The 1,153,433-nt window shown below is 30.5% G+C and overlaps 14 protein-coding genes, 1 long non-coding RNA gene and 1 other non-coding gene across 39 annotated transcripts; 9 read left to right on the top strand and 7 right to left on the bottom strand.

Moving 5' to 3' along the window:
* Positions 1-4,479: 4,479 nt before the first annotated feature.
* LOC143193929 (stearoyl-CoA desaturase 5) lies at positions 4,480-30,940 on the bottom strand. The gene is made up of 6 exons (XM_076400378.1): positions 30,818-30,940; positions 16,628-16,857; positions 15,951-16,099; positions 5,265-5,452; positions 5,026-5,208; positions 4,480-4,951 (listed from the first exon to the last, which is right to left on the bottom strand). Exons 2-6 carry the CDS (start codon positions 16,848-16,850, stop codon positions 4,582-4,584), a joined length of 1,113 nt encoding a protein of 370 aa, XP_076256493.1. The 5' UTR covers positions 16,851-16,857; positions 30,818-30,940; the 3' UTR covers positions 4,480-4,581.
* Positions 30,941-218,787: 187,847 nt separating this feature from the next.
* LOC143193586 (pseudouridylate synthase RPUSD2) lies at positions 218,788-881,426 on the top strand. Of its 5 annotated transcripts, none has more exons than XM_076399896.1 (14): positions 218,788-219,138; positions 336,629-336,874; positions 349,841-350,079; positions 765,127-765,216; positions 806,940-806,972; positions 853,013-853,100; positions 857,258-857,480; positions 869,219-869,306; positions 874,976-875,196; positions 875,298-875,488; positions 875,670-875,894; positions 875,957-876,114; positions 876,334-876,489; positions 878,556-881,426. In XM_076399896.1, exons 3-14 carry the CDS (start codon positions 349,870-349,872, stop codon positions 878,631-878,633), a joined length of 1,761 nt encoding a protein of 586 aa, XP_076256011.1. In that variant the 5' UTR covers positions 218,788-219,138; positions 336,629-336,874; positions 349,841-349,869; the 3' UTR covers positions 878,634-881,426. The 5 variants fall into 5 exon arrangements, with proteins under 5 accessions (XP_076256011.1, XP_076256010.1, XP_076256013.1 ...); XM_076399895.1 differs by lacking the exon at positions 869,219-869,306 and adding an exon at positions 866,645-866,732; XM_076399898.1 differs by lacking the exon at positions 806,940-806,972.
* LOC143193585 (uncharacterized) lies at positions 231,380-235,629 on the bottom strand. Its single transcript, XM_076399894.1, has 3 exons — positions 235,114-235,629; positions 232,970-235,024; positions 231,380-231,652 (listed from the first exon to the last, which is right to left on the bottom strand). Exons 1-3 carry the CDS (start codon positions 235,526-235,528, stop codon positions 231,462-231,464), a joined length of 2,661 nt encoding a protein of 886 aa, XP_076256009.1. The 5' UTR covers positions 235,529-235,629; the 3' UTR covers positions 231,380-231,461.
* Positions 272,730-276,000, bottom strand: LOC143192965 (uncharacterized). Its single transcript, XM_076398847.1, has 4 exons — positions 275,909-276,000; positions 275,730-275,848; positions 274,950-275,445; positions 272,730-274,847 (listed from the first exon to the last, which is right to left on the bottom strand). Exons 1-4 carry the CDS (start codon positions 275,979-275,981, stop codon positions 272,905-272,907), a joined length of 2,631 nt encoding a protein of 876 aa, XP_076254962.1. The 5' UTR covers positions 275,982-276,000; the 3' UTR covers positions 272,730-272,904.
* Positions 284,756-285,865, top strand: LOC143193916 (uncharacterized). The gene is made up of 3 exons (XR_013005137.1): positions 284,756-284,974; positions 285,034-285,340; positions 285,493-285,865. It is a non-coding gene; the product is annotated as an uncharacterized LOC143193916 (long non-coding RNA).
* LOC143194072 (alpha-L-fucosidase) lies at positions 770,365-776,541 on the bottom strand. 2 transcript variants are annotated; one of them, XM_076400637.1, is made up of 8 exons: positions 776,323-776,541; positions 773,754-773,889; positions 773,571-773,677; positions 773,248-773,494; positions 773,074-773,186; positions 772,875-773,015; positions 770,711-770,873; positions 770,365-770,650 (listed from the first exon to the last, which is right to left on the bottom strand). In XM_076400637.1, exons 1-8 carry the CDS (start codon positions 776,519-776,521, stop codon positions 770,413-770,415), a joined length of 1,344 nt encoding a protein of 447 aa, XP_076256752.1. In that variant the 5' UTR covers positions 776,522-776,541; the 3' UTR covers positions 770,365-770,412. The 2 variants fall into 2 exon arrangements, with proteins under 2 accessions (XP_076256752.1, XP_076256751.1); XM_076400636.1 differs by lacking the exon at positions 776,323-776,541 and adding an exon at positions 774,293-774,579.
* Positions 830,447-834,646, top strand: LOC143193587 (transmembrane protein 272). The gene is made up of 4 exons (XM_076399900.1): positions 830,447-830,678; positions 831,786-831,908; positions 833,527-833,634; positions 833,688-834,646. Exons 1-4 carry the CDS (start codon positions 830,516-830,518, stop codon positions 833,870-833,872), a joined length of 579 nt encoding a protein of 192 aa, XP_076256015.1. The 5' UTR covers positions 830,447-830,515; the 3' UTR covers positions 833,873-834,646.
* On the bottom strand, positions 837,981-841,382 carry LOC143193588 (transmembrane protein 272). Its single transcript, XM_076399902.1, has 4 exons — positions 841,221-841,382; positions 838,507-838,629; positions 838,332-838,454; positions 837,981-838,279 (listed from the first exon to the last, which is right to left on the bottom strand). Exons 1-4 carry the CDS (start codon positions 841,303-841,305, stop codon positions 838,038-838,040), a joined length of 573 nt encoding a protein of 190 aa, XP_076256017.1. The 5' UTR covers positions 841,306-841,382; the 3' UTR covers positions 837,981-838,037.
* Positions 881,427-886,952: 5,526 nt separating the features above from the next.
* On the top strand, positions 886,953-942,567 carry Pka-C3 (Protein kinase, cAMP-dependent, catalytic subunit 3). 2 transcript variants are annotated; one of them, XM_076400379.1, is made up of 7 exons: positions 886,953-887,154; positions 887,614-887,805; positions 926,125-926,293; positions 932,736-933,091; positions 938,654-938,835; positions 938,895-938,972; positions 941,869-942,567. In XM_076400379.1, exons 2-7 carry the CDS (start codon positions 887,637-887,639, stop codon positions 941,992-941,994), a joined length of 1,080 nt encoding a protein of 359 aa, XP_076256494.1. In that variant the 5' UTR covers positions 886,953-887,154; positions 887,614-887,636; the 3' UTR covers positions 941,995-942,567. The 2 variants fall into 2 exon arrangements, with proteins under 2 accessions (XP_076256494.1, XP_076256495.1); XM_076400380.1 differs by having other exon boundaries at positions 887,017-887,149.
* Positions 942,568-947,295: 4,728 nt separating this feature from the next.
* On the bottom strand, positions 947,296-1,047,603 carry LOC143193584 (uncharacterized). 4 transcript variants are annotated; one of them, XM_076399891.1, is made up of 15 exons: positions 973,772-973,866; positions 973,425-973,717; positions 962,697-963,683; positions 962,504-962,614; positions 960,061-960,171; positions 954,764-954,952; positions 952,511-952,862; positions 952,385-952,457; positions 952,166-952,321; positions 951,636-951,722; positions 951,227-951,571; positions 949,079-949,280; positions 947,894-947,950; positions 947,699-947,847; positions 947,296-947,646 (listed from the first exon to the last, which is right to left on the bottom strand). In XM_076399891.1, exons 2-15 carry the CDS (start codon positions 973,708-973,710, stop codon positions 947,410-947,412), a joined length of 3,342 nt encoding a protein of 1,113 aa, XP_076256006.1. In that variant the 5' UTR covers positions 973,711-973,717; positions 973,772-973,866; the 3' UTR covers positions 947,296-947,409. The 4 variants fall into 4 exon arrangements, with proteins under 4 accessions (XP_076256006.1, XP_076256005.1, XP_076256004.1 ...); XM_076399890.1 differs by lacking the exons at positions 973,425-973,717; positions 973,772-973,866 and adding an exon at positions 1,047,278-1,047,601 and having other exon boundaries at positions 954,764-954,946; XM_076399889.1 differs by lacking the exons at positions 973,425-973,717; positions 973,772-973,866 and adding an exon at positions 1,047,278-1,047,599.
* On the bottom strand, positions 961,525-961,626 carry LOC143194486 (U6 spliceosomal RNA). Its single transcript, XR_013005330.1, has one exon. It is a non-coding gene; the product is annotated as a U6 spliceosomal RNA (small nuclear RNA).
* On the top strand, positions 985,499-996,018 carry LOC143194115 (uncharacterized). Of its 7 annotated transcripts, XM_076400693.1 has the most exons (6): positions 985,935-986,304; positions 986,357-986,537; positions 987,034-987,591; positions 989,620-990,135; positions 992,489-992,956; positions 995,572-996,018. In XM_076400693.1, the coding sequence occupies exons 3-6, from the start codon at positions 987,054-987,056 to the stop codon at positions 995,904-995,906; spliced, it is 1,857 nt and encodes a 618-aa protein (XP_076256808.1). In that variant the 5' UTR covers positions 985,935-986,304; positions 986,357-986,537; positions 987,034-987,053; the 3' UTR covers positions 995,907-996,018. The 7 variants fall into 7 exon arrangements, with proteins under 7 accessions (XP_076256811.1, XP_076256813.1, XP_076256810.1 ...); XM_076400696.1 differs by lacking the exons at positions 985,935-986,304; positions 986,357-986,537 and adding an exon at positions 985,499-985,713; XM_076400698.1 differs by lacking the exons at positions 985,935-986,304; positions 986,357-986,537 and adding an exon at positions 985,839-985,902 and having other exon boundaries at positions 992,489-992,941.
* LOC143194113 (uncharacterized) lies at positions 995,885-1,015,405 on the top strand. 5 transcript variants are annotated; one of them, XR_013005190.1, is made up of 15 exons: positions 995,885-996,024; positions 996,570-997,016; positions 998,154-998,450; positions 1,001,959-1,002,192; positions 1,006,509-1,006,758; positions 1,006,814-1,006,886; positions 1,009,123-1,009,278; positions 1,009,332-1,009,418; positions 1,010,254-1,010,592; positions 1,012,029-1,012,248; positions 1,012,355-1,012,408; positions 1,012,627-1,012,683; positions 1,012,746-1,012,828; positions 1,014,149-1,014,709; positions 1,015,061-1,015,403. XR_013005190.1 is itself a non-coding variant. In XM_076400689.1 (13 exons), exons 1-13 carry the CDS (start codon positions 995,910-995,912, stop codon positions 1,012,772-1,012,774), a joined length of 2,358 nt encoding a protein of 785 aa, XP_076256804.1. In that variant the 5' UTR covers positions 995,885-995,909; the 3' UTR covers positions 1,012,775-1,013,237. The 5 variants fall into 5 exon arrangements, 2 of the variants coding, with proteins under 2 accessions (XP_076256804.1, XP_076256805.1); XR_013005189.1 differs by having other exon boundaries at positions 1,014,149-1,015,405; XR_013005188.1 differs by lacking the exons at positions 1,014,149-1,014,709; positions 1,015,061-1,015,403 and adding an exon at positions 1,013,417-1,014,071 and having other exon boundaries at positions 1,012,746-1,012,875.
* On the top strand, positions 1,024,794-1,031,260 carry LOC143193014 (uncharacterized). Of its 5 annotated transcripts, none has more exons than XR_013004928.1 (8): positions 1,024,794-1,024,933; positions 1,027,185-1,027,522; positions 1,028,087-1,028,309; positions 1,028,992-1,029,208; positions 1,029,269-1,029,341; positions 1,030,007-1,030,123; positions 1,030,180-1,030,294; positions 1,030,349-1,031,254. XR_013004928.1 is itself a non-coding variant. In XM_076398930.1 (8 exons), the coding sequence occupies exons 2-7, from the start codon at positions 1,027,355-1,027,357 to the stop codon at positions 1,030,240-1,030,242; spliced, it is 861 nt and encodes a 286-aa protein (XP_076255045.1). In that variant the 5' UTR covers positions 1,024,794-1,024,933; positions 1,027,185-1,027,354; the 3' UTR covers positions 1,030,243-1,030,264; positions 1,031,149-1,031,260. The 5 variants fall into 5 exon arrangements, 4 of the variants coding, with proteins under 4 accessions (XP_076255045.1, XP_076255044.1, XP_076255047.1 ...); XM_076398930.1 differs by having other exon boundaries at positions 1,030,180-1,030,264; positions 1,031,149-1,031,260; XM_076398929.1 differs by having other exon boundaries at positions 1,030,180-1,030,264.
* Positions 1,047,604-1,052,612: 5,009 nt separating the features above from the next.
* Positions 1,052,613-1,071,458, top strand: LOC143194107 (uncharacterized). The gene is made up of 12 exons (XM_076400683.1): positions 1,052,613-1,053,250; positions 1,054,306-1,054,866; positions 1,056,383-1,056,718; positions 1,059,140-1,059,374; positions 1,059,437-1,059,509; positions 1,061,951-1,062,106; positions 1,062,159-1,062,245; positions 1,064,317-1,064,655; positions 1,067,413-1,067,635; positions 1,067,739-1,067,801; positions 1,070,824-1,070,883; positions 1,070,939-1,071,458. Exons 1-12 carry the CDS (start codon positions 1,052,668-1,052,670, stop codon positions 1,070,965-1,070,967), a joined length of 2,745 nt encoding a protein of 914 aa, XP_076256798.1. The 5' UTR covers positions 1,052,613-1,052,667; the 3' UTR covers positions 1,070,968-1,071,458.
* Positions 1,071,459-1,078,146: 6,688 nt separating this feature from the next.
* On the top strand, positions 1,078,147-1,087,591 carry LOC143194087 (uncharacterized). The gene is made up of 2 exons (XM_076400652.1): positions 1,078,147-1,078,615; positions 1,084,990-1,087,591. Exons 1-2 carry the CDS (start codon positions 1,078,241-1,078,243, stop codon positions 1,085,245-1,085,247), a joined length of 633 nt encoding a protein of 210 aa, XP_076256767.1. The 5' UTR covers positions 1,078,147-1,078,240; the 3' UTR covers positions 1,085,248-1,087,591.
* The last annotated feature ends 65,842 nt before the right edge of the window (positions 1,087,592-1,153,433 follow it).

Genomic DNA, 1,153,433 nt, shown 5'->3' with positions numbered 1-1,153,433 from the left:
GTCAGCGAGAGGTTTAGAAAATAAAAAAAGACCTAATGGTTGCCAAGATAATATAAGTGCAGTCAAAATTATTTTACTATGTATTACATGTTGTTTGTTTTATCCTATTACATTAATAAATATTCTTGAAAAATAGAGTGCCAAAATGCTGCTAATATATATGTATAACATATTGTTATTTATAAACATACTACAAATAAAACATAAAACCATATATATTATATATAAATTTATGTCAGTATAAATTCGGCATATTATTTTCAAAGTCGCGACTAGGATGGCAAAGCCAGAATATTTAAAACCAGTCGAATGAAACTAGTCGGACTGAAAGTACTCGACTGAAATAGGCGATAGTAAAAAGTAGCTAAAACAGTTGGACAGAAAATGGCAACTGAAAATAGTCGAATGAAGCAGTCTATACTGAAAATTAGTAAGTTACTAAACAGTCGAGAGTCGTTTCCAGTCGATAGTTCCAAACGCTAATTATTAGTACCATATGCATTCGTTTTGTAGAAAGCACGATAAAACTCAATCAAAAGTAAGAAAAAGATAAAGTGAACATACTGATAATAAGCTTTTATATAAGCGAAATCTATTACAATTTGTCGAGTTGTATATTCCGCTCCATGAAGTCGACTAAAAGGCTGTTTGAAATCAGAGTATCAAGTCATTATAGCTTTCACTTTCAGAAAGTCTATGTTTGAAGAACTATTGCATCTTTACCCACCAATTTGTTTTTTCTTTAGTGATCAGTAACCCTCACAAACCAATAGAAAATTCAGTTCAACCTCAGTGGTATATAAATACTTTAAGCTATTCTTTATCTGCTCAAACTCCAATATTTAATAGAACCAGCTGATATATTAAATTGCAGGTTTAATGATTAAACGATTAATGATTATGAACTTTGGATCAATTGTTATTTTTTCGTTAGAGGCTGTTCATCTTCAATTACCATGTCTTTGCTTGAAAGCTAACCTAGTAGGCTCTTCGTAAGTTGTAAATAATAAATCCAAAAGTGAAAAACCGTTTGACAGTCGACGAATAACCTACAAATAATATTATTTGTTGACAGTTTGGCCATATGGAAGGAATTCATAATAAAAATCACCAGCATTTTAGAAGTTATTTTAAGATAAGGATTAGTTTTAGTATATTAACATACTCTTTTTCAATTTATTTTGATTATCTATTAGTAGGAGAGTTTCAGAGAAGAAATGTAATTAGCTTGAATTAATTACGGTAGAGTTTTGACCACTGGGCGATGACTGGTATACCTAAATATGAAGAAATGTCGAGAGAAAACATTTAAACACTTTGTATCAGTTTTTACTAACTACTAAGTAGAAAGGATCTCGTATTATTTAACATTATGTAAACAGTATTAAATTGCATACGGATATATTGTATCTATGTTTACAATTAGAGTTAACATATTCTATTTTGCATGTGTCTTGACCCGACCTATTGACATAACTATAAAACAAACGCATCAATATTTATGCCAATATTCTCGTAAATAATCATAACAACAACACACATTCTCAACATTAATGGTAATTTATTTTGACGTATATTATGTGTGTTACTTTCGTTACTACTTTCAAAATAAATTCGTTAGTAAACGTATACTAGTATATCAATTGTTGTTTAAGGCCTCAGGATTGATATTAAAAATACAAAGATTTCAATAATACAGTATAGTTACAACAAAAATATTTAATATATTGCTCAAACACGTTTAAATAACGCAAGTTTATTAGGAGATTTAATGTTATTTTTTATATTATTCTCAAATTTTAATGCATTGATAAACTATTATAATATACAAATAAGTTGTAGAAAAAGTTATATCGGCTTTTTTCGTATTATTCAAAGTGACTTTATTTATATATATGCTAGTTTGATCGATGATCTTTTGCCACTGCCTTGGAAATATGTGAGTTTGGTAATGGTCACTATAAAACTTCAAAAAATAATGTTGAGCGAAAAACTAAACAATTCATTTATACATTTTACGCCATTAAGAGTTTTTTAGAGAACGAAACAACTAGTAGTCGGATAGGGTAAAGCATGGGCTTCAAAATAGATGCATCGAAATTTCCGTGTCCATCTGTTTCAATTTTTCGAGTCACTAAATGGGTGATCTGTCGTGATGTCTACCTCTTGACTGTGGCACTTTCTATAGACTAATTCTAGTTTTTTATTAAAAATTTTACTATTAGGTAGACATAATAAAACCTTAAATTAAGAATATTACCTTTATTCGGTGGCACAAAATGTATAAATGGAGTCATTAGGCAATTCATCCGTCAATGATAGAGACAAGAATTATATAAACAGGTATGAATTTGTATTTACTGCATGGTGTATGATTATATTCTAGAAATTTTATTACTATTTTGAAGGTGAAATATTTGTTAACTGTGTTTAAATTATTTCAAATACAACGGCTAAGTAATATGAAAAAATAAAAGCTGACAAGTCCAAGATGATTTGGATGGAAGAGCCACAGTCCTTATAAGAGAATATTATGCTGTATATATGTAGGTTTTCAAATTATAAAGCAAAAAATGAACTTTCTAACAAGCACATTTGAGACATATCTTAAAAATGAAGGAGTAATACTTTAAAATATTGATATATCTGCTGTCTAAAGAATAATATAGATAAGTGACTCTTTTCTAAAATTACTGTGTTTTCCTTTATATTTTAGGTCGAAAATATGATAGTCTTTTTAGAAAGAAGCTAAAAAGCAATTGTTGAGTATAGTGAGATTAATAGGTGGTTATTTTTACATATTGATGTGTTCGATACATTTTGAAATATTTGCATTTTCCTATAAATTAAATAAAATTAGTAGTAATATGACATTATTGTATTTTATCAGTTACTTTTCTAGTGTTTGCACAACTTTCAAATATACTACGAACAATAATATATCGAAAAATAATGTTCCAGCAATCCTTGGCAATTTTTATATTGTTAATAATTATTTTATATGGGGTTATTATTAAACATCTTTTCTCTCACCTGTTTTGAAATACTTTTTCTATATTTTGACAAGTTTTGTACTATGGTATTAATAAATGTAATTCCCTTCAATGAAAAATAAGAAAAACAAGTCATATGTTACACATTATTTTAAATTACCATTTGCAAAATATAAATCAAAGTTAAATATTATTTCAGATTTCATAACAAAGTTCTTACAAATTAAATATAAAAATTTTAATTTTTCACGTTTTTTATGAGGTATTTTTATAAAATTAGATGCATAGTTAGTGCTTGCGCAAAAAGTGTTTGAACCAATTTTGAAACCTATTCGGCACGAATGGTCACCGAATTCAGTGCTGCTTAAGCGCATTTTCAATTTTCTCACGAAATTCGCCCTGAATGCTAAGGTTTGTACCCACCATAAAACCAAAACTTTCATGGTATTTCAAAGGTTCTAACCTGGAAATATCGCCAAAATGTCGTGCCAAAATGAGCTTCTTTTTACGTGGTTAGTCGGAAGATAGTCCCAACTTGAACTATGAGCAAAAACAATGCATACAAGCTCTTTGGTGCATCAAGGTTCTAATATATATTAGTTTCCATGTAACAAGCTGCAGGATGACCTCTAAAACTAGTTGGCCTATGATGATCAAGATTTTGCTCAAAAACATACAGAAATTTTACTAAATGACACCAAAGTGGATACAATACAACTACTGTATAAAGCGGAGGAAATTACAAACTATATCAATTTGAAATTAAGCTCTGTGTTAAAATTAACTCTAAATTAAGTCAACTTGGTTTAGTTTTAGTTTTTACGTGGCTAAACTTTATATCGGTACTTAAATGGTTCAATTTAAAAATATTATTTATAATAGTTTACATTTAATTTTATAGTCTCAATTAAAGCATTAAATATCCCTCTAGTGAGGTTCATGTAGTCTCTGATTACATGCTGATGGGTTTCGTTTTAGACTATTGTTTAGTTCGCTTACAAAGGGCTTAAAGCATGGATTAGTTTAGTCGTTCTTTTGTATTCTGAAATTATTCTGCATCCATAATTAATTTTATTGATTAACAACAATATATAAATATCAAATAATAATGGAGAATGGAACGACCACTACCAATGTCAAAGCTCATTGAAATCAAAATACTGTGCCCATTAATAAATTCCTGCGTCGTTACATTGTTAAAAACTGCTACATTTAGGAAAAGCGGAAGTTGATATGGGTAAGTATTTTGGTCGTTCCAAATATAAATCATATTAAATACTTTGAGCCAGTATGTCATCATCATCTAGTCGAAAGACTGCCAGTCACACAAACATTTTACACAAAGCAGGTAATAAGAAAATAAAGATTCTAAAATTATTATACTAGGCTTAGTTGTATTGCTAGCGGATGTCGTTGATCATTGAAGAAGGGTCGTCGTGGAAGGGTTTCATTTGGTTCAAGATGTTTTTCATAGTGAAAAATATAGTTTTAGAAAGGAAAAATTAAACTCCTTTTATATATTTATCTCTCTAATTACATTTTTATATTTTGACTATAAACTAAGGGAAAACAGAAATGGAGATGTTAATCACGAATATGCCTTTAATATTTGAACTTCTTCATTCTCTATATCTTTATCTCCATATCCCCATACATTATTATTGTAATTCTCGGGAATACGGCTGATTAGCTCTTCTTTATTTAGCGTATTGATATTTGCCCTGCTTCCATCACCAGTTCGGAGAGCCCTTCTTCTTATTGCTTCATCAGGAACAACCTTTAATTCAGTAGCCCACCCAATTTTAGACATAAATGTTATAAATGCACCACTCATGTTAATTGAGAAGTTAGCGAATTCATGTGCTCTGTAGTCCCATGGGAAGGTATGATGATAATTGTGCCAACCTTCTCCAAGTCCAATTAGGCCCATTGTTACATTTTGTACAGAAGATATTGATCTAAAATATAAAATATGCATAACCAAATTGTTGGTCTTAGTTTTGTTGTTGTGTTTTGTTATATATTAATTTACTTGTCATATGGCTTTGTTCCAAACATGTGAGTAACGCTGTTGATACACCATGTTCCATTTAAACTTAGAACATATCTTGTTATGGTACTAATAAATGAAACTTTCAATGATTCACCCCAAAAATAGACCGGGATCCAAGTAGGCAATACAAATGTAGTCAATAAAATCAATGGAACATAAAACCTAAACATAAAATATTTATATAAACACGTTGTAAATAACGCCATAACTATACACACTTTCTTTGGAATTGTACAACGGGATCAGCCAAAACATCACTCATATCTATAGTTTTTCCTTTTTCAATAACATCTTTGTGTTTTTTACAAAGCAACCAACCTACGTGAGAGAAGAAGAATCCTCTTTTTGAGTTATGCGGATCTGCGTCAGTATCGGTAAATTTATGATGCACTCTATGATCTCTAGACTATAACATAAATGTTAATATTAAATGTTGGTTTAGAATAGCTTACAATGTTCTCATAGTTGCTTGAATATAATAAGAATGTGTAGAGAATAAATAATAAGTAATAAATAACAATATCATTTAAGTTAATAATGATTTGGAAAAAAATATTTCTGACACTTCTCCTTATTAATTATCACAATTCACAATTGATAGGATACATTACATCAGGAGTAAAAGACAATAGGGAATAAATACGAATTTTTAATAATTATTACTGTTTTAAATATGATTATAATGTTATGGCTATTTCAATATTTGTTAATTTGTATATATATTTTAAATTACTCAAATATAATAAAATTAATTAAATATTTGTTGTAATATTTGTTGTATAGTTTAATTTAAACAGCTTTTTCAGCATATGTTTGCTATATTAAAAATAAACAACGAAATATTGCCTGGCAACATAGTCTATTGTTTCTTAATTGGCTTCAAGGCGATTAAGTCATCGACGAATTTATGAACGTCGTTCAAAGTTTTCGATTGTTTACTGACAAAGGTATGTTATATTGTCAGGATTTTATGTTAGTCGGCTGGAGCCAAGTCTGATTAATAAGCAGAGTGCGTAAGAAGTTCTCATTTGAAGTTCCAGAGAACTTTGACTTTATTTTGAGTTTTGACTCACGTGATTAACGTGGGTTCAAGCGTTGCCATGACCTATTGTAAGAAAATACAGAACAGCGCTGTTGACAAATTAGACAGAGGATACCTGAGTCATCAGCATTAGTCGTTTGCTAATCGAGGCGAATTTTGTACCTGGACCGTTCGAATAGTGGCTATTTCTGGAAAATCCTAATTATAGTTTCCACATGAATATGCGGCGTTGCCATTTACAAGCAATTAAAAGGTTGAATCCAACGTAGTACAACAGCCATTTTAGATTTGACTCTTGCGTTGGGAGGAGATCTGTTATATAATTTTAAGAAATGTTTATCGTTTATTTATTCATGTACTGTTCATATTTTGATTATAAAATATGATTGCAGCTGAACTATCTGCTCATAAAGCTTTATATAATATTCAGGAAGCAAACCAATTAAAGTCTACAAAACATAGAAGTGGCGCTACGATTGTTGAAGGATGGGCAAATGAAGTGAAATATATAAGATGTGTATTATGTAAACCACGGTCGTAGTTTCTGAGTATCTACCCTACTATAAATACAAAATATTATATGTTAGTCACAAAAAATGAAGGATAATATGAAATGTCAAAAGAATATAGCAAAAAATGTGTACGTGTATATTCTACACAGGGGCATAATGCATAATCGATTTGAATTGCTTTTATTGAATGAACTGACAGATGGGTTTCCATGCAGTTTTTGTATATCGAAGAGATTCGGTAAGGAAACCATGAAGGTATTTTTAAATGCTGTGCGAGATATGTTATTGTATAATTTTAAAGATAAATGGACGATTGCGTTTTATATATTGATAAGTAAGTTATATTTGTTACCTTACATGTTGTTTTACCATTTAAAATTAAATATGTTTATAAAATTTAAATATAAAATATAAGCTTAAAATAATAGCTTATATATAAAATATATAAAATAAAATAATTAATATATATATATATATATATATATATATATATATATATATAAATATATAGTATGAAGAGTCCCTGGCCTACAATAGTAAAACAATTTTTTTTAGAAATTTTTTTTTTATTCAACATAATTTTCTTCAATATATATAATATAATTCACTTCAAGGGTGATTCATGGATTTTTGCAATCATTTTCACTGACTTGGGACACGGTGCATTGTCTCGGTGAAGCAGCACTTGCTTTTTCTTCAAATGCGGTCGTTTTTCGGCTATTTCGTCCTTCAAACAGTCCAATAATGCTCTAAAATAGTCGCTGTTGATGATCCTTCTTTTTTCAAGGTAATCAATGAAAACTATTCCATCCCAAAATACAGACGCCATAACCTTGCCAGGCGACTGTTGCGTTTTCCTACGCTTTGGAGCGGGTTCATCGTGTGCAGTCCACTCGGATGACTGTCGATTGGACATCGGAGTAAAATGATGGAGCCATGTTTCATCCACTGTCACATATCGACGCAAAAACTCGGGTTTATTATGCTTGATCATCTCCAAACACTGCTCCGAATCATCAAGTGGTCGTTGTTTTTGGTCAAAAGTGAGCTCGCGCGCCACCCACTATGCACAGAGCTTTCTCATACCCAAACATTCGTGATTGATGTACACATTCAGTTGATATCTTTAGAGTGTCTGCTATTTCATTCAATTTCAATGTACCGTCATTCAAAATCATTTTATTGATTTTTTTAATGTTTTCGTCGGTAACAACCACCTTTAGGCGTCCACTGCGTTCACCGTTTTCGGTGCTCTTTTCACCAAGTCTAAACTTAGCATAGCAATACTTGATGGTTGATTTTCCTGTGGCAGTGTTCGGAAACTCGGCATCAAGCTAAGTTTTTGCTTCAACTATATTTTGTCCCTTCAAAAAGTAATATTTTATCAGCACGCGAAATTTCTTTTTATCCATTTTTTTTTCACAGTAATAAAAGTTGCTTCACTCAAAATGCTATAATTCACAAAGTAATGATCCAACAGCTGTCAAATTTATACACGCATCTTTTGAGTGTTAGGGCTAAAAAACATGTGAATTTAATTCTAATAGCGCCATCTATATGTCAAGCCCGGGGACTTTTCAATAGACCTGTTAGATAAATTATTACATATTGTTTTATTTTCTCTTTTTTATTTTCTATAGTAGTCATAGTTTTCTATAGTATTTCTATTATAGTCGACGTTTGACCTTCACAGAGTAAAGACGTGTTCGGAGAGACGGTCAGTGAAACGAAACAAAAGCGCAACATCTGTATCATAAATGCAGCGTTAAAAAAAAGTTTAACAATAACATTTTACAGACTGGTGAAAAAGTGAAAGTGCGATCGGAAAAAAAGGTCAGTACCGTAGAAAATAAATGCAAAATGCCATAAAACTTTAGGGGTCGAAAACAGTTATATTTCAACAATATATAAAAAATATGGAGAAGAACACTGCACAAAAAACAGATAAAATGCAAATATCGACATCAGGCGTATCACATATTGCAGTTTTGAATGTAGAGAACACAACTAGAACCCAGAACGAACAGGCACTCTACAATACGTGGATGAATGAAAAGTCGGCGCGGGAGAGTCTTGAAATTGCATTAACTAATATGCAAAAACAAATAAATGCCCTCCAGCTACAACTAAATAAACAAAGGTCTGAAGGCAAAGACAAAACAACGATAACCACCAAGCCAACAAAAGCAGTCCACTTGTTACATACGAAACAGATAAAGAAGAATTGCAGAAAGAAGTAGGCTGGATAACGGTTAAAAATAAAAAAAGAATAGCAAATAATTCTTCAGGATCTTCACCACAGCAAATAAAAATAAAACAAAATAATGAACAAAATAAATAAATTAGAATGCCCAGGCCACCCCCAATTATCGTAAGTAATATTACCGACTTTGACTTGCTATACGAAACACTGAGGTCCAACTGTATAGTATTCAAAGCAACGGTACCAAACAATGGACAAATGAATCTGAATGCCGAATGTCGTACAACATTCTCAAAAATAATAAATTGTTTAGAGTTGCTAAAACTGCAATGGCACTCTTATGAAGACAAATAAACCAGAGACATCAAAGTTATGGCAAGACGGCGTCCATCAACAGCTAAAAGTGAAAAAATTATCGCTGAACTAAACCGAAATGGGCTTAAATGCTTAAATGCGACAAATATTTTAATAAAAGAAAATACCAAAAATAACAAAGGAGAAATGTTAGTCCACAAGAAGCCATTACCTCTCTTTATGTTAGCCTTTGAACACGATACGGGCACAAAAACCATTTTTGGTATTAAAATAATTTTAGGGGTAGAAATAAAAATCGAGCCTTTAAAAAAATCGAACTTAATACCGCAATGCAAAAGATGCCAATTGCATGGAAACACTCTGAAATTCTGCAGAAGAGAACCTAGATGTGTAAAATGTTCAGCTAAACATATCACCACAGAGCGTAGAAAACCCAAAGAAGCTAAGCTGAAACGTGCTAACTGCAATGAAGCGCATCCGGCAAGTTATAAAGGATGTGTAGTTGCTAAAACATTACAAGAGAGGAGGAATAAAGTAGCTCACGTTAAACCTAAAGAAACAATGAGTGAAAAGAAACAACCGAAAAAATACAACAACGTTAATGGTGAAATGACTTATGCCCAAAGTATCAGTCAAAGTAACCAAAGAGACACCAAGGAAGATGAAGCAACCACCAACGAATTGCTACTTAAACTAATAGGAAAGCTGGACAGACAAGAAAATATGATAGAATATTTTTCCGAATGGATTGAAAAAAGTAGAAATGATCAACATTAGGCCTGTGGCCCCAAAAACACGAAATGGCAAATAAAGATATCCGAATAGCAATTTGGAATGCTAATGGAATCCAGCAACATCACGCTACCATACAAGTATTCCTAGTAATGCAAAAAATAGATATTTGCCTTATATCCGCAACTCATTTAACAAAAGAATCCTTTATAAAATTTAGAGTATATACATTCTATCATACCATACATTCAGCTAACACCGCAGGAGGAGGAAGTGCAATAATAATAAAAAAGAACATTTCTCACCATCAAGAACCCGGGCTCAGTACAGCAGAAAATCAGGTAACAGCAGTAACTATTAAATCAAGCAGATACAAGGTTGCAATAGTTGCAATTCATTGTCCTCCAAGATACAATCAAAGAAAGGAAATTTATTTGAATGTCCTAAGCAACCTGGGAGAAAAATTTATAATTGGAGGTGATTTTAATGCAAAAAATACAAGATCCAGAATGACAACAACTAAAGGCAATGAACTGCATAAAGCAGCTACTGAACTAAGATTTAGTTATATGTCAACAGGAAAAGCAACTTATTGGCCGACTGATCAAGAGAAAACCCCAGACATGTTAGATTTCTTCATAGTAAGAAACATAACATCCAACTATATAAAAGTCGAGATCATACGGCAGTGATTCTGACGTTGAGCGAAAATATAATAAGAGAAGAAAGAAACCCAACGTTAACAAACAAGAGAACAGACTGGGAAGGATTTGCTGAAGAATTGGACAACGTGGGAATTGGGCACGTGACAATCGCCAAAAAGCAGAAGCATTTGCTGAATATTTAGAAAAAAATTTCAAACTAAACGAAGCTAATATTGAACACTTGTGATATACCACAAATGGAAAATATCACGATCGCTGCATTTGCTGATGATACTGCGATTATAGCTGTCGGAGACAATAGTGAAGAAGCCTCACGAAAATTACAACAGGCAAGTGACAATATAAATAATTGGACACAAGCTTGGAAAATAAGAATTAATGAAAGTAAATCTGTACATGTGCAGTTCACCTATAAACAGACCGTACAAGCACCAATAACATTAAATAACAGTATCATTCCATATAACAACAACTCTAAATATCTCGGAATGAATCTCGATGCAAAACTTCGCTGGAAGGAACATATAAAGAAGAAAAGAAAAGAACTGGAATTGAAATATTGGAAAATGTACTGGCTAATTGGAAGAAAATCTTGTAATTGCTATTATATAAGCAAATATTGAAACATATATGGACATACGGAGTTCAGTTACGGGGATGTTCTGCAAAGAGTAACATTAATAAAATACAAATTTTTCAGAATAATATCCTGAGAGGTAGTATAAAAGTTTCTTTATAAAAGTTTCTTTTATAAAAGTTTCTTCATATTACATTTTTATATTATATGGGACAGAAAATATATAAAAATCTTTTAACTTGGGTCTCAACAGAAATATTAGGTTCTATGATATTAAGTTAACTTGTGAATCGAAGATAGTTCATTCTATTAATATTATATTCTTTTCAAATACATAAGTATACTTATAATTTTCAAAAACTGGCAACGTTGCAAACTCAAAAGCTTGTACGCATGGACTGCAAGACTAGACTCTTGTTACAGGGCGATGGAAATAGTGAGATATACACTTTTTGCATACAAAGGTCGGCGCCTTGACTGGCGATCATATGGTTTGTTAGAGTCTCTCGAAGAATATATTGTTGACGTATTTTATAAACAAATGTTCATTTTTATTCGAAAGGGTGCTTTTCCGATGTGGCCCCATTGAAACCAAAATCCGGATCTGGTAGAGGGAAGGGCGGAAATCGACGGAAACGCTCAAATTTCAAAGGCACATACAAAGTTTTCACATAATATGTATCTAAAATAATCAGATATTTTGGTATAATGTTATTGCTGAGTTGATGTGACGGAATCTCGGAAGTCGTTCAGAGCAAAAGCCATTCAGTTTGTTTTTTAGAATAAAAGTTCTTGTAGAAATACTGTTGATAAATGCTTCTATGCTGTGATAGTTAAAGCGGGTAGCTCCCAAACGAAGGTTGCCAGTTCGATTCCCGGCGGAGACAAAATTTGTTGTTGTTGTTTAGTTAGAACATTTGTCAAATCACCTAGGCTAGTTAGGGGACCCGCGGCCTGAAGCGTTCCTTATTTTTCATCGTTTCTTTATTCCTATTTTTCCTCATATGGCTGCACCATTACTTGGAACACCCATTGCAATATTAAATAAAATAACTGCGTAATTTTTTTACTAAATATATAACACTAAAAGGAAAGAAATAAAATAATAATGTAATTTTCTTATATATACAAAAAATTAAATTACCAACAAAATAAATCTAAATTAATATAACTGTGTGGGTTCTTCACCGATTTTGAAGTGATCAGTAGTAGTTAAAATAATATTGTAAATAGATAAATAAATTTAAGTAGATATTAAACTAAATTGTATGTTATATAGAAGAATTTAATGTACGTGTAGTAGATAGGTTAAATAAGGTATTTGATTATTTTTATTTAGTTGTCATAAGGATTATTTGTTTTATATATTCTATTTATTTTATTATCATATTTTATTTTAAAATGTTTTGTTCGTGTTAAAAATCCAAGTTATTTCTAATTTTTAGTGAGTTCCTTATTTATTTTTTGAAGTCGGTTAAACGGTCAGATTGTTAAAAATATTTTTATTTGCCAAGAAATAAAAATATTTCTTTCACTAACCGCTTTCTTGTCCCCCAGGAAATACCGTTTCTGATCAAATTCTACGTTCAGTTTGTCCAACTGATCGATCGATGTTTGAAAATATAAGTTTGAAGATATACGCCGGTTCCTCATATCCTAATTTGTTTGGTTTCAATGATTTTGTTATTAACGACAAAGAATAAGACTAATTTAACAAAATTCTAGCTAAAACTCTCAATATATTTTCAGAGAGTTTAAAAGTTGATAAAATAATTACCAGGCCAGGCTCTTACATGTGAAGACATCCAGAAGCAAAATGCTTATCACACTGAAACTGAATGGATTGAAAACACCATTTCAAACCGTGGCAATATTGCTGGTTTATGGTATCCCAGATAAAGAAGTAGCTATGAAAAGGAGATCTACCATAATAATGTTAAGTGGATGTCAAAAAGTCATGGATTAGTTCTGGAGGGCCATTCGCATCGACATTGAAATGTTCATGGCTATACAGTCTTACATATGACAAAAAAAGATGTATATTTTATTGCCTATTGTATTTGTAAATTCCTTTTGTATCAGATAATATTTTCCTTGTCATTTTACTGTAGATAAAAAGAAATACAATGCTGTCTGATACATTCAAAGCATTAGTGATAATAATATAATATTAGATGATAAACGTTGTTTTGATGCTTTGCTTGTCTTTATAAATTTCAAATTGCGTCTTAGTATATCATATTACTTTAACAGAAATTGCCAAGAACAACAAATAGGTAGTCAGGGTCACAAACTGATTGCATATCTTAAGTTAATAAGTTTCTTCGAACAGGAACGAGATAATGAAGGCCCATTTTAGCCAGTAACATGCGTTAGTGAGGTTTGACCATATTGTATATTAATTTGTTGCGGAATTATTAGAACTGTTATTAGCGCACTGCAGCTTAGCTGAGAGTTAATATGAGCATGGTGACTAAAAGATGAAGAAGATGAAAGAAGACTAAAAGATATCTAAAAAAATTAAGAAAAATATAATGTTAGATTCAGATAAAGATAACCTTGATTTATTTGAGATCAAATTTATGAAATATATAAAAACAATGAGTACAAACGAACTTTTTTCAATATAACCATAACTTGATACAATTATTTCAGAGAAAAATGTGAGTCTGGAAAGTATCTATACAAAACTTAATGATATGCTGTTTTTGACGCATATAAATCATCCTTTTATACACTGATATGGAATATGGGATTAAAATGGTATAAAGATAACCCCCAAAGAAGATTTATTATTTCAATGTATGTATCTTACCGAAACGTGGATATACGAAATGATACAAAAAGTGTGTAAAGACAACAAAGGTTCATGGAAAAAGGTAATAGTTAGAATAACATTTGATTGCATTTTGTTACTCATAATATTTTTTAAATAATTCTTTGTAGATATATTGTTCTTCATGTTATGGAAATAGGAAAGATTTTATTCCTGGAGCATTTCCTCCACATCCAATGATGATTACCTTAGAAAAATGAACCATATCACGTATTGCTAATATTTGAAAGTCAATTGTTGAAGAACTTGGAGGAATCAGCAGTTACTGTTATAGACAATACACCATATCATAGAACACAGGTGGAATAGGTTCCAATAAGTGCATCGACAAAGGTGCTGTAATCAAGAGATGGCTTGCAAAATATGAATTAAGTTTTGCAGAGACCATACTAAAAAATGAACTATTTAAAATTGTTACTTGCTAAATATAAATAAAACGTTTCATTGCGTTTTTTAAAATGTATTTTTTTTAGAAATAATTTTCCCGCAGTAGATCAGATGACTGAATAATATGGCCAAAAAGTATCACGTGTTTGCCCTATCACTTCATATTCAATCCAATTAAGGTGATATAGGATGTGGCAAAGAATTGCTACAATGGATATGCAGGTCGAGAGGGATATATAAGCAACAAACATTTTAACAACTGCACACATTTATACATACAAATCTTTAAAATAAAACACCTTTAGTTGTTTCCATTCTCATCACACTGTCTGAGTAAGTTTATTCAAAGGTGTTATTATAAATAATGTTTTTCTCTACATATTCAGGCAATTTGAAATAGTTTATCGTTTAACTTGGTATCTTTAAAACTTAATTCATGTTTTATTTCAATTCAAATATTAAGCTAGAATGAATGAGGAGATGATGAGCACCAAAATAACAATTTTGTAGATATGGCAAATGCATTAGGGAGAATGGATTATATATAATTTTATCAAGAATAGTATTCATATGTAGTAACAGAAATACAATAATATTAAAATGACTTGACAAAGAAAAACCGCAACGAAGGAAACAAGAACTAAACGTAAAAAGTTAAATATACTCTGTAATTGAGGATAGAAAATCGCGCGGGAGAAATTCATGGGTGGTGCGGAAAATGTGGTATGGATTACCACTTGTTTAAATTTATGCAGCATGGTTTGACTGGCTCACGATCTCGAAATTTGAAAATGGACTATTGCGAGACCAATATCATTCTATCTATACGATATCGTCATGTTGTCACAACGATGTTAAAAAGTTGTAGAATAATGCTTTCAAAATAAAAAATCAACAACTAATAATTAAATAATGGTACCAATTAATGTCTTTGAAAAATAATATATCAATATATATTTATATTTCCATACATGTTTCAAATGAAACGTTTAACTTGCAAGGAAGTGAAAAACAAATATATGGCCAAGTTTAAGGTTGATAGGTACGAGTAAACTAGAGGCTTGTTTAAAAATAATGAAACCGCACAAACTGAAAGTGCCCAGTGCATAAAAAATAAACTAAATTAAACAATCAGCTCACTGAAAAATGTTATAGTAAAAACTACAATTCGTCTTAAGATATCAAAGCTTATTTTTCTGATTTTTCTGTGATATGTGTTGTGATATTTAGGTCATGATAAAATCAAACAAAACTACTCTAAAAGGAAAATGTTGCCTTTTCACAAAATATCAGTTAAAAAATTCGTTTTCAATTTCAATATGCAGTTGAAGAGCAATAATGAATATTTGAATTATTTGGACATTTCATAACGGGTTAATAGATTCTTTATAGACGTCGGGAACCATCCACTTAGTCTAAACTTTTATGCGCTATTAAATATTAAAAATTATTTTTTATTTAGATCTAAGTTATGATTAGAATAATAATTGACCGATACGTTTAATTCATATTTAATTTTGAATGAATTTGGTGTTTGTATTAAAATAGATGTGATTTATATACATTATTTAGATACATAATTTTCGTTAGTTTTCGTTATAATTACTACGTTAAATTTTAAAATACTTAACTTACCCAAATGTAAATATCATTTTGTAAAGCAGCTGTTTGCCAAAACATTAAAAATATTCTTAGTGGCAAGTTTGCTTTGTATGTTCGATGAGTCCATAGTCGATGAGCTCCAGCTGTTATTCCGTTTATTGAAAATAGTGCGTATAAATAACCTAAAATTGGTAAAATAGTAGTTTTATTTATCTAAATCATTGGTAGTTATCAACAGTAGTAGTAAGAGTAGCCAAGTAATTAACAGGCTTGGTTATGATGAAAAAATAATGAGACATTAGATGCGATTCCAATCTATGGAATCAGTAAGGCTGTTGATAATATTTAATATTTTTAAGGCTCTTTAATTGAAGGAAATTTCTAATCTTACCACATGCTATATCACTTTTTTAAATAAAAATGCTCGAACAAGGAAGCTGTATTCTTCAAATGGATCGAGATACATATAAAGCCGAGAGATAGTGATAAGTGCTTATAACATTTTTTTAAAGCTCATTTTAAGTAAACTATGTTTTATCAAAAGAAGCTACGAGTTAATTTCAACACCTTATATCTAAAACTAATTTCGATATAAGCATTTAAATATTACTTACATTTTTATTGTGTAAGAAAACGATAGAATTAGTATTGTGTAGTGTTTTAGTAATATTTTTACTCGTGAACTGTAAATAATGAAATAAAATACTTACAAAATAATGCGATTTTAAAATTACCATAACCGGTCAATAAGGCAATTAGACCATAAAGGGTTATAGAGTGTAATATTATATATACAAAAACATTTGGAAACCAAATAATTTTAAGTTTATATTTATAATCGTTATCAATTTTGGACTGCTGCGCATCTTGAATGAGTGTCTCATGTCCTTTTGATCGTAGGGTAGCAACTGATTCATTAGGACGTGGTGCCATGGTTTATCTAAAATAAAATATTTGTATGTAAACTTGAAATGATACAACGAAAAAAAAGCCTTTATTTTAATAATTGTTGAATTACTATATTATAATGTTTTAACTCTTATAAATTACAACGAAAATAATCTGAGAATGCCTACCTGTTGATTAAGTATTAGTAATCTAATATTGCAATATTGAAGTGTCCATTATATTTCTCGTCTTTGTGAATATAAATATATGAATAATTAATTATATTTTAGTTATTATATATCTGTCGGTGTAAAATTTAAACAAACTTCCTATTATACAATAAGAGTCAATATAAACCCGGTAACTAGCAGTAGTGAATTGTTTTGAATTAGAATGTTCGAGGTATATATAGGAAGACAGAGAGGCAGTAAATGACAACCACTTTGATGTATTAGAGTTTATATGCGTTTGGCGATGCATATTTAAGATGCATTTTTAAGAGTTACTTTGTGTTGGTAGTGACCTTGATTGGTGACCTGATTTAAAGAAATGAGGTAAGAATGTCAGGCAATTAACTAACCGAAGATATCTATTGTTATAATTTTTGAAAATATGTATAATTGATACCGTCGACATTGATCGTGTCTATCTACTATTATTTTAAATTGATTAGGAGAATCCGTTAAAGAAGCAATATGGCAGGTTGTTTATGTATTATTACTGTGATCGAAATATGGTAAGACTTATGGTAACAAAAACGTAAAGAGTAGTGTTGGGAACAATCGACTGAAATCGACTATCGACTGTTCAGTAATTGACTATTTGTTACTATCGACTATTTCAGTCTCTATTTTTGGTTCGACTGTTTTTACTAGTAACTGTTTTCAGTCGCTATTCTCAGTCCGACTGATTTTATTACTATATACTATCGACTGTTTCAGTCGTTTACTTTTAATTATTATTTTCGGTTCTACTAGTTCATTCGACTGATTTTTTACGTTCTGACCTTCCGTCTTAGCCGCGACCTTGAAAGTAATGCGTCGAATTTATGCTTATATAGATTTATATGTAATATATGTGGTTTTATATTTTTTTGTAGTTTGTTTGCGAATAACAATATATTGTAAATTAATATAGCAACATTTTGGAACGCTAGTTTTCGAGGGCAAAAAATTAAATTGTAAATGATAAATAGTAAGACACTTTTGACTGGCATAATAGGTAATACTTTGGGCTGGTATAACAGGTAATACTTTTTTGATAAACTTTCACGATTGTTGTCCAAGCCTCTTGTTTGTCGAAACTTTTTTCCTAAAAATCTTGAAATCTAAAAATGGGTTCCAAGGGATTCAGAAACTGCATAGAAGAGATTTGAAGAGTTTTTTACAGTAGCAGTTGTTAAATTTCTTTTAAAAATATTAACGATAAAGAGGTGAATAAAGTATATTAAATATTTATAATAAATACATTTTCTGATAGGAAAACTCTACTTTAATATTCAACAAATTATTTTGATGGGTATTAAGAAGAGCACCACAGTTTTTATTTGTTAACGAATGGACTATCTTAACAGAATTTGTTCAACTTTTAAAGCCCATTGAGATAATGACCACCGAGTTACCTGGTGAAAGATATCCCAACGATGTGTTTAATGATACCGTTAATAAAATGACTGGACTGCAACATTTTATCAAATCCAGTATTTTAACAAGTGAATATGGAAAAAATGACAAAATTGTCTATTAGATGTCATCAATAAAAGACTGGCAATTTTAGAAATGAATACGAAATGCGGGAAATCCACATTTTTAGATCCTAGATTTAAAAAAGGAGGATTTGGTATTGGAAATAATGCTGAGGCGACACAAAAAGTTATCACAAAAGAGGTATCTTCCATTCTAACTTCAAAAAGTACAAATATAGTTCCACAATTCGAAATTCAACACAAAACTATTGACTAAGGATGTATTGACATCTGGAGATATTTTGATAAAAAATGGCTAGAATGAAAGAAGTAATTACTCCATGTACTGCAGCAACTTTACAGATTTAGCAGTATTTGGAAATTCCATTTATTGGGCGTTTAGAAAACCCATTGGATTTTTAGCAGACCCATAAAATGAAACTACCTGGATTATATCAGTTACACGTAAAATATTCCTCTATACCCGCAACATCTGTCCCCTCGGAACGAGTTTTTTCAAAATCTGGGCAAATAATTAACGATCGAAGAAATCTCCTCACGGGAGAAAAGTTGAACATCATAATATTCACAGTACTTTAAAAATATTTCTGTTCAAAAATAAATAAAACTATTTAAAAAGGGTCTGGTAGTTATTGTACGATCATTTTTAGGTTCATCTTGGATTAGATTGTTTAATGATTAGGTATAGGTTTACATTTTATTTAGTCGTTATGGTTATTGAAAATCATTAGTTCTTAGGTATTATTTAAGTTATATTGTACTATTTATATTTATTATGGTGTTATTTAAAAATACAAATTAATATATTAAAACACGATAAAATATTTTTAGTGTTATTATTCCATTCCTTTTTACACATCCACAGAACATTCAGTATAAAAGTAATCCTACTTCTTTTAAAATTATATTATTTATTACATGATAATGATAATCAGTAATATTTTTTCTTTTCTTTTTTAAAGTTATCACGTAAATGAATACATCTCTGTCTCGCTTATACTACCATTGGAAATATAAAGACATTTAAATTTAACTGCTCCAAGTATTTATCTCCGTCCTTTCCTATCTCACATTTTATACAGACAAGAATTCGTACATCTTCGTCTGACATCACGAATGGAAAAAAAGAGTCGAACCGTGCATTTGACTGAAAATAGTAATTACTATTTTCAGTCGTTATTTTCTTGACTATCGACTACTTCGACTGTTTTGCGACTATCGACTGTTTCGACTGTTTTCAGTCGATAGTTCCCAACGATAGTAAAGAGGTTCTTTCAGGGGCTTAAAACAGTTGTTAAATTCGCAGTTTTTAGAGTTACTTCCGAATTTAAGGAATAACTAGAAGTTAATTTTGATAACTGCGTTTACAGCGCTTATAAATGCGGCGTTGTTTATCGAAGATATAGGGTGTTCAATATGAAGTCGACGATTATAGTCTTTCACACATCTTAGAAAATAATGGAATGGAATGTAAGGTATTTGCTATATTTCTTCAGTTATGTTATTAGGTGCTTATATATGTATTCCGAATATTCCACTCATTTTTTCATATTTTTTTCACCTTAAAGGTATTTATAGAGAAAAATTACCCTAATATATATTAATCAAAATGTGTTCTTATCAATCTTTATTAGTTGGTTTTATGTCTTTGGTAACATGGAGATACCGTTTTGCAATAATGATATTGATTTAACAGTGACAGAATTATCGATTAATTTTTTTCAGCATGTCAAGCGGTGGTCAGCCAAGTCAAGTCACATCATCTAAATCATTAGTAACCAGAAGGCACTGTGATTGGCGGTACACCAGATAGGAGATCATTTCTAATTCAAATTGCCTCAGTGTATCTTTTACAACACTTGGAACGCGCGTGCTACTGCTGGTTAGTGCTGTCTAGTTTTTAATCATCATGAATTACTATACACCACAGGAAAATCTTCTTTTTGCCCATAAACCAAAGAAACCGCCGATATCGATACTGAGAGGAATCGAAATGACATTTTCAGTCGATTTGTATGGTAGCCTCTTTTTGAACCTTTTCTTATAATGAATCTTTGGGTTTTTGTTCAACAAGTGTTGCATATAGCATTGTTTTGTCATTGACATCGAAAACACCAGTTTTAAATAGTTGAAATCAAAAGTGGTAATTGATATTTAGCGCAGTATATTTCTAAGAGTGTTTGATGGGTTTCAGTAGAAATGTTCTTCAAATTTAACAGGAAACCAGTGAGTATCGCAAAATGCAATTTGATAATACAGTAATTAGGGTCTCTCTACTAAATGTTTGGTTATTTTTTAATTGTTCTATACACATTAATAGTTCGCATTTACACCATTTGATATCACTTATCAAAATACTACTGTAGGCATCTAATAAAAGTCGAAAAAGCCTGTTTTGATATTGTGATTAGATCCGGTCAATTGGTGATTTTTTGTTTTTTAAATTTAATTGAAATATCGATTAAAATTCCATTAATGTCGCCAAATAATCTTATTGCCTTTGTAGTTTTATGGTATGTTTTCATTATCCAGACCATCTATATATGGTTATATAAGTAATAAATGTTAATTTTTTAATAAATAAATATAACTAAACAATTTTTAAATACATTTTATGGAGTTGAAGGTTTTTTTAATAGTCTCTTTAATGTGAAACTCTTACTTCCACGTTAAAAAAAGAAAATGAATAGAAATTTGTATGACAAAATAATCTACAACAAAATATATAAATAAGGAATTTTTACACTCTAATCAAACATTTATGGTTTTTAAATTTGAGAAGCCAATACTTTTCATGGTAATGCTCCAGTTCACTAAAGTAAGGGAACAATAGATTATTACGGTCCTTATATTACAGGTATCTTGAATGTTATCAGCCAATAACGCCTTTCAATCGACTAAAGAAAAGCTATTACTTAAGTTGTTAGCCGTTTGTTGTCCTATAGCTAAAGGCATAGCATGAACTAGGTGTTATAATACAACTGATAGGTAGCAGGTTTTTCAAATATCAAAATTGTTTACATTGGTCATGAATATTTTTATGTCTAGTTAGACTAGTCTAATTGGACTGATAAATGTTAATTATTAAAATCTATATTGTATCCCTCAAAACTGAGACTTAGTTAATGATGTATTATATATTTCTCTGGTTTTATAACATACTAGCTGACCCGGCAGACTTCGTACTGCCTCAATCCATAAATAAAAGACCTAATAATCCGTAATTAATTAAAAAAATGCTCTGTATGAATTAATTATTATTATTATTTTCGATTAATTACACATGATGTTTCATACTTAAAAAATAGAGTTTTCCTGAAATACTGGCTATTTATAAGGTTTAAATTATATATTTACAGACACACACGGTTATGATACAGTTTGATAATCAATTTAAAGCTTTCTGATAAACTATATTTTTGTTTTGTTTTGTGGTGTGTAAATAAACAAAGATGACGGTTCTCCTTTTCCGAGTATAATTGTTCATGCGCGAAACATGGAAACTCCAAGTTGATTCCGCAAACTTCCAACGACTGGCCTTGAGATTTATTTGTGGTCATCGCAAAGGCCAAACGTACTGGAAATTGTAAATGTTTAAAATCGAATGGTAAATCTGTTGGAATCATCGGTATATGCGAGATTAATCCTAATTAACTGATCCTACTTTTAACTTCAATTTGTGGGGTGGTAATCCAGGCAATTTTAGTGAATTTAAAAACTCCGTGGGATAGTTGACTACGTCGTCCTGGTTCATAACGGTGTCGACTTATTTGAAGGAAACCAACTGTCCCGGAAAAAAAAATCTGAATGGTTGCATTGAGATCCTCGACAATCTTAAATTCTCGACTTTTTTCCTCCTGACCATTTTCTGAATGGATTGCGAAATGGACCACTGTAGGGTGTCTTTCATGGATCGCAAATGAAAAGATACGCCAAATTGCTTCGTTGCTACTTACATAGGGACCCATCTGGTACTGTGATATTTCGTCATCTGCGTTGGTTACAGCGAAGACGGCCACATCGCAACATGTGTTAACATATTTACATATGTACTTTATCAATTTCACAGAGTTACAATATTCCACATTGATGTGAGTCTCAAAAGCTTTGGATAATATTGGCAAGTATGTCACGATCCAACGATGGTCTACATCAACATTTTATCCTCTTACCTTCACAACTACCGATCTCCCATTGTCCGCAACTGATCGCCGACGATACAATAGGTATCCATTATTTCCCGTTATGGTTTCAGCAATCAGGTCTCTTGGGTATCGCTTGGAATACTTGCCATCAACTATACAGGGTGAATTGTAGTTGAAAACTCCGCAAAGTCCGTATATCATGCGTTTGGTAACTACTGCATGCAATTTTGGGTAAACTGTGGGAAAGTAAGCATGGAATTGTTTTGTATAATATGTGCAGCACCAAATGATATCATCTGAAAATAGCTGTTATATTTCTAAATGTTGGCAGAGAAGTGCTTAGAATCATTTCCAATCCTAGAAACTGAAGATTGTAAAGGATCTGGTGGTGGGACCAATTGTGGCAATTTTACTTTGCCTCCAGGACAAAATAATCTATCATATTCACCACCATACTTTAACGTCTTGCAATATGTACAAATTATTGTCATTTGCCCAATTGTTACCGATTTGTCCACACAATAATCTATTGCCTCATCATAGTGGAATGCAGCTCGTTCCAGGATCAGAGGAGCACTGTGTCTGCGGAATCGCTCAATTTCATTATGTCGTGCTCGCTGTTGTTGTGTTTGTGTGCAGGAACTCGTTACATTCTAAGTCTATCTACTTCATTGTTACTCTCTAAATTCTGACATAGCAATACGACTATTTTCTTGATCTCTCTCTCTCTCTCTCTGGTCATCAGTGCAGTTAGCACGACGACTTAAGTCATGTCGTCTTCTCCTCGGCATCGTAAATTGTAATTAATCAAAGTGATAAAAGTTTTCTCGCAATTAGCAGTAAAGTAAATTATAATTAATCAAAGTGAGAAAAGTTCTCGCGCACTCATTTTCATATTTATTCACCTTTTAGACCTTCCCTGGACTTCCACAAATAATCTAATACTAAAGTTATCCAAATGGGTTCAGCCCTTCTCGAGTTTTAGCGAGACTAACGAACAACAATTCATTTATATATATATATATATATATATATATATATATATATATATATATATATATATATATATATATATAGATTTTTCAAATAACTGAATGTTCTTTCAAATAAAACAATGGTTGTCAGATTGTTATTTAGTTCCTGATTAAAATTAATTTAACTCCTGATTAAAATTAATATCAGCGTTAAATTAATAGTGGAATAGCTCCATTTTATAAAGGCTGCCGCTTAACCAGTATCAGCGTTCTAACAATGAAATTAATGGTGCGACAATCGATTGGTTCGTATGGTGGAGAAATATATCTTTCTGTAATACATCTTCCCCCAAGTCGCCTATCCCTTTCTTTATGACCACTAGCATTTTAATGTGATCTGTACTCAGCTCATACGAATTAGATTTTAAGAAGAAGTTTAGATTATATTAACACCTACATCGGCTATGTACATTTCAAGCCAAAAACCATCGAAAATGATGAAGCTCTTTAAGATTTGTAAAACCTTAAAGATTAACTCACACACCCTTTTAGAATCTGAGTTTGGTTCTGGAGAGGAACAATGTGCTGAGAGTAAATTATGAGAAAGCAAAATAAATAGGTGAAAATAAGTGAAAGAGCAATGAAACAATTGAAATATTAAAAAGAGACAGTAGATAAGTAGACCAGACAATAATTGAATCTTAACCAAGCGGGCTAAACGGCGACGTGGCAAAGTAGTTTTTATATATTCAGAAATATGGCGTTATTAAAATTGAGAAGAATGTCAGAAGAAGATTTTGCTATAGTAAGAGATAATATAAAAGGGCCATAAAAGATAGCCCATTTGTAAATTAAACTTAGAAAACAAAACAACGAAATAGAAAACAATAAAAATAAAAAAAGGAAATAACTACGAAGATAAAAAATATGAAGCCTAAATGGTGAAACAAAATGGATAATAGACGAATAGACCAAGTTTTAAGGCCACAAGAAGAAAGATAACGAAAAGGTTAAAAATTTCGAGTACAAATAAAGAAACTAGACAGATAATAAAATAATTGAAACCAGAATTAATAGAATAATTGTGAAGAAGATATTGATCATAAATGGAGAGGGATGAAAATTATAATAATTAGAGGAACACAAAAAGAGCGAAAAGGTGAAAAAAGAAGAGACAACAAATATATATATATGACACATAAATACATTATCTTTAAATGCAAGTAAAATATATAGAAAAAAAAACACTAGTAGAGTAACACCAAAAACAAAGCTAGACATATATCAAATAAAATATCTGGAGATATGTAGCAATACAATAGTAAATATTTTTTTATAAAATCGGGGAAGAAATAAAAGAATTAATCCAATAATCGAATAAAATAATAGAACCATGGATGAAAAATCAGTACGGAGCAAAAAATTAAAAAGTTAAGAAAAGCACTTAAAATGTAATAATGATGTTGGAAGCTAGAAAAATGAACAAACTGGATATATATAGACAATAGCGGAAAGTGCGTCGAAAAATAAAAAGTGATAGAAACGGATCCACTTCAAAAAATCTAGAAACCGCAGCAGCTCTTATAGAATGTTTAAGCCATTAAGTTCTTCATTTTTGATCACCATTCTATGGCAAAGATTTTCTGCTTAAGATTTAAGCAACAAATCAGATTATATAAAATAATATTTTGTATTTTGCATATATCCCGTCTGCGGACAATTTATTAGTATTCCATTATATTTCCATTATTCTTAATTAATGCACGCCATAAGATATATCTTGTTATTAAGGTAAAATAATTTGAATAACAAATTAATTAATGTGCGTTTTATAAATCATATTTAATTGTTCTATGAATAAAATCAACATAATGTTAACCACATATTTTTAGTTTTAGTGCAATTTGATACAGATATATCTTAATTATATCTAATTTATCAGCAAGTATACATCACGATTGTTAGAAAATAGCTTATAATTGAGTTAGTTAAATATATACTCGTTTCGAGGATTCTTGGGTGTCAAATGTATCGAGGACACTTGAGGATATTGAAGTAATACGAATATTACAGATCAGTTGGGGAAGAAATTAAATTTTTTTTTAATAATCAAAGCGAATACGTTCATCTGAATTTCAAATACTAATCTATGATAAATGGTCCGTTTTGATTGATCATATTTTACCTTTTCTGATAAATCCATAATCCTGTAAGTTCTATATTGATTTCTAGGAGATACTGAACAAGTGATTTACACACACCTGTTCTGTGACCAGTTTTATACTATTATTATTACTATTTTATGCTATTAAGAGATTTTGCAGCGCAGTCAGGAGAGGCAAGGTTTGGATGTATCGATTCTATAAAAATTCGATGATATAAAACCAATTTATCAATTATACATATTCTTAACGAAATTTAAACAAGTTCAATTCATGAAACGCCTGTCTGAAATACTCTGTTGTTTAATTTATAACAAGGTATTCTTTTGTAAAATGTTTTGTGACTTTTACGAAAAGTGATTGCTTTCTTCATATAATATAATTTATTGCAATCCATTTAAAGGGTTCTCGGAATAACATATTCATAAATCTTTTACTAAAATATATGCCCCACTTTCTATATACACGACGTTTATGTTTTCTTTTTTCTTTAAACGATAGAAATGGTTATAAGTTTGAAATATATTAAGATGCGTTTTATCTTTATCTCATATATGTTTTTAATTAATCCTTAGTTAGGATGTGCGATGCGATAAATTTAACAAAACAAGGAGTACTTTTTCGATTAGTGTTGTTATTTATTGTTATTATTATTTAAGAATTTAAAATTTAAATAGAACTATTTAGTGTAAGGTATCAGTGCAGATATAAACCATAATAATATTGTACTTGTTATTTAATCTACTAAAAAGATTAATTTTGTTGTAAGGAACATTTGCGTTTATAATAACCTTTTTTAATATTAAATTATGAATCAACAAATAAAGATTTAGCCATTTTTAATTAAATTTATTATTTTAATTACTATTTCGATTATGAGACTAATTCAGTCTAGTGTCCCACAGAGTTTCCCACTTTCTTCCATAATGTTTAACATACAGGGCTTGCTTTTTCTAAGTTTTTTATAGTATAATGATAATGACCTAAACGTAATGATAATTTTCCATCGTCCCCATTTTAAAATCCCATGCTGAAACTTCATGTCCCATTGAAATCCAAGTACCATTACCTTACTTCACAAACACAAGTATCGAAAAGTTTATAAATTTCTTAAATATATTTCTGTTATATTATTTTATTTACCAAAGAACAAAATCATGTTATGTCAGTAATTCAAAAATAATATAAATATTAACTTGAATATTGAAATGTATGCTAATATAAGAATTATTCAAAATATTGATTTTTTTAAGCTGATTTATATTAAAAACATGTTAATTACCCTCATTATTTGTTAATTTTTAGTAGCTAATAAAACATCGACCATTAAATTTATGACATCGGTAATTACGGAACTGGTGATTTTAAAATGATTTAGAAAAATTGTTGTTTACAAAGGTAACATTGATTTGCTTTTAAGGAAGATACTATTCAAATCCAAACATTCAATGATGAAAACATTGCATTAATGTAAACTTAAAATTTATATCATAATATCAAATGGAATGTAAAATAAAGTCAACAATCTCTACGCTCGATGTTGTAAACAGTTTATTTCTTGTTTTGTGATTTGATATGGTAATTCCCAATTTATTTTGGTAATTCGTCAAACTGCGATAAAGTGTTGAAGCACACTAGTTTAATCGTTTGACGGTTTAAGTACATTCAGTTTTTTAATTTAAACTTGTACAAAAACATATAGAAATATTTTTTATTGAAATATCGATGGTAAGAATCTATAATATTAAGCATCTGAAAGCATCAATTTTGCAAGGAATTTTCACAATATTTGGATGTCCGGAAAACAGAAAAACTTTAAAAAAAAGTAAAGGCTCCTGAAATAGAGAATTCCCATTATAAATGGTTTTTAAAACAATGGGAAAAGCATGTCCCAATTAGCGGCGAAATTCTTAAGCAAAAAGCTGAAAGATACTGAAAATGACTGACTACAATGATTTAAAACAAGATATGGAATTCGACTGCTATATATATATATATATATATATATATATATATATATATATATATATATATAAATATTTCGCATACCATATATATACAACCATTAAGTTATATACAATACATTATATACAAACAATTAAGGAGTTATACTTAAGAATAGAATAAATTTAAAACTTCAGATGCATCATCATATGAAAAATACGCTTTGAGCATGAAGTCCTAATAACAAATAATAAACGTTTCTAGATGTACTAATATAAAAGGTTCACCCAAAATAATGCTAATGATAATAGTAAAAGCAAAAAATTCGCCCTCAAACTATTATATTTATTATTTAAGTTGATAATGATGGTTCAAATACCTTTAATATAAGATAAGCAGTATATTTCTAAACTAGCGTAACAAGTGCCTTGTCTCTTGAAATTGTAAATGTTCTGTTTATTATTTATGAATATAATTATTTCTAATATGTAGGTAAAATATTTTCTAGTAGAACAGAGTCTTCAAATAAAAGCGCATACGTATATATGAGCGAGTACTTGTCAATTTTGTTATGTATCTACCATCGAACGTATTCCATTAGCTCAACCAATGGACCAGAATATAATAAGAATTATTAAATTATACCACAGAGAGGTTCTAGTCTCATTTATCCTATCAATTGTGAAAACATATCTGAAACAGGTGACACTACGAGAAACTGCTTTAAATCTGCACATGGTTTGGAATGTTCTATGTCAAAAAAGTATTCAAAAATATTGGAGCAATCTTTTTCATATGTATATTTATATGAATTATGGGATCAATGAGAGATTGTGATCGAATACTGATATCTCTTTGAGTGCGTTCTTTTGTTTAATGTTTTGTTAACTGATTGAAAATGATGAATCTCAACATTATTTGTACTTCAGCTGATATTAGATATTATTAGTATATGGTACATTTATATATAGATTTTTAAATTATTTATATCACGTACATAAACATTTCAACAAAGTAAACTAAACTTTGTTCACACTACGGAGAATAGAACAATTCAAGAAACATTTGCAAATTTGTAAGAAATTATTTTAAATTAATGTAGGCGATAATTGATAAAATATCAAAATATTCTTAGCCTTATCGCCACATTTTCCATGTAAATTCAAATTGGTGTCATGTTTACTTACAATTGATAATTCAATTTGATATTTATCCTTTGATATTTGATATCTGCCTCAGTATGATAATCAATTTTTAATCTATTTTGTGTTAGTAGGCAAAATGTTAGTATTAACTGCACTACCAAAATAAAATAAGTGGCAGTGAGCTGGAAAATTATTAGGCAAAAACATTACAACACTAGTTAGTTGTAGATCTGAAAAATGCATCTATTATAAAAAAGCAATCTGGAGTATGGATGTATATTATGTTTGTGATTGTAATTGTAAATATATTTATAGGCAACAGTGGAAAATCCGACGAGGAATCCCAGTTACGCCATTAACCAGGCTGGGTAAGAGCGGATGTTTTATGGGATGGGCTCTAAGTTGCCCACTCGCCAGTTGGTAGGTTTAATGCCGAAGACCTTGGTTCGGAGCCCACGTTAAGTAGGTCCAGTCCAGATGAAATCTTCTTGGTAAAAAGAAAACTTTAATATATATATATATATAAAAATGTTTATATTAAATACTTTTATGATTATAGGGGTTTCAACAAATAAAATGTTGGTGAGGAATTAACGAAATTAAAAGATCCATGTGTGACATTATATAGTCTGGACAAAATAATCTAGTTTACTGAGTATTAGTATAGGCACTGTGACTCAAATCTTTGAATCTAAAAATGAAGAACAATATAATGTTAGATTCATTAAAGAGAGGCCGTGAACATGCGCAATATAGTAATTGACATGAACAGTGATTTTGATAGTGAAAATGAGAATAACCAACTGATGCTTTCCTGATGTCGGCTTATGGCCCAATGTTAACAATTATCAAGAGAGAGTAATTATAGTCGAAACGACTAAATACGAGTATATACGTTATATAGTATAACTGTAGAAAAATCACTATGTGTAAAATTTGTGTGCTGAAATCTGCATGTAATTGTTCAGAATATACACGAGTATTTTGTTGATGAGTAGGGAATTGATACTCTAACCCTTTTTCAGATGATATGATAAATGCGTTAGGAGGAATGCAGTGATTCATTCACAACGTATAGAAGAAGTTGGTAAAATATTGTAAGGTAGTATACAGGTAGTAACATGCAACTTGGAAACTTTGCATCGAAGGAAATCCTAAAAGGAAGGAAGAACTAAATTTACAATAAACAAACCACTAGACAAACCCTAACTATACAAATGATTATGGCTGTATAACTGTAGTTTACCTTCTTTAATGATAAATGCATTAGATTTTTGTTATATTAAATTAAACTTATATTAAACCAGGTGGTTCAATAATATTACTTATTATTTCTATCTGCCAATGATATCTTATCGTTTTTAGGAATATAACCGAAATTTCGTCACATTTTACACAAAAAATTTTATAATATAGGCAGATTATTGATAGGCCGATAGGAATGTAATAGAAACTTTAGGTTTTTCGGCAGGTATAATGAGCAGAATTTTTGAGTTTTGAAAAGCTATGTGCGTAACTGTTAACAATGTTTCTAAATTACAATTGAATGCTATTATGCTAGCAACCTTTGGATCATTTTTGAAATGAAAAATGTTTCTTTTGACCTAGTTAAGCCTTCGGGGTTAAGTTATACTGTCTAGTCAGCATAAAATTATTTGCAAAATATTAGTTAAAATAACAAGCACAAATTAGTATTATCCAATATCATATTAATATAATTAATATAATTATAATTAAAATGTGGATTATTGACCTCCAGTGAAAAAGATGAACAATATATATACAACTATAAAAAAATTGAAAGAACATATAATATATATATATACTGGTATTTTAATATAATAGTTAAAGTTATTTGTTAAAATTTAACCCAACTTGCAAATATATAATATTTAATTTGGATAACAAATATATATTTTGTGTCAAAATTTACTTACTCAGCAATATAGGTATAACACCTCGTGACAGTACTTGTCAAGCAGACAGTGTCACTGATTTTATATGTATCCCATATTTTAAACTTACGAGCAAAAATTTGACTTGCAAACGCATGCTAATTAATCTTATTATTGTGGGAACTAGTAGTTCTTATTTTAATACTGCATATAATGATGTATTGTCATCAAATATGATTAACATTTGAAATTAATAAACACTATTACGCAAACAAATCAAAAAGTTTTACTGAAAGCGAAACAATTATAAAATTATGGCGTAAAACCAATTAATGGGATACATTTTAAGCGAGCAGTCATGTGGTTTTTGACATTATGGTGATGAATTTTATTAAGTATGTTCTTGTAGAATTAAATTATTGTATTTTTTTAGAAAACATATTTAATTTTGGTTAATACATAATGCTGCTCTGTCATGTTTCAATTGACGGTTTTGGTTTGACAAAGAATGATAAACTTATTGGACGGGGACCCTATTCAAATCCTCAAAGAACTTTCATTTGCTCCTAGATGTTATCTTAAAAGGGAAGGAGAGAGCTGCGATACGAATTGACGCTAACCGTAACCAAGTCGAAACAAAATTTTTATACAGTCTTTCTCTGCATATGGTTGAATCAGCAAAGTGGAATTTATTATGGCCTACTAAAACTGTATAAAACTGTTACTGCTGATGTACATTAACAAGAACTGAAATGAACAGTATTCGTTAAACAAACGGCAATACCGTGTAACAGATGCAAGGACATTCTCTTGCAATGATAACGCTCGGCCAGACGTTGTAAAAGTTGTGGAGAAGCGCCCAGGACATTCAAATTAGTAATCTCTGTTAATTTCCATGTACTCAAAGAAATGCAGCATAGCTTAGTTGACACCCGGTTTCAACATGCTCAAGGAGTGTGAAAATGGATTGATGATTAGGTCATTATGTTATCGACACTGTATCGCCATGCTTCCAGACAGATCTGCAAAAATTGTAGTAAATGGTGAAAAATATTTGAATTAATTGTACCAATTTTCTTGAATAAAAAATACCTTTTTACTGCCACAGTAGAAAATCTAAACATCATATATATAGGCATCTAAAATTAAAATGAAAGAGATTATGGATACATTAATCTTTACAAATAAAAATGAATGTTTGTATGTTTGTCATCTATGCGTCCTTTGTATACCTTCGATGTTTCACTCAAACATTATTTTGCATCATGAAAATATAAAATAGTAAAAGCAATTTAACATTCGTCATATTTGATTTAAATTAAATTAGCATGGCCTATAATTAATTTAGTTATGGAGTTTTTTTTATATTTGAAGTTTTAATTTACTCAAAATATTGTCCATTGATAGCTGCTACTCTTTCCCATCTTTCAGACAACTTAGAGGTTTCATCTCGAAAATTCGATGTATCTTTTGAGGCCATCTACGAATCAATATATTTTTTCGTATGTTCATGAGACCCATATATTGGAACAAGTAGTAATTAGAAGCAACAAAGTTTGGAGTATATGGCAGGTGGGGTAACATTTTCAATTTTAATCTTTCCAGGTATGTTTTCATCACTATTGGAACTTGTGGTCGAGCGTTATTACGGTGAAGAAAGATATGATTAGGTCCTTGCGCGTATTTTTGGTCAAATTTCGGACAATACTCGACTAAAAGGCATCAACTGTAGCTGCCAGTGATCACTGTTGATGGATTTATTAGGTTTTAGAAGCTCATAGCCACTTCTCATCGCCAGTAACAATATGATACAAACAACCTTTTCAATTTTACCGTTGAAGAAACATTTTACACACGGTCAAACGCTTTTCAGTGTTTCCTGTCTTCAATTCATATAGCAAAAAAATGCAAGCTTTTAGATCATCCCCATGTTCTTCAAGCGATTGGAAAGGGTTTCTTGGGTTACTTTCAACAATTTTGCATATTGTTCTCGCATTTTATAAGGATCACTATCGAGTAATGTCTTCAAATCCTCATCTTAAAATTGTTTTTTGGCTGTCCAGAACGCGTTTTGTCTTCTGTGTCAAAATCACCACCTGTAAAACATCTAAACGAGTACTCACATATCGAAATCGATGAAGCATGGTTACCATAAACCACACACAGCTTCACACAATAAAACGGTAAGACTTCTCGCAATTGCGATTTACTCGGTACCAGATCAGACATTTTCGGTGCTCTGAAAATATTTTTTGTTCATACTTCGACGAAATGACGTATATTGTATGCGATTTAATACACAATAATATCATTTGTATAAAATCCTGTAAAATTATTTATAGACCATAAATATCAGGTATTCAGATAAAGAAAATGTGTCTTTTTATATAATTTGGATACATAATCTCCAAAACTTAAACAATGAACAAGGGTCAAAAACTATATGCAGGTGAAATAAAACAAGCGTAGTTTATTTCCAGTAAGCTAAACTGTGAGCGCTAAAATATGAATTGAATCTAGATATTGTTATATTGATGTAAAAAAATTGATTAGGCATCCAACAAATGATTCCAACTATATTGCTTAACACGAGCAGGTTTCGGAATCGTAAAGCTGGGTTTACACTACTTTTTAGTTTATTATTTTGATGCTGAATCTTGGTGGTAGATTGAAATCTTATCCATAGTGACGGAATTATACCCAAAACCCATTTCCATCGTTTAAAATCATCATTCATTTTTGCATTTCCGTTCCATTATTATCGAATGTACCACTTATTACGCATTTTTTCAAAAATTTCATTCGATTAAATTGCTGAATTTGGTTAAGTTCTTATGAACGCTTATACATTAAAAGTATTAAACGAATATTCAGTTTTGGCGATTTACAGCTCGATGAATTGAGGTAGGACGAATATAATTTAGTGATAGCTACATGATGTGAGCATTATTTATTGACGTTATCTAAAACATAATATACAAAGAGATAAAAAGGCGGCGGCGCAGTGTTACTTGAGAAAACGCTTGGGTATTCGATGGTGGCGCATCTGAACTGAACGATGGTCCGTGACTTAATCATCCAAAACACCCTTCAATGGTATCCGAGATCAACATCTCGGGGTTGACAGATACTTGATGTCGCTGCTGGTACCCCGCACCTGTTCAACATCTACTATGTACTATTTTCTAGATATTTTCTAGGCCGCTATTCTAAGATGTAAAATTCTACATGGCTCAAGGTCGCTACAATACTTCGTTGTAAGAATTTTACATAGAATTATAAACAAAAAAAAATATATTGAAAAAATATTAAATACAAAACTCTATTACAATAAAATTGTATATCAAAACTAAAATATACATACTACATATAAAGAGCTTTGAACAGATTTGTGAGAAAAAAATGAATCGACTGAAAAGATGATACAAAGCATTGATGAAACGGAACGTTCTGACATAGAAATTTTCGAATGCTGGTCCGGTTGTCAATAACATTCGGTCCTACAGATGTGGTGTGGTCTATGGATGACGTGGAAAATAAACTATTTTTCGAACACGCCTCGGTAATCGGTGCTGTGGGATTTCATGTTTCGATGACGTGATAGTTCATTTTCTTCGAAGGCGAGACGTTGACAATTATATCACCGCGGCCACCATATGACAAATCTACGATGACTTAGGGATGGGAAGATCTCTTAGAGAACCTATTCTCGATTCCGATTTTATTTTTACATTTTTCGATTCTAAGAATCGATTATTCGTGTGCAAGATTCGAGTCTTTCGATATTTAATTTTTATAGTTAATGAATTTATTTTTTGAATCGTCATGCTGTGAACGAATAATTCAAATTTAAGAGGCAGAAATTCTTCAGAAAATGTTCTGGTGCCTTTCTTTTCAGGAGTGAACAGAGGAGGATTATCAATAACCGTCATATACATAAGAGCAATTGTTAATAAGTAAAGAAAAAGGCACGGAAAAAAGTAGGTATAGATTTGAAGTTTATTTATAAAAATATATGTAAAATATTATATGTATTATTATTTCATCGTCACTGTCTGTCTCACTCATGGTTCTAGTGCGATTTTGATTAGGTGCAGTTAATTCAATTTTATGTGGTCTCTAGAGATGATTAATTAAACTGTTCGTACTATTATTAAATTTCAGTTGCTTCTCGGATTGGTGAAACTGGACATTAGATCGGTTGTCTAATTTTTTTAAATAAATAAATACACGGTGATATTTTAATAAACATATTGACAAGAAATAATATTTAGTATAAATAAATATCAAACAATAAATAAATTTATATTTGTATGACTTTTAATCGCATGTTATCGTTTGTTATGATTTTATGTAGAACTTGAAACTAGTCACTTAACCGTAAAATGGAATATCAAGAATCGATTCTTAATCGACTTAGAGAATTAATGATTCCCAAAATTGATTATTTTACGAAAAAACTCAATTCTCGAGTAGAATAGGAATCGGGTTTATAATTTGTTTTTAGCATTTGGGACTGCTCTGTGACTAATTTATAGCCACATATGTTATAATATTCCAGGAAAACAGATAACGATGGTATTCGATCGAAACTGCCCATAGCTTGTCAAATCAAAATTTCTATCGATAAGACTGAGACCGCAGTCGAAGAAAGACGTTCTGATTTAAACATAGCGCAATATTAATTTCTAGACGAAATTATGATAACTAGCTGTAAAAACTAGATGTTAAAACCCCTAAGTTCTTAAAATATTGTCGAAGAAATTAAATTTGTAAAAGATATGGAAAAATGAAATGATATTTATGAATGTTCTGTGTTCCAGTATTAAGACTAAATTTAAAGACGAACATAATCTTTCAAGAATGTAACTGTTGAACCAAAATCTATAATGTAAAATAGAATCTATTAAAATGCGATAAAATTTTGGAACGAAAAACGAGGTTGCCAGATCTTTGTTATCGTTTACTGGATGTCACTGCTGGCACAAACGACTGTAAAAGGAGCCAAGTATGCCTCTTGATTGGTCTGAACAGCACATGCGCATTTATTCTAAACTAGCTTCACATATTTTGCAGCTACGCGTTGTTGTTTGCAAGAGTTGTGGTTAGGAAGTAATTAATAGTTTCAAAACAATACTCAACAACACCGCGTGGCTCTGAAATCTATCAAACTAGTTTAAAATAACGCGCATGATCAGTTCTGACTAATCAACACGCACGTTGGGGTCCTTTTACTGTCCTCTCTGCTGGCACGTTTTGAATACCTAGGATTTTATTTTCTGGGTATTCTGGCTGTTGTTCTAAGAGTTCTCTTCTGTTCTTTGCCTCTGTTCTGAGATGTAAAATTCGACATGCCTCAAGGTCGTTACACAGTAAATAATATTCAATATATCGTAAAATGTTGAAGATTTTTAAAATTTAAATTTGATTTGAACTACTTGAAGTAACCAGGCCGGGTAAAGCTGGGATGTTTTCTGGGATCGACTCTAGGTTGTTAGTTGGCTAGTAACTAGGAGGACTTATAGTCTATTCACATTTTTTTTGTAATGCGTCATGGATATTTGTTACGTGGAAACATTGCAATGTTGCCGCATTGCATTAAAGAATATTGCAATTTTGGTTGTCAAACGTATGCAAAATGATTCAAAATATTAGTTATTATTAGTACAGATTAAAAAGCAACGTTACGTTATTTTAGAGCTTTGATTATTTTGATAAATCTTAAATTGCCCCGTAATATATGATATCTTTTCATTTGAAAATGTCGAAAACAATAGATAGTCAGGGTCACAAATTGATTGCGGTGATTATTGATAATAATAAATAATATAAGTCCCTACAATTTTATTGAAAATGTTTTATAGAGGGTTGCTGCCGCGCTAAATATTAGTGTGGGTGCTGTGAATAACATCGCTTACAAAATGAACAAAAATACGTTATATTCCCAAGAAAACCCGTCTACATACAAAGTGGGTGATGAATCTTGACCATCTTGATATTGGCTCTATTCGAGACCAAATATACGAAACGTATAAGAACAGTAAGTACACAAACTATTTTATCGATATAAACATTATTTAATAAAATTATTTCAGAGAAAATTATCTGCCCGGAAGGTATATATAAAAGAGTTAGGGACATGCAGCTATTTGAGGGATGTAAGACATCCTTTCGTACTCTCTTACAGGGTATAGGGTTAAAATGGTGTAAAGATAACCTTCGGTGAGGTTTAATGGAACTTCCAGACAGTGCCTTAAAAAGAAATGAATTTTTAAAGGCATAAAATAAGACCAAGAAAGATAAACTATTTGAATTTGTGTATCTTGATGAAACTTGAATATTTCAAAATGGTTCATTGCGGCACTCTTTGTAAGACAGTAACAAAAAAAGTGTAAAGGCAACAAAAATTGGGGAAAAAGGTAAAAGTTACAATAGCACTTGATTAGGTTTTGTTGGTCATTATATTTATTAATAATTAATTGCAGATATATTGCTGGTCGAGAAAGATATTCTATCAAACACTTTTTGGATATGTGGAAGGAAGCATTGTCAAACATAACACCTTCGGTTTGTATGAACTCGATAAGGTATGCAGAGAAAGTAATTGATAAACTGTGGAATCCTGAACATATTTTAGACAGATTAGAAATTAATAGTTTAGTGATTGAAATGGACTGTGAGTCGCAAAGTGAAAGTGACTGAAGGAAACTTTCAGGATATGTGATAATTCTATGTAGTGCTGGAAATTCCTGCGACAGACTGATGAGAGTAGTAACAACTAAAGGTATGCACATAATTAATTGAATATAACTGTAGAACTTTGTATTGTAGAGCTTGAAAGATTTGTGTGCACAGATATGATTGTAAATGTTCAAAATAAAATATAGGAGAGGAGAGAATGAATACTAACTGTTTTGTAGATATGGTAAATGCATTAGACAGAATTGAGCTATTAATTTTATAAGTAATGGTGTACACAGATAGTAGCAGAAGAAATTAAATATGCAGAGATATCAAGATAACTTGAGAAGTAAACACTCCATCGAAGGAAAGAAGAACTAAAGGTAAAAAGGTAAATATGCTGTCGAATGAAAGTAAAATAAGTTTCCCAGATATACAATTGTTAATTAGGTGGATTAGGCCTCCAGGGGGATACCACTGCATAAAAAACGCGCCTAGAGACTTTACCTCATGGGTGGTGTGGAAAAGTCGTCCTATATTTCCTGTTAAAAGATCCAAACAGTCCATGGAACAAATTGGATTTTCGAAGTTTAATATTTTGTATATATTGTAGTAGAGTAGTAGTAAATAGACAAATAGGTTTAGGTAGGTATTAAGCTAAATTGTTTGTATATAGTAGAATATAAAATACGTATAGTATATAGGTTTAATAAGGTTTTTGTTTATTTTATTTAGTTATTACAACAGTTATTTAAAATGTTTTTTTTTGTTTTAAAATCCTAAATTTGATTATTTTTAAAATTTTTAGTGAGTTCCTAATTTATTTTTTGAAGTCAAGTAAAATGGGTGCGCCAAATAGAGAAATAGGGAAAAAAATGATTGAAAATAAGGAACGCTTCAGGCCCTGGGTTCCGCTACATAACCTAGAACTAGAACAACACCAAAAAGTCATTCCTCCCGCTGGGAATCGAACCTGCGACCTCCGCGTGTTAACTGACTTTACATTTTTGCAGAAAAAAACAAATTAAAGCTGTAAAAGAAAATCCCTTCATGTGAAAATTTCATCGCAACCTAGATTCACAAAATTCGATAGTAAGAATGAACGTTTGTTTGTTTCGCTTACTAGGTATTTAGTTTTGAAATCACTATATTGATTTAATTTGATCTCTGTCTGGTGAAGGAAAAGAAGAAAAGATAAATTGTTCTTGCTTAAGGACTGTTATTAATTAATACAGTTCTAGAGACATAGTATATCATTGTACTCAAGGTAAAGTTGTAAGATTTTTCTGTAAATTTTGGTGGTATTGACTCCTGATTGATCCTGAACAGTTATAATATAGTTAGTTATTATAGTTAATAAAGTTAGTATAGTAATAATATAGTTTCATAGAATTTGATTTAATTGGGACACTTGGGAAATAAGACAAAGTAGAAAACTTTATTGCTAAATGAAAGCGATAAAAGACAAACTAAAGATGAGCTATCTGCAAGGGCGAGACCGAAGAGTGAAATAAATAAGCAATAAGAAATAAGAACAATACAATATTATTTTAAAATGTAGGCAAAGGAATTATTCTTTTAATCTGCTGTTTAATGTTGTGGTATCTATTTATTTTGTAATATATATTTTAGATGAAAATTATGGATCAAATGTAAGGACTATATAAATGAAGTAATGAAAATATGCAGGATTTAAAATTAAACTAACTACATAATTTGCATAGGAGACAAATAGGATAAATGATGAATTATTAATAGTACATTTGTAAACATTTTAAAGCATTGGTAAATATTAAGTTGCTTAATGATTAATGCAATATTATGTGTACATATGATATTTTACGCTTTGCACCTTGTGTTAATTATTTTGATTATTTAAGTTATAGACCTAAATTTTGGAACATTAATAGTTAATTTATTGATTGTAAATACATTCCTTTAATATACAAACAAATCAAATATTAATTTCAAAATTGTTTTATTCATATATTCTCTGTTTTAATATACAAGCATGTATTACTTCATTTATTATTCTATACTAATATTTATAACATACAAGTAAAGACAAATCATCAATACTTATATTTAGTGCTCTGAAGCTGTTACAGTTCTGAAAATAATCTTACTCATTTATTTTTTTTATTAGAAACTTTATTTTAATGTTAAGTGGCGCAGTAATTTGCATTTATTAATTCTTCGTTAATTGTTGAATGTTAATGGATATTAGATTGTGCTAATAGCTATTTAAAAAATGGTAGTGAGTGTTAGTTCATGAGATAGTTTGCGTATATTTTAAGATGTGTTAATATTGTGAAAACAATTTCAGTAACAGACCATTTTTAAATTAGTCCTTTTGCTCTGTTATGAGAGAAACATGATTAATTTAATGAAATGTGGTGGAGTATCGACCACATGGCGATCACTAGTACATTTAATTTGTTTACTTGGTCAAAAATTATTCCGCTTTGAATATAAAGAAGATTCCAGAAATATGTTCTGATATGTAAAATGTATCGCAGGTTTATCGAGCATTGTGTGGTGTTACGGTGATTAGTGTCTCAGTGATGGCCAGGGTCAGAAATGCATTTTCGTTCTGGTTCGGTTTCAAACATCAATGCAGCCCTGGCCTTGAAATTAATTGACCTGAATTGTTAAAAAAGTTGATTAAATTCTTTAAAATATAAGGATAAAACGAAATATTACCTTTCGCGACTTCACTACGGAAGTAAATATCAATCATAAAACCATTCTGAACTATTTAAATAAAATTTACCACGCGAATGTACAGTGAAAAATTTAATGGACCGAGTTTGCATGATTACAAGCAATGGAAAATATCTATATATGTACAAGGATTTTAGTCACGTCAATCCATGGTACTCAGCATTAAAGCAAACTATTAGCCAGTGTCCAATATACCCAGATTGTTTACTGGAATTACTGAAATGGTTTTTCTTATTGCATTTTATACTCTTGGCTATGGATATGTATAACCATGCCACGGTGGCATTCGAACTCACGACCGTCTGCTTGCCTTTCTCATTGCGGCTACCAAGACCGTTAATTCAGAACTTACAAGTGTGGACCACATTAAATTCTACACTTCATATCTTGATTCAAAAATCCCAGAAGTTTTACACTGACTCATTTATGATTTAGATAGAAAAGTGATAAAGTGTCATCGATCGAAACGGCACATATGACATTAATTAGTCTTTCAATTCTATTTGTTTACAACTTAATACAATAGATTTAACCCTTGGATTCCAGTTCATTATTTGTTCTTTATTGTCCTTTTAAAAATATTTTCAAATTTTTACAAGTTATTCATTGTCTAAGAATCGATATTGTAATATATATTTATAAAACATCAATATATTTTCATATATTAAATTTTAATAATAATAAATTAGCATTTATTATTTTAAATTTATATACACGTGTTTTGTGTTAATATGAAACTATGGAATAATTTAATAATGGCTAAAATAATTATTGGTCATCACATTATATTAATAAAAAAACCAAGGGGTCCCTTTTATTTTATTTTGTGTTTGTAATCTCTAAAGTCATTTAATATCATAGTGAATAAAATGCCATTAGAATATTCGAATTACCATGAAATATTGTATAGTTTTACTAATTTGGTACTATTACGAACATGGAAATGGAATATTCAGCTTGTATTGTGCGAATTACTTGTGAAAAAATTATAATAAATTATAATCCTTAAGCTGGTATTCGTAAGCTTACTTGAAAATTCTCTTATTGCAGCAACATTTTAAGTTAACATTACTATAAAATATAAGATGTGATAATTTGGCATTTACCTTATTTTCTCAATCGTATCTGCAATAAATAAGTTCGCCAAGGTGTCAAGAAGAATTTATAATAATTTCTGATCCCTATTCACATTTTGCATGAACCGATTTTGTGGACATCTCTTTATATAGTCTCTCCAAAGTAACAGTGAACCTACATCATCAATATATATATATAATGTATTGCCTACTGCAGTTTGCAAGTTTGTTTTAATGCCTGACAATATTTTCCTTCTCATTTTATTCCAGTTAAAAAGATATAGAATTCGGTCAAATGAGGTTATAAACCTGCAAGTGTTGTTTTGGCGCTTTGTCTGTTTTGATAAATATCAAATCTCTGATTAGTATTTTTATTTACTCTGCTTAAAAATGCCGATGCCAAATAAATTGTCAGTCAAAAACAGATTACGTCTCTAATCAGTAACTTCGAACAGAAACAAGATAATGGGGATCCGTTCTGGCCAGTAAAATGCGTTAGTGAGGTAAGTGTTGATATTATAAATATTAAGCTGCTGAAGTTTTTATTTGAAATATTTTTACTGTGTTGCAGCTGTACTGAATATTATTATGACCCTTATGACTAAAATCTCCCAAATTAAAGATAAACAATATAATTTTGGATTCACCGAAAAGAAAGTATTTACATATCTTGATGTTAAAACAGTTATTTCAGAGATAACTGTTAGTATGGAAGGTATCCTTAGAAAACTTAGGGATATGCAGCTCTTTGAGGAATATAAGTCAGCACTTCTGTGCAGATATTGGTATTTCAGAGTAGAACATTAGGCCACCCTTGGCAATAAATAAAAATTATATAATAAATAAATAATAAATAAAAAAATTGCAAAGAAAACAAAAGTTGATGGAAAAGAATGAATGCTAGAAATAAAAAGGCACCAACAAGTGGTCGGCAGAAGCTGTCATTAAAGATTGACTTGTAAAACATAAATTAAGTTTTGAAGATACCATGTTAAAGATTAATAGATTTCAAATTGTCACTTGGTAAATATAAATTAAATGTTTAATTGTGCTTTGTGTAATTTACTTTTTTAGAAATAGGTCTGAAAAAAGATACATAGTAGATACGATGGCTGAATAATATGGCCACTGAGTGTAACGCCTTCTTCCCTATCACAAAACAACATACTCTCTAACAATTACCTTCCATTCGTATGAATTCCATCAAACATACAAAGAATAAATTGGCGTATGGTGGAATTATACACTAGCATTAGATTGGAGATTAACAGCTTAGTTAATGACTACAATAATGGCTCAGAATGTGACAGTGGTTGAATGATACCTTCTGTGTGGGATAATTAATATAGAATAAATGAGTAAAATCGTATTTTAGAGTGTGAAAGATTTATATGTTTAGATATGTGTGTAATTGTTCAGCTTTTTTGTAGATATGGTAAATGCATTAAGGGGAATTCCGTGATTATATATAATTTTATCAAGAAAAATATACACAGCTAGTAACAGAATGAACTAGGGAGAAATACTGCCAGATTTATTTCACAAGAAAACACAGCAACAATGGAAGCAAGAACTAAACATAAAAAGGTAAATATATTTTCCAATGGAAATAAAGTACCTTACTTAGATGTACAATTATTAATTAGGTGGACTAAGCCTCCAGCGGATACCATAGAACGAAAATACCAAGGTTTAGAAAAGAGTTCAATGTAAGTATAATAAAATAACTCTAACCTACAAACTATTTTGGTTGTTTAACTCTAGTTTGAGTCCTTCGATTATATGTGCATAGATATACCAGAACTTTAAAATAAATTATATTTTATACCATAAAATGTTTCATTATTATATTTATGTTAGAATTTTGTTATATATCGCCGCTAATATAAACCCAAATGGGTAAAATATTAACGTTAAATTCGGTAACATTGCACCGTTTTGATGTCTTAAATTGAGCAGATCTAATTATTAGTTGCAGGTTTTGTTTTAAGTTTAATTTGTTAGACCCAAAAGTCCATATAATAACGTAACCCCATAATAATGCACCGATGTGCAAACATAAAAAAGAATAGTTTTATAAAATAATTCCAAGATTTATTTAATATTTATTACGGCCATATTTTATAAACAGTTTTAATACGATAATAAATATTCAGTTTTATATATAAATGATTATTATCAAGAAATTAACAGAAATGCAGTGAATGGAGAATTATACTATTTGGTAAAAATAACCTATTATTGTTGTTTACAGTAGTTTTGATTGTTCAGATAGTTCGGCTTACAGGAGGAACAATGGTTTGTTATATATTGTTTATTTCATGAAATAATGTGAGACGCGGTCGATGTAAGAATGGATGACTGAAGAATGAAGACCATGATTGGGGTGTAAATTAGGGGGAGGACAAAAAGTGTAAAAAACTTTTTTATATTTCAAAATGTGGAAAGTACTTTATATATGGTTAATCTAGGTATCCATTGATGAAGAAGACGTTGTGAATTATGTAGGAGGGCTGTGGGGCTACCTACTAAAAATCGTGTGGCCTGCAAATGCCAAGGGATTTTTATCGATATTGCTGTAAATTAAGAAGCCAAATTTTCCGATTTATAATATCTATAATTGTAGATCTCAAAGATAGTTTGCTATCTCAATAACAGATCGCCAAACGTTGTTTTATCACTTTGCGTTAAGGAATTTTAAATCGCCGCAGTTTTAGGCTACTCAACACCATATATAGGCCTTTATAATAGGCAGTTAATGAAACTGTTCATTTATAATCTCTTAATTTTTCATATATGCTCTAAAATGAGAACAATTATATAAAACGAAGTGATCAGATGAATTACACAACATAATTGTTTTGGCTATTATATTTTTTTTGAGTCGTTATGGTGGATCCAGTTAAGAATTAGTAAACGTTTCTCGTGTTAAATAATACTTACTTAAAATAAATATAGGAAATTCTTATTTAAATATTAGTAAGATCCCAATTGCCTGGTTGTATAATTAATCAATTATCTAGGTGGATATAAGCTAAAATTTCTAAGGTAGACAATTTAGCTGAAAATATTTAACAAATTGCTCGATAATGACATATTTGATATATTCTAATAATTAAACTGTCTTTTCTACTGAGCTATGATTTAAACGTGCCATTATTAGATTGTAGTTTCAATTACTAGTCTTGATTAATTGCTTTTTTTCAATTGAAGTTTATTCAACTGGTCCTTTGATCTGAAATGACGGCGATAAAAAAGAGAACCAACATTTTGAATGACTCTTCCCACACCGCAATTTAATTAAGTTCCCGATACCAATCCAATATCGAAGTTTCCCTTTCCAACGTGTTTATATAGCGGCCGGAAATTCGATCTTTGTGTGTGAAATTCGGGCCGTGGTACAAACTTTCAAACAAAAACAATTTGTTTACTGAAGACCCCTTTAACGCTTTGCTACAAACTAGCCGAAGTATCATTACACCATCTTTGTCCTGTCAGTATTAGCTTTAAATACATTGTTAAAAATTATAAATTGTTTTTTGTTTATACAAAACAAGTACGAAATCTACGACCCAAAATATGTTTTAATAATAGTTTGTTTTATTTTTTTTTTCAAAAATGACAAAGCCTTTTTATAAATATAATATAAGTTCCTTGAATAAATATTAGTAGTGCATTTTTTTTAATTACATTGTATTGATCCTATTAATATTTCAAAAGAAAAACAATTCAGTTCAAGGAAACAGGAAATTCCATAAACTGTAATTCGAATATTTAAGGTACCTGCAAGTAAACGAATACTTTTTTCGGCGTTTATGCTTTCTGGGAAATTTTATGATATGATTTTATGATAATATGAAATTTACGTGTTGGCCACCGAAAAAAATATCGATTTTTCGATATATCGATATTTAAAACAATATCGATATATCGATATATCGAAGGAAAAAAATATCGATGTTTTTTTTTTGCAATAAGTATAAATCATATCGATATTTTTAAGAAAAAATAAAAATACTGAAATATTAGCCTTGATTAACTTACTTATCAAGAAAATAAATAGATCATCAAGAAAATAAATAGGTTAGCGTCATTTCACAGTTACTCAAAGTGTCCTTTAGCACAGTTATGTGGAGTTTTGACAAAACTACCGCAGTTGGACCTATAAGGTTACAAAAAGTGAATTGAAGGTGCTCACAGTCTCTTAGACATAAACTTTTATAACTAGGATATATCCAGGATTTGAAAAATACCCCCATTCTGTATATTCCTGTCATAAGCATCGCAGTTCAGGATGTAAACCACAAGCTGGCTGAAATTGCTGTAAGCTAACATAGTCTTCTGGATTTGGATAGAAGCTTGCACTTTAGGAGGTACAGCCAAAGCCGGATTGTAGTAGCTCTGTTCTTTAGCTATATTATATATAGTATCAATATATATCACGGTGTCTATGACTATATTAACATTAAGAGACGCCATGGAAATTTTGGTCTAAATAGATAAGAAAACATAAAATCAGTGATAGGTAAACTGGTGGACGAACATACAGAATCAAGTGACTTTAGGATGGATGAATCATATCGTGCGACTGGCCATGGTTTTTCAAAAACCAAAACGATGTGTTAGACAGGAACATATGATGAATTGGATTGGAATAGGGGTTTTGTTTATATTAGAATTGGATTGACCCAGTAATGTTGCTTGTTCTGTTGTTCCAATAAGTTTTTGTTTTTATACCCTACTTCATAACTTATATAGTACAACCTAACTTAGAGTTATCTATTAAGGGTAAGGTATTTGATTTTTTTTAAACTGTACAAGCTACAAAATAATGTATTATTTATAGGTAGTGTGGACAAAGAAATCTTTCATATGTGGACAAAGAAATCTTAAAACCTTATATGTATATTTAGGTTTTATATGCCTATATTTTGGAATATTCTGGAAAACATTATCACGTTTCTACAGTATTCATTTTAAAGACGTAATGTAATGTCTCAATATTGGACAAAAATGTAGCAACTGAAATAACAGATTAAATAGATGCTGCGGAAACTACATACATAGGTTGTTAACAACGAAAGACGAATATAAATAAAATTATTATTGTGTAAACTATTAGTGCGTATTCGGTATAATTTAATCTGTATACACTTATTCCTATATATTTACACACTTACATAATATCGATATACCTTACTACATCAATTTCTTCTTCGTCTTCGGAGAAAAACACTCAACTCTAGATCAAATTTATAGATTTGTACAATTCAGGTCACACAAAGAAAGAATAGAATAGTTCTGCAGTTTTTAGAAATATGGCGTAGATTTGTAATAAACTATGAGGGGCTTCATTTTAATTCAAGGAAGATGTTTATACAGCAAACGATAAAGTGCTGTTTGAGCAAACCCTTAAGCCCATATAGACATATATCATACAGATATGGTGTTGTGCCAAGAAGAGCAATTTGAATATCTTTGAATCTTTGAATCTGGCCGACCTCACGAATGTTTACAACCATTTCGAAAAAAATTACTGCAACATGCAGTTTAGCATTTTTTATTTTACCAATTTGGAGGTAGTAGCTTTTGTATTATATAAGACACATGCTTACGTTTTCTAAAATAATTTGACACTGACTCCGCGAAAGCGGCCGAAATATTGGCTTTAATCACTCCCTAATCTCTTGTTTTCAGTCAGAATCTTGTCAGTAAGGTCTGGCTTATAGTGGTGTACAACATATTTTATGAGCATGTTTTGAGTCTGTTGGGAATTATTTACACAAAATATACGATAAGGCTTATACGATAATTTTTCATTACAAAGTAATATTTTCAATAATTGCAGATTAATTTAAGGTATGCGGTATGAATTTTCATGGGCTCTAGATTCTTTTTCAATGTATAAAGTCAACTAACATATTAAAATCCCATTTTAATTATGTTTTAATGAAATTATCATTAGACAACATGTACATAATTTAATCATGTTGAAATATTATACACTGTTGATTAATATAATTGTTTCTGGACCATTATTGATTATAGTGTTAATAACAACTTTAACTATATATTGAACTATATATAACACTATATATAATACTGTATATAATACTATGTATGATTATATCATTAAAGAAATTCAATTATTTTCCCTTAAGGATTATTAAAATAACCGTAAACAATATAATATTTCTGAATAAAGAAAGAAATCTATCGACGTTTAAAAGTTACACCGACTAGAACTGACCCAGTAACGGTAAAAAGAATCCAATTAAGTTCTGGAAATATCAGGACTGAGAAATATATATTCTGTTCGAACCCAAGAAAATACGAAAATATCAGGAATGATACACAGGTAGAAAGCTCGAGATACACTCTTTTTCCATTAAAATCTCATTTCGTTTCGATAACAGTTTGTTTCAGAATTATGCAATGTTCTTTTCCATTCAGCTTTGTTCGTTCAAGAGACATAGGCAAAATATATTCTCTCCCGTGGCTTCGTTATTATTCATTGTTTGCTGTGGTTGAATTCTTACATCGTATTGAGTTTTTGCTTGTGATTCGGGTTCATGTATTTCTAATTAGTTTAAAAATGTATTGCTTATAACATGGGTTATTCGTATGTTTCTGAAATACTATGTCTTGCAATTCTTAATAAAATAATACTGCAATAATTGTACGTTAGTTCAAATGTAAATTTAAGCTATGCACTGTAGCTCTGTTCTTACATAATAGAGGAGAAAATGATTTAAAAGTGATATTTCATGCAATCAAAACTTGCATTTACAATATTTTCGGCATAAGTTCGGAAATATATTGTAGAGTATTGATAAGTTTAAATTAATACACCGCTGAAAATTATAACAAAAGCATCATAAGATTATTTTCAGAGCATCAAATATAATTAGATATGATCCTTCTTTACTTTTATGTTATGGAATAATGAATACAATAAAACAATTTTGAAATCGAATAAAGTTTCAAAGAATAAAATTCCATATTGTTACATCTATTGTTGCTTTAATTGTTAAACACTTTAATATTTTTCATTGCTTTAAAATATTTATAAAATTATTGTCAACGATTCATAATTTATTATATTTGTCCGATGTGTTCCATCTATGAAAATTATGTAGTTAGTTTCAACTTAACTGCTACATATTTTCATAACTTCGTTTATGTAGTTTTATAATATTTATCTTTTATCATTTGTTATATCTTTTTTTTTTAATTTCTCACCTAAAATATATAATGAAAAACAATAAATACATCAGGCTGATTAAAAGTGTAATTCTTTAGCTAAATTTGTAAATAAAATTTCATCGTTCTTATTTAGTTCTGTTTTCGGTCTTTGAAATAGTAACTGTAATTTTTTTCGTCTTTTTTCGTCGTTTTCAGTATGTAACACATGAGCTGAAAAGTTTCGGGCCTAACTAAATGGCTCTAGTTTTATTGCATTCACCGCTGTTCTTTTGTTGGAAAGTACCAGTAGCAACTTTCAACAGAACGATGTTAAAATTTCACGATATTCTACTCACTAGAGACTACTTTTGTTATTTTCAATGATGATGATTCAAGTTAAAGGGAAGCTATGGTTTGGATACTGTTATAAGGACTTCGCTCCATCAGAAACAATAATAAAACCTTGATTTGCTGTTTTCAAATGTGACTGAAGGGGGGAGATGAGGTATTAACACCAGAAAACAAAAAAATCCACAAAATCGTATTGATTGATCAAAAAGTTGCGTAAGTCAGCTAAGATCTTAAAGATGTCAAAAGGGCGTGTTGGTTTTATATTGCATGAGCATTTGACCGAGAAAGCTCTGTTTAAATTTAGTGCCGCGTTTACTGTGCTGACCAAAAAGAAGAACTTGTTGATGTTTCTGAACCGTGTTTGGCCATGTTTAAACGTAACAAACCGGAATTTTTGCATCCATATGTGACAATGGATGAAACACGGATCCATCACTTCACTCGGGAATCAAAACGATCGTTATATAAGTGGACACAAATTGGTGATATGCTTATTTTGAGGTAAGAGGTAAATCGTACTGCAAAAGTGTTATTGAAATGTTAAAGCGATGCTGGAATGATTGTGTGGCTGTCGATTGATATTATGTTGATAAATAAAGCCAATTCTTAATGAGAAAAACGCGTTTTCTTTGTTACCCCTGTAAATTTTCAACCCATCACTTATTTCAAGCCCTCAGTTTACATAAATCTGTAATCTCGCCCTTGGCAGCTCATCTTTAATTAGCCTTCTATGGCCTTTATTAATCTATTGTTTCCCACTTTGTCTTATACCACTTGGGAAATAACATATGAAGAATTAAGATATAATGAAGCTATATTATAATTGTTAATATTCTTTGCAACATTTATTGTATTTTTATTTTATTTATGTTGATGCACAAAATAACATATTGCATTAATGATAATTTTTCTTAGTTGTTCTGCGTTAACCAGACGTTAACGACTGTAAACAAAGAGGATAAGTTTGTTTTTCGCAGCTGTGTATACCTTCCGATAAAGCGAATATATTAATTTGTTTTCTACAAAAAATGTAAAATGTATTTGCATGATCTACTTTTATTTTACACAAACTTGCCATAACTGTTTAATAAATCCAACAATATGGGAATTACCAAAAGTTAAAAATACTACTTAAAATTAAATAATTCCGGTTAATAAAGTTTAACACACGCACTTTAAAGATAATGCTCATGAAGCTTCAGCCATTTAAAATAATATGCAATTATTTTTTACGTGATTATGTTACGCGTTATTATGTTATTATGTTTTATATTGATTGCTATATTTGTTGAAGCATAAACTATGTTTTTCCTATTTTTAAAACGTTTATATTTGAAGAGAAGATCAGGTATTACTTATGCTCTCTCTTATAGGAACTAACTATTCAGGAAATATGGTTCATATTTTAGCATTCTCCTGAAATATTTTGTACCATTTAACAGATGTTAACAAATTTAGAACTCTCTGCCTGATTAAGTATGCCTATAGACGTTCTAACGTTTCCTATATATTTTTGGTTTTCGGGATTAAGGCAGGGTCTGTTTTTTATGTATGTTTTTATACCTTGGTATTTAATTATATATTTAATACTATTAATTGTAGAAAATACAATTTTTGTACAGAAAGTTATACATTTGTGTTGTTTCATATTGTGTATATTAGCTTTTTATTAATTTGGTTAAAAAATATTGATAAAACCATTAATTCCTATTATGATTGATTAATTGTATCCATATATTTTGGCCAGTACGCTATTATCCAATAAGCAAATATCCTCCATATTTGTGAGAACGATTTATTATATTAGGTGTTTCGTGTATTTTGATCATCGATACACCTTGTTGGAAAATGGATCTATTAGTATAAACAGAAACCATCGGCCTTAAGGTTTTGACAGTTCTATATATGGAATAACATACATATTAAAAACCTTAGTATTACTGAAATATTTAGTGCATAAAGATGCTAATTATGGAACGATAAAATGGCTATTTGGCCATTCATTACTTTTGTTTGTTTGATTTGTAATTGTAATTGGCGCCCATCCAATTCATTCAATGAATATGAATATATACAGTAAATACACTAAATATGAATATGAATACATTCAAATAATTCATACAGAAAATTACGGTGATGCCGTTATATCATATCCCGACAATTTAAAAGTCTTGATTTTCATGTTAATGTCGAAGAACGGCCAAGAGTTCTAGAAACATTAAATGTCTTGCCTTATTGAAAGGAAATCTAGCTGAACATCTCAAATTACTCTCAGACAGATTAGAGGTACATGGGTTAACTATTCTAGATAGTTGTCCATATAGGTTGGAATATATACAAAATACCATTTCAATCGTTTCAGCATCATTATTTCATTGATTACCAGACAAAAAATAATTTTGTTTGGGCGTCGTTTGATTGGTGATGAAAAGTGTATCTATTACGGTAATTTCAAGATTAAAAGTCATGGGTTAGTCCAAGAGAGCCATCCACATGGACATTGGGGGGAATATTATGATATTAGTATATTATGATCTGCTATAACATAGAGAAACTTTTACTGCAGAGGTAACTTGGCATAATTTGAACAAATTGAACGACGTGTTGTTCCCAAAAAAGACTAAGCAATTACATGACAACGCTCAGGCATAGTTTGAAAGAGTTGTGTAGAATATTATTTTGCAGTTTAAGTGGGAAGTTTTATCGTATCCATCTTATGATCACAATTTGCTCAGATAGCATGCCGCACGCCGTCTTGAAATACTTGAGTGCGAATTTGAATCGCTGCCAAATCAGCATCATCCTTTTGACACGGTATCGCCACATTACCTGAAATTAGGAAACTGTTCTAGACAGAGATGGAAAATATTTTGATTAATATGTATTTTAACAAGTTTTCACAATAAATTCCATTTTAAATTAAAAATATGATCAGAACAGGTATACCATTTTTCGGATGGAGAAAAAATAAATATATTGGACCGAACATGGTCTATTGTTAGTAACAATATTTTATTTTGCCTATTGAATACTAGGCCATCAACAAGGAACTCTAACTTTTGGTTAAATATTCTTCTAGATGAAGGTGAATTTGGTTGAAATAATTCTGTATAAATCGGCCAATCCTGTTTTTCGCGCTCAACATATTATGGTACTTAACATATATATCACACTTTATCTTCAGCAATTTCTTATTTTAGTTACAATATGTAAATAGTTCAAGACAATCTTGGGAGTAATGTTTAGCTCCATAATAACCTAGGCACTGATGATATGTTTATTTGATTAAATGTTTTAATTGTTCCTCACATCGAGTTAATTTTTGTTGCCCGCTTTGTGTAAGTGGTTCGTGTAAATGGGCAATGATACCGGGCTTGTCTTGCTGGACTGGCACGATTTATCGTTAATATTATCATTACTAAAACGAAAGCGAGCGAGATCATTTCCGCGAAGCACATTTTTATAAACTACCTTCATCGTACACAGGACAAGTGGTTTAACATATGTATAATTTTCACGTATTGCTTAAATTTTGATATTTATACATCCAAAGTATTTACTTGTTTGTACATAATCACTACTTATTGATTTTGAAATTTACAAAAGAACGGAAAACAATGGTGAATTTCAATAATCATTTATTTTAATGTTTAGTTGCACATGGTCGACGGAAGTTTAGTTGCACATGGTCGACGGAAGCAACATGATAATTAGGTTAAGGTCATGATATTTTCCGGAATTAGTAAAGGGAAAAGACAGATATAGTCATCCTAATCTTTTATACCCTAGGAACGCATGGATTAACACATGCTTATAGCTAATCGTTGGTTCCAGGAAGGCGAATGCGCTGTTGTAGCGGTCACTGTAAGTTCGTAAGAATGTTTGTTTCTTGTATTGACTCTATTTATTTGAACACTGACTACTATTTGTTTGTACACTTTTTTTTGTTTGGATAATTTTACGTATTTATTTTACCCTGTATAGAAGTTATTTCTGCAAAAAAACTATTGGTAAGAAACATTTAAATGCGCTCTAAAATGCTCTAAATCTGCGTGTGATTTAATTGTTTTGGTCGCACTGTACGGTTTCTATGGTTACAGGTCTTATTACTTTGATAATTTTGTGTTATAATTAGATATTCTATTGGGCATCGATGGTGTGAGAGCCCCCAATGTAATTATACATCGCTAAAACCCCATAGAAGTTTCTGTTCCAATGTTTGTTCCAAGGGAGAAAAGTATTACAAGGTGGGAACCAGCCAGTATAGTTTGAAGGTCGGTAATTTATTCCCATTAAATAATTTTATTTTAATGTAAGTATTTACTATAAGTACCTTTAGATATGTCTAAAGTATAATTAACGTAATATGGAGTTAAATAATATTGTTAATAACTTTTGAGGTTAGGCCTCATTTGTTTTGTTTATTGTGTATATAAATATCTAATAATATTCTTCTTTTTTCATTTACCAAATAATATACAAGATTATATTTAATATAGTGTAACTGGTTTAGTCCTACAAGTATGCAAGAAGTCAGTATATGTTTTTACAAGATTCGAATGCTAAATAGAAGAAAAAAAGGTTTCTAACTGAATTCACTGAACATTCACTATTGTTTTCTAGATACAAAGAAAAATATTCATTCAATTGAAGATTTCATAAGTTAGATTACGAAAGGGCAATATCAAATATCATGTTTCTTGTAAATGAAATAGTTCGATGGGCTATACTTCACCAGGGTAAGGAATATTGACATATATTTGATTGGACAATGTACTTTTATTAAGATTTTACATCGTCATATATGTTATATGTTATGGCAAACATTTCGAACAATACTTACGTACATACAGTGTATAAACCAAATATTGTTAGGGAAGGCAAGTAAAGTAAAAGAAACTAAGATATCTAGTTGAAGAAATCATATCAAAACTTATATATATTAAAACTGATCTAAATACAGATTTTGTAAAGCACTTGATGAAGTATCGTATTTGGACTTGCTTATAAGATTGTTAGGCTATTATTAAAATACATTTTGAAATTACAATTTGTGCATTTTATTTATTTAAATATTACAGGGTAATTTAATACAACATAAAGCTACCTCATCAAATGTATATAATTTAAACCTTTTTTTGTATTGGAGTAAATAACACTGCTGATAATATTTGAGTATGGGCCCTCATTTGTTTGTTTATTGTGTATATGAGTCCTTAATAATTTCATTCAACTATGTAAAATGTATATTTTGGTAGCCATATCAAATAATTCTTCGTCTGAATTTTCAATTTATCGTCATAAAATATTTTAATAGGTTTGCCATCGAAACAATTTTGATTTGTCTTAGCAATTATACAGCACTTGATTTCAATAATGCTATTCTCATAGTTCCCAACTGGCTACTATACTATTTATATTCTTGATTCTAAGTATTGTACTGACAGTATTTTTACACAATATTCTTCAATACTCTAACACATTTCATGATTAGCGTGTCTGGAATACTCAATCACTTTAATTATATAAAAGTTCTAGTACTATTTGTAAAATTATTATTTCAGGTACAGTCACCATAGACGAATCGATTCTGCAAATTTAGGTTATTTGCGTTCATATATCCCAGGTAAATTTTTTCATTTATTTTTTACATAAACCCATTTTTTAACTGTGAAATATAGGATAAGTTATACAAATAAAATCGAAGCGTGCTAAAAGTATAAATATTGGATTGCGGAAGTGTTGGTTAGAAAACGATAAGTGACGTCAAAATTTAGAAGCGCTTCTAATAGCTGTTAGATTTAAAATGGCTAATTTTGAAATTTTGTGTTATTACATCTGGTAAAATCTTAGCAACAACATTTTGATTATAAAATTGTATTTTATTGTATCGTATATTTTTCGCTAGATTTTTATTTTTATTTAGATTTATTTTTTCGTAGATTACATCGCTAGAATGTAATAGCTAGAACATAGAAATTCGAGAATAGTAATGAATATATGGAGGTTCTTAACGAGAATAACAATTCCTATGAATAAAATAATTTCCTTTTATTTCGATATACTTACCTCAATATATTTTCAAGTAAAATGTAATAGAAACACGCGATAGGTGTACTAAAACTCTAATTATATATACGAGTTTAATTGTACGTGTTTATTGAATTAAATGTTAAACTACTTGTTCTGTGTGTGTTTTTGTCACATTAATGAACATCGTCATTTGGTAACTATAAATTAACGCGGGGTTAATACAACAGGGGACACAGAATGTATATATAAGACAATAGTCCGGATGCAAGAAAGTAGCATAAAAGTTAATTCAAATAATAAATAGTGTATTTATAATTTAAAATAGATATAAATTCAAGCTAAAAATACGATCAAGTTAAAGTAGAGACTCCATCTAGATAGCATATATTAGCATTTAGGTTGAAGTGGTGATTGGTGATTTGGTCTCTAATAATTTTCAGTGTGGGCTATGTTTTGTGAAGATAGTCGATATCTTGCAGAAATATAAGGAGCAAGTCTGTATTATATCCTGTTAAGAAATTCCTGGGGCTGAGTAAACCATACATAGTAATAAGCTAGGTGAGATGTGTATTGCCCAGACAAAATTTGCAGTCAGCAGCTCGAAGACATACAGTGGCCGTATGAGAAACATTAGTGACCCAATATCAGTTGATTTAGAGTTACGATTCGAAAGCCAAAGTGAAGTCGACCTGACTTTTTGAATCTAGTAGTCGTTAGTAAATTAATTATTAATTATGTTAATTAAGTGTGTGACGTCCTACCTCAAGTGTTAAACGCATTGATGTCTGCGAGTGGCAAAAAAAGATAATAATCAAGTGTTATGTTACAATTAAATTCGAGAGTGACTGGAAATAGTAAATAATGAATAGGCTTAGAATGTAACGAGTTTGTGGACATTAAACATACCAAAAGCGAGCACGATAAGATGAAAATCAGCGAATCCACAGACGCAGTGTTCTTGGAACGAGCAGGGTTCCTGTTGAGTTGTTAAGGAGGGAAAATAATGCAGCAAATGAAAGACACTTTATTTTGTCTCTTCTTTGCGTAAATTAATGCATAAAGACGAGTTTGTTTATAAGAAAGATTTATGAATTGGATGGAAATTACTAATCGTCTGTTTAGTTTGTCATTATACTGATTCCGTCATCAGACTCAAATGATGCTCTGACTTGACCGTTCTTGATTACTTTATTCCTGCTATTGGCTTTTGACTGTTATTACTATAGGCACTTCTTGACTGTTCTTAATTTTCTTTTGATCTTAATTCTGTCTAATTCTGTTCTGACTGTTATTTTTCTCTTATTTATTACTTTTCTTTCTGGTTGAATCTTCCGGATACTCTTTCGGATAATATTGGCTGAGAAGGTCCGGATTGGAAACCCGGATTCGTTCAAATTTTCGGTGCGGGGAAGACTATCAGCTAGACCTTTTTACACGAATTTAATATATGTACTGAGGACTCTTAAGAATGTTAGGATATTTCGCTATCTCGAACTTTTGGTCGTTTTATAGTTATTACCACAAATAGGAATTTTTCACCAGGTCCAATACCTAACAGCCATCGTTTACCGTATAATCCGAAATATTCGACAAGGAGCCGACATGTATTTTCTTAGCCATGTGGTAACCGTGCTCCGCGGAACCCTTCAATAGTACCTACATAAACACGATATTCTATTCTCTCATCATAATTCCTACCCCAAATATTACAAATATGATGGAAAACAGTTAAATGGTCTAACAAATTGGACCTTTAAATTATACAAGCACAAAAGGCATAACACTGACACTACGATCTGAAAATATATTATGGTGTCATCAAGTCAGCGCCTAGGATAATGAAAATCATTTGCCAATATTGTAGGGCATTAAATTACTACTTAATTAAGCATTAATTGCTAAAATCTATTGAATTATGTTATGCCAGAGCAGTGAAATTGTCGCATTGGTCCCTTACACTCGTTAGTTTTTGGTATAGGAAATGATTATATATAACTACTTTTTGGCCTTTATTTAAAAATATAATACTTGTTCTCAATTGACGTCGATTGGTTTAGAGCATATTGTAGATGACAATTTCATAAGTATTTTTCGTTTCGATTCATTCAAAATCATAAAATTTTATTGTACAAACTTTCAAATTTGTATCGAAAATAAGTATACCAATTCTTAAACAATTACGTATATAAACACAACTTTATAATTTACTAGAAGCGCTGTTACCAATGCCAGATGCGGATCATTAATTCTTACTAATTTATTTTAGTGGCAATCCGGATTTGGAAATTGATTTGGCATTATTTTATATATATTTTAAAGTCTTCTTTTTATTAACCAAGGTTTAACTGGACTGGACCTACTAACGTGGGCTCCGAACCGCGGTCCTCGAAATTAACCCTACTGACTAGCGATTGCCCAACTTAGAAATCATCCCAGGAGATATCGTTTTACCCAGCCTAATTACTGGTGTGACCGGGATCATTTTCTTTATCGGATTTTACAGTCTTATCTAGGACAATTATAGATATTAAATAAACAATTGCAGACATAATTTTGACCATGCCCCAGTAGGATTCGAACACGTATCTATCGCAGTAGTAGGTGGACCGTCGTCTCGTCTTTACAACTGCACCAACCAAGCCGGCTTAACAGAAATTGTTCTTATAGTCCAATATTGAAGCGAACTATTATCCAAGAACCACAAACGTTTATTCGTCAGGACAATTATTTAGTCAAAATATTTAAAGTAGCAAAGATCGAATGCCCTCTGACAACCAGTGAGCGTGTGAGGAGGTCTAATTTACCGACAATCGACCAAGTGGCTTTTGTTATAGTCGGAAGAAAATATAGATGTGGGTGATACGACGTTCACTGGGACATCTAATACTTCATAGAATAAAATACTTCGAGTTAGGTAGCATATTGATATTTATAAGATTTACATAATAAAATCGAAAGATACAGAATGAGGTGAGACGGTTTATGTTTACGGTTATTAACAGTAATTAGAAATAATATATCTCATCCGGACTATTTTCTGCATTCTCGTAATAAAGGGAATAGAAGTGAGTGGATTATTAAAGGAAATTTAATACGACCCTACGGAAAAATAATAATGAAGGTTTAAGGGCGCCCTCCGAATTCCCAAACGGCTCGTAATTAATATTGCAAAACGATAAAATGAAGACGATGAGCACGGCCGCTATATAAAAGAATGAAAATTATTAAAAATGTTCCACAATCTGTCGTGTTAGAAGTTAAACAAAAGAAAAAATGCACAGCGATTTCAATTTTATTTCGATGTCGTTGAGCGAAAGAAAAATAAAAAAGCATATAATTGAAACCTTTAATTAAGGCAGGTTGTGTTTTATTTCAGAATTTCTAAAAACGCCCTCTTATACATTGACGAACACAAGTATTGCTTTTATTTTCTTTTTATTTTAAAATTAAAAGTGGGATTATTAAGATTTTACCAGAAATAAATAAATACACAAAATTTCAAAATTTGTTATTTTAAGTCAAACAGCTATCAGAAGCCCTACGAAACACTACCATTACCTACCCTTTCCTAATCATCATATCCACAATTCAACATTTGAACTTTTAGCTTGCTACAATTTTAGTTCTATTATTTATCTTGTATTTCACAGTTAAAAAAATAGTTTTGTTCAACCAACGGAAAGAAGAGTTAAATGAAAAAATTGCACTGGGATTTATCAAGGCAAATAATTTAAATTTGTAGAATCGTTTCGCCGACGGTGAATAATTTTAAAAAGAATACTAGAATATACAAAAGAATATAGAAAAGAATACTATAATTATTAATATCTAACTATATCGCGTATTGATGGTGTCAGGGACCCTAACTTAATTGTTCATCGCAAAAAAGCTTAAATAAGTTGTGTATTTTCGTTCCAATATGAATTAAAATGTTTATGTTCGTTCGAACATTAAATAAAAATACTATAATCATAACACTAGACCTAACAATCTTATAAGCATGTGAAACTACAATACTTCATCAAGTACTCTACTAAATCTGTATTTAGATCAGTTTTAACACATCAATTATTTGTGTGAGTTCTGCAACTAGATATCTGTTTGGTTTTTTTACTTTAATTGTCTTCTTTATTGTTTCAAATGTTTGAAATTTCTGTTTGATATAACACACATACCAGGCAGTTAAAACTTGATAAAATCACATAGTTCAATTAAATATGTGTAAATTACCCTTAACTTAGTGAATTATAGCCCATTGAATTATTTGATTTACAAGAAACCAGATATTTGATATTGGCCTTCTGTAATCTACGACACTTGTGGAATGCTTGAATTTAATTAATATTTTTCTTTGTATTTTGAGAATATATCACTTTCTTCTGTCGAGTTGGCACTCGAGTCTTGTAGAAACATATACCGACTTCATTCATACTTGTATACTAAACCAGTCACATTATATTTTGTAATCATTTGCTAACTGATATAAAGAAAAAAATCTCATAACACAATAAATAAAACAAATTAGACCTAACTTCAAATGTTCAAATTGAACTGATTGCGGGTAACTTTAGTATTTACCTCGATTTTACGTTAATTACGCTTCAAACATAACTAATGGTACTTAAAATAGTAAATACTTACATTAGAATGGTATTATTGCTTTGAGTAAATTACTGGTGTTCACACTATATTGGCTGGTTCCCACCTTGGTCAAGAAAATATCCCTTTTACCTATTGTAATTTAATTATTATTACAAAGATGTATTTGAATGACAAATATGTGTTTAATATCTCTTGATAATTAAAATTATTACGGATAAGTTTTGCCAATGATTGTTGGAATATTATTTCTCAATATATAATTTTTCGGGACATATATGAAGGTTGTGCATATACTAGAAATAGCAATCGAAAAATGTTTAAAGAATACAATACAATAAATTAGATTTGTTTTGTTTGTAATTTAATTTTAAGATCCCGACTGAATCCAAACAGTTATTAATTTATATTTGTTTTGTTGGTAACTTAATTTTTTTTATATATATCACAAAATTATATTATTATTTTTGTATTGTTTGGGTTCGGCACCGACTTCAAAGTGATCAGTTGGTAGTAGTTAAAATAATATTGTAAATAGAAAAATAGGTTTAGGTAAATATTAAGCTAAATTGTGTGTATATAGTAGAATATAAAATACGTGTAGTAGATAGGTTAGATAAAGTTTTGGTTTATTTTTATTTAGTTATTACAACGATTTATTGCACATATTTTATTTAAAATATTTTTTGTTGTGTTAAAAATCTAACTTTGATCATTTTTTCAAGTTTTTCAAGTCGGTTCAATTTTTTTGTTAAAACTATTTTATTTATTTCTTGTTAGTGTTATTTTATATAATATTACAATGGGTAGGCCAAGTAAATGTGCAGCCGGTATGAGGAAAAATAGGAAAAAAATTAAGAAACAATGATAGAAAAGCCTAGATGATTTGACAATTTTTCTAACTAAACCAGAACAATAAAAATTATTGTCTGCGCTGGGAATTGAATACGTGATCGGGAGGTCACGCATAAAACAATTGATTGACATGGACCATAGAGCAATTATTTACAATATTTGCCTTGTACGAGTTTGATATGCTATAGTTAGTGCTTAAAAAGCAAACTGAATGCCCTATGAGCTGAATCACTTCCGGTTTTCGATCACATCAGCTCGGCAATAATATTATACCCAAATATCTGATTATGTTAGATATTAAATACATGTAAACTTTGTACGTGCCTTTGAAATTTGAGATTTTCCCTCGATTTATCCCCTTCCCCCATCAGATCCTGACTTGGTTCCAATGTGACCACATCGGAAGTGCGCTCTTTCCTTAGTACTTAACTTTAGGCTTCTTTCTTATCCTTTCTAAGTTATAAAGGTATTTAGTCAAAAGGTCTTTGAGACTACTATATGATCTATCTAAAATGTAGAGTAAAGCCCATTAAGTACAGCAATCTTTAGAAAAGAGTCGCTTACCTATGTTATTGTTTAGACAGCGGTTCATTTTGGGTTTCAACACCAAAAAAAAAATCACCTTCAAAGCAGTAATCATATTACTAGAACATAACCATACATTTGAAATAAATATAAGTTAGTACCTGTCTATGTAATCCTTGTTTCTATCCTTTACCGATGAATTACATGATGGCTCTATTTATGAGTTTTGTGCCACCAAATAAGGGTACTATATTTAATTGATAGTTTTATTATGTCTAGTTTATAATAAAATTACCACTTATATTCACGCAGCCTTTTTACTTGTGACTGAATATATCGTCTGATGATTCTGGATTATTTTATAGTCATTACAGGATTGTAAATGTTTTAATGACTTGAATTATAAATCTCTTTGGCAATCTACAAATAGTAAAGTTGTATAAACATATAAAGAATTTTGTGAGATATTCTTACCATAATATTCAAACTAGTTGTACTTCAATATTTTTGTTTTTTTCCCTATAATTTTGTTTATTATATTGCTGGTCGTGCTTACAATATTTTAATATACTATATTTAAATACTATTTACTATACTTATATTTAAAAATACCCAGACGGTACATATTATTTTAGCAATAAATGTTGTTTTTCAGCGTAACAGTACGTACCATTAAAAACTGAATTACAAAACATTTTATTTTGTTATGTATATATAAAAAATAGAAATAGAAAAGTATAGTATTAAACAAAACAATACATGCCTCCCAGGGAAACGATCAAGAATCAAATGGTTGTTGGGACCGAGACTTTCGCAAAGGAACCGAACTCACCACAAGTTCATTTCGACCACCAGAAAATACTGCGAACGAAGAGCTATTCGCTGAATGTTTACGCATTTAGTTTGTACCATGCGCTTCGTTTATATATTTAGACAATATAGAAGACAGACAACACAAGACAAGAAGTTGAACAATGGTAGCTCCGTATATCACAAATGAACTGCTAAATTTGATTTATGTAAAGGCTAAGGACTTCTCTGCTAAACTGGAGACTCTGTAGTGATATCTTCCAAATATTATTATTAATGAGAATATTATGTTAGTATCATCAATGACTACACCTCATTTAAAAATTATCAGTGCTCCTTGATTTATTATTACAAATTATACAAACAATGAAGTAACTGTTTGTCAACTTTATATTTGTTGGAGCATATTTATCATTTAACGTTTAGCTTATCTGTTTTCAGGTTATGTTCTTATTTTAAATCTTTTTTTGTTCTACTCCCCAAACCACCAGACGTATTTCGCTAATGTGTTACAATAGAGATGGTCTAGTCATAGATTTCAAACTTTTAACCAATATTGTTTATTTGTTTATGAATGCCACTTCTTTGATTTTTGCGCCTGTTTACATTAGTCTTTTATTAGAATTCAACCAAATTCAAATTTATCGTTATAACGTATTCTAAAAGATACATATAACACATGGGCTGAAAAGTCTCAGAGTGACAAAGAAAACGCTTTTTTTGATCAAAATTGGCTTTATTCATAAAGGTAATCTCCATCAAAAGCCATACAATCATTCCAGCTCCGCTCTAACATTTCAATAACACTTTTGTAGAACGGTTTATCGTTTGCCTAAAAATAGGCCTTAGTTTTAGCGATAACCTCTTCATTCGAGCGAAATTTCGAATAGTCGAAATAGTCGATGGGAACCAAATCTGGCGAATAAGGTGGATGTTAGCAGATGTAAGAAGCAGTGTAAAATTAAAACACGCAATTATTTTTAATCCATTAATTACTATAGATAGGTAGATATGTCATTAAAACTCATTTTTAGAAAACCGAGATATAAACCGAAAGATACAGTAGAATTGTAGCTTTGGGGGTGTAATTCTCATATCTTTCAAACTGTTAGTTTGAGAAGAATACTAGTTAAAAATCGTTAGTAATTGCTATATTCAGGATATAAAGTTTTTTGTTACCAGATTTTTTAATAGTTCTCTAATGGTTTGTTTAGATAATACTTTTACTTGTATTAAACTCTTAAACTTATAAATATGTTGAAATCAATGTATAGCTTTCAAGGAATAGTTCAACTGATTAGTATTTAATCAATAAAGGTATATATTCTATTGTTTTCAATTGGGTATTTTAATCTAGAATTTAAAAAAAATCTTTTTTTCAAATTTAATCCTTTGTGGATATACCATTAATAGAATATTTCAATATTTAAATAATTTTTGAAAATATAGCTACCTTTGTGATGCGACATCTAAAAATAAAACTTTAAACTCATTTTTTAAACCACTTTTTTGAGGCGGTTTACATGGTATCCCAAGTTCTACTAAACTAATTTATTGGAAATATAGCACTACCTTTTCCGATATATTTTTCTATCGTTCAAAGCTATAAACAATTGTATTGTTATTACACTTAAAAAATTTGCAAATGTCAAAAAAAAGTAAAGAAATAAGTAATAAAATAATTTGGATTTTTTTTATCACTTTTGTTTCTGCCTTTTTTTTTACACAAAGAAATACCCAAAATATACTCCATGTGTCTAGAATATCCTGTGATTAATAGTAATTTTGTTAAACAAAATATCTTATTTTCTCAAGAGTAACGATATATTCACCATTGTTCTTAATATAAATGCGTAGCACGGGGTCAGAAAAAAAACCTTTTGGCTAACGTAAATATTCTATTATATACTTTCTTTGTTCCTATATTGACCTTATTCGCTATCGTTTTTCTATAGTTAATAAAGTGGCCATTGTATTTTATGCAGTAAAACAAATTTATATGCAGCATTAAGCTATTATATAATTTTTATTACAATGGTATTCAATATTAACCTTTCTACCATGCCAATACACTTGCACACGAATATGTTTACATCAACTCAATTTATTGATTTATTTGATTGATTATCTTATTATTTAAAAGTAGTTTTGCTACTTTCTTCCCTTAAAATCCGATATAGCTGATCCTCTCGTTCAAAAATTTGAACTCTAATCTTTTAATCAATTCCCGTCATTAGAAGCTAATAGTGATGCCGTTGCATGACCTAGGATGACAGAGAGGAGCAAAACGCTTTATAAAAAATGAAATGTATTTGAATGTGACTAATTGTATGAAAACCAAGCTCAAACTCTCAGATAACTTAGCAGTTGATGAATCAAACTGTTTCCAGTTGCTTAAATCCGACTAGAAAGATACAAATTAAGTGAAAATGGCTACTACGCAAAATACCATTTCGAACTGTTTCAATATCGCGGTTTCATAGTTTGGCACCCACACGAATGCTTTTAAATATTTGGGCATGCATCTAGACCGACGTCTAACTTACATACTTACTAAATTGTAACCTCTTACTTTTAAGGTTAACAATATCCATAATTTTATTATTTAGATGGGTATTGCTGTACGAACCACTGCTTATATGTTATGAAATCGAAGTGGTGTACTGCTAGCAAATCCATCGTAACCATCAATGGTTCTAAAATAAGGTACTGCATGGCATTGTCGATGCTCCGTACTATGCCTCTAATGAAGTAGTTAGAGCACTACATTTATTTGTTAATCAACTATATGTGCAACATGATGGTGATGCGCCTAAAGTAAAAAGTTTAACGCCTTCTTATCTGATTAATAGACACGTATCATGTATATCATTGTTATCATAAGAAATATTTGTTGCTTAATTGGTAGAACTAATAAGAAATTGCTTGCCAAGCAAAAAAGAAGAGTTTTTTGGGACCTATAGTGTCTGGTGATTTAAAATGAAATTACTACGATACTTTTCAAAGCAAAAAGCCGTATGTTAGTCTGGGGAGCTCATATAGATGCCAAAGCAATATGTATGATCCTGCTATGCATATGATGGAATTATGAAGGTATAGTGTATTACGGCCTGTTAAATTGTTACTGTAGATATCTTTTGAGGTTAATTGAAGAACTTAAATGACGTAATGTCAGCCATACGGTTTTAAATGTTGAAAAAGTGATAAAATGAATCAACGATTGGATTAGTTGCAAGATATATATAAAAAATATAACTTTTGGCTAGAATTAATTTTTAGTTCATTCATTGGTATACTTGTGAAACTAACCTATCAAGCATTTATATTTCTTTCATTTAGTATTAACACTATATAGGTATTTTAGAGCTCATTATAGTTCTTAATTGATCTGCTTTAGATTTTGCGCTTCGTACCGTAGTGAATGAGATTCCGCATCATTAAACTTTCCGGGCTTTCCAAGGCACTCCCGGTCAGTGACGAAGAAGAACATGTGTAGTCACTAGTAATTGGGCTACGAACTGATATCACCTCCAGCATATTTTCCACGTTTAATCTTAACTAAACCAGACCTGAAGAATAGAATGAAGAACAGAAAGAAACAATCAGAAAGAGAATTGAGAGCCAGAATTGATCAAGAACAGAAACAGTAAAATGTCAAGAGACAGTTGGTAAAAGTATAGAACTAGAATTAGTAAAAGAACAGAGACCGAATTAGTCAAGGAACAGAAACTGAACAATCAAGTGTCAACAAGCACAGCATTATTTTCCTTTATATACTTGTTTTATTATTAATCGTTGAAATAAATGAACTCGTTTTCGTACATTTATATGAGCAAAGAAAGGAGAAAATAAATTGTACTTTTTCTACAACATTGTTTTCTGTTCTAAACACTCAGCATAATTGATGAAAATGTAATTATAATTAGTGTTCGGAACTATCGACTGTTTAGTAGTTGATACTTAGTACTTTTTACTATGGACTGTTTCAGTCGCTATTTTCGGTCCGACTGATTTTGTTACTTTACTATCGACTGATTCAGTCGTGTACATTTAGTTACTATTTTTGGTTCCACTAGTTTTATTTGACTGATTTTTAACGTTCTGACTCTGTCGTCCTAATGACAAGGGCGATCTCGACAAAAATGTACCCAATTTTTACTTACATAGATTTATACGTAATATGTATAGTTTTATGATTTTTTTGGTAGTGTGCTTGTAAATAACAATATATTGTATATTAATACAGCAGCATTTTAGAACGATATTTTTCAAGATTGTTAATGTAATAGAGTAAAAAGATTAAAATTGTTAATGATAAATAGTAAAATACTTTTGATTGTTTTTATGACAATAATAGGTCGAAATATCGAAAATCGAAATATTCTATTACTCTCTGGATTTTTGTTAAAAAAACATTTCCGTTCAATAATAAATAAAGCTTTTAATTTATTTAATAAAGGCGGAGTAGTTATTGTGTGATAATTTTTAATTATGTCATGGATTAGTTATTTTCTATGATTAGTTATATGATTAATTTTTATTTAGAATTTATGGTTATTGAACATCTTTAGTTTTTAGGTATTGTGTAAGTTCTGTTTTATTGTTTATATTTATTATAGTATATTATTTGAAAATAGCAATTAAAATATTAAAATACGATAAAACATTTGTGGGGTATTATTCCATTCCATAGAAAAATACCATTCCTTTTTACAGATCCACAAAACATTGCAGGTCAATAGTATTCAGTAAATATTTTTTTCCTTTTTTTTAAGTTAGTACGTGAAGGAATATGTACATCTCTGTTTCGCTTATTCCACCGTTGGAGTATATAAATACATAATTGAAATTAACTGCTCCAAGCAATTATGTCCGTCCTTTCCTCTCTCACAATTTATATGGGAAATGGTTCGTACATATTCGTCTGACATCACGAATTGAATAAAACAGTCTAACCGTGCATTTGACTGAAAATAGTTATTACTATTTGCAATCGTTAATTTTTTGACTATAAATAATTTGGGCTTAGTGTTAGTGTTTAAATCAATAATGTAATAAAATTAATAAATAAATGCAGATGATGTCCAGAATTCCTGCCATTCCGAAACTTTCGAATAACATCTGTCCGGAATAACTGCAAATGTTACCCATTTAGGTTTATTGCCGCCAACAGCTAATTTCGCTCCTCCAAGTTCCATAACGGAGTCGGAAAAGTTTTTCGTTCGATATCCACCGTATCTACGTGAAATTTACACTTTGGGTCGTGGTATTGGACTATTTACACTGCTCGTACTGGCGAACTTTATAACTAGCTTAGAGATGGATAATGGCGAAATATTATACTCTCAACTACTAAGTAAAGGCCTCAGATAATACCGGCACGACATAAGAAACAGGTCGAGAACCGAAGCGTTGCTTTCGGAAACTTAATACGTTAACTTTCTCCTTATCGTAAATTCGAATTGGATAGTTGAGATTTGGAGTTCGACATCAAAACTGCAGATTGTTACCTTATATCTATACGAAATACAGGAAAAAATCAGTAGAAAGACGTCAAATTCTATTCAGTCTGTTCACTCAGATTACCAACATTGAGAACATTACTGAGTGAAATGACTATTTCGCTACATGTTTGCCTTATTAATCAATAATTTAAGGAGTAATTTGATCTTTGATTTTTGACTTAATACTGCTTAATGCCATGGTTTGGAGCCTGCATTGAGCAGTAGGTTCGGTCCAGGAAAACTTCAGTTGGAACAAAGATATTTATGATTGATTTGAGAATATGAGTGACATTTTTTAGAAATTTATGGTGATGCTGCTCCATCACATTAAAATTTTCTGTTTTGGTTTCAGGAATTTAAAATTTTGATTCTGTAATCAGTAACAAAAAAGCATGAAATGTCAAAAAAGCTCGAAAATAATAAATTTTAAGACATATTGGTCTAGAACTCAGTTTCCAAAAAAATTTCAGATAGTTTATAAATTGATGAATCAACTGCTTTAAGATAATAACATGCAATAGGAAACAACCGAAAGGAGGGCAAATTGACAGAGTCGACTGGAAATTACATTTGGGAGCGTACGTATCGACATCGTGGTTTCATTGTTTGTCAGCCAAGACGAAATGAGTGTTTTTAGTAGAGCAATGTGACTAGCGATGAAAAGTGAAATTACTGTGACCACCTCAAGTGTAAAAAATTGGTTCAGGAGAGCCAACTCCATCGATACCGAAGCGGAATATTAAAGCTCATACAGTCTTACTGTACGTATGGTGAGACAAGATGTAGTGTATGACGAAGTGCTAAAATCGAATTAAACTATCGCCACACATAGCTTCTTCAGATTACCCCTTATTTAGATCGTCGTTTCGTATCGATCGTTTTGCAATACCGAAGTGCGAAAATGGATTGATTATTGGATCGCTGTCAAACTAATTTCGTTCTTTCGACACATGTTACCAGAAAGATAGGAAAAAGTTGCATAAAGTGATGTAAAACCTTTTTATTTATATATACTGTACCAATTTAACTCAATAAATATCTTTTTAGAGTAAGAAATGATCAGAATTCATACAGGCATAGAATATTCTGAAGGTGCCTGGAGGGGGTTTATCATCATAGACAGTTTCTGGCAGTTAGGTACATAAATTATCACACTATCTTGTAAATAATATCAGGAACTTAGGCTTTATACAGTAAACAATCTTCAAAGTCGCTAAAACCTACCTGTCTTTCAGCGTTCAGGCATTCTTATCTGCAGTTAAGAAAGAAACGTAAGTCTACGCGACTCACGATTGAGAATGCCACAATCCCATGGTTGTGTCATCTCAATCTCAATTTTTATAGATCTAGCGTCTATTTTCACGTAATCAGGCGGAACGTCTTTTGGTCTTCCTGAAATGAACTTCTGAAGATGGTCACTCCCAGTGCTCCCTGGGTCGTCAGGAGTTCCCAGATTCACGAAATATGTTTTGGGCCTCAGAGACTCTGAAAATAATATTTTCATCGAACTAGGTTATCCAGTCCAGCCCGGTCATACTTTTTATTAGAACATCGACACACTCTGTCGTGATCTAATTTCAATATCATTGCGAAATTTATCCGGAGCCCCATTGAGCCTTTCCTTTCTATTTTGAAGTTAAAATATGATATAAATTATGTTACTTATGTTAATGATTTATCTGATATAGAACCATTTTTTCAATATTTATTTAAAAAATATAGTTACTTTAAATGCCTTTTATACTCACCAGACAAATTCTTGATTGTTAGGTCTTCAAAAATATTTGTGAGGATAAATATTTACAGAAGTAGAATGCTTGTAACAAATACTAGTGGCTTGATTCCCATATCTGTCGTAACTTACTTCTCTGTAGAGGTTTTGATCTACTTTATTGATCCTGTACGAATTTTAATCTGCATACAGAAAGGTAGTTTTGTGATAGATCTATCGCTAATTATTAACGAATATGAAGATAATTTAATATAATTCATTGCTATCATCATTGTCAATCCATAAAAATATTGGATTTCATGCTTGCACAGTTGAGTTCGCCTCAATAAAGAGACGTAATTTAAGCTGAAATTTAATTAATGAAGAAGTTTTCAACAGTTTTGTTAATGTAGGTGAAAGGAGGCCGGTAGGAACATCGTAATTATGTAACCGGAGAAGGGACCAAATAACGGTTTGTTCCTGGACCTTTACATAAAGTTGGCTTTGCCAGGCAGATAAACAATTATTTTAATAATTTAGACGCACAGAGATAGTCAAGATACTGTATGTCAGACCCTAAATGATAAATTCGGCTTGCTGTAAAACTACCGCTGACCTAAAATAAAAAATTCATTTCGGCACATACACGATAAGGTCACCAGTTGTTTTATTGAATTTACCTATTGTTTGTAGAAAGAAACAGAAACAGTATCATTATTATAATCACATACAAATTATAAATAATGTTTATAACACTTTCTTTACATTTTATAGGGGTTCATTACGCATTTTCGTTAAAAGGAAATATTTAAATACAAATTAATATTATTTATGCACATTTTTAAAAATGTTCCACAGGGTAATGAGACCACTACTGTATCTACTCTATACGTCTGATATATCAACAAAAAAAGAAACAGTACTTGGAATATTTAGCGACGATAGTTATCATGGCAAATTGTGTCTCTCTTTCCATGGCTAAAAGTACAACCAGCGGTCAATAAGGTCTCAAATGGACTAAAGACTGGAAAACACCGCGTAATAGCTCGGAATCTGTTTATGTTAATTTTGCGTTGGAGCAAAATGACTAAACCCTAATTATATCACTTGATGGATGCCGGATTCCTCAAGCAGAATCAGTTAAATATTTCGGAGTACATCTCGATGGTAAGTTAAATTGGAAACATAACTATTGTTAGACAAATAGCAGAACAGATTAGATTCAAAATCAAGCCACTCTATTGGTTAGTCGGAAGATACTCTCAACTGGACCTAAAATCAAAGAGAATGGTTTATCAGTTAATCATAAAGCCAAATTTCTAAAACATTAAGCCAACTAGTAATCCAACGCACCCAAAACCAAGTACCAAAAACAAAATACTACGATTAATTACAAATGCTTATCGCTATGTAACTGAACTGATGACTGATGACTCCGAAATCAAATGGATATACAAAGTAATCCAATATTTCGCCTTAGAACATGAACTAATGTTGCTAAATCAAAGCAATGTTGAATCAATACGGAGACTGGACAACGCGCAGAAAATCAGAAGATTGAAGCGAACCAAACCACACGAATTTGTTTGGTGTATAAGTGTATTCTTAACTTTAGATGAAGTAGTTTAATTTTATTTTAATTTTGGAAATACATACTGATTTATTAATCCTGTACTGGCCTTGCTTGTCCAAGTAGAACTCCATCCCATTAATCCAAGTAGAACAGAACAGTAATAATTAATTAATTTTTAAATTAAGATTGTACAAAACATATCTAATGTAAATTGTAATTAATTTAAAAAAAATCATTTAATGACTTTGACCATTTAACTGTATCAGAAATTACACAGTTTCTGTGCATGGAGTGAGCTATTTATATAAAAATCAAAGCAAATCAATTATTTATATAATTTTTTTTTGATATTTCATTTCTCATAAGAGCTTCATTAATATTTTATCCAAAAACCAAGCCTAGCTTTCCCCTCCAAAAAAATGTTTTGTAGAAAATGAATTTTAATAAATGAGTTATTAAATAGCTATGATATTTATTTTGCAGGCCTGAGAAATGACCGTCAATAGTGAGATATTTTTAAAATATGATTAATATACGTATTGTAGTTGAGGGAAATTTCAGCTGAAAAATTTCAATAAAAAGTCATTTTTAGAGATATAAATTTATTTTCTCATATCTGTTTCACTTGTCCAAACACGACAAAATTTTAACAAGTTTATGTTTTATATAAGTATAATATAATACTAACAACATATCATCATCAATCCATAGCCGGAGCTACACCAAATCTCGCCACAGTTGACAGTCGGCCGCAGTTGCTCTGGCCTTGGACAATATTAGCGTCCTATATCTCAGACAGAAAAAATGATGATTTTGGTCAATGTCTTTTTGGGGCTGTTTCCTGTATTTTCCATCAAAAATATCGATTTCGCCACTGTATGTGAAGGTGAAGTTATGTTATAATATTATATTTTGTAACGCAGCGGACACTTTCGGTTCGTACGGTACGGTTTTATTATTTTTAAACAAGCCTCTAGTTTACACGTATTTATCAACCTAAAACTTGTCTATATAATTACTTCCCACTTCATTGCAAGTTAAATGTTCATTGTATGTTAAAAGTTAAGTGTTATCTAATTTAAAAGCTTTATTCTAAAACTTATTAACATCTTTCTAGAAAATAATGATATTAATTGCTCAGCAGTCCATTTTCAGACTTTGAAACCGTGAGCCGGTCAAACCATGCTGCATAAATTTGAACATGTGGTAATCCGCACCACCCACCCATAAGGCAGAGTTTTAGGCGCGCTTTTCTATGTAGCGGCTAAATCTACCTTATTAACAATTATATATCCAATTTTTGTATTTAACTTTTATTATGGAGTATATATACCTTTTACATTTATTTGTTGTGTCCTTCGTTGCTGTCCTTGGTTGTTGTAAATTTTGATATCATTATATTTCTCTTTAGTTCCTTCTGTTACTACCTTTGTATATTATTCTTGATAAAATTAGATTTAACCACTGCAATCTCCCTAATATATTTGCCATATCTACGAAACAGTTAGTATTTAACCCCTCCTCATAGACTTTAACCTAATGCTTGCAAATCATGAATTAAATTTTGAAGAGACTATGCTAAAAAGTGAATGATTTCAAATTGTTTCGGTATGTGGAAAGAATAATTGCCTACAATATCTTCACTAATAACTGCGATTCTGAATCTGGATAGAAACCTATATATATGTATTAAGCATCGCATTTGAAAAACGTTAAGTTTACAGACAATGTTCAAGTTTTGGAACCGTAGAGAAGAGTTGGCAAGATAAGCGTTCGAGATTGACAGACTTTAGTAATTGATTGTAATATTTCCTCTCTTCTGTGCTCACCACCTTAGAGAAACAAAATGTCCTGTAGTTTTAGCTTATTCGGCATATTACTTTGGCGATAGATGTCACTTTCTTTCCTGTATCCCAACTTTAATTACTCAAAAGTTTTTTTTCCATTAATTTTCAAGCCGAATGGTTCTACAGTGAGAACCATGAATGAATGCTAGAAATCTCAACGTTTGTATCAGCGAACATCCGTCAAGGTGTTGTATGGTATTAAACTGTTATTACCGGTTTTAAAAGTTTTACATTACTGCATCCACTACTATGATACAAAGCAGTGGAGAGACGATATCTGTTTGGCGAACACTGGCAAATGGTTTTGATAAATTATTTTGCACTCGCACACAGCTAACGAAATGACCGTGAGATGCCTGAAGGGATTTAATAACTTTTACGGGAGTATGTTCTGCTTCCAAAGCTGATCAAAATAACGGCTAATATATACAACCGAAATCAGAGCGAAAGACAATAAGAAGGAAATTGGCACGCAATACTTTTCCTCCATTAGCTGGTGTAGCACGAAAATCATATCTACACAACCTCAATTGGATCTAAATCCGGCCTGCCCTTCCCAGCTTGTGTCCTTGCGAGTTCTTTGTCTTATTTATATAATCTTTAGAAATACCTTCCCGACAATTGATACGAGACTTATACCTCGATAGTTCAAACAATATTATATGGAACAATTGATAAAATTAATTATTTATTTCTTATTAGATTAAACAAGCTGTAGAACCTTAAGGAGGTTAATCTAAATACATTTTCTAGTTGATTGAATTTGAAACAGGGTGGGTATAATTTAAATACCCTTCAATAACGGCTTGTTCATTTATCAATAAATGCCTTATCGGCTCGTTTAGAGTCACTGGCGGAAATTAACACTGTGGACCTTTTACAACATTTTAAAAAGACTTAATTAAAGCGCCTTAATCTATGTGAAACACAGAACGAAATACATTTCTAATTCTGGGTTGAACTCAATAAAACAGAAATGATTAAGGTTCCGAAAATTCAGTGGCGTCAATAGTAAATATAATAATAACATGTCATGTCACTTTATATATAATACATGTTGCTAGGTCAGGTGAATAAGGTAGTTGTTGAATGACTGTTTATTTTTAATAAAAAAAAAGAATAGTAGAAAGTTTACGTAAAACCAATGTGTAATGAGGAGGCAACTTATAGTTTTAATTTTTTGAGGAGGATTTATGTTTTGATCTTATTACTTAAGACATATTACGTTGAGAACAAAGTAGTAGCATAACTTCAGCAAGTTAAGAATTCCAGTTTCTCACCATATGGTAAATAAACCTTACAAATCATGTTGGTGTTACTTAGCAGAATGTCTAAAGCCTCAACATGGCATGGTAACCTCAAATCCTCTCTATAAACATGTAAACATATTACCACAACAGGTACATTACAAAACCATTACAAAACACTTGAAGGTAAAAAATGCATCTCACAGAAAGATAAGGATTTTAAGATTAAGTATTTGGCTGAAACTTCACGTAATCTATAACTTATTTACAAGTATTATGTTTTATAATACTTTTTAATTAACGCTTCCAATTTTTTTTTGTAAACTAGCTGAATATTTGTTACATTATTAAAAATCCCTCTCTCTTTGTTTAAACCTAAATATGCGTTCTTTTATTGCCAAATAAATATATTATGGGGATTGCTTTGATGTGGTTAGACAACCACACAAGCATCTAGTAGGACTGTATGCTTGGATTGGCAGCTTGTGAGCAAGAGGTATGAAAATTCCATATTTTCTTCTGTATCATAGCCTCATCTTTATTGGCCCCTCCGTCGACCAAGTGTTTCTTTAAATAACAATTAAGTAGATTTTAACGTAATTAATTTAATAAATAAGTAAGTTCTTTTAGGCTCCATTTAACAAAATAGGCTAACAAATTGTGTCTGTAATTTGTCAAACTATTTCAATAAGATCATGAATACATGATGTTTAAAAATTATTTTCGAAAAAATGCACGAGGAAATAATTGGTCAATAATTGGTGTTTGGTCAATAGTTCAGTAAAACTAACTGCAAATCATAATGTAGTATTTAATAGCTACTTTTTTCAAATAACAAGTTAAAAATAATGTTGGTGTTACATAGTCAGTGAGGTTTCGAAAGCCTCAATATGACCTGATGTCCATGTAATCCCAAGGCTTTTCTAAGATGATGTAAGCATATTACTACCTCATGTACTCAGATCAGGAAATACTCAAAGACGACAAATTCACCTAAAAGAGATAATAAGTAGTCCTCCAAATAGTCGTCAATGTCATCAAATACTACACTTACACTGTATTTAGCAACTCACAGAGCAAACAAGTGTTTCTGTTGTTTCTACTTATCTTGAGACTGAACGGTGAGCGATAGCTATATCGATAGACATAGGAATTGGTTTAATAAAAATATATAATAGTTTTTAAAGCAAATTAAAAATTTCACGCTGTTAAACCCTTTCCAAAATTTATGAGATTAATTAGTTAGAATTTATAAAAATAAACGGAATCAAAAAAGTTATCAAAAAAAGAAGAAAGGTTGATGTTTGGTTGGCAATCGTTCCGCAGCTATTCGAAGTACTTTGGTGTGGTTAAATTGAGTTAGGGTAAGAGTGTCGCAGCTGAAGCTGTAAGATTAAAAAAGGTGAATTAAAAGACTTAAGCTTAAGTCCCTATTCCGTGAATTCCTGGCATAAGCAGTACAAGTCAGAGTGTAAGGATTCCAAATAAGGACTGTCGTGGATACAAACTTGCAGTTTAGGGTAAATGGCCACCACATAAATGGCCGATTATATTAGCTTAGTTTTACAGCTATAGATTATTGGAATCTGAAGCCATCCAATCTTGGAAAGGAAGGACGAAGGTACAGGTGATACACAAATAATAACAGAAGCTGTCCAGATGAGATAATTACATGCATACTTTCTTGCAAGTATCACACGTAAGGAATTAAAAATATTATTATATAATATAAATTCAAGTTTTGCCAACAAAAAATAGCGCAAAAAAAGACGAAAACATTATTATTAGTATTATTATTATTAGTAATATTATTATTGTTCATTATGAATTTCTTCTAAAAGTTCAATTATCTGTGAACTGCTATCAAGTATTCTTATTTGAGTAATGATTCGAGTTTCTTATAAAAAAGGTCAATAACTTCCACGTTCGCCTTGTAACCTGATTTAATTAATTATCTTTACCTTTTTATTTACCAAAACCAAAAAAGCCTCGAAAGTATAATTTTAATGTTTTAAAGACAATTCTAAATTCAATAACTGCTCCTGCAAAACTATAAAAATATGGGAATATATGTATTTTATCCAAAGAATTTCTTTATCTCTATGTAAAAATAAATTAAATTTTGTAAAAAATGATACCGATGACAAAATTGCAAAATGACAGATAAAAAATACAATAAATAAAAAAAGAGGAAAATATCTATCCTCACCGATATGAAATATTTGTTCTATTGTTTAGTTTTAAATTAAATTTTTTAAATAATAAGCATTCTTTCTACTAACGAGAATGGATTCCACGACACTGAGCCGATGCCTTTAAAATGGATAGCTGGGATATTTTTACCCGATTGAACGTCAGTTAAAAATCAATTAGCTTACGAACGGAAAGGAGATGCCAGTCGAGTCTCAGTCATTATTTAGACGTTTTTCCTATCTCCTGTTTCTATAAGAAAATTGCCTGTTTGTAAATGAGGGATATTTTTTAATTTCCAATAAATAAAACATTTCCTTTCGTTGAATATTTGCTTATTTAAATACAGCATTTCAATTTAAGTGCTCATTATTTCTGGAAATTTTCGCTGATTATTATTCCAAATAGATACTTCAATATCTAAAAGGCATATTTTATTCTGTAATTATAATATTTATGTTAAAGAAATTGAATATAAGATTGTAAAGTATATATAATTCATAGTATACCTATTAGTTATGAAATGTGAAATGGTTTAAAATACAAAAAATATTATTTTAATTTAAAAAATTTTTTATTTGGAAATGAAATTTTATATACAAAAAAGAGGCGAATTCACTTGTATATTAGAAAACAATCTAAACTCATCCCACTTATTACACTATTCAGCCTGAAAACACATGGCCGTTACATATAAATGCGATACCTTGAATAAAGCCTATATATCGTATTCTAATCTAAACAAAATTCTTGTTTGTCTATATATTAGTTCAATCCGACTTTGGTGTCCTTATACTCTAAATTATGATGCTTGTGTGGGGAATTTACCAGGAGGACCAGGAGTGTTTTTCAAATTATGGATATTTCTTACTTATAATGGTTAGTACCTAGGAATTTTTGAGTATCTTCAATCCACTTTTTGTGACCATACACCTTCAGCTGTGGTACTTTTGACAGACAATGAAACCTTAATGTTGAAATAATTCAACATGGAATGTTCAAATTAGCGTGATTGGTATTTTCCCGCCAATAGAACCTTTTCCAAAATAGTTGTTAAGTTGTCTAAAATATTTTTGAGAGTATGAGCTGTATTTTACTTATTATTACTTGTTATTGACCTAAAAATAATTAGTTTTAAATAAATAAAGACTGGCCTTTAGGATATGACGGAGCAACATCATCCTAAGTTTGTGGAAATGTTTGATAGACTTCGGAAGCAATTTTTGCCAAATCAAACAAAAAAGTAATGAAATACGAAACTAAGGCAAACAAACTCACTAGACTAGTTTCAGTTTAAAAATCATTCTAATAATATAGACCGATAATTATAGTTAAATTAATGAGGAGTTTGGTATTAGCATTGCATATTTACCTGTGTTATTGGCTGTCATAATTTAATCAAAGTTGGAGTCTTATATGGAAACCAAGATAAAGTTATCAGCCTCGACCCTTTAGCAAATAATTCGAGGGACCATTAAATTAGTCTACAACCTAGCCATTAATTACGCTGAATCGATTATATTCCGCGGTTGGTAATATTGAAGTGATTATAGGTAAAATACGAATCGTATTTGGATCTCAATGGGTTTTGAATTTAATAAATTGCTAAACTTAAATTCAATTAACTGGATGTCGTAATCTTAATTTTTTCTAGGCAATTTTCCATCCGAATTTTTATTTGTCGCTTAAGCCAATTTGAATATTTAAACAGAATATTTTAAAAATTATTGTGCAAATTAAGTGTTATTTGTAAATTATTTTAGTATATTTATGTTACATATGCATGTAATATGATTAACAAAATATATTTGATGAATCCAATACATTGTAGAACATTTTTTAAGGGTATAAAATTACCTCTTATGTAATATCTCGGTTTGATACTGAATTCAATGACTATACTATATTAAATATTTCTTAAATAAATAGAAAACGTCTTATTTTTTGGATAATTAAACAACATTTTCTATAAAAGAAAAAATTGTATCAATGAATTGGGGACATTAATTTTTCATGTATTTCAATATTTCAATGTGTAACCTTACAGTTTCAGCTGCAGTACTTTTGAACGAATTCCAATTAACTATACCAGGGAAAGCTTCGAGTTATTGTGAAACGGATTGCAAATCAAACCTTAACCACTCTTCTTTGTTTATTATAGTGGTGAACGGCGATACAAAACGAAACTCAGTTTTTTCATCTATTAAGCAATAGTCCAAATCCATCTGCCTCATTACACCATTCAGTTTTGAAGCATATGGAGCTTGCACATGGCCACGATCTCTCACTTTATGTTTTAAAAAATATATTTGACAATTTTTAATGGTATAAAATTATTATTGGATACTGAATTTTAAAACTATACTGTTTTAAATATTTCTTATTTCAATGGAAACATCTTTTTTTTGTTAATTAAACCACATTTTCAACAAAATAGAACATTATATCAATGAATTGGGGAAATTATTATTCATATATTTCGAGGCGAACTCATATATATATATATATATATATATATATATATATATATATATATATATATTTAACAATAAACAATGATATATAGCCCGTCCAGTAAAATAACCAATGCATTTCATGAAAACTTATACGTCAGTATGTCGCAATGTTGCCGCATGAAATTGAAGTTTGACATATAAAAATATACTAATGTAAATAAAATAGTGAAATAAAAACTGTCTTGAAAATGAAATTAAATCACTGTAATTTTCACTACATGAGTCACTATTCAAGTCAATCATTAAATTGATAATTTTCAATCTAATACTTTTTCGTGATTTCTCCATTTGTCAATTTTTTCTATCGTGTGTTTGATGGAGTTCATCCAGACCAAATATGGCATTGTAGGCAATTCTTCTTTCCACATATCAAAACACTTCCTGTCTGTATATTCTTCTCTCCCGATAAGACCAATGTCCGATGTAGTAAGTATTTGCCACCACCATATCAATTTACAGTGTATCTTTTTTTCTAAAAAGGATACTTATTTCTGAAAAAGTAAATTACAAACAACACAACTAAACATTTGATTTATATTTACCGAGTAACAATCTTAAATATTTCACTTTTCAAAGTGATATCTTCAAAACATTACTTATGTTTCGAAATCAATTTCTTAATTATATACTTTGTCGATCCACTTGTTCCCTTTTTCTTGGGATCTTTTCCACCAATGTCCTATAGTATTGTGCATTGGCTATAACAATAAGTGATGAATCTTCCAACTTCTTTAACGGCAAACTTTCAAAACAGGGTAACCAAATATTCTAAAGGTAATCGGTACTACTTGACAATAGAAATAGAAAATCTTTAGTAGTCGAGAGTACAGTAGTTTTCAGAGACCGATACAAATTATAGTCGGGTGTGTTTATGCTTCCTATTTATGCCGATATTAATTTATTAAATACGTGTGTAGTATATCGCTAATGTGATAAAAGATCAGAACGATAAAAAATAACCTGTTTATCAGTTTTGGCCGTTTTTTTATCGCCTAATTCAACCGCAAAAATCGTTGACAATACATATTCGACTGTACATACACAATACATATTCGACTGGTATCAAAAATGTAACATCATATTCATTGGCGTCAATGCGGACGTCGCTACAGTTTGTGAAGCCTCTGCGAGCTTCCATTCTTTTTCGATGTTTCCATTTTGAAATAGTTCAGCAGCGATACACAAATGAGAACTCACATCACTGTTAATTTATGTGGAAGCCAAATGTCAAACTAATTCTAAAATTTTACTGAGCTCCTGTCACCATAAACACCAAATAACTGTCGATGAACCTGGACTAAAAATGTCAACAAAAATACTTTTGACTCGGTAAGCAAATGACTCTGCAGATATTGTAATAATAATTAATATGTCTAAAACTGCTATAGTATTTTCCAAATAAACTAAACGTTCAGTTTATGTCCTATAATTCTGTAGAGACTGATATTGATGATTATAAATATATATATTTTATTTACATATAAATTATTTGTTTAGTTATACTTCAATTGAGGGAGTCGACAAATATCAATTTCAAAAATAATTAGTACAATCTTGGTTTAATGGGTATATTATACGAAAGAAGCTTTAGTATATTGGACCACTTTATTCAAAAATCAATTTTGTTTTTATGAAAATCTTTAATTTATTTAAAATTAGGTTTGTTATCTGCAGGAGACTTTCATTAAGCCTGGTCAATATATCACTCCATTGAAATTATATTATTATGCAAATGTAATCAATATAGATGGATGTAATTAAATAATTCCGCAATAAAACATTTATAAACTATATTAATTACTGAACAGCGAATTATTTCTAGTTTATAATATTAGTATTAACAATTACTATATATTAATAGAATCATATAAAATAATTTTAAAATGTTTAAAGTACAAATCATTTATAGAACATGTAATTTTAGGGCAACTAAATTTTTGGGATCAGAGAAAATTTTTGAAATGTTCTAAAAAGATCAAAATATAAGAACGACTTCCAATACGCGCATCTTTCACACTACCAGAATGGAAGACATAATATATGTTTAATGTTAGAAAATCATTTTGTCATATTTGTGCATGTATATTCTTTTTATTGTAGTGTTTAGCACAAATGTGCAATTTGCAACAAATAGTCAACATATAGAGCAGCAGACCACAAAAATACATAAGTCATTATATTAATATCTAAATAACTGTTTTTAAATGTCCATCTTTTTTATGATCTGAACGGGTAGTTTATATTTATAAGTATACATTATTGTGCATTACTGATTTCCAATTAATATATATTGAAATATTTTACTTTATAACATCTTTTTTGTGTAAATTACAATACGTTTACAATTAATATATAATTATATAATATATTATAAATAATGCTATTCATATTCGAAAACAATTATCAGCTAAAAACCTTCAATTATGTTTAAACTTATTATTGAATGTCATAAAAAATCAATAAAAAAGCCAATTTAAACATAGTTATTATCATCAAATATATTAGTAGGAATATAAATTTGACATAATATAAATTATACATGATTATGTCTACATAAACCATTGGTTACCTAATATTAGTGGAATGTCATTAAAATATAACGCTCTATAATATCTCTAAAGGAAAGGTTCAAGCTAGGATCTAATAGGACTTTGGTGTTATAGTAGATTAAATATGATGATAAATGATGCACAAGCAAGTTTTAGTACAATGATGTGTGAAATACCACTACGTCTAATAACGGAAATGTATGTTAGGATGCAATAATTGTTTTGACAATTAATATTAAAAATACTTATAATTTTATAATATATTTGAGGTTGAACTCAATTAATTAATAGAAGGATAATTATTATATTTGTTAAATAATACTTTGATCTTTATATAATATCTTATTTATAATGTAAGATAATTAGTTATAACTAGGTTCGTCATCGATCGATGGACGAACCTATAACTACTATTGTTAATAACAATAATTTGAACCATACATTTTAGGATAAAAATTTCTATTCAAAGTTATTTTGTACATACGTTCTCTAAATGTGTGACGTCAAAACGTCGCAATGTTGCCGCATCAACTTTAACATGCAACAAAATTCTAGTTTAAAGAAAATATTGAAACAAAAATCATATCAAACATATATAGTTTATTTTAACATTATAGTACATTTAAAACATATATTATCGAAGGACTTAAAACTATAATTAAGAGTACAGATATAATAGTTTGTAGGTTGGAGCTGTTTTATTATATTTGCATTGAACCTTTTCCACAACACCCATGAGGTAGAGTTCTAGGCGCGTTTTTTATGCAATGGTACCCCCTTCGAGGTCTAATCCACATACTTAACAATTATATATCAATGTAATGCATTTTAATTTCATTACAGAGCATATTTACCTTTCTACGTTTAGTTCTTGTTTTCTTCGATGATGTGTTTACTTGTCAAGTTATCTTGATATCACTGTATTTTTTATTTATTCTGCTACAACATATGTACACCGTTTTTGATAACATTAATCAGTGAATTCTGCTTAATGCAATGCTCATACATTCTACCCTAATGCTCATGTTTAATTCTGTACAATTACAATTATGTCTATGCACACAAATCTTTCACACCCTACAATACCATTTTCTACAGTTATACTTTATTAATTATGTGCATACCTTTTTTTTACCAATTTCATCACTCTGTCTCAGGAATTTCCAGCATTGCACAGCATTGTCACATATCCTGAAAATTTCCTTTGGTCACTGTGACTTTCTGAGTCAACTCTCCATGTCAATCACAAAACTGTTAATTTACAATCTGTCCAAAACTTAAATTATACTATAAACATTATATCGATAAAATAATTTGTGTACTCACTGTTCTTATACATATCCTATATTTGATCTCGAATAGAGCCAATATCAAGAGGGTCAAGATTCGTCGCCCACTTCATATGTAGATGGGTTTTCTTAGTTGAATCTAACATATTGCTCTTCTTTTTGCAAGCGGTGTTAGTCACAGCACCCACACTAATATTCCGCGCAGCAGCAATACGCTAAAAATATTTTTAATAAAATTGCGGCAACTTATAATATTTATTATCATCAATATATACCTCTCCAATGAATTTACGGGCAAAAGGAGGCTCCATTATCTCGTTCCTTTTCGAAATACCTTATTAAAGACGCAATCAGTTTGTGACCCTGACTATCTATCGTTTTCGACATTTTCAAACAAAGTAATATGATATATTACACAGCGATTTAAAATTTATCAAAATAATCAAAGCGCTAAAATAACGTTTGCCTGTATATAACCTTTAGAAATTATAACTAATATTTTGAATAATTTTGCGTACCTTTGACAACAGGACGACCATGACAGGCTAGTTCGGTTTCACATTTGAACTAATCCGACAGCGTTATGTCTCTTTTTAACTGGAGTAAAATAAGAAGGAAAATATTGTCTAATTCCGAAAAATTACAAAAATTTACAAATTGTGACAGGCACTACATTAAACATCTTGATGACGTATGTACAAAGAAACTTTGAATGTATTATATATTACTTAGCTTAATAGCTACGATGCACAAGTAAGTTTTAGTACAATAATGTGTGAAATAGTACTCAATATAATAATGGATATTTATGTCAAGTTGCAATAGTTGTTTTAGACATTAAAATTCTTATAAGTGCTATAAATTTAAAATACATTTTCGATTGAATTTAATTAATTAAGGGAAAGATAAATATTATATTGGTTAAAGAATATTTTGATCTTTAAATAACAACTTGTTTATAATATGACAGAGTTAGTCATAACAATTATTGTTGTGACTGTTTTCGATTTTGTAAAGATGGCCAAGAAAGACGAAAATGTTAAAAAATGTCTGTGTGGTGGTTGAACTATGCTATAATGATTTTACTTTCGCATTAATTCATTGGTTTGTGATCCGATTATGATCTCATACATAAGCATGATTTTTTTAAAAATTTTAATGTTTTATTTTAATTTAGGCTTGCAGTGTGTAATTTGTAGTTTGTTATCGGGATTGTAACAAAAAACTGAATGGTCTTCGAGAAGTTCGACTTGCTGAATTTCATGTGACCATTTTAGGTGGCCTAAATGCCCAAGCTATGTCACTTTTTGTAGATACTGAATGGAAACCAGTAAATTGGTTTGGACCATCGAAATATGGCAATATCACCGCATAGAACTCGTTGTTTTTCTGTTTCAACTTTAGAGGTACTAGCTGTGTAGGTATTAGACCGTGTCGGGTCTAGTCGTGAACTCTGGGAACCAACTTTGACTTAGAATGATCTATCTTCCAAGTATTAATGTAAGAAGTTTTACCAGAAAATTGGGATCACTGCAAAATTGTTTGGCCTTGCATGAAATTTTACCCTGGAACTTCTGATATTTGTTCGCTTCATAAGGTGTTTATAGGAAAGGATTGAACTTTTCGTATAGAGGCTGGGGTACCGGTTGTTTTTAGGAGGATAGCCTTCAGAATATCATTATATTTATTATCCTCTACTCGCATTACTGTCTAATTTTAAATGCAATCTATGAAAGTTCCCCGCTAATTAAGCTTTTTGGCTTGAAAAAAAAACGAATATATGATGCTGATACAAAATGGCTAATACTTGAAGCGAATGTTGCGGCGATTGAAGGTGAAGGTTATGTTGTCGGCATATATCCAATATTGCGACAATTTTAGGAATAATGAAGGGATTTTCTGATATCTAAAAAAATATATTTATACAATTTAGTGAACGTGGATGGTAATCACTGCCGTATAATTTATTTTGATTCATGATTTATTTTGTTTAGTATGTATTTTTACAAATAATTCGAATTCAACTGTATCTTCATCATTTTATTATTTTCTTCGTTATGGAAAGTGCTTTATTCTTTCAGGTTCTAATTATCTATATGACTACTTCAGTATAACAAATGGATCAATATCGAGTCAATTAAGCTCGCCTTTTTTCAGTTGCATTGTCTGTCAGGCAATTTAATCAGTGCGGATATTCGAGGGAAATCTGAAAATAACGATCCCTTTCGCATCTTTAATAAATATTTCAATCATCTATTAATTTTCCTTATTTTCTCCAGGAAATAATCTAATGGAATTGGTGTTATTGGAGTACCGTGAAATTAAATTATCAGATGAATATAGACATAAAAAAATAGAATGCCGATTTCTGTTAATATAATAATGTTAATAAGATAATGTTAAATCTTTTAATTTCTTTTCCAATTCCCAATATTAAGTATGATCATTCTTTGCACAAATTACTGAATAAGGCATAATTACTAAGGTAGAAAATCATTGTCGATGTTGTTTGCGCTTAGTGCCGGGCTTTTTAGCTATTTACCTGCTAAAAACTACTCCATTTCCTCTTTGAACAATTTCATCATATCGTATTGGAAATCCCTAGTACATTATTTCAATAGGATAAACTGGATGTTCTTGTTATATTGTAACCCTTTAACAAATGTTTCACAGCCTGCTGAGAGATTACTTTTGTTTGGTCTCAATAATCGAACGCATCGTTACATAAACACAATTCCACTTCTTCTAGTTTTGAGTACAGACATGAACGAACCGAATGGTTCGGGCTCTAAGTGAATTTTCAGGGAAGATTTGGTGACGAGCTCTTCGTTCGCGGTATTTTCCGGTGATCGAAATGAACTCGTCGAGTTCGTTCCTCGCTGGAATCATTTGACGGTTTTCATCGTTTGGTACTGATACGCGTATCCTTTGGCTTAAAACAATAACAGTTCAATTGAAAAGTCTCAGGCCTACCATAGTTAAACACATTTTTTGGCAAAATTAGTTTTTTTTATTCAACATAGTTCCCTTCAAGGGTGATACACTGATTATAGCGACCCTCCAACTTTTCCATACCATTTTGTAGTACCATCTGTCCTTTGGTTCCAAATAGGCCTCAGTTTCGTCGGCCACCTCTTCAACCACCTCCTCATTCAACGAAAATTTCTCCTCAGCGAGCATTCTTTTGAGATCTGGAGCTTACGGTGGATGAGGAAGCAACTCGAAGCCCAGTTCATGGATATCTTACACAGTGCATTCACTCGTGTTGTGTATTCAATGTGTCTTGGTGCAACACTTTCTTTTTCTTCAAAGGCGGCCGTTTTTCGGCGATTTCGTCGTTCAAACCGTCCAATAACGCTATGTAATAGTCGCTGTTGGAGATCCTTCCTTTTTTAAGGTAGTCAATGAAAATTATTTTATGCGCATTCCAAAATACAGACGACATAACCTTGCCAGCCCACTGTTGCATTTTCCTACGCTTTGAAGTGGGTTCATCATGTGCAGTCCACTCGAATGACTGTCGATAGGACTTTGGAGTGAAATGATGGAGCCATGTTTCATCCATTGCCACCTATCGACGCAAAAACTCGGGTTTATTACGCTTTATCATCTTCAAACACTGCTCCACATCACCAACTAGCCGTTGTTTTTGGTCAAAAGTGAGATCGCGCGGCACCCATTTTGCACAGAGTTTTCCCATACCCAAATATTCGTGAATGATATGATGTACACGTTCAGTTGATATCTTTAGAGTGTCTACTATTTCATTCAGTTTCAATTTACGGTCAGTTAAAATCATTTGTCGATGTTTTAATGTTTTCGTCGGTAACAACATCTTTTGGGCACTGCGTTCACCGTCTTCGGTGCTCATTTCACAACGTCCACGTCAAAATGCTATTCACAATCTAATGATCCGACAGCTGTCAAATATATACACGTATCTTAGTAGCGCCATGTGTGTGTCACGCCGGGGACTTTTCAATTGATCTATTACTTTTCACAATGTTCCATGAATGTTAATTACTTTTTGATGATATGTATACGGCGTTCTTTCCTCAAAACAATGCGTAATGTTAAAATAATATATACAATGTCTAAGCGTTTTTTAAAAAAAATATCGAATTATTGTATGTATGGCTAGTAACATAATAAATAAGTTTATGATAAGAAAGAAAATACCAATAAGACAACTCGCTTGTAGATTATAGTAAGAACATCTCATAAAACTCTTATGTTTATACAATTTTGATACTACGAATTTATATATATACAACTATAATATCAAAGATTTCCGAAGAAATTTCAAGAATTTACAATTCTTTAATGACTAATTTTTCCCTCAGTGATGGAGACAAGAATTATATAGACAGGTATCAATTTATATTTACTGCATTATGTGAGGTTATATTCTAGTGATTTGATTGCTGTTTTGAAGTGTTGGTTAACTGTGTTAAAATTATTTCAGAGACACCTGCTAAGTAGTATGAAAAAAATAAAAGTTGACGAATAAAAAGTACAAGTTGATTTGAATAGAAGAGAAGATATTATGTAAGTATCTTTTAGAATATTAATCTAAAATATAAAGTTGCCAACAAGTACATTGGACATATGTTGGAAAAAATTTTTTGACTAAATACCTTTAATATACCAAAACCTAAAAAATACAATTACTGAATACGTTGAGGTTAATGGCTGCTTATTTTTACATACCGATGTGTTTGATATATTTTAAATTGTTTGCGTTGTTCTATAAAGATAATTAGCCTATTGGATATGCTAAAATATTGTCTTTATTACATTTTCATCTACCCTCCTTTTCCTGATATCTTCCATTGAAGGTATTTTTAACGTCATATGTTATATTACGCTCAGTCTATATAGCTGGGGTGTGTATAATTTTCTGCATGTCTTTTTATTCTTATAACTTCAATAATCGCGACGATAATTTCTTTCCCTTTCAATGTGAAAAGTTCAGATGAAAGATCCTCTAAGAACTATCAACTATTTCGAGGAAGCAATAGTTTTCTTCTCTGTTTTTCTGGATATCCATCTTTACGGTCTTTACAATCAAAGATAGGTGGGATAAAACCTAGTTAACCTGGCTACTTCCAACTATTGCTCGTTGAACTATTGTAAAATATAAAAACTTAAGACTAATATTATAGTCGAACATCACAGGTAGATAGATTAATATCAAATGACCACCTAAGTAGATCTTCCCAATATCAATAGTTGAGATGTTCAACTTTTCTGGAAATTCAAGAAGGTTTTTTCTTACAATATTTTTCGTCTACATTAATTACATTTACTTCAATTATATTCATTCAATTATCAATTACATTCATGTTTCACTTTCAGTGATAATTTCTCAAATATTTTGGTGTATTGCCAATTATTTTATTCTTACCCGGGGTACTCCCTCTTTCATCTCAGGCAATTTTGTTTGTGTTAGAAAGCAGCCACCATTTCCCAGAACTTAAAGTATCGCTGATAATTTGGTGTCTCTTGGACTATGACCTCTTTCTGACTGGCCTATCTAAATAGTGGCCATCTCGATAAGTTTAGCTGCGTTGTTTTCATCCTGGAAATTGCTGTTACACTTATAACTTTAGTACAAAGCAATTAAATGCATACTCGTTATTTTCAATTTTTCTGAACCTATTAAATGACTCCAATTCAACTCGACGATATTTGGAAATTACGATCCATTTGACCTCTTTAGTAACCCTTTGACAATTACTAAACAATTTAGTGGAATTGAAGGTAAAGTATTAGTAAATTAAATTAATACATAAACTATAGAATTAATTTTTTTGGCAATTTATTTATTAATATTAAACAACTATTGTTAAGTAAATACATAAAAATAATAAAGTACTATAGTTTAATCATACTTTTTAGTCTAAGATTTTAATGATTCAGTTAATTATGTTGATGTGATCAAAATATGATAAGATATGAAAGTCGTGTTGTTCATTATAAATACAATTTTGTCAGTCTAAATTCTCTATAAGGAATAGTACTCCAGTGTTATCCGTAGTACGCTCGTTTTGGAAAGGGTGCGTTTAAGACTGTATTAAAATCTTATTGTTTGAATTGGAATATTACAAATTAGATTAAAATTATTAATTTCTAGGATTCCTTCTTATATCTATCTCAGACAGAGGTATTTAGAAGATGCTATGCCTGGAGGGTAAGCAGGGTATCAACGAAACTTCCCATTCGAGGTACAACAGCATTTCCGTCACAACTTTCGCAACGTGTAAACAACAGTTGTCCTGCAAGATGGCGACTTCGCGTCTAATATTCAAACAGAAATTCGGACAAGTCCATGATTTTGATTTGCCCTTGGGATGTTTACACCAGGTCCAAATTTCATCGCGAGTCACAGTATGTCACATAAAACTCTTTTTATTTTGCAATGCAAGCAATGAAACCACTATATTGAAACAGTTCGGAATTGTAATTTCAGTCAATTTTTATGGTAGTCATCATGACTTTGGGTCCTTCCCTACATATATAAGCATCTAGAAACAGTTATTATAGGAACTTTTTCTTTAAATTGAATATAAAGTGAAGATTTAGCTATGTATTCCTTAAGTTAGTGTTGTGGCTTGTTGTCTTAGATAGTCACTAGAACTTTTTTTATCATTGACATTAAAATTGTCACTTTTAATACATTGAAAACAAAACCAACTGTTAGGATATGACGGAGTAATATCACCATAAATATTTGATGGGCAAAGACATTACATAACTAAAGCAATGTATATTGAATTCAGCGTTCTGTGATTAATGTCTGTTCACACGGAATAACACAATAATACTAAATGGGAAACTGATATTTTGTTTAGGTGAATATCAAAACCTTCGAAATTAACAGTTAGGTTGGGTTAGGACGAGTCTACATATATAAGACATGTAAGCCCCTCTTATTATATTGTTCAAGAAAATATTGATAAGATTTTTAGGGTAAAGTAAATTTATTTAGGGTTTCTAAAATTATATTTATTATATAATGCTTCGGATTTTTTAGCTCAGTGGATAAGTCGATCCGTTGGCCCTTCTAGTAATGCGATAGCGTAAGTTTGAATCTCGCTAGGGCATGAGTGCCTTTAATTTATACTTATGATTTTGTATGGACCAAAGTATAAAAGAAATAAGGAATTACCTTTCCATATACCCATATGAATCAGGCTCTTTGAGATGGTCTCTAAGTTAGCTACTCTGTACCCGGTGGAATTAAATTTGAGAATCACGGTTTGTATAGCCAATTAACGCTGTGATTCATATTTTAACAATAAGTACGAAAGAACTTTGTAAAAGTTGTAATAATTAAGGAGTTTTTTGTCAGATATTACAAAACAAAGAAAAAATAAAATGAAAGAGGCTTACCTAAAAACAGCAAAGTGATAATACCGAACAGAAAAAAACAACGGAAATTAACAAAACGAAAAAAAAGTCTCTAAATCTTTAAGCTGCAAATAAAGTTTTTGCTGCAAAGCGCCAGCAACAGCAGAGCCACAACTCGAAACTTGCAAATCCTAAAGTTTCGAGACCGCCAATATAATAAAACTTTAGCGTCTCCGGTCGCTTGGATTTGTTGTGCTTCTTATTTTCTTTTTTATTATTATTTGCGGCACTCTCACAAGCAGCAGGTGTATTTTAAGCCCATATTTTTTTCGTTTTATCGAACCGAAGAGTTGACGAAATTAAAACCTACTTAAAATGGTTTAATAGAGCCTTATTTTTATTTTGAATCAATCCATATATTAATCGGCTTAGAGAAAATTTTACGTCCCTTTTTCAAGAAAACGGGAGCACCCATAGGCTTTAAATTTGGGACGCTTAAAATTTATACAGAGGAAGTATTTTTAGGCCTAACTTTTTTGTGTAATATATGCTACAAATATTCCAATAAAATGAAAACCTCCCACATTAAGCAACCAGGAATAGCCGTCAGATCGGCAACACAAGATATATAAACAAACCTAACGATTGTATCGTTGAATCAGCATTTCAAATATGGTCAACCGCTTTTCAGTGTCCCTTGGCTTCAATTAATTCAATTCAAGCGAAACTATTTCCAGTTTCTTGTGTTAATACCAACGATCCTGCATATTCTTCTTCCATTCCATAAGGATCATCATTGAGTAATCCTAATTACTAATATTGTAAGATAGAAAATGTATTGTTTTAGTAAAAATTATATACATGTTTTGTTATGCTTGTCTGTCGTAATTATAGTGTGATTGTCATTAATTATAGTTAATAGAATACTCTAGGGTAAACAACTACCGGTTTATTATGACGTTTTATCCTAAAGAATATCTTGCTGATTCAACAGTCTTTTATGTTCAAGACGACTCAAAATATTAATTATGTTTATAATAATATGAGTATTTTAATATTTGGCAAATTTAAAATTGCTCGTAACTTATATAATGCAACATGCTTATACTTAAGTAATAAAAATAACTTTGATACACATAATAACATTAAAACTTTAGTTCCTGTTAAAGAAACATTTTGATTATCTCTCAAGATACTGATTTTTTTACTAAATATTACTATAAGTAACTATTTTACAACTTTATGCAAGGTAATATGGTGTGTAACTTTTGTGAAGTTTTATTAAGCTACATTGTCTATATTGTAGGCAATATAATATTCACGATAAAGTGTTACGCTCAATAAACTGCTTCCTTATAAAGAACCAATAAAGAAGATGAAGTGCAGTATGAATATGTTTCAAACCAGTTTAAGAGCTAGGATTAAGTGTAGCATAGATTATCGAAATTCCATATAACAAAATAAAGCTTAATAGAATATGAATTGAAACATCATGAACTTATTGCATATAAAATACAGGTAACGACAAGATTGTTCTTAGAAATATTATCTTTTGATTTTAATGGCTTTATATCGTGAGCCGTGTTTAACCTGATTGCCCACTAGTCTAATTTAATTTTAGTTTGGAAATATATCGAAAAGGAAAACAACAAAAGCTATTAATTTACTTTAAAAAACTGTTTTATTAAAAAGTAGAAGGGACGACTAGTTGAATTGCTGTAAAAAACGACACTGAGGATTTTTATTTATTGGAAAACAAACCAAACCCATTTCACTCATTCACCATTGGGGCAGTTTTGAAACAGATAACCCTTGCACATGGCCGCGACAGTCAGGGTCGTAATTGATATTACACTTACTTGCTTTCTACATAAACGGCCACAAGGATATACATGGTCGTTATTCCATCTGGACTAGCTGGTGTAAAATTGTTTTTCGGTATCGATTATACCCTACTGAAGCCTTACCTTTGAACATATTTTAAATGGCATGATTTTGACCCAAATTTAGCACTGTACGTGTCTTTAAAATTTGAAAATTTCCTTCGATTTCTCCGGATTCTACTATCAGATCCTGACTAAGTTCCAATGTGCCCACATCGGAGGTTTTCCGAAAAAAAATTAAAAATCAGTCCACAGTTTAAGGAGAAATCGGTGAACATACATAAAAATACATATAGTCGAACAAATAAATAAAAGACAAAATATACTTCTCCTCTATACAACTAATAACTTTAATAATAACTATTAAATTACTTTAAAAAACTATTTTATTCACAGAAAGAAAGAAAGGAGATTTCCTGAACGACAGTGTAAAAGTTTTTATATATTTGAAAACAGACCAAACCAATTTCATTCATTCATCAATTAGAAAGGCATAAGACAGATCAACCTTCCCTACAAGTAGCTCGGCGAACTAACTAATATCATCAACGCCATTTTGTGGCTGCAACACTTACCATCCTCATAAAAACATGCATTCATCGCAGTTATCATCAAAAAAGGAGCTCACTAAGCCACTAAGCATATCAGCCTACTAAGTTCTATTTCCAAGCTTGTTGAAAAAGAAATTCTTTATGCTCCTAATGATGTTGCGAAGAGAAATAATATCATTCCATAAGAGCAATTTGGATTCCGCCCCAAACACTCAGCAATTCACCAGGCCCATCGGCTGGCAGCAAAAAGCAACGGTGTTTTTTAACCTACGTGAAAGACTTGGAGCGGTCTTCTTGGACCTAACCAAAGCCTTTGACAAGGTTTGACACAAAGGCTAACAGCTCCGATAACTAACAGCTCTTATCAAATTATTTCTGTCAGGACGATCGTTCCAGGTGAAGACTAAATATATTTTCTCTAGCCGGAAAAAAATCGACGCAGGAGTTCCACAAGGCTCTCCCCTGGCACATGCTTTACTTAATATTTTTCCTTCAGATATCCCTAGGAGACCACAAGTTGAGGCAGTTTTTTATGCAGTTGACCCTGCTTACTTTGCTTCTTCAAGTGTAGCATTACACTTCCAAAGCAGACTCCAAAAACAACTCGATGAGACAGTCCAGTGGTTACAATTCTGGAGGTTGCATGTCAACCCAGAGAAAACCCAGGCAATCTTCTTCCACAAGAAGAGTTTTGCACCTAGCATTTCGCGTCTTAAATTCGAGAACGCCGAAATCCCATGGTCAGAAGAAGCCACCTATCTCGGTCTTGTCTTCGATCGCAAACTTAGGTGGAATTCCCACATTCAAAAGTCCCCCCATAAAGGTCAAGGTATTGTTAATTTGCTGTTCCCGCTTATCAACAGGGCCAGCAGGCTTCTTCTATCTATAAAATATCTCCTGTACAAGATGCTGGTTCGATCAGTCGTTCTATATGGCTCCAGTGTCTATCTAAAAAACGTCTCATCTAGCCAGGTGGAACGTCTTCAAGTGTTTCAAAACAAAATTCTCAGGAGAATTATCAATGCCCCCTGGTTCGTCAGGAACAATCAAATTCATAGAGAAACAGACGTCCCCCAAGTTCACGATTTTATATCCGAGGTTTACTCGAGATATTTCTCCACTAATAGATGTATTACCGAGCTGGCCGATATTTTAGGCCAGTAACTCATTCGGCTCTTCGTAGCCTTATTCTATCACAGCCGACACTACTCCGTCGTGCTCTAACTCCAAATTGTCTCGACCTTCTCCGGCGAGCGATTAACTCATGTACCGCAAGCTGCGTGGTGTGATAACGATGCCACGTCCTTGCCTGGCCCTTGTGCCTCTTAACGGTGTTACCGGTTACGGGCACCCTCCTTACTAACAGTAAGGAGTATCAGTTAGGATCATTGGATCAGCTGATAGGGTGGGGTTTATTGGGTAGCCCAGAGGCAGTCTCCACATAACCAGTCCAACTCGCTAATTCCTGTGAGTCTCCACGACCAGGTATCCCGTCCCAGTTTCAGGCCAAAAAGAAAAAGAAGTGAGACCGGTTGGTCTGTTTTTATCATCAGTGTCGCTTTGTATTACTGTTTAACCTGTCACCTCTTTTTTCCGATAAATAAAATAATATTTTCAAGTAAATTAATAGGTTATGTTTTCTAAACCCTTTCTCTCATTATGACTCATTACAGCTTTTAAAAAAGGTTGCACCCTCCTCACTAACAGTAAGAAATATCAGTTAGGGTCATTGGATCAGCTGATAGGGTGGTGTTTAGTGGGTAGCCCAGAGGCAGTCCCCACATAACCAGTCCAACTCGCTTATTCTTGCGGGTTTCCCCGAACAAGTGCCCGTAACTTGAAACAGATGATCATCCCACACGGCCGCGATATTCAGAGGCATAACGCTGTATCATATATCATTTATCTTACATCTGTATTGATTGTGAATTGATGAAAGAACAGCTAAAATCCACATGCTAGATACTCTGCTACCAAGAGCTAGCAGAAACCACTTTCGGTGGCATTTATGTATGCTTCAAGTTATCCATAGATCATAACTACGTATCGATAATTTTAGCCACTTTGACGTTAGTTTCTGGATTATAAAATAGTTATAATTTATATTTATAATTTCAACCATAAAAGTATTATATTTGATTCATCATAATTTAAGAATTATGGGGAAAAGATACGATGATTTTAAAAAATAATAAAATATAGTGGAATAAAATATATAACGATCCATGGATTAGTAAATAAATAAGTAGAACAAATTAATAGAAAATAATAAGTATAAAATAATATATAGAGAGTTATAATTGAAGAATAATAAAGGGAAAATAATAAATTGAATATGAAAAATTAACGATAGTATATATAAAATAATAATTAAGATAAGAACATAGTAAGTGGATATTTAATAAATAATAAATGATAATTAAAAAAAGAAAACTGGAATATTCTGAGAACAAACTCACCGTCTGATGAAACTCAGCTTGGGCGTCACAAAACGCAGTAAAATAAACTGAGTAAGTAGAACCTAGTGACTCTGACCTGTGAGTGAAATGAACTTTTATGTTCTAACATTCTTAGGTCGTGATCACATCTGGCAAATACAACCCTCTAAGAAAGATCGACAATGTTGCCATTTAAGGTAATTATTTCTGTTTATAAGTTTTCGCAACGGCGACAAATAATAAAATTAAAGAGAAACGGCAATCCCGAGTGGTTCCTTTACATTATTATTCAAACCTTTTATAAAAACCACTTGAACGATCCAAAAATTAAAAAGGCCTAAAATATCAAACTACGAGATTGAATTCTAAGTACCATATATGTTCGGAACGATTTATGATTTCCTTGAATGTCTATATCTCTGTCTGTGCTTTAAGAAAGAAAATATAAATAAATAAAACTCGCTTTTACACTACTTGGATTTTATCATAGCATATATATCAACACCTAATGTTCAAAGTTGTTGAGAAACTATACTAGGTAAATACCTTCTGGCATAAAGAATATATTACATGACCTAAATAATGTTTGTCATGCTTTATATCTATCAATCTTACGGTAGTATCGTGAGTTTCATTTTTTCTAGGGTTATTTTTAAATTTATATCTGTCGACTTTTGCTTTTTCTCCTAAATTGTAGGCCGTGGAAGCTTCCGCCCTAAAAACGTGTGCCTTTCAAATGGCTAACGCGGCAAATCTAAAAGCTTTTGCTTTGATTTTACCCCTTGGTTTTCCTATACCAAAGGGTTTTATTGCTGTAACTTATTTTTGGGACATACATAATTTATAGAATGTTTAGTTGTGTAGTCCTAATGGTTATTTCGATATATTTAGAATATAATAACATAGTTCCTTTTATAGCTAATAATACATCAACATAGATAAGGTGGGTTAAATACACATGGGACCCACATTCAGTTGTATAATATTTACCTTTTCGGAATCTTGTACATGCGTTCATTTATTAAGTTATGTGACATAATTTTAATTTTCTATATAGCGTTATATTTTTAGTTAAATTATATTTCATTTAATAATTACACGAAAACTGCAAATGAAGCAAATTCATTTTCATTTTATTCATTCATTTCATTCATATTATGAAGTAATAAAATAAATCACGGTATAATGCTCATCAATGTATCCTTGACACCACTTGCAACGTGCAGCCGGGTGTTGTATTGGAACTTGTTATTACCTATTGCTGTTTTTTATTCTGCAACAATACGTCGTCAATTGTCTTGAATTATCTGGGACCAACCCTTAATAAATTACAAAGATAATGAGTTATAATAATAATAATTAGAGTTGTGAAATTACAATTGAAATTGACTATCGACTGTTTCAGTTGTACTTTTAGTTACAATTTTCGGTTCTATAGTTTCATTCGACCGATTTTTAATATTCTGGCTCTGTCGTCCTATCCGCCACCTTGACTAAATTTTGTCGAATTTATGCCTGCATAGATTTATATGTAATATATATAGTTTTATGATTTTTTTTTCGCAATTTGCTTGTAAATATTTTGAGTGTCAAAACTTCTTTCCTAAAATTTTGAAAACTAAATTTAGATTAGAAAGGGTCCAGAAATTGCACCGATTTGAAGAAGTTTTTACAGTAGCAGTTAAATTTCTTTAAAAAAAGTCGTAAAGAGGTGATAAACTATATTCAATATTAATACTAAATATTTATAATAAATAAATTTTCTGATAGGAAAACTCTTCTATAGTATTCATTAATTTATTTTCTTATTAAAAGATACAAGAAAATAATGATGGTCGCGACACCTTTTAGTTAAGGTTTATTTTATCAGCAGGTAAATCACAGAAATCTTTTTTACAATATATTTTTATTATTGTATAACTTTTCAGTAGAATGATGCTTCAGTGAAACATTCTATGGTTTGAAAATATTTTGAAAGAGAATCCTCAACTTTTGCTATCTGCATTCCTAGATTTAAAAAATCAGTATCTGGTTTTACAAATATAGCTGAGACAATACAAGAAATTATCACAAAAGAGATATCTTCCATTCCATCCTCAAAAAATACAAATACAGTACTACAACTCGAAATTCAAGACACAAATACTGACGAATAATGTATTACATATGAAGTCATTTAGACAAAAAACTAGCTAGAATGGATGAAATAATTACACCATGTACTATAACAAGTTTACAACTTAAGCACTATTTGGAAATGCCATTTTTGGACGTTTTAAATTTAAATTTAAAATTTTTTGCTATACCCTCAACGGCCCTCGGAACGAGTTTTTTTTTAAATCTGTCCTAAAATCGAAGGAATCGCACCACGGCAGAAAAGCTTTACATGTATATTATATTTCTGAAAAGTGATTAAAAAATATTTCCATTCTATAATAAATGAAACATTTATTTTATTCGCAAAGGCTCTAGTAGTTATTATGCGATCACTTTTAGTCACGCAATGGATTAATATTTTTTCTTTGGTTATATTTAATTTTTACTTATTATTTATGGTTATTCTACCCCTTTAGATCTTGTTTAAATTCTGTTTTATTGTCTATATCTACTATAGTATGTTATTTAAACATAGTAATTAATGTATTATTAAAATACGATAAAGCATTTGTGGGGTTATTATTCCATTTCATAGAGTATATATTAGTTATATGTATGCATCCTTTTTACAGATCCACAGAACATTCAAATATAAATTATATGGTAATAGTATTCAGCAATTATTTCTTTCATTTTATTTTTTAGAGTAAGTGCGTGAAGGGCTATATACATGTCCGCCTCGCTCTTATATTATCATTGGAAAAAACACACTTAAAATAAAATAATTAAGGAATAAATTCGTACATCGTTGTCTGACATCACTACGATAATAATCTGGCAATAATGAAAGAACACTCGAAACGTGCATTTGATTGAAAATAGTAATTACAATTTTCAGTCGCTAGTTTTTCAACTATCGATTGTTTCGTCTGTTTTGCGTCTATCGACTGTTTCGACTATTTTCATTCTATAGCTCCCAACGGTAATGATAATATAGTATTAAGATTATTAAAAACACCCTCATCATCTTTAAATTAAGAGAAAAGTAGAAATTAGATATTAAGAATATTAAGATTTTATTTAGATTATAACACTGGTTCGTTTTATAAGCATGTCTTTAGAACCAAAACAGTGGCGCAACTTTGCCTTTAAAATAATAGCTGACCACAGCAATTTGGTGACGGGATGGAGAAATATTACTTGGCATTTAATGTGATCTTTAAATTAGTAGTAAAACAACGGCAGTTTGACATAAATTTGAATTAGTCTATTCATATATATGCTTATATAGCTTGTTCATGTCACTAAATAGTTGAGGTTTTTACGCAGGCCATCACCTGATCCATTTCCATGAAAGGTTGCGTGAAATGTTAAATTTGTTGACACACTTTTGTGATAATTTATAACACAAATATTGCTTCTTTAAAAAATAAACTCGGCTAATATATTTTAACAATCGTGGAATGGAAGCTGTGCCGCACTTGATGCTCAAGTTTTGGCGTCAAGCTTTTGCTTCTCTTCTATTTTATTAACGATCTTACACGCTTGCCTGTGAAATATTTACATATACCAGATATGTTATCATCTAATCATAATATAAGGTGTTTTTAGCAACATATTATAATCAATGAATATATCTCGAAAAGTAAGTTGAAGGCAATACTATTTCCAGAATAAAGAAGCATTTTTTCTAGAATTAAGAGAAGTATTATACGTGCTCTCAGATACTACAGAACTGATTACTTATACCAAGATTTTCAAATACCGACCGTCACTCAGGAAATCAAGGTCGAAATATTACAATTCTTAAATAACATTAGAACAGGAGTCAGACTGAAAATAATTAAAACATTTGATCGTGTTTAGTGTAGAGTAATGATGTGCATTTAATAGAAAATGAGCAGTATTAATACATAAACTAGATTTAAGCTATTGTAACGACAAATTATAGGTTAGTAGGAAACGACTAGCAATATAGTAATAAGTAAATACCAAAACAATTGCATATCTGCATAAATAAATGGATGTGTGTAAATAACACATAAAAATACATGTTTAATATTATTAGACGATCCAAAATTAAATATAATATTATAAAATATATCTAATATTTACTTTTAATTGGTAATGCAATCATGGTTATTAAATACAAATGGGATATCATTCATATAATTTAACGTCTAGATCCCAGATGTTTTAGTATTATATAATTTATGATTATTATTTTAAATTGGCCAACTGCAACGTACTGCTGCAATTTTATTAGTTCACGTGCTGAACGTGAGCCCTTTAAAATTATTTACGGCTTGTAAGATAAATGTTCTATTAGTTTAGTAAAATTGTGGTATTCATAAGAATTCTACTATTATTTTAGTAGAATAATATTATATACACTATTGTTTGTTAGTAACTATTAGTCTCATTAATAATAATAATTTACTTCTTTAATATTGTTACAAAATTAAGATATATCCGGAATGTCGCTTCCTATGTTTTTTAGTTAGCTCTAACCCTCAAAAGATGCATGTATAACTTTGATAGCTGTCGGATCATTAGTTTGTGAATTATAGCATTTTAAGTGAAGCAACTTTTGTTATTGTGAAAAAAATGGATAAAAAGGAATTTCGCATGTTGATAAGATATTGCTTCTTGAAGGGAAAAAATGTAGTTCAAGCAAAAACTTGGCTTGATGCCGAGTTTCAGGACACTGCCCCAGGATAATCAACCATCAAGGATTAGTAGGCTGAGCTAAGACGTGGTGAAATGAGCACTGACGACGGTGAACGCAGTGGACGTCCAAAAGAGGTTGTTAACGACGAAAGCTTTTTAAAAAATCAACAAAATGATTTTGAACGACCTTAAATTGAAATTAAATGAAATAGCCGACACTCTAAAGATATCAACTGAACGTGTACATCATATCATTCAGGAATATTTGGGTATGAAAAAGCTTTGTGTAAAGTAGTGTGTGTAAAGTGCCGCGCGAGCTCACTTTTGACTAAAAACAACGAGGAATCGATGATTCGGAGCAGTGTTTGAAAATGATCAATCGACGGTCGTCCGAGTGGACTACATAGGATGAACCCGCTCAAAAGCGTGGGAAAACGCAACAGTCGGCAGGCAAGATTATGGCGTCTGTATTTTTGGATGCGCATGAAATAATTTTCATTGACTATCTTGAAAAAGGAAGGACGATCAACAGTAACTATTACATAGCATTATTGGACCGTTTGAACGACGAAATCGCCGAAAAAAAAAACCGCACTTGAAGAAAAAGAAAGTGCTGCTTCACCAAGACAATGCACCGTGTCACAAGTCAGTGAAAACGATGGTAAAAATTCATGAATTGGGCTTCCCAATTAGGTTTCCTAAACTAATGTTTTAGTTCATTTTTTAATTTACGATTTTTTAATTACCGCAAACATACGAGGGAGGTCCGATAAGAACTTATCCTACAGAAGAAAAACGGAAATGTTGGAAAAGTGGCGATTTCTCAACATAATCTCCTTTCAGCTCAATACGCTTGACTCAGCGATGCTCCAACTTTTCTAACCCGCCTGAAAAATACGTTTCCTCGTGTTCTGCGAAGCAGCCCTTCGCATCTGCGATGACCTCCTCATTCGACTCAAATGTCTGGCTGGCGAGTAAATTTTTCAGGTTCGGAAACAAAAAGAAGTCGCACGGGGTCAAATCTGGATAATACGGTGTATTTGATAATTTTGGAAGTGGCGAGTGCGGAGGTGTGAGCCGGTGAGTTGTCATGGGGGAAGATCACTTATACCAATACTTCCACCTATTACAGCTTTGTGATTGTTTTGCTTTTCTCCAGGTAGTCGATGTAGATCACACTTTCTGAATATCAGAAAACGTTAGCGACACCTTTCCCTCCGATAGGTTCCTTCGCAGCACATTCGCCGGGTGAAGCCTAATGTATCGACTGTTTCTTGCTCTCTAGTGTATACCATGGATCCATATTTCGTCGACAGTAGCGAAACGATGCAGAAACTCCTTCGATTGCGCTTAAACAGCGTCAAACACTACTTCAAGTGGTCTCAAAATTTCATGCAGGATATGGCCCACGAGGTCTTTTGAAATGCCTTCTGTCTCAGCTATCTTGCGCATGTTCAGTTGGTAGTGTGCTAATGTGAGATCGTTGATTTGAATCATGCTATACTCCGTGGTAGCCGTTTTCGTGGCACCTCGTCGTAGCTCGTCAAAAAACCGACGTGCAACCACGTTGAAACTCGTTAAACCAATTTTTTGAAGGTCGCCATCATTGCAGCATCCAAGACTCCGTACACAGAATCTAAGCGCTCTTTGATATTGCTGCGCGAATTTCCTTCTAAGAACGAGAATCGAATCACCGAACGATTTTGCTCTTTTTCTATTTTTTATTTATATGGTGAAAACAATTGTTGATTTTTATTATGGTATATACAAGATCGAAAAAGTGAAATTATAGATAATATAAATAACAAAATATGGGGCCTGAATATCCTTGAGTCCAATATCAGTAACCATATTAACCTTAACACCTTTATAATTGGTAGAGAATTAAATATTTAGTAGTATTTGCTTATTAAAATTTATATTGAAATTATATACAGAATAACCAAATTTAATTAATAAAACCTAATATCGTTTAAAACAAATGATAATAGAGTAAATTCACATTATTACATAATTCAAAATGATCATCAAATTAGCAGTTTTATTGCGAAGATAGTTTTTATAAAGAAATTTAAAAAGATATGAAATATAGACTGTTATTATATTACACAAAAAATCTTCGTTCCGTGCATTTCGCAATTGCAGGCTGTACATTTCTATGGCGCTCTTTTTATAATGAAAGTTGACTTCTTAAGATAAATTGCTTGCATTTCTCCTCTAAAATGGAATGGCCTTTTGGCGTGCAATCGTCTATTAACCGAAGTTTTCCAGGGGGTATTGTTTCTGCAAATTTGCCGCAGTATACTTCAGTTTCGCTAAAGCAGCATATTTTCTGCAGTTAGATTAGCTACCTTTCCATAAAATTTTATAATTAGCATGTTCTGTTGCAAACAACTATGGGGTAATAAAATTATGACTACGAGTATCTTTACTAACCCAATTTTACATAATAACCACTTATAACGAAAATTAATTCTTAGATATTTCTCTATGTTAAATTTATAACTTAGTTTTTCTGAAATTATTTTGTTGTATCTAACTTAAAAATATATTATACGGAAATTTAGACAAATATAGATAATATTTTAAATTGTGTTTTATCAAAGTAGTGAATAATTACTTTATGTTGTGTTTCCATTTTGTTTATTAATCTGAAAAAAAAATACTGCTTATTCGAGACTTTGTCGTCGATATTCAGAATTGCGAGTGCCTTTGGAGTGTTATTTAATTTGAGATTATAGTTAACATAGGATTATAGGTATTAAAAAAATATTTCAAATATCGTAATTATATAGAGTAACTTCGTTTCCATTTATAGATTTTTCATATATTTTCTATATCGAAATGCGCATTTTTCTGTTGTGTTTCATTAACACAATAGTGTATTGTGTTTCAATAATGGAGGGTTGATATTGCTGGACAGCCTGTGGCGGTTTGTTTGTCATTCAACCAATGGTGTCAAATTACCATAGAACGCTACACAATTGATCAATTTAAAATATACATATACAAAAGATAGACAAAGCGAGAAACCCAAAAGATGCTTAAGATCCGGAGAATCTACATCCTACCATCAAGCATGGGGAAGGTCTCATTATGATTGTGGAGACAATATCGTGCTATTCAATTGGTTTTCTTATTAGCATGGCTCGCCAAATTAATGCAAATTAATGTATCGACATACTTAATGATGAAGTTCCAACGATAACTAAGAAATATATTGTTGTTAAACACTGCTGTATTCCAAGATGATTATTTATTTATTTTTAACTTAATCATTCGTTTAAAATTAGCTTGATTTCACTTCGATTTAACAGTGACTCACAGAGGAAAACTCGGTTTAAACCAAATTTTAGAACTTCTTTTGGTATTCAGTCTTATGTATATTCTTCAAAATTGTTTTATGATCTACAATCAGACTGTTAGGGGTGTCCTGAGGTGCAATTTGCCAGCCTACATCGATGTTTTTTTGCTTTTTTGGAAGTAAAAATTTAAAATAATAGGAAAGTGATTTTCTGGAATCTTCATTTTTAAAGCCGAATCACTTTTGATGACGTGTTTTATATCTGAAATATTTAATGGACTATTTATTTCTTATCAACAATCGTTATCTTTCAAACAAATTATTTTTCGCCATTTTCATATTATACCGTTGGAATAATTTTACTGTAATGAATTATATTTTTCTCTAAATAAGAACGGGTCATATAATAATAGAAATCTGTTGCTTCCGTTTCCCGGAGCTTATTAAGCAAGATTTAATAAACGGTTTTATGTTATGCAACATACGACAGCTTCGCTGAAATACCATCCCTTCTACAGTTAATTCTCGTTCCGTATGTTAGTTACAGTTAATAGTATGGCGCATTAGCGTGTTCTGTGTCGAACATGTATAATGCTAATAAAATTACGATTGTTTGTGTTACGCTAAACCAATTTCGAATAATATCCATAATCGCTATGCAAGAGAAACTTTAAATTCTCCTATTATCGTAGCTCCTGGCTCTATTTTATACGGTGTTATGGCGACAGTAAAAATGTTGTCTTTATTAACACTGCCTTAATAATGACTATAAAATTGATGACCATATGTTTCTTATATATACAATATATAAGTAATTCATGTATTTTTTTGCATTCGAATTAATACATTTTAAGCGAATAAATCATTTAGAGTTAGTTGACTTGAAATTGCGAGGTAATACGGATATCTCGCAAAACTTAAAATTACGTTATTTAAAATAAAAACATTGTACCGGAGCTACAAATAATACGAATTCATGGAAATGTCTATACTTAATAGTACTAGATAGTGATATTGACTAGAAAAAAATGTTTGGGTTAAACTATTCACTGTTATAAAGGGTAAACATTTTTGTTGGTTTTCAAATATTTATGGGTGCGTTTGGAATTTTTTTTATATATATTTTAAAGTCTCCTTTTACTAACTATGGGTTTTTTGGACTGTTTCTGGCACTGTCCTCAGCATTAAGCCTACCGACTGGCGGGTGACCAACTTTAGAAATCATCCCAGAAGAGATCCGGTCTTACCCAGCCTGGTTACTGGCGTGACTGGGATCATTTTCCTTGTCTGATTGTACACTCTTGCCTAGAACTTTCACAAATTTTAAACAATCACAAACATAAATTTACGACCATGCCCCAGCAGGATTCGAACCCGCGGCAATCGCAAAAGTAGGAGGACCGTCCCATCGCCTTTACCACTGCGCCACCAAGCCGGCGGAAATTTATTTTGCGAGTAAAACTTCTATCAAACCGTGATTAGAATATATAATGTATCAAACTTTGAATATAGTTCCTTGGCAATGATCATTTTATTTGATACTTTGCATAGGCATTGTTTCATAGGTACATTGATTTGAAATTAAGTGAAAATTAATGATACATAATGACATAATAATGACAGTCTCTTCGAGGTTTTTTTGTATATAAGTCATCAAGATGTTTAATGTATTGCCTGCCGTAAATTGTAAATTCGTTTTAGAATCAGACAATATTTTGTTTCTCATTTTATTCTAGCTAAAAAGTGACATAACTCTGTGTCATTAGTTCAAACACATAAACGAATGAGCTTGTCAAAGTCGTCCTGTTGTCAGACGTATGCAAAATTCTTGAAAGCAATAGTGATAGAGTTTATAACTATAACCTATAAATTATTGTTGCTGTATAATTAACTGTAGTTTTTCGATGTACTATAATGTTAAAATAGATTATATTTGATAACATTTTTGTTCAATTATTTTATTTAAATTAGAATGTTGTTGTATGTCAAAGCCAAACTGAGCTGGGACTCAGAGTTGATTGCCGCATCAATGTGAATTGGTTGCGACGTTTTGATCTCACTGACGTATGTACAAAATAACTTTGAACAAACTATATATATTAAATTTGGCTTACTATGTGCTTTGCTGGATTTTTGAATCGTGTTATAACTGCGACCGAGTAAACACTTACCAATAACAGAGTTGAACTATGTAGTGGCATTATATACTAAAACATGCTATATAAATGCATTTCACTATATATATTTGTTATTATTTAATTTTTGGTAATGACAATTTAGGGCGCGAGAACTTTATTTATATTTTTAATAACAATTCCAAGGAGAACAACAACTTGGCTTTGGTTGTCAAAGCCAATCAAATGTGCGACGAGCTACCTCAAGTGTCAACCGCACTGATGATCAGCGAAATATAGGAAATGATTAAAATATGTGCGTTGGATAGTGACTGGAAGTGAGTGAAGTGAGGCTCAGAATGCAACGAGTTTATGCACATTAATAAGGATATTGAGTGACTCCGCAGAAGCAGCGTTCCTGTGATGGAAAAAGGTTAGTATACCAACAAACCAGTTGCAATATGGGAAATGACAATCGTTTGTCAATATATTAAGGTATTGAAATGCAACGGCGAATATGCTGGTTTATGTTATGTCGGTGGAAAAATTAAGTTGTCACAATTGATCCCATCTCCAGACCGATTATGCCTATTAGTGTGATTTGACGAAACGCGTATTGTACAGGACAATTCCATGGCCAATTTAAAAGTTTATCAAAGTGTTTCAATGTATATCTTTAAATAATTGGAGATATAAAGACAGATTTATCATTTGCTACCAGATGCAGATCTCACAAATTTATTTTATGGGTAATTAGGATTAGAAAATTTATGGGGGTTGTGCTCACGATACAAGATTGAAAAAGCTGTTGTCCAAGTTATACAAATTTTATTCATGAGAACAACTATTTAGTAAAAATGTTCAATAGCGTTTGATCAGATACCATCTGTCAGCCATAGTTCATCAGACGTGACACCTAGTGTTCACATATACTATAAATAATGAAAATAAAACAAATTATTATTGAAAATTTTGTCGATCTCTAATAGCAACATTTAACTAGCTTTGAAGCAAAACACGATTCTCATGTTGGAATTGGTTAATAATAACACAACGTAATTTTGGCAATTTTAGAATAGGAAATGGAAAGCATAAGTGAAGATACAACGGAGCAGTGTCGTCTCAGTCGAACGTGCTATTTAAAATATTTTGCAATTGTATAATTAATAATAGAACAAATAGTAAGTATTTCAACAGCTACATTTTTAATTGTTTACAAATGTCTTGATGTCTATAAATGTGTTTACAAATAAATGCAGAATCAATTAGTATCCAAAAGAAAAGATCAGGAAAAGGTCTTCAGACCTTATCTGTTTTTATAGCCCCATCTCAAGGAGTGTGAGAGTACCATCCAAGATAAGACATTTTAAATGTTAATGATTACTAATAATAGTTTCATTTGACTTTAAAGATCCTTAATGGAGCACAACCTTCGAAATCTAGTAAATACACAAATTGGATATGAAACTAATGCTGGTGATTAATTTTTATATTCATAGGAGAGCAAGAGCTTTTTTTAGAGGTAAAGCTTCTCAGTCAAAATGAGTTCTGAGAAATATAAAAGTCAAAAAAAAATTTAAATTTTCTCTAGGAAATCAAAGCTCTGTACTTCCATGATAATTTAGAAACTCTGCAGCTACTAACAGAACAACACATGATTTTGTTGACTGAAAAGTAAGCTGGTAATTTATGTAATTGTGTGAGATTGAAACGGATTTAAAGTAATTAACTTTCACAATAATTTAATTGCCAGTTATTGATGGTTTAGTAATATTGTCAATATTTATTGCATATCTTTCTTTGGTAAAAAATAAAATATTTAATTTTAATTTAGAAAACATATCGTAAATGATAAAATAATAAAAGTTTTTCAAATAATTTGAATTCATAAATTACGTAGACTAGTCATTATATATGAGTTCTGCTAACGTATATTTTCATCTTGATATTAAGTATATTTGAAATTGAGTAACAGAGAAACATTATTTTGTTATATATTATATTTCTAATTAAACAGCCGTTATCAGTTTGAAGCTAGAGCATAATGGGTCTAGAATGTGTTTGAACCTTTCGACCTAATTTAAATATTTGAGTTTTTTTTTTGGAATAATGGTCCTAGGTTTTTTTGTCAGTTTACGTTAATTCCATTTAAAACAATACTGCTAATTTGAATTTCTGTTTATATTAACATTTTAAACTATCATTATAATGTAAATGAACATTTTAGTAATTAGTTTTTCCCCTTTTTTAATATGACTTATAATGAAGGTTCTGTTTTTTACAAATTGGTTTTATTATGTGGTAATGCTTTTGGTTAAATAGTATATTTTTAATTCCGAAGTTTTTATTTGTACCTTATATTGTTCAGCCAGTTTTATGGATATAGTCTTAGTCAAATAAATAATTTTTAATTAACTTAAGCTATTATTTAAGCAGGCTACAATATAAAAAGTTTTAAAATATATAAGAATATATTATAAATTTATAATATATAACATAAATGCTTTTTAGAGAAACAATCGTTATATAGTACAGAAATAACTCATTCGATTACTACTATTGAGACAGTGTGTTACATTAACTTTGCCTGTCTTGTTCTTGCAAATTTTAACCTTTACTATAAAAATGTATTCATTAAACTTAAGCAGTAAATAGCTTACACTATGATTGCTAAACTCGTCGTCGAAAGCTAAAAAAATTATAAGTACTTTTCCGTTAAGTAGCTATTCCAATATTAGAAAGTTTGATTTGAACGCAAATAATTTATTTTATAATTATTAAGTGAATATTGTAAATTTGAAGTAACTGGTGTAAAAAGCTCTTGTTTCCTAAAATAATTGTGAATGGATTACTTTTGAATATGCTTTTTGAAAAATAAGACTATTGGAGAATGCCAATTTGGTCAGATCAGGCGTTTCGTAAATATATATTATCCAGCTTATTGTTTTAATTTGACTTTGATGTAGTGTTTTTATAGGGTTATGTTAAAGTTTGGTGTTTCTTTAAACATAATGCTTTTAAAATTGACTGTACTATGCATAGCCATGGACCTCAAAAGCGACACCCACTTAATTCTAACTGCTTTCCAGATATAATTTGAAATAACACTTCAATAAAATAATATCATCAGTTTGAATAAAGCATTTTAGTATATTTCCAGGTGTAATTTCCATAGCAGTATCAAGAAAATACAAAATTTAAAAGAAGGAAAATTAAAATGAAAATATTCAAAAACGTCACATATGTACCTTCAATAGCAAAAAAATATACAGAAATTGCAATAATTTCCTTTTCCACGAATTATTTTTTTTTTCAAATAGATTAAATTCTAAGCGAAAAAATAGAAGTCGATCTTCAATCTCATTGGTCTAACATGGGTAATAAACTTGTAGGGTTTATTTCCGATATAGATGCATTATTGTATTGTATTTTTTACTTTGGCAATAAAACTGCAATAAAAATTGTACGAAATGAGTTTAATGACCACAAAAAAAGGTTTGGATCCTATAGACCCTAAAGATGTTTGAAATTATCTTTTTTATCAAACTTTTCCAGTTTTTTTTGCCAGCTAAGAATTCCCGAAAAAGTGCCCTCCTTGCATTTTCCATCGGGATTAAATTTTATGACTGGTATTATGAGGTAAAACGAGAGGCCAATTAAAAATGAAAGTAAATGAACTTCAAAAGCCTACAAAAAAAGCTATTACCTTTATTTTCCCAAGAGTTACGTCAGAAACCTTAAAATTATGTTTAACAATTCATGTATAAAATTAAATTATCTCTCCGCCTCTAACAAAAGGAAAAGTAAAGGGTTCCATATTCATTGAGAATTTTTTAGGGTATATTCGATAAATTAAGTTTGATGATTCATTGGTTGGTTTATGAGTTATAATATACAAATACGTTATATTCAGAGAAATTTGTCAAAGTATATTATTCAAAGTTTTATTTATCATTAGCTGGTTAATATTAATGAAAGCAAATCTGTGCATGTACAGTTTACATATAAACAGACCGTGCAAGCACCAATAACATTAAATAATACTATCATTCCATATAGCAACAGCGCTAAATATCTTGGAATGAATCTTGATGCAAAACTTCGCTGGAAGGAACATATAAAGAAGAAAAGAAAAGAACTGGAATTGAAATATAGGAAAATGTACTGGCTAAATGGAAGAAAATCACAAATATCAGTACATAATAAATAGCTATTATATAAGCAAATACTGAAACTTATATGGACATACCGGAGTTCAATTATGGGGATGTTCTGCAAATATTAACATAAATAAAATACAAATTTTTCAGAACAAAGTCCTGAGAGGTATTGGGGCGCACCCAAATACTATAGGACTGATTACCTACATCGAGACCTACAGGTACCCACAGTCAATCAAGAAATCAAGAGAATTGCAAAGGGGCATGAGGAAAGACTCCATTCTCATGAGAATATACTACCATAGCATACATAACCAACCATAACAGGACAGAGACTCAAATGATTCAAATCATGTGATCTTTTGTAGTGTTGTGTAGTGAGGTGTATATAATAAAAATACATTGACATGTATAAACATTATTTCACCAACTACTAAGATAGGGCCGATGGGGCCTCCTAGTTATATACCTAGATTTAAGTTGTCATAAGGACAAAATTTAGGTTAGACGGCAACGACTAGTAACAATGTAATAATTAAATAATACTAATAAAATTAGCTGGTTAATGTGGCGTTCAATGTAGCCAAGACGCTCTTTGTATGACGTCAATATTTTGTCCGATTTGAATATATTTGTTGAATATGTTTTATTGAATATGTTTGTTATATATTTGTTTGAGTACATTTGTGTGTATCCTAATGAGAATATGCTCTATGCCAATGTAATTATACGAATGTAAATATCCTGAACGAATTGTTTATTTAATCCCAAAGCCTAAGAAGATGTGATGGGATGATTTGTGACTTAAGATAGCAAGGCGGGACAGTATGTAACAGCAATTCTGCAATCAACCCAATTTATATTGGGATCTCATTTGTACTATTCATATAGTTCTTATCTGGTGATGGTAATACAATATAATATAGACACTTTAGACAGTGTGAGAACGGATAAAATATATATTTCATTTTATATTTAACTTTGAAGAAATATTTCGCGAGGCCTAATATCTTGATGTCACTACTTTGGACTTATTATTTGTTTTAATCGCTGTTATAAAAGCCGCGAAGGCAATTGATTGGTTCATTTTGTTTTTCTAATGTGGCTTTCGAAGGGGTGAGTCTGTTTAGTTTTTTATACGGTTGGGTGATTAAATTAGTAATCATTAGATCATTTGTATATTATCTTCGTCCTAGAAAGTGTGTATCCTTATATACAGAAGTAAAGAAATGTGGCATCGTTTTCCTTTGAAGAAGTATCCGGCTCTTTTGATAGACTTGAGCGGATTAGGTATGAAAGAAGCTCATGACTGTTACCGCGTATTTTGTTGTTGTCAGTTGGCGCAAGTTTATTTATAATAATAATCATTTAAATACATATTTTTTAATTTCAGGAATTAATTTGTTTACAAAATAATTTATGCAAACAATGGATGTATATATATATATATATATATATATATATATATATATATATATATATATATATATATATACGTACGTATGTAAACTTTTAAACTTGTAAGCATAAAATCTCAATAGATTTTCCTTTTTTAGCGGTTCCTGCCTTAAATAATTCTACCTAATAATAACTAAAAACGTCCCGGCTTATTATCAACACTCCTTTTTTAACATAAACATATACCTGAACCAACACTCCGGTACATTGTGAGCATTATTATTAAACACCCGCGGAATGCTATTTGAATTACTGAATTAAAAGCAATAGTTGTCTGTAACACCGCAATGAAACTGCTATTATTAGAATATGTTTTTAAACTGGCGAAATTAATTTTTTTCTTCTTGTTAAGTAATAATTAATATATTTAACTATATCATATAATCTATTAATACAATATATCTACATATTGTCTGATATTATATATCATATACTTGTATTATTAAACAATTGCTTCTACTTGATTTTCGGAATAATACATTAAGGATGTCCTAAATAAACAAGGGCAACTCACCAGTATCTTACATTCAGTCATACGTAAAATAATTTGTATCGTATGCTTATTTGGGTAATATTTTGCTTGGTCTACTAAATTTTGTACAGCTTTATTTGAGTTCGTATTTAAATATAATTTTAATAGGTCAACATAAACATAAACAAAAAATACTTTGGTTTATTTAATAACGAATTACTAACAAGTGGATATTGACAAAAAAGTTCCCTGCTTATCAGTTACATCTTTAAATAAAAAACCAATTATCGCTTATACTTAAAAAGACATGGATCTTCCTACTTCGTTTTTAGACGGCAGCTGAAAGAGTAGTGGCTGGCAATCCACAATATTTAAAATCATAAATATTAAATTTAACCAGCTTTTAAAATAAAGCATATATTTTTAGACGGAAAGTGACATTAATATTAAACTAAATATAAATCTGTAGATATAGTATAATAATAGTATAATTATATGGTATATATAGTATAATGCGCTATAATAGCATTTAATATATTATAATAGTATATAGTGTAGTATAAATCAACCTCCATTTATTGAAAAGGGATTAGGGTCGACTCGACTGGTAATGGCTGAATGAGTCATTTATTGTCATGCGTAATACTTCCCGAACTTCTGAAGTAATAACAGTTGGTAAGGCTCATTGCCAAATTGAGCAGTTCTCTATTAGCGGGCAATTGGCTCTATAGATTTATCAATTTCCTCATCTTAGATTCCTTATGACTCAGATCCGCGTTTAAATGTTTGAATGTTTTTATGTTTGAATATTATATACTAGTCTGGAACATAGTTTCACTAGTGTCTCTATTTTTTTGTACATTAAATGATCCTAACGCTCATAAGAAACTCAATTTAATATATAGGTATGTATGTTCAATTATTATGTGAGCCATGTTTTGCTAAATGACACCATTCTCATTGTTTGCCGATGATATTGTTATATATCATACGATTGGAGATTATTGTCAGTGAGTCTCATTTCCAGTGGTGCTTGGACGGATTATCAGAAAGAGTTAGTGAAAACGGCTTATCTTTATTTTCGATTTCTGTAGAACAAGAAGCAAGAATCTCTCAACCACTATACAAATCCATTAATATGATTTTCATGCATTATTGGGTTTCTCTGGCTTCATGGACTGACTCTCAAAAACTAAATATTTAATAGGTATATACTTTGTAGGTATAAGAAGGCTTCGTTCACTGTCAAAGAAACTGACTTTTATTCGCGTCTCAAGAAGATATAGCATTCTCATTATATTATGGGAATCAATTTTGGACAGCAGTCGCTCTCCGCTATATAAATATTGATTCAACAGATCACCAGCTAGCGTAGGACAATGCAGTGTAGGCTTTACATACTAGTATTCTGACATAATCTGAGATAATATCGACTTATCGATATATCAAATTTTTTTTCAAAATAATCGATATTATACGCCGGTATTATTTTGGCCGATATATCGACAAATCGATATTTGTTGGGTCGATATTTTTTGACATTTTCTGGTAAAAAGACCAATAGCTGTAAAAGGGAGTATAGAACTTTTAGTTTAAAATTAAAATGTCGATATTCAAAACAGAGGGTTATCTAAGGAGAGCATCGAACTTCTGTTATGGTATTTCTCCCTCCCCGCCAGTCATTAAGTGAATATTGCGTGGAGACGTAGGGCTGGAGTGAAAATATCTTTGGTGTTAAAAATAAGTATCAGCATTTTCTTATCGATATTTTTGAACTCCGTCGATATCCCTGCTCTTAGAGCCTAATCTGTGAAGCAAAAATATCATGCTGCTCTCTAGATAGCAATTACTACTAGTAAGATTCCATTGTAGACTACAGCGTTGCACAGAGAATACTAATGATAATGTGATTTGTTTTTAATATCTAAAGAATACCAAATTCTGGAACTAGTCACAAGGAACGAGTCATTCGAGTCATACCAGAAATCGGGCTAGATAAAATCGGGTATTTTATTGAGATGGTCTAGAAATCAATTATCAGTCTACAAGCTTAATGCTAAGAACCATTTCTCATATGAGACCGTAAATTATAGTTGGAAAAAAAATATATTTAGGCTCGGGGATTTAAAAAGCTTAAAAAGGTTCACGGAGCGCTAGTTTGTATATTTCAACAAATATGTCATTAGTTATAAGTAATAAATCTATGTATTCTTACATAAAAATCTTGCAGTTTATAATTCAAATTAAATATTTAAAACTTAGAACTTTAAGAAAAAAACAGCACAAATCAGTTTCAATACATTCATCAAATATACTGCATTTAATATAATTGAGAATTAAAATTTGGACGGAACATATATAAAGTTCTAAAACCAGTAATTTATTTTATGGCTTATCCTAATCATATTCTGATTAGCGCTGCATAAAACTGAAGTCGTAAATCATGTGAAAAGTTATAAACAGTGAATCGCGTATACGTTTCTGTGGAGTGTGTAATTAAATTATAGGTTATTTCAATTTCAGTTAGGTAGTTTCAATTAAATTAGTTTAGTAGTATCCATAGAAATAACAATTTTGCTAATATCAGCATGTTTTATAAAAAAACATTTTTAATAGGGTTATTACGAAAAACAAAGCTTACATTAAATAAATTAGTGAATTTTGGGTTGGAATAAACTTAATTAAAACTTAAATTTATAGAGATTTATATATTGAAATATATGAATGAAAGATTTTTTTGTTATTACTCTTAGTGGATCTACAATCTGCTCAATAGGCAATAAGTATTTAAAGTCCATATGTGTTCGAAAATCAGATCTGATGGTAATAAATGTTTAAGTCTACGCACTTCAATACCACATCGCATATTTAGCTGATTAGCTAGTTGATTGGGATGCACTTCACACAAACACGTTGAATTATACTCGTTCTACAGGAATATCGCGTTGTATCACTTCATTTGAGATATAGTACGGAGCATCAACAATGGCACGTAGCACTTTATTTTGGAACCGTTGAATGATGGATATAGATTTGTTAGCGGTACTCCATAGTTGGATATGATCAAATAAGCTTGAGTAAAGACCCATACCAATACCTTGTTGTTAATGATTTTACATGGATTTACTCCCGATGAGCCAATACATTTGATATAATTTAAGTCCAAGCCGGTGGCGCAGTGGTAAAGGCGATGGGACAGTCCTTCTACGCTTGCGATAGCCGCAGGTTCGAATCTTGCTGAGGCATGGTCGTAAATTTATGTTTGTGATTCTTTAAAATTGTGAATGTTCTAGGCAAGAGTATAAAATCCGACAAGGAAAATGCTGAGTACCGCGGTTCGGAGCCCACGTTAAACTGTAAGTCTAGTCCAGAAAAACCCATAGTTGGTAAAAGGAGACTTTAAAATATGTATTAAAAAAAATTAAGTCCAAGTTGTTTTCGTTTAGAGAGTTTGTGATCCTTTCAGGTTAACCGTTGATCTAAATGAATACCAAGATATTTAATATCCTCTGCTTGGGGGACTTATATGGGTGGATTTTCTTTGATTGACTTTAATGCGCAATGCATTCAACCATAGTTATATTTGCTCCAGGTAGGTTTGCAGATTCATTGATGCTTTGACTGGATTTTCATGAGATGCTAAGATTGCTGTGTCGTCTGCGTATGTTGCTGCAGTAGTTATTTTTGTGGTGGGTAGATCAGCTGAATATAGAAGATATAGTATTGGACCTAGTACACTACCTTGCGGAACTCCTGAATATATTGGATGTAATTTGGTATGTTCATCACCTTGTTTTACAGTAAAACATATGTGAAAGTGAGATATGATTATAGTCCAGAGGAGGCAGGAGTTTCTTTAATTTAACCTGCTAGTTCGTATGCCATACTTTGTCAAAAGCCTGAGATATGTCTAGAAAACCAGCTGAATAGTATCTTTTGTCATTTAGGTCCGTTTATATTTTGTTTACAAGTCTGTGCACTTGCTCTATAATCCCATTCTTATTGCGAAATCCAAACTAATGTTCTGGAATAATTTTTCTTTTTTCTGTTATATGGTTTAGCTTCTTTAAGTATAGTTTCTCAAAAGCTTTCAATATTATCGGTAATAAACTTGGAGGCCGCTAGGAGGTGACATCTTCTGGTATTTTTCCTGGTTTGAGAATCATTAATATTTTAGCTACTTTCCTGATGATAGGAAAGTAATTAATTCGTAGCATATCATTAAATATAAATGTCAATAGTTTTACACCCTTTTCTGAGAGTTTTTGTAAAATTATACCGGTAATAAAATCATAATCAGGAGCTATTTTAATATTATCTTTCTCATTATCGTTTATTTAACTTTTTTGACCACGAGTTTTTCATGCAGTAAGTCCGTTTGATATGGCGAATTTACAAAGCTAATAATTTAATTTTCGTCATCTTTATGTAGCTCATGCTGGCACTTAAAAGCATTTTTTAAGTTTTTTTAGAAAATGTGGGTCTTCTCTTCATTGCTTCTGGCCCAATTATTTTCATTTGTTTTAATAGGTGGTTTATGCTGCTGGGGTCTATTAATCTTTGTGTTGCTCTCCACAACGAATAGTCTCTAACTCAGTTGGTGTAAATTTTTCTAAATATATTGGTTTTGTTCATTCTGGATCAGATCTTTCAGCTCTTTTATTGCCTTATTAAATTTTCTTTTATTCTCTTCAGTTCTTAGCTGTTGCCAGTTCAGTCGTATCTCTATTTTTCTGAATGGTACATAATATATGTGTGTTTTTTTTGGAAATATTTCACTCTTAGGAGTCGTGGAATAGACTGCGTCCTGTATATTTTTGTAATCTTTATTGCTGCTGTTTCTATATAAAATTCAGTTTGTAACGATAAATGTAGAGAAATGTTTCGGTCTAAGTTTTTTTCTAAGTAGTGGTCAATTTGTTCTATTATTTCACAGAGAAGGGGGTTTGGTTTGGTTTGGTTTATCTTTGATAGTAATTCTTAAAACTGTTGCTATTATTGGTGAATGATCGGAAGATAGATCGCAACATTTTTCTGCACGACACTTTTTTGTATCAATATTTTTTGTATTATAGTAATCTGTAATATCTTTTTTTTTATTTCTATCTAATAGCCAATATGTTGTTTCACCAGTAGAGATCTGTTGTAGATTATCTGTCTTCATCGCTTTTAGCAGCTCCCTGCCTTTTGAGGTTATTATTCTTGAACCCCTCATTAAATGTTTTGCATTGTAATCTCCTCCAGCTATAAATCTAGTACGCACTAAAGAAAGCTTGACAGTGTTGAGCCTTGTTGTTATGTTTAGGTGGGCAGTAAATCGCAGACATTGTAAATGGTCCATCGACTTCCTCTATGGTACTGGTTGTTTGCATCCGTAAAATGTATTTCGGAAACCATCATATTGTCAATATTTTGTTCAGTTACGAACATTTTTAGTTCTCTGGCGTGTTGTTGGAGCCAACAGGCAAGTTTGCTGACGACGCTTGTGAGTAGACCAAGCATCGTACTCATTCGTTCCATTAGTTTGGTCAGAATGTTTTCTAATTTAGAGAGGTCCTTGCTAGTTTCAGCAAGCTAGTAGGTTGTGGTGTGGTTTCTTGATTTTGTTTTGAACTATTTTCAACTACTTGGGCATAATTTATATCTGGTTGACTTGACCTGGTGGGTAGACTGGTAGGTGTGGATTGTTTTTGCTGCTGTTGATACATTTTTTCTTTTAATGTGGGATATAGTTTCTGTTGTAGTTGTTTGTGAACTGCGCAACCCTGATAATTCACTGTATGTTTGCCGTTACAGTTGCAACACATTTCACATTATCATCGCGAACTTTGTGAGTGCAATTTATCGTTTTATGTTCCCCTGCACATTTTACGCATCTAAATCTAAACATCATTTTCTAATCTACTAATTTCATACACCGCCGATATAACATCTCCCTTCTGAAGAAATAATCAAAGATTCGTTAGTCTGTCGTATAGTAGTAGCAAAATTAGTTATCGCCTGCTTCGTCTGCTCTTTTGCCTTGGGTGATCTTCTGAACTCTGAATATCTAAATTGCTTCTACAGTTTTCTATGGTATACACTCTTGAGAATAGTTTCCCAATCTTTGATAACTCTAAGTTCCAGTAATCTACGACTGAAAAACTGAATATTTTTTCTGATAAGTATGTTCTGAGACATTAAATACATTTGACACAGACCATCCTATATTACCTTATCGACTGAGCCAGTTGTGAAAAGTGTATGGTTTAAAATCAAATAAAAATTACTTTAAAACTATCTTATTATAACGGATAGAAGTGGCGACTTATTGAATCAACTGCGCAAACATCTCTACTGTTTCAATCCTAACCCAATGCGAATATAAAATGAAATAAAATAATGAAACAACTATAATATAAATACATCACACACGACACCATGCCGATTTTTTAAGATATCTAGTGTCATATTAGTCACGCTACATAATACATACTTTGCTGATATGTACCGTTTTAGGAGATCTCAATATAATTTACACTGATCTATGTATATATTTTTGAACACTTATCTTACAATACACTATATTGTTTAAAATATATCCTAGTAATCTCTATTCATCATGATAATCATTTCTGTAATACCAAAACGTGCATTATTATCACAATTGTTGCAAAAAATCGCTTTTGATTAAACTCGATTTCTAATTTCGTAAAAGTTTTTAAACAAATTCTTCTCGCAACAAATGTGAGAACGTCTCATAAATGAATATTATCAGAAATATCAAATTTTCGATAATATGGCAATTTAGTTTTCCAAAGCCTAAATAATTTTAATATAAATAATAAGTGTGAAATTAAGACTAATTAGTTGTGTGGCTTGAAACATTTAACCGATATATTTATTCACCATGGAAACAAAAACCTCACTAAATACCATTTGAAACAGTAAAATACACGCGACGCATAACGGACATTGTGTATTGATAATGGTAATTGAGCCGACAATATCGGCAATTAACAGTCTTCAACTTCAGCTTTCAGTAGAATTGCCATACACACTCACACGCTTCCGCACAAAAGTAGAATCGGTAATACCCTTTTGCAAGACTAATCTACGGAAGTAATTAGTAGGGACTATGTAGGAAATGTTTGAGTGTTATTTGTTGGGACGCAGCGTATTTAAAGGCGGGTGATCGGAATTAAAGATAGGAAAATTGGATGGGTGTAATACCAGGAGAGGAATCAATTTCGAAATGCCTCTTCGGCTACCCAATTTTAACGCAAATTGGGCCACAGTGTAATCTTCAGTGCGGTAAAATTATCCTGTATAAATAACGCTTAGTTTTTCATTTAGAACTACCTAAGATTTATAGTTCTATGTGTTAATTGCAACGTCCGATTTTCAATTTATAATATATTTTTATTTCAAGTTATTTATTGTAAATCAGGGTATCTGAATTAAATTATAAAATGTTCAAAAATAAGTGATATATTAAGTATTCTAAAACTGAAGTAGTAATTATAATAAAAAATACAATTTCAATTATCTTAAAGTTAAGAGTTATCTTAAATATATTTACATTAATTATCTTTAATTTATTAATTTTATTTATATACCAGCAAATCCGACAGATATTTGACAGACAGACATGCTGTATGAATACTCAATTCTAATTGCTAAAAATAATTCAAAAGCATAGTGTTTGTTACAATTCTTGGGTGAAGCCGGCTTGGTGGCGCAGTGCTAAAGGCGATGGGTCGGTCCTCGTACTGTTGCGATAGCCGCGGGTTCGAATCCCGCTGGGGCATGGTCGTAAATTTAAATTTGTGAATGTTCTAGGCAAGACTGTAAAATCCGACAATGAATATGATCCCAATCACGCCAGTAACTAGGATGGGTAAGACCGGATGTCTTCTGGGATGATGTCTAAAGTTGGTCATTCGCCAGTCGGTAGGCTTAATGCTGAAGGCAGTGGTTCGGAGCCCACGTTAAACTTTAGGCCCAGTCCAGATAAACCCATAGTTGGTAAAAGGAGACCATAATATATATATATATATATATATATAATTCTTGGGTGAACAAATAATGTTCATTGTTTTATATCTTTTGAAAAAAGAACTTCATAATAAAGGATTAATTCTAATTGTGCTTGATGCTTATCAAAAAATTTAAATTGGTTATGATAATGAAGTTAGGGCTTAGGGGGTTTGATTAATGTCGCCAATCTTACATGGCTACTGACGCAATATAATGCAGCGCTTTTGTTTTTAATTTTTTAAAAATACCTTACAATGTGGACAGATATCGTTTATTGGTCCAATAGCATTTTAGCTGTGGACTATAATCGATTGCCGCGTTATCATTTAATACAACTTGTAGAGGATTAAACATTTCTAGGTTACTAATTTCAATTCCATCGATTTTGGTCAAGTTTGTTTCATATTTCGCGGTGCTCGTTAAAATTAACATAGCGATGAAGTCAGAACTTGAACTAAAAATTGATATTGAATTAAAGTTTTAATATAAGGCGTCATTTCGGTGAAAGTGCGGTAAACAAAATACTCACTCAACAATCCCAAAACTGAATAAAAGCTGGAATGGATTATGCCCTAAGAAATTAACAAATATGTTTTTTCTAGCAAATTAGTTTTGAAGATTAAATGCTTAAACTTTCCAATTTTCTTTTAGAACCTCGTGCCCATATAGTATTACATAGAATGTTAACTTACTATAGATAATTCTAAAATTCTTTTAAAGAAATTCTTCTCTAAAGAAAATATTTTGTCATGAATATGGTATCATGTATTTACTTCTATTATCGCGGAACTAACATTTGACGTTACATTTGACTGACGTATAAAATTTAAGATAAATCCCAAATATAGTTCCTGATAAAATTTATTATAACGAAATTATATAATTATATAAAGTATAAATTATATTATTATATTCATTTATTATGATTATGATAAAATCGAGGATTTAATTCAAAGGGACCGTTGAAATACCTATTAACAATATATTAAAACAATCATGGGATATTCAGCTTGTTGGTCTACGAATTGTATTATTTTATATTTTTTATACTTGAATGTAAATAAGGAGCAGTTATTTTTTAAACATACTTATTGAATTAAAGTTGAAAATAAATGAACCCCTTCAGACTAATTAATTTTTTAATTGCTGGTCCTTTCAAAAAATATGTTTAAAGGGCAATGAAATGTGAACTATAATGTGAACTATGTCTTTGAATTAAAACTCTTAATGAAATACAATGAAGCTGCGATGCTGTAATCGTTTTATACCATTTTCAATCAACACGTGTGATTTTCCTGTATTCCCAAACAGTTGAGTCATCAAAAGCATAAGCTCTAGGAATACTTCGAAGTTGGATGTTCGCTCAGTTCGCTTATTAGGTTTTTTTTTTGGTTTATTATGTTATGCTTTCCTCATGCCGTTCTTAGATTGACATCACAATCATGACTTTTAAAAGATGAAACCAAAATCTACAATTGAAACATGATGATGAAGCGTGTCCATAAGTTTCTAAAATTGCGTCACATGCTTCGACAGCAGATTACTTGAAATCGTTGTTCTATGAGTAGCGTCTCTTTACACTATATAACTCAATAATACTAAATAGGAATCTTATATTATGTAGAGAAATATCAAAACCACTGAATTTGGGAGTTATATAATTCCTTAACCCAGAAGATTATATATATTTCAAATTATGTAATAAAATGTTATTGATTGTTTCTGATTGATATGAGCTTTAATTCTCAATTAGGAGCTTCCGGGCTGCAGTCGCATCTCAGCATCTTCAGCGCTGGAGCTCTTTGACTGAAATTGTTTTAATTATTTTAGAGGTTATTCTATATAAGCAGCTGTCTGCAACGGTCCCCATGCTCCATTAAATAAACCTTACCATATATATTCTTCGACCTGTATACATTTTGATGAGGAATGCGTTTAGGGTGATTAGCTCGTTCTCTAGGGAATCTGGTTAGGATGCTATGGAATACATTAAGGCCTTTAGAACTGATCATTTTGTGAGTTTTTATAACTGAAGCAACTAACGTCAGTCCCTATTTTGGTGCTGTTCATTTATGGTCTAGTCAAAACAGTAGTGACGCACGACAAATTTCAAATCGCCGCTTATTGTTACTCTGGTTTAAAATGCTGAAGTGGTTACACAGTCAGAGTCAAAAACTGATTGCGTCCGCAATCAGTTGTTTCTAATAGTACGATGTGTTGAGAGGTAAGCATTTTTAATTTTAAATATTAATTGCCGTGGTTTTTACTGAAAATATTTTTTAGCGTGTTGCAGCTGCACTGAATGTTAGTACGGGCACGGTCACTAAAATATCTTAAAAAATAAAAAATAATATAACTATAAATTCACCAAAAAGAAACCGTCTTTATGCGAAACGGGTGACGAATCAAGATCAGCTTGATGTTTGCTGTATCAAAGTTCAAATATACGGAACATATAAAAATCAGTAGTTTTTTCAATCTAAACATTATTTAATATAATTATTTCAGAGGAAATTGTTAGTCTGGAAGGTATCCATAAAAAGCCGAAAGTTATGCAGCTATTTGAATATTCAAACCATAACAGTCTGGATGTATGGAGAGAAGTATTGTATGAGAAGTATTGAACAATAAGTCCTTTGGTTTGGATGAGCTCGATCCGACATTTTGAAGAAGAAATTGACAAGTGGTGAAACCGTGAGCAGGTCTGATCGATCGGAAATAAACAACTTAGTTCTTTACTTGAGTAGTGGTTTTGAAAGTAACACTGAATGAATATAACTTCATAAATGTTGGTTTAGGGTTCAATGCTGGCAATTACCAAGACAGGGTGATGAAAGAGGGTACAACTAAAGTTCAGTATAGAATTAATATACTTTAACTGTAGGAAATTGTGTTATAGAGTCTGAAAGCTTTATGTGCCTGTATGATTGTTCAGAATATACATGAACGTTTGGTTAAAATGTATGAGGAGATAAATAATGGGAATGCAGTGATTAAATGTAGTTTAATCAAGAAAGATGTATACAGGTAGTCATCAATCAGAATACGTGGGTTCATTGCGGTTTTGAATAGAGGATATATTTAATTTCCTGTAGTATATAGGCGATATGCGTTGCCCTTTTCCATATGCTTCCAAAAACGTTACGATTCCAAATCAGGATTATTATGTTACGAGGATTAATTGTTTTTCTAGTTAATGTAGTCTATTATAGTCCAATAGTGTTATATAATATACTAATGCCATATTATAATGTTATAATGTTATATATTATATTGTTATGTGCAGTTAGGGAAATTGTCGGAATTGTATGTAAACAATGATGATACAAATTCATGTAAAATAATAAGGAATAAATGAAAAAATATATATATAAAGCTATTTTATAGCAAAATTAATATTAGAATAACCCACTACTAGTAAAAAACCATAAGCAGACTATTACAGAGTGATTTCAATGGCAAGAAAATTTGTTTCTAGCTTCCATTCATCTTTAAATTGGCTATTAAAAATACAACATTTTATATTTACTGTCATATCCGTTTAAAATCAGTATCCCCAGGAGGCCCACAAAAGGGTAAATAAAAATTTTATGGACAAATCCTATTATGGTAATTTAATCCAAATATACAGCAAAAACGTGATCGGAATGTTAGCAAAAGTTTTTACTTCATTAGAATAATGAATTAACTCCTTGTTAATGGCTGATTGCCTGGATTTCCATTCCATAAAAAGTTAACTAATTAAAAGGCATTTTGTGATTATTTACGTCTCACTTGTTAGCCATCATTTTAAAGTTAATTTGTCATTCTTAAGGTTTTTAAATTATTTAACACCGTAATGGAAAGGTCCCCGTATTGACATACAAATGACGGATATATATTTGTAAGGTTATTTAATTTATAGAGTACTATAAAAAATTAGTTATTAGAATAAAATATATTATAAAATTGCTAGTGAAAACGAAAATATTCATTACATGTTATAATTTCGGTTCAAAAGATTGATAATAAATACTCGCTATTGGTTTATTTAAACCGAGAGTTTATTCCAGAAAATCTAACAAGAAGATAAACGGAATAAAATTATCAGTTTTAAAGAAACTCCTTCATTGTTGTTTTGGTCTTGAGTTATTAATGGGAAAAGTTCGCCATCTCTATAATAAATTAATTAAAAGTTACAGTTACAAAACTTTTGCAAAACTAAAAGTACGAATTTTAAACGGTTTCATTAAACGATGAAAGGGTAAATTGAAGTACGAATTCGTAGAAGTAAGCCGTGTATAAGGAAATTATTAATTAAGTAAAACTCTGTTTATGCCAGTTGCAGAGTTTATAGCATTTTTATTGTCTTAAAATGTTAGCCTATAATGATTTAATTAAAGTACCACACAAAAATAGAGAAAAAAATCATTTCAATTTATATCACAAAATATTTTATTTAAATGTATAATTGCAATATACCACTATATTTAATTAAACTATTAATGTGTATCTGAAATTACTTTTGGTTCTTTCCTAACATTTCGATTCTCTGTCAAAAAATTTGACATATGAGTTTTTCATTTCAAAATGCAGAAGTGATTCAAGTTAAAATAATATATGAGTTAAAAGTTCTTGTTAATTAATGGGGTAATTACTTCATTAAAATTATTCCTGAATAAAATAATCTTAGTGGTCGTTGGATCATCATTATCGCCTGCTGCTCCTACTGTTCTTTGTTTCCTGACAATCTAATTAAAATACACCCCCCAGGGGGCTGTGGTTGCAAGATGTTGACCAAGACCCGGCGCCCCAGTTGTGTGGTGTTTTTGTGGCGTTCCCTACATGTTCTATGTTATTTTCTATCTATTATGGAAGTACATAAAATAGTGGGTGGTCGGGCAGGCCCCGCTCGATCGTTAGCCGTCGATTGCGCAGCAGTTCAGGTAGGTGACCATGCCCGAATGCAGATAACTACTACTGGCACCCAGAATATTGGTCTAAAAAGACCCAGGAGAGAGATAGAATTTTTAGACAGATATACGCTGGAAGACTATGATAGATACTTTGTAATAATTTCAGAGAGTGATCTGTTGAAAGGTCTATCTCCGTTTATTATACATAGAGAATTATTACCTGCCGTGGGTGAATTGAAGTCTATGAAAAAGTTAAGAAATGGAACTATACTAGTAATCGTAGCTAATTCTAGGCAACCAGAGAAAGTTTCAAAACTTAAAAAGTTGCATAATATAGAAGTAAATGTTGCCCCAAATACCATACTGAACTTCTGTAAAGGCGTGATATCAAGTGGGGACTTGTCTATGTGTACGGATGAAGAAATTTTGCAGGGTCTCACATCGCAGGGCGTAACATCGGTTAAGCGGATTATTTCGAGAAAAAATGGAGATAACATAGAAACCAACAGTTTTATCCTTACCTTTAGAAATGATCGTATCCCCGATAGGATCAAAGCGGGATATCTTAGTCTGGGAGTTAGGCAGTATATTCCGAGTCCAACGAGATATTATCAGGGTCAGAGATTAGGACATGTGTCTGTTAACTGCACGTACGCACCTATTTGTCCCTCCTATGATAAAAATGCATATGGTGAAAATAAATGTTCCCCACCGCTTCATTGTGTAAATTGTGGACGGGAGCACACTCCAAGATATAGAGGATGTCCTATTTATAAAGAAGAATGTTTGATACAAAGAATTAAGGTAGAGGAAAAAATATCATATTTTATGGCCAGAAATCTAGCTAAACTGCAACAAGTAAAAACACAAATGAACTTTGCTAATGCTGTCAAAAAGACTTATGTTACCATAGCCACCCAATGTGATATGGACAAAAAAGAACTGAAGGTAGCACCTGCATTGAAATCATCATGCACCTTTACTCGTGGGGCTCTCACAGCTAAGGATAAAACCCCTATTGAAAGCACATTGGCAACACATCAAGGAGTCCCTCCTCCATCACACCAAAGATATTCACCGGCCCGGGTTACCTCGGGTAGGGGGATCGATTCATTTCCCATCCTACTACCATCCCCCACTCCTATTCGTCCCGATCTTCATCCCAATGGAGAGGGCACACCCATTCTAAGCAACCAGACAAAGGTAAAGAAACACAGACTGCCTCCGAAAACAGTCAGAACCCCATGCCTGGATCCTTGCGTGGATCTCCGCCACCAAGCAAGAAAAACACATACTACAAAAAAATCACTCAAAATTAAGCACACAAAATAGATCCTGGATCGATATGGACATAGAAACATAATAACAACCTCCATAATATCCATCATTATTCAGTGGAACATTAACGGATTAAAAAGGAAGCAGGAAGAGCTTCGACTAATCTTAAGCCTATACGAGCCATCGATAGTCTTTCTCCAAGAGACCAACTTATCCCCTACTGATCCCATTTAGGTGCGTGGCTATAAAATGATAAGAAGAGACAGAAACAATTGTGCACGTCCTTCTGGAAGTATTGCAATTTTAATTCATAATGACATATATGTAGAAGAACTAAACATAGTAACGAAACTTGAAGCGATGTCAATCAGAACACATCTAGCAGGAAGCAACATAACACTATGCAACTTATATCTGTCTCCATCAGTGAATGTCGACATAACGAATTTTGATGATATTATAACTCAATTACCAAGCCCCAATATCATAATGGGAGACCTCAATGCACATTCACCTGATGATCCCCACATTTTACAATCAAAGAGGCGGATGGTTGATGGAAGAAATTGACAAAAATAAACTACACATAATAAATGATGGCTCACCCACATTTGTATCGGCCTCTTCAGGCACTTTATTATGTCTGGATCTGGGATTATGCTCTCTATCACTGGTGGGGTTGGCGAGGTGGACTACCATCACTGATCTGTATGATAGCGATCACTTCCCTGCTTTGATAAAACTTACAGATACAATAAAAACATCACCTACAACCACAAGGCTGAGCATTAGAGGCATAAACTGGGATAAATTTGGATCGCAAATGAAAATCGACAAAATTTCTGAGGACGTGAACACTAGTGTGGGGGAATTTACAAACTCTATCATAAAAGCGGCCAAGGAGTCCACTCTCGCCATTACTACAGGAACAAATAGATTACCAGTACCATGGTGGAACAAGATCTACACCAGAATTATAAAGGACAGAAGAAAGGCTCTCAATCGATTTAAATTAAACCCGATAACTGAATATTTTGTAAATTAGAGAAGAACAAAGCAATCGCCCGGAAAATCATAAGGCAATCGAAGATTAACTCCTGGAGAGAATTTACTAACAGCCTCACTCTACAAACTCCATCCCATGAGTTGTGGAGGAAAGTAAGAATTCTGAAGGGTATCCGACTCCCTAAAATCCCAGCGATGATAGACGGAGATCATCGATTTGCGGACCCCTACGAGATATCGGACTTGTTTGCAACACACTACGACACCATACTAAACACACACGGGTGGGGGGAGGATGAGAGCGACGGATCTGAGGAGATTGAGGGCGCACATGAATTGGACGACCCAATCACAATGTAGGAGCTTGATAGAGCTCTAAACAGGGGCAGGGATACGTCTTGCGGATCTGACTAAATTCATTTCCCTCTGATAAGAATCTCGTACATTCCCAACTAATTCCCCTTCTTGAAATATACAATGACATTTGGAGTCAAGGACAACTGCCTCTAAAATGGAAACAATCTCTTTTGATACCTATACATAAACCGGGTAAACCGAGACATTTTGTATTCAGTTAAAAGCTACAGACCTTTTGTCCTAACTAGCCATTTGTGCAAAACACTAGAGCGTATAGTCTGCAGTAGATTCATATATCTAATAAAAAATCAGAAATTGCGGAATGAGCGTCAATTGGGTTTCCTAGGAGAATAGTCCACACTTGACCATCTGGTAAGATTCCAGGAGGACCTATGTGAAGCATTCAATTCGGGATAATATGTGACCGCAGTCTTTCTCGATTTAGAAAAGCTTATGACACCATAAAAATCTCCAATATTCAAAAACAACTTTTGAAATGGAAAATAGGAGGAAAGTCGTCAGACCAGTGAGGTTCCACAGGATTCTTGCATCAGCCCACTATTGTTCATTATCGCTATTAACTCGATTAATCAGGTTATCCCACCACACATCAATGCTCGGGTTTATGCAGAGGATGTAATTATGTATCATAAGCACTAGGATCACAAATATAGCCAACATCTTTTACATAATTGCCACAATAAAATACCAAATTGGGCCAATAAAAAAAGGACTACAATTCTCTGTTTAAAAGTATGTAAACGTACATTTTTGCATACGAAAAAATTGACCAAGGTTGGCTGCACTGACGATGGATGGTAATAGTTTAATAAATAAACCGGAACATTTCTTACATTTCTTGGATTATTATTTGTCCACAAACTAAACTGGATCCCTCCCATAAATTACATAAAGGGAAAATGTTTAACAGCTATTCGATTAATGAAGAGTCTCTCTAATCAGTATTGGGATGTACATATAATCTCACTGAGTAACATATACAAGACATTAATTAGAAGTAAACTAGATTACGGAAGTCAATGTTACATCACTGCAGCTCCTTCCTATGTTAGGAGACTTGACCCAGTTGAGAATGCCGCCTTGAGAATTATACTGGGAGCATATCACATCAGTCCGGTTGAGAGCCTTCAATGTGAGGCAGAAATTCCATCACTTGGATCACGATGAGAGCTCCTTTTTATGAACTATGTACGCTTCCTCAGATTTCATCCAGAGCTGACTCAGTTCGACTACTTCTTCTCTGGTAACCTAGGCAACAACATTACAATAAGAAAGAATATAGGTTCGTCATCAGTATTTCGTAGGATTTGCAATCGACTGAAAACAACAATACCTGCTACAGTCAACAGGACTGCGACAATACCACCCTGGCAGTACTCCATATATCTATAGACCTATCCATGAAGGTACTAAACAAAGAATATATTAACTCATCCATAGTAAAACAGATACTTGAGGAGAATAACCCAAATAACTTCACCATTTATACGGATGGTTCTAAACGGGGAGATTTCGTTCGTGCCGCATACACTGCAAGACTGTTGGAAGAGCACTTTTGGCTTCCTACAATTACTAGCATTTTTTCCGCGGAGCTTTTGGCCATTTAATCTGCCCTGGATGGACTGTCGGTGGCCGCATCAATACTTGTGGTATCAGATTCAATGAGTTCTTTAGACAGTCTGATTTCAGTGAAGACAGTCCACCCTCCAGTTATAGCTATCAGAAAGCTACATACAGCACTGGAGAGGACAGGAGTAAAAATATATTATCTATGGGTTCCCTCTTATAGCGGAATTCCCGGCAATGAAAGAGCTGACTATCTGGCAAGCAGAAAGGAAGAGTTAATCAAACTGAGCGTTCTATTCAGTAAGGAAGACGCTAAAATACATATAAAAACTCTATACAAAATATTGGATCAACTAAATTGGGATCTCCTTATGAAAAATAACAAGTTGTGGGAAATTAAGGTGGGTTTTCATCAATCTACTAATATTAACAATCTCAACAGGTTCCAATTGAGCATCCTTGCTTGGCTGCGAATAGGGCATAGCAAACTAATGCATGAGCATCTGTTAAAAAGAAGAGATCCTCCACAATGTGACGAATGCCAAACACAACAGAGCGTCAAGCACATTCTTCTGGAGTGTGAAATGTTTGAGGTACTGAGACAGCAGCTCGGAATGCCAAGGTCATTAAAACAACTGGTCCAACCCAAGCATTTGGATATGCTTTTAAACTATTTAATGGCCGCTGAACTGATGACACTATTTGTAATTCTTCTCTATTGTAATTTGTTTAGTACATTATTTTTGAATGTTATTTATGTATACTTTATTTAAAAATACATTGTAGCTCGACCCTAAATAGCGCAAGAGGCTGATGGGTTTTTAAAATAATAAATAAATAAATAAATAAATAATTAAAATACAAAATATGCCAATAGCTTTGTTCATGATGTCAGAGTGATGAATTACTAACGTTTTTTGTTATGTTTATAAAATTCTTATATTTGTTTCTAAAAATACCGTTTTTATGATATCTTCCTTTTTATTGCTTAATGACGGTATTTTGCGTCTCTCTGACAGATTTGTTACTGCTACCTGGCGTCTAGCTTATTTGAAAAAGGATAGAACCATTATAAGTAACTATTGATTAAAAGGAAAGGTGATTGTCAGATAGAGTATAGTTTCAGATTGGTTGTGACATACACACCTCTTTAAGTAGGGTAAATCTAGTGGTTCGGAGGCAAAGTTTTTTTTTAGTCAGTGTAGTAACGATGCAGCTAACGTTGTCGTCTAACAATTCGAGATAACGGTACTACGCGTAAACGTCTCCTAATCGTTTGCGGAAATAGTGTTTTATTCGTAAACAAAATACACGATACAGCATATTTTTATCAAGCTCAACTGCAGTTTTCCGCGAAATGGCCAGCTCGCTCAACTCCCGTCAACCAGCCACAGAAAGTCACTCATTATAGGTTCACTTAAATATTAAATAAAAAGGACGACCAAATACGACATCATGAAACTCAGATCCAGATTTTACAGAGTCAAGTCACGAAGTTATTTGGTCGGGTTAAGACTGGAGAAGCCGATCTTGAATTTGACGACGAATCACAGATGGTAATGGAGGCTAGTTCTGATTGTGACGACGAAGGTCAAATTAATAACAGACTAAGAAACCGGCAGAAATACCAGGTAGGGGTGAACACGCTTTAACAACTCTGTATTCCGATAATATCGACGCAGCTTCTGTCTCTTCCACCGATTTTTCCACCAATTCCAGACGATAAAATCACGATAAACGTGACCACCAAGGAGTCAAACTTTAAAATCAATGCAACTAACACCAACTCTGAAACAACCCCAGCTAATACCAAAAAACCCGAGTTCCGCCAATTACCATTCCCGATAAACACGCGTACTTGGAGCTGATTAGTATCCTAACTTTCCAGGGTATCCAATTCGGATCTACACAAACAAAACCCGAAGGGATAGCATTTTCTCCTCCGACGCCTGATGACTATAGAATGATTATCAACATCACGAATGAACGCAAATACGGCTAGCATACTTTCTGCCCACCAGAGAAACGTCATCTCCGGCGTCAAGGCGTTCTTGAGAGCATATCCGTTGACGAATTTCGATCGGCGCTTATGAAGCTCGGATTTAATCCTATCCACGTCGAACAGTGGAAAACTAAGAGGGGAAAACCAATTGCCATCGTGTAAGTGGTCGTACCCCGCGAACGGCGTTGTATCTTCTGTCATCTTCGGTCATTCATCGACAAATTGCAAACCTACCACCGCCTGCGTCAAGTGCGCAGGTAAACACCACTCACACCAATGTCTTAAAGACAAAAATTCCTCGCAAAAATGCGCCAACTGTGGCGAGCCCCGCACTGCCAGGATAACAGTTGTCTGGCTGCTCCTTCCACATCTTCACAAACCTTATTTCTGCTGTCGAAATACTCTCCTGAACATTTTCATATGATCAATGAGACCATTTTCAATGCCATCAGTTTCAACCCAGCTTCTGGAAGAGCTACTATCAGTCCGCCATGTTTAGTTCCCCTCACCGATCGTTAACAACAATATCCTGGAATGCATTTTGCATGCGTGGTAAGAAGGATAAACTTATCACTGTACTGTCGACACACAATGTCTACATATTGCTTGTCCAGGAAACCTTTCTAAAACCCTCTATTTGATTCAAGATTCCAAATTATTCGATTTATTGAAAGGACAGAACAACAGGCCACAGCGGTGGCACAGCCATCGCCGTCAGAATTACATCAAGCACATCCAAGTGCAATCACAATTGCTCCAAGCGAACCAACTCACTATTGCTCCAATCGACCAAAAATAATTTACTTCTTCATTTAATATCATGCGTATCAATCTTCTGAACTCCAAGTACTCCAAGACCTCAATTCTGACCACAGGCCAATTATCCATACTATCAGTAACTTTCCACTGAGTTCCGTCTCCCTAAACCTTAGAATACTTCCGACTGGAATCTAAACTCATTCTAGCTATTTAATCGGTCACAGACAGAGCTACTAAAAAAAGCTCTGAGCCTTTTCAATTTAACCTCCTTAGAGAAATAAAAAAATCACAAGAACCGAATAGCGAGAAGAGCTCGCGCCACTCTGGATCCTGACGATAAACGCGTTACACAATGTGCATTCATAGAAGTCAGGTACAGGGTTAAAGCATTGAACGAGAAGAAATGGGAATCATTTCTTCAGCACGCTGTTTGCAAAGGCAATGGCGTATACAGCCTACTATTTCCACCCCTCAGAAAAAGTAAACTCCCAGTATCCCAGAAACAGACTCTGTACAAAATGCTTGCCCGTCTAGTATGCCTCTACGGAGCACAAGTGTGGTACAGGTATATCTCTATGAGAGACAACTTGAACTATTCCAAGTATTCCAATCCAAAAAGTCCGCGGGGGTAAAACAAAAAGGATTTTTCTAGCAAAAACTAATCAAACATCATATAAAGATATGAGAGAAATTTAGTAATGCCATTAGCATACCTAGAAGTTCACCTAATTATCTTATACTAAAATAGGTTTTAAAACAAGTTATTTTCTCGACCGGAATCATGATTTGAAATTTGTATTAAGTAATAAGCCCGATCTAGATAAACCCTAGCAAATACATTAGATATTTTAAAATATATTAAAAACTATTTATTTACATCTAATAATAATTCACTTTATTATAAATATTAAAGTAATTAAATTAATTGTTTTGTAGATAAGGCTGGGGCCTTTTTTCCACTGGGACCATCGGATATTTATATCGTATAAATATAAATAAAATTATTTGATTGAAATATATTTAAAATAAATTTTGAATTTAAATTTGTTCTCTGAAATACAATCACTGTTTCTAATTCAGACAGGTATTATTAGAAGAGAATCGAAAATATTTTGGATTAGAGGGGTATTCAGCACTTGTTGGTTACAATGGGCCTCGTGAATCTTTTTCACCCATAATGTAAACGAAATCATGAATAAAATATTAAGGGTTGTATTGTTGTCATGTTTTTGCAAGAAGCGTTTTAGCCACACTTTGAAAACGGTTCGGTCATTGTTGAGAATGAAAGCAGGCCAATGGATGTAATCAAATTATTTAAATCATTGTTTGTTTTGTATATATAGAATATATATATATATATATATATATATATATATATATATATATATATATATATATATATATATATATATATATATATATATATATATATATATATATATATATATATATATATATATGTGTGTGTGTGTTTATAACTTTTAAAAACATTGGAAACTTGGCAAAAAAATAAAATAAAGAAAAAATGTTTTCCCATAAAAAATGTGTCAAAATGACAACGGTTAAATCAATTGTTCTCGATGATTAAAGTTCAATTTCATGTCCCGAAAGCTGTCTGTGATTTGTTCTGAAAATTGTTTTGTATGAGTATTGTTATTAATTATTATTTATAATGCCGCGACCAAAAATATCTAATCTTTCCCAACGGAGCCGTAATGCAATTATCTGATGAAGGACGACAAATCACACGGGAAGAACGCATATTATTTGCTATCATTTGTACATGCTTCCCATCTAAGCCACGTGACCTGTGGAACAAATACAAAGATAGCATATCAGAAGGTATTTTAGATCGAATTCGTGTCAGATCAACGAATCCTGATCGTGAGGTGAATGAGGAGATGGATAACCAGGCTTTGCTCTCGGTAGAAGATATGCCTTACCTCATATGAGGTAGCTTGTTAATAAGGTTAAGAATTCCTGCATCAGATCGTGGAAAGAATGACGCATTTAATAGGGAATAGATCGACATAAATTAGACCAATCAGTTCAAACGAATGTACCCTTGTTGAACCCAAAACAGAAGGAAGTTTATGATACATCAATTAATGCAATTGTTGATAGAAATAGTGGCTTATTTTTCCTGGTTATCCCTGCTGGGATTGGAAAGACATTCGTCTTTTACTGATTTTAGTCACTGTTCGTGCGAGATCTGAATTTGGGGTAGTAATTTCTTCATCTAGAATAGTGGCCACGCTGTTATAAGTATGTCGTATGGCTCAGTCAGCGTTAAAATTGCCATTAACTCTTTAAACTATTAAAAAAAACAACATCGAATATGATCAAGTCATCAAATTTGTGGCGATATATGAAGAAAGTTCAACTGACAGCATACATGAGAGTTGCATGTTGAACGAACGATATGCTGAATATTTCTCTAAGCAATTTTTGCAAATTCGTCTCATCGACAGAAGAGCTCATCAGCAAAGTATTTCCGAACATCATTGCTAACTATACAAATAACAAATGGTTAAGTCAGCGAGCAATATTGGCGGCTAAGAATAAATATGTGGATGACTTAAACTTTATAATTCAGAATCAAATCATTGTTACTCTGAATTCATCAAATGTATTAACTATGTAACTAGCGAAGACAAAACCATTAAACATCCAACTGAATTTTGAAACTCCTTGCAACTGGGTACTCATCATGCTTCAAAATACAAACCAACCAAAATTATGCAGTTGAACGCGCTTAGTGATAAGAAGTCTGATGAGTAATGTGATTCTATTTGTAGTCTTAACTTAGAAAAAATTAATGGTTTTGTCATGGTGAGTTGTACGTGGAATGTTCACGTGTCGGCAAACCATCCGCTTTCTTTCTTTTACGCCTGCTAGAAAAACAAAAAAAATGTCGTATATCACAAAGTGCTTCAATAAATCGATTAATATGGTGTAAGAAATACTTTCATTCCTTGGTAAATTAAATACAAACCTTACAACAAAATGTTATAATGGTCACTAGCTTCCTAATATACAAGATGTTACGGTGATTTACAATAGGATTCGGCTATCAACTACGTCAACAACATACTCTTAGAAACTCTAAGAAACTATATAATTTCCACTCAAGGCGCCGGCCTTTTTAGTATACATTAAAAATCATCGTGGTCTGGGGATTTGGTTACTTTCGGAACTATTCGTATATTCGTCGGCACAATCTACTCGCCACAAGCCCAAATGCTAAATGTCGATGTTGTCAAATTTATAGCTAGGCTGTTAATTTTTATATTTTGTTTTGAAACTTTTTTGAAAAAAAAATTGAGTAGATACGTTTTTTTAGTATTTAGTACAATGCCCTTGGATTTGCCTTGGGCATTTATGGCGTAAACGTTGGGCATTTATTTGCTCAACTATTGAAGCGTTTGATATGGCATTTTTAAAGTTATATTGTGATGTTTCTTTTTAACTTAAAAAGAAGTCCTTTTAGTTTAAAATTTCAGCGATTTAATAGGATTATAAATATGGAATATCAAAGTTAGGTTTAATTTCAGTTGTTACAAGTAAGTTTGTAATATGACATACTTACTAGCAAGAGAAAGAAAGATTTCACCATGAGCTTGCTGCACAACTAAAGCCGATAACAAGAAGGATCATTATAGTATCATAGTAGACCTAAGCAGAAATAAAAGAAAATAGTTGGAAGGTATCTACTAGAAAGTTGTAATAAAATTTTATTTATATATAATACATTTGTAGTATTGTATATTCCAATATGTGGTAATTTAGTAAATAGTTTATGGCATAGTTAAGGTTCATTGTTTTATATCCTCTAATTTATAATTTAAAATTAATATTAAATTTTAAAATATATAAATGAATATAGTATAAAAATTTAGTATGTATTATGCTGTATTTTTCTTTTTACCTCCTCTAAAATATTTTTTTGGTAAATTAATGTCATGTTCTTACTGTTTTTTTTTAAAGTCAGTTTTACTATATTTACATATGTATGGTATATATAGCTTAATATAAAACTTATGAACATTACTATTTATTTTAATAACTAATAGAGTATATTTTACTTAAAAAAGAGATTCTGTATTTCGAAATATGCAAGCTGCTTTTTCATTGTACACCGTCTAATTTTACATGCATGCTCTATTATTAACTTAATATTTATTTTGTATTCACCGTATTACTTAAAATTACAATAAAATCATTAATTTAGTTCAGCAAATAAGTAATAGGTTATTTATTGACTGTAAGGTGGTATGAAGTTCGCTTGATCACTGTAGAATCCGAAAACGATTAACCACCCCAGTCAGCCCAGTAACTACGATGGGTAAAGTTGATGTCTTCTGGGATGGTTAAGTTCGGAGTTGACGCTAAGTAGTAATTGGTAAACGGAGAATTTAAAATATATATGTAAAACATAAAAAAAACAGATTCGGTAATTCCAAATAGGCAAGCTGCTTTTTCATAGTACATCGTTTAATTTTATGTTAAATGTATGTTATTCTGGGGATTGTAATCTCGCATATATTCTATATTCTCGTATCGTTTTATTATCAACATTTTATGTAAACTTTCGGAATAGCTAAAATTTGTATATGTGTAAATATAATTTAAATCGAAACATTTTAATGGAATTATATTCGAGGTATTTTTGAATGCAATATGCAATTTTTACGTTTACTTTCTTAAAGAAATGTATTTGGTAGTTAAATCGGAAAAATTCTTATTTCCCTTTTGTCGATAGCTTGCATGCTTATACGAAATGAAATGGAGTGTGAAATATTGAATTCTTGAAATTTCTGTTATTGCTAACTCGATATTACATATTTTGATGGAAATTGCACATGGAAAATTCTGAAACTAATATATATTATACGAAAATATAAGCAGATTTGGAAAAATTTATTCACACTAATATTTAATTTTGCGCTGGGAATTCATTAAAAATATTATGTCTTTTTTGTCTTTTTAGTTAATTTCATGTCACGGATTTCTTTGTATTTATATGTATTTATTCATTGTAATTGTATTAATTTTATATATAACTATATTCTTTAAATTTCAGTTGTGTTTATCATCTAATTTAAGTTATCTCGCTTTGAGTATCTAATATGTTAATAAAAAGAGTCGGTTAATAATAAAGGAAGTTGTCTTAGCAAAGCTATTATATGAAGAAGTTTTTTTGTCAGATTTGTTGGTCAGACTAGGTGATACCAGAATAATTAAGAACACGTATGAGAATGTTACTTCATAACTATAATTCATAATACTAATGCCGGAATTTGTATTGTTTTTGATTATTTCTGATATACCATAAGATATCTAATTTTGGAATACAGTATTTTTATTTTGTTTGGTGTTTTACTTTGATCTTAGTCGGTTTGAGGGATCATATTTCGGACCGTATAGAAAATGGAATCATTGTCAGGCCATGTGTACCATCTCAAAGCTTGCTGAAAGAGCTATTCTATACGTTCTAAGTAGCTACATCAATGCAAACAATGCAATCCCAGATGAATTTAGTTGCCACTCAGGACACCTATTTCATTGGACAACTAATTGGAAAACATATCCGGCTGATACGTACGAATAGTGAATAACCACTCTCTTAAGAATGTCCTCTTTGGGCAGATTGTTTTATCTGAGTATCACGAAAACTCTCAAACTCATCAATGCTGACGTCGTAAGGGTTACCCCTTGGTCCCAACTTTATTCGATAATTAATTTAATATTTAACGGATTTTCGTACAAAAAATAACAAAGCTTTCTCCGCCGCATTCAAATTCGGGAACACCAAGCAAGGACGTTCTCCGACTATCATACTGTTAAGTGGTTTAATTTCTGGAAATTGCAAATCAAGCCTCAGAAAATCCAGGCCATCATTTTTGATAAGAAGCATATCGCACTGTGCGTTTCGCAACTCAGGATCGACACCGCAACCATTCCACGGCTGGATAACGTCAAGTACCCAAGTCTTGTTTTGGTTCCACGGTTCTACTGGAAGTCTCAAGTCCAGAAAATTTCAGTTATAACAAACCTGCTATCTCATATTTTCTGCAAAACTAGCATACATCCAACTACATGTACAATTATTGTATAGTACTAGTAACTGTAAAAGATGTTAATACGTTCTGGGTTTTTTTCTACGGATATAACGTCTGCTTCAAGTTTCTGACACCAAGCCAGGTAGAACAGCTTGAAGCTTTCAAAATAAACTTCTCAGGAGGATTATTAACATTCCATGTTAACACAGTTTGTCAGAAATGAATTCACAGAGAAACTGACCCTCCAAAATTAATTAATTGATATTCCAATTTTTCCATAAAGGACAAGTCAGTTGTAGATATTAACAGAATGTCGCATTCGTGAGTCGATATATTGGGAGTTTAGTAACTGTCGCCGTTCAAGCAGAATGCAACGACCATATGGGCGTCGTTGCAATTATTAATTTGGCCCCATACAGCACTACCGCACTACCCTGTGGTGTGTCAGCTCAAGTTTTGATAAATAAGGTCTACATTCAATTAAGTGATGTAGTGATCTTTAGTGATCACCTTTGAGGCGGTTGGCTTAGTGTGTGGAAAAACCCGGAGGTAGTCCCACATGATCTGGTCAAACTTATCGTCGGATGTGTCAAACATTTCACTGTCTGTTATCAGGTTAGAACAAGCAAAAAATAAATCGGAACGTCCCATAGAATGATATATAATGATTTTAATAGAAACTTTTAGTATATTAGTTTCAGTAATAGATTGTTTAGAATGGAAAATTTCTGCACTCTTAAAAATAACTTATACTAAAACTAATATAAAATAACTTTCTTGTACTCTTTAAATGCAATATCTTATTGAAGTATAACGTTATCAATTTTCTTCATATATAATAGACGATGAAATTTATTAATATCTTTAAAATTCTAATGTAATGTCGAAATTATATCATTTTGCAAACTGAGCATTAATTAGACATATTTAGTCACACAAAAATTACATTTCTTATTATCTGCGAATTGTTGGACGACCTTCACCTTTAAAACAAAGTAAAAAAAGAATTGAATAATTCTCGCAGCCATTGATATTCTTTTGTTCAGTTTGTCTCAGGTCACGAGTCGCTGAATCGGATTTTATTGGCAAGACAAAGAATAAAAGAGAACTTTTGATAAATAAGTTGACGATAGGATTTGTAAGAAAAACTTATGTTTCTTTATTAAGAGGAGTTAAACGAATTAAGGAAAGATAAATGGTTTACTTTTTATGCACGTTAATAAAATAAAATAATATACAATTATTTATAGCTATATTATATATTTTTAAAGCATTTTGACCTAAATATTATACTTCTTATAAAAATGCTTAACCATTTTGATGCTTAAATATTTGTTATTAGGCTGTAATTATAGGTATAATTTATAAAACTAGACAAAACAAATATCAAGTGATAAAAACCTAATCGTTATTTTTACGCAACAAGCACATGTCATATATTTATATATAAAAAAGAAAATATTTATGGCAATAAAAAATCAGCAGTTTCGAAGAACTCACGCATTGTGCTTGTGATACTAATAATATTTCCGAGAGATAGTTTTAGCTGAAATGAAGAAATATATTAATGATGTACATGTATACTGCATTAAAATAATTCTTACTATCATTGAACCATTTTTTTCATTGACTTACATATAGCGGTCTCCATTTGGCATTCTTACAAAATAGAAGAAAAATATTATATATCTTGTGACCACATCTCAGCTTGTAATAATAATGCCAGAAAGAATAATTAGAAATATTTAATTTTATATACATTTTGTAAGCAATATTTTTGGAAATTGTGACCCTGAATTTCGAAAGATTATGACCCATAATAATCCTTTCATTATTTGGAAATGCAATTGAGGATGAATCCTTGGTTATAAATTTTTATTTCTACATTTCACCAATTTTTTTACCAATTTGACCAATGAATTGAAAACAGTCTTGTAGTAACAATAAGTTATTGCTCAAATATTACAATGTTCTCTATATTAGCATTTCATGCCAAAACCTATGCCATCAAAGGAAATTGCGTAAAATGTTTGTTGCACCAGGGTATAAAATAAAAATTATATTTTATAAAATAATATAACATCTCAAATATATAAAAATAAAGATCAAAAAAGGGGAGAAGGAACGTACGACGTACCTGCTTTTACCCTAACACTAACAATAATGGATGTGTAAAGAGATTAAGGGAAGCAGAAGCACAAGATCATGTCATTAGTGTTAATAGTCCTCTCTGAGTATACTTAAAAACCTCTGATATAATAATAAACAACACTCCCCTTGGTATTGTGCATTCTCTTCTCCAGCTCCAGCAATGAGAAACGGCAATTAGTACAAGGGAAAAAGCCACACGCTATATACGCTGCACCAAGAGCCAGCAGAAACCACTTTCGGTGGCGTTTAGGTATGCTTCATGTTATCCATAGATTGTAACTACCTATCACAACTCTGGTCACTTTAGCGTTAGTTTCTGGTTTATAAAATATTTATAATTTATATTTATAGTTGCAACCATAAAACTATAATCGACAATTCGAAAAAATGATAAATTAGAGTAAAATAAAATAGATAAATATAAATTGTTAAATAAATAAGTAGAGGAGAATGAATAGAGGATAACAAATAGAAAATAGAAATAGAAAATAATAAATTAAGAATAATAAATGGAAAATAATAAAGATAATATAATAAATAAAGACTAGTAAATATAAAATAATAAATGGGAATTAAAAACAGAAAACTAGAAAGGTCTGTGAACAAACTCACTATTTGATAAAACTGAGCTTTGGCGGGACAAAGCACAGTAAAATAAGCTGAATACAGCCTTCACAAATGAACTCCTATGAAGTTCTAACGTTTCTTGGATGTGTTGAGTTATGACATCTGACAAATATAACCTCCGAATTATTAATTAAAATTATTAATTAAACCCACGAAAAAACATCAACAATGTCGCCATTCATGGTAAATATTTCTGTTGCTAAGTATTTGCAATGGCGATAAATTCTACAATCAAAAGAATCGGCAATCCCGCCTAGCTCCTTTATATTATCGACAAACCAAAAAAAAAAACATAAATGACTCAAAATTAAAAGGTTTAAAAAATTGAGGTACCAGATGGAATTCTAAGTTCCATGGATATTTGAAACGATTTATGATTTCCTTGAATAGTACATGTCCTTGGGTATTATGGAAAAATATCGAGAAAAAATAAACAAGTAAATCTCGCTTTTACAATATATATTGTATTTTGCACACAAATGAAACTATATGTAACTTTATTGCCTTGTCTCTTAACAGGTTTCCTCATAAGTGCCCTCAGATAGTATAATATTTTATAAAACTAATCAAAAATGTTCATCATCATCATCATCATCGCATCATCATCGTATCATCATCGCATCATCATTAATCTATAGCCGATGTTCAAAGAGAGTGTCTTTTTCTGAGTTTGTTCTAACTGAATCCGTCAGTTGTCAATACTTAATAATTCAATAAAATTTATCATTTTTCTGAAATAGCCATAGATCTGTGACTGTAGAATGAATATGTGAAACTCTCGTGATGATGAATAAACTCTCTCAACATTTGCGGAGCATTTTATAATCTAAATTTGTCCTAATGTAAAATAACGTCTTTCATGTGGATTAAAATTGAAGTTTTTGTCACATGAGTGGCATATCTTTTTTATCACTTCTGATAATTAGTTTCACAAAAAGTTTCAACAGCGATTCATAAATGGAAAACCGATCATCACATTTATCATTGTTAATTCATGTGGAATGCAATCATCGAACTTCGTTTCGTACCCAATTTTATGCAAATGCTTTCAGACTATTTCATGATCGATGTTTAATTTTCTAGAGATTTAGTAAGATGAAATATGTTGGTCTACATTAATTTTTAACATAAACATTTTTGTTAGGGTAAAGGAGCCAATCCTTTTAAATAAAGGTGGTTGTATAACTATTGATCACCATAAACAACAACATGCTCGATGAGCCTGAGCTGCATTTTTCATTTCAGTTTTAAACAGATTTTCAGGACTTCAATGAATAAATACTACTAATATAGGCTTTAAGCTATATAGGATTAATATTTTATACAAGACTTGCATATCATCATATTTATTATTAGAACTTACTAGGTTAATTTTTACCTTAACCAACTGAAATTAAATAACGCTTCATCTTCATATATTGAACAGTGAACTAACAGCCAAGGGCAATCATTTTTACAGAATAAACAAATGTTCGAAAGGCGTCAACTAGTCTCGATAAATCGAACTCTTTAACCCTATTAATTACGTGAAAAACGCTGAGGTTAGTGTCTGACACGCCAAGATTACTTTTTGCCGGAAACTGCATTGTTTTACTACTATCCTTGAACACGTCTTAAAATGTTCCGTATTATATTTCATTTTTAGCTAGAACACGTTTTCATATTTCAAAGAACTGCACTGTTTCAATTTTAATCAATAATTTGTTATTTGACATTATTATTAGAAGTTATGATTAAATTTTGGTGAAAGCGGAAAATAGAATAAAATTTCATTTTGTCAAGTCTCTTGGTTGTATTTTTGCTTTTGCTCTATATTTTATTATTCCTCTATTAAAAGAATCACTACAAAAATACCTAAAAATAAGTTTTAGAGAATAAATAAGGATTATCTTTTTCTCTATATCACATTTTAAGTTTGTCAGAAATTAATTTCTTGTCAATCGAATCAAAAATCATAATTGCTCTTTAAATGTTGTTACAATTTATTTACAATTAATATTTGTCATTCTTTTATCCAAAACTATAGCCAATACTAATTTGTTTAATATATTTTTTTAACAAAATTAGTTGGATTTGACTCATGAAATGAAGAAAACAACCGCTTGTTGGATCGTTGTTTTGTTGGACGGTTCAATAGTGTTTGTTTCAAGATCAAAATTGTTTAGATTAGTTGCAATCAGTACTTATTTCAAGTAATATTTTTTTCGGGCGGAGCTATTCATATTATACAACGCTTTCTATCCCATATTGTAAAAGTAATGATAATTATTTATTTCTTTATTTTCAAATATGAAAACATTGGCAGTATTTTTATTGTCCATGCAACAATGGGCCACACAATAATCGCCACTTCTTATTCATGAAACAAATATTTTTAAGCAAAGTAAATGTTAATCCCTACACAAATCAAAATATTCTCCAATCATTCTACGAAGCCTGCCTCTCCTTCTACTCCCTGATTCTACTCCCTATCGCCTTCCAACGTTTATCTTTTCGCTCTTTTTCTGGTACCTACGCTATATTACCATCGATTGATCAAACAACCGAATGAGAGCTTCTAATTCATTGAATCCGTAATTCCTTACTTTTTCTCTCTTATATTTCCATTGAGATTTTCTTTTTCCAAATCTCTGACGACGATTTCTCACCTTCTTTTTTGCTCATTATTAACTACTACTTCGTATTAATGCTACATTATTAATTTGTCTTATTATCATGACTATTACATGTTATTTTACTAATAGTCACCACTCCGACTTTAAGGAAATGCGTTTTAAGAAAACTACGTCACGTACAAATGTTTCAAGAACTATACTACTTAATAAAACATAACAGGTCAATTGATAAATCCCCGGCCTACCATAGCAAAACAAATTTTTTTTGGCAAAATTAATTTTTTTTTCAACATAATTCCCTTCAAGTATGATAAACTCATTATAGCGACCCTCCGACTTTTCGATTCCATTTTTGTAGTACGATTTGTCCTTTGTTTCAAAATAGGCCTTTTAGTTTCGGCGATCACCTCTTCATTCAACGAAAATTTCTTCACAGCGAGTACTCTTTTGAGATCTGAGCAAAGGATATAGTCGCGGGTGCCAGATCTGGAGAATACGATGGATGGAGAAGCAATTCGAAGCCTACTTCATGGATTTTTGCTATCGTTTTCACTGACTTATGACACGGCGCATTGTTTTGGCGAAGCAGCACACTCTTTTTCTTTAAATGCGGCCGTTTCAGACGGTCCCATAACGCTATGTAATAGTCGCTGTTGATGATCATTCCTTTTTCAAGGTACTCAATGAAAATTGTTCTATGCGCATCCCAAAATACAGACGCCATAACCTTGCCAGCCGACTGTTGCGTTTTCCCACGCTTTGGAGCGGGTTGATGGTGTGCGGTCCACTCGAATGACTGTCGATAGGACTTCGAAGTGATATGATGGAGCCATGTTTCATCCATTGACACATATCGATGCAAAAACTTGGGTTTATTACGCTTGATCATCTTCAAACACTGCTCCGAATCATCAACTCGTTGTTGTTTTTGATTAAAAGTGAGCTCGCGCGTCACCCAGACACACAGAGCTTTCACATACCCAAATATTCGTGAATGATATGATATACACGTTCAGTTGATATATTTAGAGTGTCTGCTATTTCATTCAATTTCAATTTATGGTCATTCAAAATCATTCTGTTGATTTTTTTAATGTTTTCGTCGGTAACAACCTCTTTTGGGTGTCTACTACGTTCGACGTCTTCGGTGCTCATTTCACCACGTCTAAACTTAGCACACCAATCCTTGATGGTTGATTTTTCTGGGACACTGTCCGGAAACTCGGCATCAAGCCAACTTTTTGCTTGAACTGTATTTTTTCCCTTCATCTTCAAAAAGCAATATTTTATCAACATGCGAAATTCCTTTTTATCCATTTTTTTCACAATAACAAAGGTTGCTTCACTCAAAATGCTATAATTCACAAACTAATGATCCGACAGCTATTTAATTCTAGTAGCGCCATCTATGTGTCAAGTCGGGGACTTTTTAATTGACCTGTTAGCTATTGAAATCCTGAAGATAGTTGATGATTTTTCAATCAAAGCTTGGTAGTTCACTAATATTTTCTTCTCAAAGGTGAGGTTTTATTAGAGTTCAAAAAATATTTGCCCTTTTTTGAAGTTTCATCTTTCTACTTGGCTTATTATATGAACATAGAATAAAGGAGATAAAACAGAAAAGCGTTTATCGCATAATCATCATAATAACTAATCGATATTTTTTATGGCCATGTGGAGTACCAAAGGTACAGTACTGGTTTCCACCTGTTAATGTTTATATCTATGATAGAATTGAAATAATAAATATTCGTGTTAAGTTATCCAATAGTATACAAAGATACCAAACTTAATTTATAATATAAAATATTCATTGCTGGTATGGTAAAGAAAAACATCGTTTTCATTTTCAACGAAGTAGAACAATATCATTATTCTAAAACCGATGCTAAATAGCCACTGTTCCAAGAAGCTATGGTTTCTCTCATGCTAAATGTGAACATGTATACAGTTTATATTGCAATTTTAAAAACGCACTAAATTATGATTTATATTTCTCTTTTTATTTTCTTAAAAGCTTGATGAAAAAAATATAACATAATTTTTCTCTTAACATAACTGAAATATTTTTAGATATGTTATTCATTATTATTCACATGACATTATATATGATGAATATTATAGTAACACCACTAACAAATAAATTAATTACTGATATATTTTTAGATAGACAATACAAGCATTTCTATAATGTTTATGCCAAAAATAATTAATCTAGAGTTGCCAAAGGAATATAACCTTAATGTGATTAACTATCTTTTAAGATAACATTACATGACACATTCTTTTGCGACTAACGTGTTTCATTATATAAATAGTTTTGGGATCAAGAACAATAGTCCTATTTATTTATAATTTTTAATGAATGCTATTGTCGTCTGATGCATAATTATTATTAGAAATTGCATATAGGACAAATAATTAAAATAATCGAATATTATAGGTCTAATTAAGTGAATTTGACACTTTCATTACGTGGATCAATATCTATATCTTTAAATATATTTGCATATAAAATATACTGTCGAGCAAAATATTGTATTGTTTTGAAATATCTAATTTCAAAATTATGCTATTAAATGCTACTTTGAAACTAGACTATCCGTAATGCAGTTTTTGACTATATTAGGGTGTTGTTACTAGTCGCGGCGCGTGATGGGATGTATAATTATCTCAAAAAAGACGAAACGCTTATGAGATATAGTAGGCATCTCAGGTACCAGCTATTATCTATAAAAATATTTAGTTTATTGTTCTCATAACAATAGCTTCCATCCATAAATATTTAATAATAGAATAAATATACATTAAAATTTAGTTTGTTTTTCGCTTTTTCGCTATCGATTAAACTTGTGTCCGCCATCATGGCGATGAATTAAAAGTAGGTGCAACTAACCCTGTCATTCCGAAGCAACTTCCAAGAATTGGAAAAAAATTAACATCAGTTGTTTGATCAAAATAAACTTTCTTTATGTATAATAACAATATCAATAAATGTTAATTAGCTAGATATTATATATGAACTAAAATCTATGAATGAAAGTATATTTTATTTCAACAACTGGCTTAAGTATTAAGCGCTGGCATTAATTGAAAAGTAGAGTCCTTTTAGAAAACTAATAAGAAAACTAATACAGTTCGATAATCGCTACCGTTGAAATATATGTAGCAGAATTAAGGGAAATCGTTTAAGACCGTCAGAGTACTTTATGTTTTTCATCTGGGGTAGTGTTGAAATTCTCGGGTCAACAGGTATGTTTATTAAAGAGGTCTGTGGAAGATTAACTGAGCAATAGCATTGTATATTAATATATATTGAATTACGATTATCTTAGATTAAACATATTTTATTTCTACTACGTCTTATTGTAATCGCAGACATTTGTTTTATTTTTTAATTTGACGAATATGTTGAAATTTGGCATATACATTTTTAGATGTCTTGCGTTTACAACTTTTGTTTCTACACTGCCAAATTGCTTAAAGGCCGTACTTAAATGACACTCCAAGAAGTTTAGATACCTGTAAAACATCTTAGCTTCTAAAAGGTTTTTTAAATGATTACTTCAAGCTCAACCGTATATAGTTTACGTTAAATTGTTAGAGATAAAATTTCTACATCACGATACACATCTACCATCCTAAACGTTAAAAGCAAGTGAAAGTATACAATATGTTTTTTTATTTGGCATAGTGATATTGTTTATAGTTTTCAAAGTGAATAATCTAAATAAATAATATAATGTAAATAATACTCAAAATGTCACTCATATCAATATAACTTGCACAAGTTAGGGTGAATCTCGTCTAGCGGTTTATGTATTTTGTTTATTTTAAGTCTTGTTTTAAGTTTTAATGACTTTTTTTAAAACTTTATTTGGGAATTGCAATATAATTTATTAAACCAGTAATTTTTTAAGTTCTTGGTAGTCAAGCTCCAATTTGTATAAAACAAAAGCACAACTCACAAGGACAAAATCTATTACTACGTGACAAAGTAACTGTAATATACTATACTTATAAAAGCTTTTGTTAAAGTAAAAATATCTTTAGTTAAAAGAAGGAATCTGTGTTACTAGTTAATAATTAAATGTTACTAGTTTCTAGGGACTTCAGAGATTTGGTTGGATTCAAGGAGAAGATATCGCAACACACATTGCCAAATTGACAGGTTTGTGGAACGAATTAAACAATGGACTCAAGGCTAAAAACGAAAATGAATTACCTGATTTAATGGTAGTATGCAAACTTCGTACCGCCTAATAGTCAATGAATATCGTGTTACTTATTAGCTGAACTACATTTATGATTTTATAGAAGTAATAAAATGAATATAAAATAAATATTAAATTCAGTACTTTATTAAGATAATAACACAAAAAAATAAAAGTTCAAGCATCACTTATATCAATCGGTTTAATTCTCTTTAATGAAGCACCTTGTGATATAGGATATATTTTGTTTTTTATATCAGGCGCAAAAACAAATAGAGCGGATAGTTCGCCGACACGTGAAGATCTCACGTACAACTAGCCATGAGAAAAACATGAATTTTCTAAGTTGAGATCACAAAAATTCAAATGATTGGCCTTGTGATTTGCTAATCGTCATAGCGAAAACAAGACGATTCGGAAGCAGAATTCGTTTAAACTCAAAGGGTATATCCGTAGGGATTATCGAAATCCTCGGAATGAGAACTAACTCATCTTTAAATTGTCCTTTTAGTATCGTCGCGTGAATCACATTACTCATGATGACTACTGAGCCCTTCTTCAGTTGTAAGTTGTGCGGTGGTAAACGGGTAAGTAAACAAAGGGTTTAAAAAGTCTGTTGGATAATTAGTAGCTTTCCCTTCGTTTGTCCCATAGCCAATAAATTTGAGTGATTGCAGGGTATCAACGATTTGATTCTAAATTATAAAGTTTTAATTAACCACATCTTTATTCTTAGACGCCAAAATTACTTGTTCAATTAACTATTTGTTATTTGTGTAGTTAAAAATGATGTTCAGAAATACTTTGGTGATAAGCTTCTTTCAATGAGACAAAATTGCAAAAATTCTGAGGAAATGAAACCAATCCACTCGAATCATCGACAATTTTACGACCATTATGGATATTCAGCAAATTCTTACAGAAATCTTGAGCTTATGGGTCGTTCCAAAAATACAACTTACTTGTGTGCTGTCAGTTGAAGCTTCTTCGCATAATGCCACAGACTTGATAATTTGAAGCAAGCGTTTATTTCATCGGCAGCAGTCGATCTTGGAATGCGTGGCAGTGTTTGGCGTAAATCGAAAAAAGTTTCAATCAAGAGATTCCAAATGCAGAAATGCGCATTGTCCATTCATCCCAGATGATGATTTATGTAGCTAGTCAAATTTTTGTAATAGCAGAATGTTTTGCAATGTTACATGCGTGTTGTTCAGTAGTTTGAACACTTAATGGCAATTTTGACGCTGAATTAGTCCTACGGGCATACCCACAAACACTTTGTATAAGAAAATATTTTTATTTTATTATATTTTTTCGACAATTATCCAACGTTTTTAATAGTTATTTTACTGTTCGGGATGGAGACAAATCCAACAAATAAAAAAAGATGAAAATAGGTTAGGTCCAGCCGATCTCAAGTTATAAGTGTTCGAATAAACCCGACTTTATTTTATATAGTAAGAAGAAGAGAAGGTATGTATTATAAAGGGGGTATTCTTAAATAAATAGTTATAAATTGTATGTTAGAAATAATGAGATCAACAATATCGTAAAGGTACCAACAGTCATTGAAGAAATTAAACGCTTCGTAAAAAATACCTAGACAGTTGGCGTGAACATAAAAAACGTTAAAGTACTGTAATTGCTCAACAACAGAAGATTTTTTCGTATTTAAAAAAGACAAGATCCCTTTGATTCTTTAATAGGGTATAATATGTGTGAAAATTGTGCCGTGTTTTAAACTATGTGTAATGCACCAGTGGGTATATATATATATATATATATATATTAGAATCTTTTCCACATTACAGAGTCACTAAGAGCTTACTTGATAATTTCAGTTCATTTCACTTTCACCTAATGGTTTCTACTAAAAAAAAACAGTAATTATACTAGTATTGTCAATGAATTCGAAGTTATTTTAATATAGACAGTACCATTGTTAATGAAAAATAGTTCGACAGCTGGTACTTTACAGAATATGAACTAGAGAAACCCTAAGCAATAAAGTTCATTTTCATCTTGGTAGTTTCGTATATTAAAGAAATTGTTGCATTTGCGGCTTAGAGAGCTCTTGTGGCTATCGAAAATAATGAACATATACATAACGTGAACAAAAAATGCCTTATAAATTTCCTCGGTTGTATGTCGCCTTTTGATTAGAACTGATTTTCTAGATAATATAATTTAACATAGTTGTCCATGAAGTCACAAGCAGAATCACGGATAAATCGTTAGAGGATCGTCCGGTACAGTTAATAGTTTAACCATAATCATCTGTGTATCGAAAATATTATCACTGACACCAAACCACATTTATGGAAGATCGCCATAGAACATTGACGCTAAATAGTGCATATAATCTAGCAAAGCTGTGGAGACTATTTTTCCGATGTGTGATTTCGTACATGTTATGAAATTTAAGAAACTGAATAACATTTTACGAATTACCTAAATTTTCCGTAATTATACTATTATATGCCTTTTTTAATATTTTTTGCATTTGTATTATTTATATTATGAAATATCCCGGTGAAAAATCTTCGTTCTTTTTTAGTATCTTTTATTCAGTGATATGGATACTGCGAACAGCTCCGAAAGAGACATGGATCAAGTGCAAAAAAAAACACCTGCAAAATAAAAAATTAAAATTTTCCTAGACCAATATAAAAATTTAACGAAGTATTTTCAATTCCCAATGACGCCAATATCAGCCTTAAGGAATGGTTTGGAAGTAGGCATTTTCCTTGAGTGCCAGCTCTATATTCATGATGATGATTTTAGATGTTTTAGTTCTAGATAAAGTTATTTCGGATTCGGATTTTGAGTGGTTTTAATCGCATATCAATAGTGTATCTATATAACTAACACTCCAAAATCTTGTTATTTAATCGAAATTTAATCTTGTCTAAAATTTTGTCATTAAAAATAGAAATGTCAGCGCTAAATAACGAAGTCCATGTATAATATTTAAATGAAATTTCATTTAGTTTACATCATAGTATTCATGGCCCGACCACTTTTCAGAATGCACAGACTATTTGGCCAACACGTGTTTCTGGCATTCTTCAGGGCAATCAATTATTCCCCGGTCTTTGGTCAGTATCGCCACAGACTACCCCGGAGGATCGTTTTGTATTGCGAAATGTTTGTTGTTTTGTTCGTTTCCAAGCGCAATTGAGTAACCACGTGTGACGGATAAATTTCAAAAGCTGAGGGAAAAATAGGAACCCGAAAAAGTTCCGTTGCCGACCTACCATGAAATTTACAGTTCAACTTTATCGAATTTTGTATACAAATAGGAAACAAATGTATTTTATAGTTACATATTTTTCTATTATATTTTTGTAACCACATTTATATAAAATAATTATTTGTAATAATAATTAATAACACACAAAGTCGGCAAAAAAAATTAAGTGCTGCTTATACTTTGTGAACTTATAACAGGTCAACTGAATATTCCCTGGCCGGACACTTAGATGGCGCTACAAGAATTAAATCCATATGTTTTTTAGTTAGCCCTAAGCCTCAAAAGATGCGTGTATAAATTTGACATCTGTCGGATCATTAGTTTGTGAATTATAGTATTATGACTGAAGCAAATTTTGTTATTGTGAAAAAATGGATAAAAAGGAATTTCGCGTGATGATGAAATATTGCTTTTTGAAGGAAAAAACACAATTGAAGCAAAAACTGCAAAGTGCGGGAAAACGCAACAGTTGGTCTGCTGGCAATGTTATAGCATCTGTATTTTGGCATTCGCATGGAATATTTTTCATCGACTATCTTTAAAAAGGAAGGACCATCAGCAGCGACTATTACATGGCGTTATTGGACCGTTTGAAGGACGAAATCGCCGAAAAACGGCCGCATTTGAAGAAAAAGAAAGTGCTGCTTCACCAAGATAATGCACCGTGCCACAAGTCAGTGAAAACGATGGCAAAAATACATGAATTAGGCTTCGAATTTCTTCCTCATCCATCGTATTCTCCAGATCCAGCCCCCAGAGACTATTTCCTGTTCTCAGATCTCAAGAGAATGCTTGCTGGGTAGAAATTTTTGTTGAATGAAAAAGTGATCGCTCTGAGGCCTATTTTGAAGCAAAGGACAAATCGTACTGCAAAAATAGTATTGAAAAGTTGGAAGTTCGCTATAATCAGTGTATCACCCTTGAAGGGAATTGCGTTTAAAAATATAATAATACTTTTGACAGAAAATGTGTTTTACTATGGTAGGCCGGGGACTTTTCAATTGACCTGTTATATATGTTTTGGGTATGCTGAATCTAAAAATTGTTAATAGGCTTTTTGTTATAGAAAAAGAATAACAAATTTCTTGATAATTGGGGTAACCCTGCTAAACGAGTTATTATATTGTAATCAAAGAAAATTTTCTTGAAAAATATTATTTCAATTACAAAAGAATCTGAAAGGTCTTTATGAAGCGTTCAAGATTATAGTAGATATCAGTGAGAAGCTCCATTCTCTTTTGTATCTTTTCTCCATCATCTTTTGTCCATGTCTTTGGAAATTGTTAACAAGTTAACTCTTCACTCACATCTCCAAAATTTTCCAGGGACTAGTCAAGATAGCAATGAAGACGATATATTTTTAGACTAATTATGTAATACAAAAATTTGAAATGTTTTTAGTATTATTTTGGTTTATAGTTAGTCGTGGAGTCATTGTCTAAAAATGTCTCTATTACCTCGTTAAAAACAATCCATCCTTTTTTTGACGATTTGTTATAGTCGTGATGAATTGTAGCTTATTTATAGGCTGTCTAATGTCTGATCTGATGAAAACTTCTTCACCTATACCTGAGTGTTCTGGAAAATTTGAAGTAAATTATTGTGCTGTATCGTATTTTTTCGAAATTTGCCAAAACAATTTGGTTTGAAATTTGGAATGTTGATAGTTTGCATTTTTAATATGCATATAATAATAGAATAATATATAATTGCATAAAAATATGCAATTAATCAAAACCAATCAATCAATGAAATAGTTTAATGTTTCTTTTTAATTTAAAAAACCCTAGTACTTTGTACTGCTATTTATTAACTATTGTTAATTGCTGTTGAAATTTCCAGCTAGGAACTAATGTCTTCCATTAATTAAAATTTTTATTTCTTAATGTTTTAAGAACTAAAAAAGTATGAATTTTCACGATTCTGCATGTGAATATATTTTTTCTGTGGCAGATTTGTTAAAATAAATTAACTATTGATTTATTTGGAATTCAATTATTATATATTTTACGTAATTAATTTTTCTATCTTTTGGTCTTGTTCGACAATTATCAACACACACCTCAATAAGGAAATAACTAAACATTATTAACTAAGATACACTACTTGTGAATAAAGAGTAGTACATTCAACACAGCACCCCCTTAATGTTTTATATCTTTTCCAAAGAATGATTGATCTTTATTTTCAAAATACTTGAGCTAAATACCCCCGTTCGAGAATTTGATGACCTACACTCAGTAAGTAAGCGGCTGGCGGATCTGGTGGGTTACTTGTTGAATTTGATAATATTTTATTGACTTATAACATGGTGCATTTAAAAAAAGATTTTGTTTAACAAAAATCATTATGACTTTTAATCTAAATGTCAGTTTGTTACAAGAATTATGTTCTAATAAATTTGGTGTGTTATCCGTTAATAGTTGTAGGGGTCTAATTTGTTGGCCCATATAAATAATATTTGAAAACTTATAAAACAGTCACTCGAGATAATGCACGTGCAGACGTCAAGAACAGAACGTATATAGCGATTTAAACCGAAATGAACATACCCAATTCTGGCAATATCCATACAGATAGGGAACTACGAAGATTCTGGAAACCGTGGATCCCTGGAAATCTATCGGTGTGCGTTCATTATCGAGGTTAAAAAACAATCACTGGATAGGTCTTAAGTTCTCTGGATATGTTAACAGATAAGGATGCAGAAAGGAGTATTTAATTTAGCATTCTGTATCACCAGTAGGAACCAACTGGACAAATATTAGGGTTAAATGTCTCTAGTCGTTTAAACTCAAACACTGAACAATCCCATTATAATGGTTAATTATTGACAAAAATATCAATTAATAAGCTAAATAAATATATGTGGTATTTTTATGAAGTCTCCAGTCAATATATCATTATTTTTACAAAACAATCCTATATAATTTGTTACCTTATTGTAATTTAACTTTCTTCAGATTTTGCTCAACAAATTCCAGCACCTATAAAAGAAATATTAAATCGTTACTAAAATAAATCATCATTAAAATAATTATCTAATTTATGTCAGTTACTGCAATTTTTACTATTATTTTTTATGGACAAACCCCAGTAATGCATTGAGTACTGATATATATATATATATATATATATATATATATATATATATATATATATATATATATATATGTATATATATCATATATATATATATATATATATATATATATATAAATATTATATATATTGTAACGCTAGGTTGTGCTTGTAACCAAGCCAAGGGTTTCTCAATATATATATATATATATATATATATATATATATATATAAAAGATAAAGGTAGGTTTAGTATCAGTTATTACAAATAGGATAAATTAATTAAATGACTTAAATTTTGCAGTGAAAGTAAATAAATATGTCAAGTTTGTAACATGACATACTTGGTAGCAAGTGAAAGAAAGATTTCACCATGAGCTTGCTGCATAACTAAAGCTGATAACAAGAAGGATCATCTGCCTTCTCTGCCTCTCCAATTTACTGATTTTAGTATCCATACATACTGAATTTCTACAGCATCTTTGTCGGATCCATAATATAGATATTAAACAATCTAATCGATATTTTAAGAATTTGTTAGGCTTTGAAAGTTGGAAGCCACAGGACAATAAAAAAAATTGCTTAAAGAATTTATTAGAAAACAAGAAGTCAAGAAGCTTATATATCACTGTATAAGGAGTTATCATCAAGGTACTATTTTCCATAAAACTACGGATATGATCAATATCTTATGAATGAATTTTAGGTAGTGTATGATAAGTCAAGAAGGGTTACAGGCAAAAAATTAATTTGAGTCTGTCTATAAGTTTTTTTTGTTAAGAATGATATAAGATAATATTGAAGCAAATACAAGAGAATTATGCAATTATGTAAAATACAAGAGTATCATGCGGTCTCAGGGTGTAAAGAAACCGATATGACGATATATTCACTTAACCTATATACAACTTAATATCGTATCCATCCTCTCGTCGACAACATGTGAACTTTAGCAACTTGAATAAAAAGTTTAATTCTATCAGTGTTTTCTGTTACCATGCAAATTCCATTCGCCATATAATAGTGAATGTTCAAACAAAGGAGATGTAGTAAACACCCAATAAAATTTTATGTTATCTTTATATTATTCTATTAAATTAATTAATAGGGAAATTTAGCAGCAGACATTATGAACATAACTGTATTCTCGATGATATGAATTATTAGTAAAATGTTTTAAATTTGTAGATCGCTATGGAACAAAGAGATATTTATCTCAAACAATATGAAAATAGAATTTGTTGGGAGATTGTAGTAAAGGTAACAATGAAAAATGGTGCAATATTTGTATGCGTTTATACATATAAATTTCTGATATAGCAGATATTTGAAAGAAATAACAAAATGTAGTAGGTTTCTAGAGAAAATGTCATGGGTTTTTAAAATACTATAAATATAACATGCAATAATTGCATTCCTTGCCGTACAGTCTTTGCCCATAAAGTAACAAAATGTAGGGGACAAGGCATACGATGAAAAATTTGAGTTCAACGACGAAGAGGTTTCTTTTATGTATTTCTATTTTAGACAAGCAAAATTGCATTTGGAGTAAACATAAGTATAATTTTTTTATTTAATTAAGCAAACTTGTAATTTAATTACAAACAGTGGTATATAATCACAACATATATAGTAAAACATATAGTAAAGTATTTAGTAGTATATTATTTTTCAAAAGTTGAACTCTAAATTCGAGAGTATATTAATATTTAATCTTTCATAAAAGCATTTCCTGATTTAAATTATATTTGAAATTTTTGCAAATTAACAAAATTATTATGTCCTATTATTATTACAAGCTTCTGAATAAAAATAAATAAAAACTACTAAGATATTTTATAAAAAATATCTATGTAATATCTATAAGTTTCTGTCAAGAGTTTCTGAACAATAAGCTGTAAAAACGGTAAATTGCAGTACGAAAGCTTCCAAACCAATATTTACTCGTAGGATTTAGTTCCATCTGATCTCTGGCTTCTCTGGAAAATTGGTTTTTATCAAACGATGTCATATCATGGATTTTTAAAATAGTTTAAATGTAAAATGCAACAATCGCAATCAAATACAGTCCACGTCATCCACCTATTTAACTCCTTAACAAATTCGCCTCTACGCTATTTATTATTAGTTAATCAACTTTAGCTTCTTAAGATCAGTGCCAGTTTTCTTTAACCATTAGAAGGAAATCACGCACAGCTACTATAACCATAATATAAAATCCTTTATTATTGTATCAAATGCTCTAGTTTTATGGGACATAATAATAGAAAACCGCTTAGATAATATTTTCCCACTAAGTATTAAGTAAAAACAGCACGTTGTCAGTAAACAGCATACACTAGTAAACTTTCATGATAAACTTGGAAGACAACAGTGAAAAATCTAATGGTAGGTGAAAGACACGATTTAACTTAGAGATAGCTACAAAATATTTATATCTGACATAAAATGTAATAAGACAGGTAAGGACGATAAGCGTACTGAAATATTTTCGATGTATTTACCAATTTATGCTTATGCGTTTCGGTAAATTACGTTACAGACAACAGCAACATTTTGAGAATCGGGTATATAAAATTTCGAATTTTATCACCTTTAAACTCCTAAATAAAATGTTTATACACAAAGGTTATTGTTCTTGTATCTCATGAATTTAACATAAATTAGTACTACTAGGAGGGATGTATTTTTATTGTTTATGAGTAATAGCAGCTTTGTTATGCGTTGAGAACATTTTGAACCTCATTTAAGTTAGTCGTAAAAGGGTGTTATGTTTCAAATAAACCAAATTGTTTTGGTATTTCAATTAAATCGTTGTGTTAAGAATAACAACTGCACTAATAGGTTTCAAACGGTACAAGAAGCAATATAATTTTTTAATGTATTTAAGTAGTAACAAGATGTAGAGAGTTTAAAGAAAAACAGGTTTATGTTTTATACATTTCAATTTTTGTTGAACATAATTATACTTGGAGTAAACAATGAGTTGTACACATAAAATAATGGTCAGTTCACAATTTAACACCAGGTCGTTTAATATGTCCCTAAAACTAAAAATTCAAGTGAATTATAAAATATGATTTTTCATAAAAACATTTTATAATCTAAATCAAATGTAAAACCTTTTTAAATTAAAGAAATTATGCTGTCATTTTATTATTATAAATTTTTGAATAAATTGGATGTAAAAATTTGTAAAAAGACTAAGAAGAGATTTGAAATAAAATCAGTCTTTATGAACAAATAAACATCAGTAAAAGCGGTAAAGTACCTTACGGATTATTTCAAAATAATATTTGTTTGTGAGATTTAGTTCAATAGGATTTATGATTCATGCTTCAAAAAGTTTTCCATGGAAATTGAGAGAGAGTCGATTGCACCTTCGTATCTCAGTTTGCCTTTGAAGGTTTTTGATATAGCACTGTTTCTGCTCAAATTTCGATGGTACCCCTCTAGAGAACGGTTTTACAAATTTTGGTGACTTCAGATTCCATTTATCTACGGCTAAGAAACTACTGTAGTCTATCCTTAGTTTCGTTTGGCTCACCTTGAATTGCAAGCTTCTGTCCAAATTCCAGTAGATTATGTTAATTTAGAGCAATTTCAGCGACCTTTGGTGGCCTTTCACATTAATCGGTAGTTTATGTATCGGGAATCTACGGACAAGGGGAGTTTCTAAAAGCTTGAATATTTCTTACTTGGAATAGTTTATGGTTAGAGGTCATTGTGTCGTTACAGCTTCAGCTGCGATTCTGTTGCTCGAATTTTTGGAGCTTTGTCTGTCTTTCTTTTCTTGATAATTAATTTGATTCTGGTTAACTAAAGAATTCAAAAGCGAACAGCCTTATGATCTCCCCGGTGTCCGACCAACTGTGTTTAGAAATGCAGAAACTATTAATTAATTTTAAAAACTGTGTTATTCATGTAACAGCGATATAGAACGGCACTGAGAGTTCTTATCTATGAAAAAAAAAGACCAAACCGTCTCACTCATTCACCTTTTAGATATGTATCGACTGCTACTACCCTTTAGGTCACCATGTATTCACCCGCATCAAATTCAAATGTTGGCAACGCTAGTGGATGGGTACAATACGGTTTCCGGCTACAAAATACCACCACGACGACATCTCGTTCTCTTTTCTCTTTTCTCTTCACTCTTGTAACAACACCACTTCCATAGCGCTTCCGTTTTTCCTTTACCAAACCTAATATTCTATCCATTTTCCCGTCGAACACATGTATCATTTAAGATGGAAATAAACAAGTTTTTATTCAGCCGGTGTTTTCTGTTCCAGTGCGAATTCCGTCCATAAAATAGTAGTGAGTGTTCCGATAAACGACCGCGTCGACAGCCACACATTCCGACCGACAAGACAAACATTCCCACAGATAGTTTTAAAACAAATGACCTGATAGTCAGGGCTGTATTACATAATAACCTTCTGTCCTCCCAATAGTTTCCTGTCTTTCCAACACATCTCCTAATGCACGTTACTCACCTACCTCTCCTCCAGAGTTTTTCTACTGTGGGTCGGATTTTTATTGATTTGCTTGCCTTTTATTATAAAAAGATAATGAGAAGTAATGTAATCCATGGAAATAAAGCCTGTTAAAGAAGTCCCTACCTGGAAGTTACCGGGAGGCGTTTTGAGCTGACACTGGATATGACAATATACAGGACATCAATGACAGGGTGTTGAGAAAATAAATTACGGGAGCTTAAATAACTACAGCCACATAGCAAAATAATGAATGTAGGAACCCAGCAAGATCGAAAGTTCTTTTGATGGTGCTGGGTAGGAAGCTCTAATTATACTACAATTAATTTAGAACCTAATCAAGACAGCTAAAGCTAAAAATCTGAAGAATTTCTGATTAAAACCTGTTTTTAAATTTTAGAACAATGAGTAGTTGATCAATGTCATCAGAACTTAATCATTTTTCACATTAATTAAAAAACTGGAATAAGTCAGTGTTTTCTTAAAGTGAATTAGTATTAGAGATAAATAACACTAATATGTTCAGACAAAGGAGCGGGTTAGTCACTATAGACCATAAGTTATATCGGTTGATAAGAAAGAAAAGAGTGTAATGTGGATCAGATGGTGTACGTATCGATGTTATGTATTGATCTTATCTAAAACAATGAATAATGAATGCTATATTAATTATCTTCTATTACATACTTTATCTAATTCCATAATATAATTGAAGGTAAATATTATATTCGATATAATATTTAATACGCTTCTTATTCAGGTATAGTATATAATAGTGAAATTCTAATTTGTTAATATTTGTGTGACTGAGTAATTCGATATTATTCTGAATTTATAATTGGGAAGATATAGTATTTGTTTGTTGTCGAACTAAATTATCCGATCCAAGCGAAAAACCTATATTCAGACAGTAGGGTTTGTTAGCTAATAATCAAATTATTGAAACATTTCAATTTGTATGAGATCTAATACAATGAGATTTAATAAAATAAATGAGGGTCATTAGAATCGGTCAATTTTACCTCCCTTCGCTTTTGTTTATAGGTTTTTATTAAGGCGCAAAGTTATAACAATAATTCGCGTTCGATAGATGCCTCTAAGTTAAAATGATCAGCACCCAAATTCAGCTAGATCTATTAGATAAACGAATACGCACAACTGCAGTAATGTGAGCGAATATTTCAATCAGCTTATAATTCATATATAAGCCTTAAAAATAGATACATTTCAAAACAATCTAGTTAACAGAGCTTATTTTATTTCCACGGCGAAAACGCGCTTAACCATATAATTATAATTAGTCCCTTTATACTAGGTGTATTTTAAAATGATATAGTAGTAAAGTATTTTAATCTAATATAAAATAAATGTACTATAATTATGTAAATTTCTGAAAATATAACTAAAAAGGTATTACAACAAATTCTTCTCATTCATTAGAACACGTGGAATAAATTCCGCGAAAATGTGTAATATTAATAGAAATTTCATTAGCGCCATATTGCCATATTGGCTTCACAAATTAATTTACCGTAATTAAAATTTAAACTGTAGAAGAGCTTCTGCACGGTTCACTTGAAATTTTTAATTATGGCGTTTATTGCCAGAAATTGTTCCCAATTTCTTTTAGGATGTGTTTACAGCTAAACTTCAGGTCCTCGTTAAATATGGAATAACCATTAACTTTTTTATTTATAATAATTATGGATTTATTTTCAGAGACTATATTTAGAAACTGATTTCTTTATTATACAGAATGTATATATTATCATTCATACTTATACTATATATCATATTTATATTTAATTATAGTATTCTTATTACCTCTTGTTGGAAGTTAACCACTATTTATCTTTCTATTATATCTATCTTTCAGCATTATGCGGATGATATATATAGTGAGATCCCAAACTAGTTGGTTTATTAATATAAACCGTTTTATTCGTATGAGGTAACGTCTGGTCGATAATGCAGGGTGGGTTGGCACACTGTGGTGGTTATATTGTATTGGGCGTATCTGTTGAATCTTTAAAATTGTAATATAAGTTTATTTGTTAGTTATTTAGTTGCTGTTGTTAAATCACCTTGACGAATTAAGTGATTCAGCTCAATGTCCAAATGAGAGAACACTATTATCAAAATAAGTATTCCTAATGATCGTAATTTTGAAGAATGGTAATTTACATTATTGCTGATGTATTCCAGACATAATGGAATTACATGTACTACATTGCATATTATTTTTGTTTGAAATGTGTTATCAAAATACTTAATAGATGTTTCTCTGGTCTTGGACATGAATGAATACAAATTATTTTCATTACCTTCGTTCACCATCAAAGGCAGATCTCAATTACTTATATAACTATTTTAACAATATCTGTGAAAATATATTTAAAAATAATATATTGGGGTTCTGTAGGCCGAGCTGTACCAAATACACGATTTGATTTAATCGAAATACAAATTGTCCTGTACTAGAAATATTAAATACGAAATACAGCATTTTAAGTATTTTTATTTAAAAGAACATAAAAATTATAAAATAGCGTGGGAGGTTGTATCAAGTGTGTCAGTAAATCTAAAACAGCAAAAGAAGAATATAATTTCATGGATACCAGATTTTTAGATGTACTATCAGACAAACAGGCTCTTGAAACCTCAGAACACAATTTTATATTTGGATAGAGTTCGAGGGTGGTAAACTTTTTGCTTTTATCATTTAACAAGCAGGCCACATTTTTAATATCTTGTCCCTGTTTGCAGAAACGCTAAAAATGTCAAATTCTTTAGTTTTATGGCTATTTTTTACTCGCAGACATTATTTCATGTTACTATAATTTACCTGTAAGGCATAAAATATTTTCAATATATAACTTCTTGATATTTTAAACGCTTTGCCTCTCGTGTGCTATGACACTTTATGATGATTATGATCATGTGGCGCGAATACTGCTCGATTTATTTCAACTTACAGTTAAATAACTTAACACCTATTATATTGTGGTGCAATAAGAATAAAATACCTCAAATTACAATCTTGCTATGGGATCCAGATTCTATGAGAACCAGATTATTTGTATAGACATTAAAGTAGGCCGTATTATGTCATAGAGACAGTTGTTGTATTCAATGTAATTTAAAGCTGCAACAATTGGTTTTAATACTTCTATGAAAATATCCATATATTCTAGTTCTGTGTATTAACATATTTAAATTTTATTATTACTGTTAATAGTTCAACAATCTGTCCAGTAGACAATAAACATTCCTTATGTAAGAACCATAACATGTAGGAAATCACTTCTCTAAGTGATTTTCTGTGTAAAATATTATCTTTATTTTAAAGTGTTCACGATCACATTGCACATTTAACTGATTAACGAGAATATTGGGGTGCACTAACACTCTTTTAAAGTATTTGTAACAAAAATTTTGAATTACACTCGTTATGGAGGAATTTGAGATTACACTAGAGGGATATCGCTTCGTATCTAGATACTAGATATGTATTTGTATTTCAATTAAGTGTATTAATTACAAGTCATTACGTCTGCTTTTAACTATGCTGTTACCACTGACTATTTAAATATCTCTTGCAACATGGATATTACCATATTGTATAAGTTGATGGTGTATATTGTTTTATAATGAAAATTATTTCCATCCATCATCTAACGGAATTTCAGAGAGCCATATAGCCAAGTCTTTAGGGATCATAAGAATAACTAATATTGGGATATCTGGACTATCTGGATTCTATAAACATATTAGTTTCATTCATTATTTAATTCATATGAAATAGCAAAATAAATTTGTAGGGAAAACTATAAAATTTATTTATGTAAAGGCGCAGCTTACCTCTATTCAAAAACGGTAATTAGACAAACCTAAAATTTTGTATTAACCTCATTTTATTTCTACAAACACAGTTATGCATATGAATAAAAGCGTAGCATCTACATGCCAGAACACGTACTAGACATTAATTAAATCAAGTGAGCCTGAAAATTATTTTACGTCACTCGTTTAATATCCTCGACTATCGTATATTATTTCAAACATTGTTCTAATTTAGAGGTTGTATTTTGGTGCACGCTGCAAATTTTTGCCATGTTTTCCTTGCTTAAATAAATGTTAATGGAAATATTTACGGTCGCAATTAATTGCATAAGAAACACGATTTAACGTAGGGAGTTATAAATTAATTTAGCGTTTTGAGTGCAAAAGAAATTAGAATTTAAATTAAATTTTAAAATTGTAGAAGAAAAATAGGCTGGAGGACTATTTTTGAAAACAGTACTCTTTATTTACTTTACCTGAAAAAAATGTTATTAGTGATCGCCCTGACTCTCATGAAAATATATTAAGTTAATCATGTTTCTATTGTATTAGATTAAAATGACTAATACCAAACTTGAAAATAATATGACTAAAACTTGTTTTTGCAGTATTTTCAATATAATACCAGAAATGTATTTGATACATAATATTAATTAAAATAATAAATGTCTCTATATTAAAACATATTTAAATATATACAGTACTAGATCAAGAACTAATACTCACTAATATTTTTAAACGCCGTTTAATTAAATTTAATTTCTATAAACTTTCAATAAACAACATAGCACTAACAAATATAAATTACTACGTCACTGAAGATTATAACAAAGTATCATTAGTAAGATTATTTTCAGAACTGCATAATGATAGAGCACTAGAGTATCAAATATAAGTATTCATATTTATTTACCTTTATGTTATAAACATAAATATGGAATAATAAATGAAGTAATGAATGTTTGTATATTAAAACAGGGAATATACGAATAGAACAATTTTGAAATTGATATTTGACTATTTGACTAGCATATGTATCAAAAGAATAACCAACACAATTCTCCGGCCTGACACCTAGATGGCGCAACGAGTATTAAATCCACATGCTTTTTAGTTCGCCCTAACACTCAGAAGATATGTGCATAAATTTGACAGATATTGGATCATTAGTTTGTGAATTAAAGCATTTTGAGTGAAGCAACTTTTGTTATTGTCAAAAAAATGGATAAAAAGGAATTTCGCGTGTTAATAAAATATTACTTTTTGAAGCGAAAAAATACAGTTTAAGTAAAAACTTGGATTGATGCTGAGTCTCCGGATAGTGCCCTAAGAAAATCAGCCATCAAGGATTGGTATGCTACGTTTTGAAGTGGTGAAATGAGTACTCAAGGCGGTGAACGCAGTAGACACCCAAAAAAGGTTGTTACCGACGAAAACATTTAAAAAAATCACAAAATGATTTTGAATGACCGTAAATTGAAATTGAATTGAACTGAATGAAATAGCAGATACTCTAAATATATTAACTGAGGGTGTACATCATATCATTCACGATTGTTTGGGTATGAGAAAGTTCTGTACCAAGTAGGTGCCGCGCGAGGTCACTTTTGACCAAAAAAAACGACGAGTTGATGATTCAGAGCTTTGTTTAAAGATAATCAATCACGCATAATGAACCTAAGTTTTTGCGTCAATATGTAACAATATATGAAACATGGCTCCATCATTTCACTCCGACGTCCGATCGACAGTGATCCAACTTGACTGCACACGATGAACCCGCTCCAAAGCGTGGGAAAATGCAACAGTCGGCTGGCAAGATTATGGCGTCTGTATTTTACGATGCGCATGGAATAATTTTCATTGGCTACGTTGAAAAAGGAAGGAACATTAACAGCGTCTATTAGATAGCGTTATTGGACGGTTTGAACGACGAAATTGCCGAAAAACGGCCGCAATTGAAGAAAAAGAAGATGCTGCTTCGCCAAGACAATGCACCGTGTGACAAGTGAGTGAAAACGATGGCAAAAATCCGTGAATTGGGCTTTGAATTGTTTCTTCATCCACGGTATTCTCCAGATCTGGCCCCCAGCGACTATTTCTTGTTCTCAGATCTCAAAAGTATGCTCGCTCTGAACAAATTTTCTTCTCTTCATTCGACGAAAATATCTTCCCGGCGAGCATTCTTTTGAGATATGAGAACAGGAAATAGTCGCTGGGGGGCAGATCTGGAGAGTACGGTGGATGAGGAAGCAATTCGAAGCCCAATTCATGGATTTTTGCCATCGTTTTGACTGAGTTGTGACACGATGCATTGTCTTGGTGAAGCAGCACTTTATTTTTCTTCAAATGCAGCAATTTTCGGCGATTTCTTTCTTAAAATGGTCCAATAAAGCTATTTAGTAGTCGCTGTTGATCTTTCTTTCCTTTTCAAGGTAGTCAATGAAAATTATTCGATGCTCATCCCAAAATACAGATGCCATAACCTTACCAGCCGAGTGTTGCGTTTTCCCACGCTTTGGAACGGGTTCATTATGCGCAGTCCATTCGGATGACTGTCGGATCCATTGTGGCATATCGACGCAAAAATTCGGGTTTATTATGCTTGATCATCTTTAAACGCTGCTGCGAATCACCAACTCGTCGTTGTTATTTTTTTGCAAAAGTGAGCTCACGCGGCACCCCCTTTGCACAGAGTTCTCTCATACCCAAATATTCGTGAAATATATGACGTACACGTTCAGTTGATATCTTCAGAATATCTGCTGTTTTATTCAGTTTCAATTTACTGTCATTCAAAATTATTTTGTGGGCTTTTAAAATATTTTCTTCGGTAACAACCACTTTTGGGTGTCCACTACGTGTACCGTCTTCGGTGCTCATTTCACCATGTCTAAACTTAGCATACCAATCCTTGAGGGTTGATTTTCCTAGGGCAGTTTCCGAAAACTCGGCATCAACTCAAGCTTTTGCTTCAACTGTATTTTTTCTCTTCAAAAAGCAATATATTTCACAATAACAAAAGTGGTTTCACTCAAAATGCTATAATTCACAAACTAATTCGACAGCTGTCAAATTAATACACGAATATTTTGAGGGTAAAGGCTAACTAAAAAACACATGGATTTAATTCTAGTAGCACCGTCTATGTGTCAGGCCGGGAACTTGTTATATATGTTACGAAATCCGTGAAACTTGCTTGCCGTACTATTTTATCCATTATTACTATTCTGTTATTGTTGTTTTTTTTTTGAAAGATACAATAATTTTTATGTTAACTAAGAAATTATTTACAGAAAATGAATTTTAATAAACGTAATATTCTCATTTATTAATTTCCTTCCACCTAAATCTGGAAATTTCGAGAACTATTTTATTAGGTTTGGGTTTTAGGTTCCGATGCAGGCAGACATCTGAATATCTGAAATGGCAGCATTGATGAGGGTCACATATTCATCTTTAATTATGGGGATGTCTGACATATTTGCTTATATTTCGAAAGTTCCACAATACATTGTAGTTTTCAATAGCGCTTTCGACCGAATAACTTTACTAGCATATTTAGTATATACAAAATTCTAAGAACAACGAGCAGTTATAAAGGTTATGAAGGTAAAACTGGATATATTCATGGAGTAAATGTTCTTGGCATTAATTACACCCACTGAACTCTGAAATTATTTTACGTCACACTGTTTTCGTAGTTTGTACATAATTTCAATATTGCCCTAGTTTCAGAACAATTTCTTGCTTTTCTTAATATTTTTTTTCTGCTATATAAGAAGCCACATCTGTCTTAACTTACCGCTCACTAATTTTAGTTATATAGAATATAAAGGGGTAGTTATGGGCAGTTATGTAAAGCAATGTTTGTACACCAGTTATGTTTTTCTATTTAATGGAAATTTCTAAATATCAGAAATTATCGACATAAAATTAGTTGAGAATAAAAAAAGACATAATAAAAAAAATAAATCCTACTTTTGAAAAGAGATTTGTAAATAAACGAAAACATATTACATTCTTGCATATATTCTGATCATTTTCAAAAGACCTTAACAGCCTTTATTGAAAAGAAATTGGAAACATATTATTCATTATATAATATTAATTATATATTAATATTAAACTTATCCAAATATTTTTCATCGTCTTTTATAACTTGTAACACACTTTTAACATACCGTTATGGTGTCGACTGCACAATGTTGGTTTGGCAATGATTGATCATCTCCACACTTCTTCAACGTGACCAAACCGTGAAACTGTGAATATTTTTTAATATCCCTTGAAAGCTTAGGTTTCATCCAATAATGCTTGCAAACATTCTTTGATCCCCTCCCGCAGGCTATCCTTTGTTAATGATATAAAAACTCTATTTACTAATTAAAGCACCTAACATATTCCTCGTAATAAGCTGCTGCATGTAACCTCCCATTGTGGAATCCAATTGAATTAGCTGCTTATATTTTTCTTTTTTTTTTGGGGACACGAATAGGGTAATCTGTAAAATGTTTGTAATATTCTGATGTCGTACAAATTTGGAGCTAAAGAAAATAAAAAGGAATTAAACATTTGCTGACATTATACTAAACACTGAATACATATGTTAACGATAAAAAAAAAACTTTAATTTATTTTCCCTATAAAAAAATATATAACTTTAGGTTTCCATACTATTTTTAATCGTTTTTTATCAAAACTTGCCATAACTCTTTATTAATTCCAACAATATGGGAATATCCGAAAGTAATCACTCACTCCGTTTTAATCTTGTTCCAAATATAAAAAACAAACACTCACTTCATTTTAATGAACACTATATTTTATTTTTAAAATTAAAAAACACGAATAGGGTAATCTGTAAAATGTTTGCAATGTTCTGATGTCGTACAAATTTGGAGCTAAAGAAATTAAAAATGAATTAAAATTTAATTAACCATACTGCTTGTGCCCGGTTTCAGAATAAAGGTGGAAAATATTTGCTGACATTATACTAAACACTGAATACATATGTTAACGATGAAAAAAAAACATAAATTTTAATTCCTAGGCTATTTGGCCTGTTGATCCCGAAAACAATATGTTTTATTTTTACGTACTGGAAATAGTGAAGCTTCTTATCTTTTTGCTCGTTCAGCCCATACGAAAGAACATATTCTGCGCCGTTGGATGAAATACTCATAAGCGCCTTTATTGAGCCAAAAATATGATGACGTTAAATTTTAACGTCATGTCCGTGTCCTTTCTAACGTTTTCGTCTTTGTTAGCCCTTTGATTTCTTACATATGTAAAAAAAGGACAATAATATGATGATCGTTAAAATTTTCCATAGGTAATCATTATAGTATAGACATTTCAGACTTCTTGCGTGTATATATTTGTTATTTGTATAGATTACGCGCATTTTACAATAGACATATTTGATGGAAAAATACCAAAATATATTTAATAATTGCATTTTTCTAGCTTTACTTCTGACAAATTCGTTAATAACATTTTCATTATCTAGCTGGTCTAAAAAGGTAGATTGTAAAAATGACATCAAGATTTTTTAACTGCCCTTGGCCCATTCTAGATCGCAAGTAATCCTTAATTTAGTTTAATCTAGAAAATTATTCTCAGCTGTAACTACCGAAATTTATATAGTTAATAATAAACGTAATTCAGTAGTAAAGAATGAGTTAAATTATTTATCCTAATGTTATTGAGTGTTTCTACCACAATCTACAGAAATTATAATTCATGAATAAACTCTGTTCCATCTATGTTATATCCTTTTTGTTTCGATAGTTGTCGGTTAAAGCTCCCTCAAGCTTTCTACAAAAAATTAATTGGTCTTAGCCTGATTACTTGTCAAAATCCTCAGTATTCTACAACATTTAAAAACATTCGAACGAGAGGATCATAGCTCAAATCTTTCATTAAATGATGAAATAATAATGTTACAAAGTAGCAGTATCACTGAAATGAAACAATTAATTCGAAATTTTAATTCTGGGTTTTCAATTAGCTGATTTTCATTCCGTAGGAAATTGTTTTTTTTTTAATTTTTAGTGATATCAAAATTTTCTGAATAGTCGAATTTTATATCTATTTCCAAATACGATGCTAATTCTGTAACATCTACTAGGAAACTATCGCAATCCTCCGAAATATTATTTTTTTAGTATTTCTTTTAAGTAAAAGTGTCAGATAAAGTTTTAAAAATGTTTATATTTAACTTGATGGCGTCTTTCACGCTTTGGCGACTTTGGTTATTCGTGCAATTTTATAGAAAGTTTAGAACATTATTGGATACTGTGCGGAAATTTAAAAGTTTCTCTACATGCTCTTTGATGAAGAAGAAGGGTTTATCTTTTGATACTTTCTTTATGTGTGGGACGGAAGAGCAAGGGGTAAAGATAGGTTCAAAAAACAATAGTCAAACAATTATAAAATTATAAAAAGATTCTTCTAACACTCTTACACATAAAGTTGGGCTTTCTGAAATAACTTGTACAAGCTTTATTTAAAGGTAGTGATTGTTTGTAGAAATATTTTTGTAGTTAATGCGAAGAGGAGATAAAAGGGAAAATATTTTGGGTAATGTAAAAGCTCCTAACTATAAACTTATGGTAGCTAGTTCAAAAGACTTGGTTCTTGGACTAGTTTTAATGAATCCAATTATGTTGAGTTTTCTCTGATGATGTAGGTGATGCAAAGAATAGCAAAGGGAAGAAGTACATAAAGTAATACGAGAGAAGGCGAAAAAATAGCAGTAACGATGGATTTTAAATATAACATCTCTTCACAAAGAACAAGAAATGCACCATATTGAAGAAACAGCTGTCCAGTGAATTTTACAGAGAAAATGAAAAGGATCTATTAAAAACCAGTACCTAATATTCATATTTTAGTACTTTAATTAACTATTTATAAACTATTGTAGCCAAAAACTCACTGAAATTGTTCTATCCGCTGTATCAAATGCCGCATTGTGGGACCAACAACAGATTGGATAGAAACAGTGACATTTCAAAGATTTTCAAAGGCAAACTGGCGGACGAAAGGCGATACTCAAACGTAATTTTACTAGAACTATAAGCTGTCCAGAGGGGATAATGATCATGTCCATCCCTGTGATCTTTACTTTTGGAGGGAGGTGTTATATTATGCGACTAGTACTGTACTGACTATGGACTGCATTCTGATCTGAGGGGCCATCTGTTGAGAATGGTGTTCGGAGTGAAATCTAAAAATAGACGTCGGGATGATTTTTACCTCTTTTTAACCATCAGTGTCGCGTTGTATCACCGTCAAATAAAACAATTTTCAAAGAAATTTAATGGTTTTTGTGTTTTAACACTTGAAGAGATTACAGCCTCTTGGATACATTTGTTGGAATATTTTCCACTAGTGTATAGAGCATTATTCTTTACAATATTTGATTATTCGTTCAAGTTCTTTAATAGCTGATCTTCAAACCTGACTAAAAACATATTAGGGTTCATTTCTCCACAGTAGTTGCTATTGGACTTGAAGGAAAATACTAACTCTGCTCCACGAATAAATCTATTCCTGTTTCTAGCATAGAGAACAATATATCTGGAATAAATCTTTTAAAAAATATTATGACTAATAAAACATAACCAAATGTTATTCTAACTCTTAACTTTTTCCATAAACTTTTGTTATCTATCTGTTTATTAGTAACATAGTTTATTAACTTTGCACTTGTCTTACGCAATGTTCCATTTTGAAATATCGATATCTCGTCTAGATACACAAATGGATATAACAAACCTTTCTTAATTTTGATATATGATTTTATCTATAAATATATTTAAAATGGCTAGTACATATCCATTAATGCATAAATTATTTTCTTAAGTTTATATAGAGATTTGTTAACATATTTGAACTTCATATTACTTGTGTAAACCCCAAAAACGCTTCCTAAATAAATATTTAAGTATATATTAAAAGTATATCTGCTTCTAAACTAAGTACGCAGCTTATTCTAGTAGTTCTCGAATATATCTGGGATTACTTTAACAGAGGCATTCTTAGACATTTACATACAGTTCGGCAAAAAATATGTTATAACAACGAAACAATCTACGTTATAAATGAAAAGTTTCGTGTTATTTGGAATTTTGATAAAGGAATCACTACGGAACAAAGGCGGGCGAAAGAAAGATTAAGGGGACCCTTAAGACGTCAGTTTTGGCGGCGTACGCGTTTACGAGATTATGTAGATTATTGAAGAAAGTTGGAGCTTCCGAAAGAGTTTTGCAAATATACGAAAGCGTATGAAACATCAAATTTCTTTAATAAGATCATTGATAAAAGTTATATGTTAATGCCACTTTCCAATTTCGATTTAATTTATTAAAATTATTCAGCACATATCCCATCAAGTCGTTAATAATTGTTATAATTATTGAAGGTAATTGCTTGTCACTGATATTAATTGTAATAGTTTTGTGATAAAAGCAATCTATAATAAGTATTATAATTTACTAACATTATAACACTAAAATATTTTAACTGATTTATATCATTTATCTTAAAAACTAAACCGCTGAAACTATGGGATATTTAAAGCCTATTTAATGGCTCATATTACTGACTGAAAGTCTGTCGTATGTTTTCTGGAACAAAAATTCAACCATCCCTTCTACACCGATTTCCGCACTCTTTCTCTGAATGGCTACAAGATAACTCTAGCATAGATTCCTTCTTACGTTGGCATATTAGAAAAAGAGCGCGTAGGCACTGCGGCTAAATCGGGTGCCTTCTCTCCCTCTCCCTCCCAACACGAATATCGACTTGTATCGAATATACACACTTATCTTATCCGAATTGTTTTAACTCTCACTAGTCCTACAGTTTAACGCAGGCTCTGAACCACGGTCCTTTGCATTAAGTCTACCGAATGGCGAACGACCAACTTAGAAAGAATACCAGAAGACATCCGGTCTTATCCAGCCTGGTTACTGGCGTGACTGGGATCATTTTCGCTGTCGAATTTTGCACTCTTGCTTAGAACAATGACATACATAAATTTACGACCATGTCCCAGCAGGATTCGAACCCACGACTATAGCAACAGTAGGAGGACCGTCCCGGCGCCTTTACCTGTCGATATAAGCACGTCTGAACTGAACGATGGTCAGTAATTGAATGATCTAAAGAACTCTTCAACACTTCTTTTTCTGGATTATTGTAAAGATTAAAGTTTATTACATCGATATATCATGGAAATGTGGGAATTTAATCGAGATAGGAGGTTCAGGAAAAAATATATCATAGTACACTGGTGAAGAAACTCCCAACAATAACATCAACAAAGGCTATAATGAAAGAGTGGCTTTCAAAACATGAATTAAGTTTTGAAGAGGCTATGCTAAAAACTGGACTATTTCTAATTGTTACTAGGTAAGCATAAATGAAAAGTTTCATTGCATTTTTTGAAATTTACTTTTTTTTAGAAATATGCCCAAAAAAAAATACAGAGTAGATCAAATGGCTGAACAATATGGTCACATAGTATTACGATTTCCTCCCTTTCACTATATATTCAAGGCAAGCAAAAGAGGTAGCAAAGAATTATTATAATAGACATGCTGGTCAGGAATGATATTGCATCAAGAGCTGTTTGGATATGTGGAAGGAAGCATTATCGACCATAATACCTTCGGTTTGGATGAACTCGATAAGACATCCAGAGGAAGAAATTGATAAATGCTGGAATCTTGAATATGTTTTAGACAGATTGGAAATTTACAGTTTAGTGAATGACTTGGACAGTGACTAAAGGAAGCTATCAAGATATGTCTTAATGCTGCGTAATGCTGGAAATTCTCGAGACAGAGTGATGAGAGTGAAAACAACTAAAAGTATGCACATAATTAATAGAGTATAATTATAGAAAATGATACTGTAGGGTGTGAGTGATTTGTGTGCATAGATATCATTGTCATTGTTTACAATTAAACATGACCATTAGGTTAGAATGAATGAGAAGGGGATGAATACTGTTTTGTAGATATGGTATATGCATAATGCACAATTCGGTGATTAAACTATTATACCTGTGTTCTTAATTGTAGTTTTATGTCCTTCGATAATATATGCTAAATATACTGTAGGAATATTCGTCTGGTCGGTCGGTCGAAATGTGTGGCTGTCGAGGCGATTATTTGTCCGAACACTCACTACTATTTGTGGAAGGAATTTGCACGAAAACTACAAACACTTGAAAAAATACTTGTTTATTTCGATTATAATTAATACATGTGGTCGACGGGATAATGGGCAGGATATTAGGTTGAAGTGAAGGAAGTATGGTAGCGCTGTGGAAGTAGTACAGTTACAAGGGAGTAGAGAAAAGAAAAGAGAGCGGGAGGTCGTCGTGGTGGACTTTTATAGCCGGGATCCGCATAGTACCAATCCTTCGGCGTTGCCAACCTTTGAATTTGGTGTAGGTGAATGCGTGGTGGCCTAAAGGGTCGTAGCGGTCGCTACAATTCTATAATGTTATAATAAACTAGCTATGTTTGATATAATTTTTGCTTCATTATTTTATTTAAACTAGAATTTTGTTGTATATCAAAGCTAAGCTGAACTAAAATTCAGAGTTGATGTGGCAACATTGCGAGGTTTTGAGGTCACAATTTTAGATGACGTATTTATCAAATAACTTTGAATAGACTATATATTTCTTCCTTTATAGATCTTTCCAGATATAGTCACTCTGTTTTACATTACCTACTTAGTTTTATAAGATTCCTAATGCTTTTTAAATAATATTTTTGATAGAATTATTTTTACCTGATTTAAAATAGTGAAATAAGACGAAAGCAAACATTCATTTGTTTGATACATGTTATATGACATAATATAATACAGTATATAATATTGATAGTATGTTATTATAGTATTACAATAAAAACCGTAATAAAAACTTAATAGCATATCGAAACTGGTGGAATAACAACACAGTTCTAATCAGAATCCTATTACGACTGAAAGGTCCATTTAAAAATAATAAAGTGCCTTTATGAATAATGTATATTCGAGAATTTCTTTTTGTCTGGCATTACATGTGTACCCTTAGGAATAACCAATCTGAAACACGTATCTTGTTATTAAAAAAAAAGCATTATTCATATATATCTGAAAAATATATTATAGATTTAAAAAATATTTACTTTTCTTAAATCACCGACTTTCTCTATTAATAAATAACAATATATTTTAATATATTTATATGCCGATGCCCATTGCGAAAAAAACCGGTAATAGCGAGTAATAGACATAAACTAATTTATTTACATGACAAAGCTCAACCATTTATTGCAGAAGTTGTGAATGATATAACACTTCTATTGAAAAGTCCCCTGCCTGACACATAGATGGCGTTACTAGAATTAAATCCATATATTTTTTAGTTAGCTCTAACCCTCAAAAGATGAGGGTATACATTTGAAAGCCGTCGGATCATTAGTTTATGAATTATAGCATTTTGAGTGAAACAACTTTTGTTATTATAAAAAAAAATGGATAAAAGGGAATATCGCTTGTGGATAAAATATAGATTTTTGAAGGAAAAAAAATACAGTTGAAGCAAAAACTTGACTTGATGAGAAGTTTCCGGACCCTGCCCAGGAAAATCAACCATCAAAGATTGGTAGGCAAAGTTTAGACTTGGTGAAATAAGCACCTAAGTCGGTAAATACAGGTGACGCCCAAAAGAGGTTGTTACCGACGAAAACATTTCAAAAAACCACAAAAAGATTTTGAATGACCTTAAATTGAAACTGACTCAAATAGCAGACACTCTAAAGATATCTACTGAACGTATACATCATACTATTCACGAATGTTTGGGTATGAGTAAGCTCTATGTCAAGTAGGTGCCGCGCGAGCTCACTTTTGACCAAAAACAACGAAGAGTTGATGATTCGGAGTAGTGTTTGATGATGATCAACCGTAAAAATCCGAGGTTTTGCGTCTATATGTGATAATGGATGAAACATGGTTCCATCGTTTCACCCCGAAGTCCATCTGAGTGGACTGCACACGATGAATCCGCTCCAAAGCATGGGAAAACGCAACAGTCCGCTGGCAATGTTATGGCGTCTGTATTTTGGGATGAGCATGGAATAATTTTCATGGACTACCTTGAAAAAGGGAGGACCATCACCGGCGACTATTACATAGCGTTATTGGACCGTTTGAAGGACAAAATCGCCGTGTAATGGCCGCATTTGAAAAAATAGAAAGTGCTGCTTCACCAAGACAATGCATCGTGTCATAAGTCAGTGAGAATCAGAGCAAAAATCCATGAATTGGTCCTCGAATTGCTTCCTCATCAACCGTATTCTCCAGATCCAGAAACATTTTTGTTCTCAGATCTCAAAAGTATGTTCAGTGGGAAGAAATTTTCGTCGAATGAAGAAGTGATGAACGAAACTGGGGCCTATTTTGAAGCAAAGGATAAATCGTACTACACAAATGCTATGGAAAAGTTGGAGGGTCGCTATAATCAGTGTATCACCTTTAAAGTGTACTGTGTTGAATAAAACGAAAACTAATTTTGCTAAAAAATGTGTTTTACTATGGTAAGCCGGGGACTTTTCAATTGACCTGTTACAGTTGGAGTTTGGAAGAATGGGAAGTTCTGCCGCGTGCCGCGCTCAGTGTATTAACTAGACATAGGATCTTCTGATGATAACTTTACTTTCGACGGTTTCCGAACCTGCTAGTGTGTTATTATCTCCGCCGAGAAACGAACCCGCGACCTCCGTTTGAGAGCTAAACGCTTTAACCATTACACCATAGCAGCAGTTGTGTACAATATTTCTACGACGTCATATATGCTACAGTTTGTGCTTAAAAAGCAAACTGAGCGGCTTTTGCATTGAACGACATCCGATTTTTCGTCACATCAGTTCAGCAATAATATTATACACAAATACGTGCTTTTAAATTTGAGCGTTTCCCTCGATTTACCTCCTTTACCACCAACAGATCCATATTTGGTTCAAATGGGACCACTTTGGAAGAGCAATCTTTCAAAAAAAAAACAGAATTTTGAAAATCGGCGCACAATTGACGGAGAAATCCACGAACGTACATTAAAAATAATATTCAGCCGAACATAGAACCTCCTCCTTTTTCGAAGTTGGTTAAAAATACAGCTTAATTACTCGAAGTCGTGTCATGCATATTTTGTGTTGCAGCAAAATGACAAAAATCTAATTCTGTTACTTTTCCCGACTTCTTAAGCACAATCAGCGAAACTTCAATATTCATTTCGAGGGTAGAACATTATTTCAGACCAAAAGAAGAGCAAATTACACTCAAAATCTAAGAACCGTATTGGTTAGTCGGACCATACTCCCAATTTTACGCAAGTAATATTATACTAATTATATTTAATACAAGATTAGACTGTTTATGACATTTGAGACAAAAATCGCTCTGATATTATATTTGAATAATTAATATAAAGCAATAGATAATTTTTAGATTGCAGAAACGATATTTCGAACTTTCTCTATTACCAATCATGTATATAAATTATCTTGGATTGCATGATTAAAGTTAATAATGTTATGCATATTATCGTTGACTGACCTATAAATTCACTCTGAACTTCTTCAGTATTGTCCAATCTCATAATCGTTGATCTAAAATAATATGTTGTATGCTGACCAGTAGTAAAATAAAGCATAATTTTCTAATTCAGTAAGTATTTTATTAATGTTGTTATAGTGGATAACATCGAGAAGATCAGACTTAAGAAATTTTAAGGAACAAAACATCTGTATAGCGGATTATACCGCTTCTTTTTAGTACATATCTATAAAAATAACTATTTACAATTAGAATCTGAGGCTACATATGTACATGTACTTCTATTCTAATGAATAAATTTAACATAAAGCTATAATATTTTGTATTGGCCTTTTTAAACTACTTTTTTAATCTGGTATCAAATAATCGATGTCTATACTGTTTAGAGAAATTAGTGTTTGCTTTGACATGTTTAAACTTACTTTTTTTAATTAATTAAGAACCAAATTAAGTTAAATTCAACGCACACAGTCGTTGGTCTTAAGAAATGTTTTTCCTAACATAGGTTAGGAAGGTTCTTACCATAATTAAATCTCGAAAACACAAATAAAGGTTTTATTTCACGTTCATAGCTAACGCAGAGGACGTAAAAACTTTTCATACTCTAAAGGCACTTTCGTGTTCGTCGAGATAATTTTTTGCTGTCTTACAAGGGATTGGCAAACATTTCTTGACAAGCGAGCGTTAACGTTCTCGACGCGCATTTATCAAAATAGAATGAACCGCGTAATAAGGGAACAATCTTTCTTCCAGAGAATAGCAGCATTTGAAATTTTGATAAAGGAAATAGCGCGGAATAGATTTGCGGGGACAAAAGAAGCAGATTAAGAGGGTCGTTAAGTCGTCAGTTTTAGGGACGTACGCGTTCTCCGAGATTATGTAGATTATTGCGGCAGTTTGGGAGTATTTGGGAAGTATACGAAACGTAGGCATCCGCAAGATGTGACGCTAATGGCTATCAAATCATTGAAATAAAAAAGCTCGTTTTTATATATATGTCTGAAATAATTTTTACACATTAAGACGTTATATAGTTTCGATTAAAAAGAACATGTTCATTTAATTTAAATGATGGTGAAAAGATATTTTCAGCTGTATTCTTAGATGTAGCACAAACACAAATAAAGTGTGGCATAAGGTATTAAAATATTATATTAGAGTCAATATGTTTAGAGTCAACTAGAAGAACCCTACTATACAATTCTTTACTTACTCGACACATGTAGTATACTACAAGTGGAAAATATCACTATGGTTACATTTTATGATAATGCTGCGATTCTTTCTGTCAGAGATAAAAGCCAAGAAGTCATACGAAAATAGTAACAGGCAAGTGACAATATAGAAAATTGTACCCAAGCCGGGAAAAATAAAAATTAATGAAAGTTTAGTCTATTTAAAGTTTTTTAGTAATGCATCATTGATATTTGTGACGTCTAACATTCCAATGTTGCGGCATCAACTCTGAGTTTTAGTTCAGTTTGGCTTTGATATACAAGAAGATTCTACTCTAAATAAAATAATTGAACAACTGCCGTTTTGAGATATAGTATAATGTTAAAATAAATTATATTTGGTAAGATTTTCGTTCAATTATTTTATTTAGATTAGAAATTTCTTGTATGTCAAAGCCAATCTGAACTAACTTGAATTGATGCGGCAACATTGTAATGTTTCGACCTCACAAATATCTAGGACGCATTACTAAAAAAACTTTGAATAGGCTATAAATATGTGCATGGGCAGTTTACATATAATCAGATTGCACAATAACAGGGTAACATTAACAATGAATAATGCTATAATTCCATATAGTAACTAATAAAAAATCAAAGCTAAGTATCTGGGAATAAATCTGGATGCAAAATTTCACTAGATGGAATATGTAAAATAGAAAAGGTAACAATTAGAACATAATAACATGCTATTATACAAGCAAGTTATTATACGCCCCGAAAATTAATATAAATATAATAGAAATTTTCCAGAAAAAATTTCTGAGAGGTGTTCTACGTGCAATAAAATACCGAGAGTCGCTTAGGAAATCAAGAGAATCGCTAGAAGACATGAGGAGAGACTCCATTCTCATGGAGTTCTCCTCGTGGAGATTCTTGGATAATCACACAACAGGAAACAGAATCAAACCATTGGATCTTGTGTAGTGTACTATAGGGAGATGTATTTAATAGAAAAACGGACTAAGATAGGGCCGAAGGGTCCTTTTAGTTATATAGATAAGATAAATCGACATCTACTAGTAACATTGTAATAAATACATTTTTAAAAAATATTTAAAATTATAAATAACATAAACGTCTATATCTTAGTAACATCATAACAAATTTGGTTTACATGACGACGAGAGGGAAAATGCAGCCCATTGTAGTCTACTTACCCTTTGCGCAAGTTCCAATACCTATCGTGCATTCTTTCTTCTCGTCTGCTATTCAGAAAGATGACGTCTGTGATGTTATTTACAAGCGCATGTTAGATTGGAAGCTATAGGTCAGTTTTTCATTTCCATTGTTTTGAAGGAAGTTTGCAGTAGATAATACGAAACTACTTTATTACACAATATTTTGAAAAGCACGGGAATTTCAAGAGAAATAATCTTGAATTTGCTTTGCAAATAGCATGAATTGCTTATGCTTAATTATATCGTATTTAGCTGAATGTTATCTTATTTGTATTATTTAATTAGTTGTAATACATTTGTAAGAAGATGCTAAACAACTTCGAATATTCCAATATTCTCTACCAATACACACAAAATCGTAGAACTTCAAATATATAATAACTTAAGGAAGGTGGAAACATTTAAAGGCGGTTCATTACATACTATAAGTCAGAAAAAATAAATGCGGGAATGTCATAGCACAGTGGGTTGGGACTAGTGGGCTTTATCTGGCTACGTTAACAATTCAGTCATTAAATATCTAACACTACCACTGTTCAAATATCTCTAAAATTATATTATTAAAATATTATATACAATATGTTGCATATAAGAATCATAAATTTTTATTATTATTTTTCAAGTAATCTTTAATTAATTTTTATTTTGATACTAGTTAACGTAAATGGGCATTTGTTCAATGACATCTATTAGTTCTATAGGTTACTGTTAGAAATGCTTAACACTTTCTTACAATAATTTCTTGAAATTATAATTATTTATACTGTACACTTATTTAAATTACCTAAAACATTAAACCTAATCTTTACTTGTAAACATACTCACATGTCATTTCTCATAGGGAGATTAGGAATAACTGAACATGCCGGAAACTGGAGCTGGTATATTCTACTAGGTGCTTGAATATATTTTGATCATAAATATCTACTTCTGAACACGCGAAGTATCATGCTGGTTTTATGCTTTCAACATAAGTAAATAAAATAAGAAAAACTATCCCTATAATGCTAAAACCTCTATAAGTCTATTTTATATTCTATTATATATAATTCCATTGCAGCTATCATTTTGAGTTTCCAAAATAAAGCGTTGAGTGTCATTGACAATACTCTACTAATACTAGTACTATGAAGTGACTGAACTGATTCTCCACATGTTAGGTTATAATAAGAACTGTATACTTCAGTAGTGTTATCTTCTTGTAAAAGTAATGAAATGGATCGTTAGGATACTCTCATATTATATAAAATAAAATTTTATAATCAACCAACGATAAATAAGCAATGAATTCCTCCTATGCAATTAACGTGATTATGTTAAATAATACCTCATTTGCATATCAACATCAACATTAATGTAAAGTTAAAGAACTAATACATCAATGATAGTAAAATACAAAGGAATGATTTAAATATGATTTTTCCATACTAGTAATACAGTTATATAACCTCTTATTTCAATGAAAAACATCCAAAAATAAGAAGGTGCTAAACCTGGACCTAACCTAAAAAAAATTAGGATACATTGTGGAATTTATACTTTAATTCTTTATTATATAGTTTTTTAAGCCTTTTTTTCTTCTGTTCTATTACATTACCTAATAAAAATATTATTGCCCAATTAGACCGATTTCTGCACTTCATAAATACATACTTTCTTTAATGTGCACTGAGTTTTACTTGTACATTAATGAATTAGATTAAAATATTTTATTCACTTTAATCTTCTACTAAGCCATCATTATCTAGTAACTGCCTCGACATTGCTGATGGAGCCTCTATTCATGTCTTTGGGCATAGGCCTTGATAACGTTCTCGCGAGTTTCTCTCTTCAGGTCTTTACGCAGACTGTCGAGTGTACCATATACCATCAATAATACCTCGTAGTACCTTGTTATGTAATATTTGTATGATATTTCTATTGTTTTGGCTGGTTCAACTCCCAGGGTTGAACACTGGTTTCAAAACTTATTGGTAAACAATTTTTTTTATATCCTGACTGTGATGAATATCTGCCCAATATCCATTTCTTTTTTTGTAGTTCAACTTGAGTTCTTCATATTTTTTCTTAACATGTAGCTTCCACCATTACATCAAGGGGTTTAACAACAACGGTCTTGGCTGCATTTCCATAGGAGATTACTTGCTGATTTATCTGGCTTGCTTGCATTATGCATTGATTTATTTTATTTATTTTGACGCGCCACTTTGGGTTCACCATTGTATTTCAGCAATAACCGTTTTCAGTTGATTCACTATTGTCATGTCCAATTGCTAGTATGTAGTGTTATGTGCAAATATCGCAACAACATTTACAATGGATGTACGCAGGTCCCAAGTATACAGCAACTAAAGGACTGGTCCCCATACACGTCCATGTGGCACACTTGCTTGTATGTCCTCATGTCAAAATAGGCATCATGAAGTATCGGTCAGTTATATATAGCTCTAGTTTTTTTAAATATTGGTCATGGAAAAGCACTTTAATGTTATGATTTCATATAAACTTTATCGACAGCTTGAGCAACATCTAAAATTATTGCAGAACAAACTTTATTTTCTTCTAGTGATTTTTCTACATTGACAGGCGGTGCATTTCGATATTAAATATTCTATGAACCTCATCAATCGTGAGACGTTGTTTCCTGAGACTTATTTATTTCCATCAGGTGGCTTTGATGGAATGGGAATCATAATTACTTCAGCCACCTTCCAGACTTGTAGTAACAGGTTAATTGAAAAGTTCCAGGCCTACCATAGTAAAATATATTTTCTTGGCAAAATTAGTTTTTTCTATTCAACATAATTCCCTTCAAGGGTGATACACTGATTATAGCAACCCTCGAACTTTTCGATATTACTTTTGTAGTAAGAGTTGTCGTTTATTTCGAAAATAGACCTCAGTTTCGCCAATCACTTATTCATTCGACGAAAGTTTCTTCCCAGCCAGTATTCTTTTGTGATCCAGGAACATGAAATAGCCGCTGGAGGCCAGATCTGGATAATACGGTGGATGGGAAGCAATTCGAAGCCCAATTGATGGATTTTTTCATCGTTTTCACTAACTTGTGACACGGTGCATTGTCTTGGTGAAGCAGCACTTTCTTTTTCTTCAAATGCGGCCGTATTTCGGCGATTTTGTCCTTCAAACAGTGCAATAACTCTATATAATAGTCGCTGGTGGCGGTCCTTCCTTATTTAAGGTAGTAAATGAAAATTGTTCCATGTGCATCCCCAAATACAGACGCCATAACCTTACCAGCCGACTGTTGCCTTTTCCCACGCTTTGGAGCGAGTTCATCGTGTGTAGTCCACTCAGATGACTGTCGATTGGACTTGGGAGTGAAATGATGGAGCCAGGTTTCACCCTTTATCACATATCGATGCAAAAACTCGGGTTTATTACGCTTGATCATCTTCAAACACTGCTCGGAATCATCAACTCGTCGTGGTTTTTTGCACAGAGCTCTCTCATACCCAAGTATTCGTGAATGATATGATGTACATGTTCAGTACATATCTTTAGAGTATCTGCTATTTCATTCAATTTAAATTTACGGTCTTTAAAAATTATTTTGAGGACTTTTTAAAATATGTTCATCGGTAACAACCTCTTTTGGGCGTCCACTGCGTTCACCCTCTTCGGTGCTCATTTCACCACGTCTAGGCTTAGCATACCAATCTTTAATGATTGATTTCCCAGGGGCAGTGTTCGAAAACTCGGTATCTAGCCAAGTTTTTGTCTCAACTGTATTTTTTCCCTTCAAAAATAAATATTTTATCAACACGCGAAATTCCTTTTTGTCCATTTTTTCACAATAACTAAAGCTCCTTCATTCAAAATGCGATAGTTCACAAACTAATAATCCAACAGCTGTCAAATTTATACACGCATTTTTTGAGGCTTAGGACTAACTAAAAAATATATGGATTTAATTCTAGTAGCGCCATCTATGTGTCAGGCCGGGGACTTTTCAATTGACCTGTTACATATTGTAGACTGAATGAAGCATTTATTAGTTTGATGATCTTAGTTAGTGCTTTTTTAGAAATGTATTTAACATTATCTCGGCAATAAGGTCAAAATCTTCTTTTACGCTAATACCATTTTTTAACTTTTGAAGCATTCTTTCGAAGTGGTATGCTAATCTTGTAGCCTTCTCCTGATTATCATTGATACACTGCATCCCTATTTTTTATCGAAGGTGTTTGCATAATAGACCCTCTTAAGTTTCTGGTAGCTCTTCACGGCGAATAATCAGCACTAGCGTTATTAGCAAGTCCACGCATAAATGTCCACTCATGCTGCCATATTTTATTGTTTAAGTTAAGTTTGAGTTCCAGTCTCTGAGTTCTTCTTCGATTAATTTCCTATGTCCACCTCAATCATTTTGGTATGGTGTAGGCCAAACAATACCTGGATATCTATTTTAAGAGATGTCACCATCATAAAAGTATATCAAAATTCATTAATCTTATTTCACAATTATATTAAATTATGTTGAAATGTAGACGTCGTGATTTCACAAGAGTTCCTTTTGCGTTTCTTAGAAAAAATCTCATTTCATCACAAATTTAACATTGTTATGTATATTTTACTCCCAATATTTTGGGGTCTTAAAACTTAAAACACTCATACATACACTCACACACATATTTACTACAATAATTAGCTACAGCTATGGTAATATCCTCTAGAACTTTCACTCAACAGTTTCAAAATAAGATTATTCTCCAGTTTTACAATCTTCTCTAAAGGGAAAATATAAAATACAGAAAAATTAACGGCAATGGAGCATCTTTGGGATCAAAACAACTCTGTTTTTGTACAATGTTATTAGCGGATTGTATATACGATTTTCAGAAATCCAAATTATGGACAAAATATTGCTTACACTGCCTAATGAGATATCTAGGTTTTTCGGTAAATTTATTTCAATTGATTGGAGGTCAAAGAAGTTAAACAATAAATTTTTGGTACCCAATTATTTCACATCTTATTCAACTCCTTATTATATTTTAAAATCGATACTTTATATGACGTGTAATCATATTTATAGGAATACCATAATGTTATCAGACAACAGTTTTAATAAAGCAATATAACAAGATAATGCGGTGAAATAATTAAAATAATTAATCTTGGTGGTAAAATTGATACAGTTTACCTAATACTTAGGGAAAAATTGAGTAAAATGATGATAATTATTACGTCTTATGCGTTTGCTTGAAGACTTGTAAAACAATAAAGGTCAAAACTGATGTAGCTTTTTGTAAACCGTAGGATCGAAATTCTTGTTATTATCGTCTATATTTAGAAAGTCGTTAAGAAGTTCTTTCCAATAATGTCTTCCAATAATCTTTGATGGATAAAAGTTATTTTGTGAAACCTAATTGTGCTGTAAACGTGGATATTTTTTATTAGAAAATGTGTGAATCATATTTTAAGTACTAAATATAGATATATTATACACTAACATGTAATACACTTTTAATGAAGTTCTAAATTACTTTCATAGACTGTCACTGTTATACGGGCTTTTGAATGAACAAAAAGCATTATATATATGCAAATGCTACGATCCGTTTCCAAATTTTCTTGCCAAAATAAAATATACTGCGCATCCCATGTGTATTTCGAGCATTTCTTTAGCCGATTTTCTATATAAATAACGCTTGTTGCTTTGGAAAGTTCCGAGCATACTACAGATATTTAAAAATTATCAGTGTTGCTATTATACTAATAGTCATAAAATATTATTAGTTAGAAAAAGACAGAACTCAAAGAAATAAACAAAGGTTTATGTAAAATAAGGAAATAAGGAGAAACAAATGATTTTCTTTTACGATAAAATGGTATTTATTGGCATAAGATGGAACATCTACAAACCAAAAGATATTTCATCATTTTGTACAACTTTTCTAATAGTTGTCTGGTTATGTCTAGTGGTAGCTAATAGCGATCATATTCGGTTTAATTTGATTCACTTTTATATTATAATATAGCCAACTATATTTTACTAAAAATGTGACAAATTTGTTTTCGAATGGATGTTATTATGTGGCGTACTGAACTAAAACACGGTAATATTACCGATGATGCTGAATTCTACCTAAAATCGGCACATGTTTCGTAAAATATTTGTGCCATAAAGTGGCATTACCTGATGGTAATATTTTAGACGTTCTTTACATGTTTATTCATACCAGACTAAGACATCCACATGTGGATAATTTAGAGAATATCCGAAGCTGTTCAAACTAAAAAAAACGATTTATTCCATAAGGCATATAATATAATTTTACATGAAAATTTAGCTCATATAAAGAATGTGGAAAGAGGGATTGAAGAAATAGTCCTTTTTGAGGAATAATTTTCTAAAAAATATGTTGAAATATTGGAATTAATTACTTTTAATAGAGAGTAATACTTATTTTCTTTTTTCAGTTTAAAAGCCCTAAAATTACATAGGTTTACAAAGTAAGTTTAGCGGTTGATTAACACAGCAGCAGCAAAGGGCTATAATAAGATAAAGTTAAAAGTTCCTTCAAAATTGTATTAAACTTTTTGATGGAAAACCAGTTCCATGCTATTCGATGTTTTTTAACTTTAAAGTTGGTTTTTAATAAGTTTCGATGTACGGTTTCTCTACTTAATTTGATTACTTACTTAATTTACAGAAGACTTTATTTGAATGGACTCATCTAACGGTGCATCAAATAAAAGAGCCAAGACAAGATTATATACATCGTAAAAATTATTTTATAGTATATACTATTGTTTTATAGCTATTCTTTAGTAACTATCAAAAATCTTAGAAAAATGTTTTGGTTGTTTTAGTCTCTGATTAAATATTATATTTAAAAGTTTTAACACTGAAACAGATAAACAGTAAGTCATTTGCTCATCTGCTTCTATATTTGTAACTGCTTACAAATGGGCAAATGACTCTAAAGGTGACAAGCCATCCGTAAGAGATGAATGTTGCTCAAAATATCTAGAAAAAGTGGCTAATCTCGAAATGTGGAACTTAAGTGCGCGATTTAGTTGAAAAACATATCCTAAGATATTTTACATCTTACTTTTTTGTAAAATGGTGTAGAATAACTGTAACATTGTAGTGGTCTCTGAGGCTACTGTAATCTTCTCCATTTTAGATCTGTGCGTCGTTTTTACATTTTTTGTGCAAACAAATTAATAAGAAATATAGTCATTTGAAAAAGAAAATGACCCTATGTTAGGTATAACCTCTAAGGCCAATATTATGATATTATTTATGCTGCCGTAGCTCTAATATCATGAAAGCGATTTAAAATTTATATATTCATTTTAACGCTCTGCCACTTTTTATGCTATCGATAAGATGATCAATGACATGACTACTAAAGGGAATCAGCCAAAACGTTTTAAATATAATACACCCGATACCGGTAAAACTTCTCAGGAGTTTTGCAACAGAAACTGTTTTAAGAATGCAAAATTCTTTCAAAAAAGTCTTTGAAAGGATGGCTGATGGTTTAGAGAATACCGATTACAAATTTGTCTGAATTTCAAATAAGTCTTTCTTCAGGTTTAGTGTTACCTTCTCGAATGTAAAAAAATGCTTACATCTCTCGAATTCCTTACATCCTAAGATTTTTTCTGGGCTTAGTATGAACCAGCAGCAGAATTATTTATAGAACCTAACCAACTACGTACAATATTGCAAGGATGCATATCCTACTTTAATGAATAAGGACCAATTCGATGATCTGATTAAACATTTTTATATTTTCGGAAATGGGTATGGAAGCATTTTTAATACATTATTTGTATATGGGTAATCACAATGTAATGTTTAAAAGTATATTTAATATTTCAAGTTATTTTCTGAAATGTTAATTTGTTAATAATTTATAGTAAAATGTAAGACTTATATCAGTGACATGAATCTACTAATACTAATAAACTTATTAAATTTATAAATTTAGCAATATAAATAACATCAGAGTGTTTAGGGACATGAAACATTTAGCTAGATTTACATTTGTTATATTTATTTAGTATAATACGTGACATAGATAAGCTAATATCGCAAGTACCTCACCCAATAATAATAATGGGAGACTTAAACGATCGTGCCCGAATGGGGTTCACCGACATACAATCAAAGAGATCACCTCATAGTTGAAATTGTTTATGAGAATAGCCTTCACATGCACAATGTCAGCTCTGCAACGTTCATATTATCTTCAACCGGATATTACTCATATCTCGACTTGTGCTTATGCTGTACCACTCTGCTGAGCCAACTACAATGGTCAATCCTTGATGATTTGCATGAGAGCGACCACTACCCAACAATTATCGAATTAGAATATCCTGGCTATGCACCACAAAGAATATTTTTTATCATCACAAAATATATTGACTGGGACATATACAGGAATTTCATCACAATACCTTCCTTCACATCTAATATAGACTCATTGATAGCAAACTTCCCGAAAGCCATTACTAGAGCAGTTGAACTTTCATCGCCTAACACTTCATATAACTGTACTAAACCCCCCGTGCTTTGGTGGGATGATGACTGCAAGAGGGCAATTATGAAGAGGAAACGTGCGTTCAATCGATTCAAAACCCACCCAATTGTATATCTTTTTAACTGAAATAAAATGAGAGGGAAAATATTTTCAGGTATTAAAACGAATTTACAAAAGGCAATAGGCAATACATTATACATCTTGATAACGAAAGTGGATATACTATATATTTCATAAATTTGATCTCGAGTTGCACTAACATCAAAGTGATCTTGATGCGTCAGCTATTTTGTGTTGTGCGTATTCAGCCACTCCCAAACATTAAATGCAGCTGCAACACGTAAAAAAAATTCCAATAAAACTGGATCGATCTAGTATTTAAGAGTATATAAATTAATTTTAATTTATTATTTATAGACAGTTCCTGATTCTGACAATTTAATGCCTTTAACATTTTGAATCAAAATTATCACACATTTTAAACAGCAGTTAAAAATTAATCAAAACAAGGGCCAATATAGAGTTTTCCGGTTGATAAGCTAAGAGTATTATCATTAATATTTTGAATAATTTTGGTGTTGACCAGTAGTAACATGGTCAGTTAACATAGTAGGTTACATGTTCAGACGTTCATTCTGTCTCTTTTTAACAAAGGTAATGCTAATTAGTAAAATGAGAAAGAAAAACTACAAACGAATTAACGTTAATGGTAAAATCAATTTTACCTTTTTACAGAGTGAATTTGGCAATACTTTGGACAGTGTTGATAACATGCATTGGCTGTTTTATTGGAAGTATTATGTTACTTTATTCCGTAGTAAATAGAGAGTATAATTTTTATAATAACTAGTGCAACATTATCAATTTTTATGTGAAAATAGTTTCGATAAGAAATTGAAATAAATTTTTATATCCGAATCGAAACATACAAACTAAAAATATATCAAAACAAAAAATACATATAGACATATTTTATAAACCGCAATAAAATCCGAAAGTTTGTTATTTTACAATAGTGATGTAACATGAATTTTATATCCGATTCTGCAAGATGGTACAATTTCATTCCCTGTGAAAGTAATTTTCCCCAGTACGTAACCGTAATAAAATCGGCCCGAGGCAAATGCCGACCTCTTTCGAATTTCGCGCCTACATTATTAAACAAGTTATCAACTTTAAAACACTGACCATTCCGGAGCGGGACAATTTTCTGCAACCGGATCGGCAAAAGACGAGACTGGGTTGAATACCCTAGGGAGAAACTTTTCGGTCGAATCCCGACAAATTTGATTACCTTCAAAACTCCTCGACGCCAACGGAAGCATTTCGAAAAGTATAAAAATCGCCGAAGCCCCCTTTAATTTCGAGACTGATTTATCAAGATTATTTTGACATTATTAATACAAACCAATTTAAATCTGGTCCTTAAATTAACTTTTAATTTAGTAAATTTATATAACTTTTAACTAATAATTGTCAATATTCTTTAATATTTAATTTAATTAATAATATTTAATACTAGTGGCAGCGAAATTCGACCACAATCTATATTCCCTCACAACAGGATCAAGGAAACCACTAAAGGCCCTGAGTAATCTGATATGTCAAAATAACTTGTTTTTACAGTATTTTCAATATAAGATCAGAAATCCATTTGATATAAAACATTAATTATAATTATAAAACTCTTAAAATAACTCTTTGAAGAACTAACACTAATATTTTCGTTTAAATGGCATTTAATTAAATCTAATTTCTTGGTATCATTAAAAATAAAGTTATTTGATCCAGATGACACAATTTGTGCAGAGTTGAGGAATAGGAATCTGAGAATGTAGAATTAAATAGTTTACGCAATTCTATCGAGTGATAGGTGAACTAATTCCTCGCAGAAAGAATGAGTAGCTATGAAGGATGTAAGAAGACAATTATTAAAATCGTAGTAGGTTATCTACAAAATAGGTTAACAACAGGAATGATATCAAGGATTTGAAAAAATATTGATTAACTGTAGTAATATAGGATAGAAAAATAAAAACAAGATATATTTTTAAATTACAAGTGCGATTACTAAGATTTTACTAAAAATAAAATCATAAAATTTAAAATCTTTCAATTTTAACTGAAACAGATTGGTGTTATAAAATATTGACGTCACTTAACGTTTCGTAACGAACATTTTCGTATTCCAATGTCTGAACTTTTTGGCGTGCTTCAATTTAAATTGGATTATATATCTTATATTTTCAGATAAAAAATCGTTTTTGCGTTACGTAAAGGAAGAAAAGATGAACAAAAACAGTGAACTGAAATTTGTCAACAAAAAAAAAAAAAATATATATATATATATATATATATATATATATACACGTATATATATATATATATATATATATAACCTATATTTACCTAGAATCAATTTGTCGATGGTGATTGTACTGTGTGACTGCGACAGGAATAATATTTTTAAGGGAATCCTTATATTCTTATAGAATTGAAGTGAGTTAGTATTTTAACAGTTAAAAAATATGAATAAATTAAGCAATAACACCAAGAAAAAAATAAGTGCAGGTAATTAGTCTAAATGGTACCCAATGATAGCACGATCACCTGTTGAGATCTGTGAGCCTGGTATTATTAAAATCCCTATTTGTTTTCCATATTTGCTAAAACATATCAAAATTGTATAGATGGCAAACCTACTGAAAAATGTTATAATAATTTTTAGACCGAAATTTTAATTTCACATAATTGATAGCAATTACAACACAGAAAGGTAATATACACTTGCTATTGCACGTGGATTTTTTAAAGACTTTAAGCAGCCCTGTGGAATGCAAAGGTATTCTATACCTAGTAATATTTGATTAAATAAAATAAACAGTGTGTTCTTGAAATTTATTTTACTAATAGTTCTATTAACTTATACGAGCACATTCAACTGCAATGTTTCAAGTACTTTACAAAATTTGTGTTTACACATCCATTTTGTAGGAATTCTTAAACTAGACTTTTATTTCATTTTTTCATTTTACTTGACTTATGAGTTTATGAATATCATGTAAGCTGCAAGCAACTAATGATATAGAGTTTTTCAATAATTTATTTTACCCATTTATATTTCTTTAATAATTTTGCAATATCCACGACAATAAAAGTAGTTTTACTGTTTTTTTCATATTACCAAGTCATTAAATTGGACCATACAAATTAAAATATTTACTGAAAAAAAAAAGAGTTGCCCAAAAACAGCATAATCAAGCAATTATTTTATAACCCATAGTTTTGAATGTGCATTAGATAAGAAAAAATGAACAGAATAGTTAAATCTAATTAAATTAAAATGCTAATCGTCTCATGAGCTTAATTAATTATATGATTTCTGTAGGTTTTTCTGCTAACGAGTGTAGTATATAATAATTTTTATTTCTATAATAATAGAAATGCTAGACACAATCGATATAATCACAATAATCTTATAAATAATCCAGTGGTACTTAAATGATTAATTGATAATTCTAATTAAAATTATCATTATTGCAAATATATATTCTCTTATATCAACCATATTGTTTTGTGTTTTTGTTCGATAATTTACAAATACTTATATTTTAATACATAATACATTAATATGTAATTTATTACATATAATTTATATATGTTAATTAATTTAATATATGTCTTTTTATGTTAAGTAAAATAAGTTTTTATAAATTTTAAACCCTTTAACATACCTTTCATAACCAGCACAGACGATTTAATTTCACAAAGATCATAAGAGTGATTTCTTTTAAATTCATTCAATTAATCGGAGTCATGTTAGTTATCAAGAACAGAAAACAGGTTGGCAAGGTTATAAAAGGTGGAGTGGATGTGCTCAAAGACTCCTAGCCATAAACTATTCCTATTAGGAAACATAGAAATAGTCGGTGGATGCAACCGTCACTGTTCAAGATGTATAGCCACTAAAGGCGGGTTGCAATAACCCTATTTATCAGGCCGTAGACTATTGGAATTTAAAGTCATCGAAACTTGGGAAGCCGTTCTATTCAGGGTATATCAAGGAAATTTGATCATCAAGGGTAAACTGATGGACGAAATACATATCCCCTTGGTTGTTTCGTTAGTGTTGCAAAAATTGTGCATCTGAAGGAAGGGATGGTGTGCTTATGTTAGCACTGAGTAGTATGATGATTGAGACGTTTATACATAGGAGTTTACTTTATATTAGAATATATTTAAACTCGAAGTATAGATTTTCTGCTCGGAAGAGTCGCAAATTTCTTCTGTAAAATAAAATTTTAAATAAACTAATTTTGTTTTTGTTTTAAACCTCCCTGAACCCTATCTGAAGTCTGACGATTTTTATATGTATCCCTAAATTACTTCTTCCTTCTCGACTGATAATGTTGCTGCTTCTTAACAGCAATTTAGACAATATCAATTATTAAGCGTGAAAGATTCAGCGAACAAGCAACAATTTTAAAGGTAGATTTCTTTTAACTGAATTATACAAATAATACATTCTCGGAAATTTTTGCAAGAATTACAAGAACTTAATTGGATTATTTTAATTTAATAAAGAAACTCGATGTTAAAAATATGCATTAGATTTAACTTTATTAAGTTCGAATGATTAGAAAATTGAGGATATTGGTAATAATAACTTAACATTACTATCTTCATTTTAAACACCAATTAGCAAAAGATAAATCAAAGTCTTAGCTACTGGCAGATGACGTTAACTTGTAGTTAAATGTAGTTAGGTATATACTATTGCATATATATGTTTGATATCCTTTTTCCCGCTAGGCATATGCCGAGAAATTCCAAACATTTAGGAATAACCTAGAAGATGAAGTTGGTTTGGCCAGAAACACCCAAATACACAAAGAGAAATTCTAATTCTTAAGCCTTTTTCGAGAAGTGCTTCCAAATGGAAAACCGTTTTATCAGGGTGGATAAGTTTGTGAACTGTATTAGTTCGTTTTAGACATGAAATGCTATATAATCTGAAATAATTTATAATTATATATTAACACATGCGCTCAAATGAACCGGGCGTTACAAATAAAACGCGTTTTTTCAAAATTGGCTTTATTCATCAACATAATCTCCATCAAGAGCCACATGACCATTCCAGCGCCGCTCTAATATTTTTTATTTTACTTTTTTTTACACTTTTGTAGAACGATTTATTTTTTGTCTCAAAATAGGCCTGTCACCAGTTGCTGTCCACTCAGATGACGATCGTTTTGATTGCGCAATGAAGTGATGGATCCATGTTTTTTCTCCATTGTTACATCCATTGTTACATATCGAGGCAAAAATTCCAATTGGTTACGTTTAAACATGGCCAAGCATTGCTCAGAATCATTAACACGTTCTTGTTTTTGGTTAACAACAAACGCAGTACCCACCTAGAACAGTGTTTTCTCATAGTCAAATACTAATGCAATATAAAACCAATACGTTCTTTTAATATCTTTACGATGTTATCTAACTCAGGTAACTTCACTTTTTATCATTTATAACTATTTTGTGGATTGTTTTTATGTTTTCGGGTGTTACCATGTCATTTAGACGTCCACTGCGTTCAGTATTATCGGTATCTCTACGACCACGTTGAAATCAGTAAACCAATGTTTTGTTGTTGTCTCTAACGAAGCGAAATTCTTATAACACATTTTAAGCCATTGCTTTGATTGAACGGTATTTTTTCCCATCAAGATGTAGTGTAAAGTTAAAACACGTTTTTGATACATTGTTTTGAAAATAACAAAATTAGCGTCACTATTAGCATAATAACTCACAAACTTATGTTATTGTTATATATTATAACAATATGTTATTTTATGATTAATTTATCAAGCAAATGTTTTGATCCGATATCTCTAGGTGAAAGTACGAAGCATTAGGTGTAAATGAGTATTAAATTCGATGGGTCTGAAATTTATCTACATAAAATAATAGTTTTTCATGTAGTTGTTAAGTTATTCGACGTATGCGATTTAAAAAATAGTGATTTTTCCACACCAGTGTCCAGCTCTCAAGGAACTTTATAAACAAAATATTTAACAGTTGTTGAGTAAATTATTTTCAGATGCGAAGGGATGAAAAGGAGACAAAATTGTTGGAAAATAGCTAAGCATAAAAAGAAGAGTTTTCTGCTGCTATTGCTACTGACAATAAACGACGGACATACTACGAAAATACCAAGAGCAGAGGTAATGGGTTAAGCCCAAAGAGCCATCCGCATTGACACCCAGATGGCCATCTATCCTATCTAATTGTACATATGGTGGGATTAGCAACTGCAGTTGTCTACCAACGTCATTTGAACAACGAATTGTTGCAAAAAAAATTCAGCGGTAGCGGGTAACGGATGCAACGCCATACTCTTGGATGGTAACATAAGGCCACACGTTTTAAAAATTGTGAATGACAGACTCTTACAGTTTGTATGGGGATTCTGCTTGCTGCTTGCTCAAATGGATGCAAATCATTATTGGATATTGGATCATTGTTTAGACACTGTGTCGCACTGATGACAAAAATGTGGTAAATTTTGGAAAATACTTTGATTCATATTTATTATATCAATATTTCTCAATGAATGACTTCATAAGGTGAAATAAAATCAAAGTACATGCAATAGCCTAACACATAAACACTTTTATACTAGAAGAAATAAACTTCAGGTTTCAAAATAGTATCAACTGTTACTCAAATTTTAAAGTATAGCGGTTCAAAATCATTAAAAGCAAAAATGCTTACCTCTCTAATGAATTTTACTGGCAAGAGAAGGCCTCAATTATCTCGTTCCTGTTCAAAGTAACTGTTTAAAGATGCAATTTGTTGTGTCTGGCTTCGAAATTTTCAGTCATAGTAATAATAATCAGCGATTTGAAATTTATCAAAACAATCAAAACATTAAAATAACGTTTGCCGATTTATAACCTCTTATCACTATTGTGTTGAAGAATCAGACTTATCAGACAGCATTGTGTCTCTATTTATCTAGAAATGAGAAGGAAAATATTGTCTCATTCCAAAACGATTTTATTGCGGCAGGTATTAAACATCTTGACTAATGTACAAAACTTTTCTGGATAGACCATATATATTTATTTTACTATTAGTGCTACAAGAATTATTTATAGAATTATATGAAATGTATAATAACAGTGAGTAGTTTTTCAATACAAACATAATTTAATACAATTATTTCAAAGGAAACTGCTAGTATGAGAAGTATCGAAGAAGTCTAATAGAACATTCGGATATTGCTCTTAAAATAATACAATTTTTAGAATCTTATAATAAAATGAAGGAAGACTTATTATTTCAATTTATTTATTTAGATGTGACATGGAGATTTCAGAATGACATTAGTATATCCAATGGTCACTCATGGAAATATTATAATAAAAATAGTGTCATGACAATAAAAGTTGATGGAAAAAGGTAAACGTTGAGGTAACAATTGATTGAGGTTTTATTAGTCATAAGATTTATGAATAATTTATTGCAGATATATTCTACTTCATGCTGGAAACAGGAATGGTTAATAACACCTTCGATTTTGATGAACTTGATCAGACATATTGAAGAAGAATTTGGTAAATGATGTATATGTGAACAAATGTGAGAGAGGTTGGAAATTAACAGCTTATTCATAGTTATTCACTTGAACGTAATTTTCTGCATGTGATATGATTCAATGCTTCCAATTTCTAAGATAGAATAATGAGAGTAGAAAGAAGTAAAGATGAGTATATAATTAATATATGATAACTGAAGGAAATATTATTGTAGAGTGTAAAAGATTTATTTGCATAGATATGTGTGTAATTGTTCAGAATATACATGGGCATTTGGTTAAAATATGTCAGGAGAGAAATAATATTAACTGATTTACAGATATAGTTAATGCATTAGGGAGAATGCACTGATTCTATCTGATTTTATTAAGAAAGATGTATACAGTTATTATTAGAACAAACTAAGGAGAAAAAGAGAGGCATCAAAATGGCTTTACAAGGAAACACTGTACCGAAAGACACAAGAACTAAGCATAAAAGGTAAGGTAAGAACTAAGCATAAAAATACGCTCTCTAACAGAACTAAAATCTATTACTTGGATATACAATTGTTAATTAGGTTGATTAGGGCTACAGGGTATACAACTACATAAAAACGCGCAAATACATTAGATTTACTATAATGTTAAAATAAATTATATTTAGTAATAGTATTTTTGTTTAATTATTTTATTTAGATTAGAATTTTGTTGTATGTCAAAACCAAACTGAACTAAAATTCAGCGTGGACCAACATTGCGACGTTTTGACCTCACAAATTTCGATAATGTATGACCAAAACTTCTTTGGATAGGCTATATGTTACGTTATATTTCCGTTCTTGAGCAATACTCATACTAATCTTAAAAATGTTACTCTTTGTGCCTCTTTGTTTTTAATATTCACGAATAAATCAGTGATCTCCTGTTTTATTATATAGAAGTTAATTTAATTACTATTCTGTGTTAATCTATAGACTATTCAAATACTTTACCGACATCACGCATATGTAATTGTTTGAGGAAAGCATTTTAACACATTGACAATTTTTTAAAGGTTTGAATTAGATTGACACTTCATCAATATTGTTTTTTAAATAAATGACAATATGTTTAAAACACTTAAAACAAATTTTAAGGTGTAAATGTAATTAAATATTAATATCTGTTATTTTAATTATTTCTTATAAATTTTACATTTTAATTACAAGAGCTTCATAAACATTTAAACAAGTATATAATACGTTCTGTTGCATACAGACCAACTGTAAACAAATGCAGCACAATTTAAAATAAAAACTTAAATAGATCTGGAGGTTGCCAAGCTATAAAATATCTCAGTGCGTAATTGATAATTCAGTTTGACTGTGTATAAGCATGGAAAACATATGCCTTTTGATGAGGTTATAAATTTCCTTGAAATTAGGTAATTGCTGGCAATGAACACTACCGAGGTTTAACGTCTACGCAGAAATATTTCAAATCTTTCATTCGATTTGCTATTATGTTCTATAAATATGGGGCATTCAATTAAACTGAAACCAATTGTAATACCATTATTTCGTTCTATTTTTAACATAAAACTCAATAAATAGACTGGTTATTAATTAAAGGTTTGCTGTCTAGTCTAATATAATCTGTATGATAATAATTATGGCAATAGGCAAGTAATTTATTTTATTTATTTGTTTATTTAAACCCATTAGCCTCTTGGGCTATTTAGGGTCAGCTACAATGCATTATGAAACATTAGGTTCTATAAGAACATCAACAACATACAATATTGCATAACAAATTGTAAATAATAGAATATATACACTATAAAATATATCATTTACGCAATAATAAATGATTGTTACAAGTGTCGAAATAGGATTGCGGTTTTTAGGTAGCCTATCAGCAGATTCAGCTCAGGTTGGGCCAATTGCTCCATTGTTCTCGGCATCTTTAGTTGTCTTCTCAGATCATCATGCTTTTGACAGTCCAATAGCATGTGTCTGAACGCTAAGTTGATTCTAGTACAAATCATATAAGGGTGGGCTCTGTCCCTTCAGCAAATATTCATGTGTCAATCTACAGTGCCCAATTCGTAGTCGTGCAAGGATGCTTGACTTATGTCTACTGATGTTATTTTAATCTATAGATTGGTAGAAGATCCTCTTAATTTCCCATTAGTTGTTTGTTGTTTTTTATGAGAAGGTCCCATTCCAATTGGGTCAATTGCCTATTTAGGCCCTTCATATAAACTTTGGCGTCTTTTTTGCTGAACAGTTCATTAAACCTGATTGACTTCTCTCCCAACTAGCCAGGTAGGCTCTTTTATTACTACATATTCCCTTATGGGATGGGAACCAAAAGTATGTTATTCTTACACCCCCAAATTTTAGCTTTGTCTGTATCTCGCTGATAGATGTGACCAGAGGGTGGACTGTCCTTACTGAAGTTAGGCTCTTTAAGGAACTCATAGAGTCCGATACTATTAATGTCGATTCGCTAATCTGTGATTCTTCCGAGGCAGATAGGGCCATATAGATAGTCAGTAGATCCGCGGTGAAAACGCTATTCAATGATGGAAGCCAAAAGTGTCTCTCAAATAGATTAGATGTATAAGCGGCACCCACAAAGTTCTCTCGTCGTGAACCATTTGTTTAGGTGACAAGATTATTCCGATAGTTCTCTTAAATTATCTGTTTAAAAAAAGTTTTTATTGTAGAAGGACTATTTGTTTCCTTGTGCAGAGCGTTCATAGAGAAGTCTGTGTGTATTCTTGAGAACTGCCATGGTGGTATAGTAGTGATTCTACTATTCGCATCTGAGATCACAATCATTATTCGTTTGCATATGCTCTGGAAGACTAATGAAGGGCTTAAGTGCCTCTTCCTTATATTGGTCCAGTCTATCTTCGGTGGGAAATAGGTAGTGAACTGGTCCAATTCTGGGCGGAATATGAGGGAACTGCATAATTTAGTAGCAGGAGCTCTCGCCGTGACTCGAGTGATGCTGATTTCTGCTTCACGCAGTAAGCTTTCGAATGGACTAGTGCGGAATGCTCCTAGTATGATATTCTCGTAGCGGCGTTTTGGATGGGATCCAGTTTCTGCACGTATGAAAGGTGCACGGTAATATAGCACTGGCTTCCATAGTCTAATTTGCTTCTTGTCAGCGCCTGATATATATTGCTTTGGAAAACGATATTTCCTTTCTATAATAGCTCAATATCTAGGTACCCAACAATTTTTACCATTGAGATATATTATAATCAAATAAACTTAAATAATTTAAGTAGTAATTAATATAACATAGAAAATATACACAACGTAGATTGGAGATTGCTTCTATTTTATGTCGTCCAAAGTGGCTCTAAACGAAATCACTTAACAACACACTTAAAAATGATTGTATTCACACAATTTAAGCTAACTAATCACATGTTTTTGTGGTTACGGGTTTAACAGTTTAAACTAGCTTATCATTAATGCCCATTAAACTAGCTATAATAACGCTACCCCTGATTGGACTTGACAAAACATTTTCCCAAGGTCGCAAACAGTCGCAATTCTATTTATTCTATGTTCATCGCCTAATAACCTCCATTTTCGTAATGTAAAGTATTAATATTTAATATTACTAAAAATCTCTGACTTCAAGGCCATTTATTAGAAAAACCTGTAATGACATTTTCCTTAACCTAATATAATGTTGTGATTATTTAATGTAATGTTATAGTACACATGTACTTTTACTTTTTTTAGATTTAAATATAGAGAGTCGAAAGCTGGTTTTTACAGAGTAGCTGTTTTTTAAATGGTCCCCGAAATAAAATATCCACTTGGCTAGATTTTATACTGAACTCCTGTGGATTGTAAAAGCTATGACCGCTTGGATTTATTTCCCAGGATTTTAGTATTATCCCGATAGAGAGGCATATTTGTAATACTGGTTGAACATAAATATTTTTACAGTATTTACGGCCCTCAGATCAACTATTACACGATTATTAATAAAAATATCTGTATACTGAGTTTCTATAAGCTGATGCAATGCCGCCATGAACAAATAAATCCGACTAGGTCCGACAAATATACAGAGTAGGAGAGAAATTCCCATCTCTATTGATGTTATAAACAATTTTTAACATTATTTTTTACGTTCATTCTTTGCTGAATTTGTTCTTTTGATGGCTGTAGTGTTACTAAATTACCGCCTCTACTATAGGTGTTTAAAATACAGAATACAGATCAAACATATTAAACTATCTTTAAAGGCTTCTTTCTTTTTTGCTTGTCTGTATGTTCTGATTTGGCATTGATATACTTGGTATAGGAATTTGCGGAATTTACAGGGTTTCTTCTAATATATAGTTTTAGTCACTCTTTTTTTAGTAACCCTTTATGTTTGTGAGTGAAAAAGTTAAATATTTCATTCACACCTTTACCAAGTTTTGCTGAAGATACCACCGGAAATAAGGAACCACTAGAAACCACTGGAACTCTAACCAGAAGTCACTGGCCGAGCTAAAGTTATTTGCGTTAGTATTTATTTGCGATGTCTCACCGAAATATTTCAATACCATATCACTAAGATTAGTTTACAGCTTTATTGGTACTAGTGGTCGCCCCATGGTCGAAATTAGACTACTGTGTATTAAAATAATCATGTTTCTCTCATAATAGAGGAAAAGAACTAATATATTACTCATATATTACCAAAATTTTTTCGCAGTATTTCCAATATAAGTTCAGAAATGTATTAGATATATAATATAATAACATTATTAAAACAACAATAACTAAATATTAAATATCTGTATATTAAAACATATTAAAATATACGCAAACTATCTCAAGAAATAACAATCACTAGCATTTTTTAAATTGCTATTTAATTAAATTTAATTCCCATTGGCTTTCAATAATTAATAAAGTATTAATAGTTAATTAATTACTAGCAAAATTAAAGCATTATAAGTATTATAAGTAAGGTATCATTATTTTCAGAACTTTAACAACTTCAGAGCATCAAATATAAATATACATGATCTTCCTTTGCCTTTATATTGTAAACATAAGTATAGAATAAAATAACAAAGTGTTTATACATTAAAACAGAGAATATATGAATAAAGCAGTTTTGAAATAGATATTTAACTTTAGCGTGTATATTAAAAGAATAAAAAACTCAAATAGGTAATTCATTTTCTACAATTTATAAATGTATATTAAAGGTATATATTTATAATATAACCATCCATTGATTTTCCTGAACTTAGGTCCATAGAGTCACATGTCGTATTTCAATAATCATGAAACCCCTTAATATTTATCAATGGTTTAAATGTTTACAAATGTTGATAATATCATATATCATGTCACAATTTCTACTATTTGTCCTATGTATTCCATATATGAATATTATGTAGTTAGTTTCATTTTAAATCCTGCATATTTTTATTACTTCATTTATGTATTCACGAAAGTAAAGACCGATAAAACTGTTTATATTTTATCCATATATCTCACCTATATTACAAATCATTAAATAGACCAGGCTGATTAAAAGAATACTTTCTTTCTCTAAATTTTGAAATAATACTGCATTGTTTTTCGCTTATTTATTTCACTCTTCCATCTCGCCCTTGTGAAAGGCTCATTCTTAGATTATCTTCTAAAGATTATGTTTGATATCTTATGGGTCCCCATTAAAATTATATGAAACTATTTTATAACTGCTAATATGTTATGTAATATTAACTGTAATTATTTTGGTGCACAAATTAAACTTTTAACTTTTTTACTACCTGCAATATATTATGCCTCCAGGGCCATATCAATTAATAACAGCCTTTAAGCAAGAACTTTTTATTAATTTTCTTCACCAGGCATCAATTATATCAATGTTGTGACTTCGAAAATCTGAATATCTTGTAAGTAAAGAGAACACACGATTCTTGTTAATTTCGAATTTAGTTAATCTATTTTCCAATGAAATGATCACATATTTTTTCACGAGTTTTTCTTTCACAACTGTATTTACCTTCTGTTAAAGAGGACACATTAATTTGTTTTCTATGCAAAATGTCTAATATAACATTACCTGACTATACTACTCTTAATCCTTTTTTTGTTTGAACGTGCCATAACTCTTTAATAATTTCAACAAAACGGGAATGATCGAAAGTAACAGAAAATAATAATAAAAAATAACATTGCTTAAAATTAAATAACTCCGTTCAATAATATTTCAACCACTCACTTTCCATTTTGATATCGTTTCAAATATGATTTTTAATATATAGAATTTAGGGATTAACAAACATTATCCTCCTATTTTATATTATAAACTTAAAAAAGGCCTTTAGCCCCAGGGAGAGTCGATTCTGGTAGGTTATTGTCGACAGCCGAACTCTTAACCTGCACGACTACCCGATGAATTTGTTAATATATTTTGTTTTTTATGTATACCTTAAACTCTCCTTTTACCAACTATGGGTTCATCTGGACTGGACCTACAGTTCAACGTAGCCTCCGAACCACGGTCTTCAGCATTAAGCCTACCGACTGGCGAGTGACCAACTTTAGAAATCATCCCAAAAGACATCTGCGGTCTTACCCAGCCTGGCTACTGGCATGACTAGGATCATTTTCCTTGTCATATTTTACACTTTTGCCTAGGGTAATCACAAATTTTAAACAATCACAAACATACATTTAACGACTATGCCCCCAGCAGGATTCGAACCCGCGACTATCGCAACAATAAAAAGACCGTCCTATCGTCTTTAGCACTGCGCCACCAAGCCGGTCAATAATAATATATTTTGTCTCACTGATCTGACCGCTGTTACTGATCGATTGATTTAGGCGTTTTCCGTTTTCTTGGAATATATTTATATGTAGCGCATTACTCAAAAATTTTAGGCCTAAAAGTTCTTCCTCGATATAAGTTTAACGGTGCCAAATTTTACGCCTCCAGGCTTCTTTCTCCGTTTTCTTTAAAAAAGGAGGCAGAATTTTCACTAAGCCAATTAATATATTGGCGAACGGTTCAAACACATTTTCACTTTGAGCACTTCGTTAATATTCAAAATTCCTGTATATAGAGCTCAAAGAAGCCACATGATTAATTATTTTTTTCACGAATTTGGGAAATGGAGCATAGGAAATATTTAAAAAGAAGGAAAATAACTACCACACAAATTAGCTGAAAATGCTACTTAAAACTACTTCGACGTCGTGGTTTTATTGCTGGCTGGGTAACATAGGTTATGACCGAAACGTCTTGGTATTTATATGATGAAATCAGGAGTTTGTAAACATAGAAGTTGTTTAAACCGAACAAAAGTGATACTGAAGATATCTACTGATATCAAATTGACTGACGTATTGGCCGTTTCAAAAAGGTCAACACCAAAGTCACCCTTTTGCATGACGACGATCGATCAAATGTTGCAAGAATTTTGAAGGGTGCAGTGTTGCAGTTCGAGTAGGAAGTTCGACCGCAGGGTACTTATCAGACAAAGGGAGTTCTCATTATCGTTTGTTCAGCGCAACGTAGCATGGCTTGGCTAACACACGGTTTTGAAACCAACATCGTCGCCATGTTGGCAGATAGGTGGGAAATGATGGAAAATATCTAGATTAATATACATTGTAAAAAAAATTCTCAATAAATTTCTTTTTAAAGTGAAAGAATTATCAGAATATATGCAAGCAACTAATATTTAGTTCAAATATTGCAACCCCATATTTTCTATTACATGTGATTTGCTTTAGATAAATTCCACGTCTGTGAAACGAACGAATCTAAAGTTAATAGATTCAAGTCAAACAAAAAATTAAATACGAATACTCTATATTTGTTTGATGTACGGCTAAATTTATAGTCAAGTTTATTTTGTAAATTTTATTATTGCCAGATTTGTTTAATATTTTTTGCAGTTCAAATATATATTTATTTTTAAATATATTATATTAATAACAGAAATGTGTGATTTAATTTAATACTATATATATTTTCCTATAAATAATTGATATTGTATTAATTATGGAGCCATATTTTGCTATTTTATTAGCCAGGCCTTTTATTATGTAAGCAATTAAACAGTTTTATATTATAATTCAATATCAAATAATGTTGTTAATTTAGTATAATTGACCGTATAGATTATGTTAATGGTATTATGATGTTTGCCACATTTACCACAATTAATAAATAAATGGAATGCTTTGCGGTTTATTATTTACGATGGTTAATAACTTTTTTAATTCATTTATCCACAGTTTTATTAAATCAGTGATAAATAATTTAAAATTTTAGCTTGAAAATTATTTTTGCTAGTTTTTATTAGTTAATGGTTTTGCATCCCGTTCAGGTGTCAATCCGATCTGTAACTAGGTGAGAACACAATATATTCTTTGGTGTGGTTTTCAAGGTAAGCTATTTAGTAGATCCAGTTCAAATGAACCCTAGGTATGATGTCTGCTGAGAATGCTGGTTGTGGCAGAACTTTCTGTTCGAGTTACAACAGTGTATACTTCACAACTTTTGAAATATGTAGCCGGTTGTTAAGTCGAACAATACGTCATTTAATTTTTTCAATTTTTATCGGTAGACATATATAATTACAGTTTCATTAGGTTTTTGCAGTTCCGAATACACTAGGCTTTATTAATCCCACCATATGCAAAACAGGACTTTATAACAATTAATATGCCACTTGATAGTAGTAGATTGAATTATCATCGCCAGTCACACTACGCTATAGAAAACTCTTATTTATTGTTAACAAACAATAAAACCGCGACGCAAAATGCAGTCAATTTATGCGGTAATCATTTTTCCTTATTTTGTATCATTGCATTTGTAGATAGGCATAAACTGAATAACTCAATAATTCTAAACCGAAAACTGTTATATAAAGAAATGTCATAACCATGGAATTATACAGTTATTTTTGTTTAACAGTTCTTTAAAATGATACTTCGCCTTTCCACCAGATATCGTTGATCAAAATGCTAGCTTATATAATATTAATGGTAATAGTACAATTTATATTGTTGTAACTATATAACTATATATAACCTATTTTTATTAATAAAAGAAAAGAGCTAAGTTTCGTACCAAATTGTGAAATAATCGAATTTAAATAATGTTTTAGAAAAGGTAATATGTATTTGAGATGTAGTAAGAGGTTGAGTAGTAAATTCAAGAGACATCAGATGTAAAGAAAATGTGCTAGTAATATAAACTAAAGCGAAAAAATGGGGCTTATGCAAAATTATGGAGTAACTTAAGGGTGGAAGAAGCTTTTGTTCAGTTATAAACCTAATCTGGCAAAGGAACAAACATTATAACTACCAAACATCCCTATGACATAGTCACGTGAAAAAACTAAAATAATGTGTAATGTCGCCTTATCCTGAATAATGACGGAAACAATAATAAAAACCTATGATTTCAAATGACCACGGCTTTATCTTCTACTCTCATGAATTTGCCTATAGAAGAAAGTACCGAGTATATGAAAAAAGCTATACGTTTTCTTTGCGATAGAGACGACAGGGACCATAGTAAGACCTGGTTCTGTTGGAACTTCTTACATACTATTAACAATAATATTTCGCAGTTGCGTATGTTCTAATGGTCATAAAGTTATGCATATAAATTACTTTCGTGATAATCTGAAGTAGGGATGCCTAAAAATATCGATAAATCAATATATCGAAATTTTTTGAAAAAACAACCTACTGATGCTTTGGAATGAGTAGTCTGACCGAGGGCAACTTACTAGACGTATTTTTAAGGATCTTTTAACTCGTAAACGGCGACACCAAATTCGGCCTATATAAAGAGAATAAGAGAATAAGTAGGCTTTGAAATCTAACTAATAAATATACATTAAAACTTTCTTTCAACCAATCTCTCTCAATTGAATCACTATATACGAATTTTTAGATAAAGCTATCGTGACAATGCCTTTCTTGTTGAACGATTGTGGTTATTTTTTAAAGGTTTCCTGCTTCAATTGCTTTAGCTGTTAACAGAAGGGAGTATAATTAATATTTGGTCAGGTTAGAGCAGCTTATAATAAATATTTCATGTCAAATTATAAATAATTTTAGGTTCTTCTTGACACGCTTCCCTTCATTATTTTACGCTATTCTATTTCTACCTCTTTGTATATATTTTTTTCGTGTTTGGTGGTGGCATCGATCGATATTAGTTCTTTGGTGTTTTAGGTTATTTATATTTTAGTTTCCTATTGTAATTTTTCATATATTTCTATTAAAATCTACTATTAGTGTATCGAAAGTAATTGATCGTGCATGAAAAAAGAGCATTATTTTATTTTCTATATATTTTGTTACCCTTTCCTTGTGTTTCTTTTAACTGGTATCAGCATACTTTTTGTTACAGTTTCTTTCCTTTACTTCTATCTTTTTGCCCTTTTTTTAATCTCTTTGGTTACCTCATTTTTCATTACTTTTTGTTTCATTTCATCTTTATTAGTCCCTCCATTACTTCTAAGTTAATCTCTTTTCTTTTATTTCAATCGATTTTATCGCTTCAGATTTGTACCTGCATTTATGTCCTAATTTTAATCGCCTATTTCGTTTTTAGGGGTTTAATTTGCTTCTCACATTCGATCGCCAAACTTGTTGTCCCGATTCATATATATATCCGTCTGTTCTTGCATTAATTCATTTATTAACTGCTTTTATAGTTTCTATAGGCTTGCCATTTTCAAGCGTAACTGTAAATCCTCAGGTAATGCATGATCATACGCCATCAATGTCATCCACGTCGCTTACATCCTTCCGCTTTGCATATTAGGACCCTGCATGCGAGTTTATGTAATATATTTTTCCTACTTTACGACGGATTCGTTAATCTTCACCACTTTTCCGTGTTTGTTTTACTTCCATTTCACTTCAATACAATGCCTGACAATGTTTAAAAGCAATATCTCATAGAAAACAATGTTAGAAAAAAGTAAATTAAAACAGCTTTAAACTTTGACTCTTTATTTTTATGATGGTACTCACTCTATTTATTTCTCTCTAAACTATGACCGGTAAAAACAGAGTTAATAAAATGACTTGGTTTTAAGTTTATGTTTTTTATTACTCTTCGTGATTCCACATTCTGCCTATTGGCAATAAGTATTTCTTATGTCTATATTATATATACATGGCATGTAGAAAATCACTTAATTAAGCAATCTTATGTATAAAATATTATCTTAACTAATTAGTCTTATTCTAAAGCTTATTCTAAAGTCTACATATGTCCAGTAATCAGATCAGGTGGTGTTAAACGTTTTAATCTACGCACTTCACTATCACATCGCATATTTAGCTTATTAGCGAGTACATTGGGATGCACCGACATTCTTTCGAAGTACTTCACACAAACACGTTGAATTACACTCGTTATAAGTTCTAGAGGAATATCGCGTTGTATCACTTTATTTGAAATATAGTACGGAGCATCAACAATGACACGGAACACCTTATTTTGGAACCGTTGAATGATGAATATATTAGATTTGCTAGCGGTACCCCATAGTTGGATTCCATATGACCAAATGGGCTTGAGTATAGACTCATAGAGCAATGCCTTGTTATCTAATAATAACTTGGATTTGTGTCCAATGAGCCAATACATTTGATAAAATTTAAGTCCAAGGCTAAGAAGAATGAATACATAAATATCAAGGCTATAATCGTATTCTGCAAAGCACGCTTTTTTTTAATAATATTTGCTTATCGAAGATTTGAACAATTTTAAAATATGACATTAGCAATTTCAAAATATTTAAAATGGGAGGCTTGAACTTAATTTATATCTTATGCTGTGTACAGATCGGGCCAACGAAGGACAATGGATGAGATTCGGCGTTAGATACAGAACATTAGTTGGCCTTCGATAAAACATACATATAGCATTTGATGTTAGGAGCAAACGTTCATTGGGCGTGAATATGTATTTTTTAACAGTGGCGGCGATTATAGTATATATACGTACCGTCCATATCGCATACGTCGATTCCATTCATTTCTTTTTTATTATGTAAATGCCAACAGACCTTCGTTGACCGCCGTCAACCCGTCCAAACGGAACTAAAAATATCCCAACAAACCCATTCGGTATCTATCATTGGCCCGGTCTGTACGCATCATTAGTCTTTGCAACTATCCTAAGAACTAACATAACCCATACAAATATTTTTAATAGTCGATAATAATGGTTTTTATGTTCATAATGTTATATAGTTATGTTAAGGTACAAATTACTAAATTTAGAGAAATCGTAACTTTTTTATGTTTACCTAGTAAAGTCGATATTTTGGATTGAAAGTAGACAGCAATTTTTAAAAGGCGTATATGACCGAACAAAGAATATCCTGAGTAATTAAAGATTTGGACATAAGTAGTAGGGATGCAACTCATTAGGGGACTTTGGCGCAAAGTTCTGCTCTATCCAACATCCAGAGGGAGCCATAATTTGCCATTTAAGTACATCGATTGGTCAATTTAAATTTCTATTATAGGCACCTGTAAGAAAAACATTTTACTGTGAAGACATTTGATTGGCTCATATAGCTAATGTTTGGCACGTGACAGCCTTGACGTCATGTTTAATTGATCAATGAAATTTAAATAAAAACAATTTTTTTCTGAAATAAATTTATTAAATTAAATTCAATTAAATATACATATAAGTATAATATTTAAAAATAAATAAGTAAAAATATAATCTTTAACAATAAATATAAATTTATAATGTAAATTTATCTACAAAATATAAATACAATATAAAAATAAATATATCTATAAATTATAAATATTATATAGATATATATAAAACCATAAGCAAAAAAACTTTAGTGCATTGCAAATCAAAATTATCTCTTCCATCTCTCCGTCAGTACTTTTAATATTTTATCCGAAAGATCATTATGTAATGTATAATTAAAGGGTTTTAATTTTACTTTTTTTAAAACATTTGACGAAAATGTTGTTATATTATCGACGTGGCAAAATCGCCGAATTAAATAAGATATAGCTCAAAGACCTATTGACAATATATTAAAACAATTTTGTTAGAGTCTGGGGCACGAGATATTGTCTTGCCTCTATAAAATCAGTCACAATTTGTGAGTCTACTGATTTATTCATGAATTGTATGTAAACAAAAATCACACTTCATTTCTTTTTTAAAAAGTTTTACTGAATAACCTGAGGTGTACACTACGGTACAACGTAAAACTTTGTTTGCTCTTATAGGGACATATGCATTTCCTCACTATCTGTGCATCCGGGCACAAAACATTCCCTATAACGGGAATGCAGTTCAACTACCGACTTGTGTATACTAATAAAATAAAATAATAAGTTAATTTGCAAACGTTATAAAAAGCTAACCACACTGATCTCTATATAAGGCACATTGAAAATGGCGTGCAAAACGAAAAGAACCAATCAGATTCCGTCGCGGTTTTTAGCATAGCGAATAAAACATGTATTGTGTTCAAGGTAGCGACATCTACATGTTGGACGTCGCGAAAAATTTCGCCAAAATTTCCTATGAAGTTAATTCTATATTTCTCTATGGATTTAGAGATTATATTATCAGAATCGCGAAATATGCTATAGCCTGTACGAAAACCTGTGGCTTCAATACACTCCATTATATTTCTAACTATGTATTGATTTATCATTATCAGTATAGTAATCATATTTTTATTTAAAATTGTTAATATGTTTTAATATAATCTTATTACGTATTTTCTCCAATGTATTAGTTCTTTAATGTATATTGTATATTTAGTTCATTACTATTTCTATTCACCAATACTAAAATATAATCGTCAAAATCTTAACTTATTAGTATATCCTTATAAAAATATAATTTGTAGATTGGAATTTTAAAAATACGATAATTTTATTTAATAAGAAACCAGCATGATAATTTGGTGAATGCGCAAGTAATAAATGATGTACTAGGCGATGATAAAGCTCTTGATCTTAAAACTAAATTATTTCATATTAAAATCTGGTCTCTGTTATTCACATTGTATTAAATCAACTTATTTATATAATTATTTCTGTATTATGTGCCACAAATTCCAAATATTGTGTATACAATGCACATGGTATAGACATATTTGATATTTTATGATAATATCTATTTATTATATTGAATATTGCGATTGCTAAGTTCTGATACCATTGCAATAGATTGTTAAAACGCAATCAATTTTAGAATTTTTAAAATTCCAAGAAGGTTTATTTGAAGACGTCAAGTAGTATTGAAACTATTAGATTACTGGAAATTATTTGTACCATTTTCCTATTTTTTAAGTATTATCGATATACTTATTAACTTTAATAAGTTTTCTGACCTATTCCTAACTTATTACATTCAATAGACCTCTCCGATGGCATCATTTAAAGTTAATAAGGGATATTTAAGCCACACCAAAGAAGGTTATAAAGGACTTGACAGAAACAATGTTCAAGAACTATTTCGGAAACTACTGGGATATTCATAAGCATACATATTCAGCGCTTTTCATCGAGATAAATGTGATTATCGTTAAGTAAAATGATAAAAATAAAATTTTTATAATAATTAAAAAATTACAATATTGATCAAAATCATGGCATGAAATATATCAAATTGGACGTCTATAGCCTATCGTGTTTTAACGAATAGCCAAAAGAATGGTTATGATACTAGTTTCGGTATATTAGAAAGAAAATTGCGGTTGTAGCGCTGAAGTATATCGCCAAGGATTTTCAAATCGGCGAGAATCATAAAAGTTTTATAAACTTTGAAAAACCTCTTTGCAAAACTTAAAGTTTTATGCTAATGAGCGTCCTAGTATTAGAAAAAAAAGTTGTTTCTAACTTTTAGGATTAGTTTTCTAAAACCATATACTTAATATAGTTAATATATCATATATAATGTATATCAGATATTTTATGAATAATATATGAATTGTATTTTGTTCGTATAAGTTATGCATTACAACAATATATATTAAGACATATCTATACACGTATCAACAAGGATTAACTATAACTTGAATATAAATATTAGGTGTTTGTGTGTATTGTGATTATTTATTCAGATTTAAAAGGAATTTATTTAGAAAAATTGATATAATAAGCAGGAAATGATCAAAATAATATGAACACCATGCAATATAGTACATCTTTTTGTATGTATATATGTATAATGCAACGCGTATATATTAATCAGTTTACATGGCAAGTCTTGTAGCTTATATTTCAGTAGTTATGACGATTGAAATAAGCGATAGGTAAAATGTGTGATCTATCAGACTTTAAAAGTAATAACAGCATATACAAAATATGGTACATCATAGGCAAAGAGGAATAGTTGGCGAAGTCCAAAATCAAATTATAGAGATAAAAAATTAAAAACTATTGTGATCAGACAATATAAAACTACTGCGGCAAAAGTGAGAGATAAACTCAAGATTTTATTTTATGTAAGTTGTTTCGATTAGAATAGTAGGGTGGGAGCTCCAAAAAGCTAACATTTGAAGCCCAATTGAAGGATTACGATTCCGAAACTGTTTATAACGGTAGATGCAAAAGCAGCCGTGCCACTGTCATAAAACCTGAACACTTTATCATTGGAAGAATGTGGTATGATCCGATAAATAATCGTTTACATTGTTTTTTATAAACCCTAAATGATCCGGACTACCCGGTTCCTATACCATGGAGGATGTTCTATTATAATTTGGGCGACAATATCGTGGTATTCGGCTGGATCCCATCGTTGGTCGGATTACTGCGAATGAATATCTCGACATCCTCAATGATAAAATTCTCACTATGATTAACATATTGCTGCCATGTAGTGCCATAATCCAAGATGATAATTTTCTACATACAACGAAAAACTTCCGTCTTTATTTGAGGATCATGAGAATGTCATCAAACTTCTTCTTTTGCCAGCACAATCTCAAGCCCTCAACATAATTGAACAGTTATGGGGAGTTTAAAAACTATATTAGTATAAGCATATTCTAAGATAATAATGCGTCCATACATATTAAAGGTTAAGCCTTAATTTGATGAGTATCAGAATATCATAATTTTAAGCATAAGAATGGAGTACTACTCTGTTGGAAATGAGTTAGGCGCTCTACAAATTAGACGCTTTGTTATGTGTATATGTCAGATGTTCATATATTTTGTCCATCCACTTTATATTAATCAAAATATTGTCCACCTTGTATTGGAAAGAACAATGTTGATTCGACAGCGATCCAATCATCTATTAATTTTGGCAACTCTTAGTTATTTCGAAACTATCCGCTGCAAAGCATTGCTGCACTGTGCAAGTAATAATCAGAACGCACGATATCTATCCATTTGGGTTTCAACTGTGTATTCTTAATAACTTCTGCAATGCATGGAAAGCCTTTTCGTACAAGGGGACGGTTTTTTTCGGGCGACGATGGCTTTGAGGATTGCATTTGTTTTTCTAACGTCGGTAGACATCTGCAGTAAAAGTTTGATTTAGTTTAGCTGCTCTGGTAACATACTATGTTACATTACTGTAACAACATACATATCCCGCTTCGCTAGTCCATTGCGTTTAATATTTTCGTAATTGATATTGTCGCCAGACCCAACGTCTGCAAACAGTTAATTCATGATGAGGTAACTGCTAAGCGGTCTGAACATTCGTTGAGTTTGAGTTAGGTTTTCGTCCAGTAAATTTTGCTATTCATTATTCTCCAACAACCCTTTTGTTGTTTTTAGTTTTTGATTGACATCAGTATCACTTAAAATTACTGAAATCAAATCCGACAATTGGGACATGACAGAGTAGAATCACTATATGTTTCTAAAAGTGTTTGGTAGGTTTTTTCCAGTAGATTTCTTCAATACAACAATGTACTGAACAAGCAATGAATATCGAAAATAAATTTTTGAGCCTTGCAGTTTCACTGAATAATTTATTAATACGAAAGCTTTTAATATATGTAAAGAAATGACAAAGCCGTCGAAATTAATAGTTAAATTAGATTGTTTAACAGTTGTTTACATTTATAGTTAGAATTATCTCCAATATATATAGTTGGTCAAAATACATCCCTAATATAATAGAATTACTATGTTCCTTATTACTAGTGAATTCGAGTGTCGAACTTTCACAGTTCGACTTATGTGTCTACAGCTATTACGCCGGCAGTTGACTTTATATGATTGTTTAACACATGTTCTGTCACAAGCACGATCTACGGTACATTAAAAATAGTTCGATAACTAATTTAATTAAGCAGTATGTTGATTGCAACAACATAATCGATACAAAAAATTACGGTAAAAAGTTATACGTATCGCTAGTTCGAGAATCTTTACGTGGGAATCGAGGAAAGTAAACTCGTAAACTATTCTCTGCTCTAGAATCTATATTGCAGTGAACTTCGCGCCTCAATATACAATTGCAGTTTTATAGGATTCAGTTGGGCTAGGAATTGAAGCCAGCAAAACGTTGCAAGAACTGAGAAAAAAATGTCGATTTGTATAGAGGATTTTAATAATTATTTTCAGAATGCTGTTGTTCGATTGGATGAGTAACTGTCAAAGACATCATTTTATTATTAATTTCCTTTCGCTATAAAAATCATCTTCCTACATAATTCATAAAAATATTTATTTTCGTGGTTTTATATTATTTAAATATTAGGTCTATAAATTAAATTTAAGGGATTTACAGCATATGTTGTTACTGTGTATTAAATCGCATCGGATATATTTGTAATCAACTTCATGTTTAAGACCCATTCACAAGCTTGACTTTTCAGTATGATTAACTTCTTCAGAGTGTGAACAAAAATTTTTTTCAGTGAGTGGAAAATTCCTGAATTTGTACCAAGTAAATCTTTTGCGGGAAGTTTTACTTTTATACTTCGTTTTAAAGAAAAAGATGGCTCATCAAATGCTAAACTAAGAAGTTCATCAAATGCTTTGTGAAATTTATCCCAACCATGCTCTATTAATTATTTCAGCACGTAAATACTGATTTCGATATTTGGAAATTTGTGCTAATTTTGACAGTCAGAAATATTTGAAGACGGCGACTTTGCCTTTGACAGAATTGTTGATATATATAATAACTGGTAATAACTGGTAATAAAAAGCGGATATATTACGATAATCCGAAGCGAAGAAAATTGGTTCGCATGATTTTGATGATTATGTGTCAACATCAACGGCCAGGTCGAATATCCATCGGTCCAAGCTAATGCTCTGTATTCAGTGGGATCAGCTAGGTGAAGTATATTATGAACTGTTAAAAATTAATGAAACCACCAATGGGGATCCCTATCGAAACAGTAGATGCGCTGGAGTCGAACACTGCACGAAAAATGGCTGATATACGGGCAAAGACATAACAATTTTACTGTTCAGCATGACAGCGCTCGACCACATGCTAAAACCGGTGAAAACATACTTGAAAGCATTAAAATGGAAAATTCTCGACTACTTGTTCCGACATATGAGTCGCTACCTGTCTGAACAGTGTTTCACTTCTTATGAAAATACCAAAAAATTAATCGATTCGTGGATAGCTTCAAAATATATATCGATATTTTTACAATTAAGCTTTAGTTTAAAAAAATCCTCTAAAACTAAGTAAAGTAAACTAAGGTATTCTGCTCTCAATATTTTTCAAAATTTATACATGGATTTTTAGTGATCAATGGATATGATCTATGTTTAATTAGTTACAAAACTCATAAAAGTACTATGAACTTCCAAGGAAACATGATTCTAAAAATCAATTTTCTTCATTCTTACTAAACCATACTAATCTAAGTCAATAAATAGTGTGAAGAAGGATAATCAATATATTTCTGAAACGGAGCGAATAACACAGTTGGGAACTAACGGCCGTTAGAATGAAAAATACTTGCATAATATTGATGGTGTAAGCATAGGATTGCATTAAAAATTACTTAATAACAACAATCACACTATAAATGTGTTTATTAGTAACACAAATTAATCAAAATTATAGTTATCATTTTCTATAAAACGTAAAGATGTCTGTTGTATTTCTCAAATTTTAATGCTAGTAAAATATATTTTGTAATATCGTTTAGTATTTGTCAAAATTAGTAGAAAACAAATTACGCTGTCGGGTAGTGAAAGTAGTAGATTCCGGAATTGTTTTTCAAATTATTATCTACTCATTTTGGAGGCATAAGCGTCGATCTAAATAAGTATAGGTAAAAGATGACAATGTTTGATCAATACGAGAGGTTTAATTGTTATGTGTGTAACAAATTTGTGTCAAAACCTTGTTTCGTTCAAACTTCCATCTCCCTATCCAAGCATTTTAGGTCAAATTAAGGCTTAAATTTCACTAACACCATGGAATTTAATAAAAATTAAACTTAATGTCGTCTTTCTTTGTTTCATTTTTGGTACTTTTCCAGTTTGCATTAATATCCTGTTATTAATATTATTCAGTATTGTGATAATACTTTGCTAAATTAATGAGATAAATAAATGAAAATAGGTAGAAAAACTACATTTTTATAACAAATATTTAATATTTATTTTAGAAACTCATTATAAGTTATATACGAAGAAGCAATATTATAAAAAATGTAATGGATTTTTGTACTGATAGGTTTTTTCCCTGTTTTATCACTGTTCCAATTTACTAACAATACATAATTTTCTCGGTTTTCGTTATTTTATAAAATCATAAAATATAACTGCTGAATGAGTTTTCTATCAGAACTTAGAATTGAATAATTAACAGAATTTCCATTTTAGATTTTATTTCAATATTCTGGATAATATAGAAACTGTATCTATTGTAGATTTCGGAATGTATTTCGACTTAAGGTCCGTTTCCTTTCAACTGAAATTATCAGAAAAAATTATAAGTATGAGCAGACAAGTTTAATCTGATTAAAAGCTGTTTTTCATTGAACATAAGTAAATGGCGATCAATCATATTCTAATGCAATTGAATCATTACGTCAGCAGATATAACAACAATACAACACTTAGAACTTACTGAAGTAATAAAATGATTGTTGAATGATTCCTAATTCCAACAGTTTATGACTTAGACTCCAGTAAAATATGTTTACTAAACTTACTGTTACTGAAAATCTGGAAGGTGGCTGAAGTAATTATGATTCCTATACCAGCAAAGCCACCTCATGGAAAAGGTAAGACTCAGGAAACAACGTTTCACGATTGATTCACAGGATATCTAATGTCGAAATGCACGGCCTGTCAATGTATAAAAATCAGTAGAAGAAAATAAAGTTTGTTGAGAAAGAAAGGTTGCTGAAGCTGTCGATAAAGCTTGATATGAAATCATAAGATTAAAGTGCTTTTCCATGACCAATATTTAAAATAATTAGAGCCATATATGTTTGACCGATACTTCATAGTCAAACAAGAAGATGTCTGTTTTGACTTGAGGAAGAAACAAGCAAGTGTGTCACATGGAAGGGAATTTGAACAAGTCCAAGCAATTGGACATGATAACAGTGAATTAACTGAAAACTTACAAAAGGGTATTGCTGAAATATAATGGTGGACCGAAAATTACGCGTAAAAATAAATAAAATAAATCAATGCATATTGACTTTACTAAAAATCGAATCCAGCATAAGCCAGATAAATCAGCAAGTAATCTCCTATGGAAACGCAGCCAAATATGGCTGCATGATGCAGCATGACTGGTGTTGTTAAACTCCTTGATGTAATGGTGGAAGCTACATGTTAAGAAAACATGTGAAGAACTCAAGTTGAACTACAAAAAAAGGAATGGTTATTGGGCAGATATGGCAGCACTGTCAGGATATTAAAAAAAATTGTTCACCAACAAGTCTTGAAACCAGTGTAGACTTATGATGTTCAACTCTAGGAGTTGAATCGGCCAAAACAATAGAAATATTATACAAAGATTACAAAACATGGTACTACGAGGTATTATTGATGGTAAATGGTATATTCGACAGTCTGCATAAAGACCTGAAGAGAGAAAGTGTCGATAATGTTATCAAGAACTATGCCCAAAGACATGAATAAAGGCTCCATCAGCAATGTCGAGGCTCAGCAGTTACTAGATAATGATGACTTAGTAGAAGATTAAAGAGAATAAAATCATTTCACCATTTCATTTTAACGGAAACAAGTGGCGAAATAACTAAGTAAACCAAGAAATTTTATGCTTGACAGTGCTTGAACTGTATTTTAGTTTTACTGTTGTATTGTATTTATTATAAATGCAGTAACAAAACTGCTGAAATAAAATGCAAAAGAGGTAAGATACGAAATATACCAAAAAAATAGAAAATCCTCTAAGATCAGTAGTAGATAAGACACTACCAGAATCGCAGAGAGGAAAGGAAGATGTAAGCGAAACCGTTTATTCAGCATAAGACAAATTCTGGTAAAAACGTAATCTTAAAAAAGAAGATGTACTTTGCTTTCATTAGTTTGGAACAGGATTTTGTCATAGTAAGAAGAGAAAATCTATGAGTTATAACAAAAAAGTAGGAGTAAGTAATAAAAAAGTAATAGTAAGTAATAAAATTGTAAGAATTATTCAAGAATTATATGGTGTACTATTATGTAGATACTGATTCTGTCATTGCAGATATGAAATTATACGCCTTCCAACCTAAGCAGATTTAAGATAAGGGTGAATTTAAACCCAGCTTTCTTTCGAAGATTAATGGATGAAATCATAAATAAACTCGAAAAATAAAAAATTGGATTAGATATAGATTATAAGAACATGAAAAAGTAGGAATGTTGGTAGGAGCACGATTGTAGATAATGTACTAGTAACAATTCTTAGACCAGATTACCTACAGAAAATCTTCAAAATCTTTTAAAATATGCTAAAATAATACGGCATGCTAATGACTAAAAGTAGAATGAAAATCATGGTGATGGGATAGTTAGAGGATGAAAATATCTAAATTGAAGATGTAAAAATAGAGCTAGAAAATATATTTAGAGGACAGAGAAATTAATGCCAGCATTTTTGACTCACTGATTAATTCCTTGGCTTACTTGATGTGGTTCTCATTAGTAGATGTTAAAGGAGTACTAGTACGTACCAAAAGCTCTATTGAAAACACTTGGTTCGGTTAGAGGATAAATTTTCTCATACTATAGGTTTGAAGATAATCTGAGTAAAAGATGCCTTGTTGTTGTTGTTTGTTGTTTAATAATATTACATTTGGGATTCTAACATATTGGATAAAAAACTATGAAATATATGTTTTACTTTTATATTAGAATTACTTGTATACTCAAAATAAAAGTTATTTTCATATTTCCATTTTATATAGAAGTGGTGAACTATTAGTAGTTGTTGATTGGCTGTGGTTACATGTTAGTATTGTAGCGAATTGAGGCATGTCGAATTTTACATCGTAGAATAACGGTCTACAAAATACTCAGAAATATAATCCCAGATGTTGAACACGGGCGGGGTGCCAATTGGAACCCGACACCGAATAGCTGGCGGCAACCCCGAGACGTTTATCTGGGATATTATTGAAGGGTATTTCGGTCATTCAGTGCTCAACCCTCGTTTGGTTTAGACGTGCCACCATCGACTGCCCAAGCCTCGTCAACAGGTAACTCCGCTGCCATCCTTTTTTATCTTTGTATTTTTCTCATTTTTTATATTGTCAATAAATAACGGTCACATCATGTAAACACGACTGTTTCATTTCGATTTACCTCCATTCACCGAGCCACATCATTTTACCCTAAAGTGGTGGCCCCGACGTGATCTTTCGGAATATTGGGTTTGGACTCGTGAATGGAGGGTACGTAGAAAATGGTGTATTTTATGTGACCGTTATATTTTTTTGTTTCAAAATTTTAAATATTTTTAATTCGATTCCTTTTCAATTTTACCTTCAAGATTCATTTTCATTTTATTCCGATTAATTTCATTATTTCCAATTAATTTTTAAAATTTTTTTTTGTCAAAATTTTTATTTCACAATCTTTTGGAATATTTTTGCATCACTGCTTAATCATCAGCGTCTCGGCTAAACATTTCTTTCGGCGCTATGTTTAAATCATAATGTCTTCCTTCGCTCGCCGTCTCCGTCATACTGGCAGATATTTTGATTTGAAAGGCTTTGGGCAGCTTCGGTCGGATACCGTCGTTATTTGTTTTTTTTTCTGAATTAACCTAACGTATGTGACTACGGATTAGTCACAGAGCAGCTCCAGCAGCTAGGTACCGATTGCAGTCACCGTAGACTCGTTATGTCTTCGCCGAAGTACCAGAATTGCTAACGTCTCGTCGTCGAAGAAAATAAGCTACCACGTCGTCGAACAGTCGATCCTCCCACAGCGTCGATTACGGGAGCCCTGTCTGAAGAATAGCTTGTTTTCAACGTCGTCGATGGACCACATTCAAGTGCCAAAGCGACGATGATGCAACGGTATCTGTAGGACCGGAAGATATCAACAGCCGTACCAGATCGCAACCGTACCAACCACAACCGTTTCGAACTATCATATTTTTTCAAAGCCCATTTTACACAGCACATTTTGTTTGGTATATGTTTTTTTTTGTATTTGATATTTTTTGCAAACATTTTTGTATTTTTGTTGAAGTAATTTTATGTAAAATTCTGGCAGGGGAGTATTGTAGCGAATTGAGGCATGTCGAATTTTACATCGTGGAATAACGGTCTACAAAATACTCAGAAATATAATCCCAGATGTTGAACACGGGCGGGGTGCCAATTGGAACCCGACACCGAATAGCTGGCGGCAACCCCGAGACATTTATCTGGGATATTATTGAAGGGTATTTCGGTCATTCAGTGCTCAACCCTCGTTTGGTTTAGACGTGCCACCATCGACTGCCCAAGCCTCGTCAACAGGTAACTCCGCTGCCATCCTTTTTTATCTTTGTATTTTTCTCATTTTTTATATTGTCAATAAATAACGGTCACATCATGTAAACACCACTGTTTCATTTCAATTTACCTCCATTCACCGAGCCACATCATTTTACCCTAAAGTATCTAGGCTACAATACATTTAATAGAAATACAGATATAATATATTATATTTTAGTGTAAAAGAGAAAGATACTTATATATGGATTAAAATTTACAGAATTTTCAGTTTCAAAGATAGTAATTTCTGTAACTAGCCGTTATATCAACAAATCTACTGATCTAGATGCTGCAGAAGTCATTCCAGAATATTAGCTAAAACATATAATAATCTTAATATAATTAATTTAATTTGACATTTATCAGAATTCTAAGTGAACTCATTTTATTGCATGATATTATTGGTTCGCTAAAATTAGTTACGTAATAACTGCATATAGTATATGAGCAGCGACTCAACAGAACCTGGGGGAACAACCCTAAAGAACTGTACAGCACCAGACTAATTTAACAAGGTTTTGTTAATAAGGTCAAGATGACCCTGCAAGGGCGAGATTCCAGAATTACATAAAATACCTAAAATAACAGCTTGAAATAGATGCATCTGCTGATTAACTAAATTGCAGCTGCTGCTTTAAAAATCAAAGGGTGGAATAAATAAGCAAGGAGCGAAACAATTTTATTTAAGATTAATGTATAGAAATTATGGTTTTAGTTAGCCTGGTTTATTTATTGTTTTTAAATATATATTTTAAGTAATATATGTCGATAACAGATAATAATTATATGAATATATAAATGAAGTAATGAGAGTATGCAGCAGTTAGTTTCAAAATTACTTAATTTGCATAGATGGAACGCATAGAGCAAAAGGAAGAAATTATGAATTATTGATATATGATAAATGTAAAGGTGTTTAACGACTAATGCAATAAGATACATAACTATATGTCATTGTATTCTTACAACCCTGTATCAATTATTTGGTTATTTACTTTATACACCTGAGTTTTGAAAATTCAATGGTTTATTTAATTATTGTAGCCGCCTTGGTTGGTGAAGTGGTAAAGGTGATGGACGGTCCTCCTACTCTTGCGATATATGATATGTGTAAATTTATGTTTGTGATTGTTTAATATTTTTGATTGTCCTAGGCAAAAGTGGCATCCGACAAGGAAAATTATCCCAGTCACGCCAGTAACCACGCTGGATAACACCGGATGTCTTCTAGGATGATTTCTATAGTTGGTCACTCGCCAGTTGGTAGGCTTAATGTCGAGGACTGTCGTTTGGAGCCCACGTTAAACTGTAGGTCCTGTCCAGACAAACTATCGTTGGTAAAAAGAAGACTTTAAGATGTCAAACAATTATTGTAAATACATTCCTTTAAAATACAATTCAAAATAAAAAAAATAAAAACCTATTTGTGTTTTGTTTCATTTTGTTCATCAATTTAAAAATTATTTTATTCATTCCCTATATTAATAAACACACTTGAAATGTTTGCATATATTTTATTATGTTTTAATACAGAGATATAAACAGATATATATAACTTTAATTAACATTCTATATCAAATATATTTCTGATCTTATGTGTGATACATGGTAAACTTAATAAACTGTGGTTGAAATATCTTAATAAACTGTGGTTGATAATATTAAATTATCAACAACGCTTATATTACACACTATTAAGCACCAGATTAAATTTTATAAAATCATGGGACTATCACAACTTGCAGAACATAAATATTTACTAAGAAGGCTGCACGGTGAATTATCCTGCAGAAAGGATCGCGCACCGTCGCGTCACCCCTTCTGCAGCGACTACGACGACGTCTCGATACGGTGGAGCGTCTCTGCCGTTCAGTCCTCGACCGCTGCTCGCAGGAATCAGTTGCGTTACGCTGCGGCCGCAGGAAAGACCGACCACGCGCGAGACCATTGCTGAATGATATTGGCCGAATAAGCCGCAAGCACCAGGCGGGATTTTGCACCGGAACATCCTGCGGACGGCATTGATTGTGGCGCGCCGCCCTTAAAGTGTTTTCTATCAGTTCGATTTGCAGAACGTTCGTCCTGCGACAACATTAACCAAATCTGATTGTTTTTATTGTTCCTCCTAGCACTCGCAGCAAAAACTGGAGGGTTAGTGTGTCAGAGTGCTTTTGTTTGATTTTGTGATAGAAACGAGCGATTGACTCTCATAACTAAACACGGTAAATATTTTTCAAATTGTTTTTTCGTTGTGCTGTTTTTGTTTGTGACATTGAAATATATTAGTTTAGTTTCTGTCAAAGTTTCACTAGAGCTATAACTTGATTGGAATATTTGTCCTGTCAGTAAATACAACTGCATCAAAATTTTTTCATTCAGTCAGTACCTGTTGCAGTTCTTTGATAACACTGTTGATGGTAATAATAATACACCATTATTATTTAAATTTAAGGGACAGTGCCAAATTACTGTTAGTAGATAAATAAATATAAAAACATATTTTTTATATTTTGAATATATAATATAAAATTAAATATGCACATAGTTAATTTAGTACGCGTAAAGAAGTCAAATATTTAGGTACTGCATATTAAACAAATAATAATTTACTTTTACTTATTTACTCTTCAGTAAATTTCTAACATATTCGAAATAAATAAAAACAAGTTCTTTTCGGCAATCGAAATGTTTTATATGATTTATTTTCCAAGGATAATACTTCCTCAATAACAATTATGATTATTTATATATAATTTTTAAATAAATCTTACACATTTAAATTGTAGATAATTTTGTTTAGTAGGCTGATATAATTAGAGAGCTTTTAAAGTTATCAAAAATAATGAATTTTTATTTGAATGCAATAACGTAGTGTTCAAAGAACAATATTTATATTTTATAATAGCGCTCTTTGTAATAAAATATTGGTCATCACTATCACTTGATTGCAGTTATCAACATCACATTCAACATAATTTAATAGAATTTATCATAGCTTTTTAAAATTACCCATTTATTTGACATGTAATTAAATAACTAATAATAATATAATTAGAAGGTATATGCGTTAAATTTTCATGTATGTGTTAATCTGGGTCACGTACGATTTAATTCCAGATACTTGCCGATTTATTGTTATAATATTTTAATAGAATTAGAATTAATAAGCTGTAACTTAAAATTGATTCCTATTTCTAGATTTTTGCTGTTAAAATACTAATTATATCGAAGATATCAAAAATAAAGCATTAAAGCATAGAAAACGAATTAAGTGTTGATTACTTATAAGTGTTACTTATACGATTGAGTATTACATCATAATAAAATAAAATTATAATTATATACGAATACACGTAACACAAATTTTATTATGAGCTAGAGATAAGTATGCAGCAATAGTATTTTAATTAGCGTTTTATTGAACCATAATGATTCCAGTAGATTTCTTCAAGTTCAAACCATACATTATGGGTAAATTATATAGTACACATAACAATGATGTAATTGAACTGTAACAGACTAGATCAGTATAATGTTCTTTTTTATATTGTCAATAAATCATTGTTAGATTGATTTTCAGTGAAATGACTAAATTATAGTAGTACATGTAGTAAAACCGACCTATTGTTTAATAAAAATATATATTGGAATTGTAACAGATCGGATAAAATCATCTTTAGGATTTATTTTATTATATTGAAATTAATTTATATTTAAAATTAAAATTATTAAATAGATGTCGGAAACTATTAGTAGCTCTTGATGTATTAATGTAAGTGAACTGTAACAGACCAGACCAGTATAATGTTCTTTTTTATACTGTCAATAAATCATTGTTAGAAGTCTCTTGTCGATACATTTAAACCAGCTCTATTATAAAATTAACTATAAATCTGTAAGATTGATTTTAAGTGAAATAACTATATTATAGTAGTACATGTAGTAAAACAGATCTATTGTTTAATAAAATTACATATTGGAATTGTAACAGATCGGATAAAATCATTTTTAGGATTTATTTTTATGTTGAAATTAATTTATACTCAAAATTAAAATTATTATATAGATATTGGAAACTATTAGTAGCTCCTGATGTATTAATGTAATTGAACTGTAACAGACTAGACCAGTATAATGTTCTTTTTTATACGGTCAATAAATCATTGTTAGAATTCTCTTGTCGACACATTTAAACGAGCTCTATTATAAAATTAACTATAAACCTGTAAGATTGATTTTAAGTGAAATGACTAAATTACTGTAGTACATGTAGTAAAACAGATATACTGTTTAATAAAATTACATATTGGAATTGTAACAGATCGGATAAAATTATTTTTAGGATTTATTTTATTATATTGAAATTAATTTATACTCAAAATTAAAATTACTATATAGATATTGGAAACTATTAGTAGCTCTTAATGTACTAATGTAATTGAAATGTAACAGACTAGACCAGTATAATGTTCTTTTTATACTGTCAATAAATGATTGTTAGAAGTCTCTTGTCGACACATTTAAACCAGCTCTATTATAAAATTAACTATAAATCTGTAAGATTGGTTTTAAGTGAAATAACTAAATTATAGTAGTACATGTAGTAAAACAGATCTATTGATTAATAAAAATATATATTGGAATTGTAACAGATCGGATAAAAGCATTTTTAGGATTTATTTTTATGTTGAAATTAATTTATACTCAAAATTAAAATTATTATATAGATATTGGAAACTATTAGTAGCTCCTGATGTACTAATGTAATTGAAATGTAACAGACTAGACCAGTATAATGTTCTTTTTATACTGTCAATAAATGATTGTTAGAAGTCTCTTGTCGACACATTTAAACCAGCTCTATTATAAAATTAACTATAAACCTGTAAGATTGATTTTAAGTGAAATGACTAAATTACTGTAGTACATGTAGTAAAACAGATATACTGTTTAATAAAATTACATATTGGAATTGTAACAGATCGGATAAAATTATTTTTAGGATTTATTTTATTATATTGAAATTAATTTATACTCAAAATTAAAATTACTATATAGATATTGGAAACTATTAGTAGCTCTTAATGTACTAATGTAATTGAAATGTAACAGACTAGACCAGTATAATGTTCTTTTTATACTGTCAATAAATGATTGTTAGAAGTCTCTTGTCGACACATTTAAACCAGCTCTATTATAAAATTAACTATAAATCTGTAAGATTGGTTTTAAGTGAAATAACTAAATTATAGTAGTACATGTAGTAAAACAGATCTATTGATTAATAAAAATATATATTGGAATTGTAACAGATCGGATAAAAGCATTTTTAGGATTTATTTTTATGTTGAAATTAATTTATACTCAAAATTAAAATTATTATATAGATATTGGAAACTATTAGTAGCTCCTGATGTACTAATGTAATTGAAATGTAACAGACTAGACCAGTATAATGTTCTTTTTATACTGTCAATAAATCATTGTTAGAAGTCTCTTGTCGATACATTTAAACCAGCTCTATTATAAAATTAACTATAAATCTGTAAGATTGATTTTAAGTGAAATAACTAAATTATAGTAGTACATGTAGTAAAACAGATCTATTGATTAATACAAATATATATTGGAATTGTGACAGATCGGATAAAATCATTTTTAGGATTTATTTTTATGTTGAAATTAATTTATACTCAAATTTAAAATTATTATATAGATATTGGAAACTATTAGTAGCTCTTAATGTACTAATGTAATTGAAATGTAACAGACTAGACCAGTATAATGTTCTTTTTATACTGTCAATAAATCATTGTTAGAAGTCTCTTGTCGATACATTTAAACCAGCTCTATTATAAAATTAACTATAAATCTGTAAGATTGATTTTAAGTGAAATAACTAAATTATAGTAGTACATGTAGTAAAACAGATCTATTGATTAATAAAAATATATATTGGAATTGTAACAGATCGGATAAAATCATTTTTAGGATTTATTTTTATGTTGAAATTAATTTATACTCAAAATTAAAATTATTATATAGATATTGGAAACAATTAGTAGCTCTTAATGTACTAATGTAATTGAAATGTAACAGACTAGACCAGTATAATGTTCTTTTTATACTGTCAATAAATCATTGTTAGAAGTCTCTTGTCGATACATTTAAACCAGCTCTATTATAAAATTAACTATAAATCTGTAGGATTGATTTTAAGTGAAATAACTAAATTATAGTAGAACATGTAGTAAAACAGATCTATTGATTAACAAAAATATATATTGGAATTGTAACAGATCGGATAAAATCATTTTTAGGATTTATTTTTATGTTGAAATTAATTTATACTCAAAATTAAAATTATTATATAGATATTGGAAACTATTAGTAGCTCTTAATGTACTAATGTAATTGAAATGTAACAGACTAGACCAGTATAATGTTCTTTTTATACTGTCAATAAATCATTGTTAGAAGTCTCTTGTCGATACATTTAAACCAGCTCTATTATAAAATTAACTATAAATCTGTAAGATTGATTTTAAGTGAAATAACTAAATTATAGTAGTACATGTAGTAAAACAGATCTATTGATTAATAAAAATATATATTGGAATTGTAACAGATCGTATAAAATCATTTTTAGGATTTATTTTTATGTTGAAATTAATTTATACTCAAAATTAAAATTATTATATAGATGTTGGAAACTATTAGTAGCTCTTAATGTACTAATGTAATTGAAATGTAACAGACTAGACCAGTATAATGTTCTTTTTATACTGTCAATAAATCATTGTTAGAAGTCTCTTGTCGATACATTTAAACCAGCTCTATTATAAAATTAACTATAAATCTGTAAGATTGATTTTAAGTGAAATAACTAAATTATAGTAGTACATGTAGTAAAACAGATCTATTGATTAATAAAAATATATATTGGAATTGTAACAGATCGGATAAAATCATTTTTAGGATTTATTTTTATGTTGAAATTAATTTATACTCAAAATTAAAATTATTATATAGATATTGGAAACTATTAGTAGCTCTTAATGTACTAATGTAATTGAAATATAACAGACTAGACCAGTATAATGTTCTTTTTATACTGTCAATAAATAATTGTTAGAAGTCTCTTGTCGATACATTTAAACCAGCTCTATTATAAAATTAACTATAAATCTGTAAGATTGATTTTAAGTGAAATAACTAAATTATAGTAGTACATGTAGTATAACGGATCTATTGATTAATAAAAATATATATTGGAATTGTAACAGATCGGATAAAATCATTTTTAGGATTTATTTTTATGTTGAAATTAATTTATACTCAAAATTAAAATTATTATATAGATATTGGAAACTATTAGTAGCTCTTAATGTACTAATGTAATTGAAATGTAACAGACTAGACCAGTATAATGTTCTTTTTATACTGTCAATAAATCATTGTTAGAAGTCTCTTGTCGATACATTTAAACCAGCTCTATTATAAAATTAACTATAAATCTGTAAGATTGATTTTAAGTGAAATAACTAAACTATAGTAGAACATGTAGTAAAACAGATCTATTGATTAATAAAAATATATATTGGAATTGTAACAGATCGGATAAAATCATTTTTAGGATTTATTTTTATGTTGAAATTAATTTATACTCAAAATTAAAATTATTATATAGATATTCGAAACTATTAGTAGCTCCTGATGTACTAATGTAATTGAAATGTAACAGACTAGACCAGTATAATGTTCTTTTTATACTGTCAATAAATCATTGTTAGAAGTCTCTTGTCGATACATTTAAACCAGCTCTATTATAAAATTAACTATAAATCTGTAAGATTGATTTTAAGTGAAATAACTAAATTATAGTAGTACATGTAGTAAAACAGATCTATTGATTAATAAAAATATATATTGGAATTGTAACAGATCGGATAAAATCATTTTTAGGATTTATTTTTATGTTGAAATTAATTTATACTCAAAATTAAAATTATTATATAGATATTGGAAACTATTAGTAGCTCCTGATGTACTAATGTAATTGAAATGTAACAGACTAGACCAGTATAATGTTCTTTTTATACTGTCAATAAATCATTGTTAGAAGTCTCTTGTCGATACATTTAAACCAGCTCTATTATAAAATTAACTATAAATCTGTAGGATTGATTTTAAGTGAAATAACTAAACTATAGTAGAACATGTAGTAAAACAGATCTATTGATTAATAAAAATATATATTGGAATTGTAACAGATCGGATAAAATCATTTTTAGGATTTATTTTTATGTTGAAATTAATTTATACTCAAAATTAAAATTATTATATAGATATTGGAAACTATTAGTAGCTCTTAATGTACTAATGTAATTGAAATGTAACAGACTAGACCAGTATAATGTTCTTTTTATACTGTCAATAAATCATTGTTAGAAGTCTCTTGTCGATACATTTAAACCAGCTCTATTATAAAATTAACTATAAATCTGTAAGATTGATTTTAAGTGAAATAACTAAATTATAGTAGTACATGTAGTAAAACAGATCTATTGATTAATAAAAATATATATTGGAATTGTAACAGATCGGATAAAATCATTTTTAGGATTTATTTTTATGTTGAAATTAATTTATACTCAAAATTAAAATTATTATATAGATATTCGAAACTATTAGTAGCTCCTGATGTACTAATGTAATTGAAATGTAACAGACTAGACCAGTATAATGTTCTTTTTATACTGTCAATAAATCATTGTTAGAAGTCTCTTGTCGATACATTTAAACCAGCTCTATTATAAAATTAACTATAAATCTGTAAGATTGATTTTAAGTGAAATAACTAAATTATAGTAGTACATGTAGTAAAACAGATCTATTGATTAATAAAAATATATATTGGAATTGTAACAGATCGGATAAAATCATTTTTAGGATTTATTTTTATGTTGAAATTAATTTATACTCAAAATTAAAATTATTATATAGATATTGGAAACTATTAGTAGCTCCTGATGTACTAATGTAATTGAAATGTAACAGACTAGACCAGTATAATGTTCTTTTTATACTGTCAATAAATCATTGTTAGAAGTCTCTTGTCGATACATTTAAACCAGCTCTATTATAAAATTAACTATAAATCTGTAGGATTGATTTTAAGTGAAATAACTAAACTATAGTAGAACATGTAGTAAAACAGATCTATTGATTAATAAAAATATATATTAGAATTGTAACAGATCGGATAAAATCATTTTTAGGATTTATTTTTATATTGAAATTAATTTATACTAAAAATTAAAATTATTATATAGATACTAGAAACTATCAGTAGCTCTTGATTAACTGCAGTTATATGCTGGTTACAATAATTAGGCTGCTATAATTTGAACTGAAATATAGATTTTAATGTAAAAATGAAAGATAAAATGTATAGACTAAAACTTACTGAGGTTTCAGTTTCAAGAATTTGGAGTTCTAATAATCATAGTTAAATCATTTCAATGATTTCTTTTCGGAATAGAATATTTTCATTATCAACAATATATCTCCTTAAGATAACAAATATTTATTTTCCATACAATATCTTATTTTAAGTTTGCTTAAATTGAACTTAAAATTGATTCAATCATATGTGTCATTTTTAAATTCCTAAAAGTATTATTTACTGCAGTAAAAATTTACCTTTAGGTTCAGGTCATGCTTACAATAGCTCGAATGGTGACTGTAACTTGCAGTTTTATCGACAAATCCACTTTCTACGTTAAACAGAAACTAGGGCGCCACAAAAGTGATTCTAGAATATTTGCAAAGAAATTATAATGACGATGATATATACCTCATTAATATTAATTTGACACAAGACTTGCAAATGCACACACTTGGGAGCATGAATGATTGGTATTATTGGCTTATTAAAATTGATTATGAAAAATATCTTTATTTCAAAGTTTTACTTCTTAATGCAATAATATCATAACACAACTCATTTGTATTACTGATTAAACCAATTTATTTCCGAATGGTATATAAATGAATGAAATTAGATTAACATTTGTTAAATAACTTTTTTATTTACTTGAATACATGGTGAATGAATAAAAACTAACCGATCGATAAAACTAAACTTATTTAAGCTTAAAAATAACCTCCCAAAGAGATTCTTAAATTATAATCTAATAGTATATTATATATAGAAACCTATTCACTTGATTTGAAGCATTCCATCTATATTCGTTTATTTTTAGTCTATTAGTATTTTCTAATAAAGATATCTGTTTTATATTTGTTATCTGAAAATAAATCAGGTTAGGCCATGAATTTTTTTTTGATTTTTTTAAAATTTTTAAATGTTATTTAATTTTATTTAAATTATTATCATTAAAAATTACTTTTATCCAAAAAAATACCAGTAGAAGAACTTTTTGTACCAATAATATAAATGTAATGATAATCCACTATAATGAAAAGTGGGCCTCTTATCTGCTACAAAGTTAGATAAAAGAGAAGAATAAATAACAATTGTCTTAAAGATCTTGACGCAAGAAACATGGTTGTTCGATGTATTGAAAAACATTTACGGGATATGATAATGTGATATGATATAGGGTAGGTCGGGGAAAGTTGGCTAATCTTTTAGTTCAGAATTCGCTAAAGTAAAAATGGAATTTTTGAATTTGACCCAACCTGATAATTATGGCAGTTTTAAGTTAAAAATATAATGAGTTGGGGAAAAATAACTTCTGATTTTAAAAACAAATTTCTTTATATGTATCAAAACACTAATCGATGATATATATTCCGTTGTGATCGACAAATTCTTGAAACATTTTGGTAAAAGCATGATTACATAATTGTTCTAGAATTCATGTATAATATATATGTAAGGAATAATGCATCTACTATATACAACATTATAGTCCTAAAGAGAATCTTTCTAGTCAAACTTCGTAGAGGGACGAATTAATAGTTTGGCAAAGTTCGTCCAGCTTATGATGAACAACACCTTTCCAGTACTACCACACACCTCCTTGGCGTAAGTAAGGGCTCTGTAACCGTTTTTGAAATTTCCCCGGGCCTCAACCACGATATATTTAACATATTAAAGTCGTTCATATAAGAACGTCTAAATTTAGTCTCATTTCAGCAGTGAATCTCAAGTATAATCTCGGTCATTTATATATGTCATGGTTCATAGTTCTTTTATCGAAATGTGTCGCTTTACGAGGATATTACTAAAATTTTCATAAACTTTTACGACTGCCCAACTAAGGCAAGGTTACTCTAACATGAAGGTTTCTGGAGCGCAAATGAGCAAACCTATTGTGACAATGGTGTTCACTAAGCAATAGCCATGAACAGCACACAACTTTCGATGACCATAATATGAATTTTTCCGTTCTTGGAAGTAAAATATTAAAATATGGTGAAAATTGCTTTCTAGGATAAACATTTTTAAAGCGCAATAACTTTTAACCGAGTAACCTGAGTGCTGATACCTTTATAACCAATGTATTATATGAACTGCAACTTTTCAAAGGCACTACGTTATGTATCATTGAAGGAAATGTTGCTAAATATATCGATTTTAAAGTCACCTATTAGGAGATATCATATGTGAGATGAGATTAATCTTCTGATATAGATAAATAATCATATTTGACCATCCCTGTCAGAGAATCTGTTCGAAATGCAAAAGTTATATTTTTGCTTTGTCATAAACGCGATAGATAATATGTATGGTGTAGAATTTGAGTGAACCTTTTATAAAAAATCTAGAAAGGGCAAGATACACACTTAAGTCGTACTTCATAGCAGTTTTCTCTACAGTTAAATAATTTGTTCTCCATTTGATTATTCTCACCAAATCCTTATTACTTTCAGATACCCCCCTCATTATAATTTGTCTCTTGTTCTTAGTTTTCGAAGCGTAATAGACTGCAATATATGTTTATTCTATATTTTTATAATTAATATCAATGTAAGCAACACGTCTAAAATTTAGAGACTATAATAAGGTATTGCTCAAGACAAAATATATATGTAACATTTATTTGAAAAACACTAATGGGGTAATATAAATCCCACAAAATATTGGCAACACTCACAACAAATAAGAAGGATTTTATTCACTTTTAGGCGAAGTCATTACTGTAAAACATATGTTATATTTTTTTCTCCCTAAAAGGAAGTGCGAGTATTTTGTTACTACAGAGTAACGTGGATTACATTTCCGTGTGTGTGGCAAAGTGGCATTAGTTAATTTATTCAATCCTGTCCTTTTATATGCAAGTGTATTTTATGATTTCTGTTTTATATAATCTTAGTACAGAGTATTTGGTTTGGACACTTTGTATATATTATTGTTTAATGAAAAAAGTATCAGAATATGTTCAAGCGCCAGCATTTAATATGTTAAAAATAATAAGTATATTTGTTTACTATTTTCAAATACTTAAGACATATGAAATTAAGCATTGGCTGTATTTTTAATTACGTAAAAATGTACGTTACCAGGTGGTGTTCTAAAAATAGGAAACACGAGATGCACTCTAGATTGATTTTAAATGTCAATAGAATTCTAAATATACTGGCTGTAGTTCAATTTTGAACCCGTATTTTAAAATCATTTTGATAAATTGCATGTTACATACTTAAAATTTATTAATGACCGTTTTCTTTTGTATATACGAAAATATTTCAATTATTTATATCCATTATAAATATATCTGGTTTCGCAATGCCAGTATATTTTGCAATCCTTTAAAATAATGCAATAATAAATAATTTGCCATCGTATCAAAAGTATTTTTAAAAATTGGATATAATTAAAATGGAAATGAGATGTTGCGTCGACTATTAATAAATAAATTCGTTAATAACACTTTCATATTCATGAGGGTTATTATTATAATTGCTATGATGAGTAAAAGTAAGACTAATAAATTATTAGATAAATTAGTTATAATTTATGTTCTAAATATTGCAGTTATTAACTTGTGTAAATGCAGAAATTACGGCAGTAAATATATATTTATTCTGTCCTATTAATGATAATTATTTCCATTTCTAGCTTCAAATACAAGTTATTAGTTATTTATGTAAGCATAATTTGATTTTATGCTAAACATAAGTAAACATCTGACTGTAAGTATTTGTTTAACTGTATTTTATTTGCTAAACTTATATTGCTTAGAGCAGATGAGCGGTTGGAATAAAATGAAGAAATTTAGATGTAACTTATTTAAATTGGGCTTAACAGTTGGGTGATAGATATTACAAAAACAGATTAATCATTATAATCTTTATTATTATTACGTATTCCGTTAAAAATTCAATAAAATTTAAGAGATTTTATTTTGAAGAGAAATTATTTATTATAAAAATGTTATTGATAATATATATACATATTTATTAAAAGTAGTGATCGTCCTGTGATGGAAATTCGACCACAATTTATAAAGTTAATCATGGTCCTGTCATAATAGAGTAAAGAGAACAATTTAAACATCATATATTAATTTTACTCAAACTCGTTTTGACAATATTTTTAATAGAAAATAAGAAATATATTTAATATATAACATTAATTACAGTACCAAATGTCTGTTAATTAAAATATATACGTTTGCAGAAATATTATCACTCAGTAACCTACTTTAAATGGCAATTATTTAAATCTAATTTACATTAAGTTATAATAACCAAGAAAGTATTAGCAAGTTTAACTTACTACATCATTGAACATTCTAACAAAAGAATCATCAGTAAGATAGTTTCAGAACTGTAACTACTGCAAAGCATCAAACATAAAAATATATGATTTTTATTTACTTTTATTTTATAATCATAAATATGGAATATTAAATGGAGTAATACATAATTTTATATTAACTAAAACAGCAATTAATACAATTAGGCACTTTATTTTTTACAATATAGAAATTATATTTTTTTGAAAATATATATAAGTCTCCTTCTACCAACTATGGGTTTATCTGGACTGGACCTACAGGTTAACGTGGGTTCTGAACCACGGCCCTCAGCATTAAGTGGCGAGTGACCAACGTTAGAAATTATCCCAGAAGATATCCGGTCTTACCCGGACTGGTTACTGGCGTGACTGATACAATCACAAATTTTAAACGATCACAAACATAAATTTATAACGACGCCCCAGCAGTATTTGAACCCGCGGTATCGCAGTAGTAGGAGGACCGTCCTATCGCCTTTACCACTGCATCACCAAGCCAGCATAAATTATATTAAACTCATATATTTAAAATCATTTATTGATTGAACCATTAATTTCTCAAATCTTAGATGTATAAAGTAATTAACTAAAATAATAGATAAAATATTTAAAGAATAAATTTTATATAGTTACATATTTTATTGCATAAGTCGTTTGAATATCTTAATATTTAAAAGCGTTTTAAAATATTTACCAAATTACTGTTAATAATTCACTCTATTTATCCCTTGTGTTCCATCTAGGCAACTTATGTATTTAGTTTCATTTTATCTACATATTTTTATTACATACTAGCTGACCCGACAGACTTCGTCCTGTCAAAAAGATTTGTAATGTGGCAGTTTTTGTGCCTACGTATTTTAAAAAATTCTCCTGAACAGAACCATCACCCTGGTGATAGGGCGTTGTGAATAAAAAATAATTAAATAAAACATATATAAGGATTGAAAAGTAAGTAATCGCTTAGTGTTAATCATGTGAATCATAATTATTATTATTATTATCATTGTAGTGCTTTGTGGTATACGATGTTTTTTGTTTGATTACCTGGCGCATAGATAAACAAATCTGATGGTTTTCCAACACGGGAACACGCAACATACAATTGACCATGTGAGAAACATCTGTTTTCTAGATTAATACCACAAACACTTAATGATTGTCCCTGAGACTTGTTTATAGTCATAGCAAAAGCAAGCCGCACTGGAAACTGTAGTTGTTTAAACTCAAATGGCACATCAGTCGGAATCATTGGGATGCGCGGTATGAGAACATCTTCTCCTTTATACTTTCCTTTGAGTATAGTTGCTTCTATCACATTGTTTAGTAATTTTTTTATCGCTAACCGTGTACCGTTGCAAAGACGCGGTTGGTTGATATTTCGCAACATTATAACCACCGATCCAACCTTTAATTGAAGATTGTGAGGTGGCAATCCTGGCAAATCCAGCGAGTTTAAAAATTCCGGTGGATAGTTGACTACATCATCTTGATTAGTATCCGAATCAACTGATTTATATATCCTCAATTCGCCTGTAATTTGTTCTTGAATTTTGAAATTTAATTCATTTACATCTATGTTTTTTGCAGCCAGTATAGCTCGTTCGCTCAACCAATCATGGTTTCTGTAATTTTGAGAAACATCTGGAAACACCTTCTGAATAAGTTCATCTTTTGATCGAGTTAACTGACAAAAACTTTGAGGAAAGTTAATGCAGCCAGTCAACATGTCTATAGGAAATTTGCCATTACCAATGTCAATGAGTTGTTTAGAGAATATGTTTCCAGATTGGTCATTTTGCAACTCGACACGCATATTCTTGCTTAAATGAAGTACTTTGACATGTTTCCACAAATTGGAGGACTTTAGACATGCATTGAGTTCATCAGCTGGCGTTGATCGTGGAATCACTGGCAATGTTTGACGAAAATCTCCTGCTAATAAAATCATTGCACCACCAAATCGGTTATTATTGCTACGTAGATCTTTTAAGGTTCTGTCTAAAGCCTCCAAAGATTTTTTATGTGCCATCGTGCATTCATCCCAAACAATCAATTTACATCGCTGCAAAACCTTTGCCATTGCAGAGTTCTTCGAAACGTTGCAGGTTGGAGTTTCATTGCTTTGCATATTTAATGGCAATTTTAGTGTTGAATGGGCTGTTCGACCACCTTCAAGCAAAGTTGCTGCGATTCCCGACGAAGCGAGTGCAAGTGCAATTTTATTTTGTGAGCGAATTGTTGCTAATATTAATGAAATAAAAAAGTTTTTCCTGTACCACCAGGTGCATCTAAGAAGTAAATCCCTCCAGTTTCATCATTTGTTACTTTCATAAGAGTTTCAAATACATACTTCTGTTGTTCATTTAACAGTGGAAGATTTGTTTGAATTAATTCTTTCAAAGCGTTGAGATCATACAGTCTTTCTCGATGCAACTCTTGGTTAAAAGCGTCATGCATTGGACGATTGGGCGCGGTCAGGCCTAATTGAATTAATAGTTTGTTTGACATTATTAAGCACATGTCCTCAATTGAAATCAATGCTTCATTGTAAATTTCTTCACTGATTTGTATATTTGGATTTCCCATCATATTCCGTATTTGATACAAAATATCATCACACATATAATCTTTGTACTTCATCCACAAATCAATTGGGTTTGATGGGAAGCATGTAGATATGATTATAGAAAACAGTGTTCGTATTTGATGAGCGTGTGATGATATTACAGCATCATTGAGAGTTTGATCCCAATGAGCGTCATTTTCAAGCAATTGCAAACGTTGACAGGCTTCTCTGTAGGATCCACACAATTCACCATCAACAGTTCGTAACTGTTGGAATGATGTTGCGCCACGTACATTGACTAATAGCAGTCGTAAATAAAAACATTCATCATTGCTTGGATGTACTGAATAAATCCGGCCAATCGCATCGGTGGAATATACATCTGTATATCCTGGAACTGGTTTTCCTTGTTTCCGTCGTATAAATCTCCTTGAGGATTGATTCCAGGTATAATATTTTGGCATTTCAGAATATAGCAATGTTTGTGCGAAATCATCGTTTTGGCATGTCTCAAAAAAACTGGTTAATGTAGTAGGTGGTGGCTGAGCAGCTCTTTGTACTGCGTTCTGTGCTGTAAAATACACTCTTTGTCCATTTTCTAAATGCACAGCTAAGTGAACAACAGAAGGGTGTCTCTCATGAATAGGAAAAGAAAATAATCGCCAAACTGCTTCATTACTACTGACATAGCGGCCCATTTGGAATTGGGTAACTTCATCATTAGAATTCTCTGCACCAATTCCAATCACAGCCATATCACTCCCTTTGATTACATATTTGCAAATGTATTTAATCGATTTCACTGAATGGCAAGATTCAACGTTGATGTGTGCTTTGAATATCTTTGATAAAATGGGTGAATATGGAACAATCCAACGATTATCTATTTCAATATCTTGTTGATTTAATTTGACAATTGTTGATTTTCCATTGTCTGCTGTCGATCTGCGACGATACAATGGATAACCGTCATTACCAGTAATTGTTTTCGATATTAATGTCCGTGGATATCGTTTTGAACATTTACCATCCATCATACACGGTGAATTTTGATTAAGAGTTCCACAGGGACCATGTATCATGTTTTTGATAACTACCTCATGCAATCCAGGATCTACTTGTACATTAGGGATTTCAGCTGATATCACTGCATCAACTTCATTTGGCCTTATCTTTTCAACCAACCAAATCAAAATGTGTGCATGTGGCAATCCTCGTTTCTGCCACTCCACAGAATACATCCAGCAGCGTGTCTCACCAAACACATTATGTTTTACGATGAAATTCATTAAAGATTTCAACTTTTGTCTAAAGACTCTGGCTGTAATATCATGACGATCAATGGGTGATTGCCCAGGGAATAACTCCTGCTTAATTTCTATCCTTTGCGGATTGCATGTAAATGTGATGAACAAATCTGCTGTACCATAATGACGAACATACGACATGGCATCTTGAGCATATTCGTGCATATGCCGAGGGCTTCCGATGTATGTTGCTGGAAGAATAGTCATCCGACCGACATTCTGTGCATTTCCATCAGTATTAATCGCATCTCGAAGGTGAATATACTCTTCAGATCGGAGTTTGGTTTGATTCAACCTGATGAATGTTAATCTCTCCGTTTCAATTTTAACATACATGTCAACAACATATTTGTGATATAATCGCCGACATTTCAATATGTGATTATCTTCATTTTCCCGAATCATTAGGCGGTATGAATAATAGTTCATTGAACTGACTTTTTTGTTGGTTTCAGAACCTGTAAACAGATTTTGTTTTAATAACATTCAAATACATAATATAGTGACTGAGATATTATCGCCATAGCTAAACTAATATTTTAGTTACCTGTAATGGGATTTATCATTTTTATTGATAAATCGTAGCCATCTTCACCTTGCCAAAATATAATGGGATATTGCAGTGCATCATATGAGCGGTGTGTTTCCTTTATACGTTGTAATTGATCATTCCGACGATGTAAAACAATATCACGGGATTCCAAATTTTCTCCAACTACAACGATAGCAACTTCATCAATAGTTGGTGCATTAAAACGTCTTGTATGTTGACCTGCAGGTGTTTTATCAGCTCTGATTACAATTTTGTGATTATCGGATGGCATCAGATCCAGGGCAGTTTTAAACAATATAATCAATTGATTGTGTTGATGAAATAAAGTTTGTAATTGTTCTACAATAGACCTCTTTACTAAATTGTTATGTGCACAACGCAGATCAATTTCTTGTGGTGAATTGCCCATAAAATAAATTTGCAGGAATTTGTTGTCGTTATCTGACACTGGTAACAGTGAACCTGCTCTGTGATATATTTGCCCTTGTATCTGTAAATAAAAAAAATATTATGGTGTGGTATAAATTAATGGATTGTCAGTGATCAAACTTAAATAATATTTGATCTTAAAAAGTATATATTTAGTTTTAACTAATATCTATCAAATATAAAATATAATAAAAGTGTCACTGAAACTGAATCACCATATAATATGATGACTAAGTGATATATTTCGTAATGATTAAGAAATTGAAGATTAGTAACACATCTTAACTTTGGTGACAGAAAATTTTGTTCGCTAAAATAATTATGAGTAACTGCTATAATACATACCTTGAAAGTTGGCATAAAATTTTCCCGAACTGCATTTGTTGCCCCAAATGAAGTCATTTGAAAGCAATTGTTATATTGTTGGATATGTGTCAAAAAGTGTATAGAATCTGTTTCTATTCCTGAAACCAATGAGTACAATGGTTCTGGTGGTGGATCCAATGGTATCAATTTCACTTTACCATTTGCGCAACACAATCCATTGGCTTCGTTTTTGTATTTTAATGCCTTACAGTGTGAGCAAACCAAGTTCATAGAACCAATAACAACACATTGGTAGTTACTGTAGTCAATTGACACATCGTAACTGAAAGCAGCTCGATTCAAACTTGCGCGATTATTAGTTGAATGTCGCGCTCGCGCTTCACGCGTTTGTGATATCCGAATTCTTTCACGTTCATTTCCGTCGTCACGTTCTTGTGCAGTACGATTAGATCGGTAATTAGCTTGGTTTATAGCATTTCTGGTTCTTCTTCCTAAATTGCTTCGTCTTATAGGAGGCATATCAAATATAAATTATTTTTTCACTAATCACGAACTAAACAAACACTAACTAACTAAACACTCTGCACAAAACACGATATACGAATTTGTTTCGTGTATCAGTTGACAATTCATCTGTCATCTGTCAAAAGTCATCTGTAACAGACAACTTTTTTTTTTTAAATTTGATATGACTTGAACTCAAATCCTTTTAAGCAGTACAAATTGTTTTATTTATTTAAAATTTGGATATTAAAAATAATAAAACACTGTTGGTAACGCGATTTTTGTTTGACTGATGTAATGACGTGGAAACTGATGCATTTTATCTCGCGTGCCGAAACTAATACAAAAGAAACGCGAGTTTCGGAACGCGACATTAAACTCCTCCAACTATGTATTCTGTGCTCCAACGCACACACGCACATTGTTTTGATAGATATGATCTTTGACGTTAGGAACACACCTACATTGCTTAGACAACAGTGAGTGCTTGTAATTTAATATGAACTTTATACCATAGCAATAAAGCTCAAATTGACTACGTTTTAGTTACAAATCATTTGTATGGGAAAAAGAAAAGGGCTATTTTTAAGGGTTTTCCAGCAATAATTCTAATTTTTCTCGCTGTAAAAACCATCCTTGAACTTCATCAAACATTTTAAAAAAAGATTTGGCCAAATTGGTCCAGGCGTTGTTGAGTTATGCGCTTACCAACACATTTTGCGATTCATTTTTATATATAAGATATGTATTATAATTATAACCTTTTTTAGATTTTTCACCTAAAATATATATTGAAAAACAACAAATTGATTGAAAAACTAGGCTTATTTGATAAAAGTGTAATTTCTTACATAATAACTACATTTTAAATTAAAATTGAATCGGCCTTTACTTATTGATTCCACTATTCACTGGACTGTAGCTGTCGTATTTTTTATTTTATTGGTTAAATCATTTTAGGCATTATTCTGGAATCTCGCTATTAGCTGATCTTTAATTTGTCTTCCATGGCTTTCGTTAATCTACTGCTTTCTACTTTGCCTTGTGTCCCACATGGGGCGTTAAAACTCACCAACAAATGAAATATTAAAATTCTATAAACTATTTTATAATTGCAAATATTCTTTACAATATCCGTTTTAACTATTGATCTACAAATTAATGTTTTTTTTTATTATCTGCAATATTTGGTTACTATTTCGTTACGAAATTTATTTACTAATGAGACATAAAATTGATTAGAAATTAATAAAATTTACAGGAAAAACTTAATACATTTTATAATGACCTTCATTAAAATGATATGCTGTCTCCAGAACTTTATTAATTACTTTATTAGAACTTTATTTATTACCAGTTCGTTCAGACAAGAACAATATTTCTTAGCTGTTCTGAGTTCAATAGGTATCAAATTGATTAAATTTCTTAATATTGAAATTGGAATTATTGGTATTTTTATTATGAATCTGAAAAAAATTCCTTGTAACGTACGTAACGTACGCCAGAACGTAAAATTAAACCTCGATTGTCGATTTACGTAGAAGAAATGGCGAATGATCTACCGTATAAGAGTTGGAGTTGGCAGCGGGGTCGAGAGGCATAACGAAATTAGAGTTTTAAAATATTTGTTTATATATTTTGTGTCATCGATCTCATGGCTACTCCCGATTGCTTAAAATGGGCGTATTTCGTTTTATTGGAATTTACTTATTTCCGGGGCAAATTTTTTAATATGTTTCGACGTCTACTTTTTGCTGCTTAACGTGGGCTCCAGAACACGATCCTCGGCATTAAGCCTACTGACTTGCCAGTGACTAGCTTAGAGACCATTTCAGAAGACATCCGGTCTTACCCAACCTGATTTTCCACTGTTGCCGATAAAGGCATTTACAACTACAATCACAAACATAAAGTACATCCATGCCACAGTAGGATTCGAATCCGCGACTATCGGAAGTGTGGAAGGACCGTCCTGTCGCCTTGATCTCTGCGCCAATCAAGCCATAGGGCAAGCAATTTTTTCTCAGTAAGAATAATATTAAAATAATCTTAAATCTAAAAATGTCATGCCGAATACTACTATTTAATGAGTTCTAAAGAAATTATAATGAAATGGATTTTTTTAAGAACAATATTTTATGGATAATTTAAATTAAAGAAAATTAAATTTTGATTTATTTTAATGTTTTTGGACAAAACAACGAAATTGTAGTACATTCTTTGTATCACTTGAAATAAAAAAAAACTGTGGCATCATAGGACTTTGGCTTTTTAAAGTTATTTTTGTCCAATCCTACATTATATTAATCAAACATATATTCAAATATATATATATATATATATATATATATATATATATATATATATATATATGTATTATATATATATATATATATATATATATATATATTCATGTATATATATATATATATATATATATATATATATATATATATAATACAGAATATATCTGTATTTTACTATTTCTGTGTGCTATTAAATATTTGTTATATAGTTATATAATTAACTAACTTTAAAATCTAAGTGTTAAGTGTTTGGAGTGTCTATGAGGCTTTCGCTTTCTGACAGGATTTTATAACAACAATAAGACAAAATATATTGCAAGACACTAAATAAAACATTCGAACGTAACTCGAAGTTACGCACCCACGGAAGACCCACTTGTTAAAACGTTTACAAGATTTATTACCGCTCTCTACCGCCTAAAACTACCAACAAAGCTCTTGTTTATTGATTCTTTCATAAAAATAATTTCTGGATGGTTTAATCCAATCAAAAATATACACAATAAAAGTCTTATAACTTTTAATTCAATTTATTAATTTTCTAACCTTAATTGGTCATATTCTTCATCTAGTCGATATAATGGTCAAAATGGTTATATAAAATATTATAGGTGCAGTAGTTATTACTCAATGAATCATAATAATAGTTTTCTTTTAATTCAATAATTAAATTTAATTTTTATAAATAGTAGTTTTCTGGCGCATACATCTATAGTATGTGAGAAAAGATACATAGTTTGCACTTGAGCAAAATTACACGTAATGATACAACATAAAGCCTAATGGCTTTGACATGAATACATTTGTAAAATTTTCCGATGTGACACAGGGTAAATGATGCTATCTGTTTTAAACCTCTGAAATTTGTTTTAAATCGTAGTATAATTTATGTATGTCTGAATAACTTCCTTATAAAGTAATAACTACGAAGGTTAATATTAAAATTGCAATGATGAGTTGGTAGTAATAGGCTATTAAATTATCAATAATTAATATTAAATTATACATTAAATAACAGACATATTAAAATAATATAAGCGATACCTGCAGGAAATTCATATTTAGTTATCTAATTATGCATTTCGATAAAGAAACGTAAATCAGTTAATAAATCCATTATATATTTGTATTTAGCAAACTATTGGCTCAAATTCTGAACTTTGAACAAAGTGTATAAAGTTCTATTAATCGTTATTGAATCATCTGTTTATTTATATGAATCATTATATTATCAAAATGTACCCATCTTACTGCTTATGCGTTTATAATACAATGTTTAAACTTAATAACAATTACAAACTTTTTGAAATAAAAAAAATATTTATTATGTACTGGATCAAATAATAACGGTAATAGTGGGCAATTAAATAAGTCATCAGAAGTGAAACTAATAAGCAAATTCAATAATTTTAATTTATCATCTATTATTAGATATAGATATCATTTGCTTGGTTGTTACAGTAGTCAAGGCGAGCAGATTTACAGGAGTAGAGGGGAGGAGAACTGATTGTCTTCTAAAATGGTCTTTAATCTGGCCATTGGTTACACGGTAATTTTAATAACGAGGACTCAATCCAGATCGGTTATCTGGTAGAGCAAAGATAAACTAAAATACATAAAATAAGAATTATTTGTTTACCTAACTATATTATTTCGGAATTAGAAACCGATACAGTAAACTTAGATATGCTAGAAGCATATACTAGTTTTTCTATTAAACCTCTTAAGTAAAATTGTTGTTTTGGTTATATGAATGTTATTATTCTGTCAAGACATTTAACATACATTGATATTTGTATTTAAGCGCTTTCTTAACTTAAGAAACTGTTTTGGTTTTGTTTTAAATGAATATTTATTATTTGTTTTTCAATTTGCATTATCGATATATTGCGAAATAAACTTGAATTTGTATGTTCACCAAAAACAGGTTAGTCACCTTGCTAAACATGCATGATAAATCAACAAACCGTAAAAGAAAGTATGCTAAATGTTGTGGACGATATGTGACTAGCTAAATGGCAACGTTAATAACATAAATAAAAAACCTAAATCTGTTTTGGTTATTTATATCAATTCAGTTCTTAGGTAATACTAATAAAACACGAAACATCTTCGCTTATTTTTCGGCGGTTACATGAAACGAAAGCTTTCAAATTATACCGTCGGGAACGTATTAAAAAAAGTTTTGTAAAGAATATTCTACGTTATGTTTATTTGGAGCTGTTATAAGGACCAGAAGAAAAAATTCTTATAGATTTTTCAAGGGATTTTATTAAATTTAAGCTCTTTATATTGTCCGTACAATATGTATACATCCTAAGAGAAATTTTGCGCGTAATGTGAAATATTTATAAGATTTCATTAAAATATATCTCTTTGTTGATATTTTCTAAGGGGTAGATGAATATATCCATTCATATAGCGAATATAAATTATTATGAAAGGGAAGGAATGGAATTTTATTCAATATATTGTTGATGGTTAGTCACTAATTTTGCCATCTTTCTAGTGTCATCTTTAGCAGTGAAATTGCTATTTTTCCGAGATTTTACTATCACATTTAATGCAAAACGAAAAAGATTTAAAAAAAGATAGCAAAATACCCAGTTTTTGATACCTTAATGCTTTTGGCAAATGTTGCGGGTTACCAACGCCTCATCGCTCGAAACCAGTAATTATCAGAAGAGTCATTATTTGGTAAATACAGAGTGTTTTGTGGGTTTTCCTATTTAAGTATTTACATGTATTAATGGATGCAAGTTACCATTGAGAGTCCTCTCATGTTGAAAAATAATTTGATTTTCTATAAAACATTTTTAACATGTTTGTTTCAAACTGCGGTATATTAATTGGAAATTGATTCCATATGATATTCCATAAGAACTTAAGAACTAACAGCGAATGTATTTTTTGACCTAAAACTGCGACAATATTAATTATGTTGTATCAGTCAGCTCTGGTTGTACTTAGTGGAGCTGGAATTTCGTGATATAACTTATAAACAGTTCATCATATTACCATTAAAGATTCTAGTATTACAGTGATTTTCTTATCTCTTACCTATCTCAGTTTGATACTTGCCTGTATAATTTTGTGGTGTAAATAGTTTTATTTGAAAGCGTGTTAAGATGTTTGCTTTCAAGGCAGTAGTATTTTTAGCAATTGTTACTGTTTCGGTGGCAATGTTACGTATCCGATATTTCTGTTCTGGTTTCTTCAATTATCTAATATTTTTATAATATTGTTCTTAGATGGTCACATAAGAATTCAATTCGTCTAAATATATATATTTCATATCCATAATTCATTACTGATATCCCTACATTGGAATTATTACAACAATAATTTAACATATCCAGTAAGAGTTCAATCTATAATAAAAAAATAATAAAAAAACATTTTATAGATTGCATGTTATTGTGTTAAAAATTGTTACATATTTATACGTGTAAAAAACATTCAAATATTAGATATACAAATAAATTTCCACCGTTCCACAAAAGTATATATCACCAAGAATTATATAAAAAGATTTTATTAGTATTTAATCTTCTCAAGTTTTGAACGGAACTTTAAATATTACTTGTAAAAATGGTGAATTTAACATTGAAGTTTAACTTAAAATGGAACGAAACCAACATGCGGGATCACTAGAAATTTTAATTGATAAAATAAAGTTTTTTGCACCAAAAATCCGATCAAGATAAGAATGCAAAACCTGTGAAAATTTACATGGAAACATTTAAGTAAAATAATTTAAATTTCTTACTTATTTCAAGAAACAGCTAATTCATATTCAGCATAAATTCAATGTAGATGATCTTTAATAAACATCGCTAACACAAATAATTTTTGTCCAAATTTCAGCAAAATATCTTGTAGGATGTTTTGAGATAGTCTTTAAGTTTCATTCAAGCGATCAAAACATTTAACCAGTAATAAACAAAAGTTATACGATAAATCCAACAGAAATTCACGAAGAAGTACGTTCATAACTTTGTTTGAAAAGAAAGTTTTGTAGTTCAACACAGCACAGGAGCAGTATAATAAATTAGCTTCAACCAGGGCAGCTAACTGTTTCATAATTAGAAAACGTATTCCAGTTAACTGTTGCTAGTGACAGTTTCTTTATACCATCAATTTCAATGAACCGTATTCTGAATATGGTATCACAATATTTATATAAGCCTTTAAACCGTTAACCCCTAACAACTTTTCCCTCTACGGCCTAAAACTCGAGATCGACGTTCCCGACATAAATCCTCTTATACCGTAAAATTGGTGCAAGGATTTCCACTTTTTTGACATCGCGAGATATCGTTTTACGTTCCCTCATACGAAAGTGAAAAGTTCATTTTATTTAGGGTTTTCAGACATCTAGAATTCGCGATCTAGACTATTTGAGGTGGGAAAAAATCCGCCCACGGAAAATAATTTAGAAAAGTTCCTTCTCCGTTGGCAGGAGCGTGTTTTCGTAAAAGGTCGGCGGTGGGAGGATTTTTAAAACAGTTGTTATCAAGATGAAAGGCACGTTAATGAGAAGCAAAATTGAAAAATAAAAAACAATATAAAAAAGATGGCTCCTATTGTTACACAAGTTTTATGAAATGAAAAACCTGAACTCACAAGCTTTTTTTAATTCTTTAAAGGTTTATCAATTATGTGAAACTATTCTTACCGTGCATTGGTTTCGAGAGTGTTGCAATGGATGATGTAAACGGTAGTATTATGTAGGATATTTCTGTAACTATAGTATATCTAAACTAGCAATGAAGTCACGTCATCTTCATTTATGACGTCAAAACGTGGCAATGTTGCTTATTTGTTGCAAGGTTATTTTAGTTTTTATACATAACAACATATCTAATATCATCTAATATAAATAATAATATAATTCATTTTATATTATTCGTATTTATTTAACATTATAGTAAATCTAATGCATAACAGGTCAATTGGAAATTTCCCGGCCTAACACATAGATGGCGCTACTAGAATTAAATCCATACATTTTTAACTTAGCCCTAACCCTCAGAAGATGCGTATATAAATTTGACAACTGTCGGATCATTAGTTTGTGAATTATGGCATTTTGAGTGAAGCAACTTTTGTTATTGTGAAAAAAATGGATAAAAAGAATTTCGCGTGTTGATAAAATATTGCTTTTTGAAAAGAAAAAATACAGTTGAAGCAAAAACGTGGCTTGATGTTGAGTTTGCTAAGTTTAGACGTGGTGAAATGAGCACCGAGGACGGTGAACGCAGTGGACGCCCAAAAGAGGTTGTTGAAAACATTTAAAAAATCCACAAAATGATGTTGAATGACGTAAATTGAAATTGAATGAAATAGCAGACACTCTAAATATATCAATTGAACGTGTACATCATATCATTCACGAATATTTGTGTATGAGAAAGCTCTGTGCAAAGTGGGGGAGTCGAGCTCCTCTTGACCAAAAACAACGACAAGTTGATGATTCGGAGCAGTGTTTGAAGATGAAATCAATGAATGAAGCATGGCTCCATTATTTCACTCCGAAGTCCCATCGACAGTCATCCGAGTGGACTGCACACGATGAACCCACTCCAAAGCATGGGAAAACGCAACAGACGGCTGGCAAGGCGTCTTCCTCAGCCACCGTATTCTCCAGATCTGGCCCCCAGCGACTATTTCCTGTTCTCAGATCTCAAAGGAATGCTCGCTGGGAAAAAATTTTCGTCGAATGAAGAGGTGGTCGCCGAAACTGAGGCCAATTTTGAAGCAAAGGGCAAATCGTACTACAAAAATTGTATCGAAAAGATGGAGGGTCACTATAATCAATGTATCACCCTTGAAGGGAATTATGTTGAATAAAAAAAAATAATTTTGCCAAAAAAAAAATGTGTTTTACTATGGTAGGCCGGCTTTTCAATTGACCTGATATATTATTGAAGGACTAAAACTACAGTTAATCAAAGAGCCGCAATAGTTTGTAGGTTAGAGTTATTTTATTTTATTTACATTAAACTATATTTTAAGCCATCTATGGTATCTCCTGTAGGCTTAATCCATTTAATTAATAACTATACATCTAAATAATGTATTTTAATTTTATTAGAGCACATATTTATCTTTATGTTTAGTTGTTGTTTTCTTTGTTGCTGTGTTTTATTGTCAAATGATTCTGATATCACTGTATTTCTCCGCAGTTTGTTCTTGTGTACATTTTTCTTTATAAAATTAGATTTAATCACTACATTCTCTTTAAAGCGTTTGCCGTATCTAGATAACAGTTAGAAATCAATTTATTCTCGTACATTTTAGCCAAATGCTCGTAATATTATGAACAATTACACATCTATTTATGCACATAAATCATTCACATTCCACTCTCATCAGCCTGTTTTGAATTAAATTGAATAAAGTTAATCAAGATAATAATTAAGCTGTTAATTTCCAATCTAACACTAGTTCATAATTTCATCACTTGTCAATTTATTCTTCTGTGTGTAAAATCCTAAGAGTGTTATTGTAGACAACAGATTTTCCATATATCCAAACATTTCTTGCTTGTATATTTTTCTCAAGAATCCGTGCCTATTGTTTACAGTTATTCCTTGTCACATCCCATACTATACAGCTATACGAATAAACACAACAAACAATTAATATTATTTCATTTATATTTACTACATTAACATTAGAAGTAACAATTTAAAATATTTCACTCTTTAACCTGGTCTTCAATACTTAATTTATATTTTTCAAGCCATTCCTTAATTACAGCCTTTACCATCCACTTGTTGGTATATTATTGTTAAATTCCTGTTTCTAGAATGAAGCACAATATATCTGCATTTAATTGTTAAAAAATATTATAATTTACAAAACAGAATCAAATGTTAATCCAACTTTTACCTTTTTTCGTAAACTTTTGTCGTCTTTACCCTCTATTTATTAGCAACTTCATTGAAATTGAAACAAGTTTCCCTTGATAGTTGTATTTTAATTATATCAGGGAGAATTGTTGAAATACAGGAGATAAAATAAGATACCATGGTATACCATGGTATCGTATATATCTATCTATCGATTACCCATGATTAACGTCAATCGCGAGTTAATCTTTTATAAGTTGGAAATACCGAATTGCGACCATATCGATCACATCAAAAGAAATCCGGTTTGGTACTGATGTAACAGTCATTGTTTTATCTTATTAGATTTTAAACTTCTGGCTGTAAGACACAAGCAACTCAATGGGATGCGAAATCGAAACGTCTAATAGCCAGAGTGAACGAGCCAAATACACTCTATTTCCCAGTTTTTTTAAAATTATATTTTCTGTTTTTATAAGTCTCATTTTTACCAATCAGAATTAACCTGGACCCTAGATATATTTACATATCCGGTCTTACTTAGCTTAGTTATAGGTTTGACTGGCACGCTCATTCTTCGTCGGATTACACCGTTGCCTAGAGACACAATTATAATCACATTTAGTATATAAAGTACGTTCATACCTTCAGGATCCGAACCTGTAAGGGCCTTAACCATTGCGGATACAAAGGCGATATTTCCCTATATAAAACAGAACATACTTATTGTAGATTTATATTTGTCATAACGTCTTCGTTTGAATAAAACATTTTATTGCAGCAATAATGTGAATGGCCTGATTTTTGTACAGGTAGCAGTATCTGTAAATATCTATGAATATGAAAGCAGTCAAATTTCAACTTAGGCCATTGATTTTCATATGAGAAAGTAAAAAATAAAAATGATGGCCTCATATTCATTCGCTTTCATTAATAGTGACTTAAACTAACATTTTAACATTTAATACATGTAACAATAAAAAATATTAAATCGGTCTAATGAAGACGCTTATTTAGCTTTCTAGGAAACGTTCTCATTGGATTTAAATTACAATGGTATTACCTAATATTTTTAGAAACCGTGCCAAATTAATTTTTATTATTTATATCAATCACTAATTTGCTATTGAAGCATTTTTAATCCACTAATTGTGTTCATCAGTTGTCATTTATATAATATAATTAAATATTTTTATGCTCTTTTCATTATATTTGCTAATTTCCTTCGTTAAGCTTGCATACAAAGTGCATACTGAAAGCAATTTTTTAATATCTATCTTCGTTGCAAATTATTTTCGGTATATAGAACAACGCTTCACATCTAACATACTTATATTTAATTGGCAATTAGCAAAATACGAAACTTTTTAAAATTAATTAGAAGGATACTTACCTATTTTCATAACGGTATATATATATATATATATATATATATATATATATATATAATATTTGTTTTATTCTTTTTAAATCAATCTCCAGTGTAATTAATAAGATTGGTACAATCTTTGACACAGTTTTCATAAACGTTTTGTGTGACCTATCCTTTTTCGCCTCATTGGTCTCAATTTGTGTGTTTGAGGTGAATATGATGTTTGATCGGTTAGATTTATTAGTGTAGTGGAACTAAAATATTATTTAAGTAGAATTAACAGGTTAATTGATAAGTCTCCGGACTACCATAGTTTTTCAATTCAACATAATTCCCCTCAAAGGTGATACACTGATTATCCAAATTTCGATACCATTTTTGTAGTACGATTTGTCCTTTGCTTCAAAATAGGCCTCAGTTTTGGCGATCACCTCTTCATTCGACGAAAATTTCTTTCCAACAAGTAATCTTTTCAGATCTGAGGACAGGAAATAGTCGCTGGGGGGCATATCTGGAGAATATGGTGGATGCGGAATCAATTCGAACCGCAATTCATGGATTTTTCCATCGTTTTCACTGATTTATGACACGGCATTGTCTTGATGAGGCAGCACTTTCTTTTTCTTCAAATGCGGCCGTTTTCTACGGCGATTTCGTCCTTCAAATGGCCCTATAACGCTGTGTAATAGCCGCTAGCTAGCTAGTCAATGAAAATTATTTCATGCGCATCCCAAAATACAGACGCCATAGCCTTGCCAGCCTACTGTTGTGTTTTCCCACGTTTTGGAGCGGATTCATTGTGTGCGGTCCACTTGGATGACTGACAATTGGACTTTGGAGTAAAACGATGGAGCCATGTTTCATCCATTGTCACATATCGACACAAAAACTCGGGTTTGATACGCTTGATCATCTTCAAACGCTGCTTCGAATCATCAACTCGTCGTTGTTTTGGTCAAAAGTAAGCTCGCGCAGCACCCACTTTTCACAGAGCTTCCTCATACCCAAATATTCGTGAATGATATGATACACGTTCAGTTGATATCTTTCTGATTTCTGGGTGTCTGTTATTTAATTAAATTGATATTACGGTCATTCAAAATAATTTTGTGTTTTCGTCAGTAACAACCTATTTTGGGCGTACACTGAATTCACAGTCTTCGGTGCTCATTTCACCACGTCTAAACTTAGCATACCAATGATGGTTGATTTTCCCGGGACAGTGTCCAGAAACTCGGTGTCAAGCCGAATTTTTGCTTCAACTGTATTTTTTCCCTTCAAAAGGCAATATTTTATCAACACGCGAAATTCCTTTCACAATAACAAAAGTAGCTTCACTCAAAATGCTATAATTCAGAAACTAATGGTCCGACAGGTTTCAAATTGATACACGCATCTTTTGAGTGTTAGGGCTAACTAAAAAACGTATGGATTTAATTCTAGTAGCGCCATCTATGTGTGAGGCCTGGGATTTTTTATTGACCTGTTAAATAACCTGCCTGCGTTGACTTCTATAATGATTCTTGAGCAGCATCTTTTTCATTTGGTCGAAGTATTTCTTTTAAAGGCACCTCATTTGCAAAACTGGTTAAGTATAGGGAAAATTATTTTAATAAGTATGAACATATTTAAAAAATTAGTTATTTTATTTGATCTAGAATCCCCGAAAATATAATAAAATGCAACCTTCGCCGAATCGTAAATAATAATCCATTTAAACGTAACGGAACAAAAAATTATATTACCAAAAAGACAAGATTTAAAGGTTATGCGTTCTTACAAAAGAGATTTGGCCTTCACAAACAAGTTGAGTACTTAAACATTAGATTACCATTAATGGAGCACGTCTAGAAATAAATCAATCAATCTTTTTGCGAAAGGAAGCAGCTAATTATTTTATAATATAATTTGTTTCTGTGAAGCTTATTGCGCTTTCGCTTAGTTTGGGAACACCAAACCGCTAATTAAACAAACTTTTATTTTTGGTGTTAAATACAGCTATTGGAAGCTAAGATGCATTAAAAAGAGGATATAAATACAGTTATAAATTGTATATTACAACTAATAATATATATTTGCTTTTAAAAAGAGGAAGTGTTTTAAATATTATTCTTGCAATATGTAATCATTCAATATATGTATTTTTATTACTTACATCTTACATTCGATATGCTTACTATAATATATATTTACAATTAATTTATTACTACTGTTCTGTTGTACTTGCATTTATTGTATTTTCCAAATTAAAATAAAACGATAATCTACTAAAACTACTTGACAGTTAAAAATACACTTATACCCTAAACAAGTTCACGTGGTTGGATTCGCTTCAATCTTCTGATTTTCTGAGAGTTGTCCAGCAGCTGTATTGCTTCCCAGTTGTTGAGATTTAGCAACCTTGTTTCATGTTCTAAGGTGAAATCTTGGATCACTTCGTTTATCAATTTGTTTTCAAGGTCATGGTGCAGCTCTTCGTTAGATACGTATTTGGTTCATTCCGCTTGAGGAATCGGGCTGCCGTCAAGTGATATAATTAGGTTTTGGGCAATTTGCCGCAGCGCTAAATTATCATGGTTAGATTTGGAGCTATTAAGCTGTATTGTCCAGTCTCTAGACATACATCTTTTACCATGATAACTGTGTCGTTGGCTAATGTTCCAAGTACTGTTTCTTTTGTTGGAACTACCCTGTGGAACTCCAACCTAAATAGGTTTAAGTGTTGAGAATACCCCTTCATGGAGGATTCTAATTTTTTGTTCGAAAATATATGACTCCAGCAGTAGACAGTAGTTCCTCGGTGGCAATTTTCTCATTTTGCATATTAATCCCAAATGCTATACCCGGTCAAGAGCTTGAGAGGTGTCCGGGAATATTGCAGGGCTGTATTCGAATGCCTTTTTAACAACCGCTTTTGCTCTGTGCGCTTGGTCTATTGTCTAGTGGTAATTTCAATATCCAAACTGGAAATCTGATATTTCTATAAATGGTTTAACGTATTTTAACAGCAGTTTCTCAAATACTATAAGATTTCGCAGGTAGCAGCGAAATTGATCTGTTAGGTCCAACTTGTTCTGTCGGTTTGTCAGTGTTTTAAGCAAAATTATTCGAACAACCTTAAAACATCCCGGAATACATTCAGTCTCAAACAGGCTCTGAATATATATCTCAACATGACTGTTGCTTCTCGTGGCAGCTTTTTCAATAACCCAGATAAAACATCATCAATTCCAGGAGCTTTTTTTGGAATTGAGGTTGTTGTCAATTTCTGTGGCAACTTCCATTGGATAAATCAGATTTACATTACGTGTTGTAGATTCTATATCATTCGGTTGGAATACGTTAGCTAAAGGTTATGAGAATAATTCAGATTTTTCACCATTGCATCGAACCCATTTATTTTGATAATTTTTATAGGCCGTATTCTAATAATTGGTCTTTTATATCTCCGAGTTGCTTTCCAATGCGAGTAATCTTTGACTGCTTCGGGGCTTGATTCACTTACATATTTTTCATAGCAACTCTGTTTATATTGTTTATTCTTTTGATTTGTTTGATTACTTATTGCATTAAATAATATTTTGTCTACAGCATTTATGGTTCTGCGCCATACTCGTCTAGCTTTTCGCCTTTTTTTAGGAATTCTCTAATTTCAAGGTGGTAGTTTAACATATATTCTGATTTTTCTCTTGATGTCGGGGTAGCTTTTTTTGCTGCAGACCGAATTTGTTCAATTACAGTTCGGATTTGTATGTCAAGATCGTCTATACTTTTAAGTCTTACGTTTAAACTTAATTTGTTTAGCAAGATTAGGCTTCAATGTTTTTTTCAGAATTGTCGAGCCTAGTGTTAACGATACTAGAGTGTGATCAGATGATAGTTTCTGAAAAATTATCAAAATGTTATAAGATTTTTTATAGTTCAAACTCACATTTTAATATTATTTGTAATTTTCTAACCATCTTGGTTATATTGGTTTGTTAAAAGCGAATTATCATTATATGAGACATAACTCAATAGAATGAAAGCCTGCAAGTGTAAAACGAAATGTTAAAAAATATTGAACTACGATTTATTATAATATCAAATACGTATAATACGCTATCATTAGGTGTGGATTATATGTAGTATAAATAATATGAATTTGTTTGTGACAAAAAAGAACCTTGCCGTAAGTTAATTGTTGTTGATGGCAAAAGAGAATAATCTAATTACTAACATCATGATAAAGTTCTGTCCGAAAACTAAATCGTTGCAGCTGAGATCAATATTGCATAAATGTTAATTACGTCAATGACTATGATACGATCGTTAAAAATCCCTTGAAAAAGGAAGGACCATCACCATCGACTATTACATAGCGTTATTGGACCGTTTGAAATGGGCTTCGAATAATTTCCTCATGCACCGTATTGTCCAGATCTGGCCCCCAGCGACTATTTTCTGTTCTCAGATCTCAAAAGAATGCTCGCTAGGAAGAAATTTTCGTCGAATGAAAAGATGATCGCCGAAACTGAGGCCTATTTTGAAGCAAAGGACAAATCGTACTAAAAATATAGCATCGAAAAGTTGGAGGGTCGCTACAATTAGTGTATCATCCTTGAAGATAATTATGTTGAATAAAAAGAAACTAATTTTGGCAAAAAAAATTGTTACTATGGTAGGTCAGGGACTTTTCAATGGATCTGTTACAATCTATCATTTTCGTTACAACTTTTTCTATTTTATGTAAAGCATGAGGATGTCTTGTTGATAGTAGGCTGTTTTTTGCTTGAGTCTTGTAATACACAGTCGTCGAATTTTTTTGTTGCTCTAGGTCGTTCTTTGTCATTGAGTCGTAATTGCCATTTTTAGATCCTTTAAACCAAAATGGATATTATATTCCATTATATAACAGATATATAAGGTCTTAGGAAATATAAAATATTAGATATGAACTACGGAGTGATATAAAATTGTTATTAATATTATTACTAGCGCTGAAAACTGCCATTTTATAGAACATCTTCCTTAGAAGCCAGAGTTAGCAATATGTTCCTTCTGGCCTTTTTCCAGGCACCAGCAATATATCCTAGAGAATGAATTCTAACTGGAAGAGAAAGCTGTTAAATACTATTTTGTAAACGTTTATTAATTCTGCTGTTCTCAATAATATTAGATTGACACCCGTATAGAAATGATTTTTAACACAATAGTAAAAAGCGGTAATAAGTAAGTAGACAGAACATATGATGATGTAAGTTAACTATAAATAATGCATGGCTTATCTACGTGTTTAATTAAATCTGTACTTGAAATAAAGCGTACAAAATAGCAGAAGCATTGACATTTTAAAAATGCTTGCACATTATTTGAAAAACGCTTTGTGTAAATTACATAATTTCAAGTTAAATCATGACAAATATTTAGATATGCCATTGCCAATGTACATTACAACATAGGAAACGCTGATAATGATGGGTTGTATTTTATGTTTAATATTCACGTTATATTTAATGTAGCCGTTATTATGATAAATAAATAATAATAATTAATTAAGATGGTCTTAAAGCGAACAATGACATTAAATTCAAGAGAAAGGCGCATGACCTATAGACGGCGCAAATTATCATTAATTGTCTGTCGCTGCCAGAGAAAGTAAAAGGGCGAGATGAAAAGGATTTAAAATGAATTCGAAGATGCTATAATGGTTTAAGTCTAATAATAACCTCTAATTAAAAATTTACCTATTTAAGTGGAACGCAGGAATGTTTTGTGATTAATTAAATGCATTCTAATTAAATAGAAATCTTTATTTCAAATATCTTGAATATTTCTTTAGAAATTCCGTACATTTATCCGTTCATTCAAAATATGTACGATATAAAATAAATAATAGGTTTGGTCAAAGAACATCACATATTCACGATTCCAATGATATTTTGTATGAGTGGTCTATATTAAAGCAACATTTGATAATACTAGTTCTAATAAGGACATTTGTTAGTGCCTTAGATTAAAAAAGATTTGTAATTCAAATATCCTTTGATAGTAGTCCATCAAGTAACATAGTGTGGAGAGTTTAGATCATTGAAAGTTCACTTAAAATTACACGTTAGATTATTAGTGAATTATAAAAAATTTAAGCATCGTGCTTCGAAGTTGTGAACGATTACTTAAAGGACTATTTATTTTATAGCTAAAGTTACCTAGTCTGAGGATTCTATTCAAGTGTCAAAAAGTTATTGTAGAGAATTATTACAGTAAAATATAAAATATCATAAAGCTGGATGAATAGTGGTAATACGACTGCTTGTATTATAATGACACATTAATCATTAAAGTATCATTACAGTAATACAAACCATCCAGTGCTGAAATTCTATGCTATTTCCTGTATATTCAGGTAATTATAAGTATTATCCAACTGTTCGAACAAGACTTCAGTTGAACATCTATGAAATAGATTAAAACGAAATGAAAAGATAGGAAGCCATATTAGGATTTAGGTAAGCATTTCTGTAAGCAAATCTGTGAGCAATTTTAATTAAAGTCTACAGGTAATTTATTTATGCCGCGTTACTCTAAAACAACATTATTACTTTACTTTGAAACAATGTCGAAAACAAGCATATTTACATTTCTGGGTCTACAAAAAAATGTATGATTTGTGAGTTTTAATTTTAAAATAGAAATGGTTTTATTACAGTATTCTACTTTACCTGCGTTTTGTTTCCTGCTGATTTTTTAGAGCCACAAATAAAAAAATGTATGTAAACTAAATATTTTTATCGCTTCTTGGTACATTTGATTTTGGTATTCCGTTATTAATATTTTGAATATTTTTAGTAAACCAGTTTGACAAGATAGCGAAAGCAAACAGCGCTCGATTCTGGTGAAAGTGAATTAGTTAGGTTTTGATTGATTGCTGTTGTGGTACTGCGTTTATGCCAGTAATAGTAATAATATTTGAATAAAACTTAACGAATATTAATATTATCTTATATTATAATAGTTCTTAGCAGTGATGCTTTTGAAACTCATAGCATCGCTATTGTTGTTTCCACTGATTGTATAGTAGAGCTGATTGATTGTGGATATTCCGGATTTGTTTTGATGTGCTCTACTACTAAACCGATGATTTTAGTTAATTTTGGAAGTTCTGTTCTATTTGAAACTTTCCAAATCACTTGATTAAATTCATATTCTTATATATTTGATCTAGGTTTACACCGACTGTTAGCAATTAGTTTGTGAATTTTGTTTTGTGTGTCATGAATTCTGTTATATTGACATGAAAATCGATATTTTTACTCTGGTACAATCAAAAACAAACCCTTTAGTTTGATGGATCTAAGAGAAACAGTAATAAATAATACAAATACAATTTTGACCTGTCCCTTTGAGCACAGTATATAAATATTAAAATTAAATACTAATAGTTACCACTAACAATGGGCAAGAGTATAAAATCCGACAGGGAAAAGCACTGCATTTATGAGAATAATTAGACTGGGTAAGACTTAATGCTTTAGGCAGCAGGCATAGTAAGTCTTTGGTTGATAAAAAGGAGTCTTTAAAATATGGGCAAAAATATTATAGATATCAGATAACGCCAGTTTTATATAACAATTTATTTATTTATTTTATTTATTTATATTTAATATATTTTAATTTATATTTATCTTTCTTAAAGGACTTAATTTTATGTATATGTATATACTTTTGAAGTATATCTGCATATGTCTAAAAGTGTTTACACTATATGTCGCAGAGAAATCCTCATTACGCTGTGAGTCTATCGACAGCTGATGATCTACTGGGAATCCATCCTACAACTTCTTTGTTTTATTTTATTAGAGTGAAATTGCAAGAGCATTATTATGTATATCTTTATGTTCTTTTCGATAAATCTATATTTTTATTAGCCATATTTTTTCAAAAAAATTCAATATATTTCTTATACATTGCAAAAAACCTGTTAATTATTTATAACAAAGCTGGTACTTAATTTTAAATGTATATTAATAATATTGTTACTTTTTTAAATAATTAGAGGATATTGATGTTTGTTGGGCCAATATATTTATATTTTTATCGTATTTATAATAAATATCGATATTTTTCATAGTTGTTGGAAAAAAATATCGGCGGTAAATACCGAGACCAGTACATGGAATGCCTAAAAATTTTTCTCAATTAGTTCGAGCATTTCCAATTAATGAAAATTAATATAATTTAATTTTGAAAGATTTTAAAAAATTGAATTATCAAGTTACAATTATTTAAAATAGAATGTTTTACTAATGAAAGATAAGAATTCAAGTTGATATTTAATCGAATATAAAGGAAACCGACTATTGATACATGTGATTTAAAAGATAACATAAAATTCATTCAATTCTGTGTTCATTAAATCTTGTCCAACAATACAGTATTAATGGAATAATCACGTATGTTTTTGAAGGTTTTGGTACATTAATTAATATCATCCATTAAATGTGAGTGCTGTATTATATATTTATGGTTTTATTGTCAATAATTCATCGACCATATAATATATTATATATTTTTTCTCCGGATTGTTGTAAAAAAGTAATGCAAATGTAATGTTGTTGCCATCTTCGTCAAAATTAATTCTACATCAATTATTCTGCTCTTACATGAGAAAATGCAATATTTTTTAAGGGCGTTATTAACGTTCTATTTTCACCATCACGTACATTCCATTAAACAGGGTGAAAGTACGGGCAAATATGCCGATGACAAAGGCCTATGTCGAAACGCCAAATAATCAGATAAAACTGCCTCGATATATGTATGGCAAAGATTAAATGCTGTGATATTTTTGTGAAAAATAAAATTTCCTGAATTTTAAATTACACCCACTATGGATAAGGTATACAGCAACTTTTTGATTTTGGATATTTTTAGAAATAATATGGAGAAATATTTTTGTATGTTGATTAAAATCTCAATGTAAATAAATATGTGTAATAAATAAATAAATAATATTAATATATGTTATGATGACTTAGTCATCATATCATGTTGAATTATCTGATCATCTATTACTCTAATTCATAGTCATTATATTATTGTTATTCGGCAAGCTGTAGAAATATCAGTAATGTTTATCGATATGAACAACATTAGGTGCTATTATAACTAGAAGTTGTACACTCTCAATTTGTCGACTTGTTAAAACTATAATAGATATAACGCAGAAATTCTATGATATTTGGTTCTAATACTGCAAGAAAAAAAAGGCTTCGAAGTTAAACTTTTTTAGGTGTTAACAATTTCTTCAATGGGCATTGGATTTGTTAAATTTCATTATATAATATTACGTAGAAAATCGGTTCGGTAAGCCATTTTCCCTTACAAAATTATAATCTATAACTTAATTTAATGCTATTCTATTTTGTTATAAAGTATAATAATTTACACTTTATAAACCAATACATCTGGTTCACAATCATGTTTTAAAATATTATTTTATGGTTCGGTTTTTCGGTTCCTTTCATATTATATGGTTTTTCGTTTATATTTTACATTTTCGGCTTACGGGAGTTACTGTAAAGGTGAGGAGGAACAATTAGATTTTATTGGGATGAAGCTGGGGGTTTTAGTGACCCCTAATATGGGTATATATAGTGAGATGATGAGATCGATGTATCATCAGCATATTTTGCCACAGTATTGATTGTTCAGGTCAATAAATCTAAGCTGTAAATAAAAGTTATAACAATGTACAACTGATTATACTGTTTCTAATTCAGTTCAATAAACTGTCTATCTGAGATGTACGTTTTTAGCAGCTGGAATTGCAGTTGGGGTAGAAGATTCTTCGGTTCAATTTTCATTCCAGTGTGCCAAACCCTATCATTTAAGTTGTTATTTATTTTGTTGTTCAATCTCTAAATGTGTTTTATTGTTCAGTGTTTGTTACAGAAATCAAATTGATGTTGTGGAATAATATTTGAATGGTCAAGTGGAATACTTGACGTATAGTTTCTCAAAAATTTTGAATACCTGTGATATAAGACAGCAGTAAAATTAGTGATAACAGACTTTTAGGAGGATAGAAGAAGACGATATCTGATATTTTCACTGGCTTGAGAATCATAATGATTAGAGCCACTTTCCAGATACTAGAAAGGTCTATTAGTCACAGTCAATATGACAGTTAATATAACAAACACTTTCTGATAATTCTTGTAAGATTCTTCGAGTTATTAGATTGGAATAGATCCATCTTCATCTAGGAATTTATAGAGCAGAAGAGGACTTTTTAGGTGTTTAAATCGTTCCTGACGAAAATGGAGAGGACCATTGCATCATTTGGCGTTTTACAAGTTTTGGTTTGGCAGGTTTTCTAAACACTTTTGTATTTCTTGGCTTTTTTAAATCATTAGTTAGCTCTTCCAGATCTTTTGTTACCTTGTTGGATTTTCTCTTTTCTTCTTTAGGGTAAAATTTTATATGGCTCGGTGAATGGAGGTAAAACGAAATGAAACAGTGATGTTTACATTATGTGACCGTTATTTATTGGCTATATAAAAAAATGTGAAAAATACAATTAGATAAAACGGATGGCAGCGGTGTTTCCTGGAGACGAGGCTTGGGCAGTCGATGGTGGCACGTCTGAACCAAACGATGTTGAGCACTGAATGAATCGAAATACCCTTATAATAACATCCCAGATAAACGTCTCGGGGTTGCCGCCAGCTATTCGTTGTCGGGTTCTAGTTGGCGCTGCTGGCACCCCGCCCGTGTTCAACATCTGGGATTATATTTCTGGGTATTTTGTAGACCATTATTCCACGATGTAAAATTCGACATGCCTCAAGGTCGCTACACTTCTGTTCTTGTTTTGTAATTCTTGTAGATCTTTTGGAGCTTTCATTCTTCTGTAATTTTCTGTTTAATTAAGGATACATATGGTTAACTTTTTGATAGGAGTTGCATCCATGCTGCATCTTGAATAATATTTGGTATAGTTATTCCTAGTGTTTCTATATTTTAGGGGTAAAATTATATTTACGTCTAGTTTTACTTTAAATATCGAGCAGTTCCAATGTCATTAAGAGTCCATTTAGTTTTGTTTGTAATATTAACTTTTAATATTTAATTAACTATTCAGAGTCAATATATTTTGTGACACAGAAGTCTATGTATCTGTATTTACGTTTGCCTTTGGTGTTATCAACTCCGGCAATGATTTTATTATCCAACATATTAAAGAAACGATTAAAATGTTCTACCTTATTGTTGTGTTTAAGTGGGCAATAGATAGACCCATTGTTGATGACTCGGATACAACCTAAATATATCGAAAATATTCGTAATTAATTATCTATTTCAATAACTAAAATCAATTATAGTTCTCTTGTAGGAAACTATTTTGATGAATGAGTAAATTGAATAGATATCATTCTATGCATTTTTTAGTTTCTATATGAAAAAGAGGATCTTTAAATTAGATTTTTTCTTGGGCGAAGTATAAAGGGAAATCAGTTTTGAGAGAATTATTAACGTCTCATTGTCACAATCACGTTCCCCCCATAAAATAGGTCAAATAGCGACCAAATACGCCGATGACAAAGGTCTGTAATCTAACGAAGAGCCGAATCGTCAGATAAGAAGTGCGAGCGTGGCCCCGAAACGGATGCTGAAGGCGGTTTAAAACCGAGAATACAAATCTTACCCCAGTTTTGACGAGATCGAGATCCTGCCGGGCCTCGAAACTGAATCTCGATTCTTTTTCGGTAAACTTTCCGATGCGAATTTTGATGTTATGCAAATTAGCAACTTAAATGTTAAGTGAAGTGAAACTGAATTTAAAGAGGAATATCTATAATTAAAACGAGTCGGATAATGGGGAAACTTCCGAAATTTTATAAATTAAGAAGCGCTTAAGTACTGGACAATTTATGTGTAAAAGGGGTTATGTTGAAACTTTAACCACTGATATTAGATACAGTTTTGCCCAAGTTCTAGTGTTTGTTCCTTGCGTTAAATTAGAACTCGTGATCACCCAGTGGTCGAACTTCAATCACGATTTATTAATTTAATCATATTGCTCGCATGATTGATTAAAAAGTATGATTTAGAAGTTTATATTATGCCACTAAAACTTGTTCCCACAATAATTTCAACATAATATTACAAATATATTCGATACATAATATTAATTATATGTAATATATAACTAGCTTCTAGAACTAGCTCTCTTTAAATCGCATTTATTTCGCATATTTAAATTACTACACTACTGAACATAATAACTGAATTATTATAAACAAGATTATTTTCAGAACTGTAGCGACTTCAGAGCATCAAATATAAGTACACATAGAATAACAAATTAAGTAATACATGAAACAGGGAATATATGAATAAAACAATTTTGAAATTAATATTTGGTTTGAGCATGTATATTAAATTAATATACAATTAATAAAAACAATTGGGTGATTTAGATTAATTTTTAATTTTTTATATATATTTTAAAGTATCATTTTACCAACTATGGGGTTATCTGGACTGGGCCTAAACTTTAACGTGGGGTCACGGAACACGGTCCTCAGCATTAAGCCTACCGACTGGCGAGTAACCAACTTTAGAAATCATCCGAGAAGACATCCGGTGTTACCCAGCATGGTTACTGCCGTGACTTGGATCATTTTGCTTGTTGGATTTTACACTTTTGCCTAGAACATTCACAAATTTTAAACAATCACAAACATAAATTTACGATCATGCCCCAGCAGGATTCGAACCCGCAGCTATCGCAACAGTAGGAAGACTGTCCCATCGCCTTTACCACTACGTTACGAAGCCGGCTAGATTAAACAAAATAAATTTATTTACAATCTTTAAATGAACTATTTACTGTTAAAATTTAGGTAAATAATCAAAATAACTGATCTTATTGCAGTAAGCGTTAAACATATAAACACTTTTTTATACATTTTCAAAGTCTCCTTTTTACCAACGAGAGTTTATCTGGACTGGAACTACAGTTTAATGTGGGCTCCAAATCATGGTTCTCGGCATTAAGCCTACCGACTGGCGACTGACAAACTTAGATATCATCCCAGAAGGCATCCGGTCTTATCCAGCCTGGTTACTGGCGTGACTGGGATCATTTTCCTTGTCGTATTCTACGCTCTTGCCTACTAAAATCACAAATATTAAACAATCACAAACATATACGACCATGCCCCAGCAGGATGCATTATAGGATTAACTTTGCGCCAACCAAGCCGGCTTTAAACACTTTTATTTAGGTAGAGCACAATTTCTTTACCTACAATTTTAAATGAAATAAAATCATTTTTTACTTTGACCTTTAAAACAGTTAGTGTAGTTTTTGGTTTAGTAGATGTATTTATTTCAGGCTCTTATTTATATATTTTATGTGTGTTAGATCCGGAATATCACCCTTGCAGGTAGCTCATCTTAAATTTTACTTCTTTCTGCTTTGTCTTGTATACCACATGCCAACTAACCATTCACTAACATATAGGGAACTAAAATTCTATGAACCTATTTTATAAAAAAATTATTATTAGCAACATTAATTTTAATTCATGATGTACAAATTAACATACTTTTTACCTGATATATTCTTTTAGTGCTTTGTTACGAAATGCCAAATACGGCTGATATTTATATAAAAATGTCAGTAACCTTTAGAATTACATCTAGTACAATGATTGTCCAATGAAGATGATCTAGTATTATACCTCCAGAACTATATTAATTTCTTTATTATCACTTATTAAATATTTATTATTCACTTTAACACACCAAAATGTAGTAATAGTAAACGACATCTAATTATTTTACTAGTCTAGAGGTAATTCATTCATTTTTCATGACCAACGATACACTTTGTTGTCAGTATTTCGAACTATGACGACAATTTATTTTCTCTCTTATGCTCCCATATTTTTTAAAGATCACGATGGTATACCAAAAATCCAACCATAGTGATGAAATTATAGTCCATTATTTTGTTTTCTTCTTATATTTCAAATTTTATATAGCTCTTATTTATATATTTTATGTATGTTAGATCAGGAATATCACCCTTGCAGGTAGCTCATCTTAAATTTTACTTCTTTCTACTTTGTCTTGTATACCACAAGCCAACTAACCATTCACTAACATATAGGGAACTAAAATTCTATGAACCTATTTTATAAAAAAAATTATTATTAGCAACATTAATTTTAATTCATGATGTACAAATTAACATACTTTTTACCTGATATATTCTTTTAGTGCTTTGTTACGAAATGCCAAATGCGGCTGATATTTATATAAAAATGTCAGTAACCTTTAGAATTACATCTAGTACAATGATTGTCCAATGAAGATGATCTAGTGTTATACCTCCAGAACTATATTAATTTCTTTATTATTACTTATTAAATATTTATTATTCACTTTAACACACCAAAATGTAGTATTAGTAAACGACATCTAATTATTTTACTAGTCTAGAGGTAATTCATTCATTTTTCATGACCAACGATACACTTTGTTGTCAGTATTTCGAACTATGACGACAATTTATTTTCTCTCTTATGCTCCCATATTTTTTAAAGATCATGATGGTATACCAAAAATCCAACCATAGTGATGAAATTGTAGTCCATTATTTTGTTTTCTTCTTATATTTCAAATGTTATATAGCTCTTATTTATATATTTTATGTATGTTAGATCTGGAATATCACTCTTGCAGGTAGCTCATCTTAAATTTTATTTCTTTCTACTTTGTCTTATGTACCACACGCCAACTAACCATTCATTATCAGATAGGGAACTAAAATACTAAAAAAATTTTAATTCATGATGTACAAATTAACATACTTTTTACCGTATATATTCAGTGCTTTGTTACAAAATGCCAAATACGACTGATATTTATATAAAAATGTCAATAACCTTTAGAATTACATCCATTTACATCCATTACAATGATAGTCCAATGAGGATGATCTAGTATTATACCACCAGAACCATATCAATTACAATCAGCTTTTAAGCAAGCACAAATATAAAAAGTGAATAATTAAACGTTGCATGAGAAAATCCAGATACCTTGTAAAGAAAAAGGATAGACGATTCTTGTTATTCCAGAATTTAGTTGATCTATGTTAGGTCGAGATTTTCGCGTATATTGCGTTTTGTTTTACTGCCCTGGAGTTCTATATATCTTCTGATGAATTGGACGAATTATTTTGTTACCTCTACAAAAAGTACAAAATGTAACTTTACATGACCATACCTCTGAATTGTTTTTTATCCAAACATTTTATCGAGACTCTTTAATAGCTTCAACAATACGAGTATCACCGATAATAACACAAAATCTTAATCAACACATCTTAAAGGAAATAACTTCGTTTATTAATGAGCAGATTTTTTTTTGATGAGAATAGATTTATATTTTATTTCTCTAAGGGGAGATATCCGAGCGTTCTCTATATAAAACGTAATAGTACATTATAGCTTTTGGTTTAGAATTAGAGTAATGCTTCATACATAGATCGGCGAAGAGGCTGTGAGTTTTTTAATTGGAGCCTAATTGGTCTTGCCTCTTCTCTATATGCATATACATTTCTTATAGAATCTAGCTTAATTATATACTATTCAATTCAGTAAAGGATACAGAGAATGCATCTAGTTGAGTCATGTCTCAAAATGACATACATTTATCCAGAACTAAAACAGCAACGAAAGAGAATTATCGTGGAAAATAAATTTGACAAAAATCATTGGTGACCATTATAGGATAGTACTTAAGGAGCCAATACAAGCTAAGAGCTGGGGCATAATGTCCAGTGTAACTCGAATCAATATTAAACAAATTTAGATGAAATCACGTTCTCTAATTGTGTTGATTTATAATCACTCGCATCTAAATCATCCCCATCTAAATATACAGCTGATAAATTAACTGTAATTGCTCCGACATTTAAAAATCACACTGAAATTAATGAGATCTAAAATTAAACAAACCTTGGTATCGTTTCAATTTAATCGCTGTTGTTATTAGCCTCAAAACCTAATAAATATCTATTTGCTCTTTGATCAATGCTCGATTTATTATCGATCTAATTATCGTATTTTGCATAAAAATGTTTGTCTATATTCCCATTGAGTAATTGTGGTAATAATATATAAATTATAGAATACTGTTCCATAAAATTTATTGCTTGATAAAAAAGACACGTTTTATAGCTTGATATACTTTATAAATTAGTACCTTTTATTATTCTATGGACGTCAACATGCTTGTTGCGTTATATCTTGTATTTAGATCGTTAGAATATTAACGATAGATATAAATCTAATTCATATTTTTATTTACCCTTATTCTTATTAGATTGTTTTGATAAAAATATATGAATTTGTTTGAAAATTACATATGTTATAAATTTAGACTTTTACGTACCAAAATGTAGTAATAGTAAACGACATCTAATTATTTTACTATTCATTCATTTTTCATGACCAACGATACACTTTCTTGTCGGTATTTCGAACCATGACGACACATTATCTTTCTATCTATATAGGTAATGATGGCATACCAAAAATCCAACCATTGTGATGAAATTATAATCCATTCTTTTGTTTTTTTATATTTCAAATGTTGCAGAATAATATTCGACACTCATTAGATCACCTACTAACCCAAAGAGGTAGTAAATAGTCTAGTATTTTAATGTTTTGACTTTTCAGAAAATTGTGTGCACAATAGGTACCGAATTATAAGATTTTGTAATTATATCTCGCGACTGATACTATTTTTATGTGTATGGCTATGGCCTGGCTATGTTTATTCGAAGGAACCACACGATGTGTTTATGTTACACTGGAATAACAGGTCAATTGAAAAGTCCCCGGACTGACACATAGATGCCGCTATTAGAATGAAATCTATACGTTTTTTAGTTAGCTCTAATCTGGTGCTTAAAAAGGTGCGTGCGTGTATAAGGTACATGTATTTGGCAGTTGTCAGGTCATTAGTTTGTGAATTATAGCATTTTGTGTGAAGCAACTTTTGTTATTGTGAAAAGGATAGATAAAAAGGAATTTCGCGTGTTGATAAAATATTGCTTTTTGAAGGAAAAAAATACAGTTGACGCAAAGGCTTGGCTTGCTGCCGAGTTTCCGGACACTTCCCCAGGGAAATCAACCATCAATTATTGGTTTCAAAGATGGAAAGTTTAGACGTGGTGAAATGAGCACCGAAGACGGTGAACGCAGTGTAGGCTCAAAAGAAGTTGTTACCGACGAACACATTTAAAAAATCCACAAATTGATTTTGAATGACTGTAAATTGAAATTGAATGAAATAGCAGACACTATAAAGATATCATCATCAGATTTTGAGATACGCATAGAATAATTTTCATTGACTACCTTGATGACTATTACATAGCGTTATTGGGCCGTTTGAACGACGAAATCGCCGAAAAATGGCCGCAATTGAAGAAAAAGGAAATACTGCTTCACCAAGATAATGCACCGTGTCACAAGTCACTGAAAACGATGGCAAAAATCCATCAATTGGGCTTCGAATTGCTTCCTCATCCACCATATTCTCCTGATCTGGCCCCCAGCGACTATTTTCTGTTCTCAGATCTCAAAAGAATGCTTCCTGGGAAGAAATTTTCGTCGAATGAAGATCACGTCTATAACTGGCCGAAATTGAGGGCTATTTTGAAGCAAAGTTGGAGGGTCGCTATAATTAGTGTATCACACATGAAGGGAATTTATGTTGAATAAATAAAAATAATTTTGTCAAAAAATTTGTTTTACTGTGTTAGGTCGGGGACTTTTCAATTGACCTGTTAATATGATGAATGCAAACTCTAGACCAATGGGTTTGATTTGTTATGGACTATATTTTAATTGCCATAATAGTAAGCAAAATAGGTCAAAAAGTTGTTCTCTTTTACATTCACTGAATTAATCGGAACCAAATTACTTATTAAGAATAGAAGACAGGTTGACGTTGGAATAGCAATCGTTCTGCATTTGTTCGAAAAATTCCTTGGTGTAGTTAAGGTTAAAGCAGTTCAGGTAGAAATATCTCAGCTGAAACTCTAATGCCATAAAAGATGGATTGAAGGAGGTTGAATACTGCCAATATCTACCAAACTATTACAATTAGGAAACATTTATACTTTGAATAACATCCCTAGTTCATTAATTCGTGCTAAAGATATCGTAGTCCAGGGTTTAAGGTCACCAATGAACTAATGTAGTCCATTAAAATTTTGAGAGAAGCGTATACAATTCTGGATTTACGGTTACAAAAGGCAGATTGCAGTAACTTCGTTCCTCAGCCATGGGCTAGTGGAATTTGAAGTCACCAAAACATGGGAAACCTTTTCATCGAAAGTACACCATGGACATATGTGTCAAAATAGTAATTCAGAAAAGTATTAAAGCCATAATAGCGGACGAAGGTACAGGCGGTTTTCAGAAATCATTTTATAACGACTATAAGTTGTCTAGTTATGATAATGACCAGGTAGATCCCTTTGTAGTTTCTTTAAGAAGAAGGTGATACATTACGCCACTAAGACGGCCCTGGTTGTTCAAAAACAGTCAAATTATTCATATGATATTCATATCGTTTATGTGTCAATTAGGGTGTGCATATTTTTTATGTAATGGCTATACACCCAATAAATATTACTGGCAACTTAATTAATTAATTATGCTGCGCGACTTCTGAATAAATATCACATTTCAAGTAAGTTTTTTATATTGTTGTCGGTGTCTACTGTCGGTTTAACTGACCTTGACAGTATCAATTATCGGTAATAATAAGCTGCAGTATTTAATAATTCACATTATGTATATATACTGATGAATCAAGAACGAAAACAAAAATGATTTCCTTCAGTGGAGCTCTTTAATCATTATTTTTGTAATATATTTCATCAATGTTATGACAACAAAAGATATATACATTTCAGTCATAAAAATTAAATTTTAACCTTGTCATTTCAATATTCATTACAATGATTTAAGAAGAACATTTATATTGCAATATTTAAAACTTTTTATAATTGTTTATAGATTGAGTATGAAGTTGTGTGTTAAGTATTATGAATGAAACATTTAAGGAATATATATTAGAGATGTTTTTTAAGTTTTCTTATTAATATATTTTCTAATAATTCTACGTAACCAATATTTGTAATGACTTTTTCGCAAAATTGCGATTGGTTAATACAAAACGGCTTCGAAAGGGATATTATTTATGAAATTATAATTGTAAATATTTTATTAGATAATTATAAGAAGAGGCTGCAGATATATACTTGAGGTGAGGGATAATCTGTGTTCTTCTGTTTACTAATATACTGAGTTTTAAGAAAAACTTGTTTCATCATGAACTCGTAAAATATGTTGCTTACTTTTTTTATTCTCATTTTGCTATATCAGTACTAAACCATTGCTCTTCCAAAGCTGTACCTTACTCCTCCACTTCTTTCCTTAACATGAATACATCTGCGATTCCATAGAAGTCATATAAACTTTGTCCAACAAGGTAGTTCAATTGCAACAAGTGCCAATGCTTACATTGGCGATATCAATTGTTTCCGTTGTCTATTTGTCCTAATGTATCGTAAATACTCACTTTCAATTTTCGCACACATATCAACAATGTAATGGTGAAATAGCTGGCGGCATCGAAGAATTTTATTATCTTAATTGACATGGGTCATCATCATTCGTAGTTTATTGCACTAACTTTCTTTTTATGTCTACGCCTGATTAATAAAAAGTTAAAAAAGATACAAGGAAATTATTTACACAAATATAAATAAAATTATGCATAATTTTTACATATCGCTGGATTTCTTTGTTTAATGTTTAATTGATATCTATATTCTCCTTTCCAAATAATTAATGGTTATTAAAAAGTATTGTAAAAGCGACGATTGTCTTGGATCATATGCGTAGTGTTATCTCTGCGTTGTATACTACAATGACAATATTTCAAAGTAATGCCACTGTTATTTCTATTATTAAATACATTACTGTATATTAATACACAGTACATAATATAACACAAATTATGTCCTATGAAAAGGTCAAGTCAGCAAAAATCTGTGACGCCAGAAGAATAAATAGTGCTATGGGAATTAAATTAAGTTAAATTGTTCTGATCTATTCAAAACAGCACATTTTACTTTTTATATCTTAAAATACATCAATATAATATACTGTTTAATTTATTCTACCATATTACCCTGAACACACAACACACAAATGTTATCTTTGCGGAAAGTATCTTTTCAATATTTAAAAAAGATTAATATTTTTAGTTAAATATTTGGGTTCAGTATTATTATCTAAATATTTAAAACATTAAAATATGCATTAACGCAATCCGACATTTCGTAATTTAATTGTGAAATACATTTTTAACGTAAAGCATGTGTATTTTTAGAATATTAAGTATTTGAACAGACAATTCAAAAATAAATCACTTGCAGTTGGCAACCAATTCACTCTAGACATAAAAATAATTAGAGCAATTGATATGTCTTTAAACTTTGGTAATGTTCCAACTACCTGCAGTTTTTTCCAACGATGTGGATACGAACGTATATTTAATCTGAATAATATTAACTTAATTTCAGTAAATTCATGACATCCGAACTGTTACAATTATCGGCTAAAAAGGCGTTATTTTAAAATATATAACCTAACAGCAATGAAAAATCGTCCGAATATATGAGAACATATACATATATATGACTACTAAACTGCGCATTTTGAAGTTAATTTTGCATTTTGGTGTAACTCAAGTTTAATGGACAGATACATAAAATTAAGTACTGTACAAACATGTGTGTTTAATACCCACTCAAATTTATCTGTTTTAAATAAGATGGTCAGTTTTATTAGTTTATTTTTACGGTTTATGGGACAAAAATGGAATAAATGTCATGGACATAAAAAAATAACAAAATATCTAAAACAGCAGTAGCTTTCAGCTTCAAAATATTTTTTAATTTGTGCACGGCGGCTGGACATTTTATGAAAATAAAATTTTACCAATTCTAACAAACTATACTCACATACGTTTGTTCAAAATTTCTTGAAAACAACGAGAGTTGATACATTTATAGTTAAGCTTTGAAAAACGGTTTTGCCTATTTTAATTCTTGTTTTATAAATATTCTTTGAAGTATATAATGATTTATAGTAGGTTTTATGGGCAAATATTCAGATTCCTTGTAAATAAGTCCCTCTAGTATATTATTCTTAAATTTAAAAAAGGTTCCAAAGTGTTGTAACGAAGATATATTATGTGAATTATTGAATTTAGTTTTAAATGAACGTTAATTTCCTTATTGTGGCTAATCCACTTATGTGTTTTGAATAATTCCTTGGTGTAGTTAAGGTTAAGGCAGTTCAGGTAGAAATATCTCAGCTGAAACTTTAAGGCCATAAATGATGGGTTGAACTCCTTCCTCCAACCTCCAACCTCCGTTGAATACGTCTACCAAACTATTACAATTAGGAAACATTTATACTTTGAATAACATCCCTAGTTCATAAATTCCTGCTAAAGATATCGTAGTTCAGGGTTTAAGGTCACCAATGAACTTATGTAGTCTACTAAAATTTTGAAAGAAGCGTATACAATTCTGGATTTACGGTTACCAAAGGCAGATTGCTGTAACTTCGTTCCTCAGCCATGGGCTAGTGGAATTTGGAGTCACCAAAACTTGGGAAACCTTTCCATCGAAAGTAGACGATGGATATATGTGTAAAAATAATATTTCAGAAGATTATTAAAGCCATAATAGCGGATGAAGGTACAGGCGGTTTTTAGAAATCATTTTATAACGACTATAGGTTGTCTAGTTATGATAATGAAATATCATTGAAATAAAAAAATAACAAAATATCTAAAACAGCACTAGCTTTCAGCTTCAAAATATTTTTTAATTTGTGCATGGCGACTGGACAATTTATAAAAATAAAATTGTACCAATTTTAACAAATTATACTCACATATGTTTGTTCAAAATTTCTAGAAAACAACGAGAGTTGGTACATTTATAGTTAAGCTTTGAAAATCAGTTTTGTTTATTTTAATTCTTGTTTTATAAATATTCTTTGAACTATATAATGATTTATAGTAGGTTTTATGGGCAAACATTCAGTTTCTTTGTAAATAAGTCCCTCTAGTGTATTATTCTTAAATTTAAAAATGGTTCCAAAGTGTAGTACGAAGATATATTATGTGAATTATTGAATTTAGCTTTAAATGAACGTTAATTTCCTTATTGTGGCTAATCCAATTATGTGTTTTGAATATATATTTACTTTATTTTATATGTAGACTCATTAAAAAATTTCAGTTCTATTTTAAATATAAATAAAAATTGAGAATAAAAGAGGCTCTAGGATTTTGATAAATAATTACAGTTATGCGGCAATATACGCGATAAAATACCTGTGGTTACAGAGGTTATATAAAATAAATAGTTAAGTTAGCGTTGATTAGGCCATTTTGTTATAGATAAGATAAACTAATTATTTCAGCTTATTTATTAATTATTATTATAAAAAAATGTATAATAGGAAGGAAAAAACAAAAAACATGGTAAAAATATCTTTTTCGGGTAATTGCTGAAGTGAGAGTGAGAATTTTAGATAAAAGAAAGATAGAATTAGAAAGATATTAATTATTTAAAAAATTATCAAAATAATACATTTTATATATAAACAATTTATGCTTCATATTGCAGCGGGTAATATTATATATAGTTTATTTTCAATATTATTGAGTCTATTTCTAATTATATTATATATTATATATTATATATTATATATTATATATTATATATTATATATTATATATTATATATTATATATTATATATTATATATTATATATTATATATTATATATTATATATTATATATTATATATTATATATTATATATTATATATTATATATTATATATTATATATTATATATTATATATTATATATTATATATTATATATTATATATTATATATTATATATTATATATTATATATTATATATTATATATTATATATTATATATTATATATTATATATTATATATTATATATTATATATTATAATATAATAATAATAAAATATTGAAACAATTTATGCTTTAAATGAGTTATCTAGGGTTACATTTTTCATAATACTCGTTAATTCAAATATCTAATAATAGTCGTCTAATAATATTATTGCCGAATAGATAACATTTCACAAATCTATTAAATACCCCACTATCATAAATGTTCTTTCGCAATTATATAATTCGGTTAATTTTAAGTATTATATCTGTCTATTAAGTATTTTATATATACATGTTTTTAAATTTAACTGAATATATAATATGTTTTTTATTTTGTGCTTTTGTTGAAAATTTATTTTTAAATAATAATTCTGTTGATATTTGGTAGCGTGTATTGGTGATTGATAGTGTTTTTATATTGTTGCTTTATTAGCCGTATTATGTATTAATTCTCAGTTTTCTATGTAAATTATATGAAATACACAAACATTTTCTTTATTACTTTAAAATTATTTAAAATAGTATAAAAGTATGTCTACACGCTTAATACAATTTATATATTAAACAACAAGTGACGAGAGACTATATTAAGAACATGCTGATAATTCCGCCACGCTAAGAACCAAACCGTAATTCCCCTCCGTAGCACATCCGAAAACACTGAACTAATTACCGTGGAATAATTAAATGTAAGACGTAAAGTTTTGGTACGTATCCAAATTGCGTATGGCGGGCACATGGTTTCGAAATGTTTTGGTTTTTTATACGGGTGCTCCTTTGCATCAGGGTCGTTCTCTATACGTTGGTAAACAATACGCAGTCTTGTCGTCGTTTCTTGATATATCGGGCTATAATAACATATAAATGTAATTCAACAGATGTTGATTAATATTGAACTTGTAGCTTGTTCTTATTTCATTATTGAATCGACTTCCGCATGTTTCTAAAAAAATGTTTGGTATGAATGTTCTGTATATTCAAACACTGTATTTGCTCGTTTTATTTTATAATATCCTCTCGAAATTATATTTTTTATACGTACTTGTGATCACCTAGTGGTCGAGATTCGAGGGGAGTTGATTCGAGTTTATCTTCATTCTCGCATAATAGAGGAAAGAGAATAATTTAAAAATGATACGGTTACTGAAACTTGTTTTGACAGTACTTTCAACATAAGATGAAATATATATTTGATATTTAATATTAATTTTAAAAAAATATATAGGTGTATTAAAGCATATTAAAATATATGCAAACTATCTCAAGAACTAACCGTCACTATTCTTTTTAAATTTCGTTTAATTAAATCTAATTTCTATTTCATGTTTCATGAGTAAACATAGTATTGATAAGTTTAAATTACTACATCATTGAACATTATAAAAAAAGTATCAAAGAAAAATTATTGTTAATAAACAGTAATAAGAACTATAGAGCATCAAATATAAGTATATATATGTATATATATATATATATATATATATATATATATATATATATATATATATATACATAGTAATTAAACATGTTTAAAATAGGCAATATACAAATAAAATAAACATGTTTAAAATAAGGAATATACAAATAAAACAATTTTGAAATCGATATTTGGCTTTAGCATGTATATTAAAGCAATAACAAATACAAATATGTAATTTATTAGCTGCAATTTAAAAATCTATTTTATATAATTGTATTTATAATCATTAAATGAACAGTTGACTTTTCAAAAGTAAGGTTCAAAGAACTAAATATCATATGGTTACAAACCTTTTTGCATTAGTCGTTAAAAATCTTAGTATTTATCAATGCTTTAAATTACTATTAATATTAATTTTTAATTTAATTTTAAATTACTACTAATTACTATTAAAATATTATCTAAATTACTATTAATGAAAAAATTATTATTAATAACTAGCTGACCCGACAGACTTCGTCCTGTCAAAAAGATTTGTAATGTGGCAGTAATCGCTTTATTGTTAATCATGTGAATCATAATTATTATTATTATTATCATTATATTGCTTTGTGGTATACGATGTTTTTTGTTTGATTACCTGGCGCATAGATAAACAAATCTGATGGTTTTCCAACACGGGAACAGGCAACATACAATTGACCATGTGAGAAACATGGGTTTTCTAGATTAATACCACAAACACTTAATGATTGCCCCTGGGACTTGTTTATAGTCATAGCAAAAGCAAGCCGTCAACATGTCTATAGGAAATTTGCCATTACCAATGTCAATGAGTTGTTTAGAGAATATGTTTCCAGATTGGTCATTTTGCAACTCGACACGCATATTCTTGCTTAAATGAAGTACTTTAACATGTTTCCACAAATTGGAGGACTTTAGACATGCATTGAGTTCATCAGCTGGCGTTGATCGTGGAATCACTGGCAATGTTTGACGAAAATCTCCTGCTAATAAAATCATTGCACCACCAAATCGGTTATTATTGCTACGTAGATCTTTTAAGGTTCTGTCTAAAGCCTCCAAAGATTTTTTATGTGCCATCGTGCATTCATCCCAAACAATCAATTTACATTGCTGCAAAACCTTTGCCATTGCAGAGTTCTTCGAAACGTTGCAGGTTGGAGTTTCATTGCTTTGCATATTTAATGGCAATTTTAGTGCTGAATGGGCTGTTCGACCACCTTCAAGCAAAGTTGCTGCGATTCCCGACGAAGCGAGTGCAAGTGCAATTTTATTTTGTGAGCGAATTGTTGCTAATATTAATGAAATAAAAAAAGTTTTTCCTGTACCACCAGGTGCATCTAAGAAATAAATCCCTCCAGTTTCATCATTTGTTACTTTCATAAGAGTTTCAAATACATACTTCTGTTGTTCATTTAACAGTGGAAGATTTGTTTGAATTTATTCTTTCAAAGCGTTGAGATCATACAGTCTTTCTCGATGCAACTCTTGGTTAAAAGCGTCATGCATTGGACGATTGGGCGCGGTCAGGCCTAATTGAATTAATAGTTTGTTTGACATTATCAAGCACATGTCCTCAATTGAAATCAATGCTTCATTGTAAATTTCTTCACTGATTTGTATATTTGGATTTCCCATCATATTCCGTATTTGATACAAAATATCATCACACATATAATCTTTGTACTTCATCCACAAATCAATTGGGTTTGATGGGAAGCATGTAGATATGATTATAGAAAACAATGTTCGTATTTGATGAGTGTGTGATGATATTACAGCATCATTGAGAGTTTGATCCCAATGAGCGTCATTTTCAAGCAATTGCAAACGTTGACAGGCTTCTCTGTAGGATAAACACAATTCACCATCAACAGTTCGTAACTGTTGGAATGATGTTGGGCCACGTACATTGACTAATAGCAGTCGTAAATAAAAACATTCATCATTGCTTGGATGTACTGAATAAATCCGGCCAATCGCATCGGTGGAATATACATCTGTATATCCTGGAACTGGTTTTCCTTGTTTCCGTCGTATAAATCTCCTTGAGGATTGATTCCAGGTATAATATTTTGGCATTTCAGAATATAGCAATGTTTGTGCGAAATCATCGTTTTGGCATGTCTCAAAAAAACTGGTTAATGTAGTAGATGGTGGCTGAGCAGCTCTTTGTACTGCGTTCTGTGCTGTAAAATACACTCTTTGTCCATTTTCTAAATGCACAGCTAAGTGAACAACAGAAGGGTGTCTCTCATGAATAGGAAAAGAAAATATTCGCCAAACTGCTTCATTACTACTGACATAGCGGCCCATTTGGTATTGGGTAACTTCATCATTAGAATTCCCTGCACCAATTCCAATCACAGCCATATCACTCCCTTTGGTTACATATTTGCAAATGTATTTAATCGATTTCACTGAATGGCAAGATTCAACGTTGATGTGTGCTTTGAATGTCTTTGATAAAATGGGTGAATATGGAACAATCCAACGATTATCTATTTCAATATCTTGTTGATTTAATTTGACAATTGTTGATTTTCCATTGTCTGCTGTCGATCTGCGACGATACAATGGATAACCGTCATTACCAGTAATTGTTTCCGATATTAATGTCCGTGGATATCGTTTTGAACATTTACCATCCATCATACACGGTGAATTTTGATTAAGAGTTCCACAGGGACCATGTATCATGTTTTTGATAACTACCTCATGCAATCCAGGATCTACTTGTACATTAGGGATTTCAGCTGATATCACTGCATCAACTTCATTTGGCCTTATCTTTTCAACCAACCAAATCAAAATGTGTGCATGTGGCAATCCTCGTTTCTGCCACTCCACAGAATACATCCAGCAGCGTGTCTCACCAAACACATTATGTTTTACGATGAAATTCATTAAAGATTTCAACTTTTGTCTAAAGACTCTGGCTGTAATATCATGACGATCAATGGATGATTTCCCAGGTAATAACTCCTGCTTAATTTCTATCCATTGCGGATTGCATGTAAATGTGATGAACAAATCTGCTGTACCATAATGACGAACATACGACATGGCATCTTGAGCATATTCGTGCATATGCCGAGGGCTTCCGATGTATGTTGCTGGAAGAATAGTCATCCGACCGACATTCTGTGCATTTCCATCAGTATTAATCGCATCTCGAAGGTGAATATACTCTTCAGATCGGAGTTTGGTTTGATTCAACCTGATGAATGTTAATCTCTCCGTTTCAATTTTAACATACATGTCATCAACATATTTGTGATATAATCGCCGACATTTCAATATGTGATTATCTGCATTTTCCCGAATCATTAGGCGGTATGAATAATAGTTCATTGAACTGACTTTTTTGTTGGTTTCAGAACCTGTAAACAGATTTTGTTTTAATAACATTCAAATATAAAATTAAAATACATAATATAGTGACTGAGATATTATCGCCATAGCTAAACTAATATTTTAGTTACCTGTAATGGGATTTATCATTTTTATTGATAAATCGTAGCCATCTTCACCTTGCCAAAATATAATGGGATATTGCAGTGCATCATATGAGCGGTGTGTTTCCTTTATAGGTTGTAATTGAAAATTCCGACGATGTAAAACAATATCACGGGATTCCAAGTTTTCTCCAACTACAACGATAGCAACTTCATCAATAGTTGGTGCATTAAAACGTCTTGTATGTTGACCTGCAGGTGTTTTATCAGCTCTGATTACAATTTTGTGATTATCGGATGGCATCAGATCCAGGGCAGTTTTAAACAATATAATCAATTGATTGTGTTGATGAAATAAAGTTTGTAATTGTTCTACAATAGACCTTTTTACTAAATTGTTATGTGCACAACGCAGATCAATTTCTTGTGGTGAATTGCCCATAAAATAAATTTGCAGGAATTTGTTGTCGCTATCTGACACTGGTAACAGTGAACCTGCTCTGTGATATATTTGCCCTTGTATCTGTAAATAAAAAAAATATTATGGTGTGGTATAAATTAATGGATTGTCAATGATCAAACTTAAATAATATTTGATCTTAAAAAGTATATATTTAGTTTTAACTAATATCTATCAAATATAAAATATAATAAAAGTGTCACTGAAACTGAATCACCATATAATATGATGACTAAGTGATATATTTCGTAATTATTAAGAAATTGAAGATTAGTAACACATCTTAACTTTGGTGACAGAAAATTTTGTTCGCTAAAATAATTATGAGTAACTGCTATAATACATACCTTGAAAGTTGGCATAAAATTTTCCCGAACTGCATTTGTTGCCCCAAATGAAGTCATTTGAAAGCAATTGTTATATTGTTGAATATGTGTCAAAAAGTGTATAGAATCTGTTCCTATTCCTGAAACCAATGAGTACAATGGTTCTGGTGGTGGATCCAATTGTATCAATTTCACTTTACCATTTGCGCAACACAATCCATTGGCTTCGTTTTTGTATTTTAATGCCTTACAGTGTGAGCAAACCAAGTTCATAGAACCAATAACAACACATTGGTAGTTACTGTAGTCAATTGACACATCGTAACTGAAAGCAGCTGGATTCAAACTTGCGCGATTATTAGTTGAATGTCGCGCTCGCGCTTCACGCGTTTGTGATATCCGAATTCTTTCACGTTCATTTCCGTCGTCACGTTCTTGTGCAGTACGATTAGATCGGTAATTAGCTTGGTTTATAGCATTTCTGGTTCTTCTACCTAAATTGCTTCGTCTTATAGGAGGCATATCAAATATAAATTATTTTTTCACTAATCACGAACTAAACAAACACTAACTAACTAAACACTCTGCACAAAACACGATATACGAATTTGTTTCGTGTATCACTTGACAATTCATCTGTCATCTGTCAAAAGTCATCTGTAACAGACAACTTTTTTTTTTTAAATTTGATATAACTTGAACTCAAATCCTTTTAATCCGTACGAATTGTTTTATTTATTTAAAATTTTTTATTTGTTTAAAATTTAATTCAAATTTTAAATAAATAAAACAATTCGTACGGCTTAAAAGGATTTGAGTTCAAGTCATATCAAATTTAAAAAAAAAAAGTTGTCTGTTACAGATGACTTTTGACAGATGACAGATGAATTGTCAACTGATACACGAAACAAATTCAAACAAAAAGGGCTATTTTTAGGGTTTTTCCAGCAATAATTCTAATTTTTCTCGCCGTAAAAACCATCCCTGAACTTCAACGAACATTTTAAAAAAAGATTTGGCCAAATTGGTCCAGGCGTTGTTGAGTTATGCGCTTAGGAACATATTTTGCGATTCATTTTTATATATAAGATTCATAATTTCTTCTATTTGTCCTATGTCTTCTATCAATGTAAATTATGTAGTTAGTTTCATTTTAGTAGCTACAAATTTTCATTTATGTATTCATATAATATTTATTTTTTATCCATATTGCTCCCCTAAAATATATATTGAAAAACAATCAATACACGAGACTGATTAAAAGAATAACCTGTTTAAATAAATTTAAAAAAGTAGTTGCTAAAAGTTAATAATAAATAAGAATTTAAATTTATTCCAATCTTCAATCAGTAGCTGTTTTTTTTTCCTGTTTTTTTTTCCTGTCAGTAGATTTATCAAGTTATCACTTTATGTATTTTAAGTAAATCTGGAATCCCGCCGTTGCAAACAGCTCGTCTTTAATTTTAACTTCTATGGCTTTCTACTGCTTTCTATTTTATCTCATGTCCCACGTGGGAACTAAAATCTCATCAACAAATGAGGAATTAGAATTTTTTGAAGCTACTTATAGATGTTAATACTCTTCGAAACATTCATTTTAACTCTTGATGCACAAATTGAAATTTTTTACCGCCAATATTCGGTTAGTACTTTTTGTTAGGAAATACATTTACTAAGGTAACCTGAAATTAGTTAGATGCCAATAGCACTAAAATTTACAGATAAATCTTAATAACCCATAGTACAATGATATACTATGACTCCAGAACCATATCAATTAATATATAGATTAGGCAAGAAGAATTTTTGTTAGCTGTTTTCTTGCTGGTGAAAATCTAAATACCTTGTAAAAAAAGACTACAGACGGTTGTTGTTATTCTAGAATTGTGTTAATCTATGTTAGGATAAAATGTTCGCACATATCTGGTTTTTCTTTCCCATGTGTATATACCGTCCGAAAAAGCGAATATATTAAGATGTTCGCGGTTGATTTACGAACAACAGAAAGATGAATATTCTACCGTATAAGAGTTGGAGCTAGTAGCGCGTCGGCCAGGTCCAATGAAAATAGAGTCTAATACTAATATTCGCTACTTATTTGTAGCGAATATTACGTAAAAATTTGGGCTCAAATTCTTCTTCCACATGAGCTTTAACCATGATAGATTTCACCCTTCCAAGTGCCCTAATTTTCCTAAAAAATTGAGGCAAAATTTTCGCTAAACCGATTAATATATACGAGTAGGTAAGGTAATTCTACCTAAAATTATTTACAAATAACCTGTATTGACTAATAATGCCTAGTAAAATATATAGAACAACTTCATGTTGATTGTCGGGTAATTGAAAGCTACACAGAGTGAGATATTACATGTATTTGAGTTGAGTAAGCATCGCTAGTTTTGATCGTACCAAGCCTCATTTGCGTAGTATTACTTTTTAATGGTAATGAAGGTATTAGTAAAATATCGTGCTGGGATTGACTACATATTAAAACCGGGTAGTTCGCGTGTGGAAGACAAAAAGAATATCAGAGCATTAAAAGTGTTTAAAGGCGTAAAATTTGAAGAGAAAATGCTGGACAAAGATTGTTGACAAGCTCAAGCCATTTCCCATCTCTTAAAGCTTTTGCAAATGGTTCAAAGAAGATATCAGATGCTATTTGAATTAAAACCAAGACATCTTGAACGGTGTTCAAATCATCATTCTTAAAATATACTTTAATCGCAAATATGCGTTTTATAATATTCCTATTCACTTCATAATAACGATAACAATAGCTATATTAAACGTCTAACCTACATTTAAAATATAAACTTTTTCAATGAACACTCTGTATTTCTAATAGTACCTTCTAAATAAGAATTTTTTTAATTAGAAATACAATTCATAATATTTATACACTAAATTTGAGTTAAATATTAAAGTTATTCTTCTTCAATTTATAGTAAAAACGTCATCATTCCTATCATCATCATTAAGCATTAAATATTAATTTCCATTAAACATTAATGTCAAGATTGTATTCAGTATTTATTTTTTTATTATTTAATTACTACATTGTTACTAGTCGTTTCCATCTAACCTACAATTTGTCTGCTGTATTTTTTTTAATTATATGCACCTCACTACACAACACTACACAAGATCAGATGGTTTGATTCTTTTGAGTCTATGTCCTGTTGTATCCAAAAGCTGCAATACTTCAATATTCTCATGCGAATGGAGTCTTTCCTCATGTCCCCTTGCAATTCTCTTGATTTCTTGACTGACTGTGGGTATCTGAAGGTCTCGATGTATGTAATTAGTCCTATAGTATTTGGGTGCGCCCACAATACCTCTCAGGACATTGTTCTGAAAAATTTGTATTTTATTTATGTTAATTTTTGCAGAACATCCCCATAATTCAACTCTGTATGTCCATATAGGTTTCAGTATTTGCTTATATAATAGCAATTTATTGTGTTAATTGTGATTCTTTTCGAATTAGCCAGTACATTTTCCTATATTTCATGTTTAATCACTATTCTAGTAATTCAGAATATGTTATAATTTATAACAAGCGAACAATTATGGTGCATGTATGGTAATAATCTTATTTTTTATAAATAACTCAATAATACAAAATTAACTGCGTAATATTTCTCGGTCTGTTTTAGCAGAAATAGATTAAATTTAATCACAATTTCGTTTAATTTATATAATCCATTCAACATTCAGGAATTTGAACTCATCGTTTTAGGACCTAACAAATTGGAAAATTAAGTATCTGTAGCAATTTTTTGGAAGGCGCGTTTTAAATCACCCGATTTCAATTTATTTTAAACCGGGCAAATTTAATTAGGTGGGGAGATAATTTAGTTATTCATTTATTCCAGATCTATTTGTAGCAATGTATATATTTTTTTTTTCTTGAATATAGCAGTATTTTTGTAGCAAAATGTCTTAACGGATATTATAGTAGAATATTTTATAGTATATTTAATCACTTTCATCACTTCATTTCGCAATTATTTTAGCAATTACCCGCGGAAACACCACCATGTATTAGGTGGTTGTATGTATCTCGAATAACGATATTTATTTTAAAAAATGCGAAGCATAATTGTAAACAACTCCACATAACTGTTAAATCCGATGTTCTTGATATTCTTCTAGAGAGTTTAATAATAATAAAATATTTTCAGTTCCCATGTAGTAGTATTTTTGGGATGGTATTATGAAATGCTCAAAATTTCATTTTCAGCCTTCATTACTTTAATTGTTTCATATTAAGAAATTTGTTCCGAAATCAGACTCGGAAGCATATAAAATATACAACTAGAAAACTATGGTATTGATGCTTCGTCACCTCGTTTGGTTTCAATTATTTAAAAGCGGTAATATTATGATCAATGACAAGGAACGGCCTGGAGGGCCCAAAATATTTGAAAGACAATGAAGTTCAAAGTTTATTTGACGAAAAGACATCTAAAACTGCCATAGAACGGCTTATCAGTAGATGAATAACATAAGTTGACTAAAATGTCATTTTGAATCGTTTCAACATATTGGTTATATTGCGTCCCAGTCAATAATGGAGGAGTTTTCTGCGCCATCCACACCGACATTGAAGCGATATATTTATAACCATAAAGTTTGATTATGCATATGTGTTGGTATCAGCAAAATATAGTGTATTACAAATTGCTAAAATTGAATGAAACTGTTATTTAGGGGTAATGAAACTGTTATTTAGGGGTAACGATATAGTTCTCATACATTGCCATGTCTAAATTCTTAAAATTTAAGCTTTCCTCTTGTATTTTCCAGGCAATTCAAGGTATTTGCAGTACTATTTGAAGTATTTAGCTAAAACCCATTAGAAAAATGATTATTTAATAAAGCACCTTTTTTTCCACGAATGGTCTCATTATATTTTCATTATATTAATTTGTTATTTTCTTGTAAGGTAGAAATTACCAACGTAAGTGTGTTTTCTGATTTTTTTTCTATATTATTTATTCATAATCAGTAAATAACAATACTAAAATAGTATATTAAATTTGCAAATAACTTACATGTAGGTTTATTTTTAATATTAAAAATGTTTTTTAAGACACACTTGAAATCCAAAAATATTTGCGTCACATTTGATAAAATAATAATCACATACGATGCATGCTTTGGCGATGAATAGCATTTGTCTTTGTTTTGTTTTGTCGAATGTCAAAATTATACATATTTTGCATAAATTATCGGTAACCTAAATCAGCCTTTGTAGTAAAATGATACGAGGAGATAATAACGTATATGTATATAATAACACTCGATCTCATTCATTATGACATTGGACGCTTACGATTTTGCATATAACAAATGAACTATTATTGAACTTAAATGAAACAATGTCCAAATCAGGAATATCGATACATAGATAAATTTGTAAACTTTCCGGAAGACTTGATATAGACGGAAAATCTTGAAAACGATCCTTGGGCGAATAGTGAGCTTACATGCTATATTCTAATTTTGTTATAAGAAGGGCTTAAGAACGTGGTAAAGTAGCTTGTGGTCAATATAAAAAAAGCTAACTTGTATGTTGATAATTCGTAATCTTCTTGATATTAGTCGGCATGTTTTAATTATCTGCTTTCAACAAAAAGCGTATCTATTTTAAATAATCACCTTTTCTGATTTCCTATTTATAAAGTGAGTAATTTTAGATTGAGCTTAATTTTCAGATTATTTTTAGGACTGAGATATTTAATTTTTTGATTTCGTCTAGAACCATTTAGTTTTAAAAGTTAATCTGTTAATAACGCTTTCAAGGGTTTTTACAAAATTTACAGAAACTTTAGAGAACAAAAATATAATTTTTTTTATATTAAATAAAATTAGCGTGTCTATAAATTGATGTTCTTGAATTCTTTTCGAAGTTCCGGCGAATGCCGTTTCGGAAGAATGAATTTTTACGTACAATTCAAGACTGAAGAACCCCTTTTCACTTTTTTTATAAGATATAAACTCGTATATGGCGGGTGGGATAGGATTTAATGGGCTGGATAAGATCGAATGTCTGGGATGGTCTCCAAGTTGGTTACTGGTCTGTGGATTAATACTGTGGTTCGGAGCCCATGTTTAACTGGACATGACTAGAGTCAATATAGTAAACACAAACATAATACATGATATACCTGCTTTGAAATTTTGAAAGACAGTGTTTTTATTTATTGTCGCTCTCAACACTGTTGTGTTATTTAGCCACTTTCAACACACTTACTTAATATTTAGGAATATTAAACATTTTTATATGACCTTTAACCCCAGTCAGATTCGATCCTAGAAGGTTATTGTTGACGGACTAAACTCTTGTCCGCAGGGTATGGAAGAGCATTATCGTAATTTTCGAGAGCATGATGTTGAGTCATGTTTTGAGAGCATTTCTTTATACGATGGAAGCACATCAGTTGCTAGTCAGTAGCAATCTTTAGTTAGTTTTAGCAGTTTATAGTCGATAGAGCCTTTTTAATCGCATCAAATATCGAATGGACCAAAGGACCTAAATACCTATTGAGTTTACTCATGACCTGTATATATTTAGCTGGAGCATGTTACAAATATATTTCTACAAAATATACTTTATTTGGCAGAAAATTCAACATACTTTAGGGTAAATGATATGGCTCGGTGAATGGAGGTAAACCGAAAGAAAACAGTGGTGTCACATTATGTGACCGTTATTTATTGAAGTAATATAAAAATGTGGAAAATACAAAATATATAAAACGGATGGCAGCGGTGTTACCTGATGACGAGGCTTGGGCAGTCGATGGTGGCACGTCTAAAGCGTGGTAACTGAATGAATGGAAATACCCTTCAATAGCATCTCAGATAAACGTCTCCGCGTTGCTAGCTATTCGTTATCGGGTTCTAGTTGGCGCTGCTGGCACCCCGCCCGTGTTCAACAGCTGGGATTATATTTCTGGGTATTTTGTAGACCGTTATTCCACTATATAAAATTCGACATGCCTCAAGGTCGCTACAATATTTTATTGCTATATATGATTGCTCTTTACTCTTTAACCATGTAATGTGTACTGTTATATTACCTACACTATTTTTAGTAAAGTTATACGAATTGATTCACTTAATATTAAGAAATATCTGAAATATGGCCATAATTTCCTACAATAACTATTTTAGTTCGGAATGAAATATAAAATTCAACGATTACTTGGATCAAGTAACAATTACTACCCGACCAATTTTAAGAACGTTGGGTAATAAAATGGATAGACATAAGGAACTTTTATGACACCGTTCTTTAACGAAGTGCAGCCACCAATAATAAAAGGCCAACGGAACAAAAGTTTATAAGATATTCGACGCCGTTTGAGATTTATGGTTTCGTTTTATGGATATTTAAATTTACAAAATCATTAATTTTGACAATTCCGCCGACAAATTTATTTTGGGAATAAAACCACGGATGCAACAACGGATATGTGTATTAATAGAGTGTATTTGGTTGGCATATTTATCATTATTTTTCAGCGAGTGAATTTTCTGGAGAATAATGAAAGTCTTATGTTTTACATTTCAATCTGTTTTGTTTTGCTTTATTTTCAACACATCATGTTGGTGTTGTTGCTGTTGATGTATAAATGCTCTCGAATACTTTTATGTCAACAGCTCACGAGATTATGGTTGGAAAATATAACTTTTGTGTTTTTTATATTTATCTTCTATGCATTAAGATTAAATTTAAGAAGAAGAAAAACTTTTGTTCACAGAGTCAGAACAGTATCTTTTATACGTTTTTCTTGTGTGAGTTTTAGAACAATCTCTTTTTAGATCTCTTTTAGATGCTGGTTAAAGCCTTTTCTTATTCCTAACAAATCCTAAGTATCTTTACCAGCTAAGCCACTTGCTTTCAATTGTTTTTGAGCATAAACCAACTACTTTTCAAGCATAAATAGGTCGAGACATCCAAATTATTATTAGGTTCCATCCAGACACACCAAAATCGAATCCGGGAAGATTCTCCTTTTCCCAAATGCAAGTACGCAACGAAGAATTTGCTAGTTTTCTCCTTGACAAAGTATGTGATACTTTTTACCTTTTCTTGTCATATAAACACCGTAAATATGTACAAATAGATCAGGATTTGCATTTTTGCGATTAATTCAATTCGAATCTCAAAAAAATCAAAACATAACAACAATCATTTTTTTATTGAGCTATATTACATGTTAAACTACATATCCCTCTCAACATATTTTTACTACTCGGCTAATAAAAACGGTAACTCTATACGGTTATATGGTTAAGTTTAATTTGTCTAAACATAAAAGTAGTTGGATGAAAAGTATTTCCATTTTCTTTTTGCTAGTTTTTGATACCGTAATAAATAACTTTATGTTTATCAACATATACAAATACCAACAACACATTCAACAGTTCTTAGATTTAATTATAATAATATTTCAAAATGAAATATTTTTAGACAGCAACTATACAAGCAATGACAAATATCTTTAGCGGATAGTTATCTTTTACCTTGGCAATCCATTACAAGAATCATCATGACACAGATTTGAATATTTATACTTAGAGATGAATAATGGATTAACGTAGTCGCTGATTCTAAAAGAGAGAAACTAAATTGTGTTAAATTTAACGGATACCCAAAGTGTTCTTTTACCTCTTTCTAATTGTATGTATATCTAATACCAGATTACTACGTAAAATTATTTGATTTCTTTTGTATACCAAATTAATGAGGAATCTGAATCATTTTCTGCGGTCATAATTTTTTATACCATCATTATAACGAAAATACGTTATTTTGCGACTCGAATTATTCTATAGTCTTTCCAAAGTTATTTTGTATATACTTCATCAAGATATTTAATGTATTGCTGTCGCAATTTATAATTTTGTTTTTGAATCAAACAATATTTTCCTTTTCATTTAATTCTAGTTAAAAAGAGACACAGTGCTGTCTGGTAAGTAGGAGAGCGTAACCAAACTAGTCTGCCAAATTAATCCAGTGGGTCCGATAATGCAAAATTCTTTAAAAGAATAGTGATAGTAAGTTATAAACTGGAAAATGTTATTTTAGTGATTTACTTGTTTTGATAAATCTCAAATTGCTGCTTATTATTGCTCTGATTGAACATTCCGAAGCCAGAGAGAACAGATTTCGCCTCTAATCAATTACTTTGTACAGCAACGAGATAATGGAGGACCATCTGCCAGTGTTAGTAAAACTCGTTAGAGATGTAAGCATTTTTACTGTGAAATATTAAATTGCTGCGATTTTTATTGAAAATATTTTTAGCGTGTTGTAGGTATAATATGGCACTCATGGCAAGACGATAATAAAAATATAACGGTTATTAATAATTTATTGCAAATATATTGCACTTCATGCTGGAAACAGGAATAGTTAATAACACCTTCGGTTTGGATGAACTCGATCAGAAACTTTGAAGTAGAAATTGACAAATGATGGGAATTATGAACAAATGTTAGATATATTGGAAATTAAGAGCTTAGTTATTCACTTAAATGAAACTTTCTGAATGTGGTATGATTCAATGCTGCCAATTTCTTAGACAAGATGAGGAGAGTGGAAACAAGTAAAGGTGAATATATAATTAATACATGATAACTGTAGGAAATATTATTGTAAAGCGTAAAATATTTATGTACACAGATATATGTGTAATTGTTCAGAATATATATGAGCATTTAGTTAATATATCCGAGAAGAAATAGAATATTAACAATTTTGTAGATATGACAAATGCTTTAAAGAGAATACAGTGGTTAAATCTAGTTTTATCAAGAAAGATGCATACAGGTATTAACAGAATAGACGAAGCAGAAATACAGTGTTATCAAAATATCTTTACAAGGAAGCTCTGTACCGACGGACACAAGGACTAAGCGTATGTAAAAGGTAAATATGCTCTGTAATGAAAGTAAAATATATTACTTTTGGTATACAATTGCTAATTAAGTGGATTAGGCCTCCAGGGGATACAACTCCATAAACTGGAACTCTAACTGATAGGTGGTACGGAAAAGAGTTCAATGTAATTATAATCAAACTCAGCCCGAACCTACAACATATTATAAATATGTACTTAATTGTAGTTTTAAGTCTTTCAATAATTTATGCATTAAATTTACTATAATATTAAAGTAAATTATATTCGATAACCGTATTTTTGTTCAATTATTTTATTTAAATTAGAATTTTGATGTATGTCAAAGCCAAACTGAACTAAAACTCGGAGTTGATACGGCAACATTGCGACGTTTCGACGTGACACATTTAGATGACGTACGTACAAAATAACTTTGGATACACTATATAAGCATATTGATTAAAATAATAGCTTTTGAATTGCTCCCTATATTCAAAGAGAGGCACTTACTCTTGTCGAAGTTTGGCCGTAGACTGATGATGATGATTAATTAATTTTGAAACATTATTTTTTAAATCTTTAGTGGGATCTTGTATGTATATGACTTATACCATATTACTTTATACTATTAATAAAGTAATATTATTAATAGAAAATTTCAACTTACTTCCAGGAAACCAATGTATTGATAATTAATATACTAATGTCTCTCTGTAACGTGTTAATGCTGTACGTTAAAAAAACTTATAAGAACGATATGTTGAAAAAAGACAAAGTGTTTTAAAGTTAACTGAGTTAGTATCCTTCATGTGCATTGGGATAATCAATATTGCAACATATTAAATATAAATACATGAGGAAAAGAGTGATTCTATGTTTTATGACTGACATAAAATAAATTAAACATTTTCTGATTATTTATTGTATACTTAAAATTATTATTGCGTGCGTGTTCTTGACACATTTCTATGTTAACTAAATGACGATTAACATTTTTTATATGCCTATGATTAATTTATACACGATTTTAATAAGGTACCAAATAATTTTAAAGAATAAATTTCTTACTTTCCAATAAATTAAATATTTTTTCTATATGTTGTGTATAGTTTAATGTCACATCAATTATCTATGAGTGCAATTGTTTTTTTATATTCTAAAGAAAATTTCTCACTATAATTTTAGTATAACAATTAAGTGATTACTTTTTTGTTCTGTTAATACAAGCACTAAAGAATATATAAAATATATGAAATTGTCAATATGATTGTTTTTAATTTAAGGGGGAGTTATATTAGAGCTCTGTTACATACGTGACGCTATTTAGACATGAGATAAGTCTATAGCTTTTAGAAGCTGATGGTATTGCTAATTTAAGTCAAATAGCTGGTCGTGGGTTGTTTTAGATGTTTAAATTTGGTGAATTTGTAGTGGAAGACAAAATGCTTAGAAATGTTGAAAGCATCTGAAAAAGTATTTGAGATCACTGTATCTTGAAATTAATGGGATTTAGTCAAGAATTGAAAACAAAAAGTCATTATAGGTGAAAATAATATGATAAGATAATTTTGCAAGATAACAATTTTCACACGATGCACACAAATTCTTGCAGAAACCATGAAAAACTGTTTAAAATGATGTATAATATAACTTATTCTATGCGTCAAGAAATGTGGAAGTATTAAAAAAAACAGAAATCATGTTCTTCATAACAATTAAAATGATTAAAAAATGAGGCAGAATCTGAATAATTTTCTTTATCAATAGTTTTGTTTCTTCTGAAAGAACTATAAATTGATTCTGATGAATTTGCATTACAAATTGAAAACTACTTTATACTGCGTTGACTGTAATTCTGTCCAGGCCATAAATTTATATCATTTTGATGCGTACAAATGCCTTTATTAGACGAAAGTTGAAAATGTTAAATTACTAGCTAAAAAAACAACTTGGGCGAAGTATTACTTTTCTTAATTAATGGAACTTAAGGGATGAATATTAGCTATCAAGAAAAACGTGAATATTGGATTTGGCATTTAAAAAATTACTATTTTTATTAAACTGAGATAAAATAAGATCGAGGAATGAAAAAGTTTAAAATGAAGGAGCATGTCGAAAATCGTACATTTCAAACAATTTGTGATATATAATTATGGCGCATTCATTTATTATCAAACATATAATTCTATAGAGTCTAAAAAATGCTATATTAAAGGTGATTCAAACTTTTATTGAACTAGTTTTATTATATCCTCTACCAAACGGGGAATTATAATTTTCTAATTCGGTGCAGTAAAGTAAAGCCAGTCTGATACTGATACCACATACCCACCACCTAATTATCTTTTAACTCACCTTTTTATTGTTGAAATAATTTATTAATAAAGAAAGTAAAAATCAGAATCCTTACATGAGTCACAAATTCTATCACTGCAGAATGTGAGATATTCACAGTCTATAGCTGATGAAACTAGCAAGCAATGAGCAGCGACTAGTAGATTTATAAAAACAGTCTGTAGTCAATGGCAGTGATAGCGTATTGTCAATAATAGTAAATCTAAGACGTTGTGATGCCACATATTGCAGGGCTTTAAACGGATAAGGGATTTTAGATACAATATCCGCGAAAGCAGGAAGACAATTTCACAACAGAATAAAGAATTCCTTTAATGCATGATGTAAGTTGTGTGATGATGGAACAAGTAATTATGTGATATATTTTATATAGGGAGATCAATACAGCACCGGATATTCCAAAAAAAGTCTGACCTCCGGAGACGTGGTGTGACGTGTCATATGTTTACATTACAAGAGTCTTTTTTACATTAGATTACTATTGCACTGACAGTTGAGTCCCGGGATCAAAAAGTCCCCACCTCAATATTATTATTTCATTTAAGCTACTCTTATAGCTACACAAGTTTTATGACGAACCTCAATAATCTAAGTCTCAAAAATTTAAATATGTAAATAAATACAGTTAGAACAAAAAAGTGAATATTGGATTTGGCATTTTAAAAATTATTATTTCTAATAAACCAAGGTAAAATAAGATCGAGCAATGAAAAAGTTCAAACTGAATTAGGATGTCGAAAATCGTACATTTCAAACAATTTGAGATATATTAAATATATAATTAGCGCGCATTCATTTATTATCAAACATATAATTCTATAGAGTCTAAAAAATGCTATATTAAAGGTGATAACTGATGGTGATGATTAAAGGTGATATTATAACTCACCTTTTTATTGTTGAAATAATACATTACCAAAGAAAGTAAAAATCAGAATCCTCACATGAGTCACAAATTCTATCACTGCAGAATGTGAGATATTCACAGTCTATAGCCGATGAAACTAGCAAGCAATGAGCAGCGACTAGAAAATTTATAATAACAGTCTGTGGTCAATAAAAGTGATAGCGTACTGTCAATAATAGTAAAATAGTAAAACGTTGGGATGCCACATATTGCAGGGCTTTAGACGGATAAGGGATTTTAGATACAATATCCGCGAAAGCAGGAAGACACTTTCACAACAGAATCAAGAATATAAAAGCATATTCTGTATTAAATTCAAATTCCTATAATGTATGATGATGTAACTTGCGTGATGATAGAACAAGTAATTATGTGATATATGTTATATAGGGAGATCAATACAGAACCGGATATTCTAAAAAAATCGTCTGATCTCTAGTGACGTGGTATGACGTGTCATGTGTTTACATTACAAGAGTCTTGTTTGCATTTCATTACTATTGCACTGACAATTGAGTCCCTGGTTCAAAAAATCGCCACTACAATATTATCATTTCATTTACGCTACTCTTATAGCTATACATCGCTTTCGTGACGAACCTCAATAAGCTAAGTGTCAAAAATTAAAATATGTAAATAAATATAGTTAGTTATTGAGTTACTAAACTATGAAAGTAAATTACAATCAATATTTATTTTAATTGTTGTTAGAAGGAGAAATTACCAGATACTATTAAATTATGAATTATTGAATTTATTTTAAAACAATTAAAAATAATTAATTTACAATTATTATACATTATATGCTTATTTTCAGTTATTTTGATTAAATCTCATTTAAAAAAATTAACAAGAAATAGATGCACTAAAAGTTTAATTATATACAGGCCTATCGTAAAAACAAAATTTCTACACTAAACAATATGTATCATCTAAAATTAAACGTTTCCATGTCTAGATACAATTAATGGGATTAGCTTGCTAAACCGAACCTTAAAACGAGTTCCTAGGGTATAATTATTGTGAAATATTAATGAGATTATATTGTTAAATAAAATTATACACATGCATTGTTTTCCCCATGCTCGATTATTATATTATGCATGAGCGGAAAGTACTATATTGGGAAAGGTTTATGTATTGGCTGGGATTAGCTACACTAGCTATCAACAATAAATTTAAATCGCTGAGAATTGAATTATTATGTTATGGATTTAAATAAAACTGTTTTAACTTATTGCGCGTACTAAATGGAAAAATTGTTCTGTGAAATAAAACTGGGAATCCAATTTGTTTTATTAAAAATAATATATAAAGCTTTTACAAATAAAATTCTATATTTTTATTTACGGGTATCGAATATCGTAATAAAACTATTGACAATATGATATTTTCGACGTATAAATTCAAGCTACTTGGACTGTTAAACTATATTATACAATAAATAACTATAGACAGTTTTAATCTAAAATGGTGTTGTTAGATTTTTTGTCTAAAAATGTCACATCAAATAATATAATTTACTACATTTATTTTAAGTTAATTTTCATTTTGCTCTAAAAATATTCTATAAATTGAGGATATTTTATTTTTAATACCGAGGTTTATATGAACTTGACCTACTGCTTAAAGTGAACCGCCACTTAACGTAACCATAGTCCTCGGCACTATGTCTATGGACTGACAGCTTAGAAGACATTTAGTCTTACACGGATTAGCCAGTAAATCATCACTCTTTATAATAAACCTTTCTTCTGTTTAATTTGACTCAGAATAGATCTTTTTTTTTAAATAACTATTTAAAATGTCATGTTTGTCAATATTTGCGGATATTTTGTCAGTTAAAATAGTTAAACCTCACACATAGTCATAAAAGTTGCGTTTTTGAAATTCATTCGTCAACTATGTCAACATTGGCATTTAACAGACTTGGCGTTTTCTGATTACCAGTTGTTCAGGTCCATGCAGAATGGCTTAACGGGCTCACGGTTTCAAAATGCTGAAGATATTCGAAAATGGATTAATGGTTGTATTGCTAACAAACCAACATCGTTCTTTCGACACTGTATCATCATGTTGACAACATAACAATGTTAGTTAAAACAGTCAAGCCTTTTGAGTTATATAAAGTGGTGAAACGGAATCATGAACTATTTAACAACATGACTGAGAATAAACTACAAAACAAAAATATCTGCCACATATATGGACTGATGAAGATAAACAAGCCGTTCGAAAACACTTTTCAAATCTCTAAGATAATGTGATTGAGGTAAGTGGTAGTAAAACAAGTCTTTCCGACCCTCAAGTTTTCCAGGTCTTCTATACAACTTTAATATTAATTAGATCGAATTGTTTTGGATGGGATGCTTTGAACTAGAGTTCGGCTAACAGTCGAAACAGTCGATAGTCGCAAAACAGTAGAAGCTAGCTAAAAAAAATTAGCGACTGAAAATAATAATTACAAATGCACGGTTCCACTGTTTTTTTCCATTCGTTATGGCAGACGAAGATGTACAAATTCTTTCCTGTATAAATTGTGAGAAAGGAAAGGATGGAGAAAAATGCTTGGGGCAGTTAATTTTAAATATGCTTATATTTTCAACGGTAGTATGATATATAAATAAATAATTGCTGAATATTATTAACATGCAATGAATAATTGTACTCTAAAGGAGTTGAATTATTTTTATATCTCAATGTTCTCTGGATCTGTAAAAAGGAATCGAATAATAATCCCACAAATGTTTTAACGTATTTTAATATGTTAATTATACTATAATAAATATAGATAATACAATAGAACTTAAACAAAGTCTAAAAACTAAAGATGTCCGATAACCATAAATACTAATAAAATACTAAAATACTAAATACTAAATAAAAAAAATACTAAATAAAAATTAATCTAATCATAGAAAAAAACTAATCCATGACATAATTAAAAATGATCGCACAATAACTACCAGAGCTTTTTTGAATAAAATAAAAATGGAAATATTTTTAAATCACCATTAAAAAATATAATATACATGTTCAGGTTTTCTCACGCGATGATTTCTTTGATTGTTAATAATTTGGTCAGATCTAGAAAAAACCTATTCCGAGGGTATAGCAGAATATTTTAAATGCAAACTGATATAAATCATGTTAAATCATTTTATGAGCATGCCAAAAATCTAATGGGTTTTCTAAACGCCCAGTAAGTGGCCTTTCCACATACTTAATTTTTTAAGTTGTTGTAACACTTGATGTAGCAAATGAAGAGAATTGCAAGGGGGCATAAGGAAAGACTCCATTCTTACCAGTACAGGACACAGAATCAAAAGGATCAAACCATCTGATATTGTGTACTGTTGTGTGTTGTGAGGTGCAGTTAATAAAAAATACACCAGTGACGTGTATAAAAATTATTTCACCAGATACTGGGATAGGGCTGATGGGTCCTCTTAGTTATATATCTAAATTTAAGTTATTATAAAGAGAAATTGTAGGTTAATCGGAAACGACTAGACTAAAAAAATATATTTTATTTTAATTACCAAATTACTGTTCCATCTAGGCAAATTAGGTAATTAGTTTCACTTTTACAACATATTTTCATTACTCCATTAATATATTAGTATTATTTTTATCATTTAAACATATTTTGACTTAAAATATATATTGAAAAATAAATTGAATAAAAAGAAGTTTTATTTGATGTAAGAATAGTTTCAACAACTACGGTTTTAAATATAACTGCGTCATTCTTCACTTATTTATTCAATTATCCAATCTTTAAAAGAGTAGCTATCATGTTTTTCCTGTCAGTAAATTTATTTATTTCAAACTATCACCTTATATAATACACTGGAATCTCACCATAACAGTTAGCTCATCTTTAATTTGTCTTTTACGGCTCTCGTTAATTAAAATTAATGTATTTATACAATTATGAAACCCATATAAAATTTACAGAAAAATCTTAATACATTTTACAATTTTATTTTAATATTAATATATTTTACCTCTAATATAATGATCTGCTCATTGATTATCGTTTATATTATGCATCTGAAAAAACTGCTTGAGAAAATCTAAATGACTTGTAAACAGTGCACAGACGATTCTTTTTCTTCTCGAATTTTGTTAATCTATAGTAAGATGAAATTTTCGCGTAGGGTCACATCAATTTTTTGTACCTATAAATAATGTAAAATACAATTTTATGTGGCCATAATTTTCTTAGTCGTAAAATAATAACTATTTAATAGTTCCAACAATTTGGGAGTAACACAAAATATTAAAAAACATTGCTTAAAATTAAATAAAATCTTTTACTAATATATAACTCTCTCACTTTCCGTTTTAATATCGTTAATCATATTTGAGGTTTATTGTAAGATATGTTAATTAGACATATTTGTTTTATTCCAATATGGAATCGTAACCGGACCTTCCTCGGACTCTATAACCTATTAATTGGCGTAACTTTAAAACGCTTCAAAATATGCAAATCTATCCGGTATTCTAACCGACAGCATTTTTGGGTTCGTTTCTTTTATTTTCTACGTGATACGGTTCCGAATGTGGCCCGTCGTGACACCGGACAACCAAAAACGAATAAAGTAAAAGTTTTTAGTGAATTTTAAACCTGTTATTTGGATGCGGGCTGGTATTTGCAGTCTTTGTCGCTGCTAAAATTTATGAACACCGGTTCCAAAAGTTGTAATACATTTTAATGGGGTTTTCGGGTTTGGGAGACTGCACCACTATAATCGAGAGCTGAATCTCATCGCAGGTCGAATTCGCGGAGAATATATGATAAAAGGTATTGTGCTCTATTCTCGGTTAAATATTTCACTTTAGATGTTTTATTTTCACAAGAAATTGAATATTAATTCATATTTAATTATAGATGTTTAACTAAGTTATAAATGTAAAAGCAAAGTGACTTTGAAGATTCCTAGTCCTTATTCCTTACTTGGACCAATTTTTTAATATCGAGGAATGTTCAAAGGTTCAAAATCAAAAGTAATTTTTATCTATGATTTTGCAGGTATTTCAAAAGATTAATCATACATACTACATATTAAAATGAAATGTCATGAATTTGCAGGATGGTGTATATATAAGACGTAGTTAATAGTGGATAGATCAAACTGATAACATAACACTTGAATCTTTGTGATTTGATATTTCTTTCCATTTCTATAACTCCCCAGGGTAGATAATAATTAGAATAAAATAGTCAAAGAAAAGGTAATCTAAGCAATACACAATTAGATACACCAAACTATAAAAATAAAATATTAAAAAGCCGGCTTGGTGGCGCAGTGGTAAGGCGATAGGACGGTCTTCCTACTCTTGCGATAGCCGCGAGTTCGAATCCTGCTGGGGCATGGTCGTAAATTTATGTTTGTGATTGTTTAACATTTGTGATTGTCTAGGCTAAAACTAAAAAGAGGCAGCATTTTTTTCAGAATGTGCGTGATATATAATTGATTTGTCGACAATTTAAAAATTATTATTATATATTGTTTTATATTATTTTAAAATAATCCACTTTCAAATTTTAGTAATGAGAACATATATTAGAAGCGACTGGTTATTAATTTTATTTTTATTAGAATTAGCTGCAATTTTGAATGAGTAACAATTGTATTTTTAAATAATTAAAATTTACTATTAACATATACTTTAATCAACTTATATGTTTATATAATAAAATTTTATGTATGCTGTTTTCGTCATTTATTTATTAAAATGTAGTACAATTTCAACAGCAATGTCATAATAGTCATAAGATGCATTTGCTATTAATTGGCAAAATACAAACATAGCCGCTTGTATTTCGGAAGACTTGCTTTCAAACTATCAAATATCAAAATGGGTGAAATATGATACTGAGGTATACAGCGTCCAAGGAACAGCACTAGTATAATAAATATTTGTAGATAAAAAACAGTTTGCTTAATGGATTTACTACGCATAAATATGACCAGGCAGAGATCTGATGTATTTTGTGACGGGAAAAGTTATTTTTGGTAAAAAAGTTTTTTATTAAGTTTAGAAACAGGTCTAGACAGACGTAATATTTTAATAACTTTAAGGAATATTTTCTGTTTAAAAAAGTTAATTTTTAACTATTTTGAAATTCTATAAATAGTAACAAGTTACCAATAATATTTTTTCAATTGTTATTCTAAAATTTATGATATTTGAACAATAGTTTACAGATATATAGAAAAATAAAAAATACAAATTCATTCATCCAAAACAGAAACAGTTTGATTTATTTATGTTCTCATTAGCAAATAATTTTTATAGCATTTTCATATTTAAAATACGATAACTGTTAATATATTCTTGGAAAATGAGAAGAGGTTAAGCAGATTTTCGTTGACTTGAGTATCGTATAGCGTGCAGGTAGCTTTTTCTAGTATATGATTTAATAATTTTATGAGATATCAGATATGTTAATATGCCAATTAACTTTATAGATTTATGAAATTCTTCAGATGTTTATAACCTACGTGAAGTACTTTTTTATTAAACCTATATTAGCTTCGAATTTCCACAGTAGACCTTAAAATGGTTCAATTTAAAAAACCTTCACTATAACTGTAGTGTTAATAGAAAGATTAGATTTACATGTAGAGTAAAATCTATCAAAGCACTATGCTAAGGGTAATGAGTTTTTATTTATTTATTAATACCCCGTTACAAGGCGTTGATGATTAACCTGCAATTTTATTTTACAATAATTCAAAATTAGCAATTTATTTAAGTTTTTTTTGATATTATTTAAGATTTGGATTCTTTAAGATTCATTCTCATTCTTTTTTACTTAGTATTTACATTAATAATGCTCCTTAATATGTTAATGAAAATTTTGCAGTGATTTTCTCTTAATTATACTTACAGACTATATTACACGACATCAACTCGTGCAACTCTCATGTCTCATTACGATTATCATACTTTCCTGAATGATGGTCGGGATCTGAATAATACTTCATCATTTCATATTTCATTTACAGTTCTTTTTGTAATATTTCATGCCAACGAAATTTTGTATCTAGTTGCATCCCAAGATATATATATATATATATATATATATATATATATATATATATATATATATATATGTACGGAATGACAGTGTTGTGTTTCTATGTGTGTTAATAGATTTAATAGTTTAACTATAAATAAATTGAATATTCACTGTTTTATTTCTATTGACTTTTACCCTCCATGTCGGAGTCTAACACGATAATACTAAACACGATAATTTTGGCATTTGTCTACATAAAATAATAGTTTACTGTTTATTAGTATTGGGTTTTTCAGTATATACAGACTCTGATAATGGAACGCTCAAAATTTGTACTTTCGACATTCATTAGTTTTGTTCTATGATTTGAAGAAATCTGCTACCGAAGGCTGTTAAGCACTTTTAGAGACTTGTGGTGATGCAGCTTTTGTTGATCTTGATTTAAATTTGAAGTGTGCGCAAAAAACTTCTCGGAGGTCAAGTAATTTCAATACATATGGACGAAAACCCAGCTGAAGCTCTCAAATAATTTTTAGACCATTTAGAAGATGATGGATCGGTTGAATCAATGTCATCGGTTGAATTAATAGTTGTGAAGGATATCTTCTTGCAGTTCTAGCAAATTCTACCCATCGTTCTGGTTACCATTTATTCGGATCGGTCCTATATGTTTTTCTGTCACACAGTTTCGAAATAACCAAAAATTGATCGATAATTGGACCTCTGTCAACTAATCTAGTTCTTTCGACCTCGCATGGACATGTTGCAAAAAAGATGGGAAAAGTTGTTCAAAATTATGCAAAATGTTTTAGTTAATATACGATTGCTATTTTTATTGAATCGGCCATTTATTTAATCTACCAATGTTTCTCAGTATGTGTCATTTTAATGCGAAATAATGATCATAATAAATGCAAGCACATAGCATATTGTTGCTTGCTTGCTACAGTTTTCTGACTGCATCTTCTCTATTGTTTCAAATAACAATCTAATGTATCATCAGCAAATATACCCGTGGTGAGTTTTCCATTTATTTGAGTAATTCTGATGGGTTCGAACGTACTGCCTTGTGGTAGGTTTGTTTCACTTTCTTTTTTTGTTAAGCAGGTCTCTTGTTAACATTCTGGTTAAGTAAGATTTTATGAAACTTGTGGATAAGTCCCTCATACCAAACTTTGTCCAAGGCTTGAGTTTATTTACGTTCCTTTTTGTTTTATCTGTAATGGCAATAATTCACAGCTACTGTACTTATGTGCCATTGAATTAAGTACTGATACTAATAGTACTGGTACTGATTTCACTATAATGCACTATACTGACTGTAATATCTAGAACATTATAAAAGATACCGTGATATACTTAGCAAATCATAATTTATTCAAGACGTCTAGTCAATTTTTGTCGATACAATAATACCTTATGACATCATTGCCTACACATGTCTGCTAGGTACCTGCTTCGTGGTATAGGGAACCTTATGTTTTGTTAATGACCGCTTATTTTTAATGGGTGTCAGAAATTAATGGGCGTTTCGATTACCCATTAAGAGCATAACATGTTACCTTACCTAAGCCGTAGTTTTGAAATTGCCCTCTAGCAAAATATATTTTTTAACATCTTTACACAAGTTAGTGTTGTTTAATAAATTAGCTAAGTATCATTTATTGTTTAATAGTAGAACTAAAAATTCCATTTTTCTTAAAATCCATTATCATACTGATTTAATGCTGAAAGAATACTCCATTTAATAGCAATAAAACAAAAAGTTGAGTATTTGAGTACTTAAAAATAACTAAAATCCGTTAATAAAAATGTGTACTAATAGAAAAAATAAAATATTTACAGTTGATAACTCACATTATGATTTGAACCATGTGGATCAACAGAATCTAACAATTTACGAATAAAATTCAATTAGCTGAAGAAATTAATCATTAAAATAATTGGTGCCTTATTCACACAAATCAAAAAAATATCGGCTTTACCTTAAACATATTTGGCGACTTTATTTTTTCGTTTATTCATTCCTTTTCATCAAATGAAGAGCTAATAGCATACGTTGATGTTGTGCAGTATTTCTGACACTTGGGAGAAATTACATAGAAATTACATAGAAAAATAAATATATTTTTACTACTACAATATTATTTTTATTGCATTTTCCGGATATTTCCGTTTAATTTCGCTGAACATATTTAAAACAACTTAACCATATTAATAAAAATAATAATATAGAAGCGAAAATATACATTTGATACAATTTTAATATTATTATATATAATGATAGAACTTGCTAGGAACTATAATATGAGAGGCAAATAATTTTAAAAAAAATTTGTGTTAGTTAATATAATGGAATTTTCTTAAATACTTTTGCTATAATTCGTTTTGAAAGGGATACTGTACTCTCTAGATGACAGTGATATTTACATAATTATGCCCTATGGGAAGCAGGTAGATTGCGCGCCTTTGAATATCTTATATAAGTAAGAGAATTTGTATTCCTTTTGAATCCGCATATGTAATTTAAAATTAAATGAAAAAAAATGCTCGAATGGGAACTTGGTCTCCGCTGCGACAAAATTCCTTTTATTAAATATAAAGATAATTGAAAAAGCTTCATTAAATTATTGAGCGGACTACATATTAAGCAACATTTTTAGGCTTAAGTAGATGATCACGTCCGCGATTATTGCTTTTTCTTAGTTGGTTTAAGTTGTTTTGATGTTAATTATTGAATAAATAATATTCTGGTTTCTCCGGCTCAAATGAACTAATATTGTAGGATATTATTATAATTTTTACAATGTAATATTGTTATCATCAGTCTTTAGTTGGAACTTCAACCAATGGATTTTTATTGGTGTCACAGGACTCTCGGACCTACACTATTTACCTCCAATTGGTCCTTTCAATTAGTGAGGAGACAATGATTGCGGCTTACGCTGATGATACAGCTGACCTCTGAGTGCATCCTGACTGAAAAACTGCTCCACTCCAACTCCAATGCCATCTAAATCAAGTAAAGAAGTGATTTAATCAGTGGAGAATAAGGTCAAAATCAAACCAAATCAAGTCCACTAATAATACTTATACACTGAGAAAAGAATCCTGTCAATGAGTAAAAATATAAAACGAAAAAATTCCACTAGAGGAGTATGTAAAATACTTAGATCGTGGATTAGCTTTGCAGAAGCACATCTGAAATAAGTGTCAACAACTGGACAGCAAACGAAATGATGACATACAAGTTTATGATCACGATATTTTGAACATAATGCAACTAAAAGACACATTGTAAGCTACAGCAATATTGAAATGATACATAGATTTCGGAGCAAGGCTTTCAGGAACATACGCATTATTAAGTTATATAATAAAAGCATGAGCATTAGGCCAGGAAATAAGACAGATACAACATACATACAGACGAACTAGCATTGACGCCAAATAGAGTGGGAGGACAACAGTATGCGATGTTCAACAGATTCATGCAGCGGCAGCTGCACTTAGAGATTGAAGTCCTCTCATAAAAAATTACAAAAGACAAACGGTTTAGTAGTTGGACAATACAGTGGATAATTGTTCTGAGACAGATCGCTATAACGCGGAATAAAAAACCAAAAAGTGTCGCTACCACTGGTAATTAGTCAGTATTTTCTATAGATCGCTCTTTATGATTTTAAACCATTTATTTTTAAAACGAAAATTGAAAAAAAAACTTACCCAAACCATAAATGTTGATCAACTGTGTATTAATATTCCCATATCAATCAATTCACCTTATTTCTACTAGTGTGATATCTTATTTCGAAGCCTTCAAACTTACAGATGTCAAGCACGTCATAACAGAATTCAGATCTCGGAGCTAAACAAGATATATATAAAAATACTTTTAACAAAAAAATTAAACTGACTACAAATAGTAAATAAGGAACTCACTGAAAATAAAGATATAAACAAATTTAGATTTTTAAAACAAAAAGAAAACATCTTAAAATAAAATGTGTACATAATAATCGTTGTAATACCTACCTAAATAAAAATAATCAAAAACCTTCTTTAACCTATCTACTACACGCATTTTATATTCTGCTATATAGCCACAATTTAGCTTAATACCTACCTAAACCTATTTATCAATTCACAATTTTATTTTAACTACTACCAACTGATGACGGTGGAGTCGGCAAAACAGTTATATTAATTTAGATTAGTTTTGTTGGTAATTTAATTTTTTGTATATGTCACCAAATTATATTATTATTTTTTATTGTTTGGGCTCGGCACCGACTTCAAACTAACATTAATTTTATAACTTTAGAAATAATATTTAGGATAATTCCCTATTTCCTTTGCTGTATTTGACTGTAGTTCAATTTTACGGTACCACTAATTGTCTATATATAATTGTAATATCCTACTTGTTTGAACTCTTCCCAATATGTTTACTCTTTTGGAGGAAATGTCTACTTTAGTTTTTGTCTTTTTTTACTATCGTAGTGTACTTCTAAATCCATATTCCGAAAACACAAACTCATCACCAAGATATTTAATGCTCTATTGCGTAAAAATATTTTTAAATTATTCTTTTAGATTTGACAATACATTCATCATTTAGCCAATATCTAGTTTTGGGCTTGCAGCTTTTAGTTCGTGATATTCAATCTGGAATTGTTTTCCATAATCATCTCTAATCTATTTGAGGTGCTAACAGCTTGAATTGAAATATCATTGTTAAAATTAATATCCGTAAGAGTATTTTCAAATAGTCCCCTGTTCAACAAAATCTCTTATATGTATGCTTTAAAATATTTAAGAACGTGATATTTAATAATATATGGGATCACATAATGTATTAATATTAATAAAAACTTATTAATCAAACATAACATATATTATATTGTATGAGTCTTGGGTTAACAATTTAATACTTAAGCAAACGTATATTTTAACTTCTAAGACTTTAGGATGAGTAAAACTGAAATAATCAAAACTTTCTTAACTTTTATTCCTTAGTATATTTATTTTATGTAATTATTTCATATAGTGAACTAAATTGAACTATTACACATTGAAACTATGTAGTTTAGAATGATTCCCAAAGATATGGTAGTATATGATACAACTATTATCTAATCAAAGAAATACCTTCTCTTTTTACAAAAAGAGCCAAATTATGACATATGTCTGTTTTTTATTGCTTTACTAACCCTTCGTTAAATATTTTCATATTATGTGGCGGTCAGTGGTGGCCACTCGTTAAATTCCATCAAACCAAACAGGTCTCATACAAAATTCCAAACATATTTTCATATCAGAGAACCGTTGTAATTATTTTATAAATAACTATTTCCTGCCTTTGATGTGTCCTCTAATTAAATTGCCCATAGGCCGAAGGTTTAAAGGGTCCTTCCGTTTGATTAATTTCTCCGAAGGATTAGTTTAATGCGAATTAAATACCCTTAAAACTTTATTAACTTTCTTAGACTTCTTAAATACCCAAGCATATTCTATTTTCAGGGATCATTCTAGAAGAGCTTAAGATTTATTTCCTGTAAATTTTCTAATAAAATGTATATTTACCTAATAACTATTTAAATCAATATTATTGACGTAATTAACTAAACTAAATATATAATTGCTAAATACTAAGCTGCATTACATATTAGCTAAACAATTGTCTAATTTAAATTCCCATTTTTTTAAACTGAATTTTTCAAACGCTTTGACATAGTATTTTTCTCTGAAAAAAAAATCTTTTTGTATACTTAGCAAAAAAACGTAGTATTCTTTGTTTATAGGATACGTAAGTCTAGACTTCTTATTTATAGCCATGCTGACTTGAATATAGATTAATTCTAAACGACGTGTTGTAAAACATGTAATATTTAACAAAAATAATTAAGACTATTATATTATGAGTATATTCTAATCCTGCCAAATAAATCATGTGATTTCAATGTTAGGTTTAATTAATTTACATTTTGATTTTTGCGGTGTTAATTGGGTCTTCTTGCCATCGTTTTGATGTGCATTAATAACTTTTAAGAAGACACACCGGAGGGGTAGAAATCTTACATCACTTCTATTATTCCAATCTTCTATCTTCTAACTATTTCTTTTATTTTAAACGGGCAATTTTTATTGACGTTGTGATTATTTCAAATGATAACAAATGTACATAAAAGTGCGCATCAGTCGTATTCTAGGGCATTGAATCTGTCCAGAATTATACAAATACAATATAATTCGTGTATTCAATGTTAGAGTAGGAATTCAATGTCATGCCTTTTTGACTAATTTGATGTTCGCCGATAATAATACTATATTCTGTGATACATACGTTGAGGCTTCTAGAATTCTTCATGTTTTGATCTACGGCTTGATAATTAATGATAACTAATAAAGAAAAGACCAAAGTATTGACAACTGATATATCACCTGTTATTGTAAATATCAACGAAATCTAGTTAGAGTAAGTACCCGAGTTCAGTTATTTGAAATCATCAAAGGAGGAGAAAAAAATGGCATCTATTTTGCTTCTCTAAAATGGGTCGTGCGAATGAGAGGAAATACCAAGATCGGAAAATTCTGCTATTTCAAACGCCTATCTTACCAATCCTGTATGGATCCGAGATTTGGATAATATCACAGGTCAATCTGCAGATGTGAGATGTGTAAACTTGAGGTCTTTCAAATTTGACATAATATACTAGATATGAAATCGTTCATTTGAAATACGCCAATTACAAATAAACAGTTGGGTAATGAATTAAAAGACACATAATATAATGGTTTGGTATGCTTGAGGGATGAGAGCTAAATGAATTCATCACAGACTTCTCTGGCGAAATCAATCTTTTGACTGGAAGGGAAGAGCTCTGAAGAAGACATGGATCAAGATTATAGAAGTGATCTGAGAACAGGATACAGACATTGTCCGAAATTAAAACATTTTTATTGTGATTTAGATAAGATAGTTAAGAATATTCTTGCATCCTGCACTACCAACAGCAATGTGTGAAGTAGATTCTCGCCAGACAACCACATATGAAATCTTGATGATGATTGGAGATGATAATTTTAAAATCAGAAAATTAGATTAAATTAAACTTTTAATATTTTTGTTGTAAAGAAATTATGAAAGCCTATATCGAACCTCACCTATAATATTTTAATGTGACAGATGCAAGGGAAACTAATTTCCAAAGGAATATCTAACCTGCAATATGTGATATAACACAAATACAGTGTAGCACCATTTTAAAATTATTGAATTAAAAAAATATTTGGTCTAGGATTTATTAAAAAGGTATAATTTAAATATATTTCATAGTTCTTGTGATATACACAATTTCGAATGCGATCGCAATTAAAAAATGCGATCGCTTTTTAAAAAGTACTGGTTTATGTGTTATTAAGCCGGCAGCGGTCAAGGTGACAGGGCGTTCTTTCAGTTGTTACGATAGTCTCGATTGTCGTTGGTCTATAGTCTTTAATTTATGTTTGTGATTGTCCAAGAGTCCAAAAAAGTGTAAAATACAATAAGGAAAACTATCCCAGTAACGCCAGTCTGGGTAAGACTGGATGTCTTCTGGGGTGACTTCTAAGGATCAGTCACCAGTCAGTAGGTTTAATGCCGAGGACCGCAGTTCGGAACTCACGTTAAGCAGTAGATTCAGTCCAGACAAACCGTAGCTGGTATAAAAGGGACTTTAAAATGTAACAAAAAACAAGAAGTATACTAAAGTTACAAAACCAGGGACTCTCAAAACAACGTAAAAAATGTAAAAAAGGTTATTAAATCAACTATTAGTTAAAGACTGTAGAAATTCATATCGAAATGGTGAATTTATTGAATAAATTGGTTGTTTTAAAAATAATAATATGCATGCAAGTTGCTACCTTTAAGTGGCATGCCACAAACCTTGATATGAACAATGATTCTCGATTGATCCTGTATTCAGTAAAACCTTATACTTGTAGTTTTATTGCTCAAAATCATCACTATAATCAGTAATTCGAAGTACGAATTATATTAATATTAACATCTCGCTTATGCACGAATTTTCGTTCTTTCTGACTTCTAACTCTTCTCACAACATAAAATATGTTTTTTCTAATAATAGGTTTTTATCTAACAAAGAGGTAATAGCTCTCGCGAGAAGACATTAGATTATGCATTATTAGATCAACTTTAGGTATTGGATTTGTAAAACAGTAAGTCGTCGAAATAAGTATATAGAAACTAAAGAAAATTTATACTTGAAAAGTGTTTGATCTTTTTTTCCAATACATTAATATCGATTTTTTCATTTTCGTTTTTTTCAACTTATTGAACGTTCGACTATGTTATGCAATTACCAAAGTATCTTCTTGTGAAAGGTTCCGAATGAGATTTTTCTTAAGCGTCTCCATGGTTGATATCCAAAATTTGTATATATCATAGCAGTGATGGCTCCTAAATAAATATTTTAAGGTGTAAAAAAACTTAAATAGCATGGAAAGAGCAGTTTAACGATTTTCGGTCATTAAAATTCTGAGAAAAATTTTGATGCGCATTACTATGGAGAAACACCTTTCGGCCTCTGATGTTGCTACCACGATTTCTAATAATTGCCTAGTCTCTTTCAACCTGTCGCCTAAATTGTTTGCTATTAAAAATTTTAGAAGAGGTAGTGCACCATTTAATGTTCTGCAATAATTTCTTGAACTAACAGTTCAGTTTGTAATCGTTTTTTATCAAATGTGGTATAAAAGGAACATCCAGAAGTGAGTTTATCCTTAGAAAATTTACCGCAATACTCTCCCAATTATTCAGCCTAGAAAAGTGAAAATCCATTCATTTTTTAAATTAATGTCTCTTTAAATATTGAAATAAGTGTTAAACGTTTCCCTCTACTTGCATTTGAGTTCCCAATAATAATATCATGAAATTTTCTAGCTTTTCCTTTAAATTTCAACTTTTTTTCCTATGAATATTTTTAAAAATTCCAACACCCACTTTCATAGTCACAGTTTCACAGTAAAATTCCAATAACCGATATCACATACAGACCATACGGCGCTGGGCCAAATGCAGCGAAATCTCTGCTTAAATATCGGCCTTGTTTTAGACCGTTTGATCGGTTACTGTAAAAACGGGGTTCCGAGCGGATGTTTGAAGGAGCTTGCTGAGCACGATCGTGTGGCCCAGATAAATAATACTAAAATCGTGAGTCGGTAGCCTACCGACGTAATAGAAAATATTTTAGTATTTTAGTGAGATTACATAATTATTTTTGGGAGCTTTTTTGTTTCTTTTTTTGGGAGCTCTACAGTACTCTAGTGCTTATGCACTAGCCGCCATTGTTTCTTAGATAATAAAGTTAAGTATTTGTTGAGTAACTAAAAATAAGGTAAAGTGAAATATATTCAATATGGAATGTGACTAGTTCGTGGACATTGAAATATAATCTAAATTAGTACATAAAAATAATGTATATTTCAATAAAATGGCATAATTTGAATTTAATATTTAATAATGTTGAACGTGAAATTATGTATAAGGGTCCCACGGCTTTGGCGTTCAACAAAACAACTATACCGCTACAAAACCAGAATAAACAAAGTTTCCATGAACAAATAATAAGCCAATTAGAGTGTCTGCAACGTAATTCTTTGTTTTTTGGACACAATGTTTTTTTAGGCCGTATAATTTTATTGAAAGCCTATACGGAGCTTTTAGTTTGAATAATGGCAAATCTGTATAAAAAAAGGTAAACAAAGAGGCTAATTTTTTAAATGCTGCATTGTAAATATGACGAGTATTCATTTTCTTACTCTAATTGCTTTTCAATTTGTCGGGCGGTTTATTACGAAATGAAATATGATTGATTGTAATAATCATTACTTGTGGGAATTTTATTCGAAAAATTTGGAAGAGGACAGTACGAATTTAGAGATTATTTTTGGTATATAATAATACTACCCGAAAATTCACAGATTCGATGTAATACTAAGTTGGCTAGAAAAAACTGGATTTTCAAATATATTTTTATATGTGTTGCTTGGGTCAGTACCTGTATATAATATATTTAAATCTAAACACTGACATTTTCTAGTTTACGACTCTTATTTTATATATGATCTATTTGTATTTAAAAAGTTCGTAGTTTTTGGATGATATGTTGTTATGCAACAGAATGACACGGACCTATAACTACATGAATACTTGGGTTTTTATCACAGGAATAGTGTTTTTAAGAATTAATGGTAAACATAACATGAAATACAAAATATTTCATTAACCATTTGTCGGATGGCACTCTATAACATATCAATAGGGGTATGTAGGTAGTAGGAATGAATTAATAAATTTATAATATTTATGTCCTGCTGGGGCGTAGTTTTAAATTTATGTTTGGGTTTGCTTATGACTGTGATTATTCAAAGGCAAGAGTGTAAAATCTGACAAGGAAAATTATACCGGATACGTCAGTAACCAGGCTGGGTAAGACCATATATCGGAGAGATAAATTAGATAATTGTTGATTACGTTTAAGAGGTTTTAATATTCATTTTTGGAAATACCGTTTAAAATAAATATCCGCACTTTTTAAATTGATGTATGACGATATGTTTGGGAATTTAATTGACGGTAATTTTTTTTTATCACATATCATTCTAAAATTAAGTGTACTAAATAAGTAAACTATAATATGTAAGTAATAGACTATCGGGGTCCATCGGTTTTTTGACTACCTAAATGACGAGATGGGTTTGGCCTGTTTTCTAATAGGTAAAAACCCTTGGTATTGCTTCTTATCGCCGTTTAACCAGTGATTTTTTTTCCTATTTTATAACTTATATATTTGTTGTAACTGTAGTAATAATTACTCTAATATGCGTATTTCATATACAGTTACTTTTTTAACTTCTAGCCAATATTGAATACACAACCGATTGAACTGAATTTTGCGAATCACTGATATCCTTCCAACTGGAATGATTAGTTACTAAATTACAACGAGTAATTTAACAGATTTGGTATTAAAATATAATACAAATGTTGGTTCCCTTCGGTTTGATATAATACTTCATACTTGTTTACACTATTAAGCGTTAAGTTTAGCGAGCAAGCGAGTTGATTTGGTCGTATTACCAGTAGCATAATAGCGATACAAAATGAGCTATTGTTCTTTGAAGGTGACCAAACAGTTACCAATGTTTTACCGAATGATTTCTAACTGCAATCTCCATAGGTACAAGCCATGATATTGTGCCCTAAGCTGTGGGTTCCCTCCTAGATTCACGGGTGCTTCAAGGATTTCAGAATTTTCAAGTTATATAAATCCACAGACTAGGTGTGTTGCTCAAGAGGGTAACGAATATTGAAACTAGGTGCTAATTTGAGAGTAGCACATAATCATGCAAACAAAATAGAAGAGCGTTGGAATAAGTATGTCATTTTAAGTGGAGTTCAAATACCAAAAATAATATTAGTAGCAAAGAACCTGAGGTTGAGAGCAAATTGAGTCAAGGGTTTATACGATATATCGTATTAATATAAATAAAATATATATTATAGGAATTTCGAATTATATTAAATTATCCACTTTCATGGAACCAGTAACTTATATAATGTCGACAAGCATATGTTTTACTTTCATAATTATTAAAGGATTCCAACAATAAGAAAATATCATAAAAACTTCCAGATCCGTCTGGTACTAAATTCGGATTTATTCACACGCACAAACACAGGCTCAAATGCGATTTACTAACTTTGAATTATTTCACGGATAACATTTGAATAGAGTTTGATATGTCGAATTGCCGGTAACTTTCGTCTGCTTCAGGGGGAGAGGGATGTAACCGCGTTACGTCATTATATAAGTAATTAGGTATTTGCTAAAATTTGTTATCAGCATAGAGGAACTGGGGTGAACGTCAACTCGTAAAAGGTTTCACGAATAAGTTCCTTTTAAGTTTTACCTTTCATCAGAGAAAAGGGGACAAATACGTGGTCTCGTTTTATAGCGGCTTGTTCGCCCTCCAACTGGTAGGGTTATAGGGGGTTTTGGTAGATTTATTTGAAGCAAGGAGAATAAATATTTGGATTGGATATATACTCATTAGTATGTTGTTTTAGAATTAAATATATATATATATATATATATATATATATATATATATAAATATATATATAAATATATATATATATAAATATATATATAAATATATATAAATATATATATATATATATATATATATATATATATATATATATAAATATATATATAAATATATATATATAAATATATATATAAATATATATAAATATATATATATATATATATATATATATATATATATAAATATATATATAAATATATATATATAAATATATATATAAATATATATATATATATATATATATATATATATATATATAAATATATATATAAATATATATATATAAATATATATATAAATATATATATATATATATATATATATATATATATTTAGATATATATATATATATATATATATATATATATATATATATATATATATTTAGATATATATATATATATATATATATATATATATATATATATATATATATATATATTTATATATATATATATATATATATATATATACATATATAAATATATATATATATATATATATATATATATATATATATATATATAAATATATATATATATATATATATATATATATTTATATATATATATATATATAAATATATATATATATATATATATATATATATATATATATATATATATATATATATAGTTAGGGCTAACTGAAAAACATATGGATTTATTCTAGTAACGCCATCTGTGTGTCTGTTTCAGTTAGCCCTAACCATTAAAAGATGCGTGTATAAATTTGAAAGCTGTCGGATCATTAGTTTGTGAATGATATCATTTTGGGTGAAGCAACTTTTGTTATTGTGAAACAAGGAGAATAAATATTAGGATTGGATATATGCTCATTAGTATGTATGTATATTTAGAAATATATATATATATATATATATATATATATATATATATATATATTTAGATATATATATATATATATATATATATATATATATATATATATATATATATATATATATATATATATATATATATATATATATATATATATATATATATATATATATATATATATATATATATATATATATATATATATATATATATATATATATATATATATATAGTTCACGGCCTGACACACAGATGGCGTTACTAGAATAAATCCATATGTTTTTCAGTTAGCCCTAACCATTAAAAGATGCGTGTATAAATTTGAAAGCTGTCGGATCATTAGTTTGTGAATGATATCATTTTGGGTGAAGCAACTTTTGTTATTGTGAAAAAAGTAGATAAACAGTAATTGCGCGTGTTGATAAAATATTAATTTTTGAAGGGAAAAAATACAGTTGGAGCAAAAACTTGGCTTGATGCCGAGGTTCCGGACACTGTTCCAGGAAAATTAACCATCAAAGATTGGTGTGCTACATTTAGATGTGGTGAAATGAACACCGAAGACGGTGAACGCACTGGACGCCTAAAAGAGTTTGTTAACGATGAAAACATTTAAAAAATCAACAAAATGAATTTTTATGTCCGTATATTGAAATTGAATGAAATAACAGACACTCTAAATATATCAACTGAACGTGTATATTATATTATTCACGAATATTTGGGAATGAGAAAGCTCTGTGAAAAGTAGGTGCCGCGCGAGCTTGACCAAAAACAACGACGAGTTGATGATTTGAGCAGTATTTGAAGATGGTCAAGCGTAACATACCCGAGTTTTTTCATCGGTATGTGATAATGGATGAAACATGGCTCGATCATTTTACTCCGAAGTCCAGTCGATGGTCATCCGAGTGGACTCCACACGATGAACCCGCTTCAAATCGTGGGAAAACGCAACAGTCGGCTGCAAGATTATGGCGTCTGAAATTTGAGATGCGCATTGAATAATTTTTATTGACTACCTTGAAAAAGGAAAGGCCATCAACAGCGATTATTACATAGCATTATTGGACCGATTCATAAATAAGGCTTCGAATTGCTTCCTGATCCATCGTATTCTCCAGATCTGCCCCTCGGCGACTATTTCTTGTTCTCAGAATGATGAGGTGATCACCTAAACACCTAAACTGACGCCTATTTTGAAGCAAGTGACAAATCATACTACAAAAATGGTATCGAATCCGAACCACCGCCCTCAGCATTAAGCCTACCGACTTGCCTGTGACCTAAACTGGTCACCTAGAAGACATTTGATCTTACCTAGCCAGGTTACTGGCACGACTAGGATGGTAATGGTTTTTGGGATTTTAAATTGTTGTCTAAATATATTTGCAATTACAATCATAAACATAAAATACATCCATACCCCAGCAGCATCCATACTTTAAAAAATTGTTTTATTCAAGGAAAGAATAGACGACTTGTTGAACGGTGATACAAAACGATACAGGGGGTTTATATGTATGTTGCCTATGAAATAATTATATTACCTCAACAAAATGTAAAAACAAAATTAACCCAAAAGTGACTTTTAACCACAACTGTGGTAATAACATATATAGAAAAGGCATATATAGAAAGGGACGCGTAGTTGTGAAAACTGTCATGCTAGACTGGAACAAGTGCGCATGTGCAGCTCTAGCCAATCGAAATTCATTTAGACTGCACTATGTTGAGGGAACCATCTGCCAAGAATGGTTTTAATAAACGCGGGATGATATCTATCAGTTTTTTTCCATAAAATAAAACAGTTTTTTGAGTAAAATAATAGTTCTTTTGTTTAAAACCTTTCTCCCATTTTATATATCAAGCAGAATACCTTTCTTCTATTAAGTAGTAATTACTTGATTTAAAATTAGTGTTTAATTATAATTTGTTTAACAAAGCAGTTCTATTTCATTTTTACTTTTATTTTTAGATTTATTTTGTTTTCGAAATACCTTAGCGTAAACGTGATGTTTCTTATTCAGTGTCAGCTAGTTATTTTTTGTTTGCTTCATTCGACTAGTACATTAGGAATTTTTCTTAAAAGGCCAAATGGTCATTAAGGAATCTAATTTAAGCGTTTACATGTATGGAGATATTTTAAAAGGAATACGCGGAGCGCATGTTGCATAAGTTAGCTATTCTGGAAACGTAAATAGAAAAGGACGAGGCATGCAATCTTATGCCGGTGTGTTTGTATAATTTCTTCGGGTGAAATATTTTACGAAGTAAATATTATCTTTTTTTAAGACACTATAAAACATATTGTTTAAGTATGCGCCGTTCAAACCGTGGTATTTAAATATGAAATATGTTCAAGATCTCAACTTATTTAAGAATATTTTATTTAATATCCTACGACATATATAAAATGCAAAATTATATTATAATTACTGTTATTAATGTTTACGAAGAACACTATTTATATTTTACTGGTTATATACCATTTTGTTTCCGATACCAACAGGAATGTTTATTTAATTATATTTTAAGGTCTCCTTTTATCGACTAGGATTTTTCTGAACTTGACCTACTGTTTAACGCGGGCTCCAAACCATGGTTCTTGGCATTAAACCTATTGAATGTTCAAGGACCAAGTTAGACAAAATTCCAGAGGGTATTGGGTCTTACCAAGTCAGATTTTTCACTGTTGTGCCTAGAGCCATAAACATGAACTACATCCTTGCCCTGCGGGATTCGAGTCCGTGACCAACGCAACACTATAGTAGGAAAACCATTCTATCGCTTTAAGCAATGTGGTTACCAAGCCGGCTGACGTTTGTTTGGCGCAGTTATAAATCTTTATAAAGTTTCCATAAATAAAAAATTAACCAGTTTGTAACTGAAACCTTATTCTTTGTTTCGGTTAAACTCAATATTTTTACGCCAAATCATTTCATTAAAAGTCCAGCAAAGGCTCTTATTTTAGATAATGACAGGTTTGCAATATATATGTAAGTACTAGGAGCAGACCAATTACACCATCATATAGGGTGCGATCTTTTAAAAACTACCTCTTTAAGATTATATATTATAATCTTTACGATTGCTTACATATAGACCCTTAACGGTCTACAGCAAGAATAATTTTGGCCCTAGCATCCTCAAGGGCTTATTTGGTCATCTTCTATCGCTGTATCCAACCTATCAAGTTTTATACAGAAGTGTTTCCAAGTCATTCGATGGAGTAGGCGCAGCTGTGTATGGGTTCTCTAGAGTATAAATGTGCTAAAACTTCAACAACAAAAATATCTTCAAAAATCTCAAAAATATATTGTTTTCAATACATTTTCGGTATCTGGATAAACATAGATATATTTTATCCGACTATATAAATACATAAATATTTTTTCAGCAAGCATATAACGCAAGCGTCATTTTATTTTGTACAAACTTCGGGTACCTCTGAGTTTTTTTGATAGTGTAATGGTCTTATTTGCATTGTTTTAAAACCACACCACTTATGCATTTAGAATTCTTAACTAACACGCAAAATAACTGATGCGGTCAATATTCATTGTTTATTAACTGGATACTAACGGTAATATATGATATTGGCTAAAACTTTGATAGGAATTTAAATGTTAAAATTGAGATAAACATTATTTCCAGATAACTTTTATTTTCTAGAGAAGTAATATATTTTTAATAAATAGTAAATACATTACTATATTATAGAATCCCTTTTCGAATTGGTCATCACCAGTTCCTTAGGAATTTGTGCACAATTGTTGACACAAATTAGGTATGGTCCTTGATCGCTACGCACATTCAAGCATTTTCAGATTTTATTTTAAATGATACTTCAAATTTTTTTCTTCTTAGCTGTCTCATCGAAAACATAGTCACATTATTTCATACAGAAATAATATATTTTTAATAAATAGTAAATACATTGATATATTATAGAATCACTTTTCGAACTTGGTAATCAATAATTCAAAAAATCAGAAAGGCTTGTATAATTAATTTTATCAAATTAGTCATTTATTGGAATCAATAAAAACTACTGAAACAGCGCTAAAATATATCTGTTTATTAGTGGTTTTATTACTAATAATTTTATGTGGCTATACTGTTATTTTATTCGAAATTTTGAGAGTAAAATGAAGCAATAAAAGTAAAACTCAGATAACGCCTACAATAACGATTCTGGAATCCGTTGTCATTGTTTATAGAACATTATTGATTTTAAGAATGTTACATAACTACCGAATCTCCAATATATACATATGATCAAGACATTCCGCCTTCAATAGTAAAAAAAATAAATTAACCCGATGGAAATTTTATTCAATAGACGAAAATATCGCTTAAAGAAAATTTTAACGAAATCTAAATTAGAGTTAATTAACTATCTTAACATTAACATTTATGTGGGAATAAAAGGTGTTAATGAAATGCTTACGTTACGAATTTTCTCATTTTCGCAACTCCTATTTTGTTTTCATTTCATTTTACAATTAAAATTTTCAAATAGAAATGAGATGTTTTGGAGCCTTCTATTTGCTGACGTACTGACGTTGTTAATCAAGTTTAATGCAAATACTATTTCTTTTCGAACTAGTGCTGAATGAAAACGATTATCCTCCTACTGTTGCGGCAGCCGCGGGTTCGAATCCTGCTGGGGCATGGTCGTAAATTTATGTTTGTGATTGTTTCAAATTTGTGAATATTCTAGGCAAGAGTGTAAAATCCGACAAGGAAAATGATCCCAGTCACGCCAGTAATCAGGCTGGGTAAGACCGGATGTCTTCTGCAAGTTATACTGATATATATTGATATTGATTTAATTTATTTATGTATATAAGTCAATATAAATTAAAAATGTATTTATTTATTTATTCCTGTTAAATAAATATTTCTTTAATAAATATAGTGTATTTTTAACATTATTATGCGAATATCTATTTTTTATTGCTATGAATAAAATAGAATAATGATTGTTTCGTTTCTATTAATCTATAATCAAAAAAATGCACCATAAATAATTCTGTACTACCATTAGGTGGTATTTTTAATAACAACTTTGGTAGATACGCTTAGTACAATATTAATTATAAATTAATTTATTACTACATTTAATTTGTACTTGGATTAATTCACAAGCTAGACGACTGCGAAAAAATACATCAATCTATATATTCCGCAATTATAAAATTATAATAACTTATAGCTATAGTTTACACTATAGGTCCAAATACGCTTTATATAAGTTCGTATGGTTTGGTTCGCTTCCATCTCCTGACATCCTTCACGTACTTTTTCTACTGTCCAGCAGGTATATTGCTTCAACGTTAGTATGATTTAGTAATCTTCTTTCGTGTTTCAAGGCCAAATCTTGGATAACTTCGCAAATTCATTTGATTTCCAGGTCATCGTTAATACCTCATGGCAGTTCTTCGTTGGTTACGTAGCGATACCCTGGTGGAAAGACGATATTGGTAGTCAATTGAAGAACCTTGTTTTGACAGCGTTGGATAACTAGTTGATTTTAATTGTTTCTGTCTATTACTCTATGTCTACAACTGATATTTATTACTTTCAATTTCAATTCAAAGAATGTCGGTAGACCTCTGCAGTAATAGTTTAATTTCGTTTGAATAGCCCGTTATTAATACAATTTATGTTCATGAACGTTCCACTTCGGCATTGATATAGATGGCTCTCCAGGGCCAAGTTTTTTGTTCTACAAGGTGTTATTTGTCATTGATATTAAAATCACTTCTTTGAAATCGTAGAAACCAAAACCAACATTTTGAATATGGCTAGCCACGATCACTTTTAAAAGCGACTGATGAGCTTCGCATCAAATTTGTTTAAAATGACAAAAGTAATGAACGTCGAAAATGTAATTTTGAGCGTACCATTATTAGCATGTATTTAAAGCGAATAAATTAATAATACTAAATTATCGAATTAAGTAGTTATTCACATATCTACTATATACCTTTACCAATACATATATGGCTGATTATGATCGCTTGATTATCTATAAGAGATATAATAATTTGCCTTCATACATGCTGCACTATGAAATACGTTCAACACTACACACTAGAATCAAAACGATTGTTTGAAGAAGAACTCTAAAACAGACCAAACCACATATATCTCGTAGTCTGCTACCAGGATTGAAGGAATACTTGGTATATATAGAATATCGCGAAAATTAATCCAATAATGTGCGAAAACAGATGAAAATCATCCCGATGTCTATTTTTAGGTATCTCACCCGTAACATCATTCGTAACATCATCATCATAATTTTTTTTTTGAAACAATCATGTATTTTTTACTCAACTCAGGTTACAATATAATTTGTCTTTTTTTATAAATCCCTCTAAGTAAAGAGTAACCAAGAATTTAATTTTCAAATTAATAAACCTTTAGCTTCAGACAATATTGCGTGAAGTTTCAGCGTGGGTGCTAAATAGCATTATCACACCGTAGATTTGCTTTGTAGTATTATTTGAATTTCGATAATGAATCGTTTTCTATCGAGTATACAACCCTCTCCATACGAGATAATGTTTCAGTAGAATGATTTACATATATCTGAATAATACCGGCAAGTGAGTAACGTAAACACAGGTATTTCCTGTAATAAATCAATGCTCTGTTTATTTAGCAAATAAGGCAAATATTATTAAGGATATACGTCTTATCTATGATATATTATAACAATACAATTATTACTTAATCGATATAAATCAACTTTATTATTATGCGCCCAATTATTATTATTCATGAGATTTATTTGGTTTAGTATTAGCATGGTGATAAAACAGTAGCTAGGTAGATAAGAAAAATGTTCGAGTACCTCTAGTTTTTTCAAGTGACTGCAAAAAATATAAATCTGCCTAATAATCTTTAAAACCGATAATGATTTGTTAAGAATCTCACCATTTGTTAGAATAAAAGCGATCCATTTATTAATCGAATTAAAATTCTGAGTATAGGGTTTTACATCATAACATAGCTAAAATAATAGCTTAAAAGAGACGTTTTTCTTCAATCAGGTTGATTATCTAGTTATAGTCTCTGACTTTACATATTTGGGTTACGCAGAAATGAGTTCAACTTGAAATGAGATTGAAAATGAAAATACTTGTTCTGTATAGGACTGATGGCTTTGCATATTATTAAAAACTATATTGGCTGTATATCAATATACAATCCATCTATTCTTCATGCGACCCATACTAATGTTTGATCTTTGTTTAATTTTTTGATAAATTAACAGTTCAATTAGCAGGATGTCGAAATTGATGTCGGATTGTTATATTTATTTTGTTGAATAATAGTTATTTTTAAGAAATCCAGGATGTTTTATATCTAAATGTTAAAAATGTGGATTAGTTTTTTGCACACCTAATATTACGAAAATAGTAAATTTATTTCAGGGTTCCGCTTATAGCTTTTTCTTGGCAATTCATTTTTTTAAATAAAGCTTTCAGATGAGAGATTATTTAAAATACCTTGATGATTATTTTAGGTTTCTATTTTAAATACCTTGTAACCTAGATAAAACGCAAAAGGTTGTAATTCAAATTCGGAAAAGTTTTAAACAAATCATTTATTTTATACTATACAGACTCCATAATGTGGTGAAACGTACTGTATAATAAGTTAGGTGCTATTTAAAACACATATCAGGAGAATATAATTTTTATACAGGTAAATTTTAAAAATAGAATATCGAAGACTGGTGTGTTTAATTAATTATGGCAAAATGATTTAAAGTGTTTGTAATAATTTTAATTAAGTTCATTTATTACTAATTAAATATAGAGATTTATCAAGGTAAATTTTTATATTTTGGCGCTGTTAACAAAAGTGGCTTTGTTATTTTTTCTAATGTTCTTAATATAAAAAAATATTTACATCAATTTGTGATATTACCCCAGTCAACCTTGACGGATGCATTTAAAATACAATTATTTCTTAGGATCTCAAAGAATATAGTTCTTGTAATATATGCATAGTAAGGATAATAAAAATTAATTGGATTCTAATGGAGAATAGCATATATTTCATAATGGAGAATAGTATATTTGTAGCGGTTAGTTTTTTCAATAATTATATCATCTCCACATTTCTTATTGAAAAATTCGATTTCTGGAAATAATTCTTAAATAACACAAAGTGTTTTAGTGCCAGTTATGATAAATATACCAGGTGTGCCAGAAAGTCATTGCCGGTTTTCTCGAAAAAAAAATACATAATTTTCGAGAAAATGGAAATACATTCTATACATTTTGGTTATATTTCAGGCAATTTATGGATGCGGTCCCAAACAAAAACCTTTTGTTGTCCTTTGAGCAATGCAATTGTTTTTGATTTTGGATTGGATATCCATTCAATAACTGTTGTAGTTTCGCATCTTCAAACTTTTTTGGTCCACCAGAACGTTCTTTGTCTTGCCCATCAAAATCACCACTTTTAACTTTCGAAACCACGCCTCGCATATCTTTAAGTTTGCTAACCGTTTGCTTTCGACATGCTAACCGTAAGTATATGCCAGCAAGCGATGACTGCAGCGGTTTTTTTTTCTTTGATTTAATAGAAATTTATAGGCACGAAGCTTGACATTTTCAGGTTATTTCACTCATTCAGGTTTCATTTGAATTAGATAAATCTGTGTGACTTTCGCAAAATATAACATGTATAGCCAGAAAGCTTTGACAGTTTGAAACTTGATGCCAGTAGAATAAAATGACATATGTGTCAAATCATAACATCGTATATTTAAGCCAAGCAACATATGTTAAGAAAAACCGGTAAGACATTCCGGTACACCTCGTAATTGTTTAAAAAGAATAAATATTTTTTTAAATACTTTTCATTTGTCAAGGCCCTTTTTAGCCAATTTTGATTGGTATCATATTGGAAAATGCATTAAATATTATATTTAGATTCATTTTGCATCTAATTAAAATAATTATATATATATATATATATATATATATATATATATATATATATATATATATTTAATAATTATTTGATAATATTCATCCTGAGTTCATTGATTTATTGAATATTTTATAATATATGTAAATGGAATTTTTAGTGGAGATGTGGCCGTATATTGTGTAAATAATTTTCTGAAATTTGTTAGCAGATTTTTCAGTAGGTTTTGCAACATTCTCTATCTCATGCCCCTTTTGCATTCTGACAGTACTCTCTTTTTGCTCGCCAAATTTGCGTAAATCGAATGTGAAATCATTAAAAATATTTCCCAGCCACCCTTGATCATTATTGCTGTTCTTTGGTCGACCCTATCATTGCAATATTTGCTTTAATGTCAATACATGTATGAAGTTCGGAGCCAGGTAAAGCAGTAGGTCTAGTCTGGTTAAAATGACACCATCAAATACAGCGGAAAAATACATTTAAAGATATATAACATTACTTTTATATTATATACCTTACAGTAATATGGAAAATACAGTATATAAATAATATGGCTGATATTTAGGAAGGTCTATTTTGTGTCATAGTTTTTGTTTATACAAAATCTCGATTGTAATAATAAGACCTTCATTTATTTATACAATTATTAGTAAATAACTAAGTATAGTGTATACTGAAAATACATTATAATTTAATCGTTCATAAAGTAAATTAGCCTTGGAATAAAATATTATACGTGTAATTTATTAAAGTATAGTTTACTCATTTCAAACGTTCATCCTGCAGTAATATGACTACACTTATCAATGTATACATCTCCGAAACATTAAATGTTGGGGTTCGTTACAGAAATATTGTGCTGCAACTCGAAACGTCTAAAACCGCGGTTGCTTTCTATATTTACTGCTCATTTTATAAATTGAGATTTATATCTTGAGGAAGAAGTTTAATTAAAAGTTATACTACAAAACTCGAAATGCATGAAATATATTTTAATGCTTATAGACTCTTTCACCATGATCCGTTTAATCAAGATATAAGGCAACAAAATTTATTAGATTTGGAAGTTAGCCCGTAATATTTATTCACAAAAATAATAGAATACATTTTCATGTTAATTTAATAACAACACCTTTTATTAGGAAAATATAACACAGGTATAATAAAGTATAATAAATTAACCTAGAATTCCATATTTGACTAGGTAAGTAAATGAAATATTTTCTTGTGGCGATGATCTATTCAAGTGAATAATCTATTCTAAATAGCAGTTAACTCACGTCATCTGAATTAGTTCTAGTTCTAGTTCACTTTATATATATAATAAAATTATATTCTAAGTAAAATAATCAATCTGTTATAAATAAAAAATTATATCATTAAATTATAATTTATTCTAACAATACAGTACATTTAATTCATATATCAAAGGACTTAATATGGCTATTAATTATAGTTATAAAAGTTTGGAGGTTAGGGTTGTGTTTTATTATATTTACATCTATGGGTTCCAGAAGCATTTTTTATGTATGGGTATACCTTGGAGGTCTAGTCCGCCTAATTAACAATTATATATCCGAGGAATATGTTTTAATTTCATTAGATAGCATTGCCTTTTGTTCTTATTTCCTTCACTTTACTTCACTTCATTATTTCCTAATCACTGTACCGATTCCTTGTAAAGTCATTGTGATATCACTGCATTTCTCCTTAGTTTGTTATGTTACTACCTGTATACATCTTTCTGGTAAAACTAGATTTAATCACTGCATTCTTCCTAATACATTTGCCATATCTGCGAAATAGTTAATATTCATTCTCTCCTCACATATTTTTACCGAATGTTCATGTATACTTTGAACTATTACACACAGATCTGTACATAAAATATTCACACTCTACAATAAGATGATGGAAAATTCGTACTGTTATCGTATATTAATATATCTCACCTTTAGTTGTTTCCACTCTGTCTTGGATGGGTTTTTAACCATTCATGTTTCCAGTATAAAGAACAATATGCCTGCAATGAACTTAAAAAAAATATATAACTAATAAAACCTAATCAATTTTTATTCCAACTTTTACCTTTTTCAATCAAATTTTATTGCCTTAACACTATTTTTATTATCATCTTGCCTTGAGTGACCATTGGGTATATTGTTCCTCTTCTGAAATATTCATGTAGTTTATTCAAATAATATGTATGTAGTTGTCTCATCCAAATACACATATTGAAATAATAACTCTTCCTTGATTTTATTATATGATTTTAAACATTGTTTATGTAGGTTATCTTTACACGATTTAAATCCTATACTACCAAACAGTTTATGAAAGGATGTATTACATCCCTCAAAGAGTTGCATATTTCTTAGCTTTCTAGGGATACTTGTCAGAATAACTACTCACTCTTTTCATATATGTCATATATTTGATCTCTGATAGAGATCAAGCTGATCTTGATTCGTCACCCCCTTATTATAAGGACGGTCTCTTTTCGGGGAATCTAAGATAATATTTTTCATTTTTTGAGATATTTCAGAGAGTGTGTCCATATTAATATTCAGTACAGCAGCAGTACGCTAAAATATTTTCAATAAAAACCACAGCAACTTAATAATTAACAGTAAAAATCCTTACCTTTTTAAATAATTTTTACTAAGACTTTAGAATATTAATTTTTGCAGGCGTTTGACAATCGGACCGGAACCGCACTCTATATCTTTTTAAATAGAATAAAATGAGAAGGAAAATATTGTCTGACACTAAAACGAATTTACAACTTACGACAGGTATATATTGATGACGTGAGTTCACAGCTATTTTGAATAGACTATATGTGTTCAGTTTGTATCTAAAATAACTTATTAACAAGTAAATTAAAAAAACATCTACGTTTTTAATTAAAATGTATTTCAACCCAATAGAACGGATGTAAATTAAGGTTAAATGAAGTTACAATTTTTTTTTCTAAAAATAAATATAATTACAATAATGAGAGCTTATGGCGTAGGTGTTTTAAACAGTTAACTTTTTAATTTGAGACGCTAATTGCATTCTATAAATAGAATTATAATCTAAGAGAAGATTTTACGAAGCAGAAACTCTTTTATTATTGGTTAGTATCTATAGAGGTTTACGTGCTTTATTTATAGTACTTTAAAAACCTTACTCAAATTATGTTTTAAAAATATTTTAAGTTTCTTTTTTAATTAAGCGGAATTTCAATTATGGAAAGGATTTTCTGTAGTTTATTTTTAATATACAAAATAATATGTATGTAGTTGTTTCTTTATATTGTTAAGATATTAAAACATCCTAATCAGCTATAAAACGTTGCTCCTAATTATTCATTTGAAGGAATTGGAGCGTAGACATTTCCTACTTACTATAAATCCAATTTCGTGAACGAAAAAAATCAATATTTGGTTTAAATCGACGACATTATTAGCTAAGTGGGCGGTCCGTTAATTATAGATTTCATTGAGATTTAGATTTAGATTTCATTAATTTATATAGTCGGCATGATCATCCTACATAATCCAATTGTCATTAAAATGATTGATTATGAAATAAGTCAGAATTCAATAGTTGTGAATAATTTAATGTTTAGATTACACCATTAATGTAATTTTCTTAACAATTAATTGCTGCTTATACAAATGAATAATCGTTTTAATTAAGTTATATTATTAATACTGCCCAGTATGTACGCAATTTATGAGATGTGAATGGGTTTAGAGTACAAAAACTTTTAATCTAAAATACTATTTTATTATATGAAAAGAAAAGTAGAGAATACTTGTTGAACGACAAGTTAAACGACACTGAGTGTTATATTTGTGATAAAACAAGCCATACACACTATTCAATGCTTACACAAGCACTTGCACAAGACCGTGGTTCCTCGAATACACATTGCGTATCCAAGGCCGTATTAATTGCGCGATATAACATTCATGTACATCTATAATTTCTATATAATTTCAGCTAGATATTGCTTTAACGTGAAGTCTAAGCCTACATTACAGAAATATTCAGCCTTCGGACAATGAAGTTCTTTCGATGTGGGATAATATATCAACATTCTAAAATATCGACAACAACGATTCCATATATAATCTACACGAACGTCAAACAATTAATAAATATTTAAAATTAAAAAATATTACATTAACTGACCACCTCGCAGCCCATATTTCTCCTCAATAGACTTTTTCCTAGCGAGATTCCTTGAACGTTTATCTAGATATTTATTTCCTAACTAGTTCTTTCATGTTAGTAAACCATCCAGTTTGAGCTAATAGTTTTTGTTGGGAAATTTTAATAGTTCCTGTGTGTAACCCACATTCTTTATTAATTTGTTATTATAGTATTACGTATTTTCAATATTATTCGAGTCTAAATGAACTTTAAACAGCTGAATTATTATTTATTGATAATAATGCAAAATCTAATAAGGACTAATAATCATGTCATCAACCGGGGTAGGTAACACCAGATGTCTTCTGAGGGTTTCTTAAATTACTTCCGAGTTGGTGGTCTCTGACAAGAATATAGGTTCAGAATCCTCGTCAAATCCAGGAAATCCTAAAAATTCTAGTATTTCTGTAAACAAACTTAATTTAATGATAATATAAATACAAACATAGTTATTAATTAAATAAAATATAATATAAAATGAAAAACAACGACTCTTACTAGACCTTTTTTTTAAAGAAAATAAGCAGACAAAACTAGCTCTTCTTATATAAAATAAGCTGATTTCAGAGCGTCTGAAATTTGATTATATATTTTCCAACTGTCACATAAATTAGCTACTGTTAGAATATAATAGAACAAGAGCTTAGTAGAGAAAAGTGATCCACGCACATGAGTTTGCAACACGTGTTGAAAAAAAGCCAAGCATTGTTGCCAGAAATAGTCTTTTTTTATTTTAATTGAAAATTAAAAAAAATTATATTAAAGTCATATTAATTTATATTAGATTTATTTTGTGATATTAAGTTGCAAAATAATTGCATTGCCAAATAACGTATTTTATGTCGTATTTCTTAAAAGGCGATTAAACCCCAAAAAGAAGTAATAATTTATTTATTTCAACTGGCATCATGTTACCTAATGTAGTTAATATAGTACGAACAGTAATGTTAAGGTTACGTAAATAAGTCGAACTTGATCGAAAAAATATTTCATAACGTTATATTTATCCAACTTTTTCTATCTAGATTTCTGAATGAAAAAGTAAACAAAATTAAGAAAATTAAATGAAAAACCAAAGAATTTATTCTGCTAGACATTGTCCTATATAAAAAAATTATTAAAAAAAATAGAAAATTACTGGCAACATCGCGTTGGCTTTTTGTCAGCACGTGTCGAGTAATATATACGAGTGTGGAAGCATTTTTTGTATCAAGCTTTTGTTCTTTTATTTTACGGGAACGATTATCTGGTAATTTATGTGACACTTAGAGATACGCAATTGGTTTTCAGCTGTTCAAAATTCTACGTAATGGTATAATTTACGTACGTTAAATATCTTATTGCAGGTTGTTGTTCGTTTAAATTAATTTTTGAAATATTTTTAATAAACGTTAAGGTCCTAACGATCACCAAATATATAGTGTTATAATATTTTAACAGGCTTGATGGGAACATTTGTGTGAATTGTTGAGACACGCAGACTTAAGACAAAACATAATTTATATTTTACATGCAACAAAAAATAAAAGGAGCTTTATAGAAACATTAATTTTACAGATATGATTATTTCAGCGCACATGTTGTCAAAATGCCAAGCCACTCTTGGCAATGGGCATATCATTTTTACTAATATGTTTAATCTTATTTTTAAGTTTTCTGTACATTAAGCAGGTAGATAGCTTCAGGAGGTAAATAAAAATGGTAAAGTTTTGGAAATAACACATTTTATTTTAAAAAGTATTCAATAAAACGAAATAATAAAAATATTATTAATATATGTCCAGCCATTCTATTTTTATAAAATCATCTTATTACACATCATTATTTTTTATAAATAAATATACATAAAATTGATAAATAATTGATTTAATTTTGAAAGTATATATAAGGTAAATAAACATTGAACATTTTTTGAAATAATACATTTTAAATAACCCTCTCACTCTGAATAAATTTCAGCTGCTTCTTACCTATAATATAAATTTTAAAACATTACTAAAATATATTATGATTAAAATAAATATCTAATTATTACCAGTTACTACAATTTTTGCTACTATTCTTGATGGACAAGCCTCATTAATGGCTTGATTACTTCCAACACAATAAGAATCATTTTCTTCTCGTTTGTCTCATTGTCTCGTTGTTATCATTAAATTTTGGCATATGTTGATACCTATTCGATGTCGTTGAAAATGATATGTTATGAATTTTGCAGCTAACATTCAAACAAAATTAACAAAATTGATGCTCTTTGGATTTTATAACTTTTAAAAATATAACCTCATATCCTGCACTTTCGTTTCTCAGTGTGTTTCCTCGTTCTTCCATATTTTAAAACCAATGTATGTTAAACCACCAAGAATAATACAACAATTTAATTATTATTACTACAGAATTAGTAATGTAACACAAAATTTAAATATCCTAGATTTTTGTTGTTTTTTTGACTTGATCGACTGTACACATCGATACGAAAAGAAAGTACGATTATTAGAAAAGGAAGATAATATGGTTTATTATTTTCTATAGTTTAAAATTGTCAAATCGTATTGTATCTGGTGGAACTATCAGTAATGCAAATATGCAGTTTTTCAGCGAGAGTGACAAGGTAGCGATAGATTATCCTACTTAAACCTTTCTAAATAAATATTTACCGCATTCGCAATAAAATGGGTTAACATAGAGAAGTTCAGAATTGTCACGACTTCGGTATTGCTCTCGATTGGTTATTATTGGCTCATATTATGTAACAACTTTTTGGTCTTACAAGATACTCTATATGATTTTTGAGCTAGAAATGTTCAGCTATTGTACTGATGTTGAAATTGATGATTAAATACTGATTGACTATACTTTTTTCTTGTTGTCGGTAACGTCGAACTCTGGAAGTATTGAAAATCGCTACATGATTTATCATTTGTAGCTTTGTTAAGATAAATCAACTGAAGAAAAACTACGGGAGAGATGGCACTGGAGTCAAATTTCGATTCCAGGCACCTGTAAAAAGAATATGTTGTTTTTAAGACATTCAAATGATTGTTGAATATAGTATACCATACAGATATGGCACATTACGCCGTGAAATCTCGTGACTAAATTCTGACGTCACATTTTACTGACCAATAAAATTTAGAAAAAATTTAATTTACGATAGAAATATATAAACATAGCATTGTATGAAATTGTTAAATAGAAATACATAATCCAAATAATTTAAAAATAACAACATAGTTAATAGTATACACTGAGAGTACAAATGATACTGCCGGCCCCATCCTATTCTAAAGTAAACGAAAACCATTATGTCTAGGCACTAATTATTTTACCCAGTTTGACATAACAGTCGTGCTATATATAAAACCTGACTCCTATAGAAACGGCCAATAGTAAAATTATTTGTACTTGTACCTTCGTTTACCAATTTGTCTTTGATGCTTTTCTGATTTTTTTGCCGATTGAGAGTTTTGTCGATTCAAAGTGCCCATAAACTTCAATTGGTCAACTGAGTTACTGTAATCTGCCTTTGGTAGCCTTACACTATGAACTGCAAGCTTCTATTCAAATTACATCAGTATGTTAGAGTAGACAAATTCATTCCCCCTTTAGTGGCTGTAGACCATAAATTGCGATACTTGTACCAGGAATCCAACTAGGAATGTTTTTCAAAGCATAGAAGTTTCCTTATTCTAGTATTCTAGACTTGCATGAAAAATAGAATAGAAACTTTTTTGGATAATCAGAGTGTTATCGGTCGAGCCCTATAACACAAAAAAACTGAATACTATATACTCTTCACTATATTAGTCACATAAAAAACAGAAAAAAACCTCTCTTAACATAGCGATTCAAGCAATCTAATAAAATTGATTTAAAAGGCATTTTGAAGTATATAGTTTATGCGTACTGCCAAAATTTTCTGAGAAGTTGGTTACTATTAAACAGTGGAACATTCCTCAAAGTGCTAATATTTATTCTTGTTAACTTATATAATAACTGCTAGATTACATCAATATTTTATAACAACATTTTGGCAAAAGGAAATTATGATACTGTGAAAAATACTTTAATATATCATAGGTTAGTATCAAAACACTCTTTTAAACATCATATAAGAAGTATTAACGCCGAAGCCACTTCCTGATAATTTTGGCAACATTTCATTTTCGTTGATGTTTCTGGAGCCTACGTCAGAACCGAAAAAAATCTATACGTCACTTTTCGACGTTGAACCGTATCCAACATTTCGAAACGATTTCGTTTTTTCTGTTGTCCATGTTATAGGCACGTGCTTAAACAAATCAGACTTACGTTTTTTTAGATGGATTTTGAAGGAGAAATAGGCCAAGGCCGGAAGTTTATTTAATTACGAAACAACCTGGGAGTTTATTTTCATATATTCTAATACGTTATATGAACAAATTTCGTTACTGCGTTCATAGTCCCTCAAAAGGAAACGTTTGCTGTCCCTTAATGCTTAATATATCGAGGGGATTAGTTACATGTGAGACCTTTCCATCTTTTCTTGACTGTAATTTGACTGTTCAAATTACTTTAATAGATTTCCACTGTTTGGCTGTTGACGAAATAAACCTAAAACACCAATTAAAGTCGTATTAATACTTTTACAGGTAACTTTAAGTATTTAAATCAAATATCAATGATGTTTTAACAATGTTAGAATGAAATAGTATTAATAATATTAGTATAAAATTAATTTTTCATATATGAATATATTAGTTTTTGGTATAGTTGTTTGCTCTAGTTTTTAAAATTTTATTTTTCATTAAGGGGCTTGTTTTTTATTTGCAACTAAGGTGATTGTAGAGACTCTACGATAAACTGTACTTACTTCTGTTTGTCTATATCTCTGTTTTCATAAACTAGAGTGTGCTTATCGTCTACCTCAGAACTTTATTCTAGTACAGCTTTAAAACTATCAGAAACCGATCTGTTAATGAGCACATGAGCTATATTTTTTAGTGAAATAAACGTGTGATTTTATCATCCATTTTTTACTACATATTTGTTAATCTACGAATACTATTAATTGTAGATATTTAAGATATTAATAAAATAGAAAAAAATAAAAAATCAAATAAAATATCGAGAAATTGAGGGAAATTGAAAAATAGGATGCGCCCTCTATTGCACCCGTAAAATAATCCAAAATAAAAAAATCTTAATTCGGAGAAGTCAAACAATTTTTTTTCACAAAATTAGGGCTATTCGAAAAATTGAGAAATACGTTAACAATTTTTTAAAAACATTTTAAAAGTTGTGGACTTTTAAAAACAGTGAAAATCCATCACTGAAAAAATAAAAGAATCATAGGAATTAAAATTAAATGACTCGTTCGTTAAATCGTTAAAAACTTGAGATATCGTTTCAAATGTCTAGAAAAAAGTAGTTTCGAGAAAAACGCTCTTAAAATCTCGAGTAAAATTACGTGCACTTTAAGCCTTACCATGGTACTCTATACTTGAATTTTTTCAAACTGCAATTCTAGATTCATAAATTGGAGCTTCCTGCACTTCAGAAATACATTTTCCGAACTTCTTTCTTTCAATCGAGAGGTTCTGGCATCCTTTAAAGCTTTAGAATATCATATTTCTTTGATTGCTTAATCACGTTTAATAGATAACGCACAGGCTTCTGGACCAATTGTTATTCCCATAAGGATCACCATTTAATTTTTATCCCCATCTAAAGAATGAATACTACCGTAAAAAGGCAAACTGCTTAAACAGTGCAATATCAATCGTATGTTTAGGTTCAAGTCCATATTAATGAATTAATGAATTAAGAGATTCATTATTATTTTGGGTTTTTCAACTTAAACTATTTTGTATTTCGTAATTTATCTTTTGAGTACGAATTGTTTTACAAAAGGAACACTATTACAGGTAGGCAAAGGAATCTGATTGTCTATTGTTCGATCCGTTCCGGCCGAGTCGGTTTATATGCCATATCACTTAAACAGCAAAATCTCTGAAAATAATTTAAAATTTGACAAATTCTCACAAAGATATATTTATAATGGGCTGGGCTTTGAATATATAAAAAAACACGATTTTTTCAAATTTCTAGATTGGAATACCCTCTTAATTACTAAAGCATTATTAAGCTGCTATGAATATCCGCTTCGTTCTTCCTTGATGATTTTTCTATCTCAGTTCAAACACTGACATTTAATATAAACTCTAATAAAGAATAGTTCTTTAAATAATTATAGTTTTTACTGATTTATAGAAATCAAAAATTTAGAAGTTTTAATTAACCTAAAAGGTTCTTGTTCTAAAATTATTTACGGCATGTTGTTGACTATTTTAATTAAAATCTTGGAAAATAGACAAAGAATATCAATTACAATAGTTCATCTCAGTAGTAGTCCCTAATTAGAACCAAAACCAAAATAGAAAATATTTTGCTTTCTCCTATGTAGAAAATTAAGAAGGAAACTGATATATCCAGATGATAGAAAAATTAATTAATCAAGTCGTCAGATTATATCTCCTATTTATAGTACATTTATTAAAATATCCTGATGCTTATTTGATATACCCGTAAATTAAGTGATAAAAAAATTGTAAAATACACATCGAGAACTATTCGTACATATTCAAAGTTGGCATAGGACCAAACCTTTGGAAAATTTATCAATGTAGTAATTGTAAAAATAGAAAAATGTTTAGAATTCGTGGCGTCTTCTATTCAGTGACCACATTATTTGAAATGACGTGGCATTCTCTGTGTTAGATGGTGGAACATAAACTTTTTATTTATATATTCGTTTAAGCTACTCGGTGGTGTCTGTGTTAATGCTAAATAAAGATTTTTTCCGTTGAGGACTGTAAAGGATTTTGATTGAAATAGTAATAAAAGTGCGAATTGTGAAATCTTGAATATTGATTTCTTTTTTAGTGTAAATAGTGTATATATATATGTATCTAATTTAGTAAGTATCATAATTATTTATTTGTCTCTTTTAATACCCCATAGCTTTCAATCGTTATATCTCAATTAAGCTCAGTTAAATAATATTAAGACTTGAAATTTTTAAACAAAACCTTATATAAAGAAATAAATCAATATATTGCATTTTATCTGAAAAAATTTAATATAATTTCTGGTGGAATTCAGATGTGCTTTGAATAAAATTTATTTTTAATATTTCTTTCATTAATTAATTATATTTATAACTGGAGGAGTATTAAGATGAAATTGTTTAATTGAATCAACTAGTATAGCAATAAACAAATAGTTTTGCAACTTCGTTAATGTTGTCCAGTCCTAATCCTGGTTGAAACATTTTTTGAAAACGGAAATTTACTGAAAATATTTTCCACATTTAACACATATAATTATACATAGAAACCAATAGTGGATGTCGAGAGTTTTTTCACAATATATATAAAAGATTATTATATCATTATTTGACAAGAAAAAAGTATGAACTCACCATTACTCTTTGAAATTAAAATCAACTAAACAGACGTAACTGACCCAAAGGGAGTGGTAATAATTATAAATATTTTATAGTACATAGAATACTAATAAGAGATATTTAAACTTAATTTTATCAATTTTGAAAAAAAAAACGAAGCTACGAATTATGAAATAGTGGGATTATTTTATTCTCCTCATTACTCGAATCATTTAATTCAGTTGTATTAACATTCATATATCAGATAAATGAAATACCACAATACAACAACTCAACCAAATACAACAATATCATAATACAACAACAACTTACGATTCAGTACATATATGTTGTAACTGAGGCTATAACTAATCAAAAGCTTTGACCATTAGCGACGTTGACAATGCAAAGGAGATTCTTGAAAGGAGATAAAAGAAAATCTTTTAATAAGATGCCTAGATTTCTAATTCCTATTTTTCTCGAAAGACTAAAAAAAGCCCAAAGAAATAAATAATAAGCAACCAACATCTTAATATATAGTAATATATTATTGTTTTAATGTTAACAGGCCGTTGTAAACATCCTTTTTCTGGGCCTAAATTAAAAATGGTGTTTAATATGTATCTCACTTAACTAGGTATTTAAATAATACCAGTTTCAAATCGATTTATAGATATCAAACAGGGGCCTTCTATTTGGCATAGAAGCTTCTTGTAGGATAATTATTTATGGGTTAAAATATACATATGTTTTATTTTACCCTACATCTAAAAATATAAAGGTAAAATCATTTTCTTATATAACAGTATCGTATGTAAAATATCCAATAAAAAAATTTTAATTGAAATATTTTGCATCAAAATAACAAAAGAAAAGGCTCAAAACCATGTGTATGGAATATAATTCTTTATTAAGGTAAAATAGAATTAACTTTTAATTGCAGAAGAAATTCAGAACAGTAGACGGTGGTTCAAGTTAAATGCGAGCGTTTCGTGTAAAAATATTTTTAACAAAAACATTGAATGACATCAGAAAAATAAATAAAGAACTAAAAAGTAAAAAATAATCAAATGTAGACTTTTGACACAAAAAAAACGTTCTTTAAAAATATAAGTACGTAATAATCGTTGTAATAAGCAAATTAAAATAAACAAAAAGTTTATTTAACCTATCTACTACACGTATTTTATATTCTACTATATAGTCATAATTTACTTAATACCTATCTAAACCTATTTATCTATTTACAATATTATTTTAACAACATATATAGGTATAATATTTATTGATTTATAGGACTGTGTTGAATGTCTATAAGTATAAAAATGACTTAGAGAAATGTATAATTTCAAATAAGTCGATATCGAAAAATAATGGGAGAAACTTCTAATGCTAATTTTACACGAAGTGTTCTGCAATCATTATCGATTATTCCGATTTTCAAACTGTTCAATATAATTAAGATATAAATTACGTAAATATATCAGTTTAGTATAATTGATAATATGTGTACTAATTTTAACGGAATGTGGACCAATTTATTGAGGTAAATTGTTATGTAATTTATCAAGACAGGAATTACAACATAACTATTTCAGAATGCTTAAAGAGCCTCCAGTAGAATGTATATTTTCCGGATACTTAATAATAATTAAGAAGGCCAATTGGCATATAATTACTGATCATACCAGCTCACAGTAGCTTATCCTGTAATACTATACTTACTCCTATAATAATTAATATTTAATCAGTTTAATATATATGTATATATATATATATATATATATATATATATATATATATATATATATATATATAGATATATATATATATATATATATATATATATATATATATATATATATATATCCATATATATAATATATAAGCTATTATGATTTGGTTCAATATGAAATGCATATTAATTACGAGTACAATGATTCAACATAATGTTTTATGCTTAATGTATTGCCCTTATTTGATATCCAAATCAATTTATCAACGAGTTGAGGATTTATTTTGTTCACTTTTTATGAAGCCATATATCAAGCGCCAAGATAAATCAAGTAGTCTGGACGCGAATATGCTTAGAATACTAATAAGAGATATTTGTTTCTTTTTAGCTTACTTTTTATCAATTTTGAAAAAAAGCGACCTATGAATTATAAAATGGTAAGATTATTTCACTCTACTTACTACTTGCTTTTTCGTCGGTCATTTGGACCATTTGTGTTCATGTCTTGAACACTAGTAAAATATTGGTATTGTGCTGGGCTTAATATTTATCCATGTTTTAATCAGATTAAAAAATATCATATTAGAGTTGAAAAATGAAATGTTTCAGAACATATATATCGTTAATGAGGCTGGAATTAATCAAAATCTTTGACTATTTGCGACATGGAGAAAAGAAAGGGGTGACTGGAAAGGAAATAAAAGAAAATCTCTTTTAATAAGATGCATATTTAATTTCTGAATGCAGGTATAATTTCTGTTTTAATCATTTTATATTTATTTTTTTACCAACTTTCTTAATTTTAATGTTTATGAGAGTGTCTGTCTTTAATATTATTATGCGCATTGGAAATTTGCATTGTGTTATTTAATAAATCTAGTATTTCTATTTAGCTGTCGGATTGTGTTTAGCCCTCAGCCATAAATTTTTGTAAACTGTGCATTCGTCCAGGCAAGTTCAAGAAGAGACTAAAAATGGATAACATTAAGAAAAGATAAGGAGAATAGACAAAAAATTTGGAATGTAGTTGAATTTGGCGTCAGTCGGTTGGTAAGGCTAACGCGAATGCAGGTGTAACTTTATGTCTAGCCTTATTGTTAGCTTTATCTAGTAACTTTCCATGCAGTAATGTTAATCCAGTTATATATTAAAAATTAATTAGCAATTTAGGAGACGAACCCTTAATCCTCCTTACCAATAACTTTAACTAAAGCTTGTTTGATGAAATATGTTAATTAGATCACCTCAGTGTACAGCAACTCCTAATGACAATAATATATATTATTATCTACTATGGATATTTTTCCTCAAATAATAAACAAATGAAACAATAAATATGAAAAATAGTTTTGTTTAAAACATACTATGATGATATACACTTATCAAATATAACATGTAACATGTTTTTTATATATATTTTAGCTCTAAGGAAATATCATATCTGTAACAGTTTCCTTACTAAAAAATAATAGATATGCCATTTATCTTGATATCAAGGGGTAACGTAACGACTTCCCTTACTCGAAGGTGTCGGTTCGAACTGAGAAGTCCCCAGGCTCATATTCAATTTTTAAATAATTGAGTCAACGTTGAAACGTCATAATACAATATATTTTTATTTATATATGATTGTTCAGATGTGTACAATATAACAATTAATTTAGTGTATATACATGATTTATTACCTTTTTAGGAACATGCATTATTTACCAGCAAAAATTATATTTTGTGTACAAGAAACTGGAGTAATGTTTGCTTCAAGCGTAGTTTATTCTAAAATTGTTCCATGAATTACTTATTCATTCACTATTTTGGATATAAAATCATATAAATAACAGTTTGTTAGTCTGGGACTTCAACAGAAATCGGCGAAGAATAGTTAGAAGGTATAATATGTAAAAGAGGTTTAAACAAAAAACTATTAATTTACTTGGAAAACTATTTTTATTTAAAATAAAAAGAGCGACTAGTTGGATAGCGATATCAAGCGGCACTGAGTGTAAAAAAAGTTAAAAATTCTCCCGATATCTATATAGATATCTCATTCGTAACACTATTCTAATCAGATGGCCCCTGAGATCACAGTGCAGTCCGTAGCGAGGGAAGTACTACTCGTATAACACCTCCCTCCTAAAGAAATAACCACAGGTATGGACGTGATCATTATTGCGTCTGAACCGCTTACAGCTTATAGTTAAAATTATGTTTGAGTATCGAAGGCCTTTGAAAATCAGTTTGCTATTGGCACTGTTCCTGTCCAAATTTCCATGGTGTTCTTCTAGAGAATCCTTTTTTAAATGTTGGTTATTCCACTAAAAAATTAAACTAAGCCACTACAATCTGTTTTGGTGGCTATTCACTCAGAACTGCAAGGTTCTATTCATATTCCGGTAGACTAGATTAATTCACGACAACTTCAGTTCTCCTTTGGTGGCCTTAATTCTGGTTCTGTGGTGCGTGTGTCGGGAATCAGGAATGTTTCTTAAATCTTGAATGTTTCTTACTATGAATAGTTAGGGTGTTTGAGCACCTTCAATCCACCTTTTGCTTATACTCCACTTAACTGCATTAAGGAACGTTTCCAGTAACTTCGAAACCAATCAACCTAAAACTGCCTTCTTTTCTTGTTAATTAATTTGATTTCGGTTAATGGAATGGATTAATTGAAAAGCAGAGACTGCTAAATGATCGTCAGAAGAGCTTCATAAGAGGATACTCTACACTTGATTACTTGACTGGATTTCAGGGGGACCTCTGTGAAGCCTCTAATTTGGGACAACACGCGACTGCGGTTTTTCTTAACTTGAAGAAAAACCCTTTGATTCCATCAATATTAATAGCGTCCTGAAACAACTATCGAACTGGGAAATAGGGGGTAGAATGTTCGGATTCGTTGCCTCCTTCTTAGGTAACAGAAGCGTTCGGGTTAGGGTTAATGGAGTAAAATCATCTACATACCATCAATCTAACGGTGTGCCTCAGGGCTCATGTATCAGTCCGCTACACTATTCATTACTGCCATCAACTCTATTAATGAAGTCACCCCCTTACATCAATGCCCGAATCTATGCGGATGATGTGGTTGTTTATCACAAACATAGAGACCATAAGCATAGCCGATTCCTTTTAGAAAACTGCTTCGATGAATTCCAATTCCCTACTTGGGCCGGAATGGATTAAAGTTCTCAGCTAACTCCGTGAGTATTCATTTCTGTAGACGGAGCCATACATAAATCATATCAAGGATAAGTGTTGGCAGACATACGCCTACTGAAGACCCTCTCCAATATTTATTGGGGAGCATATCGAACATCACTAAGCAATATATATCAGGCACTAATCAGAAGCAAGTTAGACTATGGAAGCCAGTGCTATATTCCCTCACCCCCTTCATACGGGAGGAAACTGAATCCCGTCCAAAACACCACTATGAGATTTATATTGGGACCATTCCGCACTAGTTCAGTTGAAAGCTTACAATGCGAAGCATATATTCCATCAATCAAATTACGGCGAGAGCTTCTGCGCCTAAATTATGCAAGTTCCCTCAAATTCCATCCAGAATTGAACCATCCCACCACCTTTTTCTCACGAAAAATAGAGTGGAATATAAAGAAATGGCACATAAGCCCTTCATCAGTTTCGGAAGATATACGATCGATGATTATTACGTTCCCAGATGCGAAGTGCACAATCACTACTATGCCACTATGGCAGTTCTCAAAAATACATACAAACTTCTCTATGAAGGCCCTGCATAAGGAAACAACTGGCCCTTCTGCAATAAAAAGGCTCTTCCGATAGATAATTGAAGAGAACTATACGAATCATCTTATCATCTACATGGATGGTTCAAAACCAGAAGACGTTGTGGGTGCCATTACATTTCTAGCCTTCTTGGGAGACACTTTTGGCTTCCTTCACTAACTAGCGTTTTCTCCGCGGAGCTACTGGCTATCTATATCTGCCTTAGAAGAATCATTGATTAACGGATCGCATCTGATTCTATGAGTTCCCTAGAGAGCCTAAAATCGGCAAGGATGGTTCATATTCTAGTCACATACATTAGAGAGCTGCACACAAGGTTACAATATAGGGGAGTAAGAATCACATACCTCTGGTTATCAACCAAATTAGATAAGTTATTTAGCAAAACAGATTACACAGACACAGATTTAACCCAACTGGATTGGGACCTTCTCACAAAAAATAACAAATTATGGGAAATCAAGAAAATCTTTTAAAAATCGATCAATTATAATAACAAGTTAAGTATCCTCGCACGACTACGAATAGGACACTATGAACTAACCCATGAATATGTGTTGAAAGAACGGAGCCCACCCCTGCGTGATCTATGCCAGACTCAGCTTAGAGGTACAACTAAAAATACCGAGAACATTGGAGCAATTGGCCTAACCTGAGCAGATGAACCTGCGGATTAGACACCTGAAGTCAGCAGACCTGCTTCAGCGTTTGTAACATCCTTTAAGAAAAGGACTATTTTAAATATTTTATTATGCAACTTATATATGCTGTTAATGTTCCTATAATACTTAATCTCTTATAACTCATTGTAACCCACCCTAAATAGCCCAAGAGGCTGACGGGTTAAATATACAAATAAATAAATAAATGAAAAAGACAACAGTCTTATGATCTTCCCGGAATTCTATGGACTGCGCCAGCTCTAAAATGTGAAAGGGGTTTAAATACAAACACTATTAATTTACTTGAAAAACTATTTTTATTAAAAAAATAAGAAAGGGGCAAGTTGTTGAACGGCGATATAAAGCAACATTGAAGGTAAAAACAGATAAAAACTGCTTTATTTTAAATATCTCATTTGTATAACAGATGACCCGTCAGATCGCGGGGCAGTCCGGTAGAATACTATTCGTGTATAACATATATTAAAAACTTTTGTTAAAACTGAATGGTGTAATGAGTCAGATGTTTAGAGATCGTAGTTTAGTAAATTTTGTGTTTAGTATCGTTTTGCTCCGTTATTCAGTTGCTACTTTTTTTTGTAAAATAAAGGTTTATTTATTTTATATATTTCGCATTTTATGACTTATATAGAAAGTTTTTGTGGAAATCTTTTTTCCACTATGATTAGTTATATAAGTTATTTAATTCGTTTATTATATGTCATTTTCAGTTTTGCACACACTGTCGCCCAATCTATCGGCTTTTAATAAAATGTATAATGGTTTATATAGTTTCTAATATTAATTGTTACTCGCCCGAAGTTAGACTTCCACTCTACCGAAATTACTATGCTCTTGTGTCAAACAAAAATAGAGAGGCTTACTGAATGATCATTTATATAATCTATTTTTGTAGGTCCAAAAAGCCAGGAAAGAAGTCCAGAGGCAGCCGGTGAAATAATGAAATAAGTGACGTTTTAACGGACAAGCTAATGTGTGTGTGCTCCCGTAGATGTTTTCGGTTCCCATAGGACGTCGCAAAGTTATTGTAGTGTGTCCAGTCGCGAGCTTGTAATAGATCGTAAAAAAAGATATTTGCCGGGAAAGAAGTCGTTATAAAAGTGTGACAGTTGACAGAGACGGCGATCACATTTTGTCAGAGGTAAGTACGAAGTTATGTTTTGGTCTGTGATGTTATATCACCCAGGGACATTATAAATAATGCATCCCTTGTTCGAGATGTGATGGCCAAGGTTTACAATAAGGGAAAAAAACATAAGAATATCTGAAATATTTATGGTTCAGTCGAAAATCAAATACAGAATTTTATATAGAAATTTATTTACATTGCTTTTTTGTAATAATAAGTTTTAAAAGTAGAAATACTGAACTTTTTATAGTAATTAGTATGAAAATAAATAAATGTTAATAACAACTTAATAAAGGTAAACAAGTTTTTTCCTCTATGCTGTTATTAAAAACGTTTGGACGATATTAAAAAAATGTGAATTAATGTATGTCAAAGGAAATATAATTGCTAATGAAAATATAAATCTGGAAGAAAATATTTTATACAAAATATTATTAAATTCATTCCAGTTAAATGAAATATAACTTAATACAATAGGTATAAATATTTAGTTCATTCACAAAATGTTTTCATTATATGTTATTACTATTTAGGTCATTATAAATAAAACATCACGTGTTTTCGCACGTGGGGTACATGTTTAAGTGGGAAAAGTCTTTTAAACTCCCAACAGCTTCTTAAATTAGACGCGTTATAAGATATATTTCGTTACAGGGTTATGCATTCATTAATCTTGGTTCCACTGAAGAATAATTATAATAGCTAACTTTCTTTAATGGAATGAATATCATGTCATAAATATGTTATTATGTTTATATTTATATCATATTTATAGATATTAGATTACATGATATGTTTTAGTGCTTGTTCTTAGATTTGCATAACAATTGAACACAACTTTAAATGTGTTACTTAATAAAAGGTTTCAACAGATGGCATTGTTAATACTTTTTATGTTGTTAATACTTTGTCAAATGGGAATATACAGCAATATACATTGAAGTTTATACGGGAACATGAACTATGATTACCTTTTACTTATTTGTTTCACATTAATTGTCCCATAGTCACACTCTTACCGTCTGGTACCAATCATCGTGCATTGCCAGTCTTCGTGAGCTTGAAGACCTGCGAAGTGTCTTGTAACCACACTTGCACTATACAATCAATGACCATGGTACTGCTTGGAGACGTACTGACTCGACTTTAGTTAGGAACTTATTTGAGTATCTCGTTCTTTTCCAAATTAGTGATTATGCGATATTATTTTTATGGTGGCTGTCCAAGCAGCGTTCGGTGAGTTACTTATATTTCGATAGGGTATTTCTTAAGTAGTAATATCAAGATTTTTAGATCAAGTCAAAATCCATGAAACATTTCGATCATATCGGGACCGCGAATATAGAAAATGTGTTACTATTTACTTGATTTAACATACATTACTCATTACCATCCTTAAAGTTTATATGGAAATACAAACTCTGACCATAACCTCAATCTTAAAGAGTCTCCTTAAATTTACAATTGAATAAACTGTAAACAAAGGAAAAGCAATTATCATGTTCAAGACTGAAGCATATTCAGGATGTTTTATGATGGCACCAATAATTCACTATCATACTGGTTTCTTATTGGTGTCGTGGCTTATATTGTCCAAGAGTCGCTACAAATATCGTTCTTGTATGTATAGACAACGGTTTTTTTTGCATTAAGCAAACAGTTTATGATATTACGTTTTAGTAAAATAGTGCTAATCTTAATTTGTTTGTTCAAACATATGAATCCTCATAGATCTCAATAAGAATACTGGTTACTTTTTGGAAAGAATGTTTAGAAACGATAATCGCTATAAATGTATGTTTCTAAAATAATTATTGAATAGAAATTTAAACAACACTCAAATGCACCAAAGTTAAAAAGGCGCTTTTTAATAAACATCTTCATCATGGTGATCATGTATCTTCTGTAAGTTTTTTTGTTCAGAAATTGCTACATCCAATTGATACAGTTTAAAGCAGTATTTTGAAGTTAATTTAGTGTTTTCATATCGAAATACATTAATTAAAATTTTATTTAGAATTAAATTTACGTTTTCATTATAAAAATCAATTTAATTCAATTTTTCCTAAAAAAATCTTAAACATAAAATATTATGCTTATAGAAAGAACAATATTTTAATAACAATTATATTTAATGGAAACCTAATTTTTGAATAAATATTAAATTCAGTGATATTGACGTATGTTATTTAGGCAATCAATCAACGTTGATATTTAGAAATATTAAATAATAAGTTTGTTTTAGTTCGATTTCCATTTTCATATTTATATTGATGCTGTTTGTTCGCGGGTAAATATAATTGATTCATTTAATTCAAGCATAAAAAATAAATATAAAATGTATAAAACTAAATTATAATTTTTATTCGTATTCTCTGAAAATCGTATTATCCATTAATGTTTATAATCAACAAAATACTATAAAATTTTTTTTAATTATTCTGTGTCAGTGAATTTGGCCACCAGTTTATTAGATTACATAATGCCAAAAAATAGCCTTGGCAAATTTATTCTTAAAATTCTTGGTTGTAATACCTATGACATTAATTTTTGTTTCATGTTCACTGTCTGGCATTTTGTCATATTATATCCGCCTTTATTTATATAACTGAGACTTGTAGTTCAATTATTGAAAACATCTTTACATGAAATCTTATTTTAAAAAAATCTAAAAAGATAGAGCTGACATTTTAGCGTTGTAAAATTTAGTTAGCTACTTTTACTTTTAATATTTTTAAAAAATTTTCTGTTACTGCTAATCTACTAAAATATTGTTTCATGTACAAATAAAATAAGTTTAAATACATTCAATCAAAATGATGACAAAATTGTATTTTCACTAGACGAATAGATTAGGTATTTTTGTGTCATACTTTTACCTCCTTGCATTTCTTGAGTCTTTCTTGGGTAATAGGATACCAACCAAGAATATTTGGTTTCTCTGGAGCAGTCTTCAGAACATTTATCAAGCCACTCTTTGACTTTAATAGTAATTTCTTAATCCAAAAATATTTTTAATTAACGCATGAAATGTCTAAATTTATTACATTTAAATTTGTGGCGACCGCCACGACCCCTTAGGCCACCACGAATTCACCAACAACAACTACAAAGGTTGGTAACGCCGGTGGATTGGTACCATGAAGTTCCAGGCTATAAAACACCATCACGACGACGTCTCGTTCTCGTTTCTTTTCTCTATCCCCTTGTAATAGTACCACTTCCACAGCGCTACCGTACTTTAATATCCTGTCAATATCAAAAATAGTAGTGATTGTTCTGACAAATAATCGCAGCGGCAGCCACACATTTCGACCGGCTCACCGACCCGACGAACATTCCTACAAAATAATGGGAGTTAACGTTTTTTTGAGAGTTAGTATGTCAACAATGTGTTACACTTGTTTTTCCGCAAGCTTTTTAATTGTATATCAAAAATGAGTTATATAAAAGACTAATACGGTTTACATTAGAACACCTAAGGATTAGCTTTTTTTTGAGTATGTCATTACCAATAAATCATTGAATATGTACCAATGAATCAATAAATCGTCTTGATTGTAATTTTTTCTCTCTTTGATCTTGAGAGAAACAAAGCTTCCTGCAGCTTGGCCGATTCAGTTTATTATTTTGGTAGTAGCCGCTACTTTCTTTTCCTTTATTATTGATACCAAGTAGCTGAACTCCAGGACTTATTCCAGCTCGATTCCCTTCAGACTTGCAATAGCAAATGATCCGTTAGCTGCCAAATGGATACTGATGTTTCATACTGACGATATTCATCAAAAAAAGTAGCAATTATCTACATGATTCTTCTATTCTTTCCATAACTTTAGCACAGAAATGAAAAGTATGTATTTTGACCAAGTGACCACTTGTATAACTTTGTTCTGCACGCGTTACAAGACAATTCCAGTACGCACGGCTTATCAGTGTTTAGTACAGCAAAACCAAAGTACTGAACATCTTCTCTATATATACATACATGATTTGAATCCAAAATTTGACCCAAATCTGTAACTTTGTATTATTATAGATAACATTATATGGAACTAACATTTAAAAATGTTAAATATTAATATATAGTGTATAAATATATTGTGCACTTAGAAATGAAGAAATATTGCCAGTATATTCCAAAAAAAATATCGGAGAGAAAATTACTTTCGACACCGAATATTTGACGCTTCCAAAGACATATGGTATGTTTCATTCCCAACTCCTGTAAATAAATCCATATTTTCAATTTTTGTCTTCTCACAACTTCGCTTCCGGTTATTTCCCATCGTTTCTTATTTCGCTGGAAAATATATATGCACGCACACACCAGACAGGTAACAAAATAAGTTTCTGGAAAATCCTGATTCGAAGTGAGAGTATACATGTTAAAGAAGTAAAGTAACAGTATATAAATAAAAAATCAAATTTGTAAGAATAACATTCATTTCCGAAAGTATGTTCTTTATATTATCTAAATCAATTGGTATAGTTACGTTAAATGATTTTTTTATATTTTTTGTATATCCATAAGTATTTTTAAAATTTTATCTATACTCGTATATATTATTTGGATATATATCACAAAAACTGAACTTTTTTGGATAGTTTATGTTGTTGTTACATATTTCTTGTACTTACAGTTTGCGTTCTTCTGCTTTTAAATTTGAACTGTTTTATGAGTGTTTCTAATTTTTCTTCTATATATTTTTAATATGGCCATTAAGAATTTAATATGTGTCATTATGAAATTTATTAGTGAGTTTTGTCACTAGTTTAGTTTTATGTAGAGTATGTTAGTTCTTCTGTCATTACGTATTATAGTTTCTACGAGCTCTGTAAAACTATTTTCTAGATTTTTCTATAAAATAATAAATATGTAAATTATAAAATAACTAATAGTAAATGGCAAAATAATTTACTATTTGACAATATTAAAGAAGTACTACAATATTCAAATACATTCTCGATACTATACGAACAGTAAATTTAGTAAATAATAAAATTAAAATAGTAGATTTATGATAAAAGAAAACTAACGAAAAATCGAAAAATATCATCGCGTCACATAGTATTCTAGGATTCAGTTAGATTTAAATTAAAAATTGTTTTAATATCTGTCATAACAAAACTAAAAATTACGTATAACGATCGCCATATGGTCGAAACTTGACCACAATTTATTAGGTTAATCAGGTTTCTCTCACAACCGAGGGAATGATTTGAAAGTGATATGTTACTAAAACTTGTTTTCACAGCATTTTCAATATAAGGTTGTAGCGACTTTAAGGCATGCCGAATTTTACATCGTGGAATAACGGTCAACAAAGTACCCAGAAATATAATCCCGGATGTTGAACACGGGCGGGGTGCCAGCAGCGACAACCAAGACCCGATAACGAATAGCTGGCAACCCTGAAACGTTTATCTGGGATGTTATTGAAGGTTATTTCTATCATTCAGTACCCGGCCATCGTTTGGTTTAGACGTGCCACCATCGACTGCCCAAGCCTCGTCACCAGATAACACCGCTGCCATCCATTTTACCTATTTTGTATTTTCCACATTTTTATATTACTTCAATAAATAATGGTCACATAACATAAATACCACTGTTCATTTCGTTTCACCTCCATTCACCGAAATCGTAAATTAGTAACCCCGACGTGATCTTTAGCAAAATTGGGTTTAGACTCGTGAACGGAGGGTACGTGCAACATGGTGTACTTACGTGGCCGTTATATTTTTTGTTTCAACATTTTCAATATTTTTAATTCGATTCGTTTTCGATTTTACTTCCTTCAACAAGTTCAACTTTTGTTCCTTCAACGTTACATTCACTTAAACATTTGTTCCTCATTAAATTTTATTTTATTGCTGGAACAATGAACCTTAAATTTCATTTCATTATTTCCAATTATTTTTAAAAATTTTTTTGCCCGAATTTTATTTCTTTCGCCATCTTTTGAACTCTTAGAGATTTTTGCATCACTATTTAATCATCAGCGTCTCGACTAAACATTTCTTTCGGCGCTATGTTTAAATCATAATGTCTTCCTTCGCTCGCCGTCTCCATCATATTGGCAGACATTTTGATTTGAAAGGCTTTGGGCAGCTTCGGTCGGATACCGTCGTTATTTGTTTTTTCTCAATTACCGTAACGTATGTGACTACGGATTAGTCACAGAGCAGCTCCAGAAGCTAGGTACCGATTGCAGTCACCGTAGACACGTCATGTCCTCGCCGAGGTACCAGAATTGCCAACGTCTCGTCATCGAAGAAAATAAACTACCACGTCGTCGAACAAGCGCACCTCCCTCAGCGTCGATTACGGGAGCCCTGTCCGAAAAATAGCTTGTTTTCAACGTCGTCGATAGACCACATTCAAGTGCCAAAGCGACTATGAAGCAACGCTATCTTTAGGACCGAAAGATATCAAGAGCCGTACCAGATCGCAACCGTACCAACCGCAACCGTTTCGATTTAGCATATCCAAATCTTTAAAACTCTTTTCATGCATCTTTTTTTTTGTTGTTTAAAATATTTTTATCTAAAATTCTGGCAGGGGTGTATTGTAGCGACCTTGAGGCATGTCGAATTTTACATCGTGGAATAACGGTCATCAAAGTACCCAGAAATATAATCCCAGATGTTGAACACCGGCGGGGTGCCAGATAACTAGAACACGATAACGGATAGAATGCCAACCCCTAGATGTTTATCTGGGATGTTATTGAAGGGTATTTTGATCATTCAGTCGATACCAACCTACACAAAATTAATTTGATATAAGAGGGGGAGAAATCCCAAACCAAAAGTTCGATACTCTCATTCAAAAACCGACCTCAAAAAATATATAACAAACCCCCTAAAAATTAAAAAATAATCAAACTTTGATTTTTGGCACAAAAAAAAACATTTTAAAATATAATATGTACATAGTAATCGTTGAAATAACTAAATAAAAACACTCAAGAGCCTTATTTAGGTTTACGATACGTATTTTATATTCTACTATATAGACAATTTAGCTTAATATCTACCTAAACCTATTTATCTATTTAGAATATTATTTTAACTACTACCTCTACTACATTAATTTAGATTTGTTTTATTGGTAATATAATTTTCTGTATTTGTAACAAAATTATATTATTATTTTTATATTGTTTGGGCTATGCATCAACTTCAAAGTGATCAGTTGGTTGTACCAAAAATAGTAGTTGAAATAGATTAGATAGGTATTAAGCTAAATTTTGTGTATATAGTGTATAAAATGTTTTTTTGTGTTAAAAATCTAAGTTTGATTATTTTTTAATTTTTAGTGAGTTCCATATTTATTTTTTGATGACCGTTAAATTTTTTTGTTAAAAATATTGTATTTTTCTAATTTTAGTGTTATATATTTACTCAATAAATTACGCAGTTATTTTATTTAATATTGCAATGAGTAAGCCAAGTAAAGGTGCAGCCCGTATGAAGAAAAATAGAAATTAAGAAACAATGATTGAAAATATGGAGCTAAATGCTTTGACCACTACATCATAGGAGCAGTTGTCTATTATATTTCTACGAGGTTTTATATGCTATAGTTAGTTCTTAAAAAGCAAACTGAATGGCCTTTACACTAAACGCCTTTAGATTTTCCGTCACATCAGCTCAGCAATAACATTATTCACAAACATCTGATTATTGTAGATAAAAAATATGTGAAAACTTTCTACATGCCTTTGAAATTTTAGCGTTTCCCTAGATTTCCTCTCCTCCCTCCCAACAGATCCTGATTTGGCTCCAATGTGAACACCTCGGAAGTGCACTCTTTCGAATTTTGGAAATCGGCCACAATTAACGGAGAAATTGGCGAACATAGATTAAAATATATATATATATATATATATATATATATATATATATATATATATATATATATATATAGTACCTCCTCCACCATGCCCTGGCTTTGAATCGAGTGAGATGACATTGAGACCGTCTACTCATTGTGAGTTTTGTCACCTTGTCCTTGCCTCGGAAGTCTCATCAGGCGACTCCCTATGACTCACCCAGTTTTTGACTACCTATTATAGCTCAGGAGAAAATACAGAAATACTCTTTGGATTTCCACGATAAATCGATTAACCTCATAGCCTATGCTGAGATATTTGTCGCTGACCAAATTTCTATTACCATTTTCGTGAATGCTAGTGTGTGCGGTCTCAATGCAGTCTCTCTTTGTATATTATTTATACTTTTATTACACCTTTGCGTTATTTATTTTATTTTAAATATTACTTACTCTCTCTCTCTCTCTCTATCTTTGTCTCGTATATATTAATATATTTCTATAGATGGCAGTGAGATTTGACAGCGACTAATCATAATGAACACATCAGCAATGAATTTCAGAATAATACCCTTTACGATCTAATCTTTTAAACCTTATAAAATTAATTTTATATACAAAATTGGATGCACCACTGACAATATAATACAACATCTTGTACAATGTTACGAAATAAAAGCGGTTCTAAAAATGTTCATACTTGCAGTTACAGGAAATGTTCCATTTTAACATTTTAGAACTCTATAACCCTTCGACAAATAAAATCCGTTATAGACAATAAGGAAGAAGACCCCATCGTTGAGCCGGGTCGGCGTTATAAAAGGAGCCATTATAGCCGCCCTATTCCCTATCCCCATAAATAAATCCATATTTTCAATTTTTGTTCTCAGCCGCAACGCCGTCGTTTGATCGATGAGAAACTCGCTCGAGGGCATCTCCTGGCGCACCTCGTTTCGTCAGTGAAACAGTAAAAGACAGGTGACAAAGTACGATAAGGGCATGTACAGGCGACATTCCTGGAAGTTTTTAAGTTACCTGTATCCCAAAATTTTTGTATGGGGAGTTCTTCGACGGCACGAGAAGGCGGCAAAGCTTTCGGGGGAATTGTTTTGTGTGGGCGCGTAAGCCTGATAATGGGACGAGACGGCATATTTCGAAAATGTTTTGAAATTTTAAAGAAACTTTATAGCGTAAGGAGGCACAATAATGAATTTTAAACAAGTCGCTTCCTTTTGAAAATATTCTACGTATATTGAAAAAAAGTTTTCTGTGTAACAAGATTTCGCAATGAATTACGGGTTAATAACGAATTTCAAAAAAGAAGTTGTAGAAAAGTTATTAAAAATATTTTATAGGTATATTTAAAAGTTAAATTTTAAAATGTATAATTATAAAAGTTTTATGTATTACATATATTCTGTTAATTTTAGTAGTATAGAAAATAAATGCTTAAATTAAAATTATATAATGCCAGTGAAGAATTTGCTTTTGTTATGATTGCAGAGTATTAAATATTATAAAACTTCAAACCATGTGCCTAATATTTAGATACTGCTTTGCATTGATATAAATGTTAAAAATTATTTGCAAAAAGTGGTTTAATGAACAAGATCAGTACTTATACTTTAGATACGCTAATCTACATCGGGTTATGTTTATTATTCCCGAATATTATGGTTATGTCTTCACTTACTTGTTAATTTATTATACATGGAGACGAAAATTTTAATAAATTCCGAAAATAATACAAAGCACTAGTTTTTGTTGGTGATCGAAGAAATGAACAGAGCAAAATAGAGCCCAAAAATTTAAATTATGAATGTATATGTATCGAATCCCGGTAGGTATCTGATAGTATACTATATATTACTATAACTAAATTCATTTGAAAACGTAACTAAAATTAAACTATGAATAAGAATTATAATATATTCTAGATGTGACAATATCCAAAAATTACAAAGATAGAATCATTTCGATTGATACTGTAACTGGTTATCCAACATTATTTAGTAGGCCTTAATAAATTTGTAGAAATCAATATTAACATCATGGTTCCTAATATTTATTAGAAATATGATGTATATATATATATATATATATATATATATATATATATATATATATATATTTGATAAGAATATGTAAGGAATTGGTACTGGTACAGTCACACACAATATTGTTCATATTTATAATATAAAAAGTATATAGATGCTATTAAATCAAAAACATAAAGTTACAAGAGGAGAATTCATACATACAAGGAATATTTAGAACACAATTGTTGAGTGAAAAAATCAACTGCAAAGTCAATTCTACGTGAATACACATAATTGATATCAACTTTGTTTTATTTATTTTGTTTTCATTCACATTTTATATGGGTCGGTTAAATATATTCTTTATATTATCTTAAGTGATTTAGTGAAGAAGGAAAACATATTAGTAAGTTTTCGCAATAATTTGATACCAATATTATTACAAGATATTGATTTTATTTTGAGTTGAGTTTTTGCGTTCTAAAATATTTACAGTTGTATGAGTTCATGAAGGATAGCTTTTGAAAGAGAAACAAAAATTTATTACGTTAAAGTTACATTTCAATGTCAACGAAACTAAATTGAAATATTTTTTATCTTATTTAAGTGCACATGCGCTAACCACTCATATTCTACAACTAGTTCACTTGTTATTTACGAGAGTAGTGATTAGACGGTATATTTTAGATTAATTTTCGCTTACATTAACATTAGTTTGTATATTGCTGTCAAGCAAAAGGATATTTGTTACATTACATCGGAAATAATTAAAAAATTGAAATATAAATGACATTAAATAATAAAGAAAGAAATGTTGAATGTTGAAGCAATGAATGAAACACCCAACCACATGCGTGAAGGCTATGAGATGATCTGCCACGATGGTGGCTTATACAAAACCCGACAAGGGATGGGTTCACTTTAAGTAGGCAGTAATTTAAAACTTAATGAGAAAAACCCATCCCGGTTACGCCAACTACTAAGGTTGGTTAGACTGCATATCTTCTGGATAGCCCTTAACTTGGTTATCATATTCAAATAGTAGTCCAGTAAATCCAGCCCAGATAAACCCTAGTTCATAAAAAATAAAATTTGGAATATAACAAAGAGAAGGTTTTTCTTGAAATTATATAAAAAGCTAAAGTCTTTAGTTTAATATCAACTAATCTTAATACTCTTCTAAAATTAAAACAAAACAAAACTTAACAAAAGCTTAACTAATGATATATAATATGTTGGCTGAATGCCATGTTGATAATACGTATACAAGACATAAAATTTTTACGACAGTTACTGACAGTATAAAGCACTATTAATTTATCTATACGTCCTGACAATAAACAAAATATACAATAAATTTTTCCATCTTTTGTTATATTTATTTGCTTGGATGAAAGCCATACCAATTTTTTTAGCAGATGTTCTTTGGTATCTTTGGTATCTACCACCTGAATAATAATAGCAAGTAACTAGTTAGATATTCAAATATATGTGTTATTGTTCTGGTAGTTTTTATCTTATTCGATTATTTTAAAATTAAAACTATTGGGTCCTTGCATGCATTTTGATCAGCAATATATATTGGTGAAAATGAAAAGAATGATTTTATCAACAAACAAACTAATCTAACTGTTAAATTCGTTGGCATTGACGCTTATTTACATAAAATAATATTTAAATGAAATACATTTTTCTATTTAGTATTCTTGTGTTGTTCAGTCTGTTTTTATTAACGTTTGCTATTGTATGATTTAAAGTTGCCACAACTCTTAAATCTCTAAAAAAATATGACTATACTGCTCAATTTTATCCTAATTGTAGGTTTTTGGTCTCTACGACCTTTCAACTTTCAACTTTCAAAGACGTTTCAAAAAGCTTTGAATTGGTTCAGTCAGTTATTTCCAGAAGTTTACATGCAATTAACATTATACACGTGGAAAATATTTAAAATTGAGGCAAATAGATACCAAAACAATTTATTGAAAACGTCGAACCGTTTCAACATTGCGGTTTCATTGCTTGGTAAGGAATGAAAGACGATCTTTCTATGGAGTTTTATCACTAATGATAAAAGTAGGAACTACTACAGTAATATCTAGACACATATCATGGATTAGTCCGTCAGAGCTAATATCGACTCTATATCCATATCGACACTGAAGCGCCATATTCTTGGTCATAAAGCCTTCTTGTCTATATAGGTGAGATCAGTAAGGTGTAGTATATTACGGACTGCATTAAAATCATATGAAACTGTTACTGCAGATGTCTAGCAGTTTTGATTGAACAGATTAAACGACGTATTTCAGCTGACTGAAACAAACATCCTCTTGCATGACATGTTTCAAGAGTTGTGAAGCATAAATTATTGCAGCTTCAATTGGGCGTCTACATCTTTATTTTTTCTTTTTCCCTATTGTTCTGAAAGCTGAGAAAGTGAGAAAATTGATAGATGATTAACAACTAATATTGTTTGGTTGCCACGTTGCCAGAAAGGTGTCAAAAGTTGTAGAAAATGGTGAAAATTATTTTGACCAATATATATCGTACCAGATTTGCCCGTTAAATGCATTTTGAAATTTTATCAATTTTAAAATCAAGATCAGAATTCATGCAAGCACCTAATATAGTAAAATACAACGTGAGGTATGCAAGTATTTTCTCTATATTTTACATTGAGCCAATGTTAAATAAATAACACTTTTACTATAAGTAAAAATATTACAGTTTGTGTTATCTATATATTCTTTTTCTTAAACTAGATTTTAAAATTGCTTAATTAAGGTAAATTCATACCGCAATACAAATTGAAAAATAAATATTTTTGAACCACTTCATCATTTAATTTTAAATAGTAGTTTCACACGTTTTGTTTCTTCAGGTTCTTTTATACTTTATATACACATTTGGTGGATCTTAATATATGTTAGAATAAAACAACATTTTTTAATATCTAATTAAATTACGCAAAGGTAATCCAATATGGCAGTTTGTTGGCATACTATATTTAGTGCTCATGAATATTTCAGACGTTCAACTGGTTTTATGAACCCTTGTTTTATTTTAAATAATTTAATCTGAATAAATTTAATTTGCTTACAGGCTGCGTTCGGCCCACCGCATTCGCAACGATGCAGCACCACCCAGGTACATGGTACCTGCCATGGGGGGTGCCCTTGCAGAAGATGGTAGCGGTACCTATCCATCCTGCAGGCACCCTTCATTTGCAACCGCCCGCGGTGCACATGCAACCAATGCTAGCGGGATTACCAGCTCCTTTAGCTACCCTACGGACCTTTGTGGCTACTCAACCGACCGCTATTAGGCAACCCCAAAGAAAGGTAATAAATTTATATTATACTCATTTATAAAATAATTTGCAATATCAATATTAGTCATATATAATATATTAGTTGCTGGAAATAGTTTATAATATTTTACAAATAATAACGTATTTAACACTGCATATGTTTCAGTGCATTTAATGCAATGTTAAATAACAATAATTCATACATATTTAAATACATGAGGCGAGTGAGTTTCACTACAATTTTTAAAGGTGAAAATTTTTACTTCAATGATCTAGAATTACAATTTATACATAAAGATCTATGTTAAACCCTCAAATAATTATTTATATATGTTGACTTATCGCTGGTATAAAAATGCCTAAAAGCTTTAGGAATTTTAAACAAGGAGGAAAATGGTATTTCTTGCAAATTAAAATCCTCTGATTTTTTTGTGACTTTAACAGCAAGGAAAGATTATAAAAATCTTGAAGGAATTTAACTTAGGAAACTCCAGCAATCATCATCAATACCAAATTAAATATCTACTAGTGCAAGCATTATGGAGTCGTGTAGGGCTTTTTCATTAAAACGATAATTCCCTCACTGTAGAATATCAGAGATTTATTGTCGAGAGATTAATTTTTACAAGCCTCCTTCGAAACCAGCTTTACACGATTGAAACAATTACAGAGATTGCAACACATAATAATCAGATGAGTTAAGATTCAGGCTGTAGCACGACATTTTTACCATCATTAACAATATGGACATTAACAATGCACGTGGTCTAGCGGGTGTCATGGAAACATTTTCTTTCATTTTGGCAATTCTGACTATTTATCATGAGAAAGGCCTAGTCCACCTAATTAACAACTGTATATCTAAGTAATGTATTTTACTTTCATTGTACTTTTTTACATTGACTGTAAAACGAATTTACAACTTTAGACAGACACACATTGACACATGACACTGTTTTGAATTGACTATATATACCAAAGGCTATACATTACTTAAACAAAAGTTAACAACAAAAGCTATGATGTCTGTTTTAATTAATTGAAGGTAATACGATTATATATTATTTCAAATTTAATACTAAATATTCAAGACCAAGATACGTCAGTATCAAGAAATATTAAATAATTGACGATTAAGGGTTTTTTGCTTCATCTCTAACGCCGATAATAACAGCTTAAACAGAAAATAAAATACAGTCGAGCTTAATTAATAGAACTTTTCAAAGGGCCTGACTGATACAAAATTTAGGTCGAACGCAACGACATCAAAGACACTCCCCGCCTATTAAAATACGAGATGAAGCAGTTGAGAGCGGAATTTATTAAATTCTTTTTCTAATTGGGTTAATATAATTCAAACTTTTGGTCGAAGAATACTTAGATAATAAAATTAAACTGACACGGAAATGGCAAGAAAATTTTCGCAGGTTTTAATATTTGAATAGACCTAATTGCTTTCTTGTATGTTTAATGTAAAATTTCTGAGGTGCATAAACTGTTTTTAATTTAGTATTGAATTGACTAAAATGAGGGAATGATAGCAAATCAAAATATGTATTTTCTAATTAAATAGTAGCAATTTTTAAACTAAATTGTTAGCTTGTATTCGTTGGCAATCAAAACAGAAAACCCTAAATACGATTTTAAAAGGGACTGAGAGGATTTTTGTGCTGCGTTTTGTGAGTATTTACATAAAACAATATAGCGAACAATAATGTAAAGTAAGTGCGGAAGTACTTAAGTACTTGGGCTTCGACTTAAAATAAAGACCTAAACACCCATAAGAAGCTGTTGCTTAACGAAAACAAAAATGTATCACAATTTATTTTAAGAAACGTTTTAAACTATATTTGATCAAGACCAGTTTTACTTTTTACAGTAATGTATCAGTTTCTCTTTAACATCTGACTATTAAATAATATTAAATGGCTAATAAATTAACATAATAGATCGATGGGGCAAGTGTTCTAAAATACAAGAAGATAATAAATGCTAAATGTAGTAATTTATAAAAATGTATTCGAAATATATTTCCAATCATAAAACTATGTCTTTCCTGTAATAAAAGAATATAGAAAGTGCTGGGTGTTTAGGTTTAATTTGGAAGAAAATTGTGAGAAGGAGATTTATCTTTCCCATGCTTTTAGGGGCCGCCATTTCCGTTGTTGACAAAATATTGAAAAAATATTATCATTTCTAATTTTTTAAGAAACTTGTTAGGTTACTGTTTACGGTTAATTACAGTTTCAATAGACCTAATATAAAATGTTTGAAGCAGAATATTTAGCAAGCAAGTTTAATAAAGTCTATGGTTTATAAAACACATTGTATGACAAATAATGTGAATAATAACATAATGAAGATATATTGTTATTTTTACTTAACAGGCGAATATACAATACCTAATTTCTTATTTACCTTGAGGTTACTAACTAAATATTATTGGGCATGCTAAGGTTCAAATAACCAAGTTTTTTGGGGCGACCCCCAAAAAGATTGAATAAAAATGTAGTTAATGATTAAAAGTTCTCATCATAAAAAGCGTCACAAACGTTGACGTTCAATTTAGCTACAAAAGAAGGCCAATTAGGGAGCAGTTATACGAAACGAAGCTTTTTGAACTAATGGTTCAAGTTTTTTTAAAGCCTAATGGTATTTTTAAAAGACGAGCGCTAAATATTTTAAACGCGATGAAGAATATGGCTATTAATCAGTAACCGACATTATGTGGGATTTATTGTTATATATATATACCTGCAGTCTGATTTGTGGCAGAAGATTTGCAGGTTTTTGTGATTTCTAAAATTTCGGTTGTTTCAATTTTTAAAATAATGTTAATAGAAGAATATATTAATTTGAGATCAAAAAAATTCCAAGTTAGGGTTATAATGACAATAACTAATATTAAAATTTTCTAAATTATTTCTAAACTATATATATATATATATATATATATATATATATATATATATATATATATATATATATATATATATATATATATAAATATATATATATATATATATATATATATTGAACATTCTGTATGTGAATGAATATTTTTTGTAAAACGCTGCTATAACTCTATATCCTTCTAGTATTATCCATGGTTAGCTCTCTACTATTTTTCATATCTCTGGTAGTACATAAAATTTACTTAATAGTAGAAGGGTGTTCCGTGAATTTTAAAAATATATTTGGAAATGTCTGTAATATCTCACAAGGTAAATGCAATCAAATATGTACTAAGTTATCTGAAATGATTTTTTATCATTAATATATTTATTAGTAATTTTTGAATAGCACTCTTTTCGTATATTTTTTCTCGTTATTTGGCGATTATAACGGTACATTTAGTTTCACTGTGAATTATATTGGCTTTAATAAGCACATTTTTTTAGTAATTTTGAAAATATATTGTTAAATGTTAATAATTGGTTAATAATACTAATAATTTAATAATGGTGTAATTGACACTGAATCTTCAATTCGTTAAAATTAAAAATAATATATTATATAGCATAGCCTAAATATACATTCCTGCTAGTGGTATCGATTGAAAAATGACTTATTGATTATTTTGATTATGATTCAATATTATTTTGTTTACTATATTGACGTTCAAAAAGTTTATCTACGCCATTGAAAAAACATCTTTTGTCATTATTCGGTTCACAAATAAATAAGTTCAGTTACATTATAATTTTTTAATTTTTAATTTATTTTACACCTGCTAAATACTAAATGCATGAAACTAAATGATTGATTTCCAATTTTATCACATGTACTGATAAAACACCTGTGATATATTTGACCAACAGATATTAATGCATTATGTATAGATCCATATTAACCCACGTCATTAATTTAGATTTGGATATATATAATTTAGCCTCAACAACAATGCTAACCTCTAATTGCTCGTAACCGATAGCCTAGAGCCTATCCTAATTTAACGCTGTGTTGTAGGTCAAGCAGTGATAAAATCAAATCGGATTTGACAGAGTAAATCTCAAATATATATTTATTGGTTACATCGATTAATTTAAGAATAGTTAGAAACTTGAATTTTTATAACCTTGATTGAAATTCATGTAAAAAATTGATAACGAACTTAAACTTTGAACGACATGGCAGAATCATACAGGGTTCAAAGCAAAAAATTAACTCCTAGTATCGAGCTTTTTGATCTGTATATCCACTAACGTGTATTGCCTTAACTTACAAATGTATTACCTTTAACATACCTTACCTATATTTAAAATGTTTATTTAATTATAATGTTTGAATATTAATAATAATAATTAATTGTTTTGAATAATAAGTAATGAATAATGGGATTATATTAAAAAAATATGCAAATCAAATAATATAAAAATGATAATACTTAACTAAATACGAAACACTTCAACAAAATATTCAAGTATTTCATACACTTTTGCTTTTCATGTTCGAGAAGTGACACTGTTTGTCTGATTTTTAAATATTTCAGGACAACTAGACAACAGTGTAGTGCATATTAATGTTTCTATAATTCTCTACCACTCTGCTTAGTAAATGACCTTTCTTATGAAGTTCTTATCTTGCTTTGTTCAATTGTTATAAAACTTCGTACTGAATCAGTATCCCACCCGATACACAGGATCTTTTTTAAGTGGATATCCTGTTTTAGCATCAATACATGCAAAATAAACTTTCATTATCAGCCACAAATTTATAGTAAAAAACATACGTTTTGTTGCTGAACGGTTAGTGAAAGACACATATGTTGATTGATCTATGTTGTGTTTTGCCAATACATATAAAACCCGCTTTTTTTTAATGTTTACATATTTGCATTTTGGTTTAAATACTTGAAATTTACCCTTGGGTGAGTGACATCTTATTATTGTCTCTTTGTCTTCTAAAACTTTCAATTTAACTCTCGTGACTATATCGGCACTTCTAAAACCTTTTAAGTAATGCTTATATACTTCATAACACACAAGTTCAGTACCAATGATATTTGAAATATACGTTCGTGCCATTTTGATGCCATTATGGTGGTCAGCGAACTTTCTGAGGTGTATTCAAAATTTTCTCTTTGATTTTGGTTAATTTTGCGAATGCTGATTTTTGATTTAAATTTTACCGTCAGTCTTCCTTGAAAACTTCCCAATACCTATTGAACAAATATATATATATATATATATATATATATATATATATATATATATATATATATAATAAATTTAAATTATTATAAATACATATAATTTATATATTATAAAAATATATAAATTATAAAATACATACTATACCTTACCTCTTACCCAGCCTGGTTACTGGCGTGACTGAGATAATTTTTTTTGTCGGATAAAATACATAAATATTATAATGTCTAAAATCTGTCCATTTATTTAACTAGTAAATTATTTGTCAGTCTATAAAAGTAAAATTATCATAAAATTTAGAAACTTAAATCGTCTACACAACAGTCCACTTTCCTTTAATCTTTATACATAACAATCCTCCCAATATTTTGTTAGTAAATTACTAGAAAATAAATATTTATTTCGAATATGAAATTAATATGAAGTTTATTGATACATTCAGATCGGCTTTTACTTAATGATCATATCGCCCGTTTTGTTTATTTATAAAATTCTCCGCGATTTAATGTTTTCAGAAAAAGGATTACTTAATAAATTACACTAAATTTTCTGATTTTATATATTTATTTTGTTATATTTATTACACAAATGTTTTGTTAACATATATATTCAATTTTAACGATCACATCTCAAAGTATAGGGTGGGGAAAAAGTCGCGCTACCATTGACGCAATTTCTGCTGAGTGGCAATAATCGATTATTTTCAATAAATATTGTTACTATTTCTGGTCGTTCTTGTGGCGTATATTTATCCATAACTAAATATGGAAGTCTACACAACATAATGGTTAAAGCGAAACTGTTAGCTTTGGAAGCTTAGTCAGCTTTTCAGTTTTGCTGAAGCATTCGTGTCCAAAACTGGTCATTAATATAATATCTTATGACACAAGCATTGAAAATGTTAAAGGGATTATAATAACAATGAGAAAAATATTATTAAATATTGATATTGATACATATTAATAAATGTTAATTATATCTAATATGAACATATATTTTTCTGTTTCACTAAAAGTAAAATTTATTTTAACAAGATCATCTTTCAAATGTTTCATTTAGACAGTAGGCTGCTTATTGTGTCGCAGGACATCGAACATTGTTCAAAACTTACACCACTGCTGCCTATAGACCACCGTCGTTGTGCTCTCTGATAGTGTTAACGTCTTATTCTTCAAATTGCTATCTTTCATTTTATTCTATGATTATGTAAATATTTTAGACCCCATGGTAGTTTCTTCCATGTAAGAAAACGACTTTGTACAATACTAAGACTATCTCAATAAATAAATAACCATTCATTTAACAAATAATCATTCATTTAATAAACATGTCCAAACTATTATAGCCTATGCCTTTGAATGTATAGTTTCAGTCTCATTGTATGTATATTTAGATAAATATAAAAATGCTATGTATGCAATATAAATATAATATTCAGAAGATCTGGATGTTATAAAATGCACATTTAATTAATCCATTTGAATAGCAATACTTATTGCTTGTTATGTGAGTAACTAACAGTTTTAATTTTGTTTAAAAAATCTAACTTATTCATATTATTATATCGGCAAAGGAATTTCTAAATTTACAATTTAACACAAAATAACAAATAATTCAAAATGCGAGATAGTACATGCCTGTAGAACCGTTCTTAAAAAATAAAATCTCGTAAAAAATATATATGAGGAACAAATTATCACATTATACAATATTATATTTTAGGATTTAAATAAACTTGCAGGCCACAAAATGCATAATAAATAAATGTATGTGTTATATTTTATATAATATTGCTGTTTCCGAGAATATCTTGGATATTTATTCATCTAAAATCATCATCTCACTTGAAATTAATGAGTAGTGCAAATGAAAGATCCTATAATCGGTGTTGCCATATATATCAACTTTTTGGTAGATCACATAATTTTTATAATTTTCAAATTTTCTGATTTAAGACTTTCATATATTTTTTAGCAATTACAATAGGCTCTGGGAAGTAGAGGGAAGTAAAATAAAATTAATATTAAAATAATTAACTAAACATACAATAAATAAATGTAATTGTATTATAATATATTACTAAATTTAGGTTTGACAACACTGTAAAAACAATATACATAGCAAATCAGCTAATAGTTTTATCTTAAATCTATCTATATAGTCCGTAACTTAATCGGTCTTAAAGACAAATTAAATCAAAGATTATCTTTAATCTATTTTGTTTGGCGACACAGTTTTGGGTATTGATATGGAAAATAAGGGAGAGCCTCATTTAATTAATAATGTCTTGAAAAGTCCTTTGATGTAAAATTTGAACGGAGCTAGACGACATCAAAAATACTTTGTCGATTAAAATGCGAGATAAAACCATTTCCGACAAAAAGCGTTAAAATCTTTTCATAATTAGGTTAAAATAATTCAAATTTGGGGCGAGAATATTTTGATAAACGATTTAGGCGTTTCGCCATAAAGTACACGCCTACTGATTTTCCGCCTTGCAATTTTAATAGCACTTTTTTCTAATTAATGATTTTCCCGTTGGAAATATGCTTTTCGTTTCGTATTACATGCATAATATATATTTAGTTATATGGATCGATATCTAAGCAAAAATGCATGAAATTTCAATTTGAATACCGCACGTAAATAATTTTGTTGGGCATGTGTAGCAAAAGGGTTTTCAAGTGACAACCATAGAGTTATAGAGATGTAACCCAGTAGGGGACTCTGGCGCAAAGTTTTGCTTTGCCTAACATCCAGAGTTTCAAGTAATTTGATTGGTCAATTTAAATCTCTATTATAGGCACTCGTAAGAGAAATATTTTAGTGTGAAGAAATTTGATTGGCTTATTAGTAATGTTTGGCACGTAACAGCCTTGACGTCATGTTTAATTGGCCAATGAAATTTAAATAAAAAACAATGTTTTTCTGAAATAAATGATCTTGGTTAACTAGCTTTAAGCAAATATATTTATTTAAATAATTACACTTAATTTTCTTCAATGAAATGAACCCCTCAAGGCAGTTATTAAATTAATGACACTTTAACAAATTTGTTCTTGATTGGGTAATAAATTCTACACCAAAATTCCTTGTGTTTTGAATATGGGTTAATCCTCTTTATATAGAATTGCATTCAGAAGCCATTATTTTATTTGAGCTGCAACTCTTGATCCAAAAAGGAAAATATATAGCTATTTGCATAGCGTTTTTCGGAAGGGTATTAATTTCTAAAATAAAAAATATAAATATTTGATGTTTATATATATGATGTTTATTCAACCCCAACTTACAACAACAAAACATACTGTGACGATCATACATTTTCTTTGATACTTAATCCAATCGGTTTGGGATTTTTAACATTATCAACAATTTTTTAATGACATCCAAATACTTCTTCGTCTGAAAACGATTCTGCATTTCTTTACTATCTGTACATCTGGGTACAGAACACAACACTTCCTAAATCACTTTACTTTTTTTACTACCGACTTATATACTAATGAACTAATAATTTAATCTCTACCCCTATCTTTATTTCTATCTCTCTCTAACGCACTAATCCATATGTCAGCCATACTGAAAATGGTGCTCAAAATAAATAAATAACAAACGTACCATAGAAACGAAGTGAGCCAATCAGATCCCGTCGGGGCTAATAGCGTAGCGATCAAAGCAAGTAATAAGTTAAAAGTAGCGACATCTAGATGTTGGACGTGGCGAAGCATTTCCGCAAAATTTCCTATGAAGTTAAATCTCTATTTCTCTATCGTGACAACTTTGGTGTTATTCTTGGAATAAAGACAATCATTATTACACGTCAAATTCTCGGCATTGTCATCATTAACTACTTATAATCTGTAAACCACAATTGTTGTTTATTGGCATATAACATTAGATATGTTTAGTACAAATTTTAATTTATAAATACATTTATTATGTATTATATTCTGTTGCACTTATATCAATACACAATTAATATTAGAGCAGCTTAAATACACCTATATGCAGTTCCCAAATTTAACTACTTACGCTAAAGTTAAAGAGCAGAGCAAAACGTCGAAACAGTACAATGTTGCCGCACAAACTCTGAGTTTTAATTCAGTTTGGCTTTGATATACAACAAAATTCTAATCTAAATAAAATAATAGAACAAAAATGTTATCAAATATAATTTATTTTAACATTATAGAACATCTATTACATATATTATCGAAGGACTTAAAACTACAATTAAGAACACAGGTATAATAGTTTGTAGGTTAGATTTGTTTTGTTTACATTAAACTCTTTTCCACACCATCCATGAGGTTCTAGGCGCATTTTGGTAGTGGTATCGCCCTAGAGGATTAATCCACCTAATTAACAATCGTATATCTGAGAAACGTATTTTACTTTAATTCGAGAGCATATTTACTTTTTACGTTTAGTCCTTGTTTCCTTCGATGGTGTGTTTATTTGGCAAGTCTTCTTCGTATCACTGTATTTTTATTTCTTCTGCTACTACATGTGTATATTCTTAATAAAATTAATCACTGAATTCTGTCTAATGCATTTACCATATCTACAAAACAGTTAGTATTCATTTTCTCCTCATACATTCTAACGTAATGCTTATGTTTAATTTTGAACAATTACAATCATATCTGTGCACACAAATATTTCACACCCTACAATACCATTTTCTACAGTTATATTCAGTTAATTATGTGCATATCTTTAGTTGTTTCCACTCTCATCACTTTGTCTCAGGAATTTCCAGCATTGCCAGCATTATTACATATTCTGAAAGTTTCCTTCAGTCACTTTCACTTTACGACTCACTGTCCAATTCAATCACTAAGTTAATTTCTAATCTGTCTAAAATATGTTCACGATTCCACCATTTATCAATTACTTCCTTCGTATGTCTTATCGAGTTCATCCAAACCGAAGGTGTTATGGTTGACAATGCTTCCTTCCACATATCCAAACAGTTTTTGATAGAATATCCTTCTAAACCAGCAATATATCTGCGATAAACTATTAATAAATATAATGACCAACAAAACCCAATTAAATGCTACTGTAACTTTTTCTTTTTTTGATAAATTTTTTTGGTCTTTACACTTTTTTGTTACTGTCTTGCCAAGAGTGCCACAATGAACTATTTTGAAATATTCAAGTTTCTTGTATTATTTTATGCTTTTAATTGAATTTTTTTTAAGGTAATGTCTTGAAGTTTCATTAAACCCCTCCGAGGGTTATCTTTACACCATTTAAACCCTATGCCCTGTAAGAATGTATGAAAGGATGTGTTACAAAAATGTCCCTCAAAAAGCTGCATGTCCCTAATTCTGTTATGTATACTTTCCAGAGAGACAAATTTCTCTAAAATAATTTTATTAAATTATGTTTATATCGATAAAATAGTTTGTGTACTTACTGTTCTTATACATTTCGTATATTTGGTCCCGAATAGAGCTAATATCAAGATGGTCAAGATTCGTCACCCACTTTGTATGGAAACGGGTTTTCTTGGGTGAATCTAACGTATTATACTTCACTTTGTAAGTGATGTTATTCACAGCACCCACAGTAATATTTAGCATGGTAGCAACCAGCTAAAAGCATTTTCAATAAAATTTAAGGACTTATATTATTCATCAATAATTACCTCACTAACGGAATTCACCGGCAAAAGGGCACTTTTCGTCAAGGAGATAACATGTTGGTAAAGGTTATTCAAAGCTTGCTGTTCCTCGTCATCAAGTTTTCGCCTGTTCTGCTCGCTTAAAATTCAACACCTTTGGATATAAACCCTATGTTTTATTTTGAAATATCCATGTCTCATCAGATACATTGATGAGATATACAGAAATTGAAATAATAAAATTTCCTTAATTTTATTACACGCTTTTAAAAATGGTATCGACTAGAATGGTAAAATTCCATTATACCTCTTCGTTGGTTATATTTACATCACTCAAATTCTAAATGTTTCCTACATCCCTCAAAGGTCTACTATGCGTTTTCTATGGTTACTTCCCAGATGGACAGTTTTCTCTGAAATAATTATGTTATATAATATTTATCTTGAAATAGATTTTCGCTGTTTTTTACTGTTGTAAATTTAAGTTCGAATAGAGCTCATCAAGGTGATCTTGATTAGTCACCTGCTTTGTTTTTTGCCCTTTTTTGTATTCATTCGCTCCCAATGCTTATGTTAATATTAAGTTCAGCTGCAATACCCCAATTATATTTATGATAATACTGCCTCAATTTAATATTTAATAATTTAAATATTATTACCTCACTCCTGCTCGAACTCATTCCTCACTGATTACAGAGGTAATCGGTTCCGGACTCTTGATTATTTAATAGCCTTGGTAATTTTGATTACAATTATCACAAATTTTTAACAGCAGTTAGACATTATTCAAAACAAGCGCCAAAAGAACGTTTGCTCTTTTTTAACCTTTTATTACTATAACTATAACTGTAATTAATGTTTGGAATAATTTTGCAGAAAATGGTGTCAACCAATACTAACACAAATCGACTTTTATAGATCGACTGGGTTACATGTTCGGACGTATCAGATTTCATTCAATCTCTTTTTAACTAGTAATCTCTCTAATGCTATTTAGTAAAATGAGAAGGAAAGATCCGCTCCGAGTTTAAAAGGAATTACACGTTTATAAACAGAATTAGGCAATATATTCGAGGGCATTGATGACGTGTATGTTAATGTTATTATGGGAAGAACCATAGACATTTTCTCACAATGCATAAATATCCCAAAATAAAAAAGTTTAAAATATTACCAAATGGGCCCTGATGGCATTGCAAATAAAATAAACACTCGAATTACAATTTGTGGATTTCCTTCGATTGCATAGTTTTTTGTATTCTCGTACAATAAATATAAGAAATAAAACACAAAAAAACCAGCTCCTATTCTTTTTAGATATTTGCTGAAGCTTTTCAAACCAAATGTTCAATCCTCTACTTCTTATTTAGATATGCGCATATCGATTTATGTATGTATGCGTATGTAGTACATACTGAAAAAAGTTTTAGAAAGAACTTTCTAAAGGTGTTGCCGATGTCGATGCCAATTTCCATATTACGCTAACGCTTTTCTCGAATCCCTCAATCCCCACGACGGGAAATCAAAATCAATTTTCTGTCGGTTACGACTTCTAACGAAACAAACTCCACGAAGGAATGCTTTGAGACCGAATAAACGGAATTGCGAATCTATCTTTATTAGAGCGGGATTGGGAGAATGCCATGCAAAATTTATCTGCAACGGAGGTCTTCCAGAATCACTGTTTAATTCAATTATAATGTTTATAAGATTATATGGCTTTCTTAGCTTTTTTTAACGTCTTGAAATTTAATACAATCTCTGGAAATAATGTATCTGAATTACTATGCATAATTTAAATATTCGCAGTTGCAAATAATTTATCAAAAACGAGAAAATAATTGTAAAAGGGGAAAAATAGTATGTATTAATAAATTAATAAATTGCGATATTGTTCAATGTTAGCAACTATCTTTTCCAAACTTTCAGGCTACTACCCGGGTTTAAATGAAATTCATTAATTGACCTATTTTTGCATTATTCTACGTCGTCCCAACAACCGAATCGAACCGAATGTCATCGAATTAAAGCAATGATAATTAAGAAAAAGCAATATCTGGAAAAAAAACAAAAGGTAGTGCTAGAAATATTTTTTCTTTTTTGCCATCAATATATTAATAATTTCTCAGAAGTGACAACTGTATCTTCGACACTGTTTTCGCTTTTGAGACGAACATAAAGAATAAATCTTAAAAGGTCTGGTGGTTGTTTCGAAGATCATCCGAATTATCACTTTACTACAAATTGATATTGTATAAACAAATTTTGAGGCTAATGTTGACCTACGATATGCAACTATATGTTTGCCCAAATACGTCCAATGTTAATATAATCTAAACCAATCAAAATAATGGCTTTCGGAGTATTGTCGATGCTTCATGGTAAAATGCGAAATGATGACACCGACTATAGGTCCTATACGAGATCTAGATTCTAGCGAAGAAATTAAGCGGTTTGCGAAAAAACACCCAGTCAGATTGAGTGAGGACAAAAATGTCAAAGTACCTCAACTACTCCACAACAGTAGACTTACCTAGATATTTAATAGGGAAAACCCTTTGAACTGGTATGGTTAAATTATGTATATATGTTTTAAATTTATGTCGAGTGCACCTGTTTAAGTTTGTTTCTGAATCTTTAAACTGTAAATCTAAACTTATAAAAACAATAAGGAAAAATCACTATACAGTGAAAAACTAGTTGTAGTATATAAGTCATATATTTTTTTAAATAGGAAATTGTATCATGACATGTTTTTAATTCTTAATAGTCTCAATGAAATATATTATGCCGAATATGATATCCCCAAAGTATTATTTATATTTGTTATACCTACATATTAATAATAAAATTAGAAAATAATTGCAATAGTCAACTTTAAACAAGAACAACTATTAGTTACAAATTATATCTAATGACTGCCTCATGATTCAGTAAAACTGGATATTTTGCGCAGCCTAGCTTTTGGTCAACAACCACCGTAGAAGAAGCTTATGCAGTAGTCTAAACTTTACTTGAACATATCTCATATCATATTAAAATATTGTGAACATTTTGAATAAATAAGGCCACTTTCACTGTAAAGTAATTTTAAAGAATAGCTTTACTGTATGCAAATAACCTTGGAAAGTTTTAAATGAGCCTTCAGTATATTAAGGAAAAATTCAATACTGTTAGGACCCCACTGAGAATAATATTAGCTTAAATTTTAATTTTCTCCTCCATTTTCTGTCCAGTTCCTAATGAGGCGCAACATTAAATATGCTTTGTTAATAGAATAAAAAGGGGAAACCTTTTAGTCCAAGTATGGTTTACATAAGTAATTATATATGTGAGTAAAATATTTACAGAAATATGTTACTGCTCCTAAGAAAACATATAAATATAATTAAAAATAAAATATTTTCGCTATTTTTTCACTACATTTCAATAATAATAAATTTCCTTTTTTGCAGGAATTATATTATTTAGTATTAATCATTAAATATGTCAATTATATCTTATATTTATGAAGCATAAAGCAAGTATATTTATTTTATTGTTGCACTATTGTACTTAGATTTTCCGGCATGTCCTCCTATCATCCTTTTTATTTCCCAATGACTCAAGGTTACATCCTCAATCTTTGAGTTCTCGTATTCTTAATTCGAAAACCTTTACTAAAATCTACTCAAGGGTGAATTTGGGGCTATATCAGTAAAAAGACTTTGACTGGAATACCGAGAAAACTCTTCGACCGTTTGACGATGACCTGTTTTCTTTATTTCAATTATTCTCCACAAAAACTGGTCGTTCTTTTCTTCAAAAATATCTAAAGTTAGATTTAGGAAAACAGTAAACAAGAATTTATAAAATGTTGAACCAATTTACTTATATGTTTGTTATATGGAATATATTTCAATGTTTATATTTTGATACCTAGAAGTGCTCCTTGCATGTTATGGTATTTATTTAATTATTTAAAAAGTTTACATTTGGTTTCATAAAGACTAATTAATGTAAAAGCTTTTGTTTCACTTTATATTTATATTTATACTTTATCATTATATAATCATTCTGTCTGCGTCTATTGAACTAAAATTTTATTAAATAGGTGAATCAATTTTAATGAAATTTTGTGTGTGCTTATGTGGAATCGAGAATGGTATAAATTGACAACCGGGCCCTTTAGGTCCGCTTATAAGAACTTCGATTATAAGAACATAACACACAAAAATCAGTTGGTGTGATCATCTTATAGAATGTCTTTTATTGTTAAAATGTACGAATTGGTTAATATACAGAATAGTTGAAAAAAAGACTTATCAAATAACGGCTTTATTGTTTACCAAATGGTTAGAAAAATGCTTTATAATATTTGCACATATGTTGCTTCTAGATATTCTGACGATCTTATTTTACACAAATAATAATAACATAATAGAAATGGTCTTAAGACACTATATTGTAGAACTTCAGCCTATATCTTCTATATCTGCTCTACACCGATGATAAATCAACAACAAAACAAACAGTACTTTGGACATTTGGTGACGACACAGTTATAATGTCAAAAGAGGTTTATCTGTCTAAATCTATAGAACAAGTACAACTAGCGACCAACAAGATCTACAAATGGATTAGGGACTGGAAATCTGTTCATGTTAATTTTGCATTGCGGCTAATTGACAAAAACTTAATATCAAACAAAAACGTAAATCATTTGACGGATGTCCGATTTCTCAAGCACAATCACCTAAATACCTCGCAATGTATCTCGATGGTAGGTTAAACTGAAAACATCGTGTGATACCAAAAACAGAGCAAATTATACTCAGAGTCAAGCAACTGTACTGGTTAGTCGGAAGATATTCTCAACTTGATATAAAATCAAAGAGATTTGTTTATCAGTCAATCCTAAAGTCTATTTGGACCTATGGAGTGCAAATATAGGATTGCACTAAAATATCAAACCCCCTAGTAATCCAACGCACCCAAAATAAAGTTCTAGGATTAATTATCAATGCTTATCGCTACGCAACCAACGAAGAGCTGCACCATGATCTCGGAACAAAATGGATACACGAAGTGATCTATGATTTCGGCCTAAAACATGAAAGAAGATCGCTAAATCACAGCAACGTGGAAGCAATACAGCTACAACACGCAAGAAATTAGAATTAAAGCGAACCAAACCACACCAACTAGTTTAAGTGTATAAGTGTATTTTTAAATTTAGTATAAGTAGATTAGTTTTATTCTAATATGGGGAATACATACAGATGTATTAATCTCGCACACGCTTTACTTGTATAACAATGCAAGTACAACAGAACAGTAGTAATATATTAATTTGTGAATTAAGATTGTACTAAGCATATTGAATGTAAGATGTAATTATTAAGAAAACATATGCAATTATAATTGTCAGAATAGAATAAATTTATCTCATAACAAACCTAAATTGCATATGTGTTACTGTGTATTAAGTTGCATTATTTACATTTATAACTATATTCATGTTGAAGCCTCACCAACTGTCTTCACTTTTCTAGAAGTTTGAATATTTTGTGCCGTATTCTTACTGGTAATGAATAATAGATACAATACGACTGGGGAAAAAATCATGGGAACCATCCAACATTAACGCCAAAGGCTATCCTTAGTTCCAAGCTAATGCTCAGTATTTGTTGGGATAAGCTTAGTGTGGTATACCATGAACGCCATCAGCTATAATCGATGCGTTTGAGCCGACTACTATGCGAAAAGTGGCTGAAATACAAGTAAAGATATAAGCGCGACAACGCTTGGCCACATGTTAGAAAACCGATGAAGACATACTTGGAAACATTAAAATGAGAAGTACTACCCTATGACCCACCACATTCTGCAGATCATGCATCTTCTGATTGCTACTTGTACCGACATATCGTTACTTATCTGAAAAGATACATAGTTCTTTTGAGATTGAATCCGTAAATTGTCTGAAAGATTGGAAAAAGTAGCGGCCATCGGCCAATTTATAGGGCAATATTATGGAGTTTATAAATATCATTAAATGTACAATTTTTATTATTCCTAATCCATTTATCATTCGACTTATTTACATACTTTTCAGTCCACAGGAAGCGTACGAAATTTGTATATTAAAAAAACTTATACATATGCCTTAATGTAGGAAAAACCAGATGTAGAATATGTTATAATGCAATTCGACAACCCAGCTGAAAGAGCCAGTAAACTGCAATATACGATCTGCTTACGCTATGAATTCAATTTAAATATTTCTCCTCCATCTTCATGAATATGTAAATAGATGCTCAGGCGGTGAGAAAAAATTATTACACTATACATAAACATCGTTCTAGTACCTATGATGGCGTATTACAGGAGCTTAAAGCAAACACAATTCTGTGCACTGCAAAATTGATCAAACATCATTTAAACTCATAGTGGAAAGTTTCACATGTGGAAGTTTATATATACGCCCTGTTTGAATAAAAATGTACCGATATTGTTAGGCTGTTCTGACTATGCATATTTTAAAAGGGAAAATTGAATGCTTAATTTGGATAGTCACATATTTAAAAATAATTATTAATATTTTCAGTTTTTTTTGTGTTTTCGATTTATCATGTGAAATAAGTTCAATGACGTGTTAATTTAATTATCTTATTTAGAATCTTTGGAAGACTATTAATAGGAACTTTATCGTGTCTCTAATTATATGTATATTTATTCAGGAACTTCATTTCGAAGAAAAGTTCATTTTTATCTAATGAATTTGTTTGCATCTCCAACGTATTTGTTTAAAGTAACACAGTTTTGTTACGTTTGTTGACTCATTTAGTTATACACGAATAATTTAGTCAAAATCAGTCTAGTGGTTTAGAAGTTTAGTGGCATACATAACAATAGAAGATTTAAATTAAATATAAGAAAAAAACTCGCAAGTATCGCTACAAAAATATATTGGGAACGAAATACCCCTTATTCTTATAGAAAAATTATGCTATGGTTCAGGAAATACAGAAATCAGTTTAAAGAAAAATAATTCGCAAATTGCTAGATGACACTTAAGACACACTTTTGCAGCGGCATTAAATATTTTAATCCAATAAGAAAACACTGATCTTAATGAAGATATATTCGTATTTTTGCAAATATTATCTGAGAGTAAGCAGTTATTTCAAAATTAAGAATTTTTTGTTCACATTCTCTTTTAAGAATTTTGTTACACGTTATCTATTTATAACATGTCTAACACGTCAATTGAAAAATCCCCGGCCTTACCCATAGATGGCGATACTAGAATTAAATCCATATATTTCTTATTTAGCCCTAACCCTCAAAAGATGCGTGCATAAATTTGACAAAAATGGATAAAAAGGAATTTCGCATGTTGATAAAATATTGCTTTTTGAAAACATTAAAGAAATCAACAAAATGATTTTGAATGACCGCAAATTGAAATTGAATGAAATAGCAGACACTCTAAAGATATCAACTGAACGTATACATCATATCATTCACGAATATTTGGGTATGAGAAAGCTTTGTGCAAAGTGGGTGTCGCGTGAGCTCACTTTTGACCAAAAACAACGACGTGCTGATGATTCGGAGCAGAGTTTGAAGATGATCAATCGTAATAAACCTGAGTTTTTGCTTCGATATGTGATAACGGATGAAACGTGGCTTCATTATTTCACCGAAGTCCAATAGACAGTCATCCGAGTGGACTGCATACGATGAACCCGCTCTAAAGCGTGGGAACACGCAACAGTCGGCTGGCAAGTTTATGGGCTCTGTATTTTGGGATACGTATTGAATAATATGCATTGACTACCTTGAAAAAGGAAGGACCATCAACAGCGACTATTACATAGCGTTATTGGACCGTTTGAAGGACGAAATCGCCGAAAAACGGCCGCATTTTAAGAAAAAGAAAGTGCTGCTTCACCAAGACAACGCACCGTGTCACAAGTCAGTGAAAATGATGGCAAAAATCCACGAACTGGGCTTCGAATGGCTTCCTCATCTACCGTATTCTTCAGATCTGGAACCTAGCCACTATACTCGGTTCTCAGATCTCAAAAGAATGCTCACTGCGAAGACATTTTCGTCGAATGAAGAGGTGGTAGCCGAAGGACAAATCGTACTACAAAAATAGTATCGAAAAGTTGCAGGGTCGCTATAATCCTTGAAGGGAATTATGTTGAATAAAATAACTAATTTTGGCAAAAAAAATTTTTATTATGGTAGGCCGGGCACTTTTCAATTCATTTCGGGGACCTGTTATTATACTTTATCTAGCAAAGGAAAACAATAATTCAGTTAAATATTTTCGAAGAGCACGAATTATACCAAAATGTTTGTTTGTGCACATTTTTTCTCTTGCTAATATATGGTAAAAGATTTATCTACATGTATTTAAAATTTTATCATAGTTTCTTAATATATTAAAGCAATACTTACAAATTCCCTATGTGTCACTAAATAATTCCTATAGTATTAACACTCAAAAATAAAAATAAATGAATTATACTTATTTAAAAATATTAAGGATATTTTATATTAGTAGATGTTAGCCCCTGCCGATCTTTTGAATATGAGATTGATAATGAGATGAAACTTTTCGCCTTTATATGCGGCCAATGTCTTTGCAATATTCATAAAATCCTTGCTTGAATTGCCGTAATAGTCTTATTTTTCAATACCGGTGATAACAAAAGAGTACAATAGTTTCTCACCTATTATTGTTGAATCGGTACACACAAAAAGGTCAGAAAAAAACAAATAATTTCCTTTCATATTTAGTGTCGTTTCCAGTCTCTAAGTCCCTTCATATTTTCACAACGCTGAAGGGACTTTTGATGTACTTGCTTAGCTAGTCAGAAATAAAATTTAATGTACTGAAATTTACTTTAATAACAGCGGTTTTCTAATATTATAATTAATCAGTGCCAATGAAAATACGTCTTGTATTGTAATATTGTAGTATTATTTAAAATGTTTTGCAGAATTTCCGGTTTTGTTTTATATTTGCTCAGAAACAATGATATATTCTCCATAAACATTTTGCTCATTCATATAATATAATTATTTTTAAAAACCATACTTGGACTAAAAGGTTTCCCCTTTTTATTCTATTAGCGGCGTTTATTTAATGCTGTGCCTCATTAGGAACTGGACAGAGAGTGGAGGAGTGAATTAAAATTTAAGCTAATATTATTCTCAGTGGGGTCGTAGCAGTATTGATTTTTTCTTTATTAAAATGAAGGTTCGGCTGGAGTTTTCCAAGGCTATTTACTTACAATAAAGGTCAGTAGTGATTACGTCCGCCTTTCTCCCTTAAACGTAGTTTATAATAAATTGTGCGACTACAGCCTATTCAGTTACGAAATGAAAGAGATTGTTTTGCCAGATTCGGTGGTCTATTCAATTTGCGCTAGATGTTATGATTGGGCGTTAGTTAGCGTTGGGGAGTCATTGTTATTTTTTGGCAAACTATGCAAATTATTCGTCATGGCGTTAAAGGAATTTAGAACTGTATTGATTTTATTAAAAGCCCTATTACGAAGTAAAAGTAATTGTGGAGTTTTTATCTTTATCTCATGTAAGTTATTATTGTTTATTTAGAATGGATATAATTGAAATTACTATAATAATTCTTGTAATAGTCGTTTTTAATTTTAATTTTGAACTTAGTCGCAGTTAATCACTCTAGCATATTTGAAGAAATCACCCTTAGTATTAAGTTTTAAACTTAATGTGTGTGACTTAATGTGTAAACTGATGTGTGTTTGATATAAAAGACACATAAGTATGTTATGCGTTAAGTTAGGTAACATCTTTTTGCCCTTCTCTGTTCTGCGCTATGGAAAACTGTCTCAGGACAATAAGCCACTATGTTGTCCGTCTTTTTAAATTATTGTTAGCTTTTTTTAGGTAGAGAGCTTCAAACTGTGGGCCATTCACCTACATGAATCTGTTTCTGAGGTTAAGGATGTCACATCTCTTGAATCTCACGTGCTGTTGTCCTGCTATTCCACTCAGCCAGTCCTGCTATTCACCAATGTCAGCTCGTTTATGTGTTGGGAAAATCTCCTCTGGTATTTTATGTTATATTGTATTATTTCCTGCCTTACTGCTCGCACACCGAGTGCCAGATACATATATATGTTGCTGATACTTTGAGGAATATTTAGGATGTTACTTCAAACCTTTCTAATTTTTCAATATTGCTGTTGCCTGCTGTGTCTAATAGTTAAATGTCGTATGCTTGATGATGGATTTGTATACCCTAATTTTGATTTCATGAGTTAAAAGGGAGTGGCGGCCTAATTCACATTACCGAGCCTGCTATCAAGTTGTTTACGCTTGGTCCAAATGTTCCTCTGCCAAGTTCCAATCCAAGTAAAGGTCCAATAATTTTTCATGTTCCTCTTATGGGTGTTTTCGTTATATAATTTTACCGACGGACAGTTTCTCTTCTCAGAGTGTAAGTAACATAAGTGGACTTGGTTTTGTTTGCCTTTATCCTCCATAGTTTAAACCATTTCTCGATTTTACTTCGGCATTGGAGTTTCAACGAATCAATTTTAGAACCAGGGTGCATTGAGAGGACGGTGGTATCGTCAGCGTAGATCGCAGTCATTGTGACCTTACTAATTGGAAGGTTCCCAGTGTAAATCAGGTACAACGTTGTTCACACTACGCTGCCCTGTGGATCACCCGAGCGTATTTCGTGGAGGAGAAAGGAGGACATTCATCATTACATTTAATTATGAAGCTCCTTCCATTGAGGTATGAGGAAATATGTGGTAACATGTATATGAAAGAGCCCTTCTTAGTAAGTATACCAGTTGATTATGCCAGATTTTGTTGAAGGATTGACTTATGTCCAAGAAGGCTCTGGAGCAGTATAGACTATGTTCCAGACCTCTACTGATGACGTCTACAGCGGTATGCATCTGTTCAATTGTTCCATAATCCTCTTGGAATCTAAATTAGTTACTGGGGATTACGTTATTTAGGTGCTCCTTCATTGTGATTAGAACCCATCAAAGAAGTTTAAAATTTACTAGTAGGAGGCTTATAATTCTATACGAGGTCCTATCCTGTGGTGGTTTACCCGATTTGGGTACCACTAAGACTTGGATTAGAAGAAATTAATAATATTTTTATTTTCCTTGAAGGAAGGTACGATATCTTTCGTCTATTTAGAAGTAAAGTTAGATATGTCAATCTTAGGGATTGAGGATAGGTACATAATTTCAAAAGAAGTAACTATGACGTAAACATACATAAGAACTTATTTGTCTAGAATAATATTTATATTCTTTAAAAGAGTTAATAAAGTCTTGATATGTTCAAAAGCTTTAAAATGTAAGGAAATTATAATCGCGGGTTAAAACGCCAACAAAATTTTAACTGGATCTATATTAGCTTCAATTCTCACGACTCAATAATGCATTGCAGGACATTGAAGTATTTTAATTTTTTATAATATTTTGATCTTGGTGTCTTTTCTTTGAATGGTCAATATGCTATTCTTGTTATATTTGATCGAAAATACATATAATAAGCTTAGTTACTAATTAATTTGCAACTAATGATGATTTGTGCTTTTTGTAAATTAAGAAGCAAGACAGCTGGTTCGGTTGACACTGTGGTCAAGGCGATAGGACGGTTTTCCTACTGTTGCGGTAGTGTCAGGTTCGAATACTGCTGGGATGTGGAAATTTATGTTTGTGATTATGGTTGTCCAAAAGGCAGGAGTGCGGAATCCAACAAGGAAAATGATCCCTGTCACTTGTTCCTGTCAGGCTGGGTAAGACCGGATGTCTTCGGGGATGATCTCTATGCTGGTCAGAGTCCGTAGGCTTAATACCGAGGACTGTGGTCTGTAGCCCACGTGAAGCAGTAAGTCCAATCTTTAGTTCAAATCCCAGTTGGTAAAAAGGAGACTCTAATATATAACAAAAAAAAATAAGCAAGAAAATTACATTAATATGTATTCCTCAAAACAAAAATTAATTTAGGCTGAACCTTATAATGTGCTTTAGCTATTTGAGCGAATCCAATGGCTTGGTTCAACCACATATTTTGTGTATAAAAGGAAGCTTTATTGTGGACTGGTAAATGAGTCTCTAAAGAGTCTAAAAGCGATACTTATGACCATATTTAGTTGTAGATCCACTGGAATCGAAGCATTAATAAGAGAAAGGTGTAAAAGGCATGTGTATATGAAAAAGGGTCAAAACAGAGATCAATCTTAAACTAACCTAGGTGTTACGACGTCATACCACCTCACTAATATGAAACTGTTTTAAATTAATGACAAAATTGATTATAACTCTGGCGGGAACCCTAAAACTCATAAAAATATAAATTTGTAATTTTCCAAATCAAAAAGTGTATTTACATTCATCGGCCATCAAACCTTATACGAAGTCTTTATACGTGTATGTGTTCTTTTGTTAAATGAAAGAAATAAACGAAAGCGTATTTATTATGTCCCTTTGCTTAAGGTTACATTTTTATTCCGGTATTTGCCTTTGCGCCTGAAATACGTTCTCATTTAGAAAGCAATTTCCTCTCCTTACTCTATTTATTACCTATGCAGGCATCTTATATTTTTTCAAATATAAATCACCCCGGAAGTATTCACCGGAGAAGAACACCCGACCTGCAAGAAGAATAAACGATCCTATTGGGATTTTGGACCAGGTAGCCTTAAACTTTTATAAAGTTGCAACTTTGTTTGTAAAGCATAAAAGAAAGCTATCAATAAAATGGATGTTTCGACAATATACAGTATAGCGGTTTAGAACTTCTTTAAATTAAATCCAAAGTTTATGGAGTGAAATGAATATATTGTTAAAAGTGGTTATTTAATAAAAAGTATGTATTTGTAGTTCAGATGGAAATATATTTCTATAGTATGGACACTTCTGATTAAGAAAAGATCAATTTTTATAATTGTTGTTATATTACATTTTTATTAGTTGTTGCCGCCTAAACTACAATTTATCTTTACAATAACTTAAATTTAGATATATACCTAGGAGGACTCATCCGCCTTATCTTAGCCTCTAACAATATTTTTGTATCAATACTATCGCAGATCAAATGGTTTGAATTTTTTAAGTCTGTGCCCTATTCTGGTGTTATCCAATAATTGTATTACTTCGATATTGACATGAGAATCTCTCCTCATGTCTCCTTGCGATTCTCTTGATTTCTTGAGTGATACTCGGTACCTGAAGGTTTCGGTGCAAGTAATCATTCACGTAGTATCTGACAGTTATAATACTATTCAGGACTTTGTTCTGGAAACTTGTATTGAATTTATATTATTTTTCGCGGATCATCCCCATAATTAAATTCCATATGTCCATTTAGTATATCACATGTATGGAGTATGCAAATAATTAAAACACTTCCTTGTTTCACGCCTGCTTTAGTTTGTTTTGTTGTAGAGTAGGTTTCCTCTCGATTGACCCTAAATATTCTGGCTGCAATGTAAGATTTTAATAGTTGAGTGTGTTGCTTCGGTAATATGAACAATGCCTTCATAGCATATTTTATCGAAGGCTTATTGAGACCTTATCTAAGTATATAGCTGAACTTACCTTTTAAACATTAAATAACTTTATTCAATTGCATCTGTTAAAGTCAATAATTGAGTATTTTTTAATAAACTCAAACCGATATGTACGTATTTGGGCTTTTTCTCTCAATAATTGGTTATGATTTAATACTAATACATATTTATAATATCGTGCTGTTTGAAAAAATATGTACTAAATAATACATTTTTACTATGTTCTATAACATTTTGGTAATATTTACTTATGAGTGTATTAGTGGTCTCTGTCATGGTAGCTATGATTCATAAAATTACCCTGCTGGCTTGATATTGCAAAGTTTATTGCCATATAAAATCTCCATAATTTAAGGACTTTTCATTATTACGGCAAAGTATCAAATAATGTCGAATAACGTTTTTATTGGTTTGCGGTGTGTGACTTCATTATATGATCAATTCCTATTTATCTATGCGAAATACAATGTTAATATAAATATGTATATTAAAGAGAGACATATTCAGTAATCACATTGGTCAAAATTGGTTTTGTTTTGCTTGACTTAAAAGTGATTTCTAATACATTTTTAGTAATAATTCACGAAAATATTTAGATATTGGCTGTTATATATAAGTCTTTATTTTCATATTTTGTACTAAACAGAAGCAATATAACCAAGAAACGACATTCATTACTAATCGATTTGTTATAGTTTATTCGCATTACTCATTCTTATAACTCATTAATACTATGATATGACGATACTATGACTTTCTTTAAAAACAAAAGCTCGCTAAGCTTCACTTTCAGAATCACTCATAATTTCTATAGTGTTATGTTTCGTCAATATCTGAAATTTTTGGCCATCAAATGTGCCAGCTTTTAACTAATATATATTCTGCTTAGAAAACTGTCTTACAAATTTATTTAGAGCATTCTTCTTCCTTGTCCTATGCTTTGACGATTTTTTTCTTATCATACTCATCATTATGTGGTAGTGGCGAAAGTATTATTTTGTATTAAATTAACTGTAACAACAATTAAATATTCTCTCAAGGACGATACAGCCACCATTTCTTTCATAAACTCAAGAACTCAACACAATAAATTTATAGGGATTCCACTAATTATTTAGTCTTTAAATATGCAATCCAAAGTCTATATCTAATCCGAAGTGATATTTCGTATCTGTTTTGTTATCACATAAATACCACAGCAAAATACAACAATGATAGGATAAATACAAAATACAACAAATCTTACACTAGGGGTGTCGGCCACCGGGAAAAATTTCGCGATATAAAATATTGCGATATATCGATATTTTATAATATATCTATATATCGATTTCGATATTTAAAAAAAATATCGATACATCCGAGGAAAAAATTGTTATTTCTTTGCAATATATATATTGATATTTTTAATAAACTCTTCATACTTCTTAACAATTCAGTAAATTAAAATAAATAATATATGAAACATTAAAATTAAGTACCAAAATATTGTAAATCCTAAAAGATTTATTAAATATAATGAAACGGTTTTTTATAATGTTTATGAAATATATATACTTGTTTTGAAGAAATATCGAAAAATATCAATATATCGATGTCTCGATATTTTATCGGCATCCATATCTTACACTAGCCCAAAAATAAGTAGTACTTATTCTAACCTTCTCAAATTGCTCAATTCTCGGGTAACCTCAATTTAACGGACACTTCGTATCCCAAATAGATTTAAACTGTTAATTATTTTAAATATGAAATATGCTTAAACCATAAGAAATAGACAGTATTTTCATGAATATACTCTAGAAACGTGGACTTGAAAGTATAGAAATTCTCACTAGATTATAATTTTTTTTATTGAGCTGTGTAATATTTATATATTGGGTATAATTTGTTATTACCTGTTATTTATTACAATATGAATACATTTCCTGTATATACTAAATTACAGGTATTTTAGTTCTCATAGTTGTTTACTATAATATTATTGTTCATCTAAATAACGATAATGAAGTAAACATGTTAATAAATGCAGAGCTCGTGGAACTATTTACTTATATGTGTAGCATCTAATAAAATATTTATGTTATTTCTATCTGTGATGAGTCTATATGTTTAACGTGTATTCAATTATTATAATTTGATATCTAAAATGCCTATATTTTATATGCTTCTTTTTTTATTGTATTTATTTGTCACTATTAAAGGTAATAAAGTCTATTGATTGTTTATTACGCAGTTCGTGTAAGCTATCTTGCTTCAGGTTTAGATTATTCTATCAGTTCTAGGTGACCTGTTTGCTTTCACGCTATTATATAGGATTCAAGTTTGTGGCAAGGAGGGTCAAAATCTACAGGCACATCAGCCAATAAGGTTAATATTTTCAGACTCTGAAGGATCTTTATCATATTCAAGTTTATATCAGCGGCGCTTAAAATCAAGATTGAAGGCTACTAGCTAGCTTATACCTCTGGTTTTCTTTACAATTTCAACTATAAAGTTTTCGTACTATCTCAGTGACCAATTAGCAGACTTTTGTTTTAAGGAAAATACAATTATTTTGGCCACTACAATCTGGCTATGACATTCTTATCATTAAAAATTATTTAAAAATTTATTATCTATGTAAATTATTAGATGCTCTATTAGTTTATTCTCTGCTGAAAGGCAAATAAATAGTTTCAACTATTCATCATTTGGTGTTATTTCGTATCCATTTAACAATTAATAATAGTAGAACTTTCTTTGTTGTTTACCAGTTTTTTATTATACTTAAAAAATATGTTCAATAATTTAGTTCTTACGGTAAAGTGATAATTTGAACTAATGCTTGGGACTTCTATAACATGAGTTTTTAAATAAATAGTAAAACTTTAAGTTAACCATTATGGTATAAATAGTATAAATGTCTGAAAATAGTCGATATCAAAAGCTAAGCTAGGATACAATTGGCTCTTTTATGCAATTCCTCCGACGATTTCAAATTCACGAAGGACGCTTCAATCAGATTTTAACGTTTCCATTTCGAGCGGCACTGGGATTTCAGAATCTCTTTTGTTCCCTGTATTACATGTGTTAGTATTGATTTTCTTTCGTAATGTGAGAAATTAATGTTTTGGTCTTACATTTCTAAATTTATGTTCATGATATGAAGTTTACAGAGAAATATTAAAATATGTGATATTATGTATAATAGTACTATTGCTCTAATATAAATATAACATAACATAAAATTATGGAAAAGTAGAATAATAGTAATAGTAATCTAGTTGCATCTAGTTTCGCAGTTAGTGCAGTGTTCAAGGAGACAGAATGGTCCTCCTGATGTTCAGATTGCTGTGGCTTCAAATCCTGCTGGAGAATATTTGTGAATCTATATTTGTGATTTTTTGTGATTGGATTATCTATAAGACAAAAGAGCAAAATCCAATAAAGAATATCCTCCTAGTCTCGTCAGTAACCAGTTTGGATAAGATCTAATGGTCTCCTAGGATGATCTCTAAGTAGGTCACTTATTAGTTCTTAAGGTTCATATTGAGGACCATGGTTCAGAGCCCATGTTAAATATTAGGTCCACCCCAGATAGGTAAAAATACTTTATATTAAAGAAAGCTATCTAGGAATTTACTACATTTAATAGTGTTAATATACATAAACACTGGATTTCATTTATCACATTGCTAGTTATATTCACCAATGCAATTATTTAAAATTTTCATTAGTGTTATATTTATTTATTTCGCTGCTATGGAAACAGTTTATATAATCACATTGTTCAGTTTAGTTTAGGTAATATTTAAACCAAAGACAAAGCAAATTGAAATATTTGCGCAGATAGATTGATTTTACTAAAGCTAATTAATTTGTTTAATAAATTTCATACTAAAGTATGCTATTTACAAACAGTTTATATACTACAAACAGTTTACTGCTGATATTAGTACTTTTACTAAATCAACATATTAGTCCATCGATCGATGGACGAACCTAAATCCTAATATGTATATATGTTACTTTTATTTTAATAACATTTTAGTGAAATCAGAAAAATGAGTTGTATATTGAAAACTATATGAACATAATATTAATTAACTCCCTTTACTTGACTTGTCAGACTTTTTATAACCGTTTCTACTTATAATTCTAAACTGGAATTGGAAACCAACTGAGTTTCTTTAGTTTTAACCCGTTTTTATACTTCCATTCATCTCTATATCAATTTACATTAAATAATACTGGAGCGTTAACTAATTCTTATAGAGATGCTATTTTTCTATTTTATTTAGAATAATACCACATCTTTTGACACATTTGATACGTCAATTTAATTTTTAAATTTGTTTATATACTAATTGAGACTAAACGTTCTATAGGACATTTCTATACATGATGGATACACTTTCGCATTCTGATTTCATTGCGGTCCAATGGATACCATCGTTAATACTGTGAGTTAAGTTAGCAGGCCAATATGGTCTATAAACTAGCTTCTGCTCGCAACTATTTATCTTATTTGCCCTTCTCGTGTTACCGACAACTTCCTGCTTGATGTCTATTTTTTAACATTTTTGTATTTTTTTTTAATCGAAGAAGTTTATTCATTTGTGAAACTGTACAAATAATATTTTGCTCCATTAGATATCTAGGACAGTTAAAAACAATATATATGTAACATGCTAGGTTGATAATAATTTTTATTTTATTGTAGCAAATACATTTAAATAGTAATAAAAAATGTATTTATATATAAAACATCTAAAGAAGAAATGATATTTATGAAAATATTTGGTCTATTATAAAAGCAATTATAGCCCAACATATAATTTCGTGTTTATTGTTGTAACTTATATATCCACATATATATAATTTCACTTAAACATACTGTGATCTAGCATGTCTAGCAAACATTTGCAGCTATTTTGATAGTAATAAATGTATACAAATCATTAGGGCCAATTGTAGTGTTTTATTGTTTACAGTTTGCTTTTCTTTGTTAACTGCTATGATGAACCTAACAATTAATATAAATACTAGCCATTGATAAACATAGGCATATGTGTGGAACGGATATATTATATAGTAAATAGTTAGTTTTTAATAATTGTCAATTGAACCAATAAAATATTTTTAACAAAAAATTGATCCGACTTCAAATAATAAGTAAGGAATTCACTAAAAAGTGAAAACTAATCAAACTTACTTACTTATTTTTTAAAGTCGGTTCAATTTTTTTGATAATAATATTTTATATTCCTCTTTCCAGTGTCAGATATTTACTCAATAAATTACGCAGTTATTTTATTAAGTATTACAATGGATAGCCCATCTAAAAGTACAGCCCGTATGAGGAAAAATAGGATTAAAGAAACAATCATTGAAAATAAGAAACGTTTAAGGCCCTGTCGTTCGCTACCTAGTCTAGATAATTTGACAAATGTTCCAATCAAACTAGAACAAAAAAAGTTGTTGCCTTATTGGGAATCGAATCCGCGACCACCACGTGTGAGCTCAACGTTCTAACAATAACACCATAGAAAGAATGGCTTAGAATATTTCTACGACGTCACATATGCTTGGTTAGTTCTTCAAAAGCAAACTGACTGACTTTTGCACTGAACTAGTATACTCTCGTTGTACTCTCGTGTACTTTCGTTTAAAGAAAAATTTAAAATCAGTCCATAACAGACTTTGAAATCGGTGAACATACATTAAAAAATATACAGCCGAACATGGAACCTCCTCCTTTTTTGAAGTCGGTTAATAGAAAATAGATCGAGGGTTTCGCATGGCAATTTTATTAGGAGTATCTTTCCGTATATAAGCGGAAATTAATGAATATTATTAGATGATCCTTTGTTAGTTGTAATATAGTACAATTATTTTATATGGTTATTTTTATCTCTGTTTCCTATGGTCTCTAAATTGATCGGTCGTTAAGTTTAATGCTTAGGGCAGTGGTTTGATAAGTCGAATGTAGATACACTTCTTCTTAGTAATCATATTAATTCTCATACCCAAATATATAATTAAATCGGAGGATTAATTACTAAACATAATGGGACAATACGCATGTCTATTAAACAAGATATCGAAATTATATAAAAACCGCATTATTCTTCATCTGAGATGCTCCCTAGTCCCAAAGCTCTGGTCCTCTAAGGAAAATAAGAGTGTGTGAGACAAGTTTACATGAGATAAATTGGCAGAATTATGAGTATATGTATATAACGATATCAATGATTTGTGATAAAAGCACATTCTAGTCAGATGTGGATGAACACTCGATCAATATTGACCACAACTTTCTATCTGGCATATCACTTTCCGGATATTTCTAATTATTCAAGGACCAAGAAAAAGCAATAAATCTGAAATCTGAAAAGCAAGAATCAGTTGATCAGTCGTGATAGGTATTGGCGTAATATATTAAAAACAAATTAGCGAAGATTCAGTACCCTGAAGATGCACTTTCCAATGATTCCGAAATATCAGCTACTTAATGTTAAGTCATTAAACGCGGCTCGAAAATCCAATGTCAGTAGTTCAGGATTCAAGATATCTTCGGTATATAAAAATCTGCTTTATATTCGGATAAGGAAAGAAACATAATATGCATTTATTCAAAGTTTAAATACTGCACTCCGTTTATTACATTTCTGACCTTTATTATTTCTGTGTCCTAGAACTATACGATATTTACTTCGCTTCTCCTTGGCAACATTCCAAATACTTTAAGCTCAAAATCAGTCTACATATTACCTTAGAAGTCTTAGAAGCTTCGAATAAAGCTCCGGTGTGATTAAAAATCTGTTTACTAATGTTCTTATTTTCCATATACATGCATGCATAATACGAACCTTGGATGAATAATAAATCTATTTACTGGTCTTGTATAATTTTATGTAAATATTATTTTCGGCTTTAATGCAATTACATGAATGTTAAGCACATATCCGCGAGAATTTTTTAATATATTATCGTTGGTTGCCTCTGTACTAATATTTTCCTAAAGCATATTTGGATTATTTGAACTTCATTCCTACTGTTAGCTCGTAACGTATTTATCCCTTGTTATATATTTTAATTCATTTCATTAATTTTTTGCAACATTTGATTTTATATATTAAAGATTTTCTCGAATTTCTCGGTTCGTCTAAAATATGAAACAGCAAATGAAGAAAGCATGTATATAATTTGGGAAATATTAAAGAAAATCAGAAAAATATACCTAATCGCAGACGATGAGAATATAATAGAGAGAAGGAGAGAAGGAATATTTTCAGGAAAGCTTACATACCCAGGACTCGTTATAACAAAATATATGAACTACCTCTAAAAAGGAAAATCAAGGCACAACAATATAACATTCACGAATTACAGAGTGAACCAAGGAAAAGGAAAAGGAAGGGGCCAATATGAAATAGTAAGGAACTGTTTTAAAAAAATGGATAACCGGGATATTATATTACATGGAAAAAATGAACTCCGTAGGATTAATAAATGTAACATATCGTTCTAATTTATTAAAAAGGGAGGAAAAGGGACAGAAGTGATAAGTGAATGATTACTGTGCACATCTATGAAAATCAAATGAATTAACAATATAAAACATTTTAATGTCAGTAATAAATAAGGCGCCAACAAAATCGCAGCGAGTATTTCTAAAAGGAAGAAGTTGATAAATTTGGAACAACTTTAATATAACAAGAAGAGAAATGTTATGGACTATATTGAAACAAAGACAAGTATGTGATAAAATAAAAATAATTCAAGGCACATATGGGAGAAAGACCAATACTGCTGTATTTAACGTTATTTAAATTTATCAAACATTTAAGCATAGAGTTGTTAACACGTGCATCAAACTCGAAGGACCGATTTGCTTTTAATATGCTCATTAGCTAATAATAACTATGGTTTTGACTATTTATGGGCGTTATTCACTATTTGTCAACCTGCATATTATGCTATATGATTATTATATTAGTTGCTTCTCCTACCACATTTCATTATTACTCTATCTTATCCCAAATTCTTTTTGTTCATCTCGAATCGCTATATCTGGTTCAAACCATAGACAAAATAAATATTGCCCATCGATGTATACATCACAAATAATAAGAGCGTCTTTAAATATAAAATTACAACAGCAATTACAGACAATACGAGATCAAATGCCTTTAGAACTTAAACAGGGCATAAACAAGGTGGAAGTACAAGTCCAACTTTACTCTTAACATTTATGTATGATGATATATGTATATAAGAATATGGCAAAAAAATGAAATGTCGGAAGTAGCGCAGTGTTGGAAGTTTTTGCTGATGTATTGATAAAAACTTACAGTCACATATGGACTGTAAATTGTTACCAATACATTTAGAGACAACCCTAATCAGTTGGTAATTTATTTAGAAACAAATAATCGGCTATTCATCTAGTATATCGTATTACAAATATCAACGAGAACAGTTTTGAAAAAGGTACACCACAAGGTGTTGTCATCCAACCAATTTTGTATTGCTTTATACCAGAGATGTCTCTAAGTGTGAAGGCGTAATAATGGTATTGTTCTACTCGATACATATAGCAGCATTAAATTAACTATAAGTTGCAAACAGCTATCAATAATATTACTTTGTGGCCTAATGCGTGGCAAATAAAATTAAATATTATGGTCTACAGCTACTATTTTAAGCTCAATTGAAAAGAGCACATTAAAAGAAACTATCGAAACTTTTTGTGAGACTCAAAAATATGGTGCTTGCTTGGATTACAATCCGAGTTATCTCTCCAAAACAAGTTGTTATTATATAAACAAATTTAAAAGTTACTCTGATCTATGTTATGCAACTATGGAATTGTACAAATATATCCCAATCTTAGACGTAGACAAAAAATTGGACCAAGAACAATGTTCAAAAAATAAATATTAGTGAATAAATAGTTGTGATACTTTGCATGCGTGCCATGTGCTTTTTCAGTAAAAAAATGAAGATTTATAAAATCGCCAATTTCCCAATAACTTTCATAGTAAATAAACAGGGCTACCTGTCACTGCGGCTCAGTCTGATTTTTTTATAGAAAAGACTGTAAAACTATCGTTCAAATACAAATAAGTTACCATGAGATCTTAAGTAAATTATATCAAATTATAGATGAACATAAGACGCTTAGAATATTCCTTTTTCTTTGAAACATTGGACTAAGAAATACATAAATAAACAAGATTAGCCATCAATTACTTTCCAAATTTTACATTGTAATATTAACTCTAATTGTCCAAAAAGTCAACGCCAGTAACCAGGCCAAGTAAGACCGGATGTTTTCTGGGATGAGCGCCAAGTTGTTTATTGGACAGCCGGTAGGTTTCCAGATAAACCCTAGTTGGTATAAACGATACTTTTGTATATAGAATAATAACAGGTTAATCTGGAATTATCTTAAGCAATAATTATTGCAATTGATTAGTAAATTAATTAAAAGTATTATTTCAATATTCTATAGTCTCGCGAACAATTTATTACGCTATACTTATTTGATTATTTTATAATTCTCGAACAAGCATAAGAAAATTAAATATAATTTCCTTCAAGGAAGCTCGCTGTTAGTCGTTTTATACCGGATAAATTTTCAGAAGTATCCCGACTAGAATGAACATTTCCACGGGAAACATGAACCTATGTAATATTCATGCACAAGGGTTTTACTGTTGATGAGACGGTATACGCATTTTGATTTCATTAGGTCGGGACAAGCAACGTCTTTAAGTATTAATTACGTCATTTGGACACAACGAAGGACCCTCCACCTATGACGTGCCTCTGCAAGCCCAATCCACTCAATGAGCTGCGAGGTGCCGTTCCCGTACGAGGCCTGACATATTTATCGCACATCAGAGGGTTTCCGCGAAATTACGAGTACGGGGATTCAAGCGTCCGAACTTTCCTTGTAAATGATATATTTAGAGATATACTGCGTGAAAATGCTTGGCAAAACACTAAGAGACGGAATTTATTCATGCCAAGGGTATACGGGCTTTTGTTTAAACCTCTCTTTTTGATTGATAAACTAATTCGAACAAGTAACGTTTCTTTTAATGTCATACCTTATTCATTTTAATCGTTTATTAAAGAATTTATTAATTTATTATTTATAATAATTGCAATTTAATGTTTGGGTTATCAGAATGTGTATATAAAGTTGGAGAGAAGATTTCGAAAATATTTTTAAAACATTTAATATAATATATATATATGTAATATCTATTGGAAAACGCAGAAGGTTACAGATTCAATAAATAATTTTTATAGAAATTTATACCAACATATCTATAGACTGTAAATTAATTTAATATTATATATCACATTGCTCAATAAACAGTGTATGAATCAATAAAATATAATTCAAAAATATGTTATTGTAATAAACAATTACGTGTACAATTATAATAATAGTGTCTTGGAAAAGATGTAACGACTGAGACAGTGGTGGCTTTTCATAAGCGTTGCAGTGCTGCAGAGCTCCTAAAATAACTAAATAAGCTGCCAAACAATAATTATATAATCATACTAAAATACTAAAATATTTTCTACTACTTATTAAAAAGCAATTCCCACTTGGCGTTCACGGAATTTACGAGCCACAGAAGTAACGTGGATCAGTGCAATAACATACTGTCGGTACGCTACCGACTTACGCTATCGCTATTATTTGTCTGGGCTACACGATCGTCCTCTGCGAGCTCCTTCAAACGCCCGCGCGGCACTCCGCTTCACCATTGCCAGTCCGGAAGGTCTAAAATAAAGCCGATATTTATATGGAGATACCGCTGCATTTAGTCCAACGCCGTATGGCCCGTTTGTGAAATCGTTTATCTGTATCGAAATTTTACGCGACTTTCGGCCTGTTAATAACAATAATATTAATAAATGTGACTATGGAAATGGTCTTTAATGTAACTAATGTGAAGAATTTTTTGAAAAATTTGAATTTAAAGGAAAAAGTAGACCATTGCCAGATATTATTATTGAGAAATCTGATGCAAGTAGAGAGAAGGGTTACACCCGTAAATTTAATAGAGACATTGATTTAAAAAATGAACGGATTTATGGAGGTAACAATTCGTTATTTCCTGCAGTTTTCCATGCTTACTCTTTGAGGGCGATAAAGATTGGATGTAAAATAGGGACCTAGAGCACTTAAGTTTAAAAATAAAAAGACATGAAACCTTTAAGATCCATCTTCATAATTGTATGCAATTTTAAATACTAGGGTCAACTAACATTATGGCTCAATTAAATTCTGCGTATTGGATAAATATACAGATGATATAGAGATAATAGAGACATAATATAGAGATAATGAAAATATGTCAAACAATAGGTATGTTGAATCAAAAATTATAAATTTCATTAAGTTTTGTGGAGCGTTTCAATTGGCTCTTCGGGAACATGCTAAGAGCGATACTTCCAAGAGTTTGGCGATATTTCGCGGACTTGGAAATGCGCATCTAAAGGATTTAAATGTACCTCCAATGAAAAACAGAATGATTTGTGTTTTCTACAAATAATTGAGGAAATTAATAATTCTTCATATTTCATAGCGACCATGGCGGACGAAACAACTGATGCTGCTGCAAAATTGAGGAATTGAAAGGAATTATTCCTCATATGCTGTTTGTTTATACATTTTTCCTTCATGAATGTAATAGGGTTTTTAATAGATGTAAAGTTCTTTGACAATTTAATTGAATTTGTTCTTTATACAGTGTTGCCGTCACTATAAGCTATATGCATGCAGATGTAATAATCTTGGAATATAGCAAGAACTTATTTAAGGCTCCAATATATGTAAAAAGGGCCTAATAACTTTTTTAATCATATCTAACCTATTAATAATTATACTATAAAGCGAACAAATTCAAATTTTGATCCTTTTACAATATGTTTACCAAACAGAAATAGAATCATCCAGACGTGTGTAATAGCGGCCGATTACATACTTAATGGGTAAATTCCCTCCAATGCCATCAGATACGTAACTGATCCTTATTTGTGGTTAATCTGGGACTTACAATCCTTTGTAGCTATTCAGCTTATCTTCGTCCTGATCGACCCCAAATGATGTTATATATTCGCAGATTATCAAAATAGGCTAGACATCAAACCTCGAAACAGCTGATCCTAAGAAAATCTCTATCTAGTTATTACTAGTCATCAGTTCTATTGAATTTGTAGTTAATATTCGGAATCCTATTACGTTTATCGATGGTTCACTTCGAAAAACAATAGCTGTTGCATTCTTGCTTATATTTTTAACAGTTTTCTTAATCTAAAATGCACATTTTATCAAATTGTTTTTATTCAATAAAAATTCTACTCAACAATCAAAATTATTGAAATAGTTGCATCGTAAGGTGGTGTACAGAAATTCTCTAACTTTTGTACACACGTGATACACATCGTGAACTTAACACCGATGAAACATCTAGAAAACAACCGACTTGTAGGATGAAACAATATATACTAATGCATCCAGACATGGAGAATAAAAATCTATTTGTTATATTGCATTTGTTATATTGTTATGTCTCTTGAGATTAATATTGATCCAAAGCATTACAATGACTAATATTAAAAACCTTTAAATAATCAGAATAATCTTAATTATTCCTAAAGAAAGTCACTGAGGTATAAAGAGGTTTTAGAACTTAACTTTAGCCATTATGGGCATATACTATGAGAAATACTATAAATAATGTGTCTTTAATGTCAAATATGCCGGTTTGTTCGGAGAAGTGTTAAAGGCGACAGGACGGCCCTCCTAATGTTTCGATAGTCCCGGATTCAAATACTGCTGGGGCATGGTCGTAAACATATGTTTGTGATTGTCCTAGGCAAGAGTGCAAAATCCGACAAGAAAAATGATCCCAGTCGCGCCAACAACCAAGTTGGGTAAGATCGGATATCTTCTGGGATGGGATTTCTAAGTTGGTCACTCGCCAATTGGTAGCATTAATGCCGAGGATAGTAGTTTGGAGCCCACATTAAACTGTAGGTCCAGTCCAGATAAACCCTCGTTGGTAAAAAGGAGACTATAAAAAATAACAGATACATAGCAAAGGCTAAAAAGAGTAAACACTTAAAATATACTGATACAAATATTGATTAAATAAAAACAAAATATAATTTTAATAATTGACTACATTTTTTACATATTGTGATATTCATCTTTACAACTAATATTCATTTAATATAGCATCCCGTCTGTATATCCTATACTTTCTCTAAAAAACCTGAGTACGTCTATGATTTTGATTTTATTGTTAGGAATATATACGGCTTTAGTTAAAATACCTGCTTAAAAACATAACATTTTACCATATTTTCTGAGAGGTACTCCAATTTCATAGGATCTAACTTCATTTCTTGGACCTGTAAAGTTTGATAGTAGTTGGAAAGTTGTTGAAACTTTCGTTCATAAAATATATTCTTCGGCCAGAGTCAAATGAACGTCATAACACATAAGAGAATAGAGCCAGGGAGCTTATAAATATATAGTATATTATGAATAACTATTTTTAAGTTCAATTAATAGATTCTATTTCTTCTAATATTATACAAACATTATATAAAGTAAAAATACAATTTATATCATTTGATTATGAGTTTTAATAATTTTTCCTTGGATCCTTTCGAAAATTGTTTTAAATCTGAATCTATTATAAATACACTTGTTAATAATCTAGTATATTTTCTGGGCGAATTTAACAAAATAGACTCAGAAGTAACTGAATTCTTAGGAATTAATGGTAAGAATATTGTCGACTAAGTGGATAATGATTACCTTTGGGCCAATCAGTCAAGTTGGCAATAAATATGTCCTATGATAACCATTATATACCTGAGTGTAGAACATCTTCTCAACAAGTAATCTCTCCCGCGATAAACCTAATTCTAAATCCTAATCCGTTGTTTATATATGTCCATTAATTAGGTCAGATGGTATTATAGTTTTTAGTTTACACATCTCGCTATCTTTCTACATATTTAGCTGATAACAATTACATGAGGGCGCGCTAAAATAATTTTTAAAAACCAAAATTTATTGCTAACATCTGTTATGGTTTCTAGAGGGATATCTGGTTAATTCACTTCATTAGAGACGTAGTATGAAGCGTAGACAATAGCGTGCAACAAGTACTACAGTTAGTTTGGAACTGTTGAATGAAAACTATGTTAGATTTCCATTGATTTTGTTTCCATTTGTTCCTATATTTTAACTGCTTCTTCGTCTAACGTGGGTCATTAATCTGCTGGACGTGCTAAAATATAATGCCGGACAATCCAATCAAATAACCTAGTAAAATTGTTTTTATACCACGGCATGCTAATAGCATATCGGTCTTGTAATAATGTATTACTATTGTTCTGTTCTACTTACAGCAATACACTTAAACATTATGCAAGTTGTGGTTTGGTTCCCTTCAATCTTCTGATTTCTTGTCTGTTGTCCAGTGGCTGTACTGATTCCACATGTGATTTAGTAATATTACTACGTTTTAAGGTTTATCGAATATTATAAGTTCTTAATCAATCCTAACTTCAAACACGCTTTATAATTGACTGATAAACTAATCTATCGACTAACCAGTACAGTTCTTTGATTTTCACTCTGATCTAGCATTTCAATAAATGTTAATTATTTTGTGGATTTTCTGCAGTAAGTTCTGAAGCAGTCGCATAAACTATTACTGCGTTATTTGCCGTCAGATATTCTTCTCATGACATATAATTCAGATATATTCTAGTATATAATTAAGATTTTCAAATATCCAATATAATATATAAGTTATAAAATGTAAGTATAAATTTATAAAAATATGACCTCTGTCCGTCATTACCCTTGCTATAATATTTAAACAAGTTGTATCATGTATAACCAGGAAAAACGTTTTCTCTATTAAATAATAAATAATCATAATATCTCAACAAAGTAAGTGAGGAAGAATGTAAACGAAGAATTAACCCAATATCATCTAACAATTGCTCTCGTAAACATTATATGTGGCACCATAGAAATTCTCAATTCAATGAAGTGATAGACAGGAATGCCAGAAATTGTAGCATGCCGAAAGAGTAAATCGCCAATTACTGTAGTGAAGCATTATTAATTGAATGTGAAAATATGATCTGTGGCTGGCCAATTTGATGCCATTTTAAGTATTAGTTGCAATTGAAAACTAGTTATGTCGCCCAAAAAAATATTTATTATATATAAAATATTTATTTTAAAATAACAAGACACGGTTAGTAATCCATATTAAAGTTATCTAATGTAAATTGTTATTCATTCTACATGCATCACATATATTTTTTCTTTGAATGTTTTGAATTTTATTTTACTTCTTTAATTTAATAAATCTGCAAATAAAACATTTTTTTGAGAGCTTCTGAGTGAGAGCTTTTAGAAGTTTAAGAGCTATAAATTTGGCATTGACTACAAAATACATAACTAGTACTAGCAGAGCGTTAATTAAAAACGCATAAAACTAATTTGTGCTTGCTAAATGCGCTAATCTATTACAATAAAAAAATTTTACACTAAGCCCTATAAATTAATTTTAAGGGTTTTACAACAGTATGCACACAGGCTTCACTTTTCAGTATGTCATTTTGTCGAAGTGTAAATAAGAAACTTCAAAATCCTTGAAAATCGGATTTGCCGGAAGTTTTACTTAACTGGTCCTATTTGAAAAAAAAATCCGCTAGAAGTCATCTAATGTAGTGTCAATATTATAAACGGGGTTTCTTGTAGCATTATAACCACCCTATTACAATGACTTTAACATTAGAATACTGGTTTTGACGCTTCAAAATTGATCACTTTGACACCAAAGACTTCTAGAGAGCCAAAAGGATTTGAAGGCATTACTCGATGATGATCGGTGTAGAATGCAAGAAGAATTTGCAGAATTGTTGGGAGCAACAGAAGAAACGATTTCCAATTGCTTGAAAAACCTGGAAATGATCTAAGAGCGTAGATATTTTGCGCCGTATGAGTAGAAGCCAAGAAATTTTGAAAAGCGCTTCGTCATGTGGGAAATGCTGAAATTTTATCCCTCAGCATGACAATTATATGGTGCAAAACCAGTAAAAACATACTTGCAAATATTAAAATAAGGAGTATTATTCCACCTGACATATTCTCCAGGCCTAGCTCCTTCTCATTACTATTTATTTGGACATAAATGAAGAGATACATTGTTTTGGGATAGAATCCATAAATTGCCTGAATGGATTTGACAATAAAACTTCAAATTAAAAAATAAATCCATTAGAACTAATTCATAACAATATGTTAACAGTTTAAGCTCTAAAAATTATTTATAAAACGCCAATAATGGCAAAATGATTTTAACATTCATTCGGGATTTCTATGTGAAAACCTTTAATGTTTAATGATTTATCATTTTTAAAGCCAGCGCCGTCAATTTAATATATTTTGTGAGAAAATCGAGGAAATTTTAGTCTCCTATATTCGGTTAGGCCAAAAATATTAGACGTATTTGTCACGGTTCATTTTACAATAGAAGGAAATTCCAATTTTATTAAGAATAAAGCGGGGTATTTTATGATTTAACTTCATTTTCGGGCTGGAAATAAAATTGAAAAAGGAAATCGGTTTGATGAAGAAAGGTCAAATAAACTATATCCAGAAATAAGGAGGGAACAAAATATAATAAGTTTTTAAGTTATTCTTGAGATATTACGATTTACGTGATGTTATCGACGATATGATTGAAACTGGAATAAAGGGAGACAAATATTTAATGAGGCAGTGAAGAAATGGTGGTGCACTAACAAGTTGTTTGTCTCGAAGAACTGGGAATTATTAAAAAGAGGGTTTTAAGTAAGTCAGGATTAAAGAAGATGGAGAAATCCATATTAGGTCACTGAACATTCAAGTATGAAACCTTTTTCAGAGCACATAGCAATAGATGAGTTTATATCTATATATAACCTTTGTTCTCCATTTCCCAGTTCCTTGAACGCTAAGAGAATTATATCCTTTCTTGCTCTTTTATTTTAGATTCCCGGATTTTCTTACCATATTGACGTTTAAATAGTTCTGCGTTTGACGAAGAACCTTTCGAGATTCGACTGTACGAGCTTCAGAAATAGAAATTTATTTTCGCGACTCCTCAGCGAGAATTTGTTCTCTCCGATCCCCCGAGGCTATGTCGGAAAAGGTTCTATCCCGAAATTAGTGGGTATAATCTTTTGTGTGGTTTTGACTTAAAATTAGAGGTTTAATGGATTAATTTATTTTTTGATGTTGTCCTTTTTGCCTCTTCAGCTATGAAATCGATTGAAATTAAACTATTGAAACATATTTCCAAGTTAAATTGGTTATAAAATATTACAATATATCCACATTTACTACATTGCTATAGTTTAAAATTCAAATTTCATATAGAGAAAATAGTAACTACGAAGAATTCTAATAGCTGAATCGCGCCTTTTTTATAAAGGTATTAAAATAGTTAGTTAGATATCTTGGAATCTGAAAATTAAATGATAACTTCTAAGATTGTTTCAAGACCTTATCTTCCATAATTGATGGAAATTGAAGAACCACATTAAGATGCATTAAGAATGCATTAATTCTTAAATTTTTAAACCTGTATTGTGTGTATTTATAATTAAGACTCTAAATACATAAGAACATTGCCAATAGGCTAAAAGACTAGTTTTGAAAAACCACCTTTTGACAATTCTACGTATTTTCTTTACCTGGAATAAAAGTTATTTGTGTAAAATAATGGATTTTAAAAGAAAATTAAAGTTTCATATCTCCGCCTGACACTACGTTAGAACTATGTTTTCCTCTCACTGAACATTCTATATGGGTACAGACTTTATTTAATTTTAGTAATTGAATGTTATAATCAGACCCTATATAATAACTATATATAAGCTATAGTTTGAATATTAGTAATTTATTTACAGCATATTCAGATCAATGTCTTCTAAGTATTTACCATTCTAAGTACTTTAATTATATCTAAAGTGCAATTAACGTAATATCGCGCTAAATGGTAATATTGATAATATTTGAGTTTAGACCTGATTTGTTTTGTTTATTGTGTATATGAGTCAATAATAATTTCGTTAATATTTCAGTTACCAAATAATATAGAAAATTATATTTAATATAAAGTAATTGGTTTAATCGTACAAGCGTGCATAAAATCAGTATATATTTCTATAAGTTTCGAAAGCAAACTAGACAGAAGAGAATGGTCTTCTAACCGAACTTCTTGAACATTCGCTACTCTTCACTATGACCATATATTCTCAAAATACATAGAAAAATATTAATTAAATTCAAGCCTTCAACAAGTTTCAATAAAATTCCAGCATAGTTAGATTTGCAAATGCTAATATTAAATATGTGGGTTCTTGTACATGAAATATTTCAATGGGCTATACTTGACCATGTTAAGGGTGAGTAACATATATTTCATTGAAAAATATGATTTTATCAAGTTTTTACAGTTTGCCAACCAGAAGTTTAAAATATCTTGAACAGTACTTACACTTATAAATTAGTGTTGGGACCTATCGACCAAAATTTATTATCGACTGCTTAGTAATTAACTACCTTTTAATATAGACTGTTTCAATCGCTATTTTTGGTTCGACTGATTTTATTGCTTTTTACCACTAACTGTTTCAGTCGACAGTTTTCAGTCACTATTTTCGGTCCGACTGATTTTGTTATTATTTACTATAGACTGTATCGACTGTTTTGCAACTATCGACTTTGCCGACTATTTTCGTCGATAGTTCCCAACGCTAGTATAAATTCAAATATTATCACTGAAGTCAAGCAAAATAAAAATGTTAAGCGGAGATCTAGTTTAAGACTTCAGAGCATAACTTAATATATTAAATCATAATTTTCAGACAGATTTGGTAAAGTATTCAATGAATGGGCAATTAGATACAACACCAGATACGCTTTTTTATTCCACAGATATGCTAAATATTTAAGAATATCAAACGTTCATTAATAAATATACTCGTATAATTTGGTAGGCTTGTCAAATAAATTTGCATCTATATCTTAAAATTATTATCATAAAATTTTTAGTAAAAGAAGCTAAAGAAGGTGTACCACAAGGAAATGTACTGGAACCAATGCTTTATCTACTCTACACTTGTGATATGCCACAAATGGAAAATATTACTATGGCTACATTTTCTGATGATACTGCGATTATAGCTGTCGAAGACAATAGTGAAGAAGCCTCACGAAAATTACAACAGGCAAGTAACAATATAAATAAGTGGACACAAGCTTGGAAAATAAGAATTAATGAGAGTAAATCTCTACATGTTCACCTATAAACAGACCTTAGAAGCACCAATAACGTTAAATAATACTATCATTCCATATAGCAACAACGCTAAATACCTCGGAATGAATCTCGGTGCAAAACTTCGCTGGAAGGAATATATAGAGTAGAAAAGAAAATAACTGGAATTGAAATACAGGAAAATTTTTGCAATTATTTGTACATAATAAATCGCTATTATATAAGCAAATACTGAAACCTACGGAGTTCAATTATGGGAATGTTCTGCAAAGAGTAACATAAATAAAATACAAATTTTTTAGAACAAAGTCCTGAGAGGTATTGTTGGTGCACCCAAATACTATAGGACTGATTACCTACATCGAGACCTTCAGATATCCACAGTCAGTCACGAAATCAATAGATTTCCAAGGGGACATGAGGAAAGACTCCATTCTCATGAAAATATTGAAATATTGCAGCTTTTGGATACCACTAGAATAGGAAGAGGACTCAAAAGAATCAAATTATCTGATCTTGTATAGTGTTGTATAGTGGGGTGCATATGATAAAAAATACAGCGTACTGTTGACATGTATAAATATTATTTCACCAAAGACTGAGATAGCTTCGATGGGTCCTCCTAGTTATATACCTAGATTTAAGTTATCTTAAAGACAAATTGTAGGTTAGACGAAAACGACTAGTAATAATGTAATAATTAAATAATAAAATAAAATTTAGTAGGTTTGCTTATATCGGTATCATATTAATTGATTTGATTAATCTTAACGAATGTATGGCACTTAATTTCAACAATACTATTCTCACAGTTCCCAAATTGGTTTGGATGCTCTTTAGAGTTATTACCTGCATTTATTTAGTGTATATGTTCAGTGTATCTAGAATACTCACTCACTTCAATTCTATAAAATGCCTAGTATACTTTTTAAAATTATTTTTTCAGTTACGGCCACACAGTACAGTCATTATGAACGAATCGATGGTGGTCAAATTTCGGTTATTTTCCTTGATAAGTCCCAGTTCAGATTTTTCGCTTATTTCTTTTTCCATTGGTTGCACAAAGCCAATTTTTTTACAGTAAAATATAATATAAGTAAATCAAATTAAATCGAAGCCCGTTAAAGTTCAAATATATTTCGAACCGCATCTGATTGGTATTCAACTTAACATGGCGAATTTGGAAAATGTGTGTTTTTATTTCTGGTAAAATCTTAATAATCCCACCTTTAATTTTAATATATATATATATATATATATATATATAATTAATAATCTTTAATAATTTAGTATATTATTATCTCAAATCAATAATTTTATGTTAATTTATTACAGCCAGCTAGCCTATTATATGGTGAATAGGTATATTAGAATATTAAAATAAAACTAAACTTAATTTAAGTAAATAAAGTAATAAAAAAATATAATTAACTAAAGGAACAAGCATTTAAAGCATTTTTAAGAAAACAATACTAAAATTTTAAACTATGCTGAGCAATCACCTATTCAACCTACATTTATAAGAAATAGGATTAGTTGTCGTTTAAATAGAAATACGGTTGATCAGTATGAATTTAGATTCCAACTATTTTGCCTTGAATTAAAGTCGTCTAACATATTCGCGAAAAAGGAATGACTTCATTACATTGCTTACTATTGAAAAATAACGTTTAGAATAAACACTGTTGTTCTTCAGTGATATAAAGTTTTTAATTAGAAAGCGTAGGTATACTTTTATATAATTCATTAGAAAACTAATTTTAGAAGTGATCGTGCTACCATTTATAACAATGCGTTATAATTTCCGACTAAATCGTTTTGAAATTATAATCAATTCTACAAAGATTTAGTTCACTGTATATATTATGTATTTATTATGATTTGTGAATCCAACACAAAGTCTAAGTGGATTTAAAATAGTGTAATGGGGCTATGAACTAATTGATGTGGGCTTTTTTATCTTGATCCAAAGCCTGGGATTATGTCAAATAATCGTAGCTTTTATATTTCTGATTATTGCTGCAGTTTGGTAGAAAAAGAGAGTTCTTTGCTCTAAATGTTCAGTTTGTAATATGTCTTGGTTTTGTAATCTTTCCTATATAGTTTCTCGAAATGTTTTAGCTTAAGAAGGGTTTATCGTCACACCCTTATCATCACTGTTTAAATTACCACTTCTTTGACATCAAAGCCAACATTCACTTTTATATACTGTTGTAGGTTAACACTGAACCACAAAGTATAAAAATATATTTATAGGAATATGTCCCATATGAAAAATCCTTAAATATACATACTCTCAAACGCCTTTATGGAGCATTGGCATATTTAAGGCATTTTAAAAATATTAATATTTATAGAGACTGCTAACGGTTGTATTTTGAAGTATCAATATTACTTTCAGAGCTGTCATAGTTATATTTTAATTTTGTATCAAACAAATATTAGACATCTATTAAAAATGTTTTCCAGAAAAATTATGAAAATGTTATTTGGACACATAGAACAGTGATGGCTTATCAATTTGGCTCCATTCGAAAGTGGTCGGTCCACGATCACAAGCACTAAGTTTTTTTTTTATTTCGCGATTTCAAAGTCTCCGATTACCAACTGTGGGTTTATCTGGACTGGGCCTAAAGTTTAATGTGGGCTCCGAACCACGGTCCTTACCATTAAGCCTACAGACTGGCGAGCGACCAACTTTAGAAATCATCCCAAAAGACATCCGGTCTTATCCAAGCTGGTTACTGGCGTGACTGGGATCATTTTCCTTGTCGGATTTTACACTCTTGCCTAGAATATTCACAAACATAAATTTACGACCATGACCCAGCAGAATTCGAACCCGCGGCTATCGCAACAGTAGGAGGACCGTCCCATCGCCTTTACCACTGCGCCACCAAGCCAGCTGTTGTTTTAACTTATTACTGTCTTATAGAATTTTTAACATTTTGTTATCCAAATTTATCTTTGTGCTTTCAAATCGCCAACAATACTGGAATAATAGTAATGCCAAATTTTAAATAATATTGGTTAATGATTTAAAAAAATCGATAAATAAATCAATCAATTAAAACAATAAAAGTTTGTAATTAAATCATAATAGTCTCAACACGTGTAAAGTGTTTTACATGTTGTAATTAACTTTTCAGTACTATTAAATTCAATATATAATTTCAATCGGTTACAATAACCTAAAGAATAATTTATAATGAGGTTATAACACCCCTTTGCTGACCTGAAATCCATTAATTTCTGAGTGACCCTTCGCGTTGAAACTCCGTTTTAATTAACTTTTTACTTGGCATAAAAAATATTCAGAATTTAAAGTATTATACAGCGGAGAACTGATTAGAATAATTTTTGTCTCAAATAATTTAATTAAAAGTTCATTACTAAGGCAAATTCCTCCAGCAAATTGTTTCTTTGATGTTATTATTAAAGACCGGTTAAATTTTAATAAGTTGTGCGGAGAAAATTGGCTGCGTATCGATTCGAAGTGTCAATTTTTAATTCTTTCTTTATATTTCCAATTGCAAATCTTAATGTTAATTAGATGATTACCTATAGCCAGTAGATGTAAAGTATCTATAAATACTAGACTTGCTAAGCTACAATTTTACTGGACTGCTTTATTATAAATCTTATTTAAATTATTAGAAACTTCAAAAATAATAAATATATGTTGCAATACTAGAAAAACCTTGCTGTGTTTCTTATTGCTGATGAATTAAAAGTATAGTTCGTTGAAAGGACAATAGTCAGCGGCAATAGCAGGTTTAAAGTAAACCCTCAATTCAGATAGATACGTTTAGGATTTGTCCAGCGTTCATTACATCTAATTTATTAAGAATTCAATTGAGCTACCTCAGACGTGTCTTTGCTCAAAATATACACAGCTTGAGGGATATAAATAAAAAGACCCTCCAAATGAGCAATAAGCTTCAGTGCTCGCCTTCTATAAAAAGGAAAACAAGTGAGGATTTTACCAAAAAGATTCTATATCGGTCTTCTCATTTATTCTAGGAACAACAAACCATATTTGAAATAAACTGAAGAAATATTGAAAATGTATTTAAATAAAATCCTCCAAACTAAAATATGCCAAATTATCCAACTAACCGTGAAAAAAGCAGAGTTATGATCGATTTTATTAATTTCAGTGACACGTACTTACCAAAATAGGAAAACTTGATTAAGAGTCAGTATCAGAACTCACTCCCTGAATATGGAATCTATAGCGATTGCGGTATGTCGGCTGGGTTTGGTCAATACTTGTTGACTAAATAACCTCAAACAAATAACGATTTCCGTACTTCAAATTCGAGAAGAAAAAGTGAAAAATCAGTTGCTATCGATGACAATACTGACTTATTACCGTACGTTACTTGCCCCTAAATAACAACGATTTTATTCAACACTTGCATGCCCTTGGTACGCTTTAATGACACTTGGAAGCTCCTGTCCATTAACAACTTTCATTAATTCATTAACAAAAAAAAAATCATCTTTAGCGGCTAAAATATTACCCTAACATCAAAAATTATTTAAAAAATATAAATAATTTGCTAAAACTATATTATAAAAATAACTCCTATGTAAAAATTATTAAGTAATTTGTTAGATGCTGCATAGGATATTCGGAAAAAACTTACTGACGGGCATACTTTTACAGCTATTATAATATTTTTGTCAAAATAGATCATCAAACTTCGGCGACTCAAGCTTCAGTCTAATAAATAAAAGTAAAAATTCTCAATATGTACTGTACTCGCAGATTAAATCTACGATCGATTGGATTATTACTAGGCAGTTTGAATAAAGTATGGTCTATTCCAGTTCATTTTATTTCCATTAAAAAAAACTTGCTTTCGAATATTGATATCACAATGTATTATAATTCATCATTTTCCTGTCTGTTACATAGCCGGAGTTGATGGTCCTCCTATTGGTGCGTTAGCCGTGGTTTCGCATCCTGCAGGCGCATGGTCGTAAAAATATGTTGGTGATTATATATTTTTGTAAGATACATACAGTGACAAGGAAAATGGTCAAGCCTGTAACCAGGCTGGATACGACCGGACGTCTTCTGCGAGAATCTCTAAGTTGATCACACTCTAGTTCGGAGCCCACATTAAGCAGTTGGTTCAATGCAGATAAATCCTAGTTGGTAAAAAACCGACAAAAATATACCAAAAAAATTGTATTTTTGTAGTAACGGTTGTATTTCAATGTAAATACATCTGTCTATTTTTTAGTATCAAATCTTCTTCTATAGTTGCTTTTCTAAATATTCTTTGTATTCTAATAACCTTTGCATATTTAAACAATATTATATTGCATTTTTTTATAATTAATAGTTTTAACGATATATGATAATGTTTTCGCGATTCATTATGCTTGATTGAAATTCATCCATACATATTTGATCATATATGCTAATTTAGTAATTCCGAAAACTAGAAAATGTGTTATTTGCTCTTTATTAAGTTGCTGTAATGAACGAAGAGAATTTAATCAAAATCCATAAGTGACCATCAAACATATTTTGAGTATTTCCAGATTTGAAGCTGTAATAATGAAAAATATTTTACCGAATTTTAAGAGTAAGAGCATTTAGAGAGTAAATGCAATTTTACCTAAATAAACTGGACTGGACCTACAATTTAACGTGGGCTCCGAACCACGGTCCTCAGCATTAAGCCTACCGACTGGCGAGTGACCAACTTTAGAAGTCATCCGAGAAGATATCCGGTCTTACCCAGCCTGGTTACTGGCGTGACTGCGATCCTTTTCCTTGTCGGATTTTACACTCTTGCCTGGAATAATCACAAACATAAATTTACGACCATGCCCCAGCAGGATTCGAACCCGCGGCTATCGCAAGAGTAGGAGGACCGTCCTAACGCCTTTACCACTGCGCCACCAAGCCGGCATTTCATTTAATATTTTTTCCTGGAATGTTTAATAATATACTTTTATTTTTCTTAATAATTCATATATTCAGTATAACATAATGCTTTTTATAATCTCGTATTATTTCCTGCTATATACATATATACGTGTTGGTATATTTTTATCTTTTTATTTTTCTTCTTTGTTTAATATATTAACCGAGATATCAATAACCGTATTGTGCAACCATAAATATAAAGAAGGAAAAAATATATAAAAAGCAATGCTCTCTCCATTATTGAACACATTTTATACATGTTTATTTCCCGAAACGGCTATATTCATGACGAAGTTTATACATAAACTCAATAAATACACGTAACAATTTTTCGCAAACGTAGCGATATGAATTTTTCTCCTTTTATGTCATTTTTTACTTCATATACATGGGCTAAATTATAATGCCAAACACGAATGAGTATTAAAAATATGCTTTTGAACTGAATCAAGGGTCCTCAAACATATCATTTCAACTCTCACGGGATCACTCCCTTTGATGTATTTTTGGTTTGCTTTCGGTTTTGGGTCACAAAGAACGAATATTCTTAACTAAATACAGATAGGATTTGGATACACTTTGAGTTAATTGCAGTCAAAAATTTATGCGATATTTTTTTTTATTTTGTTAACCGTATTTAATATTTTTTAGTGTATTTTTTATTCTACAGATTTTTTTTATTTTACGAGGGTATATTCAAAACTAATATTTGTAGAATTAATATTTACAAAATTTCATACATTTTAATAGATTATAATTTGACGCCAAATATAACCTTTTCTCGTGCGCCTGACGCATCTGAATTTCATCAGAGGTAATCCTAGTACAACCAAGACTCCTCAAGTATTTTCATTATATGACTTCAGTATCAATAAGAAAGGAAAAAGGCCCCAATGAATTTAAAAATTCTGTTCAGGTTTTTAACAAATTACCTCATTTTAAAAAATAAAACCACACATTATTATGGTCAAATATGTTCATTGCTTGTTACCAACATTAAAAAATCTTCAAATTTTATATTCTAATAAAGTTAAAAGCACATCCGTTTCCAGGAATTACTTATATTATCATTAATATAGAGATATATTTTTCTTTATGGTTTTTAATATATGAAAATGTCCAGTGGAATGACCGGAAAGGCACCCCCGTTCTATTACTGCTCCACCAACATGCTTGACCGTCAACCGAATATATTTAGGGTATATTTAGTCATTTGCCAGCTGGGTTCAATCTGAAAATAATAACCATTTCCAGTATGTTTCATATCATTTTTTGTTGCTCTGGAATTGTAAAATCTGCCATTTGTTTTTGAGTTTCATTAGAAATTATCGTTGAAGTATTTTATTAGAATATTATTTTAAGTTGATTAACCATTTTTGTTAATTAAATAATGGATACGAAAATATAATTTCTTACAATTCATGTTCCTGATATGCCTGTTTGTTGTTTTTTAGGACATTAGTCGCTCTTTAAGTATCAAAATATTTATGTAGGCTTTAATAGATTAGCGTCCATGAGACTACTTTCAGAATTCAATATATGAAACATCAATCGCATAGTATCGGTTCCACACATAGCAAAGTTTATATATTTCTTGATTCGGATTAATTGACTAAAGTCTCAATATTTTTTTTCTTCGGAATTAATTGAAAGCTATTGAGACTTTTATCAGTAATTGTTTCTTATATTTCCGTTTAAAATCAATACAAATAATTTTTTATTCCCTTAAACTAACTTTAGAAACCTCTTCCATATGACTTATGCTGAAATAAAACTATTCGTTATATCAGCTTCTATTATCAACGTCTCCTTTTTAATGACTATGATTCACCATATATAGCGATTTAATATCATTCTTAATATTTTTATTAATCTAGTTAAAATGTAGCTCACATCTCGAAGTTTCTTGAAACATATAATTCTTTAGATTACATACAAAATACTTTAATATAACCCTAAAATATATCTAATAGGCCATTTATTAAATTGTTTTGGCAAATTTGTTTTAAATATACCTCCAAAACTTAAAATATTCCTATTTATTGTACTTTCATTCTGTATTGTTTGTTAGTAACAACTTAATGTTTAAACTTAATGTGTAACAACTTAATGTCTTTTATGTAAACTTAACGCTTAAATTATTTGTTAGCAAAATAAGATTGATCAAGATATTAAATTATATTAGGTACTCGGATGCATTTTCATTAGGGATATATATTTGTAAATATTCGATATATTAATGTAAACAAGTATTAGATAAGCTAAGCTAACTGTTAAGTAGATCTAACTGCATATACAGATTATTTTATTGTTATTTGCTTAATTATTGCTTTTGTTGTTCTATTTGAAGAAATGCATTGGGGAAACAATTTTGTTAACTTTTTGCGATGTTGCTTTCGATGTTTATTCCAATTGTCAGTTTTGATTTCGGCAATTTAAAAGTAGCGATTTTGATGTCAATAATAAAGAATAAAGGTTCCATAGCTTGTCAGCTAGAAAATAAAAGTTTTCTATAATGTACATGACTTTTTTTATAACATCTTTATTAGATACGGTTAGTACAATCTTAATTTACAATTAATTAATTACTACTTTTCCTATGTATTTGGATTGATTCACAAGCAAGAGAGTGCGAGAAAATACATCAATATGTACTCCTCAATTATAAAATTATAATAACTTATACCTTTAGTTTACACTAAAGCTATACACTTTATATAAGTTCGTATGATTTTGTTCGCTTCAATTTCCTGACATCCTGCGCACTGTCCAGCAGTTGTATTGCTTCCACGTTAGTATGATTTAGTAAACTTCTTTCGTATTTCAAGGCGAAATGTTGGGTAAGTTCGCAAATCCATTTGATTTCCAGGCCATCGTGCAGTTCTTCGTTGGTTGCGTCGCGATAGGCATTGGTAATCAATTGGAGAACCTTGTTTTGACAGCGTTGTAGAACTAGTTGATTTGAATTTTTAGTGCAACCCAATATTTGCACCCCATAGGTCCAAATTGGCTTTATAATTGTATTATAGATCAACCTCTTTGATTTTAGATCAAGTTGAGAGTAACTTCCGACTAACCTGTATAGTTTTATTTTGGTTCTAATGTGTTTTGCTTTTTGTTTAACGTGATGTTTTAATGATTTAATCTGGCGTCAAGATGGATTCTAAGGTATTTAGTTGATTCTGATTGGGGAATCGGGCATCCATTAAGTGATATAATTAAGTTTTTTTTTTATTTCGCCCCAGATTTGGAGCTATTAAGTTGAATTTTCCAATCTTTCGTCCATTTGTTGATTTTGTTGACTGCCACTTGCTTTTTCTATTACTCTAGGGAGATATATATCTTTTTGCCATATTAATTGTGTCGTCAGCAAAGGTTCCAAGTAGTGTTTCTTTTGTTGTTGGAATATCAGTAGAGCAGATAGGAGAGGTCATAAGACGCTACCTTGTGGAACTCTAGCCGAAATAGTTTTATATGTCGAGAACACTATTTCGTGCGATACTCTAAATTTTGCTATATTATTTATTATATTATTCTTATATTCTTATATTTATTTTCTTATATTTCTTATATTTCTTGTTTAGTTATATCTAACTCCAGTAATTGACAATAGTTACGCGGTAACAATTTACTCATCTTGCAGATTAATACCAAACGCCAAACCCGATCAAAAGCTTGTGACACATCCAGGAATATTGCAGGGCAGTATATTTTCTTCCTCAAACGCTCTTTCAATAGCCGCAGTTACTCTGTACACTTGATCGATTGTTGTATGGTGATTTCGAAAACCAAACTGAAAATCTGGTATTATCACAAAATTTTTAAAATGTTTAAATATTAGTTTCTCAAATAGCTTTGATATTGCAGGTAGTAGCGAAATAGACCTGTAAGATTCGACTTGTTCTAAAGGTTTGTAAAATGTTCTGAGCATAATCATTTGTACCACCTTAAAGCATCCCGGCACCTTAAAACATGCTTCAGCTTTAAACCAACATTAAATATGTATGTCAACATGATCACTGCTTTTCGTGGCAGTTATTTCAATAATCCATATGAAATGTCATCTATACCAGGTGCCTTTTTAGGATCGAGGTTATCAATTTCAGTGGCAACTTTCAATGGAGAAATTAGGTTTAGATCTACATCGGGTTGATAAACAGGAGATGTAGCCATGGTAGAGTCTATACAATTAGGTTGAAAACGTATGTGACTGACGATGATGCTTTGAATGAAGCTGATCTACTACGACAATTTCAAATTAAACAAAAGCAGGAAGTCACGGATTAGTCCAATAAAGTCATCCACATCGATACCGAATCAGAATATTCACTATGTGGCTGCGAATATGGCGGAATCAGCAAGATGTGGTGTATTAACAGCTGATAAAATCGAATTAAATTATTCCTGTAGATGTATAGCAATGTTAGTTGAACAAATAGAATGGCGTAAAAAGAAATTAGCAAAAACTAGTAGCATACAATTTCTTAACCAATAATTTCTTAATGTTATGTCTGCAATATTTTCTTTAAGTAGTTTATCTCTAAAGAAATATAATCGCTAACAGATGAAATAATGACACATAACAATGCCTGCAGAAATATATTACGAATAAGATTAATACATATATATTAACTTCTAATATTTATAATTTTCTATGTAGATATTTTGAAACAAAGTATATTTATAGAAAAACCAGACTAAATCTTCATAAATATGTATTTTTAAAGACTATTGCCCCTGCAACCAAACAGGTGAAAGTAATTTAATTTTTTGGTCTAGCGAGTTTATAGCATCACCGTTTAATGGTTTACCTTCTATAGTTGAATCAACTTGTTATCTCGAACATCGACTTTTTCGGTATTTAATTTTCATTTCTATTTGGTATTCAACAGGCACTGCATGTTAATATTTTAACTGTTCTATAACCTTCAACAGGATATTCTGTAAACAACGAATGTATTTACGTTTGTATATTAAGTTAATTCTCGTGCTAAAATAATGAATTTTTTTTTGGTTATTAGATTGATTTCTGAAAATGAAATTATAATTTAGTAAAAAAGTTTTGTAACTTTTTCACAATGTATAATCAATTATCTTTTGATGACTCTTCGAGACTCCAAACAATCTTTATTATATATTACCATTATTATCAATCAGCTTCATTTTTTCATGTCAGTCTAAGTTCAAAATTGCATATAAATACGAACAAAATATCTCAAATAAACATTCACTTGTCACTGACAGATCGTATGACAACACAAAGGCAAAATAATATTTTTCAAGATATTAATAAATTCTTTGTTATAAGCACACTATAAAAAGAGAAATGAATATCCTCGAATTTAATTTTGTACTGTCATTGTTTCGATTAATATAAAAAATGTAATGGTTTTAGAAGGAAAAATTAAACCTAAAATAAAATACAACTTTAGATAAAATAAGAACAATTATGTTATAAATTATGAGAGAAATTCAACTTAAACTATAAATATTAATATTCATATATCATATATATTTACCAAAGTCTCATTGATATATCTCATTATATATTATATATTATTATGTGATTCATTAATCAAACAGTTATGTTTATCGACGAAACAAATATTACTATTGGAAAGAATCAACGTTTATAATTCAATTTTATGAGTTAGATGATAACAATAACTATCAAATAGTTTTATGGAAACAATTGAAGTGAATAGGCTTTAAGTAATTTACGACAGAAAAAAACGTATCCATCTTTTTGATTTAACGTTACGTTATAAAACATGAAAGCGTAAATAAAATCTTCTAAATGATAGGTTTATGGAAGCAGTACCCTTGAAATTCATGAATACATCTCGATATCGTATAATAACAAACATTCTTGTTCGGAACAATGAATAATGTAGAAGTCTGATTGAAATATTTATTTACTTGAGCTTGAATTTTAGTAGATCTGAGGTGTTATCATAGTATATTATTAGGATACATCCGAACGTCATAATATTACTTTTAAGCTACTAAAATTTTAGATAGATTAAGTATTTTAATTAATGCAAAATTGTACTTATAAAATTTTTAACTAGGTATAATGTGATAAAAACAAAACATAAATTGATGATAACATATCAATTGATTATAGCCTAATTATATTAAGATATAGGTTTTTCCTAAGAATGTCAACATTATAGAGTCGTATGCTCCTGTGATACGATGTGGTGGCCATTTTTAGTAAATTATAAAGCCTCCCAATTGGCTGCTGATCAACGTAGATATAATCTCAAATCTTTTGGGAGGATTTCTACCAAAATTAGGTTACAACTGCTGATTAATATTGTTATTCTCTGTTAGATTTTATATATTTGTCAGGTAATCACCAATATTAGCGTTGGGAACTATCGACTGAAAACAGTTGAAACAGTCGATAGTCGAAAAACAGTCGAAACAGTTGATAGTCAAAAAACTAGCGACTGAAAATAATAATTACTATTTTCAGTCAAATGCATGGCTCGACTGTTTTGTTCAATTCGTGATGTCAGACGAACATGTACGAACTTTTTTCTGTATAAATTATGAGAGGGGAAAGGACGGAGATAATTGCTTGGAGCAGTTAATTTTATATGTGCTTATGTTTTCCGAAACATATTCCTTCACGTATTAACTTTAAAAAAGTAAAGGAAAAAATAATTGCTGAATAATAATTTAATTTTAAACGAAGTAGAATTACTTTTATATTTGAGTGTTCTGTGGATCCGTAAAAAGGAATGGAATTTTTCTATGAAATTGAATAATACCCCACAAACGTTTTATGGTATTTTAATACGTTAATTGTTATTTTCAAAAAATATGCTATAAGAAATATAAATAATCTGTTACAATAGTTACAATACATAGAATATGTTATACAATAAAAGCTAATTCATGACATAATTGAAAATGATTGCACAATAACTACTAGGTTTTTTTAAATAAGGTATATGTTTTGTATGTATTTTGTATTGTATGTATAAGAAAATATTTCATAAATTAAGAGTATTTGAAATATTACCTATTATTGCCAAAAAAAACAGTCAAAATATTTTACTATTTATTATTTACAATTTTAATTTATTTACATTAAAAATCCTGAAAAATATCGTTCCAAAATGCTGCTATATCAATATACAATATAATGTTATTTATAAGCAAACTACCAAAAAAATATAAAGCTATATATATTACATATAAATAAATCTATGTAAGCGTAAATTGGGTTCCTTTTTTGTCAAGGTCGCGGCTAGGACGACAGAGCTTAAACATTAAAAATCAGTCGAATGGAACTAGTAGAATCAAAAATAGTAACTAAAAGTACATGACTGAAACAGTCGATAGTAAATAGTAACAAAATCAGTCGGACCGAAAATAGCGACTGAAAACAGTCGACTGAAACAGTCACTGGTAAAAAGTGGTAAAATCACTCAAACCAAAAATAGCCACTGAAACAGTCGATAGTAAAAAGTAGTCAATTACTAAACAGTCAATAGTCTATAGTTTCAGTCGATAGTTTCCAACACTAACCAATATCAATATTAAACGTTTTAGTACCCAAACTTTAATAACATTATAATTCAAACTAGACCAGAATTATTTTATATTCTATTGGAATTTAGATACAAGCTTGCTGATCGGGGTGTACAGACACTAATGGCGAATTGCAATAGCTCAGTTTTACAGCCATAGACTATTGCAATTTGGGAAACTATTCTATAAAGGCATATATCATGGAAATTTGGGTAAAATTACTGCTCAATTTAGAAGAATCTAAATCATCAAATAATTAATAGGTTTTGTTTAATTATATTTTAGATATATATTAAAGCCTATTATATATAGTGTGTAACTTGTAATTAATTAGAATAATTTTGGGAAAGTAAATAATATTGGGGTTAATTTAAGTCATTAGTGACATTTCTTACTTTATCTATTTTCTAAATATGTAATAGCATAAAATTAACGCAGTTCTGATTTGTTCATTTTTTACTGATTGGGAAATAATATGTAATACACGCCAGTAACCAGACCGGGTAAGACCGGATCTCTTCTGGGATGATCTCTAAGTTGGTCACTCCGCAGTTGTAAAAATTAGGATACATTACTTTCTTTCCTAATGGCGATACATTCTTTTCTAGTCGACCGGTACAATCGGGCATGTCAAAACAACAAACAAAAAACCTAGAATATTTAGATTTTGTGTTACATTAATAATTCTATGGTAATAATAATTATATTGTTGTGTTATAATTGATGGTTAATACACATTGGTTTTAAAATATGGAAGAACAAGTGTAAGTGTACAATGTAAGGTTAAATTTCTAAAAGTTACAAAATCCAAACAGCATCAATTTTATTTATACTGGGAATGTTAGCTGCCAAATTTATAACACATCATTTTCAACGACCTGTAATAAGTATCAACATATGCCAAAATTTAATGTTAACAAGAACAGAGAAGAAAATTTGCTAACAAAAATAGACCAGCATCAAATAAATAAAATATCAAAGTATCAACGATAACCTAATGATCTAATGACAAGGAAAATACATTGCATTATTATATAAGAATATAGGTAAATAAATTATTGTTTTATAAAAACAATGATGTATTGACTGAGATTTCCTTCAGCTTAAAAGTAGGATAGTCCATTCATTTAAGGTTAGAAAATGTACAATATGTCAAATGAAAGATAGATTCATTCATTAATGGGGTTTGTGAATCAAGAATAATAGAGATCATAGTTGATCATATTTGGAGATTTTTAGGAGAATTTCACTGCTTTCATATACAGTGCTGGCTTTTTCATATGGTTTTAACTATATTGGCTGGGTTTGATCTAAATGATTTTGGCCCTTTTTATGGCAATGTTTAATTATGTGGTTATTGGAGTTCTTGTTTATTGCTCCATGTAAATTAATTTAAATATGGTGTTTTTATAAAGATAGAAAGGCATACAGAAATCATTTTTATTATTTCATTTTATTCAATTTCAAATTTTAAAATGAAATGCTTAATTTTAAAAAAAATTCAATGTTTATTTCCCTCCTTATATATAGTTTCATATTTATGAAAAGTAATGATGATCTGTAATATGATGCTTTTATAAAAATAGAATGGCTGGCCATATATTAATTATATTTTAATTATTTCGATTTATTCAATACATTTTTTCATTAAAATATGTTATTTCCAAAATTTTACCATTTTTATTTACCTCCTGAATCTATTTACCTGCTCGTTTGTATATGTTCTAGAGATTAAATCTAATAATCAGGATAAAAAAATTTAAGTAAATAAAACCGTATGTATACATGCGCCAAACTTGGATTATTCTCTGTCTTAAAATTAAATGGAACTCAATATGTGCATGCGCCAAATCCGGAGATATTTATTGAGTCGTGTATCCTATAAAAATATCTGTCGATAATAAACCAATACATAAACTATAATAATAAATTACTCTGAAAATCTATGTATGTTATCTATGTTAAAAGAAGAAATATTTTTCACATCCATGTTACACAATATTCTCATTCATTGGTCTGTGTTTCCTTTTTGTCTTTCTAGAACCAATAAAGTAAAGTTTGATGAGAATAACCTTCTAGAACCTCCATTCTAAAACGAAATAACTAATTGAGTAAATAAATGTTGTCCAGCTATGAGGATTTAAAGCGATCTATTAGAAAATACCAACATTATTTTTCCTTCACCTAATATTTCGCACTTTATTTAGTCTATGCAAACTAAGCTTATTACTATTCAACCATCAAATTCATTATTAAGCATAATAACATATTGTACCAATATATAATAATTTTTTAATAATACACCTTACTCATGTTATAATTATTCAGTTAAATAATATAATAATTAAAGTTAAGTGACCGTTAGCTAACACCACTGAATTATTTACTTAAAACCTGTGAAAACCTAGAACACAAACATATAAAACTTCCTAGCATTATTATACCTTGTGCATGGCTTACAAAGCCGTCGTTGACCGTTTTGACCTCGTATATTTGCCAAGAGCCCTGAAGCGCAAAATGGGCTTATTTACTTGGAGAAACATTCATAATTCCTGGCAGCAACCGGTGTCAGTACAGACCCAAATATGAGGATATTACATTCCGCAACTTGTAAACATTTCATTCAACGACAGGGTAAACTCATTGACCAACCTAAATTAAAAGACATTGTGCTATATTCGAGCATAATTTATTTGAGCGTTTTGTTTTAATAACATTTCGACTACATTTTTCATGACCATGCCACCTAATTAAACTGTTTTAGTGGCTGGAATTATGGGATGAGCGGATAGTACACATAAAAAACGAAAATGTGGTATTTTTATTCTAGAGTTGAGACCCATACTACTATGAAAAATAAGTCAATAAATTTATGTTGTTTAGTTTCTACCATTTTTATCAGGAATAGAACTTTTTGTGTGACAGAAACAAACCTCATGATTTATTTAAAGTAGCGTAGGGAACTATCGACTGAAACTAGTCGAAACAGTCGATAGTCAAAAAACCAAAGACTAAAAATAGTAATTACTGTTTTCAGTCAAATGCACGATTCGGCTGTTTTTTCCATTCGTAATATCAAACGAAGATATACGAATTCCTACCATTATAAGTTGTGAGAGAGGAAAGGACAGAGCTAATAGCTTGGATCAGTTCTTTTTAAATTATATTAAATGGGCAATTGGCAATGTTAATTAATATTATATTTTAATGTTACTTTGAATTTTTGAAAAAGGAATGGAATAATTATCCCAAATACGTTTCATGGTATTTAATTTTAAGTAATGGAGACTAGTAGAACCGAAAATATTAACTAAAAGTTAACTAGCTATTTCCCAGAAACTATGTGTTGATGCTGTACATAATTCGACACCATATTCGATAGTATGAGATTCTGCTGTCACATTTAGACGTTTCTATATAGTTTTTCACATATTTTGCAAGATTTGGTTAAAAGTTGCCCTGGACTAAGCTGACTTCATTGCGTTTCTGCTAAGAAAAATGATTATTGAAATAATTCAAATGCACAACATCTATTATTAGGTGTTTGTATGTATTGTGATAGTGTTTTCAATTGGAATAGCCATTTATTGACAAAAATTTGTAAAACATATATTAATCAAAATATTTATCATAATTTTCTGCAACTTTCTCACTTCTATAACATTCTGATCAAATGTGCCGGCTAGGAGATGCTCGGTAAATCTGAATAAGTTCTAATCGGAATGAACTAGATTTGGTGAGTACGCCGTGTACGGCAGAACTCCTCATTCAAGACTACTTGGCTACAGGACTGTATCCTTCAGAAATTTTACAATGTACCATTGAGCATTGTCAAGCAAGAGGATGACTTTGAGACTGTTATTCGCTATCGTTGGTCTTTTTGTAACAATATTTCGTCCGGTTTACTCAACTTCGTTCGTTTTAACAGCTTATAATATAATACGCCTTGCTTAATGCCATACATATTCCGCTGCAGTGTCGATGTTAATGCATCTCCTGTGCCAACCCGTGACTTTTTGCGCTTGGAATTATTATAGAAGATCCATTTATTATCGTCAGTCACAATACGTTACAGAAATATATTTTTTAACTGGCAAGTGATGAAACCGCGATGTTGAAACGGTTCGAAATTGCATTTTCAGTCAATTCGTCTGGTTTTCGATATTTTGTACCGAACAGGAACTCCTAAAAACACTTGATTTAATTCAACGAGCCTTACAAATCACTCTCTTTGAGTCGTTGCAAACAAAATTAATACTTGTGATATGACGCAGTACATCATAAATGTTTAACTGTTTGATGCCCTTTGACAGCAGATTTCTTCAAATCAAACTACCTAAAAATTTACAATAATATCAATCTTACTACGTGAAAAACAGTTATTTTATGTAGAGAAATGTCAAAACCATCAACATGTTAATTTGGGTTGTTTAACAACTGTCTAATTTTGACAACATTTTTGATGATTTTTTTTCTATAAACATTGCTGATCAAATACGTGGAAACACTAAGTATATTTAATATCCATCGGCATATTACTCCGTATTTTTAATCTCATTTTAACAGTGTCTGGTAGGTGTATTGGCCACCGAAAAAAAGTCGATATTGCGTTATATCGGTAGTTTAAAAATATCGATATATTGACATATCCGAGAAAAAAGAATATATCGATATTTTTAAGAAAAAAAATAATAGTGAAATATTAGCCTAAAAAAATATATTTTTTTCCAAATATTTTAAAAAGTAATGATATTTTTGATGGACCTTCAAAATTAAATACTAAAATCTACCATACCTTTCAAATTAAGTAACAATTCTAAAGGTTTATTAAAAATTATATTTAATTTATTTTGAAAAAATATCGAAAAATATCGATTAAAAAATGTCTATATATCGAAAAAAAAATATCGGCCAAAAATATCGGTTGAAAAAAATATATCGCCCAAAAATATCGATATTTTTTTCAGAAAATATCGATTTATCCATAATTTTCTATACTGCCAGTGCCTGAGCTTAAGCTGATATAATATGATTGACCTTATTTTGCTGGTCATCACTTGCTAGTATGTGGGCTTAAGTTAAGCTGAAAACTAATACCTTGATTAATGTTGGTTAAGAATAATAGGTGGCCATAGACCAAGTGCACCAAGTCCAGCCATTTAAGAAATTTGGGAGGTTGCGTAGAATAATGTAGTAAATATTGGTATATACTAAATATAGTTAAATATACAATTAATTCCGATTAAATAAACAATTAATCATTATTATTTAACAAAATACTTCATGCCATGGCTTTCCACATTTTGGTCTATAGTCTTCATCTTTAAAATGATTACAAACTTTTCTCGACCTACATAGGAGATCATAAGAGATCTTAACTAAAATTATAAATATATAAAAACTAATAATTATATCACCTAAAAATGCCGGTTAACTGCTTAGGTTAGAATTATTAATACCGAGGCCGAACGGGAGAGAAACACACATATAGCTGTTGCATTTTTCATTCCCATTTGGCCGCGTAACGGGGATTCCGAAAAGCTTAAACGTGGAACCCGATTTTTCCATATAAGTTTCACTTCTAAATTTCTTTATTCTATGTTTAAGTATCACATATTATATTATAAATAATATTTTAAAGTAACCAACAAAATTGACGTTTTCACAAATATAAACTAAATAGTAATGACTTTGCCCACATTCATTAAAATTAGAAAACAAGTATGATTAAAGAATTGCTAGTATTGTGGTTCCAATTAATATCTTTTTCAAATCATGACTGCCGAGCATTACGTCGAAAACAATTATTATTTTCGTTCCCTAACTTTAACTTAATACTTCGGAACGTGTTTTATCAAAACTTCGTTTCTACAATATGTTTTTCCTTATACGAAAAAGGCACCGTTTGCACACAACCATTCTTTTAGCCAGTATGTCCGAAGTAAGTTGTTAAGAGTTTTATTTTTATTTTTAGGTACGTTACAGCGGAAATCTCAAGATTAATGTCCCGTACGAGTAAGTTAAAACAGTTTTTACTTAAAGCTAGGAAAGGATTGTCGGAGATAAATAAAGCTTAAACGATTAACTTCTTAAACTGCACGTTTTGTTTTTCTGTCTCTGAATTGATATTTTATGATAATCAATCAGTTATTAACAAATTATTAACTAAGTACAGTTGGGATGGGATGGAAACTACATTATTACAGAATTTACCGAACAATAGCGTCGCCCTATTTGTCGAAACCACATCATGAGCCAAACTTCTATTAAGTTCAGAATTAAATTGAAAATTCTATTAGCTCTCATACCCTTATATCTGCTAAGGCAGTGAAATAGATCTTCGTCTAGATGCCTAAAACAAATGTCTATTTTAATAGTCTCGCATGAGTGTTGAAACGAGATATGGTTACAAAATTAAGACATTAATACAGTATTTTTTATTTTTTATTATAAATAATATTCTATTATTCTAGTTGAACCGTTTTTTCTAGAGCGGTTTGAAGCGGTTGGGTAAAACAGAAATACCTCTTAGGAATATAAACATCACGTGGTCACCCGGGTAACTTAAATTATATTGTAGGATAATACATGGTGTTATACTTATAACCTTAACCTAAAATACGTAGGAGGGTATTGTCGTATAGATTGTAGATATGTTTTGTCATCGAAAGATGTTCTGGTTCGCGTATATCTGACATTTCCACGGCATGAACCAGTTAAGAGATATATCTCCATTCATATATTTCCATAATTAAAAAGTTATTTTCAGTACCGGTTTTCTGTTTGTTCTATAAAATATCACGTTGATGATGATGATCACGTGATTTCCTACCCTAAGTTACTTATTATTCTGTAAAAAAACTATATATATTTATGTTATTCTACGTCAAAACTCGATTTTCTTTTAGTGCAAACGATAATAGCGGCTCAATCTTGTTTGAGTATAAACGATCCCCTATATCTCTCTCATCATATCTTTTAGACTAATGTAAACACACCGTAAGGCCGTAATTTAACATCTTCCTCCTAAACTAAAGGCGAGAGAAAGAGACTGAACAGCATTACAGTTTTTACACAATTTTGCATGGTGTATTCTGTATGGAATGGGTTCCCAAGTTTTAGTGACTCTAAATTCCAATAGTTTGCTGCCGAGAAACTAAGCTACTGCAGTCCGTCTTTAGTGGCCGTACACCCTGAACTGCAAGCTTCTGTCAAACACAAGTAGGCTATTTTAGTTGACTTCGGTTGGTCTTTGGTGGTTTTGGGACAGACTAGGATGTTTTTTAAAGAATATATATGAATTGTAACAGTTTGTGACTAGATATTTAAGAGCAACTTTGGTTCACCCTTTGTAACTTCACAGCTTGAGCTGCGATAATTTTGCCGGAACTCAATACAATTACATTAAGGAATGTTTTGAACAGGTGCGGAACGATTGCCAATCCAACAATACACTTGCTTTGTTCCTTGATAAATACTTTGATTCTGATTAATTGAGTTAATTCAAAAGAGGTCAGACTCAAAACAGAATTTTACTTCGCCAGATAAGGAATGTGAAGGAATTAAACCAACAAAAACTTATATAACAATACGGCCAGCTCAAATCTAGAGCGCCCACTTATCACAAAATTCAGCCTAACATGAACACACAGTCTTGTTCCATGGCATAACCAGATCTGCATCAGTTGCGCAATATATCATTGTTCGTTTGTATTAGAATTAATCATACTATTTTAAACCCATACCTCGCATACCTACCAAATTTGAATAACAAGCCTTTCAACTTAAGTCTACAATTTATTTAATCTAATGTAATCTGTTATTTATGTTACTGAGAAAAGAGCATGTTAATATTAAATTAAATATATTCTGCTTTCATAAAAAAGTTGTGAAAATCGTCAAACCTTTTTCGACTCCAGTCTCTACTTTGAATAAAAGATATACTGAAAATAGTTTATTATAAATAAAAATTTATTTTATGTTAATAGATTACAGGTGTTTCTCGATAAATTACGCTTATGCAGATCTAGCATTGAATCATTAAGCATCTAACATCTAAAATTTGGTAGGAATAAGCAATCTTAATACTCAGAACATTTTTTTAAAAAATATTTCTGCAATCAGAACACGGTAATTGCCGGCTTGGTGGCGCAGTGGAAAAGGGGACAGTCCTCTTACTGTTGCGATAGACGCGAGTTCGAATCCTGCTTTGGCATGGTCGTAAATTTATGTTTGTGATTGTTTAAAATTTGTGAATGTGTTAGGCAAGAGTATAAAATCCGACAAGGAAAATGATCCCAGTCACGCCAGTAACCAGGCTGGGTAAGACCGGATATCTTCTGGGATGATTTCTAAAGTTGGTCACTCGCCAGTCGGTAGGCTTTAATGCTGATGTCCGCGGTTCGGAACCCACGTTAAACTGTAGGTCCAGTCTAGATAAACCCATAGTTGGTAAAAGGAGAAAAATATATTTAAAAAAAGAACACGGTAATTCCCAGCTTCTTTTTTGCCAAATACAGTTTATGAAACACGTCGAATCAAATCAAGACGTAGCATTTTCTAATTATATATCATTGCTATTAATACAATTACTGAGGTATGTCATTTTTTGGACAATAAAAATGGATTGAATCTTGACAGATTTAAATGACGTGTGGATTTTCTGACGGGGAATTGAAATATTGCCAAAAAATTTTTTTAAATCCAAATGACTGCACTGCTTTTACAGTATCTAATATAAACTGTTAATTTAATATTACGGAAGTAGGATGAATTATTGGAGAAATTATTAAGAATTATTTTATATGAATTAGGAATAAATTGTTTTTGTATGTCATCAATTACTTGAAGTGAACTAAGTGGTAATATAATTGCTTATATACTAAATTATGTGAATTGGTTCCTAAAAACATTAAAGGCCATCCTTTATAAAATTGAACCCGTTACATAAAAGATCTAATATTCTTTTACTCAAGCATTTATTTTACATCACACCTTTTTTCCTTTCGAATATTCTTGCACCATCAGCATTTTCCTACCCTATTATAATGGCGGATGTTCAAACAGTCGGCCAGACCCTTTATATTTTGCATAAAAATAAAATATACCTATAAACTAAAATCGTATATTTGAGAAAGAAGGAAAGTATTACCGTATCTTATAAAGTATTCAAATTTTACAAGGCCAACCAAAGCCCAAAATGAAAAGGGCACTTGAAATGATCCTGTGGAGGCAAAAGGAGGACTTGTACAATATTTGATATGGTGAAATAGTTCTTATTAATAATATATACAATGAAACATATGTATATAAACAATTTACATACATTATATCCACAATTTTCGATGAGCTTGCATTGCATTTTAGCTGTTCCGTTAGTAAAAAGAAAAATATAACGAAATTGAACTTTAGGAAATTTAAGTTTCAACGGATAATAACTTTTGACTGAAAAGAAAATATTACTAGAAATATGGACTTTATTTTTACTTTATTACTATTCTTATTTTTCCAGGTTTGAGTTAACATTACAATAACAAGTTAAGCCCATTGTTTTAGTTAATTTACTCTTGCATCCCCAGGAACTAAATAGGTATCTCTCTGGTTCTAGTTAGATGCAAAATATATATATTTTCGTCTAAATCATAATGAACTTTAATAATTCTAATTAAAATTATGAAGGCTAATGTATTTATGTGAATGTACTTTTAAATAATGTATAATTTTAGATATACTGTTGAATTATATTTTAAAGTATCCATTTTAGAACGGGCTTACCTAATCTGAATGCTGTTGGGACGCTCTGGATTATTTCTAAAGTTTACACTCTTGCCTATAGACAATCACAAACTTATAAACCAAATCCTGTTTCAATTATTAGTAAATTTTATACTTTTATAATATTAATTTGTATATTGTACTTTTATTATATAAATTTTGTTGACGAACTAAATAGTAACTAAAAAGAAATATGTATACAGACAGTAGTATAAACTACCGAAATAATCATATAAAAATATAAGTTATAGAATAGTTTCACCATACAAGATTACATGATCTGCAGATTGGCAAAATAACGAAAACTTTGTAAATGAGGGTGCACTAAAACGACAAATCAACTGGAAAACCAACGATGCTAAAACAAAATTCTTCGATTTATTATCAATACTTATTGCTACGCAATCAAAGATATCAATTAAAGATAGATAATCAGTTATAGAATGAAAGGAGTTTACTAAATCACAGCAACGTAGAAGCAATGCAGTTGCTGGACTAAACGCAGTAAATCAGAAGATAGAAAGTGGTTAAGTAGTCTAATTAAATTTTAACAAGGGAAATACATACCGATATATTAATCACACCCTCATCCTGCTTGTATATTAACGCAAGTACAACTGAACATAGAAAAATAATATTTAAAAGTTAAGATTGTACATATCCATTGTGAGATGTAATTAATTTTTAAAACCATCTACAGATTTTGGCAAAATTTGTGACAGTTGCTAAATTGTCCAGGCTATTGTTTTCTGATGATCTTGATTATCACATATTCCGATTGAAAATAAATCTATAATAGGACAGTCCCAAGGGATATATAATTTTTAGATGGTTTGATGGTTTTTTAAAAAGTAATAAAAAATACATTTTATTATACCGAAAATTTAGATTTATTAAAAACATATTTAAAATGAGAGTTAAATGTAAAACCATGCGTATAATTACGTAACATTTTGCTATTATTTCGTCAGTTTTTATTCCTAAAAATATTCATATCAGCATAGATTTTTATCTATAGAAAGTCAAGATTAAGAAATGTACTATTTAAATGACGTATACACTACTAGTTGTTGATTTAGGGTTTGATTCAAATCAGTGGAAACATTGCTAAAACGTTTATTCAAGTGCATATTGACGTCAAAAACGCACACGGTGCTAATTGACTAGCGGAAAATTAGATCAGCGCTTTAATATATCTCTTATAATAATAACGCTCTTACAGATGCTTATATATAACAATATTTACTTTCCTTTATAAGTAAAACCTTTATCATATCAACATTCAATATAAAAGTATATTATATACTGAACATTTATTAAATGAGTCAGTTTATGTACATATTCCGGTAATATAAAGTAAAGCATGGTTTTTGGTTAAAAAAATTCTTATATTTTTGTTAATACGTTTGGATTATTTCCAGAAGGGTTTTTGTTGATTGCTTTGTAGCGACGATTGAAATTATTTTGATTTGAGCCAACATACATGCTACAGTTTTAAAAAATTACGTGACTCAATTTTAATATATGTTATATATTCTTAGAACCTAAAACCTGCGTAAATGGTATACTTAGAAATAAAATTATTTATTACACTAATTAATTCAATTTGTAATCCATTAGTAAAAAAATTTAAGGATGTATCGTATCATAGATAATATAAATGTACGTTAAGAATTTTATTTACTCAGGTCATGCTGAAGTTACATAGTATTTAATTAAATTTTAATTAGGATTTAACTAATACGACCGACAGTAAGGCTTTCATGAAAAGTAATTGAATACGATAACCATACAGATGTTAAAATTATTAAAAAATTTATTAAATTTTTTAGAACATTAATGTGAAAAGTTCTTTGTCTATCTAAATATTCTGTAACTTATATAGTTTCCGTGATACTTCTAACTTTTTCGAAATAATGTAAAAAATATAACGGTGAAAATTTATACCTGAATCAGCGGTTTAGCATATCAAATACAATAGGCTCAATGTATAGTATTTGATGGGCTTAATAAAAAGAACTATATAGGGATAATGTAAAATGATGCAAAATAGTATAAACACCATGCAATATATTACATCTTGTTGCAGGATGGCAACACTGTTTCCATGCAATTAATGCGACGCGTATGTATGGCTCAGTTTACCTGCCAATACTTGTATGTTATGTTTAAATGTATTATATGCTTTGTTCTATTAAAATAAGCAGATCAGTGAAATATATGATCTCTCAGATCCTCTCAGGCTTTTCAGCAACAGTATCCACGGTAATAACAACATGCACAAATCATGGTGAGATATTATCGGTAAACAGAAATATTGAGCGAAACCCAAACCTTACTACGAGAAAGCGACAAGCGTTAAAAAGGATTGTAGCTAGATAACATAAAATTACCGGGCCAAGAACTCAACACTCGCTTGAGTTTACATTATACTCTTTCGAAAAAATAGTACCGCAGTAGCATTATAGAGCTAATATATATTGAAGGGCAACACTAAACTGCGAAGAAAGTGCTGCAACGACCATAAAACCTGAACTCTTGTCATTAGAAAACTGTATTATGGTCTGATCAGTCGTTGTGTTACTACGATCAAACATGGGGAGTGCTCTCGTTATGATTTGGGCTGCAATATCGTAGCTAATCCCTTCTAGCAGACTTCCCATCTCCATGAAATGCTTATTTTACAAGATTGTTAATTCGATCCGTACTCTTCCACGAATCTAATGTCTACTTCAAGTTTGTTATATCCGACCAGGTGAAACGGCTTCAATTTTTCCAAAATAAGCTCCTCAAGAGAGTCTTAAATGCTCCATAGTTTGTCAGAAATAATCAAATTTGCAAGGAAACTGACACTCCAGAATTCAGGCACTTCTATAAACAACAACTCAACTAAAGTTCTTCCGAAAATGCGCTTGTTCGCGAGTTGGTGGTCATTCTAGGAGCATAGCACCGCGTCACCGCTAACCTCCCGTTTTCCAGGCTGCAAGGGTATCATCCGTCGCAGCAGTGGACAAGATTAACTCGTGTATTATTGTTTCACTATCTGTTTTTTCGCAAAGTCCTCGTGCCCAATAACGGCTGCCCGGTTGGCGGGTTTCATATCCTCTAATTTAATGCGGTAGCAGTAGCGACCCACTGGAGTCAACTTGCGGTTTTGTTTTAATGTATAGGTAAGCCCAGAGGCAGTCCCATATAACCCGGCCTAACTTGTCACTCCAGGGCAAGTCTCCTCAACCAGGTATGCGCCATGTATTCCATCGCCTGGCTTTACGCCAGAACAAATAAATTTTGGCTAATGAACCGTGAACATCAATGATGGGGCCCTTACTATGTATGATTAGCATACCTCTGTCTAACACTACAACATAATAATGCATGTATACAAACAGTCGAAAGGGTCCACTTTTGTTTTGAAGAGCATAATAATATAATGAAACATCTTCCCTAATTAGCACAATTGAGCCATCGAAACACAACATTGAGTTTAATAAAGTTGAAGTTTTAACCACCCCACGAAGCTATATTGAGAGAAGACATCGAAAGAGTTTTGAGACTTATAAACATCACAATAATCTCAACAAGGGCCAGGGCTATAAGACCAACCCTATCTGACATACAGTGATTGCAGGCTTTTGCTTTAATAGGATGGCCTGATTAGGATAGCCTCAGTATCAGTGATCCTAGTATGAATAAGTCATCTTTGTTAACGAAATTCTAATTCAACTTCTATTCTTTTATATATTCTAAACAACAAATTAAAAATTTTCACAAAAAGCTACTTTTTAACAGCAAAAAATAACAGAAATAGAATCACCTCCCAATATGCTCTTCAAATTCAAATAAACCAACCAGCTGTTTTTCCACAGGCGCAGTTATACTGAGCAGAAGGAATTGTAAACATCATCTTATGGATAGGTGTGTCTATATTAACACTAACTGTAGCAAAAGTACCATGTTGTAATTAAAAGTGTTTTTCGTCCATGACAAATAAAAATTTCAAATTAATTATGTAAAAATGTATATAAGCTATCTAAAATGTTCTAAAAGGTCTTGAAACAACAAAAAAACATCAGACAATGCAAGATTGTAACACAATTTATTAAATTTTATTGGTAAAACGTTTATGGGGAGTTTATACTACCTACTAACATTAAATAAAATTACAGCTTAAGCCATAAAACTGTGAATTTAGTATTTTAAAATTATTCAATGAAAAATAGCATGTCTTATCCTTACTAATTAGGAATAGCCAGACTAAAATTAATGTCGATGTAAAGTTAATACTAAATGCGGTTTAGATATCGTTGAGAAAATAATATTTTATCATATATGCAAGCTGAAAAAAATGTCCGGGCTCATCAACATCGAGTTAAAAAGCAGTTCTTTTATTATTCAAGGTTATGATCATTGCGGAACATGCTATCGGTTGAATTTGAAACGAAGTTTTTACAAGCAGTACCCCGGGGATATTTTCAGTAGACATCGGTTCGAATACCAGTTCGGGCTAATTTATTAAGAAATAGCATCTTAAAATTATTTTTAATTAGTTTATTCTTTGCGCGGCCGAAAGCGGACTGTTGCGAATTACATAAATTATTTCTCATAAATATATTTACGAGCTTTTTATTGTAATGAGCTTTGTAGTGGGTTAATACGCTCTGGAAGTTATTGAAAAGATATCCCAATTAAACGTTAATTTACTTTATTCGTACATAAAATGCATTAAATTGTTCACATCTGAAAAAGAATGGTACTCGAAGAATTGATTCAATTAAGGGTGTAGCAAAAATTATATAACATTTACATTATTTAAATTTCTTGTACTTATTTATAGCGATTATTATTTGAATAGAGAGCAACAAATGCTGTAAAGATTTAATTTTAGTATTTTTTATTTCTTATTTACTTCTAGCGAACTTGGGATCGCAAATAAGTACTATTGTGGCAAAGAAAAGTAAAAGTTACAACCAACGTTATCAACTTGTGGGGAATCTCATTTTTATTGGGAAAATATTGAAATTGTTATCTCACCGTAAATATAATATCTATACTTGTAGAAATAACTACTATAAGAACTTCAAATAAATTATTTGAAATAATTTTTCAGGTTATTTATGGATACCGGACGATTTAAATAAATATCGTATTGATAGCTACAAAGTATATTATTGGCGCTATTACTGAAAAGATTTCCAGTGCTTGTTATATTTGTGACAACACAAAAAATTATAGGACGAGTGGTGAACTCATGCTGTGCTAGATTTTGATCAATATGGACTTCATGAACTTAATATTGTTCGTGAACATTACTTGGGTAAAGTGTTTCATATTACAAACACTGTGGGAGAATTTTTGTTGTACTGTCGTTGTACTAATACTGTCGTTTATACTGCATCAGTCCAAATTTAGTTTTTTATACTCTTAGTGGTTCTACATTCTGCCCAGAAGGCAATAATTATTTGTTATGTTCATATTATATATACGTGGCAGGTATAAAATCACTTCATTAAGCGATCTCGTGTACAAAATACTACTTTAATTAGTTAATCTTATTTTAAAGCTTATTCTAAAATCTATATATGTACAATAATCAGATTGGATGGTGCTAGACTTTTTAGTCTACGCACTTCATTGTCACTTCGCATATTTAGCTGATTAGCGAGTACATTAGCCGCACACTTTAAAAGTACTTCACACAAACACGATGAATTACACAGGTTATTGCTTCTAGAGGAATATCGCGTTGTATCACTTCATTTGAGACATAGTCCAGAGCATCGACAATGGTATGCAACACTTTATTTTGGTTTCCTATAATTTGATTCCATATAATCAAATAGGCTTGAGTATAGATTTATACAATATCTTGTTATCTAATAACAACTTGGATTTGTGTCCGATATGCCAATACAATTTGTAGAATTTAAGTTGTTTCCATTTGGCGAGTATGTGCTTCTTCCAAGTTAGACGTCGATCTAGGTGAATGCCAAGATATTTAGCATCCTCTGCCTACGGGAGTTGACAATTATTAATATAGACTGGTGGACATTTTCTTCTACGCAGCGTAAAAGTTATATGACTACATTTTGTTTCATCGGATTTTATACTGCATCTTTCCTTGCTTTTCTTGCTGCATTTGTATTTGATTTATGTGTGTTTTTAGGTTGATTAATGTTATGGCAGAATCTTCATGACAGGCTAAGACTGCCGTGTCGTTTTCCTATATTGCCACAGTGGTTATTTTTGTTGTAGCTATATCAGCTGTGTACTGGACTACTGGACCATATACTACCTTGCGGAACTAAAAAAGGGAACTCCAATCAACTAAATACAAATACTGTAGTAACATTAATGACAACAAAGGAGGGTATTGAGATATTGGGCGACAGTGTCACTTAACCCATTAAACAATACTAGCCAAAAAAATATGGAAAAACTGTAAACTTACACTTCTTTTTTATGAGAAGATAAAAAAACAAACCTTATTTAAACTGTTGAAGGGACCTTTTGTGGAATTAGCAAATTTTTTCTCCCTAATTTGAGACAATTGCTTTTTCAATTTTATTTCTTTCCGTTTCTTAGTACCCTAGAAAAGTTGTTTGGGTTTAAGAAGTTCGGTAGCGCTAAATGATGTCTTACGACAATTAATAGGAGACTTATTTCTCTATAGCTTTGTCTGTCCTTACTATCGCCTTTTTTATATATTGGAACAATTATTAAATTAACAGGTCAATTGAAAATTCCACAGTCTGGCGCTACTAGAAGTAAACCGATAAGTTTTTAGGAAGCCCTAATCCTCAAAAGATGCATGTATAAATTTAACAGCTCTCGGATCATTAGTTTGTGAATTATAGCATTTTGAGTGAAGCAACTTTTGTTATTGTAAAAAAACATTAATAGGAATTTCGCGTGTTGATAAAATATTGCTTTTTGAACGAACAAAAATTCAGTTGAAGCAAAAAATTTAACAGAAGTTGTTACCGACGAATACATTAAAAAAATCCACAAAATTATTTTGAATGACCGTAAATTGAAATTGTATAAAACAGCAGACATTCTAAAGATTTCAACTGAATGTGTACATCATACCATTCACGAATATTTGGGTATGAGAAAGCTCTGCGCAAAATGGGTGCCGCGCGAGCTTACTTTTGACCAAAAACAATGACGAGTTAATGATTCGTAGCTATGTTTGAAGATGATCAAGCGTAATAAACGCGAGTTTTTGCATCGATATGTGACAATGGATGAAGCATGGCTCCTCATTTCACTCCGATGTCCAATCGACAGTCATCCGAGTGGACTGCACACGATGAACCCGCTTCAAAGCGTGGGAAAACGCAAGAGTCGGCTGGCAAGTTTATGGCATCCGTATTTAGGGAGCGCATGGAGTAATTTTCATTAACTACCTTGAAAAAAGATGAACCTTTAAGAGCTACTATTACGTTGGGTTACTGGACCGTTTGAAGGACGAAATCGCCGAAAAACGGTCACATTTGAAGAAAAAGAAAGTGCTGCTTCTCCAAGATAATGCACCGTGTTACAAGTCAGTAAAAACGATGGCAAGAATCCATGAGTTAGGTTTCGAATTGCTTCCTCATCTACCTTATTCTCCAGAGCTGGCCCCCAGCGACTATTTCCTGTTCTCAGATCCGAAAAGATTGCTCGCTGGGAAGAAATTTTCGTCAAATGAAGAGGTGATCGCCGAAACGGATCGTACTACAAAAATTGTATCGATAAGCTGGAGGATCGCTATAGTCAGTGTATCACCCTTGAAGGGAATTATGTTTAAAAAAAAATACCAAAAAATATTGTTTTACTATGGTAGGCCAGGCATTTTGAATTGATCTGTTAATGCCGTTTTCCTTTCTGAAGTAAGCGGAACGTGAAGTAGTTGAAATAAAGGGAATCACAGGCCTTGGTCATTTCGGCTGACATTTGGTCAATAATAAATGTTTTACCATACGTAATTCGTCCATTGGTGGCTTTTCATTATGAAATTAAGTTTAATTATTAGAAGTGATGCTAAATCCTGTGGTAGCTCATTCAGATCCTTTTGGTTTTTAATTACCAAGCTCCTGAGCATCCGGAAGAACATCTGATATTCATATTTCGGTCAACAACTGCCAATGGGGTTCACTTTCTAACTTTAGTTTAGGCCTAACTTGTGGGTATAAGGCATTGCGCAACATTGACGAGTTTTGCTTCACATCATTCTTCTGTTATCTCTAGATATCCAGGGCTGTGTTTTATATAGTATGCTGATCGATATGCTTTAGTGCCACACTCAACAATTATTTCCGATATTTGCTTTCTTGTCGCATAAAAATTTGTATCGTTCAGTTATTCAATTGTTTGACATTTATTTGTCGTTTCAATTCGAAATTTCTTCTGATATTTTGTATTCCGTAAGTATTTCAACCCACAATTACACTGTTACAAGGAACAGTTAGTGATCAGATTCATACTTTCCGTACATAGCTTAACATCAAACAAAACCGGGAGTTATTTAAGGATACAATTCAATACCACTATTCCAATGCCTAGATGTGACCATGTTTGTTGTTGCTTCATAGCAGTGTTACTCAGCACAAAATTATTTAATAGGGCAAGTAAAAATAGGCGTATACTATTATTATTCATTCTGCACTGCCAAACTTTCCCAAAACTTCCTCTCAGTCGTTTCCGGCTAAACCTATATATGCTTTGCAATCTCCAGTCAGAATAGGGAAATCGGTCGTTAGAATAGAGTTAAATGCTTCTTGAAATTGATTATAGGAGTCAATTGACCTTCTTTTAGTAGATGCATACAAGTATATAATACATTTTCTCAGCCTGTCGTAAGTCGTGATAAGTCGTAAGGCTTATACGATATTATTTAAACTGAAAAGCACTGACACTATTCCCCGTTCTCTTGTCGATCAGGAAACTGAGGTCCTATGATCCCTGATTTCCTCCAGAATGAAGCTAAGTGACTTATCAATATTTATTAAATTAGTATTGAGGTATTGAATAATTATTCAATAGTCATTAGCCCATTATTCCTGGTGCAATCAATAGGATCTGATATTTTGAATTTTACATATCTAGTGCCTGTTTAAGCTTCAAGCAGCTTTTATAAAGCAAAACAAAGCGTAATCATCTTCAATAAATATATTATGACTTATTATAAGGATTACAAGGCTAAAAAGATATAGTAAAAAAGCAAAGAATCACAAAAGAAGTGTTTTTCTTATAATACGATAACAATAAACAATACATTGTTTGTTATAAGTACTTTGATGCATTATTATACATTTTTATAATTACAATAAATGATTGTTCTATAAAAAATACGGATGCTGATCTAATACATGTATTAATTCTTCATTAATATGCCAATTTCTTATTCTATTTAAGATAAATCAAAATAATAACCCAAGGTTTTTTATGCAATTTATTTCCATCATAATGAATAATTTATTAAGATAATTACCTTCATTTAGTAATATGAGTGACTAATTTTCGATGGAATATATAAGAATTTTTAATGATGACATTAACCACTTACTTTTCTTCTTGATTTCGTTAACATAAAATTGAAATAGATTAATAGATATGTGTAATATTTAAATTTATATTGATCTGATAGAACTAATAATCAAGCACAGAATCGGAAAAATTTATAAAAATTGTAAGTGTATCAGAAAATGTGTTAGAATTACCGTTTGCATAATATAAATATTTTAGACTATTGTTCGTTGTTAACTAAGATTTTTTAATATATTGGACCGTATTAGTATTTCAGGTCGACTATCTAATTTGCTAGCTAGATAGTATGTAGCTTCGTAAAAAATTACAATCGTAAAAATAAATGAGTATGACGGGTGCATTTATTTTCATTTTGATTTCATTTATCCTAATCATATACCAGTATGAATTAATCCATAATCATATTGTCAACGAATAAAGTGTAGTAGGTAGTGATTTGCTTTAGTTGTTTCCCGACTTCACTTTGACATTTCATACTTTTTCTTGTATGAGCATCCTTAATCTGGAAATAAAACATAATATGAAAATATCACAGATATAAATAATGAAATGCGTAAAACTTCGTATAAATAATGATGTCAAATTAGCTAAAATATAAATGTTTCATGATTAACTGAAATTACAAACAGTAAAATTTATTATACATAGTTAACCTTTGAATACGAAAAACCTTTGTGTTTTAGGACGAGTGAAAGAAAATTGAAAAGCGTCTACCCAAAATAAGGTATTCTTATATAATATAATATATAAATTTTTCATCAAATGTATTTAAACATATGCATTGGAGAATATCCAAATTAAATATTAAAGTAATTAAAAATGCCAGTTCAAAGAACGCACGTTTCTATCATATTATACAACAAGTTACACAGATGTGTATATATTTAAGATACTATAGAACAAAAATCAGTCATATTATATATTTAATATAACAAATAATACATTTCCAATTCGACTTATTGATGGAATCACTGTGGATAATTCTTGTGATTTTCGGTTAATATAAATCGTTAATTGTTGATATTTTGATCGCCGCGTTAATATGGATTTTTACAAATATTATCCTATGTTTCACTAATATAGGCTACCTATATATTACCGTATCATATGCTAGGGTCATATGTTTTAAGACTGAATGGTATATCGATTGAGATGGGTTTGATCTGTTTTATAATACAGAAAAATGATCAGTGTCGTTTTATATCGCAGTACAACAAGTCCATTTTTCGGCTTCTATATGGATTAAAGGGAATTTTATTTCGATTTTTTCAAGTTTATCAAAGCCTATTTATAAAATATAAATGCTCACCAATTCGGATAAACATTACTTTTCTGAGAAAACTAAACTAATCAAAATTTCGCTGTGTTATGTGTTTATTTTTTAAGAAGTATTTTTTAGATGCACACGTCTAGCGACCGCAATAAAATGGAGTAATATATAGTTACTGTTAATTGTAGAACATTCGAGATCTATTAGCAAATATCTGTGCCAGTTTTTAATTTATTTTGATAATATTTCCAATTTTGTACCATTAATACAGATATAGACCTAGTCAGCGAGAAAAATTTGTCTCTTAAGTTCATATATTCTACAATTTTTGACTGATATTTTTCATTCGCTTATTTTACTCGCATTAGCTATTGACAGAAAAATGTCGAACTAATATGCTTGCCAAGTTTGTGACCTTTTCTTGGGCTTTGGCCGTGGTTTTTCGCAGTATTATCATACATGATCCATTCTTTTTTCTTCTCGATGCATTTTCGTTACACTTTTCCGTTTTCGAAAGTAAAATGAAAAATATTACGAAAAGTACTTACTTGAATCTCCCTTTTCAAAGCCCAATAATTTTATCTAAATAAACGAATATTAATAAATTTATAAATAGTTCTCCTTGGAAATATATATATATATATATATATATATATATATATATATATATATATATATGTATATATTTTCCCCCTAAATATTAGTGACATAATTTTTATATGGCTGAAAAAAAGTGTGTAAAATAATACAATTTCTAAATAAAAACAATCAAAGCATATTTCCACTTTTATTGATGCACAACCATCGAAAACTATTTTTTTTTCATCAAAGGGATGAAATTATGGAATGAATGAAATTATTTACAGTACTCGATATTGGGAGATATCGGGCATTTTAATTGAAATAACGAACTATGTACGTGCTGTGCCTGCATCAGCTATGATGCTGATTATGAAATCGTTGATTGGTTTTGAATCGAGAGAGAATTCGGGCCAGTGATCATTAAAACAGTTTCATTCAAAACGAACATCGTAGGAAAATGCTGCGTTAAAAAGTTTTGAGGTCGTTAACTGCACTAACTCGAGTATTACGATTGGTATTGGATTTATTCGAACATATGTAGAATCGTGTTTAGTACTTCGATATTAACCTTTACAAACCGTTTAACGAAATTAATGCGTTGCTGATTTCAATTACCAAACTCACTAATTAATGTTTATTGCTTGTGTAATGCGATATTTCCCATATCTAAAATTATAATTTGCATTTAATTATTATACTAGTAAATCGATATTACTGCGTGTTACTAAAGCACCAAGTCATAATTAATTACCACTATTTTATAAAATATTATTTATATTTGTATCCGATAAACATTACGTAACTGTACTAATTTACCTAATAATTGTGGTGAAATGATGAATTATATTAAAATGTGGTAAATTATTATTTTAAATAACTAGCTCTTCCATAGCTTTTTAATCCTTGATTAAAAGATGCTATTAGAAACATATTATGTATTTTTTAGATGCACACGTTTAGCGACCGTAATAAAATGGAGCAATATATATTTACTGTTAATTGGCATGTTAAAATAACTCCTGTACAATAAAAAAAATCCTATTTTTCAGTATAGAGGTACCTGAAAATAAAATCAGATATGTAGTAGCACCTTTATTGCTGGACAGATGTAGCAATGTGTGACTTGTCTAATTATTGACTTCTACATTGGAACTGTGTTTATTAGCTAAAGCTATCTGCTTGTTAAAGCGTCTGAATGTTTCTATACTGTGGTAGAGGATAATGTCCAAATGTATTAGACCAAGAGCCAATAATATTGATAATTTTGAATATATTAGTTATAAAATTTCTGGAAATTTTAAGCTAGAATGTAGTATTTCTAGTGTATATAATTAATTTTGTAATATTTGCTGCTAAGATAAATAAATACCACAAAAATCCGGTACATGTATTTATCGGGGATCTTTTATTGAGGTCTAACTATTGTAACTAACATTTACTAGTATAGTTCTTTCATTGAAATTAACAACTTGTGATATGGTGCAGCGCCAAACAAAAATATTAATTATAATTATATTTTATAAAAATCTCTTGTTCCTTCAGTTGTAAATTAAGTTGATGTCATTAAAATCATCTCTAGTGGTTTGTCATAATGGTGTTGTTCTAGACAATTTGGTTTCCTTTTAGATATTTTTAATTGTAAAGTGTCAAAATTATTCATTATATGCATATTAGTTATGAAATATGAAAGGGGTCTCGAACACAAAAACTATTTCAGTTATTTATTTTATTTTATTTACCTATCTCAACAGAGTTGTTGCACTTTATACAACAAAAGAGATGTCTCCCTCCGTAGTCATGACCGCAACAGCACCGCGATGTAACGTCTCCCTTCTATACAAATGTAATACTGTTCTACCTCGACAGTTTATGCTTGTAAAATTATTTTAATTTTATTTAGTCCGCCGGTTTGCCTTTAACGGTCTTCAAAATGACAGTGATTCTACCTAAGTTCATATAGTATACCCTTTATGGAATAGTTTTTCAAGTTCATACTCCAGATTCTGAGAGTCTACGGATGATAAATTAAACTACTGGAATCCGCCTTTGGTTACCGTTCACCTTGAGCTTCACGCTTCTGTCCAAATTAGTAGTAGTAGTAGACTATATTAGTTCCCAGCAATTTCAGTTTACTTTTGGTTGTCTTACATCCCGAACGGTGACGTTTGTGCCGAGAATTCACGGGGTGTTTTTCAAACCGTGTTTCTTATTTGTAATAGTTTATTGCCAGGAGTCTTTGAGTAGCTTTAATCCACCTTTTGTTACCTTACTTCTATCCGCATTCGATTTAACTGCATAAAAGAATTCTTCCAGCAATTGCGGAATGATTTTCAGTCTATTTATAATAATATCTTTGTACGAAAACTAAACTAAACGACACTGAGGTTTCTAACTATTAACTATTAGGAAAACGTGTAAAAAAACCCATGTTCACTATGTCTAGTTTTAGAAGTCTCAATCATTGCACTATGTTCAATAAAACATATGGGTTAAGTAACGTAACCAGGGCCATAACAGTACGGCGATCCGTCAATTACCATAACGATGCGTCAATTCTGCATTCTGCACTATATCATGAAAAATACTAGAAGCTTAAATTTTTACTTCAGGCTTTCATAGCGACAATCAAATCGGTCAAGCAGTTTATAGCATCATATTGAACATCTTATTTGTTTTTAAAATAATTTACATGCAAGTGAATTTAACAAATCATTTCGCAATCGCACACAGCTAATATGCTTGAAGAAGTTTAATAATTTTAGGGGAACATGTTCATCTTCCAAAACTGTCCAAATTGAAAGTGCGTAGTCGACAATCAGATGTTTACTACAGCTGATAGTCCGTAAATACGGACGAGTGAGAAAATATTATCCACACAACTGCAATTCTGTGTAAATCACTCCTTATCTTGTATCGGGATATCTCCTCACTAGCACACTGAGGTCCAATTTGTATTAACTCTATAAATAAAATATTTACGATTTCCTTTTTTCAGTATAGGAACAATTATCGATTTCTTTCATGCTGATGGTGCTGTTTCTAATCGCCAAATTAATTTATTATGGGCTCGTCCAGTGTTTGGTACAATATTAAATATTCGCATTTCGGTTTAGTGACCAAATCTGCGAGCACGCCATTCCGGGCTCCGCTTTTTAGTTTTAGTTCTTGCCTAATATATTTATTTAATTTTCAGTCGGATATATCTTTATCTCCATCCTAACAGGATGTTCAAGTTTTAATTGATGTTGTCTCGTCAACCTGGACTATTAATCACAGACGGTAGTAAATATGCTACAGCAATGACCATGCCACATTACTAGTGCCCCAGTACCAGCACTCATAATATTTCACTGATATCAAGCCGCCGAGAACATTTCGAATGTATATTCACTCAAGTCACAGTATGACTCTATGATTCTACCTAAGTTCATATAGTATACCCTTTATGGAATAGTTTTTCAAGTTCATACTCCAGATTCTGAGAGTCTACGTGTGTGTATGTTCTATGTTCACAATTCTATGTTCACAATGTCTAGTTTTAGAAGTCTCACTCATTGCACTATGTTCAATAAAACATATGGAAGTAACGTAGCCAGAGCCATAACAGTACGGCGAATTAACATGTTCATATCCGTTGAGCGAAAATATTTAAAGTCTCTTCTAGCATTCAAATGGTATCTAGCGACATTTTTTAAATTTTCATATAAGTTTGAACTCTGTGGTATTAATAACATTTTAACGAGAATATAGTTACATATTATAAGAAATATTTAAAACATCCAAAATTTAGATGCTTTATTATTTCCTAAATTAATTTATTAAATAAATGATCTGAAAAATATATTTAATTTCAATTAATGAAATAATGAGGAAAAAAAATTACACTGCATCTATTTTTTGGAAAGTTTATTTTGCTTTATGTTAAAAATAATTAAATTATATAAGTGGGGGATTAAACAATTCACGTAACTTAAATAATTTGGCATCAACTAAAACTCGTTTCTGTTACATGCCTTTGATCTTGACTGAGTCTTATTGCTCTATTTCGTCGGGTATTTTAGAAATACGCTGTCGCGTAACAAGTTCAAAAATCCCAAATTCTAATTATAAAATGACACGGTTGCGTCGGCCGAAATCATTGACTGAGCTCCGTGCCAACGTTTCTGGATAAATGTTATTGTATCTGTCCGGAAGGCTGGATGCCAGACGCGCTTCATTACGTTCTTATATTGTTGTGCTTAAAAGTAAATTTACCTAAAAGTTTTGATGGACATTAAAACAGGTTATTGCTGTAGTTCAAAACCGCATTTTTACGTACTAAAGATAAATTCGACTTGTGTTTACACAATTACAAGGCTGGTTCGATGTAAAACATCATTTTATTGTCCATTCAGTTTTTTTTATTTTGTCTTTTAAGTCTTGTATTTCCGGTAATAATTCCTAGTATTGTATTATATCGCAATTACGACATGAAGTATAATGTTTTCTGATTGCATAAGAAAGTTTGGCACATTTTGAATAGCTAGTCCTATTTCGAAGGTTTTATAACTAATGTATCCACAGGAATGGCTATAATCGTTTAATTCCTAGAATTGACTTGGATATGTTTTTAAGGAGGAACTGTGAAAGAGGAATCATTGTATTATTAGAATCATAAGAATCATTGTACTGAAATATTATATAGCATAACCGCTACCTTTGCGGATCATGCGGCAATTTTAGAAGAAACAGAGACTATAGAGAGCTGAACTAGAAATCTTCTCTTGATAAAGTTGCTATCTAGACTTAATCAAAATCAACACACATTTAATTAATAAGTAAGAGCATCTCGCCACAACGGGTTATTATTAACATGCAAATTCCGTATGCTAAGACATCAAAATGGTTTGGCATGACACTGATTGCTCAGATGGAATGAGCATATAAAAAAGTTACGCGATGAACTCAACCTCAAGTGACTCCAATGGTCAAGCAGCTCTCTGCATTCTATTCGACTTTATAATCAGTCAGTTTTGCCGGAGAAATCCTGATTGTGTTATTTTCTCTCTTCCATACGCATCATCTTAGAGAAACAGGAAACTTCTGACATTTTGAAGATTTGGCTTAGTACTTCAGCGATACCACTTTCTTTTACTTTATTGATAACAAGTACTTGGACTCCTGCACTTGCACTAACTAGATACTGTTGATATTTACAATGGCAGGCGATCCGTCAATTCTGCACTTTGCACTATATCATGAAAAATACTATAAGCTTCAATCTTTACTTCAAGCTCTCATAGCGACAATCAAATCGGTCAAGCAGTTTATAGCATCATATTGAACATCTTATTTGTTTTTAAAATAATTTACATGCAAGTGAATTTAACAAATCATTTCGCACTCGCACACAGCTAATGTAAGTTAAATGCTTGAAGAAGTTTTTATAATTTTAGGGAAACATGTTCATCTTCCAAAACTGTCCAAATTGAAAGTGCGTACTCGACAATTAGATGTTTACTACAGCTGATAGTCCCTAAATCTGGACGAGTGAGAAAATATTATCCACACAACCGCAATTCTGTGTAAATGACTCCTTATCTTGTATCGGGATATCTCCTCGCTAGCACACTGAAGTCCAATTTGTATTAACTCTATAAATAAAATATTTACGATTTCAGTATTTTTTTCAGTATAGGAACAATTATCTATTTCTTCTATGCTGATGGTGCTGTTTCTAATCGCCAAATTAATTTATCGTGGGCTCGTCCAGTGTTTGGTACAACATTCAATATTCACATTTCGATTTAGTGACCAAATCTGCGAGAACGCCATTCCGGGCTCCTCTTTTTAGTTTTAGTTCTTGCCTAATATATTTGTTTAATTTTCAGTCGGAAATATCTTTATCTCCACCCTAACAGGATGTTCAAGTTTTAATTGATGTTGTCTCGTCCACCTGGACTATTAATCACAGACGGAAATAAATATGCTACAGCAATGACCATGCCGCATTACTAATGCCCCAGTACCAGCATTCATAATATTTCACTGATATCAAGCGGCCCAGAAAATTTCGAATGTATATTCACTCAAGTCACAGTATGACTTGACCAGTAAATTACTCAACTGATTGAACCTAAAGAAGTGAAAGCAGTCCAAAGCAAACCAATAACTTTTTAAATTGTTCCTCGAATAACATTTCAGCTCATATGGAGACATAAATACGTATTTTGGGAACAAAGATGTATTGTGCCATTTAGAAGATATGAATCGAAGCTGAGTGTATAATTAAAATCGGGATATATTATTTTCAGCCAATTTGTGTATTTATTGTATGGTAAAACTTCCTTATAGGTGTAGTAAAGTTCCATAAACAATATTGATCTTAACGATATTATAGAGAGAATAAACTTTATTATAACTGAGAAACAATTTCACAAGATTCTATAATAACATTAGAACTAACACTGGAACAAATATATATTCTTAGATATCGAACGATTGAGTTGATGTTCTCCTATAGCCCATACATATACAGTAAATACTCTTGTATCGTTCACAGTAAATGCACTTAGTAGCTAAGTTAGTTGCAGTTCTATATTATACGTTATATATTGCGTTATATAAATTATATTCTTATCACTCTCCTTAGTATCGATTAACACTGTTGTTCATTTGTTTTTATAGTATAGGGGTATATTATTATTTTTCAGTTGAAGTAATTTCTTAATTATGTTATATTATTAAGTGTTCACCAGCTTTTGTAAAACAATAAGTTTATGTTCTCTCTATTGAATTTATACATTTTGCATATCTCTTCTTACTAAACCAGCCTCTATTGGAGATATACAAAAGTATATTGCAAATTACAATATTAAGTAATAGATGTGAATCTATTAATATATGAATTGTAGGAAAAATGTCAAGCTGAATCAGTTGAACGCCTATAAATTAAATTTGATTTTTACTGTAATAATAGCTGAGTGAGAGTTCTGGAGGCGCTAAGACCCTCGACTTTAAAGGGTTAACAATAATATATATTTTACAACTCACGAATAATCGAGCATTAGTACGAGTGCAATATATCTACGTTTTTATTATTTTTACAGACTCTTTGTACCCACTCATTTTTGAATGCAGAAAATGGAGAGCATGAACTTGTGATCGTAAATATCCCATTTTGGTTGGAATGTCACATACTCGCCAGGACTAACTCTCTTTTAAATGATGGAGTATTTCTTTTTTCTTCGATAAAGTATTGTATGTTGCTACTACAAAGTTTACGAATTGTATCAAATTAAACTGTAGCGACTTAACTGTCTCTTTGTAAATTAGTTAATTGAACTGGGCTTGATTGTAAAACTAGTTCAGGAGAAAAAACTATAAAGCTATACCTATAACATATATCATTTCCGTACCAATTATTTAAATATATCTATTTGTGCTACCAAAGCTACTGTTGTTTTGATGTTTTTTTATTAAATTTATTGGTTTAGTGTTCATTATGTTAATTCAATTTCTAATATAATAAAAAATAAGTGCATTTTCACCTTATAAACGATTTAAGTAAAATTAGTGGCTAAATGCATCAAGTAAACGGAGTTTGTAAAAAAAGCAATTAATTTTAAGCTAGTAAACTAGCAGCTTATATTGTCACAAAAATAACAAATCATACGCGAATGAAATTGATTGATGGATTCATTATTACGACACAATATCCTGATATTTACGTTAGTTACGGCCTATACAAACCGTTTTTACATTTGAAAATTTCCCCATTTATGGGTACAATCACTACGCACTATGACATTAACGAATTTATTTTTCAGTCCGACAAAAATATGTCTTTTTCATGTTTTAATTACACGCGCACAAAATATCGGTTTTTTTTTTGAATTCCAAAACGACAAAATGTATATTCATTAGGTGAAGATTGGAGCATATTAAAAATTGTTTCGGTGTATCAGTTAACATGAGTAAAAAAAAAAGAAAAAATAAGAGAAAATATTTTTATATGAAAGGATATTAAATTAAATACATATTTTTATTAAAATATAGTATTTAATATTTGATGAAATATTTTTAAAAATCTATATTCCAAAAATTTATTCTAAGAATCTTTCTTTATATATGCCAGTTTTCTGTTTGTTTCTGATATTGTTAGCTATTAAATCATGAAATGCATCCACAACGCGATTTAGAACAACAAATAAAATCAGATATTTGCTATGGATTGCGTCAAATAAATTTGTTGTCGCTTCCAACCAGATTTAACTCAAAATGGAAAACAATTTTCAAATTCGAAACCGATATTTTCACGGTAGCTAACGGAAATATTCGGCCGTTTTGTTGCTAAAATGAATCCATCAATCAAATCCTACCACGTCAGGATTTTCGAAATTATCTAATCGACAAATTGTTATTGATCTGCATTGAGATCGGTCATGATGTATGTACAAATATTTAAATTAAAATCAAGTGTATCATATATTAGTTGTACTTATGAGGAACACCATTTATGTCAAAAATAGAATCAAAAATAGGACGTCATTTTATTAATACAAATTTGGCAATGAGCATTTTGATAATATAAATTTGGCTGTGAGTCGTTAATTTTATGATTAGGCTTTGTATCCCTTCCTGTTAGGTTATTACTTGTTACTTAATTCACAAACATTGGCAAGAAATTTCTAAACTTGCAAAATTTCAGTAAAATTTCAAAATTAATATTTCATATTTCATAAGATCATGGTATTTTGAATTGGAAAATGATGGAATTGGGGATGGATGGATTTTGTAGGATAACATAAGATTTTATCTGTCAATACTTATTATATTTCCATGCTGTGTGTCAACATTTTACATAATCATTTGCATTAGATAAGAATGTAAGTGTTAGGATGCATGGACATAGAGAATGTATGGATACATAGAGGCTATTAGATCAAAAATATGAGGTTCCAAGAAATAAACCATACCTATGTTGAGACCCGCTAGGTGATGGGGAAAAATTTCACTGCCAGAATATATCAAAAATACCTAAATGTATTTGGTATTATTTGAATCATATGATGTCAATATTATATTTCACAGCTAAAAATCAGTTTTATTTTATTTTATTCATTTTAATACCTGCCTTTCAATGAACTGCATTTAAAATAAAGACAACTCAATTAATAGCCTATAAAATGAAGTTTTATTAGTAGATTATCTCCAAAATTGTAAAACAATAAGCTCAGATGAGTTTTTGGACCCAAGTAGATGAAGACGTTTCTTAAGATTGGTTGTAGTTTTCGAATTTGCGTATGGTGGTTCACTACAGCTCACCTTTAATGGCAGTCAGCTGACTACGCTGCATTAAACATCCTTTGGAGTGTGTTTTTGTGTTGTGATTATGTTTTGGAATGTGAGAGTAAGTAGAGACAACGTTTCAAAGTCGACTCAAAGGGTTTTGGTTACGTTTGTTGATGTTATATGCTCGGTAAACGTGCAAAAATAATGACAAATGCACTCAAAGATGCGTATTTGCTCTACTTTGGTTTTGCTGTAGCAAACACTAAAAAGCCATGGGTACTAAAATTGTTTGTAACGCGTTCAGGACAAATATGTAAAAGTCATGGGGAGAACATAAAAATAATTTGTTTGTTTAATGTCATCGGTATAGATTAAAAAAATAGCACTGTATTAATATCCTGAAGTATCATTAGTAACGACGCCAGTTGCACGTACGGACAGTGATCCATTACCAATTTGTTCAGGTACAAGTGCAAAAATAGCTTAAGAACTTCATCTTCATAACTATGCAAGCCATTTTATCATAGAACAACTGCATTTAATTTGTTAAGAAATATTTGTTTTACCTTATATCCGGAAATGGCTGATACAAATGTTACAAAATGTTTAATAAATGATGAAGCACCAGCGTGATCATCGTTTCAAGGTGCGCAAAATTACCACAAGATTGGAGCTCGAATTTACCTCAAATTATATTTTCTTTTTCCACGAAATTTGAGCGGCACGAGCGACGAGCAGAGAACATCTAGATATAGCGAAATAGGCGATACCAAGAATTTTTGAACGAAAGCATGACGAGCGACTACTGTTGGAACCTAATGCGTCTAACATATCCTAAACAGTATAAAAAAACTTTAATGTCGAAAACCAGGCCAATATATATTGACCTTACAAATAACTTTTAGTTGCTCAGGCTGAAAATTATGTATACCTATGTTATTATTGAAATATTGTGGACCAACTAATCACAAAAATTCGAAAACTTTTTTGAAATTCCATCTGCACGATAAGACCTTATTGAAAGTTCTGGGGTGTTAGTACAATAAAAGTCATAAATTATTATATAATCATGTTTAGTTTCCTCTAACTACGTCTGATACTCATCGTTTATACGTGTAGGATAAAGCTAATAAAACAAAATAAAACTATGTTGTTAAATGAGGTTACAAAAGCGTAAATGTGTACATTGAAATAAATCTCAAATATGTAACACGCTAAAAATATATTGTTCCTAAATATTTTATTTTGAGATCTGTATAATTTGTTGTTGTGGTCCAGAAATGTCATTAATTATATTGTTACGGTACACGTATATAACATCACATCAGGCCATTAACTATAAACACTTAATTAAATTTGCGACAAAGTACTTAATTACTATGTTATTTTTAAATATCCACAAAATGTAATTGTGTTGCAATATATCAAATCGAAACTATATATAATTGAGACATTAAGACAATGTTCATCTAAAGATATGGTTAAACATGCTACTTTATTTTATGATTAATTATGCACTTATTTATTCTAATTGTAAGATGGTATTGTTTAATATTTTAATCTGTGTTAATGTACCTGTAATAATAATTATATTTATACGCCAAGTAAAAGGCTTTAACTTTACAGTCGGCGTTCAAAAGCACCAATCGCATCAGGAACATTTTGTTATTTATGCATATTGAGTTACACTATGCCTGCCCTAATCATAGGATAAAATTTTATTGTGGAACTTAATATAATTATAAGCTTAAATTTAATACATTTAATACTTCATCATATCCTTCCGAAAATCATACTCACAGAAAATACTTTGACCAGCTGAAATATATTGCCAGCCAATTCATACTGGTAACAGGTGGGACAAAATTACGTATAGCTCAGTTTCGCTTTAACTTTTGTATTGTGCGGACGTCCAAATTTTATTATGGATAAATATACGTCACAAGAATGAACAGAAATAATGACAATATTTATTGAAAATAATGGTTCCATTATTGCCACTCAGCAGAAATTGCGTAAAAAATATCCCAGTGCCTCACAAAACCACAATTTATCGTTTACATGCAAATTTTCGACAGTACGCTACGACAACAGACAGGCCTCGTTCTGGAAGACAACGGATATCTCGTAACGCCGAAAATGTGGCTATGGTGCGCAATAGAGTAGCAGAGTCTCCGGAAACATCAACTCGGAGACGTGGTTCTTGGGTGGACCTTGCCCCGTCCGAATATCAATTTTTTGCTTTTCTTTTTTTTTTATTAATGGGGCACGCGCTTGCAAAACAGCATTTCGGCAATTTCGAGGAAGTTGGAAAATGACTCCAAGAATACTTTGAATAAATGAATTTTTCTATTTTCTTATTACTTTACAGTACACCTGTTCTATATTTGTTATATATTAGGAAAATGTTAAAAACCACATTTCAGATATGTTGCTATATATATATATATATATATATATATATATATATATGGGCAGGGAGAAATTATGTAAACTCATTTACATACTAATTTATCACACTTCAACAATGATATTTTTGGTGTTCATTATTTTTCAATATATTCATTAATTTTCTTTAATTATATTTTCAGTTAAAAATAGGCTGAACATCTTTTCAATTTTACGGTGACTTCAATCCATTCATTTATCACATCTGTGTCGTCCTGATTAGTTGAACCGACGTTCGTTTTTAACAAATAAAGTCGTCAATCGGTTTAGCTCTAAACCCAAATAAATTTTTGTGGCTGCTCACGTGGGCCTACACAGAACGTAAACTGTATTATTCGAACTGATTTAACATTTATATTGGAATAAAGCATCGATTATTATTAACTGGATGGTAATTTGATTTTTTCTTTTGAATTCGTAATGTATTCATAAAAACGTGAAATATTTACTGAAAATACCTCAATTTTTTTGGCGGAATTAAATTCGCGTTTTATACGAAATTAGCTGTATTATCTGGTTATATACATATATATATATATATATATATATATATATATATATATATATATATATATATATATAATATTATATATAATTTATAGATTATATAATAATTTATGACTTTTATTGTACTAACACCCCAGAACTTTCAATAAGGTCTTATCGTGCAGATAGAATTTCAAAAAAGTTTTCGAATTTTTGTGATTAGTTGGTCCACAATATTTCAATAATAACATAGGTATACATAATTTTCAGCCTGAGCAACTAAAAGTTATTTGTAAGGTCAATATATATTGGCCTGGTTTTCGACATTAAAGTTTTTTTATACTGTTTAGGATATGTTAGACGCATTAGGTTCCAACAGTAGTCGCTCGTCATGCTTTCGTTCAAAAATTCTTGGTATCGCTTTCGAATTTCGCTATATCTAGGTGTTCTCTGCTCGTCGCTCGTGCCGCTCAAATTTTGTGAAAAAAGAAAATATAATTTGAGGGAAATTCGAGCTCCAATCTTGTGGTAATTTTGCGCACCTTGAAACGATGATCACGCTGGTGCTTCATCATTTATTAAACATTTCAGCCATTTCCGGATATAAGGTAAAACAAATATTTCTTAACAAATTAAATGCAGTTGTTCTATGATAAAATGGCTTGCATAGTTATGAAGATGAAGTTCTTAAGCTATTTTTTACACTTGTACCTGAAGTTAAAAATAGGCTGAACATCTTTTCAATTTTACGGTGACTTCAATCCATTCATTTATCACATCTGTGTCGTCCTGATTAGTTGAACCGACGTTCGTTTTTAACAAATAAAGTCGTCAATCGGTTTAGCTCTAAACCCAAATAAATTTTTGTGGCTGCTCACGTGGGCCTACACAGAACGTAAACTGTATTATTCGAACTGATTTAACATTTATATTGGAATAAAGCATCGATTATTATTAACTGGATGGTAATTTGATTTTTTCTTTTGAATTCGTAATGTATTCATAAAAACGTGAAATATTTACTGAAAATACCTCAATTTTTTTGGCGGAATTAAATTCGCGTTTTATACGAAATTAGCTGTATTATCTGGTTATATACATATATATATATATATATATATATATATATATATATATATATATATATATATATATATATATATATGTATGTATATATACATACATATGTATGTATATATACGTATATATACATATATATATATATATATATATATATATATATATATATGTATGTATATATACATATATATACATATAAAAAGCAGCTGATTTATCATTATTTCGATTTTTTGGTTGATATCTCTCGATATTTCTGTCGATTATTGCAAATGAGATTATCAAATCCAAAGAAGATATCGATATTAAAAACTAGATTTCTTGATGCAGAGTATCGAACTTTTGGTTCAGGATTTCGCCCTCCCGATCATCAAGTAAATCTTGTATAGAAAAACAGGAGCGGGAAAAATTTCGATACATGTATCGAACATTTTTTGAGATTTGTCCCTCCGGAAATCAAGCGAATTTTGCATACAAGAAGCTTACTGTCGAAAAACTTATGGGGATGCTGTTCCTTAATATACCAATTGTGGCTTTTAATTTCAATGGCTTAAAAGTGGAAGATTTAATAAGTTCAAAAATAAAGAATTATAAGACTTATTCGACAGAAAGGCAGCTTAGCGATAGAACTTTTAAACGGCTTAGCACCTAATCATCTGTTTCCTGATTGTTGCGAACCTGAAATGTGAAATATCCAAAAAAAGAGGAAAATGGCTGCCACATGAATTGTCTGAATATGCTATTTCGAGCAGTTTTATCATTGTAGTTTCATTGCTGGCCAGGAAAAGGAAATTAGATTTTTTGTGGATTGCTATGATTACTAATCAAAAGTGGATCTATAATAACAAACCCAAGTGCAAAAAGCTTAGTCCAGGGGAGTCACCCATATCAACACTCAATTCATGGCCATAAAGCCTTGCTTTTCATATGATGGGATCATTAAGATGTGGTGTATTACGAGCTGCTAAAATTAAATAAAGCTGTTACTGCTAACCTTTGACGATGTCTATTCAACAAATTGAATAACATATTATTGCACAAAAATACAAGGAATAGTCAGCAATAGACACAATTTTGTATAACAACGCCATGTTGTTGAAGTTGTGACGTATGAACTGTTGTAGCTGGAATGGGATGTTTCACCGCACCCAGATTACTTACCAGAGATAGAGCCTTCTGATTACCACATGTTCATAATGACGCAGCATGGCAGTTATAATATATGAAAGGGTTTAAAAAACAAAATCACCCGATCACCCTGAATTACAAACTTCTGTCCAAATTCCACTAGACTATGTTAATTCACATCAACTTTAGTCCTCTTGGGGTGGCTTCAAATCTTGAACTGTGATGTATGTACTGAGAATCCACGGAATAGTGGTGTTTTTCGAAACTTAAATGTTTCTTATTTGGAATAGTTTATGGCCAGTGGTCGCTGAGTACCTTTAATCCACCTTTTGTAAATTTACAGCTTCAGCTGCGATACTTTTGCCCGAACTCCACTTAACTACTCCAAGAAGCACTTCGAGAAAGTGCGGAACGATTTCAAATCTGAGGTCAACCTGTCTTCATTTCTTGATAATTCTTTCGATTCCGAAGTAATTCAAAAGGTTAATTTGTTAATTTTAAAGATGGTACGACTTGTTGAATAGCGATTTTGAAGTTAAAAGGAAACCAACTCATCTCGCTCGTTAACCATTTAGGTAGTCAAAGACCGAATAGTCTGGGTAGTATTACAAAACAAATAGATTTTTTAAAGTCTTAATATCCTAATATCTGCTTGTTTCATACGTTCTGTGGAAATTAAAGGTACTCTAAATATCAATTATGTAAACATAAACGTTCGATTTTAATATTGGCTACTAATTTGAATTTGCTCAAGGAACGAGATAGAAATAAAAAGAAAGACTTGATAAAGAGACGAAATAGCTTACATAAGGGTTAAGAAACAGTTACAGCGAACCATGGGCAATATTTTGGTTAATCCGTTCATTTATTTTGTTCTGAAATATATGCATTTTTGATGATTTATACTGCCAATATAGCGCTCTTTGTAATATTTTGTAATTTAAAACTAGACATCGGACGGCTTTCATTTCATTTTACGCAACATTTTTGCTACCATTTAACGACTAATTAATTGAACCGTTCACGTTAAAATTCAAACTATCAAACTCGTGACTGGGTCGCAAAATTGAACGTTTATAAATCCGGTTATTTTCGAACTTCATAATTGCCAAACTTTAAATCGTGGGTTTGATTTTGGTACAATTCGGGACACTTTGTTTTCGTGTTTTTGTTATAGTCTGTCGGACAAGGAATTATTGTCCCCTTTTAGTCCAGAGTTCCCAACTTTGTCCCAACAAACATATTTTTCCTGTACTAGCTGCCTGAACGTCTATCTAAATAACGGCAAAGTGTTTGGTATTAAATTTGTATTTTTGTAATTTCTCTCTCTATAGATTAAACATCCCAACATTTAGTTGCTATTAATAATAAAATTATTGTGAAATATTAACAATTAAGGGCAGAAAAGTATTTTTACTATATTTTTGCTCGAATAATGTTTTATTGAGGAAATAATATTTTCGATCATTTTTGTATAACATTCCTATTTTTTTCTTATATTAAAATGATATTGTGTAGATAGAATAATATCAGTTTTGAGGATTTGCATTTATTTTTCTTTTTCATGCTTTTTTAGATTGTTTGAGTTTTATATCAATCAGATTATACTACACACATTGGAATAGGCACAAGAAATCGGTGCGTTCCATTCGAATTGTATTATTTGTCCATTACATCAAGATATCAACACTTCACTTCCACATCAAGACACTTCAAAAATCAAATTAGACAACTGCAGTATTATACAATTTTGTTACTCTAAACTTCCACGAGTGTTTGATAGGTTTGATATGATTAATTGTATGTATCAAATATCAAAGTATATTTTTTCACAGTATAAATATATAAAAGTTTCATAATATTAAAATTAATTATTTAATTAATTAATAGTCTAGTATTATCGATAGTATTTATAAGAATAATAGTATAATTTCGACTTCAAATAGGTTTTCCAGATAATAATATTAATGCAACATATTTGAATAAGATAAGAAGTATAAGATTCTTCATGATCTACTATTTAGCTGAAGAATTATATCTGAAATAATTTCCAAAATTGTATAGTAGTTTAAATTGTAAACTTTTAACCTATTCGGTTCGTATTGGAGCCGCGTAACCATATACTTGTAAATATCTTCGAGCTACGTTTTACTGAATTCATAGGACTTTCATCAAATTCAGCTTCTTTTCACACGTGAATGAAAATGGGTTAGCTTAAACGATATCAACAAATAAATCATCCAAACAATAATATAACATAAACTAATACATAAAATATTATACAATACTATAAAATCTAAACAATAACAATAAAACTCAATACTCTTCAACTATAACAGAAAAATAGAAGATTAATATAAACGAAATAGGTAAGACCGCTTTAGAAGCATACTAAAGAAATTTAACATCAAAATTATATTCTAGACAAATAGGAAGGCAAGGGCATTTTAAACCTATGTGGTATACAATGATGAGGAAATTGTATTTCGATTACTATAAAGTTCAATTAATGTAAAAATTAAAAACAAAATGATTGTATTTTAAGAAGAAAAAGCGCTTTATTAAAAAAGGTATAAATTTATAACAAATATGTATAAAGTACAATGAACATTTATATACACGAATACTTTTCTACAATTAATTTTATTTAATTAGTAACACTTTGAAATTCGAACTTTCCCACTGAACACACTATATTATATTACACTCATACGTAAATATAGATATAGTAATGCACAATAGAAAGGCAATTTCACTCTTAATATTTCGATTATAAAACTTTAAACATCTAGATACCACACGCCATTTTAATAACAATGACTTTATTCATCAGAGGGATAAATAATAGTCTCGTATTTGTGACAGGTCTAGTCAAATAGTTTGACAATAGCTAGTTTGTAACTTGATATCCTATTTCTGTATTGATCTGGCAGAAATTTGTTTTCAGTTTAATCTACGGTTGAACGATCCTTTCAGTCATATAAATTTTGCAGAAAGGCAATCTCTCCTCATGATGATAACTATAGTTTAATTGGTAATTTGCTGACAGATGGATCGTATTTACAACCAATAAACAAACTAGAGAAGGTATTTTTGGGGCTCATATAACAAAACTATTATAGTATTGGAATGCAGTTCTGCTATGAGGATAGGGTGAAAAGTTTTCGCCGTGACAGTAAAACACTACGATTTTCAGTCAACAAATTTTTTTTTTCTATATAATCTCACCTAACTCTAACATAATACACTCCCGGAAGTAACGGTTTATATACAAATATTTATGTATGGCCCTCTTAGCTTCTTCATTGTATTCATTGAAGTGCTCCCTAAGAATAGATTTTTTGAGGTTTGGCAACACACGCAAATCTAAGGCAGTCAAATTAGGGGAATAGAAATGACGGTCAACCAAATCGTACTCCAGTTCTCGCAATTTTACTATTCCCAGGGCACGTTGTGTAAAGATGCGTTGTTCTGGTAAAAAATGTTTTTTCTTCTTCAAGTCACGGATCTTCTCATATATTCTAGTGTTCAGAAGGTCAAGAATAATTGAGTAATATTCCTCTATAAATGTTTTGCATTTTTCCATTCGGCAGATGCGATAAACTTAATTTTTCGGCCTTGTACCACCGGATTCCACCACTATTTTCACGCCTCCCTTGTTTCTGACGTGTACTGGTGGAACCTTGTTTTATAAATGGTGACAAATCGTCGTATAAAATCAGTAATGATCAGATTAGATGGTTTCATAGATTATATGCCCACTTTTTAATGCGAGTGGGCATGGAAAGAAAGTCCCCGTAATATGTGATCAACTTCGACTGAATTTTTATAGGGAATTTTATGATAGCATAATGTTCAAGTTTATTAATTTTAACTGCAAAAATGTATATGATTATATATCATTTTTTTCTTAGTAACCTTGTTTATTCTATGAATCCAATTAAGTGTATTAATTATAATGTAATTGTTCAGTTAGACATGATGTAATTTGAAGTTATTTCTACTCATTTTTAGTAAAATGTAAACAGAAATATTAAGTAGAAAAAATGTTCTTCACGTATAGCTAATGATAAAATAGACCCTGGCTCAAGTACAGAAAAAAATGTAGAAACCATTAAAAGTAAATAGCAATAATCAATACTGTAATTGATATACCAGGCACGAATACTAAAATGCAATTAGTTGTTACTTCAGATACCACTATTGCATTGAAATGTTGTCGACTGCCATTATATCCGCAATGTTTGTAATAATCCATAATGACACTGTTACATTAGAGAAGATTATTTATTAGCTGAAAGTGAAGAGGGAAATTTAATGTTATTGAGAAACATGCGATAGGAGGATTTCCAACGCATCAATTATTATTGCATGTCTAATTATAAGTTTAATCTGTTTGTGGTGTTTTTAAAATCATTAGTGGGTAATAAAGAATGAGTTCATAAGATCTTAAAATAAACACAATTATATTTTTTTTATAATTTTTTCATAATACTGGTATGTTGTAAACGTTGTACATTTTTTATGATACAATAAGCTTTTCTTTTATCTTTCTTTTAATAACATAATCTTGTGTTCATAGAATTATCGTCAGCATAGAAAAAAAATTGTTTTAATATTGAAAAAGGGAGATATTAAAAATTCACCTATCAATTATTGGAAAAGTATTTATTAAAATTATACAAATGATACTTCAAGGAGCTTAAGAAGTCCAGGTAGGATTTAAATTATATTTGCGATAAAATTTTCGTATTTCGCTTGTTTATGGAGCTGTAGAACGGAACGTATTAGATATTTTGTAGTGTGGGATTGTCATTGATTTTCGTCATGCTTTCGACTGTATACATGGAATCTCTGAAAATGTATTAAACTTCCTCGGGAATCTTACAATTGTTCCATTAATATTGACCTGCAAAATACTTCGTAAAATTAATTTGATACTCCAACTGGTAAAAGCCAAGGAGATGTTGTTTCACTACTGTTTTGAAAATACTAATTTACAAAAATAATTTAAAAGGAAACACGATGATATAAATATGTTCATAACATAATATCTCCTGATAATAGCTTTATTTTCACTGATACAGATCTGGAGGCTTCGAGCTTGAAGATCATAATGGAAATGATTTCATTGGATTAAGATGCGATGATTAGCGCATCAATGGGAAACAGATACAGTGACGTAGATTGGAATGTCTTGGACATGTCTGTCGAATGAAAGATAACGAGTTATTCACATTCATCTTTGGGGAAATCGATATTTAGGATGGAACACTCGAAAGGCCTCAAGAAAGATATGGATCAGGCGGTATCTGAAGTATAGAAGAATTATATTGTCCGGACCGGAATTTTGAAGATTATTGTTATCTGTATACTACGGAACTAATAGCAAAGCAATTATCTAGTTATTCACCTTTTAACTTAAAATAACTCCAATTGAATTCAGTTTGGAAGGAAACAATAGTCTGTTTACATACTTTGATTTCAATATTATTTTTTAAACTTTAATTTAATGAGAATCAGAATTAGTTTAGAAGTGGACTAGCTACCAAATAGAAGTTAAATGCCATATATACGGGTCTGTCGTTTAGCGTTCAAATAATAAACACATCATAATGAGGAAGCGATAGATTATTTTCAATCTCTGATTTCAGTTTATGATTATGCGTTTTGTTATTAACTCGTACAGGTATATCAATCTAAACAATTGCCAGTTTATTTGCTATTCGTCATTATGACTAACAACGTAGTCATAAAATTACTTTTGTTTTGAATAGGGTTAATTATAAATAGATGTACAAATAAAGCACTTCTTCGAGTAAATTGTAATACATTAATAATTATAGCCTCTTTCCGATTTCAGTATTTCTAAATTTTTACTTGAATTGTTTTAAGTATTGTAGTGTATTGTACTTGAGTTGTATTTATAACTTAGCTTTAAATTGATATTGTCAGAGATGCTCTATGATATTCTGGCTGGAGGGAATACCTTAAAAAAATTTACCAAAAATTAAATTTTAATTGGCAAATGTTTTATTTATTTAGTTAGAAGTAGGAACTTAGAAGAATCTAAGAATAATAAGTAATCTTGTGGTTCTTAGTAACCATATTTCCAATTTTGTTGCGTACGTACGTTTTGTACGACCATGCAACTATTTCTTGGATATAAAGGGGTTTTGGTTAATAAAAGTACGAAACTAAACGCTTTCGCTACTTTAATGTGAATCTATCTGTGAATGTTGAATCTACTACTTTAATGTGAATAATTAGTGTAGCGAACAGAACAATTAATGACGAATTGTAAGATTTAGTCCACAAACACTTTTGCCGAATACCTGAAGAAATATATCAACAATTATGCTTTTGGAACCCGCAAGAAATTTAACAGCTTTCTCATTTTTAATCTAAGGGATAATAGCAAAATCTGGACATAAAAATGGACAATAAATTTAATACATCTTTTTAGTTTTATTTTGAGTTAATAATGTACACTAAAATATTGTGAGATATATAAACGTAACTGTATAAACGGGTCACTTACGCCATTTAGTATAAAATGTACTACATATTTTTATTATTATTACACCTTATTATTTGATAATATACAGTAAAGTGTTTGTAAATTATACCAAGTTTCCATTAAATATATATTATATCTAATAAGTATTTCTTGTTGCAGGTAAACACGACAGCTAGCATGCCAAGATGACCCAAATAACAGTAAGAATATTTGTTTTTAATTATTGGTTCGAATGAAAGATTTCATCAGTACCTTGGTCAAACATTGTACCTTTCACCAGCTTGCTGTGATGCGCCTAAGCTCCACTAATCTAATATTAATTATATGTTACTAATGATTCTACATTTTCTTAAAGTAGTAAACAGTAAATTCCAATATTACAAAATTTGAGTGATAATATATATAATAAAACAAAGAAACGTATATTATAATTTCAGCACGGTGAGTAAAACCTTAGTTCAATAATTTCTAAACAGACATTTAAATTTTAAATATTCAATACCAATAAATATTAAACAGAAATTACATGCAGCTAAAACACTCGTAAATAATAAAATATTAATGTGCGTATAAACGAAATATAAATCTACTAAACAATTGCTAATTTATTTGTTTGATCCTATAAACATATTCAAGGGAAACAAAGCCCTTTCAATTTTAATTACATTTTAAAATATATTAAATTTCAGTTTATTTCATTACTCATTATTTGTAATAATATGCTAATAGAAAATAATAGGAAATTGTTTTGTACGGTAACAAATTTAATTAACAATATTAAATATTAATGGGATCTGAGAAAAAAGGTTTTATTAAAGGTGAGTTTATTTGTAGTTTTAACACGAATTGAATGTATATGGGACATGGCCGTAAATATAGCAGCCTAATTTATAAATAATATGAGCATTGCCGTATATTCCTATAATCACAGTTTTCGTTAAATTAATTCTGAGGAATAGTTACGGTATTAATTTGAATCGCTCGGTACGTATCTATCAATATGACTAACCAGTCACTGTTACCAAACCCCCATATGTCCAATGTATGGTGGCGATTTTTTTGGATTTGATCCAAATTGAATGATATGGACGTGGACGACATCTGGTTCCAATTCTGGAAGTTTTTTTATTGTATGGTTCTTTCGAATGTAATGTATCGATAAAAAGTATAATTTTTAATTTTAATATTTTATATATTGTAATACAATTGAAAAGGAGGTCAATAATTTGGAAAAAAAACTAAACATAAACTAAACTTGCCAACTTGATTGACGCAGTGGCAAAGGCGACAGGACGGTCCAGCTACTGAGCAAATTCTATGGTGAATGGTCGTAAATTTATGTTTGTGATTATTTAATTTTTGTGATTCTCCTAGGCAGGAATGCAAAATCTGACAAGGAAAATGATCCCAGTCACGCCATTAACCAGGTTGGTTAAGACCGGATGTCTTCTGGGAAGATTTCTATGTTGATGACGTGTCAATCAGTAGGCTTATTGTGGAGGGCCGTCGTTCGGAAACCACGTTAAACAGTCCAGATAAACCCGCAACGGTAAAAAGGAGACTTACAAAAAATTGTATTGAATGTATTTTAGTCTGCAATATCTATGCGTGAAAATGCCAAATAATTAATAATTAACATATCTCCTCATAAAATATCTGCTTTCAATTTAATATTATTGATTTGCTCATTATATAAAGATACCAATTATGAAACTTTTAAAATTGCATTTTCATTATTCTTTGCTTTTGTTGTTAAATGTGAAGTTGATTACAGAAAAGCTGATCGTACATTTTCGGAAACTTACGGTGATGCTATTCCTTGATATCTCAATTATATGTTTTGTCTACGATTTTGTATGTCAATAACAAGGATGATCTGGGAAACCAAAATAGTTTAAATGCAATAAATTGTAAGGCTTATTCGATGAGAACTCAGTTTAACTCTCATATTACTTTACTTAGCAAACTTGACGCTGATCTGTTGCCTTCTGGTTACCACCACTAGTTTTAAATAAATGTTATATACGGTATGGGAATACTGAGCCTTTACGTATAGAGGAATTATTTAATAATTGTAGTGGAAGAGAGCAATATCTTTCTCTTTATATTCGAATTAATATAGCTTAGTTATTAAAAAGGCCATTTATTTAATCTTAAAAGTACAAATACAGATTTGTAAAGCATCAAAATGAGTTAAGAAATGTATTCGAAGAAATAAATAATGTTATGAATTGTCTAATGTAATAATTTCTGAAACTGTCATAGAGGGACAGTAGGTTTTGTCTTAAAGCTGATCTGTAGAACATACCTTTCTAATCATATTAAGAGATTATTTGAAATATTATATACGTTTCCAAATAATAAATTAGTGTTATAAGCTAATATTATAGCGCCATAATTTTAAAAAAATATTTACAATGTGAGAAAGATATAGAGCCTACAAGTGAGATTTCCACACAGCTTGAATGTTTCCCTTATCTAGTTATGTCAAGTTATATCTATGCGCATTTACTTATCATAAATTACTATCATGATTCTGACTTTTTATATTTTCATAGAAACATTGTAAGCTTCTGAAACTCTGAAACATTTTATTCTCTTATTTCTCTAAGACGCTCCTGTGTCATCAACATATTTTAATGTTTACTAAAAATATAGATTATTAATACTCTCTTTTAGGACACTTCTTTTTCTAAAGACCTTTTTTGTATGTTCCTTATTACAATAATAGGTTTAGTAGTACAGTTTCGCGATAAAAACTGATAAAAATGCTGAAAAAAATCTCTAATTTAATTTCTTTGTATAGGTAATGGAACCTAATGAAGAACTGTTAATATAATGAACAGAATAATTTTTGACAAAAGGTGTTAAGTGGTAACACAGCATCACACTTTAGTTTGTTTTAAATTAAGATCATAACGATAAATCCCATACCTCATCACAATAATAAAACTAGATACAAATTCATGATATATTGGTTAGGTTTACTGCTGGCCCTTTAGTTTTACTGTGACTTATAAGTAATAGTACAAAGATTTTCTAATATTTTGGTTCAAAATGTCCATAAGTATATTCCGTGTTTTAGATACATTTTGGTTTAGTTTAGTTGAATAGTACTGTTAGCAGAACAAATAAAATATCTCAAATCCAAATTATTATCAAAAATTTTAGTAATTAAATTAATTGAAATTTTAGTTTATTAGACTTAGCCCCAAAAATATTTTCACTTTTAATTTTATCATTTATAATTTGTAGAACATTATTATAGTTGCCCTTACCTCGTCAATATACAAATATAATCAGTTCAATTCCACCTTCGAAATCCGTCATTTGTGAATATTAATTACATATCGATCAATAGTACTCAATTGATTCAACAATCCAATGATCTCGGCTTCTAGCTACTAATTAGTATAAAAGGCGTATAGAGGCTGCCAAAATCATTTGATGGTCATCAGACAAAGTGAATGTTATCTGTTAAGCCCAACCGAATATATTCAGACAATAAGGTCATTAGCTTCTCAGCCATCCATCAATAATACGAATATTAACCGAGACCGTATGATTTAGTTTGATTGAAGGACGCTGATGCTGTGTTTTCCTTATGAGGATTAGATTGCGATAATTAATCTAAAATCCGTGGATTTTTTTCTGTTTCGAGTTTCCAAATGATTAATTGCTGGCATTTTTCATCAGTTTTGGGAGATAATTTATCTGTAACTGATACTATGGGAACTATATTTACACTACGTTGTAGCATTTCTGAGTATTATTTTTCGCATATTTATATATAATACGAGGGGTGTTATTTATGCTATCAGTCTAAATAGGAAAACGCTCTCATTTATAATTGAAAATTATTTTATAGTTATATATTTTATTTCATAACATTTTTCTTTTCTTTTTTCTTTTTCGCTTAAGATATCTTGTCCACACTTCAAGTACTGTTATTGTAATTTTTGAGTATTTACTTTCACTAATTGAAACAACGGTAATTTCGGGTGTTTTTTTTTATAGTTATCTGTGATTCAGCGCAAACAATTTTTTGTCTATTATAATATAGAATATAATTGAAAGCTAGTTAATTAATGTACAAGTTAATCTCAGTTTCGGATTATGTCACATGTCAATATTACTATATATTATATTCAATATTACCGAATTGAGGTTTTTCGTCAGGGTCATCTGGCCCAACAACTTATTTTCGACAACTATTACAACCTTTTCCACTAAATAATTAATGACCTCTTTTAGAATAAAAAAATGTATAATTTATTTCTTGACACAGAATTTTATAGTTGGAAAAATGAAGACACAAGATGCGCTTCTAGAATTCAAAATTATTTAGATTCACGTTCAATATCATTATTAATAATAAATCAATAAATAACTTACTAAATAAGAACATCTAAATTGTGGTGCTTCTATTTTCAAGCACTATTTACATAAAACATAAAATAAACAGAATCTCAGTATAGAATTATTCGTATCTAAAGCAAATCCTGTCTAGATCTATACCTGAAAATATTGGCACACAATTGTAAAAATTCCAGGCGAATGGGAAATTTCAAGATTTTAAATCTAAACACATTTCAAACACAATTTACATATAAAAAAACTACATACTTTTTTTAACATATATACTTATATGTTCTGATACTCATATGGAAACTCTATATAAAAAAGTAGATCCATTAAAAAAAACGTTATTTTTTGTAATTAGTCTTTTCCAAATGATTCTAAACTATTTTCGAGTAATGCTTATATGATGATCTGGCCATCCACAGCTATTTTCATATTTTCAAGAATTTACCTTTCAAAGCATTGTCACTGCCAAGAAATGATCTTCAATGTTCAATACATTATATATTTTAATCGCGGTTGGTAGTTTTAATCAACGTTCAATATTAGTAGTCACAAAATGAATGTTCGAACGCACCCATATATATTTAAGAACCATCAAAAATATTGTTCCTTTGAAATAGTGGAACTATTGGTGATACCGACTTTTTGTATGGGAAAATAAAATGTTTTAAAACTATTTCCTCGTAATTATTCCATATTTTCTCCATACGAACCTTCCCTGATCTTCCACAAATATTTTGAAACCAAAATTACCTAAAGCAGTCCATCATTTCTCGAGATTTTGCGGGACAAAGGAACTGTAATTTATTTTTATATAGAATATAAAAGTTTTTGTTAAAATATAATTCAATAATGACTGAAATATATTATTAAATACACAAATAGATAAAAGTGTTCGTTATATTCGCATAATGGGCGGCAAAAGTTGCTTTATGTTTATAAGGTCAATAGAATAATAAATTTCAGATTATCTTAAAATCTGTATCCATTATATCTACATTTCCTGTTAGTGATAGTATAAGTATCAAACTGGTTTGTTAGGTTGTTTTCTAGTTCATTAATCTTTGGTTGTCTTGGATAAAAAAAGACTGACTAAACATGCTATTACCATAAAAAGAATATTATTTAAATAACAAATAAGTTAAAGTGGAACTACCCGAGTAACACGTGAGAAACAAATCCTTATACAAGTGTTTGCTCCCGAAAAAATCTGATAAAAATGGTTAGACCCCCTGAACTTATATATTATGCAAAAATAATTTTGCAAGCAGTTATCCCCTGTAAAAGTTGGAAAACTTTTCCTTAAGTTTACCGACATATTGTTTTAACTTTCTGCAACTAAAGGCTGCGTTCCGCGATGAAAGTTTCGTGAAAATGTATGAATGGATTTGAGCATCTCAAAAATGTTCTTCACTAAATTCATCAGTGTTCCATTAAATGAAATTTAGTCATTAAACAGTATGAACTACGTAGGTTCGGTCCGATGTACTTATTTTGTTTTAAGTTTTTCGTTTGTTTTTTAATGTTATTTGTTTTGAACTTTTATAAGATTTCATTTAAGATCGTTCTAAATCCTAATTCTTGAAGCAGTGGTAGAAAAGAAAACGCGGAAAATAAATTGGAGTTGTAAATTACGGACTTTAACGTCTAATTTAACTTTCAAAATTAAGGAAAGAAATAAAGCTAATAAAAAAAGTAATTATAATTTACTTCTTAACTTTACGTTTTTTAATAAAAGGTCCATGTATACTGTAAGCCGCAGATTTGCTATGTTAGACCACATGCATGAGTGGAATATATCTCGCTTATTTTTCCTCTTTCGAATAGATTAATATTATTCGAAATTCTAAATACGTATCTCCTTTAAATTCAGCGAATGTCAGAAAAAATAGATATCTTTCTTCCAGCAACAGATCTTTAACATTGAATATTTTTTTAGAATATAAATTTATATCTCATATAAGGTTATTCAACTGTTATTTTATTATATACCATAAATATAGGGAACTTAACTAAATTCTCGCTGTTTATTTCTTTGTAAATAATAGTGAAACTTATATTCCATGATTTCATTTCATCATTTATTTTCTCGTAACTTAAAAAAATTTTGCTGAGCCAAATTATCTGATATTGGTCAAGTCATCATCTTTATCATTACGAAAGTAAATCTATCCGTGTGCAGTTGACGTATAATCAAACCGCACAAACTCTAATAACAATAAACTGTACTGTCATTCCACATAGCCACAACGCTAGGTATCTCAGAATGTACCTTGATGCAAAACTTCACTGGAAGTAACATGTAAAAAAGCAAAGGAAATAACTGGAGTTTAAATATAGAAAAACGTATCGTTTATTTGGAGCAGAATCATAATTATCAGTAAATAATAAATTCCGATTGTACCAGCAAATATTAAGACCTATATGGACAAAGGGAATTGAATTATGAGGATGTTCCGCGAAAGCTAACATAAATACAATAAAATTTTCCAGGACAATGTCCTGAGAATTATTGTAGGCGCACCTAGATACTACAGGACTGATAACTTATACCGAGACCTTCTGATACCGATTTGTCACTTAAGAAATCAGGTGAATTGCAACATATGAGGACAAACTCCATTCGGTTTTGGATAACACCAGAATAGGACGCAGACTCAAAAGAATCAAACCATTTAATCAGGTGTAGTGTAGTATAGTGCAGTAATATTCATTTAATAAAAAACAGCAGCGTTAATACATAAACACAGATAAATATAGATATATACATAGATTTAAGATTTTTTCAACTAATAGGCAACACTTATATTCTACGCCAAATATCGGCTATATTAACAATCGGTCCAAACTGTTTTGCCCTTGGATAATGTTATTCTCTCACTTTTCAGATAGTTGTCTATGATTTTGATCAATGTTTTCTTTTATCTCAGAAGCCCCACAGGGCTCGGTAGCGAATTTGTTCACATTTAATTTGGCAAACATGTCCAAACTATCACAACCTGCGTCTTGATATTTATTAATCAATTATACACTGATTATCGCTATTTAGTAATATAACTAAATTTGTAAAAAAATATTTCAAGACTAAAGTCAATGTCAGACTGTAACAGTCTTCAGGTTTCTGAGCTATAAAGGAGGTATGAGTAAATAATAGGCATAATAAGGCAGTAATGAGAAAATAGATGTTCGAAAACTAGATTTTAATCTTCATTTTAATATTTTCATAAGCGACAGTGATATGAAGAACAGTAACAGTGATGATATCTTGAGGAGCATTATAATTTTTAAGGGGCACGATCAATTTCGTGAGTCACGTTTATTTAATTTTTATAAAAACTTTTCTGTGGTAATTTTCCACAAAACATTCCTCGACTTTTGTGGTGAAATCGACCTTTTGGGTGGAAAATACAACGAGCAGCCCCGAAAAAGGAATAGATCACAGAAATCAATATGAAAATAGGAGATTAACGTTGACCAATGCCAGAACAGTTGCGGTAGATTGCAAACAGTGACGACCTTTGTTGAAGCATAGAAAATCCCGCTGCACCAAAACCAACTATTGCTTGAGAAGTAGACAGTCCAAAGCCTCAAGAACCGGATATGGATTGGTGATGATGGTGATAATGCTTCAGCCTATTAGCAATTTGTTCTATACTTCCTTCAATACTTCATTGCAGTTCGTAATTCATCCATTGTTGGCTATTCATCAGGACAAGTTTCTGTATTATCAATAATTGGCGAAGTTAATCTTTGGACTGATTTAAAAACAATAAATACAAATAAAATAAAACTAAAAACAAATTATAGACAGAAGACTAATTACTTGGCTTTTCTTTTTAAGATGCATTTGGGTTTCCCATTTGGATTTTACAGATTTACAGTAACATCGCATCACTTGCATAAGTTTTTAATTGTAAACTAATTTTCAGTGGAGTATGTTTCCAGAAGTCGCTAACGGAATTGAAAGGGAAAAGCCAATCAACGAAAATTATCAGATATAAAAATATTGTTATTTAGGAACACCACAACAAAATTATACAATATTTCAGCAAATTAAAAAGCAAAGCGTATGACAGGTTTTTAATGTAAATATGTTTACGGAATTGTTCGGGATACTCTTTGAAAATGATAATCATATCTTAAGTACAGTAAATTATATATCATTTATTCATTTATATTATTAATAATTATGGTAATTTGAACTAAATTTTAACCTTGAACATTATACCTATAAAGTTTTATGAATAATAATTCTTAGTCAGTCAGTAATAGTTTTAATTAACCAGGTTTCAAATACGTGACCTGTAACTGAATAATTAACATATATTAGATCAAACATAACTTTTTAATCAGAAAGAAGACATTTTTATTACAATTGATTCTTCATCTTCTAATAAAACATCTTCTTGAAATATATAAGCTATCTTAGATAACTTCATTAAACATTATTTAAGGCATATAGCATATTTAGCATGAAATATTAAATTTAATATAAATTTTTATAATTTAATATAATTTAATATTATTTAATTAAATTTAGTATATTGTTTTTATGAAATATATTTTCCAAGGAATATATTTTTAATGATCTTAATTAATATTCTCAAATATTAAATCATATCTAGCTGTACATTTACAAGTACATATAATATATTATTATATATTTTAAATGGATACGTCGTAACTAATTGAATATAAATAAATATGTTATTAAACAAATTAATGAGCAAACCGCAATGCAGTTTACTAAACTCTTCGTGTAACCGGCGAATATAATTCACGAAAATTGCAATAATACGGTAAACAGAATAAATCACCAAGCAATACTAGTATCGAAGATTTAATGAAATGCACTAAATCAGGCAATCAAGAGTTGCGAATAGCGGAATGGGTGTCAGTAGAACTTTTTGTTAAATGTAGGGTAAAGCCATATATAATCGGTTGGATTGGTACAGTTTAGTCGTCAGTATGTTATCCGAACGTTCGGGAATATATATGACTGAGCTTTAATTAACAGGTTTAATATGTTACATTTGTTTGGTATCTAATGCACTATTTTCAGATTAATTAGTGTTTTAAGTGTTAATACTAATTCTGGAAAGTCCAAAAGAATTAATTATAATTACCTGCCTCAGCTTATCATAAAGCCTGAAAGACTTTTAAAAATGTTATACCAGGTGAATTTCGTTTGTACAAGGCACCTTTTCGGATGGGTTATATATATAATATATAATATATAATATATAATATATAATATATAATATATAATATATAATATATAATATATAATATATAATATATAATATATAATATATAATATATAATATATAATATATAATATATAATATATAATATATAATATATAATATATAAAATATAATATATAATATATAATATATAAAATATAATATATAATATATAATATATAATATATAATATATAATATATAATATATAATATATAATATATAATATATAATATATAATATATAATATATAATATATAATATAAACATATATATATATAATAAACATAATATATATATAAAATATATATATATATAATATATAATATTAGTATAAAACATGTAAAATAAATATGAACTATGAAAGAAAAATATGAAATATCAAATGAAATTATTTGTAGTTTATCATTTGTGATCGTCCTCATGCAAGTTTGCATAGTCCTATGGAGAAAATGTTGCCAGACACGCCACTAACCAGGCTGGATGTCTTTAGGGATGATCTCCAAAGTTTGCCACTAGACAACAGACCACATGAATTTCCATACCCGTTATAATTAGCATTTAGTAATGTATCACACAAAAATATATAAAATGATATTTCAATTATTTAGTGATTACTGAATGAAATTTTTTATTAGTGAAAATGTCATATACAAAGGTTTAGTATAAACATTAGGTTATATCAACATGCACATATTACTTAAATATTATAGAAAAAATAATACCTGAACCCACAAATATATAGGTTTTCGATCAATTCCATTAAAAAATAAAATTAAATACCTTTACTGATAAAAAAATCCCAGTACTTTCCCTAAATCCATTAATAAAAGTGAATGAACCCGGATGTTAACTGTGACTTATGACATGCTGTAATGTTGTAAACAAAGTCTAACATGTCTGTTTTTGAAGATGTGTCGATGTCTAGGCAGGTGCTATCTCTTTATCTGATCGCCAATCTTTGTTACGTGAGGTCGACTATGCTTAACAACATCCCGGCGGTTTTTTTAGAAGTGAATTTACAAACGCAAAGAAATGATCGTAACTTAATCAACAACCATTTTATGCAAAAGAAGCCACCTATCAACAGGGTCATCGCAAATCTTCCGACATAACTATTCTATTGTTCCTCATAATTGTATGAAATCAGATACTCGGCACTTGCATTGTGTAGATTCGACAAGCATGGAATCCTATTTACAACAGAAAATAATTGAGCGTAATTAGGAAAAAATGTAAACTGTCTAATTTCGAGTTGCATTCAACGCGAACTGCGGTGTCATCGTCTATTCACAATTTATATGGGTGTACTAGACAACAGGGACCACAGCCATTAGCCACATAATATTTTATTGCCAAGTCATTTTTAAGAATGTACGTTAGAATTTTTATCGAACGACCGTAAAAGTTTATTTTATTGTAATGCTGGGAACAAGATTCCGAGTGATATTTTAAGTCTATGGTTCAAAGAGCAAAGATATCTTTAGAAAGAAATTCTATATATAATAAAAAAGATCTAAAAAATATAAAGTTTTAGTACACGTTATAAAATGTGTTGTAGTATTGTAACATAAATATATATATATATATATATATATATATATATATATATATATATATATATATATATATATATATATATATATATATATATATATATATATATATATATATATATATATATATATATATATATATATATATATATATACATATATATATAAGAGAGATAATAAATATTTATACTATGAATATCTATATGTATCTAACAATTTTCAAGAAGATTACTAAGATGAAAGCGGCTGTAATGTATTTGTTGTGATTACTAATGGTGTTTTCCGATTGTCAGTTAAACCACTGTTCAAAAATTAGCAAACAATAAGCTAATTAAAAAGCGAACGATAATAATACAGATGATTCAATACACCCAAAACTTAATCAAACCTTAGACTAACATTTAGTTAATTATATTTAGTAGAATTTAAAAAAATTGTTAATATTAATGGCGTTGTCAAAATGGCCATTCGTATCTTTAATTCCTAGTGCAGAAATTTTACTCATTATTTTTATCATCTTATTTAAGTATTCGTAGTCCAGTGTCTTGCATTCACTCTATAAGAATTTCTACAACTATGTCAATATCATTATTTATAAAATTTCTTCTTTGCATTTGAATTTGAAGGAACCCTGATATAATTTTAACTTTGCTAGATTGTATTCTAAGGAGGCGCACGATTGTAAATTTAACAATTTAGTTTGAATCACAATGTGTTTATATTTTTCTGAAAATATTTTATCTTTTTTTTTATATACACTATACAATAAACAATATAATAATCAACAGTTTTTAAATCTAATATTTAACTCAATTTATTTTTCCGCAAATATCAAATAATATTTATGCGTATATTCCTTTTATTTATCGTAATATTTAAAACAAATACTACTCGTAAAAATTAAACTTAACATTTAATATGTTTTGGGTGATGATACTTTGGCAATATTCAACGTGAAATAGCTTAATGAATGAATCGACATTTCTGGAAAGGCGTAGCAATTTCAATACGTTTATTGCAACAAACCTCCAAGTTATGAATTACTCCATTAGTTTTCCAGTTTTGAAAAATATCTATCTTTGTTGTCTATTGTATCTAAATTACTATTGATTTAACCATGAAATATAATACTATTAATAGGATAGATTAAGTATTAAAACGATATTGAATTTTTAATTTTACTTATTTTACTTTTTGGTTTATTTAATATACTGCTTAAGTTTGGCGATGAAAAATAAATATTTCTTCACCGCCACATTGCTGGCTTCGTTATATTTCTTTCTTTTCTTCATTTTATCATTTATTATTAATTTGAATTTTGAATATTATTGAAGAGAAAGAAACATTAATTTATTTTGGTAGCTCGTGAGCCATCAACAATGAAGATTAGTATGGCAATTTCTCTCTATGCAGCCTTTTCCATACTGTAATTCAGTGTTAATTAAATGTCGAACTATATCCTAAATATTGCTGTAATAGAACTGTGCAAACTCTCGAAAATATTAATTAATAGAATCATGCAGCATTTCAGAAAATAATGAAATTTACTTAATTGACGACCACGTCTTTTGCGAGTGCTACAAAAATAAAAATTGCGTAAGAAGAAATAACCATTAAATAACAAGAGAATTCTTCAACGGTAATTCGTTATCAACTAGGTGAGCTGTATGTCGTCATTGCCTGTTAGTGGGCTATTAAGCTCACTTTCACCGTAAACTTGTTTTCCTGCTGCCAATTTGTTTTATTCGTACCCGTTTCGAACATCTTCAGTCAAGGTTGTGATATTCCTTTTAAATTTATGTTAGTGTAGGACCTTGTAGCTTCAGTTAACACGAGCGCTGGCGTCAGTTTTAATTGTAATTGCTTTCTGCTCCTGCTTTTATAATGCGATGTCTACACTGGTACCTGTTGGTATTTAATTGAATTCAGTTGATATAATAGCATCAGTGTCTTTAAAATAGCAAGAAATATACTTTATAACGTAGAACCTGTTAGCTTTTAACACAAACCTGTCACTCGTACTAATATCTTTCTTCTAGAATAAATTTATCAATTTTTATTTTATTGCAACATCTTAGATTTTATATTAATTTGATATAACATATCTAATTTTACTTTATTACCCCATGTATAATAGGTTAATTTAATAAAATTGATAGTTATTACCTTAATAAGGGAAATTTTAGGATTGTCTTATCGACATGCAAGTTTATTGACTCCTTTGTATCACGTAAATATTTCTCTGAAATAATAAAATTAATTCAGAGTTCAAGGTAGCCGTTAATGTTTTTTCTTTTCACGTTTCTGTTAATAAAATGCATTTTCATGAAGTAATTCTCACATTATGTAATTCAAGCACAGTTAATTTATATATTTTTCACTATCGTCAATTTCTCACTAGTATCAGATAATTTATTTTGTTATTGCACTCTGGTAAAATTTGTAGTTTGTATTTTATTCTTTATCATTTTTCTATCTTCTATGTTCTCTTTAAAATGTAAGATTTCTTAGATCGTTTTTAATTCAGTTTCATTGATTTAAACTTTGTTGAAGTCTAGTTACGAAAATAACAATTAATAATTTATTCAAAAACTCTTTTTCAACACTTTCTGGGGAATATATAATCATAAAGTTTAATGATAGAGTAATATCCCGTATTTTTTAGTGTGATAGTGATCAATAACGCTTCAAAGGTAAGATTTTTGAGTCGTCAATACAATAAGCCGCGAAAAACTATTGTGCATAAGGATTAATGCTTCCAAAGAAAGATGACAATCACAATATAAAATTTTGCTAATTATTCTACCAATAAATTTAATATGCTGTATAATTTAAGATATTTGATATGTAATAAATAATTGTAACCATCACCTGTAATCACTTATCCAAAACTTGTTAGTTCATGCCATATGATTCATGTCTCTTGCTTATCCTTTTATGATTTTACAGTTATCTAAATAAAACTATTTTAGAAAAACTAACCTTTATTTTAAGCAAATTTAAAACTTAACTATTGTTAAAACATGTGTTGTTACATTTACCTTTATTACTGACACTAAATGGTGCTGAAAATTTATCTCTTCTGGCATAGTCTCTAGTTTACTTCTGTGTTGAAATCACAGGTCCTAACTATCTTAGGCCTATTTAATTTAACACGTCATATATGTGTCCATAGGACAGTCAGCGAATTAATATTCTTAACTTCAACAAATACCTCTTTGAATGAAAAAATAAAATAACAGATCCGGTAAAAATGTTAAATAACATTTAAAACATTTGCCGTTTTTTGTATTACTCTATGAAGGTTACTCTCAATATCGAATATATTCTCCAGAGGATAAACACATTGATTATTTATATTTAAATACCAACTCGAGAATTGTTTTGATTTTTTTAAAATTTTTATTAATCTCTTATATGATCTCCACTATATAATATAACTATCCTGACATGTAGAAGATCGCTTCAGTAAGTGATCTGATGTACAACTTATAATCTATATATTATTCTAGATACTATTCTGACTTATTTTAAAGTCAATCCTAACTTATTCTAAATACTATTATAACATATTCTGGAGATTATTAAATCTCACTATGTGTGTCTATTAATCAGTTCGTAATTTACGTTTGAGCCTATGCACCACAATGTCATAGCGCGCAATGTCATTTAACTCTTTGGCGAGTGCATTGGGATGCACTAATAGTCGTTCAGAGTACTTCGCACTACCACTTCGAATCACAGTTACGGGTTTTAAGGGAATATCGCGCTGTATCAGTTTGTTGGAGACGTAATATGGGATATTGACGATGACTCGCAACACTTTATTCTGGAACATCTGGAGGTATGCTAGTTGTTAGTTGTATACCACAGTTCACCACCATAGGTACAAATGGGCCTAAGTATTGCCTTAAACTGTAAAACCTTGTTATCTAATTATAATTTAGATTTACGCCCTATCACCAAATATATTTGGTTTAGTTTAAGCCCAATCTGTTTGCGTCTTGTCACTATATGTCTTTTCCATGTCAAAACGTCGATCAAAATGAATTCCCAGATATTTAACGTTGTCTGCTTGCGGAAGTTCATGATTATTCAATTTTACTTTTACTTTTACTTCTACAATGGGTGAATATCACATGGGTAGATTTTGTCTCATTTGCTTTGATAGGCCACGTTTTCAACCACAATTCGACTTTGTTAAGATGAAGTTGGAGGTTCCTTGTAGCTGTTATTGGGCCCTCGTGTGATGGTAAAACCGCTGTATCATCAGCATATGTAGAAACAGTAGTGTTTCTTGAGGTCGGTAGCTCAGCTGCATACATAAGATATAATAATGGGCCAAGAACATTGCCCTGCGAAACATCCGAATATATTGGGTGTAGGTCAGTGTATTCGTCACCCTGTTTGACAATAAAATATCTGTCTGCGAGGTATAATTTCAACAGTCGAAAGTGCATATGGGGGCAAGAGATCCATCGTGTTGAAGGCCTGAGATATATCGAGAAATGCAGCGGAAACATATGTTTTATCATTTAAGTTTTTGTTAATTTGGATGACTAATATATGTATTTGTTCTGTTGTTCCGTATTTATTATGGAAGCCAAATTGATGGTCTAGAATAATATTTCTCTTTTCTGCGAGTTTTGAAAAATAAGGGATAATATATAGCTCGTCCAAAAAAACAGAAAATTCACGACATCAAAATGTATGGTGTCAGCACATTGTCGTATTAAATTTAAATTTTTTTACATTGTTTTTCAGTTTATAATCTATAATTATTATCATTATTTTGAATAATTTTGCAAGCACTTGGCAACAACACCCACAAGTTGGCTGTTTTATTGGATGGGCTATATATACACTAGCGGATCCAACAGACTGTGTCGTGGCTGAACATTTGTTTTTGTTTGTATGGAATATGATATGAGTAATCAAAATAACATACAGTTAGTGATTTTTTATGATATATTCTTATATTCGAAATTTGTTTAAAATATAAAAATATTCTAGACCTCTATCGCAACGCCACCTACCTAATTCTAAACCATTCTTGAATTCACGCAAACACACACAACAATATTCATATACACAATTTATATATTCAAACGATTTTCCGAATCTGACGTATTTGTTGGCATATTCTGTCGCATGTTGCTTCTCTGTACAAATCTAAGTACAACTGTTTCCTTGCCAAGTTTACATTTTGAATTGAGGCTTTTCCTTGGCAGGGATAAAAGTCTTGTTATATTTTACGCCAGGGGGTAAAACTCAGGCAGTGACAGATCATAAGATAAGTTGTATTTACGGCGCTTCTTCTTTGTAGCTACAACCGCTTTGTCCGTTAGTAAGCTTATCTTTTAACAAAAACAAATGTTTTAATATAATTTTTTCTCATCTAAAATATAAAGTATAGGGATTTTTCTAAGCCAAACGAGTTTTTTTGATAAGTTTTTATTATATGTCTTTTGATAATGTTATAGTTAAGCAATAGCTTCTTTAAAAATGCAGAAAAACTAATAAAATAAAATTAGTAAATTCAGTAAATATTTTCTGACGAATCCATATTAGTACATTCTATATATCCCACTTGTCTTGCTTGTGAAATGATCCAAATACAATACGAATGAAGTAATATATTTATTAATAAATCAAGATTGTACTCGATTGAAACATATTTAATTAAAAAAGTAATAAAAAATAATATTATAAGTTTTAGTGAAACTAAAATTAAGAACTAACAGTTAATATTATAATTAGAATATTATTGATTAAAACAAAATAAATATACATTATTTATTTATATATATATATATATATATATATATATATATATATATATATATATATATATATATATGTATATATATGTATATATATATATATATATATATATATATATATATATATATATATATATATATATATATATATATGCATGCAACCCTCCAACTTTTTGATACCATTTTTGTAGTACGATTTGGCTTTTGCTTCAAAATAGGCCGGCGATCACATCTTCATTCCACGAAAAGTTCTTCATAGCGAGCACTCTTTTGAGATCTGAGAACGGTAAATAGTCGCTGGGGCTAGATCTGGTGAATACGGTGGATGAGGAAGCAATTCGAATCCAAATTCATAGTTTTTTGCCATCGTTTTCGCTGACTTGTGACACGGTGCATTTTCTTGGTGAAACAGCACTTGCTTTTTCTTCAAATGCGGCCGTTTTTCGGCGATTGCGCCTTTCAAACGGTCCAATAACACTATGTAATAGTCGCTGTTGATGGTTCTTCCTTTTTCAAACATCATATCATATTCGTGAATGATATGATGTACACGTTCAGTTGATATCTCTAGAGTGTATTTCATTCAATTCCAATTTTGCGGTCATTCAAAATTATTTTGTTGATTTTTTTAATGTGTTCGCCGATAACAACCCCTTTTGGGCCTCCACTGCGTTCACCGTCTTTGGCTCATTTCACCACGTCTAAACTTGGCATACCAATCCTTGATGGTTAATTTTCCTGGGGCAGTGTCCGGAAACTCACAAACTAATGATATGACAACTGTCAAATTTATACACGCATCCTGGACCTGTTTTTCATCATTTTTTGTTTTTCATTTTTCTATTTATCACTAGTCATGTTTCTGTTTCATCAGAAATTACTATTTTGTAATGCACTCGTTACATCTTACCAACCTGGCTAAATATTCTATTTCAGTTTATTTAGTGAGAGCTCTTGCATTTTACATTATTTCTTTAAATCTAACAATCTTTTAAAAAATATTTACTATCAAATACTTCTTTTATTGAGCAACAAGTTATATTAAATTGCGATATTGCAGCAATACACATGTATAAACGAAAGCCATAGTTGAATTACCAATGCGACAAATAAATGTAATAGTTATCAAATTACGTTTCATATTGTTAAATTGTCATGACTCACTTGTCAGTTGTGCGATTTTAGCATATGTGTATCTTGTTTATAATAGCATCGGTTTATTTGTTTAATAACCACATTTCCTATTATAATTTTTGTAATACTGCATCAAAATACAGAATCATTCTAGAGACCTGAATTACTGGAGGTGTACGGTATAAACAATTTTTTATAATAAATGTAAATGATAGTTTGATAGTATATGACAATTTAGTCAGGCCTATATATGCTAAATCTAGTTAATTCATCATCGCAATTAGTATGACATTTTGGCTTAGGTTCATGCAAATATTGAAACAGCTCAATTAAAATTCAGTAGTAATTTTCTGATTGTATTGCATTATGACCAATTACCTAGGGTGAAATTAATTCGGCAAAATCGAGCCATTCATAATCAACACATTACGGTATAAGCCACAAAATTGAACTAATAGGTCTCTTTCGTTAATCTATAAACCGCTAGTGTCACAAAATTATTTGGCCTAAATCATAACGCTAGCGATAGCATGTCGTCTCCAGCACTCTATGGATCGATAAAATTAGTTCGTTGCAAACTAGAACGATAGTTCTATCGAAACAAAGTTTGATCAATGCCTATTGTAAGTAAATCGAGTGCGTGTTTGAATACAACGTGTTCACATTATCTCTGTATTTTGACAGTTTTCGATCGTTTTTATTTTACATAGCATGGTAGAAAAAATTACAAACGGAACTTTATTTGCTTTTTATGTATCTATATTGTTTATTTTGGTACATTTTCGTATCTGTTCTGTATACATGTTGTGAAAATAATATGAATTTTTATTATTCCAACGTAATATTAAGTAAGCCTGGATTATCTATATTAAAACTTCGCAGTTCTATAGGACTGTAATAAGTATTAATTGGAATAAGATGCATTTTCTCTCTCATATAAGCATTTAGATCACAGATTGTATTAACCGTATAGACTCTCAAAATTTGTACAAAATGTTGCTAAACGTTCTTATGTTGCAAAATCCATATAAACAAAACTGCAATGACAAATTGCAAAATTTAGTTCAAATTAAGTTCTACCAAAAATTTCTAATTCTTCAATGTTGAATGTACTTGATGCATATCCAGTTTTACGACACGCTGTTTTAAATTCGACAATTTTATTGCATTACTTGTCATTTGGTGAATTATTTGGATGACTGCAAGATACAAAGTTATAAACATAATATATAGATAATAATTAGATTCTAATATATGTATTTTAACTTTATCAATAGCTTAATTTGAATTAAGTTTAATTTGGCCTAATACACAAACCTATTAACAAGTAATTAATAGTATATATTAAATATTGTTTTAATACAATTTAACAGTCAGCACAGTAATATAGTCAATTCAAAATAGCAATGACATGGGAAACGTCGCAATGTTGCAGCAGCTACTCTGAGTTTTAGTACATAATAAAATAACTGAATATATATGTTATCGAAGAACTTAAAACTACAATTAATTATACAGCCACATTAATTTATAGGTTAGAGTTGTTTTATTATATATACACTAAACTTTTTTCCACACTAGTATAGGTAGGGTTCTAGGCATATTTTTTATGTATTTTAAATGGAATAAAATGATAAGGATAATATTGTCTGACCGTAAAACGAATTTACAACTTTAGACAGACATATATTGACACTCGTGTCACTGCTATTTTGAATTTACTATATATCTTTAACCGCAGTAATATATTTTTTAACTCCAACCCTAGGTCAATTTTGATGTTAAACGAATTATAATTAGCTACTATCATATTAATGTGATAACCTGAATTAATACATTTATTATTAATAAATAATATTTTTAATATTGTTCCGTATGTATCATTTGGTTACATATGTTATTTTTATGAGCGATATCTATTGGTGAAAATGTGTAGTATAAATGTAAATAACTGTAAAAAACAATTTTATTACTAAATCAAATGCTTTTGACAATTCTCTACGAAAAATAGCTGTTGTCCTCTTAGTCATTCAGTTAGTAACTCGCTATTCATGGAACGCTCAAAAATGCATTTTTTACATACATTGCTTTTGTTATTTGATTTGAAGAAAATGTATTGAAGAAGTAATACTGGTGGTTTCTATGCCACTGACAAGGATGGCCGGGAGGATAAAGTTCGGAGGCAATTATAAAAATTGCAACCTTTATTGGACTAAAACCCAACTCATACCCTCAGAGTACTTTCGGAGAGCTTATTTTATTTACGAGGATATTGAGGATATAAAGGATCGAATGTCGTCGTAGTTCAAACCGGATATCAATAACGCTATTAACTAGATGATCATATACTATTGTTGGGTCTGCGTTTGAATATCATGAGTATTTTAGATTTTAATTTACTGGTACACGTCTTCATCCAAAAAAGAACTCCACATTTATAACTATTATTATACTATTAACATTAATATAACTATTAACGAAACTAGTGGTAGAAAAGTGTAATGGATCTAACCTTCTAAACCACCATATCAGGGGAAAACTAACACTTTACCCGCTATAAAATTAGAATACTTGGAGGGATTCATTAACTACTGAAACAGTAGCTTCAGATTGCATTCTCAATCAATCTGCACGAACGAGAATTGATCGATTATAGGATTACATTTTGAGGTATTTTACTTATTTATAAAGACCGAACATTGAAACTCTTATATTTTTAGGAAATTTATGCCTTAAAAGCAAATTAGAAAAATATCATTTGATGTCCGGGGATAAGATGTAGTAATACTAGTCAACAAAATGACCATTTTATTATTTCTGCGTCCAGGAATAGTAATCAACTACGGACATCAAAAATGGAGTAGAAGTTAGCAAAAAAGCAGTATGCTTATAATCCTTGAATCCTATCTAAATATAAAAATATGTTCACACAAAATAGGTTTCTGCATAATTCATCAGAACCAGTAAAAAGTTTGTTTCTCGGCAGATTTCATTCATTTCCAAGGTTTTGTTCGTTTGATACAATATTCATTCAGGTTCAATGAAATACATTTAAATATCCAATGTTCATGAAAAGATATTCTTCTTTTACTAATAAATAGAATGATCTGGATTAACGAACGATTAAAGGAACGCTTCAAGCCCCGGTGTCCGTTACCTAGTCTAGGTGATTTGACAAGTTTTCCAACTAAACTAGAATAAAAGATGTTGCTGCTCATTAGGAACCGAAGCTGCGGCTTCCGCATTTGAACTTAATGCTCTAACAGTTAAACCATGGAAACATTTGCCTGCAGTGTCTCTACGACATCTCACATGATATGGTTAGCGCTTAAAAATCGAACTGAATAGCTTTTACAGCGAACTACTTTCAATTTTTCGTCACATCAGTCCACCATTAATATTACACCCAAATATCTCATTATTTTAGATAGAAAAATATCTATAAAATTCGTACGTACCTTTGCAATATGAGGATTTCCTCCCGACCACCAACAAATCCTGACTTGCGTCCCATCGGACCACCTCGGAAGTGCACACTTGCGAATTAGAAAATAATTTTGAAAATCGGTCGATAAGCGACCGAGAAATCGGCAAACATACATTAAAAAATAAATAACATATTTACAGCCGAACATAGAACCTCCTCCTTTTTCGAAGTCGGTTAAATAGTTACATTGTTTTAGTTACAAATTTTGTAAAATTAAGTAGAATCGTAAAGTAGTAAGTTTGATTCTCCGAGATCCTGTGCTGATTTATGCACTGACAATTTCAGTGTCATTGAGATTTCTTATTTGAATAGTCCGAACTGGGTATTACCTCTCGTTAACATTGTTTCCGTTCGCGACTTACAGTGGATCAATCCACATAAAATGCGATTTAAAGTTAAGAATAAAATCAACCTTACTTGCGGATTTAGAATTCTGTACCATCCACATTTTTATGTTAAATACGAATATTTGTGTAAGATGAAAAGCGCCCGATGCACGTGTATGCAAATGTATTGAATATATTCGTCGTTTGTAGAGGGCGCACACGTATACACGGGATGGGTGTAACTTAATAGAGAAAACGTGAAATTTATGTTTGAAATTTTATTATACAAATCGTGAAAGTCGCCGCTGATGCTGTCTAGACACTAGCGTATTTCCCACAATATTTATATTTTGCAATTCCTTTATATAAGTTCTACTTTTTATGGTTATTTTGTACAGTATCAGTCTTTGTATCGGCATATCGGCATAGCCATTCAGTGAGACTTAAGCTTCTTTTCAAAATAACGGCTTTCCTTTTAGTGTTACTGAGTTATAATATAGACGTTAATCATAAAACGACCAAAATTGCATTTGCGCCGTTCATTGACTTTGTTGTTTAGTAAAAGCTTTTAGAAACTTATGGTGATGCTATTCCATCATATCCGATTGTCGATTTTAGTTTCAACGACTGAGCATTTGTGCCGATTTTGATCTCAACATCTAAAAGCAGTAGAAAGAGCCACAAAAATTCGAAGAGAATGAATTGCAAATTGCTAAACGAAAAGCCAGCTCAAGAACTTTCAGACAGCTTAGAATAAGGATAAGTAATGAAATATGTCGCGCACTATAGTGCTCACTAAATAATAACGAGTATGAAATACATTTACAAAGTATTCTTTACCATAAACAGTCACAAAATATTTTAACTATATCCTTGGTAAATGTATATACTAGCGCAATTAGAAGTTCAAAATTAATATCAACAGTTAAGTTGTGTCTTATTTGACATATAAGTCGTCATTGTTTATTTGATTTTCACCTTATCGAATGCATGTATTTGTTAAAAAATATCTACATTTGTATCAAATATAAATTCTGTTAGAGCAATAACCAGTCCAGTGCCTAGAAATTATCTTCAGTGTATATTATATATTCTAACCGCCGCTTTATAATAGTGGCCGGCAGTTTTTATCAGTAATCAATATTTTTAATCACAAAATAAATTTCAGAACGCATCCATAAATATTTGACAACAACAACATTGCTCCTTTATATATCCTATCCTTTGCTAAAGTATGGATTATTGTTACATTGACACTTTGTATGTGATATATAAAATTATTGCTTTTGCCACTTCTTCGCAATAATCTATATACGAATGCTGACTGAAGTATATTTTGTTAATTTAATAGCGAATAATAAATAATTCTATATATATATATATATATATATATATATATATATATATATATATATATATATATATATATATATATATATATATATATATATATATATATGTATGTATATAGTTTTCCAAAAATTGACGAATATCACATCCGTTTACTGATATTTTCCTTTCCATTTCTGCCAAGTTATTGAACAATCTAGTATATTTTACAGTAACTAAATACGTCAACCCAATAATCGTTTTTACTAGGATGTCAGAAATGCATTGGAGGCGATGTGATGTAACAAATCGTTATCTTTTTATTGGCATTCTTCGTAAAGTTCAGAAATTGTACCGAAAACAATAGGTACGTGTTCTGGTTATCTCTCTAATCGAAGTTTGTTTACTTCTTTGGACATTAAATTTCAAATCATCTGACTTTTATGTTATATGGAACATGTACAAGTTAGTTCTTGAGGGGCCGTGATATGTGGAGTTTAATTTGAAACAGCTTAGAGCTCACTAAAGTTGGGATTTATTTAAGTTGTTCTAATACTAGAGAGCAAGTATTACATGATGCGATCACAACTGTTTCTCCTTTGGAAATAGGTATATCATTTTTAATGTTACGAGGCCAGGGTGTAAAATGTAAAATGTAAAATTTATTTAAATCCCTCTTATCTTCTGATATCCCTTTACATGGATTAATTATTGTGGGTTTGTTTCACAGATTTTGCCGTCAAATAACTCATGCTAACGTAAATTTTAACTGGAAAATTATCAATAAATTCGTATTTGCATCGTAGTTACAAAGTATTGATGTTTCGCGACCTTCTTTACTTCATAAATCACTTCACCGTAATTCTACTTTCTTGATATAGGCTCCAACAGGCTTCGGCTTATTTTCCGATTACTTAAATTCAAAAAATCTCTTTGAAAAATCTTTCTATGTTTGCAGGAATTCAAAAAAAAAATTATCTTATGAAATCAGATTAATATATATATATATATATATATATATATATATATATATATATATATATATATATATATATATATATATATTATATTAGTTTATTTTCCTATTGAGGTCGGTATTATTAAATTATCCGATGAAATATAAAATAAAAAATGGAAAATCCAGTAACTTGTCATGACAAGTTGGATTCCAATCAGAGTGAATTACGTCAGTGTTCAATAACCGATGCAACAGAGATGTTAAGAGGGTCTGAAAGATGTACCCGTTTATTAACGAAGTATTGTTTTTGATACCTCTTCTTATCCATCTTATCGATTTAATAGATATATCGACTTTTTTTTAAAAAAGCCTATTATATAATTGTTTCGTTCTGTATGAACTTGTAAATTTCTATAATTTTTATCGCGGAATCTGCGTTTATACAAACTATACGGTTTGAAATTCGTAATTACAAATGAATGTATATTTATAGACGTTATATGATACGGACCAGAGTTTTGGCATGACACTTAAAATAGAAAAAAGTTTGTTTAACTGGAAAAATTTATATCCTGCAGAATAATATATCTTAAAAATAGTCATATATTAGAAAATATTATAGAATAAATTTTCATAATGAGGCATTATCCCAATTCAGCAATGCTTATATATAAACTTAACTATTAAAGCATAATAATAAAGAAAAGTAATAAACGGTTTTAAGTTATAGATTATTTATCCTTTGAAGAAACCTGATTTAAAAAAATCTGGTTCATAATATATTCCTGTTGATTTTAGAATGAAAAATATTTTACTCGTTTTCCTTTGAACTGCTAATAAATTTAAATTTTTCGAAACATTCGTTTTCTGTTTTATTATGCCGATGGCATTTCATTCAGTCCTCCGAAAGTTTTAATTAAACCGCTGCAGCTATATGAATTAATATCGAAAATATTTGGGTGTAGTTTAGAATGTATTTTATTTGCTTCATGTATAGAACGTATGTGTGTTGAATGAAGTTTATTGACTGCCTAATATTAAAAAGTCTTTTTGTACGGACTCGTATCTGGTTTCAAGGCGAATATATCCACCCACAAGTTACTTTAAAACCTCGTCGTCGATTTCGTAACATAATTTCCATTATGTGCGGATGTAAACGTAATTTTGGCAAAAAGTCAAAACCAACACTGTTCCCTACACTGATATATAATACAGAAATGCTGGTAAATGTAAGGAACCGCATTACGGCTTCAATGAATGACAGTGCCACAAACAAAAGAAAAAATAGTGTCCGAAAATAGACTGCATCCTGTTTAAAACTGTTATTTTAAAAATGACATGGTTACCCTATAACATTTTAAATTATTTTTAACTATTTCAAACTCGTTTTTAAAATATTTTTTATTCCAACCTAATGGTAAAGATTAATATAAAGATAATAAGATTTGTGATCATTATAGAGAATTAATATATTTTCTCGTCTATGTAAGTATGTAGGAGAGGTTACGCGTTGGGTTAAAAATGCAAGTATATGTTTCTGTAAGTATTGCAAATGCCAGTTTCCTTACACAAATAACTGGCAAAAGACGCAGTTAGCTTTAAGAAATGATAGAATGCAAAATATTGATAAAATAAAGATATAAATAGGCATAAAATGATTGAGAACTATGAAGATAGGCTATGTAAGACAAGATGTTTATGGGAATCTATTGTTCCTTAATTGAGATGTTATATTTTTTGCTTTTAATTCTGTGTTGTTGTCAATGAAACCTATCTTGCTACGAAGGTTCTGTACCATTGACGGGAAAATTATGTAATTATTAGACGAACATATTGCATTTTATTCTTAATAACCTTTTCTCTGGTTTTTGGTGGTAACCTAGACGGTTGAATAAAGCACCTATATCTGCTGCTTGATTTGTCGACAATTCCATGGCGGGAAATACTGGTCTAACTGTGTTCGGCTTACTTATATGGGATACGTGCATTTATAAATTATTGCGTGTATTTTTTTAAATGTCGGTGTGCAGTAGCAGTCTTCCGTCAAGTCTACCGCCTGGTACCCGACCCTCTACCTGTTTTACGTACTGGACAACTAGCCAATTCCTATGTTTTTTCGTATGAGTTTTCTGTATTGCTGAATGCAAGCTTGATTGTGATTGGATTTCTATAAACAAATTAAATAAAATAGACCTCTAATATATCATAACTATTCCAATATACATATTTATTAAAGATAGTATTTGAAACTATACATTGAGTATGACTATGATTGAAGGTTCAAATATAAAGTGCTGGAGTGTATTGTGATCGCGTCAGATTTTTAAATATGTATAATGTCAGTAGATGTTCCAAATAGAAAAACCATCTATCTCATCTTACTAATGTCTAAACACTAAATTATTCAGTGGAAAATATCTTAGTTATTTGTGTATATAGATAGACAAAAATGTATTGTTAATTGTACATTAGTTTTAATAAAAAATTAATTAAAAAAACTATTTAGAACGATATATATTACAATTGTTTTCTATATTTATAATTTGTAATGCCTTTAGATATTGGTCTGTTGTTGATAAGTTAATTTTAAATGATTTAGAGAATTATTAACTGTAGGAAGCTAGTCTTCAACTATCAATTTCTCAGCTCTTCTTAACCAAACTTTGTCGGCAATTCGGGGCCTTGCTTGGTTTTCAATTCTAAATTGACACTCTCAAAACACTTTCTAAAACACAGCATATAAAAATGCACATTAAAAACTTGAGATAGTTGAATTGCGGTTTAATATAAAAATAGTAGGTAAAAAATTCCCCCAAGTCAATTGCCTCGTCATGTTGATAAATGAATACTATTATTATTTGCTATAATTAAAGAAAATATAATAATACTGAGGATTTTTGGAGGTAATGGAATATTAGATGGAACAATGAAATACTATTTATAGTGTATACTAATGTTGTGTTGTTCTTGCATCAATACGTAAGCAAAACAAGGGTTGAATAAATACATCAGTATGTATTTCTTAAGGTTGCTTGATGTGGTGCAATTTGGTGAACTTAAGCAAAATCAGTAGTAGGGTATTAATTAGGTATGCTAACTACGTAAATATTATAGTTTGATTTTTTTATCCATGTACTTATCAACCGTCTAATTTCTCGTATTTGCACTTTACAGGGGATTTTTATATATACAGAGGATACTGATAATGATATACAGATGAACCTCTTTTGGGCGTCCACTGCGTTCACCGTCTTCGGTGCTGATTTCACCACGTCTAAACTTAGAAACTTGCCACCAAGCCAAGGTTTCAATGGTATTTTTTCCCTTCAAAAAGCAATATTTTATCCACACGCGAAATTCCTTTTTATCCATTTTTTTCACAATAAAAGAAGTTGCTTCGCTCAAAATGCTATAATTCACAAACTAATGATCCGACAGCTGTCAAATTTATATTCAAATTACGCATCTACTGAGGGTTAGGGCTAACTAAAAGACATATGGATTTAATTCTTGTAGCGCCATCTATGTGTCAGATCGGGGACTTCTTAATTGACCTGTTAATTATAAGCTATTTTCATCCATTTTGTAGACGGATACGGGACTATGTTTATCCTCTAGGGCATCTAGTTCGCATTTTACTAAAATATTTTAAGAGAGGAAAGAAATTACTTGTTCATTTTACTTTTCATTTATTTATAATTTATTATTAATGGATAGACTGCCTAGGTGACAAATGTAAAATCTTCTACACCTTATGATGTCTTACTAACATATTCTCTCTTTTAAGTACAGACTGTATAGTTAATAACATAATCATCTATAAATTAAAAAATGTTCATAATAAAATACATTTTAAGAAAATGAGATTCTTTATTCTTTTAAAGTCAATACTTTGTTGTATGGATCATTATGTATATAAAAGGAATAGACTGTAATCATTTTAATGGTATACGTTCCATACTTATTATCAGAAAATATATGAGCTGCTCTCGAAATATGAAACTCTATTTTGTAATGATTTGGTTTTATCTTACTCAATCTAAAAGCAATTTATATTCGAAAAAAATTAATAATGGTTCATTATTATAATGAAATTGCCATGAACAATTGTAGATTATAAAATTGGAATCTCTTTTAGTATGTAATTTTGATTTATATGTAAGAGGAACTTGTAATTACGATGCAAAGTAAAAATTGTCATTCATACATTTTTACTAAAAATTTTTAAGAAAAAATATAACGCTCCGCTTTTGTTATATTGGGTATTTCAATTTGGACGGGTCGATTTTGTCAGCCCGGTTTAATGGCGTTTATTTAACTTGTTGCTGATTATTAAGTAATTTTAGATTAACCAATATATATATATATATATATATATATATATATATATATATATATATATATATATATATTGCACAATTCATTGAATGATGAATGTGCATGAATGATGATGAATTAGGATCGCAATTTCGGCTATAAACTCTCTTTTACTGACGAAGTCACAAGGCATCCATAAATAGTTAATACTTGCTGCATATTTTTGCCCCGATTTTTTTCAAACGAGCAACGTCAAAAATTCGATGTAATTGTCTACTTAGGATGAAATCTCCGCTCACACATAGTAATCAAACCCGTACTTTACAGAGAACGATAGATTCTTGCCGATAATTATAATGATAACCGGTAACAAAATGCACCGGTCTGTATTAGTTGTACCAATCTAATATAAATGATTATCTGTCTATCTGTAATAGTTATTAATACAATTAATTAGTTTAATAGATAGCGATCTCCTGCCAGTTTTTCTTTATAGTATGGTAAGGAAAAAAGTGTGTTTACTGAATAACCAAACCTATTTAAATTTTTTATAAACATTACAAGGATATTAGATCCTTTAGATTAACAAATTGTAATTATCTGGTGAGCTTAATATATAAACAAACTCGTCTTCCCAGGATCTTATTACATTTACTGACTTAGATCAACTTAGATTCTATGCTCGAAAAATTCAAGATTTACGAAACTAAACTACTTTTTATTATTTATTTGTGACATTGTTACTAGTCGTTGCCGACTAACCTACAATATGTCTTTACAATAACTTAAATCTAGGTAATACACGTGAATCCATCTGCCATATATTACTATCTGATGTAATAATGTTTATGCTGTTTTTCTATTAGATCACCTCACTACACCAAACTACATAAGACCTAGTGGTTTGTTTACTTTAAGTCGGTATCTTGTTTTGGTATTACATAAGGGTTGTTACACTTCGATTTTATGTTGAGAGTGGAATATCTCCTCATGTCATTTGTGATTATCTTCATATACTGAATGACAGTCGGTAATGGAAGGTATCATTGTAAGTAAATCAGACTTTTTTTTTGAAAACGTATGTTGTATTTATATTACTTTTCGCAGAATATCCCGATAATTGAATTCCATATGTCTATTTAGGTTTCAATAATTGCTTGTATAATAATAATTTATTACGTAGTGATACTTTCCAATTAATAAATACGTTTTTCTATCTTTGGATTCCATCACTTTTTTATATGTTGCTTCCAGAGAATTTTTGCATCAATATTCATTCCGAGATACTCAGGACTGTTGCTATATGGAATTATATTTATATTCATTGTTATTGGTGCTTGTGCGGTCTGATTATCCGTGAACTCTATATGCACAGATATACTTTCGTTAATTTTTATTTGGTTACAATTATTTAAACTGTCACTTTCTTATTTTAATATTCATGTGGTTTGTTCACTATTGTTTCTGATAGAAATAATCGCAATATCATCAGCAAATTCAGTCATCGTGACATTTTCCATTTATACATTATCACATATGTAGAGTAGGCCCTAATACACTTGCTTGTAGCAGCACATCTGCCTTATTGTAGAGTAGGCTTCCTCTTGGTTTACTTTAAACATCCTGGTTTTGATATAAAATTTTACTAGTTCATTGCGTTGTTTCGGTAACATTTTCTGTAACTCATGAATATGTCATACCTCATAGAATCTTGTGTTGTCTAAGAATATAGTTGAGTATATATTTTTATATTTACAGGTTTTTTCAATTACATCTTTATCAATTATATACATCTAGTCAACTATTGAATGCTTGTTAAAACCCAAACCGGTATGTATATATGAAGATTTTCTCTATATAATGAACCAGGTTACCAAGATACATGTGATGGTTGTTTCTTGTTACAAAAACACCTTTGTCCTGTGATGGATTTTTAACGTTAAGTTTATCGCATCCGTTGAAGATCCGATTTTATATTGGAAATAATAAAACTTAATGTAACTGCAATATTCATAACATAATCTAATTTTATATAAGAGCAAAGTATAATAATTCATATCAATTCAAAAATTGTGTCATATATGTACTGAATATATTTCAAAATCATAATTTTTATATTTCGTTTTTAAAAGGTACGACCCGAGCGGTATACATATTCAAATATACGAATACACAAAGTAAAAGATTGCAGACGGCCACAAAATGTGATGAATAATGAGTGAGGATACGTGTCATTTAATACGACATTATAAGGCTTTTGCGGCGAATATTAGTCTCTAAAAGGCATCGATCATTCGCCATAGAGGCCCAAACCTTCAGCCAAACGTTCGCAAAATTCATAACATCGTTTTATACAACTATTTGGTGGGTCATTTACCATATTTGACGCCGGCGGATTGTGATTTATACGATATTTATCGATATAGGGCGTAGGTGAGGCGAGAACGTGTTCTTGCGGAAATGGAAAAAATGCTTTCCCTGCTCAGAGATAAGTCGCTTTGCGTCGAATTGGGTAGATATATGTTTGATTTATTGTTAGCGAGCGGAAAGTGTATTTTGGTAGGTGAGAATTAAAGGAAAAAACGCGTGACGTCTTTGCTTTTAGATGGCCTTCGATGTATGGTGCCGATAGTAAATCAAATAGAGAAAATCCGAGTGTCGAGGATTAGGTTTCGGAGAAATTAGCATTGACAAAAAGCCGTGAAAGGAAATTATAATCCATTATATGATATAAACCACAAATTTGTTCAGGCGCCTTCGTCTTAATTATGTATATTTATTACTTTCAATATATTTTTTACAAATGACATATAAGACTAATTTTCACATGTGGTTACCTATAATATTATTTCATTTCTTGTGCTTTCTGTACCTATATTATTTTTATGACATTCCACTTTTTGAATTATACAGGATCTGTTCCAAAAGCTTCCAGAACTCTATCCCAAGGTTATAGGTTATAGGAAGTGATGCGAGAGACTCTCAGTTGATGGAAGGTCTGCATAGCCCGTATAATTCCACCCAGATTTTTATGCTGTTGCTTTCAAAGAAGAAGAAATGCTTACCTAAACGGGGAATCGCTATAAAATGCAGCTACTATGGGGTAATACGTGTTGTCAGCCAGTGGGGAAGTGCCAACTGGAAATGGTACAAGAAATTTCCGTAGGGAACGTACACGTCTATATTAAAAGTGGGCCAAAGTGCCGCCATACTATTCGAAGGGAAACCGTGAATACCTGTATCTTGCATCAAGACAATGTCCTGTTACATACAGCCCTTGTTCAAGCCATCCCTAACTTGGTAAATTGATTTAGAGTCCCAACCTGAGACTATTTCACTGATGACTACTTGATTGGGACTATCAGGCTCATTTTGAAATTGTGTTAAATTTTCTTCCCTGTAGTCTCTTATAGAAAATGTTCCAGGGTTCGCAAAAAAGCTATCAAGACTGGATCTACGCTCAATGTGCTTAGTTTGATAAATTTAAGCCTTCTTGTTATTACGCTGAATATTTCTATTAACTTTCACTAATATTCGCATATTTCTTGACACACTTTTGAAAATATTTTACTTAATAACAAATTAATTATAAATCTGTTATCTTTTATTTCATTAAATTAATATATGGAATATTTTAATATTTATGGATGCATAAAACATAAGGATACTTTCATAAAATACGCTTTTACTTATGCAAAATATTCATCCACCTTGTGGCACGTTTAAGGTTCTAGAAAATATATATTTTTCAATAGCATTAGTTGAATATAGAAATCATTAGCTTTTAGATGGTCTTTGATGTATGGTGCCGATAGTAAATCAAATAGAGAAAATCCGAGTGTCGAGGATTAGGTTTCGGAGAAATTGGCATTGACAAAAAAACCGTGAAAGGAAATTACAATCCATTGTATGATATAAACCACAAATTTTTTCAGGCGCTTTTGTCTTAATTCTGTATATTTATTACTTTCAATATATTTTTTAAAAATGACATATAAGACTAATTTTCACATATGATTATTTATAATTTTATTTGATTTCTTGTGCTTTCTGTACCTATATTATTTTTATGACTTACCACTTTTTGAATTTTTGATCTGTTCCAAAAGCTTCCGGAACACTATCCCAAAGTTTTTAAATTTAAGCCTTCCTGTTATTACGTTGAATATTCGTATTAACTTTCGCGAATATTCGCATATTTCTTGACACACTAGAAAATATTTTACTTAATTACTAATTAATTATAAATCTGTTATCTTTTGTTTCTTATTAAATTAATACATGGAATATTTTAATATTTATGGATGCATAAAACATTAGGATACTTTCATAAAATACTCTTTAACTTAATTGTAATAGTAAAATATTGATCCATCTGGTGGCACGTTTAATATTCTACAAATCATTAGCTTTTTATTGTTTTTATTTTAAAACCTATTCTGTCCTTTTTTCGAAATATATTTTTTATTATTTACTTATACACAAGGATTCTTTCGTAAAATATGATTTGTCTTATATAAATACTAGAACTGATAGATAAGACTGAGTCCATCCTAAAAAACAGACAATGCAACAGACATGCTCATACTGTGCAACATGTAACAGAATAGTAATAACCGAAGCATTGGTGATAATAATTGTTGATTCAATTGAATGTGCTTGAATAATATTCTTGATCACTCTTGATTAGCGTTGATTAAAGATTATTTTCTATCACTGACACATGTGTTTTTAAACCATCATTTTCCTTTTAAATTTTTCTGTTATCCCATGATAACTTAAATTAAGCATCGAAATGCCATAATTATAAATCAGTTGTGATGATAGTGTTTTGACGGATATTTTCTGGCAAACCTTCGTATATTATTTGTCGAATAAAAAAGATATAATTTTTTTGACATTCTAAGGTATTTGGACAGGACCTACTATTTAACGTGAGCTCCGCAACACTATCCTCAGCATTAAGACTACCAACTGACAAGTGACCTACTTAAAAAAACATCTGATCCTATCCATCCTGGTTACTGGCGTGACTGGGGTGGTTATTCCTTGTCGGATTTTACACTGTTTACTATAAAGATATTTACAATTACAGTCACAAATATAAATTACATCCATGCCCCTACAGGATTCAAACCCGCAACATTCGCAACAGTAGGAGGACTGTCCTGTCACCTTAACCACTGCGTCACCAAACTAGCGATGTCAAGATGATTGACAAGACTCTAAATTATAGGAACATATAACCGCTACACAAGTCTTAGAAATCCTAATACTAAATACTGAATAACCTACCACATGAGATATATCTATTCTTTCATTATTAACTAATTAAACAATACTTAAATAGTACTTTTAACAGTAAGATGATGTAAATGTGGTAGTTTGATAAGGGCAAGTTTTTATTTTGCAAATGACCTTACGTAATTTTGAGCTTATTGACGCAGTGTGTAAAAAATAGTAAAGATCAAAAGGAATATATTCAAATGTATCGCGTCGATATATATCATATATATCATTTAGAAAACCTTTGTAATTTTTATTTACAGAACCAAACGTCAATATATAAATCGTCATTATTAATACTCATTATATAACGCTATAAGTATAAAGAACACATACCCATATTTCTTTCAATCTGTTAGTGGAAAACGTTGCCAGGATAAATTTCATTTTGCACAATTCTTTATCAAACTATATGTTTATAGTAACCTAATTCAAAGAATTTTATTCTTTTCTATTTGGATTGTTGATCAATTTATATAGAGTAATTTAAAAATCGTTTTAGAAGAATTATCTATTATAGAAATAGATTTTTTTATTTATTTTTGTTTTCCAAGGTTGCGTTATTAACTTGCGACACTGATGGGTTCCTGAGACTTATTTTTATGGATCTTTTTTATTCATTCATTTATTTTCAATCATTTTTTAACATTTGTGTAAAATTAAGATAATGCTTATATATCAGTTGCCAAGTACAAAATAAAATTTAAATCATTACTAAAATATATTATGTTTAAAATAAATATCTAATTATTACCAGTTACTACAGTTTTTGCTCAATTCTTGATGAACAAACCTCATTAATGACTTGACTACTACCATCACAACAAGAATCATTCTCTTCTCTGTTCCTGTTATCATTAAATTTTGGCATATGTTGATACCTATTCCAGGTCGATAAAAATGATGTATTATAAATTTGGCAACCAAAATTTTCGGTATAAATAAAATGGATGCTGAAAAAACTTGAAATTGAAACTTTTAAAAATCTAACCTTACATTCTGCACCTGCCCTTGTTCTTCCTTATTTTAAAACCACTGAATGTTAGACCATCAAGAATAATGCAACAATTTAATTATTATTATTATAAAATTATTAATGTAATACAAAATCTAAATATTCTAAATTTTTTTCTTGTTTTGATCGGATCGACCGTACCGATCGTCTCGAAAAGAATGGCCCGCCATTAGGAGAGTACGTATGCTCCAAATCTGGGGATGTTGTAGAGTAGTGTATCCTGCTATTGGACACAAGGACCTGGCGAAATAATAGATAGTGAAACTAACTATTGATTCGCGAACTTGAATTAATACACGACTGGATACTGTCGTATGGGGGCAAAAGTTATGACTGCGGCGACCGATGAAGTCATTTCAGCCTGAAAATGGAGGAGGTTAGCGGTGACGCGGTGCTAAGCTCCCAGCATGTCGACCAGCTCGCGAACAAGCGCGTTTTCAGAAAACATGAGCTGAGTTGTTGTTTGTGGAATGATTGAGATATGAAGTGCTTCATTTCAAGAGTGACAGTATCCCAATGAATTTGATTATCTCTGCCAAACCATGGAGCGTTTAAGATTCTCCTGAGGACCTTATTTTGGAAAACTTGATGCCGTTTCACCTGGTTGGGTGTAAGAAACTTGAAGTAGACATTAGATCTGTAGATGAGAGCGGACCGAATTAACATTTTGTAAAATAAGCATTTGATGGAGATGGGTCTGCTAGATGGGCAGATCAGACAGGATAGCAGGTTTGCTATGACCAAACCTTTCTGGATTGCTTTCTAGATTTCTGCCAACCGAACCGTCGGTCGAAGTGGAGACCTAAGTACGTGACGTTATCCAGCTATAGAATTGTTGCGGTGTCGATCTTAAGTTGCGAGACGCGCAGTTGTTCGAAGATGGTGTTGGGACGTTTAACTCGCGATTTCGGTTCACTAAATTATAAACTGTGTTTTGAAAGATTTATGGAATTTATTCACTTATTTTTATTTGTATACACTACACATGTTCAGACGCTTATATTCCTATTATATACACAATGCTTACTGTTTGCCCGCCTATTTTCTAACTTAACCTAACTTTGTATACATCTGAAACGTTACGACTAATTGTGTCGAAGGCATCCGAACTATATTAACCATAGAAGAAAGAAATATTGCCCATCGGCATGTAAATCATAAATAATAAAGGCGTATTTACATATAAAAACACTACCGATGGTACGTATAGAAAAGAGGAAATAACATTCAATATACAATTCAAACTCGGCTCTTAGCTTGCTAAATTTTGATACAGTTGCAGCTCGATATATCTCAGCATGAAGAAATTCAAACTCGGAGCTTGAAAATTCTGGGTCTTTCTTGCCGAGATCATATAAAATTCAATTATGATGCGACATTAGAACATAGTTTAGGACCCTCATTCAGCGCCAGATATAGATAGATGAAAATGATCAACAAAACAGATCTCTTTGAAATTGTTCTGGAGGAACAATATTTCTGATGTCATCTAAGGAACTGATAAAAAATACTGTTTACTATTTAGTAAAATGACATAATGAAACTTATAGCCTACTAATATAACATGGATATATATTAGTTATAGAGCTGTATAATCGAATAAAATATAAATTCTATGACCTATTTTAATAATCAAAATTAATACATAACCCTATATAATGTAAATATATCTTACGTACCAAAGGTCATAAAAAGCTTTCACGTTTCATCATTATATTTTTATCTACCCGAACACACTTTATATATATATATATATATATATATATATATATATATATATATCGCCATTATGCAGAATGTTCTAGAATATCAAGAAGCAAGCATGTCTATATTTCTTTCAGTTTATTTTTGGTAAAGGTTGCCAGCATATAATCACTCCCCATCACTTCCCCATAATCTCCATCCTAGCAAAAATTACCTTAAAATTATTCGAACTTCAAAGAGGTTTATTTTCTTTTTATCTAAAGATTGTTGATTAGTTTATGTTCGTATAGATTAAATACATTATTTAAAGTAGTTTAAGAATAAGTAAAGTATATCTGTTCTAAAAATAATATCTGATGTTTACTTAAGAACTGTGATGATATATTAAGCTACCTCGTTACAGGTATCCTAAAAAACTTAAATAAATCGAGTGTTGAAATAAATATAAAATGATTTTTTTTGTATTTTTATATGCTTGGTTTAATGAACAATAACGTTTGGTGTGTCATATTTTAATCGTTCAATAAAAATATTTTTTAATTCTCATATTGTCTAGTTTGCCTATTGTTTAGAATATATTTTATGTTTGGTTTTTGTTATATTTCAAAGTATCCTTTTTATCAACTGCGGTTTATGCCGGCTGATCTTATTGCTTAACCTACGACGCGACACGAATATTCGACCTTATTGATTGGTTAAAATGGAGCATGATATTCGTTGAAATTTTAGATTATGTGTTATGTTTATGATACGTGCTGTTCCTTCAATGAGTCTATATTATAGCGAATTACTAAACGCCCATCAAAACTAATAATAATTTAAAAGTAAAATGTTATTATGGTATACAACAATTATAATTTAAAAATTAACTAGGTAAATAAATGAACTAAATTATTCGCAATTGTGTTATTCTTTATAGATATTTGTGCTTTTAGCAATATAATTTTCAGTTTTTGACAACATTATGGGGATAATATGTAATGGGAAGAAGGAGAAAAATCGAAGGAAAACGAATTTCATATTTCAGTTTCACGTACATATTTGTGTATAATGTTATTGTTGAACTTATGGGTCGAAAAGTCATATTAAAAATCAGAACTGGTTCTGTGTAATTAGCCATTAATTGTTACTAATTATTACCCCGTGGCCTAGAGCGTTTCTTATTTTCAGTCATTGTTTCTTTATTCGTATTTCTTCTCATACAGGCTGCACTTTTTCTTGGGCTATCGATTGTAATACTTAATAAAATAACTGCCTAATTTATTGAGTAAATATCTAACACTAAAAAGAGAAAAATGAAATATTTTTGACAAAAAATAATCATACTTAGATTTTTAACACAAGATAATGTTTAAAAAAAAATATATATGTATATATATATATATATATATATATATATATATATATATATATATATATATATATATATGTAATTATTAAACTAAATTGGTATATAGTATAATATAAAATACGTGTACTTTATAGGTTAAATAAGTTTTTTGTATATTTTTATTTAGTTATTACAACGATTATTATGTAAATATTTTATTTTAAAATGGTTTTCTTTGTGTTAAAAATCTGTCTTTGTGAAAAAAGTTTGACTATTTTTTAAATTTTAGTGTTCTTTATTTATGTTTTGAAGTCATTTAAATTTTTTTGTTAAAAATAGTTTTTAATAATAATAAGGAAAATGTTGATAATACTCTAATTATAAACAATATCACGTAATTGTTCTGATCATGTAATATCTGACTCCAAAGGTCAAATTTTAACGAATGTTAGCGAAATGCAATTTGTTCACTTCAAACCAATCACGATTTGTTAAGATCGAATTTTGGTTTCGTCCCTAATATTGATGTTACCTCCATCCACAAGTAATTTTTCAGATAATAGAATACAATGTAACATAATGAAGCAAGAATTACATGGCTTTTATAATTCAACCAACGTAAAATGGCCCCGAGACGAATATATACCGAAATAATATAAACGGAATATATACATTAATCATTTCCAAATAAAACAGCTAACATCGAAACTGAATTGACAGTCACTCCTAATCGATAAAAATTCTGAATAACTCGAGCTTTCTCCGCCAATATTTAGAGAATGGAGCAATTTCCTTACATTTTTCCTATAATAGGTTTTTGGTGAGCGTCGCCTGAACAAGACTGATGACTCCGTCGCTTTGTTGTCGCATTACTCCTGCGACTATCTTAAATTTCCGGTAATTTGTTTCGTTATTTGGCGCGACATTAAAAGAACGCTTTAAAATCCCCCGGACTATCCGCCTTTTTCAGTGACAGAAAAGGATTTGATATATTTAGATATTCCTTTTCCTGTTTATAAAATTATGAATACCTGTATATAAAATAATCAATTTAATATTTATACTGCTGGATATGTTTTACACAATGCATAGGTTACCGTTATTTCGATGCTTTGTAAGTTACACTATGACAAAGCTGTAGTCTCACTGATATTATTTCCCAAAAATATATTTGACTCTTTCTTCATATTATTATGATACACCAAACCTCGCCACTACTAAAGCCTCAAACAATTTTAGTTTCCTATTCTTAAAATCACTCAAATGGTCACTTCGCCCTATTCGTATCAGCGACTCCGGATTTGTTTTTTAACTGTGCGTTGATGGTCGTACTTTAATTGAATAACTCCTGTTCTAATACAAGCTCAAGGAGAAACCCGAAGAAAAATTGTTTTCAGATGTCAAACTATAACAGGGTTAGAACTTTAGAGAAGGATTCATATACATCAGCGATCGGTGGAGAAATTTATAGCATAAAACGCTATGAATCTTTTAAACACTTTTCGCATATGTCGATCTAGTATATTATGTATGTTGAAAATCAGTGAAGAAACTATACACCTTTTGTAAAAACTTGGATATAAAAAAAATCAATAAATCATTTCACACTCGCACACAGCTAATCATAATTTTTAAAATGGTGTTTAACTTAACTTAATAATCAATATAAACCTACTGAATATAATAATTTAAGGCGTAGTTTATTCTTTATTCCTGTCGAAAAATTATATTAGTATTTTCCTGCCAATTTTTACTGCCAATTAGATATAATCAACATGTATTTGAAACAATTCAACAGTACAACCGCCATTTTAAGAAACTCTTTATACCAATTAAAGTATATCAAAGATTATGAAGTAAGTTAATACATATAGTACTAGAGTAATAAAGCCTATATAATACAAGGTATAATATTTATTCAATGAAGAAGTGCTTTTAAAAATTGATTGTACATGTTCTGATCTTTTAAATTATAGTAGTTATAAACATTTATAGTATACTTATATTGCTTTGTTGTTACATGTTTTGGCAATTCCAAATTCGGTTGCACAAAAGTCTTTGTTTTATATCGCACCAGAATGTCCAGGAAAATTAACAAATTAATATATTTAGAAAATATAGACCATTTTGTTATAAAACCTTTAAAAATATACGTGGAAGTCTCATTTCAGTCACTATTCTCATCAGATTTTATTCCTTTTAGTTGCTATCTTTCTCACCATATCTTACCATGGATTGACTAAAAATCACACACATTTTTATGAATAAACCGAAAAGTATCGAGAGAAGATAGATTCGAAAGATATGTCTGACGTATTATTCACAAATAGCATGTTTAAAAATACGGTCTGAAAATCGCTATGTGTTATGTAACTTTTATAGTGAATGGACATAAACTTTAATTATATGTCAAGAGAGCGAAACACTGAAAAGTTCATTAACTCTTATTTTATTTGAAGTAGAATTATTATTAAATTCTATTAGAAATCAGAAGGACTAATGGGAAAAGTAACTAGATTTAAGTCCTTGTAGAGGCAAATTGAAATTTAGTAATTGTCGACTAGTAACAACATATTAATCAATAGAAAACATTTTATGATAATTATCAAATCCAAAATGGAATTTGAGTTATATGAATCTGGTTATCAAGTTTAGGAAACCATTTTTCTTGATCTGATACTCCCATCTGTACAAATAACAATAGTTTGATCTAAAACATTAAATACACCGGTATAATATAATACTCATTTCAACCCTTTTCAAATTGTTACTACTAAACTACAGTACTAAATAATGTATTCCAGATTGGTAGCTACAGTAATCAAGACTATGTGATCCTCGAATGCCGCCTAGGAGTATTAATAACTTATGTTTGAGATTTTTTGTAACTGTAACTGTCCCGAAAAACGGACTGGGTAAGACCGGATGTCCCCTGGAATAGTCCCTTAAGTAGGTCAGTATCCGGACGGCAGGCTTAATATCGAGGATCCCACGTTAAACATTAAACCCAATCACTAAAATACTGCAAGATGTTGATATCGCTAATTACCAAAAAAGATCTATTGAAATTAAAGAATACCGGTCATACAATAAACCTCACAGTGATACATTCGAAATAAATTACAAATTGTGAACAGGGTTCAGTAGTGACTGCGGAACTCTTCGCGATATTCAAACCTTTATACTACGTCACAATACAAGCCGTCAAAGAATGGCTAATCCTTACTGACTCCCGAAATGCTCTCGAATGTTTCCTAGAACAGAAGTTCAATCATCCCTAGGTCACAGACTCACTGTCAATCATCCGTACACTCTATGTGAATGGGGTCAGGACAAGTTTACTGTGAATTCCTTCTCACAGTGGTATAGGGATAAATGAACGCGCGGTTAGTGCATTTAAATCGGCAGCCTCCTCTCCACTCCCCATAACGAATATTTGTATCCATATTGACCTTATCCCATTCGTTTCTTGTTTAACAAAGAACGAGGCACAAAGTCGTTGGGCCCAGGAGGCCAACCACAATAGGCTATTTAAAGTTAAAGCTGTTTTTTTCTCCTCTCTTCACGTTCCTTTCCTTCGTTACCATGTCCTAGCTCTGAATCGACTGAGGTCACTGTCGTTCCTTGCACGGGCACTTGATGACTTTGAGCCCGCCCGCTTACTGTGTGTTTTGTCACCATACCTCTATTACAGACTACCACATACTGAACGACTATCCACGGCTCACCCAGATTAGAGCTGTATATGTAAAATCTTAGAAATGCATTAACAGGAGACACGTTCAGGAAACAGAGATAGGAAATAACCATTACCACTTCGGTGTGGGTGCTAATGTGTGCTCTCTGGATAAAACATCAACTTCATTATGGTTGTGTTTGTAGTTCTGTATTTGGGCCCATTTCTAAATTGTACATACACTATTTAAACTTTTAGCCCCCTGTTTGTGTTATTAACACAACATTTTATTAATTTATTATTTTATGTTCCCTTTATATCAAAAATCGAAATGATAACATCCGCCCAAGCGACAAAAAAGAATAATAATAATAATAGAAATTGGATATTAATTTGTATATTAAGGAATTCTCTCTGTTATGGATATACTAGATGCTAAAATGGGTGTCAAAATTATTAGGTATTTACTTTAAATCATTTTACGGATGACAAATTAATGAGAACAGAAAATTTAAGAAACGAGATAATTATGTAAAATGTGATTTATTATAGTATATAAATTCAGTAGATATATAAATTCCCTTAAATCTCCAGCTTTTATTGAAAAAAAAAAGAACGAAGAACCTCAACCAACGTGATAAAAACAACATCATTAGTCATCTTCAGTCGGCGATCACCCGAATTTATTATAGACAAAATGTAAGGAAATTGTTCCATTTTCTACATGTTGGAGGAGATATTCAGAACATTTATCAAATAAAGTTGACAAGTGTTCTGTTATAGTGTAATGCATTGATGTAGAAACGACGAATGGGTAATTTAGTGCTTCATATGTATGTTTTAATATAGATTTGTTTTGTGTATACTCAATGTTTATTTCTTAATATTCCAATAAATATATTTTGAAATTGGCGATCAATATTAAATAATATATCATAATTTTGTATCAAGTACAATTGCATTTGAATAAGTTAGTTGATAAAAGAATTGCTTCAACATATCAGCAGTATATCTAATGGTAAAACGATATGAAAAACTGTAATGCATACACTTAAAAACTGTAACTAATTAATGCTTTTTGATACTTATTTAAAACTTTATGCCAAGCCTGCCAGTTACAGCTCTTTCTATGAATACTATTTTATTTGAAAATTGAATGAAAACAAATAGTGTTAACACAAAACAAGTAAGAAAATTATTAAAGGAAGTAGATTTAAATCAAAATTCTATCATTCTGTAATATTTTTATAGTCTTTTCAAATCACAATTACCCGATTACAATTTGTACGCTATAATGCCAACTGATATCTATGTCACTAATATATATGAAAGCTTAATAGATATTGCCTCTATGAATTCCATTACGTTTATTATACGTATTCATTGCATTAACTGATATATTATATATATATATATATATATATATATATATATATATATATATATATATATATATATATATATTTGTGTTACTGTATAGGACAGATGGGAGACCGAAACAGTTGATGACAAATTTTTGTGTTTGCACAATATATATAATATTATTAGTATATATTCAATTAACTCCAAATTTTACTAAATTTTATGCTTTTTTGAACTTAAATAATTAAAATTATGTTTCCTTTTCAGGTAAGATTCCCTAACCAATAACTGATACATCTGGCTTTTCGAAATAGATTTAGGTAAGTTTATGTTATATAAACTTCTTTAGTGGCTTTTCTAGAACAGATTAAACCATTATACTTTTATTATATTATATTTAAGAAAAAGCTATTGAGTATTTTAATATTAGGTTATATATAAAGTCATATACTTGAAGTAACACTTATTCAACGAAGCCATACTAATGCAGGAGTTGATAGTATGAAACAGAGACTGGATTTCTACTTTTGAAATGTGTATTGTATGAAACGTAAACACTCATAAATTTCTGGATGTGTATGGTAATAATTGCTTAAATACTTTTATTTCTTATTCTTCGATCGACATATTTCCATTCGCGACACAACTACAGAATTATACATCAGCCACAAAATAGTTTTGAGGTATTTACCTAAGAATGAATAGCAAATAGTTTGGTAATTAGTTGTCATATCAGTTAACAATAAAAGTACCATTGTGATTCGATGGCGAAACGAAACGAAATAAAGCCTTTTTGAAAGGAATAATTATGGACTGAAAAGTTCATCTCGAATCGTTCGTCTCGAATGACTATAGTGTTCAGTAGGATGATGGTTAATGCCCAAAAAAGCCTCACAAACGGTTACAACGCCTGCATTGACTCCAAAGAATTCGAATTATTTTGTACATTGTATAAGAATTGTTCGTCATGAGCCGAATTTAGCAAAATCATTAATTCGGTTCTCTAGTATGAACAACTAATGCAAGTGACACCGGGAAAAAATTGCTATAGTCGATCAATGGAAAATCCACAAACGATCAATGATTGTCTTTCGTCATAATAATTCAATCGCACACATCTTTAAAGACTCAACAAATGTTGAGGGATATTGGTTAGGAAGTATTAATGTGAATACCTATGCTGTATATACTAACTATGCAAAATATTCCTCATTCATTGTTACATGATCTATCATACTATCATCATATATTAAAAAATCCGATATATGACTGCTTAGTATTTTAAATATATATGAAAATTGCTTATGTAGGTATGAAGAGAATGCACTAAAATAGGTTTCCCCAATCCACTGTTACATCGTTCTGCTGTATATTTCAATTAAATATTACAATTTTACAGATATGATATATTAATTCCGACGACACCGCTGCATAACCCGTTAGTTTTATCTAGAGAAAACAGGCACGAAACTATTCGCAGCCAAATACACATTCCACGTCATCAAGAGTTCATTTAAGTATATACGTTAGGTTTAATTATTGCTGTTACATTTATTAAACAAATTTGAAAATACGTTTTGTGTTAGCTAAGGTTTAGATTTAGTTATATTTAGTAGCAATAAATAATGATACTAGTTTTCAGTGTTCTTATTTTAAATACATTAACGTCAGAGCAGATGCTGTTCACAATAATGCGCTTAATTTTTATTCTTCCTAAATACAAAACCCTACAGTCAATCAACCAGGAGTACTAAAGAGAGTATATACCAACTAAAGAGAGTAAATACTAAATCTTCTTCCGAAGGAGGCGAGGACCCTTATTTCCAAATCTGAGGAGAACATGGTATGATATTCTTTCACACAATGTTCTATACACCATTTATTGGTAAATAACTTTGTGCTTTTATTTTCTGTTCATGTAATTATATTCTATCTTTTTAATGAAAACTAAGTAAACTAACATATAGCAATATGCTAAGAAAAAAATTGAATTCCTTTTTAAGAATATTGCCCCCGTGTTTGGCTTTTTGAGATTGTTTTATATTTTTTTCTGAGAAAATAAGTGTATGGAGCTATATATATATATATATATATATATATATATATATATATATATTTTTTTTTTTTTCTTAGCATATTGCTATATGTTAGTTTACTTAGTTTTCATTAAAAAGATAGAATATAATTACATGAACAGAAAATAAAAGCACAAAGTTATTTACCAATAAATGGTGTATAGAACATAGTGTGAAAGAATATCATACCATGTTCTCCTCAGATTTGGAAATGAGGGTCCTCGCCTCCTTCGGAAGAAGATTTAGTATTTACTCTCTTTAGTTGGTATATACTCTCTTTAGTACTCCTGGTTGATTGACTGTAGGGTTTTGTATTTAGGAAGAATAAAAATAAAGCGCATTATTGTGAACAGCACCTGCTCTGACGTTATATATATATATATATATATATATATATATATATATATATATATAATGGCAGGCAGGCACATATAGAAAAGCAAATATTAAATCTATTAAAACGCACTGGTAATGCTCGTTCCATTAACTAATTTTAATTAATTACTCTTCTTAATTACATTAATTAATATAATTTTAAAATTCTACTCCTTTTTATTTTATTTATTCAATTAAATACAATTAACATATTTGATAAATTAATTCGATGATTGGGCAATAACTAGTCGAAAATAATTGGCAAATCTAATACTTTCTGTAAGTGTAACTGTCCGGAGAAACTGACTGGGTAAGACTGGATGGCCCCTGGAATAGTCTCTTAAGTAGGTCAGTATCCGGACGGCAGGCTTAATATCGAGGATCCCACGTTAAACATTAAACCCAGTCGCTAAAACACTACAAGATGCTGATATGGCTAATTACCAAAAAATCCATTAAAATTAAAGAATATCTGTCATACAACAAACTTCACAGTGATACATTCGAAATAAAATACAAATTGTGAACAGGGTTCGGTAGTGGCTGCGGAACTCTGTTGAAAAAATTGATACTAGTTTTCAGTGTTCGTATTTTAAATATATTAGCGTCAGAGCAGGTGCTGCTCACAATAATGCGCGTAATTTTTATTCTTCTTAAATGCAAAACCCTTCAATCAATCAATAATCAATAATCAGTAATTCTATACACCATTTATTGCTAAATAACTTTGTAAATAATCTTTTTACTGAAAACTAAGTAAACTAACATACTTCAACATACATGTAATTAAATAGAATAACAGACACATATAGAAAAGCAAATATTAAATCTATTAAAACGCATTGGTAATTCTCGTTCCATTAATTAATTACATTAATTAATTTAGTTTTAAAATTTCACTCCTTTTTATTTTATTTATTCAAAGAAATACAATTAATATAATTGATAAATTAATTCGATGATTGGGCTAGTCGATAATAATTGGCAAGACTAATACTTTCTGCATTTATAAAACTATTAGATGATTAGATGAGACAAAAATTGATTTACAGCATATTTCGAAATTAATATTTGTACTGTTATAATTTTATTTACAATGATGGGATGAGGTAGTTATCCTCTTTTGCCATCTGGTTCACTGCAGCATCATCTTTGGAGTTTAACAGTTAAAATATATTTAGTGTAGTACCAGTGAAAGTTAACGATGCTCAAGTGCCTTTTTTCAAATTTCTTTGCCTTCATATTAGCTCACATTATTTTAAAAATTATAGTGAAATATTTTCCGAAGATGCTATCGTAATAATTCCAATAATAACTGCGATTCACTGAGATATTTCTCAAACTCTATTTATGTAAAATAATGAACTCAACTGACAGCGATAACACATTGTACTTTTAATTATAATAATCGTTTCTCTTCTAGAATTTTTATTTTTAATAATAGTGATGTGATTATATTGAACATTCATAAGTAAATATATTTAAAAACCAGTTAAATGGTAATATTATTAAATATACGAATATCGAATCAAAATCAATGTTCAAATGCAAGTAAAAGTGAATGATGTATGGTACTAAATTAAAAGCAACCCTTTTATTGTAACAATATACCTGTCTTGAAAGACTTTTTTTCGTATTCAATAAATTTGCTTGTCCTATAAAATGTTTAACCCATATGTCACTCAAGCAAAACTTTATTAACTTCTTAATATTTTTTTCTTGTAAACCAGAACGCTAATATAAAAAAGTTAAAAGGCGGTGCTTTCAAGTTTCTTTTTTCAATTCGGAATGTTCCCTTTTTTAACATGTAACTTTACATCAGAAAATAAGCTCGTTCTTTTATTTTATGGTTGGTAATTATTTAAGCCCACGCCGCTACTTTGTTTTCGGTTACGTTTTCCCTTGTTTTTAGGACTTTTACCACACCTACAGAACCTAAGATTGCAGTTTTATCGTTTGTGCCATTTTTGTCTCTCCGAAATATTGACCTGATTTCAGAGTTCTCCATTTTCGTACAAAAAAAAGGTTAATTTTTTATCTTTGTTTTAATTTTCAATTTATTAATGGATATTATAATATATTTTTAATTAACTTGATTTATTAGATGACATATTATCTTAGTTCCTTACATATACGTACTTTTACGGATGGTCATATATAATTTAACAATGTAACAAGATTTTTTTTTAAATATTCCTGAAGAAATTAATGTTGTTATATAAGAAATTTAATTGCACAATAAAGAAATATTCTCACTTTTAGATTTTTTTTTAATAGTCTCACTTCTAATTTGAGCTGTTAATATATTGGGATACCTGTGCTATTCTTATACATACTCAAAGGATTATATTGAATAGTATTAGAATAATTTACTTCGTAAATTTATATTACAACAAATATAAAATCATTTTATATAATAGCACTTTATTTCTCAGAAATCATTTTATCTACGATCTTACCTATATTAGTATATTCAGTTTTTAATTTATTTAAAGTTTACTGTTATACTAAATAAAAGTTTCTGAATAAAAATACATATTGTTTTAAGTAACTAAGAATATGTTAATAAATTAATGCAATATTCACATGAACATATTATATTAAAAATATTGCTATAGTAATAAAAGTAATAATTTGCTAGTGAAGTTGTACAGGACATAGAAAATATACGAGGGAAAATTAAATATAAACGGTAGTTTTACTATTCTGCTTAGCACGTAATTTCGATCTAGAGGATACGATGCCTGGTAGCAACTGTGTTCGGTTCTACCCACAGTACAGCCATGAAAGAGCGCGTGTTTAACCAATGAAGGCGCTAAATCATCGTACATTTTCACACATTTGAAGGCGCAGTTCGGGAATCCTGCACTGTCTTAGAAGCGAGTGTATACGTGTTTCAGAGAATTTAGGGATAGGCGAGAACGTGTCGAAAATGAAAGTCATGATCGATGTACACGTACAAGTCTCACAAGTGACATATGCCTATGGTGACAGCCTGTTAAAGATTGAAGAAATTTGGTTTTAAATAACGCATCGAAGCATCCTTCATGACAACACCAAGCCACACACCGCAGTTTAGAAAAAGGTTAAATTGGAAGAAGTACGGTGGGAAACACTTGAGCATTCTGCTTATAACTCTTTCTTGTCATTTTGGGATTATTTTTGTTTGCACCTTTGAAAGAATCAATTGGAGGCAAAATATTTCAAAGCAACGGAGAAGTAGAGGAGTATATGCGCAATTGGCTGACAACTAGCCCTCAAACTTATTATGAAGAAGGAATATTCAAGCTTCCATATTGGTGAAAAAAGTGTGTGGAGCACGATGGTGACTACATTTAAAAATGATAAAGGTTTAGTTTGTGTATATCATTAATCAATAAATTTATATTACAAAATCATCCTTTATATTTAATTAGTATAGTATATATTGAATAGTATAGAAATATAATACATATTGTTGAATGCGCGTGTAAATAAATCGACGCTATATATTTCATAGTGTTACGTGTGTTCAGTTTCTTTTTATATATTATATGCTTGAAACAAACAACCGGTGAAGTATGTGATTACACAGATTTCGAAAAAGGGCAGATACAGATAACCAAGTACTATGCTTGGTTATCGAGAATATTTGTAACAAAAACATTTGAATTCTTTAACGTGTCGCGATAGACAGTATCTACGATAATAATAGCATGCACAAAACGTTGTAAAAACCCAAAGTTATCTGACAGAGACCGTGTAAAACTACTGTGACAAAAGCGACAGCAGAACTCAACACTCGCTTAGGTTATAGTGTGCTCCTAACCAAGCTGACATTCATGGAAGGGCAACGATTGCGAAATATTTTATAACGAAAGGCAACATTAAGCTGTGAAAGAAGAACCGGCTGGGTTTATGTATGGAGAACATCAAAGAAGTCTATGACCTTTAAAGTGCGGTAAAATCTGGGTATTCGGCCAGGTCTCTGAAGACATCACTGACCGAATTACGGTGAATGAACATCTTGATATCTTCAGTGTTGAAATTCTTACTGTGATTAACATAATGCTGCTAAATACTGCCATGTTCCAAGTCATAATGTGGCCATAAAATCAGCCAGAAATGTTCAATATTGGCAACATAATTGAACCGTTGTGAGAAATTTGTAATCAAATTAGTAGTAGTAGATTTAATAAAACCACTTCCAACATCATTGAAGAACTTGGCAGATGTTTTGGTACCAGAATAGGACAACATTCCGTTGTGTACTTTTCAAACAATCTACGAATTTCTTCTGCGAAGAGTTCCAGTTGATTTAAAAACTAATTTTCGGTCATATTATTTTGTCCATCTTCTTTATAAATAACATCTTATATGTAGAGGCTGAGCATTTATTTAAACAATATAAATCTATAAATACATACCTGAAATAATTAAATTAGACCTGACGAAAAATATTCTCATTTTCCTTCTTATACTTGAAACTTAAATCAATTGAAAATAAAAAAGTAAACGAACTCTAAACAAGTAGAGTAAGTTGTATGATGGGTCTTTATTTAGTATCTTGTTGATGCTTGTTATTAGCATAATATATAATAATAATATTAATAAAATAAGATAATTAAATTGACATATTGACAAAATTACCATTTATAGATAATAGCACGATAAAACTAATTAAGGTTTTAACTGAAAAGAAATAATGAATATCGATTTATAGTACTTTATGAGTAACGCTAAACGTAGTCGTATTTTTTATCCCAATCCCATTTCGTAGCAATTAAAATGGAAATAGCGGAGAAAATTATCGTTTTTCTATACAATGACTATGAAATACTAAAATCTAGTTAATATTTTTAAATGACATAAATATAGCTTTACCATAGGTATAAATAATATAATGTTAAAGAAATATTTTGGACTTTTTAATATGATATATGATAATAAAATATTAATTATTATAATAATAATTATATAAGAATAATTAATAACGAATATATACAGTATATTCGAAAACAAATTCTATACGTAAAACTATAATGTGAAATTGTCTAATCATTTTCAGTTCAATTAATAGCATCTTATTTTTTCCTAATTTAACTAATTTGTAATGAGGTGGACTTGTCCTTACTCATTGACAACATATCTCAAAATTTGTATACACTCCGTCAAAAATCATAGGTTTTCGTATCGAACTTTTCTCCCAAAACCAAAATCTCCTACGAGCACCACAAGTTTTTAACATCGATGTTTTACTTTGCATCTATAAGTTCAATATTCTCATTTACAGCTATCGATATTTTAAAAAATATATCGAAAAATACCGACGCAACAAATATCGATATATCAATATTTTTCGGCAACCTAATAGCGCTATAAGTTTAAAGATTTAGTTAAATTGAAATAAAGTTAAATTCTTATCCTATTTTCTATCAAAGCTGGGCTATCTGTTATCACTAAAATCAAATCAATCACTATCAAATAAAAAAACTAATATCGGTCAGTTTGGTTGGCGCAGTAGTCAATGCGATAGGACGTTGCTTGTACCATTGCGACAGTTGCGGGATCGAATCATGTTGGTGCATGGTTGTAAATTTATGTTTCTGATTGTTCATAATTATATAAATATCTATAAGGCAATAGAGCAAAATCCAACAAGCAAATCATCTCAGTCACACCAGTAGCCTAAAACTGGTTGTCTTCTGATATTATCTCTAAGTTGGTCAAGCCCGTCAAGTTAGTCCAGTCCAGATAAACCTTACTGGTTAAAACGGAGGCTAAAATATAACAAAAAAAAATTAATATATAAAAATATTATATATTAATAATATATATTAATAAACGAAAACCGCCCTTTAAACATTTTATTTCCATTCATTAAATATTACTAATAATCACAATGAATATAGCGATTCTGAGGAAAACAACATTTGTCTTTGATTATTAAAAACACTGATTTCAGAAAATTCGTTGGGCACTTATGTAGTTTTAATGTTACCGAATAACTATCAAAATGTTTTTGAATATATTCCTACAATAATTAAAATATTATTGAATATTTGAAAATAAATGTAATTAAAAGTAAACTATTTAATTGCTTCCTTAATTTTTAATGAATAAATTATCTAATTATTGTTTCTTATTACGTTTATTATTTCATTATTACGGAGAATTATGTTATCTTGTGTTTAAAGCCTACATGAGAACCAAGCATGCAAAAATAATCAATCAAGATGGTTTGATTTAATATGTTTACTGTTTCATTAAATCTGTTTGCGTTGTCTTATGACTAACATGCTATTCTGAAAATGTAAATTAGTACACGGTAATTTATCTTGTGTTGTTCATTCAGTAATTATAAATATACATCTCCAAATAATAGTTGCCAACTTTAAATATATGCTAATGGCAAAATTGAGTATTATGTTCTGCTCTATGTATTTTAGAGAGTCATAAAAGAATAAACCAACGGCTGGAAATATATAAACTATTAATTAGCACGTCATAATAAAACTAGATGGAAAAGAACCTTGAGATTGCATGCTTTGAAATATCGGGTTTGATTATTGTAGGGTAAACTTTTTTGAATTTGTTATTTTTCCACTTTGCTCTCGTTTTTTTTTTACCGAATAGAGATATGTGTCGTCTGTTATTTTTCTTGTAAGATAATAAATTCTTTCCGTTTCGGCATGTCTTGTGCTCAGTTTGGAAAACTTTCGGAAGATTGAATTTTTTATTGCATGTACGAAACCATCTGCTTGATCGTAGCCACAGTATACAAGAAAAATTAAATTTTTCAGCAGCTAATATGAGCCTGTTTTATTCATTATGTTTACTTAATATAAAAGTTTAACGAAACTATTTTGATATTTAATCAGTTAATAAATATGTTTCTTGTGCATTAATTAGAAAACATTTTTTTAGAGTTTTGGGCAAAATTCAAATTATGTAACATATAAATATAATGGTTGTTTCTTCTTCTTATATATATGTTTCTTCTTCTTCTTCTTTCTTATATCGTTGATCCCATTTTAATGAAAGCTGAACGTTGTTTTGATTGCACTTCATGCCTTTCTTTATCGTTTATCTGATTCTAACAACATTTTGGAGGAGTGCACTCCACCGATAATGTCCGTCCCAAAAGTTAACAATCTTTTATTTTAATAGATTTTCACACTGCATTTTATATTTAGTAGGAGCTTTTGCATCTTTAAGGTGGCCATCTAAAGCCCGCCTCTTTCGTGCGTCGATAAATTTTGCCAAGAGAGTTTAATGCTTAAGATTAAAATGCTTCTCGTCGACCGACATTTAAAAGCTTTAAAGTCATATATAACTCACTGACATTTCACAGTAAAAAGTGAAGATGCTATACTAACTTTATAAAAATACAAGCAAGTGTGCCACTGATACTGTTGTTGCTACATCTGTAGATAATACTGCAATTCTAGCCATTGGAGATAACACTGAATCAAATGAAAAGTTAAATTTAAAAGAATCAAACATGAGCCAGAATAAATAAATCAACCAGTATGGAAATACAGGCAAATACCTTGACATCACTTCGCTTCGTCAACAAAATGTTTGAAGTCTTTCAAAAGCGATTCTTAACAAGTTTTCGACCCTACATCGTGTTATAAATGAAATATTTTATTCAATACTATAACCTATACACAGTTGAGTAGAAAATTCAGATATGGAGATAACATTTGTCTGGACACATCTGTCGAATGTTTTTTGGTGAAATTGACTTTTAGGTGACTGTGGAAGACACATCGAATAATAAAATCGAATTAAAGCAACTAATAATAAAGAAAGAAGAAAGAACAAGAAGAAAGAAGAAATAATAATAATAAAAAATAATAAAGAAAAAAAAATACAGAAGTACAGAATAACCAGTCTTAATTAAATCATAAGAAGAACTTCAATCATCTTCACTAGTCAATAGTCATTGTGTTAAATGTTTAATTAAATTTCAGTGAAAACTTGAAAATGTGGATTGAATAGTAAAAATAACAATCCTTAAACAGCAAATGTTTAAAAATATAAATATAATGTTTAAAATTATAAAATATTGAGAGAAGGGGAACATTCTCTCAATAGCCCAATAAAAGATTTTAAAAAATCAATAAAATTATTATATTTGTTTCCATAATTTTAATGGGGTTATAACTTATCAATTATAAATGAAGAAATATGTGTATGTTAATGTAGACAAAGTAAAAGATAAGGTATTTATAATATATATTATTATATGCAGGTTATACAACTAAACACATTTTTATTTAAGTAGTCATTGATAACGGATACATCTAGTTATTTGAAAATTAAAATTATTAATCAAATATAATAAAGCAATTACTGAACTTGCATGTATGAGGGACCAAAAATGAAGAGTAATATTATTGTAATTCTTTACTGGCGTTAATATTTTTATAAAGCAAATTTCATCTCATAATAAAATTAAAATGTAGAATATTTCGTAATTTTAGCCACCAACGTAAATTTTTATGCGATAACAGAATTATTTAATAAGGCTTATGTTAATTTATCAGCACCAGCTGGTAACCAGAATGAGAACTAATTAAGATAGAAATTAGGATTTATTAAAAAGAGCTATTTGCCGATACATCTGCTAAAATTTGATTTACATAAAATTGGTTGAGATTAAAAATTTTAAACTGTATGACTAACTTAACTTGTTCCAGAATAAAATTATTCCATTATAATTATATTATTATCTAAATCAATACTAAATTTTAAAAAATTGAGAGGGTTAGTTAACTAATTAACGCGTTTAGTTGCCAATTTTTATATCGTGTTTTCCAGTACTTCTTTGTATAGCTAAAATGTATACAGGATGATTTGGCATATCCCTCCCCCATTCCTCTTTATTATTTATTATTTCTTTTCTAGCAAAAATTGATGTCCGATATTTTGCTTACTGCTTTTGTTTACTGCTATAAACATATTTTTAATATATCTACAAGACAATTCCAATAAATATAGCCTAGTTAAAAACCATAAAATTCAATATCTAATAAATGTATTTCATAGATAGTTCTGATTCCCTAGCATATATATTAATATATTAATATAATATAATTAATATGTTATTTCATAAAAAAAGGAATTAATGTTTATGTCATAGCTTTAATAGTGAAGAATATTTACAAAATATTTACAACAAATACTTTTAGTTACATTAATAATTAATGTTCATCAGTTATAGAGATAGACTGGTCATTGCCATTGATGTGCATATATATTATTGGCGCCTATCTTAATGAAGCCATTCAATCTGTTTTACTGTGGATGAATTCAGTTTGATTGAAAATAACCCCATTTATTTTTTATGATTAAAAGAAACCGTAAAAAGGGCCGTTAAAATTTTGTATAAATGTGAGGTATACCATATTTTTAAGTTCCACGGCTTAAGGGTGCGGAATTTTGAAGAAAAACGGCTATTTCATTTCCAACAACTTATAACGACAGCAAATAAGTTTCAAGAACGGCACATAAACTTTTCATTTTCTCGAAATATCGTAAAAGACGTCAACTTTGTTTCGTAATATTAGGGTTGGGAAATTTTTTAAAAGGTTTTAAGCCATATTTTCTTTGCGTCATTTTGAGATTAAAAAGAATTAAGGGCGTTTTTAGAAGCTTCATAGGTAGTATGTTTTTAGAACCGTGCTAGCAAGTCAGGTCACATTTTCTTTTATATATTACACTTAAGTATCACTAAAATAAAAGATTATCAATGAATATAAAGATTATTAATTATAATAATAGCTGATTTTAACTTAGCTTCGATATCACTATTCATTTTCAATTGGTAGTTACCGATTTTTATATTTAAATAGTTTTTGAAATGTCAAATATCGAAAAATCACTAGAAAAAAATAAAATATGTTCAATTTTTTTAAAATATTTGTCAGACTTTCGATACATTTTAGCATGAGTGTTTAAAGCGTAAAATTAAGATGCTTTTCCCTGACCAATATCAAAAAGTTTTAGAGTCATATATAACTGACTGATACTTCACAGTAAAGATGCTTATGTTAACTAAATAAAAGAAAAACAGGTCTGCCACAGGGAAGTAGTCCTTTGCATGATGTTCAGTAAAGACTTGTTTACACTCAGTTAAAATGTTGTTCCTACATTTGTAGTTGTGTAGCATGTCGTGTTGTAGTCAGCTCATGTAAAACAGAGTCAAATGAACTCAACCTGAAGTATAAAAAATGCATTGATTATTATGTAGATATTCAGACGTGTTATAATAACACTATATAAAAAGCTTTTACTTTACCAACAAGTTTTGAAACCACTGTCGCCCATGCTGTTGAACTCCATGGGTTGTACCAGCCAAAAAAATAGAATTTTTTTAAAGAAATGTCTTTCATTTTGTACATATGAATGAAAACTTCATCTTTTAGTGCCCACCACAATTACTCTTTTTTTTTCATCAATTCTTAAGTGAAAATGCATTATTTTTTCCTTTATTAACTCCGCTATTGCATATTTATGGTAGTAGATTATATTGTAGGAATAGCCCTTAATCTCTACATTAAATTTTTAAATTAAGTATCTAATGTCTCTTTTTTTCTAAATGTAAGTTGTTGTTAACAAAACGTCTTTATATACACTTTTACACTTAATGTACATAATTGCAATAATATAATAACTACCTGTAATATTTGGCCGATGCTTAGTAGCTTTCCTTAATCTGAACAAAAGTTGGGCAAAATCTCATTAAGTTTAACAATTTCTGTATTCTGTAAATGTTTCTAATACAGTAATACCCTGTATCTCCAGAATAACTTCGACTGCTGTTATTTTCTAAGCAAGAATATTTTTATAAAAATATTAACATTAAAATTGGACAGTTAATGACACTTTAATGTTATAAAGCAGATAAAAATCTCGTCTTTTGGACAAAGTGGTGAATAGTGCTTTTTATTTTCGAATGTTGTTGTGTTGAGTGGTAATATTAATTTGTAGTTACTACAGAAAACGTAAATATTCTAGCTTTCTTTGGTCTTATGGTAGTTAGCTATTGACGTTTGGTTGGCACAGTACTCAAGGCGACAGGACCGTCCTTTAACTGTTGTATTTGTGATTATTTATAAATGTGATGGCCCATAAGATAATAGTGCAAAAATAGATAAACAGGTCGATAATAGTCGATAAAAAATATTCTAAAATATAGTAAAAAATTACTGAAATATTCTAAAGTAACGCAAAAGCTTAAACAATATTGTTTGTAATTAAATAAAACTTGATTAGTTACCATTTATTGCTGTATCGTATTTTATATGAAATTGTTGCTAGTCCCTCCGATAAAACAGCCACTTAATGTCAGAGATGACATCAAATATACTGCCAAATGCAGTTTGTAAAAATGTAAAATTCGTCTTAAACTCCGAACGGATTTTTCTCTCATTTTAGGCAAAAAGAGAAGAATGCAATCAATCATCAAACTTGGTGCAGGTCGGCCATGCTGTCAAAACATCTACAAAATTCTTTAAAAAGTTAGTAATAATAATTGTACGTTATAAACCTGCAAACGTTGCAAACCAAAAGTTCAACTTGATGCGGTAACATTGCGACGTGCTGACGTCATATATTTTCATGACGTTCGTTGGCTTTTTATTGAATGGGCTATAGCTTGAAATTTATCGAATTTAAAAGTTACATGTCCATATACGTTCACCAGATACAGTGAAACTAGAGTACAAAAATTAAGCAGACAGCATCATCAGGTTGTAAATACGTTAGTTAGGTGAAGAACTGAATTGACATATATGGGTGGTTCCTATCCGTGTGTATTTGTTTGTTTAATTTAATGTATTTGTTGTATATATTATATAAATATTAGCTCCATGCACATTCGTATAAGTCTTTGTGAAATCTTACACTTTTCAAATCAAATCTTATATTCTTAAAGAAGTTGCTCAAGTTTTGTATTAGCGTAGTAATAGATCTTATGTTAATTCTAGTTTCATGTTTCTTAAAACTTGTTTTTATATGCTCCCTATTATAGCTCTATGGCTTCTATATCTTAGTATAGAAGAGAGAACTCGAGTTTCGTTCCAGACTTGTGTATGCAATATTATTTATAGGAAATTGTGTAAAATATAATTGAACTATAATATTTGGCAATATTTTCTATTACTAAAACAAAGATTGACACGAAAGCATTTTTATTATATTTTCAATCATTCAAAAATATAAACAAACATAATACTCATAAATATATAAGTGTGAAATATAGACGAACGAGGAACAATATTGGATATGTTGAATAGAAATGTATTAGCGAATTGAAAAATCAAAAAGGACCGATAATTTATAACAGAGAAGAAATTAAAAATATCATAGGAATATTAAAACCAATTAACTTAAAAAATAGTTTTTGTCAGGAAAAAAGGTGGTAGCATTATATCGGGCTTTTTTATCCGGACGGATTTATTTATTATTTAATTTATTTTGACGTAAAAACGCAATAAAATTGATTTAATGCCCTGCTTAAGAGCTCTGCCAAAAAGTTATCTTGTGTCGTATTTATATTTTATATCACCAATATTTTAGAGTAATATATACATATTTAATGCTTTTATGAGTTTACACGGAATGTATTCTTTGTATTTGTTTTTTACTGCCTATTTTATAGGTTACGGAATTGAATCTTCTGGTAATTTTAGTTAAATACTCCATTTAGGTGAACCTAAGGAACATTATGAAAGAATAATATGGTAGATCTATATATTAATCGGCTTAGTAGAAAACAGTAGATAAACGAAAGCCATAGAAGACAAATTAAGTATGAGCTATCGGTAACGGTAAGATCGAAGAGTGGTATAAATAAACAAAGAACGAGGTTATATAGAACAATATTATTTACAAATGTATGAAGAAATTATTAAAACCATTTAAGAAATTATTCTTTTAATCAGCCTGATGCATTTGTTGTTTTTGCAATATACTCGTATACTATAGATGAAAAATTTGGATAAAATATTAAGATTATATACATAAATATATAAATGAAGAAGAATGTATACATAAATGAAGTAATAAAAACTAGCAGAGGTTAAAACGATATTAACTACATAATTTGCATAGATGAAACACCTAGATAGAATATAGAGAAGAAATTATGAATTATTAACAGTGAATTTGTAAACATTTTAAGGCACTGATAAATATTAAGGTGTTTAACGATTAATGTAATAAAATATGTGGATATATGGTATTTTATCCTTTGAATTTTTTATGAATTATTTTGATTAAATTTTGAAAAATCAGTGATTAATTTAATGATTGTAAATACAGTCTTTAATATATATTTCTAAATTGAAAAAATATATTTCTTGTGTTAGTCATTGCTTTAATATATCTTTTATTCATTTGTTCTCTATTTTAATATACAAAAATGTAATACTTTTGTTATTACATATTTATGTTTATAAGATAGAAGTAAAGAAAAATTATGTATACTTATATTTGATGCTCTGAAGTTGCTGCAGTTCTGAAAATAATTTACATGCTACGGAATAATCCAGTCTAATATTTAATAAATAATTTTGCTATCATATAAAATGTTAACAGTGAAGCTTGTTAAAGGCATAATTAAAATATTTCAATTCAAATTAAAGCGTCCTTACAAAGTTGTTCATTAAAATGATATCTTGTGCAAGGACTATCGAATAAAGTCGAGTTTTAAGCAAATAAAATGTTAATTTCGTTATTACAGCAGTAAAAAGTGTATTTCGACTAAATCCTCCTAAAAATGATATCGCGAGGATCTGCGGCGAATTTCTCTAATTAGGACGGCGAATTTCTTGAATCGCAGATAAAGAAAGCGTGTTTCCGACAACTTTCAGCTTTTTTTCGTGAACGGTACAAGCTTCGCATTAACGTTGTAAATTTGATGGTTTATCGTGGCCGTTTCGGATTATTTTTTATTAGACATGTCCAGATTTGTTCTTTCGAATAAATATAATTTGTGAATTTCAATACAGAGATTTTGTAAATGTAAGTGAAAAGAAATAATATATCGATAAATTATATTATGAAAATTGTAATGCAACGGTACTTGATAAAGCATACTGGTATATGTTTCGAGACATATCTGATGCTTCTGCGGGTGCTATAAATTGAGATAAAATTCCGGGCTTCCATCCGCGTTTGGTTCTTACAAGAAACTATATGTTATGATATTAGGCAGAATCTTATCTGATATCTTCAAGTCTTTCTTCCTTGTCGTTTATTTCAGATTAAGTTCAGTTCGTGTAAGTTTACATGACAGATCTTAGAGGTTATATTTGTATGTAATATACGCTTTGTTCTGCGACAGTTAAAATAAGCAATCACAGAAATGTATTTTGTGTCAGACTTGATCTGTCCTTTCATAAATGGAAATATCCACGGTAAAGACAGCATACTTAAACCATGGTTAAATATCGTCGGCGACAAGGAATAGTGGACGAAGTCCAAAGTAAACTGACAGAGTCCTACGAATGTTAATAAAGATTGTGGTCAGAGAATATAGGACTACCGCAGCAAAAGTTAATTAACATAAACCAGTATCACAATAAAAACAATAACTTGTGTTAAAACTAAAAGACTGATAATCTAAATATTACAAAAATAATACGACTGGAGCTTTCAATAGTTCACACAGTTAACATTCATGGTACGGCTACGTTTTCGAAACTCTTTATAACGGAAACCAACGTCAAGCTGCAAAAGAAGTAGTGCAAAGACACCCTGAGTTCTTGATCATTGGAAGAATGTAGTATGGTTCGATGAATCATCGTTAACATTGTTTCTTACAAATAGGGTGATCTTCAATGACGAATTTTAATCTGTCTAGCATATTGCTGCCAATTATTTCCATATTCTAAGATAATAATGTGCGTAATACATACAGTCAAAAATGTGCAAAAGAAATAATCCATTTGGAAAGCATCAGAATAAATATTTTAAAATCTACATTCGAATAAATTTGGTGTCATTTGATGCCGAAATTAAGTGATACTCAAACATATATCTTTTTTTAAAATTTTCAAATTAGTTAATCTAATAATATAATATCGGTTTTGTTCTTATTTATGGCGAAATAATAAAATTTGTTTGAATATATGTATCTGGGTTGTTCTGATAATATTTGTTGTAGAATATTCCTAAAGCCATCTTGCTCAACGGTTTTAAATTGTGGAAGAAAATTGTTAAATGTATTTCACCATTTTTACCATAAGTAATTTATCCAAAAACTTATTCTGCCTCTCTGTTCAACAACTATACTATAATACTGCACCGACGTTTGTTAAGACGTTTGGAAGGTTTTGAAAATTGTCACATGTAATTATGATGAAGTTTATCTTTTTCGTTTTAATAACTCCACACTTTCCTTATTTACATGTGTGACTTTTTTAATGAGGCTTATCACAAGATATATTTACTGTCGAATTATCATATTTCGACCATGGCAGAAGTTCTGTGGTGATTCTGTAACCTGGGTACTGTAATGCAATGTGGGTACTGTTACCTTAAACAATGTTAAATATTGTAACAATATATATCTCATAAACTGAACCATATGTTATAGTTATTCCATTAAAATATGTTAATTTAAATATCAGAAAGGTACTCATTAACAGTAATTGCATAGTTTGAATCCTTATGTAAAGTTTGCGTTTGGCATATCCATTTTATGATTAACTGGTCCCCAAGCAATATTATTACTACTTACTTTTTCATATTCATTTTATCATAACGCATTAAAATACTCTGAGAAATAAGTGAAAATATCAGACATTTAATCTCCTTGTTCTGTCATGGTTTTAATAAACCATATTGAATTAAAAGAAACTAAAATTAAAGAAAGAATTAAAAAGCATTAAATTTAAATAACAGTAATCATCATCAGAGCTCAAACTTTATTTCAGCAGGTACGTACCTCTTTAAAACTACCCACCTTGATAAAGTTCTATATACTATTTCTATTTTTTTCATCAACTTCATTCGTAATTTTTATTGCCTATATGATATGGGTACATCACATCGTTGCACACATATTCTGGTCTCGGCTCGTTGCTTGTTACTTTCATCAGCTGTAGACTACATATATATATATAATATATATATATATATATATATATATATATATATATATATATATATATATATATATATATATATATATATATATATATATATATTCTAAACATATTGGAGCAATAGATCTTTGAAACTATATCATAACATTAAGGAAATAGAATTTTCAATAGACTTTCTGCTTAAACTCTATATACTGATTCACTCCTTGATAAAGAAAAAACGAACAGTATTTATATTTTTAATATGACACAAGCTGCATATAAAACATTGTTTTCTAACTTGGAAGGAGAAGAAGAACCTAAAAAAAATTCAGCTATAAAAGGGTGTCAGTAACAGTTTTCTTGACAATTATTTACTCATATTTCCATATTATAAGATACAATAAAACATATAATAATTGAGAATCTATCATCATATCATTTAACACATTTTGCTTAAATCAGCGAACTAATTAATTTTCAGAAAGCCGGCTTTCTATTTATTAAAGTTGCAGTTTTTAACAATCCAGTTTCAAATAAAGTTTGCTATTAAAATTGAAAACATGCTGGGCGTGACATAATTTTAACAGAAAATTTTTGACTCCAACACGCAAATGAGAGCTCTGTTTAAGTTTGGTGGAAATAAAAGTTAATTTACATATGACCTATATGGATTCGTAGCCCCAAACAAGAGCAGTGGTCAAATAAGACGTTTCTAATTTTGAATGTTTCCTTTTATTCGTGCTAATGCTGACCTAGTTTCGACAAAATGGTGTTATTACTGTAATATATATTTTGATATACTTCCACTTAAATGTTGTGCCTAAAGTGAACATGGTCTACGGTAAAAAAGCATACCTTTGTTACATAATTGGTAGTCTCATAAGAAATACAACCTACAAGGCGAAATAATAACATAAAGGAATAAAAATTGTATCAAGGATATGTTCGCATTAATACGTATGTATATTTGTATAATAGTATGTAATATTTAGGGTCACTATAATATTTCATGTTGATTAAGGTACTAGAACTGCCTTTAAAGTGAATAATTATCTTTAATTAATTTTTTTTATTTATTAATCTTTATTTATTCATATAATTTCTTGTATTTTTATACTACCTATATAAGGAAATATGTTAAAAGGAGATATATTTTCATCAACATCGATGTATAACCGGAGCTCGACGAAAATAGACAAAAACGTATCTCTTTTAATGGACTTTTTTGAGCTGCTCTTTTCGTTTTCAAAAATCTACTATATCCGGTTTTGTTCCTTTAGTGTGCACTGATATGTCATATATTAATTGAATGATATAGTAATTTCTAGCACAATGTCAGAGAGAACGACACGGATTAGCCCTGCAACGTGTTCAAATCCCGAAACCATGCAGTATTGGCAGAACATGAGCTTCTGAGAATCGTATCCATCTTGGTCTCCTCAACAAGCACGATTTTGTAAAAAGTTAAATATCCTACGGTTTTCCGATTTGGCTTATTACGTCAGTTATAGATATGCCACTTTCTTTTGCTGTTTTACAGATCTTAAATACACGAACTCCCCCACTGGCTCCCATCTGGACCCCGTTGAGGTCGGCAATAGATAGACTGGCCCTAGGTTCTTAATACGACCTTTTCTTTATTAATTCTCAAGTCATATAACTCTACTATGCTATGCGAACCAAATCAAAAAGAATATGCTCCGAATGAATCTGATGAAGATTGTAATATCATGTTAGACACTGTGTGGTGTGTCTTTTTAAAATATTTTCACATACTTGTTTCAACTACCATGTCAAGATAATATGGCGAACAGTAACTGCTATCTCAAATGAATTTGACAAATTATTTCGCATTTGTAAGCAGCTAATACAAACACCTTAAGATGTCTGCAGAAATTTACTAAATTCGAGGGACTTTTTCAGCTACCAAAGCTAGAGAAAGTAAAAGCCAAGAAATAGAGCCTAATGCAGATCCGGGTTTAATAAAAACAACTGTTAACCTTTCAATATTAGAACAGTTTTATTGGTAATAAGACAACTGATTACTGTGAAATTTCACATGAAACTTTCATTGATAAATTCAATTATGATAAGAAACGTATCAGGACATTTTTAATGAAAACGTTATGAGAAGGCTTCAATTTTCTAAACATTTCCATGAGATATTTATGGAAATATAGAAAAAGGGGGGCAGTGGGTAGTCAATAACGGTTCTTCGAGTTTTGAATACAATATATTAGGAAATTTTATTGATAATAAAATAACTGATTATTGTAAAATTTCATATGAGATTGCTGATTTAGTTACAAATAATTATGGTTATTCTTATGGTATGGTCGATGTTGTTTGGTAGTACCATTATTCGCAGTTTGGCAGTTATTATTGAAAGATTATACACGTTTTATTTAGTTATTTTATCCGGGTAATTAATAATCAGATCGGTTTTTACACAAATTTAATGACGATCAACAATGTTTTACTTATGTGGTTTTAGCCAAGATGACGGAGCATTTACTAAAGTACGACACAAACCGTTTAAAAAATATTAAATAATTTAAGCAATTTGATATAATTGTGATTAAACATTTGTAAAATTATTGAATATTTACTAGTTGCAGAGACTGAACTTGGCACCATATGTTCAGAACATGATATTTGACTGATCCTTCAAGAACATGTTGTTGTTGACATATTAATTTTCAATGTTTTAAAATTTAACTTCATTGATGATAACAAACACCCAAACTCCAAATTCTAATTGAAACTAATAATATTTTCATCAAGCGCACCATCCTATAAAAGTTGAATTATAAATATTCAATATGATAATATATATAAAATATGGCCCTTCAAGTGACTGACATCATATCGCACAAGAGTACTTTTATATATAACATAATTGTTATTTTATAACCTCAAACCCGGCATAGGTAGAATGATAGAAGATTTGATTTTATGTTTTATTGAAACAATAGATAATATTGCACAGCTATTATTAAAAACGTGGTTATGAATCTATGTAAACTTTATTTTACAAATAGAATATAGATAGGAAAGCCAATTGAGATGGATCTACATAAGCGACAAATGTTTCATTCGACATTCGTCAGTTCCTACCATTTAAATAGCGGGACAAGAAGCTTTTGTTAATTAAATCGTGCGACGATTTGGAGCTTTGTGAATGGGAAACAAAACGAGAGAAAAAAGGCCTGATAACGAAGGGAATATTTTCCCCTCCTGTCATTTACATGATACTTACGTCGATCCGTACTAGAGAAAGGACAACGCAGTTTGTTGAAACAAAAAGCCGCAAAAGCTCTATTTAGTCAGGCATGTTCGGACATGCCAGGACGTAATCGGAGTCGGAAACTTCTTTTTTATTTGGTTGTTTTAAGCTGATTATGGTGAGTCGAGTGGTTGTTTTCCGCATACTATTATTTTAGTTTAAATCTTAAAATTGAATTTAAAATGACAAATATTTCAAGATATTTTTTTCTATTGTTCTAAATATATATATATATATATATATATATATATATATATATATATATATATATATATATATATATATATATATAAGCAATTATATAATACAATTAGTTTTCCGAAAATCATTATGCAAACTTAGCCATGAACAATTTAGAAGCTTTTTAAAACAATTATTTTTTTATATTTATTTTATATATTATTAATTATAACAACAGTTTTTTCTGAATAGGCTATATTATTTTAATTCTTCAAAATTGTACAATAAAATTACTTTCCATTTTTCTTTATACACTTATTTATTTCATCTTGTATAACTAGTCCCTTCAAATAACTAGAAATGAATTTATAGAATCTTATGTGAATATCCAGAGACCTGGATGATATCCAGAGAAGAGAATGGGAAGATTGAAATGGGAATTCATCGGTCACTTAGCAATAACAAACAACTATTATATTTTTAGAATTACTATATGCTACACGTAATCTATTTGAGTTACAATTTTACAAACAGATCATCAATATTTACAATTATATTAGATTATGATTTCAAATATTCCAGGATTTAAATTGTATCTTATTAATACCAATATTATTACATGGTCAAAATCTTTGGTAGAAATAAAGTTTTTCATTTGTTGCTATAATTAGAAATTAATATTATGCATAAATGACAATGCTGTTTACTACGAATTTCTTCTGTTGGTAAAAATATTATTTGACTCTTATACGCAATTTTAACAATAAAATTTTATACAAGATACAAGCACTCGCAGAATAGCGCTTTCTCGTACAGCTTTGATTGTTTGTGACTTTTTCATCAGTAATTCAATTCATACCAATCCGCAAACCAATATTTGTTGGTCGATTTTTTGGCTATATTCTAAACTTAAAATGTTCTCTTGAGGAATATCGTTTTGATCCCATTGACGAGATTAAAACTGTCCTGGAGATGATTTAAAATTCCACTTCAGAAACTGGGTGTTTTAAAAAACAACTCTTTTAAAGATTGAGAACAACTTTGATAACAGTACAATTTCATCCAGAGAATACAATTTTTAACAGAGCTAAATATGTTTACCTATTTGCGAAATATTTAAAATGCAAATTTTATCCAGATCTGCAGTCTATTTTGATTACGAGTGCAATAGATTTTTTTAAATATCTAATTATACTGCTAAATTAACTTCAAGCAAACAATGAACAAAAAATTACACAACGAATTAATCATACGATATTTAATAAATATTTTTATAACCTCGAATCTACTGTATTGTAGTGCTCAATTAAATAGAATCCTTAATTCTTCGTAATACATTGCTTAACACAATTTATTCAGGGCGTTGTTATATAATTTAATCAATAGAAAATGTATCAACTAGTTCTATTGAGTAATTACAGTAGCAAGAGATATAACTGCGGTATGACGAAAGGAAGTATTGACAAATATTTTATGTATTCTGAGATCTTTCTTCAAATATTGAATTGTTACCCTCAATGATAAATAATTACATGAAAATTAATAAGAAATATTTATCGTGGACTTGTTGAAAAATATTTTAAACAAATTAGTTAACTGATATAAACAATTTTAACCTGGAATTAAACCGAATATTAAAGGAAAAACAGCTTGAATGTGCCACATGGGATAATTTTTACCATGACATTAACTACATTGCTTCTTCTACCACTTGCTTGAGTTAATAGTCTATCTAATTTTTCAGAGAAATTGCAGCTAGTGTATGAATTGCCATTATATCACGAAAGTATCGAACCCGTTATACGACCATCAGGTCAATAGTTAATAGGCAATAAAACCCGGAGCAAATCCCTTGCGCGATTGACTGTTCAAATATTATCTAGGAACGGTATATGTGGGTATATTCTCTGTCTTCAAAGCTTTCGACGAAAACAAGAGGGGTATTTGGTTCAAATTACTAATCCATTACCAGTAATCAGAGCCAGAAATATAATGCATAACAATTGATCTAATCATCTCATTAGCACCAGTTTGCTCTTAAATGATCAATTCTCTATCATCAACTTCTTATTCCCGATCGAAAAAACGTAATCACTTTCGTGAATTTTTGGTGAATATTAGTCAGCAAACACGAAAACTATTCCTTCTTTCTAGTACTTTTTATAAGTTATTAATTTGTAAATAAATAGAATTAAAATCACTACCGTTTTTTTTTAACCATCGATAGGGAAAAAATCAACGATAAAAAATGACGCCAATTATTACAGGAATTAATTTTGTGGTTGTAAGTAGTTATTTTTGCTATATGTTGCTTTAAAATTAAGTCATAATTTTGCAGGTATAAATTGAATTCATAAGTATGTTGTATGTAACTATTATAAAAGTTGCCTCTAACAATAAATATATACAATAAAACAAATCTTCTTAAGATGATTCTAAAAATAGATTGTTGGGTTCTTGCTATGGTTGAAATTCTGTATTTTTTGATTAAAATCTACTTGCTATATAAGCTTATATTGCATATATATACGAGGAGGAATCAAATATAAACGGTAATATTGTAAAAAAAAACTAAAAACCAAGTTGATTAGTGCTGATGGATTGAACAATTCCATAGCTGGCCAACACCCAATATCATATTCCAAATTAAAGGGAGAACATGAAGAAATGCGAATTCTGGAGGTTGCAAATCAACCCCCTGAAAACCCAGGCCATCATTTTCCATAAGAAGCGTTACGCACTGCGCGTCTCGCAACTTAAAATCGACACCGCCATAATTCCATGGCTGGATAACGTCACGTACCTAGGTCTTCACTTCGACCGGCGGTTCGGTTGGCATTCCCAAATCCAGAAAGCAATCCAGAAAGGTTCGGGGATAGCAAACCTGCTATCTTCTCTGATCTGCCCTTCTAGCAGACTTCCCATCTCCATCAAATGCTTATTTTACAAGGTGTTAATTCGGTCCGTACTCCTCTACGGATCTAATGTCTACTTCAAGTTTGTTACGCCCAACCAGGTCAAACGGCTTCAAGTTTTCGAAAATAAGCTCCTCAGGAGAATATTAAATGTTGGTTTGTCAGAAATAATCAAATTCATAGGGAAACTGACACTCCAGAAATCAAGCACTTATCTCACATATCTCAATCATTCCACAAACAACAACTCAGCTCAAGTTCTTCTGAAAACGCGCCTGTTCGCGAGCAGGTCGACAGGCTGGGAGCTTAGCACCGCGTCACCGCCCCCTTTCCAGCCTGAAACGGCCTCATCCGTCGCTACAGTCATAACTTTTGCACTTGGGTAGCAATATAAGGACAACCCAACTATTTTAAAACAAAATATCGTAACGAAGTAAACGCATCTTGGCATTATAAAGACTTGCATCAAAACATAAGAATCTATACCGTCATAGAAGAGATCAAGCCAGAACAAAGAAACGGTTTTGCCGAAATCCACGAGGCCAGGCTACATGTCCATGAATACCTACAGGCTTTACAGCTACTTGATAAACAACACATCAGTAACCGTGCCTTAGGAAGTATCCAAAAAAGAAGGATACTGGCTACCATATGAATTACAGCCTCTATACGTTGAATGGCATCTCTAACATGTCATCAACTGCTGAAATGACAAAAAATAAAGTAGTTTAAGAATCAAACTCTAAGCACTTGAATAACAGTTACGAATGGAACGAATGTAAAATGAGAGAACAAATCTACGGCTTATTGTTGGATGAACTATAGTGTATGTGAACAAATAAATGTTAAACATAAATCAATAATTGATCGTAAAAAAAAATTTATATATCAATATACATTCTTGATTGGAATCAGAATATTATGAACAAAATCATGCCATTCAGACATTGTAATATTTTTGTTGTTCATCTTATTTATTAGATGTTGTTTGGTATTAATATACAAAAAGGGTTTAACAACTTTTCAAACAGATTTTCTAAATCTCTATTGGAATTTATCTTCTGAAATTGTTAATCTCCGGCTATTGTGCTCGAGAGGGGAAAACTTACAAATTTTAATCTCGCCACGATCAAAAAATATGGAGCCATTGTTTCTGGCCTTCACCAAAGCCGCCCGAAGAACGATTAGTAAGGATTTATTAAATCAGACACTTAGCTCGTTATTTAGCCTATTATGTTGATTGCTTTGTTTTTATTTATTTTTATAAAAGCGAATTAAATATATAATACTGCAATCTGCAATATAGTAATTTTTATATTAAGTCTATATATTGATTATAATTTTTTTCAGTAAAATAAATATATATATTGGGAAAATTATTAGGTTGAATTAAAATATTTTCGTTCATTCCATATTTAGCATTTTTTACAGTTTCCATAATTATTCTTTGCAATTTCTCCAGTCTGAAGTCTGGAAATATAATTATATTGCATGTACTAGTTTGTACTCATTTTCAGTATTTCGAAAGCGCCAAGCCATACTGCATTCATTTATAGCATATGATAAATATATTTTTAAATTCATTAATAGATTTTGTAACTTTAGCAAGCAACGCATAATACTAGATAATTTGTACACCTTGTAGTTGTTCACCTTCTCTGAAAGTTTTTCATTCAAATTATCCAGTTGACCTTAATTGTCATGAATGCATTTGATAGTAGCACTATATACTGAGCATGAGCTTGCGTGTGTAGATATCTTACTTTAAATGGTACTCCTTAACAAGAACATTATGTAAAAAGCTCCGTTCCTTTCTATAGCAATGTATATATAGAGGAACCAACATTAATCCGATTTGCAATGGTATCTTTTATCTAGACTTAGCTCATATGAAATAATTTTAAAATAATTTTTGAAATCGTTGGAATTACTTTAAATCAAACAGGAAAAATAACTTATAGAAAAAAGACAGTCTTATGTGGTGTAACATTAATATTGCCAATTAGTAAGATAGTTATAATATAATGTAAATAATAATATGAGTGAGGTTGGTCATCATTCACACTAACAAATATTGATCGGGATGATCAATTTGAAGACTTTCAGGTCATATGGCTCTGCAAAGCTAGAAACTTCAATATATGTATGAGCGGAAATAACACTATCATCAGTGAACATCAGATCAGCTTGAAAGTGTGTAGCAACGCTATGTCTATTTTTACCTCAGTTTAAATTTCTCGCATAATTTATTTTATTATTATGCTGAAAAGCAGTGGATATATAACATCCTCTTGTCGAACAACGGGTCTCAACTGAATTTGACAAATATTAACACTCAGCATTCTTGCTTCCAAAGTTGTCCAAAGTACCGGCACATGCAGTCGAAATTAAAGCGAAAATCAATAAAAACGACAATCGCACGCTTTCCACGTCTAATACATTCCTTCATATGTTGGCGAAGTCTTATATACCCTACTATGATTCCGTAAAAATCTAAAAAACACCAGTATATTAATAGTTAACAGATTTCAAGTGGTTTATATTATGAAAATATAATTATTCATAAAATATTATCTGTTCATTCATCAATTTTTTTTACGTCAGAGCACCTGTTCACATGTTAATATAGGTTGTCACTCACCTTCGTTCCTTCAAGTTGTTGAAATCTTACAATTTGATGCAAATACTTGAAAACATCTATTTTTTCGAAATGGTTCAAGATGCGATCGGTCACTATGATTGAAATCTCTACTTCTAAAATAATTTTACCACTAAATACACATATTAAAAGCAATATAAACACTATACAGACACCAAAAATACTACTAATCGGTCCACGTACTTTAGAACAACCTTTTTCCTATGGAAATTCCGTGCGAATTCTGTCATTCTTAGAGGTTGCATGACTCACGTAAACTTGTCATTTGGCTTTCTAAAACCTTGCGTTATATTCTTTTAAAATCATAACAGGCTGTTATTACAGTAGCATTATTATGCCGACTTGGTCGGTTACATGGTTAAGGCGACATGATGGTAGTCTTACAGCTGCGATTGTCGCGGGTTTAAATCCTGCTAGAGTATGGTCGTAAATTTATATTTGTAATTGTTTATGATTGTGATTGTACAAAAGGCATGTATGTAAAATATAACAAAAAAAATTACCTTAATCACACCAGTACCTAGGCTGGTTTTGTCCGGATGTTGATGACCGTCGGTGCCTATGTTAAGCAGTAGATCGACTCCAGAAAATCCTAATTAGAACACTTTAAAATATAACAAAACAAAGACTGTAATAATACTTTTATTTTACATGTAATTATTAACTTGAAGAAAAATTTCAAGTACCAAGTTATACATTAAATACATATATTATATTATAAAAAAAGTAAAAAAAATTAAAGATTTATTTTATAAGGAAATAAGAAATCAGTTTTATTAAATAATGTATTATTATAATTTGTCCCTTCTTATAATATATTAGTAATAATGACAGAATAACGAACAAAATTATATTAAGTGAAACGAAGCCAACCCAAACCAATATTTTCTCGGAAAAAACTTTCCATGTAACACGTCAATTTCGATGACGCTCCCGCCGCCATGAAACCGACAACTCCTTTTACTTAGCCCCGACTTTTTCTTGACGCCACGCTGTAACGCGAAGATGAAATAATAACTTTTAGACTATTGGTTTTCCTCTTTGGTCGACATTTTCCAGATTTGAAAAGTCGCGCGGAGAATTGCCTTTTATCGGAAGCGCTTCGTCTCGTGGGTTTGTCTTTTGAGTCGAGATAAAATTATGTCGCCGTTTGGCACGATCCATCCGGAAAACGCACAGCTACCCGCTTGATATCGACGGTTCGTGCCGAAATGAGATTACGCAGATAGGGCAGCGGCATTGTTAAAGGGGATGAATCGGTTAAATGCTGATTTGATGTAAATATTTCCAGTCGTAATAGATTCGGTGTCTGATAATTATTATTCGGTTTGTTAAGGCCTCAAGTCCTGATCCGGTCACGGTCGATGTGATCTAAATCAGATTAAATGTAGAATAGTTTTTTTTCGATGCCAATAAAAATTATAATAACAGGTTAAGCCTGAAAGAAGTGAAATATTTTCAACTCTCAAAGCCTACTCTAAATATTACATTTAAAAACATAGACGATAATTGAACAAATTTTTAGAAAGTTTTGTCAACATTATCCCAAATTTCACAAATAATCATAAGTGTCAGTATAATAGACGTTTTGGCGTTTAGTTTACTATCATTTTTGCAATCTATTTCGTAATTTGTAAAATCTAAAGGAGTTGGAAATTTGGTAAATTTTTAAGCGTTATTAAATTACTGGTAATGTGTATGACGGCAGTATTAAAGAATCGGTTCGGTGTTGTTATAAACCCGTTTTCTTTTGTCTGCTTGGCATCCCAATCTTGTTGGAAATCAAATATCATATAACATTAAATATGAGGTAACTAGATCATATACACAATATCCCCAATAAACAAAACATCGAAGTATTAGCAATTAGAATACATAATTGGAATTCAAAATTACCGAAATAATGTATGAATAAAATCTTCAAACGAATAAACTGTCAACTTCTAGCAAACTGTTACGATCTGCACATTATTGCACCATTTTGGCGCCCATTTTAATTGGCATTAATGCAAACGTTAATTTTCCCTTTATAGCGGTTTTCTTGTATAAATAATTTTTATTTCGTGCAAAACGAATATTTAAATTACCATCGAAACACTTTTCAAAATCAGCCATCATATTCATTGCAAATTATTAGTGCATAAGATGCAGACTGACCTTATATGTAGATGGTAGCCGACTTGTGTTGCGGTCAGTTAAAGCTGTGTGGCAAATAAATTTATTCTTAGTAAAAAAGCTTTGACAAGTTAAAATAGATGATTATCAGTTGTTGTAGCATATACCAAGTGTCCAACAATGAAGTTATACCCATCAACAAAATCTCAAAACATATTAAAATATTGCAGGATATCGATGAGATTTTACGCAATTGTGGTTCTTCGCATATATTTTCTAGGATTGGATCAGTAGAAATAATTATTTTGTGTATAGCGTGTCACATCAACTATCGTCAGTTGCTTGCTGGAAAAATTCTTATAATGTTAGGAATTCCTTAGTCTATAATATGTTACATAGTAACTAAATTTGTAGGAATATGTATTAACCAGCTTTAATTCAGCCTAGAGTATTAATTGCTTTTCATCGCGACATATTAGATTTTCGGAGCATCTTCAGATATATTTTGGGTCTCTTAGTCACTTTATTACATCTAGACAAATAGATGTCGCTTTGTCTTTGCTTCTCTGTTTATAACACGTAAGACATCCTCGATGCCTTTCTTTTAACAAAAGAGCGTTGCAGGATGGCTGGTACGGCGACTTTATATATCCTATATCCATCTAATCTTCAGTCAGAGCTAACTTGCTTCTATGTCTATATCTTATCTATTACCCCTCCTTAAATCTTTTTATCTTCTATTTTTCTCAGATGTACGCTTTTCCACACATACAGAGGAGTTTCTACACTACTGTTAGCAAAGCACTTTTATCTCTGGGGCGTACTACATCTTCCTACTTGGAAATTATGTTATGGTTGCAAGGACTGCTGCGGAAATTTCGTTATTCTTGTCTTTTTTTATTTCAGATTTTAGAGTTAACTCTAAACACTAGTAACATACATTTTCCACCATACTGATTTTCGACACCAGTAAATGCCATTGATATGCAAGAATAGCCCCTCTAAGAACTATTCTGGTAATAAATTTAGGATCGATTATAAACAGAAACAACTTATCTAACTTGAGTAACTTCGATAGGTTGTCAATATAACAGGTCTATTGAAAAGTCCCCGACCTACTATAGTAAAACAATTTTTTTGGCAAAATTAGTTTTTTTTATTAACATAATACCCTTCAAGGATGATACACTGATCATAGCGAGCCACCAACTTTTCGATACCATTTTTGTAGTACGATTTTGCTTCAAAATAGGCTTCAGTTTTGGCGATCACCTCTTCATTCGACGAAAATTTCTTCCCAGCGAGCATTCTTCTGAGATCCGAAAACAGGAAATAGTCGCTGGGGTCCAGATCTGGAGAATACTGTGGATGAGGAAGCAATTCGAAGCCCAATTCATGGACTTGTGAGACGGTGCATTCATTGTCTTGGTGAAGCAGCACTTTCTTTTTCTTCAAATGCGGCCGTTTTTCGGCGATTTAGTCCTTCAAACAGCCCAATAAAGCTATGTAATAGTCGTTGTGATGAAAATTATTACATGCGCACGACTATTGCGTTTTCCCACGCTTTGGACCGGGTTCATAGTGTGCAGTCTACTCGGATGACTATCGATTGGGCTTCGGCGTGAAATGATGAAGCCATGTTTCATCCATTGTCACATATCGACGTAAAAACTCGGATTTATTACGCTTGATCACCTTCAAATACAGCTCCGAACCATCAACTCGTCGTTGTTCTTCGTCAAAAGTGAGCTGGCGCGGCACCCACTTTGCACAGAGCTTTCTCATAACCAAATATTCGTGAATTATATGATAAAATAATGAATCAATAATAAAAGTTGGTTCACTCAAAATGCTATTACAAACTAATTACCCGACAGCTGTTTAACTTATACACGCATCTTTTGAGGATTAGGGCTAACTAAAAAACATATGGATTTAATTATTGTAGGGCCATCTATGTGTCAGTCCAGGGACTTTTCAATTGACCTGTTATTATATAAAATAACATAAATAATATAAAATAAAGTAATATATATATAACTGTTCTAATCAACTAATTTCGTATTATAAACCTTTAATTAAATTAATTAAAATAATATAAAATTTAACTCCACCTTCTCTTTAATTCAAACTTGTTTTAACATATTTACTCAGCTTTTTGCCTCTAGCGATAGAAATGCATTTTACCATCTTATTGATCCACATCAAGCCACATTAAAAGCGACGCCTGTCATTTATCTGAAACAGCTTCCGAAGACTGGGCACGTCCAAAACACATTATAATATCCTTCATGTAATATGCATCAACAAATTCCAATGCATTAACTCTTACAACTTCGTTCGTTCGTTTAAAATACGTGCAAAGCGAATATCATTTGGAATGGCAATCTTGCTGCTGCAGACAATGGATATTTCAACTGGACATAGGGCTGAATTAAGCTGATTGATAAAGGTTTGACTTTCTGAATAATAAGTAGTACGAGAACGTTTTAAATATCCTCATATTTTAATACTATTTCAACAGTTTGTTATTTATAAAAGGCATATGTATTTTAATATTGAAAGTGTGTATATATAATATTAATTTTACCAGGTGGCATATTATTTACAAGTTATTTTTACTTAACTCCAGAACTACATTAAAACGTTTCTATCTAGTTACTTTAATAGAACTATATTAAAATATTTTTAAATATTCAATCGTTAAAATTAATCGAAGTTTGATAACAAATGGCGAAATTCTGAAATAGAATGCATTAATTTTCTAATTTGAAAACCAATTCCAAATAATATTGATCAATATCCAAAAATGTTTTGACTAGGTTTTGAAATAAATAGCCTTCCGTCTGGATTATAGTGAGGTTTTTTCAAAAAGATATAAATTTTAACATATTTGTTTACCGGTTCTGATAATTTATAGTATGATTTATTTTCAGAGTATACCAAATCTAGGTAGTAATCGATTTTACCAATAACAAATAATTTAGTCACCTGTTTTCTGAAATATATTTATCCACTTAGGTTGCGGTAAATACAATTTGAGATTTATTTTTTGAATAAATAAAGTGTTCATATATCAATAACATAATTATATCGTGAAGGTATTTGTACAGTAACACAGATTTTTTGGAACATATGTTAGTTATGGTATTTTAAAAATAATGTATATAATAAATATAAAAAGAGAGATAATGCTCGGCTAAATTATTGGGTTCATATATGTTGTAAAATAAAGTTTTGAATGACCGTATATTAAAGTTACATAATGTCTCACTAATTTTAGCACCATTTAGTATATTAGAAAGGAAAAATTAATCCGAATCTGCCGAAAGTTGAACTGAATGCTTAGATGAAAAAACTGAGGCTTTCATATATTAAATAGTAAGCGCTTAGTCCCTATAATTGTTTTGTGGTAGTACATCCGAACTCAAGTGATCAATATTAAGTCAACAAAACGTCAATTTACTGTTTTATTACATCTAAGCAAGACATTTTTGAGAAGAGTTAGGATTTGTTTTCGGTTTTTAAAAAATGATGATTTTAATGCAATTGGCCAATAAACATTTACGTAAAAATGAAGAACTGAAATGATAAATTTAACAAAATCATTGCAACCTTAATCAATCAATTATTAACGGAAGAGAAATAGTGATTATAAATATAAAGTAATAGAGATGCAACTCAATAGGAAACTATGGCGCAAAGTTTTGCTTTGCCCAACATCCACGGGGCGCTATAATGGATCATTCAAATAATTTGATTGGTTAATTTAAATCTCCATTATAGGCACCTGTAAAAAAAATATTTTATTGTAAAGACATTTGATTGGCTCATTAGTAATGTTTGGCACGTGATAGCCTTGACGTCATGTTTAATTGACCAATTTTTGAAATTAATTGAAATTTTTTTTCTGAAATAAATTTATTACATAAAATTCAATTAAATATAAATATAATATTTAAAAATAAATAAATATAAATATATAATGTAAAGACTTCTGTCTTTTTGTTTTCTTATACTGAAAGCAAACTTTGAGTCTTTCCTTCTTAATATTATGTTCACCAATTTTACTCAAAAGTATATAAAACACCTTGTTAGTACTTTTAATATTTTATCCAAAAGATCATTATGGAATGTACAATTGAAGGGTTTAAAATTTACTTTTTTTAGCATTTGCATAAATTTTGTTATATTATTGATGTGGCAAAATCGTTGAATAAAATAAGACATAGCTTAAAGACCTACTGACAGTATAATAAAACAATTTTGTTGGAGTCTGGGGCACGAGTTATTGTCTTGCCTCTATCGAATCAGTCTCAATTTGTGAGTTTACTAATTTATTCATAATTATATATCACATTTAATTTATTTTTTCAAAGATTTTACTAAATAACCTGAGATGTACACTATGGTACAACATAAAACTTTGTTTACTCTTATGGGAACATTTGGATTGAAGTTATAGAGTCAAGTAATTAACGGTAAAAATTAACAGAAGGGGGGATACTGGCTGAATGAATACAAACTTTACCATTACCTTCTAGAGTTTCTTCAAATGTCAATGATACTTGCTTCGAACACCCTATTTGTGAGCCTGGAACGATGGAAATAGGCACTACAAATAAAATAAGAAAGTTTGGAAATTAATGGTAACAATTATGAACAGAAATGTGACTGACTATTTCAATTTACCTTCTATATAATTCTGATTTTAATCCACTTCCATTTGTACATATTCTGGGCTCGTGGTATTATTTTCGTCATCACTAAATTGTTCATAAGTACTTAAAGGAAAGTTTAAATGTAACATGAAAGTGATTTCATGTTTAACCCAATCAGGTTAGGTTTTTTAATGTTTTCTACTCATTTTCGCTACTAAAGATCGCCGAGCACTTTTTTAACTTTAACGGAAAACGATGACGCATTTCCTCACTATCTGTGCATCCGGGTACACAACACTTCCTACAACGAGAATGCATTTCAACTACCAATTTGTATATACTAATAAATAATTTTATTTAATAATTATTTGATAATATATACGTTATAAAAATCTAGCCACACTTTTCTCTATATAGGCCACATTGAATATGGCGTACAAAATAAACAAACCGTAGAACGACATGAACCAATCAAGAATAAAAAAGTAATATGTTAAAGGTAGCGACATCTACATGTTGAACGTCGCGAAACATTTTGCCAAAATTTCATATGAAGTTAAATCTCTAGTTCTCTATGATTATAAATTAGAAACTCAAGAAAATTTTAAAGCTTAACATATTGGACATGACAGATTACATAAAAATTCTTAAACACATTATTTTACTAACCTCTATTAGATATTTGCATGTATTTTGGTCAGCGAGATATATTAGTGAAAATGCGAGATAATAATATACACCAAACCTCTTCACCTAAAATAATAGTTTTCCATTTGATATTATTGACTCTTATAGTATATAAAAATGCTAGTCATGGAACGCTCAAAATTGCATTTTTGACATTCAATATTTTTGTTACTTGATTTGAGAACTTTGTTGTTGTCCAACAAATCCAACAAACACATATATAAACTTATTGAAAAGGAGGTGATTTTGATGTCTATCTCAAAAAATTGCCTAGCGGACCAAACAAGTTGCAAACCCTGTTAGACGAAAACCCAGCTCAGACTCCAAAAGTACGAAAATGGTTACTGCAGTAATTAACTCAAAATGTCACATAGAACCGTTTCAACATTGCGGTTTCATTGCTCGTCTAGAGAAAAAGAAGGGTATTCTGTAGTGTTTTGTAAATAACAATAATATAAAGCGTAAAATATTATGGATTTATCGACGTAAATTAAACAAATTGGACGCTGTCTTATTGCAAAAGTCACCAGTAATGTCTAGTAGTAGACAGAAATCAGTTCAATCTAGAATAAAAAAAATTTTAAAAGCTCAAATTGAAAAAAGTTGTATAAAATGATGAAAAAGTACCAGTAGCAGTTCTCAATAAATCAATTTTTAAAATGAGAAAATGATCAGACTACATACAAACATCTAAAATTGCACCCTAATTCGCTATACAATATGTTAGTGCCAAAAACATTGAACAGTAACAATGTACGGAACTTTACCCAATAAAGAATTAACAAAAAATCTTTAAAATTATTAGTTAATGTCCGTTTCAATTTTGAATTTATCTTAAATTTTTAAAGTTAGTGTTCAACTTACATGTTGTATGATACAACCGTCAATCTATAAATTTTTGGAAAACAAATGGACATGAAAATATAGATAATTTCATATTTAGCAAAACATCTGCCTTTGAAACTAAGCGAATAAGCAGGTATGAATATTGAACATACCCGACAACATCGCTTACGGGTAAACTACTTTCGGAAAGTTACAAAATAGTATTAGGTTTCCCTTAATAGCGATATAATGTTCATAATTTGATTAGGTTTCCTAATACGAATATTGCAGCAGCGCAATGCGTTCTGTTAAAGAACATAAAGTTTAAACGTATGGTTTTGCATGTGGTGTTACTGCAGATATTGTGAAGAAATACTATGGGAAAATTAACACATGATATTAAAGGATATGTTGGATATGTCGCAATATTTTTCACACTATGCGCTAAAATGGGACTTCTGTTGCGCTGTTTTCAGCATTTGCATGCGAGTAATGGTATTCAATAAAAGTTATTAGGTTAGTTGTTTTACTTTTCCAATTACCATTGATAAACAGAAGCCCTGATATATAGGCTCCCTATTTTTTGGTACAAATTTGCTTTTTTATTTTATCCACATTTCAACACTATAGAATAAATTTAGATTTAAACTCAAGATATTTAACTAATATAAAAGTGAGGTAAACCTAGCAGTACGATTCGGAAATTAAGAAACTGTTATCATCAGATAGGTGGGCAATTTTAAGCATGCCCTATGAGGTTAACTTATAAAATCGAAATATCAATTTGGCTCTTTTCTTATATTTTAAAGCATTCTGTTTAAATTTCATTCGAAGAGCTAGATGGACAAAATATTTTAACAAAAAAACTTAACCGAATTCAAAAAATAAATAAGGAACTCACTAAAAAGTAAAAAGTAATCAAACTTTTTAACACAAAAAAAGTTCTATAACATAATATGTACCTAATAGTGGTTGTAATATCTAAATAAAAACGACCAAAAATCGTATTTAACCCATCTGCAGCACCTATATTATATTTTAGAATTTTTATTTTTTGGAAATTAGCTAATGTTTTATTTTAAAAATTAATCTTTCTGACATGAAACTGTTCTTTACAACATAATAGAATCCAGTAATTATCTATTTTTTTTCTCTTTCCCAAAGAAAGTTCTAGACAGATACGTTCATCTCCTTCTCAGTTATGGCATTGTTGAAAAAAACATTCGTAAGTAGATGTTTAATGACGTAAGTTGGAATGAAATGGAAATAAATCAATTACTTATATTACGTCATTGTTACTTCTCAAACGTTAAATACGATAAAACATATTTCGGAGCATTATTCCATTTCTTTATTTACACTGCCACTTGCCCATTTAAAATTATTTAGAATGAAACTCTCCATCCTTTCTCAAATTAATATGGGAAGTAATTTGTACTCCGTCATCTGTTTTCACGAATAAAAACACACATTAGGAGCTTGCGTTTGACTGAAAAAGTAGTTATTATTTTTAGTAACTTATTTTTTAACTATCGATTGGTTCGACTGCTTTCAGTCTATATAAATTTAAAAAAAAATTAAATTATTAATAATCTAAAACTATACATCAGTTAGTTTGCACACTTTGGTATCAGTTTCTACTTTATAAAATAGTTATAATACATACTTTATAGTTGCAACCATAAAACGTTATTATCTTCAACTTAACTGGCCGTCTCGTCTTCTCAAATGATCTCTTATGAGACTTTAAAACCTTGCAGGTATTGAGAGAGCATCTGGCAATAACGGCCCAACAAAAAGTATTAACCGTGTTTCGATTCACCTAAATTGTTTCTGTAGTTGGGTTTCATAAAGGCACAAAGGCGACAAATCTCACAAATAACAAGAAATGTAAATCCGGCCTAGTTCAGTTCACATTACATTAAAATATTTTTACCAAATTTAAATGCCCAAAACATGAAAATGTTTAATAATTAAAAAAAAAGGTTAAAATCGAAGGAAATCTGAACAAAAAAAACTCGCTCCTACACATGTAAGCACTGCTCCTACCTGGCAGCTTATTATTGAACAAAAAAACCCTTAGGAACCATTTATACCGCTACCAGACCAGGTAAAGCAAACAAAATCTATCCCGAATTTCCATCTGTAAGTCGCTGATGAATCGCGACAATGTTGACCTATAAAACGAAATAGCAGGACAAGAAAATGTTCCAAGAAACAGAGATGTACAAGTGGTTAAAAAAAACTGTCGCTGAGCCGTCTCGTGTAAAATTTGTTTCGCTCTCAACTTGATTGACATTTTTATCATTACCAGTGGAATTGTCACGGACCCTTTTGTACGGGCCAGTTAAATCTTCTTTATATAGCCACACTTTACTATCATACCTTGTATTCGTGTCTCAGTCCCAACAACAGTAACTCTTTGTAAATAAAAACATTATTTGTGGAAACTGGCTAATGTTTTATTTATAAAATCAACAGGATGGGTAATTTAGACGAGCCCATATCCATTGTATCTTATTTTTTCTCAGTTTCCGCGCACCGGATCCGAGGACCTTGACATCGTCGAAAACATAAATTGTCGGCTTTTCAAACGGGACAAATCGAATTATAAGAATCAATCTTTTATTCATGGAAAGATCGGGAGATGACCAGTGAACGTCGCTACCGATATATAAATCATGGAGCGGCTTTTCAGCGGCGCGTCACCATAGCATTGATGGAGTGTACACCACCACTTCGAATTAAATAAACATGAGCCTGTGGCGAAGCGCTTTTTCCTGGTGAGGGAAAAACAGGTGATTTATTTGTGAAAAGCGGGAAAAACATTGGATTATAACCGGATTCACTTCGTTAATACCGGGTCGATATATATATATATATATATATATATATATATATATATATATATATATATATATATATATATATATATATATATATACCACAAATATATCCTTATTGAATTGGTTATTGTAATAAATGGCGTACTACGGACTAAGTATTGTTTGGACTATCATCTAATACCGACAATTCGTAAATAAATCAAGTTTATTTACCTAGTTCATTTGTACATAAATTCAATAAGATACAAGATAATCATAAACTTACACAATAATACAAAGAGAAGTTTTCTTCACAAAATAACAATATATATAAATTACATTTTCATAGGACCCTATAAAATGGTTTTAAAGGATTTACAATAGATTTTGTTAATGATAACTAAATCGCATCGAAATATAAATATCGCATAATTAAATGTATTTGGAACCACCATCATGTTGAAGCCTCAATTTACAGATTGTTTCAGTTCGTTGAAGTGCGAACCATCTTTGCTACTTTGAAAATGTCTAAATTTGTCAACTTAAAGAAAAAGGCGACTTAAGGGTATTGAGTGTTATGGACTAGCCTTGAGTGTTCATAGTTTTCCTATCGGTACATGTGAATACTGGCATCGACGTTTTGAAAGTATTGATTTTGAAACCGAAGACAACGAGCATTTTGGACACCCAAAAAGGAAGAGGAAGACAAAATTGAAGGCATTACTTTATGGAACCATGAATGGCTATCGTTATCGACTACATTTGATACGTTTGAGCGGAGAACTTGATTTTCTACTGAATTAATGAAACAATTCACTGTACTTTAATTAATTTATTTAGACTAATTACAATTAAGTGAACCAAGGCGAGCTTTAGTTTGGGTCTTTCTAGGTTTTTTCAACTCGATATCTTGAAGGGGAATTATGAATTGTCGTCAATCAATGAAAACCTCTCGGATCGCCCTATTTAAGGTATCTGCCAATCACTACTGTTTCGACCAATAGCCAATAATAAAGGCTTTTCCATGTTCCAGATAAGCTAGAGGCCAGACAAACCGACTGCCAGAGAGACCCAAATAGCGCTCTAAAGCTATAATAATATAGATATTAAAAAACGGTATTTCGGGAAATAACTATAGCAGTTCAATAAACATAATTAACAATTTTACTTATTAATTTCTCTGACATCTTGAATAATCGGAGACAACATACTTCAAAACACTAAAATGAGAAGTTCATCCCTTCCGCCGCAGACCTGTCTCCTTCTGATTTTTAGTTGTTCCCACATATGAGTCATAGCCTGAGCAGCGCTACACTTTTAATGAATACCCATAAAAATAAGTCGATTCATGGCCAGCCTCAAATAATCGTTGTTTTGAGGTAGAATCCGTAAATTATCTGAAAAGATGGAAAAAATAGTGGCTATCGATGGACAATAGTTTAAGGAAAATACATTTTATCGGTTTTTAACAATAAATATTTAAACTACAAAAATATCTTTTAAAACTAATTTATTTTCCAATACACAAACGTTTTCTCAAAGATTATCTATGGATCGACTTTAAAAGAGTAATAAAATTTCTTATAAGAATGAAAATATCTCTGAGCTATACCATACAGCGTCGATCGGACAATCGGTAATCGGATTATATTCTGGTTAATACGACGGGTCGGGTAGGATTTCTCATTTAAATGGTTCTTAGATTATGACAGGTTTTGTACCACGTGACTGAGCGTTGTCATGTTAACAGGCCAATTGAAAAGTCCCCGGCCAACCATAGTAAAACATTTTTTTTTTGGCAAAATTAGTTTTTTTTATTAATATAATACCCTTCAAGGGTGATACACTGATTATAGCGACCCTCCAACTTTTTGATGCCATTTTTGTAGTACGATTTGTCCTTTTCTTCAAAATAGGCCTCAGTTTCAGCGATTACCTCTTCATTCGACCAAAATTTCTTCCCAGCGAGCATCTTTTTGAGATCTGACAACACGAACTAGTCGCTGTGGGGCAGATCTAGAGAATACGGTGGATGAGGAACACTTTGCACAGAGCTTTGTCATACCAAAATATTCGTGAATGATATGCTGTACACGTTCGGTTGATATCTTTACAGTGTCTGCTTTTCATTCAATTTCAATTTACGGTTATTCAAAATCATTTTGTGGATTTTTAAATGTTTTTGTCGGTAACAACCTCTTTTGGGCGTCCACTACCAATTCTCGATGGTTAATTTTCCTGGGGCAGTATCCGGAAACTCAACGAAAAATAAAGCCAAGTTTTTGCTTCAACTGTATTTTTCCCTTCAAAAAGCAATATTTTATCAACACGCTAAATTCCTTTTAATCCATTTTTTTTTCACAATAACAAAAGGTGCTTGACTCAAAATGGTATAATTCACAAATGAATGATCCGACAGCTGTCAAATTCATACACGCATCTTTTGAGGGTTAGGGCTGACTAAAAAATGGATTATAGATTTAATTCTAGTAGTGGAATCTATGTGTCAGGCCGGTGAATTTCCAATCTTCCGTAATGCTTTGTTCTTATTTTATTATGTTATTGAAATGTATCCTATTGATTACACCAATTGAAATATAATAGATGTTTTTAATTAACAAACTGATCAAACACTAGATCATATTAAAATACTAGCATTTCCTACTAAAAAACTTATTTAACACTGTTATGAACAGTTAACTCAGTTTTGTTTAAATCCATGTCAAAGTTGGACATAGGCAAAGGTGAAATACATGAGATCGTCTGAAGGAAATCATCGCCCAGAAGCGATAGAATTGCAACGTAATTATGTTTCGTCAAAACAACGCCACGCAATACACATTGGTGGTACCAGATTCTCGGAAGCGTGTTTGGAAGGTTCTTCTGCATCTACCATATAGCCGCAACATAGCAGCAAGAACTTATAGTCTGTTCCTATTCATGGTAAACTATTTTGCAGTTAAGAAATACTTGAGTGTCAGTTATTCATATAATTGACATGTCTTAAAAATAACAACAGGTTACCAAACAAAACGACGCCTACTTAATTTAAACTTGATATTCAAACTATGCTGAATAAAGAATTTCAAGAAAAAGAACGGATTTATTTTTAATATTAATTCTTGGATTGAATAATCTTAGTTGGATCGGTAATCTTAGATAGGTAATCTTGGATAATCCTAGTCCAATATAGCGTAAATATAATTTGACTTGCATGCAACTCAATACCTTTCAATTCAGTAATTATTTAATTGGATGTAAATTATGAATTTAAATTATTTTATGCTCATTTGCTATTAATTTTGGAAGTACGACATGCATTTGATATAAAACTATATGAGATAATATCTCCAATTATTAGATATCAAACCTTGTTAATGCACTGCAGATCATTATTAGTTTAAAGTATTTAAAACAATTTGTATATTGTTCCGAAATGACCATGTTAAGCGCAAATTTCCAGTAAGAACGCCTTAGGCATTTTTCTGTAAATTAAATTATGCGATAAGTTTCCTCAAAATATTTTTATAAGCCTATATATTAGTTTTAAGATTTTTTTAACTTGAAGCTTCATTATTAAAAACAGGTACAATGTATTTTTTTCAGTATTATTAGTAAGTATTTTCCGTCGACAGGCGCTATTTTTTCCATCTTTCAGTTAATTTACGGATTTCATCTCGAAATAATAATATATCTTTAGAAATTATCGACCTATAAACCATTTTTTTGTATCTTCATAGGAAGTGAAGCGCTGGTTAGCCAAGTCACGACTCATATTTCGAAACAAGTAGATATCAGAAGGAGCAATGTTTGGATATACGATGGGTGGGGTAGCATTTCCTTTTTTAATGCTTTGAGGTATATTCTCGTCGGTTTTGCAATATAAGAAGTATATAGTAGAAGTAAGAAGCAATATAGTAACATTGTTGTGGATTTGCTAGGCTCAAACCTATCAATTTTAGTCTATACCCCTCCTCATTTTTAGTTTCATTTACTGAAAAAATGTTTCGTTCGCATTTGGACAAAATCACAAAAAGACAAAAAACACTTTCAAACAGTAATTATCTATACCTATTTTTCAACAAAACGATTAAAAATATTTTATATATTTTATCAAGATAATTTTATATACTCTTACAGTAATGCCGTTATTTAATTATATAGTTTATAGTTTGGGTGCATATAGTTCCAACTGGAAAATATAATTTAATCTTAATTGGAAAATATAAATCGATAAAATGTTAACTATTTAGGATTTCAGTGATCAATTTGCCGCAATGGGCGTTTAATACGAAGGTTAATAGATATTCATCATTAAATAATGAATATTTCATTTGTATGTAGCAGTGGACTAAAGTTTGATATTTAACAATTTGTTTCATCACATTTTGTTTTAAAAAATATTGCTAAATTCAATTGAAAAATACAAATTCCATTTAATTTTAAAATGATATTGCTTCCTTTTTGATTTTACGTATTAGTTATGTAACCTACTGTCGTTCTTATAAGTCGTACGTATTTTTTGGCTCTATCCCAAAACATTCTATTTTTGTTCTCCATTTAACCGAACACTGGGTTTCGGATAACTCGTTTACATGGGCGTTACCAATTTTCTCTTACTTAATTTATCAGTGCATCTACTGGTGTTAATTTATACTTAACATAATTGTTTATAAATTTAAACCATTACCTTGTATATTTTTTTAACTAAATTTAATTTTTCAGATAAAATATGGATATCTTTGATATATTTATGATTTTTAATTTATTAAAAATCTGTAGGTTATCATAAAATAAAATATTTTTTTTTGTCAATATTGCAACTGATTAATTTTTTGCAATCATTATAAGAATTTAAGAATAGGAAGACTATTGTTCCGACAGACTATGTAGCATTGATCGAGGCAATGGATACATACGATGATGCAACGAGATAGAATTTATTTAAATTTAATAAATACTATTAAGTTTTAGAAATTTTTGTTGATGTTTTACGTCATTGTTTTGTTGCTAAATGATTTTGTCGTATCTGAAGTCTTGTCGATTACAAAACGACGACACAAAGCGACAGAGAGCATACATGTCTATTTGAAAACAAACCCAATACATCTCACTCGTTCACCATTCAGGTAGTCTTAAATCAGATTACCTTTGCACATTATGACCATAACACCCCTCTCGAAAGAAAGAGAATAAATAAACGGTTACATGGATGTACGTGGTCGTTATTTCGTCTGGACAGCTTAGAGTTGTTGTAAAATTGTTTTTGAATATCGTCTGGACCTTCGTCCGTCAGTTTCCAGATCTTCCAAATGACACTCTTTGTGTTCATTGTGTCTTTTTCATAGCACCTCTCTGAATGGTATTTAGCAATATATTGGGAATGAATAATTTATAATGGAATGTGGTCTTCACTCTGCTCTAAAACTGATTGGTGATATACTGATGCTCCTCAAACCACCAATATGCTACTCTCAATAAAAGCTTCATCGATGAGGATTTCGAGATATTCATTCGCAGTAATCCGTCCACTAATGTGAATGAGAGGACGATTTGTATAACACGATATTGTTAAATCATAACGGAACCTCTGCATGACTGTAGGAGGTATGCGGTCTGGCCCATAGGGTTCTTTTGTGATTCTCCTTACATAAATATGATCCTATATAGGAAACCATGATCACATGAACATCACAGCATATATATTCTCATCTTGAAGTATCCAGGATTTATGATCGCCCATTTCTATAGCAACTTCGTGTTAACTTACGTTACAAAGCGTTTTGCTATCCCAGCTCTTCTATGAAATATTCAGCTTTATAAGGTTTCAGCTATATTGTTTTCGTTCCAAATAATATTCCTCTAGTGAGTGCTGAGCTTTGTTGTTACATTCGCCATGGGAGTTTTATGTTATCTAGCTACAGTCAATTTTAATTTTCGTCGGTCTCTGTTAGTTAACTATGGGTTTCGCCCACAATTCTTCTTCTCCGATGATATTTTATCTTGTTTTGTGCATGCTGCCATTACCGTGAATACTATCGCTCGTGAAAATTCAGTTCAGTTTTGTTCACACATTTCACCGATCGCATGTCTTAATCATCGCAGAACACACACACTCATGCACACATACAGCAATACACTCAGAAATAACGTCCAAGGCTTGGCATATAAATCAAACAATATCCTAGGAAGAGGAAGAGGTGTTGCCAACATGCGACAAGATGTGCAATACTACATGGTGTATATTTTATTTAACCTCTATATATTAATCACCTGTTGTTTACAAATAGCTAAAATTTCCATCCAACCAACGAAGTTTAAATTAAATTCAGTCAAGTGGCAATCAAATATACTATAAATATATAATTGTCACTCAATGATATAGTCGTTTCGAACGTCGTACTGAAAGTTAAACTATAAGTAATATGAAAGGTTACTACTAATGTTTGAATAGACTTTGCCGTTTAATCCGATTTCGCCTACTTCAGTGCTCCATTTGTTTTCTTCACTTTAATTATATGCTATCAATACATATGTTATGGAATTTCAAAGACAAATTTATTGTTTTTGTGTGGCACCTAATTAATAACATTTGTCATGCCGCATATACCTATAAATATATTAATTTTTTGTTAGAAATATATTAATTTAATGTTGTTATTTCAAATTTTCATATTATTGTTTACTTACTATTGCAGTTTACCAGTTATAGCAGTTTTAAAACTTAAAATATTTTAGCCAATAACAAAATAATGATCTGCCAATATTAGTAACACTGCATATTGGCCCCAATTTTTATTATTTAGATTGAAGACATGGATTAAAATCATATAACTAGTCATTAGAGGATTTGTTTTTATATGATTTATATGTTACACATTACAAAAATCTAAAAAAAAATATTTTTGTATATTTAAGCGAATAGATAAACAATTTAAATGTTTAAATGGACCGAAAATATTTGTATTTGCAAAATAAAGTGATGAGAAATATTTTATAGACGGTATTTCTTGATACTTGAATCTGTTGCCAATCGGTGAAACCTTTATGTGTAAATTTCTCTGTTAATAACCTTCAGGTATACCTACTCTATCTTAAATAAACATTATTTCAACGCCGAAATATTTTATATATTTTAGAGTCTTGGTTCTGTAATAAATTACGGCAACTTGTATAAATCTGGTTAAAATAGTTTCAGTTAAAAGTTATATAAGTCGCTAATATTCGGGATACAGTTTGAATTTATACAGACAATGTTAAAGCGGGCCATTCTAAAGTAATGTATTAACAGCAGAATAAATGTATGTGCATTAAATCGTTTTAGTGAGAAAATACGCATTTGTTCCACCCATGCCACATGATTTAACTTCGAAATAGCGATAAATTCTGGTCGATGCCTTTTTGTAGAACATGCAGATCTGTGGTTGCATGAAAGGTTTTATAGCTCAGGTGCGCTAAAAAATTATAATTCCCAAGGTGGCCCGGCCAAACTGGGGCATTGTTCCAACTACAATGATTTAAGCATATACCTTCGATGTAGCGATGTTGGCATGAGAGTAGTTCATTATAGTATCCAGAGGAACTGTGCCAGCTAGCGACACGAAACCGTTGTAGAAAGTGTTTTTATACAATATGTTATGTTTAAAATATGACAGGAATTTAAGTTTTACTATTATAATATGCTATCCTAATTTATTTTATTATTTTAAATTCAAATGTTTGTGATATGTTCGACTAATAGTCATTAAATAATAAAACTCATAAGAACTGGTTAATCTCTGTACTATTAAAAGCTGTAATTAACAATTATATTGAAGTGTGAATGAAATAAATATTATTAAAAAAAGTAAGCTGGAAACAAAAGGAAACTTCTTGCCTCACTTTACTTAAGCTACAATATGGTTATGTTGAAATATGTTGCTCTTTATTATTCGTCTTCGTTGTATATTTGTTCAGGTCGAAAAACGAGTACATTTTCTTTACGAAAAGTGTACGAGACGTATTCATTTTTATTATATTATAGTTACTGTTTTAAATACAAATATTTTTAAGATATGAAATTATTTTATAATAATAATTCAATAGTATTAGAAACATTTTCTTACAAAATGTATAATTGTAGCCTATAACAATTATAATAAAATTTAATACAATATGTACAGGAAATATTAGATGTCCACATAAAAAAATATTCAGACCTCATTCTTTGAAGTATATATGCTTAAAATACGATCTAACTCCCACAAATTCTCGTTCCGTATATAATCTCACCATATCTCCACCGACTTTGCATTTTAGCTTTAGACTTTTAATTAAATTTTAGTGTACACAGTCTCGTATGTCCTGCTGAGGTAAAACGTTGACATGCCATCCCTTATCAAGGATTAATTCTATCAAGGAGAGGCCTTTTTGGATGAGGAATATGCGGCGATTTTGCTCCAAGTCAACACGGATGGATTTAAATTGAGGGTTGACAGATATCTATATATTTGAGACTATTATTCTTAAGTGCATTACACAAATTATATATAAACGTTTTGATCTCGGAAGCTGAGAACGTGCTTTAAATATGCTATTTTTAATTACTGTGAATGATATAATGGAAATAGATTAATTACCATTAATATATTGATACTAAATATATCATTGTATGTTCAAGGAAATCAATTATGACACTATATTAGAGGAAGAGACCGTTTTTAATTTATTTGTTCAATAATCAGTTCATTAATAGAAATATTTAATCTATTAATAAACTAAATCGACTTTATTTCAATTTGCTCTATATTAAGTTGAATCTTCAGGTCAAAAATGAATTTACTAGCAGTTACACTCCTAGAGAAAAATTTTAGTTTAGCTTGGACACCTCTAACTTACAACATTCTACGAATGAATATTTTTGGTCTATGTTACACTATGCATTCTAATTCGTCTGTACAAATGAATTAATATTCAAGATATAAAGTGTTTTCATAAGCTTCACATTTCAACATATTTCATTAACTGATAATATATAATTACACTTTTAATATCGTCTAAACTTTGGTGATTGTACAATTTTGAACTGTGACATTTTTTGCCTTTTTGTTTTTGTACTTCCGATTAATTAGTATTCCAAAGCTATACAACTTTAATTTTCTCAATAGAAACCAAATTAAAATCAAGTTTAACATTTATTATTGTAGTTTTTCCGTCATGTTATTTACATTTACTTGTGAATTTGAGCTTTGAATTTAGATATTTCCATTTTCTACAAACTTAATTTTCTTGTTTGTTGATGATGTACAACGTTTCATATAGCATCAATAGCGTAATATATAAAAAACATCTTCAACCCATTATTGTAAAAGTGTCTACAGTTAAAAGGATTTTAGTTTTAGAATCAGGACTATATATCTTAAATATTAGGTCCTCTACTATTTATTACACAACTTCATATTTTTAAGTTGTTATATTTCTTTCATACGCCATTGTATTGGAGATTTGTATTGTATTGCACTGTTATCACAGGAATTAAGTAAATATTTAAGATATTACTCACGTAGAAAAAAAAATTAATTAAAAATTTTTTACGGTCAAAACCATGTTGATCTTTTGGTTCGCATTATGTTTTACAAAAAAAAAATATTTCATTATATCATTTCATTATCATATTTCATTTCATTTCAAACCCTCTTAATTGTACTAAGCAGAGGAAATAAGCGATTAATACAAAACCGTGACAGGCAGGCCACCAAATAAAGAATGAGGGAATTAGCAACACCATCAAATAAAAAAAGCTTTTAATCAGAACCATCTTGCCATTCACAGGTGACAAGAAGCATCCAGTTATTGAAACAGTATAACTCCTGAGTACAAAGATTCTGTCGCTTCCAGCTGAAACTGGACAAAAGGGTGCTCCGTCAGAGAAGTGTCAGTCCATAAAAACAGAAGGTTCTGTCGTGAAAAACCGGGCAGTACTATCTTCAGATTCTGAATCAGCAAATGCATTTATATATATATATATATATATATATATATATATATATATATATATATATATATATAATGAAAAATGAATAACGAGAATGAAGTAAACAGACTCTCTGAGAGAAACTGGACAAAAGGGTGCTCCGTCAGAGAAGTGTCAGTCCATAAAAACAGAAGGTTCTGTCGTGAAAAACCGGGCAGTACTATCTTCAGATTCTGAATCAGCAAATGCATTTATATATATATATATATATATATATATATATATATATAAATATATATATATATATATATAATGAAAAATGAATAACGAGAATGAAGTAAACAGACTCTCTGAGAGTCTGTTTACTTCATTCTCGTTATTCATTTTTCAAACAATCTTCTGAAAGTTGTCTTGGTTCGCTTCGATCGTTATATCAGAAAACAGATATCCTGTTCGTTAATCGCAGGAACCAGTGCAGGAAATTGTATACCATTTCGGAACCTGAGAATTTTGCATGGCCCTAGAAGCTGGATTCTGGGTGAAGAAATTAACATGGTTATCTTAATCAAGATGTTCATAATTATCTTTCATCAACAGGTTCATAGCAGTTGTTATGTTATATAATACTTAACACAAACGGCTCAAGAAGTAACACATAAGTGACTGATTACACTATAGCCTCTGAACCTCTAATTTATACATTAATTACTGTAATTGTATGACTACGTCGATGGCCTGAATAATAATTCTGCCAATAAGTTCATTGTTCTATTAAATTATTACAGCTCATTTCAAAAGCGTCCCTATTTAGTATTCAGGCACACCGACAATAGCTAAAATTTTGCTTTAAAAAATGATTGTTCAATGCAAACGACCCACAACATTAACATTCATCGGTCAGCGTCCGTTCATCAGGAAAAAATCTCTTATGTTTTAGCTCGACATTAAATTCGCAAATATAAAAAATTCCGTTGCCACCAAATTTTTGCCCAGCGTAGTGCTAATTCATGAAATATGTTAATATGCTTTTTGTTTTCCGGGCCAGCGTGATTTTTCGTTCTTTTTATGTCCGTTTTTTTATTTGGTCTCATTTAATTATTTTTCCGCTAAAATTAATTATTTAAAATTAGGGAATGCTAAAATGTGGGGCGCAAAAAACCGGTCGTACAATCTATGCGTTATTGTTTAACTTTTGTGTTGCTTTAACGCTAATGAATTGGTTAATATTGTATGAACTTTGTTATATTAATTACATTTATTATAAGATTATAAAACAATTTCGAAATTTGGGGTATATATTTATATAGCATATAATATCCCTGCAAAATTATATATAATAATATATCTTTGATAATAATAGGTATTCTATAAATTGATGAATATTAAAAAAATAAGTATTAACAATAAATTCAAACACTTTAAAAAAAAAGTAATTTAATATACCATTTCTACATAAAATATCTAATGACATGCATTAGGTTTCTATATCCAGTGTTTATGAAAAACTAAATATAATTTTACACACATTATATATATTATTATGTGTATCATTATGCGAGAGTAAGGCTAAAATATTAGTTAACGATTTATCAGTTTCTGAAAACACTGTTTTAATAGCCAATTTTTTCACTACCACTACTCTTCTATAACATATTATTCAAAAAAAGTGATATCCTTTGGATGCTTTTTAACGTACATAGCATATAAAGAGATCGCAAAATGGTATGAATTATACTTTTGATGAAACATGTTTTACCCATGCTCATTTTCATGTTAAAAAAACAAGTTATTGTCCCACAATTTCAGCCTCTTGAAATAAAAATATTCACGCAAATGGGACTAAATGCCTAGTTCATTTTGGTTGGACTATCATATTTTATAATGAGAACATCACCTCTTTTGTGTCCTGTTATTTAAATCATATATGCCAATATGATTTAGTTATTATTTAATATATATTAAATAAAAGTATTTTTAAATTTTCATATAGTTCACAAAATATATGTCTGCGCACATCCTGATCATTTTTTAACTTTTGTTTAGTATTAATTAGCCTTTATTGAGAACTGTCGTACTGAAAGGACGATTTTTGTTTGACAGCGATCCAATTGTTGACCCATTTTAGCACCTCTTGTGCATTTCAAGACGAGCGAAGCCATGTAGCATTGACCAAAACAAGTTGCAATCAAAAGGCACTATATTTTTTACATATACATATATATACATATATATATATATATATATATATATATATATATATATATATATATATATATATATATATATATTTAATTTATGCTCGCCCATATTTCCATTCATTGTGGGCCTATTTGCAAAATTATTTTTTTAGTCGAAACATGGCGCTTCTGAGGGGGACTCCATTGGAACCAAATCAGGTATCAAGGAGGGGAGCGGGTCAACATAGAGGGGAGCGCTCAAATTTCAAAGAAAAGTACAATGTTTTCACATTTCTTTTTAAATTTATAATAATCAGATATGTGGGTATAATATTATTGTTGAGCTGATGTGACGGAAAATCGGAAGCGGTTCAGTGTAAAAGCCGTTCAGTTTGCTTTTGAATCACAAACTATAGTATATATGACGTCGTAGAAATATTGTACACAACTGCTTCTATGGTGTAATGGTTAAAGCGTTTAGCTCCCTAAGGGAGATCGCGGGTTCGATTCCCGGCGGGGGCAATAACTTTTTCTTTTTGTTCAGTTAAAACATTTGTCAAATCGCCTAGACTAGCTTGCGAAACAGGGGGCCAGAAACGCTATATAATTTCAATCATTGTTTCTTTATTCCTATATTTCGTCATACAATAAATATCTAACATCGAAAAGAGGAAAATAAAATATTTTTAACAAAAAAAAATAAATCGACTTCAAAATATATATAGCTAAAAATTAAAAAAGAATTAAAATAAAATACATACATATTAATAGTTTTAATAACTGAATAATAATAAACAGAAAGCTTATTGAATCTATCTACTACATTTTTTTATATTTTATATTATATTTTATTTTTTATATTACATATCTACACAATTTAGCTTAATACCAACCTAAACCTATTTATCTATTTACAATATTATTTAAACTACTATCTTATTCTTATTTTCTTATTTTTATTCTTATTTTTATCTTATTTTAACTATGATCCCTTTAAAGTCGGTGCAGAGCCCAAACAATATAAAAATAATAATATAATTATTCAATAATCAAACAATACAAGAGCAATAATATAATTATGTGACATGTACAAAACATTAAATTACTCACAAAACAAATCTAAACTAATATAATTGTTAGATAACTGAATAGAATCTAAGTAATACCAATGTCAGAGTAATAATATTTTTATGATATTATTAGAAATCTAATTACTTTTTTATATTTTATTTTACGTCTACGAATGTCTCATTGGTTTAATGAGGCTAGAACGAAAAACTTCAAAACATTATTCGAAACGAAGGACATCATGAGGAGAGATCGCGGTAAATTGTAGTATAAACAACAAAATATATTTGTATAAACCATACTTCTTTTACTAGCTTTCACAATTTTCATAATATGTACAAATTAATCTATTGATGTGTGTATTAATAGATACATCCTATAATAAACAAATATTAATTAAATCATAGTGTTAGGTGCAAAATCAATATTTAGAATACAGTTTTCCATTATCTTTGAAGGTCCAATAATTAACTTGTACGTCTGAATTGATTTAGTTTGATCTAAATTACAATTTAGTTAGACCGGAACGGCCAATATAATTGATTTAATATTACAGGCGGTCGCACTTTATAATTTCCTTGTTCTGTCCGGCTGATTATTTTAAGAATGGCTCATCGCCAAAGGCAAGAATTTGTCGTATTTTCTAAATAAATTCGTTCTGATATATGTGTAGACTTCAACAAAAATGTGATAGTGGATTTATAATGTGTGTGTGTCTAGACCAATAAAAAACTTATATGCTAGTTGAAGCAGTATATCTAGGCAGCCAAGAAGTGGTTTCCAAATGTTTCAAAAAATTCTCAGAAACAATAAATGACTATATTTTTTACACTAATTGTACGTAATATTGACATTTAAATATACATATATTAATGGTATGAACTATTTTGTTCTTATATTAATTATTATTAATTTATTATAGCGTCACTGAAATTTATATTAACCTGAACATAATTTAGTTTACTTAATTCTATAAAATTATGTTATGTAAAATTAATTTTAATCACTGTCACACCCAGAATGATATTTTCACAATACATCAATATATGAGACTCCTTTTCTAATTTATATAATTCGTTAATTTTATTGTACGTTCAGTGTTGAACAATTCTGAAAGTTTTTAGGTATTCTTCAAACTCTAAGATTTCAAAAATTACATAAACCATTGTATCTGATATTTTATTGGTTGGCAAACACTAATGTATTTTTGTACTTTGACAATTATGAACATGGAAAAAAACACAAAAACAATTAGTTTACTTCAAAATATTATTTTATTTTAAAGAAAGAAACTACTTATTGAACAAGATAAAACAATATTGACATCCTTTGTCTATTACAAAACATATGTCGCTTGCACTTGGCCGACATATCAAGTATGTACGGTACCTAACCGTGTGTATCTAGAGCCCCATCAATTGCGTAATGTAACATATACAGTTTGTTCTGCATTATGTATTGGCACTGAATTATGTACATCATCATGTTCCGCATTCATTTATATTAAATTAAATATATGAATAAACATAGTGCAATAGTCACTTCTTGTCTTCCAAATTTCTAGTAGCACTTGAAATTTGAGTTTAAAAATTTAAGTCTATATATGAACAATTTCTATATCGATAATATAAAATAATATAATATGTAAAACATCATTTTAACTCCGTGAAAAGTTATTAATTAACAATTCTTCTAAATCGATCTTTATGGGTTTTTCTTGATTTTCCAATTTCATTAAATAAAGATATTTTTAGATACTTGTATAAATATATAGTGTAGAACAAAAAAATATATATAAATGTTAAGAATCAAGCACGATATAAAAACGGTTACTATAACACCTGTCAGTTCTAATCATATACGCTTTGCCTTTGTGCAAAAATATGTATTAAAGAAAGAAATCAATAATTCGCAATACGATCCGATGATAGTCTAAAGGAGCGGAGACTAGTAAACGAAGTTTATCGAAAAACTTCAATAAAAACTTCGGGGGATTAGATTCGCTTTGTATTTGATGTTTTGTTAAGTAAAAGTTGTGGTTTTTCTGGAGCCGGTTTACGGTTTGTTTCGTCTAGAATTCACGAACAATTTCATTCGATAACGCAGACCCTGATACGAATTTAATGGGCGACATTTGTTCGAATATCGAAGATTTATAAATTAGACCTTTCGAGATTTACTTGAATTAAATCGGGGTCTCTAAGATATGTTTAATACAAAAACATTGAATATGTGAATGATTTAATGTGAAGATTTAATATAAACAGTTGCTAAACAATCTAACCTAACAGCAACATTATAGGTATACAAATTATTTTTTGAAGTTTATCAGCAGAAAATAAACGTTCTAATGTTAATAATTTAGTAATATTAAAGTTATATATGACTTGCAAGAAATATAGTGTTATAGTTCGAATAAAAGCTCCTATAGGAACAGTGTACTCACGAGACATAAATGTTATTACATACCAGATGCTAAGGTCACTCGGCCAGAACAAGACTTCTATAAGACGAAGAAGTGAGAAATGGAACGATGCTTGAATGATTAACTACCACACTATTATTATTTTTTCGGTGAAATATTGCTCTCCTTCTAGAAATAAACCATAAAGTTGAATAATAAATATATATTATACCAATTTTATCCAACAAATATTTTTAAAAATTAAAACAAACAAAAGACATGCAGGTACCTAATATGCGAATTAAATTTAACACTAATCCCAAGCTCAAATGTCACAATACATATTGCTCGATGATCTTATCACAATATCAACTCCGATTGAATGTTAAGTTTCTGACAAAAACTTTTCTTGGCCGACGACAGTTTCATGTGGTCGTAGTTATGTTGCTCTAATAACTCGATAGTTTGAAAGTAGCTGTAAATCACATATTTGTAACTCCACATCATTGCTTGATGGGTTATTTGTTGTTTGGTTAAACTAATAATTGTATAAAATGTATAATATAGTTTAGAAATTATAGTAATTGCGATTTGAATTATTCTCTGAAGTAACTGACTCATATAGACAATGATATAGAAAATGTCTAGGTTACAAATATTTTTAGCGATGCTCTTCTATGGATAGATGTCCTATAAAAGGAATGATCCACTTTAATATTTACCAACAGCACATCTCTCTATTTAATATGATTTGAAATCGTCGTAGCGCAGTAGTAGAGTGCATTACGACAATATGCCAATTTTATTTATATAATATCATTTATAATTGAAAATGTTTACTGAAATCAGATCAAAAATTATTTAATTAGAAGAATCAATTTCAAATATATTTAAAGTCCTTCTACTTCCCCTATATGATTGTATGCCAGTCGGCAACCTTGATGTCAAGAGCCACGTTTGATAGCCCACGTTGAGTAGTAGAAGTGAGTTTCTAAAAACGAGACTTTCTAAGAAGCTCTTTATAACATCATATAATTTACCAATATAAATATTATTTTTTATTTTAAATTTATATCATATATCATATAATTTATATATGTATATCATGTATTAAATATCAGCTAATGCCCTGGATGAGAATCAAACTCACGACCTTAAGATTATGAGACTTAAATGCTTCCTACTGCGCTACCGAGGAGGATATCATTTTCCGTGGCACATAGTATTCCCATTTTAAACCACTCCGTGTAATGTTTTTCCCATAACTTTATAAATACATATAATTAACTTCCAACTCGTTACTAAAATACCCACGGAACTCCTTCCATATTCCGTATTCCGGTATTCCCCGAACAAATGATTAATCATTCAACAAATTTCCTACGGCACTGGAAAGGCATTCAGATTTTTAATTCATTAATTCCGATTTTAGTTAGATAATGATTTTATTTAAATCAATCTCATATATAATAGTATCTAAGGAGTTAATTATGAAATAGAATGCCAATGAACTATTGTAACACAGAAACGAATTAGAAGTAGCATTAGATATTAACACATTCTGAGTCACATTCTACTGAACCAAGCTTTCTCTACTTTTAAAATTTTTCTAAGAAAATATTCCACAAATTATATTTTTGCTTCTGGTACAATTTTTCACTTACTTCGGCGTATTTGACTGAATGTGATGAAATACGACATTTACAAACAAAAAAATAATACTTATTGAGTATCTACTGAAAATTACGATGGCTGGAAGAACTAAAAAACTCATACAAAATCTTTAATCAAAAAACAATTTTACAAGAACAAAAAACAGTTTTACTTAATTAATGCATACATACATTCAAAGAATTTGTAAAAAAATTCCAAAATTTAGTATACTTGAATAGCACTACATCTTGATAGAATATTTAGTTTATTAATTTTTTCCACTATAAGTATCTATAAATTAATCTAGACATAAGATGCTAATTAATTTTCTTTTCTTAATGTATTTTAAAGTCTCCTTTTACCAGCTACGGGTTTATCTGAACTGGACCTACGGTTTAATGTGGGCTCCGAAACACGGTCCTCAACATTAAGCCTACCAACTGGCGAGTGGCCAACTTTAGAAATCATCCCAGAAGATATCCGATCTTACCCAGCCTGGTTACTGGCGTGACTGGGATCATTTTCCTTTTCGGATTTTATATACTTGCCTAGGACAATGACAAATTTTGACTAATCACAAACATAAATTTACGACCATACCCCAGCAGGATTCGAACCCGCGACTATCGCAACAGTGGGAGGACCATCCTATCGCCTTTACCACTGCGCCGCCAAGTCGGCAATTAGTTATTTATTTTATGTTATTTTTATTGAAAATTAAGCGAAGAACAACAAATAAATAACTGGCTCGGTAGTCTCAGTATTAAAGCAACAAGACAAGAGTCTACTCATAGCGACGCCTGGCATGCGCTCTAAAAGTTGATTTTGTCACGATACCAGGTCAATAAAAATATTTGATTTAAAATATTATTTTATTTTAGGAGTAAAGAACCACAGAAAGCATTTGTAAGATAAAAAATATAATTTATTTTTCTATATACAGACACTATAACACATGTTCTCACTTAAGACACATCAAGTAACATATGTAATCCGATCCAATTCCGAAAATTAACACACCAGAACAGCTCGAGGAAGCCGTACTCAAGCTAACTCGTGATATTCAGTCTGCTCACGAATCTGCCACAGTCAAAATTTTATCCCAACCCCAGCCGTGGAAAAACAACCTTCCCCCTTCTCTTAAACGTGAAATTCGCATCAAAAATGGTTTATGCAGATTAGCTCGATTCACCCTTGATGCTGCAGAGAAAGGGAGGCGAACAGAGCATTCAAGGGGGTAAGGGCGGCCGTCTCGACTTAGCGTGCAATGAAATGGAACTCATTTCTCGCGGACCAAAGACTAGATGGCCCTCCTGCCTTCTGGCGTGTCTCCAAATGCCTCGTGGGGAAGACAAACAAAGTCATCCCCCCCCCCCTGAAGTCAGCGGTTACAGGAAATTTCGCAGTCACTGACCAAGAAAAAGTCGAGCCCCTTGCAGAGATCTACGAAGCTCAAATGAAATGCCTCACACCCGCAGAGAACATTAAAGCTAAAGACAATGACACTGTCATCAACGAATCTAACTCCATCAAAAGACCAGTAATCCCAGCCTTTCTTCTCAACCCTTTCGTGTCTCCAAAGTCTCGACAGACTATGATGGAATATCGATTACCCAGTTAAAATAGCTCCCGTATAAGCAGCTCGCAGAACTGGCAAACATCATTAACTCCATCATGAGGCTGCAACATTTTCCGGCGTCTTGGAAACACCCACATATAGCAGTTGTATCCAAGAAAGGAGCAAAAAGTAATATATGTATTTGAACTTTGATTTTCACAAGTACAATTTTATCTAAACCATAATGAATCAACTATAGATTCCAATCCAATTTGCAAAATTAACTCAATAAAAGAATATGTTGAATACTTGCCTGAATGAAATGTCCCTAAATACCCATTCGGTGGTTTAAAAATATTCACAACTAAGGGCCTTCTTATTCATTGATTACAATTACATGAAACTATTATCTGAACGATGGAATAACAAATATCAATAAAATACTTTATTATATCTATAATATAAGTGATTAAAGCATTACAAACCATACGTCCAAATCAGTAACTTCCTAACCCCACTTTTAAATTGAAAAATTAATTAGTAAACTCGGGTAATAAAACAATGTAAGTAAAATAACGATGAATCAAAAATAACACTTAATACGGAAACTAAATATTATAAATAAATGTTTTATATCACATGGAAGCAAGCTAGTGGCTCTGGAGATCCAACAAGTACTTGCACCAAAACAAAAATGCCGGCACTCGTACTTCTCGATCGGTTGTAAATGGCAACGTCTGAAAATGAGGCAAGACAAAATGAAAGTAAGACAGACAGACAAAATGTCTTTTGGCTTCATGTTTTTTGCTTAATACTGAAAACCAAAATTTGGAGCCCACGTTAAATAGTAGGTTGAGTCCAAATAAAGTAAAAAAGGTTTTTTTTACCAACGCAAAAGGTGACAAATGTAGAAAAAAAAAGTAAATATACAAATTTTAAATATTTCTGTGTATTATCTCAAATATTACGGCTCATTAATTATTGATCGATTCATTTATATACAAAAAAAAATATTTATTATTCGACATTCTTTTAAAATATTTCATGGTCAACATTTGTTAGAATATCGCCGATCGATGGATTAAAAATCTGCTATTCGTAGGGGACAAAGGAAACGGAGGAAGACCACAAAAGGGAAGCAAAAAATATATCAGAAATCAACTGAATGCCTATCGATTTACCTCATCGTATTGTTGACGTACTCGGAAAAGTTTGCGGAAATTTTTGAAATGTTAGGCTTTAGTTTATAAATTGACTTTTTATCCGACGGTTTTTCTGTTTAGCCTGAATAATATATCAGGAGTCTTTCATGTACCGTCAAACGAATTGCTATGCATCAGGAAAAGTTTTATTTATAAACAATTTCATTGTTCCGAATAAGTTTTTATTTAAATGTTATATCTTTTCTTATATTACTTCAAAATAGACTAAAATTTTTATTTATAGTTTCTAGGGAGAGAAAAAATGACGAAATCGTCGTTTTTGATATTTGATAGAATGTATATTTAATTAAATATTATTATTCTTATAATAAAATGTATGTTATATCACTGATGGCTAATTATCTCAAAATATAGGGTGGGCAATAGTCGGTTGAATCTTAATTATGCTCTTGAAATTACATCTCTAAATAATCTTGCACTCTCAAACAGTAACTATATTTATTCGATTGTTTGTAACCCTATTTTATTAACAGATGGATGGATTTTCTTACTGGTTTTTAGTCGTCTAGTGAGTCGTTAAGATTAATAAATTATTGGTGGTTCGTTGGAGAATTGTTTTAAATATAAATTGTCAATGCAATGAGTAGTACTAAATGTGGATTTGCTAATCCAAACGAAAACTTTAACCTAATTATTATTGGCTAATCAACACATGCATACTGTAATTTTTAGAAAATATGAAAACACACAATAATCTGCCGTGTCATAAGTTATTGTACTATAAGTTGACGAATTAAAAAAAACTCGTTTCGTTAAGTTATAACGAGGCTGGATTGGCTGAAAACATATGCCAAATGCCAAGAAACCCTTAACTTTAAAAAGCTCTCTGAAAATACGAAAGTTTAAATTATGATGCTCAACTAAAATAAAGTGGATGAGATTTTGAACAAACGGAAGGTGAAAGTAACATTATGATTAAGATTTTTGTAGTTATAGGGCAGAATAAAACCATAAAATAAACTATAAAACTATCACAATTTTGCATTTAAAATGGTCAAATTAGGCCGATTATTGTTAATGATGAATTCTTCTTAAATATTCAGTTCTGGTTTTTCAATTTAAGACCGCATATATATAATAGTAGCAGTTTTTGAACAAGACTGAAATAATTTTTATTTTATAATACTTTAAATAAATTATTAGCTTTTGCCTTTTGATAATTAATATTTTGTAGAAACATTTCATCCGATTAATAGTTAAAATAAGGAAAAAATAAAAATAGTTTTATGAAGATAAAGAATTATGTATGTAGTAAGTATGTAAAGAATATAATTCAATAAGACAAATATAGTGTACTATTAGTCTAAGCTTTTTAAGTAAAAATTATATCCATATGATAATATCAGTAACGATATATGAATTATTACAAACCCTAGAAAGGCTTTATGTAATGAAAGGAAAAACGCGTATATTTAAAATAAATATTCCTAACAAAAATAGTGTCTCTTAAAATATTACTACTTATATTTTAGATGTAAATTGAGTTTTATCATGCTTACACTACTTTCATAAATAATATAACTAGTTTACTGAAGCATAGTAGTGTCTAACAAGTTCAGAATAAACAAGTTAATAATATAGCAGCCATTATAAAGTTTCATGTAACAATCAATATACTTAGCTAATTACATGAATATATCATTAATTTACAAGAAAATTAAATCATTTTTAAGCAGGGTTAATAAGACAATTTTCTAGTCGAGACAACTAGAAAAATTACAGTCCAGATTACCAATAAAACATACCAAAATAAATAGACCTTTTGCTATAGGAATGGAAACAAAGCCTATAGAAAGACCCTTACTCTGGTCCTTATCTCGATATAAATCTGAATTCGGAAACAAAAGGGCTCTCTGAAAAAAATGTAAACGAGTATCACTTTTCTTGTTATTTAGATAGGACAGGCGCATAAAAGAACCCTAAAACCTATCGGGGACAAACGGAGTTTGACTTTTCGATATGCTTCAAGAGGATATATTCCGATTTGATTTTGTATTGAATACCGTTTTTAAACCCACTCAACATTTTATAGTTATAGCTTTATCACTGAAAGAACTTTCAATAGAATTTATTGAATTATACATATTTACAATAATTGTCTGCTGTGATATTTCAACTGAGCAATATTATAACGAAAGATGCTTATTTAAAAAAAAAACTATCGTCTTTGCTATCATTTCCTCTAAAAGCGATTAGAATAACAAATGTTTTACATTTTAATTACACATTTAGTTAGCTGGTTAACAATAAGCCAAATAGTACTTAAAATATGTTGATTAAAAGTGAATAAAAATGTGGGAGATATTTCATTATAATTTGCTTATGTAGTTATTATATTTATTTATTATTATTATTATATAGAAATATATTATTATATAGAAATATATTATTATATACATATATATTACTTATAGTATGTTTTCCAGAAAAATTAACTGTTCTGAGCCAAAAGAGAGAGCCATAAAGGTATGAAGCTCCGGATACTGTGATAGAGGTAGAAGTTAGTGCTGACTATCCCATCGAGCTTTTGCATAGCTCAATCCACTAGGCATACCATATCACACATTTTATCCAAATGTACCAACCATGCAATTATGTATCATATGTAATTTAAACCTATCTGATGGTACCAGACGTCAAGTGCAAATTCTCGGAGATGCAACTGAAACAACGGCATATGACAGAAAAATATGAAGTCGAAAATTCATTTATTCTGAAAATACCTTTACTACTGTTCAGTTCTGTCTTTGAATTAGTACACAAGCAAGGCGAATACGGGATTAACACATCAATATGTATTTCCCAAATTAAAATGAAACTAAATCACTTAAGCTAAAGTTAATAGTAAGACTTATACACTATCCAAATTCGTGTGATTTGTTTCACTACAAACCTCTGATTTCTTGCGTGCTGTCTAATAGCTGAATTGCTTTCACGTTATTGTGTAATCTTATTTAATATTGTAAGTCGAAATATTGGATCACTTCGTAAATCCGTTTGATTTTGAGCTTATCTTGTAGCTCTTCGTGGGTTACGTAGCGATAAGCATTGGTAATTAATGGTAGAACGTTGTTTTGCCATCGTTGGATTACTAGTTGGTTTGATGTCTTAGTGCATCCCGACATTATAGATATATACCCCATATATCTAAATTTATGACTCATTAATGAACAAATCTCTTTGATTTTAAGTGAAGTTGAGAGCATCTTCCGACAAACCAGTACAGTTGCTTGGTTTGGAGTCCAATCTGCTCTGCTTTTTGCCTAATATGATGTTTTCATTTTATGATGCTATCTTACTATATCATCTAGATGAATGCCAGGATATTTAGTTGATTCTGTTCGCGGAATCTGAACTGGCGCACTGATACAACACTAAACTCTATGGAATGTTAAAATACTATATTTTTAAATTACAAGTTCCGAATACAGGAGTAATAATTTATTCCTCATTTAACTCTAATGCTGTATTCAGGGAAGCAGGCGGGTATCAGCTAGTAAAATATATAACGACATTCTCTAATTCGCAATACTGTATAATCCAATCTTCATTTCAACTCATGTTTATTTTTATTTAAAATATAGCATTGGATGTAACAGATGTTACAATTTTTGTTTTCTCTGGCCTTATAAACATTCATAGCAACTCATTTATTACATCTTGGTAACTCCTATCATTAAGTCATTCAAAACCCTCAAAACAGTACTTTGTAACTTATTAATACTTAATAACTACTACTAACTACTTTATATATATATATATATATATATATATATATATATATATATATATATATATATATATATAATGATTTATATATATGTCAGGCTAGTTTGACAAATAAATCATTAATATTCACCCTGTGGGTTTTCTTTTATATTTTACAAACGTCTTTATTTCTCGTTTGTCACCAGTCATTCAAATTTCTATGAATATCGCTACCTATTATTAAAACTTATGTGTAATAATTTTGCCAACTGAATATTTTACGTTTTAAGCTAATTTTTATTCATCCACTGCCAAGTTTGTGTATTTCTGTTGAACTATTTCAATTAATAATCGTTTAAATTGTCATTTGGGATATGTATATATTTTATTACATTACTGAATTTAACAATTAATTTTATACTATACTTATACTATAGGGAGCTGATTAAACCCTTACAAAAACATGATTGTCAGGGAGATGGAGGTCATCTTATGGATACATAACCGGAGAATCCGATATTGTATTATTATTTTTGTAGATATTAATAATTAATATAAATATATAATAATAAAATAATTAATCTAATAATATTAAATTGTTAATATTATGATAGCGTGTTATTTTTTGAAAGTTACTTTGTTAAATTTAAGATTAATTTTACTCGTAAGGCAATAATATTAATATTTACAAATTCTCTTTAAACAAATGCACTTGTTTTAACCTAAATAATATTTAGCATACTGTATCAAAACATGAATGATTTTGGTATACAGAAAATACCCAGTTAAAGCCGTTCTTTTTTGTTGAAAATGAACATAAAATATAAAAATTCAACATCTTGAAAAGGAACGTCGTCCTGCAGGTATGATGGTGTGTCAATCATATGGCGTAATACCCCTGAATAAAATGAGCAAAAAGTTGTTCGTGGTCTTATGATATCTTATAATTATTAAAAGGATCTTTCTGAGAATTGGTGTTACCTTCGGTCGCCAGTTCACCTTTGATGGTAATTTTATGGCAATATTTCTACTAAAATTTACATCGTTTCCAAACTATGATGTGTTTTTCTAAGGTTAGATAGTCCCAAATTATAATAATTCACCACAAAACATCAATCAACGCTGCTACTTTAGGAGGCCTTTAGAAACTCATAAGACAATGATATTAACATTTACAAATTCACATTAAAAAAGTGCACTTCTTTTAACGTAAATAATATTTAGCGTACTGTATCAAAACATGAATGATTATGCCATACAGAAACTTTTCTGTTGAACATGCAATGAAAATTGATGTAATAATTTAATTTTTTTTTTGATTTATTGAATTATGTGAGCATAATATATGTACAAACCTTGAATGTATGCGTGATAAACGATCAGTCAACTTATTATCCAAACAAATTACCCAATCAAATCATATTATTTCTGTTTTTAGGTTTGGTTACACAATAAATATTACTTTTGAAAATTATTTAATTTACTTTATTTTATTTTCTAATTTTAATTTAATTTTTTATTTAATTTACTATTTTATGTTACTCTCCTTTAATCCGGACAAAACTGATAAAATAAATTTAGATGTGAAATATTTAAAATACTAGTTTTGGTTTATGTAGACATGAAACAGGCTCCTAATTTACGAAAACAACTTTATTTCAAATTTAAGAGATGGTGACATTTTATATCCATCGAATGTTTAATAATAATGCTTCTTTGTTGGTTTTCTAAATAATTAAATTCGTTAAAATATAAAAATTAAACATCTTGAAAAGGAAGGTCGTCCTGCAGGTATGATGATATTACCTATGTACGGTGTAACACCTCCCTCTTGAAGAAAACTAACAAAAGGTTGCTCGCAGTCTTTTTATATCTTATAATTATAAAGAATCTTTCTGAGAATTGATGTTACCTTCAGCCGCCTGTTCGCTTTTAATGGTGCCCTGTATTGCATTGCTTCTACTAACACTTCTATGCTTTCCAGAATATGGTGTGTTTTTCTAAACTTGGGTGATCCCACGTTCTAATAATTCACGACAGAGCAACGCTGCTATTTTAGCAGGCCTTTGGAAAATCTATACACTTAAATGCGAGTTTCTGGTTAAATTCTGATAGACTAGCCCAAGAGGTGTTTCCAAATTTCTGTAGTTGATGAATTGTGATGCTCCTATCCATATTTCAGTAAAAAAAAATTCTTAAACTTCAAAATATTTCAATTCCATGAATTTTACTAATGGTGTTTTGGGCAAATTTCGACCGTGTTCCTAAATTTTCAATGCCTGCGGATTAGGGGTAGTTTCAGCAAATTCCAGGCCATTATATCACCAAAAGTTATTTCGTCGCCTGACATTTAGTAGCCAAATTTTATACAAATTATTTTCATGGCTTAACAGAATTATTGCTATTCAATTATCAGTTGTTCCATTCCGATTAACTAAATGTGTTCGAATGAGAAAAGATCTTGAACAATTTCAGATCTCTCTCGAATAATGTTACTGGCGGAACCATTTTTTATTTGAGTAAACATATTTTTAATCTACTTATGTTAGATCTACCGGAGCGTATCTTTAAGACCGTTACTGTTAGTGGAATACAATTAATCTTAGCTCGCCATCATCTTTAATTTTGGAAAGAAACTATATTCAAAGACATTTATTTATAAGTTATTACATCGAGATACCGCTTCCAGTAAGAAGTCATTACAAACTCTCATAAAATAAATTGTAAAATTGTCGCAAAAAGCACGTATATAAAGGCGAAGAGAAACGCACTCTAAACAGTACAAAAGAATGGAATAGATGGGAAACCAACCGTAGATATTATTAAGCCGGTCTGGATACCTCTAAAAACTTGAAAGATTCCAGACTTGGAAAGGCGGATCCACAACTCTGTTACGATTCGTTGCGGATGACATGGCCGAGTGCGCTTGACTCATGTATAAGCTTTTCGAGGAAATTTCGACCACTGCTCAGTAGGTAACGATGGTTATAAAATATTACAAGGGTATGACAAAAATTATTATAATAGAAATAATATAATTGTCAAACTTTTAATAATTTGTTTATTTAATAAAAATAAATAAATCTTAGACTGGTGAATAATTTAATTATTTAAAATAAGAATTAAATAATACGTATATGAAACTGTAAGGCCACGATATCCAGCCAGATGGCTGTTGTAGTAGAAATTAATCGAGTGTAACTAATTATGAATGAAAATGACGGGATCCCGTAATTGGTCAATACAGAGATGAACTATATAAATTCATCGATAAGCAGAGTCGGTGTTCTATTGTGTGATTGATGCTCGATATTTAGAATATTGGAGAGCTAGCCTGACGGATGTCAGATTTCCAGAGTTGATGTTAATGCTATTTGTGTTAATCCTCTGATAAATACAATTAAACTGATTGCGTAAATAATCAATTAATATATAGAAAATTAAAAAAAGAAAATTAAACCTATGTATATATTACAGAAATAGCTATTTATGACCAAGAAAATAATTTACTCTATAGGTGATATATCTAGAAAATCAAGAAAGGTGGGTGTAAAAATCAAATGTATGTTCAATCTCTATTTAATTACTATTCTACTAATTAAAGTTAAACACACTTGTTGCTGATTATGGAGAACATTTGTTAGTTTTTTTAATAATATTTTTCCAATTTTACCAGGATATGTTTAAATGTTAAATTTTTTCGTAAACAAAATGCAACTAGCGATTGTTAAACAATTGCATGTATTTTTATAAACTACTGAGTTACCCTAGTATAGTTTGATGTTTGATATATCTTAATGTTACTATCGAAAACAGCATAGATATTGTTTAAATACTCCTTAATAATGGAATTATAATGTTGTAGCTGTAATTGCCTGCAAATAAAAGAAAACCAAACGTTTCATATATTTATTTAATAGTATAGTATAGTATAGTATGATAATATGTCAGGTAGAAATTTTGGTATTAGAAAATAATAGAGGATATTTAAATTGCTACTTTGAACATTTCCTTTTGTTAACGTATACATTTTTGTTTCAGGTAAACAAAAAAAAATCGAACACCAATAGTTTCTTAAGACAAAAATTGTAAGTATATCTTCAAATATGTATATCTAAAATTAGAATATTTGTTATAATTACCCAATACTACATGCCTTACATGAATGAACCATACCTGTTAAGGAAAATGCGAAGAATGAATGAATGATTATCAATTTTAAGAGCTAAACCACGTAATCTAACTATTAAATCCGATTATTTTAACATTGCTCTATATAAAATGATAGATCATGGAACGTTCAAAACAGCATTAAATATATGCATTACATTGGTTTTCTAATTTGAAGAAGTGTGCTGCTGAAGACTTTTACATCAATTTTAAAACATTTTGAAAAGTTTGTATTTTATTGTCAATAACATAGAACAGTCGGAAATATTGAGAGAGTTAGAAGTCAATTAATTTACAGAACTAAAACAATATTTAAACTTTCAAATAACTTTGGTACAATTTTGTAGTTGATGAGTAAGTTGTTCCGGGACCATTTTCCATTTAATTTGACTTTCCAGAAATAATTAATAAATAAATAATGAAAACGTGATAGTCAAACTTAATGACTAAAATTATCGATTATAAGAATTTGTATGACTTATGTAACTTGTGTTCCATCCGGTTAGAAATAAATTGGGCATAAGTGAAAATTATTTCAGTCTAGTAGTTAGCAAAACCCACAACTTAACATAATGACGCATTAGGTAAATTGTATTCTTTATAATAATCAATATATGTGTATAAAATATTAAAAATTTCCGATCACGAGCCAAAACTTTTAATATAATTATATTTGTTATGACAATTGTGAGTTCAAATAAAACTCGTAAAAGCTTTATATTGTAGGACGAAACAAAGAAAAAACATGTAGGTTTGATTTCAAAATATTGGTTCAAGTTATCTTAACTTAAAATTATATATATTTTAAGGCGATATAAATAGATTTTACACAGTTATGTTGAAGCTCTATAAACTTAAAGACAAGAGGAACTATATTAAAGAAATATATATAATAAATTAACTTTGTTTTTTCTTTACTTATTTATGTTCTATATTTGAAGGAACCTAGCAATTAGTGTTATCCTTAATAGAGTATTATTAAATAATGCGAACGTTCATATTGTAATTTTATTTTTGAATTTTTTGTCCTCAACTGTAATTTACTAATAGTGTACGGTGAGAGTCCAAGTTACATTATTTAGTTTGTCTTTAATGTTGAATTTTAACAAAAATATAAAAGTTGATTTTGGTTATGTTCAAATGATCGGGAATTGCTTCAACTTTTCATTGATTGATGCATGGCCAATTTACTCTAGGTCTCTTATCGGTATGGACAATACAAACTTTATGGTTTTAGGTTTCTAGTTGCCTTCCAGAGGAAAATGGTCTGTATATTATTCATGTTCTGCTGAATGTGATTCCCGAGTTCTTCTGGAAATCCTCTCTAGTCTGTTCACTTATTTGTTAGCGTTGGGTTTTGTTCTTTTTTATTATGTTTCACTTAGAATCACTGGCGATTTATCTGCTCTTACATTAATATTTTTTTAAACTCCCATATTATTTGATAATAAGTACTAGTATCTGGTGTTTTATTTTGAGCTAATATATTAACTCGCCTTTCCTGCTGACATGTAGTAACATCCTAGTTCAGCAGCTGCTTTACGGAACCTGTAACTGTTGTCATTTTAAATTTCTATCTTGCATTTTCAGCATTAAAGTTACCACCAATTATAAGTGTTTCTCCCAATTCTAGTAGTACGTTCAATAATTTTCGTTTTTTTATTCTATCTTAGGCGCAATAAGTTGCCGCTAAGATAGATTATTAGCTGTATATGGCGCATGGTAAAACATATATCCCCTAAATATGTTGAAAGAGTAGTTAGTGGAAAGTCAGGCGAATTTCAATTGTTAATCAAACATCAATTTTTTGTAATCCCAAATGCTTATAGTTCTGTTTGTCGTTGCTGGATCCCATTAGCATATCAAATTACGTTTCTGTAGATATAAATGTTATATATACAAATATAATCGTTTAAATTTATAGATTACGTTGTCTTTGCAATATCTTTGTAAAGATAATAATATGAGTAGTGATATTGCTGATTTGAGTACTTAATGTTGATTTCAGCATTTGCAAAATTGACAATATTGTACTTCGAAGTTCTTTACTAACACAACACAATATCGGTCTGTTAACTTGATTGGCTTTTATATAACTGGGTTAACATTACATTTTCATGCATATATTAGTAATATGTTAAGGAAAATGATCCTGTTTCTAAACAACTTTCGCAATTCAACAGGTTTTGCTCATAAATTGTATCGTTCTTTTTTAATTTTACCGAGCAATATATTAGGAAAGGTTTCTGCGTCTTAAGTATATGAAAAAGGAATGTATCATTTTCAATATATATTTTATTTAACTATTTAGGCATAATTAGAATAACTAATATACTACAACCTTCTCATGATATCGGTACGTAAGTAGATGTAGTAAATGTTATTGCATTAGTAGATCATTTTACAATGGTCAACCATCAAATGTTTTAATTGTACCACTTACAAATACATTTAGCTGGACCTCTGAGGAGATGGTGATACGGTGTTATTCCAATTAAGGCATCCGTTTGCGTTCGTCTGCTGCCCACATTCTGTTATCCTGGACGTTCCTTTGAAATCTAATGAATTTAATCGATCCGTTCTCTTCGGCAATAACAATATCCCTTATCTATTAAGGGCATCGCCGCAACACGAATAGACGCAACTAGGGTTTTGTTCCGGATAACATAAATTTAGCGAGACGCACAACATGCGAACGATCATCTTATTGCCATTCAAAGTGTGATTTAATCTTTCAAAGCTACGTTACACTACGTCTTATGGAATGATTAATTTTGAGGGCCTTCGAGGCATTTCTGGAAAATTATGGAGTGCTAAAATTACATGCGGGGCACTGCGACGTATTGTGTCTGTGTTTGAGCGAATTAAACGGATGATTGACTTTATTATTAACGGTTAGTTAGGCGAGTTGGAACACAATTCCTGGTTCCGCTGACAGAGCATTTGGAAAACTTTTAATATATGCGGCATTGCATAAATAACGAGTCGTAATATGTTCGTGTTAATAACGATGCAACGTAAATTCTTTTAGCATACCATCCTAGTGAAACTTTGCTGTTAAAATATTTGACATTTTCCGGTTATATGTGAAGCCTCGTCATCCCCCAATTATCAATTCATTATGTTTATCGGTGGTATAATGATGTTTTAATTAAAATCAATTTATCTAGGCAGTTTTTTGAATGATATATTTGGTAACACAAATTAAATTGCATTGAACTTAAATCAATATTTCTAAATCCAATACAGAGAATAGATAAAACAATATATAGTAAATTCAAAACAGCAGTAACAAGACGCCGCAATGTTGCCGCAGCAAATCTGAGTTTTAGTACATTCTGGCTCTGAAACGTAACAAAATTCTAACCTAAATAAAATTATGAAACAATAGTGTTATGTATTAAACTATTATTATTAAAATAAATTATTTATTTTAACACTATAGTATATCTTATGCATATACTATCGAAGAATTTGGAACTAGAATTAATTATACAGCTACAATAAATTTTGTGTTTTTATATAGTGGTATCCCCCTGGAGACCTAATCCACCTAATTAGCAGTTATATATCTGAGTAATATAATTTACTTTCATTAGACATAACACAATAATACACATGCTCATGATCCTTTCACACTCTATAATACAATTTCCTACAGTTAAAGTATATTAATTCTTACCGACCTTTAGTTGTTTCCTGTTTTAACATCCTGTCTTGATAATTATCGGCATTGAATCATAAACCAACATTCATATAGATTTAGACAATCACTGTCACTTTCAGAAACACAAGTCAACTGAATTGCTAAGTTGTTTATTTTCAATCTCTCAAAAATTGCTCAAGATTCCACCATTTGTCAATTTCTTTTTAATGTGTCTGATCGAGCTCATCCAAACCGAAGGTGTTATTTTCGAAAATGTATCTTTCCATAAATGCAGACAGTTCTGGTTTGAATATCCTCCTCTACCTGAATATCTGTTGTAATAATTCTTTGAAGTGACTCATATCAACTCAATCGGTTTAAATATGCTGTGACAGGGAGGAAGACGTAATATTTTGTTGCTATAACGTTCAATAATCTGATCTACCCTGTATCTTTTCACAGGCTTATTTCTAAAAAAGTAAATTACATAAAATGCAATTAAATATCTCATTTATATTTACGGAGTAACAATTAGAAACAGTTCATTCTTTAATATGGCTCCTCGAAACTTATTTTATGTACTTTAAACCAGTTCTTTATTGCACCATTTTTTGATGCACTTGTTGGGTTCTTCTTCATAAGTGTACTATGATATGGTGTATTGTACAAAACAATAACTGATGGTTCCTTCAAATTCTTTAAAGGCGGGTTTTCAAACTACTGCAAAACAAGTTATCCTTCATTTCTCCATGGTAGTCACCCTTGGACTTAGAGCATAGCACTAGTTCTGCACCAAGAAAAAAAACCATTTCTATTTCCAGCATGAAGAACTATAGGTCTGCAATGAATTATTAATAAACTTAATCGATAGTTATTCCAACGTTTACCTTTTTCCATTTTATTGTCTTTATACTATTATATTATCATCTTGCCATGACCGACCCAATGTACCATTGTGAAATATCCATGTCTAAATATACAAATTGATATAATAATTCTGCCTTGATTTTGTTATATGTTTTTAAAAATTATACTATTTTAAAAGCAGTGTCTGGAAGTTCCATTAAACCCCTTCGTGGGTTATATTTACACAACTTAAATCCTATATTACACAACAGTGATGAAGGAATGTTTTACATCCTTCAAATAGCTGTATATCTTTGTGATCTAACATCAAGCTGATCTTGATTCTTCAACTGTTTCGCATAAAGACGGTTTCATTTTGGCTAATTTAAGGTTATGTTTTTTTAGATATTTTAGCGACCGTGTCCGTCTTAACATTTAGTGATTTGAAATTTATTAAATGTATCCTTGCCGATTTATAACCCGTATTTATAATAGTTTGAAGAATTTTGCAGACCTTTGACAAATATTCTATCTCTTTTTAAATAGAATAAAATGAGAAATGAAATATTGTCTGTCAGAAAACGTGGTAAAACATCATTGATAAAAAAGAATACTGGGCAATATACAAAGTTAACGGGCGGACATTGACAAAGCTAGCGCTAAGTAGAGAAAGAAATGATGCAACGGTCATAAAACCAGGACATTTGACGATTGCAAGCATATGGCATGGGCTGATCAATCATTCGTTGACATAGTTTCCTGCATATGATGAAGTTTATATGTGAAAACTCCCAAAATAAGCCTACGATTTAGGCTACCTGCTTCCTACATTCAAGCCTGGAGGAAATTCTGTTGTGATTTGAGCGGCAATATTATAGTATTCAGATAGTCCTCTTATTTACATCACTGACCGGACCACAGCAATTGAACATCTCAAGTTACTCTGACCATCACATTGCTCCCGAAAACTGCCATATTCTAAAATAGTAATAGGCCGATACACACAGTCTAAAAGATTCAGTTTTGGTTTGCAGATCATCAAAAGTCTTCTCTTTCAGGTTCAATATGCAAAAGTCAACATAACAAACCATTATCGGTAGTTTTAAAGCAGATAGTGGTTTGAGCTGAGGAGTTACTTTGCAGGTCTTTGGCTCCTTGCTGTTGATTCCGAAATGGATTCTCAAATTGAATAAAACTATTCCAGCTGGCACCCACAAAACCGTTTCCTGTATGTTTTTTATAGATGTTCATGTAGACCATGTTTACGAATATTAGTCTGGAGATAACCCATTTGAACGGTGGGGATATCCTTTACTTAAGTCGGTGTGTCTCATAGGTTGGTCTTCAATAGTCAAGGTTTGTTTTCTTTCTTATCACCCCTACAATATCTGATTTATTATGGTTGTCCGACTGGTATATAAGCATTGTACGATTCCAACACTTTTTACATTCGCGGTTTTCTAACACGGATTTTGGAATATTTTCATAATAGGGAGCATTTTTGGTGCAACATTTTAACTTATCTTCGATTTCATGGTTGGCTTAAGCCATTACGTTATATCGTTCATGATATTTAGTCGATGCGGATACCTAGAAGTTTCTATGAGTTTTTATGACCATTAGATGACCTTCCGTCCTCCATATCTCCATTCTGATACCAACCAATAGTTCAACGCTAGGCTATCGATATTATCTTGACCAGTGCCCGCCAGATGTCTTCCATGAATGGGTTTCCTTCTTCCCATTATCTGTCTATCTTTTATTTCTCTCATAATATTTTTCGATGTTGATACCTTTTAGATGTAAAGCAATAAAGTAATTTAATTGGCACACTGCTTAATTTAACGGTGATTTTTGTAATTATTTCAAGATTTTTATTTTTATTTCTTTTTGTTGATTAACTATCTATAACCGGATTCGGTCATCCTGCATTTCATAAAGGTTTCATTGAAGCTTTCACGGTACTGACGATACATTACTGATATTGTTGTAATTCATTATTAAAATTATAAAGTTATACTCTGCGCCAATATTATTAATAATGCGTAAGTTATAAAAATCAATTTTGCAACTATGTAAATTTATTTTAATCAACGTTAGTTAATCATTCAATCAAAGAAATGTCAAAAAAGGTAAATAATGTTTCGTTTTTTCGAACAGCTCCAATTGGATTAAAAAAATATATATGGCAAAAGATATAACTTTGAAAATTTCTGTTGGAGGCATATTCGTAAACAATTGAACTTTGAAAGTAGATTTTTTTTCATATTTCTAAGATCAAATCAATTCCCTTAAGTCTAAATGAACACTAAACAGTATATGCGTGGCCAAGACTTTTTAAAACATCATAGTAAAAAATTTATATAAGTTAATTGGTTGATTTATTTAACAATATTTAATATATTAGTATAAATTATTCCTAAAGATGTCTTATTTTGTATTTTATAGCCTGCATTTTAAAAATTAAACATGATAATAAAATACTATTATGTTTGCACGGGTTGCTTCCTGAAAGAACTATATATTAAAAATTATTGAAGCATTTCCGACCCTATACAGGGAATAGACAAAACAATATATAGTCAATTCAAAATAGCACTGTCATGACCTGTCCAAACGTCGCAATGTTGCCGCAGCAAACCTGAGTTTTACTACATTCTGGCTCTGACATGTAACAAAATTCTAATCTAAATAAAATTATGAAACAATAGTGTTATGTTTTATAATTTATTTTAACGTTATAGTATATCTAGTGCATATATTATCGAAAAATTATTATATATCAAAGACCAAATAAATTCCCTTAAGTCTAAAGACTTTTCAAGACATCACAATAAGAAATTTAGATAACTTAATTGGTAGTTTTATTTAACAATATTTAATATATTAGTGTAATTTTTTCCTAAAAAATGTCTTATTTTGTATTTTATAGCCTGAATTTTAAAAATTAAACATGATAATAAATTACTATTATGTTTGCACCGGTTGCTTCATGAGAGAGCTATATATTAAAAATTATTGAAGCATTTCCGACCCTATACAGGGAATAGACAAAACAATATATAGTCAATTCAAAATAGCACTGTCATGACCTGTCCAAACGTCGCAATGTTGCCGCAGCAAACCTGAGTTTTACTACATTCTGGCTCTGACATGTAACAAAATTCTAATCTAAATAAAATTATGAAACAATAGTGTTATGTTTTATAATTTATTTTAACGTTATAGTATATCTAGTGCATATATTATCGAAAAATTATTATATTTCAAAGACCAAATAAATTCCCTTAAGTCTAAAGACTTTTCAAGACATCACGATAAGAAATTTAGATAACTTAATTGGTAGTTTTATTTAACAATATTTAATATATTAGTATAATTTTTTCCTAAAAAATGTCTTATTTTGTATTTTATAGCCTGAATTTTAAAAATTAAACATGATAATAAATTACTATTATGTTTGCACCGGTTGCTTCATGAGAGAGCTATATATTAAAAATTATTGAAGCATGGTGTCACCAGCAGTTTCAGTGGCGTATGAATTTAATTTATGCGCCCTGTTATTAAACAGACTTGAAATATCATGGTATTGTTATATAGTTCTGACTGCAACAGTTCATAATGTTAAATGGTATCGTACTGTGCTTATGCCTAATATTTTGCATATGTGCTTTATCTAAATACATTGATATATTACTAATTATGTCCTAAAACATCCCCTAAAACTATATTTTAGCTAACTATATTATTTGATGTATGAAACCATAAAACAATTTAATTAATTTAGCTTTATAAGAGAACATTTTGTGGTAAAAGCAGTTTATCAATTTTTTTAATTTTGAAGACATTTTATTAGATGCGTTTAATTAATAAATAATATCATAATATCATAAATAATATCATAAATAAACTATGATTTGGATAGTTCTACTGATATTTCGAACTGAAATTTGTTATAAGTAAGGCATTGTTACGATAAATCAATTTAATCACATAGACTGGTTATAACAAAATAACAACTAAAGAACATAGTGTCTATATCTATTTAGAAAATATTATTGCATATTATCTCTATGTATTAATTATAATCACTTACTGGCAAAATATTAAATATATTTAATGATGTAGGGTGGTTTGATGTTAGCACATAAAACTTTCCATATCGAAAAAATATCTCACGCTTTAAAAGTATCTACCCCTTGTATATGGTGTGTTTCAATTAAACAATTTTTGGTGTTATAAGAACAGCTTCATATTTCATTATTTTTAATTAGAAGTTTTGGCTTATAGGACTATCCTCTGCTATATAACAAGTTTATCTTTTCATGTGCCTCTGTATACATCAACAGGTTCTTGTTCAATGGTTCGCTACTGCTATACATCAGTTGACAGCAACAATAGATGATAATTCTATATTTTTGCCAACAGAAAAAGATTCCATAATCCAATCAACTAAATCCAATCCCAAAATACCCTAAAATACAAAATACTATAAAGAACAGTAGAAGTTTATTTAGTAGAATACTCGATATATTTAACTACATTAACAAAAAATTGTTATGCTTAAAACTACTCACCTGAATTAACATCGCACAAATAGGGTATATGATACACGGAGCTAATGTTGAAGGATATGTTGCTAGCAGATGCTCAATGAAATTTTATGTGATTGAATAATATGTTATCGTTATTACGTTAAGGAACAATAAATTTCATGACCTGCAGATTTCTTCAATCTGCAAAATAAAGGTTCTCCGTAAATGTTCAAGGATGTTCAATCTTATAATCCTATCTTAAGCCACAGTTAACCTAGCAAGCGTTTTACTAAGACGCTTTTAAGACTATACCTGTTTAATGTGATTTCTTACATGTAGAAAGCGTGTGAAATAACCAAATAATTAAATCATACGCTTTTGTACTTCTTATCTTTGCATTCATATTTGTTTGTGTATCAACTTAAATTAACAATTACAATATTAAGTTTGATATGTTATAGATAATATGTTAAGAAGCAATAAATTTTAAATTAGGTTTTTCTCAAAAGATAAAGCTTTAGAGTTAAACCAAGATTTATAATGTACGTTAGAAACATGTTAAATTAGATATAATTTCGACCCATTCTCTGTTACCAGTTCCCTAACTTCATTATATCCGTTTTTATTTGGCCATTTGTCTTCGCCACCAATTGCTATATCTAAAAGGTTCATTTAAAACATTAACAGAAGCAGAATTGAATTAGAAATCGAGTAAGGTTGTAATCAAATTAGTCTGAGTACGCCGGAAGTTTTATGAGAGAAATTTTGGCAAAAGCAGTATCATTCCGTGAAAAATTTAAAGGATTTTATGTAGAAATTTACTATTCGCAAGTTACATCGGGTCCATTTCTACTGACTTTATGCGGTTATAAAACTCAGGGTAAAGTGGACGAAATTAATTCTTTCTCCAGTTCATACTTATAAAGTTTTTAACGTATGAGTAATATTTTCGTCGTAACCTTAATTAATTTGTTATTAGAAGTGCAATTTTCAATTTTTTCGTTTCGATTTCGTTTAATAATTGTTAAGAATGATTAAAACTTGTGATATCTATTTAAGAAAAACCAGCATCAATTTACACAACTGTTAAGCAATCCATCATAACAGTTAAATTTGATGGTTTTGACGGTTCTATACATAAAATAACAGTTTTTAATTTAATATTATTAAGTTATACAGAGCTTTGTTAAAGGTATCTGCTTTTAGAAATTTATTACGGCGATGCGACTCCGTCAAAACTCTATTATCGGTTTATTATGTCGTATGTTTAAATGTGGCGATTTTAGTGTCAGAAATAGGACAAAGAAAGGCAATGAATTTCAAGACTCATTAGACGTAAACCCTGCTGAAACTCTGAAACTATCAGACGGATTAGCAGTTGACGAATAAAATATTTCCAGATATTTACTTTCGATGGGATGAGGTTTAAAAGGGGAGTTTTTTAAGTTTTCACATAATGTTTTATCTCAAATATTCAAATATTTGGGTATAATGTTATTGCTGAATTGATCTAACGGAAAACCGAAAGTGAAGTCGCTCACTTTGCTTTTTAAGCACTAATCATATCATATGAGCAGCCGTAGAAATATTGCATGCAACTGCAATTTGCAATATTATTTTAACTACTACCAACTGATCATTTTGAAGTGGGAGCGGAGCTCAAACAATATAAAAATGATAATATAATTTTTGACGTATACAAAAATTTTAATTATGAACAAATCAAATCTAATTTGTTGCTCGGCACCGACTTCAAAATGATCATTTGGTAGCAGTTAGAATTAAATTGTAAATAGATAAATAGGATTAGGTATGTATTAAGCTAAATTGTGTGTATCTAGTAGAGTATAAAATACGTGTAGTTGATAGGTTAAATAAGGTTTCTGTTTATTTTTATTTAATTATTACAACGATTATTATGCACAGACTTTATTTTAAAAGGTTTTTTTGTGTTAAAAATCTATGTTTAATTACTATTTAATTTTTAGTGAGCTCGTAAGTCGGTTCAATTTTTCCACCACCACATCGACATCGAAGTGAAATATTCACCGCCATAAAGTCTTGCATGGATATTACCTCTTATATATGCTAAATTAGCAACATGTAGTATTGACGGTTCTATACATAAAATAACAGTTTTTAATTTAATATTATTCACTTATACAGAGCTTTGTTAAAGGTATCTGCTTTCAGAAATTTATTACGGCGATACGACTCCGTCAAAAGTCTATTATCGGTTTTTTATGTCGTATGTTTAAATGTGGCGATTTTAGTGTCAGAAATAGGACAAAGAAAGGCAATGAATTTCAAGACTCATTAGACGTAAACCCTGCTGAAACTCTGAAACTATCAGACGGATTAGCAGTTGACGAATAAAATATTTCCAGATATTTACTTTCGATGGGATGAGGTTTAAAAGGGGAGTTTTTTAAGTTTTCACAAAATGTTTTATCTCAAATATTCAGATATTTGGGTATAATGTTATTGCTGAATTGATCTAACGGAAAACCGAAAGTGAAGTCGCTCACTTTGCTTTTTAAACACTAATCATATCATATGAGCAGCCGTAGAAATATTGCATGCAACTGCAATTTACAATATTATTTTAACTACTACCAAGAGAATAGAACTACTACTACCTAGAATTAAATTGTAAATAGATAAGCAGGATTAGGTATGTATTAAGCTAAATTGTGTGTATCTAGTAGAATATAAAATACGTGTAGTAGATAGGTTAAATAAGGTTTCTGTTTATTTTTATTTAATTATTACAACGATTATTATGTATACACTTTATTTTACAAGGTTTTTTATGTGTTAAAAATCTATGTCTAATTATTATTTAATTTTTAGTGAGCTCCTTATCTATATCTTGCATGGATATTACCTCTTATATATGCTAAATTAGCAACATGTAGTGTTTTACAAGCTAAAACCGAATATCACCCCATTTAGTTCTACGATATCAATACTTTGGTTGCTAGATTTCGTTCAAGACTAAAGGTTCAAAACGCAGTAAATTGTCTTTATCAAAACGTCTCATTACTTGGTTACTTTAAATTTTTTCTTGAAATAGCAACGTTCTTACAGGATTTCGTATTAACTCTAATAATAGCTAAGATTGTATACAAATATCTATATAAGGATTTGTCCGTTTTTGTTTCATCTTACGTAATTTTTGTTTCTATTCATTAAGGTAGCCTGCGTAAGGTTGTCTATGAGCGATGGGAACAGTAATGCCAAAAATCTTGATAAAAAGTCGCATGGCAAACTGATGGAGATATATAATACCTTACCTAGATGCCTCCCTTTTTATTTTTTCCATCTATCAATGTCACATTTCACATTATGAACAATAATGGCAAAGCTTTTCCTGTCAAATTTATCAATGTTTAATAATACCTTCTAAGACATGCGACAATTACTTTGAATTTATGACATTGGTTAAAATCTGTCATTTGTTTCATTTGGATTTCATTGTGTAATTAATAAAAAATACAGTAAAAGCAATATAATATAATTATATTGTCAACATAAGTTTTTTATAAGTTTATTAACAACAAAAAATAATTGCGACTTTTTATAGATACAATTTTTATGCAATATATTAGCGAATATGTTTTAAACGCTACGAGATTTCGATGTCGTATATTATATTTATCTATTTTATCCAAATGTTGTAAATTATCTGCAAAAAGATATACCCTAATGAAATATAATGTTGTTCATTTAATTTAATGATAGAGTGGAAACCATTATTAATTTCAGATTTTAAGAGAAATTGCCTGTTTATGCCTAAGCATACTCAATTAATAATTCCTTCTAAGATCTAAGTTGGATAGGGGCTTTTCGCTTAGAGATTAATGGCCTATTAACGAACGTTCGGAGACCTCGCCAAAAATGGGAATTTGGTCAGTCCCCAGAGAGAATTAAACAACCATCAGTGTTCGAACTGCTATTGACTCCTGGGACATTTCCTTTCGAAATGTATACGGGAACTTAATGATTTAGTTTGGACCTGTTATTTTTGGAACCTGTCCTAGACGAAAACTGTCTTTTACTTAACATCTGACGTTAATTGAATATCACCCCTTTATTCAATTGAATATTATATTATCATTGTTAAGAGTATTATTTAATTAATAGGTATATATCTATATTTCTAAGAACTGCAAGAAATTTCAATTTCATTCAAATATAAAGTTAATGTACAATATTCCAACAATTAATACATAATCGTTATAATTTTATATTCAATAAGGTATTAAAAAGATGCTTGACTAATATTGTAAGTACTGTATACTGATATATATGAATTTTAAGGGAGAAATAATGGTGAAATAATGGTTTACTGATGATTATTGCATTACTCGCGATATGTAACAGTATTAAGACAACAGTAAATGCAGCAACAATAAATATTAATGATATTTATAAGTAAACTCAGAAAAATTACGAACATAATTGAATGTTATGAAGCCTACACATGTGGTTTTCACATCCAAAAACATGAAATACTTTCCGGTTATAACAAGTCAACTGAAGTGTCGTCGGCCTGCCATAAAAACCGCGCTACTAGAATTAAATCCATATAGTTTTAGTTAGCGCTAACCCTCAAAAGATGCGTGTATAAACTTGACAGCTGTCGGATTAGTAGTTTGTGAATTATGGCATTTTGAGTGAAGCAACTTTTGTTATTGTGAGAAAAATGGATAAAATGGAATTTAGCCTGTTGGTAAAATATTGCTTTTTGAAGGGAAAAGATACAGTTGAAGGAAAAACTTGGCTTAATGCCGAGTTTCCGGATACTGCCACAGGACAATCAACCATCAAGGATTGGTATGTTACGTTTAGAAGTTTATGATAAATCGCCGGAAAACGGCCGTATTTGAAGAAAAGAAAGTGCTGCTTCACCAAGACAATGCACCGTGTCGCAAGTCAGTAAAAACGATGGCAAAAATTGGGCTTCTAATTGTTTCTTCATCCACCGTATTCTCCAGATCTCATCCCCAGCAACTATTTCCTGTTCTCAGATCTCAAAAAATGCTAGCTGGGAAGAACTTTTCGATGAATGAAGAGGTGATCGCCGAAACTGAGGCCTATTTTGAAGCAAAGGACAAGTCGTACTACAAAAATGGTATCGAAATGTTGGAGGGTCGCTATAATCAGTATCTCACCCTTGAAGAGAATATTGTTGAATAAAAAAATCTAATTTTGCCAAAAAAAAATGTGTTTTACTATGGTAGGCCGAGGATTTTTCAATTAATCTGTTAATTGGTTCTAGTAAAATTAGATATTCAAACAGATCTAACTAATTGGGCAGCATATTGGACGATAAGCCTAAGTGGAAAAAGCATGTTAAAAAGAAACGAGCAGAGCAATCGAATATTAACATCTTTTAAACGTATCAATAAAACGGCGTTCTCCGCAGCATTGTTAACTCATCATGGATGTAACATGTTCTCTTAAATAAAAGAAATAAAAGTATTAGTCAAATATAGCAATTAAGAATCGCAAACGTGCTATAAAATTTTGTTAAGAAAATAGACAATCGTAATTAATTAAAATTAATTAAAAAATTAAAACGTAATTTAAACAATTTTAAGCATATAATCTGTGTAACTAATATATAATATATAATCAAAAACATGTATAAGCTATTTTATATAAATATTTTTATTATTAGCAAAATATCCACATTTACGAAAACTATATCATCACTATACTTTCATCAAAACAGAATGAATTAGAACATGTGAAAACGTATAGTTGTAAATGTTCAACACTCAACCTACGAATCAATTTAACCTGTAATTGACACGAATAAAGTGATAAACGCATGTCCATGCTTTTCACTTAACTGCATTGCCGGCCATTTACAGCCATCAGAAACTCTAAACCCGGACATTCCATTAGATAATATAATTATAGTACCATTAGCTCTTTTAGTGTTTCATTTTTTACTGTTATATGTTTCACTATTTCATAGCTGTCGAATTTATATGGAAGTATTTTTATTTTCGACTTATATAGCTTTGTCAATTTACTTAGTTTATATTTCGAATATATTCTCGTTGTTCTCTTTTATGGAAATTAATGATTGTTAACCAAATTATCTTTAAAAAATTATTGATGATATTGTTTCTACTTTATATTATCTTTGCAGCAGTAACAGATCAAGTGAAAAATCCCCGGCCTACCATATTAAAACATATTTTTTGGCAAAATTTGTGTTTTTTTTTTATTCAGCATAATTCCCTTCAAGGATATAATAGAGTCACTAATTATAGTGACCCTTCACCTTTTCGATACCATTTATGTACGATTTGTCCTTTGCTTCAAAATATTTCATTTCAAATATGTCATTCGACAATAATTCATTCCCAGCGAGCATTCTTTTGAGATCTGAGAACAAGAAATAGCCGCTGGGGGCTAGATATGGAGAATACAGTGGATGAGGAAGCAATTCGAAGCCCAGTTCATGGATTTTTGAAATGGTGCATTGCCTTGGTGAAGCAATACTTTCTTTTCCTTCCAATACGGCCGTTTTTCGGCGATTTCGTCCTTTAAATGGTCCAATAACGCTATGTAATAGCCGCTGTTGATGGTCCTTTCTTTTTGAAAGTAGTCAATGAAAATTATTCCATGAGTATCCCAAAATATAAACGCCATAACCTTGCCAACCGACTATTGCCTTTTCCCACGCGTAGGAGCGGGTTTATCGTGTGCAGTCCACTCGGATGACTGTCGATTCGACTTCGGAGTGAAATGATGGAGCCATGTTTCATGTATTGTCACATATCGATGCAAAAAATCGGGTTTATTACGCTTGATCATCTTCAAGCACTGCTCCAAATCATCAACTCATCGTTGTTTTTAATCAAAAGTGACCTCGCGCGGCACCCACTTAGCACCGAGCTTTCTCATACCCAAATATTCGTGAATGATATGATGTACACGTTCAGTTGATATCTTTAGAGTATGTGCTATTTCATTCAGTTTCAACTTAACGTCATTCAAAATCATTTTGTGGATTTTTTAAATGTTTTCCTCGGTCACAACCTCTTTTGAGCGTGCACTGCTTTCAACGTCTTCGGTGCTCATTTCACCAAGTTTAAACTTAGCATATCAATCCTTGATGGTTGATATTCCTGGGGCAGTATCCGGAAACTCGACATCAAGCCAAGTTTTTGCTTCAAGTGTATTTTTTCCCTTCAAAAAGCAATATCTTATCAACGCGCGAAATTTTTTTACAATAATAAAAGTTGCTTCACTCAAAATGCTACAATTCACGAGCTAATGATCCGACAGTTGTCAAATTTATACTCGCATCTTTTTAGGGTTAGGGCTAACTAAAAACATATGCATTTAATTCTAATAGCGCCATCTACGTGTCAGGCCCTGAACTTTTCCTATTATGTACACTCTAAGTTAAAAAAAGCGCCACGTATTTCAAGAGGCAAAGCCGAATAAATATGATGAGAAGGGTGAATCATTTTGTGGCCATACATTTTCTTTAACAACTTTTTTTTCTGATAGTACAACCAGATGGATTTAATAGTAATGATGATTATCTTCCGTGATCATTATCATGAGATCCCAGATTCAGATTTTATTAAACAAGTTATTCACTACCATTCCCAAAACACCAGACTTTTTTGAAATCTTAACTGTCTAACTTAACTTAGCATTTTTATTAAAATCTCGAGGATAGGCACCTAGAACTAGCGTTAAGCTGAACATTTGAAGTAGTTTGAGTTTACAGGTATGAGACTGTAAGATTTGCAAATTTGAGAGAGGTATTTTATGACGAAATCTTAATGCTCCTTTTTGTCTGACTGTAGAATAACTGTTATTAAAAGAATTTCTTAATGTTACGCAACTGTGATTAAATAGCAGTGGTGCAAGAATTAATATTATTAATTTTGAATTTCTTAAGAACCTACTGAGAGAAAATCATTTTTAGGCAAGTGGGGACATTAAATTGAAATTTTCAATTGAAAAAAGTATTGATTATTAATAGTAGTTTTGGCATTGGTTTGATGGTTATTCCAGTAATGAAATTTAAGAAATAGTTTGAGACTGGAGAAATTGGGTCGTTGGCATAAATACATTGTGTTCAAGCGAGATAACTTTAAAAGAGGCAGAGGCAATTTGCAAAAATATTTAACCAGTTAGGTGAGGTAGTAGACTCATTAGCAGTTTAACACGACGTTATACAAAATTCGGCTCAAATATGATCAATTGATATTCAATATTAAACATACCTGTATTATTATACATAGATATACATAATTACAATTATTATTTGCCAATTATATAGTGCAATTCAAACTATAGGTAATGTTAATCATAAAAATACTAAGTTTAATCTAAATTATCTTTATCACGGCGTTCTTTCTACGCTTAATAGCGTGCCTAATCTGGCTAATGAGTTTTGATTTTCCATTAAGTTAAGATCACGATAGAATGATTAGAGTTGTTCTAATAAAGTTATTGTTGTTCTCGTGAGAAACACAACTTGTTTAGATAGATGTAATTTTTTTAACTTACATAGGGTGATGTGTCAAGATAACAAGCCCTCCATTAGTTCGCTGATTTCTGTATATATTATAACAAAAACACATATCGAATGGTAAATGCTCGACGGTCTGCTTGTGCTGGAAAATCTTACGTGATCACTTAATACAAACACGGAAAAAAGTCATTAGCTATTTTCGTTAATAAGTTCTGTATTTTACAAAGCGTCAATCTTCACGTTATAATCATATACTACTGGGAGTTAAAATACCACTGTTACTATATTTTATAAACACTTAAAATTTTAAATAACCCATATACATTTTTATAGCGAAACTATCTTTTGTTGTTAGTTTAGTAAGAAACAAGGAATTTAAAGACAATAGCATCAAAGGTTGCTGAGATTTGTTGTCATTCCAAATACGTCCAATGAATACCGAAAAGCAATGTTGACTATTTTCCTATTATACTCGTGACGAATTCCTTATGTCAAGCGAATTTGAAGTATATTATATGAGTATTATAACTCGTTTCAACAGTTATAAATACTTTATATTATATAGATCTTTTTCCATTTATAGATTGTGGGATAGATGGCCTGGTGTAATAATATGCAAATTAAATGCAGGTTGAACAACAACAAAAAGTAATTATAAATTTTTATGGATAACATTTTTATGGAAGATTTTTTAGATTCCCCATTTATTGATCGTAGGATAAATAGGCTGGTGTAACTTGAATGGGACCTGCTGAAAAGAAAAACAGGCTTTGGACTATTATTTACCCATTCATTCCTAATAGATCGAACTGATACACACCTGTGTCTCAATTTTAAGGAACCAATGTCAGTCCATCCATGTTTTGGTGAAATATAGAAATTTATTAGTTGTAAGAAGAAGTACCCTTGATTCACTGATGGATGTGATCTTGCCTCAAAACTTATAAAAATTGTTTAATTACCTCACATAATTCAATATGTCTTCCAAAATTTAATCTTAACCTGTACTTAGCTTTATTTATGTATAAACGCAATGTCATTACTTTTTGTTTTTAAAACAGCTGCAATTCGGAATCTGTCTTAATAGTTTCCGATGGAATGTCGTCGTTTATTCTTGTACCAAAATATCCGCCAATTTCAGCGATGTCAGCGATGGAAATCGCTACTCACTCTCTGCTATAAAACTTTCGAGAAGGGTTCAATTATGTTTCAATTAAAGTCTCGTGAGTGTACTGGCCCAGGAAGATGTTTCGTGATATTCTTATACATCTTGAACCTGCTGTTATAATTTTACAATATGGCAGCAATGTGCTAGTCATAATAAGAACTTCATATTGATAATGTTGAGATTGAATTCATTCGCAATGGTGCTGTCAGTGATATGAATGTAAGAACCATCCATTTGTAGCAAACAATGTAAACGATAAGTCATAGTACAATACCATATAACAAGATATACCATACCATATAGCATGGAGTTTAAACTATTTTGTCTATTCCCTGTAAATCATGCAAATATTTATTATATAAAAGATCTATAAAATATATATAATGATTATCGTAAAAATATTACGCTTATTAAAGGTAAATGTTAAAATTTAAGTGATATTAAATCGGGTTATATACAATATAATTATTTTATTAATGTGTTATTTATTGAACATAAATATTTGCGTTTAACGATAATAACTGGAATACGTGTTTTAACTACAGTTCTCGCTTTTATTTCGACCATCTAAATACATATATCTGCTACATATGACAACCAAGGTTTAAACGTTAAAAACCATTCCCTGTTACCATAAATATTTGAATACAATATAACTTACCTAGAGGCATTTCATAGTTTTCACATTACAGCTGCTTTTTCTGATTTATTATTTAACGACATAAACTGATATATCTACACATGATGACACATACAGCGTCTCTAGCATTATTTTTATATTCTCACTATGTTCGCATATTTGTAATATTTTTAAAATTAATTTTGACTAACTAGAATTTATATTGATTCGACAGACAGTTAAAAAAACGGAATATCTACATGCTACTTGCGACTACCGCATGAGTAGGAGAATGGTATAACAGACCACTTTGTTAACAAACAACTCAATTCGTTTTAAATTGGTATTTAGTAAGAATGGAACATTTAAGTTTAATTCCAAGTGAGAAATTTGATACATCATATCTCAATTTTGTCTCAAACATGTTGTAAAAGTTCTTGTGGAGAACATGGAAAAAGGATTACAATATCTCCTTCAATAAATGTATTGTATCGTTGGAATATATTCATGTACAATAAAAATTTTCTGGCTTTTGGCGATCTCTTCGCTCTCAGCACTATAAGTACTATAAACACTGTATTTGAAAGAATCTTTAGTAAGGTTATTTGAGAACCATTTTTCAATTTGCCAAACCAAACCAAATATTGTGACATTTCCACCACACTAGAATAGATGAACCTACAGTTAGTTAAATAATTAATAATGGTGTTTTTGTTGGGTATTAGGACATAATTAAATTATTTATATTTGTTGTTATATTAAATGTTAATCTAAATGTTTTTCCTTGATCCCTTCAAGAGTAATTGCAATAGGCAATACGGAGAAATTAAGGCCGATCTTTTATTCATATACACGTAAATAATCATCTAATCTACGATATTTTGCTGCCCAGATATATATCATCACAATATTCACTATACATTTCCTCTCCATAAAGAAGAAATATGAATACTTCTTTACCTTTAACTTTACACCCCTGTTTTGAAAAGTCAATAGTTCATTTAATGGTTGTCTATAAATTGTCTTAATATAAATTTCTAAATTTTAAATAATGAATAAAATGTTTTTTATTGTCTAGTATGCATGCTAAAATCAAAAGTAATAAATTCCCAAAGATGTTCTGATTTACGTAAATTATTTTAAACTAAATATATTAATAAATACTATGACTTATATTGTATATACTACTTTATATATGCCATATTACTATTTTAGCTTTTTATCAACTGTTCATCGCTCCATAATGGTTATAAATCTTCTTCCTATATCATGACTTTCTAAACTGTGAAAAAGTCCATACTTTTCGCAATTTTGATATGTTTTAAAATACAAATATTATATAATGTTATGTAAAAATATTATCAAAACAAGTTTTAATAATATAACATATTTTTAAATTATTATTTTTATTATGATTTAAACATGACTAACATAATAAATCACTAGTAATAATTATTTTTCATAAATTACTTATACTTCTTTTCATGTCGTTGTCAAGAAATATAAAATAATATGCTTGAATTTGACGTCCAAAACTTTCGTTATTTGGTTGTTAAACCAAATATATTTTCCCCAGTTGGCATCGAAAACAATTGCAAAACGTCGAAAGTACCGAAATAAACCACGCGATTAATCTTACTAACCTTTGAACAAGACTCGTTAACTCAAAAGTGTAATTAGAACATTCGAAATGAAGATTTGTAGTCGGGGATTTCCGAATATGCAGAAAATCCCTGCGTTCGTTAAAACTTTAAACTAATTAATTCGAAAGGCAATATAAAAGTGTGGTTAAGGTAGATCCGATGTACTTTCCAAGCAGCGGCATCAGGTTGATTTATGACGACTGAAACGTTCGCCGTTAAAAAGATTTGCCCTAACGACACGTACTTTGCGCCACCCTAAATTACTTTCTTGTTAAATTGGTAATATCGTTTAGTGTCATATTAAATGAGGGCAGTTAGTTTTATGATTTTATCGATCGTCATTTCACAAGTATGCGCCTACTTATTTTTAGGTTGATACAGTGTTATTATTTAGAGATTTTCCTAGGATTTAATATATGCTATAACAAAATCCACACCTTCAGTAATTCAAATTCAAAATACATACGTACATTATAGAGACATATTTCAGAGATCTTTCAGAAAATAGATCTAGTACGTAATAACAATTTAACACAAAAATATACGATGCTCTTATGTCGTTATATCTAAGCTTTGAAATAATTGGTGAATTATAGTTCTATGAATAGCTTTTAAAATCTTCATTTTAGACACCTAACTCGACCCAAAATTATGCTCGAATCGTTTTTTATTAGTTTAGAGCAATGGTTCCCAACCATGAGTCCGAGAATGAATTTAGCGGGCGGTCAGCCGTTGGTAACCGTACAATGAGCGAGAAGAGCGCTGTCAATTGTTATAATTGAGAGTCAGTACTAGCATTTATTATTACTTAATTGTGTGAGTAAATGAATCGTTAATTACTACCCATTGATATTAACTTTATTTCTTAAATTTGTTCGTAAATAATATGTGAATATTTCGTTTTTATTAACCCTTTCAGTAGGTATTAAGAATTATCGTTTTCGGCCTGCCATTAATTGAATATTTTCTTGCTTCAATATGCGTTTATTTCTATTCTTCTATTTTCAATGCTTCTATATGCGTTTATATTTTTAAAACTAACTGGGATATTATTCCATAAATAAATATTTTTATTGAAGCTAGCTTATACGATCATATTTAATTTTTTGTATCTTATTTTCAAAATATAAGGCGCGTCAAAGAAATACGACAATAGTTAGTAAAATTTGGTTTTACCTCGATATAAGGTAACGGAAAATAAAACCATAGGACATTATTGGCGCTGCCGTTCTCGCATAGAACGAGTTGAAACCCGCGAAATTTTAAAACCACTTAAGAACCGGTACATCAAAATTTGTCTGACTGTCCGTCACAGTTCTTCGAAAGAACATTAGAGAACGTAAAAAAACGAAACTCGGGTGTAGTAGTACGAAATTTGGAACATCCCAAAAATCTTTAGTAGCGTAGTTTGAGATTTCTAAATTTATAACTCAATCTAACAACCCCCCACAGTCGGAGAGGCACTCGTGAAATCGTGTTTGATCAAAGTCGTTAATGAAGTTTTAGATTATTTAGCTGGCTTAGCTGGGTATTTTTTAGACCGTTATTCTAACCTGTAAAATTCGCTATTTCAAGGTTGATGTAGTTTTGGGATTAGAGGCCAAGAAAAAAAATATAACATATACCTCTGTCCAATAAAACGATCTAAACTCAAATAGAACTTATGTCAAATGATTTAGCGGTTGGAGTCGCCGATTTATCGCTTTGCAGTGACCGACATTTCGCATTATTGTCAATTTCTGTTATTTGCACGCTTTCTAGAGGACGTTAACATAATTAAAGAAGAATTATTGATTGCGCGGGCACTAAAAACTACATCAAAAGGTATCGACGTCGTGTACTTAATATCGAAACATTTTTCTGTACATTCATGTACTGAAAGTTTCGATGTACTTTATGCAATTGTAATTGTGAATACCCCTAAACATCCGCGCGCTCCAACAAGAGATAACCACCACAGTCAGGACAGTTGGTCCCTGGCCAGTCGATAGGCTTAATTAATCGCACCCGCAAAATCCACGTTAAGAAGTGAGTCCAGCACAAAGATAACCTATTTCGTAGAAAGGAGGTTCTAGAATTTAGTTATAAAATAATTTGAGGAAAAAATCACAAGAAAATATTGCTATAATGGAAAAGAAATATAGACTCCTAATTCCAGTTTATGCTGCTATTCTAGTGTTAGAAATTTGAAAAATAAATTATTTTTTCGAATTTCCTTTTCATAAGCTTAACCTTTTAAAAATGACTTCAATTTAATTAATTAATTAATTCCCTTATGTAGATTTTTCTAAATTCTAAAATATCGCTGTTTTAGTTATACAATATAAACCACGGCTTCTAAAAATGATACTGAAAAAATGTCTACTGAAATGCTGCTTTCTCTATACAATATTCCATCCTAAAAAGTCAACCAAAATTGTATTCACCAAATTTGGCGACCCAATCCATTGGCTGCCCAAAAATCTGATAATTTTTTTGGCACTTTTTGTCATTCCTGAATTTTTTAAATTAGTTATGATGCCACAGTTAATCTGAAAGTACGAGAATATCGGTTTTTTGCAAAATTATAGTCTAAAATATCGCCTGTCGATTTAGTCAGCACAGTGGTCAAGACAACAGAAGCACTCGTCGTACTGTTACAATAGTCGCTGGTTCGTATTATGTTGGTTTCCATATTCGTGATTATTTTAAATCGTTATTATTCATTAGGCAAGTTACTAGGTTTAATAACGAGGACCATGGTTCAGACCCCACATTAAGAAGTAAATTCAGTCCAAATATACCCTAAAAAGAAACTTATAACAATAACCAGAGTAATATATCAAAAACGAATACAGTCGTAAGATGAATTGCACCATTTGCGTGATATATAAACCATTAAATAAACACGACACGAAAATTAGAGCTAAATGGATAAAAATGAGCATGCGCATTTTGTTGACATTTGCTTTGAGTATTCTATTATATGGCACTTTTATACCAACAAAACAATAGCATACCGCAACTAATATCTGGACTATGACATTTAAATTAGAGAACAAAATAGGAAAATGTAGCAGATATTTTAAGAAAGAAGGTATAAAAATATATAATGAAAACTATGATTATTGCAATAGTGGTATTCAAGGCAATAATTATTTAATTGTAAATCAATTAAATAAATTAAACTATATTTAACACAATTTTATATTCTTTTTCTGAATTTATTCTCATGAAAATATTATTTTGGTTTTGTTACAAAATAACCATTTCCAGTATTTTATAATGGGATTTATAAATGAAAATCTGTGGTTTAGACTTAAGTATATAACACATTGAGGACACACAGAAAACATAGAGTTTACATATCGATTATGCTAAAACACATAGTCCATAGATTACGAGGATAAAGATATTTGACAAATTTTGATTATGACGTTAGATGTAGTATACAATACATATAGGATAATTATGAAATATTATTGTCATAATGGAAAAGAAAATTATGGTATAGTACTGAAAATATATAGAGATTAATATTATTATATATGTTATTCCAATAATTTCTTATATGTATTATTCACTTCTCACTTTTAAAAATTAAATCATTATTTATAAAAATATTATTCTAAACAAATATTTAATAAAACCCTTTTGATACATTTGATACTAATCTACAGATATAATATATTAGGTTAGGTACGTTAAATATAACATTAGTTATTTCGTAGTTCATAAAATAATTTTCAATCTAAATAATGTTACATCAGATTCTACCTATTATGATCCGTAATACATTAAAATAAGTAACTATATAACATTAAATATATTTTTATAATGTGCATTTGCGGCTCGCACACCATTAAAATATTAGATCATATATATTGGTTAATTAAAACGATTGTTTTCACTTATATCGATTATCAAAATATATTAACTATGACCAACTATCTCTACAACTTTGTCACAATTTTATTTTACGAGTTTGTAGTCGTTTGATGGTTGTTGTCCGCGTCTCTTGATATCAGTAACATTGAAATTTTTACACTAATTCATAACAATAGTTAATTTTCCTCGTATATAACAATATCAATTTTCTGATTAAAACAACAATGTGTAATTATTGAAAGAAATTATTTTCAATTAATTATTTTTGAAAATACAGATATTTATGTGAAACCAGTGTTACTACTAAACTAATAATTGGAAAAATATAATTTTCACTTTGTACTTCTTCGTCTGTCAGCAGTGGTGCCAAACAGGAATCATATTAATTAGGTATTGTATTCTTAAAATTATAGTTATAGATATATTGAAAATAGAACAAAACCTATCTTTTTACTTTTTTACTGAAATGGTATTTAATATCGGGATTATTAATAATTATACTAATTTTCGCAATTAATATATAAATATAGTTAATTTATAAATTAATATGTAGTTAAACAGATACGTGCCTATTCATTATTATATTATATTATTTATATACTGAACTTAATGAGACCGTGCCCAAATATTAAGAAAATTACTCATGAAATTTGTCGTGTTTTGGGATCGGGTTCTTATTTGATTTTGCTCGCTAAGGCTGTTAAAGAGCGTCACTTGTCTTGAAGCCGTTATAATGAATCGTGACATCAAGGGATAGAACAAAACCCCTATGTCCATAAAAGCAGTCACATTTAAAGAGAAATAATTAATTGGGACGGTATGAGAAAATAAAACCGTCTTTGTTCAAGCTCTCCAGTACGGGTTCAAAACTAATTTTCTGTTCTACCAGACTAGTCTATTTTGTTAATAATTTCACACATAGTTTGCAATATATATTTAAGAATCATATTTTAATGTTAGATAGGTTTATAAAATATTGTTACATTGTGTTCTAATGATCGTTATTAAGCTAATTAGTTACTATAAATGAAAATAACATATTAAAATATTTCAGAATTGTTTAATTGTTTCTTAAGGACACAGCAGACTTTTAGTAACATATTATGACTATAGTTGAAGAATAAATATACTGCGATAATATTAAGGGCAAAAACTCATAGTTATTTTTGTAAGAACCATCCATATAGATGCTGAACCGGAAAATTCGTAGCAATAAGTTATTGCTGTATGTTAAGTGTAGTAATACATGGGTTGAAATGTTCTGGGCGTGAAAATGAAAACGCGGTATTGTTTTTAAAATAATTAAATTATTGTCACTCTTAGCAAAATAACTCAGAAACTTATGAGTATAATATCATGAAATTTGAACTGCTTTCTTTTAAAGATTAATACTAACTGAAAAAATGATGAATGCAATAAATGTAGCGCCATCTATGTGTTGTGCCAGGGATTTTTCAACCCCTGTGTTATACTACGAGCTGCTAAAATCGATTGAAATTAATGCTGATATGTCTACTGATGCCCACTGGACAAATTGTATGACTTATTGTAAAAATTAGGCAGAAAAATCTTGCAAAAGTTGTGAAGAATATATTTTTATAGCTCACATGTAAGGTTCTCCAGTACCTAGAGATAGTGCCTTCTGGTTATCATTTATTTCGTTACCAATTTCATACTTGGATTCGCCATGAATTTTTCGTACTGGCCGAATTAATGGGAAGAGATGGGAAATATTTAGAATTATGTCATTTATATTATGTATTATTATTCATTTAAAAATAGCAATATATTACAATTAATTTTTAAAAACAAGAATTTGTGGCCGGCTAATCTACAACGTATTCCAGGGGATATCCCGTCTTACCATCTGATTACTGGCGAGGCTAGAATGGTTATTCATTGTTTGATTTTATACTACTGCGCAGAGGCATTAAAATTACAGTGACAGTCATAATGTAAAAGGTCAATTGATATGTCGCCGGCCTGACAGCTAGATGGCGCTATTCGAATTAAATCCATATGTTTTTTGTTGGCCCTTACCCTCAAAAGATGCGTATATAAATTTGAGAGCCGTCGGATCATTAGTTTATGAATTATAACATTTTGAGTGAAGCAACTTTTATTATTGTGAAAAAAAATGTATAAATAGGAATTTCACGTGTTGATAAAATATAGCCTTTTGAAGGGAAAAAATATAGTTGCAGTAAAAACTTGGCTTGATGCCGAGTTTCCCGACACTGCCCCAGGAAAATCAACCATCAAGTATTGGTATGCTAAGTTTAGACGTGGTGGAATGAGCACCGAAGACGGTGAATGCCCAAAAGAGGTTGTTATCGACAAAAACATTTAAAAAATCGACAAAATGATTTTTAATGGCTATACATTGAAATTGAATGAAATAGCAGTCATTATAAAAATATCAATTGAACGTGTACATCATATCATTCACTAATATTTGGGTATGACAAGGTTCTGTGCAAAGTAGGTGCCGCGGGAACTCACTTTTGAGTAAAAGAACGACGAGTTGATGATTCGGAGGAGTGTTTGAAGATGATCAAACGTAATAAACCCGAGCTTTGCGTCCATATGTGACAATGGATGAAACATGGCCCCATCGTTTCACTCCGAAGTCCAATCGACAGTCATGGTCAACAGATGCGCATGGAATAATTTTCATTGACTACCTTGAAAAAGGAAGGACCATCAACAGCGACTACTACATAGCGTTATTGGACCGTTTGAAGGACGAAATCGCCGAAAAACGGTCGCATTTGAAGAAAAAGAAAGTGCTGCTTCACCAAGACTATGTACCGTGACACAAGTCAGTGAAAACGATGGCAAAAATCTATGAATTGGGTTTCGAATTTCTTCCTCATCCAACGTATTCTCCAGATCAGGCCTCCAGCGACTATTTCCTTTCCTCATATCTCAAAAAATTGCAAGTAACCTAACTGGGTGTATTCTAGACACTAGTTTTTTCTACATAAAACTGTATTATACTAATATAGCTAGTTGCATGCATATTGTAGCATTTTGTAGCATATTGGAAGAGCTGTCCCCAAGGCCTTTTTAGTTATCAGTTTAAATCGTTTTAATTTAATAACATTCGTAAATCAAATAAATATAATTCTATTTATTCTATGATATCAAAAAGTTATTACTATTTTTTAAATATATTATTATATTTCCATTAAGAAAAAATATAATTTGTTAAAATAATAATCAATTAAAATATTAATTTCAATATTAATTAGATCTGTAGTTTTTCTAGATCCCATCTTTATTTCCGTTACGTCAAGTGGAATTTATGTTCAAAGAAGACACTTGCTTAAAAAGATCTCCTCTAACGACTTGTTTATTTTACGGTGTTCTAAATTACTTTCCTGTTAAATTAGTAATAACGTTTAGTACCTTATTAAATGAGACAGAAAACCTTAACGTTTTTATGAGAGCGATTCTAGCTACCTGCATTTTCTTAGGGCGGTAAACGAGATAATATAATAAAATCTGAATTTACTCCTTGACTAAAACATGTTTTCGTTTTGCTTTATCTGCATGCGGATTTAAATCAGCTTACTGAACTGAATATCATTAACCCGGTATACCGGAAGTTTCTCTCGTTCCAAATAAATTTGTATGAAACAGGTAATAGTACCTATAAAATCACAGAATAGAATTTCAATTAAAATGGTGATTTACCAAGGGATTCCTTAATTTTAAGAGCAACGAAAATGTTGTTTGTGTTATAATAAATGAAGTAAACTTTTAATTGATTGCCAATTTTTATATATTTTTTTAGGTTTATGCTCACACTTGTTTATGAATTGAAGTGAGAAGAGACGCTAGAATGCCCGTTAATTTTCACTTGAGTAATACTGTTTCGACAAAACCCGTATGGCGGAAGTTTACCAAAGCTTACATTCATGGCTCCGATTGCTAAATCCTTAAATAATGGAATCCAACGCTAAGCGGTGAAAGAAGTGGTGTAGTAATTATTAACCCTGGGTACTTGATGATTGTTACAATTAGGTGTGATCAGATTAATCATCTTCTACAATATTTTCTATAAATGGCCGCGTTTATGTATGGAGAACCTTAAACGAAGCCTATGGTCTAGACCGCCTGCTTCCTACATTCAATCATCAGGAAAGTTCCGTTAACAGGCCTACTTGCTTCTACCTGCAATATCAAAATTATTTGAAAAACTGCTATAAAGACATATTAAACCTTTTATAGAAATACCAGATTTAGTGTTTGAGTTTCGGAATCACCATTCTATAATTGACCAAGTGCACAATGTAACAGCAGTTGTTGAAAAGGCATTCTAAGAAAAGAAATACTGCCCAACAATATTCCTTGTTATCCCATAAGCTTTTGATCGGGTATGGCCTTTGGAATTAATCTACAATATAAGCAAATTGCTACAGCGGAATTACTGTCGAATGCTGGAAACATATCTTTTCGAAAAAACATTTTTAAAGTCTCACATGAAAGGGCATCTTGAAAACTTAAACCTATTTCGTCTAGAGTTCCACAGATCGGTATCTTGGGACGACCACTATATCTACTTTATACTGCTGGTACTCCAACAATAAAAGAAAAAATACTTAGAATATTTTCTGACGACATAGTTATAATGGCAAAATATCTAGCTCATCTGGGTCAACAAGATGTACAAATGGATTAGAGACTGGAAAATACAGCTTAATAGCTATAAACCTTTCCATGTTAATTTTACGTTGCGGCGAAGACAAAAACTAAATTATCTCATTTGACGGGTGCCCGATCCCTCAAGCAAAATCAATCATAAAGCCTATTTGGACATATGGGTCGCACTAAAACATCAAACTAGTACTCCAACGCACCTGAAACAAAGTTCTACGATTAATTATCAATGCTTATCGCTGCGTAACCCACGAAGAGCTTCACGATGACCTCGGAATCAAATGGATACGCGAAGTGATCCAAGATTTGCCCTAAAACATGAAATAAGTTTGCTAAATCACAGCAAAGTGAAAACAATACAGCTACTGGACAACGCACACGAACTTGTTTAGTGTCCAAGTGCACTTTTAACTTTAGCTTAAGTAGTTAGTATTTTACTTTTAGTATTAGTTTTATTTTAATTTGGAAAATGCATACTTATGTATCAATATTTTATGTAAAGTTGTAAATTATCATGTATTAATTCCGTAGTCTTCTTGTTCGTATATTAATGCAAGTACAAGAGAACAGTAGAAATAAATTAATTTGTAAATTAAGATTGCACTAAGCCTATCTAATATAAGATGTAATTAATTAAAAAATTACTAGTGTAGTCTAGCATTCCGATTAAACTGCAAAAATCTCAAAGATGCAGATTATTTAGGAAGTCTTACATCTAAAGGATTACATTTAAAAGAGTTATTTTAAATTAAACTTGCAGGTTTCATTTTGATCGCAGATATCAATTTATATGGGAATATTCTGAAAGAGGAACAAGTGGCCACGTCAGGTTGGCGTATATGGCGAATTCAAATTGGAATTAAACGGAAAACCGACTATCTTTATAAGCCGTTTACGGAGTATTACAGCATTATTAACGACTACCTGTTCTGTTTGCTTGGAGCTCCTATATAAGCAACATAGTCTGGATGCAATTTATTTTATTTAAATGTGATACAGGTTCAAAATAGTATTTTGAATTTAAACATTACTTTAAATATTAATCAGTTGTAAATAATGGAATTTAAAATAATTAGTTGAGCAGCCTTAAACTTATTATTATTAGACTTTTTAAATCATATTTTGTCTCCTTTTTACCAACTGGTGTACGTCTATACTAGATCCTGGCGATTTTTAATAACCCCGGGATTTCGGGATTGTTGACAGAAAATTCCGGAATTGTTTTTAAATAAGCTCTGAGTTATAGTCAAAAAGATCGATATAAAAAACTCAATTTTATATTAATAAGAATAATTAACTAAAGCAAACTTAGATCTCTGAAGATAAACTAACAACTTTTGTCTACACCTTCCTTCAAAAGTCTTACTACACTAAAATTTTATAAATAATTGTAAAATAAACATTAAACTACTCACGGAAGACGTCATTTTAATATCAATAATGCAGAAAATGCATTGCCAGAAATAGTAAGTAATTGCACATGACACTTGTGGTAAAGTGGTGATTTCTTGGAACGTGTTATCAATCCAATTTGATTTTAGTATAATTGAAACCTTTAATTCCAAGTACTTTACTAATCAATTATCACAGCTGGACTAAACACACAATTTGTTCTTCTAACCACCCTAGTTACCGGCGCCGTATGATACCTCCTTCCAGAAGAAAAGGAAAGATTTGAAAGATTTCAGTTGTAACAAATGAACCTATGAATATCGACTGTACCTTCATTGCTATATTAACTTTGATAATCATCTCAATTGCACTGTTTTGACCTGAATTTCCACGGAATAACCAAGGAATAATTACCTAAATTTTGGTGCCTCCAAATTTATATAGTCTAAGGCTGAGTTTCTGTCCAAATTCCAATATGTTAATTTTCAGCAACTTCAGTCCGCCCTCATATTGGTCTTGCCCTAAAAAATGTATTTAAATTTTTCGAAAATTTTATTAATCTCAACAATGTCGGGATTTCTCATTTTAATCCCACAAATTGCACCATTGCATAGAAAAGGATAGCCGAAGGAAGACAATAAATTATCTATAATATACGCATGATATAGTTTAAACTGAAGATTGAGTATCCGTAAGTGAGATGAATATTTCACGAAAATTTGCATTCGAATAAAGGTTAAAAATTTGTGGCTCGTCATCTGACAGGTGATTTATGTAAAAATTTAAGTAAAAATTAATAAACAATTAACTAAAGATTAAAGTAATCATTTGATTTATAATTTAGTTTTTTTATTATTATATTTTGGTCTCTGGAATATATTTTAAAGAAAAAAGCAGCCTGGAAAGCACTCAACCAAATAACAATACTTTTCCTGTAAAACAAATTTAACTCATTCAAACTAACAAAAACAAACTTTATTTGATTATCTATTATTACTATTATTTGCATTACCTAACGAATCCACAATAACTTCTTAAATAATTAACGTGAAACCATAGTTTATCTTCATTCAATCGTCCATTATAACTAGTTGTAGTTGATTCATTTTTGCTGAAACATCTGCATGATTGATATTGTCGTTTTACAATGCATGGGAATTAACTGCAAATGTGGATCAGTCAAATAATCGCTAGTCTAGGGCACAGAGACTATAATATTAGATTTGTTTCCCTTGATAGTTTCACAAAAATAATATTTTTTTAATAATAAACATATTTGTTATCATCCAATAAATGTTTGAATTCTATTGATGCTGGTACTTATTTTATATTTGGCAAAAAAATGTTTGAAATATCCATAATGTAATGATAAAATGTCGAAGAATAAACTTGAAATCCTGAATAACTCAACAAATCCTTTATCTCTCAAAACAATGTAACATGATGAAATTGTATGATTTATAATATAGTAGCTGAAAAGTTGAAATAATCGCAACATTAGAGAAAATACCACAAAATATAAATAATTTTACCTCAAAATATTTTTTTTGTTATGACCATGCATTTATAGTACTACCCTGGTAGATTATAATATTAAATATTGTTAATACCCCATAGTTGCTTTTGAAAGGACCGATAATTACTTATTAATAAGTGATAAGCGATCTCTAAATTATCCGTAGCTGTTATCCATACCATAAGCTTAATATAATAAAAAAAAATTAACGAGAAAATTTCTAAAATACCAAAAATTGTTTCAAGCTCTAAATTGCCTTTAATTGTGCTCTTTGAGGTCTTTTATGGGTAATCGATCGAGAGACAAACAGGATGCTTCCATTTCCAGGTAAATTTTTAATTAATTGATTTTCCCTTTAAGACATTAAACGACCTTTCGGACTTACGGGTTCTGTTCTGCATCATGGTGTCACGATTCGCTGTAACGATTATAGAGCAAGCGGTCCCATTAAGCGACCTTACAAGGCGAAACCAAATAGGAATTAACCTTTAAAAGCGACAAACTTTATGCACCTTTATTACTCATCTCACCGCCTATAAAATACGTACGAGAAATTCAATGGATGAAATTGGGGCAGTTAAGGTGGTTTTTGATCAAACTATTTAAAGAAGTGCATACAAGTTCAACAACAATTTTAATTATTCTATTTTTGTTGGATATTTTTAAAAAATAATTTAAAAATAATTTGTACCACTCATATTAGTTCCAGAGGTTCGATATTATATAACAAGACATATAAATTACATATACAATTAAATTACATATTACAATAACATTCGATATAAATTACAAGCCAAGAAACTTAAGTAGTGGCACAAACGCAAATGCATTAATTGTGCAAATATATTTTCAAAATATTCATTAAAAAAAACAAAATTATGTAAAGGATTCCAAGTTATTCAATGGCGAATCTTTAACATCAAATCCCTTAAATTGTGTCTAGAGCTTTAGGAATGACAAATAGTGTAAATCTATACATAATTAGATAGCTGGTAGCTGTATTCCAATGGCTATTTTATGCTTGTCAATATGCAAATTTAGTTTAGTTTTAGGTTTTGTTTTTATACTTAATTTTAATACGGAAAGCTCTACAAAACAACGCATTTGACAAATTCATCATATAAATAAACCAGACGTAAATTCTATTATCAAACCATAAAATTGGTTAGCTTGGCTTGGTTAGAACAGTGATCAGGCGACGAGACACACCTCCTAATGTTGTGACAGTCGCGGGTTTCAATACTGCTAGGGATGTACTTTGTGTTATTTCGTGTGGTTCGAAGCCCACGGTAAATAGTAGATCCAGTCCATAATATAACAAAAAAAAATAAATAAATAGGGAAAGTTGACAGCTAACAATGTAAGATTGTCAGTCTGAAAACGTAGGATATATCATTATTACTATAAACAAAACTTACATATTATTGCAATGGCGCCTAATGACATTAGTGACTTGGTATTGTTGTCGTATATTCAAATTTCGTCACCAAACTTACAACGGTATATATTTTTGGCTAGAATGGAATGAAATCATAAGATTAAAACATTTTGAAATTGTACTTTCACTCAATTCATGTGGTAACCATTTTTCTCACTGGATCCTTCCCATCGCATATACACTTATTGAAACAGTTGATCTGTCAACTAAGCATCGACTCTAAATACTGAATAACTCAATAATACACGGAAAGCTGTTAGTTTAATTAAGTCAAAATGTTAAAACCTCCTAATTTAACAGTTACATTAGATTGTTTGTTTAAAAGTTGTTTATATTGGAATATCGCAATTCAAAAATATACACTACATACTTAATATAAACCAAAAATATGTAATACTGCCGCGATGTGCGTAGTATTGTATTCAATACTAGGACAACTACTTAAAAATTATAATATAATTAATATTAAATATTATAATATAATGGTCTATTCAAAGTTTTTTGTACATACGTCATCAAGAGGTTTAATATATTACCTGCCGCAATTTGTAAATTCGTTTTAGAATCAAACAATATTTTCCTTCTCATTTTATTTTAGTTAAAAAGAGACAAAATACTGTCTGATTGATTGGAACACGTAAAGGAACGAGCCTGTTAAAATCGTCTGGTTGTCATACGTATGCAAAATTCTTGAAAGAAATAGTGAAAGCAATATTATAGGCATATATAAGTGCTGACATAGAAATTTTGCTGCTGCTTTTTATATCTATAGAAATAAAAATAAATACCTTTTGGTACGTTTCAGTTTTTGGTTAGCAGCTACGTGAACCACGGTCCTCTGTATTAAGCCTACCGACTAGCGACTGACCAGTTTATATCAGATTTAGACTATATTTAGATTTGATCTTCCCAGAATATACTCGTCTTACCTAGCGTACTTACTAACATGGTGGACATAATTCTCGTTGTCGGATTTTACACTCCTGGCTTATGGATAATCACAATTATAATTTTACAAACAATTCTAGTAGGATTCGAACCCGTGACTATCGCAACACTTAGTCATCGTAAACAATACAACAAAGCTTCCACCTTTTTGAGTAATTAAAAATAGTGAAATATAATTGTTAAGAAAAAGAAACACCTTAAAATAATCTTAAATCAGGCGAATATGACATTAGTAGAATAATATTGAATCAGATGAATTCTTGATTTGAAAATACATATTTTCACTGAAACTTTACTGAATATGCGCCCTCCAACCAAAGTTAATATTCAGCAAAAGTCTACCAAATGTTGGTGAATAACATATAAAGGATGTATTATTTTTTATCACATTTTGTAAAACCTTTTTTTAGAAATAAATTAAATTTCTACTTCTGGGGTGAAGTTGTTAAATCCCTAATGTCAATTGAATTCAAATAGTATTTACTCAATGAACAGCCTATTATTCCATTTAAAGGTTGAATAACACTTTAGGCGGAAAAAACTCAATTTATTAACCGCAAAGCGTTTGCAATTTGCCGATCATTTGGAAATACTATGGAATTACTAAAAAGAGCCGTAAAATGGCAATTTGTAAAATACCCACGCACATCCGACTTTCCCTTACCCCACATAAACCATTCAAAGGTAACCATATATTTTTCGTGGTCCAGAAGAAACGTCTTCCGAATAATTTTATCGAAATGAGACATAAACCGATCTATTAATCTTTGGAACTTTATGGTTAATTTTATTTCTAGATGCAAAAAATGATTATAGTTTAGATTTTTGCTAATACTTGTTTTAACAATGCTTTATAATTTTTTAAAAATGGCTCTTACGTAACAATATGATTTATACAATATAATAATTTACGCAGGTAAGAAAAACCTTATATAATACAGTATCTAGTTCGTCAGGATTGTCTTGAAATAACTTAAAAGCGACTCTTTAAGCTTCAGCAAAATGGCTCATCATACCATATAATAACAGAAATTTGTATACAATATGAATGATGGACAACATTATTTTTCAATGGAGATAAAGATATTGAATCAACTAGTTATTAGCATCTTATGTATATCTCAAGAAAGATCATAAAAATAAAAATTTGTAATAAAAAAGATACAATATTGTAAAACAAAAACTGAATCAACAAGTTTACTTGAAAATAATATCAACTAATAACAGTTTGTTCTATTTTAATATTTCACCTTTTGCAAGAAGCCTAAATTTTATTATTAAAATGGCTGAAGAAGATTTGCTTTCTTTGATGGTTATGAATGAGATAAATATCTACGCACTTTCGTATTTGGGGTGCAAAAATCATATGGATTACTCTGAAACAGATAAAACCCACATATGAACTTAGTATATTGTAACTCTTTTAATCAACCGAATCTAAAAGTCTTACAGAATAAAAATAACTTTAATCATCAGTAAATCAGTAAATTATTTCACGATTCTCCGCACACCTTAAAATATATACAGTCACAATCTTTTGTGAAAATTCCTAAATGTTATCATGATTAATCTATGATTTGAAGGATCATTAGAAATGTGTACTTTTTGATGTCGGGAAATTTCAATTTCATTTCCACGATTGTATTGACAATATATTGTGTATATTAGCTTGACGACAAATAATTTGAGGCTTTTTCTAATAGAATTTGAAAGGTAATAGTAATGAACATGTTCCATATAGTACATGTTGTTTGTTATACATGTAGTAACATTATTCGTTTAGTTAATGCAAAGGTCTTGGCACTATAGAAGCAAAGGACCCGAAAAGTAAATTTTGACGTTATTTCACTATCTTACTTTCGAAGAGAGAAAAATCGATCAAATATTGTTTAATGGTAGTGGCACTTTACTTATTTGGAACCCCTTATTTGAACACCAGTGTTACAATTGATCTACTTCTTTCGGTTCAGATTTTTTTTAATTGAACATGAACCTTAGCGTAGCTGCTCATTTGTTGATAAACTCTATGATACTCTTAAACATATTGAGTTATATCGAAATATTCGATTTCATAATTTCGGTGTTTAATTATACATATAACGTAGTAGCACAAAGCAGTTCTCAATAATTAACATAAGTTTGACTGTAAGAAGAAGTTTAATTGGATTGGATTGGATGAATTGATAGTAAAAAACTGAATAGATCAAGCTTCCAGTTGTGAATCACTGGTGAAAGGAATCGAAATCGAGCTAATTTTGACAGGAATGATTACAAACGATAAACAGTGGATCACATAAGACAATGTATGAAGAGCTCGTGGGTGAAGCTGGGTGAAATTGGAAAGTAATTGTTCATCAGAAGCTGTTCATTCATTGAAACCTGTCCCAATAAATAATTGGACTCCCTATTATCAACTAATAAATTATAATATGATTAAAGCATGTGGTTAACTGGGAACTATCAGTATTTATCAATAGGTTGCTGTATTTTAACACGACAATGTTATTCCAAACATATTTAATGACTTGGTCTAAAATGTGAGAGATTTTCCGAGAGATTTTGATGCATCTGTCGTATAACCCAGACCTTGTTCAGTTCGTCTACCATTTCTAACGGTCTCTGCAGCATTCCCTTAACGACATAAAGCTGGCTTCAACAATGTACTGTAAGCTAAAATCACTTGGTGCAGTATTTCACTGATATATATTTGGTATAACGCCCTCCCATGACGGAATTACGGTTTAACAGAAAAACTACACGAATTAAGCATTATTTTTTTGCGAACCCATTATACCAATACTCAAATGGGACATACTGAAACAATAAACTCTAAATTCCAATTTCATTCAGATACCGTCGACACGAGAACGCCACTCGCATAAGCTCATTTAACATGAAATTAGAAAATTCTTATTTAATCACACTTATGCCCAGTATACGTTGTTGCCTCTGGATTTGCTGAAAAGCGAAAATGAGCTTTACCGCGACCTCTGCCGCCAGACTTTAATAGATGCATGATTGCAACCGCAATACCTTCACCGTGGCTGAATGTATATCTGATTTACTCGTATTTTAGTAAAATTAGTGGTTACGCAATTAGATCTATACTTCCAGCCTATTTATATGTAAATTCATTAGCAACTGTAACGGGCATGTGTGAACAAGGGAATTTACATGAAACGGCATTGTTTACTGGAGAACGGTCTCTATGGAGACGAGCAGGTTTAGTATTCTATACATAATTGTCCAGTTTATTGAATCTACCGCTAGTATCGTTGTTTTCATAAATGAAACAAACGCATATATCCTTTAATGCAGGGGATAAGTTTAGTGTGGCATCGTTTCACTACAAAACGTTATTGTCCGTTTTGGTTAATTTGTATTCTATTTTCGCACATAAATTATGTTATAGAGAAATATTAATAATAAAGTCTAGTGACTAAGGCAACAATGATAGTGACTGCTGCCATATTCGCAGGTTTGAATGCCGCAGCGCATGGATATAGTCGATAAAAAGGATATTTTAAAATAAAACGAAAAGAACAAAAAAATTAAATATTAATAAAGGACGGCTTGGTTGGCGCAGTGATAAAGGCGACAGGTCGGTCCTTCTATTGTTTTGATAGTTGCGTGTTTGAGTCCTGCTGGTCCGCGGTAGTAAATTTATGTTCATGATTGTCTAAAATGCAAGAGTGAAATTATCGATAAGGAAAATAATCCCAGTCATGCCAATATCCAGACTGGTTAAGACAGAATGTTTTCTGCGATAATTTTTAAGTTGGTTATTTGCCTGTCGATGGACTCAATGCTGAATATCGTGGTTTGGAGCCCACGTTAAGCAGTAGGGTCTCGTCTAGATAAGCCCAATTTAGTTAAAAATAAGCTATAAAATATAATAAAACAATCTATTATAAAACTATTTTATTTCAGCGGAAAGAAGTGACGACTTGGCTCAAGGGTCCTGACGATAGTGCCGATATTATCCTATTCTAATACAATGGAAACTCTTAATTGTAAACACTTCACTATATATATATATATATATATATATAGTTAATATAAAACTTATGAACATTACCATTTAATATAAAAATTAATACAGATGATATTTTACGTCTTGAGGACTAATTCTATGCCGATATCAGAAGTTTGGTTATAATTAAGACACAGAGCAACACTGAGAATATTTAAATATTTCTAACAGTGCGGACGCACGCGCACGCAATTATAACCAAACTTCTGATATCGGCATAGAATTAGTCCTCAAGACGTAAAATATCATCTGTATTAATTTTTAATTAAATGGTAATGTTCATAAGTTTTATATTAACTTATTTGGATAATACAAATGTATTATATAAAAAAAACAACTTCCTTGTAGAGATATTCCTTCATATTTCTCGCACTATTTACTAATTAATTACAATACAATACAAGTGGCAATAGAACATTTTTCCAAATAAAGGCAAGGTTAATATATTTAATGGAAAAAGGGCTTACCCATTAAAAAACCACCACCATATTTAATGAAATCAAGACTCAAGTACCTAAAAATTCATTGATGATTCAATAATATTTTGTGTTTTTTTTCTAGTATATTATTTTTCAAGTATATTCCTTACCTTTTCTCTTCTTTGATATTTTGGCATATTACTCTTCGTTATCAACCAATCATACAGCTGTAGCAAGTAGAATACTTTCCCGAACAACTATGTTTTCACGATTAATGGTATGAAATCTTTTCCTGCGCTTCCGCAATTCCTATAAAGTTGACGATTAATTTATATTACTTAAATATATAATTCTCGATTATCTTGTGAAAATTCAATGATGAAAGAGATTCTGAGCGTCATATTGGCTACTTGTACTTTCTTCAATATTGAGTCTTATAGCATTCTTAACAAAAACAAATATATACTTATATAGACAGACTCAAATTAATTTTTTGCCCATAACTCTTCTATCCTTATCGTAGTCTACCTAAAATTCATTCGTAATATAATAACCACATCGATACTTTTCTGGAAATTACTACCTTGAAAATAATTCCTTATACAGTTGTATATTAAGCTTCTTGACTTCTTGTTCCCTGAAAAAATTTTTAAGCAATATTTTTTCTTTATCGTCCTGTGCCTTCCAACTTTCAAAGCCTTACAAATTCTGAAAATAAATATTAAATTGCTTAACATCTCTATTTTGTATCCGTCAAAGATGCTGCCAAAATTCGGTATGTATGGATACTAAAATCATTAAGTTGGGGACAGAGAGTAGGCAGATGATCCTTTTTGTCATCGGCTTTAGTATCGGTAGCAAGCTCATGGTGAAATGCATCTGTCTTCTTTCTCTTGCCACTAAGTATGTCTTATTACAAAACTTGACATATTCATTTACCTACATTACAAAATTTAAGTCATTTAATCAATTTATCCTATTTGTAACAACTGAAACTAAACTTAACTTTGACTCTCCATTGTTGTATTCCTATTAAAATGCTAAAATGTTAAAAGAAAAGGCCTTCTTTTCAAGTAAAAAGGAACGTCAAAATATATAACTTTATAAAAAGCCATATCAAACGCTTTAATAATTAAACAAATAAATGCCCAACGTTTAATCAAAGCAATGCGGTACATCACCACTTCTTTTGAGGGACGCTTGACTTGCAATACCATGTAGTGTTGCCAAATCTATAGGCAAGAACGATATATTGTACTAAATACCAAAAAAAAAGTATCTACTCTATTATTATTTTTTGTTTCAAAACAAAATATTAAAGTTAATGCCAGAAAGTGTTGTTAAATATATTATTTTTCTAAAATACAATACATCCATAAAGCAAATAGCCTAGCTGTAAATTTGGCAACATCGACTTTTAGCATTTTGGCTTGCGGCAAGTAGATTGCGCCTACGAATATACGAATGGTTTCGAGAGTAACCTAACCTCCGGACCACGATGATTTTTAATGTATACAAACTTCATTCGTTTGCTCAGTCAAAAGGTGTTGCTTTAGTTAATTCAAAAAGACCGATATAATTGATATCATGAAACGGAAATTGTTACGAAAATAAACACCCCTACAAAACAGTTCCTAACAATTTACTTAGAATAGACTCATAAATTAGAATAGTTACCAAAAAAAGGTCAATACTTATACTTGCGTTCTACATGAGCAATTGGTATACTGCCCTATCACGCGTGCCATGCTGTGTCCTGTAAAATTTTGATACATTTATTGCTGCTGCTTCTATATGTATCTCAATTTTAACGACAAATTTAGATAACTTATTCTAGATTAATTTTCAAGAATTTTTTTACTAAAAATATAAATTTTAATATATTTTACTTACAGGTAAATTCCCGTAATGTAAATCGTAGTTGTAAAACTTAATGCTGCTGAATAATGTTAATTTTGGAAAATTAAAATTACGCATAACATTGTGTTCCGAAATGGCCTGATTGACTTTCAAATAGGCAACGCTTTGTCAGTTGCTGTTATTTAAACTACGAATCTGTTTCCCATTTCCAGCCGGCTGTCCTATTCAGCGAATTTGGTTCGAATCCATTGTTTAATTAATATCTGAGAACTATAAACTATTAACAAGAAATAGTTTCACATGAAACGGGATTAAACTTTGTGCGTGACTAAATGGTCAATAATGCCTCACTTAGAATCCCCTGGCTATATTTAGGGCTCGCTTGATCAATGTCTCCCCAAAGCTTTTGTTAACGTTAAGATTAGTTTTATCTGTATGTTAATCGAAACAATACCATATTTTATCGGTTTGTAAATCTTGTTTTGACGCGGGATTAATTACCCGAAAACACGACAGCACTTTATTTGTTACGCCTTTATGCAAAACCCTCTTTCAGAATTTTATTTTTATGAAAATATAAATCATAGCTTAGTAAAATATATATTATTTTTATATTTTTATAATCCTACTACCAAGATTATGATGTACAGATATCATGTGTTTTATGTAATCCTTATAATATGTGGCTATGGATTAATATTGAGAGATTACTTATTTTCAAAAATTTATCCATTTTTTCTGTTATAATTTATACAGGAATTTATGTTCCATAAATCTTTAGTAATCATGTTTTCATTTTAATGCAGATAATGAATTAATTAATTATAAAATTAAGAAATATTTAAAACATGCCAAAACCATAATTGGAATTAATCTAGATTTTTCTTTCGGGGTTCCCCATAGTTCAACATCTATGCCTACCTGACTATGATAGGACATACCATATTATTTAATTAAGTTTAATTGCAGTTTAATTGCACCATTGAAAGTTTCATCTCTATAAGAAACTTCCGTATATATATATATATATATATATTAAAATAATTTTCATATTATTATATTCAGCAATGTTTTCCCAACTCAATCCAATTCAAGATAAGTTGTACATCTAGAGTAACAGTTTCATTCTGTTTTAGCATCCTTTAATACTCTATACTTTGATGATCCTACCCTATGCACGGCAATAATATATAGATATCTAGTTATAGTTAATTCATCAAATTATAAGCCGCCTGGAAGTTATGTGACAGATTGAAGTACGTTGAATAAGTCTTGCAAATTTTTGTGTTCGAGTTTGTTTGATCCTCCAAGTAACGACTTTTAAATCGTTAAAACCAGAACCGTCAATTGAAGTATGAGGGAGCAGCGTGACTATAACTTTCTATAAGTTTTCGGTGAGCTTCAGCAACATATTTTTTCATGGATAAATATCCAAACAATCGAATTCAATGATTAAGTTGAGTTGTTTAAGTATTGTTTTCGTTAATACTTCGCCTGTTCACCAGTCATAGTTAGTCGTTCTTTTAGTTGTAATTTATATAATAAAAGGGTTTAAAAATATTAAACAGAAAATAAAAAACTTGGTGAAATATACAATTCTATATTATAATTTAAGAACTGGTATAGATTAAATATTTAGCATGATTGAAATCAAGTTGTGGTTAGTCCTTCTGATTTTTAATTATGTTACAAAGTATAGAAAGGTCGTATAATAGCTCTTCCATATTATCAGTAATATATTTCCTATGAGCTCTGCTCGAAATGCCTGCACATTTTCAACTACAAAATATACGGCATATTTAGTGGACTGAACGATGAAACGAAATAAATTTACTGGTACATAAAATTAAATGGTCAATTTCCTATGTACTTTTATATTCTTACGACAGTTGAAAACCGTCCGTGTAGCCTGAAAGTATATTTAGCGTAAAGTATAGGTTTCCAAAACACGTATACGTTATAACTAAAATGCGAAGGGAAAAACTCTCCCCAGGAGTCAATAACAAATCTTCGTTAATACTCTATAGATGAGCCTTGAGTGAGAATTAAACAATGTAGCAGAAATAATGGAAAAGAAATTGGAAGTAGTGTGAATGAGTGCTGAACGAGAAACGAAAACCCACCAGGCACCAGATAAAGAAATTAGTGTCACTTCACAAACAGTCGATTAGAGATAAACTGCAAGGGAAATAATTGGAACGCTCGGTTGTCTTTTTGGAAATCAGTCCCAGTAGGGCGATACCTAATACACCGAAGAAGAAAGAGATCTTGGAAAGTAAAAAATAAGTAAGGGACATTTATTTTGTTTTTTTTATGTTATTACCTATTTTCAACTAAATGTTCATTAAATTAGCTGACTCACATAGCAATAATTGGTTCGATACGTTTGCATAAAATGGCTCTGGGTATTATAATTGTGGGGCGATAGCCAGGACTCAATGACAAACATGCTCAATAAGCGAAGATTGATACCCTGCGATTTTTATTAATACAGTAATTTTCACCAATTCCATACTCCTGAGCATTTTCAAATATCTCCATATTTCCTGTAATCCTGCTTATCATTTTTGTGCCTAGATCCCATGCATTGGTGATATTTTTTCTTAATTTTATGTTTAGATTATTTCTGTATTAGTTTATATAGTTATTTATTACTTAACAGAGAAAATTACCAACAAATTATATACGTGTAAAATATAAATTACAGGTTAAATATTATAATTTTTTAACACTAATTGTGTGGAATGCTAAGGAGCGAAAGTTTATTTATGTCAAATAACATAAAACACTGAGAAATGTGACATACTTTCGGTAAATGCAATATGTGAAAAGGACTGCCGAGTAGGATGCAATAAAATATGAATTATAAATGAAAAATATGTTTAAATTTATATAAATGCCATAGTCCTGAAAATAATATTAAAGGTATAGGGTGTAAACGCATTCATATTGACTTTTTTTTATAAGAGAAGCAGCACTACGCTAACTATAACACCAAAAATGTGAATGGAATTGGTGAAGATTACTGTATGCTGATTTTTTGTATGATATTTTCCTGTATGTTATAACTTTGATCCTAACCTATTTTCCTATACATCTTCCATCATATAATTTTACATCAATAAGATTACTATATAGATACATCATAAAATAATTAAATTTTTCTGCCCCCTTTTAGTTTTAGTAACAACGGCGCTGCAATAATTTTAAAAATATTGTATATCTGAACTAGTAGATTTCGAAATGAAGCTATATGTGTTGACTTAAACTAGCTGATGTTTCACAATCGCTACTGGTTTTATCTTCAAGAGCTTCTTGCTCTGATACTATCCTCTATAGTAGACATATGTGAATAATATTCACCTTTTTTATTATTATTATTATTATTATTATTATTAGTGGCTAAATAATGAACAATAAATGAACAATAAATATTTCTGATTATAACTATTATATACATAATACCTTGTAGAAAATCACTTCATTAAGTAATCTCTGGTGTAAAAATCTTATTATAAATCTTTCTGATTTCTTTCTGATTCTTTCTGATAAAAATATATAAATCAGATCAGATGGCGTTACATGTCTTAGGCTACATACTTCACTATTATTATTATGTCATACATTTAACTAGATAGCAGGTACATTGAGGCGCAGGAGAGAACTTTGGGTTCTGAAAACTTAGTTTGGAACCGTTAAGGATGTCTCCATTAAAATTGCTAGCGGTGTCCCATTAAACTAGAACTGACAAATATGTATTCGTGTTGATTCCTACAACAATAACTTATTATGGAATAATAACTTGGTCTGGCGTCTGATAAACCAATACGTTTGATTTGTGGCTTGTACTTATTCCAAGTTACACATCAGTCTAGAAATTAAGTAGCATCCTCTGCCTAGAGGAGGTTACAATTATTGGTATTCACTGGCGTTCATGTTCTTCTATGGAAAGTTTAAGCTTTTGTTTCATTTCCTTCAATACGTTATATTTCCAGCTACAGTTGAATTTTATTGAGATATACTTGATGGTTATTTGATTCTGTTACTAGGTTTTTTCCACAATAGTAATTTTTGCGATCGTTAGATTAGCTGTATATAGGGGATACAATATGGAACCCAGTCACTGCCTTGTGGAACACCTGAATATATTGGATGTAATTCAGTGTGTTCATCGTCTTGTTTCACGACAAAATGTCTATATTTGAAACAAGATTTTAGTAAACGGTTTAATTTATATTATGTTGAGTTTCATAGAAAATTAACTAATCAATATTTTATTCTAATTATAATAAAAATTCTAATCAAATCCTTATAAATATGTATGATGTTCAAACCACACCTTGAACAACTAAATACTTCAGAATAAATAATAAGAAACCCGTAGATTACAATTATATTTAACTAATTGATATCAAAACTAACTGAAAAACAACATACACACACATATTTCGCTCTTTTATATTCGTAAAATGGAGATCTCATGATTATTAAAACAATTTTCAAGTCAGAAATAGAATCATAAAACGAAATAGTACATTAATATGATAATTTGGCATAAAGCCAGTTACATGCAGTCAACCCAATAAAAGCACTAATCAGAATTGTTTATTACGAACATCAACATTATAAAAAAGTTAATGGTAAATGGGATCCTCCTTCCTGAACTCATTTCGCTGCTTCAACCTATTCATATGAAAGCCATAGAGAAGTTGTAATAGTTTTATTTCCGTCTTAAGATTACTGTGGAAAATAGCGTAAAGGTTTCTTAAATACTCTTTAGTAACGGAACTGTAATATTGTAGCTAGTAAAGTGTGTCTTTTGGAAAATAAAAGATAACCGACCGTTTTACATGTTACTTTAATATTATTGAAGAAGGGCAGTGTAATGTTAATACTTTAAATATACATTTAATGTTAAAAGAGCAGCGGTTTTCATCCTTGAAACATATTTGCTACTACAATACTATTATTGACTTTATTTATTCCTTTTTAATAATATATTTGTTTTATGTTTCAGGTAACTAGAAAAAAGTTGTTCACGTTTTCTTAAGATAAAAATTGTAAGTATATCTTAATGAGAACATTATTTTTAAATTTATCAGAAAATTAAAATGAAGTCTGGATCAAAAATATTAAATATATTTCAAACCTTTATTTTAAAAGTGCCAGAAAATCTCTAGAATTTCTGCTTGTGTATCTTCTAATATAAAGTGTCAATATTATTTTTCGTGCATAGAGATATAAAGGTTAATAAATCAAGTATATTTTTAACACAAAATTTATTAAAAGTGATAACTTGGATTCCCAACTACGGTATCGGCACTAATCCTAATCCATCCAGCCTAATTTAGTTGTAGTTCTAATTGTAGCTTAAATATTTTTGAACAGGCTTCTTAGACTATCTTTTAGCTATCATGTAGAATTTAATTCAATCTTTAGAAATGATTTAAAATTCTGATATTAAATTAGTAACAAGACTTTAAGCAAGAATTCTTCGTTTGACAGAACAAATTTATGTTTCTGTGAAATTCACAATGAATCTTGATGATGGAAAGCGATACAATCTCTTAATTTCTGAAGTATTATTTTAGTAATATACATTAATAGAATTATTAGGACAAAATAATGCAACTTAACAAACATAGAATGAATATTGCAACTGATATATCTTCAGAATACAATTCCAGCTTCCATCAAATTTCAATATTTTACGTTATTCCATCTTATTAGTTGAAATTCTGGCAATTGATACTTAATACCACATCTAACTATATGGCGAATAAGACTAACATATAAAATCAATTTACAAACTATATTAATGTTAAATTTCTTCTAATTATATCTATAATTTACGGGTTTTCATTTATAAAAGTTATATTATTAATTAAAAGTATATTATTAAGTAAGAGTATTAATCATAGATTAAACTTAAGATACATGGAATGATATCAGTATGCATATAACAATAATTCGTTCCTTGAACCTATCAGTTCAAATAGATGTTTTCATATGTCCATGTGTTCAAAATTTTCTCTGTCCATTCTTCTATAGACTCAAAATCATTCCCTTGGTTGGTGATCGGTGATTATTGAAATGTATATTAATCTTATAATTAATCTGAATACTTATGAAAATACCCTCGTAAGACTACTTTGCACCAATGCAGTGCATAAATCAGGAAATGCATAAAAGGACAAGAGAGACCAAATTTAGCACGTCCGATAACGGAAGCAAAGGTCGAGATAAAACGAGGAACTAAAGGGAACTAGTTGCGCCCAACTGTACGTAGCAAGGTCTTTGGTTCGTTGATTTTTACGGCGCGTTTTTATGTTGAGCGGAAGGTAATTTCATTACGACCCGTGCGAATACGAAATTTTATGCTTCTTGTTGCTTATATTACAAATGTTATGTGCGGGAAAATGGCATCTTGCTGCATTTCCGAAATTATCGCGTTTCAGTTGAGAAAGTTATTTAATGAGTAGATTAATTAGACTCGTTTGATATCATTCCAGCATATTTAGTGATTTAGTTAAAATGAAATTACATCAATAAAGTTTGTTGTAATATTTTTTAGAAACTATTATTTTAAGTTTAGGTAAATTATTTAAAATAATATGGAGGCAATTATTCAATAACTTTTAATAATATGAATTATAGTTGACTTTAGTGGTATTAACATGAGAATGTAACAATAATTGGTGGTTAATTATATCGTAAGATTAAATTGTCTAGTGCTGGTGTTCTTCATTTGTATATATCTCTCTTACTCTGCTTGAACAAATTCTGCTCATGTTTTTCTATATGTACTCAGTCATCTTCATTCGGTCGTAATTTTTCTCCCTTTCTGTAATATCTGACACAATAATCATGGGTTGCCGTTGGTCTCTCTTTAATCCTTTTCTTCTCCGTTCTTGCTTCCTAAATTCTCTTTATCTTTTTTTCTGCATAATCCACTGTATTCTGCTTCTATCCATCTGTTTCACTAAGCTAAATATTTTTACGTATTTCATTTGAAGTACTTGTGTCTTGGTTGACTACTACTCCTTGACTACACATCACTATACACGTCTCACAACCTAACACTGAAAGTGATCTGTGTAATATGAATTGAAATGAAATGAAAATATACTATGAATTTACTATTTACAACAAGTATGAACTCATAGTATTTCATATCCTGGTATTCATTTCCTTCTCTTAGCTTCTGTTGGTTTCGATTTCTGTACAAGGGCAACTTATTTAAACGTTTCTGCGTCCGGTCAATGACCGGGCACCCGGGTATCCATTTCAATAAGCAGGTAAAATATATTAACTTCTCCTTCAAAAATTTTTATGGCCGTTTGGATCCCCAAATTTGAAGTAATTTGACGCCCATTTTTCGTCAAGTTTATTAACAATCAATTAATGAAAAAAAGTTATTAACTATCAAACTCCGCCCCCTAAAAATTACAGCGCCCGCTGAATATATGATGCAAGGCAGGCAATATCGAGAATATTGTAAAAAAATGCTAGGGGCCACCTTTGAGTTGATCTTTTTGTGTATCTACCAACCATTTTATCCATCGTGTCTACTCCAGCTTTAGACCAGTCATAAAACTCAATAATTTCCGGTTATTTCTTTGCGCTATCACCAATTTTAGCTTCATGATGCATTGATGATAGCATAATTACTACCTTGTTTTTTTTGGCACATAACTATATAGGGTAACTTTTTCATGAAAGCCAAAGACAGTGGATAATTCTTCGCGCGTTTTTGATACAGCCATTGCTGGTGGAATGCATGCTTTATTTTTCTTCAAGGTGCCAACAATTGTCAAGTTCCGAGATAGTAACAATTTTGCCAGTGTAAGAGTATTGAAGAAATTATCCATTTTAATGTTTCTACCGGATCCTCTATACGGTGCCGCCAAGTCTTTGACAACTCTTTCACCAACGTTTTTCTCACGACCATCTTTCGATTTTCCAATGCGAAGCTGTCGAGTAAGTGGATACGAATTTTTAGCATCACATATTCACCATACTTTAATTCCATATTTAGGTGGCAGAATGACAATTGACAGAATATTCTGAGTGAATCTAGTTCGACCTCGTTATTGATAAAGTTGCTCGTCAATTGTCAAGAATTCTGTTGGCTTATAATATTTTACTAAGTTACTATTCAAAATTGTCCAAATGTCTCGTATTGGAGCAACTTTATCATTCTCCAAGAGCTGTGCTCGAGTATTGGCATCATCAAATCGAATAGAATGAATAATATTCCAGAAGCGATTGATACTCATTGCTGAACGAAATAATGGATATGAATACGGTTGCCACATTTCCCTTGCATTGTCGGTATTGGAGTTATTAGCCCCAGAAGATATCAAAATAGCCAAGAATGCATACTTTTGCTCTCTCGAACAATATTACGCCTCTCAGCTTGATGTTCACTTGGTGATGTCGCAGCCCACTGAGTACCATGTCTTGCTGTCATTCTAGACGCTGTCACTTCTACTTCACTTTCTTCATCCTCATACTCTCCATCTTCACTTTCTTTATCTTTATCTTCCTGGTCTTTATCTTCATTATTGAGTGCAATTTTACCATCTATTATGAATAAAATATACAATTTATATAACATAAATTACATTATAATTATCAACGTACACAAGAGAAAATAGAAATGTTAGAAATAGAAATATTAAAATGTATGTATATATATATATATATATATATATATATATATATATATATATATATATATATGTATATATATATATATATATATATACATACATATATAAATATATATATATATATATATATATATATATATATGTATATATATATATATATATATATATATATATATATATACATACATATATAAATATATATATATATATATATATATATATATATATATATATAAATGTATATATATATATATATATATATATATGTATATATATATATATATATATATATATATATATATATGTATATATATAAATATATATATATATATATATATATATATATATATATATATATATATAACATATGATATATATGAAACATATAATATATATATGGATGGAAATGCTAGAAATAGAAATATAAAATCTTATCTTTCTTCTTTCGGATATTCTATTTAATATCAAATACATATTCTTCGTCTTCGTGAGCTCATGTGTTAATTGTTACTTTATAAATAGGAGTATTTACATAATTATTGTATGTTGATGGTTTTTGCTACTAGTTTTACGTGAAGCTATTGCAACGCGTCCTTTTCGCCTATCTTGATCATTTTTGTCATTTGTCACTAAAAATGTAAGGTGTTTTTAGTTAATAGAATGATTGAACTGTTAATTAAATGAAAATGATTGTCATTAATATTTACGAAGCCAATCTTGGCGACTATATGTGATGAGTTATTATTGTGTAACAATTTATAATTATTATGTATAATAAAATTTTATTGCCTATTAGAAAATTTTAATTCCATTACATTCCAATGCAAGTGGTTCAGGATTTTGTTCAAGATATTTGTTAATTTATGGAAAATATCACTTTCACAATACTATAAACTGTATTGCAAATAATATTATCGGTACTAAGTAAACCTTATTTGTTAGCAAAGGCTTTTATTTAAATTAAAAACTTAGGATATCAAATTGCTTCATTCTTGAATTAAATTTGGCAATTAAAATATCATAGACCAATTCAAGTACTAATTTCATCATTAACTTACTCCATTAATTATCTTTTAAAAAAACTTGCCCCTGCCATATCAAAATTTCAACATTTTAACAAGAGTCTCAACTATTTATGAAGAAATTAAAAGAAGCCGTTAAGTTCATAACAATTTCGTGCAATAATATTAAATTCGAATCAATATAAAAAACTATTTCATAATATACTAAACAATGTAATGTGAAATTTTATAACTATGGATGCTAAAACAACGAAACTATTTCAAACATAATTTTAAAACAAATTCCACTAAAACTCCTGATAAAAACTACTTTGCCAATAATTCGGTACAGAATTCATGATTTCAATATAATATTGTTAATATCCAATATTAGCCTCTGATATTACAAACTTAACAAAATTTAATTAAATATACCGCAAAAAATATATGGGATAATTAATATTTATTACTATAATCAATAAATAATTAATTTTAATAGTTTTTAAAGGTATACGTTAAACGCCCATCACCAGTGAATATTAAACATACCCTTTATTAAATTAATTTGCTGTTTTACAGGCTGCCTTCTTACTAAAAGTTTCTAACATAAGTTTTAGTTGGTGTGGAAATAGTTAAGTTTATGACGAACCGCACGTGTTCTTAGTAGGTTCAGTTATGACTTGATATAATTAGTAAACTTTATCATTATGAGTTAATACTTTTAAAATAACCAACCACATAAAGTTTATTATTAAATTATAGAGAATCCAGTACTATTTGCGAAAGGAAATCAATAATGTTTTATTTAGGCACATATATTAACATGTGACTAAATTATTTTAATTATTTCGCAATATAATACTATAGAACTAATTGGCAGGTATCTGACACTCTTGTTTATATGTTTTACACTAATTACAAATTTTCAATTATTTTGAAGATAATAATGTATGTAATGTTAATCAGTATTATTTATAAATAGCACAATTTGCATTATTGTTTTATTTGTTACAATTCAATAAACATAAATAATGAATATCCTTTCATGTTTTTATTAAATTCTAAAATTAGATTGGCAAAAAAATATGTTTTTTTTTCTAGCAAATGGATTTAAAGTATTTTTCCTGACAATTGGTTTGATCCCTACTAATATATTTAATAGAATAACACCTTTGAATTACAACAGGTAGATAATTCTAGATACAAAGATAGTAGCATGCAGTCTTTACTCAGTCAGAAGTTATTGTCCCTTGGAAATTAATAATTTTTTTTGTCACTATCTTTATATTTTACTTTCTACATTCGAAAAAATTTCATGGTGTTAGCCAGAATTGGTTTACTTGTTTTCGTTCAGGACATTCTGATGTTAAAAAAGAACTATTCCTGGTCAGCTAATAATTTTAAAAAATCCATGAAGTTGCTTTACAGAACATGCTCAATACTTGAATTTCCCATAAATTAACAGTGAAAAATGTAATGGATATACTTTTTATTTGTGAATTTCTACTAAAGTTAAACAAAATCAAGTCACAAAACAAATGTTTATAAAAAACAATAATTATTTCCGCACTGATGCCAAGAAAGGTTGCCAAATGTTGATGTGATTGAAAAAGAATTGTCCATCATGAGCTGCCCTAACTTGGCCAAATAATGAATTCGCCTCTATTTTCTGTCTCTGCTTTCAAGAATGATTGCTTTTACTGGTACTTGTAAAGTTACTTTATCGGTAGGAATGGCGTTGTCTTTCATCACTACAATGTTTCACCTAAATATCTTTGGGGACTGACCTGAGCCAAAATTAGGACCATATGTCCTAGTCGCTATAAAATTTACAATATTTTCTTAGCAAGCTGGTTACAAAGAAAGCTTATGAAAATCACTTAATTCATAGTTTCCCAGAAATCCGCTAATCTATTCCCATAAGTTTTACCAAAAAATGTTAAATGGCTATTGATCTAAACAGGACATGTGTGATTGGTTAGTGCTTTTAGTAAGTTTATAAGAGTATATTGGTTAGTTTATAAGGGCAAAACACATTGAATATATTAGTGAATACCTTACCTTAGCAACAAGACAGTTTTATCTTTGGTGATCAGACGTGTTTCATTCAGATTCTCATTTATAGATTGTTACCTTATAAATTCATATATAGTAGTATTTCGCCCAAATTTTATAATATTGATATAGACGCTACGCGGTTTTAACAGGATGGTACATTTGCCGCATATATCGTGAAATATCATATCCTGTAGTGTGCCATTTTAATTATTAGAATTTTGACGTTATGAATCTGCGTTATTTTTGCTATGTCCCTTTCTATACATAACTATCTCAACAGATTATAAATAATTAAGAATAAATATTTCTGGAAAATGATAGTGATTCTTGTTTGTCTTTAAGTTAATATATCCTATGTATAAAACATATACTATATTCTTATGAAATGATTTTATGCTGAATATTAAATAGATATACAGAATTTTAATAAGATATTACTGATGTCGATTGAGATAATAAGGAATTAATACTTCAATTTTATCAAAACCTCTAAAAAAATTAATATATTTCAGGATTTTAAAAGCGAAATTCATTCTTATAAACTAAAGTTAACTGAAGTTTCTGGTAATTTATTTTGATGTTGTAATAGCATGTCGATTACAATTCATTCTTTCTTTGCTATTTTGTTAATATAGTTTTATTCAACAGTTGGGATATTCCAAATTAATCTTAGACCTATTGTCCCTCATCGCTCCTTTCGTTTATTTCATTCAGTGGAATACACAGGGTTGTAGAAGTCGCGTGACATAAGACCTCACTCCTAAAGAAACAACCAAAGGAATGCACATGGTCATTATCTCGTCTGGACAGCTTCTATTTTTAGTCATATTATTTGTAAGTATCACCTCTACCTTCGTCCTCCGGTTTGTCTTTGTTATTATATTGCTAACAATACACTTGTTCTTATCCACACATTATAGAGGTATTCACCAAAGCATGGATGTTTCCTAATTGGTTTCCTTATATATCGGGGGTCAATAAGCAGCTTCATAATCCTTCAGGACTTTTCAGCTTTAACTGTGATACCTTTGCTCAAACTCCTCTTAAACACACCGATGTATGCTTCGTGTTATTGCGGAATTATTGCCAATCCAACAACAAGCTGTGCCTTCTTGAAGTAATTTGATTTCGATTAATTTAATGAATTCAATATAATCTTCCTATGAAAAAATTATATTTGCTTAATAAGTGAATAGTATTGGAAAACCATCCTTGCACAACATAATTTGAATAATCAAGATAATTTTTTTTAAGTTTGCTGTATACAAGGGGGAATCATAAACGATAATTTTACTATTTAGCCTAGCTCGTACTTCCCATCTAGAGGAGTAGATGCTCAAGTGTGTTTTGGTTTATTTACGAGGAGGGGGATAATGCGTTTGGGAAGCAGCTGTGCTCGGTTCTGTCCGCAGTACTGCCATCACTTGTTGCGCAACGCATCATAATTTCACTCGTTTGAAGGCATGGTTTAGAAATGCTACACTATCTCAAAATCGAATGTATACGTGGGTCAGATAATTTAGGAATAAGCGAGAACTTGTCGAAAATAAAAGCTACGATTGACATTCACGAACAAATCTCACAAATGACCACATCCGTACTGCTCGAGAGCTTATTAATCTTAATCTTCATCCATCATCACTAATCTAATTGGCTTTAAAAAAAGAAACCGCAGTTTTGAGAAGGAATACATTGGAAAATTGAACTGGGAAAACCCTCGAGCATCTTGCTTATAGCCAGAACTTTTCACCTTATGATTATTTTTTGTTTGTGCCCTTGAGAGGATCACTTGGAGGCAAAATATTTGATACCATGAAGAAGTAGAGGAGTATGTGCGCAATTGGCTGACAACTCGCCCTCAAAATTTTTATGAAGAAGGAATATTCAAGCTTCCAAATCGGTAGCAAAAGTGGGAGGAGCAAGGACACTACTACATTTAAAAAGGTCAAATGTTTAGTTTCTGTATACCATTGATAAATAAGTTAATTTTACAAAATTACTATTTATATTTGATTCCTCCTCGTAATATAATAAAAAGTAAAAGTAATAAAAGCAGCTGTCAGACAACATCAATATCGTTTGAAAGTCCAATATTTATTTAAAATTGGTAAAACCGTGTTTTTATTCGTCGCTATTAATAAAAGTGCAAACTGTATTATCAAACTTTTCTCGGCGATCTAAAGGTTAAAATTCAAATCCGACAAAAGAAGAAAAAAACACAAGCTCGCCAAATTAAAAGACAAAGCGCCTCGACGACATCTCACGAAATTACGCCTTCTGTTCTCCGCAAGTCCTTAGCAATAATCTTCTGCGGGAAATCGCCAAAAGTCAAACAAAAAAGCCCGACTGATTAGAAACGAATTTAATTTGACGCTCGACCGGGATCATTAGAATTCATCGACGTTACTTCTGCAAATTTGTTCTAAATCAAGACCTGCCGCTGTTCGAATGTAATTTTAAGAGATCGACATTAATCTGCCACGAGGCTTTTTTCTTTCTCGAACCTACTATATCCATTTTCAGATGTAAGAGAGACAATCGGGCTCTTTTAAAGGACAGGGTCTGTTTTTGTACCAAGACTTTGAATCCGAGTGGGCAATTAAACGCCATAAACGAGATTGAAACACAATAAATGTTATGGTCACCTTAATTTTTGCGGTCGATGGTAATTGATTATGGCATTCCTGAAATATTGAAGTCTTCAAATTGATATTGCTATTACTAGGAAAAATATCATAATGTTGATATGTCCTTAAAATAGTATGAACTCAATATTCACACATTTTTTATTATAACAGCTTTAGCTGGTCTTTATTTTATTACCAATTGTATTAAGCTGAAAACAATTTTAAAATACCAATTTTGTAATATATTTATGATAAAGCCCTAGATGGTGTTTTCCAGCTTTATGGTCTTACAATCAAACCCAAATTGTTTCGTCTGAGATCATATATAGTCTATCCAAACTTATTTTGTCATCTAAATTTGTGACGTCAAAACGTCGCAGTGTTACTGTATTAACTCTGAGTTTTAGTTCAGTTTGGCTTTAACATACATCAAATTTCTAATCTATATAATATTTTAGGGTAAATGATGTGGCTCGGTGAATGGAGTTGAATGAAATGAAACAATGGTGTTTACATTATGTGACCGTTATTTATTCAAGTTATATTAAAATGTGGCAAATACAAAATAGACCAAACGTATGGCAGCGGGGTTACCAAACGATAGTCGAGTACCGAATCAATGTAAATACCCTTCAATAACATCCCAGATAAACGTCTCGGGGTTGCCAGCTATTCGTTATCGGGTTCTAGTTGGCGCTGCTGGAACTCCACCCCTGTTCAACATCTGGGATTACATTTCTGGGCAATTTGTAGACCGTTATTCCACTATGTAAAATTCGACATGCCTCAAGGTCGCTACAATACTCCCCTACCAGAATTTTACATAATGTATGAAATGTATGAAAAAAAATCAAATACAAAATAGTGATATATCAAACAAAATGTGCTGCATGAAAAGGGCTTTGAAACATATGATAAATCGAATCGGTTGTGGCTGGTACGGCTGTTAATATCTTCCGGTCCTACAGATAGCGTTGCTTCTTCGTCGCTTTGGTACTTGAATGTGGTCCATCGACGGCGTTGAGAACAAGCTATTTTTTGGACAGGACAGCCGTAATCGACGCTCTGGGAGGATCGATTATTCGACGACGAGACGTTGGCAATTCTGGTACCTCGGCGAAGACATGACGAGTTTACGGTGACTGCAATCGGTACCTAAATTCTGGAGCTGCTCTGTGACTAATCCGTAGTCACATACGTTACGGTAATTCAGAAAAAACAAATAACAACGGTATCCGACCGAAGCTGCCCAAAGCCTTTCAAATCAAAATGTCTGCCATTATGACGGAGACGACGAGCGAAGGAAGACATTATGATTTAAACATAGCGCCGAAAGAAATGTTTAGCCGAGACGCTGATGATTAAACAGTGATGTAAAAATCTCTAAGAGTTCAAAATATTGTAAAAGAAATAAAATTTGGATAAAAAATTAAAAAAAAATTAATTGGAAATAATGAAATGAAATTTAAGTTTCATTGTTCCAGCACTAAACTAAAATTTAATGAGGAACAAATGTTTGAATGAATGTAATGTTGAATGAATAACGGTAAAATCGGCCACATCCAATTTTGCGAAACATCACGTCAGGGTCACCACTTTAGGGTAAATGATGTGGCTCAGTGAACGAAATGAAACAGTAGTGTTTACATTATGTGACCGTTACTTATTGAAGTAATATAAAAATGTGGAAAATACAAAATAGACAAAACGGATGGCAGCGATATTACCTGGAGACAAGGCTTGGGCAGTCGATCGTGGCACGTCTAAACCAAACGGTTGTCAGATTCTAAATGATTGGAGATACCCTTCAATAACATCCCAGATAAACGTCTTGGGGTTGCCAGCTATTCGTTATCGGGTTCTAGTTGGCACTGCCGGCACCCCGCCCGTGTTCAACATCTGAGCTTATATTTCTGGGTATTTTGTAGACCGTTATTCCATTATGTAAAATTCGACATGCCTCAAGGTCGCTTCTATATAATTAAACCAAAATACTGTTATTTAATATAATTTATTTTAACATTATAGTAAATATAATACATATATTTTTTATGGACATAAAACTACAATTAAGTACAGAGTTACAATAGCTTGTATGTTAAGGTTATTTGATTAAATTTACATTGATGTTTTTTCCATGCCACCTATGAGTTATGAGTTCCAGGCGCGCTTGCAATTGTATTCCCTGAAAACCTAATCCTAATAATAATTAACAATTGTATATCCAAGTAATATATTTTAGTTTCATTAGAGAACATATCTACAATTTAAGCTAAGTTCTTGTATACATCGGTACAGTGTTTCCTTGTGAAGACATATCGATATCACTCTATTTTTCATTCGTTTAGACTCTAAACTAGAGTTAATCACTGCATTCTCCTGAATACATTTACCATATCTGCAAAACAGTTACTATTCTTTCCCTCCTGATACATTTTAAATAAATGCTCGTGTATATTCTGAACAATTACTCATATACCGTATACTTTTACAATCTAACATTTCCTACAATTATCATATATTAATTATATACGCGCCTTTACTTGTTTCCACTCTCCTCACCCTGTCTCCTGTGAGATTGGCAGCATTCAATCATATCATATTCAGAAATTTTTATTCAAATGAATAACTAAGCTGTTAATTTCCATTCTATCTCACGTTCTCAAGTTCCATTAAATCTCTTCGATACTTTTCAGACTAACAGTCTCCTTTTAAATAATTCTTTTAAATTATGTTTGTATAGCAAAACTACTCCGTTTTTATACATTTCCTATATTTAATATCTGATAGAGTTAATATCCAGCCGATCTTGGTTATATTTTTAATTTTTTGAGATATTCCAGTGACCGTGTCCATACTAATATTCAGTGCAGTTGCAATAGTAAAAATGATTACCTCTCTAACGAATTTCAAATTTATTAAAATAAGCAAAGCATTAAAAAAACGTTTGACAATTAATAACCTCTTATCATAATTGTTTTGAAAGTATTTTGAATACTTGTCAAACGTATTCAAACGGACGACTTTGACAGGCTAGGTCGGTTACACGTTCGAACCTATCAGGCGGCACCGTGTTTAACTAGAATGAAATAAAAATTTTGTCTGATTCTAAAACGAATTTACAAATTGCGACAGGCAATACATTAAACATTTTGATGACGTATGTGCAAAACAATCTGGAATATACTACACATCTGAGATTCCCCTTCTATGTGTGACCGACAGGTACAAAGAGATGCAGTAAGATCTGATGGATATATAGTGGTATAGAAAATAGGATATAGTATTTCTTCATAGAATTTTGACCAAGATATACGCCCAAATATTGTCAAGTATTAAAATATCGTTTATAATTATCAAATTGTCATATAATTATAAATTATCAAGTATTAAATTGATACCACTTTTGTCTCTTTAACGACAGTTTTTCCCTTCAATGATAGACCCGCGTGCATCAGCTGTATTTCATATTGATCTTCTAATGAGAATTGTTCTAGGCATTTTATATACATTCCGCCCTTTTTTCTGTGCCTTTAACTTGAAATTCACCTTCCGTTAGAAACCATTCGGGAAAAATAGTATAATGTTGTAAGTTTTGTTGAGTGTGACTTTTATAGAAACAACTAGTAGCAAACTAGGTAAAATATTTTAATAATATCTTTTTCTTCTGTAGGTATCGCAATCGAGCTTGAGTTCTATTATTTTTAATTACTGTTATAATGTGTTGTATTTTTTAATTTATACATAGAATAAATAACACACGACATGGTATAAATCTAATTTATCTTCTAAATATTTCCTAATACTAACTAAATTTACTTAATAAAATATACTAAATATTTTAAATTAATGAAGATGTTGATTAGATGATGACTGATGAACAGTTATTTCAAATGTCCATTAAGACAAAAAATAGAAGAAATACTGAAGCCATGGCCTGACAGAGTTATATAATAATCAAGCAACAAAACCTTTTACACCACTAAATGGTGTAGTCGTATACTATTTGGTATGCGTTATGTTATACTACGTTTATTAAAACTTATTTTAAAAATGTTCTTACTTCTGCTCAATATTTCTGCTTCAGATAGAGTGTTTCCTCTTTTCTGAAGTATCTTATTGACACCTCCATACCAGTTTCTCCTCTGATCTTCCTCCTATCCATCAGTGCTTCCCATAATCTCCTAACCTGTACTGATATTTACATACGCTTTAAGTGGTCACAACAACTAAGTTGTCTCCTTTCTGGGTATTCTTCTAAAGGGTTTTTAGAATCTTCTTATTTCTAGGTTCATCAACCTGTCCATCCTTGTAACTTAACCCCGCTCTGCTTACATTTCTTTGTTTGCATCTTTTTTTGGCATTACTCATGTCTCGCAGTCGAACGATGGTTTTGTCCATTTCTATTTAGGTTGTATTTGATGTGCCTTTTTAATGAATTAATTTTATTTTCGTCGCTAATTGTTGATAAATTCATAGAATTTTTTATCTGGTTTACATTACTTTTAATTTCTAGATTCTTCAATTCCAGATTTTTAAATTAATTAATTTTCTCTATCTTTGGTTTTTCAAAACGCCTTTATTTTTTCTGACCCTCTCATGATCTAAACTTCCATTTTTCTGTTAGACTCGAATGTTTCATCTACTCAAAGTATACTATAAGTTTTATAAAATGTGCGGTGAGTATTTTAATCTGACATTTCTTTATTATTTCATCTATATTTATTTACAGATCGTTATAGATTTTTTGGAATTATAATTTAATTTTGTTAAGTTTTTTTTTTTGATAAATGAGCCTTTTGCGTAAAATTCATATATTTTCTTCAGAATATTATAGCTAGTAGATGGAAATAATTAGTAGTTAAAAGTAAAAGCAATCTTCCAATGTACTCCAATACTTGACCAATAACATTGATGCCAAATGCGGAAATGATGCCAAAACAGTATGAAGAGTTATATTAAGGTAATGAATATACCATATTATTATAAAATATAATCTAAGAATATTTATTTACTTATATATACATCACCATTTCTTATATTTTTAATACTTGCCTTCGACTCGATGTTTTTACTCATTGTTTGTAGGTAAATTATAGGCTCTCTCGTTTTTTAGGTAATTATTACTAATCGATCAGCTACCAAAAATGAAATTGTTTACAATTATTATAAAATAATGTCATGATATTTTGTCTTAAAGTGTTTACTTTTTAATAAACTCCCCTGTCGTTAAAAATATGCTATTTTACTACGGATGAAAATACATAAAACTTTAATGAACTTTTTTATTGTAGATATAAACTACGCTTCTAGTCATTTTTTTATACAGGCTGTCATTGTAATAAAAATTAACAATTGGGTTACCAGCAACCTGAGCTTTCTAATTAAAGTCAACAAAGTTGTTTCATTGCGAATACACATATCTTAATCGTTCGAAGGTTGAACTAATTTTATATCAGAGCACATCAAAAGCTGTTCTATATTAAAAAAGTTAATCCTAATCCTCGGCAAGTCTTAATATTAACAAACTTGGTAAACACTTATTAAACTGCGGTTTTCCGGCTCGAAATTTATTTTACGATGAAATAAAGTTCTTCGATTTATGAAAGGATAAAGTTAATTCCTCAGTAACTCTTCTAACCGGGCTATCGATTGTATGTGTATGATGCATCTTGTTTAAAAACACTTTAATAACTGGTTGAATCAAGTTAGTTTAAATTTGCAATATAACTGCTCCTTATATTAAAACTGTGATATTAAGTGTTGGAACTAATTCGTGTCGTATTTTGTTTTTTAAAAAGTTATTGAAAATTAAATTTCTTATTAAAAATAATATCGACATTTTAGTAGCAGAACCGCAGTCGTAATTCTCATAAGAAGTCAACATATTAAAATATTATGTTGTCTAATATATTACATATTGTGTTAATTGTGTTAAAAAATATTGTGTTAATAAAATATTGTGTTTGTCAGAGTTTTTCTCTGAATGCACTATTTGACAACAATTTGTATAAATTTGGTTAACATTGCATAGTAGATCAGGATTCTCAGATTTCGCCAAATAAATAAACACGATTTAGAAGGAATATTGCGGGCTCATCGACCTTTATAATCTTGTCTATGTCTTATTGTTTACCCTCTGGTAATAATTCAATGTATAAATTCTATTTTATATAAAAACACGCTCTCAATATCTCTAAATTTTATTCTCCAAGGGGTTTACATCAATGTTGGTTGTCAAGTCCTTTCTTGTTTTACAAACAAATTTTAACAAATATTAAAGGCCCAAGCCACCTTTAATACTTTCTTCAGGTGGAAATGACATGCATTAAAACACGATCAGAAATATGAAAAAAGACAACATGAATCAAATATATGAATTGATTATACTCTAGAAGGTAATTCGACGGGGTATTGCTTTTTGCAAGTAGCCATATAATTCTATATTACTTTCGTCATCTTAAAGCATAACAAGTTAATGCTTTATTTTGTTAATTATCTTTATATTATTTATATATATATATATATATATATATATATATATATATATATATATATATATATATATATATATATATATATATACATTAGATATAGTGAATCAATAGAACTAAATACAATACGATTTTTTAATTAATTAAATCTTATATTAGATATGCTTAGTACAATATTAATTTATAAATTCATTTATTACTATTGTTCAGTTCTACTTGCGTTTATATATAAGCAGGACGGGTACAGGATTAATACATCAGTATGTATTTCCCAAAGTACATTACGAATGAATAGTATTACTACAATATAACCAACCAAAAATTATGACTATAAGATGTTAACTTTACATTTAACAAAGGATGAAATAAAAATAGAGAAAATTAACTCTAACTTTGGATATAAAATATAAAGCTGATATATAAGACACTGCAATGAAAATGCAAACAAATATTATCAGAGTTACCTAGTTGTTTTTATTTTATTATCGCTGCTTCATTTTACTACTATTATTCTAAAGTTCAGATTAAATGTCAATAATGAACCGTGAGAATAAAGCAGTATACATGTAATAAAGATGATGTATCTGACAAGGTATTACAAGTTAGAGAAACTAACTTATTATAGTGGATAGTAGATATATATAGAAAATAAATAAAATAGGCAGAAGGGGAAAATTTAACTCAAAGATTTTAGAAATCCAGCCGCAGGATCAAAAATATCAGGATCACTGTATATAATAATTATTGCATCATACATGTTATATTGCCTTGACAACATTTTAATAATTACAAAATAATAGGTAAATTATTCATTTTCTTACTACTTAATAATAAAAGCTATAATATCGATCTTCAGCAATCCATGTCGATACATTTTCGTACTTCTTGAACATTTAGAAACCTTCTGCCAGCCAAGCCATGCTGTATTGATATTGCTAGTATTTTTGCAATAACATGTCATTTAATTTATACAATAGTCATCGGTAAACCTCTGCAGTAACAATTTAATTCGGTATTAGCAGCTTGAATATCATATTCACTGTCAGACGGCTGAATGAATATGCCGATTTGATCTTATGTGGATGATTCTTATGGCCATTTACAACACCCTACAAAAAATCCATTTTTACCAAGCGAAAAATGAACGGCGATGTTGAAACGGTTAAAATTATTCAACCATCTCGTATAGTATCCATTTTCACTTCTTTTGGATATCAACTATCGTATATAAATTTCTGAAACCATTGGATTCATGTATTCCTTAGAGTTTGAGTTAGGTTTTGAGCTCCAATGTCGTTGTGTTCTATTAATACCAAACACACCACGTTTAAGTCGTTGAAACTAAAACGTCAATTGGCAGAATATTTCTAATAGAACAAATGTAATAAGTACTCGGAATGTGATTTCGGCTTTTCCATGAGTAGCATCTAAACACTAAATATCTCAGTAATATTAAATAAGAAATAGATAAAATAACTAATTACCGGGAAATATACCAAAACCATCGCATTTGATACTTATTTTTGTTTACACTTTACACTTTCACTAATATCTAATAAAAATAGATTTAAGCATAATACATTTATGACAGTTATGAATTACTATAGTACTATAGTATAACAAATTTACTAAAGTTCTAAAAGTATGAAATTAAAACTCACATAGAGAAACATAATTAATTACATATATTTAAAAATACTTGGAAGAATAACGACACCATGATTCATCAAGCATAGAAATTCACTACATTATGGACAGACAGAACATATTAATTGAAAACATGATGAAACAGTTTAAATCATTAAAAAAATACAAGGTGAAATAATTATAACCAGGAAGCTAAACTCCAAATCATTAACAGTATTAATTTGCATAAATAAAAATGTAATTATAAACGAAAACGAATCTATTACACATGAGCAATTATATATTTTGTTTATCCGTTCCTTTTTTTTCACTCATTTTGTTCGTTAATCAAGGCGAACTTTAGTACAAAATATAAATATAATTTCCACGTTTTTCATATTAATTTCTATATCAAGTTCGACCGAGTTATATTGCCGGAGAGTGGAGAGTCTTCCCCGCAGGAATATTCATCAGGCAGGTGAAAAACGAATCTCTCCATTCAAATGAAAACTTTACAAAATCATTTGGTATTCTGGGCTTGGAGAGTCGTAATGCAATTTACAGTATATTTTAACGTGAGACAAAAAAACGAGGTTTTCAGGACCAATATAATTAACTTTGAAAAAACTTGTTTGAGAGGAAAGTTTTATGGTGCGCCTTTTTTTCTACTAAGAAGGATCATGTGATGGTAGAAGTTTTCGTTTCGTTTCGACAGATTTAAATTAGAATAGCACTTAAAACAATATACATCTCATATTTTGTTTTTAAAATGTTTTCCAATTGAACTTATGTATATTTTTACATCTATAAAAATACGTTTCCATTAGTTTAATCTGCTATATTTGATATAAAATAACATTATTTTTTCATTCGATAGAAACAATCTACAAATATTTTGTTAATTAAATGTTTCGTCTCCTTAATCCGTTATATTTTAATATAACCAAGAATATTTATAATAAATATATAATGTTCATATTATGTAGCTAGCTTATTCATATGTAGCTAGTAATCCAGTAGTTTTATCCGCAGTTAACCTGGAACATAATTATATATAATTATTTTATAAATTGTTATTGCGTTAGTATCGGCTATTATTTGTAACCTAAATATATTGTATATTATAACATTGCTTGTTTTTGCTTTTATTCAAAATTGTTAGTCACGAATACATTAAGTTATAAAAAATCACTCACTGACTGTACCAAGCATGAAATTGCTTTATTATTTTTTACAATCAAATTATACATTTAAGCTAATATCAAAAAAATATAAAAATATTAACGTTTCAGGGATGTTTAGAGTAAATCCAGCACGTCATCGTCAAATGTTATAGGATTACCTATTTCCTTTATCCGACACAAATTCCGCTACCAGCCCATTATATTTAGGATTCTTCTTTATCTTCATAGTCAATCTAATCATCAATTGAAAATTATCAAAAAATCAAATCATCCTTAATAAAGAGTGTCATGAATCAATCTAGATTAAATGGATCAAAATAATTTGAAATTAAAATATCTTCAATCATTTTGAACAACTTTTTGTCATCTTTCTAGTAACATTGCAATACCGTGTCGAAATAGCGATGTTAGTTTGCGATCCAGTCATCGATCCATTTTCGCCCTTTCTCAGAATTTCACAATCGTGTGCCAACGAGCCATGCTACAGCGACTGCAACAAGTGCTAGTCAGAAGATGTGTGGCTAGGCATGAGCAACCTGCCATTTAAGATGCAATAATGCATCATTCACAAATTTTGCAACTTATGGCCGAACGTTTTCATTCATGTTCATGACCTTGTGTCTGTTAATCTCTATTGCTGGCCTCTTTTGTAACAATCCACTATTTAAATTGTCCAACTAACACCGCTAGACATCTACAGTGACGGTTTATTTCAGCTTTAGCAGCCCGTTATTCACTAAACCTTACTGATTCCATCCTATACTCACCAAGACTTTATGGCAATGACTATTTTGCTTTGGTTTAGAAATATAGGCTCTGATACAAACTTTCTTGGACTAACCCATGACATTTTTTTTGTTTGATATTACCAAACCAAACCAAACCTTTCTTCGCCAATCACAATCTACAACAGAACCCTTTCTTACCTAACAAGCAATGAAACCTTGATATGGAGAGGCACTAATGCTTGAAATTGCAATTTGTGTGATTTTTTATCCTTCCGGATATTTTCTCATCGCATATAAATGTATCGAAACAGTTGATTCATCAACTGCTAAGCTGTAACCTGAAAAGAAATTCTGAGTTTCCGAGAGTTTGAATAACGTTTTCATCCGATATGGATTACAATTAATCGTTATCGGTTTTTTTTTGATCCTCCTGATTGTTCATTACCATTGTCATCACCTACATCACTGAGTAGAAATCATGTAAAGAAATGGTAATACCATAGAATTTAACAGTTCGTTTAGGTTCTTTAATATTTGTTTGGTTATATTAATACAAAACCATTAATACTTTCTAGCGCTAGTCAAAATACATGCAAGAATCTAATATATAAGCTGCAGCCATTTATTATATTTTATTAGCTCCAATATTTCCAACAGTTCAAATTTATTTGAGCTTTTTTACTATCAGTATAGAATTAATTAATTTTAGCCAATAACTTTTATTACATCGATTTTGTTACCGATGCATACAGCACTGTGGTATAATTTGACACTAAATCCTAATTAACGTGAACAATAACATCATTTTTGCTTTTATGTTATCGAGTTCAGCAATGTTATGGCCGAAAATTATGATAATAAATATAGTCCATAAATATTTTATACGATAAATACGAGACACGAATCCCATTTTCTCTTTCATATCATACATTGTTATTCATATACATAGTCCACATATCTGAATTTTAAACATATTTATCTATTTTTAAATCATCATATGTTATGTATCTCGATGAAATGTAAAAGTTTCTAATAGAGTTAATTTTTGCTTTGATTGATTGACTTTGATTTAAAAATTAAAATGTATGGTTCGCAACATTAAGCAAACAATAAAAGTTATTTTAAACAAATGGGCTGAAATATTTATCTTTGAGTATAATTGACATTACACATTCTGGTGTCGATAAAGCGATATATATGAATATTTGAATCAGCCAAAAATAGAATCAACTTCCAACATTTATAATACATTAAATTCATTGTCAGTTAATAGATTATTTTTTGATATTGAATTATTAATAAGTTAACGCTCATTTTTAAACAAAGATATAGGTGATACACATGCATGAACAAATTTATTCATATTTTTATTAAAATAAAAGTACTATACATCTAGGTCTTTTTAAATAGATTTCGTATTCATGTAATTTTATCAGAAATTGTCTTAAAAGGTCATTTCAAACCGTTTCGACATCACAGTTTCACTGTTTCCCAGGCATAGAAAAGAGCTTTCTATAGCAAATTATAATTGGTGGTAAAAATTAGATCTACTATGTATACTCCCTTCTCGTTATCACTGATTATTACGACATGCTAGAGCACTGTTAATTTTCACATTCACTGTTCATTTTTCTCACTAAATGTGAATAAATGATCACTCTACATGCAAGCTCCTAATTATAAATTACTTTACTGTCAACGGTTTATGAAATGTTTTTCCAAGATCTAATAGGTAACACTACTAATATTACTATTCTACATGAATAAATGTTTAGTATCAATGTACAAAAAATATTGGTAATATTAAATCGTAGGTATTGATTGATAATATATCAATAATTAAAAAAATGGCAAAACAAAGCAGATAAAAAAATGGTTCACAGCGGATATGTAAAAAAATGTCAGCATTTTTAATTATCTACTACTTTTAACTAAAACTACTTTTTTATTAAAATCGTTGAATAATCTGTCATGAAATAGATATTAAATTTCCCACTACACAATTATTTTTGCATACCGTTCAACTAATAAAGGTTAAATAATTGCCAATTTGTTCACAATGCAGAGCTAGTAATTTGTCATTTTGAGATAACTCCTTTAGCCACATATATAGAATGTAAAATAATGAGAAACAGTTCCCAAATTTTACTATAAAATAACGATTAATGTTATCATTAATAAAAATAACTATTATCAGCTTTTTAATTAATTTTCAATCGACTAAAATATATCAATAAAAACAAACAAGCTCATTTTTAATGGTTTTGTCACTTATTTTCCTGTTAATTGACAAAATTGCAACTGGAAGTTATTTGATTTCAAAACTTCTATTGAATATGTTAATTAGTTAACCTGTTCCGAAATTGTAATAGTAATTTGGAATAGCTAACAAGAAATTCTCTAGTTAATTAAAAAGTCGCCTCTAGAGTTATTGGATGCTGAAACACAACGAAAGTATTATTCCCGAGCACTATGGATTGCAATTTATGGGTTTTAATGGATGGGTTAAAATGAGATAAAGTAATTTGCACTAAAAATTCAAAAAACTTTAAAAATCTAGATAAAATTGTTTCTTTTAATATGTATAATTTATATAGATAAAAGACATAAATGGACAATCCTATTCCTTACGCTGTATTCATCAAATATTAACAGTTTCTAATACAATAGAATTCCAACATAAAGGTAGGCTATATTTCGTATTACATTTTCCAACCTTTTTTGTATGAGATATTTTTATCAAGTTAATTTATGTTTTAACAAAAAAAATCGCCAACTACAAATAAAAGAGATATTACGTGATATTAAGAGTCATCACTAGACCTTATTGAAACTTGATTGTGAACAGAAGAGCCAAATAAATCAATTAGACCGATAGAAATGATTACGAATGAAGTAACATTAATTTTACGGACAAAGACACGTATAGCAACAAAAAAGGGACTAACTATTACATGGATATATGTGTTGAACATCTGTAAATTTGAAGACCATATGTTATTTGATAAAACAATACGATTATTTGATATGTAATCCTACTAAAATAGAATATCTGGTTTTAAACAATAACGCAATTATTAAATTAACAGTATCTTAATTTCGTAAAAATTCGCATTCTCTTAAAGTATCTTCAATCACCAGATATCTTTCCCAGTTAATATGATTTATTTTCTTTAATAGCTCCTGATCAATGTCTAGATATAAATGATCGACAGCTAAAACAAATTAATTTCTTCATTATCTAAACAGTATTTTAAAAAAGCTATATTTAATATGAATCAGTTATTATACGTTATTATACGTAAATATTGCAAAATGTGTTTTAATTTGTTTTATAAAACTATATTTATAGTCTATAACATACATAATTTATTTAATTTAGGCTTGATACGATTATCATATTCCAATCATTGATATTATATTATCATGATCATATTAATAAAGCAATAACGATATATGTTATTTAAGGGATATTGTATTTAAATAGCTATATTAAAAGGCAAATGATAGTAGGAGTAGTTAATATGGTACGTTAATTTGGAATACTTCTGCATTGAATTGAATTTCCGAATAAGCAGAAAGATATTTGAATATGAAGTTCATATAATATGATAAATATTAATTGCATAAAACTTGAAAATATAGGTACCCATAGATACTCATTAGAAAATTTAATGTATCACAATCGCAATACATGAATATAATATAAATAAATTATTGGTAATTATACTACATACCGACATTGATTACGCCTTTCTGGTATTATTTGACACCTTGCGTGCACATACCTCTATAACTACACAATATCCTATATAACTAGAACAAGCAAGTTGGGTGCATTTGTCGAAGAAATATATGCGTGGCAGGTTCTAATTATATGATTTATTAACTGCAAAGGATTTGTTCTACGACCTAGGTGTTGTTTCACATGAATCCGTTTAATTAGAAACTGGCACTGAGAATATTAACACCGTTGCATTTACTAATGACCTATATATATTATACGTGTTTACTCTATATTACGTAGTACATTATTACCCTATTTAGATTACATTCATCAGCATAGGTTATTCTATAAGTTCGTGAAAATTATTCGAAGCTTTTTCTGTTTTCGAAAATTTAATTATAAACGATTTATTTGCTTGGGCTGTTTCTTTTGTAATTATACTTTACAAGTAGTTACAATAATAGTCTGATTTGTTGTTAACAACAATCTAATTAAATCTCCTAGATGAAAATTATTTGTTTATTTCAAGAATGTTACCCACTACATTAAATTTATTGGACGCATATATTAACTTAAAATATATCTGTAAAAAAATGGAATACAATTATAAATTAAGGAAGAAAATGTTAAATCATCATTTCTAATTAATATTTTGATGTCTATTTATAGAAGGTTAATCATTTACAATATACTACATGTAATAAAATGAACTTTCTATCAAAATAACAAATATATTATATATTAATAATATATTAAAAAAGGTATTACAAGAAACTAACAGAAAATAAAAGAATATGTATGATGACAAATGTATTTAATTTATCAATATATAACTATTACAATATCTTTTATTTCTATAATATGAATATATAATAGTAACGTAAATGTAAAAAAACTAGATTTACAAAAACGTACATTGTAATAAATAAACCAAATAGCATCAATTTAGCCCGGAGCCAGCCATAGCAATTCTGATCTAGGGAACACTAATACATGTACAATACTTTATATCAACTATCGCATCTTAATCGATATAAATAATGCCAATGGATTTTTAATATGATTTTGGTAATGACTTACTAGTCATATATTAATTAAAAATAATGAATAATTAAAAATATTACCTACCAAAAATTATTTTCATATTTGTGAATAATACTACATATAATATTTCTATGTTAGCTATTATTATTATTTCTACATCTAATATATATCGAGTAACTTGTATTACTTGAGTATATGGTGAACTGTATAAAAGCATATAATAGATTCTTGGGAACTTTGAGAAACGCTACTATACTTCATGAAACTGTAAAATTTTTTTATTTTTACGCGGAAAGCAATTAAAACCTTTTATGTTCTCACATGATTCTCATACGAGAAAAGTAGAGCCTTCAAGCTATTTATGGTTAAAAACATAAAGATTTATTATAGACTGCTATTTAATTTATGCCATTTATTATAATAGGTATTTAAAACGTACTTCAGTTTGCTGTCTTTCAAATTGTTTTGCATTCCTTTGAGAAGTTATGTTAAATATAAGTTGTGTTATACTTATGACAGTTTCTTTAATTTAATTATTTATCTTTCATTTTTTAAACAATTTTGAATTAGAATAGGGTTATATGTTAAATTGCAGAAAGTGGCAGCTCTTCTTTTAATACTGCTATTGAAAATATACTTTTGAATATTTCTGAATGAGTGTATTTCTTTGTTAAATAGAGTAAAACTGATTATTTTAATGGCATGGCTGTATGTTTATATTAAAACTGAATGATTTTATATTTGAACATATTTGAGCACCCAGTATAGTTTATTTGTAAGTAAGTTTTCTTGTTTAAACACTTTACATTTTATAACGTATATACATTTCTTTAACTGGTATGGTTGATTTTGTGTGGCCGTATTTGACTAGTTAGGGTAAAATTGGTCTATAAATATTTAGGGTAAAATTGGCATTTAAAATAGAGTGCCACTAAATACTTTTACCAGTCTCATTTCGAGTCGTTCTTCAATATTTCGTAGATTAAAATGAACAGATCTATCACATTAATAACTAACAATATCAGCAAAAAAACTTATTTCATATATAATTCCATTATTACTTGTACTCTCCAATATAACATTTTATTACTATTCACAAGGTCAACTCAATCTGAAAAATGTGCATTATATACATTTACTTGTTCCCTTTCTAGCGCCTATTGTATAAGCCCTTTGCGGTACCAAAACCTTTCAGGGAGTAAGGGGTAAGCGCAGGATATATATTTACACTGTTATCTCGTTTTAGCTTTATGGTAATACGATATATCCCTCTTACTGCAGATAGCTTTCATCAATATTTGTTTACAAAATCGATTCCTATCTGAAAAAGAATACATAACAGGCAGATGGGCTGAATTGTATCTGGCGTACATTTCCTTGTTTGTATCTAAGATATATATAAGTTTATATATAAGATAATGTAAAAACTTGTTCAGTGTAGCACATACTTTTTTAACGGGAAAATTAAAATTAGTAATTTCATTGAGCTTCTTTTTAGATATAAAATCTTATAAGCATTTTCTAGGTTTTGTGGCAAATCAGAGTCTCATTTACCATCCTCAGGTCTAGCTTCTTTTTGTTCTATATCTTGTTACGACTACCATACGGCTACGGTTCGGAAATACTAAATAATTGCAGAGTTCTACGCAAAAGGGCCTCAATTATTATGAAAGACAGTAAACTGATCAAAGGATGAGTATAGAGTACTAGAACCAACAATTGAAAAATCTAAGCAGAGAAATGTATTAGAAAACGGCAATATGGGGTGGGGTTAATTTTTTATATACCTGATAAGTCTTAATCAACCCAACTATCATATGTTCCACTCAATTAAAGAACAGATTAATTGAAAAGTCTACTGCACATAGATGGTGATAATATAATTAAATCCATATTTTTTTAGTTAGCCCTAATCCTCAAAAGATGCTTGTATAAATTTGACAGCTGTCGGATCATTATGTTTGTGAATTATAGCATTTTGAGTGAAGCAACTTTTGTTGAAATATTGCTTTTTGAAGGGAAAAAATACAGTTGAAGCAAAAACGTGGCTTGATGCCGAGTTTCCGTATACTGCCCCAGGCATATCAATCATTATGGATTGGTATGCCAAGTTTAGACGTGGTGAAATAAGAAGTTGTTACCGACGAAAACATTTAAAACATCCACAAAATGATTCTGAATGACCGTAAATTGAAATTGAATGAAATAGCAGACACTCTAAAGATATCAACTGAGCGTGTACATCATATCATTCATGAATATTTGCGTATGAGAAAACTCTGTGCAAAGTGTGCCGCGCGAGCTCACTTTTGACCAAAAACAAAGACGAGTTGATGATTCGGAGCAGTATTTGAAGATGATCAGGCGTAGTAAACCCTAGTTTTTGCATCGATACGTAAGAATGGATGAAACATGGCTCCATTATTTTACCCCGAAGTCCAATCGACAGTCATCCGCGTGGAATGCACACGATGCACATGCAACAAGCTCCAAAGCGTGGGAAAACGCAACAGTCGGCTGGCAAGTTTACGGCGTCTGTATTTTGGGATGCGCAAATTTTTCATTGACTACCTTGAAAATGAAAGGACCATCAACAGCGACTATTACATAGCGTTATTGGACCGTTTGAAGGACGAAATCGCCTAAAAGCGGCCGCATTTGAGGAAAAAGATAGTGCTGCTTCACCAAGACAATGTACCGTGTCACAAGTCAGTGAAGACGATGGCAAAAATCCATGAATTGGGCGTCGAATTTCTTCCCCATTTCCTGTTCTCAGATCTCAAAAGAATGCTCGCTGGGAAGAAATTTTCGTCAAATGAAGAGGTGACCACCGAATCTGAGGCTATCTGAGGCAAATGACAAATCGTGCTACAAAAATGGTATCGAAAATTTGGAGGATCGCTATAATCAGTGTATCACACTTGAAGGGAAATATGTTGAATAAAAAATATAATTTTTCCAAAAAAATTTGTTTTACTATGGTAGACCGGGGACTTTTCAATTGACCTGTTATGACTTTGTGGTTAAGCAGTTCAAAACTCACTGTAAAAGGTAAGCATATTATTTATCAACAACATTATAAGCTAAAAGCGTTCAAGTTTCTTTTATGGCAGTATTTATATAATACCTGGAAGAAAATTGAAATTTCTACTGTAAGTTGGCCTTGGTTGTTTTTTTAATGTATCTCGAACAATTTTACTATAATTTCATAATTTTATTACCGTTCATAATTAAATCATTGCAGGTTTTATAGGGCTGTATTTTACATCGAAGTGTTAGCTTACATTTCGCTCACATTATGAGATACAATTGTTCACCTAATACTCACTTGACTATTGGTCCTTCGTTAAACTCGAGGAGTACCATATATTTGTTAAAAATAAAACAGTACTCAGAACCCACCGCGTTTTCAGTTTCATATTTTATAATAATAAATTTGATTAAAAATTTTAATAAATTTAAATTAAATTTATTTAAAATTAAAAATTAAAATAAAATAAAATAAATAAAACAATTATATAATATTTCGGCTAATAATATGTGACGTCGATGTACTTTCTTGATTTGAGTAGAGCAATTTAGTTGAATAACTTCGCGGTCTGACATACGTAAGCTTTCTATGCGATGATCAAAAATTATCTTGATCAATAATTATCTAACATTGTCCAACGTCAGAATGTTTGGGGCAGATTGTTAACAGTGGTGGGATTTTATAAATATTATGTCCTGCGCAGCACTGAGAAGATGTTTATGGTTAATTTTTAAAATTATCTTGGAAATATCAAAAACACGCTAGTTCATTGGTAATTAGTTGAAGAACGATAATACAATAGAGTATTTTTTCAAGAAAATAATAAGAACATGAGAATATTATAAAAACATGGGAAATGTAAATTTACACATAAATATAGGGTACTAGACTTCACTAAATATTTGTATCACTCAAATATATAGTCAAATACATATAGTAAATGGGCAGTAAGTTATTTGTTTCAGAAAACATTTTTTTCCAAAGAATAAAGTTGAAAACCCAAGAAACTAGAGATAAAAGCATAATTGCCTTAATTCAATAAACTTCTAGTGTTATTTAATCTACATTCACATGTTCGGCACGCTATATTTGGCAAAAAAAAGTTGTAGTCACAAAATTAGTTTTCCATTAAAGCGATGTAGTAAAAGGGTGTTAATGAAATATACTTTATACGTGCCGTGCGTAAAATTAATTCGAAATGTAATGGAAATGAGGGTACCTCAAAGACTAACGAACTAGAAATATGTTTTAGGGATTTTCCCAAATTGGCGTTGATATATTTTTGGATAATATTAATAAAATACCTCGTCTGATTTTTGATTAGATGATTAAAAATCGTTTATATTAAAGAACATTACAGTTTAATATTTAATATGTAAGGAATATAAAATAATTTTGAGTTTTTTATTAAATTTATAATTAATATTACTTGATAAATATCTAATCACAGGTTTTAAGTTAACATAATTGCAAAATTGTCCAAAGTTTTCAATGTAATATATGCTTTTTTCCACGTGCACCATTTTAGTGAAGCCAAATTTTCTGCAACTTGGTCGATTTTCTTCTAGTGTATCCCATTGGGATGTACAAAATCAAGTCCCTTAGACGTCAATATTTTGGTCTTTTCTTCATTAATTCTGAAGCCAAAAGGCTCTGCAATACGAACTGTGTATTAAAGAATGTTAAAGCTTCAACGTCTGTATCATCAAATAGCATTATTATCAGCGAACATCATATCGGTAAGCTGTAGTACCATACATCGCATTAAACTCCCAGGTAGTATTTATACAAAGCATTATGTAGCATGTCTTCAATCGTGGTTTAGTCTGACAAATAAAACAGTTAAACAGCCCTACTCAAAACTATCGTCCTAAATATGTAATCTGTTAGACTTTCAATACGTCAACTATATTTAGTTAATAATCGAAGCTCAAATCCGGAAGTCAGTTGTTCAGAAATGAGCGACCACGTAAGCCTAAAATCTATAATATTTTGTATATACTTAAGATTAGAAAAATGTAGAAGTAACATTTAAACAACAATAAAAAAAATGATAGTATATTCCTAAGGCAACCCACACATTGATTAAGGAGTTGCTACCAATTTGTTAGATTAAGCATAGTGTTTAGTATGCCGTTACCAGTGCAACAAACAATCTAATCCCGCTTCGAAATAGAGAGCGATTGTGTCAATATTTGCAATGCAATCGGAGCATGCAGACCGAGCTGATGCCACAGCAAAAGGTGGTCACTGAAATATTCAATATCCGAACCGATATTGCTTAAATCGAATGTCTTCAGATACAGTGTCGGGAAATGTGTCATTATTGTTTATCCAGTGGCTGCGGAATGCATTTTCTCTTAACGCGGAATGCTATAGCTGAAATTGGTATTCGGGTCCGGGTTTCAGGGCTACGTAGATGGTATTTCGTTTGAAAGTAATCTCAATTTAGTATCATAAATTTCCGCGAAAATATGTATAACAATATTAAATAACGTATTACGTCAAAAAGAAGCTATAGTCCATTATCTATATAGAGCGTTGCATATATCGCACAATAAAATCCAATGTTATTAAATATCTACAAGAGTTCCATAATTACCGCTAATATTTTTGATAAGGTATAATTTTTTAACAACTACTTTAGCGAAGTTGATATTAATTCTTATATAAAAACTGTTTACACACATAATATAGAAACTCCTAGAATAAGAAAAGTTTTACTTCATATATTATTATAGGTATTTTGTTTTTAAAGTTTTACTTAAAATTGTACTCCTCTTCATATATTCGCTTTTTATTTAAAATTATCTATTTTGTCTAATATGATCAACTTTTAATATTAATATATCTTAATAATTATTAAATGAGGTTAATAAATAATCATTGGAATTATACATAATATGAAGTAGAGACATTCTAAAAAATAATGCAATTAAATATAATCATAATAGCTTAAATAATATATCAATAATGTTACTAAACATTTCAAAAATGTACATATTAGTAGTACATATGCAGTCATTTCTGTATATTCAAATAACACTGGAATGTTATTTATTTTGATAGGGAATTATTAATTTCACTTGAATGATGAAAAATTTAAATGGACAGATTTAGTCTCCTTCAAACTGGCTCTCCATGACTTGGCCCAATTGTTAATCTTGTAAGACTGATAACACCAGATTTTGCAATTTCTTTAGTGCTTTCTCATGCTTTTTGTCTGTGGCTAATATCGCCAGCACAACCATCTATTTCATTATATTGCAAGTCAAGGATATCACAGGTGTTCACTTATGTAACATCTTAATATAAAAACAAATATTCATTTGAATCAGTTGTTATTTAGTACAAGAAAAAGGTTTTTAAATACTTTATAGATGTGGTATAATCATAATGATGCACAATACCTTAATTTTATGGAAAGTAATGGTAAGTGTAACAATATATTCGAAACTAGTACATTATTAGATAGAACGAGCGTGCACTATCGATACACATCATAATTCCTAATATTAAAATAATTAAAATAAACAAAAGTGGGTTTTCATGTAAAGCTAAAATTGTAATATCTAAAACGTCAATATATCGTTCTACACACATAAATAAAATAAATATATAAAGAATCAGGGTCACTAATTCTCACTTATTCTATTTAAAAAATAATAACATTCTTTTATATAAATTAATATAATATAATTTACAATTTTGATTCTTTTGATACTGACCGTAACTTCATGGAACCGTAAATTTCATCATACATTATTCAGTAAAATTTTAAAAATCGTAATATAAAAATTAATGAATTTATTTCTAGTTATAACTTTAAATCTATTAGTAGCCAATATTTCAATCTAAACAATATTAGTGATACGGCACATCTTTAGAAAATGTATCGAAGGATTTAGCACTTTTTTTTTTGCTTATTCAACAATGTCTATTACTGATTATAAATAAAATCTGATATAAAGTTAATTGTTTTTATTAGTTATTACATTGTTTAGTTTATCGTCATTCAGCAGAAATATTTCTAAAAACATATTGGCACGGAAATTGAAAATAATCAAACGAAAAAAACACACAGATAAACCCGTAAAAACAACTTGAAACAACAAACAAAACTTTTGCAACAAAGGAAAGTTTAACTTTCGGAAGATATATGAATTTTCTTTGTGGGCGTCCGCAAAAAAGAAAACTCGCCAGGAAATTAAATCGTGATTTTCCAGTGTTTGGTTCGCAAAACAACGCGCATGTAGGCAAAGGGCATGCTGTACCTTTCAAAATGATTAATTTAATGCTGTAGTGTTATCGGCAAGTTTACCAAACAGGTTCTGCGCGTAATGCTTTTCTTATATTACACCATCAATAAATCAATTTTCGATTTAGATAAGACAAGCTTTTAACTTTCGGAACTATGTTCGATTTAGTTTTAGGCGTGTTGCTTGAAATTAGTAAAGCAGATTTTGTTAGGCAACCCTATCTAATTTTAATTAATATTATCCTGGTTATTGCTGATTTAACCGATAATAATTTAATATTACCTTAATATTTAAGTTGCTAGTTCATATTTAAATCTCTAATAAAATATCTAATTGTTATGTTTAGTCATCGGATTAAAGCTACTAAGACGTAAAAAGCATGGTTGTTACAAAATTGCAACAATAGTTTATTTACTGTTGATTTCCTTTTTTTATTTATGGTTAATTTTTCTCTAATATGTATCTAAAATTAGTATCCCTTTTTATCATAGTTCTTATATGTAAAATGAATATTACAAACTGTTAGGTTGGCTGCGAAAGTACCCAAATAAGTCATCGAACACAGATTAATTGAACATACACGCACAAATATCAAAAGACAGGAAAAATATTAAATATAATATGCCTACTTAGCATTCAAATGTAATAATCTGCTCTTGAGTGTTATTAAAGCATTTTTACTTCGAAAACTATAGAACGCCGCACTTGAATATCCAATTTTAATATCTATTTTGTAATATAAATTTTGTAAGCGCAGGTCGTAAAAAAGCCACAACTTACTGGGTATCTCGATAAATCGGGCTACAAAATGTGTTTTTGGTCCAACCTTGTGAGCTACCACAAAGAACCCGAAGGAGAAGTATCACGGACAAAACACGAAATAGGTCCAGCATACAATATGCAAAGGTAGTGGTGTTGTTCACCCCATCTACCTATGATTTATAGAAAAAGTAAGGTGTCGGCTGCATCCAAAACATAGTTATACAAAACTGTGGTCGCATTGTCCTTAGCTTATTCGGTTCAAGCTCTGAGAAAGTTCTCCAATCTCACTCTGGCCACAAGCACATACATATGGATCCAAATCTCACAGCGGCCTTGGCAGTGCTTTTGTGGTGGTAACCGGGCATGATGTAGATGTGATCCAGGGTCCAGCTCCCTGAACAGGGTTCAATATTGACCGCTGAACTTTTCCCGATATTCAAATCCAGACCGATTCCCGAAATTCTCTCTAAGGTTTCCTGGAAGAGAAGTTCAGCTATCCCCTGGTCAACTTCTCACATTGGTTTACCGGAAAATGAGCGCGCAGATACTCCTCTTTCCTCCCCATCACGGATCTTTGTGTCCATACTGACCATATCCCATTAGTTTCTTGTTTCATATTGACGAGATATGACGTCGTTGGGCCCAGGAACCACAACAAGAGTTAAAGCTGACTTTTTCTCAACTCTTCGGGTTCCTTTCTCATCATGCCGTAGCTTTGGATCGACTGAGATTGGGCCACTGTCGTTTCTCACACAGTTACTTAATGATTTCGAGCTCGCCTGCTCACTGTGAGTTTTGTCACCGTACCACGATTTCAGTCTACCAGATACTGAACGAGTGTACCCGGCTTACATAAATTAGAACTAAATATGGGCTGCAAAGTTTTTGAAGTGCTTTAACAAAAGAAAATACAGACTCTTCAACTTTCTACGAGAAATCGATTTTCTCCAGACATCCGTCAAAGCGACAAAAAAAAAATTGTACCAATACCAGCCCAGCTAGCTGGTCTTAAAAGCCGTCCATATCATAGGAATATCTAGAGGAAAAACTATATCCCATAGGTGGTCAATCTTGAAGGCATGAGCAAGTTACATGAGACAAAGATTCTCCACAGAAAGGCTAAAGAATAATAAATTAATACATTGATGACCAGAGTTTAGAATGTTATAAAGTAAACAAAGCCGTATTTATTATTAAATTTTTAAACTAAATAAACTAAAATATATCGTTAATTTAAGTCGTTCTTTTGGGTACTTTCAGTCTATTTCTTTCTATATTTTAATTGTCTGGTGTAAAGCCTCATAATGTAAGGTAGATAGATAATAACATTAACAACACAAGTTTGCAGTCTTTGACAAGTTTGATAGCGATAACTGTAAAATGAAAATGAAATCACTTAAATAAGAATCCCTATCCGCCATATTTAGTTGAAATAGGTTATTTTAATTGCTGCTTGTTTCGATCAATAAGAAAATTAGTAAAGAGCCATATACAGTATTTTTTAATAAAAGGGAAAGTTCTAGCGTGACAAATATTAACCATAACTGACTTATGGTATATAAAGTAGTCTATTTTGTTGTCCTATGAAATATATTTAGGAAAAGTTGCAGTTTTTACCAAAGTAAAGCTTAAATCAGAGATTACGTTTTTAAATCTCAATTCACACTATAAAAAAGCTGTAAACTAGTCACATTGGTAAATTGAATTTGACATTAAAGTGGGACATAAAAGTCGAATAACGCCCTCCGCTCGTATATACTGCAATATATTTACATTGTTTATTTAAATCTCGTCTCTCAGAGTTTTCCCCATTGTTAGTCGTACGCCTGAATAAACGGTTTCAGTATCCTAGATAGTTTGGAACTCACACGGAAAGGTGAATTTTCGAAATAAATTGGTTGATTTATTTTATCTTTATTTAAATTCTAAAACTATAACAAAAAATTATTATAATATAGTAAATTCTAAGAATAGAATGAGGAGCAATTTATAAATATAATGGCTCTTTAAGACAATTAATAATTGGTCATAATGTTGACTGTCCATTAATCACCTTGACCTATACAAGTGAATCGACGTTATGCAAGTACGCCCCAGAACATTGTAGTCACGACTTTGTTAGTTAATAACCACTATTTGTATTATAATTTAACCCGTGATGCTCTACGGCAAATACGCGTTTAATGAAAACATTATATGCAATAATTTGTTAAAAAATATTTAATTATAGTGTCTTTTAGTATCTTGCACTCATTTAATAGTGTTTTCCAAAAGTTTAGTAGTTCTATCAGTAACCCCTTTAATAATTTCAATGCACCAGTCAATGTCTTCAAAAGTTGTTCCAACTGTTTCGATGAATTCGAACGTCCTAAAACTGGCGTGTCTAATGTACTACATTCGATTGTGATGAAATTTTGGTGGATCTTTCCTGATCCCAAAATCTAAATAATAAAAAATTATTTTCAATACACATTTTTTAGTATCGAGTATATATAAGATGAGATTGCATAAGATTGCATGGGAAAATATATAAACATTAACTTTTGAAACCACTTACCAGTCAAGCCAGTAAGAAGGTGAATATTTCGCACACTTGGAGCGGCAGAACCTCCCATTCAAAGAGCAACAGTGTGTCCGTCACAACTATTGCAACATGTAGCCAAGCCTTATAAAACCTAAGCGTCCGTGACTGACTAGTCTTCTTGCAGAAATACAAACTTAGTATTGTTCAATTGATATTGGTAGTAACGAATAAACATCTGCAGTAACAGTTTCATTCGATTGTAGTAGTTCGTAATGAAGATTCGAAGAATCGTTCGTAAGAATGTTTCAGAATTCTTCCTTGGGTCTTCTGAAATTTCCACGGGAAGTTCTTCCATATTAATCCAATCCGCAAGGAAAACGTTATTTAAAATTAACTTTATCAGTTCGGAACATAGCGATTATATTTGAATGTTATCTGAAAGATGGAAGATAATAAGACATAGAAATCAATGGATGATGTTTCTAAGAATGTTGAAACCATCAGTTTGAATTAGCCATGTCGAAACGAACCAAAAAAATTAATTAAGTTAAATTTGAACTAACAATTGCAAAATTTTATTTTATTCGTAGCGTAGAATTACAAAATAATGTGAATGAAATGGTATAAAGATCAACTTGTTACGTACAATATAACTTACTAACTCGAAAAATTAAATTTTATAGACTTAGCGTTCATATGTTTCAAGGCTTAACTGTTATTGATACTTAAATGATGACGATCTGCATTTCTTAAATGATGGACCTACATACATAACAAAAGAGGTGCTTCCTATATATTATCACATACTCTCATCCTACCTAAATCAAAGAAGCCTTATAGTTAAGTGCAAAGAGAAAATACGCTGGAGTGTCGGTACTTGACGTGCACTGTGTACATTCTAACTAATGACGAGTTACTGCGCTGGCGACACTGCCGTCCTGTTTATGCATTTTGACAAAAAATTCAGTTAGTCAGTTCATCGATATCATCTAAATAAAATAGAAAAATGCTTTGACCAGTGGAGAATGAAGACAAACGAAACCAAGTCCACTCATGTTACTTACACACTGAAAAAGGAAACCTGTCCATCGTTGTAATTATATATCGAAAACCTATCGAAGGAAATCAGCATAATATTAAGTATCAGAAGAGGCACTAAGTGGAGTCTCATCAACAGATTCCCAGAGGGGGATGGGAATTGTGCACACAGATGGAAGATCTCTAACAAATAAAATACAACAAACAAATAGCTTAGAAGCTAAAGAACATAATGGCTTTTGTATTGAGACAGATTGTCATGGCGCAGAACAGGGAATAAAAAAAATTCGAGTTAACGATACTGAAACGGACACAAAGAAGAAATTACGGTAAAATATTAATCAAAAATTGGAAAATTAAATATTATCCGTAGAGTAAAATTACGAATTAACAATTTTATATTTGATTGAATGTTTAAATGAGTATAAATGTATAAAAGAGCCTAAGGCATAAAAATCAACTTGTTCCGTGCGATAAAACTTCCTGACTCGAAAAATTAAACTTTATAAAGTTAACGTTCATAAGTCTCAACGCTTAACTATTATTGGTACTTTACGAAGCTTTAAATTTTCATAACATTAACTTATTCACAATCCGTCTAGGGTAATAATTTTATTATCAAAGCGCCTGCACAGCATACCCTTGAGTTCTATAACGGCAAAGTTATTCATTCCTTAAGTGCAGCGTATTTTCTAGTCGTCGTGAACTAAATGGCTCCTTTTTTTCTTTATTATCGCATTATTTAAATGCCTCGGTCTTTATAAATTGTTTTCAATTATGTATATTAGAATTCAGTTGAGTGAACATTTTGGTATTTATTCATTTGGGTTTTAAAAGAAATTATTGATGAGCAGATACTTTTTACCTTAGGGGAGACCGGGGATAATTGACTATAGGGGTATGTTGACTAATTATAAAAAAATCTTAAATTCGAAAGTATTGGGTCGTCCAACTACGCGCGAGAAACCATTACCTCGACCGTTCAGTCATCGTCAACGCGACATCACACACATTGTTTAAAATGTATTCACGTAAGTAATTATTTTCGTTGATATATTGGTATATTTCCATCGAAATGTTAGGTATTTTTTATTTTTACTAAACTTACTATAAAAGTTAGATTGTTAGTATTTAAATTATACATAAATTATACGGTAGTTTTACTCTAGTTTTGACGTTATGACAAAGTGTTATGTGTTTGAAAATTTCAAAGCCGACTGGGGCTGGTAAATTAATATACAATAGGGCAGGTTGACCACCTATCTCAACGTCAACCTACCCCAAGTAGTTTGAATATACACCATATCATATAAAATCAGTATTTTGTCAAACATCATTTGAAAATTATTGTTTTAGAACTATGTGGACATATGATGAGATAGAGACGTGATCGATGCCAACAAGTTATTTTTAATGAAAAAGATATTAATTCTACCGCAAAAGAATTTGATATACCGCATAAAACTCTACAACAGTGCATGGTACAAATGAAGAAAACATTAGAGTGTAATCCAACATTGATATGTTTTGAATCTACTTTGACGATCACTGTCTATGTTATCTGACTCGAGGAATAGAAAAATGACTGTAAGTGAATATTGGTTAGCAAGTTTCCACAAACGAGATCCTGCACACTCTATACGAACTCATCAAGCTACGAATCTGTCATGAGCCATGTCAACGATGAACGATATCAACAAAAATAACGTCAATTTGTTCTTCGAAAACTTATGAGGATGAAATGTTTCTCAAGTGCTCTTGAGGAGAAATTGATTCAATGCAACACATGAATATTACGGGCCCATACAAAATGTGTAAATGGCAATATATTGTTTTATGAATGCTAAAATTACACATCTGATTTAGAAGACTGAGTTTATAGTCTGATCCCATAAATAAATTTTTAAAGACATAATTAAAACAATTATGTCATCAGTCAAGATTATTACCAAATAAAGTAACAAAGTAAGGCATTAAAATAATCAATAAGTAACCAAATAAATACGTTTAAAAAGTTTTCAAGTTATGTTTCTATTACTAAGGAGTATCTCTATTAAGTTGTTAGTTATTTTATTGGTTGCATGTTTAAATGTGAGGTTTATACTATCTATTTCTTTCCATTATTATGAACTGTGTGAACGATAATATTTATATAATTTTTTCATTGCATAATATTAATCTCTTAATGCTACAGCATGAACAATATTTTTTGTTAGTCCGTCTTTAGCTAACACAAACAAACTTAACGGTTTACCCACTCAAGAGCACATGGGAGCATTGTATGTTTTGCTCAGCAGGGGCGAATATGGTACGACACAATGATTGTCAATATCAATGTCTATGTTGCTGATGTTTTTAATAAATGATTGTCCTCCATTATCGGGATTTCTTCGACGATATATTGGATATCCCTAGATATTTGTGATTGTATCATTAGTGAAATCTTTAGGAAAATATTTCATCTGCCATGAAAAGCGATGAACGATTAAAAGTACCGCATGGACCATATATAAAAAATATCTAAATTGAAATTTGGCGAACCATCCCCTGTCTCCCTTAATCTCGTAAATCACTTCTATGTTTTGCTTTAAACTGAATGCTCGTTCCTAATACTCGTAAGTCTATTGACTGCCCTTTGTTGCATTTACAAGGGCATAAAGTCCCTCTAATATAAATCCTTTCGTTAGTGTATTATTTAAAGTTTCAATGTTATCTGATCCTTCCACAAGTATTACTAAATCCATATGGCGACTTTGAATCAAAAAGCACGAAGTTTTAGGCCATAAGATTTCCTTTATTACGGCATCGCTATATATACAGCCCCCATTACGAATTTTATTGAAGACCCAGTAAATTCTAACTGAGACCTCAGCGTCAGAAGTACGGGGCTTTATCTAAATAATCCTAAAGTAGGGTTTAAGCGTATTTAGATAAGGAACTTTAAACGTGATAACTCTACGTGATATTGTATGACCACCTTTTCATATTGTAAGCCTTTGTATACGTTCTTCCTTCTACTTCAATGCACAGAGTCATCTGTCGATATATTTTTGAAGTGCCTGAATATTATATTGTTCTACGAACATAATTATTATACGATATGATAAATTACTCACGAATTCACTTCTATATCCACGCTCTAACCTATCTACGTCCCATCTCGTTCCAGAAACTTAACGAAATTCCTCAAGTATTGTTTCATTTGGGCAGCCTACATGTCGCCCAACAAGTCGATCGGGAAGCCAAATGTTGGTCGACCATTAATCGCTTGAAATGTGTGATGTGTCATTCTGTATACCGTGGACTTTGAAACTATTGTAGGAAACAACATTCTCTAGCAATTGTTCAATGCTTCTGGAAATTTGCCAAGATCAAATAGATTTATGTCCTTATATCAAAATTAAGGTAAATTCCCAGCCTTTTGGACCTATCATAACGTTAGATAGATAGCAAGAGATTACACAAAAGTGTTGTTAATGAAATTCGAGGAAATTCCTTCAAACAGCGATACCAAACCGATGTCAGGCAGCCAAAAAAATTATATTTCTGCAACTATATCGCCATTTATTGACTTAAATTATTAATTTTCTTCATAACTGAGATAGAGACCGTAACCTTGTAAAGATGTAAATGATGAAACTTGTCTTAGTGACTTAGCTACGTCATTTCAATTTGAATTTCAGAACAGCAGATCTGCAACAAAATAATCTGAACCATTTTACAATTATGGTTTAAAACCCACAAAACATAAAAATATTAATTAAAAGATCTACAAATACATTGCGGAAATCCAAAAAGTAATTAAATATTTTCAGGTGCGATTCCAGGATTTAGAAAAATTAAGGAAATTTTGGAGTTTATATATTTTATTATAAAACAATATTTAAGTGTGAAGCGAAAAAATTTAAAAAGATATTTCATATGAAAGGCATTAGAAAATGAAATTATATTTTACAAACTAAATTAATCTTACAGGCGGGTGAATTTGAAGGAGATTTTTGGTAATATGCTCCCGAGAAAAATATCCCAGTATCACCAAATATAGTGAATATATTTATTCTTGTTTGGGATCTGCAAACCTATGCGAATCGGAATCTTTATACTTGAACCTAACGAAAACTAAACTACGTTTTGTCCTGACAGATTTCGGCACTGAAGACTGATTATTATTATCTTTGTCAGAATAAACACCTAATTATAATTTATAAGTTAGAAAACTCAGTCTTCGCAACAATGTTATGGCAATCAAGTAAACTCTAAATCTATCTTTATTTGTAACTGTTTTTGAATTTATTAATAAATATTTTTAAATTTTGAATTAATTAATAAATATTTTAAATAATTATCCATATTTTTTTAGCTCTCCTGCATATTATTTTTTGGCTCTTTAAATAATTATTGTTATCTTTTATGTATGTAGATAACCATATATCTATATTTCAGTATGAGGTGTATTCATTGAGCTATTGACAGATTAGCAAAAAATAAGTCACACTATTCTTTTATGATAAATTATTCTGGCCAAAAAAAAACGCCAAAGTAAAATATTGAAATCAAATTATCAGCCATACTGTGCATTTTTATAGCAACTTCTTCATATTTACGAACACATAATACAATTTATATATTCGTTGGTTGATTGATGTAATTTAGTAAAAATCTATCTTAATAAAGTGTCGGAAATTCGAATATTGCAGGTACCACAAATACGGATTGCTGCTATCAAAAGTTGAACCTGCAGATTTATTTTTTTAAGAGACTTAAAACATACGAATAGCTTCGAACATACACTTTACTTACCCACTCATACCTCTCTGGAATGCACATCATACTGAATCACAGTATAAAAGTAGTATGTATTTTACTCCCCTTCTTCCCCTTACATTACGCCTATAGTCGCCTGCCTATACAAGTCGATTGAGATGCATTTTTAAGATAAAATTATATCTTATATACAAAAAAGGTGGATCCCTCTATCCCTGTTATAGATCATCAAATGTAACGTGCATGTTTTCCGGATCAACTTGATCCATTTGACTTACTGGCTGTATCAATTGGTATAAATATCTCACTAACTTAAACTTGAAATCATAATTAAAAAAATAACTAGTACAGTAACACAGCTACAACAGCTATCATTAATACTAGCTAAAAACTAATAACCTGTTTCAAAGACCAACCTACTTTCCTTTAACATCATTAGTATTTTCTAATAAATAACCTTCAGTCAATGCCAATCTAATCCTTCATCATCATCTAGGGATTATCTTTATCTAATTGGCTTGTATATAGTGTACTCGTTCATAATTTACATTTTTATACGCTGGATATTTGTTTCTGTTATATGCATCATAAAAGTTTATTTTCGTTTGATACTTATTATTTTATTATATGAAAACTTAGGTCTGCTTTAAACAAAAGATCATTTCCTATAACGGCATTAACATTTTATATAAAGCATTAGTAACTATTACGTGAAGTTTCAAAGTTACTTCTTATTCATTAACATGTCTCTTTCTTGCAAAAAGTAACCCAAAGTGGTTAAATTATTCAAATATATTGCTCCAGTGTTGTTATCTGTATACTTGAATTAAACAACGCAACTATATCTACAACACCAATCATCAAACTAACACTACTAGGGTTTAATTCAATAATATTTAAGTTCATTTCAGGTAAATCTGTGGCTGTCTGATAAAAACATATTTAATTAAAACATTTTGTCCTCTTATTTTCATTCGAACAATATTTCAAAGTCTCACAATTAGAGTAAAATGTGACCGATTGACATATTTGACAGGCCTCATCTTCTATGCTATCCCCATTGTTAAATCTTTGACTAATAGTTCTTATAAAATTTAGATTTATCTCAATTATGATAATTTGCTTTATTGTCCTGTTTTCTTGCATTCATCGTTTCATATAATTTTATCTTTTCTTTCAAATACCAATATCAAAGCCTCTTAGTTGTTTATGTATATTAGTTTTATAGACTGCGCTTAATTATATTTTCTAATTAAATATCAATTATATTAATAATTAATATATTTTTAACCATTAGACTCCCCGATTCATACAGACATTACAAGATTTTTTTTCTTGGTTCTTTAGCCGAACCTATAAGTAAACAACAGATTTGCCGTTTGAATGGCGCGACTAAATTATTACACAGTTAGGTAAAAAAAGAACAGATCATTATTTTCATTGTTTACAATATTACTTTTTTTAGTTATCCAACATATTTAAATTGCTTACCATTTAAGTACACAGCACTTGCTCACTTACCCTTACAATTTTCATGATAGTATTACAAGTATATGAGATAAGATCAGATGATATTAAGCAGTATACAGGTGAGATTCCTCACTCATATATTATGTATTACGCTGCTATAGGTTTTGAAGGAAAAACAAGAATTATATTCATATTTTTGGTAAAATGGATGGCATAAATTACATTACATTGTTTTTCGAACAGAAACAGAAGAAAGAAAAGTCGGAACTATTTTTTTGAGCAAAGTAATGCTGGTATTTATACAGCGAAACTCGTTAAAAATTAGTTTTCTGTACACAACATTCTAACTTCAAAATGGCTAACACATTTCCCTGATTAGAATATTATAAATCTGTACAATACTAAAGTTTTGTCATGTTCGGCATATTACAGCATAAATCAGTTTTTAAAAGTCAATCTAGTCGACCTCGTAATAATTTTTTTTATTACTTATTAATACATTGTTACTAGTCGTTTCCGTCTAACCTACAATTTGTCTTTATGCTAACTTAAATCTAGGTATATAACTAGGAGGACCCATCGGCCCTAACTCAGTCTCTGGCGAAATAACGAATATATATGTCACTGCTGAATTTTTTAATATATGCACCTCACGACACAACACTACACAAGATCAGGTGGTTTGATACTTTTGAGTCTGTGCCCTGTTCTGGTGGTATCCAAAAGTTGCAATATTTCAATATTAGTTTTTTATTTCCAGTATTTCTCTTTTCAGTCTTTGGGTTATATTGTTTAAAATATTTTTATTTTCAGGTGTTCTGTTTTGTTGCCATTGTTTTCGTAATTTACGTTTTTCAGCTACCATTTCCTTCACTTCTTTTGGATAATTAATTCCTTTAGTTGTACTCTTAATTTCTGGAGTATTATTCCAAGCAGCTTGTTGAATATCTACTACGAGTTTTTCTACTTCAAGATTTAATCGTTCAGTTGTCTTGAGGGGTACATTTAGCTGAATTCGTTTGTTCAATTCGTAATTAAATCTTATGCTTTTTTATATAATCTGGCGATTATTATTTTTGCTGAAAGATGTTTTCATGCCTTAAAGCTTTCACGGATATTTTATCTCCTTATATTATTGGTGTTATAATAAAAAGTTTGTTGCCGCAACCCCTTAGCACGCTCTCAAGACCATAGACTTAGTTGGCCCTTTATTTCGTATCAGATACTTAAAGAACAATAAGAATACGGCAACCAGGAACATGGCTCGCTGGAGAATTAAAGCGATTTACAAAAGAAAATATGACAAAAGCTTTAGGAGAAAAAGCAACAAAAAGCTGCTCGTCTAGCTTCGGAGATATAGGACGTAAGGAAGTTTTTAGGCACTTCTTTAGAAGTAATATTTTCTGCACGAAATATACAACCCAACTTTAATTAATAAAACACAGGACTTTAATTTAAATTCAGTTTTCAGAATGTATATGTTTTTTCTGATCCAGAAAAATAACTATAGTAATTTTTAAACTTTCTTCAATTTATAATAATATGAATCTAAGTAAAAGTCCGAATTAAGAAATTCTTCAATATACTATTTTTAAAACTGAACAAACTAGTTTAAAATTAATCCTCTGTTAGGCGAATACTATGCGGAATTTTTTAAAATATTTTGGAAACATATATCAGAAATAAATGACTATTTCTGGTATGTCAATACTAGTCATAAATGAAGCCGTATGATTTGATAAGTTTAAATACATTATTTATTTCAAAATGATTAAAATGAAAACCATAATATATATTAGAGGCTTGGGTACATGTTGATCAACGATATCTCTTAAACTAACTGTTAAACTCAGTAGTTCAATAGTTTTGAACAAACTGTCCTGTAGAATTAATAATTTACTCTGTATATACAAATAATCGAACCCTCAAAACTGCAGTTTAAATATTATTTGTGTTGCTTTGTTTGAAGAAATCGGATGTCGATTTTGGATTTCTGTTTCAACAATGGTGATTTTGATGTCGATAACTAAGAATGGAAAAGTTCTAAGATAATGTATTGGAAGACTTATTGGACTGGAATTCAGCTCGAAATCTCAAAGAACTTGCGGACAGCTTAGTACCTCATGAATCAACTATTTCTAGACATTTAAGCACAAGGAGAAAAATTTCAAAGGAGCGATGAATACCATTTTTAGCCGTTAAAACAGCAAAAGTTATGTGCAGCATACTCTGCCTGCCGATGGAAGGTATATCTACTACGAGAATGCTATGTTAATCAAGAGTTGGTTCAAAAGACCCATATACCTCAACAACAAAGCAGAATTGTGCAGGTGCAGGTGGCATTAGCAAGGTATAGTATATTACAAATTGCTAAAACCGAATGAAACTGTTACTGCAGTTGTCTACCGAATATTTGTTGTTGCAAAAGAACCAACAATAAAGACCAACAGTCGCAAAGTCAATCTACTAAAGTTCTACTGCATCTCTGCTTTATTGACACAAAATTTTACTACGCCGGAAATGTGTAAAATTTGATCGATGATTAGATCGTTGGCAAGCCAACATCGCTTCCTAAATACATTGTCGCCATATTGTTAGAAAAATGGAGAAAATTTGAAGGGAATGATAGATGTTTTTTATGAAGATATGATCGGAATAAATACAAGCAACTAATAATTGTAATATTTTGAAATACACCCGTTGGTACTTCGTTGTATTGCTTCTATTTATTTAAAAGAAAGTTCTCCAAAACATTATTTCGGCCACTAGTCAAACTAAACCGTAAAAACTAAATATATATATATATATATATATATATATATATATATATATATATATATAATAAATTTCGGTATTGGGTAAGCTAACTTATAATTTCAATTTATAAAGTATTCTATCTTCGATTTATTCTTTTTTTTAAAAAAATCAGACATCAAAAACCAATAAGATCTAAAACTCGTAAGTTGTTTGACGGTGACGCAAACTTTTCGGAGATATGAATAGATTTCAGTTCGTTGTTTTTGAACGGGATGGATTTTCCGTGAAAGGTTTAGTCAAACGCAAGTACATTTATAACGGGAAACGAAAATGCTTTTCATATAAACGCCACAGTAAAAATGATATTAGTTTCTTTTGAAAAATGTTTTATGGTGTATTGAATATAACTAGACGATGTCTTTTAATAAGACTACTTTGTCATTACCCTTCACTGATTTCGGTATTTATACTTTTGATTATAAAATGTTACATTGTCTTGGCGTTCTGAGGCTGCTGAGGTTTTTAGACATTTGAGGTTTTTCTTTACCAAGTATACTCCAAAGTAATTTCCGTTTTTTTTTTGAGAAAAAAACTACATAATTTTCAAGAAAACGGAACAATATATTTATTGGCTATTTGATTCTGTACATTTTGCCTATCAGGTAATGTATGGATGCCATCCCAAAATTACTGTTTGTCCTTTGAGTAAAACTATTCATCGAACCATTTTCTAACTTCGAAATGATGAGAGTACAGCGGGTGCGGTGAGATGTTCCATCTAAGTGCCTTCAACGCTTCCTTGTTCCTTCCGGTCTCCCTAAATTCTCTAAGAGATGGTGCGTTATCGTGCTGTAAAATCAATTTACCATGTGCTACCTAGGGCTCATTCTAGGTGTTTTTAGATCAATGCATGGTTCAAATAGATCATTTGTTATCGATAGCGATCACTATTAACTGTGTCGCCTGGTTTGAGCTGTTCGTAATACACCATGCCACTCTGGTCTCACCAAACACAGAGCATTGTTTAGCGACTAAAAGGATTTGGCCTTATAGTTGGTTAGTCGGCTTCGCCAGGTGATATCCATAATTTTTTGCATTTAAGGTTATCTAAATAAATTCACTTTCAATACTAGCTTCTAATCATGCCTTTGAATCAGCATTTCACACCCGATTTTTCATTTTCTATTTCCCTGTCATTCAATTTATGTTATACCCATCTTCCCATCTTTTGGATTTGGATCCCCATTTATCACATCTTCACACACACACAGAACATTCTTTGTTTTGCAAATTAAAATGACCACTTTTAAAGATTCGAAACCGCGAATCATTTGTTTTTAAGGTAAGAGCTTGCCCACGTAAGTTTCAGGTTTAAGTTTAATTGTGACTTTCAGGGTTTTTTTCTTTTGATTGAATAAGAAAAGTTATGCGTGTTGCAAATGCACATTTCCACGTACGAAACTTGACATTTTCGAAAGGGTTTCGAAGAATATAACATGATGATGTCAGTAGGTTAAAATAATATTGCGTTAAATAATAGCATTGCTTACTTAAGCCTAGCGAACCCTGTTACCAAAACTGGTAATGACTTTCCAGTAAACCTTGTATAAAACGGTGCCATAGCACTGGATTAAATATCGACATTATCGAGTTATAACCAGCAAATTACGTAAACTACCCGGAACTGAGAAAATAATAAAAGTAATAGTTCTATTATAATATTTTTAAACAATGTATATTAAATCAAACATTAAGTTCTATCAAAACTAAATGAATCAATCAATCAAAAATTAAGCTAAAATATCAAAGAAAAAAACCCTTTGAATTTATCTTATAGTGATATTATGAAAATTGTAAAAACTTGGTGAAGTAATAAAGAGCTAGGAGAACGGTTCCGTCAGAAAAAAAAGATAAAGATATAATACCAGGGACGATGAAATATCAGCATGAGTTATCACTGTATTACTGGTAACCCATAGAAAATTAAAAATGTATCACCTCGGATATGTGCGAAACTTTACCGAGAAAAAAAGCACCAGAAATAAGCACACCATAATATTCTCATATTTAAAATCGTTATATATCAAATTTTCCTTTTTTGAGATATTAATAAAGAATAATGGGAGGGAATTGAGAGGAGAAAAAAATGGTTTCAAATACGATTTTAGCATACAAAAATACATAAGATTTAGATCAAAATGGTTTAAAAAAAATAGTTTCATGACATTATTTATCGTTAATAACCTTAAATAATGTTACATGATTACAAATTAAATATTTCCTGTTACAATAACTTGTAAAACCTTAAATATTTCTAAGGATATTCTACCTAAAAACCCAAAATATTATATTAAATTTTGAAATCCATGGTCTAATCGTGTGAAAACCTGCCAATTTTTTAATGGCCAATGTTCTTTTTGCCTCTACTTTATAATCCTGAAATATCTCGTTTATTATAACAATATATAGCCTAAAACTTTACACTTAAACATGTCATACTTAAAATTTGCTATAATATATAGTGGAGTTTCCAAACCCATCGGAGTGCTCGATAATACCCCGGAATTAAGCTATAAACATTGTCTATTCAACGATCTCCCCAAAAATTGGTTTTTAAATCCTTAATAGGACTACTTAAATATTGGAAAAATGTTATAAAAACTATTCATATTGGTAAAGACTAACTATTAATAGTTCGGTAATTTCATGAGTATAGGATCCTTCAATATGAGTAGTCCTTATAACATTTATCCAATATTTCAGCAGTCCTATTAAGATTTTAAAACCCAATTTTTGGGGAGCCAAAATATTGCTAAGTAACAAATAAGTAAGTAAGTAACATATGATATTACACCCTCTTTATCGAATAACAGCTTCCCAGCTGTCGAAGTGTGTCTAAAAATTAAATAACAACCACCCTTTAACCATCACGCCAACATAATGAATTGACCTAAAGCAAGGCGATTTTTTCCGTAAGACAGAAGCATGTCATAGATAAATGTTGTTTCAACTTCGGTTCGCTGATATCAGCGTTATTTTTTCTTCCTTGAGGTTTCAATTTGTCTTTTTCGCACTTGTGAGCTGCTAGAATAAAGAATTTGAACGTTAGCTTGAAGCTTTTATTATTACAGTTAATTTGTTCCATGTCGAGTTAAACCATATTATACTCAAAAGAATGTATTAGATATTTGATATCGTATAACTATTAATCATTCATCATTTAGATCCAGCAAATTGATGATGGGTTGGAATTCAAATTATGACTTTATTTTTTATTATCTACTGTAGAAAATAGATTATATATAAATGTAATTATGCGGCGACTTTGTTCTTTCCTTTTTTGTATTTTGGAGTTTTATATGTTTTTCAATACCTAATCTAAAATTTGTTATAGAATTAATTAGTAATAATATTTTTTGTTAATTATGTCGTATATAATTTATGTTTACTACAACCTTAATTTACAAATTAAATTATTCCTTGTACTTGCACCAAACTAGGAAAGTATGGGATAAATACATCCATATGTACTTCCCAAATTAAAATAATGTTAAACTACTTAAGCGAAAGCTAAGACTAACACTTTACACTATACAAGTTCGCATGATTTGGTTCATTTAAATCTTCTGATATTCTTCACGACGCTTCCAAGTTGGTGTGATTTAGTAACCTTATTTTATGCTCTAAGCCGAAATCTTGGATAACTTCATAATTATATTAGCTTTTGTGTTATCGTGTAGCTCTATGTTGGTCGCTATGTAACCAAGAATAAGCATAAGAATTAGTAATTAATAGTAAAACTTTGTTTTGACAACATTGGATTATATTGGTTTGCTTGATATTTTAGTGCAACCTCATATATGCATACCATAGATTTAAATTAGCTTTATGATTGATTGATAAATCAAGCTCTTTTATTTTAGATCAAGTTGAGAGTATCAGACCGACCAGTAAAGTTGCTTGATTTTGAGTCTGATCTACCCCGCTTTTTGTCTAACATATTCCGTGTTTCCTACTATTAAATTATAATTTAACTACTATTAAATCTATTAAAAAGTAATATTTTTTAACTACAATTGATTTTCTCAATAAATGGAATTTCGCCTTTTAAAGGTCGTTTTATTTACATTATATGATGAGACAAAACTAGATGGCAGGCAAAGTTGGCTCAGTTTTATTTAAATTCACCTCAAAGAATGACATCATCATCAGAAAATACTCTATATTTTACAGTTTTTCTTTGTTAAAGAAAAAATCGCAAGCCAGATGCCAGGAAAATGTGATTAGTGTTTACGGTTCTGGTGCAGCGACAACCACACAGGCATAGTTTTGGTTTATTTAATTCCTCTCTGGTAATTTAGGTGCCAAGCATTCAGTCAAGGTAGTCAGAATTCTGAGGCGATTGGTTGCTGGCGATTAAAAGTTGTTGATTTACATCAGAATTATCTCAAAACGATGGGACAGAAACGGTAGCTAAGCCATAATAAACGAATTGAGAAGATTTTGTGCGTTTAGTGGTATTGGTAAGGGATCATATTCTATATACTTCTCCACGGCCAAATTGTTACCTGGACTATAAACAACTGAAACTTAAAAATCACATAAGATTAGCCAAACTTTGTCTACTTAGGCAGGAATTGAGTTTCACCAAAAACTTCGGCAGGCCGTACACATCGACAGATATTGTCCAGAAGCTCCGAGAGAATGCTTGAGGGATTCTTATGTATCCAGCTTACAGTTCGAACATTCAAACAAGTGATTGTTATGTGTTTCTGTCCAAAGCGGCAGAAGAGTTTCTAGTAATCTACTCTAACAATGGAAAATCACCCTTAAACAAGAGGGGCAAAGAGCTTTCACGAGATAGACATAATGGAATTACATTCAAATTAACGATAAATTTCCAAATAAAATTATTCACATAATCTACCTAAATCGGACCGTTCTAAGTATGTTAAAAATATTTCAATTTCATGTAGAAATAATGGGTTTCCATTTAACCAACCTATCATAAAATATACATTAGTAGCGGAAATTTTCTAAATTAATTGCATATGTGTCAAGAAACATTAAATAAATAATAAACAGATGTGTATATTCAAAACGTATTAAATTCCCAGTAAATAACGTTATACCAACGTGTAGAGACACAAAAATAATAATAACACAGATGACCCTAGAGACAATCTGATAGAAAGCAAAATCAAATAAAAAACTTGTTACTGCAGCAATAAGGTTGCCGTCCCTGTAGATTACAGACTTCGACAAAAAATTAAAAGAAAATTAGTGGATAACTCAATTCTAAATTATCAGGAGATACAATCAGTTAATTGCAAATGATACGTTTTAGGTGTAATGACATTTCAATATAATAGATAGTCCTGCTATACAGGTCGTTTTTTATTTATATTTCATTTTGTTATATAGCATGATGATGGTTCAAAAATATAATTATACAAAAAATATCTTATATAATGATGAAAATTGTTATTTCCTCAATATGAAAATATATGTTAATATTGGTGACATTAGCTTTTTTAGTTCGAAAACATAATGCATTTGATTCCAATGCCGCTATTACGTCACCTAATCGTTATGGTGTTACAGTTGACAAAGACAAATGACTCGGATGACGCTATAAATATACATCAGGCTAAACTGTAGAGAAATTTTCAGGTGACATTGCGTTGACATGTCTGCTATACTTTGCGGATGTAATCGTTGGTGTTTGCCAATGACAGATTATTTGAATATCAGAGCCCACAAAACAGTTTATAAGCCACATAATTTAAAAGAAATACAGCATTGTCCATTAATTTACAGGAATGACATACGTCGAGGTTAATTTAAAATATCTTTTAATAATTTATATATAATCTTTTCTATTTTATCCATTCATATTAAGAAACAATTATTCCATATTTATTCATTAGGTGTACAAATAAGTCTCTTATGTTCAGCAAAAGATAATGCCTTCAGTTAATTTTATATCAAGATTACATTTATTTTCTTGTCGTCTATTCAAGTTTTATTTTAGTTCCTTAATTTGAAGAAATTTACAATTAAGACACATCGATTGTCTTTAGCAGCACATTGTAATGTCGACTTCGTGTATGGTTATACTTGTTGAAATGACTAGTAGAGAATGGTCCAATAAAATGGCCTTCAAAATCTACATTTCATTACATTTTCATTACATTTCATAAATAATTATTTCAATTATTTTCACTTGAAAAAGCTTTTCCTCGTTTCGTCTTCAAACATTCATGAGAAATATATTCATTAGATATAATAATTGTTTATCATTACAAAATATTTACAACTCTCTATAGCCTTTTGGATAAAAACAAATGTAGATAGGTACTAGATAGTAGCTGATAGTTAATACGAGAGATGTGTGATGATTATAGCAGATGAGATAGAGCAAACCAACGAAATACCTCATATATTGAGTGATTGTAGATATTTTAATATGTTTTTACTTTAAAAATGCATTTTTGTGAGAAATATTGGTACAGTATGTTTTACCCAACATATTTTCCATTATTCCATTATTATCTTTTTCCCGTCTTTCTGCCAACATGGCGAAATTGTATCGATTTTGGTTTGGCAGTTCGAAGAATCATCGACACATTTTTGCATTTCTTCAGAAAATTCAAACAGTGTGCCAACCAAGAGCTCTCAATTAATATTATAAGGAATTAATAGCTGGGTGAGACAGAACTTCCCATTCACAACTCTTGCAACATGTGGCCGAGCAAGTAGATAACTTTGCACCTATTACTCACTATGACTGTTTTCTTTTTGCAATATTTTTTAATTCAATTTGCTCAATATACATCGATAGATATCTGCAGGAATAGTTTCGTTCTGCGTTAGAAGCGCAAAACCTAAGCCATGCTGATTTCACTATATCTACAGCAAGACTTATCATAGCCATGATATGTCACTACGATATAGATGTGATGATATTGAACCCATGACTGTTAGCTTTTGTAATTATAGTAGTAGATCCACTTTTAACAAACAATCGAAATACACCACAAAACACGTTTCTATTTTTTCGTAATCTAAACATCTGGAAAGGTCTTTGGGAATTTTAGTTATATACAATAACTCCCGCAGTTCATTGTCTTCGTCCTTTTGTCTCCATTAGTGCTTCCTTCAGCGCTTTTATCATTGATATGAAAATAGCTACCTGTAAATAATCGAAATTTATACCGATAATTGTAGATGGTATGTGACGGATCATCATCAGCTTATAAAAGTATTGAATGGGCTTTGGCAGCAGATTTATTCTAATCAAACAACAAATCTAATGAATATCGAATTTTTATCGGAAAGGTATTTGGAGAAATATAAAAACCATCGAATAGAATTGAAGTTAAATTAAGTTTTTAACAGTTGTTTATATTGATACTTGGCATTTTTACCAATAGATATCGATTTAGCACTATATAATGCAACAATAAAACAGTCCTATAATATGTTACCATGACGCTCTTTTTGAGATATTTATGGCATTTTTGTTTCATTGTTTAATTATCATTGGATTACAAGTCGATATAGAATTATTTTTTGGTTTATTCAATATCTTATAAATCAGCCTAAAGAAAAACCGATTTTTCTGTTAGATTTTTCGGCACCAATTTCCTTCTTTCTTGCTAATCTTGCAATAATTCTAATCTGCATACTAATGCTGATCTAAGCAAAGGGTTACTTTCAACAGCACTTTTATATTAATAAAAGATTTGTTTTAATTTAATGGACCGATGCTCAATTACTTTGGTAGTAGGTTATTGAGAATATTTAGGGTAATAGAAAACTTACCTTGACCTCATCTCCAAGGTAATCACGAATACACTTTTAAAGTATCTATTAAATAAAATTTATGGCTAACTAGCACACGATATTCTTAAACTAACGTAAAAATTAATAACACAGTTGTGCCGGATAAAATATTATATTGTTAACCAATATAGTCGGAACTATTCCCTTTTCTGATAGAAAACGAACTTTGTCATTATATATCCCGCTAAGCGATTTATAGAGCTTTACTAGCTAGACTTATTGCATAAACCATAAAGGGCGCCTATTATTTTTTATACAGCTATAGGCTCACAAGAGCTTTAAAGAAAAACTGGCAGTAAAAGCAGCGAACAGTTATAATGGACGTGACAAGCACAATGTGACTGGAATGCCAAGATATTACTATTTCAGTCCAGTGAAGACTCAGTTAATAAAATTCCCTTTTTACGCATGTACATTTGTTATGCTCTGAAAAACAACTTATATGTATGTTTATTAAATTTTACACTTATTTTATTTTATTTTAACTTTTAAATATATTTTGAATTATGTTTTCCCTTTAAACTTGCATTTTTACAAGGAATAAACGTTATAATTTAATTTAAGACTCCTATACTAAGTATATAATTCTAACGCATCACAGGAAATATTACTCATTTATACTATGAGTACTTTGCATGTATTCTGATCAATTAGTCATAAAAATATCCGTTAGTGAAAATGCCAAAAATCAATATAAATTTGATACTCTTTGATTTCGAGATCATCGTGCAGTACTTCATTGATTACCTAGCCATAATCATTGGGAATTTATCGTAAGAAATATCAAGAAGAAAGTAAAGGAACATCCGAGCTAAAACAGTGTTCAACAAATTAAACTGTTAAAAGCAGATATTTTGAAAAAAGCTTTTAATTTTTGTAACGTTTGAAAAATATTATTAACCATTTTTTGATTAATCTCTTTTTTAATATAGTAAAAGAAAATGCAATTATAAATTATTGTCTTATATTAATTAAACAAAAAAATATATGTGAAATATTACGAAGATGGTTCAACAATATGTGAAATTAGATGAAAACCTATACAGTGCATATTTCTGTTCACAAGAATTATTAATCTCTTCAACATTTTATGGATTCTTAACTAGTTTTTTTACCCCTTTTTTGGTTAGATAGACATTTGACACAGAAGAATCCTTCGCTTTTTATATCATTCTTACAGCTGGACTACTAAAAAATCCTATTTTGCTTTAATCCCGGGTTGTAACTTTTTTATTTCCCTTTCCCTTTTTTGCTCCAAATCCCATTGTTTTCAAGAATGCTCAGTATACGCTCGGGCACATATTTTTTCCTGTTATGCCTTAAAGCTTTACAGCCCTGGTTACGCGAGTGATATCAAATTTTATTGCCTACACAAAACAGGTACGTGGATAATCACACTTTTAGCTTTCGAGAGCTTAAAAGGATGACATTTGCGTTTGTCTCTTTTGCCGATTAACCGTATATTTTAAAATATTTAGACAATTATAAACACATATACATTGTATGAGATCTTAAATTTTATTCAATTTTTGTTTTCGACAAAGATCCCAATTTTATGATTTTAGGAACATTTAACATATAAACATCGTCTTTCGTCATTTGTCCTAGTAATTATCTAATTTATGAATCCCGTCAGACAATTGACTATATCAAGATTTTTTATGTCAAAACAACAATAAAACAACAGCGTCTCGCGTACGTACATATCTCGATATATCTTGATGAAACTCCACTACTTGGAAAGGTTATAATAATATAAGTGTAGGAATGTTCGTCAAGTCGGTCGGAAAGTGTGGCTGTCGATGCGACTGTTTGTCCGAACTATCACTACTATTTTATGGAAGGAATTTGCACGAGAATTGAAAACACTGGTTGAAGAAATACTTGTTTATTTCGATTTTAAATGATACATGTGCTCGACGGGATAATGGACAGGATATTAGGTTAGGTAAAGGAAGTACGGTAGCGCTGTGGAAGTGATACTGTTACAAGGGAGTAGAGAAAGTAAGAGCGAGACGTCGTCGTGGTGGTCTTTTATAGCAGAAAACCGCATGGTACCAATCCACCAGCATTGCCAATCTTTGAACTTGTTGTAGGTAAATGCGTGGTGGCCTAAAGGGTCGCAGCGATCGCTACATCACTCCCCTCCTAGTGGAGCAGTCGTGGAACGTACCTCAATGTGGTGCAGATTCCGAAATGCACTACATAGAGGTACGTTCAATCACTACTATTTTATGGAATCATAACCGAACAATCACTACTATTTTATGGAAGGAATTTGCACGAGAATTGAAAACACTGGTTGAAGAAACACTTGTTTATTTCGATTTTACTTGATACATGTGTTCGACGGAATAATGGACAGGATATTAGGTTAGGTAAAGGAAGTACGGTAGAGCTGTGGAAGTGGTACTGTTACAAGGGAGTGTAGAGAAAGTTAAAGAGAGCGAGACGTCGTCGTGGTGGTCTTTTATAGCCGAAAACCACATGGTACCAATCCACCAGCATTGCCAATCTTTGAACTCGCTGTAGGTAAATGCGTGGTGGCCTAAAGGGTCGTAGCGGTCGCTACATCACTCCCCTCCTAGTAGAGCTGCCGTGGAACGTACCTCTATGTGGTGCAGATTCCGGAATGCGCTGCATAGAGGTACGTATTATGGCACGTCCATGTTGAATGACAAAAGATAAATCAGTTGGTAGATCCACATGAAACAAAGATTACATATATTCATACATGTATTTTATATAATCTGCTAATAATAAATAGGTTTTTCAATAATGCCGAGTCGATGATGGTAGCCATGTTTAACTTGTTATTTACTATTTAGACACTGATACCAAATAACCATGGAATGTAACACGAATGAGTAGCACACCAAATGATAAAATTTACTATTAAATTATGTGTTTGGCTAAAAATTTTAATCCGAATTTTAACCGAAAATTTAGATTTGGCGATGGTTTATTAGTTAATTTCTGTATAGAGACTGGTGCCAATCCATGGTGGTGCGATTTTCACCAAGTGATAATCTATCCACGAAATATTGCTGTTAGGTTAGAGTTGAAATTCCAACCAGCTACGTCATTACTGTACTTATTCATTATGCCTAATTATTACGTCAATTGAAGCTCTGCAGAATTATCTACCTTTTTTGGTTAGCACAACGATGGATGGCAGGTAGTCCCAATAGGATGACGCTATATGATAAACAACGGATATCACAATGAACACTCTATATTAACGGTTTGAAAGTATCTTTTAAGTCAGCATAACGAAACCTTCGTTCAAATTTAGCCAGATCTATTTCAGAGTCATTAAAAATAAGAGTTTTGATCAGTTTTTTTGATATTGGCTCAGCGTTACTGAAAACCCCTGTATTATATAGGTCAATTTTTCATATAAATTTATTTAATACGTTTTTATATATAATCCGGAGTAAATTTTAGATTCTACTTTATAGATTTTATATCCATATGAACTCTTAATAAAGATCGAACCGCAAATATATATTTTACATATTCAGTTGGCTTCATTATCGCCTAATATTTCACTTTCGAGGATTCATGTAATATCAGTTTTTTAATTAAATTGCACTGTATTGCATCTAGAACTTTAATTGACTTATTTTAGAAAGGTAAACTGAAGTGTAAGTAACATATTTTGTTACTTATACTTCAGTTTCGAATATCGCATGGCGATATCGACTAAAATAATATTATAATTGGCACAACAGGTTTGTATAGCTATATTTTTATATTAACATGTTTTTGATATTGTCTAACAACAGGCTCAAAGATGAACAAAAGAAACTTAAGCCGTAGGAAACGATCATACTAATTGCAACTGATTATATTTGAGCAAAGCATTGAAATGAATGTAATTGTCTGTACACCAACTGAAATGTCTAAGAATTATTTACTATATGAGTATTCTAAGAGGAGGAGATAGTGAAACCCTAGATGGAAACAAAAATTTGGAATTACTTTTTAATATAACACATGTTTAATGTTACATTAATGTATAATATCTTTATAATTTGTATTCTTATATTAATAAATTCTTAAAGGTACAAAAATTCGTTAAAATATCTTTAGAGTTTCATAATTTAAAAATTTAAATAATTAAAATATCGAAATGTCTAACGTTTACAGCTAGGTGGTTTAGCTACAAAATTTAAAATATAACATATTATAAAACATTGTTTACAGCATACGTATTAATTTATATAACAACGGTTATAAATTGAACAAGAATAATATAAATCACGTTAATAAAATTGCTAAATTGCCATAAATACACAGACTCTTTAATGTTTTTTAGCTTTATTAGGAAATATTTTTATTTACTTTTATTATTTTCATAGCATTAAATATAGTATATGATATACTATTGCTATTATGTATGCAATAGCACAAACGTTTTTAAAATTAGTCTATTTTTTACAATTACAATAAATTACAACATAGTTTTTTTAGTTTTACTAGTGTCGCCTTTGTCTAGAATTATGTTAATCGTATATCTTTCCCAACTTGATGGTTTATATGAATATCTAACCTAGCTATCTAAATAAACCAAGATTTATATTCTCGAGTGAAGTGACGTCGTATTAGAGCAGACAATGGGTTTGTTAACCGTCGCAAAAGTTCACAAACTTCCAAATAAAGCTTTAAGCACAAAACATAATACACCAACCACCTTTTTGTGCCCTTGTCCTTCAGAACTATGTGGCTCCGGTCCGCTCACTGTCCAGATAATACTTGACGTGCCCGAGGCGTATTCTTTTTTTATTTTCCGGTGGAGCTTTTTTGTATTTTCTGAGAAAGTTTTTTATGCTTACATAAACCTAATTGCACGTTATTATAGTACAGGATTTGAGTTTAAGTGGTTATTATATAAAATCAGCGTATGTGGTAAAACATTTATTTAACACTAGTAGACAATATTTTGATAATAAAAAACTCAGTGCGTTTATCAATCTGTTATATAAGTACAATCTTAACAAATGACAACAGGGCGGCCTTGCTATTGCTGTGATAATTAGAAGCCACTAGCACATGGATGCAATTCACATTTATAATTGTGATTTTTTATAGGCGAGGGTGACAAGGAACATCCATATCATAACCAAGACCAAATATTTTGTGACATTTTAACTTTTTAATAGCAAGCCGGTGATATTATTACCGAGTGCCAAATTCGTAGATCCATGAAGCAATAAACCTTTATTTCAATGTGTCTGTCATAAGGACTACATGATAATTAGAAGAGGCAATTTTTCTTAAAGCTCTCTTAATAACTGGCTCAAATATCACTTGAAATTTACCATAACACTTAAAATCGATAGAATAATGTGATGGTATAATTAAATTTCAAAATCTTATTATAATCTAACTCGCATTAAAAGCAAAACAGAAGCTAAAACTATTATATATGACACGGTAGAAGTAGTTGTGAAAAAATATCTCCTTCATCAGTAATATCTTTCATTACACTCTATTATTATTTGATCTGTTTAAAGAGATGTGAAACATATACAAAATTTATTTTCGATGCGTATAACGCCATCTAATCGAATATAAAGAAAACTGCAACTAATAATAATATGGATGAGGAAAAACGCGATTATGACAATTTCATGTGTTTTGTGTTTACTTCTTTGTAATTAAACTAGTGCCTACTCACTAAATAGTGATACCAGATTAAACAAATGTTCATAAAAGCACACAGTTAAATAATAATTTACAAAAAATCTGAAAGATAGATGGTATGAAATATTTTTAACAATACAATAGAACCGACTTCAAAAAATAAATAAAGAACTCACTAAAAAGTGAAAAATAATCAAACTTAGATTTTTAACACAAAAAAAGCTTTAAAATATAATATGCACATAATAATCGTTGTATTAACTAAATAAAAATAAACAAAAAATTTATTTAACATATCTACTACACATATTCTAAATCCTACTATATACACAAAATTTAGCTTAATACCTACCTAAGCCTATTTATCTATTTAAAATATTATTTTAACTACTACCAAAGTATCACTTTGAAATCAATACCCAACAACAAATTAGATATGTTTTGATCGTAATTTAATTTTGTGTATATGTCACAAAATTATATTATTATTTTTGTATTGTTTGGGCTTAAAGCTCTTATGAAAGCTGGTGTATATATTTAGAAAATCAACACATAAAATGAATTATTCTAAATCTTGCGCTAGTGTCTGTATATGTTCATAAATCATATCGGGTGGCATTAAATGTTTTAGTCTACACACTTCACTAACATGTCTCACATTTTTCTGATTAGCAACTATGTTGGGTTGCACTAACACTCTTTCATAGTACTTAACACAAACTGTTTCAATATTAGTTACACCCCTTGTGGGTTCTAAAGGGATATAGCGCTCCACTAGAGACATATTAACGAGCACCGGCAACACTTTATTTTGAAAACGTTAGCCACTTTAGGCTTGGATTTCACATGACCTAATAATTGAACCAATTCCACATAAACCAATTCTTGATAATCACTTGTGTTCATGTTCTTGTGCGTAGAGTAAAAGTTACATGGGTACTTTAAGAAAAGCAAATTTCACTCAAATTGATAAATGTTCTGAATATGTTCTATATGTTTAACGTATACAATGAAAATGTTAGATAGCCGTCTAACCACAGAGTGATGTTAACCATAAATATAACTAAGGAAGAAAATAAAATAATAGATGAGAGCATAGCAAATATTTTCCACAATTACAGCTAAAATATATTGAAATTGAATTTGTATTTCGGAATATACTTATTGATGTTTATTCGCCACTCGTCTTGCTCGGGAATTCACCCAAGTGCAAATTAATTTATATATTAAGATTATATTAAGTGTATATAATAAAACATTTTACATTTAAATTACATCATTACTTAATTATCATTACACCTTAATCTTATTTATGTTGACTTCGTTTTAAATATCTAAAACTCCATTAACTTTACCATATTAAAACAATAAATTATAACCTAATTTAATGTACAATTTAGGTAATAATAAAAATAAAACTTATCCGCCTGATAAAAATATATTATAACTACGTTAAATCGTAGGTTAGCGTAACTTAGGAAAATGAAAAGCGATTACAGGAAAGGTTTTCTTAATATAGTATGTTGCACGCTTAGTTGCATGCTTATCTGCCAAATGGATTGTTTTGGCAAATTAGGGAAACACGAGTTTTAACTGGGCTAAGGACGTATTTCAAAATGGATTCTATATCAAACAATAAAAACTCCGTATTTATTTCCTTTAAAACAAGAAACACTGTTCAATTTAAGACAATATCGTAAAAATAATATTAGATCTTATGCGGTTTTATTTTATTGCGCTGTTTAATTATACTCTAGGCAACATTATGATCGCAAGGAATTTGACGCACCAATGGAATGATGTTAACTCAGGAACAAACACCTAAAATAATTGCCGAAATAATATTTATTATAAATGTAGTTGAGAAGTCACTTTATTCAATTTGACATCAGAAACAAAAAATTTCCAATTTTCAAAAAAAAGAAAATGTTCGTCCGATGCTTTAAACTGTTAAATTAACCGGAAATAACTTTTCAAAAGAATATTTTGAGAGCGGCTTAGAAAGTTTTAATATCTTACATAAGTGAAAGTTCCAAATAACTGCACATGTTCCATCTCGAAGCATTTTCTAAAAAAAGTTCCATCCAAATATAATATGCTGAAGAACAAATCCAAGTTCGAAAATGTTGGAAGAACGACATAAGCACTGCCTTCAAGTCAACATTTCGAGAAGAAAGTACAAAAATATAACATAATGTTAATATAAATACTAAGAATTATAAACAATTCATCTGGATTAACGAGAGTGACCTAAAAAATAATGTAATGAAGTAATTAGCTGTTGTCAAATATGTCGAAAATTATTCCTCCCATCGCCCGATTCATTAGTGACAGTTTTGTTTTAGTTTTATATGTTTGCCTGTAGTTTCATCATTTTCGGCGACATATGAAAATAAAAATTCCAATGTAAACAGTGGTTAAATTTGATATTCTTAACACATATCTACAAAAATGAAAAATTTTCCATTTAGTATTATTGGGGGTATACAAACGGCAATCATGGAACTCTCAAAATTGCATTTTCATCATGCATTACTTCTTAATCTACTTCAAGAAAAAGGAGGAGGAGGTTCTATATTCGGCTGTATATATATTTTTTAAATGTATGTTCGCCGAATTCTCCGTCAGTTATGGATCAATTTTCAAAATTATTTTTTTAATCGAAACTGTTCACTTCCGAGGTGGTCCCGTTTGAACCAAATCAGAAAATCGAGGAAACCCTCAAAATTCAAAGGCGCGTACAAAGATTTTGCATATTTTTTTATCTAAAATAATCAGATATTTGTTTATTATGTTATTGTTGATACGATGTGACGAAAAATCGATAGTAGATCAGTGTAATAGCGAGAGTCATTCAGTTTGCTTTTTGAGCAGTAACAATATCATATGAGAAGTCGTAGAAACATCGCAGGCAACTGCTTCTATGGTAAAATGGTTAGAACGTTAAGCTCTAACTACTTACGCGGAAGTTACGGGTTCGATTCTCAATGGGAGCAGCAACTTTTTGTTCTAGTCTGGTTGAAACATTTGTCAAATCTTCTAGACTATATAGCGGTTTCCGGGGCCTGAAGCTTTCCTTATATTCAATCATTGTCTTTTTATTATTCTTTTTCCTCATAATGCATCATAGCTTGCCAGAATATATTATATTTTAATAAATTGCATTTATATAATACTTTATATTTTAACCAAAAGTATTTCATTTTTTTAGTCATTGATTAAATACATTCACTGTTTCTGGATTAATCTTTGTATAAACTGAATATAAAAATACTTTTTTAATTACTCATTAAAATATATAGTAATAATAAATTAATAGTAAATAAATAAAAGAGAGAGATCAAGGCGATGGGATAGTTGTTTTTTTGGCAAAAGGGCGTTTTTCATTTATAGTTTTAATTGCCTATAAACCACGCCAGCAATTTGACTCTACGAGATCGCGCCACATATTTTCTTAAAAACCCTCCTAAGTTTACCGTAAAATATCGAAGATCTGAAACATATCTAAGTATATTATATTCATATGAAAGAAATTTAATTAAAAATAATACGTGACCTTTTTAGCAAAGATTGTGTTAAACAAATAACAAAATATTTGCAGAAAGCTGTAGTAATTCAAGAGAGATATTTTAAGAAAATTGTCAAGGTACGTAATTTTTCCCGTCCCGAGAAAAGGTATACAAGAAACGCTGTCAAAAACTTTAATTTGCGTCGAGAAAAATAATATAGCTCTACGCTATTTTTGTTCGAGCTGTCAGGAACAGGTTAAATAAAATACCTACTTTTCTGTAAACCGAGATTTTCCTGGTCCACTGCATCATTAGAAAGCGATTGTGCTCGAATTTGAAAAGACAATTAAATATATTTTTTAAATAAGCATTTCCGTTTTTTTTATATCTTTTTAATTAAATAATTTTATATGAGCAGTACATTATAGTGTAAGGGAAATTATTCCCTTTAAAACTTCCCGAGATTTCCCTAACTTCGGAACGCCACTTCGAACTATTTTTCGTAATAATGACCTCATTACGAGATTTAAGTTTAAAGTCCGATGAAACAACCAATACACGTCACTTAAATGTATGACATCAGCACATTGCAACATTACCGCAACAAATCTGACTATTGAGTTCTGTTGACTGTATTGAACTGAGTGTATTGAACGACTGTGTTGACTGATCTGTTGAATTAGTAATGTAAATGAAATAATAAAATAAAAATTAAAAATGTATAGAATAATAATATATTGCTGCTAATTATTCAGCCATAATAGCTTGTAGTATAGGGTTGTTTTATTATGTTTACGTTGAGCTCTTTTCCTCGCCATATATGAGATGTTTTATATGTTTTTATGTAATGGTATGGTCTGGGGGGCTAATCCATCGAATTAACAATTGTATATCCAAGTAACATATTTTAATTTCACAGGAGTGCATATTCACATTTTCATGTACAGTTGTTTGGTTAGTTGCTGTATTTCCATCTTACGTTTCCTTATCAACTCATTTTGATATCATTGTATTTCCCATTATTTATTGTTCTTCTTGATAAAATTCGATCTTTTCCTCTATACCTTCTGACTTAATAACTGCCATTGCCTTCAACTACAAAATAGTTAATACCCATCCTCTCCACATACATTTTAACCAAATGCTTATGTATATTATGACCAACACACGCAAATTTATACAGACAAATCTTCAGTCTCTCCAAATCTTTTAGTCACTGTGTTTTCACTATTTCAGTCGCTGCTCATGTCAAGCACAAAATTGTTAGGAAAGCCTAACACTCTCTGGCCATATTCTTCAGCTATGTTATCTACTGCATCTTATCTATGCATATTTATTTCAAGCTTATCTGTTAAAAGATAAATTACATAAAATATAATTAAACATTTCATATAAATTGACCGACTAACTTACATGCATTTTCGATCTACTTATTGGGACCTTTTCCACCAGTGCTTCGGTGGAAATTTGTGAAATTAAAATGGTACATTTTCCATAATAATATCTGATGATTTCCACAAAAATTAATTTCCAAACCAGAGCATAAATATGTTTGGGTTCATTTCTCCATGGTGGTCACCCAAAAAAAAAATATTTTAGAATGAGGAGCTATATTTAGGTCATATGAAAACATGTACACTATCATTATTACGAAGTGGCCTCACTGCATTCAACTTCAGAAATATATTTTCGTTCAAAAAATCGTAACTGAATATTTCCATATAATGATATTGATTCAAATAAAATATAAATAAATGTATATCTCTTGTGTATCAAATTTTATACAACAAATAATGTATTAGTAATTTATTTTGAAATATGCCCATATGTGATAAAAATAAGCAGAACTTATACTATTATTAATAATATTTTTTAAAATCAAATCAGTACATGATGTTAGATAAAATAGCTGCAATTAGCTAATTAATAATTGCAGACTATAACACAACATCAAGCAGTTGAAAAATATAATTTTTTTAAGAACATTTTGCAACGATACGTAATGGGATGTATCAGAGGGGAAAAACTGAAACGGCAATATTTTCTTGTCAAGTATTTAGCAAGAGGGAATTCACCAAATCAGGCAAGCTCTTAAAGTGGCTTCAATATTGGAGAATTTTGAAATGTCAAGCAAAATTTTTATTTAACGTCATTCACTTAGTTATTTGTTAATTCATTTATTTCTTTACAATTGGGAGAACTAATTTGTTGCTGTCTGTAGTAAATTACATATAGCAAAACAAATATATTTGATAAACTAATTGTCCAAACCAAAAATCATTGATTTAAATTTAATTATGTTAACAGGTGAGTCTAAGCTTATATTTCAAGGGTCTCTCACAATTATAATTTTTATCATCTACAAATGCCTATTTTTATTATTTTTATTCTAATTAGAGAAGATATTTATAATGATAATACACCCTTGTTGATAACAAGTTTCACAAAACATCCATCTGAATAAAGTCGAAGGCAACAGTAAATTATAATAAATAAGCAGGTTTTTGTTTTATTGAATTCGGCTATGAAAAGAATAAAATGCTGACGAGAAAAATTATGGTTTTATGGTTCTCGTCCAAAAAATTTGCTTTTTATTTGGTCGTTGTTTTCGGCCCTCGCCGGCCATCGTACATTCCCAGACAGGGGCCGTACGTCATTGGAAATAACAGCATTCCATACCCAATCCTATTCAATAGGGTCCTTGTTTACAAATAACTCATCGTCCGTGGCTCAGCCTTTAACTGATAGGAACGTTTTGTTGTACAAAAACATATATACATTTTCTTTCAAGGGAAATTTTTCAACGTCCTCTTATCGATTTTAAAAATGATTATTGAATGCAATCACGTTTTGTCCATGGAACTTCAATAACTTATATATATATATATATATATATATATATATATATATATATATATATATATATATATATATATATATATATATATATATATATATATATATATATATATATATGCTTATTTTATATGCTTATTAAACATGAACCATTGATCATATTAGATTGTTTTGGCACACTGGTAAAACCATAAATACCTCAGTGTACTAGATAGATATAGAAAATAGAATCGAGATTTCTGAGCAAAAAAATAAATCAAATTATTTTCTGATGCTTCATTACACTATTATGAGAGTTTTACAAATACCAGAATTCATAATAGCCAAACTTCTTACTAGATATCTCTAATTTTTTGCCGAGTTACTAAAAACGTATGTCATTTGCCGTTTTCAATTTCAATGCCAGCATTTCTGTAAATTTTTATAATAGCTATAAATAAAATTAGTTATCGAGAGTAGAGGAGTAGAAGAGTAAGTTTAGTCAGATTCAAATAACTCATTATGAACAATCCTTGATGAAAAACTTCTCTAATACCGCCAAAACACTTTCATTGGTAACAACATATTTGCAACTCTGGGCTTCTTCTGTCATGGTCGCTTCTTCAACCACAAAAGTGTTCTACACATTACTTTCATACGGGTTCCAATGTTCATCGCAAATCGTATGTATCAAAAATAACTCGATTTCGTTTCACCATGTATTCACAAATAGAAACTCGGTGCAAGCCTATCAAGCTTCCACCGATTCGAGGTCATACCACAAACATCGCATAATTTGCGAAGTAAAAAGATTTAACACTACATTTATTCCGTTTTGGACAAAAAATGGCGATAAACAAAAATATACGAAAAAATAGAAGTTCTGGAATATTCGTATGTAAAGAGCAATAACGTTATAACAGGTCAAGTGAAAAGTCCACGGCCTGACACATAGATGGCGCTACTAGAATTAAATCCGTTTGTTTCTTAGCCATAGTTAATCATAAGCTGTCGGATGATTAGTTTGTGAATTGTAACATTTTGAATAAAGAAACTTTTGTTATTGTAAAAAAAATGTATAAAAGGGAATTTCGCGTGTTGATAAAATATTAATTTTTGAAGGGGAAAATACACTTGAAGCAAAAACTTGGACAGGCACTCTAAAGATATCAACTGAACGTGTACATCATTTCATTCACGAATATTTGGGTACGAGAAAGCTCTGTGCAAAGTAGGTGCCGCGCGAGCTCACTTTTGAGCAAAAAGAACGACGAATTGATGATTAGGAGCAGTGTTTGAAGATAATAGCGTAATAAATCCGAGATTTTGCATCTACATGTGACAATTGATAAAAAATAACTCCATCATTTCACTGCGAAGACCAATCGACAGTCATCCGAGTGAACTGCACACGATGACCCCGATACAAAGCGCGGGAAAACGCAACAGTCGGCTGGCCAGGTTATGACTTCTGTATTTTTGAATGCGCATGGAATAATTTTCATTGACTACCTTGAAAAAGGAAGGACCATAGCATTATTGGACAGTTTAAAAGACTTCACCAAGACAATGCACCGTGTCACAAGTCAGTGAAAACGATGACAAAAGACATAGATTGGGCTTCGAATTGCTTCCTTGTCCACCGTATTCTCCAGATCTGGCCCCCAGCGACTATTTCCTGTTCTCAGATCTCAAAAGCATGCTCGCTGAGAAGAAATGTTTATCGAATGAAGAGGTGATCGCCAAAACTGAGGCCTATTTTGAAGCAAAGGACAAATTGTACTACAAAAATGGTATCGAAAAGTTGGACGGTCGCTATAATCACCCTTGAAGAAAATTATGTTAAATAATAAAAACTTACTTTGCCAAAAAAATGTGTTTTACTATGGTAGGCTGGGGACTTTTCAATTGATCTGTTAGTATGATATTGGATAAGTAGTCTTAGTGATATGTGATTTTAAAGCCGTCTATTAGGAAAACATTAAAATTATTTGTTCCCCGATATGTTATATAAAAATATCATCAGAAAACAGTAAGGTCAATAGAAATAATAAAGTGTAATAATGTTCGTAAAAACTAAACCACATGTTATCATAGAAAAATCCCTCAGTTTATTAATTTTTTTAATGCAACTGAAGGTGTAGTTTGTTGAAAATTATATCACGAAACTTTCCTGCATTCGCTTAAAATGTACTGTAAATTTTTGAACAAACGCTTGTAAGTCGCAATAGAAATAATCGTCATCCTTGATAAATATTCTATCTTCGAGATATCCCCACAAAAAGGAATTAGGTGGGAGTAAATACTGGTTCTCTGATAATCATTCAGTTTTACTAGAATCACCTGTTTGCTTAGACGTGTGACAGACTTATTATATTGTAAAAACCACGTCATTAAATTATTTTCATTAACTTTCTTTCAACCTAAAAACTTTATATTACACTTCCCTATATTACAAACAAATGCTTTTCATATACACCAGCAAATATTCACTTTACACGGTTAAATTTTGAAATAACACTATCTAAAAGCCTTTTGAATATTTTACGACTATTTATAATATTGACATATTTTTTGCCACCTGTTTTTTCTTACCTTCATCAAAGTTATGTCAGTTTTTTGTGTTTTTTCAAACACATAAAGATATTTGAACTGTATTCTCTATTTATTTCTTTCATTTATGGAAAAACTGTTTATTTTATCAATATAAGTAAGTGACGTATTCAAGATGAGAGCCTGTTTTAACCTTATCCACTCACAATATTGACACCTTAAATTCTTAACTCTAAAGGAATTTTTAAGAATGATCTTACAAATGTACCAGCCGGTTTGTAAATATACCACGCTTTTGCTTTAACTGAAACTAGCCTTATTAATGTTGTAGATGTATCAGGCTCTCAGGTTTACATCATTTTAACAACTATGAGATTTCCGCAGCTGTTGGTTTATTACAAAATAATAAACCTATAAGGAACTTTTATAATATTCTTGGATAGTTTGATACATAATGGGTGTTTCTTTGATTATTTCATTTTTATCAATGGCTTAACATGGACACGGAACCAAGGTCCTCGACATTAAGCCTACTGACTACGGAGTGACCTAATTGGAGATCATCCCAGAAGATATTTCCTTTGATTCACTTGTCTTTTAAATAATCATAACTATAAAAAATCGCAAACATTTTTACGACAATGCAGTTACAATACGAGGTTTCAAATACGAGACTATCCTTTTCCTCAAAAAAGAAATGACCCTTTTTAACCATTTCTATTTGGTTTTAGATTGATAATAACTTGTGATATTTAGTGTAATTTTTTGCTGTAAAACAACAAATAAATTAAATTACTTAATGAAAATGTTATAGTGACAAACAGAAATTGCATTCTTCTGTATCGTGCCTCGTTATGTTCTTCTCGAAGTCGCCTTTTTCTTCAACCCATTGTTCTATTACGTTAGAGTGATTTTTTTTACATTTTTTTTTGATACTTTGGATTTTTTTGTTTGGTACATTTTAAATGGTGAAGGAATTTTATAACCATCAATTATCAATGAGATAATTCTTTTTTAATACTCATTTTAAGCAATCAATAATGGACTACAAATTCGTTGAAATTTATATCCAAATTTAGTGTCCAGCTTATGAACCACTTCACTTTGTTTAAAATAATTCTCAATTAAAGCCTCCTAGAACTATCATATTATTCTTAACAATTATTAATTCACCCACACTATGGTTCATCCAACGATAGACTAGCTCTATTGTATCACATTACGCCCGTTTCTCTTTGATAGCATTTTGTTTCGATAGTTTAGAACTCTTCATTCTATAAATCCTGAGTTGTTCATCTAGTAGCTACAAAGCATCTGACATTTTATAGAGGTGTACCTTGGCTTCATATTTCATGGCGAGCCTTTCCTTTGGCTATAGCGATTTTTAGATTTCGATGCAAATCTTCAAGAGAAAACGCTCAGTGATATCCGTAATAGATTAGCCAATTAAAGGTTTTTGTGTTTTGAATCCAAACTAATTAAGTTACTGAGTTATCCTGATTATATTATTGACCTGTTTTTTCTCAATAATATAATTTATCAAATTTCGTCACAAATTTTACCCTTCTCATGAATCTTGTGACTTAAAGGACATTTTTGATTATCAATCACGTAAATAAGTTCCAATTCATGTTCCAGATATTTGTTTGGTGAATAGTTTAAACGAACTTTACTTCAATTAAAAATTATAGTTCTAACATCATTATATTTATATTGGATGATCAATATCCTAATTAAAATTTAATTTTAATTAGGAAATTAAAGTTTACTTTCACTTATTATTCAAACAAAATCCACAATATAAACCCAGAGTTTTGTACGCTGAAAACAAAACTTGGCTTTCCTGTCGATATAATAAAATGTAATATTTATTCGAAGCATTATTGGATAAAAGCTATTTTTTTCTATATCGCACGAAAATGTCATGTTTTATATCCCCAGATTCCGTACAAGCTCGAATTTATAAAACCGAAAGGAAAACGAGCGTGCGTCGGACATATAAGTAAACGAAACATATAGAAACTCTTAGAGATGTTTCCAGCTCATAATATGAGACAATAGGTTGACAGGTGTAACAAATAAATTGTACACTAGAGACGACGGGAATTCAAGTGAGTAAGAGGAAAAGTTCAAATAAGTTGAGCGGACAATCCGAAAAAGAACACAAGCCTAAATGGATAAAGTTAGGGCAAAAGGGACCGAAGGCAATGAGGGTTGAATATATCGATCTATAACATTTATTTAATGACTTCTAATGTTATTCAAAAAGTTTTAATACCAAGGTAATTTCATACGCACATATATATGTGTAACATAATCTCTTGAGAATTTGCAATAAAATGTTATATTATTAATTTTATCACTAAATATTATAAAGCAAAGTCCTACGCCGTCTCTGTCTATTTGCGATAAACCATCAAATTCCTTAAGAGTGCGAAACGCACATGTTCTATCGACGTATATACAACTCAGTTGGTCTAACAGTTGATGAATCTAAAAAAAACTGTAAAAATGTTGAAATTACACCTTTTATTAAAACAATTATTGTACCAAAAATCTACCAGCACCGTACATACATAGAGTACAAAATAACCTAAAAATCTCCAAATATGTCAACTATGGTCCCTACTGCAATGTTGGCTACTAATCTTTATGGACAAACTCTATTAATGAATTGACTACCTCCAGCTTTTGATTGACGTATTGACGTACATTTACTATCCTTATGGGCAATTGCAACAAAATATGTATATAAGTAATAATTACCTATAGTATTACTTCTAGTACAGTTGTATATTATTTCTCTCATACCGAAGATTTTTTTATTTGAACAACAAAAATAATTTTCTTCTCTTCCTCTTGTTATCGTTTTAAAATCTGGAGCTCTATCGGGGTGAAATTTTAACATATCTCGATTCCTATTTGATGTTGTTGAAAGTTTTTTATTACAAATTTGGCACCTAAGCTTCCCACTAGAAATAGATGCTGTTTGGATTTTATAACTTTTCAAAAAAAAATTTAACCTTATATTCTGCGCTTACCTTTGTACTTCCGTATTTTAAAATCAATGTTTGTTAAGCCACCTAGAATAATACAATAATATAATTATTAATCCTATAGAATTTCTAATGCATCACAAAACCGACTCAAAAAGAACGTACTGTTATATATATATATATATATATATATATATATATATATATATATATATATATATATATATATATATATATATATATATAATGGTTATGTTGATGTGAGTGTCTTAGATAACCAAAAAATATAATAAATTCTAAAACTTACTTCCAACACCTTATGGTATATTTCTATATATATATATATATATATATATATATATATATATATATATATATATATATATATACATATATATATATATATATATACATATATATATATATACATATATATATATATATATATATATATATATATATATATATACATATATATATATATATATATATATATATATATATATATATATGTAGTTAAATACATCTCATTTATACCATGTAATCAGAAGCAAAGTTTTTACAACCCGATATCTCTGTACCTCTGTAGCGAATTTTTAATCCACTGTCGACATATTTTCTGCTCGACAAAGTAATAAAATTGCATGAAAGCTGAATAAGCTTCTCTGCGAAATAGGAAAAATATGATAATCATGACTTAAACTGCAAACAAATGAATGTAGTTTTTAGTTTTCATTTAAAACTAGCAGCCATTTTCGTGTAACTATGATCAAATATATATTATTACAGCTAACTTAATTTGATGGAATTTTGTTATTTTATTTCACATACAATTTATATCAAGTTATACGTTTGTTTGAATAAAATGTTAAGTTCAACTTTGGGAAACACTATCTATCTATATGTCAATAATATAAATCAATCATATCATCATCCGTCATAAAATAGCATCAAAAGAGGAGATTAAACATTAATATACTATAATGTAAACATAATTTTGTTAATATGTTCACTCCCAACAATAAACCGGTTTATCGAGAAAACGAACTAAATACCAAATACAGCTCAAAAAAGTCCCCAAAAATGGAACTTAATTTACTAATTGTTGAGCTGGTTTAGCTCTGAATGATTTATGGTTTATCAAACTCCCATATACGATATGGTCACGACTTTTGGAAAACCACTATACTGATTGCATTCATAAATTATTGCTATATATGGTATGTATTATTTGCCTTGGTAGGAGACTGCATCTATTCTGATCATTTTTCACATCAAAAAGGTATTTATTAAGAAAAATTCATACAATATGTATTAGCCATATGTTTGCCATCAGTTTCTACAAGTGTTTCTCATCTCTATGACAACATGGAAATATCAGGTCAAAAGATGTTTGTTTGACAGCCATCAAATCATCCATTCAGTTTCGCACTATCGAAAATCGGAAAGCATTAGGTCAGGTGAGTACTCCGCCACAGGGTATCATTCATAACTCTTCAAACTACAGCAGATTTAACCAAAACCACAAAAGTAATAAATGTTGACAATTTTATTTTAAGTGTTCCATAATGGCCTGTAATGATGATTGTAAAAAATAATCAAAAAAATATTTACTTATAATAAGAATATTTTATAGATAGAATCTAAAAAAGATTTATATATAAATGAAAACTGTATTTAGTAGGATTTTGGTAGAAACAAAAACAGAATATTTACCAAGTCGCCATGTCAAATCAAATACCAAACATCCTAACCATTATTTCAACATTCATACGTCTCAACTTTTGGTACCTTTCGATTTTATTTGGATTACTTTTCTTATATTTCATAGTAAAAATCAGAATGCGGATTAATCAAGACAATAATCTGAATATGCCCGGAATATATTCGTCTATGATAACTATATATAAATGTAAATAAGTACTGAATTAGAATTGAACTGAGATATACATGTAGACGCACTAGCCCTGAAATGTAGTAGAATATTGAAGAAAATCAAGTAAACAAGTCAGTTGAGCACTTGTCAAGGAAACTAATAATGGCTATATTACTAGGTATTCTAGTCTAAAGTAAATAGTCTAACGAATAATCAATGACAATTGGATAATCACTAGCTGAGAAATGATAGGAGCACAGGTAACTATAATATTTCGACCAGTATTTTACAAAAGCTGTGGTTAGACATGCCTTAACATGTTAAATTCTTCTATCAATTCTTTAAATAGATCAATTTGGATTCAAATGTAAATTAGTCAGCATATCTATTAACGTCTGTACCAACTATTATCTTGTATGCAGAAATATCAAAATTAATCAAATCAAATATAACAGTTAGGTTTGATTGTTTAATAGTTTTTTACAATAATACTTTTGATTTTTACCAATAGATTTTGTAGATCAAAACACAGCAGTTTCCTAACGTATTACGGCATGGAATGTGAAATAAATGAAATAATATTAGAAAAATTAAACATAAAATTCATTTTTGTCGCAGATATCGTCGTCCATTAGTCGGTTTTAAAATCGATATACAACATATTTTCTGCTTAGCAAAGTGATAAAATCGCATCAGGTTAAATCAGCTACTGTTCAACATTGGGGAACTGAGCATAGCGGAAACGACAGAAATAAATGGATTTTTTGTCCCGGCAATCGTTGGGGTTTAATTTTTCGAACTGAAACGAATTCAAATATCATTCCGCAAAAATAGAAACATTTTGTCAGGTCGTTTTGAGTATCGTAAATTCGTTTTAATTTTCCTATTTGAACAGTAAATACGGACCGATTAAACAGAAAATGATGTTCGATTAAAAATTGTTTCCAAATTTTAGTAAACATTAATCAAATGTCACCAAGCCGATGCTTAAAAAAATTAAAAAGTAATAAAAATATACTGTCTGAAAATGATATATCTAACTATAAAAACAAAAGTAGGCGCTAGACTTAATATAATAGTACCAACTAAAATACCATAATTTATCTCGAGCTGTTACTTCTACGTCTATATAAGTTTATATTCTAATAAATTGGAAAGTTAACCTCGAACAACTCAGTGTAGTGCTATATTTGATGAAAATTATTACAATTTATGTTTTCTTCCTGTTTATCCTACTTTTATAATTCCAGACCTGTATGGGTTTACTACAACACCATTATGAAGAGGTCTAAATACAACTATAATGGATTGGGAAAACACATAACAAACACACTTGGTTCACTTGAGCACTCGTCACTATAAACGCTATACAATTTTATATGATTTATTGCGAATTTAATTTTATTTCGAAAGTAAAAATAAAATGTGACGAATATTACAACGTAAAGTTATCATTTCCAAAGCACAATAACATTCGGTTCAGTATTTTTATTCTTTTATTGCAATAATGACGCTCTAACACAAATGCTTTCAGACCCTTTATAATCAGGAATTCCGAATAAACAATCTTATTAGAATTACATATTATAGTCTATTCAAAGTGTTTTTTATACATGCGTTATCGAATTTGTGACGTCAAAAATTAATTAAAAAGCTTATTATAAAATGATTATATTCGTTAATTTTTATAAATTCGAAGTAAGTAATATATTAACAGAAACAGTACCATCATCAACAAAGATAGCAGAAAAAAGAAAGTTACGACGAAATTGGCAACAGTACAGGACTGAAAAGAATAAAAGAAAATTTAATAGGGCAATAAAAGAGCTGAAAGGACTAATACAAATTGAATAAAACCAAGGAATTCAAGAATACCTAGAAAACTTGACATCGACTGAGGCTACAGACTATTCGTTGTGGAAAGCAACAAAAAAGTTTAGGAGATCCAGCAGCATAACCCACCCATTAAAACAAACGAAAATAATTGGGCGAGAAGCAATAAAGAGAAGGCCGACATTTTCTCAAAACACTTAAAAAATGTTTTTAAACCTTTCCAGTCTCATCTACATAAAGATGAGGAAAATAAAATTACTAGCTTTCTAGATTCGCCATTTCATATGGATTTACCGAACGAGAAATTAACGGTCAAAAAAGTTAAACAAACAATAATGAGAGAGATTAATATTAAAGAAGCTCCTGGTTATGACTTAATTATTAATTACTGGCAAAATTTTAAAAGAAGTATCAGAAAAGGGTATAAAACTATTAACATTTATATTTAATGCTATGCTCCGCATTAATTTCTTCCCTAGTATCTGGAAAGTAGCTAAAATATTAATGATTCTTAAACCAGGAAAAATACCAGAAGATGTGGTCTCCTGCCGACCTATAAGTTTATTACCGATAATCTCGAAAGTTTTCGAGAAACTATAAATAAAAAACATAAACTATATAATAGAAAAAAGAAAAATTATTCCAGAACATCAGTTTGGCTCTCGCAATAAGCATGGGACTATAGAACTAGTGCATAGACTTGTAAACAAAATAAATGCTGACCTAAATGCCAAAAGATATTGTTCGGCTACTTTTCTAGGCATATCTCAGGCTTTTGACAAAGTATGGCTTCCGGCCTTGCAGGTTAACGGTCCCAAAATAAGGTGTTGCGTGCCATTATTGATGCTCCGTACTCTATTTCAAATAAAGTGATAGAGTACGGTATTTCAAACAAAGTGATACAACGCGATATTCCTCTAGAACCTATAACGAGTGTAATTCAACGTGTTTGTGTGAAGTACTTCGAAAGAGTGTCACTGCATCCCAATGTACTTGCTAATCAGCTAAATATGCGACGTGATAGTGAAGTGCGTAAACTAAAACGTTTAACACCACCTGATCTGATTACTGGACATATGTAAACTTTAGAATAAGCTTTAGAATAAGACTAACTAATTAAGATAATATTTTATACAGAAGATTGCTTAATGAAGTGATTTTCTACATGCCATGTATATATAATATAGACATAAGAGATACTTATTGCAAATAGGGCCGATTGTGGACTCACGAAGAGTAATAAAAAAATAATAAAAAACAACAACAAAACAACATCAAAAAGCAAATAGTCCACAGAAAAAGGTCGCAGTAGACAGTTAGAAATTCGTTCTTAGTTGAAAATAGTTTTGCAGTTAATAGCTTATTGAATTATTGTTAAGCATCGATAATAAAAGCGAAGACTACAGTTGTTGGGTTATGATTAATAATTTATTGATTATTAAATTAATACGAGCAGACTTTTTAAGCAATTTCATCCGAAAACAAGTGCACAACTAAAAATATAGATTCATAAAAAGCATGATGAAAATGTTTTATTGATGAAAATAAACTGCAAAAAATAATAAACTTAAAACAAAATTAATTATAAACTTAAATAGTTAAAAATAGAACGAAACGTCATATCTCTAATGTTAGACAACATCTCGGATAAATAACTAAAAAAATTGATGCTGATGCGGGAGTTTTGACTGGCTGTTCACAATATTTGCTGACATATATGTTTGTTTTGGTAGGTAATATATTCTCCAAGAACTCTATCTTGGATAATACAAAAAAACCCTTTCTGACATCTATTAATTAATATCATTTATTCAGGAGACTTTTAAACTAACTAAAAGCAACTTCTCACAACAAATTGAAAAATCGAAAGATATTGTCATTAAATTATTAGATATGTACGACTTGTGTCTGTTATGTTTAGAGATTCCTCAAGAACAATTTTTCTACGCCTTACTCAGAACTCTGGCCTTATTATTTTACAACGAGCAAAATTACCCCCCTCGTTAATTAGTAGGTATAGCAGTTAGTGGTAGGTAGAGCTTTAACTTATTAAGATATGGTATAATTTAGCAATATATAGTTGCCATTAAGAAGTTTTCTACGCCAGTAGTATAAATGTTGTATAAATTAGCAAATACAGTTATAGGAACAAACTAAATACCATATTTTATACCTAAAAATCACATTTTTATTCTAGTATGGCATGGTATGGTAAAAGTGCTAATAATATATAGCTTATGTAGTGCTATGATATAAAACCGCTTAGAAACAACTACAATATAAATCATTTTAATTATAAACATCGCGGACTCTAATAGCATTCCACGTGTTCTTCGTTCCAAAAATAATGTCTTATATTTTCTTGTACCTGCTTTCCACGGTCTATTATAAATTTTATGAATTGGGCTTTGATTCAGTTTCATAACGCCAAGTACGATCATAAAAAAATATTTCTTTTAGCACCGTATAATTTTTACGTTTAAATTTTGAAATATCGCTTTAATATACATAATGTTGTTAGCTCACCGGGGTATTAAATGGACTTTTCCTCTCCTTTTTATTTTAGCAAACTTACAGGGCTGGTTTATGTATATTCTTTATTGAAACACCATTATAGAGTGTATCGAATATTGAAACTATAATAAAATACGATGTCTAATTTACACTTCCATTAACACTACGCAAGTTCTAACCTTTCATTATATCTAATCGTTGAGTAATGCCTGCTGTCAAATAATGGTTGATAATTATAATTTTTCAAGCTTAGAACCAATTTTCATTGAAGTAACGTAAAATGCATTTCCATAAGGGCATTTTTTATTAATCTAATCAAATAATGGGCTAAAACTATCGTTACAAGCAGTTTTATATTCAATATGATTCCCAAAACAATTCACAAGAATATAATAATCTCCGGAAGCAATATGGACTAAGTTAGAGTTATAATGGACTAAACAAAACAAAACAAATAATAAATTTAACAATTTTAATACCGCACGATATTGTTAAAACTAAATAATAAATTTTAAAATAAACGACAAGAATTTTATTATATCTTTTTATTATACCGTATATTATATATGTTGTGTTATATATTGTATATCTAGCTAAACAATGATAACTTATGCATATATTGAGATCTCTGTGCGAAAAATTAACTAACGTTAACTTTCAAAAAATATAAAGTTTTGGGGTTAAACTCAGTTATTGTTTCATTCAAATACGATATAGAAAAATATATAATAAAAAAGGCCGATATGTTTATTAATATATTAATATACTTATTACAACATGTATTATAAAACTGTTATATATGTCTATATATATATATATATATATATATATATATATATATATATATATATATATATATATATATATATATATATATATATATATGTATATATATATATATAATGCATAACTGTTAATATACCATAACGCGCTGTTTATATTTTTGAGGAATTGCTATTGAATGTTTAACTCTTTAGTGAATTAAAATTATTGTGAAATTTTGAGTTGTTTCTTATTAATACTTTAGCTAGTTTCTCTCATATTTATAATTCTATTTGAATTGTGTATCAATACTAATAAGTCTAACTAAGGACTGACTGAAACATATATCGGATTCTATGAGATCAAATGCAATAAATAACAATCAAGAGAGACAATGTCTGGTATATTCGGTGGAAAAATTTAAACGTTTCCATGTAGCTCATCGACATATAGTTTATTTCGAAATTACTTATCTTCAGAGAGCACCTGCCAGGCTACTGAGCTTTATCATGTTGTATCATGTTTTTGAAATATTTATTTAATTTTAAAAATGTATTGATGAAAACTGGTACAATATATATTAAACATTTATCAACATTTTTTACAACTTTTTGCCATCCTTGTGCAACATGGCAATACTGTGTTGAAATAAAGGTTTGGCAGTGATTCAATAATTTTTCCTTTTTAGAACTTTCTCAGCATATCGACATGGTAGGCTATGAATTGTTCTGAACGAGGACTAGGACTTTATAACTCACGAATAGGTTGAATGTGGCAAACTTACCATTCGAGCTGCAACAGAGAATCCTTCACAACTCTTGTAAGATATGATTGAACGTTCTTAGACAAAAGGATCATTCATGCTCGCATTTTCCACTCAATTGCCATCAGTAGACATTTGCAGAAATATCTTCATTCGGTTTTGGCAGCTCGTAATACATTATACCATTATACATAGCCCTTCTGGACTAGCTCATGATTTCGTACACACCTACTAAAACGCTAGAGAAATACTGGAACCTATAACGATATGCTGTTGCGGGCTCCAAATAGGCGTCCTTAGTACCACAGTATATAAGAAGCGAGCGCCACCGTTGCACCAAATACATGGAACATGTTATTCCTTTGTTTGGAAAACAATGAAACCATTTTTTCAAACGATTCAACTGCTAAGCTGCTTGTAAATTATTTGAGAGTCTGAACTGCTACTCATCCACTAAACCTTGAAATTACCTTAATTCAACGTTTCTTGATCCTCCAGGACGTTCTTTGTCATTATTATTATTATTACTAAAATTAAAACCAAACAACTGGGATGTAACAAAGCAGCATCACCGTACGTTTCTAAAAGTATTTTGGTAACAGATTTTTTCAATACAAACAACAATTCAAGTCGGTTTTCTTCTATCTGAAGTTCAATATCCTCATTTACGAATTTCTAAGGTTCGCTATTGTACTATTTATTATATTCAAATATTGAATTTTCTTCAGCAGTTGATATATGTAAACTTGGAAGTTTAGTATTTAAGTATTGTGTTAATAAAAATTTTAGATATGTATATAATAATAGTTACATTATTGTCTCCATATTAATTAAGAAAAAAATAATGAAAATATTTTTCATCCATATTAACATATAAACTCCTTTTGTTCAATCTTTCTTATATGAAAAATAAGAGTACAAAACTAGAAAAAATATATTAAATAAAAAACTAAGAAATTTATTCAATTTAAAATAAATTCTTCGAAGCATAAATATTGGATATATCGATAACCTAACACCAATCTGTTGAACCCGAATTAAATCAGCCTTTAATCTATATTTAGCCCAAGATTACGATATTAACGGGATATAAAATATATTAACATCAAATTTCCTCAAAGACTATTCCGCCTTTCACCTTATATTTTCAGATTAGGAGTAAAATATATTAACCGACGCTCAATTCCAATCTCCCCTTACGAACTTTATATCTGCCAAAATATGATTAGTTTTATATTTGTTATAAAATAAGATCCAATCAAAGAAATCTGATTTAAATCGTCTTGAGTTTTTTATTAAATATGTTTGCTTGTGACGATAAATAAATTTGTTCAGAATACAAATTCTAAATTGCTACAAAAGGATCTCTCAGCTAAAGGAGTAATTTTGATATTATTAGTTCATTGATTAATAGATACATTATTTGATTTAGGGTAAAAAGGGGCTAATACTACGCATCTAGGCTAATAAAGACCGTAGAGAAAATGAGATATTACATTTAGAATGAAACCAAAACTTTTTTCTTGGTTATAAATATTATATTAAGGGTTTGTGTATTTAAAGTTCTTTAAACTACTATGTGAAATGTTATAATTGATATAAGTTAAATAAAGTAAAACATCTGTAATTCGATTTCTTATGGAAGCATTTATGATTAGTTTATAATTATGGTATTTAAATATTGGCATATACCATCTCCACCACTAAAGACTCCCCTTAAAACTCTTCAAAATCAATCTCTCCATAAAATATTTTTTTCTGTCATTCTATCCTCACCTCAGTAATTCTTCTGCTATATTTCTATGAATTTTCTGAATTTCTATTCAATTGAGTTAGTTAGTTTTTAGTGAAGTTAAATACTACTGTTTGTAGTTTAAAGTCCTACTGTTCAAATAAAAGGTTGATATAATTAGTATTAGATCGACCTTATTAGCTTAATGAGTAGTATAATACATATAGAAAATGTAGTACGACATGAACAACGATAATGCTCCAATTTTGTCGAAATAGTTGATGAAAAACCTTAAGTTTTCTTAGAAAATTTCTTTTTATGAATTTTTTTCAAATCTTATAGATTGAATCTACCTCCTAACTCCAAGTAAATATGTTGATCATGTTATATATAATATTATACTTATATTTCTCTTTGAACTCTTTTCTACTCTGGTATGGGTACAGTTCTAGGCGCGTTTTTTATGTAGTGCCATCCCCCGAAGGCTTAATCCACCTAATTATCAATTGTATACCTGAGTAATGTATTATACTTTCATTGCAGAGCATATTTACCTTTTATGCTCATTTTTTGTTTCCTTCGATGCAATGTTTCCTTGTAAAGTCATTTTGATATTACCATATTTTTCCTCAGTTTATTCTGTTGTATACTACATGTATACATCTTTCTTGATAAAACTACATTTAATCACTGCATCCTTCTTAATGCATTTACCATATCTGCAAAACAGTTATTTCTCTCCTCATACATTTTAACCAAACGTTCAGGTATATTCTGAACACACAACATATTTAACACACATCCTCATAAAGCTTTCACACTCTATAATACAATGTCCTACAGTTAAAGTATATTAATTGTATACTGACCTTTAATTGTTTCCCCTTTCATAACCCTGTTTTGGTAATTGTCAGCATTGACTCATCAACTAACATTAATAAAGTTTTATTCAATCACTGCCACTTTCAGAAACATTAATCAAGTGAATAACTAAGCTGTTTATTTACAATCTATCAAAAACTTGTTCATGATTCTACCATTGTCAATTTCTTCTTCAATCTGTTTGATCGAGCTCATCCAAACCGAAGGTGTTATTTTTGACAATGCTTCTTTCAATAAATCCAGACAGTTCTGGTTTAATTATCTTCCTCGACCTGAGTGTCTATTGTGATAATTCTTTGTAAAGCCCCATATCAACTCAACTTGATTAAATTTGCAGTGATAAGGAGGAAGATATAATACTCTGAGGTTAGGCAATCTGATCTACCATGTATGTCTTTTTTTCAGGCTTATTTCTAAAAAAGTAAATTACATAGAATGCAATTAAATATTTCATCTGTACTTACCGAGTAACAATTTGAAACAGTTCATTCTTTAACATGGTTTCCTCAAAATTTAATTTATGTATTTTAAACCATTCCCTAATTGCAATCTTTGTTGATGCGCCTGTTGGGATCTTCTCCTCTAGTATACTATCATATGGTGAATTGTAAATAACAATAACTGATGGTTCCTGCAAGTTCCTTAAAAGGTGATTTTCAAACTTCTACAATATCAAATTATGAACGATCAAGCTTGAACTTAGAGGAAATCACTAATTCTGCAGCAGGAGTAAAACCATTCCTGTTTCCAGCATAAAGAACTATACTTTTGCAATGAATTGTTAATAAATGTTATGACTAACAAAACCTAATCGATAGTTATTTCAACATTTACCTTATTCCATCAACTTTTGTCGTCTTTATACTATATTTATTACCTTCTTTCCAGGAGTGACCGAATGTGCCATTCTGAAATATGTATGTCTCATCTAAATATACAAATTGGTATAATAATTTTTCCTTGATTTTATTATATATTATTAATAATTGTATTATTTTAAAAATAATGTCTGGAAGTTTCATTAAAGCCCTTCGTGGATTATCTTTAAACCACTTAAGTCTTATATTATACAGCAGTGTAGGAAGGGATGTTCTACATCCCTCAAATAGCTGCATATCTTTTGGATTTTTATGGATACTTTCCAGACTAACAATTTTCTCTGAAATAATTGTATTAAATTATGTTTCGATTGAAAAAGCTATCTCTGATATATTTTAGTGACCGTGCACGTACTAATATTCAGTGCAGTTGCAACGTGCAAAAAATATTTTAATGAAAACCGCGACGATTTTAAATATATTGAAAGAAAGCCTTAAAACAACGTTTGTCGGTTTATAACCCGTAATTATAATATTTTGATGAATTTTGCGGACGTTTGACAAAGGGACGACTTTGGCAGGCCCTTTCGGTTTACATTTCTATCTCTCTTTAAATAGAATAAAAGGAGAAGGAAAATATTGTTAGAGTGTAAAACGAGTTTACAAATTTTGAGAGGCACATAATGATGACGTGAATCACTACTGTTTTGAATAAACTATAGATTGTGTCCTTTGTTAGAGATTGTGAATCTCATAAAAACTATTTTTGATGAGGCATGACAAATATCGATATTTCTAGTCTAAAGTATTGTTTATAGGATATGTCATATAGATTTTAATTTTAGAGTTAGAAAACATGGAAACAATCATTCAATGCCTGGTGTACGAATATAGGGGAGTTATGTCAGAAGTCATAATCAACAGGTGACCCCAACATCACCAAATGACCGTGCGTAAAATGACAAATGACCCAGCTTCCGCTCGTTTAGCGTCACAGTCTAAAAACGAAGTTTATTCAAACTGGCTTTCAAGAGGCAAAGACGCTGCAGAGTCTCTGTCCTGTGTGAAGGCAAACATTAATGATGAGCAGAAATGAGGAGTTATTAATCCTAATCTGCTAAAGCATACTAAATATGAAAGATGAATTGACAGACACTTCAATATTAAAGCATTAATATAATTTATCTAGAAGAGGTACTCATATGAGTTGCGGAAGTTAGTAAGGAGATCACATTCTTTGATGGTTTATGGTAAGAAATGGAATATTGATTATTCAATATCAATACTGAATCCTACTATAGAATATTGAAGAGGAAAGTTTGGTCAATCGCCATTGGTTTGGTCATAAAGCCACTGACCATTTCTGGAGTTGGAACACTCGATATAGATTTTCTTATACCTGGGATAGGAAGAGAGCAATTCCATAATTTGAAACACATATGGTGGTCTATTTTGAAACGGAATAATAAAAATCCAATGGCAAAGCTGAGGGAATTAATAGGAAGGAGCGAATAATTATTGATATAAACGATTTGTAGAGAACAAGAACCGATAGTTCATCTGGCAGTCATCAAGTTAAAAAATTTGTAAGATGGGACACACATGTGTTGTCTCAATTGATTACTTGGGCACAGGAAAAGAATTTTTATAGAAATGTGTTCCGAGAATGAAAAGTATATTTTTATAATAGTAAAATTGTTATAACCTCGACGCCAAAAACGGCCCATATGATTTTGTCTGTATCTGGTAGTATTTCTTGTAGATCGTAAACTTATACTTTAATAAAAACTCCTGGAAACCGGTAAAACGGTGTCTTTAAAATGTTATATTCGAACTAAAACTTGTATGAACTAATCAGGGAATTTATTCAGAAAAGACCATTTTCTTAGCAAGAAAACAGCTTGATCTCAGGTACCCTTCGTCAGCCATGGCAGTCATAACAGCATTTGCATGTTGTCTGCGACAACGAACTATAACGATCCGGATTTTCAAAATTAAATATAACGAATTTAATCTTAGAAATGTATAATACAAATAAAGTAGTACAAATTACATATATATATATATATATATATATATATATATATATATATATATATATATACTATATACACTTTTTATTAAAAATTGATTTAATGATTTTCTTTCTTTTACAGGTAGGACAACCACAACAATAAATTATCGCACGTAAGTTGTTATATTTGCCTGTGAAACATTTTCTTCATAAATTAAAAGTGAATTTATTTTGAATAAGAACATCTGAAAATGCCATAAAATATATTACGTTAAAAAACATATTTAGGGAATATAGAAGGTAAGGATAAAAAGGGACGGTCCTGTATCCCACCTTTATCGTCGCATTAAAATAAATCGCAGCACAGGGACAAATTGCAACATTATACAAAATGACTTGCTGTTTTTTTCCACGTTATAATGTTTTGCATTAAATTTCGAAAACATTTTGCAAAATTATGATAATCCGTTTCCATGCTAATGGCCTATTCCGGATTCACGATGTTTTCTTATATTCTGTTGCTCGTTTATGTAATTCTAGACTTTCTTTATTAAAAAAACAAGCAATTTGTTTTACGGAAATGCCCTGTCGTCAAAATTCTTAAGAATTCAGTTAAGAATACATTAATGTTTTAATTATTTTTTGAACTGTATCCGCATGCTAAGGATATAACCGTGTCATTAATAGGAAAATGTTATTACTAAAAGAATACAATACCTTAAATGAAGCCATTCATTATGATGACTTCAAATAACTTCCCGCTGAGGGACAATCATATATTTTGTAACAACATAATAAATGATAAAAATACACTACTTGGAGTTTCTTAAATGAAATATAAGTTACGTTTATTTTTCAAAGGCTTTATTAAATAAATGCACGTATATATGACGTTATAATGCTTTTAAAGCAGAATACAATTGTCACTCACTGCTGGAGATATTAAATTTTGTAAATCCAGCAATAAAAATTTGGTATTGAACAGTTTCTTTTTTTTTGTATATTTTAAAGTGACCTTCTTTAACAAGGATGGTTTATCTGGACTGGACCTACAGTTTAATGCGAGCTCCGAATCTCGGTCCTCGGCATTGAGCCTACCGACGGGCGAGTGACCAACTTAGAAATCATGACATAAGACATCCGATCCTGCCCAGCCTGGGTACTGGCGTGACTGGAATCATTTTACCTATGCGATTTTGCACTCCTGTCTATGAGAATCACAAAAATTAATTTACGACCGTGCTCCAGCAGGATTCGAAACTGCGATTATCACAACACTAGGTGTACCGTCCCGTCGCCTTTATCACTGCACCAACCTGGCCGGCAATACTCTATTTCTATCTCCAATTTTGAATAATTTTCAGATTAATTGTAGTAATTATGTTTCCCTTACTAATTATGTTTGAGTTTTTCGGCTTATTATATAATTTAATTGAAACGAAATTACAAGCGCAACAAATCATCGCATTATCTGAGAAGCAGCGCTTGACTATTTTTTTAATTATTCTTAAGAGTTCAACATTCTTCCCAGTGGCCAATAAATATTTCTTATGATAACTAAGAACTTTATTAAATGACTTCCTGTGTAAAATATTTTAATAGGTCTATATATGTCCATTAATATGATCGAACCGCGTTAAACGTTTTAATATATGCACTTGACTATCATATTACACCCCTAGCTGACGAGCAATAGGCTAAAGACTAATTAAATAAACGAATGGAATTTTGAGAGGTTCTTAATGAAACAGATCTTGTTTTACGGTTGTTTATTCATACTTTATTTCAATTAATCAAATATTGCTGTATGTTAGCAACAACATTTTTCGTCACTTTAATCAGTTTTCTTATGTTAATTAATATCAAATTTAAGACATTCCCTATATATGTCATTGAGTAATTAATATACTTCTTTTTTTCAATCAATACCTCGATAATTTTGTAGGCGTAAAACCATATATGATTCTGATATCGTTAGGATCAATTGCCTCCAACAATTTCCCTGCGACATCAGTGATTCACTGTTTTGATGTTATGACAGTAGGTGGTCACATTTAAAATTAGCAAATCGGTTATAATTTAGTTTTTTTCTTACGATGGTTGTAAATCGGTATAAACATAGGTAGGATAGAAAGAATTAAATACTACATGGCGACCGAACACTATTGTTGAAACACAATAAACGAGAGAAGATATTGCAGAGAAACCCGTGGGAGGGTCAAGACAGTATAGGTAGGTACGCCGGTTTAGATCAATGAAGCCCTTCATTTTCGATAATTTTGACAGCAATGTTTCTTCGTCTATTTGACCATTTAGTGTGGCTGAGATATTTGTAAACGAATGAAGAAGAATAACGATGAAGTGCGATAATGGATCAATGATTGAAGCATTGTTTTTTCGATACAGTATCGCCATGTTACTGAAATATGGGAAAAAAATTGTTGAAAGTGATGGAAATATATATTGTCCAAAGTGTTATCAATAAATATCTTTTAAAAGTGAAGAAATGATCATAATAGTGCAAGTAAGTGAAATTACAAACACACTATATAGTAGTGCTGGGTTTCTGAATATTAAATATAATAAATACAAATAACAGATTAACGACATATTGACACTAAATCCTCAATGGTATGTTTATTTTTACAAAATACTGGGGAAATATGTTTTCTTGATTTTAGGTTCTTTAAATATTGTTTATGAACATATTAAGAAAGATGTGATGAAGAAAAAGTCTTGAATAGACTTGGCACTGGAAAATGTTAAGGATGGCTAAGTGAAATAGGAAATTATTTGTGTTATTCATTTTCCCTCGAACTGGCAGTTATAGCTTATATTCAGAAGCAAAATTATTGCTGACTTACCCAAATATGAAAATCGAAAAATTTATTTTTAATATTCTTTAACTGAACACTCGCACGTGACTCTCTCGTTCCCATTATTTAAATTAATTAAGTTTAACACTACTACATTATTTTAAAACTACTGATTATCAGCAGTTATAAAATAATGTTTTTAATTCGCTGTAATTTATTTCTTATAGTGGAGATTCTTTCATCATGCTATATTAAATAACAAAACAAAACAAAAAAACTAATTTTCGTTTTTAAGAACAAATATTTTACTAAAAATAACTTGAGCTAAAGATTTAAAAACATCCTAAAACATTTTTTATATAAAAATTCGTGTCACTTTGTGATTTCTCGTTTAAATTCGGCTACGTCAAATGTCCAAATGCAAATGTTCTATTATTTTCCCTACCGAGCTTATCTGGTTATCCCTTATTACAGCCCATGATTTGCCTTCTGGGTAAACGCCGTGACCAATATTAATTATTATGGGGGAGAGCCGAGTCCGCTTTCGTTCGTTGTGAAGAATTTAAATTAGAACTATCACAAATGAACAGGGTCACAAATACAGATCTAAAGCTGATTATGGAAATACTACGAAGGGGTGAGTTTTTGAAGCAGTTGATTATGGAAACGAAAAAATAAATAATCATATAATGGCGTTGATATATACTTAATTATAATCGAGTTTGTTTAAATGAGCTTATCGTATATTCCCATCATATTACTTCCCGTACACCCTTCAAACTTAGATTTACTACAAAATTTCTAACATGTTATTGTGCATTTCTTGCAGTACCTAAATGCCATGTAATTTGAATACAGTGAATACAGTAAGGCAAAACACCAGTACTGACTTAGTCAATAATGTTATGTTAATAAGCTTTCCTAATGACCCTATGTATCGCTATAGTAATTTTACCTCCGTATACAAAATGTACGCAATAAATGTTGGCAATTTTAAATCACTTTTTAAACTGGTTCTAACTAATGTTTTATTTGACATATTATATTTGGCGATAACTTGTAATACTAGGTACTATTAAGCGGTCTTAGTTCTTCTTTTTCTTTTACTTTGATATGTATTTGTCCAATTGGTTATTGTTAAGGCACCCGCTACCCTAGATAACTTATTAATTATATTGGTATTTTCAGGTAGCTGTGTTCACTTCTATTGTATTTATGCATTGTTTAATTTAATTTTGCATCTGTGTGGTTATCTGAATTAATTATTCTTGAATTATCTATATTGAATATCTCTTAAAAGCCTCTAAGAAACAATGTAATCGGTCTCTTATATCTGCGAATAATGTGTATAATGTTGGAGCGGTCTTCGCATCCTATATCCGTGGTGCTCTTTACGCACTTATACATTTTATATTATACATTTTGTTATCATTGTTCCTGTATTGATTGCTGTAGTGAACCCAGACCACAAACACTACATCGACTTACGAATTTTTTGATTTCATAAATTTTCAATATGTAATTTCGTCTCTGATACATTTGGGCCAATTCATACAAATTTAAGTTTTTAAACCAAGAATTACATTGTTTCCCTCATCATCACATATAACTTTGTTTTAATAAATGTACGATTGTTCGTCTTGTTGGTCGGAATCTGTCGCTGTCGATACGATCGTTTATCGGAACACTGACTACTATATTGTGGAAGGGATCCGCATGGGAAATGAAAACACTGGTAGAAGAAATACTTGTTTATTTAGATTTAAATTGCTGCATGTGGTCTATGGGAGAATGGACAAGATATTAGATTAGGTAAAGTAAGTACGGTAGCGCTGTGGAAGTGATATTATTACAAAGGTGTAGAGAAAAGAAAAGAGAGCAAGACGTCGTCGTGGTAGTATAGCCGGGAATCGCATGGTGCCAATCCATCCCCTTTGCTAACCTTTAACTTTGATGTAGGTGAATGCGTGGTGGCCCAAAGGGCTCCTACATCACTCCCCTCCTAGTGGAAATGCCATACAACGTACCTCTAGATGATACAGGTTCCGTAGTGCACTCGCAATTACGCTCTGAATCGCCTAGAGACTGGTTATGAGATGGGGATCCCAACCTGAGCGAGGAGTTTTACGGGATCTGCTACTATCGAAGTTGTAGCAGGATGTCGTTCGTCTTGCAACTTCGTTAGTCTCCTGGGATAACGTCGATCATGCGATCTTGATAGGTTCCGTTCCTCGTGCTATCCTTCCATGAACGTGTCGGACAGCTTTCGAGTGGCTTATGTTGAGCTGATTTACCTGTTAGGCAGTTCAATCACATTGGAGTAACCAATTGTAGGAATATTCGTCTGGTCGGTCGGAATGTGTGGCTGTCGATGCATTTGTTTATCGGAATACTCACTACTATATTGTGGAAGGGATCCGCAGGAGAACTGAAAACACTGGTAGATGAAATACTTGTTTATTCCGATTTAAATTGATACACGTGGTCGATGGGAGAATGGACGGGATATTAGGCTAGGTAAAGGAAATACGGTAGCGCTGTGGAAATGGTACAATTACAAGGGCGTAGAGAAAAGAAAAGAGGGCGAGACGTCGTCGTGGTGTTCTTTTAAAGCCGAGAATCGCATGGTGCCAATCTACCGGCGTTGCCAACCTTTGACTTTGATGCAGCAATATCAATATCTTAGGCAACTGCGATTTTTGTTATATATGCTTGTATAACTAATATTTTTTCCATGTAGCTAGCTCGAATGTTTGTCAATATTTGTCTTTGCTATTATTGCAAAACCTAGTGTGGCAGCATATGGTAATACTCTGTCGGCAGAACGATAATAGTTGAACCGTGGCCCAATCATCTCACCATTTTTGTACTTTTTCAGCATTTTAAAGCTATTTGCCACTTAATAGATGACATATCGATCTACTCGACTATATTGCTGACCTTTTTACCGTCAAACTACTCAGAATATCTTCTATTGAAAGGATGTGGATGCACATCTATAATAGCAGTTTCATTCGGTCTTCATTTAACAGCTTTTAATACACCATAACTTGATGACCAATGTACCATATGCACAACAGTAATTTATGGCTATAACTATTCCGCTTCGGTATTGATATGGATGTCTTCATGAACTAACCCATAATCTTTGTTCCTGGGTTTGGCGTAGTAGATTCAACTTCTCATCACCAGTTACAATACGAAAACAGAAAACCATTCTTTCTCTATTTGAAAAGTAATGAATTCGCAATGTTCAGACGATTTGAAATGGCATTTTCGGTCATTTCGTTCAATAGCTATTTGCCCAATCTTTGGGTCTTCTCATCGCATGTAAAAGTTTCCAAAACCGTTCGTTCATCATATTAGTATTAGAATTATTAGAACTAGAGCTGGGTATTAGCTGGTAATAAATACACTTCAAAATAATTGAAACCAAAATGAAAAATAAGCTTAAGCATCAGATTTCAAACAACAAAAGTAACGTATGTTGAAAATGCAATTTTGAGCATTCCATGAATGTGTATAATAATAACTATATAATATTGAACTGTCATTTTATGAAGAGACATGCCAAAACCAATGAATTTAACAATTAGATTATTAAATTGCCTAACAACTGTTTTCTACTTCGATGTTCACCAATAGAATGTTATTAAAATATTTGGTTTATTTAGCGTTTCAACGTATTTTAATCGATAAAATTAAACCTTCGGCAGAAATATGTAGTGATTTTATTATCCATCATATTCTGCCTGAAATAAAGCAACAATTTTAATTAAAGATCAATTTTTGCCGGTGTTTTCGAATTATTTAGAACTTTATTCACGATTTTTAGTGGCAAATATTTAATTTCTATCAAGGATTCTCATTCTAGGTGCCTGCTAATTAAACTGTTAACGAACGATATTAAAACTATAACTATATTGAAGATGAAAGAGTAGATTACACAATACAAAAATTCAATTTGGATTTTGTGTATTGCAGACGTTATTATCCGTTAATGATTACGAAATATAAAGGGTTTAAAATAATAAAAATTTTTATTTTATTTAAAAACTATTTTATTGAAAAAAATGGCGCATAAAATGGTAATATAAACCAAACCCCTATACATAAAGATCTGACTCATCACACCATTCAATCTTAATATAAACAACATAGTGACAATAAAAGTAACTTAGAAAGCAACGTTGTATTATATGAAATCACTAGTAAAGAATTAGAATTAGAAAATTTTAAATTTTAAATGAACACATTAATATTTTCTTTATGTAGATGTAATCTATTATATATAATTAAGAATGTGCATAAAAATTAATATTAATATATATGGTATCTATACTTGTTATCATTTTTCGCGGAATCTAATAAAATATTTTAAACAAAGTGCGCTACAAAATATATTTTAATGATTTATTTAACTGTTTCCTGATACTGAATCTTTTTCAAACACAGACGTTTCCAGTTCTTTCGTTTGCTGCTGTTCCACAAAATGTTGCATTATTTATAACTCCAGGGCCACAGTCAAGAAACTGATTTCGATTAAGGAGGGAATATGAATAAGCTCCAAGTTTCTCCTTAAATTACGTAACTGTATATATTGACTTTAAGATTAAACTAAAGGGGCTGTTGCAGATTTAGTAAATAAACGTTTTATACATCTCTGCAATTTTAAAAGACAAAGAAGGGACTCCTATAGCTAATAATTAAATTAAAATCTAATACTACGATTTAAATCTAATGGATTAGTTATTAAAATTGCTACAATACCATAACAATATTTTCAACTCAAGAAATACGTAATTCCATATTAAAATTATTTTTTGTTGCATCCATTTTGTTATATAAACCATTTGCTGACTGCCTCGATTCAAAATAAGAAATAATATTTTAGCATAATCCCAATAATAATCTTCAGTGAACACAATAGATACTGTTAGAGACACTATCTCAATTAAGATAGTATACATTATTTTATGGTATCACCTAGTCACTTTATTTTAGTTCCTTATTATGGTCAATAGCAGTCTTGGTGCACCTGGTGTTATTTCCTGTTGCTATTTAACAATAATTCCATTTTCTTTCTATGGTATTACACCTCTGAATATTTTCGCGTGCTCTATCCCTTTTATACTAATTAATAAACAAATATCTATAATTTTTTAGTAATATGCACTACTTATTATTCTCTAACTTACATGAATTATATTATAGAAACATTATTTATAGTTATTCTCTTATCTAAAAGAAGGTTCTTATTTATATATTAGAATTTTAGCGACTAGAGTTTGTGTGAGTTGAACCTGGCGAGAGGCGTTGTTTGCGGGAATTCGTGACAAGTGTTGAGTATTTTAGTGGTTATGTAAATCACTTCATTAACTGGTCGAATAATATTCGAATATTATATCGAATTAGTGCGAATTACACTCAAAATTAATAATTTTATTAGTTATTAATAATAAATTATATTCAATAATATTAGTTCTCTACTCCGTGCTATTTAGTAAGTGACAAATGGCACCGGTGACCCATGGAGGACATACCAAGTAATAATAAATAGATAAATTGATGTATTCGAACGAGATAAAAAATGAGAAAATTTTTAAAATAACTATTAAAAAGCAAGGGTTGGTGATAGAAAAGTGAAAATTTATGATTGTATGTATTTTTAATGCCACATTTTTTTTTCATTTATCCAAAAAATAAAAAAAATGTTTGGGGTGAACACCAATAGGTAGTGGCCTATTCTCAGACCTACTGAATATGCATAAAAAATTTCATAATAATCTGTCAAGCCGTTTCGAAAAAGTATGGGAACGAACATTGTGACATGAGAATTTTATATATAAGATGGATTTTTCTATTTATTTATATTCTTGTAATGTTGATAAATTAATATCTACATAACGTGTTACAATAAACTGGTTTGAATGTGAATGCATTATGATGACATATTGGATAATAGCTCGTAATCTGCATAGCGCTATCATTCAAAGTCAAATTTTACTCTACGATTTCCCGTCGACAATTAACAATAAACTTCTACAAACTCGCCTGTAAACATGCAATCGAACAATAAACTCTCAACAATGCTTTGACGCGTCCAGTTTGGCGCACTAACTATGGCGTCCTAATGTACAACTAATGACCCAAAATGCGGCAGAAACGTTTAATTACACGACGAACTTTTCTTGTCAAATTACTGACGGAACGAAATCTGAAAAGAGAAAATTAAAGTGTGGCTTCTAGTTTTTTCTCCCGGTTTGGGTTTTTAAACATATTCGATCGCTAAACATCGTTAAGCTAACGAACGTCACACTGTTGACAATATTCTCAATAGCCTTTTATATGCGTGTCCAAAAACGTGGCGAAATTATAGTTGAAAAGGATTTTCTGCGCCTTTAATATTCGCTTCGCTTCGTGATATCGTCAAGGGGTGTTTTTTTAGTAAGATACTATTTTCGGATATAAAAATAGTGTAATTACTATTTTGTATTACTATTTTCAGTCAAATGCACGGTTTGACTGTTTTTATCAATTCATGATATCGGACGAAGATGTATGAACCCTTTCCTGTATAAATTGTGAGAGAGGAAAGGCCGGAGATAATTGCTTGGAGCAGTTAATTTTATATATGCTTATTCTTTCCATCGGTGGTATAAACGAGACAGAGATATATATATTAATTCACGTACTAAATATAAAAAAGAAAGGGATAGAAATAGTTACTGAATATTATTAACATGCAATTAATAATTTCATTTTAAACGAAGTAGAATTACTTTTATATTTAAATGATCTCTAGATCTAACAAAAGGAATGGAACTTTTTATGGAATGGAATAGTACCCCACAAATATTTCATCGTGTTTTAATATGTTAATTGCTGTTTTTAAATAATATACTATAATAAATATAGACAATACAATAGAACTTAAATAAAACTTATAAACAAACTTAAAACTGTATAGTAACCAAAAATATTAATAAAAATTAAACATCCATAGAAAAAAGCTAATCCATGACAATTAAAAATTATAGCACATTGACTACTATAACTTTCTTAAATAAAATAAATCCTTTATTTATTATTACGGAATTTTCTTTTAACAAAAATCGAGAGAGTATTCGAAATATTACCTATTATTGCCATAAAAGCAGTCAAAATATTTTACTATTTATCATTTCCAATTTTAATTTGTTTAACCTATTAGGTTTACAAACTTGAAAAATTTCGTTCCAAAATGCTGCTATATAACATATTGTTATTAACAAGCAAACTACCAAAAAAATCATAAAATTACATATATTACATACAAATCTATGCAAGCATAAAATGGTTACATTTTTGTCAAGGCTAAGACCACAGAGACAGTACGTTAAAAATCAGTTGAATGAAACAAGTAGAACTAAAAATAGTAACTAAAAGTATGCCACTGAAACAATAGTAAAATAGTAACAAAATCAGTCAGACCGAAAAAGCGACTGAAAACAGTCGACTGAAACAGTCACTGGTAAAAAGTAATAAAATCAATCGAACCAAAAATAACGATTGAATCAGTCGATAGTAAAAAGTAGTCAATTACTAAAGGGTCGATAGTCAATTTCAGTCGATAGTTCTCAACACTAATTATTATATATTACATATAAACAAAATAATTTACTACAGTCCGTTCCAATTAACCGTCAAGTCACGTCATCAATAATTTTGACGTCATAACCTCGCAATGTTGTCGCTTCAACTTATCATGTATTTGTATATCAATCATATTATGTATATCAATCATATATGTGTATCAAATATAATTTATTTTAACATTTAATGATCTAATGCATATATTAAGGTAGGACTTATGCTAGATACCTTTTGTTATATTAACATTGACCTCTTTTTTATACCACCTATAAAAGTAAAGTTTAAGTACAGTTATTTATGTAGTGGTGTCACCTGGTGGCCTAAACCTCCTATATAGTCATTGGAGAGATCACCTTTGTACATTTAGCTCTAATTTCCTTTGTTACTGTGCTTCCATCTTATGTTTCTTTATCAAATAGATTAATATTAGAATATTTCTCTTTATTTTAGTTCTCCTTATCTCTCTTACCTTTAGCTGTTTCCGCTTCTATCATTCTGTCTTGGTTATGGACAGGATTCGACCATCAGCATAGATCAAAATAGTTTCATTGTCATTTTCACTATCAGAATCACTGTTCAAATCAGTTACTAAATTGTTGATTTCCAATCTATCGAATAGTCCTTTACGATTCCACTATTCATCAATTTCTTCTTTTGTGTGTGTGACGGAACTCAATCGAACTGAAGGTATTATGCTAAATTATATTTATATTAGAAACACGATATTGAAAGAAACTACTAACTTTTTCATACATTTCATATTTTCAATTACGAATAAATCGAACATCAAGGGGATATTCATTCGTTACGCGCTTCACATGTGGGCGATTTTCCTTTGATGAATCTAACGTTACGTTTTTCTTCACTTTTTAAAGATTCCAGTCAGCAACACGCTAAAGATAATTCCAATAAAAATCCCAGCAGTCTCTCTTACCATGGTACTGACAAAAAGGGCCTCATTATATATGCAAACTGTTTCTGACTCTGATTATCTAATAGCATGGCTTCAGCATCTTCAATCCGAATAAAAATAAGCAGCGCCTTGAAATTTAATGAAACAAGCAAAGCACCAAAACAACCTCTTCCATCTTATAACCTCTTACGTTTTACATCGCCGATGTTTTGAAGAATGTTGCAGACATTTGACAACCAGATGAATTTTATTGTTGATTTGACACCGTAATGAAGTGAATTAACAGCTATTTTGAATGGACTATTTGTCTACCTATATACGTCTTTATATATTTCTCATTAACCGATATCCAGTCAATTAATAAATGCTCAAGTTTGTGAAAATATAGTTTTTCTACATTCAGAATTTACTAAAACACAAGTTAGTTACAAGTCATCATGACGCAGGTTAGAACGACAAAAAATACCAAAATCCAACGACAAAAGCAACAAACAACATCATCCGAAATATTATATAAAATAATTGGTTGGATAAAAGTTAAAAGTAAAGTTATAATATATAATATAATAAATGAATTATAAGGGTTATCTTGATCAACTATACAATTACTCAATGCATACACTCATAAGCTAGTCTACACTACTAGGAGGTTAAACTCGTCCTTTTGTCCTCCCCCATCAGGCAAAAAGGTATGGGTTAGTCTTGAGCCCCATCTTATCCCCTGAAAGTAAAATTTACATTTCCAGGCTGCATGTTACCTTAAACATCTTTCAGTTAAATGTAAACAAAACAAAAGAAAACAAAAATAGTAACAAGAAAAATGACGTATCTCCCAGAAAATAGAAGAAGGCTTCAAATATCTCATCATCTCCTAATTTACTGGTGAGAAAACCACAACATTGTATAATATTAATTTCAGCCTACAAAGAGGAAGTTTACAATTAACCATAAGTTATAAAAATTAAAATCGGTAAGAGAAGCTTAATTTTTATTTTGCTGATACCGTTTTTTTTTAATAAACTAGATAGCAATTATTTATTCCAACAGCTCAACCAAGCCTCAATTGATTATCAATGTATTTACAAATATTTATAGAACTTGATTTATTAATTTAGCTTTCTTTAAAGCCAATGCAAATTAGCTTGGCAATGATTCAGATGTTCAGAGCAATAATTCACAATTTTCTGGCTATGAATAGTAAACCCAAGTGTAAGTGTCTATTTAGATAATAGATTGGTTACTTGTACATTTATTTTGGTTAAGTCTCGCTAATTTTTCATTTACCAGTACTATACATGTATAATTTTCATTAACTGCCTATACAGCACCTATATTTAACACTTACAACAATAATTGCTGTAAAAAAGATAATGAAATATGGAAATAACTATTTTTCATACTTTATTTTAACAAAATAAAAAACATTTAACGATCATTTGTACGGTAAATTTGTAATAGCATAATTTGTCCGCATATGAATATCCGTTTGTATTTAAAATGTTTAATATAGTTTTTTAATTTAAACACATATATAATAGTATTATATAATTAATTAAATCAGGCGGTAATTATAAATATATATATATATATATATATATATATATATATATATATATATATATATATAGGTATGTGTGTGTGTGTGTTAAAATATTTTTATTCACGCTAGTTATACGTCGAATATGTAGAATGACATTGTTCTTTAATGAATCTAAGAATATAATTCATAAATTTTATATTATGTTATATTAGTCACAATTCAAAATGACATATATATTTAAGAGTAATTTTATGTTAATATGGAATAAAATCCTATTATTAGAGCATTTTTGCATAAATAAACAATCAGGCAAAAACAAAATAACTGTTCTGTATTAAATTATAGGGAGCTGTATGTTTGTCATTTTATCCGAAATAAAAAATATATATCTCGTTTAGTTTCGTGAGTACACGCTCTCCAAATACTCGGAAAGCTACTATAATCCTATTAGTTGCCTGTATTGAATTAACGATAAACCGTTATTATAATAATCCTCCTGGTTATAACAAGGCGTTAATTAACCGTATGTGATACAGACCGTTCAGCATGTTGCCTCCTGTACATGATTTATATGTTGGTGTTATGTTTTAATGATATCGGCAGCAGTCGGTGTGGGCGATGCGAATTCGAGCTCGTTAGTAGAAGTTGCCAGGAGAGCGTTGAACTTGTATGGTTCGCGTATAACTTAGAAAACTTGGATTTAATTGAAACACGAGAGGAAACTTTTGTTAACGTATGGATTGGTGCTGAAGTATCTCTAGTTTATTAACGTACATGAATGCCTCAATACTAATTTGGTTAAGAGGGCGTAATTAATCAAACTGAGATAAAAGGGAAATTGAGATTCCGGGATATAATGCTCAATAATACATTTAATTTCACATTATGATGGCAAATAAATATAGTTTCGCTTCAAAGCCCTTAACAGGTTTTTAGCTCTAATAGTACAAGATTTCGTATTAAATTTTAAAGAAATATTAATTAGTTTTTATTAACCATTTGGATTCAGGTATTAATTTACAAAATAGGCACATTCGTAAATATATTCTAATACAGAAATATTATTAATATGAATATATAGCATTAGCAGCAGCTAATACATTAACTAGTTATATAAGTTTATATATAGTGAAAAGTACATGGTTGAGTTTTAAGCGGATTGGTTCTGGTAATGTTATAATAGATCTAGAAATAAAATCGACCCAAAATATCAGTGAACTGACGTTATCAAACTTTATGGCATCACAACATCGCAATGTCGCATCAATTTTAACTTTAGTTTATTATGACTCTGACAGATAACCAAATTATAATATAAATGAAATAAATACATAAATTCATAAACATGAATTATTAAAAAATATTAATACTAACAAAACCTAATGAAATTTTGTTCTAACTTTTACTTTTTTTCACTCAGCTTTTCCTATATTTACGCTATCTAATGTTCCATTTTGGATATACAGGTTTTGTCTTAATACATAAAATTATATAACTATCCTTTTAAAAGCTGGAATTTCTGAAAGTTCCATTAGCCCCCTTTGGATTATTTGAGTTTTATCAATTTTACTGCTGCAACTGCAGCTGAAACACTGTAAAAAAATACATATTACATACCAAGTTTAACATGCCAATAAAATCGATTCCATCACGGTAATCATCGTAAGTTCTCTATTCTTTTATAAACATTACTTGCTGCATGTATTAAACTACACTATTAGGGGATCAATCAAGCTAACTAATTATACAATAACTATAAAATAAAATACAGAAGATTAGAAATTTATTTTAACCATAATAGTTAATAAATGTAATATTAAATATATAACTTTATACTAGTTAATGTATATATAAAACCTCTTGTCAATATTATTTTGATGTATTACGATGTGGTTTTATTTGACGGTTTTATTTTCATATATAATTATCTATAGTGTGATCACTTAATTAATTTATAATTTATAACAGTACCTATAAAATTAATTTGTTCAAATTTTAAAATTAATCACTAACAACATCGAAGAAATTCGAACAGAGCAATAATTGTATCAAGAAAACTCTATATCTTAGGCATAATATTGAAGGAAGTAAACCAACATAGGGCTAGGGAAAAAGTAATTTCGTTTTTTTTTTGTTTCATGTTTTTCCTATAAAATGTATTCATTTCGAAATAAAGTATGACGCTCTACCTCAATAATTTTAGGAATATCGTCGACTTTTTCGACGATTCATAGACCGAGAATTCGAATTTTTTAAACTTGTTTTAGCATGACTCCTTATATATTACTATAAATATAAGATTTTAAAGCCATCTATTAAAAGTAAATGAAACTGATGTTCTCCGAACTTAATATAAGGAGGTTATTCGACAGAAATCCCAGGAAATATTGATATCTAGATTATATAATATTCCGCACCCATAAACAGTCATTCAATCTATTTTTTCTTGTGTTTATTCTGCAAAGCAATTTTCTTTCTTTGTGTTGTGAAAATATAAATTAAAATATGGCCCCTAAAATTTTTAATACTCAATATCTGTCAACTATGTATTCAACCAGAGATTTCTTATGTGATATACCGATATACGATTTGCCAAATATTTAATGGGAGTTATTTTAAATCCACCAGAACACAAGAGACTTAAATACATTTTCGTTGTAGTATTTTTTTAATGTGATGCCAAGTTTATTCGACGTAATAACATAACAGCAAATATTAAATAATAGGTACGCTATGAATATCAATTTGTCATAGCAAAAAATTCATGCCAAAAAAAACTGACACATATTATTAATTAGAAATATTAGTTAACAATTAAATAAATAAACTTATAAATCAAATTAAACAATCCTGTTTTAATTTAAACCAAATATTTCTTGAATGGCACTTGAATTTACTTAGTGTTATTTTAAACTTATTCCATTTTCCATCTATTGTGCGGGTTTTGGCGGCACTTCAGGAGAAGAAGACATTAACGCTGCAGTGGAATCGACCGGATACTTCACGCAAAACGAATTCTCGCCATATTCACTTTCCCCACCACCTCGGAATTGCTTGTAGGCACCCGTCTTGGAAAATTGGTTTTCAAGAACTCCGGACCGAATAATATCTCCAATAACTCAAATAATGAGGGTTGGCAAAATGAGCCGGAATAAACGAAATCAACCGAAAAATGTGTTCATAAAGGCAACTAATACTTCCTCCTATTCGGTGAGGAAATTGTGCGAATCGTAAAAAAGTACCACTGCACTCAACAGTTAATTTTTTTATATACAATTCACTACTCACATAAAATATAAATCAGAATCAAATCATTCAATATTTTAAAATATTTGAATATAAAATAATATATGTAATAAGATAGACTTTATATCAATTAACTTTGATATATCAAGAATTATCTCATTAATGTTTACGTCAAGCAGATATATATGCAAATCCTTCGGGAAAATATATATTTCTTGGAAATACATTTTGTATATTGTCAATTGAATATGAGAAATTATTTAGATATTTACTTTACGAAAAGTTGCAAGAGAACTTTATAGAAATATTCTGCATTTTAGTTATTACTTTCGAATCTCATTTTTCCTCTTTGACTAAGACAGAACACAGAGAAAGTCATGCATTTTGAATTAACAAATGCCTTTACCACTATTTAGTACTATTTATAATTAATTATAAGATTAAGACTCATTATGTTATGAACTAATTACAAAATCACTGTTTTCCAGCGCTCTATTTAAAATTATTTTCATGTCCTTCTGACCCATCTTTGTTCACGTATAAAAAAATGAGTGAGAAAACTGTGCTAAAATGAGTTCCGTTTAATATAAATATTTATCGCACCAACAACCGATATTGCAACGATCACATATATCAACCTTCTTCATGCACAATAAACATTAGTTGTCGTATGGAACAATACTACAGAATAATCCGGAAATATAGGAATCACCATAAATAACTAGATATAATATTTTTATTTTTAATAAATTTTACAAATATTAATAATATAATAAAACAAAAATTATAATAGCAAATTGACTCTAAACAAATAATTATTGCACTTTTATTATTGACATAAACCTAGCTCATATATATAAGAAAAAAATCAGTCAGGGTTTTAAAGAAATTTGAAATAACATTTTCAAGTAACACACCTCTAAATGCTCTCAGCAATGAAGGTAATTTTAAATTTGTTCCACTTGTACACGTTTTACTGTTTCTGTAATTGCAACGATTGTTAACATTTTTCCTGAACTTTTGTGTATATAACTTTTTTTAGGGATATACATATATTAATATTAAAAAATTTGTCTGAAAGAAATATATTTTTAAACACAAGATTTTAAAGTTGATTAACCACTCTGTTCAATAAAACAGTGAACTCAACTCTTCTAAATTGATGACGCAATGTTGCCGCATTAATTCGAGTTTTAGTTTATTTTGTCTCTGACGTAATAAAATTCCAATTTAAATAAAATAAAGAAACAAAAATGCAAATATTATTTATTTTAATATTATTGTACATCTAATGCATATATTATCTAAAAAGTTAAAATAAAAAAGTAAGAAATGTATGATACTGTCAAAACAGTTTGTAGGTAAATGTTTTGTTTTATTATATATATATATATATATATATATATATAGAATTCTTTTTCACACCACCTATGTGTTCTAGGCTCATTTTTTTATGTAATGGTGTTCCTTAGAAGTCTAATAAAATTCTAATTTAAATAAAATAAAGAAACAAAAATGCAAATAGTATTTATTTTAATACTATTGTACATCTAATGCATATATTATCTAAAAACATTATTTACTCCGAAGCTTTAAAAACATGCTATAGGGCAGAATCAAATATTTTATAATTATTAGCGATATCGTTATTAATTAGTCATGATCAGATATAACTTAATTTTCAACACAACATACATGTTATTTTTTAACTAATCTATGAAATGTATTTGAACAAAAACAAAATTTATGATTGTTTTATTTATATGACCCTTATTTATTATATGTATAATAAAATTTTTCCGTCTTTATTGTACTACTATTTTTATATCGAAAATCGCTTAAACTTATATATTGTTCTTTAAGACAAAAAGGGTGTAAAAATAAAACAGAGGTAGCAGCTGAACATATCTTAAACGAGACATAAAAGGAACGTTACACATGTTTTTTTTTACTAGAGTTTGGTATTGATATATTATTGCGATGAAAGTAAAGTGATATCTAAAAACAGCTCTTTATTAAGTATTAGGCTGAAAACGAACAAAGAAGTTTAACTATTGTTCTTCTAGAGTGTATGAATATTTGTTTTATAGTTTCGAACGTATTTTTTTTTATATAAGATAAATTATGAAACACAAAAATGTAATTCCAAGTTTTACTCCAAAAATGTAATATTTTTACAGTATTTTTTTATTTTAATCATCAAGGAAGTGAGATATATCTCAAATGAAATATGAGTTTAAAATATTTAAAATGTGTAGTTCTTTTTAAGCATAAAACTATTTTTTATTATTATTAAAACTGTAGTAACGTTAATCCTTTGATATTTAATTTTTAAAACTAAATGTTTAATTAAAACTAAAAAACTAAAAAGGATTATGCAGAAGGTATTTATAAAATGTTCCTAAATTATTTTAAAGTTCTGTAATTGCTGTTACAGCTTTATCTTTTCGCACCCATTATGTACTAGTAAATTATGATGCCCCTGTTACTGTCGCAGTTAATAGACACAGCTTGTACGGCTAAGGGAGGGGTAAATGATTTACGAGGAGTACCGTGAAGGAATGGCACGATAATGTTGGAATATACATGAATAGGATAACCTCGTCAGGGAGCAACAATCCAGTTTTACAGAGAAGGAGCAACCTAGTGTGCTTCCTTCCTTCCAAACACGTATTTGACATACTATGAAATTATAACATATTGTCGCCATAAAAGTGTAATACACAAAATGTAGTTCGCTTAACGATAAGTAATGAAATTCCACGCCCATGTGCTAAAGTTCGAACTCATGTTTTAGAGAAGGGAAATGACATCGGGAACAAAAGCCACCCCTCTTAAATATTGTTATTTACGTATTTGGCTCGATATATGAATTACCTTCTGAGCATGAAGTTTATTCGACACTATAAACGTTTAATGGAACATTGCAACCCCAACTTTTTATATGCTAGATATAAATCGTTCTATTCAATTTATTTTTTCCCTTTTTATGTTAATTTTATTATTTGTATACATGTAATAATATTACAAATCAAAATTACGCTGTAAAATAATAAATAAACTTTAGATATATATTAAGTAATACAGAGAATTACAGATGTACCGGAAAGTAATTACCGGTTTTTCTAAGGGATACTGCTAGCTTTAGTATGCAATGTTATGATTTGACACAAGTGGCATTTTATTCTACCGACATCAAGCTTCAAAGCTATGCATGTTATAGTTTACGAATGTAACGCCGTCATAGATTTATACCTCTATGAAAATATTAAGTTTCTTGCCTTAAAACGTGCTTTTGTGGCACGCATTACTTTTCATATTTAATTAACAAAAATCGCTAAAAGCCGTCATTTGCTGGTGAAGAAACTTACGGTGAACATGCTTCAACCTTAAAACATTTTAGGCGTGGTTTCGAAAATTCAAAAGCGCCGATTTCGATGTGCAAGACAGAGAACGTTCTGGTAGAAACGAAAAAGTTTGAAGATGCGAAACTGGAAGGGTTATTGGATCATAATCTAACCCAAACTCAAAAACAATTGGCAGAAGCGTTAAAGGTAGTCCACGAAACGATTAGCCGACAAAGAGACCGATTACGATCAATGGAGAAAATCCCAAAGATAGGAAGATGGGTGATACATTAATTGAATGACAGGCAAATGTAAAATGCTGCTCAAAGGTATGATCGGAAGTAATTTGTGCATCGAATAGTAACGGGTGATGAAAAGCGAATTTATTTTGAAACCATAAGCGTTCTGTGCTTGATCTGGCTAGAATAACGTGGTGTATTAGGAACGGTTGAAATCTGGTGAAACAGTTAATAACAATCCCTGCCATCAACATATTTTCAATTTGAAACATGCATTAATCGAAAAACCATATCATATTATCGCACCCGCCGTACTCTCCAGACCTAGCCCCTTCCGACTATCTTTTCACATCAATGGGACACGCTTTTGCAGAGAAGTTGGAAAATGTCTCGATGAATGGTTTTACTCGTAATATAGAATATATCCCAAAATAATAATTTATAATTTTGATTTTTATAATATATGTGGAAGAGGTCTGATTTCTGATTCACTATTAAATACATAAAGGTTGATTTAGTGAATTTTTTGAAGTCTGATTTTGGAGAGGGTTAAAGATTAATGAAATTTCGAGAATCTATCGCGTTTAATACATTAGGCTAACACTCATTTCTTACTGAAAATGCATTATTATTATGTAAATAAGGCGACCGACCCCATTAATTATCACTAGTTAGCCAATTTATAAAACATTGTTATAGTTCGTTTGGATATTTCCAGCAATTCAATAATAGTCAATAATAATCTGTGCATATGCAAGGCTTCAAAGCTGATGAATATATCATTCATAGATGTATTCAAAATTTCCTCTATATGGGATTATCTGCTCTACATACAACCGTATAAGCCTCATTTGATATGTAGTAATCTAAATTATTATAACATTTTGTTACTAACTATAATAGGTATATTATTTATAAAATATGGAAGTTGAGGGTAACAGTTATACATTTATAGTTACAAAGTAGAAAAATTAAAAAGACTGAAATGTTATTAAACCTCCCTCATATTTACGGATATAAAATATTCTACGTAATTAGATGGAAAATTCATTACCCTATTTTAAAAACTCATCCTATTTTAAACATAAAATAAAAATAACATAATATATAATTTACGATGGATAAAATAGTTGATTAATTTTTGTTAGTACCTGAAATAATATAATTTAAATCCACCTTCAATTTATATTACAATATATGCGTTACGCTTTGTAGATAAACTAAGGAATAAAATTTTAATTAGAAAATGTAAGACAAAGCCTCATAGTTTTTGCGTTTATACTTCGGTTTCATCACGGTAGAAAAATTTAATTAAATCTCCTAACATTTACTGTTTCGTCGGGATAGACGTAACACCACACCTGCATAAACACTTTTCTGTCTATTTAAATTTAAAAGCCGTATTGAGGGAACATTACATCGGGGCTTTAATTGAATTTTTTGCGGATTTAGAGTGATATTTCTAACTCTGAAAAATAATACGACGAAGATATTTTTTTTTATAAAAATGTTAACTATCTTGAGGTAGAATACAATAGATCATGTTAAAGAATTTAGGTATTTCCATAGTCATTTGGAATGGTGTGACAGAAATATATCATGTTTCAGATTATAATTATATATTTCTTGTCTTTTCATAAAGATAGAATGCCACACAATAAATTTCTTTTTGATAATTAATAGTGATGCTGACAACAAAAAATAACTTATTTAGTCGGGAAACTTACAGCAGGTCGACATGTGAAAAGACTAAGGGAAGTAAGAATGGGTAAGAGTTTCATTTCCAGAGGTTCCAATTGCCTTTGGTGTGAATCATTCCAAAATATTTAGATCACATGAACATTCATTGTTACCTAACCAGAAGTTATTATATAACCTAGCCTTTTGTTTAACTTTAGCTTAAAATAATTTTCACGATAAGCTTCTACAAATATTCTGCGCTTCATCTATATCTTTCTTCTAATTAAAACAACATAAAACTCTACATAGTATAGTAAAGAACAATAGTTTTGCATGAAATTTAATTTATAGGAATGGATATTCTATTAATTTTTGGTTAAACATTTGGTAGAGAACAGAAAACACTGGTTAGTTTTATTCATATTTTATTAACCGCCTTAAAAAAAGGTGGAGGTTCATGTTCGGTTGTATATTATATATAATTTTAATGTATGTTCGCCGATTTCTCCGTCAATTGTGGAGCGTTTTTCAAAATAATTTTTATTCGAAAGAGTGCACGTCCGAGGTGGTCCCATTGGAACCAATTTAGAATCTGATGGGGGGAAGGGGTGGAAATCGAAGTAAGCGCTCAAATTTCAAAGGCACCTACAAAGTTTTTACATAATTTTTATCTAAAATAATCAGATATTTGTGAATAATGTTATCGCTGAGCTGATGCGGCGAAAAGTCGGAAGTCGTTCAGTGCAACAGCCATTAAGTTTACTTCTTGAACACAAGCTGTATATAAGACGTAGACGTAATGTTTCTATGGTGTAATGGTTAAAGCATTTAGCTTCCGAGCGGAGATCCCGGGTTCTTTTCCTTGCGCAGAGATTAATTTTTTGTTGTTCTAGTTTAGTTTGAACATTTGTCAAATCGCCTAGGCTAGATAGCAGATCCCGAGTCCTAAAGCGTTTCTTTATTTTCAATCATTGTTTATTTATTCCTATTTTCCCTCATACGGACGGCACTTTTACTGGGCCTACCCATTGTAATATCAAATAAAACAACTGCGCAATTTATTGAGTAAATATCTAACACTGAAAAGAGAAAAAAATATTTTAAGAAAAATATTGAACCGACTTAAAAATCACAAAATTTAAATAATCAAATTTAGAATTTTAACACAAAAAAAAACATTTTAAAATAAAATATGTACATATTAATCGTAATAACTAAATAAAAATAAACTAAAACTTTATTTAACTTTTGTACTACATGTATTTTATATTCTACTATATACACACAATTTAGCTTAATACCTACCTAAACCTATTTATCTATATACAATATTATTTTAGCTACTACTAACCTATCATTTTGAAGTCGATGTTGAACCCAAACAATACAAAAATAATATAAATTTGTGACATATACAAAAAATTAAATTACCAACAAAACAAATCTCAATTAATGTAACTATTTGGATTAACAGATAAAAAAAATTAATTTGTAAACAGATAAATGCGAATAAGACAATTTTATTGTACTATAATAAAATATGTTTCAAATTGGACATCTTAGGGATATTATATAAAATAAAATATATATTCGCCAAAAAACATTACTACGCAAAATAATGATAAGGGAAAAACGTACAGCTCTTGTTAGCTAAAATAAAGTTGGAATAATAAACAACCCATTTTCAGAAAAAGCAATGCAAAAATAATTTAATTAAAAAACTATTCAAAAAGGCTTTTTCTCAAGCAGCGGAGCACAATAAAATTACAAGCAAACTAGGAGCTGATGTTTTACAATGGATGCGTGTCTTTTCCTGACAGTTCATTGTTTGGTGTGCATGCATTTTCTCGGCGTTCAAACAGTGCTTCATTTTTATCGGCGAGAAAGAGTTGTTTCGACTCCCGTTTTAGGACGTGGAGTTTCGTTCTTGACAATTTAAGTCTGCGAAGTTCGGGCAATCGTGTAATTTGTTTTTCCAGAACGGCAAACAAACAACATGTCGGGATATATGCAAATGTAATCATTTACATAACAGTTGCTTTATTGGCCTGTGAAGGATCTTACAATTTATTTCTGAAGCTTTTTTATTACCAGACGGGTGATCTGTAGAGATGAAATATGCCGCTTTTGATGTATGAATAAAGTGATGTAATTTCTTTTGTTTGTATGCTAATACAATGTATTCAACACGGACTCGTTTTATAAATCTGATTTTTCATTCAGACCTATATAATGCAAGAGGAATAAGTCTTATCTATATTGCAAGAGATAGAAACTGATATATATATATATATATATATATATATATATATATATATATATATATATATATATATATATAATTATTGTGTTTTTATTTATATTACATCTTATTATGTATATATATATATAATTATATTAATGTGCCAAGCCATATGTTTTGACTACAATTTTAATATTTTTTGCACCAAGCAGTGTGAAGTTTCAAGAGGCTGTTTTTTGTTTTTTTTTGTTTGTTTAAACATATTTTCATATTCATAACATAAATGTTAATGGACCCAATTTGGAATCAAAACATTTGGAGATTCTATGGTTTTGTTGACTCCGTATAACATTATTTTACAAGTAATCGTAAAGGTTAATTTTAGGATATTTATACATATTTAGAATTAATTTCAAATTAGTTAATTACATTGGTTTCATAAAGCAATGTGTAAAGTATTATTAATATGTTGCAGGTAGTAAATATATATTCATACATATTAATTCAATAATACTTAAATTTAAAATTAAATTAAATTTGCTAAAATAATTTAAATTAATTAAAAATCAAATTTGCAAAGAATTATGCGAAAAATGCAAATATCTGCTAACTGTGCTTGAGCTATTTACGAAGATTTTGATTGTTTTATATATTATAGCAAAATTAACACAAACAAGATAAGGAACTGACGTTAATATGTACAGAATGAAATATATCTATAGTCACAATCGAATAGTATATACAATGACTTATTTTGTAAAATATTTTTTAAAACCAATTACATCGTACAATAGATATGCTTAGTACAATCTTAATTTACAAATTAATTTATTACTGCTGTTCTGTTGTACTTGCATTAATACACAAGCAAGGCGAGTACGGGATTAATAACCTCAGTATGTATTTTCCAAATTAATTCTTTGTAATTTCGAGTATGTTTCTTTTCTTTATAATTTTTTAATGTAAGTTTAATTGACTGTAACTAAGATAGAGTTTTGAAAATTATATTAAGTACATTTTATTCGCTCGATTTTTAAGACATACGTATACATAATTAGAGAATAAAAATCAATATCAAAGTAATATAACATAAACAAAGAACAGTAAAGCAACATGCAAACATACGCAACAAAAACAAGTGCCACTAATATATTAATAAGCGTCTATTAAATAAAACTGAATTCGTATATAGTAGAATTCTTGTAGATCATTGGAAAATTCGGAATCCTTATAAACATACTAACTTATGCTTTACAATTAATAAACTTCTTTTAAAACATTTTTCATTTTGGATTAATTCTCCTAATTCTCCTAATTTAGCACTATTATACTATTATATGTTTCTAAACTTAAAGGATTTTGCTTCTGGAATCCAAATATGTTGAATTCCTGAGAGATAATGTAGAATATTTCTTTCAATTAACTGTACTTGGTTAAAAACTCTCTCAGAATTATATATGAAAAAATAATTATGTCTTTATCTGAGAGCACCTCTTCAGCCGATGTTTTATAGATGATGAAACAATTGAATATCTAAGTTTATATTTATGATATGATCAGGTGACTACAAAATTTATATTAGGTCTGTATATTTGAGTACGAAAAATAACTGGACAACCGGATTAGTGGTACCTCATTGTATATTTATTAATTATAATACTCCCTGTTTTTAGAGACTTTTTTAATGAATGTTTTTAATATTGGATATAACCAGAAATTACCTAATTTGTCAAACTTGACATAAAATTATTTTTTTCTAAATATAAAATAAAGCCCAGAGAAGTAATAAAGCCGACCTCTGCAAAATAAGCCGAAACAAAATGCCCTTCCGGAGCTAATATCATACTAAGTACTGACAAAATTTAATCAACAGACTGGCAAAACATGTGAAAAGTGGACTTGACTAAGATAGAGTCGGGCTAAATTTGATACGATGACGGGATTTTCTGTTTTAATAAAGTTTCATACGCAAAATAAGTTATAATTACATTTTAGAGCGACCGCAGTTTATAAATGCGGCATAATGAGCTTAAATTCGTGGCGGGAGTTTGCGAGATTTACGACGAGCAGCGCGTATTTATGTTTACGGGGATTACATTGATCGCGCCGGGGGAAGATTTAAAGATGTGCGTACAGGGCTCTAGGCGCCCGCTTTCCTAATACAACACAAATATTTACAATCCTATAATTGCTCGAAACGCCTCCGGCTTCTATCCAGATATTTCTCATCGATTTGACAGCAAATTATCAGTGTCAAATATAATCCATGACTTTTGCTAAATCGCATTTTATTATATTGAATTTTGAAATAAAAGAATCGATATATTACTAATACTTTATTGTATTTTCAATGAAATCTATAACATTTTTACTGCGTCGGGAGTGTCTAATTCTTGTCACATTTTTTGTTAATTTTTTATCAACTCAAATACATATTTTTTTTACAATTACAGTTTATAAAAATATTGAACTTAAAAATTTTAATATGCACTCAATTTCAATTGACATACATTAGCTATATTATTAGTTAATAATAATTTGTAATAAGCGAAATTATTATGTTTCGTCCAGCGATATGTTATGTCTACAACTGTTAATCTAACCTAACTGTTGATGTCGTCGAGTCGATGATAATTTTCCTCCACATAAAATAATTTAGTTATTAGTTTAGTTTTTCATTTAGTGTTATAGGGTTGTTCAGCATATACAGACACTAGTTATGGAATGTTTAAAATTATACATTCGAAATTCGATACTTTTATCGCTTGATTTGAAGACCTCTACTGCCGAAGTCACTAATGCTAATCCATATGTTATGACTTTTGGTTTTATTTATTTTATGTCAATGACAAATAATGGTCAGAAGGACCGAAACAGTTCGAAAACAAGGAATTGAAAGAACAAACACCCTTCAGAGAACTTAGAAGATTCTGTATAGACGCGTGATTGTTTGCCAGGCAGAATAAAGATTTTTCTGTGGTATATTGTAAATACCTACCTGTTAAATTAACAAATTTAACGACGAACAAAAACAGCATAGTTGTCATGGATACAATGCTGCCGCTGCGCTAGGAAGGTAGGAAACTAACATCATTTATTAGACACTTAGAACATTTATGTTTACGGGGATTACATTGATCGCGCCGGGGGAAGATTTAAAGATGTGCGTACAGGGCTCTAGGCGCCCGCTTTCCTAATACAACACAAATATTTACAATCCTATAATTGCTCGAAACGCCTCCGGCTTCTATCCAGATATTTCTCATCGATTTGACAGCAAATTATCAGTGTCAAATATAATCCATGACTTTTGCTAAATCTCGCATTTTATTATATTGAATGTTGAAATAAAAAAAATCGATATATTAGTAATACTTTATTGTATTTTCAATGAAATCTATAACATTTTTACTGCGTCGGGGCTGTCTAATTCTTGTCACATATTTTGTAAATTTTTTACAAACTCAAATACATATTTTGTTTACAATTACAGTTTACAAAAATATTGAACTTAAAAATTTTAATATGCACTCAATTTCAATTGACATACATTAGCTATATTATTAGTTAATAATAATTTGTAATAAGCGAAATTATTATGTTTCGTCCAGCGATATGTTTTGTCGACAACTGTTAATCTAACCTAACTGTTGATGTCGTCGAGTCGATGATAATTTTCCTCCACATAAAATAATGTAGTTATTAGTTTAGTTTTTCATTTAGTGTTATAGGGTTGTTCAGCATATACAGACACTAATTATGGAATGCTTAAAATTATACATTCGACATTCGATACTATTATCGCTTGATTTGAAGAACTCTACTGCCGAAGCCATTAATACTAATCCATATTGCCAGTGTTTTGATTTTTGGTTTTATTTATTTTATGTCAATGACAAATAATGGTCAGAAGGACCGAAACTGTTCGAAAACAAGGAATTGTAAGAATAAAGACCCTTCAGAGAACTTAGAAGTTTCTGTATAAAAATAGAATAAAGATTTTTCTGTGGCCTATCGTAAATACCTACCTGTTAAATTAACAAATTTAACGACGAAAAAATCAGCATAGTTGTCATGGATACAATGCTGCCGCTGCGCTAGGAAGGTAGGAAACTAACATCTTTTTTTCGACACTTAGAACATTTATGTTTACGGGGATTACGTTGATCGCACCGGGGGAAGATTCAAAGATTTAATAATAATTTGTAATAAGCGAAATTATTAGCTTTTGATTTGATTAGGTACAACTATTAAACTCTCTCATCTAACTGTTAAAACCGATTTGTTAATGTTCCTCTACATAAAATAACAATTATTCGTTTAGTGGTGACACTAATCATGAAAAGCTCAAAATTATACTTTCGACAATCGTGACTTTTATGGCTTGATTGGAATAAATCCACTGCTAAAGCCTCTGCTGTCAATCTAAATTGTCGGGTTTGGTTTCAGTTACTCAAAAGTTGTGATTTTGATGTCATTGGACTAATAATTGCCAGCAGGCCCAAGTAAAAGACAAGGAATTGTAAGAACAAAAGACCTTCAGACAGCTTAGCAGTTACAATACCATCCTTTGATTGCTTGCCAAGCAGAAAAAAGATTTTTCTGCGGCATATTGTAATAGTGGCTATGAATGATGCCTACTTGTTAAACAAATAAATTTGACGAGAAAAAAGATCAGCATAGTTGTCATGGATACAAGTTTGCATCTGATATGGGGAGTTCTGCAGCACAATCAAATTATCAGTGTCAAATAAGATCCATGACTTGTAACTCTTACTAAATCTCCATTTTTATTATATTGAATATTGAAATAAATAATTGATATTTTGTTAATACTTTATTGTATTATCAATAAAAAAATAATCAATAACATTCATTCATTCATAACAATCATAACATCTTAATCTGAATTTAAGAAGGCAGAAATATTGATCTTAAGGATTTTAATATACCCTAAAGTTTCACTATCATGCAGTTCATGTTTCACTATATAATTAGTTAATAATAATTTGCAAAAAGCGAAATTATTAGACTTTAGATAGACCAGCGATATCCAATGTATACAACTGTTAAATAATCTAACCTAACCGTTAAAGTCGATGATTATTATATTCCTCCACAAAAAATAACAGTTTTTCATCTAATAATATAGGGGTGTTCAGAATATATAGACACTAATGATGGAAATCTCAAAAATTGTAGTTTCAACATTCGTTACTGTTACCATTTGATTTGAAGAAATCTACTGCCGAAGCATCTGCTGCCTATCCAGATTGTCAATTTTGATTTCAATTACTCAAAAGAGGTGATTTTGATGTTATGGAGCAATAATGGCCAGGAGGGCCAAAGTAGTTCGAATGCCAGGAACTGTAAGAACAAAGGACTTTTAGACAGCCTAGCAATTAACGAATCACGTCTTTTCAGACATTTACATACAATGGGAAAAATCCAGAAGGAGGGAAAGTGGCTACCACATGACTTAACCGAAAGTGTCATTTTAAGGCATCTCAATATGATCCAACTCAATATGACTGCTTACCAGGCAGAAAACAATTTTCTGTGGTATATTATAAATATAAGCGCGAAAATGTATCGTCCGCTGCCAAAGCATCATCATGTTTTCGACAGTGGCACGTTATTAGAATGGTGGAAAAAAGTAGTCCTATAAGATGGAAAATATTTTTGGTTGATATGGTGGCAATTTTTCTCCACAAAATCATTTTTAAATGCAAAAAATGGTCAGAATACATGCAAGTACCTAATAACCAATCAAACAAAATGTCGATTATGTTTGATTAATTTGTGTCTACTTTCACAATTTATACTCAATTTAGAATGTTATTAGTCTTGATAGATAAATTGGGTCATGTTTATTTGTTTGAAGTATACATTATTAGACTATATGAAATATTATCGTACGTAGTATTGAGAAACATATACTGCCTACGTTGTACAGACGGCATATTAGGCCCATTTATATTTAAGAAAATACCTATTAGGTGTATAACTTCATTGGAATTGCGAGGATAAAGTGAAAAGTTATCGTCTTTATAATGAAAGACTAACATTCCTTCCCGGAAGTGAGAATCTAGAGGGCTGTGAAAATATTCATCTAGGAATCTCTCAGTTTCTTTATTGAAAGACGTTGCCACTCAGAAGCAATAATTTTACTTCAAGTTTATCCGTACCTCATTCTCCCAACCATGAAGTATCCAGGTTTAATGATGGTTGCGCCATTTCTTCCGCAACTTAGCGCAGGCTTCCGTTATAAAGATTATAAAGAGTTTCGCAATGGCAGACCCTCCAGACATGTTAATTTTGTGGAGCTCCCACCGCACAATTTTTATCGAAACAGTATTACTCAAATAAATGTTGCGCTCTGCTGCCACTCTTACCACGATAGTTTTATTGTGTCTTGGTGTGGTAGTTAGGTTATCTCTTTTAATGTGCGTCGATTTCTGTCAGCTAACTTTGATTTCGCCCATTATTCCTCTTCGTCGATGATATTTTAGCATGTTTTCTGTCAATACTGTGGCTTGTAAAACGCCTTAAGAATTTTAAGAGCGTACACATTTCACCGAGCAGGGCGTGTAATATACTAAAATATAACCTACCAAAATTTTAAATGTAATCTGAAAAATACATGTGCGTCGCATTATTTTTACGGTAGCAATGCTGCCAACATGCAACAAGATGTACTATATTGCATGGTTTTAATATATATTATATATTGAAGTTAAAAGAAAATATATTATAACATTATGTAAATTCCATTAAAACAATACCGAAAATATACATAGAGGCTAGATTTTCTCATCATATTTTGTTTCGTTTAATTTAAAAACAATGAAACCAATCGGCTTGGTGGCGCAGTGGTAAAGGCGATGGGACGGTCCTCCTACTGTTGCGAAAGCCGCAGTTTCGAATACTGCTGGGGTATGGTCGTAAATGTATGTTTGTGATTGTTTAAAATTTGTGAATGTTCTAGGCAAGAGTGTAAAATCCGACAAGGAAAATGATCCCAGTCACACTATTAAGCAGGCTGGGTAAGACCAAATGTCTTCTGGGATGATTTCTAAAGTTAGTCACTCGCCAGTCGGTAGGCGTAATGCTGAGGACCGTGGTTTGGAGCCCACGTTAAACTTTAGGCCCAGTCCAGATAAACCCATAGTTGGTAAAAGGAGACTTTAAAATATATATAAAGAAAAACAATGAAACCAAATTTGCTAAATTATATTATTATGAAATATCTCTCCCGTTAAGACAATTTAATGCCCTATAAGATATTTTTTATTCATAACGCCGAAAACGAAAATTATATTTCATTCCGCAATGTAAAGCGATCGCTCTTTTTTCCTCGCACTTCTCCGATTTTATGCTTACTTCACATTCCACCTTTGATTATTTCCCCGTATTCTTTGTGCGTCTGAATTCGACGGGGGCAGATTTTCAAGCGCGCCGTGGGTGTGAGAAGCCACCGTTTCCAGTTAAAAGAACGACCACGTCACCATCAAATGATTTATGTGGCTTTATATAATCCCAGATGGAAATGGGAAAAGGGATTTTTGAAAAGATGTCTCGAAACTGAAATTAATGAAAAATGCGACAAAAGGGGGCCAGTGTAACAAAACATTTCGCCGTTTTCAATATTTTTTTATTCTTGGGAGGTCGAGGAACCAGGTGCGTGATTTGGAACTGAATTTAGTTGGAATTTTTTTTTCGTGATAAATTACGTACGGATTATTAAGTTATCGGAAAACCTCAAGGCTTATTAGGGCTGGGCTAACAAAGTCAATCAGATTATTATATAAAATAGTAAATATTTTACGACAACGACAAACATTATGAAGAACTGACATTATAATACATTTTATTAACAAAAATATAAGATTTAATATGGAATAACTGGAAGAAATTTTTATCGGACTGGTGTATACTAGTATCCGAGTTCTTAAGAGAAACATTTAAGAATTTTGGTTATCAACTCTAAAGAAAAACTGATACTGAAGATACTGAACAATCTGTTTTCAGGACAAAATTCTATTGTTACAATCGACAAAGAATATAAGAAGAAATCAGTAAGGTGGAAGAGATAAACTTGATGTACAGATAAACCAAAAAAACCAATTAATTGTGTCAAAAGTCAAGACTACGTCTAATTATTGTTGTCTTTAATATTCGTGGTTTAATGCATCATGCTAGCTAGCTAATAGAAAATTAATTAATAATGTTAACTGTGGCAGTTTTAAAACTTAAAACAAAATTATATAAGTATAATCGTTACTAACTTGTCTCTTTTATTTCTACATTTTGACTATTGAGCAATTACTCTGCACCATATAAACTAAGATATTCTCAAAAATATCATGGACTAAAATAACGATCACTTCCCGTTAAAAAAAATGGAACATGTTGGTATTAAATTATTTATAAAGCTTTATATAATACCAGATGGGAAGAGGGATTTTTGCAACGCTGGCTGGAAACCGAAAATAATGAAAAATACGACAGAAAGGGTCGGGTATGAAGGAAAACTTACAATCGATATAAAACGATCTACACCTCTTTTTAACTTAATTCATCAAGATTTCAAGAGGCGGTAAATAATTAAACTCAGTTAGTTAAAACTTTAACATTACTTATTCTTGAGGTGTGTTGGAGAGATCAGAACGTTTATTTACATTAAAAAATACAAGTGTATTTTCTTTCTTCCTTGTATAAGTTAATCCTTAAAATGTGTTCTAATTATTTTTTTCCACCAAAAGATGGATTGAAGTAGTTCACTTTCGCATCCGTAGACTATTAGAACTTGAATTGTATTTTCTTTCTTCCTTGTATAAGTTAATCCTTAAAATGTGTTCTAATTATTTTTTTCACTTGAAAAAAAGTGGTATATTAATATATTAATCAGAATATGATCTATCATTTCCTACAATTTTCCCATGGCAACATGCAGTGAAAAAGAGTTTTTAACGATATATCTATATTCGTGCTTCTTCAGCATCTTCGCTAAATCTAGGTTGAATAGATCTGAAGAAGTTCTTAGTTCTTTTAGTAATTAGAAGGCGCTATATCTCCAGTATACAATTTAACCTGCAACAATGCATTCTCACAACTGTTGCCACATGCGACCAAGCATTGTCAGCAAGCAAATATACTACACCTTTCTAATCCAACTATATAGCGTGTTAGACTTTATTGGTATTTAAGATAATATTTCCCTTCGCTGTCCATGTGGAAGACATCGATATGGGCGACACAATACCTTTGCGGTTGCGACTGCCGAAGTTAAACGCTACTTATTTGGTCTGGTTTCTATTCTAGAAGTAAACTTCTGTCATGGGCTTTTGTTTGGATTAAGTATGTATGATGGCCACACTATTCCAGAATGAATTATTATGGTAGACAAAAAATAATAGAAATTCGATACTGATGAATTAACATGTTTGCGTGAATTTGTGCACTAATTTTGAGAATGTTCCAGGAATTACACTAGGTAATACCTTATTATAGAGAAGTTTTTTACTGGCCTATCGATAGGCTTAATGCCAGCTAGTAAAAGTAAGCCAGATAAACCCCAGATAGTTGCTAATAGAAAACAATTTATAATTGAAAAATTGTGATGACTTATTATGTGTCCATTGTATCTGTACTTATGCAGCTACTATTGCGTATTTTGCCAATATTTAGTATAAATGTTATTATTAGTTAGCACTTTTTATTATTATCCCAGTATCCTAATACAATTTTTGTACATGAATATCTACAATTATCGTCGGGGCGTATGATGTTTCTGTACAAGTGTTCTTTACAACAATTGAAATAGAGCTCTCTAAAATGCCTTACGTAAGCCCTGCTTTAGTGAGGATGTGAATGTTTTGTAGATATATTTTAATTAATTTGATAAATCAAAAGAAGTATGTGAGTATTGGGTCTACAAACATATTTTTGCGTTTCAACAAAATGCAGAATTTGACTGAGGTTTCTTGGATCACAAAACATTTTTATTTTTATTGTTTTCTGATTTATGTTTTAATATATTTGGGCGATTATTATTTTTTGGTATTTTGTTTCAACTTCATACTCAATGTGTTTTTAGAACTGATTGAACGGTGTAACGTGTAAGATGGATTCGCTCTGTTTTCTAGTAGATAAAAACCCTGAGTATAACTCACAATCGCAGTGCAAAAAGTCACCTCTTCTCTCTATAAAACAATAGTTTTTTAAAAACAAAAAAGTAAATTAAAATCTTTATTGCTTTTACCGACTCATATTTCAGAACTGGCGCAGTCAGTGGGGTTGCTAGGATTCAAGAAGGGAATACAGTTGGTAGGTGTTGGATTGGCAATCGTTCCATAGTTACGCGAAACATTACTTTATGCAATTAAGTGGCGTTCGAGCCAAACCATTGCTGCTGAAGCTGTCAGGTCATAAAAGGTGGATTCAAGGCACTCACCACTATGCATAAACTATTACAAATAAGAAACAAACAAGCTTTGAAAAATACTCTTAGTGCGTGGATTCTCGATACAAGCATCTAACTTGAAGGTATAAGGCCCCAAAATGTGGACTGAAGTTGCGGTGGACTATCTGCAGTGATCTATCTGAATTTGGGCAGAAACTTGCAATTGAAAGTGAACGGCCACCAAAGATGGATTGAAGTAGTTCACTTTCGCAGCCGTAGACTATTAGAACTTGAATTCATCAAAACTTGGGAAACCATCTCATATAGGTATATCATGGAGAAACAGTAGTAGAAAGTAGTTGGGTAGTAGAAACAGTGTCATTAAGAAAAGCAAATAAGGTAAACTGGCGGACAAAGGTGCAGGCGATATTCAAGAATGACTTTATAAAACCTATAAGCAGTCCAGACGGGGAAAGACCACGTAAAAACTGTGGCCGTTTCTACAGGAGGCAGATGTTATATCACGCAAGGTCCATGTGTTTTTAAGGCTTATTGAGAGGTGTAAGTAAAAGATGGATTTGGTCTGTTTTTTATTAGATAAAAGCCCTCTGTACTATTTTGTACCATCGTTCAAGAACTCACCTCTTCTTCTTCAAACAATAAAATAGTGTATTCATGAAGAAAGTAATATTTGAACAATGAACCACTCTTCATGGACATTGTCTGCATACAAAAAATGTTTATATAACAAAATGAAGATTTGAAGATCCATTAAATTAAAATCAATTGTACAGTTTTTATTAACCAGTATTTTTTAAATAAATTATCATTCTATTAACATAATTTTAATTATAAAATAAATTTTCCTTCGAAATAAAATAAACTGTTAATATTTTCCCCATCTAAAACAAAATCTAATAATAATGTAAAAACATTACTTGATTTTAAACACAGTACATATTTCGTAACTACCGTTATTTAATATATTGTAATATAATATTGTCCCTGTCAATATCAATGTGAATATAAACCTATTTTATCCAGTTTGCATATTATTCATAACTGAAATATTATTATATTACATTCGTTAAATTATTCCTATCCGGCAATTATTAATATAAAAAAGTAAAGCTGACGCGAATGAACCCTTACATGGGCCTGGTACAAAATAAATAACATTGATGAATTGTATTTTTAATGTTGTGGTCATAAAGTGGTATAATCAATCACTCCTAATGAACCGTCACTTATCATTTAAATCAATTCGCCAACCAATATTATCGGCATATGCGCTACCGTTAACCATCGGCCTACTTTTAATCATATTCTCATGTTTTAATACGATTATTTCACGTCAGTGATTCGCACCCTTTATAAAAGGATAAATTAATATTGTTATTGAGACAAGCTAACGATATCCTTGTAATTACTATTAATCCATTCGCTGACTGATAAAAGAATCATTTTTCATTTTCGTTATACAATGTCCAATATTTTTTATGATCATGTATAGATAATTAACTAAACCACAAAATTTAAACAACATATTCTGTATTTTACCTTTATACTAAAATATTTTTATATAGAAAAAATGTTCAAATTAAATCAGATGAAAAGTTTCCGACTCAATTGATTCTAAAAATCAATTACTTATCGAGGCCTACAAAATATTGTTCAGGTTTTTTTTGTCTTCTTGTCATAGGATCGTACGTTTCTTGATAATTTGGGTTCTTGATAAGTACGTTAGGCGAGTTATCATATAATTTATATGAAAAATATGATTTTATTTGCAGATAAATTTATTTATATTAACGATAAATATCTTTATCGAATATATTTTCACTAGCGCACATAAAAACATTTTTTTCCAACAAGGTCCTATTTATATGTTGTATAGAATTTACAATTTGTACATGTATATTAGAATTATCTGAAGCATCTAATAGTAGCCTAATATCATTGAGATGCTCTATTTTCATTGGTTTCTTTCCAAAATATCTCTGTAGTCCTGGTGAAATCGTTCATCTTGCTCTTCAATCACATCTCCCAATTTTTCCGGAAAGTAGAATAGGTGAGAATGAATAAAATGTATTTTTGGACTTATTAGGTAACTGAAAGCATGAAAATCTTTTAGCATTATTCTAACCTCCTGAAAATTAATCTATTCTTTTTTTTTGAAGATCCTCCATGATCTTGATGAATTATCCAGCTGTGGTAAAAGAAATTTATGTACAGGTAACTCTGCTGTCTTATAGACCCAAACAGCAAGAGAGTTTGGTAAATCCAGGTGGTTGTCTTAGCACTTGGCAACTATAGTTTTAATCTTTTAATCTGTGAAGCTATAGACAGCTATATTGGTTTTTTTGGAACAAAATCGAATATGTCAAGGCGTAAAATGATTTTTATTTGCACTCAAGTATTAAAAGCAATATGATACACAACTGTAGATGTATTCCTAGGACGTAAATATAATAAATATTCAAACAAGGTGTAACGGAGTTAATGCCCTTTAGTATATATGTAATTAAAATTTAAATCTATACCTAAAATACTTACATACCTGGTAACATTTCCATGAAAACTCGGAAGCTCTTCTCCTGCTAAATGGATAACCCATTATTCACAAAACGAATTGGGCCATATATTATAAACACCTATAATAGTGTGTGTGAGTGAAATGGGTATGAAAAGTAAGAGAATATATTCAAAATCTAGTCATTCTCATGAAGACTTTTGCCATTATCACATGCATATTTTTTGAGCATGAAACGTTTTCATTGCTCAATAATATTGCGATGATTTTATTCTTTAACTGACAATAATTTTAAACCTATTCATCCATTACTGATAATAATGTTGTCTTTAAATAGTCATACAACAGTATCAGAAATTATTTAAAATAAAAAAGTGTTGACCATACCTTATGAAAAAGTCACATTCATAGAAGTAGCCTAAAATGAGTTGTTTTTGTTGAGCAAAGCGGATTAACAACAAAAACATGTTGACGATGCTGGATACGGTTTTAAAAGTACTTTAGTGAAGTAAACAGAAGTCCTGTTATATCGAACATCGACCGAAAATGTATTTCGGTATATGCATAAGATATTATTCATGGGCCATTTTCAATAACATTAATTTCAATATTATTAGCAGTAAAAACACGCTCATACATGATAAAGAATTGTGGAATTACTGGAATTGAATATTTTTAATGTGTGTTTTAATGTTTAAATGTGTGTGTTAAAAATGTGACTAGTTTAGGACTCATCTCAGTCATCATGATATATAATTTTTCTTAAGGAAATTAATTTTAGGACAGATACATTAGAAATTACTTATTATCTCGGAAGAAATCTATTTATTATATTGCCGGCTTGGTTGGCGCAGTGGTAAAGGCAACAGGATGGTCCACCTACTTTTGCGATAGTCGCGGGTTCGAATCCTGTTGATTTTTAAGATTTGTGATTGTCCTAGGAAAGAGTGCAAAATCTGATCATTGATGATGACAAAAGATGATTTCTAAATTGGTCACTTGTTAGTCGGTAGGCTTAGTGCCGAGGACCGTGGTTCGGAACTCACGTTAAACAGTAGGTCCAGTCCAGATAAACATTCTTTGTAAAAAGGAGACTTGAGTTGTAAGTAGTAGTAGAAGCAAGTTAAATAGTCAGCCTTTTAACTACTAGGATTTATCTATATTAGATCCAGTGACTGGTGTGATATTGAGAGTTGTCTTTTTAAATCTTGCTTCCACACAATCTCAAACTTAAATAAAAACCTGATTGATAATCGATGGACTCAAGCTCACGATTATTACATTAGTAGGTCAAGATCGTTTTATCATCTTGACTCTTTAGCATATCGAGCCGAACAAATAATAGTCAGAAATGTCTAGAAACGTATATGCTGAGTGTGGTAAAACTACATTCGAGCCATAATAGTGCATACTTCACAATTCTGGCAACGCGTGAAAAAACATTATTATACAAGAGGATGACAGTGCGTCTTTTACTGGTTCATTTGGAATACGCCTTTCAATTTATTTAATTAATGTCGATATGACATTTTCATTAGGTTTTAGAAGCTCACAATAGTGCACGGATCAAAATTGCATGGCTTTGAATATTCCACTGCCTTATCGATGTTCAATCCACGTACAATACGTCTCAAAATCTCTTATTTCGCCTATTTATCGGTAGCCTTTCCCTCCTTTCGAATATTTCGAATGCATGTGACATTTTGAGCTGAAACTGGTCCCATTCATTGTTCCTTATCATTGGCATGAAAATCGCTACTTTTAAATCGTTGAGACCAAAACTGACAAATGGGATTTGGCAGAACAACGTTACCAGAAATGTTTAAAGTTTTTGGGGACTTCGACAACAGATCAAAGAGCAAAAGTAATGAATATCGAATATGATATTTTGAATGTTCGATGAACATTCGAATACTAAATGGATAACTGTTATTTTCTCTTGAGAAATGCCAAATCATCGAATTTAACAGTTAGTTGAGGTTTTTAGAAGTTAAAAAATGATACCATGCATTTTCACAGATAGTTATCGCAAACCAAAATACATAGAATATATAATAACATTTAATTCAAAAAATCATATTACTCATACTCATATTACGCATATTGATTCTACTGGATAATGCGCCCAGTTCCGAAGCTCACTATGTTACATATAAAACATGTGAACATTACTAAAGTCATTACAAATTCATCTCACTAGTAACGAACTATAACTTAAATCGAGAGCTCACGCTTTAAATCGAATACAGAATAAACTATGACCATGTAGCAAATACAGATAATATATTTGCAGAATTTTTCTTACTGCATGACGCGTACAATCTGTATATCAAGGAACACTTTATGTGTGTTCTTGTAAGTCCTTCCAATGACTTTTGCCATATCCGTTCTTATACATTTGCGATAACACGGCATGGCAATTTATTTCGGCTCCATGGAAATCCCACAAGTGGTATTTCACGAGCCATTTGCATCAAGCCGAGCATCGAAAAGAGTTTGGATAAAATTCCCGGACCGTATCATCAATTACGTCTAAAACTATTTCCTATTTTCCGGAGGTTCTGGATTTGGACTGGTCAAATTGATAGAAAATCGCTCGGGGATCATATTTTTCTTTTAAATGTTCTGTTCGAGAAAAGAAAAAAGTGAACTTACGATATAGCTTTAAATAATTACATTCACTGCGGTTTTAGAATTTTATTTACTGATATTGTTAATTGATTTTTTACAAAATATTTATTGTTTTATTGAATAAATATCATTATAATTTTGTTATATTCAAATTTGTTTTTTATTGTCTTAATATAAAATAAGTCTGCATCATATTATTTAATGATGTTATATTTAAAGCTTATTACAATGCGTAATAAGAAAAATTAGATATAGATATTTAGATATTGTAATGTTTTAAAATTAACATATAAGAACAAGAAATGATTATAAAATATCAAATACTACTATATGAAATCATAAAACAACTATAACGCAGACCAATTATATTAGAGTTGTGAATTAATTACAAAAGATTAATTAGAGTTTTATATAGCAATATTCATAATACTTTGCTGCTCTGATAAACAAGATATTTTTATAAGTTCCAAAAACATCAGGCTTTGAGGCATCAAAAAACCATTTTAGAGAAGGCAATAAAAAAAACTGATGAAAAAGTAGCTAGGTATATTTTATAATTTCATTGTATATTTTCTTACTCTTTCTTTTGTTAAAATCCTTTCGGATTGGAAGAACCCAGTTCAAATTACTCTTCGACCTATTATTTTGATTCATTATTCAGATGCATATTATTATGATAATGGCGATATCCTCAAGTTTCATCCATAGTGACAATATCCTTTTTATAATTTCTGATATCACTCCCGAATGAGCATTTTATTTTACTGAGTCTTTATTACGTTCAGATTCTAGCATTAACCTAACCTGGCTGTTATGATTGATAGTTTTCAAATTGCTGCAGTTTGAATTTTAAATTCTGCCTATTCGGCGTTGTCACTAGATAGGGTAACTTCTGACTAAAATCTGTTTAGATAGATGCAACGTAGCTTGACTGGCACATAGTTTCGATATGCTGAAATAGTACGAAAATATCTCTATGATTGGATCAAACTCAAACGAACATACTTCCTGTCAACACGACATCGCTGCTATACTGCCAGAAAAATATGATAATGAAGGAATATATTAATGTAATTTTCAGTTCTACTAATTTCTGGTTTCCAGTTCTACTGATGGTGCCTCTCAAATGCGCTGAAGAAATTAAGAAAGAAAAAGGATTGTATAGAAATCTAACAAATAAAATAACTACAGAATAAAACAATATTTTTAGGATAGATTAATCGAACATATTCGGGCTTGGGATATCGGAAAATCAACACGTACAACAATATCAATCAATCCGTATCAATATTAAAAACATAGCAGAAACAATTAACTGAAAATTGAGACATTCTTAATATAAACTACATAAACTGTTTTTTTACTATTCAAAGGTTCCGTTGAGAAAAGTTAAACGTTACTTCAGTCTAAATAAAAATAAAAACAAATCGTTCTTGACAAACTTGATCCACTTCATTCATCCATCATGGCCACAAAGAGAATTTTATTATCGATTTATAAAAAGAAACAGTGAAGCAATAAATTTAAAAGTTCCACCAGACAGCATTTGAAATTCAGTACTATCGTAAAACAAATCCGACCCCACTAGCCAAACACTCGGCAATAAAAAAAACATCCAATAAATCGTTTTGGTGTTATTTTGTGATTTGATTAAATTGATTTATTGATGAATATAAATTGTGAAATGATGCTCGGGGCAGCATTAAGGACTAAAAAATAAGTGATGTTATTTTAATTGTTTTATTTTCAACTGAATTTAGTTATGTAGTCACATCTTTATTTTTTATTATCATTACACTCATTGCGTTATAAAAATAAACAAATTATTAATAGAATGTAAGAGACACAAAATATAATAAATATTACATTAAGGTATTACTGACTAATATTCCTTAATATAATAATATATTTCTATTAAAACCATTCTTTTTAAACTGGACTATCACTGTAATAATTAAGTCAAAACAGAACAGAACCTTAAAATTATTGATCTTCCTAACATAAACAGATCCTTAGATCCCAAGTTAGTATATCATATTCCTTAAAGAACACGTTTCTCTTAGCATGACCCATAATTGCAATGTCTTCAGTCGTTAACATGTTTACATTTAAAGTCTTACCTCTAAATTTAGGCTCAATATTTTAGGTACAAGGTACTTATGTATAGCAGCAATAACAGTGCCAAAACATTTTTTATGAAATAAGTGTGTGCGATATAAATTCATATCGATACCGTTTACTACATTAGAAAACGAATGGACCAGCTTAAAAATGTTTTTATTTTTTTCGTGGATTTCCGAAATTTTGGAATTCTGTTGCGACAGCACCCCTTTTACAGTACTTCGATTTGAGCTAAAAGAATTTAGTTCAAGGTGTCCTTAAAAATTGTAACAATAATGCTATTTAGATTGGACGACCATTTACAACTCTTCATTTCCAATTGTTCCAATCCAAAATTTCACGAACATGATCAGTGGAAAGTTATCCCTCGGTGCCTTAATGACTAAAACAACCTGATCAAATCCCTACCCATCCGTAAACCCAATACGACAATCCCATTGTTAACTCAGAGTCTCTGTCGCCCGCAAAACCTTTTTATCATGAACCCGCAGCGATATCAAGAAAAGACCATTTGGTTCTAGGTGGTCATTCTGGAAAAAGATTAAAAAAATTTCATCGTTTTCTTTAGGAGAGAGTTGTTCATACCGTTATATCGAATTTTGTTTTCAGTTTGAACGTTTTTCCTACAAGTTGATTTTTTAAAACAAAATAATTTAAGTAAACTTTTTTTAAATAAAATAATTTAAATAAAATTAGATCTAGTAAAAATATATACATCATTTCTCGATCTTAATAAATTATATATAAAAATTATAATCGCTTATTATAATCGCTTAATTATAATCGATATATAATAAATTATATATCGCGCTGCAAAATTTGGATCACCAGAACTAAATGGCAATAGTTAGCTGGCATTTTTATTAGAAAAAATATTTTACGATCTTGTAAATGGTTAACTCGGATTTGTTTGTGCTTGTATCAAAATTGGACATCAGCAAAAATAAAATACACTAAAACTCAAGTGCATTTTTGTTTCGCCGATACCTTCTAGTAACCAATTTTGGCCACTAGGTCAGAATTTTGTTTGATCAAGAACACGCCAGGCCAAACCAAATCAAAAGAGTCTGGACAAAAAAAGACTCCAAGAGCTTGGTTGTAAGGTTCTTATGAATCCACCTTTTAGCCCAGACCTCATAACAAGTGATTATCCCTTGGTAAAACCTCGCTTCAAGAGGGTCTTTTGAAAATTAACTGTCTCCATATTTCGACTATAGATTCAAGAGTTCTCATATAAGCTTATAAGGTTATAAATGAAAGGTGATAAATATAACAATGCATAATTAATTTAAATTCGTTATATAAAACCTTTCTAGTATATCGAGTTTGTTGTAAAAGTCTGCTTTCATTCTTTATACATATATTTACTACTAGAATACCATTATTATCACAGAGAGTTTCACTATATATTTCCTAAATAAGAGAAAACATGCAAAAGTAAAAATTAGTTCCAATTTTTCAAGATATTTTAAAAGTATGATGTTCTCCAAAATCAATGTGCTCTCTTTTTGAAAGGAATTATACAACAAAACGTTCCTGGCAAATTCCATCACATTGTCCCATCTATCATACGCGCAGAAGAGATTCAACCAACGTTCTATAAAAAGATGTAGAGGCACAATAAATTTAAAGCTACGCTCGGCGTAATTTGAAATTCGAGGAAACCATAAAACACATTCTAATCGATAAATTGAACACTTTCCTTGGAAAGGTTTTGCAGTTTACTTAATATGATATAACTAGTTGGATCTGTATAGATCTATATTAATAATATCTGTATATATATCTTTACCAAAGATATTCGGAGAAGAATTGCTGTTATTAAATTAAACGATTAACTTACTTTAAGCATTTAATATGTCTGTTCTCAGTTGATAATAGCTAAAAATAATAACAAAATTATCTCTAAAAGTAATAAATGCAAGAAAATATTCCACGTAATTATTTTTTTGCGTAAAAATTATCAGATATTCGTCAAACACTGCTTAAGGTGGTCTCAAAACCACAGTCCTTTGGATTAAGCCTTCCAAGAGGCTAGTAACAAACTTAGACCGACAACATTCCAGAATATATCCCGTCCGATCCAGCCACAATAACCTTTTTCAAATTACATTCAACTAAATCTAAATTCCGTTAAGTTTGAATAATCAACAAAGTATTGATAAGTTTAAATTACTACGCTGAACACTATAAGAAAAATATAATCAGTAAGCTTATTTTCAAAAATGTAACAACTTCAGAGCATCAAAAATAAGAGTATATGATCTTTTTTATATGGAATCTATTTCTAATATGGAATAATAAATGATGTAATATATGTTTGTATACATGGTAGCTCATCTTTAATTTTCCTTCTATAGCTTTCGTTAATCTACTGCTTTCTACCTTGTTTTATGTGCCACTTGCCAACTAACAACTCACTGACAAATGAGGAATTAAAATTCTATGAAGCTTTTTTATAATTGTTAATATACTTTGCAACATTAATTTTAACACTTAATGCACAAATTAACCTAACAAATTAATTAATTAATTTATTACCTGGTATAATCGTTTAGTGCTTTGTTAAGAAATGCATTTACTGCCAAATTTTGATATAAAAAATTACACGTAAATGGTTGGTTTTCGAACAACAGAAATGACGTATCCACCGTATAAAAGATAGAGTTGGCAGGGCGTCGGCCAGATCCAATGAAAATAGAGTCTAAAATATATGTTTATATATTTTATGTCACCAATCTGACGGCTATTTCTGGTTGCTTGATTTGGGCGTATTTTGTTTTATTGAAATTTATTTATTTGTAATCCACATTATATAATACATATAGGCCTAAAAATCCTTCCTCGATATAAGCTCTAACCTTGCCAAATTCCATGCATCTGAAAGGAGGCGACATTTCCATTTAGCCGTTTAATACATAAATTTATAGCGAATGGATTAACCAGTTATTGTAAATCGACGTAAGAAATATAGTTTTCCTGCCGTGCAATCGAAATATTACTAATGAGAAGCTGTAATAACTAATATATGTATACCCACAAACATAGACATAGTTAAAAAACAATATTTTTTGAGAAGACACATTGTCATAAAGAAAAAACCAAGAGTCACCAAGAAACTTAAAATACTAGGCTACCATAATTACATCTTGTTATTTTTAGTACTGTAGTATCTCAAAATTGAAGATATGAGAGTGAATATATCACCTCATATTTAACCTGTTAAAAATCTGTTCTTCAAGCGCGAATGAAAATAGTTAATATTAGGGGTACCAAGGATGACGCTCATGGTGTTCAAAATGGCAAACGATACATCTTTGACAATCATTTGTTCACAATTCTTCATCTTTACATTTACGAATTACATACAACAAAGTGAGTAAACGTCACTAGTTTGGAACTCAACAAGTGCCATTTGCAGGAAATGTTACTTACTACTTCTCATTGCAAAAAGAGCATAGTAACATATAATTATGAGCGCGAGTAAATTAACGTACCTGATTATTTCCAGAGACTTGATGAGCAGGATAAAAGTGTGAAGACTCACAGGGAAGGAATTTTTTCACATGTCAGAACCTGATCCAACAACAGAAAGCATAGTCAAAGTGTTCACCTATTCACAAGAAATGTGAAATAGTTTTTGTTCATGAAACTTTAAAATTGGAAGAATATCGGTTTTTAATTTGTGCTCCTAATATTATTCGATAAGAATATATTAATTACAAGTATTGGTAAGGTATTGAAAGGCATAAATTAATGTAGTTAGGATGTAATGCGTAATGAATTTATGATATATTATGTTTAAATAATAATGGACGTATATGAAAAGGTTTTAACATATTTCAAATGACCTTTCAAAATCCCGACAGGAGATAAAAATATAAAGTTACGCGATACCATAAAGATATCTCAACTGTCTATGGAGTATTCAGCATCATTCGAAAAAGATTAAATCGTATGTTGCTTTAAAGAGAAATAAATTACAAATTGTTCTTCACGATCTTGTCCCATTCATCACACCCGCGAGTCAAACTTTTCTTCCGATTTATGAAAAGAAGCAGAGAAACAATAAATTTAAAAGCTTCGCTCGATGGTATTTGAAATTCAATGCTACCATAAAACAAATCCGAATCGATAAGTCGAAAGCTTCTGTCGGAAGGCAGGAAAAAGCCGAGGTTGCGATAAAAAGTTTAGTTTTATTCCGCGGTTTTGTTAACATTTCGGAAAGCAGCTATAAAATGCCCAGATAATAGCCAGAATAGGTTTTTACATCGGCATCCAGTTCGTGGGATACAGGATATTTATGGATGTTTGCAGTTTTCACTATTTTACAATGGAAAATAGATGGCGTTACATAATTTGTCTCTGTCAACATTCATAATGCAAAAGTATTTATTCAATATGCATATTTCAATTCCAAAATACTAAACAATTAATTTAGTGAATTTATAACATTTTGACAGAAAAATTATGTCAAAATTTATATAAGTTTGTGGAAGTTATTTTCTATTTCTATATAATAAAATTGAACCGACTTCAACTAATAAATAAGAAACTCACTAAAAATTAAAAACCAGACCAACGTAAACAAACGTTTTAAAATAAAAGATATACATAGTAATCGATGTAATAACTAAATAAAAATAAATAAAAACCTTATTTAACCTATCTACTACACGTATTTTATATTCTACTATATACACACAATTTAACTTAATACCTGCTTAAATCTATTTATCTATTTACAATATTATTTTAACTACTACCAACTGATTACTTTGAAATCGGTGCCGAGCAACAAATTAGATTTCATTTGTTTGTAATTTAATTTTGTCTATATGTCACCAAAATTTATTGTTGTGTTTGTATTGTTTGGGCTCGGCACCGACTTCAAACTAATTCATTAATTCAAACAAATTTTTTAATTCTTAGTGAGTCGGTTCAGTTTTTTTGCTAAAAATATTTTCTTTTTTTGGTATTAAATATGTATTTAATAAATTACGCAATTATTTTGTATAATTTCAGTATTATATTGGATAGCCCAATTAAAAGTGCAGCACTTATGAAGAAAAATATCATTAAAAAAACAATGATTAAGAATAAGGAACACCCCGCACTCGGAGTCCGCTTCCTAATCTAGATGATTAAACAAATGTTCCAATCAAACTAAAACAAAAAAAATTGGTGCTATTCCCTCCGAAATCTTTTTCGAACCTCCTAGAAGAACCTCCTCCTTTTTCGACGTCGGTTAAAAATAAATAAAGTTTCCTTAGGATATTAGGCATCAGTGTAACGTTGGTTTAGAACAAACAAGAAAATAACTTAGTCTAGTTTTAAAAATGACAGAATATTATCTATACAGAATAATAAAACACATAAAACATATGAATAATTTAATACTTATATTCATTTCCTACGATATAACAAGTAGCTTTAGAAGGGATAGAACTAGAACCTAAAAGTTATAAGCTTAATAGGAACTTATTCAAGCAAGTTTTCAATCTGTAGTTCAAAAATACGAAAGGAACTGTCGTTAGCGGAAATACCTTGTAATAAAAGCCATATTAAAAGCCACACATATTTAGCATTTGTACTTATGAAATATTAACATACAATATTTCAAAAATACTGTTAGCTTTCTATACATGTAGAAACTTAAAAAAAATTAAGAAGTTGGTTTAACCGATAGTTTAACCAGCTCTATTAAAATTGTCTCAATAATATATGCATACGCATATCAATTGTGAAGTGCGTATGGTTTAAAAACGAAACAACTTTTATTTTACTTTAAAACTATTTTATTTTATGGAAAGAACCGATATTTCAAGACTCAATAAATCGCTTCTAAATAAACGAACAAAACTGAGTGTGTTTGTGGTCTTGATGACCTTCTGAATAGCACAATTTTTATCGAAATTTCTACGATAAACCTTGTATGGAATAGTTTCCAAGTTTTGGTGACTCTAAGTTCTAGTAATCTACAACTCAGAAATTGAACTGTCGCAATCCGTCTCTGGTGCATCTCCAAATTCCCGGAGACTAGTAGTTTACAACAATTTTACTCGACTCTTTATTCCATAAACTGTGATACTTGTTACTGGAATTGGCAATCTAGAGGTGCTTTTTAAAGTTTAGATATTTCCTAATTGGAATAGTTTATGGCTAGTGGCTTTTGACTACTTTTAATGCACCATTTGTAACCTTACAGCTTCAGTTACTATATTTTTGCCCTACATTCGCTAAGGACTTACATATACCAAGGAATATGCTAAATAATTTCAGAACAGTTGCCATCTGAAAATTTTTCAAAATATTATAATTACAGGTTATAAACCGGCAAACGTTGTTTTAACGCTTTATTTTAGTAAATTTGAAATCGCCGCGGTTTTTATTGATAATATTTTTGTGCCTTGCAGCTGCACATATTAGTACAGACACGGTCACATAAAATATCTCAAAAAATAAAAAACAATATAACCTTAAATTCACCAAAAAGAAACCGTGCTTATGCGAAACAGGTGACCACTCAAGATCAATCTAGGTGTTTCAGAGATCAAATATACGAAATGTATAAAACATTAAGTAGTTTTTTCTATCGAAACATCATTTAATACAATTATTTCAGAGAAAATTTTTAGTCTGGAAAGTATGCACAAAGATCCTAAAAATATACAGCTATTAGAGACTGCTTTTAAAAGAATACACTTTTTTAAAACATATCAAAAACACAACAAAATCAAGGAAGTATTATATCAATTTATATATTTAGCCATGAATATTTCAGAATGATGCGTTGGGTTTCTCATAGCAAGATGATGATAAATATAGTATAAAGACAACAAATATTCTTGGAAAAAGGTAAACGTTGGAATAACTATCGATTAGGTTTTTTTAGTCATAACATGTATTCATTGCAGACATATAGTTCTTAATGCTGGAAACAGGAATGGTTTTATTCCTGGTGCAGAATTAGTGTTTCTCTAAGTCTAGGGTGGCTACCATGAAGAAATGGACCTTAACTTGTCTTTGCAGTAGTTTAAAAATCAGCTTTTAAAGAACCTGGAGGAACCATCAGTTACTGTTATGTACAAAGCACCATATCTACCATATATATGTATATAGTACACTGGTGGAGAAAATCCTAACAAATTCATCAACAAAGGCTGCGATTAAGGAATGGCTTAAAGTTCATAAAATTAGTTTCAAGGAAATCATGTTAAAGAATGAACCATTTCAAATTAATACTCGATAAATATAAATGAAATATTTAATTGCATTTTATGTAATTTGCTTTTTTAGAAATAAGCCTAAGAAAAGATACATAGTAGATAAGATTACTGAATGTTATGGTCACAGTGTATTATGTCTCCCTCCCTATCACTGCATTTTTAATCCAATTGAGTTGATATGGGGTATTGCAAAGAATCATTACAATAGATGTTCAGGTCGAGGAGGATATTTAAACCAGAACTGTCTGGATTTATGGAAAGAGGCATTTTCGAAAATAACACCTTCGGTTTATATGAGCCCGATCAGATACATTGGAGAAGAAATAGACAAGTGGTAGAATCTTGAGCAAGTTTTTGGTAAATTGGAAATAAACACCTTGGTTATTAACTTGACTAGTATTTCTGAAAGTGACTGTGATTGAATAAAACTTTATTAATGTTGGTTTATTATTCAATGCTGACGATTACCAAGACAGGATGATGAAAGAGGAAACCACTAAAGGTCAGTATACAATTAATGTACTTTAATTGTAGGGAACTGTATTATAGAGTGTGAAAGATTTATGAGCATGTGTGTTATTGTTCAGAATATACATGAACGTTTGGTTAACATGTATGAGTAGAGAAATAACACTAACTGTTTTACAGATATTGCCAATGCATTAAGGAGAATGCAGTGATTAAATGTAGTTTTATCAAGAAAGATGTACATAGATATTAACAGGACAGACTAAAGAGAAATATAGTAACATCATAATGACTTTACAAGGATACATTGCATCAAAAGAAACAAGAACTAAGCGTAAAACATAAATAAGCTCTCTAATGAAAGTACATTATTCAGATATACAATTGTAAATTAAGTGGATTAGGCCTTCGGGGGATACCACTCCATACAAAAACGCATCTAGAACCCCGATACTACTGTGGAAAAAAGCTCAATGTATATATAATAAAACAACTCTAACCTATAAATTATTGTGGCTGTAAAATTAATTGTAGTTTTAAGTTCTTCAATAATAAATGCATTTGATGTACTATAATGTTAAAATAAAATATATTTAATAGAATATTTGTTCAATTATTTTACTTATATTAAAATTGTGTTATATATCAGAGCCTAAATGTACTAAAACTCAGAGTGGCTGTGCAACATTGCGACGTTTCCAGTGTCACTGCTATTTTGAATTGACTACATATGTGTATGTATATATATAATTTATAAATTATAATTTCTCTTTAATATATATCTGTTATACAGTATTTTCAATTATATTGTTATTGTTGGTTAAAGCGACATTAATTATTTTTTAGGAGATTAGATAAGTCATTGAAAAATGGGTTCAAAATGTATTTGTTTAAGTTAAAGAATGAATGTTATTTTTATTGGACATCGTAATTCATCCCGTGTTACGTATACATAGGAGATGTCAAATTATCACAGATATCGAGAAGAATCGTATTCAAAAGGCAAATATCGGGGGCGCAAATTGACATAGGATTTTCGGTGGAAATGATGGAATGTTTTGGCAAATACTCGGTGGTTTATTCGACTAAGAGAAGACCTTATCGCTTTCCGTCGTTATTTGCCATGATTGACTGGAAATATATCGTAGTAGTCGAATTACGTGAGGTTTATATTTAATCGTTACATTTCGTATTTGAACTTTATTTCGCCCTGAAATTCTTATTTTATTTACCCCAGGAAATGTTCTATTTTCGACATAAAATAGTGACAAATATATAGCAAATGCGATTGCTTAATTGTATGTTTATAAACGTATTGATATTGTAATTTATTAACTTATAATTATGATGTACATTAATATGAAAATATTTATAAAAACCTGGTAAGACTATATAGTAATCATTCGACGCGTATAATTGATATGTGCATTAAACAAAATGTTTCATTGAATTGGCATACTGATTGGCAGAACCATTAATATTTATTGGTCTAATCAATCGGTTGAAGTGTTCTCATCAGAGAATATTTTAAAACAGTAAAATTGGCACTCATAGGTCATATATGCCGAAAAGTTATTTGTTGAAGATGGAATTAGAGCAGAACTAACCCAAAATGTAAAATGCAAGTCTGATATAATGAAAAAGTTGTATTCTTTGCAAATATTTGTTGTTGTTTTTTTTTCATTTTACATTAGCACTACAATAATTTAATTTTTGGGAGATATAATAAATATATATAAGGAGATAGATAAAATAAATGCATAATACAAGGTGCTTGCATGTATGACGTTCTGCGATGTGTATTGATGAAAATGTGAAGTATTAATGTAAACAACATTAGAAACTCCTCTACATAAAATGGCAATTTTCCATTTAGTGTTATTAACTTATTCTTTTTTAATGATTCCATTATAATTCTTCATTCGATTTTGATAATTGATTTAAATAATTATCGATCGAAGCCCATGAAACATTTTTGTAAAGTTATGATGATGATGATTTGTGGTATCGCAATTGTAGGTTTTCATTTCAATGATTTGAAACTGGTAACATTTAAAAATTCCAGGCATTTACGTATGATGGGAGGGATTAAAAAGAACGAACCTAAGGACCTACCATACGAATTGACTGGAAATGCCATTTTGCCGTTGTTTCCTGTAGCATATTGTGACTAGGTATGAGAAGTGGAACTACTACGACAATTCAAATGGCATAAAAGTCCAGAAAAGCCATCGACATCGATACCGAGAAGGAATAATAAATAATGGCCTAAAGCTTTGCTGCACATATGGTGAAATGAACATGGTGTAGTGTATTACGTGCTGGCAAAGCCGAATGAAACTCTTGATACAGATCTCTATTGATGTTAATTCAACAAATTTAACGACGTATTATTGCCAAAAAGATCAGTGAGAGGTAGTAACTGACCATAACAAGGCCATCCTCTTACATGACAGCCTGCGGCCAGACCTTGCAAGAGTTGTGAAGTATACACAGTTGCAGCTAATATGGGAGTTCTGCAGAGCAGTCAGTATATTCTGATTACAATTACTAGATATATCGCTTTCCGATTACAACTTGCTCTGGTCGTTGCAGCGTGGATTGGCTGGAACATGGTTTCTACATTATGAAAAAGTGCGAAAATCAATCGATGATTGGGCAGCACCAAACTAAAAACATTCCTTCGACACTGTATCGCCATGTCATTAAAGAAATTTGAAAAATTTTTAGAATATTATTTTTATAATTTATTTATTATATTGTTACTAGTTGTTACCAACTAATCTACAATTTGTTTTAAGGTGGTTTAAATCTAGGTATTATCTAAAAAGACCCATCGGCTCTATCTTAATCTCTGGTGTAATAATGTTTATCTATTAAAACTGCAGTTTTTCTATTAAATGCACTGCACTACACTACATAAGATCAGATGGTTTTACTATTTTGAGCCGGTGTTCTGCTTTGAGGTTATTCAAGAATTATGACATTTCGATATTGACGTGATAATGGAGTCCTCATATTTCCTTGCGACTCTCTATTTCTTGAGTGACAGTGTATATCTGAGGGTTTCGGTCTAAGCAATCAGTACTTTAGTATCTTGTCTGTACCTATAATACTTCTCAGGACTTTATTCTGGAAAACTTGTATTGTATTTATTACTATTTGCATAACATAATTGAATTCTATAGGCCCATACGGGTTTCAATATTTGCTTGTATAGTAGCAATTTATTATGTACTAATAATTATGGTTCTCTTCCAATTAACCAATATATTTTCAAATCTTTGAACTCCAGTTCATTTCTTTTTTTTTCCAGCGAAATTTTGCATCAACATTCATTCTGAGATACTTAGCTTATTGTTATATGTAATTAACTTATAGTATTATTTATTATTATTGCTACTTGTACGCTAACTGCGCATACACAGGTTTACTTTCGTTAATTTTTATTTTCCAGGTTGTGGCCAGTTATGTTATTTATACTCTCTATTTTTAATATTTAACTTTAATTTTGCTCTGAGTTTTAGTAGCAATTCGTTAATGGTTGCTCTTTCTTCTTCCTTGATTTCTTTTCAGTCACTGTTACTTGTCTTTTAGCTTAGGTTACATTGTTCCTCCCCTCTTAGTACCTAGTATTACTACCTAGCAGCTATGTTTAGCACATCCTCTGTAACTTGCTGAATACTCCTTATTGCAGTTTGCACACTTCGTCTTAGCTTCTTTTGGTTCTTAAACTCTGTAATGATATGATAGCCTGTACATTTTACATATTTAGATTTTCAGAATTTCTGTATGTGTCCATCCAATAAACATATTTTGCATTGCGCTATTAATTTGGATATTTTAAGTAGTTCGATTTTTATTTAAACACTAGAATACTATTAATACTAAAAATAATGTTTGCATCCACATCATGTTGAAGCGCTAACATAAATAAGAATGCTTTTTGTAGACTATTACTTCTCCTTTGTTATTTTTGGTTCTTTCTTTTTTTTTATTTGTTATTACAAATTTGTTGCACTTGAACATTTGACACCCTCTTGCTATAACTTTGATTTGCCTGCGTTGTTCGTCTTAATAAAACGGCCACTGTGGTTTTAGCAACTCTAAAAAGTCTATTATTTCAGTCAATATTTTACGATATTCAGTATTTAATTCTATTCACCAACTGTTTAGCGCTATTGCCCTAAACACTAAATAATTGGTGCCATAGGCTGGAGATGGTCTCGGCTTTCTTGTATTTTTATTTGGTAGCTAATGATGATAAATACTTTTATTACTACGTACCGGGCCAATTTTTCACAATAAAGTGACAAAAAGTAATCAGAATACTTGCGTGAACTCTGATATATACGCTATATATAAACTGAACGCTACACATATCAAATGGCATTACAAAATGTTTATGCAGGTATTTCGTCTTTTCGAGTAATTCCCCCTTTTAACGTGACAATAAGCCGTACATTGTTCCATTTTATAAACCAGTCGCTCTCGAGAGAATTCCTCGAAACAGTACGACACATCAGTTGACAACAACCATTAGATTTCTATTTAGTCTTCCGCCGTTCCAATTGTCGTAAACCAAGATTAAATTTTCGGCTAATTTATGTCTCGGAAGTGCAAACGTGATAACGTAAGTAAAACCGTTCATTAACGTGCAATTTACAGGCTTCAGAGAACAGTGCATCTCACTGCTGCGTTAATTGTTTTAGATTTTCCCCAATTCATTCCTAGTTTAGTTTCATGGCGCTTTTGCCGAGCGCTTCAGAACTGTCTGATGGTATTAAAGCCGATGGGACTAGAACAGCAGGATAATTCATGTGCGACAAAAAATATATGAAATGATTTACTACCACTTTCGCGTAACTTTATAAATATGTAGTATAACCAACCATAATTTCATAATTCCAAATAATATTTCATACAAGGTTAAATTAAGCGTCATGGTGAGTGAATAATGAACATGTGATACAAATACGTATAATTTTCTTGTTTAATAATAATTACTTCTAAAACTGAAATAAAACTTCTAGCTTAAACGGGAGCATTAATTTAAATGAAGTTATTTTTATTGGAATAATGCTACTAAAAATCATGTGCTGCTGATGAAATAGGTAGTTATTCAAATGTATTTCTGTAACTATACAAATTTTGATTGCTTCTAAAAATAATTTAAGTTTTTAATTTAAAAGGTTTTTTCTACCATTATTAGAGGAACTGTGGGAATAATCAAGTGAATGAGCTATATGCTTTCAGTATATTTGAGCACCAATTTTTGCCACATAAGCTGTTTTCCCAGTATGTTTAACCTTATGTGGATCCCATCCTGTTTGTTGTCACAGTGGAGTAATTGAGGCATATTGCAACAATCAGCATTAACATCAGGCGCTACAAGCATATTGTAGTCAGTATTTTCAGTGTAGCTTTTTCAGTGTTATGTCTTCCATTTCTGGCAGATTTATCCTTAGAAACTAGCTGTCAATCATCAAGGGTGTTTCTTGCTAACTATTTCACAATCTTAAAGAGGCAACAGGGTCTAGGTTCATATTTCCATTCAAAATATTGTTTATTTCAACACTGAATAAATGAGAGCGAGAAATAATTGAACATTAGTCAAAAGAACAAAAGCCTGTATGAAAATTGTTTGGTAAGGATATGCTATAGAAAGCCTTAGAAGAAAAGTCAGAAATAACAAAGTTCTATCATTTCATCAAGCTGCGTGGTCAGCAGATAATGTGAGCTGCAGAAAGTTTGTTATAACCAGTAATCTTGCCAAATTAATGCGTTCATATTTATAATACCTTCAAACCCGGCGATTTCAAGGAAAAGTCATTCATTCTTTTTTAACCAGTGTAAAAGTAACGACATATACCAGTGAACTGGCACAAATCTCCAAAAAATTCTAAGATAATTTCGTCATCTTATTGAAATCAACTTACTGGCTGAACAATTTCCTATTATTTTGTGATAAAAAGAGACAGATCTCAGAAGATATTTCTCTCAAGCTGACTAGATCAAACAGTTAAACAACTAGTAGCAGTAATGGCGTAGTGAGAGGACTGTTCCATCTCCGATGTAGATCAAGTAAATCTCCCTCAATGAATGTTCTTGTGTATCAGACAGTGGTACGTTCCAGTCTTTCTGTATATTTATTAAGTATGGTCTCATTGTACACAATGGTACATAAAAAATACTCAAATACATCGAGAAACAGGAATACCAAAAGTGCGTATCTGAGCCAACAAACACGGACACCGGGAAGATCCTAAAAGGAACTTTCACCGGTAGCAATCATAATTTAATTATATTCATTCTGCTCTCGTAATGCCATAACGTTTAATATGCAACAATATACTGAATGGCATTAAGAAAGATTTTCATACTTCATCTGAATTATCAAGCCCATAAATGGCTTTATTTTGTTGGTTCCCTACCATAATCCCGACTCCAATTACAAAAAAGTTGAACAAAAAAAGAATATAATTTAATATTTAAATGTTAAACAGACCTTAGAGTTCTGTGTTTTTGTTGGTTTTATTTAAGCCAAATTTAAAAGTCCATAGATGCAAAAACAGAATATTTTTCTAAAGATATATATATATATATATATATATATATATATATATATATATATATATATATATATATATATATTTAATATTAACAGAGTATTTAGCAATAAAAAATGGTAGAAATATATATATATATATATATATATATATATATATATATATATATATATATATATATATATATATATATATATTCGGATAAGAAATAAGGAAAACAAAACACCACAGGCAAAGTATCTTAAAATAACTAAGTCCAATCGAATTTTTGTATTCTACGAACGTCCAATTCCAAAGGATTTAGCCATTTCTACACTGTCTATTGTGAAGAGGATAAAATTGTTTTGAATGTTTATGTTGTATTCATGGAAACCTTAGAATACAACCGAAGAACACAATAGCACTTCCGTATCCCGTATTTAAATCTAGGCATTGAAAATTGAAAAGTTTTATTTACAGCAAAATGGATCTAGAAGTTTTTATTACTTGGTCTTTTAATGTATTTTCTCTCTTTTTATAGTCGATAACAATGAATGTAAATGTAAATAAAATTTATTTGAAATGATAATAACGATAATAGGTAATAACGTATTTGCTTGTTATTACCACCATACGTTAGAAGAAAATAGCGATATATTGGCTTCGATATTAAAAAAAAAAACAGCGGTATGTAAATATATCGAAAAATAAAGAATTTCAGAGAACCCCGTTTCCAACCCTAATTTTATCCGCAAAATTCATTTGATGTGGAAGGGTGAATTCTTTTAAAAAGTTCGATAATCGTCTACAAAGTATTAAATCAAACAATTGCCAAGCGCTCGTTGATGCCAAGGGAGATGATGTTGGCCAAACTATCATTGGTGACTCGGTAAAAATGCAGATGGTTTGGGTTGGGAAGTTTTGGTGCACCTACCGACCATACCCTATAACACCGACCTTGCCCCATGTGACAAGCATGTGTTTCGGTCTCTACAAAACTTTTTTAGTGCCGTAAATCTGACCTTGAAAGAGATTTGTTGAAGCTCGTTAGTTCAATTTTTCGCTGAGAAATCTCTACATTGACGGAATTATATTTTTGTCGAAAATTTACAAAATTATACCAGAAAAATGGACAAATGTCATCGAACAATATTAACTCATTAATTAGCAGGAATTTACCATATTAATTAGTGTTTAAATGTATTTGAATAAATAGCAGACCCTACAGACCTGGTTCTGTTCAAACATCATTTTCCATACCAAATGAGATATCAAGTATATTAATGATTTTAATATTTATTTGAATACATGTGCAGTGATTGGTGGAGCATGTTTCATTATGATGCATTGTTTTCTGACGTGCCAACAACAGAATATTAATTTCATGTTAGTTTAACTAGGACTAGCAGTATATGATTACAAAAGAATTTATAAGATACTGAGGCTGCAAATCATCGTCAGAAAGAATATGGTCTTGGATCATTTGCACCATATTATATCTGCATTGTTACTAATGTTTTGAAGAATTTTGTAGACATTTGACAACTGAACGACTTGCAAGTTGATTCGGTTACATAGTCAAACGTACCTAACAACATTGCATCTCTTTTTAACTAGAATAAAATTAAAAACAAATCATTGCTGGGTATTGGAACGAATTTACAAACTGCAATGTGCAATATATTATATATGTTGATGACGTGAGTTCACTGCTACTTTAGATAAACTATATTAGAGTTATACGCGATTGTTATTTATATCATTAATAAAAAAACAGTCCATGTTAAAAGAGACCTTTGAAAATCAGTTGTTTTGTATAATTGAAATTCGATGAACGTTCATCTGGTATGCGACCCAACAGAGAGGAAGATTTATTTCGAATTTAGAAAGCCAGCGTTCAGATATTTATGTGTTCGGCGTTGTCGTGATTTACTGTTAGAGATTATTCATATCATCTTATTCTTTTATTATACTTGAGGACTGAAGTCCAGGAAAGTCATATTGTTTCGGTTCGCTGAAAAAATCTCATTCACTTTAAATTATGTTGGAATTTTAATACGTTTGATCAGGAAAGGGCTACAATATATTTTTTATAAATAAATCGTTTATGAAAATGCATTATTCGGCATACTTAATTTTACAAATACACTATCAAATCGAACATATAATTTAAAATAATAGTTCGCGTGAAGATACTCACTCGAAAGTTCTATTTAACTTGTCTCTCATAATAAAACTTTCGCAATACCTCGAACTTTTTCAATATGTATTTAAAACTTCAGAGAAACGTAAAATACTCAATAACTTTAGAACTTCTCCGAACTCATCTAAAGGTCTATTTGTATGTATAGTTGTCTGAGCGGTGTTGTTAAAGTATTTCTATATAAATTTTCTAATAGTTGACTATGATATATAGTAAATAGAAAATTTCACTTAAAATGATGAAGAAAAACTGTGTCTATATATTTTAATGTTACAATAATAATAATATTCTACTGAGAGGTGGCAGTAAATTATTATAAGCTCTAATAATTAAACTTATCATAAGAGTGTAAGTAGCAATAGTAAAGGAGAATAACGTAAGACGATGGTATTATTTATAATGAAAATATATTATTAAACTAGTTTAATATTATGATGAAAGAAAACCGATTTATATAACCGAAATAAACCGAAAAGATAGTATTGAAATTATAAATTCAGTCAGTTATGTGCAGAGATTCATTGATTCATATTAAATATTTCTTCCTGACTTTTCACTATAAAAATTATGTTAGAGATGTTATCTAAGAGATATGCATAATAAAAATTTTCCCTTATCATCTGCTTAATAAATTTCAACCCCTTACCCCTTACTTATAGGACTATAAAAGCAAGTTGTAACAATCAGTCTCTTATCATTATCAACTGAAGAAAATTTCCAAACGAATAATGGCTTTCAAGTCATGGTTTAAGATTAGCGTAATATAAAATTACAAAATATATTATAAACCTATGTACTATTCGCAACGCTTACAACGTGTGTATGAAACTGATTTTTTATTTATTACTTGCTATTGGTGTTCTTTGGTGTAACAATACGTCATTCAGTTTGACGAAATAACCTCAGTATATATATATCTATATATATATATATATATATATATATATATATATATATATATACAGTAACAATTTCATTCCTCTGTTGCCTGGGAAAGTAAAAATTGCAATAATGAAATGGTTCGAAATAGCATTTGGATCTTTAGCACCAACTCTATTTATTTATCAAATCCTAATCTACCTGAAAACTATTTGAGATTTTGAGCTAACTTTCAATCCAGAAAGTTTTTCAACTTTCAAACTTCATTCATTAATCACTTAAAGCCAAAATAAAAGTGACCACTTGTAAACGGCTGAAATTATTACATATTTAATTTATCAACCTTTAATGCTTAATGCACTTCTAAAAGTATTTGGTAGTCTTCGGCAACAACTTCACTTAAATCAATTAGCAAAAATAATGAATGTTAAAAATACGATTTTGTGCATTCCATGACTAGAGCCGGTATACACTAAATGACTCTAACGAAGAAATAGAAAGTAGAAAACTGTATTTTATATAAATGGATGACAAAATCCTCGAATTCTATCATCGAAGTTAAATTAAAAGTTGTTTTGCATCTATACTTCAAATTCTCCAATAGATATCGTTTATAATACTTTATAACGAATTTGTTTGATAATTCAAATACAACAATAAGTAGTTTTAGCAGTTCCTAAAAAGCTACTAAAATGGCTCACTTAATACCGAACTTTACGATAAAATCGTAGAAAAATAATTAGAATTAGTCTAATTTCAAGCATATAATAATATATTTCTCCTAATAAAGAAATTACTAATCAATGTCACTATTATAGTAAACAAATTATTAACTGAAAGTAACTGAACTGAACTGAATAACTGAAAAAAGTTTGAAGCAACAAATAATATTCTTTCAATAATATAACAATATATATAAAAAAAATAAGACGAGGGCAAATATAATAATAAGTTACTCTAAAAAAAGAGACAATTTAATTTCTCTTTTCATTAGATAAATAAAAAACGTATAACGGTCGAAAAAAAAATAATTCAATTCAACCGAATTGAATTAACAGAATAGAATAGTTGAAGATAAAATTTTCAAAATAAAAAATAATATCAATAAGGTTAAATGTTAAACATAATAAAATATAACTGAGAGCTATTCTGAGCCACATTACTAGAGAATACTATAACTTTAAATTATGAAAGTAACATTAAAACTTAAACAATCACATATAATTAAACCTAATTGATTTAAATATTATCTTATAATCCATTACAGAGAACAAAGAAAAAATCTAATGCGTTTAAAATACCTTGCCTCGGGCTAACCGAAAACATGACTGCGATTTCTTCTAAATTGGGTTTTGAATTACCTTTCCGACCTTAAAACGATCATTAGAGCGAATCTTCCTTTCTCGTGTCCTTTGCACTTCTTAAAAGATTGGTTTTCTAATGCAGAGGATTTTATAGCACGAATAATTAGATGTTGGTGAAAGTAATTAGGAAAGTTGTTTAGATTAGAACATCTCTAATTTATAGTAGTTTTGGCACTAGTACAAAATCATCAGTTACAGAATCATTTATAATTAGAGAATATTAAGTTGCAAAAACGACTTTTCAATCATTAGAGATCTAATTATTAAAATACGAGGGTAATGTAAAAATGGTTTGGCCTGACAATGAAAGACGCTGATTTTCAATTAAGAAATGATTATATTTTTCTACGTAATCCCTCTTTAATTTAATGCACTTGGTCCATTATTAATGTAATTAAATAATATAAGTTTAGTCATCCACACTTATTGGATGGCATAACAGAACAAGAATTTTTTTCTTTAGAGTAATCAATCCAAAAGCTAAAAAATATATTCTCACGATATTTAAGTTTTTCCAATTTATACTCAATTATTTAAAAAAAAACCCAGCAAGACAGCTACTGCAAAAAATCGTGTAAACAATCTACTTGGATGAATAAGTTGATACTTGCCTTTGATTTTTACAATGACTCGTGTACCTTGGCAGGAAAAATAATTGTTTTCTGAATGAAAGGCCATATTAAACCAAAAACTTTTTAACTTGCCCTCGTACTAGCTCCAGTTAATATAATTATCTAAAATCTAAGTATCTAAAATGTATAAAATATCTATGTGTATTATCTCTAAAAGGGATCTTTTACAACATTTTATTAAAGTATAATATATTAAACACTTTACTATAATTAAGAAGTAAATTTAATTAGGTGTCACATCACACACACGGATAATTTCTCTATTAGAACATGTAGTATTCCGTATTTCTTGTCCTTAATGATTTGGTGCAGAGAATTTGAGAAAATAACCTGTCTACTTATAGTTTCTCAAATTGGTCGTATGTTGTTCATTTGTTTAAATTGGGTTTTATTATTCTTCATATTCATTCAAAAGTCATGGCAGCCACTATAAATACAAATAAACAGTTGTGGTTGAAACGTATAACAGACATTAGTGGTCTCCCTTTGAAATAATCTATATTAAGTTCATCAAATATTATTGGTATTAGCAATATTATTGTGAAAAAGAAAACACGCTTCCAAAATAAAAAAAAATCAGTGGGTAGAGTTCGGTTCAAACTATGAACTGATCATAAGTGATTATTTTGTCAGTTTCATAATTACCAGTTTTTTAAGTTTTCGTCTGACTATCTTACTTATAACCGCCCAGGTAAATCCGAGAAAAATTTGAATACATATTTCAATAAGATCTGTTTCTGATTTGTTATTTATTTTTTAATATAATAATCTCGCTTAACCGAAATTGAATTGCTTCGTATTTTACTTACTACTAATACATTTACTTAAAATGAAGGAAAACCTTTTACTTTTATTATTCAGATTGCCATAAATCCTTGAATAGAATGTTATAAAATATGTTAGAGAATTTCTTACTCTAACAAATCGGTTCCATTTGGCTTCAAGTTGATGGCATGACCATTTTATACGACTTCTAATAAAAAAGAAACTAATACATTCTTGGATTCAAGAATTATTAACAAATTAATAAAAATAAATAGAAAGTTCACAGAAAAAAGGAAAAAACATTTATTCTTCATAAAATATATACAAAAAGTATATTAACCAAGAAAATTTTTTTGGAATATCATATTTAATAATTATAAATATAATTTGTTTAATAATTTAATATTAATAATTTAATATTAATAATAGATGGGCACAATTTTTCTATAGTTAAGTGATTTTATTTAGAGACAAGAAGTGATGATATTGTAAGGCTTATAATAAAAATTGGCTCTATGAATAATCGATAAAAGCAGAACTGCTAAACAAGTCTGGGAACTTTTAAAATAAAATCATTGTGATGATTACTATTAAAAAAGTAACCAGTTGAATATTCTCAAAAATTTACAATGAACAAATGCAAGCAACATATATTCTTTTGGATTTATGATATACGCATTATAATTGCAATTATATTATACAGGTTCGTAAAAACATTCTTTGCAATAGCAACGATACTTTTTACGAGTCAAGTGTGTTTTATGTACATCAAATTAACGGCACGCATTTTCATTTTAACATTGAGTTTGCGGATATACGTTTTATCAAGTATAGCACTTGACCTAGTTTTGTTTTTTATTCTTCTCCCATTTTAAGTTATTGCACTTTTTATTATTTTTTTCTTGCGCCATTATTCAAAATTTGCCATGAATTTTTGAACAGATCCCTACACAATTTCGCAAACAATTTTCCACTGAAAATAAGGAACCATAGCAAAATAGGGAATATATTCTGATCACTTTCCTCGGTTGGTTATCGAGGTGACATCTTCATTTGTAAACTAAAATTAAAAGAAATAATAGTTTCATAAATACATAAAGGTTATAGATATTAATAAGTATTAAAATATCTGTTCCCTTAAGTATCATCAGGCAGCGGAAGACATTTTTTATATATTTTATAGTCTCCTTTTTACCAAGGAGGGTTTATCTTGACTGTATATACTTTTTAACGTGGGCTCCGAACCACGGTCCTCGGCATTAAGCCTACCGACTGATCAGTGACCAACTTAGAGACCATCCCAGAAGACATCTGGTCTTACCCAGCTTGCTTACTGACATAACTGGGAAGGTTATTACTGTTATTACTTGTCATATTTTCTACTGTTACTTATAAAGATATTGAAAATTACAATCAGATAAAGTACATCCATGCCCCAACAGGAACAGTAGGAGGACCGTGCTGACGTCTTAACAAGCCGGCTGGAAAGAAATTTTGTCACAGCATTTAATACAATTTAGAACTTCCCTAAATAAATATTATATTATTTGATTATTATTTGTGAGAAGGATGTCGAAGAATTCTTTAGTCAAAGAAAAAATATAAGATATAAATAGAATAATATTGCCGATCATAGTTAATAAAATTTTGTAGAAGGAGTAGATAGTAGAAGTAGAAAAGGATTTCACTCTATGTAGAAGAACTGTGTCAGCATGTGTCTTTTGTTAAATTTCCAGTTAAGTACATAATTGATATTGTTGTTCCATAAAGTAGTCAAAAAACTATTTCCATGAAGAGCTAACAAAACCCATACAAATTTACTAACAGAAATTGGTTTAAAACCGGGGTCTATTGAACACAAGACAATATGCCTCACAAATAGCCAGTGCATTAACTCTTTCATTTTATTTCATAGTTTTTGAGTTGTACCATAATATATCAGTGGGAAGATATTTGAACTAATAATAGCATTTTACTGATGGTGGGCATCCAAAATTCTATGGATCTATTATAACAATTTAAAACGTGGAAAATCATAGACTAAAACCTGCGAAATATCAGTAAAAGTAGCACATTTTATCTTATCGAAGCAACATATTCCAGTTCAATTAATGGTACACACACAATTCTTACCTATCGCGTGAATAGTCCACTTCTTATGAAAAAATGTTTATCAATAAAAGGTATGAAGCAAGTCTGACGTCTAAAAAAATTATTTTATTTATTAAGTGTTTCTATTATTTTGCTGTATTCTGTATTCTAATTATTTTGCACTTTTATTAAAAAACATTAGAACTATATATAATAGTCAAAATATTTTGCATCAGTTAATTTGCATATATAGTAATGGTTTCATTCGGTCTTAGTAGCTTGTAATGCACTATCTCATGCTGGTCCCTGGTTATTTGGTGATTTTGTGGTTAAGAATATTCCGCTTCGGTATCGATGTGGATGGATCTCCAGGTCTAATCCATGTCTGTTTCCTCTTATTGTTGTCGTAGTAAATCCGGTTTTCATCACTGGTCGAAACAACTTAGAAAGCTCTTCTTTTTCATCTGGCGAGCAATCCAAAGCGCTATATTCAAAGATTTAAAAATTGCATTTTCACTCACTTCGTGAACTAGACATTTTCATTCCTTTTGGAATTTTTCATCCCATATAATGGCCTGAAAATAGCTGATACACTTACCACTAAGATCACTGAAGTTTTTAGAGAGTTTTATTTGGGTTCTGGTCCAATAAGTTTTACAATTGCATTGTCTGAATTTAGTTCTACAGGTCATTTTTAGCCATCGCGTCTATTAAATCATTGAAATCAAAACGGACAATTGGGATATGACGAAACAGTGCCTTCATAATTTTCCAAAACTATTTAATATGCTTCAGTAGAACTGTTTTTTCTCAATTCAAACAACAAATGTAATTAAAACAACATAATATTTATAGCACCATATAGCTTTTTTGGCGAAAAAACATTATAAAATATTTTTGGTATAATAATTTATTATTTTTTGAGTTATGGCAATTACCTTTAGGGAAATGAGGCCATTTGAATTCTTAAATTTACATAGATATTCGAACGGCCTGATATTTTATGGTTGGCGATATGATTTGAATTTTTATTTACAGAATATCAGCTCATTGTTTTCGAAAATATTACTCTGAACCAGTTACTATAAATATAAAACGTAATCATTTACACGATATAATATGTTATCCTTAATTAAAACTAGTTATTTTATACCGAAAAAATAAGTAAGATATAAGAAAGTAGGATCTTCCATTATCTCCAAATCCACAAACACGTCCATCCATTATGCGCACTGTAATAAAAAGAAAGGCATAAACTTTTATTTGTCCCGTTTTATTGCTTTTTTGGTTTCAACTAATCAGTTTTTCTTTTAAGAACAAATGAATGCTTAAATTGAATCAGATCTAATTAAATGTATTATATTAAATATATTATATTACTATCGATGTCAAATAAGCTTAATTAGTATTATTAATAATATAGTGAAATATATATTGAAGTGAAAACACTGAAAGTGACGTATTGTTTAAACTTTTAGTCAATACAGTACAACATTAGTTATTTAGGTGGCTTGGTGGCGCAGTATTTACAGCGACAAGACGGTCCTCTTACTATTGCGATTGTCGCGGTTTAGAATCCTGCTGGACATGGATGTACTTTATGTTTGTGATTATAAATGTCTTTATAAACTACAGTGGAAAATCCGACAAGGAATAACCATCACAGTCACGTCAGTAACCAGTCTGGGTAAGACTGGATGTTTTCTGGGTGGCCTCTAAGTTGGTCAGTGGTCAACAAGTCCAGTTCAGATAAATCCTCGTTGGACAAATGTATACTTTCAAATATATCCAAAAAAAAATATCATCAATATACTGTTGACCAACTACAATATTATAGAAGTACGTAATTAAATTACGTAAATTTTGTCATCGTTGACGCAGTTATTTTCACTTCAAATATCTTCTTTAAAATGACTTTTTTCATCTAAAATGTAATTTTTTCTACAAAATGTTGTTCACATTTGATGCATCCACCTTCATAGACATGAACAATGTCGCAGGAGGATGCTCTTGTAGTTGCGATTCCTCGAATCTCGGATTAGTCGGATTAGTAGATTAAATATCATGAATTAGTAGATTAAAATAGATTAAATATCGAAAACCCTATTTCACAGCCCAGCTGAAGCAGCATATTCAGTCCAGAGAAACCCCTGTTAATGGAAATAGAACTTTCATATATAACAAAATATATCTATATGTTCAATTATGTATGAAATATATTCAATTGAAAAATATTTACTGCACTGAATTAACTCAAACCTAATGTATTAAATCAAAGTAGGAATTTATTTGTTAACTCTCTAAGGAACTGAAATATTTGAATGGGTGCTATAAGTATATATATATATATATATATATATATATATATATATATATATATATATATATATATATATATACTCTGCAACATTTTGTTCTCCTCTTAACTTAATTAATTTTAAACACAACTTTCTGAAGCTTAAAACTTCAGACGTATAAATGAATATTCACTAACCTAACAATTAATCGAAAATTAACAACAATCAATAACAAATCTGACGGTATAATCTATTATCAAACCATTTTTAATTACATATTGAATTAAATATGTGTAGTGCAATCTTACATACTTACAAATTAATTTCTTATTACTGTTCTGTTGAACTTCCATCAATACACAGAAAAAGCGAATACGGGATAAACACATCAGTATGTATTTCCCAAAATTACCAAACATAAAGGTTATCTTAATATCTTATCTAACTATATGTATAAATTACCATATTTATCTCTATTATAATAAATTTCATTTGTATTCCAAAATTTAAAATATTAATTTAAGAAAAGATATAAAGGAATGACCTTAAGAAAATTATTTATTTGTTGAAAATGTATCCAGGAGAAACCATTTGCACACATTTTGAGCCCTCGAGACAATATACAAATGTCGATTCAGAGGAACAAGCTCTTCAATTTACAGAGAGTCTTGGGGATGGTACAGCCTTAGGGCGATCGAAAATAAGATTGAATTTCAACGTAATCGCCCACCCCGAAATGGATAACAATTTATACGTTTTTAGGTCAAACAATTGAATAAATAACAAAAAAAAGTTGTATGATATTGGAATCAGAGATATCAAAAAATATAAATTCCAAACAACTCCCAATAAATGTCTATAAAAGATGCATATCAACTAGAAATAAAGTTTATGTACATGTGTGCAGGTGCATACCATATCAAAAATAATATATGATTTTAAAATAAGGAAAACTACTACGTTAAATCACATACTTTTGAAATTTTTAAATATATTAAATAAATAATATATAATTTTTAAATAAATTAAATAAATATTAAATTATTATTAAAAATGAATTACTATATGAAAGATGTGAACTATTTGAGGAATGTTTTCTCCACATTTCCAAAGCGTTGTTTTGTAATTAACGGACCCAAAGTACATGATAAGTAGTTCGACCAAACTGACAGAACTAGCCATGAGCCGCTAAAAATATGTATTAAATATATCTTGAGATCAATGAGAATATGTACAACGGAAAACGCAAAAGCACTGGAAAAAAAAAATAAAATTATATTGTTATTGTATTGTATCTAAAGTATTTTTAAGAAATGGACCAGAAAGTAACGAATATTACATATATGTCAATTCAAAATAGTAGTGAAACGGAAGAACTGTCAAACCGTCGCAATATTGCCACATCAACTCTGAGTCTTAGTACATTTTGGCTCTGACATATAACAACATTTTAATATAAATAAAATAATTGAAGAAATATTGTATTAAATATAATGTATTTTAATATCATAGTACATCAAATGCATTTATTATCGAAGAACCTAAAACTACAATTAATTTTACAGCCGCAATAATTTATAGGTTAGAGTTCTGTTATTATATATATATATATATATATATATATATATATATATATATTGTGCTTTTTTCCGCACTACTATCGGTAGGGTTCTGGGCGCGTTTTTGTATCTACTGGTATACCCCGAAGGCCTAATCCACATAATTAACAATCGTATATCTGAGTAATGTATTTTACCTTCATTAGAGGGCATATTTATGTTATATACTTAGTTCTTATTTCTTTTGATCTTATATATAATTGTAGTCAAGTAGTAGTTTTAAGTCATTACGATATTACTATATTTCACTTCATTTTGTCTTATTACTATCTATATACTTACATAAAACTACATTTAATCACTCCATTCTCCTTAATGCATTTGCCATATCTGCAAAACAGTAAGTGTTATTTCTCTGCTTATACATGTTAAACAAACGTTCATGTATATTCTGAAGAATAGCACACATGCTTATAAAGCTTTCACACTATAATACAATTCCTTACAATTAAAGTATATTAATTTTATACTGACCTTTAGTGGTTTCCTCTTTCATCTCCCTGTCTTAGTAATCGTCAGCATTCAATCATAAACCAATATTCATAAAGTTTTATTGAATCACTCTCACTTTCAGAAATACTGATCAAGTGGATGACTGTTTATTTCCAATCTATCAAAAACTTGTTGAAGATTCTACCATTTTTCAATTTCTTCTTCAATGTGTCTGATCGAGCTCACACAAACCGAACATGCTATTTTCAATAATGCCTCTTTCCATAAATCCAGACAGCTCTGGTTTGAATATTTTCATCGATCTGAATATCTATTGTAATAATTATTTGCAATACCCCGTATCAACTCAATTGCATTAAAATGCAGTGATAGGGACGAAGACGTAATCCTCTCTGGCCCTAACATTCAGTAATCTGATCTACTATGTATGTTTTCTCAGGCTTATTTATAAATAACTAAATTACATAAAATGCTATTAAATATTTCATTTATATTTACGAAGTAACAGCATGAAGAACTATATGCCTGCAATGAATAAATGTTATGACTAACAAAACCTAATCGATAGTTATTCCAACATTTATCTTTTTCCATCAGCTTTCTCTGTCTCTAAAATATTTGTTATAATCTTGCCATGAGCAATCCAATGTACCATTCTGAAATATTCGGGTCTCATTTAAATATATAAATTGATATATTTTTTCCTTGATTTTGTTATACGTTTTTAAAAATTTTATTATTTTAAAAAAATCTCTAGTTCCATTAAACCCCTTCGTGGATTATCTTTACACCACTTAAATCCTATGTTATCCAACAATGTATGAACAGATGTTCTATATCTCTCAAATAACTGCATATCTTTTAGTTTTTTATGGGATACTTTCCAGACTAACAAGTTTCTCTGAAATAATTGTATTAAATTATGTTTCGATTGAAAGAACTACTTACTGTTATACTTTTCGTATATTTGATCTCTGAAACACCACGCTGATCTTGATGCGTCACCTGTTTCGCATAAACACGGTTTCATCTTGGCAAATTTATCTAATATATAAAGTTATAATGTTTTTTATTTCTTGAGATCATAGTTCAGTTCCAACCTTCGTAGGGTGAAGACGTATTTTCAATACGGTCCAAGCTATAAAAAGATACCTTTCTTTAAAAAAACCCAGTATTTTATTACGGTTATTTAATTGAGTGTTAAAAACGCATAACAGATGCGGCTATCCGTCTCTCAGTGGACCTAAAGTGTAGTGAATACGTGTTTACGTGACCAGACAAAAGGACTGCATCTCATTTTTATTAGTGTTTAAAATTATTTCATCTTATTTTACAACAGTCCTTTTGAAATTCATTTATAGTATATATAGTAAAAAACTAGTGCTAAAATAACGTAAGTGAAAAATGAAGTGCGTGAAATAAACAATGTATTTATTTTATTTTTTTTTATCCTCTGGAAGTAAATTAAATAAAATATTAAAAATTAAAAAATGGCAAACCATAGCGATTCAACCAAATCACCTGCACACTTTGATATAAGATTAGAACAAACAGCAATAACGCAAATTCCACCATCAGAATGGACTACAGTCATTAACAAAAAACGATTGAGAAGTCCAGAAGAAGAAATCGCGAGGAAACAAACAAGAATCAGTGACTATTGGTTGCAGAAACCGATAGAGACAAAAAACAGTTTTAGCAACCTGTCGGAAGAAATTGAAGAGAACATACAACCAAGCCCTGAAAAAGTTGTTCCCAAACCACCAGCAATAACAGTCTATAAGGTAGGAATAATAAAAAACATCCATGATTTATTGAAAACCATTACTACGAACTACACAATTAAAACAGTGAGCTATAAAACAATTAAAATCCAATTGTTCGAAGCGGATCACTTTAAATTTCTTATAAAAGAATTAGATGAAAGAAACACCCAATACCATACATTCAGGCCAAAATCCGAGAGAACATTTAAATTCGTATTAAAAGGATTACATCACGGGACGGACTTTAACACCATCAAGGTAGCACTAGCTGAAAAAGGCCACGAGGTCGTAAATATTCACAATATACGACATCACACGACAAAAAAACCTCTGCCTATGATTTATATAGACATAACACCTAATGGAAATAATAAGGCGGTGTATGAAATCACCAAATTGGAAAATAATATTATTAAATGCGAACCACCACATATAAAAATAATTATACCACAATGCACAAGGTGTCAAGCGCACGGGCACACAAAGACTTACTGTCGCAAATCATATAGATGCGTAAAATGTGCAGGAGAACATAAGACAGGAGATTGTACTCGTAAAGTTCGCGATGAAAAAGTGAAATGTGTTAACTGTAACGGAAATCATCCAGCGAACTACAAGGGTTGCGCAGTTCACAAGCAACTACAGCAGAAACTCTATCCTGCCTTAAGGGAAAAAAGGCATCAACAAAAACAATCCACTACTACCAATCTACCACTACCCACCAGAACAAGTCAACCAGACATAACTTATGCCCAAATAGTTGAAAATGGTTCAGCACAAAAACGAGAGACAATATCTCAACCTACTGAAACTAGCAACATCTCAAGATTAGAAAATATGATGGCCAAACTAATGGATCAAATGAGTACGATGCTTGGTCTACTCACAACCGTCGTAAGCAAACTTGCCTAATGCCTGAAACCAATAGCTACAAAATCGCCGTCTGGAATGCCAATGGGCTCCAACAACACGCCAGGGAACTAAAAATGTTCGTAAATGAACAAAATATTGACGTTATGATGGTTTCCGAAACACACTTAATGGACAAGAATTATCTGAAAGTTCCTAAATATAAGCTTTATCATACAAATCACCCTGATGATAAAGCACATGGAGGTACAGCCATAATAATTCGAGATGATATAAAGCATTTCGAAAAAGAAAAATCCCGCAAAGACTACCTGCAAGCCACCAGTATAACCATAGAGGAAGCCCATGGACCATTAACAATTTCTGCGATTTATTGCCCACCCAAACATAACAACAAGGCAGAACAATTTCAAGAATTCTTCAGTACGCTAGGTAATAGATTTATAGCAGGAGGAGATTATAATGCAAAACATTTAATGTGGGGTTCAAGAATAATAACCTCAAAAGGTAGAGAACTGCTCAAAGCCATAAGGAAAGATAACTTACAACATATCTCTACTGGTGAACCAACATATTGGCCTTCAGACAGAAATAAAAAACCAGATACAATAGATTTCTGTATTACAAAAAATATTGATCCAAAAAAGTGTCAGGCAGAATCATGCTTCGACCTGTCTTCTGATCATTCACCAATAATAGTAACAATTTCTTCAAAAATTACCATCAAAGATAAACCCCCTTCTCTGTGCAATAATAGAACTAACTGGCCCTCATTTAGAGAAAACTTAGACCAAAATATCTCTCTAAACTTACCGTTACAAACTGAAATGGATATAGAAATAGCAGCAATAAATCTTACAAAAAATATACAGGAGGCAGCATATTCTGCGACTCCCAACAGTGAAACATTTCCAAGAAAAAATACACATATGTCATGTACAATACAGAAAAAGATAGCAGAAAAAAGAAAGTTACGACGAAATTGGCAACAGCAAAGGACTGAAGAGAATAAAAGAAAATTTAATAGGGCCATAAAAGAGCTGAGAGATCTAATCCAAGTCGAACAGAACCAAGGCATTCAAGAATACCTAGAAAACTTGACATCAACTGAGGCTACAGACTATTCGTTGTGGAAAGCAACAAAAAAGCTTAGGAGATCCCAGCAGCATAACCCACCTATTAAAACAAGCGAAAATAATTGGGCGAGAAGCAATAAAGAGAAGGCCGACATTTTCTCAAAACACTTAAAAAATGTTTTTAAACCTTTCCAGTCTCAGCTACATAAAGATGACGAAAATAAAATTACTAGCTTTCTAGATTCGCCATTTCAAATGGATTTACCGCACGAGAAATTAACGGTCAAAAAAGTTAAACATACAATAATGAGAGAGATTAATATTAAAAAAGCTCCTGGTTATGACTTAATTACTGGCAAAATTTTAAAAGAACTATCAGAAAAGGCTATAAAACTATTAACATATATATTTAATGCTATGCTACGAATTAATTACTTCCCTAGTATCTGGAAAGTAGCTAAAATATTAATGATACTTAAACCAGGAAAAATACCAGAAGATGTGACCTCCTACCGACCTATAAGTTTATTATCAATAATCTCGAAAGTTTTCGAGAAATTATACATAAAAAAACTAAACTATATAATAGAAAAAAGAAAAATTATTCCAGAACATCAGTTTGGCTTTCGCAATAAGCATGGGACTATAGAACAAGTGCATAGACTTGTAAACCAAATAAACGCTGACCTAAATGCCAAAAGATATTGTTCGGCTGCTTTCCTAGACATATCTCAGGCTTTTGACAAAGTATGGCATACGGGCTTGCAGGTTAAACTAAAGAAACTTCTCCCTCATCCGGACTATCAGCTACTAAAATCGTATCTCACTGACAGACATTTTATTGTAAATCAGGGCGATGAACATACCGAATTAAATCCCATATATTCAGGAGTTCTGCAAGGTAGTGTACTGGGTCCAGTACTGTATCTTCTGTATACGGCTGATCTGCCCACCACAAAAATAACTACTGTGGCAACATATGCAGACGATACAGCAATCTTAGCATCCCATGAAGATCCAGTCAGAGCATCAATAAACCTACAAACCCACCTGGAGCAAATACAATTATGGTTGAAGACATGACGCATTAAAGCCAATGAATCAAAATCCACGCATATAACGTTTACCCTGCGTAGAAGAACATGTCCACCAGTAAATATCAATCATCGTCAACTCCCCCAAGCAGACCATGTAAAATATCTTGGTATGCATTTAGATCGACGCCTAACCTGGAAGAAGCACATACTCTCTAAACGGAAACAACTAGGACTAAAATTATATCAAATGTATTGGCTCATTGGGCGCAAATCCAAGTTATCATTAGATAACAAGGTATTGCTGTATGAGTCTATACTCAAGCCCATTTGGACATATGGAATTCAACTATGGGGTACCGCTAGCAAATCTAATATATCCATCATTCAACGGTTCCAAAATAAGGTGTTGCGTGCCATTGTTGATGCTCCGTACTATACTTCAAATAAAGTGATACAACGCGATATTCCTCTAGAACCTATAACGAGTGTAATCCAACGTGTTTGTGTGAAGTACTTCGAAAGAGTGTCAGTGCATCCCAATGTACTCGCTAATCAGCTAAATATGCGACGTGTTAGTGAAGTGCGTAGACTAAAACGTTTAACACCACCTGATCTGATTACTGGACATATGTAGAGTTCAGAATAAGCATTAGAATAAGATTTCTTGAGATATGCTAGTGACCAATATACAGTGCATCTGCAAGGGGCAAACAAATATTCTCAATAAAAACCTCCGCGATTTCCAATTAATTAAAACAAAGAGTTAAAACAACGTTTGTCGGTTTATAACCCGTAATTATAATATTTTGAAGAATTTTCAGACGTTTGACAAACGGACAATTTTTGCAGGCTCATTTCGTTACATGTTCGAACACCTCTAACAGCATTCTATCTTTTTTAAATGGAACAAAATGACAAGGATAATATTATCTGACTGTAACACGAATTTACAACTTTAGACAGACACATATTAACACTCATGTCACTGCTATTTTGAATTGATTATAGATATATCTATATGATTGGAACTGTATAATAAAGTAAGGGGAGGAGAATAAATCCCACAGGGCTCATAAATGGCTCTAATTGTTAGGATATAAAAGGTAGAAATTAGGGAAGCAATAGTTATAGAATTCTGCTACTCACAGCTATAACAGCCTGTAAATAAGTTAGTAATATATTAGACAGTAACAAAATCGTAGAGACAATTACGAAAATGAAGAAAAGCTATATATTCAACTATGACATATATATATATATATATATTATTACTTTGCAATTATTTTTAATTAGTGTCAATTGGTTACTGTACACTTTTTATAGTGATTATTTCAAGTTAAGTAATACATAAAATGGAAATAATTTAGATGGGTATAATCGAGAATAGTAATATTTTTTTATAGTATGCTTCTGTGGTATGGTAAATACAATTCATTCTTAACCATTTAAATGATTAAAATATTTTAACCCAAATATGTCAAGGTAATTTTTCTCTTATTAATATATCATTAGAGACAGTGTGTTATAAAAGATTATAAAATTATGTATATTATTTTAAAAAAATGAAAATTTTAAATTAATACATTATATATTATATTATTAATATATTAAGTTAACAAATAATTATAGTAACAAAAATATATATAGTAAAACATTTTATTCAGTCAACACGTATTAGGCTTTAATTCAAATCTGATAATCTCCAATCGATGTATATTTAAAACATATCATTTACGTCGTAATTAAGTTATTTCCCCTTTAAAGCATGAACAGATATAGATCTAAACCCGGCAACAATGCCGGATTTCGACCTTGTATTTCAAATATATAAAAATGCATGTATATAAATTTTTGAAAATAACTTATCCCTCGGTGTTCCACTTAAAAGTTGTTCTCTTTTTATCCCTAAAAAGCTAATCTCGTATCTCGGGTTGTCATAATTATGACATAGAACACAACTTGTATTTCATACATTACATACACACAAGGTTATCAAGAAATTGAAATGTTAAAATGAGCTTTTGCTGATGATCTGTTCATAACAGCTAAGGGCCTAGCACAAAATCTTAAACAGATGGAACAAATTGAAAAGAGAACGCGTAAATTAGTTTATATATCTGGTAATAGATATTGAAAGTAACTGAAGCCAAGATAAGGAAACTACTTCCAAGATTGGAAAACTTATGAATTTGTATTTGTCCAAATTTATTTACAAAAATGCATAATGAACAAAACGAAAAGGGAAATATACTTAGATATACTTAGGTACTATCAAATGGAGATAATGTAAATTATAGAAGTAACTAATAACCCCAATACGGAACCATTGGAAAGTATATACCAAGGAGACTATTTAGTCGGTGGTGTGTACTAGGACTTTTACCTCCGATCATTTTAAACAATTTATCGGGTACATTATGTATATAGGAAACAATACAATGTATTTTCCTAACGTTCCTTCAAGAATTGTTTGGTTTACTAGAAGTCATGTTCTCAACGGAATATATATTGAAATAATTTTCAATTTCATTAAAATGCATGTAAAATTAAATACCACACTTTTTTCTAAACGATTCATTAACATAATGATATGATAGATAATATTGTTAATAATTGTATGAACTATACAGAAACTGGGGCATTCGTAATCTTGGTTATTTCCTTTTTGTAAGAAAAGGCCTTCAGTCATTTCCTTTTGAAAAACGTTAATTAGACGATCTCAAACCCTTTCTTCTTATTTTAAATTTTGGTCGTCATTTAAATTCGGAAAAATCTTCCTCGTTTCAATGTATTCCGTAATGGGATGTCTTGAAAGTTTAAATTAGGTCCGATTGCTCGAAAACGAAGTCAAACCTTTGGTAAATTGGTTTCCATAAAAATGCTGCTTTCATTCTCAAGGAACATTATTGAAAAGTCGACATAAATTTTAAAAATTATTATATTAAACCATATTTCATGTTATATTTAATTCACTGTAAGTATTTTATGCTGGACTGTCATGAAAGAAAAAATAAAATCATCTAAATGAAAATTTCAGAAAATCAATCTCAATATAATTTGTAAAAATACATATGTAGCAATAATATACTAGATAATTTATATAAACTAATGGACACCCGAAGGTAAATGCAACCGCAGTATATTAAGTTATATTTATTTTATAAAAGAGTATACATAGGCAAAATAAATGGATAAAGAAAATGGGTAACAAAAATTTAACAATATAAAAATGCCTATGAAAATTTTGGCAATGTGTTCAAAGAATTCTTGTCCAGAAACTATTTAATTTGGAAGTTTTCTGATATCACAAATAAACCATAAATATATAAACCAAAGTTTAATATTTATAAGAACATGTTTTTATTGATTACATTTTACATTAAATATGGTTAGTACAATCTTAATTTACAAATTAATACATATACATATATAGTATAGATTTCTCAAAATTTATAAGAATATGACTGGAAACTAACAGAAGCACTATCCGAAATTTTTAGATAGATTTTTAAAATATTGATATATATTATAGAGAAGTTTAATGAGGTTATATTTTGAACAGCAACACAGTCGATTTTTAATGATGCATTATAGAAACAAATATCAACACATCTAAACATTTTATTGTCATTCAGTGTCTCAATAAAATGGTGAAGGCGATATGGTAAAAATTTGCTCCATTTATAGAAGATATAAACAACTTGATGCTTTGTTTATTTACTTGGAAACCTGTGATAGATCTATAGACATATTTTAATATTTTACAAATATTTTTAACAATATTAAAGGGCTGTATATAGAACCATTTCAACAATCACATTTAGAGCAAGAATATTTTTTCTTGCGTCTTTTGTCCCTGTAATTCACAAATTGATCAAGAATATCAAAATTTAAAATCATTAACATTTTTATATTAAAATTACAGTTAATAAATTCAAATTAATTAGAGTTTCGATGACAAATTAGAATTTAAAGACCATCGGGCCTGTCTATCTAACTTCCGTTTTTTTTATCAATATATTATACTGTTTGCAGAATAAAACGATACTAAAAAGTTTTTGAAATGTTGACAAAATATTGAATAACATTGAATAATATATATTTTTAGTTAATATTAAAAAACATTAACATATTTTAATATATATTTACAGATTTGTGGAACAGAAAAAGACAAGAACAAATTAACCGGAACAGAGAAGAGGAAGGCTGACGATGGTGAACCCAACAAGGATCTTAAAAAGGTAACAAAGCATTATTTTCAATTAATATAATTATAATTTTTTGACTAAAAACCTTTTTAATTTCAAATATTAAAATGTGTAAAAATTTTTATAAATTATGAGATTTTTTCAACATACATTTCTTAAATATTTAGGTGGTACTACTTATCAACTTTCGCAAATTATTTCACCTAAAATTATTTTGCATACGCTATAGTAAACTTAAAATTTCACAATATATAACGATACTTTTCACAAGAAAAACCTAATTATCTAAAAAAGCAGAAGAAGAGGAAGAGCTTGTCCATTAGAGTAATAAAGGCATTAGCCGAAAATCCTTTTTCGAGGGAAAGAGCAAGAAAACAATGGCTAATGTGACCGTCGCAAAGTAACCATTTGCGATTATTAATAGCCGTAATATTTCTGGTTCCTGATCAGTTTTATAACCTCGGACTTTACTAATGTGGTGTGTAAATGTATCTATTAAAGGCATAATTCCAGTCCTCTATTTAATGCCTCTGGAATATTTACAACTATGGGAAGGACGCGCAGACACCATTAATAGCTCTAGTTCTATCTGGCTTTGGAGAGAGAATTTATCAGATTTATAATTCTCATCTCTGGTTTATCGGACCGATCAGCAAACAAACAGTTGGGAATTTAGATGCAATATCTCAATGCATAAGGTCAATAGAAAGTTGACTTCAATTATCTGTTCTCTTTCATAATCTACTTAAACGATATTGTTAAATAAATATTATTATAACTCGAAATGGATGACATTAATATGATTTATTGGTTTAAAATATTCGTAATGATGTTGAATTGAAGTATCATTTCATCAATATATTAATTATTAAAATAAATATAAATTTTCTTTTCTGTAGTCCTTTTTTACAAAAATGTTACCTTATAAAAAATTAATATCTTAAACTAATTTATTTTACGGGTTGCTCTTTATGACTTCCATACAAAAGATTTCGTCAGAGAAAAAAATATTTAGGAATTCATTCTGATTTCATGCCATATGTTCAAATCATTGCAACCTATGTTATCAACCTATGTAAACTAGTTGTCGCATCTTAATCGATTCTTTCATTTTTTCTCGTAGAGGCATATAGAATATGTCTTATACATATCTTTTGAAAAACTTCAAGCTTACTGATGTCAAACTCTAAGGATATCCAAGTCTTGAGAACCCGATTTTAATCACAGCTGTTAGAGATCTTCTCTTCCATACGCACCAAACTTTTATTTCAACCGTGACTTTCTTCTTCTGCATTACTGACAAGAAATATTTAAACTCCTGAATTTAAATGAATATCATTAATATTAGCAATGGCAAGTGCGTTGATCTTTATTTTCGCGCTATCATCGCCGATCATCTCATAGGCCAAGAGATGTATAAAATCATATTGAACCCCATCTCTCTTTTTGAATACTTCATATAATTGCGCCCACTATATAGCAAAATTGAATGTCAATGTATACAGCAAATACAAGAAAGCAATAAATATAATAGTCACACGCTTTCTACAACATCTTTCTCGTATTCGTTCATAAACTGGTGGAGTGTCTATAGACAAAACACGATTCGGTCTAAATCCAGCCTAGTTTTCAGAAATAGTTTTGTTTCTTTTTTGGGAACTCTTTGAAGTCTTTATATAATCTTCATAAATACTGTTCCGACAATTATTATTAAACTTATTTTTCGTTAGCTTTCATAATTACATCTGATTAAATTTTCGAAATACTTGCTATATAACATATGTATATTTATATATTATATGGGAGTAAATTAATTTGTAAATTGAGATTTTACTAAGTATATTTAGCGTATATTTAGCGTAAGATGTAATAAAAAGGAAATAGTCAATATCAATATATAGTTAATATCAATATGAATCAATATCAATTTTTAGCCTTAACTCAAGAAGATTGTCTATTTCTCAGCCAACGCGCTGCTGTTGACTCATCAAGACCACTACTAGCCATTAGCATGTCATATTTACGTTTTCTTGGACAAAGGTGTACTTTTAGGAAAATATGCCGACGTTCATCGTCAATAAATAAACAAATACAAAAATTTTATAAACTGTGTCTTTGAATCTATTCATCAACTTTGTATTGAATAACTTATCGTAACCAGAACATATCCAGAATTTGTTTTATGTATAGCATTTTGAATATATTGGTCTTAAAAGATATAAATATAATTAAAAATCTGATTATAGACCGTATTGTAATATCTCACTTCGTCAAACAAATAGTTAATCTGTTCGAAGTTTACGTGGCAATCTTTATGGAGAATAATTAATAAATTATCTATAACTATGCTTTATGTTATACCACACTCTGTAACATATCTGATATGCCAAATGTCTTATCTGTATACTATACCTCTAAAATATAATACTAAAAGGTATTCTATTTTTACCTGAAATATATGATTAACTAGTTATGATAATCAATTGCAATAATCTAAACATATTCTTGTTTTTACTTTTTTTATATAACTGACCATGTGCTTTATTTTTATTTTTATGATAAACTTGAACAGTACTAGTAAATATTGAACATACATCAATAAAGTCCAATGATTTACTTACAGTATGCAGATTCGTATGCCCATGGTACAACATTTCTTTAAAAGTTACTCGAAAATATAAAGTCTTCTCAATTTACTTTATATACTTTTTTGTTACATGTCACTAGAAACTTTCAGAAATAGTTAAGTTTCTAGTGACTATAATGAACATTATTTATTCTATAAGCTTTGTTTTGTTCGAGACTCATTTTAAACACGAAAAGAAAAAGGGATGGTATTACTTCCAAAAACTGCAATAAAAACCAAATTACAATTATGTTATTTTCAGAACTAGCAGTTTCTAAATTACCCCCTGGCCATTTATACGACCATTCAAAATCCAAAAGTCAAATTATCAGAGCACCCCATGTTTTTATGGCATCATAATCCGCGAGAAACAAAGCTTCTAACAGCCTACGAAACCCCAAACTTTCTCCAAAGCCATTATCCGTCTAATTGGCGCAATAGAATTTCAAAGAAAATACATTTCGGTAAATAATAACGTATTCTTATTAATCCGGCAACGGAATTTTCTTTTGTCCTAATTAAATAAAGACGAAAGAACGGAAAGGGAACGGCGGTTTTTGTTTGTTGTGTCGTAATTTTACTCGCGACTCGACAAACCAGTCACGTCCAATACAAATTTTCAAAGCAGAACAGTTAGACAACTGATTCGACATCTGGATTTTATCAAACTCTATTATTCTAATCCCATATTTTATAAAACTTATATATTAAATGTGTTTCTCAATTTTTATTGATATTTCAGCACATGCACATGCACTCGAACATTGTCATGCAATAACTTGATTGTCTATTTCTCAATAAATATTTTAGTCTAACTTTGTTAATTTAGTTATGCAATCATCGTTGTGATCAATCTCTTGTAGATTAAAATAAAAGATTTCCTTGTACAGCCAATTACACAGAAGATAACCTGTGGATTTTTCTCTTTTGGTGCCAATATATCTATTATTACATTAAAAATTATTGCAAAGTATATGCTTTTCATATTGCTTCAAAATTTTCCTAAAAGTAATATTTTCTTGATGATAAATCCATGATTATGTACTTGTTTATATCTTGATCTAAGTCATGCTCAGGCGACACATGAGAAACTTAGATGATAAGTTTATAATTTAATTATCTGATGAAAATGTTTACCAATATCTACTTAAGTGACTCCTAGCTGAGCTGCGAGTTCCTATTATAACTGCGTTGTATGTGCGTGATCTTTCAATCAATATTCAAACCATTATATTGAAACTATAATAAAGAAAAGGGGTGTTTTTAGAATTTACTAACATATATATATTTTACAAGATACAGTTATATTCAGGATGTAACAATTTTGAGAACCAAAGCTGTTCCTCTTTTAACTCTACCATATCGTAGCACAAACTTCCAACATAGTTTGGCATGTGGCATTGGCAAGTTTCAAAAATTTTACCAAAGCAACATAATGAGCTCCTAAACTATTACATCGCAACCAGAAACATGATGAATTATTTTCTACCATAAGGAAGCTAATGCAGGTGTACCACATCGAAATATATTTATACATATGATATACCACATGCAAAATATCAACATAGCTACTTTTGCTGATGATATGCAATACCTGCTGTTGCAGACAACAGTGTAGAAATATCAGACGATTCATAGCATAAATAGGCGGACTAAGGCATGGAGAATAAAACTTAACCAAAGTAGAAAGATGCTTATTGAATTTACGTGTAATCAAAATGCACATATAACAATAACAATGAACAATAATGTCATACCAAATAAACAAAATACTAAGTATCTTGGAATCAAACTTTATATAAAACTTCGTTGGGAGAAGCAGATTAAAAGTTGAGAATTGAGAAGGAAAGAATTTAATTTAAAGCTGCCGAACGCTATTTTACATCACAAAATAAACAGAATAATCCATTTTATATAACATTCGGTATTGTAGTACAACATCTACAACTTTAGATCAAGGATTATTATTATATTTAATCAAAATCCAAATTACTAAATTTTAATTGTTCAAATTTTGCCCATACGTCTACTTCTATTAGTTTACTAATCGTATTAGTATTTAGTATTGGTTATACTTGTTATGCTATTCTGCTGTTAAATTGTGTGTCATATAAAGTATTTTATTTTGTACACTTTACGTAACATGGCTTTGTTGCCGCGGGCCATAACAGCCTAATCGGGAAAGTAAACTGAGACTTTGCTGAAAATCAATAATTTCTAGCAATATTAAAAAAGCTGAAAAACTATTTTGTTTTCAAGAACCAATCCCCAAAATATCAATACGTTCAAAAAAAATGTTTTTCTTAATAAAGAAAACACTTTGTGTGTTAACGTGGTATATTTACGTATTAATACTGTTAATTTTATTAGTACAATGGCTAAGATTGAATAATGGCATTCACACATATATATATATATATATATATATATATATATATATATATATATATATATATATATATATATATATATATATATATATAATGATTTTCACTATCAAATATCTTCATATCAATCTTCAAGACAATAATTGAAACTATAACAAAAACAACGAGTTTTTGGCATTTACTAATATAGATATATTTTACAAGATACAGTTATATTCAGGGTGTAACAATTTTGAGAACCCAAGCTGTTTCACTTTTAACCAAATCTTTGTCGGGTAATCTAATTTGTACTTGGCCGGAACTTAAAACCCACTTTAATTTTCCCTGGTTCCCCAATAAAGTCACAGCAGTATCGTCGTTAGAAAATAAGTCCACTGGAGATGCCAACGATACCGTATTATTATCGGGCCATTCCAAAACAATGGCATAGACCGCATTATCTTTACTCGTATACCTGAAATAAATTAACGTTCGCTTGATTTATTTAACGGCGGCTATTGTCTGCAAATATTACCAGACGTTTCCATTGAGGGTATCGTTTTGGAAGGACCAAGGTTTTGATGCGTATATCGCCTCGCCGTTAATCGATAACCAGTCTCCCAGTTGAGTAAGTCGTTCCTCGAAAATAGGACTGATTATTCCGTCCTTTGTGGGACCAATATTAATAAGAATATTACCTAAAAAATTATTTTAATTAATATTTAATTTTCGCTAATATTAAATATGTGACTGACATTTTCTTCGACATTTAAATATACTTAAAATAGAATAGAGCTTGACATTTTTTCACATTTTCTTGTATGTAAAATTTGTACAGAATATATATGCTGCATAGTATTATCTTCATTCGCCATTTCTTAATCCATTCAGTAATGTTATTGACAACTATTGCATCTTATAAAACGTGTAATTGTCAATATATCGAAACGTTTTAAAGGGGGTTAGAAAATTTGAAAATAGGTAATTTTAAATTCTACGGAATTAAGACAAATACAACAAAATCTCAACTTTTGCTAAAACTCATAGAAATAAGTATTCGTTAACGTTTACATTTTACAGAATATTGAATAATTGAAATGATAACAATATAGGTCCATCCCTTTGTGATAAGAAGAAAAGGTTTTTCTCTGGGATATTATAATAGGTAATAAAAAATATATCTTTTGATAATCGTCAAAAGATCGAAAGAGAATTATGAGGTGTTCCGGAGCGTCCCAGTTAGTTGACACCAAATATGAATATCTATGAGATTCTCAAATATATGTGGTGGAGATATGAGATGCTTTGTTACATAACAACTCTCAAAAACGTGTTGCTTCTGTGAAAGTTTTCCCACTTGGCTGCATCTGACTATCATTGGTCTCTGACAATGCGGCACGGCTTATTGAATACAGTTTAAATACATTACTATGTGCGTAAATCTATGTCAATGAATTTATCTCTTCAAAATCTGTAAGTTTGTTTCACTACGACAACCGTATGTGGCCTGAGAGATGACACAAAATTAATAAACCATTTTTATTAATTTATAAACCATGTATATGGTATATATATATATATATATATATATATATATATATATATATTATATATTATAACCATGTATAATATAAACATATTAAATAAATTATTATTTAAACAATAATTTATTTATTATTATTAATTATTTAATAATTAATAAACCATTTAAAAATTTTATTGATTAATTGAACTGAACTAAAGCTGACTAATGGCACTATTAATTATGTACACTAGTATAGTTGCCTGAATTTTTAAAACTAAGATCAGATTGAATTGACCCTATTTTGCAAGTCAATTATTAATATTTAAAAATCAGAAGCCAAAAGTTTCTTATTGTTATATCATATTATTCATATTATTATATAAGAGAGATAAGACAACTTAACGTGTGACATCAAAAGATGTATATAGATAAACAGATATAAATTACAACATTATAACTAAAAATTCAGATTACTATTCAGACGAAAAAAATATAAAAAGAAATATATCTATAAAAGGACTAAAATATAAGTAAATAACTATTAATCGATAATTTTTGCATAAATTACACTCCGATACTGATAGATGACGTAACAAGGTAAAGATAAACTAATAGTAGTAGAAAAGAAAACATTAAGGAGTATACCAGGACCCACAAAAATTAACAAAAAGTCGAGAGCGAATACGAAAAGTAGAAATAAATATAACAATAAACCACTCAAACGAACTGAGAGTAAAATATTTGGAGTTTATAAAAAAGTATGACTAGAAATAACTTCCAAATATAATAATGATGTGGATGCCAGGAATCAAAGGAAACGAGGAATGATCAAGGTTTATATAATTGGATGAAGTGAGATTTAATTTTTTGAAAATAGGTATAGAAGAAGAATGCAAAAAAGCATAAAAGATTGTTTATCATCAAGCAAAATAAAAACCGAACAGTAACTGATATCGTACAAAATATCTAAGAAGTTTAATTCAGTCCAAATTGTAGCAAGTTTATCATTATTTATAAAACAAATAAAATATTGACTAAAAATTAATATTCAATTTTTGTTGCATTTTAGTTTTGTTGCACAAGATCTAGTTTAAACTATCTTATCAATCTGACATTATATATTAAAAACATATAACCAGTAGTCTCAGAATATAATATGTTTCATATTATTTACCTCCACAACTTATTGTTCGCGCTAAAAGGGATATCAGTTCCCCTTCATTCATATAATCAGCCAATGGAGCATTTCTTCTAAATCCCCAGGATTTCCTATCTATGGTCATGGCATTTTCCCATTTATGCTTTTGTAATGTACCTGAAAGTAAATTCTATTTTTATTATACACAATAATAAAATATATAGCAAGTTCTTGCCTGGATCATATCGGTCAGAACAGGTATAGAAATCACCATGGTTACAAGGAATGTCTTTACCCCATCTGTCGTTGACTACTACCTCATCTTTAACTGGACTGTCATTGTAAAGCCTAAAAAATTAATAATTTATAAATACCTTATTTGGTTTTAATTACAATTGATATAACATACCATGCAAGGAAATCAGTCGATTTCCAATAGGTGTCTGGAGCTTCCCAATCACCATCAGACCAAAGAATCGACGGTTGATAGTTATTTACTAGTTCTTGCATTTCAGGAATAATTTTGTTTAAAACAAACTCCTGCGATTGAAAATTGTTGGCTTTGTCAGATAAATATATGGGATTAAACCATTCATATAAAGAGTGATATACGCCGAACTTCATATCTGCCTCTCTCACGGCGGTTCCAAGCTCATCTAACATAGATAAATAAGCATTTGTTAAAAAGTTTCATACCAACCATTAATAGTCATCAAAACATAGTATACTAACCAATAATATCTCTATGGGGTCCAATATCTTTAGCATTCCAACTGAAAGCATATTTTGATGGCCACAGTGTGAAACCCTCGTGATGTTTGCTTGTTAACACTACATATCTGTGAATTAGATGTAATTTAAAATCAATAATTAATGACAGAGAGAAAATCTCCATATGACCTGATATAAACTTACTTTGCTCCAGACTTTGCAAATATATCTGCCCACACTGTGGCATTAAAGAATTCTGCCGTAAAATCTTTAGCGAATTCTTGATATGAAAAATCTGGGGGATAATTGGCTTTCATATACTTATCAATTTCTACGTCATCTGCAAAGAAAACATAATTAATTTTTAATAATTTGATAACTTACAATCTTAGAAATAATATACAATATTAGAAATATACCATCACCATAGTTAAATAAAAACTATTAAATACCAAATAAATCTTATTAAAAATGTGTAACCTAAGTTGTTATGCTTATAATGAAATATTTCTCTTTTTAAAATCTTCCCAGTAGATTAGAAGTTAGAAGGAGAACCTGAAGTTTGAATAATTGCTATTTTATGACGTAACGTAATGTATACTCACTACACAAAATCGGTAGAAATATTACCATTATATAGTTTTGATATTATCGTATTATTAAAATTTATTACATTTATTTTATATATTTAGCTTTACGCAGTTAATAATAATTTACGAAACAAAGAGAGTAGAAAAACTTACAGTGTGATTTCCAATAGGCCCAAAACCACTCAGAATGTATACTGGGTACAGAAAATATACCCCAATGAATAAAAATTCCCACTTTAGCATTATCATACCACTTGGGTAATGGACGTTTATCTAAACTAGCCCATGTTGCGTTATAACGACAATAAACTAAACCAAAACACCACAAAACTACGAATAATAAGCACTTCCACGTCATGATGCTCTTTATAAAATCAATTAGCCGTACTAGCAGGATGTATTTAACAACCGTTTAACAGATAACGGTTATAGTATTACGAAGAATAAACGATAAAAAAAATTATTCAGCTGAGGCAAATATTATTTATCTCAATTGTAAATATAACTCTAATGATTGTTAATAAACATTTACATCATATTTATTACGCCATTACATAGTTATTTTATTTTAATTTTTGAGTTTTTACTAAAGCCTTTATATAAGAATATATTTCTATAAAGATATATCCGACAGATGGCGATGTTGCTTAACCTTTATGACCTATAAAGATGTTGTTGAGGCAAGGTCAAGGTTGCTAGGATAACTTAGAATGAAGGAAGACAAAATACTACAATATCTGTCGTTATTTACAACATAAAAAACGCGTTAATGCAAACAAGCCAATATAAACAAGAAAGTAATAGTGGTTCACATTAAAACTAACACAAAACAAAAGTAAATTTAAATACAATAACAATAAAAGGAGTTATAAAACGTACTACCTTGTTTAATGATGCTTAGAAGATCCCTAAAATTATTATGATCCCAGAACCAGGAAAACCACCAGATCACCTAATATATGTCTTATGGTTATCAATAAAAGCCAAGGTATTTCAAAAATCTCATATTGAAAAGATAAAATTATAGAATGAAAAGATTTAACAACTACCCATCAGTTTGGTTTTATGAACAAACATTAAATAACTGATCAGATGCATATAATCATAGACGTCTTTGTAAAAGCCTACGAAAGTAAAAAGCCCGCTCAGTTATATCGTAGCCCAAATCTCCAATCTTCGGATCGCCTCGTCCTGGCATGTGGAATTGGCAAGAAATGTTCAGAAATGTTACCGAAACAAAATAGTGAACTTCTAAACACTTACATCTCAGCCAAAATCTTTAGAGTCAAACAAGAGAAAGCCTTTTCTATCATAAAGAAGCTAAAGAAAGTGCACCTCATCGAAATGTATTTATACATGTGATACACCATATGTAAAATATCAGCATAGTTTCATTTGCTGATGATACTGATAGTACTTGCCGTTGGAGATAACAGGAAATATCATACGATTAACAGCATAAATAAGTGGACTAAGATGAGGGGAATACAATTTAATCAAATCTGAACGGTGCATAGTGAATTTACGTATAACGAAACTGCATATAGAAAAATAACAATGGAGAATATAAATCTATAGACAAACACTATCTTGGGATGAATCTTGGTACAAAACTCCGTTGGGGGGAGTAGATTAACAAGGGAAGAAATGAACTTAATTTGAAATATAAAAAGGGCAAATATAATCCAGTTATGTGAATGTTCTGAATGCGAAAAGTAATGTAAAATTAAAATTTTATTAAAACTTAACAGAAAAAAATAGCAGTGTCTATTAATACATGAACATTATTACTACAGAGTAAGGATCGAAAGGTTCTCCCAGTCATATACCTAATTTTTAAAGTATTTATTGTAAAAACAAATTATAGATTAGCCGGCAAGAACCGATATATATTAAGTAATAAAACTAATATTCAAGAACTTGAAAAAGAAGGACAAAAATCTATTTCTCTCATCATTCATGATTAATTCGTTTTGAAAAATTATTTTTTCTATTTTGAAACAGATTTGAGCGATATAACACAAATTACAACAAAACTAATAAGAAAATATATTAATTTTTTATAAACAAAACATTTAAAAATAAATAACATAGATAATAATTTACGTTACAAATTCGAAAATAAAGTTTTAAAGTCGATAGAGTTTTTTTGTGGTATCTTATATCGAAATAAACTAACTTACTAGATTTCCATGTCGCCCAAAACCATTCTCCGGAAAAGCTTGGCACTGCAAACACGCCCCAATGGATAAAAATTCCAATTTTAGCGTCATCGTACCAAGAAGGTATCTCTCGGCTATCTAAACTATCCCAAGTAGAATCAAATTTAGCCAAACTGTGGCTTAGAGAAGCCAATATTAACAGAAGCGCTGCCAACTTCATATTTCTGAAGTAAATAAAATCTGATTTGACCATATTTCGGATTTATAATTATTATATTATAGCATAAACACTTCAGGGCGTTTACCTAAGATAACAAAGAGAAGTAAAATAGATAATGTTAATAAGACCGCTTATCTTGAGATGAATCTAAATATTTTATTACCACATTTCAATTGAAAGTAAATATTACAATTCATATCAGATTTAAGAGGTTGTTTACAAATATTAAAATAAAAAACATAAGTATCCATAAATAAATAACACATTGTATACATTTTAAAATATTCAATGTTTATATAATTAATATAAATCCAAAGAAACCCAAATAAGATACTTATACTAGCCTATTTTACAATCTAATGGAATTCTCAGGAATTAATAACCATTTTATTCGAAACAATTTTTTGGGACGTGTTATTAAAATATAAACTTTATGCAAATACTTAATCCGTAACTTCACAAATTTGCATTTTAATTATAAAAAAAATGCCGGGCATGATTGAAAAATATGCAAAATGAGCTGTTAAAACTCCTTTTTCATAAATTAGGACCAGAAATTGAGTTAGAGTTCGCCCCTATTGAAAATCCGACCAAAGCAACTGTTTTAATATAAGGAATTAAAATCATTTCGTACGTTTATTTGAGTATCTTTTAAAGTACCTTAATTTTATTTTGGTTGACTTATCACTAAACAAAACAAACAGTTTAATAATTAAACAGATCTATAATATCCAGTAAGCCTTGTTATCTACGGACAAATATACTATTGTATTAAAAAAATAACATTAACATATTCTTGACTATTTTCTGGACCCTATCTCATTCCTTTAATTCTAGATTCGGAATCACTGTAACAAATCCTTATTAACAAACTTAATAGTAACACTAAATTGTAACAGATCCTTAACATTATTTTTGTTTTATCGAAATGGACAATAACTAACAAGACATACTATCTGAGAACAGAATATATCGTGATCATTATTATTGCTGAAAATGAATATTCAATTTTCATATTCATAAAAAATCTTGAATTTTATCTATAACTAACTAGTTAATGATATCAAATTTAAATATAATATAATGTTCAAATCTCTAGTCTAAAATATACATTATAGTCAGAATATGAAAACTATAGAATATAATCAATAAATGTTAGGTACGTATTCATTTTAAGATAACCTCATTATTTAAGAGTGGGTGATAATTTTGAGGGCCAGTGGAAAATACACTGTGCACTTCGACAGCATTACCGAATTTAAAAACAACAACAGATAAGCAAGTGAACTTTTGTTGGTACTCAATTCATGGAATATTACCCACGGTTCATAAAAACTGCCTAAATCTTAATAAAAATACATTAAAAAAATCACTGAGCACATTAATCTAGTAGTATTGTATATTATTCTTAATTTTTTATCAAGGAAAACCTTTTGATGTCTAAAAATTCCTTCAAAAACAATAGAAGGTGCATATATACTTAAATATACATTTGGCGAAGAGATTATGAGAAATAAGGCATTGAATTATGTGAGTAAATTATGCAGTGATAATTAAAAACCTTGAATTATTTGGTTAAAATTTTGATAAAAATTAAATTAATTATGATAATTCTAGGTCTGGTAAAAAATTCTTAAATGCGCCATTTTCTATGATTGGCGCATTGGTTTCTCATATTTTTGATATAAAAATCAGTCTGGTCGTGATATTTGTGATAAGGTTAAATTTATATAAGATCGAGAACCGACCCAAACATTGTTTAGATCAATAAATAACAAATTGCCTAAAAGTGTATCAACTAGTTAGCTCAAAATGACGACAATTGTGAACATAGTTATTATATGTAAATATATAAACAATGGCTGAAAATATTATGGGATATTTACTAGTAATAAAATTATACATCTACATTAACTAGATTAATGTAGCATGTATAAAATATCCCATTTTAATTAAAAAAATAAAGCTAAATAAATTGTAATAAGAAAAGGGACTATATATTAAAGAACATTATTTTGTATTATAAAGATAAAGTTGTGCGAATTAGATAATGTCTCTTTTAGACGCCGTTAAATTAAAGTTAAGCACGAAAATTGTGAAATTAATTGTCTTAAATTTTCCCAAAAACAATTCAATTAATTCTAATAAATTGCTGGTGTCTATCCTTTTCCAGTACGGACTCAACTATAGCCGGCGTTTGCTACAGTGAACACAAACAATATAAAATGTGTTTTCAACTATCGAACTTGTTTTTTATACTTGAGAAAACAGTTGGCGTAGTTTTGTAGATACTATAGTTTTCTTGGTAAAGACTGCCTTTGTCTATATTGCACAATATGGATCCACGGTAATATAGAAAAGATTAAAATGAGAGAAAAAATATATGGAATATATTTTATAAGCAAGTAAAATGAGTAGAAATTGTTTAAATTGGATAACATTTTAAACAATTTAAGTTGCAACAAATTCACTGTGTGTAAATATTATAAATTTAGTATTGGATTCATTAGCACTATTGAGAATTAATATTAAAGGATTGCATGAATTATGATAATCTTTTCCCTAAAAGGGCATTATTGAGAATAAATATTTTAACAAAAACATTGAACCGACTTTAAAAAATTAATAAGGAACTCACTAAAAATTAAAAAATAATTGAAATTACATTTTTAACGCAAAAAAATGTTTTAAAATAAAATATATACATAGTAATCGTTGTAATAACTAAATCAAAATAAACAAAAACCTTATTTAACCTTTCTACTACACGTATTTTATATTATACTATACACACGTAATTTAGCTTAATGCCTACCTAAACCTATTTATTTATTTACAATGTTATTTTAACGACTACCAACTATTTACATAAGTCGGTGCAGAGCACAAACAGTTATACTAATTTAAATTTGTTTTGTTGGTAATTTAATTTTTTGAATATGTCACAAAATTATATTATTATTTTTATATTTTATTTTTCTCCTTTTAGTGTTAGATATTTACTCAATAAATTACGCAATTATTTTATTAAGTATTATGATGGATAGGCCAAGTAAAAATAGGAATAAAAAAATGATTGAAAATAAGGAACACTTCAGGCCCCGGGGTCCGTTATTTAGCCTAGGTGATTTGACAAATGCTCTAACTAAAAACAACAAGGAGCTATTGTCCCCGCTACTTCCGTCTGTGGGCTAAGCGCTCTCACCATTACACCAAAGAAGCCCTTCTATGTAATATTCCTAAGAGGTCTTATATGCTATAGTTAGTACTTAAAAGCAATAGTTTTGCACTGCACAACTTCCGATTTTCCGTCACATCATTTCAACAATAACATTATACCCAAATATCTGATTATTTTAGACGAAAACTTTGTACGTCCCATAGAAATTTGAGCGTTTCCTTCGGTTTCACCGCCTGAAGTTTCTATTCGAGCTCCAAAAGAGTATCCTTCGCAATGCCTATTTATAGTGATTTTTTGCAATATATAGTATTGTAGGTTTTTTGCTCTTTCATTTGGTTTTAATAACTCGTTATACACTACATGTTGTTGATCTCACCATAGCACAACTTGATGGCCATAAAAATATGAATATTTCGCTTTTCTTTCAATTTCAATGTCTCCCCTGGACTTTTTACGCTTGGGACAGATCCACTTTCATCTCCAGTCGCAATAGGCTAAGAAAACTCCTTTTTGAAGTAGAATTTTCAATCAATTCGGGTGGTAGCCATTTTCTCTTAATTTAAAAAGTTAAGAAACTTTTGATACAGGTGTTATAAACCATTATCTGCGAAATTTTCTGATCCTTCAGGTTATTATGTAGTGCTTGTTTCATGCAGCGAAACGTCAAAACCATCGAACCAGACTGGGTTGTTTAACATTTAATGTCCTTAAAAATTAATACTTCGCATTTTCTGCATTACATAACGCGTCAATTGAAAAGTCCCCGGCCTGACACATAGATGGCACTACTAGAATTAAATCCATATGTTTTTCAGTTAGCCCTAACCCTCAAAAGATGCGTGTATAAATTTGACAGCTGTCGGATCATTAGTTTATGAATTATAGCATTTTGAGTGAAGCAACTTTTGTTGTCGTGAAAAAAATGGATAAAAAGGAATTTCGCGTGTTGATAAAATATTGATTTTTGAAAGGAAAAATACAGTTGAAGCAAAAACTTGGCTTGATGCCGAGTTTCCGGACACTGCCCCAGGAAAATCAACCATCAAGGACTGGTATGCTAAGTTTAGACGTGGTGAAATGAGCACATGCGGTGGACGCCCAAAAGATGTTTTTACCGACGAAAACATTTAAAAAATCCATAAAGTGATTATGAATGACCGTAAATTGAAATTGAATGAAATAGCAGACACTCTAAAGATATCAACTGAACGTATACATCATATCATTCACGAGTATTTGGGTATGAGAAAGCCTTGTGGATAGTGGGTGCCGCGCGAGCTCACTTTTGACCAAAAACAATGACGACTTGATGATTCGTAGCAGTGTTTGAAGATGATCAAGCGTAATAAACCCGAGTTCTTGCGTCGATATCTGACAACGAATGAAACATGGCTCCATCATTTGAATCCGAAATCCAATCGACAGTCATCCGAGTGAACTGCACAAGATAAACTCACTCCAAAGCGTGAGAAAACGCAACAGTCGGCTGGCAACATTATGGAGTCTCTATTTTGGGATGCGCATAGAATAATTTTCATTGACTACCTTAAAAAAGGAAGGACCATCAACAGCGACTATTACGCAGCGTTATTAGATCGTTTGAAGGACAAAATCGCCGAAAAACTGCCGCATTTAAAGAAAAAGAAGTGCTGCTTCACCAAGACAATACACTGTGTCACGAGTCAGTGATAACGATGGCAAAAATCCATGAATTGGGCTTCTAATTGCTTCCTCGTCCACCATATTCTCCAGATCTGGCCCCTGGCGACTATTTCCTGTTCTAATATCTCAAAAGAATGCTTGCTGGGAATAAATGTTCGTCGAATGAAGAGATGATCGCCGAAACTGAGGCCTATTTGAAAACGACAAATCATACTGCAAAAATGGTATCGAAAAATTTAAGGGTCGCTATAATCAGTGTATCACCCTTGAAGGGAATTATGCTGAATAAAAAAAAATTTTGCCGAAAAAATGTGTTTTTCTATGGTAGGCCGGGGACTTTTTAATTGACCTGTTATTGCTGTATCGCTATAGATTAGTTAATGTGTTAACTACGGACCGCAGCTACCTCTTCTAATTGAAGGCATTAAGAACTTACATAAAAGTTTAAAAACTATTGGTTTAAATATACCAATAGTAATTATGGCAGACTACCATAGCTTTTCATTCGAAATATACATATATCTCCCATAGTTAATTTAATTAATTGATGTTTATAATGATCGGCTAGAACAGTTTTATCGAATTCTGATATATTTAGTAATAACTGATACTGTGAAAAGAAACAGAAAAAAAATACAAAATCGATTCGACAAAACACATACAGCAATTACTAATTTCGGTAGTTCAATCATTCTAATTCAAATCAATTTTAATATTTCTTAACGAATATTGTGTGGATATTTTACGTTAAAAATAATGATACATGACATATGACTTCTGCTTACATTCAAACAATTCTATCAACAGTTATACATCAAAATTAGTTGGTCAATGCTTTGCGTATTCTGGATTTGTTAGACTTTTGTTTTCTTATTTATGTATACATCGAAATATAAGCAAAATATAGCAAGAGTGGATTTCTTAAAGGTAATAAATTCCAACTATAAATGGAGAAAAATTGAGATACACGTTTCGCTGGAGGATTCCTGAAACTATAGTAAAAAAAAACATCTTTTACGTCTCGTTGTGTTCTTTTGTTTGCGATACAATATTGTACACATACAAGATATACTGAAATATATTTTTTTATTATTTGTTATAGCAATCTTGTAAATTAACACTAACTAGGTATTCGTTTTTATTCAAATTTGCTACAATTTTGAATGTCACTTTATGAACTTACTATGTCACTATTTTTAATGTCCACTGAGTTTTACTGATAATATCACCGAATTAAATGGCTTTACTCTCTTTAATCTTCTGAATAAGCCATCATTATCTAGGAGCTGGAGGATTTTAACATAGTACTATCACCAACTATTTTATATGGTCAAAATTATTATATCTTGAAATAATTCTATTTATAATAATTAATATTAATAATTGTTGGTATTAGCAATTTAATATTATTTCATTTTATTTATTCACATCCTCAAAATTATACAATGTAAATTTAATTGTTTAATTTATATAAAGACAACTTATTTTAATTATATTATGTCACATAGGTCCAAGAGTACTTGGAGACATAAAGCTTTTAATAATGAAAAACCAGTATTTCGTATATACTCAAAAATAAAAAAGGATCGCTCATTTGTCGCATTTTTTGTTCGCGAAAACCTCAACGCTGCTTCTCGTCTCTTTCATATTTCCCTTTTTTTCCATTCTACATTAGAGATGTCATATCCAGTCCATTTATTTACACATGGGCGAATCTGGAGCAACCCGAGTAATTTCGCACCTCTTCAACATCGAAATGTTATTGTGTGCGGTCAAAAAGGGACGCGAATACCGAGGGAGGTGCGACAGCGTCATTGCGGACGTTGATTAAAACGTTCTCATTGCGTTATATCAACAGTTAGTTCTCATCTTTATTTGAAATATGAAACAAATTCAAATCGATTCACTAATCTAAAAGTAATTATTATTTTTAAAATACAAAATTTGAAATAATACTATAAAAATATAGTAATTTTTATTCTTGCTTGGCCCCAATATCTACATGTGGATATTACATTATTTCCCTCATACTTAGAATTAGATCAATTAATAAAATATAATAATAAAAAGTCTCAAATATGATTGCTTATTATTAACTTCAATTTTCCATTGGTGGAATAAATGTCTGTATTATTAGCTATTAATTGTTATTAACTATTCTAAACAGTCGATAAATTTTGTTATAGTCATACTTTTTTACACCGAAGACAAAGAGTGCTCTAGATAGCTTGATTACTATTTGTTGCCTCACTTCTTATCAAGATACCAAAAAAAAAATGTGTCGACATGGAATGTCGTGGATAGCCTTTAAATCGATATATCGTTTTTTCGAGGTAGTATCCGTAAATTGCCAGAAAGATGGGAAAAATTAGAATTGGTAGAATAAAGGTCTGTATTATTAGCTATTAATTGTTATTAACTATTCTAAACAGTCGATAAATTTTGTTATACTCATGCATTAAACCAAATATTGAGATTAAAAAAAACGAAAATAAAACCATACATTAATTCTAAGTAATCATCAGTATTTGACTTGATTACAGAAGAAAACTTAAGTAATACTTTAGTTATTGCCAAAATTTTACAAAATGTTCTAAAAAAATCAACTTAAACGACTGAATCTATTCATATATTACACAAGTATACATGGTTTTGGACCAGGACAACCTAAAGGTATTTATAAAGTAAAGTTGGGTGGTTAAATCCAAATCTACAGCCCGTTTTTTTAAACTGTTTCTAGTTTTCAAAATATTCCAAAAATTTAATCCATTTTTTTTACTATTTTTGACCATTAATAACTATTAATTGAATTAAAAAGTATAAACCAGAAATTAATAGAGTTGTAATTTGTTATATCTTTGTGTTTTCCTGCTTTCCTTGCTAGTCGCTCGTATCACCCAAGTTTAGTACGAAATAATCAAGATGTGAATGCAGAAATTGTATTTTCAAAGATATTCGAGCTCTATTCTTGTAGTAATTTGGCAAGAAGTTGTCGATTACGTGCTTGTTATCCGATGGTTTATCGTTACCAAAAAAGTTGTTAACAACCAGTTGAAATGATGCCCATGCTCCTGCTCCTGCTTATTCAAGCGTTAAATATTTTGTAAACTTTGGATCAGCCCCTTAGTCTTCGAATATCTGATCCGATCAATTTCAGTATACATGGCTTGTCAACATGTCACCACACCAAAGTACTATAGATATCTATCTTTGAATGCATTTGTCATGATTTATCCACGTTTACCGAGCATATAACATCCAGAGAAGCAACAAAAATACATTGACTCGCAACGTTGATGATGTTTAATGCAACGTCGTTTGCTGGCAGCACTTATAAAACCGCAGTGCCACCTCTATGTGCGAACTCGAAAACTTGAACCAAATCTTGACACAGATTGAAGGTTTAAGTTCAGGGAATTAAAAAACGTTAAAAATCGTTCTCATCTGCTCGAGCCCGAATGACCCAAATTTGTAAATTTGTGTTATTAATAGTAATCCCGGCATATCAATATAGCTTTAGAGAAAGACCCAACTAATGATCAACTTTATAGAATTACGAATATAATGGAAAGGTATTATGATAAGGCGTGAAATGAGAACTCTAATTCTAAATTAAGCAAAATTTGCAGAATTTAATTTTTTTTTGAAAATTATCCCATTAAACATACATTTTAAACTTGAAGTAATAAACCAAAACTTCTTCACTATGTCATTCTTGAGAAGAGGTCTAGCTTCTCAACGGCAAGGATCTAACAAGATGAACATAATATTACTCTCTCAATGAATATTGTTCGGTTTATAATTTGTAGTAATATCACTGATATATTATGTAGTAATAAAAACATTTTCATCAATTATTACCTAAAGATACAAAACTTTTCGATATTACTACTGAAGAACACCAACCACTAGTGTTATAGGAAAGGAAACAAGTTCGAATTGAACAGTTCTATTTTTTATAAAATAAATAGAAATTAGGTTTCGAAAAATTCGATTTATCGATCGAAATTATGCGTTGCGTAAAACATTGCTTTTTAAAGTATATATCTTCATATAGTTTTGTATGTCCAGTTTCAAGTTTTTTTTTTGTTTCAAGGAAATTTCCAGAATATGCCATAAAGACAGAATGTTTCAATTGTTTAATCAAATAATATTTATAACACCTCTAAACCAACATAAAAAGTGTAATATAAAAGAGATGAGAACAGGTAAAGTTATTATAAAGGTAAAGCGCGACAACACCAGTATTCTTTTTTATATTCTTTTATTAAAGCATGTAAAAGTGTAATAAAGATTTTGTTATTAAAATATGCAAACACCTCAATAACTCAAGTTAATGCACATAATTTATAAATTAAGTTGTAAACACTGGTTTTTTTCATATAGCTAACTCTTGAATCTTAAATGTCTTAATTATTGTCTACAAAGACATTTTAAAGGATTTCTAGTAGATGGTGTTACCGTGTATTAAATTGGGTCGAGTACATTTGTACCCAACTTTGTTGAAGTCTCACATTTGAATGAATTTGTATCAAGTAAATAGCATTTGACAGAAGTTTTACTTTTTTACACCGAAGACAAAGAGTGCTCTGGATAGCTTGATTATTATTTGTTGCTTCACTTCTTATCAAGATACCAAAAAAAATGTGTCTACATGGAATGTCGTGGATAGCCTTTAAATCGATATATCGTTCTTTCGAGGTAGTATCCGTAAATTGCCAGAAAGATGGGAAAAATTAGAGGCTATCGATGGACCCAACTTTGAATAAAAATACGTTGTACCAATTTTTTACAATAAATCTTGAAAATTAAGAAAAAGTCCTTCAAAACTAATTTGTTGGCATAATATTTCTTTTTGGTGAAACAAGTAAATTGCTTGGTATTACCATAGTTTAATATTATACTTTTACACAACTTGGTGACAACATTAAAGTTTGCATAAACCGCGTGGAAAAAATATATGTAGAAAAGTGCTAGTATGTATAGACAATGTTCCTAAAAATAAACCTAATAAATTAAAAGAACTACGCCAGAGCACATGACTACTTATTTATTACTATTTACTACTTATTTTATAATTTAAAGAATAATTAGTTTATTGTTTTCATAATAATACCAACGAATAATAATAGATATCTTCATTCATATACATATCTTATAAGGAAAATATTATTAAATATATTATATTAAAATATACAAATATATTACACAAAATGTTAATTATATTCCTGTTCATTATATATTAGAAATACTACACCCAATTTTTTTATTTTGTCAACGGATACTATAACAAACCCTGTAATTTTGGAGCCCTCCAGTGACGAAATGTTATAGCATGCGGTCAAAGGGATACGTGAATATAGAGGGAGGTGTGAGGGCTATTGCCGGCGTTGATTAAAACGTTTTCATTACGCCACATCAACAGCTAGTCATTTACAGGCAGTCATTTATATATCTGTCCTTTATATAAGCTCGACAGGGACAGAATAATTTGAATTTATTTAGGTTCTTTATTTATATATAGATATATAACAAAAATGACGCCCACTAATTTTATATCCAACTTAACGCTGATAAAACTTTAATTAATTTACATTATATAATATTTAAAACAAATGGCCATATATAATATGAAATAGAAGATATTGAACTAATAATATATAATATAGGATAATATTAACCCTACAGATCTTCAATTAGTTTAAACTCTGGATCGCGTATCGACCATTGTGTATTTTTGTGAAAATTGTGTATTTTTTTATTATATTGGCAATTTGGAATAATTGTGAAATTTCCACACTAAAAGCAAGTCATCTTCAACATGCATTTGTGTAACGACAATACTGCTGAAGGTAACCTCAATGCACTTGCTCTGTCGCAACTGCAAAAAAACTTGTCTGTTCCTCATATTGACTGAAGGGTTTCTGGCTGTTCATCTAGCACAGAATTATTTTTAAGTTTTTTTTTATTTTCCTAGCATTCAACAATCTAACCAATGTTTGTTTCAAAAACAAACTTATAAACTCTTAATAACTTCTCTAGAATTTAATCGCTATTCTACGTTATTCTGAAATCTATTTTGTGTGTCTATTAATCAGGTCGAATGGTAGTAAACGTTTTAATCTATGCACTTCAGTGACATTTTGAACATTTAATTGTTTGACCCTATTTGAGAGTACTTTACCCCATTATTTTGGAAGCGTCAACTCAGTATTTTATTTGGAAATTCTGAAGAATGCCCCTGATGAATTTGCTAATAGTAATCTAGAGTTCCATACCGTACGTCCATATATGCTTCATATTGAGTAATATACAGTAATACCTTGTCTTTTAACGCAATACATCTTTTTTAATTTATACTTTTTTTTATACTTTTTTAATTGTACTAACGCAATTAATTGCTATCACAAACGCAAGATTGTTTGCGGCTGATATTGTAGCCATATAAGACGATGGAATCATCGTATCGTTAGCAGTGATTCTTGTTTGTTAAAGTGTGTTATAAATATCTATTGCATAAATCAGTGCCAGTTTCTTAGATCTTCCTTAAATATTCGATATTTTGATGCCACAACTTAATATATTGCTTCATATTTTTGCGATTGTTTATTAATTACATCTTATATTAGATATGCTTAGTACAATCTTAATTTACAAATACGGAATATATATCAGCATAGATTTCCCAAATTAAAATTAAACTAATCTACTTAAGCTAAAATGAAGAATACACTTATATACAATACAAGTCTATGTGGTTTGGTTTGCTTCAATCTTCTGATTTCCTGCGTACATTGCTTCCACGTTTCTGTGATTAGCAACCTTACTTCATATTTTAAGACGAAATTGTGGATCACTTGGTATATCCATTTCATTTCCAGGTCATCGTGCAGCCCTTGGTTACGTAGCGATAAGCATTGGTAATTAATAGAACTTTGTTTTGGCTGCGTGGGATTACTAGTTTGATGTTTTAGACCAAATTCATACTTGCATCCCATAGGTACAAATTGGCTTTCTGATAAACCAGTATTTTTGATTTTAGGTCAATTTGAGAGTATCTTTTGATGTTGAAATGATTACTTATTTGTAAATAATAAGATTGTATATACATAATAATATTCCATCTGTTTTAAATTAATTTACTTGCTTTGGTTTCATCAATAATTTTGGTTAACTTTTTGTGTAAACGAATTAGGTGTGAATGTATTAGGCTGACTATAGCAGAACGAAAGAACTACTTATAGCAGAACAACTACTATACTGAATAAAACTCCAAGTTATATATTTTCATTAAACCTATACAAGTGCGATGTAGGAGGATACTTCATTTAAACCCACTTTCCGATGGATCGCATAATACACATCTATATGACTATATACATGCTGGTAGTATAAAACAAACAACAAAATCTGTATTATATTCTCAGCTCATTTAATAAAGTAATAAAATAACTTTTAGGAACTTGAAAGCTATCACTAGGCAACTTAGCAGGTTATTAAATGTTTACAATTATGGCCTGAGTGAAAATTAAATCATATTAAACTTTAAAAATAATTTTAAAATATACTAATGTGTATTTCTCCACTTATATCCATATTTATTATTACTCTTCGTTATTCCACAATCTGCCCTATTGGCAATAAGTATTTATTAAGTATATATTAAATATATCATAAAAACATAATGTACCTTAAAAATGAGAGGTCATTCGACTCTATTCAATACGTCTTTCTTTATACTTTATTAATATATGTTTTTCCAAGTTAAGCATCGATCCAAATGCATTCCCCGATATTTAACATTATCTACTTGCAGGAATTCAGGATTAATAATATATACCGAGGCACAAGCTTTACACAACGTGTCTCTCAATCTTTCTTCTGAATTGTACTGTTTTAAATCAAATTTACATCATATAGATTGTATGGATTGTTTCCCAAGTTTTGGTGCATCCAAATTCCAAGTATCAGTGACTAATTAAGAAGTCCAGATATACAATTGTTGATAACAATAACACTTTTTTTCACAAATATATCATAAAGACATAATGTACTTTAAAAATGAAAGGTCATTCGACTCTATTCAATACGTCTTTCTTTATACTTTATTAATATATGTTTTCCCAAGTTAAGCATCGATCCAAATGCATTCAGCGATATTTAACATTATCTACTTGCAGGAATTCAGGATTAATAGTATATACCGAGGGACAAGTTTTACACAAGGTGTCTCAATTTTTCTTCTCAATTGTACTGTTTTAAACCAAATTTACATCATATAGATTGTATGGATTGTTTCCCAAGTTTTGGTGCATCCTAATTTCAAATATCAATGACTGATTAAGAAGTCCAGATATACAATTGTTGATAACAATAACACTTTTTTTCACAAATATATCATAAAACATAATGTAGTCTAAAAATGAAAGGCCATTTCGGCTCTATTTAAGCAAAGCTTTTATGCTGCCGAAAATGTTACATAATGATAATAATATATGCCAAAAACCAAGCGGTCAGCTGTGCATTAAAAATAATAAAAAAGTAAAAACACAATAGTATCGCTTGAAGGGAGAGACAATTAGAGCTACTGTACAGTCTTGATTTAATTCGTAGGAATTTTATGTTAACTTGGTTATTCATAAAAAGACATAGTTAGACACGCAGTAATTTAATTAATTAGGGAATTAAATTAATATCCTTATGAACATTATGAGTATTATAAAAAGATCATAAATGAAGGAGAAAAAATATCCAATTGTATTTTATGAACGTTACTTTTTGCATTATAAACGCGTCAGTAGTAAATCACAATTGTAGAAAAGAAGCGCACATTAAAAATGTAAAAAGCCACAAAAAGGAAAAATACAGCTCCGGTTCTGCGAAGAAATTATATCATTTTTGTGCTCGCGGAACTTTGTCAGAGATGAATTATTTCCTTGATATTAACAAAGTGTTGTAGGGGAAATAAAATTGACATAACTTTTGTTACGGCGTTTTCTTTTCATTTTCGCCCAATCTGAAATTGGATCTAAAAATACTTGTTTACTTTATTTTATTTTCAGACAGTTACATAAAAAACAATATTGAAATAAGATAACTTTCCGCCAGTTTTTTGTTCTTTATTAATGAAAAAAAAAACTACCTATATTACAAAATCGAAAAACTTTGAAATAACTATACTGATTGCTTTCAAATTCAAGCATAGAATTTCTGTCTACATTAGCCAATCTACACTTTTCATTAATAGTAAGTACATGCGATTTGAATCATAATCATTTTCCCATGACGTATTAATTAAATATTTATAAAATTTTTATAAAAATATTAATCTTTTAAATGTATATATATATATATATATATATATATATATATATATATATATATATATATATATATATATATATGTATGTATGTGTTCTTTATTAACAATTAAATAACTCGTCTTTGGGTATTAATTTACTCCAGGAAGACAGAAAATAAATTGTATTTAATTTACAGCCTTGTTTTCTCTCCCAAATCTCAAAAATCATAATAAAATAAATTTTCAAAAACGTACATTACTTTGTTTCGTACGTAATGTTAAAATATAAATAATGGAAAAGAAAAAATTATAATAGGGATGTGTATTCTATAACTCTACTAAACAACGTAGTGTGTAATCGCAATGTGTATAAATTACAAATTCCTGAATAAAGTGCATCGTAAATAATTTCTGTAATAGAATATTTACAAATATAGAGCATCATTTAAATTTAATTTTGATTCAGGTATTGAATTTCGTTAATTTAATTTAGTAAAATTTTATATAATTAATACTAAATAACATTAGATTGATTCCTTAATTATATAGTACGCTGAAATATAATTATCATATAGGTAAATACTCAATTGTTAAATGTATATTCACTGTTATTAACTAAGTTTTAATCAAATATTATTTTACATATTTCATAAAAATATTATCAATACTTTAAAGGTTTAAGTTCAAAATTTTGTTGTTGCGAAATGTATTTATTACAATAAAATTCCCCTTAAGATGCCAGACTGCCTCATAAAAGCATTATTATATTTCAACAATTTCTCCATGTTGATCAACACGCTCTTGGATAAGTTTATATTATAATTCAATAAATTGTCATTTCGAATAGCCAAAAGAGTGACTTATATTAGCCGATTTGTTGTTGCTTTGTACACAAGATTTAAGAGATCAATACTTACAAAAAATTGGTTTCACAATCAAATCACTTCTTCATCAAAATCACATTTTACCACGTACGTCGAGTTAGATGTAGAGCCAGATGCTTGCAATAATAACCGAGAAATGAAAAGCACAGTTAATATAATTTATTAGATCGAAGAAATTAAAATAAGGTAAACGAAAAACTATTTTTTCTATTAATTATATCTTACATTAGATATGCTTAATATAATTTACAAATTAGCGACGCGATTATAGTATTAATACATCAGTACATATTTCCCAAATTAAAACAAATTTAAACCACCTAAGTTAAAATTAAGAGTATCACTTATACATTATACAAGCTCCTGTGGTTTGGTTCGTATTGATCGTACAGTAGCAGTATTGTATCCACGTTGCTGTGATTTCATGTTTTAAGGCAATATCTTACATAACTTCATTTGTTTTCGAAGCCACCATATAGCACCAGTTGGTTTATGTAGCTAAAAATAGCGTATCGGTAACTAATCATAAAACTTAGTTTTGGCAATGTTGGAATATTGGTTGATTTAATGTTTTAGTGCAACCTCATATTTGCACCCTCTTTGGGCCTATGCCAAATTAACTTTATGATGGCCTGATAAACCCATCTCTTTGATATTACGTCAAGTTGGAAGTACTTTCCTACTAATCAGTACTTCTACTGATCTGCTGCAATTCTTGTCTAACATAATGTAATGGAAACTTCAAACTATTATTTGACTATAAACATTTAACGTCAAAGTAGAATCTCCGAAAGATTTTAAGAAATTAATACAAGTTAAAAACAAATTCATAAATCTGTATAACCGAAAATTTAAAACAGTCATGTTTGCAGAGTCAACCTATATAAGATATAGAAGCAAATTGAGCACGCTACTACAACTACAATGTACAAAATATTGAGTGATCATTTCGAACAAAACTTCTAAATAGAAGAAAAGCGAAAAATTGATTTATATCAACCAAAAAGAAAGCAACATGTTACGATTTAAATATACCAAGACATGGAACTATTGATTGGGTAAAACTTGGCAACTTGATTAAAGAATGTCCCCGATGTTTGGAATATATCTGAAATTATTATGCTCTTAAAACCAAGAAAACCACCAAATGAACTAAAATTTTGCAGATCTTGCACTGCTACCGGTAGCGGCTAACATATTTTAAAAAATCCCAGTCTTCAACAAGGTTTAGCCTGCAGGACTTCGATTCTATTCTATTCACAAACTTTAAAATATACCATATCAACACATTTAACTCATAAACCATAACATCTCAAATGGAATGTTTAGAATGAAACAAGAGGAAGCCTACTCTACAATAAAAGAAACTAAGTCAGACTGTACCAGAAGGAACTACCTTACATATGTGATACGTACAAAAGACAAGAAATATTCTAATAGACCCAGGCATGAAAAATAAAATTTAACTTATCATATCGGTGCATACTGATTTTACATATAATCCAAATGTACATACAACAATAATAATGAATAGTACTACTGAATACACTTAATAATAATATATTACAGCAATAATTCTTAATATCTTAGAATGAATCAGATTAATACAAAATCCTTTGTAAGGGCATTTAATATAAAAATGTATTGGTTGTTATATAATAAGTTGCTGTTGTAAGCAAATTTTAAATCTTATATAGTATACAGTTATATAGGTTATGGATAGCACCCAAACAGGAAATACCCAACCAAAAATAAAACAATTTGACCTGGTAAAACAGTGAAGGGTAACAGAAAAAAAGTTTAAGTGAAGACTGACAGGAAAAGTAGTGTTAATTGGTACAGAACATTAATTAGGATTAATAAATGAATATATAACGACCAGTGGATTCTCCTAGATATATAATACATTCATAAGTTATTGTAAAATTAAATTTTAGATTTTCCTCCTATTGTTGCCATAGTCGCGAGTACGAATCCTGCTGGGGCATGGTTGTTAATTTATGTTAGTGATTGTTTAACATTTGATTATCCTTATTGATTGATTGCCCTTAGGCAAGAGTACAAAATCCGACAAGAAAAATGATTCCAATCACGCCAGTAACCAGGCTGGGTAAGACCGGATATCTTCTAGGATGATTTCTAAGTTATGTTGCTTTAAGTTAGGTAGGCTTATTGCCAAGGACTGTGGTTCGGAGCCCCCCTTAAACTGTAGGTCCAGTCCAGATAAAAAGGAGACTTTAAAATATATATTAAAAATAATTGTGGGTTAACCTTCAATGATCATTACTGTATAATAATGAAAATTATTAGTTATTCCTTTTTAGAATATTCCATTCGAAAATAAAGATCTCATTTTTAGGGTTTCTTAATTTCCTTCTGGATTAATTGTTTCGATTTCGATTAAAGTTATCAGTCAGTTTTCCTAGAAAAAGGATTAAATTGTGAACAGATGCTAAATTACTTAATAAATACTATGTTGTTGTTAACGACCACAAGTGTTGAAAAATTGAAAAAATAAAAATATTAAATGTAAAATGGCTCAATTTCGCGATATATCCTTTAATAATCAACGTCTAAAAAATGCATTAATATGAACTACCAATTAGTATCACTTATACCCAAATTCCCGTCTGGTCAAGTAATTGATGGTCTCTAATTATAAACCAGTTCGCTAAATTATGGCGATATATTTTTTTTCGGCACTGTATTGACTGGCCCAACCGCTATAACGACCTTTTATGTATAATGGATGATACCATTCTAGGACAGAATGATGTAGACCGAATTTTAAAACCAGCTTTTTAACAGCAGTCCTATATCCACCTGCAAAAAATCACGTTAGCAATTTCACATTAATATATCCTCGCTTCATTTCATGGCCATTATCAGTTAAAAGCTTTTCACCAGATATCCGCGATAGAAATTTTAATGTGTGTTCAGTGAATATTCCTTTCAAGTTCCATTAATTAGTTACAGGATTAAGTTAAGAGGACCTTCATTATAAAACTCAATTTTTGTCTCATTTGTCAAGATGTTAGCTTGTGTCAAAATTAAGGAATTTGTACGGATAATATATGTTTAAATTTATCCTAATCGATCCTAACTTGGTATATGCCTAAACCATAATTCACCATTTGCCTTAGAGCTATATTTTAATGTAGTTGAATGTATTTATCGATCTCATTACTGCGTCTCCACAGTTAAGTACTCTGTGCGGTATAATTAAAATAACGAAATGCGGCCAAAAACAATATATATACAACGTAAACCATTTATATGTTGCCTCTCCCGTAACTGTAAACTTATTGATCTTGGTAATAGTTTCTATAATATATACGGTTTATGTTTTTTGTATTGACGAAGAACGTGTTTTAGTAGACTATATGAAACTGAATGCAAAAAGATTGTTTAAAAACTACATTAATTTTGAACTTATTATTATTATTATTACATTGTTACTTGTTGTTAATGACTAACCTACAATTTGTCTTTGCCATATAATCACGTGGTTTTCATCCAATTAGCCAATACATTTTGCTATATTTGAAACCCAGTTCTTTCCTTTTCTTTTTAACAGGTTCATTCCCGCGAAGTTTTGCATCCAGGTTTATTCCGAGATAACAGGTCAATTGAAAAGTTCCCGGCCTGGCACATAGATAGCGGTACTAGAATTAAAAGCATATATTTTTCAGTTAGCCCTAACACTCAAAAGATGCGTGTATAAATTTGACCGCTGTCGGATCAATAGTTTGTGTATTATAGCACTTTGAGTGAAGCAACTTTTGTTATTGTCAAACAATGGATAAAAAGGAATTTCGCGTGTTGATAAAATATTGCTTTTTAAAGGGAAAAAATACAGTTGAAGCAAAAACTTGGCTTGATGCCAAGTTTCCGGACACTGCCACAGACATCAAGGATTGGTATGCTAAGTCTAGACGTGGTGAAATGAGCACCGAAGACGGTGAACGCAGTAGACGCCCAAAAGAGGTTGTTACCGACGAAAACATTTAAAAAATCCACAAAATGATTTTGAATTATTGACACTCTAAAGATATCAACTGAACGTATCCATCATATCATTCACAAATATTTGCGTATGAGAAAGCTCTGTGCAAAGTGGGTGCCGCGCGAGCTCACTTTTGATCAACAACTACGACGAGTTGATGATTCAGAACAGTGTTTGAAGATGATCAAGCGCAATACACCCGAGTTTTTGCATCGATATGTGACAATGGATGAAACATGGCCCCATCATTTCACTTCGAAGTCCAATCGACAGTCATCCCAGTGGACTGCACACTATGAATCCGCTCCAAAGCCTGGGAAAAGAGTATATTTTAAGCAAAGGACAAATAGTACTACAAAAATGATATCGAAAAGTTGGAGGGTCGCTATAATTGACGTGTTACTTTGCGTTGTTGCTATATGGAAAGAAATATTATTTATTGTTATCAGTACTTGTGCGTTCTTATTATATCAGAAATGCACATGTAAAGATTACTTTCGTTAATATTTATTTTCTAGGTTTGTGTCCAATTATTTATATTGTCACTTGCCTGTTGTAATTTTCGTTTAGACTTTTCGCTATTATCCCCGACAGCAAAAATCGGAGTATCATCTGAAAATATAGCCATTGCGAAATTTTCTATTTTTTTACATGTGTAGAATGGGTAAAGAATTGGCCCCAATACACCTCCTTCTGGTACGCCTGATTTATGTTATTGTATTACAGAGTAGGGGTATCTATTGTTTGTCTCTTAATATACTTACTGTAATGCAAGATTGTAATAGTTCACTCTATTATTTAGGTAACATTTTATGTAGCTTATAAACAAGTTCCTCATACTGTATCTCATCGAAGACTTGTTATCTAAGAATCTAGTTGAATATACTTGAACTTGCTATCTTCATAGGCAGTCGCCTGCCAACGAGATCAACTCTCTGATACCTCCCAGATGATCTTTATTTTCATAGTCCCTTGATTTTTTTATTTGTAAAAGAATTGCCATTTATATTTCTAGTCTTGACAACAAGTGGTGTCGAATACCATTTGAGGTTTCGATTGGGAACGTGTAATGTTTAACATTACGTGAATTCTTTAGAACATCTAGTAATTTGGGTGGATTTGTATTGTTTAGAGTAGGTTTGAAAAGTCTGAGGTAAAAAATGAGCTAACTAAATTTGTGAATCATTTTCATCATCTGATGTTTATATTCACCTTATTTTCAATTCATTTTATTATCTTTACGCGATTATTTTTCATAAATTTCAACCTGGATTATCAGATGATATACTTTCGTTAATATTTATTTTCTAGGTTTGTGTCCAGTTATTTATATTGTCACTTGCCTGTTGTAATTTTCGTTTAGACTTTTCGCTATTATCCCCGACAGCAAAAATCGGAGTATCATCTGAAAATATAGCCATTGCGAAATTTTCTATTTTTTTACATGTGTAGAATGGGTAAAGAATTGGCCCCAATACACCTCCTTCTGGTACGCCTGATTTATGTTATTTTATTACAGAGTAGAGGTATCTATTGTTTGTCTCTTAATATACTTACTGTAATGCAAGATTGTAATAGTTCACTCTATTATTTAGGTAACATTTTATGTAGCTTATAAACAAGTTCCTCATACTGTATCTCATCGAAGACTTGTTATCTAAGAATCTAGTTGAATATACTTGAACTTGTTATCTTCATAGGCAGTCGCCTGCCAACGAGATCAACTCTCTGATACCTCCCAGATGATCTTTATTTTCATAGTCCCTTGATTTTTTTATTTGTAAAAGAATTGCCATTTATATTTCTAGTCTTGACAACAAGTGGTGTCGAATACCATTTGAGGTTTCGATTGGGAACGTGTAATGTTTAACATTACGTGAATTCTTTAGAACATCTAGTAATTTGGGTGGATTTGTATTGTTTAGAGTAGGTTTGAAAAGTCTGAGGTAAAAAATGAGCTAACTAAATTTGTGAATCATTTTCATCATCTGATGTTTATATTCGTCTTATTTTCATTTCATTTTATTATCTTTACGCGATTATTTTTCATAAATTTCAACCTGGATTATCAGATGATTATAAGATGATCACCATCTCATAGCACTAATAATTAATATTGTAATACATTAATTTCCATGGCAAGACAACATAATTATTAAGCTTAAGGTATAAATAGCAACCTTCGTAGAATACCCTAGTTCATACATCAGTCCAGATCAATCTTGCTTGGTAAAAAGGAGACTTTGAACTATGATCTAACAAATAATTTAAAAATGCAATCTAATTATATACAAATTTTCTTTTAAAACTCTTTATATTAGCTTTTGCACAAAAAATTGAGAACTTCCTAAAGTTGTTTACATTCAACTTTCATAACAGATACCACGTCAACGAAACTACGAAGCTAAAATATCACTTATTTTTTGCATTGAACATGTAATATAATTATGCTGCTTTTTAATACTTATAACAAATATAAATATTTTAATAAATGCCTGAAACTAGTACTCGAATTTATTTTTCCGTTATCTTTGTTTTTTGTTTGGTAAGAAACTAATATAATTGAACTTATCAAGTAAATAAAGTGCTCAAAAATATTATTGTGCTGTGTTATAAATTGAAAAGGTTAATTCAGTAAACGATGAAACATCGATATAAATGAAATAAAAAAGTTTTATTCAATACAAATGCAGCTTTTTCTGCCACTCGACGAAACAACAAGGTAATATTCAGTAATTCAGATTTCTATTCGAACCATTTTAAATATATTAAAAATAGAACTAGAAAAAATATAAAATACAAAAATAGAAAAAATTGGAATAAAGTAAGTCAAAAATACAATAACAGTTCGGAAAGGTCTCATCTATATCCTTTTAGGAATCCGCCTAGGATATTATGCAGAAACTACCGTACTTTAAAATGATGATTAGTATAAATATCCTAATTAATATAGAATTTTCGATGGATGTGCGTTTAATTAATATAATTGCCATCCACTTTAATTATCTGATCTGGTTATCAACTGTAATAATTTGTTTACAGATCTGAATATTTATATAGTGAAAATAATGTTTCTAATTACATTTGTATAATTACAAAGCATTTATATAATTAAAGGTAAACAAAGACCACACATAACATTCAATAATTTTTATTGTGTTTTATATATTAATTATATAGGTTGGATATAAAGTATGCTCAGTTCTTCTTAATATAGGTGTAGTACGAGGAAATTCGTTATTTTTACACACAATTGAAGGGTTTATTTAACATAATTGGATTAGATCCGATTTAGGTCCAATATGCTCCATTTTGTTCAGTAAATTATTGCTATTTTGAAAGTTATGCCTACCTCGTGGAAGCCCTTGCAATTGCACATTGTCAAAAAAATATGCACGCAACAAAACAAAAAAAAATCATCTGTCAGCGTATCACCATCTCAGCACGCTTTAACGATGACTTGAATGAAACCTTTACATACAGCTTCTTTTTGTATCCATCCTATTCCAAATGGTTGCAAACAGTTTGTTGATCCTGGGTTATAAAATAGTATTTACATAACAGTTTAACTCAGTCGTTCCATGATTTTATCCAGTTTTTCAAGTCGTGATTTCTTTACAGCATCTTTGACATCGAAATAATTGGAACAAAATGGACGAAACCAAAACTGCGCTTGACTGGCTGTTACGGCTACAGAACCAAAAATATCATAATTTCGGCCGTCTGGCATCTTACCGTTTTTACCTTTAACAAAGAAAAACTGTAAAATATAACATATTTCTTCTTTGAGGCTGTCCGTGTTTAATGTAAGTTTAAACAATATTCAACTATTCATAAAAATATTAAATAAGTGTTTTGCTACGGAATGTCAGCGTTTTCATGCCAACTAGATTAGATTTTACATCATTCAAAAACGCTCTACATTACACCCAAAAATATTATCCCAGATGTTCAACAAATGATCTGAGATATCATTGAAGGGTACTTAATCCAGATGTTGATCTCGGATATCATTGAAAGATACTTTGGATCATTCAGTCACTGACCGTCGTTCAGCTCAGACGTGCCACCATCGACTGTCCAAGCGTCACTTCAGGTAAAACAGCGCCCTTTCATCTATTGTATTTTCTATATTATTATAACGTCAATAAATAACGGTCATATCATTCACCCAGCCATGTAATTCCCAAACATCTGTTATAAAAAATAATGGATTTCTTCGTAAGCAACATTGTAAATGGCTTTAAAATTTTCGTATCTCTAGTTACAATTATTTATTGATTCTCTAATATAGAGCGTTTGAAAGGTAAATAAATAAAATAAGCTTACTCAACCAATAGTTTTTCTCCTTACTCCATAAAATAGAGATTCTAGAAGGTTATTTTCGGCATATTTTATTTTTTTACTTCAGAAAAGGATAAAGTGCAGCGCAAATTTAAAAACAATGTATGGGTTTAAGTGCTTGAGTAATGCCAATGTTATAATTAGTAGTTTTCGTTTCCATTCTAGAAATTTCGATGCTAAGGACCTAAACCGCCATCGTTACAAAATTCATTTAAATTCCTGTCTGATTTCATATTCTGACATCTTTGCAGAACCAAACATCAAACATAAAATAATTATTCACATAAAACTAATAAAAGGATGCCAAAACAGTCTCGATATTGGGATCCACAGATATTAATAGTGAAACATTTAATGATTGCGGATGACATCACGACACTAATGTAAGAGAAGAATCGTATCCGAAAGCGCTGAAAAGGTTCTCAAACGGTTTAGTGGGATTGGAAATAAATTGTTTATTATTATTTTAACCTTCTACTTTAAAAAAACTAATTCAATTCATGAGAACAATAAGTAAACCGATGTCTTTCATCATGACAACAATAGATTCGTCAAAAATTAAGAGAGATTGGCTGGGAAGTTTTAATACATCCACCATCTAGTCCGGACCTTGCTTTGTGTTGGACCGTTTGTCTAACAATCCGGACCCTCAATTACATTTTAAAAGGTATAAAACTACCTTCAGCAAAGTCTTGTGTCATTCACTTGGCCAGAATTCTAACTAGTTGGAATTATAGTATTACCAAAAAACTCATTGATCAAAAACAGAACATATATTTTTATTTTAATATAAATAAAATAAATAAAAAACATGAAAAAAATCCCAAATTATTTTTCCGAAATCATTATATATACAACACATCTATATAAAATCAGTCCATTATTTAATAAATCATCTTTATAGTATTTATATTTAGTCATTGGATTGAAGTTACTTTATTTCTCTTACATCGTTCTTTATAAATCAACAGGAATCTGACAATAAATCTGTTTTTCTTTCTGAATAATGGGAAATCTCACACAACGCCAATATTGATTTGCGATAAACTCTAATTATTCGTGGATAGGGCATGAAAAAAGACCCCACTTGTAGACATTGATTTGTGAAATAGTGATTGATAACATTAAAGAGCTATAAATCAAAATGTCTGGACTGGCCTTATCGCCATTTGTTAGGCTTCCATACACTTCGAACTTTCGACATTCCGATTGTAGCGCCGATATTGAGCTATTCCTGGAGAACGTACTGTATTCGAGTTTTTGATAAATGTGTTAAATTGAATTTTTTTTTTTTTTTTTTTTTTTATAATTATATACATTGTTACTAGTCGTTGCCGACTAACCTACAATTTGTCCTTATAATAGCTTAAATCTAGGTATATATCTAATAGGACTCATCAGTCCTACATAGTCTCTAACATAATAATAATTGTTTTAACACTTTGAGTTTTTTCTAATGCACCTCACTGCACTACACTACAACACACTACACAAGTTCAAATGGTTTGGTCCTTTTGAGTCTGCGTCCGGTTTTGGTGTTGTCCAAGAGTTGTAATACTTCGAAATTAACATGAGAGTGAAGTCTCTCCTCATGTCTCTTTGCAATTCTTTTAATTTCTTGATTGACAGTCGGTATCTGAAGATCTCGATGTAAATAAATGGTCCGGTAATATCTGGGTGCACCTACGATGCTTCTTAGGACTTTGTTCTGGAAAACTTGTATTAGATTTATGTTGCTTTTTGCGGAACATCCCCATAATTGTATTCCGTATGTCCATATAGGTTTTAATATTTGTTTATATAGAAGTAATTTATTATGTATAGTTAATTGAGATTTTCTTCCAATTAGCCAATACATTTTTCTATATTTTAACTCAAGTTCTTTTCTTTTCTTTTTGACATGTTCCTTCCACCGTAGTTTTGCATCAAGTGTCATTCCGAGATACTTAGCATTATTGCTGTATGGTATGACAGTGTGGTTTATGGTCAATGGTGTAAGCGCGGCCTGTTTATAGGTGAATTGAACATGCACAGATTTGTTTTGGTTAATTTGTATTTTCCAGATTTGGGTCCATTTATTTATAGCGTCAGTAGCCTGTTGTAGTTTTCGGGTTGCTTCTTCGCTATTGTTTCCGACAGCAAGAATAGCAGTATCATCAGCAAATGTAGCCATTGTAATGTTTTCGATTTGTGGTATATCACATGTATAAAGTAGGTACAGAATTGGCCCCAGTACACTTCCTTGTGGTACACCTGCTTTAGCTTCTTTTATTGTAGAGTAAGCTTCCTCTTGTTTCACTCTAAACATTCTGGCTGTGATGTAAGATTTTAATAGTTCGGTGTGTTGCTTCGGTAATATTTTCTGTAGCTTATGGACGAGGCCTTTGTGCCATACCTTGTCGAAAGCTTGTGCTACATCTAAGAATACAGCTGAGCATACTTTATTATCTTCATAGGCTTTTTCAATAACATCTGTTATTCTATGCACTTGATCAATCGTTGAATGTTTGGTAATAAATCCAAACTGGTGTGTTGGTATTAGGTTTTTTCTCTCTATAATTGGTTTTAATCTTTTCAAGAGGAGCTTTTCAAATACCTTAGCTATCATCGGTAACAGTGAGATAGGTCGATAAGCTTTTATATCATTTGGTGATTTTCCAGGTTTTGGAACCATTATTATTTCAGCCATTTTCCAAACGTCTGGGACATATTTCAGTCGAAATGCTGCATTGATTAAGTTAGTGAGCTTTATAATACCCTTTCTTGGCAGATTGTGCAGCAATTGCCCTGTTATTAAATCATAGCCTGGTGATTTATTTGGCTTGATGTTAGTTTTAATAACGTTGGTGACTTCTTTCGGAGTTGTTAATTGAATTGTCGAATTTTCGCCGTCTATGTCCGGTAAAGTATGTTCAATTTCACTTTCGTTTGGTTTGAAAGTTTTCTCTAAATGGTCAGCGAATGCTTCTGCTTTCTCCAGGTTGCTGCGTGCCCAACTTCCATGCATGTTTCTTATCGGAGGACTATGTAGACAGGATCGTTTTAGGTATTTAGTGGCTTTCCAGAGCGAGTAGTCTGTGTTCTTGTCATCTGTTAAATTTCGTAGATAGTTATTTATGGAATTGTTTTTAATTTCCAAAATTTCCCTCTTCAACCTTTGTGTTATGTTGTTTAAGATATTCTTATTTTCAGGTGTTCTATTTTGCTGCCATTTTTTCCGTAGTTTTCGTTTTTCAGCTACCATTTCCTTGATTTCTTTCGGGTAATTTATTCCTTTGGTTGAAGTTTTAATTTCTGGAGTGTTATTCCAAGCAGCCTGTTGGATGTCTGCAACGAATTTTTCGGTTTCATAATTTAATTGGTCTTCTGTCTTAAGGGGAACATTTAGTTGAATTCGATTGTTTATTTCTTCAACAAATCCTTCCCAGTCTGTCCTCTTGTTGGTTAATGTTGGATTTTGTTGTTTTCTTATAATGTTTTCACTCAGCGTCAAAATCACAGGTGTGTGATCTGAACTTAAGTCAAAATTTTCTTCAACTTCCATGTAGTTAGTGGTTATGTTTCTAGCTATAAAGAAGTCTAACAGGTCTGGAGTTTTCTCTGGATCGGTAGGCCAATAAGTTGGTTTTCCTGTCGACATGTAACTGCACCCTAGCTCAGCAGCTGCTTTATGTAATTCATTACCTTTAGTTGTCGTCATTCTAGATCCCCATCTTGTATTTTTAGCATTGAAATCACCACCGATTATAAATTTTTCTCCTAGGTTGTTTAGAACATTCAAGTAATTTTCTTTTTTTTGGTTGTATCTTGGAGGGCTATATATGGAAGCTAATGTAACCCTGTATTTGCTAGATATAACAGTTACTGCCGTTACCTGATTTTCTGCTAAACTGAGTCCGGGTTCTTGATGATGGCATATATTATTTTTTATTATTATTGCACTTCCTCCTCTTGCTGTGTTAGCTGGATGAATGGTGTGGTAAAAGTAATATCCTCTAAATTTAATAAAGGATTCCTTTGTCAAATGGGTTTCAGATATTAAGCAAATATCTATTTTTTGCAATTCTAGGAATACTTGTAGGTCAGCGTGATGTTTCTGAATCCCATTAGCATTCCAAATTGCGATGCGGATGTCTTTACTTGCCATTTTTAGTTCTTGAGGCCACCGCCCTATTGTTTTCGAGTTTAAGTAATCTTTCAGAAAACGATTCAATAATCTTTTCCTGGTTGTCCAGCTTTGCTATAAGTTTCAATAGCAGTTCGTTGGTTGTAACGTCTTCTTTTTTTGTTTCTTTTTGAGCGGTTTGGTTTATGCTTTGAGCATAGGTCATTTCATCGTTGATTTCGTTGTACATTTTTGGTTGTTTATTTTGAGTCACTGTTTTTTGCTCTTTAGCCTGACTGATTTTATTTCTTCTCTCTTGGAATGTTTTCGCAACTACGCATCCTCTGTAGCTTGCTGGATGCGCTTCATTGCAATTCGCACATTTCGCTTTTGTTCCTTTGGGTTTTTTGCATTCTCCCGTGATGTGTTTTCCTGAGCATTTTACACACCTTGGTTCCCTTTTACAGAATTTTTGTGTGTGTCCATGTAATTGGCATCTCTTGCACTGTGGCACAAGATTTGCCTTTCTAAGAGGTTCTATTTTTACTTCGACTCCTAGAATTTGTTTAATTTCATAATTTGCTTTTATGTCCGTGTTATGTTGGAATGATAACATAAACAGTGGTAAAGGCTTCTTCTGGACAACTATTTCTCCATTGTTATTTTTATTTCGTTCTTTTTTCAGGATATTTGTGACGTCAGTACATTTAAGTCCATTTTTTATTAACTCTTCCACTATTTTAGTAGTTTTAGCTGTCGGTGGAAGCCCTCTTGCCATTACTTTAATGTCTCTGGTTTGCTTATCTTCATACGAGTGCCATTGTAATTTTAGGAATTCCAAGCACTCAGCAATTTTCGTAAAAGTTTTACGACATTCGGCGTTTAATTTGATTTGTCCATTGTTTAATGTTGTTGCTCTAAATAGTATATTATTTGTTTTCATTGTTTCATATAGCAAGTCAAAGTCTGTGACATTACTTACTATAATTGGAGGTGGTCTCGGCACTTTTATTTCTTTATTCAATTCTTGTGCTTTAATGGTTTTTGGTTGTTGTGGTGAAGCTTCAGGTGTGTAGTTTGCTTTTCGTTTCTTATTTCTTTTAACTGTTATCCAGCCTACTTCTTTTTGCAATTCTTCCTCGTCTGTTTCATAGTTTACAGGCAATTTGTTTTCAGTGCACTGGTTCACTACGGGAATGCTAGTTGGATTGTATGTGTTTTGGTTTTTTATTAGGAGTTGTAGTGCATCTAATTGTTTTTGCATATTTGTTAGTGCAATTTCCAGATTCCGTCGGGCTGTTTTTTCGTTAATATACGCATTATAGAGAGCTTGCTCATTTTGCGTTCTCTTATGGTTTTCTTGACAAAAGATTTGATTCTGTTGTGCCAGATAAGCTTCACCTGACGTTGAGGATTGTGTTTCCATCTCATTTAGTCTCTGGTTCTCTCTATTAATCATTTTTATTTAATGAATAGTTTAATTCACGTTTTTACAAAAGTTTCAGTACCGGTATTTGTTTCAGAACCGTTATAACGCCGCATTTGTGGTACAGATGATGCACCTCCGACCCTTAACAGCCCCCAAAATTTTACCTTTGTTACTTTATTGCAGTGACCATCGTTTTAAACACATTTTCACTAAACATTTAACGCGCAGTTTTAACACTGTTATTGTCGTCACGGTTTTTACTTATTTTTTAAAATCGCATTTGTGGCACAGGTAGTACACTTTCAAATTTATTACACTGACCGTCGCTCCAAACACGTCTTTACTCTACGAAGGTCGAACGACAACTCATCGTTAAATTGAATAATTTAAAAATTTACATTAGATATTTGTAATATATATACAATCAAATTGAATAGAAGTTAAATCTTAGAATTACTAATAAAATATCTCTGTAATATTTGCACTTTGGTTTATCAACTATGATACTTATTGAAATTATATAATATTTTATGCATACTTTTCATGAAATTATATAAAATTTTATGTAAATAAAAGCCTTCGGTTTGTAAGGTGAAGACAGAAATGATAGATTCATATGATAGATATATAGCTACTAATTATTCATATATATGAATTCATATACCTTCATTTTGTATGTAAAGGTGACGATTTTCATGAAAATGCGATCCGACCAAGTCCAGTAATATAAAGTTATTGTGAATTTTATTATAAATAGTACTTAAACTAACGTAAAAATTGCCTCCCTTAACTTAGGCATCACAAAAAATCATCATCTCCTTTAAGTACGGTCTGAATATTTAGCACAACAGAAAGGGTATGTTAATGATAGTCACGAAGAAAAAAATCTGAAAAAAAGTTCTACCTCTCCATTCATATTTTTCAGGTACCGTTGCAGATTCATATCAACATGACAACTGGCGTAACAATGTTATAATTGTTAATTATAATTTGAATCATTACTTATATCCAAATAATAACGTAACTAAATTAAGATAATTTAATTTCTCTAAAAAAACTTAATATATTGAAAGAACTAATGGAGCTTGATTAGATTACATCAATTTTGCTTTTACGCTGGTAGTGAACATTATTACTGGTGATTCCATATATACATTTTTTACTATCCACTGAAAGTGACAAGAGAGACAAATCTAGTGCCCTTTTTATCTGGACTATCTATAACCATATATAAGTGCAGTTAGCCGAGATTATACACTGCATCGGAATTGATGTACCAAAAAATCGACTGAACAAAGATGGAATAGATCAATAAACTATCTAGCAGATTCATATTTCAGGCGCAAGCTATTGAGAGGGTAATTTTTAAAGCTAACGGGCACTTTTTTTTATTCTGATCCTATACTAGACTATGAAAATAATTTAATCCAACCAGAATAATTTTATAGCAACATAAACATTAAAAACTGTATTTTAAACAACCACTAAAAACTGTTATTTTTTCAGGTTAGTTATTTTGCAATACTTGGTGATTTTTATGTAAGTATTATTTCGAAATATATATTATATAAAAACTGTATAAGTTAGTAATACGTTTTAATTAAGCGTTGATCTTGTCAATAGTACCATTAAACAAGCATCGAACAGTATTGAACAAAATTTATGAAATATTTTCGATGTTTGTGACGCTCTTTATTCAATATTAAAAGTTTTCAATTAATTGTAAAAATGATCTCGATTAATTATTGGATTTTATTCTAACTAATTAATTAGAATAAGATATTTTCGCAAATCTTGTTATTTTATTTTAGATTTGTCTGATGTTAAGAAACATCACAATTTTTATGGATTTGCTATTTTGAAGAGCAAAATAAAAAGGAATCGTTAAAAAAATTATCTATAAAAAAAGGCCCTCGATTTGGAAAAGGATATTTAAAAGGACATATCGGATTATTTTAAGATCGATACTTTATAGATATATTATTTTGATCACCTTAAAAGTCACTAGACTGTTAAATAATCGGTTATGTGTACAAGTATGGAGTCTCAAGTAGAATATCGATCTTATTATTGTTTGCTATTGTCGATCTGAAAGTTAAATTATTTGAAAAAGTCGGTAAAATTAAAGGTCAATGAATTGTAAAATATACTGATTTATTAACACGAATCAGTCATAAGAATATCCAAATACTGTAATAAAAAATATCATCCAAAAATATTATCATGGTTTTTCTAAAAAACTAATTTTGTAGATTTTCCTTCTTGACATTTCTTACAATCGTTTTTAAGCTCTATCACACAATCAATCACCCATATATGATATCATCACAATTATAAAGCAGGTTTTCCAAAATAGAATCTACAAGGGATCGACAAAATAATATACATATATAACACCTAACATATACACCACAACGGAAACGACGTTCCCAAGGGAATGTTGTCCCATTATTGTACCGAAACATCGTTCAATGGCTTGAATAATATTAGAAATCTATTCCCCACTCTTGCTCTAAAACTCAAGGGGAGTTCGGTTCAATTATGTTGAGGTCTGACAATTGTGCTGACCAACGAAGATATTTAATGATATTCTGTTGTTTCTCAAACCAAGACTGAACATTTTGAGCTGTGTATATGGGCGCATTATTATATTGTAATGCTGCAGTATTTGGCAGAAATATGACAGTCATAGTAGGAACTTCATTGAGGACGTCGAGATATTTTCATTTGCAGTAATCAAATGTAGTAAATAAAGAGACCATCTAAATATTACAATATTGCTGACCTAATCATAACAGAACCTTCCCCATGCTTGACTGTAGGAGGCAGGCAGTCCGGATCATAGGTTTCTTTCGGAGTTCTGCATACATAAATCCGAAAATTTATACAAAACAATTTAAACGATCATTCATCAAACCATACTATAAGTTTCCAATCATCAAGTGTTCAAGTTTTATGATCGCTGCACCACTTCTTGGCAGCGTAGCAGTTCTATGAATATTTTCTTTGCGGTGTTGTTCAAGTAAGTGTTGAGTTCTGCTGTCACTGTAACCGTAGTTGTATTATGCCGTCTGGTCACAATACTTTAACTTTGGGCTTCCAGTACTATTTCTCTTCGCTAATGATGTTTCGGAAAACTCGGAAAACGTTAAACATTTCCCACTAAACAAGCAGAAATAATTTGCCCTGTTTCGAAGTCTGGAAGATCTTGCCTTCCACCTCAGTAACAGTCGCAGAACAAAACTTATGTAACATACACTGAAATATAGCCTACAAGACTTAATATATATAAAAAATATATACACTTCGCACTATTTTTTTTTAACTTCTTCCTTTTTTTAAACACTTTGATGTACAAATTTGATGACTTTGATGATCAAAATAAAAATACTTCAGTTTAATAAAATTAGCACTTAGTATTTCACTCTCAAACTATTACTAAACTCAAACTATTCAAACTGTATTCAAATGTATTTAAAATAAAGTGATCTTTAGCATTTATATTTAAATAGCAAAAAACAGTTTACCGGGAAAAAATAACCAAACAATGAACTTGACTAAATTAAGCATCCACTGTTTATTCGAATGATATGAAATCGACACCTACAAACATTAATTGCTTCAATAAAGTTAAATATTGAAGTTGGATATATTAAAACATCAACGGGCATACCAAAATAAATTCTGTCTATAAATTATGTTTATAACCCAACTAAAATTTTACGATTATTATTATTATGAAACATAAAAAACTCGGATTTGGCGGCTTTTGTAGGTAAGTTACTTCAGCTATTTATTTAACGCCCAATTTTATCTTTTCCCATCTTCCATTTGAAGAGAATTTCATTTATGTTAACATATCCTAGAAAATTATTTAATATAAAATACTAGCCGAACCGACCGACGTTGTCTGAGCTATGAATATTCAATTCCAAATAGAATACGTAATTTAAAAAAAAATCAAAAACAGTGTCTATTCTAATTATTTCTGATACACAACGTTGTTAATTTTGTTTTGTAGTGCGTAAATAAATAATTTGCTAGTTTTGTATCTTTTGGATAAATAAATTCACAATGAAGCATCAATTTTAATAGCGGACTTATGTTTGATTCTTAGCAACAAAGGATTAATATAATTAAGAATGACAGCGTCCAGTGTCCAACGCTTTTATTCAAAAATTGAGACACGACGCCCAATACGATTCCATGACATTCAAATTGGAGAGTATCCAAAGAAAAGTCTCCCTTTTAATTAAAAGCAACAAAAAAATATGCTTACGATATGCTCATGAAAGTAATGGATGATGACACCGGCGAATTTGTTTCTTAGATACTCCTAGTGTAACTGAAAAAATCGCTTTTAATACCATTTATTTAGGCAACAATTCGATCGTAAAATAGAATTACACTTGCTTCATTAGATATTGCAGCTGCGTTGTTGGAAGGCTCTCGAACAGCTCATTCAGTAGTCGAGTTGCCGTTGAACATACAAACTAATAATTACAAATTAATAATTAAATTAAACTTTTAATATAAGGCACGATTACCGTGAACTGTGATGATTAACACCTTACTCAACAATCTCAAAACTCGATAAACATTCAGATCGAATGGCCTGTCCACTAAGAAAATAATAAATAAAGGTTTTAGTGATACAGGTATTAAACTACATTTGTCAGATTTGCCAAGTTTAAATATTCCATTTTTCTACCCAATTTTATCAATTTTCCAAACCAAATCATAATATAATATATAATGTATAATTCCCATTGTTGGCAGAAATTAGCTTTTAAGCACAGCAAGATAATACAATATAGCATAATATAAAATATTTACTGTCTATATTCTCTTGGTGGAAATAGTTGATACTCGAGATATTATATTCCCTAATATTGATCCGGATACGTTCATCCATTAGGCAAAATAGGTAAATATATTCTTCAGTAGAAATGGAATATTCAAAAAGCTTTAAAATACAAAACGGCTTCTAGACAGAAATTAGATTTGCTTTTTGGGTGAGAGCTTTCTTGCGTAAAGTAAGTCTTAAAAAAATTCGGGATCGTCATCCCCTTAAACCAATAAAGAGGCGCCATGAATATTTGTCTCTTAGCTAAATTCAATTTGCACACTTTAGCCTTAATTCGTCCAAAATAACAACGATTGTTTGGAAGCTTTTTACAGTAATTTCCGGCTATATAATGACATAATGTTTTAATGTTTTGATGTCGGATGCTTTTTATTAATCAGTTCGTTGTGTTTCTTTGGTAAATCATTTGTTTTATTTTCCCCTCAGATATTTTAGCTCTTTGTTGCAATATTCTTAGAGTTTTTAGGAAAGTATGTTTTTAGTTTTTAATTTAGTAAAAATATTTTGACACATTTATATTACTACTTACTGAAAACCAACAACTTTAAAATCATTTCAAGAATTCAGTAATTAATGCTGTTTTTTATTAATATCACCAATTAATAAAACACGGTGGTCTAAAGAACTAAAAATAAAAAAACAAGTTAAACCTATAAAATACGCAACAAAATGAAAGTAAGAGTAAAACAAACTACAGGACAATTAGTCAGAATCATCTTGCCTCTTAATGAATAAATCTTAGTTAACTTTATTGTTACATTTCCTCGTCGGAAAGCCCACTTTTTTTGCTTCTATATATTAAAGTTGTTTGACATTTTTGTAGCTAAAATATATATGTTTCCTAAAATAAAGTATCACATTAAAACAGAAGTGTTGCATGATACTATATATATGCATTTTAAACTGATATGTTATTAATATGTAGTTATGGAAAGCTATATATCACAAAAAAAATCTAATATTAATGCTATGTATTCTGATAATCTTAATATTAAACTTTTTAGCTTTTTCCCATCTTTCTGGCAACATGACGATTAGATCTTTTGTGTACGTTGAATCCAGCAGTATCCTATCCGAGCTCTAGCAGTGTATCCTCCACAACCTCTACAACGTAACAAACATCTGCACTAAGGCACACATTCGATTTTAGAAGCTCCTAATACATTAAATCTTAATAATTCCTCCATACGCACACCAAAACTTTAAGCCCATGAATATCTGGCTTCAGTGACGATGTAGAAGACTCTTCTAGACTAACATATGATTTATTGCGCTTGGAATTGACTTTTTATAGTTAGTCACAATACGACAGAGAAAACGATTTATTGGTTGTCAAGTAGAATTCTAAAGGTCTTTTTAATAAGTTAATTCGTGTTGTGGCCACTTTCCCTCCCATTTTATTATTCCCCATCGCATGTACACGTCTGGTAATAGTTGATTCATCAAAAACTAAGCCTGCTGAAATTTATTTGAGAGCTTGAGCTGAGTTTTCGTCCGCTGAGCTTTGTAATTCATTATCTTCGAACTCTTTTGGCCTGCCAGACGATTATTTGTCTTAACATCAAGATTGCCACTTTTAAATTGGCGAAACAAAAACCGACAATTTGAATGTTCAGGAGCAGTATCACTATATATGTCTAAAAGTGTTTAACGGGCTCTAACAGCAGACTTCTCCAAAAATTTGTCTGTCCAGTGATTAGCGTCTGGCTCTACTGAATAATTCAAACATTTATATTTTATATACATATATATATATATATATATATATAAATGTCAAAATTGTTGAAGTTAACATCCGGTTAGGTTGTTTTTTTAATTAATTACATCTTACATTAGATATGCTTAACACCAACTTAATTTACAAATTAATTTATTACTACTGTTCCGTTCTACTTGCATTAATGCACAAGCAAAGCGAGTACGGGATTAATACATTAGTATCTATTTCCCAAATTAAAATAAAACTAAACTACTTAAGTTAAAATTACGAAAAACTTATACACTAATACACTAAACTATTCGTTTCAATTTTCTAATTTCCTGCGTGTTGTCCAGTAGCTGTATTGCTTCCACGTCACTGTGATTTAGCAACCTTATTTCATGTTTTAAGATGATATCTTGGATCACTTCGTATATCCATTTGATTTCGAAATCATCGTGTAGCTCTTCGTTATTACATAGCAATGAACATTGGTAATTAGTTGTAGAACTTTGTTTTGGGTGCGTTGTATTCTTAGTTGCTTTAATGTTTTAGCGCAACGCCATGTTTCCACCCTGTAGGTCCTAGGTAGTAATTGGTTTTATACTTGACTGATAACTCAATCTCTTTGATTTTAGGTCAAGTTGAGAGTATCTTCCGACTAATCAGTACAATTGCTTGACTTTGAGTCTAATCTGCTCTGCTTTTTGTCTAACATGATATTTCCAATTTAACCTACCATAGAAATATATGCCAAGATATTGAATTGATTCTGTTTGAGGAATCGGACACTCGTCTAGTCTATTGATATAGGGTTTTTGTCATTTCGCCACGACAGACAGATTTGGATAGTCTTGGGCAGAGATGTATCTAATTCCATGATAACTGTATCGTCAGCAAATGTCCCAAGTGCTGTTTCTCTTATTGTTGCGATATCAGGGATATCAGCCACACTACCCTGTGGAACTCCAGCCGAAATAGGTTTAAGTGTTGAGAATCCCTCCAGGCCCCTTCATGCGATAATCTAAATTTTCTTTCGAAAATACATGATTCCAGCAGTCAACAGTAATTCTGCGGTAACAATCAGATTAATTCCATATACCCGACCTAATAAAAACCACTAATTCTTTTCTTCGAATGCTTTTTCAACAACCGCTGTTACTCTGTGCACTTGGTCGATTGTCGAGTGGTAATTCCAAAATCCAATCTGGAAATCTGGTATTTCTATAAATAGTTTAATAAGTGTAATTTTGATATCGCACGTGGAAGCAAAATAGATCTCTAATTTCCAACTTGTTCTGTCAGTTTATCAGGTTCGATTGTTACCAATTACAAGTAAGCAATTGTTTACGTTGACACTCTACATTGTTACCACTAGATAGCGCTGGTCATAACATATATATCGCATCAGAAATCACTGAGACACTACAATAAAATTTTAAGCTCGATCAAATAATGTTAGATTTACGACTTGATTATATTTGAGTCTAATGTTGCTATACGCATGTGTTTACATCATAACGAGCGTTTATCATCTATACTATAATGGTGAAATTAATATACTGCTCATTAGTTTCACCATAAAAAATGAAAACGCTGCGTCTGATTCCGTAATAAAATTCACTCTATAATTAACTAATTGTATAACAATTATATGAACTCGAGAAATTTTTATTATGATTATATTGTTTAATAAATGTTTATAACGACAGTGTTGTAGCTGTGGAAGCTTTTAACGGCCTTAAAACAAGGTGTTTGTAACTAGATTCAGTAAGACGATCTAAATATTTAAGAATACTCATGAATATCAACCCCCGTGAAATATTATAGCGATTGAATCTCAATATTGAAACTCTTTAATAATATAAGCCGTAATCTACGCTTCCAGTTGCCTTCAGATAAATATCGCTGCTGTGCCCGAACATTTTTTCAACTTCCTCCAAGAAAATAAAACAGAAGGAATCGAATTTCCGAGTATCGACATCCTACGTGCCCCAGAATCAACGTACGATTCTACTGGACGCGAACCTGTCCGACTCCATTATCCAGCTCGTTGATTTTTTAGGAAACGGTTGCTTCTCCGAAGCTAAGGGTGCTTTAAGTGTCGAATAAAGTGAAAATAATGTCCAATAAATTTTATTTTGTATCGGGCCTATTGAACGGATACTTGCGTTTTTTATAAACGACCCCGGCTGGTATCGGAATAGATTAACGTCTTTATTTTATTTAGTGGTTTTTTATAAACTTGACGCCATTTTAAAGGTCGCTTTTTCTGTCGAGCTAATGGGGCGGATAAAGGGCTCATAGATTTTTTGAACCCTTTTTTAGTGGACTATAGTTCAGAATTGCCGTAATAGAAATAATATATTACGCATTCGGTTCGAATAGAATTTCTAGCATCATAACATTATTAGAAAAATATACATAATAGAAAGGTCTACATCATAGTGCTTTATCGTTTCATAAAACACCATCAGGTTCGTTGTCTCTATCAATGGAAATATTCCATTAGCTACTTTCCAAAGATGTAGTGCCAAAAGAAAATGTGAATTGCTTAATTAAAACGAACTATATCATAACACTATAAATATTAGCAAAAATGCAGGATATATTTTAGAAAAGTCATCGATAAGAATCTCATTAGACAGTATAATCCTTATTCTAGATAGTGTTGGCCATAAGAAAGTCTATTCAGCTGGAGTTGCCCAGGGTAGTGTCTTGGTACCACTTCTATCTTTGCTCTGCACTGTGATATAACAACAAAAATAGAAACAATACTGGGTCACAGTTATTATGACAAAAGAAACATATATGTCTAAAGCTGTAGAAAAAGTGCAAGTGGCAGTCAACAAGATCTAGAATTGGACTAGGAACTGGAAAATATAGCTTAATAGTTCCAAATCTGTCAATAAATTTAATTTAGCTTATTTTAAGAGATATATATTGAAATATTTATCCCGCACTAGTCTTGTTTTTATATTAATGCAGGTACAACAGAACAGTAGTAATAAAATATTTTGTAAATTAAGGTTGTACTAAGCATATCTAATATAAGATGTACTTAAAAACCGCCTTAATACTTACCGCTATAGTTCTGAATCAATTGATGGAATTATGGATGTGTAGAAGGAAGTATGTCTGCCGATTACCCCCAAACAATAAACCTTCATTAGTATTGTAAAGTGGTGGGCCAGCTGAATGTTAAAACCTGAACAGGAAAGGAAAAAATAGGTTTAAAGAAGAATTATCGATACATTATTCTCCGCACCTCTTCCAAATACTGCTAACAATAAATTATTGAGACATCCACCGAACTTGTATGAAGACAATTTTCATGAAATGAAAAATGAGTTGTAGATAACTTATACTTTGACAGTCTTTTAGATTCTCACTGCAGAGCCACCAACCATAAATTTAACTTCAACCATAAATTATATAAATGGTATATTGTAGATCAAGGAGAGCATGTTGAACAAAATGTCTATATATTATTACATCCTTGCATGTATTTTGATCAGATAAATAAATAAATATATATATATATATATATATATATATATATATATATATATATTCATAGAGACCATGAAATCAAGCATCATATAACTTTCAGACAGCTTATCAGTGGACGAATCAACTATTTCTAGACGTTCGCATAATAAATACCCAAAATGAGATCAACTATCACACATGTCAATTTCAACATTCCTCTTTCTATTTGTTAAAAGAAAGGGTTTTCTGTGACGATATTGAAGACGATAAAATAATGTACTACGACAATCCCAAGTGTAAAAATCATAGATTAGTTCACGAAATCATCCACATAATCATCGAAGCGGAATAACCATGGCCTATAAACTCTTGCAGATTCAGCAAGGTGTAGTGTATTACAACCTGTTAAAACCGAGTGAAACTGTTACTGCATGTCTAATAAATTTAATGACATATTGTTACAAAATAGAACAGCAATAGCGACTAGTAGACGCACAATCACACTTTTGCTCGCGTACGCACTATTCATAGCACCTTCTGATTACTTAATAGGGTCGATACAACATGGCTTAGCTGGCACACAGTTATGAAATACTGACCAAGTGCGACAACAATTTTTGTTTACCATATTGCCAGAAAAATTGCCAGATCTAGAAAATATTTCCCAATAAATGCCTTTTTAAAGTGAAAACATATCATAACAAAAACATTGTATTATCGACCAAAAAAATTAATTAAAATTACTTTAATATATCAGATTCAAAATTTGAAGAACATTTCTGCAATAACCGACTAATTTAAAAAATATTTAACTCAAAATAGGAAATATGTTAAAATCCTTATACTAAATACATTATTCATGATACCACAGCATTATACAAGCAGAGGAGGAATACTAGTTCATTTATTAATCAAAGACTCTGGGGAAAATTGTACATTAAAATGGAATAGACGTGTAAACAACTTTTCTTATTGTGCGGAACCTGCTGAGTTTTATACTTTCAAAGGGCTATTTACAATTAATTTTACTGCACTAGTTTATTTTTTCTTAGATAATTAAGAGACGTTCTTAATGACTTTGAAGCTCTGATATACCATAAAAAAACAAATGTAGAATAAAGTAGAATGAAACCTTCACAGTAATTAATACAGTAACTGATATATATGATATATAATAAGGTAACAAACATTATTTATAATTTCTTACAATAACTAACACATTTAGAAATTAGGAGCCCTAACATAGCTTTCATATTTCCCAAACTTTTTAAATCTAAACTTTATTAAAAATCGTATGAACTATTCGAAAGCTTTTAAAGTCCAACACATATCGTTTTATCAACATAAAAATTACTCCAAAAAAACTATAATAAAAATAATTAATTTCATTAACAAACAAAAAATAACTATGGCAGAAAAATTATAACAATTTTACAAATAGCCTAAATTTATTAAGATAGTTGTGAAAAAATACGGATTAAAATTTTAGTTTAAAAAAATCGCGAATAACTAGATCTATATTAAAAAGCTCATTATTGTAATGAAAAAACTAAGAGAACTTCCACCTGCCATACTCTTAGGCACACACAGTGTAGCATATGATTTTTAATATTCCCTATTAGAAGTTGGACCTAACAGAAAGATATAATGAATTAACACCCTATAACTATATTTTGATCACGCTAAAAATACACTCTTGGGTAACTTATCTAAATTATAGTTATATATTATTATATATAATCTGTACTGTCCTTACAATCTTCATGGCTTATTTCAAATCACTTACTTTAACATTATTATACAATACGATTCAAAAGCTAACAGGTCGATTGAAAAGTCCCCGGCCTACCATAGTAAAACACATTTTTTGGCAAAATTAGTTTTTTATTCAACATAATTCCCTTCAAGGATTATAGCGACCCTCCAACTTTTCGATGCCATTTTTGTAGTACGATTTGCCCTTTGCTTCAAAATAAGCCTCAGTTTCGGCGATTACATTTTCTTCCCAGCGAGCATTCTTTTGAGATCTAAGAATTGGAAATGGTCGCTGGGGGCCAGATCTGAAAAATACGGTAGATGAGAAAGCAATTCGAAGACCAATTCATGGATTTTCGACATCGTTTTCACTGACTTGTGACACGGTGCATTGTCTTGATGAAGCAGCACTTTCTTTTTCTTCAAATGCGGCCATTTTTCGGCGATTTCTTCCTTCAAACGGTGCAATAATGCTATGTAATAGTCACTGTTGATGGTCCTTCCTTCTTCAAGGTAGTCAAAGAAAATTATTCCATAGGCATCCCAAAATTCAGACGCCATAACCTTGCCAGACGATTGTTGCGTTTTCCCACGCTTTGGAGCGGGTTCATCACGTGCAGTCCACTCGGATGACTGTCGATTGGACTTCTGAGTGAAATGATGGAGCCATGTTTCATCTATTGTCACATATCGACGCAAAAACTCGGGTTTATTACGCTTGATCATCCTCAAACACTGCTCTGAATCATCAACTCGTCGTTGTTTTTGGTCAAAAGTGAGCTCGTGCGCTCGTGAACTCGCACCCACTTTGCAGAGAGTTTCCTCATACCGAAATATTCGTGAATGATATGATGTACATGTTCAGTTGATATCATTAGAGTGTCTGCTATTTCATTCAATTTTAATTTACGGTCATTCAAAGTCATTTTCAGTGCTTTCACCGTCTTCGGTGCTCATTTCACCACGTTTAAACTTAGTTTACCAATCCTTGATGGTTGATTTTCCTGGGGCAGTGTTCAGAAACTCGGCATCAAGCCAAGTTTTTGCTTCAATTGTATTTTTTCTCTTCAAAAAGCAATATTTTATCAACACGCGAAATTCCTTTTTATCCATTTTTTCACAATAACAAAAGCTGCTTCACTCAAAATACTATAATTCACAAACTAATGATCCGACAGCTGTCAATTTTATACATGCATCTTTTAAGGGTTAGGGCTAACCAAAAACATATGGATTTAATTCTAGTAGCGCCATCTATGTATCAGGCCGGGGGTTTTTCAATTAACCTGTCAAAGAGCGAGAGATATCGAAGAGTATCCATTGCCTGACAAAACGTGCCTATTTTTCTTCCTGCAGATTTCCGTACTATAGAGAACTTGATATTTGAATATATTAGGAGATTTTGACAATATTTTCTGTTATGCTTTTACCAAAATTTCTCGTCCTAATTTGTACTCCTATTTTTTGTTCGTAATATTCGCCACCCCAAATAAATGTTGCGCTTTTATTGGAACTTTTTTTCACATGGAAATAAAATAAAACGAATCGAATTTCCGTTTATCGACAGCCTACGTGTCCCAGACCTCACGTACAGATCCGCCGGATATGAACGGGTCCGAGGCCATTATTCAGACCGTTGATTTTTTAGTTTACGATTGTTCTTGGAAGCTTACACAAGTAAAATAATATCCAATAAATTCTGCGATAAAATATATGTGTTGAACGTAATTGTTAAATATTATAACTTACTGAAATAATAAAATAGGAATAAGCCCTGTTCTATTTTGTGAAAATTAATGTTTTACTTAAAAGAAAATTGTTTCGTTTGTAAAAGCTACATCGGAAAAATAACACATTTTCGTCAATATTTAAATTATCTTTGTATAAATGGAAGTGTATGGTGTCAAAATCTCCAAAATTTCTAACAATAATTTCATGCACGTCTAGTGTAAAATGTTATTGAAATTTACAATATTGAATTTTGAGCTTATTTGAAGTTTTGACACATGTGCTACCATATGATACTCATTATCACTATCATCATCAATCCATATCCGGCTTTTGGGTGGACTGTCTACTTCTCAACCAATATGATATTGTTGGTGCCGCAACACTGAAAATTCTTTACTACGTCTTGCCACAGCTGTTCAGGTCTCGGGCAATATTAGTCTCTTATTTTTCAGGTCGCTTTCTATGATTTTGGTTCATGTCTTTTTTGAAGCTCTAGAATGAAGTCTGTGAGAAATTCGTTCACTTTTCATTCGACAGACATGTCCAAACCATTATAATCTGTGCCTCTGAATTTGTTCTTCAATTGTGCCCCCGATTGTCGCATCTTAAACGAATAACTTTACTTTTAACAAGAACTCGGAGAGAAACCATATTAGATCATATGATACAATGTCATATATATTAAATAGAATGTTAATTTGTCAATGCTACAATCAATTCTAATTAGAATCCTATTTTGCAAACGTTTATATTATACCTCATTATCTTCGTGAACATATTATGGTTTCTGTCAACTTGCAACACGTAACCTTAAGAAACAACGAATTCACTTGATATTGGTGGCGGTATAACGGGACATAGCCCAGATGTAAATCACCCAGATCTCACTTACAACTCTAGAGATATTTTTCCGTTTTTACGACACTTCAGCTTTTGCTAATAATTAATCAATTGAAAATTAAATATTGATAATAAGTATTAAATTAAAAATTAATAAAATAAAACATAGTTAAATTGTTACTCAAATATTATTATCTAACAAGCTGTGACATATATGGTGACATAAAATTATGTATCTTTATTTTTATACTGTGATTCACATTAAATTTACTTATGGCTAACTATAGGGAAATAGCAGATGTATTCATCTCATCTCTCTTTTGATTTATGCAATTGAGCCTTTTCAATTTCTATTGTCGTAATAATTTCATGGATTCCGGATTTGTGGAGTAAAATTTATTACCCAAATTTTGTATAATATTTTGCTAGATTAACTCACCAGTGGTGGTTAGTCACTAGTGGTTCTCTGAATGGTTGTAACTCATTTATCACGAAAGATTAAACACTATGTTTCGCCACAAAATAAGGTTGTGTTTTTTAAATTATCACAAGTAAATTGACAGAAATTGACAGTAATTGAGCAGTAAATTTTAGAAAAGGGCAATCTTTGTATAAAGAGTGTTTTCGATCACGTGAAGCTTATGTTTGTGCAGGCTTACATCTGCCATTGCTTTCATTTAAGCCGCTATACGGTTGATCATACTGCTTTCCTCCACATGCTTCGTCTCTTCTTTGATAAAGTAATGTTGATAAAGTAAAAAACAAAAATCACAATCGTATAGTCGCAGAATGAGGATGACATCGTCAAAAATGACAAAAAATGTATAAAAATATTTGGTGTTTTCCAGAATTTCAAGCAACCCCACATTATATATGCTCGGACTGAGTAAAGTTACGAAGAATTAAGCATAAATTATTCACTATTCAACATATTCATAATTTTATATACTATATACATTTTGGTTATTAAATTATTAAAATTGATATAAACACTTTAAATATTGTTTTCATAAAATATATAATGCCTTAACAAAGGCAAATATATGCATTACTTTTCATAAAACAAAGTTTCCATGCAAACTAAACTTGGGTACAACATTCATGCATTCAAATAAATATTTTTATTGTATTCGTTTTTTTTTACGAATTCATACGTAAATAAAATAAAACGAATCGAGCTTCCGAATATTGGCAGTATACGTGACCCAGAACTCACGTGTGGATCTACAAAACGTGAACAAACTAGAGCCCATTATCCAGCTCGTTGATTTTTTAGAAAACTTCTGTTGGGTTTAAATATCGAGTAAAGTGAGGAGATAATGTCCAATAATTTTTTTATAAATTATTTTAAATAGGTAATTTTATTATTATACTAGCTGACCCGACAGACTTCGTCCTGTCAAAAAGATTTGTAATGTGGCAGTTTTTGTGCCAACGTATTTTAAAAAATTCTCCTGAACAGAACCATCACCCTGGTGATAGGGCGTTGTGAAAAAAAAATTAAATAAAACATATATAAGGATTGAAAAGTAAGTAATCGCTTTATTGTTAATCATGTGAATCATAATTATTTTTATTATTATCATTGTAGTGCTTTGTGGTATACGATGTTTTTGTTTGATTACCTGGCGCATAGATAAACAAATGTGATGGTTTTCCAACACGGGAACAGGCAACATACAATTGACCATGTGAGAAACATGGGTTTTCTAGATTAATACCACAAACACTTAATGATTGCCCCTGGGACTTGTTTATAGTCATAGCAAAAGCAAGCCGCACTGGAAACTGTAGTCGTTTAAACTCAAATGGCACATCAGTCGGAATCATTGGGATGCGCGGTATGAAAACATCTTCTCCTTTATACTTTCCTTTGAGTATAGTTGCTTCTATCACATTGTTTAGTAATTTTTTTATCGCTAACCGTGTACAGTTGCAAAGACGCGGTTGGTTGATATTTCGCAACATTATAACCACCGATCCAACCTTTAATTGAAGATTGTGAGGTGGAAATCCTGGCAAATCCAGCGAGTTTAAAAATTCCGGTGGATAGTTGACTACATCATCTTGATTAGTAGCCGAATCAACTGATTTATATATCCTCAATTCGCCTGTAATTTGTTCTTGAATTTTGAAATTTAATTCATTTACATCTATGTTTTTTGCAGCCAGTATAGCTCGTTCGCTCAACCAATCATGGTTTCTGTAATTTTGAGAAACATCTGGAAACACTTTCTGAATAAGTTCATATTTTGATCGAGTTAACTGACAAAAACTTTGAGGAAAGTTAATGCAGCCAGTCAACATGTCTATAGGAAATTTGCCATTACCAATGTCAATGAGTTGTTTAGAGAATATGTTTCCAGATTGGTCATTTTGCAACTCGACACGCATATTTTTGCTTAAATGAAGTACTTTGACATGTTTCCACAAATTGGAGGACTTTAGACATGCATTGAGTTCATCAGCTGGCGTTGATCGTGGAATCACTGGCAATGTTTGACGAAAATCTCCTGCTAATAAAATCATTGCACCACCAAATCGGTTATTATTGCTACGTAGATCTTTAAAGGTTCTGTCTAAAGCCTCCAAAGATTTTTTATGTGCCATCGTGCATTCATCCCAAACAATCAATTTACATTGCTGCAAAACCTTTGACATTGCAGAGTTCTTCGAAACGTTGCAGGTTGGAGTTTCATTGCTTTGCATATTTAATGGCAATTTTAGTGCTGAATGGGCTGTTCGACCACCTTCAAGCAAAGTTGCTGCGATTCCCGACGAAGCGAGTGCAAGTGCAATTTTATTTTGTGAGCGAATTGTTGCTAATATTAATGAAATCAAGAAGTTTTTCCTGTACCACCAGGTGCATCTAAGAAGTAAATCCCTCCAGTTTCATCATTTGTTACTTTCATAAGAGTTTCAAATACATACTTCTGCTGTTCATTTAACAGTGGAAGATTTGTTTGAATTAATTCTTTCAAAGCGTTGAGATCATACAGTCTTTCTCGATGCAACTCTTGGTTAAAAGCGTCATGCATTGGACGATTGGGCGCGGTCAGGCCTAATTGAATTAATAGTTTGTTTGACATTATCAAGTACATGTCCTCAATTGAAATCAATGCTTCATTGTAAATTTCTTCACTGATTTGTATATTTGGATTTCCCATTCTATTCCGTATTTGATACAAAATATCATCACACATATAATCTTTGTACTTCATCCACAAATCAATTGGGTTTGATGGGAAGCATGTAGATATGATTATAGAAAACAATGTTCGTATTTGATGAGCGTGTGATGATATTACAGCATCATTGAGAATTTGATCCCAATGAGCGTCATTTTCAAGCAATTGCAAACGTTGACAGGCTTCTCTGTAGGATCCACACAATTCACCATCAACAGTTCGTAACTGTTGGAATGATGTTGGGCCACGTACATTGACTAATAGCAGTCGTAAATAAAAACATTCATCATTGCTTGGATGTACTGAATAAATCCGGCCAATCGCATCGGTGGAATATACATCTGTATATCCTGGAACTGGTTTTCCTTGTTTCCGTCGTATAAATCTCCTTGAGGATTGATTCCAGGTATAATATTTTGGCATTTCAGAATATAGCAATGTTTGTGCGAAATCATCGTTTTGGCATGTCTCAAAAAAACTGGTTAATGTAGTAGATGGTGGCTGAGAAGCTCTTTGTACTGCGTTCTGTGCTGTAAAATACACTCTTTGTCCATTTCCTAATTGCACAGCTAAGTGAACAACAGAAGGGTGTCTCTCATGAATAGGAAAAGAAAATATTCGCCAAACTGCTTCATTACTACTGACATAGCGGCCCATTTGGTATTGGGTAACTTCATCATTAGAATTCTCTGCACCAATTCCAATCACAGCCATATCACTCCCTTTGGTTACATATTTGCAAATGTATTTAATCGATTTCACTGAATGGCAAGATTCAACGTTGATGTGTGCTTTGAATGTCTTTGATAAAAAGGGTGAATATGGAACAATCCAACGATTATCTATTTCAATATCTTGTTAATTTAATTTGACAATTGTTGATTTTCCATTGTCTGCTGTCGATCTGCGACGATACAATGGATAACCGTCATTACCAGTAATTGTTTCCGATATTAATGTCCGTTGATATCGTTTTGAACATTTACCATCCATCATACACGGTGAATTTTGATTAAGAGTTCCACAGGGACCATGTATCATGTTTTTGATAACTACCTCATGCAATCCAGGATCCACTTGTACATTAGGGATTTCAGCTGATATCACTTCATCAACTTCATTTGGCCTTATCTTTTCAATCAACCAAATCAAAATGTGTGCATGTGGCAATCCTCGTTTCTGCCACTCCACAGAATACATCCAGCAGCGTGTCTCACCAAACACATTATGTTTTACGATGAAATTCATTAAAGATTTCAACTTTTGTCTAAAGTCTCTGGCTGTAATATCATGACGATCAATGGGTGATTGCCCAGGGAATAACTCCTGCTTAATTTCTATCCATTGCGGATTGCATGTAAATGTGATGAACAAATCTGCTCTACCATAATGACGAACATACGACATGGCATCTTGAGCATATTCGTGCATATGCCGAGGGCTTCCGATGTATGTTGCTGGAAGAATAGTCATCCGACCGACATTCTGTGCATTTCCTCGGAGATCGGATGCATTCAGATCGGAGTTTGGTTTGATTCAACCTGATGAATGTTAATCTCTCCGTTTCAATTTTAACATACATGTCAACAACATATTTGTGATATAATCGCCGACATTTCAATATGTGATTATCTTCATTTTCCCGAATCATTAGGCGGTATGAATAATAGTTCATTGAACTGACTTTTTTGTTGGTTTCAGAACCTGTAAACAGATTTTGTTTTAATAACATTCAAATACATAATATAGTGACTGAGATATTATCGCCATAGCTAAACTAATATTTTAGTTACCTGTAATGGGATTTATCATTTTTATTGATAAATCGTAGCCATCTTCACCTTGCCAAAATATAATGGGATATTGCAGTGCATCATATGAGCGGTGTGTTTCCTTTATACGTTGTAATTGATCATTCCGACGATGTAAAACAATATCACGGGATTCCAAATTTTCTCCAACTACAACGATAGCAACTTCATCAATAGTTGGTGCATTAAAACGTCTTGTATGTTGACCTGCAGGTGTTTTATCAGCTCTGATTACAATTTTGTGATTATCGAATGGCATCAGATCCAGGGCAGTTTTAAACAATATAATCAATTGATTGTGTCGATGAAATAAAGTTTGTAATTGTTCTACAATAGACCTCTTTACTAAATTGTTATGTGCACAACGCAGATCAATTTCTTGTGGTGAATTGCCCATAAAATAAATTTGCAGGAATTTGTTGTCGCTATGTGACACTGGTAACAGTGAACCTGCTCTGTGATATATTTGCCCTTGTATCTGTAAATAAAAAAAATATTATGGTGTGGTATAAATTAATGGATTGTCAGTGATCAAACTTAAATAATATTTGATCTTAAAAAGTATATATTTAGTTTTAACTAATATCTATCAAATATAAAATATAATAAAAGTGTCACTGAAACTGAATCACCATATAATATGATGACTAAGTGATATATTTCGTAATGATTAAGAAATTGAAGATTAGTAACACATCTTAACTTTGGTGACAGAAAATTTTGTTCGCTAAAATAATTATGAGTAACTGCTATAATACATACCTTGAAAGTTGGCATAAAATTTTCCCGAACTGCATTTGTTGCCCCAAATGAAGTCATTTGAAAGCATTTGTTATATTGTTGGATATGTGTCAAAAAGTGTATAGAATCTGTTCCTATTCCTGAAACCAATGAGTACAATGGTTCTGGTGGTGGATCCAATGGTATCAATTTCACTTTACCATTTGCGCAACACAATCCATTGGCTTCGTTTTTGTATTTTAATGCCTTACAGTGTGAGCAAACCAAGTTCATAGAACCAATAACAACACATTGGTAGTTACTGTAGTCAATTGACACATCGTAACTGAAAGCAGCTCGATTCAAACTTGCGCGATTATTAGTTGAATGTCGCGCTCGCGCTTCACGCGTTTGTGATATGCGAATTCTTTCACGTTCATTTCCGTCGTCACGTTCTTGTGCAGTACGATTAGATCGGTAATTAGCTTGGTTTATAGCATTTCTGGTTCTTCTACCTAAATTGCTTCGTCTTATAGGAGGCATATCAAATATAAATTATTTTTGCACTAATCACGAACTAAACAAACACTAACTAACTAAACACTCTGCACAAAACACGATATACGAATTTGTTTCGTGTATCAGTTGACAATTCATCTGTCATCTGTCAAAAGTCATCTGTAACAGACAACTTTTTTTTTTAAATTTGATATGACTTGAACTCAAATCCTTTTAAGCCGTACGAATTGTTTTATTTATTTAAAATTTGGATATTAAAAATAATAAAACACTGTTGGTAACGCGATTTTTGTTTGACTGGTGTAATGACGTGGAAACTGATGCATTTTATCTCGCGTGCCGAAACTAATACAAAAGAAACGTGAGTTTCGGAACGCGACATTAAACTCCTCCAACTATGTATTCTGTGCTCCAACGCACACACGCACATTGTTTTGATAGATATGATCTTTGACGTTAGGAACACACCTACATTGCTTAGACAACAGTGAGTGCTTGTAATTTAATATGAACTTTATACCATAGCAATAAAGCTCAAATTGACTACGTTTTAGTTACAAATCATTTGTATGGGAAAAAGAAAAGGGCTATTTTTAGGGTTTTTCCAGCAATAATTCTAATTTTTCTCGCCGCAAAAACCATCCTTGAACTTCAACGAACATTTAAAAAAAAGATTTGGCCAAATTGGTCCAGGCGTTGTTGAGTTATGCGCTTACCAACACATTTTGTGATTCATTTTTATATATAAGATTATAGAACCAGACGTATAAATGAAAACAATTGTAAGTTCCATAACATTTATTATACAAGCTGAGGGGATTAGAGTCATACCATAAATCATATATTCAAATTGAGAGAACATATTTGACATATTTAATAATGTAAAACTAGGAATGTAATTCATGAATTTATTTAAATATATTTCTTACATAGTTTTCTTCTTATTTTAACTATTAATATTTATTAATCAATTAAATTTTTAAATTAAATATGAACTCTATATAAATTGAATATACAAACTTCGATTTATAATTATTGAGAATGAAAGAACCATAAAACATAATTAAAACTGCCAAAACAAATAATATAATAATATATTGCGATAACTAACCTAACCATGAAATTCGATAAACTTATTACTTTTCTTGTTTTATTTGAAGAAATCTACTTCCAAAGCTCATCAAACACTTTTATAAACGTGTGGTTATACCATCTCGTTATATCTCAATTGTCAATTTTGGTTTCAAATGTGGCAATTTTGATGTAAATGGCAAAGAGTTCCCACCGCACGAATTGGCCAAAAATGGCAGTTCACACCATTTGAACAATATATTGTGACAAAAAGTGTATCTATTACGACAATTTCAAGCGTAATAAGTAATTTGTTAGTACAATATAAACATCCACATCCACATGTAGAGTACTTCAAGAAATTGTTTTGCTGAAACCGAATGGAATTGATGATATGATACCGACTTCAATTGAGCAAATTGAATAATAGATTGTTGCAAAAAAGACCAGAAATAGTGACTAATAGCGCTCTGTTACATATCGTCCGATTGGTAAAACGTATTCACCAGACATAGAACCTTCTATTTTAATTATCACTAGATCGATTGCTTGGCTGATACACGAATTGAATCACTTTTATAACAACATCGTTCTTTCGACATGGTATCACCATGTCGCCAGAAAACGTTTCCATATTTTTAAAAATAGAAAATGCTGGATTTTTTTAGCTAATATATAATGTACCAATTTTTCTCAATGAATGCATTTTTATGTGAAATTAATATCAGAATACATGCAAGCACCTAATAGTTGTTTAACAAATAATGCAGACTTTTATTCCAGTAGCGATAAGTAAACTCAATTTAATTGCCGCAAAAGAATTTTGTAATAAAGACTGATTTTAAAGCGTTAGCTCGTTAGATCACATTAATATAACGGCTTACTACTTTAACGTAGTTCCATACAGAATATAACTGGTCAATTGAAATGTCTCCGGCCTGACACATAGATGGCGCTACTAGAATTAAATCCATATGTATTTTAGTTAGCCCTAACACTAAAAAGATGCGTGTATAAATTTGACACCTGTTCAGATATCAATTGAACGCGTACATCATATCATTCACGAATATTTGGGTATGAGAAAGCTCTGTGCAAAGTAGTGTAATAAGCCGTTATATTAATGAGATCTAACGAGCTAAGGCTTTAAAATCAGTCTTTATTACAAAATTCTTTTGCGGCAATTAAATTGAGTTTACTTCGCTAGTGGAATAACAGTCTGCATTATTTGTTAGGTGCTTGCATGTATTCTGATAATAATTTCACATAAAAATGCATTCATTGAGAAAAATTGGTACATTATATATTAGCTAAAAAAATCCAGCATTTTCTATTATTAAAAATATGGAAACTTTTTCTGGCGACATGGTGATACCATGTCGAAAGAACGATGTTGTTATAAAAGCGATTCAATTTGTGTATCAGCCAAGCAATCGATCTAGTGATAATTAAAATAGAAGGTTCTATGTCTGGTGAATACGTTTTACCAATCGGACGATATGTAACAGAGCGCTATTAGTCACTATTTCTGGTCCTTTTTGCAACAATCTATTATTCAATTTGCTCAATTGAACCCGAGTTTTTGCGTCGATATGTGACAATGGATGAAACATGACTCCATCATTTCACTCCGAAGTCCAATCGACAGTCATCCGAGTAAACTACACACGATAAACCCGCTCCAAAGCGAGGGAAGGCGCAACAGTCGGCAGGCAAGTTTATATTTTCTGCGTCTTTTTTGGGATGCACATGGAATAATTTTCATTGACTATCTTAAAAAAAGAAAGGACTATCAACAGCGACTATTATATAACGTTATTGGACCTCTCGAAGACAATGCACCGTATCACAAGTCGGTGAAAACGATGGCGAAATTTCATGAATTGGGCTTCGAATTGCTTCCTCATCCACCGTATTCCCCAGATCTGACCCCCTGCGACTAGCTCCTGTTTTCAGATCTCAAAAGAATACTCGCTGGGAAGAAATTTTCGTCGAATGAAGACGTGATCGCCGAAACTGAAGCAAAGGACAAATCGTACTACAAAAATGGCATCGAAAAATTGGAGGGTTGCTATAATCAGTGTATCAGCCTTAAAAGGAATTATGTTGAATAAAAAAAAACTAATTTTGCCAAAAACATGTGTTTTACTATGGTAGGCCGGGGACTTTTCAATTGACCTGTTATTGATTAACTATTGACTACTAAATATGTGGCCCCAATGAAAAAAAACAGTGGAGAACAACCATAGTAGTTATACCATAAATTCTAAATTTGATAATGTGTAAATATAGCAAGTTTTCAAAAAAAAAATTGCCAAGGAAAAGATTCTAGTCACCAAATATCAATGTCCTATTTTAATAGTATATCTCACAATTATTTTTTGTATTTAAGCTTTAGAAATGGTTAAGACTTTAGTTTAGAAGTAATAATATTATGAACGAAAATCAATGTAAGCATATTTAAAATAAAAATTCTGGATATTTTCGCTTATTCTTAGTAATTGTATTGTGTCCCCCTTAAGAATTAATACATCTAAATATTGCATTTTATAATAATTCAACTAGATATATAATTGTTTAATATATATTAAAGTCTCCTTTTTACTAACTAGGGTTTTATCTGTACCTACTGTTTAACGTGGGCTCCGAACCCGAGAAAAGAAGAACCCAAAAAAGAGAATCATTAAATAACTCAAGCTGAATATGAAATTGAATAATTTTAACAATTTTCTGTATAAAACAACAATATAACATCAACAAAACAACAAATTTTAATATTATTCAATAATTCAGTATAAACATAAGTGAATGAAATCATGAAATGCTCAAAATTATATTTCAACATTCATTACTTTCATTATTTTATTTGAAGTAATCTACTTCCGAAGCGACAAACACACCAAACACTTTTATAAACTTGTAGTGATGCTGCCTCGTCATATCCCTATTGTCTGTTTTGGTTTCAATGATCTAAATGTGGTGAATTTGATGCAAATAACAAAGTCTATCGAAAGTTCCACTTAATCTCAATAATTATATTGTATCCCTCTTAAAAATCAATACATCTAAATATTGCAATTTATAATAATTCTATTAGATATATAATCATTTGAATGAAACTTATTTTGTATTTATTTAAAATATAAAGTAAAACAATGCCCTAAAGGATCATTTAGTTAAAATATAGTCAGAAACTGACCTCGCAGTCATCGTTATGTCCCAACAATTTATTGAGCTCCATATCCAAAACCAAACTGTCACCGCCAGGGCATCACTGACCTAAAAATAGGCCCGCGATCTAGCCAAACACAAAATTATAAATAACTTATACACGTCCAGCCAATGTCCAGTTCGGTTTTAATTCAACCAAAACAAAAAAAACCTAAAGGATGACCGACTGTTCCATCGAACCGACAAAAACTTTGGCGAATTCCGAAACGTCGCCAACGGACGATGTCGAAAAGCAGGAGCAGCAACAGCAGCCAGGGGCAAAAAAGGATTCTGCGACAGACGACAGTTTTCTAGGCGAAAAAATTAAAGAAAGAGCCCCTCGTAAGTGTCCTCGTCTTCTAATTGTTCTACAAAACAAAAAAAAGTGTTTAAAGCAGATGTGGACAGTGTTTGCGAACAGTTTGTTTTCGTTGCCGCGTAAACACGTCACAGTAAGTAAATAGAAAAGATTTATCTATGAATTGAAAAACATTTCCGTAAGAAATAGTCGAACTTCCGAACGTATTTCAAAAGTTTTTATCAGAAACAAACATGTAAGTCACATAACATATACCAGCTTATTTGCGAATTATTACCTTTTACAAATTTGAGGAATTAATTAATTACAAAGTAATTTACATATTGCTGCCTAAATTTGTTTAATCAAATCTGCAATGGTCAACATTATGAGAAAACCAAATCATTTCATTCAAATATATTAGCTTTCTGTTATTAGATATCCATATTACAATTTTATGCGGACTATAAAACAATACAAATTTATAAATACATTCAAATAGCTGATTTACTATTTAATAATATTTAGTACAATAATTATATATTATTTATTGTCAATTTTAATCTTCTACTTTCATTATTAAAACAAATTCGTATTTATTAAAAAAAATTACCATATATAAAATGAAGCATGTTTTTATATTTCAATCTCCAGAATAAGTGAATATAGAATTAATTAATTATAATTATAAGATAATGATATAATAATTACCATTAAAATAACATATACTAGTAATGTGAATTAATTTTGAGACTTTAGAGATCGCACAAGTTATACTATCGTATTAAGAATATGTGAGTATATATACTATAACCATTAAACTAAAAAACTTAAGAAACACATAATGACTATTGATGATATTGATGCAATTATAATATAAGATGTAATTAACTTAAAGAAATTAAACTTAAAATGTAAACAGTATATAGTTTTCCAGTTCTAAAGAGGTTGAAATGTGAGACTACAATAAATAAGATTTACGTAAATATTGGTATGGAAGAACCAATCACAAAGAATAGAATTTCTCATTAGTCTGGCAAATTCTAATGAATCTTGGTGCATTTAGAATAATGTGCATTATTTCCATACCTCAAAATTAATTCACAATCTTGCTGCTGATTATTCTATCGCTAATACTTTTTTCTTTTTAGCTGGATTAAATGGTTCTCTAGTGTTTCTATATGCAATTTTCTTTGCTGAATTTACTATTGGTTGGGTAAATTTGAACAAGTGCTCCATTAATAGATTAATACCTATTTATTTAATAATAGCAGGTAATATATACAAATAGTAGTACAATGTACGAATTGATGACAGGACATAAAGAGTATAATTAATATTTCTAAAGAAAAATATAACAAAAGATAATTGGCTAACAATAAAGTATATCGTATATAAATTGAAAATCAAACTTAATGTTTTATTTTATATTTCCTATCTTTTTTATATTGTAATTTTGGAATATTCCCAAGTCAATAGCTGTAATTGAGCATCATAATTTAACTCACAAATTGCATATACAGAAGAGAAATTGCAATGTATAACTCCCCTTTTGCAAATGCTAGACGGAATGTCTACTTCTCAACCAACAAGTTGCTGTTTTGACTTCATTTCTAATACGATCTCAGAGAGAAACATATGGAATTCACCTTAAGCATTTAAGTTTGAAATCTTTGAAATAGATATCAAACTGTAACTGTAAGTGTCATGCAGAAGAACTGATGAAGTGATCATTCAAAGGAGCCGGTAGTTAGCTTTGACTGTTATATTTCTTTTCTTCTACATATACTGTTGAAATACTTAGTGTAATTCATTAAGTAATAATCTGTCTATGTTGAATTATTTGGTGTAAATCATCAAATCATAGTTGGAATGCTGGATCAATAGGGTTAATTAATAAGTCATCCATCAGCGATTCACGAAACTGATATAAATTTTTTCCTGGGTATTTACTATTTTATTTCCTGTATCTTAGCTATGTATATTATAATAATTATTTTTGCAGTTACAGTTTAATATATAGAATGAAATACTACATAGACTTGCTGTGAATATAAACCCAGCGTGAATACCGTAGAAGTTCTAGGTACAACTTATTTAAGTGGCGTCTTATTTAAGTAAGTCACGCTCACTCTGAGAGCATACTGTATCTACCAATTACCTTCGATTCTGGCCAATAGCCAATTACAAAGGTTTCTCTGTTCTAAATATCTAAAGGCCAGACAGCGACAAAAAAATTACGTAATCAAATACTGACCTGATAAAGCTATAAAAATGCAGATAATATAGAAACGATATTTTGGGAAATAAATATTAGAAGTTTAAAATAATTAAGGATTTAACTAATCTATCTCCCTGGCGTCCTGCACATCACCATCATCGAGGAGCAAAAATTCTTGCAAAAATCGGCAAAACTGTTGATTCGACTTATTACTTTAACTTCAACATACTATTTTCATTAAATGCCACTTTCCTCTGTTTCATTGCTGATTCCAATTTATTGGTTGCTGGTACTTAAATGCTGCTCTTAACCTAACTAGAAGCTGTTACCTTGTCTTTTCTTCATTCATTCTCAAACCATACGGCTCTGCAATACCATCTACATCGGGAAAAAATGCTAGAAACCTCAACATCTATCAGCGTATATTGCGCTATCATCAACTGTACTAATACCTTATCGGTAAAGAAGTTTGTAAAATTATATACAAAATAACGAATATTCAATCATAGCGGTACGCTATGAATTCCTTCCAACACCTAATATATACTTATGTAATGTCATCAAATATTATTTTCAGTCCATAATTTTAGTAAATAATTAAATAACTAAAACTCGGGAAAAGCCCTTTCCGCCTACCTAAAATTTGTTAATAGAATCGAGTATTATTTTAGGTTTTCTTGGAGCAGTTACTAAACACATTAGCAAATACAGGCATAATGTCTATTGTTTTTGGGCTATGACAGTTCTTATAGTTGTTGTTGTAGCTTGGCATATTTTAGGTAATGTCTACATAAAATTTTATTTACCAAATACACTGTTAAGTATTTTTCAGGAACCTACGTAGTTTATAAAGAATATCAACCAAATTATGAGCCTCAAAATGGTCCATATTGTAATCGTACCACATATTTAGTAGCCTTTTGGACGCTAACAATAGAGTATACCTTACTAGTTCTCTTTATACTACTTTCATGCTGCTATATGTTAATGCGTAACTCTTTCAATCATCATATTTAATGAGTATTGTAATGAGTATGAGTATAATTAGACATTACAAAATCTATCATAGACAAAATGCAATATGATTTTATTCAACAACATGAGTGAAAAATATTCAACGCAATTTACATTGTATTTAGTTAAAATGAAGTTCTATAAATTCTTTGGAAAACAAGGCCCGATAAGTTATTTACGTGTTAAATGCCTTAGAGTTTGTCTTTATTGTTAACGTCTTTAATTGTGCACGATACGTCACCTATAAAAAACACTTTAAATGTTTAAATGTAAATTTAAATGTAAAAAATAAAACTATATGTCATACAATTATAAATTAATTAATTAATATCCATCAAGTTTGCCCATTTATGAATTATATTAAATCAAATATGAATGAATATAGCATAGGTTACTTGTTCACATACCTAATATTTTCGTAGCTAGTATGTACCTACTAATGACGTTAATCAATTCTACAAATGTATATTTTTGTTAATGAATTATACAAATTTATGATGCTTTTTATTTTATTTTAATGTTATATATTTAATTTTTATATCTAAGGTTTATTTATATATTTAAAGATTATATTTTAATAAAAAAATATTTAAATATTAATGTTTCGTCGCTTTTCTTAGTTTTATACTTAAAACATATATTGATGTAATTATTTTTTTTCTACGTTAGACTTTTAGAAAGACAATGTTATAACATAATTTTTTTTGTAATGATCTCTATTACACTTAACTTAAAATGTACCTTTAGATGTACTGAAATAAAGTTATAAAAATATCATTTTGTTTTATAATCGACAAATAACTAACAATATTATTAATACGCAACCAATTATTAAATAATTAACTTCTATAACAATGTTTTATATTAGTGGTTATTATATGTTTAGATTTCGGGCTTCGATTTATGGTCCCTGATTTATTTATAAAGAAAATCTGAGAAGATATTCAATCGATTTTACCCAGGCTGCTTACTGGCGTGACTAGAATGGTTGTTCCTCGAGTTTTACACTTCTGTCTATGGATAATAACGATTATAAACAAGTTTTAGAAATTCATTCGATACAATAATTTTACTTAGTCAATACATACATTTTTAATTTTTCTATTAATTGATTTTTTTTGTAAAAATGAAGATCTACTACAAATAATAATTTGTGGTTAAGGTTGTCCGTGTGATGCAAGAGCATACACTCATTATATAAATATTTATTAATTCTCAATGTCAAACTGTTCAATTATCCAACTAGTTGATGAAATAAATGCCAGTTCTGGTGGAAGCGATAAATCTACTGCACATGCCATCGGGCTGTTCTTAATAGATATTTGGTATTTCTGGAGGCGGCAGCTTAATAGAAATGTCAAGTCAATTAAACGAGGTCCCCAATATTTGATATTTATGTTTCACGACAAATTAAACAATTTATACTGTTACATTGATTATGTTGAAAACGATGGAATTTTATTAATAAGAAAGTTGCTATGAAGTTGTACTATATAGTTAGTTTATAATAAGTTTTTAAGGTTTTTTTTTACTTTGAAGCTTTATTCAGAGCAAAAAATGGACTAAATAATGGAATTATTTAGTCCATTTTTTCGATTTCCCTCTCAGAAATGTTGCTAAACGAGACCATGAGTTGAGACCATGGACAATTGGTAGTCAAAAGGATCAAAATCTGATAAATATGATGTCGGGTGGGACAGATGTGATAATTTAAATGATTTCATGTATATTTTTACGGACATCGTAATATGTGATTGAACTTTCTCATGTTGCAAATTCACATTATCGCATTGTACTTGTATAAAGGCCGTTTGTATTGAAGGCATAAATCAAATATGTCACAATTTAACTTAATAAGGATCTTCAATGATGATTTAGTTATGTTTGAAATTTTTAGTTCACTTTCATAGGGTTCTCGGCTACATTTACTATCGGCAATTTTATCCGACAATTTAAAAGTAATATGTTGAGAAGTTCAGTCCTAAAGTTCTTTCAAATTAAAGCAATAAAACAAAAATGTACCGTAAATGACGCTTACTCCACTGAAAAGTCAAACAGAAGAAAAAAATTAATGCTGGTACAAAATGCTTACTGCCCTAGTGCTTGCAGATTATATTATTCACCGTTTGCCAGATCTTACCATATGACGTTTTAATCACACAGTTTGACTTCTGTATGATTATTGTTAACAGAAAAATTTATTTATATGTTCAGCTACTTTTTTATTTATATATTTCGATTTAGTAAAGGTTTACTACCAATAACAATCTTCTCTCGAAGGCATCATAGAGAGAAAAAAACTAATACCAACACACCAGTTTGGGTTTATTAACAAGCACTCAACAATTGACCAGATCCACAAATAAAAGATGTTATTGAAAAAGCCTACGAAAGTAAAAAAGTATGCTCAGCTATATTTTGTGATGTAGCACAAGCCTTCGGTAAGGTTTGGCATGAAGGCCTTGTTCATAAACTACACAAAATGCTACCAAAACAACACACCGAACTATTAAAATCGTACATTACAACCATAATATTTAGAGTCAAACAAGAAGAAGCTTACTCTACAATAAAAGAAGCTAAAGCAGATGTACCACAAGGAAGTGTATTATTACGATAGCTACCTTTGTTGATGACTACATTATAACTGTCGGAGACAATAGTGAAGAAGCCTCGCGTAAATTACAACAGGCAAGTGACAATATAAATAATTGAACACAAGCTTGAAAATTAAGAATTAATGAAAGTAAATCTGTACATGTGCAGTTCACCTATAAAAATACCGTACAAGCACCAATAATATTAAATAATACTATCATTTCATATAGCAACAACGCTAAATATCTCGGAATCAATCTCGATACAAAACTTCGCTGGAAGGAACATACAAGGAAGAAAAGAAAAGAACCGGAATTGAAATATAAGATAATGTACTGGCTAATGGGAAGAAAACCACAATTATCAGTACATAATAAATTGCTATTATATAAGAAAACACTGAAACCTACATGGGCATACAGAGTTCAATTATGGAGATGTTCTGCAAACAGTAACATAAATAAGATACAAATTTTTCAGAACAAAGTCCTGAGAGGTATTGTGGGTGCACCCAAATACTACTGATTACCTACATCGAGACCTTCAGATACCCACAGTCAGTCAAGAAATCAAGAGAATTCCAAGGGGGCATCAGGAAAGACTCCATTCTCATAAGAATATTGAAATACTGCAACTTTTGTATACCACCAGAACAGGACACTGTTCTGATCTGATCTTGTATGGTGCTGTGTAGTGAGATGCATATATTAAAAAATTCAGCAGTGACATGTATAAATAGTATTTCACCAGAGAATGAGATAGGGCCGATGGGTCCTTCTAGTTATAGGTTAAACGGAAACGACTAGTAACAATGTATTAATTAAATAATAATAAATTCTCTCGAAGGCAGCTTTACACTATCAATAGTTTTGCAGAGACCGAAAAAAATGGTAATCAGACGGATCAGGGTCTTCCCAGTCAATCTCAAGTCAATATTTGCCGAGACACTAAAGATATGTGAGGAATAGTGTTCCTATTGATAGAATTTGGCCATTTTTCTTACTAGGCTGCTTCAATTCCATTCACTGTTGACTGTACAGAGTCGAATGAAAGGTTTCGCAATTTAAGCTTATTTTAGCAGTACAATTTTACTATTAATTTTAAAATTATGGCGGTGTGTGGAGCCTAACGTTAAAGTTGTTTAGTGTACAGTCGAACGTACGTGGAATCTCTATTTTCAAGGCCTAATATATTTTGACTAAGTAAACTAATGGCGCCATATTTTTATCTAGACTTCTAATAGAAAGACATCTAATAGAAAAATGAAATTCTAATATTTCAAAACACAATACACATACATTATATTATTCAATATAATCTTCTCTCATTTGTTCCAATGATTTTCTCAGTCTGCTCTGTTTTATCTTTTGTTCAATGTGATGTTTCCAATTTAACCTGCCATCGAAATGGATTTGACCGAGGTATTTGACTGATTCTGCTTGAGATATCGGGCATCCCTCAAACAAGCTAATTGGAGTTTTTAGATGGGCTATGGAAATAATACTATTTACAATTAATGTGCAAATTATTAATTTATAAAACAAATACATGTAATGAACAAATCAAATGTTTATTGTCGTATCGGTTGTGTTTCACTTTGATTCTGTGCTTCTACATCAGTATCATCAGATGTAGCAACCACACATAATATACATCCTAAAAAGCAAAGGAATGTACATATTACTACAATAACCATGCCATAAAGTATAAATAAGTATGCGAATGCAAACATATAAACTGTTTTGCTGCAGTATTTATCATCATCAGTTGGATCGAAACTCGGTTTATAAACTTTGAAAACCCAAAATGATCCTAGAAACAACAAAAACTAGAGATAATATAGTTTACCCAGTATACTTCTTACCATTTAGAAGAAACACGATCTCAACCGTATACAGGACGGACATAATATATTGTGTTTTATCGTTTAGTTTAACCAATTTCTCTCTAACGTATGTAAGAACCTTTGATAACAATCCAATTCCCCCTAAAACAAAATCAAATGTTTTAACCGTATAGCGTAGTACGCTGGAACGAACCTATGACTATTAGGAAAAATGGTATGTTATCTTCTACTGGACATTTATGTGTACCCCATATTCCGATAATGAATGATACCAAAGAGAGTAAAATGGATATAATAAGGGTAATCTTTACTCCAGCTAAAATAAAAAAAACTTTATAATATACATAATAAATATCACAACTAAGAAAATTAATTAAAGACATTTATTAAAGACAATTAATTCTTGACCTGAACTGAACAAGCAAAAAAAGTTTTTTGAGTAAATTTTAAAGGATTTAGCAATATTATTTATTTAAAGAAAAATTAATCTAATATTTATTCTAATAATTAATCTAAGAATTCAAAATTTAAAAATCAAAAGGCTTTTATCATGCAAAAGATTAATTATAATATTTAATAAAAATGTATTGTTATGGAACTCTACATATCTCAAAACTATTCATTATTTCGATTATGCTTAAAGCTTTTTAGCTTCAGTCTTGTATAATTTTGATATACAATAGGGGAAAATATAATATTGTAATTTTTAACATATTGACGATATGGCGAAGGAACTTTTGAAAAATATATTAATATTTGGTCATTAAATAAAAAGCATTAGAATTAAAGCAATATAGACGTTTATTAACCTTCTCTGATATCTTTGCAGTTTAAGTACCTCAAAAATGCAATTTTCCTGAAACATAAAATTGGGTTATGGTAATAGTGTTGAACTAATGCGAACAGCTATCTAAACTATTACGCCCCGTTTCTACTTTATATAAAACCAGATTTTATATCAAATTTTATAGAAGGAATTTTTCTACTCATTTTTATGTTTTTGCAATTTCGAAAACGGAATTTCAAATGATTTTATCGTCTTGCGCGCATTGAAACTCCAATAAAATGTAAACCTTCCGTCCGACAACAAATATGACTGGAGTGATAAATCTTCTAATTCTAGAGATATATAAATCGTAGATTTTTTTGTACTTAGAATAGTATATATTTAGTAAACAAAAATGGGAATTATGAATATTTCATTTGATTTCTTTATCAGACAAATTGGAATTTCAATTTTTAAAATTATCTTATCATTTTATATCGGTCTTACAGCATGTAATATTTAACAGTTGTGAATAAAACAGAACCTATTTTCAAAAAATCAACTGCTTAAAAAACAGTATTGCGAAATCAATCTAAAAAAAGTTTTTATTTAAAATTTTCAGCTGTGTTTATATATACTAGTGCCATCATTATATATATAGCAGCTAATTGATTTATATCTATAAATATTCTATAAAATACATAAACTATAAAATATTTATTTTTTTTTTATTAAAACAGAAAATAAGGAACAATATTAATTTAATATATATGCTTAAAAAATGAAAATTGGCAACTATTTTCTTTTTATTTTATTTGTATAAAAGCTATCTATCATCAAGCTATAACTACCACAAATTTTTTGACTCTGGAATAATCATATACTTTTATAGCAATTCTTAATTATATATTAGAAGTTTAAAATATATTTGGAACTATTAATATTTTTTTCAGATAATGTTTATTGTACTTTAGTTCCATACAAGCATGCCCTAATAAGTGAATTACATAACGTTTCAGAAAAACAGAGTTTATCATGGCAACTGACCAACATCACATTCGACAAAGGATTCTATACGATTTTCAAAAAGGAAAATATTCTTATAAAGGAGAATTAGTTTATAATTTCCATGGTGACAACATTGTTTCCATCCTTATCTTCAACGTTTTAAACCAAATGAGAAAAATAATTGATATAAAATATTGTCCAAGCCCTTCACCGGACTGGATTCACGACATTGGATTCTGCTGTGCACCTAATGGAACGTATGTGAGAAACTATTGAAAACTGTTTAGATCACGAGATAAAGAAACTGAACGAATAATTTCATATTACTAGTTACATTCAGTTATCATTTACTCCAGTCAATGCAGAATATTTTATTGAATAAATATTACAAAATGTGCCTACATTCATCGATGACTTGAGAGAACTGAGAGATTATGCAAGGCCATAGAAAACAATGGACAACATTTCCGAAGTTAAATTCATTGTTATCTATTTTTACGTGAATACCTAAGAAGTGGTGAAGTGGTGAAGAACTATAGACAGGATATAATATTAAACAAAATATGATGAGTAAAAACGAGTACCCAAATAACACTAAAAGCTTGAAGCCGATATTGAAGAATCAGTTTTTAATGGGTGGGACTATAACAATATGTAGAATTTTCAGTATATGAACTCTGAATTTATAAAGAAAAATCATGATTGATTCGTTTTAATATTTTAATTACCAATAAAAGTAATAATAACGAATTACAATCAATCATTAAAATGATACATAATATACCTATAATAACAAATAACAAAAATGATTCAACAGCGTTCAACATATATGTTCATACGCCTTCAAACACTGCTATATATACCAAGATATGATGACATACATTAAACATTTGTTATTCATTGAAAAACGTTGAAATGTTAAAATATTCTGTTTAAATTGTTTGTTTAATATTAGTAACTCGTTTGAGTAATATCACTGCATTTACAGTACAAGAAGCATCTTTGTACTATATAGGTGCACTCCTTATTAAAAAACATTCAATTATTATATTGTATACACAACAATTATTATCTGGTAAAAACATACTTAAGATTTTTTTGATAAACAGCTCTAAATAAAATAAGAAACTTACGCAAACATTTTGTTTTTATCCGTTGTAATTTAGCTTCGTTTTGTTCAACTGCCGGTTGATCATTCTGATCAGATTGTGGCTCCATTAAATGAGGCTAGGTATTGTACAATTCTCGTCTGTTTGAATCAACGGTACACACTATTAGAATAAAATACGATGTTGTGCGTTGCCAAATTGTATGATAATTCTTAAAATAACACGATTTATTTCTATTCACGAAAATGTTGGTTGGAAAAATCTGGCTATTTCGTAACTTGATTTTATGAAATATTGATATTATTTAGAATTTTAATAAAGCTTAAATTATTGAATAAAATTAAAACGAAATATACATATATATGTAGTGAAGTTAAAATATTAAATATAAATCGTGGAAATAGTAATACGATTTGCCATTCTTGGCAACGTCAACTACAGGAGTGGGAATTATCATATATTTTTAGAACGCTATTTTTAACATTAATAGAAGATCCCAACAAAATGTAAATTGAGGCGCTGTGCTTCAAGCATTTCCGAATAATACGATCCATGTTACAAATTTATTCGTTCCCTTTTGGTAATTATTTATTTAGTTATTAAGTTTTTCAATTTTGTAGAGTGAACAGTGAACGTAGATCACCAATATGTCACGATTAAATGATATTTTACTGGGGTGATTCCAGCCTCGAAACAAATTCATAATCAGGCATCCAATAAGGAAGTGTTAGTATTACTTTTCTGGAACGTAACAGAAATTTTATTTATTGATTACCTTCAATCTGGTAATATAATTAGATCAGTTGGTTACTGCCACCTTCTGGACGAATACCTTTGTAAAACAGACAGCCATTGGAACGTCAGAATGGCTAAAGAGAATCCCATCACAAAACATAGATGTTGTCGATAAAAGTGCACAGAAAAACTCTAGACAGTTAAATCTTCAACGTCGCATCCAAACTTGGATCTACAGTTGTACAAGATCCAACTAACTCGGATGCTCAAAGACAATGGCGATAAAAGCAGACGTTTGGAGCTGATAGTCACAACTGTTGTAGGACGACTTGACTAAAAATTCATCTTTAGCTCATTTCTAATTTCTAGATGAATGGCTATGTTAGGAAGATTAAAATTCACAACGACGTCATTGATCAATATTTTACCGAAATTAACGAATGTTACCATTTTGGTTCTTGTAAATTTCCATTTTATTTATACGAACCTATTGGATAATCTAACATTGGACTACCGTGATCGCGCTTGCTTGTAATTTAATCAGCGATATCTGTTGGTGAAAATGTAAAATATTGAATAGAATTAATAAATAACTGTTAAATTCGATGTTTCTGATATTTGCAAGTTTATACTGAACTTTATTGTTATTTATCTTGGTGAAAAAATCAAAATTCTCCTACATAATTACATCTTTAGGCATACGACGCCCAAAAGGCAACAACACCTATATAATATTCCTTGTTAACAGTTTAACCTGACACAAGGAATTCATAATGACATATAATCACAACTTTTACACCTTACTGTTGTGGGTGCATGCGGAGTTGTATATTTTACTTTTTTATTAAATTTTTTTATTGCATATAACCTTTCGACATTAAAAACATTTCTAATTAGTCTTATCCCAAGGTTTATTTTCAAATTATATTACCACTATAATATTAAGTGTATTATCCACACTTGGCGTACAAAGGATCATATCAACAGAATAAACAGTGAGGGTGTCTGCCTGAGGGCATTTCGTGAAAATCTCGGGGGTAGGGTTTCAGTCACTTTACGGCAGGTTCATCATCATTGACTGTAATATTCATGAACCGGAAAATTCGTTATATAACTAAGACTTAATAAAGTAACAAGTTATTATCTAAAAGTCTATTTCGTAACAGTTGCTGTTACAGTACCGGTCATGTATGAAGGAAAATTTAACATTTATAAAATATCACAATTAAAACAGCTTTTTATTGAAATATTCTTTATTATATATACATGTGACATGTGACACAAATATATCGGGTCGACTTGGTTGACACGCTGGTTAAGGTGACTCTTGCCGGTAGACACAGGTTCGAATCCCGCATGTTTATAAATATATTGATTTGTGATTATTTCAAATTGTATTTATCCATAAAGCAAGAGTGTAAAATCTACCAAAGAGAGAAGCGAAAATGCTGCGGTTCTGAGCCTACTTTAAGTAATAGGTTCAGTCTCGATAAACTTCAGTGATATTAAAAAGGGACTCAAAAATATATAAAATATATCTGTTATTTTATACGGATGTAGGTGAACCAGTCTGAAACCATTTTGCTTGTATGTATTATTTAAATATTTCTTCATGTATGACTGCTCTTGCATACTTATTACATTAATTATTTCATATTTGCCCTTGGTTATAATAAAATTAAAATATATCTGGCTTGGCAGTAATACAAATAAAATTAAATTACACAAGTCTGCATCTAAAAAAGCCGATGATTATTTTCAACATCTTTCTATGTACCTTGGTATGCTGAAAACGAAAATAATCCAATACGATACAGCGCAATGGTGCTTTTTTACAGATTCATCAAAAAGAATTCTTACTTAGTTGTACACTTCCATTCCCGTGGATTATTTCGTAGAAGGGGCTTTAAGTTAGTCTTTAAGAGAACGCCCTTCAAGATACACTTGATTTGAGATTGATGAAAATAATTTGTAAACTTCCAAAGATGGAGATTGGTTCAAATACATATTATCAAATGGTCTGTCAGAAGTAAAGGTGAAGGAAGGTGTTTTCGTCGGACCAGACATTAGACACTTCTTTATAGAGACATTTTTAAGCAATCATAATCACCCTATAAACAAATCGTCAAAAGAATGCCAAAAATATTACAAGCTTTAGGTTGCTTAATGAGTCTTAAAGTACATTTTCTTCATTCCTACCTCGATTACTTTCTGAAAATGTTGAAAAAAAACTATATCACTAGAACATTAAAAAGATGGAAAAGAGAAGGAATATGACTTCAGACTACTGTTCAACGCTACAGATCACACCCCAAAACATACTTAAACAGTTCTTGAAACTCTTTTTGTAGACCTATATTACTTATTTCAGTTATATAGAGAGTGTACTTCAATATTATCTCACTAGTATTAATGGTACATTGTATTTAATTTAAATGCAATGATCTCTAACATGTAATGTTAATCTGATGTGAAACAACATATCACTACATAGTATAAAACAAAGTCGCCTTTTCTGTCCCTATATCCCCATGTGCGCTTAAATCTTTAAAACTACGCAACGGATTTTGATGCGGTTTTTTTCAATAGATAGAGTGATTCAAGAGGAAGGTTTATATGTATAATACATGCATAATATACTAAGGCAACATTGCTAATTTTAGAGGTTTCTAACGTGATGTCGTAAATTAACCTATTTTTTTAGGCTTATTTAGCAATTAGCAAAAACGCTGCCTAACCCTACGAGTTAGATCAAATTAATGTACTACAGTATTGTACACCATAAAAAGGTCTACAAAAAAGTCCGCGATGGTATATGTTTATCTTTTAGGGATAACCCACATTAACCATTTTTATTGTTTACTTTTTTCATGAGAAAATGGCTTATTTACGAAGCTATTTTAAGCAATACGGCATTAATCCTTATCGAATTAAGTACCTTAAATACAGTGTGCAATTAATATAGATCAATATGGTTCCTTACAGCATGTAAATTAAACAAATATTTTCGGAGATATTACAAATTTAAAATTTGCGTTTAAAAATGTGTAATGTAATAAAAATTGTATGAATTTAGATATTCCAAAGATAGCAGGAAATCTTCATAGTAAGTATAGGGGAAGAGAAATTGTTTTACTCCAAATTTAATGCGTGCAGGCCAAGGGCAGTAATGAATGAACCAAAAATACTGGATCGATTTTAATCATGTTTTCATTGAGTGACATAGGCATATATATTTTATGCCCGTGCAAAGTCGGAGCGGGCCGCTATGTTTTTATATACAACGTTCATATTTTTTCTGTAGTGTATTTAATTTAGTATCAGCATTGCACCCGTGTGAAGCCGGGGCGGGTCGCTAGTATCTTCATAAAATAAAATGATACTTTGATTTCGTTAATACATCATAATAATTCAAATGATATATATATAGGGTTTCCATTGAGAAAGCTAATATTTTAAATTTATATAGTGCTTTTAGCTGTAAAATGATCCTGAAAAAAATTTATCCTGAAAAAGTGGATAAAGAAGTTGAAACGCGTTCTGGACTCAATTAAGCTGGAATATTCTTAGTTAATGCAGATCTGCGGCATTATCTACGCAAATATACAGACATTTTAATTATTGTTAAGTCGATATTTTACTAACTATGAAGAAATAATTGCATTTCTACCCTTACAATATTCAATTTGAACAAGCTCTAAAGGGAAATTGGGAGCGGAAATCAAGAGGCATCAAAAATAGTCACACAGTTCAAAATATGGTGCCCTTTGCGTTTTTGCACCTTGAGTCAGAAGAATTTGTAGAAAAAAATTACGAAAACTTGGAGGGTATTTTTTGCAAAAAACAAAATCCATTGAAATTGAAAACTTTTTGATACATAAATACTTTTCTAGAATTGCTTTTGTTCTATGTATGACTAGATACACTATACTATTTTATATAACAATTTATATTGTATGCTTACGTATAAATAAATTGACAACCCTTGAATGTTCGTATTTAACATATATAATTAACAGTTATATATTAGCGCTCCTTAGTTGCATTGTTGTTTAATTGCAGGTAATAATACATCAGAATCAGAGGGTTAGACGGGCCTTCAGAGAAACCGTAATAGCATCTCACCAAACTGTCCTGGTACATTGAGTTAATTAAGCGTCGAAGTTTGTTAATTAATAATAATGTGCCGCATGCCTTGGGGCGGTCAAATTCTAATTTGACCAATTTCTTGTTTCAAACTTGTTTTGAGTTAAATGTTGAGCATAAATTGCCTTCAAATAATAACAGTACTTTGACATCGATTTTATTATATTGATAGTCATTTAATAGTTGCCGGATAATTATGCACCAAAATTAATGTTGAATATGTAGTTTGATCAGTGATACCTATTGATAAAAATATGAACAAATGTTAAACAACCTAACGTTACTGTTAAATTCCATGGTTTTGGCATTTCTCTCCATAAAATAACAGTTTTCTAATTAATATGAGTTTCGCATAACCAAATTTCATTATTTTAGTTGTTTGACTTGAAGAAATCTGTTGCCAAAGGCTATGAAACATTTTGAAACTTATAGTGATGCTGTTTCATCATATCCCTAAAAATCAGTTTTCGTTTCAATAATGTTAAAGTAGTGACTTTGCAGTCAGTGACAAAAAAATTTCTGGAGAGAGGAGATGAATTACAAGATCTATTGGACAAAACCTCGACTCATATTCTAAAAGTCTTTCAAAGTTATAGACAATGAATAATCAGCGGTTTTCCGCCATTTACATGTGATGGAAAAAATTAAAAAGCAAGGAAAATTACTATCACGCAAATTAGTCAAAAATTCTCTCAACATAGCGATTTCATTACTTGCATGCAAAAAAAAAGAAGAGAAGGGCCGTCGATATTGTCATCAAAGTGGAATATTCACGACCACAAAGTTTAGCTATGCATGTTATAGGGTTATTAAGCAGGTGTAGTATATTACAATCTGCAAAGACCGAAAGTAACTGGAACAATTGAGCAAATTGAACTAGTGCGAAAATGCATTTATAGTTTGATCCCTGTTAAAACAACATCATTTTTTCGACACGGTATCGTAATGAAGATGTTGTGATGGAGAATATTTGCATTAAAATATATTGAACCTGTATTTCTCAATAAATGCCGTTCCAAAGTGAAAAAAAAAATGATTTGAAAAAATTAACAAACTAAAAAATCTTTTACGGTACATCAATCATGTCATTCGAGAAGAAATTTTTGGAGTAATATAAAAATCAAATAATAACTAATTCGACAAATAAATAAGTTAGAATCTACTTATCTACTAGGTATAGACCACAGATCGAATATTTTTTAAATTACTTGCGGCTTCTCTCACTTTGAATTTAACTAAAGCTCTCAAAACAAAGTTGGTCAAATTTGTTAAATTATTTATGTACATACCATTGTTAACATAAAAAATTATTTAAACAAAATTAAATCTATATTTAAATATTTGATAATTTATATATCAAAATCTTATTTAATTTTTACTAAAAGTAGTTTTACTTAAAGTAAAGATTTCCAACTGGTATTATTTTTTTTCCAATTCCCATATTGCCAAAATTTTTTGATTGGTCCTTGTATAACCACACCGCGCAAGCGACATGTTTCAACTAACAGCTGATTCGATATCAGGTCAGCGTTGCCAGCTTGCAATTTTTACTGGTTGCCAATGTTTTACAGTATTTTATAACTGTTTTTAACGTTTATAATACCTAATATCTATTAAAGTTTCAACTGTTATCATATTAAATAAGATTTAAAATATCTTATCCATTTGCAATTGTCATGAGTTAAATAAGAAGTGATTTAAATATACCTACGGTTCGTATACGATTTCCTACAACACTGTAACTAATATCACACGTGGTTTTAACACCGGCAATTTGGGGTATCTGTATTATTTACATTTTTAAATAGTGATAGTTTAGAATTTAGGAAAATTGAAACGTATCCTGAATCAAGCTCAATGAGTATATTGAAGGTTATTCTGTGTTATAAAAATGGTGTTTTAACGGCGATATTTTATTTCCGACTAGAGTAGTAATCTTGTTTAACCTCACTTTTTGGTTTGTACTTCCAGCTTGTATGAAGTATATTACTACTTTGCCTTTAAACATTTATAAAATAAATAAATATGTACGGTTATGTGCCTTTTATAAAAGTGTTAGTGTACTAGAAACGGTAATAATGGAATCTGGTGAACCAGCGCCTAAAAAGGTATTGTAGTGTTTTTGAATAATGCTGTAATCATTGAATAAATAGGACGTATTTAAATATTATTCTGTTTTATATTATTTTGTTATACGTTCAAATATATATATATATATATATATATATATATATATATATATATATATATATATATATATATATATTAAAATGTTTTAGGTAAATAAACAATGGCTTAAGTTGGCTTTTGGTTTGTTTATTTTTTAACAAAATATGTTTTCTTCCTAATTCTATTATTTTAGAGTCTAAGCTAATCATATATATGCAATCATTATTATTATTTAAATTACAAGGAAGATTCAAGCCTCAGTATATTAAGATGTTGTTTTGAAAATAAGGAAATTTGTTTGCTTTGTAATTTGTAATTGATAATAAGAATTCTACTGATCTTCATAATAGGATCGTATTTACTAAATCTCATAATTATGTACAATATAAAAATATTAATAATGGCGTAAAAATATTAACATGAACTTTAATTAAAGCATGTTAGAATTTTTAATTAATAAACACCATCTATTTATATTTAAAAATCTGTATCCAAAAGCTTTGAAATCCCAAAAACGAAGTAGTGTATTTTCTGATACCTGAAGATTTTTTCTACTAGGAATAATGCTATTTCCTGCCAACAGTTTTCATATTTAAAAAATGAAAAAAAAACTTTTTACGCTAAATTACCTAGTTCATTCTTAGAATAACAGATATCAAACTGATGATGCCAAATTCTATTCCATTAATTGTATTTGATAATTTATTGTTAGGACTGTTAATTAATTTTGATGAATGTATATTAATTAACATTTATGCAGTGTTGCAAAGAATATTTGTTAATTATTAACTTATACGAAAGCAAATTTTTGGATCATATTTTTACTATATGCCATTTTTCTTATAAATAACATATTCTTCTTCTTCTTAGCTCTCGACTGCTTGGGTCATCGAGTGCTGTTGAATATTTACTCGGCGCAATCAACAATGTAAATCTAAATTATGGACTGAAATAAAATCTGATAGTAATACTCTTTCTATTTTCTAACAATTTCTATTTTACAAAATGTTACAGACAGTTGATTATCACGCTGCTTAGTTTTGAAGAATAAAGAATTTGTGGCAATTCTAATTAAAATTTACCACAACATAGTCTCGTTAGAACTAAGTAGATTAGTTTTATATTTTATAGTTTTTAGCTGCGCTCGCTAAAGCATAGTTTAAAACAAATTTTTATTACCATTTCTGTTTATCTCTTTTTGGTAATTAATAAATTATAGAACAAAGACAGCAAAATGATGTTTACATTTATTGTTTAAATATAATCGAGAGGGAAAATGCTACCGAGCATGTCGTGTTTCTATGAAAATTAATTATTAAAATAATGGTTTCGTTTATCAAGGTTGGAAGAGTCCAACTGACGTTTCTGTATTATTATGTTCGTTGAGTGAAATGCTGGCAATAGTTCGTTTTTTTTGTTAATAAGTTTTAAGTTAGTATGTTATAAGTTTTTTATTTGTATACTTAAATAAAACATAACGAAACTAACGCTGTACATTTTGTATCTTACATTTATGAATATTTAATTCAGTATAAACTTTTTCTTTATTCTTAACTCGGTCTAGGCTAAATAACAACTAAGATTAAAAGCCTCTAGGTATATTATGAATATCCAAAATAAGATAATCGTCGGTCCTTCAACGCATTAATTTGTGCTTTTTAAGCATAGATTTTTATTCCAGTATGTTATGATCTACTGTTTAATAATGGCAGTTTAGTTTTCAAAGTAACATGCTTCATAAATAACAACTCGGTAGCAACAACATTCTGGGGTATAATCGCCAACTTATTTATTATTTCGGCTACTTGAAATCAGTTTTTGCTCTCATAATAGACAAGAAAAGTTGTTTTATACAGCCTTTAAGATATTAAGAGATAAGAGAAAATTTTCTATCAAATCTAACATAGTTACCAAAACTCCATCAAGCCCACATTCCCTTTCACTACAGCGTATTTTAAAAAATTACCAATATTCATAGGGCCACCCAATATCTATCTTCTTACGTTACACTACTAATTATTACTTTATTATTTTTGGGTTTACCATTGGGAATGTTTCGTTTCTACTCTTAGATATATTATTCTTATTTATTATTGCATATATATATATATATATATATATATATATATATATATATATATATTCTATATGTAATATTACTCATTTTGCACATTGTAACTTTTTTTGTGGCTACTGAGATTCGGAATTGACATTTATTTATGAATAAACTATATAGTTTTTTATATTATAATTTTATTTTATATAGTTTTTTATAAGATCTAATTTCTTAATTATACTAAAATTACTACGTTGAATACTCATCTGTGAGCATTAGCATTAGGGCTTGTATCGCCCACTGCTACTTGGCGGAATAAGTCGTTTTTGTCTGCTTGCTCTGCGTCTTCCCTCGTTTGTATATTCGTTAGAAAATCCGCCATCTGTATTGTATAGGTTCCCCGATGGATTAGTGTGTTCCTGATAAGTCAAGGGTCTCTATGATCATCCGCAATGTTATATTTTGCCTTACTAGGTCTTTCAAATCTGTACGATTGATGATTAATTGTGAAAAACCTTCCTATAATTTTCTAAAGTATTTATTATTTCTTTAAATTAAATTATTTCTGCTGAAATAAAGCTTTTCAGAAAAAGCGTTTTTTTCCATTTTAAGTATCATATGATATGAATGTATATAGTTGGCAAACAATAAAGTTGGGTAACAATGAATTATAAAGTGTATATGTGTGGTACGGTCTCACATAAACGCAAATAAAGACATCAAACGATCTAGGTCTGTTGAAGAAATATCGATAGATATTTTAACCATATTTTTGTCAGATAGTAATTCAGTGTATCAATATTTTTTCAGATCTAAACCCTAATTTCTTTTTAGAGTAATACATCTAAGAAGTATCGATTATATCATTATTATAAAATGTCGATCGTCTAAGTTCGCACATATCAAAATGAGATTTGCATCATAGGTATGTAGAAAAATTTCGATATATCTATAAAATCGATGGAATATCGAAATATATAAATATATATATATATATATATATATATATATATATATATATATATATATATATAATTTTTTTTCTAATATCGAAAATGACAAAGTGTGTGAAAAAAAACAAAGTGTTTTAATATACCAAGCACCTTTTTTGGTAATCGGGTATAATTTTTAAATTATTTTGTACAAAATAATATCCTATTGCATTCATTACTCAACAATACTTTTTATGATTATTGATTACTGTTATCATTCCTATTGTACGGATCTACCAAGAGGTAAATAATATGAATATGGACGTATTAACCGATATATTCTTATCCGTAATCTGATATTTCGTATAATGATAATCGTATTCTGATCATTCTTGATGATTCTGATCATATATATATATATATATATATATATATATATATATATATATATATATATATATATATATATATATAATATTTTTTACTCTATCATCTTTCCGACACTGAATTTTTGACACTATAGCGATACTGTGTCGATATTGGTATTGGTTTAGTAGCGATCTTTTATATCGATCCATTTTCATACTTCGATATTGCTAAACCATATGCTAGCCAAGCTGTTACTCGTTATTACTGTTTTGTTTTGCAATAGTGCGACCTTCAATTTATTCAATTGACATGGATAGACATAGACACAGTAACAGTTTAATTCAGTTTTAAAGCTCGTAATATACTACAAATATTTTTAGATGGCTTTTGGATAGTTTAACATCCACAATACGCCACAGTCTCACAAAACTCTAATTTTTTGCGTGACAAACCATAAAACCGCGATGTAAAAATGGTTCGAAATTTAATTTTTGTCCAATTCGTATTCATATCTCCCCTCCTTTTCGTCTAGAAAAAGTTGGTTCATCAACAGCTAGGTTTTTTTTTATTTTCTTTAAGAGCTTAAGTAATTCATTGTCTTCGACCTTATTAGATCCTCGAGGCCGTTCTTTGCAATTTCATTAAAACTACTGATTTTAAATCTTTGAAACCAAAACCGGGAATTGAAATATGATGGAGAAATATCATCATTAGGTTTTAAACGCGTTTTAATTACATCTACTAACTACTATATTTTTAATATACTACTATATATAGTCACTACTTTATATAGCTACTACTTATACTATACTACTATAAGATTTCTTCAAATTAAACAATAAAAGTACTGAAGACTGAAAAAGCAATTTGAAGGTATCGTGATTAGCGTCTGTATATACTGAATAACTCAGTAACACTAAAATAAATACTGATATTTTAAGTAGAAAAATGTCAAATTCATGAAATTTAACTATTAACTTAACTTAACTAAGAGTTGTTGACATTGATACTTCGTATTTTCGCCGATAGATATGGCTGATCAAAATACATACAGGCATCTAAAAGATGTGATTATCATGATTAAAAACGAAATAAACTCCAGTACTATCAATTTTATAAAAAAGAGTGAATGAGTGACCACTGATTATGATAACTAAAAAGAAAAAACAATATAAGATTAACGAGAATTGTGCGAAAGTACAAAACGATGCAATATGTTGGTGCTAATTTATAGAACATTACTGTTCGCCTTCATCTTGTGGCGAAAAAACTAATTAAATTTTCGTAGATTTGCCCCTCCTATAATACCTGTTAAACCTCAACTATAAATTTTTCATCTAATGCGACGATATATCTTTATCCGTCCTACAGGTTGACATCCACAGTAATTCTTTTCCCTTTATTTGCAGGCCAAGCTCGAAACCAAAGCTCTCAAGGCTAAACGGCCCGGCTTCACAGACGATCGCTACAACGAAACGTCTTACTACATTGAAAACGGTAAGCTAATACGAACCATTATTTTATCATTCTTTTATTGTTGTGTAGTAAGTTATTTCGAGTTGTTTGTCTTGCGAGGAAAACATAAATGAGTCTACTCGAGTGGAGTTATAGGTTTGTTGGTCTATTAGTTCAGGAATGTTTCCTTATATTGCGGGAATCTACCAAATCACAATGTAGGATTTATTTTTTTATTGACCTGAAAATGTTATTGAATTCTTAAAAGATTAAAATTCTTCTATTAAATAAAGAGAGTTATTATTAAAGTTTTTGGGTAAAAACTGTTTAGTGATTTTAAATTTCCAGTACGATAAATGTCCATCGTTTTTTTTTTAATTAAAGATATATGAACTATTAGTTTCTGGGTTAGAGCTGCACAAAAACATTAATTTGTAATAATGATATAGGAAAAAAATAATTCTAAAATAACAGGTCAATTGAAAAATCTCGGGCCTGACACATAGATGGCGCTACTAGAATTAAATCCATATGTTTTTTACTCAGCCCTAACCGTCAAAAGATGCGTGTATTAATTTGACAACTGTCGGATCATTAGTTTGTGAATTATAGCATTTTGAGTGAAGCAACTTTTGTTATTGTGAAAAAAATGGATAAAAAGGAATTTAGCGAAAAACTTGACTTGATGCCGAGTTTCTGGACACTGCCACAGGAAAATTAACCATCAAGGATTGGTATACTAAGTTTAGACATGGTGAAATGAGCACCAAAGACAGTGAACGCAGTGGATGCCCAAAGGATGTTGTTACCGACGAAAACATTTAAAAAATCCGCAAAATGATTTTGAACGACCCTAAATTGAAATTGAATGAAATAGCAGACACTCTAAAGATATCAACTGAACGTGTACATCATATCATTCATGGAATATTTGGGTATAAGAACACTGTGCAAAGTGGGTGCCGCGCGAGCTCACTTTTGGCCAAAAACAATGACGAGTTGATGATTCGGAGCAGTGCTTCAAGATGATTAAGCGTAATAAACCCGAGTTTTTGCGTCGATATGTGACAACGGATGAAACATGGTTCCATCACATCACTCCAAAGTCCAATCGACAGTCATCCGAGTGGACTGCACACGATGAACCCGCTCCAAAGCGTGGGAAAACAGTCGGCTGCCAAGGTTATGGCGTCTGTATTTTGGGAAGCGCATGGAATAATTTTCATTGGCTACTTTGAAAAAGGAAGGGCCATCAACAGCCACTTTAGCCACATAGTATTATTTGACCGTTTGTAGGACGAAAACGCCGAAAAACTGCCGCATTTGAAAAAAAGGAAAGTGCTGCTTCAACAAGACAGTGCACCGTGTCAAAAATCCGATGAATTGGACTTCGAATTGCTTCCTCATCCACCATATTCTCCAAATCTGGGCCTCAGCGACTGTTTCCTTTTCTCAGATCTCAAAAGAATGCTTACTGGGAAGAAATTTTCGTCAAATTTAGGGGTGATCGACGAAACTGAGGCCTATTTTGAAGCAAAGGAAAAATCGTACTACAAAAATGATATCGAAAAGTTGGAAGGTCGCTATAATCAGTGCATCACCCTTGATGGGAATTATGTTGAATAAAAAAAACTAATTTTGCCAAAAAAATGTGTTTTACTATGGTAGGCCGGGGACTTTTCATTTGATCTGTTACAAGTGTGATCATTAAGATTTTACTAGAAATAAAAATTCAAATTTTAAAAATTCGTCATATTGAGTCAAACACCAATCAGTGTTACGAAAGATTAACGTCACTAAGCGTTTCCTATCCATCATTTCCGCATTCCATCATTTGTATGCGTCAGAACTTTTTTGGCCCCGTTTCAATTTTATTTGGATTATTTGTCTTATATTTCATAGTTATAAGATCGGGTTTGTGCTACCAATAGAACAAGAAAATGGAACAGGGATTTATCTAGACAAATAACAGAAATTTTACTGTACCAAATGGTGACTATTGTTCGACTGACTATTGAAACTTTGAAGCTTATTTCCTACGTTATCCTATTATCTATATTTATTACTTAATACACAATGTATGCTTCGTTAATTTATTAATTTATTGCCAACACGTTTTAAAGAGTATTCCTTAGAATTTACAAGTTACACTATTGTAAGCATAATGCTTAGCTTTACCATTCAATTATTAAAAATATGACATTAAAACTATCAGAGAAGTAGATGGTTTTCTATATAAATGCAGTATCAAGAACAGATAAATATATCATTTATTTTATTTATTTATTAACTTTAAAGTATTTTAATTAATATACATGGGCTGGACAAAATATGCAAACAAACAAAATATCAACACCTGACATATACACTGTTTGAATTGATTCCAACTGAATGTTGTTCTATTCTGGTACCAAAACTGTTACTCCTTACTGTTTGCTCTAAAACTCGTCATAACGGTTCAATTATGGCGAGGTCTGGTGATTGTGCTGGCGAGGGAAGATGATAATATTTTAATTCTCCTCAAACCAAGACTGAATTTCTGTGGCTGTGTGTATCGTCCAGTCTGCCTCTACGGAGCACAGGTGTGGTACAGGTACGTCTGTAAGAGGCAACTTGCAAAACTCTAAGTGTACCAGTCCAAGAAAGTCCGCGCGTTGCTCAATGGCCTATGGTTTATGAGGAACCTCGAATTAGGCATCCCGTTGGTGAGAAGTTTCACGGACATGCTCAATGTAAGGTTCTCCCTTGGGGCCTTAGAACACGAAACAACTTGATCAAATCCCTACCCATCCACAAAATCCGGTAGCTAAACCAACTACGTCAATCCCAGTCGTATCCTATGGTCTCTGTCGTCGCAAAAAGACCATTTGGTTCTAGCTGGTCAATCTGGAATAAGAAAAAGAGTGTCTTTCCCTTTGCTTTTTGCTATTTCATCCTATCACTTTACCATTTCCGCATAACCTTGACCTACTCTAATGTCCTGACCATTCTCCCGTCGATCAAATGTAACCTTTAACAACTTAAAGAAGTTTATATCACTCAGTGTTTTCTGATAACGTGCAAATTTTTTCCATTAAATAATAGTGAGTTTTCTGGCAAACAAAGTCAAACACAACAAACGAATATTCCTACACTTTACGCAAATTGCTACAGACAAGCGTAAACAAGCGTCTACGTAAACAACAGACAAGTTTTTCAATTTATGCATGTAGCGAGCTATATTCTCTTTTTCTACTAGTTTTTGGTAGTTATTCATTCATAATTGAATTCAAAACCGAACTGGGGGAATTATTGGACCAAAAAAATTTTCACATTTTCAAAATACATAAAAACATGATTTAAGCTCACATTTTTTATGTTTAATGGATATGAACAAAATTCATTAGCCCAATATACAGAAAATTTATTCTTCGACATTAAACTACGCAAATCTTATCCTCTTCATACAACATGAATGAAAAATTTTTCATTTCTACAATAACATTTGAACAGTATGAAAATACATGTAATTTTTTCTGTAAAAACATATTTACTATATCTACATTGGTAGCTTTAAATATAACACTATATAATACATTTCAGTAAAGTATCAAAGTACATTAAAATATTTCAGTATACTATTTCTAAAGCACATTAAAAATATAATTTACTCTTTATATTTGTACTACAGTTTTTATTCTTAACAGGTTAGATATATTTTTATACCTACATAAAGTTTCTTGTAAGTATATGACTGAACATTATCCACATTTTATTTAGATTTCAAGGAAAATTTCTTAATTTTTTTAAATGCTAGTGACTTTTTTTGTGTGTTTTTTTTGATTTTTGAGAAGTCTAACTAGTCTCTGAAAGATTAGTGACTATAATAAATAAGAATGACGAAAGCGCAGAATCGAAATATTTCATTCTATCTGATATATATTATTTGTGTATCTGTATGTTATCTAATGTCCAAACGTTATAAAGATTTAAGATATTATTTAAAAATTCCAAAGGCGCTTCAAACAAGGAAAAATAAAGTTAATCAATATATTTTTTATTTTAAAAAATTGGTGTTTTGAACATTACTATTATAAAATAAGTAGTGAGAATTATGTTAAATATTAATACCGTCAAGTAAAATTGGTTGGTTGAATTAACAGTAAATAAAATAATCTTGTGAATAAGAAAAATAACGATTTAATCTTTTTATATTCCAGGACTAAGGAAAGTTTATCCGTACTATTTCACGTTTACAACTTTCACAAAAGGAAGATGGGTTGGTGAACGTATTTTGGACGTGTTCGCACGGGAGTTTCGGGCACACCCCGCCGAAGAGTACGAGAGATGCATACAAGCAGGCACCCTGACCGTAAACTATGAAAAAGTTCCTACGGATTACAAGTTGAAACATAACGATCTTCTAGCCAATGTCGTGCACAGGTTAGTATAGCTGAAACGACTTAGGGAACTTTCGTTTCTTGTTTCCTTACTATCTAACTTGAACGTTTATAAAATGTTATTTATCTTTCTGACCCAGAAAGGTGCAAGATGGGGAAATTATTATTATTATTTGTTAAGCCACATTTTCTTTCACAACCATAAACGTTAAAATTGTAATAATTTTAACTATATAATATCGGGGATGCGAATTTGCATTAATCTATATTCCACTTTATCTAAAAAAATATTTGATAAGGGTATAGCTAGAAGCCACTCAGACAAAGGCATAATATCATCAAAATATTTGTCTGTAGTTGAAAATATTAATTTTATATAACACTACTACCATTAACAGTTTTGTGCTTATTTACATCAAATAAAATTAATGGGACTTCCATTGTTGCAAATAAATATGTTAAAGAACTTGTTAGATTGGTACGTTGTCATCTCACATTATTTGTGCATTAAATCGAAGTCTTATCTTAAGTAAGTCGTTAGTCGTATATTACATGCTTAGAATAATCCGATTTAGGCGAGATATTGATAGTTTTGTTCGATAAGTTGTTGCTATTCTGACGGTAATCCCATTATGTCTCTCTCATGGAAGTTCTTTTGTCACAATACTAGAAGAGATTTTAGAAACCTTCTCTTGATGGTAAATTTACAGCAACAACATAGTTCGTCAAGGACAGCAACAGGTGCCAGATTATAAGACAGATGCGATAAGAAATTCTTAGATTGAGAGTAAGCTTCTTGCGTGTCACTATCAATCCTAGTAGCCAAAGTTCGCAAAATTTTGCTTACTTGAGACTTTCCAATTATTCTTGATGGCATATATTCTTAATATTTTCATAGTGTAGGTTCATAGTATATGTTTCCACCAAACGCACAACAAAACCTTTCTGACCATCAATGCAGCGTACATGGATTTTTTTGTATCTAGTCTTTTGCAAATAATTTTTTATTTAATTATAATTTTTTTATTTACATTTTCAACCATTGGTCTTTCAGAACATGATTCAGACCTAATATAATTTTTGAAAATATATCAATGTTTAAATATAAAGCCACATCAAGATATATAATAATAAGTAATACAATTTATAAAATAGTCTATTCAGAGTTATTTTGTACATACACGTCATCTAAATTTATGACGTCAAAACGTCGCAATGTTGCCGCATCAACTCCGAGTTTTATTAGTTCAGTTCAGGGCTTTAAGATACTACAAAATTCTAATCTAAATAAAATAATTGAACAAACATGTTCTCAAATATAATTTATTTTAACGTTATAGTACATCTAAAAACTACAGTTAATTATACAGCCACAATAGTTTATAGGTTAGAGTTATAACCTTTTATCTTATTGCTTTCAAGAATTTTGTATACGTCTGACAACCGGACGACTTTGACAGGCTCATTAGTTTACGGGTTCGACCTGATGGAACAGCAGTGCGTCTCCTTTTTAACTAGAATAAAATGAGAAGGAAAATATTGTCTGACTCTGAAACAAATTTACAAATTGCGACAGGAAAAAAAAATTTTTTTAAATAGCATCTATCATTATCATTGTAGCTCATATTGATCTTACCCACTAAAGAAATAAATAATGTTTGAAATTTGACGTTAACTTAATTTCGAGCCATGGCCCAAGGACTGAAAGAGAGACATGCAAATGTATCCAATTTCTCGAGTATCAATATAAAATAACAACCTTTTGCTGTACGCATCAAACGAACGTTGAAGAATGGCCGTTCTGTAAGCGGAAATGCGAGTTAAACGAACCGATTTTAGAATATAACTGCTGGACACTGTAGGGTTAGTAGTATTTCTTATTGTCATTTGTTCCAATAGGTGATTTGAAAATGATCCAACTTTTTGTATCACCTCTGGAGATTTTAAATGGATATCTAAATTTAGAATGAACAATATTTAAATCCAAAAATAATAAAATCTTAAATTTACAATAAAAAATCTCATAATTAATTAAACCATATGGTATATGGTTAACTTAAATTAGTTAAGTAAAAAATCACATTTTGGAAAAATCACACAGTTGATTTTTTGAATTTCTATTAAGAAGTTCGAGTTTTACAACATTTTCTACATATGTCATTTGTTTTTTGATTCACTTGATATATTAGGCGTTTGAATTAATTCGCGTTACCTACTACTTTTTCTCTTTTTTGGGTATAATTTGTCATTGGAGAACCTATCTTAGGATGCAATTCATCTATCGACCCATTACAGTTTATTTACAGTGTATGGATCTCTAGTTATGGGTTCATTTGTTCTTTGTGCAGTACAAAATATACTACATCCTCTTAATCCCACTAAAAATATAGAATAGCTACAATTAATGATTAACCAGGTACAAACCACAACTTGGAGGATTGATCAATTCGATATAAAAATTCCTTTTTGCGGTTGAAACAGGTTACAAATCCTGTTCTTCAATGAAAGATACAATATCCTATCTTGTTTGTCATTTCCAGGACTTACAAGCATTTTCTACTGTTCATAAACCAACTCCCAAAGGCTACCAAGGCTTACCTACTAGGCTAACAAGGCTTACTTCATAAACTATAAACTATTGTTATATATATTCAATAAAACAAATGCATTTTAGTTGATGTTAATAACAGTTGTTTTGTGAGGAAAAATTTAAGATTGTTCGAGAGAACAAGGAAATGATTCATTGTTACTTTTTTTGTAAAACACTACGAATTAATTATTTATATATTTTTAAATTAAAATAAATATCCAAATTAATATATTTCAATTAATTTAAAGATTGATTTTTCTTGATCTAATCGATTATTTATGATGCTATTTTGTTACCAGTTTTGGTATAAATCCCTTGTACATTACATATAAAACATTCCTACTATACTATTTGTGATCGCAGGTGGCTTCCCGCAGTATATAATAACCAAATTGAATTTTATATTAACCCAAAGGCATTTGGAGAATTAAATAGTCTAGAATATGTATAGTTTATCGATACAGATGGTGTTCATTTTAAAAATAAAAAAATCCACTAGAGATATTGGTATATTGGGGTAATATAATTTTAAAAATATCGATGCTGAAGCTAGACGGGTCTGGGTACTGCAAGGTCAGACAAAAATTAAATATTCCGCTTAATATAATGCTTGCTTATGAAATCAATTATTCCGTTAAAATTCGATGGTACAAAAAATTAGTATCTAAGATAATAAAACACTTTAAAGTGTCTAGAATTTTCAGTGATTAATAGGTAAACTTTTTCTTCGTTATTTAATTATTTAAATTCGAGAATAATCAAATTAACTTTTTTTGTAATGTTTAATAGAAAAGTTGGGAGAGTGCTTTATATTAATTACGTCATTATTGTTTGAATCTGTCAATAAAATTTATATTTAACGTCATATTTCGTGAATGGTTAAGATATATTCTTCTTATAGCCATAATAATCATTACACTTTCCTGGTTATATATTATCCAACATTTGATATACTGATTATACCCATGGTATTGTTATTTTGTATTACATTTTGCAACATTATACAATGAATATACAACATATACAAAGAAGTAAGCGGAAAATGTGCTGGAGTGTGTACATTGTGGTGGTACGTTTATGGGGCGATATGAAATTGAGTGATTGAATATATATATATATATATATATATATATATATATATATATATATATATATATATATATATGATCAGCTTAAAGTACAATTAGAGTATATTTAAATGAAGCTCATGAAGTTATTGAAAAATTAGATCAAGATAAGCATGTCAGTAGTATCCCTATTTGTATGCAGTTAGGCATTATCTACAAAAGCACACTGGATGTTTGCAAAAAAAGCTAGTTAAAAAATGACAAAGAATGAATATTCATGAGTTTTAATACCTACGATGAACAGTTGAGAGACAGTTAAATCGAATTATTTTTTAAACGTGTTATAACACAGAAAAGAAGATCGATAATAAATAATTATTAGCCGTTTGTGAAGTTAAGCAGTTAATTGATTTTAATCGTGGATAACTAGATTTCATCTTACATTCAATATGCTTGGTATAATCTTAATTTATAAAATAAATGTGTTATTATTGTTCTAATCTACTTGCATGAATTCCTACAAGCAGGACGAGTGTTGACATTAGTGTGTATTTCCCAAATTAAAATAAAATTAGACTACTTAAGCTAAAGTTGTGATTAAACACTTATTATACACTATACAAGTTCAAGTGTATAGGTTCGCTTCAATCTTGTGATTTCTATGTTCCTATGATTTCTTAACCTTATTTCATATTTTAATTCCAGATCTTGAATAACTCAAATTACTAGTTGTAGACAAATATTGTATCTTTTACTGACTTATTCCGGGTATTTTTTTGACTCAATATACGTTATTGTAATTCTAATTATATTGATTCGGCAACATTTGTATGGCGTCAGTATTAGAAATATGTTACCGGAAAACTATTATAAGTCTATCGTTCTCCATATTATATATCGAAATTGAGATGTACTGTCGTTTTTATTACCATAGAGGTATGTTGCTTAACGTTATTTGTAGGTAAATACTCTATGTTGAGCTATAAACAAAAACCCTTTCAAACGACGATGTCCCCCTTGTATCTCAATGTTAACGCCCTTTACATTCAAATAAATACTTCTCTGCAAGGGAGTAATTATAACCACAAGAGATTAACCACTTAAGAGTTACAAGCAAATCACAGAGAGGCCGTGGCGTTTGAATAATTCATTTGCTTGGCACTGGAAGGGTTGCGGTAACTCAAAGAGGATTTTAGTCTGTTGCACTAATGTTAAATTATAATAAAACCAAGTACATAGTAGTTGCTTTTGAAATTTGAATGATACGTTAACTTTAAAGAGAAAAAATACTCATATCAGAGTTTTTCCTTAATTATATTATATCAAAAAATAAACAATTTAAGATTATAAATAATCTTAAACTAATACATTTGAACTTGGTAGAATTTATATTGTATTTGCTTAATAATAACACATGGATGATTTGTTTAAATTAAAGAGTTATATTTTTAATAATTCTATAATTAACTCTATATTCTGTAATACTGTAATGGATTAATTTAAGCCGATATTCTAATAATTAATTGGATTTATTAATGAACCTGGATCAAAACTTCCAAAATTAATCGAATAACAATTACATTTAGACTAAGCTTTCTCTAGAAATAATTATCGGTGAAACTGCTCTAATCATTTAATTTAATCCTAGCTAACAATGACGAACCAAGATCCTATTTGCCTTGGTCAGAACACTGGTTATTAGGTGTTTGCATGTATTTTGATCAGCAATATCTTTTAACGTAAATGCGTAACATCAATATGAATAATTGCTAAGCAACCAGCTATTAATTTCGACAATTTCGACATTTCCTAATGCATAAAGAAACGATTTTCCATTAGTATTAATGAGTTATTCAGTGTTTACAGGCGCTAATCATTGGACGTTTAAAATTGTATTTTCGAGATTCATTACTTTTGCTGAAGTACATCAAATATGGTTGTTCGAAACAAATTCGAGGACAATGAATTGCAATATTTATTGTATGAAAACCTAGCTGGTACTCTCAAAGAAGTTCGAAGCAGATTGGTACTTGAAAACTCAACCGTTTCCAGACATTCACATGCGATGAAAATGATCCAAAAATAATGAAAATATCGTTTCGAACCATTTTAGCATCACTGCTTACTTAATAGATACTTGATAAATAATAGTTTCCCAATTCGCAATATAATCCCAAAAAGGATCTATGATTGGATCGCTACCAATTTTACTCAATGGATCAATTGTCATAGTGAAATATTTATCTGAAAAATTTCACTTTCAAAGCCAAAGCTTTTCTTCAATTTCCTCGTAACTTAATTCAATAAAAACGATTAATAAGGTGTTAACGCTTAAATATGTCAACCTAAACAAGACTTGTTGGACTATTACAACTCATATAGGTTAAGTTATAATATACCAACTAGCTTTATTTAGTACCCAGCAATACCTTGCTGTTAATTTGAAAAATAATTTTAAACACTGGAAAACATTTCTGACACAACTTTTTTTACGAGTAATGAAAGCAATGATGTCTTAATTGGAAGGAATACATATGATAGGTGATTGCATAACTAAGTATTGTAAATGTAAGTGTAAACTATTTTTGTTACCCTCGTATTAAATTGGAATTACAAAAATCGCATCACTGGAAAAAATAAAATAATTGAAATTAACACTCAGCTCAAGTATTGACTCATCCGACTAATATATGTCTATTAAAAATAAACCAATGATCCACTAGCAGATGTTACAATCATACATGATATTTAAATGTGTTATATGTATTTTTATCATATGGACATACTAGAATATGGCATAAAAATGCCTTTCTAACCATCCAATTAATATGTCAAAACTATATTAAGGACAAAAAATATTAATATATAGTGTTTACAATAAATAATATAAAGTAAAATGAAACTTTATTGTAAACTTAGTTTGATTTTTACTATTAGAAAGTTGTTTACTGTTGTTGTTTATGTAACTAATAGGGATGATATTTTATGAAATTCATAAAATAGAGTGAGCTAATTTGTGAGATAAACTATATAATAGAAGAATTAAAAATTATTCCAGAACATCAGTTTGAGTTTCGCAATAAGAATGGGACTATAGAACAAGTGCATAGACTTGTAAACAAAATAAACACTGATCTAAATGCCAAAAGATATTGTTCGGCTGCTTTTCTAGATATATCTCAGGCTTTTGACAAAGTATGGCATACGGACTTGCATGTTAAACTAAAAAAACTTCTCCCTCATCCGGACTATCAGTTACTAAAATCGTATCTCACTGATAGACATTTTATTGTAAATCAAGGCTATAAATATACCGAATTAAATCCCATATATTCAGGAGTTCTGCAAGGTAGTGTACTGGATCCAGTACTGTATCTTCTGTATACGGCCAACCTGCCTACCACAAAAATAACTACTGTGGCAAAATACGCAGACGATACAGCAATCTTAACATCCCATGAAGATCCAGTCACAGCATCAATAAACCTACAAACTCACCTGGAGCAAATACAATTATGGTTGAAGACATGGCGCATTAAAGCCAATGAAACAAAATCTACCCATGTAACGTTTACCTTGCGTAGAAGAACATGTCCACCAGTGAATATCAATCATCGTCAAGCGGAGCATGTTAAATATCTTGATATGCACTTAGATCGACGCCTGGAACATCGAACCTGGAAGAAACACATACTCTCTAAACGAAAACAACTTGGACTTAAATTAAATCAAATGTATTGGCTCATCTGGCCCAAATCCAAGTTATCATTAGATAACAAGGTATTGCTGTATGAGTCTATACTCAAGCCTATTTGGTCATATGGAATCCAACTATGGGGTACCGCTAGCAATTCTAATATATCCATCATTCAACGGTTCCAAAATAAAGTGTTGCATGCTATTGTTGATGCCCCGTACTATATTTCAGATAAAGTGATAGAACGCGATATTCCTCTTGAACCTATAATGAGTGTAATTCAACGTGTTAGTGCGTAGAGTACTTCGAAAGAGCGTCAGTGCATCCCAACATACTCGCTAACCAGCTAAACATGCGACGTGATAGTGAAGTGCGTAGACTAAAACGTTTAACACCACCTGATCTGATTACTGGACATATATAAACTTTAAAAAAGCTTTAGACTAAGACTAATTAATTAAGATAATATTTTATACAGGAGATCGCTTAATGAAGTGATTTTCTACATGTCATGTTTATATAATATAGACATAAGAAATACTTATTGCCTATAAGGCAGATTGTGGAATCACTCATTGTGGAGTATAAAAAAATTATTTTATGTACCCACAATTTCATCTGAGTCAGTTATTTTAGAATAACTAATAACACACATTATGACAATAGAATCAGCATTTGTTAAAAGAAGAAAATGAGCATATGTCAATATAAATGCTGAACAATAAATTAAGAAAAAAATATTAATAGGAATCTGCCTTTACGACTTACAGTGCTCTAAAATGAATTTCTGTTTTATTAACGATGAAGTTTATGACATAAAATCAAAGCTTTAATAAACATTTTATTGTGGCAATAAATAAAAATAAACCGTTATGTATTTTCCCCATCTAAGCACCTTCAATGCTCTCAAGAAAATTACACCGACAAAATTACTAATATTTGTAGGTTGAACGTTGATTATCACCATAAAAGCCATTTATATGGTAGCAAATAAAACTGTATATATAGATACTCTCATACTTCTACTTGATCTGTTTTTGTTTTCCAGACAATAGCCAGCAATATTAAAAAATATATTCATTATTTTCATTGTTTTGTGGGATATATATAGTTTTTATTTTTAACAAAAAATTAATTATACTTGATATAATGAAAATTTAATGTTGTTTGTGTTGCTAATGATTTTATAATATTAGAAGTACAAATTAGTTCGGTTTGTTCTTTATAAATATCGGGCATTTATTACGAAAGATCGAAACTTTATTTCATTTATAAGTACTAAGAATACTATATCGAAAGAATCTATCATTTTTTGAAACCATCCACGTATCCACTCAATATTTGATGTCTTGTTTATAAAAGGTGTAGTAGTACTCAAACAGGTTATGAAGTCTTAACGATACCTGGTCAACTAACTAGTCTTTTTAAGCTTTTCCAGGTGGTTTTTCATGAATACAAAATCACAATTTTACCTCTATAACCGTACTTCTCCGTACTTAAAATTTTCAAACCTATCACAACTTGTTCGTACCATTTGCATCTATATTTATTGAAATGAAAGAAGTAAAATAAGAAGTCAGATGTCTAATCTTATGGTATAACGCTTTAGTGAATTTTAACATAATTATTTGACCTGTTGTTTTATCAAATTGCAGAGACTTATTTGTACACCTGATATTTTAAAGTAGTACTATTTTTACTTTTTTTGTAGCACATAATTTTGTATTGTCTGTATTTTTACTTTAAGAGTAATAACATGTGAAATTAAATGCATTCATTTAAGTTAGCTGGCTATTGTCTTTACTAATTCACTATTACATACCCTTGGCGTACTAAGCAAGTGTGTGTTCTAGACACGAAGTTCCCGTCACTAGCCAAGCGATCACCATTGTACATATGGACGAAGACATTGTGGTGGTCAACAAACCCGCCTCAATACCTGTAAGTGGCTCAAGGACTGCCATTATCTATCTACATAATTGTACTGATCTGTAGACATTTGTGGGCTTCTGTGTGTTCTGTGCTTGTGTGTTCTATCATTTGTAGTGCTTGCTCTGGTATACTTTAGACTTTGATATCTTAATATTGATTATTAACTCACTTAATATTTATTTTATAGACATATACTTTTTAGACATATACTTTTACTAGACCTTTAGGTAGGAAAAATGACACTTATGGGTCATATTTCATTATTTTTTGGAAGTACTTGATTGGTGTATTCTTGTTATTGATAGGACCAAATGAGCATTACCTACTAAATTTGATATTTTCCAACTGGCGACCTTCCTTCATCATTTCTTCTTTGGGTATTAACAGATCGTAATAAACTAAACCTAGCTGATTCCTGAGCAGAGAACCCAATGATTTTTTACTTTCATTATTAATCACTAAACGGTTTATTTTATTCCATTAAAACATATTATAACCAACTTTATTCCAAATAAACAGCGTTATATAAGAAAAGCTTCAAGAGGTTATATTTATGTAGTAACCACTACACTTTAAAAATATTTTCTAACGTTTTTTAACTGTTGATCAACTCGGATTAATTTTGTCGTACAGCTAGCGTCTGGTAAGAATAATAATAATAAGTAACGTCTCAAATTTTCTTTCCTCTTAAATCATTATCCACAATGAATCAGTCAAGTCTTGATATTTGAAAAATTTGAACGATTTTCCAGCTAATTAAATTAATATCTATTTAAGTAAATTTCATTTAATTAAAGTTTAGTAATATACATTTCATCATAATGGTGAATATTTATATTTCTGCGATTAGTATCGATCGTTTTAACAACGATATGAAATAATACCCAACAGATATAAAATTAATTTTTAATCATTTGATTTAAACCTTTTATTTGCACTTTATATTTATTTTCATTGAATATTTTACTCTATTTGAAAATTATACATATATAGATACTAAGCATTTTTTAATGACGTATTTTAATATTTAATTAAGGAAAACTTCATATAAGCTTAAATTGAACAAATAATATATTTTTAGGTCTATATAATAGTTGGGCAATTTTTTGTTAATATCTACAAAAATCTTAGGTATTGAAAGGTTATAATTAATATTTAATAGCATATTTCTCTTTTTTTTCGAATTTTAACTATTCATGAGATGAGCATGCTCTGATGCTATCATATAATGGACATTTTTGTTCATTTTATTTCTCATTAAATCAGATAACATCAATTGAGCCTTTTTTTAGTGTTTTATCTCAAATATGTTATCCTATTCTCCATAATAATTACATATTAATTGTTTGTTGTTACATCTCATCTCATTTGTACAACATCATTATCGCTATTTACGTTAATAATTACGTATCTTACCACGGTATGTTAGTAACACTCCTAAAGTATTATATTTTGTTTTGACGTATTTAAATAACTTTAATGACCAGTCGTCAGATTCATTCAGATACTGATCGTCAAGTCCTTCAAGTATATTTCCAAAATTAAGGTTTTATATAAATATTTTTTCATATGGAAAGTTTGTCATCATCAATATCATGACCAATTGATAGCCGGAACTATTAGACAGTGTCTACCTCTCAATACGCTTTTGCTGTTGGTGCCCCAAGTCCTCGAAGAGCCCCCTTCACTAAATCTCATAATTTTTAACGATCATCTACAACATTTTTGGCCTCAGATAGTGTTAATTTCTTGTTTTTCAGATAGCTCTCATTTTGACCTTTTTTGCGTCTTTCATTCGACAAAAATGTTGGATTTGCTTGGAAGTCAAATTTGTACTCATATCCTGTACCAACCTAGAGAAACGAATGCTCCGGCACCTTGACCGGCTAATTATGCTTGTTACTTCAGATGTGGATGCTCCAATTATTTGACGTGACTTCCTTCCTAAAATTGTTTTGGTTTTATTCTGTAGCCATATGGTTCTGAAATACTCTGAAAAACATATACATACTATCCTCAACGAACATTAGGTAAAAAAGTTTGTAGCATTATGATGGATGCTAGATCTCTTTTTAAATAATTTTCACATAATCAAATACATAGAAAAATAATGGAACTAAGACGTCTGTTCAGGCAGCACCTATTTAATTTGTAGACAATGAACCAAACAATATTTTTGTTGGGTAGTACTTCTTTTAACCTTTAGTAATAATTATTATCTTATAGTATTATACCTCAGGTACATTCACACAAAGTAATATAATACAAGTCACACATTACAGTTCATACTAATAATAACTTTTACAAGCATGTCAAAGAAGAAAACTAATTTTTACTAACCTAGCTTCTGTGTGCGAAAATAATGCTTTGCAATTTTAGCTATACTAGTCGTTATGTAACTTAACAAAATAAAGGTACAAGTCACACCACCCTAGTAAAAGTTCTTAAACCCACGTTGTTGTAACAGTAAGGTCATTTTGTATCGGTGGTTCTAGACACGAAACCCCCGTGCTATCTCATTCGATCAAGTTAATACACGTCGACGAGGACATTGTTGTCTTGGACAAACCGTGTTCTTTACCGGTGAGTAAACCAGCAGTGTGACCGGTTTTCTCAATCAGTTCAAACTCCAAGACTAATTTCAACTCTTGTTTAAACTGATAATTGAGAACTAATTAACCTACATTAAGTAATGGCCTACAGGACGTTTACGAATGTATTGTTTCAATTTTATTGTCTATTGTCTTTTACTTATTATTTGTATATATGTACATAGGTATAAAGCTAAAATTTGCACAGCGCTTACTTAACTCAACGACTCACTTTCCTTTTTATAATATATTGGTATTAAATTACGATCATTCTTAACTTGAATCCAAAACGATCGCTACTAAGAATCCTTAAAACTATTTGTGTTTGATACTATTTATAATTATGATTTGTATCTTAGTTAAAGGCAAAGAAAGTGATATAATTTATTTATCATTCAATTTCCATATCTATACTTTTCCCATTTTTGTATTCAAGTTCTGTTGTACGATCCTCAAAATAGCGGAGGTAAAATCTACCGAATTTTACTTTTCGGAATCACTAGAGGGTGCAGTAAGCGGCAATATTTATAGGGAGAAATTAAAAAAAGATTTTTCAGTCATATAAAAAACTATACAATGTGACAATTGTTACGTTTAACAAATATGAAAAATGTTTCATTAGACCAATAATAAAATTCTGAAATAAGAATATGCTGAGTTTTCTATTCTTAGAATAAATTTAACATATGTTGATCATATTCACCCCATTGCCAACAGGTCAATTGAAAAGTTCCCGACCTACCATAGTAAAACACATTTTTTTGGCAAAATTAGTTTTTGTTGTCTGTTGCGCTTACCTACGCTTTGGGGCAGGTTCATCGTGTGCACTCCACTCGGATGACTGTCGATTGGACTTCGGAATGAAATGATGGAGCCACGTTTCATCCATTGTCACATATCGACTCAAAAACTCGGGTTTATTACGCTTGATCATCTTCAAACACTGCTCCGTATCATCAACTCGTCATTGTTTTTGATCAAAAGTGAGCTCACGCGACACACACTTTGCACAGAGCTTTCACACGTTCAGTTAATATCTTTAGAGTGTCTGCTATTTCATTCAGTTTCAATTTACGGTCATTCAAAATCATTTTGTGGATTTTTTAAATGTTTTCGTCGGTAACAACCTTTTTTGGGCATCCACTGCGTTCACCGTCTTCGGTGCTCATTTCACCACATCTTAACTTAGCATACCAATCCTTGGTGGTTGATTTTCCTGGGGCAGTGTCCGAAAACTCGGCATCAAGCCAAGTTTTTGCTTCAATTGTATTTTTTTCTTTCAAAAAGCAATATTTCATGAACATGCGAAATTCCTTTTTATCTATTTTGTTCACAATAACAAAAGTTGCTTTACTCAAAATGCTATAATTCACAAAGTAATGATCCGACGACTGTCAAATTTATACACACATCTTTTTAGTGTTAGGGCTAACTAAAAAACATATGAATTTAATTCTAGTAGTGCCATCTATGTGTCAGGCCTGTTACAACATTTAAAAAATTGAAAATTTACCCTTTCAAATTTTTAACGACCTTTCTCATCCATCAAAACAAATAACAGTTGTTATTTTTCTTATTACAACATCCTATTATACTGAAGATGCTTCAAACTATTAATTGTATTAAAATATACAGCTTTTTTTTCATTTGAAAAGAATATCTGTTTACCTGCAATTCTTTTTGTGAGAATCTAATGTGGTCTTAACAGCTACGGCTGAAACCAAAAGTAAACTTTTGTTGTCACATTTTCCTTTTCGGTGTGTTAAAAAATAAAAACTGTGAACAGACTCATGTTATTTGTTTAAAATATAAGTATAATTAAAGACATACTATTTAAATTACACTTAGAAATTGCATCTTAAGTTAATCAATGCTCTTCCTCTACTTATGTAGGAGCTCCTAATAACTTCTATTAAGTCCTTTAGAAAATAGTCTTTATTTGAACTTTCGCATCACACAGTTTAAACAAAAATTAAGGCATTTAAGCAAATCGTTTCTACCATAAGTGCTATAAAAATCGTGCTATGAAAACATATTTCATTAAAATTATTTCCAAAAACTTCAGTTGGCAGTTGTTCTTGCTTTAATAACTCCGACCGTCTGGTGATCCCGAAGCACACCCGAAACATGGTTATAATGGCTCCACTTTTCTATTCTCTGTGTTCTATAGATTTACTAAAACTAGAAATTAATCATGTAATATTTTTGCTTAAACTAATGTGATATATTTTTTTTTATTCACACCACCTGATAATGCTATTTCTATGTTTCATCTGTTTTCACTCAAGTATTTCTCTTTATAGGCTTTAAACAGAATCAGGCCTCTTTTTTTTTGATCGATTTTGAGTTTTTAGTCGAACAGATAAATTATATGATAAAGATGAAGGAATTTTCATCCTTTAGAATCAGTTTTCTTGAGTAACAATTTTAAATGTATATTCGAAATGTTAAGTATTCAACACACTCATTTTTATGCTCAGGATCTTCATTCTTTTATTCTTCATACGAACGTTACTATTTATATTTTCGACATCATTTCACGTTTTCACAAAAGTTTTTTTTTATATAAGACAGATGTATACTGTATGAATCTTCGAAGACGAACTACTCCCAATGAAATTGAAGTAAATGGCTGCCGGTTTCTTTGGTATTACCAGTACGACCTTTTGTTGAGTAATATGACAGGAAACCTTAACAAGTGCGAATCTAAAATACTCTGAAAGAGCGTCTATGCATCCGAATGCACTCTCCAAAAAATTAAACGCGATGTCATTGAAGTGCGTAGGTTAAAACGTTTACACTTTAGAAGATGGACTCTTAGACTGTGAAGTTAACAAGACCCATGTAATATAAGTAGTATTCAGAAATTTGAACTGGTGTATTGTTACTGGTGATGAAAAGTGGCTATACTGCGAGGGTAAGGTGAAACGTTTTCATACAATAAAAGATTGAGATTTTAATTTGAAAATTATTTTATTGTTCTACACAATCTTCCCTGCCTTAAAAACTCTATATAGTGAAATCATATAATGAAACGGGTGTTAAAGCACTGCAAGAAAATCATTTCAAAATGGAATATTACCGTTTGTTTGTTAGTGTTCAGAAAAAGTCGAAGAAGTGGTGAATCATTCTCACATATAGGTTCAGACAATGGAATTAGTATAGTCCTGTTTCGGCGCCCAATGACTTTTGACCTTTGAAAAACAATAAATTCAATTTCGATCATTTCGATTATTTATTTTTCATTATTAGACCGGAAATACTAGAAAATAAACCAAAATGATTTTAAGGTTAAGGTTATTATTTTAGAAGTATCGTCCATAGCTAAACATACTATATTTATTTCCATAGATTTTTAATAATTTTCAGGAAGCATTGTATTAATTCCTGATATTTTTATCCACAACATCATAATAACTATACCTATAGCATGCAAACCAAGAAACATTCGTTTTTATACATATAATATGTTCACTATACATTTTCGATGTCATTTTATAAATTTCAACTGTTTTCTTCAACACAAACAAAAAACAAAATCTCTATCATACCTAATCACTCCAAATCCAATTAAATGTATTGAGTTATTCAGTATTTAAGTAATCATTCATATTTTGATGACAAGTATAACATTGTATTAATATCAGAGACACAGATAATATCACTAGACGATTTGTGAGTAATTATTTAGCATCATTTTGTATACATAAAATTATTATTAACTTAAACTTAATATAAAATACATTAAAAACTACTTGTACTTTTCTCCATAAAATGCGGACGATTTAAGTAGACAGATTGTTTATCTTTCTACTTTACTCGACTAGAAATAATTCTCGTTACTTTAGAGTAAATCCTACATTTTCACTAAGATCAACACACGTGAGACAATTTATCTTACTTTGGACACGTTAAACTATAACGTTAAGTAATGGATAGGGTATTTATAAACTTATTTGCATAGGGAATTCTGAAATTTAACAGAAATACGAAGGTAACGAAATTTACAAATGCTTCTTAATCTCTTGTTATTTTAGTTAAGGCGATCTCGCTCTAAATTCACTTCGAGGTAAATCGAAGAACTTTGTTATTTTAAAATTTGTTTAAAAGCCTCAGGCGACAATTGAATTTCTCCGAATAATATTTGACATTACAATTACAATTACCTTGCAATAGAAACTATTAATTTATTGTATTTTTATATAATTTTAATAGAATAGTAAGACGTACATATATTACTTGTATATTATATGAGGGTTGCCTTTTATATTCTATGCTTCTCTGAGACTAAACATTTGACAATTAACTTAATTAAATTAAAAATAAATCATGCAAAAAACGCATCGTAGTCACATTAAAATATTCAAAGAGCTTCTTAGCTTTGTTGTTGAACAATTGGGATGCTGTAAAATGTACTATGCACAATGTACCACGTTATTTTCACAAACGAGAATAAACAACTGCTACAACTTGGTATCATTTTCTTCAGAGGATGATGTGAAATCCAATGTCAAATTATGAATACAGGAGAATTTTTCACTAGTAAAACAAAAAAAAACTTGTTACATATTGGGAAAATATGTTCATATTAACGGAACGCTTTCGAATATACTTTAATGTATTATTTTCCTTATTTTCTTATTTATTTTTGTCCATTTTCCTCATACAAATCTTAATCGTATATTTTAACTGATAGTGGCTAATTATCTTCCTCAAAGTATATCTTCTAATGTGTGTTCTAGTTAATAACATTTTACCAAACATGATGGTAACTACATTAGAAATTTCTAATTATTCTAATATTTTCTAATTAGATATTTCTCTGAAAACAAAACAATAGAATTTGTCAAAGTTGTATAAACCGTACGAAACTAAATAGATAAATTTAAAAGTTGATATAAATAGGACACTAAACATAGAAAATTTTAAAGAATTTTAAAGATTTGAATGCTGCAAAAACTAATACCAGCAAGAGCCAGTATAATTAATTAATTTACTGAGAAATACGTTTTTATTGTGTTAAAAAAACAGAAATGTAAACAACACAAATTATGTTTAAACGAGAAAAAATTTTAATAAAGTATAGTGTCAAAGTAGCGTAACATTAAACTAAAAATACAACCCTTTTATATTATACAGTGATACATTAGTGTTTTAGCACTCAGTTAAAATTAGTTATAATAATGTAAAATTATATGGCTACTTGATTGTTTTTGATTAACTGCTAATCAATAATTTTCAAAAATTCAATAATGTTAAAGTTTAAAGCCTATATAACTGAAGAACATAGTTTCAGATTATTGGTGTCTGATATAAGTTACTCTGTAAATTATAAGTTCCTCAAAATTATTTAACAGTTACATTCCACACAACAGTAGTATTTTGACATACCTTTGTTTTCATTTCATTTTCATTTTCAACATCTAGTGAAACATTTCATCTAAACGGGAAAGCGTAAAATGGGTAAAGGTTTTATAATATATTTAGAATTTGCTGCTTAGTTGGGCTAACAATTTAACATCTAATTTGCTTATACTAAAATAGGTAAAGGGTAATATAACTTTGAATTTGTTTTTAAATGTTGGCAATATGTATATGCATTTTAGGTGGCTTCAATTTATACAGATTAAATCTTGTTATTATGAAACTATGTTATTTTAGGTACACCCTTGTGGACGATACAGACACAATACGGTGGTTTTTATTCTTGCTAAGGAATACAACTTAAAAAATTTGAGGACCATACATAGGTTAGACAGATTGACTAGTGGATTATTGCTTTTTGGCCGATCGCCTAAAAAAGCCAGGCAGATGGAGCATCAAATTAGAAATAGGCTTGTTTCGAAAGAGTATGTGTGTAGGGTCGAAGGAGAATTCCCTGAGTAAGTATACATTAACTTATTTAACATGTTTTGTGTCATAACGAATCCATACCACCTGGAATCTCTACTACAAAGTTCATTATTTCTTATTCGTTTTGCAGTGAGGTTGTAGAATGTAAAGAACCCATTGAAGTTGTGAGTTATAAAATAGGGGTGTGCAAGGTATCGCCTAAAGGAAAGGAATGCAGTACTTTCTTCCAAAAACTGGGATATAATGGCAAATCCAGCATTGTGCTTTGCAAACCCAAAACGGGAAGAATGCATCAAATCCGTGTTCATTTGCAGTATTTAGGTTTGTGTTGCTTAAAACAACTATGATTTTTTATTTTCATTCATATTTAAAGAATTCTAATGATTAAGAATTATTACTAGAGTCTATAAAGTCTTACTCTATTTCATTAAAATATCGATGAATTAAATAAATGTTAACTATTTTCATTGTTACATAATAAAATGAGAAATATGTGTTACAGGTTATCCAGTTGTTAATGATCCTTTATACAATCATGACGTTTTCGGTCCATTAAAAGGTAAAGGTGGCGATCTTGGCGGCAAATCTGATGATGAGTTAGTCAAAGATCTAATACATATTCACAATGCGGAAAATTGGTTAGGAATGGACGGTGATAGTGAATTATCAATGTTTAACAGTAGAAAGGATTTGGACGATTCATTAGTAGGACCTTTAGTTCCTAAAGGTATGTCTGGTTATATATATATTAGGATAATATGTGTATGTATATATAAATAAAATTTACAGGCCGAGTACTTGGGGATGATGATGCTGATCCAGTTTCTCGTGAACCTTCACCGTGTGATGAGCCATGCGACAGTCGGTCATCACCACCAGCCTGTGAATCTACACCAAATCCATTATCTATGTCTTCTTATGGAAAGCGTTCTGTTCACGATGCCAAGGTATAACATTTAGTGTTAATTTTTATTTGCTTCTAGAATGTGTTTATAATCTAAATTAATTATTTAATTAAGAATTCTCTAATTTTTCAGTGTCTTCTAAATTATCTTTAAAAATACCTTACGATCACCACTTATTTACGCTAAAATATTTTAAATACTTTATAATATAATGTGGATAATCTCAAATATTACTCCAGCTGATTGCGCTTTTATTTTTAGGTTACTGTAGCAACGCAAACAGGCCACGAAGCACCCGACTTTACCTTTAATCCAGATAAAATGACAGTTGATCCGCACTGCTATGAATGTAAAGTTCGGTATAGAGACCCAAAACCACAAGACTTGGTTATGTACTTACATGCATGGAAATATAGGGTAAGAAACTTATATTAACATATATATTATTCATTAATCAATTTTTGTTGTGTTATTTCAAATATCGCTAGCTACATTGTAATTAACTTATCTTTAAGTTCGCTATTTTTTAATACAGTGCTACCTACACTGTTTGAGGGCAATTTCCGATTATAACTCATCTTAAAATTAATATAATAGTATAAATACACTTGTAAACATGAAGATTCATGAAAAAAGGTTGTTTGCACTAATTTATTTAATGATATGTGTAGCTGGGATTTATTATATATAAATATAATATGCTGTATTGAAAAGGTCAAAGACAAATAAATTACAAGTTACTCTATGAAGACTCAATATTGGATAGTTAGAATGCTTTGTTAAAAAGCATATTATCAAAACTTCAAAGCCATTATGACTTTTAAAAGCAAAAATATTGAGTGCCACAAGATCAAAGCAATAATATAAGGTGTCTCAAAAGAAAATGTATATTTTATATATTGGTTAAAAAAATTAACCCATCAAAAATTGTTGTTTATTATCATTATTTAATAATTTATTTCATTAGCCCTCACATTCATTTAATTTAACATACGGCACTGATTTAATCTAGGGCTAACAATTTATCGTGCCGAAGTTGCTATATAGTCATTTTAGGTGAATGAAGGAGTATCTAATCATTTCGAATTCGTTGCACTCCAATAGCTGTTGTTCTGCTACGTATTCATTAAGATGAAAATGAGCTTCAATCGAATAGAAGATATGCGTAAAACTTCAAAAGCACTCTTTTATTCTTTTACCAGGCGTATGATACAAGCCTCTGACGGCATTACAAAATGGACAGACTTAGAATGCGGTCTCCCACGTATAAAGTTGTAACCAAGTTTTGTTCGTTTGGACCACTTAAAGGCGTGTAAAACGGGTTTATTTACTACAGGGGGAAATTAAAAAATGATTTTTTTATTTGAAAAAAAATATGATGTTTATTTATTTCTATTTTTTTTTATTTCTAATGTGGACTGAGCAAGTACTGATTCCAATATTTAACTATATTATCCCTTTTTATAGGTTAGGGGAAATGATCTGTGGATATACACATATTATTTATTTCAATTCAATTGTCGATGTGGATTTTAATGAAAGACTTACTATTAAAATTACAATTAGGAATTGCATCTTGGTTAAGAAATAATATTCCACATTTGGGTCCATAATCATTTGGTCGGACTGAAATGCAAAGAATAAACCTTCCTGTTCAAAAACTTCATATAGGAAATCTTAAGAAGTTTCCTGAAGTTTATTATTATTTATTCTTAAAAACGGTTTATTTTTCTTAAACGGCGTTAGAGCAGAATACTTTGGAAAATAGTTAATTTAATTTGAACCTTAACATCCTGGAAAATAACAGTTATATTATGATTTTGCATTTAAACAAATAATATTTACCTTAAATGCTACAAAAATAATAACATAACAACATTCTTTACAATTATACACAAAAATAGAATGAAACATGAATGAAATAAAAATAACCTGTCATATAGATGTCACAAAATTTCAAATTGAAAAAAAGAAATGAAATCTGTAATCATTTTACCTACGGCCCTCTTGTGATTCGGACGCGCAAAACATGATTACGGGAGTGCCCATGTATAGTTCCCATTCTATTTTCTATGTTTTGTGGAGGGCATCCTGAGATTTTAAATCTGACAGCAAGCAAATGTTACAGGAGTGCAACTTTATACCTTTTTTCAATAAAAGAAATGTTGGGTGCCGCTTTTAAGTGAGGAAAACCTCGAATTGAAAAAAACTTAAAGATCCAAAGGGCATGTTAACGTCCTCCAAGCCCAATATTTTTAGTTTGAAACTAAACCTTTACTCTGCATTTGTTGAGATTTGTGGATGTATTTTTTTGATGAACTTTTTAATCCAAATGCAGATGGCAAAGTTTTACATTTACTATTTGATCCCCAATAATGAGTAATGATTATTAATTAATTAGAACGTCCACACTTCGTTCGTTAAAACGTAGACAAGTAAATAGTTTTTAATAACTTATTAAAAAAAAATTGTTTTTTTTTCAGGGACCTGGATGGGAATTTGAAACTGAGCTTCCAGAATGGGCTAAGGTTGACTGGGTGGAACCAGACATATCTGAGTGATAATTGTCGAAGCGCTTGTCTCTATTAGTAATATAAGGCATCTCTTATCCGCTCTGTCTTTCCATTGCTCTTAGAATCTATATACAAGTGTGTTCAATTAAAAATCCTATTTAAATGTCGACCTCTTTAGTGAATGATGTTGAGTTAATTTCAAGTAACTATTTTGCTACTCTACTACTTAGGCTTCCATATTCTACTAGATTCCTTTATATACGTAGTGTGTGTTTATAAATAGGATTTTTAAATGGTCATTCAAAAAAGGGTATAATTTCCCATAAAGGCAGGGTCCAATAACAATCACGTAAATAAATGGCATTTTTCTTCATATTAATATTTACCTTAATTTATGGCCTATAAGAGATTTTTTGTATAATTTTTAATTTATTCTACAGCATTCTATGAAACTGATATATCTATATTGTATTATGCATATCCACAAAATTTTATATATCATTTAAATTTTATACCAAGTATTTTAATCAATTCAGACCCAACAAAAAAGTAGACAAATAATTAATTAACTGTTGTTCATATTATATTCTAAGAATGCTGAGGAATTAATTGGGAACCCTTTCAGCATTGTGTTATTTTATGTTAATGACATTATAAGCTGAAATGGACCATTTTGTACATTTAGTACAAATAATTTTGGAAAGAATAATTGATAAAATATATTAAGTTACAATTTTGAAAACCAAACGTTTATCAAAATGTAGATTAAAAAGTATTTCAGTGCTGGGTATCATTTAACAGTTGGTACTAGCGGTGTAAGGAAACATCAATCAAAAGTATTTTTATATATATTGTAAAAAAATCTAAAAAACTCTATCTGTACGTCATCGTTGTAGTAATTAAGTGCCATAGTTATTTGTCTCTAGAAACTTAGTGAAACGTTTTTGTTGTAATTTTTATATACTGTCAGTCTAGTTTTTTAGTAAATTATATGGGTTATCTCGATAAAACATTAAATTTATCGAGATCAATCTGGATACATATTCTAATTTCATTATAAAATATCTTAACATTTGTACATGAACTATGTAAGCTAAAATACTAGACAAATTTAAATTAACTAAATTTATATAAAGTACTGGAATACATATTGTGCCTTGGATGTGTATTTTAACATCATTTGCAGAAGTAAATATAAAAAAGTGTATATCCACGTTTTCATATCAGCTTCGGACCCTTGCTTAGTGTAAATTACTGTATTAGATGTGTTTCGCAGGACAAAAATAATATTTTTATCATAATAGTTCCAATATACAATAGAGGTGTTGAACATGTGAACATGATTTTTGTTTAATTAATTTACTATTACAAATCATGAGAAAATGCGTTATAAGTTTATTTTATATTTAATTTCGTATCATTCAGTATGTTTTATGATTCTTGTTCTGCGATATAAAAGAAATTACTGTTAAATTTTATATTAAAATAAAGATAGAAGCACTGACCCGGATTGTTAAAAATCAAATGGTGTATGTTTGTTGAATAGTTTCTAGTACATTTCAGTTTTTAGCATTCTAATTTTAATACACATTTTAAAGAACTTTTACATTATGATTTTAACATATTTTTCAATATGTTGAATGAATAACATTTTTGTGTCCCCTTAGTTATTATGTAAAAGTATATTAAACACGGGTTTAATCAAAATAAGCATAACTATATGCTGTTTGTGAAAAGACAGTCAATTGTGTGATAATTAGTTACTCGTTTTTAAACTTCTGTTGATTATTATTTAGTGCAATTATTTTATATAATTTGAGGATTCCAACGGAAATTAATATATCTAATGATCTCAAGACATTATCATCGAAACATTAATGGAGATTTTAATATTATCTCATTGCAAATTAAATATGTTTAATTCAGTTTTGTTTAAGTTAAGTTTTTCTATATTATTTTAAATTTTAATTTTATCCAAATTGATAGTGTCCATGTTTTTGGGTCATTAGAAAAAATAATCGTTACAAAGTGATATTTGTTTTATGTGTTTGCGCTTAAATATGCTTGCTTGAGGATTTAAAATATTTTGCAACTATCTTTAAAGGAAAATACATCTAAAGGAGTGTTCAAAATAGGCAGTGAGTTATTTCTACAGTTGACAATAGGGAACATGACCTGCTTTGTTATAACTTTTTAATATAAATCTATTAAATATTTTTTAGTGTTTTGAAGTTTGTAAAGACAAGAGTTCACAATTTCTCCCTAAAAATTATTGCTTGACATGTAACTAATGCTTTCTGCTTTCAAAAATTATATCTATACGGTATGGAATAATGTACCAGCTTACTAACATTTAATTTTTGGTCAAGTAAGCAGTATTAGTTTCAAATCAAAAAAGACAAGCAAAACATTCAGACAATAAGAACGGTGTTTGCATTTCTGTTAAGAGTATTATCATTACTTTATCACAAAGGATTGTTTTTAAAATTCCATAATTGTAAGAACTTATGTATTTGGTCAGTGCTTTAGGGAATAAGATTTTATGATTTTTTCAGATAATTTAATAAATACCAATTGTTTCAGTTTAAATTGGCCATACACATAATAAATATGGTAATGATTTAAAATAAAATCGATCTAAATTAACGCACAACTTGTATGTTTATGTCACTTCCTAGAGTAATTTAAATTCTCTGCTTTCCTCAATTTCAACATGTTAGAAAATGCCTGGTGTATGGTCAGTTTAGTTATATACTATTTGTTAAAGATAGTAAGAGTAAGTCTTGTAACAGTATATAATGTAAAAAATTGTTTACAAATAAATGCCGTTAAAAATCATAACTTATTTCTTTCTATTGATGTTAGTCCACCTCCAGGATATTATTAGGAGCCTACAGTTTAATAGTGATTCCTGATCTCGTTTATCTATTATAATAATTATTGTTAATTAATGTAACAATGATTGACAGTCAGTGCCTCAATCAGATATGTGCCAGGGATCGACGAGCTACATACTACTAGCTGCTTTGAACAATTAAATGAAGAGCTATCGGGGGAAAATTGCTATTGTGTATATCGGTAGTTTTTTGGTTATAACCTGTTGAATATAGGTGATTGCAGCGCAAAGCTTTCTGCCGTTCTTTTATTACTGAAACCGTCGCATTAGTTGATGGATTGACCTAAGGACTTTCCCTAGTGCATATAAAATCTGCTGATTCTATACAACATTTCAATTTATCTCGTATATTATCCTAAATATAACCCATCCAATATTTGTGATTACGATGCAAATTCTTCTTCTTGTATCGGAAATTGTCTCTTTAAAAAGGCAGAAAAATTAAGGAATGTAGAAAGCATATGAAAAACACTTTTTGCAAAATGTGTTAATGTCTATTATAAATAATTAATATTTTTAATTCATACAGCAGACTGAATGACGAGTGTCCAAGTATAGATAAAAGATGGGACAATTTTAATATGTGAACTGACGTAAATCAGCAATTAATAATGAATCAAAAATAAAATAAAATGTATCCAGAATTAAAAACATCTCAGGAAGTATTTTATTTTGTGAAATTTTATACTCCTGTACTTAAAGGCTACTTCCTGTAAGAGATTGAAATTCAATTTTATTTTGTTATAGGTGAAATATATTAGACTGATGTAATAATTCGACTGAGAAAATAAACAAATGCATAAATTTTATGATCTAATTATTATAATATATAACTTTAAAATTATTTGCTTATTATTAATTATCGTGGTGTTAATTTTTTAATACGTTTTGATATTTGTATTGTCTATTAATATGGACTCATTGGAAATTACATTTTACAAGTTACAAGACGAATTACAATTTATTTTAAACTTTTTTTCAAAGGGATTTAAGCTGTCTAATTTACTGTAATTCGATACTGTAAAGATAACTTTTAGTTATTTATAAAGGCAAAACATTATATTTAGAATTATATTTATTATATTTTTACTTATTTTATTTATTATTAGAATTATATTTTTACACAGCCGTTGCTACTCTCGTATTTAACATTAAGTTACTATATTGATACCAGTTGGATCAAAGTTATCATATATCATATGTCAGGGAAAGCCTGTTTGGAAACGTAAAACAATTTCTTGGGGAGTGAGAATTATATTTTTACACAGCCGTTGCTACTTTCGTATTTAACATTAAGTTACTATATTGATACCAGTTGGATCAAAGTTATCATATATCATATGTCAGGGAAAGCCTGTTTGGAAAGGCAAAACAATTTCTTGGGGAGTGAGAATTATATTTTTACACAGCCGTTGCTACTCTCGTATTTAACATTAAGTTACTATCTTGATACCAGTTGGGTCAAAGTTATCATATATCATATGTCAGGGAAAGCCTGTTTCATGAGATTTTAATGATTGACATGCATACATAGTGGTTGCATGTAAAACGGGCAATATTCAGCAATTAGTCTACTAGGACATCTAAAATATGGAAGAATTTAGACAGTAATAGGAAATAAATTCTCATAAGACGGAAGATGTAAAAATGATGGCTTTCCTTGCTGAATAGTTGATCCTTTTTAGATTAGGAACATATTATTGTTTTAAATGACAACTTCGTCGCATGTGTTATATCGCACGAGTCATATAGCCCTGTGTATTTGAAGGAATGAAATGATGTTTTTATGTTAAGACTGAATGTTGAGATGAGTCTGGACATAAGCGGTTGGGTTATATTAGGATACATTTAAGGCCTCAGTATCGTTTTGTTTCCACAATCAACAGGTCAAATGATTAAGTGGTTACAGTTATAATTGATTAAGTCAGATAATATAGTTCTTTAAAGCAAAATAAAAGTTAGCAGCTGAAGCTGTAAGGCCACAAATTGTAGGTGCCCAAAGAGCTCTAACCATAAACTATTCTAATTGGGAAGCATTTAACCCTTGAAAAACAACCACTGTCCGTAGATTCCACATGAATCGCAGTTCATCTCTTCAAATTGTACATATCTAGACAAAATAACGCTTTGATCCTTTTCAATCCAAATTCTAAACCGTTCATCACCATTATATCCTATAGGTCCTTTTCTCACTAGGGATATAGACATAACATGTTGAATCATAATCCTTAGATGTTTGGTTCGCGGCTTCTTTCCATTCCACAATTTATAAGGACTAACACCATCTACAGATGATTTTCCCGTTCCATTGAGAATATATACTGCAGTGTTAACTAACTCAGCCCATAATCCTGCTCGATAGGTCACTTCTGGATTTGAATATTTCAAGGTCCTGGCCATTTCAACTGAACTGTAGTATTGTTTCGCTCACAAACTCCATTCTGCTCAGGAGTGTCGGGTGCCGTCAACCTTTGTGTAAGATCTAACCTCTTCATTGTCAAACTCCTTGCCATTATCACTCAGCATCTCTTTTACTGAAAGTCCTAATGTCTTTGTGTGCCTTAGAAAGTCCTTCTGCGCTTCAATTACCTCTGACTTTTGTGCTATAAAATAACAAAACCTAAATTTTGTACAATTATCCTTAAATAAAACAAAGTAACGCTTCTTTCCGAACGATTCATCTAAAAGTCCACACATATAGTTGATATTAGTCCTGGGATTTTTAATATCTCTCTTGTATGAAATGGTAAACGATGTGCCTTTCCATATATACATGGTTCACAGATTTCTGATTTATCTATTTTGACATCAATACAAAAATCCTTGAGCTTCGCTTTCACATGACGTTTATCTTGGTGGCTCCCTCTCTTATGATTCAACTGTAACAGATCAGATTTGTTCAGGTAATAATGGTTTAATGGCTGCTTTGTACAGAGTACCATTTACTGCACGAAAACCATATAACTTCAATTGATCATGAATCTTTACTGAACGGGACATAGGTGTTGACTCAAACTAACTATTCTTATTTCGGTCATGAGCAGCTAGAACTAAAAAAAGATTTTTTGGAAATATTCGATACATACCAGACATCCTTCAATGTTCTTTTCTAGCACTTCTAATGCATTGTGGTTGACTGAATGCTTCATAACTGACAAAATAATCTGGCCTATTTGTCATATGGTTTATAGCGCTATTGTCAATCCACCAATTGTTTTCATTTACTTCTGCAGAAAGAATCTCACCGCATGACGTTAATAATACTGTGTACTATTTATTTGTTAAGTATTTAATCTCAAAACTAATAACCTCAAAGGAAAAATATCCATTTTCCTTTCGGACACGAAACTGGACAAAGAACCTGTTGAGGTTTTATGGATATTATTTTATATACTGAGATTAGTTTTAACAAATAGTTTTATTTAATACACCTATCTAAACAGCTGAAGACTTTATATAAACGAACTAATGAATTAATCTTATCGTGGCTTCTCTCTTGACTCACACTTGTTTATATCTCTGACAATTACCTAACTCGAAAGTCCCTAGAAACTAATAACATTTTATTATTGTACTTAACACAGATTCTTTATTTTAACTAAAGAAGAAATATTTACTTTAACAAAACTAACAGGTCATCTGAAAAGTCCCCGGCCTGACACATAGATGGCGGTACTATAATTAAATCCATATGTTTTTTAGTTAGTGTTAACGCTCAAAAAATGCGTGTATACATTTTACAGTTGTCGAATCATTAGTTCGTGAATTATAGCATTTTGAGAGAAACAACTTTTGTTATTGTGAAAAAATATGGATAAAAAGGAACTTTGCATGTTGATAAAATATTGCTTTTTGAAGAGAAAAAATACAGTTGAAGCAAAAACTTGGCTTGATCCCGAGTTTCCGGACGATGCCCAGGAAAAGGATTGGTATGCTAAGTTTAGATGTGAAAAGAACACCGAAGACGGTGACCGCAGTGGACTCCCAAAGGAGGTTGTATGATAGTGCTCTGTGCAAAGTGGGTGCCGCGCGAGCTCACTTTTGACCAAAAACAACGACGAGTTGATGATTCGGAGCAGCGTTTGAAGATGATCAAGCGTAATAAACCCGAGATTTTGCATCGATATGTGACAATGGATGAAACATGGCTCTATCATTTCACTCCGATGTCCAATCGACAATCATCCGGGTGGACTGCACACGACGAACCCGCTCCAAAGCGTGGGAAAACGCAACAGTCGGCTGGCAAGGTTATGGCATCTGTATTTTGGGATGCGCATAGAATAATTTTCATTGACTACCTTGAAAAAGGAAGGACCATCAGCAGCGACTATTATATAGCGTTTTTGGACCCCTTGAAGGACGAAATCGCCGATAAACGGCTGTATTTGCAGAAAAAGAAAGTGCTGCTTCACCAAGACAATGCGGCGTGTGACAAGTCGGTAAAAACGATGGCAAAAATCTATGAATTAGGCTTCGAATTGCTTCCTTATCCACCGTATTCTCCAGATCTGGCCCCCAGCGACTATTTTCTGTTCTCAGATCTCAAAAGAATGCTCGCTGGGAAGAAATTTTCGCCGAATGAAAAGGTGATCTCCGAAACTGGGGCCTTTTTTGAAGCAAAGGACAAATCTACAAAAATGGTATAGAAAAGTTGGAGGGTCGCTATAATCAGTGTATCACCCTTGAAGGGAATTATGCTGAATAAAAAAAACTAATTTTGCCAAAAAATGTGTTTTACTATGGTAGGCCGGGGAGTTTTGAATTGATCTGTTAAGTCAGCAGAGCAAAAAATATCAGAGGAAACTTGCTCAACGAGTCTAAACATTCACGTAGAGGGATAAGAGCTGCGCTCACAGATGGAACCTTTCTCATAAATAAATAAAAATGGAACTAACAGTTTGGAAATTGAGTAATATGAGCTTCTTGTTTTGAGATAGATTACCATGTCGCAGAATAGAGAACAAAAAAAATTATTCCTTACAATTTCATCTTTCTTCTACTTTTATGGATTGTGAATGGTCGAGGAGTTCTTGTGACGTCGACTTCGTTTCTTGATCGAAATATAGGGAAAATAGTACCCAAAGAAGAAATCGAAAATAAAGCGAAAATATTTTTCAATTATCTAAATAAATTTTATTAAAAAAACTACATATAATTTATAATGCCTTATAATAATTAGTTTGTAAATGAAAGGTGACACTAAACATAGAATCCACGTCATATCAATGCAACTATATTTAGTAACAATGTGTCATTAGAATAAGATGTTTCAATAAGATTGCAAGATAACTGAAACTATATTAAACGATTTATATTTAAAATATTTTATTGACATGTTAACATGAGATCACTTCTTCCAGTAAAGTGTTATCAGCTTTTATCTGTACAATAGTATTAATCCTATAGCGAAAAACATATTTTTTGAGTGTCGCCAACTAATTGTAACATATTTAGAAATTGGCAGTAGTTCGTCTTGGAGTATCACCGATATTTACCACTTTCCCACTTTCAGGCGTTTCTCGGTTTCGTCTTCTCGCTAGTTGTCGTTTGAACATCGCGTTGTTAGCTTCGGACGCTCTGATCAAGCGTGGACGCAACACGTGTGCGACGGATTAATAAAACTTTCGCTTTTTTTGGTGTGGGAAATACCTTTTCTTTTTTTCCTGTACGGTACGTTTTAATACTGCCCATCATTTATTACATTCTTTAAACTTCCTCTATACTGTCGTAATTTTTATATCATAACCCTTCTTTAATACAATATACCTAATACATTAATATATAATAGTTTTAATGCGTTTTTTAAATATTAATATGTTTTAAATTGTTTTTTCTCCCTATTATCCCTTATTAACTGTCTGGTGGTTTTTTTTATTCAACATTCAAGTCGGTATTTATTTGTAAATTTCATGTTAGATTATACTAAATAAAGGGGTTATTAGGAATTTTAAGTATGTTTTGAGATTTTTGAAAATCTAGTTATTATTATAGATGATAGTATTTGTAATTTTTTTTGTAACGCATTTTATAACCGTTAACGGTTAATTTTATATTAAAAAACATTAAGCATTCATTCCTACAAAAAGAAAGCTTTTGATTTGTCCAATTTACTAGAAAATACAATTGTAGGTACATCAACAATAACCATAAATATGGCAGAGTGGGTCAATGGTGTAATTAGAAGCCGTCAAGAAAGTACCGACAGTTTAGATTCCTCATCTGCAAGAACAAACACCGAAGAAAACACTGATTACTCAGATTCTGAAGATAACAAAGAAGATAATTATGATATCGAAGACTTCTCTATTATAAAAACAATCGGTAAGTTTAAATGTTTTTATATCATAGTTGTTCGACTTTATAATTTAATAATAATCAAAACAATATAAATTTGAATTAATATGTTAAGTGGGATATTTTATCTTTGTTTTGAAACAGTACTGCAATTTTCAGTTAGCGACATTTAGTATTAAGAGATGAGGAGTGGTCAAACTGTTATGAATGTGAACGAACATAAGAGAATGAATTGCTTTCGCCAAGCTTTTTATTTAAACATTTAAATAAAAACAGAAGGTTATCATAAAAGTTCATCGAGTTGAGCAACACGTACAATTATCAAGATTTTATTAAACTTTTTTTTGGTTTCACTAGCTAAAATTTTAATAACAAGGAATATGTTAACTATTTATAAAGATATTCAGTTACAGATTTTAAATTAATTAAAACGTATGTAAATGCAACAAAGCTTAATATATCTTGTTTATCAAGGTGTAAAAGCAGATAATATATCGTACAAAATTTCCTTTGAACTAAATTTGGTTGCTACAAATCACGTTTCATTACATCTAAATATATATTGACCTTCTTAATCAGAACGATATGGATATTTATTGGGTTAGAATTGATAACAATTATATTAATATTCACATTACGGAGAAATGGGAAATTTTGAATGTATGTCTATAAAGATGTATTCAGTTTATGTCTGGTTGAAGGTTTATTTGTTTTTATTATTATGTAGTTAAATATACAGTCTATCCAAAGTAGCCGTGAACCTACGTCATCTCAGTTTATGACGTCAAAACATCGCGATTTTGCCGCACGAACTTTGAGTTTTAGTTTATTTAGGCTTTGACGTATAATAAAATTCTAGTCTAAATAAAATAATGAAACAAAAATGTTGTCAAATATAATTTATTTTAACATTACGCATTAACAGTACTCAGTATTACATATAACAGTACATCTAATGCATATAACAGATCAATTGAAAAGTCTCCGGCCTACCATAGTAAAACATATTTTTTTGGCAAAATTAGTTCTTTTTGTTCAACATAATTACCTTCCAGGGTGATACATTACTATTTTGTAGCACGATTTTTGTAGTATGATTTGTCCTTTGCTTCAAAATAGGCCACAGTTTCGGTGATCATCTATTCATTTGACAAAAATATCTTCCCAGCGAGCATTCTTTTGAGATTTGAGAACGGGAAATAGTCGCTGAAATAGTAAAAAAGCAATTCGAAGCCCAAATCATTGATTTTTGCCATCGTTTTCACTGACTTGTGACACGGTGCATTGTGTTGATGAAGCAGTACTTTCTTTTTCTTCAAATGCGGCCGTTTTTCGGCGATTTCTTCCTTACATCGACACAAAAACTGCTGTGTATTACGCTTGATCATCTTCATACACTGCTCCGAATTATCAACTCGTCCCTATATTCGGTCAAAAGTGAGCTCGCGTGTAGGTTCCGTAGAGCTTTCTCATACCCAAATATTCCTGAATGATGTGATGACACTACATTACAATTATTCAAAATACTCATACAAAATAGAATAATCAAAATACTACTTACTACTAGTGAATACATTTATTAGCAGTATATGATTAAGCTTGCTTTAAAGTTACTGTACAATAAAAATAAACTTTTTACAAATATTTACCTTATCAGTTAGTATTTGGCGGAAAAAACCATCACTTAGTGACCAAGTATGGTTTATCTTTAGAAGTATTATTGTTTAAATTACAGTAATACACATGTGTGTATTACTATAATGTGTAAGTGTTTAATAGGTCCAAATTAAAGTATGTACAGGCTGGGGATTAATTTATATGATTTCAATACAATAGTGAATATATGACGTATAGTTAGCCAATCAATATCGCGTATAGTTTAGGTTTTGCTGATAATTTAAATCTTTTCTGGATAATTTTTGTATGTTCCATGATCTCATTTATTTAATCTGTTACTTGCTGTTACTCTTTGTTATTATATTTGCTAATCATTGATGTATTTTCTGTTAATAATATGCGTATTTTTGTCAGTACTATAATATTTTGAATTACGAATTGTAGAGATGTTAGTTTAATATAATTAGAGATATTAGCCGGCTTGGTTGGCGCTGTGGTAAAGGCGACGGGACGGTTCTGTTGCGATAGTTGCGGGTTCGACTCCTACTGGGGCATGGTCCTAAATTTTTTTTTTGTAATTGTTTAATATTTGTTATTCTAATTTGAGGCAACAGTGCAAAATCAGTAACCAGGCTGGTTAAGACCGGATGATTTCTGGGATGTTTTCTAAGTTAGTCACTCACCATTCGGTAGGCTGAATGCCGAGGACCGCGATTCGGAGCCCACGTTAAATTGTAGGTCAAGTCCAAATAAACCCTCCTTAATAAAAAGGAGAAAAGAAAAAAAAATAGAAATATTAATTTATTGTTTGAACTATACCGTTTTCTCTAGGTAAAAATAAACAATTTTTTTTATCTTCTCATTAACCTCGTTTTTTAATATCAATATTTATCTGGAGCTATAATAACTGTAATGATTTTGTACGGTATAATTATTTATTAAAAATTTTAACACTCCCCATATACTTGATTTTAAGAATGATTATATTAAGAATCTTTCTGGAGTTTGTTTACGGCAAATGCGTGTGAATTCCAAAATAGCAGTGAATCAGTTTTTTTTATAAACCGCTGTAGTATATTATATTACGCACACTATGCTTATTTATATGTATATCGAACATCAATGTAGTTGAAAAAATTTTATTCATTATTCAGCTTGCCAATAACATAATTTTTTTGAATTAGTCAAATGTCGAAATATTTTTGGCCGGTATATTATCATAATATATGTCCGATACTATATTGTCAAATAAAATGTAATAGAAAAGCTTGTTAAACCCAATTATTCTATTTATAATAAAATAATCGGTGATGTTATTTATAAATTATATATTTTCGGTCATATGTAAATTGTGGTTATATGGGCGTAAATTGTTATATTATGTATCGTATTTAATCATAAAGAACTTTTAATAGATGGGGTAATTAATTAATACTTTATAATATTTGGACGAATACGTGACAGTAAAGTCACCTATTAAAATCTATAAATAGTAATTTATCATTTGTTTTGTATTAACAATATTTGTGGGAAGTTTTATTTTTATATAGTGGAACTATAGAAACTTGTGGTCAATAAACTTATTAAGATTTAAGTGTGGGAGATAAAGAGATATATTCTAATATAAATGTTTGCGTATAACATTTTCCTATTCTAATATAAACGAAACTCTTATAATGTAAGTACATCGCTAGACACCACACCCATTTTTTAGAATATCCACTAGCGTATTAGTCACGCTATACAACACTTTCCTCTTGAAGAAAGGACCAATTTTATGAGGCTCTTTTTTTTGACCCGGAACCGGGAAGGGGAATCCTATTACGGATACCTGGTCGGGAAGACCCGCAGGAATAAGCGAGTTGGACTGGTTATGTGGAGACTGCCTCTGGGCTACCCACTAAACCCCACCCTATCAGCTGATCCAATGACCCTAACTGATACTTCTTACTGTTAATAAGGAGGGTGCCCGTAACCGGTAACACCGTTAAGAGGCACAAGGGCCAGGCAAGGACGTGGTGTCATTATCACGCAGCTTGCGGTATTTATAATTTGGAGTTAGAGCACAACGGGGAAGTGTCGGCTGTGATAAAATAAGGCCTCGAAGAGCCGAATGAGTTATTGGCCTAAAATATCGGCTAGCTCGGTAATACATCTATTGTCCGAGAGACGAAGAGTGGAGAAATATCTAGAGTAAACTTCGGATATAAAATCGTGAACTTGGGGGACGTCTGTTTCTCTATGAATTTGATTGTTCCTGATGAACCAGGGGCATTGATTATTCTCCTGAGAATTTTGTTCTGAAAGACTTGAAGACGTTCCACCTTTTATGAGGCTCTTGTTCCGTCTGGACACCTTGTCTCGTGAAAATAATAACTTTCTCTGACGTATTGTTACTGACGATGAGATTTGATCTATAAACTAATGGATTATTCGAAGAAATCCATTCACATCGACACCGACGCAGAATATTCATGGCCATAAAGTCTTGCTGTACATATTATCGAATGAACAGACTCTAGGGTATACTAAAATTAAACTGTTGCTGCAGATATTTACCAACGTCAATTGTATAGACTGAATGACGTACTGTTGCAAAGAAGACCAGCCACAGCGAAAAACATACAGAATGTCATTTTCATCCATGCTGCGTCACGCGTTACAGAAGTTGTGAGGGAAAGTTCTACTGCACAATTTTCTCATATTAGTGCACCATAGCTTGGTTGATAAATAGTTTTAAAGGATGAAATTTAATCAACGATTGGATTGCTGCCAAATCAATATGTTACTTTTGATACTTATGTTGTCACATAGGAAAATGTTGTAGAAAATGATAGGAGATATTTTTATTATATTGTACTAATATTTCTCAATAAATGGATTTCTAAAGGCAAAATGATGAGAATATATACAAAAAGCTACTATTAACTAAATTGTTTGATTTTTAACCCTTTGTAGCATTTTGAGTATGTTTTAAAACATCATTAAATGAGATATAATTTGTACGCGTATGTCTAATTTAATAATGTATTTCTATGTATAATTATGCTATTTGTTAAATACTTCGTTACTCATGTTATGAAACTTGTGTATCTGGTACTGTAATTTTATAACGGTCGCATAATAATTAAAATAAGACCGCAGTTTCTGGTATTTCGTTACAAAACACAACTAAAGATTTCAGATATGGAGATTGGTGAGAATTTCATTAAGGCGTATATTTTATTGTTATTATTTTAAAATATTAATTTAGTGATACATAATTTTCTTACAATTTCAATAAAATTAACTAACAAATTAAAGTAACATATTTAAATTATTTTCATATAATATATTATACCTTAAGCATATTAAGTAATGTATCAAATCAAATCTAAAGAAAATGTATAGCTACTTATTATTAACATAATATATTCTTAGCTTAGCTCTGTTGCAGTTGTAAAGAATACACAAGCTTTTCTTAAATTTAATTTCTATTGAACTATCGTATAAGTCGGTGCATGGTTTAGTTATTGGACAACAGCTAAATTGAGTAATTTTTCAGATTTTACAACAATATGGAAACTCTTTCACCATTCTCTCATTCCCTTTTGAATCATTTTTGGTAGGGAAGATTGAAAATATTCATGACATTATATTGAAAGGGATTATTTATCATATTATTTAAAGTATGTGTATGTAAAATGAAAGCTTTTTTAATAATTTGATACAGGTATCAAGAACTATATCAAGTTCTTCACATTATATATCAAAACATGAAAGTTAATGAGTTTTCGGCAAATTACCCGAAATAAAGCTAAGGTTATTAGCGAAAGTTTTAAGTCTTAGTTTTGAAATCCTAAAAAATTATTAAATAATCGTATAACGTTTATCCTAAATGTGCACATTTACACAAGTGTGAAAAGCTAAAATCCTCTTCAACTAACCTAATTCTGTTTCTTATATAACTTATTTTTAATTATATTAATGAACTCATAATTACTAACTGCATTCGTCATTTATAATCTGGATACGATTATTGTAGTGGTTTTTATGGAAAATCAGCAAATTCACTACGAGAGCTGTTATCTCTCCTCTAAATCGTTTTCATAAAATTGAGGTAGAAGACGAATAACAAGCTAGATGGAGCTAAATATGGCTAGTAAGCTAGATGTTGAAACATTTCGAACTACTATTAAAATATTTGAGAAATGACTTGTTCAGATGTGTCAGTAGGTGCTTTATTTTGATGGGAAATATTTTTTTAAATCGATCTAATTAAATCGATTTTAACATAAGATAAACTTTACCACCAATAATTACAGTTAATTTAGCATATGATTGTAAGATGCTGAGGACGCCATTTCGTTGCATTTCAGTGGTTAGTTTAAATTACGATTACAAACACTTGTATAGAAAATATTTTATTAGGAATAACTAACTCATTCATCGAGGATTTTATACAGATCACGTGACCATAAAATTAAATAGAAATATTTGAAATATTATTTCTCAAAAAAATGTATTAAAATAAAATTCAATTGTATAAATTGTATTCATGTATACAATTACAACATACTAAAATGCTAAAATATAAGTATATATAATGTATATATAAAATGTAAATAAAAAATAATTAAATGTGAATATAAAAAAGGTGCAACCTATTTGAAAACACAGCGTAACTCCTGGCAAATTTAACCAAAATTATCTATAGCGCCTTTTCCCTTATTCATATTTCTTTAGTGCTATCAATTTAAATAAGATGTATTAAAGTTCCTATCCTTTTGTGCCTTCATAGTGAAACCAGACTAAGTCTGTGTCTGTTAATATTTTAGTTACTTGTTCAACGCAAAAATATATTGAGGCAAGTTATATGTTAATGATTTTTACAATATTATTGTGAAAATTGTGGAACGGATAATTAAAATCGTTAAATCATATTACAAACGTCAGAATGGAGAAAAATAAGGAAAGTCATACTTTAAAGAGCAGCAACAAAAATTATAATGTAAAATATACATCAAAATTACTGTTGTGCTCTTATTATGGTAAAATCGAGGAGTCTTAAAGCACAGCCTAAAGATATATTAATAATATAATAAACAAATCATGCGATACTATCTTGTATATAAAATCAGTCTCACCTTGTAGGTCTACGAATTATATTATTTTATTTGTATTAATCTATTTTTTCCATCTCTCTCGGTTCAGTTAAGGCAAAAAGTTAAGTTCAGCCTTAAGGCAAAATACTAATTATAAGTATCTCAACCAATATACACCTGGTTAAGTAAATTAACTCCTTCAAAAGAATTAAGTTTTTAATTGATTGCACTTTACAAACAACTTTTTAAATGGCAACAAAATTTGGTAACAGGTAAAAATAATATAAAAAAAGTCACATATACAACCTTAATATAGCTAACTTGAGCTGTTCCTTCTAAGTACGCCTCTTTTTATTTTTGTTTTTAACACTTTTGAGACGGAAGATTCAAATAATAGTGATTTAATAGTGATATAATAGTATCTCAACTAATATACACTTGGTTAAGTAAATTAACTCCTTCAAAAGAATTAAGTATTTAATTGATTGCACTTTACAAATAACTTTTTAAAGGGCAACAAAATTTGGTAACAGGCAAAAATAATATAAACAAAGTCACATATACAAACTTAATATAGCTATCTTGAGCAGTTCCTTCTAAGTACGCCTCTTTTTATTTTTGTTTTTAACACTTTTGAGACCGAAGATTCAAATAATAGTGATTTTAATTAAGTCATAAAAATGTTGTATTAGGGATGCAGAAAAATATCGATATATCGATATATCGATTCTTTTGCCTGATATTTTTTCAGAATAAATTAAATATAATTTTTAACAAAACAGTTAAAATTGGTACTTACTTGTAAATATTTTCTTAAGCTCTTATTTCACTGCTTTTATTTTTTTTAAATATCGATATATTTTTTTTGTAATTTAGCAACAACGATATTTTTTATACTTATTGCAAAAAAATATATCGATATGTTTTTTTCCAATATATCGATATTTTTTTTTGGTCACTAGGCACACCAAAATGGCGTCATAAACAAAACGAAACAAACCATAGAAATAAACAATCGCATTATAGAAATGAGTCAAAACCTATTTAGTTTTGCTTATTTAAATTAAATAACTATATAATGCTCTATAGACAAAACCAATGTTTCTGTCAGAAAATGGACACTTAACCTTTTTCTGAGAACGAATTCGCTTCATTCCTCCATCTACTTTAATTTAGTATCCTGTTGGTACACCCGAGCCATATTCAAAGCGACAAAACTACTGTTACGAACTAAACTCTAACATTACAAATGTGTTTTTCTATTGTTAACGAGAGCTGCACCCATTATAGACACAGCTTGCGGCATCGAAAATTTCATATTAAATTAAATCATGAAAATATGGTGTTCGCTAATTGAACGACCTAATATATATATATATATATATATATATAATGCTCTATAGACAATATATATATATATATATATATATATATATATATATATATATATATATATATATATATATATATAGGTTATGTTAATTCCGGATGACATATAATATCAGCAATAAATGTAATATCCCCATTTGTCCATTACTTTATGTTAGACGGCTTAACGTACCGTTACTGCCTTCAATTTAATATTTATAACTTTTTGATTTATTGAATAAGTTTGTATTTTAATATCCAACTTGAAAATAATTTAATGATTTTACAGTTGATTAATATTTTTGGCGAGGAACTTAAATCTAAATGCTTCGGCTTTAAATTACATTTAACCTCGTAAAAACAGCCACGTTAAAAAAACCATAGTCATATTAAATTTAGACGTTTATTGCTATTAGATATTGATAGATATTATTGATGTCTAGATCGAGTCTATTGCTGTAAATTATATAAAATAATTATTTTAAATTTATTTTACTTAAATATACAATGTGAAAACTTTCAGGTCTGTTTTTATTAATCTACTAATTATGTATTTAGTTTAATTATATTTCACCGACATCGTTAGGTTTATTTAATAGAATTCTACTGGAATAATAAATCAATAATGGTCTAAAAACAGTAAATAGATAAAATAATTTGATTATTTTATCTGCTTTGACTGTTCGAATAGTAAACCTGAAATTTATTAATCTTTTAATGAGTGATGCCATCATTAAACATATAACAACGAATCTGGCTGATTTGATTATACATCGTTTGAATATGTTTCAATGAACTGTGTATTATTTATTTGATCGTTTATCTTTACCTTGGTTGAAGTCGTGCTTAGAATAGGAATAAACCTTTCATTCCTTCGACTGAAAGGCAAATTCTTGTTTGCCAATACTGAGTGTTCTAATTTAAATAAGTTAATAAAATAGTTTAGTATAGTACATTATATATATATATATATATATATATATATATATATATATATATATATATCGTATTACAATATTCATATTTTAATGTGTTAATTGCTATTTTTAAATAATATGCTATAATAAATATAGACAATGCAATAGAACTTAAACAAAACCTAAAAATTAAACATATACCTAATCATAAAAAAATAATCCATGACATAATTAAATGTGATCTGAATGAAATGATATAAATTCTTTATTTATTATTGAACGGAAATATTTTTTAACAAAAATCAAGAGAGTAATCCAAATATTACCTATTATTGCTATAAAAACAGTTGAAATATTTTAATATTTATCATTCCCAATTTTAACATTAACAATCTTGAAAAATATCGTACCAAAGTACTATAATATTAATATACAATATATTATTATTTACAAGCAAAAACTACCAAAAAATCATAAAACTGCATATATTATATATAAATCTATGTAAGCATAAAATGGGTACATTTTTGTCAAGGTTGCAGTTAGGACGACAGAGCTAGAACGTTAAAAATCAGTCGAATGAAACAAGTAGTACCAAAAATAGTAACTAAAAGTACAATTGAAACAGTCGATAATAAATAGTAACAAAATCAGTTGGACCGAAAATAGCGACTGAAAACAGTCGGCTAAAACAGACACTGGTAAAAAGTCGTAAAATCAGTCGATCCAAAAATAGCGACTGAAACAGTCGATAGTAAAAAGAAGTCAATTACTAAACAGTCGATGGTGAATTTCTGTCGATAGTTCCCAACACTAATTTTTATTTACGAGTAGCTTGAATATCGACGTGATTATAACTTAATTCACCACTTCATAGAGCAAACAAGTTATTATTGTGTTAGTTCATTTATGCTTAGACATACAAAAATGAATCTTATATTTAGCAGTTTTGTAAAAAAGACAAAATTAGTTAGTGCTCAGTTACTTACTGCAGTTTATTATTGACATATCGAATTACACCAGTCCTGATTTTATAAATAACTGTTTCAACATATCCATTAAAATTATTTTACTCGTTTTATTACGGTGACCTATTTCCTTCCAGTCTCTGAAATTATTTGTGGGAACTCTGACACCACCCGAAGCCCGCGTTTTCTTTGTAGGCTTGTGTAAGAATTTGTTATATATTGGCCGCCGTCATGTCTACCACGGCTAATTGCAAACAAAACGTTTTATGCCAAAAGGTATTTTTAAAACAGGGTCACCAGTAGTTTCTTGACCCTTTTGATCATATTATATAACAATCAATATTATGGTTTTGGTTTAATTGTTTACTAATGTTTATTTAATCGTCATATCGGGGTTAGATATGAATAAGATTTTTCCCATATTTTGTATCTGTAATGTTTCGGTTTAGATTTTCATTATTTTGGTTTGACGTAACAATACTTTGTTATAAATGAGGTGTGAGAAAATATATCTGCAAACTATTGTATTATAAAATAACTCTGAGAACATATTGTTTATTGTTTTATATCATATTTTAGGGAACTTAATTCTTAATAGTTTCTTTTTTAAATTAAAGCAAAATAAAATTTTAATAAAAATAATAAATAAATTCTACGACAATTTAGAATTTATGGAATGAGTTAATAGAAACGACGTGTATGAGCTGTCGATAATTTTATGACCAATATCCTCACTGATGGTCAAAGAGAGATGGTTCATATTTCCTAAAGAAGTGGGTATGTGTGAAATGTAGCAGGAAATAGGAATATATGCAGAGGGGCGGGGGGAAACATTGGACTGTGGGGAGTTAATATAATAAGGCTTTCATTCTAGAAATCTAGAGATCTTTAAAATATCTAAAAAGATATATCTGCTTAGTCTACAACGAAAAGAAAATGTAAAGTTTATCTGTTTAATATATATATATATATATATATATATATATATATATATATATATATATTTAATAATATAATACGTTGCATTATTATTAAAAAATATTTTTGCAAAAAAAATTGAACCGCCTTCAAACAATAAATAAGAAACTCACGAAAATGTAAAAAATAATCAAACTTTTTGAAGTCGCCTAATTTTTTTTTATATTTTATTTTTTTCTTTTAGTGCTAGGTATTTACTGAATACATTACACTGTTGTTTTATTAAGTATTACAATTGAATTTTTATTACATAATTAAACAAAAATAGGAATAAAGAAGCAATGATTGAAAATAAGGAATGTTTCAGGCACTGGGGCCTGCTACCTAGTCTAGGTGATTTGATAAATGTTCCAACCAAACTAGAAAAAACAAAATTGCTGCTCTGTTGAGAATCGAATCCGCGACCTCCGCCTGTGACCTTAACGTTCTAATTATTACACTATAGAAATAGTTGCCCACCATGTTTCTACGACTTCACCATATCAGGTTAGTGTTTAAAAAGCAAACTGAATGGCTCTTACCTGAACTACTTCCATTTTTTAGTCACAACAGTTCAGCAATAACATTATACCTAACTATCTAATTATTTTAGATAAAAAATATGTGAAAACATTATACCTGCCTTTGAAATTTGAGGTTTTCACTCCATTTCCCCCTCTGATCCTAACTTGGTTCGGAAGGATACTCTTTCGAATAAAAAAAAAGAATTTTAAAAATCGATCCATTATCGACGTAGAAATCGGCGAACATATATTAAAACATTTATATATATATATATATATATATATATATATATATATATATATATATATATATATATATATATAATATAAGTCGGTTAAAAAGAGCTGAAAATTAATTTATGTTATTTTAATATCAATATATTTTTTAAAAGACACTAGCATGTGGATGGTTTAAATTTAGTTAAGTCATATGAACCTAATTATAACTATCCAAAATGAATCAGGTTATAAAGGTTAGATTGATTTATTTACTTTCGCTCATTCTAGTGTACGTGAGAAATAAAAATGTTCGGATAATTTATAATACTAGATATTTAAATAGAAATAAGAAAATCCAATATATTATCAATTCAGAGGATAAATATAAAAAAGTTGCAATAAAATCAGCTTAATTTATTTTCTTGGCCAATAAACACCGTTGATATTGAAAAATATTGGTATATTTTCATCTCTGGAAACGCATTGTCCCCGATATGAAAATAGAGAAATAACCTAAATAGTCGTTTGACTGACGTTAGTTTGGATTCCGGATTTTTTAAAATATATTACTCCAATGTGGTATTAGGTGATGAAATTAATTAGTAGCGCTTTTCTAAGGCTGTCGTACGAAGGCGTAATACGTCATTCTGAGAATTCCTGTCTTTACAGTTTATTCACCGCAAATTCATCTGTCATTATCTTTCATTATTTCGGTAAATTTTATTTGGTTGAAGCAAAAATAATTTCTATTTTATCAAATATGCCCTATAATTCGACTACGATTTGAATTCCATAATGATAAAAATTAACTTTGTTTTGAATTATTCTTAGTGTTGCAAATTAAATAATTTTGAATTATTTTAATATTAAGTTTAATTTTAACCACCGTATTCTCCAGATGTTGTTTCATTTAACAACCCAATAAATGATTGATTTGTTGATAAAAGAAGAACCCAGAAGACATCTGGTCTTACGCAGCCTGGTTACGGGCGTGACTGTGATCATTTTCCTTGTCGGATTTTGCACTCTTGCCTAGGACAATCACAAATATTAAACAATTACAAACATAAATTTACGACCATGCCCCAGCAGTATTCGAACCCGCGACTATCGCAACAGTAGGTAGGCCTTTAACACTGCGTCAACCAAGCCGGCTATCTAAAGAATTATTCTAACAAGGGAATCGTCTCTTGTCTACTGTTGGAACAGAATAGAAATGGGAAACAGTAGTACAATTATTGTAACAATTTGTTTTTACAATAACTATATAGTAACAATGTTCATCTATTAATTAAAACTGCTGATTTTTATCTGTATAAGTATCGTTTACATTTCCCTATACTATAAAATTAAATTTTTTGTTTCTTTTGTTCCTTGCGGTCTATATTCTCCTCAAGTATTATCCAAAAGTTACAATATTTCAATATTAACATAATAGTGGAGTATCTCCTAATGTCTCTTTGCAATTCTTTTGATTTTCTAGTAACAGCCAGTCAGTCAACACTAATAATTCCTATAGGATTTGGGTTCGTTTATGATATCTTTTGGACTTTGTTCTGAAAAAAAAAATTAAATTACGGTGTTAAACTGGATTCCATAAGTCTAAATAGGGATAGTTGGTATTTTCTTTCAAACATATTTTTTTGTCGGCTTGGTTAGCACAGTAGTCAAGGCAACAGGACCCAAGAATCTTGCTAGGACATGGTCGTAAATGTATGTTTGTGATTGCCAGTCACTTTAGTAACCAGGCTGGTTAAGGCCGGATTTCTTGGCGGATGATCTTTAAGTAGGTCACTCGCCAGCCGATAGTCGGCCCATGTTGGATAGTAAGACCGGGTCCCAATAAACCCTAGTTGGCAAAAACAAAACGTTATATTTTTTATGTCTCAAATCCAGTTTGAATTATGTAGTTACGAATTAATTCCAACATTTAATAGAACATAATAATTTAAAAATATTTTTATCTATTATAGTTTAACCAAAGTTTCAAGAGTTTTCTGACAATTTTACCACAGAAGTCTGCGATATTAAAATTGTATTTGGCTTTATTTCCAACTATGAATGGAGATAATTCAAATTTGTACCATCAGAATATTAAATCCCATAGTTTGAATTTATTTAAGTACATACAATTGAAATATTGTCTAATCAAAATATAAGCTTGATTTTAGTCTTGGTTGTAATATTTTTGAATGTCTGTTTAAAATTCTTTAGCCTGCTTAGCCAATTGTTATAACAATATGAATTAATGAGTTATTCTTATATTAATGTAATAGTGTTTTAACGTTATGCTATATTTTGAAATTTTTATACTTAGTGCTCTTTTAGTTATACTAGTTAATATGTTACTTGAAATATATCGAAATGAATATTTAGTAAAAGCCGATCCAGTTCTTAGTAACAGCGAATTAATTAAAGCCTGCCCAAATTTAACTATCGGTTGTATATTTGACCTTTATCTTCTCTAGTATTACATAAACTATCTTTGATATAAAAATGGATTGATTTATTTTTGTTGGATCGAGTTTGCCGACCGAATAAAAGAATTAGACAATTTACGTCATTGAAGCCAACTGTAAACAGAAAATGAAAAAATGCGCCAAAAGAAATTGTCAGTTGAAGTTGATCATTTAAATTTTCAATAAGAGTTATATGTCGTGCCAATATTTAACCGAAATACGTATATAAATATATCTGGCGTTACTGTACAGACAGCACGTCGCCCACACGCCCGTTCCAAGTTGAATGAAACTAATAAATATTGTTATAAATAATAGTGCGAATTTTATTTTAAGTGTACGAATGTTTGTCGTTTTATAAATATAAATATTTTAATATATTTCAAATAAAATAATTTGTCATTGTCAGCTGATCTCGTTTTCGTTCGGATTTCGTGAGCTCTTAGGTTTTCTTTCAGTCAGGTTGGCGTTAAATAATAATGACAGTCCAAATAAAAAATTCAATATTGCTATACGAGGGTTTTTTTATTATATCAGTCTTACAAGTAACTTTTAAAGGATTTACTGAAAGTGTTACTGTGTTTTAAATCGCATTGGATACATTTCTGATCAACTTTATGTTGAAGCCTCACTAACAGGCTTTACTTTTCAGTATGTGTCATTTCGCCGAAATGTCAATAAACATTTTTTCAGTGCGTTAAAGTTAAAATTTTTTGAATCTATACGGAGTAACTGTCATTTTAAGAAAGCTTTATTTTTTTTCTTCAATTTGATGAAGATGAACGAATGCTATGTGAAGAGTATGTGCAGATTTTAAAAGTGTTTTTTTTTTCGACACTAACGACAAAGACCTTTCGGGATAGCTAAACAATTGAAAGACGATGATTTGAAGGCATTACTTGATGAAATCATCGATGGGGATCACAATCGACTACAAGAGATGCGTTTGACCCGAGCACAAAGAAAGAATATGAACAAAGATGTAATAGTGAAGTGTAATAGAAACATTAAAATTGTCGTATTCTCTAGACTCTTCTCCTTTTGATTACTACTTGTTTCATTTGTTTGAGCAGCGCTTCACTTTTTATGATACCAAAAAGTGGATCGATTCGTGGATAGTATCAAAATATACCTCGTTCTTTCTAATTGGAATAACTAAATTATCTGAAAAGTTGCAGCTATCAATGGACAATACTTTGAATAAAACGAATTGTAAAAAAGCTTCAAATGAAATCCTTAAAACTAATTTATAGGCCTAATAGTATACTTTTGGACTGTACTAAACTAGTGCAGCCACCAAATATAATATTTCCGGCATAAAACCATGTTGAAATATTATAATATAGATACATAATATTATGTATCTTTAATATAATGTTACAAATTTAAATCTCGGATAAGCATTAAGAACATTTTGTAATATGTCATAAATTATTTCGACTAAAAATGAATAATATTGGGAACATTCCCGATATTTTTTGATAGCTGTTGACGACGATTTACTTATTAACTGAACATAAATGAACATAATTCAATTTTTTACCACCAAGCGCTATCAGGAACTCTTACTTATTCGTGATTTACCTTACCGATTACAATTATGCCTGTAATTGTCATTAAGGAGACATTTTGTGAAGGTTAATATATAAGAATAAATAATAAGTTAATAAATAATAAGATAATTATATGATGTTGCAGCTTTTTGTTCAACAGCTAGATATCGCAAGACTTTCTAGTGTGTATTTTGTTATTTTTATTATGGATATCAATATTAAACAAAGGATTTGTGTTACATTTGGAATAACAAACATATTTTCATGGACCAAGTCGCTGAACAATGTTGCAAACAGCTTATGACTAATATATTTTATCTAAAGAACACGGATATGGGTCGTATAATACAATAAAAATCTCCCATCTCAGTTTTCACCTTTAAAAAAGTTAATATTACTGAAGTGAAAGATTGTATCTGAAGGCTGAATCTGATTTCGAAAAATACATTTAAAGTTTGTTGACACAAGTCAATTATTTTGGAAGGAGCTTACTAAGAAGGCGATACTGTAAATTAGGATAAATAATAAACATTTTGTATTTTATTGATCAATATTCCATACTTTTTTACAGAACTGTAAGTTTAAAAGAACATATTTTTCTTCGAAGAAGTTGTTTAGTTAAGAACTTTCTTGTTTAAGTTAAAAAAGTGATTTTGTATGGTGACAGATAAAAATTTATGAAGAAGAGTATTACTAATAAAATAGGAACTAAATATACTACTACACTAAAATAGGAACATAGAGAATATCATTATGGCTCTGATAACAGGTCAATTACCCGGCCTACCATAGTAAAACAAATTTTTTTGCCAAAATTATTTTTTTATTGAACATAATTCCCTTCAAGGTTGATACACTAATTATAGTGACCCTTCAACTTCGATACCATTTTTGTAGTTCGATTTGTTCTTCAAAATAGGTCCTTAGCTTCAAAATAGGCCTCAGTTTCACCGGCCACCTCTTCATTCGGCGAAAATTTCTTCCCAGCGAACATTCTTTTGAGATCTACAGGAAATAGTCGCTGTAGGCTAGATCTGGAGAATACCGTGGGTGAGGAAGCAATTCGAAAACCAATTCATAGATTTTAGCCATCGTTTTCACTGACTTGTAATACGGTTGTCTTGGTGAAGCAGAACTTTCTTTTCTTCAAATGCGGCCGCACTTCGGCGATTTCGCCCTTCAAGCGGTCCAATAACGCTATGTAATAGTCGCTGTTGATAGTCCTTCTTTTTTCAAGGTAGTCCATGAAAATTATTCCATGCGCCATAACAGACGCTATAACCTTACCAGCCAACTGTTGCCTATTCCCACTCTTTGGAGAGTGTTCATCGTGTGCTGTCCACTCAGATGACTATCGATTGGACTTCGGAGTGAAATGATGGAGCCATGTTTCATCTATTGTCTTATATTGATGCAAAAACTCGTGTTTATTATGCTTCATCATCTTCAAACATTGCTGCGAATCATCAACTCGTCGTTGTTTTTGGTCAAAAGTGAGTTTGCGCGGCACCTAATTTACATAGAGCTTTCTCATACCCAAATATTCTTGAATAATATGATGTACACGTTCAGTTATTACCTTCTGTCTGCTATTTCATTCAATTTGAATTTACGGTCATTTAAAATAATTTTGTCGATTTTTTAAATGTTTTCGTCGGCAACAACCTCCTTTGGGTGTCCACTGCGTTCACCGCCTTCGGTACTCATTTCACCACCTCTAAACTTAGCATACCAATCCTTGATGGTTTTTATAATCTTTATAGATGTTTAGTCCTCGTCTAGTTTAGTATGGCAACATTATTTTCCCTTACTCTAGTTTTTGACACATGTAATATTCTGTGTTGTTATCAGACATATCATGCCAACTTGTATTATAAAGGAGCTCTCTAGAGTTCAGTTTTTCTTTTATTCTAACGACAATAAAGAGACTATCAATTTGAACTTATCACATGTTTATATTATTTACAATGAAAAGTGTAAAAGGTAGAATTTTGGAACTTAAATCTATATTTCTTTTATTAAATAAAAAGATAATTTGCCGTTGATAACGTTATAGTCATAAAAAACATCACGTGACAGTTGACTGGAAATATTAATGTCAAATGAGTTTTTACTCAATCTTTAAACCAATCACAATTTATTTAGATCGAACGTTCGTAACCTGTCTTAATTTCCAATTTTTTTTGGGACAGAAAAATTTTACATTATTTGGGTAAGGGAATCTGTTAATCTGTTTATTCTATAATAGGCAATTTTCAAGGTTACATTATATTAGGGTGTATCTTTAAAGGGAGTGTATTGGTCAGTATCATGATGCGTTCTATCCTGGAATAAGTTAGTTGTTATTTACATGTTAACCTTATAATTCCCTGTCAATGCATCGTCCTTGTTAATATTTCTGGATGGCTTTGAATTAATTATCAGGAAAGAAAATATATCCGTTGGCTTGTTGCCATTGTTGATATGGCAATTAGGCAATTACATAAAATTTTATAATTATAAAATATAGTGTCCTTCATTATCATCTACTTAAACCTTCAAAAATCAACAGAGCTCTTTTTGTATCACGAGGTCAACTAATTTCCAGAAATATATTTTTATCCTAGTTTTCTAAGTAAATATTATAGAAGAAATGCGTCCTCAAAATTAATTCATAACTCGATGATATTTTTAGCTCCAGTATGTTGATAGTTTTATTAATATCAGTTTAAATAACATTTTTTCTTTATAGATTTTCTTGGTTTATTCCATTTCAAAGCATTTGATGAAATAGGTTTGGGTACTATATTGGTAATATTAAATTATTGTATCAGTTACAAAGTAGAAACGAAAAATTGTGCAATAATCTGTAATGTTTAAAGTCAATATTAATTTAATTAGTAAATAGGTAGTATACTATATGGACAATGACATGTTATCCTGACAAATCGGCAGAACAATGTGGATCTTACAGGCATATTTGGCTGCTACATGCGATATCAAAATTATTTGAGAAACTTTGGTTTGGATTTCAAAATCACCACTTGAGAATCGAGAAAGTGCACATAGTAACAGCATGTTGTCGAAAAGGCGAAAAGATTCGAAAAACAGAAGTACTGTCCTGCATTATTCCTGAACGCCTCCCAAGCTTTTGACCGAGTATGGCATTTGGGATTCATATACAAAATAAGCAAATTGCTACCGCGGAATTACTCTCTACCGCTAGAGTCATATCTTTTCAAAAGAAAATTTGGAGTCTCGCATGAAGAGACATTCTCGACACTTAAATCTATTTTGGCTGGAGTTCCACAGGGTAGTGTCTTGGGAGCACTTCTATATCTGTTCTATACTGCTGATATTCCAACAACAAAAGAAGCTGTACTTTACCTGGAATATTTACCGGCCACACAGTTATCATGGCAAATCTATCTATCTCTGCCTAAGGCTGTAGAAAAAGTACAAGTAACGGTCAACAGGATCTACAAATGGACTACAGAGATAGAGCGAAAAATAGAGCTTAATAGCTCCAAATTTGTCCATGTTAATTTTGTGTAAAACCTAATTTTATCACTTGACGGATGCCAGATTCCTCAAGCAGAATTAATCAAATACCTCGGAATATATTTCAATAGTAGGTTAAACTGGAAATATAATGTTAGACAAGAAGCAAAGCAGATTAGGCTCAAAGTAAGGCAACTGTACTGGTTAGTCGGAAGATACTCTCAACTTAAAATCAAAGAGATTAGTTTATCAGTAAATCATAAAGTCAATTTGGACTTATAGGATGGGGGTTGCATTAAGACATCAAACCAACCAGTAATCCAACGTACACAACACATAATTCTACAATTAATTACCAATGCTTATCGCTAAGTAACCAACGATGACCTCGAAATCAAATGGATACTCGAAGTGGTCCAAGATTTCACCTTAAAACATTAAATAAAGTTGCTAAATCACAGCAACGTGGAAGCAATACAGCTATTGGACAACACGCAGGAAATCAGAAGATTGTAGCGAACCAACCCACACAAACTTGTTTAGTGAATTTTAAGTAGATTTTTTTCTAATTTGAGAAATACATACTGATGTATTAATACCGTACTCACATTTGTTTGTATATATATGCAAGTACAACAGAACAGTAGTAATAAATGACTTTGTAAATTAAGATTTAATTAAGAAAATTAATTAATTAATTAAATTAAGATAATCATAACTAATGTAAGATGTAATTAGTTAAAAAAATTGTCTTTAACTTTACTTACAAATAGTTGATAAGTAAGCATGAACGTGGCTGTAATTCTGAGTATTTAGAGAAGTAAACGATGTTAGAATATATAGAATTTGCAAGTTTTCTAAAGGTTTATATACAAAATATAAATGGTTTATTTTAAAATATAAATTTTTAATGTACTTCTGAAGATATAGCGGTTCTATTAACGACTGAATGATTCAACCTATTCGTTTATACGATTTTTTGTGACTAAGATATATACATATTAGCGGGAGAATATTTTATTTTGTATACAAATACGTGAATCAGTTGTAAGCATTACCTGTGCAACATATTGTAAGTTTATTTATTTAAATAGTGCGTCGGATTTTCCGTTTAGTATTGATTGTATTCGTAAAATAAACGTTGTAGATTGGGATATAATTTTTAATTTCGCAGTGATGATTTTGTAATATGTTTGCATTCGATTGCGATTTATTTTTTCTTTGGCAATCGCACCACGCCTCCATGAGATAAAAGTTTACTTTTAAAACACTGATAATATTGTAGTAAACATGTTTCCTATATACCGATACGCCTTACATAAATAAGTCACAATTAATGTCGAAGACAAACATCTTATCAGACATGTATTAATTAAACTTTGCCAATTTTAGATTTTTTATTTAATGTTTATCTGCAAATTGTAGATAACGATCGTTAATATTAAATATGTTTACATATTTACTGGTTTAAGTTACAAGCAATTTCTACGTTTTATAAGTAATATTTCGTAGTTTTATGAGAATAAATATGTCATGTTTTAATATAGATTACATTTTGTTCGCTTTTGTATAACCTGCCTTGTAACACACAATAAGCAGTCGATAGGCGTAAATCTTTTTTTCACTAGAGTAAACTGCTAATAAGGAATGTTAGTTTAATATTATGCCTTGTTTGGGGCCAGATTTTTATCTAGAATTCTTGGTTTTGAAAATAATGAACATGATTTTTTACAATTTTCTCGACAAAAAAATCAACTGATGTTATTTCAAAAACATCCTGTTCATCTGATCTAGCTTATTGACCAAATTGACCAAATACATAGAGTAATAGCGATTATTCAAAAGGCGTTTGAAGAAAATAAATACTGGCCAGCAATATTCCTTCATGCCTTACAAGCATTTTAACTAGCGTCGTAATTTAATGCTTTGCATGATGTCACATTGTTAACATTTAAATTTATTTCGGCTGGAGTTCCGAAGGGTAGTTCCTTTGGACCACTCATGTAAAGTGATAAACATTAGTGATATGCTTTGCATGATGTCACATTGTTAACATTTAAATTTATTTCGGCTGGAGTTCCGCAGGGTAGTTCCTTTGGACCACTCATGTAAAGTGATAAACATTAGTGATATCCCAACAACCGAAGGAATAGAACTTGGAACATTCGCCCATGACGCAGTCATTATGGAAAGAAGCATATATCTGCACAGGATCATGGAAAAGGTATAAATAGCAGTCAACAAAATCCACAAACGAACTAGAGGCTGGAAAATACGGCTCAATAGCTCGAAATCTGTCCATGTCAATTTCATGTTGCGGCGAATTGACAAAAACCTAATTATATCACTTGAAAGATGTCGAATACCTCAAGTAGATCATCAATCTCTCGTTAAATAGGAATCAACATGCGAAAACAAAGTGTTTTGATTAATTACCAATGCCTGTCGCTACGTAACCAATGATGACTTTGCAACTAAATGGATCTACAAAGTTTTCCAAGATTTCGTCTTAGAACATGAAATAAGGTTACCAAATAACAGCAACGTAGAAGATTGAGGCAAACTAAACCAACACACAACAAACACAATCATTTAATATCATACTAATACTCAATAGAAACGTAACAGAACAATAGTAATAAATTAGTTTGTAAATTGAGATTGTTCTAATCATTAGTTCTTCTAGCATTTAAGATGTAATAAAAAATTCTGATTCAGCTGTGTGAGACTACTAGATATTTCATAAATTGAAAAAGTCCTAAAAATAATTTTTCGGTTTGAGTCGATTGTAGAGATGAAAAGACCGTTTCAGATATTCAGTTCAGCCACTATTTAAAAAACGTTCCATGATTAGTGAGGAAAGAACGAAATAAATCTGGAAAATAATAAGCATTTTTTATGAAACACTTTTTAATGAAAATATTCTTATATAACGTACAAATTTTTTTTTCTCCGATTTCATAACATCTACCAAACCTAGTGTGCTTAGTAACAGCTTAGCAACACAATGTTCTATTTTCGTATTAATTTATTATTGGAAATTTTCTTCATATCTACACATCTTTCATATCTTGGTGTTTAGAATAGCAAACCAAATGTAATGTTTTTGGCCAAATTAATTTAAGCATAATCCTTTTATTATAAATGTGTTTACTTTACATAAATGTGTTTACTTTATATAAATTTGAATATTTTTAGGTTTTTCGTTTTGACAAATATTTATTACACATAAAAATAGCATTTATACTTTAGTTTTTTTTACTAGAGGTCAAATATGTTAAACGTGAAAGATGATAATTTGCAAAAAGATAACAGGAATATTAAAAACATGTTTGTTTTCTTGCTGGATGTGCTTTTTTCTGTTTCCTGAATTTTCTTATCTTATTTCCAAAAAATATATTTCTCCTATTTCTATGTATATCCTATTTGGTACATGTGATAAAATTAAAAATTTCTGTAAAACATCTGTATAGGATATATAAATACTTATGTTATTATACGTTATAATAATTAAATTTAATGAAAAAGTGAATATAGCTGTGCTTTTTGTCAGTAGTGTATATATGAAAAAATTTTGGTATCATTTTTATTTCTTTTTGTTTATTTTTGTTATTTTATTACTATTTGTTATATTTTTTAAAGATGTTTAGTAATTTTAAGGATATTGTTTTTTTGATCTAATAATAATGAATCTTAGACTGTCTATATCTATATTTGATATCTGGTTTTTAACAAGGCGTAACAAGTAATTTTTGGCAGCAAACTTATTGATTATTTTTAATTAGAGATCATTCTACGCTATTCTACATTCCCACTGATATTATCTTAGAAGGCAGCAATGAACAGCGAGAACTTATACAAGATCCTAATAGGTTTTATGTGTTAACACTTTTATTAACGCAGGGGTATGAGAAAACTTCATGTTCAAAAGTCTTGTATCATTCTGTTCGCTGTAAAATTAGTTTAAGTCCTGATAAATTGCTATTGCTTATGTAAGAATTATTACTTTGATCAATATAGATTTGAAAAATATAATCCTCTACCGTAAAAAAAAAACAAAATAAGAAAAGTGCTTGAGCTTGTCCGGCTTTTTGGCAAAACGTCAAATTTATTTCCGTTTACAATTTCAATTTATTTTTTTAATCTACTATTCAAAGGGGAATCATGTCGAACACTTGTTCGAGATTAAAGTCCATTACTGTCACTTATATCCGCTTTGAGCGAATATTGTTGGATCTGAATTTTCTCTGACGTCTATAACACGCTACCACACGATAAGTCTAATGTCTCGTATATAAATGACGTACCGTAGCGCATACACGCCCCATTATTATTAATAAACAATGTTTTATCTAGCTTTAAATCTTCCTGGATGCGATTCAATATGTGTTTTTTATTTGTAATATTCAATATTTTGCTAGAGTATAATAGATTAAAAGCAAATAAATACATTTTTCTAAGACCTTTTATATGACGATATGTTATGTTATCGTAATATTCAGTGTATTAAGTAGGTGCTAAAACTCTAAAGATGTAAAATCTGAAAAATAGCTAAGATTTGTTGACGGTGATTGTAAACATTACATTGTTGCGTCTTAGCAACATAGTATTCCGCCTAAATAATACGACGCGTATCTATTGCTAATTTTATAGGTTAAGTCTTGTATCATTACAGTGGAAGCTTCTCAAAGCCAATGTTGATAGAAGGGTTGTGACTGTGAAACCCTTTATAACGAAAGCCAACGTTAAGCTGAGGAAAAAGTGGCGCAAAGATCCTAAAATCTCATTTGACTAATTCCTTATAACTCCCAGGAAAAATAACCTTTAGTTTACAACTAATATAACAATTAGTCCGCTTGTGATATTTCGATACTGGATTTCGGATTTTGTCCAAACCATAAGGTATAATAAAATATTTTTAACAAAAAAATTTAATCGATTTCAAAAAGATAAATACGAAATTCACGAACAAATAAAAAGGAAACATTCTAAAACAAAGTATGTACATAATAGTAGTCGTAATAACTAAATGAAAATAAATAAAAAATTCACCTATCTACTACACGTATTTACGTATTTTATATTCTACTATATACACACAATTGCTTAAGACCTACCTAAACCTATTTATCTATTTACAATATTATTTTAACTACTACCAACCGATCACTTTGAAGTCGGTGCTGAAGTACTGAACAGATTTGTTTTGGTTGTAATTAAAATATGTGTATATGTCACAAAAGTTTATTATTATTTTTGTATGATATGGGCTCGGCACCGACTGAACTGAATGGCAGCAATAACATTATACACAAATGTCTATTTATTTTAGATAAAGAATATGCGAAAGCATTGTACGTGCCTTTGACATTTGAGGTTTTCCATCGAGGGGGCTCTTCACCCCATCAGATCCTAATTTGATTCTAATTGGACCACCTCGGAAGTACACTCTTTCGAATAAAAATTTTTTGAGAACTGGTCCATAAATGATGGAGAAATTGGTGAATATACATTAAAAAAAAATATACAGCCCAACATAGAAACTCCTCCTTTTTTGAAGTCGGTTAAATATATGGTCGTATACAAAATGTAATGTTATATAAAAATTTCGAAAGTGTAACTGTAGGTGTTTTTTCATTTTGTATAAACATTTACATCTTTATTTAGAAATGTTTACATTTAACACTTATTTCTGTTTAAGTCCTCTATAGTTTTCTGCTTGCGATTACTGCTAATTGTTTTTGGTACTCTATGCTAGAGTTGAATTAGACATGGTAGATAGTGAGGGAAATATCTGATGTTTTAAATTTATATTATTTATATCATTTATATATTTATACTAATATATCTTTAATTGATCAACCAAATAGTTGGCATTTTTTTACATAAAGCCCAGCTGATATTTCAAATGTGCGGTGTCAGAATTATTTGGACAAATAAGCATAAGGTATGTATAAGCTTATCTGGTCTTAAGCAGCTTTATAAATATTTCTCCCTTGACTCTTTTTAATTCGAAAATATTTATTTTCAATTTGGCAATAGTGCAATTTCATAGACAAGTTTATTTCAAGGTTTCTAAACTATTTTTAAAGCTCACTGTTTAGTCTAACAGCGTTAGTCTTTAGTAAGACCTATTAATATGGTACTATTTTAAACCTTTTCATTAAAAAATATATTTTGGATCTATCAATAACAACAGTATGTAATTAATATATTTACCACATCATCGTGTTAAGTCACAGAACCAATCTAAACAATAAAATGGACTCAACAATTTTGATCGTTTAAATATAAAGTACAATAAAAATTGTTTTATACATTGTCTTATGTTTAAACAAAACTGGACATCCTCAAGCAATTTTATTATCTGAGATTTTAAATTAAATGAAATTACTTTTAATTGTAAACATATTTCCGGAAGAGTTTTACTGAGATTGTTACAAATTAAGTACATAAACATCTAATTTTATTTATGCTCGTGGGAGTAGATGATTTCTATTTAATTGGATGTAATAGTTGTTCATAAATTGCATCAGCTATGCGTATTTGAACCTTGACTGATTCGGCGTTTCCTCTTTCATTGCAACCTACTATTTGTTTTATATGTTAATATTTTGAATCAATATGAACGATACCGTTAAATTTACTGTATTGATATTTAAATGTTCTATTTTTGCGAAAACTGTTTTAATAAAGTTTTCATTTATTATTAGCTATAAATTGCGGGTTAAAATTATAATCAGGTCTAGGTTATTTAATTATTTAATTAAATTTTAATTAGCATAGATAATTACTATAAGAGTTTTTTTATAGCAAAATCTATTTTTGTTGCAATAACAAGATAATTTCAACGTTTACGTACAAAATTCTAATTTTACGCACATCGATTTTTTAAAACCTAAACGTTATTGTTCATAAGCCAATTTATACTAAGTTTCAACACTTTCGCTTTTTCAGATAAGTGTTTATATCCGAACAATGGAACGGCTTGCCAAATTTTAATCGATCTTCCAATATTTTACTGTCAAATGGCAGACAGCAGCAACTGTTGGTCGAGATGTTAGCAACAATCTTCCTCTAATATAAATGACAGTAAAAAACTGTATTTACGTTACTGGTGTGGAAGCAATAGATCGGAGAGAAAATAGATCTGGTGCGTCAATGAAAGGATCGAAAAAATATGTTTTAATGTATCGAAAATAGTTTACATTAATATCTAATTTGTATAGAGCATTCACATGATCAATATTATAAATAATATTTCAAATATCTTTACCACCATATATCTAAAAGCGTACATTTAAGAATAATATATTCCCCACATTTCGAATCTGTAAACAGTAATATTTTCTTTGATTTATATTGTAGGCTGAACCAGGAACGATTAATATGTTTATGTATATACAAAAAGTAGTTTATGCTCCATCCAGAATCAATTTCAGTATACAATAATTTATTATATGATATGGTATAATATATTTTAAATTAAATATACTATTTGTATATTGTTTTTAGTTAATTTTTAGTGGCAATAGCTATTAGCTGTAAGATGCTTATTATATGTAATGATTAAAATTATATAATTACAATTGAAACTCTTAGGCAAAAATATTTATTTTTAAGAGTTTAGGAGTATTTCAGTTTAAATCGTCAACTTTTCTAAGCAGTTGAGGGTTGATTATAAAATATTCATACTAAAGACATCTCATTCATTTTAGTGACTCTTGGGGTTATGTAGTAATATTTATGTAATCCAATAGTTGTGCTTGGTTAACATATAATTGTATGCTCACCCATATTTAGTCAAATTCTTATGGATTTGATTATATCAAATGTTTCAGGTTAACAAAACTCACATTTTCATTTCATTCATATTGAGTTTTCTCCATAAATATTTATATTCTTCAGAGACCTAAATATGTTTTCAATAAACTAAGAATTGGACTTATCAGACTTATTGAATATCTATTTATATTTAAGGATGAATCTCAAATAATAATTGTGGTGCGTGCGGTCTTCTATTCCCTTTTTCAGAAAGTGAGTCACAAACTATTTTTCAGCAAAATTATTCCTAATAGACAGAACATTTGTAGAAAAAGGGAGAACATTCATTTATAGGAAACATAGTATAATATTGACACCAATTTTCCGAACTCTCTCATAACATTGACATCCCTTTACCTTCGTGACCCTCTAGGTTTCATATTAGAGGCTTATTTCTTCAAGCTAAGGATACTCTAGGATTCCATCATTGAGTAGAGCGTCACAAAATATTCCTTCTGGTGCAAAGGCTTTCAAGCACGCCATGGTATTTGAACTTGATCAGATAAATCACAATATAAATGAAAATAAATAAAAATCAGGAAATTTGAATTTGAGAAATTGAATTAAGGGGTAATAAACTGTTATTTTGTTAATACGGCCATATGGAAGGCTTGTATAAGTTTTGTTATGTTTAGTAGGACTACCTCTAAGTCATACTCGTTTGACCATGAAAATATTGAGGAGTAAATTGGATCAGAAACCTGATAAATCCATAATATTGGCCGCCTCAATGTGGTTAGTAGTACGATTTTATTCTATATTTCCATAACGGCTGAAGATGAACTCATTTGCAAACTTATAAATTCTTTTAAGCGGTCAATTCATACATTTTTATTTTTGTTTTAGTGGGATATCTAGCAACGTTCACCTGGCATATATTGGGTTTTATATTAATGAATGTCTTAACATTATTTGGCATCTAAAATAATATTTATATGTTTTAGTTTAACATGTAAATAAATTTTCGGATAAAATAACAAACATTCGAGTTGGTTTTTAAATTATTAAATATTTCTAAATGAAAATAAAAGAGAGCAATAAACTACACGAGTGTTATTTTTAAAAATAATAACATGTCACTGGTTTGTGGATCATCAATTTAATTTGGAAATATTAATATTCACCATCCTGACACGTTAAATAATAAATTATTCGCATAATTGGAATATTTATTGTTTATTGTGAGCATTTTTTTCGATTTTTACTGGTTTAGTTATTGTTACACTGTTATTTTGTTAGTCTTAAATGAATCTTTATTTTTTTCGAAACTAATGTTATTGTTATGGTCATATACATAAAACTGTGATGTTTATTTCTGAACGAGTGTTTCATTCTTAATCTTATACAAATATATAAAAATAGCAAAATCCTGGATTTCCCGTGTTCCAGACGTGAATCATTTCACGGAAAGAATTCGAAAGAAATGCGTTAAATTTTTAAGAAAAAATAGTACGGTTTTTACTATATATATTTCTAATGTTTAGGCGAAATTACATTTGTTAATATTACTAGCATTTTATTTATCATTCATCAATAGTCAATATGTCTGATTTCTACTTTTTCTAGATATTTTTTTGCTGAGTTGAATATTTGGCTTTATAATAGGAATTTTAAATTAACAACTTTTTTATTTGGTTAATAATGGGCGACGATAGCTCGAGGATATTTTTTGAAATTATAAAATTGCTTTAGGGATTATACAAAATTAACATATTTGAATATTATAGTTAGATTAAACCAAATAATATCCCAGGTCAAAAAGTTGCAGAATTTTCATAATTAAATATTTTGTTAACCATCACAGGCACATTTTTTGGTACCTATCACTTTCAAACTTAATAGCCTTACTGTTGCGATAGTCGCGGGTTCGAATACTGCTGGGGTATGGTCGTAAATTTATGTTTATGATGATTTATAATTGTTATTGCCTTTAAGGCAAAACTGCAAAATTCGATAAGGAATGCGATCCTAGTCACTAGACTGCGTAAGACGGTTTTTTTCTGGGATGATATCGAAGTTGGTCACCTAGTCGGTAAAGGGTAAAACTAAAATAACAAAAAAGACTTGATTTTCACCAATTTAATTATTATATTGTATAGTAATTTTGTTGAAATTAATATAATATCAATATATAAAAATATTTTTTCTTTTATAATATTGTGGAAGAATTTTTGGAATTTTGTTCTTTTTTCAATTTGATGTCTGAAAAATTAAATATTGTTTGAGGCCGGTTTTGAAGTGTAATGTACATACTAAGAGATTACAGCATTTATAGTTTATTGTTTTATCAGTCTAGAGGTTTTCATTCCAACAACACTTTGTTGTCGAAGAGCTGGGTAGGTTCACCATACTCTTTAGCATATTGTGTAGATTTAATCATAGTGGTAGATGTCTTTAGAAGTCTTTTCCCAAAATCTTTTTAATTCTTCATGTAGTTGAACTCCATAGTTAGCGAATTCAGAACTCATGCACAAAATAGGTGTCTTTGTTAGTTAAGTTTTAAAATAAAAGTTTTGAATAAAAATTTAATGTAAGTCTATTTTATTATTTATAAAAGCCAACTTGATTGGCGAAGTTGTCAGGGTGACAGGATGGTCCTCCTACTTTTGCGATAGTCATGGATTCAAGTGCTGCTGAAGCATAGCTATAAATTTTTGTGTGTGATTGTTCCTAAGGAAACAGTTCAAAATTCGAGAAGGAAAATTGTCCGCGATTTCCCAGTAACTAGGCTGTGTATGACCGCTGTCGGCTTAATGCCGAAAACCGTCGTTCGAAGCCTATAGCCCAGAGCCGGTTTAACAGTAGTTAATCCTAGTCAGATAAACCATAGCTGGCAAGAAAGAGACTCTACGATAAAAATTAACAAAAAACTCTTATAAATCGCTAAAAATGAATATTATTTTCAGAATATTATTAATTATAATTTTCTTTATATTAATTGACATTTTGTAATATAATTAGAATTTTTAAAGTTATTACATCATTAAATATACCGTTCATTAACTAAAAATATCCATTTAAATAATTGTTTAAACATATGCCGTCCATAAGATTTGCATTTAAACCACATTGTAAACCTAAATAGATGAAGTTGAATCATCAGACTGAAAAGCTTGTGAATATATTCTTTTACCATACAAACAATCTCTTACGTAATTGATTATGGAAATGTTTCTACCAGATATAGCTTGTTTTTTGCATGTGCTTTGATTTCAATTTAAAGGTGATGGTATAATTAGTTCGTTGATATAGTTAAGTATGATTAGCTTTAAATAAGATATGAAAATTATTTATATATATAATGGAATTATTTATTATTGACGTCTGAATCGGTATATATGTATATAGTTTCAATATTGTTTGAAAATAATACATTAATAATATTTATAAACATTCAGTTTCACTGTTGATTTTTAAATTAATTTAATATAAACTTGCATCGTGCAAATAACAAGAATATTCATATTAATTGGCCTCTAATTTGGTATAATATTGAATATTGTAACTAATATAAACAACAATTTGGTAATAATCTAGTAATTGTAATAAAAATTATAATTTGATATATGATCGAAATTCGACCATAATTAGTTCGGGTTAATTATGTTTCCTTTGAAGAATTCTATTCTTATATATTCACTAGTATCTATTGTTTTGAAAAGTTGTTGTTTTTGCATATTTATTCTACCCTTTCACTTCTAAAGTATGAGATGTATTTATAATTTCGCTCTATGTTAAACTTTTTCATTAAGTACTTCAATATATAAGTTTTTTACAGTTATAATATATAAGTTTTTTCTTGTTATTCTTTAACTTCTTCTTCACTGCTTCTTCCTGTTGCAGTGTTATAATCGTAGAATGTATTTAGCCAAACACCAGCAACGATTATTTAAAAATATTTGCTAATATTTTAAATTTGTTAGTGGATTTATATCTGTTATTACTAATAAGCTATACAAAGTTTATGTCTGATGATCTCATAAATTCCGTTCTAGTGTTTGTGTATAAAACTTATGAAAAAATTAAACGTACAATTATGGATAATTATATTATAATTGTTTGAGTTACTTACATAAAGGTTATTTGGTACAACAATTAAAAATCACTTAAAGTACGAAACTGAAATAATTTTATTAAATGTAGTGACCTAATTTCCACGATACGATTGAGTAATATTTTCTCCATATTGTCTTAATTTGAATTAATATATTAAAGTATATTAGATTGAAAAAAAAAGTAATTTGTTTGATTATTTTTTTTTGTGTAAAGAGTATGTCCTAATAGATGCATCTAAAGTTGCATCTCTTTTTCGACGAAGCCATAATATAGAGCGTTTAATAGGTAACATTATATAGAATGTTATAGATATAAATATAGCATAATTTCTTTATTAAGTTATTGCGCTTTAGAAATGAAGATTCCAGGTCATTGTCGTTATATTTTGCTTTTTTACTTCCGAAATGGATAAATGCAGCACAAGTTTATAGAAAACTATGTGGTGTTAATGGTGACGAATTACTGAGTAAGCGCCAGTCTCTGAATTGCTTTGCTCGATTTCGTTTTTGAAAATTCAATGTTAAAGATAGACTTTGTCGTGGTTAATTAAAAAAATCTAGGTCAAGCACACATTGACGATATATCGTGAGCTGTTTCAACCTGGTTAATCTCTTGATTCCGTTTATGTTGTTAACAACTAATATGATAGAAGCAGATGATTTAAAAAAGAAGCGACCAGAATTGATCAATAAGAAAAACGTCTTTCATCAGGACAAATCTAGTTCAATATCTTGAACGATTCGGCATTAATTCGCTAAGAGAGGTTTGCTTAGAAGTGTTGATATATCCAATATTAAGCTCTGGTCCGATCCGACATCCTTTGCTCCTGTTTGCAACACTCTTCTAATGGTACTCTCTTGGTGTAGTTTCTCACCTATAATGCTCTACAGTGATAGCTTTATATCTTTAGCAGAAAATAGATTAAAGGTTTGTATTAAGGTATTATGAATAAATAAAACTACTTTTTGTCTAACCATTTACTTTTACATTATATACATTTCACACACAGTAATTCAGATTGAATAAAAACACATTTCAAAGCCACAATGATAACTAATGTTCTGGTTTATAAAGAGGAAATAGTTTATTTCAGTGTGAAACAATTGCCTACTGTTCATTATAATATCAGCGAAAATACAAAAAATAGGCTTTTGTTTTAAGAACGAAAACAAATCGAGAGCAGTAAAATGGCGAAATAAATCTAAATTTGATATATGCGTGGGTAAGAGAAAAATAAAACTTTCAAGTGGATTCAACAGTTACGGTACAGATTTTTTCTACAAAAGCAATAAACAAAAATACAAGAATCAGAAAATATAGTTAAATAATTATTTAAAGCTATATTCATTAAATTAGAACATCTGTTATATGTTTAATATATTTAATTCTAAATAAAAGTTTTATAAAAGTCTAAAATATTTGAGAAATAATATTTGGGATATAAAAGTATGTAAAATATTACATCTGTTAATGATTATTTAAATATTGCATTATTTTGTTTGGCATTTCTTAATTTAATGTATTTCGAATATATTTGTATTGTAATGATGGCATTGTCTATGACAAATTTGTGGGTAATCTGATATCCTGGAACTAATGAGTATGATTAAAAATATTTATTATCCGATGATTCAACCTCTGGCTATGTATTTCTAATCTGTTATTTTCCAGATGACTTGGATGAAACATTCTTTTAAAGTTTTCACATTTTTGCACAGTTCTCGTTTTTTAAAATCTAAGCATAAATAGAATATTATGAATTCTTGAAATAGCATCTAATTATTAGATATTACGTTATTTTAATAATGTGTATATTGTATTGTTGTAGTAAAGTTTATGCAAAATATATACGTAATTGTTAGATAGTACATAATTAAATTAAGTTATTAATCAACATTTATTTTGTCATCAAATACGGTAGAACTATGCTAGCGTTTCAGCCAATTATCCATACATTTTGTTGTAGATTGGTATGCCCTCAACTCTCTCAAATAATTTTCTTATGATTTCTCTGAACGCCAAATATCACGCATCAAGCAGTATTTTTAACTGGGCTTATCTGGACTGGACCTACTATTTAATGTGGGCTTCGAACTACGGTCCTCGGCCTACCGACTAGTGAGTGACCCACTTAGAAGTCATCTCAGAAGACATCCGGTCTTATCCAGCCTGGTTACTGGCGTGACTGCGATCATTTTCCTTGTCGGGTTTTACACTCTTGCCTAGGACAATTACAAACATAAATTTACGGTCATGCCACAGCAGGCTTCAAATCTGCGGCTATCGCAACAGTAGGAGGACCGTCATGTTGCTTTTACCACTGCGCCACCAAGCCGGCTAACAGGCATTAATTTGGTACATGCAATTTTGTATGAACGACAAGCTCTACTACATTTTCTATAATGCACATTCAAGAGCATTTGCAGGTATAATTAGAAAAAATAGCAGGTCGCATATTGAGTAGCAGGTTTTGTATTGTATAATACGTTTTTTTTTAATAAAAAATTTGTATTTTTAATTTTCAAAAGAAACATGTCTGCTTCCAAGTCATTTTTGAAATATAAACGGGTATAATATATAACAGAACTAAAACGTTACGTTATAATATTACAGTTTTGTATGCAGCATACTTGTTGTTGAAACAACTCATCAGCAAATTATTTATTCTTATAAACAAGAGCTCAACGTATTTGTGCAACTTTCTCCATAAATGTGGCGTACTATAATGTTTCAGGAAATTGCTATTTTAACTACCAACAACAAAACGAACCGAATATATTTACTTTTAGTTCTTTTAAACACAATTTTAATACGATACTAAATTTAGATTGTGGGCGTTTTAACATAGAACATGAAACAATCAAATAACAAAATCAGCATATACACCTGTTCCAAAAATATAAACGACACCAGCGAATATATAGGAGATCTGCTTTATATGCGAAAATAACAGATAACCTCAAACAACTAACTTATAATTAATGTATAGTTGACGTAATCTAAATATCGTTTTGAATCATTACACTGACTAAATATGATAAAAATAAATATCATAATTCGACAGGAACAGTAGTATTAATTATATGTATAATACATTAGTCAGATATATGATTTCTGGTTAAAAGTAAATTGACCAGAAATTAAAAGTAAAAATGCAAACAATATTATATTCATACATAAAAATGTATTTTACATATGTTTTGAAGTTTCTGTTAGTAGTTAATTTATATATCTATTAGTGTTGGGAACAATCGAATGAAATCGACTATCGACTGTTTAGTAATTGACTACTTTTTAGCATCGACTGTTTGAGTCGCTATTTTTGGTTTGACTGTTTTTACTAGTAACGGTTTTCAGTCGCTATTTTCGGTCCGACTGATGTTGTTACTATTTACTATCGACTGTTTCAGTCGTTTACTTTTAGTTACTATTTTCGGTTCTATTAGTTTCATTCGACTGATTTTTAACGTTTCTGACCTTGTCGTCCTAGCTGCGACCTTAAAAGTAATGCGCCGAATTTATGCTTATATAGATTTATATGTAATATATGTGGTCTTATATTTTTTTGTAGTTTGCTTGTGAATAACTATATATTATAAATTAATATAGCAGCATTTTGGAATGCTAATTTTCGAGGGCAAAAATTAAATTGTAAATAATAAATAGTAAGATACTTTTGATTGGCTTAATAGGTAATACTTTTCTGATAAACTTTCACCATTTTTGTCCAAGCCTCTTGTTTGTCAAAACTTTTTTCCTAAAATCTTGAAAATTAAAATTAGGTTACAAAGGTTTTAGAAATTGCATCGATCCAAAAGATTTGAAGAATTTTTTGCTGTAACAGTTTTTAAATTTCTTTCAAAAATATTAACGGTAAAGAGGTGAATAAATTATATTAAATATTTGTAATAAATACATTTTCTGATAGGAAAACTCTACTTTACTATTCAACAATTTATTTTGATGGCTATTAAGAAGAGCACCAAAGTTTTTACTTGTTAACGAATGGACTATCTTAACAGAATTTGTTCAACTTTTAAAGCCCATTGAGATAATGACCACCGAGTTATCTGGTGAAAGATATCCCAACGATGTCTTTAATTATACCGTTAATAAAAGGACTGCAACATTCCATTAAATTCAGGATTTTGACAAGTGAATGGGGAAAAATGACAAAATTGTCTATTAGATGTCATCAATAAAAGACTGGCAATTTTAGAAATGAAAATGAAATGAAATCCACATATACATTTAAATCCTGGATTTAAAAAAGCAGGATTGGGTATTGCAAATAATGCTGAGGCGATACAAAAAGTTATCACAAAAGAGGTATCTTCCATTCTAACTTCGAAAAATGAAAATATAGTTTCACAACTCGAAATTCAAGATACAACTTCTGACCAAAAATGTATTGACATCTGCAGATACTTTGATAAAAAAATGGCTAGAATGAAAGAAGTAATTACTCCAAGTACTGCAGCAACTTTACAGATTTAGCAGTATTTGGAAATTCCATTTATTGGGCGTTTAGAAAACCCATCGGATTTTTGGCAAACCCATAAAATGAAACTACCTGAATTATATCAGTTACACGTAAAATATTCCTCTATACCCGCAACATCTGTCCCTTGGGAACGAGTTTTTTCAAAATCTGATGAACATGATAGTATTCACAGTAATTTAAAAATATTTCCATTCAAAAATAAATGAAACTTTTATTTAAAAGGGGTCTGGTAGTTATTGTACGATCATTTTTTGATTAGATTTTATTACGATTAGATTTTAAAATGATTAGCTATACGTTTATATTTTATTTAGTAGTTATGGTTATTAAAAATCTTTAGTTTTTAGGTTTTGTTTAACTTGTATTGTACTATTTATATTTATTATACTATGTTATTTAAAAATAGCAATTAATATATTAAAACACGATAAAACATTTGTGGTGTTATTATTTCATTCCTTTTTACACACCCACAGAACATTCAGTATAAAAGTAATCCTACTTCCTTTAAAATTATATTATTTATTACATGTTAATAGAAATTAATAACTTTTTTTTTTTTTCTTTTTTAAAGTTATCACGTGAATGAAAATATATACATCTCTGTCTCGCTTATACTACCATTGGAGAATATAAACACATTTAAAATTAACTGCTCCAAGCATTTATCTCCGTCCTTTCCTATCTCACATTTTATACAGACAAGAATTCGTACATCTTCGTCTGACATCACGAATGGAAAAAAAACCGCCGAACCGTGCATTTGACTGAAAATAGTAATTACTATTTTCAGTCGCTAGTTTTTTGACTATCAACTGTTTTGCGACTATCGACTGTTTCGACTGTTTTCAGTCGATAGTTCCCAACGCTAATATTTATGTATTTGTCGCTGTCAATTAAATTAGTTTGGATCAACACTCAGTTTCAAAGAATGAAAAATGAATGTATAATAGGTAGGGTTTTAAGTTAAGAGTTACTTTTAAATTCCACGATAAAAAAATATTTGATTTTGATTTTTCTCAGAATAAATTAAATGTCTTTTTTAAATCTACTTAAATAACAGTAGTACCTCAAACACGAAAAACGTATCTTCTCTGATCTGTCACCTAGTTGATTCTGTGCGTGTATTAGGAAGGCTATCAACCAAAAAAGTTATAAAACATTTTGCAATATGATAATAGCTGACTGAAGTCAAGCTTATATTATTTGCTTTTATATAAGTTATTATCACTAATAAAACAATCTAGCAATGTTATATTTAATGAATATCAAGAATGTAAATTCCATTCAATTCAATCCCATATAAATTATTATATAATTGCTATTAAAATATTAAATGGGGTAAATTATTGTTAAAGTCATATCTCAAGTAACGCTAACTCAAACCTGTGAACGAAAACAGTGAAAACTGTGAAACAATTATAATTTGGTTTTAGTTGTAATCACCCTGTGAGCGATTGAAATATAATTTATTTTAAGACGAAGTCCTTAAATATTCAGTGTTAAAATATATGACAACTTATTTTACTATTTGTAGAAATTTGAACTGTCAACTGCGCAATGACCCGTTTTATTTTAATGAAAACTACGTTTTCTATTAATCACATAAACTTCAAGTTGTTGTATTTATAAACATGTTTGGCAACTACACAGACGTGACTATAGAGAAAGCTTTTTCCTATCTATTATAACGAGCTATATTATATTTATTGGGCTATCTGTCTCACTACTGTATATCTAAAACATGCTAAAGCAGTTCTTACGTCTATTGGCAAGAAAACCACTATTAATTCTTGGAAGTAGTAACCAAAGTGTATCGTTATTTAATATCGAGTTTAATGAATACACTTTTTACTACTATACTTGTTTAAAATTAAAATCAAAGCTTTTTAGATGCTTTGATTTTTAATATAGATGAAGTTTCGTAAAAAAATGTATATCCAATAATTATTTGGAAAAATATCAAAACCTTAAATCTTCAAAGTATAATTAATATGATTTTTTGTAAACTTTGGTTTTATATTTTACCTCAAAAAGAAGAAAACCAAAATATTATCATATAGTAGTATATAAAAAGTTTGAAGCTTTCCTAATTTTAATAATTATACGAAAGTACATTTTGTATTTAGAATTTGTAACGTTATAACTCTTGCCGTCTATCTGTAATAAGTGTCATGTTTTCTGTGGCAATATTCAACGTTGTATTTATAATTTGACTAGTAGAAAACTCTAGTAATTATAGTAAATAATATATTTTATGAGCTAAAAAAAACAATAATCCATAAGATGAATGCAATGTTAGAAAACAACAGAGATATACCTTAATATATAGTTATTTTTAAATCTCAAATCTCGAAATATAAAATGCAACATGTATATAAAAAATATGTAGTTTACAATAATGATAATCATAAAGCATTTCATATTACAATCTGTAGATTTAAGTGTGTAAAGTACAAGTTTCATTTTGATCAAATATATTTTATATTTAAAATGACTTCTAATTTATGACAAAAGTAAATTATATATTTAAAAATTGTTCTGAATAAGGCGTCGAATTATTCTGGGTGCGTTAGTATGATATTATATCATTGCTTAAAATTAGATTGCAATTTTAACAGAAATATAAACCGAAATTCAGTAATTGAAAAATGTTTGTTTGTTTAAAAACGTTTGTGATGAAACCTTTAATTTTTCCTGATTTAAACAAACTAGACGTTATTTATCCTCCTTGAAAACAAAATAAAAATAGTTTGTAGGTTAAGGTGTTTGGTTACGTTTATCAGTATAATCATTATTTGTGTTTATTTTTACAGGTACCGGAACCTTTGGTAGAGTACTGCTATGCAAGAACAAGAACACGGATGAATATGGAGCGATGAAGATTCTGTGTTTGGCGGATGTAATAAGACTAAAACAAGTGGAACATGTGAAAAATGAAAAGAATATATTGATGGAAATCAGATATCCTTTTGTAGTAAATTTGTAAGTATTTATTTATGTGGCTATATATTGCATTTTGTTTCTTTTTCTTTTCTTTACGTAAAATGTTCCTTGACGAGTAATTGAACATCAATGAAATAAACGTGTTATTTTTGTAGCCAAAATATGCTGGCCTCTAGAATCGACGATTGACAGCTTGACCTACATTAAATATTTTTACTGAAAACAAATACTCCTGCCACTTTTCAAAAGAAAGAAGTTAAAAAACGTTTAAAGGAAATATTGATTTCATATGTACTATTTTAAAATTTTTATACTGAGAAAAATTGTTTTAGATATGATGAAATACATCATCTTTAGCTGATATTAATTAAGATATATTAAGTAATTTTTATTAATAATAATATTTGCAATATAAACTTACGAAATATACATATTCTCATGATGTATTCCACAGAGGAATAACGAAATAACTCTATTGGTTATTGGCAAGTTAGTCAATTCAGTAATTGTTATATATTTTCGGTTATTTGTTTGTAGTTTACTTAACTTACTTAATATGATTAATATTTTTAAATATAACTTGTCTAATGTATAGAAATGTAAGTGTGGATAATATTTCACCAATAACCAATTTATAATTAAAGATAAATAATGTATACATTTTAATTTTACAAAAATAATCATGAAATTCTTCTACCTATCCGATTATTTGCCTTGAATCTTCTTAAGTTACATTTCAAATAATTATAAACATCTCTAAAATAAAGCAAGATGTGATCGTCTGCATATAATATTTGGATAATATTTGACTGATTATAAAAAATTAAAACTACATAAATTTTCGAATTTTCAGCAAAATATTTAGTTTTATGAATCAATCAAGTATGATCTTTGACTTGCATAATATTTATATTACTATAGGTGTAAATTTTCACCAATCTGTTACATTATATGCTTGCAACGTGATAATTGAAAACCAGATTTCTTTTAAAAATAAATATAACTTGAATTAAAATATTTATGACAGCAAGACTAAATATTATTATGTGATATTGTACAGTTTCAGATGCATATAATTTCTCAATTTATGATCAGTCAGATATATTATGTATACTATTAATCAAGATAACTGAAAATATTAAAGGTGTTTTGCTTATAGGTTCCATATTAAAATATATTCATATTACTATAAGTATAATAGATAAAAATAATTACAAGAAAAGTCACATCATGTAAGTAATTAATGGATTATATCATATTAAAATTATATTATTCAATATTTAGATGATATATGAGAGTTTTATTATAATCTTCAGTAAAGTTATACAAAATTTCCATTATAATAATATACTTCTAGTATGTATGTCGCAGCTTCGCGCCTAGCCATTTCATCTCTTCTAGGCCACTTTCTTTTATCTGGTCATTCACCATCTTTCTCCGAGAAGCCCGAGGCGTCGCAGACCTATCACTTTCATTTAAGTACATCAAAAATTACTGTTACTTTTTGTTGATTTAAATATTTGTTTTTAGTGATTGCGTAAAATTATCTAAGAGTAATAGGTTTAAAAAATAACCTCCACCAAGTTTCAGCTGAAAAATTAGTCAAACTACTAACTAAATATTTTTCTTTTTGCTTTAAATTTATATTAACTTATTAAAAAATATTAATTTGTTGTGGACATACGTTGACTGAAAACAGTGTTGTTCTATTCAAAATAATATTCTTAACTAAAAACATTTTTACCAATGTTTTTTTTTATTTTTCGAAACAATTGTTGAATTCTATTTAACCTTTTTTTTGAAATTCTGTTTTGATATCCTCAGACAATTCAATAAAATATTCTAAAGCGTCTTTTTTTAGCTTAGGCAATAGTAAAAAGTTTAGTGAGGCTAATCCATAAAATTTCATGGGTGTGAACGATATGAGTCTAATTCTTTGATGAATCAATGCTGTTCTCGCACAATATTGATTCTTCACTTATTGATATAACTTTTCTGCTGAAAAACTCGGGCTGTATATGTGATTTCATCATCACATGTGTATATGTGATTTCATCATCACATGTGTATATGTGATTTTCATCGTAACCTTTAAGATTAAAAGTAGAATCTGGAATATACGGGAAATATGGAAGTAGATATTTCCAAATTCTTTTAGTTGAGCTGCTGCTGATCTTTCAATTATTATATAAGACATTTTTATTTAATACCTGCGAAGTTATTTTTTCTGTGTAGTATAGAAATTGAAACAAATGCTCAAAAATAATGTTTTCTATAGTAGAAAAGATACTAGATTCAGTTTTTATTTGACAATATACAACGTTTAAAAAAAGGTAAATTATAAAATTGCGACTTGCTGGCCTTTTATCCTATTTCATGTATTTTTAGTAGATTAAATGTATACATTTAAAGCAGTTCACTATTCAAAGTAATTTTAAATGTAATATTTACGAAATACAAATGCATTTCGGACATGTATTTATGTTCACTTTCAAAATAAGCTTAACCATCTTTAACAGGCGTTTTTATTTTAAATGTAGGTTAAGTTCGTTTGTGGGTTTGTGAAAATAAACTCTAAAACCACTTGAAAAACCGTTAATTGATTAATTTATAAACACTATAATGCATGCAATATACCTATATGTATATTATATCAGAGGCTTTCATTTACTGCTTTTTTAATATAATATTAGACTTTGAATATTAACGAGATGAATGTTAGCACTCGATATGCTATATATAAGTTATGAAACGTGTATGGTTTAAAACAAAACATTTTCTTTTTATGCTACATAGAAAAGGGAAAAGTGACGGTTTATGTGACATCGGTGATAAAAGTACAGGCAATATTATTGTACCAATCCTAAGGACGAAACCTTTAATTTAATTTTATTCATTATATCGTAGAGTTAGTTAAACCACCAAAAGTATATACATACGCGGTTATTGCCTTTAAGCACCCTTCAAATTCCCCCTTTTTACCTAAATTTCCATGCTAAAGCCTGTATGTAATGGTTTTCCAATGTATGGTGTCTCTTGCTGAGCAATTGAGTTACTGCAATCAGCCTTTATTGATCGTAACTTGAATAGCAAATAACTTATGTCCAAATTACAATTGACTGTCAATATACAGCAACTTCTGTTCGTATTTCTTGGCCTTGCATTCAGAACTCTGATGCTTGTTTTAGGAATTTACGGACTAGGAAAGTTTTTTTTAACTTGTCAATGTTTCCTAATTCTAATCTGTTTCTATTTCTATGTTTATGGCTAGGGTACTTTGAACACCTTAATCCATCTTTGATGTTCTTATAGACTGATCAACAATACATTTTTCCGTACTGTATGTACTAAACTATGCCAAGGAATTTAAACAATTGTAGGGTTTAAAAAAAAGTTGAATCGACTGACAATAATGCTGTTTTAACAGTAAGTTAATATGAACGAGCCAGATGCAATGCAGAAGCAAAAGTTCATAATCCGGTAAGGAAAATCACTCCAGTCACGCCATTAACCAGGCTGGATAAGATCGGATATCTTCTGTTGCCTGTCTGTAGGCTTAATGTCAAGGACTGTGGTTCTACTTGGTCTAAAGGAGACTTACATTTTTACAAAAACAATATATATAAAATATAATTATAATAATTATTATAAATAAGCTTAAAAAAATTAATTATAGTTTCAAATATTTGAGTACAACAGTAACAATTAATAAAAGTGGAATATAACAATTGGATTTTCATTATAATCAATAAAATATTAAGTAATATAGTAAAGTTAAATAGTATCCAGGTTTTATATTGATTTTGTCTTTTTTCTAGCATTTTTTTCAGTAATTAAAAAAATAACTAAATTGATTTTTATATTTCGTAAATTCTATATTAATATTAATCGTTGCGGTGGTAATTCATAATGGAGAATATAATAATTGTATGCAAAATATCAACTGTACGTGAAATTAGGTTACAAAAATATAGAAATCACGACGTCCAACTGCTAAGAGCACTGGATATGTTAGAAATTACAAACTACAAAAGAGAAAATGCCAAATCACCGCAGCCGTTTAAAGAAAATATAACGTTTAAAAAGTTGTTTTTTTTTAATTTTTATTTTAAATGTAGCTTTGTATGTTTTCGTATTTTTATAACTATGGCAGTTAAATACCAACGAACACAAATCGTTAGTTCTACAACGCACAAACAAATTATATTTGAAATCTATAAATGTCATGTGCAGTTAGACAAGTAAATAATTTTATGATTTACTGGAACATGTGGCAATGTAAATTATTTATTAGTTAAAATCCGTGGTAATAAACTACAGCTTTAACACAGAAAACATTCGGGACAAGTATAGACCGTTGGCTTGATAGTGGCTGATGTGGGAGATTCGAATTCGAAATTTACTTATTTTAATTTACTATTGTTATTAAGAAAGAGTGTAAAGTTCGATAAGGAACTACCTCTTCCTAACACTTCACACTAGTTTGTATGTCATTACGATAACCAGGATAAAACTTATTAGATTAGTGTTCGTAGCCTACATTAAGTAATTTCAATCCTTTTAACCCTTCCACCTTGGTACCCTTGCTAATATTTAGTATATCCTACTGTGTAATAAGAAAAAATTAAGAAAAAAATTGAACCGACTTCAAAAAATAAATAAGGAACTCACTAAAGTAATAAAACTAAAACTAACATAAGAAAAAACGTTTTAAAATAAAATATGTGCATAATAATCGTTGTAATAACTAAATAAAAATAAATAAAAAGCTTATTTAACCTATCTACTACACGTATTTTATATTCTACTATATACACACAATTTAACTTAATGCCTACCTAAATCTATTTATCTATTTACAATATTACTTTAACTATTACCAACTGATTACTTTGAAGTCGGTACGAGCAACAAATTCGATTTGTGTTGTTCGCCATTTAATTTTGTGTATATGTATTTAAAGTCTCCTTTTACCAACTATGGGTTTACTTGGACTGGACCTAAAGTTTAACGTGGGCTCCAAACCACGGTCCTCAGCATTAAGTCTACCGACTGGCGAGTGACCAACTACAGAAATCATCCCAGAAGACATCCGGTCTTACCCAGCCTGGTTACTGGCTTGTCTGGGATCATTTTCCTTGTCGGATTTTACACTCTTGCCTAGAACATTCACAAATTTTAAATAATCACAAACATACATTTACGACCATGCCTCAGAAGGATTCGAACCCGCGGCTATCGCAACAGTAGGAGGAACGTCCCATCGCCTTTACCATTATTTTTGTATTGTTTAGGCTCGGCACCGATCGGTACAATTTTTTTGTTAAACAAATTTTATTTTTCTCTATTTAGTGTTAGATATTTACTCAATAAATTACGCAGATATTTTATTGAGTATTAGAATAGGTAGGCTAAGTAAAGATGCCTGTATGAAGAAAAATAGAAATAAAGAAACACCTAGCCTAAGTGATTTGATAAATGTTATAATCAAACTAGAACAACAAAAATTTGTTGCACCCGCCGGGAATCGAATCCGTGACCTCCGCGTGTACGCTGAACGCTCCAACCACTACACCATAGAAGCAGTTACCATAGAAGCAACTGAACAGATTTTGCACTGAATGACTGAATGATTGTTTTAGATAAAAAGTATATGAAAATTTTATACGTGCCTTTGAAATTAGATGGTTTCCCTCGATCCCCCCCCCCCTTGCCATCATCAGATCCTGACTTGGTTCTAATGGGGCCACCTCGGAAGTGTACTTTTTCGAATAAAAAAAGAATTTTGAAAATCTGACGTAGAAATCGGTGAATTAAAAATTTATACAGTGGAAGATATGTTAGAACATCCTCCTTTTTTGAAGTTGGATTTAACCTATATAGACATTGGTGGTGTGCTAAATATACTTTAACATATATTTCCTTAGTATTCATTATTTTTGGGCGAATTTACAAAATTGTTATATTGGACAATAATTTTATGATATATAACATATAATCACTATGTCAAACACTTTTAGTTTACCTTGAAATTATTTTTATTTTCAAGGGCACGTATTGGTTAGCAAAGCAAAGACAATGGCAGCTGAACAGTGCTATTGTTACTCTTTCAGATAATGATAATTTTAATTTGTTTGCAATAATTCACCATAGGCACAAGTACAAAATCTTATACAATAATATATTACAACAACTATTTCAGGACGTAGCGAGTTTGGGAATGCTAAATGTCTTCTTGGATGGTCTAAGTTTATTATTTGCCAGTCGGTAGATATAATATCCACGAGGATAGTGGATCATGTTAGATATTTGTCTTAATCCGGATACGCTCTTATTCGAAGATATTTCAAAATAGTATAATTTATAAAGTAAAGATACAAGGTGATAAATTGGAAATAATATTCATGTTTAAAACAACTTTTTCAATGTCCTCAGACATATATAGGTATAAATGTACTAATATTTAATTCCAAAATTTCAGATTATGGGTTAGTCGAGACGATACCTGTATTTACATGTTATTCGAATACGTCTGCGGTGGCGAGCTATTTTCATATCTCCGGAATGCCGGAAGATTTACCACTTCAACTGGGAACTTCTACAGTGCAGAAATCGTATCAGCATTAGAATACCTTCATTCCAAAAACATCGTTTACCGAGACCTGAAGCCGGAAAACCTTCTGCTGGATAAAGAAGGACATCTGAAAATTACGGATTTTGGTTTCGCAAAGAAACTAACGGATAGGACATGGACTCTATGTGGAACACCTGAATACTTGGCACCTGAAATTATCCAGAGTAAAGGTCACAATAAAGCTGTAGATTGGTGGGCTCTTGGTAAGTTATATTGTTTTTTTCTACTTTAAGGGATATACAATTGCCAGATGTTGCTTTTTGTAGAATGAAACATAATCTGTGTTTAATTATAATAATTATAATTATAATCAGTAATAATTATATTTGATACTATTATTTTGTGTTTTCTGTACATTGATGTTAAACTATACAACTTGGTCGTTAATTAACGGGATTTGTTTTTAATTTCGTGTTTCGAACATAATAGAATATGTTTCTAATATTAGACTCTTATTAGTCTGGACCGAATGAGTATATTCAGTATGTTTTGAAAACATTTTCACTGTTATTAACTTTATTTTTCCTGGTAATGTTAGAAATACGGTAGATATTACTACGTTGCGTTCAAACCATATTGTGGATATATGTGATAAGTACATTGTCAAAAAATATTAATATATATAATACATTATAGAAACAGTTGCCTACCATGTTTCTACGACTTCTAATATGATATGGTTAGGGCTTAAAAAGTAAACTGATTGGCTTTTACACTGAACTACTTTCGATTTTTCCTAACACAAGTTCACCAATAACAATATACACAAAAATTTGATTATTTTAGATAAAAATATGTGAAAACATTGCACATGCCTTTGAAATTTGAGGTTTTCCATCGATTTCGCCCCATTCCCTCCATGTGATCCTAACTTAGTTTCAATGGGACCACCTCGGAAGGGCATTTTTTTGAATGAAAAAATAATTTTGAAAATCGGTCAATAATTGACGGAAAAATCGGCGAACATACATTAATATATACAAACAAAAAATATATACAGCCGAACATAGAATCTTCTCCTTTTTTGAAGTCGGTTAAAAATAATATAAAGACTAAGAATTGGGATGATGACTAATCGTGAAATACTATTCATTAGTCTTTTTTTCTATTTTAAGAGTTAAATTCGCATCAAAACGTTTGCCGATATCATATGACGTCAATATACATTTACTAAACAACGGTCGGTTTTGATTAAGTTGGACATGAAAGCATAAAGTTAATTTAGTTTCGTCTAATTATGAATTTTAAACCAAATAAGTGGTATGTGGTTTTGTACAAATGCAGATAAAATAATAAAGCAATAAAAAACACAGAAATTGTGTTAGTTATCACAGAACAAAACATCATTTACACTCTAGGCTTGCTCAACAAATATCTCTATATCTATAATATCAGTTTGAAAGGCATTTACATTTTTACCGAATGTATACAAAATATCAAAGGCGATACTTTCTCAACAAACATATCTGCTTTCCAGACCAAGGACCTGTTTTTGGTTTTCGACATAATAAATTTATAATATATCTGTTATAACGGTATATGGATATATCGATATTATTTTGACATATCTATATAAAAAATTGACGAAATTCGGTCTTATTGGTATTCAACTTATCACGGGGAATCGCTGTATTTTCTGGTTATGTTTTATCAGATAAATTATTGATATCGACCTAAATATGAAAATAAATGCATTTCTATAAATATATGAATTCAATCTCATTAGATAAATACTACATTTTTATGATGTTTTTTTTCACGGTTTCAAGACTTTTATCATGTTTTGTTATAATTTGAATAGTGTATTGGACGCAGATACATTTTTTAATCCAAAAAATGGTTATTTTTTCAAACTTTTTTCAAGAAACTCCGCACCCGTAGGTAATAAAGTAAGAATACAATGAGATGAGCTACTTCCATGTAGAGTCTCGTACAAACACAGCACATTTACAGATTTTGTAATATGAAGTCCAGCGTTATTATGTCGCAGAATCACTTTCATCATTTCATTTCTATTTATATACTGACCATTTTCCTTTCAGCACTTAATTCAAATGCTGAAATTAAAATTTTATTAACTGTAAAATAATTTATAATTCTATCTTTGTTGGCATATGCTTTGTTTCTCAACTATATGTTGAAACACTGCTAAAAATGTAAAACCAATATTCACCATTTGTTGAGAGAGTGTGTTATTTTATACTATATGATATACAGACACAGTTTTTCCGCATTGTATTTTCTTGAAATTAAATAGAAAAAAAAATGTTTTATTAGCGCGTAACTCCATAGATCGTACATAGATTATTAAATATGTTTCAAGTGTGAGAAAAAATAACTCAGTTAGAATGATAGTTTTATTTTTTGATGGACTAAAGAAGAAATAAATTACTGGAACAAGTTTCTGGAAGTTTTGGGGAGATTAAATTAAATTGTAGGTTATATTAGGTATATGATCGGTGTAAAAAATTGTTAAATTCGATGGTTTTGTCATTTCTTTATATAAAATAATAGAGTTCCATTGGTCCATAGTCTTCTGTTTGATAATAGATTCCAGAAATATCAAACTTTAAAAAACTTGTAGCTCAGTAGTTGATGAAGCAACTGCTTCTAGCTATTGCTTCTAAAAATTGCGGAAAATTCCGTTTCAAACCTAAATAAGTTTTATTGACAAAAAAGAGGAGTGTTCCGTACTGTGTTGTAAAAAGTGGATCAACTACGATAAACTCAATAGTAAATATACACCAATAAGTGGCCAACATTATGCTATTTATAATTTAGTTCTGGAGAGCAATCCACATTGAGATAGAAGCGAAATATTAATGAACATAAACTATTACTATGCATGTCGTGGGATCATAACGGTGTAGAAATCGCCCCTGCAGGTGTCTACCGATGTCAGTGAACGAGGTAGTGTTTCAAAATGATCAGCAATAGCGAATAACAGTCACAATATCATCCACTTGCGTGACAACGGTCGGCTTCACGTTACAAAATTTGTGAATTGTTGATTTTGATACACTGCTGCGGCTGGAATGAGAAGCCTGTTGGAATACTATAGCATCTTCTTATTACCTCTTATTCAGATTTATGTAGCATGGCTGGCACACGATTTTATAACGCCAAAGAACGCCACATTCCTCAGATGTGGTTCTGTTATGAGAAAGATGGGAAGAAGCTTTAATTTTGATTAATATGTATTGTACCAATTACGAATTCTCAATATATGCTTTTTATAGCGAAAAATGGTTGAATCACATAAAACACTTTTATTACACATTATAACCCATAAAATTGGGTTTATTTACAACCTAGTATATCGAATCGTGGTACTATAGTATTTGATGCGAGATTGTATCATAATTCACAGTTATAAAATATACATACTAATATTTTAAAGTGACTTAATCAAGCATAATCCCATGGGATAAATAGAATAAATCTATGATTTACCAACTGTAGAAATTATGATGCTATTTAAAACGCAAACCAACATTATATTATACTTTGAGAACTATCAGACGTCATAATTTAGTATTAATTTTAGACAACATAAATTAGAGCATTTTGGAAAAACACCAGAAAACTTTATTTTTAAGTACAGCAATTTGCAGAGCGTTTGTTGGCGTCGATAGTTTTAAAACAGTCAAGGTTGGTTTCATGTTATCAGTCAGAAATCATTGAGGCAAAATATTTTGAATTAAATTATAAGTAAACATAATAATCTCCAAATAATAATAAACGCATTTTTTATTTAATAATATAAACAATAATATTATATAAGTTAAGGAAATTTTAAGTAAAACATTAAGGATTTCCAACGGATAGTCTTACTGTATGTTAAATCGCATCAGGTACATTTTTTTGTTATATTTTAGTTTCCTTGTTACCAACGAGGGTTTATCTGGACTGGACCTACTGTTTAACGTGGGCTCCGAACTACGGTCTTCATCATTAAGCCTACTGATAGACAAGTGACCAATTTGGAGATCATCCCAGAAGACATCCGGTCTTACCCAGCCTGGTTACTGGCGTGATTGGGATGATTTTTCCTTGTCTGATTTTAAACTCTTGCCTGCGGACAATTAAAAATGTTAGACAATTACAAAAAAAATTACGACCAGGCTTATCGCAACAGCAGGAGGACCGCTTTGTCTCCTTTGCCACTGCGCAACCAAGCCGGTTTCGGTTACATTTGTAATCAACTTCAGGTTATGCCTCACAGCTATACTTTACTTTTCAAAATATATTACATTGTTGAAGTGTGAAGAAACAATTTTTTTAGTACGTTGAAAATATCTGATCTGAATTTGTTTGACCCGTGTAAAACGCAAGTTTTTTTCACACGTTATTGTCTTACGTACTTTTCAACACCTGTAATTATTCCTAACAAAGGTTGCTTTATTTCGTTTCGTCTCATCCCCGATTCTTCACTCCTAATTCATGTGAGATACTAAGCTTATAATCGAGCTCCTTTAGGTGTTGAGTCTTGTCTAATTGCTGCAAAATTATTTTCTTCGTCTTACTACCGTAAGAGTAAAGATGCATCTTTCAATGAGATATGTTGATGTACCTCATTATATGGGAATTCTATCGAGGTTTTCAATTGATAGTCGTCAATGAAAGGTTCATATCTAACATTGAATTTTTTTTAATAAAAATAAAATAAAAACTTGTATACGTTTGACAACCGGACGTCTTTGACAGGCTAGTTCGGTTTCACGTTCGAATCTACCGGACAGCATTATGCCTCTTTTTAACTAGAATAAAATGAGAAGGAAAATATGGTCTGATTCTGAAACGAATTTACAAATTGCGGCAGGCAATATATTAAACATCTTGATGATGTATGTACAAAATTTCTTTGGATAGCCTATATATATTCATGGGATAACTAGTGGTAGAGGAAAGCTCTGTTAGGATAGATCACATTTAATTTTCGAACTGACCGTATATTACTCGCAAACATGAACACAGGGTGGCAGAGAAGTTTTCGAAAATCAATTTTTGTCAGTGTCATTTTAAGATTAATTCCACTTGCTTTACCCCAGAATTTTAGAATTATGTTGCAGAAAAAAGGATCAGATGAACTATAAAGTAGAATTCAAGAAACGTATTCTTAAATAATTGTTGGAAGAACATCAAATATTTCGAAATAATTATTAGAGCGCATTAAACGTTTTGAAGAACGATAAATTCAAACAAAGAAATTTAGAATTTGTTAATAAAATGTCACCAATATTATTAGAAGAAGAGAATTAGAGAACTGTATATCTCTAAGATCTCCAAAATACTTCTTCAACGAAGCGATGATAACGAGAAAAACTGCATTGGATATTAGGTGCTAGTGGTCTCTTAGACAAGCTGCCCTCATTGTATATTGAAGAAGGTAGCTTCAGTGAAAATTGCTCTTACTTTGTATATTTTGGCCTACACAAGGAAGAAATTAATTTTGTGGCAGAATATTAGTTTTAATATTTAAAAAGAATACATTATGAAATATTTAAATATGATCAGGTATAAATATATTGAACGCATTTGTCACCAGTAAACTTGTATAATAAAATATTTGCTAAGTTGTATAATGTATATAGAAATTAAAGAATTTAAATTATTTAAACGAGATTGAAGATCTGATATTAATGCAAATAACTTGGTTACTATCAAATAGAAATAAGCTAGTCAATTAGTGTCCTATAAAATATAAAGAAACCACCACACATTTAAAAAATTTTATATTTTGATTATTATTTTGTTTGTTTTAGGCGTATTAATATATGAGATGCTGGCAGGATACCCACCATTCTATGATGATAATCCATTTGGTATATACGAGAAAATTTTAAGCGGTAAAATTGAATGGGCTAGACATATCGACCCAATTGCTAAAGATATTATTAAGAAGCTACTTGTGCAAGATAGAACTAAACGATTGGGAAATATGAAGGTACAACTATCTTTAAAATACGAAATTAAGTGATTTTAACTTTGTAACTTCATTTTTAGAGTGGTGCTGAGGATATTAAGAGACACAGATGGTTTAAAGGTATCGACTGGCATGATGTAGTATTAAGGAAGCTAACGGTAATTATTGATTTTATTGTTATATATTTGTTATGCTACATTATACAAATATACTTTTATATATTTATTGTATATATAAATTATTGAGTATTTCTACCATAAATATCATGAGAATCGTGTGTGTGTTTATAAAATTTATAATGTTTTATACATAATGGAGTAAAGGAAGTTTTTAAAAAACGGTGTTATGTTACTAAAACTTGTTTTGACAATATTTTCAATATATGATAAGAATTAATTGCTCTATATTTAAACATATTAAAATATATCCTATAACAAGAAGTAACAGTCACCTTTTCAATTACATTTAATTAAATCTAAATTCCGTTAAGTTTCAATAATCAACATCAATCAAGTATTAATAAATTACTAACAGGTCAACTGAAACGTCCCCGGGCAACCATAGTAAAACACATTTTTTTGGCAAAAGTAGTTTTTTTTATTCAACATAATTCCCTTCAAGGCTGATAATAGCGACTGATTGATAGCTGACAATCAAGAATGATTACAGCGACCCTCCAACTTTTCGATACCATTTTTGAAGTACGATTTGCCCTTTGCTCCCAAATAGGCCTCAGTTTCGTCGATCACCTCTTCATTCGACGAACATTTTTTTCCAGCGAGCATTCTTTTGAGATGAGAACAGGAAATGGTCACTGGGCGCCAGATCTGGAGAATACGGTGGATGAAAAAAGAATTTTGCCATGGTTTTCACTGACTTGTGACACGGTGCATTGTCTTGGTGAAGCAGTACTTTCTTTTTCTTCAAATGCGGCCGTTTTTCGGCGATTTCGTCCTTCAAACGGTTCAATAACGCTATGTAATTATAATAAATAAAATGTGTATGTATAAAACTATTCCATGTGCATCCCAAAATACAGACGCCATAACCTTACCAGCCGACTGTTGCGTTTTCCCACACTTTGGAGAGGGTTCATCGTGTGCAGCCCACTCGGGTGACTGTCGATTGGACTTCGGAGTGAAATGATGGAGCCATGTTTCATCCATTGTCACATATCGACGCAAAAACTAGGGTTTATTATGCTTGATCATCTTCAGTCTTCAAGTTTTAGTCGATAAAAACCTCTTTTGGGCGTCCACTGCGTTCATCGTCTTCGGTGCTCATTTCACCACGTCTAAACTTAGCATACCAATCCTTGATGGTTGATTTTCTTGGGGCAGTGTTCGAAAATTCGGCACTAAGCCAAGTTTTTGCTTCAACTGTATTTTTTCTCTTCAAAATGCACTGTTTTATCAACAAACAAAATTCCTTTTTATCCATTTTTTTTCACAATAACAGAAGTTGCTTCACTCAAAATGCTATAATTCACAAAATAATGATCCGACAGCTGTAAAATTTATACACGCATCTTTTGATTGTTAGGGCTTACTTAAAAACATACGGATTTAATTCTAGTAGCCATCTATGTGTTAGACATATTTTGTATATATGTGTCAACATTATTTAGAGAAATGTAATAACTTCAACACGTCAAATATATAAATCTTTCTTTACATTTATATTATAAACACACATATAGAATTATAAATGAAGTAATACATGTTTGTATATTAAAATAGGGAATATATGAATAAAACAATTTTGAAATTGATATTTCACTTTAGTATTAAGTCAGGGACGAACACATATAGGTAATTTATGTTTTTACAATTCAGAAATGTATTTTCAATTATTAAATGCACTTTTCACTTTTAAATTTACTTTTCAAAACTTGAGTCTGTAAAGTAAATTCATTATATTCGTTATAAAGTCAACTATTTTGACAGTTGGCGCAAGGCTCAAAACATGGAATAAAGAAAAGAATTTCTTTAATCTATGGTGCAAAGTATAAAATGTCATATAGTTACGCATATTATTGCATTAATCGTTGAACACCTTAAAATTTATCATGGCTTTAATATGTTTACAAAATTAGTGTTAATAATTTATAATTTCTTGGTCCCATATGGATATGATGTAACTACTTCATTTCATTATTTCATTTATGTATGCATGTGATCTTTATCTTTTATTTATATTTCCCCCTCAAAATATATATTGAAAAACAATAAATACATCGGGCTAATTAAGAGAATGATTTTATTAACTAAATTTTTAATTAAAATTGCATCGTTATTTCCATACTTAAAACAGTAGCAGTATGTTTTTCCGGTCAGCTCTTTCATGAAGCTCATTTTTAATTTGCCTTCTTTGGCTCTTGTAAATTTACTGCTTTCTACTTTGTCTTATATCCCACGTGCAAAGTAACAACTCACCAACAAATGCGGAATTAATATTCTCTGAAGCTATTCTAATTGTTATTATTCTTTGCAACATCCATTAGCTCTTGATGCATAAATTAATGTATTTATAATGCAATTTTTGGTTAGTGCTTTGTTAGAAAATGTAGTTATTAATTAAAATCTGACATAGAACCACTAAAATTTACGAAAAATCCTTTAGAATTTGTTTAGAATGGACATTAATTTGTTGTCGTTACAAAAATATAGAATATAACTTTACATGGTAGAAAGAGTTGGAGCTGGCAGTCCATCAGCCAGGTCCAATGAAAATAGAAAAAAAAATATATATATATAGTTTATATATTTTGTGTTACCGGTCTGACGACTATTCCTGGTTGCTTGATTTCCACGTAATCAGTTTTAATCTAATTTAATTATTTGTAGCGCCAATTACCTAAAAAAAATTAGGCCTAAATAGTTCTTCCTCCATATAAACTTCACGCTTCCATGTGTCATGTGTCTATGTGTGTATTCCTCCAAAAGGGAGGCATAATGTTCGTTAAGCCGATTAATGTATAGATTAATTATTACTGTTAAAATTACTATTATTAGGACTATTAAATCTAATCGTCTTAAATATTTTTTGTTTTAGCCTCCAATCGTTCCAAAAATCATGTATGAAGGGGATACCAGCAATTTCGATGAATATCCAGAGGGAGATTGGAAAAATTCAAGAACTTTAGAAGATTCTGAATTAAAGTTATTTGAAGACTTTTAAATGTTAACATTTAGTATTCATCAAATGATTTAGAGTATGCGTTTTTCCCCGAGTAAAGGTAAAATGTAGTATATAAATGGATGCATTATTACGATATTATTTATTTTTAATATCTCTGCCGATATAATATATTTATACGATTTGATTTTGTTAAAATCAAATGTATTATCTGTATTAACTTTTTTTATGTATGTATGTATTTATATGGTAAATACGTAAACGATGTGTGATGATACTTAAAGATGCATTACAATTTTCCTTTTCTCCAAATATTGTCAACACCGATAAAATTGAACTAGTTTCATAATATAAGAAACATATTTGCATTTTGTAGTTAAGATGCGCAGTGGTTGCCATAATGCTTAATATAGTTTAAAGTATATTTAAAATAATGTGATATTGAAATATATTTAAGCGTGTTTTATATTGTAGATAGTTGTAAATATGTTTGACTTTAGGAAAGTAATTTTGATTTGTTATATAGTCATGTGTCATTTGTAGAAGTAATTTTGTTTTAGTAACTGTGGCATTATTTGAATTCACTTTATTCGAATAAAGAATTATTTTTTATAACTTCCATCGTTTTATTATTTACATAATTTAACATTATATTATTTACCTGTAATGAATGATTCTCTGTCGTTATTTTGATTACGCTATAAAGCCCAGGAAGTATATATATATATATATATATATATATATATATATATATATATATATATATATATATATTAATCTCTTGGAAGGTCAAAAATCTGCCCGTGAGCAATAAGTATTATTGTTTGATTTCCGTTATATTTATATATATATATATATATATATATATATATATATATATATATATATATATATATATATATATATATATTAATCTCTTGGAAGGTCAAAAATCTGCCCGTGGGCAATAAGTATTATTGTTTTATTTCCGTTATATAATATAACCATCCTAACATGTAGAAGATCAGTAAGTGATGTGCTGTACAATTTATAATCTAAATCTTCTGGATACTATTATAACTTATTTTAAAGTCTATCCTAACTTATTTTAATGACTATTCTAACTTATTCTAGAAATTATTAATTTTCACTCTATGTGTCTATTAACCAGTTCGTATGGTAGTTTGCGTTTGAGCCTAAGCATTTTACTGTCATCGCGCGCATTTAACTGTTTGGCGAGTGCATTAGGATGCACTAATAGTCTTTCAGAGTACTTCGTAATAGCACTTCGAATCACACTCGTTATGGGTTCTATGTGGATATCGCGTTGAATCAGTTTGTTGGACGCGTAATATGGGGCATCGACGATGACTCGCAACACTTTATTCTGGAACCTCTGGAGGATATCTATGTTAGATTTGCTAGTAGTACCCCACAGTTCAATACCACAGGTCCAGATGGGCCTAAGTATTGACTTATACAGCAAAACATTGTTACCTAATGATAATTTAGATTTACGCCCTATCAGCCAATACATTAGTTTAAGTCCAAGCTGTTTGCGTTTTGCCACTATATGTTTTTTCCAAGTCAGACGTGGATCAAAATGCATTCCCAAATATTTAACGCTGTCTGCTTGCGGAAGTTCATGATTATTCAGTTTTACTGAGGGACATGTTCTTCTACAAAGGGTGAATGTCATATGGGTAGATTTTGTCTCATTTGCTTTGATCCGCCGCGTTTTTAACCACAATTCGACTTTGTTAAGATGAAGTTGAAGAGGAGTATCGTCAGCCTATGTTGCAACAGTAGTGTTTCGTGAGGTCGGTAGGTCAGCTGTATAAATAAATGGGCCGAGAACACTGCCCTGCGGGACATCCGAATATATGGGGCTGTAGGTCAGTGTATTCGTCACCCTGTTTAACAATAAAATGGCTGTTTGAGAGGTACGATTTCAGCAATTGAAAGTGCGTATGGGGCAAAAGCATTTTCAATTTAACATGCAGTCCAGTGTGTCCACACCTTGTCGAAGGCCTGAGAAATATCGAGAAATGCAGCGGAGCAATATTTTTTATCGTTTAAAATATCGCTTTTGATAATTTGGTTGATTAATCTATGTATTTGTTCTGTTGTTCAGTACTTATTACGGAAGCCAAATTGATGGTCTGAAATAATATTTCTCTCCTCTGTGATTAGTTCTAATCTCTTAATGTATAGTTTTTCGAAAAGTTTTGAGATGACAGGTAACAGGCTTATAGGACGATAAGAGGAGATGTCTTCCGATTTTTTCCCAGGTTTAAGAATAATAATAATTTGAGCCACTTTCTAAGTGCTAGGAAAATAATTATGTCTTAGCATAGCATTAAATAGGAATGTTATTAATTTGATGCACATTCCTGAGAGCTCTTTCAAGAATCGTCCAGTAATTAGGTCAAAACCGGGAGCTTTTTTATCATTGATTTCTTTAAGTATTGTTTGTTTTACTTCCTTAACAGCAAATTTCTTATGAGGGCAATCCATTTGAAACGGAGTGTTAAGAAAGTCATTTATGTTATTTTCTTCTGTTGCAGGTATTTCAGATGAGTACGGATTAAATAGGGTGTTTAGAGAAAACTTCTACTTTATCTTTATCTTTCCTAGCCCAGGTATTGTTGTCAATTTTGATGGGCGGATTATGTTGTTGAGGTTTTTTAATCTTTTTTGTTACTTTCCACAGAGAATATTGATTTTGTACCTTATTTATTAGCCCTTTCAGCTCTTTTGTGGCCTTGTTTAATTTTCTCTTGTTTTCTTCTGTTCTGATTTATTGCCAGGTTTTTCGCAGTTTTATCTTTTCAGCAATTTTTTGTTTAATTGGAGACGAAATATAAGTATGATTCAACTTTTGATATGTCGCTCTATTAGGTGTTGTGTACCATGCGGCCTCTTGTATAGTTTTTGTTATATTTTTTGCTGCTATTTCTATATCATTTTCTGTTTTGAGAGGTAAATTTAGTGATAACAAACTGTCTAATTTTTCTCTAAATAATGGCCAGTTGGTTTTAGTGTTGTGCAAAGAAGGTGATTTTGTTTTGTTGAGAATATTTGAGTTGCATGCATGATTGAGCTTTGCACGTTTTGGTATCAATATTTTTGTAACACAAAAGCCTATGGTGTATATATATGGTGAAGGAATATTAACATAATTTGATTTTATAAAAATTAATTATAACATTTTGTGAATGTTGTTATTTGTGATATTAAATTATTTTATTATAGGTAATATCACTGATATGTTTAGTAATATTTAACTCCTTTTGTTTATTAACTTTTTACTTCGTTTCATATTTGCCAATACATAGGCGATAGAGATAAACCTATCAACTAATTCCGGTAATTTGTTGTCTATGAATAATTTCAAAAACGAAAGAAGGTTTTAATTTAGTGTTTTCACTCACCATATGAACCAACATAATACTATACATCATTAACATTGTTATGTGAATTTATCAACTAATGTGAATTTCTAGTAAACTAGAAATCGCCATAGGGTCACAGAAGCACCAAAAAATATTATATATATATAGTGACCAAAATATGTGTATATGACCTTTTTTATGTAAGTTAATGGTTTTATTACAAATCCCTTAATTATAACAATATCATTAAAAAGATTTCACGAAAAGCTATCCTTATTCTGCCCCTTCACCTGTGTTTTTAAACTTTCCCCAAAAGGTGCCGGGATTACCAAGAAATAAATTAAAATTTACTTTTATTATCAAAAGTAATTTCATTCTTCAATAAAATTCTCTTAAACTGATCAAAGGGGTAATTTCCGCGTCAAAACCTTTTTCTTCCTTCTTCTTGCTCTTTCGAACAGGCTAAAATCAGACATATGAAATATTCTAGATACAGTTCTGTTAAATAACATTCATCATTTTTTGGCAAAATTAGTTTTTTTTTATTCAACATAATTCCCTTCAAGGGTGATACACTGATTATAGCGACACTTCAACTCTTCGATACCATTTTTGTGTACGATTTGTTCTTTGCTTCAAAATAGGCCTCAGTTTCGTCGACCGTCTCTTCATTCGACGAAAATTTCTTCCCAGCGAGCATTCTTTTGAAATCTAAGAACAGGAAATAGTTGCTGGGATATGGTAGGTATGGTAGGTCGAAAAGTGGTTAATATAGACAAGTTGTAACATAGTCCGATGGGCGCAACTTATTGGAATTAAACGAGAAATTTAATAAATAAAATTTTCACAAAATTCCTCCACCCTTAATTTACATTGTCGTGGTTGGCACACTGTTTCCTTTCACTAATTTTCAGTTCCATCAAAGGACCTAACTATGCCAGTACTTTCTTTAGAATTTCAACACATGACATAAAATTACTAAATATAGTTGGTTGACGCCAATATGGAGTGAAATCCGTAACCTAATAGCTCCTGCTTTCGTTCAACTCCAAATCTCCCAATCGCAGATTTTATTGGTACAAGAAAAAACAAGGAATTTTATTACAACCTCATTTTATCTGCCGGATGAGAAGGAACTTCAAAGGATGAATTCTGATAGGCAAAGTGGATGTCTCGAGTTAGCTTCCACATAATACTCTCGAGTTGGTTAGGCCGATCCAGGAAAATTTCTTGATATCTGTTCCAGTCGGTTTTCTTTCTGACTCTGAAACAAGAAATGTCGATTGCACAGCAGTCCCCGAGAGTTAATATAATTGGGCGATGTCCTAGTGTAACTTCTTGAGAACTTGTACATCAGAAGGACGCTTGAAGTTCTGGAGAATGAAAAAGTCCAGAATGCCCCGTTGTCCAATAGTGTGGTGATGGGTAGGCTAGTCCATCAGGGCGAGGCCGAGCCCTCCGTTCCTGTACGATTTGCGCGCGGGCAGTCTCACATGGTGAGCGTTGAAGTCCCCACTGGTTGCTTTTGAGACTGGGCCGTGGACGAGGGTTTTGAAGGCAGACGAATCTTTCGTGGAGCATTTTCTGTACAAGCAGGTCACCAGGATTAGGCGAACAAGAGTTTAATCTGGATAGAGATGGATTCGAAGTTTGGTGACGATACAATTGGAGGCAGAAGCGGGTGTTTAATTCTTTTTTTATTAACATAGTACTTCCACTGCCGCGATCTGGGACTCGGTCATCCCTGTATATCGTGTATTTAAGAAAGGAAAACGAGAGAAAGGCTTTAGAAGAGTATCCTGGATCTCTATCAATATATGAAGACGAAAGAATCAGTTCAAGCTCCGCTCTTTATTCAAGCTCCGCGTTTGCTGGTGGCGTTCCATAACATCATTTTTAGCACTATGTTAGTTATCAAATATGTTTAATGTTCAATTTAATCCATATCCATATTTCATATCAAAATATATACATTTTAAAATAAATTGTATTTATCTAAAATTTAATAATTTTATAACTAAACTAATTTAAAAGGACATGATTAACTTTTTTAACATAACTAATATCACATATAATGTTACATCTACTCTTTTGCTTGGACTTTCAAGCATTGTGACAGTATACTTTCGCACTGATTCTTGATAGCTTCCGAGGGTGCTTCCAGCTTATAAGTTAAATCGCCATATACTTGTTGAACATATTTGCTTGTCACAGAGTCATTAAAAGATAGCGTATTATTGTTATCATGTTCAGATTTTGGGAGTAGATTAATTGAACTTATTTTGATACAATCTATGTAATAATGCGACGGATTGCCAAGCTAAAACTATAATGATTATTATTAAAACTAACACAATTATTAGTTATTGTACCTTTGTAAGCAGTATAATTTCATTAAAAATGAAAACTGTGAATTTTTCCGGTCGTCTTGCAGTTCTGGTAACTTTGAAATCATTCATCATTAGCAGAGAGCCGTGGTTTTTAAATTTAGATGGACAATACTGTATTGATATGTCTTTTCCTACAAATAATATGTAAGGTACATAATAATGGATGTATAATATTACCTTCCCATTCAAGATCTATCGTAATCATCCCATGCTCGTAGATGCCTTGTTTGATTTCTAAAATAAAAGAAATAACGTTATTAAAATTTGTATGATGAAAGAATACTAATTTGTAGCAGGAGCAATGTCTGGCAAATACAGTAGGTAGAACGAAACGTCCTTTTTAAAATATATATTACAGTAGGAGTTTGCATGTATTCTGATAATTTTTAAACATTTTCGAACTTCTCTGGATGCGGTAGATCTTTCTGTTCGAGCTATGTACAACCGAACATTGTCATTCAACAGCAATCCTGTACGTCTGTTACTCGGGGTACTGTCTTCGGTTGCTGACGGTGGCAGATATCTGCAGTAACTGTTAGGTTTTAGCAGCTCGTAATACACTTCATCTTGTTGTATCCCATTATATGCACGGCAATACTTTATAACAATTAATATTCTGCCTCGGTGTAATGGCTGGTAAATAGCTCTCCTGGACCATGACTTTTGGGGTTGGATTTAGGGTAGCAGATTTGCGCTTCATCGCTACAAAAATCTTTTCGTTTTTACTTGGCAAGCTGCCACAACCATTTCCCTTTCATCACCGCCACTTTTAAATCGTTGAAGCCAAAACCTTTAATAGAGATACAACGCAGTATTCCTTTCTTGATGGCTTCGCAAAGAAAATTTGTTCAAATCAGACATTCGTGAAACAGTCATCAAACAGTAGAAACTGTAACAGTTTGATAATATTTCGCATATTCACCAATAAATCGTTGATTAAAATATATGTAAGCATCTAATGAAGGTTTTTTTAAAGTTTTTATGAGGACACTTTTTAATATTTGTATTTCATTGGAAACAATAAATCCTCTCTAGTTAGCTTCCACCACAATTTAATCCATATTCGTTCACATTCAATAATTACATATTTTTCAGAAGAGATAACACGTAGTATATTACAATGATACAATTTTTAAGTATTTTAACATGATAACACAAAACTTTGCACTTTGTTGACAATAATAATTAATAGTAATTTAATTGTAACTAGGTCACTCTAAACTATATAATTGCAATTTTAAATGTTATTATTATTATTTAGATTAATTAAGACTGTTGTTTAAAAGCATTTTAGATTTTACTTGTCAACAATAAATTGTAATTTAAAATTAAAATTAAATATATTATTATAGTTTTACTTACCTTTTTCTTTTATAAACTGCTGCCACAATATTTTATTAATTTCATTTTTCCACTTTTGCTTTTCAGATGCGGTTCTAACATTAAACTTGAAGACATTTTTATTTGCATAATCAGTTAATTCTAAACTCATATCGTCAGATACATTAACTGTTATATCTGTTGTTTTTATACTATTCCAGTATTCAAATGTATTTGGTTTTCCCTGAAATACAGAATTACTAAAATTTTAATTAATTTTCTGCAAATTCTAAGCTAATCTCTAGCCGACTTGAACATTTTTCTCGCTGTTTTTTGTTCCTAATATGGTTTAATATTTTTTAAACAACATGGACGAATACGTTACAGAAAATAGTGTTCATCAGAGATTGACAGTAGTTGACAGAAAATGTAATTTAGAGTCGTTTCATCGTCAGCATCGCGGTTTCATTGCTTGCCAGATTAAAACAAAAGAGGTTTTTGTGGCGTATTTTGGCTAGCAATGAAAAATGAATCATGGATGATAAGATCTAATATCTCTAAACGAATTTTAGAGATAGTCAGTAAGGTCATCTCAACGTTTGCTCTCTGTTTCGTATTTTAGTTAATCTGTTGGGGGTTGTTGGGGTCATTTTCGAAGGAGTTAAATCCAATTATGCCTCTAGCCTCAAATCTACACCAAGCTTCCAAACTAACAGTGAACCCTTTGTTTAGAAATTTATTTTTTAAAGTCAGACCTTATTTTCCCGTATCGTAGTATAATTAAAAATCAGATACATGTTTGCCGATGAGTCCAAGTATGCCAAATGCCCGCGAAATTCTTCAAAATATTAGTGATGATAATTAAAGGTTACAAACCAGCACGCTTTGTTTTTGAATTTTGCTTGTCTTTATAATTTCCTATCGCTGCTTAATATTTGTTATTACTCTGACCTGGATAAGTCGAAACCAATAAATAGTCAGTCAGAAACAGATTATATCTCTAACCGGTTACTTCGAAGGAAGATATAATGGAAGTAAATGAGTTAGAGAGATAAGTTTTTATACTATTAAATATTAAGTTGGAGATGCACTGAATGTTATTATGTGCACTATGGCTAAAATATCTGAGAAAGTAAATAACTATTTAAGTTCAGATTCACTGAAGAGGAACTATTCATATACGAAGCGGGTGGCTAATCAAGATCATCTTGACATTGGATCTATTCGGAATCAAATATATGAAATATATGAAAAAAGTGGAAAACGAAGAGAACTGTTAATCTGTGAAGTATTTTCGTAACATTCTGAAACTGTAAATATGAGTTAAATATATCTGTTTTATATAATTTCTTTTTTTCGAAGCAAACCCGAATGAAGATATACCGTATATCAGATGGCAGAAGAATATGGTCACGCGGTATTATGCTTTGCTGTTGCATGTTTAATCCTATTGAATTTATTATTATTTGTTGGTTGAGATCGATATATAATGAAGAACTGTGAAGAACGACTTGTGGAAAGAAGAACTGTCTACAATAACACCTTCCGAATTGATGAATTTCATTACATACATAGAAGCAGAAAGTGACAAATGGTGGAATCGTGAACAATGTCTGATATAATAGAAAGAGACAGTGACTGTAAGATTTGGGTGATTTTTGTAATGATATGATGCTTATTCAGATCACATTGTATTAATGCAATGATGGAGATGCAGTGACTAAATCAGAAGATATAGAGGAAATCGGTAGAATTTTACAAGAAAAATATACATAGGAGAAAGTATTGTTCACTGTTAAAATAAATTATATTTAATAATACTGTTTATGGGTCATATACATTATATATCAAAGCCAAAATAAACTAAGGGTCAAACTCTATGAGACAATGTTACGATGTTGTGAGGTCACCCATTTTGATAAGGTGAGTTTACTGTTATTTTAGAATTGCAAGTCATGAATGTGAATATGGGGTTTATCCATTAGAATTTTTTTTAAAGAAAACTCGTTATTTTAACTCATTTTTATATTAATCATATATGAAAATTCCTTTTTCCTCTGTATAGTAATTTATAATTACTAACGCTAAAATTTCAGCTATTCACTGTTTAGACAAGCGGGATCATCTGTTGTTAAACTAGTATTTTGTTTTTTCTTATATTTTATACTTACGTTTAACATTAATACTTACATTACAGTTAGTAGTAAATATAATGATTTTAGTAAAAAGGAAAACTTGAAGTTCCATTTTTTTTGGTTTTAACAAGGCTAATTTGTCAGTGAGAAGCAGCGAACCATAATCATCCGATTTTATTGGACTTTTCGAAATAGAAGATATTGCTACCAGTGAATTTCCGAATTCCATTATTCCCTTAATCATTTTTAAGGCATCATTAGCCCTTTCCATGTTTTTCTTCTCTTTTGTAAACTGCTTGATAATATTTTCTATGAAAAGTATATATTTTCCCAATCTCTGAAGTGGCTTTATTAGATATGACGACAAAGAAAACTTATCATTGAGTAATCTTTGTTTCTCCTAGAATACTTGAATTTTTAATATAACAAATCAAACAGTATTATATCTAAAACGACGTGGTTACCTCTAATAAAGGTTGTAATTTAGCTGCAATAGTCTCGATATTAGAATTAGTTTTGAAAAAGGCTGGATACAGACGGAATAAATTCTCCTAGAATTGTATTATATAAAATAAAAAATCATATAATATAATCATATAGTATAATAAAAATCATATTAAGTTTGGTGTTTCATAATAGATGGGTTACTAAAATCATTTTATTTCTGAATTGGTTATCGGATCACTGATTAATATAGATAGATTTATAATAAGTCTTAAACACCATGTTACATTATTTTTGCTGACTTTGGATTCCTGAAAGTTGTATGAAGAAAGGAGTCATCGATATTGAAAAAAAAAACATTCGAATGCGGCTTATGGATTGTGTGTATTGTACTTAAATATATTTGATATTCCATTTTCTTTGTCGTTGTTATTAATATTCTAGTTGCAGATTCAGAGAAATAAATAGGACTGACGAATATATAAAATAAACCCCTTCAAATATTTTTAAGGACCTACTTCATGTTATATATAGTCAGTTGTACATTTACCCAATTCAAAAATTCTTCAATTATTCGATCGGCGTCATCAGCACATTTATTTAGATCTTCTGAGAAATCGTTTTGCATTGCACATATGTCTGTCAGATTGCCAAATAGTTCGTCCACATATTGAGGGCCATATTTTTTAACTATTGGTATATACTCCTGTAAAAATACAAGTTATTTTGTAACTTCAAATTAATAGATATATTCCGATTATAAACTCACCTTTATTATATATTCCAGATTTGTTATATATAATTTTTCTGTTGTTATAATTTCTTTTAAAATATATTGCATACTGAAACACAAATTCGAATGGTTTTTGCCACACTTCAATATAAACACCTATACCTATTTAAATTGCCGCTATGTACATTGATATTAGTATTACTGTCGTTTTTATTATTTTCGTCATTAGTAGTTTCATTGTCATTGGTATCACTAGTTATTTCAATCTTATTAGACTCTTCATTACTTCTTGATTTATCGGTCTCAAATTCGTCCTTAGATACATTATTATTTTCGTTTAAAGGTTCTGTGGATCTTTCTAAATAAAATATACATGAAGTTTCCAAGTTTTTAGAAGTAGCAAGATTTGTGCAAGATTTCTCCGGTCCATCATCATATACATTCAATTGGATTTGAGTCAGTTCATCATATATTTCAGTTAAATCTCCACCACCGTCAATTTCAACTTTTCCATCTATTTAAATTTGTAGAAGATAATATACATTAAATTGCTTACGTAAGATAAACCCATAACTATATTTGAAAAAATTTGTTATATTAAAATAAGACGTTACTTGATATTTGTTATAGTATATTATTCAATGACATTTAAAACAATGGTTTAGGGTTGTTATACAATAAAAATGTTTTCCAATTTCATAAAATCTATTAATTTTTTTGATAAAATCTATAAATACAATTTTGAAACATCTAGATGATACATTTTCTAATTATATTTATTTGATATACTAAGTGACATTAAATAATGTATTAATGCATCTTGTATCTGTTGACTGTATAAATAGCTGTATTTAATATTCCAGGCAAGAATTTACAAAGCAACTGTTAAATGTATATAGAAAAGGTGATAACATGGACAATTATGTAAATACCTTGTGAATATGATCTTTAATTATATCTTCAATTAAAATCCAGATCGAATTCATTACTTCACTTTATACGCATTCCGTAATATGAATAACTTATATATGTTCTGTGTTTCTGCAGATATTGATAACATTGGAGCATTAATTTAACTGTCACTGAATATCTATAAATATATTTATAAATTCGTGCTTGACTTGACTGGAAATCTAGCTTTTATCAAAATCAGGATTATAAAGTATCGCTCACGATATTTCTATATTTAGAAACACAATCTTTAAGAAAATTTTAAGGAGTGGTCAGAGGGTAGTGAGGGTAAATTCTATTTGATCACCACTCGACAATCGACCAAGTGCACAAAGTAACAGCAAAGAAAAGGCATTCGAAGTATAAGCTTCTAACCGGGTATGACGTTTGGTATTAATATACAAAATCAGAAAATTGCTATGGCGTAATTACTATCTACTGCTGGAATCATATCTTTACGAAAGAAAATTTACAGTCTGTCATGACGGCGAATTCTATAGACTTAAACATATTTCGGCTGGAGATTCGACAGGGTAATATCTTGGGACCACTACTATATCTGCTCTCTAGTGCTGATATCCCAACAAGAAAAGAAATAGTACTTGGAACATTTGCCGACGATAGTTATCATGGCAAAAGATAAATCTCTGATTAGAGTCTGGAAAATACAGCCTATTAGCTCCAAATCTGTCTATGTTAATTTTGCGTTGCGGCGAAATTACAAAAATCTAATTATATCATTTGACTGATGCCCGATTCAGAATCAGTTAAATATCTTGGAATATATCTCGATGGTAGGTTAAACTGGAAAGATCATGTTACACAAAAAGCAGAGCAGATTAGTTAGAAGACACTCTCTAGTTGATCTAACATTAAAGAGAATGGTTTATCAGTTAATTATAAAGCCAATTTCCATTTATGAGGTGCAAATATAGGATTGCACTTAGATATCAAATCAGCTAGTAATCCAACATACCCAAAACAATGTTTTACGAGTAATTATCAATGCTTATCGTTACGTAACCAACAAGAGCTGCACGATGACCTCGATATCAAATGGATACACGAAGTCATCCAAGATTTAGCCTTAAAACATGAAATAATGTTGCTAAATTACAGCACCGTGGAAGCAATACAGCTATTGGACAACACGCAAGAAATTAGAAGATTAAAGCGAACCAAACCACACGAACTTTTAAATTGTATAAATGTATTCTCTATAGTAGATTAAATTTATTTTAATTTGGGAAATAAAAACTGACGTATTAATCCCGAACTCACTTTGCTTGTAAATTAATGCAAGTACAACAGAGCAGTAGTACTAAATTAATTTGTTAATTTGAATGATTGCACAAGGTACATCTAATGTAAAATGTAAATAATTAAAAAATATAGTAAAGTAGTATGTAAAAGAGTAGTATAAAAATATTATTTACACTTTAATTACATATATATTACAATTACCTGCTTTCTCTGATAGAATTTGATCAAAATGTCTAAATTCTTCCTCGCAACCTTCTTGTTTTATAACATCTAGCTTCTCATCAAAGTCATTCAGAAAATACCTTCGCATCTCTTCTATCCCAAGAGCATGCTTAGAGGGGCGACATACTTCTTTCTTGGGTAGCATTACCTCATGATTTGCATCTAAAACTGCCCATTTTCATTAAAAAAACTCTTAAAACACCTATAAAATAATTAAATTTATTAATTTCTAATCTATCCTTGATATAAAGAGTTTCTGGAAGATTTATATTAAAACAATTTTTTTTGTTAAATAAAAACAAATAACTATTGTCAACAAAAATTAATCCATTAATTTATTATTTTGTTAAATTTACCTTTTGCCCTATTAATATCTGATTTTTTTTGTTGTCTAAAATCTTCAGAGACTTTAGCTAATTCTAAACTCTGTTTTCATTGAAATTACTACCTAAAACACATTTGTTGGAAAAATTAGTTTTTTTTATTCAACATAATTCCCTTCATTGTGATACACTGATTCGCTATCATCCAACTTTTCGAAACAATTTTTATAGTACGATTGGTCCTTTGCTTAAAAATAGGCCTCAGTTTCGGCGATCACCTCTTCATTCGACGAAAATTTCTTACCAGCGAGCATTCTTTTGAGATCTGAGAACAGGAAATAGTCGCTGGAGGCCAGATCTGGAGAATACGATGGATGAGGAAGCAATTCGAAGCCCAATTCATTGATTTTTGCCATCGTTTTCACTGACATGTGATACGGTGCATTGTCTTGGTGAAGCAACACTTTATTTTTCTTCAAATGCGGCTGCTTTTCGGCGATTTCATCCTTTAAAGCATCTAATAACGCTATGTAATAGTCGATGTTGATGGTCCTCACTTTTTCAAGGTAGCCAATGAAAATTATTCCATGCGTGTCCTAACGGACTCGGTTTATTACGATTGATCATCTTCAAACACTGCTCGGAATCATCAACTCGTCGTTGATTTTGGTCAAAAGTGAGCTCGCGCGGCATCGACTTTACACAGAGCTTTCTCATACCCAAATGTTCGCGAATGATATGATGTACACATTGAGTTGATATTTTTAGAGTGTTTGCTATTTCATTCAATTTCAATTTACGGTCATTTAAAATCATTTTGTGGATTTTTTTAAAAAGTTGTTTGACTCAAATTATTATAATTCACAAACTAATAATCCGAAAGCTGTCAAATTTATACACGTATCTTTTGATGGCTAGGGCTAACTAAAAAACATATGGATTTAATTCTAGTAGCGTCATCTATGTGTCAGGCCGGGAACTTTTCAATTGCATCTACTCTATTACTCTACCATATTCCTCTATTTCAATGTGATTCGCACTATACTTAAATCCATTGGAAGCTTGGAAGGAAATGAAAGCATAGTTGATGGTAGATGTAAAAGAAGAAGGGTGAAAATGAAATGAAATCGAAATTAGAAAAGACAGTAGAAATAAGCTATATAAACGTTTATTTTTAAAAAACGAAATAAAGCACTGACGCAAAACACTGAATTTCATAAGCCATTGCAACTAACAGAACTCATCAATAAAACAGCCAATGGACATCAGAGATAGTGTTATAGTAATTTTAAACCCGATGCAGAAAACAGAGATAGATACCATCTAATGCTTCAGAACAAATAACAATCAGCATCAGTCTAAAAAATTCAATTTCAGTTGGCCATATTATCAAATGTCTGTAAAATGCTTCAAAACATTAGTAATCCTATAAATTTTGATGACCTGTATTAGGCGAGCTTTGTATATAGTTTATTCAAAATAACAGTGAACCCACGTCATCACGATGTCGGATATATTACCTATCCCAGATTATAAATTTATTTTAAATTCGGACACTATCAATCCTTCTCATTTTATTCGAATTAAATAGAGATAACAGGTCAATTGAAAAGTCCTCGCCCTACCATAGAAAAACATATTTTTTGGCTAAATTTTTTTTTATTCAACATAATTCCCTTCATTGCTGAAACACTGATTATAGCGACCCTCCAACTTCTCGATACAATTTTTGTTGTATGATTTGTTCTTTGCTTCAAAATAGGCCTCAGTTTCGGCGATCACCTTTTCATTCGACGAAAATTTCTTCCAGCGAGCATTATTTTGAGATCGGAGAATAGGAAATAGTCGCCGAACTAATAAAAAAGCAATTCGAAGTCCAATTCATTGATTTTTGCTATCGTTTTCACTGAATTGTGACACGGTGCATTGTGTTGGTGAAGCAATCCTTTCTTTTTCTTCAAATACGGCCGTTTTTCGGTCGAAACGGTCCAATATCGATTATGTAATAGTCGTGTTGATAGTCCTTCCTTTTTCAAGGTAGTCAATTAAAATTTCATTCGTTCAAAAATACAAACGCCATAACCTTGCCGGCTGAGTGTTGGGTTTTCCCACTCTTTGGGGCGGGTTTATCGTGTACAGTCCATTTGGATGACTGTCGATTGGACTTCGGAGTGAAATGATGGAGCCTTGTTTCCATTGTCGCATATCGATGTAAAAACTGGGGTTTATTACGCTTGATAATCTTCAAACCCTGCTCTGAATCATCAACTCGTTGTTGTTTTTGGTCAAAAGGAAGCTCGTGCGGCACCCATTTCGCACACAGCTTTCTTGCACCAAAATATTCGTGAATGATATGATGTACAAGTCCAGTATATATTTTTGGAGTTCTGCTATTTCATTTAGTTTCAATTTACAGTTATTCGAAAGCCTTTTGTGGCTTTTTAAAATGTTTTCGTCGGTAACAACCTCTTTTGGGCGTCCACTGAGTTCACCGTCTTCGGTGCTCATTTCAAATGTCTAAACTTAGCATACTAATCCTTGATGGTTGATTTTCCTGGGACAGCGTCCGGAAACTCGGCATCAAACCAAGTTTTTGCTTCAACTATATTTTTTCCCTTCAAAAAGCAATATTTTATAAACATGCGAAATTCCTAATTCCGAATCTATTTTTTTCACAATAACACAAGTTACTTCACTCAAAATACTATAATTCACAAACTAATGATTCGACAGCTGTCAAATTTATACACGCATCTTTTGAGTGTTAGGCCTAATTAAGAACATATGGATTTAATTCTAGTAGCGCCATCTATGTGTCAGGCCGGGGAATTTTCAAATGACCTGTTATAATGTTGTGTGATATATCCAAATATAATATATTATTTATGTTTCATTATACTATTTAAATTAGAATGTTGATGTAAGTCAAAGCTAAATACCAATGAACTAAAACTTAAAGTTGATGCGGCAATATTACGAGGTAGTGACGTCATAAGTTTACATGATTGACTTCATAAGTTAAGTTTATGACGTGCAGTTTTCTTGAACGGATTATATATAGAGAGTATTCAAAATAACAGCGAACTCACGTCATCACGATGTGGAAGGTACTGTCTATCGCAATTTTTATATTCGTTTCAGTATTCGTAAACAGTAGGATAATAATTAGAGGTTATAAACCGGCAAACGTTGATTTGGCGTTTTACTTGTTTTGATAAATTTCAAATTGCTGCTTATTGTTACTTTGATTAAAAATGCAGAAGCCATTAGATAGAAAGAGCCAGAATTAGATTGCGTCTCTGATTAATTAACAGGAACCTGTTCGAACAGGAATTACATAATGTACGTATTATATGTACTATAACGTAAAATAAATTATATTTGATAACATTCTTTATGTTTCATTATATTGTTTATATAGATTCGAATTTCGATATATCTAAGAGCTAAAATTAACTTAAACTCAAAGTTGATGCGGCAACATTGCGACGTTTTGACGCCATAAATATAGATCACGTGATTTCATGTTTTATTAAAAGGGCTATATAATACACATGGTGAATAATACTAACTTAAGATTCATATATTTATATGTATTAGTGCCAAATGTCTGAATAAGTATTAGGCGTTTGCATGTATTTTGATCATTTTGGACCTTCATTTCAAAATTTCAAATCTTGCTATTCATGGTATTCGAACTTTTTTGGTTCTGAATGCCGTTCTTTGCCACTAACTTTATAATCACCACGTTTACATTGTTCAAAGTAAAAGGTATACAATGGAGAATATACTATAAGTTGTTAAAGAGTTTTCTAGTAAATTTCTATGTTCTTTCTTTGAGATTTCTTTGTTGACTCTTAGTTTAACAGTTATTTTTAGCGGTTTTATAATTTATTTAATAGATATTAATGATCAAATTACATATCACTAAATAATAATAGATCGCAAAACAAGAAGATAGCAGATGTTATATTTCATCAGGAGTTTTCTTGTGGGTTAAAGGCTAATAAAATCTTGGAAAAGCATTCTATAACATCTTCCAAAGCTTACGATTTAATATCTGTATGCCAATCGCATGATAAAAATATATTTTGGCTCAAATAATTTTGAACGTACAACAGCATGTGAAGAATTTTATTTCACATGTTGGCGATATCAATTTAACGTCTGCTCAATATGTCTTCTATGCAATCCATCTCAGTTTCCTTAAAATTTTCCTTTACTTACAAAAATATTTTTAACCAAAAAATTGAATTTAAAAAATAAAAAATAATTTGACTAATTAACATAACTTAAATCAAAAAATAAATAAGGAACTCATTAAAAATTAGAAAATAATTTAGCTTAGATTTTTAACACAGAAAAAAACATTTCAAAATTGAATATGTTCATAATAATCGTTGTAATAACTAAATAAAAATAAACAAAAACCTTATTTAACCTATCTACTATACGTATTTTATATTATATTACATACACATAATTTAGCTTAATACCTACCTAAACCTATTTATCTATTTTAAATATTATTTTAACTTCCAAAATCTTTAAAATCCTGGTAAATATATACAACAGAATATAGAACCTCCTTCTTTTTTGAAGTCGGTTAATAATTTCGCAAAAGTAATCTAAAATCAATTATTAGTTCAGTAATCATGAAATGATTTTGCAGGATTATTTGACTACCAATGATAGACGAATATTAATTTTCAACATGATAATTGGATCACAAATATGACTCGTTGAACCCGGTTTTTATCATTTTTACCAGGAAAAAAATGTGATATCAAAGATTTTCGATAAAAATTGCATTTCGATAAGATAAAAATTATTTAGATATGTACATATATGCCCCCAATGAATTTATGTTGACAAATACTGACACTGTAATAAATGATAATGCAGATAGTTTTACTTGAAATATCAAAATTGAAAGTTAATATTTATACTCACCTTTTGTTGGGTTTGTCATAGCACCAGCCGTTTTACTTTGCACCTCGCATTTTTCCACTTCTGCGGCTAATGACTGTTTTTGTTCTGTCTGTGAGTCTTTTTGAACATTTTCTACAAATTTATTAATGTGAGAGATTGTTTGAAACATTTTTCTCTCAAAAGGGACACTATTTTGCATTTTAATTAACAATGCTATCTAAAACATCTAAAACATGTTTGGAAAAAGGAATAAAGAAATGGAGGCGTGTAAAATATTTATTAATGTTGTATTCTAACAATTTCAAATATTTTGAAAAATATGTTTAGTTTGTTTGATGCAATGAAATTTCCATCAATACAGTCAATTTCGCCAATAAAAAGAATAAAAAAATCCAAAAATTTTCGATGTAATTAGTAATACTATACAATACGACAGTTCTAAATATATTTAAGCAACATTAGAAACAGAAATAATAACATAGAGCTACAGAAAACAACATAAATTAATAAAAATATAATCGAATTGAATGATAACCTAACCTACAATCTCCTTTTGCTAAAGCTAGTGGGTTATTGAATTCCTAACGCGGTATAACCTCAATCCTCAATCATTTCCTTATTGATGTACTTTGGCGAGAGAAAAGAGATTTTTAAAAATAGTAATATAGTTTTAAATTACAATTTAAATTTCAACAAATTACTATTATTTTTTTATTACCTAAGATATAAAAAGTATAGACATCTCGTATGTTTGTATTAGGTGTTTATATGTATTTTGATAAATGTTTTAGTTAACTTCTTAAGTAAATAATAAATGTCATTGCTTTTATTGAAAAGAAATAGTACAATATATTAAAATATGTTCCACCATTTTCTATAACTATTTTCCATATTTCTGAAGATGTTGTGATAATGAATGCAACGTTACAAAATTTGTGATGACTAGTGTGTGTACAAATCGACTGGGAACTGCTTCCGCACCTAACATAGTTACTAGACAAGATAGATTCTTTTTACAACTTGTTGATGTCGATACGGCATATTATGCGGCTTAGTTGACTACCAGAATTGTTTTATCATAATAACTTGTCCTAGGATTGAATTATGCTACCAAATTGTCTATATTACGTGGTAATAGGGTAATCTCTCGGTTATATCCAATGTTTAATTGCTTTATTTCTTCGTTATACGATCTGCATTTTAGGAATATATGTTTGTCTCTTATTCCCACTTGGGTTCCTATGTGGGACGGAAACCATAGAACGGGGATATGTAAATTTGTGTTGATCAATTGCTTATTTGTCTCTAAGCGGGGATAAATGACCCGAGGTGATGCTCTTGAGGCTGTTCTAATTACTTGTTAGGCCCTATTCTGGTTTCAAAGAATAAATCTTATGGCCTTATCGTTGGAGAAGACCTCTGCCTTTAGGATGGTTATGGTTTTGGGTAGACTAAAGTGGTTTTCTTGTAGTTGGTAGATGTGCTAACATTTTTAAACGCTTCACGATTTTGTATGTCATTGATAAGGGGCCACGTTAATGTTCTCTGTATGATTCCAATTTTAATTGATTTATAACAGGTACTTGAAAGATAGATACAGTAATAGTTTAGATTGGTTTCAGTAGCTTGTAATATACTAGATCTTGCTAATCTCACCGTAGGCAAAACAATAATTCCTTATGAATATTTCATTTTAGTGGTGATGTGGAAATCTCCGGAACTAGACTATGAATATTTCCGTCTAGAGAATGTCATATTAAATCGTCATTTGTGGTCAGTCATCACCACAAGACACTCTTATAATTTTGCTTGGGAAGTTATGACGCCGCGATGTTAAAACAACATGAATTTTCTTAATTCCTGTGTTGCAATTAACTCTAAATTATCTCAACGTTATTTGATAGTTCGAGCCAAGTTTTTCTTCAATTCGTCATGCAATTCGTTATTTTAGAGTGTGTTTAGTCTTTCAGGTTGTTCTTTCTCATCAACATCAAAATTATCACTGATGGTTGATAGATGAGATTAGATGGTTGATACCAAAGTCAACGTTTGGATAGTGATAAAGCACTATAGCCACCATACATTTCTAAAGGTTTTTGATGAGCCTCAGCGGTAAATTAAACAAGAAATGCAATGAATGTGTGTTAAATGTTGATGAATTTGGGTCTATATAAATTGAATAATTCAATAATACTAAATTGTAAAACATTATTTTATATAGAGAAATATCAAAACCATCGTATTTAATTGTCAAGTTAGTTTGTTTAGCAACTGTTTACATTGATTCTTTGTATATTCTTGATATTATTAATATATTACTGATACTTCTAACTAAAATACTTAGAAACACCTAATAGTTTTAATTTGTAAACCTGTTTTTACTTTCAAGTCATATATAATTGTTTTTAACGTTAAAGGAACTGGTTTATTCTCTAATGACAATTAATATGTAATATTGATTTACCTTTTTCGCAATCTGTGTCAGTTTGTTTCTGTTTCCTATTACCTGGTAATAAACTGGATGATTCCCAAACTCTACTCCATCTGCTAGTAGAAGCTGCAGAGCCTTTAGATACTGCAGCGAATATAGTTATAACAGAACATTATTAAGATATAAATATGTTAAAAAACAAAATTGATAAGGTCTCATTCATTACCTTTTTTTTCTTTGCTTTTCCTCCTTTCCAATTTAGTAAACTGTAGTATTTTGGTGTACGATGACACATTGTCTACCTTATTTTTTTCCATTTCGGTTTTCTTCTCATCCAACCTTGAATATTGTTGGGTCTCTCTATTGTATGCTGACCGTTTATTTATTTCGCTTGTTTCTGTTTCAATTACCTCTGACTCTGTTTCAATGATCTTTTGTTGTGTTTCAATATACTGTTGAGCCTTGCCACATGATGGGACATCTATTTTATTTATTTTCACTTTGGTTTCATGCTCTTCTAGCTTGATAGACTGCAGTGTCTTGTTACATGGTGAACTACTATCCGTCGCTTCGGTTTTAAGTTTCTCTTGCTCTGATTCGGTACTCTGTTGGCTTTCGCTATATTTTGGTACATTATCTGCTTTATTTATTTCCACTTTGGTATTTTTCTCCTGTAGTTTGATAGATTGTTGTGCCTCGTTGTATGATGATGCATTATCTTCAATCTTTGCTTGCTCTGGTTCGGTAGACTGATGAGTTGTGCTATATGATGTCTCATTATTTACCACCTTGGGTTTTGTTTTAATTTTCGGTTTGGTTTTGTTACGAGATAACCCACTGCCTAATTTACTTATTTTTAATTTGGTTTTTTTCTCATCCACTACTGTAGGCTTCTGTGTTTTCTTGTCTATGGGCTTAGTGTCTACGTTAACTGTCGCTTGATCTGATTTGGTACATTTCTGAGCTTTATTGTATGATGGCACATTACTTATTTTCTGATTATTTTTCTTCTTTTCCAATATGTTAGAATGTTGTGTTTTACTATTAGATGATGCATTCTTTATATGACCAGATTTTCTTGATTGGCTTTGACCGCTTTCTGATTGTTTCTCATTTATTCCTTCTTTATTGGCATTATTGTCAAAAGCTTCAAAGAAATTAATTTTTTCTTTAATTGTTTTGGCATTCGTCTTTTTTGGATCGTTGGTATTTGCTTAAAAGAAAATATGGGCATTAGGTATATAATTTATATATATAAATTGAATTTAGTCTAATTATGTTTGTTTAACATATGAAAATGTGCTAGCAAGTTGTATTATTAAGATAAGTTTTACTTGCCTTAGTATTAATATTAGTTGAATGATGTCAAACCCTATATTACCTATCATTTTTAAAATTTTTAATTTAACGATCTTGTTATTTCATGTTTTTTTATATTAATTATACGTAAAAAGACCAAAGATTTTGTATATAGTCCTTCTAATAAAACAGCTAATGAATGTAATAAACAATGTGGTACATATTGCTAAATTCAGTGTGTAAAAACGTACAATTCGTTTTAAACTCGGAAATGATTTTTCCTTTTCATTTCACGAATTAGCATTAGTCTAGCTAAAAAGAGATAGAACGAAGTTTGATGTTTCCGAGAATGTAACCGAATCGCTCTATAAAATTCGATTTGGGTTGGTGGTGGTCCACACCATTAGCATATGTTACAAAATTATTCAAAAACCTAATGATAATAATTGGAACTTCCATTTTCTTCCAAACATTCTTCGATGCATATTTTGATACATTTCTAACTGCTGTTTAAATTTTGAGATAATTCTGACAAATATCTTTTATCCTTTCGCATCGAAAGGCATTAAATAGTCAGGAACTTATTGCGTCTTTAATCAATTACTTCGAATAAGAATGAGAGAACAGGGGCCTCCTCTTGCCGTAAAATTCTTTAGAAAGGCAATTATTTATACAATTAATTATTAAATTGATGCTATTTTATTGGAAAATATTTAATTTTAATATTTGAAAGCGTTGCACTTAATATTAATATAACCACTATAGCCAAATTTCTCATAAAATAAAAGCCAACGTAATGCTGGAGTAACGAAAGAGAAAACGTCCACGTACAAAGTGAGTGACGAATCAATATCAACTTGATGTTAGTTCTATTCGAGATCAAATTTACGAAATGTATAAAAACAGTGAGTAAAATAGTTTATAGTTTTTTTCGATATAAGCCTAGTTTAACAGAATTATTTTAGGAGAACCATTGTGAGTTTTTAATTTTAAGCATTCACAGGGTTATTTTATCGAGTTTAGGTACTTATTTTATATCACTGAGTTATCTTCTCTTAATATATTTAATTTATTTTTATAATATGTCGAAGCTATATAGATATCAGAAATATATAAAATTGATGTTAGATTATTATTTATTATTTTTATTATCTAAAATATCATAAATTATTATTTCTGTCTTAAGTTAACTTCAAACTTTACGCGCCTAGCTTGATATTCTATAGAACGTAATTATCTACAACATTTTGTATTAGCTATCTTATTTTAATATTTTGCACATTACATATAACACCGATTCAGTGCTTACTGAGTAATGAAAGAAATATAGAAAAAAATGTTAATTATCGAACCTCTGTTTCTGCTATTGTTTCTGTTAGCTAATTTAGTTACGGAAAAAAGTATCACTATATAGTCATATCAGAGAAAAAAAATCGCTATTTTTTGCAACATCTAGGAAATTCATAATTCATATTTATAAGAAAAAAGATTCATATGTCGATTCAGAAAAATACCAATATTCTCTAAACTAAAATATTGGTCAATAATATCGATATGCTTTGGAAATATTATCGTCATAATTAATGAACGGTTTTCCTAATATAATTTATTTGCATCTATTAATAGCTTCATAGTATAAAAAGGTTTTTATTAAGTCTTATTTGATTTATCAAAGTAGTAAAATTGTTATAAAGTATTTATAAAATTTAATAGATCATCTCAATTATTTTTGGATATCAGAGGCACAGATTTGTTTTAATAAAGCTGGTGAATGTTTCAAGAAAAAATAAAATTTTTGGTTTTAGCTATCAACATTATTATGAGGACAAAATGTAGAAACCTACATATGATATGCATCTCTTTGATGCATGTAAGTCATCCCTTCATATAATGTTGGAAACACAGGGTGTTTAAATTGACTTACGGAGATGTCTAATGGAACTTTAAGACTCTAAAATATTAAAAAATGAGATTGTTTAAAAAATAAAGCTTATAATAAAATTAGCGTAGATTTATAATGAAGTTTTGTGCATCTAGATGAGATACAGATAGTTCAAAATGTATTATTGGGCCTCTTTTGGCGAAACACTATCAAACGACAGTAAAATTTGATGGAAAAATGTAATGGCTATAATAAAATTCATTTTGTTACTTATAGTTTTTTAAATAATTCGTAGTAGATATATTATTGTTTGCGGTTAGAAAAAGCCATGACTTTATTCCCGGAGCTGAGTTAGTGTTTTGTAAATAGTTAAAAATAATTGTATTTTGTGTAATATACTTCTTTTAAACAACGCTGAGAAAAGATAAACTGTAGGAAGAACTATTGTATACAATAACACCTTCGCTTAGTATTACATCAAACTCCATCAGACATGCATAAAAAGAAATTGACAAAATGAGAAATCGTTAATATATGTATTGTAATGTGTGTAGATAATTATGTTGTAAATTTTTGACATTTAAGTGCATAGATGTTTGTGTAATTGTTTAGAATATACATGAGCATTAGTTTAGAACTTACGAAGAAAGAATTAATACTGACTGTTTTGCGGATATTGCAAATGCATTAAGGATAATGTAGAATTAAATCTAATTTTACAAAGTAAAATGTACACAGGCAGTAACAGGAAACAATCAGAGATATCAAAATTACTTAACAAGGAGACGAGAGTGAAGGAACTAAGAACTAGCGGTAGAAAGGGAAAATGCTCTCTTATTACAGTTAAATACATTCCTTGGATATACATTCATACTTCTGGGTTACACGATCGTGCTCTGTGAGCTCTTTAAAACACACGCGCGGCATTCCGCTAGCCCAGTGTGCATACAAATGATCTAAGACTCTGGCGATATTTAAGCGGAGATTTCGAGGAATTTAGACCAGCCCTCAATGGCCAGTATGTAATACCCGTTATATAGTCTATTCAAAGTTTTTTTAGTAATGCGTCGTGGATATTTGTGACGTCCAAACAATACAATGTTGCCGCATCAACTCTTAGTTTTAATTCAGTTGGCTTTGACAAACAAAAAAAATCTAATTTAAATAAAATAATTGAACACAAATGTTACCAAATATAATTTGTTTTAACATTATACTACATTTAAGAACTATAGCTAATTATGCAGTTAATTAAAAAGGTAAACGTTACAAGGTTAGGCATTCAATTGGGTTTTGTTGGCATTATATTTATTAATAGTTAATTGCAGATATATTGCTGGTTGAGAAGGATATTCTAATGGATATGTGTATGATAAACTGTATGGATATGCGGAAGGAAGCATTGTCAACCATAACACCTTCGGAACTTGATAAGACATACCAAGGAAGTAATTGATAAGTGGTGGAATCGTGAAGATGTTTTAGACAGAATAGAAATTAACAGTTTAGTGCCTGAATTGGACTGTGAGTCGTAAAGTGAATGTGCCTGAAGGAAACTGTCAGGATATGTGATAATGCTTGAAATTCCTGACACAGAGTGATGAGAGTGGAAACAACTAAAGGTATGCACATAATTAATTGAATGTAACTGTAGAAAATCGTATTGTAGGGCGTGAATGATCTGTGTGCAAAGATATGATTGTAATTGTTCAAAATTGGACTATTAATTAAAATAAGCATTATGCTAGAACGTATGAGGAGAGAATGAATACTAACTGTTTTGTGGATATGGTAAATGCATTAGACATAATTCAGTGATTAATTTGATCAAGAATGGTGTACACAGGTAGTAGCAGAATAAATAAAAATACAGTGATACCAAGATTACTTGCCAAGTGAACACACCATCGAAGGAAACAAGAACTAAACGTAAAAAGTAAATATGCTCTCGAATGAAATACGTTCCTCAGATATACAATTGTTAATTAGGTGGATTAGGCCTCCAGGGGGATAACACTACATAAAAAACGCGCATAGAAAATTTACCTCATGGATGGCGTGGAAAAGAGTTCAGTGTAATCAAAACAAATCTAACCTACAAACTATTATACCTGTGTTCTTAATTGTAGTTTTAAGTCCTCTGATAATATATGTATTAGATGCACTATAATGTTAAAATAAATTATATATGATAACAATTTTGTTCAATTATTTTATTTAGATTAGAATTTTGTTGTATGTCAAAGCCAAACTGAATTAAAACTCAGAGTTGATGCGGCAAAATTGTAATGTTTCGACGTCATAAATATCCACGATGCATTACTAAAAAAGCTTTGAATAGACTATATGTATCGCAATTTTATGCGACATTCGGCTTGTTGATAATAACAATATTAATAAGTGACTATAGAAGTGGCCTTTAATTTAAGTAATGTGAATTTTTTAAAATATATTGTTATGAAGAGAAATAGGAATTTAAAGTAGAAAGTACACCATTACTAGATATTATTGTTGAGAAATGTGATGCAAGTAGAGGAAAAATGTATACCCGTCAATTAAAGACTTTTATTAAAAAAATTAATGGATTTGTGGATGTAACAAAAAATAATTTTAATTTTTGTGGCGATAAAACTTGGACGGGATTAGAGATCACCGATCTAGCTTAAGCACTGACTAGCATCTAAGTTTGAAAATAAAAAGACATGAAAATTTGTATTACAAACGTCAATTAATATTATGGCTTAATTAGATTTTTACGCATTGGATATATATATATATATATATATATATATATATATATATATATATATATATATATATATATATATTCAGAGACATAATAAAAGTGAATCAAAGAATAGATATATTTTATAAAAATCTAACAATTGCATTAAATTTTGTGGAGCATTTGAATTGGCTCTTCAGGGACATGATAAGAGCAATACTTCCTAGGAATCGGCGATATTTCGTAGACTTATAACATTTTTGGCTGAACTAGATACAACTCTGAAGTGAACAATTAAAGTATGCTTTAGTATTTAAATGCACGTCCAAATAAATATAGAACGATCTCTCACATCTCTTAAGAGACAACTGATGTTGCTGCAAAATCTCAACAGGAATTTTGTAGATATATTCGCGATGAGCCAATTGAACATTCTTGGAGACATTTAACCCTTGAAAAATGTTATAATTAAGAGATACCTAGTAAATCAATTTTAAGCATTATAGATCATTTAGTTCAAAATTCACCCAACAAACTGATCGCACAAGGCTATGATCGAGCTGCCAATAAGCAGCGATTTCAAGGATTAATTTAAAAAAAGTGTCCTTTTGCTCACTATGTATACTGTTATGCGCATTAACTAAATTTCATGTACACAGGCATTTGATCACCGAATTTCTTCTTTAAAGGTGTGGGATATTCTAATAAATTATGTAAAAGATCGATTTCATTTTAAAGAGTATATAGTAGTTGCATAACTTTTCTTTTGGGAATACTTTTGAGAGCATTGTGGTAAATTTCATGAGGATAAACTCACATCCGTATGTTCCTTTTATCTCACATTTGATAAAGAACGATTACGAACTGAAATGTCAGTTGTTTATTCAAGAATGATTGAGTGGTGCACTACCTCTTCTAAAATGTTTAATAGTTATCAATTTAGGAGGCACGTTGAAAGAGTATAGACAATTATTACAAATCGTGGCAACAACTCCCATGACAACATCAGAGGCCGAAAGGTATTTCTCAACATTAAAGCGCATCAAAACGTTTCTTATCAATTCCATCTATTGAAACACAGTTTATCTCCGTAACAGACAATTTTAATACCAAAGTATTACCAAATTTACGAATAGAAAAGAACATAGGATGGACTTAATTTATAAAAAAATAGGTCGGTTTATTTTTGCAAAAATTGCAAAACACCATAAAAATTTTATCAGAAGCCGCCACTGTATACGTTCAATATAGGACGACTGCAGGAATACATATTTTTATCGTTACTGTTGGAATCAATTTATCAAAACAAATGTATGTAAGTATATTTTTTAGAGCATCATGTTTTACCAAATGTTTTTTTATAAATTAGTGAGCTGTGATACATCATGTTGAAATACCACTCATGATTTATTATGATACTACTGTATTCACTTTTCGATTCAAGAGTAAACATTAAATAAAACTTTGAAGTTTCTAGGAATCGATTATCACGTTGTCTAATCCATTATTTTAAAAACAAACCAATTTCGCATTCACTTATTAAACTTTCTTCCATTTGTAATAATTTAGCTTACATGATTATATTTTAGCCAATATGACGACCTAAGCTAGACAACAGGTCGACTACAATAAATTGTAAGTTAAATTGGTGCTATTTACAAACCGTTTGAGAAAATTTGGGACACCATAGCAAGAAATATATAAATCAGCTCAACAAACAGATTACTATAGTCACAATTAACACGTCTAATGCCAACTTCTGATAAATAAACTTCTATAAGAAATTATATTATATATATATATATATATATATATATATATATATATATATATATATATATATATATATATATATATATTATAAAAAATAAACTTCTGATAAATAAATGAACTTTCTGCGAAAGGCTTTCATTAAATATGATTTAAATGCGGTAATTTGTTCGTCGTTTACATTATTTATATCTTCGCTCTATGCATACATACAAATCGCATTCACTGCATTAGAAAATTCATGGGCAACAAACACGTACAGATTAAGCCAGATTTATTTTCAAAATTACCTACTCAGTGACTCAGAGTTTATGTCGTTACAGTCGATAGGGTATCAAATTATACAATATACATGAATCCATAAGTATACCATGCCTTAAAAAAATTAATACTGTGCTGTGTAAAACTATGGTTTGACCGATTACAGAAACGTTATTTGTGCAGACAACAGTGATAATCTGCTGAATTTTTTTAAGCAAATCATTTGTATATTATTCATAAAACTTAATACCGTTAGAGATTTATTATATACTACAAATTTTTTACTTTCAAGTTTTTTAGTTATATTTACTTTACGTTATGTATTTTATTAATTATGTAGCGACCTTGAGGCATATCGAATTTTACATAGTGGAATAACGGTCTACAAAATACCCACAAATATAATCCCAGCTGTTGAACACGGGCGGGGTGCCAGAACGCCAACTAGAACCCGATAACGAATAGCTGGCAACCCCGAGACATTTATCTGGGATGTTATTGAAGGGTATTTCCAATCATACAATACTCGACCATCGTTTGGTTTAGACGTGCCACCATCAACTGACCAGTCACCACGTAACACCGCTGCCAGCCGTTTTATCTATTTTGTATTTTCCACATTTTTATATTGGTAATAAATAACGGTCACATAATGTAAACACCACTGTTTCATTTGGTTTTACCTCCATTCACCGAGCTATCTAATTTACCCTAAAATTACATATTTTAATTGACATTATCTGACTTATTATCTATCTATTATGAACATTTTATTGGGATTATAGTTTATAATTATTTATAATAGACATGCATCACAAGCATGTAATTAAAATACTATTATGTTTCAAATTCGTCATCAGTTTAGACTACTCTAGTTACACTATTCTAAAGTTCAAATCATTTTTCATTTCATATATAATATATCAAAGAAACAACACCATATCGATTATTAAATACATACATTACGTGTTAAAAGATTATTAACTCTCTTACAAGGGTAATGGTATTTATATCTTTTGGACACGCCTAAATATTCTGTTCTTAACCAGTTGCAACCGATTCAACTGATTCATTTCCACTTGAGTTCCTATAACTTAATATAATTAGGATAGGATAGATATATAAATTCGTCACCACTTTTATATTCTACCGTTGGTAAGAATATTTATTATTAAATTAAATTTCATTTAAAAAATTAAAAGACATCTAATGTTCTATGTAAAATGAGTGCGATAAAGGAATTTGGATGATAACATGTCAAGGGGAGTGTGTGAATTTTGCTATTGCTGTTCAAAGTTCTTATCAACAAATTGTGCATTTTTTCCGCAATGTTAAAATAATACATTCAGATTATTGTTTGATCTTGGAACAGTTTGGATAAGTTGAAGGTAAAGACGAAACAAAATCGGGTTTTATAAAAAAAAGGAAAATTACAAATTGTATCATCAAAGGAAATGAATTAGGTGCTTTCATGTAATTTTATTGATTCCTTCACTTATTGAAACATTTATTGAAAAAAGACCGTTACAATATATATCAATCATTTGTCAATCAATCATCTCGAACTATTTGAGGAGTAAGCTAGGCTCAATAGTGGAGTTGCTTCACAATTGTGGTAACATGTAAACCGTGGTCATATATTGTCATACAAGAGAGTGACTTTCTGTCTGTTACTCCCTATTGCTGGTCTTCTTGCAACAATACATCGTTAAAATTGTTTAATTCTTCACGTTTCTTTGTGTATGATGTCACATTGTTGATTCCACCATATGACATATTACTTAGTGACTTTTTTATGATCATGAATATTCCGCTTTATGTCGGTGTTGTTGGCTCTCCTGGACCATGATATTTTGGAATCTGGACCATGATATTTTGGATTCTTGGAATTTTTGCAGTAAATCCACTTTTTATCGTCAGTCACAATGTTGCCCAGGAAACTCTTTTTTCTAAGCTCTCTGAAAGTTCTTTCAGAGTATAAACTGAGTTTTCATTCAGTAAGTTACTGTCTTCGATTATTTTTGGCTTGCTCTTTATTATGGACATTAACATTAGCACATTTAAACAGCGACAATTGCGGTACGACTTAGCAGAGTTAATATAAGTTTCTAAAATTTTTTAATAGATCTTCAGTTTCTGATCAACTTCTGTATACACTGAGTTACGCTCTGGTAAACTATTATTTTATATATAGAGGAGGGAGGAAAACCATCGAATTTAGAAACCATTTAACAGTCATTTACGTTAATACTTGTACGCATGTTCACCAACAGATATAGCTGATAAAGATACATGCAAGCATCTAATATATATTCAAATTTAGCATTTTAAAACTCATATATATTCAACTTAACATAAGTTAAGTTCAGCTGGTGTAACGAGAAGAAAAGCCAAAGAAATGAAAACCTGAAAATAGCAGATAACATTCGGCAGAAACATCGTCAAGACTTTAATGGTTTTTTAAGACGCGGATAGATGTCCGGAATACTGCTGTAATATACAGATATCAAAAAGTTACAATTTACACAATGGACTATCTTGAATATTAAACGAGTCTGATTCAAATCCCTGTATGAATAAACAGTAATTTCTCAGTAATCATTAAACTAAGCAATAATTTATCATACATAGTCAAGTAAGTGGTACACAATTTCAGGAAAAACGATATAACGACATTGAGAGTAAAATTAATTGATAAGAGGAGTTAAAATTAAACTTCATTTATGTTTTGCAAAGTTGGATATGGATTTGATATTTCCTTAAGTAAACAATGTATTATCTATTAAAGGATTTATCTATTAAAATATTTCTTTACATTAATATTATTTATTAGATTTTATTTGTTATTTAGTTTTAATGAATCAATTATATATTTAGTTAATCAAATTTTTTAATATAAACGTTATCAAATAATATATTTGAATGTGCTTATCGTATTTTATATTTGGATTTTCTGTATAATATAAAGCAAAATAAAATATTTTGCTTATTAAGTAAAAAATTAATTGATTATTTACCTTGTTTAGTTTCTTCTTTATTCTTGGTTTTGTTTGCTTTAACAGACTGCTTTCTTTCCATGCTTCTCACTCTATTATTACTTGCACCGCTGGCGTGTAGCTTACTTGAAGATCGAGAAATTGTTTTCGTTTTTATCAGATTTGTCTTAACTGTCACTTTTTTCGGGCTGTCGATTGATGAATTTACCTTGTATGAATCTTTAGTCGCCACCTCATACAAAGTTTTTCTATAGCTAACACTGTAACATGGCGTTGGTTTGTTTATTTCGCGTGCATCCATGTTCATTTAATCACTAACAAACCAAAATATATAATAAAATTGTTATCAATTGTGGATGTCAATTTACCTTATCAATTCAAATATGTTGCGGGTATGTATAATACACGGGTTAAGCTACAATTATTAACAATTCACCATATATTCTATCACAATAAGGTTTAATTCATAAAAAGTTCATTGTCATTATTAAATAGTTTTTTTTGATTGGGCCCTTTTTCCTAGTGGGATTTTGTGTTTAATGTTAGTATTAGATACATTCTTTTGAGAATTTTTCTTAGAATTTTTTGTAGAGTTTCTCTTCTGTGTAATTTTAGTTTAACGAATGATTAACTAGGATATCAGGTTTTCAGGAAATAGTATATGAACCGTTATACCTTCAGGTTATGCCATACCCATTCCAAAAATCATCCGCCATGTACCCAGAATTTATAGGGATTCAATACTATCTGGACCAGATCACTTAGATGGTAAACAATAAATCACCTCAGACGTATCTTTAGAGAAAACTTGCTGTAACAAATGGAACAGAAGAAGATAAGACTTAATTTTTTTCTAAAAGTTCTTTCGTTTCTTCAAGGTATAATAAACTATATTGTAAGAGCACAGAAAAAAAACAAGAAATTCAACACAGATTTATATTACATAGGAAGATCTTTCAAATATTCGCCGAAAGGTAAAAGAGATCCACTAAGTGTAACAGGTGTGTACCATATAATGTCCTCGAATAAAATTGTAGTCTAATAAGTACACGGAGAAAAGAACAGAAACGAGGAATGGGGGACACGGTCTAGTCAGCATGGGCTGAAGATTAATACAGGCCACAACATTCAACTCGATGAAGTTGAGGTTGTAGCTGCTTTGGCAGACTATTTTGAGAGAAAATATCAACGGGATCTTGAGACTTTCAAACAACAAAATAATCTCACCAAATATAATGGTTATAAGACAAACACGCTTCTTTATTTCTGGTATTGTTTGCTTTAACAGACCTTTTTCTTTACATGCTTCTCATTCTACTTTTATTCGAACCACTGCCGTTTAGTTTACTTGAGGATTGAGAATTAGTTTTTGTTTTTATCAGTCTTGTCTTAACTGTAACTTTTTTCTGGCTGCCGATAGATCAATTTACCTTGGATGAATCTTTGGTCGCCATCTCATACAAAGTTTTTCCATAGCTAACATTGTAACATGGCACTGGTTTGTTTATTTCGCATCGATCGATGTTCATTTAATCACTAACAAATCAAAATATATAATAAAATTGTTATCAATTGTGGATGTCACCTTATCAATTCAAATAGGTTGTGGGTATATACAATACACGGGTTAAGCTGCAATTATTAGCAATAGAAAAGTGTATGACATTTTTCAAAATTTTGTTTTATTTTTTTATATTCACCTGATGATCATTGGAATGAGACCTCAATTGAGAATCTGGAATATGAACGAATAGGCAAAAGATATGCCATTAGCAATATACCTTTGATTAGCTAATGTCATTCTTTGTATTATCAGAAGCGTAGGAAAATGCAATAGTTCGCTGGCAAGGTTATGGCATCTGTATTTTGGGATGCGCTTGAAATAATTTTCATTGACTACTTTGAAAAAGGAAGAACCATCAACATGACATTATTGGACCATTTGAAGGACGAAATCGCCGTAAACGGCAGCATTGAAGGAAAACACCGTGTCACAAGGCTGTGAAGACGATGGCAAAAGTCCTTGATTGGGCTTCGAATTCATCAACCGTATTTTCCATATCTTTCCACCAGCGACTATTTCCTGCTCTCAGACTTCAAAAGAATGATCGTTGGGAGGAAATTTTCGCCGAATGAAGAGGCGATCGCCGAAACTGAGGCCTATTTTGGAGCTATAATCAGTGTATCACCCTTGAAGGGAATTATGTTGAATAAAAAGAGTAATTTTGCCAAAAAATGTGTTACTATGGTAGGCCCGCGACTTTTCAATTGACCAGTTACATTCCATTTTAGGATAAACTGGCCATTTATATCGATTGAATGATTTATCTACAAACTGTCTAATTAATTCTATAATAAATTTCAGTTTCTCTTTTCAGTAATTTTAGTTCAACAAATGGTCAACTACGATATCACATTTTCAGGAAAAAAAGATATAAACCGTTATACCTTCAGGTTATATCATACCCATCCCAAAAATCATTCGCCGTATACCCAGAATTTATGGGGCTTCCATACTATCTGGACCAGATTACTTAGATGATAAACAATAAATCATCTCAGACGCATCTTTAAAGAAAAATCAACGCTCGCTTGCTGTAAAAAATGGAACAGAAGAAGATATGGTATAAGTTTTTTCTAAATGCTCTTCCGTTTCTTCAAGGTATAATAAACTACATTGTAAGAACATTGAAAAAAACACGAAATTACACACAGTTAGATTTATATTACATAGGAAGATCTTTAAAATATTCCATAAAACCGTAAGCTAAAAGAGATCTACTAAATGTAACAGGTGTGTACCATATAATTTCCTGGGAATAAAATTGGACTATAATAAGTACACGGATAAAAGAACAGAAATGGGATATGGGGGACGCGGTCTAGTCAGCACTGGCTGAAGACTAATACAGGCCACAACATTCAATTCGATAAAGTTGAGGTTGCAGCTGCTTCGGCAGACTATTTTGAGAGAAAATATCAACGGGATATTGAGACCTACAAACAACAAAATAATCTCACCAAATATAATGGTTATAAGAAAAACACGCTTCTTTATTTCTTGTATTGTTTGCTTTAACAGACCTTTTTTTACATGCTTACTACGTTAACAAAGTTACTTTAGATGAATCTTTAGTCGCCACCTCATACAAAGTTTTTCTATAGCTAACATTGTAACATGGCGCTGGTTTGTTTTTTTCGCGTGCATCTATGTTAATTTAATCACTAAAAATCCAAAATATATAATAAAATTGTTATCAACTGTAGATGTCAATTTACCTTATCAATTCAAATATGTTGCGGATAAGTATAGATACGGGTTAATCTGCAATTATTAACAATAGAAACGTGTATGAGATTTTTACCTGGTAATGATTGGAGTGAGACCTAAATCATAAAGAGTTTATTGGTATTATTTGGAATTAAATATATTCAATTGAGAATCTGGAACATGAACGGATAGGCAAAAAATATGACATTAACAATATACTTTTGATTAGCTAATGTCATTGTTTGTATTATCGGAGGTGTTTTTTTATATTCTTATATCCAAGTTTCGATTTTTTTGTCAAATAAGGATGTTAAAAAACGTAGCTTTCATCGCCAGTAACACTTATGTTATTACAACTACAGATAACAGGTCAATTGAAAAGTCGCTGCCCTGACCCACAGATCGCGCTACTAGAATTAAATCTGTGGCGACCGCCACGATCCTTTAGGCCACCACGCATTCACCTACAACAAGTTCAAAGGTTGGCAATGACCGTGGATTGGTACTATGTAGTTCCAGGCCATAAAAGACCATCAGGGCGTCGTCTCGCTTTATTCTCTTTCCTTTTCTCCAACCCCTTGTAACAGTACACCGCTACGTTTTCCACAGTGCTACCGTACTTCCTTTACCTAACCTAATAACCTGTCAATTCTCCTGTCGAACACATGTATCAATTATAAGAGATTGCCATGGCCCAGAATACAGAAGAAAGAAATGCTTGCTCAAAATTAATTTGATTCTGCTTAACTACACCTTGCGGAATAATGTTCTACTTTTTGTAATATATTAGAAATAGGGTACAATCCGAAGTAAAAACCTTGTCAAATTCGACTAATGCCATCTTCAGTCTGACGAGACATGTAATAATCTTCTTAAACTATGTTCCTAATGCAACCTCCTTTAAATTCTTTATAAGAAACGCGTTATTTTTTTATATTCTTATTCCGCTTGATCACGCCTTAACTTGAACGATTCTGTCGATTTCATTTACCTTTTCTAATATTTTGGAGAAGGTACTTACAAAAAAAACATTTCAGAAAACCAAATGTCGATTAACAGCAGGATCGGTCCGCATCTATAGATCAAAAAATGAATGTATGCATATCCTAGTGCACTGTACATCCTCTTTGAAAGTTTAGTCCGTTTTGAGTTTTTGAGTGAGTTTTTGAGAACTGTTTGAAGAGCATTTAGTTTACCGCAATTATACCTTATATTAAAAGTTTAATAATTTAATATCGATGATCGGTAAGTTTAACACACTAGTTTTAATAAATTGTATACATGCTTATGCACAAAAGGCCAGGTAGTCATTATTTTTAGTTGAAATTTTTATTTCAATATACCACCTATTAGACGTTCCAACTTAGGCCGCAGAAGTAGCAATGTTGCAAGTCAAATAGAGTTGGCCTGAATCGATGGATTATTTAACAGGTCAATAGAAAAGTCCCCGGCCTACCATACTAAAACACATTTTTTTGGTAGAATCATTTTTTATCCTTCACGGAACAATTCCCTTCAAGGGTTATACACTGATTATAGTGAGCCTCCAACTTTTCGATACAATTTTTGTAGTACGATTTGTCCTTTCCTTCAAAATAGGCCTCAGTTTCGGCGATCACCTCTTCATTCGACGAAAATTTCTTTTCAGTGGGCATTCTTTTGAGATCTGAGAACAGGAAATAGTCGCTGAGGGCCAGATCTGGATAATACGGTGGATGAGGGAGCAATTCGAAGCCCAATTAATAGATTTTTGCCATCGTTTTCACTGACTTGTAACACGTTGCATTGTCTTGGTGAAGTAGCAGATTCTGTTTTTCCCAACGCGACTGTTTTCCGCGATTTCGCCCTTCAAACGGTCCAATAACGCTATGTAACAATCGCTGTTGATGGTCCTTCTTTTTTCAAGGTAGTCAATGAAAAATATTCCATGCGCACCCCAAAATACAGACGCTAAAACCTTGCCAGCCAACTATTGCATTTTCCAACGCTTTGGAGCGGTTTCATGGTGTGCAGTCCACTCGGATGACTGTCGATTGGACTTCGGAGTAAAATGATGGAGCCATGTTTCATCCATTGTCACATATCGATGCAAAAATTCGGGTTTATTATGCTTCATCATCTTCAAACACTGTTCCTAATCATCAACTCGTCGTTGTTTTTGGTCAAAAGTGAGCTCACGCCGCACCCACTTTGCGCAGAGCTTTCTCATGCCCAAATATTCGTAAATGATATGATGTACACGTTCAGTTGATATCTTTATAGTGTCTGATGTTCCATTCAATTTCAATTTACGGTCATTTAAAATTATTTTGTTTTGGATGTCCATTAAGTTCACAGTCTTCGGTGCTTATTTCACCACGTCTAAACTTAGCATACCAATCCTTGACGGTTGATATTCCGGGGGCGGTGTCCGGAATCTCGGCACCAAGCCAAGTTTTTGCTTCAACTGTATTTTTCCCTTCAAGAAGAAATATTTTATCAACACGCGAAATTCCTTTTTATCAATTTTTTTCACATTAACAAAAGTTGTTCCAATGAAAATGCTATAATTCACAAACTAATGATCCCACAGCTGTCAAATTTATACACGCGTCCTCTAATGGTTAGAGCTAACTAGGAAGCATAATAATTATAAGCATTTAATTATAGTAGCGCCATCTATGTGTCAGGCTGGAGACTTTTCAGTTGACCTGTTAATCTGCAATGGAGCTGCATTTAGTTATAACGTGACAATCAATTATTCGTTGCTATTGAAACATCACATTTTGTGGGTTCACATGTGAATGATAAATAGTGCAGTGTACGAAACTTGAAACATATGAAAGTAGTGAAGGATGAAACTGGTGGTATTTTGTTCTTAGTTATTCCCTATGGAACTGGAAAAATGTTTTTAAAATAATTGATTTTGGAAACTATTCAGTTGCAAAATGGAATTGCACTTGAATTTGCTTCATCAGATATGCCAACTACATTATTGGAGAGCGATCGAATAATTAGCATTTAAGTTGACTTTGTTTATGCAAACCTATTGCACTTTAATTTGCAACTCTTCGAGGATATCTGCGATGGTTTAAGTAATGCAGCAAAGCAAATTGATCGTTTGGATTGTTCAAATTTCGATAGTTCATATCTCGGAAACTACAAGAGATAATGCAATTTGGTAGTCGACAACGTAATTAGGATTCCAAACATTGCTTGGAATGTGAATTGGAGCGAAATCGGTAATTCATAAGACCATTTTACAATTTTGGCCCAAGTTAGAAGCAGGGTCCAAATTATAAAATTTTGATAGTCCATATCACGGAAACTATAAGAGACAATGCAATTTAGCAATCGACAACGTAATCAGCATGCCGAATATTACTGTCAGTGTGAATTGAAACGAAATCGGTAATTCATAAGACCATTTTACAATTTTGGCCCAAGTTAGAAACAGAGCTTTAGTTGTAAAATTTCGATAGCCCATATCTCGGAAACTATAAGAGGCAATGCAATTTGGCAATCGGCAACCTAATTAGCATTCCGAATATTACTTGGAATGTGAATTGGAACGAAATCGGTAATTCATAAGACCATTTTACAATTTTGGCCTAAGTTAGAAGCATAGCCCATATTGTAAAATTTCGATAGTTCATATCACGGAAACTATAATAGATGATACAATTTGGTAGTCGACAACGTAATTAGGATGCCGAATATTACTTGGAATGTGAATTGGAACGAAATCGGTAATTCATAAAACAATTTTACAATTTTGGCAGGCAAATTAAAAGCAGGGCCCAAACTAAGAAATCCCCACCAAAAAATCTTTGGATGATTTTGATCGCAAGATTTACGAAGCAACCGTAACCGGTGTATGATACTATTGGTAGGTAACTTTCGAAATAACATTGCCAGCTAGAATCACTCCCACTTTAGATCAATGTTAACTGATGATATTAATGCATGTTGGAAGTCATCCAATTTATGGGAACTAGTAATCGCACTGTGGTCGAAATCCGGCCACAATTTATAACGTTGAGCATGTTTCTCTCATAATAGACCAGGGAGAATACTTAAAAACGATATGTGAATTTTACTAACACTTGTTTTCACAATATCTTCAATATAAGATAATTTAGAAATATTTGATATACAACATTAATTACAGGAAAAAATGTCTGCATATTAAAATACATGTAAACTGTCCCAAGAACTAGCACTCACTAAACTTTTTTAAATGGCATTCACTTAAATTTAATTTCAATTAACTTTCAATAATTCATTTCAACAAAATATGAGTAGGCGTAAATTACTACATCATTGAATATTATAATAGTAAAGTAAAGTAAGTTTATTTTCAGAACTGTAACAACTTGAGAGCATCAAATCTGAGTATACATGATCTTTCTTCATATTTATGTTATAAACATAAGTTTGGAATAATAAATGGTTTGGAACATACGTGTATATTAAAACAGAAAATATGAATAAAAAAAATGAAATTGATATTTAATTTTAGCATGGATATTAAAATAATGACGAACAGCATTAGGTAATTTATTTCTTACAATTTAGAATTGTACTTGTAATCCATTAAATTAACTAATGATTTTTCTAAACATAGATCTATAAAGTAAATATTTAAAATCAATGATACTGACTTCAAACAGTAAAATATCATATCGCTAAACACCTCAATACCAGTATGAATCAATACTTTAAAATATTTACAAATTTACTATTTATAATTCATAATTTCTTATTTTTGTCCTATGTGCGCCATCTCTCCAAATTATGTAGTATGTTTTATTTTAGCTGCTGCATATTTTTATTACTACTTTTATGTATTCATATAATCTTTTATATTTTACCCATATTTCTGATTTAAAATATATACCGCAAAATAATAATACCCCAGACTGTTTTAAAGAATAAATCCTTTACTTAAATTTTTAAATGAAATTGCATATTTTTTTGCTTATTTATTTCACCTTTCGATCTCACTCTTGCCATGTCATATTTAATTTGTTTTCTATGGCCAATCTTCAATTCACCAATAAATGAGGAATTGTATTCTAACATTTTAATATTCATTTTAACTCTTGATGCACAAATTAGTGTATTTCGGTAACTAGTTAGTGTTTTGTTAAGAAATGCATTTACTAGCAACTACTTAAAATTTATAGAAAAATCTTAATAACCTTTAGAATTACCAATGCAAGTATAATGATTCATATAAATTGCCTTATATAATATATAAATCTGTACTTAAGCAAGAACAATTCTTTTCAGATGTTCTGTGTTCACAAGACCTCAAATTAAATTTCTTAAAGCTGATTTCGAAATTCTAAATATTTTGTAAAAGAAGAGGACAGACTGTTCTTATTATTCTCGATTTTTGTTAATCTATGTTGGGATGAAATTTTCATATATGTCGTGTTTTTCATTTCATAGATTCACAGATATGTTAATTTCTTTTCTTTACAAAAAAAAGCTAAATATAATTTTACGTGATCTATTTACACGTGATATATTTATGTGATACTATTCTTTTTTAGTTTTTTGTTTTTCATTCTAAACTTGACGTAACACTTTGATAGTTTAATTAATACGCAAATAACCTATAATAACACAAAATCTTAAATAACACTGCTTAAAATCAAATGACATCGTACAATAATGTTTTAACACACTTATTTTCCATTTTAATATCGCCTCTCATGTAATATTTAGGGATTTGTCCTCCGATTGAAAATTTCCAGCCGGCATTTCCGGTACACCTCTGCCAGATTATGATTTTAAAAATTAATTGTCCATTGTTGATTTACGTACAATAGAAACAACGAATAATCTACCGTATAAAAGTTGTTGCTGGGAGCGCGTAGCCCAGAGGCTAAAACATTTGTTTATATATTTTGTGTCACCGATATGATGGCTATTATTGGAAGTTTTATTGGAATTTATTAGGTCGAAAAATTCTTCCTCGATATAAGCTCTAGCCGTGCCAAATTTCACGCCTCCATGTCCCCCGTTTTATTGATTTGACGAAGACCTGCTTAACGCTTTAAATTCACTAGAATTGTTCGCATTACTAACTCATATAATCTGCAATTAAAAGTGGTAATCATCAGGTTGCGGAATTCGAAGCCGTAGTTCAGAAAGCATGTATGACTTCCCATGACTCCCCGTAGTTTTTTTGCGCATTGCATATGTTCATGCATTTCCGTGCTCCTGCCAATATTTTGATGATGGTGCCGGCGGTTGCGGGGGCCGCGAGTCGTTGCTGTCGTTAGATTTTTTAGCTAACACTAAATTTTTAGATTGCTCTGGAACAAAAATGTATTTTTCTATAACCGTGTTACATATAATATCCAAGGTTTTTGAAAAACTCCGCACCAAGGGACTCAGAGTAATTACAGAAGAAATAACTATTACTACAAAGCATAAATTTGGTTTCCGTAACAAGCACGGAACGATAGAGTAATGTTCCCAATTCGTTAATTAAGTAAATAAAAACCTAAATTAAAATAAATTGTTCGGCTGCATTTGATAATGTAACAGGTCAATTGAAGAGTCCCCGGCCTGACACATAGATGGCGCTACTAGAATTATATCCATATGTTTTTTAGTTAGCCCTGACCCTCATAAATTTGATAGCTGTCGGATTATTAGTTTGTGAATTATAGCATTTGGAGTAAAGCAACTTTTGTTATTAAAAAAATGGATAAAAAGGAATTTCGCGTGTTGAAAAAATATTGCTTTGTGAAGGGAAAAATATAGTTGAAGCAAAAACTTGGCTTAATGCCGAGTTTCTGGACACTGAACCAGGAAAATCAACCATCAAGGATTGGTAGGCTAAGTTTTAAACTTGTTTAAAACTTTAAAAACGTGGTGAAATGAGCACCGAAGACGGTGAACGCAGTGGACGCCCAAAAGAGGTTGTTAATGACGAAAACATTTAAAAAATCCACACAATAATTTTGAATGACCGTAAATTGAAATTGAATGAAATAGCAGACACTCTAAGATATTAAGTGAACGTGTACATTATATCATTCACGAATATTTGGGTATGAGAAAGCTCTGTGCAAAGACCAGCCGCACGAGCTCACTTTTGCCCAAAAATAATGACGATTCGGAGGAGTGTTTGAAGACGATCAAGCGTAATAAACCCAAGTTTTTGCGTCGATATGTAACATGGCTCCACCATTTCACTCCGAAGTCCAATCAACAGTCATTCGAGTAGACTGCACACGATGAACCCGCTCCAAAGCATGAGAAAACAGTCGGCTGGCAAGTTTATGGCGTCTGTATTTTGGGATGCGCATGGAATAATTTTCATTGAGTACCTTGAAAAAGGAAGGACTATCAACAGCGACTACTACGTTATTGGTTAAGGACGAAATCGCCGAAAAACGCCCACATTTGAAGAAAGAGAAAGTGTTGCTTCACCAAGACAATGCACCGTGCCACACGTCAGTGAAAACGATGGCAAAAATCCATGAATTGGGCTTCGAACTGCTTCCTCATCCACTGTATTCTCCAGATCTGCTCCCCAGCGACTATTTTCTGTTCTTAGATCTCAAAAGAATGCTCGTTGGGAAGAAATTTTCGTCGAATGAAGAGGTGATCGCCGAAACTGAGGCCTGTTTTGAAGCAAAGGACAAATCGTACTACATAAATGGTATCGAAAAGTTTGAGGGTCGCTATAATGAGTGTATCACCCTTGAAGGGAATGATGTTGAATAAAAAAAAAATAATTTTGCCAAAAAAAATGCGTTTTACTATGATAGACCGGGGACTTTTCAATTGAACTCTTATGGCAGGCTGGACTTAAAATTAAATTGAAAAATCTTCTGCCCCATTTGCATTTTCAACTACTAGTCATAGACTCACAGACACGCATTGTTATATCATATATCATATATCTACTGTATACAGCTCAAACACCACTCTGTGCCAACACGTGCTTATGATACGGCGATTTCATCATCTCACGAGTGTCTAATATCAACTACAAGGAACCCCAAACTCCATCCCGACAACATTCATTTGTGGCTGAAGACATGGCGTAATAAGACGAATGAGACAAATTCTACTAACCTAACGTTCAACCTGCGTAGAAGAACTTGTCCTCCGAGAAATCTTAAAATCATGAATTCCTGCAAGCAGATAATGTTAAGTAGTTGGGAAAACATCTTTTTCGACGGTTAAATTGGAGCAAACATCTACTAATAAAGCGTAAACAATTTGGAATTAAACTATACCAGATGCTTTAGTCCATAGGGCGTAAATCCAAATTATCTTTGAATAATAAAGTATTACTGTATAAGTTAACTGGAACTGTGGGGTAGTATTAGCAAATCAAACATAGCCATCTTTTAGAGATTACAAAATAAGGTGCTACATACCATCGCCAAAGCTCCATATCGTGCCAGTAACAATCTTGAATGACATAAATCAAATAAAATGTTAATAACCCATTTGGCAGATTCTGGAATAATAAGATAACAATTATTTAAAAAATATTTAATCCAGTTCGAACTGAATATTTATAGCTCAGAGCTTGGATATGCAAGACAGGTTTGATCTTATAATCGATGACTCTGTTAAGATTATTTGTTATTAATAAATTTCATAACCCTTTGATGATTTCGAGTGTTTCAAATCTACAAAACCGACATGATATTTAGTCAGGCCGGTAATTTTAGTTAACGCTGTATAATCTTATCAAGCAAGTATGCAGGAGAAGATATATTTTATCTTTTTTTAATGTTGGATAAGATAACTAGAGATTTCGGTGAACTATCTCAATGGTTTTGTAACTATTAATATATTTGGAAGTGAGTTGTATAACACACAAATTAGCAATAAAATTAGCTTAAACCAATATTGGTGGAAAAGCAACGAACACGGAAAATTCTTCGCAACCATGGCGAGGGAATAAGAATAAATAAATAATTCTATTGTTGATGTGTCGATGACCGAACATCACTCAAGAAAATTCGAGAAAAGTAATTGGCAGGAAATTCATTTGAAATTAAAGAAAATTATGAAGTACGTAGTATGAATTTAATATAGGTTTAAATAAAGATAATAATACAGAATGTGAACTAGTCTGTGATAGCTTATCTGATAATGGCATTTTGACAAATGCGATTACAAATAGAAAGTAGACGAATTTTATGTAAAGCAAGAACTGTGAGACAGGTTGTATGTAGACTCATTCCAACTTTGATTAGTGTGGTAAGATTTAATATAAACCTAAATATAATTATAATAAAAGTGCTGAGTGGTCTTCAGGTTTTTTTTTGATAAAATCAGATTGCCCAGGTGGTACCAAATGGTATTTTGATTGACATTGAATTGATATTACTTCAGTTTAGAAAAATTTGTATTTTGTGTTTGGCAGATACTGGGGTGTTACTGGGATTGTCATATTTTAGCTATTTACCGCAAATGGTGAGAGGGTAGGGTAATAATCAACGGATTTGCATATTGTAAGGTGTTAAGGGAGAACCCTGCACTGATCATATTCATAACGTTCTTGACGAATAGGATACCCTACTCGAGATGGGTGTTCACGTTCCTCATGAACTCTAAAGCAATGAGTATCGCATGAAATTTTTTTGGATTGCAACACTAGAAGTATGCAAGTTATCTTTCGGAAACATATTTGTACCAAACTTGTGCTCCATAGAGCCAGACTAACCAAACCACCATTTTACACACCGTTGATTTCTGTGGGATTGGGAGTTTGCTTTATCTGCATAGTACTGGAAATAGAATGTTGTAAACGCCTTAGCCCTACAGATGGAGTGCTGGATTTGAGATTTGAGATGACTGGAATCAGAGTTATATACTTTTTCGGCTTGAATACGGTACGTGCGGAGCTCCCTCCAATGATGCAATGAGGTTTGGAAGTTTTATTTGTGCAGATATTTATTTGAAAGAGGACGAGTTCGGTATCTACCCAAAGTTAGTGCAATTATATAAATTATTCCAAGTTTAATAATATAAAAAATAAGTGCCCAAAAACTTTAATAATGATTAAGAAACTTTAGCGTGTACAATTATGAGTTATATTCAGTGAATTACCAATATGACTTGCAAATGAAACAAGTTTCATTATTGGCATTTAATATGAAGTTTTAATGTGTAACTGTATCTGTGTTTTGAACCAATCAAATGGCAAAAAACCTCTATATGCTGTTCTATTTATTCAAACACATTATTCACCTAATTATTTAACATTTTGTCAAATGTCTATTTTGTTTTAATTACTTCATTTCATTTATTCCACTATTTATTAATACCTCAGTAAATATTTACTTTTCCATTTTTTACCTAATTATTTAATATAATATTTTGTTTTAGGGAAAATATTTTTCTTAGATATGAGCAATAAAAAATCATGTAACGCATTATTATACAATAATGCTGATAATTTATCTCTTCGTCTTAAACATAACATTTTCATTGACAAAACTCAGGCTCACGATAGACAAAGTATTTCTGAAGAAATTATGTCTAATAAGGATCAGAAAACACTTGGTGGCAGTAATGAAAATAAACTGAAGAACTCTGCAACTTCTACTGTTAAAAAACCGTTATTTATGAATAAATCTGAAAATCGTTTGAGACAAAATAAAGTTCAGAGAAGGCAAATTGGTATTATGATGAAAGGAAGAAGCGTGAAGGAAATAACCAAAGCCTTTGAAGGCTTTGTAAAGGAGAATAATAATGACGATAGATTAAATTATCACAAAAGTCTTACAGAAGAAGCGGGTAGGCAAGACGAACGCATGCTAAAGAATGAAATCGACTCAAATTTGAATTTATTGATGGAACGTATAAGCTTTGAAGATGTTAAAAACAAGAAACATGATGAGTATCACACAGAATTAGAACGTATGGGATATGAGGAACCTGAAGGTAATTTTTGTTAATATTTAGCTGCTTATTTTTACTTACAGTTTTTAATGTTGATTTGATTTAGTTTTAATCTTTCATTTAAAAAATTTAAATATTTTGGAGCTTGTTTATGATTTGCTGACTTCTTTTTTGAAAGAATCAGTTTCAATATTTCAAATCGCTAATGCACAACACATAACTTACAAAGTAAACGTAACATTTTTGGCTCTTAAGCAGCACCAGGCAGACATTTTCTGGCACCGCTAGTATCCCGAGAAATCCAGAAAAGTCTTCTTCTTATTTGGTGAAACATTAAAGGGTTGCTTCTTGAACTCTTCAGACTTACAGAAATCTTTTACACCGATTGTAGATGCGTTAGGCAACAAGTAAACAAACTGAGACATCTCGCCAGACAGGTTTTTATTCTAATTCTAAGTACTCTAATTCACTAAACGTAGAGGAAGACGTGTATTGTATTGTCACTCCACCGAATTTGGGTTAAAAAGTTCTCCAAATCATAGTGAAAGCGTGTATTGTATTGTCACTCCACCGAATTTGGGTTAAAAAGTTTTCCAAATCATATTGAAAGCGTTATTTATTTGCTATATATTTCAGTCAATGTAGTAACTCTGGGAGGATAAAACAGGGAACGATGTGCGTGATTTTGTCAACAACGTTATCATTTTGAAGCTTATAAAATGCTTATAACTGAAAATTTTGATATACAACGAAAATTAAATATATAACGTTTGACGAATAGTTTATATATATAAAATATGTTTTATATATATTTTAGTATAGTAATGATTCTGTAATTGTGTTATATAAAGTTCTGTCGTAAGGAATATTAATTATGTTCAGCCAAGTAGTTCTTTTTATTATTTTATAATTACCTATTAGTATTTAAACTTTTTTGTAATATAAAAATTGATATATAAAAATAGAATTTAATTATATTTTACATCTAGGAATCTCAAGTTATTTGAATTGATAATGAACTTTTCGGACTAGATTAATGGACTTTTATTATTTGATATATGGGTTGTTTAATATTTATGGGTTAAAAAATTACATTTTAAGGTTTTTTTTTATAGAGTTTAGATGATGTATGGGTACTTATGGACTAAAAATAAATAGATAAAACATATAAAGATAAGACCACCGATAGGTTCTACGGTGTGATAATTTTAAAAATATTATATCTAATTAATACTTTTGAGTGATATATTCTACATGTAATATTCGATAAATATTTTATAAAGCTAGAGTAATGTTCGATATAAAATGAACCTATTGCTATTAAAAATCTTTAACAACTTTATTGATCTACAAATATTAGACCATAATGTTACTTATTACTACCATTAGGTGTTTGGATATATTCTAATTATTTTCTTACATTGATTCTATTGATAAAAAATTATGACTATAAATATTAATCCAAATACCCGGCAAGGTTGCGATAGCGTATTTTATTTCAATACTGTGTGACATGGTGCATCGATATCAACGTGTGGTTATTAGAAGGTGCTATGTCTGGTGAGTACGTTGGCTGGGAGAGATATTTTATTTATTTATCAGATTGGTCAAAAGACATCGTCAGACTTCAAAGGGCAGTAACAGCACAAATACACTATAAGCACAAAAAACTTTATGGCAATGAATATTGCGCTTCAGAACTTTCGTTCCAAAGCTTTTTGTTCTTGGGATTGTTGTATTACTTCCACTTCTCATCGTCAGTTACAATAAACAAATATATTCCATGAGACGTCAATACACCGGAAAATTCAATAATGCTATAATATATATAACATTGAGACTTTTTTCCTATTGCTTCTACGATATTAAAGGGACAGTTTTGAGTAGGATTATTAGCGACAGCTAAACTCTGATTTATTACAATAATTCTTAGCGTTTAAAGCTATGAATTAATGTTCAATTACAATAGGGGTCAACCATAAAGTATCTACTTAAAGAACCGTAACTGTAACCATTCGAATTTAACTAATTAGTTGTAAGAATTCATATTAATTTAATATTTTGTTTTAGCGAAACATTTATTAGATATGAACTATAAATTATCATCCAGTACATCACTATGTAAGAATTATGAGAATTTATCTCTTGGACTTAAAAATAAAAGTTGCACTGGCAAATCCAAGGTACATAATGAAGAAATCTTATACGAAATTTCTAAAGAGCGTATGTCTAATGAGGATACTGGAGCAGTTGGTGGCAGCAATGAAAATAAACAGAAGAGCTCTGAAGATTCTACTACGGGTGTTAGAAAACTATCATTTATGAACAATGCCGAAAGACGAAATAAAGTGCAGATAAAGCTAGCAGATATTTTTATGAGAAAAAGAAGCGTAAAGGAACTAGCCAGTAATTTTGAAAGCGCTCAAGAAACGAATAATAATACAGAAATAGAGAATTATCGGAAAAATTTTACACAAGAGACGGAAACACAAAATCAAAATATTCTAAAGGATGACTTTGAATCAAATCTGTTTTTATCGATGGAAAGCGAACACAACAAATATGATGAAGAAAATAAACCTGATGGTAAGTTTCATTAATATTTAACTGTGTTTTATAGAATATTAATGTTACTTTGTTTTAAGTTTTCAAAACCATGTTGCAATTATGATTGAAAACAAGGTTAAATCACATTTTATAGTAAATTATGAGAGGATAAAGGAGATTAAAAATTGCGGAAAATTACTTATAACATTTTACTATCAATTTTAGTAAATAATAGAAATTATTACCAACATCGCAAACCTCGCTTGAGTCAGCTTTTACGCTATTAACAGAGTTTTTCAGAAATAGAACAAATGCTTGTTGTAATTTTGGTCGTATCTTTTAATCGCCTACTTCAGTTGCATTGGCTGTTGGTATTATTGACAGGCGAATTGATTATATTTCCAGACTGTAGAGGCCAAAATGAACAATTAATTTCGTTTGACCTCCCTTAGAAACAATGCGAATTTATAACAATGTATAACAAATATTTTTCGGGGTTCTAGTATAAGTTTTTTCCACATTGTTTTTGTACGTTATCCAATTTTCACCGCTAGTATATATTTTGTTAAAAAATGGCTTAATTTTCAAATATTCACTAATTTTTTTTAGTGTTATTGCACAATATTTTTTTAATATATTTTAAAGTCTCCTTTTACCAACTAGGGGTTTATCTGGACTGAACTTACAGTTTCATGTGGCTCCGAACCACTGTCCTCAGCATTAAACCTACTTAGGTAAGAGTGCAAAATCCGACGAGAAAAATGATCCCAGTCACGTCAGTAACCAGGCTCGGTTAGACATGATGTCTTCTGGGATGATTTCTAAGTTAGTCACTCGCCAGTCGATAGGTTTAATCCCGAGGACCACGGTTCGAAGCCTACGTTAATCTGTAGGTTCAGTTCAGATAAACCCCCTGTTTGTAAAAGGAGCCTTTAAGATACATATAGAAAATATAAAAAGTTTTTTAGCTGCTTATATTAATTCGAATTATATCGGCTAAATGGTGACCTCGATTCGCTATGCAACTTTCGGCTCTTTTTAAGACATTTTTCATGACATTGTGCAACATCTGAGGCAGAATTTCTTCAATTTCGTGACGAATATTGTCTTTAAGATGTTGAATCATGGGGCTTATTCACAAAAAGTTTCGATTGAAAAAAACCCATAAGAAAAATCTGGTGCTGTTAAATCTGGAAATCTGACTGGCCATGCTAAATCGCCACTTGTCTTCGCAATTAGTCTTCGTGGAAAAACGTCATTCAATAATTGAATTATTGAACGATCTGTGCGTGCTGTAGCCCCATCTTGCTGAAACTACATATCCTCTGGTCCTTGCTCTTCTATTTCAAGCACAATAAAATTTCGAATTATATATTGGTACCATTCAGCAGTAACAGTAACTGAAACACCTTGGTTCTTTTCAAAGAAATAGGGGCCAATGATGTTTCCAGCATGAATACCACACCATACAGTTCTTATTAGTGGATGCAATGATGTTTCATGAATTATTTGAGGATTCTGTGTTCCCCGTAGCCGACTGTCCTGTTTATTGACGTGGCCACTGATAAGAAAATGGGCTTCATCGCTCATTATCAATTTAGGTAAAAAATATTCAATTTCACCAGACAGTCTTAGTATTACATTACTGTTCTCAACTCGTTGATCAGGATCTCTCGGTAACAATTTTTTAACTAATTGAATTTAGTAGGGGGACATTTTCAAATCAGTTTTCGAAATTCACCTTATACTGGGTGCAGAAATATGTAACTAGGAACTATGTCTCCGAATTGATGTTTTTGGAGACTCCGCAACACTATCGCATACCAGAACCACATTTGCAGCGTTACGAGACGTCCTTTGTCTTCCAGAACGTGGCATGGCTGCTGTCGTACCGTACTATCGAAACTTCGCATCTAAACGATATATTGTGGTTTTGTGAGGCACTGAACGATTAGGATAATTTTGACACAATTTCCGCTTAGTGGCAATATTGGAACGATTCTTTTTAATAAATATTGCCACTATTTCTGCTCGTTCTTATGGCGTATACTTATTCATAGTAAAATTTGGACATCTACACAACACAATGGTTAAAGCGAAACTGAGCTAAACGTTATATAACCAAGTTGGCGCGCAATAAAAATGGTAGCGGGACTTTTGACTGACCCACCTCTTATACATTCAATTCTTAAAGCTCTTAGAGATGAAACAATAATTTTTTTCTATTTCCTTATTCTCTTCAACGTTATTAAAAAGGAAATTACTGCATCTAATGCATTCTATGGATCTATGCAATGGGACTATGCTTTCCATACTGTACAGTTTTATTATATATCAAATTTGTTTTAAATTTTTGGCTTTTCTAAATTTTCTTGTTTTCTTTTGATTTCAGGGATATACAAAACCCAGACGCATGATAAGGATATTTCATATAAAAAATTTGAAGAACGAGTATCTAATGAGGATATTAAAACACTTACTGAGACCAATGAAGATGTACAGCTTCGAAAATCTTCTGCTAATAAAAAAACGTCCTTTGTGAACAATGCCGAAAGTCGTTTGAGAGACATTAAGACGAGGCAGAGGAGGCGAACAGGCATATTGATGAAAGAAAAAAGCGTAAAGGAAATAGCCAATAATTTTGAAGGCTTTCGAGAAGCGAATTATAAAGGCAAAATAGAGAATTATCGTCAAAATATTTTAGAAGAGATGGACAAAGAAAATGAACGAATGCTAAATGATGGATTCGATTCGAATTTGTATTTATCGATAGCAAATTTAAGCAATGAAGATGTCCACTACGATGAACATTATGTGCAGGATAAAAAATTACGGGACATAGAAGGCAAGCAAACCGAGGGTAACATTAACTGTATTATTTCGTGACTATAACTATTATTTGTTTCATTCCCTGGAGGATGAGTTTTCCAGAATATTGCCTATACTTTACTATAATACTTATAACACAATTCCTAATATAAAAAAATTTATAAGGTTTTCAGTCGAAATTTTTTAAAATTTTTTTAAAATGATGTCTTGTATTCAGTTAGGAAAATTACATATTAGAGTGTATCATATTACGCTTAAAAGCATAATACCTACAAGTGATATCTGCTTTTACATATAATGCCAACAAATAATGTGTTGGTTTGATCCGTTTACTAATATTAGTATATACAATTACTTATAAATATAATTAGTTACTTAAATATAATTTAAATGTCTACTATAAAATATATAACATAAATTCATTCATAGTTCATAATTATTCATAGCTAGTAAAGCCACCAAATCATGTATTAATAATTCTAGTTTATATAATAATTCTTTGTTTATATTTTTATCAATTTTATTAATTTAATGGCGAATTTGAAAATGGATTATCATTTGTAAAAAATTACAAGAAATATGAGGAGCAGTTGGTCGCTTGCACCTCAAATTTACAAAAATCTAATATAGAGTTCTATATTACTGAAGATGAAAACGAAAAGGGCTTTTCAGACCAGATAGATATATTTTATGAAAATGTTTCGGTATTTAATGGCGGCTCTGAATCAAATAACCTCAACATTACTGAAGGAGGAAAAGATGAAGACAGTATTTTTTATATATATTTTAAAGTCTCCTTTTACCAACTAGTAGTTTATCTGGACTGGACCTACAGTTTCATGTGGGCTCCTAACCTAGGTCCTCAGCATTAAACCTACTTAGATAAGATACGTCTGTAACCAGGCTGGGTAAGACCGGATGTCTTCTGGGATGATTTCTAAGTTGATCACTCGCCAGTCGGTAGGCTTAATACCGAGGACCACGGTTCGAAGCCTACGTTAAGCCGTAGGTCTAGTCCAGATAAACCCCCTGTTTGTAAGAGGGGTCTTTAAGATACATATAGAAAATAGAAAAAGTTTTTTAGCTGCTTATATTAATTTTAAATACGACAGCCGACAAACTTCATTATTATTGATCTAAACAATTAAGAGTTGGCTTATCAATAATAAGCAAATGTCTAAAGCCTTTAAGAATAATAAAACGTGGGGCAAAAGTCAAGCTACTATTTTGAATGACTAGAACCTTGCTCAAAAAAGATAAGTAAATTTGGTTTCCATAGAAAGTTTATTAGGTCTTTAACACACATATTTTTTTTGTTATGATTGAAAAATTATATCGGCTGAATGGTGAGCGCGATTCGCTAGCAACTTTCGGCTCTTTTTAAGACATTTTTCATGACATTTTACAACATCTGAGGCAGAATTTCTTCAATTTCTTGACGAATATTGTCTTTAAGATGTTGAATCGTGGGGCTTATTCACAAAAAGTTTCGATTGAAAAAACCCATAAGAAAAATCTGGTGCTGTTAAATCCGGAAATCTGACTGGCCATGCTAAATCGCCACTTGTCTTCGCAATTAGTCTTCGTAGAAAAACGTCATTCAATAATTGAATTATTGAACAATTTGTGTGTGCTCTGCCCCCATCTTGCTGAAACTACATGTCCTCTAGTCCTTGGTCTTCTATTTCAGACACAATAAAATTTCGAATCATATCTTGGTACCATTCAGCAGTAACATTAACTGCAACACCTTGGTTCTTTTCAAAGAAATAGGGACCAATGACGTTTCCAGCATGAATACCACACCATACAGTTGTTATTAGTGGATGCAATGACTGTCCTGTTTATTGACGTGGCCACTGATAAGAAAATGAGCTTCATCGCTCATTATCAATTTAGGTGTAAAATATTCAATTTCACCAGACAGCCTTAGTGTTACATTACTGTACTCAACTCGTTGATCAGGATCTCTCGGTAACAATTTTTGAACTAATTGAATTTTGTAGGGGGATATTTTCAAATCAGTTTTCGAAATTCGCCTTATACTGGGTGCAGAAATATGTAACTAGGAACTATGTCTCCGAATTGATGTTTTTGGAGACTCCGCAACACTATCGCACACCAGAACCACATTTTCAGATTTACGAGACGTCCTTTGTCTTCCAGAACGGGGAATGTCTGCTGTCGTACCGTACTATCGAAACTTCGCATGTAAACGATATATTGTGGTTTTGTAAGGCACTGAACGATTAGGATAATTTTTACACAATTTCCGCTTAGAGGCAATATTGGAAAGATTCTTTTTAATAAATATTGCCACTATTTCTGCTCGTTCTTATGGCGTATACTTATTCATAGTAAAATTTGGACATCTACACAACACAATGGTTAAAGCGAAACTGAGCTAAACGCTATATAACAAAGTTGGCGCGCAATATAAATGATAGCGGGACTTTTGACTGACCCACCCCTTATACATGCAATTCCTAAAGCTCTTAGAGATGAAACAATGATTTTTTTCTATGGGACTATGCTTTCCATACTTTACAATTTTATTATATATCAAATTTGTTTAAAATTTTCCACTTTTTTAAATTTTCTTGTTTTCTTACCAATTCATTGTCGTATTAAATCCTTTAATTTCAGGGATATACAAAACCCAGACGCATGATAAGGATATTTCATATAAAAAATTTGAAGAACGAGTATCTAAGGAGGATATTAAAACACTTACTGAGCCCAATGAACATGCACAATTTCGAAAATGTTCTGCTAATAAAAAAACGTCCTTTGTGAACAATGCCGAAAGTCGTTTGAGAAACATTAAAACGAGGCAGAGGAGGCGAACAGGCATATCGATGAAAGAAAAAAGCGTAAAGGAAATAGCCAATAATTTTGAAGGCTTTCGAGAAGCGAATTATAACGGCAAAATAGAGAATTATCGTCAAAATATTCTAGAAGAGATGGACAAAGAAAATTAACGCATGCTAAATGATGGATTCGATTCGAATTTGTATTTATCGATTGCAAATTTAAGCAATGAAGATGTCCACTACGATGGACATTATGTACAGGATGAAAAATTACGGGATATAGAAGGCAAGTAAACCGAGGGTAACATTAACTGTATTATTTCGTGACTATAACTATTATTTGTTTCATTCCCTGGTGGATGAGTTTTCTAGAATATTGCCTATGCTTTACTATAATACTTATAACACAATTCCTAATTCAAATTTATAAGGTTTTCAGTCAATATTTTTTTAAATTTTTTAAAAATTATGTCTTGTATTCAATTATGAAACTTATATATTAGTGTGTATCATATTATGCTTAAAAGCATAATACCTACAAGTGATATCTGCTTATTCATATAATGCCAACAAATAATGTGCTGGTTTGATCCGTTTACTAATATTGGTTTATACAATTACTTATAAATATAATTAGTTACTTTTTTTAAATTTAAATTTCTACTATAAAATGTATAACACAATAAATCATTCATACTGTCTAATTATTCATAACTAGTAAAGCCACCAAATCATCTATTAATAATTCTAGTTTATATAATAATTCTTAGTTTATTTTTTATATATTTTATTAATTTAATGGCGAATTTGAAAATGGATTATCATTTGTAGAAAATTACGAGAAATATGAGGAGCAGTTGGTCGCTTGCACCTCAAATTTACAAAAATCTAATCTAGAGTTCAATATTACTGAAGATGAAAACGAAAAGGGTTTTTCAGACCAGATAGATATATTCTATGAAAATGTTTCGGTTTTCAATGGCGGCTCTGAATCAAATAACCTCAACATTACTGAAGGAGGAAAAGATGATAACTTTTCAGGTCAGATTAAAGATATATATGGCAATATTTCGGCAGTCAGTGATTACTCAGAATCAGTTAACTTGAACATTATTGAAAGAGAAAAAGAAGAAGAATTTTCAGATCAGACGGAACATATGTATGAAAATGATTCGGTATTCAGTGGTGGCTTTGAATCAAATCATCTTAAAAGAAATTCGATATCTTCAGCATCTACTGCGGAATATATAGAATGTTGGATGAATAGAAAGAAATCAGGTAAGAACATTATTCAGTAATTGTATATAAATGTATAGATTAGTGTTGGGAACCATCAAGTGAAAACAGTCGGAACAGTCGATAGTCGCAAAACTATTTTCAGTCAAATGCACGGTTCGACTGTTTTTTTTCAATTCGTGATGTCAGACGAAGATACACCAATCCTTTCCTGTCTAAATTGTGAGAGAGGAAAGGACGGAGATAATGGCTTTTGGAAGTTATAAGTGGTTATATCTTCCAGCGGTAGTGTAAACGAGACGGAGATGTATAAATTCCTTCACGAACTAACTTTAAAAAAGAGAAGGAAAAAAAAGAATTACTGAATAGTATTATTAAAATACATAACTACATGACGATAGTGAATTTCAATCGATAGTTTCCAACACTAGTATAGATATTATTACATACGCTCTAAATAGATCTATTATGTTGTTTTTGTTTCTTTACCTATGATGATGTTTTTATTGGCAAGTCAGTGAATTATTTCTATGAATAAGTAAATATATAGTGATATACAAAACAAAAAAAATGTCTGTTAAACATTGTACTTTCACAGAAACATATTCAAGATAGCTCTTAAAAAATGTCTTATTCTTCGAAGAGATACTATATTAAAAAATTCATCAAAAGCATCTAATACTGGGAAGTTATTGACCTAACATAACCTGTATAAACGTATTCATCTTCCAGTGATTACCCGACAACAAAATACTAGTTTCGGTAAATTTTTCTTGAATTTCAAAACGTAGAAAGCCGCTGGCAGTCCTCGGGAATTTAGTGAAATCGGGATTTTGTTTTAGGTAGGTATAATCCTTCCCAGATTAGATTTTATTAGGATAAGCAGCTTCTTGTGATTGCAATATATCGATGCTATGGGAAGAATGGGGTTTGAGAAAATGATATTTTTTTCTTAAATACCTTTTTACAGTAGATAATCTATTTTATAATCAGCTCGTATTGTTAGGAAAAGTCAAAAAGTTGAGGTGAACAGATAATGTAAACAAGTTATACGAAATATATAACGTAATTTTCTATTCTCATATTTCCAATTTTTCTATATATTTGTCCTACAACACTATTATATTTTAAGGAAATTGAAATTAAATAGGAATTTTAGGGACGTATTATCTTTTGTAGAGGCGTATGATAAAGATGACGAGAAGTTGGTCAACTTTACTGCAGAAGAAAATGAAAAAGACTTTTCAGATCAGTCGGAACCTATATATGAAAATATTTTGGCATTCAGCAGTGGATCTAAGTCGAATAACGTTAACCTTACTGAAAAAGAAAAAGAAGAAGATTCAGATGAGATGGAACATATATATGAACATGTTTCATATGGCGGTTCTGAATCAAATAACTTTGAAACAAGTTCTACATACTCAACAACATCAGCGGAGAGCATAGAATATTGGATGGATCGGAAAAATTCAGGTAATGGTATTGTTCTTTACTGTAATATTAAAAAGCAATTCTTGTGTGATTATAATAAAAGTGCAAAATCTAGCGTTAGACTTTTGTTGGATCTAGAAGTTAATCTATAAAGTTATTGTGCTATTACTATATTAATAAACGACAAATATAGTATTCCATTGTATGGTGTGATCGTTAAATAATGCAAAACCTCCCATTTTTTAGTCATTTTAGTAGCTTAGTTGATCTCAAAATACACATTAACTTTTATATGCATGTTGAATAGAGAAGTGAGCGTTATCAACGATATTAAAAAGATATTTGGGTATAATCTCAACATATCATTTACGTCTATCTATTAGTGATTTGTATATGTATTGCGCTAAATTTTATCCAGGAAAGAGTAGCAATTACAATTTGCTCACTCCAGAAGAGCCCGTTAATTTGGAAATTCATTGTTTTAGTAATGTAAATCTTATAAATATATGAATGAATATTTCAAGAGTATGGAGCTCTTGCTGAACAGAAAAAAAAGGAATTAAAGTGAAATTAGGTTTATCTTAAGAAAAACTAAAGAGCAAAGGTAGTAAAGCATAGATTACGTCGTAACGTTAGGTGCTAGAAGGTTTTAGAAGAAAATATATTAACATATAAAGCTAAATATATATTCAGACTAAGTTTCATATATTCATAGTGATACTTTACATGTTATAAAAGAAGCAAAGCTCATCTAATGTACCAACACAACATCTTCATATATCATACGCACCCGCAGTAACCAACAGTTAAACCCAACCTAATACGCAGACAACGCCAATCACTACTGAATCTGTAAGTTCCATTAGTAAATTAGAGGAAATAAAGGGAAAAATTATGGATCAAACTAGTACAATGCAGAATTTACTCACCATCGTCGTTAGTAAACTAGCCTAATAACTGATAACCATTACAGCAGATACAAAATAGCCGTCTGGAATGCTAATGAACTCCAGCAAGTGAGCCTAAAATGTTCTTATATCAACAAAATATTGGTATTTTGATGCTTTCCGAAACGCATTTCACGCATAGAAATTTTCTATGGATTCCGAAATACAAACTATATAAAGCATATGGAGGAACATATATTTGTCCGTCAAAACATAAATCACAATGAAAGAGAGAAATTCAGTAGAAAGTCACCACTGTAACCATTGAAGAAGTACAAGGGCCATTAACAATGAGTGTTATATATTGTCCACCTAAACACATCAACAAAGCAGAATAACACGACGGTTTATTAACACGCTAGGTAGTAGATTCCTTGTGGGAGAAGACTATAATGTAAAACATGTAATATGTGGTTCTAGATTAATTACACCACAAAGCAGAGAATTGGCCAAAGCGATGAAGTAACAAAATCTACAGCATATCTCTACTGGTGAGCCAACATATTGGCCGTCATATCGAAATAAAATTCCCTACACCATAGACTTTTGTGTTACAAGAAATATAATAATATTAAGTGCAAAGCTGCATCATGCTTGGATCTATTATTTGATCACTCATAAGTTATTATAACAGTCAACGGAAATATAATCAACAAAACAAAACTACCTTCTTTGCATAATTCTAAAACCAACTGGTCATTAATTAGAAAGAAACTGTACAGTCCAATATCCCTAAATTTATCTCTCAAAACAGAAATATATCTCTCAGAAATACAGAAATAACAATGAATATCACAAAATGTATATAAAAGCAGAATGGTACCCAATTCATAAGAGTGTGGCATATGAAAAGTTTTATTATATATCATCTACAATTAAACAAAAAATTGCTAAAAAAGAAAACTGCAAAAGACATCTCAACATATAAGAACAGAAGAAAACAAGAGAAAACTCAACAAGGTAACAAAAGAGTTAAAAGAGCCAATAAACAATGAACAAAATCAAGGAATTCAAAAATATTTACAAAACTTAACGCCAACTGATATAATTGATCTGGAAAGTAACAAAAAGATTAAAAAACATCAACAACATAATCCGCCCATTAAAATAGATAATAATGTCTGAGCTAGGAATGATAAAGATGAAACGGAAGTTTTCTCTGAACACTTATCATGTTAAAACTATATTACATTCCTAGCACTTCGAAAGTGGCTCAAATAATCATCATTTTTAAAACAGGGCAAAAATCAGAAGACGTCTCCTCTTATCGTCGTGACGTAAGCCTCTTACTTGTGATCTCTAAACTTTTTGAAAAATTATACATGAAATATTCAAAATAATCATAGAAGAGGGAAATATTATTTCAGGTCATCAATTTGGCTTCCGTAATAAACACGGAATCACAGAACAAACATATCAAATAGTCAACAAAATTGAAAAAAACCTAAATTGTAAAAATATTGCTCCGCTGTATTTCACAATACATTTTAAGCCTTAACAAGTTGTGGCACACGGACTGCATGTTAAATTGAAAAAGCTTTTGCCGCATATGCACTTTCGACTACTTAAATCATACCTCACAGACAAACATTTTGTTGTGAAAAAGGGTGACGAATACACTGACCTCCATCCAATGTAATCAGGTGTTCCATAGGGCATGGGCTGTTATGTCTATTGTATACAGCTGACCTACTGGACTCAAAAAATACTACTGTTGTAACATATGCTGACCACACAAAGGTTTTATAATCACACGAGGATCTACTATCAGCCACAAGAAAGCTCCAACTTCATCTTAACAAAGTCAAATTGTAGTTGAATACATGGCGTATCAGAGCAAATGAAACAAAATCTGCCCAAGTGACATTCACTCTTTCTAGAAGGACTTATCCCTCGGTAAAATTAAATAATTATAAGCTGCCGCAAGCAGACAAATATCTGGGAATGCGATGAGCGATGTTTAACATAGAAAGAACATATAAACAAAACAGAAGATGTGCAAGGTATTCTGAAAGACTGTTAGTGTATGTCTCGCAATACTCGCTAAACAGTTAAATGTGCGCGATGACAATGTAGCGTGTAGGTTCAAACGTAAATTACCATACGAACTGATTAGCATACACATAGAATGACGTATAATAATCCCTAGAATAAGTTAGAATAGTCTTTGGAATAAGTTAGGATAGAGTTTAGAATAAGTTAGAATAGTATCTAGAATAACATTTAGATTATAACTTTGTACAGCAGATCACTTACTGAAGCGATCTCCTACATGTTAGTAGGGTTATATTTTATAACGAAAATCATATTATGATACTTATTGCCCGCGGGCAGATTATTGATGTTCTAAGAGATTACTTTTTGTACCTAATATTTAGTTCTCAAAATTGCGTGTTAGTACGTATCTTACTTATTCAAAATAGCTTCAATCCTCAGTTATTTGTTTTGGGCTATTGAAAGTGAGTATAATATGAAATATAGAACGAAATTTCAAGCACAGTCCTAAATTTTTACACCTATATTACATCATATAAAACTAAATTTTAGTTTATTTGTAAGTTAGGTATATTAAAAAAAAACTTAATTTAATAATTCTCTTATAGAATCACATGACAATATTTACGATGAGTTACCCGCTTGCAGTTCAAATTTATCAAAGTCGACCCCAAATTTCAACTCTACTACTATAAAAGAAAGCGAATCAAACATGGAAAATATATATGAAAATATGTTGGTATTCAGTGGTGTTTCTGAATCAAATAATATTGAAAAAAGTTGGAGGTGCTCAACAATATCAACGAAGAGCATGGGATATAGGATCAAAGAAGAAAGACAAGGTAAGAACATAATTTTATTCTCTTGAACGAGTATTGTATATTGATTTATTATATAAATTTATATTATATGTATGCATAGATTTATTAGAATTTGAATTTAATTATACAACAATTTTATATATAAGATGGTTTCTAAGACATTATGGAAGATATTCAATACAGCCGAGATACTAGTCCAAGGTAGGATACTTTATGAAAAAAGGATGTATTTTAACGTTGCTTTATGAAAGAAAATGGAGTATTTTTAATAATCAGCTTTATTTATTTACTATATAATTATTGATTATATGAGTATTTATGAAATAGCTTTTAGAAATACAATAATAATACTGTGAAATTTTAAATCTATTTTCAAATAACTGCAGTTATTAAGGTCGCTGAAGCAGCTTAAGTTTTTCATTAGCTAACGATTGACAAGAAATATATATACATACTCCATTAAGTAGGTGAATCTTTAGTGTGCTTGAAATTGTTTTTATATCCGGTTGATTCGAGTTTTGCTTCCGAAACGTCTGCATCATCAATAGTCAAAACTATGAGTATTGGGTACCTCTTCTGAAGCACATGGGAAAAACGCTTTAACTGGGAAATGTCTGACCTCGTAAAAATTGCACGTGAAATTAATAAGATTAGGGCAAAACTTTTCTTATATGTTTTTACTATGGCATTGGGTAACCAGGTAACCATCGCTTAAGAAATTAACAGTGGCTATAAATGTATTGGCTGTAACTTTTATAATGTGACATAGGGTACCACTGTATGCATACTTATTTGGCATCTCGAATCCTCCGAAATGAAACGATTGCACATCTTCCATTCATCACCTTCTTAATGTCTTGTATAAAATATTTATGTAAAACTTGTATGATTGCATAGTTTCTAGTTTTCAGGCTCTGATTATCTGTTTCTGTTTTCAAAGCCTTATATAGGTTATTATATTGAATTCATGATTTTTTTCCAGAATTTCCTTCCAATCCTAAAATAAAATCGCGTGGATAACTTTAGTGTGATCTTAACAGGCTATATTATTGTTAAGTTTTTTTTTTAGTTTATGGACCCACAATATCTCCGATACAACAGCTAAATGATCTTACGGGGCAGTGGATATACTTTTTTGACTAGAAAACAGAAATAAATTTAATAGTATTTACAATACGTAATTACAAGAAAAAGTCAGAATCTATGTACATAATAGTAAATATACAAATAAAATAAAATCTTTAGAGGAATAATCACAAAAAATAACTTACTAGTGGAAAGACATATTCATTAGTTCACTGAAATGAGTGACTCAAGTGATTCAATGAAAAATGTCTGCGTAGCTCATTCACGCTGAGCTTACTGCTAGCTTAACGTCCAAGAACTTTCTAAATATATATACATAAAAAATATGGTAGCAAAAACTTGGCTTGATGCCGAGTTTCTGGATACTGATCCAGGAAAATCAACCATCGAGGATTGATATGTTAAGTTTAGACGTGATGAAATGGTCGCCAAAGTACGCAGTGGACGCCCAAAAGAGGTTGTTACCGACGAAAACATTTAAAAAATCCTCCAAATGATTTTGAATGACCGTAAATTGAATTTGAATGAAATGAAAATTAAATGATTTGAATGAAAGTGTCTGCTACTCTTAAGATATCAATTGAACGTGTACATAATATAATTCGAATATTTGGGTATCAGAAAGTTCTGTGCAAAGTGGGTGGCACGCAAGCTCACTTTTGACCACAAATAACAACGAGTTGATGATTCGGAGCAGTGTTTGAAGATGATCAAGCGTAATAAACCCTAGTTTTTGCGTCGATATATGACAATGGATGAAACATGGCTCCATCATTTCACTCCGAAGTCCAATCGATAGTCCAATCCGAGTGGACTGCATACGATGAACCCACTCCAAAGCGTGAGAAAACGCAACAGTCGGCTGGCAAGGTTATGGCGTCTGTATTTTGGGATGCGCATGGAATAATTTTCATTGACTACCTTGAAAAGGGAAGGACCATCAATAGTGACTATTACATAGCGTTATTGTACCGTTTGAAAGACGAAATTACCGAAAAACGGCCGCATTTGAAGAAAAAGGAAGCTGCTTCACCAAGACAATGCACCGTGTCACAAGTCAGTAAAAACGATGGCAAAAATCCATGAATTGGGCTTCAAATTGCTTTCTCATCCACTGTATTCCCTATATCTGGCCCCCAGCGACTATTTTGTATATTTTGAAGCATATCGAAAAGTTCGGATCCCTGTAATCAGGGTATCACCCCTGAAGGGAATTATGTTAAATAAAGAAAATTGCCAAAAAAATATATTTTACTATGGTAGGCCGACGAATTTTCAATTGACCTGTTTTGTTGTGCTTTTGCAGAGATGATGTTTTTTCAGTTTTGTTGACTGATTTGTGATATTCTTCCTTTCATAGTCTTCCCTGGTCTTCAAGTTCTACTTTGGTTTTTGGCGTGGCGGGATAAAGCAAATTTTTTTCCGGTCTTGAAAATTGTCTCATAGTTGTGTTTTATAAGGACTGTTTTTGTCTATTATAGCATGTTAACATTTCCCAATGGTTTCTCCTTCTCTATTGAATTTTTTGTTTATTTCTACATTTCCTTTCGTTTGTTTTATAGATAAAATTAGCTTTTTCCATCGTTTGATTAATGTCGTTATCACTATCTGTAGTTGTGTCGAATGCTGATGCAGCTAGAGATTTAAATAACGGTCGATATTGGTTGTGTATCATTCATCTTCATTTTTCTGTGTATTCAATGATTCCATTTTCATTTTAGTGTCTCAATATTTCCAAGAATGGAATTTTGCTTTTCTTTTTGATTTTCATTACGTATTTGATCTTCGGAAGCATTTTATTTAAATTCTCGAGGAATATTTGTGAATCTTCTTGTCTATTTGTCCAAATAACGAAAGTATCATCTGTATATCGAAGACACAGGTTTGTGGCTTACAATATTTATTACTATGACCTCTAGAGCATCTATAAAAAGGTTTGCTATGATAGGCGATTACGATGAATCTACCATTTGTCTGTTTCGCTAAATATGTATTATTGAAAAAACGTTTAGTTAGATTTATTGGCTCCTCCAATATTACAAACAGATGACCTTGTTCTACAGTGATATTCTCTTTGCTCTCGACAAAGTGGCTTGAGTTTTTGACAAAATATTCCGCTTCAATATCTTTGAGAGATCGTAAAGCAATGAACACTGGGACGGTTCCTATCTAGGAATTAATTGGATTTACAAATTGATCAACTAAATAATTTTAGTTATTGTAAACAAAGGTCAAAGTTCAAGAACGTTTCATCAATAAAACACAAGACATTTAAATATCTGGAATATAGCTACAACATTACTAAGCATAGTAAGTAAATAAGTAAATCATTCTCTAAATTGGAATAGTGTAATATAAATTATATTAGGATTTATTTTAAGAAATCTTTATTAGTCTAGTCGTAGTTTTTCAATTTAAGTAATGACACTAATACATTTTTAAAAAGTGTTTATAATTTCTAAATCCTGTCACACTTGGAATTATGTAAGCGAATGTTGGTCTCCACAATACTTAATACTAATATGTTATAATTATATACTTTGTTATAATATGTACAAACATGTCAATTAACAATATATGATAGCAAATAGAAGTACAAGTTATAACGAGTATACTACCAGGAGTCCTTTCAATTTCGGGTGTTATGAATTCGGAAAGAGTTTCAGGAGTTTTGTCTATGTTAGCTTTGGATTCTAAATAGTCAAAACGTTAACTATGTGATTATTGTAGTCGCCATATTGATGGAACCAAACTCCATCGAGATTAATGCGTCTTTATTTTAGTTCTGTCGAAACACGGTCACATAAAGCAACACGAGATAGTGATCTATATTAATCATTTCAATAAAATTGGCAAAAAAATACATCGTATGTCACTTACTCTCTCTGAATATAAGGTTTATTCATGTTAGTTTCAGATGCCAAATATCGAATTTTTATTCCTCGCTGTTAAAGCTGTAGCAATTTTTGAAGAGATCTCTATAGTACGATTTTATCGATATTATTAATATTTTGTGATAAATTTAATTGAAATCTGAAGAAATCCAGTCCCTATTACCATTATTCGTTTTTTACTAGAAAATCGGAATATATCAATGAATACTTAAATAACACACCATTAAAAATATTCTAAAATTTCCGTTTGAAAATTCGATGACAAAGTTGTCAAAATTATTACTAATACCAAGTGACCTTCATCCATTTCCATTATCAGTAATTAATTCAATAAATATATGAAAGTTACTTTTTTAGAAAGGCATGATACTTCCCCAAGTAAAAGATATAGAAGGAGCGATCCCATTAAAGATGAAAAAGACATTGTTCGAATTGATAGGGTTCCCTACTCTGAAAACTCTGTAAGTCAGGAGGCAAATGTATCTAATTTCAAACATAATGAAATCATTATAAGAGAGGCTGAAGAGTCATCAAATAATACCATGAGTTTTCAGTATAGTGAACGGGAATCTCAGATCACTAACACATCTACAGCAGAAAAGAAGGGGTATGTCTATTATCATGAAATATTCCTGAATATCAAAGAAATATTTTTAATTTAGAATTAAATATATATTGGAAGAAATTTTAAAGACAGAAATTACATATGTCCATGGGATTGAAAGTCTTTTCAGGGTAAGTTATTAGAATTTTAATAATTTAAATAAATGATAATTTATTATTACTATTATTAATAATTTAATATTAGTACACCCAAGCGCCTAGAAATTGTTGTTTTTCTTGGTAAGTGATGTAAACCTTTATTTTACTAACCGGCTTAATGCTAACTTGTCACTATGGTCAAGTAAATTTCAAATATTTGGATAACAAACATAAAATAACTTCTTTTAGTATCTTACGATAATTCCATTAGCAGTACGATAAGTAATTTGTTAAATAAATTTCAGATCCTAGCCACTACTGTTCATCTTAGTAGTGGATGCAAATACGTCACGTTTAATTTTATGCCACACACTCTGTGGCCGATTTCATGTTCGTTGATGATATTGTTATACTCGCTGATACAAGTCTTTATTTAATATTCTTTATGATATCACTCGGATGGGTGAGCCATATGGCGTGGGAATTAATAAATAAAATGTTAAAATATTGATATGAGACGGGTTATCTGCTATTGCTTCTTTAAGATAGTTGCATGAAGAAGAGATAAATATTACCAATTCTTTTCTATAGCTACGATAGCTAGACACTGTTGAAATATGACATGTGATCTACCCGATTTATTCTCCTGCTCTGTCAAGTTTTTAGCATTATTATTTATGTCATCATATCAACATTATTATTGATTTTTTTAAAAATTAGTTCAATTATATAGTTGTAATACCATCAATAATTTTTAAAGATATAATCCCATTTTTAGATAGATAATTTAGATTATTATCAAAAATTCTTGAATGTTTGTTTATTGTGTGTTCATTCGGCTTCATTTGAATTTCAGCATTTGTAATTGTTTCCATAAAAGATATTTGATTTGAGTAAAATATTAATAAAGTAAATAATTTATGCATTACGGAATCAAATAAATTGTTATATCAATACCCTTAAGAAGCTCAGTCCGCAACAATTTGTTAGTTCTACAGTAACACGTCAATTGAAAAGTCTCCGGCCTGTCATAGTGAAACAAATTTTTTTGACAAAATTAGTTTCTTTTATTCAACATAATTCCCTTCGATGATAATACATTCATAGCGACCCTCCAACTTCGAAACCATTTTAGTAGTACGATTTGTCCTTTGCTTCAAAATAAGCCTCAGTTTCGGCGATCACCTCTTCATTCGACGAAAAACGAAAATTTCTTCCCAGCGAGCAATAGTTTGAGATATAAAAACAGGAAATAGTCGCTGGGGGCCAGATCTGGAGAATACGGTAGACGAGGAAGCAATGTGAAGCCCAATTAATGGATTTTTGTCACGGTGCGTTGTCTTGGTGAAGCAGCACTTTCTTTTTCTTCAAATGCGGTTTTTCGGCTATTTCCTCCTTCAAACGGTCCTATAACGCTATGTAATAGTCGCTGTCGATGGTCCTTCCTGTTTCAAGGTAGTCAATGAAAATTATTCTAGGCGCATCCCAAAATACAGACGCCATAAACTTGCTAGCCCACTGTTGCTTTTTTCAACGCTTTGGAGGGGCTTCTTCGTGTGCAGTCCACTCGGATGACTGTCGATTGGACTTCGGAGTGAAACGATGAATCACTCACTGATACATATCGATGCAAAAACTTGGGTTTATACGCTAAATTATCTTCAAACACTGCCCCGAATCATCAACTCGTCATTGTTTTTGGTCAAAAGTGAGCTCGCGCGGTACCCACTTTGCACAGAGCTTTCTCCTACATAAGTATTCGTGAATGATATGATGTACACGTTCAGTTGATATCTTTAGAGTATCTGCTATTTCATTCAGTTTACGGTAATCTAAAATAATTTTGTGAATTTTTTAAATGTTTTCGTGGGTAACAACCTCTTTTGGGCGTCCACTACGTTCACCGTCTTCGGTGCTCATTTCACCACGTCTAAACTTAGCATATCAATCGTTGATGGTTGAATTTCCTGGTTCAGTATCTTTGCTTCACTCAAAATGCTATAATTCACAACATAATCCGACAGCTGTAAAATTTATACACGCATCTCTTGAGGGTTAAGACCAACTAAAAAATATATGGATTTAATTCTAATAGTGCCATCTATGCATCAGACCGGAGACTTTTCAATTGACCTGTTATTTTTATATACATTATTTAAGAAAAATATTACTCTTTAAACGTTAACAGTATATATCATGCATGTATTATGTATCATGAAGCATCCTATTTTCAATTTATATGTGTGTGGTATTTAAAGGATTTTTTAAGGATTATTATGGATTTCTACATGAACACTCTCCAGAGAAGGTTAATATAATTTTTGGAAATATCGGAAAAATATATAAGCTGCAAGTAAATTTTTTACGAACACTCGAAAGGCACAGCTCCGAATTGGATAAAATTACACGTGCTTTTATTGATTACGTAAGTGTAGTTATTTAACTTTTGTTTTTTAGTTTAAATTAAGTATTATATAGGAAGAGTTATTCAAACTTTACCCAAAATATATGCGAAACGCTTCTAAATCCAATGCAGCTGTCGAATCTTTACATGATATATTAAAGGTATGTATGATAATATACACATGCAAATATTAATCTCGTCTTTGTTTAAACAAACGTTTTGTTTGGGATCATTAATAATATTAGTGCTTTTAAGTTCCCAAATTTTACAATAGTCTAACTACTAAGAAAGGTGATCAAGAGCCTTAAAAATAAATTTATTCTTAAATAATATTCTGTCAGCTAGCTAAGCTGGACTAGATCAAATACTACCAGCCTTTAACGATTAATGCCTTAAAGGCGAATTTCCGGACAAATAGAATAGAAAATTATCTAGATGATTTATCATTATTTCGGCCGTTATATTTGCTGATCCTTGAATATGAGTTATATTAACATCTTCAATATAACAACTATCTAGGAAATACTGAGCAATCAATTGATGCGCATAGGAGGTTTGTCACTTACCTAATATGCAATTCTAAAAGGGAAACAAATTTTCAATTATTCATATGCCAGTAGCCGAGTTCTTCGATATATTTTTGGTTGTTTTTCTTTCAAGTTAAATTTCAAATGGTGATTGTTGAAATTTGCAGCCATAAGACCTTTTTGTATAATTAACAATTTTTTTGCAAACTAAAACTCAATTTAGCGTTAACCTTAATTTGTTATATCATATGTTATCCTAAAATTGAGGCCATTGTATCTATAATTTGTTTTCTCAACTGTATCCCTTTTCTGAAAATATTAAAATGTTTAGATTTTAGGTAATTTTGGATGGGTATTGAGAAGATTTTATTGTCGACTTAAAAGTAATTGTAATTATTATAAAATTTCTCTACTGCAAAAAATATATTACACAACATTATTTATGAACTTTATTATGTGTATATTACAGAAAAGGCAAGAAGAACTCAATAATATACTAAATATATCAGCGTATCTCATAACACCAGTTCAAAGGCTTGGAAGATATACATTATTTTTTGAGAACATAATAAAAGCATTAAATAAAGATAACCTACCGACGAAACAAGCAGAATTGGCTTTAAGCATAGTTAGAAAATACATGCGTGAAGGCGATGATGCTGTAGTCATTGATTCAATAGAAGGAAGCCCGATAGATTCACAAGATTATGGGACATTTATAACAAAGGATAAATTTACGCTGTTAAAACCAAAAAGACTGGATTCAACAGTATATCTTTTCGAGAATATTATTGTCTTTACAATTGAGGTAATGTATTTAAGAAATCCACTGTAGTTTTTAAATCCAAGTAATTAGTAAGTACAATGTTTTGATAAGTATTCAACTTATAACTAAACAACTCCTGTTATTCCAGCATCGTTTCCTAAATGTGTTAAAATTACTGCATATTTTTTACTAACCAAACCGTAATTATATTATTAAGACCATGAATTAATGTTTTGTTATATGTTCTGTAATATGTTATTTAAATAATCAATACATTTTCATTTTTGAAATTCCATCAATGACTAGTTGCAATAAATTTAGGGGTATCTGTTTACATCCGAGCTGTAACGCTATATCCTTCAAAATTCTTGATATATATTGCTGGCATTTTATAAAAATTTCTATCGATTTTCGTAGCTCTTAATGTACTACATTTTGCTCATCTCAGCGTAGGCATAGTAACAATTTATTGATATCAATGAGAATGGCTCTCCTAGACTAACCTATGACTTCTTGCACATAGGATTGTTAAAGTATATCCTTTTTCTCCACCAATCTCAACATGCCTGAGGAAATTTGCCTTTTGTTTGGAAATAAATAGAACCGCGATATTCAAACGGTTTAAAATTAATTTTTTAGTTATTCCGTGTGATATCCATTTTTCCTCGATAATAATTTCCCATCGTATATAAACGTCTAAAAATTGTCGATTCATCAACTGTTAAACTATCTGAAAATCCTCTGAAAGTTTGAGCTGTATTTTCCTAAAATAAGTTCTGCAATTCTCTGTCAATAAGGATATTACATTTAAAATGGGTCACCTTTAGTAACTTCTGTAGAAGATTTTTTTTTAATCAAACATTAAGTTATAGTTATTTTGGAACAGAAATGTCTAAACCATCGAATTTAGCAGTTACACTTGATAGTTTAGCAGTTATTTGCATTGATTTTATCTATAGACTGTGGTGCGATAAGTACTTAGACTAAAAAATAAAATCGAAAATTTTGGCCAAGTGCCGATTTATTTCTCAACATAATCTTCTTTTAGCTCGATACAAAGAAGCACTTGACACAGAAATTCTTTAACCCGTTTGAAAAATATATTTTTTGACGGCGATGACTTTCGCATTCGACTCATTTCTGCCCGGCAAGTGAATATTTCAAATTCGGAAACAAGAAGATGTTGCCAAGTCTGAAAAATACGGTTGATGGAGCAGCAGTTCGTATTCCAATTCGATCAATTTGGCCGTGGCAATTTCTGACGGTCTAAATCGAAGAATAATAATCACCATAGACAACATCCGAGCGCTCTTTGATTTCACCGCGCGATTTCCTTTCCAAAAACAATAATCGAATCAGCGATCGATATTGCCCTTTTTAATTTTTCAAGAATTTATAATAATATTATATAATATATCATATATTATAATATATTAACATTATTAATATATAACAGATAATTATTTTCTATTTTGCAGTACCGTAAAGATAGGTTTACTTATTATAAATCAATACTTACAAATAATTTAGGAATGGGAACTTCCAGTGAAAATCACATACGTTTAATTGATTATGAAAAGAAAAGGTGCCTGAGAACCAGAGCTGAAATAGTCCTAGAAGCAAAAAGCTCTGAAATCGAATTTAAGTGGACTCACGAAATACAGAAAATATTATGGAATCAGCTTCATAAGGTCAAGGGTAAGTTTAAACTCTTTTTATGCATATAGAAACTCTTGATGTTTCCACAAAATATCTTCTTAATATTATATTATGAGATTTATTAGGAAAGGAATTATAATTTTAGCTAAATTTCTTACCGATTATTACAATAAACCACACACAGAAACGCAACGGAAAGGTAAGAAATTTTATTTTAATACTTTTATTAAGAAAACTTTAAACAATGAAGCCTCCATATAATACTGAAATACTGATATTATAATTTTTGTATTTGATTCACATTTGATTCTTGTTTATTCGAAATAATTAATTACTCTTATATTATAATAGAAACTATACGATATTATTGTTAAACGTAACTTAATTTTATTGAAATACCATTTCTTGGTTTTTTAGATGAAAAGAAAAATAGTGTGATAGAAAATACGGATAATAAGAAAGATATAAACACAGGTAATAAAATTAATACTAATTCCTATAATCAAATATCATTGTCGTTATAACTAATATTTTAGGGAACTCAAGGTTTTACCTATTAATGTAGAACAAGGAGCAAGTTTCTAATAATTAATTTTTTTATATATTGTATATAATAAATGTAAGTAGTCGTAAATATTTTCATTACTAGGCTTTGGGAAATTGTATGTAAGTAATTTATTTATTTAATTCAGTTGATCCTTGTACGACATCTATGAATAACTAATTATGTAATATTCGTGCAACTTGACTTATAAAATTACATAAAATTCCCAATATCTTCAACCAATGTTAATATACCATGAATGTTAATTAATTAGTTTAATATTTAAAATTATTAATTATTTAAAACACTGGTCGAAAATAACTTTGTTGTAAGAGGTGTTTGGAATACTTATTTGTAAATAATTCACGAAGCTATTAATGGTTTAAAAACATTGACTCTGGTACATCTAATCATTTAAATATTATACTATTGTAAAAACCGTAAATATAAGAAAGAAACAATAAATATATTCTGAAGTATTAAATTATTATAAAAAAGTTCACCACCACTTCCATACAATCCACTTTGATGGCCCATTAGAATGATGACTGAACCATTTCTATACCGAAAGAAATAAATGTATCGTATTTGAACCTTTGAGATCATTCTGAGAAAGCAGTTGTTGTGTAGATGTCTCAACTTTATATTCCCTTCCCCTTGTAGATTGTACTAATGAAACTTAATTTGGCAACATCTTTGTTTTGGAAGACACACTGGCGACATTTTAAGTATAAATAAGTCGCGGAAGATCTTCAATGTGCATCCTCCAACCTCGTCATATCTCTTATTTTCCGAATTGGATCATAACGGGGAAAAGGAATGATGTATTTCTGTGTAGCAAGAGTCACACCAGATAACGCACATTTAATAATAATTCGCGTTCTAAAGATTTCAGTTAAACATTAGAGCCAATTCAATACTTTCATGAGTATAATCGAAAACTATAGAAAATATAAAAATTTATAGATATATAGGGCAACATAATTATTTTCTACTTTATTCTGTATACTAAAAAGAAATAGTTCCGTACTCTAGTTCATGTATCATGCACGTATTATATCATATACATACTGATGTATCTAATAGTAATTTATTGTTCAATCTCAAAAATAGATACAACCTAGAATGCTAATAAGTTTTTCTGTAATATATATTGCTGGTGCTTATTATTGTGTATATATTAATATTCATATTTTAAACGTTATATTAATAAGCTTTAATTTTATATGTATAAGAACAAAATATTTATTATTAGAATTTAAATATCTATATAAAGAAAACAAATGATCATACTTTTTAAATAAATTATATTTAATATAAGGAAACTATCAAGCAAGGGAATTATAAAACTCACCAACTTGATCAATGCAGCATATATATTAATACATGTTCCAGACATTTGGAAGATGGCGGAAATTATAAGGATCCGAAAACCTGGGATATCATCAAATAAAATAAAAGCTTATAGACCTATATCACTGCTGCCAATAATATCTAAAGTTTTTGAAAAACTCCTATTGAAAAGAATAAAACCGATCATAGAGATAAAACCTAATACCAATATACCAGTTTGGGTTTATAAACAATCATTCAACAATTAACCAGATCTACAGAATAACAGATGTTATTGAAAAAGCCTACGAAAGTAAAACAAGTATGCTCAGCTATATTCTTAGATATAGCACAAGCCTTCGATAAGGTTTGGCATGAAGGTCTTGTTCATAACCTACAGAAAATCTTTCCAAAACATCACACTGAACTATTAAAATCGTACATTACAATCAGAATGTTTGGAGTCAAAAAAGAAGCTTACTGTATAATAAAGAAGCTAAATCAGGTGTACCACAAGGAAGTGTACTGGGGCCAATAGTTTCTCTACTCTACACTTGTGATATACAACAAATGGAGAATATTACTGCGATTATAGTTGTCGGAGACAATAGTGAAGAAGTCAAGGTAAGAACAAGTAAGTGACAATATAAATAATTAGACACAATCTTGAAAAATACAAGTACAAGCACCAATAACATTAAATAATACTATCATTCCATATGGCAACATCGCTAAATATCTCGGAATGAATCTTAATGCAAAACTTCGCTGGAAGGAACATATAAAGAAGAAAAGCATAGAGCTGGAATTGAAATATAGGAAAATGTACTGGCTAAATGGAATAAAATCACAATTATGAGTACATAATAAATTGCTATTATATAAGCAAATACTGAAACCTATATGGACATACGGAGTTCAATTATGGGGATGTTCTGCAGAGAGTAACATAAACAAAATACATTTTTTTTTCAGAACAAGGAGGTGAGAGGTATTGTGGGCGCACCCAAATACTCTAGGACTGATTATCTAAATCGAGACCTTCAGATACCACAGTCAGTCAAGTAATCAAGAGAATCGCAAGGCGGCATGAGGAAAGATTCTATTCTCATGAGAATATTGAAGTATTGCAGCTTTTGGGTACCACCAGAACAGGACACATACTGAAAACAATCAAGCCATCTGATCTTGTGTAGTGTTGTGTAGTGAGGTGCATATAATAAAAAAAATATAGCAGTGACATATATACACATTATTTTATTAGAGACTGAGATAGGGCCAATGGGCCTATATAGAGTATATACTTAGATTTAAGTTATATACATAACGAGTAGTAACAATTTAATAATTAGATAATAAAAAAATTAATATAAGTTGTTTATATTTTTATTTCCACTTATAAAACAACAACCGTATAATCTCTCAAAATATATTTTAGGATGGAAATTAATATAACTGATTTTAATTTTTGAAATTGTTAGTTCTGACATTGTACCTTAAAATGTGTAAATGAGTCGATTTAGATTTTGGCAACAACAATGTCTTAATATACTTCGAAGTTTGAGGACGCAAAATGCTACATGAAGTTGAAGTGATTGGAAAATTTAACTAAAGCTTCTGAAATTATTAAGAGTCACTTATGGAGGCAATACAGACAAAAAGGACATAAATGTAGACACGTTAGGGAGCCACTTAAAACCTCCTGTAATTCAAGAATGGTGTGTTTTGATACAAACTTTTGGAAACTGGTCAGATTGCGGATAGAGAATGCTGCAGCTCACAAAAAGCCAAACTTAACCAGAAAAGTCAATTTACTGGACAAATGCGCGATGAAGTTGTAGTGCTTTACGCTAACGCTGACCTAAAAGACCCTCTTGAACTTGGGTTAGGAATTTCTCCCGCATGAAGCATATTGCCTGATTTGGCGCCATTAGTCTAATATTTGTTCCGGCTAATGTTGCTCGCCTTAGTAGATAAACAACTGGACACGTAAATTCGTATGTTAAATGAAAGATGACTTGGAGATACATAAAATAATAGACATTAAATTTTGTTTCTAATTTACTAGTTTTTCTGTTTTGCATCTGGAATAAATGTGTTAAAAAATCTGTCAATATAGTCATATACTAGCTAAGTCCTACTAATTGAAAGGTATCTAGATCAGTATTATTGCTATTTAAATTTAAATATATATATATATATATATATATATATATATATATATATATTTAAATTTAACCTTGCCTTAAAATTTAACCTTATTAAATTTAACCTTATTTAAATTTAACACTTGCGGCTCTTTCTATGATACTTTTTACAGTTTGCCCGTTAGAATCTTCATTACACTATTGTACGGAGGAGATAGCGGTTAAATTTAAATATATATATATATATATATATATATATATATATATATATATAGGAGGAGATAGCGGTTAAATTTAAATTTATATATATATATATATATATATATATATATATATATAGGAGGAGATAGCGGTTAAATTTAAATTTATATATATATATATATATATATATATATATATATATATATATATATATATATATATATATATATATATATATATTTAAATTTAACCGCTATCTCCTCCGTACAATAGTGTAATGAAGATTCTAACGGGCAAACTGTAAAAAGTATCATAGAAAGAGCCGCAAGTGGGACTGCTTGAAGAGTTCAAAACATCACAAGAAGTTTCAAAAGCGAAATAGATACAAAAGAAGTTTCAGACATTAAAATACCTAAACCATACATATACTAATTTTGTGTAATATGCCGTATATAAATAAGTAAATTCCAATAAAACGAAATACGCCCAATTCAAGCTATCATGAAGCTGTCAGATCGGCGATACAAATATTTTAGTATTTATTTTTTATTTTACTTAGCAGACCCGCTGCCTGTTACCAGCTCAAATTATAATACAGTAGATTATTTGTCATTTGTGTTGTATGTAAATACACTATGGATATATAAATTTCCGTTGTGACGTAAATTTGGCAGCGATGTACCGCCAAATGCCGGCAGGCAATTTTAAAATGGAAGACAATTCCTTTTGTATTTGAAACGATATTAACACGGAATGTCAGTGAGCTAATATATTATTAAATAATTTTATTTAATTTTAAGCAGTTTTGTTTAAGATTTTATATTACTCGTCGTTATTCCCCTATTATTGGATCTATTAAAAAGTTATAGTAGTTATGATTTAGCGATTAAGAAAATTATAATCTCATGAAATTACATTTGCATTACTTGTAGGGACAGCAAATAAATAAAGAAAATTTCCTCCTGATATAACATATGAATTGAAAAATACCGACCAGACACATAGATGGCGCAACTAGAATTAAATACCTATGTTTTTTAGTTAGCCCTAACCCTCAAAAGATGAGTGTATAAATTTGACAGCTGTCGGATAACGGATAAAACAGCTCAATAGGATCTACTCGACAGGTGCTAGAGACACAAATGGAAGGATAGCGCTAGGAACCCATCACCATCACATGGTCGACGTTATCCCACGAGACTAGCGCGATGGACGAAGAGCACAGAAGCCCATCATGAATGACATCAACGCATGAACACCCTTGCACCACGAAACGGGACATATAAGTTACCACGCTATAGTACCCTAATCGGAACGCCCCAACACGAACTACGTCCTGCTTGTCCTTCGATGGCAGCTGATCTCTAAAAACTCTTGACTAAGGTTAGATCTCCATCTCATAAGCAGGCCCTGGGCAGTTGATTGCGTAATCGCGGGTGTGTTCAGAAACCTGCACCACATGGAGGTACGTTCATCGGCAGCTCATCTAGGAGAGGAGAGGTGTAGCGACCGCTACAACCATTAAGGCCACCACTATTATATCTACCTTAAATTCAAAGGTTGGCAACGCTGGCGGATTGGTACCATGAGGTCCTGGCTATAAAAAACCATCACGATGGCGTCTTTCTCTCTACCCCTTTTAATAGTACCACTTCCATAGCGCTTCCGTACTTCCTTTACCTAACTTAATTTCCCATCCATTATCCTGTCGATCACATATATCATTCTAGAAATCAACAAGTATTTATTTAGCCGGTGTTTTCATATTCCGTGCGAATTCCTGTAGTGAGTGTTTCGATAAACGACTGCGTCTACAGCCACACATTCCGATAATACGAACATTCCTATACCTCCTTTTTAAGAGCGACATCTCGTCTCATCTCGTTATTGTCGTCGAAAACGTAATATTTGATAAATTCAATGAATGCAGTAAGACTACCAAAGTGTCTCTAAAATTTTCGTTAAAGATTTTTTCGAAATGCGAGAGTTCATTCGCGAGTTGAAGAGCATTGTTTCATCAAATCATTCAAGATGATGTTTTCATTAAGTTGGAATAGTAGGTAAATCCGAGCTAATTCTATAAAATATACGTTATTAGATCTTTACTTTGAACATCGATATGATTGATATTTATGTGAATATATATCTCGATTTCCTGTATTTTGGCTTATCCTATGGGATACTATATCTCTGTTGAATCTAGATATCTTTAGATTTTTCTTTTAAAGTAATAATTCGTCAGCATTGCAGGGTTTGAGACGTTAAAGCTACTTGAGTTCGTAGAATTATTTTATTTTCCACAGTAGATTAAGGACATTTGTGGGTACTTAACCAGTGGGTACTTAACAGGTAAGTGATTTGCGATGTCGATTTAAGTAAATAAGAAGAGATTCGACCAAAATTGCGACAACTGTATTCCAAAATTTTAAGAATCACTATGAATGCAAACACAGGCCTTATATTGTTACCATTACCATTGACAGCAAATATATGCGCCAATATACTCATTCTTACTCCTCGGTGAAGGTTGGCAATACCTATTATAAATAACATAAGGTAACATATACAGAAAAACTCGATTTTATTATATTTGCTCGCTAATTTATTAAATAACATGTTTTAAAGTTACAAAAAGATATTAAGTCTGTTAGTAGAAAAACGCAAATATAGAAGAAGAAGCCCATCTGGTAAGACCTTACTTAATAGAGCCACAAAGCAATTAACAAAGGAAATTAAAGAACTAACTTTAACTCTCCGTGAATAATAATTTAGAGTATTAACAACCGCCTCCTATTAGAGAGCTTGATGTTGTGATACGGTGGGCGCCAAAGCCATCTTGAAGAATGATTCCGTACAAGTCAAGGAAATAATATCCTACTATACCTCAATTCCAATAACGGAAGGAGAGGATAGTAATGGCTATTTCTAGGGAAGTTTTGGAAGAAATTAAACACTATTTTAATTTGTAAAAAAAGAACACGAGGCTATGACCTTATTACGGAAGATATTTTTAAAAGACGCCAAAGAAAGTTAAATTAACTACCCTGTTTAATGCTAGTATTTGGTAAAGCTAGTGATTCCCAAACATTGTTCTGCTATGGCCTGATAATTTTAATTTATGTTCACATTGCCCTTTCGTGACCTACTTAATACTTTTAAACCCATGCTGGTTCTATCTGGTAAAATAATACACATTTGTTAATAGTAAAAATTATGTAAAAATGTTTTATTAATACTACATATTTTGGTATTGCCTTTTTAGCCACTGAATTTTACTTCGAACTATGGAGCTGCTGCTTATTTAACCGACTTCGAAATAGAAAAAGTTTCTACGTTCGGCTCTATATATTTTTAAATGTATGTTCACTGAAAGAGTGTACTTCCGAGGTGGTCCCCTTGAAAACACTCAAATTTCAAAGGCACGTATAAAATTTTCACACATTTATCCGAAAACTTGGCATCAAGCTAAGTTTTTGCTTCAACTGTATTTTTTCCTTTCAAAAAGCAATGTTTTATCAAGACGCGAAATTCCTTTTTATCCATTTTTTTCACAATAACAAAAAGCATGGGGTTTATTATTCATGAAATATTTGATGCAATTATCAATTCTTTATCAATATTTGATATCTTTATCAAAATTTGGTATTAAGTATTTTCAGAAGCGGTTATTTATCTTAGATTATAATTGAGTATGATTTATTTATTCTAGTACACAATATAATAAACCTCATAAATTGCTATAATCGAAGAATAGTAACCATAATTCCAAGTATTTTTACCAAGATCGAAGTTGGCATTAAATACGAGAATAGATATCTAGCAATTGTTTCGAGGACTGCAAGGGGATCTTGAAGGATTAGTAAGTTTATCTTTTATTTGTACAGTAGCGTAATATACAGCGGTTTAGAACTATATCATACTATGCGTCATAGTTAAAACATTAGTAATTAGAGATAATATATGAATTAATATTTTTACAAAGATAGTCGTCTGACAAGAATTATTATTTGTTCAAGTGCGCCTTCAGTGCATTATGCAGTTAATAACGGTGATGACGGTTACATTTTTGAGATTGGGACCGGGTAGGAAAATGCCACGTACAGGTCTGGGGAGGCTCGCAGGAAAATGAGAATTTGAATAGGTGATGTGAAGACCGCCTCTTGGCTACTCATTAAATTCCATCCTATCTACTGAACCAATGATCCTTACTGGTACTTTTTACTTTTAGTTCTTTGCACTGGTAACTGGGAAAACGTTACGAAGCACTAGTTCCTGGCCGGTGTGTCGATATCACCTAAAGCAACATGTGGCATTTTAACAATTCCGAATTGGGCCGAATGGTCTGTGACATCGGCCAATATAATGAAAAATTTGTCATTAAAATATATGAGATCCGAAACATATTTCCTGAAAATGTCGGGTATGAAGTCGTTCGGCGTAAGCATCATAAGCTTTCTTGTGAATCTGGATATTCCTAACGAACCAAAGAGCACTGAAAATTCTTCTGACAACTTTGTCCTGGAAGACTTGAAGATACACCAATTTAGAAAGTAAGACTTGCTGAAAATAGAATCGTAACGACTGGTACGGACAACGGATTGGCATCGTGTACAAGAAACATTGGTAATAGGTGACCTGTTGGTCCTGCAGATTGGTGGAAACCGCAAGTTGGAGATACCTTGGTCCATCCGAACGTTCCGTCGAAGAGTACAATTAGTTATGTGTCCTTTTCCTATCATAAAATTGGAGAATTTTCGATTGTGAATCGCGAGATATATCGATGAGTAATATATCGATAATGGATTATGATGTGATGGACTACAACACTGCGTTCAACGATTCTTTTGATTCTTGAATATATCCATTTCTCGGATTTAAGTTTTTACAAACTAGCTCTATCACTTCACGAAAATATTTTAACAAGAGGAGACATATGTTTCGGAACATTTCTAACGGTATTTTTTTATGAATCTAGAGCTGTTTTTTTATGAGATCAATATTTTTTAGGATAAAATTTTATTTAATTTCTTGAGTTCGAAAAATCTGTAGATGTTTCTTATCTAATTAGCATAGGAGAAGTGCCTAACAATGTACAAGACACTGATATAACGATATAACTTAAGTTGCAGCATACATTTAATGAAGTAGTAAAGGCAAATGCTTTCTATAGAAGCTAAAATGCTATCTAACATTGTGTAACATAAGAATGTTCAAAATCCACTTTCCATATTTATTAAAAATACCATTTTTTGAGAAATTATAGAGAATAGATCCGTTTTATTTTTACAATAAATGCTTAATAGTCAATAATGTCATTTATTATAAATAAATATATTGATATAAAAAGAGGTTTGTTGATTGGCACCAAGTATTTTAGGATTTTCTTTTATAATTTTTTTTTAAGTAGTAATAGATAATAGTCATACAGTGGTAATCAGGATCAACTATATTTATTGATGAAAATGCGAAGTATCAGTGTGAACAACTATTATACAACTTAGCCTAACTGTTAAATTTGGCGATTTTGACAATTTCTACATAAAATAACAGTTTTCCATGTCAAACTCGATGTGGCAAAAAATTGACTTCAGGACTAAAACGGCTCAAAGACAATAAATTGAAAGACATATAAGATAAAAACCCAAGTTACACTTTCAGAGAGATTTGTTAGAGACCATTTTTTATTATGTGACTACTACATGAAATGACTGGGAATGTAATTCCTATTCACAATCGAAATTTCTTTATTTACCACGCAAAAATAGATGAATTTTCTGCGATGTAACAGGTCAATCGAAAAGTCCCCGGCCTACCATAATAAAACATATTTTTTTGCAAAATTATTTTTTCCATTTTTTTCCACTGATTATAGCGACCCCCCAACTTTTCCATACCATTTTTGTAGTACGATTTGCTTTTAAATAGGCCTCAGTTTCGGCGATCCCCTCTTCATTCGACGAACATTTCTCCCCGCGAGCATTCTCTTGAGATCTGAGAACAGGAAATAGTCTGGAAAATACGGTGGACGAGGGGGCAATTTGAGCCCTCTTCATGGATTTTTGCCATCGTTTTCACTGACTTGTGACACCGTGCATTGTCTTGGTAAAGCAACACTTGCTTTTTTTTTAATTTTTTTATTTTAATTTTAATTTAAAATTTTTATTTTATTTTGAATTTTAAATTTTTACATACTGCAGTTAGCACCATATTAGACCACATAGATGACGATAATTGGTAGTTTTTTTGGATGGGCAAACATATGTTTGTTGAGATGATCTCGCATGATCATAATTATTTCGACGAATGCTTAGAATTACGAATTTTATTGATCTGTTGGTTGTTCTTTCTTGTTATATGGTCCATATATGATGCAATACTTTGCTTACAGATTAGAAGTTATTATAAGTTATCACTGATTGATGACAATTCGGTAAGTTGATGGGTATATATACGAAATATAACTTGTTTTATCCTTTTCTTCATTGAATATAATAAATGTAGGGTGTATTTACTTGTGATGGATTCTACTTCATTATTATTTTGAATTGTAGTAATCTTCTGGAATTTTATGGGGAAAATGCTGCATCTGCAACCATTGGTAAAGGTGGCTTGAACTTTTTGTATGATGAGTTTTAGGAGAAAATAGAAGAATGTTCAGATAAGTCTGAAAATATGAATTTCAGAAGCCAAAAATTTTTTAAAATAAACTGTTTTAATAATTGTTTTAAATATGTGTACTAGCAGAATTAAAAAAAAACGAATAATAATATTAATTCTAAAAAAAGTTGCAGTCTTCGTGGGTATAGAATTCAGATATCAGTAACAATTACATTGTATAATTTTACTGATATCGTTTAGTATCTAATAATAAAGGACGATTGAAATATCAATAAAAAAGACTGGTACTTGATATTACATTATGCCAGATCTTAAAAAAAAAACTTTAAACCTAATTTTCTCTTTTAGACGAGGATGATAGCTGTACTAATAAGGAACATAAAAGAATAGAAACCTTAACGGATGACAAAGTTATAGATAGAATTGAAAGTGTTAGCTATTTAGAAGATTCAATAAATAACGAGATTATAATGATAACAAAAAGGTATATTTTCAACATAATATATTGTATTTCGTTATACTATAACTTTTTAAAATTTAGAATTCAATACATATTGGAAGAACTTTTAGCTACAGAAGAGAATTATGTCAAAAATATAAAACGCCTTTTGACAGTAAGTAAGAAAATCTTCAATATTATTGGCTGTACTTAACACAATTAAACCTCTTTCACCTAACACATTGATTGTATTTGGCTTCTGCAAAATAACGATTATATTAATATTATCTTTCTATTAGTTAAAGAAATAAAACAAATAAAATTGAAAACTGTGATACATCTAAGCAAAACGTTTTATATTAAGGACTTTGTATGATAAATACATGACACCTGTTTTCTTTAAAGTGGTTTTGCCCTATAATATTTCTTAGGTGGTCCGTGATTTCAAACCTGCTGGTCAAAATATTTCTTAGTTTCTTTTTAAATCTAAACGGTGATAGAGGGTTTATGTATAGAGAATCCGAAAGAAGCCTATGATTCAGACTACTTGCTTCCTGCAGTTGAGGGAGGTCCTATAGTAATCGTCATATTCCTTAGATCCAAACATCAATTATAATCATTATGGGTTGTTTTAGAGCAGTAAATGAGGAGTATATTTCCATCACTGAAGGAATTTGAAGTTTTTCTAAAAGAATAGGAAAACCCGTTGAAAACTATTCAGACGCTCCACAAATCAATTTCTCAATTCCTCGACTAGCTGAAGATCTTTTAAAACAAATCATTATTGAACACCTTGCTATATAAATATTGTATATATGTCAGGTGTTTGTTCTTAGTTCTTCTGGAATTTGAACAAAAGTTTGCATTTGATGGTAAATGGTCTAAATATCTTGGTCTATCATCCGTGGAATAATTAAATTTGGAGTCATTAAGATTTGGAAAACCATTCCAGGCGGGGTATACCTTGAAATTGGCTTTACCACGTCCACGTATATACTTTTGGTGTTTTCTTTAGAAGTGTGCATTCAAATGAACGAGGCGGCGTGTATACGTTAAGATTGAATTATGTGGTCAGTGAGAGGTTTTGACATACGGGTTTGGTTTATGTGAGAATAGACTGTATCGTTCTGTGATCGCTGTTCAACAGTCACCCCTTCTTTCCATAAAATAAAATAATGTTTAAAATAAAGTAAATTTTGATTATATTAAACCCTTCACATTTTATAACTTATATAATACACATATGACATCCTAGGTTATACTTTTCAGTAATAAATTTTTTTTAAGGACTATTATATATTTCTATATGAATACTATCCGGATGAAGCGAATATAATTTTTGGAAACCTTAAAAAAATATATCAACATCAAATAAGCTTCCTAGAAACTCTTGACACTTGTGGCCCACAATTGGATGGCATTCTAGAAGCTTTTATTGATTACGTAAGTGTAGCAGAGATTTTGATATTTTCTATTGGTTTAACTGAAGCGTTATACAGGAAAAGTTATTCAAACTTTATCCAATATATATGAGGAATGTTCCTAAAGCCAATGCAACTGTCAAAATTTTAAACGGTGTATTGCAGGTATGTATAATGCAAAAACATACAAAATAATGTGTTCTAAACTCAGCAATATGTAGTTTGTATGAAACCCCCTAAAATATGATTTTCTAAGTTTGTGTTGCATTGTGTAGGTTTTGTTACCCCACATTGCTCTAAAGTTTTTCGTGCTCTAACCAAATCTGCGTTTTATCTTTTATGCATATGAGGTTTTGCTCACGAGTTTTTACATATGCGTGATTGAAGAAGTCATTATAATAATTTGAACATGTAGCTTTACGTGTCAATTCAACTTTCCTATTCCTAAAATACCTAATATTTATACATTCTTTAACGGGTTTTTACTCTGATATTTAAACTTCTACTTAGTTTCCATTTTGATACATTGTCATGATGTAGATGACAAAACGACACCCCACACAAAACTCTGCATACACGAAAAAGGATAAATAGAAAGCGATAATCAAAGTATAAAGAGCATTTGGAAGCAATATTACAAACTCTATTTGAGATGCAAGAGGATGCTGAAATCAGACAAGACACGAATCTAAGCGCTAACAACGAATACACCATTCAACATTACAGGAAGTCAAGCAAGCAATAAAGATTCAGAACAACAATAAGTCAGCAGTTATAGATGACTTTTCTTCAGAAATCTATAAATCAAGTGGGGAATGCCTATCAGAATCTATCTGTGCATTGATTGAAGAGAACGGAAATGCAAATGGAAGTAGGCGACAATCCCTGAGGACTACAGAAAGTATTATTTATCCTATTTGTAAAATGAGAAATACTCTAAAACAGGATAGATATGATCGAAAAGTTTCTTGTATGCACTGCGTCCAAAATTCTCACGTTATTAACCAACACCTACAACCTCTTGCAGAAAATATATTTGGTTAATATCAATTGGATTAGGTCCACACAGAACTAGCTATTACATATTATTAACATATAAGATTTTTAAAGATTATAAATAGATTTATCACTCGTTTAATATAAATAAACTGTATCAGATATTGATGAAATACCGCGCATAAACTAACCAGAATAATAAACGCAAAAATGGAAAACACACTAGAGGTCTTCTTCTTTCAGAAAAAAAGAGAATCCACGAACCAATTAACTAAGCTGACTCTTACCCTATTTAAATCTAGCTAAAAATACATAGTGAAAAAGGTAGACATCGAGAAGAAGAACTTGCTAACCAACAAGACGTTACAGATGGCTGTAAATTCAAGTAAAACAAAGACTCTAATACAGAAACGAGGTAGTAAAGATGCACAAATCATAATAGGAGACACTATTGAATCATGGTCACTTTATATATCTGGAAGTGGAACTGAACTCAGCAAGTACTGAAGATGATTGCACAAGAATAAATGTAACATATAAAACCTATTTCGCACTGTCTGACACACTAAATTAAAAAAACCTACACCCTAATAACAAGCTGAAAGTCCACAAAATAATAATAAGGCCCAATGAAAGAAGCTGTGAAAGCGAAACGTAGACCATGACTTCAAAAGTCTCAATCTGTATAAAGAACTCTCACTCTCAGAATTCATTCGACTACAACGGTTACACTGAGCAGGATATGTGATAATAATGGAGGACAAAAAGTTATAAAAAAGAATTGTAGATAGTCGAGTGTACATCAAAAACCAGCGGAAAGATCCCGGAAACGTTAGGAAGATAAAACTCAGGGAGGTGCAGGCCAGCTTCTTGGCAACCCACTGTGATATTAACAAGCATGGAGGCCCAGGCTCAGTTTGGGCTGTAGCGCAATGGGAAGAAGAATAATAATAAAGAAAACAATTAATATAAGATTATAAAATATAAAACCCCAAATAATTGGGTCCAAACCAATATGTGTTTCTTCCAAGCTAATTTTCAAAGTATTTACTGAAAGTCGGATTAGTAAATTTCTACTATTTATTTTCTCTCTTTTTCTGGACTTAAGACAATTGTGCATCAGGGTTCCTATATAAGGCATTATTCACTAATAATGCCATAATATGTTAAAAATCTATTTCACGTTTATAAGTTTTTTTTTATATATAGTATAATGTGTAACTGTTATGTAGGACCCCATACTGATAAATAATAATTTCAATATATGTATATTTCAGAAAAGGCAAGTAATAGTGAAAGACAAATTTGGCATATCAGCGTATTTGATAAAACCAATTCAAAGGCTGGCAAACTATAAATTATTTTTCGAAAATATAATTAAGGAATTAAATAAAGTCAACCTACCAACAAAACAACAGAATATACCTTAAACAAGATTAAAAGGTACATGAGTGAAGGCGATGATGCTTTAATCATACATTCGATAGAAAAAAGCCCGATAAAGCCACAACATTATGGGCCGTTTATAATGAACGAAAAATTTACACTATTACAACCTGAAAAACTTAATTCAATGGTATATCTTTTCGAAAACATTCTTATCTTTACATATGAGGTAATGTATATGTCACGGTTTCTAAGTTTATTATTCCTTGTATTAATATAAATTAACGTATAACAATGATATGCCACCTCACTTTTAGCTAAATAGTGTATAGCATTGTTTATTGAATATTTAGCGACATTTTTAATTTTATAGCTATTATTATGCTAAGGCCTTCACTAAAAGATAACGTATCTTTATACATTTTAGATAGATTAATATTAGGACTGTGAATTAATTTTCATTTATGTAACCGATTTTTATTTTCGTGAGTTCACTAGACCCCCTACAAGAATCTTTTGTAGCAGTATTTTCTCTAATTAGTATTAATAAATACGTTTCCGAAACAAGCCGAAGAACGCTGGTAAAAAATATTGGAATTTGAGAAGTCGAAAGCTCAAACTAAATGAGGTCTTCCAATTAAAACTGAAAGTATTGAAACAGTTTGATTTTGAAAAAAGAAGACGACTACTCTTACAATAGAGTATATTTTCCAGTCAAAATTAATTCACAGTCTACATTTAGAATTGTCTTATTTGAATTTTATTATATAGGTATTTAATTTATACTTTTCAGCGTCATAAAAATAGGTTTACTTATTATAAATCAATATATACAAATGATTTGCAAATTGTAACTTTCGATGATAAAAATCAGATACATTTAACTGATTTTGGTAAGAAAAAGGGACGAATAATCGATTACACATTCGTGCTGGATGCCAAAAACGCCATAATCAGAAAGACGTGGAGTCACGAAATAACAAATATATTACTGAAACAGCTTTGTGAGACTCAGAGTAAGTTTAAACTTCGGATGAACATTTGTATAATACCAAGCAAAAAAGTCGTGTTGTACCTTATATAAATCTTAGTGCAGTAATTGTTTAGGGTTTAACAATAATAAACAAATGAGGTATATAAGGGAAACATATTAATCGTATTTTATTCCAAAAGAAAAACTAAATAGTCTGAAAAGTAATTGAAGTCAGTCAATAGTGAGTCGTCAATATTAAAGATATCAATATTCCATAATTTAAATTTTAATGTCGATGGCATAGTTGGCACAATTATTGCTTACGGGTAATATATTTTTCTTATCCAAGATTATCCAAGAATTAGGGATGAAGAAAAATTATATTTAATATTTTGAAAAGTATTGAAAAATATCGACTCAAAAGAAACTTTCAGAAAATATCGATATTTATGGCCGATATATCGATATATCGACATTTTTTGAGTCGATCTTTTTCGGTACTTTTCAAAATAAATTAAATATAGTTTTTAATAGACCTTAAAAATGAGTACTTGATTTTAAAAGACCGCCAAAAAATATTACTACTTTTTGAAATATTTAAAAATATATTTTAAACATATTTTTAAAATAATATTTCACTATATTACTTTTTTCTTAAAAATGTCGATATATTTTTTGTAAAATATCGATATTTTTATACTCGTTGATGGAAGGTACTATTTCAGAAGAGGAGAATAGAGAAGGGAATAAAGGATATGAAAGAAGCAAATCCATGAAAGATAATTTTAAGGACCCTATAAATGACGAAGGAATATCATCTCATTTTAAAAATAATGGAAATAATATAAGGGAGGCTGAACAGTTTCAGAATAATACTATGATTTTTCAGTATAGTGATCTGGAACATCGAGTTACTGGTACATCTGTATCGACAAAAATAAAGTAGGTCGTCAATGTATTAATATAAAATGTTCGTCTATAGTATAGAAAATTCTTAATTAGAGTTGAAGATGTATTGGAAGACATTTTGAAGACGAAAAGTATTTATGTCGAAGGGATAGAATACCTTTTGAAGGTAAGTTTTGGAACGTAAATAACGTTAGCTTTAAAGTGTTTATAGGTGGTTGGAACGTTTTGATATTCTTGAGGTCTGATGTTAAAAGAAGATGTTAACTAATGTCGACTCTTTGTACAACCAAAAAAAAGACAGTGTCATTGAAAATTTATAAAAACTTACATGAGCCGACTTTGCAGCATGCACTAGATTTGGTTCTTGCTGTCATTTCGTCTTCTATACATCTTAAGTAAACCCCATTTATAAAGATGTATATATATGTATATATATATATATATATATATATATATATATACATATATATATATATATACATATATATATATATATATATATATATATATATATACATATATATATATATATATATATATATATATATATATATACATATATATATATATATATATATATATGTATATATATATATATATATATATATATATGTATATATATATATATATATATATATATATATATATATATATATATATATGCATATATACATATATATATATATATATATATATATATATATATATATATATATATATATATATTCTATACATATATATCTATACATATATATATATATATATATATATATATATATATATATATATATATATATATATATTTAGTATTTAATGGTATTTATTTAAAAGGCCTATCAAGATCTTTTATATGAAGACCATTCTGAGGAGACGAAAATACATTTCCTAGAAACGCTCGAAAAGTATGATCCACACTTGGATGGTATTATAGAAACGTTTGTTTATTCCGTAAGTGTAACAGTTATTCAAATATTATTTGTTATTTCAACTAAAATGTTTTGCAGAGAGAGCTATTCAAATTTTACCCAAAACCTATGAGTGACGTTCCAAAAGCCAATGAAGTTTAAACAAAAGTTAAATAATTAAATGGTATATTAAGGTTATGTATAATAGATTAATGTACATATTAAAGGACGTATTCAGCACCCAGCACTACATAATTATCTTTTCTAGTTTTGGTCTTGGTCTCGGTTGTTACGTTTCCCCGCCTAAACGCCTTGTGACTCTTGCCAACATCTCCAGGATCTCAATACATCAACATCTTCGAAATTCGTGTTAATCTAATTTTCAGCTTCATTCACTAAAACTAACATACGTTCATGCCAGCTATAATTTCTTTCAATTTGCCTCCTTCGCTAAATAATATTTTTATTCGCTAATTTGAAAAACTCTTCAGACTTCTGCGTCAAATTTCACTTGACTCTGTAGTTTCAATACTCGTCATCTGGATACAGATCAAATTTCACTAATCATTAAGACATTCTCTCAATTTTATTTTGAAATTCCAATGAACATTTTAAATCAAATCATTTTAACAACATTTTTTTTTACCAAATCGTTTACTGTCTCATAATACCTGTACAATATATTTACTATTTTCTTATTATATCGCCAAACATAAACATAATTCAATAACTAGTTTCACTGCTTGCCAAACTCACATATTCCTAACGCCATATTCCCATATTTGTAAAGTATCTACGTTAAATGCACTTCCATAGTCGTCAATTATTAGCTAATATCCGCCGCGATTAGCAAATCATCAGCGAGTTATCATGTACCCTCTACGTAATGCGTCAACAATGCCGTTCTGTATTTTCTTGCATTATTTCTTTCTTTTCAAACTTCCTGTTTGATGTGATCAATACACTAATTAGGTTCCATTTTTGTTGATAGTGCCTCAATCAGATTCGGATCTCATTCATACTGACAAAAAACACACAAAATTGACTAACTTGTAACTCATTTCCTAGATTTGGACATTCTGGCCGATATAGTATTCTTATTGCTTAATGATATAGAACATAGACCTAGTTCTTTAGTATTTTTATATACCAATAACCCAAAAGGAAAAAAGGACCAACCAACCTCTAATTGAACATGAAACCTATATGAATATTTTATTAAATGATATATAATAAATAATATACTAAAGCAATAAATTAATAATTAATAATAAAACAATAATAATAATTCTATGGAGAGCTTGTATACCACCTGCTATAATCACTCTACAAAATTAACAAAGTCCTATAACATATGTTAAAAAGTATACTCGCTTATATGCGTGTTATATTATAAAAAATACGTACTAACCTAACTTTCGGTATTTGAATGTTTGTTATAATGTGTAATTGTTATATATTTCTCCATTCTGAAAAATAATAGACTATTACTATATTCCTCAACTTTACTTTTGCTTAAATTTCAATATATATTTTCAATCTATATTAAAGAAAAGGCAGGAATTACTTACATATGATTGGGGCATATCAGGGTATTTAATAACACACAATTTTAAGGCTTAAATAATATATATTATTTTTCGAGAATATGATAAATGAATTAAATAAAGACAACCTACCGATAGGACAAGCAACATATGTTTTAAGTAGAATGAAAAGATACTGAAAGAAATGATGCGTTAGGATCATTTATAATGATGGAAAAATTTACACTATTAAAGCCTATAGAATTTGAATCAACAGTATATTTTTTCGAAAAAATTATTATTTTTACATACATAGCAGGAAATGTGTATAGTATGTTTTAGTTACACTCTTTCTTATATTGATTGATTGATACACTAACCTGTGTGGAAAAACTAAAACTAAATCACTACAATTTTAAGGTTAAGTAATATATAGTATTGTTTTTGCAGTGAATATTTGAAATAATTTTAGTAGTTAAACTGTGTTTCATTTTATAGCTCCAGTTATAATAAAGCCTTCGTTAAAATACACTTATATGTTTATGGAATTCGATTCCGCATTAAGTGAATTGAAAATTATTGAATTGGATTTACTACATTTTTAATACTGACCGTATCATAATAAATTGAGTGCTCAAATTTAACGAGACTGCCTGATTGAAGCAGATCAGTTCAATTTAAATTTTACAAGAATATGTCTGTTATATAAAATAAAAACCTACATGCCATTAATTCAGTTTACTTGATATACGATTTATTTACAATATTTATTCATTACAATATGTTTATTACAAGAAATTTACAGGGCTTTAATGATAATAAGCATATTAACTAAACCACTCAAATATCACGAAATTGAAAACTTAAACTGAACTTTTACTCGTACTATTTCAAAATTAATTCATAATTACTATATTTAGCAATATTTTATTTATATTTTGTTATATATATATATATATATATATATATATATATATATATATATATATTTAATTTCTACTTCATAGCACTACAAAAGTAGATACTTATTGCAAATCAATACTTACAAATGACATAATCGACTTAACTGATTCAAACAAGAAAAAGTATCATAAAGCATATACAACTGAACTAATGTTGAACCAAAAATACTAATATCTAATATAAAAATATTATAATAAAAAATTTTACTCCGTCATTGTTTTGAAGCGCTGTATTCTTGGGGCAGTTTATGGGAATCATGCTCCATCCCTTATCGTATAGCGATTTTTATGAGAAAAATATAGATATTTTCGAATATTTCAAGACACACAAAACTGACGTCAGTGGATGAACATTTACGTCAAATAAAAGAAGAAACATTACTTATATATTTTGGGTACTGGTGATGAGAACCAATTAAACTGTTGTAATAACATACAATTAGAAAAAATCCTTTGTTAAACGTTTTGGTATATGATGGATGGATATTTAGGCATATGATTTGAATTTGAAGATATTTTTTTATTATTTGATGATATAAAACAATTAAAATTTAACAGAAAATAAAAAATCCTATTCGTCGAAATTAACTTCAGCCAGTCGGTAGTTAGTATTATATGTAAGTTTTAAAATTGATGGCACAGTTCACAAAATGTTAACATTCCTTTTCTTTATCTAGTAAATGATTTAATTAATAGTGATAATGTTTAATTAAAAGTAATTAATATTAATAAAGAGGTAGTGTTTTAGAGAGAGATAACTATGTAAATAAATGACATAAAAGAAGCGAAACCAAACACATGTTTTTTAAAGGTCTTATAAACTGAAAATGGACCGTTTCCTAATTATATTAAGATTCTTCAGTACAGTGATATGAAATATTACATCACTAGCACCCCTGTACTGAAAAAAATAAAGTATGCCGTCAATGTATTCGACAAATTATTTGTTCATATTATAAAGATTTTTTTATTTGGACTTCAATATGTACCGGAAGACATTTTAGAGACGGTAATGAATTACGTCGAAAGGATATAATGCTTTTCGATGGTAAGTTGTTAACATTTAAATAATATTAACTTTGATGTGACTGGAGATGTTTGGAAATTGTTGATGTTCTTGAGATGCGGTGCCGAAAACTAGGACTAGGAAAATTGACTAACTTGTAACTCATTTCCTAGATTTGGACATTCTGGCCGATATAGTATTATTATTGCTTAATAATATAGAACGTAGACCCAGTTCTTTAGTATTTTTATATACCAATAACCCAAAAGGAAAAAAGGACCAACTTGAAGAATGACCTCTAATTGAACATGAAACCTATATGAATATCTTATTAAATAATACATAATAAATAATATATTAAGAAATAAATTAATAATTAATAATAAAACAATAATAATAATTCTATGGAGAGCTTGTATACCACCTGCTATAATCACTCTACAAAATTAACAAAGTCCTATAACATATATTAAAAAGTATACCTCTCTTATATGCGTGTTATATTATAAAAAATACCTACTAACGTAACTTTCGGGATTTGAATGTTTGTTATAATGTGTAATTGTTATATATTTCTACATTCTGAAAAATAATAGGCTATTACTATATTCCTCAACTTTACTTATGCTTAAATTTCAATATATATTTTCAATCTATATTAAAGAAAGGGCAGGAATTACTTATATATGATTGGGGCATATCAGGGTATCTAATAACACCAATTTTAAGGCTTAAATAATATATATTATTTTTCGAGAATATGATAAATGAATTAAATAAAGACAACCTACCGATAGGACAAGCAACATATGTTTTAAGTAGAATGAAAAGATACTGAAAGAAATGATGCGTTAGGATCATTCGATGGTAAGTTGTTAACATTTAAATAATATTAACTTTGATGTGACTGGAGATGTTTGGAAATTGTTGATGTTCTTGAGATGCGGTGCCGAAAACTAGGACAAGTTCAGAGTTTAATGTTTAATACTATTTCCTCGCTATAGTCGGTTAACTTTTTTTTAATAGTAAACATAACTTATTTGAATTCCTTGTTCAACGTAAACACAAATGAAAGACATCGGAAATTTATAAAAACTTAGCATGTAAATATTCTTGCATGAATGGATTGAATGAACAGGTAAAGTAATTTTGCAATATGATAAGGTTTGGTGATAAAATTTTTTAGAAGAAACGTCAAATATAAATACTTAATGTCTTTCTCCCCAGTATTCATTTGACTTTGCTCCTTGTGATTTTACCTCATCTACATATTAACTAAGCTTCATTTATAATGTTATATGTTTTATTCTAATTATGGGTAATTTTCTTTTATCATTCTCACGTATTAATGTTTCCGCAAATATTATTTTAACTTCTACATTAATTCTCAAATGGTATTGATATTTGTTGATTATTAGCTTTAAGTAGCTTAGAATTAATTATATTTTTATATTTTATATTATATTTTTAAATATTTGAGGCTACAAAATTATATCATACCTAAGAGATAAAGGGTTTTGACTATAGTGAACAGGGATATTAATGTTTTTAAATGGTCGAGGATTTCTTTTTCTGTTTATTATTGGCTCTAATCCGTGTGTATCATCAGTACTAGTATGTGCTAGAAAATGTTAGCTTTTCCGGTTTTCAATCAGGAACAGATTTTCATATAATGCAGCATATGTTTTCTTACTAATATGGTATATTCCAATGCCAAAGATTACATTCCTTGACGTTCTAAATTGTTTATATTCTTAAGTCGTTAATTGTTTTTATTAATTTTATTTTAAGGATTGTATTAATTCTCGTTGGGCTATTAAATCCTCACCAGATAGGAATAGCAATGGATTTTTCATAAAATCGTACCATCACTAGGTACGAAATGTTTAGTATTTTCCGTCAGAGTTTAATTTAAAAGTTTAGCCCTTTCTTTTGAACAATTTTGCAGGTTTTCTATATAGTTACTAAGTTTTCATCTTATCGAAATATTTACTTAACGGAATTGAATAAGCCGTATAATTGCAAGATAATATTAAAAAATTATAGGAACCGAGTTTTGAATGTATGACGGTTCAATTGTTGTTATCTAATTATATTTTTATGAATACTTCTATATTTAGCACTTTCGTTAAAAATAGCCATGTGTTTATAGAATTGCATAATAATGTATTCAATATTAGAGCCATGAATTGATTGTCAGGAATTTACTTTAGATATTGCAATATATCAGGGGTAACTAACCTTTCAATAAAGTTCCACTTTTTGTCTTAACAGTGTGTCGGAACGACTTGTCATATGCTGAGTCTAAGGTGGAACAAAGAGTGTAGAATGCATACAACGTTTACACACTGATTACACTCCAGCTAGGTTTGGAAGGAAGTATATCAAAAATGGCTTAAAACAGACTTTAAAATATGCAAAATAAATCAATAATCTATATATATAAAAATGAATCATTGTTCGTTAGTTTCGCTAAAACTCGAGAACGGCTGGACCGATTTGGATAATTTTGTCCAGGGGTGGTTTAAAAGTCTAATAAATATGAAAATGCTGGAAATTAAATAAAAAAATTCTTCTTTTTGTTTCTTCTTTGATGTCGATGATCGAATCCGACAATCTACATGCGCGAGAACTTTCTTAACTTCGGTAAGGCTTTATAATAGTGACATTTCATTTATATATTGTGGCGGTGATACTTTAATGTTAAGTGCGCCAGAACTTCTCTCACTTTGATTAATTACAATTTACTTTACTGTTAAGTGCACAAGAACTTTTCTCACTTTGTTTAATTACAATTTACGATGCCAAGGAGAAGACGACTTGACTTAGGTCGTCGCAGTCAATCAAATATACGAAGAGCTACCTCACGTGCTAACCGCACTGATGACCAGAGAGAGACAGATTAAGAAAATAGTCGTATCGCTATCGCGTTTTTTAGAGAGTGACAATAAAGTAGATAGGCTTAGAATTCCAGTTCGTGCACTTCAAACACAACAAGAGCGAGCACGATATAATGAAATTGAGCGATTCCGCAGACACAGTGCTTCTGTGATCCTGGAACGAGCTGCATTCCACTATGACGCGGCATTCGATTATTGTGTCAACAAATCGGTAACCAGTGGGGAAATGACAATAATTTGTAAATATTGCAAGGCTTTAAAATACAGTGGTGAATCTACTGGATTATGTTGTGCTGGAGGCAAAGTAAAATTGCCACAACTGGTCCCACCACCAGATCCTTTACGCTCTATAGTTTTTGGAATTGGAAATGATTCTAAGCACTTCTTGCGCAACATTCAAAAATATAACAGCTGTTTCCAGATGACATCATTTGGCGCTACACATATTATACAGGATAATTTCATGCCCACTTTCCCACAGTTGACCCAAAATTGCATGTAGTAGTTAGTAAACACATGATGCATGGATCTTGCGGAGTTTTCAACTACAATTCACTCTGTATGGCCGACGGCAAGTGTACCAAGCGATACTTAAGAAACCTGATTGCTGAAACCATAACGAGAAATGATGGATAACCATTTTATCATCGGCGATCGGTAGCTCTGAAGGTAAGAGGACAACATATAGAAAATCGTTGGATTGTGCCACACTCGCCAATATTATCCAAAGCGTTTTGAGACTCACATCAATGTGGCCTATTCTAATTCTGTGAAGTCGATAAAATACATATGTAAATATATTAACAAAGGATGCGATATGGCCGTCATCGCTGTAACCAATGACCAGATGGATCGCTGTGTAAGTAGCAACGAAGCAATTTGGCGTATCTTTTAATAAAAATAAATCTTAAAAGGGCCAATCGTTGTAAGTTTGTGGAATCAACTTGGAATTTCCTTGTTTCGCGCATGGACAATTATACGTCGCGAGTTCGCGCGTTGGGAAACCGTCATCTTTGTTTATTTACGCACCACAAAGCAAAACAAAAAATATAGTTTATTAGAAAGCTTTAAATTGATTAACAAACTGTATCATAACTGTGTGTGTCTGTCAATATCTAATTGAAACCTTATAAACAGCCAGTATTTCAGGAAAACTCCGTTTTTTAAGTATGAAACATCATGTGTAATTAATCGAAAATAATAATAAAAATTCATTCATACCGAGCATTTTTTTTAATTAATCACGGATTATTAGGTCTTTTATTTATCGATTGATGCAGTACGAAGTTTGCCGGGTCAGATAGTACTAAATAAAAATACCGTATTTACCAAATTGATCTCTACCATATCATTTAAATAAACTTTTATAAACCTTATATGCTTGTTTCAGTATTTATAGCTTTAAAATAAGAGCCCAAAAATTAGCATTAAGATAATATATGTTGACTAAAATAGTCAGTATAGATATATATTAACGCTTTTATATAGTTTGTATTAAAGTTCATCCGCCATATTGTCAAATAAAATTATGTTGTATATTGTGAAGCTCACAACTCTGTATAGCTGAGAATTTCAACTTTGGAAATCTGTATCTCATATAGTCATTTCATAATATTTGATGAAACTCCATTAACAAATCTTTTTAAAAACTTTAACACTATTTTAAACACAGTGAAACCAGTACAGTTAATATTATACCAAATATAAAACACCATCATGTTATACCAAACACATTGTATAAAACTATATTTATTTCTCATAGAAGTTAACGAAAAATCATATAAAAACAAATTAAATTGTGAAATTGTTAAATACAAAATCCGATTTGATTTATAAGAACAAAAACATAAATAATCGAATATTTAATTACGACAATCAAGGAATTATAAACATTTAGAGATTTATTAATTAATTAGTCTCAATAACCAACTTAAATCTATATAACTCGAATTAACTCATATTTATATAATATACTAATATTTTATTAGAGCATCATATTGAAGTGTTAGCTTCAATAATACCTAGTGAAAGGTTTGAATTTCTAATTTATTTGTAGCTATCGAGTTCAGCTTGTGTAACGAGAAGTAGAAAAAAAAGAAAGTTAGACCTAATCATACAGTCATAATAGTTTGTAGATTAGGGTTATGTTTTGTTATATTTACATTGAACCCTTTTCCATACCACCTATGTGTTCTGGGAGCCTAATCTACGCAGCCAACAATTGTATATGTAGTAATGTCATCATCCACTAGAGAGCAGCGTCATTTTGCTTTTAGCTCTTGTTTCCTTCGTTACAGTTCAAGTTATTTCGATATCACTGTATCATAATAGTCTCTTGTTACTAATTGTGTATCTCTTTCTTGACAAAACTAGATTTAACCATTGAGTTATCCCTAGTGTATTTGTCATATCTGCAAAACACTTAATATTTCTTCTTTTCTCATAGATTTTCTGAACAATTACACACATGTCCATGCACACAGTTATCATACTATTGTCACGTATCAATGACATAATGATATACCATTAGTTGTTTGTACTCCCATCAGCCTGTTTCAATAATTATCAGAAAATGCCACTCAGTCAGTCACTTTCTGACTCATTCCTCAGGTTAATAACTAAGCTGCTAAATTCTAGTATATCTAAAATTTGTTATACTTCTTTAATAAGTCTGATAGAAGTCATCCGAACCAAAGAAGTTTTTGTAAATAGTGCTTCTTTCAACATATCCAGAGAGTTCTTGCTTATATATAATTCTTCACCCATACCAATTCAATTAGGTTGAATATGCAATAATAAGGAGAGATATATAATCTGTGACAATCTGTGGTTCGCATGGTGGTGACACATTGTTGAGCCATCTGATCTGCCGTGTAACTTTTTTAACCCTATTTCTAAAAAAGTAAATTACAAAAAAATTAATGAAACATTTCCTTTATATTTACCAAGTAACAATTTAAAATACACTCTTTAACCTGGTTTCTACAAAACTTAATTTACGTATTGCAAGCTATTCGTTAATTACGGTCTTTGTTGATTCATTTGTTGGGTTGTTTTGCACCAGTGTGTGGAAAAGTTGCATTATCCATAACAAACTAATGCTTCCAATTCATATTTTAAACATATTATGGTTCATATCTCCATGGTAGTCGCTCTTGCACTTACAGGAAAACACCAATATATCTGCAATTATTTATCAATAAATAGTGTAACTAGCAAGACCTAATCTTATGTTTGCCTTTTTCTATAATTTTTTATTATCTTTATGTTAATTCTATAATCATCTTGCCTTGAGTGACCCAATGTTCTATTTTGAAATATTCATTTCTTATCTAAATACACAAATTGAAACAGGTATTTCTTGATTAATATCTTTTATTATTTGATTGATTTAACTTTTAAGAACTATTTATCTTTACTTAATATATTCTAACTATATTATTCACAGAGATAATTAAAACTGTTTCTTAGAATGTACCTCCTATTATATGAAATACCATAAATAAATATTTCTATATTATGTTGGCCTATAATATGATTCCATATAATACAGCTATATACACTGCATATATGTCAAACCTAGTAGTAAATGTTTACCTTTCTCCATCAACTTTTATTGTTTTCATGTTATTGTTATTATCATCTTGTCTCGAGTAACTTAATATTCCATTTTCAAGTTTTTTTGTCTTATATAAGTACACACATTGAAATAATAGGTATTCCTTGATTGTATTATATCTTTTTAAAAATTGTAGTAACTGCAATGTCTGAAAGCTCTATTAGACGTCTCGTGGGTTTTATCTTTAAAACATTGAAATTCTAGTTTTTCTAACATTTTGTGAAACGGTGTTCTATATACTTCAAAGGGCTGCATATTTCTAAGTTCCTAGGATATTTTTCAGGTTAACAGTTTCCTCAAAAATAATTTTATTAAATTATGCCTGTTATATTGTTCAATTCTTGAGATATTTTAGTCATAGTACCCATATTATTATTTAAGGCAGCTGTAGCAGGCTAAACATATTTACAATAAAAAGCGCAGCAACTTAGTATTTAACAGTTTCGACACATACCTCTCTATAGCGTGTAACTGGCAAGAACGGTCCTTCACTATCACGTTGCTGTTTGAAGTAACTGGTTAGAGATACAATCGGTTCTTCGGCATTTTTAACCAGCCTAATAATAAGCAGCGATTTGAAATTTATTAAAAAAGCAAAGCGTTAAAAGAACGTTTACTTGAAGAAATTGATTTCTTAACCGGACTACCTTCGTAGGCTGATTCGGTTATATGATTAAACATATCAGACAGCTTTTTTTATCTCTTCTTAACTAGAATGAAATGAAAAGGAAATTATTGGCTGATTTTAAAATGAATTTACAAATTGCGATAGGCAATACATTATTATTCTTGATCTTGATGAAGTGAGGTCATTGTTATTTTGAATAGACTATATCATTTGTAATGCTTTTACGAGTAGTACCATAATGAATACAGTATCCGTGCGGGTTTCAATTCGCATTTAGTTTTGAGAGGAACCTATAATTTTTCGACTGAATCTGCCATTTTCAGGTATTGTGTCTCGTGGGCGTAGTTGAGATTCTGTTGAAATGTAGTCGAAAAATTATAAGTTCTTCTAAGAAATACACAATGGACAAGCACGGATGACAGTCCGGCATATACACCTTCACGACTAGTACTTTACTTATTGTGAAGCGTCCTCAAATTGATTTATTATTAACTCATTACCGGATTCCATCATCGATTCTTAATTAGCTATAACTGATCACTTTTCACAGATTGCATATCGTTGGTATCGTTATCTCGTTTCGGTGAATTTATCACTAACGTATAACGGGTGAAACAACAGCGACACGTACTTTATAATGTTCACGAGTTGAACTATTTTTTTCTCCTTTTCTTGTTTAAAAACTGCTAGACATAGAATCGTACCATAAGTGTATGAATATGAATTCTACGTTTCATATAATTTTAAATTTAAGACTTGTAGATGTAACCCTAAACAAAATACGATACGCTACTGTAAGGGAAATATTTTTAATGAGGCAAATAATTGTCATTTGAAACATTCTATACACTAACTGGCCTAGCACCATCGGAAAATCGGGGCACCTGAAGGCGTCAAAATTGGCACAGCTAAAACTAATATGGAGAAAAAAATTTTAGGCATAAAATATTTAGCAGAATATGTTATGCAACCAGGAATAGCTGTCAGATCGGTAACAAAATATATAAACAAATATTTTAGACTGTGACGAACACCTTTAGTCAGCTCCAACTGCTCGAATTCCAAAGCTTTGAATCGAAAAACAAATCCCTAAATTTTGCAATTGAAACGACATTAAAACGGTGTTATCTGAGTATGTTAAAACATTCTTAAACGAAGTTATTTAATTTTAAGCAGTTATTTAAAATTGCGTAGTCACTTCGGTTATTTCCCTATTGTAGGGATTTCCGTATTACAGAATTATGGCAAGTTTGGATAAAATCAATTAAGAATAGTATAATCACGTAAAGTTATTTAAAATTTTCTGTAGAGAAAAAAAATTGCGAATGGACCAATTGGAAGAATGTGTGCTTTATCGGAAGCTATATATGGCTGTGAAAGAAAAACCGGATATATATAATTCCTGCATGGATTAACAAGAATGACGAGAATCGTCTGTCCTCTTTGTTTACAAGATATTGCGATTTTCAGAATCATATTTTGATATAATTTGGTATCTGGTGAACAGAGCACAGCTGAGAAAAATTGTTCCTGCTTATTATATCACATTGTACTATAGGTATTTCTAAAGGTTAGTAAGAGTTTTCCGTACATTTTAGTAGTATTAACTTATAATTTACTTCAGTCTTCATTAGTAAATCTATTTTACGACAAAACACTAACTGAATATTGCAGGTATTTTTTTTTCATTTGTTAGTGATGTTAGTTGTTATGTGGGACATAACACAAAGTAGAAAACAGTAGATAAATAAAAACCTTAGAAAGCAAATTAAAGATGAGCTATTTCCTAGGGTGAGATTGAAGAGTGGACTAAATAAGCAAAGAACGATGCCAATTCATTTAAAAATTTAGGTAAAGAAATTATTCTTTTAATCAGCCTGGTTTATTTACTGTTTTGCAAGATATATTTTAAGTATATTTATTGTTTTGGCAATATATATTTTAGCTGAGAAATATGGCTAAAAGATAAATACTCTATTAATATATAAATAAATTATTGAATATACGCATTAGTTAAAAAGATACCAACTACATAGTTTACATAGATGGAGAAATAGAAAAAATTTAACAGTATATAAGTAAACATTTTCAATCATTGATAAATATTAAGGTCTTTAAGGACTAAAGCAATGATATATGCGACTATAGGAAATTTTATTTTCTGAACCTTATATCAATTATCTTTATGACTTATTTTATAGATTTTTGTTTTATTAAAATTTTATTTGATACTGTTTTAATATAACAGGTCAATTGACACAAGCTCCTGGCCTGACACATAGATGGCACTACTAGAACTAAATATATATATTTATTAGTTAGCCCTAAACCTCAAAAGATGCTTGTATAAATTTGACAGCTGTCGGATCATTAGTTTGTGAATTATAACATTTTGAGTAAAGCAACTTTTGTTATTTTGAAAAAATTGATAAAAAGGAAATTCGCGAATTGATAAAATATTGCTTTTTGAAGGGAAAAAATATAGTTGAAGCAAAAGCTTCACTTGATGCCAAGTGTCGGGACACTACCCCAGGAAAATCAACCATCAAGGATTGGTATGCTAAGTTTAGACGTGGTGAAATGAGCACCGAAGACGGTGAACGCAATGAACCCAAAAGAGGTTGTTACCGACGAGAAGATTTAAAAAATCCACAAAATTATTTTGGGTAACCGTAAATTCGAATCGGATGAAATAGCAGACACTATAAAGATATCAACTGAATGTGTACATCATATCATTCACGAATATTTGGGTATGAGAAAGCTCTATGCAAAGTGGGTACCGCGCGAGCTCACTTTTGGCCAAAAACAACGACGAGTTAATGATTCGGAGCAGTGTTTGAAGATGATCAGGCGTAATAAACCCCAGCATGATAAACCCGTGAGTTTTGGTGTGGATATGTGACAATGGATGAAACAAGCCAAATCGACAGTCATCCAAGGGGACTGCAAATGAAGAACCCGCTTCAAAGCGTGGGAAAACGCAACAGTCGGCTGGCAAGGTTATGGCGGTCTGTATTTTGGGATGCGCATGGAATAATTTTCATTGACTACCTTGAAAAAGGAAGGACCATCAACATCGACTATTTGAAGGATAAAATCGCCGAAAACCGGCCGCATTTGAAAAGAAAAGAAGGAGCTGCTTCACTAAGACAATGCACCGTGTCGCAAGTCAGTGAATACGATAGCAAAAATGCATGAATTAGGTTTCGAATTGCTTCCTCACCACCGCCTCTCTAGATCTGGTCTCTAGCGACTATTTCCTTTTCGCAGATCCCAAAAGAATGCTCGCTGGGAAGAAATGTTCGTCGAATGAAGAGGTGATCGCCGCAACTGAGGCCTATTTTGAATTAAAGGACAAATCGTACTACAAAAATGGTATCGAAAAGTAGGAGGATCGCTATTTTGCCAAAAAAGATATGTTTTACTATTGTAGGCCGGGAACTTTTCAATTGAATTGTTATACACAGCTAAAAATATGTAGTTTTGACCATATTTGATTATCGCGAAAATGTTTTCGTGGTATGCACATTTGACAGACCTCAACATAATTGAACCGTTATGGAGAATTTTGCAGCAGAGAATAGGGAGTAGATTTTCATTTCCGATATTATTGAGGCAATTGGAGGACGTTTTGTTACAAGAATTGGAAACTATTCAGACGTTTTGTGAATCAATTCTAGAATTTCAGATGCTTTACAAGCAAATGGTGGCTTAGTACCTCATTAATAGATACATATTAATAGATACATATTAATCATAACACATGTAAGCACCTAATATTTTAAACAGAGGGGATCGATGTTGGTAGTTGCTAATAATGCTAAGTAATACTTGTTACTTATGTTAAACCACCATGCCAAGTTATACGATTAACCTGCCCATTCAAATGACGAAACTTTATTTTTGGGTTAATATTTGTGTCACTATGAAAAGCCCTTACGAAAGTTCACACGAGTTAACCGAGTTAACGAGTTAACACCAATTCACACGAGGTACATCAGGTGGCAATGCATCAACAGTATATTTCTGACGGTTTAATTTTAAATCGGACCCCTACAAGCCTTTAGGCCACCACCATTACATCTATATTAAATTCAAAGCTCGGCAATGCTGGTTCCCGCCAATAACAGATCACCACGATGACATCTCTTTTCTTCCAACCTTGCCTAAAAAGCAATATTACACGCTTTAAACAGTTTGACAGACGCATACTACATTATCCCATTATCTTTTTGGATGTTTCAAAAGCTTTCGATCAAGTATGGTACAATGGTCTAATCTTCAAACAGAATCAGCTTGGTCTACCGAATGGTCTAATTTCCCTGATTGATTCATACTTGGGCGGTAGGTCATTTCAAGTGAGGATCTGTGACACAGTCTCCACTCGAAAACAGATCTACGCAGGAGTTCTGCAAGGTGGTCAACTACACACAGCCCTGTTCAACCTTTATATGGCTGATTTCACACTCTACAAATATTCCCACACAGCATTTTATGCAGATGACACAGCATTTTTTACCACCGGTTATAGTCCTGACGCCATCCGCGACAAATTTCAAGCCCAGCTGAACCAAGCGAATGCGTGGTACAAATTCTGCCAGCTGTAGATTAGTCGGAGGCCAAAACTCAGGACTTTCTGTTCCAACGCAATAAGAAGTTCCGCGCTTATCGCCTCCAAATCGATAAAGTCCCTATCCCCTGGCTCCAGAAGGTATTATACCTCGGTCTTCAGTTCAACCGTAGATGGTAGTCAGCTCAAATCCAGCACGCTATTTGAAAAGGCAATGGCGTGAACAGTCTACTATTCCCACTGCTCCGTAGAAAAATAAAACCTCATTCCCCCAGAAAGCCACTCTGCTAGTCCGTCCTGTCTGCCTTTACGGAGCACAGGTTTGAAACAGGTGTGGCACAGGTATGTCTCTTAGATACAACTTAAACTACTAGTGTTCCAATCCAAAAAAGCCCGTTTCTCAATGCCCCATGGTTTATAATGAACGTCAAGACTCACCTACAATCAAGCATCCCGCTCGTAAAGAGTTTCATGAACATTCTCAGTCTAAGGTTCTCCGTAAACGCCTTAGAACATGATAGATAACTAACTACCACAATCCCAGTCGTATCCCAGGGTCGGTGTCACCCACAAAACGAAGTGCTCTATCCCGAATCCGAAGCGACATCATCAAAAGACCATTCGGTTCTAGCTGGTCATTCTGGAATAACAAAAAAGTCTTCTTCTCTTTTTTCTGTCCCCTTGTACCGTACCACTTTCATAGCTCTTCCGTACTTCCTTTACCTAACCTAATATCCTGTCCATCCTCCCGTCGAACACATGTAGTATTTAACACATAAAATAAACAAGTTTTTATTGAACCAGTGTTTTCTGTTCCCGTGCGAATTCCTTCCACAAAAATGGTGGTGAGTGTTACGATAAAAAGTCGCGTCGACAGCCACATATTCCGACCGACAAACGAACATTCCTCCACATTCGTACTTATTCAGCTATTAACAATAAGTTACGAACCAAATAATAATGCGGACTACAATGTGATTTCAACTATACTACTTGCCACATAGCATACGTCACAGTGGACATACTGCTTGAATGAACTTTTATTCAGGCATGATTGGTTCTTATTTATAAAAACTTATATATTCATTTCAATTCACACAAATACATGATTATGAAATATTAGTAATTGCCTCTTACTTTTAAAAACTATTATTTATCATTTTGGGTTTATCAGCAGTGCTTGCACTTTTATCGGAAACTACGGTTATACAAACTTATAGATCAGCGTTTGGAAATCATATACCTTTAAACATTTATAATTATTTATAATGCTCACAGATAGTCTTATTGAATAGATGAACATGAAGTTAACGTTAAGATTGCCAATTGTTATTGATATCTATATCCGTATAAGCTTCGTATACGCCTAGAAAGTGAATATAAACATTAATAGATAATGATGAGTAGATAGTGACTGATGGGCAGTGGGAAGCCCCTATTGCATACTGTAGATAGTGACTGATGGGCAGTGGGAAGCCCCTATTGCATACTGAAAATTATAATAACAAATTCCTGTTATCTGTGATATAAATTGATAAATATAAATATGCCCCTTTAAAAATAGATTATTTTGAATCGATATTTCTAACGTATGTTCTGTTAATATTTTCAAAAAATCGCGTTTACTATTAAGCTATTAAACAATCATTCATTGTATTTAATCTAATAAGTGTTGCACAATTTTCTGAATAATATTCCCTGATGTGTAACTATCGAGAAAAAAGTTTTTGATAAGAGCCCTAACATTAATTAAAACATAATTTGTAATATTTAAAATTGAACGCGTACTTCAGGCGTTTTTGTTATACATTCTATATTAGATTTTGTTTGTTCTTTGGTTATAATTAGTCAATATTTCAATAGTTACAATGTGAAATAGTATATTCGAATATTCTATTTACATTAATCTTTGAATTCACTGCATTCAAAGTAAAGTCCAGCTAATATTTTTCTAATTAAGTAAAATATCAATTAATTATTTACCTGGTTTAATTTCTGCTTTTGTTCTGGTTTTACCTGAATGGGGAGTGTGTTGTTTTCTCTCATCATGTCCCTTTCTGACAGTGTTTAAATCAGTTGTGTTAACTCGACTTGAAGAATGAGAAATAGTTTTTGTTTTGTCCAAGTCTGTTCTAACTGTCACATTTTTCGGGTTTTTATTAGATACATTTTTAGACATTCTTTCATAAAAGTTTTTCAAATGCCTCACATTGTCACTACATGAGACAGATTTTTGTATTTCACCTTGATCCATGTTCATTAAAACACTAACAAACTGAAACATTTAATAGAACCGTTATCAATTGCAGTGCTCGCATCTGCCTTATCAAATCAAATATATTGCATATCATACATTGTGGCAATAATTACTGAAAGCAGACCAATGTATGTAATCTAAAATAGTACGTTTTTCGATCTATTCCCGTTAATACCTCGTATAGTTCAGAAAGTATTCAGAAAGCCATCTATAACCGCCACGTATACTCCCAAAATAATATTAATGTATTTTCTATGGTATACGCAATGGATCTCAAAAACTATAAATTACACAAGGCACAAGTAGTACTGATAATAATATTAGTAATACTGGATTGTTAGCAGCTGTTTAGCCAATATGTTATCTGAAGTTTACATAATAATTCAAACAATTTGCATCATCCAATTTTACTGTAACTGCCTTCTGCAGACTACGAGGAAAGAAACAATAGGTGTATGTAGTTCGTTCAATAAAACAGTGAACTCAGGCCACCTGAATTGATGATGTCGAAACGCCGCACCAACTTGAGTGTTAGTTCAATTTGGCCTTGACATAGAACAAAATAACCATATACAATACATATATATACAATATATACAATATAACCATCCTAACATGTAGAAGATCACTTCAGTAGATACTATTCTAACTTATTTTAAAGTCTATCTTAACTTATTCTAATGACTATTCTAACTTATTCTAGAACTTATTAAATTTCACTCTATGTGTCTATTAACCAGTTCGTATAGTTGTTTGCGTTTGAGAGTATGCACTTCACTGTCATCGCGCACGTTTAACTATTTGGCGAGTGCATTAGGATGCACTAATAGTCTTTCAGAGTACTTCGCACTAGTACTTCGAATCACACTCGTTATGGGTTCTATGGGGATATCGCGTTGAATCAGTTTTGTTGGACACGTAATATGGAAAATTTATTTTTTTATGTACTTTAAGCCATTCCTTAATTACATTGCCTTTGTTGATGCAATTTTTGGGACCCGGAGTAATAATAGGAGCCGATTTGAAATTTATTAAAATATAGCATTACAACAATATTTGCCGGTTTTTAACCCGTAATTATAATATTTTGAAGAATTATGCAGATGTTTGACAACAGGACGACTTTGGAAGGCTGATTCGGTTAGATGTTCGAACATATTAGATAGCATTCTGTCTCTATTAAATAGAATAAAGGGAGAAATAAAATATTGTCTGAATAAAACGAATTTATATTTTGCGACAGGCACATATTGATGACGTGGTTGAAGATTTATCGTAGACACTTCATAGGAGGTGTCTGAAAATTAAGGTTTTAACCATTGAAAATGCAGACAATTCTGACAATGAAGCAATACTCGTATCAGCAGAAAATACAAAAACATTTTCAGTTACACTAAAGGTTCACCAAGTTAACAGAACTGTATTTCTTCCCCTTGATTTGGTAATACAAGATTCAGGGTATTTCTACGATTTGGTTATTTCATTACTAACAGCTCTTTGGATATTAAAATTCTAATAATTAATAATTATATAATGAATATATAAAGTTGATTCTCCCCTGACCACTTAAAAATCAATATAAAATAATTAAGTTCACTGGATATCTTACATATATGCACAAATCAGTCGTTTCATTAAACATATTAAATAATTTGATTCAAAATTTAACATTAATATCGTGCAGCTTTTCTAAAAGAACAAGTAGATCTTCGAACAATGAATATACTAAATCAGTCAATAGTATGAAATGAAAATTGAATTCAACAATTAGTTTAAATTGTTGTTTGCATTTGTACTTACTCACACTTCGCATTTTCATGATAGTAGTTGAATGAAAATACGAGTTAATATATACAATTTCAATACACAGGGATCTTTCACGTTGATTTGTTCTACGTAAGCTTTTGATCCTCATTTTCGGTTACGCTTTTTGTATTTGAAAAAAAAATTCGCCGTCCTTTAATTTTTGAAAGTATTAGCAACAATTTATTTCGCTTAATTCATCTTTCGCAAGTTATTTTAAAGCCTTATATATTTCCGATTTTAAATAAAAATAAAAATTCTTAGTAAAATAACATTGTTTGGTGAAATCACGAAGTATCTATATAAACAACTGTTAAACAACCTAACTTAACTCGTAAATTAAATGGTTTTGTCGTATTGTTCAGGTAGTAAGTATATACAGACGCTAATCATAGAATTCTCACAATTATATTTTCGATATTCCTTACTTTTGTTGTTTGATTTTAAGAAATCTGCTGCCGAAACTCTTGAAACATATCTTATAATATATTCCATTTTTCGGCATTAGTTTGAACGATTTAATATCGATGATTTTTATGTTAATGATAAAGCACTGACTAGACGAGTTTGAACAGTTTTAAGACTTTTAGGCTGATTAGCAGTTGATAAGTTTACTGTTTTGTAAACAACTTTACATCCAATAGCAATTATCGAAATTGAGAGAAAATTACTACCAGATTTGACCAGATTTGAAAATGCCATTTGAGCCGCTTTAACATCGAGATTTCATTGTTCTCCGGTCAAAAAAGAAGAGTTTTTTGTAACGTAATCTGACTGGCGATTAAAAATAGAACTGCGATAATAGCAAGCCTAAAATATTACTGGAATAATAATTGCTTGTTAATAATAGTTTGTTGAGCATTCATAATGATAAACAAGGCGTAATGTATTGCGACCTGAATGAATATGTTATTCCAAATGCCTAGCGTTATTAATTGAATAAAATTGAACAGTCAGACAAAGTCAAACTCTTGTATGTTATCGATCAGAGAACGTGTGAAGGATACGATAGTTCAAACAGTTCTGCCACATCACGCCTACCCACGATACATAGTACCTTCTGAATTGCTTTGTTCTTGTTCAGGTTGCCAAAATAAAACTTGGCTAGTTCACGGTTTCGAAATCCAAACCAACATCGTAATTCAAGTTGTCGAAAATGATAGAAAAAATATTTTGGTATAATTTATATTGTACCAATCTTTCTCAATAAATGAGAATTTTAAGTGACTAAAATTATTATACAACGTGGGACAAAAGTCCCGCTACCATTTTGATTGCCTATAACTTTATTCAAAGAAAAGATAAGTAGGTTTGGTTTTCATAAAAGTTTATTTGGCCTTTACGTTTATTTCTTCTCGTTATGATTGAAATATTATATCGGTTAAGTGGTGACCGCAATTCGCTATGCAACTTTATGCACTTTTTAAGGCATTTTTCAGGACACCCTGCAACATCTGAGGCTGAATTTCTTCAATTTCGTGACGAATATTGTCTTTAAGATGTTGAATTGTTTGGGGATTAATCACATACATTTTTGATTTTGAAAAAAAAAACAATAAGAAAATGTCTGGTGTTGTTAAATCCGGAGATCTGGCTGGTCATGCTAAATTGCCACTTCGCGAAATTAATCTTGGTGGAAAAACGTCATTCAATTATTGAATTGTTGAAGGAGCTGTGTGTGCTGTGGCCCCATCTTGCTAAAACCACATGTCCTCTATTCCTTCGTCCTTTCATTTTAGGCACAAGAATATTTCGAATAATGTCTTGATACTGTTTAGCAGTAACAGTAACTGCAACAACTTGGTTATTTTCAAAAAAAAATAGTGACCAATGATGTTTTCAGCAGGAATACCACACCATACAGTTGTTTTTGGTGGATGCAATGATGTTTCATGAATTAATTGAGGATTCTGTGTTCTCCAAATCTGACTGGTCTGTTTATTGACGTGGCCACTGAGAAGAAAATGGGCTTCATCGCTCAATATCAATTTTGATGAAAAATCTTCAATTTCACCTGACAGCCTTAGGATTGTTTTATTCAACCCGTTGATCAGGACCTATTGGTAATAATTTTTGGATTTTAATTGAATTTTGTAAGGGAACATTTTCAAATCAGATTTTAAAATGAACCTTAAACTGCATGCAGAAATGTGTAACTGGGAACCACGTCTCCAAATTGATGTTTCTTGAGTTGCAACACTATCGCGCACCAGAATCATATTTTCAATGTTTGGAGACGTCCGTTGTCTTCTAGAACGAGGTCCGCCTGCTGTCGTACCGTAATGTCTAAAATTGGCATGTAAACGATAAATTGTGGTTTTGTAAGACACACTTAGGATATTTTTGGCGTAATTTCCGCTGAGTGGCAATAATGGAAGGATTATTTTCAAAAAATATTATCACTATTTCTGCTCGTTCTTATTGCGTATATTTATTCATAATAAAATTTGGACGTCTACACAATAAATGGTTAAAGCGAAACTGAGCTGAACATCACATAACCAAGATGAGTTGCAATCAAAATGGTTGCGGGACTTCTGCTCCACCATATACCTTCCAAATTGTTTAAGAATTTCATTGATTGTGAGGCGTCTCTTCTCTTCCTTTCATAATTTCTACATATGTTTTTAAAAATTGTACATTTTAATCTCACATCGTCTTTTTATAAATTTTCTATCGTCATATTTTTTATTTCGAACTTTTTCAATTAACCTGTGGACGTTCAATCTCTCAATGTCAATGTCAATGTCTCTGGGTTCAATGTCGTTTCAAGTTTAATGTCTTTGAATTTGAACATTTATATCTAAAACTAAGTTTGGACTCTGCTTTTAATTTTGAACAATATAATCAATGCCGTTAGAAAATGTTCCTTATTTGTCGCAATTTAAAATGCTTACTCAAAAAAATTGTGATGGTAATACCAAATCATTTAAAAGCAATAGCGTTTAAATTATTACTCACTATACTACGAATATTTTTACTTATCTGATAATTAAAAAACAAAAAAGTGTATTTCTAGTCAACTAAAGCAAATTGGTTCCCATTTAATTCTAATTTAAATATTTGTTTTCATAAAACGTCATTTATTAGTCAATTCTTAAAAACGTTGTTTCTTTTTAATAATGTACTATTAGATCGATAATTTTAGTCAGCGGTGTATAATATCCTATCGAGTAGTTATGTTGGGAAAGATACATTTTATCAACATTTTTTGGAGATAAGATAAGCAGAGATTTCGATAAGAGATCTCAATGGTTTCGCAAATATTAATATCTATGAAAGTGTGTTGGTTATAAAAGTTTAAATTAAAGTTATGAATAATATTAGTTTAAGTGAACATGCTGTCGATGGAAAAAACACGAAAAACATCAAGGGGCGTAGCCTGAAATCGCTTTTCGAGATACGTAGACCCAAAAAGAAGGGACTGCAACGAACAAATTCGCTTCCAGCACAGCCAATACCCGTAAAATTAGATACGGATCATATACCAAACATAACCAGGACAATCCCTCTTAAATATAGGGAGAGAGTAAGACCACATACTTTAGCCGGTGTGTGTTGTGATGTTGATGAAGAAAATCATTCAATGAAATTACATTCGGTCACTGAAGAAAATCGACCAGAAAGTGATTTGGAATCAGGCCCTGCAACGGATCAATCTCAATACGTAACTGTCAATTTAGAAAATTATGAGACAGAATGTGAACTAGCCTGTGACTATCTATCTGATAAGGATATGTCTTTGACAAATACGGATGAACATATTCTAAATTCAGAATCAAGTGATATTAAACCAGGACCGAATATGGAAAGCATACGGTATTTTCTGACTCTACCTAAAGCTCAAAGTTGCATGGCCCTTAACTCCACTGAAGAGTCCAGACTCGATAGCCCCGGTAAGACTTAATAATTAAAACTCATATAGTTATCACTTGTAAATATTCACAATATTAAATCTTTCAACTGACAAATTGATTGTTTTCCAACAGTTTTATTTGCATATTAGGTGATTTACATTGTCTTCTTTAACGTATATATTATTGTTTAGAGATAGAAAAAACATTTAATTATTGATAACATTATAATAATAATAAAGTTTGGCTGCATTTTCACAATTTAAAGAAAAATAATTTTAAATAGAGGTTAGGTAAAGTGCAGTAATGACTCATTTTCTAATAATAAATATAACAAATAAATGACGATAAGTACATCGATAATTTTAAAATATATCATAGCTATTATTTATACTTATTTTATTTGCAATATTTTATAAAAAGTTTTCTACAGCTGAAGGATAGAAAATGGAGAGAGAATAAATTTGAAATTATTCTACCAATGAAACTTCAACAACCCCTATATTTATACAAATCAGTCGTTTAAATTAATTCGTAGATCTATACAAAAGATGGCGCTATTAATTCAGCTTTTTGCTTTACTTTTCGAGAATCTACTTTTCACAAAGAGCTACTATGGAGCCTACATTTAAATATACACTGTTTTTTTAAAGGTTTGTTTGTATTTAGCCAAAGTCCCAAGAATGGTATCGAGAGTGATTGCAATAATGTCTCTTTAAATATCTATACCACTGGGATTTGCATAAACATTTTAGATTTTCCCATATGTTGAAACTCAGTTGAACTGTTCTTATAACGAAATAAATAGACGATTGGTCCATCAACATGACTATTAGCGTTCTGTGACCTAGAAATATAATTTGAAAATAAAAATTATATAATTAGTGGGATATTTAAAGAAAATATTGTAAACAAATATGAGTATTGAAAACAATAACAAGAAAATATAGTTCTCCAAATGTCGTTGGTCTACGAAATAATTCCAAATATTCCTTATATATTAAATATTAATTTTCCATTGAATACAATTTCAATAAACTGTTTCAAAAATTGTATTTACATTTTAATTGAATAAAATAATTTATTTTTCTTTCTAGTTGAAGACATTTTCCGACATGAAGATAATAAATCATTCTCTAGTATATTATCATGCAATAACGCTGAAGATTTACCTTTCTGGCTTACAAATAAAAGTTTCATTCACAAAACGACTCACGATGAAGAAATTCCATCTGAAGAAAATATAGTTAATGAAGATATTGAAAAACATCATGACAGTGAAGAAAATGCAAATATACAGCAGGATCTCGAAAAGTCTAGCATAAAAAAACCATTATTTATGAAAAACACTGAAGGTCGCTCGAGTCGAAATAAGGTGCAAAGAAAACGAACGGGTATTATGTTGAAAGAAAAGAGCGTAAAGGAAATAGCAAGTACCTTTGAGGGCTTTCGAGATGCCAATAACAATGGTGCGACGGAGAATTATCGTAAAAGCCTTATTCAGGAGATGGACAGGGCGAATGACCGGATGCTAAAAGATGGATTCGATTCAAATATGTATTTATCAATGGAAAGTTTGAACATTGAGGACACCGAAGAAGAAAAATGTGATGATATACTTCCAGAATTAGAACATATAGATTACAAAGAAATTGAAGGTAAATTTTCTTAATATTTATTTTTATTAGGTGGTATTAGGTGTATGGCTTATTTTTATAATTCCTTGCTTCTCGAAAAAAACTGTGTACCATAAGCTGTAAGTGGTTCAACAAACTGTGTTATCTCTTTTCAATGTATCCTTTGGAATATGTCCAATAACTCTATCAATGTTATATATATCACTTTTTTAGATGTATTATTCTGTTTATTTGTTTTATGCCAACTATATTGTCATGCAAACTTCTTGCTTTTCGAAATTCATTTTGCCATTCCGTTAGTGTCTTCTACTCTATTATTGATTTTAGATAGTTATCAATTAATAATTCATAAATTCTTCCACCTGTGTATTTACAGTTTTGCAATTTTAATATAATTCAGGTCTTCAAAGTTTGGTATATTCAAAAGTAAAATATTTTGAATATTTTTCCATTTTCAATGACTTCTATTTCAATTCTTCTTTCTATTTCAATATATAGATTCACGCCTATGTATAGAAAGTTTTATAGCTTTAATTTAATTCAGGTTTTTAAAGTTTTGTATATTCAAAAGTGGAATATTTGAGTGGAGGTCTTGTGATTTAAAAAGACACAATATTTTAGTATATTAAATTAGAAGTCTACATTAGTTATACTTTCCTCCGTACTTTTATAAATAAGTGATTTTACGATGGTAACAGATGTACTTTGGCTAGAATATTTACACTAAAAGATATTGTTGTTGAAGCATAATTGTTTGGGATAAACATTGAGTTGAGAATCTGAAAACACTTGAATGAAGAATGCGAAATAACCAAATTTACTGGATGAAAATTAAACAGAAATACAAGAGCTTTTAGTTCAGTCAGGCATTACAGAAGAAATCGCTATTTAACGCTAAACGGAGTATGTATAAAAATTTGGAAGGAGGGTTCCATATATTTTGACTCAATAAAATTGTGAAAAAAGTGAAAAACATATGAATATATGTCTTTCACTAAAAAGCCGACAACAAAAAAACTTCTTGTGGTAAATTGAAGATAATGGAAATATATTTCTACGAAAATTATGGTCATGTAACTCCTCCACATTCAGTCAAAGAAATTATTATATACCTCTAAAAGCTTGTTAGGGGGTCACTAGGAATACCATATTTAACTAAACCAGTCATACAGCTTCCTAAAAATAATTGATCTCACGTCGTTTATATGACTCGGACAACTCTAAAATAAAACACGTATGACTCCAAAGTTTCAGCGTGTAGCACTATTTGTTCCAATCAATGACTTGATGTTTCTTGAAGGTTCTTGGAGTGGCGTTTGTTTGTAAGTTATTTAAGATGCAACACAAGACCAGTTCAAAACAAATATGCCGTAAATATCTATATTACGCAATAATTAAGAGTTTACGTTAACAATTATAACGCAATAATTTGAATAATATTAATTAATATTAGTATTTGTTATTATTTTAATATCATTTAAATGTATAATATGGGAAATATAATGTAATATTAATCATATTATTAACTCTTTTGCAGCTAGAAATATCAACATGCGACATAAAATTGGTTTTGAGGATAAGTCAGATATATTTGGAACGATGGCATTCAATGACAATATCGAAGATGGATTATATTTTGTGGAGGCATATAACAGAGATAATGACGAATTAGTTATTTGTAGCTTAAAATTTGAAAAGCTTAAAGTAACTTTCAGTGAAATCGAAAGTGAAGAAAACTTTTTAAAACAAATAGAAAATCAAGAAGCGTTGGTAATCAATGAAGGTTCTGAATCAAATGACTCTAAAAGAAGCACGATATACTCGATAACGTCGACGGAGAGCTTAGAATATTTTGTGAATGAAGAAGCACAAGGTAAGGATATTGTTAATTGTAACATACACAAGATATTTCCAATTAATTGAATTGAATGCATGCATGATTCTTTAATTTCATAAGATCAATATATCATAAAATCGCTTTCTTCTATCTGTAATACAAACAGTTACAAAAAGGAAATAAATTTAGTTTAATCGCTATTCATAAATCCTAGTAGTATATATTACATAGTTCAATATAAAAATATTAGTATTTACTATCAAGTAAAATATTTTTGGAATGATTTAAAAGCAAGGAAATTGACGATGACAAAAATTAAGGTGTTATTGAAAAAGTTGGCAATTGAGTCATTCTCTTTTCCATTATGATATTGCGGAGGTAGTTAAAAGCTTCTCAAGAAGATTTATTCTACCTACCTATAGACTAGGCCTAATACCTCCAGTTACCACTTGTTTCGATCGACGCAGAAAGCCCTTAATAAAATAGGTTTTTAATTAATTAAACTCATCGGAATGGAAAATTGGCTAGATAAATTCTTGACTTAAAAAATAAGAAGGTATATAGAATGGCACTCATTCGTTCCCGATTAATGCGTTCATCCATATTATCACTGAAATGAGACTGTGTTTTCAATAGAAAAATTAACATATTATTGTATAAGACATTATTATTTAGAAAATATGTTGAAATATGCAGTTGCAGATATTTCAAAATACAGTTCCAAAAATATACACCAAGAGGGCACTTTTTACGGAAGTTTGAACAGAACATTGAATAGATATCTTTAATAGGATGAAAGTTGGAATTTTCTAAATAAATTTAATGTTATTAAAATATCTAAGAAATTTTCGAAGTAACACATCAATTAAAATGGAAATATATCGACATTTATTTTTTCCGCATGTAACTTTTGATTATATTATACGAATCAAGATTTATTCACGGGGTTCGTTGTCGAAATGTTCACACAAAGCACTAATAAAGTTTCATGTTTAATTCTCTTTTTTTATTTACATGTTACTGTCTTTTATCACAATTTTTGAAATAATAATCGACGACAATATTAATGGTCATCAGACACATATATAAGGTCACATATCTAATATAATTATTTTTATCAGTATTAAGTTATCAGTCCAGCCATTAAATTTAATTGTTTTCCAGTAGTGAAGATACTAACGAACGCAATAAATACTAGTTGCATCTCAAATTCGAAATTGTTATTTTGAGTTACGGGAACACAAGAGAGGTTATGTGACTTAAATCCTTACTTTTTTAAAATAGGGCATTTTCAATTAAGTTCCTCACTGAATTTGTTTAATTGTTGGCTATAGATATCCGCAGTCACCTTTTAAATGGTGTGCAACAATTCAAACAGTCAACAGTTCAACTGTTAATGCTTGACCAGATGCACAGGGTCCTTCTTCCAATAGATTTTCTTGTTTACAAATAGTTTTTAAATCAATACAAGATATATATTTATGATATATGCCGTTACGGACCTGAGTATTGCCGCTCTGTGCAAGGCTCATCAGTTTTTAAACTAACTGAATGGTAAACGAGTGAGATGGATTTGGTCGATTTGTTTTGTGTATCCCTTTGTAGGAAGGTCGTACAACTATTACTTTATGTACAATATATTAGCTCGAAATCTGTACATGTTAACATTGTTTTTTGACTAAATGAGAAAAACCTAATGATATTCCTTGAGAGGTACCCAAATCAATCAGAATCAGCTCGATGTAACAGTTCGTTGATATGTTTAATTAGAAATTGCAAGTTACACAAAATGTTGAGCAAATCAGACTGAAAATCAAGAAACTTTACTAATTAGCCGGAAGATAATACTAACTTGTTCTAAAAACAAAGAGTTTGGTATACTAGTAAGATAAAAAGTCTATTTGAATTTATGAGGTGCAAATATAAGCTTGTATTAAGACATTAAACGAACTGGTTAACGCTGACAAAGCATATTTCGATTATCGACAACAACAAATAACTGCACGATGCCTCAAAGTCAAATGGATCTACGAAGTTTCCAAAGCATAACAACGTGGAAAAAATATAGCTATAGAGAGAATCAGAAGATTCAAGCGAACCTAACCATATGAACTTGTATAGTGTAAAACTGTTAGTCAAAAGTGTACTGCATTAACTTTAGTTTAAGTAGTCTAATTTAATTTGTCGTATTCTTTGTATATTTCTATAACAATAGTAACAAATTAATTTGTATATTAAGATTCTACTATATATATCAAATGTAGAATGATAGAAAAAATATATGTTATGTGTTGATTATTGTTTAACGATAAAACTTATAATAACTTCAGAAAATCTAAATATGTTAACAACAATTTACTGAGTAAGTTAATATGGTTGTCACAATTATTGCTAATAGACTTGTTTTCTATATCCTGTATTAAAAAATAAACTGTTATATAAAAATTACTTTTCTAGAAGAGGATAATAGCTGTAATAGTCAAAGAAGGGAAACCATAACAGATGACAAAGGCGTAGTTCGAATTGAAAGGGTGAATTTATTTCAAGACCCTATAAATAACGAAAACTCATCTACCAGCAGAGAAATTAGTGCAAGTGAACCTGAAGAGTTACCAAACAATATTATGAGTTTTCAGTATAGTGAACTGGAACATCAGATAGTCATCGGAGCACCTATACCCAAAAAATCAGAGTACGTCTTCAATATAATATAAAATATTCATTTTTATCTTTATATATTTTTTTTAAATATAGAATTCAATATATACTGGAAGAAATTTTAGCGACTGAAAGGAAGTACGTCAAGGGTTTGAAACAACTTTTGGATGTAAGTTGTTAGTACATTATTATAATACTGCTTAAAAACAAAAGAAAATCTTTTATATTATAGTATAGTGTAGTGATTATATATAGTACAGTGATTGAAAATCAATAATTTTGAGATGAAAATATGGACCCATTCATAGTGCTGTTTTAATGTCATTCTGTCTTTGATCCAAATATGTGCAATAAACTATTTGGATTTTGTCTCGTTTTTGTAAAGAAAAGCTTATGAAATACTGATGTTATAAATTTATTTTAATAGTGCTCTTACATAAGGTGTGAAGCCATCAATATTACAAAGAGGCAACAGTGACAATTCTTATTGAAATTTCATCATTAGAAAGAAGAAACTCTTAAATATCGCCATATTTCTTTACACATTTTTGTAAATGATGCTTCACTCTTCCTCGGCTTCATCGCCGCCCCGAAAACGTTAGCCACTCAGGTGCTCCATTAATTGGGGGGAGGTCAAGAGGTAATCACTAGGCGCAAGATCCGGACATGAGGGCATGAGAGTCTATCCAAAGTGTATCCAAAGATCCTGGATTTGACTGACAGTCTTCTGAGTTTTCTCAGTGTCGAACAGCAATGTCTGAATAAGTTGTTGTCTTAGGTCCCATGAAATTGATCAGCAGTATACCCTTACGATCTCAGAAAACACTGGACATGACTATGTCAAGGGATTACCGCTGTGACTATCGTTTTGTCGGATTTTACACTATTTTCTAGAGACATTTACAACTGTGATCACAAATATAAAACGCATCTATTAATTGTGAGATATTGCAATATTTGTAGGATCCTTCAGTCGCGATACCACTGCTGTTTCCAATTCGACACTCATATGTTTCAGATAGGTTTTAAGATTTCCCAACACGTATAAATATTAAGATGTTGAAATAATTTGGCTTGATGAGTGGGCTATTTTAAAAGATGTACAGTTATTGAAATAAGATTTCCATGAATAGCCAGTGTAAAATTGCATAACTAGTGATGAATTATCAATATTTGACGTAGATCAACGTAAATTTATTCCTTTACAAATTAATCATAAGAGAAAATAATTTCCAAAGAAAATGTTAGTATTTTGTTGAGAAATGATAGTTTAATTTCAATTATTTTTACTTAATAATTAAATCTATATACCAGTACTGATATTAGGCCATTATATTTTCCCACCGCGATTTTAGTATATTTTTATATAGGTTGACAACAAGCAACCATAATATAGTTTTCATTTAAATTTTTATACTGTACTTAGATTTAGAGAAAAATATTTATTATATGCTGAATTTGATGAATGTGATAAAGACAGTTAAACTAATTGATTTAGATTGACAAATGACGTCATTTTTCTGGCATTTATTTTTCATCGTTTTTTAGTAGCCTATTTGTTTGCCAGTTCAATATCAGTAAGTGATCTGTGTTAGATATTTTAAAACTTTATAAATAAATTTTAAAATATAAAGCAAAAAATTATTTATTGTTATATTTATAAATTATTTTAAAATAAATTTTAAAATAATAATAAATAAATTCATAAATTTTAGACTTTAAAGTCTAAAGTCTATATCTGACTCCTTCGAATTACTTAAAACTAATAAGTTCTGCAGACATTATATCACTTCATTAGAGTATCTGCTATGACCAGCGACAGTTTTGGAACCGTTGAGTGCTGGCCATATATTGGCCATATCAGTATACCGTAGTTAGATTCTGTAGGATCAAAATATTGATATAACAATATCTTCTCAGCTAAGGATAATTGAATTTTTGTCACCAAATTATGTTTTTAAATCAAATATTTCTTGCTTCCTTCTTCAAAATGATTCTTGTTTAGCAAATATGTGTTTCTTCAAAGTTAGTCAGGTTTTCGCTGTAGAAGTTGACAACAATTAATTTTCTTTATGCAACGTATAAGTTACATAGATAAATTTTGTTTAATTGGCTAAGAAATACAAAGAAAAAGACAGAAATATCTAGCCCATTTTAAGTCGCTGGTAATTCTTAATTAATTTTAATTTAGATAGTGAACATCGCATCGCAATGGCGCATCCCTGAAAGGCCTGTACTAGTATTTACTGTATGTGCCTACTGTATTTATGTATCTCGCGTTAATTAATATTTTGTAACTACAAAGCTTTTTAAGTGAGTTCATTTTTATTTCAATTAAAATAAAGGCAAATGACGAAATTTAATCATTTTTTGTCCTTATTATTATGAAAATTAGTATTATAAGTAAAACATAATGACATAATGATTCAATAATTAGTTGTAAATGATTGTTTATACAAGAAAGTTGCATTGCATTTAAAACCTCCCGAAGTTCATATAGTTCTGTAGTTCTAATATACTACAAATGTTTAAAATTAAGTGTCATTATTAAATTATGTAAGTAATAAAAGCAAAAGAACATGATGCTATTTTCAATGTTTCTGTTTTAAGGACTACTATGTTTTTTTATTTCAATTTTACCCGGAAAAGGCCAAAATAATTTTTGGAAACATAGTAGATATATACAAGTTACAATCAAATTTCCTAGAAACGCTCGAAATGTATGGTCCACAATTGAAGGGTGTCACAAGAGCTTTTATTGATTACGTAAGTATTTTATTAAAACATTATTTATTAGCTTAATTCAAACATTATGCAGGAAGTGTTATTCCATCATTACCCAAAATATATGCGGAACGCACCAAAAGCCAATGCAACTGTCAGATTTTTAAATGATGTATTAAAGGTATGTATAATACGCTAATATGCACTTAAAGAGACAGTAGATACATATTACTACAACATTTATTTAATTAATTTTCGTAGGTTAGTGTATTTTTTATGTCGCTTTACCCTATTTTCGTTTATAGGAACGTAATAATGGTTGAGTAATTCATTAAAATATAACACTCTGAGTTTGTGCTAATATCGACTATCGCAATTATTTTTTTGTTGTATAAAAGTATGTTGTTTATTAGAATATGAAAAAGTAGATTTTTAAAACATAAATTTAATTCAAAATATTAGTCATACTGTCTAATGAACTGTTAGGGTTTATATTAACTTTTTCTTGGTTCATTCAGTTGTTTTCATGTTAAGTCCTTGTGTATTTACTTGAAAACCTTCTAAATATTTCCCGTTTTTTAGTTCTCCTAAATAGAAGCAGTTTTGATCATATTTTTGGGTTTGCGATAGGGTGGCAGGAATTTTTTAATATATTTAAGAAAAATTCCAGAATAAGAAAATGTCACAACAAAATCACTAATTGGTTATTATTGTTATCATCTATAGCATTTATTTTATTGTCCAAATACATTATTCCATTCAAACAAAAAGTCAGTATTCGGACAGGACATATATAATTCTTCCGTCCGTGTGTATGTAACTGTACTCCTCATCAACGGTTGGATGGATTTTAATAAAATTTCTTGTGTTTTAATGATTCGAGGCAAAGCATTTACAATTGGGTCTGCATCCGATTGAAAGTGCACCGACTGAAGGTCGAGAGCAACATAATAAACGTCTTCAAGCTAATAGACTAAGACAACGAGAGACACGTCAATGAGCCACCCACGCGCAGGAAGCACTTAATCAGAAGCACGTGCAAGAACATTTCTCGTTAGTACGTGCATAATATTACCGTATTAGGGTCTAATATGACTTTACTTTATGGTCGACGAGGAGTAACAACTTGACACACTCTGTCTATAAAACGACATTGTGCAGATGGAAGAGAGACCAATTGTGGTAAATTTGATGACGTTTTCGTAAAATCATGATCTGTTGATCCAGTGGTTCCACGCCGCTTCCAATAGATTGCAGAACGACAATTACGTTACTACCATTATACCAGACAAACTACCATATAGAGTGCACGTAGGAAGATACAGTGTACCAACTGCTAATAAAGTTAATGTATTAACACAGGAATGCATCTCCATAATATCACTACACTTGAATTCAAAAAAATAATCGTTGATAAACTTAATTATAAATCATTCGGTATGTGGCCAAACAAGTGTATTCTGTTGAATGGTAAAAAAGGAGGTTTATAGGTTTACCATATGCGCACATTTTGATTAGGTTAGTCGATAAAGTACGGTCAAAAGAAATTGATAATTAGTTCAGCAGAAATTCCTGATCGAAAAACTTTAATCATGACTTCGCCATATATGGTCAATGGAAAATATACAAAATGCTTTACAGAACTATGTATGGCGAATATTGTTACCAATATCGATGGTTATCCATACCAGTATCGTCGTAAAGTCATAGACAATGATGATCAATCATATCATTTTTATATGTCGTAGTGTATTGTGTCATTGAACATCTTTCTGAACGGTTGGACCGATCTTGATGAGTGTTTATATGAATTCGAGTATGGTTTAGATTCACGAACGGATACGAACAACACAGTAATATTTTTAAGGTTCCCCGCAGCTGAAACTTCCAGAAATGTTTGGGCAAACTTCTTGGTACTAATGCAGTTTCTATCTTCCAAACATTCAACGAGGTTTATTGTAATATAAAAATTTTGTATGTACTATTTTCAGTTGAAACCTGTCCTTATATCTATACAATTAAAAATTATTGACTATCTTGTTCTATAAATGCAAAATATGATAATTAAATAAATTAAAAGAAGACTTATATAATATATTAACTTAGGAAAGAAGGTTTCAATCTACAATTTTGCTCTGAATATATGATAGAATGTGCAGTTATTATGTAACTTTTTAAAATGAAAACTAATCGATTGTTTCTATATTCTTCAATACTATGTATACATCAGTTTAAATATATTTATGTTGCAGACAAGACAAGAAGAACTTAAAAACAAATTAGGCATATCAGCTTATCTGGTAACACCAATTCAAAGGCTTGGAAAGTATACATTATTTTTCGGGAACATAATAAAAAGGTTAACCAAAGAAAATCAACCAACAGGAGAAGCAGAATTTGCCTTAAGCATAGTGAAAAAATACATGCGCAAAGGTAATGATGCAGTAGCCATAGATTCAATAGAAAAAAACCCGATAGAACCCAAATATTATGGTTCTTTTATAATGAATGAAAAATTTACGATACTGAAACCAAAAAGACTGGATTCGACGGTATTTCTCTTCGAGCAAATTATTGTATTTACATATGAGGTAAGTTACATATAACCTTAATCCTTGCGCCTTCGGTAAAATATAATAATATATTTTTTAAACAGGATGCAAAACTTTTTTATTAAACGTAATTTTTTTATTATCAGTACTTTAACCACATAGTAATGTAAGATTGTGAATTAATTTTCATCACCACAGATCTGCGAAATTAGAAAGCTACTGATTTTATTTTTGTCATCTTTATGTAGCTCAGACTGGAAGGGTTTAAAAATATTTTTGAAGTGTTTTGAGAAAAGGTCGGCCTTCTCTTTATTGCTTCTAGCCCAATTGCTTTTATTTGTTTTAATAGGTGGGTTATGCTGCTGGGGTCTCTTAAGCATTTTTGTTGCTTTCCACAAGTAATAGTCAATAGTCTCAGTTGGTGTCAAATTTTGTAAGTATTCTTGAACATCTTGGTTTTGTTCATTTTGGATTAGCTCTTTCAGCTGTTTTATTACCTTATTAAATATTCTTTTATTCTCTTCAGTTCTTAGCTGTTGCCAATTCCGTCGGAACTTTCTTTTTTCTGTTATTTTTGTCTAAATTATACATGATATATGTGTATTTTTTCTTGGAAATGTTTCACTGTTATGAGTGGCGTAATATGCTACCTCCTGTATATCTTCTGTAACGTTTGTTGCTACTATTTCTATATCAGATTCAGTGTGTAACGGTAAATTTAGAGAAATGTTTCAGTCTATATTTTCTCTAAATAGTGGCCAGTTAGTTCTATTATTGCACACAGAAGAGGGTTTATCTTTGATAATAATTCTTGAAGAAAGTCTTACTATTATTGGTAAATGTACAGAAGACAGGTCGAAACACGATTCTGCACAGCTTTTTGTATCAAAATTTTTTATAATATACAAATTTATGACTTCGCTTTTTTATTTGTGTCTGATGGCCAATATGTTGATTCACTAGTAGGGATATGTTGTAGATTATCTCTCTTCATCGCTTTTACCAGCTCTCTACCTTTTAAGGTTATTATTCTTGATACCCACATTAAATGTTTTGGATTTTAATCTACTCCGGCTATGAATCTAATACCTAGCGTACTAAAGAAAGATTAAAAGTGTTCTCTCGTGTTGTTATGTTTAGGTGGGCAATAAATCGCAGACATTGTTAATGGTCCATGGACTTCCTCTATGGTTACACTGATTGCTTGCAGGTAGTCTTTGCTGAATTTTTATATCATCTCGAATGATTATGGCTGTACCTCTATGTGCTTTATCACCTGGGTGATTTGTATGATAAAGCTTATATTTGGATATTTGCAAACAATGTTTATCCATGGAATATGTTCGGAAACCATCATAATGTCAATATTTTGTTCAGTTACCAACATTTTTAGTTCCCTGACGTATTGTAATGTATTACCCCAATTACCCAATTATCGTACTCATTTGACCATTATGTTTTCTAATTTTAAGATGTTGTGGTGTGGTTCCTCGATTTTTTGTTGAACTATTATCAACTATTTGGGCATGACTTATATCTGGTTGACTTGGTCTGGTGCGTGTCGATTGTTTTTGATCCTGCTGATGCTTTTTTCTCTTAATGTGGGATATAGTTTCTGCTGTAATTGTTTATGAACTGCGCAACCCTTGTAATTCTCTGGATGATTGCCATTACAGTTAGCACATTTTACTTTTATCATCACGAACTTTGCGAGTATAATCTGTCGTTTTATGTTCCCATGCACGCTTTGCGCAACTAAATGATTTGCGATAGTAAGTTTTTGAGTGCCCGTGCACTTGAGACCTTGTGCTTTATGGTATTGTTCTTTTTGTATGTGGTAGTTCGCATTTAATAATATTGGTTTCTAATTTACTAATTTCATACACCATTTTATTGTTTACACTTGGTTTTATGTCAATATAGAACATAGGCAGTATTTTCTTTGCCATGCGATGTCGTATATTGTGAACATTTACACGACCTTTTCAGCTAGGGCCACCTTGATGATATTAAGATCCATCTCGTGGTGGAAACATTTTAGTGCAAATTTGAATGTTCTTTCGGATTTTGGCCTGAATGTATATTACTGGATGTTTTTGGTCTAATTCTTTCACTAGAATTTTAAAGTGCTCCGCATCGAACAATTGGATTTTTATTGTTTGGTAGTGATGGTTTTCAAAAGGTCGTGGATGTGTTTTATACTCCTACCTTATAAACTGTTATTGGTGGTAATTTGGGAACGACTTTTTCAGGGCTTGGTTGAATATATTGGTTTCGATTTCTTTCTATACGTCACTAAAGCTGTTTTATGTTTTATAAAATATATTAATAAAATAAAAAATACATTGTATATTTCACGCACTTCATTTTTCACTTATGTGATATCTTTTTACACTAGTTTTTTGACGAGAAATACTATACTTAGGAAATGAATTGGAAAATAATTGTAGAAAAATAACGGAAAATAATTTCAAAAAGTAATAAAAATAAGATGCAGTCTTTGTATCGGGTCACGTAAATACCTATTCACTACACTTTAAGTCCACTGAGAGACGGATAGCTTCACCTGTTATGGGTTTTTAAACTTAAATAACTGTAATAAAAATAGTGATTTTTTTAAGAAGGGTATCTTTCTAGTGTTTGGGGATTATTGAAAATACGTCTTCACCCTACGAAGGTTGGAACTGAACCATTACTAAAATATGAAAAATTCTTTGGTCTCGATCCATTATATATATTTTTTTACAATATAGAATACTTATATGTATAATAATATGAATAATTTATTCTTTACAGCTTGATACTGATAGGTATATTTATTATAAATCAATATTTACAAATGATTTGAGAATAGCAACTTTCGATGATAGCAATCAGATACATTTAACTGATTTTAACAAGGAAAAACGATATAAATCCAAATGTACGTTCGTTCTAGAAGCCAAAAATGCTAAAATAAGAGATACCTGGAAAAACGAGATAGAAAAAATTTTGTGGAATCAACTATATAAAGTCAAAGGTGAGTCTAATATTCTCTACATGCCAAATGCTCTCTTGATGAATCGAAATATCTTTTTGCCTTATTACTTATAAAATTTGGTAAAAACTGTTTTATATTTAAGCTAAATCCATTGCTGATTATTCTAAAAAAACACAAAGTTTACCAAGAAATCATAAACGAAAAGGTAAGTAGTTATTATTTATATTAATAATACTAATGAATAAAAACTGGAAACAATAAAGGTAGCACAAAACTCATCTTTGCATTCTTGTAATAACATATATAGAGGAGGTGGGCAAAATAATATGAATACCTGATATTTATACAATATTTATTTAATTGCGAAATAGACCCGTAGAATATCTAAACAATTTTCTTGTTCCATTCTTGAGCCAAAACATCCGCCAACTGCTTCAATGATGTTGGAGATGGGCCGAGATGGCTCGCTTTTTTCTCTAAAACTTCCGATCACGATTATATCGTTTTGAGGTCTAGCGAGTGTGCTGGCCAGAGAAGATGCTTGATAATATTTTGATGGTCCTCAAACCAAGACTGAACAAATTGGGCTGTGTATATTAGGGCATAATCATTTTGGTATTTGGCAGTGTTTGGCAGCAATATGTTAGTCATAGTAAGAATTTCATTATTGAGGAAGTCGAGATTATTGTATTTTTGGTGCTGTACTGTTTGGTTCCTATCTGCATGAAGTTGAAGGCGCAGATTCGTTTGTTTCTGCGGAGAAATACATTTTCAGTTTTAAAAAATTTACCTTCTATAAAAAACTGAAAATTGAGCCATATTTTCTTTTTAAAAGACTAAAGCAAAGGATCAAAATATATTACCATTCGATTATCGACATAGACTTTAATAAGAGACTTACTATTTAAAATACAATTAAAAGTTGCATCCTGAGTAAGCAATGCTCTTTCAAATTTCAGTCCATAATCACCTGGCCTGAAATGCAAAAAAAAACTTTCCTGTCCAGAAGCTTGATGTAGGAGCTCATAAGAGATTCCCTTGTTATTGCTTACATTAAAAAGCTATTTCTGCGCTAGAAGCAGAATCCTTTTGAAACGAATTCGGTCTATTTGAACCTCCACATTCTGGAAAATAATACTTTCGTTCAGTTATTGCATTTAAATAAATACTGTTTACCTCCACTGCTACAAAAATGACGTCGTAACAACAAATTTCAGATCGGGAGAAAAGAAACCATTCTTACTATTATACCTCCGGCTATTAAACATAAAATAAAAATATTTAACCTGATCAAGTAATTTTAATTAATGTAACATAACATATTTAATGTTTAACATGTTTACAGAAATCAGGAAATATGTGGAGGGCGGTTAATGTTGTAGTCGACCATCAGTTTGTTGTTTAAAAATGTTGAGTGAGAATTAGAGACCTTCGATAAAGGGCGTTTGATAATAATAATGGGAAACCATACTTTCAAACAATCTAAATTTCTTCAAGGGCACCATTTTGAGAGATGTGATATGAATTTACTTATATAATCTGGAAACTGCCTAAAAAAGCGCTAAAAGCCAATATGATATTGAAACCTATGATGTATTTGTAAGAAGACAAAGGAAGCATGCTTTTTTAATATTATTGTGTTATTCACTATATAAAAGTGCTAATAAGGAAATTATCAAAATTGCGTTTCTTTTTTCGAAATCTGTTACCAAAGGCAATCAAACACTTTTAGAAATGTATTGTGCAGTTGCTCCGTTAGATACAAATAACCTGTTTTGTTATCAATCATTTTGGTGATTCTGATTTCAGTGGCAAAATGACGGGTTGCAAATGATGGCAAATGATAAATTACAAGGGTTATTGAATGAAGACCTAGCACACGCTTTTAGATAGCTTAGAAGTAATGAATCAACTGTTTCTAGATGTTTACATGCAATGGCAAAGACTCAAAATAGGTTAATGGCTACCAGACGACTTCTCTGAAAATATAATAACGGCTACTTAAATAGTTAATACTGGTCATGACAGACCAAAAAAGTTATTATATTATTTTGGTGCTTTCACTGTCGAAGAAAAGTAGATCCACTACGAGAGTCAAAAGAGTAAATCATGTGTTAATCCTGCAGAGTGATCCATAGCGACTTCGAAGTGAACTATAACCATAAGTAAGTCTTTCTGTGTATATGGTGGGATTAGCAATGTTCAATGTATTGTGTGCTCCTACGATCGAACTAAATTGTTACTGCAGATATATTTACATCGATTGAACAAATTGAATACCGTATTATTGCAACAAGTAAAGTATTAGACTGCAACATGTGCAAGGCAATGCTCTTGCAAGACAATGTTAGGCCCCACCTAGCCAGAGTTGTGAAGGATTACATTATTACAGTTCAGGTGGAAAGTTCTGCCACAACCAGCGTATTCACCAAATATGGAATCTCATGATGACCTCTTATCCACTTAGCACGGCTTGACTGAAACATGATTTTAAGTCCTTAAAAGTGTCATTGTTATGACACGGTATTGCCAGGTTTCAAGAAAGACGGGAAAATCTTTTTCAATAAATGCCTCTTTAAATTGAAAAATTAACACAATACACGGAAGCACCTAATTTTATAATGCTTTTGTTCCATATTATCTTGGCAATTTACGTGATATGATGGAACCTTATTGTTAAAATGAGCGTTAGAATTCTAACTTTGCCCCAAAAATCACCTTCAAAAATAATATGCTTTTTCGATAAATGAGATGTACCACTGGAGGATATTTACTTGTGGCATTTTATGAAGTAATAAGTATATGCCAATAAGTACCAATCGACCGATATTCGATGAATCATTGAAATGTGAACTACCTAATTTCATTTCACCATGTAAAGCACTGGTTAAATTTTTAACGCTATATTATAAACATACTGGCATAATAATATAAAAATGTATATACCTTTAAAAATAAGGTATATATTAATCTACCTTCTCTAAAAAAAACAATTACTTTGAATGATCCTTATTAATTCATATTATTTTAACGTGCATTAATAATGTTAACATGATAATACTATAATAAGTTGCTAATAGTTGCTTAAAAGAACGTTGGTGGTTTTTGCTTCCTTCTTGTTTCTTGTTTTTTCATAACTACTAATTATCTGCCGTAAAATCACCATAAAAATTATTACAACATTAAAAATTGTTTATATCTGTAAATATTATGTTTTAACTGTTTAGATGAAAAGAAAAGTGTAAAAGCGAATACGATAGGCGATACCAAGAGATCTACATCAATAGGTAATGCAACAAGTACTGATTTTTATTATCAACTATACCATAAAAATATTTTTAGGAAAATCAACGTTTTACCAAATTACGTAGGAATAAGAGCAAATTTCTAATACCCACATTTGTTTAAACTCTGTGTATATATAATGTATATATAGTTTATATTTTCTTAGACTACATGATATCATATATATGTGAATTATTTATTAAATTCAGTTAACTATTACACGACCTCAAAATGTTTTTACAAAATATTTAATATTTATAATAATTTAATAACAAAAAGCTAAATAGAATGCTTAATGTTTTTAATCAACGCTAATGTGCAATAAATGCTGATTAAATAGTTAAGTTATTTATAAAATTAAATATTGTTTTTATAATATTACTCTGTTTTGTTTGTGCGGTGACATTCAACAATATTCATGTGTTAATTAATTTCAATATTTGATATAATCAACAGTATCAATAGTTTCAACTAATAGTAATACTTATTATGTAATATATATTATATTCAGCATATTATTAGAGGGCCAATATGTATATCATATATGTGAACAAATAATATACTATTAATATTACAAGACAGTTGTTTTGTTCGTCAATATACTCCTAATAAACTTTGTTTAAAATAAGATTTCCTTTGTACAATATATCTGTATTTTGTTTTAGTATAAAATTTATTGTTTTGTAATAAATAGGGACACTTAATAACTGAAGGTGAAAAATAATAGAAAGATGGAAGAAATAAAGTCAGGACTTACTATGACCATAGAAACTAACATACAAACAAGTATACCGACCCACAAAAAAATAAAATGTTTGCAGAAAGGACAGAGCAAGAGGAGATAAAAATTATAAGAATACAGAGTGTACGGGGAAAATTGAATAACGAAAAAGCGGTCACGATAAGATAGGACACTGGAAATGTTAAAAATTGGTCAGAAAGCTACTGAGTAATTAATGGAAATTTAGAATGAAATATGAAAAGAGAAACGGATTGGTCAGTATCACTTATTGTTCCATTACAGAAAAAGGGAGGTAATGAGGCAGTAATTATAATAGAGGTATTATTTTATGGTGCACATCCATGAAAACATACAGAAAATTTGTAGAAAATTATCTAACATAATAGCAGAGAGAATTCTGGGAATGTATTACAAGACAATTTACTCAGTATAAGATAAATAGTGAAAATTACAGCGTGTTAGTGAAAAACTGATAGATATACCTAGCATAAATTTATCTGGAGAAAGTATTTTCTAGAGTAAGAAGAGAAATATTGTTGGTTATATCAGAACAAAGAGGAGTCAGTAACAACATTATAAGAATAATTCAAGAAATATACAAGATAAATACCAATTTATACCAATTTCAGACGAGATTAAATCAAACCCCACCAAAACTCAAGCCGGACTAAGAGAAGTATATAAATCTAAAGTAATCAAGCAAAACTAAAATGGAAGGATACAAAGAAATTTACAATCCAATATTGCGATTGGAAGATGCCAAGTAGGGATAAAACTAAGATGCCAGACAAAGCTGTAATAAAGATGGATAGGCTGAGAAGTAAAAAAAAAGGAATAATAGAGATAGAGTACATAGAAAGGTAAAGGGAATATGGAAACCAAGTGTGGAGAGGGGAAAACCAAACCGAACATGGAATTAATGCATCGGAGAAGTACTTCAGAAGAGAGGAAAAATCCCAGCTGTAGCGATGTAGTTAAGTAGAGACAGATAAATTAGACCAAATTGCTGCATGGAGAAAGGTAGAATGAACACAAAAAAATGGTTTCACCAAACGTTAAATCTAATGGAATTACATTACATTTTAGAATCCCAACAACTACATTTTCTAATACAATTTTTTTATTATTATTTAATTAATATATTGTTACTAGTCTAACCTACAATTTGTCTTTATGCTAACTTAAATCTAGGTATATATCTAGGAGGACCCATCGGCCCTAACTCAGTCTCTGGTGAAATAATGTTTATACATGTCACTGCTGATTTTTTTAGTATATGCACCTCACTACACAACACTACACAAGATCAGATGGTTTGATTCTTTTGAGTCTGTGTCCTGTTCTGGTATTATCCAAATGTTGCAATATTTCAATATTAGTATGAGAATGGAGTTTTTCCTCATGCCCTCTTACAATTCTCTAGATTTCTTGACTGACTGTGAAGGTACTGATAATTGTGATTTTCTTCCAATTAGCCAGTACATTTTCCTATATTTCAATTCCAGTTCTATTTTTTTCTTCTTTATATTTTCCTTAAAAGCGAAATTTTGCATCGAGATTCTTCCGAGATATTTAGCGTTCTTGCTATATGGAATGATAGTATTATTTAGTGTTATTGGTGCTTGTACGGTCTGTTTATAGGTGAACTGCATATGTACAGATTTACTTTCATTAATTCTTATTTTCCAAGCTTGTGTCCAATTATTTATATTGTCACTTGCCTGTTTTAATTTTCATGAGGCTTCTTCACGATTGTCTCCGACAGCTATAATCGCAGTATCATCAGCAAATGTAGCCATCGCGATATTTTCCATTTGTGGTCTATCACAAATGTAAAGTGGATAAAGCGTTGGTCCCAGTACACTTCCTTGTGGTACACCTGCTTAAGCTTCTTTTATTGTGTTTTCTTGTATTGTAGAGTAAGCTTCTTCTTGTTTGATTCTAAGCAATCCAAAATAATCCATAAATGGATACCAAATTTTAGAATTATTAGCGCAAATACCAACCAACTCGAAAGCCTACAAATCCGTTATATGAGTACTCAATGCTTTAAATTCGAGTTAAAAAGTGTTACTCAAAGAACTATATAGCTAAAAAGAATTTTCTGTTGAATGTAGTGACGAATGATGAAAAATATATTTTTATGTCAAGCTCTAATGCAAAAATCGTAGTAGAATATCGAGAACATTAACTCATGAACGCCAAAACTGCAAAATAACAAGCAAGTAAGGTATTTTTGTGATTATGGCATGATATAAAGGGTTGCTCTCTTGAAAGCTGGCCAGATTGTGGGTACAGAATTCCATAATAAAAATTTTAAAAAATGTTAGCTAATAATTTAATGCTCACTTACTAGATTAACAAGCGACGACATGATGGTATTCAACTCAACTTAACCTATTTTTTTTATCATGATACTCAAAGACATAATTGAAAAGAATCGGTGTATTCTCCTCATTCAAATATGAATTATTAATATCTGTTCACTGGAGATTCTCAAAAGATGATAATGTTTCGCAATCCCTACAGCGTTTTCTAAGCGGGAGCTTTCACACTGAAACTTTCCTTTTCTATCATCTGGCTCGTTGATATTTTTGAACAAGGAAATAATATTTTTTAGATCGAAACAGTTCGTTTTTAAATAAACTTTTCACAATATTCAAGTATGAGTTGTACTATACTTTAGCGTTATATTGTTTATTGTCAATTAGTTAATTAAGTGGTATTGTATATATCTGAAAAAAAGGCTCCAGATCTGCACGTGGCGTAGTTGTTTTACGTACGGGTGGAAGTGATTCAAAACTAGAGAAATGTTGTTAAATCTTACAAACGCGAGAATAAAAATAGGTATTAAATAAAAATAAAAATATTTCTGTGAAGACCATTTACGTACTCATAAACGCAATATCTAAGTAAATAGCACTGTAGATAAAATTTCAGATTACGTTTCATTTGTTTCATTTATTGTGTATATGGCTAAGAACTTGATCCTTATTTCAGTCACCATATAATTTGAAGTAATATATATGAAATCAACATATATTTCCACAGGAATTGAATGCCCACCAGATCGAAGAACATATATTTCTACCACTATCAAACGATCATATGTTTAAAAAAATTAAAATATTAATTAAATACAAGTTCTCAATAAATGGCGATCAAGTTAATTGAATTGTAATTGAATATATTCATATTCATTGAAAAGTTATTGTTAAAGTAAACTTTAAAATTACTATTTGTACACATTATTTACTCAATATATCTTGGCATAATTCTCTATCTATTATATATTCTCTCTATCTATTATATATATGGTATATTATCTATCTCTCACATCTATTATCAAATGTATATAATTTAAACTTTTTGTATTGTAGTTATTATCAGTTATGAAAAATTAACCTTTTGGTAGATCTATCAAATTGTATCTGCATCTTAAAAGTATCTTTATAAACATTTTCAGAATTTCTGTTATCGTTTCAATTGTGATGTTTTAGCAAGTAAAGAACACTTTTCCAACCTGTTCAATTTAACAGTTTCCAACTGATATTCTTTGGATTTTATGCGCTTATTAATTTTATATCTGATGAGAGAATATTCTGCCTTATTTTATTCAATAATCCACATTTCATGGCTAGTGTATCTTTAAGACCCCTTCTATTATCAATGCCATAAGAGATATATTTTTAATATCATTATTTACTAACACTTCCATTATACATTAAGAGCTTTTTGTAGAACCGCTTAATACATTTTTAATATGTAATTCTTAAATAGTCTTAATTATTAAATATAGAAAACACTTACTCTTATGTGTTTATATTTTTATGTTCAGCCGAATAATAGTAAGCGTTTGATATAAACAATGTACTAATAAATGTATAACTAAATATAAGATAAATAATCTAAATAAAACTGAAGAGCGCCAAAAATCTTAGAGGTATTCAAATGATACATTGCGGAAAGGACAGCCAGGAAACGTGAAGTAATGTCAACATTTTGTAACGCTTCCGATTTGTGTTGGATTAAACTACTTCTTCATATATTGTGCTTTTATTTCAGCTAAAGTCACACTGAGTAATCACAGTTAACTAAATTACTATAAATTCATATTTTTGTGATTCCTTGTTAGTATCATCTTACCTATTCCTTTTTTTGTGATTCACCAAATGAGTCGTGAAAAAAATGTGTTGTATCCTATATAAATTCCTAATATAAAGTTAAATTTCTAGATATATTATTACACAAATCTTGTTGGGTGTCAACACGATCTTCTCTTTGAAAATTACCTTGTGGTATGGCTAAAACCATAACTTTATTGACCGGACGGTTGTGGCCCAAAATCCATTCAGTTTTTAGCCTAAGTTAAAATAAATTTAGTTCTGTGAAATCAAAGTACCACATTGTTGGTTAGTAATCTTAACTAATCCTTACAATTATATTGTTGTGTAGGTAGCGTATAATTAAAAACTAAACTGAAAGTCATTCAAGTTTGCAAGCCATTCTTCAATTACAGCCTTTGCCGACCACTTTATGGGATCTTTTTATTTCTAGCATGAAGAACAATATATCTGCAGTGAATTATTAAAACATGTTTTTCTATCAACTTTGTTTCCTTTACAATTTTATAGCGTTTTGCCAAGTAATGACTTATATCCCTTAAAGAGCTGCATATCCCAAACGTTTCTATGGGTATTTCCCATACTTACAGTTATTTTTTTAATTATTACATTAAATTACTTATATATTTAAAAGAACTACTCAACATCAAGGTAAGTAGATACTTTCTTTTTGGTGAATCCAGAATTTTATCGTTTCTCTAATTCGGAAGATTTTAGTTATAGTTATCATACCAATATTCAGTCCAGCTGCAATACAATAAAGGTATTTCCTATAATAAGCTGAATTGCTTAATATTTAACAGTATCAATACTTACCTCTCTAACTCATTTTACTAGTAATAACGGGCCCCCATTACCTCAAAGTATCTATATCGAGAGTCAAGGGGAGACGTAATATGTTTCTGACTAATTAATTATTGGGCCTCGACATTTTCAATCAGAGTATTTACAAATATTGAACAGCGATTTTAAATTTATCAGAATCATCAGTTAGTATCAAAATAACGTTTGCCGGTTTATAACTCCTTATCACTCATATGTGAAGAATAGTGTAGGCATTTGACAACCGAACGACTTTTGCAGGCTAATTCGGTTACATGACCGAACATATCATATTAGGCACATCAGGCATATTGTCTGGTATTAAAATGAATTTACAAAATGCAATAGGCAATACATTATACATCTTGATGACGTTAGTTCAATGCTACATTGGATAGGCTATATAGGTTAATATTTATTGAAATTGGTTAGTTTATTCTTTATTTTTATATTTAATCGATTCTTTTGATTTGACTTCTTTGATTTTTTTTAGATGATTTTAATATTTCTTAGTCATATTGTGTTTATGGTTACATAAAGCTGTATATATTCTTGTTTTCAGGTCGATATAATGTCACAGGGGATCTTGTATATACTTGTTTCTTTTAGCGGACCCTTTTTAGCTTTGGTATTAGGCAGCGCCTGGACTCCCTGTGTGGCTTGAATATAAATGTAATATTGTGTTATTTCAGTGTCCCTGTTCAATGGGGTATTCCCTGAATAAGTAGAAGCAAACCTTGTCAGTCTTATATTCTGTTTTGATAACATGTTAGCATAGCATCTTATTGCTTATTTCCATATCTCTCAAGCTGTAGCGATTTTCAAGCTGTATCCAGGAAGAACACATACGAAGTTATATAAGGGATCTGGTTCATATAAATTTTAAAAAACAGGAATACATACATTTTTGATTTAGTGATGGTGTGCCATAGCATGAACGTCTGTTTATGCGCCTTTCGTCAGAATAAAACATCTAAGACAGAAATCTCGGAGATATTCTCTGTCTCTATAGTGGTCTAGGTCAGATGATAGTTGATTGAGTTGTTGTATTCTATAGGTTCGAATGATAAAAGTGTCGTCCACATATCTTATTCAAGTAAAAGGTTTTAGTGAGATGCTGGCTAGTGCCTTGTTTTCAAAATTTTTAATAAATATGTTAGCTATGTTAGTAGATATGGTAGAATCCCAGATTTTTGTTCATAAAACTTTTGTTAGCACTGTAACTATGCGAATAAAAGAAACTGTTTTATGAGAGCCTGGTTATTTCTTGCTATTTTTCGATTATTTCTAGTCTCATTGATGAAGCCTTTAATGAAAAATTAACAAAGATGTCCCCTCAATTATTTCAATGTTCCCTGGAAAGAAGCAATTCCTGATGACTCTACAATCACTCTACAATTTGATCATTTTGTTATTAACGATTTTATACATTTGCGAGTATATATATAAGTCAATGAAGTAAAGATAACTAAAATATAATTTTTTAGATACCTCCTATAAAATATATATATTTCTATACATGTTATCAGTAACTGATATTCAACATCTTTATCATATTTTTACGTTGTATATATACTTTTGACTGATAATGTACGATAGTAGGCGTATTAGTGTGCTATGTTTAAATTTAATTTTTGTTAGTGATTAGTATATTAAGATTAAAATTTTGTAATGGAAGTTAGAACATCTAACAATAAGTCTGTGTTTTACGACGTCGATTTAAATAAACAAGAAGACACTAGACCAAAAAGCGCCATTAGCAGATTTCAAAGTTTCAAGGATAGCTTTAAAATTAAACGCAGGCATCATACTGTCGCTATTGGCAGCAAAGATATAGTGAAAGCCAGTATATCTTCTCCAATAAAAGTAGAAACCGCAGCAGATTTATCACAGCGACGTACTTACAGTGAAAATGCTATCGCTTGTTGCCCTTTTGATATAAGTGGTTATGGACAGTTTTTGATGATGGATGAATTTGTGGTGAAAAAGGCTCAAAAACGAACATTAATGGTATTTTTGTTTGAAAAAATTATGATTTTTACCTCAGTAAGTACTATTAAATTTGATTTAGTTTTAGAATATTTTAAAATTTCGTTATATATGGTTTAAAGAACTGGCTACTCGCTGTGTGTATCTATATCTATATTTATATATTGCTTGTTATTATATTTTATCATTTTATTGATTTTATTATTATATTATATTTTAGTAAATTAGCAGTATCTTGCGGTAAAAATATTCTCTCAAAGACATCAGAACACTTATAATATACACTATTTACTTTTTATGTGAGGAAAAAGACTTGGAGTGTGTATAGTACACTCGCTAATCAAAAAAAACTATCAACGATATTGTATTTTGGGATTTGGTTCGTATAAGCAGTGACCTAATTGTTATTATTAGATCACTTTGATATCGCAGTTACAATCATGTCTCATCACGCCTGCCTTGATAATACATTCACTATTATTTTTTCACTTCAAAAACCTTTTTTTTTACCACTTACATATTTGCATAACGCACCAAACATTATCTTATTTATAAATTAACTGAGCTGAAATTTTTTGTCAGATTAAACTTAAATGCAATACAATAGAAAATAATTTAGGTGCTATTAATAGGGTGGTGTGATAAGTATTTAGCCTACAAAAAAAAACAAAAATTTTGGAAATGTGGCGATTTTTTTTTAACGCAGTGTCCTTTTAGCTTGATACACTTGACCCAACGAAGTTCCAACTCCTTTAACGCATTTGAAAAATACGTTTCCTTGAGGTCCACAACGCGGGCCTCTGTCACAGCAATTCGACTTTTATTTCTGCCCGGTGAGTGACCTTTTCAAGTTCGGAAAAGAAAGAAGTCACACTGGGACATGGTTGTCATAGTTTCCGTCAAGGGCGTTTCTAGTTTTTTTCGTTTTTCTCGGATTTTTTCTGCAATTCGGTCCAATAATTCGGCATAGCACAGCCCTGCGAGCACTTTGCTCTAGTCCAGGTAGTCAATGTAGATTACGACCTGTGAATTCCAAAAAACTGTGAACATTATATTTTCAGCGGATAGGCCGATTCGCCGGCTGAAGTCCACTGTTTCGACTGTTTTTTGGTCTCTAGTGTATACCAGTAGATTTTTGTTCTGTCGACGGTCACAAAACAACGCAGAAACTCCTTAAAATTACATTAAACGGCGTAAAATACTGTTCTGAAGTGATCCCACGGTTGCGCTTCTTGTCCGGAGTGATCAAACGCGGCTATAAACAAACTACATCACACCGACAGCTTTCTCATGCCCAAAATTTAATGCAGGATATGACCCACATGGTCTTTTGCTGTGTTCCAATACGAGATTGTGGATTTTTCTGATGTTATCCTCTGTGGTATCACGAAAATGATAGCTTTGGGGCGTGGATAGTTAAAGACTGACGTGCTGCCACTCTGAAACTCGTTAAACCAATATTTTACGGTCTCCATCGAAGGAGAAGAGTTGCCGTACACAGCATCGAAGCGCTCTTTGATTTCGCTGCATGATTTCCCTTCCAAAATCAAGAATCGGATCACCGACCGAAACTTTATTTATGTTTTGAAAGTCATTCTTTAAATACAGGGTTTGTCGATTTTCATGTTGGAATATTTTTTATCAGTGTGCTATGGGGCATTGTTGAAAATAATAAATAATGGTTCCCGCAAATTCTTTAACAATTGATTTCCGTACCAGACCGAAAAAACATTCTGGTTAATTTCTTCACGGTAGTCGCGATTGGAGGAAATTACTCGATTGGCTAATAAACCATTCCTGTTTTCGGCATGACGAATGATAGAGGTACAGTATGAAGTTATTAAAAAATATTATGCCTAACAAAATCTAATCAACTGTTATTTTAATATTTACCTTTTTCCATTAAATTTTGTTATTTTTACACTTTTCCTATTAGCGTCTTACCAAGAGTGCAAGAGCTGTATATCTCCAAGTTTTCTATGCGTACTTCCCAGACAAACAGTTTTTTTATATATATTTTAAAGTTTCCTTTTACCAACTATGGGTTTATCTGGACTGGGCCTAAAGTTTAACGTGGGCTCAGAACCACGGTCCTCATCATTAAGCCTACCGACTGGCGAGTGACCAACTTTAAAAATCATCCCAGAAGACATGCGGTCTTACCCAGCCTGGTTACTGGCGTGACTGGGATCATTTTCCTTGTCGGATTTTACACTCTTGCCTAAAACATTCACAAATTTTAAACAATCAGAAACATAAATTTACGACCACGCCCCAGCAGGATTCGAATCCGCGGCTATCGCAACCGTAGGAGGATCGTCCATCACGTAAAGGACATCACCTTTACCACTGCGCCACCAAGCCGGCTGACAAACAGTTTTATCTGAAATAATTATATCAACTTATGTCTATATCGAGAAAACTACTCACTGTTTTTATATATTCCGTAAATTTTATCTTGAATAATGTCAAGGTGATCTTGATTAATTGCCCGCTTCGTACAGTAAGGCTTACTTTTCTCAGTGAATACATCATTATAATGTTTATCATTTTTTATGTTATAATTTTAATCACAGTCTCTATACGAACATTCGATGATGCTGTAATGCTCTAAATCTTTTCCTAATAAAAACCCCAGCAACTGAATATTTAATAATATTAATAATTACATATTTAACGCATTTTATTGACAATAGGGAACCTCCATTACTTCGCTTCTCTTCAAAATATTAGATTTTTTACATTTTCAACCACAGTAATCACAAACGTTAGGTAGCGGTTTCAAAATGATCGAAAAAAGCAATATTCCAAAACAACTTTAGACTAATGTTTCAAAGAATTTTGCAGACATTTCACAACCGGGAGAATTTTATAGACTGATTCGGTTACATGTTCGAAGGCATCAGACCGCATTGTATCTCCTTACAACTGGATCAAAATGAGAAGTAAAAGTACTGTCTAATTTTAAAACGAATATATTAGTCGCCATAGGTAATACGTCCAAGGCCGCAATAACGTTGAGCTCACTCTATCCACTCACATGTAAATTAACATTATTAAATAAAGTAAATTATGAATTTCTTCTCCGATTCAAACTACTAACAAGGAATATTATTTAAGTATTATGCCTAGAGTCTTAAGAGTTATTGTTTTCTAACTCTCAAGAGGCAATTATAGTTTCTCCAAAATAGCAGTGAACTAACGTTATCTCAATTTATGACGTCAAAACGGTGCAATGTTGCCGGATCTGATTCTGCATCTGGTGCAATGTTACCGCGTCAGAATCTGGTGGGGGAAGGAGGGGAAATAGAGGGAAAACCTCAAATTTCAAAGGCACGTATAAAGTTTTCACATATTTTTTTATCTACAATAATCAGATATTTGTGCATAACATTATTGCTGAACTGATGTAACGGAAGACCGGAAATCGCTCAGTGCAAAAGCCACTCGTTTGCTTTTTAAACACTAACTATATCATATGAGCAGCTGTACAAATATTGCACGCAACTGCTTTTATGGTGTAGTGTTAGAGCGTGGGGGCGAGGACTTTTTGTTGTTATTCTAATTTGGTTAGAATATTTGTCAAATCATTCTGTCAAATAATAAAATAACTGTATAATTTAATGTGTAAATATCTAACACTAAAAAGAGAAAATGAAATATTTTTAACAAAAAAATTGAACCTACTTCAAGAAATAAAAAAACTCATTAAATATTAAAACTTAGATTTTTAACACAAAAATAAACGTTTTAAAATATAATACGTACATAATAATCTTGGTAATAAATAAATAAAAATAAACAACAACCTTATTTAACCTTTATAAAACCTATAAGTGATCAGTTGGTAGTGGTTAAAATAAAATTGTAAATCGAAAAATAGGTTTAGGTAAGTATCAAGCTAAACTGTGTGTATATGTTGGAATAATATAAAATATGTGTAGATAGGTTAAATAAGCTTTTCGTTTATTTTTATTTAGTTATTACAACGATTATTATGTACATATTTTATTTTAAAAGTTGGATTATTTGCTTTCCTTCTTTCCTTACTTGTTTATTGAAGTCCGTTAAATTTTTCCTTAAAAACATTTTTAGCTACGATTTATAACAACATACAAATATAAATAATATAATGAAACAAAAATGTTATAAAATATAATATATTTTAATACTATAATACAAATCTAATTCGTATATATGAAGAACTTGAACTACAGTTAATTAAACAGTTAAAATAGTTTGCCAGTTAGGGTGATTTTATTATATTTATATTGAAGTGCTTTCTAAACTATGTATGGTATCCTTTGAAGTTTTAAACCGCTTAATTAATAATTGTACATCAACATGTGAAATCATACTGATATCACCGTAGATTCCTTAGTTTCTTCTGTCTAGCTCTATATATTTTCTTTGATAAAATTAGACTTAGTCACTGCATTTTTTGCCTAATCCACTGGATATATCTGCAAAACATTTAGTATTCATTCTTTCTTTTTACATTTCAATCAAATTCTTATATATATTCTGAATAATTACACATATATCTGTGCACATAAATCTTTTACACTCTAGGATACGATTTTCTACGGTTATCCTATATTAATTATATACTCACCTTTAGTTGTTTCCACTCTCATCATCTATTTTTGGTATTGACAGTATTTAATTCCAGGAGGTTTCATTCAAACACTATCACATTCTAACCCACTATTCAAGTCAATAACTAAGCTGTTAATTTCCAATCTAAGACTATATAGTTTACAATTCCACCATTTGTAAATGTGTTCTTCTGCGTGTCTGATGTAGTTTATCCAAACAGAATAGTGTTATTGAAGATAATCCTTTCCACATATTCCAATATGTCTTATCTGTTTATCTTTCTCGATCTGCAGATCTACTGTAGTAATTCTTTGCCACAGCCCATAAAAATTCTATTTAATTGAATATGCAGTTATAGGGAGGAAGGCGTTACATTTCGTGGCCATATTATTCAGCCAGTTAATCTACCGTGTAACCTTTTTCAGGTATATTTCTAAAACAGTAAATGACATAAAACATAATTCAACATATTATTTATATTTACTATGTGCCAATTAGTATCTTCAAAACTTAAGCTATGTTTTTAATGCAATCCCTAATTACAGCTTTTGCCAACCAGTTTTTGGGATCTTTTTGCCGGATTCCTATTCCTAGCACAAAGAACAAAGTTTCTGCAATGAATTATTAAAACATATTATGATTTACAAAATAATCAAATATTATTCTAACTCATTCCATCAACTTTTGTTTTCTTTACACATTTTTTATTAGCGTCTTGCCAAGGGTGACAAATTGTTCCATTTTGAAATACCTATGTCTGTACATAAATTTAAATAACAAGTCTCCCTTAATTTTGTTATATGGTTTTAAACATTATAATCTCGTAAAAGCGACGCTTGAAAGTTGCAATGGACTTCTTCGTGAAATATCTTTATACTATTTAAATCCTCTTTCCTAACAGTGTTTGGAATGATGACTTATATACCTCAAAGTGCTGCATATCACCATCAAAGTTTTCTATGGATACTTTCCAAACTATAAATTTCCTGTGAAACACTTGTATTAATTTATGTTTACTAGAAATTTTCATACATTTTATAAATTTAATCTTTAAGAGTTTTTCTTTAATTTGAGATATTTTAGTTATAGTGCCCATATTAATATTTAGTGCAGCTGTAACCCAATAAAAATATTTCCAATAAAAACTCCACTGACTGACTATCTATTGGGCCTCGGCATTTCCAACCAGAGTATTAAAATTATTAATCAGCGATTTGTAGTTTATCAAATCAAGAAAAATACCAAAACAACGTTTGCCGCTTTATAGCCTCTTATTATCACTAATATTTTGAAGAACCTTGCAGACATTTCACAACCCAACCACATTTGCAGGCTGATTGAGTTACATGTTTGAAATCAGGTAGCATTTTATCTGTTTTTAACTGGAATTCAATGACCAGAAAAATATTGTCTGGAATAGAGACTGCAATAGACAATATATTATAGAAATTAATAATCTGAGTTCACTGCTACTTTGGCTAAACTCTCAACTCTTTCACTCTGAAATTTCAATCTTGATTATTTTTCATTAAAAAAATATTTCACATCACCTCGCAACCCCTTAGACATATAATTTAGGGGTTGGGAAAATGGGTTTGGAAAAAAAGCTTCTGTGATATTTTTTTGAGAAGGCCAGTCCAGAAAACCAATTCAATAATTAATTCGAAAATTGCGATGGGAATTACTTTAAAGCATAAATAACTGGTTTTTATTTCAAAGGATTTACTATTTGTTTGATCGCGGCACTGTAATATGATTAGGATTATTATATCATAAATTAGAACCATTAGTAAATAATTCGAGATTAAATGCGTCTTTTTGTTTTTTTACAGAGAGAATCGTCTCATGATTGTTACTATTTTAAAGACAGCATTCGACTGGATGAATTGTGTATCGTACCAACCCATGAAAAAAATGTTTTAATTTTAAAGAACCACTACAGCAGTGCGAAATTCCACAAAGATATAATGGTAAAGTTGCAAACTCCTTCTGAATATATTAAAGTTCGATGGAAAGAGGCAATAGAGAAATGCTTATGGGCACAATTTATAAAAGCTAAAGAAGAGAGTGAAAAGTCCAAGAAGCAATAAGAGGTTATATTTTTTTACTTCAAACTGAGTTTTTTTTCAGAATTTCTTTGCGAGTGTATTTTAATATAAATATATGTATCAATTAATAAACTCTTCAGAACAAACATATTTTTTATGTACATACGTGTAGAAATTCTCATGTCCATAAGATGACTAATATTGTTCTAAGTTTATTTGTTAAATTGCTACTAAAGGGCATCAAGGATGAATCACATTCTATACCCTCGGATTACTATGACAGCATTATTTCTATGCGTCGATATTCGTCATAATAACGATCACAGTATTTCCGCTTGATACAGTGCGATGGAAAACACAACTGCGTTGAATGCTTTGTTTTAATTTTAATTATATTCACTCAAATAGCAATCGTTAGTCTGCAGACACTGTGCGTTCGAGTATAATCGTAATTGCCCTTCGGGTATAATCGTGTACTCATGGCCGATTAATTTTTTTACAATTAGATTACAATTACAATTAGGTTAGACTTCTGATAATAAAAGTTGTCTGCTGTTTCATAATTTTTTCTATGTTCATTATTGTAGGATGCGTGTTTACTAGTGGGTATTAGATCAGTGATTGAATATTAATCATGTCTGAAGAAGGAAAGAAGGACATTTTAAATTAACTACTTGGTTAGTTGATTTTTAATTAAAAAATATGGAAATTTTATTGAAGAATGTTGATGAACAATTTTGTTAGAATATTTGGGGTTAACCTTGTTTTTATGTCAGTTATGAACTAATTCAGTTGTAAAAATAACTTATTGGTGCTGACTAAATTGGTAGAATTAAATACAAGTAAATGTATGCTATACAAAATCAAAACAGTGAATTTAAAGGTGATGGCAAAGGTAACATTTTAATCTAATTTTATTTAAATATGTTTTTTAATTGAGGCATTGATATAGTTACACAATTAGGCTACTATATAACCACTCCATTGTTTGTAGTAATAACGTAAATAGATTGATCATAAACGACATGAAGACCAATAAATTTGTCAAATTGTAAACATGAATGGAAACAATATTGAAGTAATATGTATATAGACTTATATATATATAGACTAGATACCATTTTATATATGCAAGACATACAATATAATTTTTTAAGAACTTTTGCTTACATACACTATTACTTCTGCTGCTTCTTCACTGTTAGCCTTGAATAAATAATGGCATTAAATAAATCATAATACCTAATTACTAACACCGAAGTTATTTTCAATTTGCTTACTAGAATGACTATCCACGAATCTTTTTAGTTGTTTTTAATGTATTAAAGCAATTAAATTATTAGTCAAGACATCACTGTACAAAAGATGAACTCATTACCTATTTTATTTTAAATAGAAAGGACCTTTAGAGTAGTAGCCGTTAGATCATTATGGTGTCGTTGACAATATTATGTGTTTTTATGAAACGATTTGTCATCTCTTGTCAGCACATTTATCCTTAGATTATTATTCTCTACCACCCTAGCATTCTGCAAAATCCTATCAACAGTTACCCCTGCAGTAAATTGATCTTTGAGTCTATTCTCTTCGGCTTTTGTCAATTTTTTGTAACAAATTTCATATTTATGCCCCACATGTGTCTTAGTATATTAGATGTCATTGCTAAAACATACAACGACTAAAATATAGTTCTAATTTTTACTAGTCACTGCAATTTTTGTTATTCTTGACGGACAAACTCCATTAATGAATTGACTGCCTCTAGCTGGAGGCTAACGTACTATAGATATATTTTCATAACGTTAGTTGAAATAATGGATTATACCCAGGAATAATTTCTTGCAGAATTGACGCACTAAATTCTCTCCATAAATATTATATTCATTTTAATAAGTTTATTCAAAATAATTTTAACAAAATAAATCAAAATATCAAGGGATACTTACTTTTGGACTTCGATTTTTAAAACCAATTGTTATGGCTTTTATTATTAAAAATGTGCTCTCAGCGACCTATCCCACTCGGAGGCAGCATCAAAAATGGCGATTGCCCTGCAATAATCCCCCATTGTAAATTCCGATTTTACCCGAACGCACAGGGTCTATGGTTTAACGAATACTCACTCAAATAGTTTGAGCACAAATCGAAAATGGTTTTTTAGAAGATATAGTATCCCTGTAGAAAAGCGGAGGATATTTTTATCATACATAACTCCTTAACACCACCTTGTATATTGTAATAATTTTACACTTTTATAACTATTGTATAGTTGGTCATTGTATATTTATAACCATTAGGTAAAAATTTATTGTATTATTTAGTATAAGTATATCAATATGTAGTTTTGCCTGTTGTAAAATAAAACACAATAAAATATTTTTTATGATTTTCTCTATTTTACTAACCCAGTTTAAAAAGAGCTTGATGTTAATTAAACACATAAAAACAGAAAAGCCAAATAAAATTGTAATCAATAAGTTATGTTAAAATGTCTATATCATAAAGTTAAATATCTATCAACAACATAACTTTCAAGTAGCATGTTGATTTAAGTAGAACGGAAATCATTATAAACCCACATAAGTGTAACATAAAAGTGATTGGTTTCGATTCGTCAACAACCTTCTTTTTAAAAAATCAATAATCAAAAATGAATGAGCCATCGATATTTAATAAATCAATTTAGTTCTAATCGTCCTCATTCAGTGTTTGGAGAAATGAAAGAGAAATTTATGGGATCTCTAACGAAAAGGCAAATCTATTATTATTCAATATCAATACACTTATTCGAATTATCTTTTCATTAATAGATTTCGTCAGGGTAGAAACGCGAGAGAATTTCAAAAATGCAGTTAATGTATGTTTGCTGATTTCTCCATCAATTATGGACCGATTTTCCAAATTCTTCCAAAGAGTGCACTTCCGAGGTGGTCAAATTGGAAACAAATCAGAATCACATGAGGGGAAGAGGGGTAAATCGATGTAATGGAAGCCGTAGAAATATTGCAGACAACTGCTCCTATGGTGTAATAGTTAGAGCATTTAGCTTACACGCGGTTATTCCCGACGGGAGTAACGACTTTTTGTTGTGCTTCTGTTAGTGTTTGGTTAGAACATTTGTCAAATAACCTAGATTAGGTAACGGAGCCCGGGGTCTGAAGCGTTCCTTATTTTCAATCATTGCTTCTTTATTCCTATTTTACTTGGCCTACTCACTGTAATACTAAATAAAACAACTGCTTATTTTATTGAGTAAATATCTAACACAAAACAAGAGAAATATAATATTTTAACAAAAAAATTTAATCGACTTCAAAAAATAAATAAGGAACTCAAAAAAATTTTTAAAAATAATCAAACTTAGATTTCTAATACAAAAATAATCGTTTTAATATAAAACATCTACATAATAATCGTTGTAATAAAAAAATACTAAATGCTAAATAAAAGTAAACAAAATCCTTATTTAACCTATCTACTACACGTAATATTTGTTGCTCGGCACCGGTTTCAAAGTGATGAAAGTGAGTGAAGGTAATTTTTAGTGTGTTCCTTATTAATTTTTTTAAAGCGGTTCAATTTTTTCTTTAAAATATTTTATGATATATATATTGTATTATAAACTTTATAAGAAGAGATACACCAGGCTATGATCTTGTTGACCCAACTCTCACTGCATCAAACATCTTCCACTAAATATCCGAAGATGCGCGTAGTCAAAATAGTTGAGTCCTGCTTTAAGCTCGAACATTTCGCAGGACAATCGCCGGACAAGTCTTAATGGAGCCAAGCAAAGCACAATAGGATAGAATCTCGTATGGACTTATAAGCCTTGTACCAGTGATTATTATATTAATGAAAAAAAAAACATTCTAAACAGAATGAATGAATTAAGCAACATAATCCCCAGTAAACAGTTTAAATTTCGAGGGTATCATGGAATAATCAAATAAATACATTGCACTTTAAACGTCATCAGTAGATGAATGGAAAAAGGACTGTACTGCCCTGCCGGCTTATTGGACAATGGTGAACTGGCATACAAACTAAAAATGACTCTTCCACATATACATTATCACCTACTCTCATACTATTTCAATCGAAGAAGGTTTATGAATAATCTGCTTTGCACGGGATATGCTCAAGTGTCCCACTGGGCACCACTCTGGAGTATGGTATACCTTATTTACACTGCGGATCTCCCAACTAATCAGGACACAATTACTACTTTATTTCAACTCCAATGCCATTCTAATGAAATAGAAAAATGCTTTAAACGATTATCTGAGGATGAGTTTAGATAAATATCCGAGAAGACTCGCTGGCAATGGCGCTGAAGTTCAAAAGATGCTACATCCCCAGTCTTAGCAACAGATTCATGTAGAGGCATGAAAGTTGCACTCATTGATCTATTTGCTTCTACAAATGCATGCTCGTTTTTCTCGTTTATCGACTTGGTATTAAAATCGCTCCTTCTCCAAAACCTATCATATTTGTTGGTCTCCAATTATTCCTACAATGAGACTCTGTCTTACTCTGACTTGATCTAGATAGAACGTTTTTATAAGACTAAGCACTAAATTATTTTTAAGTATAGACTAGATATAATAATCAGGTTAGATTGTTGCCTACATCTGTACATTTGTTCACTAATAAATATCGCTGAACAAAATACAATCAAACTGCTAAAATTAATCTCAATACATATCTCGCGGACGTTTTAATAAATACGTTAACAATATACAACCTAGTAATAATCAGCTGTATATTGCAAATATATTGCAATGCATATAAGTATGGTTTATATTTTTGATAAAATTCTCGTTGTGTTACCTTAAAAATAGCATGGATTTAAGTATTTATTCATTATTTATGGTTTAATCTATGATAAGATATCAATCTTAAGTAAACTTAAGCAAAAAGTCCGAAATTATCTCATTTTAGAAATATGTGTCATATACTGCTTAAGATAACAAACTAGAGACAATATAACATTTTTTTACAACATAGATATACAACTGAGAGATTCATATAATTATATACGTTTTTACAGGGTAGAATATCTGTTGTTTTTGTTTTCTTTAGATTTAGTAAATAAAATAAGTAGTTATTTGATTCAAAAGAATTGTTTTTATAAACATAAACTAGAAAAGCTAGTGTTTATATATACTAAAATATTTGCACTGTTTGAATTAAAATGTCATACTTTTAATGTACATTATCGTTTGTTGAGAACGTGATGAAGGGCAATTCTATTAGTCTAAATTTTATCATATTAAAATATTAAATTTATCTTAAAAAATACGATCTGCTATCGATACATAAATGGTTTCTATTTTTATATTAAATATAAGTAATATAATTATGAAACATAATATAGAAAAATATATTTGAAGAGCTGTGTATCTTCACAATATAAAAATATTTATGTCACTTTGCTGAAGGGGTTTTTCTAAATTTCTTAATTCATTGCAACTATTGATCGCTCAGTAGTATATAATTATATACGTTTTTACAGGGTAGAATATCTGTTATTTTTGTTTTCTTTAGATTTAGTAACTAAAATAAATAGTTCTTTGATTCAAAAGAATTGTTTTTATAAACATAAACTAGAATAGCTAGTGTTTATATATAATAAAATATTTGTACTCTTTAAATTAGAATGTCGGACTTTTAATGTACATTATCGCTTGTTGACAATGTGATGAAGGCGAATATTATTAGTCTAAATTTTATCATGTTAGAATATTAAAATTATCTTAAAAAATACGATCTGCTATCGATACATAAATGGTTTCTATCTTTATATTAAATATAAATAATATAATTATGAAACATAATATAGAAAAATATATTTGAAGAACTGTGTATCTTCACAATATAAAAATATCTATGTCACTTTGCTGAAGGGGTTTTTTCTAAATTTCTTAATTCATTACAACTATTGATCGCTCAGTAGTCTAATGTCGAAATTGTAAGATTTTCTTGCTGTATATATAATCGATAGAGAATCAATAAAGTTGTTGAGGTTTTAACGAAGTTTTCAAGACAATTGATTATAATTTGAAATCATTAATGGGAAAATTAGTAACTACAGATTATCATTAGTTTCCAGAAAAGCATAAAAGGTCCTTATTATTTTATAGTATTTTTTTTAATAACCTACTATTAAATATTTTTCTAATATTATATATTTTGATAATTTCCTAAAATAGTTCTTATTGCATTGTGAGTCAAACTTGAAACATTATGGTATTATATAAAACTCAGAATTTTAAATATCATTTTTCAAATATTATGTTGTTTTTTCGTAAAAAAGGAGCTCATAATAAAATTTTATGTATAATTTTTTTCTTGATGATATGGCGAATGAAATTTTAATAAGTTTGATGTAATGAAAAACTTATTTAACATTCATTATTCTATAAATTTCTATTGTTAATTAAAACATTTTTTAGTATTATTATTTGTACTATTATTCGTTTATTATTGTTATATTTACAAGTTATATTTATTTTTATATTTATTATTGGTCGTTTTTTTTTGGGCAAAGTACTAATTTGATGACTTATTTTAAGTAAAAATAATTTGTTTTTCCTTATTATTTCACTCTTCGGTGTTACCATTGTTAAATCAATTATTTACCTTATATTATAGATATCAAGTCTCGTCTTGTTATAATTGTCTTTTAATAGTCATAGTATTTTCTATTTTTAATTTTACGCTTAATTAATCAACCCTTCTATAGTTATTATTTTTTAAAACCATTTATAGTTAATGTACAATGTTATTGAAAATTTTATTAAATATTTTGTTGATGGGATGGCGAAGGGATATTTTAACATTAGTTTTTAGGTAGAAAACTAGTAATCATACATATGAATTTATATGGAAAAATTGATAGTTATTGCTCATTGTAACATTTTCTATTCAATTATTTGTAATATAATTTCAAAAACAATACGAGAATACAAGCTTTTGTAGTGAGTATAAACGACTAATTATTATATATTTTATTAAAAATGCTTAATTTGAAGACTTATTATTTATCAAGTTGGTGGATTAATTTAGAGTTATAATTACGGAAAGGAGCGCACAACGATTTGCTTGAATATTATATAATATTTTACATATTTATTATAATATCAATATCAGTCATATTGTAAATATCGTGAATTTATGTTGTTTAATGCTGTATATTTTATACATATATTATAATTTTTAATATTAAAGTAAATTAATATATTTAATACAAAAAGTTTTCGAGATGTCAATAAATTACCACATTTGACTACTAAAGTTGATTTCAGAACTTAATGAGTAGACAAAAATAATTACAAAAAATGGATACTAACGGATTTTGGCAATATGTTTTTATAAAACCGCACCCTCATACCTTTAGATATAAATTGTTTTCATAAATAAGAATTTCAATTTAACACGTTGGAATTTTAAAGGGGCACATTCATTCTTTCATTATAACATTGAATGTGATATAATACTTTAACTGATTATACTTTAATAAAGCTAAACCTAAATTAATTTATTAAGTCGAGATTATTATTCGACCTTTAACGGAATTAAATTACAATTTGGTAGGCATACAAATTTAATTGGGATTAAAGCCCTTTTAATTTACTAAAGCATATATAAATTAAATAGGAAACAATAGTAAATTTACTAATTAGCAATATTATGTGACATACGTGACATAAAGATACACAAATTGGAAATATGAAAGAATAGCTTGTAATGGTTTTCTACGTTAATAAAAGTTTGATATTTGGAAGCAAAACATTATTTCAATTTCAGTTTATATTCAGAAATGTAACTTTCATGCCCAAAAAATTCACTGGAGGACTAAAAAAACTAACAAAGTGTGGGAACGTGCGTATGCGGGAAAGAACTGCTTTATTGAGCCCCTTGACTTTTTATATGATTTGAAAAAAAAAATAGAATAATTTGATAATTAGTCAAAATTTAACATAGGTAATCGCTATATATAAGACTTATTGCTCGTATGTATTTTTTATTTGATGCAAACTGTAAGTAGTAAATATGTTTTTTTATTACTCTTAATAGTTCCACAATCTGTCCAGAGTGAAATAAGTATTTGTTTTGTTATATATACATGGTATGTAGAAAATCACTTCATTAAGTGATATCTTGTACAAAATCTTATTTTTATTAATTAGTCTTATTTTAAAGCTTATCTAAAGTCTATATATGTTCAATAATGAAATCGGATGGCGTTTTTGTCTACACACTTCACTGCCACTTTAACAGATTTGCGAGTACATTGGGATGCACTGACACTCTTTCGAGGTACTTCACACAGACACGTTGAATTACACTCGTTCATTTGAAACATAGCACCGAACATCGACAATGGCACGCAACAGTTTATTTCGGAACCGTTGTATGACGGATATTTTAGACTTGCTAACGGTTCCTCATAGTTGGATTCCATATAACCAAATAGGCTTGAGCATAAATTTATACAATGCTATCTAGTTATCTAATGATAACTTGGATTTGCATCCAATAAGCCAATACATTTGGTAGAGTTTAAGTCCAAATCGTTTCCGTTTGGCGAGTGAGTGCTTCTTCCAAGTTAGGCGCCGAACTAAGTGCATACCAATATATATAGCATCCTTTGCTTGCGGAAGTTTACAATTATTGATACAGACTGGTGGACATGTTCTTCTACGCAGCGTAAGAATTATCTGAGTGGAGTACACAGCTAAAGTGTCGAAATTATAAAACATGCATTCCTAATTACTAAAAGAACAAAAGATTATATAACATATAAACTATATTTAGACCGTTCACTTTTTCAAAATGTATATTTAACGGAAATATTTACTAGAAATTCTGGTTTTCTAGCTCTATTGGCAAATTTGTTAATAACATTTTTAATTACTAATACGTTAGTGTTCAAAACAGAGCACCGATTTGTTGGACAAAAAATATATATAACTCTTGAGCAAGTGAAATTTTATACTGAACATATTTATAACAAGGTTCAAACTGTGGTTACAGTAAGGTAGCAATATTGCTTGTGATTTATGTCTAAAATAATTTTTTATACACCTTGATGTTTACCCTTCATATTCGAACCACTGTCGTATCCTTGTCCGCGCATATTATAAATGTCTATACCATAATCTTCTAAAGTTTTGAGTAAAAAGTTGGTTAAACCGTTACATATTGTATAGTTTACAGGACGAAATCTTTAAAAAACGCCCTTGAAGATTAACTTAATAAATTTACTGGTATTGATAAGTAATCTTTGGTTTCATGAATATATGTCCTAATGAAGTTTAAAAAAATGATTTAAGTATAATCTTAACTTTCCCATATGGTTGCTGTTGTTGTACTTTGACTCTGCGTTCAAGTGCTTGTGTTGAGAATGAATGCTAATACGAGTGAGATGTGTAAAAGTAGGCGTCGTTGAAATAGGGGTTTAAAGCTGCTTTCTATTAGATAAATTCTTAGTGCCATTCTTCTTTCAATAAAATGAAAGAGTTTTTAAAGTAAATTCAAAGATTTATTGTTTTAAACCTCTTCGCATTAGCTGGTACAGTCCGTAGAATTTAGGGGAGATCATAAGCTTGTTCCTTTTTGAATAAATTCAGTTAAACGGAATTAAACTACTCAAGAAAAGAAGATGTTGAAATCCCAAATTGTTCTGCAGTTACTCGAAGCATTTCTTAGTTTAGTTAGTTAATGCTCGGACAAGAGCGATGATGAACCTGTAAGGTCAGAAAAGTTGAAGTAAAGTTGCGAAGATACGGATACCCATAAACTATTACAAGCCAGAAACATCCATGCTTTGAAAATTCTGTCAGATTTTGGTATAATAGCGTTAAGTAATGCATTTTCAAGTGATAACAATTTTATTGAAATTAATCTCCACATGAAACAAGTTAACGAACCTAAAACAAAGAAAAACGTATTCTTAAAGTTTGTTCCTATAGGTTTTTTGCATAAAAAAACTTAACATAAATATGGAAAACAATCAACTTGTTTGTTTTAGCACTTTTGTGATAAGTGATTGATTTAAAGCTTAGTTAAGTCTTCCTTCAAAAGGATAAACGTTTTTAACATTCCGGAGTCCACTATACGTTAGCCATTGTCAATAAATATATTTCAAATTGTAAAACGTTCCAAATAATATTTTTATTATTAGAAACATTTTTAGAGTTATTAAGATAATTCCACCGTAGCATACATAGATATCACTGATTGAATAACTAACTTTAACTTTTCAGCACGCTCTCTGTATAATTCCGCAATATAATGAGAACATAGTTAGTGGACTACCTTCAAATATTATTAAAAATTATTAAAAGAAAGCAGAATATTAGGGTAAGCTTTAATTTATCAGTTAAAGGCAATAATTAGTGAAAAACGGTTTATAGAAAAAAGTAACGTTTTCCATCTAGGTAATACATCTACTCGTCCAGTTTAAAGATCTAGTATAACCAATTAAGGGCAGTACAAATTATTGGACAGTTCAGCTTATTCGCAAGATTTAATTCTCTGTGGGTTTCAACTCTACTCAAACCTCAAAAATGTTTTTTATGGAAGGCGATTTTTATCAAAATAACGGGAATAGCTGTTATTAAAGGTTTTTAACAGGCCTTCTACAGGACTACTATGGAGACTACCAATGGTGTTTCATGCTTGTCTATTTGGCTCTTCATATACGCCTATATTACGCGGTAAGTTTGTAGAACCAAACGGTGGTGCCAGCTCCGCCTTTTAAATAATATAAAACCCGCAAGTGAATGACATTATTATTAAAGGATTTTCGTTATTCTAAACGATGTTGTTTGATTTTCAATAATGTTTTTGTGTGACTTTTCACTACAGCACTCGATTGTAACCAGCAATCTATTATAAATAGCGAGACCACATATATATATATATATATATATATATATATATATATATATATATATATATATATATATATAAAACTGGTAAATTGAATTCTGAGTTGCTCTGAATCAAATCAGCAGCTTGTTTCTTAAAATTGGTTCTAGTTTTTGAAATATTCAATAAATTCAGTATTTTACTTTTTTTATCACTAACGACCATTTATTGAATTAGAAAGTACAAATTGGAAATGAACAATGGTTGAATTTAGTTTTTATACAGATTGTGATCTGATACGAATTATTCATCATCTATTAGTATCTAACAGCAATCGTTCAACATGCCTTCCTCTCAAAATCCTTAATGTCGCCTTTCCCTCTGTCTTGGTGTAACCGGCCTCCTTGCTCGTCGCTGACTGAACTTAGAGACACTGAAGTTCCAATCTTGTGGTAATTTTGTAAACAAATTATCGATTACGTGCTTATAATCCGATGGTTTGTGGTTACTGAGAAATTTTTGAATGCAATCACTCATTTCACCGATGATGAAGGTATTTTTTGCACATGTGTTATTATTTATCATATTTCTACACGTTTCTAGTATTAACAAATTAATTCATCTTAGGTCTTGTAAATAATTAAAATACTACAGGTGGTTAACATGACCATTATATATTGAATAGAATGAGTGACTCGGCATTCTGTGAGTAATATCGTCACAAAATAAAACTGAGAAATAATTATACCAAAAATGTTAGTAAGCGCTGTTAGTTTCGTATTTTTTAACAAATACTTTTAATTTTTGATTTAATAGATGTTATATAGAATTAAGACAAACGAGCTAATGACAAGTCCATACTACATATAATACATGAATGTTTGCAATTAAGGCAATATTTCAAGTTATGATTATTACACTTTGACAAAGTGCAAATTATTAAGTTAATAGATTACGTTTAAATCTTGACAAGCCATCGCTAGTTAAAATAATGTGAAATTTTGACATTTGTCTGGCTTTTTACTAAACGTTTTAATTTTAACTGAAAAGCAAAACAATCTTCAATATTACGCCAACCCTGTAAATAAAGTATATAAACCATAAACTTTTAAAGCTTTGTTATTCAAACTGTAATATGGCGACAAGAGATCGACGTAAGTAAATTTCGAAGACACTAAGATCAATGATCCCAGTGACTTTTGAGATTCTCTAGAGTTCAACTATCGTTTTCCACATGAAAAATTTTCATAAATGTTCAAATATTTCGAGAAAATTTTCGACTGCAACACGTCCGACTCCAATATATTTACATATAAATTATTGTCACAAATGAGATTTGCAATATAACGTCTTGGGCTCGTTCCTAGTCCAGACACGTCCCGTGCAATATCTAGCGAGGATCCAGTGACGGCGCCCCGCCTTTGTGACACGTGTTCTGCCCCGCTAACTCGCTCTCAGTCAATTTTTTACCACGACCCGTTGGAGTCGCTCTCCAGTTTTGAATGAAGGATGCTGGGCACGCCCTCGCATCGGGCGACATATTACGCGCACTCCCCTAATTTGCACGTCATTTTCAGGGCTTCGCTTATAAAGTCATTTACGGGAAAAACCACAATCAAAACAAGTTACACGCGTAGGTTTTCTGATTTTCGAAATTTACATTTTATGCGATGTCGCGTACATTAGATATGAAAAAAGAACCTGATTGAAGTTATTTTTTTACGCCGAAGCCTTCTTATTACTTTAGATGCATTAACAGAAAATTGTATTGACACATCATTCAATAAATGTACAGTCTGACATTGTTATAAATTTTCTAACAATTGTAGTATTATTTACGTGACTTCAACAAGCTCTACTAGCATGCATTAAACATATGCTTATATTATGGCACAACTGTAGACTTACTCTATGCTCAATTTCTGGCATGTTTAGTAAACTACGGGGAAATGAACAGCGTATAAGTGCTGGTGTGTAATTTACTCGTAACCATGTTCCGATTGTGCGTCTAAACTACAAGAGAGTCGGAGGTTTTTTTATTATGCTTAGTATTTCCAAAATGTGCCCGGAGGGCAATAAGTATTTGTTATGTTTATATTATATATACATGGCATGTAGAAAATCACTTCATTAAATGATCTTCTGTATAAAATACCATTTTAATGAATTAGTCTTATTCAGAAGTCTATATATGTCCAATAATCATATCGGATGGTTGGTTGACAATGGCACGCAACACTTTACTTTGGAACCATTGTATGATGGATATATTAAACTTGCTAGCGGTTCCCCATAGTTGGATTCCATATGACCAAATAGGCTTGAGTACAGATTTATAAAATTATATCAAGTTATTTAATGATTAATTTGGATTTGCGCCAATACATTTAGTAGAGTTTAAGTCCAAGTTGTTTCCCTTTGGCGAGTATGTGCTTCTTCCAAGTTAGGAATCGATCTAGGTGCACATGCAAATATTTAGCATCCTCTGCTTGCGGGAGTTGACAACTGTCGATATAGGCTGGTGGAGATGCTCTTCTATAGAGCGTAAAAGTTGTCTAGTTTTGTTTCATTGGCTTTTAAATGCCATCTTTTCAGCCACATCTATATTTGGTTTAGGTGCGTTTGTAGGTTATCTGATGCTATGGTTGGAATCTTCATGACAGGTCAAGACTGCCACGTCGTGTGCGTATATTGCCACAGTGGTTATTTTTGTTGTAAGTAGATCGGTTGTGTACAGGAGATAGTAATGCACCCAGTACACTAACTTGCGGAAATCCTGAATATGTTGCATGTAATTCGGTATGTCCATCGCCTTGTTTTACAGTGAAATCTGTGATGTAAGATTTCAGTACCTCATAATCCGTTTGAGGGAGTTTCTTTAATTTAATCTAGAATCCAGTATGCCATACTTAATCAAAGGCCTGAGATATGTCTAGGAAGGCAGCTGAACAATATCTTCTGGCGTTTAAGCTCATATTTATTTTCTTAGCAAGTCTATGTACTTGTTACGTTGTTGTATGCTTATGGCGAAACCAAAATTGGTATTCTGAAATGAACTTTCTTTTTTATATGATACAGTTGAGCTTCTTTTTGATATTATCGGTAATAAACTTACTAACTAGGCCGGTAGGAGGTAACACCTTCCGGTGTTCTCCCTGATTTGAAAATCATTATTATTTGAGCTACTTTCCCGATGATAGGAAAATAATTAATTCATAATATAGCAATGAATAAGAATATTAATAATTTTATTCTCTTCTCTGATAGTTCCTGTAATATTTAGATCCGCAGGTATAAGAGCCAGTAAAAATGGCAGCTTTATATTTCTTTATATGTTTCTATCTGAAATTTTGTACGACAAATAGGTGTATAAATTTGTTTGTTGCTTGAAATGACACTTTTTTGTAGTTTTTAATGTAAACCAGTAATCGCCTTGTGGTAGAAATTCGACGACAATTTATTAAGTTAATCATCTTCCTCCCATAACAGAGTAAAGGGAATAATTTAAAATGATATGTATCTGAAACTTGTTGTCAGACCATTTTCAATATAAAATCAGAAATATATTTGAATTGATAATATCAATTAAAACAATAAATGTCTGTATATTATAACATATCTAAGTATATGCAGACTATATCTAGAACTAACAATCACAAACATTTTTCAATGATATTTAATTAAACAATATTAATCCATTTAAATTATTACACCACTGCACATTGTAACAAGACATAAAAGTAAGATTGATTTTCAGAATTGTAAAAACTTCAGAGCATTAAATATAGGTACACATAATATTTCTTTACGTTTATGTTATAAAAATAAATATAAAAAATTAAGTTAAGTAATACATGTTTGTTTAAAGTAGATAATATATGAATAAAACAATTTTGAAATGGATATTTGATTATGGCATATATATTAGACTGAGTGAATTGGAAGCTATTAGATAACTGTTAGTAAACTTTGTAACATTTATTTTAACTCTTGATATACATATTAATATATTTCTTACCTGCAATATTCAGTTAGTGCTTTGTTAACAAATGCATTTACTAAAAAAGCCTGAAATAAATCAGAAGTCTATACCACTAAAGTTTATAGAACAATCTGAATATATTTTAGAATTACCTCCAATACAATAATATATTATGTCCCCGAAACCATATCAATTACTGTCGTTCTTAAGCAAGAACAATTTTTCTTAGAAGTTTTCTGTTCACCAGACATCAAATTAACTCAAAAGCTGATTTCGAGATTCTAAATATCTTGTAAAGGAAGAGGACAGAGTATTTTTATTATTGGGATAACATTTTCGCACATGTTGAGTTTTTCCTTTATAACTGCATAATCCTTCCGAAAAATCGGTTTACACATTATTTCTCTCTTCGTAAGATGTAAAATAAAATTTTACGTGATCATACTATTCTTCCTATTCTACATATTAACATTTCCAACAACACGAGAGTAACCGAACACAAAATTTTAAATAACACTGCTTAAAATTAAATAATTTTCTTTAATAACATTTTAAAACGGTGATTAATATATAGACTATGTAATAACAAAACAAAAGTGTTGGTTTCAGGGTGTTAAGGTTCAGCTAAAATTAATTATTTTCCAAAGGAATTTGCTCTAGTCCATAAATGGTTTTTGAAAATAAATAATAATAATAAAGCTAAGCGAATCTCCTATGAGCCCCTACATTAAGCTTCCGGATAGGAAGGTTTGTACATTTTTTAAACACCAAGCCAACGCATCGCCGTGGTATCACTGCTTGTATTTTTAAACAAAATTTAAAATCGTTGATAAACTTTTAGTAACGTAACGTTTGCTTTATTGAATAGTAAACATATTGTTAATATCTACAGCGATAATTGAATTAAAATATATAATAGGGTAAATCCACAGATCGTTTGCCTTGACTTTAATTCGAATCATCTGATGTTCAAACAGCATTAAAATATTCAAAAATTATTAGAAGTAAATACAAATATCAGAGCGTAAAAATTGACTAGATTGTTATTGGTTGGCTTTTATACGCCATCTTTTCAGCCACGTTTGTATTTGTAGGTTAATTGATGCTATGGCTGGATCTTCATGAGAGGCTAAGACTGCCGTGTTATCTGCGTATGTTGCGTTATTTCTTGCGTTATGAGTGGTTATGTTTGTTGTAGGTAGATCGGCTGTGTACAGAAGATAGTACTGGACCCAGTGCACTACCTTGCGGGACTGAATATATTGCATGTAATTCGGTATGTTCATCGTCTTGTTTTGCAATGAAATGACGATCTGTGATATAAGATTTTAGTAACTTATAATCCGGATGAGTGAGAAGTTTCTTTAATTTAACCTCGAATTCCATATGCCATACTTTATCAAAGACCTGGGGTATGTCGAGGAAAGCAGCTGGACAATATATTCTGGCACTTGAGCCCATATATATTTTGTTAACAAGTTCCATTGTTCCATGCATATTGGGAAACCTAAATTGGTGGTCGGAGATGATCTTTCTTTTTTCTATTATACAATTGAGACGTTTTATGTACAGTTTCTCAAAAACTTTTGAAATTATCGGTAATAAACTTAAAGGTCGGTAAGAGGTGATATCTTCTGCTGTTTCCCTTGTTTAGTAAGCATTATATTATTATTATTATTTCAGCTAAATTCCAGGTACTGTGGAAATAATTAATTCGTAATATAACATTGCATATGAATGTTAATAATTTTATTCCCTTCTCTGGTAGTTCCTGTAATATTTAAAGCCAGAGGTATAAAAGCCAGTAAATATGACCGGTTTATGCATCTCTTTCAATTTGAATTTTTCTAGGACAAATAGGTGTAAAAATTTGTTTGCTGTTTGAAATGGCACTATTTTTGTAGTATTTAATGTAAGCTAGTGGTCGCCTTGTGGTAGAAATTTGACGATAATTTATTAAGTTAAGCATCTTTCTTTCAAAACAGAGTAATGGGAATAAGTTAAAAGTAACTTGTTATCACATTATTTTCAATATAAAATTAGAAATATATTTGATATATAACATTAATTAAGATAATAAATATCTGTATATTATAACATATGTGCAGACTACTTCAAAAACTAACAAATCACAAACCTTTTTTAAATGGTATTTAATTAAATCTCATTTCTATTAAGTTTCAATAATCAATGAAATATTTATAAACTTAAATTATTACGCCACTGAACATTAAAACTAAATATATAAAGGCCTGATAAGTAAGATTGATTTTCAGAATTGTAAAAATTTCAGAGCATTATATATAGGCTTACATAATGTTTCTTTGCGTTTATCTTATAATAATAAACATGGAAAATATATTAAGTAATGCATGTTTACAGTCTAAATCATATATTATGTGAATAAAACAATTTTGAAATTGATATTAGATTTTAGCATGTATATTGGAATGAAGGAATTGAAGCTATTTTATAATTGTTAAGATTCTTTGTAACATTCATTTTAACTCTTGATGCACATATTAATATATTTCTTACCTGCTATATTCGGTTAGTCATTTGTTAAGAAATGCATGTTAAGAAATTGAAGTGGTTATGTGGAGGCTGCTTCTGGGCACGTACTGAACCCCACCCTATCAGTTAATCACATGACCCTAACTGATACATGTTACTGTGACTAAACAGGGTGCCCGTGATCGGTAACCTCGTGAAGAAGTACCAAAGCCAGGCACGGACATGGCGTCGTTATAACACCATGCAGATCGCGGTACCTGAGTTAATCACTCGATAGGAAAGGCCACGAAGAGACGGATGAGTATATTTATTTTCCGACAGACGCAGGGTTGAAGAATATCTAGAGTAGTGCTGGAATACAAAATCGTGAACCTGTTGAACAACTGTTGAACTGACGAACCAGGGAACATTGATTATCCTCTTGAAAATCTAGTCCTAAAATACTTGAAGAAGTTTCACCTGACCACGTGCGATGTATTTAAGATAGATACTGGAGCCGTATAGAACGGCTAATCGAACCAGCATCTTGTCCAGGAGATATTTTATTGAGAGAAAAAGCCTGCTGGCCCGATTGATAAGCGGGAACAGCAGATTGACAATACCTTGACCTTTCTGAAGGGACCTTTGAATCTGGGAATTCTCTCCAAACCTCCGGTCGTATAGAAGATCGAGATAGGTGGCATTTTCTGACCATCGAATTTGGACGTTTTTGATTTTAAGACGCGAAATGCTCAGTGCAAAACGCTTCTTGTGGAAGAATATAGCTTGCGTTTGCAAGTCAACCTACAGAATGACTGAACCGTCTCATCGAGTTGCTTCTTGACTCTGCCTTCCCTGTAATCTTCCCGGAAAGCTGTATCCTTACCGTAAAAAGCTGCCTCAATTTATGTCTCCTAGGGATATCTGAATGGAAAAAACTAAATAAAGCAGGCGCCAGTGGGGAATCATGTGGAACTGCTACTTCGATGATTTTCCTTCTAGAGAGAGTCTCTTTGATATTCACCTGAAACGATCGTCCTGACAGAAATTATACGATAAGAGCGAAATACAATCGGATAGGTCTACCCGATTACCTTACCGAATGCATTTCGCTACTAAGACTTCGCTAGGCCTTATTAAAGGCTTTGATTAGGCCCAAGAGGATCACTTCAAGTATTTCACTTGGGTTAAGGGTACATATGATTATTGCAGCCAGCGAATGAACCTATGGACGGTTGAATGTTTGGCGCCAACTCCCAATTGCTCATCTAGAATTATATTGTTTGGCTTCGTAAAGATGTTGAGAGCATAGAGAATGTTTCAGAAAGTTTAGAGGTGGAACTTAATAGGCTGATAGGTCTGTAGTCAGAAGGTCTTGACTTGGCTTTTTGTTTCATGGATAACTGCGGTAAATGTATGTTTCTAGGTGGATGGGAAGTATTGTAACCTCATAATGGAGATTGATATTAGTTAGTTCAGAGATTGGCTTGTAGGGGAGGTTTATGAGTTGGTCTATTGAGATATTATCGAAACTCAGGGCATTCTTGTTTGGAAACTTGATGATCATTTGCGCTAGTATTTTAAGGGTAACTATAGTTCTAGTAACTCGATGGTCTAATAGATAACTTGGAGGTACTTAAAAGTGAATGGAGTTGTCCTTCCTGATGATTTCGTCGTCTTCAGCGACTCTTATATATTTGAAGAAGGAAGGACTCGTTTCATCTGGACTTTATAGGTTTGCGAGGAGCTAGACATTTTCGTGGTCGGTGACTGCGTAAGTCTCTGTCATCGCTGAGTTCAGGGAGGAGTGGCATTTTGTGCCCTCCCACTAGGATTTTACAGAGAGGTTAGAAAGATGGGGGACCATCTAGTCTTTGGTCCGCTAGAAATGACGGGGCTATGAGATTGGGCAGTCGAGGAGAGTTTTGAAGGCAGACAAGTCATGCTTAGACCATATTTTGTACACAGAGGTGGCCATGATTCGACCATCATGAGCTTCAATCTGAATAGAAGTGGATCCATTGTTTGATGACGATAAAACTGAAGACGTAAGTTGATATTAAGAGCGTGAATAAATATATGGCGAACATTTTTGTTATAAAAACTATATTATGGTAATAATCTATCCTTTATTTAATAATATTTGGTTGATCAAAATTACTGAATAATTTTCATATAAAATTGTTTCACGAAATTCTTAACATCTTCATTAGCATTCGATGCAATAAATATTAAAACAAAAATGTTGAAATGGACATTTTTATACATTGGCAAAAATAGTGCCAACGACTTTTGTCTCGTTAATAAAATTATATAAGTTATACGTGATTTTCAAAAAAGCAGTTGATAATTAATATTCTAAACGCCATAACGTAATATTAGATTTTAAGAATGTAATTTGAATATTCAAGTGGCACACCATGTTTCACATGGAAAATTATTTAGTCGTAAAAGTGTCTGGAAAAAATAAAAACTGCTAGTTGTGTTGCGGCAGGCGCCAGCTTAGAGCTTAAATTTTTCTAAAGATTTTTACGGCAAATAAGTTTTTAGGCAATAAAGAACAATTTTTAGGGATCATAAAATACAATGTATTCGGTCGAGCGCATTCGTGCGGACATAATTTGGTAATTTCCTTTTTCGATGTTTAAATCGCATATTATTATCATAAAACATATTCGGGCAAATTAAAGTTACTTACTTCCAAGTATGCCTTGTGATTATAAGCAAATATCTAGCAGTTTTATCTAGTTTTTTTAGGTGTCAGAATTAATTAATAATATTTTATAATACATTTGATTTGATTTGAATTCTTTCGTGCAAGAAAAGTGTTCTATGTGGGAAGAACTTCTCGTCTTTAGATAGAATCTGTAACTTCATTTATTTATTTGCAGTTTTGCTCTGGTAGATTATATGGTATGAATGTCGTAATACGGGTAGCGTTTACGGCAATACATTTTAATGTACATGATAACTATTTTAATTTAATGAAAAAAGTGGGGACTTGTACAATACTAACGATCGAAATCTATTGAAATGTAAATGAAACCTTAAGATTTACTATTTCGATTTCATGGAATACCCAATGCCTTGTAATCACGTATATAATACATATATAGTCTGTTCAAAATAACGATGAACTCACGTCCTTAAGATGTCTGTTGAATTATCAATCGCAATTTGTAAATTACTTTTTAAAGTCAATAGACATACAATATCAGACAATATTTTTCTTCTCATTTTATTCTGATAAAAATAGATACAATTCTGTTTGATAAGTTCGAACATGTAATCGAATTATCATACAAAATTGTTTGGTTGTCAATTTTTTTTTCAAAATTCTTTAATTTTTAATAATTAAAGGTTATAAACCGGTCAACGTTGTTTTGTTGGTTTGGTTTTTTTGACAAATTCTAAATCGCTGCTTATTATTACTCTGAAAATGTCGAAGCTATTCGACCCAATGGTCAGAGTCAAAGACAAATTACGTTTCTAATCAGTTACTTCGAACAAGGACGATATAAAAGAGGTCCCCTATTGCCAGTAAAATTATTTACAGAGGTAAAGCACTGCACTGTGATCAGAAGAGATCAAAAAATTAAAAACAATTCAATTTTAGAATTACCGAAAGGACACGGTTCTCATATGAAGAGAATCAAGATTACTTGATATTAGCTCTATCAGTACATTTTTTAACGTAAACAAAATTTAGTACAATTATTTTACAGCAAACTGTTAGTCTGGAAAGTATCCATAGAAAATTTATACACTGTTGAGAAATATAGCATTTAAATGGTGTTTGTATGAGCTTTATCAGACAAACTAAAGAAGGAATTGACAAATAGTGAAATCATGAACAATTGTTAGATTGGAAATTAACATTATAGTTATTCGCTTGAATAGGGACTCAGAAAGTGATAGAGACTAAATGAAACTTTCCGGATGTTAGATTATGGTCTATGCTGAATATTACATTATTATACAATTAATATAGGATTACTGTGCGGAAACATATGTGTATAATTGTTTAAAATATACACGAGTATTTAGTTGAAATGTATGAGGAGAGAAAGAAGACTCCAGATATAAAAGTATATATCCAGATATATAGTATAGTAATAGAAAGAAATGGACGAATATTAGGTAAATGTTATAAATTTTATTTATAGTTTTATTTAGTATGCAGTAAAATGTCGGGTTTCCACTAAATTAAAATAAATTTGAGTATCAACTAACAATTATTGAGAATAATATAGTTGATCATTCAAAACTAGAAGCTAACAAATAGTTATCAATTAATTTCTATTTTTGTTATGGAGATAAGGTGAAATGTGTTAGTAAATACGCAGCTGTTCTCAAAAAAAAACAACAGCAAGGAAGTTTGAGGTAAGCTTGGCATCAACATTTGAGATTCTCGCATCATTATTAGCTACGAGATTAAATTAGATGGAGTTCCATCCATGTCATTCCATCAGATCAGAGTCCAAATTGAACATTGCAACATTGCAGGTATATTTAGATTTGATAAAAATTATCAATTGGGTAGCGGAAGTGATATTGATGAAGTTATATATATGTTTTTCTCCACGATATTGAAAAACAGACTTGACGCTTTATATGTGCAGAGTATTTTAGACTGTTGCAAATAAATCAGAAAAGTATTACGTAGTATTATATTTGGTTTCGGAAAATTTCCTTTACGTTTTTAACGTCCTTAACAAAGTTTGAATGCTTATAAACAATGAAAGGAGAGGATAGTAAAGCTGAGTTAGTAAGATGGTGATTTTTAGTTAGCCCTAGCCGTCAAAAGATGGGTGTATAAATTTGATAGCTGTCGGATAATTAGTTTGTGAATTATAGCATTTTGAGTGAAGCAACTTTTGTTATTGTAAAAAAATGTATAAAAACGAATTTCGCATATTGATATAATATTGCTTTTTGAAGGGAAAAAATACAGTGGAAGGTAAGCATTGGTATGCTAAGTTTAGACGTGGTGAAATGAGCACCGAAGAGGGTGAACGCAGTGGACGTCCAAAAGAATGTTAATAACGAAAACATTTTAAAAATCCACAAAATGACTTTTAATGACCGTAAATTGAAATTGAATGAAATAGCAGACACTCTAAAGATATCAACTGATAGTGTACATCAAATTACTTACGAATATTTAGGTATGAGAAAGCTCTGTGCAAAGTGGGAGCCTCGCGAGCTCACTTTTGGCCAAAATCAACGACGAATTGATGATTCGGACCAGTGTTTGAAGATGATCAAGCGTAATAAACCCGAGTGTTTGCGTCGATATGTGACAATGGATGAAATATCATTTCACTCCGAAGTCCAGTCAACAATCATCTGAGTGGGCTGAAAACGATGAACCCACTCCAAAGCGTGCCAATTTTCATTAACTACCTTGAAAAAGGAAGGACTATCAACAGCGACTATTCCACATCGCTATTATACCGATTGAAGGACGAACTCGTCGAAAACGGTCTCATTTGAAGAAAAAGAAAGTGCTGCTTCACCAAGATAATGCACCGTCATAAGTTAATGAAAATGATGGCAAAAATCCATGAATTGGGCGTCGAATTGCTTCCACATCCACCGTATTCTCCAGATCTGGCCCCAAGTGACTATTTCCTGTACTCAGATCTCAAAAGAATGCTCGTTGAGAAGAAATATATATATATATATATATATATATATATATATATATATATTATATTATCTTTGACCAATAGCGAAAGAGATTATTTCTACTTTGAATATATAGTTTTATTTAAGAAATATATTCAAAGTAGAAATAATCTCTTTCGCTATTGGTCAAAGATAATACAAGGCAGAAAAACTTATATCCTAACCTCCCGCATCCTGACAATGGAATTAAGTTGCCTTGTCTCTGCATACATTTATATTAGAATTTATCCTTACAAGATAGTTTATAGCCTCTAAAATAAGAACGAGTAAGGAAAGGAAACAGGTCGGAAAAGCCGACACCGAAATGGAAATGTTTTGGCTCTAAAGAGGATAATAAGGCATGTTTATGGCACTTAGGATCTATAAACCCGAACCGTTTTACGTAAAAGGTGTCTTATTAAGTTACGCTTTCATATAATTAATCGAAACGTGAGATATGGACAAATCCCGTATTTGCAAATTGAAAGTAGAAATTTACTTATTATATAATGCCGGAGAAGAAGAAATTTAGCTTTTTAAATATATTTATTAAAGCAAATTTATTGGCATAAATTTCAAACATTAATCGATAATTTATGTAGTGTTTTAATAAATAATTTATTGCCACTTTTGTGATAAAACCACAACTCATATTCTGCAGAATGGTTAAGATTTTAGGTAAAGAAATGGAGTGATTTTTGCAAGTCTCCCTCGAAGCCGGCTCTACCGCATTGCACCAGGAGAGCTCATTCTACAGAGATAAGAAGAAATTGTAGTCCGACGGGGCCGGAAGTTCTTAGTCAAACTATCTATCAATGTTTGTCGAGTTACTAAAGATAACGCCTTTTCTGTCAAATTAGTCGCCTGCTTTAGTTAAATTATTTAACAGAATTAATGGCTGTTTTTATTTTCAAATTCGAGCAGCTTGTGATGAACAATTCCTTTCTAATGTTACTAAGATCCTTCTTTGCGATGAGGGATTTTCAACCACTTCATTTTGAAAATTCTTCAGAATCAGTTCTCAGCTCATCATCAATTCTTCAGTCTCCGCAAAATTTTGTTGTACGTGCTCGAGTTTTCATCGTTTGTGCTTGTTTATTTAAATATTGACCGATTCGCTTCGTGTTAGGTATTGACAAATGGAAATGTCCAATATTGATTTCCATATGAAGCAACAAAATATCAAGCTTCTTTCGGTATCCTGTTTTGATATTTAGATGATTAAAATCTATTTTATGGTCAATGTTTAGTTATGTACTAATGACGCAAAATTAAATATGGCGCTCTTTTTATATAGATACGTTTTATATATTTATTTATATAAATAATTGATATACTTGTTCAACGATTGTCTGGTAGAGGCGAGGAACTTCCAGCACGAAACCCAAGAAATCAATATGTCAACATTTTGGTGTTCACTTAAGACATCACCATAAACTCGACATAATTTTCGCAATATAAGAAAGAAAAATATAATAAAAATTACCTTCTGGAATTTAAATGGAATAAGAAAGTAATATAGTGAAATGAAATATAAAGTAATATTTATTACATCAATTTATATGACTATTTATGCTATCTTTATATCCAGAATGTTTTACGTACTATTATATATGAAATGTTCTATAGTTAAGCTACTCAGCCCAAACAGTACAAAAATAATAATAAAATTTTTGTGACATATACAGAAAATTAAATTACCGACAAAAAAATCTAAATTAATATAAATGTTTGGGTTCGGCACCGACTTCAAAGTAGTTAGTTGGTAGATGTTAAAATAATATTATAAATAGATAAATAGGTTTATTTAGATAATAAGCTAAATATTATTTAAATTAAGCTAATTATTTCAACGATTATTATGTACATAGTTTATTTTAAAATGTTTTTTTGTGTATTAAAGTGTGATTATTTTTTAATTTTTAGATAGTTCCTTGTTCATAGTTTGAAGTCGATTCAATTTTTTTGTTAAAAATATTTTAGCATTTATGTTTTGAAACAAATTGACGTTTATATTACGTTTTGTATATTATAAAAAATTGACGAGGACTAGATTGTTTAAAATGATACCATTTTACTAATATTATACTAAGGTCATTGACCAGATGACCTCTATTATAGACGTCTGTAAAATTTCAAATCCTAAAGGTTTTGTTTGAAAACGAACTAGAGCCTTTTTATATCGAAAAATTGTTTTAATGAACAAACCCCTCACAAAAAGATTCTCTGATATTCCGCCCTTGTGACGTAGGTCCGCGCCTTTCGCCAGAATTGCAACAGAATTAAGCTCCCCTCCCATCCACAGATAAAAATTTAATGGGATTTGTCGGCATAAAAGGAAAAAGTTACGGAATAGTTTAGGCTGGAAAGCGCAGAACAAATAAATAACAGGAAAGAAAAAGATGGGATAAGGTGACACGTCAACGAGAAATATTTAGATCCTATATTAGAAATGAATCGAGTACTTTTAATTAGTATTGGGAACAATCAACTGAAATCGACTATCGACTGTTCAGTAACTGAATACTTTTTACTATCGACTATTTCAGTAGCTATTTTTGGTTTGACTGTTTTTACTAGTAACTGTTTTCAGTCGCTATTTTAGGTCAGACTGATTTTATTACTATTTACTATCGACTGTTTCAGTCGTATTTTTAGTTACTATTTTCGGTTGTACTAGTTCATTCGACTGATTTTTAACGTTCTGGCCTTCCGTCCTAGCCGCGACCTTGAAAGTAATGCGCCGAATTTATGTTTATATAGATTTATATGTAATATATGTGGTTTTATGTTTTTTTGTAGTTTGCTTGTGAATAACTATATATATTGTAAATTAATATAGCAGCATTTTGGAACGCTAGTTTTCGAAAGCAAAAAATTAAATTGTAAATGATTAATAGTAAGATACTTTTGAGTGGCATAATAGGTAATACTTTGGATTGGTATAATAGGTAATCCTTTTTTGATACACTTTCACGATTTTTGTCCAAGCCTCTTGTTTGTCGAAACTTTTTTCCTAAAATCTTGAAAACTAAAATAAGGTCCCAAAGGTTTCAGAAATTGCATAAATCGAAAAGATTTGAAGAATTTTTTACAGTAGCAGTTGTTAAATTTCTTTTAAAAATATTAACCTTAAAGAGGTGAAAAAGTATATTAAATATTTGTAATAAATATATTTTCTGATAGGAAAACTCTACTTTAATATTCAACAATTTATTTTGTTGGCTACTAAGAAGAGCACCACAGTTTTTATTTGTAAACGAATGGACTATCTGAACAGAATGTGTTCAACTTTTAAAGCCCATTGAAATAATGACCACCGAGTTATCTGGTGAAAGATATCCCAACGATGCCTTTAATTATACGGTTAATAAGAGGACTGCAACATTCCATTAAATTCAGGATTTTAACAAACGAATGGAGAAATAATGACAAAGTTGTCCATTAGATGTCATCAATAAAAGACCGGCAATTTCAGAAATGAATACGGTATGCGGGAAATCCACATTTTAGAATCTAGATTTAAAAAAGCAGGATTTGGTATTGCAAATAATGCTGAGGCGATACAAAAATTTGTCACAAAAGAGCTATCTTCCATTCTAACTTTAAAAAATACAAATATAGTTCAATACTCGAAATTCACCACGAATCAATCCAACAACTCGAAATTCAAGACAAAATTACTGACCAAGAATGTTTTGACATCTGGAGATATTTTGATAAAGAAATAGCTAGAACGAAAGAAGTAATTACTCCAAGTACCTACTGCAGCAACTTTACAGATTTAGCAGTATTTGGAAATTCCATTTATTTTGCTTTTAGAAAACCCATTGAATTTTTGGCAAACCCATACAATGAAAATACCTGAATTATATCAGTTACACGTAAAATATTCCTCTATACCCGCAACATCTGTCCCCTGGGAACGAGATTTTTCAAAATCTGGGCAATTAATTAACGATCGAATAAATCGCCTCACGGGAGAAAAGTTGAACATAATAATATTCATAGTAATTTAAAAATATTTCTGTTCAAAAATAAATAAAACTTTTATTTAAAAAGATTCTGGTACTTATTGTACGATCATTTTTAGGTTCATCATGGATTAGATTTTTCTATGATTAGATTTACATTTACATTTTATTTAGTAGTTATGGTTATTGAAAATATTTAGTTTTTAGGTTTTATTTAAGTTGTATTGTACTATTTATATTTATTATGCTATGTTATTTAAAAATAGCAATCTCCGTCCGTTCCTATCTCACAATTTATACCGACAAGAATTCGTACATCTTCGTCTGACATCACGAAAAAAAAAACAGTCGAACGCTATTTTTTTGACTATCGACTGTTTTTCGGCTATCGACTGCTTCGAGTGTTTTCAGTCGATAGTTCCCAACGCTACTTTTAATGTTTTAATAAAGTTTAAAACGTTGATAATTTCGGTAACGTCACTCAGGATTACAATGTCAACAACTACATTTTAGGGATGTTGGCTACGAAGAAAAATATCGGTATAACAGCTTCGATATTTTAAAAAATATATTGATATATCGATATATCCGAAAACAATAATGACCAGGGAGGAGAATTCTCAAAACACGATACTCTACTTTAAAACCCTAGGTTTTTAATATATACATTTCAATTTGAAACTGACAGTTCGCTACTTTCTTTTACAGCTATCGATATTTTTCGAAAGAATATCGTTATATCGATATATCGTTTCAGCAGATATTCACAAATGGATTTTTTTACGGTGAATCAATTAAGTATCAGTTTCGTAACCTGTCTTATTTAATAAATACGTTAAAACTCTTTTATGGTCGATATATAGTTACGTGCCATTGACGTGAGAAGAAATATGACGTTCAATATATATAGGTACGTTTAAGCATTTCATTGACTTTTGAAACGTTTCAACATTCAAATTTCAAATATGCAATCGGACAAGCCAACATGTCAGCATTTTAGTGTTCATTTGAGCCATTACCATAAACATCACACTTTCTTCACAAAGTAAGAAAAGCTCTAGAGTTCCAGTTTGGAATGGAATGAAGGTAGTATCTTAATATTTAGAGTACTTTATGGATTATTGTCTTTCAATTACTTGAAAAAAGCACCGCGATTGAATTTCTTATACATTTCTTTGCACCAATCGACACACGCCTTTTTCGCACAGCTAAGTGTTCATGCAAAATCGCATATATGCTGGTGGAACTAATGTTTAGGGATACCTCAATCTCACAATAAGTGACATGACGATCTTACCTAATCATTTCGCACACAGCATCGATGTTTTCTGGCACAACAGCCGATTTTGAACGACGACCACGATTGAATTAACTAAACCAGCGATACATGACGGTTTTTAATAGAACTTCATCGCCAAAAGTCAAATTAAGTTTGATGCACCCTTGTTGTGATAATCCACGTCGAAAATCGTAAAAAATCATCGCAAGAAAATGTTCACGATTCAGTTCCATTTTTTGCCGAGCTGAAACTTTCAACTAAATATAAAATAAACTAATAGCGTCCCCGCGACAAAATATTCTGAGTTCGTATATCATCAAAAAAGTGAACATTTACGATGGAACCGTCAGATAAACTCACATGACCATTCATTTTCATTCATTCATTTTCCTTCCGAGCTTGCTAATTGTTTACATAGAAGACTGTCAAATATGTAATGTGTAGAGAAATTGGTAATTTAAACCTGACACTGGACAAATGTCCTTCTGTTTATATAGTAAGTACAAGTCACGGCGTTATTTCACTGGGTATAGGGTCCGCTTAATGCAATTTCTTCGTTCATTTTTTGAGCAAATTAATGCTAAGGGATTTTGTAGGCTATCTGCACTGTAGTGAATAAACTAAATAAAACTTCAGAACGGTTGCAGAATACGAATTACCTTTTTAAAATATATTTAATAGCAATAATGCGTTTGATTAGAAGACTTGCACTTTAAGCTGCTACACCTTTATTTTTTATAACCTCGTCTTGACATGGTTGTTTTATTATACGGAGCACTAGTTTCAGCATCATTTACCCATATTGCTATTGGTTTTGAGTTTCAGGACTTCCCATTAATAAACACTACTTTGCATTAAATATTGCGGTGAATTCCAGATTAAATATACTCAAAATTTCCAACGTATGGAATATGGCAATTTATTAGAACCCTGATGTAATTAATTGAGACAGATTTGTAGAAATTAAGTAATTTTAATCATGTAAAGTAAATGTCTAGATAATGTATTATCGTATTATCTATTGAGCGTCATTTTAAGAGGACAATAATGAATTTAAATAATTGAGAATGATATTGAAAATTGCAGAGTAATGTTTGTCAGCGACGAAATTTGGTGTAGAATATTCGAAGTCCTACAGCACCAACAGCAGCATACTGATTGAGAGTAGATTTGGGAACTATAGACTGAAAACGGGCATCCACTAAGTAGCAATTCTTCTACTAAAGACTGTTTCGACCGATTTTAAATGTTTTTTTTTACATTATTTTTGTTTACATATATTTATATGTAGTATATACGGTTTTATGTTTTTTTTTTGTACTATGAGTGTACATAACAAAATATTGTACATTAATACTTAAGTATATTGGAACTCTTATTCTCTAGATTATATTTTATTGATTGCATTTATGCTATCTTTGCAATTATCAGATTTTTTTTCCAATTTCTGAGTTTCTGCTGATGTTTGTTAAAGACTTTTGAATGTTAAAGCTTCTTTTATTTAAGTTTCAACGAATAATAATTTTGAAATATTCCTGATTAGCGATAAATAAAACTATTACGGCATTTAAAAAGGGTGGGTTGGTTAACCAGTTGATTAAATTAAATTAAATTAAAATTAAATTACGATGAAAAAGGTCGATAGAAATATTTAGTGCCCCTTAGTTTATTACTAGAATCCAGCTATTATCTCTTTTCTTTTCTTTCACAAAGAAAGTTCCAGAGAGATGTGTTATCTTTCGTAAGCGCACGGTGGCTTGAAATAGAAATAAACCAATTCCTCTTGTTATATTATGTCATTGTTACTTTCCGAGCGTTAAAAAACGGTTAAATATCTTTGGGATCATATGTCTATTCCTTTTTTCACACAGTCACTTGCCGGTTTAAAATGAACTAATCTATACAGGACAGAGAATGGAATGAATGAAATAATTGCGTCCGTCCTCTTCTCTCCCAAAAATTAAATCGTGAATGAATTCCTATTTCTGTTATCACGAGTTATGGAGAAATGGTCGAAGCAAATACCAAAAAAATAATATAATTTTGCAACATATACACAAAATTAAGTTACCAACGAAAGAAATCTAAATTAATATAACTGTTTGGATTTGGCACCGACTTCAAAGTGATAAGTTGGTGGTAATTAAAATAATGTTATAAATAGATAATTAGGTTTAGGTAGGTATTAATCTAGATTGTCAGTATATAGTAGAATATAAAATATGTGTAGTAGATAGGTTAAATAAGGTTTCTGTTTATTTTTATTTAGGTATTACAACGATTTATAAATATTTGGTTTTAGAACGCTTTTTTGCGTTAGAAATCTAAGTTGGATTATTTTTTACTTAAATTTTTAGTGAGTATCTTATTTATTTTTTGAAGTCTGTTAATTTTTTTGTTAAAAATATTTTATCATTCGCTAGTTTTTTAACTATCGCCTAGTTAGACTCTTTTGTAACTATCGATTGCTTTCAGTCGATAATGTTCAATGCTAGTGAAGAAATTCGCTCCCTGGGAGCCGGCTATGACATAATGATGATAAAGAAAAGTTTTTAAATAGCTACCCAATTTATGTTGTTATTCTATCTGTTTATAAGTCTGGTAAGTTTGGTAACATTTGACTTAATTTAACTTACGTGCAATAAAAACTTTTGAATGAATAACCAATGTCATGGGGCTTTCACCGAATCCATCGTTATTTTTCATCTGCTGCGTAAGATGACACCGTCCTGCAACTGTGCTGCAACAGAATTAAACTCCCCCCTTTCCGCATAAATTTTTAATGGAATTTGTTCGTATAAGAGAAGTTGTGGGATAGTTTATGGCCGTCCGACATAAGTCCGAAACGAATAAGGCAAGGAAACAGGTCGGAAAAGCGGACACCGGAATGGAAATGTTTCGGTCGTAAAGAGGATAATAAGGCATGTTTATGGCATCTAGAAACCGTAAACCTGAACCGGTCGTCCACGTAGAAGGCGTCTTATTAAGTTACGATCTGAAATAATTGATAGATAAATGGTGGGAGAACAAATTGTGTTAGGATTTCTCATTGTGTCTAAATAAATTACCCTCTTCGTAATTTATATTATTTAATCTGATTTATTGTTTAATTATTTTGGCTAACTTAAATAAATTATTCATTATGCTGTGTTTTACTTTATGAAATAAGTACTAATTTCTATGAAATCATTCTTATATCAATTTTTTATAAAATTTTAAATAATATGGGTTAAGTTTAGAAATGTAGATAAACAATATGTTATTATAATATATGCTGGATAATATATAATGTATATAACAATCTTGCCGCTTTTCAAGTTTTTTTGTACATACGTTATAAGTATAATTAATGTATTGCTTGCCACATTTTATGCTAGCTAAAAAGAGATACAATACTATCTGATAGCTTCATGTAAATGAATGAGCCTCTCAAAGTCGCCGGGTTGTCAGGTATACGCAAAATTTTTAAAAGCAACAGTGATAAGAGATTATAACTCTAACCTATAAACTATTGTAGCTGTATAATTAACTGTAGTTTCTAGATGTACTATAATAGTAAAATAAATTATATTTTATAACATTATTATTCAATTATTTTATTTATGTTAGAATTTTTTGTATGCCGAAGCCAAACTGAACTAAAACACAGAGTTTCCTTATACAACAATACAATATGAAATATGTATAAACTGTTCCTTATCAACCAATCATACATCTGCAGAATGTACAATACTTTCCCAAATAGCTCGCTTTTCAGGATTAATGGTACGCAATCTTCTTCTGCAATGTCGATAAACTGGACGATTAATTGAAATTGTTTAAATATATAATTCCCTATTGCCTTGTCAAAATTCAATTTTAGGATAGTATTCTGGGATTCATATGGCTTTTTGTTTATACTTGCTTCAATATTGAGGCTTGTAGCATTCTTAACAAATAAAAAATACTTATATAGACACACTTAAATTAATTTTTTGCCCATAGTTTTAATCACATCGATAGTTTTATGCAAAATACTACCTCGACGATCACTCCTTATACAGTTGGATATGAGCAATAATGTTTTCTTCTTTATCATCGTCAGGAAATCCATTGGACATTGCAGAAAAAGATTGCGTACCATTAACCCTGAAAAGCGAGCTATTTGGGAAAGTATTGTACATTCTACCGATGTATGATTTGTTGATAGGGAAGAGTTTATATATATATAGACACACTCAAATTAATTTTTTGCCCATAGCTCTAATCACATCGATAATTTTATGGAAAATATTACCTCGACGATCACTCTGTAGCGATCTTGAGGCATGTCGAATTTTACATCGTGGAATAAGGGTCTACAAAATACCCAGAAATATGATCCCAGATGTTGAACACGGGCCAGCACGGGGTGCCAGCAGCGCTAACCAGAACCCGACAACGAATAGCTAGCGGCAACCCCGAGACGTTTATCTGGGATGTTATTGAAGGGTATTTCGGTCATTCAGTGCTCAACCCTCGTTTGGTTTAGACGTGTCACCATCGACTGCCTCGTCACCAGGTAACACCGCTGCCATCCGTTTTATTATTTATATTTTTCACATTTTTTTATATTGCCAATAAATACCGGTCACGTAATGTAAACACCACTGTTTCATTTCGTTTTACCTCCATTCACCGAGCCACATCATTTACCCTAAAACTCCTTATACAGTTGGATATAAGCAATAATGTTTTCTTCTTTATCGTCCACAGGAAATCCAAATTTCAAAAAAAATTTTAAAAAAATTTTAATACAAAGATTAGATTGTTTAACATCTATGTTATGGATCCGACAAAGATGCTGCCAAAATTCAGTATGTACCGATACTAAAGTCATTAAGTTGATGATAGAGAGCAGGCAGATGATCACTTATGTCATCGGCTTGAGTTGTGCAGCACGATCATAGTGAAATACATATGCCTGTTTCTTTCTTTTGATACTTGGTATGTCTTAATACAAACTTGACGTATTAATTTACTTTCACTACAAAATTTAAGTCATTTAATTAATTTATCCTATTTGTAACAACTGAAACTAAATTTTCCTTTGACTCTCCATATTTCTAATCTTGTTAAAATGCTGAAATGTTAAATTAAAAACCTTCTTTTTACCAATATACGAATAGTGTCGGAAGTAGTGAAACCTCTGGACCACGATGATTTTGAATGTATTCTGTCTTATAGATTATATTTCAGTATATTATACGCTTTATTCTTTATTTTGCTATATTCTGCAACGGTTACAATGTAAGGCATGCAGTGAAATATGTGACCTCTCAAATTTGCTTAACGTTTCACGAGCGTCAATGTACACGGTAATAGTGGGTGAAACTCAAAGTTAACTGACACATATAGACGAATAGTAAAATGGATTGTGAACAAACAACAAAAACTAACGCGGTCAAAATGACAGCAGAACTCAACAGTTACTTGACAAATACTGTTGTCCACAAAGCTGAGATTCAAGGAAGGGCAGCGATTGTCCTATATAACGGAAGCCAACACTAAGCTACCAAATAAATGGTGCAACGATCATAAAACCTGGTGTCTTTATGATTGGTTCATATAATTTTGTCTATAAAATAATAAAAAGAGTTCAGATAAATATCCATATTAGTACATTACAAACATATGATTTTTGGTTAAACTGTTAACTAACAGTCATTTGAAGCGGTCTCTAAGTTTGGCAAGTTGACAGGTTTAATGCCGAATATCAAGATTCTAGTTGAGCGTAGGTTTTAACATTAAACCACTTTATATAAATGATAGTTGGTAAAGATGAAAACAAGAAGGGGACGAATAATAAGTGTGACAGTCAGTTTTATATAATTAATCATCGTCAGCATCATCAATAAACAGCCGACGCTTCAAGAATGTCCACTTCTTAACCAATACGCTGCTGTTGGTACCGCAGTACTTAAAGTCCTCATCAACTGTTGACTAGTTAATTAAGATACGATTTAAGGGAATATATTTGTGGGGAAAAACTTCGGTTTTGGCGGTTTAGAGTGAAATCAGAAGATCCATTATTGTGATTTTTCTTCGACAGTCATAACCCAACAAGAATGGTAAATTCAGTTGTACATAAATAGACATTAATTCTGATGCATCTCTTTATTCTAGCCTCAGAAATATTTGGTTCCGCAGGGTAGATCTTGTGTGGATATATTTTTAATATATATTAAAGTCTCCTTTTACCAAGTAGGTTTTATCTAGACAGGACCTTAACGTGGGCTCCGAACCACGGTCCTCGGCATTAAGCCTATCGACTGGCGAGTGATCAGCTTAGAAATAACCTCAGAAAATATCCTAACTTACCCAGCCTGGTTACTGACGTGACTGGGATCATTTTCCTTGTCGGATTTTACACTCTTGCCTAGGACAACCAAAAATATTAAACAATAACAAACGTAAATTTACGACCATACCCCTAGCAGAATTCGAATCCGCGACTATCAAATAATTGGATCGCAGGGACTACTTAGCATAATAATTATTATTTATAATATATTATTATTATATTATATTATTAATTATCATTAAGTTATAATTATTTTTTATATACTCAGCACATTTTAACTAGTAAATTAGCCTAGAAAAAGATTTTTTTCGATATTTTCATATGATCCAGTGCAAAAATTTTTTTTGTTATTAATTAATTCTTAATTACTCTTAATTCTTAATAATTGATTCGAAAATAAATTAGTTAAATTAGTTAATAATAATGAACTGAAATATTAAATTTTTTTTAATACTAATAATTAATAATAAATTTCATAAATAAATACTCTATTAGCACCTATAAAATACTTAAAATATATATACGCATTTTATTTTTCCCTTCTTTCCTTTATTTCGTTTTTATTGAAGCAGCAGAAATGTCGGTCGCACATTGCCTCGAATATTCTACTTTCATACCGGGAATATAAAAAATTAAAACGCAAATAAAAACGGCTTATATAAAAAGGCTTTATCTTTTATATTAATGATCTCATTATTGCTGTTGAATCTTTAAGTAAAAATGTTATTTAATATACTAAATGTTCACAAAAATCCGTTTGAGATGGAGAATTAATTTCGATTAACAGTTATAATGTTATACTTTAAAAACGAAACTGATTTTGTATTATAAGACATTTTACGAATGGCAACTGCAAGATTTTGGTTAAGAACTACTGAAAAAATTATCGTGATGTAATGTTGGACTTATCAATTATATAACTTAAATAATATAATATTTTGTATGACCATTATACATTTTTTGTGTTTTGTACCGAGGTTGCATCAACATCAATAAATAAAATTTGTGGATGTTTTCGATTTAGTTATTTAAGTCCTTTTACTTACTTTGGGTTGGGAAAAAATGTAGAAAAGTTGATTCAAGAAAGTCAGGGAAGAAAGTGTTTGAAATAGAAAGCACACTGGAATTGAATCTCGACATATTTATGATTTATGATTAGAGGCTGTCATATAATTTTGCAAAATGATATTGTCCAGCCGTCTCTTCAGTACGAACTCCGAAACTTGAATAGGAATAAAGATTTACATTAATTTCATCAATTAATTAATTTCAATTTACAATAATTTCATTAGTCTACTATTTAAGCTAATACACCTCCTAAATGTGTTTGTTCTAAAATATAATACTAACTTATTTAACTAATTACTTATGGCTTCATTAAGGTTCAACAAAAATCGAAAACATTGAGCCATGAACACTTCCATAATGAAAAATGTAATACGGCTCATTGTCCTAAATGTACTTGCAAGTATGAGCAAATTGTTTTTTTTATAAAATATGGCATCTACAAAAAATGGTATATGCTATAAAATATTATCAAATGGTGTTTGAATGGGGGAGACAAAACATATAAGAGCAAAAGCTATAAAATAGTTTGAAATTATGGGTCTTATGAAGTAATAACTTATAGTAGTGTGGTAAAAAGAAAATATAAACTTCTTTTATTTTTTTCTTCTGCAGATTATTTGCAATGTCCTTATCCTGAAGTTGAGCCGATCTCTAATATTCGGTAAAATGTTTGGTCCTTTTGATCGTGGTTTAATTAAACTAAATAATTAATTTTTTCTTAAAACTTTTGAAGTTTATTGATACAGTGAGAGAAGTAGGTTTTGAAATTCTCCGTTTTTATTTACAATATCTTGGTTAATTATATTAAAAGTAATAATTAGTATCGTAACTGAATCGTATGAAACATTCCTGCCATATTGACTGTTTGTTTGTGAAAACATGTGTACAAACTTTCTAATCAACTAATAATGATTAAAAATTACCACACCTGATACATGCTTTTTTAGTAGAAGGGCATATCGTTCATTTTCTTTTTCACCAATCTTTGATCTAATTTTCTCAAGTATATTTTTAGATATGACCTGTAATACGTATTAACATCTATTTATCTAACACCAGAATCTAGTCATCTAATTGTAAATATACTTAAAGGTTGAGTAATTGCTGTTAACTATTATTTTTCAGCGAAAGCTATTTAACAAAAGATGAAATCATTGGCAGAAAGGTTTTTAAAGTCTTGTAGGCTCTTTGGATTACATCTTCGAACTTCTGAAATAGCATTCTATCTCTCTTTAAATGGATTAAAACGAGAAGGAATATACTGTCTGACTAAAACGAATTTACAACTTTCGATCGGCACATATTGGTGACGTGCATCACTGTTTTGAATAGACTATTGTCTATTCAAAGTTATTTTGTAGAAACGTCATATAAATCTGTGACCTCAAAACGTCGCAATGTTGATGCATCAGTTCTGAATTCAGTTTGGCTTTGACATACAACAACATACAAATTCTAGTTTAAATGAAATAATGAAACAAACATTTTATCAAATTATATACATTAATTATATATTAATATATACATATTTTATAGTAACTATAAAAACTACAGTTAATTACACAGCCACAATAATTTATAGGTTAGAGTTATAATCGCTTATCACTATTGCTTTCAAAAAAATTGTAAATAATAAATAGTAAGATACTTTTGACTGGCATAATAGGTAATACTTTGGGCTGATATAATAGGTAATACTTTTTTAATAAACTTTCACGATTTTTGTCCAAGCCTTTTGTTTGTCAAAACTTTTTTCCTAAAATATTGAAAACTAAAATTAGGTTCCAAAGGTTTCAGAAATTGCATCGATTCCAAAAGATTTGAAGAAGTTTTTGCAATAACAGTTGTTAAATTTCTTTTAAATATATTAACGGTGAAGAGGTGAATAAAGTCTATTAAATTTTTGTAATAAATGCATTTTCTGATAGGAAAACTCTACTTTAATATTCAACAAGTGTTTATTTTGATGGCTATTAAGAAGATCGCCACAATTTTTATTTGTTGACGAATGGACTATCTTAACAGACTGTGTTCAATATTTTTTAGCCTCTTGAAATAATGACCACCGAGTAATCTGTTGAAAGATATCCCACGATGTCTTTAATTATACCGTTAAAAAGGGGATTGGAGCATTCCACCAATTTCAGGATTTTAACAAGTGAATGGGGAAAAATTTTTCAAAATTGTCTATTAGATGTCATCAATAAAAGACTGACAATTTTAGAAATGAACACAATATGCGGGAAATTCACATTTTTAGATTCTAGACTTTCAAAAAACAGGATTTGGTATGGCAAATAATGCTGAGGCGATACAAAAGGTTATCATAAAGGAGGTATCTTCCATTCCAATTTGAAACAATACAAATATCTTTCCACAACTCGAAATTCAAGACACAACCACTGATCAAGAATGTATTGACATCTGAAGATATTTTGATACAAAAAATGGCTAGAATGAAAGAAGTAATTACTCCAAGTACTGCAGCAACATTACAGATTAAGCAGTATTTGGAAATGCCATTTATTGGGCGTTTAGAAAAACCTTTTGGATTTTTAACGAGCCATAAAATGACACTATGTGAATGACATCAGTTTCACTTAAACTATTCCACTCTACCCGCAACATCAGTTCCTTTGGAACGAGTTTTTTCAAAACCTGGGCAAATAATTAATGATCGAAGAAATCGCCTCGCGGGAGAAAAGTTGAACATGATAATATTCACAGTAATTTTAAAATATTTCCGTTTAAAAATAAATAAAACTTTTATTTAAAAAGGATCTGGTAGTTATTGTTCAATCGTTTTTAGTTTCATCATGGATTAGATGTTTCAATGATTTGTATACGTTTACATTTTATTTAGTAGTTATGGTTATTGAAAATCTTTAAATTTTAGGTTTTGTTTAAGTTGAATTGTACTATTTATATTTATTATACTATGTTATTCAAAAATAGCAATTAATATATTAAGACACGATAAAACATTTGTGGTGTTATTATTTTACACATCCACAGTAACATTCAGTACAAAAGTAATCCTACATTCTTTAAAATTATATTATTTGTTACATGTTAGTAGAAACTAGTAATTTTTTTTCCTTTTCCTTTTTAAAGTTATCACGTGAATGAATGTCTTTATATCCCTGTCTCGCTTATACTGCCATTGGAGAATATAAACACATTTAAAATTAACTGTTCCTAACATTTATCTCCGTCCTGTCCTATCTCACATTTTATACAGACAAAAATTCGTACATCTTCGTCTGACATCACGAATGGAAAAAAACATTCGAACCGTGCATTTGACTGAAAATAGTAATTACAAAGGTCAACAAAATTACAAAAGATCAACAAAATAATAAACATAATTAAATATATTATGTATATATAATTTATTACATTTTTAGATAATTTATGGTGTAGCAAAACTATATTTGAAACTAGTATTACTCTGAAATTAGAAACTTGGTTTCAAGCGAGTTAATAGGGTCGTAAAATAAGAATAATTTCTTCGGGGATCTTAACGCTGTAAACTTATAATCCCGTTAGCAGGCTTCGATATTCCTGCAACAACAAACCGGACTTTAATCCCGCGCTCTGTCGTATAAAAAGACAGTAAAAATACTATTTTGCCAGCACCTGTAGGGTATCTTAGATTTATATTGGGCTTATTTTTCCTCCCTTTGTTTTACTTTCTTTTTATTATCCTTCTGAAATTTTGGTCGCGTCCCAACTCGGATCCTCGGTTTTCGGGGAGTCTGAGAAATTAAAGTAAAAACGGCGTTTTGTGCAAAAATATTAGTCTATTTTAATCTTTAAGAATGTGTTTCTAAAGACAATATCTGCGATGATGTTTTGGTTTTAGTTTTTAATAGTGCAGATAAATTACCTTTTTAATTGCAGTCTATTTATATTAATTAACGTTAATAATTTTATCCTATAGAAGCCATTGTATTTTTCTATCGTTATAATATATTTCAATTTTTGTGTTTATATTATTTCTTAATTGAGAGGTGTTTTATAACTTCAAATGAATTATTAATTTTCTCGCTATAAAATATATGCTGAATAAGTCAATAAGAACTATGAAATGATTGTAAATAATTGTTATTTTGTTGCAGTAATAATTCACTAAATTCGGGAGACAACCGAGAGTTAAAATTTAATGGTTATTTTGGGGTATATTCATGGAATCGAAAATATTATTCAACAAACTATGAATACTCTATTCAATAAAATAGCTATTACACGTCATTAAAATGTATAACGTGAGCACGTCATAATGTTGCCGCATCAAATTGGACTTCTGGTTGCCTGTTTATAACATCTAATTATTGTCGCTAACGTTTTGAATAAATTTGTAGACATTTGACAACAAGGTCGACCAGTAGCAGCACAAATAGAATTTTAAGACCAGTTCAGTTACATGTTCATTACATGCACCAGAAAGCATTCTGTATATTTTTAAGTAAGGTGAAATGAGAACGACAAATCTGCTTCGAGTTTAAAACATTTTTACATTTCCACAAAGTGCATTCGGCAGTATAATTGACGTCAGCTATGTCGTGCATTGGCTGTTTTATTGGAAGGACTATAAGTATGATAGAAACAAGTGAAAACTAGAAGAATTATTGTTTGATATTTGGCTAAGCCAGTGTAGAACTTTTAATTTTTGCTCTCTTCCCAGTTTCTCACTTTGCGTTTTCTTTATTGAAAATTATGATTGGGGAAAATGTAGTTTTTAAGAATGTTGGAATATGTAATTTTTCAATGAAGCCTTACTATAGTGCGTTGATTTTAATAATTTTGAAAATATATTCAATAATATTCTGGCTATTTATTTTTGGAAAGGAAAAAAATAGTGTTAGTTGTGTGTGTAAAGACTTCGAACATAACATCGTCACGTTTTTATTGATAAAGTATTTTATGAATTTTTAATAGAAAGCTATAAAATATTCTTCGTTGTTTCCGTGAGATAGGATGCACTAAATAGAAAATGAAGTAACTCAGGTTTATATAAGATGGAATCACCTTAACTAATTTAGCAGCCTAATCATATCACTTAAATTAATTTTATTGGGGATTATACTTGATATATTGACCAAATAAATATATCCATGAAAAGTTAAGTGAAATTGGAATGAAATACTAATGGAATGGATTATACTAACATTTTGTCAGTATATTTACAAAAATAAAGTGGATTTAAGCTTGTAAAATTCATTTAATCTAATTTATAAATTCAGTTAACATTATAGCAGATTTCTTACAAAATATCTCACTGCTGGAACTGTTATCTATTCGTTTTCCTGCTAGAATTGTTAAAAATCCAAGAGATCTAACAAATAACCTGATTGTTGAAATAATTCTCATTCGATTCCCTGGTTATAGCAATAATTTCTAGCTAGATCAAAAGAAGAGCTTATTCTTTTACCAGCTTGAGTATTAAGTGATGAAGATATTATCTATACGTATTGATGTCCTGTATAAATAATGTCTTAGTTTACATTTGTACTTATGTCAAGCTGAAATGTCTAAAAGGAATCTGGGGATTATTCGTTGTCTCCATGGCGAATTCACTCTTTGTATGTTAAGAATTGATGTGAGTCAATAACTGGTTTAGTTTGTCGGTTTTTTAATTTTGATAGTATCGATAATTGGGAACGGGTGGGAGTTTGAAAGCCAAGCTCTTTCACATAGCGAATTAGCGATCGGGGTATATTTAAAACAATTAGTTTAGAGTCAAGTTTTGCCGAACTAAAGAAATTGTTGGATCATAGTATTTTTTGTTAGTAAGAACAAGATGGTTAGTAAGAACATTCCGGAAATTTTTTTTTTTAATTTAGGGACTTTCCTGGACGATTTCTGAACACAAGTTGCCTGCGGTCGGCATCATGCAATTCCTTAGTCTATTGTTTTATTCAATACCATTGTGGCAGGTTAAAGTTTCGTCCACAGTGATGATAATGTAATTGATTTCTAAAAGCTAAAGGTGAAGCAGTTGCTCAAGAATCTATGAAGTTAGTTAAAATCCATGCGTATTTCATCAATAGCAAAGAAGAAATATAATGATAAATCAATGTATCTATAACTTGTATAAAATGTCATAAAAGGTGCAAACATTAAACATTGCATCATTTAAAATGCTTCTAAATAATGTTTTAATCCATTTTATCACTAATAATATTATCGGATCAGTACCTATAGGGTGTCTCTGATTTATATTAGGCTTATTTTTCTTTCCTTTGTTTTATATTCTTTTTATTATCCTTCAGAAATGTTGGTCGCGTCCTATCTCGAGCTCCCGCATTTCAGACGGCGCCACCTAAAAAATTAAAACCGAAATAAAGGCGTTTCTGTTTATAGCAGAAAGATTTCGACCTTTTTGATTATTTTCTTATTTATTTTCAGTCTACCCAGACACGTAGTTCCGTAAGTGCGACATAAAAATAAATAATCTTGTTAAATTATATTGTTTTGTAAATAAATTTGCACACTAAAATATACTTTTGTTGTGTTGGATTTCTAATTTGATTTATGATTCTCTAAGCAATCCTGAACTATCGTAATGAAATTTTGTGGGTGGCTATTCGAGTGACCACAAAGATTCCTAACTCAAAAGATAAACAAAATAACAAATAAAAGTCTTTATTCAGTCTATTTGCCATTTTTAATATATGAACTTCAACTGAATTGCTAACGCCAAAGTGTTGCAATATTATGGCATCAAGTCTGAGTTTTAGTTTATTTTGACTTTAACATAAAACAAAATTCTAATCTAAATAAATTAATTAAAAATGTTTTCGAATATAATTTATTTTAACATTGTAGTATATTTAATGCACATATTATTGAAGGACTTGAAACTAGTTAGTTATCACTACATAGTATAAAACAAAGTCGCCTTTTCTGTCCCTATATCCCTATGTGCGCTTAAATCTTTAAAACTACGCAACGGATTTTGATGCGGTTTTTTCAATAGATAGAGTGATTCAAGAGGAAGGTTTATATGTATAATACATGCATAATATACTAAGGCAACATTGCTAATTTTAGAGGTTTCTAACGTGATGTCGTAAATTAACCTATTTTTTAGGCTTATTTAGTAATTAGCAAAAACGCTGCCTAACCCTACGATCAAATTAATGTACTACAGTATTGTACACCATAAAAAGGTCTACAAAAAAATCCGCGATGGTATATGTTTATCTTTTAGGGATAACCCACATTAACCATTTTTATTGTTTACTTTTTACGTGAGAAAATGGCTTATTTACGAAGCTATTTTAAGCAATACGGCATTAATCCTTATCGAATTAAGTACCTTAAATACAGTGAGCAATTAATATAGATCAATATGGTTCCTTACAGCATGTAAATTAAACAAATATTTTCGGAGATATTACAAATTTAAAATTTGCGTTTAAAAATGTGTAATGTAATAAAAATTGTATGAATTTAGATATTCCAAAGATAGCAGGAAATCTTCATAGTAAGTATAGGGGAAGAGGAATTGTTTTACTCCAAATTTAATGCGTGCAGGCCAAGGGCAGTAATGAATGAACCAAAAATACTGGATCGATTTTAATCATGTTTTCATTGAGTAACATAGGCATATATATTTTATGCCCGTGCAAAGTCGGAGCGGGCCGCTATGTATTTATATACAACGTTCATATTTTTTCTGTAGTGTATTTAATTTAGTATCAGCATTGCACCCGTGCGAAGCCGGGGCGGGTCGCTAGTAATAATAATATAATATAAGTTATAATAATTGCTAGGTTAGGGTTGTTTTTTATTATATTTACATTTTACTGCTTACCGCAATATCTGAGTCAATGAGTTGAGTTCCCCTAGGGGCTTAATTTACCTAATTAACAATACATATATAAGCATACTTACATTTTACGATTAGGTCTTGTTTCCTTCAATACAGTGTTGTATAGTTCTAAATAATTCATATCTGTGCAGATAAACCTTTCACATCCTACAATAAGATTTCCTACACTTATCGTATATTAATTTTATATTAACCTTTAATTGTGTCCATTCTCATCAACCTGTCTTGGAAAATCAATGTCTGGAAGTTCCATTAGACCTCCTCGTGGTTTATTTTTACACTAATTTATTCTTATATTACCCAACAGTGTATGAAGGGATATTCTTCATCCCTCAAAGAGCTGCATTAAGAATATTTTGGCGATCTATGAATATTTTACTAAAAATTTTGGAATAGTTTTGGACTTTTCCTAAAGTTTCCTCTGAAATAATTTTGCTAAATTACGTTTATATCGAGAAATCTACTCACTGTTTCCATATATTTCATATATTTGATCTCTTATAGAGCTAACATCAAGCTGATCTTGATTCGTCACTCGCTTCATAAGAGGACGATTTCTTTTCGGTAAATACAAGAATGTAGTTATTAATATGTTGAAGAATATTGCAAACGTTTGACAAATGAACGAATTTTAACCAAAGTTGATTGATTCTAATACGAATTTACAAATTGCGGCAGGTAATACATTCAACATCTTGATGATGTGAGTTCACTGTTATTTTGAATCGACTATACTTGTAATCTATGCGCTCTTAAAGTGTTTATCCTATTGTCATGGAGACTCGGTTATGTCGCATACACCTGTCAAGATTCCTGACCTGAAAAGTCTATATAATTAAGAATGATTTAGTTAGTTTGTATTTTGATTACGAAAATGAAACACCTTAAAATTAACTTGATATTTGTCATATTTTATGGAGTATTTCTTTTTTCCATAAGTTAAAATAGAGGTTCTGTAAATAACTACATTTCAATTCATTCAGGTACATTTCCGATAATGAAATACTTAGCATTTAAATTAATACATTATGATTTCAACTTCTATATTTGGATCTATAATTATCATGTCTGAATTGCAAACAATAAAGCATTCAGTACTTATGCAGGTACCCATAGGAGATTCGCTTAAGTTTATCATTATTTACTTTTATCAACCGTTTCTGGGTGTCAAATAATGTTGGAATTCAACACTTTTGCTTCGTTTTTGTACTAATAAAATAATTTTACCTTAAGTGTTATAAAAGTGACAATACGTGAAAACAACGAATTTTCCTCGAAAGAAAATAAATCTGTTAGTTGTTCTTACTTTTATTACTTTGGTCCTCTTGAAACTAAGACGCATATTTAAAATAAGGTTATAAGTGAAATTCTATGTCTTTTATTCAGTAGGGACATATTAGAAGACAATATTAGAAGTCTCAATCGAAAAATCTTCTGATCTTGTAAATGTTTGAACAATAAGTAATTCATTGGAAAATCTATTAGTTGTTTGTTAGTAGGCTAAGTCAGATTAAAGTTAATTGTTACTACAGGTTTTAATACATATATATTAGAAAGATATAAACACTGCTATAATCACTGATTAGTATAGGTTATTATAGTATATATTTTTATAGTATAGTAGTCAGTGTGTTCAGATATTGATATAATCTCTAAAATTCAATAGTTGAATAAAATTTACGTAATAATAAGAAAGTATTGACTGTATTATTTTATTTTACAATTTAAAAGATTGTGTGTTACTACCAACTACTTTTTTTCTTTATATGGCATTGCAGCTCATGACGGGTGCATATAATTTTATATTAAAAATATATATGACTGTTGCACAAAACATAATAATTGGCAGTTTCATACAAGATATCAACTTTTATTTGACATGTCTAGTATACAACATAAATTGTTCAAAAAGTTCGTAGATATTAAACGGTTTTCATGATCAGAAATGGATTTCCTTCAGATCAAAACCATGGTTGTTGATCAAAGCCAAACGTACATCCAAAATAAAAATTTATATAGTTCCAGTTAACCTAGTTCAATTACTGCAGAAACTTGCTTGATTCACTTATTGCAATCTACGGCCATTCCTACATAAATATTTATTCTTCTGTTTCTTGAAGTCATTCTTTTGATGATGATTTTGAGTCAAACTACTCTTAATTAAGAGGAGAAATGGCGTTTTCATTTAAAAAGTTAGTAGTGTAAGTTTTAAAATAAAAATATTGGATTTTCATTTAGAAGATTAATTGGGCCGCAATAAACCCAAAAGAGAACCGATAAGTTTACTTTCCACTAAAAGTCAGAATGGATTGAAAACATTTTGATAAATACAATCCTTCTACAATTATTTCCATAATTGTTGTTTTATTTATAACTATGCATTTGAGATGAGCAATTTTGAATAGCCGTTCTATAATATTCTAACATATTTATTAGTTCTTAAAAATATATAATTTTTGCAAAAAATAAAGGATTTCAGAAAAAAATCATTTAGTTTCTGTATTAAGATTTAAAATAGCTACCGGATGCTCTCTGTTATCCTATGATGTCAGTATATACTTATAATACACACAATGAAGTCGGATTCAAAAACATCCCAAGCGTTTAGTTATATTCATTGTGAATCCTAAAATGGATAAGTGGTTTGTGGTCTATAACATCTCAGATACAGTAGTGACTATAGATTAAACAATTTAATATATAATATCTCACAATAAGACCACGAATTAAAACAAAATTATAACTCAAAATGAGAAAATATATTTGTTTCCCGAAAGTAAAGAGCTAAACCACTATATTAATTATATCTTTTTATGAAATAGTTTGAAACTATAAAAAAATAGCGGTGTCTATTCCAGTAATAAACTTCTATGATATTCATGAAATATTAACGAAATTCCATCAGCAGTAATATTCATGTGCTTTTCAAAGTTTTAATATTTTAAAAAATAATTAATAATATCAGCACGTTTCGAAATACCATTAACTTAAGAGTTCAATGCGGTCGCAAAAATGTAAAAATGAAAAGAATTTTTAATGATGGCAGCATGGTCTGAATACATAATGAATGGAACACAATATGAAAACGAAGAGCTATATTGCATAAAACAAGCTTAATAGATTGTTGGAAAATATATTAGTTTGATAGACATTATCAACGATGAAATGTAAATATTGAAACTTTAAATTGTGACTAATTTAGTCTTTCGGAGTTTCTTTAATAATAAAATGTCGTATCATTAAACTATAATAATAAGACATTATCTATATCCCACAGTAATTAACACCATAATCATTTAAAGAAATGTTGCTGTAAATGTTTAATTAGATATTTCAGCAGAATATTTTAGATGAATAATTTTTCATAAAATAAGACAATTAGTAACCATCTTATTGAAAATTAGTTGAAACCTAATTTGTAATTCTGAATTCTGCAATTTACTATGAAGCCTTGGGAGTTACAATGCTTGAAAACTATTAAAACATACTTTAAATATTAGGTTTCGAATTATAGTCGCTTTTGTTGACTAAAACCTGCTGAAATTTAGACGATGTACTAAAATATATTGAAAAGTTGACCAATTAAAGTTCGTTAATGAAATATAATCTGATTAGTTATATATTCTCTGATTGAGTGTCCTTACTAAGCTACTGAATCTGCATTTTAAACTCGAGAGACTGAAATGTTCATAATAACATTTTGTAAAATAATGAAACGGGTGCTATATAATTTGCAGTTTAATTTTTATATATCATTTAAATTACGCTTCTTGCTTCTAAACAATTGTTTATTAATTATTGTCCTAGTAGACATAAATTAGTATAATATGGCATTGATTATTCCAATGAATCGGCACATAACAAAATATGGTAAAAACTCTTTTTAAGGTAGTTATTGAAAGATATGAGCAAAAAAAGTACGACAAGCTATCAAAATTCTCCCCACAACACAAACATTGAGCTGATCATTAGATAATTAATCGATAATCATTCATAATAACCTACTAGATTAAAAGTATCGACATTGATCAGCAAAATTAACCAAAAACCTTCTCGTATACATTTTAATGAAATTACAGATCAGAATTCAGCAAGTTTAAGTATTTGAATAAATTCTATTATAGAAATTTATGTAGGGGTAAAAGTAACACGGATATTCCTAATAGATTGATTTATAGATAGAGATTGACAATATCTAGCAATACGATACCTATTCAATTAAGCAATATTATAACATGTTTGAAAGGTAATTGTCCATTGAATATTTTAAATATAAATGTAGCATCAGTCAAATGAACACCTAGGTCAAAAGTTATTGATCTTTGAAAATGGATATGCTTATTTACTTTCGAAAACGCTGAAATTCAATACAAGCACATCGAGAATTGGGTTAAGTTTCTAGTGTTCAGTTAAGAGTTAACCTCACCTTGACCGGGTAATCGTTGAAAATATCGGTAAGGCTCGGGAAAATATTGAGATAGATTAACATATTTCATCTTACTATATCGCTATGGACACGAACATAGACCAGAATATGATATAGAATCATTTATATAAATAATAGTAGAGAAAGCAGCTGGATATTTGGATTTTGCATGAATTAACAATGATAAATTGAATGGCACGAATTTCTATTTCTTAAATCGTTGCAGAAACAAATTAAACAATGAAATGAAATTTTTAAATCAATTATTATGGACCATGGAAAGTAGATTACTTACGATAATAATATTTGAAAAAAAAATAGTGGTCGAAGCTCGGAGAAACTTCGCAAACCGCTGCAAGACCCGCATGAACGTCAACGAAGGCGATTTTAAGTATTTGACGGGGTTAGAAAGAAATGGTCGATCAACACCTGCTCAAGCCTTGCTAAGCTATTAATTCGGATTTGTGGCTTGAATAAAGCAATTAAAAATTCCACCAGAATTGATAAGTAAGAAAGACATTGCCCTCCATCAGTAACATTACGATACTAAACCACACACATTCTTATATGATTCGGCAAAAATTAAGAGCAACCAATTTCTCTTTGATATATCGACCGTACAGCCCAAATCATACCCCGTCCAACAACTGTTTGTTTCTAACCTTGCAAGACTGTTTTAATTGTATAAAGCTGGCTCCAAAATAGGCTTGCCAGAATCATTTGGTTAAGTGTTCGCTCAAAAGCCTTTGATGTTCTACGACGATGAAATACTGCATTTATTATATATCAGTATTACTGTTTAATATTTATGAAAAAAAAATCGTTTACAAAAAAGTATGGAATAACCAGAAATCACTTTTCCTCTACCTATTATTTAATGTTGGTTTAAAATATTGAAATTTGTTTGAAATATTAAAATATTATATCCAGAATGAATTTGTTGCTTTTTGGACCTAGTGAGTGTATGAATTTTACCTTGAAATACATTGAAACATAAAATTGATAGGCTTAAGGGAAAATATAACTCAAATTACTGTAAAATAGAGCCAATAAAAATTGTCAATGTGTTTTGTGTTGTTGTCAAATTTTTTTTTATAAATAATCAGGAGTCTTTTAAAAAATAATTAAATTAAAATAGAATATAACTTACTTTTAGCAACATTGTGAAAAAAATTAGAAAATTGTTTTAAATATTCTATATCCAACTTTTATAGCTACAGATCTTTTTCTTGTTGTAGGACCTAGCCCTATCTATTTTCTGATAGAAAAAACATATGCTATATATATGCACAATATGCTATATTAAATAGTATCAATATTGGATTAATAATTTGATTTATATGAATTAAAAATATTTAGATTCAATTTATCAGTTTCGAGTACCAATCAATGTAGTAGGATTCACCAAAAATTGTTTACAGTGTACGATAACAAATAAAATTCTACAAGTATGTTAATACCTATAATGGCATGACAATAAACTAATTCATAGTTGGCGCAGTCATCAAGGTGGCAGGACTGTAATCCTACTGTTGCAACAGTCTTCGTTCCGATTTCTGGTGTTAGTTGATATTGTCCATTAGGCAAGTTTGTAAAATACGAGAAAAAAATCCATCTTAGTTACACGAGTAACCAGGTTGAGTAAGAACGCGCGTCCTCTGGGATGATTTATAAGTTAGTCACTCGCCAATCGGCAGGCTTAATGTTGATATCCGTGCTTCGGAATACACGTCAAGCAGTAGGTCCAGTCTAGATAAATTCTAGATTATGAAAGGATATTATCAAAAATTACAAATACATAATATGTATAGTGTAATTGTCGCAGTTTGAAATTAAATTATAGGTCGAAGTTTTGCGAAGTGCGAAACTTATGAATAGTTAATAAAGCCATTGAATCAATAATTTAGTATACGTAACTAATCCAAATACACGGAAAACGTTTATATTAAGAAATACCTTAAATAGTAATGTAAGTTAAAGCTACGTTAAATTTTAATTAGTCTGTAAATATCCTTTTTCAGCCAAACATTAGCGGGAGCATGCTAATTAACATGCTCCCCCTTAATGTCTTTTTATTAAATAATAATCTGAATCAGCTGTCGGCGGTGATGTTAACGCAACCACCAAACTCTTAACTTTTTAATATATAATTAATAATATTATCACGTCTCGAAATCCCATTAACCTAAGAATTAAATGCGGTCGCAGAAATGTAAAAACCAAAAGAAATTTTAATGAACAGTCTGCGATGCGAATGCGTAATGAACGGGACACACTATTGCCGAATTAATATTTATATCAGGAAATGAGATGCAAAAAGAAAGTAAATGGGAGTCGGATTTTTAAATGAAAATTACGTTCAAAGTTTTTCCTCATCACACTTTATTATATTATGTAAAAAAGTGGGAAAAATTCTTCAATCACTGAACACGTTCAGAATAACTTTTATTTAATGTGATATAACTAGTTAGTTTTTGACTTTTGTTATATAGTGGTAGAATTAGGCATTGTTTTATATGCATTATAGATAGATTTTTTATTTATAATTATAGTCAAAAATTAATTAGTAAAGTAAGAAGAAATTTAGAAGCTATAAAATATATCTACACTTTTTTGCTAATATATGGATTCAATGCTATAACTAAGGAAACAGTTAAGTGTTTAAATGCCGTAAGTATGACGAATAACTCAGCCAAATGATTAGAATCATGATCAGGGAGTAAATTCATAGTTCATGGAGACCAAAAGGACGTTTTCTTTAAATTTACTGAATTATTTGGAATCAAATTAATTATAAAGAAAAGAAGATAGGTTAATGTTGGTTTAGTAATCTTTCTGCAATTACTTGAAGCTTTCGTTAGAAGTTAAGTTTCGTTCGGGCAAAAGCATCGCAGCTGAAGCTGTTATGTTAGCAAAGGTGGATTGAAGGTGCTTAAAGGTAACAAACATTCTGCTTTAAAAATCACCCCTAGTTCGCTTATTCCCGACACGTGCATCAAGCATGCACAGTTCAAGGTATAAGGTCACCAAAGACAGGCTGAAAGGCAGTTTGTTGTGAATTTAATATAGTCTACTGAAATTTAGGCAGAAGTTTGCAGTGCTCATCCGTAGGCTATTGGAATCTAGAGTCACTAAAATTTGATAACCATTCTATGCAGTGCATGGAAATTTGTGTAGAAATAGTGCTATTTTGGGCATCATTAAAGGCTGTGTGGCGGTATAGACGATATTTAAAAATACTTTTATTGCATACATAAGCTGTCCAGAAGGGTTGTTTCCTAATAGCGTCTATTTTTCTTGAAAACAAAATAGTATTTTAAAGCAAAAATAACAATTTTTGTGTTAATCCACTTCGCCATTAATATCTTAAATACATATAAATATTTCACCGTATTATCTCTATTCATGACCAGAACGTTCCTTGCCTTAGTAGCATTTGACATAGCGGCATCTGCGGAGTTGATAAAAATTATTCCAGATATAAGTAAGGCCTAAAGTCGCAGCTTCATACTTAACATATTCATCATTAAACACTCGTGCCATGCACTGTAATATTTGTTTATTCCCAATAATATTCTGCATTTATCCTTAAGCAATTTACAAGGAATAACCAAAATAATATAAACACCATGCAATATGGTACATCTAATTGCGTATTGAAACATTGCTTTCGTTTAAATAATGCGCTAATATGGGTTGCTCAGTCTAGATGCCAACTTTTGTAGTGTCTGTGACACTTAAAACAAGCGATCGGTGAAACCGGTGAGTTATCAGACTTCGAAAGAGGTTAAATTGTTGGTGCTGAGAGATTGGATCAGTGAAAACAGCTGATTTTTTTAACATTTCCCCAGTGACAGTATCGACGATAATGTCAGCTTACAAAGAGCCTGGCAGAATATCATGGTCGAAAAGGCAAAGAGCGCAAAACCGTTGGCAGAGACCGTCGAACATTAAAAAATATTGTGGTCAGACAATAGCAAGTGACAGCAGAAATTAATTTTTACTTGAGTAATACTGTTTGGAAATCCAAAGAGCTACCTTTGCAAAAGTTTGTATAAATGAAGTTAATTTATAGAAAATAACTGAACACTAAGTCGCGAAAGAAGTAGTGCAACTATCATAAAATCTGGACAATTGACGATTTTAAGAATGTGGTATGGGCAATTCTTTACTTCCTTCTATTAATGTGAATATATTGTAGTATTCAGCTAGTCCTTTCGTTCACATCACCGGTCAAATTCCTGCGAATTAATTTAACTGATGAAACCCTTATGATGCCAAATTCTCTCATATTCCAAGTCAAGATGATAATGCGAGAAAACACACAACCAAAAAGATTCACTTGGTTTGAAGGGCAATTGGACCGTTATGCGAACCTTTATATTAGGTATTAACGAGTATAATTCTATACCTAACAATATTGACGCAATAGTTGGCGAATGTTTTGGTATAATAATGGCACATTCCTAAAAGAATGTTACTAGTTTTAAAAGCAAATGGTGGTTCATGATCTTATGTAATAGTTATATGTAATGACTAGTGATTTATAAATTGAAGTCCCAATCGTACCTATAGGCGGTGGCTTTTTGTAATGGTATCTCTTCGAAGGAAATATAGCCATTTACCATTTCTCCATTTAATACCATTTCTCTGACATACCGAATGCAACGTCCGTAGTTTGCTTTTGTGCAACATCGCACATCAAAATATAATTTAAAGACCCCCGCCTGGCAGCTAGACACGTTTAAGTTCAAACCTGACACCACCACGAGGGTGTACGACTACCTAGAGCCCCGGCCGATTCCCCCTCCGACGAATAAAATTCGCCTATTATCCTGTGAGTGAATTACCGTAGGCTTAAGGTCACGCATGCACTCCGGGGATTTCCGAATAAAAAAGGCCGAGAAGGAAAACAAATTTTATTACGCCGCGTAAGTGACACGTTCGCTGGTGCGAAAATGCGTTTACTTTTTTATGAGAAAATTTTACGGCGCACGCCAAAGTTCATAAGATTTATTAAGATCGCTCCAGTTACTTAACGAATAACAAGTTTTCCGAAAGAAGTCTATGGTAAAACATCGAAATACCCGCTCCCGTTCAATGGTCGTAATTTTGCCGTACACCGTTAGGACTTTCCGTATTTAGAAAATTTACTTTATCGCTAAATAGGCGATTTTATCCCTTACTTTGGTGATAGCGACCTTCCTCAACATTTCAATATCTAAACGTAAAATCATCATATTATTTAATCAATCCTTTGTATCTCTGCAATGGAGCTTATATCGACATCTCAATAAAAACTAGTATTTTAACAAAAACGACACAAACATCAATAGATTTTATTTATGAACAATTTATCTATATATTAATCGGTTAGCGAATATTTTGCCTCCTATTTTGATGAAAACGGGGGCACTTAGAGACGTGAAAATTGGGCTGGTTAAAGCTTATATCAAGAAAAATTTGTTAGGTCTAATATTTTTATGTGATATGATATGCAAATAAATATATTCCAATAAAACGAAAAACGGCCAAATCAAACAACTAGGAATAATAGTTAGATCGGTGACACAAAATATATGAGTTTAGCTCACCGACTATAACGTACTAGGATCGAATCTCGTTGGTGCTAAAGGTTCCCTAAACCTAAGTGAGTCTTTGAAGTCGCTAAATAACGCGATAATTAATAAATAAATTTAAAAACATATATTTAAAGAAATATTTTAGTTTCTGGCCAACGTACTGAGAGCTCCAAGCCGTAGGGTTGATTATTTGTTGTTTCTGTTGCAACAACGTTCTGTTGTAAACCAACCATGAACGTTAATTTTTAAAATCTGATAATATTGTACCGCAAAATGCCGGCAAGCAATTACCATTAAAGAACACCTTGATGGTAGATCGAATTTTTGGATGTATAGAAGCGAGTAGCTTTTTCTATATAAACAGTTATTCTACATTAACAAAATTATGTTAAATAAAACTGATTGTCTGGGGAGTATCTATAGTAAACTTAGGTATATGCTGCTCTTTGAGGAGTGTAAGCTATATCTATATCCCATCTATATCTATATCGCCGTTAGGACACATAGGTTTTAAATGATGTAAAGATAACCCACAAAAATGTCTAATGGAAGTTTCAGAGATTGGTTTTCAAATAATGCAATTTTTAAAACATGTAATAAAATTGAGCAAAATTTATTATTTCAATTTATATATCTAGGCAAGACATTTTGTAAGAGGTCATTTGAAAACTCCCCAGCGTGACACATAGAGGGCGCTACTAGAATTAAATCCATATGTTTTTATTTAGCCCTAATCCTCAAAAGATGCGTGTATGTATTTGACAGGTGTCGGATGTGTGGAGTTTGTGAATTATAGCATTTTGACTGAAATAAATTTTGTTATTGTGAAATAAATGGATTTTTGGAAAAAGGAATTTTGCGTATTGATAAAATATAGTTTTTTGATAGGAAAGAATACAGTTGAAGCAAAAACTTGGCTTGAAGTTTAAAGGTGGTAAAATAATCACCGAAGACGGTGAACGCAGTGGATGCCCAAAAGAGATTGTTATCGACGAAAACGTTAAAAAAATCCACAAAATTATTTTGAATGACCATAAATAGAAATTGAACGAAATAGCAGAAACTCCAAGAATATCAACTGAACGTGTACATCATATCATTTACGAATATTTGGGTATAATAAAGCTCTGTACAAAGTGGGTGCCACGCGAGCCAACTTTTGACCAAAAACATCGACGGGTTAACGATTCGGAGCAGTATTTGAAGATGATCAAGCGTAATAAACCAGAGTTTTTGCACCGATATGAGACAATAGATGAAACATGGTTCATCATTTCACTCCGAAGTCTAATCGACAGTCCTCCGAGCACACGATGAACCCGCTCCAAAGCGTGGAAAAAGGCAACAATCGGCTGGCAAAGTTATGGCGTCTGTATATTGGGATGCGCATGGAATAATTTTCATTGACTACGTGAATGAAAAAGGAATGACTACCATCAGCGACTATTACATAGCGTGATTGGACCGTTTGTAGGACGAAATCGCCGAAAACGGTCGCATTTGAAGAAAAAGAATGTGTTGCTTTACCAAGACAATGCACCGTGTTACAAGTCGGTGAAAACGATGGCAAAAATCCATGAATAGGGCTTGGAGTTGCTTCCTCATCCACCGTTTTCTCCAGATCTGGCCTCCAGCGACTATTTTCTGTTCTCAGATCTCATAAGAATGCTCGCTGGAATTACATTTTCGTCGAATGAATAGGTGATCGCTAAAACTGAGCCCTATTTTGAAGCAAGGGACAAATCTTTCTACAAAAATGGTATCGAAAATTTTAGGGTCGCTATAACCACTGCATCATCCTTGAAGGGATTATGTTGAAAAAATATTTTTTCCAAAAATGTGTTTTTTTTTTGTGGTAGGCCGGAGACTTTTCATTTGACCTGCTATATCTAGGCGAGACAAAAAATAATGTATTACAACTAAAGTTGATGAGGAAAAATTATAGTAGCATTTCATTTGGTTTTATAACTCAAAATATTTTTTAAGAATTCATTGCAAGTGTATTTTTCTTCATGGGGGAATCAAGAGTGATTTTTTTCCTGAATTAAGTTAGAGTTTTCCACTAAATCCAAGGGCGGCAATTATAGTTAAATGATCCATAACATGTTCTTGCTCAGGCTTGAAAATCAGCTATTAAAACTTGGTCGAACTATGAGCAATTGTCAAGCTTTTGCATTTAATGAAAAAGAAAATAAAACTTTGTGTGTTGAAACATGTTAGGCTGACGTATGTTAAAGACAAAATGTTAAAGCAAAGAACTTTTTTGAAATATTTAAATATTACAATAATTTGAAATGTAAAGAGTTGTCTGTACCTTTCGGATAATTATGTATATCAACATCACAAAGCACCACCGCCAATCCGAAAAAGTGATTTAATGTGCAAGGAATCTAGCAAGACATACTGCTTCATAACAATCATAGACATTCATTGAGAAAAATTTGTTTAATAATAATAATAAAAATATTTTCATCATATTCTATAACTTCTCTCATCGTCTTTAGCAGCTATTCAATCACTACTTCAGAATTTCGAAACCGTGTACCATCTAAGTCCTGCTGCATCGATATCGATAGGTTACCTTTTTAATACTAAAACTAAAAGTTTGATACACTCATTCACAATTATCGATAGTTAGAAAAAATATCGAAAAATCGACAAAATATATATCAACATATCGATCAAAAAAATATCGCTGAAAAATATTGATATATTTTCTGTATCCCAAGATGAAGTAATATCAGGGACAACAATTTAAAATATTATGTCCGTGCTTGTTTACATTTTACAGGCAATATATTTATTGCAGAATTGATAGACATTATGTCAAAAATGAAATAAATATGAATATATTGCTAAATGCTGCTCTGCTGATCCTGAAATGCTGATGTTGCATATTGTTATCTGCAACTTTTTTCTTGAAGATTTTGAAGTTACTTAAATACACTAAAATATATTTCTGCAATATAAGATGTATATCTACAATAATATCTCATTAAGAAGTTAAGAAATTTGGAGAACTTTGAAATAGAATGATGAAAAACAAATGAATTGTTTGATAAGCTGACACAAACAGTTAATAAAACGGAATATTTGGACGTGTGTGAACATATTCGGATGTTGATACGATTGTAGGTACGGTATCTTTCGGTACTACAGATACAGATTGCTTTATCGTAGCTCTGACACTTGAATGAACGGCATTCTGATTTAAACATAGCGCCGAAAGAAATTTTTAGATAAAATGCTGATGAGATGGTGAAAACGAAAGCTCTAGGATTTTAAAATATAGTTGGAAAGATAACGTTCGGTAACTAAACGAAAACATGAAAGTAATTAGTGTGCCAGCATTAAAACTAAATTTATTGTCACATGTCATAGCTAAAAAGAAAACTGTCACTGACAAAATCCAATGTTGCACGAAACCATTACGAGTCCAAACTCTATTTTATAAAAATTCACGTCGGTTTGTGGCTCCTTGATGAAATGAAATAGTGATATAATTACAATATGTGACTGTTATTTATTGCCAGTATTCTTATGCAGTCGATGATAGCACGTGTTTACCGTTTGATGGTCCGAAACTGAATGAACCAAAGCATTCTTACTGGGCTGCCTTCATTTATCTGTATATTTCTATATCTGAAAAATTAAGGGATGTCATAGGTGCATTATGATTATAGCTGTCATTTTCAATATTTTGGTATCTAATTAAATCGATGCTAATAAAGTTGTGACCTAATTACTAGAAGAATCTTCAAAGAGCTCTCAGAAAAGTACATAAAATTAATAAAATTCATTTTTAATACTATGCTAAGACTATTTTCCTAGCACTTGGAAAGTGGCTGACGTTATTATGATTCTTACACCTTGGAAAAAATCAGAAGACGTCTCCTCTTATGGTCCTATAAGCCTGTCACCTGTGATCCCTAAAATTTTTGAAAACCTGTACATTCAGAGACTCAAAATAATCGCAGAAGAGAGAAATAATATTTCAGAACATCAATTTGGCTTTCGTAATAAATGCGGAACAACAGAGCAAATACATAGATCAGTCAACCAAATTAATAAAAACTTACACGATGAAAAATATTCCTCCGCTGCATTTCTCGATATATCTCAGGCCTTCGACAAGGTGTGGCACACTGGACTGCATGTTAAATTCAAAAAGCTTTTGCCCCATACGCACTTTCAACTGGTGAGATTATCCCTCACAAACAGACATTTTGTTGTCAAACAGGGTGACGAATACACTGAGCTACACCCAATATATTCGGGTGTTTCGCAGGGCAGTGTTCTTGGCCCATTATTATATCTATTATATACAGCTGATTCACCGACCTCAAGAAACACTACTGTTGCAACATATGTTGACGACACAGCGGTTTTATCATCACACGAGGATCCAATATCAGCCTCAAGAAAGCTCCAAATTTATCTTAACAAAGTCGAGTTGTGGTTGAAAACTTGGCGTATCAAACGATATAAAATCTACCCATGTGACATGTACCCTTTGTAGAAAAACCTGTCCCTCAGAAAAATTGAATAATCATGAATTTCCACAAACAGACAACGATATTTAACGTTGCATGGGAATGCATTTTGATCGACATTTGACATCGGAAAAACATATAGTGACAAAACGAAAACAGATTGGGCTTAAACTAAACCAAATGTATTGGCTGATTGGGCGTAAATATAAATTGTCATTAAATAACAAGTTTTTATTGTATTGTAGCGATCTTGAGCATGTCGAATTTTACATCGTGGAATAACGGTTTACAAAATACCCAGAAATATAATCCCAGATGTTGAACACGGGCGGGGTGCCAACTGGAACCCGACAACGAAAAGCTGGCGGCAACCCCGAGACGTTTATCTGGGATATTATTGAAGGGTATTTCGGTCATTCAATGCTCAACCCTCGTTTGGTTTAGACGTGCCACCATCGACTGCCCAAGCCTCGTCTTCAGGTAACTCCGCTGCCATCCGTTTAATTATTTGTATTTTCACATTTTTTTATATTGCCAATAAATAACGGTCACATTATGTAAACACCACTGTTTTATTTCGTTTTATCTCCATTCACCGAGCCACATCAATTTACCCTAAAGTGGTGACCCCGACGTGATCTTTCGCAAAATTGGGTTTGGACTCGTGAATGGAGGGTACGTAGAAAATGGTGTATTTTACGTGACCGTTATATTTTTTTTTGTTTCAAGATTTTAAATATTTTTAATTCGATTCGTTTTCAATTTTACCTTCAAGATTCATTTTCATTTTATTCCGATTAATATCATTATTTCCAATTCATTTTTTAAATTTTTTTTTGTCAAAATTTTTATTTCACAATCTTTTGAATATTTTTACATCACTGCTTAATCATCAGCGTCTCGGCTAAACATTTATTTCGGCGCTATGTTTAAATCATAATGTCTTCCTTCGCTCGCCGTCTCCGTCATGGCAGATATTTTGATTTAAAAGGCTTTGGGCAGCTTCGGTCGGATACCGTCGTTATTTGTTTTTTTATGAATTAACCTAACGTATGTGACTACGGATTAGTCACAGAGCAGCTCCAGAAGCTAGGTACCGATTGCAGTCACCGTAGACTCGTTATGTCTTCGCCGAAGTACCAGAATTGCTAACGTCTCGTCGTCGAAGAAAATAAGCTACCACGTCGTCGAACAGTCGATCCTCCCACAGCGTCGATTACGGGAGCCCTGTCTGAAGAATAGCTTGTTTTCAACGTCGTCGATGGACCACATTCAAGTGCCAAAGCGACGATGATGCAACGGTATCTGTAGGACCGGAAGATATCAACAGCCGTACCAGATCGCAACCGTACCAACCACAACCGTTTCGAACTATCATATTTTTCAAAGCCCATTTTACACAGCACATTTTGTTTGGTATATATTTTTTTTGTATTTAATATTTTTTCATACATTTTTGTATTTTTGTTGCTTGAAATAATTTTATGTAAAATTCTGGCAGGGGAGTATTGTAGCGATCTTGAGCATGTCGAATTTTACATCGTGGAATAACGGTCTACAAAATACCCAGAAATATAATCCCAGATGTTGAACACGGGCGGGGTGCCAACTGGAACCCGACAACGAATAGCTGGCGGCAACCCCGAGACGTTTATCTGGGATGTTATTGAAGGGTATTTCGGTCATTCAGTGCTCAACCCTCGTTTGGTTTAGACGTGCCACCATCGACTGCCCAAGCCTCGTCTTCAGGTAACTCCGCTGCCATCCGTTTAGGCCCATACTTAGGCCCATTTGGACATACAGTATTGAACTCTGGCGTACAGCTGTCGCAAATCTAACCTAGCTATCTTCCAGAGGTTCTAGAATAAAGTGTTGCGAGTTGTTGTCGATTCCTCATATTACAGGGGTCATTTAAAACAGGTTAATTGAAAAGTAACCGGCCTACCATAGTAAAACACATTTTTTTGGCAAAATTAGTATTTTTTATTCAACATAATTTCCTTCAAGGGTGATACACTGATTATAGCGATCCTCCAACTTTTCGATGCCATATTCGTAGTACGATTTGTCCTTTGCTTCAAAATAGGCCTCAGTTTCGGCGATCACCTCTTCATTCGATGAAAATTTCTTCCCAACGAGCATTCTTTTGAAATCTAAGAACAGGAAATCGATGCTGGGGGTCAGATCTGGAGAATACGGTGGATGAGGAAACAATTCGAAGCCCAATTCATGAATTGTTGCCATCATTTTCACTGAGTTGTGACACGGTGTGGACATGTTCCTGGTGAAGCGGCATATTCTTTTTCTTCAAATGCGGCCGTTTCGGCGATTTCGTCCTTCAAACGGTCCAATAACGCTATGTAATAGTCGCTCTTGATGGTCCTTCCCTTTCCAATCAGTTCATCGTATGCAGTCCACTCGGATGACTTCGGAGTGAAATGATGGAGCCATGTTTCATAAATTGTTACATATCGATTGTCGCAAAAACTCGGGTTTATTAGGCTTGATCATCTTCAAACACTGCTCCGAATCATCAACTCGTCGTTGTTTTTAGTCAAAAGTGAGGCACCTACTTTGCACAGAGCTTTCTCACACCTAAATATTCGTGAATGATATCATGTACATGTTCAGTTGATATCTTTAGAGTGTCTGCTATTTCAGTCAATTTCAATTTCCGGTCATCAAACTCATTTTGAATTTTTTTAATGTTAAATGTAACATAAAAATAGCATACCCCAGTCACTATTCAAGTTCGCGTATATCGCATTTTCCGAAATGAAAAATATAGTTAAAAGCCCAAATATTGTATTTTAATACTTAAATAACTTTCATACATTTTGAGGGTGCTCTTTTATAAATAGTGGCACATTTAAAAATGTTGTATTGATATATTACAAGACAAATTGTGTAACAGCGGGCTGTAATCCCCAAGTAATGGAGGGTGAAACAGAGCGCTGCGAGACCAAATCCGATTAATATGTTGATTGAAACTAATGATACTGTCTTCATTGTCAGTCGCCATGCGGCATTGGAAGCTGCCCTCACGCGATTTTATCGCATTATCGAAACGTGACTCGAAAAACGACGCCGTCCAACCTTTGCAGCCCCCCCAGATAATGCGAATTCAATTTCGAGAACCCGACTGTAAAAAGTTTTAAGTTATTTACGTACTTGTACACGAATAACCATTTGTCTATGTCAGACGAGTAGCGCCAAAAAAGCATCCAGCTTTAACCCCTTTATATCTTTTCTGCTTGCTTTTATTCGCCACTCCTCCGGCCGTCTTTCTAATCTAGCATAGAAACTTTGTCGAAACGTAATTTAAATTTAGTTTGGCTCACTGCCTCATAATCATGTCAAACTCTTCGAAGGAAAAAGAACCGAAAGGTTTTCCGTTTATCTCTTAAGTGTAGAATGTAAGGCATAAATTACACGTAATAAATTACGATGACTACTGGGTATATCGTTAAAAACCATTATAGAAATGAGTATAACGTTAAAACCTGAAAATGAAAAGAGGTCTCGAAAACTAAACTATATACTAATGTGCATAAAAGGCCTACAGAAACCATCTCTAATATCATTTAATTTGACGAATTTTTGAATACTCCTTGACTTGATTTGTTGAATTTCTTGCACATAACTCTTTGTCTAATTTAAAATCTGACAGAACTAATCAAGAGTAAGATAGCTTAGGAATTGAAGGGATCAAAATTTAGTATCATGATGAAATCAAATGAAGACAATGAAGACGCACAGCACAAACAGTCATCTAGACAGTTGAAAATTAAAAAACGTAAAAAAATACGAACTCATAGGTACACCGGAATATTGAAAAGATTTGCCATATAGGAGCGGTGGATTTAATAAAAGGCCTAATCAAGAAAAACAATTTTGTAATTTGGATAAATATAAATAGATATAAATCAAAACAAGAAGTTCCGGCGAAACCACTTGAAAGGATAAATATGTTGTTGATGGAATTCTACTTCTTACTCTTTGCTCTAAAATTAATTATAACGGTTCAGTTAGGTCTGGAAATTTTTCTGGCCGCAGAATATGTTTGATAATATCCTGATGCTCATCAATCCAAGAGCAAATTTTGTTGCCTGTGCCTATGGACGCATTATTATCTTGGAATATAATATTGTTTGGTAGCAGTATGATAGCCATAATAAAAACCACCCATAATAGAAAGTGGGAGACAAGCTTCCTTTCTCATATGTAAATATATATGATGGGTTCTCATATATAAGTCGTCGTTTATGGGAAAAAATGTAAATTATAATTTATCGGATCACACCATTTATGATTGTTGCGTCACTTCTACCACATCTTGTCTGGTCACAATCCTTTTAAATTTTCATTAATCTCTCTCAGTTAACGTTAGGTTTTGTCCACTATTCCTTTCATTTTGTCTTTTATTTTTTATTATACATACATTACTGTGGATACTGTTGCTTGTAAAACGTTAAACAACATCTAAGGGAACACACTTTTTGCCATTCGCTTGTTTTGAGAGCCGCAGAACAAAGCATGTGATACGTAATGCTATAACATATAACAATCAAGACTTGGCATGTAAACTGACCAATAAATACGCGTCACATTATTTTCAAGGAAACAGTATTGTTAACATGCAACAAGATATGGTATACTGCATCGTGTTCATACTAAATCCTTTTAGAGCTAAAATAATGGTGGTGTATCACTCCTTGGCTTTTGCAAAATTGACACATAATATAATGGTTGAAAGAAAAGTAATGTATACAACAATAAGACGTAAAAATGGGTATTGAAGTGATCACTAATTAATAGTAATGATAAAATGGAATATAATGGAGATCACCGTTAGAAACCATAATAAAGCAAAGATAAAAAATCCAATAAAAAAAATAAATGAAATGTTACAAAACGAGCTCATTAGTATGTAGAACCAACACAATAATTATTACATTGTTAAAATATGTTATTTTTTATAAAATGTTATTGTTTATTGAAAACTAATTGAAAGAAACATAATATTAGAGAGGTAAAAAATATTTTTAGTAATTACTGAGCTGGTCGTAAGAAATAATATACCGATAAAAAAGAAATATTAGGTCACTTTACTAAGAGTGCTAAAAAAATTGAAGCACCGAAACATCTTTACTTTACTAACTAATTAAGACAGACCAGTACCACAATGTGCAAAGGGCATCTAACATATTGTAGGCATTTTAAGTATTGATAAGAAAAAATGTCATCATTACAAAACAAGTAACACATAAGCCACCAAAAGGATCACAAACAGATTAAAAACATTGTTAGATTCGGAAAACCATTTGATTGAATAAGGAGATAAATACAGTGGCTTAAATTATAACAAAGAAGAGTAAATAATAAAGTAATTTGATTAATGCGGGAAAAATATAGGCCAAACACAACTACTTTAATTCCGGCGGCGATAATAAATAACACCTTCAAGAGTCAAGCAGGTCTAAAACAAGGCGGACATGTAAGTCCAACTTTGTTCATAATTACACATTATACATGGATATAACAATAAATGAATAATAAATATTATTGTAAAGGCAGAATTTCACGTAGGATCTATAGAAAGAATGATAGCAGATCTCATCTCAATTTAACACTATTTGACAAGTGGCCTGTTCATTTCCATCAAAATTAATTAAAATTGGCTCCTAACTTGGAACACTTTAAAAGCCTTAAAAAATACTTAAATAAAAAATAAAAATACCTTAACAAATATTGATACCTTAAAATTGTAACTGTTAAACAACAAACTGGGTGTTAAATTCGATAGTTTTAACATTTTTATACATAAAATAACAGTTTTCTAATAATTTTATGGAGCTATTCGGTGTATTCAAATGATAATCATGGAACAGAAACTGTATTTTCGGCGGCATTCTTTGCTGTTGTTGTTTTGTTTGAGAAATATCCTGCTGAAGCCTATCAGACACTATTAGAAACTTATGGTGATGTCACACTGTTATATTCCGATTGTTGGTTTTAGTTTCATCGACCAGTCATCAATGACAAAGAACGATCCGGAGTATCGACATATTTTGATCACATTAAATTGACACCGAAGTTGGACATTCAAGACCTTAAAGTCTCTCGGTGTAGATAACGAGATTAGCTAGATTTAATGAATTATCAGCTGTAAAATGTGAATTAAATTCTCACTGCAGTAGACGTCTGCGACGCCAATTGAACAAGACATACGGCATCTTGTAGCAAAAAGCCCAACGATAGTGAGTAATAAACGAAAAGGCATCTTCTTACACGACAAATCTTGGCCACACATTGTAAGAGCTGTGTTGCAGCTCGAATAGAAAGTTCTTCCACACCCAGCGTCTTCACCAAACATATGTAGGCTCCTTTTGATTACCTGGCTTGCCTGATGCACGGTTTCGAAATCCTAAAGTACGAAAATGCATCGATGCTAAACTTTCGTTACGGTATCGCCATAAAGTTATGGAAAATCATGACATAGTTTATCACACCAAATGGGCCGAAAGTTGAATTTTCCACCCTGCTCGTCATGATTCCCAAGGCGAATTTATTATTAATCGCACTTCTGCATCAAAATGTCGTATAACATCTTCCTCGTCCCTGGACTTCATTTTATTCTTAATTTTTTCTGGATTATTGAATGGAGTGACGACAAAACAACATTGATGATTATTTTTAAGGTTAAAGGTAGCAACGTTAATGAGAGCGGTAAACAATTTGTTTTAGCGACAGAAAAATTATTCTCTAGTTACAAGTATAAATACGAATAAGAAATTCTTTCCTCCCGCGGTTCTAGAGGGCGCGAGTGTACTTCTAACAAGGAGTAAATATTTAACTTTCTTTTTTTTTAAGCACAAAAAAATTATCAAAATACACGCATAATATATTGCATAATGCAATACTTACTTATCTTTATAATTATCTACATATTTATCCATATAGGGAATATCATATATGCTTCGTGGAATTTGGTTATTTATGTCGAATTGATATAAATAAACAGTAAACTGTCAAACAAAATGGACCCTAGACTGCTACTGAATTTTAACACACGTCAGCGTATGTTTAACTTCTGCCACACACGGATACTGCATTATTTTTATTTCGGCCTGTCTATAGCTGAGACGCCGTAAACTAACATCAGTTATTTATTACGAGCTGTACACGTGATGTACGTCTAGAAGACTATAACACTTAATAAGTCTGAAATATCTATGAGAACTATAGTTCGTTTTCTGAAAATACTATAGATCTATATAAGTGACGCGATAAAAATATTTCAGCCTTGTTAATATTCAGTTTTACTACTATTTTCATAATTATTGATCTAGAAATATATGTGTAATATTTTATGACAGATGTAACCAAGCCGTGTAAGAGTAGCAGGTCTTTAACATTATTTCCGCTAATATGTTTCACAAATTATCAACGATATTACATTGGATCTCTATCGGGGGTAAATGAGTAGTTGGTATTTAGGAATCCTGCTTTTTAAGTCACGTTTCCTTCAGAATTGGTTTTAGTAGGGATCAGACTGAAATTTTAGTATTGGTATAAATCAATGAAACATTTGAGTCTAATAGTTCTAAACTATAATATTTTTATCGACGAAATATCGCCGGCATTATGATATACGATTGAATAACTCAGCTATTTCAGTTGGCGGTTACTAGCTGTATACCTAGAAGTACAAAATTCAGCTTAAATCATGGTAGACCAGCTTAAGAGATTATTCGCCACTTAAAGATTTCTATGTTCGAAATTCTTAAGATTTCAATATTTCATGGACATTTTCAGCAATTTCAGTCTACCTTTGATGGTATATTTTGAACATTCATAATATCTTTTTTTGTTTACCTTTTCGGTACGCTCATTCCATGAAAGGCATACCATGGAAATTTGTTTAAAAACAGTCCTGTTCAGAATATCATCAACGTCAAACTGGCAGATACAGGTTTAGGTTATAGTCAGGGGTGTGCAACTGTAATGGTAAGTAGTGGGACAAAGTTTCGCTTAGTCCAATCATTGGCGGCGCTGACAACGCGAATTTGATTGGTTAGTTTAAAATAGTTATGTAGAAACCTGTAAGGAAAATACTTTGCTTTGATTGGTCTGCCATTTCCCCTGATTATTTTGTGACGTCACATTTATTGGCCAATAGTATTTAAATAAAAATCAAATTTAAATTTTAAAATTAATTTATTAAAATAAAATCCTATACAAATATACATAAGTATATTTGTATAGGATATATAAACAAAAAGCAAAAAAAAACAATTATGAACTCTATTCTAGGCAATATTAAAATATCTATAATTCTTCTATAAGGCCTTCCCATATATGTTTAGTGCCATCAATTTTATGGGATCTATTAGAGTTCTAACTTATCTTGATATATTGAAGGTAAACTTTAAATCCTTTCCTGTTGATATTACATTAACTTCATTAAACCAAAAATACAATCAAACCTCAGAATAACTTAAAATTTTGTCTTGAAAATCATTATGGATTGGACAGTCGAAACACTAAAAATGTATGTGTTTCTTAAAAATATTTAGATTTTAGAGTATTTAATCTGTGGAACTACTTAATATAGAATATAGACAAATATTGCATGTTGTCTCTTTTTCAGAAGTTTTGTTAAATAGCCTGAAATAAGACTAAAATACAATATTAGACATTTGTTTTCCTCAGAGCAAAATTCTCTGGAACTAAAAATATAGACTCAACTGGTGATTTAACAACCTCAAGTGGTACTAGATCTCCCGTTAAAAAAGAATATAAGTTATCTAACATGTTCATCTTCTTCACAATTTTCTCCGGGAGAATGATGTGAAAAAATTGAAATGATAAGCCCTTTTAAAAATTTCTCGAACATACTAGGGGAAGGATGCTGTTTCTACCTCTATGACCTCTAATAGATCCAACAAAAACCTTTAAGCAATCTTGGTTAAGATTTGTTAAACAAATGTAGTTATTTGTAAAATTAGACAAAATAGATTTCTTTAAGTTAATAAATCCCCTAAAAGTAGCAATTAAATTTTTAATTGATGGCACCATAACAAATATTTTCTTAACAAGGCAATCAAATTTAAATATATAATTCCTCTACTATAAAATGATTGAACACTGATTGTTCTAAAAAGTTAAAGTATTGTAAATATTTTAGGGATATTTTACAATTAAAAGTAGTATTTATTACTACTAATTATCCAGTTATATTAATTATTACCTTCTTGTAAGACTTCTTTATGTAGAGACATCACACTGACATCATACGCACAACTTGGTAGATTAATTGAATTTTATTACTACTAACATCTTCATAAGTTTTTGAATTTCTGTAAACAAACAATATATAAACAGACATGTAGTAGATAGATAATTTTATATGTACCTGATAAAACCAATGATGGATATGCATTTACCCAAATACCTGTTCGTGAAGGAAGGATAATTCTAAATTTTTCACTAATATGTCCATAACAAACACCATAACGTTGATATATTTGCATTGTGGTTTATCCAGGTAACTTACTACTATTTACTTGATGAACCCATTTTTGGAAAGGAGCGAGATCATTCTTTGGGAAACGATGTCTAATTTCCGTAGTAGAATTTTACCCCGGTACACTACATCTTTTACTACATTGACGTATTGTCATCAATTTTTATATTATTACCCCATAATAATTAATGTAAAACAGAAATATGCACAACGTAAAACGAAAATTTCGTGATCTAAACAAAAACCATAACCTACAAACAACAAACATAAAAATGGACGCCCATAGAAAATGCTGATTTCACACAATTTGATCGACCAATCACATTTCATGTTAGTGGCGGCACCTGGAATTTAAACTGCCAATCACAATTTGCGATCGCAGCGCTACAGTTGATTGAACTAAACAAAACATTTCCCCAAGGTCGCCTATACCGTGAAATTTCTATTTTTTCTATGGTTATAGTCACAAATACTTCAACTAGAATAGTAAGTTATCTAAATTTTATAATGAAAACGTGCATAATTTTGGTTGTTTCTTCAGGAGGGAGGTACAACACGATAAACATGGTACTGGATATTCTAAGAAAGTGGACTACTGTTTGGTTAATGTGACGAGCGATATGTTTACATTATAAAGGTTTCGTTTACATTAGAATTGGATTCAGCCAACACTATTGTTTGTACTTCCG

This window comes from Rhynchophorus ferrugineus, unplaced genomic scaffold (genome assembly GCF_030347505.1).
Source record: "Rhynchophorus ferrugineus isolate W39M unplaced genomic scaffold, kcgeb_rfMv2 rfM3, whole genome shotgun sequence".
NCBI lineage: Eukaryota > Metazoa > Arthropoda > Insecta > Coleoptera > Curculionidae > Rhynchophorus > Rhynchophorus ferrugineus.
Note: the sequence above shows the minus strand (reverse complement) of the source record. Positions and strands in the feature narration are given on the sequence as shown.

Excerpts from the sequence above, each read along its gene's own strand:
- LOC143193929 (XM_076400378.1), bottom strand. The coding sequence starts at position 16,850 with ATGGCACCACGTCCTAATGAATCAGTTGCTACCCTACGATCAAAAGGA. Across the intron at positions 5,209-5,264 it reads GTTGTACAATTCCAAAGAAA|GTTTTATGTTCCATTGATTT; the intron begins GTGTGTATAGTT and ends TTTTATGTTTAG. Across the intron at positions 4,952-5,025 it reads GGAACAAAGCCATATGACAA|ATCAATATCTTCTGTACAAA; the intron begins GTAAATTAATAT and ends TTTATATTTTAG.
- LOC143193585 (XM_076399894.1), bottom strand. The coding sequence starts at position 235,528 with ATGGGCAATTCACCACAAGAAATTGATCTGCGTTGTGCACATAACAAT. Across the intron at positions 235,025-235,113 it reads AATGATAAATCCCATTACAG|GTTCTGAAACCAACAAAAAA; the intron begins GTAACTAAAATA and ends ATCTGTTTACAG. Across the intron at positions 231,653-232,969 it reads CTTCTTAGATGCACCTGGTG|CGATTACTTACTTTTCAATC; the intron begins GTACAGGAAAAA and ends ATTAACACTAAG.
- LOC143192965 (XM_076398847.1), bottom strand. The coding sequence starts at position 275,981 with ATGAACTTGGTTTGCTCACACTGTAAGGCATTAAAATACAAAAACGAA. Across the intron at positions 275,446-275,729 it reads ATTTTATGCCAACTTTCAAG|ATACAAGGGCAAATATATCA; the intron begins GTATGTATTATA and ends TTTTATTTACAG. Across the intron at positions 274,848-274,949 it reads AATGATAAATCCCATTACAG|GTTCTGAAACCAACAAAAAA; the intron begins GTAACTAAAATA and ends ATCTGTTTACAG.
- LOC143193586 (XM_076399896.1), top strand. The coding sequence starts at position 349,870 with ATGCAGCACCACCCAGGTACATGGTACCTGCCATGGGGGGTGCCCTTG. Across the intron at positions 853,101-857,257 it reads GTCTTACTACATTGAAAACG|GACTAAGGAAAGTTTATCCG; the intron begins GTAAGCTAATAC and ends TTTATATTCCAG. Across the intron at positions 875,197-875,297 it reads GTCGAAGGAGAATTCCCTGA|TGAGGTTGTAGAATGTAAAG; the intron begins GTAAGTATACAT and ends TTCGTTTTGCAG.
- LOC143194072 (XM_076400636.1), bottom strand. The coding sequence starts at position 774,497 with ATGACGTGGAAGTGCTTATTATTCGTAGTTTTGTGGTGTTTTGGTTTA. Across the intron at positions 773,890-774,292 it reads GGCCTATTGGAAATCACACT|ATGACGTAGAAATTGATAAG; the intron begins GTAAGTTTTTCT and ends TTTTCTTTGCAG. Across the intron at positions 770,651-770,710 it reads ACCCTCAATGGAAACGTCTG|GTATACGAGTAAAGATAATG; the intron begins GTAATATTTGCA and ends AATTTATTTCAG.
- LOC143193587 (XM_076399900.1), top strand. The coding sequence starts at position 830,516 with ATGACCGACTGTTCCATCGAACCGACAAAAACTTTGGCGAATTCCGAA. Across the intron at positions 830,679-831,785 it reads AATTAAAGAAAGAGCCCCTC|CTGGATTAAATGGTTCTCTA; the intron begins GTAAGTGTCCTC and ends TTTTCTTTTTAG. Across the intron at positions 831,909-833,526 it reads TATTTATTTAATAATAGCAG|GTTTTCTTGGAGCAGTTACT; the intron begins GTAATATATACA and ends GTATTATTTTAG.
- LOC143193588 (XM_076399902.1), bottom strand. The coding sequence starts at position 841,305 with ATGGAGCCACAATCTGATCAGAATGATCAACCGGCAGTTGAACAAAAC. Across the intron at positions 838,630-841,220 it reads GATAAAAACAAAATGTTTGC|CTGGAGTAAAGATTACCCTT; the intron begins GTAAGTTTCTTA and ends TTTTTATTTTAG. Across the intron at positions 838,455-838,506 it reads ATTTTTCCTAATAGTCATAG|GGGGAATTGGATTGTTATCA; the intron begins GTTCGTTCCAGC and ends ATTTTGTTTTAG.
- Pka-C3 (XM_076400379.1), top strand. The coding sequence starts at position 887,637 with ATGGCAGAGTGGGTCAATGGTGTAATTAGAAGCCGTCAAGAAAGTACC. Across the intron at positions 926,294-932,735 it reads TATCCTTTTGTAGTAAATTT|ATTATGGGTTAGTCGAGACG; the intron begins GTAAGTATTTAT and ends CCAAAATTTCAG. Across the intron at positions 938,973-941,868 it reads TAGTATTAAGGAAGCTAACG|CCTCCAATCGTTCCAAAAAT; the intron begins GTAATTATTGAT and ends TTTTTGTTTTAG.
- LOC143194115 (XM_076400696.1), top strand. The coding sequence starts at position 987,054 with ATGAGCAATAAAAAATCATGTAACGCATTATTATACAATAATGCTGAT. Across the intron at positions 987,592-989,619 it reads GGGATATGAGGAACCTGAAG|CGAAACATTTATTAGATATG; the intron begins GTAATTTTTGTT and ends ATTTTGTTTTAG. Across the intron at positions 992,957-995,571 it reads AGAAGGCAAGCAAACCGAGG|GGATATACAAAACCCAGACG; the intron begins GTAACATTAACT and ends CTTTAATTTCAG.
- LOC143194113 (XM_076400689.1), top strand. The coding sequence starts at position 995,910 with ATGCTAAATGATGGATTCGATTCGAATTTGTATTTATCGATTGCAAAT. Across the intron at positions 1,009,419-1,010,253 it reads CTTTACATGATATATTAAAG|AAAAGGCAAGAAGAACTCAA; the intron begins GTATGTATGATA and ends TGTATATTACAG. Across the intron at positions 1,012,684-1,012,745 it reads TAAGAAAGATATAAACACAG|GGAACTCAAGGTTTTACCTA; the intron begins GTAATAAAATTA and ends CTAATATTTTAG.
- LOC143193014 (XM_076398930.1), top strand. The coding sequence starts at position 1,027,355 with ATGAGTGAAGGCGATGATGCTTTAATCATACATTCGATAGAAAAAAGC. Across the intron at positions 1,027,523-1,028,086 it reads TTCTTATCTTTACATATGAG|CGTCATAAAAATAGGTTTAC; the intron begins GTAATGTATATG and ends TATACTTTTCAG. Across the intron at positions 1,030,124-1,030,179 it reads TAGAAACGTTTGTTTATTCC|AGAGAGCTATTCAAATTTTA; the intron begins GTAAGTGTAACA and ends AATGTTTTGCAG.
- LOC143193584 (XM_076399889.1), bottom strand. The coding sequence starts at position 1,047,578 with ATGTTTCAGTTTGTTAGTGTTTTAATGAACATGGATCAAGGTGAAATA. Across the intron at positions 949,281-951,226 it reads TATTTACTACTAACTGTAAT|GGAAAACCAAATACATTTGA; the intron begins GTAAGTATTAAT and ends TCTGTATTTCAG. Across the intron at positions 947,951-949,078 it reads GCAGTTTATAAAAGAAAAAG|AAATCAAACAAGGCATCTAC; the intron begins GTAAGTAAAACT and ends CTTTTATTTTAG.
- LOC143194107 (XM_076400683.1), top strand. The coding sequence starts at position 1,052,668 with ATGAATAATATTAGTTTAAGTGAACATGCTGTCGATGGAAAAAACACG. Across the intron at positions 1,059,375-1,059,436 it reads CCTATACCCAAAAAATCAGA|AATTCAATATATACTGGAAG; the intron begins GTACGTCTTCAA and ends TTTTAAATATAG. Across the intron at positions 1,067,636-1,067,738 it reads TCAACTATATAAAGTCAAAG|CTAAATCCATTGCTGATTAT; the intron begins GTGAGTCTAATA and ends TTTATATTTAAG.
- LOC143194087 (XM_076400652.1), top strand. The coding sequence starts at position 1,078,241 with ATGGAAGTTAGAACATCTAACAATAAGTCTGTGTTTTACGACGTCGAT. Across the intron at positions 1,078,616-1,084,989 it reads AAATTATGATTTTTACCTCA|AGAGAATCGTCTCATGATTG; the intron begins GTAAGTACTATT and ends GTTTTTTTACAG.